Source organism: Mobula hypostoma, chromosome 8 (assembly GCF_963921235.1).
Source record: "Mobula hypostoma chromosome 8, sMobHyp1.1, whole genome shotgun sequence".
Classification (NCBI taxonomy): Eukaryota; Metazoa; Chordata; class Chondrichthyes; order Myliobatiformes; family Myliobatidae; genus Mobula; species Mobula hypostoma.
Genome location: NC_086104.1, coordinates 56260499 through 57411315, shown reverse-complemented (window position 1 = coordinate 57411315; position 1150817 = coordinate 56260499). Strand labels below are relative to the sequence as shown.

The window sequence follows — 1150817 nt, the reverse complement described above, 5'->3', positions numbered from 1 at the left end:
TCTAGCCTGTCCAATCCCTTTAGGATCTTATACGTTTCAATCAGATCCCCCCTCAATCTTCTAAATTCCAACGAGTACAAGCCCAGTTCATCCAGTCTTTCTTCATATGAAAGACCTGCCATCCCAGGAATCAATCTGGTGAACCTTCTTTGTACTCCCTCTATGGCAAAGATGTCTTTCCTCAGATTAGGGGACCAAAACTGCACACAATACTCCAGGTGTGGTCTCACCAAGGCCTTGTACAACTGCAGTAGTACCTCCCTGCTCCTGTACTCGAATCCTCTCGCTATAAATGCCAGCATACCGTTCGCCTTTTTCACCGCCTGCTGTACCTGCATGCCCACTTTCAATGACTGGTGTATAATGACACCCAGGTCTCGTTGCACCTCCCCTTTTCCTAATCGGCCACCATTCAGATAATAATCTGTTTTCCTATTTTTGCCACCAAAGTGGATAACTTCACATTTATCCACATTAAATTGCATCTGCCATGAGTTTGCCCACTCACCCAACCTATCCAAGTCACCCTGCATCCTCTTAGCATCCTCCTCACTGCTAACACTGCCACCCAGCTTCGTGTCATCCGCAAACTTGGAGATGCTGCATTTAATTCCCTCATCCAAGTCATTAATATATATTGTAAACAACTGGGGTCCCAGCACTGAGCCTTGCGGTACCCCACTAGTCACCGCCTGCCATTCTGAAAAGGTCCCGTTTATTCCCACTCTTTGCTTCCTGTCTGCTAACCAATTCTCCACCCACACCAATACCTTACCCCCAATACCGTGTGCTTTAAGTTTGCACACTAATCTCCTATGTGGGACCTTGTCAAAAGCCTTTTGAAAATCCAAATATACCACATCCACTGGTTCTCCCCTATCCACTCTACTAGTTACATCCTCAAAAAATTCTATGAGATTCGTCAGACATGATTTTCCTTTCACAAATCCATGCTGACTTTGTCCGATCATTTCACCGCTTTCCAAATGTGCTGTTATCACATCCTTGATAACTGACTCCAGCAGTTTCCCCACCACCGACGTTAGGCTAACCGGCCTATAATTCCCCGGTTTCTCTCTCCCTCCTTTTTTAAAAAGTGGGGTTACATTAGCCACCCTCCAATCCTCAGGAACTAGTCCAGAATCTAACGAGTTTTGAAAAATTATCACTAATGCATCCACTATTTCTTGGGCCACTTCCTTAAGCACTCTGGGATGCAGACCATCTGGCCCTGGGGATTTATCTGCCTTCAATCCCTTCAATTTACCTAACACCACTTCCCTACTAACATGTATTTCGCTCAGTTCCTCCATCTCACTGGACCCTCTGTCCCTTACTATTTCTGGAAGATTATTTATGTCCTCCTTAGTGAAGACAGAACCAAAGTAATTATTCAATTGGTCTGCCATGTCCTTGCTCCCCATAATCAATTCACCTGTTTCTGTTTGCAGGGGACCTACATTTGTCTTTATCAGTCTTTTCCTTTTTACATATCTATAAAAGCTTTTACAGTCCGTTTTTATGTTCTCTGCCAGTTTTCTCTCATAATCTTTTTTCCCCTTCCTAATTAAGCCCTTTGTCCTCCTCTGCTGAACTCTGAATTTCTCCCAGTCCTCAGGTGAGCCACTTTCTCTGGCTAATTTGTATGCTACTTCTTTGGAATTGATACTATCCCTAATTTCTCTTGTCAGCCACGGGTGCACTACCTTCCTTGATTTATTCTTTTGCCAAACTGGGATGAACAATTGTTGTAGTTCATCCATGCAACCTTTAAATGCCTGCCATTGCATATCCACCGTCAATCCTTGAAGTGTCATTTGCCAGTCTATCTTAGCTAATTCATGTCTCATACCTTCAAAGTTACCACATCAATATTGATATACAGTTTAGAACTTACTGAAATTCAAGATGATTACGCACCAAATTGAGCTAGCTAATATTCCTGGATCTGAGGGGAACTGCAAGTATTCAGACACTCCAAGATAGGTTGTATGGATTTCCATATGCGGTTCAGACCCCTGTGTTTGGCAGGTCACCCTACCCCGTCCCAGCTAAGTGTTTGGTACTTTCCTTTTTATTGTTCAATAGATGCAAATATATTGCTGTAAATTTCTAAGAACAAGATGCACTTGTAAGTTTGAAGTACTTGGCCACAAATAATTTGCAGAATGTCATGATCTGTGCAGAAAATTCAGGTGCCACAGCTTATATACTCTTGTCACAGGTGTGGATATCAGGTTTAAATAAAACTTATTTGGATCCCTTGTAAAGTTTACAGTGCCCATATTTTAAATTATGGAGAAGATATATTTCACCATTGCATAGGAACTTTCACTATTCAAAAAGATTATTATCTTTTTTTTGTTGGAATTGGAATTGAATTAATACCATAGCCCTGATTCTTGGTGTGAAACTGGGTGCAAGAGCCTGAGCCTTGCCCAGGCTCAGGTAAGTAGCACACTTGAATGGGAATCTGAAAGAACATGTCAGGCGCTCTGATTCCTTGCCATGTTCATTTTCTTGTACCTTTGTAATTCATAACAGTTGCAAAGATTGGCAGCATGGCATGCAAAATATATTAAGAGATATCATAGATGACGTACAGGAAATACTTTGGACTTAGTGCCAGTCAAATTTCTTGGGTGTTCCTCTGCCAGTCAGGCTGCACCCAAACCTAATTCAGAGCATTGAGCAACTTGTCTTTAGACCATAAGAAATAAAAACAGAACTACTCCCTTGAAACTGTTGTTTCATTATCACTGCCTAGTAGCCTCTGTTGGGTTGAGCTTTTCATCAGAAATTAACTCAATTTTAATGAACTTCCTTCCAGACAGAAATCTATCCAAAATTCCACAAAATGAATGGATATTTGGATGACTATTGTGGATTATCAGTTCCAGTGCATCTGTACACTTGCATTGGACTTCACATTCAGGGATAACATAGAGGAAGCAGTGAACGCAATATTGTTGAAAGCCTCTCTCACTTTTATAATTATTTTACTAATTTATTTTTGGAACATGAACAGTACAGCGTAGTACAGGCCCCCTGTCTGCCAACCTTTTAATCTGCTTCAAGATCAATCAGACCCTTCCCTTCCACATAGACCCCCATTTTTCATTAAGCAATGTACCTATCTGAGAGTCTCTTAAATGTCCCGAATGCCAGCCTGGGTAAAAGGTGCCAGCTGCCCACTCTATCAATGTCTCTTATCATTTTATGCAGCTCTATCAAGTCTCCTCTCATCCTCCTTTGCTCCAAAAAGAAAAGCCCCAGTTCATTCAAACTTTCCTCATAAGACATGTTCTCTAATCCAGACAACATCCTGGTAAATCTACACTACACTGAAGCTTCCACATTTTTCCTGTAATGAGGCAACCAGAACCATGTGTTGTCTAGCCAGAGTTTTACAGACCTGCAACATTACTTAGCAGCTCTTGAACCCAAATCCCTCAATTACCAAAGGACAACACACCATACACCTTCTTAATCACCCTATCAATTTGTGCAAAAACTCTGAGGGACCTGTTAATATGGAGAATAAAACTACACCTGTATGAAGCCCCACAGCATCTGGTAACCCTATGATCTCTATCTTGGATGTCAGAACATCTTTCAAGAGAGTAAACCCTTGCCCTGATGGTGTACCTGGTGGTGCTCCGAAAACCTGTGCCAACCAACTGGCGGAAGCGTTCAAGGATATCCTCAATCTCTCACTGCAGCAGTCAGAGGTTCCCACCTGTTTCCAAAGGACAATAATCCCACCAGTGCCCAAGAAGAGCAGGGTGAGCTGTCTGAAAGACTGTTGCCTTGTGGCAATCACATATACTGTGATGAAGTGCTTTGAGAGGTTGGTCATGGCTAGAATCAACTCCTACCTAAGCAAGGACTTGGACCCACTTCAATTTGCCTATTGACACAATAGGTCTGCAGTGAACGCAATCTCACTGGCTCTCCACTTGGTCTTGGATCACCTGGACAATAGCAAAACCTCAATCAGGCTGCTGTTTATTCAGCGTTCAACATAACCATACCCTCAGTTCTAATCAGCAAGATCCAAAACCCAAGCCTCTGTACCTACCTCTGAACTGGATTCTTGACTTCCTCACCAGGAGACCAGAGTCTGTGCGGATCAGAAATAACAACTCCACCTTGCTGCCAATCAACACTGCCACATCTCAAGAATGCATCCTTAGCCCACTGCTCTTCTGTCTCTACACCCATGATTGTGTGACTAGTGTGTCATATGTGAAGCCAAGCAGAGCTGCAGAATGGATGATGCTAATGAGGGATAACGAAAGACAATGGAGAAACATTCAAAATGCCAATAAGAGAGAAGAGAGAGATTAACGAGAAAGAGACACAGTTCAGATGTTGGCGTCTGCCACAGACCGTTTGCTTTGAACCTGAACTGTTTGAAGTTTGATGGACAGGTGATACCCCATCAGGGGGATAAAAATAGCGGGTTTGCTAAGACACAAACGCCACGAGACCCTGGAAAGAGCAGGGTGCCCCACAAGTTGGTGGGAGATTGGAGGACCGATTCGCAGGAATCGGTCAGAGGCTCACAGGGTCTAAAGGTACGATCGGTGGGAACCTGGTGTGTGTCCGCCCATGCCTGGGTGCTGGGTTCACCACGGAAGAACGATCGCATCCGGAACGGAGGGGTCACAGTCGGTGACCCCAGCTGGATCAGAAGGCATCGAAAGGTTTGCCTGAAACCAACTGCATCTCTCACTCTCTCTCTCCCCAACGGTACAACAACAGCGATTACTTCGAACTGCACTAGACTGAACTGAACTCTGCTTCACCTTAAGACTGATCATTTTACCCCTAGACTGCGATAGAGCTTGGTTGATTCCTACTACCCTATTTCTGTGTATATGTGTATACTATCATTGCTAACCTGTTATATTTATATCCTTGCGGTTAGTGTACTGAATTACTTATTTCTTTAATAAAACTTTATTAGTTCCTAGTAATCACAGACTCCAATGAGTGGTCCATTTCTGCTGGTTTGGCAACCCAGTTACGGGGTACGTAACACTAGGTACAGCTCAAATGCTGTCGATAAATTTGCCGACACTACAACTATCGTTGGCAGAATTTCAGATGGTGATGAGGAGGCGTACAAGGCTGAGTGGTATCACAGCAGTAATGTTGCACTCAATGTCAGTAAGACCACGGAACTGACTGTTTACTTCAGGAAGTGGAAGTCAAGGGAATACACACCACTCCTCATCAAGGCATCAGAAGTGGAAAGGGTGACCAGTTTCAAGTTCCTGGGTGTCAACAACTCTGAGGATTTATCCTGGGCCTAACATATTGATTACAAAGAAGGCATGGCAGTGGCTATACTTTACTAGGAATTTGAGGAGAATTGTTATGTCACCAAAGACTCTCACAAATTTCCATAATGTACTGTGGAGAGCATTCTAACTGGTTGCATCACCATTTAGTATGGAGGAGCCATGGCACAGGATCAGAAAAAGCTGCAGAAAGTTGTAAACTCTGCCAGATTCATCATGGGCACTACCTCTCCAATATCTAGGACATCTTCAAAAGACGATGCCTCAAAAGGCTGCATCGATGGTTAAGGACCCCCTCACCCAGGATATGCCCAGTTCTCATTGCTACCATCAAGGAGGTGGTACAGGAGCCTGAAGACACGCACTCAACTTTTCAGGAACAGCTTCTTCTCCTTTGCCATCAGATTTCAGAATGGGCAATGAATCCATGAACACTACCCTAGTATTTCTTCCCTCTCTTCTTGCATTACTTATCTAATTAAATGTTATATTATATATATATACTTATTGTAATTTCTATTTTTATTATGTGTTGCCCCAAAACAACAAATTTCTTGACAAATGCCAGTGATATTAAACCTGATTCTGAACACCATGATCCCTCTGTTCCCTCACACTGTTAGGAATCCTGCCAGTAACTTTGTACTCCGCCATCAAGTTGAACCTTCCGGAGTGAATTACTTCACACTTTTCCAGATTGAACTCCATCTGTCACTTCTCAGCCAAGCTCTGTGTCCTGTTAATGGCCTGTTGTAACCTACGACAACCTTCTACCACCAGCAATCTTCATGTCATCTGCAAATTACTAACCCATCTTTACACTTCATCGAAGTCATTTATAAAAATCACAAAGAGCAGGAGTCCCAGAACAGATTTCTGCAGAATACAATGAGTCACTGACCTCCAGGAAGAATACACTCCATCTACTATCACCCTCTGCCTTCTCGGGACAAGCCAGTTCTGAATCCACACAACTAAGTTTCTCTGGTTGCAATCCCTCTTGAGTTTCTGAATGAACCTATCATGGGAAATTCAAAGTCCTTACTAAAATCCATATAAACCACACACACAGCACCGCCTTCATCAATTTATTTTGTCTCTTTCTTAAAGTCACTCAGGCTTGGGAGGCATGCCCTGCCCCTCACAGTGATGCTGACTATCCCTAATCAGACTGTGCTTCTCCAAATCCTGTCTCTAAGAATTCCTCTCCAATAGTTTGCCCACTGTTGATGTAGGACTCACTGGTGTATAATTCCCAGGATTATCTTTATTACTGCTCTTGAACAAAGGAGTACATTTGTCATCTTCCAACTTCTGGTTCTACTCCTGTGGTTAGTGAGGACACAAAGATCATTGCCAACAACTCAGCAGTTTCTTCCCTCACTTCCCACAGTAACATGGGGTATTTCCTGTCTGGCTCTGGGGACCTAACTATGTTTGTTCAAAAGTTTCCACACTGCCTCTTTCTTAACCTCAACATGTTCCAGCACATTAGGCTGTACTAAGCTGATCTCAGATTTGTCAAGGTCCCTCTCCCTGGTAAATCCTGAAAAGTATTCACTAAGGACCTCCCTTACCTCATCCTTCTGTTTCATAATATTGTAAAATACTTTAAAATAGTTTTCTTGAAATACACTTACACATTAACTTGATAACACAATGCATTAAAATGAGGATCGTATGACTTTATTTATATTTTACATTCTAATCAAAGTTTAGTATTGTAGGTTCATGACCTGTTTCTTTTACAAAATGCAGGAAGTCTGCAGGCTTTATACCCATTGTAGCTGAATTAGTCATTGGGTGAAAATAGATTCTTTTATGTTCTCCATTTACAAAGTCTGAATCCAATACAAATTTTATATCCCCTTGTTTATCACAAAACAGAGCAAACGGTGTCGCACAACCTTGACCAACTTTTAGTTTTTCTAGCATTGTCCCTTCATCTGCAAAGCGTAGATTTCCACTTCCAACACCCAGCTTCTTTGCTAAGTCATTCAAATTGACTTGTCTATTGTGTAAGACAGTCACCAACCACAAGCTTTTTTTCTTCTTGTCCTTAAGGAACAAGTTCTTACTGTGCGCCCCCTCAAGGTGTTGCACATATGGCATCATAGCCTCAACTGTAAAGACCTGTTAAAAAAAATCAGAAGAACAGGATATTAGACTTAAAAAGGGACATAATTATGCCTTGTGCACTCTTGATTAATTACATCCTGCCCTCTAATCTCAACTAACGTTTACATATGCTCTTGAAAAATTTTTTGTGAAGTCATTAAAAATAACTATAATCATAACCAATAGGAAGCCAATGGGGAATAAAACACTAGAAATAAAAAGCTGATTTCAATAAAACCATCAAGGTCTGGATTTTATCCTGCACATAACTTCTAAAGCAAAGAGTTTCTAAGATCACTGTAGAAATTATTTCATTAACTTCAGTGCTCTTTCTTAGCAATTGGTCTGCAATGAATACAAGAAACTGCAGAGATTTGTGGACACAGGTAAACACATCACAGAAATTAGCCTCCTCACCATGGACTCTGCCCACACTCATTTCTGCCTTGGTAAGGCAAACAGCATAATCAAAGGCCGCACACACACCCCAGGACATGCTATCCTCTCCCCCCACCCCCATTGGACAGAAAATACAAAAGCCTGTAAGTACATACCACTGGGATCAAGGACAGTTTCTACTCTGCCTGTTACGGAAACACCAATACCCAGGAATGGAAAAGGCTACCGAATGTGGTAGATACAGCCTAATCCATCACAGGCAAAGCCCTCTCCACAACTGAGTACATTTACATGGAGTGCTGCCACAAGAAAGCAACTTCCATCATCAAAGACCCCCACCATCCAGGCCATACCCTCTTCTCGCTACTATTATTGGAGAGGAGATACAGAAGCCTTGGGTCCTATGCCACCAGGTTCAGGAACAGTAATTACCCCACAAACATCTTGCTCCTGAACCAACATGGATAACTTCAATCACCGGTACTCTGAGCTGATTATTTGATCTACAGACTCACTTTCAAGGACTCTCTGCAACTTGCATTCTCAGTATTTTTTTAATTGCATTTTGTCTTCTTTTGCACATTGGTTGTTTGTCAGTCTTTGTTTATGTATTATTTTTCATAAATTCTATTTTTTCCCAGCAAAAGCCTGCAACCAAATGAATCTCAAGGCAGTAGATGGTAACTTTGATAATAAATCTGCTTTGAACTCTGAATATTGTGCAGTCACAGTGAACATCCCTATATCACCTTACAGTTGAAGAAAGGTCATTGATAAGCAGCAGATGATGGTTGGGTTGAGGACATACCTCAATAATGACCTGAAAAGATGTCCTGTGGTTGAGATGATTGACCAACTATCACTACACCGATTTTTCCAAGGACTCCAAACAGCAGAGGATTCCTTTACCACTATCACCTTACCGCCTGATTACTATTGATTCTCCTTTATTAAATACTAAATCAAATGTTGCACTAATGTCAAAGGCAGTTAGTCTCACCTCAGCTCTGGAGTTCAGCTTTTTTCCACACTTAGACTAAGGTGGTAATCAGGTCAGGAGCTGAGTGAATTAATTGGGCAAACCCAAGCAGAGATTCGGTAGTACACCATTGCTAAGCAAGTGCTGCATAATGGTATGGAATATCCCTTCCATCAGCTCGCTGATGACTGACAGTAGACCAATGGAGCAGTAACTGGGCCAGTTGGAGTTATCCTGCTTCTTGTAGACAACACACCTGGTTTATTTTCCACAATGCTGGATAGATGCCAATGTTGTAGCTGCACTGGAACAGCTTGGCCAAGGGCATGGCAAGTTCTGGAGCAAAAGTCTTCAGTACTCTTGCTGGAATATTGCTAGTACCCATAGCCTTTGTTGTATTCAATGCTTTTTGCAATGAATTGGCTTAAGAGTGGTATCCATCATGCTGGAGACCACTGGAGGAGGTCAAGATGGATCACCCACTTTGCATATCTGGCTGAGAAAAAGGGCAAACTGTACAGGGCAGTAAAATCGTTCTCATAACCTATTAATATCATTGGAATTATCTAACTAGCTGTGTTTGGTCACTGAAGAGATTAAAAAGAAATGGAATGTATACAGCGCAAAATCTATACTGAAGATAAATTACATTGAAGGGAAAAACAAGCAATTAAGAGTTGCAGATGGAAGCCTGATATAGAATCATGCAGCATTTTAACAATTTTTAGTAGCTTCCACCTTCTCTTGCTTCCCTTTTGAACTTGCTGACTTGAGCAGGGTAATGATTCAATAGTTGATAGAACAGGTCCCAAGATGTCCTTGGTGACAGATACTTAAACTGAAGGACTTGGTAAGTGCCAGATTATTGGAAGTGTACAGGAAATGAATGAACAGGCATACAGGATACTTGCTATTAATGCTGACTGCATGGAATACAAACCATAAAAAATATGCTGTATTGTATGAAACTATAGTCTTACGGGAACTTGAATTTTTAGAAGTGTAAACTGTATGAACTCTTTCTGTTTACCATTTCCTATACTTCACAAGCCGTTCCCCAGAGCTTATTCTATCCTGTATGTTCCTCAGCAAACATGGAGATCTGTATCTGGAAATTTCTCATTTTCTTTTCAAATGATTAAGATGGATAGTTATTTACTTAGGCAATGTCTTGAACAGAGGTGCAGAAGTATTTTTTCGGGGTGGGGAGAGCCAGAATGGTAATCCGAGAAGTTTTTAAGAGCCATTCATATAAGCAGGCAAATCTTAAATCTTCTTGGGGGTGCTTACTATTGTCCTTCTGACTGCAATCTGACATTAGAATTCTCCTGGAATCCAATAGTAAATCAACCTCTTGGAGTTTTCTTGATGTTCCAGGAAAACAGGAAATTGTCTTTCCAGGAAATTGTGCCAGGTTTTAAATTCTATTTGAACAGTAATGGTTCTGAACAAAAAAAGAGGTTACCTCTAGGTCACTTGTGATTTCAAAATTAAGCCACTTAACAAATGCAGTTACATGGTTTCAGGTTTCTTTTCTAGTTTTTTAAAAATTATTCTTAAATTTTGTTATGCTGTGATTAACTTTTAGTACATTTTAACGTTTTTTTGTGAATGTCAACATTCAAAAACTTTCAGAGAAAGGCAGTTTTGCTTGAGGGGGATGACTTCCAAAGCTCCACAGGGATCTCCCCCAACCCCTCCCACTCCTAAATCTCTTACTAGCTCTTCTTTCAGTTAGTCCTGACGAAGGGTCTCGGCCTGAAACGTCGACTGTACCTCTTCCTAGAGATGCTGCCTGGCCTGCTGTGTTCACCAGCAACTTTTATGTCTGTTGCTTGTTTTGGTCCCACCCAACCCCCGCCCGCGTCAATGCAGATTGGTGATAACATATCCTCTTCACTGACGATCAACACTGGTGCACCTCTGGGGTGTGTGCTTAGCCCACTGCTCTACTCTCTATATACACATGACTGTGTGGCTAGGCAGAGCTCAAATACCATCTATAAATCTGCTAATGATACAACCATTGTTGGTAGAATCTCAGCTGGTGACGAGAGGGCATACTGGAGTGAGATATGCCAACTAGTGGAGTAGTGTCGCAGCAACAATCTGGGACTCAATGCAGTAGGACGAAGGAGCTGATTGTGGAGTTCCAGAAGGGTAAGATGAAGGAACACATACCAATCCATAGAGGGATCAGAAGTGGAGAGAGTGAGCAGTTTCAAGTTCCTGGGTGTCAAGATCTCTGAGGATCTAACCTGGTCCTAACATATCGATGCAGTTATAAAGACGGCAACACAGCGGCTAAATTCATTGGAGTTTGAAGAGATTTGGTATGTCAACAAATACATTCAAAAACTTCTTAGATATACCGTGGAGAGCATTTTGACAGGCTGCATCACTGTCTGGTATGGGGGGTGGGGGGGGGGGCGGGCTTCTGCACAGGACCAAAAGAAACTGCAGAGGGTTGTAAATTTAGTTGGCTCCATCTTGGGTACTAGCCTACAAAGTACCCAGGATATCTTCAAGGAGCGGTGTCCAGAAAGGCAGCGTCCATTATTAAGGACCTCCAGCACTCAAGGCAAGCCCTTTTCTCACTGTTACCATCAGACAGGAGGTACAGAAGCCTTAAGGCACACACTCAGCAATTCAGGAACAGCTTCTTCCCCTCTGCCATCGATTCCTAAATGGATTTTGAACCCTTGGACACTACCCCATTTTTTTACATTTCTGTTTTTTGCACGATTTTTAATCTGTTGATGACTCAAAGGTTGGGGGTGTTGTGGATAGTGTGAAGGGCTGTCAGAGGTTACAGCAGGACACTGATAGGATGCAAAACTGGGCTGAGAACTGGCAGATGGAGTTCAACCCAGGTAAGTGTGAGGTGGTTCATTTTGGTAGGTCAAATACGATGGCAGAATGTAGTATTAATGGTAAGACTCTTGGCAGTGCGGAGGATCAGAGGGATCTTGGTCTGCGCAGGTTGACCTTGTGGTTAAGAAGGCATACGGTGCATTGGACTTCATCAACCGTGGGACTGAGTTTAAGAGCTGAGAGGTAATGTTGCAGCTATATAGGACCCTGGTCAGGCCCCACTTAGAGTACTGTGCCCAGTTCTGGTCACCTCACTACAGGAAGGATGTGGAAACTATAGAAAGGGTGCAGAGGAGATTTACAAGGATGTTGCCTGGATTGGGGAGTATGCTTTATGACAGGGGTGGCCAACCTTCTACATTCCACACATCAATTTTTTCACTCACGAGTTCAGATGCGCCATACAACTCTTGTACTCCCATTCAATTCTTGTAAAAATGTTAATATAGAACGCGTGCGTGAAAAAAATTGACGGATGGAATGTTAACGGTTGGCCACCCCTGCTTTATGAGAATAGGTTGCGTGAATTTGGCGTTTTCTCCTTGGAGCGACGGAGGACGAGAGGTGACCTGATAGAGGTGTATAAGATGATGAGAGGCATTGATCGTGTGGGTAGTCAGAGGCTTTTTCCCAGGGCTGAAATGGCGGTCACAAGAGAACACAGTTTTAAAATGCTTGAAAGTAGGTACAGAGGAGATGTCAGGGTTAAATTTTTTTATGCAGAGAGTGGTGATTGCGTGGAATGGGCTGCCGGCGATGGTGGTGGAGGCAGATACAATAAGGTCTTTTAAGAGACTCCTAGATAGGTACAGGGAGCTTAGAAAAAACCCCTCTAATGGGTAACCGTAGGTAATTTCTAAAATAAGTACATGTTCGGCACAGCATTGTGGGCCAAAGGGCCTGTATTGTGCTATAGTTTTTCTACGTTTTTATTCACTATAGGTATACTGTAATTGTTTGATTTATTTATTATTTTATTTTGTGGTTGTTTTCTTCTTCTTCTTCTATATTATGTATTGCATTGAACTGCTGCTGCTAAGTTAACAATTTTCACGTCACATGCCGGTGATAATAAACCTGATTCTGATTCTGATTCTGATCCAGGACCTCAAACAGTTCTTCTGGTGAAGCAGCAACTTACTAGCATTTTTTCCAATGGAGTGTATTGCTGTTGGTACTCACAAGGTAATCTCCCCAATGTTGAAGAGGACCACACTGGACTGGGCTCCCTGTCTGGAATTTTCACCTGGCCCATAAATATACCCTTGCACTCACCTGGGCCAAATGCAGAGACCTTCTGCTTTCCAGAGTCCAACAGCAAGGTTGAAATAATAATTGAGTTATGGGTGATTAAGTACAAAGGCTCTGAAGCTACAGGTAGAGCACAGAACAGTATAGTACAGGAACAGGTCCTTCAGTCTACTCTGTCTGTGCCGACCATAATGACAAATTAAACTTATCCTATCTGCCTGCATATAGACATAGAACATAGAACATAGAATAGTACAGCACAGTGCAGGCCCTTCGGCCCACAATGTTGTGCCGACCCTCAAACCCTGCCTCCCATATAAGCCCCCACCTTAAATTCCTCCATATACCTGTCTAGTAGTCTCTTAAACTTCACTAGGGTATCTGCCTCCACCACTGACTCAGGCAGTGCATTCCACGAACCAACCACTCTCTGAGTAAAAAACCTTCCTCTAATATCCCCCTTGAACTTCCCACCCCTTACCTTAAAGCCATGTCCTCTTGTATTGAGCAGTGGTGCCCTGGGGAAGAGGCGCTGGCTATCCACTCTATCTATTCCTCTTATTATCTTGTACACCTCTATCATGTCTCCTCTCACCCTCCTTCCCTCCAAAGAGTAAAGCCCTAGCTCCCTTAATCTCTGATCATAATGCATACTTTCTAAACCAGGCAGCATCCTGGTAAATCTCCTCTGTACCCTTTCCAATGCTTCCACATCCTTCCTATAGTGAGGTGACCAGAAATGGACACAGTACTCCAAGTGTGGCCTAACCAGAGTTTTATAGAGCTGCATCATTACATCGCGACTCTTAAACTCTATCCCTCGACTTATGAAAGCTAACACCCCATAAGCTTTCTTCACTACCCTGTCCACCTGTGAGGCAACTTTCAAGGATCTGTGGACATGTACCCCGAGATCCCTCTGCTCCTCCACACTACCAAGTATCCTGCCATTTACTTTGTACTCTGCCTTGGAGTTTGTCCTTCCAAAGTGTACCACCTCACACTTCTCTGGGTTGAACTCCATCTGCCACTTCTCAGCCCACTTCTGCATCCTATCAATGTCTCTCTGCAATCTTTGACAATCCTCTACACTATCTACAACACCACCAACCTTTGTGTCGTCTGCAAACTTGCCAACCCACCCTTCTACCCCTACATCCAGGTCGTTAATAAAAATCACGAAAAGTAGAGGTCCCAGAACAGATCCTTGTGGGATACCACTAGTCACAATCCTCCAATCTGAATGTACTCCCTCCACCACCAACCTCTGCCTTCTGCAGGCAAGCCAATTCTGAATCCACCTGGCCAAACTTCCCTGGATCCCATGCCTTCTAACTTTCTGAATAAGCCTACCATGTGGAACCTTGTCAAATGCCTTACTAAAATCCATATAGATCACATCCACTGCACTACCCTCATCTATATGCCTGGTCACCTCCTCAAAGAACTCTATCAGGCTTGTTAGACATGATCTGCCCTTCACAAAGCCATGCTGACTGTCCCTGATCAGATCATGATTCTCTAAATGCCTATAGATCCTATCTCTAAGAATCTTTTCCAAAAGCTTTCCCACCACGGACGTAAGGCTCACTGGTCTATAATTACCCAGACTATCCCTACTACCTTTTTTGAACAAGGGAACAACATTCGCCTCCCTCCAATCCTCCGGTACCATTCCCGTGGACAACGAGGACATAAAAATCGTAGCCAGAGGCTCAGCAATCTCTTCTATCGCCTCGAGGAGCAGCCTGGGGAATATTCCGTCAGGCTCCGGGGACTTATCTGTCCTAATGTATTTTAACAACTCCAACACCTCCTCTCCTTTAATATCAACATGCTCCAGAACATCAACCTCACTCATATTGTCCTCACCATCATCAATTTCCCTCTCATTGGTGAATACTGAAGAGAAGTATTCATTGAGGACCTCGCTCACTTCCACAGCCTCCAGGCACATCTTCCCACCTTTATCTCTAATCAGTTCTACCTTCACTCCTGTCATCCTTTTTTTTCTTCACATAATCTATATTCCTTCATGCTCTGCATTTTCATATGCTTTTCTAAGTGTATCTTAAATGGCACTCTTGAGTCTGCTTCCATAAACACCTCTGGCAGCCCTGCAACTCTGAAATATTTAAGCCTGCTCATCTCCTTTAAACTTTTCCTCCCTCTACTGTTTGACATTCTGACCCTGGGAAAAGGACTCTATTTACCCTATCTGTGACTGACATAATTTTATAAACCTGTTACAAGGTCTCCGCTCATCTCGGATACTACAGAAAAAGCAATCCAAGTTTCCCCAACCTCTCCTTATTGCTAATATTCTGTATTCCAGGCAACATCTTGGTGAACCTCTTCTGCACCCTTTCCAAAACCGCCATGTCCTTCCTGTAATGGGTGACCAGAACTCCAAATGCATCCTCAACAAAGATTTGTACAGCTGCAACATGACGTTCTGACACTTATTGTCAATGCCCAGATTGATGAAGGCAAGCACATCACATGACTAGATAAGAAATGTATAACCACTTTCATGGGGCTATACTACAGACCACTAACAGTCAGAGGGATTGAGAGGAACATATTTGTAGAGAGATCACAGACTGTTGCAGGAAACGTAAGATTGTTACAGTAGATGAATTTAACTTTCCACATATTGACTGGGACTCCCATACTGTAAAAGGACTAGATGGGATAGAGTTTGTCAAATGAGCTTAGGAAAGTTTCCTGAGTCAGTACATGAAAGCCCCAAGTGATAGATAGATCTGCTGTTAGGGAATGAGATAGGGCAGGTGACAGAAGTTTGTGTAGGGGAACACTTTGCATCTAGTGATCACAATGTCATAAGTTTCGGAGTAAGAATGGAAAAAGATAGGTCTGGTCCACTGACTGAGATTCTAAATTGGAGAAAAGCTAATTTTGATGGTATTAGAAATAATTTGGCAAGTGTGGATTGTGACAGGCTGTTTTCTGGCAAAGGTGTACTTGCTAACTGGGAGACCTTCAAAAGTGAAATTTTGAGAGTACAAAGCTTATATGTGCCAGTCAGAATAAAAGATAAAGATAACAAGTGTAAAGAACCTTGGTTTTCAAGAGTTACCAAGGCCTTGGTTAAGAGAGAAAAAAAAAAGAGCAGGTATAGGCAGATGGGAAAACATGGGGTGCTTATGGAGAATAAGAAATGCTAGAGAACACCCAGGGCCTGACAAGGTGTTCCCTCCGACCCTATGGGAGGCAGTTACAGAAATTGCTGGGGCCCTAGCAAAGATATTTAAAACATCCTTGGTGACAGGAGAGATACCAGAGGATTGGAGGATAGACAATGTTGTTCCGCTGTTTAAAAAAGGCTCTAAACATAAACCGAGTTATACGCTCATGACTCTGACATCAGTTGTAGGAAAGTTATTGGAAGATATTCTAAGGGGCTATATATATAAATATTTGGACAGATGTGGACTGATTAAGGATAATCAGCATGGCTTCATGCGTGGTAGGTCATGTCTAACCAATCTTATAGTTTTTCAAGGAAGTTACTAGGAAAGTGGATGAAGGCAAAGCAGTGGATGCCACCTACATGGATGTCGACAAGGTCTCTGACTGAGACTAGTGCTGTGCCACAGGGATCGGTGCTGGGTCCTTTGTTGTTTGACATCTATATCAATGATCTGGATGATAACGAGGTCAACTGGATCAGCAAATTTGTGGATGCCACCAAGATTGGGTGTGTAGTGGACAGCGAGGAAGGCTATCATGGCTTGCAGAGGAATCTGGATCAGCTTGAAAAATGGACTGAAAAATGGCAGATGGAATTTAATGCGGACAAGTGCGAGGTGTTGCACTTCGGTCGGACCAACCAGGGTAGGTCTTGCATAGTGAACCGTAGGGCACTGAGTGTGGTAGAACAATGGGATCTGGTAATATCATAAGGACCATATGACATAGGAGCAGAATTAGGCCATTCAGCCCATCAAGTCTGCATCACCATTAACATCATTCACTACTCTCTGACTAAAAAAAAATTCTCCTTACCTCTCTGTTCTAAAAGGTCGCCCCCTCAATTTTGATGCTGTGCCCTCTAGGTCTCGATACCCCCACCATAGAAAACATCCTCTCCAAATCCACCCCACCTAGTCCTTTCAACATTCGGAATGTTTCAATGAGATCCCCTGCATTCTTCTAAATTCCAGTGAGTACAGGCCCAAAGCACCAAATGCTCTTCATATGTTAACCCCTTCAATCCCAGGATCATCGTTATGGTCCATAATTCATTGAAAGTGGTGTCACAGGTAGATCTAGTCATAAAGAAAACTTCTGATACATTGGCCTTCATAAATAAAAGTATTGAGTACAGGAGATGGGATGTTACGTTGAAGTTGTCCAAGACATTGGTGAGTCCTGTCAAAGGGTTTTGGCATGAAATGTATACTGTACTCTTTTCCTAGATGGCCTGCTGAGTTCCTCTACCATTTTGTGTGTGTTGCTAAGGCATTGGTGAGGCCTAGTTTGGAGTACTGTGTGCAGTTTTAGTCACCTACTTACAGGAAAGAATATAGAACATAGAAATCTACAGCAAATTACAGGCCCCTCAGCCCACAATGTGGTGCTGACCATGTAACCTACTCTAGAAACTGCCTAGAGTTACCCTACCGCATAGTAAATAAGGTTGAAAGAGTGCAGAGAAAACTTACAAGGACGTTGCTGAGTCTGGAGGACTTGAGTTATAAGGAAAGATTGAATAGGTTAAGACTTTTCATAGAAGTATACAAAATTATGAGGGGTATAGACAGGGTAAATGCAAACAGACTTTGTCCACTGAGGTTGGGTGGGACTACAACCAGAGGTCATGGGTTAAAGGTGAAAGATGAAAAGTTTAAAAGGGAACATGACAGGAACCTTCTTCACTCAGAGGATCGTTAGAATGTGAAATGAGCTGGCAGCACAGGCGGTGCGTGCAAGCTCAATTTCAACATTTAAGCAAATTTTGGATAGGTATGTGGATAGTAGCGGTATGGAGAGCTATAGTCCTGATGCAGGTCGATTGGGAGTCGGCAGTTTAAATGGGTGTGTTTCTGTGCTCTACTTTTCTATGAATTCATTACTACTGTTATCTACTTACCTTGTCACTTTCAAGGAAATATGGACTTTTACCGCCAAATCCCTCTGTATATCAATGCTCCAAAGGGTCCCAACATTTATATTACATTTGAACTCCCAAAAACTGCAACTCATTACACTTGCGCGAATTAAATTCCTTCTGCCATTTATTTGCCCATATCTGCAACTGGTCCATTCCCTGTTGTAACCTTTGGCAACCTTTTTCACTTTCCACAGGTCCGCCAACTTTTGTGTCATTGCGAAACTTACTAATCAGCCTGCCTACATTTTGTCCCAATTATTTATACTTACTTACAAACATACTGGATTTGGTAACCATATTTCCACAGTATTACCATGAAAGGCATCATTAGAACACAACACAAGGCTGCTGTGAAAAAGCAACTACTGAAACGAACTGAAACTGCAATTACATCGGACTTTTGAGTTTATTATTATGGGAGGTCTTTTACGTGCAGGAAGAATGTCTTGTACGCAGGCGTCCTTAAACGACAGGCCACAGCCAGCGTGACCCCGCCCCTTCATTCGTGCTGTCTGAACTGGATGAATGGGTTGATTTATTTGGAACAGAGTTTGAGGGACGTGGAACTAAGCTGTAGAAAACTAAGGGAGGCCCTTAAACCGTCGACAAGAACGGCTTAGTTCTCTTAGACGCGCGGCCGAGAACAAGGGCGGGTGAATATAATATAATTGGTAAAAGAGTTTGGAATTGAATTTCACCCAGAAGGTGCAGAATTCCGGGCCTTGCTGGTAAAACGATAGTAAGAGATTCTTAACGTTGGATTGCCCTTTTTTTTGGCTACCATGAAAACAATGGGCCAAATAGCCTCCTTAGTCCAGTCCATTTCGTTCGGGTAAAAATAGTTATTCCAGATACAGTACAAAGATTTAAAGGATACGTTTGCAACAAAAATGTATTTCCGTGACTTACAAAGCACTCCACTTGCTCTGACTCTCTGAGTCAAATTTAACTTTGGGTTGTAGTCTCCCAGGTTGGGGGCATTGACGCGGGCGGGGGTTGGGTAGGCGCCCGTCTGCGGGCGATCGGTGGGGAAGCGGTAAACGTGGCGTTGGCAAGAAGCTCTGCTTAGCCTGTCACCCTCTGAGTCAATCGATGCCTTGGCACCGGACTCACTCACCTCGGGGTGCTCCTCACATACTGTCTCGATGTTCAGCCCTTTCAGATAATCTTCTAGCTCTTTTCGCATCTCATTCGAAGCCATTCCGCCCTTTTCCTGCAGCCGCTCAGCAAAATCGAATGGCTCAGAATGTTACTTCCTGGTCACATCCGCAGGCTCATATTTCACTGCTGGAGACACAAGACCGCGATTGGCATGTACTGTAGTATCAGAATCAGGTTTAATATCACCAGCATATATCGTGAAACTTGTTAACTTTGCGGCAGCAGTACATAATAAATACATGATTTTAAAAATATCGTGGAAAAAGCTGAATTACAGTACGTATATGTATATTAAATAGTTAAAATAGTGCAAAAACAAATAAAAAGTAGTGAGACAATGTTTATAGGTCAAATGTCCATTTAGAAATTGGACGGCAGAGGGGAAGAAGCGGCTCCTGAATCGCTGAGTGTGACTTCAGGCTTCTGTACCTCCTTCCCGATGGTAACAGTGAAAGGAGGGCGTGTCGTGGGTAATGGGGGTCCTTAATGATGGACGCCAGCTTCCAGAAGCACCGCTGCTTGAAAATGTCTTGGATACTACGGAGGTTAGTATCCATGGCGGAACTGACTAATTGTACAACTTTCTGCACCTTACTTCAATTCTGTGTAGTAACTTCCCCTCACCATCACCAGACGATGATGCAGCCAGTCAGAGTGCTCTCCACAGTACGCCCTCAGGAGTTTTCGGGTGTTTTTTAGTGATAAACCAAATCTCCTCAAACTCCTAATGAAATATAGTCATTATCTTGCCTTCTTTATAGCTGCATCAATATGTTGCTACCAGGTTAGGTCCTCAAGAGATATTGACACCCAGGAACTGGAAATTGCTCACTCTCTCACCTGACCCCTCGATGAGAATTAGTGTGTATTCCTTTGCCTTACCCTTTCTGAAACCCTCCATCAGCTCTTTGGTCTTACTAGCACTGAGTGCAAGGTTGTTGCTGCACCACTCAACTAGCTGGTCTATCTCGCTCCTGTATGCACACTTGTCACCATTCTGCCAACAATAGTTGTATCATTAGCAAATTTATAGATGGCATTTGAGCTATGCCTAGCAACTTCAATTTTAGCAACTTTCTCCTGTTCGAGTCCTTCCCTGGATCTTTTAGTTGTTGATTTTTAAAAAATGTATGTTTTCTCCAACTGGATCTGGAATATATTAAGCCATCCTGGGATAAAGAGTGATAACACATTGTACATTAGCGGTTTCTTTTGTTGCTATTTATAGACCCACTAAATAGTTTTGCAATTTAATTGTAAGAGAAATTACCTTAATTGCTAAAGCAAATCGCTCGTCCATCAGTAATACTGCACTAGTAGTTGGATTGAATTTGAATTATTTATTTGAAAAAAAACTTCTAATTTTAAAATACAGCAGGAATTCCCACCAGCCTCAGGTCATTGGAGCAAAATAAAGGAGATGTTCAAAATCAGAAACATAAACAGAAAATGCTGTATGCTTTCAGCAAATCAGGCAGCATCTGTGGGAGAAGATTCTGGGTGTCAATATCTCCGAGAACCTAACCTGGATGCAACATATTGATACAGCTATAAAAAAGGCAAGACAGTGGCTATATTTCATCAGAGTTTGAGGAGATTTGAATTGTCAACTAAAACACTTGAAAACATCTACAAATGTACTGTGGAGAGCATTCTGTTGGCTGCATCACTGTCTGGTATGAGGGGGGGCTACTGCACAAACTCAAAATAAGTTGCAGAAACTCGTAAAATTAGGCAGCTCTATCATGGGTACCAGCCTCCATAGTATCCAAGACATCTTCAAAGAGTGGTGTTTTACGAAGATGGTGTCCATTATTAAGGAACCCCACCACCCAAGATATGCAGAAGCCTGAAGGCACATACTGAGTGATTCAGGAACAGCTTCTTCCCCTCTGCCATCCGATTCCTAAATGGACATTGAGCTCATGAACACTACCTCACTGCTTTTTTTATTTGTTACTTTGCACTACTTATTTTAATAGATATATATATAATTAATGTAACTCAAATTTTTTCTCTATTTGTTTATCATGTATTTCATTGTATTGCTGCTGTAAACTTAACAAAATTTCATGACATATGCCAGTGATATTAAGTATGAATTAAAATAAAAATAGAATTGACCTTTTGGGTCAAGGAGCTTCATCAAAACTATGAAAATGAGGAAATAAATGTTTTATATCACAGAGCAGAGAGACACTGAGACATCAGAAGGAATATCTCTGCAAATGAAAGTTGCCAAGATAACAATGACAGTAAATAACTGGCACCCTTGGGACTGTGATGGCACCAGACTATTGAATATTGCTGCTATTAATACCCCAATACACTTACAATTTACTCTTTTTAAATGTTACAATTTGGTGAAATAAATTTTCCTGTGAACCAAGTGACTAAATTGAATAAAGAAAATGGGTTCCCAGTGAGTTGAAAAGAGCAGGGGAAACAGAAACCACCATGATTTATGGGGAAATAAAACTCGATGGCAGATTACCGCACTTTTACTGTATTGGAGAGACATAAATGAAACAAATTGATACGAAGATTCTGCCACATTCATGGAGAGTAAAATGATTTACCTCAAATAGTTAAATTCAGTATTAGAACTCAATAGTTTTAACATATTCAGATAAATGAGTAGGTGACATTTCTCGAAATTACATTGGGTATTGTTTAGAAGGTGGTGATGGCTAAATTATTAAACATATTGAACAAGGTAAATCAATTTCTTGAAGCCTCGGGATCCATGCATACAAGGAGATGGGTTCCGAAGCGGGTAATCAACACTGATTCTCTTGAATGGTGGAAACGGCCGCCCTTTGCCTCTACGAAACTTGGCACCACACCTGCAGCTTTACAACAACCTGTTTTCTCACTTCCGACCTTCACAGACTCACAACGTCTGCAATCTTCTACTTGCTCCCCTCACAACCTGAATCAGGCCTCAGTTCCAAGCGCCGTCGGCTGCTCTCTGTTTCCCCGGGACACAGGCCGGCCGCTGGCGGACAGGGGACGCTCCTTCACCACAAATCTGCAGCGCCGAAATTACGCGTCCATGACGCCAGAGCCGTGCATTGTGGGGAATTCAATGGTGGCTTCCATGGACAGGAGGAGGTGAAATACAGCTACGGGAAAACTCCATGCTGTACGGGAGCTAAGGGGGTTCTCTGCCCTCGGTACTGGTATGTAGGACGGGCCTGGTCCTTCATGATAGTGGGGGAATTTCGTTATTCTTTGTGAATTGTGTGTATTCATCTTTAAAGAGTTTTACTTCATTCTCCCTCTCACCTATGTAGTTTCAGCTCTTTTCATTTACTACACGAACGCAACAAGCCGAAGTTCCCGAAGATTCCCTTCAAGCACTTTGCACCGAACCTGTATCTTTCTCCATTTTCTCATCAACTCTTGTAGTACATCTCCAGATTCAGAGCTACACCGGACACATTTGTCAATCAGGTGGCTTAACCCTGCAAACTCTCATCCTATCGGAGAACTTTCTTTTGTTTCATTGTCCCAACTCTCTGAAATCTAAAATTAGCTTTCTTTCTTTCTTTCTACATCCAGCACATTGTCAGTTCTGCAAGTTGTGGTGTGATCCCACCATCATTTACATTTTCTCCATGACCCTTTCTGCTTTCTACAGGGACCACTCTCTCTGTGATTCCCTTGATTGTGCAACCCTTTCTGTCCATCTCTCTCCTTCCCTGTAAGTGGTGCAACACTTATCCTTCCATCCCTTCCCTCACCATGGTCATAAACTACCCTTCCAGGTGAGGCAGTGATTTAGACACACCTCCTCCAAGTTTGTCCCATGCATTTGTTTTTTGTGACATGGCCTCCTCTGCATTGCTGAGACCAGTTACTGCCTAGCAAATGTATTGCTAAACTGTTCCCTGTCCTCTGTGGTTATCTTGAATCCTTGAATGCAATCTATTTCATCTCTCCTCCCTATTTCTGTACTAATCAGTCTACCCTGGGGGCTTCTGCACTGTCAGGATGAGACTATCTAAAAGAACAACATCTCATTCTGCCACCTCTCTTGACATCTAAAGTTCCCTTACCTTGCCATCCTTGTCCTTCCTTCTTACTGGAACATATCTGTCTTGTACCCAGGGCAGTATTTTAATACCCTCCAGATATCAGATGTGGACTTGCCCAAAAACAGCTCTTCCCAATTAACCCTCCTTACTCCTGCCAATGCTCTCCTGCCAGCCCCATATTTATCTATATCTACTTTACTTTCCTTTATACTTTAATGTTGCCAAACAATTGATACTAGAACGTACAGTCATCACAGCGATATTTGAGTCTGTGCTTCCGGCTCCCTAGATTACAAATCGATAGTACATATTAAAAATTTAAATTATAAATCATGAATAGAAAATAGAAAAATGGAAAGTAAGGTAGCACAAAAAAAAAACCGAGAGGCAGGTCCGGATATTTGGAGGGTACGGCCCAGATCCGGGTCAGGATCCGTTTAGCAGTCTTATCACAGTTGGAAAGAAGCTGTTCCCAAATCTATAGCTTTCTTAAGGAGTTGTGATGACTAATTGTTCTCCCACTAAAAGGCCAGTCACCTGGCTGGGCTCAATACTCAACACCAGGTCCAATAGTGGCCCCTCCACTTGTCTGACTATCTACATATTAATTTAAGCAACCTCCTGGATGCAGCTAACAAATTCTGCCCCATTTAAACGTCATGGAGATCCTAGTCTATATTAAGGAAATTAAACTCACTCACGACAACAACCCTTCATTAATCTGCCCGCATATCTGTTCTATAATATCCTGGTGGTTGCTGAGGGTGTCTGTAGTATCATCCCGTCAGTGTAATTACACTTTTCTTGTATTTAAATTCTACCCGTCTGGACTCAATGGATGAGCCCTCATTATGTCCCCTGCAGGTGCAACTGTGATATTGTTCTTGACTAATAGTGCTACTCCACCACCACCTCCTCCTCTTTTACTTACTTCTGTTTATTCTAAAACATCAAAACTTGGGAATATTAAGCATCTGTTCCTGTTCCCCTTTCAACTAAGTCCCTGTTATGGCCACATCATAAGACATTGGAGCAGAAATAGGCTATTTGAGCCATCGAATCTGTGTCACCATTCCATCATGGCTGATTTATTATCCCTTTCAACCTCAATCTCCTGCCTTCTCCCTGTAACCTTTTACTCCCTGATTAATCAAGAACCTATCAACCTCTGCTTTAAATATACCTAACGACTTAGCCTCCAAAGCCATCTGTGGCAACGAATTTCATAGATTCACACTCTGGCTAAAAAAAATTCCTCCTTATCTCTGTCTCTCTCTTCTGAAGCTGTGCACTGTGGATCTAGACTTCCCCATTGTAGGAAACATCTCCTCTGTCAAGGCCTTTCAATATTTGATAAATTGCAGTGAGACCTCCCACCCCCTATTCTTCTAAACTCCAGTGAGTCCAGATTCAGAGCCATCAAATGCTCCTTGTACGTTAACCCTTTAATTCATTGAATCATTCTTGTGAGCATCCTGTGGACCATCTCCAACGCCAGCACGTCTTTCCTTAGATGGAGGTCCAGAACTGCTTTCAATATGGGAAGTGCAGTTTGACCAATGCCTTATAAAGCCTCAGCATTATGTCTTTGCTTTTATGTTCTAGTCCTTTCAAAAAGAATGCTGATATTGCATTTGCCTTCCTTACCACCAAATCAATCTGCAAGTTAACCTTTTGGGAATCATGTACAAGGACTCTCAAGGCCCTTTGCACCTCAGATTTTTGAAATTTCTCCCCTTTAGAAAATAGTCTATGCCTTTATTCCTTCTACCAAAGTTCATGACCATACACTTTACTGCACTATATTCCAACTACCGCTTCTTTGCCCATTCTCCTATTCTGTCTAAATCCTTCTGCAACCTCCCTGCTTCCTCAACACTATTTGCCCCTCCTCCTATCTTTGTATCGTCTACAAACTTGGCACAAAGCCATCAATTCTGTAGTCCAAATCATTCACATATAACTCCGACCCCTGCGGAACACCTCTAGTCACCGGTAGCCAAGCAAAAAGCACCCCCTTTATTTACACTCTTTGCCTCCCACCAATCAGCCAATCTTCTATTCATGCTAGTATCTTTCCTGTAATACCATGGGCTCTTACCTTGTTAAGCAGCTTCACCTTGTCAAGGGCCTTCCGAAAATCCAAGTAAACAATATCCACTGACTCTTCTTTGTCTTTCTTTCTTGTTACCTGCTCAAAGAATTCCAACAGATTTGTCAAGCAAGATTTCCCCGTAAGGAAACTATGTTGACTTTGGTCTATCTTATCATGAGCATCCTAGTACCCCGAAACCTCATCCTTAATAATGGACTCCAGTGGCTTTCCAACCACTGAAGTTAGGCTAACTGACCTATAATTTCCCTTTTTTCTATCTCCTTCCCTCCCTTCTTAAAGTGGAGTGATGTTTGTAATTTTGCAGTCCTCTGTAACCATGCCAGTATCGAGTGATTTTTAAAAGACCATTATTAGTGCCTCCGCAATCTCTTCAGCTACCTCTTCCAGAACCTGGTCCAGGTGACTCATCTGTCTTCAGACTTTTCAGCTTCCCAGGCGCCTTCTCCTTAGTAATAGCAACTATACTCACTTCTGCCTCCTGATACTGGCATACTGCTACAGTCTTCCACAGTGAAGACCGACACAAACTGCTTATTACGTTCATCTGCTGTTTCTTTGTTCCCCCATTACTACCTCTCCAGTGTTGTTTACCAGCAGTCTGAAGTGCACTGTTGCCTCTCTTTTACACTTCATATACCTGAAGAAAACTTTTTGCATCCTCTTTTATATTATTGGCTAGCTTACCTTCATATTTCATCTCTTCTCTCCTTACAGCTTTTTTGGTTGCCTTTTTTTTTAAAAGCTTCCCAATCCTCTAACTTCTCACTAACTTTTGCTATATTTTATGGCCTCCTTTTCTTTTTTGCTGTCTTTGACTTCCCGCGTCAGCAACAGTTGCGTCATCCTCCCTTTAGGATACTCATTCTTTGGAATGTATCTATCCTGTGCTTTCCAAATTGCTCCCAGAAACTCTAGCAATTGCTGTTCTGCCGTCATCCCTGCTAGTGTCCTCTTCCATTCAATGTTCTCCAGGCTCCTCTCTTATGCCTTTCTAATTCCCTTTACTCCACTGTAATACCGATACATCTAATTTTAGCTTCTCCTTCGAAAAATGCAGGGTGAATATTATGATTGCTGCTTCCTAAGGTTTCCTTTACCTTAAGATCCCCAGTCAAATCTGGTTCATTACACAACACCCAATCCAGAATTGCCTTTTCCCTGGTGGGCTTAACCATAAGCTGCTCTAGAAAGCCATCTTGTAGGCATTCTACAAATTCCCTCTCTTGGGATTCAGCACCAACCTGATTTTCCCAATCTACCTGCATATTGAAATTCCCCCTATGACTATAGTAACATTGCCCTTTTTACAAGCCCTTTCGCTCTCTTTTGTAATTTGTACCCTCCATCCTGGCTACTGTTTGTACCCTGCATATAACTTTCATCAGGGTCTTTATACCCTTGCAGTTTCTTAACTCTATTAGCAAGGATTCTATGTCTTCTAACCCCATGTTACCTCCTTCTAAGGATTCGATTTTATTTTTACCACCAGAACTACCCCATCCCCTCTGCCTCCTGTCTGTCCTTTCGATGCAATGTGTATCATAGTTCCGTGTACTGATTCATGGTTTCAGTTCTATCTGATCGTGCCTATTGCCTTGCTCCTGCCTGATCTTATTGGTTATGATATCTACCCTTCTCTCAGTCTCTCCACTTTCTGATCTGATGCTCTGGTTCCCATCCCCCTGCCAAGCTAGTTTAAATCCTCTCAAGTAACATTAGTGAACCTTCACAGTTTTTCTAATGGATGTTGGATTTCCTTTACCCTGAGTATTATCTTTCACTGCTTCTTCCAAGTGTTATTTGACATGGAGTAAAACTGATTCATAATGAGGGAGGACTAGATTATAATTAGGGGGAGGTTTTCTTGTCCATATTTGACCCTCTGGCAACATGGAGTCAGAGTTGAGGGCTCCAGGGGGTATACCGTCTTGTCTGTATAGCACTCTGCTACCTCCTTGATGAGTTTACCCTATTAAGACGTAGTCCTCTACTAATAGTGAGAAAGAGTTTCTAATATCAACTGGGTTGCTGTGTTTGAATTCCATTATAATTCCAGTATAATGCTACTCGATCCATTTCTTCTCTGTTTGATCAAAACAGCAAATGTACAACTGAGAGCCTGGTTAGACGACTTCAGAGGACATTTGAGAGCCAACCACAATAATGCAAGTATATAAGTTTCCTTCCCTGAAGGACATTAGTGAATCTGATTATTTTTACACTGTTGTGTGTAAGGAGTTTGTACTTTCTCCCATTCACCACATGGGCTTCCTATGGTTGCTCTGGTTTCCTACCAATTCCGAAGACATTTGGGTTAGTAGTGAATTGGTTCCATAGGTGTAATTGGTGTGGCACAGGCTTATTGGGCCAGAAGCACCTGTTACTTTGCTGTATCTCTTAATAAAAATTTAACATTTATTTAAAATTTCTTGATTACTGGTCTGGTAATTTAACCATTGCACTACTACCGTATTTTATTAATTCCGCATACCTCTGCCACTCTGTCTTGATCAATTACAACTTAGCCCATTAAATCCTTTAAGACATGACAGTAAATTCAACAGTTTCAGATAAGTTGTAAATCTAGACAACGCATCATATATCATGCATTTATATGTTTTTTCACTCTTTGGGTAATACATCTCTTCTGATTAAGACGCTCCCAACTCAGCAACACATCTTTATTAACACCAGCTTCTTTTTGATCCTCTTAAAGCTAGTAACCGTTATTTGTATTATTCATTTTGTCCTGGTTTCCACCTTAGCACAGGATGACCTTCACCTTTTTTTGTACAGAGCCTTCTGTTCTCTGCAACTGAGAACCTTCCCCCCCACCAGCTTTTCCAACTTCCAATGAAAGTTTATCAGTATGAACCATTAACCAAGTTTTTGTCTTCAGATACTGCTTCATCTGCTGAATGTTTTCAGCATTTTCTGTTTTTATTTCAGATTTTCAGCATTGGTGTTATTTTGCTTTTGGATGGATCTGGTCCTAATTTTATTCCCTTTTCTTTCAATAACCCTTTCTTAACTGAGCTCTGCTAATACAGTCCAGATTAGCAATCAAGTTGTTGGATCTTCTTAAACAAAAGCAGAAAATGTTGGAAAGACTTAGTAAATCAGGCAGCAACCTACAATCCTTTGGCCTTGGTCTTTATGCTACAAAAGTCATTAGCTTAGTTCTTAATCCATAATTACATTTGATTGTTTAGATTTTCCTACAATGACAATACTGTGATGTTACTGTGATTTTCCTACAATGACAATACTGTAATGTTTTTCACAAAGGTATATAGTTATTAATGTTACAGCATTTTAACATCCTCAGTAAATCCTGAAGTACTTTCTTCTCCAGTGCTATCCATCTGAAATATTTTATTAATGTTGAGTCTTAAAGATTATTCATAAATTATTTTGCTCCGCAGTTGGTGATGATGATGAGAAGATTATTGATTAGACTGGATCCTACGACGTGGAAGTCATGCAGCCATGGAATCCCGATATTGAAATGGAAGGATGCTTGTGACTTGAGGCCAAATCCATGTTTGCTGCAGCAAAGGTGTTTACCCAGGGATATTAACAAATTCAGCCCATTGTGCATCAGGCATTTTAGCACTAAGAGGGTATGATGATCTATTTTAGTTTTTGATCTTAGACTGTCTTTTACTTTGCCTTATCAATATGCTTAAAAAATTGTTGGTTAATCATTAAAGGATATTTATGGACATCTCTGCTAACTTGCATTTTCTGAAATGAGTTATTGAAATAATTTAGGAAACTGTATTTGCACTGGTTTCTTGATTTTGGAGGTGAGATCGTTTATTTCACTTGAATGCTGTTGCATTTTCCTGCAGTTGGGATAGAATTAGTAACTCAAAATTGTACTTCTATAAAAACTGCATTTTCTATTGCTTTTCTTTGAAATGGTTTTGAAAATCACTTTCACTCCATCTACTGATTTGATGTCTGCTTACTCATGGGGTTGACCCTAAATCCCATCTCAAATACTTCTAACAATACATATGTATACATGTTGAGGAAACAGTCTGTCTGCATAAATGCAGTGAACAGTTTCCAGATGACTTTTGTTCTATACTTTGGAATAGAAAGCAGCTTTTGTTCACACAATTGCATGTTTAGATTTTTAAATCAATCACTGTTAGTGATTGAATTGAAGTAGTTTATTAGCTAATATCCTTTTCTTTTAAATTCATTACACATTTAAATATGCACTAAGAATATTATAGAGAATATTAATTTTTTTTATTTGTGTGGTATATAGGTACAAAGGAAAGAGTTATCTGCTTTTTCTTTGTAAGTCCATGCATCTATTCATCACAGATATAAGAATGCCTCTGTATTGATGCAGGTAATAGGTCATTCTTAAACATTTTATAAATTACCATGAGAAAATAGTGCACAAATTGTGCAAAACAATCCTAGTTACATCACTAAGCTGGGTAACTAGCATGCTGAAAGATTTAGTTATACATTTGGACATGACCACCAGCCACAGCCCCCCCCCCCCATCCCACACCTGCTCATTTAAGTAGTGATCAAAAAGAAAAGTAGTTTGATCAGATTGTTTTTTAAGAATTTTACCAGTAATCACAGAGACAGAAAAAAAAAGTAATTATGGGTGATCAGGAGAGTCCAATAGCCATTGACTTGTATATTGAGGTTGAGAATAAGGAAGCCTTTTTGGAATTTTAAAAAAAAATCACACTTTTCAAAGTACATTTAATATCAGGGTATGTATCCAGTACATAACCTGAAATTCATCCTCTTCACAGACATTCATGAAAAAAAGAAACCCCATAGAGTGATAGAAACATTGAAGCCCTGAAGCCCCAGCCCTTCCTCCTCCCTTCGCACAAGCAGCAGGGTAGCATGATGCTATTTCCCTTGGCTGGAGACTTTCCCCTAAACACTAGTTATATTTTTAGCGATTGTGATGAGGCCAAACTGGAATGACAAATACAAGTAAAGATTTATGGACAGAGAATCAATACTCCTGCATGATGCCTGGGATAACTGGTTTATGGGATTTGTAAGAGTAAGGATTTGGATCATGAACTACTGTCTCTGAAGCTGTGAGGAACAAGGAAAGAGCTGTATTGTAGAGAGAAAAGGAAAAAAGCTTCAAAGATCTGGTTATTGAGGACTGAATGCAGAATTTCTTCATTTGTGGTATGAATCTTTGCAATTCACCACCATGACACTCAGTGAATATACTTAAGGCAGAATAGTGTCCTTGGCAGTGTGTGTATCCAGGTCAGTGCTGGGCCTGCGACTCTTCATGATACTGTATGCATTAACAATCTGGAAGAGGGGACCGAGTGTAGTGTATCGGAGTTTACTGATGATACTAGATTGAGTGAAAAAGCAAACTGCAGAAGTTACGGAGAGTTTACAGAGAAATATAGATGGGTTAAGTGAGTGGGCAAGGGTCTGGCAGATGGAATACAATGTTGGTAAATGCAAGGTCATCCACTTTGGAAGGAAAAATGAAAGATTATTATTTAAATGGTAAAAATTTGCAGCATGCTGCTGTGCAGAGGGACTTGGGAGTGCTTGGGCATGAATCACAAAAGGTTGGTTTGCAGGTGCAGCAGGCTATCAAGAAGGCAAATGGAATGTTGGCCTTCATTGCTAGAGGGATTGAATTTAAGAGCAGGGAGGTATGTGCAGGGTACTGGTGAGGCCACACCTGGAGTACTGCGTGCAGTTCTGGTCTCCTTACTTGAAGGATATACTGGCTTTGGAGGCAGTACAGAGGAGGTACACCAGGTTGATTCCAGAGATGAGAGATTTAGACTATGAGGATCCTAATGCCTGGGACTGTACTCACTGGAATTCAGAAGAATGAGAGGAGATCTTATAGAAACATATAAAATTATGAAAGGGATAAATAAGATAGAGGCAGAAAAGTTGTTTCCACTGGTAGGTGAGACTAGTACTAGGAGACATAGCCTCAAGATTTGGAGGAGTACATTTAGGACAGAGATGAGGAGGAACTGCTTTTCCCAGAGAGTGGTAAATCTGTGGAATTCTCTGCCCAACGAAGCAGTGGAGGCTACCTCAGTAAATATAAACAGACACGGTTGGATATATTTTTGCATAGTAGTGGAATTAAGGGTTATGGGGAAAAGCCAGGCAGGTGGAGATGAGTCCATGGCCAGATCAGCCATGATCTTATTGAATGGCGGAGCAGGCTCAATGGGCCAGATGACCTACTCCTGCTCCTATTTCTTATGTCCTTATGTTTATCAATAATAGTAATAGACAAGCTTCAGGAGACAAATAACCTATTCCTGCCTCTGTTTCTTTTGTTTATTTAATCTTAACATGGCACTCACTAATTTGCTGGTGGCTCTTCACCAATGATTTTGGAACTACTTTCCTATAGTGGCAGGAAATAAATTTGGGAAATCCACCCTAAACAAACCCACATTATGTCAGACCTATTAAAGGAAGAGCATTGCAATTCATTTGAGTGGAAATCAATAGCTTTGGTGAGGCAAATATAATGTAAATTATATTCCTTTTATTAATTGAATTAAATGGCTTTTGCATTAAGTGAATTAGATGAATAATTAATAGCACTGAATCTCCTCAGTAACATTTACAAGATAGTATTATTCCACAACATAATTTAGCTTCATTTACACAACAAAGCTGAACTTTGTCTGTGTAAGGCAGTGATCACTATGGTACATGACTCCACCATCAGATTTCTGAATGGACAACAAACCCATGTACACTACCTCAAATTTGCTTGCTCACTTTTTGAATTACTTATCTTTTAAAATGTATTTCTTACTGTAATTTATAGTTTTGTAAAAAAAAATGCCGCAAAACACTGAATTTCATGACGTATGCCAGTGATGTTATATCTGATCCTGAGATGGGTAGAGAGCTAAAGATGAGATCAAATAGGTTTTCCTCCTGATCTGCTCCTAGGCCTTATGGTCTTATGTTGTTTTTCCCCCACTATGTTCCTTGCCCAATTGGGCAGATAAGACCTCTAGCCAACTGAGTAGTGATGGGCATTGAGGTCATTTAACAACAGGATACAGTGCCCTTTCTTTCATTTTCTCTTCCTCCTGATGCTGAATATGATTTTCATTTGTAGGAAAGCTACGGCTGGTTCTTGGTCTATATTTGAACCAAAGGATTTCACAAAGGTGTTAGTGTTCTTTTTAAGATCTTGTTGGGAAAGGCATGCAACTGAACATCACTATCTCTGACAATACATCATTATCATTGCTATTAACTGATTAATATTTACAATTCCTAGGTTGGCTGTTGAACGTAAACATTTTAAGATATAAGTGTTTCTCATATTTAGAGTAACCCATGAAGCCAGTAACTGAGTAAATCGAATAAATCAAATTCCATTTTTCTGCCCTCATTTGAAGTCATTCCATTGTATGAATGTACAATTCTGCAGTACTTACCAGAGATTTGAGAACTATGCTGACATTTCAATGTCTTACTGAAATCTTTTCATGTGCTTTGTCAACTAGTGTTCTTTTAATAAGTTCGATGTTTTATGATCCCTGTTTCTCATTCCAGAAGGGGATATTTAAAAGCACTGCAGTGAAACAAAATCAGGTAAAGAAAGAAGTGGAAATAAAGCAAAAGATGACCATCTCTGAACTTGCAGAAGCAATGGATAAAGATACAGGTAAGCCTCTTCCATTCTCTCAACAAATGCGAATGAATGGTAACATGATTAGCAAATGTATTAAAGCTACAACTTTAACAGTGGTGCTATTTTAATTTTATTATTTGTTCATGGGTTATGGGTGCCACTGGGATGTCTGACATTTATTGCTCATCACTACTGGCAATGAGAAGCAAGCAATGGTCTATGGTAGTCCTTTCAATGTGTATACTCTCTCGGTGCTGTAGGTAGGGAATTCCAGGATTTTTTTTACCAAGTGATAATGAAGGAATGGCAATATATTTCCAAGTCAGGAAGGTATGTAACTAACTTGAAAGTAAAGTTCCAGGATAAGATGTTTAAATATATCTGTTTTCCTTGATCTCAGGAAAAGAGCGTGTGGGTTTGGGAAATACTATTGAAAAAATTTGCTGTAGTGCACTGTGTCAGCAGTGCCCATTGCACAATGAGGGAAGGACAGGGAAAATGAATGTTTAAATTGGTAGTATATAGGATGCTGATCAATTGGTATCTTGAACGACTTCAAACTTCTTGAGTTGTGTGGGACCTAGGATCATTGTACCTGATTGTTGAAGATCGTGGAAAGCTCTTGGGAACTAGAAGGTGGGATGTTTGCTGCAAAATATTCCATTTTGGCCTGCTCTGGAAGTCACAATATATATTATCCTAGTTTCTATTATGTTTCTAATTAGTGGTGACCATACAGCATTTCAGTGGTGGTCATTCAACATGATTTAATTAGTCATTAACATTTTTATTGTGGGACAAAGCCATTATCCAGCACTTGTAGTACAAATATTGCAAGCTACTTATTAGTTCAGTCCTCAGTTTTGTTCAGGCTTTGCAATATTTAGGCTTCATTGTCTGTGGAATTTCAAATAGTCATTTTGTAAGTGAATGTCCTCTTTTCTGAATTGATAATACCAGGAAAGTCTTTGATGAAGGACTTGAAAATGTCTGGATGTAGAACAAGGGTGGTGAACCTTTTTGAGAGTAGGTTCCCAAATTGGCAATAATCTTCAAAAAATATTCTCTCGTATACCATCGTAATTCTGAGGAGAAATTATCATGGTAATTTCTATATCATTATATCCATAGGACTCATCTCATGTTCTCAATATTTATTGCTTATTTATTATTATTATTTCTTTCTTTTTTTATTTGCACAGTTTTTTGTCTTTTGCACATGGTTGAATTTAACGGCTGCCCCAATTAGCTGAAGTTTCATGAAAATAGTTAAAAAGATAAACTATATAACAAATTATGTATTTAAATGAAATACAGAACAAGTTAAAACACTACCAATATTTACTACAGTACTATAAAACTATGTATTAGTTCGTAGTAGTTATTGATGGAGGAATTCATCCAGTGCATGCAATGAACAAAATCAGCGCAGACACCTAAAGCAGATGAATTGTCTTCATACAAAACTTTCGATGATTGAATACTCCGTATCTTTATTTTTATAGTAACAGTCAAGATTATTTTCGATACCGTCAAATTCTTCGTAGTTCCTAACTTATCAAAGTAGTAAAATCATTTCATTTTCGCTCTTGGCCGTTTCTGACATCCCCAAGCCTAAATGTTTGAACCTGCAATGAGCAAAACAGTTCTGAATTGTCTTACTGTTTATGCCTCACCAGCTATCAGTGACAAAAATCACTACCGTAGAGTGAACAGTTTCTAAATAGTGTCAGTTGCATGTGTTTGTTGTTTGTGTTCAAAATTCAGAGATTTTTGTCACTGATAATTGGCGAGAATTTTTGCTCAGAAGTTTATATGTTTCATCACCAATCTCTCAAAGTTCAAAGTCAATTTATTATCAAAGTACTGACAGTATTAGGCACACATATATATAGCCAGGGTGCTGAAGACCCATAGCACATTTAGTGTTGTTCAGTTTGAAGAAATAGCATTTTTAGCAATTAGTTGTAGAAGGTTATCCTGCCATGATACTTTTCTATGATGTTTTTTATCTGAAAATGTACTGTATTAAAATTTACAACTATATAATACATTCATGCATCATCATTCACAGTGCAAGATGGTTCATTCCATTTACGACATTCATTTTGTATCACTGTGACATCGCTCCCCTTTTTCATACATTCTATAACCAAACAGTTCAAAGCATCAAGAAAGTACCTAGTAGTTCTCCATAGGTATAATAGGAATGCTGTGGATCTGTTAGTATAGTTCATTGATTTCACTGAGATTGCAAACAAAAAAAGGTATCTTGCTTATTCAAGTACTTTCTCCCTCTATCCAGATCATGTCTTTGAAGCTCTGTTGCACACAAATATTGATATGGACTCCTTAGATGATGATTCTGTCTTGGATGAAAAATGGATAAAAGAGATCATAAAAATATCTGGAATGAAGTTTAGATGGGCAAAACTTTCAGAAGAAAAAGTGAAAGAATGTAAAGATGCTGTGAAGAGGTAGGCTTGCTCTTTATTTCACATGTAATCAGGTTGAGGTGGTTATGTTTTGAAAAAGTTAGCTTGGGAAAAAAAAATCTTTTTTTTTCTGTATTTCACTCTATAAGGAATAAAGATGCCAGTTCACTCTGTGTGCAAATAAATGCAGCTTACTTGGATGAGTGCAGTTCCAGTAGCACCCATGAAGCTCTTCATCTTCAGAAGAAGCATACTGCTTCATTGGCAGGCCATCAATCATCTGACACCATGATCATAGTGTGCTGTATTTGCCTACATTCTGATGTCAAAGTTGAGTGTAGTGTCATTTACACGAGTAGGTGCAATGAAAAGCTTGCTTGCAGCATCACAGTCACATAGCATCACATTCAGCATGTTACCATCAAGAGGGTCAAAAGCAGCAGAGGATGTCTGCACTTGTTCTCGTCATATTTCATCTTGGATAGATATCCGAACTGGAATAGTTTGGTTTAGAGGCCTGCTTAGTTCTGAAACACAATTCTTCAGCACATACTGGAATTTTGATGCAGTTCATCGTTTTTGATGAATCCCTTCTTAACCATCACAAAGAGTGAACGCAGGCTTTGGTAGCAGTGGGATCTTAAGAAGAGACGAGACAGGTTGTTGTGTGGGACTCCCACATTCTTGCTACTTTTAATTCCTAAAACTCCGATCCAAAAGCTATATAAGAACACATTCAGGACTTCAATATGTTATGAAAGTGATCTGTCACCACCGAAAGGGAAATTAATGATGGCTGATAAGTACTGATTTTCCCAGCAACATACCACTAATAATTTTTTTAAAAAATACACTTACCAGCAATCTATGATTTAGAATCTACTTTGCTCATCATTTATTTCCAAATTTTGTTCACAATTTTACTACTTTATGTTTTGTATAGTTGTTGTTAGATTTGTAGTTGCTGTGAATTGGTTTAAACATAATCCATAAGTTAACTGCTATCGCATTTGCTATGTTCTTTGTTTTAGGCCACCTGCAGATCCAGCAGTATTAGTTTCTAGGTCACCTGTAGTCACTGTCATGGGTCATGTAGACCATGGAAAGACAACGTTACTTGACAGCCTTAGAAAAACCCAAGTGGCAGCAACAGAGGAAGGAGGAATCACTCAGCATATTGGAGCATTCCTTGGTATATCTTCCATTGTTCCATGTTACTGTTAACCTCAAATATAAGCAGCATGTGGTGATAAATCAACTTTATTTAATTGTTGACTCAAAAAGTATTGTCCCCAGATTTTTAATTCTTTTTCTTTGGTGAAGCTCTAATCTTATCTTTAGAGTTGTTTACTTTGCAGTTGTAAGACTGTGCAAATTTAAGATTGTCCCCACCCTCCCCTTGAGTCTACAGTATTTTGTTAGAAAATTACTTGAAAAACTTAATCCTTTAACATTCCCTAGATGAGAGGTAATGTTGCAGCTATACAGGACCCTGGTCAGACCCCACTTGGAGTACTGTGCTCAGTTGTGGTCGTCTCACTACAGGAAGGATGTGGAAACCACAGAAAGGGTGCAGAGGAGATTTACAAGGATGTTTCCTGGATTAGGGAGCATGCCTTATGTGAATCGGTTGAGTGAACTTAGCCTTTTCTCCTTGGAGCGACGGAGGATGAGAGGTGACCTGATAGAGGTGTATAAGATGATGGGAGGCATTGATCATGTGGATAGTCAGGGGCTTTTTCCCAGGGCTGAAATGGCTGCCACAAGAGGGCACAGGTTTAAGATGCTTGGGAGTAAGTACAGAGGAGATGTCAGGGGTAGGTTTTTTACGCAGAGAGTGGTGAGTGCGTGGAATGGGCTGCTGGTAACGGTGCTGGAGGCGGATACGATAGGGTCTTTTAAGAGACTTTTGGATAGGTACATAGAGCTTAGAAAAATAGAGGGCTATGGGTAACCCTTGTAACTTCTAAGGTAGGGACATGTTCGGCACAACTTTGTGGGCCGAAGGGCTGGTATTGTGCTGTAGGTTTTCTATGTTTCTATGTGTATCAGTTTTGTCAATTAAACCAGTTCAACAATTGTGGAGAAGAGTTGGGGATCAGCCAAAAAACCTTGCATGTGAATAATAGCTTATACTTTCTCTCAAATGCCTCAAAGAACGTAACATTAGTTACTTCGAAGATGTGATAATTTGTAAAGAGCTCTATGCTTCTTAGTTCCACAATTATTCACGTAAATCCAATTAATTGAATACTTACTATGAACTAGAAGAACATTAATGTAAAACAGTTGATCTTACAGTTTCCATTAGGACAATTACATTTTGCATTAAAGTAGTTTTGACTAATTTACCTCAAATTCAAACCGAGGAACCATGTATAAAATATACAGAAAAATCAACTTTGTATATTGTAACAGTATCCATAATGATATAAAAAATGGGATTTTAATCTAACATCAGGTGTGATGGATTGCCTTTGTAAACTTTTGACTTTCTCTGATCCATTAATGTCCAACTTTGGCACACATTGACTTCAGCTTGAAATTAAAGCCCATTACTTACCTTCCACTTTCATCTCTCACTTTGTTCTTCTCTTCACACCTATTGGACCACTTTACATTTCTTCCCTCTCAAATACTCTGCACTTCCAAATCCACACCCCATGCTTTCATTCTTCCTTACTCTTTCTAATTACCTGCCAACGTACCATATTTGGCCATTTCTTAAGTAAGCCTCTCCAAATAGCCCATCAAGATCCTTCTCATTTTTTCCCTGAAGGCCAGTGTTCCCATGCTCTTTCTGATATTTCTACTCAGGCAGCCTAGAGGGTGGTGATCTTTCCTAATCCATTCTCTCCTATTCCCATTTTACTTGCATCCTTAGTTTGAAATCACTCTGTAGCCTCATTTCTCCTTTACTCATCTAGCCCTACTAACAGGCAAGAATGTGCCCCCTGATTTCTGTCATCTCACTGTCTCTGGCCATACAAAGGTTTTACTCCCTGTTAATACCTTCCCTATCTCACATCTTTTAAATATGCTCTTTAAATGCCACATCATTTGCTTTAATATCATAATATTTGATTTGACTTCCATCTCACAATGTTTCTGTGGATATAAATGCACGGTGCTGTTATTACATTCCTTAGTTAGACTGAATCATGAAGGGTGAAATTCCTTTGACCACAAAATGCTGATGAGTTAGATTTTATTTTCAGTAATTTGAGCTAAAGTCAGTTTTCAAAACCATGATTAATAAATCTTTGAGCATGGAAAAGTTAGCTTTAACCCTTAAAAATAAATAAAAGTGTAAGTTTCCCTTGTAATTGTTCTGTAGAATTAAGATTTTAATCAGAATTTCTCAGTGAATAATATTTCTGGAAGGAGTCAAGATGAATAATAGAGCATACAGAATATTTAATTACTTAGCAGAAGAAACTGCTGAGAATGCACATCCCTCAAAGCCTCAAAGAACACACCCTACTCAATCGAGAAAGCTCAGCAACGCCTTTATTTTCTGAGAAGGCTGAAGAGAACTGGACTATGCACATCGATATTCATGACCTTCGAGAGATGAGTAGAGTAGAAAGCATCGTAACGTACTGCACTTCTGCATGGTACAGAAACTGCACTGGGGCGGCACCATCAAGGACATGTATGCAGAAAGTTACCGGGAAAAGACTAGCAGTGTCATGAAGGATACCACCCACTTGATCATAGACTGTTTTGTCCACTTCCATCATAGAGTGGAGGCTATGTAGCAACCACACCAGTACCACCAGACTCAGAACCAGTTACTTTCCCCAAACAGTGAGGCTTCATCCACTAACCCGTCCCACCACCAATACTTTATTATTTCTGGTCAAAAGACACCTTATGCACAGTCACTTCTGTACCTCTCATCACTTTATGTACATATAATCAATCTATGTTTATAAGCTGTCATATAGTTACAGTATATTTATTGTGTTTTTTTAATTACTGTGTTCTTTATGTTACTGTGTTTTTTATATCCTGCATCAGATCTGGAGTAACACTTGGAAATGACATTAAACAATCTTGAATCTTGAATCTTGAAGTTACGAGGTTTATTTTGCTCATTGTAATGACCTTTGTATAACAACAATTTATAAGGAATTTTCAACTATTGCAGTTCTCTGCTTTCACTGAATTGATGAAATGTGTGCTTTTCCTTCTGTGGTCACTAAAAGGTTTTGCTTGTTTACACAGTTCATTTACCTTCTGGTGAAAAGATAACCTTCTTGGATACCCCTGGCCATGCAGCCTTTTCAGCAATGAGAGCCCGAGGCGCTAATGTGACAGACATTGTGATATTGGTTGTTGCTGCAGATGATGGAGTAATGAAGCAAACAATAGAATCAATTCAACATGCTAAAAAATCTAATGGTACATGTAAAAATGTAGAGTTGAAATTATTTTTATAAAATTGGTATGTTTTTAGTGAATCCTTGGCTACAGAACATAGGACATAGAACAGTACAGCACAGTAGGGCTCTTTGGCCCACAATGTCGTGCCAGCCTTTTAACCTACTCTCACGTTATTCTAACCCTTCCCTCCCACATAGCCCTCCATTTTGATTCATCCATGTAAGCATCTCTTAAATAAGATCAGAACTGGGCCATTTGGCCCATCAAGTCTGCTTTGCTATATGATCATGGGTCATCCATTCCCCTCTCAACCTCATTGTCCTGTCGTTATGCCCTGACTTATCAAGAATTTATCAACCTCCACTTTAAATACACCCAATTACCTAGCCTCCACCACTGCCTGTGACAACTAATTTTCCAGATTCACCACCCTCTGGCTAAAGAAGTTCCTCCTCATCTCTGTTCTAAATGGACATCCCTCTATTCTGAGGTTGTGCCCTCTGGTCCTAGACTCCCCCACTATAGGAAACTTCCCCACCACATCCACTCTGTTGGAGTATTTGGTCACGAACATCCAGGCAGTATCTGTTTCATCTACTACAACTCTTTGCCTTTTGTGGGCAAGTCAGTTCTGAATCCATACAGCCAAGTTTCCTGGATCCCATGCCTCCTTACTTTCTGAATGAGCTTACCATGGGGAACCTTGTCAAATGCCTTACTAAAATCTAAATACATCACATCCACTGCTCTGCCTTCTATTGTTCATTGTTCTGAGGAAGAAGCTGACATTAATGCCTACTTGAGTTGGTGTTCCTTTTAAAGTTGTATTTAGAAATAGGGTCAAAAGAATTGAGTAGTGATGGATTGTTGTACTGTTGAACATGGGTCAGATGAAACTATATATTTAAAAATCACAAGTAGATTTAAGATAAAGTTTCCTGGTACCATTTTTTGAAGAGGAAAGGGATTTATGTGGCCAATATTTATATCGCAATCAGCAAAGCAGATGTTCTAATCTTTGTCACATTATAATGCAGGAAATACAACATCCAACTTGTATACAACAATGTAACAATATTTTCTGAGTGGCTAGATACATCCTGATATGAATGTAAAGTGCCCAGGTTTTGGTCCTTTTTCTCCTATTACCTCTAGGTTCATCTCACTGCCACTATTCATGAACCCACCTGCTCCGAAACCAGTTCTGAAGGTCTTCCCTCTGCAGTCCCCAGTCCCATTGTTTCCCAAACCTGTAGAGCTGTGTTTTACCTCCTTCCCAAAATTAAATTTGATGGAATGGCCTGGAAATGGAGAAATTCTAACAGAGCCATTGTCACACAGAATATTAGATGATATGTAGGTGAATCTGACAATTGTAACATGAAGATTCTGCAGATTTTGCATCATTGGGGGGGGGGGGTGTCCTTGTCAGTAGGAAAAGACAGAGTGGTGCCCTAGAAATAAAATAGTGGGAACTCAATGACACAAAAATTCATGTCCCCTTTTCTATGTATGGAATGGAACATATCTGGAGACTAATACATCTGTTTACTTTTGTGTTAATATTAACTCCTCCTCCTACAATAATAAACCATTGATCCTTTCTCGAGCACAGTATACGCTCTGCTACACCTTCAGCTAAAGTTAAACCTGACATATGTATTAATTTGCTGTGAATGAAAAGGCTGTAACTTTTCAATCATTTTCCTGACTAAATCAGCCTTCTGCAGTTGATTAGCATTCTATAAAATGGTCAACTTGTTCAGTCAACTCACACAAGGAAAGACCATAGAAATTGGATCTAGACATGCCCAGGCATCATCCCTGAAGAAGATGGCAGAGTTTGTCATCAAAACATTGGTTGTAATCGATACCTGTATCTGGCTGGAAGCCTGAGAAGAGTTTTTTTGACCATAGAAATTGTTCAGCAATTGCTGTAATGAGAATATTTTGTCAGCAAGCTTTCAAGTAATTCTGAATATTTTACTGTCATGTAAATTATCTAATAATTTTAATTGTTTTTATTACAGTTCCAATAATACTGGCAATAAATAAATGTGACAAACCAGAGGCAGATCATGAAAGTGTAAAGAAGGAATTGTTAGCCTATGATGTAGTTTGTGAGGACTATGGTGGTGATGTTCAGTCGATAAATATATCTGCTCTTAAGGTAACGTTTTAATAGCATCTTTCAGCTTCTCTGGTTGAAATCCCCATTTGCTTAATAAATATCTTTCTGGCTCTTTTTGAAGCAAATGTTACTTCCATCTCATACTTATCTTCCTCATAATTAAATTAGGCCATAATTAGTGAAATATTCTAAAGTTATGGAACAAATAATATTTACTTGGTAGTTATTTAATTATTTGTTGTTATGTATGTACTGAAACAATCTTTTTCCATGGTCACAAGATTACATACTTTCGATTCTAGAAAACAAAGTTTACAAGTGTAAAACAAAAAAGTATGAGTGGCAGGAAAATGCACAGAGATTAAAATTTAAATGATCTTGGAATCATAAGTTCAACATGAACATTACATGCATCTGTGTGTTCTTTATGTGCATACTGATTATTGCAGTTGGGGAATGGCGGGGGTGGGTTTGGTCATTGTCATAAATGCTGCTTTCTGGCCCTCATGCTCACCTCTGATTGACTCCCTTTAAAAGGTAAAGTAGAAACATTTGGTTTTCTGGAATTCTCTATGGTTTGGAACTGTAATAAGGCAGATGTTTGTTAATGTTCTGAATTTTTTTAGGGAGATAATTTGATGGCTTTAGCTGAAGCTACTGTTGCTCTATCTGAAGTGCTAGAGTTGAAAGCAGATCGTACAGGACCTGTTGAGGGTATCATTATTGAATGTCAGAATGATAAAGGAAAAGGGTAAGTAAATTGTTACAACACACATAAAAGTTGCTGGTGAACGCAGCAGGCCAGGCAGCATCTCTAGTAAGAGGTGCAGTTGGCGTTTCAGGCCGAGACCCTTCGTCAGGACGTTTCAGTCCTGACGAAGGGTCTCGGCCTGAAACATCCACTGCACCTCTTCCTAGAGATGCTGCCTGGCCTGCTGCATTCACCAGCAACTTTTATGTGTGTTGCTTGAATTTCCAGCATCTGCAAAATTCCTGTTGTTTGCAAGTAAATTGTTACTATTACATTATTGAATTTCATATATGGAATGTATTTTCAAAGGAGATTCAGAACTTTCGATTAAATTCTAGTGTCTAAGTTCTAAATACATATGTTGTAATAAATTTTAGTACAGGAAAAATGGCCTTGTACATCACTGCTATCAATTCACAATTCATATTTAAATTATTTCCTGAAATACATTGTATATATCAAACAAACCAGTGCTTGTCTATTAATTTACTAAAGTCAACTAGTGATATTTAGGAAATGTATGTGAGTTAGTTTCCAAACAGATAGCTTGCCTATACTAAGGAGTACGTATTTTTAAGTTTCTTTGAAAGCAGAGTCAGGAGGCCAGGGATAGATTGCTATTTAATTCAAAGCTGGTTCTCTTAGCAAAGCTTAATGTGTTAATGTGCTTAATGTGCTTGTTAGGTATTGGAATATTTAAGCATCCACAAGGGACTTACCATAATAGTCAGGTTCTCGTCCATCAGTCATCCAGATCAGAAATAGGAATTAGTTACAGTACTTGTCGATCAGAAAATAGAAATTAGGACTGCTCAGATTGAATGGTTGCACTGGAAGGTATAAGTACGACTGCTTTAGGAGATCTTTTAGCAATGGTGTAAGTTAGAGCTAAATGGTGCATTTCATGAGTAAGAATGCTGGTTCTGTCCAAAATGTTGAAAAGTCACACTCACTTAATTGTTGTTGATTGGCATTGAGTTAGAGAATATAAAAAATAAATCAGCCCTCTTATTTTCATGGGGTAATTGATAAAGGTACATACAGAATTGAGGAGAAAAGAGTGGACAGCAGTTAATTCTTCCTCATGGTATAGAAACCTAATATTCATAGGCATAAGTTTAAGATAAAGGCAAATTGGAATCCGTAATGTACTGCTTGCATGGGTGTGGGCACAAGTACTCTCGCAACATTCAAGAAATATCTACATGAATACTTGAATTGTCAAGGTTTGGAAGACTATGATCAAATGTTGGTAAATGGGATTGTACCGTTTCTAAGCTGCTGACTCTATGACTCCAAATCCTCCATGAGAGAGGAGCAGAATTAGGCCATTTAGTCCATCAAGTCTGCTTTGCCATTCCATCCTGGCCAATCCTGAACCCACTCAACCCCATACACCTGCCTTCTTGCCATATCATCTGATGCCCAGACTGATCAGGAAACTATCAATTTTCGCCTTAAGTATATGCATGGACTTGGCCTCCACCGCAGTCTGTGGCAGAGCATTCCACAGATTCACTACTCTCTGGCTAAAAAAATCCTCCTTACCTCTGTTCTAAAAAGGTCACCCCTCAATATATCTCCATCATAGGAAACATCCTCTCCACATCCACCCTATCTAGTCCTTTCAATATTCGGTAGGTTTCAATGAGATTCCCCCCCCGCCCCGCATTCTTCTAAGTTCCAGTGAGTACAGGCCCAAAGCTGCCAAACGCTCCTCATTTGTTAATCCCTTCATTCGCGAAACCATCCTCGTGACCCTCCTCTGGACTCTGTCCAATGACAATGCATCCTTTCTGAGAAATGGGGAATAAAACTATTGACAATACTCTGAAGTGTGGCCTGACTAATGTCTTATAAAACCTCTGCATTATCTCCTTGCTTTTATATTCTATTCCCCTTGAAATAAATACCAACATTGCATTTGCCTTCTTTACCACAGACTTAACCTGTAAATTAACTTCTGGGAGTCTTCAATGAGGACCAAAACCCTCTGCACCTCTGATGTTTGAAACTTCTCCCCATTTAGATAATAGTCCACACTATTGTTCCTTTTACCAAAATGCATTATCGTACATTTCCCAACACTCTATTCCATCTGCCACTTTTTTGCCCATTCCTTCTATTGCTTCCTCAGCACTACCTACCCCTCCACCTATCTTCGTATCATCTGCAAACTGCCACAAAGCTATCAAATCCATTATCCAAATCATTGACAAACAATGTGAAAAGTAGCAGTCCCAATACTGACCCCTGAGGAGCACCACTAGTCACTGGCAGCCAACCGGAAAAGGCCCCCTTCATTCCCACTCACTGCCTCCTGGCTGTCAGTCATTCCTCTATCAACGCCAGTATCTTTCCTGTAATATCAAAGGATTTTATCTTGTTCAGCAGCCTCATGTGTGGCACCTTATCAAATGTTTCCAGAAGTCCAAGTAAATGACATCCACTGACTCTCCTTTGTCCACCCTGCTTGTTACTTCCTCAAAGAACTCTTAACAGATTTGTCAGACAAGCTTTTCCTTTACAGAAACCATGCTGACTTTGACTTAACTTATCATTTGTCTCCAAGTACCCTGAAGCGTCCTTATTAATAGATTCCAACACTTTCCCAACCACTGTGTTTAGGCTAACTAGCCTATAATTTACTCTTTTTTGTCTTCCTCCCTTCTTAAAGACTGGAGTGACATTTGCAATTTTCTGGTCCTCCGGGACCATGCCAGAATCAAGTGATTCTTGAAAGATCATGACCAATGCATCCTTTCAGCAACCTCTCTCAGGACTCTGGAATGTAGTCTATCTGGTTCGGGTGACTTATCCACCTTAAAATCTTATAGCAATGACACTCACTCCTGCTTTGTGACACTCACGGACCTCTGGCACACTGCTAGTGTTTTCCACAGTGAAGACTGATGCAAAGTACCCATTAAGTTCATCTGCCATTTCTTTGTTCCCCCATTACTACCACACCAGTATCATTTTCCAGTGGTTCAGCATCAGCTCTCACCTCCCTTTCATTCTTTATATAACTGAAAAAACTTTTGGTATCCTGTTCTATATTATTAGCTAGTTTGCCCTCCCATTTCATCTTTTCCCTTCTTGTAGCTTTTTTAGTTGCCTTTTGTTGGATTTTAAAAGCTTCCCAGTCATCCAACTTCCCACTCACTTTTGCTACCTTATATGCCCTTTCCTTGGCTTTTATGCAGTCCTTAACTTCCCATGTCAGCCACGGTTGCCTAGCCCTGCCATTAGAGAACTACTTCTTCTGTGAGACACAGCTATCCTGCGCCTTGTGTACTATTTCCAGAAACTTCAGCCATCACTGTATTAAAGTGAAAAATCTACATTTTACTTGAGGGAATGCTGCATTGTTGGAAGTTTTTAAAAAAAACTTATCATGTTAAAGCATTATCCAGTTAATTAAGGTTACTGGGATATAATACAGATGATTTCTTGCTGGTTCCACAGCTGATATGTATTCTTCATTCAGTGGAGCTACAAGCAGATTATTTGGCTGTTACCATTATTATTCATGAAATGTTGCAGAATGGAAATTAACTTCCATGGTTCCTGGAATGTAACAGTAGAAAATTCCTGGAAATTAAAACCTTATGTTGTCTTAATTATTGAGCATGAATTAAACTGGACTAAATACTACTTTATTTGATAGACCAGTTACCACAGCTATCATCCAGCGTGGAACGTTGATGAAAGGTTGTGTCCTGGTGGCAGGAAAGAGCTGGGCTAAAGTACGATTAATGTTTGATGAAAATAACAAACCAATGAATTCTGTTGGACCAAGTACTCCAGTTGAAATAGTAGGTTGGAAAGAACTTCCATCTGCAGGAGATGAAATACTTGAAGTGGAATCAGAGGTAAGAAATCTAGTCTTTTCTCAGTTATGGTTATCATTATATACCTCATTGTTCTCAAATTAATAGTTACATTGAAAACTTACACCTTTCATAGCACCTTTGGTTCAAAGTAAATTGTGCATTTATCATGTGAGCTATCACTTAATACAAAAATGTTGACGTAAATGAGAATGTCAAAATGAGAGAATACATAGTCTGCAATTAATCTAATCATTGTGATCACCTTCATGGTAGTAGACCTTAACTTGCCTTATAAGTGAGTTCAATGAAGATTCACTAGACTGGTTACAGGAATGAGTAGTTTACCAGATGAGGAGAGAATGTGTTTTCAGGTACTAAACACTAGATGCTGGAAATCCAGAGTAACATACACAATATGCTGGAGGAACCCAGCAGATCAGGCAGCATCTATGGAGAGGAATAAATAGTCGATATTTTGGGCTGAGAACCTTCATCAGGGCTCGTGATGAAGGGACTTGGCCCAAAATGTCAACTCCTTATTCTTATGAGATCCTGCAGCATTTTGTGTATGTTTACTGGGAACTTATTCTTTGAAGGTTAGAAGAATGAGAGGAGATCTCATCAAAAATTACAAAAATCTTTGACAGACTGGATACAAGGAGGTGTCTCAGACCAGGGTTATAGCTTGAGAATAAGGGATAGACCATTTAGTACTGTGATGATGAGACATTTATTCACACAATGGAATTCTCCAATATGGATGACTGTAGAAACTGAGTTATTATGTTAATTCAAAACAGATTGTCAGATGTCTGATGTGTCAGTGGCTTTGAGGACAGTACTAATTGAAGTAGAAGATCAGGCAGAGCAAGCTTGAAGGGCCTTGTAGCCAATTCTGTCTTATTTCTTCTGTTTCTATTAACACATATTAGTATTGAAGAAGTTTTAGAATAAAAATTATTGAAAAACAATTGGAATAAGAGAGGGACCAGGTTCTTCTAATATGTTGACCTTCATGATAAAATGATTCATCAGAGTAGCCATTATTGTTCTATACGTCTTTTGAACTGTATCCTGATGACAACTTGATGAATTTGATCTTTTCTAATTGTTTTGCTTGGCTGCACAGCAAAGAGCCAGAGAGGTTTTAGAATGGAGGAACTATGTCGAAGCACAGGAAAAAATCAAACAAGACCTTGAGGTGATTGAAGCAAAGCAAAAGGAACACCTTGAGGCATACAAGAAAGATCGAGAGAAATTTAGTAGCCTGAATTGGAGACAGAGAAAATCTGCAATGTACAAGGCCAATAAACGTCTAATGGCAGCAAGGCCGAAAGAAAAGAGTGAATTGGACAAATTTACACTTCCAATAATAGTAAAAGGTAAATGCCATATAGCTGGTGGGCTTCGATCACGTACAATTCTGTACTGCAGCTCTAGTGTATTGTTAACAATTTTGACCCAGTAGTTAAGCTAGTTACCATTCTGTACATTTTCCCCAAATGTCCTGTGATAACGTAACCAAATTTCTTAAATGTTTGTATAATCCTGAGGAGTGAATATTGCTGAGCTGTTCGGGTGCTGGTGTTTTTTTTAAACTAACATCCTCATTTATATTGCCAGAGAGAATGTCCGATTTTTTTGCTTCCTATCCAAACTTATTTAATGTAGCTATTTCATAAACTCAGTGGACCTTAACTGCAAATGCATGTAGGTTTTTCTGATCTGCATACCTCAGTTTCTTCTGACTGAGCCAGTGACGGGCAGCAGCAGTTCAAAAAAGGTGGCTCACTGGTACTCTTTCAGTTATGGATGGGTAGAAAATGCTGCCTTGAAAACACAAGCAAAATGTCTAGCAATAATGTGTTCCACTGGTACAATACAGTTTTATTGGATTCTTGTCTAATGTCTGCATGTTGTTACATTTTCCAGTAGACTTTTCTACTGGACTTTATGACTGTTTCAAATTATCAACTCATCTGGCTTTCTAATAGTGGATTGTTTGTGCTTTTGTTGTGAAATGGAGTATTTTCTTTGATTATAAATGCCAATTTTGTAACTAGACAAACAGCGGTTAAAGTATTTTAAAATTACTTTCCTTCCTGAAGGTGATGTTGATGGCTCTGTGGAAGCTATTCTAAACATCTTAGATGCTTATGACGCTGATGAACAGTGTAAACTGCAAGTGATTCATTTTGGTATTGGAGATATTAGTGAAAATGATGTAGTCTCAGCTGAGACTTTTTCAGGTAAGATTTTAGTTTTGGTCTTAAATAAATGTACTGCATTTTTAATTTATGTCTGTAAAATGTCAAGAGTATTAGGGTTTATGTTTTACTCAGCTAATAAATCCATTAAATTAATACATTTGGTAAATCTATTCAAAGGCGCTTGATGCCAGTGAAAGATTTTTACAGGGTTCCTTCCTCATGCTGCACTGTTGGGAAGAAGGAAGATAGGTAAAACAGCTGAGGCAAGGATTATGGATTTGGGTCTGGTGCACTTGTGGCTAAAGGCCATTCAGGATATGCTTGTGGGGTGCCGGGGTCATGCATCAGGCCCGGAAGGTTTGCATATTGGTAGATGTGGCAGGGGCACCTCTGAATAAGTGCTGGTAAGTGATTAAGTTAAAGGTTCTCTGTGCTAGCCTGGAACCTGCTCAGGGAGTTCTCCTTTAAGTACTGCTGTTGTAGTGATAACTTTAGTCATCAGGTGGCTCAGGAAACATGTAGTTGAAGTGAAATGCACAGTTGAATTCCCAGAGCAGTCAATTTTTACATAGAAATGATAATCACATTCTTTATTGGGAAAATGTTACAAGTACATGGGTGCTTAGAAAAAGTGAACCAAAAATATAAATGAAAAATAAAACAACTACGAACACTCTTTGCAGTACACTAAAGTGGAAAGAGTGCAGGTGATTTTCTGCAGCTACAAGGAAAAGAATAGAGGTCCAATCACAATTAAGAGAAAATCGGCAGATAATGGAAATCCAAGCAACACACACAAAGTGAAGGAGGAACTCAGTAGGCCAGGCAGCATCTAGGGAAAAGAGTTTAGTCCCTTCAAGATCTCGGCCCGAAACATCGACTGTATTCTTTTCCCTAGATGCTGCCTCGCCTGCTGAATTCCTCCAACATTTTGTGTGTGTTGTTAAGAACAGGGGTGTTTGATGAGAAGAGTGGACCAGGAAGTCGTGAAGAGAATACTCCCTGCAAAGTAATGAAAAAGGAGGCAAGGGGAAGCTATGTGGAGTTGTGGAAATTATAGCGAATAATCTCTTGAATGCAAAGGATGTTGAGGTGGAAGGTGAGGACCAGGGGAACTCTTTCTTTGTTCTGTCCTGGAGCAGAGCAGGGGTGGGGGAGGTGAATGAGATGCAGTCAAAAGCTTTATTAAAAATAGTGGTGTGGAAGCCACAGTTCAGGAAGATTGTATAATTATCCATGAACAGTGTATGGATTTTGGCATGTAAATTAACGGCACTCTTTTATTGAATTTATAGGTTTGGTATATGGCTTTAATGTAAATGCCAACAAAGTGGTACAACAGATGGCTAACAAGAAAGGAATAAAAATCAAATTGTATAAGGTTATCTATCAGCTCATTGATGACCTTAAGGATGAACTGAGTGCCAAATTACCCCTAGTACTTGAAGAAAACATAATGGGTATGCTTTGGGTTTTATATCATTTAACATAATTTAACATTGAATACAACTTTCTAAAAGGATCTAGTGCTTTGCTAGCATATATGACAAATAAACTCTTCTCTGGCTTCCAGTCGGGTACAGGTGTTGATACCAGTACTCAGCTGGAAGCCCAAGTAGAGTTTATTCAACAATTTTCTAAACTCACCTGTTTCTATATAACATATAACTAACTATATCTGTTTTGTTCCTGGATACATTTTTGATCTGGTTCTACCAAATCTACTTTGCTTTCAGGAGAGGCATCGGTGTTAGCACTTTTTCATGTTACAGTAGGAAAAAAGGAGGTACCGGTAGCAGGTTGTAGAGTTCACAAGGGTCAGTTGCACAAAAAGATGAAATTTAAGCTAATCCGTGATGGCCATATTTTGTGGAAAGGTATGTTTTGTTCTTGTGCAAGCCTATTTATTGTGTGTGTGTAGATGTGTTTTTTTTATATACCATTGCATACAAAACCGCTAAAACGAATTTCCAAGGGCAGTTTAAGTGTCAAATATTTAAATAGACTTAACGCAAAATATCCATTTGTCAGATAATTTGTCCACAGTCTGTCTTTTGCCCTTTTCTAATAGTGCTTTGCAAATTATTTCTTGTGCTTGGAGGCAAATTGCTTATCTGTTGTGTGGATGAAGGAAGGGTTGCTGTAGTGGTGGGAGATCCGTTGGAATAGCCAAAGAGAAGCCAACAAATTAGGGAAAAATGTATATTATTAAATGTTTATGTAGGGAGTGTGTTTGTAACTAGTAAAGTCAGTAAAAATGATTATTTTTCCTTACCCTGTTCAGGTTCTCTCACTTCTCTCAGACATCTGAAGGATGACGTTTCTGTTGTGAAGACTGGCATGGAATGTGGCCTCAGCTTGGATAATGATATTGATATAAAGCTTGGTGATGAAATTATTTGTTATGAAGAAAAGGAGGTTCCACAAAATATCTCTTGGGATCCAGGATTTTAATCCTCATTGTTGCCAGGAACCTGTTATTTTGAATAAAATTAAATGGCACTACCATTGTAAATTATGTAGAGTAAAATGGATTAAACAGATAAGAGGTGTATTTTGTTGTATTTGAACTTTTCTTTAGAATGCAGACTGCTAAAAAAAATCTGTTCATATCTTTTATTACTTCTCATAGAAGTATTATTAAACATTATGTAAGGAATTAATTTATTGTTTTAGTGGAGCAGTACAGATCTTTTGAACATACAACCCCAAAAAGGTCTATGAATATGGAATTGCAAAATCAGTCTGACCCAGATTTCAAATCACAATTTAAAATACTTTAAGTAATGCATTTGTTTTCATTTTATTTTGATCAATTATTGTAAATATGGCAAAAGCAGATTGTGCTATATGCTAATATATCTGATACTGTATATGGTGTAATTTTTGATTGGAGCTTTTCTCTTAACCGTGGGTTGCCAACAGCTGCAATTTTTAATGTAAGGAATTTGGCTCATGATAATTCAGTTTTTGAAGATAAAGATCTTTTACATGAGAGCTAAGCTGCATCTTGGTCTCCATTTGTTTTGTATATAGGTATCTATTGTCAGCATTTTGACTGTGGGAATCACAAGATTTGCACTAAGAAAGGGCTTTGATTGGAATGGCAACAGAAAGAGAGTTATAATTGGAAGTTTGTCGATCCCTGAACTTGAAAGTGAAAGGAAGGACGGAAAATAGACTCAAATCAAGCCTCCTGTTAATTAAAAAATAACTTTAAGATAGATTTCAGTACAGTATCTAAAATGAGTACCTGTATATGAAAATAGTATTAAATACTTATTGGGAAATCATTACTGCGCGAAGTATTTTTGGGCCAGCCCTGATGAAGAGTCTTGGCCCGAAATATCGACTGTTTGCATTTCTCCATAGATACTGCCTGGCCTGCTGAGATACTCCAGCATTTTGTGTATATTGCTTGGTTTACATGGAACATTGGCAGATTTTCTCTTGTGATTGCATAAAATATTTACCTGTTGACATTTTGATCCTAAATTTTGGATTTTCAATATTTGTATTTCAGAATTCAGCATTCGTTCCACGTTCTTAATTTATTTCCTCTTTGAAGGTCGTGAACCTATGGAACACTCTTCCTGAAAGGGTAGAGAAAGCAGTCTTTGAATGTTTTTTTTAAACCAAAGTTAGGTTCTTGATAAGCAAGGGAATGAAAGATTACCATTTAGATGAGAAAATAGGATTAATATTACAGATTAGCAGTACTATTTAAGAGATGTAAACTCTGGGGGCCAAGTGGTCTACTCCAACTCATTTATATGTACTTCTGTGACTTTAGTAAACATTGTATGAAATTTTTGAACCCTAGTACCTGGTTCAAAAGTAAATCGTGCAAATAAAAATAAGCAAATAACATTCAGAATTTAAATTCACAAAAGTGAATCCACAACTACAAAGCCAGTATCACTGCAGCCAATTCAGGAGCCCATTAGTTACAGGCCATAATTCCATGTGGAGACAAATAAATCTTGCAGAGCAGTGAGCTAACCCAGCCCATCCCAACACCGAGTTTAAATCATCCAAACTTCAGGTCGTTCCTTGCTACTCTCGGACATGGGTCCTGCTGCCTTGATATGCGCCTGGGCCCCTCCGCCTCAATTTGGCCCATACCTGACCTTTCCAATTCAGCACAGTGCTTAAATCAATCAAACCTCGGGTTGTTCCTTGCTCCTGGTCCCAGTCCTTGCCTTTACATCATGTTTCTGTGCCATTTACCAGCTCACTATGGTGGCCAGAGTAGTGTCTTAAAAGGTTAGCAACTGGACATCAATTTTCTTGAAACGCTAATAAAATGGGGCCTTAAATCCTCAGGACAGTGCGAAGTTCTTTAAAAGATAAACTTCCTAAAACATTTTATCAAACATGTGTGAAAGCACTGGGGAGGCAGACAAAATGCAGGACCCATTATTTGCTGTATCTCATTTCTTCCCATAGGTTCAGAAACAGCTCAAGGTCTAGATCTAGAAATAATATACTGGTGGGCTATATTCTACATAGTTCCAGCGGATGCAGGTCTCTAATTTGTATATTTTAAATGTACAATTAGTGCAATAAAACCTCATGACTGACAAATCTAAAAAGCATTAATGCAGAACAGATGCAGGGCAATTTCCTTAAATTATCCTTTCCATACTACTGATTAGTTTGGCATGTTTTATCTGAAATTGAGAGATCAATAAATAAAATGCTAGAGGATGGCAGAGAGCAAGTATTTCCTGCTTCCAGACTTGCTTTCTTGAGAAAATAACCACCTATTTCCTTAAACTTAAAAACATTAAAGCTTGTTTGACATCTTAAAATGAACAAACCTTAAGGTTGTATGTGGTGATATGTACTTTAATTTACTTTGAACTTTCTCCTCAGATTAGTTATTAAAACAGTTGATTGAGCAGGCTGGATATAAATTTTACTTTAAATACACAAGAGCCATTAAACATGAAATTCTGTTAAAGCCCAGATGGGTCAGCAGTGATGATGTAGTTTACCATTTAGTTGTCCTGGCAGTTGAAATGGTGTCAATGCCATTAACTGGTTTTCTAAAATTGTCTTAATGGGAAATGGCAAGGTCAACATCATTATGGAAAGCAACACTACTAATGTGTGGATAAGAGGCCCAGCATCCAAAAGTTGCTGAGTGGCATGATTATAAACTGCAAGGGATATCTGAACCAGCACCAGCATTGCTGAGTAAAGCAGATAGAATTAAATAATCAGGGACATGTTTTGAATGAATAGCAGTTCTGTGATTTCAGTTTTGACTCATAGAAAAGTACAGCATATAAACAGTCCCTTTGGCCCATCAAGTTCATGCTGAAACCATTCAAACTTCCTGCACCAGGACCATAGCTTTCCGTACTTCTACCATCCACACTTCACTTAATGTTGAAATTGAGCTCCCATGTACCATTTGTGCCAGCAGCTTGTTCACACTCACGACCCTGAGTGATTTAGTTTCCCCTCAAACTTTTCATCTTTCACCCTTAACCCGTAGTCTCTGGTTGCACTTCCACTCAATCACTGTGGAAAAAGCTTGCTTGCATTTATCCCATCTATACCTCACATAATTTTGTACATTATCAAATCTCTCAGTTTTCTATGAATAAAGCCCTAACTTATTCAATTCTATTCAACTTTTCCATATGAGTACCTATAAAAAGTGTTCACCACCACCCCCCCCCAAAGAAGTTTTCATGTTTTACACATTGAATCACAATGGATTTAATTTGGCTTTTTTTGGACACTGATCAACTGAGACTGTTTTGTGTCAAAATGAAAACAGATCTCTACAGTGATCTAAAGTAACTACCGATAAAACACAAAGTAATTGATTGCATCAGTGTTCAGCCCTTTAAAGTATTTAGTAGATGCAATTATAGCCTTGAGACTGTGTGGATAAGTCTCATCAGCTTTGCACATCTGGACTCCGAAATTTTTTCCCTTTCTTCCGTATAAAACTGTTCAAGCTCTGTCAGATTGCATGTGGATTGTGAGTGAACCGCCCTTTTCAAGTCCTGCCACAATTGAGGTCTGGACTCTGCCTTGGCCACTCCAGGACATCAACTGTGTTGCTTTTAAGCCATTCCTGTGTAGCTTTGGCTTTGTCTTGCTGGAAAACAAATCCTCTCCTAAATCTGTTCTATTGCAGACTGCATCAGGTTTTCCTCATATTTTGCTGCAATCATTTTACCTTCACCAGCCTTACAGGGCTTGCTGCAGTGAAGCATCCCCAGTGTGATGCAGCTAACCCCATGCTTCACAGTAGGGATGGTGTGTTTTTGATGCTGTGCCATGTCTGCCTTATGCCAAACATAGCACTTAGTCCGATGGCCAAAAAGCTCAATTTTGGTTTCATCAGACCATAGAACCTTCTTCTAGCTGACTTGTCTCCCACGTCTTCTGGCAAACTAACCAAGATTTCATGAGTTTTCTTCAAGTGGCTTTCTCTTTGCCACTCCACAATAAAACTGCAACTGCTGAAGCACTCAAGCAACAGTTGTATGTGCTGTCTCTCTCATTTTAGCTACTGAAGCTTGTAACTCCTCCCTGGTCCCTTTCTCTTCACCATTTACACCTCGGACTTCAACTACTGCACAGAGTCTTGTCATCTTCAGAAGTTTTCTGATGACTCTGCCAGTTAGATGCATCAGCAAGGGAGATGAGGTTCAGTACAGGGTTACGGTGGGAAACTTTGTCACATGGTGTGAGCAGAATTATCTGCAGCTTAATGTGAAAAAGACTAAGGAGCTGGTGGTAGACCTGAAGAGAGCTAAGGTACTGGTGACCCATTTCCATCCAGGGGGTCAATGTGGACATGGTGGAGGATTACAAATACCTGGGGATACGAATTGACAATAAACTGCACTGGTCAAGGAACATTGAGGCTGTCTAAAAGGGACAGATCTGTCTTTATTTCCTGAGGAGACTAAGGTCCTTTAACATCTGCCAGATGATGCTGAGGATGTTCTATGAGTCTGTGGTGGCCAGTGCTATCATATTTGCTGTTGTGTGCTGGGGCAGCAAGCTGAGGGTAGCAGACACCAACAGAATCAACAAACTCATTCCTAAGGCCAGTGATGTTGTGGGGATGGAACTGGACTCTCTCACGGTGGTGTCTGAAAAGAGGATGCTGTCTAAGTTGCATGCCATCTTGGTCAATGTCTCCCATCCACTACATAATGTACTGGGTGGGAAGAGGATTACATTCAGCCAGAGACTCATTCCACCGAGATGCAACACAAGAGCGTCATAGGAAGTCATTCCTGCCTGTGGCCATCAAACTTTACAACTCCTCCCTTGACACCCTGAGCCAATAGGCTGGTCCTGGACTTATTTCATAATTTACTGATTACTATTTACAGTTCTATTACGATTTATTATTTATGGTGCAGCTGTAATGAAAACCAATTTCCCCCGGGATCAATAAAGTATGACTATAACTATGACGATTACCAGCAGTTCCATATTCTTGATGACTGACTTACCTGTACTCCAAGGGATATTCAGTGACTTGGAACTTATTTGTATCCACCTCCTGACTTGTCCTTTTCCATAACCTTATCACGGAGTTGCTTGGGAGTGTCCTTTTGCCTTCATGGTGTAGTTTCTGCCAGGATACTGACTCACCAATAGTTGGACCTTCCAAATCAGGTGTTTTTTTTCACAAATCAATTTTTTACCTTGACTGCACACAGAAAACAGCTCTTAACTAATTGTGACTTCTAAAACCAATTGGCTGCACCAGTGATGATTTGGTATGTCATTAAAGAGGGTGTATAGTCATGCAATTTATTGTTTTATATCTTAATTTAGATCACTTTGGACCTGTTTTTTTAAAAAAAACTTTGAAACAAAAGTTTTTCTGTTGATCCGTATAAAAAAAAATTTCCCTCGGGGGGCCGGGGTGTGTTGAAATCTTTTTACAGGTCACACTAACCTGGCAACATCCTTGTTAATTTTCTCTGTATTCTTTCAACCTTATTTACTCCTTTCATGTAGGTAGATGACCAATGATCAAGCATCACACACTCTCGCCTTGGGACTTCTATGTACTGTCTAGTAGTAGGTAGATCTAGCTCTTTCTAGTTATCATTTAACTATATATAACCCAAATCAAAAACTCTGAACACTGATCCTCTCTAGCAACCCACCAATGTTCACAGAATCTTTGTCCAAGTAGGTAAGAAAATTCCTCTTGATTTGCCTCGGAAAAGCAAGTGCCTTTTAGTACATTAAATACATCCATGAACAGCAGCAAACAAATGCTTATCACAAATCTTTAAAAATACTGGGTTCTTTCAAATAACACACAAAATGCTGGAGGAACTCAGCAGGCCAGGCGACATCTATGGAAGAGAGTACAGTCAACGTTTCGGGCCAAGTCCTTTCAGAACTGAAGGGTCTCGGCCCAACACGTCAACTTGTACTCAGCCTGGCCTGCTGACTTCCTCTAGCATTGTGTTGCTCAGTTTTCCAGCACCTGCAGATTCTCTCTTGTTTGGGGTCTGTTTTGTTGAAAACATTACTCAACTATTGAACTGTAATGCATTTAAAACCACTTAATCATTTAAGATCAATTTAAATAGTATTATTCTTAAATAGTATTTAAAGACAAATGGCATCAGGGATTTCATTTATTTTGATCCAAAAATATCCTCAAAGTTCTTAAATTGTAGCAATCAAAATCCAACACCACTATTTAATCCAGATTCACTTAGTTGATCAAAAGCTAATTAAAGGCCTATGCTAATCAAGTAACTATAGCACTGCAACATATCATTGACAGTTAAAGAATCTTTGGCCTTTAAGGTAATTACTGATAATACCCTAAAAAGCATGGTCATTTGGGTAACATTTTATTTTTTTGCCACTACTCGTGGAATTTCTTTATAACAAACCATCCAGAATGTCAGATCCAAATAATTTTTTATCATTGTTTATTAAAGTGAATACAATTATGCATCTTCAGCCTTGTTGAAGCAGTATGTTAAACAGCACTTTCCACAATACTGCCTGTTGAAGTGGCTGGCCATGAACACACCAGCACCACATTCCTCTGAGGGACATTCACGGCGTAGACGATAGATTTTCCCATATTCATCAACCTAAAAATTGAAAACAAACTTAATTTCCAAACTAATAGGAAAGGGGAAAACAATGCAACATGTACGAAGCCTGCAAGCATGTTTATCAACAATAGGTCATGCCAGTAAAAGTTATAGGATGTTAAGTAAAGCAAATACAGTGGATTCCGGTTAACTGGGCCATCAGGGTAGGTGCTTATTTAGTGCAAATCTTAAAAAAGAAAAACTAATCAAGAAAATAGCTATGATTCCCTTTGTTTACTTGCGAAGTTGCTAACCAGCAGAAGTCGCATACACTTCAGTGGCTGTAAAAGACTGTGCTTAGAACGAACGGGTTTTAAAATATCAGTTACATGAACTTGTCTTATCTATTTAGGCCAAAGGATTTGGTTCAAAGTGATTTTTGATCATTTTTTAAAATTGACTTTTTAAAAGAAATCCAGATCCTTGCCAAGACACCATGGAAAAACTGACCAGCTGAAAAATTTACCCTAGGTCTCTGATCTAAAGAACACAGCAGCATACACTGGATGAATTCCATTATCAATAACTATTACAAACTAATACACAACTTTAGAATGCAGTAGGAATATCAAGTGTTCTAATTTTGTTCTGTATTTCATTTAAATTTATTTCTCAATTAAAAGGTAGTTTGCATTTTGTTTATACTTCAACTATTTCCATGAAATTGCCATCAGGAAGGTGGCACAGAGCCTCAGGACTGACCACCAGGTTCAGGAAGTTACCACCTCTCAAACGCTCTTGAACCAATCACTGAATGGTTCCCACAACCTATGGACTCACTTTCAAAGACTCCATCCCATGTTCTCTATATTTATTGTTTCCCTTCTTCTGGTACTTGCAGTTTGCTGTCTATTGCACACCTGTTCTTTATTTTGTCCTGTTGCAGTCTTTCATTGATTCTATTACAGTTCTTGCATTTACAAGAAAATGAATCTCAGGGCCGTATATGGCCACATATATACCTTGATAATAAATTTACTTCCAACTTTGAAACTTCAGTTGATTGGGCAAAAATGTACTGGTCCTAATGTGTCCCAAATTACCAGAATCCACTGTAGTTCTATTTTTAAAACCCACTATATAAGGGGTATGCAATGATGAATTTTCAGAATCCAATAAATCAGAAGTTGAGGATATAATCCTTTGTTGGAGGTGGGCAAGTGCCAAGTCTTATGTCAACAAGGAGTCCAGTAGTTGGGGGAAGAGAAAATATCAATTCTCAAGAATTGAAGAGGCATAAATCTATCATTTTTTCCCTTTTGGAGAGCAAATCTACATCCATGGCATTACCAGCACCCTAATTATACATTTAATTGCAACTGTACTAAGCCATTTAGATGACAATCTACTCTCACATTAAACAGTGAATCCTTAATGTATAGTATTACCTTGTAATATTTAAGGACAGCAAGTTTGACCTTCTTCCTCTTATGCTGGTTCTTCTTTGGGGTGGTGTATGACTTCTTCTTCCTCTTCTTTGCGCCACCTCGCAGTCTCAACACAAGGTGTAGAGTTGATTCCTGTTGAACAGCAATTATTTTGGAAGTGTAAATTTTCAATTGTTGTGTTACACAAGGCATCCTGCAGGAATTACATGCAATAAACTATTTCCAAGTTCACAAAGTGTAACCAAGCTTTGAAAAAGTAAATATACCTTCTGGATATTATAATCGGAGAGAGTACGGCCATCCTCCAGTTGTTTCCCAGCAAAGATCAGTCGCTGTTGATCAGGAGGAATACCTGCATCAAAAAAAACCCATCCCATTTTACTCAAATTTTAGGTTAAAGAAACTAACTGTCATCCATGAAGCTGCAATATTTTCACTTATGAATACAGCCTAGAAATCTACTCAAAGAGATCTTTGAAAGTAATTTCTCTATGAAGTACAAACAAAAAGTCACACCAAATTCTTTTTATCATAGCCCAATCTAGATTTAAATGAAACTATAATCTGTGTCTCTTTTATAGGTGTACAAAGGACACACTAAATGTGCAACTTTTTATATTTCTCCAAGTCCTTTAAATACTTGGTTTTTAAAAAATGAAGAATGTTCCTGCATAGTTAAAGTGAAAGGTTGCTCCTAATTTTTGGTCCTACCTTGCAAGTTCAACCATTTAAATCCTTACAATTGTGTGGAGAATGTTGCGACCAAAATAGCTCAAAATATTAGAAATACTGGTTTAATTTGCCTATCCACCAACTACTAAGACCACATCTGACATGTGGGATAAATTTGTTGAAATGTGTGACGAAACATCAAATTAAATGGAGAGAAAGCATTCTTAGAATGCAGTATTACCGTGAGAACATAAAATAAGACATTCAGCCCCATGATGATCATAACAGTATGCAGCCACAGGACATACAACATATCCTTTCAACTCTTCCCTTCCCAAAAATCTGGAAACATAAAATATATTTTCCAGATAAGACAATGCTTCACTTGCACTTCTTACAACCCAGGGTCCAGAATGTAGTCTCTTCATTGGAAAGACCAAATTGATATGCCACTTGATTTCTAGACTTTAATATAAAACCTTTTGAACTTTTCCCATCAATACACTCACAGCAGTCACATGAAAATGAATGGGGTGTACTGCATGCCATCGCAACGTATTAAACTACAGCTCTAGAAACTAACAGCCTGGCCTTCCTATGGAAATGAAAATTAAATTCTCAATTAAGATCGCATTATACCTTCCTTGTCCTGAATCTTAGCTTTAACATTTTCAATTGTATCCGAGGGTTCAACCTGTAACAAAAAAGTTGTGTAGTATATTCATTGTGCATTTTTCAAATATTTTCATAGAGCACGACATCACCATTTCAAAAATAGAACTGTTTAACTGATTTGAAAGACAATCATTAGATTAGAATATGGAAAACATTAGTAATAAGACTGCAAAACACATTCCATTATTTCATCACAGAACAATAAAATAAAATTACTATGGTGGGACAGAATGTTAATGGCAAGATGCTTAACCTTGCTGACACATGAAGGGATTTTGGGGTCCAAGTCCCTAACTCTCCAAAAGTGGCTGTAGCAGTTTGTAGGGCACTTGTCTTTATTAGTCAAAGCATTGAAGTTACATTCAGTTTGTAACTATAACTCTGGTTAAGCTACACCTGTGGAGCATTGCATTGAATTCTGGCTACACCATTACCGCAATGACAGACGATTACCAGGATGTTTCCAGGACTAGAGGACGTATGCTATAGAGAGGTCTGACAAACAGGTTTTCTCTGAAAACAGCAAATGCTGGTGGGAGTTTGAAAGATTATGAGAGCTATAGACAGACAGGATCCTCAAGGGTTAAACAGACTAATACTAGACAACAAGCATTTATGATGAGTGGAAGCAAGTTTTTTTTAAAGAGTAGTGAGTACCTGGTACATACTGTTAGGGATGGTAGTGGGGGCAAATGATTAGAGGCTCAGATAGGCACGATTGTCCAGAGAATGGCAAAATATGGAAGGATTAGTTTAATTAGCCATTACATTACTAGCTTAATTAGTCCAACACAACAGTGCAGTCCTAACATGCTCAAAATGCTGGAGGAACGCAGGCCAGGCAGCAGCTATGCAAAAGAATAAACAGTCGATATTTTGGCTGAGACCTTTCAACAGGACGTGATCTATTCCCACGCTATACTGTTGTGTGTAAAATATAATCTTACAATCTGGAATTTTTAACTCAACTGTATTTTTAATTAAATAATGAAGCACCTGTTTAGGGGTTCATATACGCTGTTGGGGCCAAAACCAATTAATTAATGGTCTGTTCCATCTTCAAGTTAACTTAATAAGCGCTGACAGTCCAAAGGGCGATCAAGTAAAACAGACTTCCCACACCCGATAGACTGAAGCATCCTCCATGTAAGTAACCGAGGCCTCTGGATTCATTTTAACTAGGGAACATGTGAAGTTTCTCTTCCCAGAGACAACCTGTACTTTTCTAGACAGTTTATCGTCGACTTCCTTTTTAAATTTTAGTTAATTCTAAAACAGATTGTTTACAAATATTTCTATTTTAATTTTCACCCACCAGGCGGGGAGTCGGCCTCCCAGTGCTGGTCGGTCCCCACCACGTTCGCTTACCTCGAGGGTTATCGTTTTCCCCGTTAAGGTTTTTACAAAAATCTGCATTTTGAAAGTCAATCCACCTACAACAAACGAAGGGAAATAGCTTTAAAATTCCGGTTAAGCAGTTAATGATAGCCAACGTGCGGCATGACTGACGAGCTCCTACTTACCACCACCTTCCCTTAGCGGCCGATCATCGAAAAAGGACCTTCTTCGCGTGCAATGGGGTTTCCCAAACAGGCTGCAGGGCGTAGGCGACTAACACACTCCTGTCTCAGTAGGCTTAATTTTTTAAACAATATGACAATCAAGAAAATATTAAAAGAATTTCAAAGTGAGTGTAAAAATTATTAACAAATAGTAATCGCTTTATTTCTGGCAAATTATCGCAATTGCATTGTTGCACTGTGGAAGTCTATAACTATAGCAACAAAGTATTATCTACACATTTCGTTTTAGTGTGACGCATAATATTAGGATGTTAAAGTAAAACATTGATTAATTTCTTAAAAAGGTTAGTTTATGAAAGATGCATTTCCCATAATACGCTGCGGGCAACCTCCTTAGCAACGGACCTCGAAATGGAGTTGGTGGTGAGGTTGTGAAGGGAAGGAAGTGGAAAATAACTCTTCTGATGATAGTCTTTTGTCGGTTCCAGATGCTGTTACTCGTTAAATGGTAGTTATGTTGATCCGTGGTGCAGATAGCCTGGTTCTCCCTGGCATGTCACCGAACGAGTGATCATCTCACCCGGGATCGGTAGGGAATGGCCCAGAGACGGATGCCCGCCGCGGGTCTGTCGAAATGTCAGGCGATTCCCAGTGTAACCGACCGAAACTTTCATAGCCGCATTCGGGCACAGATTGAGTCCGAGATTGGCAAGCTGGGCTATACAGAGCAGGGAGTTAATGGGCATCGGTACATTATCTATAAAAATGCATTTGACAAGGTAAGAATGAGTGGCAGATACAACAATAGACAATAGCTGCTGGAGTAGGCCATTCAGCCCTTCAAGCCAGCACCACCATTCACTTTGATCATGGCTGATCATCCACAATCAGTATCCAGTTCCTGCCTTCTCCCCATATCCCTTCACTCCGCTATCTTTAAGAGCTGTATCTTACTCTTTCTTGAAAGAATCCAGAGAATTGGCCTCTACTGCTTTCTGAGACAGAGCATTCCACAGAACCACGACCCTCTGTGTGAAAAAGTTTTTCCTCAACTCCGTTCTAAATTGTCTACCTCTTATTCTTAAACTGTGGCCTCTGGTTCTGGACTCCTCCAACATTGGGAACATGTTTCCTGCCTCTAGCCCGTCCAATCCCTTAATAATCTTATATGTTTCAATCACATCCCCTCTCATCCTTCTAAATTCCATTGTATACAACCCCAGTCGCTCCAATCTTTCAACATATGACAGTCCCGCCATCCCGGGAATTAACCTCGTAAACTTACGCTGCACTCCCTCAATAGCTAGAATGCCCTTCCTCAAATTTGGAGACCAAAACTGTACACAATACTCCAGGTGTGGTCTCACCAGGGCCCTGTACAACTGCAGAAGGACCTCTTTGCTCCTATACTCAACTCCCCTTGTTATGAAGGCCAACATGCCATTAGCTTTCTTCACTGCCTGCTGTACCTGCATGCTTACTTTCAGTGACTGATGAACAAGGACACCTAGATCTTGTTATAGGTGTCAAAGAACAAAAGAACACAAACCAGCGAACACTTATATAAAACTCTTCCACAATCAATCTAACCCTTCTCTCCTACACTGCCCACAGCTCTATTTATTTATATCCATGTGCGTATCTTAGGGTCTCTTAAATGTTTCTGTTGTATTAGCCTCTTCCAGCACCCACCACTTTGTATAAAACAACCTGCCTGTGATATCTGCCATAAACTTTCATCTACTTAACTAAACGAATACATTTAGACAAGTAATTTATTGGTATGGAGTGTCTCATTCAGAGAATAGCAAAACAAATTGACACATACAAACTGCTGGAAGAACTCAGCAGGTCAGGCAGCATCTCTGGAGAGGAATAAAGAATCAAAACTTTGGGCCTAAATCCTTCATCAGGACTTCCTTCAGCATTTTGCATTTGTTACTGTCTAGATTTACAGCTTCAGCTGAATCTCATGTGTTTAGCAAAACTCAAGCAAGAGAATATATATATATTATGTAAACATAAATATATGTGGAGCAAATTGAGACATGCAGAGAGCCAGCAGAGAAAACATTACATATACAATTAATTTGGAGATAATTGCCTATGCATTTAATTATTTTGAACTTATGACATTTACTTCATCCTTAGATGATTGAAAATACCACAGCATATAAAAATATTCTCACAGCCACCAAACAAGAATATGACGAAAGCATCAATGTTTTACTCAAAGGACAAAAAGACTCTTTACTTCTGCAGAGAAAGCTGAAATCAATGGCTTCTGAGCCGGCGACACTCATGGCTTACAAGAACAGAGTTATGCAGCTTCAAAAAAAGTACAAAAAGTTTTGCTGTTCTTTTTAATGTTTGCTGTTTCAAAGTATCTAATATTAGTTTATTTGACATATATACTAGGCCTTGTATAATTGAGCAATGCATCTCTAATCTTTTAACTCAAATTCCCTAGAAAGACAAACATCACTAAACAATTGCTTGTTGAGCCTGTAAGCTAACTTCTAGTGATTTGTTTTCAAGGGCACCCGGATCATTCTGACAACATCATTCAAAAACAGTTACTTTTTTAACCAAAGTGGATAACCTATTTTCCCACATTGTCATATTCTCACATTCAGTTAGCCATATTTATAGCCTCCTAAAGCCTCTCTGCATCCTTACAGCCCACACACCATCTTGTTTTATGTCATTAGCAAATATGGATACATTATATTTGATCCCCTCATCCAAATCATTAACAAAGACCAAACAACTAGGTCCCAGCACTGATACCTAAGGAATTCCACTGTTTATAGCATTCCAATGTAGAAGTGGCCCATTTATTTATAATTTCTGTTTTCTTACTGTTAGTTATTCTTTTATTCAGAATCATGTTTATTGTCACTGACGTTAGTTGTTAAATTTGTTGTTTTATGGCAGTAGTGCAACGCAGATTTAACAAACTGCTGTAAGTTCCAATAAAAATAAATACTGCAAAAGAGGAATTGTGAGGCAGTGTTAATGGACCATTCAGAAATCTAAAGAAGCTATACTAAAACATTGTGTGTGGGTCTTCAGGCTCCTTTACCTCCTTCCTGTTGAGAAGAGCGCATGTTCTGGTTGATGAGGGTCCTTAATGGTTGATGCTGCCTTCTTGAGGGAGCACTCCTTGAAGATGTCCTCAATGGTGGGGAAGCTTGGGCCCAAAATGGGGCTGGCTGAATCTAGAACCCTCAGAAGTTTCTTACAATGGTGTACATTAGCTGACGCCTCCTTAACTGCCAGTGACGCAGCCAGTTAGGATGCTCTGTATGGTACATCTGTAGACATTTGCGAGCCTTTGGTGACATAAGAAATCTTCCGAAATTCCTAATGAAGTATAGCCTCTAGCGTACTGTGCCTTTGTTATGATTGCATCAATATGGTTGTCCCAGGATAGGTTCTCTGAGATGTTAGAGTCATAGAGGAGTACAGCACAGAATCAGGCCCTTCAGCCCATCTAGCCCATGCTGAAACCATTAAAATGGCCTACTCCTATTGACCTGCACCGGGACCACAGCCCTCCATATCCCTACAATCAATGTATGGATCCAAACTTCTCTTAAGCATTGAAATGGAGCTCACATGGACCACTTGTACTGGCAGTTTATTCCACACTCTTACTACCATCTGAGTGAAGAAGTTTCCCCCCATGTTCCCCTTAAACTTCTCACCTTTCACCCTTAATCCATGACCTCTGGTTATAGTCCCACCCAACCTCAGCGGAAAAAGACTGCTTGCATTTACCCTATCCATACCCCTCATCATTTTAACACTCACAACACGCTGGAGGAACTCAGCAGGTCGGGCAAAATCTGTGGTAACGATCAGTCAACGTTTTGGGCCGGAACCCTTCGTCAGGACTGTAGAGGGAAGGGACAGAGGCCCTATAAAGAAGGTGGGGGAGGGTGAGAAGGAGAAGGCTGGTAGGTTCCAGGTGAAAAACCAGCAAGGGGAAAGATAAAGGGGTGGGGAGGGGAGGCAGGGAGGTGATAGGCAGGAAGGGTGAAGAAGGAATAGGGGAAAACACAATGGGCAGTAGAAGAAGGCAGAACCATGAGGGAGGTGATAGGCAGCTGGGGGAGGGGGCAGAGTGACATAGGGATAGGGGAAGGGAGGGGGAGGGAATTACTGGAAGTTGGAGAATTCTATGTTCATACCAAGGGGCTGGAGACTACCCATACGGTATATGAGGTGTTGCTCCTCCAACCTCAGTTTAGCTTCATCATGGCAGTAGAGGAAGCCATTTATGGACATATCCGAATGGGAATGGGAAGCAGGGTTGAAGTGGGTGGCAACTGGGCGATTCTGTCTGTTGTGGCGGATGGAGCAGAGGTGGTCGACGAAGCGGTCCCCCAATCTGCGTCGGGTTTCACCGATGTAGAGGAGGCTGCACCGGGAGCACCGGATGCAATAGATGACCCCAACAGACTCACAAGTGAAGTGTTGCCTCACCTGGAAGGACTGTTTGGGGCTCTGAATGGTGGCAAGAGAGGAGGTGTAGGGACAGGACGGATGCTGCCCGACCTGCTGAGTTCCTCCAGCGTGTTGTGAGTGTTGCTTTGACCCCAGCATCTGCAGATTATTTTGTGATTACCCTCATCATTTTATATACTTATATCCAATCTCCTCTCAATGTTGTACATTCTAAAGAATACAGTCCCTAAGCTACTCAATCTTTCCAGGAAGACTCATGTCCTCCAGACCCAGCGATGTCCTTGAATATCTCTGCACTCTTTTCAACCTTGTTTTCGTCTTTCTTGTAAGTAGGTGACCAGCACTACATACAATGTTCCAAATTAGGCATCACCAATGTCTTATAAAACTCCAACATAACATTCCGTCTTCTGTATTCAATACATTGATTTATGAAGGCCAGTGTGCCAAAAGCTTTCTTTACAACCCTATCTACCTGTGACGCCACTTTCAACAAATTATGTACCTGAATTCCCAGATCCCTTTGTTCTACCACACTCCTCAGTGCCCATCCATTGATTGTAAGACTTACCCTGGTTGATCCTATCGAAGTGCAATGCCTCACACTTGTTTGCATTAAATTCCATCTGCTAATTTTTAGCCCATTTTTCTGGCTGATGCAGATCCCTCTGCAAACCATGGTAGACTTCCTCACTGTCTGCTATACCCCCAGTCTTGGTGTCATTCACAAATTTGATGATCCAGTTGACCACACTATCATCCAGATCATTAATATAGATGACAGAGACAAAGTACCCCAGCACCGATCTCTGCGGCACACCACTAATCACAGACTTCTGGTCAGAGACCTTGACAAATGCCTTACTAAAGTCGATGTGGACAGTCCACTGCCTTGCCATCATCCACTTTCCTGGTAACTTCCTTGAAAGATTGGTTAGACATGACCTACCAGGCATGAAACCATACGGACTACCCTTAATCAGTCCACATCTATCCAAATACTTATATATCCAGTCCCTTAGAATACATTCCAATATCTTTCCCACGACTGATGTCAGACTCACCGGCCTATAATTTCCTGGTTTCCATTTAGAACTGTTTTTAAGCAGCGGAACAGCATTTGCTATCCTCCAATCCTGTGGTACATCATCTAAAGATGCTTTAAATATCTCTGCTTGGGCCCTGGCAATTTGTTAACATGTTAAGCCCTGGGGATTTATCTACCCTGATTTTCCTCAATGTAGCAAACATTTCCTCCTCTGTAATCTGTACAGGGTTGATGCCCATGAACTTGAAACTGTTCACCCTTTCCTCCACTGACTTCGCATTGAGGATTAATGTGTGTTTTCCTGACTTCCCCTTCTTGAAGTCCACAATCTGTCCCTTGGTCTTGCAGACATTGAGTGTAAGATCGTTATTGTGACACTAGTCAACCAGCCTGACTATATCGCTTCTATACACCTCTCCAAATCAGAGTATCACACCCAATACTGCGTATTAACTTACTGCATGGTATTTTCTTGAAGGTTTGAAGGTCCAAGTGCACTGAATTAGCTAATGCCTATTTTGCTCTTTATAATCTCAAAAAGTTGGTATATATTTGTCAAACATTTTCATGCATTTGTGTTACCTCCATCCAGTTGTATTTTAAAATGCTCAGTTATCATTTGCTTTCATAGATTTCGTAATTTCTGTACTACTAATAGTAATAGACATCCGTTAGTCTCACGAGACCATGGATTTACGCCTTGGAAAGTTTCCAGGGCGCAGGCCTGAGCAAGGTTTATGGAAGACCAGCAGTTGCCCATGTTGCAAGTCTCCCCTGTCCATGCCACCGATGTTGTCCAAGGGAAGGGCATTAGGACCCATGCAGCTTGGCACCGGTGTTGTCGCAGAGCAATGTGTGGTTAAATGCCTTGCTCAAGGACACACACGCTGCCTCAGCCAAGGCTCAAACTATTACTATTAATATCAGGCTTATGAGTCACTAGTTTCCTCTTTTCTGTCCTCTTTTCTGTCTTCCTTCTTGCACAATTGGTTTACACTTGCTACCTTCCATTCTGGGAACCAGTGCATCTACCATCTGCATACCTTTAAAGTCTTAAGATACTGGCCATCATATCTTCTCCAATAATAGTTTTGTATTAATGTTAATTTCTTTGAGCTCCTTGTCTACTTAAGATCTTCCACTATTTTTAGTTGGTTTTCTGGAATTGTTTCCTTTTTTTCTATTTTTAGAAGCTCTTCCCATCCTTTTCTGTGTCTCTTACCAATCTTATTTAACTTTCCTTATCAATGTTTTTGTCATCTTTCACTGAATCATGAAGTTTTCCAACTCTTAAGCTTAATGCTCTGTTTGGGCAAAGTTTGAACCTTTTTCTTTGATCTGATAGTATCCATTTTGTCTTGAAAACTGTGGTTGACTTGAGTCTTTTATTTACTTTAAAGAGGGATCTGTTTCTGATATCGATGTGAAATTCTATCATTTGCTGCAACGATATCTGTTAAATTTTGCTAAGTGTGTATTTTCCTCTCAGATTGATTACACCCCCAGTCTTGGTGATATTCAGCACCAGGTCAAAATTGCATCAGTGAGAAGGCTAATTTTTTGGAGCAACAGGTTATCTTTCAGGAAAATCTGCCCTTAATCTTACTCTGTGGTTTTCCTGTCAACAAATTTGGAGACATATAAGAAAATAATTAGAGCAACTTTGTCTTTCGCTGTTGACTACATTCTAAAAGGATTGAAGAGTAGCTTGAATGCAGTAGTGATCATGTGGCATTTGTGAGAAATAAAATTCAATTGAAAAAAATCAAAATAATTTTCATTTGGCCCTTGCACAATCACTTCTTGCTAATTTGTTGCACATCATAGTTAACTTAGAGACTTCAAAGTTGCTGGTGAACGCAGCAGGCCAGGCAGCATCTCTAAGAAGAGGTACAATCGACGTTTCAGGCAGAGACCTTTCGTCAGGACTAACTGAAGGATGAGCTAGTAAGAGATTTGAAAGTGGGAGGGGGAGGGGGAGATCCAAAATGATAGGAGAAGACAGGAGGGGGAGGGATGGAGCCAAGAGCTGGACAGGTGATAGGCAAAAGGGATATGAGAGGATCATGGGACAGGAGGCCCAGAGAGAAGGAAAAAGGGGAGGGGGGGGAGAAAACCCAGAGGATGGGCAAGGGGTATAGTCAGAGGGACAGAGGGAGAAAAAGGAGAGTGAGAGAAAGAATGTGTGTGTATATAAATAACGGATGGGGTACGAGGGGGAGGTGGGGCATTTGCGGAAGTTAGAGATGTCAATGTTCATGCCATCAGGTTGGAGGCTACCCAGATGGAATATAAGGAATATAATGCCTCCCCCTCCTGTCTTCTCCTATCATTTTGGATCTTCCCCTCCCCCTCCCACTTTCAAATCTCTTACTCATCCTCTGGGTTTTCCCCCCCCTCCCCCTTTTCCTTCTCCCTGGGTCTCCTGTCCCATGATTCTCTCACATCCCTTTTGCCAATCACCTGTCCAGCTCTTAGCTCCATCCCTCCCCCTCCTGTCTTCTCCTATCATTTTGGATCTCCCCCTCCCCCTCCCACTTTCAAATCTCTTACTAGCTCTTCCTTCGGTTAGTCTTGATGAAGGGTCTCGGCCCGAAACGTCAACTGTACCTCTTCCTAGAGATGCTGCCTGGCCTGCTGCGTTCACCAGCAACTTTGATGTGTGTTGCTTGAATTTCCAGCATCTGCAGAACTCCTCGTGTTCGCGAACTTCGAGACTTAACAGGTTATATTTTATCATTTTAATTCACAGACCAAAAGAAATTAAAATCAGATAAATTCTATTTCAACAGAATTGAAATCATTAAAAAAAATACAGCTGGTTTAGAAACTTCCCTGCAAATAACAAAAAATTCAAGAAATGTAAAGGATGAGACAACAGAAGAGACCCTGCTGCCAGAAAAAGAAACTTCAAATTTTAAACTCATTCCAGGTCTGAAACGTGTCAAAGAATTATGTCAGTTATCATAGATACATTTATTTTATTACTTTATTATATATTTCAATCAAATGCTTACTATTAGACATGTGTAATATCTAATTTTAAAACTTAATTTTCCTTACGTTTTGAAACTTTTTAAGGTATGTTATTCCTGTAGCCTTGTTTGGAGCAGTCTTAATAGCAGATGATTCCAGGCACTTGCCAGCAAATGACTGAATGTTGCTGCTATGGAATATAAAACTGTGGTTCTTCCTCCGATTCTATTTATCATGTGAGGTTCCTTTTCCTATTGTTTTCTAATGCAATCACACTCCAGCAGCAAAAAGTCAGGATAGGGAGAAATATATAGCCACAGCTATGTAAAATTCCTGTGAAAATGAAATTGGAGAGGTACTGTTAGACCATAAGATATAGGAACAGAATTAGGTTATTTGGCCCATCAAGTTTGGCTTTTCATCATGGCTGATCCAATTTTCCTCTCAGCCCTTCTCTCCTTTCTTCTCCCTGTAAACTTCATGCCCTGACCATCTTAAATATACATAAAGACTAGGTCTCCACAGCTGCCTGTGCCAAAGAATTCCACGCCTTCACTACTCGCTGGCTAAAGAAATTCCTCCTCATCTTCATAGTAAAAGGACACTCCTCTATTCTGAGGCTGTGTCCTCCAGTCTTAAACTCTCCCACCATGGGAAACACTTTCTCTATATCTACTCTATCAAAGCCATTCGATAGGTTTCAATGAGGTCACCCCTCATTCTTCTGAATTCCAGTGAATACAGGCCCAGAGCCCTCAAACGCTTTTCATATGACAAGCCATTCAACCCTGGAATTATTTTTGTGAACCTGCTTTGAACCTTCTCCAGTTTCAGCACACCCTTTCTAAGATAGGGGGTCTAAAATTGCTCACAAAGTTCCAAGTGAGACCTCACTGGTGCTTTATAAAGTCTTAAAATCACATCCTTGCTTGTATATCTAAATCCTCTTGAAATGAATGCTAACATTGCATTTACCTTCCTCACCACAGAATCAACCTGCATCTTAACCTTTAGGGAATCATGCACAAGGACTCCCAACTTCCTGTGCACTTCAGTTGTATGTATTTTCTCTCCATTTAGAAAATTGTCAACCCTTTCATTTCTTCTACCACAGTGAATGATCATACACTTCCCAAGACTGTATTCTATCTGACATTTCTTTGCCCATTTTCCTATCTATCTGTTCCTCTGTAGCGTCTCTACTTCCTCAAACCTACCTGCCTCTTGACCTATCTTCATAGCGTCTGCAAACTTTGCAACAAAGTCATTAATTCCATCATCCAAATCATTGATGTATGATGTAAAACAATCGGTCCCAACACAGATCCCTGAGGAATACCACCAGTCACCAGCAGCCAACTGTTCTCCCACTTGAAGCATATATTTACTGAGAACTGCTTACATGGCAAATGTCAGTATCTTTCCCAAAAATACCCCCAAAATGTTGGATTTTTCCAGCATCTGCTGACCATTTAAGCACAGATATTGTCACCTCCCAGACTCATCCTACCAATAATGGAAGCCCTGCACTCTTTAGATAGGACTTCTCTTGTGAACAAGAATGTTTTAAGATGGATGAGGTGCTCAGAACTGTTTATTTTATGTTTGTATAATAGGCCTAACATTGGAAGAATCAGTAAATATGGAGGATCTATGCAAGCATCTGCAGAAACTAGAAAGGAAACTTAAGGACTTAAGAGTGAACAAAGAAACAAAATATGTGCCAATACAAATCAAAACTAAAATTAGCGAGAAGATTAATCAAAAAATGCAACAAAGTGAAGAGCTGGTTGTGGCAAATGAGCAATTAACACTCAGGTAAACAATAAGGTTTGAGTTGTTTTCTTATAATTGTTATCAGTTGTATAGTTGATCTTATATAGCAGAATCTCACCTGGTCCCTGAACTCCTTCATCCTGATCAAAAAGTCACAACAGCGCCTTTATTTCCTGCGGAGCATCAGGAAAGCTCACCTCTGTCCCAGAATATTGACAGACTTTTACCGCTGTACCATTGAGAGCATACTTACCAACTGCATCTCAATGTGGTATGGCAATTGTCCCGTATCGGACTGCAAAGCACTCCAGCATGTGGTGAAAATTGCCCAGTGGATTATCGACACCCAGTTGCCCACCATTGAGAATATCTACCATAAACGCTGCCTGGGCAGGGCGAAAAGCATTATCAGGGATGCATCTCACCCTAACCATGGACTTTTTACTCTCTTCCCATCCGGTAGGCACTACAGGAGCCTGCGCTCCTGCACCAGCAGGCACAGGAAGAGCTTCTTCCATGAGGCTGTGACCCTGCTGAACCTCTCATGACAGTGTTAAGCAATATTGCGTCCATATTGTACTGTCTCAGTACTTTTATATTTGTGTGCTGTAGCACTTTTTTTATTCGCAGTTATTTTGTAAATAACACTATTCTTTGCATTTCTGGTCAGAGCTAAATGCATTTCATTGGCTTTGTATCTGTACTCGGCACAATGACAATAAAGTTGAATCTAGTCTAATCTAATCTAATATTCCAGATACACAAAACTGAAGATGATAGCAGATGCAGTTACTGCTTGGGGGCATTCAGATAAGAGTGTTTCTCTCACTGAATCCATTTGGCCAAGTATGACAAAAGCAAGATCTCTGAAAGGTATACATTATAATGTGCAGATCTGTTTCAATCTAATGCTGGTTTTGATATTTATATAGGTACTATTAAGTAGAATCTAAGTTTTTGCTTTGGACATAGTTGGGCAATTGTGTTCAAATTACTCTCAAAATTGTATTGATAAGGTTAAAATTATTTCACATAATCATATGCCTATTGTCTTCCAGCAGTATAATAAATTTAAGTAATAAGGAAATTTATTGACATTGAAGAATTTATTTATGTGGATGGATCCTTAAGGTCGATATAGCCGGGGAGTGATAGCTAGTGGGAGCTTATCCCCACTATTAAGTGCTTCCAATAGTGTGCGTCTCAAATAGCCTTGAATAATCAAGCCCAGGTCCTGGATATCTCATGTGGCTTAGCTACCAAGCACTAAGGAGTAATTTCTACAGACAGAAGGGCAAAGGTGGTTTACTGGCGTCTTAAAACCAGTTGCTTTGAGCAGATGGGGCTTGTTGTAACTTATCTAGGAGAAGGAAAACATTGATCTCAAAGCTCTGCTGCCTTGCAGATATATCCACTCGTGGGGAAGACTTTGGGAATAAACTTCGAGGAAGAATCCAGAGCTGGATTCCCTAAAAAAAAATCCTATGTTGAATTCAACACTGACTGGCAACTCCTGTAACACTGTATCTTTCTCTGCCATTCCTTTGGACTCAGCAGCTATGTGGAGAGGGGGAGCCTGCTACATGGGCAACAGTTTGCTCTCCATATCCTACTGCCCTGGCTTGCGTATCATGTAGACACCTGGGATGCAACATCCTTGGTCAACCCCCAGCAATAGAGGGCCTCATTTTATGTGAATGAAAATACCATATGCTTGTCAGAAGACAATCACTTCTAATAACATGTTGTAATTCTTTGAGTATTACTAAATTTACATAATTAAAATGAGTTCATGATTGTGAACTATTGTGGTTTATCTACTAATTATTGTGTAAAATTAGGTCTTTAAAACATAAAAACTTTGGAAATAATATTACTACCTGGATATTCAGTGGAAACAAGCTCAATGTAAAGATCCTTTTTGAATGCTTAACTGAACAAAATTTGGCATCCACTTTCTATCATTCTGGTCAGATTTGTAACCAGAACCACCTTCAGGTGAAAGGATTTTTAAACCCACAACATTTAATGTTAATTCTTTACTTAATTTAATTTGAGTTTAAAATTCTTGAAATTTTACATTGGTTTGAATAGTTTCACCCAGATTGTATTGTGAAGCAAGTATAAACTAATGAAAATATTGCCCCATACCCTGATTTTTATTATTTTATTATTATTATTATTATTATTATTATTTTATTTAATGGATTGCAGCATCTTCACTGTGATTGAATAGAACTGAATTTTCACAACATGAGTGTATATAGCAGTGGCTATTTATTTTTTCCACAGTAGATGTCACCATTTATATACAATCTGCCCCCACCCCCCATCTATCTGCTTAGCCCTTCTTTATCATTTGTAATTCCTTTGCAACTTTATCAAGCTCACTTTCTGCTCTACCTTTGGACCATCATTAAATTTGAAATTATTAAAAAGAGAGTCTAAAACCCTTCATCTAATAAGTTATTCATGGTGCATTTAATGAAACATGAAGCTTGGTCCAATAAAGACTACTTATCATCTGAAGTTTAACTGCCTAAATAACATAAAACAAATGTTTCTTGTCTGGCTGTATTCCATTGTAAATCAATACAATTTGCTTTGATGCAGAGGTTGATGTTCCTTGGCCTGGGGTATTTGATGACGATGATCCTAGTAATATTGATGAAGCTGCGTACTTGTTGGAGTATGTTGAGAGGTGAGTTAATTTAGGTAACATAGTCTTTATACACATCTCAGAGATATGTCTGTTACCTTTAGTCTGTCAGCAGAGGATTGTACTGTTTGGCCAGGTACCCCATCTGGGCTGCATGCTTTTCGTTGGTTCACGCTCCTAAAGGCTGCTTGCACATCAGCCTCATCTACTTTGCTAACAAAATTTCCCATGGTTTGGTGCCTAAAGTAGAGCATATCCAATGTTGAATCAATCAAATGTCTGTGTAACAGAAGTGTACCCTATCTTCATTTCTAAATTTCAAACCTCTTGAGTTATAGGCCAATATTCTATAAGCCTTTTTGACTTATTTTATCTGTACTCTAGAATTTAGTTATTGTGTATGTGAACACACAAGTTCCTTTCCTCGTTTTACCTCAATCTGAAAAAGATACCTTCTCAAATCTGACATTGATGACTTCACATTGCCCTAGATTGAGCCCAACTGTTACTGTTTTACTGTGTCTATAAAAAGTATTTACGCCCCCCCCCACCCAGAAGTTTACATGTTTTATTGTTTTACAGCATTGAATCACAATGGATTTGGCTTTTTTGACACTGAACAGAAAAAGACGCTTTTGTGTCAAAGTGAAAACAGATCTCTACAAAGTGACCTAAATTAATGAGAAATATGAAACATAATATAATTGATTGCGTAAGTATTCACCCCCTTTGAGATGACACACCAGAGCATCACTGGTGCAGCCATTTGGTTTTAGAAGTCATATAATTAGTTAAATAGAGAGCTGTTTTTGGAGATCTGTGTGCAGTTACAGTTTCAATTGATTGTAGTAAAAATACACCTGCATCTGGAAAGTTGAACTGTTGGTGAGTCAGTATCCTGGTAAAAACTACACTGTAAAGGCAAAAGAACACTCGAAGCAACTCTGCAAGTCAGCAGATGGATATAAGATAATTTCCAAGTCACTGAATATCCTTTGGAGTACAGTTAAGTCAATCATCAAGAAATGGAAAGAATATGGCACAGCTGTAAATCTGCCTAGAGCAGACCATCCTCAAAACTGAATGACTGTGCAAGAAGGGGATTAGTGAGGGAGGCCACCAAGAGACCTGTGACAACTGGAAGAATTACAAGCTTCAGTGGCTGAGATGGGAGTAAACAACAGCTGTTGCCCGGGTGCTTCACCAGTCTTAACTTTATGGGAGAGTGGTAAAGAGAAAGTTGAAGAAAACTCACGTTAAATCTCAGTTAGAGTTTGCCAGAAAACATGTGGGAAACTCTGAGGTCAACTGGAAGAAGGTTCTATGGTCTGATGAAACCCAAATTAAGCTTTTTTGGCCACTAGACTAAACGCTGGACAATTTCGATCAGTTTGTAGAGATCTGTTTTCACTTTGACACAAAAGAGTCTTTTTCTGTTGATCAGTGTCAAAAAAGCCAAATTAAATGCACGGCAAATCAATGCTGTAAAACACTAAAACGTGAAAGCTTCCGGGGGGGGGGGTGAATCCTTTTTATAGGCACTGTAATCGTTCACTTCCTCTCACCATGTTTCTTTTGTTACTTCCTGCAACCGGTAAGTTTCAATAGATACAGAGAAATGTATACAATGTGCATCTGAAATTCTTTTTCTTTGCAAACATGTGCAAAAACAGAGGAGTGCCCCAAAGAATGAATGACAGTTGAATGTTAGAACCCCAAAGCCTCCCCCAACTCCCCCTTGCCACATATAAGCAGCAGCAAAGCAATGACCCCCCCTCCCACCAGCAAAAAAAAATATTGGCACCCTCCACCAAGCACTCAAGCGTGCAGCAAAGCAACAGGAAAGACTTGCAGAACCCCAAAGACTACTCACTCCCCTGGTAATTCGACATACTGTATCACAGGCTCTCTCTCTCCCCCTAATAAGAGAAAAAGGGGTGACCCTGTTTCACAGCGAGAGGGGAGACATAACAAAACAACTCACTGGTTTATGGTGTTAAAAGTCTTTTTGGAGCTCTGTGCCCAAAGAACTCGGGTCTCTCGCCGCACAGCCAGCAGTCAGCTTGCAGCTTACGATCTTCCATGTACTCCCACAACACATCAGGCGGCAGCACCGGCCTTGAATCAGCCCGTCTCCAGAGCCACAAAAATCTAGCACCCTGAAGGTGCGCTAGTCTTCAAGGCTACGTACTTGGCACTTCGAAAAGCAGCCGGTCGTGAGGCCTTGAAAGCGGGTCCCGTTTCCACAAAGAACTGAAGTCAGCGTGTAACTCCAGGTCGGGGTCTTCAAAAGAACCTTAAAGGGGAAAAAAAAGATATCAAAGATAGAAATCGAGCTGTTCCCGAAGGTGCAAGCAAAGGAGTTGCCGTTAGGCACCAACATCCTCCTAAGCTTCATTTAACTTGCTGTATTTCCTGACAGCATACCAGCCATCATCTGCAAACTTAGACATCTAACTCCTTTCTGTCATTCAAGTCATTGATGTATATAATGCAAAACTGATATTGCAGGACAGTCTCCTGGAGGACACAAATTTCCACACTTGGCATTTAAGTTTATCAAAATTTAACAAAACCCTTGACCCTCTGATCCCTTTCTCCTCCTCTCAACCAATTACTACTTCATGACATGAATTTGGCTTAAATTTACATGTCCCCTACAGCAAGTACTCATAGATTTACTTTTAGAGTAAAGGATTGGCATTTGGAGTTTTGTAGTTAAAACTCACAATTCCCAAATCAAGAGAGTTGAGGAAAAGTATGAGGAAAACTATGGTATTCTCATCTATTTATTTTAATACCACAGGTAAAAACCATCAGGTTCTAAAGATTTGTCTAAATATCGGATTTTCTTTTTACTTATATTAATTTAATGTCCAGAACGAGGGGCCACAGTTTGAGGATAGAGGGGAAGCCTTTTAGGACCGAGATTAGGAAAAACTTCTTCACACAGAGAGTGGTGAATCTGTAGAACTCTCTGCCACAGGAAACAGTTGAGGCCAGTTCATTGGCTATATTTAAGAGGGAGTTAGATATGGCCCTTGTGGCTATGGGGGTCAGGGGGTATGGAGGGAAGGCTGGGGCGGGGTTCTGAGTTGGATGATCAGCCATGATCATAATAAATGGTGGTGCAGGCTCGAAGGGCCGAATGGCCTACTCCTGCACCTATTTTCTATGTTTCTATGTTTATATTCAATGCACTAAATTCTAGAATTTAACTTTTAAAATTCACCATTTCATTATTTTAACCTCTGGCCACGGTGAAAATGCTTACAAAATTGCCTATTTATCTACTATGCTATTTCTTTATTAGTCATTGCAGCCTTAAATCAATCTATTTCAAATTTAGAGTAATATAATAAAATTCTTTCCTCATTGGCGTTTTGTCTTGGATTTTGAATAATTTGTGATAGGTTGTCAAACAACTATTCCTTGCAGTAAACAATGTGCTTTGATAAAACCAGAAGATGTAGGAGCAGAATTAGGCCATTTGGCCTATTGAGTCTGCTGTGCCATTTCATCCTGGCTGATCCATTTTCCCTTTGGCTCCAATCTCCTGCTTTCTCCCCATATCCCTTCATGCCCTGACTCATCAGGAATATATCAACCTCTGCCTTGAATATACCCAATGACTTGGCCTCCACATCCACATGTAGCAACGAATTCCACAGAATTCCACACTCTAACTAAAGAAATACCTCCTCATCTCCGTTCTAAAAGGACATCACTCTATTCTGAGGTCGTGTCTTGGACTCCACCACCATAGGAAACATCCTGTCTACATCGACTCCATCTGGACCTTTCAACATTTGATAGATTTCAATGAGATCACCACTCATTCTTCTGAATTCCAGTAAGAAGAGGCCCAGAGCTATCAAACACTCCTCATATGACAAGCCTTGCAATAATGGAATAATTTTCAAATCAAATTCAGGTTTAATTAACATTCAGCCGTACGTGAATACAGCCAAATGAAACCGCATTCCTCTGAGGTCAAGGTGCAAAGCATACACAGAACAAGAATCAAGATAGTCATATGAAAAAACATACGTAGCCCAAGTCCCTGAGTGACTTGTCCTGTGGATTGATAGTGCAGTTCTTGGCAATCCAACCTGTCATTCAACCGATCGTACACTGGAGGGTGGCACTGACAGGAGAGACCACCCCCCCAAACCAAGCATAGGCGTCTTGCTACACTGCCTTCAGCATCTCCTCTCCTGGACTGCACCAGCAGGCTAGCCCATGGCTTGAGCCCTAGTCCTTGATATAACTGTGGCCATGCAGTTTTCCCACTGTCTGTCGCACCACCAAACAAGAGTAACAGGCCTGCAGCATCTTACATTATCATTGTCCAAAAGGGTCTTGCAATTGCAAGAGAAACCTCCAAGGCAATCACTCATTGTTACACAGCAGGCTGCCTTTGCACGCCAACTTCATGTGGCAGGCAGCAACACAGTCTGCACCTAGTCTAGCTACTCTGAACCAAAACCAGTTCTTCTGACACCCTGTCCAGCTCCTCCAATCAACAGGCAGTTCACTGATTGGGTAGCAATGCAGTACCTGAGGTTCTTGGAGTCCAGCATTGTCTTGTGATCGTTAAAAAGACATTAAACAAATTTAAAAAACACCTTTGGTTGGCCCCTGAGAGGCTGCTGTGTCCGTATGCGCTGCAAATTAACCTTTAGGGAATCCTGCACAAGGCCTCCCAAGTCCCCTTGCACCTCAGGTTTTTGAATTTACTCTCCATTCAGAAAATAGTCTATGCTTTTATTTCTTCTACTTAAGCGCATGACCATACACTTCCCGACACTGTACTTCACCTGCCTCTTCTTTGCCCATTCTCCTAATCTGCCTAAGTCCTCCTGTAACCTCTCTACTTACTCAAACTTACCTGACCCTCCACCTACCTTCGTGTCACCCACAAATTTGGCCACAAAACCATCAATTCCATTATCCAAATCATTGACACATATTGTAAAAAGAAGCAGTCCAAAACAGACCCCTGTGGAACATTTGGGGTAAGAACTAGTTAGATTAAAAAGATACTAGTCAGTCAGGTCCTAAATAAGAAATTCTAAACAGAATGTTGTTGTAAAGTTCCATCTGGAATATTCTGTCGTTTCTAAATTGAAAATTCTACTTTTCTTCCAGGTTTACTAAGCTTTTTGAAGAAAAACAATATCAGGCAGCTGCAATATACGTAGCGAATTGCCCCAGAGGCATCCTTCATAATATGGAGGTCATGGAAAAGTTCAAGGGTCTGTTCTGTCTTTTGCTTATTCCTTCAAAGTCAAGAATAAAGCATTTAACTCACTGAGTTGTGCCATGTTCTGTTTTTGTTCCAGACTCCAGCATCTACAGTATCTATTGTCTTCAGTAATTAAAAGTGTCTATTTTAAAGACAGATGGATTAGAAAATAGAATAGTTTAATAATTGTAAATATAAAAATGAGAAAAATAAATTAACATACTATAACTATGGTTATATAAAGGTACTACTTCTGTTGAATTGCTGCTTTTATGCCTTTACAATGCAGAAAAACTCTGATGATCTGCTATTGTTTGGAAATTCGGATGGTTCAGCTCACTTGGTTCTGTTTTTGACACTACTTTTAGACTCACCTGGACACTGTTTCCTGCACTCCCTTTTACATTCCCATGATCTTTTTGAGCTCATCGGAACCACAATTCCACTCTACTTTCAATGTAACTGAGGACATATTTTCCTGCTTCTTTCAAACTCACTGGGACTCTTTTACCACACTCCTTTTAAACCCATCAGGGCCCCAGTTCACACGCTCACTTTAGTTAGCCAGGTTTTGTTTCCTGAGTTCCCTTTAAGCTTATTGGGATCCCATTTCCCATGTTTTTTTTAGTCATCAAGACCACAATTCCCACATTTCTTTTAACTAGCCAGGTTTTGTTTCCCAAACTTACCTTAAACTCACATGGTTTGCTAGAAAGGTTATATTATTATATAACATTTTTATACAAAATGAATTATAAGTGTGTGGGTATTATTAAGAGGAATAATACCCAGTGGTCCTGGAAATATTCCCGTCAGGCACCATTAAAGTCTCAAAGGTGCCAGTTAATCAGTTTTACTTTGTTTGCATATTCACTGGTCTAGAACTTTGCTTGCATAGAATGTAATTGTAAGTGGTAAAGAATTCATTTTACATAAATGTGAGTTAATGGAGTGCATCACATTTTGTTAAAATTATTGACTGCAATTTCATGTGCATGATTGACTTTAAACCACCACAACCATCTTCCTTTGTGCTAGGTATGATTCCAACCATTGGAGGGATTTTCCCCTTATTTGCACTGACTCCAATTTAACCAGGGCTCCTTAAAGTCATAAAGTAACACAGCATGAAATCACACTCTTCATCCCTTCCTGTCCATGCCGACCATGGTACCCACCAAGCTAGTCTCACTTTCTCTAAACCCCTCTTATGCATGTACACATCCAATTGTTGTTTAAATTTTACATCAACCACTTCGTCTGCTACCTCATTTCATGTACACACCACCCTCTGCATGAAGAAGCTGCCCCTCGGGTCCCTTTTAAATCTTTCACCTCTTACCTTAAATCAATGCTCTTAATTTTTAGTTCCCTTTTCCCAGGATAAAGACTATATGTGTTCACCCTATCTATACCAGAAGACCATACAGTGTAGGAGCAGAATTAGACTATTCAGCACATTGAGACTCCTCCACCATTCAGTCATAGTTCATTTTTTTTATATATACACCCCCCCCTCAGATAAAGCAGGTTGACAATCAATTCACATTATCTGTGACCTTAAATGGGATGTTTTTGGCCTTGGAAAAGTACATTAAAATTGAACACAACATCTGGAATTATTTATATTTCATTTGATTGGTTCATGTGGAAAATAAAGGAATCAGCATCAGATTTAATATCACAGGCATACTGTCGTGAAATTTGTTAACTTTAACGGCAGCAGTACAATGAAACATTAAGTATATATATGTCTGTTAAATAGTTAGGTAAAATATGTAGTGCAAAATAACAGAAATTAAAAATCATGATGTAGTGTTCATGGGTTCAATGCCCATTTAGAAATCGGATGGCAGAGGGAAAGAAGCTGTTCCTGAATCACTGAGTGTGTGCCTTCAGGCTTTTGTATCTCCTTCTTGATGGTAACAATGCGAAGAGGACATGTCCTGGAGTGGGGATTCTTAATGATGGACGCCGCCTTCCTAAGGCACTGCTCCTTGAAGACGTCTTGGATTCTGTGGAGGCTGGTACCCATGATAGAGCTGACTAATTTTACAAGTTCCTGCAACTTATTTCAATCTCTGAGTAACACTCATCAAAGTTGCTGGTGAACGCAGCAGGCCAATGATTATACAGCTGTCAGAGTGCTCTCCACGGTACAAATGTACATTTGTAGAAGTTTTTGAGTGTTTTCGTTGACAAACCAAATCTCTTCAAACTCCTAATGCAATATAGCCACTGTCTTGCCTTGTTTGTGGCTGCATCAATATGTTGTGTCCAGGTTAGGTCCTCAGAGATACTGATAAGGACTGATAACAAAAAACTATTGCTGAATGATGAAAACCAAAATCTTCAATTAGTTTCCATGCATATATACTGTGTTCCTGATCTACTGAAGGGAACAGAATGAACTTTGAAGTCCACAGAACAAGCTATTCTTGACAATAAAGTTGGTAACAATTCTCACCAATCAGCTTGCAGATATAAAGAAGCATTATCAGGACAAAGGAAACAAAGGCAATGATTGAGAATTGTGGATGTACAAGGCTCCTTGATGACTTACTCAATCAAATGCTGCCTTGTCAAGAACAAGTTACCCTTCGCTTGCCTTGTCAAGGACAAGTTACTCTTCGCTTATGGGTTTCAGCTTTTTTGTCTATGTTTGAACAAATATAATGAGGTCAGGAGCTGAGTGACTTTGGTGGAACTCAAGCTGAGCTCTCTGAGTAGTTTTAAAGACGCAAACAACAGGAATTATGCAGATGCTGGAAATTCAAACAACATACATCAAAGTTGCTGGTGAACGCAGCAGGCCAGGCAGCATCTCTAGGAAGAGGTACAGTCGATGTTTCAGGCCGAGACCCTTCGTCAGGACGCACCAGCAACTTTGATGTGTGTTTCTCTGAGTAGTTTGTTGCTAAGCAAGTTTTATCTGATAGCACTATCAATTGTTTCCTCCATCACTTTGTTATGATTAAGGGTAGACTAATGGACTAGTAGTTGGCCAATTTGGATTTGTCCTACTCCTTTTGTCAGGACCTACCAGGGCAAATTCCACATTATTGGGTAGATGCCAGTGTTGTAGCTAGAACAACTAGAACAAGGGCATGGCAAGTTCTGAACAACATTTGGACAATAGTACTGAAGTTGTCAGGGCCCATAACATATGCTGCATCCATTGTCTTCATTGTGCATTGTCAGCCCTTGCACAACAGTGCTGTGTCTTGCTTTGTTACAGTGAAAGCATCGAGCTGCTATGCTAGTTACTTGAATGGTTACCCTGATAATGACAACAGTTTTTCCTGCTTTCCCATTCACATGACTTGAGATTGATCAGCCAAGAATTACATGGCAGGACCCGAAGAAGACACTATCATTATTGTATTCATTCTGCATTTTGCACTGACACAATTTTCTTACATTTTCTGATACTATTTTCACAGCTGTAGCAATAATATAGATCTTTTCAAATGCAAGCTTAAATATTTTTTTAGAATTCAGCTTAGGCCAGGTGAATTCATCTGGAAGGCCTTTATCTTACTGGAGTTGCAAATTCTGAACTCATAATGAGATATATGCCACTTTTGAACTGTGACTAATTTATGAAGTTAACTCATATGGACTAACATCAGATGTCTAGTGAAGTCACAAACGGATCTTTTCAAAAGTATTCAATTGAGGACTATGATGGGTAGAAAAAGATACATATGGCGACACTAGGTACTGTGAGCGATATCAAAGAGGAGTTTCTCAGCACTTGACATGAAGCCTGTTGGCCATTCTAGTCAGTAGAAACTGATCTGCCTGCATCCAGCCAGCTTCTCTAGTAATAATATTGGATTCCACTATTTGTATAGGCCTCAAGGCTGTGATGGAAGGAGTACAATCCTTCTTCCAGTAGAATAGAATACTTGGCAGAAATCACGGTGGAACTGTTTTGCAAGAATCTATGTCCTCCATCAAGGAGTCTGTCCCTATCTCTCAGTCTCTCTGGATCTGTGTATCACTGGCAAGGCCAGCCTTTATTGCCCATCCTTACACAAACAAAAGAAAATCTGAAGGTTGTTGGAAATCCAAATAACACACACAAAACGCTGGAGGAGCTCAGCAGGCCAGACAGCATCTATGGAAAAGAGTACAGTTAACGTTTCAGGCTGAGACCCTTCAGCAGGCCCATCCCTAGTTGTCTCGGAAAGGCGATAGTGAGCTGCTTTCATGAACTGCCACGGTCTCTTCGAACATAAAAAAGGTCACAACTGCATAAATTTCTAGGACTTTTCAGGAGGGCTAGTTGTTAGTGTCAGGAGATAAACTAACATCTATTACAAGGCTTTTGTCACTTGTTAAGAAAATAACACCCCACTCGGGAATAAATTACTTCTTCAAAGTGAGGATGTTGTGTAACGAGTCCAATTTTCAGGTAGTTAATCGAAAGTATATGCCTTAAGGCTGTAACTAGATGAGGCTTTTCCTTGTGATAGAAATATGCTGCACTTTTCCACAAGATTACAAGATTTCATTGGTTACTGGCATTTTATGCCACCATTGAGTAAAATATAGGGTGAATTATTTGGGTAAATTGTACCAAAAGGTTGATTAGGTGTGGCACTTATTATTATACAACACAGAAGGGGCAATTTTTTTCACAATAGCAGACAGGGATATCATCAGCAAGGTGCTTTGCAACTGCCACATCAAGACTTTTGACAACCTCTTAGCTAGAACGCTGTGGGAATCAGGGAAACGTGGATGCGTCTATCTCCAAGTTCCTCTTCCAGTCAAACACCATGGAAGTATTACTTCTTTGTTTGAGTCAAGGCCCTTCAGTTCCCTGGTTATTGTTCAGTAGGACAACAGATGTGTCTTGTTCCTAGTGGAATTGAGGTCCCCACTTCTTATTAAGGATAGGCTCCGTCATGTCTCATCTATCCGCTCAGATAGATCCAGTTGGCCATATGTTATTCCTCAACTGGGATAGTCTTCCAAGTGTCTGTCTGAGCTGCTGCCGAACTGATCACAAAGTGAAGCATGTCAGAGATCTGCTTTAATTTGTACTTGTTTTCCCTTCTATGAGGCATGGTTAGGCTTGTCCTCATTCTCTATAATGATGCAGCTGAGTTAAAAACATAACCAGTAGTACTTGCTAGCCCTATATTTCTCAGGTTCCATCTGAAATTTTTAAATGCAAGAGATTGTACTTGAAAATACACTTCAGGTTCTTTATGTAAAAACTTACAGATTACAATTTTTTCCTTAGCTGTCACAGAATATGAAGGGTATGTTTCTCCTCTCCTGCATTTCTTTGAGGCTGTAATGAACTCCTTTTCTGCCGTCAGACATCCACCTAATGCAAAGATGTCATTAGAGGGAGTTAAATGTGCATTGATGCACAACAGACAGGATCTGGTCATACGTTGGGTGATACAACAGAGGTAATACTCTGCTAACTAATATTACATTATTAATAAAACTGTTAATATAGAGCAGGGGTGGCCAACCTTTTACATTCCATGCGTCAATTTGTTCACTCACGAGTTCAGATACGCCATACAACTCTTGTACCCCCATTTAATTCTTGTAAAATTATGTTAATATAGATAGAACTTGTGCGTGAAAAAATCGCATCTGAACTTGTGCATGAAAAATTTGACGCATGGAATGTAAAAGGTTGGCCACCCCAATACAGAGCAAAGGGTGGAGAACAAAAATTAAATTTAACACAGCTGAATGGGAAACCAGAGGAGAAAATTCTGTATTTAAAATCTTGAATTCCAACTTCCCCATTCAGAAATCATGGTCAAATAGTGAGAGGTAGTCAGAGAATTATCATTGACTGATACGTAAAGGATTTAAAGAATTTGGAAGGAGTAAAGCATAAATAGTGCTGGAACCAGGAAGGTAAAATATTGGTCACAAGAGACATAAATATATGCAATTTTATATTTAAATCAGAAAAGATTACTTTTGTTGTACCGGTCAAGAAACTTATACATATTTCATGTCAACATGAATCAAAGTAGAAATAAAAATCAACATTGATAAACAAATGTGGACCAGTATTTTGGATTCAGTAAAATAAAAGGCCAACTGCATTGGGATGAGAGTGGATCTGGTATAGGTAAATGAGATCCAAGAAGAAAGGTTGGCTGAATTCAATGTAGGTAAGCCACTAGACAAAACAGGATGCATCTTAGGAGTTTGAGAATCTGAAGAGTAGCAAGTATTTACAGGCTTGATCATAATAGTGAGAAAGGATTTGCTAGCAACTACATTCCAGTTAGTTGAACTTCATTGGTGTAAAAGTATTGAGAAATATTTAATCTTGTTCTCAATCATAGTTGTCTGGAAGAAACTGGATTAATTAAGGCAAACCAGAATAGATTTGTTTAGGACAAATTTGTGTTTAAATAATTTAATAGAATTATTTGATGAGATAATCCATATAGTTTGTGAGCATAATGTAGTGTATATGGACTTCCAGAAAACTTAGAAAAGGTGCCATACCTATAGGCTTATCAACAAAATTGAAATACTTGCCACTTAGAGACATTTATAGCATTATGGCATCATTGGCTTAATAACATATATTATACCGTCATAATTAAAGGCTGTTCCTTGAGCTGGAGGAAGATGAATAACAGCATTTTTCCAGGTAGCAGTGTTAAATCCAATATTGATCTAAAGTTTAGAGTGAACATCAGAATTCTACATTCACAGAACTCTGTGTATTACTTATATGTAAATGTATATATCCACCAATTTTCTTTCCCAATTAAGTCAGTGGTAAAGAAAATTGAGATCGTGTAATCGGCCACATCCACATCTATGTACGCTTCTGAAGGTGAATGTCATCTTACAAGATTCTCAATTTATAGATAATTTTACATCCAAAATCCTTTTTGATACTTTGAAACATTATTTTCTCTTGTTATCTTTAGACTGACGTGTTCTGAAGCTCTGGGAGATGTGATTTACGATTATGGAGATACTGAACTGCAAAGCTTAGCCACATGTATGGCCTTGGCTCAGAATGTCTATAGTAAATGTGATGTGCATAAGAAAGCTGTTCTCTGTATGTGCAGGCTTGGGGAGATTTCTGGGGCATTGGCACATATCCATGAGTCCAAGAAGTTCAGCTTAGGTAAGAAATGAAGTGAATTAGTTATTTTGCTTTTAAAAATTATTATTGTAATAAGTATTTCAATTGAAATTTGCTTCAAAATGTAAACAACATTTGTAAATTGCAATATCTCCACTTTCCCAGTTATTTACTTTAAAGGTGAAATGCAGGATAAGTTTATAATTGTGTCTGTGTATATATATATATATATATATATATATATATATACACACACACAAAATATTTTTGGAGGTAAGTAATGTACACAATCATGCCTTAAATGACACTTTAAAAGTATTAGTTAGAAGCAATTGGGGAACTAAAATTTTGGGCTAATCCTTCGAATTGTTTTCAGTACCAGCTAAAACTATGTCAGACCATATTTTAACCACATTTAAGTTTCATATGGACAGCTTCATTATACAAATAAAGATGTACAATAACTAGCAGCAGTTATTAGGAATTTGGGTCTGGAGACATGATAGATTTCACACTCCTCTGGTTCAGTGAAGGTTACATTAGCTTGAATAGATTACCAACCATACATAAAGCCAAGGGTTTAGAAATATGTCTGTGCATAAAAGGTAAACTCTTTCAGAGAGATTTTGTTGTTCTCAAACAACAGGACAAATTGGGATTCAAGAAAGAAACTAACTCAATAGTCTTCAGCCAAAAAATCCAAGACATTAATTCTAGGTTAATATGCATATGGAGGGCAGAATAGTATTAGAAATACTATACATGCTATTTTTATCATTTCTATTGATTTAATTATATTCAAGTTACTGATTCTTATAAACTGAGCAAACCTCACTGAGCTGCATTTGGAAATAAATTTAAAACTCTATTGTAAAATTATCAAATATGGGGAAATTTCTTGATTAATGAGAAAATCCCTAATATGCTATATCCTGCATCTGTTTTTTGCCTTTTTTTTCTCCAGAAACATAGCCTCCTTTCTCCAAAGAGAACATTATTAGATTTGCCAAGGTAGTCCTTACTTGTTTGCTTCTTTCTTAATCTGTTTCGTTTTCAAAACCTGTCCCTATCATACTTGCTTTCTAAGTTCGAGTTTTTCTTTGGAATTCACTACATCACAGATTTCATTAGTCCCAAGTAAAAGGGCAATTTAGAGAGCAAGGCTCAGTTGTTGAGGAAAATTATGACATTATCAATATATATTTAGGTTATTAAGGGAATGAAGAGATAACTGGTTAGTGTTGAATCGCAAAAGATCAGTGTGATCTTATTGAATAGCAGTGTAGGCATTTGGGACCAGATGACTATTCTGCTTCTGTTGCTTACATTCTTAACTTCTTGAGAAGTGTTATGGATTCAACTATGGTAAGATAATGGAATCCTGAATAACCCAATTGTTCCTAAATTTAGAAAGGAAGAAGAAGGAAGCATATGTAATGTTTATGAAGCTGAAGTCAAACTGGCCCTTGTGGGATATGAAATAGTAGGAAAGCGTAGGAAGGTCCATAGGAGGCCATGAAATATCCTTGATGGGCAGGGTCAAGGATAATCCTAAAACATTTTAGACTTATATTAAGAAAAAAGGATAACCAAGGAGAGGACAGGTCCATTCAAAAGTAAAGAAATAATTTGTGCTTGGAGTCAGAGCAGGTGGCTGAGGTAATAAATGAGTGTTTTGTGTTGGTATTTACTGAGGCGAAGGAATTGAAAGATACTGAAAACGAAGTGGGACACACTAATGTATTAGGATAGTTCGAGATTGAGAAGGATGTAATGCTGTGTCTTTTGAACAACATTAAGGAGGATAAGTCCTCACCTGATGGCATATATTCTAGAATACTGAAAGAAGAGATTGCTGGAGCTTTACAATGTACTCATTAGCAACATGTGAGATCTTAGAAGATTAAGGAGTAACAAATGCTCTTCCGTTAGTTATTTAAGAAGGGAAATAAGAATAATCCAGAAACCTATAGAACAGAGAGCCTCACATCAGAATCAGGTTTATTATCACCAGCATGTGACGTGAAATTTGTTAACTTAGAAGCAGCAGTTCAATGCGATACATAATCTAGCAGAGAAAATAATAATAATAAATAAACAAGTAAATCATTTACATATGTTGAATAGATTAAAAAACATGCAAAAACAGAAATACTGCATATTAAAAAAATGTGAGGTAGTGAATAAACATTCAATGTCCATTTAGGAATCGGATGGCAGAGAGGAAGAAGCTGTTCCTGAATCGCTGAGTGTGTGCCTTCAGGCTTCTGTACTTCCTACCTGATGGTAACAGTGAGAAAAGGGCATGCCCTGGGTGCTAGAGGTCCTTAATAATGGGCGCTGTCTTTCTGAGACAGCGCTCTCTAAAGATGTCTGGGGTACTTTGTTGGCTAGTACCCAAGATGGAGCTGACCAGATTTACAACTTTTTGCAGCTTCTTTTGGTCCAGTGCAGTAGCCCCTCCATACCAGACAGTGATGCAGCCTGTCAGAATGCTCTCCACGGTACTACTATAGAAGTTTTTGAGTATATTTGTTGTTGTTGTCACATCAGTGATAGGGAAGCTATTGGAGAGGTTACTGAGGGATAAGATTTTTCACATTTGGAAAGGCATAGCCTGGTTATGGACATTCCGTATGGCTTTATGCAGGGCAAGTGGAAAGAGTGAAAAAAAGATTTACCAGGATGCTGCCTGGATTATAGTGTATGAAATAAAAGGAACCCAAGGTTTTTTTCAACCTAGAGTGTTGGAGGCTGAAGGGAGATCTGTAAGACCATAAGATATAGGAGCAGAAGTAGGCCATTCGGCCCATCAAATCTGCTCCGCCATTCAGTCATGGCTTGATCCAAGTCTTCCAGTCATCCCCACTCCACTGCCGTCTCCCCATACCCTTTGATGCCCTGGCTGATCAAGAACCTATCTATCTCTGCCGTAAATGCACCCAATGACTTGGCCTCCACAGCTGCTTGTGGCAACAAATTCCACATATTTACCACTCTCTGACTAAAGTAATTTCTCCACATCTCCCATCCCTGCATGGCATCCAGGGAAGTTTGGCCAGGTGGATTCAGAATTGGCTTGCCTGCAGAAAGCAGAGGGTCGTGGTGGAGGGAGTACATTCGGATTGGAGGGTTGTGACTAGTGGTGTCCCACAAGGATCGGTTCTGGGACCTCACTTTTCGTGATTTTTATTAACGACCTGGATGTGGGGGTAGAAGGGTGGGTTGGCAAGTTTGCAGATGACACAAAGGTTTTGGATAGTGTAGAGGATTGTTGAAGATTGCAGAAAGACATTGATAGGATTCAGAAGTGGGCTGAGAAGTGACAGATGGAATTCAACCCGGAGAAGTGTGAGGTGGTACACTTTGGAAGGACAAACTCCAAGGCAGAGTACAAAGTAAATGGCAGGATACTTGGTAGTGTGGAGGAGCAGAGGGATCTGGGGGTACATGTCCACAGATCCCTGAAAGTTGCCTCACAGGTAGATAGGATAGTTAAGAAAGCTTATGGAGTGGTAGCTTTCATAAGTCAAGGGATGGAGTTTAAGAGTCGTGATGTAATGATGCAGCTCTATAAAAGCAATACATATCAAAGTTGCTGGTGAACGCAGCAGGCCAGGCAGCATCTCTAGGAAGAGGTACAGTCGATGTTTCAGGCCGAGACCCTTCGTCAGGACTAACTGAAGGACAAACTGCCTGGCCTTCTGCGATCACCAGCAACTTTGATGTGTGTTGCTTGAATTCCAGCATCTGCAGAATTCCTGTTGTTTGCTGCTCTATAAAACTCTGGTTAGGCCACACTTGGAGTGTTGTGTCCAGTTCTGGTCGCTTCACTATAGGAAGGATGTGGAAGCATTGGAAAGGGTACAGAGGAGATTTACCAGGATGCTGCCTGGTTTAGAGAGTATGCATTATGATCAGAGATTAAGGGAGCTAGGGCTGTACTCTTTGGAGAGAAGGAGGGTGAGAGGAGACATGATAGAGGTGTACAAGATATTAAGAGGAATAGATAGAGTGGACAGCCAGCGCCTCTTCCCCAGGGCACCACTGCTCAATACAAGAAGACATGGCTTTAAGGTAAGGGGTGGGAAGTTCAAGGGGGATATTAAAGGAAGGTTTTTTACTCATAGAGTGGTTGGTGCATGGAATGCACTGCTTGAGTCAGTGGTGAAGGCAGATACACTACTGAAATTTAAGAGACTACTAGACAGGTATATGGAGGAATTTAAGGTGGGGGGTTATATGGGAGGCAGGGTTTAAGGGTCGGCACAACATTGTGGGCTGAAGGGCCTGTACTGTGCTGTACTGTTCTATGTTCTGTCTCTGTTCTAAATAGGCATCCTTCAATCCTGAAGTCGTGCCAGCTTGTCCTAGACTCCCCTACCATGGGAAATAACTTTGCCATATCTAATCTGTTCAGGCCTTTTATTCAAAATGTTTCAATGAGATCCCCCCCTTATTCTCCTAAACTCCTGGGAATACAGCCCAAGAGCTGCCAGACATTCCTCATATGGTAACCCTTTCATTCACTAGAAAACTAGACAGTAGAGTACTACATCAAAGTTGCTGGTGAACGCAGCAGGCCAAGCAGCATCTATAGGAAGAGGCGCAGTCGACGTTTCAGGCCGAGACCCTTCGTCAGGACTAACTGAAGGAAGAGTGAGTAAGGGATTTGAAAGCTGGAGGGGGAGGGGGAGATGCAAAATGATAGGAGAAGACAGGAGGGGGAGGGATAGAGCCGAGAGCTGGTCAGGTGATAGGCAAAAGGGGATACGAGAGGATCATGGGACAGGAGGTCCGGGAAGAAAGACAGGGGGGGGGTGACCCAGAGGATGGGCAACGGGTATATTCAGAGGGACAGAGGGAGAAAAAGGAGAGTGAGAGAAAGAATGTGTGCATAAAAATGAGTAACAGATGGGGTACGAGGGGGAGGTGGGGCCTTAGCGGAAGTTAGAGAAGTTGATGTTCATGCCATCAGGTTGGAGGCTACCTGATGTACTACAGTAGAGTACTACAGCACATTACAGGCCCTTCTGCCCTCGATGTTGTGCCGACCCATATATTCCTTTAAAAAAAGTACTAAACCCACACTACCCCGTAACCCTCTATTTTTCTTTCATCCATGTGCCTGTCCAAGAGGCTGTTAAATACCCCTAATGTTTTAGCCTCCACCACCATCCCTGGCAGGTCATTCCAGGCACCCACAACCCTCTGTGTAAAAAAACTTACTGCTGATGTCTCCCCTAAACTTCCCTCCCTTGACTTTGTATATATGCCCTCTCTTGTTTGCTATTCATGCCCTGGGAAACAGGTACTAGCTATCCACACTATCTATGCCTCTCGTAATTTTGTAGACCTCTATCAAGTCCCCTCTCATCCTTCTACGTTCCAGAGAAAAAAGTCCCAGCTCTGCTAACCTTGCCTCATAAGACTTGTTTTCCAATCCAGGCAACATCCTGGTAAGTCTCCTCTGCACCCTCTCCATAGCTTTCACATCCTTCCTATAATGAAGTGACCAGAACGGAACACAATACTCTTAAGTGTGGTCTCACCAGAGATTTGTAGAGTTGCAACATGACTTCTCTACTCTTGAACTCAAACCCCCTATTAATGAAGCCTAGCATCCCATAGGCCTTCTTAACTACCCTATCAACCTGTACAGCGACCTTGAGGGATGTATGGATTTGAACTCCAAGGTCCCTCTGTTCATCCACATTCTTAAGTAACCGAACATTAACCTTGTACTCAGCCTTCTGGTTTGTCCTTCCAAAATGCATCACCTCATACTTATCCGGATTAAACTCCATCTGCCACTTTTCTGCCCAACTCTGCATCCTGTCTATATCCTCTTGTAACCTTGGACAACCTACAACTCTATCCACAACTCCTCTAGTCTTCGTGTCATCCGCAAACTTACTCACCCATCCTTCCACCTCTTCATCCAGGTCATTTATAATAATCACAAAGGGCAGGGGTCCCAGGACAGATCCTTGCGGCACTCCACTAGTCACCAACCTCCAGGCAGAATACTTTCCTTCCACTACTACCCTCTGCTTTCTTCCTGTAAGCCAATTTTTTATCCAAACAGCCAGGATTCCACTGATTCCATGCCTCATGACTTTCTGGATGAGTCTCTCGTGGGAGACCTTGTCAAATGCCTTGCTAAAATCCATGTAGACCACATCTACTGCCCTTCCCTCATCAATTTCTTTTGTTACCTCTTCAAAAAACTCAATTAGGCTCGTGAGGCACGACCTTCCCTTCACAAAGCCATGTTGACTACCCTTGAGTAGACTGTACTTCTCCAAATGCTCTGAGATCCTATCCTTAAGAATCCTTTCCAATAGTTTGCAGACGACCGACGTAAGACTCACCGGTCTATAGTTCCCAGGATTCTCCCTATTACCTTTTTTAAACAAGGGAACTACATTTGCCATTCTCCAATCCTCCAGCACCTCCCCTGCAGCTAAAGAGGATTCAAAGACCATAGCTACTGCTCCAGCGATCTCTTCTCTCACTTCCCACAGCAACCTGAGATATATCACATCGTGCCCTGGGAACTTATCAATCTTGATGTTTTTAAGAAGATCCAACACTTCTTCTTCCTTAATCTCCACATTGTCCAGCACACAGGCCTGTTCTATTTCGACCTCACCCTGATCAAGGTCCTTTTCACTTGTAAATACTGAAGCAACATATTCATTTAGGACCCCCCCAACCTCCTCCGCCTCCAGGCACATGTTGCCTTCTTTATCCTTTAGCGGCCCCACCTTCATTCTTGTCATCCTTCTGTTCTTCACATATGCATAGAATGCCTTGGGGTTCTGTTTAATCCTACATGCCAAGGCCTTCTCATGCCCCCTTTGAGCTCGCCTAAGTCCTTTCTTAAGCTCCTTCCTGGCTACCCTATATTTCTCTTGAGCCCCTTCTGCTTCCTGCTTCTTATATCTAACATATGCTTCCTTCTTCCTCTTGATGAGTTGCCTCACGTGTTTCGTCAGCCACGCTTCCCTTTTCCTACCATATTTTCCTTGTCTCAGTGGGACAAACCTATCCTGAGCCCAGCACAAGTGGTCCCTAAACTTCCTCCACATTACTTCTGTACTTTCACCCTTGAACATCTGTTTCCAATTTACTCTTGCTAGTTCCTGCCTCATCCCTCCATAGTTAGCCCCTCCCCAGTTAAGCACTTTCCCATTTTGTCTGTTTTTATCCTTTTCCATAGCTATGCTGAAGCTAAGGGAGTTGTGGTCACTTTCACCAAAATGCTCCCCCACTAAGTGGTCTGCCACCTGACCAGGTTCATTACCCAGAACTAGATCCAGTATGGCCTCTCCTCTCGTTGGCCAGTCCACATACTGTGTCAAGAATCCTTCTTGAACACACCTGACAAATTCAGCCCCATCTATCCCCTTTGCAGTCAGGAGGTGCCAGTCAATGTGAGGGAAGTTGAAATCACCCATTCCTGGAATCATTCTCGGGAATCTTCTCTGAACCCTCTCCAATGTCAGTATACCCTTTCTAAAATAAGGAGCCCAAAACTGCATACAATACTCCCAAGTGTGGTCTCATGAGTGCCTTATAGCGGGGTCCCCAGCCTTTTGCGCACTGCAGACCGGTTTAATATTGACAATATTCTTGCAGACCGGCTGACAGGAGTGGTGGTGGGGGGAGTTCAAGTTCAACAGTACGTGACAGGGAATGAGGAAAGATGCAGCTGACTCATATCGTTTCATATTGCCGAATCATATCGTTTCCTTGTGGCCTGATAGCGCATGCTCGCGGCCCAGTGGTTGGGACCACTGCCTTATAGAGCCTCAACATTACATCCCTGCTCTTATATTCTATACCTCTAGAAATGAATGCCAACATTGCATTCACCTGCTTCACCACCAACTCAACCTTGACGTCAACCTTTAGGGTATCCTGCACAGGGATTCCCAAGTCCCTTTTCATCTCTGCATTTTAAATTCTCTCCCCATCTAAATAATAGTCTGCCCGTTTATTTCTTTCACCAAAGTGCGTGACCATACTCTTTCCAACATTGTATTTTATTTGCCACTTCTTTGCTCATTCCCCTAAACTATCTAAGTCTCTCTGCAGGCTCTCTGTTTTCTTAACACTACCCGCTCCTCCACCTATCTTTGTATTATCGGCAAACTTAGCCACAAATCCATTAATCCCGTAGTCCAAATCATTGACATACATCGTAAATGCAGCGTTCCCAACATCGACCCCTGTGGAACTCCACTCGTAACCGGCAACCAGCCAGAATAGGATCCCTTTATTCCCACTCTCTGTTTTCTGCCGACCAGCCAATGCTCCACCCATGCTAGTAACTTCCCTGTAATTCCATGGGCTGTTATCTTGCTAAGCAGCCTCATGTGTGGCTCTTTGTCAAAGGCATCTGAAAATCCAAGTACACCACATCTACTGCATCTTCTGCATTTCCTTTGTCTACCCAGCTTGTAATTTCCTCAAAAAATTGCAGTAGGTCAGTCAGGCAGGATTTTTATTTCAGGAAGCCATGCTGGCTTTGGCCTATTTTGTCATGTGCCTCCAGGTATTTGGTAATCTCATCCCTAACAATTGATTCCAACAACTTCCCAACCACTGATGTTAGGCTAACAGATCTATAGTTTCCTTTCTGTTGCCTCCCGCCCTTTTTAAATAGCGGAGTAATATTTGCAATTTTCCAGTCATCCGATACAATGCCAGAATCTATCAATTCTTGAAAGATAAACAACAGGAATTCTGCAGATGCTGGAAATTCAAGTAATACACATAAAAGTTGCTGGTGAACACAGCAGGCCAGGCAGCATCTCTAGGAAGAGGTGCAGTCGACGTTTCAGGCCGAGGCCCTTCGTCAGGACTAACTGAAGGAAGAGTGAGTAAGGGATTTGAAAGTTGGAGGGGGAGGGGGAGATCCAAAATGATAGGAGAAGACAGGAGGGGGAGGGATGGAGCCAAGAGCTGGACAGGTGATAGGCAAAAGGGATACGAGAGGATCATGGGACAGGAGGTCCGGGAAGAAAGACAAGGGGGGGGTACCCAGAGAATGGGCAAGGGGTATATTCAGAGGGACAGAGGGAGAAAAAGGAGAGTGAGAGAAAGAATGTGTGTATAAAAATAAGTAACAGATGGGTTACGAGGGGGAGGTGGGGCATTAGCGGAAGTTAGAGAAGTCGATGTTCATGCCATCAGGTTGGAGGCTACCCAGACGGAATATAAGGTGTTGTTCCTCCAACCTGAGTGTGGCTTCATCTTTACAGTAGAGGAGGCCGTGGAAAGACATGTCAGAATGGGAATGGGATGTGGAATTAAAATGTGTGGCCACTGGGAGATCCTGCTTTCTCTGGGGGTCAGAGCATAGATGTTCAGCAAAGCGGTCTCCCAGTCTGCGTCGGGTCTCGCATGAACATCGACTTCTCTAACTTCCGCTAATGCCCCACCTCCCCCTCGTACCCCATCTGTTACTTATTTTTATACACACATTCTTTCTCTCACTCTCCTTTTTCTCCCTCTGTCCCTCTGAATATACCCATTGCCCATCCTCTGGGTTCCCCCCCACCTTGTCTTTCTTCCCGGACCTCCTGTCCCATGATCCTCTCGTATCCCTTTTGCCTATCACCTGTCCAGCTCTTGGCTCCATCCCTCCCCCTCCTGTCTTCTCCTATCATTTTGGATCTCCCCCTCCCCCTCCAACTTTCAAATACCTTACTCACTCTTCCTTCAGTTAGTCCTGACGAAGGGTCTCGGCCTGAAACGTCAACTGCACCTCTTCCTAGAGATGCTGCCTGGCCTGCTGCGTTCACCAGCAACTTTTATGTGAATTCTTGAAAGATCATTGTTAATATCTCCACAATCTCTCCAGCTATTTCTTTCCGAAGCCAAGAGTATATTCCAGCAGGTCGAGAAGATTTATCCACCCTCAGACCATTAAGTTTCCTGAGCACCTTTTCAGTCATAATTTTCACTGCACCTACTTCACTTCCCCGACATTCTTGAATGTTCGGTATGCTGCAGATGTCTTCCACTGTGAAGACTGATGCAAAATTTGCATTCAGTTCCTCTGCCATCTCTGCGTCTCTTATTACAATTTCTCCAGCGTCATTTTCTATTGGTTCTATGTCTACCCTCAACTCTCTTTTACCCTTTATATACTTAAAAAGCTTTTAGTGTCTTCAGCTTCCTTTCATAATTCATCTTTTCCTCCTTAAAGACATTCTTAGTTTCCTTCTGCACGTTTTTAAAAGCTTCCCAATCCTCTATCTTCCCACTAGCTTTGGCTTCCTTGTATGCCCTCTCTTTTGCTTCAACTTTGGCTCTGACTTCACTTGTCAGTCATGGTAGTGTCCTTCTTCCATTCAAAAATTTCTTCTTATTTAGAGTATATTTGTTTTGCACATCCGTCAATTTTTGGCAGAAACTCCAGCCATTGCTGCTCTGCTGTCCTTCCTGTTAGTGTCCCTTTCCAGCCAACTTTGGCCAGTTCCCCTCTCATGCCATTGTAATTTCCTTTATTCCACTGAAATACCAACACATTAGAATTTAGTTTCTCCTTCTAAAATTTCAATGAGAACTCGATCATATTGTGATTACTATTCCCTCAGGGTTCCTTAACCTTAAGCTCTCTTATCATCTTTGGATCATTGCATAACACCTAATCCAGCACAGCTGATCCCCTAGTGGGCTCAACAACAAGCTGTTCTAAAAAGCCAGCCCTTAGACATTCTACAAATTCTCTCTCAAGGTCCAGTACTGGCCTGGTTTTCCCAATCCACCTTAATGTTAAAATCCCCAACGATTATCATGACATTGCCCTAATGGATTGAAAATTATTGTAAGCGTAGAATTTTTGTCCACACCTGGGGGACTTCCGGGTCATCAAGGGAATGGCGGCGTAAGGAAAAGGTCTCTCGACAAAAAAGAAGGTAAACTGCCCCAAAATCGAGTTTAGACAAATACTTAATATTGCATAACTATATTAATAAAAGGGGCAAGGATGATGTCTAAGAAGAAGAATAAAAAGTCCGCTTCGAAGGCTGATAAACATAAAGAGACGCAGCAAGGCGACGGGCCTAGCTCTCCCACGGCAAGCCAGGACGGAGATAATGAGGGGGAATCGGTGACTCTGTCTTTGATTCTCGGAGAGATTCGCGAGTTCCGACAAGATAACAGCAAACAGCTGGAAGATATTAAAGGAGAAATAGTAAAAACTAACTCGCGGATAGATGAAGCCGAAGCGAGGATTGTTGGAATTGAAGAGAAGCTACAAAACGCAGAGGAGGTGATAGCAGAAATGCTGAAGCTACAAGACCAACTCCAGTGGAAACTAATAGATCAAGAAGGCCGCTCGAGAAGGGAAAATGTGAGGATTTACGGAGTTCCCGAAGGAACCGAAGGTAAACCCGGATTGATGATTCCCTTCGTGGAGAAGCTGCTTAGAGAGAACCTTGATATACTGGCCGCAAAAGACCAACAGATAGAAAGGGCTCACCGCGCGTTGGCACCACAGCCCCCGGCAGGCACCCAGCCCAGATCGATTCTGATCAGATTTCTCAGTTACAGAACGAAGGAAGAGGTGCTTAAAAGAGCATGGCAAAAGAAAGGTTTCATGTGGAACAGCTGTAAAATCAGTTTAGACCACGACTACGCACCGGGGATTCTTGCCAGACGGAAGGAATATACGGAAACACGGAGAGTCCTGAAGGAAAACAACATCAGATTCCAGACCCTGTATCCAGCTCGGCTGAGAGTCTTTTACGACGAAGGGACAAAAACTTACGCTACGGTGGAGGAGGCAACGTCGGACCTGGCGGACCGGGGACTACCTATTAGAGTTATCACCCAACCGGAGTCGCTACTGGAGAGGATTCGGCAGAAGTCGTGGCAGTTAGTGGGGCGAGGACACTCCACTCGAAACAGAGTGTCAAACTACAAGGAAAAGCTGCAAATATTCAGACGCGAATGTACAGAGAATACAGATTAATTAAGAGAAATGACTGAAAAGAGTAAATCGGACTTAAAAGTAAAATGAAAACTGGTAACTGAAAATAATCTAGGCGGAATAACTTGAATGATAGCAATATGGTCGAGACATAAATAGGAGAAAATTCTCTATGATTATTCAAACTGCTGAGGGCCCTCTAACACGGTGAAGATAGAGGTTATCCCTCTGAACTGAGGCGGGTCGGTGCTCAGGCCTCACTGTGGGAAGTCGGGGAAAATTTTCAAATGTTATACGTTCAGAAATGTCTAGGGTGTGGTTATATGTCTTGGTTTACTGTTGAGAAGGGATTGCTTACTGTTTGGTTAGAAAAGGAGAGTGCTTTTTTTCTACTAGAGAAAAATGCAAACTGAATTGGTAAAAATAATTTCCTATAATGTTAATGGGGTTTTGAATCCAATTAAAAGAAATAAGATTATGTCTAAATTGAAAAAAGAGAGGGCACAAATAGCTTTCCTCCAGGAAACACATATGAGCCAATTTGAACATGGAAAATTAAAAAGAATGGGCTTTAAAAAAAAAGAATTTTTGTCCACCCATAAGTACAAAAAGAATAAGGTGCCAGGGATTAGTTCCAGTCCCTTCAGGTCAGGTACTCCTTTTGTACCAAATAGTCATGAAACAATGATTGACAGAATGCTGTCAGTAAAAACACATTTCAGCTCTTTGGTGGTGTCCCAAACACAACAAGGAAATCAAACCTTTTATGAGTATTTTAAATTAATAAACTGACTCCATAACATTTGGTGTAATAGGCACCAGAGGTTAGTCAGCCATATTCTGATACTTATGATGTAGATCTTGCTGGGCTATTGTCCTGAAAAGTATTCTGAATGCATTTTTTAAAAAGGAAGTTCTAAATTAACTTGTCTGTATCAGTTAGCTATTTATGCCACATTTTAATTTATGTCTTCTTGACCAAGAATCCATTAATTTACTTTTTTTCTCATAGGGAGGCACCAAAAGGTAAATTATTTTGCCTTACTTTGGAGAATTTCCATTTCCTGTCATTCACTCCCATACCCATTCTGACAACCAAGTTCAAATTGCAGTTTAAACCCTAAATGTTTACATTTCCATTTAGTTTCATTTTTGCCAGTTGTCTCTTTCTGCCCAGCTAGAGACTATAACTAAAATTCATGGGATGTTGTCATTATTTCAAAGGATATATTGTATCTTTGTACGGTCAGACTATTATATGGATATTGGAATGGCAATATCCAACTAGGTGCTCTAGTTATGGGGGAGAATCATAATGAAGCATTAAGATTAGGTGATATTGAAGGGATAAAACCGAAACTTAAATTGAATAAATATCAGAAAGAATCTATAAAAATTGCATTGGCAGTAGCTAAGAAGACTATAGCAGTTACTTGGAAATCTGATTCGTATTTAAGTATGGATCGTTGGAATAATGAAATGGCTAGTTCTATTCCACTTGAAAAAATTACTTATAATTTAAGAGATAAATATGTAACATTTTTGAATATTTGGCGCCCTTATTTACAAAAGATAGGATGGCATATTTAAGTGCTCCGATAAAGACTTTGGTCACTTGGGGAAAGTAACGAATAATTATACCAAATTCATTTTGAATCCCATGGAGCATGTGGAAACCTTCCAATAACCAGGCGGTTCTTTTCTTTTTTTTCTTTTTCTTTCTTTTTAGGTAGGACCATATATGGGGGGGGGGAGGGTTAAGGGGAGGGGGGAGGGTAGATTTTTTTTCATGTATTCTTTTTGAAAATTCAATAAAAATTATATTAAAAAAATAATGAAGCATTAAGGAAGATATTTTTCAGATTTTTGTTGCTGTCAGTGGACCATGCTGCTTTAATAGAAAAGTAATGGGTTTCCTTTGTGTTGCTTTCTTTATAAGACCTTTCTTATCGTTCAATGACTCATGAGGTAGGGGTACAATTTCCCATGGAACCACAGGAACTCCTCCTTTGTTGAGAATATCCCCAACAAAAAAATCAGTTTGAGGATATGATTGAACCATCTATCCATAATCACCGTCTACTGAAATTTAAATAATATGTCTAAATATATAGTCAGATTTCTTGCTGCAGATACCTCATTGATAAGTTTTTTACTTCTAGTTCAACAGCAGTAATCCTGAGCCTCAGTGTGCAGAGAATCACAAATGTGACCTCTCCTTATATCATTAAAACCAAGACAGAGAAAAAAAGTTATCGAGCATCTTTATTTCAACAGCAGTAAAGATTGTTAGAGCCAAACAAATTATTACTAGTCTCTTACTTTTTCCACTACTTAACATTTCCTTCTGTTTCAAATATTTTCTATTCTTGAAAAGTTACAGCGATCCTTGCTTAGATTATTTACTATTGAAAATAAATTCTAACAATGTCCTGAACAGGTCTGTTACAGTGTCATTTTCACTTTATAATCGATTTTGGTTTGCTGCCATTTTGCCTTATATAAAGCCTTTACTAATATTTTATGTTTGGATTGCTTTTCTCCAAGATGATTGTTTATTCTTATTGAGCAACTGTCAAAATACTGAGTTACTTCAGGGCCTGACCCATGAATGGAATGGAAATCCAGCAGCCCTCTCAATAGGGCTAGCAGTATTGTGGCTCATCTCAAATGATCTCAAGGAAGTTGGATTCCGTCTTTTGAAGGAGACAGATGATTGTGGTCAAGGTAAAAACATAAATTCAACATAATAAAGTGTACTTCATGGATAGAGGCCACTCAGCTCGTCTGATGCTGACAGGTTAATCCCATTAGTCACATTCACTCATCTTGCCCTGTAGCCCTGTAACTCATTCAATTTCACATGCCTGGCAGTTCCCCTTTAATTCTTACACTAACCACGGAATACAATAGCATGTCTCTTGCAAAAATGCCATCCCCTTCTCACAATTCCTCTGTCTCCACTGCATCTGCTCTCAGGATGAGACTTTTCATTCCAGGACGAAGGAGATGTCCTCCTTTTTTAAAGAAAGGGGCTTCCCTTCCTCCACCATCAACTCTGCTCTCAAACGCATCTCCCCCATTTCACGCACATCTGCTCTCACCCCATCCTCCCGCCACCCCACTAGGAATAGGGTTCCTCTTTTCCTCACCTACCACCCCACCAGCCTCCGAGTCCAACATATAATTCTCCGTAACTTCCGCCACCTCCAATGGGATCCCACCACTAAGCACATCTTCCCCCCCTCCCCCTTTCTGCTTTCCGCAGGGATCGCTCCCTACATGATTCCCTTGTCCATTCGTCGTTCCCCCCCCATCCCTTCCCACCGATCTCCCTCCTGGCACTTATCCTTGTAAGCGGAACAAGTGCTACACATGCCTTTACACTTCCTCCCTCACCATCATTCAGGGCCCCAGACAGTCCTTCCAGGTGAGGTGACACTTCACCTGTGAGTCGGCTGGGATGATATACTGCATCCGGTGCTCTTGATGTGGCCTTCTATATATCGGCGAGACCCGACGCAGACTGGGAGACCGCTTCGCTGAACACCTATGCTCTGTCCGCCAGAGAAAATAGGATCTCCTAGTGGCCACACATTTTAATTCCACATCCCATTCGCATTCTGACATGTTTATCCACGGCCTCCTCTACTGTCAAGATGAGGTCACAGTCAGGTTGGAGGAACAACACCTGTCTGGGTAGCCTCCAGCCTGATTGCATGAACATTGACTTCTCTAACTTCCGTTAATGCCCCACCTCCCCTTTTTACCCCATCCCTCATTTATCTATTTATTCTTTTCCCCTTTTTTTCTCTCTTTTTTCTCCCTCTGTCCCTCTCAGTATAACTCCTTGCCTATCCTCTGGGCTTCCCCCCTCCCCCTTTCTTTCTCCCTAGGCCTCCCGTCCCATGATCCTCTCATATCCCTTTTGCCAATCAACTTTCCAGCTTTTGGCTCCATCCCTCCCCCTCCTGTCTTCTCCTATCATTTCAGATCTCCCCCTTCCCCTCCCACTTTCAAATCTCTTACTATCTCTTCTTTCAGTTAGTCCTGACGAAGGGTCTCGGCCTGAAATGTCGACTGTACCACTTCCTAGAGATGCTGCCTGGCCTGCTGCATTCACCAGCATTTTTTGTGTGTGTTGCAGCCATTTAACTTACCATTGGCATGTGCGGAAGGGACTGGAGCACGCAGAGCGAATCAACATGGAGAATATGCAAACTCTGGATGCTCCAGTTTCCTTTCACGTTCCAAAGATATATGGGTTAGTAAGTTAGTTGGTCACATAGCTGTAATTGGGTGGCATGGTTCATTGAGCCTGTTACTGTGAGGTTTCTGTAATTAAATAAATAACACTCAAGGTCAGAATTGAACCCGGGTCCTTGGATCTGTGAGTCTGCAGTGCTCTCTACTGATACCCCTATACATCAGGTAATATTTGAAACCTTCAAAAAAGACAATATCTGGATATGTGACAAAAAGTTTCAAGAGCTTTGAAGAAACAAAGAGGCTTATGAAAGTAGCTTATGAAATTCTTAAAGCACAAATAGTTAAGAGGAATGTTAGTCTCCCTACATTCATAAATAGTGAAAGGAATATGTACTTAATGTTTTCAGCTTTGACTGGAATAATTTCAACCAAAGCAAGGCTGCTATCTTTAGAACTTTATAAGCGCCTTTTTGACTAAGAAGAATGGATGAAAGATCTGCTCACAACCACTCTCTCCATATTTGTTACTGTTCTACTTTTCCAATCAACCAAAACTCCATTAAACTCATTCAATTGAAACAGAAATTGTTAAGAGCAGCCTGAACTGCCAAATTGGATATTTGTATTAACAGAGTTGTGGGGTGTGATAATGACATAGAGGAAAGTACAGACATGAGTTGCAGTGCAATAAAGTTGCAGTGCAATCAAAGCGAAAAGTATCAAATACTGGACTTAAGGTGTTGTACTTAAATGCACGCAGCATAAGGAATAAGGTGGATGATCTTGTCATACAGCTACAGATTGGCAGGTATGATATTGTGGCCATCACTGAGACCTGGCTAAAGGATGCATGTCTCTGGGAGCTGAACGTCCAAGGATACACGGTGTATCGGAAGGATAGGAAGGTAGGCAGAGGGGGAGGTGTGGCTTTATTGGTAAGAAATGATATTAAATCATTAGGAAGAGGTGATACAGGATCGGAAGGTGCAGAATCTTTATGGGTTGAGCTAAGAAATAGCAGGGGTAAAAGGACCCTGATGGCAGTTATTTATAGGCCTCCAAACAGCTGCAGGGATGTGGACTACAAATTACAACTGGAAATAGAAAAGGCTTGTCAGAAGGGCAGTGTTATGATAATTGTGGGCGATTTTAACATGCGAGTGGATTGGGAAAATCAGGTTGGCACTGGGTCTCAAGAGGGAGAATTTGTAGAATGTCTGCGAGATGGCTTTTTAGAACAGCTTGTTGTTGAGCCCACTAGGGGATCGGCTGTACTGGATTGGGTATTGTGTAATGAACCGGAGGTGATTAGAGAGATTGAGGTGAAGGAACCCTAAGGAGGCAGTGATCATAACATGATTGAGTTCACTGTGAAATTAGAAAAAGAGAAGCCGAAATCTGATGTGTCGGTATTTCAGTGGAGTAAAGGAAATTACAGTGGCATGAGAGAGGAACTGGCCAAAGTTGACTGGAAAGGGACACTGGCGGGAAAGACGGCAGAGCAGCAGTGGCTGGAGTTTATGCAAGAAATGAGGAATGTGCAAGACTGGTATATTCCAAAAAAGAAGACATTTTCGAGTGGAAAAAGGATGCAACCGTGGTTGACGAGAAGTCAAAGCCAAAGTTAAAGCAAAGGAGAGGGCATACAAGGAAGCAAAAATTAGTGGGAAGACAGAGGATTGGGAAGTTTTTAAAACCTTACAAAAGGAAACCAAGAAGGTCATTAAGAGAGAAAAGATTAACTATGAAAGGAAGCTAGCAAATAATATCCAAGAGGATACTAAAAGCTTTTTCAAGTACATAAAGAGTAAAAGACAGGTGAGAGTAGATATAGGACCAATAGAAAATGATGCCGGAGAAATTGTAATGGGAAATAAGGAGATGGCAGAGGAACTGAACGAGTATTTTGCATCAGTCTTCACTGAGGAAGACATCAGCAGTATACCGGACACTCAAGGGTGGCAGGGAAGAGAAGTGTGCGCAGTCACAATTACGACAGAGAAAGTACTCAGGAAGCTGAATAGGCTAAAGGTAGATAAAGCTCCTGGACCAGATGGAATGCACCCTCGTGTTCTGAAGAAAGTAGCTGTGGAGATTGCGGAGGCATTAGCGATGATCTTTCAAAAGTCGGTAGATTCTGGCATGGTTCCGGAAGACTGGAAGGTTGCAAATGTCACTCCGCTATTTAAGAAGGGGGTAAGGAAGCAAAAAGGAAATTATAGACCTGTTAGCTTGACATCGGTGGTTGGGAAGTTGTTGGAGTCGATTGTCAAGGATGAGGTTACAGAGTACCTGGAGGCACAAGATAGGCAGAACTCAGCATGGATTCCTTAAAGGAAAATCCTGCCTGACAAATCTATTACAATTTTTTGAGGAAATTACCAGTTGGCTAGACAAGAGAGATGCAGTGGATGTTGTATATTTGGATTTTCAGAAGGCCTTTGACAAGGTGCTACACATGAGGCTGCTTAACAAGATAAGAGCCCATGGAATTACGGGAAAGTTACATACGTGGATAGAGCGTTGGCTGATTGGCAGGAAACAGAGAGTGGGAATAAAGGGATCCTATTCTGGTTGGATGCCAGTTACCAGTGGTGTTCCACAGGGATCAGTGTTGGGGCCGCTTCTTTTTACATTGTACATCAACGATTTGGATTATGGAATAGATAGCTTTGTGGCTAAGTTTGCTGATGATACGAAGATAGGTGGAGGGGCTGGTAGTGCTGAGGAAACGGAGAGTCTGCAGAGAGACTTGGATAGATTGGAAGAATGGGCAGAGAAGTGGCAAATGAAGTACAATGTTGGAAAGTGTATGGTTATGCACTTTGGCAGAAAAAATAAACGGGCAGACTATTATTTAAATGGGGAAAGAATTCAAAGTTCTGAGATGCAACGGGACTTGGGAGTCCTCGTACAGGATACCCTTAAAGTTAACCTCCTGGTTGAGTCAGTAGTGAAGAAGGCAAATGCAATGTTGGCATTCATTTCTAGAGGAATAGGGTATAGGAGCAGGGATGTGATGTTGAGGCTCTATAAGGAGCTGGTGAGACCTCACTTGGAGTACTGTGGGCAGTTTTGGTCTCCTTATTTAAGAAAGGGTGTGCTGACATTGGAGAGGGTACAGAGAAGATTCACTAGAATGATTCCGAGACTGAGAGGGTTAACATATGAGGAACATTTGTCCGCTCTTGGACTGTATTCCTTGGAGTTTAGAAGAATGAGGGGAGACCTCATAGAAACATTTCGAATGTTAAAAGGCATTGACAGAGTGGATGTGGCAAAGTTGTTTCCCATGATGGGGGAGTCTAGTACGAGAGGGCATGACTTAAGGATTGAAGGGCGCCCATTCAGAACAGAAATGTGAAGAAATTTTTTTAGTCAGAGGGTGGTGAATCTATGGAATTTGTTGCCACGGGCAGCAGTGGAGGCCAAGTCATTGGGTGTATTTAAGGCAGAGATTGATAGGTATCTGAGTAGCCAGGGCATCAAAGGTTATGGTGAGAAGGCGGGCGAGTGGGACTAAATAGGAGAATGGATCAGCTCATGATAAAATGGCGGAGCAGACTCGATGGGCCGAATGGCCTACTTCTGCTCCTTCGTCTTATGGTCTTATGTAGATGCAACTTTGGGAAAGGTACATAAAATATCAGAATCAGGTTTATTATCACCGGCATGTGTCATGAAATTTGTTAACTTAGCAGCAGCAGTTCAATGCAATACGTAATATAGAAGAAAAAAAGAAATAATAATAAATAAATAAATTACATTATACATATATTGAATACATTAAAAAGCATGCAAAGACAGAAAATATATATTAAAAAATTGAGGTAGTGTTCACGGGTTCAATGTCCATTTAGGAATCAGATGTCAGGGGGAAGAAGCTGTTCATGAATCGCTGTGTATGTGCCGTCAGGTTTCTGTACCTCCTACCTGAAGGTAACAGTAAGAAAAAGGCATGCCCTGGGTGCTGGAGGTCCTTAATAATGGACGCAACCTTTCTGAGACACCGCTCTTTGGAGATGTCCTGGGTACTTTGTAGACTAGTACCCAAGATGGAGCCAACTAGATTTACAACCCTCTGCAGCTTTTTTCGGTCCTGTGCAGTAGCACCCCCCCCCCCATACCAGACAGTGATACAGCCTGTCAGAATGCTCTCCACAGTACATCTGTAGATGTTTTTGCGTGTATTTGTTGGCATACCTAATCTCTTCAAACTCCTAATGAAGTATAGTCACTCTCTTGCCTTCTTTATAACTGCATCGATATGTTAGGACCAGGTTAGGACTTCAATGATCATGACACCCAGGAACTTGAAACTGCCCACGCTCTGCACTTTTGATCCCTCTATGAGGACAGATGTGTGTTCCTTTGTTGTACCCTTCCTGAAGTCCACAATCGGCTCTTTTGTCTTAATGACGTTGAGTGCAAGGCTGTTGCTGTGACACCACTTCACTAGTTGGCATATCTCGCTCCTGTACACCCTCTCATCTCCATCTGAAATTCTTAAAGCACAAATAGTTGTATCATCAGTAAATTTATAGATGGTATTTGAGCTATGCCCAGCCACACAGTCACGGGAATAGAGAGAGTAGAGCAGTGGGCTAAGCACACACCCCTGAGGTGCACCAGTGTTGATCGTCAGCGAGGAGGAGATATTATCACCAATCCACACAGATTGTGGTTTACCGGTTAGAAAGTCGATCCAATGGCAGAGGGAGGTACAGAGGCCCAAGTTCTGTAACTTCTCAATCAGGATTGTGGGAATGATGGTGTTAAATGCTGAGCTGTAGTCGATGAACAGCATCCTGACATGGGTGTTTGTATTGTCCAGGTGATCTAATGCAATGTGAAGAGCCATTGAGGTTGCATCTGCTGTTGACCTGTTGTGGCAATAGGCAAATTGCAATGGGTCCAGGTCCTTGCTGAGGCAGGAGTTCAGTCTAGTCATGACCAACCTCTCAGAGTAAATTATGTGATAGAACATGAACAATAACATTCTAATCAAGTGAAAGAATACCAGAAGGTTGCCATTGGATGGATGATCAGTCCACTGAGGAAGTTTGAAGTCTCAATAATTGAGTTTTCTCATTTCTCATACAAAGAAGTAAATTTAATGGTAGCATAAATGTTGTAGGTAAATGATGAAAACTAACGTAAATATAAATTATCATGTACACTATTAGGTGCTTTGGAACAGGCCATCCTTAATGATGCTGTCTCTACACTGGAAGATTGGCAGGAAATTGCAGAAGCATGCAACACTCATAACTACAACAAATTGGCAAACAGCATTTTTGCTGTGCTCACATCACAAGAAGGAGGAACAGTCATAACAATTACAACTGATGATGACAAAGATGGTGCAAAATTGACAGAGCATATTTTATTGTAGCTCTGTCAGTTTGTAAGTACATTTTATAACATTCAGAATTAAAGATGGAAAGTATTACATCGTCAAAATCTTTGTTAAATTCAGTTCTATATATTGCATCACATTCTCAGAAAATGCTGGTATATTTTTTCCAATAAGTTACTTCTGAAATATGGTCATTGATCTACATTGCAGTCAATTAGTTCACAATGGGATCCTATAAACAATAAAGCCTCAAACGTGCTCCCCTGACATTTGGTTGCATCGATACCAATGTTGATATAACATCTGCTTAGCAATAGTGACCAAAGACAAACAAATACATAAATTCCCTGTTTAAAAAATAAGAGCTCCCCCCCCACCCCAACAATACAGTATTTAACTTCCTCAGGGCTAACCTATAGACAAATTAAAAGCTCAAATGGACTCCTCCATTTCGAAGCAAACATAAAAGCCAAAGAGAGGGCATTTAACAGAGCAAAAATTAGTGGGAAGTTAGAGGACTGGGAAGCTTTTAAAAACCATCAGAGGGCAACTAAAAGAGGTGAACATGGAACACTAAAGTTAGACAATAGACAATAGGTGCAGGAGTAGGCCATTCGGCCATTCGAGCCAGCACCGCCATTCACTGTGATCATGGCTGATCATCCACAATCAGTATCCAGTTCCTGCCTTATCCCCAGAACCTTTGATTCCACTATCTTTAAGAGCTCTATCCATTTCTTTCTTGAAAGCATCCAGAGATTTGGCCTCCACAGCCTTCTGGGGCAGAGCATTCCATATATCCACCACTCTCTGGGTGAAAAAGTTTTTCCTCAACTCTGTTCTAAATGGCCTACCCCTTATTCTTAAACTGTGGCCTCTGGTTCTGGACTCACCCATCAGCGGGAACATGCTTCCTGCCTCCAGCGTGTTCAATCCCTTACTAATCTTATATGTTTCAATAAGATCCCCTCTCAGCCTTCTAAATTCCAGAGTATACAAGCCCAGTTGCTCCAATCTTTCGACATATGACAGTCCCGCCATCCTGTGAATTAACCTTGTGAACCTACGCTGCACTCCCTCAATAGCAAGAATGTCCTTCCCCAAATTTGGAGACCAAAACTGCACACAGTACTCCAGGTGTGGTCTCATCAGGGCCCTGTACAGCTGCAGAAGGACCTCTTTGCTCTTATACCCAATTCCCCTTGTTATGAAGGCCAGCATGCCATTAGCTTTCTTCACTGCCTGCTGTACTTGCATGTTTGCTTTCAGTGACTGATGTACAAGAACACGTAAGCTAGCCAAGAATATTAAAGAGGATACCAAAAGTTTCTTCAGATACATGAAGTGCAAAAGAGAGATGAGAGTAGATATCGGACAGCTGGAAGACGCTAACAGTTTGGTGGAAGTTCCAGGTGTCAGGGGTCATGAAGTGTGTACTATTACTAGAGAGAAAGTTCCTGGGAAATTGAAAGCTCTGAAGGTAAATAGCTCACCTGGACCAGATGGTGTACACCTCAGGGTTCTGAAATAGGTGGGTGAAGGAAGTGTGGAGGCATTAGTAATGATCTTTCAAGAATCACTAGATTCTGGAAGACTGCAAAATTGCAAATGTCACTCTACTCTTCAAGAGGGGAGAGAGGCAGAAGAAAGGAAACTAGGCCAGTTAGACTGACCTCAGTGGTTGGAAAGATGTTAGAATTGATTATTAAGGATGAAGTCTCAGGGTACTTGGAGGTACATGACAAAATAGGCTATAGTCAGCATGGTTTCGTCAAGGGAAAGTCTTGCTTGACAAATCTGTTGCAGGAACTTGGATTTTCAGAAGGCCTTTGACAAGGTCCCACACATGAGGCTGCTTAACAAGTTATGAGCCCATGGTATTACAGGGAAGGTTCCACCATGGATAAAGCAGTGGCTCATTAGCAGGAAGCAAAGAGTAGGAATAAAAGGAGTCTTTTCTGGTTGGCTGCCATTGACTAGTGGTGTTTCATAGGGGTCTGTGTTGGGATCAATTCTTTTTACGTTATATTTCATTGATTTGGATGATAGAGTGGATGGCTTTGTTGCAAAGTTTACACGCAATATTAAGATAGGTGGAGGGGCAGATAGTTTTGAGGAAGAAGAGAGGCTAGAGAAGGATTTAGACAGATTAGGGAATGGGCAAAGAAATGGCAGATGGAATACAGTCTCAGGAAGTGTATGGTCATTCACTTTGATAGAAGAAATGAAAGGGTTGACTATTTTCAAAGTGGAGAGAAAATACAAAAAATTCAAGTGCAAAGGGATTTGGGAGTTTCTTTGCAGGTTGAGTCTATGGTGAGGAAGGCAAATGCAATGTTAGCATTCATTTCAAGATGACTAGAATATAAAAGCAAGGATGTAATGTTGAGACTTTATAAGGCACTGGTGAGGCCTCACTTGGAGTATTGTGAGCAGTTTTGGGGTTCACGAAAATAATATCCAGGATTGATTGGCTTGTCATACAAAGAGAGTTTGATAGCGCTGGGTGTGTATTCACTAGAACTCAGAAGAATTAGGGGTGACCTCATTGAAACCTATCAAATGGTGAAAGGCCTTGTTGGAGTGGACGTGGAGAGAATGTTTTCTATGGTGGGAGAGTATAAGATCAGAGGACACAGCATCAGAATAGAGGGGCATCCTTTTATAATGGAGATGAGCAGGAATGTCTTCAGCCAGAGTGTGGTGAATCTGTGGAATTCTGTGGAGGCCAAGTCTTTATGTATATTTAAAGAAAAGGTTGATAGATGTTTTGGTTGGTCAGGGCATGAAGGGATACAGGGAGAAAGCAGGATATTGGGGCTTAAAGGAAAATTGGGTTAACCATACTGTAATGGCGGATCAAACTCGAACAGCCAAATGACCTAATTCTGCTCCTATATCTTATGGTCTTATGATCAGGACTGATATTAACTGAGCTAGCAGAATATACTGAGCAATATACACAGTCAGGCAACATCTTTGGAGAGGAATAAGTTGACATTTCAGGCCGAGACCCTTCATCAAGATCAAAATATATTTACCTTTTTAACTTCCCCTTGTGGAACTGTGCATCAAATACAAATGTCTCCTATGCTGACGTACGCTAAATGCTATATCAATATTGGAAAATTATTGCAGAGGAGTCCATGTAACACATTAAATCCATGATGGTCAAAAGTAGAAACTAAGCTTTTATTATTTTCCAGTTTTAGGTTCTTAGCCATGCAGTTTACAACTCTTCAAATGCTCAATCAGGTACTTTTAAAAATGTGACTTAAGTATCTGCTGCTCCCACTTTTATTGACTCCTAGAGTGAAATAAGGTTTTCTCAAAAACTTGCTAAGCCTTTTAATGATTACCCTAAATCAATGTGTCCTAGTCAATGAAAGCTGTGCTTTGAGGGGAAGACTTTTTCTGATCATGCAGTCAGAATCAGAATCAGATTTAATATCACTGGCATATGTCATGAAATTTGAATATTATGTGGCAGCAGTACATTGCAATACATAATAAAACTGTAAATTACACTGAGAGGTATATGTTTATTTCTTTTTAAAGTTAAATAAGTTGTGCAAAGAGAAAAAAAATTCATGAGGTAAGTTTCATGGGTTCAATGTCCATTCAGAAATCTGATGACAGAGGGGAAGAAGCTATTCCTGAATTGTTGAGTATTTGCCTTCAGGCTCCTGTACCTCTTCCATGACAGTAGCAATGAGAAGAGAACATGTCCTGGGTGATGGAGTCCTTAATGATAAATGCCACTTTTTTGAGGCATTGCTCTTTGAAGGTGTCTTCGATGCTGACGAGGCTATTGCCCATGATGGAACTGATTGAATTCACAACTTCCTACAACTTATTTTGGTCTTATGCAGTGCCACCACCCCTTCCCCCCCCCCCCATACCAGATGGCGATGCAGCCAGATAAAATGCTCTCCATGGTACATCTGTCGAAATGTGCAAATGTCTTTGGTGACATACCAAATCTCCTCAAACCCCTAATGAAGTATAGCCACTGTCATTCCTTCTTTGTAAATGCATCAACATGTTTGGCCCAGGATAAACCCTCAGAGGTGTTGACATTCAGGAACTTGAAATTGCTCATCCTTTCCACTTCTGATATCTCGATGAGGACTGGTGTGTGTTCCCTTATCTTACCTTTTCTGAAATCCACAATCAGTTCTTTGGTCTTACTAATGTTGAGTGCAAGGTTGTTGCTGAGACACCACTCAATCAACTGATCTGTCTCGGTCCTGTGCACCTTCTTATCACCATCTGAAATTCTGCCAACAATAATCATGCCATCAAATTTATAGATGGCATTTGAACTGTGCGGGGCCACACAGTCATGTTTGTAGAGAGAGTAGAACAGTGGGCTAAGCACACATCTTAGGGATATGCCAGTGTTGATTATCAGTGAGGTGGAGATGTTATTTCTGATCTGCACAAACTCTGGTCTTCCACTGAGGAGGTTGAGGATCCAATTGCAGAGGGAAGCACAGTGGCCCAGGTTTTGGAGCTTTTGGTCAGACTGTAGGAATTATTGTGTTAAACTCTTGACTGTAATCAATAAACAGCAGCCTGACGTATGTATTAATATAGTCCAAGTGATTCAAGGCCGCGTAAAGAACCAATGAGATTGCATTTGCTGTAGACTTATTGGGGTGATAGGCAAATTGCAGTGGATCCATCTCCTTGCTTAGACTGAAGTTGATACTAGCCATAACCAACATCTCATAGCACTTCTTCTCCATAGATGAGAGTGCTACTGGACGAAAGTCATTAAGGCAGCTTACTCTTCTCTTCCTGGGCACTGTTCTGATTGTTACCTTTTTGAAGCAGGTGGGAACTTCCAACTATAGCAAAGAGAGATTCAGAATGTCTTTGAACACAACCACCAGTTGGTTGGCACACATTTTCAGAACCCTACCAGATATTCCATCAAGGTCAGTCACCTTGTGAGGGTAGACCCTCTTGAAAGATGTTCTGATATTGGCCTCTGATACAGAGATCACAGGGTCACCAGATGCTGCAGGTATCACCAAAGCTGTAGTTTTATTCGCACTTTCCAAATGTGCATAAAGACATTGAGCTCATCTGGGAGTGAAGCATCACTGCCATTCATGGTATTAGGTTTTGTTTTGTAGGAAGTAATGATCTGCAAAGCCTGCCAGAGTTGACGTGCATCCAGTTCCGCCTCTAACCTCAATCAGGATTGTTCTTTTGCTCTTGAGATAGCCCTCTGTAATCATCTGGCCCTCTTGTATAGCCCTAGATCACCAGACTTGAATGCCACAGATCTAGCCCTCAGCAGACTACAAATCTCCTGGTTCATCCACAGCTTTTAATTTTGGGTATGAACGGTAAGTTCTTGTAAGCACACACTCATCCACACAGGTTTTAATGAAGTCAGTGACAACTGTGGCATATTCATTCAGACTCAAAGACGAATTCCTGAATACCGCCCACTGACTCAAAGCATCCTGTAAGCGTTCCTCTGCCTCCCTTGTCCATACCTTCTTGGTCCTCTCTACTGGTGTTGCAGTCTTCTCTCTGCCTATACTCAGGGAGTAGAAGTACAGCCAGGTGATCAGACTTTCCAAAGTGTGGTCATGGGATGGTGCAGTAAACATTCTTGATGGCAGTATAACAGTGATCCAGTGTGTCAGCTCCTCTGGTTCCACAAGTGATAATTATTTCAGTACTTTTTCAAGCTGACCTGGTTAAAATCTCCCAAAATGATGGGAAAGGCATCAGGGTATGCTGTTTCATGTCTGCTGATTATGTCAATCAGTTCGTCTAGAACCTGTTGACACGGACCTGAGGAGGAATGCACACCATCTGTTCTACTAGGCCTTTCATAACTTTTTACACTCTCAGTGAGATTGCCACTCAGTTCCCTTTGTTCCAATCTATTTTGTTGAATGCAGTTTTTCATGTACAGTGTACCCAGAGTCCAAGACTAACAATCCAGCAATGTTAGTTCAAATCCTACTAAGGTAGAATTTAAAAAGTTAAAATAATCTGTTTTTTTTTTAAAAGCGTTTACAAATCTAACCATGAAATTGCTATATTGCAGCTAAAAATCCATCTGTTTCAGTAATGCCCTTCAATGAAAATGTGCTATCACTCTTGGTCTAATTTGCATGTTACTTCATTGGCTCCATCAGGCTACATTGGGGTAGGTTCAAAACAGACCTTGGAGCTTAAAACTGGGCATCACGAGGCACTGTGAACCATAAGTAGCAGAAGTAAATGAATATCACAGTTTGTAACCTCAAAGCCGAGCATATCCCTCAAATCTATTGAAATAATCAAGCCAAGGATGCAATTTGTTTGAGAGATGAGGAAAGACACGCCAAAAAGGGAGATACCAACCTGGCAAAGCAACAACACCAGACTATTTATGTGCTAAGCAGCAGGCAATAAACAAAATTAACAAACCTGCAACCAGCAAATCACATTATAATTCTACAATTCTTCGACAAATAATCAAAGATAATTAGTGATCAATTTAAAAGCTAATAGGGTGGAGTCTCCAAGAATTGACTCATTGTTAATGATGACAGGACTCGGTAGGTGTACTAAATATATTGTTCAGTGAGAACTGGGGCTTCTTGGGGAGAGTCTCACCATGACGGAAGCCAGTCTTTAGGCAATTAGATTTACTGTATTCCATGTGATATTAAGAAACAGCTAAGAGTATTGAATAAAACAAAGGCTGTGAGATGAGATACAGCCCTAATTGTAACTTGACAATGAGCAAAATTGCCCAGGTATGCCAACGGTGGAGGAGGGTGGAGCGGTAATCTCTAGAGACCAGATATTAATTGATCAGCCTTTTAAATACTGTGGCTACAAGAACAGGTATCCAGCCGAAAATCCAATGGCAAGGTAACTAACCTCCTGATAATAATTCTGGTTCTGATTCAGAATCTTTCCACCAAGGTGAAAGCCAGGATCATCAGAATCAGGTTTATTATCACCGGCATGTGACATGAAATTTGTTAACTTAGCAGCAGCAGTTCAATGCAATACATAATATAGAAGAGAAAAAAAAATAATAAAAAAAGGAAATTTATAAATAAATAAATAAATAAATAGATTACAGTAGCAGGTGACCCTGCTTTCCAAACGTTCGTTTTACGACATTTTGCTTTTACAAAAGACCTACCTGAGACAGAGATCACAGGGTTATCAGGTGTAGCAGGGATCTTCAAAGCTGTAGTTGTATTCTCTTTTTCAAAGCTGCCATAGAAGGCGTTGAGTTCATCTGATAGTGAAGCATCGCTGCCATTTATGCTGTTGGATTTTGCTTTGTAGGAAGTAATGTCTTGCAAACCCTGCCAGAGTTACCTCCAACCTCGTTCAAAATTGTCTCTTCGCCCTTGAAATAGCCCTCCGCAAATCATACCTGATTTTCTGGTACAGGCCTGGGTTGCCAGACTTGAATGCCACAGATCTAGCCTTCAGCAGACGATGTACCTCCTGGTTCTTCCATGGCATTTTGGTTTGGGAATGTACAGTAAGTCTTTGTAGGCACACACTCATCCACACAGGTTTTAATGAAGTCAGTAACAACTGCAGCATACTCATCCAGGTTCGAAGATGAATCTCTGAATACAATCCAGTCCACAGATTCAAAGCAGTCCTGTTGGTGCTCTTGTGCTTCCCTTGTCCAAACCTTCTTGGTCCTCACTACTGGTGCTGCAATCTTCAGTCTCTGCCTATACTCAGGGAGTAGAAGTACAGCCAAGTGATCAGAGTTCCCGAAGTGAGGGCGTGGAATAGCACGGTATGTATTCTTGATGGTGGTGTAGCAATGGTACCGTGATGCAAAATACTTGACATTTCTTAATATCTTGGTGTTCTTCATGTATTCACTACTTTGCCTGCCTCGCACTTCTTTTGGATTTAAAATGGATTTAAATTCTATTTGCTAGTTTTATGCCAATCTAACTAATCTGGTGATACTTCCTCCAGCAGTTTGTGTGTGTTACTTGGATTTCCAGCATCTGCAGATTTTCTCCAGTTGCTGATATCTCCCGGCAGTTTACAATTTCCTCTTTTAAACAAGCTGCCAATTTTGATATTGAACAACATATGATATTGAGAAGCTGAGAAATTGCAGTGCACGGGTTCTTTTACTTTTTAAACCTCAATTATAATATTGGCTCATCTCACAATACATTTGCAATGGGTTAAGTGAGATCTAGCCATTTAAAATCACAATTAAATTGGATGGAAGCTGACTGAGAACCACAGCAGGAATGTTTACACTGTTACCCTGGTTTGGGAACACTCTGCTCATGCTGAAAATATAATTCCTGAATCATTACTGGTTGTCATAAGCAAAGTAATGTTGAGAGGATGTTCAGAGGAGTTCATGAGAACAAAAGGGTCAATGTATGAGGAGTATTTGATGGCTCTATGCCTGTGCTTGCTGGAGTTTAGAAAAATGGGGATCTCACTGAAACCTATCGAATATTAAAAGGCATAGATAGAATGAATGTGGAGAGGATGTTTCCTATTGCGGGGGAGCGTAGGAACAGAGGGCACAGCACCAGAATAGAGGGACGTTCATTTAGAACAGACATGAGGATTTTTCTTTTAGCCAGAGGGTAGTGAACCTGGAATTCATTGCCACAGCCAGCTGGGGAGGTCAAGTCATTGAGTATATTTAAAGCAGAAGTTGATAGGTTCTTGATTAGTCAAGGTGCCAAAGGTTACAGGGAGAAGACAGAAGAATGGGGTTGAGAGGGATAATAAATCAGCCATGATGGAATGACAGACTTGATGGGCTGAGTGGCTTAATTTGTTCCTATGTCTTATGATCAGTGCTACCTATATACACCTCCATTGCTGGATATCTAGCAGCTACAGTCAGCCAAGACAAAATTAAATTGCAAGCAGAAGATGTCAGACACCTTCTACATGGTCACACCTCGAAAGAGAAGAGCTGAGGATGGCCTTTCACCCAACAAAACAGATAGTCAGCTTTACTGTTGCAAGAGTAGTGGTCAACGTGATTTGCAAACCTTCTCAGTAGGGTCAACAGAGGAATTGGGGCAACTAAATAGCTGCATATTTTTCTCTTACACCTATCCTGATTAGAGCATGTAGAAGAAAAGTGTTTTCAATGACTCAAGCGACAGAAGTGTTTATCGGGTCAGACCTCTGTGGAAGTCAGAAGAAAGGATAAAAGGAGCAGATTTGAACAAGTCTGGGTCTTTCTGGACTGTAGAGGCATGAAAGTGTTGGCATCAAAAGCCCAACCTCAGCTGCAAATAAAAGGAGGGTAGTCTTAAACAAACCTTTTTCTTTTTTGTTATAGCATAGTCAGGATGGAATGCTTCTCCTGTCAGATGTGGGAATTCGGGATACCTGACGGTTTCTCTGATGACGACATCTGATGGAAGTGCACCCAACTTAAGTCCCTGACTGACTGAATCAAGGAGTTGGAGCTAGGTTTGGATGTAATTAGGATCATTCGGGAGGCTGCAGATATTAAAGACTAGAATTTGGAAGAGGTGGTCACACCCTGAGTGCAGGCTTCGGACAGTAGACAGATGACTACCAGGAGAGGTAAGGAGATTAAGAAGTCAGTGCTTGGATCCCCTGTTGCTATTCCCTTCAGCAACAAAAATACCCCTTTGGATGCTGCTGGGAGGGAATGACACATCAGATCATGGCAGCAGTTGTCGGGCTGGTGACACTGTGGCCAACTCTGAGGCTCGACAGGGAAAGGTAAAATCAGGCAATGCAGTAATTATAGGGGACTCTATAGTTATGGGGACAGAAAGGAGATTCTGTGTCCACAAAAGAGACACCAGGATGATGTGTTGCTGAGTGCCCAGGGAGAGCCGCCAAAGCAATTTGCAACCTGGTCATATCTGAGGCTAAAGTACGCAGATGTTACCAATGAGTGGACAGTCGTAAGGCTGCGTGACCAGACGGCATCCCAGGGCGGGTACTCAGGATGTGCGCAGCACAACTGGCTGTGTGTTTAATCTCTTCCCTCTATCAGTGTAGAGTGCCCTCCTGTTTCAAAACATCCACCATTGTCCATGTACCTAAAAAGACCAAGGTAACATGTCTGAGTGACTGAAGTCCTGTCACACTCAACTCAATAATAAGCAAATGCTTGGAGAGGCTGTTCAAGAACTACATCTGCAGCATGCTACCACCCACATTGGTCCCCTACAATTCACCTACCAACACAACCAGTGGACAGGTGACACAATAGCCACAGCTCTACACACCATCCTTACACCTCTGGAGAAGAAGGATGCTTACGTGAGAATGCTGTTCTTGGACTACAGTTCAGCATTCAACACCATAATTCCCTCCAGGCTTGACAAGATGCTCAGAGACCTCGACCTTCACCCTGCCTTGTGCAGCTGGATCTTGAACTTCCTGTCAGACACCTCTGCTCCTCTGACCTTCAACACAGGTGCCCCACAGGGCTGTGTACTAAGCCCCCTCCTGTACTCTCTGTATACCCATGACTGTCACCATCCACAGCTCCAATCTGCTAATTAAATTTGCTGACAATACTACATTGATTGGACTAATCTCAAATAATAACAAGGCAGCCTACAAAGCAGAAGTCATCTCTCTGACACAGTGGTGTCAAGAAAACAACCTCTCCCTCAATGTCGCAAAAACAAAGGAGCTGGTTGTGGACTACAGGAGGAATGGAGACAGGCTAACCCCTATTGACATCATAGGATCTGGGGTTGAGAGGGTAAACAGCTTTAAATTCCTCGGCATACACATCACCGAGGATCACACGTGGACTGTACATACCGGCTGTGTGGTGAAAAAGGCACACACAGCGCCTCTTTCACCTCAGACAGATTGAAGAAGTTTGGTATGTGTCCCCAAATCCAAAGAACTTTCTACAGGGGCACAATTGAGAGCATCCTGACTGGCTGCATCACTGCCTGGTATGGGAACTGTACTTCCCTTAATCGCAGGACTCTGCAGAGAGTGGTGTGGACAGCCCAGCACATCTGTAGATGTGAACTTACCACTATTCAGGACATTTACAGAGACAGGTGTGTAAAAAGGGCTCAAAGGATCATTGGGGACCCAAGTCACCACAACCATAAACTGTTCCAGTTGCTACCATCCGGGAAACGGTACCACAGTATAAAAGCCAGGACCAACAGACAGCTTCTTCCACCAGGCCATCAGACTGATTAATTCACACTGATACAATTGTACTTCTATGTTATATTGACTGTCCTGTTGTACATAATTGCATATTTAGATGGAGACATAACGTAAAGATTTTTACTCCTCATGTATGTGAAGGGTGTAAGTAATGAAGTCAATTCAATTCAATTCATTGATGAAGAGTCTCAGCACAAAATGTTGACCGTTTATTCCTTGCCACTGATGCTGTTTGATCTGTTGAGTTCCTGCAGCATTCTAGCATTGTTTGAGACCCCATCATATCCTTGAACAGAGGCTCATCCAGTCCATCCTCATATTCTGTACGCCTTCTTATACTGAATGACTCCAATTTCAACTTGACAGATTTTTTTCAAGTCAAAGGTATAGGTACGAGACCCGCAAGCTGAGCTCTGCCTTTCTCTGAAGAGTGGGACAGCACTACATGTTTCAGTACTATTTGGATCTCCTTCCTCACCTCTTCTTCGAGTATATTAAGAACTATTGGTGCTGCTTCTTACATTCACTTAGAGCTAAAAAACATGTCATTATCTTTGCTGCCAATTTCTAACCTACTCTTGCTTTCATATGTTCCATTTCCAATTCTTCATTTCCTTTTATGAGTTCCCTATTTCCATTTCAGGGAATAGGTTAGTGACTAATACCTGTTACAAGCCCAGAACTCCCACGGCTATCTCAATCATTCCTTTTTACCATCTTGCTTCCAGTTAGGATCATCCACAGTGGGAGATGTAACACCTGAGCTTTTTATTTTTCATTTCCAACGTGCAAACAACTCTTTATGTTGAAGCAGTAATTCTCCTGTATTTCTCCCAATCTGTACACTGGAGAAACCAATCACAGACTGAGTGCATTGTAGAACACCTTCATTCAGTTCACAAAGGTGACCCTGAGATTCCAGTTACGTACTTATTCATTTATTTCTCCATTCCACTTCCATTCCAGTCTCTCCATTTTGGGCCTCCTGATCTATTAGAAACACAGTATATAGGACCAGGAGTCCATTAAACTCCTGAGCATCCTTGCAATCAATACATTCTTGGCTGGTTCTGTTTGAACACCATTTAGCTCTATATACTCACTTGATACCTTTTGTATCTAAATGTCTATTTACCTTGAGGGCCTCCATTGGTTGGGGGTGACCATGGCTGTTGCATTTCACCTGTCTACATAATATGAAAGCCAGGGCAGTACGATATGGAGAGCAAAAAATTGCCCATGTAGCAGGTTCCCCCCTCTCCACGCAGCTGATGAATCCAAAGGAATGGCAGAGACCAATACAGCTTGGCACTAGCAACGCTGCAGGTTTTACCAGCTAGTGTTGAACTCAGTGTAGGACTGCCTTAGGGATTACAGTTCCAGATTTTTCCACGGCGTTTATTCCCGAAGCTTTCCCCATGAGTGGGTATAGCCACAAGGCAGAAGACGTTAGAGATCAGAGTTTTCCTTCTCCAAGATAAACTGCCAACCATGGCTGATGAGTTCCATCTGCCTGAAGCAACCGGTTTTAGGGTCTTTGCCTCTTTTCCTGTCAGTGTTAAACGCTGAGCTATAGTCAATAAATAGCATCCTGATACAGGTGTTTGCATTGTCCAGGTGATCTAAGGCTGCCTGAAGAGCCACTGAGATTGCATCTGCCATAGACCTATTGCGGCAATAGACAAATTGCAGTAGGTCCAGTCTTTGCTGAGGCTTTGTTGATTCCAGCTACCAACAACTTCTCAAAGCATTTCATCACTGTAGGTATGAGTGGCACTGGACGATGGTCTTTAAGGCAGCTCACACCACTCTTTTTGGGCACTGGTGTAATTGTTGCCCTTTTGAAACAGGTGGGAACTTCTGACCATAGCAGTGAGAGATTGATAATGTCTTTGAATACACCTGCCAGTTTGTTGGTACAAGTTTTCAGACCTTACCAGGTACTCCATTGGGGCCCGCAACCTTACAAGAGTTCACCCTGTTGAAAGACAGCCTGACATGGGCCTCTGAGACAGAGATCACAATGCCACCAGGTACAGCAGCGATCTTCACAGCTGTAGTTATATTCTCCCTTTTAAAGCAGGCATAGAAGGCATTAAGTTCATCTGGTAATGAAGCATCGCTGCCATTTATGATGTTGGGTTTCACTTTGTAGAAAGTAATGTCCTGCAAACCCTGCCAGAGTTGTCATGCATCTGATGTCGCCTCCAACCTTGTTCAAAATAGTTTCTTCACTCTTGAAATCGCCCTGCACAAGTCACACCTGGTTTTCTTGTACAGACCTGGGTCACAAGACTTAAATGCTACAGATCTAGCCCTCAGCAGATGACAAACCTCCTGGTTTATCCATGACTCTTAGTTTGGGAATGTACAGCAAATCTTGTAGGCACACACTCATCCAGACAAGTTTTAATGAAGTCAGTAACAACTACAGCATACTCATCCGGGTTCGAAGATGAATCCCTGAATACTGTTCAATCCATTGATTCAAAGCAGTCCTGTAGGCACTCCTGTGCTTCCCTTGTCCATACCTTCTTGGTCCTCACAACTGGTGCTGCAGTCTTCAGTCTCTGCCTGTACTTGGAGTTGAAGTACAGCCAGGTGATCAGACTTTCTGAAGTGTGGGTGTGGAATAGCACAGTAAGCACTCTTGATGATGGTGTAACAGTGGTCTAGTATGTTATTTCCTCTAATACTATAAGTGAGTTTTAGTGATTTTTTTCAAGCTGGCCTGGTTAAAATCTCCCAAAATGATGAAGAAGATGTCAGGGTGTGCTGTTTCATGCCTGTAATGTAGAGAATACAGCAATGATGTACTAAGAAAGTACTGTATACGGCCCAGTCAATCATAGGTAAAGCCCTCCCCACTATTAAACACATTTACATGGAGCACTGTTGCAGGAAAGTAATATCCATCATCTGGGATCCCCACCACCCAAGTTCTGCTCTTCTCTCATTGCTACTATCAGCAGGAAGGTGCAGAAGCCTCAGGACTCACACTATCTGCTTCAGGAACAGTTATTACCCCTATATCTTGAACCAGTGGAGATAACATCATTTAACTTCACTTGCCTCAACACTGAACAGTTCCCACAGCCTGTGGACTGTCAATGACTCTTCATCTCATGGTCTCAATATTTATTAATTTTTGTTTTCTGTTTTGTATTCGTACAGTTTGTTGTGCTGTGCACATTGGTGATTATCCACCCTGTTGGATGCAGTCTTTCATCGATTCTGTTAATGGTTCTTGGATTTACTGAGTATGCCCGCCCGCAAGAAAACAAATCTTAGGGTTGTATCTGGTGACATATGCGTATATACTTTGATAATAAATTTACTTTGAACTTTGAACTTTTGAAATCTGATTGTTATGGTCTGGGGCTTTGTCATATTCCAATGTGAAGCTTTTCTAAAGATAGCTACAAATACCCACTGAACTTCTGTACCCAAACTTCACTCCATAACATATATATGACATGTTGCACTGAATCATATAGCAAGTGTCACCCTTTTGAAAGAACAATCAACATACTGTAATTCAGATCACTGAACATTTCAGCTAATAACCTTTGTAACATGGTCATGTGTTTAGCAGGTCTTCCTCCACCTATGCTACAAACAACTCTTTCCATCTGTGCAGTTCTCTTTGACCACTAATTTCCTTTGTCTTTCAAGTTATCTGATAACTGAGTATAATAATGTGGAGCAAAATGCTGAGATGATTCATTTATAAATAAAATACCCTGAACTTATGATTTTCCTCAGACACACAAATAGAATTTTAAAAAGGCCGAAATTTTTCCCCAATAAGCATAGTTTACGTGAAACTTAGTGAATGAGAGTCAACTTAATGAGAAACTTAGATTCTTCCAAAAGAGCCAAAAAATTTGAGGTTTGTAGAACTTTGCTGTCTTGACTTTTTATTTCTATGAGATGTCTTGTCCATATGTTACGTAACCGGCAACAATGAATATCAATCGAGACAGGTTATATAAAAACAACCAAACATTTATTAAACACGGATAAACGATAAAAAAAACAAACGAAAACTTTAACCGGAAGTTAACCGTTATGCAGCCGTTTAACAAATCGTCATTCGGCACTTGTTCTTAAAGTGTTAAATGCGAAAACAGTTCTTAAAGCGATAAAGTCAGATATAGTTCTTAGAATGGTAACTGCGAAAGTCCAACAGATTTATACGTTCAATTGGGAGAGTCTTCTCTGGAGAAGGATTTCTTCATAGATGCGATTTTCCTGCTGGTTCTGTCCAAAGGATTCACGATGCAGTAAATAAACAGTTTAAAACAACTGACCTTAGTTTCTAGAGAGCAAACCTTTGCATGAACTCTTTGCTCCTTTTGGCAAGAGTTATCTTCGATGCAGGTCGCTACTCCCTCAACGAAGACTCAATAAGGTCGATCCTTTGTTAAACTGCCAAACGATGCCAACTGCTCTCAATCCTTCGGGTCCTGTACTTCGATAAAGTCTTCACTCTCCCTTCTACTGCTGGGATAAGGTAAATCAGCACATCTAGCCAAAAATTTCCAGTCCAGTAATATGGTATCTTGCAACAGAACGTAACAACTGTTTAAAAAATGGAACTGCGTCATAAAAACAAATACACAACAGAAACGGAGACTCAGCACGTTCTACCTGGAAATCTACAAACTAAAAACCAACTGCATCATCTGGGGTCTACCCTTATATACCCATGGTGCACATGTCATCACATGACCTCACATCAGCGGGAAAATGACATCAGGTGACCTCCAAAAGACCATTACATCATTCTCAAAAAAAAAATACAGATCTCCTTGAGCATGTAACACATAAAAGAGCCTTATTGTTCCCATGGCATGAGGGTAAAAACCCAGATGTTAGTTTGCAGCCATAACAGACATGAGGATAGGTGCATGAAACAAATAGTAACATTTTCCTGAATTAATTCACTTAGAGGATTGTATGTTATTGGCTAAGCTTGCCCTTTAATACACCAAGATTATGATAATATGATACACCAATTATTTTGAACTGTTTGTCTTTTCTACTCTAAGGATATAATCCAGCAAAGAAGGAGGAATTTCCAATTTAATGTGATGTTTGATCTGGAGGGGAACTGGAAGCTGTGGTTTTCCTATGTGAAGGCTGCCATTATTCTTGTTGGTGAAGTTGTGCATTTGGGAGATATTTACATTATGCAGAGTTCAGAGCTTTTATTCCTTTAAGGGTTCCAAAGATATTACCATTATATAGTTGTATATTGTCACTATTAATATCTCCGATTCAAAAAATTTATATTCGACCACAAGAGGGCATCAAAGGCAAGTCTGAATAGTTAGCAATCAAGATGAAGAATCTTAGGAAATATTTGTTTTAGAAAAGCCAATGTAAATCACATTGAATTCTGTTTTTGGAATCCTGACCTCAGCTTATTAGCAGGGTTTAAAAAATTACATCTTGTTTTGGCTTTCAACAATGAGTATTCGTTGCAGTGAAATCAAATCTTAATTTGATTTGGTCTTCCTTGACGTCTCTGCAATTAAAAAAAGCAGAAAATGCTGAAATTAGGCAGCAGATTCAGCAATACCAGTGAAAAAAAAGCATAATTAACATTTCACATTATCTTAAAAGATTTGCAAAATAATTGAAGCATATACCAATAGATTAAATGAACATGATCGTGAAAAAGATGCATACATCAGGTACATCAGGATGTTCTTTATCAATTATGGCTCAGCACTTAATTCCATCATCTTCTCTAAACTAATTAGTAAACTGCATGACCTGGGCCTCAATACCTCCTTGTGCAATTAGATCCTCGATTTCCTCACTTGCAGACCCCAGTCAGTTTGGACTGGCAGAAACATCTCCACAGTCTCCATGTTCTTAGCCCCCTATTCTACTGACCTTACACCTATGTGTTGCTAAGCACAGCTCCCACACCATATTCAAGTTTCCTGATGACACCACTGTTGCGGGCCGTGTCAAAGGTGGTGATGAATCAGCATACAAGAGGGAGATTGAAAGTTTGGCTGACTGGTGTCATCACAATGACCTCTCACTCAATGTCAACAAGACCAAGGAACTGATTGTAGACTTCAGGGGAGGGAAACCCAAGGTCCACGAGCCAGTCTTCATCGGAGGATCAGAGGAGAGGGTCAGTAACTTAAAATTCCTGGATGATACTATCTTAGAGGTCCTGTCCTGGATCCATCACATAAATCATGACAGTGTCTCTACTTCCTTAGGAGTCTGCGGAGATTCTGCATGACATCAAAAACTTCAACAAACTTCTATAGATGTGTTGTGGAGAGTGTACTGACTGGCTGCATCGTGGCCTGATATAAATGCCTTTGAATGGAAAATCTTACGAAATATAGTGGATCTGGCCCAGTATGTCACAGGTAAAGCCCTCCCAACCATTGAGCACATCTACATGAAACACAGTCATAGGAAGGCACCATCCATCATCAAAGATCCTCGCCACTGTCACCAGGTAGAAGGTACAAGAGCCTCAGGACTTGCACCACTCCTCAATCATCGGGCTTGTGAACAAAAGAGCATAACTACATTCATCTTTTGAGATGTTCCCAGAGCCAATGATCTCATTTTAAGGACTCTTTATCTTGTTATTTACTGCTATATATTTATATTGGCATTTGCTTTTTTTTAATCTTCTATACTCTACTTGACCTTTCATTGATCTTGTTATAGTTACTATTCTATAGATTTGCTGAGTATGCCCGCAGGAAAAAGAATCTTAGGGTTGTACAGTATGTGGTGACATATATGTACTCCAATAATAAAATTTATTTTGAACTTTGAACTTTTGAAGTTTGAAAAAGGCCAGTTTATTTTGAAGGATGTGTTGAGCTGTGCTTTTAATTTTGCCATGTGATTTATTAATAAGAAACTATTAATTGTGCACAGAGTTCTAAATGATAAAAGTGGAGTAAATAAATACAATAATAAAAATTTTAAAAATAATGATATAACACGATTTCTTCTAAGATTTCTTAAGGAATTAAAGGAATGGGTTTGCAAATGAAATTGACATAATTTTGAAAAAGGTTCATTTGAAACACATACCCAAAGTAGCTTCTTAATATATGCAATGTTTGTAATGTTATAATCATAAGGTCTTTCAACAGCTAAAAAATCAACAAGCCATAGTCATAGTCATAGTCATACTTTACTAATCCCGGGGGAAATTGGTTTTTGTTACAGTTGCTCCATAAATAATAAATAGTAATAGAACCATAAATAGTTAAATAGTAATATGTAAATTATGTCAGTAAATTATGAAATAAGTCCAGGACCAGCCTATTGGCTCAGGATGTCTGACCCTCCAAGGGAGGAGTTGTAAAGTTTGATGGCCACAGGCAGGAATGACTTCCTATGACGCTCAGTGCTGCATCTCGGTGGAATGAGTCTCTGGCTGAATATACTCCTGTGCCCACCCAGTACATTATGTAGTGGATGGGAGACATTGACTAAGATGGCATACAACTTAGACAGCATCCTCTTTTCAGACACCACCGTGAGAGAGTCCAGTTCCATCCCCACAACATCACTGGCCTTATGAATGAGTTTGTTGATTCTGTTGGTGTCTGCCATTCTCAGCCTGCTGCCCCAGCACACAACAGCAAACATGATAGCACTGGCCACCACAGACTCATAGAACATCCTCAGCATCGTCCGGCAGATGTTAAACGACCTCAGTCTCCTCAGGAAATAGAGATGGCTCTGACCCTTCTTGTAGACAGCCTCAGTGTTCTTTGACCAGTCCAGTTTATTGTCAATTCGTATCCCCAGGTATTTGTAATCCTCCACCATGTCCACACTGACCCCCTGGATGGAAACGGGGCTCACCGGTACCTTAGCTCTCCTCAGGTCTACCACCAGCTCCTTAGTCTTTTTCACATTAAGCTGCAGATAATTCTGCTCACACCATGTGACAAAGTTTCCTATCGTAGCCCTGTACTCAACCTCATCTCCCTTGCTGATGCATCCAACTATGGCAGAGTCATCCGAAAACTTCTGAAGATGACAAGACTCTGTGCAGTAGTTGAAGTCCGAGGTGTAAATGGTGAAGAGAAAGGGAGACAAGACAGTCCCCAGTGGAGCCCCAGTGCTGCAGATCACTCTGTTGGACACACAGTGTTGCAAGCACACGTACTGTGGTCTGCCAGTCAGGTAATCAAGAATCCATGACGCCAGGTAAGCATCCACCTGCATCGCTGTCAGCTTCTCCCTCAGCAGAGCAGGGTGGATGGTGTTGAACACACTGGAGAAGTCAAAAAACATGACCCTCACAGTGCTCGCTGGCTTGTCCAGGTGGGCGTAGACACGGTTCAGCAGGAAGATGATGGCATCCTCAACTCCTAGTCGGGGCTGGTAGGGGAACTGGAGGGATCTAAGTGTGGCCTGACCATGGGCCGGAGCAGCTCCAGAACAAGTCTCTCCATATAGGTTACTCATGATTTGACAAGAAAGGTTCTGTCTCAAGTGTTCTCAGCATGTTTCTGATAGTCTGGAAAATAGCACTTAAAAATGTGATATTTCAGTGCAAATTAGCATCTAAAATTATAAAATGCAGGTCATACTTTTGCTTAGAATCAGAGCAGAGCAGCCATATAACAAATAATACAGAATTTTGATTAGAAAAATGCAAGATGTATCATTACTTCTGTAACACTTAGGTTCGGCTGGCAGCATTCGTCTAGGGGAAGACACTGTGAAATCTTGTTTGTGTGGATGCTGCGTGATATGTTCCCCTGTTACAAACCACTACCACAAAATAACAAATAGTACACCATATGCAATTAAACGATTTAGCTTTATAATTCTTAACTTGACTAGAGGGTTAGTAAAAACAAAAAGAAAAAGGGCCCATTTTAATGAAACAGTCTAATGTTCACGTTGGAGCTCACGATTTTCCCATCCGTTTGTTCTCCATCAATTTCCCCCGGGTGTGGTTGACTCCCGACCCCTTTCCACGTCCACTCAGTCCTGCAGTCTACAACTTCTCCGTTCTGGCATCTTCTCTCTCCATCTTCCGCTGAACAAAAACCCGTAAATACCCTGCTCTCGGGCACATAAGAAAGAAAAACATTCCCCCCATTGGACAGTGCACATTCCAAAGCCCCCATCATAACCCAAACACTGCTGCTACAGAGAAACCATTACATCAACAGTGAAACCTTTCCCAGGGCATTACGCTCTCCCCCAACCAAATTTAGTCATGTCCTCATGACTTTGAGATAAGTTGCCAACCCTTCCTGCAAAACACAAAGTCCAACCCAGGTGTAAAAGACCGTAAGACCATAAGACAAAGGAGCAGAAGTCAGCCATTCGGCCCATCGAGTTTGCTCCACCATTTTATCATGAGCTGATCTATTCTCCCATTTAGTCCCACTCCCCTGACTTCTTACCATAACCTTTGATGCCCTGGCTACTCAGATACCTGTCAATCTCTGCCTTAAATACACCCAGTGACTTGGCCTCCACTGCCGCCCGTGGCAACAAATTCCATAGATTCACCACCCTCTGACTAAAAAAATTTCTTTGCATCTCTATTCTGAATGGGCGCCCTTCAATCCTTAATTCATGCCCTCTCGTACTGGTCTCCTCCATCATGGGAAACAACTTTGCCACATCCACTCTGTCCATGCCTTTCAACATTTGAAATGTTTCTATGAGGTCTTCCCTCATTCTTCTAAACTCCAAGGAATACAGTCCAAGAGCGGAGAAACGTTCCTCATATGTTAACCCTCTCATTCCTGGAATCATTCTAGCGAATCTTCTCTGTACCCTCTCTAACGTCAGCACATCCTTTCTTAAATAAGGAGACCAAAATTGCCCACAGTACTCCAAGTGAGGTCTCACCAGCGCCTTATAGAGCCTCAACATCACATCCTTGCTCCTATACTCTATTCCTCTAGAAATGAATGCCAACATTGCATTTGCCTTCTTCACCACCGACTCATCCTGGAGGTTAAGCTTAAGGGTATCCTGTACGAGGACTCCCAAGTCCCGTTGCATCTCAGAACTTTGAATTCTCTCCCCATTTAAATAATAGTCTGCCCATTTATTTCTTCTGCCAAAGTGCATAACCTTACACTTTCCAACATTGTATTTCATTAGCCACTTCTTTGCCCAGTCTTCCAATCTATCCAAGTCTCTCTGCAGAATCTCTGTTTCCTCAGCACTATCAGCCCCTCCACCTATCTTCATATCATCAACAAACTTAGCCACAAAGCCATTTGTTCCATAATCCAAATCGTTGATGTACAACGTAAAAAGAAGCAACCCCAACACGGACCCCTGTGGAACACCACTTGTAACCGGCATCCAACCAGAATAGGATCCCTTTATTCCCACTCTCTGTTTCCTGCCAATCAGCCAACACTCTATCCACGTATGTAACTTTCCCTTAATTCCATGGGCTCCTATCTTGTGTGGCACCTTGTCAAAGGCCTTCTGAAAATCCAAATATACAACATCCACTGCATCTCCCTTGTCTAGCCTACTTGTAATTTCCTCAAAAAATTGTAAAAGGCAGTGACATAGCTCCCCAAAGTGGTAGGGGCCACACTCTGTTCCCCCAGTATTACATAGGGCAGCCTATCCAGTGGTCTCCTGATTCTTTGAGACCTCCATACCCCCTCTTCTACCTCTTCATGTTCTGACACTACTGGGGATACTTCTGGTCTACCTGGCAAGGCCTTCTCTGGCTTATCACTCCTGCCCACCTGCAACTCGGACCCCTCTGTCCTTGGCTGAGTTCCGCTTCATCCCTTGCAGGGTCCCGCTGAACCCAGGCTGTCCACAGATAGCACCCCACCCCCACCTCCCCCTCCTCCCGATTTCACCTGACTCAGCATGAGAAGGTTTGGGAGTCTCTTCCTTAATCAATGGAGAGTTAGCAAAAGGCAGCATATACCACACCCCCATGTCCTCATCCTCCGAATCAGTATCCCACGCAAGGGCAGGGGCCGGTCTAATCTCTGCTGCTGTTGGTCCTACAGGCGCCTCACCTCGCCGCAGAGTCCTCTTACTAAGTGTAGACTCCAGGTCGGGCTCTGGGTCAATCTGCACCTCTTGTCCCAGAGGCAGAAGGTGGTTCCAATGGAGAAACTTGACAGGCCCATTCCCATCCTCTGGTTTCACCCCGAAATCTGGTATGTTTGGCATCTGACTCTCCACCATATAAGGCGTAGCCACCCAGCGGTTGGCCAATTTATGCTTCCCAAGTAGTCACAAATTCCTTATGAGGACTTGATCTCCTGTCATGAGTTGGGAGAACCTCACCTTTTGATCATACCTCCCCTTATTTCCTTGATTCTGCTTGGCAGCTGCAACTTCAGCTAATTCATAAGCCTTTTTCAGCTCCCTTCTCATATCAGACACATACTTCAGATGAGCCTTTGGTGGGAGGTCGCCCTCGTCAGTCCCAAAACAAAGGTCAATGGGCAACCTGGCCTTGTGCTCAAACTTCAGATAATATGGCGAGTACCCAGTAGCCTCATTTTGGGTACAGTTGAAACAGTGGACCAGATGTTCAATCTGTTGACTCCACCTGCTCCTCTTGCTGATCTTCAAGGTCCCAAGCATGTCTAGCATCCTCTTGGGCTGAGGATCACCCTGAGGATGATAGGGTGTGGTCCTCTACTTCACGACTCCAAGCATGCTTAGTAACTCATGTATGAGCCTGCTCTCGAAATCCCATCTCTGATCACTAGGTATCCACCTGGGAAGGCCATAATAAATGAAATACTTCTCCCATAACACTTTGGCCACCATGGACACCCTCTGGTCCTTGGTAGGGAAAGCTTGCGCATATCTGGTGTAATGATCCATGATGACTAAGGCATTTGCCGCGTTGCTGGCATCTGGCTCTATTGACAGGAAATCCATACACACCAGGTCAAGTGGCTCCGCACTCTGCAAGTGGGATGAGGGACCTGCCCTCGTAGGCAGTGTCTTCCGCCGTATGCATCGAATGCGTGACTTGCAGTATTCTTTGACCTCCGACTTCATTCGGGACCAGTAAAACCGATCTCTGAGCAATCCATAGATCTTTTCAACCCCCAAATGTTCAGAATCATCATGAAGTGACTTCAACACAGTCCTCCAATACTTCTCAGGCAGAACCAGCTGGGAACGCAAAGGTCAGTCCAGAGGTGATGTGACCCGGTATAGGATCCGGTTCCTCAACTCCAGTCTCGGCCATTCTCTCAGTAACGGAGGCACCACAGCATGTTTCATCTTGTCCACCTGAGCCATGTCTCCCTTTTCGACTGCTGCCCAAATGGTACCGATGCCTGGGTCATCTCGCCGAGCAGCTGCCACTTCCCCAGAACTCAATTGGGTAACTTGTTTGTCTTCAGAGCAACACACATAAAAGTTGCTGGTGAACGCAGCAGGCCAGGCAGCATCTCTAGGAAGAGGTGCAGTCGACGTTTCAGGCCGAGACCCTTAGTCCTGACGAAGGGTCTCGGCCTGAAGCGTCGACTGCACCTCTTCCTAGAGATGCTGCCTGGCCTGCTGCGTTCACCAGCAACTTTTATGTGTGTTGCTTGAATTTCCAGCATCTGCAGAATTCCTGTTGTCTTCAGAGCAGTCAGATTACAGTAAACTTGTGGAATGGCGTCATCAGAAGCTCCCAATTGATCTACTGCTCGATCCTGCCCTTGCTTTCTGACTGTCTTCAATGTGATGCCAAACTGACACATAGCTTTCACCCCCGGGGCAGGAACGCTCTCCCCTCACTCCACAGAAACGATAGACCCTGTCTTTGAAGTCTCTGTGCCCAACTATGGGAAACTTAACTTGTGATATAGTTGGCTCCGTTGTTTTATCAAACCTCTGCCCCACAATCGTAACTTTGCCGACAACTTTAACAGTACTTAACAGGCAAATTAACAATTCACCCGGAATACGAGTATCTACCCCATTCAACATACAGCATTAGTTAATGGTAGCCCCCATGAATGAACACCACCACTCCACCCCGGCAGCATCCACACTAACACAGACTTAAAACACACAACCCACTAGTTCAATGATCAGGGCAATCACACAGCATCCAATGAAATCAATCCCAGAACAATACCCCCACAATTGTAACCCTCGGGTTTGGCTAGCGACATTAGTCTAGGGGAAGACACTCCCCAGCCCACCAAACTTGTGAAATCTCATTTGTGTGGATGCTGTATGATGTTTTCCATTACAAAATAACAAACAGTACAGCATATGCAATTAAACGATTTAGCTTTATAATTCTTAGTTTGACTAGAGGGTTAGTAAAGAAAAACAAAAAGAAAAAGGGCCCATTTTAATGAAACAGTCTAAAGCACATGTTAGAACTCATGATTTTCCAATCCATTCATTCTCCATCGATCTCCCCCAGGTGTTGACGACTCTTGACCCCATTCCACGTCCACTCAGTCCTACAGTCTATGATCTTTCTGCTCTAGCATCTTCTCTCTCCATCTTCTGCCGAACAAAAGCCCATGAATACCCTGCTCTCGGCATACAAGAAAGAAAAACATTCCCCTCATTGGACAGTGCACATTCCAAAGCCCCCAACATAACTCAAACACTGCTGCCACAGAGAAACCGTTACATTAACAGTGAAACCTTTCCCAGGGCATTACACTTGATATAATTGAAAATCACAAAGAAAATTGTAATATGGTATTTGTATTAGAAGAAATACTTCATATACTATTACAGTTATTCCTGCCTGGACACCTCTTCCTCAACTTAGATATGGGTGTTTACAAAAACCTAAAATAATAGGATTACATAGGGATACCTAACTAGTTCCCCTCCACCACTATCCTCCTCTGCCTGTCAGAATTGGTCCTCACACTCAACAATGTTTCTTTCAGCTCCTCCTACCTTCTCCATTCCAAGGTGTAGTCATGGACACCCACATGGGCCCTAACTATGCTTGCCTTTTTGTTGGCTACATGGAGCAGTTAATGTTCTCAGACCACTGATAATGCTCCCTAACTGACATTGGTAACTGCATTGGTGCTGCTTCACGCACCCATGCTGAGCTCGTCAATTTCATCAACTTTGCCTCCAACTTCCATCTCATCTTTAAGTTCACTTTTTCCGTTTATGACAACTCCGTACCCTTTCTTGAACTCTCTATTTCCATCTCTGGACATAGCCTGTCTACTGACATCCTTTATAAACCTACTGATTCTCGCAGCTATCGAGACTATACTTTCTCCCACCCACCCTGTCACTCTGGATTTCCAGCACGGGCATAATCTCTTTTGTTTATCAATATATAATTCCTTGTGTGGTACAATATTAATGCAAACACCAAGCATGTCTAGAAAATCAGTATTGGCAAGGAAAAGTAACTAATAGAAGTCTACCAGATAAATTTATTAATGTAAAAAACTAAATGCAGTGAATCCTTCCAACATTTTGTGTGTTGCTCTGGCCTTCCAGGAATCTCTTGTGTAAATGTAGTAAAGTACATAATTATTTTGATGTACAATAACTTACTCTTTCGGGGTGCAGTTGGAAAAGAAAATGCGTGTAAAACAGGGATATGCCACAGCTGCTCCCACGATGCTATGCCAAGCTAATTAATCTAATAAATAAATGCCTAATTCAACTAATTCCTCCTATCTACAAATTGCCCACATCCCTGCATTTTTTCATATACACATACCTATCTAAGAGCTTCTTAAACACCCCTATCATTTTTGCCTTCACTACCACCCTTGCCAGCACATTCCAGGCCCTCACCACTCTGTGTAAAAAAAACTTGCCCTGCATACCCCCCTCAATTTAAAGCTTTGCCCACCAACATTTGACATTTCAATCCTGGAAAAATGTACCTTACTGCCTACTCTATTTCTGCCTTGCATAATTATATAGTCATAGTCATACTTCCCGGGTGAAATTGGTTTTCGTTACAGTTGCACCATAAATAATTAAATAGTAATGAAACCATAAATAATTAAATAGCAAATGTAAATTATGCCAGGAAATAAGTCCAGGACCAGCCTATTGGCTCAGGGTGTCTGACCCTCCAAGGGAGTTGTAAAGTTTGATGGCCACAGGCAGGAATGACTTTCTATGACGCTCTGTGTTGCATCTCGGTGGAATGAGTCTCTGGCTGAATGTACTCCTGTGCCCAACCAGTACATTATGTAGTGGATAGGAGACAATGTGAATTGGTTCCGTTAGGCTATAAAAGACTAAGGGGTAGGCCATTTGGGATGGAGCTAAAAAAGATTATGCTCTATCAAACACTACCTTATATAATGGTTGGAAAATGCATGGTCATGCACTTTGGTAGTAGAAATAAATGTGCGGATTATTTTCTAAACGGGGAGGAAATCCAGGAACCTGAGATGCAGAGGGACTTGAGAGTCCTTGTGCAGAACACCCTGATGGTTAACTTGCAGATTGAGTTGGTCGTGAGGAAGGCAAATGCCATGTTACCATGTTAGAGGTCTAGAATAGAAGAGCAAGGTTGTGATGCTGAGGCTTTATAAAGCACTGGTGAGGCCTCACCTTGAGTATTGTGAACAGTTTTGGACCCCTCATCTTAGAAAAGATGTACTAGTATTAGAGAGGGCCCAGATGAGGTTCACGTGGATGATTCCAGGGATGCAAGTGTTATCATACGAGGAACATTTGATGGTTCTGGTTCTGTACTCGCTGGAATTCAGAAGGATGAGGGAGGATCTCATTGAAGCCTTCAGAATAGTGAAAGGCCTCGAAAGGGTAAGTGTGGAAAGGATGTTTCCCATGGTGGGAGAGCCTAGGACTAGAGGGCACAGCCTCAGGATAGAGGGGCACCCTTTCAAAATAGAGATGCAGAGAAATTTCTTCAACCAAAGGGTGGAGAATTTGTGGAATTTGTAGCCACATGTAGCTGTGGAGGCCAGGTTGTTAGGTGTGTTTAACTCAGAGGTTGATAAGTTCTTGATTGGACATTGCATCAAAGGTTACAGAGAGAAGGCCTGTAATTGGGGTTGAGGAGGAGAAAAGAAGAATCAGCCATGATTGAATGGCGGAGCAGACTCAATGGGCCGTATGACCTAACTCTGCTGCTATATCTTATGATCTTATGATCTTATGGCATGCAACTTGGACAGCCTCCTCTTTTCAGACACCACTGTCAGAGAGTCCAGTTCCATCCCCACAACATCACTGGCCTTATGAATGAGTTTGTTGATTCTGTTGGTGTCTGCTACCCTCAGCCTGCTGCCCCAGCACACAACAGCAAACATGATCGCACTGGCCACCACAGACTCATAGAACATCCTCAGTATCGTCCGACAGATGTTAAAGGACCTCAGTCTCTTCAGGAAATAGAAACAGCTCTGACCCTTCTTGTAGACAGCCTCAGCATTCTTTGACCAGTCCAGTTTATTGTCAATTCGTATCCCCAGGTATTTGTAATCCTCCACCATGTCCACACTGACCCCCTGGATGGAAACAGGGGTCACCGGTACCTTAGCTCTCCTCAGGTCTACCACCAGCTCCTTAGTCTTTTTCACATTAAGCTGCAGATAATTCTGCTCACACCATGTGACAAAGTTTCCTACCGTAGCCCTGCACTCAGCCTCATCTCCCTTGCTGATGCATCCAACTATGGCAGAGTCATCAGAAAACTTCTGAAGATGACAAGACTCTGTGCAATAGTTGAAGTCCGAGGTGTAAATGGTGAAGAGAAAGGGAGACAAGACAGTCCCCTGTGGAGCCCCAGTGCTGCTGATCACTCTGTCGGACACACAGTGTTGCAAGCACACGTACTGTGGTCTAAACTTTTATTAGATCTCCCTTCAGCTTCTGGTGCTCCAGAGAAAACACCCTAAGTTTTTTCAATCTCTTCTAAAAACACTTGCCCTCCAATTCAGGCAGCATCCTGCTAAACATCTTCTGCATCCTCTCCAAAGCCTCCACTTCCACATCCTTAGGGCGACCAGAAGTGAATACAATACCCCAAGTGCAAACTCAGGAGCATTTTATTGTTTTAAGAAAGTGCACAGCATGCTTAACAGTCCTTAAAGTATTGATCAATTTAAAATTCTAGGTTGTACTCAGTAAGCCTTGTTAATGATTCATCAGTATGAGGAATGGAATCCAGAACACACTTTATATGAGATTCCCGGCAACAAGTTCCAATATGTGCAATAGCCAAGGTAATGCACAGTTAGCTTTGTACCTTTGCTGTAAATTGGTAAATTTACAATGTAAATCAGTTTGTTCTTGTTATATATACTGAGGTAAAGTGAAAAACTTTGTTTTGTATGCTATCTATACAGATCATATAATCACATCAGTACATTGAGATAGTACAAGAACAGAATCCAGAATAAAGTTATAGATTAAGTGCAGTGCAAACAGACAATAAAGCAGGGGTAGAGGTATAATGAGATAGAATGTGAGGTCAAGTCAATTCCACAGATGTTTTCTCCAATCATCACCATTGTGGGAGAAACAGAAAACTCATTTTAGGGTTTACAGGGTGCTGATAAAAATTCTAGGGAGTTTCAATTGATGGTTGGTGGGCAGAGGGGTAGGAAGATCTGGGCTTCAAGTGTGAGAGTGGATTAGCGATTCTGGTGGAGAGTGAAGGAATGTAGTAATTAACTGAAGTTTTGGGGACTGAGTGGGTTCTCGATCCAGGGGTGAAGGAAAGGTGCTCAAGGGTGTAATTTGGCCAGGTTACAGTAATGTTGGGGAGGGGGGCAAGGTTGGCTAAGGAGGACATAAAAAGACCTCAGAAAATGTGATCAGCCCAGTTCCCAATATCATGCACATTGAAAAAGCCTTGAATGCATGGTAAAGCCCTTGTTCTGTAAGAGAGGTGCACAGTACTTATAGACCATTACTGAATTTATTGGAAGCAGTATCCAGATGGACCTTGCATATCCGTGAACAACCACTTTGTGTATCCACTATATCCAGAAAGATATCTTAGCAACAAGCAATGCTCCAGATTTTTAATGATACTTCTTTGTCCACTTAGAAAAACAAAAGGATTTTATAGAGCACTGTGTCTTGCCTAGACCTTAGGTCTTTTTCTTTCAGAGGGCACTGTGCTAACATGGATATCTAATCATAGAACTGTAATGCAAAAGCCCACTACAGGAAATTGGAAGTAAAATTAATGAAATGTGCCATTTGTTTGTGTCTGAGGGCAAGATACAACAAAATAAAATTTTTCCCTTAAAAATCTTGCACCCTTCACTGTTCTGGTTGAGTATGGTAAAGTTTAAAAGTTTATGACACATACGGTTCTAGAATAGTAGTTTTTCCAGACTATTGAATGTTACTCCTATTAATATATCAAATATATCAATACACTTTTAATTTATATATATATAGATGTTACACAGTGAATCCAGTGAACTTAAAGAAACAGAAGTTGGCGTGTATAAAGAATGTACAGGAAACGGGTCCCATGTGAATTTAAGGAGAGCATGAAAAATGGAACACAGTAACCTAGATGCTGAATTGTGGGGATTTCTGAACAGTCAGATACCAGGTTATTGCAATTTTGCTCTCTACTACCTTTCACGATGGGACTTTCTTCTTGTAGCATTCTAAAGCCCTAAATAATAAAACAATCTGAAATTTGATTTACTTAGAAGATTAATTTTGTGTGGTTTGTAGACTGCATGAAAATAATTGTGCTTTTTTTTTCTCACTTTCCCAGACATGCTGGTGGGGAATGAGGTACAGCATGGATTTTGGTGCTTTCCAAAAAAAAATCTCACTGTTGTATTTTGTAAATTAGAATTATTCAAGTAAACATACATTTCCCATATTATCACATTTATTACCACAAATATGTCATTGCAGATGATACAAAGGTTGCTGGTGTTGTGGATAGCATAGAAGTTTGTCATAGGTTACTATGGGACATTGACAGAATGAATGGAGAAGTGACAGAGTCCAATCCAGATCAAACTTGAGGCCAGAATACACTTTAATGGCAAGATTCTTGGGAGTGTGAAGGAACAGAGGGACCTTGGGGTCCATTTCCATAGATCCCTCAAAGCTGCCATGCAAGTTGATAGAGTGGTTAAGAAAATATATTATGTGTTGTCCTTCACTAGTTGGGGATTGAGTTCAAGAGCAGTTAAGTAATTTTCAGCTTTATAAAACTCTGGTTAGATCACACTTGGAGTATTGTGTTCAGTTCTGGGTGCCAATGCCCAGGAAAGGTAAAGGCTACAGAAAGTGGTAGATACATCCCAGTCCATCACAGACAAACCCTCCCCACCAGTGAGTACATTTACATGGAGCACTATAAAATTCTGGTTAGACCAGACTTGGTGTATGTTCAGTTCTGGTCGTCACATTGTGAGGAAGGATATGGAAGCTTTAAAGAGGGTGCAGAAGAGGTTTACCAGGATGCTGCCTGAATTAGACAGGAAGCCTTTGGAGGAAAGGTTGAGCAAGTTAGATCTTTTCTTTGGAATTAAGTAGGGTGAGAGCAGATTTGATAGAGATATATAAGATGATAAGAGACATAGATTGAGTGGACCTTTTCTCAGGTCCATATTAGCAAAAGCTAATATGAGAGAGCATAATTTTAAGGAGAGTGGAGAAATGTTTAAGAGATTTTAGATAGGTACATGGATTGAAAGAAAAGATGGAGGGTTATGTGGAGGGAAGGATTGGATTGATCTTGGAGTAGGTTAAAAGGTTGACACAATATCGTGGGCCACAGGGCCTATACTGTGCTATACTTTTCTATGTTATATATTTTAAATATCATCTAGATGGAAATTCTGCAAAGACATCTGAATAAGAACAACAGGAATTCTGCAGGTGCTGGAAATTCAAGCAACACACATCAAAGTTGCTGGTGAACGCAGCAGGCCAGGCAGCATCTCTAGGAAGAGGTACAGTCGACGTTTCAGGCCGAGACCCTTCGTCAGGACTCACTGAAGGAAGAGTTAGTAAGAGATTTGAAAGTGGGAAGGGGAGGGGGAGATCCAAAATGATAGGAGAAGACAGGAGGGGGAGGGATGGAGCCAAGAGCTGGACAGGTGATTGGCAAAAGGGATACGAGAGGATCATGGGACAGGAGGTCCGGGAAGAAAGACAAGGTGGGGGGGGGGAACCCAGAGGATGGGCAAGGGGTATAAGTCAGAGGGACAGAGGGAGAAAAAGGAGAGTGAGAGAAAGGATGTGTGTATAAAAATAAATAACAGATGGGGTACGAGGGGGAGGTGGGGCATTAGCGGAAGTTAGAGAAGTCGATGTTCATGCCATCAGGTTGGAGGCTACCCAGACGGAATATAAGGTGTTGTTCCTCCAATCTGAGTGTGGCTTCATCTTTATAGTAGAGGAGGCCGTGGATAGACATGTCAGAATGGGAATGGGATAATGGGATAATGAATAAGTATCTTTGAATGCACATTTATAACCCCCTTAATAAAACTGAACATTAAGTGGATGTTGTGACAGTGGATTTTATTCAGAATGCAAGCCCTAACTTGGTTGTTTAGGTATGTATGATGCAGCAGCTGTGACTTCCATTGACTCTGCCAATTATATTAAAAATAGCTCATGTAACTATTCTAGCTATAGTTATGTTGAACAATAGAAACATGAGTCATATTTTGCCTTATTATTAATCCCGTAGATGTTAGGGAGAAGTCACTAAATAACAAAAGGCTGATAAACATAAAAATCTCTTTCAGCAACACAAGAACTCAGGAACAATCTGGTGGGTCAGGCAGTGTCAATGAAGGAAAATGGGCAATTGACATTTCATGTCATGACCCTTCATCTATTCTAAACAGAGAGATAGAGGGAAGATGGCCAGTATAGAAAAGTGCAGGGTATAGGTGAAGCTAAAGACAAGTGACAGGGGAATCCACTCAGGAGGAGTGACAGGGGAATCCAGCTCAGGAGGAGTGACAGGGGAATCCACTCAGGAGGAGTGACAGGGGAATCCAGCTCAGGAGGAGTGACAGGGGAATCCACTCAGGAGGAGTGAAAGGGGAATCCACTCAGGAGGAGTGACAGGGGAATCCAGCTCAGGAGGAGTGACAGGGGAGGCCAGCTCAGGAGGAGTGACAGGGGAATCCACTCAGGAGGAGTGACAGGGGAATCCACTCAGGAGGAGTGACAGGGGAATCCAGCTCAGGAGGAGTGACAGGGGAGTCCAGCTCAGGAGGAGTGACAGGGGAATCCACTCAGGAGGAGTGACAGGGGAATCCAGCTCAGGAGGAGTGACAGGGGAATCCACTCAGGAGGAGTGACTGGGGAATTCAGCTCAGGAGGAGTGACAGGGGAATCCACTCAGGAGGAGTAACAGGGGAGGCCAGCTCAGGAGGAGTGACTGGGGAATCCAGCTCAGGAGGAGTGACAGGGGAATCCACTCAGGAGGAGTGACAGGGGAGGCCAGCTCAGGAGGAGTGACTGGGGAATCCAGCTCAGGAGGAGTAACAGGGGAATCCACACAGGAGGAGTGACAGGGGAATCCAGCTCAGGAGGAGTGACAGGGGAGGCCAGCTCAGGAGGAGTGACAGGGGAATCCACTCAGGAGGAGTGACAGGGGAATCCACTCAGGAGGAGTGACAGGGGAATCTAGCTCAGGAGGAGTGACAGGGGAATCCAGCTCAGGAGGAGTGACAGGGGAATCCAGCTCAGGAGGAGTGACAGGGGAGTCCAGCTCAGGAGGAGTGACAGGGGAATCCAGCTCAGGAGGAGTGACAGGGGAATCCACTCAGGAGGAGTGACAGGGGAGGCCAGCTCAGGAGGAGTGACTGGGGAATCCAGCTCAGGAGGAGTGACAGGGGAATCTAGCTCAGGAGGAGTGAGGGGGGAGTCCAGCTCAGGAGGAGTGATAGGGGAATCTAGCTCAGGAGGAGTGATAGGGGAATCTGGCTCAGGAGGAGTGACAGGGGAATCTAGCTCAGGAGGAGTGATAGGGGAATCTAGCTCAGGAGGAGTGATGGGGGCGTCCAGCTCAGAAAGAGTGACAGGGGAATCCACTCAGGAGGAGTGACAGGGGAATCCAGCTCAGGAGGAGTGACAGGGGAGTCCAGCTCAGGAGGAGTGACAGGGGAATCCAGCTCAGGAGGAGTGACTGGGGAATCCAGCTCAGGAGGAGTAACAGGGGAATCCACACAGGAGGAGTGACAGGGGAATCCAGCTCAGGAGGAGTGACAGGGGAGGCCAGCTCAGGAGGAGTGACAGGGGAATCCACTCAGGAGGAGTGACAGGGGAATCCACTCAGGAGGAGTGACAGGGGAATCTAGCTCAGGAGGAGTGACAGGGGAATCCAGCTCAGGAGGAGTGACAGGGGAATCCAGCTCAGGAGGAGTGACAGGGGAGTCCAGCTCAGGAGGAGTGACAGGGGAATCCAGCTCAGGAGGAGTGACAGGGGAATCCACTCAGGAGGAGTGACAGGGGAGGCCAGCTCAGGAGGAGTGACTGGGGAATCCAGCTCAGGAGGAGTGACAGGGGAATCTAGCTCAGGAGGAGTGATGGGGGAGTCCAGCTCAGGAGGAGTGATAGGGGAATCTAGCTCAGGAGGAGTGATAGGGGAATCTGGCTCAGGAGGAGTGACAGGGGAATCTAGCTCAGGAGGAGTGATAGGGGAATCTAGCTCAGGAGGAGTGATGGGGGCGTCCAGCTCAGAAAGAGTGACAGGGGAATCCACTCAGGAGGAGTGACAGGGGAATCCAGCTCAGGAGGAGTGACAGGGGAGTCCAGCTCAGGAGGAGTGACAGGGGAATCCAGCTCAGGAGGAGTGACAGGGGAATCCAGCTCAGGAGGAGTGACAGGGGAATCCACACAGGAGGGGTGACAGGGGAATCCAGCTCAGAAGGAGTGACAGGAGAATCCACTCAGGAGGAGTGACAGGGGAGTCCAGCTCAGGAGGAGTGACAGGGGAATCCACTCAGGAGGAGTGACAGGGGAATCCAGCTCAGGAGGAGTGACAGGGGAATCTAGCTCAGGAGGAGTGATGGGGGAGTCCAGCTCAGGAGGAGTGACAGGGGAATCCACTCAGGAGGAGTGACAGGGGAATCCACACAGGAGGGGTGACAGGGGAATCCAGCTCAGAAGGAGTGACAGGAGAATCCACTCAGGAGGAGTGACAGGGGAGTCCAGCTCAAGAGGAGTGACAGGGGAATCCACTCAGGAGGAGTGACAGGGGAATCCAGCTCAGGAGGAGTGACAGGGGAATCTAGCTCAGGAGGAGTGACGGGGGAGTCCAGCTCAGGAGGAGTGATAGGGGAATCTAGCTCAGGAGGAGTGACAGGGGAATCTAGCTCAGGAGGAGTGATAGGGGAATCTTGCTCAGGAGGAGTGATGGGGGCGTCCAGCTCAGGAGGAGTGACAGGGGAATCCACTCAGGAGGAGTGACAGGGGAATCCAGCTCAGGAGGAGTGACAGGGGAGTCCAGCTCAGGAGGAGTGACAGGGGAGTCCAGCTCAGGAGGAGTGACAGGGGAATCCAGCTCAGGAGGAGTGACAGGGGAATCCACTCAGGAGGAGTGATAGGCAGATGAAGAAGGAAGGGGACAAAAGAGATGCTGCGTTCGTTACCTTGACCTCTTCCCTCCCAGCTTCTGTTGCTATTTCCACTCCAACCTCCACCATCTGCCTATCACCTCTCCTCACCTTGATCCCCTATTGCTTGCTAACTCTTACTGCACCTCTTCCCTCTACCTTTTTATGTGGGTATTTTCCCTCTATCTCAGTCCAGATGAATGGTCTGAACCTGAAACGTTAACTGTCTATTTCCCTCCCTAGATACTGCCTGCCCACAGAATTCTTCCAGCATCTTGTATGTTGCTCCAGGATCTAAAATCTGGAGTCTCTTTAACTTCTAATGCAAAGTGTGTACTAATTCATTTAAGTAAACCACAAAGTTTAAATTGCCAGCACATTAAAGCTGATATAAACTGTTTAGAACCTCACTAATGTTATAAGATGCATGACTGATAGCTTCATGTCACCCCTTAGGAGATTTACAGGCATATAATAGAGAGATTCTAGCTTCCAAATCCACAGATCCCTCGAAGTTGCCCTGCAAGTTGATAGAGTGGTTAAGAAGACCTGAAGTGTGTTGACCTTCATTAGTTAGGGAATCGCGTTTGTGATGCTGAGATCATGTTGCAGCATGATGAAGTGCTATGTTGCAGTGAGGTTGGTCATGAAGCATATCACCTCCTGCCTGAGAGTGACCTGGATCTGCTCCAATTTGCTATCGTCATACCAGGTCAACAGCAGATGTCATTTCACTGACTCTCCAGCCTGCTCTGGAACATGTGGACAATGAAAATGCACACGTAAGAGGTTCTTCACAGCATTCAATACTACCATCCCCTTGAATCTCATCGATGCCAAGGCCTGGGCATCAGTACATCCCTGGCAACTGGTTGATCTCATTTATTACAGATTGGCAATAACATCTCCTCCACACATTCTATCAGTACAGAGATGCCACCACCCAGCAGCCCCCTCACCCCGCCCCATTCTACTCACTTTATTGTGTGGCTAAGTACAGCTCCAATGCCATACTTACATTTGTTGATGACACCACTGTTGTTGGCTGAAGTGAAGGTGCTATTGAATTGGCATATAGGTGGGAGATTGAAAATCTGGTTGAGTGGTGCTACAACAACAACCTCTTATTCAAGATCAGCAAAATTCAGAGCTGATTTTCACCTATAGGAAGGAGAAGCCGGAGGTCCAGGAGGGGATTGAAGGTGGAGAGGGTCAGTAGCTTTCAATTCCTTGGCGTTAATATATCAGAGGATCTGTCCTGGGGCCAACACATAAGTGTCATTACAAAGAGGGTGCAATAGCACCTCTACTTTCTCAGAAGTTTGAGTAGATTCGAAATGTCACCAGAAACTTTGACAAACTTATATAGATGCACAGTGAAGAGTATCCTAACGGGTTGCATCACAGCCTGGTATGAAAATGCTAGTGCCCAGGAATGGAAAAGTCTACAGAAACTGTTGGATGCAGCCAGTTGATGTCGAAGCTTTAGAGAGAGTGCAGAGGAGATCTGCCAGGATGCTGCCTGGATTAGAGAACATCTGATAAGGAAAAGTAGAGAAAGCTAGAGCTTTTGTCATTGGAGAGAAGGAGAATGAGAAGTGACTTGATAAAGGTGTATAAGATAATAAGAGGTATAGATAGATACATCTTAGCACACCACAAGAACCTCTGTGGATTTGGTCTATACTTCTTGCTGCCTTAGTAAAGCACAGTCAAAGGCCCCACCTACCCTGTATATTCTCTTTTCTCTCCTCTCCCACTGGGCAGAATTTACAAAAACCTGAGAGCACGTACCAACAGGCTCATTGACAGCTTCTTTCCCACTGTAATCGAAGTCTTGAACAGACCTCTTGTCAGATAAGGCGGACACTTGCTCTCACAATCTTGCACTTTATCATTTACCTGGACAGCACTTGGTCTGTATGAACAGGTTACAAGGCAAGAATTTCATTGCCACTGTACATGAGATACCAACATCAATACCATCAGCCAGAGCTTTGTTACCAGGGCAGCAAAGGCCAGTACCAGAGGGGATGTGTTTAAGGTGCATGGAAGAATGTTTGGGGGTGATAGAAAAGGTAGTGTTCTTACACAGAGAATGGTGTGTGCCTGCAATGCACTGCCAGAGGTGCTGGTAGATGCTGATACAATAGGGACATTTAGATGGATTGGATGTAAGAAAAATGGGGAGCTATGGACTGTGTAGGAGTTAAGGTTTAGATTGATTGTGGGGTGGGCTTATATAGGTTGGTACAGCATCATGGGCAGAAGGCCCTGTACTATGCTGTGTTGTTCTACGTTCTAATACTATCTTATTTCTCGAAATTGATTTTCTACGTCCCAGTCCATCACAGGTAAAGCCCTCTCCACCACTGAGCACACCTACATGGAGCACGGTTGCAGGAAGGCAGCATCAATCATCGATGACCCCCACCACTCAGACCACGCTCTCTTCTCACTGCTGCCATGAGGAAGAAGGTACAGAAGCATCAGGACCCACGCCACCAGGTTCAGGAACAGTTATTACCTCTCAACCATCAGGCTCTTGAACTTCACTCAACTTCACTTGCCCCATCACTGAACTGTTCCCACGACTATGGACTCACTTTAAAGGATTCTTCACCTCATGTTATTGATATTTATTGCTTATTTATTTATTTATTATTATTAGGTTTTTTCTTCTTTCGTATTTGCAGTTTGTTGTCTTTTGCAGATTGGTTGTTTGTCTGTCCTGTTGGGTGCGGTTTTTCATTGATTCTATTGCATTTCTTAGATTTATTGTGTATTCTCACAAGAAAATAAATCTCAGGGTTGTATATGGTGACATAAATGTAGTTTGACAATAAATTTATTTTGAACTTTGAAGTAGGAACTTCTTTACAGGAGTACCCACATTAGGCAAGTAATCATTTAAAATATTATTTTCTCACTTCTCCCTTCAGGTTGCAATACATTTTCAGCATATTCTGTTTATTTTTAAATCAGTTCCGGTTTTTAAAAAAATCATCTAGGTTGCTATTCCACTAGGGTTGCATCATCATAGAAAGTTAGAAAATAGCAAAAATCATAACTTAATTTTATGAAACAACTCACATTGATGTATCTGTAATCTGTAGTTTAGGTCTGTCTACTAGAACTATGACATTGATATATGTCTTTGAAAAGAATAAAGAACAAAAACTGTATGTCGGATGTAACATCTAGCTTGTTTGTTACTCATGTTATTTAAAAAGCAAGGCTCACAAATAACAACATTTTAAAAAGTATAAGTGTGATAATAAAATTGTGCCCTACCATTCACAGTGAACGGTAGGACACTGAGGGGGGTGGTAGAACAAGGGGATCTGGAACACAGATCTATAAATGTTGAAAGTGGCATCACAGGTAGATAGGACCAGAAAGAAAGTTTTTGGCACATTGGTCTTCATAAATCAAAGAATTGAGTACTGGAGATGGGATGTTATGTTGAAGTTGTATAAGACATTGCTGAGGCCCGGTTTGGAGTATTGTGTGCAGTTTTGGTCACCTACCTGCAGGAAAGATGTGAATAAAGTTATAGGAGTGCAGAGAAAATTTACAAGGATATTGCTGTGTCTGCAGGACCTGAGCTATAAGGGAAGATTGAATTGGTTAGGACTTTCAGGATATATATTATATACATTTCTCTGACATTAAGTGGAGCTTAGGAGGATTAATGGCACCAGACGGTGACTCCTTTACTTGCATCTTCAGAAGCAGCTCTATTTCCATCTTTAATATCTCTATTTTTCCCTTTCAGGGTTCTTTTGAAGACCTTGACCCAGAGTTACATGCTGACTAAGGTTCTTTGCAGGAATGGGACCCGCTCTCGGGGTTTCATGAATGGCCGTTATTTGGCACATCAAGGGCTCGGCCTAAGAGCTTCACTTGCCTTCGGAGGACTGAGATTTTGTGGCTGTGGAGACGGGGGATTGGAGGTCAGTGCCTCTGCAGGAGATCGGTGTGTCGTTGGAGACGGGAGATCTCTGGCTGTGTGCCCAGAGACCCGAGATCTTTGGACCCAGAGCTCGGAAAAAGTGACGCAGCGGACTTTTAACATCGTAAACCAGCGAGTTGTTTGTTATGTCTTCCCTCTCGCTGTGAAATGGAGATGTCTCTTTCTCCCTTATTAGGGAGAGAGAGAGCCTGTGGTATGTTGTATACTGGGTGAACAAGTAGTCTTTGGGGTAACTGCAAGTCTGTGTCTTTGCTGTTGCTTTGCTCACACTTGAGTGCTTGGTGGCAGGTGCCAATGCTTTTTTTTTGCCGGTGGGGGGGGGGGAAGGGATTGTTGCTTGCAGCCGCTTACGCGCGGGAGAGAGGGGAGCTGCGGGGGGACTTTGGAGTTCTAATATTTAACTGTCATTCATTCTTTGGGGCACTCCTCTGTTTTTGTGGATGGTTGCAAAGGAAAAGCTTTTCAGGATGTATATTGTATACATTTTTCTGACATTAAATGTACCTTTGAAACCTTTGAAACTTATTGATACTATTGATTTTATTTCTTGGAACATAGAAGATTGAGGGGAGATTTGGTAGAGGTATACAATATTCTGAGGGCTATAGATAGTGTAAATGCAAGCAGACTCTTTTCACTGAGGTTGGGTGGGGCTACAGCTAGAGGTCATGGGTTAAGGGTGAAAGGTGAAGAGTTTAAGGGGAATATGAGGGGAAACTTCTTCACTCAGAGAAGTGAGACTGTGAAACGAATTGCCAGTGTAAGTGGTGCATGTAAGCTCGATTTCAATATTTAAGAGAAGCTTGGATAGGTACATGATTGGTAGGGGTATGGAGGGCTATTGTCCAATTTCAGGTTGATGGGAGTAGGGAGTTTAAATGGTTTAGCATGGACTATAGTAAATGGGCCAAAGGACTTGTTTCTGTGCTGTAATTTTCCATGACTCTATGGCTCTAAAATTAGGATGTGGAGGATGAAAGTTTGCGCTTATATCAGAATAATTTAGAAGCTGATACTTTTTGGCTAGTTTATCCTCTGAAATGAATCATGCAGTGTATGGTTCCATTGGTTTCATGAGTATATTACTCAAAACTTCACAGGGCCTTGAAAACTTAGGGTTAAAGTGTCTTGAGAAATTTGACATTCATTACAAAATTTAAAAATAAATGAAATGGTAATACTCTTTAGATTTAATATTTGTCAAATGCTTTCATTATGCTGAAAATGAAAAGAAAGTGTTATGCCTCTTGAAATATCCTAGTTGCTGATTAATTGGCAGATAGCTTTCACTTTAGATAATGATTTCAGCTTGTTGGCTTCTGATCTAAAGGAGGAGACTCATTTTTCATGATTCTGTGTAATCAGCAAGTAGAGAAATGATTTAACATTTTTACTGGAATATCTTAGCAACTGCTTTTCTGATCATTAGCTAGCAAAGACCTGACGTTGCTAAGAAGTGCATTTCTCCTTTGTTTTGATAACATGTTTAATCTAAAAGTTTCATTTTTTTGAGAGAATGGCATGCATTGAAAAGGTTTCAATAAATAAATAAGCATCCCTTAGCTTTGCCTTTGTAGCTGCATCACAAATGTACAACAAATGTCCTATTCATGGAATTTTTTTTACTTCATAGGCTAACCAAGCATAAGTGTATAACAGAAGGAACTGTAAATATATAGATTGATTGCATTTATATCTCTCTTATATTTTAGTGGAATATAGTGAGATTTAATCTCCAATAAACTGTAGTGCGTGGCATTTGTTACAAATGGGCAGAGGCTGAAAGGGCAGATATATACTGGAAAATGACATTACATTTGTTGTCATCTTGTCAATATCTGAGTCATTGACCATTCCCCACATGGTTCCAGATGTATTTCACCTCAGATTTCAGATCGTTATCAAATTTTGCAAAACAATGGCTGTTTCATAAGGTCATGGGGTCATACAAAAAACCAGCAGGGAAGCAAGTCTGCACTGTCCTTCAATCTCTCCCCCACCCCCCCATCTTTTTAACAGTAAACCTACTCTAGCTCATTTATTCTCCTCACTTTCTCATCAACAACCCACCTCCAGATTCTCACACCCACCCTCACACAATTTACAATATCCAGTAAAGCTGAACAACCTGCGTATCTTTGGCATGTAGGATGAAACCACACATTCAGAGTAAATCCATGTTTCCTCGGGGAGAATCAGCAATGGAATGATAAACAAATAATCTGATTTTGATTTATAGGTTGATGAACCAATAATCTCAGAGGATCTTTACAGCAGAATCAAAATGCTATCTTTCTGAACTAATCTGAGGAGACAGGTCTGTACTGCAAAGTAGCACCTCTGTTCTGCAGAAAAATGCTAGCCTTGCTTGTATGCTAAAGCAGTTTGTGTAGGACTTGAAATCACAATTCTCTGACTCAGAGGTTTCAATTCTAATCTAATCACCGAACAGCAGTGAGATCTTGGGTCCAAGTTCATAGCTCCTTGAGAATGGCTACACAGGTTGATAAGGTGCTTAGGAAGGCATATGGAATGCTTGCTTTTATTAGTTGAGGCAGTGAGTTCAAAAGTTCAGAGGTTATGTTGCAACTTTATAAAACTCTGTTTAGGCCACATTGGAGTATTCTGTACAGATCTGGTCACCACACTATAGGAAGGATGTTGAGGCTTTGGAGAGGGTGCAGAAGACGTTTATCAGGATGATGCCTGGTTTAGAGGGCATGTGCTATCACGAGAGGCTGGATAAACTTGGGTTGTTTTCTCTGGAATTCAGAGTCTGAGAGGAGATCTGATAAAGGTTAACAAGATTATGAGAAGCATAGATAGAACAGAGCGTATCTTTTTCCCAGGGTAGAAATGTCTAATACCAGAGGGTATGCGCATGGATTGAAGTTGAGAGGGGGATAGGTCAAGGGGGATGTGAGGGATAAGCTTTTTACTCAGAGAGAGGTGGATGCTTGGAATGCGCTACCTGGTGGTAGAGGCAAATACATTAGAGGCTTTTAAGACACGTCTGGATAGGCACATGGATGTAAGGAAGGTAGAAGGATATGAACATGGTGTAGGTAGGAGGAATCAGTTTCGGTGTTTTCAGCTGGTTCGGCACAACGTTGTGAGCTGAATGACCTCTTCCTGTGCTGTACTGTTCTGTGTTTAACAGCTTGGTGCCTGTGAGTACCGGAATGTGAACCATGTTTGTTGCTGAATTGACAGAGACTTAGTCTGATATTCAGAAATTTCTATAGTATGTTTGTAAAAAAACACCAGTATGTTTTCAACAGGCCTTAGAAATGACCCAAGAGATAACTGTTCATGGGCATCAGCCGGTTGATTGGTAGTATTGCTGGATTTGTAACACAGGCTGAGCTGAGTGACCTTCACTCTGAATGGTGCTCCTTTCCTACTGAACAGATCTGAGTGTTATCTGAAAATTGAGTAATGATGCAGCACTCTAATTAACAGGTGGAGCATAAGTGAAGATAAAAACTTGCTTGATCAGCTGTACCTCGTTGCAATACCCCTCCCAAATGACTCACAGATATTTCAGCTCATACCAGTTCATCAGTGTTTTTGTCAAACTCGCCTTTATTCTTTGAAAATTAATTTAAATGAGCACAGTGGAGTGGGTTAGAAGGTGTTTCTGAACCTTACGTGAATTTAAACTGCTGTTTTTTTCTGAGCATTCAGGGTGGGGTTGGCACTGAATTACATTGATGTTTGGGGAAAACAATGTAAGCAAGATGTACTTAATATGGCAGAGCAGGTATGGAAGAATACATCTTGGCTCCCGTCTTTATGGAATATACTGAATCTCCTCATTGTTGAATTTATGGGGAGAGACAAAAAGAGAAGTAATTTTCAGTACATTTATGTTCGATTTACAGCAACTGAAGTATTTTGAAAGTATGGTCAAAATAGTAATGTGTGAAGTCTGCCAACCAATTTGCACAAATGGTTTTACACAATCAGTGTATCAAATCAGTTAATTAGCTTTTTACTGATGCTAGCTAAGGAATATACTGCACAGAATATTGTTCAGCTCACCATTCAAGAAGGGAGGAAGAGAGAAAACAGGGAATTATAGACCGGTTAGCCTGACGTCGGTGGTGGGAAAGATGCTGGAGTCAATTATAAAAGATGAAATTACGACACATCTGGATAGCAGTAACAGGATCGGTCTGAGTCAGCATGGATTTACCAAGGGGAAATCGTGCTTGACTAATCTTCTGGAATTTTTTGAGGATGTAACTATGAAAATGGACAAGGGAGAGCCAGTGGATGTAGTGTACCTGGACTTGCAGAAAGCCTTTGATAAAGTCCCACATAGGAGATTAATGGGCAAAATTAGGCACATGGTATTGGGGGCAGAGTACTGACATGGATTGAAAATTGGCTGGCTGACAGAAAACAAAGAGTAGCGATTAACGGGTCCCTTTCGGAATGGCAGGCGGTGACCAGTGGGGTACCGCAGGGTTCAGTGCTGGGACCGCAGCTGTTTACAATATATATTAATGATTTAGATGAGGGAATTAAAAGTAACATTAGCAAATTTGCCAATGACACAAAGCTGGGTGGCAGTGAGAAATGTGAGGAGGATGTTATGAGAATGCAGGGTGACTTGGACAGGCTGGGTGAGTGGGCAGATGCATGGCAGATGCATGGCAGATGCAGTTTAATGTGGATAAATGTAAGGTTATCCACTTTGGTGGTAAGAACGGGAAGGCAGATTATTATCTAAATGGAGTCAAGTTAGGAAAAGGGGAAGTACAACGAGATCTAGGTGTTCTTGTACATCAGTCACTGAAAGCAAACATGCAAGTACAGCGGGCAGTGAAGAAAGCTAATGGCATGCTGGCCTTCATAACAAGGGGAATTGAGTATAAGAGCAAAGAGGTCCTTCTGCAGCTGTACAGGGCCCTGGCGAGACCACACCTGGAGTACTGTGTGCAGTTTTGGTCTCCAAGTTTGAGGAAGGACACTCTTGCTATTGAGTGAGTGCAGTGTAGGTTCACAAGGTTAATTCCTGGGATGGCGGGACTGTCATATGTCGAAAGATTGGAGCCACTGGGCTTGTATACTCCGGGATTTAGAAGGCTGAGAGGGGATCATATTGAAACATATAAGATTATTAAGGGATTGGACACGTTGGAGGCAGGAAGCATGTTCCCGCTGATGAGTGAGTTCAGAACCAGAGGCCACAGTTTAAGAATAAGGGGTAGGCCATTTAGAACAGAGTTGAGGAAAAACTTTTTCACCCAGAGAGTGGTGGATATATGGAATGCTCTGCCCTAGAAGGCTGTGGAGGCCAAGTCTCTGGATGCTTTCAAGAACGAGATGGATAGAGCTTTTAAAGATAGTGGAATCAAAGATTATGGGGATAAGGCAGGAACTGGATACTGATTGTAGATGATCAGCCATGATCACAGTGAATGGCGGTGCTGGCTCGAAAGGCTGAATGGCCTACTCCTGCACCATTGTCTATTGTCTATTGTCTATTATCTTTGTAATAATGCCGGGGGAATTTTAGTGGATGACCAAGAAACATGTTGCCAGATTAGGTGGTGGAATCAGGTAGAATCAGTCTGTTTAGGAACCATTTAGACAGAAATTTAAAGAGACAAGGCATGCAAGAATACAGATCTAAAGTGAGAACATTGTATTAATGGGTGGGCAAAAAGGTCAGCATGACATGGTGGGCTGAAGATTCTAGTTCTGTGCTCTCTACCTGTATCACATGTATCTGGTTGCTTGTTGCACTCCCATCTGTGCATTCAGTTCCATTTAATTCAGAGCAGAGCTGAGGATAATGACCATGTATATATTTCTCTGCAATAGTGAGTGGAACAGCATATTGAGGCATTCCAAATATACTTTCATGCAAATAGTTTGAGTAGCAATTTTCCACTGGTCTCATGGTTTGCTGCATGAAGCAACTATTTACATGAAGGGAATCATAAGAAAAATATTTTGTTAAAGTTATGCAAGAAAAGCAACATATATCATTTCTCTTATAAATTTCAACATAGTACAAGTTCCTTCATAATCTTCAGCCTTTCATATTCTGTTGAAGCTGATGCTATTTTAGTATCTATATATAGCTCTTTGGTATTCTCTATATTCAGTGTATTTTCCACCGCTTTAAAAAAAAAGTCCTCCACGCAATCACACCTTTTCTATAAATTTCTATACATTTTGGTGTTCATATTTTGCTTAATTTATAAAATATCCAAATACACAGCTAAAGGTACTTTAGAATTGACAGATGCTGGAAATTGCTTTATTAAAAATAATTTTTCAAGTTTTTAACAAGAAAATTAGTATCTATTTATGGATAAACAGAAACTTTCAGAGGCACTGTGTAGCCTTTGTTATAAGGTATGAGGAATGTAGTCGAATGAAATTAGAAATATTTTTATTAATGTCATTACCTCATTATTTTCCAGGTGTGGCAAGGTAGGTAAAGTAAATAGTTGATGAACATAGTGAATATCTACAAATAAATAGGTTGTATGTTTCCACCCTTGCAAAGATTTTTGAGCAACAGATAAATACTGTGCACTCCTCCACATAGAAGGGAGGGTATAGAAGTTATTACAGAATATAAAAATATTTTGTGGGGATATGAGTGTGTTAGGAGGAGGGAAAGTTTACTGGCAGTTAGATCATTGTCAGAAATGTGTAAACTTGGCCTGACTACAAAATCAGAGATATATATTTGCAACAATTTACAAACTTTTAAATGAGTAGTTTAAGTGTGTGTCCAGTAAATTCCAAAGAGACAGACCACAAGTGTAAGAATGAAAAAGAATTTGTTCCTTTTAACTTATCTAAATCATATAAGAAATGGTTAGAGGAATATTGTATTTGTTACATTCCAAATATACTCAAACTACATTCAACTATCACATCTAAGATTAATATATAATTATGACTTTTTGTCACAACATTCAATGATTTGCATAAATGTAGAAGACAAAGTATAATAATGTAACCATTTTCAAGGATACTCTTGTATTATCCATTTTACAAGATAGCTTTTTGTTCTTTCAATGATTTTACATTAATGTATATAGACAATCTTTGCCGTAATCAGAACATGATATTCATTCATAAAATAACTTTGTAGTATCAGAGAGCTGAGGCAGTGCCCAAATCATAGGGAAGGAGGATCAGCAATTGAAGACCTGATCAAAACTAGGGATTTTGGGTAGAGGGATGGTATGAGACATACCTTGGACAATTAAGGCCTAATTTCCTTGCCGGAGAGTTTTGCATGGGAAATTACATGACCAAATGTGAGTCTACTGCAGGAAATTATGTCAGATGCACGCAAAGGATCTGGTTGAATTTTTGGAATTATATTTCAGAATTATAATTCCAGGAAAATATTTCTGGAAATATGCTGGAACATGTCAACGTTGTGAAAGAAGATGTACTGGAAGTTATAGAAAACATTAGGATAGAAAAGTCCACAGGGCCAGATAGGATATATCCAGCTAAGTGAGGTAAGAGAATGCTGTGTCTTTGCCAATGATCTTTGCGTCCTCACTGGCCACAGGAGTAATACCAGAAGATTGGAGGGTGGCAAATGTTATTCCTTTGTTCAAGAAAGGTAATAGTGATAATCCTGGGAATTATTGATCAGTGGTAGGAAAAGTATTGAAGATATTTTTTAGAGCAGGATATACGAGCATTTAGAGAAGCATAGTCAGATTAGGGATAGTCAGCATGGCTTTGTAAAGGGCAGATCGGGCCTCACAAGCCTGACTGAATTATTTGAGGAAGTGATAAAACAAATTTATGAAGTTAGAGCAGTGGATGTGGTATACATGGATTATAGTAAGGTGTGCAACAAAGTTCCCTCTGGTAGGCTCATTCAGAAAGTCAGAATGCATGGGATCCAGGGAAACTTGGCTGAGTGGTTTCAGAATTAGCTTGTCTGTAGAAGGCAGAGTATGGTAGTAAATGGAGTGTATTCTGCCTGGAAGTCAGTGACCAATGGCATTTCACAGGGCTCTTTTCTGGGACACCTGCTTTTCATGATTTTTATAAATGACTTGGATAATGAAATGGAAGGGTGGGTTACTAAGTTTGCAGATGACAGAAAATTGTTGATGTTATGGATGGTGTAGAAGGCTGGTGTGAGTTACAGTAGGACATTGATAAGATGCAGAGCTGGGCTCAGAAGTGGCAGATAGATTTCAATCCAGAAACATGTGAAATGTTACAATTTAGAAGGTCAAACTTTAAACCAGAATATAGAGTTAATGGCAGGATTCTTAACAGTGTGGAGGAAGAGACAGATCTTGGGGTTCATGTCCATAGATCTCTCAAAGTTGTAGCACAAGTTGACAGGGTGGTTAAGAAGTCATATGGTGTGTTGGACTTCATCAGTCAGGGAATTGAGTTTAAGATCCGCAAAGTAATGTTGTGCAGATCTATAAAATTCTAATTAGAACACACTTGGAGTATTGTGGTTAGCTCTGGTGGCCTCATTATAGAAAGAATGTGGAATCTTTGGAGAGGGTGCAGAAGTGATTTGCCAGGATGCTGCCTGAATTAGAGAGCATGTCTTATGAGGATACGTTGAGCAAGCTTGGCCTTTTCTGTTTGGAGCAAAGTAGGATGAAAGGTGACTTGATAGAGGGTATAAGATGATAATGAGGCATAGATAGAGTAGACAATGAGTGACTTTTTCCCAGGGCCAAAATAGTTAAAACAAGAGGGCATAACTTTAAGGTGATTGGAGGAACATGGGGAGGGGGGATGTGAGAGGTAGTATTTTTACACAAAGAATAGTGGGCGCATGGAATGTACTGCCAGAGATAGTGGTAGAGGTAGATATATTAGGGACATTTAAGAGACTGTTCACTCTCCCCTCCCTACCAACTCCACCTCCAGTCTCTGCAATAATGAGCCACTATGACTCACCTTCTGCCACCCAACCAGAGTACTAATTCCTCGCTGTACAGGAACACCCAACACACCTTAACTGATTAACCAGCCAATTCTGGCAAGCCAGCCTTTGCTGATCTCTATGATGGTACATTCGGCTATTAGCCTGCTAAGGAAGCCTACCAAAGAGCTCCTGGTTGACAATTTGGAATGTGCCAAATGAAGACATTGAATCTTTTAGTCTACTGGGCAACTCAAAGATATTTTAGACTTGGTATGATATTACTTCCAACAGCCCACCGGGTTTGAACTTTCCAAAGGTTTATCACATCCTGAGACCAGAAATTCTATCCAGCCCTCCTTCACCAGTAGAGAGCAATCCATTATAAACCAGCCTCCCATTACTCCAATATTACCCAGTTCTGCATTTATATTTCCTACTATTTTTAATCATCCCCTTGTAAGACGAATCAATGTCAGCTCACAGATCAATCCCAAACCAACAGAGAGTAATCCATTCTAAACCAGCCTGCCATTACTCCAATATTACCCAGTTCTGCATTTATATATCCTGCTATTTTAACCCTTCCCTTGTAAAACTTGACTCAATGCCAGCTTTCAGATCGATCCCAAACCTTTGTTTCTGAGAAATTGTGCAGAGTTCCAGTCTCTGTATCTCTGGGTCAGATGACACTGGAAGCATCATGCACAGTTCTATTTGGTTTAATTATTCAGCATCTTAATGACCTGGTCCCTCAGGCTTTCAATGAATTTGTGGCCTTCAATTCTTGCTGCCAATCAGAATGACCTTGTAATGATCCAAAATGTTCCAGTGTTGACAATTAGAAGCCAGAGCAATCAAAATACGGTTGGTACCCAGACAAGCTATTGTTCTCAGCATGAAGTCTCCCTAGTTCCTCAGGCATCTGCTGGAAATAGGGAAGCTGAATATCCCCCAGAATCTCCCGGGGTCTGGAACACATCCCAGCAGATAGGTGGGATTGTCAAACATGGGTTGAATCATGAAAGAGCTGGATGTGGGAATTATGTCATTAAGCTGTTGTGACTATCATACTGGTCAGACTGCTCCAGGAGCACGATGCGCAGCTCCTGTATCTGTGTTCTTGGGCCAGACCACACCAGGAGTTCCATGCACAGTTCCTGTTTCCATATCACTCAGTTAGAAACACACCAGGAGTTCCATGCACAGTTCCTGTTTCCATATCACTCAGTTAGAAACACACCAGGAGTTCCATGCACGGTTCCTGTTTCCATATCACTCAGTTAGAAACAGACCAGGAGTTCCATGCACAGTTCCTGTTTCCATATCACTCAGTTAGAAACACACCAGGAGTTCCATGCACAGTTCCTGTTTCCATATCACTCAGTTAGAAACACACCAGGAGTTCCATGCACAGTTCCCAGTCTCCATGCCACTTGGTTCAGATCCACGTGGAGAGCACCACACAAAGTTACTGTCTTATCTCTGATTCCGAAGGCATTGACGGAATTGCCAACAGTGTGGGACTCTCCTCCGTTGTCGGTGCTTGGCAGCCTGATGGGACTGCGATCCCCCCACCAAAAATCTCGAGCACTGGGCAATGGTCCACTGTCAGAAGTGTGACAGAGCCCAAAGTGAGGCCCAGCATGAGGCACAGAGACACAGGATGCTGCAGTTACTGGAACCTGGAGCAGGGCATAAACCACTGGAGGGACTCAGTGGCTCGAGTAGTTGCAGAGGGAGGGACAGCCAATACCTCACGGTTGTGGAGCCTGCATTGGGACAGAGAGCACAGAGGGGGCAGCAACATTGCGAAAAGACAAGGGAAGAGGGCGAGGAAAGGGGCCAGTGTGGTGATAGAAGAATCCAGCTAGATCTACCCCCCTCACCAACCAGGCCCTGGCTCACACTCCCCTCCACCACTTCCCCAGACCAGCCCCTCTCCACCCCCCCCACAACTCTCAACCTCCACAGTTCTTGCACCTGCAAACTTTAACTGTCCCTACTGGATGCTCTTGGCGTATCCTGGTGTCTCCAGGTCCCATCCTTGTGCTCCCTTCTCCCCCTAGACCAGGCCTTAGCAATCACTGGAAGCCCACTGCAGTTCAGGCCCAGCAATTACTGGAATTGAGAACAACATTATATTCCAGGAACGCAGCAGGCAGGGCAGTAGCAAACTAGGCAGATGAATGGTTGGCCATTTTGGATCATTGACCTCACCAAAGGATGCAAGAGTGTGTGGAAGAGAGATTGGCCCTCTGTGAGCATATTGCCAAGAGAAACTTCTAGACAATAGGCTCAAGAATGTCCGGTTTCGAAGAGTAGGTCAGCCTAGCAAAATGGGAGAAGGAAAAGGGAGAAGTGGGTTGGTAGAGGGGAATCTGTGGCAGGAAAGTGGGGGGGGGTACAAGAAAGGTGAGGGAGATATTCTTTAATGACTCATGGAGTGATTGCTTGGAACCAAGTAACCTTATCTGGTATTTCAGGCGTGTATCTGTTTTTGGAGCCAGTGGGAGATGGGGAAGCACCCTCAGCTCCTGGCATAGTGTGTCATTCCATATCCTGGGAAAGGGAGATGTAGGGAGTGGGTAATTTGATTCGACATGACAAATTTGTCCATCCCCGGACCTCCCTCACCACCCTTTCTAAATTCCCACCTTGTTGTGCCTTCAGCAACACTCAGTACTAATGTTGCCATATATCTGTGGTCAACCAAATCATTGGAAGATTTGATCAAGTATTTGTCAGTGGTAACAGCATTGAATTTATTTGCCCGTGGCTTTGGATTGACTTTCAACAAATGCGACTTGGAGCACAGATTCAATAAATCTTAAAAAAGGGAACTCTCCCTTTCATTTCCATTTGTTCCTTCCACATGGAAAATCTGTACAGGGAGGTAGGTTTGTAACCGTTACTCAGAAGATGTGCAATTGGATTTCTAAGGAACTATTTACAAATTGATTGGGCTAGTTGTGTTAATGAACCTGAAAGAATGCATAATATGGGCCATGGAAAAGACTGCCTTCTCTTCAAGTGATTATTGCAGAATCTACTGTAGGAGGTGAAACAAAGTGAAAATTCTCAATTGACAATGAGTACTACCAAGCAGCAAGAATTATTCTGCAATTTCCTCACAAGTAGAGGGAGGTGTACTGGTTGTACTGATATGGAGATCAAATGTGAGATCTTCAGTCATCTGCTTTACTCGTGCTACATGCTACCAGGGCAAGGCAGAGAAAGAGCACCTAAGGGCACTGCCCGAGTTGTTGTAGCAACAGCTTCTATTTGAGCAAACAATTTCCTTTGGGGAAATGCTTGTCATTGATTGGCAAGAATGAGTTTGTACTTGTGGTAAGTGTTGTCTTCCACGAGTGTTCTCTGGCAGTCCCTCAGGATCAAGGAGGATGATCTTCTATTCTGGTTTTACAGGTTCTGAGGAGGCCAATGAGGTCAATGTGGAAACTCTGGACGCTTCCACAGAGAGTGCAGGAAATAGGGACAGGTGAGTGGATAGTTTGTGAGATGGATTGCTCCCTCAACTGCCTAAACAGGAAACTGGAATGCTTATTCTTGATTGCAAAGCTCAATGAAGATGGCATTTTTCTTTTGTTTTGCCCCTCCATAAGAAGTTGTACTCACCATCTTGATCTTTAAACAGGTCATTTCGTACCCAACATGTCGCACTCGAAGTGGTACTGTTGATGTCAAAGCAACTGAATTTGGGCAGTGGTTGCCGTGATTGTCATTGAGATTCCTGGCATTCAAGGTCCTAAACCTCAAATTGTGGAGTGGTGATTGTGCAGGATTTCTTGTAATATGCAAAACCATTGCACAGCAGTTATTATAAAGAATTCACTGACCAAAATATTAATCAGTGGCAAGGAAGATCAAGATGACACAATAGTTGGCCCCTATACAAGTGCCACTCATCTCATGTGTACTTGTTTGCATGTGCGTGCACAAGTAAGCACATCACAAACGCACACACAAACACATGCATCTGAGGGCTCAGGTACAAAAGCATATGCCAATTGCCTTCCTCCCTACTTCTGACCTATTCACCAGATCCCTGGCCTGGCCACGTACCTTGGCTCCAGCTGCAAATCTACCCATGTTGCTGATTCCCTTCTCTGGCTGTATACTCGCTCTTGTCCCTAACCCAGGCTTCACCCACACACCTGACCAGTGTTTCTGACCAAACACCTGGTTCATGCTCCTTATAAGCTTTCAGTAAGACTCTTTCTTCTTCATCATGGTAAGGTAATCATCAGTGAAATAGATAATACCATATTTTCATACTGCTCTGTGGCATTGTAATTTTCATTTATTTTCTATCAGTTCATAATTGCAGTCAAATGACGTCAAAGCAGCATCAGAAATAGACTCATTTAAAGAAGAACAAAGGTTCTGGTTGTTAGTTTATGCACAGGTAACTCTTTATTTATTTAGTGATATGACTCTTCAGGCTCAGTGGGCCTGCACTGCCCAAGTACACCCACGTGACCTATTCACCTGACTTTGGAATATGGGAAGAAACCGGAGCACCTGGAGGAAACCCATGTGGACACGGGGACAACGTACAAATTCCTTACAGCAGAGGCAGAATTGAACCCAGGTTGTTGGCACAACGGGTGGCGTGGTAGTGAAGCAGTAACTTGTGTAACGCTATTCCAGCACCAGTGACCCGGGTTGAAGATTCTTGAATGGACTCCACAACCCTCATCTTACCTCCACAATGGAACACGTCAGACCACCACCATGGACTTGGTTCTCATTGTGTTTTTGCACCTTTGTCTTGTCTTGCACAGTTTTACTTCTTCTCTGTTGGTGCCAGAAGCATGGCAACACTAGTGAGCGGCCCCCACCACATCTTCGGACTGTGTTGGTCATTGATGCGAACAATGCATTCACTCTGTTTCGATGTAATGTGACAAATAAAGCAAATCTTTAAACTCTCATATATCAATTATATTTTGTGTATTGCCTGGATCTACGAGTCTGTGATGCTGCTGCAAACAAGTTTTTCATTGACCATACTTGTGCATACAATATTAAGCTTGTCTTAACTTGACTACCCCGGTAGTAATATGCTCTAGTTTTAAGTTGGCTCAAATCTCAAATCAAAATCAATCAGTGTCTAGGATAAGCTTCTGATTCACGATCATCCACTTATCAGAGAGCAAGAAAAATTGCCTGGAAATTTTATCCACACTTTTCAACTATCCAGGTGCACAGTATGATTAAATTTGACAAAGAAACCAGCGGCTAAAAGCAATAAAGTATTTACCATGAAATTCCTGGACAGCAGGATATTGCAAATAGGTGCTTCATTCACTGAATCAAGGAAGTTCCCATGCAGGTGTAGCATCATCCAATGACGTACAGCATACGTGCAAAATCTAGTTGTGTATATGTGATCTGTGAAAAGTGCTCGATGCTTATGTTGGAACCGTTCATGTAATGAATGTGAGGCTGTGGACTCCTGTATTTATGATTACCTATACAGGTGTCCCCCGCTTTTCAAATGTTCGCTTTACGAAACCTCACTGTTATGAAAGACCTACATTGGTATCCTGTTTTTGCTTTCAGAAGGTGTTTTCACTGTTATGAAAAAAAAAGCAGCACGCGGGGAAAATCAGCGTGCGAAAAAATCAGCATGCGATAAAAGGCAGCGCGTGCCCCGAGCAGCCGCTCTCTCCCAGATTCGGAACTGCATTCTCGCTGGCATTGCTTTAACACGTGCCTTTGAGCAGCCGTTTGCAAGATGAGTTCTATGGTGTCGGAAAAGCCTAAAAGAGCTCGTAAGGGTGTTACACCTAGCGTAAAACTAGACATAATTAAGCGTTTCAATCATGGTGAACGAAGTAAGGACTAAGTGAGTTTGGCTTGTGGAAGCTGACGAAGGCGATGTGGAGAGGTTTTGGCATCCCATGACCAAGAACTGATAGATGAAGAGCTGATGCAATTGGAAGAGGAAAGGATAACAATTGAAACTGAATACAGTAGCGAACGGACCGAAAGTGAAGTCGTCCCGGAACTGAACATAAAGCAACTGCGTGAGATTTTTGCGGCAATGATAAAGTATGATTTTAATTTTGAAAAGGTATGTAGGTTTAGGGGATATTTGCAGGATAGTTTGAGTCCTTACAAAGAACTGTATGACAGAAAAATGCGCGAGGCTCAGCAGTCAAGCAAGCCTTCTGCATCAGCCACAGCAGACGACGAACCTCGAACTTCCACATCGAGGCAGGCAGTCATAGGAGAAGATGAGCTGCCTGCTCTAATAGAAACAGATGATGAGATGACACCCCAGTGTCCCACCACCTTAGGATTCGCAGAGAATGCAGCGGTAGCCAGGAGGCACACAGCACATCTTTAAGAAAAAAGCCGAAATAAACATGCTAATTAATTACAAACAACAGGAATTCTGCAGATGCTGGAAATTCAAGCAACACACATAAAAGTTGCTGGTGAACACAGCAGGCCAGGCAGCATCTCTAGGAAGAGGTGGATCACCCCTCCCCCTCCAACTTTCAAATCTCTTACTCACTCTTCCTTCAGTTAGTCCTGACGAAGTGTCTCGGCCTGAAACGTCGACTGCACCTCTTCCTAGAGATGCTGCCTGGCCAGCTGCGTTCACCAGCAACTTTTATGTGTGATGCTAATTAATTAGATGCCGCCCGACACATAATTAATTAGCATGTTTTTTTCGGCTTTTTTCCTAAAGATGTGCTGGATGCCTCCCAGCTACCGCTGTACCCCTGCATGCTTCGCAGTTCAGTACCTGTCGGCGGCCTAGAGGGTGGGGGCCACTGCACCACCCCAGCCTGCGACAATTCAGTCCAACACACCATCATCAGTGTGCTCTGCGCTGTCTTCCCAATTCTAGTAAGTGATACTACACTGTACATACGTTATTTCTACTTTATATCAGCTGTGTATTTTTATGTGTTATTTGGTATGATTTGGCAGCTTCATAGCTTAAAGGTTGGCGAGCGCTTGCGCCGTGTTTTTGCTGACGGCGTTTGCGTGAGATTTTCTGCCGAGAGCGCTTGTGCGAGATTTTCACTTCGGAGAACAGTGCAGTAATGATTGTGGAAAAGTATTTCTACTTCATATAGGCTGTGTATTTATCATATCATTCCTGCTTTTACTATATGTTACTGTTATTTTAGGTTTTATGTGTTTGGGATGATTTGGTAGGTTATTTTTGGGTCTGCAAACGCTCACAAATTTTTCCCATATAAATAGATGGTAATTGCTTCTTCGCTTTACAACATTTCGGCTTACGAGCCATTTCATAGGAACGCTCTACCTTCGGATGGCGGGGAAAACCTGTATAAAGATTCCCTTGAATTTCTCAACTTATTCTTCACTGTTAGGTCCTCACAAATGGAGTTGTGGCCGTAACTTCCCCCCCCCCCACCCGAACCCGAAGTGTTCCAACTTGTCTGATGAGTACCGCTTTTTCTCCATCACACTAGCTTTCTCCCCCTCTCCCGACTCAGTCCATCACCACACAGAAACCCTAACCCGTTTCCCATCCAGGGACTCTGTCTACTGAAACATTCAGTCAGGCTGATTGCCTACCCCAATTCACGATTTGCAAGACCTAGTCTATTAAAGCCTTGTATGAGGGAGGTTTGCTTGAGCAGGTTCACTCACAAAAAAAAACAATTAGGTCACTGGGCATCACTGATTTGGAAGAATTTCCAGGCTGACAAGTTTATTCAAATTGAAATGTTTGGCTTCTCCCTGCATGAAACTAACCATTTTAACAACAGAATGAAAAATACCCATAGCAAGAGAAATATCTGATAAATCAGCTTCATTTACATTCAAGTTACAGCAGGGGTATCATTAGAAGAAATCACGTCTCTGAAGATACGTTTAAGCAATTGCCACTGTACAAATTGAAGAGCCTAGCAGAGAAAAGCGAAATAAATGGCAAGGTAAATATGGCCCGATTTATGATCATCCTATTTCGCTTAATGATAAAATTAAGTTAAAATCATTGAGGGATGCATGATGGGTGTCTTGATGCTGCACCAGGTAGATGAGAGATCTCAGTCCACTCGTCTCCTTTGCTCAGAGATGTACCAATGCCACTAAAGTGCAATATGTTTTCCACTGTCATTAATTTTAAAATATGTGGAAACCAAACTTAAAGTATAATATGCTATATTCAATTGTGCTAAAGGTTCCTTCAAGTTTTTCTACACATCAATGAATGCTCCACAATCCCAACTCTAACTTCACCCTCTGAAGAATGAAGATTACTGTGAAGCTGCTTTCAGGTGTTACCCACACAGAGATTTGGGGAAAAGATTGAAAGAATGAAAAGATGAACATCTATCCTGGCAGAGGGAAAGGAGCAAGGGAGGAGAGATCAAAGACAATGTAGCGGAACATTTGGATAAAGAAAGTTGGAGCAAAAAAAGGAGACCAGAGGGGTCAAGTAAATTGGGGGAAAGGATTGGATAGGGGAAAAGACAAAATAGGATAGAGCCAACTATCAAAGGTTATGGGGAGAAGGCTGGAGAATGGGGTTGAAAGGGAAAATAAGTCAACAATGAACGAATGGTGGAGCAGACTCAATAGGCAAAATAGCTCAATTCTGATCCTACGTCTTATGGTCTTATATCAGAATGACCAGGATATTCGACTGAAGAAGTGATGATAGTAAATAGTATAATTACTACACAGTTGGGCTGATCTAAATAAAAACCCAGCACCCACCATCTTTGAGCAACCCACACAAACCAGTAACAGAGAGTTGTATCTACAATTGTGAGCAGAGTTATTTGGCCAGATCATGGTCAACCTGACCTGCCATTCATGTTGGCCTCCTACGGAATGCCTGCAATTACGATAACGAGGTTACAGTGATGGGAAGCAAAACTCTACTCACCGGCTATGTCATCACTTGTTCCTTGCCTCCCTTCCCGGTTTTCCACTGCTCTGGGATGATTTCACTTGTACAGTTTCACATCATGCAACGTAGTCAGGCACATCAGCTATTCAAGTTGTACAATTGATACATACAGGGACTGGTGGAAAAATAGTCTGATTAACTTAAAACGAGAAGGAAAATATAAATAGAAGAGTAGGAGTGGGGGATAGAAAATAAGTCAAAACTGTGATTCAGCTTCTCAGTTTTTAATAGTCCCCAAGGAACAATGCACACAGTTTAATAACAATTTACAGGCTCTAGTGTGCATTTGCTTACCATGGATAAATGTATATGCTGACAATGAAGCTATGAGTCATCCTTTACTGAATAATGGTCATGAAGAGAAAAGATCTCTCATGGTAATTTTCAAAAATTGACCTTCAGCAAAGACTATCAGGAATCGATTATAATACAGACATCTCAGTAAAGAGTTCAGTTTATATCTCAAACAGAAAAAGTAAAACGTCATTGTTGTATAGCCATTAACTGATTCAGTCATTTGGTAGACTCATGGGGGAGTTTGGCAAAGACAAAGGAAGTGTCCATGACTCAGCATTTTACTAAATAACAAACAGGATTTAAAAGCCAGGCAGATAATTCAGTACTGAAGAAGACTAGTAATTATTCTTCAATCAAAGACAAAGAAAAGATAAAGGCTGAGAAGATCTGATATCATTATCAAGCTACAAAGTAAATACAGTCGTGAAAACAGTGGAGAAAAGCCAAATGAAAAATAAACCACTGCATTCTGTATTATAGACACTGGATACCCTGCGTTTCCTTTGAACCATGAGCAATCAAAAAATTCTGCACAGTTTATCTCTTCAGGCCTAAAATCTGGATCAAAATGTTGGCATTGGGCTACTTCCCAGTGTCCTCATCAAATGATTAATCATCTTCATACCTCTGACCAGTGGATTACAGTATCTAAGGGCAATCAGCTTCCCATCATATCAATAGTAAAACACTGACTGTACTTTGTACATTGATTATAAATTGACTGTGTATTTTGTTAATATTTAATCATGCTGTTTTAATTTTGCTTGTGAATATAAAGCAATATTAAGGTAATTGAATCATAGAAGAGTTACAGCACAGCAGGATGCCATTTGGTCCTTTATACTGTATCTGAGGCTGTCTACCAAGCAATTCACTAATTCGAACCCTTTGGCCTCTTCTTCAAAGCCTCTAAAAATTTCCCTTAAGCTAATTCCCTCTTGAAAGCCACATCAGAAATTGCTTCCTTCACATTTGCAGATCATAAATTCCAGTTTCCTATTACACATCGTGTAAAATAATTTCTTACTTGGGTCATTCTTAATACTTTCCTCCTTTATCTGTGACCTCCAGTCCTGAAACCCGCCAAAAGTGAGAACAGCCTCCCATTATCCTCTCTGTCTAGAACCCTCAACATTTATAGTAATTCTATCACATCTCCCTTCATTTTTCTTTAAAGTAAGCAGTCACAGGCTCACTAGTCTATCCCTGTAATATCATCCTTGCCCCAGGAACCATCCTTATGTCTTTTATGGCCCCATCGAATGCTTTCACATCATTGCACTATGGAGGTGACCAATGCTCGTTAAGTTTCAGCATGACTTCCTTGTCTTTAAACATTGTGCTTCAATTGAGAAAGCCCAGAATTACTTATTAGTCAGTTTCTCACGCTGCCTGTAACATTCAATAATTTGTGCACACCTGCCACCAGATCTCTCTCTCTCTCTCTGTACTTCTTTTCTGACTGTATCCTTTATTCTATATTGCCTCCCTTAATTCTTCCTATCAAAAGGCACCACCTCAGATTTCTCTGCTTTAAACTTCATTTGCCATGTGTCTGCTCATTACACAAGCCTGTTCATATCCTGCTGTGATTTAACTTTATTTGGATTTCACAACTGAGTTGAGCACCTCCACATCATCCATCAAAAGCAGAACTTCCCAGTGGCTGAATAATTTAAATCTGTTTTTCATTCCCATTTCAACATGTCAGTTCATGGCCTCCTCTTGTGCCAAGATGAGGTCACCCATAGGGTGAAGGAGCAACACCTTATATTCCATCTTGGTACCCTCCAACCTGATGGTTTGAATATCGATTTCTCCTTCCAGACAGAAGATAAAATCCCTCCCTCTTTTATTTCTGACTCTGGCCTTTTACCTCTTCTCACCTGCCTATCATATCCCCTGGGTCCCCTCCTCCTTTCCCTTCTCCCATGGTCCACTCTCCTCTTCTATCAGATTCCTTCCTCTCCAGCCCTTTACCTATCCCATCCACCTGGCTTCACCCATCAATTCTAGCTAGCATCTTTCCTCTGCCCCCACCTTTTAATTCTGACATCTTCTCACTTCCTTTTAGACCATAAGACCATAAGATATAGGAGCAGAAGTAGGCCACTCAGCCAATCGAGTCTGCTCCACCATTCAATCATGGGCTGATCCAATTCTCCCAGTCATCCCCACTCCCCTGCATTCACCCCATTGCCTTTGATGCCCTGGCTAATCAAGAACCTATTACCTCTGCATTAAATGCACCCAATGACTTGGCCTCCATAGCCGCAAGTGGCAACAAATTCCATAGATTTACCACCCTCTGACTAAAGTAATTTCTCTGCATCTCTGTTCTAAATGGACGTCCTTCAATCCTGAAGTCGTGCCCTCTTGTCCTACACTCCCCTACCATGGGAAATAACCTTGCCATATCTAACCTGTTCAGGCCTTTTAGCATTCAGAATGTTTCTATGATATCCCCGCTCATTCTTCTGAATTCCAGGGAATACAGCCCAAGAGCTGCCAGATGTTCCTCATACGGTAACCCTTTCAATCCTGGATTTTCCAGCATCTGCATATTCTCTTGTGTTTATAATTTACCACAATCCTCTGATGTTTGATATTAAGCCGACTTTGCTGTTCTATTACTTATATGCTTCAACTTTATTACTAGTTTATTTTTGATTACTTATTTATTTTATTTGATTTGGCACAACACTGGAGGCCAAAGGACCTGTACATATGCTGTGCTGGTCTGCCTTCTATGATTATGCAGCACCTTATCAAAAGCCTTCTGAAAGTTCCAGTACACATCAATTGGATTACCCTCGTCATTCATTGAAAGTTCTATCAGATTCGTTGTCATAGGTCGCATCTGGAAATTCCAGTTGGCGGATGATTTCCCTCCACACCGCTCTGACCTATTGGGAAATCATGTACGTGGCAGGTTACAGCAGTGGTTTGCCTTTGCCTTCTACCAGTGAGTTTAAAGAGGACACCACCTCTTGCAGTGGATGACCAGGACGTCTAAGTGCCTTGTCGCTTCACCAATGCCTGCTGGCCTGCCTTGAACCATTAATCAGTCTCTTCCACTCCATCTGCCAGGGCCAGACTTCACACGCTGGGATAGGCAAATCACCTACCTCACCAATGGTCGAAGACCCGTTGGCTACCCTCACCTGGTTCAGCCTGTCTGCCGAGACGGTTTACCAGGGTGTGGCCGCTGCGCATGCTACAGCTACTTAGAGCGACAGGTGAGAGCTGAGCGCCAGGTGGGGACCAAAGGTGGTCGAGCTGTCCTGAAAAGGGCACGGCAGGCCCCCCCCACCAGAGGTGCTACCCCTCCCTAGACACCCCATACACCCCTCTATCAGATTAGTTAAGCACAATTTCTTTTAACAAGTCTGTGCTAGCTTGCCTTAATAAATCTATTTTCCTCCAGGTGACTACTATCCCTGTCCCAGATCAAGATTTTTAAAATCACCTGTTTTATTAATATTTATGTAATTTAGTGATTTGATATTTATGATAAGGCAGCTTCTTCCATATTTGTCCATGTCTACTTTTTAGACCTGAGGTATGAAGACAGATTTCAATCACAGAGCCTTATGCATAGTGACAGTGTATAGATGAATTAACAGGACATTACCATGATGATCAGTCTCACTGGCCATCACTGAGACGTGGCTAAAGGATGCATGTCTCTGGGAGCTGAACATCCAAGGATACACGGTGTATCGGAAGGATAGGAAGGTAGGCAGAGGGGGAGGTGCAGCTTTATTGGTAAGAAATGATATTAAATCATTAGAAAGAGGTGATATAGGATCGGAAGGTGCAGAATCTTTATGGGTTGAGCTAAGAAATAGTAGGGGTAAAAGGACCCTGATGGCAGTTATTTATAGGCCTCCAAACAGCTGCAGGGATGTGGACTACAAATTACAACAGGAAATAGAAAAGGCTTGTCAGAAGGGCAGTGTTACAATAATTGTGGGGGATTTTAACATGCGAGTGGATTGGGAAAATCAGGTCGGCACTGGGTCTCAAGAGGGAGAATTTGTAGAATGTCTGCGAGATGGCTTTTTAGAACAGCTTGTTGTTGAGCCCACTAGGGGATCGGCTGTACTGGATTGGGTATTGTGTAATGAACCGGAGGTGATTAGAGAGATTGAGGTGAAGGAACCCTAAGGAGACAGTGATCATAACATGATTGAGTTCACTGTGAAATTAGAAAAAGAGAAGCCGAAATCCGATGTGTCGGTATTTCAGTGGAATAAAGGAAATTACAGTGGCATGAGAGAGGAACTGGCCAAAGTTGACTGGAAAGGGACACTGGCGGGAAAGACAGCAGAGCAGCAGTGCCTGAAGTTTATGCGAGAAGTGAGGAAGGTGCAAGACAGATATATTCCAAAAAAGAAGAAATTTTTGAATGGAAAAAGGATGCAACCGTGGTTGACAACAGAGGTCAAAGCCAAAGTTAAAGCAAAGGAGAGGGCATACAAGGAAGCAAAAATTAGTGGGAAGACAGAGGATTGGGAAGTTTTTAAAACTCTACAAAAGGAAACTAAGAAGGTCATTAAGAGGAAAAGGATTAACTATGAAAGGAAGTTAGCAAATAATATCAAAGAGGATAGTAAAAGCTTTTTCAAGTACATTAAGAGTAAAAGACGGGTGAGAGTAGATATAGGACCAATAGAAAATGATGCTGGAGAAATTGTAATGGGAGATAAGGAGATGGCAGAGGAACTGAACAAGTATTTTGCATCAGTCTTCACTGAGGAAGTCATCAGCAGTATACCGGACACTCAAGGGTGGCAAGGAAGAGAAGTGCGCACAGTCACAATTACGACAGAGAAAGTACTCAGGAAGCTGAAGAGTCTAAAGGTAGATAAATTACCTGGACCTGATGGAATGCACCCTCGTGTTCTGAAGGAAGTAACTGTGGAGATTGCAGAGGCATTAGCAATGATCTTTCAAAAGTCGATAGATTCTGGCATGGTTCCGGAGGACTGGAAGATTGCAAATGTCACTCCGCTACTTAAGAAGGGGGCAAGGAAGCAAAAATAAAATTATAGACCTGTTAGCTTGACATCGGTGGTTGGGAAGTTGTTGGAGTCGATTGTCAAGGATAAGCTTACAGCGTACCATTAGGTATATGACAAGATAGGCAGAACTCAGCATGGTTTCCTTAAAGGAAAATCCTGCCTGACAAACCTATTACAATTTTTAGAGGAAATTACCAGTAGGCTAGACAAGGGAGATGCAGTGGATGTTGTATATTTGGATTTTCAGAAGGCCTTTGACAAGGTGCCACAAGGGCTACTTAACAAGATAAGAGCCCATGGAATTACGGGAAAGTTACATACGTGGATAGAGTGTTGGATGATTGGCAGGAAACAGAGAGTGGGGATAAAGAGATCCCATTCTGGTTGGCTGCCGGTTACCAGTAGTGTTCCACAGGGATCAGTGTTGGGGCCGCTTCTTTTTACATTGTACTTCAACGATTTGGATTATGGAATAGATGGCTTTGTGGCGAAGTTTGCTGACGATACGAAGATAGGTGGAGGGGCCGGTAGTGCTGAGGAAACGGAGAGTCTGCAGAGAGACTTGGATAGATTGGAAGAATGGGCAGAGAAGTGGCAAATGAAGTACAATGTTGGAAAGTGTATAGTTATGCACTTTGGCAGAAGAAATAAATGGGAGACTATTATTTAAATGGGGAAAGAATTCAAAGTTCTGAGATGCAATGGGACTTGGGGGTCCTCGTACAGGATACCCTTAAGGTTAACCTCCAGGTTGAGTCGGTGGTGAAGAAGGCGAATACAATGTTGGCATTCATTTCTAGAGGAATAGAGTATAGGAGCAGGGATGTGATGTTGAGGCTCTATAAGGTGCTGGTGAGACCTCACTTGGAGTTCTGTGGGTGGTTTTGGTCTCCTTATTTAAGAAAGTATGTGCTGACGTTGGAGAGGGTACAGAGAAGATTCACTATAATAATTCCGGGAATGAGAGGGTTAACATATGAGGAACGTTTGTCCGCTCTTGGACTGTATTCCTTGGAGTTTAGAAGAATGAGGGGAGACCTTATAGATACATTTCGAATGTTGAAAGGCATGGACAGAGTGGATGTGGCAAAGTTGTTTCCCATGATGGGGGAGTCTAGTACGAGAAAGCATGACTTAAGGATTGAAGGGCACCCATTCAGAACAGAAATGCGAAGAAATTTTTTTAGTCAGAGGGTGGTGAATCTATGGAATTTGTTGCCATGGGCGGCAGTGAAGGCGAAGTCATTGGGTGTATTTAAGGCAGAGATTGATAGGTATCTGAGTAGCCAGGGCATCAAAGGTTATAGTGAGAAGGCAGGGGAGTGGGACTAAATGGGAGAATGGATCAGCTCATGATAAAATGGCGGAGCAGACTCGATGGACCGAATGGCTGACTTCTGCTCCTTTGTCTTATGGCCTTATGATCAAGGCTCCCATTGAAATAGATTTCCACAAATATTCAGAATAATCCAGGCCTGAGGAGCGTATGATCATTTTGATTGTCCTTTGTTGTCATCAGCCAGATGTTGTGAAGGTGCCATCCTCATCATGCCTGTTTGGTTGGAATAGAAGGAGAGCCATTGGTGACATAATCATAGAATTGTGCCAGTTGCTCAGGAACCTTGCATTTCCCTCTATTATCCCATTGCAGTAATCACAGGCTTGCTGCATATTAACGGGATTGAATCCTGTCCTGTACCCTGATCATTCTTTAGTTCTTGTGAGGATCTGTGAAACATATGTAGAAAGCTAACTACTGAAATAAGTTTTCCACAATTCTTATTGCTGACACCCATTTGGACAGCAAATTATTTTCTGGCTTTGCCACAGAGCCATGTGATGATCACTCACTCATAAGCTGCAGTCTTTGAGAAAATAAAGTTCTGATGAAGTGTCTCGGCCTGAAACATTGACTGTTCGTTCTTTTCCATAGATATTGCCTGGCCTCTTGAGTTACTCCAGTATTTTGTGTGTGTTGCTTTGGATTTTTCAGCATCTGCAGATTTTCTCAAGAAAATAGAAGTGTCTCCTACAGCCTCCTGAGAAGAAATAGCAGCAAAGAATGACAACTAGTGAAAAGGTCTTCAGTAAGATCTGCCAAGGACTAGATTGGTGGTACTCGGGACCAGTGATCCAGGGAGTGTTCAAGAAGTCCAGGTATGACCTCTGGAAAGCCACTTCACACATAAAGTGGCACATCTGGACTAGATTTGAATCACAGAGGGATGCTCAATAGGTGTGGTAGGAGTTGCATGGCATCACATACTATCATGATTGTGGTACTGGGAAGCTGGATGGCCATGAATAACACACACAAGATGCAGAGGTGAGGAATAAACCTGCTGCTGTTTATTTTACTTGTAAGTCATCTACCCAGAATGCTCTCTCACATTGTATTCAGTACATAACACACAGAAAAGCTTGGCAGCAATCCATAAGGGTCAAAATATACATGAATACATAACATATGTCTCCCTCCTTATTTTAAAGGATTTCCCCTCTTCCCATACACAGACCAGCTGCTGAACTAGTAACATTTAATGGAGCAATCGTCAAGTCTCTAAAATAGGGAAAGAAGATAGGGTGTCTCTATTCCCACTATTCTGGGAACTACTCTGCCCCATGTGGTGGAGGTTAGTCACTAAACTAGAGATTCAATCTGTCTGGAGGCTGCCTGTTTCTGTGAGGGTACCAATGTCCTGGAAATGATACCTATGTCATTTTCTCTCTTGGTTGTGTATGTACTGTTGGCTGGGGTACTGCATTGTCAGTAGGGAGCACCTCAGAAACATAAGAACATAAGAAATAGGAGCAGGAATTGGCCATCTGGCACGTCAAGCTTGCTCCGTCATTCAATAAGATCATGGCTGATCTGGCCACTGACTCATCTCCACCTACCTGCCTTTTCCCCGTAACCCTTAATTCCCCTACTATGCAAAAATTTATCCAAACTTTTCTTAAGTATTTTTACTGAGGTAGCCTCCACTGCTTCATTGGGCAGAGAATTGCACAGATTCACCACTCTCTGGGAAAAGCAGTTTCTCCTCATCTCTGTCCTAAATCTACCCCCCCCCCCGGAATCTTGAGGCTAGTCTCACCTACCAGTGGTAACAACTTCTGTGCCTCTATTTTATATGTTTCTATAAGATCTCCTCTCATTCTTCTGAATTCCAGCGAGTAGAGTCCCAGACATTAGGGTCCTCATAGTCTAAACCTCTCATCTCTGGAATCAACCTGGTGGGCCTTCTCTGCACTGCCTCCAAAGCCAGTATATCCTTCCTCAAGTAAGGAGACCAGAAATGCACGCAATACCCCAGGTGTGGCCTCACCAGTACCCGGTACAGTTGTAGCATATCCTCTCTGCTCTTAAATTCAATCTTTCTAGCAATAAAGACAAATGTTCCATTTATCTTCTTGATAGCCTGCTGCACCTGCAAACCATCCTTTTGTGATTCAAGCACAAGCACTCCCAAGTCCCTCTGCATAGCAGCATGATGCAATTATTTTACCATTTAAATAGTAACCTGTTCTTTCAATTTTCCTTCCAAAGTGGATGACCTGGCATTTACCAACCTTGTACTCCATCTGCCAGACCCTTGCCCACTCATTTAACCTATCTATATCTCTCTGTAGACTCTCTGTATGTTCTGCACAGTTGGCTTTTCCACTTAATTTAGTGTCATCAACAAACTTAAATACACTACTCTTGGTCCCCTCTTCCAGATCATTAATGTATATCATGAACAGTTGCTGGCCCAGCTCTGACCCCTGCAGCACACCGTTCACCACTGATTGCCGACCAGAGTAACACCATTGTATCCCAACTCTCTGCTTTCTATGGTTAACCAATTCGGCATATACAGTAGGAGGAAGATTGAAAATCTGGTTGGGTTGTGCCATGACAACAACCTCTCACTCAACAACAGCAAAGCCTAAGAGCTGATTAACAGCTACAGGAAGAACAAGCTGGAGGTCCATGAGCTAGTCCTCACTAGGAGATCAGAGGCAGAGAGGGTCAATAGCTTTAAAACCCTTGCTTTATCATATCAGAAGACTTGACCTGAGACCAGCATGTAAGTGCCATTACAATGAAGGCATCATGCGCCTTTATTTTCCTTGATGTTTGTGTAAATTTGACAATGCACCTAAAACCTTGACAAACTTCTATAGACGAACACTGGAGTGTATCCTAACTGGTTGCATCATGGTCTGATATGGAAACGCAATGCCCAGGAATGGAAAAGATTACTGAAAGTGTTGGAGACAATCCAGTCCATCACAGGCAAAGCCCATCCCACCAATGAGCACATTTACACAAAGAGCTGCCACAAGACAGCAGCATCCATCATCAAAATCCGCCACCTTCCAGGCTACTACCATCAGGCAGGAGGGGGCAGATGCCTTAGGTCCCACACCACGAGGTTTAAGAGCAGTTATTATCCAACAACCGTCAGGCTTTTGAAATGGTGTGATAATTTAACTCACTGAAACTCTGAACTGATTCTACAATCTTCAGGCAACATACATCAAAGTTGCTGGTGAACGCAGCAGGCCAGGCAGCATCTATAGGAAGAGGCGCAGTCGACGTTTCAGGCCGAGACCCTTCGTCAGGACTAACTGAAGGAAGAGTGAGTAAGGGATTTGAAAGCTGGAGGGGGAGGGGGAGATGCAAAATGATAGGAGAAGACAGGAGGGGGAGGGATGGAGCCGAGAGCTGGACAGGTGATAGGCAGAAGGGGATACGAGAGGATCATGGGACAGGAGGTCCGGGAAGAAAGACGGGGGGGGGGTGACCCAGAGGATGGGCAAGAGGTATATTCAGAGGGACAGAGGGAGAAAAAGGAGAGTGAGAGAAAGAATGTGTGCATTAAAAAGAGTAACAGATGGGGTACGAGGGGGAGGTGGGGTGATATACTGCGTCCGGTGCTCCCGATGTGGCCTTTTATATATTGGTGAGACCCGACGCAGACTGGGAGACCGCTTTGCTGAACATCTACGCTCTGTCCGCCAGAGAAAGCAGGATCTCCCAGTGGCCACACATTTTAATTCCACATCCCATTCCCATTCTGACATGTCTATCCACGGCCTCCTCTACTGTAAAGATGAAGCCACACTCAGGTTGGAGGAACAACACCTTATATTCCGTCTGGGTAGCCTCCAACCTGATGGCATGAACATTGACTTCTCTAGCTTCCGCTAGGCCCCACCTCCCCCTCGTACCCCATCTGTTACTCTTTTTAATGCACACATTCTTTCTCTCACTCTCCTTTTTCTCCCTCTGTCCCTCTGAATATACCTCTTGCCCATCCTCTGGGTCACCCCCCCCCGTCTTTCTTCCCGGACCTCCTGTCCCATGATCCTCTCGTATCCCCTTCTGCCTATCACCTGTCCAGCTCTCGGCTCCATCCCTCCCCCTCCTGTCTTCTCCTATCATTTTGCATCTCCCCCTCCCCCTCCAGCTTTCAAATCCCTTACTCACTCTTCCTTCAGTTAGTCCTGACGAAGGGTCTCGGCCTGAAACGTCGACTGCGCCTCTTCCTATAGATGCTGCCTGGCCTGCTGTGTTCACCAGCAACTTTGATGTATGTTGCTTGAATTTCCAGCATCTGCAGAATTCCTGTTGTCTACAATCTTCAGACTCACTTTCAAGGATTCTTTCCAACTCATGTTCTCAGTATTATTTTCTATTTGCAGCTTGTTTTCTTTTGCACATTGATTGTCTGTTTTCGCTTATGTATAGTTTTTTTATAAACTATTTCTTAATTTTTCTGTAAATGCTTGCAAGTAAATGAACCGTAAGGTAGTATATCGTAAGTAGTTTTCTTCATAATGTCTACAAAAGATTTACTCAGCGATTCAGGAACAGCTTCTTCCCCTCTGCCATCCAATTCCTGAATGGACTTTGAAGCTTTGGACACTACCTCACTTTTTTTAATATACAGTATTTCTGTTCTTTGCACATTTTTCATAATCTATTCAATATACGTATTTGATTTACTTGTTTATTTATTATTCTTTTTCTCTCTCTGCTAGATTATGTATTGCATTGAACTGCTGCTGCTAAGTTAATAAATTTCACGTCACATGCCAGTGATAATAAAGCAAGTACAGAAGCGGGTTTAATTTCATTATTTCAGTGGTATATCAGAAAGATGTACAATGTGTGAATATTTGTTTAAAAAGATTTCTTTTTTGATTTATCACTTCAGAGAATGCAACTATGTCACTTTATATCTTCACATATGTTTTAAAAGGTTGGCCTGAACACCAGAACTGGAATACACCAAGTTAGGTGACTTTGGTACTCGCCTATTTTTGTTTATTCATGGAGCTGAATAATTCTTTGTTGATGCTGCACAGAAAAGTGCTTAATAAAGATCCAATGAATAGCCCTATTGATTCTTAATAAAGATTTCCTCCTCAGTTGCTTCAGTACCAGGCAGTAAGGGATCTCAATACAGGAGAAAAAAGAGTCAAGTCTATATTCTGTGAGGTGGGCTGATCTAAATCTGATCACCTTTGACAAAATAGTGAGAATTGTAAAAAAATTCTCTGTATATCTGAAAATCACTTTCATGAAAGATAAAGTGAAATCTCTCATTTTCTGTCTCATTCGTACATTGTTAGTGTAGTTAAGAAAAATTATCACCAAAATTATTTATAATTCAGTATGAACTGAAATTAATTGAAAGATTTCAAATGAATCCAATTGTAATTAGAATTTTCATATGCCATTACGACAGCTTTAATTATTCCACAAACATTCTAATGAATTTGAGATTAAGGAGGTGCGAGCTGCTGTGGAGGAGCTATGTGCCAGCAAGGTTGCTGGCATAAAGCAACAAGGTGTGTGGACAAGATGGGACCAGGTAACATGGCGCAACATCTCGTGGGGGGAAATTTGGCGAACTGAACCCCATTGCGTCAAGTTCCTGATCCAGCGGTCTATTACATCTTGCCAAGCCCAGCAAGCCTCTACTGCTGGAGCGAGGCTGAAACACCAGCATGCCGAGAGAAGGGGACATTAAAGCACATCCACAGGGGTTGCTCAAAAGCCCTGGGGGTGGGGCGTTATCATTGGTGCCATGACCAGTGGCTACATCTTGTGTACAGCGTTTGCCCAGGCCAAACACCAACACCCAGCAAAACAAGCAATTGCTTTTATCAAGGAAGGGAAGAAGGCTCAAACTCACTCCGAGGCACATACCAGCCTCCTAGGAACAGAAAAGGACTGGTAATTCAGAGTCGATCTGGGGAAACAGCTCAGATTCCCTGGACAGTTCTCCTCGACCATGCTTAGACCAGACATAGTGCTGCACTCAGATTCATCTAGACAGGTGGTCACGTTGGAGCAGAACATTCCCTGGGAAGACTGGATGGAGGAGGCCTATGAAAGGAAAAAGACAGTGTACCAAGACTTGATGGAGGAGTGCTGCAGCAAGGGATGGCGGGCATACTGTATGCCTATTGAGGTGGGCTGCAGAAGGTTTGCCGATCAATCCCCTACAGCCAGGTGGGCATCTCAGGAGCCCAGAACAGGAAAGCCATCAGGAACACCATAGAGGCAGCAGAACAAGCCTCGACATGGCTGTTGATCAGGAGGGGTGATCCATGGCATAATGCTACTCAGGCACAAGTTGGGGCCTGATCAACCCCAGCTGGGTCATCTGGATGAGGGTGTCTGATGTTGAAAGACCCGAAACACCCGGTGACCCCGGGTTACATCACTGATGATGTGTCTGGGTGCATTGCAAGCTGTATCATCCTATCTATGCAAGCTGATAGTCCGAAGAATGAAAGGTGTCAACATAAATTCTCACATGGGATTGTGACAGAGAATCTGAAGTAGGTATGCAGTCTAGATATGCCTGTACATGTAGACTGCCATGGCTGAACATCAGATCAAGTTAGATCATCCCAGGAGCCAATTCAGCTTAATGGATAGAATTCCATGAACCATTACCCTTTTGATAAGAATTAGAGTATATTTCTGAGATTGGAGTTTGCATTCATTTCTTTTATGCATAATTTAACATTGATATACCTCCATAGATTAAAAATGAGGACATCCACTTTGTGTATTCAAGCTCAAAGAGAACCATATTCCTCCAAAAAGCCAAGGCTTGAAAAACAAAATGGATTACTTCCCTGCAGCAAGGCAGGGTTTACTTAAAGAACCTGGATTGCAAATATCTGTATCAGCTCACTTCAGTACTGTTATTTTGTAATTGTGCCAATATTTTTTAAACTTTAAACAATTACACAGATAATGTTACTTTAAAAAGAACATACAGCACAATTGTGGAAATATTTGAGGTATATTAATATTTAATGATTCATAATGAAGGATAAATAGATTGAAGCAATTCAAATGCTGATATTTTACTTTTTGCACAAAAATGCCAAGAAGTTAATTGTGTTGCCAAACACAATGAAACACAAAGAATTTCGTTGACTCATCATGGCTCCATAAAATGGCCAAGCAAGCCACACAGATGAGAGGTTGATAAGGGAAGGTCAATAAATGGTGTCCTTGCTGGCGATGTCAAATCCTAATAAAGAATGGAGAAAAAAAATGTTTATTCACCTTTGTCTGGCATTGTCTGAGTGGCTGCAGTACATTGTTTGTTCCCAGTTGTGGGCCAAATGCAGGAAAATTGGAAGATAGGGATCTTAGTTGGCGCAGATGAATTGTGCTCAGGGGCCTATTTCTGTAACTTAATTTAAATCACCCCTTGAGCTCGACTTGTCCATGCTGACCAAGATGCCTATCATCCAATTTTCCTGCATTTGGAGGAGCCAAAGTGCATTTAATTTAATATAAACAACATTAAATGCCCCATGGATCCTCCTATTACTATCTCAAAAAATTAATTTAATCTAACAGTCTTATTACACAGCATATTTGGTCTGAATCCTCAGTATATTGTCACAGTTGGGGGGCATTGGGAGCAAGGGTGGGCCCAAATGCAAGACACATCTTGTGAGGTTACTTAGATTTAGTTTATTGTTCGATACCAGGAGAGCAAGGCAGGAGCAGGAAATAGCGACCTGGACAAGGACTCAGGACTACGATTAGGCTGGGACTAGGGGTCTGGGCTAGGACTCGGAATCGGATCCCAAAACTAGCAGAGACATGAAGAGGCTATGTTATGGACTCCGAGCCTGAGACTGGGCAAGGACCCAGTACTTGGGTCGTGCCCCGGGCTCGAACCCCCCAGAACCAGACATGGACATGACATGGGCTAGGGAGAGGAGGAACATGGAAAAACAGAGCCTCGGTCTCAGGAGAGCAGGTACATGGAACCATGGACACATACACAGAACACAGAGTCAGGACCCCTCCTTGGGTACAGGACATAGGGCTGGGACTCATGACCCTCCACGGGGCAACGGCAAGATGACCTGACTTACCCCACGGAGGCGAGGACGAGACACGACAAGACATGACCACCCATGGGGCAATGGCATGACGGCCTGACTTACCCCACAGAGGCAAGGACAAGACAAGACCAACACGAAAGAACACCAGACAGTACCTATCTAGCTCCGGCGATAGAACTAGCCCGAGGTGCAGGCGAGGGCTGCAGATGAGGGCTAGAGGTGAGAGGGGCAGAGAAGGGGTTCAGTCAGGGGGGTAGAACAGGAATCACAGACCGCCAGGGCCAGGACTTGACTCGGAACTTGAATGCAACCAGGGCCAGGACTTGACTCGGAACTTGGATGCCACCAGGGCCAGGACTTGACTTGGAGCCTCCGGGTAGTAGCGAGCTCTCGACTCGGCCCGAGAACAGTAGACAGCAGTTCTTGATTCCCTCTGGCAGGTTAACTGATGGACCCACCTCGGTGAGGAAACGTTGTAGGATCGCTTTGGCGAGGTAACTTGACAGGGTTGCTCCGGTGAGGAAAGGTGAATTACTGGCACTCGCTTCGGGCGGAGACTAGGCTTGCTCCGGCCAGATGACATTGGCATGCCGTACCTTTGGTGACTTTGCAAACGCTCTCACGCCAAACAGCTGAAAGCCAGAGACTATAAACTACCGGTTCAGCCAAGAGTGAATTGTCTCTAATCACCAAGGCTGAGGGAAAACAGGGAACCAAAGGGAAACAGGGAGTCAACGGTCCGGATCATAACATAAACAAAGTAAATTTAAAGAGACCCCGATCCGGACCATGAATGCTTCTCATAGTTCCAGCACAGAGCTACCTTTAGAGAGTTCTTTCAGTTCATTGTTTTGTCAAATCAGATCACAGTTTTAACACAATCCATGATATATCTTTGTCGTTCCATAATTGTATTACATCTACAACAACATCTTATATGATTTCAACATAATATCCCAACACAGTGCCCTGATTTATGAAGGCCAGTGTGCTAAAAGTTCTCTTTATGACCCTGTCAATCTGTGATGCCACTTCCAAGGTATTATGAATCTGTATTCCCAGGTCCCCTTGTTCTACTACACAACTCAGAGCCCTAACATTCACTGTGTAAGTCTTAACCTGGCTTGCTTACTAAAGTGCAACACCTCACACTTTTCTGCATTAAACTTAATTTGTCATTTTTCAGTCCATTTTCCCAGCTGGTCCAGATCATGCTGCAAGCATTGGTAGACTTCCTTGCTGTCCACTATGCCCCCAGTCTTGGTGTCATCCACCAATTTGCTGATTCCGTTTACCACCTTATCAGCTAAATCATTAAATAGATAACAGCCAAAAAGGGACCCTGTGGCACACACACACCACTATTCACAGACCTCCATTCAGAGAGACAACCCTGTACTATTACGCTCTGTCTTCTCCCGCTAAGCCAATATCGAATTCAATTGACTAATTAATCTTGGATGCCAAGTGACTTAACCTTCTGGACCAGTCTTCTTCTCAAAGGCCTTGCTAAAATCCATGTAGATAATGTCCATCACCTGTCCTTCATCAACCTTCTTGGCAACCTCCTGAAAAAACTGATTAGACCAACTACCACACGCAAAGCAATGTTGACGATCCCTAATCAGGTCCTGTCTATCCAGATAGTTACAGTTTGTATCATGTCTCCTAGAATACTTTGGAATAATTTATCATGACTGATGCCAGGTTCACTGGCCTATAATTTCCCAATTTATTCTTGGAGCCTTAATGTTTCTGCTTCAACTTCATCTGCAACTCTTTGCCAGATGAAGTAGTCAACATGTGTATTCAGCGAGACCTAGACAATATGCAGAGACTGATAACTTACACAATATGGTCATATCACAGTGGTGCCAAGCAGAGACCAGCTCTAATGAGGAAACCAACCACCTACCCTAATCATAGCAGGGCCCATCACCATCAGCATCCTTGCGATGACCACTGACCAGAAACTCATGCTGTCAGCTACATTAAAGGTGAGTAACGACTGATGCCTCTTTTCACACTAATGCCTTTCCTTCATCTACAAAGTGGAGTGATTGAATAGTCTCAGCTCACCTGAATGAGTGGATCTTTAACCATTCTCTAGCCCCTCAATACCATCCGCAAAAGCATAGCTCTTTGTTTCGTACTCCATCCATCACCTTAAACATTCATCTTCTGTTTGGGCACACAATGGCTGTACTGAGCATATGCAGAAAATGTACTACCTTTACAAGTTTAGGCTAATCTGAAAACATCTCTTCAGATCATGATTCTGACCACCAGCAAGGCAAAGGAGAATGGGCACATGGGAAAACCATCTTCATTTCCAAGCCATAAACCACTCTGGCATACATATATAATTGTTCCTTCCTCACCACTGGGTGCTAATTCTAAATCCTGCTAATTCCTATCCAGTGGTATGTTTGGAGTACCATCCAATTGTGACAGTTCAAAAGATTGGGTCACCTTCTCAATCTCACTATGAAATATAGAGTAAATGCTGGCCGTGGCAGGTATCTAAAATAAATGTAGTATAAATGTGCTATAAAGTAGATAATTAAGAAACAAATGCACATTTCTTATAAATTTTATTATTTGAATCAACATGCTGGAGGAACTCATTATTATCTGAATTCCCTTTGTACTGTTACTGTTGATTTGATTTTTGGTACCTTCAAGCAGTGAAAAATAATCCTCTCCCATTATGGCGCAGTATTACATTAAGAGGTCAACGGTTGTCCAACCCAACCAACCAACTACAGTACTGTAAAAAGTTCAAACTGCTCAGATTTCATTGGTCAAGATTCAGCCAATGATTCTGGGCTCGCTGCCGCTCGCTTTTGTTTTATTGGTCTTATCAGATGTCAATCAGAGGCTGGTCGAGATTTTCGGCCGCATCGAGGCACTTCGGCTTCTACGAATCAGCGCGCGCGCGCGAGAGAAGAGGGCCGAGCTTTTGCTGAGTAACACCTGCCTCAGTCCAGTGGCGCACTTCTCAACCTTTGAGCCGGAGCAGGCAAGGCTCGCCCGTTGCAGGAGGTGAATAGTTAAGTTTCGTTTAAGAAAGGAATCGAGTCGGAACCATGTCGGAGGAATTTCAGTCTCCCTCTGTCTCGTCCTCCGTGCGTCTAGACGACATTTTAGAAGACACTCGAAATGAAGGTGCGGAGAAGGGCCCAGACGATTTGCAACCTCTCAAGCCCGGGGCTGGCGACGCGCCCGTGGTCCCTCCCGTTGTCCCTGCAGCTCAGCCGGTCCCGGCGCCTCGGACTTCCGAGCCCGCAGAAAGCAACGATGTCACCAGCGATACATGGCAGGACGACTCGCCCCCACTTCTACCCGCCAGAGGTCGGCCCGAGCCGGACTCCACCTCAGAGACTGGTGCAGCCACCGAGCTGGCGAGGAAGCGCCCAGAGTCAATACGTGAGTGTTATGAATGGCAACACCCGGGTAGGCAGGGCAGGGTGGGGTGGGATGGCGGGTGTACAGCAAGAACTGTTTAAGAGCTGCGAGGAAGGACAAATTTTAGTAAATCTGAAATTTTACATTCTGCATTTTAAAAAGTCTTTAACAATTAAGGTAACTGTAGGCTATTCGCGTATGTTCTACTGTTGAATAGGATCAAGCTTCAGTTTTACCTTAAGACCACTTAAGCTAATTCTATATTTTTCTAATTAATTTATCTGAAAAAATCCTTCACTCTTGCATTTACTGGGAGACTCCATGGCTGTATTGGGTGGAACATTATCCTATGTCGACCATTTTGATAATTAATTATTGGATTTTGAATTTGTGAAGTTGCAAACTTGGCAAAATAAAAATGGCCTGCTGTTGGGTAGATGACGGAAGTAGCATAAACTTCCTAAAGGGAACCGGATAAATACTAAGGAGGGGAACAAATTTGTGTAAATACTGGGAAATTGAAGTATGATTAGTTGGGTTAGACAAATACAGTGCAAGTCATCGTAGTTGTGATGTCGAGGACTGTTTAACATTTTGTACAGGTTTGTGTGACACTCGTTTCGTGTTTATAAGTCGGGTAACATGAAATGAGGAAACGAGAGTCTTGCTCGAACGATGCAGATTTGTATTCGTCTCCATTGATTGAACGAAAGAGATTGTCTGCACGTGTCTCCTCTCGCCAGATGATTGACAGTATTCTGGCCATTTAGAGACGGAAGCTAATATGTCTACTATTAGCCGTGATGGGTGGGACTTCGGTCTATATCCTCAGTTGACGTTTCATCCTTCAAAATGTCAGAAATCTTTCTGTTTGCAGTCACATTGATCAGAAGCAGTTTCAATTTAAAATTCATGGTTCCTAAATGTTTTTCCCAGTAAGTAAAACGTACCACAGAAATCGTTTGCAGACTCTTCATCCCGAATTGTTCAATCACTGCAGTTAGGTTTGACTGGCTCTGCTTTATTTGGCAAATGTTGCCTCAACCCACAAAAGAAAGGTACTGCGCATACTGAAAATCTGAAATGCAAACAAAGTGCTTTTTCACCTCCAGATCAATTTGACTCTTTCAAAGACTGCCTGGAAGTAGCGACTCCAGCTGATCACAAAACATAGTGCCATATTTCCCCCCAATGCCGGATGAAAATGATGAATAAATTTTCCTGTTTAAACTAAGAGATAATTCGTCTCAGAAGTTTCTATGAAACTTGAGTAGGCATCACGTCAATGTAATCTTTTTCAGATATATGGAGTCTCAGAATAGGACATCTCTTTAGAACAGATGAGGAATTTCTTTAGTGAGAGGGTAGTGAATCTGTGGAATTCATTACCACAGACAGCTGTGGAGGCCGTCATTGGGTATACTAGCTGATGGGAGAAAGCAGGAGAGTAGGGTTGAGACAGAAAATAAATAAGCCATGATCAAATGGCAGGGCAGACTCAATGGGCTGAATGGCCTAATTCTGCTCCTCTGTCTTATGTCTTATTGCAAAGGGAATGCACGGAGACAGCATTGTAGAAACTGCAAAACTGCCGGAAGTCTGTGCAGAACATTTATTCTTGAGTTTTTGTGTTCTTTATTAAAAAGCATCTGGCAACCTGATTGGGAAATCTATCAAATAAAACTAAATTTTCAAGTACTTTAGTCATTAGATTGTGTCAAATGTTTCATTTTGGGATTTTTTTAAGCAATTGGTTAATCCTGCTTTGAGAACCCAATATGGAATGATCATTCCTGACCGCTTCAAATATGAAGATTTTAAGTATTTACATTTTATAATTTGCTAGCCCCACAGATTAAAAAAAACACAAGACTGGGATGGGAAATTAGATGAAAAAAATTTGTGTGACATTAGATTGAACGGATTTCAGCAACACACATCAAAGTTGCTGGTGAATGCAGCAGGCCAGGCAGCATCTATAGGAAGAGGTAGAGTCGATGTTTCGGGCTGAGACCCTTCGTCAGGACTAACTGAAAGAAGAGCTAGTAAGAGATTTGAAAGTGGGAGGGGGAGATCCAAAATGATAGGAGAAGACAGGAGGGGGAGGGATGGAGCCAAGAGCTGGACAGTTGATTGGCAAAAGGGATGTGAGAGGATCATAGGACAGGAGGACCAGGGAGAAAGAAAAGGGGGAGGGGGGGAAAAAGCCCAGAGGATGGGCAAGGGGTATAGTGAGAGGGACAGAGAGAGGAAAAAAGGAATGTGTGTGTATATAAATAAATAAATAACGGATGGGGTACAAGGGGGAGATGGGGCATTAGCAGAAGTTTGAGAAGTCAATGTTCATGCCATCAGGTTGGAGACTACCCAGATGGAATATAAGGTGTTGTTCCTCCAACCTGAGTGTGGCTTTATCTTTACAGTAGGGGAGGCCATGGATAGACATATCAGAATGGGAGTGGGACATGGAATTAAAATGTGTGGCCACTGGGAGATCCTGTTTTCTCTGGCGGACAGAGCGTAGGTGTTCAGCGAAACGACCTCCCAGTCTGCGTCGGGGCTCGCTGATATATAGAAGGCCACATCGGGAGCACTGGATGCAGTATACACCCCAGCCGACTCACAGGTGAAGTGTAGCCTCACCTGGAAGGACTGTCTGGGGCCCTGAATGGTGGTAAGGGTGGAAGTGTAAGGGCATGTGTAACACTTGTTCCGCTTACAAGGATAAGTGCTAGGAGGCAGATCAGTGGGGATGGATGGGGGGACGAATGGACAAGGGAGTCGCTTAGGGAGCGATCCTTATGGAAAGCAGAGGTGGGGGGGGAGGGAAAGATGTGCTTAGTGGTGGGATCCCGTTGGAGGTGGCGGAAGTTACAGAGAATAATATGTTGGACCCGGAGGCTGGTGGAGTGGTAGGTGAGGACAAGGGGAACCCTATTCCTAGTGGGGTGACGGGAGGATAGAGTGAGAGCAGATGTGCGTGAAATGGGGGAGATGTGTTTAAGAGCAGAGTTGATGGTGGAGGAGGGGAAGTCCCTTTCTTTAAAAACAGAGGACATCCCCCTCGTCCTGGAATGAAAAGCCTCATCCTGAGAGCAGATGCGGCGGAGACAGAGGAATTGCGAGAAGGAGATGGCATTTTTGCAAGAGACAGGGTGAGAAGAGGAATAGTCCAGATAGCTGTGAGAGTCAGTAGGCTTATAGTAGACATCAGTAGATAATCTGTCTCCAGAGGTAGAGACAGAAAGATCTAGAAAGGGGAGGAAGGTGTCGGAAATGGACCAGGTAAACTTGAGGGCAGAGTGAAAGTTGGAGGCAAAATTAATGAAGTCAACGAGCTCAGCATGCATGCAGGAAGCAGCGCCAATGCAGTCGTCGATGTAGCGAAGGAAAAGTAGGGGACAGATACCAGAATAGGCACGGAACATCGATTGTTCCACAAAGCCAACAAAAAGGCAGGCATAGCTGACCCATACAGGTGCCCATAGCTACACCTTTAGTTTGGAGGAAGTGGGAGGAGCCAAAGGAGAATTTATTAAGATTAAGGACTAATTCCGCTAGACGGAGCAGAGTGGTGGTAGAGGGGAACTGGTTAGGTCTGGAATCCAAAAATAAGCGGGAGCTTTGAGACCTTCCTGATAGGGGATGGAAATATATAGGGACTGGACATCCATGATGAAAATAAAGCGGTGGGGGCCAGGGAACTTAAAATCATCGAAAAGTTTAAGAGCGTGAGAAGTGTCACGAACATAGGTAGGAAGGGATTGAACAAGGGGGGATAAAACCATGTTGAGGTATGCAGAAATGAGTTCGGTGGGCAGGACTTCAGAGCTGTTCTCACTAATGTTGGTATTGGGCATTTGGACTTGTCAAGATTGCACCCAAATATCCCATCTTTTTCAAAGCTATTGTTTGTAATCTTAAATGGGCAGATCTGTTTTGCTGATAAAATTCCTGAGGATCCGTCACCTGCTTGCCAGTTGATGGTTGGGCATTGCCATTGATGCCCATGCCTTTTGTAATGTACTGATCTCAAGTGTTTGCATTCTAAGCTCCATGTTCAGCCCTGAATTTAATGACATCTTGCTGATAACCGAGCATTCAGCAGTCAAGTCCCGAAGGTCTGAAATTCACAAAACCAATTTACCCCTCTGCGTTACAGGTAGATAAGACTGTTAAAGCTTTTGCACATGAATCAAAGTTGCTACAGAAGTTGGGATGTTATGTTTTAAGTTGTTATAGAACATTGGTGAGGTCTGATTTGGAGTATTGTGTGCCGTTCAGGTCACGTACCTATAGGAAAGATGTTGATAAGATTGAAAGAGTGTAGAGAAAATTTACGAGGATATTGCCAGGGCTTGAGGAAATGAGTTGCAGGGAAAGGTTAAATAAGTTGAGCTTTATTCCCTAGAGCATAGGAGAATGAAGGGAGATTTGAAATGAAGGTGTGCAAAATTATGAAGCGTATAGATAGAGTAATTGCAAGTAGGCTTTTTCCACTGAGGCTTGGTGAGGTTAGAACTGAAGAACATTGGTTAAGTGTTTAAGGGGAACATGAGGGGAGCTGCTTCACTCAGGGTGGTGAGTGTGGAGCGAGCTGTCAGCAGAAGTGGTGAATGCAGGTTTCATTTCACGATTTAAAAGAAATTTGAATAGGTACACTACATGGGTGGAGGAGGAATGGAGGGCTATAGTCCAGATGTGGGTTGATGGGACTAGGCAGATTTAATAATTTTTTTAATACTGTTCCTGTGAAACTCCATGTTTTATAATAGAAGGGCAATATTAATTTGTCATCTTGTAATAAACTGTCTACATTATCACTTTGTTTGCAGAAGTTGTATTTACATTTGCATTCCAGGATTTTTTCCTAGGAACTGTTTGTAAGTCAAATGAACAAAGTGTTTGGGAGATCACACAAACAGCTGTGATGGGAAGGCAAGTAGAAACGGGAAGAGTGGCCACAGATGGTCTCGCTCTCTGAATGAAAAATGTTTCCAATTTTGCTTGGCTGCACCAAGCGCCCCAGTTTTTGGAGCTTGGGTTGGGGTAGAGGGAAGAGAAAGCTGATGGAGGTACCCTAATCCCGCCTGCAGCAGCTGATAAATCCATCCTACTGGTCTCCCAAACAATTGTTCTTGTGTGTGGGATAAGACCATAAGCCGTAGGAGCCGAATTAGGCCATTTAGTCGATTGAGTCTGCTCCACCATTCCATCATGGATTTATTATCCCTCTTGACCCCATTCTCCTGCCTTCTCCCATAACCTTTAATGCCCTTATTAATCAAGAACCTATCAACCTCTGCTTTAAATATACACAATTATTTGACTTCCACAGCAGTCTGTGGCAGGGAATTCCACAGATTCACCACCTCTGGCTTAAAAAAAATTCCTTATTTGTTTGGCCACAAGTTGGGTGTCTCAAATTTGGACAGGTCCTGTGGGGTATCAGTTTCTGGTATTTTGGTCCCTCATTTGTGAATCTGCACCACTGTGATTTTCCTATTGCCACAATAGGTCTCTGGTGGATGTGATCTCATTGGCTCCATGTGGCTTTTGATCACTTAGATAATAGGAATACCTCATGACAGGTTGCTGTTTATTGACAACAGCTCAGTATCTAAAACAATTGTTCCTACAGTTCTGATCGAAAAGCTCCAGAGCCTGGGCCTCTACCTCCCTTAGCAACTGGATACTTGACTTCCTGTCTGGAAGACCACAATCAGTGAGGATCTTCACCTTGCTGACAGTTAACTCTGGCACACCTCAGGGATATGTGCTTAGCCCACTGGTCTACTTGCTCTACACACTTGATTGTGTGGCTAGGCATAGCTCAAATGCCATAATGTAAGTTTGCTGACAATATAATTATCGCTGGCAGAGATTCAGACGGTGGCAAGAGGGCGTACAGGAGTGAGATATACCAGCTTGCTGAGTGGTGTCGCAGCAACAGTCTCACACTTGGTATCAGTCAGGCCAAAGAACTGGTAGTGGACTTCAGAAAGGGTAAGACGTAGGAACACACATCAGTGCTTATAGAGGGTTCAGAAGAGTGAGCAATTTCAAGTTCTTGTGCGCCAATATCTCTTGAAAATCTACGCTGGGCCCAACATATTGATGCAGCTACAAAGAAGGCATGACCGTGGTTATATTTCATTAGGAGTTTGAAGAGATTTGCTATGTCACCAAAGACACTTGCAAATTTTTACAGGTCAACTGTGGAGGGTATTCTAACTGGCTGCATAATCATTGGATATGGGTAGGGCTACTGCACGAGAAAGAAATGAGCTGCAGAGTTGTAAATTTAGTCAACTCCATCATGGGCACTAGCCTCTGTAGTATCCAGGACGTCTTCAAGCAGCGATGCCTCAAAAAGGCAGCATCTATTATTATGGACCCTTATCACCCGGGTCATACCTTGTTCTCATTGCTAACATCAGGGATGAGGTACAGAAGTCTGAAGGCACACACTCAACAATTCAGGAACAGCTTCTTCCCCTCCGCCATCTGATTTCTGAATGGGCATTGAAGCCATGAATGCTTCCTCATATTTTATTTCTATTTTTGCACTAGTAAATTAATTTATTAGATATGAATTAAAAATTGTAGTTGAACGGAACAGGTCACTCTGTTTTCTGTGTACACTCAGAGTGCAGACATGAGTCGTAAATGCTCTATGGCCCAACTAGTCCATGCCAACCAGGATGTACATTTAAGTTGGTGCCATTTGGCAGTGTTTGGCCTATATTTCTCTAAATTTTCCATCCAGTTCAAATGTATTTTAAATATTGATATACTTGCCTCAACCACTTTCTGTGGCAACTCATTCCGTATGGACCATCTTCTCAGTAGAAAAGGTTGTTCTTTAGATTCCTATTAAATCTCTCTCCTCTAACCTTAAAACTATGCTTGCTAGTTCTTGAGTCCCAAGTCTTGTGGGGAGAAAAGACTGTCTTGATCTTAGCAATGTACAGTTGCAAGAGAGTTTGCAATTACCTAGTTTTCTGCATAACTTATTCGTATGTGGTCTGATCTTCATCTAAGTAACAATAATGGACAGACACAATCTGCCTAAACTGATTGAATTGTACAGAAACAATTGTACTTCAATACTGAGTACAACATTCATACAGTTTAAGTTCAAAAAAATGCGTACCTCGAGTAATGCCTTCTTGCTACAAAAGTTATTTGTAGTTGGGTGTTCTAATTGATGAGATTGGAGTTGTGGGTTGTAGAGTTGCCCTGCCTTATAAAAAAGACAGGCAACACACATTAAAGTTGCTGGTGAACACAGCAGGCCAGGCAGCATCTCTAGGAAGAGGTACAGTGGACGTTTCAGGCCGAGACCCTTCGTCAGGACTCCTGAAACGTCGACTGTACCTCTTCTTAGAGATGCTGCCTGGCCTGCTGCGTTCACCAGCAACTTTGATGTGTGTTGCGTGAATTTCCAGCATCTGCAGAATTCCTTGTGTTTGCGTCATAAAAAAGACAGTCGGGTTACTGAAGGAGCTTGCTCTTCTCCAGAAAGATGTGTTTATATGCACCATGCATCAATCAAAACAACTTTTAGAGGACCTTAAGGATTGTGGAGATGCATGAAGCTAGAAAAGGCTAGAAAAGCATTTCTAAAGACCTGAGTGTTCATCTTTCCACTGTAAGAGAAATTGTCTACTAATTGAGGAAATTCAGTATTATTGCTACTCTTCCTAGGAGTGGGTGTCCTGCAAAGATCACACCAAGAGCACGACGTGCAATGCTGAAGGAGGTGAAAAAGAACCCAAGGGTAACAGCAAAAGACCTACAGAAATCTCAGGTCATGTGTCCTTTATATTTAAAAAAAATCACTGACCTAAGAATGGTATTCATGGAAGGATACCATGGGTGAAACAACTGCTCTCCAAAAAAAACATTGCTGCACATTTCAAGTTTGCAAAAGACCACCTGGATGTTTCACAATGCTTCTGGGACAATGTCCTGTGGCCAGATGAGACAAAAGTTGAACTTTTTGGCAGAAATGTTTGGAGAAAAAAGGGCTGTGCACACCAACATGAAAACCTCATCCCAACTGTGAAGCATGGTGGAAGGAGCTTTATGGTTTGGGGCTGCTTTGCTGCCTCAGGGTCTGGACAGCTTATTATCCTTGAGGAAACAACAAATTCAAACTGTATTGATATTTTGCAGGAGAATGTCAGGGTAGTAGTGCAAAACCTGAAGCTTGATAGAAGTTGGATGATGCAACAAGATAATGATCCAAAACAAGAGTAAATCAACAACAGAATGGTTTTAAAAAGAAGAAAATTCATGTTTTGGAATGGCGAATTCAGAGTCCAGACCTTAACCCAATTGAGATGCTGTAGCATGATCTGAAAAGGGCTGTTCATGCAAGGTACCTCTGAAATATTGATGAATTTGAAACAGTTTTGTATGGAGGAATGGTCTAAAATTCCTCCTTGCTGTTGTGGGAATCTGATTAGCAGCTACTGGAAACATTTGGAGGAGGTTATTGCTGCTAAAGGAAGTTCTCCAGTTAAATACAAGGGTTCTTACTTTTTCTGGACTGGATTGTGAAAGATTAAAAAATGTTCAGTAAAGATGTGAAAAGTACAAATGTTTGTGTTATTAGTTTAGACAGATTGGATTTGTCTATTACTGTGACCTGGCTGAAGATCGGACTATATTTTGAGTTGATGTAGAAAACCATGTGATTGCAGAGGGTTCACCAACTTTCTAACTGCACCTCACGGTTTTGTACACCTTCATAAGATCTTCCCTTTTCTTCTACATTTTATTTCTATATATTTTTTAAATTGAATAACACAATACAGAATACGTAATGCATTACATTTTCCTCCATTTTGCTTTTGTCTTACCCCCAAAAAAACTTCCCTCACCTGCCCTCCCCGAACATGCCATGGCAGCTAATATATTTACAGTACAACACTTCACAAATACAAGTACGGGCATTTCACAGCCATACCCCCATATTCCTTCAAGATGAAGGCCCACATGCATCCACAATACAGTGATCCAGAATACACTCATTACAATGCATCAACCACCCTATGAGGTGAACCATATGTGCGTTAAAAGGGGGCAAATCGCCAAGTACAATCAGATGCCCTTAACTGGTAGGTAATTCCTTAAGACTCCGAAAATAAGACAAGAAAGGTCCCATTTCGAATAGAACTTTTTCACAGACCCCCTCAGAGTAAAATTAATCTTTTCTAGTTTCAGACAAAACATTACGTCCTCTAACCAAGCAGCAGCGGATGGGGGAGTGGCAGATTTCCAGACCAGCAAGATTCCCCTACGGGCCAAAAGCGATGTAAATGCAATGATATCAGACTGGTTTGCATTTAAACCCAAAGCATCATCTGCACACCAAATACAGCTATAAGTGGGCAAGGTCTCAGTGTCACCCCTAAAACCTCACTGGTAATTTTAAAAACCAGTGCCCAATAACCATCAAGCGGAGGACAAGACCAAAATGCATGCACTAAACCAGCCGGAGAGAAGGAACACCTGTCACAGCCAGCGTCTGTCCCAGGATATATGTCAGCAAGCCTGGCTTTAGTTGAATGTACCCTGTGTAAAACTTTAAATTGTATGAGCCCCAGTCTAGCACATGATGATGAGGAATGAACCCTATTCAATGCTTTTGCCCAATATTCCTCAACCAAATCCATACCAAGGTCATCCTCCCACATAGTCTTAGTTTTGTTTAGATCTTGAACTCCCAAAGACATCAGCTGAGAGTATAGTACAGAGATCAGCCCTTTATCATTAAAGCTAAGAGTGAGTTTTTCCCACACCATAGCAGGTGGTAGATCAGGAAAAGAGGGAAATTTTTCCTAGACAAAGTGGCGAGTATGCAGGTATTTATATATTTAAAAAAAAGATTATGTGGAAGACCATATTTACTGCACAGGTCAACAAAACTCAAATATATTATCAGTGTACAAATCCTTAATGCGCATAAGACTGTTCAAACCCCATTGTCTAAAAACTGAATTGAGTGTTGAGGGGGGAAATAGATGATTTCTATGAATGGGACCCAAAACTGAAGCTGCTGTGAATTTATAATGGCAGCGAAATTGAATAAAAAGTTTAAGAGTGGAGAGCACGGTCGGGTTAGGTGTGAATTGAGAGAATTTCAATGGCAAGGAAGAATACACTAAAGCTGGGAGAGACCAGGAGTGGCAAGACCATGTGTCAAGCAGGCAGCAGTTTATATCTGGCCGGTGGAGCCAAAGTAATACCTTTTGAATGTTCGATGCCCAGTAATAATGAATAAAGCTAGGAAGGCCCATTCCACCTACGTCACGACCTCTGGAGAATGCGCTTATTAACCCTTGGGGCCTTATTTCCCCAAATAAAGGAGATTATAGCTTGGTCGACTGACTTGAAAAATGACTTGGATAAGAAAACTGGCAAGCACTGGAACAAATAAAGAAATCTAGGAAGTATAATCATTTTTTACTGATTGAATTCTCCCAGCTCCCAGTGAGAGGTAAACTGCGCCATCTCTCCAAATCTGCCTTCATTTGGCTAACCTGAGGCCTGTAGTTAGCTTCAAACAGATGTAAAAGAGCGAATAACATGTATTCCTAGGTATACAAAACCATCTTAAGATAAAGAAAAAGGCAAAGATTCCTGTTGGATCTGTAGGGCCAAGTTATTAATGGGAAAGCATTTGCTGCTTTTCTTTTTTTGGAAGGTTCAGTTTATAGCCAGAGAAGGCTTCAAATTGACCTAATAATGACTGCTACCTGCAGGGTCGCTAACATAAAGTAAGAGGTCATCAGCATATAGGGATACACTGTGTTCCATGTCCCTTCTCCTAACGCCTTGAAATAATGTAGTTGACTTAAGTGCAATAGAAAGAGGCTCAATTGCAATTGCAAAAAGAAGATGGGACAATGGGCAGCCTTGGCAAGTGCCACGTGTTAATGGGAAATAGATCGAGAATAATTCGTCTGTATGCACGCTAAAGGCGAGTGGTACAGTAGCTTAACCCAGGCTACAAATATTCTGCCAAATCCAATTTCTCCAAAGCACTAAATAAATATACCCACTCCACTCTATCGAAGGCCTTCTCCACATCCAAGGAGATAACAACCTCCAGACTTGGAGAGGCACTGGGTGAATAAACCACATCAGCCAGTCGACGGATATTTTTTTAAAAAATGGCGATTTTTAAAAAAAAAAATATATATATATATAACCTATTTGATTATCTGAAATTATCTTGGGAAGGAGGTGTTCTAAACGGCACTCAAGCACTTTAGCCAAAATTTTCACATCCACATTCAAAAGTGAAATGGGGCAATATGAACCATATTGAGTCGAGTCCTTGTCCTTTTTAAGAAGTAGCTAAATAGATGCCTGTGAAAGAGTAGGGAGTAAGGAACCGTTCTCCAAAGATTCCTGAAACACTTCAAGAACAGCGGTCCCCAACCACCGGGCCGCGGACCGGTACCGGGCCGCAAAGCATGTGCTACTGGGCCGAGAGGAAACAATATGATTTGGTGATATGAAACGATATGACTCAGCTGCACCTTTCCTCATTCCCTGTCACGCCCACTGTTGGAACTTGAATGCATGCGAGGTCATTACCCATGCATCATCCATGTCAGCGCGGGAAGAAGATCAACTCCTCGAGCTTGCAAATGACAGTGGGCTGAAAAGTATGTTTGACATAACATCTCTGCTGGCATTCTGGATCAAAGTCAAGGCTGAATATCTTGAGATAGCCACGAAAGCACTGAAATCGTTGCTTCCATTTCCAACATCATATCTCTGCGACGTGGGCTTTTCTGCAATTAATGCAACGAAAACTAAATTGCAGAATAGACGGGACATAAGGAACCCCTTCGAGTATCGCTGTCTCCCATCACCCCTCAATGGGATCGTCTTGTTGCAGGGAATCAAACCCAGGGCTCCCACTGATTCAGCGATATTGGTGTGTTGCAGTGATTTTATATGTTCATACGGGGGAAATATGCGCTGTGTGTTTAATATTAAACTTGTTAGATAAACCCTTTTAGAAATGAAATTGAATGTATTAGTTACTTACTAGTGACTTAGTTGACTTATCACCTATATTCTGGTTGTGATCATTCTCTCCCCCCCCCCCACCGGTCGGCCAGTCCGCAAGAATATTGTCAGTATTAAACCGGTCTGTGGTGCAAGAAGGGTTGGGGACCCCTGTTCTAGAAGGACTGGTATGAGCTTATCCTTAAATTTCTTATAAACTTCTATTGGATAACCATTAGGGCCTGGGGACTTACCACTCTGCATAGCCATAATGGCATTATTAATCTCTTCCCAAGAGCCCGATCTAAATTCTCCACCTCCTCTGACTCAAGAGTTGGTATTTCCAAATTATCTAAAAAAAAGTTCCATATTTATTATATCTGAGGTATACAGAAAGGAATAAAAAAGCTGCAAAGATGTTGTTAATCTCTTTTGGATTGCTTGTCAAGTTTTGGTGCGCGTCTCTTATCTGGGGAATAAGTCGTGATGCAGCCTGGCGCTTCAACTGATGAGCCATAAGCCGGCTCGCCTTGTTATTATATTCTTAATAGAGGCCATGTATCTTAAAGAATGAATTGTTCTAGTAGGTTTGTAGATGGGAGATTAAACTTCGCTTGTAAATCAGCCCTGCTTTTATATAATTCCGCAGTGGGTGTTTCAGAATATTGCCTATCCAGGTCCAAAATAGATTGCGGTAACACTTGCAGTTCCTTCCTATGCTCTTTATTGGCATGTGAAGTATAAGATATTATTTGACCCCTCAAGTAAGCTTTTAAAGTTTCCCAAAGTAAAGAATACGATACAGACTCAGTTTTGTTAGTCTAGAAGAATGTGTCAATGTTAGCCGATTATATAACTGCAAAATTTCTCATTGGAAAGCAAAAGGGGGTTAAGTCTCCACAGAGGCTGTTCTCTAATGTTTAAAGGAAAACGTAGGTCTAGTTTCATGGGTGAGTGATCAGATATAACTAGCAGTGTACTCAATTTGTCTGATCATTGGTATCAAGGAGCTATCTGTAAAGAAATAGTCTAGCCTAGAATAGGGGTGGTGAACATGAGAAAAGAAAGAGAATTGCCTAACCGATGGATTCAAAAATCTCCAAGGATCCATATAACTATTTTGTTGCATAAACCATCGAGAAGGTCTTTGCCATACTAGAAGTAGTTCTCCTAGAACTAGACCTATCAAGCAATGGGTCAATAGCACAGTTCAAATCTCCTGAAAAGATTAGCTGGTGTGTATTCAGGTTAGGTATCAAGGACAAAACCTTATTTGCACAGTGGACATCGTCCCAATTAGGGGTATAAACATTTACCAAAATGACAGGTATCTGAAAAAGAGATCCAGAGCCTATAATAAAGTGACCATTAGGGTCACTGATTACATCAGATGGTGTAAACTGCATTCTTTTGGTGATTAGTATTGCCACCCCCCTTGAACCTGCTATGAAATCGAGAATGAAAAACCTGACTAATCCATGCTTTACAGAGTCTATTATGGTCTTCCACTCTTAAATGTGTCTCTTGTAGAAATAGTATATCTGCTTTTAATTGTTTCAGATGAAAGAACTTCAGCTCTTTTAAAGGACCATTGAGCCCCTTTACGTTCCAAGAAATAGGGTGGCCTCCATCAGCATCACCCATGGTAACCATATCAGAAGACACACAGGGCCTACAATCCAAAACAGTGCGAGGGCACAAGCTGCACACGACAACGCACAATGGGGAAAAAAAGTCTGGCCCATCCGTAACACAAAAGAATAAGATGCCATGGTAATCCCCCAAAACGCTGTCCCCACTCCTTCACACAAACAAGAAAAGACAATTAACCCCCGAAACCTAGATCTATCTCCTCAACTGAGGATGATCGCAGGCATTACCAAACAAAAAAACTTCCAAAGCATTCCCCATACAACCAAAACTTTCAATCTAATCTAGGGTGGCCCCCCCCCTTAAAATTTGTACACTCAGTTATTCTACCTTTTTTTGTGTGTGTGTGTGTATATACACAGACACACACACAATAACACAGGCCAAGCAAAACATTAAAAACAAGAAACTAGGAAACTAAACGCCAGAGATGCAAATCCCCAATATTTACATTTTGCTGATTGAAAGTTCTTGTTGATCAGATTCTGCAGCATAACAGTTCAACCCAATCATGTTCCACAAGTTAAACTGGAAAAAATGAACAAAGAAGTGGGTTGCGAAAATTAACAGTTTACCTTGGTGGGAGGCCCCTTCAATGCTGCATGAATAATCTTTTTTTTAAAAAAGTCATTGCCCTTCTTGTTCTTCTTCTCCCCAGCACGAATGGTAAAACTCTTTGGCTGCCTCTGGTGTATCGAAATAATGCTTTTTACCTTCATGGGTGACCTGGAGCCGGGCAGGATACAAGAGGCCGAACCCGACCCCTTCCCCGTAAGGCAGGGATTTCACCTTCTTGGATGCTGCTCGTTTTCTCCCCAGCTCCGCACTAAAATCCTCATTTAAAAAAAAAACCCCGATGCCTGCGGAAATACAGCTCCTGCCTTCGTCTACTGATGATGCGTTGCTTATCTTGAAAGTAGTGAAAGAGAACCAGGAACATTTTTGGTCTTGTTTGCTTGGCTTTAGTGATGGCGGCTGGTTTAGGCCAGACTCGGTGAGCACGCGAAAGCACGCTTGGGAAGAAATTTGTCCCCAGCACTTCGTCAAAAAACTCGGTCATAAATTTAACAGGGTCTGAACCTTGCAAATTTTCAAGAATGCCAACCACTCTCAAATTGGATCTCTGTAATGGATTTTCGAGGTCCTCTCGCTTCCCCTTCAGAAATGAGTTTTCACTCTGCAATGCTGTAGTGGCGGCTTCAGCGCTCACCAGTCGGTCACTATAATTATTTAGGTCGTCTTCAACCTCACGAATGTGATCATCAATAAGACATAATTTGTTCCATGGTAGCATTCACTGGTGACAACGCATCTTCAAGTTCTCTTTTTAGGGCAGAATGCAGTACTTGCGTCATGTCAGTAAGAAGTACTAAACGAAGCCTCTCGAGGTTATCAAGTAGCGCAGGCCCAGCACCGTGCAACGGCGCCATAATCGTAACATCAGCTTTCTTGCTCGAGGTTTTGCTGTCTTTTTCCCCAGTTTTTTACTTCGGATGTGCATTTTATTTGCCATTTCAGTGTCCAGCAACGTCCCGGATGTTACATATTCAGTTATCTCGAGCGTTCAAGTCAAGTCAAGTTTATTGTCATTTTGACCATAAGCTGCTGGTACAGTACACAGTAAAAACGAAACAACCTTCCTCCAGGACCCTGGTGCTACATGAAACAACACAAAACTACACTAGACTAAGTGAGACAGCACAAGGCAAAGATAAGTGGGTAGATTTTCATAAAAATCGGGAGCCACACTCCCACGCACCTACTTACTCCATGCTCAACCCGGAAGTCCCCTTTCTTCTACATTTTAATGAACATACAGTGATGACCCTACCAAATGAATGAACCTAAGCTAATGAATTGCACAGGAAGGAGAAAGAGAGCCAACTGCCGTGTTGACTTAGCAACAATGTCTATCCCTCAATATCAGCAAAGTACACGCCCATCATTCCCTCAGGAAAGGGTGTGGTGCGTATGCACCTATTTATAGCAAAGATTTGGAGGTCAAGAAAGTTGAGAGCTTCAAGTCCCTGGGAGTGAACATCACCATTAGCCTGTCTGGTCTCATCATTTTCTTTCTTTCTTTTTAAATCTTTTTATTGAGTAAGTATACAAAAAAGGTAAGCCATATAAACATTAATACAATGTTAAAGTATAATAAAATTCCAAAAGATAACAATACCAAAAAGAAAATACTACAAACAATGTAATTTAAGCATAAGAAACCAAGATAACATAATAGTATACTAGATTTTATATATATCAATGGAAAAAAAGAAAAAAAAACCCCCAAAAAAAAAACCCACCGTGCAACTAACTAAAAGCAAAGCAAAGCAATGGGCTAACTTGAAACCAAACAGAGTTAAACTTAAAATCACGTCCTCAATCCCGACCTCCATTAAAACAGTGAAGAGAAAACAAGAAGGGTAAATATTACATTAAATGAAAATATCGAATAAAAGGTCCCCAAATCTGTTCAAGTCTCATCATTTTGACAGCACAACTAAGAAAGCATGTCAGTGCCTCTACTTCCTCAGGCTAAAGAAATCACCTTTGATTCTCACTGTTTTCTATTGCTACACTGTAAAAAGCATCTGATCTGGAGGTGTCATGGCTTGGTATAACAACTGCTGTGCTTATGACTGCAAGAAACTAGAGGGAGTTGTGGACACAGCTCAGTATATCATGGAAACCAGCCTCCACTCTATCTGCTTCTTGCTGCCTCAGTAAAGCAGCCAGCATAAACAAAGACTCTACCAATCCCAGACATTCTCTTTTCCTCTTTCCCATCGGGCAGAAGATAGAAGACATAGCACTTAGGTATGCAGCACCAGACTCAAGGACAGTGTCTGTCCTGTTTAAGACTATTCAACACTTCCCTAATATGATAAGATTTTTAACCTCAATCTATCCCATTACATCTTTTCATCTTATTGTCTGCCTGGACTGCACTTCCTCTGTAACTGCACTCTTGTACTCCCTCAATGGGCTGTCTTGCATAATGTTCTTACAGATCATTTTAATACAAGTTTTTCACTGTACCTTGGTACACATGACACTAATAAATCAATGTTAGTGAAGTCCTAGCTTGCTGATCCCCTCTATTCACGTCAACATACTCAATTTTTTCATGTTAAAAGTCAAAATAAATTTATTATCAAAGTACATATGTTTCCATATTACCTTGAGATTAATTTGCCTGTGGGTGTTTACAGTAAAGAAACAAAATCAATGAAAAATTGTACACAAAGATGGACAACAACCAGTGTTGAAGTTGACAAATTATGCAAATATAAAAAGGGGGAAAAAAGTGAATTGTAATCCTTGAAAGTGAGTTCATAAGTTGTGGAGTCAGTTCAGTGTTAGGGTGAGTGAGGTTATCCACTCTGGTTCAGGAACCTGATGGTTGAAGGGTAATAACTGTTCCTGAACCTGGTTGTGTGGGACCCAAGGCTCTTGTATGCCATTCCTGATATCAGCTGTGAAAAGAGAGCATGGCCAGGATGGTGGGAATTTTTGATGATACACTGCTTTCTTGTAGCAGTGCTCCATGGAAATGTGCATATTACATGGGAGGGATTTGCCTGTGATGGATAAACTGTATCCACCATTTTAGTAGGCTTTTCCATTCAAGGGCATTGGTCTGTGGAAGTTTGTCAAAGTTTTAGATTACATGCCAAATCTTCAAGAGCTAACAAAAAAAAAGTAGAGGTACTGCTGTGTTTTGTAAAGGCACTTGCGTGCTTGACCCCAGACAGGTCCTCCAAAATGCTGATACTGAGGAAATTAATTCTACTGACCTTCTCTGCCACTGGTCCCCTGATGAAGACTGGCTAATGGACCTTTATTTTCCTCCTTTAGTCAATAATCTGAGAGAGAGGCCCTTCCGTTGGTTGGGGTTGCCTATGGATATTATGAGCTGTCAGTCTACGTTAGTTTATATAGGTGCCAGTATGCAAGTCAGGGTAGTACAGTTATGGAGAGCAAGCTGTTATCCATGCAGCAGGCTCCCTCTCTTTTTGCAGCTGACGAATCCAAAGGAAAGCTGGGACGCTGATAGTTTGGTGCCAGCGACATCACAGGAATTGCCAGTCAACATTGGAGTACTTTAGGAACTTCAGCTCTGGAATTTTTCTGGGGGTTTATTCCTGAAGCCTTCCCCATGGGTGGGTAAGGAGGTTTGAGATCAGGATTTTCCTTCTAGATGAACTGGCAACCATGGCTGATGAGCCCTATCTGCTAGGAGTGACTGGTTTTACAGTGCCAGTAACCCACCTTTGCTCCTTCTATCAATAGAAATGGTTTTGTTGGGCATAGTAGCTAAATCACCTGTGAAGACTGGAGAACTAGACTTGATTGTCAGAAGCTATTTGAGGTGCATGCCATTGGGAGCAATTAATAGGTAGTGGGAGCTTATCCCCACTATTTCCACCCAACCAGCTATGACAACTTTAAGGAACCCATCAATAATCAGCTCTTTGATATTGCTTATGTGTGTGTGTGTGAGAGAGAGAGGTGGTTGTGGCACCAGGTAGCCAGAGTTTCAATTTCCCTCCTATATGTTGACTTGTTATCGTCTTTGATTCCACTAACTTGTCGTCAGCAAACTTAAATATGACATTGAAGCTTTACTTGGCCTCAGCCGTATGTATAAAGTGAGTAGAGCAGGAAGCTAGGCACACAGCCTGGTAGTGCACCTGTGCTGATGGTGATTGTGGAGAAGATGTTAGAAACATTTCCAATTCAAGCTGAGGATCTAGTTCACAAAGAGGTATTGAGTCCTAGGACTTGGAGCTTATTAATTAGTTTTAATGGAACGATGATGTTGAATGCAGAATTGTAGTCAATGAAGAGCATCCTGGTGTAAGCATTTTCACTGAACAGATGTTTCAGGGTTGAGTGAAGAGGCAAGGAAATGTTGTGTCCGTAGGCAGTTTGGAGCAGATACAAGTTGCTCCTCAGGTTGGAGTTGATGTTTCATCACCAACCTCAAGTCACTTCATTACAGTGGATGCAAGTACTACTGGCTGATGGCCATTGAGGCAAATATATATTACTGAGAACGTGATTTGTAGAGGCCTTGAAAGTGGAATTGAACAGTAGGTTCTGCACTCTTTTCAGCTTACTGGCAGCTTACCTTTTACATAGTGCTAAACTGAGAACAATATTTGAAATGTAGACTCAGCACCATCTTGTACAAATGCACATAACATCCCAATTTCTGTACTGAGTGCTCTGACTCTTGAAGGCCGTTGTGCCATAAGCTCCCTTTACCACATTATCTTCCTGTGACATCACTTTTGGGGAGTCATGCACTTGTACTCTAGGGTTTCTGTATTACAACACACTCCAGAGCTTTACCACTCCCCGTGAAAGTGTTAACCTGATTTGTCTTCCCAAAATGCAAACACTCTCACTTATTCAAATTAAGTTCCATTTGCCATTCTTTGACACACATAGCGAGCTGATAAAAATCCCTCTGAAATCCTTGGTAACAATCTTCACTGTCTATGACACTGCTCATTTTAGTGGCATTCAGTATCCCCTGCTTATTGTTTCCTGTAAATCTTAAAATGGGGTAGTTAAGGACTAGAACAAAATGCGGAAAGATTGTGAACTTATAAATTTGGTCAGAAGAGGGTCAATAATTCAAAACTGATGGTGACCTAGAGCAAACTGATAATTGGGCTGGGCTGGAGATTTTAGGACTGCATTGTAAAAAGCTGACAGAGGCTGGGGTACGACACCATCTGTCAAGCTACTTATAAGTCCAGTTGACTAGATTAACTACTGCTTGATAGTCCATTAAAAACTGGGGTTAGACCATAATTTGAATACTAGGCAGTGTTCTGGTATTCTTTTATAAATGAAAATGTAGTGGGATTGAAGGGCAATAATTCACTAGAATTGAATGGCCTAGATGTTGAACCTCAATGGTTGAGGTTAAAAAGATGGTCAGGAAGTGAGAGGTTAAAATGCATGATCTATTATTGCAGAGAATATTAAAAGTTGAGTGAAATGAGATAAAAGAATATGCTGATGGCATGGCACCAAAAATACTGGGATGAATTAATTTATTTTTTCATGATGGGTTGCATTTCTGTACTGATGTGAAAATTGATATGTTGACTTTGGGATAAATCTCTATTTTCATTATTCTACTTTTGGCATGGTTTGAAACTGATTACGACTCTGCTTACAGGTTGCACTTTCTTGGAGCAGAAACTAGATCAAAAAGGTAACATGATTGTGTCTTGCAACCATTAGTGGCTTAGTCATTTAAAAAAAGTTGTTTCATTAATAATTCCACTTTTTCGCACCTTACCATGGCTTTCCTAATTTATCATCATTGATTTATCACTTTTGTAAGTGAGCAAAAGACAAATGTTACTAGAATAGCTTTAAACAAATCAATGTGTCTAATTGCTTATTTCATCTCATTTCCTAAACTGTCGTATAGTATGGTCCATAACATTGCATGCTGTCGCTGCTTACCATTTATATACATTTTAGTGAAGCAATGTTTTGTTTGTCCTGTGTTTGGCTCGTTGAAAGAAGTTTAGACACTGAAGTTTACTGCTTTGGTAATAGATTCTGAGAAACCATTGTCATTAAACCACCATCTTCATATTTTGCCCACTTTCAATTCTGCCAATGGTATTGAGTATGGTTGTTAATGCACTCAATCAGTGCTGTGTTTGTGTAACTTGAAAATGTTTGTGACTCCTTGTAAGAGGAAAAGAAAGACTTCTGGGGGTTATTTCAGTAACTTGCCACAGGATACCTAGATTCTCACTTGACCTGGTCGATAGTGTTTTTAATTGGTGTTAATGCTGTGGTGTTACAAGAGGATTTGATAGTTAATGTTGATTATTAAGGAGCAATGTGGCTTCCTGGTGCTGATGAAGTTGAATATCTACCTTATACAAAGTGTAGACCTCTAAGTTGTTTGAAGTAGGCTTTTTGATACCTTGACTAACTCCTTTCATTAAGTGGTTAACAAGAAATTGGAAGTACAATTTATTTTGGTAAACTAAATCCTCAATATTTGTGAGGGATAGTGAGATGGAATCCCCAAAATAAAAAGCACTTGGAAACCACTAAGGCTCCTTTCTTTCTACCCAAACACACCCACCAAACCAATATGCTTACAATGTTCTAAAAGCTTTAACACATTAATATCACAAGCTTTCAGTCACTCAAAAGTAGTGGCATTAGCCAACATATTGAAGGTCCTCAGCAGGTTATGGTAGCGAACAGATCTTGACCCACAGTTCACAAATCTGAAATGTGGCTGCATAGCAGAAGATGCCTGCATTCTTTCAGCAAGTAGGAAATTTATTCTGCTAGTCTCCTGAAGTTGGGCACTTAAGCTGAGGAGGACCTGTACTTCGATTGTTTGTGATTGTTTGCAGGCTGAAAACAGAAATAATCTCTATGGATGGCTTGCAGAATTAAGTTTTTACGGTATCTTCATGCGCCACCGAACCACTGTTTTAAGGCAATGAATATTGGAAATTTGCCCTTGTGGAATTTGTGAATTGCTAGTTTGTATAAGGAATAAAATTCAGTCATGAAATTGAACTGATGTGACTTAACATTACAGAAAAAAAGCACTGGGCGGTTTTCTGTGAAACAAACCTGCCTGTAATATGGTGGTAGCTTATACATTTTAACAAACATTTTAAAGGGGCTTGGGACAAATCTTGTGATGCATGGATCTATAGATAAAACTGGATAATGAGGACTCTTGTGTGATTGCAAGTGGATGGCCCACCTGAAGAAATATAAAGAGCTAACATGTATTAATTCTGGGTAGTTGCCCTTGCCCTGACTCTATATTAGGCAAATAAGCTTTTTTTAAAAAAGTGAGATGGGAACAATTCAGGGTAGCATTCTCCTGTTGGAGGGGGAGATTAGAGAACCCTGGTTGAAAAGGAATGTTCAGGTCAGGAAGAATGCATGATCAATACTTTAAGAGGCATAGCATCTGGGCATTTATCAAATGAAAGGTGGCAGACGTATGTGAACTTGTGGTCCACTGACTTCGTTCATCTTTTGTCCCTCAATCCCAGTCTTCATTTGTTGCATTTCCTTGTAATTGTTTAGAATTAGTGTGAAGAGTAATTTGATGGATAAGGGCGTGGCTCTGCTACTTAATTATTGTTTGATTTGTGCTGTTTGAATTTCTTAGCAATTTCTTGGTAAACTTCATCAAATTCAGATTATCTATATTTCATATTAATCAGTGAAGTGTTAAGACTTGTAGTTTTAATCATCAATTCCTTTTTCCTGACCAAATCCATAAGATCCCTTTTTAACCAGACTTTTCTAGTCCTCCCAGTCTTGCCCTTCACTCTAACAGGAACATGCTGTCCTGAACTCTTCCTCACTCACTTTTTTAAAAAAAACTTTCCATTTGCCAGTTATCTTTTTACCTGCCAAAAGTCTCCCCCAGTCAATATTTGCAAGTTCTTGTTGCAAAATTAGCCTTGTCCACGGAGGGGAAGCTGGTTTCCATAACTGCAGTTTCTTGTGGTCGAAAGGCAGAGCAGTTGCCATACCAAGCTCTGCATCTGGATAGGATGATGCTTTCTGTGGTGTATTGATTTAAAAATTGGCAAGGGTCAAGGGGGACATTGCCAGATTTCTTTAAACTAGAAACATAGAAAATAGGTGCAGGAGTAGGCCATTCGGCCCTTCGAGCGGCACTGCCATTCAGTATGATCATGGTTGATCATCCAACTCAAACCCTGTACCAGCCTTCCCTCCATACCCCCGATCCCTTTAGCCACAAGGGCCGTATCTAACTCCCTCTTTAGCCTACTGAGGAGACGCTGGTGAACTTGTTTGCTGTGGTGTCAGTGTTGGGACCAGGGCAAGCTTTCATGATGCTCACTCCTAGAAATTTGAAGCTCTTGACTTCAGCACTGTTGATCTAAACAAGAGCATGTGCACTTTCCCCATTCTTGAAGTCATAACCAGCTCTTTGGTTTTACTGAACAGGTGGGTGTGGGGTGGTTGGGTGGTGGGGAAAGATAGACTGGGTGGTAGTTAGCCAGAGTAAATTCATCCTGGAATTTATGAATACTTTAGCTGGGCAATCTTCTATACTTGCGTCTTTCTACCAGTGATATGTCTGTACTAGAATGGGTTGGCACTGCTTGTTTGAGGATGGGTTGCTAGTCCTACAGCTGGAATATTGTCAGGCCATCAACTTTTTAGAATGTGTATAGATGACTTGAAAGCAATTTTGGGTTTGGTTGCTTATGACATAAATGGGAAGAAATTAAGTTCAAAAGAAAGGTGTGTGTATTAATGTATATGTGTAATTCTCCACTCAGTCCTCTTTATTAAGTACAAGAGTGAAACCTGGTGTGGTCTTCTGCTGTAGAAGGTTCTACTTGTATGTTTAGTGATGCTTTTCTGCACACCACTGTTGTAACATGTGGTTATTTGAGTTAGTCAGTTTGAACCAGTCTAGTCATTCTCCTCTGGCATCTCATTAACAAGGTATTTTCACCCACAGAACTGCTGCTCACTTTCTTTTTGTTTTTCACATCATTTTCTGCAAACTCCAGAGACTACATTGCATGAAAATCCAATGTAGTCTCTGGAGTTTGCAAAAAATCCAATATTTTAAATCAATAGATCTTGCTTAGCTCCAATGGATAAGAACAAGTTATTGGTTGAAAACTTTACAAGTAGTTTGAGTCCATACTTCTACATTAGGGCTATCTGTGATCACTTGGTTTTATTGCTTGCTCCGCTGAGTTACTGTCATTTGTTTTTCAGACAAGCCCTTTTTTTCTCCTGCTGTGCATGAATATGTGATGCAGCCTGCAGGCAAGTCCCATCAGCTTTCTTTTGTTTTTAACTGCATCATATTCTAGCCACATGCTTATAAATTTTCCCTTTGACTTGCACTAGAAGTTCCTCGTAAAGATTTTATTCACTGCTAACTATTTTACAAAACAAATTGTGAAGCATTTTCGTCCTGTAGTAAAGTTTGTGTTCAGCCCCATCATTTTGAATGTTCTTAAATTAGTTTCTTGATATTAGTAAGATTAGCGCAAACCGATGTAATTTTGGTCCTAAGGTCAATAGAACCATTTTCCTGAGTTGTTGATTGCTGTGCAGCAATCACTTGGAAAATAAAAACTAAACAGATTTGATGGTATCCACAACTTGGATGTCTTGCTTTGCTGACTGGACATGATATAGGAGGGAGATTACCTATTGAGAACATTAGTATTCTCGGCAGGTGGTGAATAGAGGGGTAATATGTATTGTAACTGACTCTGTTAAATTTGTCATATTTTGTACCTGGCTGCAATTAGTACCTTTTTCCATTGGGGTTTCATATTTATCACTTTTTTTATTTTCGACCTTTTCCCCGTTTTTAATCACGTACTCTAAGTTATGTGGTTATAATCAGCACTACCTACAATTCCTCAGCTCCAGTAATACTTTTAATATTCATGAGTCACTCGCCACACCTTAATGATTTTTATGTTTGGGTGCAACCTCAGTATCCATTCTGCTACCTTAAAGTTTCAAAAAAAAAATCACATTTGTAAGGTAATTTAAATAGTAAATAGACTGCTGTCTTGGATTTACCAGATGTAGAGGGAACACTGTTATGAATGCATCTTCAGATGAGTTGCTGTATAAGATGGTATCATAGATGGAGTGGACAGTCAGTGCTGTTTTCCAAGGACATAACTTTAAAGTGATTGGAGAAGAGTATAGCGTGCGATGTGTACATTTTTTTTTACAGTGGCAAGTGCCAGATGTGGTAGAAGTGGTATTTTAGGGAGGTTTAATAGGTAGGCACATTAAAATAAAAATGGAGAGCTATGTGGGAGGGAAGTGTTAGATTGATCTTAGAGTAGTTTAAAGGGTCAGTACAACATTGTGGGCTGAAGGGTCTGTACTCTGTTGTTCAATGTATGGTTTGAGCTTCCCAATCATGTTCCCTATTTTGAACACCCCAGCCTGAGAAGAGTTTTTCTGTTCTGTACCCTCCTTAACCAACAATATTTCTAGTGTCTCAACTAAGATTAAATGTTTAAATTATTTTTAATATGCTCTTGTTAAATTGGAAGAAATCTTTGCTTTGATAAACATTTGTTTAATGGGTGGTGTTCTTGTGCTCTTTTTGTGATTTAATGCTCTTTTTGTTTACTTGGCCCTGATCTATTTTTTTTGTTTCTTGTTTTGAATGGGTTGCTGTTATTTTAAAAAAAATACTGGTTAGACATGTGACAGTGCCAGGCAAGGAGAATGGAAGTACGAAATTGATATGAGTGTGTCCAATTGAGTACATTTTCAGCAGTGAGAATCAAGGTACTGTTTTGAGCATCAATCTTTGAACTTGAAATCTTTATTTGATTTTGCCCCTCTCTCAATTTGATTTCTTCAAAGGAGAAAAAACAAAGAAAACTTCAAATTTATCCTTCAACCACCTAAACTGTTAACTTAGTTTTATTTCATTTGGTGGTTGGTGGGTACTTGGTGTTTGTATTTCCATTAAATGTATGGTTTGCCGTGTTCATAGTCTTTAAATGGGTAGGAATAAGAACTGGGTGTTGTCAGATTAGTTATCACAGCAGTCCTTCCATCCTTACTGGAAACTTTTCATCCTCCAGGGTCATTCATCACCAAACAAAGGGTGGTGGTGAATTTAGTAAATGATTGTAAGTTTCTGGATTTTAACTGGTAATTGAGGAATTGATATTAAATATTCAAGTTGGGAAGACTTAAAAGGGAATTTGTGAAGTCCTTTGAAATGAATTTGCTACCGTAGCCTGCATAGAACATGCCAAAGTCAAATGTAGCAGTCGCTTTGTCAAAAGTGGTATAGACTTCTAGAATGTTTTAATTGCAACTGCTGTTTCAGTATCCTTCTGACTTCAGGCAAGTAGATATTCAAGAGCCTTTGATTCTGTTCTCTTGAAAGCACAGTTTTGAAATGCGTGCTCTAGTTGGCTTTGATCTTAATTTTTAAGATGCTAATGGCAGTTGATAATTAGGGGAAGCCTAGTTTTGCTCTTGCAAAACATTTTCATGATTTGAATTTAATGTTTCAAAATTTTTTTTATCTATTACTTACAAGTCCATGACTCTTTCTACTGGATGACATCAGTGGAATGGTAATATAATTGAATTGTCAATGTTAGTAGGTTAGATTATCTTGTTAGAGATGATCATTGCCTGGTACTTTTGTGGCAGGAATGTTACTGCCATTTATCATCTCCTGAAAGTAGATTGTATTGTATGAAGCACAGCTGCTTCATTTGCTGAGAAATTGCTAATGAATGTGAGCATTGCATGATCATTCTGAGCTTCTGATGGAAGGTCACTGAAGTAGCAGAAGATTTTTGGCAAAGAGTACTGCCCTGCATAATTCCTGCAGTAATACCTTGGGGCTAACATTATCTTTGACATATAACTAGCTTCCTCTTGAGAGGTATGACTGGAGTGTTTTCCCTTTGCCCATTTACTTCAGTTTTGCTAGGGCACTGTTGCATTCAAATGCCACCTTGATACTGCCCCTTGCCTGGGTTGTAGAATTTAGTTCCTTGGTGTATGTTTGCGCCAAGGTTTTGATGAGGTTTGAAGCTGACTGGTCCCAGCCAAAAGTAAGCTATGTACTGTATCATTCTTGTCTTGCATAGGCAGGAAGGATTTTGGGCCACCCCATGGCTTTCACCTACCACTATTTACTCTTTTTTTTTCAGATGTGTGGGATTGAACAAAGTTCAAAGTAAATTTTATTATCAAAATACGTATGTCACCATATACAACACTGATATTAATTTTCTTGTGGGCGTACTCAATAAATCCACAATAGAATAACAACCATAATCGAATCAATGAAATATCATATCAATTTGGGTGTTCAGTCAGTGTGCAAAAGACACCAAACTAATTCAAAAAAATTAATAATAAATAAACAATAAATATTGAGAACATGGGATGAAGAGTTCTTGAAAGTAAGTTCATAGGCTGTGGGAACATTTCAATAATGGGGCAGTGAAGTTTCAAGAGCCTCATGCTTGAGGGGTAATAACAGTTCCTGAACATGGTGGTGTGATACTGGAGGATCCTGTACCATATTCCTGATGGCAACAGTGAGAAGAGAGCATGGCCTGGGTGGTGGGGTCCTAGTTGATGTTACTTTCCTGTGATAGTGCTCCATGTGTGGAGGACTTTGTCCATGATGGACTGGGCCATGTCCACTGCTTTTTGTAGGATTCTCCTTTCAAGAGCAATGGTGTTTCCATACCAGGCTTTAATCTTTAGCAGAAAACTATTTAGTAAATGAGCTTCTTTACATGTCCAAACAGTTTTTGGTATTTTTGGCTACTGTAAACTTTTAATGTTCTTGGTAAAATAAAGGGGAAATTGGGAGTGTGAGCAAATGGGTTGGGAGGGGGAGTAGTTGGAGGTGAGGAATGGGACTGAAGGGGTTGATCTGATGGGAGCTGACATGGACAAGATGAGCCAAATAGCATCCTTGTGTCTTATGTGTCAGAAGGTAAGTGTCATTGTGTGTATTTCAAGCTGAGGTTGATAGGTTCTTGATTAGTAAGGGCATCAAAGGTGATGGGAGAGTGCAGTTGAATGGGGTTAAGAGGGATAATTAGCCATGATGGCATGACAGCGGACTTAATGGGTTAAATGGCCTAATTCTTTTGCCTTTATCGTATGGTATTTTCCTTTGAGGTCACCATCCCATTCATATGAATTTTGATGTGATTTGTACACCATTTTTTTTGTGTAAATCTGACATTGGATTTGAATGTTCTTTGCTTATCTGATGCGTTGTTTTTGGATCTTGGATTGTCTTGGACTTCCATGTTTTGTTGTGGAAGTCCAAGGTATATTTGACATCAAACATTTTCCTGCCTGAAGTCCTTTTTATTTTTTGTGCGCATGAGGATTGAATGACACATTCATTCTTTGTTTTAAGTATGAGACTGGACCATTTTTAATCTTTTGACAGCAGGCACTGGAGGTCTATGCGCTGCTCAAAGCTCATTTGATCTTGCTGGTGCACCTCTGGTCTAGAGGATCAGCTCATTCACTAAATACTTTAATCTTCAGCAGAAAACTATGGCTCATGAGGGTTTTTAGACAAGTGAGCTAAGAAATGCTCTTATGATGTCATTTGGAAAATGGCATGTTATTTAGTGGAAAGGAAATTCTATTGAACAAATAGAGTAATACAATAAAAATATATTTCAAAAGATTTATCATGAACAATGATTTATTTGAAATTTATTTGCATCATTCAAGGGAAAGTGTGCTATTTTCCTATTGCGATGAACTTTGAAGTGTGTAGGAGTATTGACATTTTATTGGCTATAAATTCAGTGGTAATGATTTGCTGAGTTAACATGTTTTAACTAGTCCACTGGGTAGAGGTTTCTGCTGGGTTCAAGCAAGTAGAATTTTATTTAGATTAGTTTTCTAACCTCGTGAAAACTGATCTTGAGATTGGAGTATAGCTAGCGCATCCAAAAATGGTTATGCTGGACAAAGTGGGATAGTTTGCAAGTGAACACAGGACAGCAAGACAAGATGCTGTTTAATTGGGTTAGGAGGAGTCAGTTCTGATTTTAATTGAAGATTAAATGCCTGAACAATTATGCAGTTTGTGCAGTTTAAATACTTGAAAGCAAAATAAGCCACTCATTGGGTATGTTGCAGTGATCCTTGGTAAAGAATTGAAAATGACTGTTAAAGTTTATATGAATATATATACATAACATTCAATTAAAACCAATACTTTTCTCATTTCCTTTCCATCCACAATCACAGACTTTTCTGTCGACTTGAAAGATCAGCCATCTGGTGATGAACCTGTGGGCTCACAGGATGCTGTACCTGTGCATGTTGAACCTGTTCCTGTCTTCTCTATGTCCTCTTCTTCTGATTCTATAACTGAATTAACAATGTCCACAAAAGCAGTGCATGCGGATGATCTTGTGCAGACTGAAGTTCCTGCCAATACAATCTTGCCTTCAATTTCTGATTTTGTGGAGGAAACAGTGGATAAACAAGTAGCAGACCATTTAGAAAAAGTTCACTCTCATGCTGAAAAAGCTGGAGAGAAGCTAGAAATAAGCAAATCATCAGAGTTAGACTTGTCACTTTCTGTTGATGAATGCTCATTACAGTCCACTGAACGTCAGTGTGTAGAGTCAAAGAAAAGTGAATTTAACGGGACTACATCTCTGTCTGAAGAAACCATGCCAGATCAAAAGACAACAGATAAGGAAGGACTTGTGAAGGTCAGTAAGAATGCAAATATAGAAGTTAATTTATCAAATGAAAGGGAATTTGAGTTGGGCCTTCATTTAGGGTTAACAAATGAGTGCATTGCTGAGTCAAAAATGGATGCATCACCCTTAAACAGAATTGTTCAGAAAAATGAATACATCCAGGACATGGTAGCTTTTGAGGAACAAACAGAACCAACAGATAGTGGTCTCAACTTTGGTTATGGTGACACTTTAGATATAGAGAAAAGAAATGAGCTTAATTCTGGTACATCTACCAATCAGGTAGCTATTACAGTTGATACCAGTAAATCCACTATTGAAGAAATTAAGTCGGAGAGTGTTGTATATCAAAGCCAGGAAGTTTTGAAGATGCCACATGATACTGAAAAGCGAATTTTGACTGAGGAAAGTGGGAAACTAGATCATGTAGTTGTGGAAGCCTTAGTGAAACAATCAGATGTGGAAGCCTTTGTCGAACAAGGTGCAAAGCAGTCTCCGACTGAGGCGTATTTTGCTTTTTCACAAGTTCCCACAAGTGAACCTGAACCATTAATGACTTATGCTACATTTGATTCATCCAACATGTTAGTGTCTCCACAGCCTAACCACTTCAGCAATGAAATGGTTTCTGCATATGATGCAGCTGATAGAGAAAAAAATGAACTGAATGGAACTTCAAAATTGCCATTACCTTTAACTGTCCTTGAATCAGAACTGACCAAAAAGGTTGAAGACAAAGAAGCAAAATTTGCCCCACTGGTAGAAGGTGGGTTGTTTCCAGAACCTAAAGTGGAGGCAACATCTACTTCCAAAATTAATATGGGGTTATTTGGTGACCTTGAAGTTGTACCAGACCAGCATAGAAAAACTCATACTTTGGCTGAAGACATAACTTCTAACCAAACAGCTCAGAATTTAGCTCTGGACCAATCACCAAGAACCTCTAAAACTGAGTTATGTGAAGTGGCAAGTGTTGAAACAGCTGAAGATTCCTTTGGCATAGAAATGAGGGAATCTGTGCCAGAGCTACTCAATCCTTTTGAACCACTGTCGTCTACCTTAGAACAGTGTGCTCTGGACACAACTGAGGATGTACAAGGTTTAACTGATGTGACAGTGAAAGCACCAAGTCGCACAGATCCAGAAGGTCCTGATGTTGCTCAGAATGGAAGCAAAGAGCCAGCTGTGCATGTTTCTGTACATGGTGATGCCAATGACACTCTAGAGGGTACAAAAATACAGTGTTTGTTTGAGGAACAGAAGACTATGCCAAATAGAGTTGAAGATCCTATAGTCAGTTCAGAACAAATTCCAATTTCTCAAGAATCAGATTTAACAGTGCACTTGGCTGACTCCAGTAATAAACCAGTAATCAAAATTGAAGATCTCTATAAAAAGTCTGGATACGAAGAATCTGATGTATCTCAAAATATAAATCAATCAGTTAATGAATCCAGTAAACAAGACTTGATATCAAATAAGATCGTGGAAGAGAAATACTATCCTACATCACTCACTCCAAAACATGGAATATCAACTGATACTTCTATAATGGTAAAAAGGCACGATGTGGTTTCATGCAGTGAAGTTATTAGTAGCAAATCTGAACCAATTATGGGAGCTCTGGGCAATACAACAGTTGGAATGAAACCTTTTGAAAATATATTGACTGACTACAAAAAGATTGAGCAACGTTCCCTCAAAACATCACTACAAGATCAAATTGAAAATCCCTTGCTGATTAAAAATGTAACTGAGGATGATCTGGCTGGCCCGGTAAAGGTTATAGACAGAAATGCATTTGAAATTATGTTAAGCCATCAGGAAGCTTGTGGAGAATTACTGCCTAGTTCAAGCATGAGAGAAAAATGTGCTGTAAAAGAATCTAATCATTCTTTGAGTGAAAATATTGGTACATCAATTCCACTTTCAGTGTTAAGTGAGAGTCTTTCAACTGTGGGCAGAGGGCTTCCTTTACAAATTTGTGCTGAAGAGACCTGTTTGGATAGTTCCCAGACAGGTACTTTGTCTGTCACTACTTCACAGGATAAATTTCCAGAATATGAGGCAAACCTTAGTGAAATGAAAAGTAAATCTGATGACCAGTCAGAAATATTGGAGCATGCACAGTTACAGATAATAGATCCAATATTGCCAGCTGGTGCTTCATTTCCCTTGAATGAGGAAGTAACAAAGGCTTCAAAGGAGGTGGTCACAAAAGTTTTGGAAACCAGTGTTGCACTAGCTGAAATGTTGGGAGAGAAGGAAGGAACAAGAGCAACATGTATGTCTCAGCAGGAAGCAGATATCACCACTAATGTTCGAATGGATGACACAAGCAAGAAAAATATTCCTGTTGAAACGCTGGGGCTTGATTTGACAGTAGCTGAAAGCACTGAAACTTCTAAAGATTCTGCTGTCGCTGTTACTGCAGATATTTCACTAAAGCTGGACAAAAATTCAGGTAACAATGTGTGTACATTAATTGGCCAGCTTCATAAATGTATCTTCACCTGTAGATAGTTTCATCACATTTATATGTAGTGAAAAAGTGCTCACCTTTTCTGTTAGTCTTTGGCTGTCTCTCGTTGCATGGTTTTGTGAAATGTCACTTTGTTCTTCTGTGGTGTCTTGATTTTGAATCTAATGTCTGCCCTTTAATATACATCTTGTAAATAATGATCACCTTGGCACTTTTTGAATTTTACATGCCTTTTCAAATGGCATCAGTTAAATTTAATCCAGTGAATCAAGTTTAAGTTAACATTGCCAGATTGCATGAGTGTGCCATTTCTCGATGCTGAATTAATTCACATGACCGTTGTCAAAATTATTAGAATGCTTTAATATAACATGTGGAACAATGCTATAGTAGGTGTACTTTTTTACAAAAACAGTGCAAAGGAGCAGATTGGAGGAATCATTAAACCTGGCTTCCTGCATTCTTTTGAGTAGAAAAACAAATGCTCAGATATCTGAAATAACTGTTCTGTTATAGTTCTTGGAAATGTATTGCAGTTATCTATGATTTATACAATTTTTTTTCACATTTTGATCATTCCATATTGTGAAAAAGCCTTTCAATTCCATTGCTTTCCAAATTAAGCTGAAAAATAGACTTGTGAACATCATAAACATGTTTTTGAAGTACTAATTAGAATTGAGATGTTGCAGAAAATTGTCTTTGTATCTCAAGGGTTAAATTTAAATCTTGCCGGCACTTAGAATGAAAATACCCATTTTGTTAGTTTCAGTGTTGGTGTTGCCCCCACACTCAAGTTTCTGTCAGAATAAATTCATAAATTACATCTGACTAAACATGATTTATCATTCTTGCTTTGTGTTAACCTCTAAGGTCACCATCTCATCCTTTAATGTTTTTGATGGGACAGCTGCTGCTCATATCTTAGTTGTCCTTCTGTAGCAAGAGATTCTTCAACCTCCATGTCTTTTGTTCCCAAGATAATTTGTTACCCTTGTATCGAAATGTATTGGGAGGGGGGAGAATGTTCTTGAGGAGTAAATACTAGTTAAAGATAACGATTCTCATCGTGAAGATTGTTCATTTTCTGGGTCTTCAAGTGGGTTGACATAGACTAAACTAAACTTTGTGGGAGTGGAGGTGGGTCCTCTCCTATCAGATTCCTCCTTCAGCTCATTACCTCTTCCACCTATCACCTCCCAACTTCATCCCCCTTCCTCCCACCCACTCACTTTCCCCCTCACCTGGTTCCAGTTTGCACCCTCTCGACCTCTCCCAACCCCCTTATTCCAGCATCTTCCCCTTCCTTTCCAGTCCTGATGAAGGGTCTCAGCCTGAAACACGGATTTGTTTATTCCTCTCCGTAGATGCTGCCTGTCCTACTGAGTTCCTTCAGCATTTTGTATGTTTTGCTCTGCATTTCTAGCATCCACAGAATCTCGTGATTTGGAAGATGTTATGCTTTTTAAAGGATAGAAATGTATTTAGTTGTAACTTACAAAAGACATTTGATTGTATACTTAACATTGAGAGAAAGAGGATATGTGGTACTAATTGTAAAGTGCTGTCAGGCTTCAGTTTCCCAACCCTTTAAATACAGTTTATCATCTTTCCATTTGTCCATCTTTCTTTAAGCCAAATTTGGTACACTTGCTACCATCCCAAATGACATTATACCTTCATGGTTATCATAATTTGAATATTAAATTGCCAGTGTGAATTGCGTATTTTTACCTTGTTTTGTATTCCACCTCCCCTGTCCTTCCCAATTTCTAGGAGAAATTTTTAAATTGTTTTTGTGAAAAGATTATTCAACCTAGTTTATCAAATAATATAAATATCCTGTTGGTCTGTATTTTGGAAATTGAGATGGTTAATGAAAGGAATATTTGGATTGAGTAGTGGAGGACTGTTGCATGTTGAATACGAAGAGTGTCAAAGCATTTAAAAGAGCATTACCAATTGATGTAGACTTGATGTAGATTTGATCTCTAGTAATGTAACGTGAAGCTGGGATGTATTTGGGGAAAATTGGTAACTAAATGAATTGGGAAAATGAACTGAAAAATACTTTTAAACTTGGATAGTGGTCCTGGAAAATCTACATGCCCTTGAATATAGAGGGCTTATGCAGATTATAGGTAAGAATGTCAAGTAGGGGATAAAAATCTAATTAAGCACAACAGGAGTGAGGTTAGAATATAGTTAATCCTTATGTTATATAAGGTTCGGTTCTTAGAAAGCTGTCTGTATCATGATTAATGCTAAACCTCCCCTATTGAGCCCCATGTTATAAGCAGAACTGTGGTCGCATGGGAATTTTTTCACTCATTAAGCCATTGTTATGTCAAAATGACCTACGGTTGTGGTTTAATAGTCAAGGCCCACATTTGACTTGGGATGGACAAGTTTCATGTGAATGTAGCGCACAATTTATCATTTTAAATTTTTTTTGTCAAGGTTTAGATATGACACCACTATGTCAATTGTGTTGGCAGTTATAGCCAAGTCCCTTCTCTGCCTCTCCCTCTCTAGTCTGAGGGCATGTGAACAGATGTTAGCTGCATTTTCATCTGAGGCATTATCTCTGGAGCGCAAGGTTTATAGATTTGGAAAAGGAAATGGATGGTATTCGTGGATTGAAGTTGATGGGAGATGGATGTAGTAAGAGGAGTTCATGGGGGTAATGGGTTAAACTTTGGGTGACTTGGAAGTAAAGTTGAGCCAGAGGGATTACACCAGGTGTTGGCTATGGCTACTGTAGCGCCCCACAGTGCAGCAGGTCAGTGAAAATGCCTTGCAGATCAGTGTGGCAGCACTGCATTGTGAGATGGCTTTTCACATGTCCTTGGACTAGAGGCGATGTGGCAAGGGAGGGACTCAGCTATGACTGCTATATCCATCAATGCAGTGATGTCATATTCAACTCTTGTTGCCCCCACAGTAGTGAGTGACTAAAAATAATGATTATGTAAAAAGTTTTTTCCCCCTCATAAATTTTTAAGAATAATTATTACTGGAGTCTTTGATAGTGATTCTTGAATTCTTAAAGGACAAATTTGCAACACCCAAGGAGCCACATCACTATCGTAAAGGGGGAAAAAATACTGGAAATGTTGTGTCAAGCAGGATTTGTTGAGTTAGAAAAATTTTCCGGCAGCGGACTGATGGAGTGAGCTGCATTTGGGCATTGCTCCATAGCCTTTACTTTCTTACATGTAACCACTCTTATCTACCTTACCTATACCTACACTAAACGATCTATATTACTGAACTATGACTTTTACTTATTGAAAATGAATACCACAGCACAAGAAGTTAAAGAAGGGAAAGGTTCCAGTGGGAACGGGGGAAAAAAATGGTGATCCTGAAACTTCAAAGGAAACTCCGGTTACTATGGAACTAATGAAGAAACTTTTAGAAGATACAGTTAATTGAAGACTCACCGCAATTGTAGAAGCATTGAATTTGAGGAAAGAAGAATCAAGAACATTCAGACGTGAAATCGACCAACATCAAGTCAGTATTTCGGAATTAGATGAAGATGGCCGTAAAAGAGAAAAAAAGAATTGAAGTGCTTGAAAAAAGTTTAACTTCGGTAACTCAGCAATTGGAACGCTATCAAGCTAAGACTATCGATCTTCAAAATCGTTCCCGACGACAGAATTTGCGAATGGTTGGTTTTCCTGAGGATGTTGAGAAGGGAGATCCTACCAAATATTTTTCTAAATTGCTAATGGATGTGTTTGGCTCTGATATATTGGAAGAACCCCCGATATTAGATCGTGCTCATCGTTCATTCCGTTTTAATCCGGAGAAATCGGCCAAACCGAGACCGATCATTATTCGGTTTCATTATGTCCACGAGAAGGAACAAGTTGTCCGAGCTGCTCGGAAGAATGGTATGATCGAATTTCAAGATTTCAAGTTTAGGATTGTTGAAGACTACACCCAAGATGTACTGAAAAAACGGATGGCTTTTGAACCTCAGATGGCAGAACTTTATCCTCGGGGTTATAAAATAGTGCTACTGTTTCCAGCCCGTCTGAGAGTGGTTATATCGGATAACTCGCGTAGCCTGTTTAAAAATCAGATGGAAGCCCAAAGTTTTCTCGATGATCTGCCTCCCTTTATGGAAGATTAATCAATGTATTGTTTGGTTTTTTTTTCTCGTCTCTGATTGTTTAGTTCGAGGTTTTGTTTTCTCGATCTGGCAGTGTAGGTTCATTTTATATAGTTAAATGATATTAGGCTTTTCTGTTAGTGATCCTGTATATCTTACTCTTAATACCTTTTGGTAGTTATTTAGTTATAAGTTTAATGCTTGTTTTCTTTTTGAAATGTTACTAAAGTATTATATTTTAAAATGGGGGATTGTTTTCTTCTTCTCCCCAGAATCCTTGCTGTTTCTTATGTCATTTCCGATCATTTATATTTGAAAAATTAATATAGTAATATGATCTAACGTTTGTTCTTTGAAATATGAGTAGCAAGGAACTATTCGATGCTTTTAATTGCTTTAAGTTTTTTTTACTGTTATAGCTAGTTTTTACTTTTTTCCATAAGGGTGGTGTCTTTTTTTTGATAAACATATTTCTGTTGGGTCGCCCTCCGGAAAGATGGGGTTAGGTTTAGTCTTAGATTTAGCATTGGCCACTGTCTGGCTTTTTTTCTGGGTTTTTGTGGGAGGTGGGTGGTATTTTTTCTTTTTAAACGGGCCGACCAGAAACTACCGAAATGTCGTAACTTCCGTTTCCTCTTTGGACCTTTTTTCCTCTTCCGGGGTCATGAGTCTCTACTCTGGTTAACCCTTTACGTACTTTATACTCGCTCATTATGATGGATAAGACTATTAACTTAGTTTCTTGGAATACAAATGGTTTAAACCACCTGATTAAACGGAAGAAAATTTTTAAAGTATTCCATAGGATGAATGCTCATATTATTTTTGTACAAGAAACTCATGTCTGGAAAGAGGATAATCAACGTTTCTTTAGATTCTGGAAGGGCTATCGGTATCATGCGAATTCACAGGCTAAAGTAAAAGGCGTTTCTATGTTTATAGATTCGTCAATTTCATTTATGCACTGAGACAATTTCAGATTCTAATAGCAGATTTTTGTTGATTACTGGCTTGCTATTTAACAAAAAAGTTGCTATGCTCAACGTTTATGCCCCAAATGTTGACTGTCCTGATTAAATGACTATATGCTGATTATGGGTGGTGATTTTAATTGTTGTTTAAATCCTTTGATAGATCCAAGTTTAATCAAGCACTTCCAAATAAATCGGCTACTCTTATTAACTCTTTTATGACTGACTCTGGAATCTCAGAAATTTGGAGATTCTTACATCCGAATGTCGAAGAGTTCTTTTTTTTTACACATGTACATCAGCACTATTCAAGAATTGACTACTTTCTTATTGACTCTCAATTAATTCCTTTTGTTACGGGTTGCGAATATGACTCTATTGCTGTTTCTGACCATGCACCGTTGAAATTATTTATTAACTCAAGGGATATATCTACTAATTCTAGACAATGGAGATTTAATACCACCTTGCTTCAAGATTCAGATTTCGTTAAGTTTATTGATGAACAGATTAAGTTTTTCTTTACAACGAATTCCACGGATGATATTTCCAGTGGGATCCTCTGGGATACTTTTAAAGCATATATTCGTGGACAAATTATTTCGTACACTGCTGGACTAAAAAAGCGAACTAATAAGGAAATACTTAAACTGGTCGACAAGATTAAAGAAGTTGATAAGAATTATTCTATAGCTCCTAATCAAGAACTTTATACACAGAGAGTTGAACTCCAAATGGAACATAATCTCTTATTATCATCTTCAATTGAAAGTCAGTTAATCAAAACTAAGAGTCAATTTTATATACATGGTGATAAAACTGGGAAACTTTTAGCTAATCAATTGAAATCGGCCTCAGTTAAACGACAGATTCTTAAGATTCGTAAACAAGATGGTACTTTGACAGTTGATCATGATGAGATTAATAAATCCTTTCAAGAATTTTATACCTCCCTTTATCAATCAGAATTTCCTAATGACTCCACTATAATGCATGAATTTTTTAAGAAACTGAATATTCCAAAATTATCATCTAATGAACGTTCAAAACTAGATGTACCTATTACAGTAGAGGAAATGAAGAATGCTATTTTTTCAATGAACTCAGGTAAAGCACCTGGTCCAGATAGATTTACAATAGAATTTTTAAAATTTTTCTCACTACACTAACTCCTTGGCTATGTAGTGTTTTTAGGGATGCAGTTTCAATAGGTAAATTACCCCAATCTTTCTATCGAGCTTCTATTTCCCTAATTCTTAAAGATAAGGATCCTACTGAATGTGCATCTTATAGACCTATATCTCTGCTGAATGTTGATTCTAAGATTTTTTCTAAAATATTGGCAACGAGATTGGAGAATGTATTACCCCAAATTATTTCTGCTGATCAAACTGGATTTATTAAAAACCGTTACTCTTTTTTTAATATTAGGAGATTAATGGATATTGTTTATACATCCTCACCCAAAATTCCCAAATGTGTCATTTCATTGGATGCTGAAAAAGCTTTTGATAGAGTTGAATGGATATATTTATTCAATACCCTTGAGAAATTTAATTTTAGTCCGATATTCATTTCCTGGATTACATAGAACATAGAATAATACAGCACAGTACAGGCCCTTGGGCCCACAATGTTGTGCCGACCCTCAAACCCTGCCTCCCATATAAGCCCCCAACTTAAATTCCTCCATATACCTGTCTAGTAGTCTCTTAAACTTCACCAGTGTATCTGCCTCCACCACTGACTCAGGCAGTGCATTCCACTCACCGACCACTCTGAGTAAAAAAAAACCTTCCTCTAATATCCCCCTTGAACTTCCCACCCCTTACCTTAAAGCTATGTCCTCTTGTATTGAGCAGTGGTGCCCTGGGGAAGAGGCGCTGGCTGTCCACTCTATCTATTCCTCTTATTATCTTGTACACCTCTATCATGTCTCCTCTCATCCTCCTTCTCTCCAAAGAGTAAAGCCCTAGCTCCCTTAATCTCTGATCATAATGCATACTCTCTAAACCAGGCAGCATCCTGGTAAATCTCCTCTGTACCCTTTCCAATGCTTCCACATCCTTCCTATAGTGAGGTGACCAGAACTGGACACAGTACTCCAAGTGTGGCCTAACCAGAGTTTTATAGAGCTGCATCATTACATTGCGACTCTTAAACTCTATCCCTCGACTTATGAAAGCTAAAACCCCATAAGCTTTCTTTAACTACCCTATCTACCTGTGAGGCAACTTTCAGGGATCTGTGGACATGTACCCGGAGATCCCTCTGCTCCTCCACACTACCAAATATCCTGCCATTTACTTTGTACTTAGCCTTGGAGTTTGCCCTTTCAAAGTGTACCACCTCACACTTCTCCGGGTTGAACTCCATCTGCCACTTTTCAGCCCACTTCTGCATCCTATCAATGTCTCTCTGCAATCTTTGACAATCCTCTACACTATCTACAACAACACCAACCTTTGTGTCGTCTGCAAACTTGCCAACCCACCCTTCTACCCCCACATCCAGGTTGTTAATAAAAATCACGAAAAGTAGAGGTCCCAGAACAGATCCTTGTGGGACACCACTAGTCACAATCCTCCAATCTGAATGTACTCCCTCCACCACCACCCTCTGCCTTCTGCAGGCAAACCAATTCTGAATCCACCTGGCCAAACTTCCCTGGATCCCATGCCTTCTAACTTCCTGAATAAGCCTACTGTGTGGAACCTTGTCAAATGCCTTACTAAAATCCATATAGACCACATCCACTGCACTACCCTCATCTATATGCCTGGTCACCACCTCAAAGAACTCTATCAGGCTTGTTAGACACAATCTGCCCTTCACAAAGCCATGCTGACTGTCCCTGATCAGACCATGATTCTCTAAGTGCCTATAGATCCTATCTCTGAGAATCTTTTCCAACAGCTTTCCCACCACAGACGTAAGGCTCACTGGTCTATAATTACCCAGACTATCCCTACTACCTTTTTTGAACAAGGGAACAACATTTGCCTCCCTCCAATCCTCCGGTACCATTCCTTTGGACAACGAGGATATAAAGATCCTAGCCAGAGGCTCAGCAATCTCTTCTCTCGCCTCGTGGAGCAGCCTGGGGAATATTCCATTAGGCCCCGGGGACTTATTTTAACAACTCCAACACCTCCTCTCCCTTAATATCAACATGCTCCAGAACATCAACCTCACTCATATTGTCTTCACCATCATCAAGTTCCCTCTCATTGGTGAATACCAAAGAGAAGTATTCATTGAGGACCTCGCTCACTTCCACAGCCTCTAGGCACATCTTCCCACCTTTATCTCTAATCAGTCCTACCTTCACTCCTGTCATCCTTTTTTTTTTCTTCACATAATTGAAGAATGCCTTGGGGTTTTCCTTTATCCTACTCGCCAAGGCCTTCTCATGCCCCCTTCTTGCTCTTCTCAGCCCCTTCTTAAGCTCCTTTCTTGCTTCCCTATATTCCTCAATAGACTCATCTGATCCTTACTTCCTAAACCTCATGTATGCTGCCTTCTTCCACCTGACTAGATTTTCCACCTCACTTGTCACCCATGGTTCCTTCACCCTACCATTCTTTATCTTCCTCACCAGGACAAATTTATCCCTTACATCCCGCAAGAGATCTCTAAACATCGACCACATGTCCATAGTACATTTCCCTGCAGAAACGTCATCCCAATTCACACCTGCAAGTTTTAGCCTTATAACCTCATAATTTGCCTTCCCCCAATTAAAAATTTTCCTGTCCTCTTTGATTCTGTCCTTTTCCATGATAATTATAAAGGCCAGGGAGCGGTGGTCACTGTCCCCCAGATGCTCACCCACTGAGAGATCTGTGACCTGACCCGGTTCATTACCTAGTACTAGATCTAGTATGGCATTCCCCCTGGTCGGCCTGTCCACATACTGTGACAGGAATCCATCCTGGACACACTTAACAAATTCTGCCCCATCTAAACCCTTGGAACTAATCAGGTGCCAATCAATATTAGGGAAGTTAAAGTCACCCATGATAACAACCCTGTTATTTTTGCACCTTTCCAAAATCTGCCTCCCAATCTGCTCCTCTGTATCTCTGCTGCTACCAGGGGGCCTATAGAATACCCCCAGTAGAGTAACTGCTCCCTTCCTGTTCCTGACTTCCACCCTTTCTGGAGCTGTAATAGTATCCCTGACCAGTAATGCCACCCCTCCTCCCCTTTTTCCGCCCTCTCTATCCCTATTAAAGCACTGAAATCCAGGAATATTGAGAATCCATTCCTGCCCTGGTGCCAGCCAAGTCTCTGTAATGGCCACTGCATCATAATTCCATGTATGTATCCAAGCTCTCAGTTCATCACCTTTGTTCCTGATGCTTCTTGCATTGAGGTACACACATTTCAGCCCTTCTACCTTACTGTCTTTACACCGTTTATTCTGCTTCTCTTTCCTCAAAACCTCTCTGTATGTTAGATCTGGCTTTACTCCATGCACTTCTTTCACTGCTCTATCGCTCTGGGTCCCATCCCCCTCGCAAATTAGTTTAAAACCTCCCGAACCATGCTAGCAAACCTACCTGCAAGGATATTGCTCCCCCTCGAGTTCAGATGCAACCCATCCAATCTGTACAGGTCTCACCTTCCCCAGAAGAGATCCCAATGATCTAAAAATCTAAAACCCTGCTCTCTGCACCAACTCCTCAGCCACACATTCAACTGCCATCTCCTCCAATTCTTACCATCTCTGTCACGTAGCACTGGCAGCAATCCTGAGAACGTCACCCTCGAGGTCCTGTTCTTCAGCCTTCTGCCTAATTCCCGAAACTCACACTTCAGGACCTCATCCTTCTTCCTGCCTATGTCGTTAGTCCCAACATGTATCACGACTTCTGGTTGCTTTCCCTCTGGTACCAAGATGTCGTGCACCCGGTCAGAGACATCCCGGACCCTGGCACCCGGGAGGCAACAAACCATGCGGGTATCTTTCTCGCGTCCACAAAATCTCCTGTCTGCTCCCCTGATTATAGAGTCTCCAATGACGACAGCTCTCCTCTTCTCCGTCCCACCCTTCTGCACCACAGGGTCAGACTCAGTGCCGGAGGCCCTGCCACCGTGGCTCGCACCTGGTTGGTCGTCCCTGCCAACAGTATCCAGGATGGTAAACTTATTATTCAGGGGAATGGCTACAGGGGTGCTCTGCACTACCTGTCTGCTCACCTTTGCTTTCCCCCCTCTGACGGTCACCCAGCGACCTGCTTCCGACAGCCTAGGTGTGACTACCTCCCTGTAGCTCTCATCTATGATTGCCTCATTCTCCCTTATGAGTCGAAGGTCATCCAGCTGCTGCTCTAGATACCTTACACGGTCTTCCAGATCGCCCAGCCTTATGCACTTCTGGCAGATGTGACTCTGCGGGAGAGGGGCGTTCCCCCAAGACTGCCACATCTCACATGAGAGGCACATCACTGTCTCAAGAGACATTGTAAAAACTGCGAGCTAGCTTGTCCTCCGCCTCTTCGCGTCGAAGCCTCTCAAGCCAAAGCCTCAAAGCTCCACGCCTTCACTGGCCCACTCACTCACTGGCTGCTTTCCACTGGCCACTTCGCTTGAGCTGTCCCTCTATTTATCTGTTTGAGCTTTTCAAAATGTTTGGTCACCTGACCTCGACTGCCCAATCAGCTGCTTTCTGCTGAGTCTGAGCTATTCAAATCTTGATTGTTTAATCAACGGCTTTCTGCTGATCTATTCAAATCTTGATTGACTTGATTGCACAGATCAACTGCCAAAACTGCAAGAATCTCTCGAGTCAAAGCCTCAATGCTCCACTCCTTCACTGGCCCACTCACGCACTGGCTGCTTTAAACTGATATATTTTACCCCTTTGGCCTCGGTATTTACTAACAATCAAAGATCCCCCTTTTTTTTTCATTTATTCTGTGGTACTATGCAGGGTTGCCCTCTTAGTCCACTACTAATTGATATTGCCTTGGAACCGCTAGCTATTGCCATTCGTGACTCCCCTAATATATTTGGTATTACCCGTGGAAATGAGACTCATAAATTATCACTGTGTGCAGATGATCTACTATTACATATTTCTAACCCAGGAAAATCTATTCCGGCAGTATTAACTTTGCTTGCTCTGTTTAGTAGCTTTTCTGGTTATAAACTGAACCTAAGTAAAAGTGAACTCTTGCCATTAAATATGCAGGTTCCCATTTATAGAAATTCTCCATTTAGAGTGATTACTGATTATTTTACTTATTTGGGAGTTAAAATTACTAAGACACATAAGGATCTATTCAATTTCAACCTTTTACCATTAATTAATCAGGTTAAACAACTGATTACTAAATGGTCCCCTTTGTCTCTGTCATTGATTGGCCGTATTAATGCTTTTAAAGTATTTTGCCCAAATTTTTATATTTATTTCAAGCGATACCAATTTTCATTCCTAAATCTTTTTTTGATACTATTGACTCTAAAATTTCCTCTTATATATGGCAAAATAGAAATCCCAGATTAAGTAAAAAAAAAATACTTACAGAAATCTAAGAAAGAGGGTGGTTTGGCATTGCCTGTCCTAAGATTTTACTACTGGGCAATTAATATTCGATACTTAATATTTTGGACACAAGCTTGGAATACAACTCCAAGCCCACATTGGGTAAACCTTGAAGGCCACTCTGTACAAGGGTTTTCTTTAGCTTCCATTTTAGGAACTTCATTGCCTTTTGCACTATCTAAATTGAATAAACAAATTTTCAACCCTATAGTTAAACATACATTGAGAATATGGTTTCAATTTTGTCAACTTTTTGGCCTGAATGAATTTGTTATCAAGCCCTATTATATCTAATTTCTTTTTCCAACCCTCGGTAATGGACCAAGCCTTTTTGATATGGAAAACGAAAGGTATAATATGTTTTCGTGATCTATTTTTGGATAACTGCTTTATGTCTTTTGAGCAGTTATCTGAGAAATTTGATTTGCCTAGATCCCAGTTTTTTAGATACTTACAAATAAGAAATTTTTTAAATACTACATTGCCTACCTTTCCGACTTCAAATCCTTCTGGCATTTTTGATAAAAATTTTAGGTTTTAATCCTTTGTAGAAGGGATTAATAGCAATAATTTATGATATAATTATGAAATTACAGCCAGATATATCTGATAAAATTAAAAATGAATGGGAAAGGGAACTTCAACTTTCCCTACCTATAGAGAAATGGGATAAAATTTTTCAATTAGTTAATACTTCTATATGTGCTAAACATACTTTAATACAATTTAAAGTAGTACACAGAGCTCATATGTCCAAAGATAAACTAGCTCGTTTTTATTCCCATATTAACCCTACTTGTGATAGATGTCACTCTGAAGTGGCTTCTTTAACTCATGTTTTGGTCCTGTCCTCTTTTGGAAAAATATTAGAAAGACATTTTTGATATTATTTCAAGAGTTCTATGTTTTGATTTAAAACCCCATCCTATTACGGCAATCTTTGGATTGCCAATGGTAGAACATAGATCTTTGTCTTCTTCAGCCTCTCAAATGATAGTTTTTGTTACTTTAATGGCGAGAAGATCTATTTTGTTGAACTGGAAGGAAACTAATCCTCCAACTACCTTCCAATGGTTTTCTCAAACCATATTAAGTTTAAATTTAGAAAAAATTAGAAGTGATATTTTTGACCCTTTGGTTAAATTTGAAGATACTTGGAAACCTTTTATGCAACATTTTCATATGATGTAATCTGACCTTTCCGAGAGGAGCGGAGTTAACGACATTATTGATCGTGTCTGATACAAGCTGTTGGTCTCGCCCTGTTTTGCCTTTTTTTGGGGGGGTCCTCATTTTCTTTTGGGGTTTTTTGTTTATTTTTTTTCCTTTTTATTTCTTAATGTTTAATCTCATAATGAGTTTGGAAATCTTTTATTTCTATGTTACTTAAAATTCATTTTATATATGCTGATGAACATTTTTCCAATCTCTTTGTACCAACTTTGTTATTGAGTTTATAATTTTGAAAAACTAATAAAAAGATTTAAAAAGAAAGAGTTAGAAATTGTTCAAATTTTTTTTTCAGAATCCACAATACTTTATTTTGAAATGCATATTGTACAGCAGTGAGAAATACAGGAAAAGTTGTAATTTGGTTTTGTTTGAAAAATCTAAGGTATGAAACAGCATAGCAATGTAAGCCTATTTATTTAGAGACTGCTTTTATGCATCTAGTTTTGGGGAGAGAATTTGCAATCAGATTAGAGAGATGTGCAAGAATAACAAATTGCACCATGAAATTTAATCATCCTATCTAAATATACTAATTAAGATAAGAGGGTAAATAATAAACAAGTAAATTTCCAAGTTAAAGACAAGGCAAATTGTGTTCTTATGAAAGGCTGCTTCTAATAACTTAAAATTGGGATTTCACTCTGGGTCTAAGGTGAAATATAGAAAAATGCAATTTAAAAGAAAATCTTAACGGAGAAAGTAGAAATTAGGATTTTGGTGAGAAGTGGTGGTATGATGTCTTTCATTCAATTCTGATGCCATTTTGGTTTGCTGCATACCTCATTGATTTGGTTAAAAGCTAGAGCAGTGGCTTTGAACTTTGTTCCGTATAACTTCATTTAAACAATGAAAGCTTTTAAATGATTCCCAAAGTAAGGTGGGTGTGATGTGCCGTAGCTTAGCATCATGCAGATGTTTCTGTAAGAACGGTTTTACATCATAATGTCTGTCAAATAAGGTGTGAACAAAGCTGGGAATAACTGACTTCGAGAAAAGGGTAGAAATTTGAAGATGATCCCAAATTGGAGGTTTTTTGGTCATCTCAGTGCATAAAGGAAATGGCAAGGAGCTATCAAAAACTTAGAAAATAAATTAAAAATGACGTAAATTGATGTATCACTAATTGAGTTGATACCTTAAAAAAACTAAGTTTGACCTCCATAAAGGGATATATACACACAGACTGAGACTGGCTTTAAAAAGTACACATATTGACTAATTTAAAAGACTAATTTAAACTAGAGTGTTGACAGACCCCGTAAGAAACAGGTATAGTCCTTTTGACTTGTGCCTGCTTGCCGCTTGAGCATTGCTCTCATTCATCCAAATTAATATCAACCTGGTCTTCCCTCATATGACAGTCCACTGTCCCACGAATGAATCAGATGATCTTTTGCAGCTCTCCCACTATTGCATGTACCTTCCTTTTAAAGGGGAATTCTTGTACAGAATATCCCAGATGCTGTTCTACCACGCAGCAAAGTGGCTCTGTTGCTATGTAGATCCTCTAACAATAGTTCAGCACCCAGTTTACTTTCTTACTGCATTCTAACTTTAAGTGTACAGCCATACCCAGGTCTTCTGAATACTAATAGTTTTCAAAGTTAAAAGCAAATTATTGAAGTATTGTATATGTCAGCATATACTACCTTGAGATTTGTTTTCTTGGTAGACGTTTACAGGAAGATAGTGATACAATTGAATTTATATCAAACTATACAAAGTGACAAACATCCAATATGCAAAGAGAGGACAAAACATGCAAATAATAAATATTTTAAAAGTAAATAATGCTAAGAACATGAGTTGTAGAATCCTAGAAAATTACTCTATCGGTTGTGAAGTTGCTCAGCATTGAGGTGAGTGAAGTTATCCATGCTGGTTCAGGATCTGAGAGTAATATCTGTTCTTAAGTACCACACTATTGGGTGGGTTCAAGCCTTCTGTACTTGCTGCCTGATGGTAGTAGTGAGAAGAGAACACGGTTTGGATGATGTGGGTCCTTGAATGATTTTGCTTTCATGTGGCACTGTGCTCAATGACTGGGAGGGCTTTGCTTGTGGTGGACAACCACTTTTTGTAAACTTTTCCATTCCTGGGCATTGGTGTTCCTTACCAGGCCATGATGCAGTTAGAATACTCTTCACTGTGTATCTATAGAAGTTGGTCAGAATTTTGGATGACATGCTGAATGTACGCATGCATACTTCTAAGAACGTTGAGGCACCATTATGTGCCTTTGTGATGGCACTTGTGTTGGTCCCAGATCAAGGTGATCCTCTGACATGATAATGTCAACTTCGATTCCCTAATGAGGACTGACTTGTGGATCTCCGGCTTCTTCCTCTGATAGTCAATAAGCTCTTTGCTTTTGTTGACGTTGAGAGTTTTTGTTGTGGCACTCTTCAACCAGATATTCAGTCTCTCTCTTGTATGTTGATTCATTACCACCTTTTTGGTCAACAATAGTGGTGCCATCAGCAAGCTTAAATATGATTTTTTTGAAGCTGTCATGAATTTAATGGCATTTAAAATTGGTACACGATAAAATTGACTAGCAATTTTATTTGCATTTGGTCCTGAAGCTCACCCATTCTAACTCTTGGTGTGAATGCTTATAATAAATCTGCAAAGCTTTATTATAGACCACGGTTAGTTGGCTGAATTTTGTGCATGTAAATGAATTTCAGATGTTTAATCTTCAAGGCGTGCATTTTAAAGATGTCCAATTCCAGTTTTGTAATTAAGTTCAGCTGTTTGAATTGCTTTTATGATTAGATAGTGTGCTGGAGGAGCAATTGGTTAAACAAATTTTATAACATTTAAAACTTATCTTTTTCATTTGAGCTTCTGTTTGATTGCTGGTGATAATTTCTTCTCTTCTCTCCTCCTCCTCCTCTCCCCCCCCCCCCCCCCGGATTCTTCCGATATAACATTAGCTTTACTTGAATAGCTGTCTATGTGTTTGGAATTTTTGTTTTGTTGTTGCTATTCATTTTGGTTTTTTTACAATACAGCATGTATTGAATATTTATAGAAGCTTGGCAGTGGTGTTGAGACTAGCTATGACATTACCAAAAAATGTTGATCTTGCTCTTGAGAGAAATCTTTTAAATGTTTTTGGTATGTATTTCCATCTGTTCAATTGAATGGAATTTAGGGTTTTTTGAAATGGAATGGTTCTTTTGTTTGGATGTATGAATAAAATAAGCCTGAAATATAACCATAGATGTGTGATTTAGTTTTCTGCAATGTTACTCCAGTCAGCTGCTTTTGTTAAAGAAACAATTTACATCAAGAATGTTGATTCTTTTTGTAATTTGTGATGGGAAAGGCTAAAATAAATATTTCACTGAGATTGCAAGCAATTCTTAATTTTAAAAAATCTACAAGTATTAATGGGAGAAATTGATTTGTACATGTGGTTCTAAACAATTGAGATTTGTGGATTAAACGGTTTTTCTTGTTAGATTTCATCTGGCTTTGAACAGTTGTCACTGGGTTAGAGTTGCGCAGTTGGGTACTGCATGCAGACTGAAACAGTTATTTGTGCAGTGACACAGCATACAGCTACGTATATATGTTAACCTCTAAGTGACCTAGCAGGAAGTAGAAGGGTGTAAGCAGCTGTACAGGAGCTCGGTGTATGTGAGCATTCTCAAGATGGATGCCAAAATGGGTTTGTCTTTTTATTTCATTTCAGATTTGAGATTTAAAATCTCACCCTTGTTTAATTCTCGGCAATGTCTTAAGCCAGTTTAGTTTTGGTGTTTAAAAATGACTGCAGTAATTGAAGATCATTACTTTAGACAGAAAGTATGCTGAGATCAGATTGTAAATACAGTAAGGTTGATGTAAAAGGAAATTAATGCTTTACACTACAGAGGAACTGCAGTATTAGGCATGCTTTATTTGTTAAAATGGCAGTGAAGTTTGAGATTGGTTAAGAGAGCTGGTAATTGGATGAGGTCAGCATGCTCGTTGCAGCTTGTATTAAAGCTATTTTTAGGTGGAGCAGATGCCAGCAAATGCATACCAAATATTGCCTACAGTATTTTGTATGGTGTTGATTCGTGATTTGCACTGTTTTGAAAGGATTTTTGTAAATATTATAAATTTATGTTGAATTGTGATTAATTTACTGACATTACTTAATTGATGAAAAGGAGTCATTTTGCAAGCTTTTAATCTTCTAAGCAAACTAAAATTGTACATCATTTGAAAGTTTTTTGTATTTGACCCTGAAATTCACCCATTGTGACCCATGGTACTAATGTTTACAGTTTTATTTGTAGTTGCAGATAACACCACTGTAGCGTAGTGGGCATTGAATTCGGAGTTACTGTCTGTAAGGAGTTTGTATGACCTCTCTGTGAGTGTAGGGGCTTCCTCTGAGTGCTCCAGTTTCCTCCCATAGTCCAAAAGTTAATTGGTCATTGTAAATTGTCCTTTGATTTGGTTAGGGTTGAATAGGTGGGTTGCTGGGTGGTGTGGCTCGTTGGGCCCGAAGGGCCTCTTCTGCACAGTATCTCGAAACAAAATAAGAAAGAACTGGTTAATAACTCTCTTAATTGATGTCTTAAAGCTATATATTTTTTAAAAAGTTTGAAATCAGCTGGAAATTTCCCGAAAAGTATTCTGCAAATCTCGTATCAATGACCATATTATGTACATCAAAAATGTGTGACTTTTGAGAAAATTTTGTGGTAATGTCATTTAGAGCTTGAAATGGAAAGCTCCAGTTAAAATATACTAGAATCTATCTTTTGATCAAATGATGAGAGGGACTCACAGCTGGTCTTTTAATTTGAACCGTAACTGGAACACTAAATGCATAAAAACTAATCGAGTGCAAGCTGCAAAACATTTGAAGGAAAGAAACTAATAATTGTAATTCTGTTTTCTATTTTTGTGAATGCTTACAGGTTAGAGAACACGTATATTGTGGAAGGCCCCCAGGTTAAGACTTTACTGAGCAAGTTGATCTTTGAGAAGGGTGTTTTGTCTGTGCTTCTGAGCTGGAAAATAATAACATTTAAAGTTTCAGTCGTTCCTATGTCAAAGGCAGTGTCTTAATATGGCATTTTACTTTGGAACAATTGAGCCTTGCCATACAGATTCTTTCATGACTGATTTATTAACATTGGTATTGGTGAGAGTGGTTTATTTTTCTGGCTGCAAGTATGCAGCCAATTTTAAAAATATTTCTAATATGAATTTTTATAAAAAGGCAGTATTGGATAGTATGATCTTAAGGCAAGCTATATAATCTGCCAAGTAGCTATGTTACAGGCTTAAGGTGCTCAAGATTTTCTCCAGACTCTGGTTAACCATTCATGACTATTAATTTAACTTTGGCTTCAACATCTTTGCTTTGCTCTCTGTAGTTGACTGGCTTGGAGTATTTTCTATAATGGCCCAGGTATTACTACATTTTGTGGAAGGTTTTGTCAAATTGGGAATTTGCATTTATAGCAAATTAGAATTAAATTTATAATATATTTAAATAATATACTAAATTCTTTAGCATTCTGATTAACTTAAAATGTATTGCTTGTTTAATTATGGGTAGTGTTAAGTGATTATGCAGTCCAATGAAATGGTTATACCATGTGTATGAAGTAAAATGGTGGATAGTTAAAACTAGCATTTCTGATTCATGGAGAAATAGACTTCCAGACCATTCTAATTAATGAAATCCTTATATAACCCAGGGACAGTCTGTTTGTTGAAGACTTGACATGATACTGATGAAGTTGATATCTAGCTTAAACTTTTAATTAAGATTGAAAAAAGTAATTGATCCAACTTGTAACTTAATAACTGATAATTTAATCTGTTTTTGATTACTTTTGATAGAAAAATATTTCTCATGAGGAAACAATATAAAATGTTTGCATATATCCAAGCCAACAGGATATTCCTATCCAATGTTGGAATACTTCGCTCATATTCAAGTTTATTTTTGTGTTTTCAGTGGATTCTTTTGTAATGGCATATAGGCAATTTTAAAGGTCATCATTTTGATGTTAGCCTGTTCAGTTATGTCATTATGAACATGCCAGAAATATACAATATACTTTCTTCTAGGGAAAATAGTTTCCCTATCAAACTCGTAGGGAAGTTAGATTGATTTTTAGCCTTTGAAATTATGTCCCGTAATCCTATGTAGCAGTAAATGAGCTGGAATATTTTCAAAGCAAATTATCCCAAGTATGTCAGTTGCTGTTGGAGTGTCTTTTGTTATGGATGAGATCTGAATTGGAAACTTGTAGGATAAGAAAACGTGAAGAATTGCAAGGACACAATTTAAAAAAAAAATTATGGAAATTTCTATGACTTGATTCTGGTGTTTGGACAGAAACGTGCAACAATGAAATAGGAACAGTGAAATAAGTACTACCCTATATTCATCCATTTCCTGCCTGTCCCATTTTCTCTTTCTCTCTCCTCCACCCCCCCCCCAACAGAACCAATGACATTTGGTCTGTTTTACCAAATTTTTGATTTGTTTTGTGAACTGAGCTCAATCGTTGATCCTTGGCACATCCTTCTATCATAGGCTGCTATTTTATTGGTAACTTAGTATGATAAGGATGTAAGTTCACCACAGTAAACAGATTAGAGTTGAGGTTGCAGCTGATCTGACTAACTGGCAGAGCAATCCAAAGCTGTTTCCTTTTGGATCAGGAAGTAAGTGAGTGGGGTTTTTGAAGACCTATTCATTACAATGTGAAATAATATTGGCAAGCACTGGAAATTTAGACACTCCCTTCTGCAGCAGTTTTTAGTGTCATTCCTGATCTAACCAATAACTTGATAGTAGCATTATATTTTGTATCAGTTCATATTTCTACTTGTGTTGTGGAGGCAGTTTGGTTTTGTGTTAATTATATTTCTCTTTTTATTCTGACAGTTGTGGACTTGATCTATTGGCGTGATATTAAGAAGACTGGACTAGTATTTGGTGCAAGCCTGTTCTTGTTGCTATCGATGACAATTTTCAGCATTGTCAGTGTAATTGCGTACCTTGGCCTGGCAGTGCTTTCAGTCACAATTAGTTTCAGGATATACAAAGGTATTCTGCAGGCAGTGCAGAAGTCTGATGATGGTCACCCTTTCAAGTAAGTTAATTAAGAACTGCAGATTTTGATTTGTGCAGTATTATTGAGAAACTAATGAATGCACCTTAATGTGCTAGTTATGTCCACTGTGATCTTTGTTCCATCTCGAGGATGGTGTGGTTTATCCTACTGTTAAAAGCTGACATTTCAATTTTGTTTCTTTTATCTTTTCATCAACTTTAAACTGACATTCACTGTGTAAATGTTTCAGTTAAATTCAGTGGCGGCGCCAGAGATTTTTTCTTGCTGGTGCTACAGTGGGGCTGAATTATTCAGTGATGGTGCTGAGGGATGTACTCTATGGTAATATGTATTCTCAAGGCCAAAAGTCAGTTTCAAGCATTATGTGCCTACTATAAATGCCTCTGTTGATTCACAAGCAACAGCAATTGATAAATATAATATAGAAGTGAACTGTGACAGTGTCAACAGCATTGGAGACAACCCAGGCTACACAGACCATAAACAAACAAACCCACAGCGCACAACGTACTAATCCCACAATCCGCTTCAAATGTGTGCTTTTCAACACAATGTCCACAGCTATTCGCATTACATAGACAGAAAATGGCAAAAGACACACCGTTAACAACAGATGCAAGGCTTTACCAGGAGTTGGACATATCATACTCTGACATTGCAATACCTCAATTAATTCGGCTACTGAATTTAAAACAAAAATCAACAGAATCACCGCTTGGAAGTCTAAGCAAAATGAGTAAGCTTAATAGCAGTAAATGTAATATTTTAGGATTTGCAGGAAACATAAGGACTATGAGGTATCCACCACAAAATAATAATAATCAGCATTAGTCTTGGCCAAAATTTTTTTTAAAAATCAACTGCACTCAGCATTGATGTTTTCAGAGAAGCACAATCAGTCTGTTGTTGTGATTGGTGGTGAAAGCATCAGTGATTTTCTGGATGTCAAGTGCTTTGGTCCTCTGACTTTTTATTGTCAACAGGGCCAAGCTGCTGTTCCAAGCATCGCCGCTGCTATTCCTTAGGTAGTTTTTGAGGCGTCTGAGGCAAGAGAAACTCCGTTTGCATGAGGCAGATGTCACAGGTAGAGTCAGTGATCTGCAGATTAGTTTGTATAAATCTATAACTGCATCACGGTAGGGTCTCATTGGAGCTAGAAATTCAACTGTCATTCACTGTCTGTCCTTGCTAGAGACTCAACCATTGCTCTCATGTAGTCACGATTTTCTTGGACAATCTTTGCATGTCCTTTGTCAATCATATTTCCCAATCTTGAACGGTCTTGTTTTCTCAATCTGAATTTGGCCTGTGCCTCCACAGCAAACTTATGAGCTGCACTTACATGGTGGGTTTTGAAAGCTGTTGTTGCTTTCCGCCAGTTGCGGTAACCGGTGTCAATGGAGGTAGACTCAGAATGGAACCCATGTCCTCCACACAGGAAATGCCTGCATGCGAAGCAGAACGTAGTATCTTTCGTGATCAAATATTCCAGCCAGTCAAACCAGCCACGAATAAAACTCCTTTGCTGATTGCCAAACTGTTGTATGCAGTGAAGGGTACTTTTTCAATGCTGGCCGACGGCGTCCTTCCTCAGTCTGCTGGCTAACATCGCTAACAGTATTCCCACTAGCACTAAGAGCAGCTTCATCCACATCCTCTTCTGCATCTCCATTTCCTGTTCCTCTACTTCGCCCTCACACTCCTTCGATGAACTGCTGTCGTACTCATCCCCACTTACCTCTTTCTGCATGTCACTTTCAATTAAGACAGGCTCAGGCTGAGATACCACTGATTCCTCTGGATGAGGTCGTTTTCTCGCTAAAAATCGATCCATTTTTCTCGCCACCAAAATAATGCACGTGCCAGGCCCACGCTAGCTTGTAAAAGCACAATGTTTGTGTAAGGGGGGCATCCGTTAGTCTCACGAGACCACGGATCTGCGCCTGGATGTATACTATCAGTCTCTCACGTGAGTGAGAGTGAGTGACATCACCTCCTTAAGTGATCTTACATCAGCTTAACTGATCTGAGGACAGCAACGGCAAGACATTGACAATGAACAAATAAGTAGAAGTGTAGAGTGGATCTGACGGAGTTTATAACTTTATTGCTGCGTGGGTGTTATGGTAATTGGGGGCGCTGTTTCACTATATCAACTGGAGAAGCAAGCTGTATTCAGAACTATACAGAGAAAGCAAAGCAGCTGAGATTTGTATGTGAAATTTCAGTTAATTTCTTGGTGGTGCTACGCTGGTGCTATTGCAATTTCTGCTGGGGCTATAGCACCAGCTAGCACCGCCCCGGTTAAATTCACAAAGAAAAATGTCGTTTGAGCCAATTAGTAGGCTGCTTTGAGAATATTATTGGTAAATTAAACTTTAAATCTATGCAAATGATTTTTAATGTACTAAAATTTGGAATAGAAATAAAATTGCTATCCTTTTCTGTGCAACCCCTACCCCTCCTCCCATATCAGGGCCTGCTTGGAGAAAGATGTTGCTGTTTCTGATGAACTGGTACACAAGTACAGTGATATTGGACTAGGTCACGTCAACTATGTGATTACAGAATTAAGACGGCTGTTTCTTGTTCAAGACTTGGTGGATTCTCTGAAGGCAAGTAGTTAAAATTTTGTATGCAATAATTTCCAATCTATTTTTAAATGGCCCAAGATTTCAAATTGCCCATAAATAGTTCAAAAGCAAATTACAGTATAGGTTGAAAGTCTAAAATTCCAAGTTTCTTTATCCCCCCTTGGTTTCTTCCAGGGAAAGGAAACTGACACCCAGAAATGCATTGGTTGTGACCCTTTGGTTGTATGCATGCTTCTAAAGGATGCTTTTCACTTGCAATGCAAGAGTTGGCTCAAAATTAAAATTGTGGCTGACTGATATCTTATTTTTCTACTTGTCAATGTAGTTTGCGGTGTGAGAAAGTTTACCTCTTTCACTCTACAGTTATTTTTAAGGCCTTCAGGCTATGAAACGTGGAAGTTTTCTCAAGGAATATTTTGATCTTAGCAGAAAAAGATGATTAGGAATATGCTGTAAATTTAGTTGGCTCCATCTTGGGTACTAGCCTATAAAGCACCCGGGACATGTCCTTTTCTCACTGTTACCATCAGGTAGGAGGTTCACACTCAGCGTTCAGGAGCTGCTGCTTCCCCTCTGCCATCCAGTTCCAAATGGACATTGAACCTGTGAACATTACCTACTTTTTTTAAATTATATATTATTTCTAATTTTGCACTATTTTAATCTATTCAATATATGTACTGTTATTATTTTTTCTTCTACATTGTGTTGAATTGCTGCTACTAAGTTGACAAATTTCATGGCACATGCCAGGGATAATAAACTTGATTCTGATTCTATTAGCCATTTAATGTTTTGTATTAAGCCATGATTAGAATAGTGATTTACATCTGAGGCTGAGATATTTCTATCCTCCAAGAAAATTTCATGTCTTGAAAATTGGTCCTCTAGTCATTGACATGTTGCAAGAAGTCTTTCAGTTTGCTTTGCTATCAATATGTGGTTTGTAATTTTGCAATGCTTAGTGGATTAATAAAAATGGAAAGTTGGATCTTGGTTCACTTGAACAGTAGGGAGATAAGTACTCAAAATTTTGCTTGTTTTTACTGAGGTTGTTGGCTAGGCTGGTATTTATTGCTTACCCCTTATCACCAGTTTTGTGCAGAAGATTCTCCCACACAGAAGGGTGTCGCAGGCTCTGCAATAATGGAGTGGATACAGTTCCAATTTGATAGATTTGGAGTAAAATTTGAGGTTGGGTGTACTACTTCATCCTTGGAAATATGCAGACAAAGAACCCTTGTTGATGGCATAGTTTGAAGATGTGCGCACACTGCAATAATCACAAACGGAGTGATTAGGCTGGTGAATTATGGTGCTTTCAGTACAATCTACTGGAAAGGATGGCAGGAGAAGGACTTAGCAACAGCAATATCATTGAGGGACTGGCCTAAATTTCTTGAGATTATGACTGGTACCTTGAACTTGATACCTGCAGTTCACATCTAATGTATACATGCAGACACTTCCAAGTAAGTTAGTTAGTTTATATTGTTGAATACACAAGGGTACAGTGATCCAGTGAGTTGCTGGCATGCGTGGATGCAGCAGACACTTTGGGTCCATTCAAAAGTGTATTTGTTTATCTTGTTTGTTTTTTTTTAACAATTGCAAGTTACTGCTGGATACTGAGAATATCAAGTACTACAGGACTATCCTATCAGTGAGTCACTCGATCATCATGAAGAGTCGAAGATGTCAATTCCACCTTGCCCTTCAGTGCCTATAAGAATTCACCCCCCACCCCACCTAAAGTTTTCACGTTTATTGTTTTACAACAATGAATTGGTGTATTTAATTAGGTATTTTTGACAGTGACTCTATCATTGTCAAAGTGAAAACAAATTTCTACAAATTGGTCTAAATTTATTGTAATTAGTAAACAAAATTTGATAGCATAATTATTCCCCCCCCCCTCAAGTCAGTATTTAGCACCGTTAGCAGCAATTAGTCTTGAGTCTGTGTGGATAGGTCTCTCAGCTTTGCACATCTAGACACTGCAGGTTTTCCCCATTCTTGTTTACAAAACTGCTCAAGCTCTGTCAGATTGCATGGGGATTGTGAGTGAACCGCCATTTTCAAGCCCAGCCACAAATTCTCATTTGGATTGAGGTCTAGACTCTGACTTGGCCACCCCAGGGCATTAACTTTGTTGATTTTAAGCCATTCCTGTGTAGCTTTGGGTTTATGCTTGGGGCCATAGTTTTGCTGGAAAACAAATCTTCTCGTTGCAGTTCTCTTGCAGAATGCATCAGGTTTTCCTTTAGGATTTCCCTGTATTTTGCTGCATTCATTTTACCCTCTATCTTTACAAGCCTTTCAGAGCCTGCTGAAGTGAATCATCTCCACAGCATGATACAACAAGCACCATGCTTCATGGTAGGGATGGTGTGTTTATGATTTGTGGTGTTTGGCTTATGCCAAGCATAGTGTTGGTGAGAAAGCTCAATTTTGGTTTCATTAGACCATAGAACCTTCTTCCAGCTGACTTCAGTCTCTCATATGCTTTCTGACAAACTCTTGCTGAGATTTCATGTGAGTTTTTTTTTTAAGTGGCTTTCTCTTTGCCTCTCTCCCTTAAAGCTGTGACTGGTGAAGCACCTGGGCAATGGCTATTGTATGTGCAGTCTCTTCCCATCTCAGCCACTGAAGCTTGTAACTCCTCCATAGTTGTCATAGGTCTTTTGATGACCTTCTTTACTAGTCCCCTTCTTGCACAGTCACTCAGTTTTTGAGGATGGCCCACTCTAGGAAGATATACAGCAGTGCCATATTCTTTCCACTTACTGATGATTGACTTTACTGTACTGCAAGGAATTTTCAGTGACTTGGAAATTTTTTTTGTATCCATCTCCTGATTTATGCTTTTCAGTAACCTCTTCATGAAGTTGCTTTGAGTGTTCTTTTGTCTTGGTGTATTTTTTGCCAGGATACTGACTCACCAACAGTTGGACCTTCCAGATACAGGTGTATTTTTTACTATGATCAATTGAAACATCATGACTGCACGCGGTGATCTTCATTTAACTAATTATGTGACTTCTGAAACAATTGGCTGCGCCAGTGATGATTTGGTATTTCATTAAAGGGGTGAATACTTATGCAATCAATTATTTTGTTTTATATTTGTAATTAATTTAGATTACTTTGCAGAGATGTTTTCACTTTGACGCGAGTCTTCTATTGATCGGTGTCCAAAAAGCCAACTTAAATCCACTGATTCAATGTTGTAAAACATTGAAGCTTCCATGGAGGGGTGGGATGTGGGGGTGAATACTTATAGGCACTGTAAAATATTGTTTCAGTTAGAATCCCTTTCATTCTCCTAAACTCAGTATTTAAATGTAATTCATAGGGTAACCTGTTCCACTCCCAATATCCCAGGAATCAAATCAATTTTGATTGTACTCTGCATATTACTAATATCCTTTCTAGGTTATGTAGCTCAACATATTGGTAGTATTCTATGTGCTGGACACCAGGGTTCTATATAGTTTCAAAATTGCGTCCTTTACTTGCATCCTCTTGTAATGAAGGCCAGCCTATCATTTACCATACTAAATGTTTGCTGAACTTAAAAGTGAACTTCTAATAATTCAAACATGAGGAAATCTGCAGATGCTGGAATTTCAAGCAACACACATAAAAGTTGCTGGTGAACGCAGCAGGCCAGGCAGCATCTCTATGAAGAGGTACATTTGACTTTTCGGGTGAAGACCCTTTGTCAGGACTAACTGAAAGAAGAGCTAGTAAGAGATTTGAAAGTGGGAGGGGGAGATCCAAAACGATAGGAGAAGACAGGAGGGGGAGGGATGGAGCCAAGAGCTGGACAGTTGATTGGCAAAAGGGATATAAGAGGATCATGGGACAGGAGGCCTAGGGAGAAAGAAAAGTGGGAGGGGGGCCCAGAGGATGGGCAAGGGGTATAGTGAGGGGGACAGAGGGAGAAAAAGGAGTGAGAGAAAAAGAATGTGTGTATATTAATAAATAACGGATGGGGTACGAGGAGGAGGTCAGGCATTAGTGGAAGTTTGAGAAGTCAATGTTCATGCCATCAGGTTGGAGACTACCCAGATGGAATATAAGGTGTTGTTCCTCCAACTTGAGTGTGGCTTCATCTTTACAGTAGGGAAGGCCGTAGATAGACATATCAGAATGGGAATGGGACGTGGAATTAAAATGTGTGGCCACTGGGAGATCCTGCTTTCTCTGGCGGACAGAGCGTATGTGTTCAGTGAAACGATCTCCCAGTCTGCGTCGGGTCTCGCCAATATATAGAAGGCCACATCAGGAGCACCGGACGCAGTATATCACCCCACCCGACTCACAGGTGAAGTGTTGCCTCACCTGGAAGGACTGTCTGGGGCCCTGAACAGTGGTAAGGGAGGAAGTGTAAGGGCATGTGTAGCACTTGTTCCGCTCACAAGGATAAGTGGCACATTCTTTTTCTCTCTCCTTTTTCTCCCTCTGTCCCCCTCACTATATCCCTTGCCCATCCTCTGGTTCCCCCCCCCTCCCCCTTTTCTTTCTCCCGAGGCCTCTTGTCCCATGATCCTCTCATATCCCTTTTGCCAATCAACTGTCCAGCTCTTGGCTCCATCCCTCCCCCTCCTGTCTTCTCCTATCATTTTAGATCTCCCCCTCTGCCTCCCAATTTCAAATCTCTTACTAGCTCTTCTTTCAGTTAGCCCTGACGAAGGATCTGGGCCCAAAACGTCGACTGTACCTCTTCCTAGAGATGCTGCCTGGCCTGCTGCGTTCACCAGCAACTTTGATGTGTGTTGCTTCTAATAATTCATGTACAAGGACAGTTGGGAATGTCTTGAACTCTTAAACCTTTTGGTCTTTAACTGTCTTAAAAGTACTCCACTTTTCTACTTCCGTTGCCAATTTGGATGACCTGGTTATTCTGCATTATGTCCTTTTCTGTGTCCTTGCTGCTTTATTCAATATCTTTGAGGCTATGAAGCCTGTCTGCAACTTTCTCACAACCCATTGCCCCCTCAACTTTGTCAGCTATTTAAAAGCATTACAGTTGGTCCTCTCTTTCAAATCATTGATGTAGATTGAACAGCTGGAGTCCATCCCTGCTCCACCTCTCAAGTTACAATATCACAAGCTGTAGATGAGGCATTCATTTCTATTATTTGCAGTCTGTTGATCAGATCTCAGTCCATGTCATGTTTCTACCATCCCACATATTTAAATTTTGTGTAATAACTTGTGTGACATTTACTCAAACATTGGACTCCTGAACCAGTGTGGGTAACTTCACTCACCTCAACGCTGAACTATTCCACAACCTATGGAATAACTTTCAAGGACTCAGCAACTCATGTTCTCAATATTATTTATTATTGTTTTTTCTTGTAATTGCATATTGTTTCCTTGTGCTTATTGGTTGCTGTTTTTGTGTGTAATTTTTCATTGGTTCTATTGTATCTTTGTTTCCATTGTGAATGCCTGTAAGAAAATGTATCTCAGGGTAGTATATGTTAACATACGTACTTTAAAAATGAATTTACTTTCAGGCCTTCTGAAAGGCCAGGTACCCAGCATTTGCTGGAATGTGCTGTTCCTGCATTTTGTTTTGATAGTACTTTCCCTCCTATTGTTTTGTAGTTGACTGTTTATAAGTTCTGCCTTTCTTGCATTGTTCCCACAAACTGTAAAGTAGCAAATCTAGAGTTGAGGAAATGTTGGGAGATGATAACTTCTATATTTATTATCTCCAGAGCGATCTCTTTCAAAACCTTGGAACACAGTACTTCAGGTCCTAGGGATATAGTTTCTGCAGTACATGTTAATGCTCATTTCTTTCCTTATTTGGCAATGTTTCCTGAGGGAATGAATGCAATTGTATATTCTATAGATTTCTTTATTTCTTGCTAAATTATTCATGTTCCATTAGAGTATCTCTACCTTCTCTTGAATTCTGAAGTTTTCTTACTGTGAATTAACATAAATTATAATTGGTTTCCTTTTGATCTAATATATTGTTGGACCATTTTTCCCACTGGCTGGTTTTGGGTAAAAAAAAAAGTGACCATAGAAAATAATTGAACTTGTTACCATAGAAAATTTTGTAGCCTGGGCAGGGCCATGCCACTAAACAAAGATGGGGAGCCTTCCATTGCATCCATATCATTGCTTAGCAATGTCTTGCACTTTGTACTGGCCAGGGTGCAGCCCTGGGGTTCACATCTCAGTGCTGATCAACAGACCTGGCACACTCACAGGGATTCTCAATACTGCAAGAACATCAGGTTGGTGTTTATGTCAGCTTCCTTTCACAGCAGTATGCAGCCCTTGATAGCTTTTTAATATGTACTTGGGGTAATGTACTAGTTGGATGTTCAGGCTAGAAGATTAATGTTGGTACTGTCTATGGGGCAGCGTGAAGAAAGACACCAGTGTGTTTATTTGAGTAAGCTATGTATTTTAAATGTTAATTTTTTTCGTTGCTCTCACCTTGTTTAGTTTTTCCAATGTATTGCAGAAAGCTCACAGCCTTTGTAGTTCACTTTGTTTAAATTTTGTATCCCAGTTTTGGGATAAAATAAGCCACTAACTTCCAAAACTGATCGTGGCATTACTTTTCCCTAAAGAATTCTTAAGTCAAGTCAAGTCACTTCTTACTGTCATTTCGTCCATAACTGCTGGTACAGTACACAATAAAAACAAGATGTCTTTCAGGACCATGGTGCTACATGAACAATACAAAAAATATGCTGAACTACATAAAACACAAAACTACACTAGACTACAGACCTACCCAGGACTGCATAAAGTGCACAAAACAGTGCAGGCATTACAATAAATAATAAACAAGATAATAGGCACAGTAGAGGCCAGTAGTTTGGTGTCAGTCCAGTCTCTGGGTATTGGGGAGTCTGATGGCTTGGGGGAAGAAACTGTTACATAGTCTGGTTTTGAGAGCCCAAATACTTCGGTGCCTTTTGCCAGATGGCAGGAGGGAGAAGAGTTTGTATGAGGGGTGCGTGGGTCCTTCATAATGCTGTCTGCTTTACGGATGCAGCATGTGGTATAAATGTCTGTAGTGCCGGGAAGGGAGACCCCGATGATCTTCTCAGCTGACCTTACTATCCGCTGCAGGGTCTTGCGATTTGAGATGGTGCAATTTCCGAACCAGGCAGTGATGCAGATGCTGAGGACGCTCTCAATACAACCTCTGTAGAATGTGGTGAGGATGGGGGGGTGGGGGTGGGAGATGGACTTTTTTCTCAGCCTTCGCAGAAGGTAGAGACACTGCTGGGCTTTCTTTGCTATGGAGCTGATGTTGAGGGACCAGGTGAAATTCTCTGCCAGGTGAATACCAAGAAATTTGGTGCTCTTAATGATCTATACGGAGGAGTCGTCGATGTTCAGTGGAGAGTGGTCGTTCTGTGTCCTCCTGAATGAGCAACTTACTAATTATCAGTATTCAGTGCTAGACCTAAAATGGCATATTCCTCCCTTATTTTCCAGATTGGTATGTTGAGATTTATCAGAAGCAGTCCATGAATTCAGCCTCCACACTGATCTTCATTTGAAGATTTTACACTTTTTTCTGTTCTTGCTGTAACGGAAGATATATTCATGTTGAATGCTCTTTCCCATTCTGACAGTTTCATGTCATTATAACTTCGCTACTCTGCACTGTCACCTTGTCCTTTAACCTCTAAATTTTGTCTCGATAGAACATGACCTAGTGTGCAGCCCTTGATTTATTAGGACGTTATTGCTTGATTAATGTGAATGAAGTCCATTGCAATGGTGCAGTTCCCACTTATTCCCCTGCAGGCGCCAGTATCCTATGAATTAAAATTCTCAGTTCTTGCACCAATCCATGGAAATACGATTTCAGCCCTCGAGTTTTCTTTGATTATTTGTGTTGCATATTAAAGTCAAAGTCAAATGGAGAAACTGATTGGGATCATTGGCACATAAGCAAGAAAACTATACTTTTGTTTATAATCCTACTAAGTATGTTGCCCTTTAGAGCAATTTTTCTTGGGTTAGGAATCTGTAGCTTCCCTGGTTCATTTGAATTACTGTCTCCAATTTTAAATCTTAACAATATTTTGATCCAGAAATTCCGAATTTTGTTTAAAAACTTAAATCATAGTCAATTAGACCAATTTGGAGAAAGGGAACGTAGGGGTGGGAATGGTATTTTAAACTAGTTGAAAATACCACTGATTGCATGATGTGAGAGATTAAGTTCTAGATGTTGAATTGTGCAAAATCCTGTCATACTGATGTTACATAAACCATTTTTGTAGGATGCAGCTAGGATTTTGAAGTCACCGACATTTTTAAATACATCCAAGATTGCCATTTATGGCATCATTGGATCTCCAACAAAATCTTAACTTGGTATACCTCCAGAGTAAATGGGAGTTTAAAATTTATTATTATTTTTTTTTTTTTTTTAGAAATTCATTTTCTCCAGTTTCCTCACAGAATATACAAAAACTTTAAAAAATGTGAACTTATTTTATGAAGTGAATATCAAATTAAGTGAAGTTTTGCAGAATCAAAATTTAATTAGAATCATTCTTGTTTAGTTGATAGAGCTGTCATGGTATGCAATCAATTAATTGCTGGTGAAAGTCTACTTTTTTGAATTGAAATTGAATAGGTCTATAGTGAATTTTAGAATTAAGGTGATCTCATTGATATAAAAAATTCTAATGGAGTTTGACAGTAAAATTGGGGATGATGCTTTCCTTGTGTAAAGCATTCAGAATTAGGATTACAGATTCAAAATAGTCGATTGACCTTTCAAGAACCAAGTAGAGAAATTACTTTCCCAGAACTGTAGAATTCTCAACTCCAGTGGGTAGTAGAGGCCAACTTATTGAGTATGTTCAAATAGATTTGATAACATGAAAGCTTAAGAGAATTGAGGTATATGGGTTTAACGTCGGAAGATGGCGTGGAGCCAAATGATCATCCAGGGTGTGAATGAATGGTGGACGGGACTCGTAGGTTTCAATTGTTTTTCATTTCCTGCATTTACCCTTTTGAATTTGTGAATTAGACCAGTATTTTACTAATAGTAGGAATTGAGAGCTAAATATTTTCCTCCTGGCACACTGGCAGAAGTAGTGCAAGCTGCTTGATAATTGCAAATTGTGGATTTATTGATATGATTGATATTGGACACCAATATGATTTTGAATTTGGGGAGCTTACTTCATGCTAGCCATACAGTATGAAATTTGGTGTGACTAGGGATCTGTTCCAGGATGCCTGCTTTTTATGATACATTTTTAAAATAAGTGACTTGGATGAGGAGGATTAGTAAGTTTGCAGATGACAGTGGTTGATGTTGTGGATAGTACAGAAGGTGGTTGTAGGTTACAACAGGATATTGAAAGGATGCACAGCTGGGCTGAGAAATGGCAGATGGAGTTCAATCTGGCAAATGCAAAGTGATTCGTTTTGGGATGTTGATCTTAAAGGCAGAGCACCAGAGTTTAAGGCAGGATTCTTAGCAGTAGAGGAACAGAGGGATCTTTGGGGTCCACATCCACAGATTCCTCGAAGTTACCATGCAACTTGATAGGGTGGGTAAGGTGTACAGTGTGTTGAACTTCAGTCGGGGGATTGAGTTTTTAAGAGCCACAGGGTAATGTTGCAGCCCTATAAATCACTGGTTAGACCATATTTAGCGGATTGTTCAGTTCTGGTTGTATCAGTATGAGAAAGATGTGTAAGATTTATAAAGGGTGCAGAGATTTACCAGGGTGCTGCCTGGATTAGAGACAGTGTCTTAAGAGGAAAGCTTGAACGAGCTTGGGTTTTTCTCTTTGGAGCAAAGGAGGATAAAAGTGACTTGTTAGCAGTGTTTAAGATGAGGCATAGTGAGTGGGCAGCCAGCACCTGTTTCCCCAGGGCAGCAGTGGGTATTATGAGAGGATATCATTTTGAGCTAATAGAAGGAAATGATAGGGGATGTCAGAAAAACAGTTTTTGATTCATCGCAGGCACAACCCTCCCCATCATTTGAGGACTTCAAAAGGTGGTATTAAAGACTCTCACCATTCAAGACATGTCCTCTTTCCATTGCTACCGTTGGAGAAGAGCTACAGGAGTCTGAAGGTCCATGTTCAACATTTCTCCGCCATCATGTTTCTTCCCTTACCAACACTACCCTACTATCCTTTGCATTATTTGTAGTGATTTTTGTGTATTTCCTTGTACTACTGCTGCAGAACAACAAATATCACAACAGTGATAATAAATCTCCTTTTTGAAAAGGGTGCAGTCTATTCTGTGTATGTAATGTCAATCCAGCATGCTCCACTCCTGCCCTGACCCAACAACCTTACAAATCTTTCCCTTCCAATATATGCTCCAGTGTTACTCCTGGTGATACATTCAAGACTTAAACAACAGTTTATTCCAGATGTTAAATTTAGTTCTTTTGTCTGTCAACTCCATTTCACTCCCCAATGGACCTTTCTGCCAGTAGTAGTAAGTTTTCCATCTAATCTTTCTGTACCCTTTATTTCAAACACATCTTTCAAACCATGCACCCTCCTCTGCTCCAAGGAGACTAATCACAGTGAACTTTTCCTCATCCATACAATCCCTTTAGTAAATTGCTTCTGCATCCCCTCCAAAGCAGTCAAAGATTTCCTAAAGTGTGGTTGAAGAAGTGGTAGTAGTACAGGTGTCCCCCACTTTTCGAACGTTCGCTTTACGAGATCTCACTGTTACGAAAGACCTACTCTATTTTCAGTACCCTATTTTCGTTTTCAGAAGGTGTTTTCACTGTTACAAAAAAAAATTCAGTGAGCAATTTAAAAAAAAAAATCAATCAGTGCGTGATAAAAGGCAGCGCACCCCGAGCAGCTGCTCTCCCCCAGATTCGGAACAGCATTGCTTTAACACGTGCCTGTGAGCAGCCATTTGTAGGATGAGTTCTATGGTATTGGAAAAGCCTGAAAGAGCTCGTAAGGGTATTACACTTACGGTAAAACTAGACATAATTAAGCGTTTTGATCGTGGTGAATGAAGTAAGGACAGCGTGAGTTTGGCTTGCGGAAGCTGACAAACATGATGTTGAAGAGGTTTTGGCATCCCATCACCAAGAACTGACAGATGAAGAGCTGATGCAATTGGAAGAAAAAAGGATAACAATCGAAACCGAATGAGTAATGATAAAGTATGACTTCAATTTTGAAAGGGTACATCGGTTTAGGGGATATTTGCAGGATGGTTTGAGTCCTTACAAAGAACTGTATGATAGAAAAATGCGTGAGGCTCAGCAGTCAAGCAAGCCTTCCACATCAGCCACAGCAGACAACGAACCTCGACTTTCAACATCGAGGCAGGCAGAGATAGGAGAAGATGAGCTGCCTGCTCTAATGGAAACAGGTAACGAGATGACACCCCAGTGTCCCACCACCCCAACACCCAGGCCACGGACAGGTACTGTACTGATTCGCGGAGAATGCAGCAGTAGCTGGGAGGCACACAACACATCTTTAAGAAAAAAGCCGAAATAAACATGCTAATTAATTAGGTGCCGCCCAACACGTAATTGTTGGCCCAGATCAGAGACGATGCAATCGGAAATCGGCACTGATCTGGGCCGACAATTATGGGCGGCATTTAATTAATTAGCATGTTTGTTTCAGCTTTTTTCTTAAAGATGTGCTGTGTACCTCCCAGCTACCGCTGGACCCCTGCGTTCTTCACGGTAATGTATCGCTCAGCGGCCTGGAGGGTGGGAGGCCACTGCACCAGCCAACCTGCGATGACTCAGTCTAACACACCACCATCAGTGTGCTTGGCGCTGTCTTCCCAATTCCAGTAATTGATACTACACTGTACATACATTATTTCTACTTTATATCGGCTGTGTATTTTTACATGTTATTTGGTATGATTTGGCAGCTTCATAGCTTAAAAGGTTACTGGAGAGCGCTTGTGCATGTTTTTGCCAAAGCGCTTGCGTGAGATTTTTTGTCGATGGCGCTGGCGTGCGATTTTCGCTGAGGAGAATAGTGCAGTAATGATTGTGGAAAAGTATTTCTACTTTATATAGGCTGTGTATTTGTCATATCATTCCTGCTTTTACTATATGTTACTGTTATTTTAGGTTTTATGTGGCGTTTGGCATGATTTGGTAGGTTATTTTTGGGTCTGCGAACGCTCACGAAGTTTTCCCATATAAATGGTAATTGCTTCTTTGCTTTACGACATTTTGGCTTGCGAACAGTTTCATAGGAACGCTCTACCTTCGGATGGCGGGGGAAACCTGTACCATAGTTTTGGTAAAATTCATCTGAACTCATTTCTACCACAAAGATTGAGGCACTCCTCTCATTATAAAATTCATCTGAACTTGTTTATGCTATTGTCCGAGGACAGATCCTTTGATATAACTCGAAGAATTTAAATTTGCTGACCCTCTCCACCTTCAATCCTCTAATGAGGGCTGGCTCATGGACCTCTGATTCTTCCTCCTGTAGTCAATGGTCAGCTCTATGGTCTTGCATTAAATGAGAAGCTTTGACATCATTCAGTTTCCCTCCTATATGTCAATTTTTCACCATCTTTGTTTCGGCCAGTAACAGTGCCATCATCCATAAATTTAAATGCGGCATTGGACTTGTACTTAGAGAGTCACACAATCATCGTTATAAAGTGAGTATAGCAGGTCATTAGTACACAACCTTGTAATGCATCTGTACTGATGGTCATTGTGGAGGAAATGCTGTATTGACTTGGATCTGCAAGTGAGGATCCAGTTGCATAGGATGGTATTGGGCCTAGCTATTAGAGCTTAGTGATGGTGTTGAATGCTGAGCTGTAGTCATTAATAGAGCATCCTGATGTATGTATCTTAATTGTCCAGATGTTTGAGCTGAGTGAGGAGCCAATGAAATGGTACTGGTTGTGATGGTAGACAAATTGGAGCAGATCCAAGTCATTGCTCAGGCAGGAGTTAACATGTTTCGTGACCAACCTCTCAAAGCACTTCATCATAATGAATGCAAGTGCTACTGAGCTATAATTATTGATACAGGATAGCACATTCTTCTTGGGCACCGGTATGATTGAAGTCTACTTGAAGCAGGTACGTACCTCAGACTGCCAAAGCAAAAGATCAAAAATGTCAGTAAACAAGGACATCTTTATTTGATGAATGAATGGATCTGTTTTGTCTGATATTATTGCTGTGTAAACTTCATGACTATAATATATTTTAATTTAGTTTACAGTGCTAATGTGGCTGCTCACGTACGTTGGTGCCTTGTTTAATGGGTTGACTCTGCTGATAATAGGTAAGCCTTTACTACTTTGAATGTATTTCTGTTCCTCCATTGCACTCACTGGAGACATTTTATTAACTTAAATATTTGAATTTAGACTTAATATGAACAGTTATTTCTGGATATTTCTGATCGTGACCAAGATATCCTGAAGTGGGAGGGTGAGGAGCCAGAGGTCGTGGTACATATAGGTACCAATGATATAGGTAGGAAAAGGGATGAGGTCCTGAAAGGAGAATATAGGGAGCTAGGAAGGGAGTTGAGAAAAAGGACCGCAAAGGTAGTAATCTCGGGATTACTGCCTGTGCCACGCGACAGTGAGAGTAGGAATGCGATGAGGTGGAGGATAAATGCGTGGCTGAGGGATTGGAGCAGGGGGCAGGGATTCAAGTTTTTGGATCATTGGGACCTCTTTTGGCACAGGCGTGACCTGTACAAAAAGGACGGGTTACACTTGAATCCTAGGGGGACCAATATCCTGGCAGGGAGATTAGCGGGGGCTACTGAGGTGACTTTAAACTAGAATGGTTGGGGGGTGGGAATCAAATTAAAGAGTCTAGGCGTGAAGAGGTTAGTTCACAACAGAGGGATGGGAACCAGTGCAGAGAGACAGAGGGGTGTAAAGTGAGTGTAGAAGCAAAAAGTACAAAGGAGAAAAGTAAAAGTGGCAGGCCGACAAATCCAGGGCAAGCATTAAAAAGGGCCACTTTTCAACATAATTGTACAAGGGCTAAGAGAGTTGTAAAAGAGCGCCTGAAGGCTTTATGTGTCAATGCAAGGAGCATTCGTAATAAGGTGGATGAATTGAAAGTGCAGATTGTTATTAATGATTATGATATAGTTGGGATCACAGAGACATGGCTCCAGGGTGACCAGGGATGGGAGCTCAACGTTCAGGGATATTCAATATTCAGGAGGGATAGACATGAAGGAAGGGGAGGTGGGGTGGCGTTGCTGGTTAAAAAAGAGATTAACGCAATAGAAAGGAAGGACATAAGCCGGGAAGATGTGGAATCGATATGGGTAGAGCTGCGTAACACTAAGGGGCAGAAGACGCTGGTGGGAGTTGTGTACAGGCCACCTAACAGCAGTAGTGAGGTCGGAGATGGTATTAAACAGGAAATTAGAAATGTGTGCAATAAAGGAACAGCAGTTATAATGGGTGACTTCAATCTACATGTAGACTGGGTGAACCAAATTGGTAAAGGTGCTGAGGAAGAGGATTTCTTGGAATGTATGCGGGATGGTTTTTTTGAACCAACATGTCGAGGAACCAACTGGAGAGCAGGCTATTCTGGACTGGGTTTTGAGCAATGAGGAAGGGTTAATTAGCGATCTTGTCGTGAGAGGCCCCTTGGGTAAGAGTGACCATAATATGGTGGAATTCTTCATTAATATGGAGAGTGACATAGTTAATTCAGAAACAAAGGTTCTGAACTTAAAGAGGGGTAACTTTGAAGGTATGAGACGTGAATTAGCTAAGATAGACTGGCAAATGACACTTAAAGGATTGACGGTGGATATGCAATGGCAAGCATTTAAAGGTTGCATGGATGAACTACAACAATTGTTCATTCCAGTTTGGCAAAAGAATAAATCAAGGAAGGTAGTGCACCCGTGGCTGACAAGAGAAATTAGGGATAGTATCAATTCCAAAGAAGAAGCATCAAATTAGCCAGAGAAAGTGGCTCACCTGAGGACTGGGAGAAATTCAGAGTTCAGCAGAGGAGGACAAAGGGCGTAATTAGGAAGGGGAAAAAAGATTATGAGAGAAAACTGGCAGAGAACATAAAAACGGACTGTAAAAGCTTTTATAGATATGTAAAAAGGAAAAGACTGGTAAAGAGAAATGTAGGTCCCCTGCAGACAGAAACAGGTGAATTGATTATGGGGAGCAAGGACATGGCAGACCAATTGAATAATTACTTTGGTTCTGTCTTCACTAAGGAGGACATAAATAATCTTCCAGAAATAGTAAGGGACAGAGGGTCCAGTGAGATGGAGGAACTGAGCGAAATACATGTTAGTAGGGAAGTGGTGTTCGGTAAATTGAAGGGATTGAAGGCAGATAAATCCCCAGGGCCAGATGGTCTGCATCCCAGAGTGCTTAAGGAAGTAGCCCAAGAAATAGTGGATGCATTAGTGATAATTTTTCAAAACTCGTTAGATTCTGGACTAGTTCCTGAGGATTGGAGGGTGGCTAATGTAACCCCACTTTTTAAAAAAGGAGGGAGAGAGAAACCGGGGAATTATAGGCCGGTTAGCCTAACGTCGGTGGTGGGGAAACTGCTGGAGTCAGTTATCAAGGATGTGATAACAGCACATTTGGAAAGCGGTGAAATGATCGGACAAAGTCAGCATGGATTTGTGAAAGGAAAATCATGTCTGACGAATCTCATAGAATTTTTTGAGGATGTAACTAGTAGAGTGGATAGGGGAGAACCAGTGGATGTGGTATATTTGGATTTTCAAAAGGCTTTTGACAAGGTCCCACACAGGAGATTAGTGTGCAAACTTAAAGCACACGGTATTGGGGGTAAGGTATTGGTGTGGGTGGAGAATTGGTTAGCAGACAGGAAGCAAAGAGTGGGAATAAACGGGACCTTTTCAGAATGGCAGGCAGTAACTAGTGGGGTACCGCAAGGCTCAGTGCTGGGACCCCAGTTGTTTACAATATATATTAATGACTTGGATGAGAGAATTAAATGCAGCATCTCCAAGTTTGCGGATGACACAAAGCTGGGTGGCAGTGTTAGCAGTGAGGAGGATGCTAAGAGGATGCAGGGTGACTTGGATAGGTTGGGTGAGTGGGCAAACTCATGGCAGATGCAATTTAATGTGAATAAATGTGAAGTTATCCACTTTGGGGCAAAAATAGGAAAACAGATTATTATCTGAATGGTGGCCGATTAGGAAAAGGGGAGGTGCAACGAGACCTGGGTGTCATTATACACCAGTCATTGAAAGTGGGCATGCAGGTACAGCAGGCGGTGAAAAAGGCGAATGGTATGCTGGCATTTATAGCGAGAGGATTCGAGTACAGGAGCAGGGAGGTACTACTGCAGTTGTACAAGGCCTTGGTGAGACCACACCTGGAGTATTGTGTGCAGTTTTGGTCCCCTAATCTGAGGAAAGACATCTTTGCCATAGAGGGAGTACAAAGAAGGTTCACCAGATTGATTCCTGGGATGGCAGGTCTTTCATATGAAGAAAGACTGGATGAACTGGGCTTGTACTCGTTGGAATTTAGAAGATTGAGGGGGGATCTGATTGAAACGTATAAGATCCTAAAGGGATTGGACAGGCTAGATGCGGGAAGATTGTTCCCGAAGTTGGGGAGGTCCAGAACGAGGGGTCACAGTTTGAGGATAGAGGGGAAGCCTTTTAGGACCGAGATTAGGAAAAACTTCTTCACACAGAGAGTGGTGAATCTGTGGAATTCTCTGCCACAGCAAACTGTTGAGGCCAGTTCATTGGCTATGTTTAAGAGGGAGTTAGATATGGCCCTTGTGGCTACAGGGGTCAGGGGGTATGGAGGGAAGGCTGGGGCGGGGTTCTGAGTTGGATGATCAGCCATGATCATAATAAATGGCGGTGCAGGCTCGAAGGGCCGAATGGCCTACTCCTGCACCTATTTTCTATGTTTCTATGTTAATTAGGAACATAAAAAAACATAATCTGGTCACCTGGCCATTTATCTATCTTGAAACTCAAAACTTTAGTGGTGCTTTCTAGGAGTGGATTTCATTTGGAAAATAAAGTGTTCCTTAATTTTATATTCACTTTGTTGCTCTAACTTAAGACAATACATGTGAAAGTTATCTCTGCCTAGGAACGTGGTTATTGATATTAGCTGTTGTTATCTTTCCATTTTCAGTCATACTTTGAAAAGTATTGGCTTAAAATTTGCTATACTTAGAATCTTAAGTATATATTAATTTGTATTAAACAAATTTGAAATGAGGTATGGATTGCACTTGCAAAATCCTCATACACTTGAAGACCAGATTTTTTAGCTTTAGTAAAAGTCCTTTTTTTTTTTAGGAGCTCGAGCTTTAATCTTTCCTTCTGTTTTCCCCCACCCCCCAGCACTCTAGAATAAGAAGACAACCAGAATTTAATGCGGTGTTAAAATTATGGCATGGCCAAAACCAGCTTTTATATGATGGTTTCGATTTGATTTAATGGATTACCTTTTTTTAAATTTCCAAAATTACAAGTGTCTCAACGTGTAAGGAATTAGCAGGTAGGACCACTTGGCCCCTCAGATCCACCCCATAGTTCAATGTTAGCTGATCTGTACGTTATCTCGTACTTACATAGCCCAATTTGCCAGCTATTCCATGTCCACTGTATCCATAGGCAACCTTTGCTGTCTACAACTGCATTAAGTTTTGTGCATCTGCAAATATACTAATCAGACCATATTGTCCTTCAAGTCATCTGTATATTATGAACCACGAAGGTCTCAGCACCAATTCTTGTGGTATACCACTTGTGACAAATTTCCACTCATACAAGCACCCATCTACCTCTACTCTTGGTAATCAAGCTCATTTTAGATCAGTTTGTACCTTGGCTTTCTGGACTAGCTTTATGATGGGCAACCTTATTGAAAGCCTTACTGAAGTCCCAGTAAACCACATGTACCTGGCTGCTTCAGTTTCAGTTATTTCAATAGGGAAGAGAAAACCTAATTACAGATTTCCCCAATTGGAGGAAATAATCCATAAAACAACTAATGTAACAAGGCCTCACATGAATCTTGTATTTTAATAATATATAAATGAGTGAAGGCTGATTTATTTTAAACCATTCCTCAAACGCAACTTCAGCAATGCTTGATCCTTTTTTTGAGATTTCTTTTTTTACATGTTTGAATTTGTTGTCCGTTTATTTCCTTGTATGCCCTGGCAGTCAATTGGGCCTTTTAACATCCAAAACCATCTCATGGCATTCAACTTTTCTAGTCCAGTATAGATTTAGAATCTTTGTGTTTGTTACTTGAAATTATGTACACTTATGCTAGCTACTTTTGGGTTTGTTCAAGGCTTAATTCTGAGGTTTGTTTGTGAACTATAAGAATGGCATTTTCATATTCTAAAGATACAAAATTGGTACAGAGTTGCTGAGGGTTAAAACAGTGACTGTTATGTCTGCTATGTGTGTATCTGTATAATTGCACTTTGTAAAGTTTTAGATACTAAAAGAATGAATATTTGTTCTCTCTAGCTCTGGTAGCAGTTTTCAGCATTCCAGTTGTTTATGAAAGGCACCAGGTAAATGTCTAAATTTGCTTTACATCTGCAGAAGGGTTATTAATTTACAGAATGGATATGATACTGTCATGCTGACATTGTCACAATTGTATTTTGAGTGTTAACTGGTTATATTAGTAGCAGTTAGATTGTTTTTTGTTCCTAACATTGATTTATAAGCATAGCTTAGACATTATATCAGTTGTTTTACTTTATTAACCTGAAAGCTAAACTACATGTAAGCAAAATTTTCAGTATAATAGAATGTCACAAGAATAAAGTTCCATTTAGGAAAAAATATCTGCAAAATATGAACATTATTGCTGATTTAATCTAATGCTTGGAGGTATTCATTTCTTGGATGACGTTTCTTCGGAAGCTATTTAGGATGCCTCTTGGAATCTTGCAATAGTCGGTATTAAATGCTAAGATAATTAAAATCTAGATAATAAATTGATCGCAGGATTAGTTTAGGACATGATCTCAGGTAATGGGGAAAATAGTTTTGTGGAGTATTAAGAAAATGTTGATGTTGAATATTTTACAGCTAATAATCAGATCTAAGTTTAATTTTGCAGTAATTACACTGCATTTGAAGAGTTTAAAAGTTGACCTGCCTGTATGTTAATTAATAAGATAATTGGCTGAAAGTCAATTGTGTGTTGCTACTGCTGGATTGGTGTTTTTTCTCAAAGGTTTAGAGCTTCTACTTAGAATTTACATCTTTTAAAGGCATACCATCATTATACAGGAATTGCAGCAAAATAAAAAATATGGCATTCTTTTGTGAAAATTAATATTTGGTGTTGAATTTAATAGTTTTTATATTTTAAATTGCTGTGGAAGCTTCAGTGGTTCTTGAACATTTTCCATATTTGTCATGTACTGCCAGTCAGGTACAACTTTGCTGTCCTGACCCTGTCCTTGAATTCTCAGAAATAACTCAGTTTCTTAGGCTACGTCCACACTACGCCGGATAATTTGAAGACGCCAGTTTCGAGTAAAAAGGACAGGCGTCCACACTAAGCGTTTTTCAAACTATCTCTGTCCACATTAGAATGGATATTTGGGCGAATCTCCTCCTACTGGGCATGCGCAGGACGCACAGAAAACAAGTGAAGAGGAAACGGTATACTTGGTGCACGTTTGTCCAGTTACAGAGTAGAAAAACTTAAAAGGAATTGCTCTTGGCTCTTGCGCAGGAGGACTTAAAACTGGAAAAAAAACAAATGCTGGAGGATATGGAGGCAACCGACGGAGTTCACGGACAATATGACCCGGCTGACGACGAACATTGAAAAACTGACTAACTCTGTTGCAGCTTAATGTGAAAAAGACTAAGGAGCTGGTGGTAGACCTGAGGAGAGCTAAGGTACTGGTGACCCCTGTTCCCATCCAGGGGGTCAGTGTGGACATGGTGGAGGATTACCAATACCTGGGGATATGAATTGACAATAAACTGGACTGGTCAAAGAACACTAAGGCTGTCTACAAGAAGGGTCAGAGCCGTCTCTATTTCCTGAGGAGACTGAGGTCCTTTAACATCTGCCGGATGATGCTGAGGATGTTCTACGAGTCTGTGGTGGCCAGTGAAACCATAGAAAAGCTACAGCACAGAAACAGGCCTTTTGACCCTTCTTGGCTGTGCCGAACCATTTTCTGCTTAGTCCCACTGACCTGCACACGGACCATATCCCTCCATACACCTCCCATCCATGTATCTGTCCAATTTATTCTTAAATGTTAAAAAAGAACCTGCATTTACCACCTCGTCTGGCAGCTTATTCCATACTCCCACCACTCTCTGTGTGAAGAAGCCCCCCCAATGTTCCCTTTAAACTTTTCCCCCCTCACCCTTAACCCATGACCTCTGGTTTTTTTTCCTCCCCTTGCCTCAGTGGAAAAAGCCTGCTTGCATTCACTCTATCTATACCCATCATAATTTTATATACCTCTATCAAATCTCCTCTCATTCTTCTACGCTCCAAGGAATAAAGTCCTAACCTATTCAACCTTTCTCTGTAACTGAGTTTCTCAAGTCCCGGCAACATCCTTGTAAACCTCCTCTGCACTCTTTCAACCTTATTTATATCCTTCCTGTAATTTGGTGACCAAAACTGAACACAATACTCCAAATTTGGCCTCACCAATGCCTTATACAACCTTATACAACCTTATACATTCCAGCTCTTATACTCAATACTTTGGTTAATAAAGGCCAATGTACCAAAAGCTCTCTTTACGACCCTATCTACCTGTGATGCCACTTTTAGGGAATTTTGTATCTGTATTCCCAGATCCCTCTGTTCTACTGCACTCCTCAGTGCCTTACCATTAACCCTGTATGTTCTACCTTGGTTTGTCCTTCCAACATGCAATACCTCACACTTGTCTGTATTAAACTCCATCTTCCATTTTTCAGTCCATTTTTCCAGCTGGTCCAAGTCCATCTGCAGGCTCTGAAAACCTTCCTCACCGTCTACTACACCTCCAATCTTTGTATCATCAGCAAATTTGCTGATCCAATTTACCACATTATCATCCAGATCATTGATATAGATGACAAATAACAATGGACCCAGCACTGATCCCTGTGGAACACCACTAGTCACAGGCCTCCACTCGGAGAAGCAATTCTCTACTACCACTCTTTGGCTTCTACCATTGAGCCAATGTCTAATCCAATTTACCACCTCTCCATGTATACCTAGCGACTGGATTTTCCTAACTAACCTCCCATGCGGGACCTTGTCAGAGGCCTTACTGAAGTCCATGTAGACAATATCCACTGCCTTCCCTTCATCCACTTTCCTGGTAACCTCCTCGAAAAACTCCAATAGATTGGTCAAACATGACCTACCACGCACAAAGCCATGTTGACTCTCCCTAATAAGTCCCTGTCTATCCAAATGCTTGTAGATTCTGTCTCTTAGTACTCCCTCCCTCTTAGTACTCCCTCCAATAACTTGCCTACTACCAACATTAAATTTACCGGCCTATAATTTCCCGGATTACTTTTCGATCCTTTTTTAAACAACGGAACAACATGAGCCACTCTCCAATCCTCCGGCACCTCACCTGTCGACAGCTACATTTTAAATATTTCTGCCAGGGCCCCTGCAATTTCAACACTAGTCTCCTTCAAGGTTCGAGGGAACACCCTGTCAGGTCCCGGGGATTTATCCACTTTAATTTTCCTCAAGACAGCAAGCACCTCCTCCTTTTCAATCTGTACAGTTTCCATGATCTCACTACTTGTTTCCCTTAATTCCATAGACTTCATGCCAGTTTCCTTAGTAAATACAGACGCAAAAAACCTGTTTAAGATCTCCCCCATTTCCTTTGGTTCCGCACATAGCCGACCACTCTGATCTTCAAGAGGACCAATTTTATCCCTTACAATCCTTTTGCTCTTAATATACCTGTAAAAGCTCTTTCTCTTTGACTGCCAAGGCAACCTCATGTCTTCTTTTAACCCTCCTGATTTCTTTCTTAAGTATTTTCTTGCACTTCTTATACTCAAGCACCTTATTTACTCCCTGTTTCCTATACATGTCATACAACTCCCTCTTCTTTATCAGAGTTGCAGTATCCCTTGAGAACTGAGGTTCCTTGTTCCTTATTCCTATTCACTTGCCTTTAATCCTGACAGGAACATACAAACTCTGCACCCTCAAAATTTCTCCTTTGAAGGCTTCCCACCTACCAATCACATCTTTGCCAGAGAACAACCTGTCCCAATCCACCCTTTTTAGATCCTTTCTCATTTCTTCAAATTTGTCCTCCTTCCAGTTCAGAACCTCAACCCTACGACCAGATCTATCCCTGTCCATGATCAAGTTGAAACTAATAGTGTTATGATCACTGGAACCAAAGTGCTCCCCTACACAGACTTCTGTCACTTGTCCTAACTCGTTTCCTAACAGGAGATCCAATATTGCATCCCCTCTAGTTGGTCCCTCTATATATTGATTTAGAAAACTTTCCTGAACACATTTTACAAACTCTAAACCATCTGGACCCCTAACAGTATGGGAGTCCCAATCAATATATGGAAAATTGAAATCCCCTACCACCCATGTTTGCTGTTGTGTGCTGGGGCAGCAGGCTGAGGGTAGCAGATACCAACAGAATCAACAAACTCATTCGTAAGGCCAGTGATGTTGTGGGGATGGAACTGGACTCTCTCACAGTGGTGTCTGAAAAGAGGATGTCCAAGTTGCATGCCATCTTGGACAATGTCTCCCATCCACTACATAATGTACTGGGTGGGCACAGGAGTACATTAAGTTACATCCAGAGACTCATTCCACCGAGATGCAACACAGAGCGTCATAGGAAGTCATTCCTGCCTGTGGCCATCAAACTTTACAACTCCTCCCTTGGAGGGTCAGACACCCTGAGCCAATAGGCTGGTCCTGGACTTATTTCCTGGCATAATTTACATATTACTATTTAACTATTTATGATTAATAAAGTATTTATTATTTATGGTGCAACTGTAATGAAAACCAATTTCCCCCGGGATCAATAAAGTATGACTATGACTATTAATAAATCACCTTGTTAAATGTATAAAACATGTCTGCATCAGTGTTATCTTGAATGTCCATACAATGTTACATTAGGCTGTTACACATTTATTGTCAGAGAAGTACTTGCATAAATAGGTAAACCACCTTCATACAAGCAAGGACAGAAAACAGGGCAAAGTGAGTATACTTACTTATTCAGTCAGCTGTGGGGCAAAGTATTTGGTTGAGTACATTTCTAACTCTTCTGGCTTCAGTCTCGTTGCCGTCTATTCTGAAATTGTTAGGTTCTGCGAAGCGCAGAATCAAATACCGCTGTGATGATTGTACGCTCTAGTATCAATTGTTTGGCGACAATAAAGTAATAATAATAAAAATAATAAGAAAAAAAAAGAAATGCCGCGCTACCGCCATCTGTTCCGGAACGTGCTGACAACGGTTTTAAAAATCTCCAGTTACCCCGTCCACAACTGCGATGGATATTAGGCGTTTTCAGATTTATTCACTCTGGAGACAGTTTCTGAAAATCTCCGTTTTCGGGGGATGAAAACGCCGTTTTAGTGTGGACGGAGGATCAAAATGAAGAGAAGCTTCGTTTTCAAAATTATCCAGCGTAGTGTGGACGTAGCCTTAGTTTGCTTTTCAAGTAACCATATAATTCAGTGTGATTTGACTTGTTGCCTGTCTGTTGTCAAATTTCCATAGCTCTTGGTTACATTGGAATAAGAACTAATGACTATTCCTGGTAGTTCTTGCCCCTATCTGCATCTCACCACCTTCAAAAAAAGCTTCCTGCTGTCGTAAAGTATCTCTACAAGGAGATTGATTAACAGAAATCATAGTTGAGCTCTGAAGGAGATATTTCAATTATATTAATTTAAATTTATTTCTTTCAGGCACAAATTGATCATTACATAGGAATAGCAAGCAAACAGATTAAAGATGTCACTGCTAAGTAAGTATGTGGAAATTTGGAAATGGTAATTACTTGTAACAGTTTTGCTCCTTTTTCGGTGTTTCTGTGGCTGAGCAACCTTTCCTATCACTTTTTTCCTTTAAGTGTTTACATGGAGCATGATTCCTCATGTCTCCAGGTTGGCTTGCCAAATGTGAATATAGCACTAATGTCATGAGTTTTTCTTGGGCTTGAAGAAATTATGGATATCATCAGTTGTGTAAACCTTCCACAGTAGTACAGTTTTACTCCTGGAGCATCTGCACCTTGGAACACAAGATATGTAAACATGAAGTAGGTTAGTTTGAAATTGTTGGTATCTTAATAATTGACTGGCAACTCTGCAAAATTCTCTGCAATGGATTTTTTGAGCATCTATCTCATTGGAAGCTTTATTTTTGCGGTTGATCATCATGAAAAATGTGTGTAACATCAATGTAATCTTTAAAGAATAAGGTATATCAAATGTTAACAATATGAATTTGGCACAGTTCGCTCACCAAGAGCTTGCAAAGGAAGCAGTAAAATTACTTTTTACATTGTGGTATAAATATTTCATTAACATACAATCAATAACACTTATTAGTTGAATACAGAAAATCTTTGTTATTTAAGATTACACAGTCTATACCTGCACACTTCAGCTATAAGATTCTAATTTGTTGGGCACATTTGGCAAACTATCATATTTCCTCCTGTTTCCTTTTGAAGATTTTGGCTGTCTTTGGTATCTATTATTTAAATTTATCCTAATGTTTGGATTAATCTAATATAGTGCAAATGATCTTCCAAAAGTTTATAAACGTTTTGATTTACTGTACAGAATTTGATTAGGCTGTCATTGTTCAGGCTTAATTAAAGTGGGAACTGTATGAAAACTGCAGGTTTTGTTTGCAAGATGCATTGAATAATTAAATTCAGGAGATTTGGTATACGGCACCTATATTTGACAGGGAAACTAAGAAAATGTATTTCAGAGCAATGCCTTTCTATTTGTGGATTTAGTAATTAAAACAATGAATAATGTGCATTTAGATTAGCCTTTCTCTAATCTCATTGTGCACAATAGATTTTTTGGCTTAAAAGTTACTTGTTTTGTAGCTGTTATTACATAATCAAGTTAAGACACCATAGTTTTAGCTTAACAGGTCAGCATTCTAAGTACCTTCAGTCTTTTACAATATTCCTTTTTCCACGGTTTTTTTCATTTTAGGATTCAAGCTAAAGTTCCTGGACTGAAGAAGAAAACTGAGTAGTATCCTGCACGGTTTCATGGCATGTTGTCTGCGGGACTGTTACGCGGTTGTCACAGGGAAGGTTGGGGAAAGAAAAATAACCTTGGAACTGCAGATTATTTTACATTGGGTAGTAACTGAAATTGTTGAGCTGCAGTCATGATCTATTATATCACAAATACTAACGTAAGAAATTTGAATTCCGTTTATTTATCCGATTTGGAACAGAGAACACTGGTTTGTATTAAAGATTTGAGAAGCTGTACATTGCACTTGTCAGGGTTAGTGTCTTATGTGTAACAAATCATGGTGCAGTAGGAGTTTTGAGTATTCCCATTCTCCACCTTACCCCCAGTTTGCACACTGTAGAATCTATGCTGTGAGGTTGTTGCAAATTTCTAACCCTTGATCATATTTACAGTACCATTTTAGTGATGAGGTCTTGCTTTTTCTTCACTGAAACCCTTTGCTGTATTAAGGTTTTACTGTTTTAACAATTACCCAGTTAGTGTTTCATAAAGCTATAGAGTTGATTTCATCAGCTCCACAGTGCTTGATGGTTTCAGAGTTAACTGTATTTTAAAGATGAATCCACTGTGCTGAAACATGCAGAATATTACATTAATCAACATTAATGTACAACTCATTTTTCATTATAGCAACAGTATGAACAAAAGCAAAAAAAATTAGCTGTACTGATATATTTGTGGACTGTATTCAATGCTACAAATAAATGTAACTTTGAAATTTCAAGCATTATCCGATGCACAAATGGGGCAATGAACATTGCATTGTAATTTGGCTCAGGCTTTTGTCTGAGGGAATACAGTGTGGAATAAATATGAATAAAGCTTATAACTGCATTATTTGAGTTTTTTTTTCTACTTGCATTTTCAGAGAATTGGAGTTGACTGTTAAGAATGTGGTTTCAGGGTACCTGGAAGCACATGATAAAATAGCCCGTAGTCAACAAGGGAAAACCCTGCCTGATGCATCTGTTGGAATTCTTTGAAATAAAACAGGATAGACAAAGGAGAATCGGTGGATGCTGTGTACTTGGATTTCCAGAAGGCCTTTTAACTGGTGCTGCACATGAGACTGCTTAACAAGTTAAGAGCCATGGTATTATAGGAAAGATACTAGCATGGATAGAGCATTAGCTGATTGTCAGGAGGCAAAGAGTGGAAGTAAAAGAAGCCTTTTCTGGTTGGCTGCTGGTGCTGAGTATTTCACTGCTTTTTGTGTTATGTCAATGATTTGCATGACTGAATTGATAGTTTTGTGGCCAAGTTGGTGATATGAAGATAGGAGAGGAGGGGCTGGTGGTGTTGAGGAAGCATGAAGGCTGCAGAAGACTTGGACAGATTAGGAGAGTGGGTAAAGAAGTGGCAGACGGAATACAGTGTTGGGAAGTGTATTATCATACACTGTGGTACAAGAAATAAAAGCGTAGACCCAGGGGTTCCCAACCTGTGGGCCATAGACCCCAGTTAGTGGTAGGGGTCCATGGCATAAAGAAAGTTGGAATCTCTGGCATAGACTATTTTCTAAAAGGAGAGAAAAATCAAAAATCTGAGGTGCAAAGGGACATGGGAGCCCTTACGTAGCATTCCGTAAAGGTAAATTTGCAGGTTGAGTCGGTGGTGAAGAAGGCAAATGCAATGCTGGCATTCATCTTGAGAGGCCTAGAATATAAAAGCAAGGATGTAATATTGAGGCTTTATAAGACACTGGTAAGGCCTCACTTGGAGTATTATGAGCAAATTTTCAGCCCCTTAGGTAGGATGTGCTGATATAGGAGGGAGTTCAGAGGAGATTCATGAGAATGAATCCAGGAATGAAAGTGTTACCATATGAGGACCAATTGATGGCTTTGGGCCTGTACTCACTGGAATTCAGAAAAATGGAGGGGGGGGGGCGTTCTCATTGAAATATTGAATGTTGAAAAGTCTCGACAGAGTGGATGTGGAGAGGATATTTCTTATGGTGGGGAGTCTGACACCAGAGGGCACAGACTCAGAAGAGATTGACATCCATTTTGAAGAGGAGGTGGAATATCTAGCCAGAAAATGGTGAATCTGTGGTGACTATGGAGGCCTTGTCATTTGGTATATTTAAGGCAGAGCTTGATAGGTTCTTGCTTCTCCGTGGATCGTCACCGATTGACAACAACGATAGGTTCTTGATTAGTTGTGGCATGGAGTTATGGGGAGAAGGCACGAGAATGGGACTGCGGGGGAAAAGGATCAACCATGATGAAATGGCAGAGCAGACTTGATTCAAAGTTTCAAAAAAACTTTGTCATTCTAACCATACATCAGCTCTGCAGGGCAGAATGAGACAGCGTTTCTCAGGAGCAGTGCAATCATAACATAAACGCAACATTAAATAATAAACATAACAATAAATAGTAAAACACAACAGCCACATGTCAGTTAAAATCAAGTTATAAGTGTCCAGTGCAAGTTAAAAGTGTCCAAAAGCAGAGTCAGGTGGAGCAGCTATTTAGCAATCTGACTGCCTGTGGGAGGAAGCTATTTAGTAGCCTTGTGGTTTTAGTTTTGATGCTCCTGTAACATTTGCCTGATGGCAGAAGAACAAACAGTTCATGAAGAGGGTGTGAGGGGTCTTTAATGATGTACCGTGTCTTCTGGAGGCATGAACTCTGAAAGAGGTCTTGGACAGAAGGTAGGGAGACCCCAGTAACCTCCTCTGCTCCCCTTACCACCCTCTGCAAGGCTTTTTTGTCGACAGCACTGCAGCTGGAGTACCAGGTTGTGATGCAAAAGGTCAGCACACACTCAACCACGTCTCTGTAGAATGTAGTTAAGATGTTAGTGGGGAGTGATGCTTGTTTAAGCTTCCTCAGAAAGTGCAATCTCTGCTGGGCCCGTTTCACAATCCCAGTGGTGTTCCTGGACCAGGTGAGATTGTCCGAGATCTGCACCTCAAGGAACTTGATGTTTTCCACTCTCTCCACTGTGGAGCCACTGATGCTGAGGGGTGTGTGCTCAGGCCGAGACCGTCTGAAATCGACGATCATCTCCTTGGTTTTGGTGACATTAAGCATCAAGTTGTTATCCCTGCACCACCTCTCTAGGTATTTGACCTCCTCCCTGTTCATAGTTTCATCATTTTTGCTGATGAGCCCCACCACTGGTATCATCAGCAAATTTAATGATCAGGTTCTCCTTGAATCTGGCTGCACAGTCATGTGTTAGCAGTGTAAATAGCAATGAGCTAAGCACACAGCCTTGTGGGGATCCAGTGCTCAGTGTGATGGAGTCAGGGATGTTCCTGCCAACACGGACTAACTGTGGTTTCTGTGTCAAGAAATCCAGAACCCAGCGACACATGGCAGTGCTAAGGCCAAGCAGCGACAGTTTCTCCACTAGTCTCTGCGGGATGATGGTATTGAATGCTGAACTGAAATCAATGTACAGGATTCTGGCATGAGTAGGTGGCCTGTATCTTAGACCTTATCTCTGGGTGAAAGTGCCTGTTTATTCATTGCCTTTATTTCTAAGCCAAAATATTTTGTGCTGTGCATATATATTAAATATGATCTCTCACCTGTCATTCTGAAGAAAACAAAATCAGTCCCTGGAGCTGGAAGTGATTAGTGACCATACCTGCACCGTAATTCAAGGGGATGTTGGTATGCCATTAGGCTCAGTATTCTCTCTGCTATGCTAGGCCATACTGTAGGCATAAGCACTGGATTGTAAAAAAAAACTATTGATCGTTACGAAGTCCTTAATGTTTATCAACTGCATCGTGCTTATCATTTAGGCAATGAAAATGAACGTTACTGGTTGTTGCAAATTTTAGCTGGGACATTCAGGATTCCAGGTAGACATTTGAAAATTAGGTAGGACATTGAGTAATAAAATCTTCATTAATTCAGCTACCATTTCCTTCTGTAGTATCTGCTGTTGAAATTATTAGTTGCAAGTTCTCAGTTTAATTTGATAAAGTAACTCTTTGGACATTGATTTTAAATTTTATCAACCTGTTTCTTAGCTTAATTTCTCACCTCATCCAGCACTAGCAACAGGCCAACATGAGCCAATCAAAAACATTGGCACCAAAGTATAGTTAATGCTTCTGAGCAAAGCAATAGCTGAACAGACTTTGTCAGTATATCCACTAGCTGCCAACCTTGTTAGCTATTATTTTGTATAATTATCTTGTGTGTGACCTTTTTTAAAGTTACCTTTTTTAGTACTGCAATCACTGGCTCTCCCTAATCTCAAAAAGGTAGGTTGGTCAAAGCACTGTAGGCAAAGTCTCTCAGAGACCCACATGAATCTACCAGCAGAAACCTATATGATTGAGCAAAAGCTGGAGCACAGCCTTTTTGCTCACCAGAGCAGCAAGCAAAGCACACCTGTGCTCTGTCAACTAAAATTATTGCAGCTGGAAGCACCACGTTCTACCTGGAACAAGTACAGCAGTGTAATTAAAATGAACAGTTGTAACAAGTTGTCAGAAGAAAGGTAAGTGATCATCAAAGAAGAAAATGCTGAATGGGTTGGGCAGTTTTGTAACATGAGAAACAGTCAGTGTTTTTGGCCACAGACCCTTCATTTGAACCATTTTCAAAACAAAGTGGATGGTCTTTCGCCTGAAATGGTATCTCCTTTTCTTTCTGCTAAAGTGGCCTGAACTGACCAATACATGTTCTGATTCTATTTCAGATTCCAGTATTGGTGATTTTGATACTATAAAAATGTTTCTTAATGTCTTGATTTTACAGATGCAGCTGACTTTGGATATTTGATAACACACTGTAATTTGACAGTGAATCTGGTGAAAGGGTCTCATGAGTTGCCAGTCATTTTGGTCAGTGCAGGCAACAATTATCCTCTCTGCTTTGTTTGTCATGATCTCACAGTAGAAGACTGCACTTGAAACCATGCTTTAAAAAAACCAGTATGGAACAGGTCAATAATCCTGAGATGGTGGAGCTTCTGTCCTGATCTATCAATGATAATTATTTGTTAGTACCTTTTTTTTTAAACCATGTCCTTAAAATTGTATTAAGCAGATTCCCGACCACCAATGTCAGGATAATTAGCCTTATTTCTCTATTTTCTTTCCCCCTTCTCAAAAGGTATGTTACATTTTTTTTACCACCTTATGAACTGTGATTTGACCAATGCATCAACTATTTTTGCAGCTGAGTCTTTATCCCTATAAGATTGGACAACCAGTCAAGGGTATTTGTAAACTTCCTTAAAATGGTTAAGGAAAATGTTTGTTGCTTTAGCACTTTCTGATATTATTGGGGCTTTTACAATGATTTATTGTTCCTCTCAACCCCATTCTCCTGTCTTCTCCATGTAACAGTTGATGTCTTTATGATGCCTTCCCTGCATGTTCCCCTTAAACATTTCACCTTTTGCCCTTAAACCATGATATCTAGTTGTAGTCTCACCCAAACAGTGGAAAAAGCCTGCTTGGATTTACACTATCTATACCCCTCATAATTTTGTACATCTATCAAATCTCCCTTCAATCCTCTATGTTCTAAGTTCTTACCTATTCAATCTTCTAACTCAGGTCCTCCAGTCCCAGAAACATCCTTAAGATTTCTGTGTACTTTCAATCTTGTTTGCATCTTTTCTGTAGGTAGATGACCAAAACTGCGCACAAAAGTCCGGATTAGGCCTCACCAAAGTCTTAGACAACTTCTGTAATCATACTTTGATCTATGAAGGTCATTGGGCCAGAAGCATTCTCAATGGCTTTGTCTACTTTTGAAGAATTATGGACCTGTATTCCCAAATCCCCTTGTTTTATGCACTCAGTGCACTACTGCTCACCATGTTAAGAGCTACTTTGGTTGGACCTCCCAAAGTACAACACCTCATCCTTGTCTGCATTAAATTCCAGCTGTTGCAGATCCCCTTAAAGCTTTAATGGCCTTCCCTGCTGTCCACTGTACCCCCCAGTCCTGGTGTCATCTGCAATTTGCTAATCCAGTTTACCACGCTATCATCCAAATCACTGATATAAATGACAAACATCAGACCCAGCATCATTCCCTGCAGCACTCCACTAGTCGCAGGCCTCCAGTCAGAGAGACAACCGTCTACTACCTCTCCCCGCAAAACCAATGTCTAATCCAATTTACTACATCTCGAGTGCCAAGCGACTGAGCCTTCTTAACCAACCTCCCATATGGAACTATGTCAAATGCCTCGCTGAAATCCATATAGACAACATCCACTGCCTTGCCTTCATCACCTTCCCTGGTAACTTCCTCAAAAAAAAAACTAAGATTGGTTAGATGCAAACTACCACACAAAGCCATGATTATCCCTAATCAGTCCCTGTCTGTCCAAATACTTAAATATCTGGTCCCTTATACCTTTCAAGAACTTTCCCACTACTGCTGACAGGCCCACTGCCTATAATTTCCTGTTTTATTCTTAGAGCTATTTTTAAATAGAACAACATTAGCTATCCTCCAATTCTCTGGTACCTCACCTTCGCTAAGGATGATTTGAATATCTCTGCTAGGGCCACTGCAATTTCCACACTTGCCTCCCACAGGGTCCGAGGGAATACCTTGTCAGGCCCTGAGGGTCTGTCCACCCTAATTTGCCTCAAGACAGAAAACTCCTTGGTAATCTGTATAGGGCCCATGAAGTTGATGCTCCTTTACCTCACTTCTATAGGCTCTATGTTTGTCTCCCAAGTAAATACAGATAGGAAAAAAATAACAAGATTTTGCCCCATTCCTTTTGGCTCCACGCATAGATGACCACTCTGATTTTCTGGAGCACCTATCCTTTTGCTCCTAACATCTGTAGAAACCCTTGGGATACTCCTTCACTGTGTCTGCTAAAGCAACCTCATGCCTTCTTTAAACCCTTTTGATTTCTTAAGTTTTCTCTTGTGTCCTTTATTCCTTTTACCAAAGTGTATAACCATACACTTCCCACTTAGCCCATTCTCATAATCTTAAGTCCTTCTGCAGACTCCCTGCCGTCAATGATTTATTTGATGGCATGTAATGTGGGGGGGGGGGGGGAAGCAATCACAACACTGGCCCCTGCAGAACACTGCTGGTCACTGGCAGCCAAGCAGAGAAGGTCCTCTTTTTATTCCCACGCTTTGGCTGACTGGCAGGAGGCAATCTTCTACCAATTTTTTTAGCAGCTTTGTAGCTTGGCACCTTATCAAAGGCCTGAAAATCCATGTAAACATCCACTGACTCTCCTTTGTCTGGCCTGTTACTACTTGAATTCCAGTAGATTTGGCAGGCAAGATTTCTCCTTAAGGAAACGATGCTGACTTCCGCCTATTTTATCATGTACCCCATAACCTCACCCTTAATAATGAACTCCAATATCTTCCACCCACTAAAATCAGGCTAACTAGACTATAATTTCTTGTCTTTAGCTTCCATCCCTCAGAGTGGAGTGACATTTGCAATTTTCCAGTCCTCTGGAACCATTCCATAATTTGGTAACATTAAATTTACCCCCCCCCCCCCCCCACTGACTCAACTTCCAAGTTAACCTTTATCTGATTTTTGAATTTACTCTCCAATTTAGAAAAATGGTCCGTGCTTTTATTCCTTTTACCAAAGCGCATGATTATAAATTTCCTGAAACTGCATTCCATCTGCAACTTTGCCTATTCTCCCAATCTGCCACTGCTTCCTCAACACTACTTACCCCCCACCCCCAATCTTTGCATCAACTGCAAACTTGGCCACAAAGTCATCAGTTCTGTCATCCAAATCATTGACATGCAACATAAAAAGCAGTTCCAACCATGACTCCTGCAAAACACCACAAATCACCAGCAACCACTCAGAAAAGGCTCCCTTTCTTCCCACTCTTTCCCTCCTGCCAATCAGCCAATGCTCTATCCTTGCTAGTATCGTTCCTGTAATACCATGTTCTTTTAATTTGTTAAACAGCTTCATATGTGGCACTTTGTTAATGATCTTAAAGTATTACTCTGCTGTAACATTGATGCATCTGATTTTAGCTCCCCCCCCCCCAAACTGTATGATGAATTCTATCATATGATCACTGACTCCAAAGGGTTCCTTTACCTTTAATTCCCTAAGCCAGAAGCAACACTTTAACAGTATACTATATTTTGGGGAAATTTGTGGTTGAAATTATTATTGGGAAGAATGAAAAACAATGTTACTTGAATGTTAGAATACATAATACAGCTATAGAGATGGAACTATCTCTTTGTACAGTACACCACATTAAATGCCAAATAGTTGGCCTTAATTTAGAAGAAAAATAAACAAGCCTTGTTAAACTGTACAAGACTGTGACACTACATCTTCGATATTATGAAACTATAATATTTAAGTTTTGTAGACACAATATAAGTTTCTAGTAAATGTTGAGAAGAAATTGCATTTAAGACAGACTTGTTAAGGATTTTCTTCTGAGATTTATAAATTCTCCATATCAGAAGTGTAGTGATCATAAATGTATTAAAGACAGGAAGGCTATTTTTGATCTACAAGGAAAATAAAAGGCAAATCTTGTTGAAGGCAAGAACAGATTTGCCTGACTTTTTATTTCATGCTCTTTTGCATCTTTAAGTTCCTTCCCCATCAGCAATATGAATTGGCTAAATGATTTTGCATTATCTTGAAATTAACTGCATTTTTAATATGGTAAAAGTACTGTTTTATTAGTTGTTGGATATCATATTCATACCAAAACATTAAAAATTAAACAATGACTTCATTTTTGTATAAAAGAAACTGACCACACTCTGATAAAATCCGTTGCTACATTAGTGACACTTGGATCCTATTACTTCATTTAAGCCCAAACAATTGATTCTTAATTTAAAAAATAAATTTCATGCATGATGCAGCTTAATATTACATTATAATACAATTCATTATTTTACACTGTATAACAAATTTATCAATGATACATTTGCAATTTAAAAATCAAATAGAAAAATGTAAGAATTGTATTTTTCAAAATGAATCAAAAATTAGTTTTTCCACTTTCATTTAGGTACTTAAGTTTCCATGGATATAATATTGCTATTTTATTCTAATATATAAAATCATGTCAATGTCTTGATAATTGTACCTATCTGTACACATCAAAAAAAATCCCAAAAAATATCAAAAGACAAGTAAGCACAAATACACACTGTAAATAATACAAACACCATTAAAATTATTATTAATCTGATTTTTTATGACACTACTCTCAAACCACCATACTAGTGGCTAAACTGCATAGTGAGCTTTGGCTTGCTGAATTTAAACACTTAGTTGAATAGTCCACTCTCACATAAACATTATAAGGCAACACTTCTTGAATGGTAAAGATATTGTAAAGCTGAAACGTGTTAGTCCACTGAAGGTGCTGAAATATATTAGATTGCTTTTTTATCCACACTGAAGTTAAGGTTTTGTAGAATACTCCATTGAGCAGGTCATTGTACTATGGCCAAACCATGATCAATTATATACATCAACTATGTGAAAAACAGATTCATTTCATCTATAAATGCAGGGTTAATATTTGCATTTTTAAGTTCAGACAGGCCTTGCAAATACTTCGTTGTATATTTACTTTGTGAATTAGAAGCTGAAATAATATACCTATGCAGTTAATGTTTGCCATTTATTTAGGTTTTCTTGTTTAGCAATAAATAACAATTTCCTTAACTATAAATAATTTAATCTGCAAAGAAAAGGCATTGCAATCACATTCCAAATTGGAATATTTAACTATTGCTAGAAGTATTGATTTTATATACAGACTGATCACTTAAAGTCCAAATTCAAATAGGACATTGCCCTAACTTCATTTCACTATTTCTAAAATCATTAGCACCATGTATGGTTTGTATTGCACAACTAAATCAATAGGTAATTGTATGTAGAATTGTACAAAGGCACTTGTGCAAAGAATTTCCCAAGTCAGATGGATATGACTTAGTAAAATTAATTAACGTACAAGTAATGTACAAATAAAACTATGGCAATAGGGGGAAACAAGGCAGCTTCGCAGACACAACAGCAGTATGGGGTTGTGCTACCTTTTTCAAATTGTTAAAGAAATTCTTTATTGCACAATGCTGGCACATGATTTAGAAATGTAGTTTTAGGTAATGGGATACCTTTTCTGAGGTGCAAAATGGCTTCAATATGTTTAGGTTTAGCAGACACTTCTCAGAGCATGTATTAATATTTACTTGCACACTAACAGTACCTTACTTACCCCAAAAGGGTGTGGAAACAAAAAGACACATTTTCTGTAATTTGCAGTGATTTTACTTTGCTTTAGATTGCTTTTCAACTAATTGAAATTATTATAACTATAACGTTGTAACTTAATAAAATTCTATAGTAAATGGGAACATTAAATTAAATTGTTGCAGGACAGTTTCAATCTATTTGATTTCAGGAACAGGGCATAGCTTAACATTTGACAACCTAGGGATTTTTAAAATCAGAGAGATTTAAACACAGGCAACACACATAAAAGTTGCTGGTGAACGCAGCAGGCCAGGCAGCATCTCTAGGAAGAGACGCAGTCCATGTTTCAGGCCGAGACCCTTCGCCAGGACCAACTGAAGGAAGAGTGAGTAAGGGATTTGAAAGTTGGAGGGGGAGGGGGAGATCCAAAATGATAGGAGAAGACAGGAGGGGGAGGGATGGAGCCAAGAGCCGGACAGGTGACAGGCAAAAGGGACACGAGAGGATCATGGGACAGGAGGTCCGGGAAGAAAGACAAGGTGGGGGGGACCCAGAGGATGGGCAAGGGGTATATTCAGAGCTTGAATTTCCAGCATCTGCAGAATTCCTGTTGTTTGAGATTTAAACACAGATGATCATTCCATTACTGGCTAGTTACTCTGTATAATCCTGGAAATTATTTTGTACTCAGAGGTCATGGACATATCTGGGCTTGGGTAGTAGCTAGAGTCAGGGATGGGACAAGTGTGCAGGAGGACTATCTAGTGGGATATTCAACTCAAAGCAATGACACTTTGGTCCTGAAGTTTTCCAAACGCAAATTGAAATGCAGTATGTAGTTGAGGCTTGTATTTATATGCTCTCAGTTGCCTCTTTACATCTTCCCTGAAGGCTACATACCTAAAACTTAGCACTGAAATGGATTGGTTTTCTACCAGCTGTCCCTCTTGTACCTTTGCCGTTGAGCTCAGGAAAAGATCCCTGAAAACATGGACTATTTGGTATAGAAAGACACGTAAAATTCACCATCGCCTTCAATGCAACAGTATACCGTTAGAATATTGGGACCTGGTTCAAAATTGTTAATCAGCAATGATTCCTACAATCCCATCTGGGCTAAGGCAAGTATAAGAACGATGCCAATAAGCTGGAAAGAGTGCAAAAAAAAAATTACCAGAAAGTTGCTAGACTCAAGGAAGAGCAATTATGTTCCAACATTATGTAACTGGAGAGGGCTTAGTAGTGACTTCCTCTCCTTCCATTTTAGCCCATTCTTCTACCTGCTGAAGTCCTCAGTTAGGGCTGAAGAACTTTATAAAATTTGCCACCTTTGGGATGGGGAAGGCTAGGTTTTCATTCATTTGAGCATAGGAGACTAGTGTCTGAACTGAGAGGTGTATAAAATCTTGAAGGGCTTAGATAGACGGTCCTTTTCCCCAGAGGAAGGGAATCAGATGTAAAGCGAGAGAGAAAAGATTTAAAAAGGAAGAGGAAGGGTATTCATTTATAAGATGGTGGGTATATCGAATGAGAAAACAGTTTCTCTCTCACTATCAGTGCTGACTATACCTTAGTCATTTTAAATACTCCTTTTGATCTCCTTCTGTTCCAAGAACAACCTCAGCTTCTCCATTCTGTGTGTGCATGTAACTTAAGTATCCATTTCTGGATCATTCTGGTAAATTACACATGAATCTAGCTTAACCTTCAACCATTGCTCCCATGCAAACTGTGGTTTAATTTATATTAAGATTTATAATAATTAAGAATACACCAGCTATACAGGCCAAGGAAGACAGATTCAACATTCTTATTTGGCAAAAAAATCAAACACCTTTGCTGTATAAAAAAATACTGATCAAAATTTGGAGATGAGCCTTTTTAAAAACAAATTACAAGCATAATAGTAGCATCCCTTTCCTTCCCATTTGATTGTGCTTTAACATTGCTGCTGACCTCTTCATCACTTATTACATATAAATGTCATCAAAAGTTCTGGCCTGTCTACCAAAATATGTTTTGGGTCATAATCACCCTGGAACTGTTAACTGATAAGCTTAAGGTTGGTGGCAATTATTTTCCAACATTATGTAAGTGAAGAGGGCTTAGTAGTGAATTCCTCACCTTCCATTTTAACCCAATCTTCCACCTGCTGAATCCTGCTGGGTGTCCAATTACCCTGGACCATGAAAATGGATCCAGGATTACATTGAGGTAGATGGGGAAAAGTATCACAATCATACCTGAACACAAGAATCCCTTCTCTGCCAAACCAAACTGATCTGGCTACAACACTATTTAAGAATTCTAAACCTTGCTTCAGTAGAACTTCCCTGAATAAAGACATAGGGTCAACAGTATAAAGTATTCTTTGGAATACCTTTAATACTCTGGCACTGTCTATAATTTTGATCTTTTGTAGTAAAGATACTTGCAAGATGAAATACAGTGACTGATTACTTAGCAGCAATTTATAGCTACATATAAATCAGTCCTGTTGTATTTGTGAAGCAAGCCTTTTTGCACCTTGTAAGAGTTATGTAAACTTATAAAAGCCTCTGTACCAACAAAATAATTTCTACATTCTATCTTGCATAAAACTGTATATCTGAACAAACTAAATTTAGCAAGTTTAATTTTGCTGTAGAATGAGATCACATTTTGCTGCAACAATCCAGTTTTAAGACCACTCTCTGATAACCATCCTCACAAGTCACTCATGTTACGTTTTGTTGAGGAATATGCTGTGTGTCGCCAAGGTCTACATTTGCTCTCAATACATAAATGCTTGCTAAAGATGTCATCAAAAACCACAGCCAAGTGGTTTCTTTACACTAGTTATCCTGTCCATCAGTTTTATTTTGTCCTAATGCAATCTGCATTGAGTTCTCATTTTCAGCATCTTTAGTGGCATTCACATCACAGGCTTCACAATCACAATATGTTTTGTGGACACAGTTGATAATTTACACAAACACCTTTTTAAAATATATGCACCTTTTTAAGCATTTTTGCTTTCTAGCAGCCAAGTTGTTATTGAGGCATTTAGGATTCCATCTTTCGAAAGAAACAGCCACTGGACATTTTTTTTCTTCAAAGGCATCGCCAAACAAATATACTGCAAACAAACAAGAATACCTTAATTTATTAATTTTCCATATTTATGTTGAGATAATTCATCAATGAAGTTTATTTTTTACTGAAAGAGTTGCTAAAATGTACAAATTGCTTTCAGATGCTGAAAGTAATGACAAATATTGTCCTGGATTTTCCTCAGTTTTTTGGCAAACTGTATTCTCCATTTCCCAGAACTTGTCTTCTCTGGATTTGGAAGGTGCACTAAGACACCCAGTCAAATAATGAAAATCTGAATGGTGACAGGTTCTCAAACAATACAAATAAATCACAAGCCAGAATAACGCTTACCCTCAAAATTCCTCTGGAAGCCACCACAGAGCAAAATCTCTGGTATCTGATATTCAGAAATATTTTAAAACAATACAGAAACAGAACTATTTTCTAGATATTCAATTTTTTAAGCAATTCCTCTGTTTAAGATGATGAACTTATAAAACAACAGAAACGATAAAACATCCTGCATCACATAAACAAAACAGGAACAACCTATATGCTTTTCATTCTTGCAGCCACACAATCCCAGTTCAAAGGCTGTGCAGAATCTAAAAGTGGATATCCCAGCACATGTATTGGTGAATCTCAGCAAGATGCTCTGCTTTTGGGAGTCCAGCATTTGAACTTGCATATTTGTGCAAGGTTCTTAAATTTTGTAGAATTCCTGGAACTGATAGTGAAAAATGTGGACTACTTTGTTCAAATTATGGGAAAGTGGAGCCACAGAAAATGTATCAGTGTATTTTATTATAATTACAGTCAACTTTTTAAGTTACTTAATATGGAATATATCCGATTCCCAAAATTCTTCCAATCCTCAGGGCTACTATTTTGCAAAATTATAACCTGCATAACTTGGTAAGATAAGTGGACTAAGAATAGATAAGTCTCCCGGCCCGGATGAGGTGCACCCAAGGGTTCTGAAGGAGGTGGCTTTGGAGATTGTGGAAGCATTGGAAATGATCTTCCAGGAATCAATAGACTCTGGCATGGTTCCAGAGGACTGGAAGGTCACAAATGTAGTTCCGCTATTTAAGAAAGGAAGGAGGCAGCAAAAAGAAAATTACAGACCTATTAGTCTGACATCAGTGGTTGGAAAGATATTGGAGTCAATCCTCAAGGACGAGGTTATGAAATACCTCGAGGTGCATGACAAAATAGGCCGAAGCCAGCATGGTTTTATGAAGGGAAGATCCTGCCTTACCAACTTATTGGAATTTTTTGAGGTAATCTCGAATAAGATTGACAAGGGAGAGGCTGTGGATGTTGTGTATTTGGATTTTCAAAAGGCCTTCGATAAGGTGCCGCATATGAGGCTGCTTAATAAGATGAGAGCCCATGGAATTATAGGAAAGATATTGAAATGGGTGGAGCATTGGCTGATAGGCAGAAAGCAAAGGGTGGGAATAAAGGGATCCTATTCTGATTGGTTGCCGGTTACCAGTGGTGTTCCGCAGGGGTCGGTGTTGGGGCCGCTTCTTTTTACGATGTATATCGATGATTTGGATTATGGATTAAATAGTTTTGTGGCCAAGTTTGCGGATGACACCAAGATAGATGGAGGAGCAGGAAATGTCGAAGAAACGGAAAGGTTGCAGAGAGACTTAGTCAGTTTAGGAGAGTGGGCAAAGAAATGGCAGATGAGATAGAACGTTGACAAATGTATGGTTGTACATTTCGGAAGAAGAAATAATCGGGCAGATTATTATTTAGATGAGAAGAAAAATCAAAAATCGGAAGTGCAAAGGGACTTGGGGGTCCTCATGCAGGATACCCTAAAGGTTAACCACCAAGTTGGATTGGTGGTAAGGAAAGCGAATGCTATGGTGGCATTCATTTCAAGAGGAATACTGTATAAGAGTAAGGAGGTGTTGATGAGGCTCTATGGGACATTAGTTAGACCTCATTTGGAATACTGTGTGCAGTTTTGGGCCCCCTATCTTAGAAAGGATATACTGATGTTGGAGAGAGTTCAGAGAAGATTTACGAGGATGATTCCTGGAATGCAGAGGCTAACATATGAGGAGTGTCTGTTGGCTCTTGGATTGTATTCATTAGAGTATAGGAGAATGAGAGGGGATCTCATAGAAACATTTCGAATGTTGAAAGAGTTGGACAGAGTAGATGTGGAAAGGTTGTTTCCCTTGGTGGGTGAGTCCAGGACAAGAGGCCATAGTCTTAGAATTAGAGGGTACCCAGTTAGAACAGAGATGAGGAGAAATTTTTTTTAGCCAGAGGGTCATGGATTTGTGGAATTCATTGCCACATATGGCTGTGGAGGCCCGATCATTGAGGGTGTTTAAGGAGGAGATTGACAGGTATCTAATTAGTCAGGGTATCAAGGGATATGGGGAAAAAGCTGGAAATTGGAACTAGATGGGTGAATAGTTTAGCTCATGGGGGAGCTGCGGAGCAGACTCGATGGGCCAAATGGCCTACTTCTGCTCCTTTGTCTTGTGATAACCTTACTAATTTTATTACTTTTAGTTACAAGATCCTTTCTGATTTATGGAGACAGCTATCATAGTTTTCAGAATGTCGAGGCCTACCTTATAGATTCTTTTATTTTAATTTTTTTTTGCCCTAGTGTCAATAAAGATTTAATTAGAAAGCTAAAGTGATATTTCAATTTCTTGGCATTTTAATTCATTGCAAAGTTATTAATATGAAAAACAAAACTGGGCATTTACCTAAATTGAAAACACAGTGATTTAGGTAAATCACATTTTTAGAATCTTACCTGCAGTCATCACCACCAGCACTAACAACATACTTGTCATCATGGGAAAAACGTACATTTGTCACGTGTGCAGAATGTCCAAAATAACGCTTGTGTTTGGCCTAATGAAATACAAGAAAAAAAAATGTCAGGGTAATCAATTATTGAACATGATTCATAACTGCACCACAAATCTTTCACCTTTTAATACAATCTTTTGTTCTGCCATCAGAAAGAGTGGGCTAGAACTTCCAAACATCTGACACATTTCTTTCAAGGACAGTAATGAAGCATTTGCCCAAATGTTCATTCAACAGAGATTGAGTGGTCAGGCATCTTACTACAAAATTCTATAGCAACTTTAAAAGTGGCAACTACTCTTACAGAAGCTGAAGATCATGAAATATTTTAGAGAGTTCAATCTGCTACTTGTAGCAACTTCTCTTCAGAAGCATTGACAAAGCTGATTAAATTTGCCCAGATCCTAGCTTGCAAAACCTGGTTTGCATTCTCTTGCCTGAAACACTAAAGGGGTAATTGATGAAGGCAGTTTAGTGCAGCTTCCTCACAGCTCTGTCAATCCAGGTTCGATTCAGATCTCCAAATCAATCTGTATGGAATTTGCATGTTCTCTCTGTGTCCATGTGGACTTCTCAGGTGCAGCAGTTTCCTCATGTATGTAACACACATCAAAGTTGCTGGTGAACGCAGCATAGAACCATAGAAACTACAGCACAGAAACAGGCCCTTTGGCCCTTCTTGGCTGTGCCGAACCATTTTCTGCCTAGTCCCACTGACCTGCACACGGACCATATCCCTCCATACACCTCCCATCCATGTATCTGTCCAATTTATTCTTAAATGTTAAAAAAGAACCTGCATTTACCCCCTTGTCTGGCAGCTCATTCCATACTCCCACCACTCTCTGTGTGAAGAAGCCCCCCCAATGTTCCCTTTAAACTTTTCCCCCTTCACCCTTAACCCATGTCCTCTGGTTTTTTTCTCCCCTTGCCTCAGTGGAAAAAGCCTGCTTGCATTCACTCTATCTATACCCATCATAATTTTATATACCTCTATCAAATCTCCCCTCATTCTTCTATGCTCCAGGGAATAAAGTCCTAACCTATTCAACTTTTCTCTGTAACTGAGCTTCTCAAGTCCCGGCAACATCCTTGTAAACCTTCTCCGCACTCTTTCAACCTCATTTATATTCTTCCTGTAAATTGGTGACCAAAACTGAACACAATACTCCAGATTCGGCCTCACCAATGCCTTATACAACCTCATCATAACATTCCAGCTCTTATACTCAATACTATGATTAATAAAGGCCAATGTACCAAAAGCTCTCTTTACGACCCTATCTACCTGTGACGACACTTTTAGGGAATTTTGTATCTGTATTCTCAGATCCCTCTGTTCCACTGCACTCCTCAGTGCCTTACCATTAACCCTGTATGTTCTACGTTGGTTTGTCCTTCCAACATGCAATACCTCACACTTGTCAGTATTAACCTCCATCTTCCATTTTTCAGCCCATTTTTCCAGCTGGTCCAAGTCCCTCTGCAGGCTCTGAAAACCTTCCTCACTGTCTACTACACCTCCAATCTTTGTATCATCAGCAAACTTGCTGATCCAATTTACCACATTATCATCCAGATCATTGATATAGATGACAAATAACAATGGACCCAGCACTGATCCCTGTGGCACACCACTAGTCACAGGCCTCCACTCAGAGAAGCAATTTTCTACCACCACTTTCTGGCTTCTTCCATCAAGCCAATGTCCAATCCAATTTACCACCTCTCCATGTATACCTCGCGACTGAATTTTCCTAACTAACCTCCCATGCGGGACCTTGTCAAAGGCCTTACTGAAGTCCATGTAGACAACATCCACTGCCTTCTCTTCATCCACTTTCCTGGTAACCTCCTCGAAAAGCTCCAACAGATTGGTCAAACGTGACCTACCATGCACAAAGCCATGTTGACTCTCCCTAATAAGCCCCTGTCTATCCAAATGCTTGTAGATTCTGTCTCTTAGTACTCCCTCCAATAACTTAGCTACTACTGATGTTAAACTCACTGGCCTATAATTTCCCGGATTACTTTTCGATCCTTTTTTAAACAACAGAACAACATGAGCCACTCTCCAATCCTCTGGCACTTCACCCGTAGACAGCGACATTTTAAATATTTCTGCCAGGGCCCCCGCAATTTCAACACTAGTCTCCTTCAAGGTCCGAGGGAACACCCTGTCAGGTCCCGGGGATTTATCCACTTTAATTTTCCTCAAGACAGCAAGCACCTCCTCCTTTTCAATCTGTACAGTTGCCATGGTCTCACTACTTGATTCCCTCAATTCCATAGATTTCATGCCAGTTTCCTTAGTAAATACAGATGCAAAAAACCTATTTAAGATCTCCCCCATTTCCTTTGGTTCCGCACAAAGCCGACAACTCTGATCTTCAAGAGGGCCAATTTTATCCCTTACAATCCTTTTGCTCTTAATATACTTGTAAAAGCTCTTTGGATTATCCTTCACTTTGACTGCCAAGGCAACCTCATGTCTTCTTTTTGCCCTCCTGATTTCTTTCTTAAGTATTTTCTTGCACTTCTTATACTCCTCAAGCACCTGATTTACTCCCTGTTTCCTATACATTTCATACAACTCCCTCTTCTTCTTTATCAGAGTTGCAATATCCCTTGAGAACCAAGGTTCCTTATTCCTATTCAATTTGCCTTTAATCCTGACAGGAACATACAAACTCTGCACTCTCAAAATTTCCCCTTTGAAGGCTTCCCACCTACCAATCACATCTTTGCTAGAGAACAACCTGTCCCAATCCACGCTTTTTAGATCCTTTCTCATTTCTTCAAATTTGGCCTTCTTCCAGTTCAGAACCTCAACCTCAGCAGGCCAGGCAGCATCTCTAGGAAGAGGTACAGTCGATGTTTCGGGCCAAGGCCCTTCGTCAGTGACTGCTCCTCATGCATGTAATATTTAAGCTGGTTGGAAGATTAGTTGATAACTAAACAGTCTTAAGTGTAGGTGGATGGATGGAAGATTGGGGTGGGACTGCTAATAGGCATGTACAAAGGGATTACACTGAGACTTGGCAGATTTGATAGGACAAACAGCTTACTTCTATGTTGCAATGGAATAAAAACATTTATAATATAAAATACTAGATTAGATCAACCATTTCATTATGTGGGGTAATCCAACTCGATGAGATGGCACAAGAGGCTTGCACTTTGTCAAAATGCATTATGGTGACACAAGGAACTGAACGATAGGGGATCACATTTTAAATTGATGTCCATTCCAATATCCCACACTGCTCTTGCACTTGGAGTTTCAGGCTCCAATTAATTTCCAGAATATTTTTGCGATTATTGTTGGTCCCTTAAGTATTCTGGTTACATGGGCAATTCCTATTAAAAATGAAATGATATTTTCACCCGTATAAAAATAAGATTCACTTACATATTTTTCAGTGCAAGGAAAGTCAAAAAGTTTCACCAAACCAAAGTCATCCCCTGTCACTAAGTTTAACCCAGCATGAGATACACAGGCACAGTTGACATCTGCTTTCTCGGCATTTCGAGGCCAAATTCCGAGGACTTCATCTCCTAAAATGCTGTTTAAGAAGAATAAATTACATTAATTTTAACATTTTAGACCTCTACACTTTATTCCACTAACCTCCTTAGGTCTTAAATCCACTCTTCCTTAAAGTTTTATCGATTTTTCAAAGGCTTAAAGCAAAATATTAAGACTTTGTGCATCTTCCTTGTATTCAAAAGCAAAAGCAGCATCTTCTCCATTCTCCTCTCTTACAGTAGTGTATGTCTTCTGCTTTTATGCATATATAATAACACTGAAGTCAAGAAAATGTCTCAATTCTATCATTATTAGGACAGTAAGTGAAATTTGTTTTTTTATTTTTGTGTATAATAAAAGCATGTTTTCTTAATAAGTTGGACCTACATTGCCCAATTCTCTCACATTAAATTTATTATGCCACAGACTAAAGGGGTGAAAATTCTGCAGGTATTAAAATCATTCTCTACTTCTATGGAAGATCATATCAGATGATTTTTTAATTCATAATATGTGTGGGAGTATTTCACCCTCATGCAATTGAGGTTTTTGAAACAACCTCAAAATTGTTTAACATACATTGAAAAAACTAGAAACTCTTAAACATGAGAAATTCTACAGGTGCCGGAAATCCAAAGCAAAATGCTGGAGGAAAAAACAGTCAATGTTTTGGGTCGAGACCGTTCTTCAGCATAGAAAATCTTATGCCATTTAGCTTTACATCAGTAGCAGAGAAATTATTGCAGAAAATTCTTAAGGACATGGTGTACTCGTATCTAGAAAAGCACAGGCTTATCAGAAATGGTCAGCATTGCTTTGCGAAGTCATGTCTTACAAACTTAATTGTGTTGTTTTGAGGACGTGATAAAAACGGTCTATGACGAAAGAGGGCAGTGGATGTTATTTATATACATTGGCTTTGGTAAAGCTTTAATGAGGTCTCTCATGATAGACTGACCTAGAAAATTAAAACACATGGAAACTTGGTAGATTGGATTCAAAATTATCTTGGCCATTAAAGATACAGGGTAATGGTAGAGGGTTGTTAGTTTAACTGGACATCTGTGACCAGTGGTGTTCTTCATAGATTAATGCTGGAATCTTGTTTGTGAATGGTTTGCATGAAAGTGGACTGATTATTAGGTTTGCAGATGATTAAAAAAAATGATGGAGCTCTGGATGGTGAGGATAATTGTCAAAGGATTCAGCAAGATATAGACTAATTGAAAATGCGGCAGTAAAATGGTATATGGAATTTAATCTGGGCAAGTGTGAGGTGTTGTATTTTGGGGTTTTGAATGTAAATGCTCGGACCCTTGGGAGATTGATGTGCAAGTCCATAGCTGCCTGGAAGTAGCAACACAAGTAGACAGGGTAGTAAAGGTAGCATGCAACATGCTTGTCTTCATCAGTCAAGATGTTGAATATAAAACTCAGAAAGTCTCTCGGGCACAAAATACTTTGGTTAGGCCATATTTAGAATCCCGTGCACAATTTTGTTCACTGCAAGAGTGTGGAGGCTTTAAAAAAGTTGCAGAAGAGGTTCACGAGGATGTGGCCTGGATCAGAGTATTAACCAAAAAGAGAGGCTGGACAAACTTGGATTGTTTTCTCTGGAGTAATGGAGGCTGTGGGGCAACCTGATGGAAGTATACAAGATCGTGAGAGGCACAGATAGGATAGGTAGTCAATCTTTTCCCCCAGAGTGGAAATACTACTGGATATAGCTTTAAAGTGGAGGAGGAAAGTTTAAAATTGCCTTTAAAGAACATACACACACAGAAAGTGGTGGCTGCCTGGAATGCACTGCCAGAGGAAGTGGTGGAAGAAGCAAATGAGACAGCAATGCTTAAGAGGTATTTAGACAGACACATGAAAAGGCGGGGAATTTAGGTATATAGACCATGTACAGGCTGATATTTACTTTAAACTGGCATCAAGGTTAGCACAAACAAAGTTCTGATATTCATGCACATTGGTAGTGTTTCCAATTTGAGTAGAGGAGATGGGAAATAAATGGTTCTGAAACAGTTGAAGAATATGATATAGATTGATTTATCTTACAGAAGGAAGAATGGGGAAATAAATAACCTGAGTTTGTTGTCAAAATAATATGTTTCCTGCAGCAGTGGTTGGGCCAGATTGTATCTATCTTTAACTGGTGGTTGACACGTCACTGAGTTCAGCAGCAGAGCACAAAGATGCTGAGCACAGGGGCAGTGGCTGGCATGAAGAGCATGATACATTTAATTGCCTGTGCTTTCTTAGAAGTTTGTGAAGATTCAGCATGTTAACCAACACTGACAAATTTCTATAGATGCACGGTGGAGAGTATACTGACTGGTTGCAACATGGCCCGGGATGGAAACACCAATGCTCCTGACTGGAATAGCCTACAGAAGGTAATGGATACAGCCCAGAACATCAAGGATAAAACCCTGCCCACTATTGAGTATATCTAAAAGGAGTGCTGACACGGGAAAGCAGCATCCATCATCAAGGACTCCCAATATCCAAGGCTATGCTCTCTTCTTGCTGCTGCCATCAGCAAGGAGGTACAGGAGACTTGGGTCCCACATCACCAGGTTCAGGAACAGTTATTACACCTCAACCATCAAGTAGAGGGAATAATTTCACTCATCCCCAACACTGATCCCACAACCTACGGCCTCACTTCCAAGGACTCTTCAGCTCATGTTCTCAATATTTATTGTTTATTTATTTAACATTATTATTTTGTACTTCTTTCATTTTATATTTGCAGTTTGTTGTCTTTTGCACAATAGTTGTTTATCTTTGTTGGGTGCAGTTTTTCATTGATTTTATTGTGTTTGTATTTTCTTTGAGGGACATTGAACCCATGAACTCCACCTCACTACTTTGGTTTTTTGCACTACTTATGTTAACTTAACTATTAGTAGACATTTATACTTACTGCAATTCAGATCTTTTTCTCTCTATTTATCATCGGACTGCTGCCGTAAAGTTAACAAATTTCACGACATATGCCGGTGATACTTAACCTGATTCTGATTTACTCTGAATCCATGCGCAAAAAATTAATCTCAGGGTAGTATTTGGTGACATATATGTACTTTGAACTTGAACTTTGAATTAAAAAGGGTTGCCAACTTTGATGAAAACAAAAGGAAACAGTTAAGGAAACTATTTATTTTATCTTAATGTTTCATGTAATTTAAAATGGTTTAAGTTAGATTTCATGCTTATTCATATTAAATATTTTAAAAAGTTAAGTTTATTTTGACTCTTTTTAAAAAACGGTTCTGATCTTACAGAGGCGAGCTATTGAAGAGATATCAGGCATCCCAGGGCAGGGTCTCAGTGAAAAGATCAGTTTGGTTAATCTTGTATCTGGCAAGTGGACAGACTGTAATGATCCATGGCAATATGGCCCACAAGTGTGTAACTTATCCATTTACTCATGAATAGGTGATGCTCTGTAGTTTGCAAATCACTATGAAGCTCACAATCATTTATGCTTCTATCCCAATGGTTTAATAAAAAAGCCAATTCATCACCAGTCTCCCATTTAAATAATTTGATAATATTAAAATGACTGCTAGCCAACACAAAAGATAATAACACAAAATATTTTAATAACCAGTTATATTCCTGTAATCCTTTCAATATTTTTAGCTAACAAAAGCAAAAACTGGTCTCTTATCTACTGAGGTAACACACTGTTTCTGAACATCTTGCATATTTTATATCAAATTTTTATTTTATTCATCATCCCCTATTTTGCCTAGGCTTTCTGCGTCCCTCTCAATCCAATATTTCACTTTATTCCTTATTCTCCATGTAATTTTAAAATTTTTGCTTCCATTTCCTTAACTTAAAGAATATAGATGAAAGAGCAGCAGAGTCAATAAACCAACACTGTTACATCATCTGCCAGTTAAACAACGAAAATCTCACAATCTGGTATCCAACTGTTCAGAAATCCCAATAGCTCAGCAGATGGCTCATGGAGTATGTTTCCCACAATCCATTTAAACTCAAACGGGTGCACTTCCCCATGCACTCTTTAAATACAAGGGGTCTGTTTCCCACACTCCATTTAAACACACCCAGTTCATGAGAAAATTCATTATATCACCATGTAACATCTTAAAAGGTGAATTAAAAGCATATTAATATATTAATAGGACATAATATCCAATAATCCAGAAAATCCATTCGTCTAGCACCAAGTCTGAGGGTGTCAGATTACTGGAGTTTTACTATATACTCTGGCAGTTCTTTCCCTTTACAGCTGATCTGTGCCACTGAAGATATTCAACTTAAGTAACTTTGTGCTTTTTCTTTCTGTACTGAGATAAATTTGAAGTCAGAAAATTTACTGACTTCAAAGACTGTTAAACCACACTGAAAGAAGATATTTTTGTCTTGTTAATTTTAGCATCCTTTTCTAAAAAGTGTTTAAACCCCTGAGATTTTAAAATAGCACTTCACTAAAAACCTGAAGTAGAAAAATAATTAATGATTCTGAAAAATATTTAATGGTTCTGAAACATATTCTGATCAAAAATATAAATTAATTTGTCCACACATTTTTAGATTTGTATATGATGAATCTTCCTTCGTTGGAAAGATGGATGAACAGCAAGTATTACAGTTGGTTATACTAGCTTTAAAAAAATTATATTAACCACAAAATGGCACACTCATTTATCACAAATTGTTTCTTTCACTCATATAAAAATCCATGCAGCTCTTCTGTTCAATGGCAGAACTGAAATTTATGCATTATCATGCCATTAAGGTGTGAGTCATTAAATTACTGGAAGCCTCAACAAATATCTGAGTCTACAGTTTCTTAACATCACCATAGCATCTTAATGAAGAAAATGTTCTTACGGGTATGAATGTTAAGATAAATATCCAAAGAGAGTTAAATAGATTTGGCCCCAGAGGAACAAAGTGATTTATTTATTGAGATACAGCATGGAATAGGTCCTTCTGGCCCTTCGAACCATCCCGTCTATCAACCCCCAATTTAGCCCTAGCCTAATCACGAAACAATTTACAATGACCAATTAAACTACCAACTGGTACATCTTTGGAAACAGGAGCAGCCAGAGGAAACCCACATGGTCACGCGACGAATGAACAAACTCCTTACAGACAAGGAATTAAATCCGTGTCACCTGAAATGTAAAGTGTTGTGCTAACCACTACTTTACTGTGACACCTTTTCATTGTATACATGTGCACGGCAAAAAACTTGCATTTAAGGAAATAAGATGGGAAGACATAAGTATGGGAGGACAACTCTATTACAGGTCATATAAATATATGATCCCAAAAAAATTATTGGTGGAATAGCCACCAATGACTCAGCAAAGAGAGGTATATACAAGTGGTCAAGGGAAGATAAAAGAAGTCTGCAAGAAGAAAGAAGTGTGGTTGGAAAAGGTTACATACTGTAATTAGAGAGAATTAGAGAACTAATTTCACATTACAAACTCTATTTAAATTCTCCACATCACCAACCTTGTCCATGTAGCCCATGTGATTTTCTCAATTATTGCCTGGTCTATTACTTGCTTTCCTGATGGAACTTCATGTACCTGACGCTTATAGGCACCTGTAGACACCTGCAAGGAGAAAAAATTGCTTACTTTAAGTATGTTTAGTGTACCAAATGAAAAGTACTTTTTGGATAGTTGAAAAATTGCACAAATATGAGCAACAATTTTATATAACACTGCTACTCACTTTAAAAGACTGGCTTCTGAGAGAAGCTCAGATTAATGAAACATCTATCAGCGTTCTGATTTTGTACCATGGGAGTTGAATTACATTCAAAACAATACACTGGGTACCAGCCTATATCATTTTTGCTGAGATTAAAGAAACATCCTACCTGAATATGTCTGCTGTCAGCTGAAAAGTCCATTTGGATAACAAAACTAGGAATGTCTTTGCAGTAGCCTATTCGGTTTAAAGTAGGCCCCTGTGTGAGATCATAAAAATCAACAGTATTTTCTGCCGAACCTACTGCCAGGAACTTGGAATTGGGGCTAAAACTAGAAAAAATAAAAGGAAGTTAATGTTTCTAAATTAATTATAAGCAGTTTAAAAAAGTATTATTTATTTAGCCTTTTTTTTTCCAACACGATGCTTCATTTTCAAACGCCCTTTCCAATGTATTCATTAACATTTTTTACTTCAGGATAGCAGCCACTCTCAGGAGTGTGAATTCTGATACTGAACCCAGCCTATCACTTCTGCCTTGTCACATTATTGTCCCTTTGCTTGGAAAAACTACTTTCTTTATGATGACACATCCTATCAGGACCTACATAATATCAGCTTGAACAATGCTATGGAGTTATACAGATGTACAGCACAAAAGAATTTCTTTGGTCCACCACATCAATGCTGACCTTATGTCTATCTACTCTAATTCCATCTTCCCACACTAGCTTTGTATCCTTGTTGCTTAAACATAACAATTGTACCTGACTCTATTTGTATCTGCATATTCTCTTTATCTGTATCTTCCCTGGCAGCAAGTTCCAGGTATCAACTACTTTTGCATAGAAAAACCTCAAATATCCCTTAAAACTACTTCTTTTCATCTTAAAATTATGCTTTCTTGTTCTTCATAGCATGGGAAATGATTCTGACTGCACATAATCTAATTGTGTATGCTTCTATCAGATCATTTCTATAAAGGTGGATAAGTACCCGCAGCTTGATGGGATCTATCCCAGGTTATTGAGAAGCAAGAGTGAGATTGCTGGGACCATGACAGAAATATTTACATCCTTTTCAACCACAAGCAAGGTCACTGAGGAATAAAGGATAGTCAACATTGTTATTTTGTTCAAGAAAGGCAGTTGGAGACAAATTAGGAAATTATAAGCTGGTGAGCCTGTTATCAGTAGTAGGGAAAATAATGGAGAATTTTCTCAGGAATAGGATCACCTTGCATCTGGAAAAAACAAAGACTTATTAGGGATAGTCAGTATGACTATCTGTGGGGGAGGTCATGTTTTGTAAACTTGATTGAGTTATTTTTGAGAAAGTGATGAAGATGGTTGAAATGGAAAACTTCGGTAAAATTTTCAACCATGTCCTTCATGGTAATATGAACCAGAAGATTAAGCAAATAAGATCCACAGAGATTTGGTAGATTGAACTCATAAAAGACAGAGTACTAGTGGAGGGTATTATTCTAGATTGGAGCCCATGCTTAGTGGTGTTCTGCAAGAACCAGTGCTCGGACCTCCAACTTGTGATATATATAAATGATTTGGTCAAAAATTTAGGTAAGCTGATTAGTAAAATTAGTAAAATTGTCAGAGTTTTGGATAGTGAGTCAAAGTATTCAGCAATAATATAGACCAATTGGAAACGCGGGCAGAGAATTAACAGATGGAATTTACTTTGGACAAGTGTGTGAATGTGCAAGTTTGGGAGAGATGGCAACGCAAAGCAGATAGGGTGGTAAAGAAGGTAAAAGCCTGCATGTCCTCATTGATTGTAACCCTCAGGTTCGGCTAGCAGTGTTAGTCTAGGAGAAGACAGCCTCCGGCCGGGCCAAACTTGAGAAATCTTGTTAGGGTGGATGCTGCGTGATATGTTCCCCTGTTACAAATCAGTACCACGAAATAACAAACAGTACACAATATGCAATTAAACAATTGAGCTTTATAATTCTTAATTTGACTATAGGGTTAGTATAGAAAACAAAAAAGAAAAAGGGCCCATTTTCATGAAACAGTCTAATGCGCAACGTTGGAGCTCACTGTTTTCCCGTCTGTTCATTCTCCATCCATTTCCCCCTGGCATTATCGACTCCCAAACCCATTCCAAGTCCACTCTGTCTTGCAGTCTCCGACTTCCCCATTCTAGCATCTTCTCTTTCTATTTTCCGCCAAACAAAAGACCGCAAAACCTTCTCTCGGGCACAAAGAAAGAAAACACCTTCTCTCATTGGCTAGCGCACATTCCAAAGCCCCCATTATCTCTAGTCATAACCCAAATGCTGCACTACAGAGAAACTATTACATTAGTAGTGAAGCCTTTCCCAGATTGTTACACTCTTCCCCCACCAAATTTAGTCACATCCTCATGACTTTGAGGTAGTTTGCCAGCCCTTCCTGCAAAACCCAGGTCCAACCCAGGTGTTAAAAGCAGTGACATAGCTCCCTAAAATGGTAGGGGCCACACTCTGTTCCCCCGGTGCTAGATAGGCCAGCCTATCCAGTGGTCTCCTGATTTTGTGAGACCTCCGTAGCCCTCATCTACCTCTTCATGTTCTGACACTACTAGGGATAGTTCTGGTCTACTGGATGAGGCCTCCCCTGGCCTATCATTCATGCCCACCTGCAACTCGGACCCCTTTCTCCCTTGGCTAAACCTCGCTTCATCCCTTGCAGGGTCCTGCTGCAACCCAGGCTGACAACAGATAGTCCCCACCCTCCAAATGTCCAGAATCATCATGAAGTGACTTCAACACCATCCTCTGATACTTCTCCGGCAGAACCAGCTGGGAACACTGAGGTCATTCCAGAGGTGATGTGACCTGGTATAGGATCTGGTTCCATAACTCCAACCGGGGCCATTCTCTCAGTAATGGCAACACTGCGGCATGTTTCGCCTTCTCCACCTGAGCCATGTCTCTCTTCTTGACCGCTGACCAAATGGTACCGATGCCCAGGTCATCTCGCTGAGCAGCTGCCACTTCCCTAGAACTCAATTCCGGCAACTAATTTGTCTTCAGAGCAATCAGGATACAGTAAACTTGTGGAATGGCGTCATCAGAAGCTCCCAATTGATCTACCGCTCGATCCTGCCCCTGAATTCGCAACTTTGTCAACACCTTTAATAGTACTTAACAGGCGAATTAACAATTCATCCAGAATACAAATATTTACCCCACTGTTTCAATGCTCAGGACAATCATACAGCATCTAACAAAATCAACCCCAGACGAGCCCCCATAATTGTAACCCTCAGGTTCGGCTAGCAGTGTTAGTCTAGGAGAAGACAGCCTCTAGCCCAGCCAAACTTATGAAATTTTGTTTGGGTGGATGCTGTATGATATGTTTCCCCGTTACAAATCAGTACCACAAAATAACAAACAGTACACAATATGCAATTAAACAATTGAGCTTTATAATTCTTCATTTGACTTTAGGGTTAGTATAGAAAACAAAAAAAAGGGCCCATTTTCATGAAACAGTCTAATGCGCATGTTGGAGCTCACTGTTTTCCCGTCTGTTCATTCTCCATCCATTTCCCCTGGGCATCGTCGACTTCCGACCTCATTCCAAGTACACTCCATCCTGCAGTCTACAATTTCCCTGTTCTGGCATCTTCTCTCTCCATCTTCCGCCAAACAAAAGACTGCAAAACATTCCCTCAGGCACACAAGAATGATAACACCTCCCCTCATTGGCCAGCACACATTCCAAAGCCCCCATTATCTCTAGTCATAACTCAAACACTGCGTTACAGAGAAACCATTGCACTAGCAGTGAAACCTTTCCCAGGTTGTTACATAAAAAAGTTAGTAAGTCATATTGCAGCTGTATAGAACTTCGGTCAGGCCATCTTTGGAGTATTATGCACAGTTCTGCTAATTGTGTTACAAGAAGGATGTGGAAATTCTGGACAGGGTTCAAAAGAGGTTCCGAGAATACATCAACCGACCCTATAGATTTTTCTCCTACACTGAAACAAGGCTCGCCGGTGTCAAAAATTTCTGGAAGAGGCTGAAAGATACGGATGGACCAAACTGTAGTTTTCGCTTTGGGAATTAGTATATTTTGAGGCTGCTCACTTCCTCAATTCAAGACAGTGCAGACAATATAGGCGATGGCAGTTCAAAAGATAAGAACTGACAGGCAGTTCAGGAGACAACAGAGGGCATCTTGGTCTTTAATCAGTGTTTGGCTTTGAATATAGATGGTGCAAGGTGGTGGCATCAGTGGTGAGGCTGGGAGAGGTGGCATAGTTAAAATGAAGCCTGTCCCAATAGAACTCTTCCTCCAGTATTAATGACAATGCTTCTTGAATCAGAAACCATTTCTCTTGTAGCAATCACTGACTGATGTACATCTTAGCCACTTATCTAATCTTGCATATCCTCTGACAGTTGCACTAGGATCAGGTAATAATCTGAAGATTATCACATTTATGAATCTGCTTTTCAATCTTGACCTTAATGCTTATAATCCCTTAACAATAACTTATCCTGAATCCAAACTGTGTCATTAATGACAGTTTGGATGATGACAACTGGATTCTACTCATCCCACTCCAAAACTCAAGGTAAGAAGGGAAAGATTAAAAAGGGGCAACCTTTTTCATGCAGCGGGTAATTGGTACTGTATATAGAACAATGCTGGTAAGGCAGATAAAATTTGTAGACATTTAAGTAGAAAATGACTATAGGGAGATGGGCCAAATGCAGGGAAATAGTAAACACAAGAGGTTCTACAGATGCAGGAAATCCAGAGTAACACACACAAAATGCTGGAGGAACTCAGCCAATCAGTTTGCATCTATAGAAAAGAATAAAGAGTTAATGTTTTGGGCTGAGACCCTTCATAAGGACTGGAAAGAAAGGGGGAAATGCCAAAATAATGTGGTGGGGGAAGGGGAAAGAGTACATGCTAGAAGGTAATAGGTGAAGCAAGGTGAGGGGGGAGGAAGGTGGGTGGAGAGGGGAAATTAAGTGAGAAGCTCTGAGGTGATACGTGGAAAAGGTAAAGGGATGAAGACATTGGAATCTGATAGAAGAGGAGAATAGACATGGGAGAAAGAAAGAGGAAGGGAACCACAGGAAGGTGATAGGTGGGTGAGGAGAAGAGCTAGGAGGGGAGTCAAAATGGGGAATGGAAAAAAAGAGAAGGGTATGGGGTGAGAAATTACTTGAAGTTAGAGAAATCAGTGTTCAGGTTATCAGGTTGGAGGCTACCCAGACGGAATATAAGGTGTTGCTCCTCCAACCTGAGAGTGGGTTCTTTGTGGTAGTAGAGGAGGCCACATATCAGAATGGGAATGGAAATTGGAATTAAAATGGTTGACACTGGGAAATCTAAACTGTTGCAGATGGAGCAAAAGTGCTAGACAAAGCAGTCCCCCAATCAATGTCAGGTCTCACTGATGTAGAGAAGGCTGCACCGGGAGCTCAGTAGATGTCCCCGATAGACTCGCAGATGAAGTACTGCCCCACCTGGAAGAATTGTTTGAGGCCCTGAATGGAGATGAGGGAGGAGGTGATTAGGCGGGTGTATCACTTCTTCCACTTGCAGGGATGTGCCAGAAGGGAGGTAAGTGGAGAGATACTAGTGAATCTTGGCAAGAGCAATCCCTGAGGAAAGTGGAGAGTTGGGGTGGTGGGGGGAGGTAAAGATTTGTTTGGTGATAGGATCCTGTTGAATATGGTGGAAGTTGTAGACAATGCTGTGCTGGATGTGGAGGTAAGGACAAGAGAAACCTTATCCCTGTTAAGGCAGTAGGAAGATGGAAAATGGAGGAGATGCAAGTGAGGTCAGCATCAATAGTGGAGGAAGAGAAACCTCGTTCTTTGAAGAGGCAGCAATATCTCTGATGTTCTAAAAAGGAAAGCCTCATTCTGGGAACAGATGTGGCAGAGACAAAGGAAATAAGAAAAAGGAATCAAATTTTTACAAGTGCGAAGGTGGGAAGTCAAGATAGCTGTTAAGGAGTCAATGGATTTATAAAGGATATCAGTTTCCAGAGATGGAGACAGAGTGATTCAGAAAGGGGGGAGGAGTGACCAAGTGAATTTAAGGGCAAGGTTTAAACATGGGATTCTACAGATTCTGGAAATCCAGATTAACCCACAAAAGTTCAGTTAGACATTTTGGTTATTATGGACAAGTTGGGCTGGAGGCCCTATTTCTGTACTGCAAGTTCCTCTCCAACCCATATGCCCTCAACTTTGACAGCAGGTAGGCAACATAGCCTGCAGGGCTCTTATTTCAGAGAACCAAGTTTGTTCCCCTAGATATGTTATAATCAATGACAACTATATTTCATGGATGTTATGACCAGCACCTCTACTGCCTTAGAAGGCAAAGGAAAATTGGTATGTCCTTTATGAACCTCACCATTTTTTTTAAAAACAGATGCACCATAGAAAGCATCCTTTCTGAATGTATCATAGTTTGGCTAGGCAACTGCCTTGCCTAAAGTCTGCAAGAAATTTCAGAGAGTTGTGAATGCAACCCAGTCTCCCATGAAAACCAGCTTCCCCTCCATCAACTGTCTATATATCCTACTGCTTCAGGAGAGCGACCAACACAATCCAGGACCCCTCTCACCTCAGCCACTTTCTCTTCTCCTGTTTCGTGTCAAGTAGAAGATATAAAAGATTGAGGTCATACTCCACCAATCCCTAGGACAATTTTTTATTCCGTTGTTATGCCATTATCAGACTCTTGAACAGACCTCTTATACACTAGAGATTAACTTTTGCTCTCTCAATCTAGCTTGTCATGGCCCTTGCATTTTATTAGTCTACCTAGATTAGTCTTTCTCTATAACTGTAACACTATATTTTACATTGCTAACTCAAAATGAATCTGCAAAAGTGCTTTGGAGAGTGCACATGCACCCTGTAAACCTCACCCTTACCCAAAGGAAGGAGCATGAAATTCATACCTGTCAGAGAAGGTTAAAGGCTTTCTTCCAGAGTTATTCTGTGAATCCTTATACCTATTTCCTTTATAGGCACACTCTCCTGTTCCTGACCACAGGTCAAATTCTAGGTAACCAATCAACAGAGTTGACTGCCTCCACCCTCTCCCTAAAATATTCATTTCTTTAATTCTGTGCCTAAGTTCCTCGAGCAGCCAGCACTAGTTGCAGATCGATCGTTGAATTCTGCCAGTTCCTACGTGTTATGGCTTCAACACATTGCCTGTCCAGACACCTTTGTTCTATTTAGTTCAAAAAGTTTAGCGTTAATTATTGTAGACATGCACTTTTTTCTCCAACTGCAACTTTTTGCTTGTTAACACCACTGGCATTTAGGGCAGCGATGAAGGTCTTCCATTTCTGTCTATTCATACCGTTGCATGCAGATATAGAAGGATTCTTCATAACCTCTACCCTTTAACCTGATTGGCATGGGTGACACGACCAAGAGCTAAAGCACAGGCCCTGACTCCAGCCAACATAGCTCTCCAGGTCATTGAGGCATGCACGCCTTCAAACCCTATGACAAGGTCCTCTTGGAGGTTTAACTACAATAATATCCCAATTAAATTTCTTGACCAATAAGGAAGAATTGGGAAGTGATACCAGCGGTCACTTACCTGCTGTCTTGTGACATCATACTTGGCCACTTTAAAAACTCAATACCTCAGTTCCACTGGACTTCTGTTCCAACCTATTTAAAACTTTATGAACTTTCCACCCTTTTCAAACTGTACACAAGGTAGAATTTTATACATGAAGTGTCAAATGCCATTTGATGTCACTGTAATATACTAGTACACTGAGGCTACTGGGCATGCAACGTGCTTGGAAGTGCCAGGAACAATATAAGCCCTCCATTTTCTGTTCAGACCTGAAAATGGTTCACAAGTACAAGTGTCTGGGCCCTAAATTCAGAGCTTTTGGACCAGCAGGTGATATAGGTACTGCAAGAGTATTCAAATATGCAACAGTTTGTGCTCATGCTGATATTTAATCAATTTTATACATAAATGTACATACTTTAAAAGATACTGCCAATAGCTGAATATTTCTACCATAATAGGTATTGTACCTGATATCCTGGACGGCAGCACTTCGATCTCGTTTCCTGCCCCACACTTTCAAAGAATTGACTAAGAGTATAATAAATTCTCCATTTTTCATCCCAATCGCTACCATTTCTCCATCAGGACTGTATGCAGCACATTTAGCACCATATCCAAGGTTCACTTTGTTCAGCAGTTTCTACAATGGGGAAAATTTAACAGACTTCTGTAAAATAACTGAGAGGAGAACTCCAATTTCACACCATAATTTGTATATGAATTTATTTATCAGAGTCAAATGATATGACACTAGGGTTTGTGAAGTGATCTCTAACTGAGATTTCAATACAGTTAGGAAACTGAAAAAACAAATATACAGAAGAACAGACCATCACATCTTGATGGAAAGAAAGCAAATACATTTGATAAAAGGCAACAGGAAGGCAGACAGCAATTTTTAGGAATGGATCAATTTTTAAAAATCTTTCCTTGCTTACTTTATCAGCCAAGTCCCAGATTCTTATTGTGCCATCATCACTTGCAGAGATCAGGAGATCTTTCAAAGGGTGTGTAGCAAGGCCCCAAATCTCTCCTTCCATATGCCCATCGATTAGGCTATTTGATGCTGCATTCTTTTCTCCAACTTCAATTATTTCACAATCTTTTGTTCCTACAAGTATTTTCCCCTGTAATCAAAAAATTATTATTTTAATGCAAAAAGCAAAGGTAAATCTGAGGAAATACATATACATGTTTGCTGGAATTTTCATTCATCATAGCTATTGTAGGATTCTTAAGCAGATTTCCTTTAACAGCTACTTAAGATTCTGAGAATATTACTACTCCATTGCTGGACTTCCTGAATTTATCTTGTGCTATTTTACTTTCCAACATTTCAAAATTCCAGTTGAGATTGGGGAGGGGGAGGAAGGGACAGGGGAGGGGTAAGGGGTAGGGGGGAGAGAGAGGGTGGAGGGGGGAAGAGGGGAAGGGGGAGAGGGGAAGAGGAGGGGGAGGAGAGGGTGAGAGGGGGAGAGGAGAGGGGGAGGGGGTGAGGGGAAGGGGGAGAGGGGAAGGGGAGAGGAGAAGGGGAGAGGGGAAGGGGAGAGGGGAAGGGGAGAGGGGAAGGGGAGAGGGGAAGGGGAGAGGGGAAGGGGGACAGGATGAGGAGAAGGAGATAGAAGGGGTAGAGGGGGCAGAGGGAGGTAAGCAGGTTAGAGATGGGGGTTGGGGGTTAGAAGGGGAGTTGGAGGGTAGGGGAGAGGGGTGGGGAGAGAGACAGGGGAAATGGGAGAGAAATGTGGGAAGGGGGAGAGAGAGTTGTTCGGGAGGGAATGAGGGGTTGGGGATAGAGGGGAGGTGAATTAGATGAGAATAGGCAGCTTGGCTGACTTATAAAAAAGCATTGCACAAGCAACAAAAAGACTGTTGGACCAGCGTTCAAGATTCACATAGGCATAGGCATTACATTTGCAGAAGGTAGTATCTAGGTAACTGAATTTGCAAACAACAGGAATTCTGCAGATGCTGGAAATTCAAGCAACACACATCAAAGTTGCTGGTGAACGCAGCAGGCCAGGCAGCATCTCTAGGAAGAGGTACAGTCCATGTTTCAGGCCGAGACCCTTCGTCAGGACTAAGGGTCTCGGCCTGAAATGTCGACTGTACCTCTTCCTAGAGATGCTGCCTGGCCTGCTGCGTTCACCAGCAACTTTGATGTGTGTTAACTGAATGTGCATTCAGGTATTAAGTATCTGAATAGGCTGAACAACAGAATAATGCTTCTGGATAAGACAGCTTGGGTGATAGGGTGGAAATATGACTTTGCATGTTGAAATGGAGAGATGATTTCCAAAAGATGGAAGGCAAGTTGAGTCAATGGGCCTTTTTTCTCCTCTTTGTTGTTTTTTTCCATCACTTATGGGGTGTGGGCATTACTGACATGTCAGTATTCAATTGTTTCACTGCCCTTTAAAAGCTGGTTATGAACCACTTTCTTATCATACTGGAGTGCTTTCAGAAAATGTGGCAGTTCCAGAATTTTAACCCAGTAACAACAGAAGAACAACAAATTTCAACAAGTAGGATGTTATGTAGCTTGGAAATAACATTGCAAGCAATGGAAGACCAATTTAACCATTGATTTCACTGGTGGAGCTGAGATATACCAGGTGTCGTCAAAGAAGTCTTGTTCATAATTCATTCAACCATACTTGAATACCCATGAACACAGTCAAATGAAACTTTGTTTTTTTTTGCACCTTGAGCTCCCCACCGTCCGCCAATATATCAGTGAATTGGACTTGCAGAATTCCACAATAACAATGTTCAACAGGGTCTCGCGATCACAAAAAAAGCGACTAAGACAATCACTCGCTGTTAAGACTGCACAACCCCCTTGGTGCACTGATGCCTCTCTGATGCAGGCAGCAGCACAATCTACACCAAGTGCAGCTCCTTCATCAAAGAGCAACTCATAGGTTGCGTAGACCAGCAGTACTTTAATTTCTTAATGTCCAATAGAGTCTTGCAATCGTAAAAAAAAAAGGTTAAAAAGGATGATAACACTTTTGGTTGACCCCATAGAAGCCACTGTAATCAAACGCACTGCCATTTTTACCGGAACTGAGAGTGTTAACTTGCTGCTTTTCATTTTGTTACAACTGACACAAACAGTCTGTATATTTGGTGGGTGATAGTGGGGTATGTATGTTTCAAATAGCATGGAATTGCTCAAATGAACCAGTCATTTTTAAAAAAACTACCCAGGAACCTAATTTCAGCTACACTGGCTGAAATGCTATCATAAACAGGATGCGACATGATCCAGTATCACAGTCAGACATCCATCATAGCAGATACTGTTTCAGTAATGTCTTCCACACCAATAATACTGTGGTGAGCATTTGGTCTGTGATGACAGACTAGAAAAGCTCATTCATCTTCACTGGTGTTTTTACTGTGACAAGCACAATAAAAGACCTAGCATGATGAGTCAGGGGGAGAACTACTCAGTTACATACAGACAGGGAAGGTGATTATTGCACACCCCATTTACGGTGAGGGTGAGCCTCAGAGCACCACAATATTCATCAATTTTGAAAAATTTAAACATAGCATTTCCAAGTATTTGCTTTCCTTTGCTGAATAATTTGTTGCAATACACTGAAATACACAACAGGAGCCACTTTACAGTCCTTTATATTGATAATTTAAACCACACACAATTTTAATTATTATATATTTTTGTATGAATGGAACCACTTCAAACAATATCACAGCAATAACCTTTGATCAAAAAGTATTTCAAATTTAGGTTTCTGACCTTTCCTCTGCAAACTGAACGAACAATGTCCAAAGATTGTCCTGTCTCCAGCTGGAATGCTCGACATCGCTTCATTTCCTGATCCCAGAGTTTTACTGCACCTCCTTCTTTTGTCCTTTTGGAATCAAAGGGAAATCCATTTAGCAGTCAATTTTATGAATAGCAAACAACTAATGTTTGATTATAGTAGTAGAAGTTACTATATATTAGTGTGTATAAAAATGTGTGTGTATATATTGGCAGTCCGGATCGAAGCCTGAAGGTCAAATGGAGCCCTGAGTTTCGATTAGAGGTCTGGATAGAAGCCCAAGAGTTGGTTGATTGGAAGTCCAGAGGTTGAGGCCTGATGGCCGGAGTCCAAGTCAGCACAACTCTGCAAGTCCACTGGGGAAGTCAAGGATCCAATGTCCGCAGATCTGCCAGTCCACCGGAAGTTACAAGCCTGAACTGGGGTTAGAGGGCAGTGTATGTGTGTGGGTATGGAGGAATGGGGGTTGTTTTGCTGTTGTTGCTTCGTTGCTTGGTATGTTCTGTTTTGTTCTGTTCTGTGGTGTTCTGCTGAACATTATGGGTAACCAGGAAACTGGAGGCCTATTAGAGATCTAATTAGAGCCTCAGGGATTCAAGGCAAATTGGGTGCAAAATTGGCTTAGTAATAGGAGACCGTGTGTAACAGTCCAGGGTTGGTTTTGTGATTTGGAGCCTGGAATAGGAGATTTGAATGGTAAACCTCAATGGTTTACAGACTATAGAAAGATATTGCTCAGACGTTAAGTTAGGCGGAGCAACAGCAGATTGAATTTAATCTCGACAGGTATGAGATATGATAGGTTTTGTAAAATCATACAAGGGTAGGACATACACAATGAATGGTAGGGCAGAAAGGAATATTGAAAAGCAGAAGGACCTTGGTTTACTAGTTCAAAGATCTCTGAAGGTGGCAGCACAGGTAGATTGGATAGTAAAAAAGGTCTACAGGGCACTAGTCTTCATTATCTTGGGCACAGAATAAAAGAACAATGAAGCTATAGTAGAGCTTTATAAACATTGGAACATTGTGAACAGTTTGGTCACCACAGTATAGAAAAGGATGCAATTGCTCAGGAGAGGATATAGAGGAGGATTTTCCATGATGTTGGTTGGGATGAAGCGTCTCAGTTATGAGAGATCCTCCCGGGAGGGGGAGAAGATGGCAGCGCGCGCGACCACTTTGGTGATGATATCTGTTATCTGTCAAGTAGGGGACCGTGCACAATTCTGATTTGATGGAGACAGACGTAAGAGCACGGAGGAACATCTGGAAAACTGAAATGCCCGCTTCGCTGCCGCTGCTACTGTGTGGTAACTGGAATCTCCGGAGCTGAAGGTCCCGAAATCCTCGGCTTTGCGTGTTTCAGCGGCCAGGGAGAGGCCGAAGGCACTCGGGAGGCTGTATCAGAGAGGCTGGTCGGAAGCTCTAAGTTTTCAAACGGATGGACTCAGTGTTGGCTGTGGTTGGCTGCTTCCAAGGTATCGGCAAGTTGACTGTGCCTGGAGGTTTATGGCAGGGAATTTTAAAAAACCATAGAAACCACAGAAGCAACTACAGCACAGAAACAGGTCTTTTGGCCCTTCTTGGCTGTGCCGAACCATTTTCTGCCTAGTCCCACTGACCTGCACATGGACCATATCCCTCCATACACCTCCCATCCAGGTATCTATCCAATTTATTCACTCGGGAGTTGATCGACTCGGGACTTGAGACTTGTTTTTTACTGTGCCCATGGTCTGTTCTTCATCAAATTATGGTACTGCTTTGCACTGCTGTAACTATATGTTATAATTACGTGGTTCTGTCAGTGTTAGTCTTTAGTTTGTCCTGTTTTCTGTGATATCACTCCGGAGAAACATTGTATCATTTCTTAATGCATGTATACATTTCTAAATGACAATATAAGCGGACTGAGTGTTCTCATAATCTAATAAGTAGGGTTGTTTTCTTTAGAGCAAAATATGTTGACAGATTTAGGGCATATTAATAGTAGGTGGTTATATGCCTTTTTCCATAACAGATGCAGGTATAACAAGAGTATATGAGCATAAGGTAAGGCATAATAGGCCTGGAGGAGATACAGTACAAGAAGCAATTTTATCACCATGAGTTTAGTTGGAATTTGAAATTCATTGCCTCACAACATTTTATTACTATGTAGCAATAGCCATGACATAGAAGGGTATAGACCAAGTGTTGGTAAATGTATTAATATAGATGTTACTATAGGGTTGGATGGGGTTAGGGTGGGTGAAAGAGTGAAAGGCTTGTTTTATGCTGTATGACTTCATGATTCCAGTTTTTGGAATATGGCTGCAAGGCAAATGCTACATAGAATCAAAAGACTGGGCTGTGAATTTCAGTATGTCTGCATATAATAATGTTATTCCCTTGTTCCACTCCACTTTTAATTAAATCTTTAACAATTTGTGCGCTCTTGAAGCCTGAAAAGGGCCTGCTGGATCAAATGTATTCAACCTAATAATGGAGGTACAGAAAGGTGCAAATGTCCATGTCATCTAGAAAGTAGAATCTGGCATTGTTCATGTTGTCCTGCAGGTGAACTGGAGCAGAGGAGTGGGGTGTTGTTGGATTCCTTAATGCTGATGCCTAGATTCTTGCCTTTTGCAAGTTGGTTAGTAGCTTGTATAGTGGCTACTAGCCAGCAGCAGAATAATCACAAACAGATCTCAGGGAATATCATGAATCTTCTCATGGTGGTCATAAGAATTCATTGTGTTAAAGGTGAGGTATACACTGGGTAACTTTAGGCTGCTTATGGATTGATGTTAAGTACTTACTCTCTCAGTTGATCCATTGCACTTATTCTCTCTACAGTTAAGAAGAATAACAGACTATCCTATAGAAATATACACATTTCTAGTGGGGACTGACACACTAATTGCAGGGGTGATGTCTATCCTAACCAGGATATTTGGAAGCATGAATCACCATCTCAAAAGAAAGAATTGATCATTCAATATAAGTTTGAAAATAACTTCCTACACCCAGAATGTAAGTGAAGTTTTGAGACTCAGCAGGCTCATAAATTGAGGTATTTGACGAATACATCAGGGAAAATTAAATTTGTACAGGAAAATGGTATTGACATAAAATTCAGTCATGATGTTACTGAATAACAAATACTAAGGATTAAATGACCTATTCCACCTTCTACTTCATATGTTCTTATATACAATCCTGTTACTGGTTTATGAGAATCTATATAAATTAATCATAATATAATCATGCTCTGCCAAATACTAACCAGTTTGAAAATAATATAGTGTACTTTTATCATGATAAATACAACATCAGTAAAACACATAACAATGTATCTTACGGTTTTTCCTTGCCTCCTGTCACAATCAAGCCATCTCTTAATGTTGTGTACATTGTGAAGACAGGTCCTGTATGGGCTTTTGCTACAACTCTGATTACAATATGATCTTTCCAGACATACACATCTCCATTTATGGCACCAGAGAAAGTAAGGTTATTCTGTAAAAGATATTTTTTAAAAAGTCTATATTATGAATATATTTCTTGAATATCCTTTGTAGTTGAGACTGCCACATAGAATAGAACTGGGAAATTCTTATAGCAGGAAGACTGGCATCTAAAACTGAGATGTTACACCACCACTATTGGTTGGGAAGTATAACTACAATATGGTAAATTTACACAAGCAGCTTCTAGAATAAGGAGCTGCTTATTACGGAATAATATGCACAAAAATATTTATTATAGTGAAAGATAACACATCTGACAAAATAGTGGCAAAAGAAGATATCTTTCTGTGGACTGGCACAGAAATGCAGAGGATTTACCATCTTGTGTAGCTTGTCAAAACTTTGTATAAAACACACCATCAACGCTCTAGCTGAAGAATTATTGTGGAAGCAGTGGAAAGTAATTCTAACCAGTACTTACTGCACCGAAGGCAACAGATAGCATGGTTTGCATCTTTGCATCATTCATATTGCCAATTATTCCCTTTTTGGAAAGCAATGCACCACCAGCTAAGGTCCAAAATTTGATATGCTTCACCCCCACAGATACAAATTGTGTGTCTGAATCTGGACGAAACTCAACCACAAATATCCTCTCACTATGGGCTGCTTTGCTTGCAACTTTAGCACCTAAAACAAAAGAAAGTCAAGTACTTCATTAGTAAATCTATTTGTTCTATTTCTGAAAATCTTTGGTTTCAGATAAAGCATTGGAGAAAAAATATAGTTGAAAACAATTTTCTCATCTTTTATCTAACTAAAGTAGAAACATGCAAAATAGTTAATTGTTTTTTCACAAATCCATCTATTGTTGCTGAATCATGACACTAGTATTCAATTCAATCTAATTTTTGAGACATTAAATTGTTATTTTTGTGAGAGGCATAGGGATGATAATCGAATAATGTAGAAAGGCAAAGCATTTCAGAAAGAACATTTCGGTTGGTATTCGGGTTTTAGAGGAGTTAACATTTGAGGATTAAACATAATCTGATCTGGAAATCTCACGTTGATGTTGGAAAAGATATTTTCACCTTCTCCTACAACTGGTTTCAGTCAAACATGCATCAATTTCTACTCAAAGATTCCTCACCTACCATATCCAGGGTTAATCATCATGTACTTTAATACGATATTGTTAGAGTCTCACTGTTATTGCTATCTATTGTGGCATCTGGTGACGTTAGCCATCTTCTACAACAGATGTAAAATTCTAAAATCATTATGAATGTTCTTTTTCAAGGATTGCAAAAATAATCCTATTTCCTTTCAAATAACTAAAATGTTCTTTGGCTGGTAATAGCTTAAGAACTTCCATCTATAGAGTACCTACGGAAATGGAACACATACCAAAAAAAGCAATTACAAAGATGCAATAGTGCAGCAGCAAACGGTCAAAGTAGGGAAACTAACTGAGGTCTTTGTATCTGAACAAGGGAGATAATTAATGACAGAGAGGTAAGTATATTTTGATGTAGTAGTTATGACAGAAATATGGTTCAAAGGTGATTAGTAGGATAGCTCTGATTGGAAAGGATGATATTAGGAAAGTGATGAGTTGTTACATAAAGATTAGGTATTAAAAATAAGGGAGGTAAAACTAAAAAGTAGTAATTGGTGGAAACACTGGGTTTTGGTTGTCTGTAGGATTCCTAACACCAGTAATGATATACAATCTATAAAGACACAATGGGAGTTGCAATAATCATTGGTAGCTGGGGGGGGGGTGAGTGGGGGAGGAGATAGTGGAATAGGAATTCATCTTCAAATAGACTGGGTAAATTCAATTGGTAATGGCCTTGAAGATGAAACTATGGAGCATACTTTAGGTAGTTTGCTATAATAATCTGTTGTGGACCCAACCAAGAAACAATCTACTTTAGATCTGTAAATTAGTAATCTGAAAGGAAAGAATTCTGTGGGAGATTGGATAATAATGATAGAATTTCGCATCAAGCTTGAGAGTGACAAAGTGAATTCCTAAACTTATCCCTTAAACTTAAATAAAAACAGCTATATAGAGTATTATACCTTTTAATCTTATTTTCCAGTGGTTGATAAACAGTGAAAGACACTTAAATTAAGTATTCTCAGTGAATCTAAAATTCATTAGTTGGCCATGGATAGAAAAGTGATCTATCCATAACTAACTAAGGTTCAGAATGATACCAGATTAAAAGGCTAATAAATATGTAAATATTATTACTAGATGGAAGGATACTAGGAAAACATTAGATAGCAACCAAAGAGGACTACACAGACATAAGAAAGAGTAGATCATCATCAGGCTGGAATATCTCAGGAATTAGCAGTTCGTCCTCAGTTTATTACATTATTGACTTTGATAAAGGCACCAAATGTTATGTATCCAGATTGATGAAACAGGCTCAAGTTGAAAAGTAAATTGTGAGGACCTCAAGCATCTGTAAAGGCAATAAAGATGGCAGGTGGGGAACAAAAAAGGGGAAATTCAATTCAGTAGGAATAATGGAAAAGGTTGTAATTTTAAAAGTTCTGGATTTTAAGAAAACCAGGGTGCACTTTTGCAAGAAATACAAAGTAAGCACTTTGTCAACAGATCGAATTATGAAAGCAAATGGAATATTGGCCTTCACTGCAAGGGAGATCAAATACAAGGTAAGGAAGTTTTGCTACCACTGTACAAGGCTTTTGAGAGATCACACCTACAGTAGTGTATGTAGCTTTTGCTTCTTTATTTGAGGGAGACCATACCTAGAGGTACAAAGGTTCACTAAATTGATTTCTGGCATGAAGGGGTTGTCTTATGAAGAAAAATTGAACGGAATAGAGCTTGGAAGAATGAGATGATTATTTTGAAATATGTAAGATTTTGAGGGGGAATAAATATGTTTTATGCTGTAAAGATGTTTTCCTCAGTTTAAGAAAATAAAACAAGGGGAATTATCCTAGGATAAGGAATTGGCTGGCCTGAGTTGTGGGCATGGCAGCAAAGTAGATCAAAGCTTAGACAGGCAGGGAGGAGGATCAAGATCAAAATAGAGTTAATGCAGCAAATCAGATTGGTCATGATCTTATGTAATCACGTGGCAGGTTTGTGCCATCTATCTCTGGAGTGCAGCTGGATGGCTCAGTATCAAACTTAGCAGAACTGTTACCTCAGAGTTATCCGCAACCCGTTTTGAATCCTGACCTTGACTTCTACCAGTGTGCAGCTTGCACGTTCTCCCTATAACCATATGACCTTCCTCCAGGTGCTCCAGTTCTCTCACACATCCTAAGGACATGTGGGTTAGTAGCTTAATTAAACTACCGTGGAGTGTGAGTGACTGGAAGAATCTTGTGAAGTTGATGGCATTGTAAGGAAAATTTTAAAAAATGATTAATAATGCCCTGTTTCTGTGATATTTCTCTCTAAGACTCCACTACTTTATCACAAGCACTCTTTCTTGTTGTAATAGAAATGGCCCCCAAAGAAATTTAAACTTGTTCATGAGCATCTGTGATTAATGGTGGCAGTGTGCGTGAACTGAAGGTTGCAACGAGAAACATATGCAAGACAACTTTGACTTAGGTATCCCTTCTACCCGGAATCTTCTCTCCTCTTCTGTTTGCACTATTGATGGTGTATTCAGCAAAAGTCTCAATACAACACACAAGCACCGGAGAGATTTTACTTTGTCTGACTTTCGGTTTTATCAAAAGGCTTATAATGGCTGAGAAGCTGGTGCAGGGGCAGGGCTTCAGATTCTCAGATCATTGGGATCTCTTAAGGGGAAGATATGACCTGCATAAAAGTGATGGGTTGCACATGAACCCGAAGGGGACAAATACTCTCGTGGGCAGGTTTGTTAGAACTGTTGGGGAGGATTTAAACTAATTTGGCAGGGAGGGTGGGAACTGGAGTGAAGGGACTCAGGATAGGACGGATGGTAAGAATGCAAAGATAACACGCAGTCAAGACTGTCAGGAAGGGCAGGCAGATTATAAGACAAAATTGCAGTCAGCAGGGTGAGCATCAGTGCATTAGGGATGCAGAATCAAAAAGGGTAGCAAATACAGTACTCAAAGTGTTATATCTCAATGCACAGAGTATAAAAAAAAGGCGGATGACCTTGTTGCACTTTTACAGATTGTCAGGAGTGATGTTGCGGCCATCACTGAAATGTGTTTGAAGAATGATTGTAGTTAGGAGCTGAATGAACCAGATTACACATTTTATCGGGGTGGGGGGGGGATAGGATTGGAAGGTCGGCAGAGGGACTGGCGTGGCTCTGCTGGTAAAAAATGGCATCAAATCAATAGAAACATGTGACATAGGATTGGAAGATGTTGAATCCTTGTCGTTTGAGTGAAGAAACTGCGCGGGTAAAAGGACCCTGATGGCAGTTATATACAGGCCTTCCAACAGTAGCTGGGATGTGGACCACAGATTACAACAGGAAATAGAAAAGATGTGTCAAAAGGGCAACGTTATGATAATCATCGGAGATGTCAACTTGCAGGTCAATTGGAAAAATGAGGTTGGTAATGGATCTCAAGAGAGTGAGTTTGTTGAATGCTTATGAGATGGCTTTTTAGAGCAGTTCCTTGTTGAGCCTACTAGGGGATCAGCTATACTGGATTGGGTGTTATGTAATGAACCGGAGGTGATTAAGGTAAAGGAGCCTTTAGGAGGCAGTGATCACAATATGATTGAGTTCAACTTGAAATTTGATAGGGAGAAAGTAAAGCCTGACATAGCAGTATTTCAGTGGAGTAAAGGAAATAACAGTGATGAGAGAGATGCACTGGTAGTGGTACAAGAGAGGAGTTAGACAAAGAAAACTGGAAGGAGATGCCGGCAGGGATGACAGCAGAGTAGCAATGGCGTGAGTTTCTGGGAAAAATCAGGAATGTGCAGGATAGATGTATTCCAAAAACAAAGAAATACTCAAATGGCAAAATAGTACAACCACGGCTGGCAAGGGAAGTCAAAGCTAACGTAAAAGCAAAACAGAGGGCATACAACAAAGCAAAATTTAGCGGGAAAATAGAGGATTGTGAAGCTTTTAAAACCCTACAGAGAGCAACTAAAAGAATCATTAGGAGGGAAAAGATGAAATATGGAAGCATACTAGCAAATAATATAAAAGTGGATAGTAAAAGCTTTTTCAAGTAAAAAAAAGAGATGAGAGTGGATATAGGACCTCTAGAAAATGAGGCCGGAGAAATAATAACGGGGGCCAAGGAGATGGCAGGTGAACTAAATGAGTATGTAAAATCAGTCTTCATTGTGGAAGACACTAGCAGTGTGCCAGATGCTGAAGGGTATGAGGGAAGAGACATGGGTGCAGTTACTATTACAAGGGGGAAGGCGCTCAAGAAGTTGAAAGACCCAAGGGTACAACAGTCACCCGGACCAGATGAGCTGCACCCCAGGGATCTGAAAGAGTTAGCAGGAGAGATAATGGAGGCACTAGTAATGATCTTTCAATAATCATTGCCCCTGGGCATGGTGCCAGAGGACTGGAAAAATTGCAAATGTCACATCATTCTTTAAGAAAGGAGGAAGGCAGCAGAAAGGAAATCATAGACCAGTTAGCCTGACCTCAGTGGTTGGGAAATGCTGCAGTCAATTGTTAAGATTGAGGTTATGGAGTACTTGGTGATAACTGGGCAAGATAGGACAAAGTCAGCATGGTTTCCTTCAGGGAAAATCTTGACTGTTGGAATTCTTTGAGGAGATTACACGTAGGATTGTTAAAGGGGATGCAGTAGATGTTGTAAATTTGGACTTTCAGAAGGCCTTTGACAAGGTGCCACACATGAAGCTGCTTACCAAGTTAAGAGCCCATGGTATTACAGGAAAGTTATTGGTATGGTTAGATCATTAGTTGATTGGTAGGAGGCAGCAAGTGGGAATAAAAGGATCCTTTTCTGGTTGGCTGCCAGTGACTAGTGGTGTTCCACAAGGGTCAGTGTTGGGACCACTTCTTTTTATGCTGTATATTTAGATGATGGAATAGATGGCTTTGTTGCTAAGTTTGCAGCTGATATGAAGATTGGTGGAGGGGCAGGTAGTGTTGAGGAAACAGGTAGGCTGCAGAAGGACTTAGACAGATTAGGAGAATGGGCAGAAAAGTGGCAAATGAAGTATAATGTTGGAAAATGCATGGTCGTGCACTTTGGTAGTAGAAATAAATGTGCAGACTGTTTTCTAAATAGGGAGAAAATCCAAAAATCTGAGATGCAAAGGGGCCTGGGAAACTTTGCACAGAACACCTTAAAGGTCAACTTGCAGGTACAGATGGTGGTGAGGAGGGCAAATGCAATGTTAGCATTTATTTCTGATGGTCTAGAATACGAGTGCAGGGATGTGAAGCTTTGGTTTTAAGGCATTGGTGAGGCCTCACCTTGAGTACTGTGAAAAGTTTTGGGCTCCTCCTCTAAGAGGAGATGTGCTGGCACTGGAGAGGGTTCAGAAGAGGTTCACAAGGATGATTTTGGGAATGAAAGGGGTATCATACGAGGAACGTTTGATAGCTCTGGGTCTGTACTCACTGAAATTTAGAATGATGAGGGGGAATCCCATTGAAACCTTTCGAATGTTGAAAGGCCTAGTCAGAGTAGATGTGGTAAGGATGTTTCCCATGGTGGAGGAGTCTAGAACAAGAGGACACAGCCTCAGGATAGAGGGGCATCCATTTAAAACAGAGATGTGGAGAACTTTCTTTAGCCAGAGGGTGGTAAATCTGTGGAATTTGTTACCACAGGCAGTTGTGGATGCCAGGTTGTTGGGTGTACTTAAGGCAGAGCTTGATAGGTTCTTGAATGGACACGGCATCAAAGGTTACGGGGAGAAGGCCATAACCTTGAGCAGGGGAAAAAAGGATCAGCCATGATTGAATGGCAGAGCAGGCTCAACAGACCAAATGTCCTAATTCTGCTCCTTATGCCTTATGGTCTGCACTACTGATGCCTATGTGGAGTAGTTGTATTCAGTTATGAATTCCACTCCCCAAGTCCATTTAGGAGAGTATTTCCATCATCTACGTGTATGAAATTCTATTTGATTGGGAGGGGCACTTGAGCCATGAAAAAAATAAAGTAGTAAACTAAAAATAAAAGATGGAATTCCTGGTAAAAGTCAGGAATGTCTAACCCTTCAACTACTGCTGAGGCAGGCCTCCATCTTTTGGTTAAGGCTGCTTCAGCATTCTCGTTCTATGATATTCACGGTCTTCATTTGAATAGTAAGGTTTCTCGTTGAAGGTTAAATGAACTTTGTATCAAAATGTACTTCCAAGTATCTTTGAAGGCATGCCTATTATTTGCACAGAGGACCTAGATCAAAAATCTGGAAACACACTGCTAATATGCAACTGGCTTGATATCCTCTTAATTACTTTTCAAAATAAAAATCTGTCAAGCAGAGGGTAAATTTCTAGAGCGAGAAATGTATTTTGCCTAGGCATATATTCATGACATGGTACTGTTACTGAGTCTACAAATTACTTGCTTATATTTATTTGTTATACAATGAACGAAGGACAATAGCAATGGAAAATGAAATATATAATATGTTAATTAAAATAAATTACACCATTTACCTTCTTGCCATCTCCAAACAGAGATGGTATGTTCAGAATCGATGCCCACTGATAACAACAGCTTGCCTGTAGCACTAAAGTTAACATAACAGACACCCTTATTATGAGAACAACGCAGGATGGAAAGTGTCTGCTTGCTTATGGCATCCCATACATGAATGGATGGAGTTGCTCCTGGTAATTGTAAAAAAAAAGTATATGCATTAAATTTAAATTAGGAAAAAAGAGAAAGACATTTAAAACTTGATGGCCATTTATATTAGCTTACAAATACTTTTATTAATTAGGTGCATTTAATCTGCTACAATGCATTGACAGTCTTCATCTAGCTCGAGAAACGTACGCTGAATATTTACTATCCTAATGTTATCTACTAAGCATAGGGACAAACTGAACAAAACCATGGGCTGCACAACCACATGTATCTGCGCTATGAGCAAATACATTATTACAGTTTCACAATGACAAGAGAATCAGTGAATCTGCTCAAATAAAAATAAAGACAATGATGGAATGGGGGATAAGGACAAAAGCTGATAGCCTTACCTGATGGATCTGTAATATCACCTGCATTGAGACAGCAATTGCAAATGAGGAAATATTGATCCAAGATACACTATACCCTCTCATGATGAGTTATCACATAATAGTATCAGAGGAGAAATATTGACAACAAATTAAATGTGCATAATGAACACAAGGTAAAATGTATTTTAATAAAAAGCAAAATTTTGCTCTGAAGCTAAACAAATGATGACTTGGATATTACATTGATGAAACTATTATAGGATTTGGACTTTAATGAATGGCAGTTCCAAAATAATTGCCATGTATCTTAGACATTTTAATTATAAGATGAATAAACAGTAATTAGTACATCATATAATTGAATTGTTACAAATTGACATAATTAATGGACACTATCAATACTTAAATTATTACAAAAGGTTATCCCAAGATAGATTTAAAGACCAATAAGACAATTAAGTATATTAATCCTTTTGCTCATTTAAACTAATATCAATGAAAATTTTGACACACTTTGTCATTGTTCATGAAATGGACAAGAGTAATGCAGTGCTGCACAGTGGTGAGGAATAAATAAACAGTTGGACTTGGCATTCCTGCATCTAAAAACCCAATTTATGGATTTTGCATAAGCAATCACTGTATATCAACGATGACTGCAGGCTGGACCCACAATATTTACAGGCTGGGAAAGAACTAAGAATGTGTTTAGATGGACTTTCTCTCATTGTTGTGGCTCAAGACATTTCACTATTTGAAGAAGATATGCAAACGTCCCCAGATCAAATATTAAAATATACTTCAGGCAAACAGTAAATATATATTCCTCTACTAAACAGGAACTATGTTGTTATTTCACAATTGTGTGATCTTGAATTGCACATATTTGGCAGCATATTTTACAATAGTAAACTGAGACCACAATTGTAAAGCATGCTGCTAAGTCTTACAATAGTCTTGAGATCTTTAAGGACAGCATTCAAATGAAAATCCTTTCCTCATTTCAAAATTCCATATTAGAAGTGACTGCAAGTTGGGTATGTAATTATAACAAAGGGAACAAGCACTACTTTTAAAAGGAATCAAGAGCTGTAATTGGGATTGTTGCTTCCAAAAGACACTGCAAAGTAAAGAATGGAGTGGGTAGAAAAGTTTTCAGAATGTTTAGTTGAAGCCATTGATGTAGGTAAAAGTACAGTATTTATTTTGTATAGACTGAGTTACGGTTCAAGAAAACTTAAAAGAGATTGGATTACTTAAGGAGAAAAATATGAGAGGTTTGCATAAATATGATAAATGTTGCTTTCACTGAAATTTATTCACCTGTTCAATAAACAACTTTTTTCAGATTGTAATAGAAATAGAGTGAATATAAACGTGCAACAATATCAAAAGAAAAATTGATTTGCTAACGATGGGTCAATAAGAAAATGGAATTTGTAGCAACCTTTGTTTTAAGTACTATGACAATCCTTGAGAACTTCACAATGGCATCTGCAGTACATATATACATTTGTAGGGTAAAATGAGCCAACCACAGTGAGAACTGCTGCCTAATATTTGCAATGAATATTTAACATAGATATGCAAAGGAGGTATATCACGAAGTTAATCAGTGCACTGTCCTGATTTGAACCACAATTCAATAAGGCTCTTGGCAGTGTGGAGGATCAGAGGGATCTTGGGGTCCAAGTCCATCGAACACTCAAGGCTGCTGCGCAGGTTGATTCCGTGGTTAAGAAAACATACAGTGCATTGGCCTTCATCAATTGTGGAATTGAGTTTAGGAGCTGAGAGGTAATGTTGCAGCTACAGTATATAGGACCCTGGTCAGACCCCACTTGGAGTACTGTGCTGAGTTCTGGGCACCTCACTATTGGAAGGATATGGAAACCATAGAAAAGGTGCAGAGGAGACTTATAAGGATGTTGCCTGGATTGGGGAGCATGCCTTATGAGAATAGGTTGAGTAAACTCGGCCTTTTCTCCTTGGAGCGACAGAGGATGACAGGTGACCTGATAGAGGTGTACAAGATGATGAGAGGCATTGATCGTGTGGATAGTCAGAGGGCTTTTCCCCAGGGTTGAAATGGCTAGCATGAGAGGGCACAGTTTTAAGGTGCTTGGAAGTAGGTACAGAGGAGAAATCAGGGGCAAGTTTTTTTTAATGCAGAGTGGTGAGTGCGTGGAATGGGCTGCTGGCGGCAGCAGTGGAGGCGGATACGATATGGTCTTTTAAGAGACTCCTGGACAGGCATATGGAGCACAGAAGAATAGAGTGCTATGGGTAACCCTAGGTAATTTCTCAGGCAAGGACATGTTCGGCACAGCTTTATGGGCCAAAGGGCCTATACTGTGCTGTAGGATTTCTATGTTTCTACAATTTAGTTCAAGTTTACTGCCATCTGACTATACATATACTCAACCAAATGAAACAACCTTCTTCTGGACCATGGTGCACTCACAATAAATATACCACACACAGTACATAGAAGTAAATATTACCACAAATAAGTTAATAATGTATTAGTCTGCAGCACAGGTAAACAATGAACAGTACAGTAAACAGCTCGCTGTCCTAGTGACAAAACCTTGGTGGTGGCAGGGTATTCATTAGTCTCACAGCCTGGGAGAAGCTGTTATCCTGTCTGGCAGTCCCTAGTCCTGACATTCTTGTGTCTCCTTCCTGACGGTGGTGTGTCAAAGCGATTATGGTATGAGTGATGTTTTGGGCCCTTCATATACAACGCTTCTGGTAAATGTCACAAATGGGGGGTGGGGGAAGAGGGAGACCCCGGTGATCCTCTTAGCAATTTTACTTTTCTTTGTGGGGTTTTGTTGTCAATGCCTGGGAGATTCCATACCACACAATGATGCAACCAGATAGGACACACTCGATGGTGCTCCTGTAGAAAGTTGTTGGAATGGGGTAAGGAAGCCTCACAAATCTCAATCTTTTCAGAAAGTGTAAACACTGCTGTGCCTTCTTGACTAATAAGGTGGTGTTGTGGAGCCAGGTTAGCTGTCATGAGAACATCAAGGAAATTTGTGCTCTGCACTCTCTCCATGGTACAGCCATTGATGTGCAATAGAGAGTAGTCAATCTGCGTCTTCCTTAAGTCCACAGTCACTGATTTTGTCTTGTCCACGATGAAATTTAGGTTGTTATTCTCACACCATTTGACAAAACCCTCTACCTCCTTTCTGTATGCCAACCCATCATTGTTGCTGATGAAGCCATAAACTGTAGTATCATCAGCAAACCAGATGCAGTTTGAGCTGGATCTGGCAGTGCATTTATCAGCCAGCAGTGTGAACAGCAGTGGGCTGAGCACACAGCTCTGGGGAGCACCAATGCTCAGCATGATGGAGTTTGAGATACTGCTGCCAACTTAGACTGACTGTAGTCTTTCCATCAAGAAGTCGAAGATCCAGTTACAGAGAGGGCTGTTGAGTCCCACTGAGGACAGTTTACCCACCTGTCTCAGAGGGATGATCAGGTGAAGTCAATAAACAATTCCTGGTGTACGAGGCATCATTTTCTAAATGGAACAGGATGAAGTGCAGGATTGAGGCCATGGCATCATCGGTGGACTGGTTTTTATGATAGGTTAACGGGAAAGGATTGAATGTAGCTGGAAGGTGGAATTTTATATGATCCAAAGCACTTCATGATTGTTGAGGTCAGTGCCACTGGGCTGATTCGTTTATGCCAGTCTATTTATTTTGCGATACAGCGTAGAGTAGGCCCTTCTGGCCCTTTGAGCCAGCTCACCCCAGATGCCCCTGACAAGCCCGATTTACCCTAACTGAATGACAGGACAATTTACAATGACCAGTTAACCTACCTGGTATGTCTTTGGACTATGGGAGGAAACTGAAGGACCTGGAGAAAACCCACACATTCCACAGGGATGATGTACAGATCCCCCTTACAGAATGGCACCAGAATTGAACTCTGAACTCCCCAAGCTGCAGAGCAACATGCCAATCGCTACACTACTGTGGCGTCCAGTTACCGTTGCTCTCTAGGGCATCAGAATGATGGTGGGTGCCTTGAAGCATGCAGGGACAATAGTTTGTTGCAAAGAGATGTTGAAGATGTCTGTTAAAACTTTGGTTAGCTGTAGTGCACAAGTCCTCAGCACCTGACCAGATCTGTTGTCTGGCCCTGCTTTCTGTGGGTTTACCGTGGCTCACATCCTCCTCATTTTGGCTGTGGCCAGACAGGGTGCCTATTCCTCAGGAGGAAAGTGAGCTTCCCTTGATGTGTCATCATTCATTGTGTTAAATCGTGTATCGAAGGCATTCTGCCTATCAGGAAGGGTGGCATCGTTGTCACTGATGCGCAGGATGGACTTGTAATTTGTTATTGTTTGTATACATTGTCACAAGCGCTGCATGTCCCTGGTGTCACAAAGGAGTCTGTGAATCTCGCTTTGATTTCCTGATGACACGGGGGAGTATAGCTCTTGCTGACCTTCGATCCCTAAGCAGTGCATGAACCTCTGCGGTCAGCCATAGTTTTCAATTTGCCCCAGGCAGTATAGTGGTTAATCCCCATAATGTATTCCATGCACTTTCCTACGTAGCTTGTCACTGATCCCGCATACTTATCAATGTTAACTTGTTGATTGTAGGTAACCACCTCCCTGAATATTTTGCATCCGTGCTTATGAAACAGTTTTAAAGCACTGAGGTGGCACCTTCTGTCCAGGTCCTGATCTCCCTGTAAACTGGTTTGACTCATTTAACCAGTGGTCTGTATGCAAGGATTAGCAAAATGGGTGTGTGGTCTGAGTATCTGAGATGGGGTTGGGCGGGGGGCAGCCTTGCAGGCTGCACGAATGCTGGTATAGACAAAGTTTAATATATTCCCTCCTCTGGTTGCGAAGTGGAACGCTGGTAGAACTTTAGCAGGACAGTTTTTAAAGTTGGTCTGATTGAAGTCACCAGCAACAATAAAGAAACCATCAAGGTGGGTGGCAAGGTGCTCGCAGATGGTGATGTAGAGCTCCTGCAGCGATTCCCTAGCACTAGCACAGATGGTGGTGGGGGGTGTAAATGTAAACAGCAACAATCACAATGGCAGTGAACTCCCTTGGTAAATAGAAGGGCCTGCAATTCACCATTAAAAACTCTATCTGCGGCGAGCAGTGGACTATTACTACCAAGGCGTTCACACACCAGCTCTTATTTATGTTGTCCCACAGATCTCTTCCATGGGTTATACCTGAGGTCACAGCATTTCTGTCCACTGAAAGGAGATTAGGCATTCTAGCTGGATGGCCAAATCTGGAGCCATGTTTCTGTCAAGACAGGTGCGCAGCAGTCCCTCATGTCCCACTGGTTCAGACGAAGGCACAGATAATCCATTTTAATTTCTCGTGATCGGATGTTAGTGAGAAAAATCACTGGGAACTCGTGTCTGCAGGGACCTGCTTTAATTCCGCTCAAATACCAGCACGCACTGTGTTTCTGCATCCTGGCACACTTCCAATATCAGATTCCCAAATAGCTGCAGTAGGCTGCAGCACAGTGCGAGAGCCCGTTTCACATGTTAGGCCATAACTGCACAGCACTTCCATTATCCAGCTCACTAGTGAAGTAGACTTGGAGAATTTAGTGTTTTTAGAGCTACTTCTAAAACTACCTTTTAGAGTTCATCATTCCACCTAATGCCTTCTCTCAGCTAAATGACCCAATAACATTACAATACTTTGGGATTATCAACTAATTATAGCTTAGTTACTGACTCATATTTTTAAAGAGTCTGGCAGTTTATATAGCAGTCTTCATGATTGTTTCAAACTGTAAAAGCAGATACTCATAAGAACATAAGAAATAGGAGCAGGAGTAGGCCATCCAGCCCATCAAGCCTGCCCCACCATTCAATAAGATCATGGTTGATCTGTCCATAAACTCAGCTCCATCTACCTGCCTTTTCCCCATATCCCTTAATTCCCTTACTATGTAAAAATCTATCTAACTGTATCTTAAATATAGTTAGTGAAGAAGTCTCAACTGCTTCCCTGGGCAGAGAATTCCACAGATTCACCACTCTCTAGGAAAAACAGTTCTTCTCATTTCTGCCCTAAATCTTCTCCCCTGAATCTTGAGGCAATGTCCCCTGGGTTCTAGTCTCACCTACCAATGGAAACAACTTTCCTACTTCTATTTTATCTATCCCTTTCAAAATTTTGTATCTTTCCATAAGATTCCATTCTTCTGAATTCCAGAGAGTATAGTCCCAGGTGACTCAACCTGTCCTCATGGGTTAACCCCTTCATCCTCAGAATCAATCTGGTGAACCTCCTCTGCACTGCCTCCAAAGCCAGTATATCCTTCCTCAGGTACAGTCGGCCCTCCTTATCCGCGAGGGAATGGTTCCGGGACCCCTCGCGGATACCAAAAATCGCGGATGCTTAAGTCCCTTATTCAACCTGTCTCAATGCTGGACCTTAGGACCCAGTGGAACCCCGGACCTTTTTAACCTGTCTCAGTGCGGTGGGCATTAGGAACCAGCAGCGGAGCTCTGAATCCACAGTGTTTCTGTTCACGAAAATAATCACGATCGCGATTTAAAATAAAGTGGAAATAATAAAGTGATCAGAAAGAGGTGAAACGCCATTGGTCATTGGAAAAGCGTTAGGCTACAGTCGGTCAACGATCGGAACAATTTTAAAGGATAAAATGAGAAAGGCCCTGCCCGATTAAAGCAAAAATTCTTACGCAGCAACTCAGTGGTTTAATTATTGGGTTTTGGGTTTTTGATTCTCCACATTAACCCGGCAGGGATGGACAGCGCGCTCGGGAGTGATCTGTCACTGGATCAAAGTCGGGAACGATCTGTCACTGGATCGAACTCAGGAACTTCTGTTCCCGAGCCCGGCACTGAAACATACGTTTCTTAAGTATTTTATATGCATAGAAAGGTGAAATACATACTACATACTAAGACAAATGTTTGACTAACTGATGCTAAATAATATACCGGATGTACCTGTTCTGATTTACTTAGTAAGAAAACTCCCATTTTTTTTCCGATCCCGATCCACGATAACCTACGCACATCTTCCCGTATACTTTAAATCATCTCTAGATTACTTATAATACCTAATACAACGTAAATGCTATGTAAAATAGTTGTAATACTGCATTGTTTAGGGAATAATGACAAGAAAAAGAAGTCTGTACATATTCGAACAACAAGTGCTGGAAGAGCACTTCCGGGTTTTCTCGATTCGCGGTTGGTTGAATTTGCGCATGCATAACTCGCGGATAAGGAGGGCCGACTGTATGGAGACCAGAACAGCACACAGTACTCCAGGTGCGGTCTCACCAGTACCCTGTACAGTTGCAGCATGACCTCCCTGCTCTTGAGTTCAATCCCTCTAGCAATGAGGCCAACATTCCGTTTGCCTTCTTAATAACTTGTTGTACCTGCAAGCCAACTTTTTGCGATTCATAAACAAGCACTCACAAGTCCCTCTGCACAACAGCATGATGTAATCTTTAACCATTTAAATAATAATCTGCTTTTCTATTATTCCTTCCAAAGTGGGTGATCTCGCATTAACCAATGCTGTATTCCATCTGCTAGACCTTGGCCCACTCACTTAACCTATCTATACCCCTCTGTAGACTCTCCACAACCTCTGTACAATTTGCTTTTCCATGCAGTTTAGTGTCATCAGCAAATTTTGCTACGCTACACTCAGTACCCTCTTCCAAATCATCAATATAAATGGTAAACAGCTGCAAGCCCAGCACCGACCCCTGCAGCACCCCACTCACCACTGACTGCCAACCGGAGAAACACCTATTTATACCAACTCTCTGCCTTCTATCGGTTAACCAATCCAATATCCATGACAATGCACTTCCTCCGACTCCATGCATCCGTATCTTATTTATAAGTCTCTTGTGCGGCACCCTATCGAACACCTTCTGGAAATCCAAGTATACAACATCCCCCTGTTCCCCTCTATCCACTGCACTCATTATGTCCTCAAAGAGCTCCAGTATGTTTGCCAAACAGGACCTGCCCTTTCTGAATCCATGCTGCATCTGTCTAATGGAACCACTCCTTTCTAAATGTTTCGCTATTTCTTCCTTCATGACAGCTTCAAGCATTCTCCCGACTACAGATGTTAAGCTCACTGGCCTATAGTTGGCAGTCTTTTGCCTACATCCTTTTTAAAAAAGTGGTGTGACATTTGCTGTCTTCCAATCCGCCGGAACCTGCCCAGAGTCTAAGAGAGTTTTGATAAATGATTACCAACACGTCTGCTATAACCTCCACCAATTCCCTCAGCACCCTGGGATGCATCCCATCAGGACCAGGGGACTTATCTACCTTCAGGTCCTCTAGTTTGCCCATCACCATCTCTTTAGTGACAGTGATTTTATCGAGGTCCTCACCTCCCATTTTGTCCATAACATCCTTCTTTGGCATATTAGATATTTCATACTTTATTGTCGCCAACCAATTGATACTACAGCATACAATCATCACAGCGATATTTGATTCTGCACTTCCCGCTCCCTGGATTACAAATATTAAATATTAAAAATAGTAACAATTAGTAAATATAAGAATTTAAATTATAAATCATGAATAGAAAATAGAAAAATGGAAAGTAAGGTAGTGCAAAAAAACTTAGAGGCAGGTCCGGATATTTGGAGGGTACGGTCCAGATCTGGGTCAGGATCCGTTCAGCAGTCTTATCACAGTTGGAAAGAAGCTATTCCCAAATGTGTCCTCCATTGTGAAGACCGACACAAAATAGTTGTTCAATGCCTCAGCCATTTCCTTATCACCCAATATCAATTTCCTCTTCTCATCTTCCAAGGGACCCTACGTTGACTTTAGCCATCCTCTTCCTCACGGTTTATATTTTTTAAAGTTTCTTTTAAAAACAATGCTTGCACACATGGGTGAAATAGTAAGAATTCTCTCGGAATAGCACAAACCTCAGAAGGCAAGACAGGACGGTGGAAGAGGGAATAGGTCAATAAGGGCTCTCAAGATCACCTGCATACACCTCGGGTATCCTGGTTGTTAATGCAAACAATGCATGTCACTGTGTTTTGATAATTAAATCTAAATCTGAACAGGAGAGTATGGTTGTTCAGCATGCTCAAAGAGTGATGTCCCCGAATCCTAAAGAGGAATAGCTTGTGATGTCTGTGTTAAAATCAGACATGCTAATGTCAACTGCTGCAACAAAAGCAAAACTACAGGCTGTAAAAGTGACCATGCCAGTGAAGTATGTTCTTGTGCCCGCTCAGCTGGAGCTGAACATTGACTTACTTGCCACTTCTTGGTTTTTTAAGCACTGTTGTGTAGATGCTGAGTGATTCCTACATCCATTTTCAGCTGCTGTCCAAGTACATCACTTTTGGTCCTGTTCTCATGCAGACACAGGAACCCACCTTTCTCTTTGATAACTTGGTTTGTATACATTTAACCAATGTGGATGTACGCACATGGGCCTCCAATATTTTGCCAATTTTTCATCCTGTTTTCATTCTTACTGACATGTCAACTTCAGAATATATTATTTCGACTTCATACTTTGATCATACTTTTATCTGTTCTACTGAATCAGAATCCCAGCTGTAATACCAAAGAATACACTCCAAAACTAGCTGTGCCCATAACCAAACTATCTCATTACAAAACCAGCATCCACCTGACAGTGGAAAATTGCCTAGGTTTGTCATGCTCACAAAAAGCAGAAAAACACAAGCCAGCTATTTACCACCCAATCAATATGCTCTCAATTATCAACAAGGTGATGGAAGATGTCATTGACGGTACTGTTTGGAGGCACACACTCACCAATAACCAGATCACTGATGCCCAGTTTAGGATTTTACATAGACCAGTTGGTTCTGACCTCATCATTACTTGCTTCAAATATAGGCCAAAGAGTTAAATTTCCAAGTTTGAGTGATATGAGGCAAATTGGTCCTGACTTCAAGCATCAAAGTGGCCTGATAAAACTGAGGTCTATGGGCATTAAGGGGATTATGCTAGATGTGAATTTTCCACAATAATAACCTCGCTAAGCAAAATTAGGTGCTGTTTAATTGGATAGAAACATTATGCAAAACAAGCTGTTGTGTGCTTTTATGCTCTTCAAAGTTCAAATTAAATTAATAATCAAAGTATGTATATATGTGACCATATATACTACCCTGAGATTCATTTTCTGCAAGCGTATACAGGAAACAAGAAATACAATAGAATTTCATGAAAAATATAGATAAACAATGAGTGACAAGCACCAATATTCAAAAGAAGACAAACTGTGCAAATAAAAGAAATACAATAATGAGAATAAAAGAAGTAAAAAGTCCTTGAAAGTGGATATGTAGGTCTAGAGTCAGTTCAGACTAATTGAAGTTAGCCATTCTGGTTCAGGAGCTTGATGGTTGTATGGTAATAACTGTTCCTGAACTTGGTGGTGTGGGACCTAAGGCCTGTCCAATGTAGTACCAAGAAGAGGACATGGCCCGGATGGCGAAGGTCTTTAACGATCAATGCTGCTTTCTTGAGCTCTATGTAAATGTACTCAATGGTTGAGAGCACTTCGTCTATGATGAACTAGGTTGTATCTGTAGCCTTTTCTGTTCCATTTTCACATCAAGCAGTAATGCAACCAGTTAGGGTACCCACCACCGTGCATCTATAAAAGTTTGTCAATGTTTCTCAAAGTTTTTGGTCTACTAAACTTCAGATAAAAATGTCTACTTGATGTTAAATAACCTTTGGGTTAGCACACACAAATTTGAGAAGATTTGTATGATAGGCCTAAATTATTGTTTAAGCCAATGTTAATTTCTTGTGCTGGGTTTGACAGTTCTAGAACAGTACTGGTATTCTTATTTTAGGAAGGATGCAATGGAAGCCATTTAAAGAAGCTTTACTGGACTGATACCTGCGATGGCCAGGTTGTCTCACATGGAAAGACTGGAAGGCTAGGTTAGTATCCAGTGGAGAACAGGAGGCAAGAGGCGACTCAGGTGATATAGACAAGATCCTGAGCAGTCTTGCCTGGGTCGATGTGGAAATGTTTCTTCTTGAGGGAGAATCTAGATTAGGAGTTACTATTTAAAAGTCATGCTTTATGAGTGGATCTTAAAATAAGAAATGGATTATTTTAAAGACCTCTACCCCTCAATAGTGGGAATTGAGCAAATATACAGGAAAATTGTACAGAGGTGTAGGAAAACTGGAATTGTAATTGGGTGGGTGGGAGAAGGGGTAAAGTAAGAAGCTCGGAAGGGAAAAGGTCAAGGAGATTAAGGGCTAAAGAAGAAAAAAATCTGATCGGACAGGACAGGACAGGACAGATGGCACTTCACATGCAAGTTCGCCAGGGTCATCTATCTGGTTACACACATCAAAGTTGCTGGTGAACGCAGCAGGCCAGGCAGCATCTCTAGGAAGAGGTGCAGTCGACGTTTCAGGCCGAGACCCTTCGTCAGGACTAACTGAAGGAAGAGTGAGTAAGAGATTTGAAAGTTGGAGGGCGAGGGGGAGATCCAAAATGATAGGAGAAGACAGGAGGGGGAGGGATGGAGCCAAGAGCTGGACAGGTGATTGGCAAAGGGGATATGAGAGGGTCATGGGACAGGAGGTCCGGGGAGAAAGACGGCGGGGGGGGGAACCCAGAGGATGGGCAAGGGGTATATTCAGAGGGACAGAGGGAGAAAAAGGAGAGTGAGAGAAAGAATGTGTGTATAAAAATAAGTAACAGATGGGGTACGAGGGGGAGGTGGGGCATTAGCGGAAGTTAGAGAAGTCGATGTTCATGCCATCAGGTTGGAGGCTACCCAGACGGAATATAAGGTGTTGTTCCTCCAACCTGAGTGTGGCTTCATCTTTATAGTAGAGGAGGCCGTGGCTAGACATGTCAGAATGGGAATGGGATGTGGAATTAAAATGTGTGGCCACTGGGAGATCCTGCTTTCTCTGGCAGACAGAGCGTAGCTGTTCAGCAAAGCGGTCTCCCAGTCTGCGTCAGGTCTTGCCAATATATAAAAGGCCACATCGGGAGCACCGGATGCAGTATATCACCCCAGCCGACTCACAGGTGAAGTGTCGCCTCACCTGGAAGGACTGTTTGGGGCCCTGAATGGTGGTAAGGGAGGAAGTGTAAGGGCATGTGTAGCACTTGTTCCGCTTACACGGATAAGTGCCAGGACGGAGATCAGTGGGGAGGGATGGGGGGGACGAATGGACAAGGGAGTCGCGTAGGGAGCGATCCCTGCGGAAAGCGGGGGGGGAGGGAAAGATGTGCTTAGTGGTCGATCTATCTGTTTCTACTTCATCAGTGAGACCCAACGCATACTGGGGAGACTGCTTTGATGAGTGTCTTCGGTCTGTCTACTGCACAAGACAGAATGTCCCATGGCTACCCATTCTCCTTCTGACATATCTGTCCATAGTCTCCTCTCTTGCCATGATCAGGCTAAACTCAGGCTAGACGAGCAACTCCTCAGATTCCATCTGGTTAGCCTCTAACCAGATGCATTGAATATTTATTTCTCCAACTTCTGGTAATTACTCCCCCTTCCTCCTCCTCCTCTTTTCCCATTCCCCTTTCTAGATACTCTCCTACTCTTTCTCTTCTCCTCACTTGCCCATCACCATTCTCTGGTTTCCCCCTCCTCTTTCTTCCTTAGTCCACTGTCCTCTCCTATCAGATCCCTCATTCTTCAGAACTTTATCTCTCCTACCTATCCCCTCCCAGCTTCTAATTTTATACTCCTCCCCTACTCACGCACCTTCCCCCTCATCTGGTCTTGCATTAACCTGTCACCTTGTACTCCTTCCCTTTCCTCCATCTTCTTATACTGGCTTCTGCCTCCTTCCTTTCCAGTCCTGGTGAAGGGTCTCGACTTGAAATGTTGAGTATATATTCCCCTCCATTGAAGCTGCCTGACCTGCTCAGTTCCTCCAGCATTTTTGTGTGCTGTATGTAGATAGCCTGACTAGAAAAGAGGCTACACTCGACCTCTTCTTTCTTTCTTTCTTTTTAAATCTTTTTATTGAGTAAGTATACAAAAAAGGTAAGCCATATAAACATTAATACAATGTTAAAGTATAATAAAATTCCAAAAGATAACAATACCAAAAAGAAAATACTACAAACAATGTAATTTAAGCATAAGAAAGCAAGATAACATAATAGTATACTAGATTTTATATATATCAATGGAAAAAAAAAGAAAAAAAAACCCCAAAAAAAAACCCACCGTGCAACTAACTAAAAGCAAAGCAAAGCAATGGGCTAACTTGAAACCAAACAGAGTTAAACTTAAAATCACGTCCTCAATCCCGACCTCCATTAAAACAGTGAAAAAAAAACAAGAAGGGTAAATATTACATTAAATGAAAATATCGAATAAAAGGTCCCCAAATCTGTTCAAATTTAAATGAAGAATCATAAAGATTACTTCTAATTTTCTCCAGATTCAAACATAAAATCGTCTGAGAAAACCAAAAAAAGGTAGTTGGAGCATTAAGCTCTTTCCAATGTTGTAAAATACATCTTTTCGCCATTAAAGTAAGAAATGCAATCATTCTACGGGCTGAAGGGGAAAGATTACTAGAAATTTTAGGTAGTCCAAAGATAGCAGTAATAGGGTGAGGAGAGATATCTATATTTAATACCTTAGAAATAATATTGAAAATATCTCTCCAAAAAGTTTCCAAAGTAGGGCAAGACCAAAACATATGAGTTAAAGAGGCTATCTGCCCCGAACATCTATCACAGAAAGGATTAATATGCGAGTAAAAACGCGCTAACTTATCTTTGGACATATGTGCTCTATGAACCACTTTAAATTGAATTAGGGAATGTTTAGCACAAATAGAGGAAGTATTAACTAATTGTAAAATCTGCCCCCAATCATCCACAGAAATGGTAAGCCCCAATTCCTGTTCCCAATCTACCCTAATCTTATCAAATGGAGCTTTCCTAAGTTTCATAATAATATTATAAATCATAGCCGATGCACCTTTCTGACATGGATTAAGGTTAATTATCGAATCTAAAATATATGTAGGAGGAAGCATTGGAAAGGAAGAAAGTATAGTACTTAGGAAATTTCTAACTTGTAAATATCTAAAAAAATGTATTCTTGATAAGTTATATTTATTAGATAATTGTTCAAAAGACATAAGGGAACCATCTAAAAATAAATCCAAAAACCGTAAAATACCCTTAGTCTTCCAAGTTTGAAAAGCGCGATCCGTAAAAGAGGGAGGAAAAAATATGTTACCTAAAATAGGAATCGCTAACCCGAATTGATTAAGATCAAAAAATTTTCTGAATTGAAACCAAATGCGCAAAGCATATTTAACTATCGGGTTAGAGACCTGCTTAAGGCGTTTCGAATCAAAAGGAAGAGAGGAACCTAAAATAGAACCAAGTGTATAACCCTGAACAGATTGTAATTCCAATGCTACCCATTTAGGAATAGATAGTATGTCCCGGTCAAGTAACCAAAATTTCATATGTCGAATATTAATAGCCCAATAATAAAATCTAAAGTTAGGTAATGCTAAACCTCCATCTCTCTTAGCTTTCTGTAAATGTATTTTACCCAGTCTCGGATTCTTATTCTGCCAAATAAATGAAGAAATTTTAGAGTCAACTTTATCAAAAAAAGATTTAGGAACGAAAATTGGTAATGCCTGAAACACATATAAAAATTTTGGCAAAAAAAACATCTTAACTGCATTAATACGACCAATCAAAGTTAAATATAAGGGAAACCATTTAGATGAAAGTTGAGTAATATGGTCTATTAATGGTAAAAAGTTAGTCTTAAATAAATCTTTATGTTTACAAGTAATTTTAATCCCAAGATATGAAAAGTAATTATTAATCAATTTAAATGGAAATTTATAATATAAGGGAAGATGTTTATTAATCGGAAAAAGTTCACTCTTACTAAGATTTAATTTATAACCTGAGAAAAGACCAAATTGTGCTAATAACTCTAAAACAGCAGGAATGGATCTCTCAGGATTAGAAATATATAAAAGTAAATCATCAGCATAGAGTGATAATTTATGGGACTTTAATCCCCGAGTTATCCCAGTAATATTTGAAGATTCTCGAATAGCAATTGCAAGAGGTTCTAATGCAATATCAAATAATAGGGGACTAAGAGGACAGCCTTGTCGAGTACCACGAAAGAGAGGAAAAAAAGGTGAGTTTAAGGAGTTAGTACGAACCGAGGCTACAGGGGAGTGATATAACAGTTTAATCCAGGATATAAATTTCAAGCTAAAATTAAACATTTCAAGCACCTTAAATAAATAAGGCCATTCTACTCTATCAAAAGCTTTCTCGGCATCTAAAGAAATAACACACTCAGGAACATTTTGTGAGGGAGTATAAACGATATTTAACAATGTACGAATATTATAAAAAGAGTAACGACCTTTAATAAAACCCGTTTGGTCTTCCGAAATAATAGAAGGAAGTACTTTTTCTAGTCTATTTGCTAATAACTTAGAAAAAACTTTAGAATCAACATTTAATAAAGATATTGGTCTATAAGATGCACATTGAGCAGGGTCTTTATCCTTCTTTAGTATTAAAGAAATTGATGCTCTATTAAAAGATTCCGGAAGTTTACCAAGTTTCAAAGAAGCCTCAAAAACCTTATAGAGCCAAGGAATCAATAAAGAAGCAAAACATTTATAAAATTCAACGGTAAACCCATCAGGGCCAGGAGCTTTCCCCAGATTCATAGAAAAAATAACATTCTTAATCTCATCCATTGTAATGGAAGTATCTAATAAAGAAGACATATCCTGTGAAATCTGAGGGAAGTCTAACTTATCTAAAAAATCATTCATATATTTAGAATCTCGAGGAGACTCTGATTGATATAAAGAAGAATAAAAATCACAAAAGGTTTGATTAATCCCCACATGATCCAATATCAATCGATCATTTTGGTTATAAATCTGATTGATTTGAGATTTAACATAATTAGATTTCAATTGATTAGCCAGCAGCTTGCCAATTTTATCACTGTGAACATAAAAATCACTTCTTGTTTTCTTTAATTGGTTTACAATCGAGGACGAGAGTAGTAAACTGTGTTCCATTTGAAGTTCAGTTCTTTGTTTGTATAGCTCCTCAGAAGGAGCCATAACATATTTCTTATCAATTTCTTTAATCTTGTCCACAATTGCCATCTCCTCCTGCTTCTGTTTCTTCCTCAAAGCAACGGAATACGAAATAATCTGACCCCGAATATAGGCTTTAAAAGTGTCCCAAAGAGTGTTAACCGAAATATCTTCTGTATGGTTAATTGTAAAAAAAAGCTCAATCTGTTCATTCATAAAATTAACAAAGTCCGAGTCCTGAAGCAACAGCGAATTAAAACGCCATTGTCTATTGTTTGGTATATTGGCCATAATTTTAATAAAAAGCTTAAGTGGAGCATGATCCGAAATGGTTATAGAATCATAATCACATTTAATCACTGAAGGAATGAGACTCACTGAAGGAATGAGACGACCTCTTCTAAGGAATGAAGCCAGGCAGTGGGTGAATTGTCAGTAGTGGAGTACTTTGTGAGCAGTGGCCATAATCTGTTCTAATTATGAAAAAAATATAGAACTGGTTCACAATTTCAAGTCCTAAGCTGGGGCAAGGTTAGTTTTGATGGCATTAAACAGAAATTCACATAGATGATTTTGAGAGGACATTAATGGGTAAAGGTACATCTGAATTGAAAGATGTTTAAAAGTGGAAGAGTTTAGACACATGTTCCTGTCAGAGTATAGGGCAAACCTGCCAGGAATAGGGAATCCTGATTGATGATGTATATTAAGGCAATGATCAAGAAAAAAAAGAGATATTTATCAGGTGTAGGAGCTGCAATCAAGTAAATCCTTTGTGGAATTTATGGGTGTATGCGTACACTTAAGAATGAAAAGAGATATCCATGGCTGATAAGGCAAAAAAAATCTGAAATGATTCTGGAAGTATTAAGGGCAAAAGGGTAACTAGGGAGAGAGAAGGTCTCTTTAAGGATCAGTGTGGTTATCGATGATGTATTATACCACAAGAAATTTGACTTTACTTCTTGTCTACATTTACCATGGACAGGGATGTGGAAACCAGTGAGTTCAGGGAAGAGAAAAGTGTCATCCTGAAACTTATCAACATTATGAAAGAGGAGGTATTGGCAGCTTTGAAGCAGTTAGAGGCAGTTAATTTCACAGGGTCAGACCAGGCATATACTGGTAAATTGTTGGAAACAAGCAAAGGAATTGCTGGGAACCTGGCAGAAAGTTGTATCCTCATTAGTCACAGAAAGGTACCAGAATATTAGAGTATGGCTAGATGTCCCTGAATTTAAGAAGGGCTACATAGACTTCACAGTGGTGAAAAGGCTCCTGGAGGAGATTCTAAAAATATTTATTTGTATTTGAAAGGCAAGGAATGACAAGTGACTATCAGCATGGCCTTGTGAGTGGGAAATAACATATCACAAATTTAATGGAGTCTTTTGAAGAGGCAACTGGGTTGATAAATGACAGCAGGACATTTGATAGTGTTTACGTGTACTTTAGCAAAGCCATTGACAAAGTACCACAAGGTAGGCAGGTCTAGAAAGTTAGAACATACGGGATCCAGGATGAACTAGACAACTGGATATAAAATTGGCTTGGTGGTAGGAGACAGAGGTGGTAGTGGAGGGTTGCTTTTCATATTGGAGGCCTGTGACCAGTGGTGTGCAACAGGGATCAGTGCTGGGTCCTTTGTTGTTTGTCTTCTTTATTAATGATTTGGATGAGAACGTAGGTGGCATGATTAACAGGCTTGTATAATACATCAAAATTGGTTGGATAATGGGCAGTGAAGGAGGGTAGGATATTGATCAACTGGAAAAGTGGATGGTGAATTGGCAGATAGAATCTAACTCCGATAAATGCAAAGTGATGCACTGAGAAGCTAAACTAGGACAAGGTGTAAACAGTGAATGACAGAGCCCTGAAGAATATTGTTGAAAAGAGAGATTTATGGGTACAAGTATATTGTTCCCTGAAAATGGTGTCACAGGTAGGCAGGGTGTATGGCATGTCTGCCTTCATTACTGTGGCACTGAGTACAAGAGATGAGATGCCATGTTGCAATTGTACAAAACATTGGTTAAACCATACTTAAGTATTGTCTGCAATTCTGGTTGCCCACCTTCAGGAGGAAGCAGTTAAGCTAGAAGGGATAACATACTGAAGTTTAGTTTTCCTGTTCATTTCTCATGCTATTGCTCTTCATTCCTCTTCTTCCAAAGAATTTTTAAAAGCCAGGCATAAAAGACCATTGTAATGAATTTCCTCAGAACTGTTCAAATTACATTGTGCAAAAAACTGAAATGGAATCCATGTAAATGGGATAATCTAATGATCAGTTTGCAGCAAAGCAGGTACTATTCTGAGAAAATTCTTGGCTGAGCTCTTAAGTAATCATTTACTCTTTTCTATTCTTTGTGATGCCCTTCACAGATCTTGTTTATTCACCTACTTAAAATAATTGCAATAAAAATTGACAAAAAATATTATTCAAATACTATGTTAACATATGGATAAATACAATAGATCTGATTTGTGGGTTGAGATTTAAATGTTGCAAGAAGTTACTTAACAATAATGAAATTCTACTGCTTAGTGATGAAGAAGTAATATGTCTTACCTATTTGTCCAGTTGCCACAATATTTTTGTATTTTGGGTGTTGGTTGACAGTTAAGCAAAGTATATCATCTGTATGTTCCACATAAAAACTCTGCAGACCTGATCAAAATAATTTCAAATGAAATACAATATAAAATACAAAATTAAATATCAACATTTCAGCTTTATAAAGTGCTTCTACATGGAAACAGGTTATTAAATACTGAAAAGCACTGAAATTCTCTAAATGCTGTTGAGTATGGGATTAATTGAAAATTTCAAACTAATTTGAAGTTTCAAGAGTCAAGGTATGCAGACAGGGTTAAAACACAGGCCAATGTTCTCTAACTGAACCTTAGAACAACGTGGCTCATTTCTGTTCATATGTATACTACACTAAGTGCAAGTAAATGTATATTTAAAACAGCAGACAAGGAATCAATTAGCATAAATAGATAAAAATGTGAATTGTTCTTTAAAAAAATCTGTTGTTAACTTGTTTGCAATAATAAATGATCTATAAAAGGATGCAATAGATAAAGCAACACACACAAAATTCAGTTGAAACTCAGCAGGCCAGGCAGCATCTACGGAAAAGAGGAAACAGTCGACATTTCGGGCTCTTTTCCATAGATGCTGCCTGGCCTGCTGAGTTCCTCCAGCATTTTGTGTGTATTACTCGGATTTGCAGAATGTGCAGATTTTCTCTTGCTTGCAATTGATAAATCCTGCCAAGCATGTCTTCCATGGAAGGTTAGAGCGAGACTCCGTCAATATCAGAGAGCACTAGTTTTTATTTTCAAAACTAAATAATTAAGTGAGGCCAATATATAAAAACATTTTAAAGCAGATTAATATTTGCAGTTGCCACTAAACCTAGGGGTGTGGTTAGCAGTAAGGATAATGGCATCAGCAGCTGGATATATGCAGACCAACAGTATAGCAGATGTGTGCAAGGTGGAGTTTAATACATAGAGTGTGAGGTGATACAGTTTGGAGATGGGTGGAGAGAGGCAATATAGTCTTAATGGCATAGATTTAAAGTGTACAAACATAGGGACAAGGGGATGAGAATGAACGAACATGTGAAAATAACAGAACATGTTGGTACTAGTTAGCAAAAGCATCTTGGGCATCATAAATTGAAACTTTAGTAATTAGAAACATTAGTTACAAAAAAAAAGAAAGATGTGCTGAAACTTAAAGCAGCTCTTATTTGGCAACAATAAATTATTCTGTTCAATTCAGATCACTAGACTTTAAGAAAAATATTTTGGTCTTTGAGAGGGTGTAAAGGAGAATACCTGTAGTTTCAGTCTGAGGGCTTTTAACTATGAGTTGCATTGGAGAAACTGGAATTGTGTTCTTTGGAGCAAAGGAGATGGAAAGGAAATTTGGTAGTAATCTATAAAATTATAATAGATTTAGAAAACAGAAGAAGAGTTGTTTACATTTACTGATTACGTAAGGATTAAAGGACACAGATACTAGATATTTGGCAAAATATATTTTGCTAGCAATAGGCAGGGAAGGAACCGGTATTGTGGGGGAATGGCATTGAAGGAGGAATACAGGTATGTGATAAAGTTGGCATGCTTGATATGTTGAATGGCATCCTCTTGTGTGGTAATGATTCAATAGTTTACCTATTAATGCAGATATGTTTAACAAGCAATGCAATATTTTTAGCATTATTCAAGGATGCCAATTTACCAAGTGACAAACTATATATTGTAGAAGCTGTAGACTTTCAAGCTTGACAACTGTCCATATTGGAGACACTAAGTATCATTCACAAATGTAATAACATTTTACATCAACATCAAAACCTTTTCAAAATATTACATTAATATAATCATACATAAAATGCAGAAATATTACAGAACAGTAAAGGCCCTTCAACGCATGATGTGCAAACTTTTAATGTACTCTGAAGTCAATCTAACCCTTCACTCCTACAAAGCCCTTTATTTTTCTATCATCCATGTGCCTACCTCAGAGTTTCTCAAATGTCAACAATACATCTGCCTCTAGCAACACCTCCGGCAATGCATTCCCACATTCTCTGTGTACAATATTTACACTCTGACATTCCCCCCCCCCCCCATACTGTCCTCCCATCATCTTAAAATTGTGCCCCTTCATATTAGCCATTGCTGTGCTTAGAAAAAGTCTCTAGCTATCCACTCAAACAATGCCTCTATCATCTTGTACACTCCTGTAAAGTCAGCTCTCATCCTCCTTCACTCATAAATCCTATCTCTTTTGATTTTCTCCAAATATTTGACCAACATTGAAGTAAAACCCACGGTCTATAATTCTGGGAGTCTTTCTTAACATCAGTCTGTTCTAGCATATCAGCCTGTTTTGTGCTGTCCTCACAAATGTCAAGGTTCCTCTCAGTGGTGAATACTGAAGCAAAGTATTCATTATGGACCTTCCAAACCTCCTCCTCCTCCAGGCACTTGTTTCCTCTTCTTTTCCTGATCAGTACTAGTCATCCTCTTGTTCTTCACATATGTGTAGAATGCCTTGAGGTTTTCCTTAATCCTACTCACCAGGGCTTTCTCATTCCCCCTTCTAGCTCAGATAAGCCTATTCTTTTTTTTTAAATTTTATTTTTATTTGGATAAGGAATTCACAATTATCATGTACTTTTTTCACACATATAACCTTTTCCATTTTTTTATATGTATAAAACTACAATTATTTATACATTCTTAAGTACACATTGAGATGATATAAAAGGAAAATAAACATTTAAATAGATAATTATGTACTGTGGTAAATCTAACCTATTAGGCTAAGTAATGAAATTAGTTGTTAAGAAAAATGGTAATAATAGTTTCCATACAACCCTTCTGGACCATTTCCACTGGTCCAAAATGTTGCATACAAGCCTATATACCAACCATTGTAGGTGTTTATATCCCAATTTGTTCGTGCTTGTTCCTGCCCGCAGACATAATTATCCAATCCCTATGTACTTATTTACTTAATTTTTTCATTTTTTTTATCCCTTTCCCAAATCTTTCCCTTTACTTGTGTTAATTCTCTATTTTCCAAAAAAAAACAAACATTTAGACTAGGGGTGCTTACGTTAGCAATATTACTGTGTTGATGAGAAGAGCTATATAAATCATTAGGAGAGTCATCTAAAGTCTGCTCGCATTGGGGTTATATATTCAATCCATTTATTTCCAGATTTGATAAAATGTTTCTTTTTGAGTTCTCAGGGAGTAAGTCAACTTTTCCATTTTAAATATTTCCAAGATAATTTCGTACCAATCTTCTAATGTAGGTGGTATTGGATTTAGCCATTTTCTAGTGATTGATTTCTTACTTGCCGCTAAGAGGGCCTGCAGCAACTTTATATCTTCCTTCTGTTCAAGGAACAATACATGCCCCAAATATCTGGGACCGAAGTACCTTAACTAATGTTCTATGAATACCTTCCCAAAATAGACTTAATTTAGGGCAATCCCAGAAAATATGAAAATGATTTGCCTCCTTGCACCTTCTCCAACACATCACATTTGTATCTTCATATTTTTCCTGATATGGGGTCTTGAAGTATCTTATAATGTTTTTCCAACAATGTTCTCTCCAAGTCAAAGAATTAGTCGAGGACCATTGAAAGCTGCAGATTTTCCCCCAAGCCTCCTCTGAAAGTACCAACTCCGCTTCTTTCTCCCATTTCTCTTTAATATACAGTGTATTTACATTTTTAGCATGGGAGAGTGCATTATATAGGCGAGAAACTGATTTACTAGGTATTGAACTGCAAGCCGAATTCAGAATCTTGAAAAATTCTAATTCTACTGTTGATAGGTCTGTATATCTACAACTCTGGTTAACATAGTTTCGTATTTGAAGGTACCTAAAAAAGTCATTATGTTCTAGGCCATGTTTGTCCTGCAGGATTTGGAAACTTTGTAATACTCTTTTATCTATAAATGAGAGGTGGGTTGTAAGACCTTTCTTTATCCATAGCTCAAATCTTTTATCTCCTCTGTTGGGAAGGAATTCGGTATCATATGCACACCATCTAAAGAGTTTTAACATGTTATTAATTCCACATGAATTAACCATCTTCTGCCATACTTTTAATGTAAGATTTATCCAAGCATTATTAAATTTTTCCAACTGGGCCATCAATCCTTTGTCAGCTATTGAGGCCTGAAGAGGAAAACTGTCAACTAATCCAAATTCTATTTCCTTCCATCTAGCCTTATATTCCCTATTACACCAATATAACAGAGGGGTTATCTGTGAGGCATAAAAATAATTTCTCAGGCAAGGAAGAACCATACCTCCTCCTTCCTTCCCTAACTGTAAGGTGTTATATCGAATTCTAGGTTTCCTTCCTTGCCAAATGAAGCGGGAAATCCATTTGTCCCATTCCCTGAATTGATTATCATCCACCTCCACTGGTAAAGTACAGAAAAGATATAATAACCGAGGAAGAATATTCATTTTTATAGTATTTATCCTTGAATTTAAACTTAAAAAGGGGATAAGATTCCATCTATGCATATCTGCTTTTATCTCTGAGATTAATGGCCCATAATTTACCTGTGACAGTGTTGAAAGATCCTTCGGCAGGGTTATTCCTAAATATTTTAATGATTTAGCTTCCCACTTAAGATCGTATGTATCCTGCAATTTTTTGGATGGTGTATAACTTAGGGACATAACCTGCGTTTTCTTTACATTTATTTTATAACCTGATATTTTCCCAAAGTCATCCAACAGTGTAAACAATCCTATAAATGATTTTTCTGGTTCACTCAGATAGACCAAAACATCATCTGCGAATAACGCCACTTTCTGTTCAATCCCTGCCACCTTGATACCTTTTACGATTTCGCTCTGTCTTATTAGTTGGGCCAGTGGTTCAATATATAGCGCAAAAAGGAGAGGAGAAATTGGGCATCCCTGTCTAGTGCCTCTCTCTAAAATGAAGGAGTCAGAGAGGTCCCCATTTATCTTAATTCGGGCTGTAGGGCTGTCATATAGAGTCTGAATTACTTTAATAAACCTTTCTTGAAAGCCGAATCTTCCTAACACTCTGTATAGGAATGCCCAACTAACCGAATCAAAAGCTTTCTCAGCGTCCAATCCTACTACCATTGTCTCTGTCTCGTTCTTATTAACCTGTTCTAATATGTGCAGAGTTCTCCTTATGTTGTCCTGTGTTTGTCTTTGTTGAATAAATCCAGTCTGGTCTAAATGGATTAGGCCAGGTAAAAGCTTTTCCAATCTGCGCGCTAATATAGATGTAAATAGTTTGTAATCTAAATTAAGAACACTAATTGGCCGATAATTGCCACATTCTAGTTTATCTTTACCCTCTTTAGGAATAACTGAAATAATCGCTTCTCTCCAGGAAGGTGGAGTTTCTCCTCTCTGCAAGATCCAATTAAAGGTGTTAAGTAGTAATGGGGCTAACTGTGTCTTCAGGGACTTGTACCACTCTGAGGTAAACCCATCAGAACCCGGGGACTTTCCAGCCTTTAACCTAGAGATGGCCACGTTCAGTTCTTTGACAGTTACTGGTTCTAATAAACTTTCATTTTGTAAATCTGTAAGTTTAGGTAGATCTAAAAAATTCAATACACTGTCTATATAGGGCTCATTGGGGGCCCGGGGTTGGGAGTACAGCTCTCGATAATATGTTTCAAAACTCTCTTGAATTTTCCCTATTGTACTCTCCACAAGCTTTGTCTTTGGATTCTTTATTTTATGAATTGTATTGTCTGCTTGTTGTTTTCGTAATTTATATGCTAATAATCTAGCTGATTTACCTCCTACTTCATAATACTTTTGTCTCAGGTAAAGAAAATTTCTTTGAGTTTCCAACGTATAAATATCATCAATTTCACTTTGCAATTTCCTAATTTCCTGTTTTCGATTTGAATTACTTTTGTTGCTATCTACAACTTGAAGTTGTTTTAATTTTCCTTGAAGGTCCGCTAATTTTTGTGCATTGATTTTTTTCTTGTGAGTAGTAATGGAAATAATTTTCCCTCTCAGTACAGCTTTCAATGTATCCCATAAAATCACTGGTGATGTTTCTCCCATGTCATTAAGGTCTAGATATTCTTTGATTTCTCCCCTTAATCTCTCCATTACTTTCGGGTTATTGAGTATATGTGAGTTTAGCCTCCATAGTGTTTTCCTCATTTTCCTTTCCAGGATTAGAGACATAGAGACTGGGCTATGATCTGACAGATCAATTGTTGCAATATTACAGTTTTTTATCCTGAATCTATCTGTATTAAAGATAAAGAAATAGTCTATCCTTGAATAGGCTGAATGAGGGAAAGAGTAATATGTATAATCTTTGCTAGTAGGGTGTAATTCCCTCCAGACATCTATAATTCCCAACTCCTCCATCAATGAATTCACTTTCCGAGTCAGAGGTTTATTCTGAGTAACTATTCTTGAAGAATCTAATATAGGATTTAATCTAATATTAAAATCCCCTCCACAAATTACTACCCCTCGAGAACTGACCATTAGGTCAAAAATGTGTCTATAAAATGACCAGTCACTACCTGGAGGAGCATAAACATCCAGCAATGTTATTTCTGTACCTTCTATTCTTCCTGTGATTTTTACAAACCGTCCTTCTTTGTCTCTAGTCTCTGAAATATGTTCATAATTAAGAGTACTTGATATTAAAGTAGCTACCCCTCTTTTGTGACTCAATTTATATGATGAATAAAATACATGCTTAAAGCCCATTCTTTTTAATTTTCCATGTTCAGATTGGCTCATATGTTTCCTGGAGGAAAGCTATTTGTGCCCTCTCTTTTTCCAATTTAGACATAATCTTATTTCTTTTAATTGGATTCAAAACCCCATTAACATTATAGGAAATTATTTTTACCAATTCAGTTTGCATTTTTCTCTAGTAGAAAAAAAGCACTCTCCTTTTCTAACCAAACAGTAAGCAATCCCTTCTCAACAGTAAACCAAGACATATAACCACACCCTAGACATTTCTGAACGTATAACATTTGAAAATTTTTCCCGACTTCCCACAGTGAGGCCTGAGCACCGACCCGCCTCAGTTCAGAGGGATAACCTCTATCTTCACCCTGTGTTAGAGGGCCCTCAGCAGTTTGAATAATCATAGAGAATTTTCTCCTATTTATGTCTCGACCATATTGCTATCATTCAAGTTATTCCGCCTAGTTTATTTTCCAGATAAGCCTATTCTTAAGCTCCTTCTTGGCAACCATATAACTTTTTAGAGCCCTTGTCTGATCCTTGATTCCTAAATCTCAAGTAAGCTTCTGTCTTCCTCTTGACTATACTGTATGTTCCAGATCTCTTGTCAACCATACCATCTGTTCTTGTGCCTCTCCAAGGCTAAGGTAAAGGTCAGCAAGTCGTGGTCACTGTCTCTGAAATGCTCACCCATCAAGAGATCTGACACCCAACCTGGTTCAATGCTTAGCATCAGATCCAGTATGACTTCTTTTCAAGTTGGTCTGACTACATATTGAGCCAGGAATCCTTCCTAGACACACCTAACAAATTCCATGCCATCTAAACCTTTTGCATTAAGGAGGTGGCAATTAATATATGGGAAGTTGAAGTCACCCATAACAATAGCCCTGTAATTTTTACACCATTCCAAAATCTGTCTCCTGCTCTGTTCCTCAGTGTCCCTGTACTAGAGCGGGGTGTGGGGGGGGGGGGTGCTGTTATGGAATACTCCCAATAGAGTGATTGTTCTCTTCCCATTTCTGATTTCAACCTATACTGACTCAATAGACAATTCTTCCACAAAGTCCTTCCTTTCTAGCAGTGGTACTATCCCTGATTAGTGACTTCCCTGTCACTTTTTCCTCTTGCCCTGTCCCTTTTGAAACATCTAAACCCCTGAACATTCAGCAGCCATTCCTGTCGTTGTGACAATCAAGTCCATAATAGCCACCTCATAGTTCCATGTATTGATTCATGCTCTAAGTTCATCACCCTTGTTCCTGATGCTTCTTGTATTAAAATAGACACACTTCATCCATACATTCATTACCTGATGACAGATTCTGAACAATGCCTGCAGCTGCTGTGTGAAAAATAATATCAGTTCCATCATTGAGATAATGAAGATTGTTGCGACAGTCAAAGCCTCTATATCCAAAAACATGTTCCAATACAAATTCCTGAAATCAAAAAACAGTTACTTAATATGAATAGAGGTAATTTAAAAGGTGCATATTTTGTTATGTAAACACTGTAACCAGGAAGTTTGGGACTGCAGTTGCCCAAATACTTGGGTACAAAACCTTTCTTTTCAACTGCTGTATTTGTTCTTCTAGATTACTTTGCTACTTACACAGACAAACTCACATCTATATTTAAAAGATAAGAAAATGCCAGAAACACGCAACAGGCAGCACCTGTGGAAAGAAAGACTAATTTCTGTCCTATTTCTGTATTTGTTGACTCATTAGGAGCAGTAATCCTAAGGTTCCTGCTTTTAAATCACTTTCGCAACTCCTGAAAGTTGGCTTGTTAGACCTCATTACTACTACATATTGCTGGAATGAAAGAACATCACAATAGTTGGTTCTTTACTTCTTCTTTTCAAGATCTTCTGCATTATTGCTCCTGGAAGTTAAATAATTTAATTAAAATTCTCTTATTCACCTTCAATCCTATAGTAATGAAAGCTAATGTGTGATTTGCCTCTTAACTGCTTCCTGCAACTGTGTTAACTTTCAGGATTTTCTTACAAGAAATCTCAAATCCCTCTGTAAATTGTCAACTATTTTCTAACTATTTAAACAAATTTGCTTTTCCATACATTCTACCAACTGAGATAATTTACATTTACTCAAGGTAGTTTCCAGAAGGCAAATGCCTTGCATGCACTACAGATTTGATCTGTATGAGAAGTATGCAAGATGAACTTTTCACTGTATAGTCATAGCCATAGTCATACTTTATTGATCCCGGGGGAAATTGGTTTTCGTTACAGTTGCACCACAAATAATTAAATAGTAATAAAACCATAAATAGTTAAATAGTGTTACGTACCCCATAACTGGGTTGCCAAACCAGCAGAAGTGGAACACTCGTTGGAGTCTGGGTTACTAGGTACTAATAAAGTTTTATTAAAGAAACAAATAATACAGTACTCTAATCGTAAGGATATAAATGTAACAGGTTAGCAATGATAATACACACCTATACACAGAACTAGGGTAATAGAAATCAAGCAAGCTCTATCGCAGTCTAGGGGTAAAATGATCAGTCTCACAGTGACGCAGAGTTCATTTCAGCGAACCCGGCATCCAGGCAAAGGCAGACACACACACCAGGTTCCCACCGATCGTACCTTTACACCCTGTGAGCCTTTGGTCGGTTCCCGCGAACCGGACCTCCAAACTCCCACCACTTGTGGGAGCACACCACTCTTTCCAGGGTCTCGTTGTCTCATGGTCTCATGGTGTCCCGTGCCTTAGCAAACCTGCTCTTTTTATCCCCCTGCTGGGGTATCAACTGTCCATCAAACTTCAAATAGTTCAGGTTCAAAGCAACCGGTCTGTCAATATTCTGAATTGTGTTTCTTTTCCGTTAATCCCTCTCTCCTCTGTTATTAGCATTTTGAATATTTCTCCCTTGTCTCTTTTATCTCTCTCATTGGCATCCATCGTCCGATAGCTTGGTTTGGCGTCACAATAGTAACATGTAAATTATGCCAGGAAATAAGTCCAGGACCAGCCTATTGGCTCAGGGTGTCTGACCCTCCAAGGGAGGAGTTGTAAAGTTTGATGGCCACAGGCAGGAATGACCTCCTATGACGCTCTGTGTTGCACCTCGGTGGAATGAGTCTCTGGCTGAACGTACTCCTGTGCCCACCCAGTACATTATGTAGTGGATGGGAGACATTGTCCAAGATGGCATGCAACTTAGACAGCATCCTCTTTTCAGACACCACCATCAGAGAGTCCAGTTCACTCCCACAACATCACTGGCCTTACGAATGAGTTTGTTGATTCTGCTGGTGTCTGCTACCTTCAGCACATGTATCTTGATACATGTGACAATAATAAACTAATACTTAAGGATTAGGACCAGCAGAGGTATTTGAATATATTTGATATCCTCCTGGCCTTTAATCTCCTTCATGACCTACCTGTCTGCCTTTGGATCAGCTGCAAAATCTTCATGTCAGCTTCTGATCATCTTCATGAAGCGCACCCTAATCGCCAATTTCCATTGTGGCCTCCTATCTCTAGTTCCACTAACGCCTATCAATTTTTCCTTGTTCATCAGGTACAGCTTACTGATCCAGGCTTTCTTACAAGCAGGTGACTGGGAAAGAGAACTTCATATAAATTATGCTATTAAATTCTGCAGGATATCCCTACAGTTCTGTCACCAAATGGCTCAACTTTCCCCAGTTTGGCTGTTTGTTATTAGTCAGGTAGAATGGGGAACAAACTACATCCTTAGCTATTAACAATTCTTTTTAATTTATTTTAATGATGTTCATGAATAAGTATACTGAAATCTGAATAAATTATCGTGTACTAGTTATTGTGAACTGAATACCCACCAATTTAAAATTTCAAATATAACTGGTACGCTTGCTTTTGGAAATGCAAAAATAACAAAGTCTTACTCTAAATGTATATAGCTCTGGTGAAACTATTCTTGGAATACCTTTGTAGTTCAAGAAATGTCCAGGGAATGTCTACATCCAATGAATGATCTATTCGGCTTGGAGTTTTTTCAGTATAGCTTCACAAGGTTAATTCTTTTGATTAGAGATTTGATATGAGGAACAACAAAGAAATATAAATTCATTGTTGGTTGAAAGACTGAGAGGAGATCCCATTGATGCAAACAAAATTAATTATGAGATTGACAGATCAGACACTACACCCTATGGAAAGTTTGGAATCTGTTGTCATTGGTATAGGCTAAAGCTGGGTGTGCAGGCCAGGCTAAAATAAGATTCAAGAGAATGTAAATCTTTGGAATTTTCCTTCATTAAGGCTGAAGGACATTCTATTGTTGAGCATATCACAGAATCAGAACAAAGTTGAGCAAAAAGGGAAGTGAGGAATATGAAGAATATCAACTTAAAGAACAACCACAATTATATTGAGTAGTAGAACAGGTTCAAGAGACCTCTTGGTCTATTCCTGAAATTTTTCATGCTTTAATAAAATAATAAAGAACATGTTAGGAGCCATTCCAGGCACACTTAAAAATGAAGTGTCAAGTAAAACAAACATGCCTTCATGTATGTATGACAAGTTATGTCACATGCAACGGGCTGAGCAAATCAATCCCACAACTGATTGATCAAGTTTACCTACTGCTACATCTAGTCACAACTGGTAGCAAATGTAACACACAAAAAATGCTGGAGGAACTCAGCAGGCCAAGCAGCATCTATGGAAAAGGGTATAGTCAACTTTTCGGGCCAAGGACTCCTACTGAAGGGTCTTAGCCCGAAACGTTGACTGTACTCTTTTCCATTGATGCTGCCTAGCCTGCTGAGTTCCTCCAGCATTTTGTGTGTGTTACAGGTTTCCCCCGCCATCCGAAGGTAGAGCGTTCCTATGAAACAGTTCGTAAACCAGAACGTCATAAAGCGAAGAAGCAATTACCATGTATTTATATGGGACAATTTTGTGAGCGTTCGCAGACCCAAAAATAACCTACCAACTCATGCCAAGTAAGACATAAAACCTAAAATAACAGTAACATATAGTAAAAGCAGGAATGATATGATAAATACACAGCTTATATAAAATAGAAATACTTTTCCACAATCATTGCCTGAACTGTTCTCCGTAGCGAAAATCTCACACAAGCGCTCTTGGCAGAAATACACGCAAGCGCCGTCGGCAGAAAATCTCACGCAAGCGCTCTCCAGTAACCTTTAAGCTATGAAGCTGCCAAATCATCCAAATAACACGTAAAAATACACAGCCGATATAAAGTAGAAATAATGTATGTACAGTGTAGTATCACTTACTGGAATTGGGAATGCGCGGAGCACACTGATGGTGGTGTGTTAGACTGAGTCGTCGGAGTTTGGGTGGTGCAGTGGCCCCCACCCTCTGGGCCGCCGACCGATACCGATCCACGAAGCATGCAGCGGTAGCCGGGAGGCACACAGCACATCTTTAAGAAAAAAGCCCAAATAAACATGCTAATTAATTAGGTGCCGATTGCATCGCCTCTGATCTGGGCCGACAATTACATGTCGGGCGGCACTTAATTAATTAGCATGTTTATTTCGGCTTTTTTCTTAAAGATGTGCTGTGTGTCTCCCGGCTACTGCTGCACGGCCTGGGTGTTGGGACCACTGGGGTGATGGGACACTGGGGTGCAATATCATCGTCTGTTTCCATTAGACCAGGCAGCTCATCTTCACCTATGACTGCCTGCCTCGATGTTGAAGGTCGAGGTTCGTCGTCTGCTGTGGCTGATGTGGAAGGCTTGCTTGACTGCTTAGCCTCGCGCATTTCTCTATCATACAGTTCTTTTTAAGCATTCAAACCATCCTGCAAATATCCCCTGAACCGACGTACCCTTTCAAAATTAAAGTCGTACTTTATCATTACTCATTCGGTTTCGATTGTTACCCTTTCCTCTTCCAATTGCATCAGCTCTTCATCTATCAGTTCTTGGTCATGGGATGCCAAAACCTCTTCAACATCATCTTCGTCAACTTCCACAAGCCAAACTCACTTAGTTCTTACTTGGTTCACCACGATCAAAACGCTTAATTATGTCTAGTTTTACGCTAAGTGTAACACCCTTACGAGCTCTTTCAGGCTCTTCTGATACCTTAGAACTCATCTTGCAAACGGCTACTCACAGGCACGTGATTAAGCAATGCCGGCAAGAATGCTGTTCCGAATCCGGGAGAGAGCGGCTGCTCGGGGTGCGCGCTGCCTTTTATCGCGTGATTTTTTTCGCGCACTGATTTTTTCGCGCGCTGCCTTCCTTCGTAACAGTGAAAACACCTTCTGTTAGCGAAAACAGGATACTAATGTAGGTCTTTCGTAACAGTGAGGTTTCGTAAAGCGAACGTTCGAAAAGCGGGGGACACCTGTACTTGGATTTCCCACATCTGCAGATTTTCTCTTGTTTGTGGTAGCAAATGTAAACTACTAAAAGTAGGAGGTGCACACCTTCACTGTTCCAATATGTAGGTGGTAAAGGTTTGCAATTCTTTTCCACCAGAAGTGCTTTCTCTTGAGGCCTTCGGATTTACACAAAGCACCTACAACCAATATGATCCAATTTTCACAATATTGAAAAATGGCTGAGAGGATCAACAATTACAGTGGAGTCTGACTAAGTCTCAAGTGATGTGCTAAAGACTTGCACTCAGCTATAAAACTGGCTTGCAAAGTGGAAAATTGCTTTTGTACATTTTGAACAGAAAAAGCTGGTTAAATTGAATCTGGGTAAATACTCTGCTATAAATCATCAAAGCAATAGAAAATGTCAAGAGAAAATTATGCATGAAGGATCTGATATCAATAAACAATGTTAGAATGACTACCCTCGACATCAAAGCATTTGAGTAAGAGTGACATTGGGGTCCTTAATGAAAGTGGTCATACTGAACACACTGAAAGACTTCGGTAGTTATTAGAAGTAAAAAAAAGATGTTTGCTGAAAATTCTGAAAATTGGAACTATTGAGATAATAAAGCATGTAATAAGAAACATTTGAATGCCACAAGTACAAGGCAATAACAATCTCAATTTTATTGCCGTCTGCAGAATCTGTCAGCAATAAAACATCAGCATTATTGTTGCCAGATTCTTCACTATCTCCATTGACTAGAAATTTAACAGGAGCAGCTACATAAATAATGTGACTGCAAATGCAGGTCAGAAGCAGACTATTTGTGGTAGGTTACCCATTTTGGGCTCTACAATTTAAAAAGTACTATTGAAGAAGCATTTGGAAACTGTTTTGTAGAAGGTGCATGCCTCATCAGAATGCAGCTAAGCCTCTCATAATTTTATATCTTCATTTTATGGTTAGATATTCACAAATACACTGAACAGACAACTGATACAGTATAACAGATTACGAAACTCAAATTAATTTGCCACCTGATTAAAAAGGAAGTTCTGTGTTATCAATGCCCCCCACCATTGTAAATATGCAAACTGCTGGGTGATACACAAAAATAATGTTTTAAAATAGTTTGCCACTTCTAAAATCATGTACCTGAGCTTAAGCAAAGGAAACTGAGTTAATATCATGTGCATTTTTAGCAATTCAGAATGATCAATGCTTGTTCATAGGTCAAAAGACACTAAAAATTCTCTACCATACATATCCCTACTACTATTGAATTTCAAGATTTCAAAGCTAATGCACTGATGTTTAATTACTTACAAACTGTTGATACATTTAAATTCACCAAACCTTTTAATTGAAATGGTGCAGGATATAATCTTACCTCCACTACTTTCTTCTTCTTGGTAATATTGTTCTTTTGTAGTTTGTCTGGTTGTGGAGCAGCTCTGCTGACAGTTGGTCTGCAATTAGATGAACAGAAATCTTAAGTGTTTAACTAGGAAATAAACAAATTGTATTTGCAAAATGCCACAGAATACTATCTGGAAAATCTCAAGAATTTGCAGTAATACTCTAACCCTCTACTCAAATAGCTGTAGGACTTATTTGAGACAAATATTAGGCAATGGTGCTAGAGTTATACAGGCAGAAGGAAATCCACAAAAATGATTTTGTTATTGCTAGCCCACAATTTTCTGACATAAAATATACAGAAACTGTCTAATTATAGCTGCCACATATTGATGCAGTTATAAAGAAGGCAAGACAGCTGTTATATTTCACTAGTTTGAGAAGAATTGGTTTGTCAACTAAAACACTTGAAAGCTACAAATGTACCATGGAGAACATTCTGACTGGCTGTGTCACTGTCTGTATGGGGGTGGGGGGGGGGGGGCTACTGCACAAGATCAAAATAAGTTGCAAAAACTTGTAAAATTGGTCAGCTCTATCATGGATACCAGCCTCTGTAGTATTCAAGACATCTTCAAAGAGTGGTGCCTCAGGAAGGCAGCGTCTGTCGTTAAGAATCCCCACCACCCAGGACGTGCCCTCTTCACATTGTTACTATCGGGAAGAGGTACAGAAACCTGAAGGCACACACTCAGCGATTCAAGAACAGCTTTTCCCCCTCTGCCTTCCGTTTTCTAAATGGACATTGAACCCATGAACACTACCTCACTACTTATTTATTTCTGTTATTTTGCATTACTTATTTTAACTTAACATTTAATAGACATATACATACTTACTGTAACTCAGTATTTATCATGTATTTCTTTGCATTGCAGCCGTAGAGTTAACAAATTTCATGACATATGCCAGTGATATTAAATCTGATTCTGATTTAATAGGAATAACAATCATCCTGTATACTGCATTTTCCCATCTACAATTGGTAGGAGTGTTTTGATTTTTGGCAGTTTTATAAAAACTTTGAGAAAAATTCTTATGACTGAAGAGTGTAGTGCACCTTAATGGGTCAACTATCTGTGCAAAGTGAGTAAATGGCACTAGGCCTGCTACTACATGGTTGGAGGGAGATATGGTAGTTATTGGTACCGTGGGGAAGGGACAGCAAAAGACAAAGTGTGGTTGTGGGATGATGGAGCTAATATTTATGGGGTCTCTGAACTGCACTATTTAACAAAGACTTAGTTATTTTCCAAATTATAATTAGCACTCACTTCTGGACTAATTTTCCTGGCAATGCAAATGAGGAGAAACTTAAAATATAATTTCAACCAATCTGGCTGTTATTGCACTTTATTCTATTCCAATAAATTCTCAAAGAAACAGTATAAAATTCAATTCCTATTTTTCTTTTAACTGCAGCTCAAAGTGAAGGATGGAGATCTGCAGTTCATTTAATAAGTCTTGAAATCATCCCATAAATTCCAGTCTTGACTAAAATCTTACAGCTCTTAACAGCTCTTACACTGAATCCTATTTGCATGGATGCTTGCAGATTTACACTACCTTCCAAACAGAGAGTCCCGAGTTTTTAAGTTACTTACTCCCCTCCATGTAAGTGCTGCTCCTTTGAATCATAACCCTATTGTCATGCATTGTTATTAAATCACTTAAACCAGTGTATTTTGCAAAATACACTAGCAGCACTCTTCAGCTGTATTGCAATACATGGTTTAATCTGTGAACACCTTAGTGAATGGATTAACACTTCTAAATACAAATTGTGAGATGAATAGATCTGAGCCAGCGAATGAAGGGAGAAACTAAAATAAATACAATAATATTTGATAGGGTATCCTTCATTTCAAGAGTGGGTATTGAGGGCCCAATATGGGCACATTGTTATTTTAATGTTTATCCACAAGTATCTTTCCCTGCCAACCTATTTGACTACATCTAAATTAGCTTTTGTCAAACCACTTATTTTCCTGCAACTAGAATGGCAATTAAGTTATTTAAACACGAGAAAATCTGCAGATGCTGAAAATCCGAAGCAACATACACAAAAAGCTGCAGGAACTCAGCAGGCCATGCAACATCAATGGAGAAGAGTAAACAGTCGACGTTTTGGGCTGACACCCTTCATTAGCACTGGAAAGGAAGGGGAAAAGTCAGAATAAGAAGGTGGGGGAGGGGAGGAAGTAGTACAAGGCAGCAGGTGATAGATGAAACCGGGGGGGGGGGCGAGGGGGACCAGGCAAAATAAAGAGCTGGGAAGTTGATTAGTGAAAGAGATAAAGGACTGGAAAAGGGGGAGAAGCACCAGAGGGAGGTGATGGGCAGGAAAGGTGAGAGGGGGAAATAGGAATGAGGAATGGGGAATGGTGAAGGGGGAACAGCAATTACCGGAAGTTCGAGAAGTTGATGTTCATGCCATCAGGTTGGAGGCTACCCAGATGGAATATAAGATGTTGCTCCTCCAACTTGAGTGCGCCTTCATAGCGACAGTAGAGAAGGCCATGGATGAACATGGTCAGAATGGGCATGGGAAGCAGACTTGAAATGGGTGGCCTCTGGGAGATCCTGCTTTTTGTGGCGGACAGAGCATAGGTGCTGGGCGAAGCGGACTGAGAAAGGATCTCAGAAAGAATGTGCTGGCATTGGAGATAGTCCAGAAGAGGTTCATGACAATGATTCCAGGAATGAAAGGGTTAACATTTGAGGAACGTTTGAAAGTTCTGGGCCTGTACATGCTGGAATTCAGAAGAATGAAGGGATTCTCATTAAAACCTATAGAATATTGAAAAGCCTAGATAGAATGGAAATGGGGAGGATGTGGGAGAGTCTTGGACCGGGGGCACAGCTTCGGAATACAAGAATGTCCCTTTAGAACAAATGAGGAGGCATTGCTTTAGCAGAGGGTAGTGAATCTGTGGAAATCATTGCCATGGACAGCTGTGGAGACCAAGACACTTGGGTGTATTTTGAAGCGGAGGCTGATAAGTCCTAGATAGGTAAGGATGTCAAATGTTATGGGGAGAAGGCAGGAGAATAAGTTAAGAGGGAAAATAAATCAGCCAAGAATGAATGGCAGAATAGATTCACTAGGCCAAATGGTCTAATTCGGCTCCTAAGTCTTATGGTCACACGTTCTTAATAAGTTAAAAACAATATTTGTTTCCTTTTGTAGATGTATTATATCAACCTTATGAATTGATATAATTTCATTGCTGTTAGTTTTATTTTGTAGTGAAACCCAAAGAAAATCTGGCCCCTCTCACACTGACCCCATATCAACATTTCTATAACTGACTAGAATGGTGATTTTGTGAGCCCAATCTAACAAGCAACATTCAAAAAGCTATCATATTATTTCAAATGTCAAGAAGAGGCTAGCCAATAGGAATATAAAGAAAGATGTGCTATTAATAAGGATTGTACCTTTTAGGGTATAATCCACTTGGATGTTTTCTAACAACTTCTTGCCAGGGAATTAAAATATCCTCTAATATCTTATAAACCACTACTTCATTCAACTTTAGCCTCAAATATAAAGTCTAGTTCTTGTTAATGATTCAATAATCGATGGAAATAATATCTTCTAGTTGTTCTGTCAAATAGAGCACTTATTTGTTCCTTAGTTACCTATTTCTTCAAAAGGTCATTTCAACATTACCATCAAATATAACTCAGCAATGAAACTAGAGTGCTGAAACTACTCAGCAGATTTCAGTTTTCCAGCATTTGAAGTTTTTAATGTTGCTTTCTACCCATAACTCAATTATTGCTAACAATGATTAAATAAGTGTTATATTTAACAAATTCAACTTTCCATCCTCATTCAAGATCAATATAAAATAAATATGGAGTCTCACAATTATGTAAAAAATAATCTTAGAAACAAGATTTTGTTACACAAGAAAAAAACTATTGAAAAATTGCAAACCAAATAGTGAATTACCTGGATCCCCTTGTCAGCAGCAAGTAAAGCCAAGAAAAAATGTCAATTAGGAAAATTTTATACTAGATATAAATTCATGCACAAACACTTTCATTAGTTTCAGTAGACATTCCTATGTGGCACAAACCATGCTTCTCAATCATGCCAGCAAAAAAAAAACCAAAAATCAGAATGCACCAATCTACAAATTCAGAAAACCCATACCCTTCCATCACTGGGAAAATTCTGCACTAAGCTCCTATAGAACAGACAGGGAAAAAAAGGAAGCTTTGTCAATGCTTCCCAAGTATTCTGCATTTAGTACATCCTCTGCATTAGGTACTCACCAATACTTACCTTAACTGGATTTTCTGCAATGAATAAATTGAACAAAACCAAGAAATACAAACTTCTCATTGGTCGCATAAACTAAAATAAGGTGCTAGCCAATGCATTTGTTTCTCTTTCACATCAATTGAATTAATGCCAACAACGGAATACAAGGCCAAATGATATTCCATCACTATTTTAGTGCTAGCAACCAAAAACTAATTTCTTCCCTTCAAATAATATTTCTTCTGAAAGCATTCAAAACAATATCACCAGATTTTGTTATCATAAACACTTTTAATTCATTAAAAATTCCTTTAAAGTTGTTTCTTCAAAATTACTTACTGTGAGGAATATTTCCTAGTTTCAGATTCGATATTTCAATCAATAAAATGATGTTTAGATATTTTATTAGAGTTTGTATGGAGCTTTTTTTAATGCTAGGTTGTTATAAATAACCAGCTTAATTTTTAAACAAATCTAATTGGTGTTATAGAGCTGTAACTAAACGATTGAACATGATGAGTTAATAAAGTATATGATAGATTTCAATATAAAGTATCCTGCACTAAAATGTCTTTAAATACCTTTTTGCCTTAGACATGCTGTTTCTGTAGCCCTGTATAAACATTTTTTTCTGAAAATTTACAGAAAAATTCAGTATTTAAACAATCCTATCATTGAACAGATTGATAGACAATAGTACTTAAGCCTTCTTCCTCATTAACCTTATGAAAGAGGAGTCTGATCTGAGTTTTAATTGATTACCAATAAACATGACAATGAGTGAAATGCAGAGAAATCTTGAACAATTACTGAATGATACTGTTAAAATGATCTGCTGCTAACATGCTTGAGAAGGGACTCCATCTTCATATATAGTTTCATGCAAAAATTCTTTATTTACCCAAGACTTGTGGTGGGATAATGTTATTAATATCCAGCATAAGCACCTCATATTCCTCATTTCTCTTGACTTCTCAATTTCCTTTGTGATATATGACTTAAATTAAATGTTGCATGATTCACATCTTTACAGACCTATCATTAACAGTTCAACTTCCAAATCCTTGAAGTCACTTTCACTACCAGTCACTCTTAGCGTGAATCAGATGGTTGATGACTTACTCTCCTTAACTGTGCGGAGTTCTAAATCTTACTTGCAATTCATCAAGTAGGATAAGTTCTGCAGTCTACCTCCTATCTAACAATGACATTATCTGTGCTTTCTATTTGACAAAGAGCACAATGTTTCAATGCATTAATTTCAATTTTTAAAAAATTATTTAATGTTCACAACCACCGTTCTCTTTTAGATTTCAATCAGTCTATATCGCATGCCATTTTTTGTTCCTCCATCTCTAAGCTCTTGTTTATCTTTCCCAGTTCACTTAAATTTAGTAGCAGAGCTCTCAACTCTTACAGTTTACTCTTTGCAACTCCCTTTCCAAATCTGCCTCATTTTTGGGGCAACATCACTGTCAACATCTAATGTAATTAGTCATCCAATGAATTATCATCTTTCTTGGCTAGGCATTCATTTATCTTGCCCTTGATTGTGATAAGCTTTGAACCTTCTTACCTGAAAAGCTACAAGTGTAAACTGCCCTTGGGATTGAGAGCAAGTTTATTAACTATGCTAATTCTAATTCAGATTGAAGTATAGTGAAAATTGTTCAGCCCCCATTTTCGTCACCAGTGATCACTCCTAGTCGAGTATGATTCTTCTCCTGGTGATTGATGTGGTTACTTGTGGGTCTTGAGATGACTGAAGAGGCTGATCCGTGATCCACCAGTCCTATTGCAGTGCTGGCAGGTGTACGACATCATTGGGGTGGTGGTGGATGTAGCTGGTTGGACCTTTCCCAGTCTCTCCCTACATTGAAGCCGCTTAGTCTAAATGGCACAGTGGTGGTATTCTTCAATCTGTGCAGTTCCCTCGTAGACAGTCCTTCTCCAGCTTTCCCTAATTTCTCCCATCCATTCAGGTTGGTGTGGCACTTCCTCAGGTAGTCTTGATATTGTCCTTGAACCACTATTTCCTGCCCTCCAAGAGTGCACTTTGCATCCCTGAGTTGGCTGAACAGGAGTTGTTTAGGGATGTGAGAATCAGGCATATGGATAGTGTGGCTGACCTATCGCAATTTCTGTTGAGTCACAATTGTGGCTACGGAGTTAACGTTAGCTTCCTCCAGATGCTGGAGTTAGTACGCCTGTTCTTCCAGCTAACTCTCAAGAATCTTTTGGAGACATCTTTGATGGTACATTTCTAGGGATTTTATTTGCCTGCTGTATGTTGTCCATGACTCCATTCCATATAGCGAGGAAAGGGCATTAGCGGAAGTTAGAGAAGTCAATGTCCATGCTGTCAGGTTGGAGGCTACCCAGATGGAATAAGGGGTTGTTCCTCCAACCTGAGTGTGGCTTCCCCCCTCCCCCTTGTACCCCATCCGTTATTTATTTATATACACACATTCTTTCTCTCTCTCTCCTTTTTCTCCCTCTGACTATACCCCTTGCCCATCCTCTGGGATTCCCCCCCCCTTCCTTCTCTCTGGGCCTCCTGTCCCATGATTCTCTCATATCCCTTTTGCCAATCACCGGTCCAGCACTTGGCTCCATCCCTCCCCCTCCTGTCTTCTCCTGTCATTTTGGATCTCCCCCTCCTCCTCCCCCTCCCACTTCCAAATCTCTTACTAGCTCTTCCTTCAGTTAGTCCTGACGAAGGGTCTCAGCCCGAAACGTCGACTGTACCTCTTCCTAGAGATGCTGCCTCACCTGCTGCGTTCACCAGCAACTGATGTGTGTTGCTCTCTCTGTAATTAGTAGCATTCATCTTCCCATTAATCTTGACCAGACTTCCAGTCCCTGCTGCTGAAAAGAATCCTCAGAGCATGATGCTACCTCCACCATACTTTTCAGTAGGGATGGTGTTACCTGACTGATGCGCTATATTAGATTTACGCCACATGTACTGCTAAAAAAAAGTCATTGTCCATAAAGACTTCATAAAGTGTCATTTAGAAGGTACTATAAAGATATGGTCAGATGAGACTAAAGTGGAACTTTTTTTTTACCTCCACATTAAGCAGTACATGTAGCATAGTTTTATATGTTTTACATTTTTTTCCTGTTTTTTTTGGCTCTACTATGAAAAAGGGAGCATGTGACTAAAAAAAATAAAAATTCTCAGTTAAATTGATCAAAATCCCTGGTTGTAATACTCATTCATGTGAACAACAGGTTGGGGGCTGTATACTTTTTCAAGGTATTGTAAAATATTGTTGTGATGAACTAATATTTGCTTAGGCCTTGGATTTGATTGCATGAGTAGCAGTTTGAACGTAACACAAAAAATGAATACAGTAAAGAATTCTGTATCACTTAGCTTTCCAAATTAGCAAAGAAAAACTGTTAAATAAAAGGCCAGCCTTACTGTACACTCTGCACAACACAAAATGTCCTAAAAGATCAATACTGTCTAATAATTTGATACATATTGATACCAAAATTTCATTCCTTTAAATATTTGTATTGCACAATAAAACACTTTTTAAACTTTATTAAATATACTTATATAAAATTTGTACATGTAATACTTACTTGACAATTCCCTGCCTCCAAAGGAAAGCAAGTTAAAATACAATAGTGTTAAGTGTTTCTTATCAGCTGTTCAAGATAATAAAATAATTGTGCACTGGTAGATTACTTTGTAATAAATTCACATTCATATAGTACTGAATAGTTAAGAAAGATATTTTACATCACTTGATTTACGATGTTCACTTTTGTATCACCACATTCAAGCAGATAAGTAAGGCACTTTAGGTCATGTTGGCTAGAACTGGCAGATCTCAAATCTACTCTTACAGGTAGCAGATATCAACATTTTGAACAATGTGCATCAAAGCCATTGGTGTGTTTGATGGAATTATTAAGCTTGTTAGTACATAACTACTAAATTTAACATTTAAAATATAATTTTCATGAGATTAAGTTTTTTTGGTGAAATGTGAAAATAAAAAAAATGCAGAAATCTTACACTTAGAAACAGCCCCTTCAGTTGTTTTATTGTTTATTAGAAAAGTTATACACATTATTACAAATGTTATATCCAGGTAGTGTACTATATGGAATACAACAAATTAAAAAGCTTCATGAACATCCCACTGTAATGTATAAAATGTGGTCAACAGGTTAATTTAAATGATTGAAGAGCAGCTGAAGGAGCATTGCATGGCTAATACCAACTGTAGAAAACTAACCAAAAGGAGTTTGTCCTTTGTTGCATCCACTAAATTCATCATGTTGCATTAGAAGAACTTTGAACACTTCTGAAATTCGGTCATTTTAAAGGTACACTAATACATCAATAATCAAGTTAGGGAACATTAGTGGGCAGGGAAAATTCGTTTATTTATTGTTTCAGGATAATAACCTTCCATTGGAGCATGTTTGATGAAAGACCATTGAACTGAAATATTATTTATATTTTCCCTCTGTACATGGTGTCTGAACAATTGAATATTTTAGCATTTTATATTTTATTTCAAATTTCCAGCATTTGAGATATGTTAATTTCACATAACACTATGGATTTAGTGCACAAAAGAGGACAAATTCTTATCACTATGAATTTTGCTAATATCTACTGTTCTACAGCATGCCATAAAATTATTAACTACTGCTTTACTATACATTACTATAAATATATACCATTCAAAACAGTACAAAATAATTGCATCAGTAGGGTACATAGGTTTTTTTTGAGGGATTTATTTCAAGATTTAAAAAAACTGCAAAAGAATTCTCACATCACAGCAAAAGAATTGGTTAGTAACTGACCTTAACATTTTCTCACTAAAAATACTGTCAGTTCATATAGGCAATAAAAAAAGAACAAAAATTGATTACCCACTAATTACTAGCTTAAGTCTATTTCATTTTATCCAATGTGTGGGATTAATTAAATCATTCCAAGGATCTATGATAGTCTACAAATATTAGATAAAACAAAGCACAATCCATACATCTTTTATAGAATAACACTTTCTCCAAATTCTTATCTCATTTCCTGTAAACATTGTTACCTCAGGGCGTGGCATAGCATGCACGATCTACTCAGTTGCCCATAACACCATTTCACAAATATAGGCAAAGATGTTACTCATGTCATAGTATTCATTTCTGAAGCAATTTGGGTAAGGGTTATTTGATGTTTACAGAGGCACTCTTTGACCAGTAATTAATAAACTGAAATCAGAGATTTTAGCTGTTTTTATATATTAGATATATTTTACCATTAAATACAATTTCCCCCCAAATATAACTGGGAATGATATAGACTTTTTGTTAGCTAATTCAGGAGACAGATTTTCTGAGCTTAATAGTGGAATTATTTGCATATATACCTTTCTATAAGCTTGCCAATAAAAATGTTGTCATCAGTTTGCAGGAGTCAGAAAATTTTAGGAGACGATATCAAGTTTGTCTTCTTGTTATAGATTACTATTTTTGTGTTGTTCTACAAGATGTATTCCAATACTTACTTCCATGTCCTTAGTTAATACAATTAATATCCAACTACCCTCTCTGAAAATGGTTGCGTAGACCTCTCCTCAATTTGTCATAGACTCAGTTATGTTCATATTGTGACGAGAATACACATAAAATTAAGATGTTTGCTGGCCTAGGTTAGCATCAATGACATCAGCAAGTGGTCTGCCACCTGCCCTCAGGGGAAGGAGAGATAAGGAACAATGGAGCAGCGTCTGGAGATGTGTAATGAAGGGACGTGGAAGAGAGAGCTGTCTGGAGCGGCTCCCCCTTTGAACCCTGAACTGTTTGAAGTGATGGACAGGCGATACCCCAGCAGGGGGATAAAAAGGGACCAGTTTGCTAAGGCAGGACACACACGCCACCCGAGGTAACGAGACCCTGGAAGCGGTACGCCTCTCACGAGTCGGTGGGAAGTATCAGACAACGGCCAGGGTGGAAAGGTACGATCAGCGGGAACCCGGTGTGTGTCCGCCCTTGCCTGGGTGCCGGGTTCACTGCAGAGGATCGACCGCATCTGGAGGAGGGGTCACAGTCGGTGACCTCAGGTGACATCACCAAGAACCTGCCCAAAAGCTGCTTGTGAGCCATATCGCCAGTCTGTGAGTGAAGCCGTGTCTGAATGATCAGTTGTTCCTGTTCCCTCTCTCTCTCCCCCCACGTTGTCCATCGCCATGGCAACGATTGCTGCGAACTGAACTACTAAACTGGACTGAACTTTGAGTCACTTTGAAATTTGGTCATTTACCCCTAGACAACGATAGAGCTTGATTGATGCTGTTATCTTAATTCTGTGCACATGTGTGTTTATCATCGCTGAACTGTTGCATTTATTATCCTTTCGATTACTGTGTTGCTTGTTTCTTTAATAAAACTTTCTTAGTTCTAGTACTCCAGACTCCAACTGAGTGATCCATTTCTGCTGGTTTGGCAACCCAGTTACGGGGTATGTAACAATATATTCCTGTTATTTCACCCTTTGTAATTTCTAATTCTGATTCTCTGCATAAAAATGCTCCACTAATGTGAAAATCTCTGTCATATTTCCACTCTCTTTTTTTCTTCTCCTTTGAGAAGAAATTAAATAAATAAAATTGCACTTTCTGAGTCTTGTAATTTAGGAAGATGCATACATTTTAAATGGCACAAGAAATGATAAATAGAGATCTCAGTGTAAAGTTGCATTTGTAAGTAGGTTATATGTCACATAGGTGGTGACATATAACTTAACATTTTAGTTTGCAGTTGATCTAATTCTAGAAGAGTAGGCACCAGATCAAAAGAGATACAGAATCTGCTTAAAGAATTGAACATATGATAATGTCTAAAGCACAGCTATGAAATTTTAACTTTTAGAAGTTAAAGTGTTCTGATAGATTCTCAATGACCCGAAACATTAAATCTCTCTCTTTCCATAGATGTTGTCAAGTGTTTCCAAGTTTCTTTTTCTTATAACTTTTGTAGTACTGTCTCACAAATATTCCAAATGCAAGGCAAGGTATTCTTACTGGAACACTGATGGAAAGATGATAGATAAAGAAGTTGAGATGGACAGTGTGTTTTTATTGGTTGAAACTGCCTGGATGCCATCAAGCTTTGTACTTGCTCCAGGCATGAGGATCTTTTTTTTGTCAGGAAGTTCAGCAGTAGCCTACTGAGACTTCAGACTTTGTGCACTTCATTGTAAACAAGATGGAATGATAACTTAGGAAGTATTGTAAATTGATAGAGGAGCCACTGACAAAACTATTCTATGCAATACATCTTAATTGTCAAAGTAGGTGCTGACTACTGGTATATTTCATTACTTTACTGCCAAATTATGCTCATAAATTGACTTCCTTTCTCTAAAATTTGGTCAGTTGCCTTCTTTTGGTTCCTACCTCTCTTGCTAAATGTTACAAATTTTTAAATTCTTTAACTTCTTCAGTGTTATCATTTCAGAGGATTTGTCTTGGGCCCAGCATGTGTATAATTACGAAGAAGGCATGTCAGCACCTCTACTTCCTTAGGATTTGTGAAGATTCAGCAATGACATGTTAAACTTTGATAAAGTTCTACAGATGTGTGGTGGAGAATATATTGACTGATTGCATCTTGGCCTGGTATAGAAACACCAATGCCCTTGAATGGAAAATCCTAAAAAAAGTCGTGGATGTAGTCAGCCCATCATGGGTGAAGCTCTCCACAGCATTAAGCACATCTACATGGAGTGCTATCACAGGAATGCAGCATCCATCATCAAGGACCCCCACCACCCAGGCCATGCTCTCTTTTTGCTGCTGTGATCAGGAAGGTGGTACAGGGTGCCTCTGGACCCACACCACCAGGTTCAGGAACAGTTATTACCGCTCAACCATTAGGCTCTTGAACCAAAGAGGATAACTTCTCTCAACTTCACTTGCCCCATCACTGAACTATTCCCACACCTGTGGACTCACTTTCAAGGATTCTTCATCTCATGTTCTCGATATTTATTGTTTTTTTTATTTAGTATTTGCACAGTTGTTGCCTATTGCACATGTGTTGTTTGTCCACCCTGTTGGGTGCGATCTTTTACTGATTCTATTACATTTCTTGGATTTACTGAGTATGCCCGCAAGAAAACAAATTTCAGGGTTGTATATGATGACATATATGTTCTTTAATAATAAATTTACTTTGAATGTTATATTTTATGTGCTGAAATTCACTGATGCTTTCAAAGACTGTGAATTCTTGCAACACTACTTTGATCCAATAATAGTTTCTTTGTAAATATTCCTACTACCACTAATAATGCATTTTAAATTAATCTAAACTCAAATTAATTTAATAAATTAATAAAGACAACATGAGTAAAAATACTTCTGATTTTGTCTTCTTAAATATATCGACAACAATTCTGATGTAATTTACAAGAAAAGCTTTGACAGCAAGATTTACAATTTAAAAAAAAATCAAATATTTTTTCGAAGGAAATATGGGAAAAGGTAGGTCTAGTTCATGGGTCGAGATTCTAAATTGGAGAAAGGCCAGTTCTGATGGTATCAGAAATAATCTTGCAAGTGTGGTTTGTGATAGGTTGTTTTCTGGCAAAGGAGTACTTGGAAAGTGGGAGGCCTTTAAAAACGAAATTCTGAGAGTACAGAGTTTGTATGTGCCTGTCAGAATGAAAGGCAAAGACAACAAGTGTAGGGAACCTTAGTTTTCAAGAGATATTGGGGCCCTGGTTAGGAGAAAAAGGGAGGTGCATTGCAGGTACAGGCAAATAGGAACAAATGAGGTTTGTATGGAGTACAAGAAATGTAACAGAACACTTAATAAAGAAATCAGGAAGGCTAAAAGAAGACATGAAGTTGCTCTAGCAGACAAGGTGAAGTAAGAGCAAAAGGATTGTAAGAAACAAAATTGGTCCTCTGGAAGACCAGAATGGTAATGCATGTGTGAAGCCAAAACAAATGGGGGCGATCTTAAATGCATTATTTACATCTGTATTTACTTGGAAGACAGATACAGAGTCTACTGAAGTGAAGCAAAGTGGCATCAACTTCATGGACCCTGTACAGATTACAGAGGAGGAGGTGTTTGCTACCCTGAGGCAAATCAGGGTGGTTAACACCCCAGGGCATGACAAGGTGTTCTCTCTGACCCTTCGGGAGGCAAGTGCAGAATTGCCAGGGGCCAAGCAGAGACACTTAAAATATCGTTAGTGACAGGAGAGGTACCAGAGGATTGGAGGAAAGCCAGTGTTGTTCCACTGTTTAAAAAAAGGCTCTAAACAGAAACCAGAAAATGATAGGCTGGTGAGTCTGACATCAGTTGCGGGAAAGTTATTGGAAGGTATTCTAAGGGACCGGATATATAAGTATTTGGATAGACATGGACTGATTAAGGATAGTCAGCATGGCTTTGTGCATGGTAGGACATGTCTACCCAATCTTACAGAGTTTTTCAAGGAAGTTACGAGGAAACTTGATAAAGGCAAGGCAATGGATGTTGTTTACATGGACTTGAGTAAGGCCTTTGAGAAGATCCTGCATGGGAGGCTGGTCAAGGAGGTTCAGTCGCTCGGCATTCAGGATGAGGTAGTAAATTGGATTTGACATTGGCTTTGTGGGAGAAGCCAGAGTGTGGTAAAACATAGGAACATAGAAAACCTACAGCACAATACAGGCCTTTCAGCCCACAATGCTGTGCCGAACATGTACTTACTTAGAAATTACCTAAGGTTACCCATAGCTCTTTATTTTTTATAAGCTCCATGTACCTATCCAGGAGTCTCTTAAAAGACCCCATTGTATCCACCTCCACCACTGTTGCTGGTAGCCCATCTCACACACTCACCACTCTCTACGTAAAAAACTTGCCCCTGATATCTCCTCTGTACCTACTTCCAAGGACCACAGGGTTGTCTCTCTGACTGGAGACTTGTGACTAGTGGTGTGCCACAGGGATCGGTGCTACGTCCTTTGCTGTTGTCACTTATATTAATGATCTGGATGATAATGTGGTTAACTGGATCAGCAAATTTGTGAATAATACCAAGATTGGGGGTGTAGCAGACAGTAGGGAGGTTATCATGGCTTGCACAGAGATCTGCATCAGCTGGAAAAATGGGCTGAAAAATGGCAGATAGAGTTTAATGCATACAAGTGCAAGGTTTTGCACTTTGATAGGATCAACCAGGGTAGGTCTTACACAGTGAAGGGCAGGGCACTGAGGAGTGCAGAAGAACAAAAGGACCTGGGAATATAGGTACACAATTCATTGAAAACAGCGTCACAGGTGGATGGGGTAGTAAAGAAAGCTTTTGGCACATTGGTCTTCATAAATCAGTGTATTGAGTACAAAAGATGGGATGTTATGTTGAAGTTGTATAAGATGTTGGTGAAGCCTTATTTGGAGTATTGTGTGCAGTTGTGGTCACCTACCTACAAGAAAGATGGAAACGAGGTTGAACGATTGTCGAGAAAATCTACAAGGATGTTGCTGTGTTTGGACGACCTGAGTTATAATGAAAGATTGACTAGATTAGGACTGTATTCTTAAGAACGTAGAAGATTGAGAGATTTGATAGAGGCATACAAAATTATGAGGTGTATAGTTAGGGTAAATGCAAGCAGGCTTTTTCCACTAGTTTGGGTGGGACTACAACCAAAGGCTATGGGTTAAGGGTGAAAGGTGAGAAGTTTAAGGGGAACATGAGGGGAAACTTCTTCAAAGTGTCATGAGAGTGTAGAATGTGTTGCCTGCACAAGAGGTACATGTGAGCTCAATTTCAACCTTGAAGAGAAGCTTGGATAGGTACAGTGCCTATAAAAAGTATTCACCCCCTTGCAAGTTTTCATGTTGTATTGCTTTACAACACTGAATCACAATGGATTTAATTTGGCTTTTATTGACAATGATCAACAGAAAAAGACCCTTTTGTGTCAAAGTGAAAACAGATCTCTACAAAGTGATCTAAATTAATTACAAATATAAAACACAAAATAATTGATTACAAAAGTATTCACCTCCTTTAAAATGACACACCAAATCATCACTGGTGCAACAAATTGGTTTTAGAAGTCACATAATTAAGTAAATGGAGATCATTTTGTGCAGTCAAGGTGCTTCAATTGATTGTAGTAAAAATACACTTGTATCTGGAAAGTCCAACCGCTGTTGAGTCAATATCCTGGCAAACACTGCACCAGTTGCAATTTAATGGGACAGTGGCAAAGAGAAAACCACTGCTGAAAAGAACTCACATGAAATCTTGGCTTGAGTTTATTGGAAGGTATGTGGGAGACTCTGAAGTCAGCAGGAAGAAGCTTCTATGGTTTGAGGAAATCAGACTAAACGCTATGTTTGGCATAAACCAAACAACACACATCATCAAACACACACCATCCCTACCATGAAGCATGGTGGTGGCTGCATTATGCTGCGGGGATGCTTCCCTGCAGCAGGCTCTGTAAGGTTTGCGAAGGTAGAGGGTAAAATGAATGCAGTGAAATACAGGGTAACCCTGGAGGAAATCCTGATGCAGTCTGCAAGAGAACTGCGACGAGAAGATTTGTTTTCCAGCAAAACAATGACCACAAGCCTAAAGCCAAAGCTACACAGGAATGGCTTAAAATCAACAAAGTTAATGTCCTGGAGTGGCCAGGTCAGAGTCTAGACCTCAATCCAATTGAGAATTTGTGGCCGGACTTGAAAAGGACTGTTTCCCATGATCCCCATGCAATATGACAGAGCTTGAGCAGTTTTGTAAAGAAGAATGAGGAAAACTTGCAGTGTCCAGATGTGCAAAACTGATAGAGACCTATCCACACAGACTCAAGGCTGTAATTGCTGCTAAAGGTGCATCTACTAAAAACTGACTTGAAGGGTGTAAGTAATTATGCAATTAATTTTTCTATTTACTTATAATAAATTTAGACCAATTTGGAGAAAATTTGTTTTCACTTTGACAAGTCTTTTCTGTTGATCAGCGTCAAAAAAGCCAAATCAAATCCACTGTGATTCAATGTTCAGAAACAGTAAAACATGAAAATTTCCAAGGAGTGTGCATACTTTTTATAGGCACTGTACATGGACAGTAGGGATATAGGGGGCTGTGGCTCTGGTAAAGGTTGATGTGAGTAGGCAGTTTAAATGGTTTTGGCATGGACTAGACGGAGTGAAGTGTTTGTTTTTATGCTGTACTTCTCTATGACTGAACATGGACGCCTACTAGGTGAACAAATTCTATGTTTAAATTATGTTTGGTACTGGAAGCAGATTCTGTAAAATTATCTTCATGCAGTCATATCGTGAAAATAGTTAAAAACGTGGAAAAGGCTGAATTTTTAATATTGCTTGTACAAAATTTAGTAAAGTAGTGAGGGCTAATAAACGGAAAAATGAGATTAAACTGGTAATGACTGGCAGGCCAACACATCTTGTACTTAAGTGTTAAATTCTATTCTGTACAAGGCTCAAGACATCATGTCTTGAGCCTTACAACAGAATAGGGTGTGTAAGACTTTTTTCAATTTGTTCCCCAATTACTGAGTGCGTGGAGAGCCAGAGAAAAAGTGGTCTGCTGTAAGAGGGCTTGCAGTGGAGAAAGTCGTTGTGAAGAGGAGTAAAAAGATCCACATGTAACTTCATGGGCTCAGAGTTGGTCTTGCTGAAGCAGCCCATTTTAGGAAGAATGGAAGCTCCCAGGTGTAGAATGAGGTGAGGGGTGAGGGGTAAGGGGATGTGGCATTTTATTTACACAGAACGCTACTGGAACTGGCCACTTGGCCCACAATATCTGTATTGAGCATGATGCCAAGTTAATCTCTTCTGCTCCCACATGATCAGCAGTATATCCCAATTATAAAAATTTTTTTAACCATCTTTTCATACATTGTAACAATATTATGTGTGGTCAAACTTTTAAAAATGACCGGGTTTTGTGGACATTGCCAGAAGTTCCACACAGAGCTGCCAATAGTTTCCTATGCAACTGGCATCTAGTTTTGGCATGCAGTACAGGTGATGGTACAGAATTTGGCGGCAGCCCACTATGCAACAGGTCTTTGTGACGTACCTAATGCTTGAGCTGAATGTAAACCTGTGGCAATTTCTCAGCACTTATACCAGGCTACATATAGTTACTATATATAATTGCATATATATGTAGGCTACATAACTATTTGTGCTGTATGCTGTGTTTTGCACCTTGGCCCTGGAGGAACGTTGTTTTGTTTAGCTGAATACATAGCAGGGTTGAATGGCAATTCAACTTGAACTTGAGCTTGGAATTCAGCTTATCAATTTATGCTTAATTGCATCTGGTAAAAGAACAGTGAGACCATTCATCTGCAAGTTTGAATTCATGCATCCTTTAAATTCATTAGTTTTTCAATATATTCATTTATATGTTTTGTTTGTTTAAACTTACTAATTATTTTATAGAGTTATCGAAAAGTACAGCACATCAACAGGTCCTTTAGTCCATCTAGTCCGTGCTATTTTAATAAATGCAATTTTTCCTAGTTTTGGAATGTTTTTCAAAGAAATAATCAATACTTTTCCCAGTTTCAACTGCTAGCTAAGCTGGGTAATAGGCTCAGACAGCTGTGAAAGCATTTTTTCCAGCACTTCCATGGGCAGATATTATTCTGCCCTTCTCTAGCTCTGCATCATCACTATATAGAGCTTCAACGTTAAAGACAGAGCTGGCTTTGTGCAACAGATTGTCCATGTGAAATGTACTAAATGCTGAGCTCTTTCATGGGTCAAGCAAATGGAAACCAATACACCAAAAACATTCAACTTGTGCTGTGAATTTTTGTGTCACATATAAACACAATGTATAAAATTCATCAGTGAGTATAACAACCTTAAAATGCATAAGAAATTAACAAAGTTCTTATTAATCTGTAACTATACAAATCATTATCAAAAGCATTCAAACCAATAACATACCTTTCCTCTGTTGAGACTTCTTTTGGCTGTAGATGTGGCTTTGTGCCTGACATCTCCCTGATACTAACTGCATAGATTTTGGTTGTATAATCGATGGATTTCTCTCTTGCAACGTCACTGTCATAGCCTAATGAAATACAAATATAACATTGTTTTTGAAAGCCAAGAACCTACCTTTCTATGTTGAAATATTGTTTTCAAGGTCGCGTTTTGTACTTTTTAAATGCATGGATTTATAGAATTAAAACCATCGGTCTCCTGCAAATATTAATTAGACAAGACGAAAAACTTCAGCATTGCAACTAATCAAGATAGTCTGAATTCAGATGACAAAATTGCAAAGTCCCTAAAATTGAAAACATAATACTTACGGGCTTTGCACATCAGGAATCCTATATCATTATATTTTAGCATTACTGAAAGTTTGTCAATGCTGCTTAAAGTCAGTCTTCACCACTTAAAGGCAAAGTACCCTACATAATGCCTACTGTGGTACAGAGATAATTTAGAATAGTGCGACACAATGAACCATGAATACTGATGACAAGACATGTTAGCACCAAGGGTTCCTCAAGATTTCAAAGGAAGGATATTCTCTATTCACAATGGGAAGAGAAAGCTCTTCAGAAATAAGTCAAGAAAACAAAGAAAACAAACCACCTTGTAAATCACTGTCAGGAAACAAATCACAGTGACCTAGAAATGTTGTTTCAAGAGTGTAATGACCTTACATGAATGGCCAAAGTCACTGAATGCACTTTTAATGCTTCTTACTACTGATTACATCAGTAGCTACAGCCAGAACTCAGCCTATGTCCACACTAGACCGGATAATTTTGAAAACGCCGGTTTTGCGTAAAAACTATAGGTGTCCACACCAAGCGTTTTTAAAAATACCTCCGTCCCCATTAAAACGGATATTTGGTCGAATCTCCTCCTACTGGGCATACGCAGGACACATCTACAGAAAACAAGTGACACGTTTGGTGTCGAATCTTGATGTGAAAGTGCGTACTTGTGCAGTTACAGACTAGAAAAACTTAAAAGGAAATTGCCAAATGACGGACAGCTGTTGACTCCTGCGCAGGACGACTTAAAACAAATACTGGAGCGTTTGGAGGCAACTGACAGGGAGTTCACGAACAGTATGATCCAGCTGATGATGAACATTGAAAAACTGACTAACTCTGTTGCATTAAGAAAGCACCTTGTTAAATGTATAAAACGTGTCTGCATCAGTGTTATCTTGTATGTCCATACAATGTTACATTAGGCTGTTACACATCTATTGTCAGAGAAGTACTTGCATAAATAGGTAAACCACCTTCATACAAGCAAGGACAGGAAACAGGGCAAAGTGAGTATACTTACTTATTCAGTAAGTTATAGGTCAAAGTATTTGGTGAGTACGTTTCTAACTCTTCTGGCTTCAGTCTCATTGCCGTCTGTTCTGAAATTGTTAGGTTGTGTGGGGGGGTTACGTTCAAGAAAACAATGAAATGCAGCGCTGCTGCCACCATCTGTTCCGGCACGTCATGACAGCGTTTTTAGAAATCTCTGGTTACCCCGTCCACACTACTCTGCCCAATCGGCGTTTTGAAAATTTACACACTCTGGAGGGCATTTTAGAAAAGCTCTGTTTTCAGGAGAGGAAAACATTGTTTCAGTGTGGACGGAGGGTCAAAACGAAGAGAAAAAGCTTCGGTTACGGATTTATCCGGTCTAGTGTGGACGGAGCCTCAGTTCACCACATCAATAGGTGTCACCTACCAAAAAAACTACAAGTGACATTTATTATCTTTACTTCAGAATCAGAATCAGTTTTATTATCACTGGCACGTTAGATGAAATTTGTTAACTTAGTACAGCAGCAGTTCAATACATAATCTAGTAGAGAAAAATAATAATAAACAAGTAAATCAATTACAGTATACGTATATTGAATAGATTAAAAAAGTGCAAAAACCAGAAATACTGTATACTAAAAAATGTGAGGTAGTGTCCAAGGATTCAATGTCCATTTAGGATTCAGATGGCAGAGGGGAAGAAGCTGTTCCTGAATCATTGAGTGTGAACCTTCAGGCTTCTGTACCTCCTACTTGATGGTTAACAGTGAGAAAAGGGCATGCCCTGGGTGCTACAAGTCCTTAATAATGGACGCCGTCTTTCTGAGACACCACTCCCTGAAGATGTCCTAGGTACTTTGTAGGATAGTCCCAAGATGGAGCTGACTAGATTTACAACCCTCTTCAGCTTCTGTTGATCCTGTGTCGTAGTCCCCCCCACCGCGCCCCCCCCATACCAAACAGTGATGCAGCCTGTCAGAATGCTCTCCATGGTACAATTATAGAAGTTTTTGAGTGTATTTGTTGACATGCCAAATCTCTTCAAACTCCTAATGAAGTGTAGCTACTGTCTTGCCTTCTTTATAACTGCATTGATATGTTGGGACCAGGTTAGATCCTCAGAGATCTTGACACCCAGGAACTTGAAACTGCTTCCTCTCTCCACTTCTGATCCCTCTATGAGGATTAGTATGTGTTCCTTTGTCTTACCCTTTCTGAAGTCCACAGTCAGCTCTTTTGTCTTACTGACATTGAGTACCAGGTTGTTGCTGTGGCACCACTCCACTAGTTGGTATATCTCACTCCTGTATGCCTTCTCATCACCACCTGAGATTCTACCAACAATGGCTGTATTGTCTGCAAATTTATAGATGGTATTTGAGTTATGCCTAGCCACATAGTCATGGGTATATAGAGAGTAGAGCAGTGGGCTAAGCACACAGCCCTGAGGTGCATCAGTGTTGATCGTCAGCAAGGAGGATATGTTCCACCAATCCGCACAGATTGTGGTCTTGCAGTTAGGAAGTCGAGGATCCAATTGCAGAGATATAGAGGCCCAGGTTCTGCAACTTCTCAATCAGGATTGTGGGAATGATGGCTTTAAATGTTAAGCTATAGTCAATGAACAGCATCCTGACATAGGTGTTTGTGTTGTCCAGGTGGTCAAAAGCCGTGTGGAGAGCCATTGAGATTGCGTCTGCCATTGACCTGTTGTGGCGATAGGCAAATTGCAATGGGTTCAGATCTTTGCTGAGGCAGGAGTTCAGTCTAGTCATCATCAACCTCTCAAAGCATTTCATCACTATAGATATGAGTGCTTCCCGGCGATGGTCATTAAGGCCGCCACATGATTCTTCGTAGGCACTAATATAATTGTTGCCTTTTTGAAGCAAGTGTGAACTTCCGCCGGTAGGACTGAGAGGCTGAAAATGTCTTTGAATACTCCCACTAGTTGGTTGGCACAGGTTTTCAGAACCTCACCAATGCTGTAAGGAGTGGAGTAAAGTTAATAAAAGGAGTGAACACGAGGAAATCTGCAGAGGCTGGAAATTCAAACAACACACACAAAATGCTGGTGGAACGCAGCAGGCCAGGCAGCATCTGTAGGAAGAGGTACAGTCAACACCTCGGGCCGAGACCCTTCGTCAGGATTGACGAAGGGTCTCGGCCTGAAACTTCGACTGTACTTCTTCCTAGAGATGCTACCTGGCCTGCTGCGTTCCACCAGCATTTTGTGCGTGTTGCATAAAAGGAGTGAAGTTGCCTCCCCACCTGTTTTTGATTTTCTATGTCCTTGGCAACATTGTTGGCAGAATCTCAGATGGTAATGAGGAGGCATGTCAGTAAGACCTAGAATTTGTTTGTAGGCTTCAGGAAGGGGATATTGGTGGAACACATACAAGTTCTCATCAGCGGGTCAGCAGTGGAAAGAGTGAGCAGCTTCAAGTTCCTGGGTATCAACATCTCTGAAGATCTAACCTAGCCTCAACATATTGGTTCAATTATGAAGAAGACAGGCAATGGCTATATTTCATTAGGAGTTTGAGGAGATTTGCTATGTCACCAAAGAGACTGGTAAATTTCTATAGATGTATCATGGAGAGCATTCTGACTGGTCGCACCATCCTCTAATATAGAGGCACAATGCACAGGATTGGAAAAAGCTGCAGAGAGTTGTAGATGGTGCCAGTCCCATCATGGGTACTAGCTTTCCCACCATCAAGGACATCTTTAAATGGCGATGCCTTAAGGAGGAAATATCCATCATGAAAGGACTCTCACCATCCAGCATGTGCCCTCTTCTCATTACTTCCATCAAGGAGGAGTAGTGGAGCCTGAAGATATACACTCATTGTTTTAGGAACAGCTTCTTCCCCCCCGCCATCAGATTTCTGAACAGTCCATGAACCCATGAACACTATCTCACTATTCATTTCTCTTTTTGCACTATTTATTTTTTATACATTCTTGTTGTAATTTCTAAGAGTTGTTATGTATTGCACTGTACTGCTGTCACAAAGCAACAAATTTCATGACATATGTCAATGATGATAAACTTAATTCTGATTCTCCACTCCATCTGCCCATCACCCAAACACTCCTCCCTCTAGTATTTCCATTTGCCAACTCCACTTTCATTTGGTTCTATGCTCCACCTTTCTCTTCTATCAACTTTCATCAACTGCAACCTTTTGTCACCTCCACTCAGCCACTGACACTATTTCCACTTTTCCCCTATCCATCTGTTATCACTCCTCAGCTGGATCCAAATATTACTTGCCTGATCTTGTTCCTTACTTCGTTATACCAGCTATCTCCCTTCTATATGAAAAGTCTCAGCTCTAGAAGTCATAGAGCAATACAGTATGGATACAAGTCTTTCAGCCAAAGAGGCCTTGCCAACTGCAATACCCAACCAGATTGTCCCAGTTTGCTGTGTTCAGCTCATATCCCCCTAAACCCCACCCCCCTACATACCTGTCCAAGTGCTTCTTAAATTATACTATTGTAACTGTCTCAAAAGTCTCTTCTTGGTAGCTTGTTCGATATACTCACCAGCCTGTGGATGGAAAAGTTGCCTCTCAGGTCCATTTCAAATCTTTGCCCTAAATCTATACGCCCTAGTTTTGGATTCCCCTATGCTAGGGAAAGGACTATTACTGCCCATCTTATCTATTTTAAACATTTCTATGTCACCTCTCATTCTCTTATGTTACAAGGAACAATGACTTAGACATGGCTAAACTGTCTGTTTTATAGCCTTTAGAACACAGCTAACCTATTCATTACTCTATAATTCATAATCAATTCAAATGATTAAGCTCAATTTGTTATTGTCTTCAAGCTACACAGCAACCTGCATTTAGTATCTTTACCACTGTGTAAAGTTTTCCAATGGATGCACAAGATATCAGAAGAGGAGGAAGATTTCTGAAGGATTTCAGGGGTTACATTAAGAGCCAAAGTTGACTTCATTTCCCTCCAAGTCGTCCATCCTCTCATCTAGAAGCATGACTTCTTGTCATGCTTTGTGACATGCTCAAATCGAAAAGGAAGAACAACCAGATGATTCACATCTGGACGAAATCCATTTCTCTTACAACTTTTAGATCTTTGGCAATAGTTAGTACTAATTACTGTAGATTACTGAAGCATTCAGTGAGTATTTAATTCATGTTTATGTACAAGATACTATGAAGTGTATACTGCTAAACTTTTGAAAATGGCAGCAGTGGCAGCAAGTCAACATATGTACTGATACATTATGACGTCAGCTCTTCATACTGCCACTGGACATTTAGTACTTGTGCGTGCCTCTGCTCTTCAAAAACTATTTTTGAACATTAAGAGCTGATTACTTCTGATCTTCTCCTCCTTTCAAGACTTAAGGTATCAAAATAGCTTGTCGCTTTAGTGTAGTACAGTTCTTAAAGCAGTTGAAAAATTAAGCAAGGCATTTCAACAAAGTTTCGGATTGAAATTCAGTTCTAAAGCTGAACAAGTTAAAGGAAGCAGAGTACTATGGAAAAGAAAATTTGTTTGAGAAAAATGACAACCAAAATTACGTATGAGCATTTTCCATCAGTCAATCCAAACTGAAGTGACTGGGGTTTCTTGCTGTAGTCTTGAAAACTTCAGGGCAAGCTGAAATCTGAGCAAAACCCTCTATGGGCTTATCTATTATGGGTTTATTTATTACACTGGTCCATTTCCTAAAGTTTTCCCACAAAATGGCAGTTTCACCACAACCGTGGGTTTCTAAGATGATTCATAAATTTTAAGTTTACCTCCATCCTCATCAGTGTCAGTATCAGATTCTTCGCTGTCCACAGGCTTCTTGTCCCTGTTTCCATCAGTTTCCTGACTCCAGATCATCAAAGCAGTATCAGCACCACCCACTGACAGCAACAAGCTGTCATCCTGAGCCCACCTCACATTCGTGACATGTGCACTGTGGCCCACATACTTCTTAAACTTTGCATATTGACCCTTAAGAGAGAAAAAGTTGCATTATGTAAATACTTATACTTTCTGCATAATTCTTATGCAACTTTTAGATTAGATGTTAATTTTGATATTTCACGACTTGATTATTTTGAATGCTGTATTTCTGTAATTTCTGGTTTCCTTAATCATGATTTACATAGCACAATAGAAAAAAGTGACAGAGACAAGAGTGGGCAACATACAATGACAGGATAACTTATAATGAGGAATGAGGAAATAACAGAATAATCAAACAATTGTTCTGTGCCTGTTTTCACAGAATAAAATATGCTGGATATACTGGAAAATCAACTGCATAAAACAATGAAGGAAGTAAATATTAATCAAAAATTAGTACAAGTTGTTGGGCTTGGAAGCTGATAAATCCCAAGGACTCAATGATTTACAATGAAGTTGTAAAAATGGTCAACTCTAAGGAAAGTGAATATCTTGGCTGTTCCAATGTGATACAGATTCTGGAAATATTTTGGAAGACTGAAAGATATTAAATATGATTCCATGATTTAAGAAAGGAGGAACAGCTAAAATGGAGGACTATCAACCCTTTAGTGTAGTATCAGTTGCTGGGAAATTGCAAATTCCCATTTAGAAGTGAGGCCTCAATTGTTGTAATCTATAATGAATTATATATTAACAGAACATATCAAAAAGAATAATAGGATTGAACAAAGCCAATACAGGGACTTATGAAAGAAAATCATGTTTGAAAAATCTGCTTGAAATGTGACTGGCAAGGGTGAACCAGTGGATAGTGGTGTATTTGGATTTTCAGTAGACAAGGCCTTACTCAGGAATGGGGTAATATATTGATAATCAAGTATTGATTACTGGACATAAAGCAGAGTAGGAATATATGATTTGTGTTTGGATGGCAGGCTGAACCTTTTGCAGTATTGTAGCGATTTGGGCCAACTTTTCACAATCTCTATCAACTATTTGAATGGTGAAACATTAGGTAGTATTTGAGTGTGCATGATCACAAGTTGCTAAAGGTCAACATACAAGTGAATCAAGTGATTAAGAGGAAAATGTTTTATTAGCTTTAGTTAGAAAAGGATTCGTATGCAGGAATAAGATCACACTTGCAATATTGTGTATAGTTTCAGCTTCCTTAAGATGTCTTGCCATTGAGGGAATGTAAGAAAGATTCATTACACTATTTCCAACAATGGCAGGTTTGCCATATGAGGAGAGGTTTATATTGGTTAAATATTCATGAATAAGGTGTTCATGTTGGGTGTTGGAGATCAACTGAAAGGAGAAAGTATATAGTTAATTGGAGAACCCTTAGTAGCATTGCAGTCAAAGGGACCTTGGGGGTCAGGTCCTTACTTCACTGAAAGTAGCTACACGAGTTGATAAGGAAGTAAAGAAGGCATATGACACACTTGCTCTCATTGGTATGGTGTGTTAAGTATAAGAGTAAGTTTTATAAAACTTGCATTGTTCTCTTTAGAGGCTGATAGAGGTTTATCTTAAAATTACGAGAGGCATCAATGGGGTAGACAGATATTTTTCCCAGGTGGAAATGTCAAACAGCATAGCACATGCTTCTAAGGTTAGAGGCTGAATGCTTAAAGCTGACGAGGGGCAACTTTCTTTTTTAAACACGAAAGGTTACACAGGGTAGTAGTGAAATCAGGCAGTTTGATAGACTTTAAGAGATCTTCATGTGAATGTGAAGGGAATGGAGAAATGTGGATGATAAACAGGAGGACATTTACTCTAAATATCAGCACAACATCATGGGCCAAATGACTTGTCAGTGCTGCACTGTACAGTGTCATATAGAAGACTTGGATATGATTGAGTCTGATTCAGGGGCAACATCATGATTCATGCTGCAAAGGTTCTGCAGAAGGGCACAGGATTCATCCACTGACACCTTCCAGCATATCAACAATGTGATGAGCTATAATGGAGCTATGCATGTTTAGGAATTATTCTGCAATGTTGACATCTTAATTTTATTGAATGATATCTGGCAAATTAACAAAGATGAAAGTCAACTTTGAATACTGAGTCCAACTATTATTGAAGAGGAGTTAACATATTATGTTCTAAAGGAGAGACAAGGTGAGTCAACTTTGTTAGTATTATGGATAACACTCCAACATGGTACATCCTGAATCAATTACTTCAGTGCATATAACACTTCGAGTTGATGGACTGAGCCATGTTCAAAGACTCAGAAGATCTGAACCTCATGGAATTTATAAAAATAATTTGTGGACAAGTGTATCTCCATAAAATCAGAGTCTTTTCTGAGCAGAAGCCAAGAGATAAGAAATCTGCTGAGGGCTAGATTGGTGGCATTTCAGACTGGCAATCCAGGAAAGTACAAGTTGTTCAGGATGATCTCTGGAAGGCCAACTGACATGCAAAGTGGCAATTCTGGACTAAACTTGAATCACAGAGGAATGCTCGACGAAAGTGACAGGGCTTGAATGCAATCAACTCTACAAAGCAAAGCCAAGCAACATAAATGACAACAAGGCTTCGCTCCCAGATGAGCTCAATGCCTTTTATGTTCACTTTGACTGACAGAACGTGGAGCACCTTCATGAACCTCCACAGCGATTCTGTGATCTCTGTTTTTAAGGCCAATGTAAAGGATGTGAATCTACAGAAAGCATCTTGTCCAGACCGCATACAATAAATATTGAAAGGCCCAGATAGAGTTTTCATGGGGAGAGTGTTTTTAAGAAGAGAAAATTTAGGATCGGGCACACAGACTCAGAATAGAATGATGTCCCTTTAGGACAGATACGAGGAGGAATTTCTTTAGCCAGAGGGTGATGAATTTGTGGAAATCTTTGTCATAGAGAGCTATGAAGGCCAAGACATTAGGTATATTTAAAATGGGCGTTGACTGGTACTGGATAAGTAAGAGTGTCAAAGGTTGTACAGAACAGGCATGGGATTGAGAGGGAAAAGAAGTCAGCCATGATTGAATGGCGGGTCAGATTCAGTGGGCTAATTGGCTTAATTTTGCTCCTATGTCTTCAGCTGTTTCTCAAAATTTCAGAGACCCCGAGACTTTGGACTTTGCACATTCACCCTGTAATAGCGTGAGCTCTCTGGATGCTTGGGTTTCTTCCCGCATCCCACAGATGTGTGGGATAGAGGTTAAGTTCACCGCTGTAGATAGTCTTAGTAATACGCAAGTGGTTAGATCTGGGGGTGTTGATAAGACTGTGGGAAGAATAAGAAATAATATTACATTTTGCGTATATGGGGGGGGGTGGATAATGATGGTCAGTGTGGACTCAGCAGGCATAAGGGCCTACCTCAGCGGTGTATCTCTCTGATTCTAAAGGGAAAGTAGTGTTCCAAATTTAGTATCAGCCGCAAACCTTAAATCTGTTATCCCTTTACAGATTGAATCATGTAACTAATTACTTTTTCGGATTGCAACGGTAGAAGCTTCCAACTGTTCAAGCTCATGTTTCAGATGTCCCAGCTCCAATGGACTTTGTTAGAGGTTAAGAACTGACTGAACGTACATACTCCACACCACTGCTTACATGTGCAATATAATGGGATAAAATTGCAAATTATTTTAAGTTTGTACAACTGCATAGCTTTACTAAGGAAGCATGTTTATCGCATATATACTGTATATGTAAGAAAGAATCAAAATAATTTATAAAGATGAATTGAATGATCAGTAAAATATTATTTATTTATAATATAAGCACTACTTGTGCCAATTAATTTACCTTTACAGGGTATGAAAAGAGCTTAATAAAGCCAAAGTCATCCCCTGTCACTAAATGTTTTCCATCTTTGGTTAGACAAGCTGCATTGATATCTGTTATGTCACTATGTGTAGGCCAGATTCCTTCACATGTGGGTCCTAATACACATGTCCACGTAGCCCAATCTATTTTCTCTATCTGAAACAAAGAAAGAATGAAATGGATCTTCAGATACTTTTCACAATTTAACTATATTTACTGTTCTCAAACAGAATAAATTACATCAATGTAACACACAGAAAGTACTGGAGGAACTCAGCAGGTCAGGCACCATCTATTGATTTCCATAGATGCTGCCTGACCTGCTGAGTTCCTCTAGCAGTTTCTGTGCACTGTTTTAGATTTCCAACATCTGCAGACTTTCTCATTAATTATATCAATGTAATAATATTTGGCCAACACAGCGGATGCCAATTAATTGTGCCATCATTTAATCAGGGCAGCCACTTATTTAGGACAACTCTCAAAGAGCAAAAACTAATCGAGGAAATAGCTGGGATTTCCTTTACAGAACTGTTGAAGTTTCTAATTATCGTCAGTCATAAGCACTTCTGTGGCCATTAAAAACTACACCGCGCATAGAGGGAACAGTTTTTAAATAGTGGCAGTTAGGTGTGTTTGTGTTCAAAAAGCAGTCAGTTTTGTCATTCATAGTTGATGAGAATAAGCAGTAAGACAATTCTGATCATAGGCCGAAAAGGGGAAGAAATCCTTCACAGAGTGTATATAGAGTTAGGAAAAAGGCTGAAGATGAGATCCTCCAAGGTAGTTATCTCTGGATTACTTCCTGTGCCACGGGTTTGTGCAGGTAGAAATGGGGTGATACCACGGTTGAATGAGTGGCTGAAGAGATGGTGCAGGGGATAGGGTTTCAAGTTCTTGGATCCTTGGAACCTTTTCTGATGAAGGGGTGACCTGTACAAGAGGGATGGGTTGCACCTGAACCGGAGAGAAACCAATATCCTGGCCAGCAGGTTTGCTTATGCTACTTGGGAGAGTTTAAATTGGTTTTGCAGGGGACTAGGAACTGGAGCTCCAGTCAATAAGGGAAGGATCAGACCAGAAGGTAGATGTCAGGGAAAATATTGAAAGGCAAAATTGAAATAACAAGTATGGTGGCCCAGAGAGTTTAAAGAGCATATATTTTAAGGTTAGGAATATCCTGGGTAAGGGTGATGAACTTAGAGCATGGATCTGTACATGGAATTGCGATGTTGTAGCCATTACTGAAGTTTGGTTGAGAAAGGGGCAGGAATGGGTGATTAGTATACCAGGCTTTTGAAGTTTTAGAAAAGGTAGGGGAGGAGATAAAAGGGAGGAGACAGTATTTATCCACCTTAAGACCTTGGAATTTACCTAGCACTTTTTCCACTGTATTAGCAACGGTATTCACTCCTGATCCCTGGCACTCAAGGACTTCTGGCACAGCACAGACAGATGCAAAGTACCCATTGAGTTTATTTGCCATTATTTGCCCCCTCACCAGCATCATTTTCCAGTGGTCCAATATCAACTCACCTCCCTTTTACTCTTTATATATGTGGAGTGTGCTTAAAGATCAATTGCACAGAATACAGGAAAGGTATGTTCCTGAAGGATGGATGGGAATGGAAAGATAAGGGAATCTTGGATGTCCAGAGAGGTGATGAATTTAGTTAAGAAGAAAAAGAAAAATGTATGTAATGCTTCAGAAGTTAGAATCATATGAAGCACAAGGGGTATAAAAATGTTAGAAAAGAACTAAAGAAGAGAATTGAGAAAGCCAGGAGGGGCCATGAAAAGTCTTTGGCAATCCCAAGGCACGCCATATATACATCAAGAGCAAGAGGATAACTAGGGAGAGGATGGAACTACTGAAAGGAGGGATCATTTACTTGGACACAGAGTGCTTGAGTGAGGTACCTAATGAGTACTTGCTCAAGGAAAAGGATATGGAGGACCAGAAGATCAGTGCTGAATTTATAAATATGTTCGAGCATTTAGAGGTCAAGCAAGAGGAAGTGATGGGCCACCTAATGAGTATTAAGGTGGATAAGTCCCCAGGGCTGGATCAGATTTACCTCAGGTTATTGAAGGAGGCAAGAGATGAGACCGTTGGGCCCTCGACCAGTATCTTTGTGTCCTCTCTAGCCACGGGTGAGGTCCTGGAGGACTGGTGAGTAGCTAACGTTGTACCTCTATTTAAGAAGGGAACAAGGAAAAATTCTGGGAACTATAGATGGGTGAGTCTCACATCACTTTTTAGGGAAATTGCTGGAGAAAACTTTTAGGGACAGGTATATGAATATTTGGAAACCCATGACCTAGTTAGGGAGAGCCAGCCTGGCTTTGTGCGTGGAAGGTTGTGCCTTACCAACTTGACTGAGTTTTTTGATAAGGTGACGAGAGGGATTGATGAGGGTAGGGCAGTGGATGTTACTCTGCATGGATTTTATGGGACCCACAATTGGCTGCTTGGAATCAGAACTGTCTTGTGCATAGAAGACAAAGGGTCATAGTTGAAGGGACTTATTTGAGCTGGAGGTTTGTAATTAGTGGAGTTCCGCAGGGATCTGTATTGGTTCCTTTGCTGTTTGGAATGTATATAACTGACCTGGATGAAAACGTGGATTAGTACATTTGTGGATGATACCAAGAATGGTAGAGTTGTTGATAGTGTAGCAGACTGATAAAAAAAAAATACGGCATGATACAAATCAGTTGCAGATATGGGCAAAGAAATGGCAGATGGGGCTTCACTCAGATAAATGGTAGCTGTTGCACCTTGGTAGGGCAAATGCAAGGAGATGGTACACTGATTCTTAACACTGTTGCTAAGCAGAGGGATCCAAGTTCACTGCTCCTTGAAAATGGCCACACAGGTCAATAAGGTAGTTAAGGCTTATAAGATGCTTGTTTTTATTAATCGAGGCATTGAGTTCAAAAGTTTTGTTATGTTGCAACTTCATAAAACGCTGGTTAGGCCACATCTGGAGTATTGCTTACAGTTCTGGTCACCCCACTATAGGAAGAATGTTGAAGCTTTGGAAAAGGTGCAGCAGAGGTTTACCAGGATGCTGCCAAGAATTAGAGGTCATGTGATATTAGGAGAGGCTGGATAAACTTGGGTTGGTTTCTCTGCAGTGCCAGAGGCTGATGGGAGACCTGATAGAGGTTGACAAGATTGAGGGGCATAGACAGAGTGGACAGAGAGTATGTGTTTCACAGGCTTAAAATATCTAATACCAGAGGGCATGCATTAAAAGGTGAAAGGGGGTAGGTTCAAGGGGGATGTGAAGGGTAAATTTTTTACTCAGAGTCTGGAATGTGCTGGGCTGGTATGGTGGTAGAGACAAATACTTTGGAAGCTTTTAAGAGACATTTGGATAGGCACATGGATGTAAGGGATACAGACACCGTGTAGGTAGGAGAGATTAGTGCTTGAGCAACACACATAAAATGCTGGAGGAACTCATCTATGGAGAAAAGTACAGTCGACGTTTCGGGACGAAGTCCTTCGGCAGGACTGGAGAATAATTACCGAACAACTTCCCAGCTCTTTACTTCATCCCTCCCCCTTCAGATTTCACCTATCACCTGGTGGTTCTCTCTCCCCTCCCCCCACCTTTTAAATCTACTCCTCAGCTTTTTTTTCTCCAGTCATGCCAAAGGGTTTCGGCCCGAAACATCGACTGTATTTTTTTCTATAGATGCTGCCAGGCCTGCTGAGTTTCTCCTGCATTTTGTGTGTTGCTCGGATTTCCAGCATCTGCAGATTTTCTCTTGTTTGGGATTAGTGTTTGGGTGTTTTGATTTGCTTTTTAGCTGATTTGGCACAAAATTGTGGGTCAAATGGCCTTTTCCTGTGATGTACTGCACACTGCGGTTTCAAGCATTCAGGCTTGAAGATGCCAAAAACTGTCGGGAGTGAAAATGAAACAATTTCACTACTTCAACAAGAATTACAAAGAACTTGAAGGTATTGACAATCATCTTGAATGTTACATTGAAAATGAATATTTGGAGGATGCAATTATCAAAAGGATTGTATGAAGGCAGTCCATTATCTGCACTAGGTGTCTGTTCTGATTTTGTTCATTTATAGTCAATCAAAAAAAAAAGGAGGCATACATTAGATCAATTCCTCCATTGATAACTAATAGGAAGTACAGTTTTATAGTACTGTAGTAATGTTGTTATTGTTCTAGCTTGTTCTGTATTTCATTTAAATACATAATGTGTTACTCAGTTAAATGGTAGCTTGCTTTTTATACTTTAACTATTCCCATGCAACTTCAGAGAATTGGGGCAGACACTTAATTGGGCCAAAATGTACTGATGCTCATATGTCCAAATTAACTGGGATCCACTGTATAAAGAAAATTTTGTTCTACAAAGTCAAATTCAATTGAGAATGATAACCTAACCGAAATTTTGCATGTGATAAGTTTTTTTATAGTAAACCACTAAAGGATAACAGTTGTATAAAACAAACTGTGATCAAATCTAGCCTCTTCAATATGTTGTTGGAATCATGGTTTGAGGAAAGGAATTTCTAAGATTTACAGCAGAAAGAAATTTCTCTTCAACTCTGTTCTAAATAGATGATTTCATCTGCTAAGCAAATCCTTTTTGATTCCAAACTCTTTCTGTGAGAAACACTATTTTGGTTAACAGTCTCTTTCAATCTCATATCTTTATGAGATTACATTTCTTTTAAATTCCAGGAAAGATTCAAAGATTCAAAGCATATTTATTATCAAAGTATATATGTAGGATACAACCCTGAGGTTCATCTTCCCACAGACAGCCAAGAGACAAAGAAAAACCATGGAACCCATTCAAAGAAAAATAGCAAACTCTCAACACGTATAAAAGAACAAATCGTTCAAGTGGCAAAAAATAAGTAAACACAGAATATAAAACATCAAAGCACAAAGTCATCGAAATAGTCCAGGTATGTTCAGTTTAGTCCAATTCAGTTCAATTTAGCGCTGTGTCATTCATTGACTGCAAGTCGCAGAGCCTGCTATTCATATTGGACCACAATACAAAACAAATGCATTACCTCTGGAATGAATCGAGTGAATCTACATTGTATTAAACTTCAAGTTCATCCTTCTGGGATCCATTCTCTTTCACGATGGACGTGTAGCCCTTCTTCCATCAGCTGTTTCACTGTCATTACTACTCACAATTAGATATAGCGTGACTGCAGAATTTCAAGCTGATTTGAGAGATTTTCCTCTTTAGCAAGCATGCAAACCTGTTTTGCAATTTCATTAGAATGACAGCTCATTTTGAGACAGATCCAACCAGATTCTCTCCATCAAAGTTACCCACCATTTTACAGAACTTCTGCTTAGCCTCAATGACTTCTCTTTTGGCTTCTCCCACTTTCTCAAAACCAAAAGGCATTCACATGGGCCCATGTTATGCCAGCAATGTGGAGCAATCCATATTCCAAACCTACATTGACACCACTTCCCAATCCTTTCTCCACTACGTTGATGACTGTATTGGTGCCATTTCCTGAATCCAATTGGAGTTCTCAAATTTTTCACCTCGCCACCAACTTCCGCCCTGCCCTCAAATTCATTTAATACGTCTCTAACCACTCTATTTCTTTTCTTGATCTCTCAAATCCATCTCAGGAGACAGACCATTGATTAACATCTACTACAAACCCACAGATACCCACAGCTACCTTGAATACATCATTTCTCACACTCTGTCACTTGCAAGTTGGCCATTCCCTTTTCTCAGTTCCTCTGTTCTACAGCATCTTTTCTCACTCAGGCTATCCAAGTTGTTCCCCTTTTTCAGTAAACAGGCCTCTCTCACTGCTATTGATAGAGCCCCCAGCTGCATCTCTATATCTCATACTTCTACTCTCAAACCCCATCTTCACACAGTCAGAACAGGGTCCTTTGGTTCACATGTACCACCCCATCAGCCGACACATTCAACACAGCAGTCATCACAACTTTTGTCATCGACAACATGACCCCGCCACCAGGCACATACTCCCTTAAATTGTCCATTAAGTGTGCCATTAATACTGCTGGAAAACCTGTGAACAGTACACGAGAACACTGGTGCAGAAAATTAGAGCTTAGACCCTTTAATCATGGCCAAAGGGTATGCAGGTAACAGCTAGAAAATTAGGTAACAAATACAGTGCTATATTTTGCACTCCTAAGCCCTCAAAGACCATTTGCAAGAGTAGCAAGCCTGCAGAAAATGTAATCACCTTAACCAATACAGTTTTACTCTTAATTTGAATTTTTAACTCAGTCAATGATGTCACAAATACTTGATGTGTGCCTAATAAGCGATGATTCTGCAACATTAAGAATCCTTAGAACAGAGAAGGAGGAAGTATGTGGAAGTACAACTCAACAATAATAGTAAGTGTATAGAAGCTTTGAATATAGAATTTGCATGATGGTGACTAATGCAAATATTTTAAAAATATCATACGCAGCAGTCAGAGAAACATTTTATGTGGGTGATCCTTGGAAGAATGCATCACCTTTTATGCCTAACTAACATTTTTAATTTAAATTGACAAGTGGTCAAATGAGTACCAAAACAGAATGTGATATGAATACAACCACAGAATTATTGGTATTCATTGGTATTCTCCAAGCAAATAACCTTCATACTATTCATGCAAAATTCAAAGGACACATTTTAGCAATGAGTTAAATGCATATTATTGACATATATGCACATATATGTAACATTGAACTTTAAGATTTCATTGTCCATAAGACATATGAGCAGACTCCAGCAATTCAGTGCTTCAAGTCCGCTCTAGAATTCGATCATGAAGGATTTATTTACACTTAACCCATTCTCCTGCAATCTCCCCATAACCTTTGATATCCTAAATAATTAAGAACCTAGCAACCTAGTAACTTGGCCTGTATAGTCATCTGTGGCAATGAATTCCACAGATTCACTACCCTCTGGCTAAATTCTTAGATTGGATTAGATTCTTCTAATCTCCAACAAGTGTCTCAGAGCCGTCACACACTCATCATATGTTAAACCCTTGCTTTCCCAGGATCATTCTCATAAACTTCTTCTGTACCCTCTCCAATGCCAGGACATTCTTCTTTAGATATGGGGTCCAAAACTGCTCACAATACTCCAAATGTCATCTGCCCATCTTATGTCATCTTATAAAACCTCAGCATTACATTCTTGCTTCTATATTCTAGTTCTCTTGAAATGAATGCTAACATTGCATTTGCCTTCCTTGCTGCCAACTCACCCTGTAAGTTAGGACTCACAAGTCCCTTTGCACCTCCGATTTTTGAATTCCCTACCCATTTAGAAAACATTCTACATCTTTATTCCTTCTGTCATTATTAGTCTTTGCTGGCCTTAAGTTAGTATTAAAATGTAACTTGTACTCCACAAGTAGTAAATTTCATACCTCTGTACTTCTAATTGTTTGCCTTCTCCCTCTTGGCGCTTCAAAAAATAGATGTTCTTTGGCACCCGTGTTAACTTGCAATAACTTCCCTGCATGAGACACAAAAATATTCACATATGAATAGTATATGCCACACTGATATCATTCCACTCAAAGAAAATCACACATCCAATATGCTACAATCTACACTTAAATATTAGAGGGCCTTTGGAGTCATACATATGCTGTCTCCAAATCTACTGAAAACTTTATTTCTTATTCACAGAATGAGACCACCTCTGACAAGGATAGCATTTATCAGTCAATATTAATTGCTTTGAGATAGTGCTGAGTTGCTTCTTTGAAGTATTAGAGGCCTTCTTGTGAAGGTACTTCCATAGTGCTAGTTAGTGTTAAGATAAAACAGTTAGGTAGAGGTTAATGATGACTTTAGAAGCATTGTAACCTTAAGCACCAGCCTGTAATGTTTTTGTACTAGGTTAATAATATTTGTGTAAGCCAAAAAGTGGGCAGAATCACTATGCTGTGAATATGTTAATCTATTAATTCCCTAAGCTACAATTTTATCTATTTATTTAGTAATACAGCGCAGAATAGGCCCCTTCAAGCCTCGCTGCCCCAGCCACACCCGCCAACCCTGGTTTAACCCTAATCTAATCATTGGGCAACTTAAAATGAGCAACTAATCAACCCGATATGTTTCTGGACTGTGGAAGGAAACAGGCACACCCGGGAAAACCCATTCTCCTGCTTCAACCCATAAAGAACCTATCAACCTCCACTTTACATATACCTCGTAACTTAGCCTTTGTGCAATGAATTCCACAGATTTACCACCTTTCGACTCCTTACAGATGAAGCCAAATTAATCTCTGAACTCCAACACCCTGAACTGTAATAGCATCTCGTTAACTGCTACAAAGAAAGGAAAATATGAGCAATACACAGAAGATGCTGGAAGAACTCAGCAGCCAGGCAGCATCTTTGGAAAAGTGTACAGTAGACGTTTTGGGTCAAGACCCTTCGGCAGGACTGGAGAAAAAAAGATGAGGAGCAGATTTAAAAGTTGGGGAAAGGGGAGAGAGAAACACAAGGTGATAGGTGAAACTGTGAGGGGTAGGGATGAAGTAAAGAGCTGGGAAGTTGATTGGTGAAAGAGACAGAAGACAGAAGAAAGAAAAGGGGGAGGAGCACCAGAGGAAGGTGATGGACGGGCAAGGAGATAAGGTGAGAGAGGGAAAAGGGGATGGAAAATGGTGAAGGAGAGCAGGGGTGAGAGGCATTACTGGAAGTTCGAGAAATCGATATTCATGCCACAGTTTGGAGGTTACCCAAATGAAATATAAGGTGTTCCTTCATCCTAAGTGCGGCCTCATTACGACAGTGCAGGAAGCCATGGATGGACATATCAGAATGGGAATAGGAAGTGGAATTAAAATAGGTGTCCACAAGGAGATCCCACATTTTCTGGCAGACAGAGTATAGGTGCTCGGTGAAGCAACCTCCCAATCTACGTTGGGTCTCACTTATATACAGGAGGCCACACTGGGAGCACCAGACACAGTATATGACCCCAACAGACTCACAGGTGAAGTGTCTCCTCACATGGAAGGACTGTTTAGGGCCCTGAATGGTAGTGAGGGAGGAGGTGTAGGGGCAGGTGTAACACTTATTCCACTTGCAAGGGTAAGTACCAGACTGGTGGGGTGGTAGGTAAGGACAAGAACCACCCTATCCCTGGTAGGGTGGCGGGAGGATGGGGTAAGAGCAGACGTGAGTGAATGAAAGAGATGTGGTTGAGGGCAGCGTTGATAGTGGAGGAAGGGAAGCCGCTTTCTTTGAAATAGGAGAACATCTCCTTCGTTCTGGAATGAAAAGCTTCATCCTGAGAGCAGATGCTTCAGAGATGGAGGAATTCAGGTTTCCTGGCCCCCATCATCTTATTTTTACTAAGGATGTCCAGTCCTATACACCTTCATCCCCTACCAGGAAGACCTCAAAGCTCTCAGTTTTTTTTTTCTGGACACTAGACCTAACCAGTTCCCCTCCACCACCCCTCCTCCGCCTGGTGGAACTTGTCCTCACTCTAAATAATTTCTCCCTTGGCTCCTCCCCCTTCCTTCAAACAAAAGGTGTAGTGATGGGCACTCACATGGGTCACAGCGATGCTCCTCTGTTTGTCAGCTACGTGGCATAGTCTATGTTCCAAGCCTACACTGGTGACTGTCCTGCACTTTTCCTACGCTACATCGACAACTGCATTGGTGCTGTTTCCCTGCACTCATGCTGAACTCATCCATTTTGCCTTCAACTTCCACACTGCCCTCAAATTTACTTGGTCCATTTCTGACATCTCCCTCTCTTTTTTCAATTTCACTGTCTCTATCTCTAGAGATGTTTATTATACACCCACAGAGTCTCACAGGTACCTGGACTATACCTCTTCCACCCTGTTACTTGTAAAAACGCTATCCCCTTCTCTCAATTCCTCCATCTCCACCTCATCTGCTCTTAGGATGAGGCTTTTCATTCTAGAATGAAGAAGATATCATCCTCTTTCAAAGAAAGGGGCTTCCCTTCCTCCACCATCAACGCTGCCCCCAACTGCATCTCTTAATTTTCATGCATATCTGCTCTTACCCCGCCTCCGCGTCCAGCACATAATTTTCCGAAACTTCCACCACCTCCAGTGGGATCCCACCATCAAGCACATTTTTCCTTGCCACCCCCCAACCTTTCTGCTTTCCACAGCGATCGCTCCCTATGTGACTCCCTCGTTCATTCGTTCCTCCCCACCAATCTCCCTCCTGGCACTTATCCTTGCAAGTGGAATAAGTGCTCCACCTGCCCCCTACACCTCCTCCCTCACTAGCATTCAGTGGCCTAAACAGTCCTTCCAGATGAGGAGACACTTCACCTCTGAGTCTGTTGGAGTCATGCACTGTGCCTGGTGCTCCTGGTGTGGCATCCTGTATATCAGTGAGACCCTGTGTAGATTGGGAGCTTGCTTCGCCAAGAAAAAGTGGGATCTCCTTGTGGACACCCTGGTCTAGACTCTCCCACTACTGCAAACATCCTTTTGATGTTCACTCTATCCAGGCCTTTCAATATTCGGTAGGTTTCAATGAGATCCCTCTTCATTCTTCTAATCTCCAACAAGTTAATCTCCAATCACCCATTTTAATTCCACATCCCATTCCCATTCTGATATGTCTATCCATGGCTTCCTCTACAATCGTGATGAGGCCACGCTTAGAATGGAGGAACGACACCTTTTATATTTTGTTTGGGTAGCCTCCAATCGGATGGCATTAACATCGATTTCTTGAACTTCCAGTAATGCTCCCCAACCGCCCTCTCCTTCATTATTTACCATCCCCTTTTCCCTCTCTCACCTTATCTCCTTGCCCGCCCATTGCCTCCCTCTGGTGCTCCTTCCCCCTTTTTTTTCTTCCAAGGCCTTCTGTCTCTTTCACCAATCAACTTCCCAGCTCTTTAGTTCATCCCTTCCTCTTCAGATTTCACCTATCACCTTGTGTTTCTCCCTTCCCTCCTCCCACCTCTTAAATCTATTCATCAGCTATTTTTTCCTCCATTCCTGCTGTAGGGTTTCGGTTCGAAACGTCAACTGTATTCTTTTCCATAGATGCTGCCTGGCCTGCTGAGTTCCTCCAGCATCTGGTGTGTGTTGCGTTAACTGCTGCACTACCGTGGCACCCACAGTATTCCCTGTCCTGTTAAACACTTGTAGATGTAACTAAAACACAAGTCATGACAGATATTCGAAGTAAAAGGTTCAGTAGTCCATTACTGAATTTTAAAATGCAGCAGTCAGCATAGAGTCGTGATGAAGGATCTCAGCCCAAAACGTCGACTGTTTATTCATTTTGATAGATACTGAATGATCTGCTGAGTTCCTCAAGCAGTTTGTGTGTGTTCCCTTGGATTTCCAGAACCTGCAGAATCTCTTGTGTTTATGAGCAGAGTATGTTTATTACATTAGAGCCTTTAAAATTGGGAAGGATGGAGATGGACCATTCTACATCTACAATACTCCAGCAGTGAAGGCACAAACTGGTTGGTTGGCTGTTAATCAGTTAGCTGATTGACTCTGAATGGTGTTGAGGTTTCTCATACAAAGAGCATTCCACAGCACTCCTAAGATTTAGCTTGTACATGCTGAAAAAGTGTTGAGTCAGGAGATGATTCATCTGTTTTTGTAGCAACAATATCTGTGTGGCTAATCAAATTAAGATTCTGGTCAATAAGTGCCAGACACTGATGTTCACCAATAAAAGAGAGAACCCAATAACATAATCTTCATGCAAATTAGTCAAGGACTGGTTATTAGATTTTCTTATGATGGCCATTGTCAGTACCTGTGTGGTTTAGATAGTACAATTTTTTTGTGCTGTGCACTATGTTATAGAAAGGGCTAGGAGACCAGTAATGTCAGAATTCTAAGCAGTAAAGTATATGAGGTATTCTGCAAGACTGCAGCTTGTTCTCCTGGTCCAGTGCAAGAGGTCAAAATCACCTCTCACTGAAGGTAGCTAACTGTACTCATCATATACATTATTAACTTGCTACAACAAAATTAATCAAACAGATGAAACATGGCTTGACATGTAATTTTAACTCAGTACCAAAGTCTAGTTGAATATAATTTCAAAGAACATCCTTTATATCTAATCTAAAAAGCAGACAGGTTTAAATTTAGTGGCCTAGAAACACTATTGTTTGATGCAACATTTTTGCATGCTGCATAGCACAATTTCTCCAAAAAACTGATGGTGTGCAGTCTGGACCTGATTGTACGTTTCACAAAATCAGATTCTTTTTTTCTCCCTTCCCACATCCTCAATGTTTCTAATGCACGAATACACAGAAGTGCCCCAGAATCCAATGGCCTGCAGCAAACCAAGATGCCAATTCCATAACTTTCATATGTACTTACACTGCACAAGCCAGTTATGCAAAAGGAAGTCTTCCCAACATTCAAGATTTCCTCCATCTCAACTTAGGTTCATATTATACAAAAATTCTATTTGCGCATCATTTTCCTGATACATCCAAAAACACTGGCCTGGAAATTCTGGCATATTAGAGCAGTTTAGAAGCAAGTTGGCAAACCTTTGCTAAGGGCTTTCCATAGCAAAAGGCACATCCCCAAATTACTTTAAAAATTAATACAGAACTTTATTCTCCTTGTGCATAAATAGTGATGACCAGTGATAAACAGATATGTGGATACTTATTCCATGTATAGTCCCTAAAAAATGAATTCACCCCTCCCCCAGAAGTTTTCTTATTTTATTGTTTTACAACTTTGAAACACAGGGGATTTAATTTGGCTTTTTTAATGCTGATCAACAGAAAAGTCTCTTTTATGTCAAAGTGAAACAGTTTTTTTTAACAAAGTGATCCAAATTATTTACAAATATAAAACACAAAATAATTGAATCACCCCCTTTAATATGACACACCAAATCATTACTGATGCAGCAAATTGGTTTTAGAAGTCACAAGATTAGTTAATTGGAGATCACCCTGTGTAGTCAAGGTATTTCAACTGACTGTAGTAAAAATACACCTGCATCTGTAAGGTCCAACTGCTGGTGAGTCAGTATCCTGGCAAAATCTACACATGAAAACAAAAGAACACTCCAAGCAACTCCACAAAAAGGTTATTAAAAAGCACAAATCAGGAGATGGATACGTGAAAATTTCCAAGTCACTGTTCATTCCCTAGAGTACAGTTAAGTCTATCATCAAGAAATGGAAAGAATATGGTTCAGCTGTAAATCTGCCTAGAGCAGGCTGTCCTCAAAGACTGAATGATCATGCAAGAAGGGGACGATTGAGGGAGGCCATCAAGAGACCTATGACAACTCTGGAGGAGTTACAAGCTTCAGTGACTGAGATGAGAGAGACTATGCTCTATCAACTATTGCCTGGGTGCTTCTCCAGTCACAGGTTTATGGGAGAGTGGCAAAGAGAAAGCCACTGTTGAAAAAGACTTTTATGAAATCTGTGTTAGAGTTTGCCAGAAGGCAAGAGGAGAGGCTGTACTTGATTTGGTATTGGGAAATGAACCTGATCAGGTGTCAGATCTCTCAGTGGGAGAGCATTTTGGAGATAGTGATCATAATTCTGTCTCCTTTACTTATTGGAGAGGGATAGGTACAGAAAAGTTAGAAAAGCGTTTAATTGGAGTAAGGGAAATTATGAGGCTATCAGGCAGGAAATTGGAGGCTTAAATTGGAAACAGATGTTCTCAGGGAAAAGTATGGAAGAAATGTGGCAAATATTCAGTGGATATTCGTGTGGAGTTCTGTGTAGGTACATTTCAATGAGACAGGAACGTTATGGTAGGGTGCAGGAACCGTGGTGCACAAAGGCTGTAATAAATCTAGTCGAGAAGAAAGGTATAGCTTGCAAAAGATTCAGAGAGCTAGGTGATGTTAGAGATCTAGAAGGAGCTTAAGAAGGAAATTAGGAGAGCCAGAAGAGGCCATGAGAAGGCCTTGGTGGGCAGGATTAAGGAAAACCCCAAGGCATTCTACAAGTATGTGAAGAGCAAGAGGATAAGACATGAGAGAATAGGACCTATCAAGTGTGACAGTGGGAAAGTGTGTATGGAACTGGAGGAAATAGCAGAGGTACTTAATGAACACTTTACTTCAGTATTCACTATGAAAAAGGATATTGGTGATTATAGTGATGACTTTCAGCAGACTGAAAAGCTTGAGCATGCAGATATTAAGAAAGAGGATGTGCTGGAGCTTTTGGAAAGCATCAAGTTGGATAAGTAGCCGGGACTGGATGAGATGTACCCCAGGCTACTGTGGGAGGTGAAGGAAGAGATTGCTGAGCCTCTAGCGATGATCTTTGCATCAATGGGGATGGGAGAGATTCCGGAGGATTGGAGGGTTGTGAATGTTGTTCCTTTATTCAAGAAAGGGAGTAGAGAAAGCCCAGGAAATTATAGAACAGTAAGTCTTACCTCAGTGGTTGGTAAGTTGATGGAGAAGATCCTGAGAGGCAGGATTTATGAACATTTGGAGAGCTATAATATAATTAGTAGTAGTCAGCATGGCTTTGTCAAGGACAGGTCGTGACTTACGAGCCTGATTGAATTTTTTGAGGATGTGACTACACATGTTGATGAAGGAAGAGCAGTAGATGTAGTGTATATGGATTTCAGCAAGGCATTTAATAAGGTACCCCATGCAAGGCTTATTGAGAAAGTAGAGGCATGGGATCCAAGGTGACACTGCTTTGTGGATCCAGAACTGGCTTACCCACAGAAGGCAAAGAGTGTTTGTAGACAGGTCATATTCTGCATGGAGGTCAGTCACCAGTGGGGTGCTTCAGGGATCTGTTCTGGGACCCTTACTCTTCCTGATTTTTATAAATGATCTGCATGAGGAAGTGGAGGGATGGTTTAGTAAGTTTGCTGATGACACAAAGGTTGGAGGTGTTGTGGATAGTGTGGAGGGCTGTCAGAGGTTACAGCAGGACATTGATAGGATGCAAAGCTGGGCTGAGAAGTGGCAGATGGAGTTCAACCTAGATAAGTGTGAAGCAGTTCATTTTGGTAGGTCAAATATGATGGCAGGATATTGTATTAATGGTAAGACTCTCGGCAGTGTGGAGGATCAGAGGGATCTTGGGGTCTGAGTCCATAGGACGCTCCAAGCAGCTGCGCAGGTTGACTCTGTGGTTAAGAAGGCATACGGTGTATTGGCCTTCATCAATCATGGAATTGAATTTAGGAGCCGAGAGGTAATGTTGCAGCTATATAGGACCCTGGTCAGACCCCACTTGGAGTACTGCACTCAGTTCTGGTCGCTTCACTATAGGTAGGATGTGGAAGCCATAGAAAGGGTGCAGAGGAGATTTACAAGGATGTTGGCTGGATTGGGGAGCATGCCTTATGAGAATAGGTTGAGTGAACTCAGCTTTTCTCCTTGGAGTGACGGAGGATGAGGGGTGACCTGATCGAGGTGTATAAGGTGATGAGAGGCATTGATCGTGTGGATAGTCAGAGGCTTTTTCCCAGGGCTGAAATGGTTGCCACAAGAGGACATAGGTTTAAGGTGCTGGGGAGCAGGTACAGAGGAGATGTCAGGGGTAAGTTTTTTACGCAGAGTGGTGAGTGCGTGGAATGGGCTGCTGGCAACAGTGGATACGATAGGGTCTTTTAAAATACACTGAGATAGGTACATGGAGCTCAGCAAAATAGAGGGGTATACGTAAGCCTAGTAATTTCTAAGGTAGGGACATGTTTCGCACAACTTTGTGGGCCGAAGGGCCTGTATTGTGCTGTAGGTTTTCTATGTTCTATGTTTTATGTATGTGGGAGACTCTGAAGTCAGCTGGAAGAAGGTTCTATAATCTGTTGAAACCGAAATTGAGCTTTTTGGCCATCAGATTAAATGCTACGTTTGGCATAAGCCAAATACTGCACTTCATCAAAAACATACCATCCCTACCGTGAAGCATAGTGATGTCTGCATTATGCTGTGGGGATGCTTTACTGCAGCAGGCCCTGTAAGGCTTGTGAAGGTACAGGGTAAAATGAAAACAGCAAAATACAGGGTAATCCTGGAGGGAAACCTGATGCAGTCTGCATGAGAACTGTGACTTTGGAGAAGATTTATTTTTCCAGCAAGACAATGACCCCAAGCATAAAGCCAAAGCTACATAGGAATGGCTTAAAAATCAACAAATTTAATGTCCTGGAGTGGCCAAGTCAGATCCAGACCTTTATCCAATTGAGAAGTTGTGGCTGGATTTGAAAAGGGCTGTTCACTCATGATCCCATTGCAATCTGACAGAGATTGAGTAGTTTTATAAAGAAGAATAGGGAAAACTTGCAGTGCCCAGATGCGCAAAACTAATAAAGACCTATCTACACAGATTCAATGATGTAATTGCTGCTAAAGGTGTATCTACTAAATACTGACTTGAAGGTGGTGAATACTTATGCAATCGATTATTTTGTGTTTTATATTTATAACTAATTTAGATCACTTTGTAGAGATTGGTTTTCACTTTGACACAAAAAAGTTTTTTTTCTGTTCATCAGTGTCAAAAAAAAGCCAGATTAAATTGACTGTGATTCAGTATTGTAAAACAATGAAACATGAAAACTTCCATGGGGGGTAAATATTTTTATAGGCATTGTACAAGTACAGTACTTACATGGTATATAGTTATAGTTAGATACAGGAAATTATGGTTCACAGGTAGCAAAAGAGTTGAAGGGGGAAGAGGGGCACATGGACAGGAGGAATCATGATGTCAGTCTTTAGCCAAATGGTAGTGAACCTGTGGAATTCATTGCATGGTCAGCTGTGGAGGTGTATTTAAAGCAGAGTTTGTTCAGTTCTTGATTAGTCAGGGTGTCAAAGATTACAAGGAGAAGACAATAGAATGGGATTGAGAGGGATAATAAAGCACTCCTGATAGAATGGTGGAGCAGAGTCGAAGGGCCAAATGGCCTAATTCTGCTCCTATGTCTTATTATTATCGGTTTCAGGATCAGAAACCCAAAGATTAGATTATTCTGGGTCCAGAGCGAAAGGGGTGAATCATGATTAACTGTAGATGAGATATAAAATGGAGGGGATGTGGGGGAAGGCTCTATTAATAGCAGTGTGGGGGAATTCCTGTTTTCTGAAAAAGGAGGACATCTTGGATGTCCTCGAGTTGAAGGTCTCATCATGAGAACAGATGCTGTGGAGATGAAGGAACTAAGAAAAGTAAATGGTGTCCTTGCAAGTGACTGGGTTGGAGGTGGCATAGTCAAGGTAGTTGCAGGAGTCTGGGTTTGTAGTCGATGTCATTGGACAAACTGAGATCAAGAAAGGGGATGGAGGTGTCAGAGATGGATCAAATGAATGCAAGGGCAGGGTGGAAATTGGTAGTGAAGTTGATAAAACTGATAACTCTGTAGGGGTGCAGGAAGTGGCACCATGCAGTCATCAATGTCTTATAGGAACTTTTGGGAATAGTGCCAGGATAGGTTTGGAATATGGATTGCTCCATGTAGACTTCAAAAGATTCATCAACAGAATTGGAAGGATTTCAATAAATGTCTTACCTCTTGCATCCCAATCCATATGAGTAATATAACTAGAGGCTCCTTTACAAATGCCAACTCTTTTACTTGAAAGTACATTGTAGATGTCTACAAAGTTGTCATGGGAAGCCACTGCTAGGTATTTCCCTGCATCTAGGAGGATAATAAAAATGTGTCTCTTTAAAACAAAATGTATAGAATTTAAATGCTTGATTTTACTTAGAGTACAGCACATAAAATTATTAATAAGTCACGGTGCAACAGATTAATAAAAATAAGGTACACACTGTTGGGTGGAAACAGAATGTATTCCTATTTAACCAAATGTATTATTGGTACCCAGGTACAACTGACATAACCTGTTACGATGCATTCTCCGAGGAAGTGGAAAAAAAACTAAGAAATTCTTCATTGACTCTAAAACAATCAGAAGAGTTCAAAATCACAAACAAGAGAAAATCTGCAGATGCTGGAAATCCGAGCAACACACACAAAATGCTGGAGGAACTCAGCAGGCCAGGCAGTATCTATGCGAAAGAGTACTGTCAGTATTAATGGTTGCAGCTCTTTCCTCCAGGCTACATTCTTTTACTCAGCTATGGGAATGATGTAAGAACTTGCTCCTCCCCATAAAGCAGTGACCGATTATTGTGAGAAGTAATACACAACCCAAAATGAAAAAAATAAAGATGCAGGGGAGATATAAACTGGAACACTATCGCATAGAAAGGTATGGATTTATACCAATGTTTTGATTTGGAGTTACATATGAAACTCTTGAATGCTGAATCTGTCTACAGAGCAAGACTAAGGGGAAAAAATCAGAGAACTGCCTTTTTCTCTTAACCTTGCAACAGGTTAAAGAGGATTGGGAAATCCATTGGACACAAATAGAATGGCATCATTTCAGTTTTCAATGCCCAGTTATTGAATATGATGACCCCAAACTGGCATATAAATAACTCAGAATTTATTTATATGATTAGGTACCAGAAGTTTGACTTCTATTGAAAAATCATATTGAAAATCAAAATTTCTGACAAACAATTTGTTCATTCCAAGCAGTCACCACAAACAGGAAGCAGAGAATGATTGCTGCATCTGAATTCCAAACAAGAGAAAATCTCAGATGCTGGAAATCCAAGGAACACACACAAAATGCTGTAGGAACTCAGCAGGCCAGGCAGTATGGAAAAAAGTACAGTCCACATTTTGGGCTGAGACCCTTCGGCAGGATTGGAGAAAAAAGATGGAGTAAATTTAAAAGGTGGGAGAATGGGAGAGAGAAACACAAAGTGATAGGTGAAACTGGGAGGGGGAGTGATGAAGTAAAGAGCTGGGAAGTTGATTGGTGAAAGGTATACAGGGCTGGAGAAGGGGGAGTTTGATAGGAGAGGACAGCAGGCCATGGAAGAAAGAAAGGGGGAGAGGGTCACCAGAGGGAGGCGATGGGCAGGTAAGGAGATGAGGTGAGAGAGGATCTCTCTCTCTCTCCCCTCCCCCCACCTTTTAAATTTACTCCTCATCTATTTTTTTTCTCCAGTCCTGCCAAAGGGTCTCGGCCCAAAACATCAACTCTACATTTTTCCATCGATGCTGCCTGGTCTGCTGAGTTCCTCCAGCATCTTGTGTTTGTTGCTGCATGGAAATTGATGAGTCCTGTAATCTGAGGTTATAAACTGAAGTCAGTTAAAAGATAGAAACACTTTTACATAGAAGAATAAAGTCATGTAGCAATATCAATGTAAACAGGGGTTGCATTGTAATAACAATTATTGTAAATGAACAAGCCAAAATGGAGCACTTTGAGTCTTTAATCATGCTTCATTTAATATCTAAGGGAGTCAAACTGGACACAGTTCTGTGAAAAATCACTCTGCATTCAGAAATCAAATCTTATGTGTAGGATAATGAAAAGGTAATTGAAATGTTCTTCTTCCTCTCAAGGTTCACATCACCTGTGTCTTCAGTTTAATATACTGAATAGCAATTCTCAACATTATTTATCCACCAAACACAATTTTACCAGATTCACAGAAATGTACAGTAATATTGAATTTTTATAATCAAATGAAGCATCCTTAATTGACAAGTTAACTGGAAGCAAAAATTAACTGCTCCAAGTTACCTGCTGAAAATTTGATATCTGATATATTTTCCTTCCTATGGTGAAAAGCCACCATATCTTCCAGAGTGTCAGCATTGACTACATGAAAACTTCCATCATTTAGCCCAACAGCTATGACTTTCCCATCTGGTGAAAATGCACAACATCTTCCACCTAAGTGGAAAATGAGAAATGAAGCACATTAACATTTTCAAATCAACAAAATACAGTAATATCACTTTTATAGAGAAATAATAAATTGCTATTTTCAATGCTTATTTTTATATACAATGTTTCTAAATCTTCTACGGAGATTAGTTTAGCAACATTGATTTCATCAGTTGTGTGCTTATTCTTGTCCTGATTTGTCTTATTAGGTGACATCTTATAACTAAAGTAGACTGAATTTCCATTTCACAGAATAAAATGATACACATTTGATTTTATAAAATCAAACTCAACACACTTCACAACAATTATTGTTAAACCTAGTCCAATGCCATCTATAAATTTGCAGATGATACAAGCATTGTTGGCAGAATCTCAGACGGAGACAAAAGGGCATACAAGAGGAATGAGTTATATCATCTACTTGAGTGGTGTCACAGCAACAACCTTGCACTCAATATCAGTAAGACCAAAGAGATGATTGTGGACTTGTGAAAAGGGAGTATGAGGGATCAGAAGTGGAGAGAGTGAGCAATTTCAAGTTTCTGGGTGTCAAGATCTCTGAAGATCCAACCTGGTCCCAACATATCAATGCAGCTACAAAGATGGCAAGACAGTGGCTGTATTTCATGAGGAGTCAGAGATTTGGTTTGTCACCTAAAACATTCAAAAACTTCTACAGATGTAGCATGAAGAACATTCTGTCTGGTAGTGGCGGGGGGGGGCGCAACTGCAAAGGTTCAAAAGAAGCTACAGAAAGTTGTAAAGTTAGTCAGCTCATTCTTGTGTGATAGCCTCCGTAGTATCCAAGACATCTTCAAAGAGCAGTGCCTCAGAGAGGCAGCATCCATTATTAAGGACCCCCATCACACAGGACACGTCCTCTTACCATTGTTACCGTTAGGAAGGAGGTACAGAAGCCTGAAGGTACATACTCAGCGATTCAGGGACAGCTTCTTCCCCTCTGCCACCTGAGGCGGAGGGGGAGATGTGAAATGATAGGAGAAGACAGGAGGGGGCGGATTGGAGCCAAGAGCTGGACAGTTGATTGGCAAAAGGGATATGAGGCTTCCGGTAATGGCCCACCTCCCCTTCGTACCCCATCCGTTATTTATTTATTTAATACTATTATTTTTTTCTCTCTCCTTTTTCTCCCTCTGTCCCTCTCACTATACTCCTTGCCCATCCTCTGGGCTTCCCCCCTCCCCCTTTCTTTCTCCCTAGGCCTCCCGTCCCATGATCTTCTCCCTTCTCCAGCCTCATATCCCTCTTGCCAATCAACTTTCCAGCTCTTAGCTCTATCCCTCCCCCTCCTGTCTTCTCCTATCATTTCGGATCTCTCCCTCCCCCTTTCAAATCTCTTACTAGCTCTTCTTTCAGTTAGTCCTGACAAAGGGTCTCAGCCTGAAACGTCGACTGTAAATATTGAATGATCTGAATGAGTGGATGTGGAGGGGATGTCTCCCATAGTGGGGGAGTCTAGGACCAGAGGGCACAAGGGCACATCCTCAGAATTGAGGGATGTCCATTTAGAATGGAGATGAGGAAAATTTTCTTTAGCCAGAGGGTGGAGAATTTGTGAAATTCATTGCCACAAACGGCTAGGCAGGTCAAGTCATCAGGTATACTTAAAGGCAGAAGTTCTGGTATAATCAGGGCATTAAAGGTTACAGGAAGAATGGGGATGAAAGGGATAATAAATCAGCCATGATGGAATGCTAAAGCAGACTCGATGGGCCAAATAGGCTAATTCTGCTCTGAGGACTTACAGTCTTAGACAAATATTTTAAAGAAAGAGAAATCAAGAATTGTAGGGAAATGGTACAGAAGAGGAGTTGAGGACACATAGTTCAAAATTTTGTTTCACTGTGCGGTAAGCACATATCAATGATCATTAAAGATTGCAACAGCTCTGGCAAATTAAAAAGCTGTATGGAACTATAGAGTACACATTCTTAACAATGAATCACATTCTCAACACAATTATTCTAGACAGAGTGAAAATGGTTAATTATATATATGAACAATCTAGTTTGTCTATTTTACAAAACAAAATGTTCAAATTTTGCATGACAGTTTTTAACATTGAGCTAAATTGAAAAAAGAACAGTTACCTTTTTTAAGTTTACGCACTGCTAACATACGATGATTGAAGGAGAGTTCCCAAATTCGTAATGTTTTGTCATCACTTATAGTAGCACAGACGGGAAGAGTAGGATGGGCTGCCAGGCCCCAAACCTCCCCTTCCATGTGACCCTGATTGGAAGGAAGCAAAATAAATATGCTTCAATGTGCAACATTTATGGTTATAAATTGAATAGGGATGAAGAAAAAAATTTGGAATTTGAAAGATACTTTCAATTGAGTTAGTCCATTGTCGACAGAGTTTGAACAACCAATTGATGTGAGATGGTTATATGATATAGTTATAGTGATATTAAATTTTTTAAAAATCAGAAACATTCAGAAGGTCAGGGAACATCTGTAGAAAGTGAAATACAAATATAGTTTCAGGTCCAGGATCCTTCATTGGTTCTAGGAATAAGAGAAAAAACAAATTAGTTTTCAGATGTAGAGAAGGTGGGGGAGGGATGAGCAAGATCATGTGGAATCTCTCTCTGATAATGTGAGACCAAATAGGTGAAGAAAGCAATTAGGAGGATTCTCTTTGTCTTGCTGCATTAATAACAAGGTTGTGCTACATACCTAGCAAGTTAGGCTCTTCTAATGGAGAGAGAAAACTGAGCCAAAATCAGGAAGGGATAATGGACAAAATTTGTCAGCTCTGATGAGGACAGGAAGAGCGAGCATATTATCTAAATTTGGAGGATTCAATACTGAGTCAGTATTATTAGATTTAAACAAAAGATAACTTAGTGTTGTAGTGTCTAATTTTTAATCAAATCTGCCCTTGGGCTTAGAGATTAATTGACTCCAAAACCTGAGCAGTTTTGTACAGAACAGTCAGGTTTTGGACTGCAGTGGAAATTAATGCATGATTTGTTAGTGAGAGCACAAGTACTTTTTTAAAATTGTGTAGTTGCAAGGTAAATGCAAGTAAAATCATTAATGCATTTTTTAGTACATGACTGATTTTATTCACAATGCTGGAAAGATTGGCATTCTTGGGTTCGAATATAGCATTGGAATGCCCTGATCAAGCTAGTGTGACTTACTCCATGAAGTATCTGTTTGAGTTTAACGGGTAACGTGAAAAGGCCTGGAAATATTCATTATTTTGTTGCCTCGAATGGCATGATAGGCAATTGGAAAAATTTGATTTATAGAGGAGGATTATAACTTCAGATAATATTCCAGTTGGCATTTAAAATAAAACTCTACAAATTTCAAGCTATTACATTTTTTTAAATGACAACTGGTGTATTGTCTGGTTTTAATTGCCCCCATTAAGGAAGCTTCAACGTGCTTTAGAAAATAATAGTGTAAATTAATCAGACTGATTCCTAGGATGTAGCAATGATCACATGAAGAGAAATTGTGTAGAATGGTGTTATACTCACTGAAGTTAAGAAAAGTGACAGAGGAAGAGACAATAGCTAGACTGTCTGCATTGGGAGTAGATCGTTAATGTCTTGGGTCTCAACTGTTCAAAATTTATAACAATGATTTATATGAGGGAAATGTCGTATTTAAAATTTTGCCAAAAAACATGAAACTGGGTGGATTGCAAGTTGTAAAGATAAAGGAAGTCTTCAAGATGATGTAGAGAAATTGAGCAAGAGTGCAAATGCATAGCAGATATAGTGCAAGGTGTATAACTGCATATTTATCTACCTCAGTGAGAAACAGAAAGACAGAGCATTACTTAAATTGTGATAGACTGAGAACAGTTGACATACAAAGGACCTGGTTATCCTGGAATGAGCCAGAATTGTAATGAATGGTAGAGCATTCTTGAAGTGCTACCATGTCTACTCCTGCTCTTATTTTCTATATTTTATTAGCTATAACAACATTGCTTGCTTCAAACCTTTTGCTCATTAAACCTCTTCCAATTTTTTCAGTAATCTAGTTATGACATATAGTACCACAAACTCTTCCTATTATTGTACTGAATAACTCACCCTATGGAAAAGCACTTCCCTTAAACTATGGTAGCATAGCAGTTAGCGTGATGTTATCACAGCTTGGGGAGTTGGAGCCTGGAGTTCAATTCCAACATCATTTGTAAGGAATCTGTATGTTCCCTCTGTAGAATATGTGGGTTTCCTCCCATAGTCCAAAGATGTACCGGTTGGTAGGTTAATTGGTTTTTGTAAACTGTCTCATAATTAGAATAGGGTTGAATCGAGGGTTGCTGGGATGGTGCGACTTGAAGGCCCAAAAGGGCCTACTGAGAGCTGCAACTCTAAATAAATAATAAAAGAAACCCCTAACACAATGTATACTCACAATTGAATTAACTCAATATGTATTGGTTCCACGGAGTGCCACATTATTGAGGCACAGATACAGTGGACCTGCATTTCCACATAGTTAATATTAATTATTAAGTAAATAATTAAAATTTATCAATAAGATTCTGTACTTAAGTAAATTAAGTAAATAAACTGGTTCAGTAATAAACCATATTTAGAATCTAACCCAGTCATTCAAACAATCAGCCAAATCAAAAATAAAACCAGCAAATATCATACTAAACAATATTGCCAAACCAATAAAAGTATAGGTTTGAAGTAACAAATGGAATCTAGTGATAAATCCATATATTGCCCACTAAATTTTTCATGTAAAACTGTTAAACTTATGCAATGAAATTGGCCTAACGTTTACTGAAAAATTCAAGTATTTGTATATAGTTGAAGGAATAACTACCTGAACAAGCAGAGTCATGGATCCACTTTTATCTATTTCAAGTATTTCACTATTCTTGGTTCCAACAAGTATATGCCCATGACCCAATGTAATGGCACGTAATGAAGGATTGTCTTCCAAAAGTAAACCTGTAAGAATTACATATTTCACATAAACAGGACTCACTTGACCATATTTTTCATTCTATTCCTACTTCTTTGCTCATTCCCAAATCATTTTATACATTCTTCCTTTAAGTTTTACCAAAATTGTTAAAATTGTTTCTTTTGACATAGTTCTATTTGGAGTAATTTCATAATTTTTTTTATAAAGCTAAATTTTAAACTGTTTTAAATTATATAATTTCACCTTCTGTCAACACAAAAGCGTAGGTTCAATGATAGATACACTGAATTAAATCCTGAATGTCATGTTTTTCATTTGCATTAAATATTGCAAGTGTAACAATATTTACAGAAATCTAAGAAATCATGCTATAGATATTATCACAGGGTTTTAAAACACATTGGTACATACAGTATATTTAGAGAAATATTTAAAAAGAAATCAGAGTCACTATGATCAAGAAATCAATGTGTATAAGGTTGATGGAAGCACACCCAAGGATTCAACAAAGAATTCAATCATTTGACGGAAAGTTATTTGCTGGTATATGATCAAAAAACAAAGGAGATTGACTGAATTGCTTTGGAGAGCTAATATAGACTCTTCATATTATAATGATTCTAAGATAACTCGTCATTCCTTGGTTAAATTCTGGTGCCTATTCAAGACTGTAACATTTGCTACACAACGTGGTGCTTGGAATCTGACACAAAATGTAAGCTAAACAGGTTGCAATTAATAAAAGTTTATGATACCATAAACAGGAGAAGCTCTGCAGATGCTGGAAATCCAAAGCAACACACACAAAATGCTAAAAGAACTCAGCTTTTTGTGTGTGTCACTAGACCATGCTGTTTTCTAAAAAACCACATTGGCTAAAAATGTAAGCCTCAGGGAAGCTAACTGTAAAATTGCCTGATTGTTTTAAATTGGGGAAGGAAGCCTGCCATCCAAAGTTGGTCAAACTTTTACATGTCTCCAGACAATGTGATTAGCTCTTAATTGCTTCCTCGTCAGGAACAAAGACTGAAGGCCAACTAATGCCTGAAATGACAAATATATTTAACAAAGAAATTAGATTGTGCAGTGCTACTTATTTTTGCAAATTTCCTAGTTATATGAAAGTTAAAAGATTACCGAAAAGTGATTTGCACAAATTTTCATTATGCATCATGCAAAACAGTTGTGTCATCTTGTGAGTAAAGCCTCCAACTGTAGTCATTATCATCTCGGAGGCTCATATTAGTACGTTTTAAAGGGCACCTGTTTGACCAGATCCCAAGTCTGTTGTTGGGACTCAGCGGTTCTTTCTCAAACCGCAAAAGTTCCACTTCTCCGATATTAAATCCCACTCCAAGCAAGATGCCCCCTATGATCAGAAATCTCATTAAAAAAAATCACCAACCAGCCAACTTGACAATTCACACATACTTCACACACAATCTTCCAACTGAAATGAATACCCTCTCACCAGCACCCAAACACAAACCACAGCATCTCAAACATAAAAAAAATCACGTATTAATGGCTGAACTGTCCACATCCAATTCTCATCCTAACTCCTCTACTTGAGCAGTCCAATTCACAATTCCTAACTCCTGTCCTCACCCTCCCAGCTAGCTCCCCGTTGACTCTTGAAGCATATCACAATGTTAGGCTCCGTTTGAGTTCCTGAAAATGTTTGCATTAGAAGAGCACGGGAATGTCCTATCTCATTTAAGGTCTCTTTAGGAGCATAAAAGGCCATGCAATCTAAATAACTTCCTAGTTCTTTATGTATTTTAAAAAAAAATTCCTAGGTAGCTTAGCAGCTAGTATAATACTATTACATTACCAACGATCACTGATCCAGATTAATTGATCACTGTTCAATTTCCACTCCTGCTCGGTAAGGAGTTTGTACGTTCTCCTTGTGACCACGTGGGTTTCCTCTGGGTGCTCCGATTTCCTCCCACATCCCACAAACATATGGTTAGGATTAGTGAGTTGTGGGCGTGCTATATCAATGCCAGAAGTGTGGCAATAATTGTGCTGCCCACAATAATCCTTGCTGATTTCATTTGACGTAAACAACTCATTTCACTGTATGTTTCCAAATTTTGATGTACATGTGACAAATAAAGCTAATCTTTATTTAATCTTTAAAGATCACAAAATAACCATCATAGTGGTTGTTGCATCTTGGCAGGCTCCATTAAAATTCTAGATCTATTTTCAAAATCAATTAACATTCGTCTAAGCTACACTAAATGAGTTTCCAAACTGAATTTGTAAACTTTCTTACATTAGGTATATATTACAAATATGGTATTAATGATAAATTTGTCTTAGGTTCTGACAGGAAGGGACAACCTCAAATCAGGATTTTTAATTTAAGATAAACTTTGAAAAAGGAGAAATGAACTGACCAAAATAAACTTTGAAAAGATTTGAATTTACAAACAATTGAATGCATTAGGGCTATGGTTTCATTTCTGCAGCTTTGATCAGTGAAGTTTTTAAAGATGCATTTAGCAATACAATATAATAGGGTTTTTGAAGAGACCCTTAGATAGGTACATGGAGCTTAGAAAAATAGGTTATGTGGTAGGGAAATGTTGGGCAGTTTCTGGAGTAGATTACAGGGTCGGCCCAAATTGTGGGCCGAAGGGCCTGTATTATGCTGGAGATTTCTATGTTTCTATGTAATACAGAATATGAGCATTCACACATTTTAGTATATTTTAAAATTTATTTTTGTTTACTGGCTTAATTGCTTCCTGGAAGCAATTTGTAAGGCACAAGATATATACATTCCAAAGAGAAGCAAGTATTTTAAAGGAAAGATGATGCAACCACGGCTAATGAGAGAAGTCAAAGCCAACATCAAATCCACGGAGAGGGCATATAATAGAACACAAGTTAGTGGGAAGTTGGAGTATTGTGAAGCTTTTAAAAAACAGAAGGCAACTAAAAAAAGATGGAATATGAAAGCAAGCTAGCGAATAATATTCAAGGGGAGACCAAAAATTTCTTCAGATACATAAAGTGTAAAAGACCAGGTGAAAGAGGATATCGGACTGCTGGAAAAGATGTTGGAGAGGTAGTAATGAGGGACAATGAAATGGCAGCCGAACTGACTAAGTATTTTACATCAGTCTTCACAAAAAAAGACACCAGCAGTATGGTGGAAGTTCCAGGTGTCAGGGGTCATGAACTGTGTGAAGTTACCATAACTAGAGAGGTGGTTATTGGGAAGTTGAAAGGTCAGAAGGCAGATGTCATCTGGACCAGATGGTATGCAGAGTTCTGAAAAAGGTGGCTGAAGACAGCGTGGAGACATTAGTAATGAACTTTGCAGAGCCACTAGATCCTGGAATGGTTCCATCAGATTGGAAAATTGAATTGAATTGAATTGACTTTATTACTTACATCCTTCACATACATGAAGGGTAAAATCTTTACATCTTCATCTAAATGTGCAATGTGCAATTTATAGTAATTTGTAACAAATAGTATGTACAACAGCACAGTCAATGTAGCATAGAAATATAATTGCATCAGTGTGAATTAATCAGTCTGAAGGCCTGGTGGAAGAAGCTGTCCCGGAGCCTGTTAGTCATGGCTTTTATGTTGCAGTACCGTTTCCCAGATGGTAGCAGCTGAAATAGTTTGTGGTTGGGGTGACTCAGGTCCTCAAAGATCCTTTGGGCCCTTTTTACACACCTGTCTCTGTAAATGTCCTGAATAGTAGGGGCTTACATTTACAGATAAGTTGGGCTGTCCGCACCACTCTCTGCAGAGTCTGGCGATTGAGGGAAGTATAATTCCCATACCAGGCAGTGATGCAGCCAGTTAGGATGCTCTCAATTATGCCTCTGTAGAAAGTCCTTAGGATTTGGGGACCCATACCAAACTTCTTCTACTGTCTGAGGTGAAAGAGGCACTGTTGTGCTTTTTTCACTACAGAGCCATTATGTACAGACCATGTGAGATCCTCGGTGATGTGTATGCTGAGGAACTTAAAGCTGTTCACCCTCTCAACCCCAGATCCATTGATGTCAATAGGGGCTAGCTGTTTCCATTCCTCCTGTATTCCTCAACCAGCTCCTTTCTTTTTGCGACATTGAGGGAAAGGTTGTTTTCTTGACACCATTGTGTCAGGGTGATGACTTATTCTCTGTAGGCTGCCTCATTATTATTTGAGATTAGACCAATCAAAGTAGCATTGTCAGCAAACTTAATTAGCAAATTGGAGTTGTGGGTAGCAACACAGTCATGGATATACAGAGAGTACAGGAGGGGGCTTAGGACACAGCCCTGAGGGGCAGCTGTGTTGAGGGTCAGAGGGGCGGAGGTGAGGGAGCCCACTCTTACCACCTGCTGGCAATCTGACAGGAAGACCAGGATCTAGCTGCACAAGGCAGGGTGAAGGTTGAGGTCTCTGAGCTTCTTGTTAAGCCTGAAGGGAATTCTGTCATTCCTCTTTTAAAGAAGGGAGAGAGGCAGAAGAAAGGGAACTATAGGCCAGTTAGTCTGACCTCAGTGGTTGGGAAGACGTTGGAGTGGATTATTAAGGATGAAATCTCAGAGTATTTGGAGGCACATAGATAAAATAGGCTGTAGTCAGCATGGTTTCCTCAAGGGAAAATTTTGCCTGACAAATCTGTTGGAATTCTTTGAACAAGTAACAGGCAGGATAGACAAAGGAGAATCGGTTGGTGTTGTGCATTTGGATTTTCAGAAGGTGCCACACATGAGGCTGCTTAACAAGCTATGAGGCCATGGTATTACAGTAAAGAGTCTAGCGTGGATAAAGCGGTGGCTGATTGGCAGGAGGTAAAGAGTGGGAATAAAGGGAGCCTCTTCTGGTTGGCTGCCGGTGACTAGTGGTGTTCCACAGTGGTCTGAGTTGGGACCAATTCCATTTACGTTATAGGTTAATGATTTAGATGATGGAATTGATGGCTATATTGCAAAGTTTGCAGATGATATGAAGATAGGTGGAGGTCTAGAGAGGCTACAGAAGGATTTAGAAAGATTAGTAGAATGGACAAAGAAATGGCAGATGGAATACAGTGTCAGGAATTATATGGTCATGCACTTTGTTAGAAGAAATGAAAGGGTTTCTAGTTTCTAAATGGAGAGAAATACAAAAAATCTGAGGCAGAAAAGGACGGAGGTCCTTGTGCAGGGTTCTCTAAAGGTTAATTTACAGGCTGAGTCTGTGGTGAGGAAAGCAAATGCAATGTTAGCATTCATTTCAAGGGGACTAGAACATAAAAGGATGTAATGTTGAGACTTTATAGAGCACTGGTGAGGTCTTACTTGGAGTATTACGAGCAGGTTTGGGCCCCTTATCTTAGAAAGGATGTGCTGAAACTGGAGAGGGTTCAAAGGAGCTTCATGAAAATGATTCCAGGATTAAATGGCTTGTCATATGAAGAGTGTTTGATGGTTCGGGGCCTATATTCACTAGAATTCAGAATAATGAGGGGTAACCTCATTGAAATCAGTTGAATGGTGAAATGTCTTGATAGAGTGGATGAGAAGAAGATGTTTCATGCGATGGGAGAGACTAAGACTAGAGGACTCAGCCTCAGAATAGAGGGATGTTCTTTTAGAATGGAGATGAGGAGGAATTTCTTTAGCCAGAGAGTAGTGAATTTATGGAATTCTTTGCCATAGGCAGCTGTGGAGGTGAATTCTTTATTATATTTAAGGTAGAGGTTGATAGATTCTTGATTGGTTAGGGCATGCAGGGATAGGGGGAGAAGGCAGGGGATTAGGGCTGAGAGGAAAATTGGATCAGCTATGATGAAATGGCAGGGCAAACTTGATGGGCCAAATGGCCTATTTCTGCTCCTATATTTTATGGGCTTAATGCAGTTTAACACCATGTTTCAGGAGTAGCTATGGACAGAGAATGCTAGCCTAGCAAATCATAGTTATATCTTATAAAGATACTGGAGATCCTTTCTAAACATGACTACCTTCAAATATGTTCAACAAGCAGATTTGCCACTTCCTGACATTTACGTTTGCTCATTTATGATCAATGCATTGGTGCTATTACATTCCCATTTAGGTGTGGTACAGTGCTGCCTATAGCTACAGTACATTATTAGATGATGCTTTTGCCAGCTACCAATCTGGTTTGGAGATGTCATAATCAAGGGCATAGCATACAGTATAACATAGGGTTAATGGCTCTTGGAAAAACCTTGCAGCTCAACTCAACAAGAACTGACTGGAAATCTTCTTTTCTGATGAAGATTTTAGGAGTCTCATAAGGAATCTTCAAGGGAACATAGGCACATTTTGCAGCTCCCTATACGATGGGGAAAATTTACATTCTCACTATTCCTCATACATACCAGTTCTCTGAGGAAGGTATAAACTTGACAGCAAGGTAGCGTAGCTGTCAGTGTAACACTTTACAGTGCCAGCTATTAAAGTTTAATTCCTGCCGCAGTCTGTAATGAGCTTGTACATTCTCCCTGTTACCACGTGGGTTTCCTCCTCTTTCCTTCCACATTCCAAAGACGTTTGGGTAAGGGTGGTAAATTGTAGGCATGCTATGTTGGTGCTGGAAGCATGGTGACACTTATGCGCTGCCCCCAGCACATTCTCAAACTGTGTTGATCATTGACGCAAATGGGGCACTTCACTCTATGTTTCAACAAATGAAACTCACTTTTATCTTCATCTCAAGGAGAATAAACTGTTTCATGGTTTGGTGGGGTGACACCTGTGATATCTACTGGCACATCAGCACAGAGCTAGGCAATGAAATTCAAGGGCTTCATGAGTTTAGTTCAAAAGACTATGCAGTTCTGATCTCTCTGTGGCTAGGCCTTTTGTACGTGGTAGGTCTTTGTGACCACTTCATGTAATGTATCCGCCCGGGGTACTGTTTCTCAATGAGATAAATTTGTGAAAAGTGTGGATAAGAACTCAAAACTTAAAAGCCAGGCCATTCAGCTCAATTTTACTCCTTTATTTAGAAAGATCACAAATGATCTTTGATCTCAGTACCACTTTCAAGCACTAATGTTAAATCCTTAGTTCCCTTCATTTATTGACTGTCCATCACTAGAAATATAGTGAGGCACCTGCCACTAATCTTGATTGCCTTTGATAGTACATCAAGTCTAGAGATAGGGTTACTCCTGTGGAGGACCCATGAGTAAGTCTATTTAGCATACTGTGTAAATTCTGGAACATGATCAGGTTTACCTTCTCTTGACTGCTAATATAATCGGTATGATATCTGATTATTGACTCTTTCACTTGTCACAGTACATTAGTGATATAATATTGAAAGATATTTGGCAAAAGAGGAACCAATGCTCCCTCTAGAATTTCTGATTACTTAAAATAGATAAGAGGGATAAAAGACCTGACAAATTCACATTTGCTTAACCAGTCTCTTCCTTTAGTCCTAAGAATGTCAGGATTTATTCTCCCCAGAAAAATAAAACTTTGATGTATTTAGTAGAAAAGCAGTTGTAATAACATACCTTTTGAGGCAGGGGACAGAGCTGCTCTCTTGATAGCGTAAGTTTTTAAACATCTTTCAAATATGTCATCCCAGAGTTCGACTACACCATCTTTGCCACCTGTTACAAATCCCTTTCAAGAAAACGTCATGATTAAGAGCAGTAAAACTACTTTTTCATTTTGTTTGAAAAATTCCAAGCAATTCATTAGAAAGATCAGCATGATCATCTACGCATGGATCCAAAAGAGATGGGAGAGATCTTAAACTGATCTTTTGCAACTGTATTTACTTGGGAGACGGACACAGAGTCTATAGAACTGAGGCAAAACAGTGGTGAGGTTTTGGATAGTATCTGAATATAGATGAGGAAATGTTTGCAGTCTTGGGCAAATTAGGGTGAATAAGCAAGGCAAGGTGTCTCCTTGGACCTCATGAGAGGCTAGTGCAGAAATTACAAGGGCCTTGGCAGTGGTATTTAAAACTTTAACAATGGGTGAGATGAAGAGGATTAAGGATAGCTAATGTTGTTCTGTTGTTCAAGAAAGGCTCCAAGAATAAGTTGTGAAATTACAGGCTAGCAAGCTTGATGTCAGCAATGGGTAAGTTATTGGAATATCCTCCAGGGAACAGGATATATAAATATTTGGATAGGCAGAGCCTGATTAGGGGTAGTCAATATGGCTTTCTGTGTGGTAGGTTGTGCCTAACCAATTTTAGAGTTTTTTGAGGAAGTTACTAGGAAAGTTTATTCCTTCCTAGCACGTCGCACCAGACAGTCAGCCATTCTTGTCTGGCTTGTAGTGTCAGAATTGGTCTCCTTTCGGATTAATCAGGTCATGATATGAACGTTCCTGACTCGACTCTTGTTTTTTACAAGGCCGAGTGGCTAGCTCGACGCTCAACCCAGCACGGATGGAAAGCATGTTCGGGGGGTGGCCTGACTTGAATTCGGACTCGGGAGCCTTCGCTCCAAAGTCCAGCGCTGATGCCACAGCACCACTAGCCGGCCTAGGAAAGTTTATGAAAGAAGGGCGGTGGACATTGTCTACATGGACTTTAGCAAGGCCTTTGACAAAGTCCCACATTAGAGGATGATCCAGAAGGTTCAGTTGCTAGGTATTCAGGATTAAGTAGTAAATTCGATTCAACATTGGTTTAGCAGGAGAAGCCAGAGAGTGGTAGTAGATAGTTGCCTCTCTGACTGGAGGCCTGTGACTAGTAGTGTGCTATTGCTTGTCATCTATATTAATGATTTAGATGATAATGTGGTTAACTGGGTCAGCAAATTTGCAGATGACACCAAGAGTAGGGGTGTAATGGACAGTGAGGAAGATGAACAGAGCTTGCAGTGATAACAGGACCAGCTGGAAAAGTGGCAAATGGAATTTAATGCAGACAATTGTGAGGTGTAGTACTGTGGGAGGACCAATCAGGGTAGGCCTTACATAGTGAGTGGTAGGGCACTGAGGTATGCAGTAGAAGAGGGTTCTAGGAATACAGATCCATAATTCCTTGAAAAAGGCATCACAAGTAGGTAGGGTCATAAATAGAGAGTTTTGCACACTGGCCTTCATAAATCAGAGTTTCGAGTGCAGGAGCTGGATGTTTTGTTGAATTTGTATAAGAGATATGAGAGGCCAAATTTAGAATGTTCTCTGCAGTTCTGGTCACCTACCTACAGGAAAAATATCAATAGGTTTGAAAGAGTACAAACAAAATTTACAAGAATGCTGCCGTTACTTAGAGATCTGAGTTATATAAAATGGTTGAATATATTTTCTGGAGTGCAAGAGAATGAGGGAGATCTTAGAGGTATACAAAATAATGAAGGGCATGAATAGGGTGAATGCATGTAGGCTTTTTCCCCTCAGATTGGGTCAGACTAGAACCAAATGTAAAGAATGTAAATCTCTACTGTAAAGATGAAGCCACACTCAGGTTGGAGGAACAACACCTTATATTCCGTCTGGGTAGCCTGCAACCTGATGGCATGAACATCGACTTCTCTAACTTCCGCTAATGCCCCACCTCCCCCTCGTACCCCATCTGTTACTTATTTTTATACACACATTCTTTCTCTCACTCTCCTTTTTCTCCCTCTGTCCCTCTGAATATACCCCTTGCCCATCCTCTGGGTCCCCCCCGCTTGTCTTTCTTCCCGGACCTTCTGTCCCATGATCCTCTCGTATCCCTTTTGCCTATCACCTGTCCAGCTCTTGGCTCCATCCCTCCCCCTCCTGTCTTCTCCTATCATTTTGGATCTCCCCCTCCCCCTCCAACTTTCAAATCCCTTACTCACTCTTCCTTCAGTTAGTCCTGACGAAGGGTCTCGGCCTGAAACGTCGACTGCACCTCTTCCTAGAGATGCTGCCTGGCCTGCTGCGTTCACCAGCAACTTTTATGTGTGTTGCTAGAACCAAATGTCATAGGTTTAGGGTTAGAGGTGAAATATTTAAGGGGAATCTGAGGGGGAACCTCTTCACTCAGAGAGTGGTGGGATTGTGCAATGAGCTGCCAGTGGAAGTGGAGGATGCACCATTTAAAAGAAGTCTGGAAAGGTACATGGATGGGAGGTGTATGGAGAACTATGGTCCAAGTGCAGGTCAACTGAATAAGGCAGAACAACAGTTTGGCATAGACTAGATGGACTAAAGGGCCTGTTTCTGTGCTGTAATGCTCTATGACTCTTTCAGGATTCTGCATTGTTTCTCTTTTTTAATTGTCATTTTATGTTATTTAAACAAAGATAATAAAATTTTATCAGCAATTAATAACAATTTATATTAACTTATATCAAATATTTCCGATTTGATCAGAGCAATTGTACATAGTGAAATTCATGTCGAGTGTCTAGGCACTAAACTTGCTATTATTTATCAGTGTTAAATTTGAAGGCCAAATTTGAAGAAATGAGAAAGGATCTAAAAAGCGTGGATTGGGACAGGTTGTTCTCTGGCAAAGATGTGATTGGTAGGTGGGAAGCCTTCAAAGGGGAAATTTTGAGAGTGCAGAGTTTGCATGTTCCTGTCAGGAATAAAGGCAAATTGAATAGGAATAAGGAACCTTGGTTCTCAAGGGATATTGCAACTCTGATAAAGAAGAAGAGGGAGTTGTATGAAATGTATAGGAAACAGGGGGTAAATCAGGTGCTTGAGGAGTATAAGAAGTGCAAGAAAATACTTAAGAAAGAAATCAGGAGGGCTAAAAGAAGACATGAGGTTGCCTTGGCAGTCAAAGTGAAGGATAATCCAAAGAGCTTTTACAAGTATATTAAGAGCAAAAGGATTGTAAGAGATAAAATTGGTCCTCTTGAAGATCAGAGTGGTCGGCTTTGTGCGGAACCAAAGGAAATGGGGGAGATCTTAAATAGGTTTTTTGCGTCTGTATTTACTAAGGAAGCTGGCATGAAATCTATGGAATTGAGGGAATCAAGTAGTGAGACCATGGAAACTGTACAGATTAAAAAGGAGGAGGTGCTTGCTGTCTTGAGGAAAATTAAAGTGGATAAATCCCCGGGACCTGACAGAGTGTTCCCTCGGACCTTGAAGGAACTAGTGTTGAAATTGCGGGGGCCCTGGCAGAAATATTTAAAATGTCGCTGTCTATGGGTGAAGTGCCGGAGGATTGGAGAGTGGCTCATGTTGTTCCGTTGTTTAAAAAAGGATCGAAAAGTAATCTGGGAAATTATAGGCCAGTGAGTTTAACGTCAGTAGTAGGTAAGTTATTGGAGGGAGTACTAAGAGACAGAATCTACAAGCATTTGGATAGACAGGGGCTTATTAGGGAGAGTCAACATGGCTTTGTGCGTGGTAGGTCATGTTTGACCAATCTGTTGGAGTTTTTCGAGGAGGTTACCAGGAAAGTGGATGAAGGGAAGGCAGTGGATATTATCTACATGGACTTCAGTAAGGCCTTTGACAAGGTCCCGCATGGGAGGTTAGTTAGGAAAATTCAATGGCTACGTATACATGGAGAGGCGGTAAATTGGATTAGACATTGGCTCGATGGAAGAAGCCAGAGAGTGGTGGTAGAGAATTGCTTCTCTGAGTGGAGGCCTGTGACTAGTGGTGTGCCACAGGGATCAGTGCTGGGTCCATTGTTATTTGTCATCTATATCAATGATCTGGATGATAATGTGGTAAATTGGATCAGCAAGTTTGCTGATGATACAAAGATTGGAGGTGTAGTAGACAGTGAGGAAGGTTTTCAGAGCCTGCAGAGGGACTTGGACCATCTGGAAAAATGGGCTGAAAAATGGCAGATGGAGTTTAATACTGACAAGTGTGAGGTATTGCACGTTGGAAGGACAAACCAAGGTAGAACATACAGGGTTAATGGTAAGGCACTGAGGAGGGCAGTGGAACAGAGGGATCTGGGAATACAGATACAAAATTCCCTAAAAGTGTCATCACAGGTAGATAGGGTCGTAAAGAGAGCTTTTGGTACATTGGCCTTTATTAATCGAAGTATTGAGTATAAGAGCTGGAATGTTATGATGAGGTTGTATAAGGCATTGGTGAGGCCAAATCTGGAGTATTGTGTTCAGTTTTGGTCACCAAATTACAGGAAGGATATAAATAAGGTTGAAAGAGTGCAGAGAAGGTTTACAAGGATGTTGCCGGGACTTGAGAAACTCAGTCACACAGAAAGGTTGAATAGATTAGGACTTTATTCCCTGGAGCGTAGAAGAATGAGGGGAGATTTGATACAGGTATATAAAATTATGATGGGTATAGATAGAGTGAATGCAAGCAGGCTTTTTCCACTGAGGCAAGGGGAGAAAAAAACCAGAGGACATGGGTTAAGGGTGAGGGGGGAAAAGTTTAAAGGGAACATTAGGGGGGGCTTCTTCACACAGAGAGTGGTGGGAGTATGGAATGAGCTGGCAGACGAGGTGGTAAATGCGGGTTCTTTTGTAACATTTAAGAATAAATTGGACAGATACATGGATGGGAGGTGTATGGAGGGATATGGTCCATGTGCAGGTCAGTGAGACTAGGCAGAAAATGGTTCGGCACAGCCAAGAAGGGTCAAAAGGCCTGTTTCTGTGCTGTAGTTTCTATGGTTTCTATGGTTAAGTGAGTGCTCAAGTCTAAATCTAGAAAATGCTATGATTTTCGGTACCATACGAGACCATATATGATACATATCAAATCATTCCTTTATTAAAGCATATGTTGACATCAAATGTTTCTTGAGATACTTTTGGGCAAAGTGGGCATGCAGACATCAAGCCATATGAAATTTGCCAGAATACTTTTGACAAAAGAATCCCTGAGATTGTGTAATCAAATCCTATAATACTCAAAGACAATACTCCTGCAACTCAAAAGAAGCTAAATGGTCCAGTCCAAATTCATGAGTTCTGAAATTAGCAAACCTACCTTAAATAAATGTACATTTTGAAATGTGCAGTGTAGTAAATGGCATGGGTAATCAAGAATTTATGAACCCAAATCAATTGCACCATATGCAAGGCAACATTTTCTGGTTAAAATGAGGAACTAAATGAATTATGAAACTGTGTGTCAATCCAACATTCAACAACTAAGCATTATTTGCTGAAGGAAAAACACAATCTCAAGAGAAAATTCCATCTATCCCCTGCACCAAATGCAGATGTCCCTTTTAAAAAAGATAATATGCTGCATTGTTTACTGAATATTGAAATAAATTAGCTTATAACATTCCCTGCATTTTGTATAAATTTATGGATTTGAAATAATTTTGGGGTGTCAAAAATATTGATCAAAAACTATTTAATTGAAGAATGCCACTTTGTCTAATTGGGGTTTCAATAAACACTGCCTAATAACTGACGTTTATTTTCAGTTTTGGTGGTAAACTTACAGTTGGATTACCCACTCATATGCACTATTCTTTTTGAATGATGTTAGTAGAAGCTGATCTATAGATACTCATTTTTCATTCTTATTGAAATGCTTCCCATTATAGATTATTCTTCAAATACAAAAAAAACATTCACTGATAATGACACAAAACTTTGGGCACCTTATCTAAAGCATGTAAAGCAAAAATAGGCCCATCATGGGCTTTGACTGTCTTGAGTAGAATGTTATTCTTCCAGATGTAAACATCTCCACTTGCAGCTCCAGAGAAAATCATATCTTCCATTTGGCCATATGTCACTGACATCATTGTCTCTAGTTTCCCCATATTACCAAATACTCCACGCTTAGAGGTAAGACCACCACCTGAAATATGAGATATTTGATAGTAAAATTATAATCAACAGCTTTAATAAAAAGGATGAGTTGCAGTTCTAGTCTTATTTTTCAATGACTATTTGAGTTTATAATGCTCTTCAGTAAATATGAATTCTAATTTGGCTTACTGGTATGGTGTATACACAATGCTACAAAGAATTAGTGATCTGATATTGATTAGTGCATGTACTTCCTTGGTTAGAATAGTTAGAATTATTAAAATGTGCTTAAAGTAATATTCCCACCTAAAAATGCAGCTAATGTATCTATTTTAAAATTGTATTCTTCTGGAGTAGGCAGAAATGCAGGTTTAATTTGATTTCAAAAGATAAAATGCATTCAAGATTCTCACAATAATATATCTAAATGCAACACAAGATATATAACTTATGTATCATCAGCCAGTACTTTTGGAGTTAATATTCTCAGAAACTTGGGCTGTACTTAAGTGGAATCTTCCATGTGCAACTATGGTATTCATTTAGTATTCTTAATTTCAATTACTGTCTCATTTTTTGAAATAATTCAATCCATGTAGAATCATAATAGTGGCAAAACTTTCCAAGAAGCTGTGGATTAATAGTGAAATGTACATACTGCTAAGTAAATGCAGCAACCCATTTCTGAACAGCATACAGTTATTCTGTTAGGGAATAAATGTTCAAGATTATTTTGGTGAAATTCTTTTAACTTTCATTTGATATTTCTCACAAACTGAACTATGTGTTTTTTTACATGAGAGTAAAAAATTAGCAGCACTGACAATGCACTGCAAGTCCCACCTAAACTATGCTAGACACAGCTTTCTGACCCGGAGGCACTTTGCCAAGCTGGCAATTATATTTATCATTCAGATCTAAGTATTTTATTCATAATAAATGGCCTACAAATACATTTAATCTGCAACCCTACCTTCTCTCCAAACTTCTTGTGTTAATGCTTTGAGGTCATAAAGTGCCAAAGAAAATACAGTAGGGTCAAGTGCATTGATCCTGCTGTATGAGGGGAAGAAATCAGCATGCAAATCATGTTCAACAGTATTTTGGTAGAAAACAAACATGTAAATCATGCTTGTAAAGCTTGTCTGAATCTTTTTATGAAACATCTATTTCTTTAATTCCTAAAAAAAGATAAAGACCCCACTGAATGTGCATCATATAGAGCTATATCCTTGTTAAATGTGGCCTCCAAAATTTTTTCTAAAATATTAGCAATTAGATTGGAAAATGTATTGCCACAAATTGTTTCTGACGACCAGACAGGATTTATTAAAAAGCGTTATTTGTATTCTAATGTTAGGAGGTTGAAGAACATTGTATATACTTCTTCATCTAAAACTCCAGAATGTGTTATTTCACTTGACGCCGAGAAGGCGCTTGATAGAGTTGAATGGGAATATTTATTTAACATCCTTGAGAAATTTAATTTTAGCCCAAAATTCATATCTTGGATTTAAATTGATATATACTATGCTTTTGGCTTCTGTACTTACTAATAATCAAAGATCCCCCATTTTTAGGCTTTTTTGAGGTACTAGACAGGGCTGTCCTTTAAGCCCTTTACTATTTGATATTGCCTTGGAACTCTTGGCAATCGCTCTTCGTGATTCACCCAATATATTTGGCATTATTCGTGGGAATGAGATGCATAAGGTATCATTATATGCAGATGACCTGTTACTATGTATCTCTAATCCAGAGAAATCCATCCCTGCAGTAATATTATTACTTGCTCAGTTTAGTAGTTTTTTTGGTTATAATCTGAATCTTAATAAGAGTGAGCTTTTCCCATTAAATATGCAAGTTCCAATCTATAGACGATCACCATTTAAACTGGTTACTGATTATTTTACTTAGTTGGGTATTAAAATTACTAAGAAGCATAAGAATCTATTTAAGGCTAACATTTTATCCTTAATTGATCATGTTAAACAACTGCTTACTAAATGGTCCCCATTGTCCCTATCATTGATTAGTCGAATCAATGCTATTAAGATGATTATTTTACCTAAATTTCTGCATCTATTTTAGGCGGTACCAATCTTCATCTCTAAATCCTTTTTTGATATGATTGATTCTAAAATTTCTTCATATATATGGCAGAATAAAAATCCTAGATTAAGTAAGAAATATTGAAAGAAATCAAAAAAGGATGGCGGTTTGGCATCGCCGAACTTTAGATTCTATTATTGGGCAATTAATATTCGATACCTAATGTTCTGGACACAAAATTTGGATGAAATTCAATGTCCACGATGGGTGAACCTCGAGTGTGAGTCTGTTCAGGGGTTCTCATTAGCTTCTATTTTAGGGGCTTCGCTTCCCTTTGCACTTACTAAACTGAATAAACAAGCGATTAATCCAATAATTAAACATACAATACGAATATGGTTTCAATTTCGTAAATTTTTTGGATTGAATAAATTTATCCTATCAAGTCCTATTATATCCAAGTTTTTCTTCCAACCATTCAGAACTGATCAAGCTTTTCTTTTATGGAAAATGAAGGGAATAATATGTTTTGTGACTTATTCATGGATAATTGTCTCATGTCCTTTGAATAGTTGTCTAATAAATATAATTTGCCTAGATCACATTTTTTCAGATGTTTACAGATTAGAAACTTTTTGAAGGTTATTTTATCTACTTTTCCAATATCACATCAAACAGCAATTACAGAAATTTTTTTAGGTTTAAACCCCTATCAGAATAGTTTAATAGCAATTGTTTATGATTTAATTATGAAAATACATTTAGGTATGTCTGATAAAATTAAGAATGAATGGGAAAGAAAACTTCAGGTATCTTTACCCATAGAGAAATGGGAGAAAATTCTCCAACTGGTTAACACTTCTTCAATGTGTGCTAGACATGCTTTGATACAATTTAAGGTGGTTCATAGGACCCATATGTCTAAGGATAAGTTAGCTCGTTTTTATGGTCATATAAACCCTGTCTGTGACAGATGTAATTCTGAAGTAGCTTCCTTGACACATATGTTCTGGTCTTGCCCCCTTTTGGAAAAATATTGGAAAGACATTTTTGATATTATTTTAGTAGTTTTGCGTATTGATTTACAACCTCATCCTATTACTGCAATTTTTGGATTACCAATGATAGACTTTAGTCATTTATCCCCTTCAGCTTGTCGTTTTATTGCATTTGTTACATTAGTAGCCAGAAGATCCATTTTAGTTAAGTGGAAAGATTTTAATCCCCCTACTACATTTCAATGGATTTCCCAAACTATAACATGTTTAAATTTGGAAAAAGTTAGGAGTGGTACCACTGATCCTTCAGTTAAATTTGAAGAAACTTGGAGGCCATTTATTCAACATTTTCAAATGATGTAAGTTGACCTTTTCTGAATCCTTTTTAATAACTTTTTGTTTGTGTATAGAGGAGCGGAGTTAATGACAAATAATGATCTTAACTGATAAAATATGGCAGCCCAGTTTTTGTTTTGTTTTTTTTTAAGTGCAGGGGGTAAAAACTTTTTTTTGAATCTTTTTCATGTTCAGTTATTAAGAGATTGGGAGGTTTAAATTAAATATGTTACTCGGAGTCTGTGTCTGTATACGTTAACCATTATTAATGTAATCCCCATCTCTTTGTATCATTATCATTGTTATGTTTATCAATTTGAAACTCAATAAAAAAGATTGAAAAAGAAAGAAAGAAGCTTGTCTGTATAGCATAAGTATAATTGGGATATTTAATTCATAGAATTAACTTTTTCTATCAGTAAAACCCATGAATGAAATGTAATTTCTTCATTTTGAAAAAAGAAATGATCCTTGTTACTGGATTCATTTCTTAAAGGATTGAAAAATTGACATTCTTGTATTTTCAGTTTGAAATGTGCCTATTCTAATGGATTTTTCCCACCGTTTTTAAAGATATTTTTAGATTTTGTTGGATGCCAAAGGGTGATTTTTTTTGTGTGCAATTTAAAATAACAGTATACATTTCCCATTTGAGAACTGTATATACTATGTTATTCAGAAAAAGCTGTGACTGAAGTGTGATTATATGTAAATGAAGTAATGAAAGTGTTCCAACAGCAGCAGGATATCATTTGAACTCTTTCCACACACAGAATCTAAGAGGAGAAGGATAAATGGTTTTGCTTCAGATGAACGCCATCAATCTGGCATATGACCAGACTGAGAAGTTGGCCTGCTTCTTGAACTAGCTTTTGAGGATTGATAGGAATGTGCAGCAAGGGGAGAGTGAAAACCATCAAGAAATAAACTTTTCCCCAAAGGTATACAGGAAAAGTACTTGTCTGCTGGATCCAATATCTAATCCTTCCCTCTGCTTTTCCAAGTTCAGAAATAACCATCTCACAGCTGTTAAATTCAATTGACTCTTGAGCTTTAAAGAACAAAGCCTCACATGGGTATTATAATCATTGATTTAGCTCACCACAATATTAACAGGAAAGCTTCAAAACAACCATAATCAAACCACCTAAATCCAATCTCTCTCCATCTATCTGAACATGAGAAAGATGCAGTAAAACTCCCCTCACACAACCTGAGAATTAAAATGTGCTCTGCGTTTTATGAATTTCCATGTGCATAGTTTAGTGACTTGAGATTTTTTGAAATACTGCCAACGTAAAAAAAAAGACTATTAAGCCTAACTGTATATGAGAATTTTACAAATTATAAAGCACATTGAATTACCAGCAGGAAGAGTAGCTCTACCATCATTTCTTTGACTTTCAGTAGTTAACCGTACACCTGTACATACACTTTTCTACTAGAAATAACATTTTATAGGCACAAATATTAATATAGGTTGAGTACACCTTATCCAAAAATCCAAAAACCTTCAAAATTTGTACAACACTGACGTGACGTCACAAATGAAGAATTCCACAAGGCGCTGGGAAGGAGATGTGCAGGTCTCTGTGCAACACAGACAGTTCTGAGAAGTGAACTCACATATGTAATGAACAGAAGTTAATGAAAAATAGAAAAACACTGCATAAAGTGGAAACTGAAGATCTCGAAAGTGTATTGAAAGAGTGGATTCATCAGCGTCGGAGTGAACATATGCCGCTTTGTGGTATGCTCATCACGAAACAAGCAAAGATCTATCACGATGAACTGAAAATTGAAGGTAATTGTGAATACTCAGCAGGCTGGTTGCAGAAATTTAAGAAAAAGCACGGCATCAAATTTTTAAATATTTGTGGTGATAAAGCGTCTGCTGATCATGAACCAGCAGAGAAATTCATTGATGTATTTGCCAAGGTCATCACTGATGAATATCTAACACCAGAACAAGTCTACAAAACTGATTGACTTTTTATACCTTACATCAAACCTAAAAAAAAGTAAAATACAAATACAGTGTACTGTAACCTTTAATCAAAACAAAGCATGGTAGGTGGAAACTGAAAGCCTGCCGTTGTTTGTTGCTGTTTGACAGCTGGTTCAGATATTCTCCTGATGCTGCTGTGCTGCTTTTGTTGCTCTGTACACATTATATTTTCATTAAATTAATGTTATGTAATAATTTTTACTGTTAAGTATCTATTTGTGATGAACAAGTGTAAGATAAAGATTCCTAACTGGCAGCACATAAATTCAGAGTCGGAAATTATGGCGATCCCAATCTATGTTATTATATATTTCAAAATTGAAACACTTCTGGCCCCAAGCACTTCGGATAAGAGGTACCAACCTGCACTATCTTATTCAATTCTGCAATGTAACTCAATGAAGGATACCTGCATGCTGCCAGAATTTTATATGTTTTATCCCAACAGTAACAAGCTTGTCAACATGCTGCGGATTGCACTTCACCACAAATATCTTGTCTTTATGTCCCCTAAGGAAAAGAAACATACTTTTTTTTAAAAAACGGAATTTTGAACACGCACCAGCTGTATAAAACTGATTCACTGAACGAAATCATTTGTAAAACTTTATTGTTATAAGTTGAGATAAAGAATACAAAATGCTAACCTTGATGTTGCTAGTCTTTCTCCCCTTTTCCAGTCCCATACAACGATAGTATGGTTGTCATCCAAACCAATAGATACCAAACTTTTTCCATCAGCTGCAAAGTGAATGGAAATCAAAGTGATCTGTTTTGTACTTCCAAAACAGAAAATTGTTTTGGTTACCATGTTATACTTTCATTAAAAGGGCACAGTTATGCAAGAAACACTGTTTTAGATCATACTTCTTTTAAAACAAGTCACAATGACCTGGTACAAAGTGATATGGTTATCATGTGCATATGAATTCTGAATGATAATGCAGGAAAACAATGTAAATAATGATTAGGTAATGGATGGTAAACACATATCTTCGTAATTTGTAAGTAGCACAAAACAAGATGTTTCCTTTTGACATTTAGTGTCATCATTTTGCCAACCATCAAGATTCTGGGTATCAATGTAAGCCAAAAATTTTACTGGGCCAGCCACATGAATTTTTTTTGATATAGGAGCAGAATTAGGCTAATTGGCCCATCGATCTGCTCTGCCATTTTATCATGGCCGATCCAATTTTCCTCTCAACCCCAATTTCCTGCCTTCTTACCATTTCACTTCATGCTTTGACCAAGAATCTATCAACCTCTACCTTAAATATACATAAAGACTTGGCCTCCACTGCTGCTTGTGGCAAAGAATTCCAGATTCACCACTCCTTGGCGAAAGAAATTCTTCCTAATCTCCATTCTAAAAGGATGTCCTCTATTTTTAGGCTGTGTCCTCTGGTTTTAGACTCTCCCACCATAGGAAACATCTTCTCCACATCCACTCTATCACCATTCTCGAGGTTTCAATAATGTCACCCCTCATTCTTCTGAATTCTAGTGAATACAGGTCCAGAGCCATCAAACACACTTCATATGACAAGCAATTCAATTTAGGAATCATTTTTGTAAACCTCCTTTGAATCCTTTCCAGTTTCAGCACATCCTTTGTAAGACAAGGGGCCAAAAACTGCTCACAACACACCGTCAAACTTCACCAATGCTTTATAAAGTCTCAAAATTACATCCCTGCTTTTATATTCTAGACCTCTTGCAATGAATGCTAACATTGCACTTACCTCCCTTACCGTAGATTCAACCTACAAACGAACCTTTTAGGGAATCCTGTACAAGGACCCCCAAGTCCCTTTGTGCCTCAGTTTTTTTTAATATTTTCTCTCCATTTAGAAAATAGTCTACCCTTTCATTTCTTCTACCAAAGTGCATGACAATATACTTCGCGACATTGTATTCCATATGCCATTTCTTTGCCATTCTCTGAATCCAAGTCCTTCTGTAGCCTCTCTACTTCCTCAAACCTACTTGCCCCTCCAACTATCTTCATATCATCTGCAAACTTAGCAATAAAGCCATCAATTCCATCATCCAAATCACTGACTATTAAGGCCAAAAGGATTGGTCTCAACATAGACCACTGTGGAACATCACTGGTCACCAACAGCCAACCAGAAAAGGCTTCCTTTATTCCCATTCTTTGCCTCCTGCCAATGAGCCACTGTTTTATCCATGCTAGAATCTTTCCTGTAATACCATGTGCTCATAGCTGGTTAAACAGCCTCATGTGTGGCACCTTGTCAAGGACCTTCTGAAAATCTGAGTACAAGACTTCAACTGATTCTCCTTTGTCTATTCTGCTTATTATTAATTGACTCTAGTATCTTCCCAACCACTGAGACCAGACTAACTGGCTTATAAGCAACACACATAAAAGTTGCTGGTGAACGCAGCAGGCCAGGCAGCATCTTTAGGAAGAGGTGCAGTCGACGTTTCAGGCCGAGACCCTTCGTCAGGACTAACTGAAGGAAGAGTGAGTAAGGGATTTGAAAGTTGGAAGGGGAGGGGGAGATCCAAAATAATAGGAGAAGACAGGAGGGGGAGGGATGGAGCCAAGAGCTGGACAGGTGATAGGCAAAAGGGATACGAGAGGATCATGGGACAGGAGGTCCGGGAAGAAAGACAAGGAGGGTGGGGAGGACCCAGAGGATGGGCAAGGGGTATATTCAGAGGGACAGAGGGAGAAAAAGGAGAGTGAGAGAAAGAATGTGTGTATAAAAATAAGTAACAGATGGGGTACGAGGGGGAGTTGGGGCATTAGCGCAAGTTAGAGAAGTCGATGTTCATGCCATCAGGTTGCGGAACGCAGAGAGGGGGGGAGGGAAAGATGTGCTTAGTGGTGGGATCCCGTTGGAGGTGGCGGAAGTTACGGAGAATAATATGTTGGACCCGGAGGCTGGTGGGGTGGTAGGTGAGGACCAGGGGAACCCTATTCCTAGTGGGGTGGCAAGAGGATGGAGTGAGAGCAGATGTACGTGAAATGGGGGAGATGCGTTTAAGAGCAGAGTTGATAGTGGAGGAAGGGAAGCCCCTTTCTTTAAAAAAGGAAGACATCTCCCTCGTCCTAGAATGAAAAGCTCTGCATTCTGCAGGGATCGCTCCCTACGCGACTCCCTTGTCCATTCGTCCCCCCCAACCCTCCCCACTGATCTCCCTCCTGGCACTTATCCGTGTAAGCATAACAAGTGCTACACATGCCCTTACACTTCCTCCCTTACCACCATTCAGGGCCCCAAACAGTCCTTCCAGGTGAGGCAATACTTCACCTGTGAGTCGGCTGGGGTGATATACTGCGTCCGGTGCTCCCGATGTGGCCTTTTATATATTGGCGAGACCCCACGCAGACTGGGAGACCACTTTGCTGAACACCTACGCTCTGTCCGCCAGAGAAAGCAGGATCTCCCAGTGGCCACACATTTTAATTCCACATCCCATTCCCATTCTGACATGTCTATCCATGGCCTCCTCTACTGTAAAGATGAAGCCACACTCAGGTTGGAGGAACAACACCTTATATTCCATCTGGGTAGCCTCCAACCTGATGGCATGAACATCGACTTCTCTAACTTCCGCTAATGCCCCACCTCCCCCTCGTACCCCATCTGTTACTTATTTTTATACACACATTCTTTCTCTCACTCTCCTTTTTCTCCCTCTGTCCCTCTGAATATACCCCTTGCCCATCCTCTGGGTCCCCCCCCTTGTCTTTCTTCCCGGACCTTCTGTCCCATGATCCTCTCGTATCCCTTTTGCCTATCACCTGTCCAGCTCTTGGCTCCATCCCTCCCCCTCCTGTCTTCTCCTATCATTTTGGATCTCCCCCTCCCCCTCCAACTTTCAAATCCCTTACTCACTCTTCCTTCAGTTAGTCCTAACGAAGGGTCTCGGCCTGAAACGTCGACTGCACCTCTTCCTAGAGATGCTGCCTGGCCTGCTGCGTTCACCAGCAACTTTTATGTGTGTTGCTTGAAATTCCAGCATCTGCAGAATTCCTGTTGTTAACTGGCTTATAGTTTCCTTTCTTCTGCCTTTCTCCCTTCTTGAGTAGTGGAGAGACATTTGCAATTTTCCAGTCTTCTGGAACCAGACAAGAATCTAGTGATTCTTGAAAGATCATTACTAAAGGCTCCACAATCTCTTCAGCCACCTCTTTCAGATCACTGGGGTGTACACAATCTGTCAGGTGACTTATCTACCTTCAAACCTTCCAGTTTCCCAAGACCTTATCTCTAGTAATGGTAACTTCACACACTTCACCTGGGTTTTCACTGTACTGCTTCTCACAGTGAAGACTGATGCAAAATACTTATTCAGTTTGCCCATCATTTCCTTGTCCCTCCATTACCACTTCAGCATCGCTTTTCAGTGTCTGATATCCATTCTCGCTCTCTTTTATACTTTGTGTATTTGAAAAAACTTTTGGTATCCTCTTAAACACCTGGCTTACTTTTGTATTCCATCTTGCCTTCTTACTGACTTATTAGTGGCCTTCTGTTGTTTTTTTTTTAAAACAGCTTTCCAATCCTCTAACTTCCCACTAGTTTTTGCTCCATTATATGTCCTCTCTTTGGCTTTTATGCTTGTTTTGAATTCTCTTGTTAGTCATGGTTATGTCATCTTGCCTTTAGAATATTTCTTCCTCTTTGAGATGTACAGTATATATCCTGTGCCTTCTGAATTGCTTCCAGAAATTCCAGTCCTTGCTGCTCTGCCGGGACATGAAATCCAGAGAATATTAAATGCTATACAACTCGCTGTATCTTTGTACCACTTTCCAACTCTCTGTAATCCATAAACTGAAGCACCTGATGAATTGTAACTCAAGCGATACACAAGCCACTTACATTTAGGGAAATGCAATCAACAGTATATTATCAGTAGCCACTTATCTACCACCCACAATATGCACTCCTTTGCCACAGGCACAATATATTCCAACTCAAAACCTTTTTGACATTGCTCTTTCCAAACCCATATCCTCTCCCACTTAACAAGAGATTCTGCAGATACTGGAAATCCAAAGCAACACACACAAAATGCAGGTTAAGCAGCATCTATGTAAATGAATAAACAGTTGACGTTCTGGGCCTTGACCCTTCATCAGGACTGCCCACTTAGGAGGACAAGTACACCAAACAAATGTGAATGCCATCACTTTCAAATCTCTTACTATCTCTTCTTTCAGTTAGTCCTGACGAAGGGTCTCGGCCTGAAACGTCGACTATACCTCTTCCTGGAGATGCTGCCTGGCCTGCTGCGTTCACCAGCAACTTTTAAGTGTGTTGCCATCAACTGTAAGTTTACTTTCAAGCTATTCACTATTTTGAATAAGAAATATAACTCTGTTCATTCAGTACTGTATCAATATCCTAAAATTCCTTACGTAACAACAATGAAGTCATACCTTCATCACAAAAACTGCATCCATTTAAGAACACAATACAGAACATTAAATACTACAACCCCTTCAGCCCACAATATTGTGACGACTTTTTAATTTACTCTAGGATTGATTTAATTGTCTCCTCCTACATTGCCCTCCCTTTTTTTCCCCACCCATGTGCCTATCTAAGAGTTTCTTAACTGCTTTACTATATTTGCCTCCACCACTATCCCTGGCAGTGCATTCCATGCACCCAGCACTCTAAGTGTAAAAATCTTTCCTCTTACTTTCCAGCAATCACGATAAAAAATTGCTCCCTTGTATTAGCTATTTCAGCCCTGGTAAAATGTCTCTGGCTATCCACTTGATCTCTGCCTTTATCATCTTATCAAGCTACCCCTCACCCTCCTTCATTCCAAAGAGAAAAGCCCTAGCTCACTCAACCTCTCTAATCCAGGCAGCATCCTGGTAGATCTCCTCTGCACCCTCGCTGAAAGTTCCACACTCTGGCAGATCTCTTCATCCATGCTGAAGGCTCCACACCCTGGTAGATCTCCTCTGCACCCTCGCTGAAAGTTCCACATCCTGGTAGATCTCCTCTGCACTCTCACTGAATGTTCCACACCCTGGTAGATCTCCTCTGCACCCTTGCTGAAGGCTCCACACCCTGGTAGATCTACTCTGTACCTGTGCTGAAGGTTCCACACCCTGGTAGATCTCCTCTGCACCCTCGCTAAAGGTTCCACACCCTGGTAGATCTACTCTGCACCTGTGCTGAAGGTTCCACACCCTGGTAGATCTCCTCTTCACCCTTGCTGAAGGCTCCACACTGTAGTAGATCTCCTCTGCACCCTCGCTGAAAGTTCCACATCCTGGTAGATCTCTGCACCCTTGCTGAAGGCTCCACACCTGGTAGATCTCCTCTTCACCCTTGCTGAAGGCTCCACACCCTGGTAGATCTCCTCTGCACCCTTGCTGAAGGCTCCACACCCTGGTAGATCTACTCTGTACCTATGCTGAAGGTTCCACACCCTGGTAGATCTCCTCTGCACCCTCGCTGAAAGTTCCACACCCTGGTAGATCTACTCTGTACCTATGCTGAAGGTTCCACACCCTGGTAGATCTCCTCTGCACCCTCGCTGAAAGTTCCACATCCTGGTAGATCTCCTCTGCACCCTTGCTGAAGGTTCCACATCCTGGTAGATCTCCTCTTCACCCTTGCTGAAGGCTCCACACCCTGGTAGATCTCCTCTGTACCTGTGCTGAAGGCTCCACACCGTAGTAGATCTCCTCTGCACCCTCGCTGAAGGCTCCACACCCTGGTAGATCTCCTCTGCACCCTCACTGAAGGCTCCACGCCCTGGTAGATCTCCTCTGCACCCTCGCTGAAGGCTCCACACCCTTCCCATAATGAGATGACCAGAACAGAAAATAATATTTTTAAATGTTGGCTAACCAGGGTTTTATAGCGCTGCAACATCACCTCCCGGCTCTTAAATTCATTCACCTGACTAATGAAGGTCAACAAACCATACATCTTCTTACCAAACCTATCAATTTGCATGGCAATTTTGAGAAATCTATAGACGGAGACCCCAAGATGCCTCTGTTTCTCCTCACTACTAAGAACCCTGCTTTCAAATTTGATGTTCCAAAGTGACTAACTTCACACTTCTCTGGGTTGAACACCATCTGCCACATCTCAATGCAGCTCTCTATCCTGTCAATATCCTATTTTAACCTATAACAACCTTCTTCACTATCCACAACTCCACCAACCTTCATGTCACCTGCAAATTTACTAATCCATATCCTCATCCAAGTCATTGATAAAAATCACAAAAAGCAGGAGTACCAGAACAAAATCCACAGAACACCAGTGGACATCAGCCTCCATTCAGAATATGCTCCATCTACAACCACCCTCTGCCTTCTATATGCAAGCCAATTCTGAAGTCAGACAACCGATTTTCCCTGGATCCCATGCTTCCTGACTTTCTGAATGAGTCTACAATGGGAACCTCATCAAATGCCATACTAAAATCCATATACACCACATCATCAATGTGCTTTATCATATCCTCAAAAGAATTCAGTCAGGCTCCTGAGGTATGATCTATCCCTTCAAAACTATGCTGACTATCCCTATTCAGACTATGCTTCTCTAAATGGTCATAAATTCTATTTCTAAGAATCTTTTCCAATAATTTGCCTCATCTCCACCTTTTTAAGTCCTATTGAGGATGGATATTACATACTGGCTGGTTAATGACAACCAGACCTCATGGTGACTAAAAGTATATAAAAAAAGAGCTAAATTGCAAAATTTTGTAGGGATTGCAAGAACAGGTTAACCTAAACATTTTTATTTTATCACAAGTGCATTTCAGGAGCCTGAGTTTTACAGGTAGTGGTAAACAAAACATAAATTCAGACACACCTGAAGTACTGTGCTGAAAATGGCAAATAGTTGCAGATTTAACACAGTCATGGAATTACAGAACAATACAGTATGGAAACAGGCCCATCAACCCACACCAATGATCAACAATCTATTTGCATAATCCCGCAGTAATCCCAGTTTTTAATTCTCCTCGCATTCTCATCAATTTTCTCCAAGATTCCGCCACTCATCTACACACTAGGGGCAATTTACTGTGGCAAATTACTTTACTCACCCTACAAAGGAGTGTGAGGACTGCTGAGAGAATCATCAGGGTCTTTATTCCACTCATCCAAGATATTTGTCAGAAGCGCTGCACACACAGGAGCCTTAGCATTGTCAATAATACTTCCCATCTATCCAAGAATCCTTTTGATCCCCTACTATCAGGCAGGGGAAACCGTAACATACAACAAGGACTGTTAGGATGGGAAACTGTTTCTTCTCCTAGGCTGTAAGGCTACTGAATTCTCTGCCACCACCCAGGTTTCATCTCATTTGAAGCGCCAATAGCATTTATTCTTAACTTGTGTTATTGCATCATATTATTTGTTAATTTATTTGAGGAAATATTACTTTTTGTGTTGTGTGTGAATTACATGTACTGTGTTGTGCAACTTGGTCCAAAGGAATGTTGTTTTGTTTGGCGGTATATATGAATGTGGTTGAATGACATAAATTTGAACTTGAACATGACTTTGAGATGCTGGAGGACACTTGAGCACTTGGAGAAAACCTATGCAGTCACAGGGAAAATGTGCAAACTCCACTTTAACATGACCTGAGGTTAGGATTGGACCAGTGACTCTGGTGCTGTGCTTTATATACCTCTATCAGCATCTCTTCTAGCTGCACCACTGCGCTTCCCACATATTAGCATATTCAATTTGAGTTTCCAAATGAGCTTATGTGGACATTTGAAAGCATATTGCAAACTTTATAATTCATGGATTCTGGTAGTGTTGCTTGTATTACAAAGGAGCAAAATGAACAACAGACAAATAAAGCTCCCCAGATTTATTGTTCTGGGCACTGGAAGGCTGGTCAAAGAATTGATAGACCCTACTAAAAGAAAAAAGAAGCCTGCCTTGTCCCATGTGCATGTAGGGAGAAGTAAGCAAGGTGTGAGAAGTAGTGTGGGAAATGCACCCAAGCACATCCCTTGACAGACTGGATCAAGAAACTGGAGATGCAGTTGGATCGTCTGAGATGCTGAGGACATCATAAATGAGTGTTTTAGTGAGATAGTTACACCTAAGTTGCAGGCTACAGATGTAAGGGTGATGACCAGGAGAACTAAGAGGAGTAGGCAGATGTGCAGGGTTCCTCTTACTAGTACGTATACCCATTTGAAAACTGTAGGGGGTATGACCTTTCAAAGGCCAGCAGCAGTAGCTGGGTTAGTGTCGCCATGTCAGCTCAGACATAGAAAGGTAAGGTGTGCATTATTGTTAGGAGACTTGGTAGCAAGGGGCGCTGACGGTAATTTTTGTGGCTACAGTTGAGACTCCAGAATGGTGCGTTGCTTCCTTAGTGGCTGGATCAATGATGTCTAGCAATGGGTACAACATGTTCAGAGAAGGGATGGTAAGCAGCCAGAGGTCAGGGTCCATATTGGTATCTTTTATAATTTTATACTTACATTGAGAAAAAGAGGATAATTAAGGAGAGGGTTGGTCCACTCAAGGACAGAGGGAATTTGTGGTTGGAGTCAGAGCAAGTAGCTGAGGTGCTAAATGAGTTATAAATAAGGATTTGGAGGATAGTGAAGACAAGGTGGGTCATGCTAATATGCTGTGATATTCTGAGAATAAGGAACTTTCTTTTGAAAGTCATTAGCATGGATAAATATACTAGGCCTGATGCATTTATCCCAAAATGTTGACAGAAGCAAGTGAGGATCTTTGACAAAAATCTTTGTACCCTTCATGGCAATAGGCATGTTTCTGGAGGACTGGAGAATAGCAAATATTCTGCCTTTGTTCAAGAAGGGAAATAGGATGAATCTGTATACCTATCAGCCAGTGAGTTTCATGTCAGTGGCAGGGAAGTGTTTACTGCATTTGGGAAGGTGTGACCTGCCTAGGACAGTCAGCATGGCTTTGTGCAGGACAAGTCATGCCTTACAAATCTGATTAGTTCTTTAAGGAAATGACAAGGGTCCTTGATGAAGGTAAACAGTGGACGTTATCTATAAAGACTTTCTCGTGTTAAGTTTATTCAGAAGATAAAGATGCATGGAATCCAGGGTGAATTGCAAGTTTGGATTTGCAATCGACAAGGGTGGAAGACTGTTACTCTGAATGGAGATCTGTGACATTGGTGCTTAGGAAAGATGGGTGGTGGGACATCTGTTGTTGTGATACACATAAATGATTTGGATGAAAATGTAGATGGGTGGAGTAGCAAGTTTGTAGATGATACCAAGATTGGTGGAGCTGTGTTCAGTGAGATATAAATTGGTTATGAACATGGACAGAGAATGGCAGATGGAGTTTAACCTGGGCAAGTGTGAGGTCAAATGAGAGGAGGAATTATAAGGTTAATCATATGTCCCTTGATTGCACTGAAATACAGAGGGGCCTTGGGTCCAAGTCTATAGTTAACTAAGAGTGGCAACACAAGGTGGGTAAGGCATAAGGCATGCTTGCCCTAATTGGTAGAGTTGTTGAGTATAAGAATAAGGAAGCTATGTCACAGCTATATAAAACATTACTCAGACCACACTTGGGGTACTGCATGCAGTTCTGGCCATCCCATTATAGAATGGGCGTAGAGACTGTGAAGAGAGTGCAGAGGAAGTTTACCAGGATGCTGCTTGGATTAAAGGGTACAAGTTATAAGGAAACATTAGACCAATTTGGGTTGTTCTCCCTAGAGCATAAGAGCCTGAAGATGTTGAAGATCCAATAGAGGATTTTTAAATTACAAGAACAGATCATGTAGATAGTCAGAACCTTTTCCCTAAGACAGAAATGTCAAACACCAGAGGACAGGCTTTTAAGGTCAGGTGGGGGGAGGAGTTTACAGACAAACAAAGGGGAGAGTTTTGTTTTAACATAGAGTGGTAGGTATTGGGGTAGTAGAGGAATTGGGCAATTTGATCAGGAAAGAGATACAGTGAGCATTCACTGTTCCCCGAAATAAATATTAATCCAACTTTGTAACTCAGCTCCAAGACATTACACCTTACAGCTATTTACTTTACAAATATCCTGTCTCTCAGTATAAACAGTACCTTACATTCTCATCTATCCAGCCACAAAAAAACATTGCCTTTTCTTAATGGCTAGTATTGATTTCATGATCAATATTAACAAATATTCTTCATCCATTTCTTCTTCACCTGTACAAGAAATAATGTTACTCATAGGTCTCTTCATTCACCAGAAAGACAAAATTTGAAGTCATACTCCAGTCATTAACTACCAAACATATGTTGGGAAGGGAGTCCTGTGTATAATTCAATGCATAATCCTCAGAAACAGGAAGATAAGAGACTCTGTATCACCTGGCATTAGAAACCATTTCATTCAGCTACATTGCAACAACACTACCATGAGATCTGGGTATTAGTGGCGAGTGCAAACCTGATCAGGTGTATCATGAAACATTTTCAACTATCTTAATTTGAAATCTCTACTATTTCCCATTAATCTCCTATATATTTTTTAAAAATCTTATCTATAATAAATTAACAGGAGGATAATAAAATCTCCTCGCGAGGGAAGATTACTCTCCGAAGATACAGTGACACACGAGACACGCCTCAGATCCAACAAGGCAGATACTCATGTTGACAGATGTAACAAGAGAGATAGTTGTTTTTTCATGTGGTTTTGCACACAACATATGAATAAGAGAACAGGGAAATCTGCTTAAGAAGTTAGAAATACACAAAGCTCTGCTCAGCTGGTGGCAGATGCTACATCTTGGGAGGCCTCTGCCCAACAGCATGCTTCCAGTGCAGCAGCAATAATTTGTGAAGCATTAGCAGGTGTCCCACTGCTCAGTGTATTCTTCACCCTGAATAATGTCACAGATTTTAGCAACAATAACTTCATTTATGGAAAGTATTGCCAACCGTATGTAACATTAAAAGTGCAATTGATACCATACATGCAGACACACATAATTTATTCTAAAGACAAAAACTATAGGTGCTGGAAAATTAAAATAAAAAATACAAGTGTTGGACGTACTCAGGAGATGAAATTAACTCTCTCCTCAAATGCTGCTAGCCTTGCTGAGTATTTCTGGCACTTTTTATGTGCCATCTTCGCCTTGACTGTTTAGCACTCAAATGAGTTGGAATGAAGTCCTCAGCAACTCTGTGCAAATCGATGAGAGGATCATCGCAATACAGGACACAGACAGTTTTAAACAGAGCACTTCCTCTAGTCAACCATTGCACTTCTTTCAATCAGAATTACACAAAATGCCCTGTATCTTGACTGTCCTCACAGCCTATTAAAAACACAGGGGACATCAACTGAGAACCCCTCAACTACAGGAACAGAAACATGGGGTTCTCTGATAAGTTCAACAGATACAAGACTTTAAATGAAGGAAGATAAACATTTATAGAAAACTGAGAACTAATGCCAAAGAAATGGGTGAAGAAATACAAAAGAGAAAAATCAGGCCAAACAGCCCCTATGCCTGCTGCACCATTCACTAAGATAATATTTGTTCTCGGACTCTCGGCATCCAGGTCTTTCATCCTGGAGAAATTCCAAAGATTCAAAAATAAATTCCTCATTTTAAATGTATCATCTTAGTTTTGCCTCATTGTCTTAAGGCGAGCCCCTAGTCTAAGATCATACCCAATTCAATACTCTCCTACCAAAAGTAACATCCTTTCAGCAAAGTCTTTGCACATTTCAACACAAACAGTTCTCAATCTCCTATGCTATAGAGTTTAAGTCTAACATGCCCACTCTTTCCTTACAAGATAATCCCTACTTAGATAAACCTCTGTCATTGTCCCAAAGTCAAGTAAATCCATACTGAAGGAGACCAAAACTGTATGCAGTACTCCAAAAGTGGACTGATTGGAGTCTTCTGTACTTGTATCAGATTTTCATTCCTTTGAACATTACATTAGTCTTCCTAATTACTTGCTGTACATACATGCTGACTTTGTGTTCCCTGCACAAGAAAGTCAAGATCTCTAAGCACCAAAACTTTAATTCTTCCTACCAAAGTTGATTATCTCCCATGTATCCTTATTTTATTCCCCGGCCCAGTGTACAATCAATCCCTTTGCAGACTCCCAAGTTCTTTACACAGTTTCCTTCATCTTAAATCATCAGCAGAATTTGATACTACATACTCAGACCCTTAATTTAAATCGATCATAAATGGCCGTAGCTCCATAGCATTCCAACAATTTTAGTCTGCTGATCTGAACATGGCCATTGCTTTTCCTTTCCTTCCATTTGTTAACCAAAATACTTTGTTCATAGTCAATATTACTCAAAATATTGAGCCATTTTTGTGCAGTTATCTACTACTTTGCACCTTATGAAATGCAGAAGCCACAGTTTTGAAATGGAACAACATTGGTAAAATTAACATTGAAACAAGCAAACTTTGAAAAAGGTTTTAATAACCATTGCACCTGCTGTGACAAAGGCCTCATTCAGAATCACAGTGAACAATGGATGTGACAAGTGATACTTGTCAGATTAGAATATCATTTCTCGAATTTAGTTCTGTTTTTAACCATAGTTTCACTGAGAAGTTTCACAGCCCTGGAAAGCCATAAATCTGGAACTGAATTTAAAATCTGCATTCAATCTTTAATATCCTATGAACATTTAAGTTGGCAACCTAGCTGACATGAGAGTTTCTCAATCAGCTAGATAAACTTGTTAGGGTTGTAAGATATTGCAGCTCAGGAATTTTAAATAGACTTGCTGATGCTCTTGTAAACTTAACTCACTTTCCAAAGCCATTTTTAGAGGTTAAAATCCGTTCCTCCACCCTTCTCTACCATTACTGTATATCCACAGTAGGGCACTTTGTGGATTTTGGATAGGATACTTTGAAGAGGGTATACAAGAGACATATTAAAATTGTTCCAGGAATGAGGGAATGCAGTTATGTGGTTGGACTAAATAAGATTAAGGTTGTTTACAACAGAGAAAGTACAGATTTGAAAAAGATTTTAAAAAGCCAAAATAGGTATAAAATGAATAGGTACTGTCTTCTGATGCTGAAGCCACAGTACATCTGATAGATTGTGGATACAGAACCAATAGACTTTAAAAAGGGAAATGGATGACTCCTTGAAGGAAAACAAAATTGCAGGGATTTGAAGAAAGAGTAAGGCATCAACCTTAATCTTACTGTATAGAGAATCAGGCATTAGTACCCATTATATTTATTATATTTTTACAAATGAGACTTATTGAAAAGCCTGCTACAGACTTCATGGGCAAAGTGACCTTCTTCTGCATTACAAAAGGTGGTACTTGCATGAAAGAAAGTAACTGAATTTATATAGCTCTTTTCACAACTTCAGAAAGTGCCAAATAATTTTTTTTAACTTATTTTAAAGTGCAGTCATTGTTATATAGTAAGTGATTTTCTTATACAAAGGAGCTTAGTTTGCAGGTTTAAGGACTATAAGGAAGCAGCTGGGATAGGGGATCTGCTTACTAATGGGAACTATATGTTAATTCCTGCCCGTTAATTAACAAGTTTCTACTCCTGTTTTCTTTCCCTTGAGCCAGTATAACCTAAAGTCCAAGCACAAGCTAAGTGCCATTAGTTCTGTTTAAAATGGGTTCCAAAGTGCTACAAGCATATTTGTTGTAAAGGAAATTGTACTTTGCTTGAAGAGGCATGTAGAGAGGAACAAATTATTTTGCTGAATGAGGTGTTTCAATTTTATTTTGATCCTCTGAAGTCTAATAATAAGAATTATTTTTAAGCATTAGTAATATTTGTAACAAGTAGTTAACTGGCAACTTACATGAAAAATCAAGTGCACATACTCCTCTCTGGTGCTGTCCTTTAAGCAGTGATAGACATTTAAGTGTCTGAGTATCCCAAACATGTATCGATGGATCCCGTCCAACCTAACAAAAATTGGTAATTTTAACATTAATTTCACATTGGTTACTTAAATACCGACACGTTATAATATACAAATTACATCAAATGTATTCAAGTTAAAAAATGACAACTTTTGAAATCAAAATATTCAAAATTTCCACTTTTAGTTTTTCTGAGCAAACCATCATCTTCAACGATTGGGTCCCAATCTATATACTGCTCTTTAATCTACTATGCTGAGATACAAAAAAACAGGCAGTTTTCCAAGATCCCTTTGGCCAGATTTTTGATTCTTTTTTCCAAACAAGACAACAGGATTAAAACTGCACTAACTTTGTAGGAACACACATCAAAGTTGCTGGTGAATGCAGCAGGCCAGGCAGCATCTGTAGGAAGAGGTGCAATCGACGTTTCAGGCCGAGACCCTTCGTCAGGACTAACTGAAGGAAGAGTGAGTAAGGGATTTGAAAGTTGGAGGGGGAGGGGGAGATCCAAAATGATAGGAGAAGACAGGAGAGGGGGGGATAGAGCCAAGAGTTGGACAGGTGATAGGCAAAAGGGGATACGAGGGGATCATGGGACAGGAGGTCCGGGAAGAAAGACGGGGGGGGGAACCCAGAGGATGGGCAAGGGGTATCATCAGAGGGACAGAGGGAGAAAAAGGAGAGTGAGAGAAAGAATGTGTGCATAAAAATAAGTAACAGATGGGGTACGAGGGGGAGGTGGGGCATTAGCGGAAGTTAGAGAAGTCGATGTTCATGCCATCAGGTTGGAGGCTACCCAGACGGAATATAAGGTGTTGTTCCCCCAACCCAAGTGTGGCTTCATCTTTACAGTAGAGGAGGCCGTGGATAGACATGTCAGAATGGGAATGGGATGTGGAATTAAAATGTGTGGCCACTGGGAAATCCTGCTTTCTCTGGCGGACACACTTCACCTGTGAGTCGACTGGGGTGATATACTGCGTCCGGTGCTCCCGATGTGGCCTTTTATATATTGGCGAGACCCGACGCAGACTGGGAGACCGCTTTGCTGAACATCTACGCTCTGTCCGCCAGAGAAAGCAGGATCTCCCAGTGGCCACACATTTTAATTCCACATCCCATTCCCATTCTGACATGTCTATCCACGGCCTCCTCTACTGTAAAGATGAAGCCACACTCAGGTTGGAGGAACAACACCTTATATTCCGTCTGGGTAGCCTCCAACCTGATGGCATGAACATCGACTTCTCTAACTTCCGCTAAGGCCCCACCTCCCCCTCGTACCCCATCTGTTACTTATTTTTATGCACACATTCTTTCTCTCACTCTCCTTTTTCTCCCTCTGTCCCTCTGAATATACCTCTTGCCCATCCTCTGGGTTCCCCCCCCCTTGTCTTTCTTCCCGGACCTCCTGTCCCATGATCCTCTTGTATCCCCTTTTGCCAATCACCTGTCCAGCTCTTGGCTCCATCCTTCCCCCTCCTGTCTTCTCCTATCATTTTGGATCTCCCCCTCCCCCTCCAACTTTCAAATCCCTTACTCACTCTTCCTTCAGTTAGTCCTGACGAAGGGTCTCGGCCTGAAACGTCGACTGCACCTCTTCCTACAGATGCTGCCTGGCCTGCTGCGTTCACCAGCAACTTTGATGTGTGTTGCTTGAATTTCCAGCATCTGCAGAATTCCTGTTGTTTGCGTCTAACTTTGTAGGAAGTAGTCAACAAAATACCACTCAAATTGAGCGCTAAAATGTTGCACTGCAAGGAAGAATGCTTTGACCTTATTTGCTTTGTGAAGATTAATATTGTAAAACTCTTAAATGGAACTGAAAAACAATCACTAGCAGAATAAAAACACAACAAAAGTATTCAATGCACAATACACAATTATAACATTCCTGACTGCTGATTGCATTCCCCTCAATCTCAACACTTCTGAGCTCAGCCTGCTCAAGACATACATAGGACACCCAGCTGCAACAGTTGACCTACAGCAATCAGTTACAGCACTAAAGAATTAACATAACCTTGCAGAATAAAGCAGCATGCAACAATCATCTGTTATGTAAAAAAAATCAAATTAACTAACAGGCAAAGATCATCAAGCGCGCTGAAACACTCAGGCCGTGATCCCTACATTTATGATGGCTCTTTCTCTCAGAGAAATAAACATTCTGTCTATCTATCTTTAAGCTTCTGCCAGGTATCCTTCTAAAAGTGTCATGCTCTTCATTTTAATCATTACAGGAAATACTACCCACCAGTTTGTACCCCTGCATGGAAACAAGTTTTCACAGCAGTACAGCATGTTGTTGAACCAATAGAAACAGATACAGACATTGTAAATATTGAACAGGTTTTATTATAGGCATGTCTTAGGAAACACCCCTGGTATTTGAAGGCTGCAAGTAAGCCAGTAATTAGGAAGCATATGTCCATATCTGGTGGATGACCATATACCTTAATTCTATCCTGGAGTACAGATGAGGATAGATGGGATGGTGCATCAGGGAAGGTTTTTGCAAATAAATGTGCATTGAGGAATTAGTGGCATGGTCAAGACTGAAAGACGACTATCAAGAAGCAATATGGAGACATTCTCTATCATTTCCTAAGGCCATCTGTAGAGCCAGTCAGAAAGGAGTACCTCAGTGCAAACCAATATTGATTTTGCCATGTCTAATAGAAAGTAACTAGTTTCCAGTTCCACTGATAGGCAGGCAGCAACCATTAAAAGTCCTCGTGCCTATTAAGTAACACAAAGCACTGCTTAACGGTAAACTGGATATAGACTTGATCTTTAGGAGTAGAGAACTGCTTTTGGGATAGATTATGGTCATGGGAGTTGGCTGCTATTCTCCAGAGGCAAAGAAATGACAATAGGTCTTTCTCATTTATTTGAATTGGAATTGGCTTATTTTTCTTTCATGTCCCAAATACAATGAAAAGCTTGTCTTATGTAAAGTTCATACATTATTTAGTACATCAAGTAGTACAAGGTAAATTAATAATAGAATGTAGAATAAAGTGCAACAGCTAGAGCAAGGCAGTAAATAAGGTGCAAGATCATACTGTGGTAGACTGATCGGTCAAGAGTCCATCTTATTATACTAGGGAATCATTCAATTGTCTTATAACAGTGGGGAAGAGCTGTCCTTCAGCCTGGTGGTACGTGCTTTCAAGCTTTTGAACATAAGAACATGAGAAATAGGAGCAGGAGGCGGCCATCTGGTCTGTTGAGCCTGATCTGCCATTCAATAAGATCATGGCTGATCTAGCCATGGACTCATCTCCACCTACCTGCCTTTACCCCATAACCCTTAAGTCCCTAACTATGCAAAAATCTATCCAACCTGTCTTAAATATATTTACTGAGGTAGCCTCCACTGTTTCACTGGGCAGAGAAGTTTGATTATTCTGCTTGATGGGAGAGGGAGAATACAGAATGTCCAGGGTAGTGGGATATTTGATTACAAACAAGAGAGGATCTGCAGATGCTGGAAATCAAAGGAATACACACAAAATACTGGAGGAATTCAGAAGGCCAGGCAGCATCTATGGAAAAGAGTAAAGTCAAAATTTCAGGCTGAGATCCTTCATCATGACCTCCCGCATTTTGAGAGATCTTTGATAATGCTGGTTGCAAATAGTATAGACAGAGTCCATGAAGGGAGGCTGGTTTCTGTGATGTGCTAAGCTGTGTTCATAACTCTCTGCAGTTTCTTGCAGTCATAGGCAGAATATTTGCTATAACAAGCCATGATGCGTCCAGATAGGATGCTTTCTATAATGCATTGATGAGAAATTAGTAAGGGTTGAAGGGAACATGTCAAATTTTTTTAGCCTCCTGAGGGAGTAGAGGCGTTTGTGAGCTTTCTACCACACATTCACTTGACAACAAAGGGCCTTACTTAATTTGTCACTTAAAGTTTCTATACTGTTTAATAAAAGGTAGGGAACGCATCCTGAGTTGTTTTTCAAATACAGATGATTGAAACCAAGTTACATATAAGTCTTTACGATCAGATTAATGAGAAGGAATCTGTGAAATGAACAAGTATTTAAAAAAGAAAAATAAATTCTACAGAGCACTTGCAGTCTTCCCTCTGGCAATGACCACTAATGATAAACTTGTAAACTTTAGCATGCACATTTCCACGCACCAAAACAAATGTCATTGCTTTTGATTTATTGCATTATTAGAAAGAGATTTAATAGTTCCTAACTTTATACCATTCATAGCAAATTAACATCTCCTTTGAAAGTTAAGGGTTCATTGTGGATTTCACTAACTGAAAATATGCATAACAAAGAATTCTTTAGGAACCTAATCACTTCATTATCTGGAAAACTTCATTGTTATCACAGAAAATAGAAGGTGGACAAGTGTACAAGCATATCAAGAGGTATCGATTACAGCAGTGTGTATTTGGTCACACCGTACGGGCATCTGATTAAATGGCTGGAATCAAGAGATTACCAGTGCTATGGTATCACTAAAAAGCACTATTCACTCCCTGGAGATCAGCATTACTTCTCCCATTACTGGATCTTGTCAAGTTTCTTGTATGAACACACATCAGCCAGCAACTGCTGAAAACCAGATTATCTTGGATTCTTTATTTGCTGACAATGGTTGCAACCACATGCTTTGTGTTTCTGTGCCTTGTTTTTCTTGTGGCTTCTCAGGTGCAATGATAACTTGCCTCAACTCCAGCTTCATGGGTTCTGAGATGGCTGATGAAGTCATTGTGAAACCTACAGACTTTGCCAGGTGGCCCTTTATGGGAAAGAGAGGGTTTCAGAAGGGCCGTTACTTCCTCAGGGCATCTGTTTGCAAAGTCTTTAGAGCTATCTTAAATTATTATTCTCCATTTATAGCAGCCGTAGGCTAGGGCATCCCACAAATTGGTAGGGTTGTTGCCCTTTTTCAAGAAGGCTTTGGGAAAATTTTGCCATGAATGAGCTCAAAACAGAATATCCCTCTTGGGAGTGTGGTTTTGGGCTTACAAATTTCATGGCACGTTTATTGGAAACAAATGATTAGAAAACATTGGGGATGGGATATTGATGTTGGTTCACTAAACCCATGAATGGATATTGAGAATTTTGCAGAGACAGCATTATGAAATGCCCACTGTAGGTTTTAGTTTATTATTGTCATATGTACCAAGATACATTTCATACTGTTCATACAAATCAAATTATTACATTTGTACATTGAGATAGAATAAGAAAAAACAATAATGTTGCAGAATAAAATGTAAAAGTTAGTGTATTGCCCTGGTTCACATCTTTACTGTTATGCTGTAGGTATTTCATTTAGCAGCTCTGCTTTCAGCCTGTTTGGGTTATTGTTGAAAATAATGGATGATGTGGAATAGGTGCCATCCAATTAGTGGGAGGTTTTCTTGGTGAGGGACAATAAAGTTGGGCTTGGGTTTTACTTGTTCGAGAAGGGATGAAGAGAGAAGACACTGGGGAGAACCAGCCATAGCATACGATCTGGTGCGAGACCTGTTTGTTTGAGATGGATTGCGTGCTGTGTGGTGACAAAGGCACAACAGCACCTCTTTCAGCTCAGATGGCTGAGGAAGTTTGGTATGGGACCCCAAATCCTAAAGAACTTTCTACAGGGGCACAATTGAGAGCATCCTGACTGGCTGCATCACTCCTTGGTATAACTGTACCTCCCTTAATCACAGAACTCTCTGCAGAGAGTGGTGTGGATAACCCAGCGCATCTGTAGTTGTGAACTTCCCATGATTCAGGACATTTACAGTGGGTAAAAAAGGCCCAGAAGATCATTTGGGGCCTGAGTCATCCCAACCACTATCTATTCCAGATGCTACCATCCAGGAAATGGTACAGCAGCATAAAAGCCAGGACCAACAGGCTCTGGGACAGCTTCTTCCACCAGGCCATCAGACTGATGAAGTCATGCTGATTTGAGCGTATTTCTACGTTACATTGACTGCTCTATTTATTATAAATTACTATGATTGCACATTGCGCATTTTGATGGTGATGTAATGTAAAGATTTTTACTCCTCATGTATGTGAAGGATGTAAGAAATAAAGTCAATTCAATTCAGAGTAACGTTCGGAAGTTGGTGTGAGCTTTCACGTTGACCGAGTGCCCAGCGCGTGACAGAGAAGCTCAAGATGACCTCCAACTTGTGCACATTTGACTGTTTAATTAGAATGAGCCCTTTCCTTTTTGTTATTCTTTACTAACCCTTCAGTTAAGATTTATAAATATAATTCCTTTAATCACATGCAGTGTCCTGTCTGTTATTTCGTGCCATTAACAAGGTAGCAAATGACACAGCATCCACACAAACCGAGGTTTGGGGTGGGATCAAGCACGCCTCAATCTCAGGAGTTTGCCAGGGCCGGAGGTTGCCTTCCCCAGACTTACGCAGCCAAGGAAACTGGGGTGTTTCATTAGAAAAAGTGCAAAATCATAACGAGGTAGATTGTGAGATCAAGACTCTATATTATTGAATAAGAAGTCCATTCCAGAATCTGATAACAAAAAGCTGTCCTTGAACCTGGCAGTATGTGGTTTCAGGCTCGTGTATATTCTGCCCAATCGGAGAGGGGAAAAGAGGGACTGTTTGGGGTTGGTGGAGTCTTTGATCATGCTGGCTGCTTTACTGAGGCAGCAAGAAGTATAGGCAGAGTCCATAGATGGGGGTTTAGTTTCCATGATGTGCTGAGCTGTGTCCACAATCCTCTGTAGTTTCATGCAGTCAGGTGCAGAGCTTTTGCCCAAACAAGCTGTTATGCATCCAGACAAAATGCTTTTTATGGTGGTTGTTAAAATATGCCTCCCAAGATATGGGAAACAATCCACATGGCCCCTGCATGAACTTAATGTAACATAGAATGTTGAGAAAAGTGTTGAACCATTGCATAGTATAGATTTGACACCAGTACAGATTGTGGTGTACAAGGTGACAAAAAGCCAGCAAGTTACTGTAAGTATACATGGTTGTAGATATCATAAGTTTGACTTTAATTATACTTTCAAAACAAATGTGTGATGCAGGAGAGCATTTGTCCCAGTTTGTTTGTGCTCATTAAAAAAACCACTACTGCAATCCCACCCACCAGCACAACATTCACAAGATCACAACATACATACATGCAATGTACACATGCAAATACTGTTGAAACATGACCAGCATTTCTCTTTCTACCACCTCAGAAGCAGTGAGTTGCAGATGCATACAACCCTTTTGGAGATATTTTCTTTCCTCACCTCCTTTCAAAAGTTCAAAGTACATTATCAAAGTATGTATACATTATACAGCCTTGAGATTTGTCTCCTAAAGAAACAAAGAAACCCCAAAAAAAACATTTAAAAAAGATCATCAAACACCCAATGTGCAGAGAAAAAAAATCATGCAAACAATAAACCTCAGCAAATAGCATTCTGAAGTGAAGTTCACAAAGAGCTTGTCCAGCACAGAACTGAGTAAACGTTGAGGAGCAGCAGGCTGAACCAGCCCGTCTCTTGCTTCGGGTCCTGACACCCTGACCTTTACAATCTGGACCAGCGCCTAAATCGTCAACCAAATATCAGGTACAGTTACTTGTTACGCTCTGGAACATGGACCCCACCAACTCGATTCAGCCTGTACCTGACCTTTCCAATTCGTCCCGATGCTTAAATTGTCATCCAAACATCGGGTTCAGTCACTTCAATACATTCTGAGACCTGGGCCCTGCCGTCTCGATTCGGCCTGTACCTGAACTTTTCAATTCAGCCCGTTGCTTAAATCATCTGCCAAACATGAGGTTCAGTCACTTCAATATGCTCTGGGGCCTGGACCCCGCCGCCTCAATTCGGTCTGTACCCAACCTTTCTGATTTTGTGCAGCACTTAAATCGATCGAACCTCAAGTATTCCTCACTTTCGGCCTGCTGCCTCGCCTCGGTTCTGCCGCATTGAATTGCTTCCAAGTCCAAAGGGAAGTTATAGACTATTGCTTGTGACCATCGTTTGCCAGAAAAAGAGTGATCAAAGTATTTAGTTGCTTTCCTTGTTTTGTTAGCCAACAGCCAGAAGTCACTGATATTCACCAGTGCCATCTTAAACGGGAAGACAGCTAATGCTTTCATACTCATGCCCACTGGTTTGTGACACATAAGTTAAGGGAAACTAGTTTCCCAATTTCTAATTTAATATAGCTTATTCAAATCTTTAAACATCTTCAGCTTCAAAGAAAACAATGCTCATTTATCCATATAGCTGTAACCTTTCATTCCTGACATTATGCTCTCAAATCTTTCCGGAAAATGGGGACAGGAATAATGTACTATACTCAAGATAAGGAACATTTCAGATTGTGTCCACAGCATTTTGGAGGGGGAGCCAGATGTCTTGGTACCAATGACAGAGGAAGGAAAAGCAAAGAGGTCCTGAAGAGAGAACTTAAGAGAGCTAGGCAGGAAGCTGAGAAGCAGGACCTCCAGGGTCGTAATTTCTGGATTACTGCCCTGTGCAACGCACCAGTTAGGATAGAAACAGAGTGATTTGCAGATTAATGTGTAGCTGAGAAGCTGATGCAGGGGGCAGGGCTTCAGGTTCTTGGATTATTGGGATCTCTTCTGGGGAAGGTATGACATGTACAAAAATGACTGGTTGCACCTGAACCCAAAGGGGACCAATAGTCTTGTGGGGCAGGTTAGTTAGATCTGTTGGGGAGGGTTTAAACTAATTTCGCAGGGGTGGGAACCGGAGTGAAGGGACTCAGACTATAAGGAATACGATGGATGATCTTGTTGCACTATTACAAACTATCAGGTATGACGTTGTGGCCATCACTGAATCGTGGCTGAAAGATAGCTGAAGTTGGGAGCTAAATGTCCAAGGTTACATAATGTATCGAAGGGATAGGAAGGTAGGCAGAGGGGGTGGCATGGCTCTGCTAGTAAAGAATAGCATCATATTTGTAGAAAGATGTGACATAGGATCAGAAAATGTTGAATCCTTGTGGGCTGAGTTAAGGAATTACAAGGGTAAAAGGACCCCGATGGCAGTTATATACAGGCGTTGCAATAGTAGTTGGGATGTGGACCACAGATTACAACAGGAAATAGAAAAGATGTGTCAAAATGGAACTGCTATGATAGTCATGGGAGGTTTCAACATGCAGGTCGATTGGGAAAATTGGGCTAGTAATGGATCTCAAGAGAGTGTGATTGTTGAATGCCAATGAAATGATTTTTTAGAGCAATTTGTCATTGAGCCTACTAGGGGATCAGCTATACTGGATTGGGTGTTATGTAATAAATCGGAGGTGATTAGGGAGCTTAAGGTAAAAGAACCCTTTGGAGACAGTAATCACAATATGACTGAGTTCAACTTGAAATTTAATAGGGAGAAGGTAAAGTCTGACATCACAGGATTTCAGTGGAGTAAGGAAATTACAGTGGTATGAGAGAGGAGTTGTCAAAAGTAATTAGGAATGAGATGCTGGCAGGGATGATAGCAGAGCAGCAATGGCACATGTTTCTGGGAAAAATGAGGAAGGTACACGATAGATGTATTTCAAAAATTAAGAAATACTCAAATGGCAAAATATTACAACTGTGGTTGACAAGGGAAGTCAAAGCTAATGTAAAAGCAAAAGAGAGGGCATACAACAAAGCAAAAATTAGCAGGAAGATAGAGGATAGGGAAGTTTTTTAAAACCTTTAAAGAGCAACTAAAAGAATTAATAAGGAGATTCTGGCATGGTTCCAGAGGACTGGAAGATTGCAAATGTCACTCCACTATTTAAGAAGGGGGCAAGGAAGCAAAAAAGAAATTATAGACCTGTTAGCTTGACATCTGTGGTTGGGAAGTTGTTGGAGTCGATTGTCAAGGATGAGGTTACAGAGTACCTGGAGGCATATGACAAGATAGGCAGAACTCAGCATGGATTCCTTAAAGGAAAATCCTGCCTGACAAACCTATTACAATTTTTTGAGGAAATTACAAGTAGGCTAGACAAGGGAGATGTAGTGGATGTTGTATATTTGGATTTTCAGAAGGCCTTTGACAAGGTGCCACACATGAGGCTACTTAACAAGATAAGAGCCCATGGAATTACGGCAAAGTTACATACGTGGATAGAGCATTGGCTGATTGGCAGGAAACAGAGAGTGGGAATAAAGGGATCCTATTCTGGTTGGCTGCCAGTTACCAGTGGTGTTCCACAGGGGTCTGTGTTGGAGCCGCTTCTTTTTACATTGTACATCAACGATTTGGATTATAGAATAGATGGCTTTGTGGCTAAGTTTGCTGACGATACGAAGATAGGTGGAGGGGCTGGTAGTGCTGAGGAAACGGCGAGTCTGCAGAGAGACTTGGATAGATTGGAAGAATGGGCAAAGAAGTGGCAAATGAAATACAATATTGGAAAGTGTATAGTTATGCACTTTGGCAGAAGAAATAAACAGGCAGACTATTATTTAAATGGGGAAAGAATTCAAAGATGCAACAGGACTTGGGAGTCCTCGTACAGGATACCCTTAAGGTTAACCTCCAGGTTGAGTCTGTGGTGAAGAAGGTGAATGCAATGTTGGCATTCATTTCTAGAGGAATAGAGTATAGGAGCAGGGATGTGATGTTGAGGCTCTATAAGGCACTGGTGAGACCTCACTTTTAGTACTGTGGGCAGTTTTGGTCTCCTTATTTAAGAAAGGATGTGCTGACGTTGGAGAGGGTACAGAGAAGCTTCACTAGAATGATTCCGGGAATGAGAGGGTTAACATGCAAGGAACATTTGTCCGCTCTTGGACTGTATTCCTTAGAGTTTAGAAGAATGAGGGGAGACCTCATAGAAACATTTCTAATGTTGAAAGGCATGGACAGAGTGGATGTGGCAAAGTTGTTTCCCATGATGGGGGAGTCTAGTACGAGAGGGCATGACTTAAGGATTGAAGGGCGCCCATTTAGTACAGAAATGCGAAGAAATTTTTTTAGTCAGAGGGTGGTGAATCTATGGAATTTGTTGCCATGGGCAGCAGTGGAGGCCAAGTCATTGGGTGTATTTACGGCAGAGATTGATAGGTATCTGAGTAGCCAGGGCATCAAAGGTTATGGTGAGAAGGCGGGAGAGTGGGATTAAATGGGAGAATAGATCAGCTCATGATAAAATGGCGGAGCAGACTCGATGGGCCGAATGGCCGACTTCTGCTCCTTTGTCTTATGGTCTTATGGAAAAGATGAAACATGAAAGCAAGCTAGCAAACAATATCAAAGTGGATAGTAAAAGCTGTTTCAAGTATGCAAAAAAATAAAAGAGTTGAGAGTGGATATAGGACTGCTAGAAAATGAGGCAGGAGAAATAATAACAGGGGTCAAGGAGATGGCAAATGAACTAAATGAGTATTTTGTATCAGTTTTCACTGTGGAAGACGCTAGCAGTATGCCAGAGGATGAAGGGTGAGAGGGAAGAGATTTGAGTGCAATTACTATTACAAGGGAGAAGGTGCTCAAGAAGCTGAAAGATGTAGGATACACCAGTCACCCAGAGCAGATTAGCTGCACCCTTGGGTTCTGAAAGAGTTAGTGAAAGAGATTGTGGAGGCATTAGTAAAAGGATACCAGAAGTTTCTTCAGATACATAAAGTGTAAAAGAGAGGCAAAAGTTGGATATCGGACCACTGGAAAATAACACTGAAGAGTTAGTATTGGGGGAAAAGGAAGTGATGGACAAACTGAATGAAGTATTTTGCATCAGTCTTCATTGTGGAGTCACTAGCAGTATGGTTGAAATTCTAGGTGTTAGGGGTCATGAAGTGTATGAAGTTACCATTACTAGAGAGAGGGTTCTTGGGGAAACTGAAAGGTCTGAAGGTAGATAATTTCCCTATACAGATGGTGTACACCCCAAGGTTCTGAAAGAGGTGGCTGAAGGGATTGTGAAGGCACTTGTAATGATCTTTCAAGAATCAATAGACTCTGGAATGGTTCCAGAAAACTGCAAATGTCACTCCACTCTTAAGAAGGGAGAGAGGCAGAAGAAAGGAAATTAAAGGCCAGTTAGTCTGATCTCAGTGGTTGGGAAGATGTTGGAGTCGATTATTAAGGATGAGATCTCAGGGTATTTGGAGGCACATGTTAAAATAGGCCATAGTCAGCATGGTTTCATCAAGGGAAAATCTTGTCTGACAAATCTGTTGGAATTCTTTGAACAAATAACAAGCAGCATAGTCAAAGGAGAATCGGTTGATGTTGCATACTTGGATTTTCAGAAGTCCTCTGACAAGGTGCCACATATGAGGCTGCTTAACAAGCCACGAGCCCATGGTATTACAGGACAGAGTCTAGCATGGATAAAGCTGATTGACAGGAGGCAAAGAGTGGGAATAAAGGGAGCCTTTTCTGGTTGGCTGCCAGTAACTAGCGGTGTTCCACAGGAGTCTGTGTTGGGCCAGATTCTTTTTATAGTCATAGTCATACTTTATTGATCCCGGGGGAAATTTATTTTCGTTACAGTTGCACCATAAATAATAAATAGTAATAGAACGATAAATAGTTAAAGTAATATGTAAATTATGCCAGTAAATTATGAAATAAGTCCAGGACCAGCCTATTGGCTCAGGGTGTCTGACCCTCCAAGGGAGGAGTTGTAAAGTTTGATGGCCACAGGCAGGAATGACTTCCTATGACGCTCTGTGCTGCACCTCGGAGGAATGAGTCTCTGGCTGAATGTACTCCTGTGCCCACCCAGTACATTATGTAGTTGATGGGAGACATTGATCAAGATGGCATGCAACTAAAGAGCATCCTCTTTTCAGACACCACCGTGAGAGAGTCCAGTTCCATCCCTACAACATCACTGGCCTTACGAATGAGTTTGTTGATTCTGTTGGTGTCTGCTACCCTCAGCCTGCTGCCTCAGCACACAACAGCAAACATGATAGCACTGGCCACCACAGACTCGTAGAACATCCTCAGCATTGTTTGGCAGATGTTAAAGGACCTCAGTCTCCTCAGGAAATAGAGACGGCTCTGACCCTTCTTGTAGACAGCCTCAGTGTTCTTAGACCAGTCCAGTTTATTGTCAATTCGTATCCCCAGGTATTTGTAATCCTCCATGTCCACACTGACCTCCTCAGGTCTACCACCAGCTCCTTAGTCTTTTTCACATTAAGCTGCAGATAATTCTGCTCACACCATGTGACAAAGTTTCCTACCGTAGCCCTGTACTCAATCTCATCTCCTTTGCTGATGCATCGAACTATGGCAGAGTCATCCGAAAACTTCTGAAGATGACAAGACTCGGGGGGGGGGGGGTCACGTGATGACATGGGATTGAGACGTGTAAATCCAGCTCTCCCATAAACAATCAGCAAAGTACCATTTAAACAAAGTAAAGTTAATAAATACTTTCCGAAAACTACTTATAAACTTCGTAAGACTACTCTACGATATGCCTCGTAAACCGCAATAGAAGATGTCTGTTGTTGTGAAGTCGCCATGAGATGGGAAGAAAAAAGGGCCTACTGCAGTGATAGAGCCTCGGATTCAGGTTGGATCTCCTTCGGAGGAGACGCATTTTATCTCTGGCGTACAAGAACAGGGAGTAATGGCGGCGGTAACGGTCTCTCGGAAGAAGATGCCGGAATTGCGCATGCGCAAAGAAGTATGCATGCGCTAATTGACACAACTTAAACTACTGAACCGACGGCCACTGCAACTGAAAGTGACTCAGAGTCAGAATTGGATTCTGCAGAGAATACAGATGAAGAAGAGGAGGAAGAACTGGAAGAGACCGGAAGTAAAGGAGACGACGGAGATATAAGAGATGCTTTATTGCAATTAACGGCTGAACTAAGAAAATTAAGAACAGAGCTTAGAGATGTGAAGATGTGCCATGATAAAGCTACGAAAAGACAGGATAAAATGGATAAGAAACTTCAGAAGATGGAAAGTACAATGGAGCATATTAACGATAGAGTGGAAAAAACAGAAAATGATGTGCTTGTCTGGAATACGGAAAGAAATCGACTCTTGGAGAAAGCAGATGTGTTGGAAAATTTTAGCAGACATAATAATATTAAAATTGTTGGTCTTAAAGAAGGTATAGAGGGAGAGAATTTTTTCAAAGGTGGATCCCAAAAACCTTGCAAATGAAAGAGGAAGACCGATCAATTGAAATTGAGCGGGTACATAGAACTCTAAGACTAAAACCACAAGATGACCAATATCCACGTTCAATTTTAATAAAATTCTTAAGATTTCAAGACAAAGAAAGGATTCTACAGACGGCTGCCCAAGCTGCCAAGAAGAGAAAAAGGCCACTGATGATAGAAGGGAACAAAAATTTTTTTTACCCTGACATAAGTTATGAACTTTTGAAGAAAAGGAAGAAATTTAATCCAGTGAAAAAAGCCCTATGGGATCACGGTTATCAATTTATATTGCGTTATCCTGCAACCTTGAAGATTTTTTTGCCTGGTGGAGAAAAAAGATTTTTGACGATTACCGGAAAGCGGAGGAGTTTGTACGAGATTCTTTGAATATTCACCAGATACAAGAACAAACCCAGGGGACCGAGATGGATTGAAGATGAAGACTGGATCAAGGATTAGGCCTGCTGGACTTTTAGGCGGATGAATATAATATATATAAATATAATATATAAATATATTATTAATTATATGAGGGAGGGGAAGAAAGGTTAAAATTTGAGGAATATTAGCTGGGAATAATGACATTAATTTTTTTTAATATATATAGAATTTTTTATTACGGGGGAGCTGGAAGAAACACTGACCAATCGCTATGTTATTCATGTGTGCAAGCGTGGCAATAGCCACGACCTGCACAATGGAGGGGGGTAGTGTTGTGTATCTTTTCATTCACAACATTAGTGGGGAGGTATTTTGTTTTTTTCTTTTTTTGTATCTTATCTTTTTTTTCTTTTTGCCTGGATGATTGCGAGGGAAACACATAGCAACATGGTGAAGTTCAAAGAGATTCCCCAGGGAACTATGAGAGTTGAGAAGCTAAGTAATGTTTTAGATTTTAAGAGATAAATATGGAACATTTTTGAATATTTGGAGCCCTTATTTACAGCTCCAATGATAAAGATCTTGGTCCCTTAGGGAAAGTAACAAATATATATAAAATTTATTTTTAATCCCACGGAGCATGTGCAAACCTTCCAATATTCAGGTGGTTCCTTTTTTTTTTCTTTCTCTTTAGGTAGGAGTATATATCGGGGGGGAGGGTTAAGGGGAGGAGGGAGGGTAGATATTATTTTCTGATGTATTTAATTTGAAAACTCAATAAAAATTATATTTAAAAAAAATGACAAGACTCTGTGCAGTAGTTGAAGGATTCCCAGGTCTCTTTGTTATATGTCAATGATTTGGATGATAGAATTGATGGCTTTGTTGCAAAATTTGCAGACACTATGAAGTTATGTGGAGGGGGCAGGTAGCTTTGAGGAAGTAGAGAGACTATGGAAGGACTTAGACAAATTAACAGAATGGGCAAAGAAATGGCAGATGGAATACAGTGTCAGGAAGGGTATGGTCATGCACGGTAGGAGAAGAAATGGGGAGAAAATACAAAAAAACTGAGGTGCAAAGAGACCTGGAAGTCCTTGTGCAGGATTCCCAAAGGGTTAATTTGCAAGTTGAATCTGTGGTGAGGAAGGCAAATGCAATGTTTGCATTCATTTCAAGAAGACTAGAATATAAAAGCAAGGATGTAATGCTGAGACTTTATAAAGCATTGATGAGGCCTCACCTGGAATATTCTGAGCAGTTTTGGGCACCTTATCTCTCCAATTTTAGATGTTCTAAAACTAGACAGGGTTCAAGGAGGCTCATGAAAATGGTTCCAGGATTGAACAGCTTGTCATATGAAGAACCTTTGATGGCTCTGGGCCTACACTCACTGGAATCCACAAGAATAAAGGGCGCCCACCTATCAAATGGTGAAAGGCCTTGATAGAGTGGATGTGGAGAGGATGTTTCCTATGATGGAAGAGTCCAAGACCAGCGGACACAGCCTCAGGTTGGAGGGGTATTCTTTCAGAACAGAGATGAGGAGGAATTTCTTTAGCTAGAGAGTGGTGATTCTGTGGAATTCTTTGCCACAGGCAGCTGTGGAGGCCAGGTCTTTACGGGTCAAATGGCATAATTCTGCTCCTATATCTTCAGGTTTTATGGTGTTAATTACTTTTTGTTTCCTGCCTCTGAATCAATTTTGTATCTAATTTCCCACACTCTCTTGGATCTTTTTACATTTCTGGGCATCTCTCATGTGGGACCTTGTCAACAGCTTTGAAAGTTCTATGTAAACAACAACACTGTGTTCTTCAATACTCCATGATTTCTCCTGAGACCAATTGTCATGTTGCTTGCATTAATTGCTATTTTCCACAAATTTATTCCAATATATCCCTACAATGAAATACGTTGATGAGATGAGAAAATCAAAACGATTCTAAGATTATATCTGTATGTTGCACTGGATTTTGGCTGTGTAACCTTCATTTTTATATAAAAGAGATTGGTTACTATCACCATATTTGCTTATTATTTGGAACTATTAGTAACCATTTGGAACTCTGAAGCATATGGTGGCCTAGTCTGGCTGATGCACATCAATTAGAAGGGTGCTTCAATATGCCAGTAACAATCATAATGCTATCTATGAGATTCCTTCTGTCCTCTACAACTTTAGAGACCAAAAACGGTTGCTCCAAGATAGCAAAGAACTGCAACTTACATTGAGATATGCATCAGATTTAGTTGTGTTTACTTTTTTAGTTTTGTAGAGATTGTTTTTGGGACAGAGAGGTGAGTTCAGAGTCAGGTTAGGGTTAAGAAGCAGAATCTCCTCTCCCCCCAGGTCAGCAAGATGTTTCTGAATTGGAGCTCTATGCAGTCAGGTAGAATGATGTCCTATGACACCCTAGGTTCACAAATCAGTGAGACCAAAGTTTGAGACCTCATGTGCAGTGTCCCATCATGGCAAGTGCAGAGTTCAAGGTCTGGTGTTCAGTGATTGACTGGTCCTTGGGTTGATGCTGAGGACTGAGGTCGGAGGGCCAAATTGGAAGTCCAGAAGTCAACGTTTGTTGGCTGGAGCTCCAAGTCTGCGAATCTCTGAGTCCACTGTGTAAGTTGAAGCCAAAATCCAAATCCACTGGAGGCTGCAGGCTGGAGAATATGGGCTGTCCGGTGGTTAAAGGGCTGTGAGGGTGGGGGGGCTGGGTGGATGGATAGGACAAAGGGAGGAACGGGACTTGTTTTTGCTGCTCCTGTTCTGTTGCCTGTTGTGTACTATGTTATTCTGCCAAGCATTGTTGGCGTGCTATGCTGGCGGTAGAATGTATGGCGACACTTGCAAGCTACCCCTAGTACATTCTTGGGTATGTTGGTTGTTAATGCTAACTGGATTTTTTGATGTCCATGTGATAAATAAACTTGAATCTTGAAAATGGAGCTCCCCTCAGAGGATGCTTACTGGAGGACCAACCCTGACACACCATCAGCAGTAAGGCTTAGAATAGATGTCCGGAGATTAAGTTGTTTTGATGACAAGATAATCAGTCATAAGTTTACCAGAACCCCAAGCAACTGAATGCAAACTGCAGAGTCTTGCTTGCATTCCACTCAGAATCCTTTATACTGTCTTCTTAGTAGACCTAATGCTCATATTGAAAGTCCACAGAACAAAGTTCACTTTAAAGACCAATATTCTTCATTAGCTCTATATCTGGGGAGATGATGAATAATGATATACTACAGTCAAGTCTCACAAGGTACAGTGTACTAGAAAGAGAACAAAAGTTATTGGATCTTTTTCTTGCTCTATTTAATAACAGTGTATCCATTTGTTTCTAAAGCACCATCTATGTGTCATGAAGTTCTCAATAAAGCTTCACTGAATGCCAAGGTCAAGGATTGGCATACAGTATTACACTTTGTTGGTCACCCCAATAAGTCTTGGGACTCAATGTTGCAATCCTTTAACAGGGCAAATTGCTATCAACATGGCTGCCATGACCAAGTTGAGAGAGTCACACATTCATGACATTCTTGTCGTGATCAGTTCTGAAACAGCCAAGAGGGTATATGGTAGGCTAATCATGAGTGAGAAGACTTCATTATTAGTACTTCTTTCTCAGAATCCTTAATGAAACTTGTTGCTTGGACCTAACAATTTCACCTTTTGATTAAAAACAAAATCCTCATAAGAAGAGCCAAGAAGCCATAGCCATGTGTTCATGATGAAATCAGAATGTGCAGGACATATGACTGCTTAAAGAAGAATTGTTTTCAAGAATCCATTGTCTTTTCAGTAGTTTTGCCACCACTTCATAATGAGAGTCAGAGAGCACTACAGCACAGAAACAGGCCCTTAGGCCCATCTGGTCCGTGCCATCCTGCTTTTCTGCCGAGTGTCATCAATGCACCACAGACCTCCATTTCCCTCTTATCCATGTACCTAACCAAACTTCTCTAAAATGTTGCAATTGAACCCACATCCACCACTTTGCCAGCAGCTCATTCCACACTCTCATCATCCTCTCAGTGAAGTTCCCCCTCAGATTCCCCTTAAATATTTTACCTTTCACCCTAAACCTGTGAACTCTAGCTCTAGTCTCAGCCCACTTCAGGGGAAAATAGCCTGTATATTTTTACCCTATCGATATCCCTTAATTTTGTATACCTCTCATTCTCATTCTCCAGTACTCCAGGAAATTAAGTACAATCCTATTCAACCTTTCTCTATAACTCAGCTTCTCAAGTCCCTACAACAACTTTACAAATTTTATCTACTTTTCACTGATTCACTGACTTATTGGCGGATAGCAGGGGAGCAATGTGGTTTTGGTCGTAGCAAGGATGAGGCCTAAAGCTGCGGTGTCATCTGCTTACAGCTGCTCAGGAGCAAGGCATCAGAGTAGATGCACTCCACTGGAAGCATTGTGGTGTGGCATCCAAGCTGGAGGCAGTGCTGCCCCCAGTGTTTGCTCCAGAAGACAAGATGTATCGTGTTAATTGCAGATGGCTGAAACATTCATGAACTCAGGGTCTTGGACTCTACTTTTTTGTGTGACTATATTTTACTGTAGCGTACTGTGCTTTTATGTGCTTGCTATCTTCGATGTGCCTTGAGCTGTATGTGACTGTTGGTACTGTATATTGCACCTTGGCTCCAGAGCAATGCTGTTTCATTTGGCTGTGTTCATGTATGGTTGAATTACAATTAAACAAACAACTTTTTTCCAGGCTTATTAATATCTTTCCATAGGTAGTTGACCAGAACTGTACTCAATACTCCAAATTTGGCCTCACCAACATTTTATACAGCTCCAACAAAACATCCCAACTTTGTACTCAATTCTCTTATTTATGAAGACCAATGTGCCATATGCTCCCTTTACGATCCTATACACCCGTGCTGACACTTTCAATGAATTATGGATTGGTACCTTTTATATGAATATGCTATTGTTACGTACCCTGTAACAGGTTAAAAGAACCAGCAGAAATGGAAAAATACCTGAAGTCTGGTAGTGCTGTTAACATAAGCTACTTTAATAGTAGCTACGTAATAATACTATAAAACCAGATAAATCAAACAGGTCAGTAAAGTTCATGCATATATAAGTGTGGAAATATCAAAGCCAAGCTTCATCAAGCTTAGGGGGTAAATGGATACAGTCTTACGATGATGGGTAAATGAAGTCAGTTCAGTTCGTGTTATTGAGTTGAGTAATGTTGGAGAGAGAGAGGTGTTCTGTTCTCCAGGTATGCCGATGCCGTTGATCCTCTGCTGTCCTCCGAAATCCTTCAAAGTCACTGAATGTGACCACAAAAAGGAGACCATCTTCTGTGGTAAAGTTATCAACCCAGGCAAGGGTTGGACACACTGATAACTTCCCACCGGTCACCCCTTTTCCACACTGCGAGAGCCACTGATTGATTCTCCCGATCGATCCTCCAAAACCCACCCTTCTGTGGGCACACAAAGCTCATCCAGTGTCCGAAACCATGTGTGTCTGGCTAACAACCAGCTGACCTTGTATTTATCCAAGCATGCTGAACACCAGCTGTCCATCAAATAATGCCGCCCTTGGTCACCATGGCAACCCATGAGCTGCTCGTTGCTCTCTCTCTGTAAGAACTCACAAGCAGGCAGTGTCCTTGTGCAAGTGTAAACACACTTTAGAGTTCATATAAACACCATCTCAAGGCAGGCTTCGTCCCTCTCTCTCTCTCTGTAACAGCTCAAACAGTGTCCAAAAGTCAGTCTCATTCTCCCGACATTTTAAAGTAACAGTCCACAGAGAATATGAACCCTAGGGGTACATAACACTACATTCAAACATGCTGACGCCACCACTATCATAGGCCAAATCAACAACCTCTTATTCAATTAAGGACTTCAGGAGCAGGTAACCAGTGGTCCATGAATGAGTCCTTATTCGAGGATTAGAGGTAGAGATGGTGAGTAACTTTGAATTCCTCTGTTATCATTTCAGGAGACCTGACCTAGCTAATCACATAAGTGCAATTACGAAGAAAGCACCTCTACTTCCTTAGGAGTTTGCGAAGATTTGGCATGACATCTATAAACGTTTGTCAAGTTTTAGATATGTGGTGGAGAGTATATTAACTGGTTGCATCACAGCCTGGTATGGAAACACCAATGCTGTTGGATGAAAAATCCTACAAAAAGTAGTGGATGCAGTCCAGTCCATTATGGGTAAAGCCCTTCCCACCATCAAGCACATCTACACGGAGTGCCGTCACAGGAAAGCAGCATCAATCATCAGAGACCCCACCAGCCAGGACATGCTCTCTTCTCACTGCTGCCATCAGGAAGGCAGTACAGGAGCCTCGAGACTCACAGCACCAGGTTCAGAAACATTTATTACCCTCAACCATCAGGCTTTTGAACCAAATGGGATAACTGCACTCAACTTCACTTGCGTCATCATTGAAATGTTACCACAACCTATGGACTCACTTTCCTATGTCCTTCATATTTATTACTTATTTAGTTATTAATATTTTTTCTTTCTTGTTGTATTTCACAGTTTGTCACCTTTTGTACCTTTGGTGCGGTCTTTCATTGATTCCATTATGGTTGTTATACTATTCCATAGATTTGTTGAGAATGCCCACAAGAAAATTAATCCTATTTGAATCTAAAATGAATCTAATTTGATAATAAAATTTACTTTGTACTTTTCCCACATCCTGCAAAATGTGCACTAACAAACCTTCGCTCAAGGATATTGATCATTCTTCAGTTCAGGTGCAAACCATCTCCCTGGACCAATGATCCAAAACTCTGAAGCCCTCTCTCTTGTACCATCTGCATAGCCCCACGTTAGCATAATCTTCTCTTTCTGACCTCACTAGCACGTAGCTTAGTTAGTAATCCTGCGATCACCACACTGGATGAGGGATGAGGGATGAGGGATGAGGCCCCCTCTACCTAGCTTCTTGTTAGCAAATGTGCAGTTGCTGGAGAGCAAAACTGAGGACCTGAGAGCAAGATTGCTATATTGGAGAAAAATGAGCCATTGGTGTGTTTTATGTCTGAGCGAAACATGGCTTTCTTGGGGCACACCAGACATAGCAATCAAACCGGAAAGCTTCTTGACTTAGAGTATGGACTAAACTGCTGATTCGGAAAAGGCAAAAGGTGGAGCTGTGTGCTTCATGATAAACTCTTGGTGGTGCTCCATTGTGGCAGTTTTGTTGAACTTGTGTTCCCCACAACCTTGATTACTAAATGATCAAATGCCTTCTGCTCTATATACCAAAGGTGTTCTCTTCCATTATTCTGACTGCAACTTACATACCACCAACGGCTGAAGATAATGAAGCACTTGATGTTGTCTCCAAACAAGAAACAGTCCATCCTGATGTATTTTAAATCATAGTCAAGGCACTTCAACCAGGTTTATTTGAAGAAAACCTTGTCTAATTACTATCAGCATATAATCTGCAGCACCAGAGGTCCCAATGCACTAGACTACTGTTATACTAAGTAATGCCTACCGCTGAGTGCCCAGACCGCATTTTGGTAAATCAGACAACTTGGCTGTCCTTCTCCTACCTACATACAGGCAGAGGCTAAAACGCAAAGCTCCAGAGATTAGGAAAACAAAGAAGTGGTCGCAGGAGGCAGAGGAGCAGCCATGGATTGCTTCAAGTTGGTGGACTGGGCCGTGTTCAAGAACTCGTCTGTGGATCTGAATGAATACACCATAGGTGTCATGGGCTTTATTAAAACAGTTGGAGATAAGTGTGTCCTCACAAAATCACACAGTCTTCCCCAACCAGAAACTCTGGATGAAGCATGAGATCTGCAATCAGCTGAGGGCTAGATCAAGTCTGGTAAACAAAAATGTTGCAAGATGCCCAGGTACGATCTCCAGAAAGCCATCTCTCTGGTGAAGTTTGCAAAGATTTGGCATGACATCTAAAACTTTGACACACTTCTATAGATGTGTAGTGGAAAGTGTGTTGACAGGCTGCATCATGGCCTGTACAGAAACATCATTGGTCTTGAAGGGAAAATCCTACAAAAAGTAGGATACAATAAGTTCAATACAGCCCAGTCTATCACTGGTGAAGCCCTCCTCACCACTGAGCACATCTACATGAAATGCTATCGCAGGAAAGCAACATCCATCATTGGGGACCCCCTCCACCCAGGCTTTCTTGCTGCTGCCATCTGCAAGGTGGTACAGGAGACTCAGAACTCACACCAGCAGGTTCAGGAACAGTTATTACCCCTCAACCATCAGGCTCTTGAACTAAAGGGAATAACTTCACGTGCCCTATCATTGAAATATCCCCACAATCAATGGACTCACTTTCAAGGCCTCTTCATCTCACGTTCTTGATATTTATTGTAGATTTATTTATTTATTATTATTATTATTATTATTATTTCTTTCTTTTTGTATTTGCTGAGTTTTCCGGCTTTTGCACACCAGTTGAACACCCAAGTTGGCATGGTTTTTCATTAATTCTGTCATGGCTATTATTCTATGGATTTACTAAGTATGCTTTCAAGAAAATGAATCTCAAGGTTGTGTTTGAGTCCATATATGTACTTAGATAATAATTTTATTTTGAAATTTGGAGGAATCCCCGATTTCCCACATTATGCAAGAGGAGTATAATCACTGCCCTGGGTTTCATTCCCACTGTTCTACTTGTGTAATAATAGAACCTAAGAAAGAGAATTTAATACAAATTGCACATTAAACTCCACCTCTTCTCTCCAACGTCTCATGATCCAAAGCCTCAGCTCTCCACTCAAACCACGTCCACTCACACAATCTCTGCTCTGCTTAAACCCAACTTCGTTTCATTAGCCCTTGCCAAATTACCATCCTCCCCCCTTTTCCAATCCCTTCTCTCAAAATTGGAAGCCAAACCCTGTTGATGCTAAGCTTACATAGCAAGTGTCATAAAATTTTAAAAAATCAACTGGATGTAGAGTGCACCACAATGTGCTAAATCAGACATTCACATCCACCAAAATCTCAATGATTTGAAGTCACTCCACACAAAGCTCCTGATTGTCTCATAGCTGCCATCATTTTAGAGGCACTCTGGTGTCCAAACCAGGGTATTGACAAGAATCACAAGCCAACATCTAACCCCATAAGCTCCATGGTGGAAATAAGATGGAGAAAAAGGGTTATTCAAGCTTCCTAGCTACTCAGAAATAACCACGGGAAACATTGAATTGAATCTGATGTCAGGTGAGCAATAGCTCCAGCAATTCATGCAGAGCTTTGGATTTTGAATGAGCAACAGAACTGCTGCAAGTACAATATCACCCCAAACCTTCAAGAAGCTGAGTTATGCAAATCTGCATGCTTTCTCAACAATGGTCTCTAATGAAATGCAGAAACTATTTTTGAGAGCAGGAAACATCAAGTTCTCTAGTGAATCAGCCGGAAAATATGCAGATTGCATAGACTGGTCAGCTGGCTGGAATGAACTGGATTTTTGTTGTGGCTGGGTACACTGTTCTTAGTGCAACTGAAGAGAAGAGCACAGCTCTCTGCAGTCCTTGAGAGCTAGGCTTAAAAGGCACATGTTTTTGCTCCCCTCTCTTGTCCACTATGCAATCGGGTAGAAGATACAAAAGGCTGAAAACTCATACCACCAAGCTCAAGAAATGCTTCAGCCCTGCTGTTATAAGACTTTAAATAATTTCCTAGCATGATGTCTGCCTCTTGACCTCATACCTTGCTATGATCTTGAATCTTATTGTTGACCTGCACCGCACTCTCTGTAGCTGCAACACTTTATTCTGCATTGTTATTGTTTTACCTTGTTCTACCTCATGGAAATGTGTAATATCTGATCTGTATGAATAGTATGTCAGAAAATCTCTTCACAGAAACTCGGTAGCCGTGGCAATAATAAACCAACTCCAACTGAAGCCTCCATGCATATTTACCTGCCTTTGAAATCCTACTTTTGGCTCCAGTATGTGTAGCACACTGAAAGAGATTAGCCATGTTAAAAGGTGGTAACTAGAAAAATGACATTGCATCTCAATGACATGGAGATTTGATCCCTGGGAAGCCTACAAAGGAGAACATGGCATACTGCATCTCAGCTCAAGGGCGTAAATACAAGTTGGGCAGATTCCCTTGCCTGCATTTTCTGTTTAGATTCACAACCATTCAAAATTTCAGAGGTTAATGCATCCATGCACTAACTCAGTGGTATCACTCCTGAACTCTTGGCTCAATGACTTCCCAGAACTTACTGGATTCAGTAAGTTTCTTAATTTACTGATCACAGCTCCCAACTAAAAAATCCCCCAATACAACTCATCAACCATGGCCCATACTCAAGTATTACAATCACACATGCCTACTGCTTGCCCCAGTTGTCACTCACTCACTAACCAATAATAAGCTCAGATTACCTAATGGAGGTAAAATCAACCCTTGTCCTAGAGTCAAAAGTCACCTACCCTGAAGTGGATGACCCTTTTTCTGACATCCCCAGACATCTTTTCAGACCTACATTTAGTTATTTAACTTGAAATACTGAACTACCAGCACTCTATGCAGTAAAGGATTAATATTTCTGTAACAGAAAGGTTCCCTTTAAATTCCAATCATTTTTCTGATGTAGAAATGAGACTCAATTTCAGCTGCAAATGCTTCAAATAAGTGATAGATGACAAATGGCATTGTCTCACACATGGTGTTGCCTTATTGCCATCACTTCATAACTAAATCTGCCAAGTTAAATTTCTCAAAATAAGCAATCTGTGCAAAATGACCTTCATTTATACTAAAACATTTAAATACAGTGGCATTATTCTGAAAAACATAGCTGTATGCAATCCAATTTATGAGCCAATAGTTTGAACAAGCTGTGCAGTATGTCTCCCTGGTACCTTATCACATTCCAGTGGTTGTCTATATTTTTTTAAATACCTGCCCAGTGGCCACATAGTCCTTAACTGGATGAATGACCAGACTGAGGATATCATCATCATGTCCAAGATAGAATCTCTGCGAATGCTGTTGTCTGTTGTAAATAATGGCAACTGCAGCAACATGGTAGACCACCTCAGTGGCTTGGGTATAGAAGAGATTATTTCGACAATCATATCCTCTGTACCTTAAAAAACAAAATACAAAACAGGCTTTACAAATCTTAAGAGCTGAATTTTAAAGTATCCTTTTTAGGTATCAGTATCTGCCAGTAGTAAAATCATCAAGGCTATCTCTAAAAATATGTTTCTATTTTTCATTGCATTTCCCCACTTATTCAAATATTTGTTCAAACAATTTCTAAAAATGACTTTCAAGTCAAATTTTATGTCCTGCAGAGGACACAGCATATAACAACTCAGTGTGAAACATTATTTCTCCTTGCTTCTCCACTGGTTCACATAACAATCATCTTAAAGTGCTGTTCTATGGCTATTACCCCTCTTCTCTCTATTTAAATTCCTTTGGAATCTTATCCCAGAAAATGCATGAAACACACAGTAATTCAGCATAAAGGGTATGGGGAAAAAAAGACCCAGAATTTAGCACGGGAAAGGAAAAGATGGTAAAGGCTGGGGAAAGAGAAGTGCTGTTGTTGCTTGTAATATACATGAATGATTTGAATGTGGATGTAAATTCACAGATACTACTGTGGAGTTCTTGGTGGTGTGAAGGGCAGCCTTGAGGTACAGGGTGATATTGGTATTGAGTAATGGGAGGTAAGAGACTATCCATTTTGGGAGCACAAATAAGCTTAGAACAAACATCATGAATGGCAAGGTTTTGGAGGAACGGGAAGAGAGTTCTTGAAAGTGACAGTGTAGTTGGATAATGTGGGTAGGATGGTAAATGAGATAATGGCTCTCATTAATCAGAGGATTGAATACAAGAACAGGTTATGTATATTCTTATAAAACTTCATTGTTTAGGCCATAGCTGGAATGCTGCATGAAGTTCTGTTTACCACATTTTCTGAAATTTGTGAGAGCACTAGAGAAAGTGCAGTGGAGATTCACCAGGATTGTTTCAATTATGGAGAGACTGGTGAGGCGTGATCTATCTTCCCTGGAGCCGATGTAGTTAGAGGGAGGAATGATTAAAGTATACAAGTACAGAGAGGGTAGACTGCAGGAAACTTTCTCCCCATCAGGGGTATATCAAACTAGACAAGATTTATTGTAAGGGATCTAGGATAAGGGACAAGAGATTCAGGAGGAATCTAAAGAGTACTTTTTCCACCCCGAGTGGTGAATACAGGGAATACATTGTCTGGGAAAGTGGTGGAAGCAGCGTCACTGGTAGCAAAGAAGTAGGCTCTAAATGAGCACTACTCAACCAGGCTTAGAAGATTATGGGATGCTAGGACATGAGATCAACACAGATGAGTGCACACTGATTGACGTGGACATAATGTGCCAGATGATCTGTTTTGATACTGAATGACTATAGCTTGGCTTGGAAGCAGGGCTGGAAAGGTAAAGAAAGGATTGGAAAAGGTGAAAAAGACTGGAGGCTGAGAAAACTTAAGAAAATTTAAGTGCACAAAGGATTAAATGTCACAGAATTAGAAAGTCAGTATTGTATTTTAAATATATATTTTTGTCAGGTAAATTGAAAATATCTGAATTTTAGGACATACTGAAACAGAAATTGAAGCTGTGGAATGCAAAAATATTTAGGTGAACTCTAAAGCCTAGAAATTAATTTGCGTAGTTCTTTTATAAAATGCGGTGCAGAGAAGTAGGGCAGATCACATCAGAATCAGGTTTAATATCACCGGCATATGTTGTGAAATTTGTTGACTTTATAGCAATAGTACAATGAAATACACGATAAATAAACATAGAACATAGAATAGTACAGCACATGTTCTATGTTTATTTATCATGTATTTCATTGTACTATTGCCATAAATTTAATAAATTTCACAAAACATATGCCGGTGATATTAAACCTGATTCTGACGTGATCTGCCCTACTTTTTCGCACAATAAATAAAGAGAAAAAAACTGTATCATAGTAAGTATATAAATATCTATTAAGTAGTTAAGTTAATATAAGTAGTGCAGAAAAACCAAAAATAATAAAGTAGTGAGGTAATGCTCTGGGTTCAACGTCCATTTAGAAATTGGATGGCAGAGGGGAAGAAATTGTTCCCGAATCGATAAGTGTGTGCTTTCATGCTTCTGTACCTCCTTTCCAATGGTAACAATGAGAAGAGGGCATGTCCTGGGTGGTGGGGGTCCTTAATGATGGACGCTGCCTTCCTAAGGCACCGCTCCTTGAAGATGTCTTGGATACTACAGAGGCTAGAACTCATGATAGAGCTGACTAATTTTACAAGTTTCTGCAACTTACCTCAATCTTGTGCAGTAGCCCCCCCCCCACCCCCCCCATACCAGACAGTGATTCAGTCAGTCAGAATGCTCTCCATGATATATTTGTAGACGTTTTTAAGTGTTTTAGTTGGCAAACCAAATGTCCTTAAACTCCTAATGAGATATAGTCACTGTCTTGCCTTCTTTATAGCTGCATCAATATCTTGCATCCAGCAGCATGATACCATTGTTCTTAATTTATCCTATAACTGACTACCATTCTTTCTGCATTATTCCCACCTGTGGAAAAGATTTGAAAATGCACCATAATATACTAGTTCTGTGTAATGCCTGCCATCCTTTTGGAAGAGGAAAGCCTTCCCCACCATTGAACACATTTACATGGAGTTCTGTCACAGTGAAGTAGTATCCACCATCAAGGAACACCACTATCCAGGCCATGCTCTCTTCCCACTGCTGTCATCAGGACACACGAACAGGACCCACACCACTAGGTTCAGGAACAGTTATTACCCCTCAACCATTAGGCTCTTGAACCAGAGGGGATAACTTCATTCAACTTCATTAGCCCCACCACTGAAATGTTCCCACAACTTATGGACTTTCTTTCAAGGACCCTTAATCTCATGTTCTCGATATTTATTGCTTATTTATTACAACCATTTTTTTTTTACTTTTATAGTTGCACAGTTTGTCTTTTGCACATTGGTTGTTTGTTCATGCTGTTAGGTGTGGTCTTTTAATGATTCTACTGCTTCTTGGATTTACTGTGTATGCTGGCAAGAAAATGAATCTTATGGTTGCATATGGTGACATATGTACTTCAGTAATAAATTTACTTAGAACTTTGAAATGCAATGTTATTTGAGGACATGGTCTTTTGAAGCACAGAAGACATGCAGGTAGTTGGCAAAGTAGTCCAACTTTAAGCTAATGATCACTGCCTAATGAAGATGGAATCCACTTGACTTTGAGTGGTTCAGGTGTATTATGGGAACTCTTAATGTAAACAATGTTTGGAGGCAAATAAGCTTACTGCAATGCTGTGGTAGCTTCTTATGCAACATGACCTGCATTCATGAAGAACGTACAAACCATGCATTGCAAAAATGCAGCAGAATGAAAAGCTTATGAAAGGTACCCATGGACAAATTGCAGTTTCAGACTTCCTTCAGGGGCTCTCTCTCTTTTCAAAGGAGCTGCTGCTTGTTTTTTCTCTTTGCTCTGTTGTTTGAGTTGAGGTAGATCTTCTTTGTAAACCTAAAAGTTGAAGTAAAGTGTTATGTTGCCACAGCACTAAAGATGCATGAAGCAGTAAATATTTTGAACAAGGAATTCCAAGACATCTATTACGAAACCTATGCCAGTATTGTACCACTAATTATGTTTAAACTTTCTAGGATCTAGAGTTCTTCTTACCATTTCAAAGTTTCACATGCTCCCTGGAAACAAAAGCCAGTTGAACATTTATGAACATGTAACAACACTCAAGGCTCACAATACTTTCTCTGCCCTCTGTAAAATGATTACAAAACATTCCTCTTCCAGAACAGAACTACCATTTAAGGGCCTAAACTAACAACTTGCTTTTAGTTCCCTGATGGGCCAATATCTGCCATTCAATATGGTGATTAACCTAATTTCACCAAACAAGATTGTCAATGACTGTCTACCAATTAAAAACCAAGATGTTAGAATCATATGGAATTCACAGTTCTGTACCTATGGATGTGTTTATTCCAAATAGAATTCAAACTTGAATTTCAGGTAGCGTGTCAACCAGGTCTCATGTGTTCCTTCTGCACATAGAATTAAATACGGTCAAGTTATCTTGACCAGTCTAGACACAAATGGTGATCTTCAGTGAAATTCACGGTTTCAAGTTTATGACAAGATCCAGACTGACACTCAGATGGAGTACAGAGGAACTACTGCATTATCAGGATTTCAGCCTTTTAAATGAAACATTAAAGTGAAATGTCATCTCACTTAGAAGGACTAACTGGGGGCCAGAATGATGGTGAGTGAGGAGATACAGTGGCAATTGTAGTACCTTGCCAGGAGGGAGATCAGTGGGAGGGATGACTTGACAAGGGAGTCACATAGAAAGCAATCCCTGTGGAAAGTGGACAGTAGGAGAGGGTAGGAAAATACTTGCTTACCAACAGATTGTCGATAGTGGAAGCTACAGAAAACGACATGCTCTGTTGGATGATTGTTTAATTCTTGGATTAGACAGTTGAATTGATATTTTCTTTGCAGTTTAACAATTAATAATTTGCTTGTATTTTAAGTAGTTTTATATATATGTAACAGTGTAACGTATCTCCTAGTGGTTATATTGGGAAGCTCTGGAAGCTTCTGTGGTCTGCATGATTTGAACTGGGAATCTCTCATTGGTTATCTCTACAAACTTGAAGGGTATAAAAACTGCTGACCACAAAGCAGCACCATCTCAGTTTTTTGTCTCTCTCTTTCACTGTTTAGACCTTTTCTCTTTCATGGAGTAGACCTCTATCACTGTTTATTTCAATTTTTTTTTTGTTCTATCAACATTTAATAAAATGATCGTGAAGCAACATTTTGTGCCTCCTTCCTGACTTCTGAAAGAACTTTGGATTAAAACATCAGAATCCAACAGCTGGGATACAGTGTCTCATGGGGTGGTAGGTAAGGACAAAGGGAATGCTATCCCTGTTATGGTGGCAGGAAGTCAGGGTGAGGACAGATGAGTGGGAAATGGAGGAGATATGGGTGTGGGCAACATTGATGGTAGTGAAAGGGAAACCCTATTCACTGGAGGAGGAGAGCATCTCAGATGTCCTACTATGGAAAGCCTCATTCCGAGAACAGATGTAGTGAAGTCAGTCGAACTAAAAGGGAACAGCATTTTAACAAGTGACAGGGTAGGAAGAGGTATAGTTAAGATAGCCAAACGATTCAGTAGGTTTAATAAAAGATATCAGTAGATAGTCTGTCTCCAGAGACAAAGGGATCAAGACAGAGAAAAGAGGTGTTAGATATGGACTAAGTAAGTTTGGAACAGGGTGGAAGTTGGAGGCAAAGTTGCTGAGCTCCTCAATTTCATCATGTGTTCAGGAAGCAGCACCAATGCAGTTGTCAATGTAGACATCAGAAAGAGTTGTAGAGTGTTACCAGTGAAGGCTTGTAACATGGACTGATCCACATAGCCGATGGAAAGGTAGGCATAGCTAGGGCCCATGGATATACCTTGGGTTTGGAAACTGGGAGGAGCCATAAGAGATATCGTTGAGGGCAAGGACCAGTTCCGCCTGATGGAGGAGGGTGGTAGTGGAGGGGAACTGATTAGGTCAATTGTCTGGAAAGAAGCAGAGAGCTGTATGGTCTTTCTGATTGGGGATAGAAGTATATAGGGACTTGATATCCATAGTGAAAATGAAGAATCATGGCCAGGGAACTTGAAGTGATTCATGTGATCAACAGCATGTAAAGTGTCACGGATGTAGGTGGAACGGAACCTTTTTAACATACTTCAAGCATAAGATATACAGTTAGTTATTGTAGGATATTGTGGTGACTTGATTAATTGTACCAAGCATTATTTCAATTACCTACAATATTTCAACACATCAATTTTTCAATCCTAGTCATTTTGATAGCAATCTGCTTGAGAACTCAGTATATGGAGCACAGCCCCAAGTCTCCAGTAATGGGAGAATGCCGGACTGTGGCCTTTCCCGTAGATCCTTATGATAGTTGCGCAAAGCTTCAGCGAGTCTATCAGCACATAATTTGGGATTTGGAATGTGTGAGTCAGCAGCATTCACTTGTGAACATTTCCACACATCGTAAGACCAATGAGTTTCAGCCTATCCTTCCACAGAGTTGACAGTCGTGACAAAAATAACATCATGAATGTTCCAGGTTTGAAACAATGGGAAATGGTTTGGTCCTCTCATTATGACGGCTAACAGTCAGACCTGAGAAGTCCTCACGAAATGCCAAACTGCTTTGTCAATTTTCATGCAAATTTCTTACAATTTTATGATGTAAAATTAGAGTTTTTCCTTTAAGACAATATTTCATTTCTTTATAGACAATAACTGCAAGATAAATGTCACAAAAGATTCCAAACCTCAGATTCAGACTCAGATTTATTTTTCACATGTACAACAAAACATAGTGAAATTCGTCATTTGCATTAACACATTTTGGCACCAACACAGTATGCCCATCATGCTCTGCCCATCATGCTCGGCAGAAAAACAGAACACAACAAAATAGAAAATACCAAGTAAGAAAGCAACAACAGTAAAACAAGCATCCACGTACATACACAGTCTTCTAGCCCCAGGACAGGTCATCTATGGCCTCCATGGATTTGCAGACATGGGCCTTTGACTTCCCCAGTGGACTCGCAGAAATTCACAGAGTTGGGGCTCCGCCCATCAGACCTTAACTTTTGGACTTCCAATCAAACTTCGGACCTTGATCGAGATTTCCATTTGTCCTATAGGCTTCATTCTTCAGTATTGACCCAGGACTTGCCAAATGATAGAACTCTGAACACTAGGCCTCAAACTTCAGTCTCATTGACTCATGTATCTAGGTCCACCGCCTCGCTGGCCTGACATTCAACCACGTCAATAGCCTTTGAACATGGAACGGAGGCTTCGACTCTAGCCTGTACTCTAACTTCCCCATACCCTCTGTCCCCAAAATCATATGTAATGCCCTGGTAAAGATTTCTACTGTGATGCTGTAGATATTGTAGGTATTTCATTTTTAGCAGTTTTTTTGCAAAAGCAGTGTGTCCTGCTGGTAGAATGTTTTGGCTTTGGCTAAAGATAAGAAGCCAAGAAGCCCTGCTGTTCAGCTTTGGGATGTGGTGTCAGCCAATCAGGATGGTGAGATCTGGAGAAAATTTAAGAGAGAGTGGGGTGGAGAGAGCTTTATGACACATTGTCCTCTGCTTTGGGGTCTTTTGGCAGGAGCTGCAGAGAGGGAAAAAGCGAAGATACTGTAGAATGCTGTTGGAAGGAGAGTCCCCAATGCGAGAAATGCTTTGTTTGGAGATGAATGGCTTCAAAGAGGAAAGGCAATACTCCTGAGAAAGAGAGAGAGACAGCTTGAGATAGCCTTTGAGGGGAGTTTGAAAATGTGATGGGTGTTTATATACAGACCGTGGGTCCAGTGTATAAGCAAGATATACACCCCCGAATACCCAGTTTTGGAAGAGACAAGCTCCAATGGTTATGTGCACTTTGAACTGGTTTAACTGTGTTATAGTTAAATTATAATAAGACCTTTTATTTTAATTTCCTTTCTTTGTCCTAATAACTGTTGATAAAGCTGAAATTAGTAAATATACTTTCTTTATAATTTTATGCAATGTACAATCGGTTATTTTTTTACCAACCAATAATTGTCTATGGGTAGTATTTAAACAGCATTCACTCAAATTGAGCTTTCTTTAATTGGATCATCACGATGTTCCAGTTTGGTTGAACCCCAAATCATAGCAACTTTAGACGTATATTGTTTATGAGAGGTGGCTTTCTCACCACTAAGTCACCTGTTAGCAGAGGTAGCTAATGAGCCAAGTTTGCATACGAGCCTGGTGATGGGGTTAGTTAGACATGCTTATGAACTAAAAAACCCTAATAAACAATTAAGACTGAGACGCAACCTTGACGGAAACAGCAGCTTGGTGTCATCTTGACTGGTAGATGTATATGAACCCATAAATGAAATGTAATTAAAATCTGTCAATGACAGTTGTATCAAAAGTAAAAGCTGCACATTTATCAAATCAAAACAGCAATATTGATATGCCAATACTGCTAATCCGTCACTAACCTGACGTTCATAACTGATCTGCACTTCTTGTTCAATGTCAGAATCCAATTCTGCAACATCTGATAGATCGGAGTCAGATTCTTCACTATTAGAATCAACATAACCTTCTGTTAAAAACAAAATAATTTGCAGCCATTATAACATTCCCTTAATAATTCCATATTTATTTTATCTAGTTAACTACCATCATACAAAACATACTCTCATTCAATTTGGAAAAGGCTTCAATAATTGTGCACGTCCAAAAAAGCAAGTACCAAATCATGACTAGGTCATCACAGGTCCACAGCTCTGAAAATCAACTTGTAGGGCAAGTTAACTTGTATTGAGTCTAAGCACAGGTCTTTTGCTGACATTAGAAATATCAATAAATGGCAATTCATGCATTACTTCATATAAATGAAGGGCGCCCAGGAACATAGTTATACATGTTCTGGAATACCCATGTTCAATGATGTACTTCTTTTAGACAAGAAAAACTGCCATTCTCATCAAGTCTGGCTTATATTTGATTCCAGGCACATACTCCATGATTTTTTTTAAAACCTGTTCAATGAAGTGACCTAGCAGGCAAAAATTCATTAAGCCATTAAGAACCCACCCCAGGCAGTGCACATATATTAAGTACAGGAGGATGATCAGAGGATAGGACCAATGAGGGAGAAAAGAGGAATCATGTGCTTGAAGTTAGAGGAAGTAGGAGAGGTCCTTACTGAATACTTTACTTCAGTATTCACAAGTGAAAGGATATCGAGGAAAAATAAATAACAAACATGATAAAATTGCAGATGCTGGAAATCTAAAGCAACGCACACCAAATGCTGGAGAACTCAGAATGTTAGGCCAGCGTAGAACAGGCTGAAATGCTGAAACATGTCACTATTAAGAAAGAGGATGTGCCAGACATTTGGATACATTCTGGGGCTGAATGGTATATACTCCAGGATACTACAGGAAGTGAGGGAAAAGATTGCAGCACCTTTGGAAATGATCTTTGAGGACTTTCTGCCTGCAGGAGTAGTACGAGAAGAGCAAAGGACGGCGCATGTTATTCCTTTGTTCAAGAAAGGCAATAGGGGTAATCCTGGAATTTATTGACCAGTTAGTATTACTTCAGTGCTGGGCAAACTATTGGAGAGGCTCTAAGAGATAGGATTTATGAGCATTTGGAGAAGTATAAGTCTCCTGATTAGGGATAGTCAGCATTGCTTTGTGAGGGCAGGTTATGCCTCAGTAACCTGATTGAATTGAATTGACTTTATTACTTACATTCTTCACATACGTGAGTAAAAATCTTTACATTATGTCTCCAAATGTGCAATGTGCAATTTATAGTAATTTGTAATAAATAGTATGTACAACAGGACAGTCAACATAGCATAGAAATACAAATACAATCTCTATTAGAAATAGGAATACAAGCCTGATGGCCTGATGGAAGAAGCTGTCCCAGAGTCTGTAGGTCCTGGCTTTTATGCTGCAATACCACTTTCCGGATGGTAGCAGCTGGAATAGTTTCTGGTTCAGGTGACTTGGGTCCCCAAAGATCCTTTGGGTTCTTTTTACACACCTGTCTCTGTAAATGTCTTAAATAGTGAGAAGTTCACAACTGCAGATGTGCTGAGCTGTCCCCACCACTCTTTGCAGAATCCTGGAGTTGAAGGAGGTACAGTTCCCATATCAGGCAGTGAGATAGCTAGTCAGAATACTCTCAATTGCGCTCCTGCAGAATGTCCTTTGGATTTGGGGACCCATACTAAACTTTGTGGTAGTGACAAAAGAAGTTGATGAGGGTAGCCCTAATGAACTGTCTCGATCTGAAAATTCAACTACATAATCCCCTCCACAGATGCTGCCTGACCAGTTTAATTCCTCCATTTTTTTTGTGTGTTACTCTGAAATTCTATCATCTGCAGAATCCCTTGTGTTTATGAGACCATAAAATATAGGAGCAGAATTAGGCCATTCGGCCCATTGAGTCTGCTTTGCCATTCCATCATGGCTGATTTATAGAACATAGAACATAGAATAGTACAGTCCAGTACAGGCCCTTTGGTCCACAATGTTGTGCCAACACTCAAACCCCGCCTCCCATATAAGCCCCCACCTTAAATTCCTCCATATACCTGTCTAGTAGTCTCTTAAACTTCACTCGTGTATCTGCCTCCACCACTGACTCAGGCAGTGCATTCCACACACTAACCACTCTCTTGAGTATAAAACCTTCCTCTAATATCCCGCTTGAACTTCCCACCCCTTGCCTTAAAGCCATGTCCTCTTGTATTGAGCAGTGGTGCCCTGGGGAAGAGGCGCTGGCTATCCACTCTATCTATTCCTCTTATTATCTTGTACACCTCTATCATGTCTCCTCTCATCCTCCTTCTCTCCAAAGAGTAAAGCCCGAGCTCCCTTAATCTCTGATCACTAAGCAGTCTCCTGCCTTTTCCCTGTATAGTTTGATATCTTTATTAATCAAGAACCTACATATCAACATCCACTTTAAATATGCCCAGTGATTTGGCCTCAACAATCGTCTGTTGCAATGAATTCCACACATTCCTCCTCATCACTTTTCTAAAGGATCATCCTTCTATTCTAAGCCTATGAGGGTCCTAGATTATTCAATAGGTTTCAATGAGACCCCCCCCCCCATTCTTCTGAACTCTGAGTACAGACCAGATGAGCCATCAAATGCTTCTCATATATTAATAGTTTTATTCCTGGGATCATAATCATGTACTTCCTATGGATCCTCTGCAATGCCAGCACATCTTTTCTTAGATAAGGGGCTCAAAACTGCTCAGAAAACTCCAGTGTGGTCCATTGCCTTATAAAGCTCTAACTTTGCCTTATAAAGCTCTAACTTTACATCCTTGCTTTTGTATTCTTGTCCACTCAAAATAAATGCAAAAAATGCTTTTGCTTCCTTACCACCAATTCAACCTGCAAGTTAACCTTTAGAGAATCCTGCATGAGGACTCCCAAGTCCCTTTGCACTTATGATTTCTGAATTTGCTCCCCACTTAGAAAACAATCTATACATTTATTCCTTGTATGAAAGTGCATGACCATACATTTCCTCATTCATCTTGTCTTTCTTGCTTAGCAGACTTTAGCAGCACCTATCAAAAGGCCTTCTGAAAATCCAAGCAAGCAATATCTACTGATTCTTTTCTGTCTGTCGTGCCTGTTATCTCCTCAAAGAATTCCAACAGATTTGTTAGGCAAAATTTTAATTCAAGAAAACCATGCTGGTGTCCATCTATTTTATCACGTGCCTCAAAGTACCCCAAAACCTCATCCTTAATAATGGACTCCAACATCTTACTAACCACTGAAGTCGAGCTAACTGACCTATAATTTCTCGTCTTTTGCTTCTCTCCCTTCCTAAAGAGTTACATTTGCAATTTTCAGTTCTCAGTTCTCTGGAATCATTGCAGAATCTAATGATCTGTGAAAGATCATTACTGATGCCTTCACAGTCTCTTCTGCTAGAATACTCTGCATGTCCGAGGTTTTGTGCTATTGGCAGTAGAATGCTCTTGGACAGCGAACCACAAAAACACACAGTCGTTCTTCTGTTCTATTAACCATGGCATTAATTTGTTTGTTCCAATCCAATTCATTTGAGGGGATTCATTTGCAGTATGACTGTATATCAAAGATTACATTGCCTAGCATGTGTGATGAAGATAATAGTAGCACCCACCAGCCTAAACCTGGGAACAGTCTTGGCACAGAATCTTGTGAGAATTCAGGACCACCATTTCTCCTTGATAAAATGACGATCATATAGCCTTCTAAAATTTAGGTTGCAATAAATACTCTTTGGTTATATATTAATCTTTTCATATTTAGGTGATGAATTAATCAACACAATAAATCAAAATAGTAAGATGAAAACTTCCAGTCATGTAAAATTTAATATTAGAGACTTTAACTTTTTTATAACAATAATAATTCAAAATTAACTGCAGAGAAACCACAAGGAAATAACCTGTGCATTTAGCAGATCAATAGCAAGGCACAAGCCTAGTTCTCCTTCTTCTTCTTGTTTTATGGCGGTTGGCACCCAGCTTAATGGTGCATTACCGCCACCTTCTGCTCCGGAGTGTACAATAGACTTACATTCCAAATTCCTTCACCCAATCATACACACATATATACCCTAACCTACATTTTATCCTCCCATCTTTGGCCATCCTAGTACCCCATTCCTGCTTATTCATCATATCCTATAAAAAACCCCTGTACAAATTAAGAAAGCTAAAAATACCCTGACCTGCGCTTTCTCACCCATGCCCAGCAACCCTTTTAAAGTAAACACAAAATACTCTGCAGATGCTGGGGTCAAAGCAACACTCACAACACGCTGGAGGAACTCAGCAGGTCGGGTAGCATCCGTGGAAAAGATCGGTTGACGTTTCGGGCCGGAACCCTTCATCAGGATCGTAGAGGGAAGGGGCGGAGGCCCTATAAAGAAGGTGGGGGGAGGGTGGGAAGGAGAAGGCTGGTGGGTTCCAGGTGAAAAACCAGTAAGGAGACAGATAAAGGGGTGGGGGAGGGGAGGCAGGGAGGTGATAGGCAGGAAGGGTGAAGAAAGAATAGGGGGAAACACAATGGGTAGTAGAAGGAGGCAGAACCATGAGGGAGGTGATAGGCAGCTGGGGGAGGGGGCAGAGTGACATAGGGATAGAGGAAGGGAAGGGGAGGGAATTACCGGAAGTTGGAGAATTCTATGTTCATACCAAGGGACTGGAGACTACCTAGACGGTATATGAGGTGTTGCTCCTCCAACCTGAGTTTAGCCTCATCATTGCAGTAGAGGAGGCCATATATGGACATATCTGAATGGGAGTGGGAAGCAGAGTTGAAGTGGGTGGCTACTGGGAGATCCTGTCTGTTTTGGCGGATAGAGCAACCCTTTGAATGTGAATTCCTGCACCCCTAATTCCCTTGGATTGATTATCATCATCTCTCTCTGTACCCCATACTTCCTGCAACTCAGAACTGCATATTCTACTGACTCCTCTTCCTGACATTCCTCACACAATCCTGTCTGGTGTTTCCCTATCATTTTCAATGTTTTGTTTAATGTACAGTGCCCCAGCCTTAACCTAGTCCACACAGTTTCCTCTCTTCTGTATCCACTACCTACCCTAGTACCTGTAACACTCTTTTGTATTTGATGTAAATGCCTCCCTTTCCCCTCCTTGTCCCATCTTTCTTGCCACATTTGGTTGATTTTTTTCCCAGATTACACACTTAACCTCTGCTTTCCTGATATTCATGTGCATTTCTGTATTTTCTTTCTTTAACACCCTCTTTGCCAACTCATCCACCCTCTCATTCCTCTTCACCCCTACATGTGCTGGAATCCATAAAGATTTTACCTGACCTCCCAGATTTGCAATCCTTGTGACTGACTGAAGGACTTCATGAAGTATATCTTGCCGACTGTTTGAGTGAAAAGACCTTAAACTTGCTAGAACTGAGGATGAATCAAGCCTAGTTTATGAAAGGTTTCTATAGACATCAAGGTACATTACTGGTTACAAGATAATCCATGGAAACATATACTCCAAAATTAAGAGCTGGAGGAACTCAGCAAGTTGAGCAGCATCGGCAGAACAACACTTTGGGTTAAAACACTGCATGAGGTTAGTTCAACCCGAGTACCTCAAGCAGAGTGTATATTACTCCAAATTGTACAGTCCGAAGAGGCAGAGCAAAAAAAGACAAATTATGCAAATAAAAATAATACTGAGAACAGAGTTGTAAAGGGTCCTTGAAAGTGAGTCTGTAGGTCATAGAATCAGTTCACAGCAGTGATATATGAAGTTATTCACGTTGGTCAGAAGCCTGATGGTTGCACTGTTCCAGAAATTTGTGGTGTGGAACTTAAGGCTTCCGTAGCTACTGTCTGATAGCAGCAGTGAGTAGAGGGTAGTACTGGTGAGTAGACAGCTTCACCTGTGATGGACAGGGCAGTATCCACCATTCTTTGTAGCCTTCCCTGTTCCTGGGCATTGGTGGTTTCCATAATAAGCCATGATGCAACCAGTTAGGATATTCCCTACTGTGCATCTAAAAAAGTTTGTCTAAATTTTTGGTGACATTCTGAATCTACACAAACTCCCAAGTTTGTAATGACATGTATGTGCTCATCCTACGACAGATCCTCTGACATGTTGACACCGAGGAGTTTAAAGTCAATGACCTTCACCACCTCTGATTCTCTAATGAGGACTGGCTGATGGACCTCAGACATCCTCCTCCTGCAGGCAATAATTAGCTCTTTGATCTTGCTGCAGTTAGATGAGACGTTGTTGTTGAGGCGCCATTCAAACCAGATTTCTATCTCTCCACTATACGCTGATTCATCACCACCGGTGATTCTGCACCAACAGTAGTGATATCAGCAAACAAATATGGCATTGGAGGTACACTTAACCACACAATCATAGGTGAACCTGTGCTATTGATGAGTGTGGAGGAGATGTTGTTGCCAATTCATACTAACTGGGATCTGGCAGGGAAGAATTTGAGGTTGCCTGGGGAGGTACCAAGGACCAGGTTTTGGAGCTTAATGATGAGTTGAGAGGATGATAGCGCTGAATGCTGAGTTGTAATCAACGAAGAGCATCCTGACATACTTATTGGCAAAGTTCAAAGTAAATTTATTATCAAAGTACATATGTCACCATACATAATCCTGAGATTCATTATCTCATAGTAAATACAAAAATCACCACAGAATCAATGAAAAATTGCACACAAATGGAAGAACAACCAACATGTAAAAGACAACAAATTGTGCAAAAAATAAAACAACAAAATAATAAATAAATCAATAAATATTGAGAACATGTGCTGTAGTGTCCTTGAAAGTGAGTCCACAGGTCGTGGAAGCAGTTCGGTGCTGGGGTGAAAAAAGTTATCCACTCGCATTCTGGACTTGCTGGCTGAGGAGTAATACCTGTTCCTGAACCCGGTGGTGAGGGACCTAAGGCTCCTGCACCTCCTCCTGATGACAGGAGCGTGAAGAGATTATGGCCTGGATGGTGGGAGTTCCTTGCTGATGGATGCTGCTCTCCTGCGAAAACACTCCTTGTAGATTTGCTCAATGGTGGAGAAGGCTTTACCTGTGATGGACTGGGCTGTATCCACTACTTTTTGTAGGCTTTTCTATTCAAGGACATCGGTCTTTCAATACTAAGCCATGATGCAACCTGGTCAGTTTAATTTCCACTGTGCATCTATAGAAGTTGTCAAAGTTTTAGATGACATACTGAATCTTTGCAAACTTCTAACAAAGTAGTAGCACCGTTCTGCCTCTTTTGTAATGGCACTTGCATGTTGGATCCAGGATAGATCCTCTGAAATGGTAACGCCGAGAAATTGAAGGTTAATGACCCTCTCCATCTGTGATCCCCTGATGAAGACTAGATCATGGAGTTCTGGTTTCCTTTTCCTACATCCAAAAACCAGCTGTTTCATTTTGCTGACATTGAGTGAGAAGTTGCACCATTCAGGTAGCTAACAGCCAGTCAATATAAAAATGTTCCAGAGCTGGGTGAAGAGACCATGAAATGGTATTTGTTGTTGACCTGTTGTAATGACAGGAAAATTGGAATGGATCCAGGTCACTTCCTCAGGCAGAAGTTAGTATGCATCATGACCAACCTTTCAAAGCATTTTATCATGGTGGATTTAAGTGGTACTGTATGATAGTCACTGAGGCAGGTTCCATGTTCTTCCTGGGCATCAGTACAATTGATGCCTGCTTGAAGTAAACTGCCAAGATGAGAATTTGAAGATGTCTATAAACACTCAAGCCAGTTGATCAGCTAAATACACTGTTTGGGTCAGATGCTTCCAGTGGTTCACCTCCTAAAGGATGCTCGCACATTATCCTCAGAGTCTGAGATAACAGGCTCACAGGGGTTGTGGGGATTTGTGAAGTTGCCTCCACGTTCTGTCGGTCAAGGTGAGCATAAAAGGCATTGAGCTCATCTGGGAGCAAAACCTCTTTACCATGTATGATGCTTGGCTTTGCTTTGTAGGAGGTGATAGCATTCAAGCCCTGCCACAGTTGTCGAGCATCCTTCTGTAATTAAGGTTTAGTCCAGAATTGCCACTTTGCATGTGAAATAGCCACTTTGACCTCTTGAACTTTTCCAGATCATCAGCCCTAAACATCATCCATTTAGCCCTCAACAGATTACAAATCTTTTGGTTCATCCAGGGCTTCCGATTGGGGAAGACTGAATGATTTTGTGAGGACACACTCATCTATGTGTTTCTTTATAAAGTTCATTACAATAGTGGCATATTGATTCAGGTGGTATGATGAGTACTTGAACATGGTCAAGTACCCTTGAAAATGGAATTCAATCTGGATAAGTGTGAGGTGATGCATTTGGGAAGGACAAACCAGAAGGCTGAGTACGGGGTTAATGGTTGGTTACTTAAGAGCGTGGATGAAGAAAGGGACCTTGAGGTTCAAATCCATACATCCCTCAAGGTTGCTGCACAGGTCACTGCACTGGATAGGGTAGATAAGAAGGCCTATGGGATGCTAGGCTTCATTAATAGGGGGATTGAGTTCAAGAGTAGAGAAGTCATATTGCAACTCTACAAATCTCTGAAGAGACCAAACTTAGAGTATTGTGTTCAATTCTGGTCACTTCATTATAGGAAGGATGTGGAAGCTATGGAAAGGGTGCAGAGGAGATTTACCAGGATGTTGCCTGGATTGGAAAACAAGTCTTATGAGGCAAGGTTAGCAGAGCTGGGACTTATCTCTTTGAAGCGTAGAAGAAAGAGAGGGGACTTGATAGAGGTCTACAAGATTATGAGAGGCTTAGATAGGGTGGATAGCCAGTACCTGTTTCCCAGGGCACAAATAGCAAACACCAGAAGGCATATGTACAAAGTTAAGGGAGGGAAGTTTAGGGGAGACATCAGGGGTAAGTTTTTTTTTTACACAGAGGGTTGTGAATGTCTGGAATGACTTGCCAGGGATGGTGGTGGAGGCAAAAACATTAGGGGTATTTAAGAGCCTCTTGGACAGGCACATGGATGAAAGAAAAATAGAGGGTTATGGAGTAGTGTGAGTTTAGTACTTTTTTTTAGGATTATATGGGTCGGCACAACATCGTGGGCCGAAGGTCCTGTACTGTGCTGTAGTGTTCCATGGTCCAATCCACCGACCTGAAGCAGTTCTATGGCCATTCCTCTGCCTCCTATGGACCTCTGTTGTCCTTGCCTCTGGTGCCTTAGTCTTTAGTCTCTGCCTATTTGCAGGTAGGAGGAGGACAGCCATATGATCAGATTTCCAAAGGATGTAATGGTAGGCATTCTTGATGGTAATATATCAGTGGCGGACTGTATTGGATCATCTGGTGCTGTAGGTGAAGTGTTGGCAATAGGTGGGCATTGAGTTCTTCAAGCTAGCCTGATTGAAGTCTGCAGAAAGGATGTGGAAGCTATCAAGGAAGGCTGTTTCTTGTTTGTTAATCAAGACACACAATACGCTGACTGCTGGCTTGACATCTACCTTTGGCATGAGGTAAACAGCAATAAGGATCATGGCAAAGAACTCCCAAGATAAGTAGAACAGTCAGCACCTAATCATAAAATGGGAGGACAAGTTTTGAAACAAAATTATTCTACCGAAGTACCACAATTAGTTATCATGAAACAGACACTAATACCTAGATCCTTTTCTTATGTTGCTGTATGGTGGATTGAGAATCCCTTTGACTGAATTGTAGAGTGCGGGGTGAGCCATGTCTCAGTGACACAGAATGTTGTATCATTTCCCTATAATACAGCAACCTTGGCCTCTGCCAGCACTATGACTAGGAGGAGCTTTGTGAATGGGCAGTGTTGCTTGATGAACCTTTTAGAGTTTTTTGTAGTAATCAAAAATGTAGATGACAGTAGTGCAGTGGTTGTTGTCTTTTTGAACTTCAGCAATGCCTTCAACTAGGTCCCACATTGTAGGCTGGTCTGGAAGGTTAGGTCCCATGGAATCCAGGGAAGAGTTGGTTCAATGGATTCAAAATTGCGTCATACTGTAGGTAGAAAGCAGAGGGTGGTAGTTAAAGTTTTTTTCTTGGAATGAAGACCGGTGACTAGTGATGTGCCTCAGTGCCTGGTGTTAGGATCCTTGCTATTCTTTATTTATACAAATCATTTGGATGTGAATGGTCAAAGTTTGATCAGCATGTTTATGCATGGTACATAATTATGAGGTGGCATTGTTGACAGCAAAGTAGGGGTGTGGAACAGTTAGACGAGTTGAGGGGTGGAAAGTGAAATTTATCACAGTTAAGTTCAAGGAAATGGATTTTGCAAAGTCTAACCAGCTTAGGACTTAAACTATAACTGGTAGGGTACTGGGAGCATAATGAAATTGAGAGAGTTTGGAGTACAAGTGCATAGTTCATTGAAAGCAGTATCACAGGTGGACAGAATGGTGAGAAAGGCATTTAGCCATCAGTCAGGACATTAAGTATAGAAACAGGGACATTATGTTGCAATTGTGTAAGTCATTGGTGAGGTTGCACTTGGAGTATGTGTACAGATTAGGCCATCCTGTTATTAAACTAGAAAAAGCACAGAAAATATTTTATATGAGGTTGTTACTAGGACTAAATGGTCTGAGTGATAGGTGGAGTTTAGAAAGATCAGTCTTTTATCCTTGGAGCACAAGAGAATGAGGTGTGACCTTATCGGGGTCTCTATACTCATGAAGTGGATGTTATCAATCTTTTCCTGGGGTGGGAAAAGACTTCTCAAGGGTAATCTAAGAATAGTGGTGCTAGATTTTGGGTGATAAGGTAAAGATTTAAAAGGGAACTGAGAGGCAACTTTTTCCACACAGAGGGTTGCAAGTATATAGAACAAGCTGCCACAGGAAATGGTCTAAGAAGAACTTGGACAGGCACATGCAAGAGCAGGGTGTAGAGGGATATAGGCCTGAATACAGGAAACTGGGACTAAAGAGTTGGGCGCCACAGTAGTCATGGACTCATTGGGCCAAAGGGCTCTTTGACTATCTTCAGCCTCATGTCTCCATACCCCAAGGTTAACTTGGACTCTGTTGTAATAACAGACCACTGTACCCTATGAAGTAGGCTAATATAGAGTTATGCAGTGATTCAGAAGAGGCACAGGCCCTTTGATTCACAAAGTCCACACCAAACATCAACCACTAATCCAATATGAATCCTTCATTGTTTTAAAAAAAATTCCTGCATTCTCATCAACTTCGCAGATTCTGCCTCTTACCTGTACACCAAAGGCAATTGACAGTGATCAATCTTCTTACCAAATCTCTTATCTTTTTAGGATATGGGAGGAAATCTACATGGTCATAGTGAAAATGTGCAAATACCAAATAGACACCACCCCAGGTTAGACTGTGCTAAAATCTCCAGCACTATGCAGCAGCAGATCTACTAGTCAGAGTAATATAGCATGGAAACAGGCCTTCCAGCCCAATTAGCCCATGTCAACCACAACATCCTCCCTACTAATCTAAATTGCCCATGTTCGGCCTATAATCCACTAATCCTCTCCCTTCCAAGTACCTATCTAAATGACTCCTAAATGTTGCAATTGTACCAGCCTTGACCTCCTCTTCTGGCAAGCTTATTCCATGTTTTCCTACCCTCAGTGTGAAGTTACCTCTCCGGCCTCTTAAATTGCTCCCCTCTTATCTTGTATTTGTGCACCTTGGGGAATAGATTCTGCCCATATCCTTCATGATTTTATTCACATCTATGAAGTTCACATCTTCTACTGGCTGCGCCGATGTGCCAACCTTTAGTACAATTATACAAGGCAATGGTGAGAACATGCTCCCTGCATGGTCTCCCTGCATATAAAAAAATTAAGGATATGTTTGCTAGAAAGGGCGTGCAACAAAGATTCACCACACTGACTGCCCAGATGGCAAGTATGTTGTATGAGAAAAGCCTGAGTCGGGTCAGTCTCTTTTCACACAAGGCAAAAGAATAAGGGGAAAAACTGCACTGAAATGTACAAAAGTCTTAACAACCTCAACTTTTGGCAGAAGAGTGTAAAGCAAGGGGTCGTAGTTGACTGGGTTTTGTTTTCTGTGAAATAAAGGAAGCTGGTGTATTAAGATAAGAGGGTCGTTGTCAGAATCTTTTTCCCAAGGTGGAGGAAATCAGAAACAAGAGGGCATAGGTTTAAGTTGAGAGGAAGGAGTTTTTAAAAAGAGGATTTGAGAAGGCTTTTTTTTAATACACAAGGAGTGGTTGATATCTAGAACTTTCTGCAAGAGGTATTGATGGAATCAGATACAATCACTATGCTTAAGAGACACAGGCAGAAACTTAAGTAGGCAAGGAATAAAAGGATTTGCACTAGCTTTGGCAAACAGATTAATGCAGATAGACAAAAAGGTAATTGAAAAAGGCAGTCATACATGGCCTCCTCTACTGCCATGATGAGGCTAAACTCAGGTTGGAGGAGCAACACCTCATATACCGTCCAGGTAGTCTCCAGCCTCTTGGTATGAACATAGAATTCTTCAACTTCCGGTAATTCCCTTCCCCTCCCTTCCCCAATCCCTATGTCATTCTGCCCCCTCCCCCAGCTGCCTATCACCTCCCTCATGGTTCCGCCTCCTTCTACTACCCATTGTGTTTTCTCCTATTCCTTCTTCACCTTTCCTGCCTATCCCCTCCCTGTTTCCCCTCCCCCACCCCTTTATCTTTCCCCTTGCTGGTTTTTCACCTGGAACCCACCAGCCTTCTCCTTCCCACCCTCCCTCCACCTTCTTTATAGGGCCTCTGCCCCTTCCCCCTACAGTCCTGACAAAGGGTTCCAGCCAGAAACGTCGACTGATCTTTTCCACGGATGCTGCCCGACCTGCTGAGTTCCTCCAGCGTGTTGTGAGTGTTGCTTTGACCCCGGCATCTGCAGATTATTTTGTGTTTAAGGTAACTGAAAGGCTTACTTCGGTGATGTACAACTCTATAACACAACTTCAAAATAATTGATAGGCGATTTAGGATTGAAATGAGGAGAATTTTCTTCAATAACAAGACAGTAAATCTTTGGAATTCTTTTACCTCTAAGAATTGTGAAGACTTGTACATTCATTGTATTTAACACTGGGATGAATACATTTCTGGATATTAGAGAAATCAAGGGATAGAGATCAGTCAGAAAAGTGCTGTTAAAGTCAGAAATTGGCCATGACTTTGTTCATGGAAAAATAACAAAAGTATCTATTAGCATATCTGCCAGTCTCAAATTCAAAATCAAATCAAATTCAAGCCTAATTATGTGAATACAGCCAAATGAAACAGCATTCCTCTGGGATCAAGGTGCAAAACATACACAGCACATTCAAAATAGCAAGTAAAATAACATATTCATGCAAAAAAAAACATATATTTAGCCAAGTCTTGAGCGATATGTCCTACAAATTCCCGGCATGTAAAGTTCCCAGCAGCGCACAGACGCATGCAATCCATCCTGTCATGCCACTGATCGAACACTGGAGGGCAGCACGAACAGGAGAGGCCAGCCCCCATCAAGCACAGACGCTGCACTACACTGCCCCCAGCATCTCATCTCCTGGACTCCAGCAGTAGGCAAACTTGTGGCCTGAGGCCTAGTCCTCAACAAACAGCACCATGCAGCTACCTCATCATCTGTTATTTCACCAAACAAGGGAAACTGGCCTGCAGCATCTTACACCATCAATGTCCAACAGGGTCTTGTGATCGCAAGAGAAACATTCAAGACAATCACCCACAGTTACGCTGCACACCACTTTCATGCACAAACTCCGATGCCTTCCTGTAGCAGGCAGCAACACGGTCTGCACCCAGTCCAGCACCTCTGCCAACGAGCAGTTTACTGTTGGGGTAGATCTTCAGTTTCTTAAGTTCTTAAGAGTCCAGCATTGTCTTGCTATTGTAGAAAAGACTTAAAGAAACAAACACCTTTGGTTGGCCCCCAAGAGGCCACTGCGTTTGAACGCTGTCATCTTACCAGAAGTTATCTGTTAACCCATTCACCTGTTTGGAATTATTTGGCTGTATGTTATTTGTTTAGTCAAGCGAGACCAAAATTCACTTTAGGATGTCTGTGGGCATTTATTTGAAAACCAGCTCTACATATTATTTGAGAGGTTGAAGATCCGATAGTACTGATCATTCAGTCAAGGCTAATTCTGACTTTATCTTGCTGATGAAGTAACTCAAGATAGTCAGGCTTAGCACATGGCTACATAAACATTGAAGCATATCCTAGGGTTGAGATAATTACACTCCAACATTAGCTATATGAAATTCAACATTAATTTAGTAATATAATACACTGCTTTAATTACCTTGTGATATATCAAATCCCCCGTTTGACATTCCTTCGGGAATAAATCGCCATTGAAATACAGAGTGATCGGCACCACCTGTACTCATTACCCATTGAAAATCATAGGACCAACGTACATTAGTCACATGAGCAGAATGTCCAACATATTTACGGAATTTTGCTCCTAAAATGAGAAAGATGATTGTGCAGAAAAATGCATATTATGTTATGAGCATCTACTGCATTCTTTTTACAATACTGTTCTTAAAGTGCTTAGAGCCACGGGAACAATAATAATCTAAAACTAGAAGTCTGTTAAAAGTACTCTAAATATTTTTAGTTATAACAATATCAATGGTAAGAATGTAAATGAAACATTTCATGAAAATTTAACAGTTTTATAATTGAAAACACCTAATCGAACACCCTTTACAAAAGCTATTCATAACTATTTATACTTCTAATAAATGTACAGAATATTGTGAAGAATGAAAACTTAATTATGTAAGAATTTAATCCAATATATTTATTTCGAAAGCTTGTTCTGAAGTGAAGCAATGCCAAGAATTTCACATTATTTCTTCCAAAGTTTGTTTACCTATTAGATCCTGTCGTTTTTCCCATTATTGTTTATATTGAATCAGGTTACTCTGGGGTCAGTTACCCAGCGGTTTGGAGGACAAAAATAATGTTGGTTTTAATACCAAGAATTAAACAGCTAATTAACTCCTTTCATTCCTGTAAAATAATACCAAAAAATATGTAAAGACAACAAGAGCTGCTTAGACTCATCTCCCTTCCCAACTATCAGTCCACAGTCCTGGGGTCACAATACTTCAGGAGGTTAATGACCTGTGTGATAGGGTGTCTGTTTGAAAACTACACGAATACTGAAGGATTATAATTCCTTCTGGTTATTGAACATCTGAGTTTGCATGATGGTTAGAATTATTTTCTCATGATCTGTGAATGTGTAAGACTGAATTTTCATGGTGTTAAACAACTCTTATTAATTGCAATTTTAACAAATTCTCCAAGGTCAGATGTCTGACAAATTAGCCCAAAATACACAGATTTTCCTCTCTCATCTTTCATGAATTATAGATAGAGACTTTCTGATCTAAAGAGTGATTGTCAAGTTTGGCAGTGCTTTAGGAGATTATGCAACGTTGCATTATTCTCACGAATTGCCTTTAAAAAATATACTCTCCTAAGAAATGTCACATAAATACTATTGTTTTCATCAGTACTCTTATTTTGCTTGAGAGTCCAAACTCCTGATCTAGTATTACACTACATGGCATGTTCAGCATGCTCTGCTGTAACAGATAGAAAATAATTATTCAGCAAAAATTCTTTAGATCCTTATTTTCATTTACAATTGTAGGGTTCTCAGTAATACTCATTGTAATGTTAATTGTTAAGGCTGACAAAATGGCTTCTCTATACTATTAACTGCTGAGTAAGGGGTTCTCTGTAGCAGCATGTTTGGGTTACAATTAGTGATAACGGGACTTGTATTCATTTGCTAGCCAATGGAAGTCACGTTATTCTCTCTGTATGTATGGGAACCAGAGGAGAAGCGCGGGCTTTTGGGGTCGAGGAGAAGAGAAGAGGTCAGACGTGAGTCGAGCGCTCTGGTAGATCACCGGGAGTAATCCCAGCTGAGGGTCGACGGAGTTCGGAGGAGATCGAGGGGAGGAACGGATGCCGAATTTCGTGAGCTCCAACGAATTATTTGTGCACAGAACTGATAAAATTTACTGATTTGGCACCTTTATTTTATTTGTTTCTACTAACCCATCACCGAGAAATAATTATAAAGTGTAATCACTTACTTGCCTATCGTGTACTGTCTGATATTTTATGTTGTGGGCTTGTACCTGGGTGCAATCACACAGTATCCACACCAACGCAATTACAGAGTTGGTGGGGTCAACGCCAGTTTACCCTAGACGAACGGGAGCCAAGTGTGGCATAGTCGCTATACAATGTTAACACTCACTTATTTTTTCTATTTTTCTAAAATGTTGATTTCAATGTTGATTGCTTGCTTGCTCTTTCTTTCCCAATCCTAATGACAAATGATTACATAACTCGCACTAGAATTTTAAATTGACCAAATGTTCAGCTACATTGCTTTTCATATGAAGTCATAAATTTGGTGTTTGCTTCTTCATTCCACCTCCTCACAGTGGGCAGCAATTACTTTCTGCAGTGATAGTGAGGAAAAAAGTGATTCAAGACATTAATTTTAATGTAAACCACTCACTGTAGCACAAATACATAACTTACACTTTCAATGTGTTTGCCTCATCACTAAACTCTTCATTCTGTTCTTTCAAGAATGGTCATCCATTTCACAATAATTCTATGTTACTAAGGATTTTTGTAATCGTTTGTACTGCAGTTTTTACTATTTGCTTTCTATCCATAGAACATGGAATGTTACAGCCCAGCACATCCTTTGGCCACGATATTTTGCTGACTTGTTAATCTACATTAAGTTCAATCTAACCATTCCCTCCCACATAGCCCTCCATATACCTATTTAAGAGTCTCTTACAAGTGCCTAATGTATCTGCCTCTATTACTACACTTGACAGCGCACTCCATGCACCTACCACTCTGTAAGAACTTCACTGACATTCCTCCTATATTTTCCTCAAATCACCTTAAAATTGTGACCCTCGTATTAGCTACAGTATTGCTGTCCTTAGGAAAATCTCTGATTATCCACTCTTATCATCTGGTACACCTCTATCAAGTCACCTCGCATCCTCCTTTGCTCCAAAGAGAAGAGTCCTAGCTCATTCAACCTCTCCTCATAGGACACTCCTGCTATATTTTCTCCAATCCAGGCAGCATCCTGGTAAATCTCCTGTCCCATGCACATTCAATTCTACCTTGAAAAGGGAATTAATTGAGGATTTTAAGGTGATGTAAATGGAGAGAGATAAATGAGGGGGAAAAGAAAAAAAATAATGCTGAAACAATGAGGCACTGACCCAAAGGCTAATGCAAGCTCAAAGAATACCACCTTGTCTTCCATCTAGTCATATTATAGCCCTCGGGATTCACTGAACATTATAATTTCAAGCAACCAGCCTCGATTGTGTCAGAACTTGCCAATTGAAATGTAAGGCCAATAACTCAATTTTTTTCTCATGATGCTGCCTCAATTTCACTGTTAATTTCAGTGTTCTCTTTTAGTTCAGATTTTCAGCAACTATCATATCATGTATCTTACAGATACAAAAATCATTTGCTTTCATGGCTTTTATTTTCAGCTCCTTCAGACACATCAGCTGCCAATAATAAACTTCCAGCACACTCCTTCAGTTGGCATTGACACTGACTCTTCACTTCAGACCAGCTCTTCGTTCAATTCATCTGCAAACAACAGCACCCCACCCCCCAGCACCCTATTTTCAAAGCAACTTAATTCAGGCTCCTTTCTGACTCTTTTCAGTTCCAAGTTAATACTTCTTTAACCTGAAACTCTATCTTTGTTTTTCTTTCCACAGGTGCTGACTGAGCTATAGAGATTTCCCAGCATTATTATTTTAGATTATCAGTATATTGTTGGTGGGTTGGGAGATGTGTCATAACACCCACTGCTTATTTAAACATAAATCAAAATCCCTTCCTTCCACACTTTCCTTTCAGTCATAAATTCAAATTGTTAATCCTTTGTTCATGTGGTAATTTGTGCTCAGGTTACATAAGTCATCAGAACATTGCTTCATATTCACAGCATGGATTCAGAAAGGGCAGGTCCTGTTTGACAAACTTATTGGAGTTCTTTGAGGACATGATGAGTGCAGTGGATAGAGGGGAACAAGTGGATGTCGTATACTTGGATTTCCAGAAGGCATTCAATAAGGTGCTGCACAAGAGACTTATAAATAAGATATGGATGCATGGAGTCAGAGGAAGTGTATTGGCATGAATAGTGGATTGGTTAACCAATAGAAGGCAGAGAGTTGGTATAAATGGGTGTTTCTCCGGTTGGCAGTCAGTGGTGAGTGGGGTGCCACAGAGGTCGGTACTGGGCCCGCAGCTGTTTACCATTTACATTGATGATTTGGGAGAGGGGACTGAGTGTAGCATAGCAAAATTTGCTGATGACACTAAACTGAGTGGAAAAGCAAATTGTACAGAGGATGTGGAGAGTCTGCAGAGGGATATAGATAGGTTAAGTGAGTGGGCCAAGGTCTGGCAGATGAAATACAACATTAGTAAATGCCAGATCACCACTTTGGAAGGAATAATAGAAGAGCAGATTATTATTTAAATGGCGAAAGATTGCAGCATGCTGTTGTGGAGAGGGACTTGGGAGTGCTTGTTCATGAATCGCAAAAAGTTGGCTTGCAGGTACAACAGGTTATTAAGGCGGCAAACGGAACGTTGGCCTTCAGTGCTAGAGGGATTGAATTCAAGAGCAGGGAGGTCATGCTGCAACTGTACAGGGTACTGGTGAGGCTGCACCTGGAGTACAGTGTGCTGTTCTGGTCTCCATACTTGAGGAAGACCTGGAGACTGGCTTTGGAGGCAGTGCAGAGGAGGTTCACCAGGTTGATTCTGGGGATGAGGGGGTTAACCTGTGAGGAGAGATTGAGTCGCCTGGGACTATACTCTTTGGAGTTCAGAAGAATGTGAGGGGATCTTACAGAAACATACAAAATTTTGAAAGGGATAGACAAGATAGAAGTAGGAAAGTTGTTTCTATTGGTAAGTGAGACTAGAACTAGGGGACATTGCCTCAAAATTCAGAGGAAAAGATTTAGGACAGAGATGAGGAGAAACTTTTTCCCAGAGAGTGGTGCATCTGTGGAATTCTCTACCCAGGGAAGCAGCTGAGGCTTCTTCACTAAATATATTTAAGATACAGTTAGATAGGTTTTCACATAGTAAGGTTATTAAGGGATATGGGGAAAAGGCAAGTAGATGGAGCTGAGTTTATGGACAGGTCAGCCATGATCTTATTGAATGGTGGGGCAGACTTGATGGGCCGGATGGCCTACTCCTGCTCCTATTTCTTATGTTCTTATATTCTCTTTATCCAGTGAAATTGCTGTTCATCACTATGTAATAAGAAAATAACAGAAACAAATTTCAAAATAACAGAAACAAATTTCAAAAGAAAATTGAAATAGGAAAAGCATGAGGATCTTTTAAATATGTCCTATTAATGTTCATATAAATTGATGTTCATATCTCGAATAAAGTGAAGAAACAGGTTCCTTACCCTTCTTTAAACAAGGAAACCTGAAGAGCTTGACCAATCCAAAGTCATCACCAGACACAAGAGTAGCACTGCTAAAGTTCGCATCCACAGAATTAATATCCATGATGTCTGTATACTTGGGCCAAATTCCATTTACTTCAGGTCCAATTACACAAGTCCAGGTAGCCCAATGAATGCCTTTTATTTCATCTTTACTTGTTAAATGCTTTCCAGCTTAGAAAGATATTTGGTACATTATTACAGAAATTGCCGTGTTATTGCTTAAAACATCTTACTTTATAAATGTTAGCAACAGAAGCATAATCGGACACTCAGTTTCTAGCAATTAATTTTTATTTCAGCGTACAGAACTACAACTCCAATTGTAAATACTAAAATGCACATCATATGAATTACAGTGCATCACAAATTCAAAATTCTTATATTTTACTCAAATACTGAGCAGAATCAAGCCATTTCTAAAAGCTATTTTCTAACTTTCTGTCATAAGCTTAAGAAAAAGTCACTTGCTTAAGGTAAAAATAAACACTGGGAATATTTTGTCAAACTAGGCAAGTATGCAGTTTTCACTTTGTTTATAAAGGTAGCAATCGAGACATGTGATGCAGTTATCCATCTTGGAGAAGGAACATTTCACCTCCATTTAAATCATTCTCCCACTCAGAAATTAGAAGCTTGATTTGTAGATAGTCACCACACCTCAAAAGACATTTCCAACAGGCCACCTTCCATATGAAATACTCTTTTCAGATGCTGCTTAACCTGCTGTTTCCAGCATTTTGTTTCTTTTTCAGATTGGCTGTAAAGTGCTTTGAAATATCCTGTAATCATAAAGGACAATATAAATCCAGTCCTTTTTTTGAACTCCAACAGTTGCTGGCCATATTTCAAATAATTCAAGAAACGTAATGACAAAATGGAGACTAAGCCACTCAGCTACAAAGGTAACTCTTTGAAGGGGTATTCCTTAAAAGTCAGATGGACCTAAAGCAACATTTTTGTCAATTGCAGCCTATCATTACTATTATGAATAGTAAACACCTTCCTCCATACCCTGGTACAGGTTTCCCCCGCTATTCGAAGGTAGAGCGTTCCTATGAAACAGTTCATAAGCCGGAATGTCGTAAAGTGAATAAGCAATTACCATCTATTAAATCGGAAAAATTTTTGAGCGTTCCCAGACCCAAAAAATAACCTACAAAATCATGTCAAATAACACATAAAACCTAAAATAACAGTAACATATAGTAAAAGCAGGAATGATATGATAAATACACAGCCTATATAAAGTAGAAATATTTTTCTGCAGCACTGTCTAGCGCAGCGAAAATCTCACGGCAGCACTCTCGGCAGAAACACAGCGTAAGCGCTCTCGGCAGAAACACTCTCTCCAGTAACCTTTAAGCTATGAAGCTGCCAAATCATACCAAATAACAGATAAAAATACACAGCCTATATAAAGTAGAAATAATGTATGTACAGAGTAGTTTCACTTACCGGAATTGGGAAGACTCCAATAAATTGCAGTTTTGTCACAGTTAAACACTTGCTTATAGGAATAACCACCTTCTGTAATTATTTTCTTCAGTTCTGCTGGGAACTTTTCGCCAGCTTCAGTATCAGCCGAAGCACTCTCTCTGGTGAATGTTAAACTATGAAGTTGCCCTCGCCTCAGAAACCTATCAAGCCACCCATGACTACCTTTAAATTCCACTTTCGCAACACTTTCATCACCATCGTCCAGTGCTTTCTGTTTCAGCTTATTAAAAAGACTGACCGATTTCTCCTTAAGTATAAGAAAACTTAACAGAACACCACACTTTGTACACCCATCAATCCACTCAAGCAATAGACTTTCCATTTTATCCATTATTGGATGCTGACTAAGAGAGACTACTTTGCCACGAGCAGAACCAATAGCAACATCAGCAGCTTTCAAAATTCTTTCTCTCTGCATATAAATAGTGCGAATGGTGGATGCAAGCAAGTTCAACGCACAGACAATGCCCTTACTTCGTTCACCACAATTGAAACGCTTAATTAGGTCTACTTTACGCTAAGTGTAACACCCTTACGAGCTCTTTTAGGCTTTTCCGATACCTTAAAACCCATCTTGCTAACGGATGCACAAAATAAATCGAGATAAAGCACGTGTTTAAGCAATGCCAGCTAGAATGCAGTCCCGGGGGGAGGAGCTTGGCTGTTCGGGTGCGCTGCATTTTTTCGTAACAGTGAAAACATCTTCTGTTAGCAAAAACAAGTAACTAATGTAGGTCTTTCGTAACAGCGAGGTGTCGTAAAGCGAACGTTCGGAAAACGGAGGCCACCTGTACTTGATTCCAAAGTAAACAGACCAATTAAAACACAGATCTTTATCTGCCTGCCTCTCAATTGTCTCAACTGTTATTCTTTTCCCCTCCCAGTCAGCAAGATCCAATGGCTATCACAAAGCACAGCTCTTTGCAGCAAGCTGATGGTTGTCCTAATGATCACAATTGTAGCACTTGAAGGAAGCAATTCTACCCAATACTAAAATAGCCTATCAGGTAATCCAGTTATCCTGATAATCTATCATAATTTCCATGACTGTTGAACACTCCCTCTGTAGGAGAAGTGGCTGATAGCCATGTTCTGGCAAATAAGCACCTTACCTCTGATTTCCCTTTTCTCTCCAAAATCATTTGGTGTATTATACGCTACTAATTCTGTGCTTCTTTTTTGTCTCAGCTGCTGTGTTTATTTGAATCGAATTACTTTTCCCTCCTCAATTCAGTCAGAAATAAATGGCACAAATGTTAACTTCTGTGACAATGGCCATGGACCATGATTTCTCCTCACTGCGCTTGATCTTCTCCTAGTTCTGAAAGGTAATTGACCGAATTGCCTTCTCACTCCACATATGACTTGTTGAGCAGTTCAATTATTTTCAGCTTTTTAAACAGGCTCTGCTGTTTCTCTCTCTTTTTGGACCTCACAGTAATAAGACTAATAAGTGTTGCACATGTGGAAGCTGGAGCAAATATAGAACTTAAAAGCAACAAACAGACTCAAGTGAAGTCCAACAGGTGGATAGACTCGTTGCATGTTTAGGCTCACAGTACTGGGATATGATACTATTACAGAAAGATGGTGGAATGGTCAAAGACTGTCAGCTTAATATTTCAGGATACAGGTGCTAAAGGAATGAGAAATGGAGCAGAGGATTCGAAATGCATTTTCAGTTAGGGAGAACATCACAGTTGTACCTAGAGAGGACATTCAGGGGTGGGGGGAAAGGAAGCATCCAGTGAAACCACATGGGTAGAAATTATAAGGAGTGATTACATGGATAGGATTGTACTATAGGGTCCTCAAGAGTTAGCAGGAATTAGGAAAGCAAATATGTACTGTAGCTAAGTCAGACTGCTGTTGGATAATAGAGTTGTAATACTTGTTAATTTTAATTTATAATAAAACTGACTGGGACAGTCACGGTACCAAGGGTGAATCAGAATTTGTTACTCTATCTCCAGGGAAGCGCTCAAGCAGTATGTAGACTGTCCTTCTAGAAAAGGAGCAACATTTGACCTCCTATTCAGTCTTGAAATGAGACTGGGCAAGTAGCTGATGTGTCAGTACCCCACCCACCTACCAAGTTATATGCTTTAACTCAGCAAAGGAGGGCATTCTACCAACTCCCAAACAAACAAGTGGAAGATAGCTGTATTACAAAATCCATTTAATTCTGGTTTTAGGATACAGGTGCTGCTGTTTTACAATAACTAGATTAGATTAGATTGGCTTATGAGGACACGCAGTCCTCTTTTATTGTCATTTAGTAATGCATGCATTAAGAAATGATACAATGTTCCTCCAGAATGATATCACAGAAACTCAAGACAAACCAATACTGCAAAACTGGCAAAAACCACATAATTATAACATATAGTTACAACAGTGCAAAGCAATACCATAATTTGATAAAGAACAGGCCATGGGCACGGTAAAAAAAAGTCTCAAAGTCTCTCGAAAGTCCCATCATCTCACACAGACGGTTGAAGGAAGAAAAACCCTCCCTGCCATGAGCTTCCAGCGCCACAAACTTGCCAATGCAGCACCCTGGAAGCACCCCACCACAGTCCGACTCTGAGTCTGTCTGAAAACTTCGAGCCTCCGACACCGAACACTGAGCACCATCTCTGCTGAGTGCTTCGACCCCGGCTCTGGCAACAGGCAATAGGCAAAGCAGAGGATTTGGGGCCTTTCCCTCCGGAGATTCTCGATTGCACAGTAGCAGTAGCAGCGAAGCGGGGCATTTCAGAAGCTTCTCTGGATGTTCCTCCGTGCTTCTCACGTCTGTCTCCATCAAATCAGGATTGTGCACAGTAGCTACTTACAAATACGATATCATTTCGGAGCAGCCACGTGCGCTGCGTCGCGCCGCCATCTTCTCCTCCCCTTATTTAAATCTGCATTTGCACAGTTTGTTGTCTTCTACAGTCTGGTTGATCTTTCATTGATACTGTTACAGTTACTGTTCTACAGATTTGCTGAATAAGCCCACAGGAAAAAGAATCTCAGGGTTGTAAATGGTGACATATATGTATATTGATATTAAAATTTACTTTGAACTTTGTAAGGAAACTGCCCTGAAGAAGGCAATGGAAGATCAATTCTGTCAAAAGATTTGCTAAGAACAATCATGGTCATGAGACCATGATTGCTTACTTCATACAATGTGGCACATAATAATGATAATGATGATAAATTGTATTTGCCTCCATCATGCCTGCTGGCAGCTCATTCCAGATATTCATCACTTTCGATATGCAAAAATTTACTCAAGGTAGAAAAACTTGAGTTAATGAAAAATAGGAACACTGGGATAACTCAGGAAATCCCACATACAAATTCTGTTAAATTATCACATTAAAATTCTAAGCTGTGTAGTTGAAGTACTGAATCTCTGCATGGTTGATCATCGTCCTTGGGAAAACTGTACTGTGCCACTGGATTCCTCATGGAATCTAAATCAGAACGTGCAAATTTCGACATATTTTCTAAGCACTTAGATAGAGGGCCGTCTGCTGAACTCCTGTTAAGTCAAATTTCATGCAAGTATAGCAAAAAACAGCTGTTGCTGGAAATCTTAAGCAATACACACAAAATGCTCAGCAGGTCAGGCAGCATCTATGGAGGGAAATAAACAGTCAATGTTTCAGGCCAAGACCCTTCATCAGGATAGCTGTTGGTGGAAAGACCAAATACCAAGTCAGTTTTTTTTTTGTCTGGGAGATTGTTTTTGAACATCAGTAACAAATATAGACATCCACTCTCCTTATCATTTTTACAGTTTGTAACCCAAGGCAAGCTCTCCTGGCTGTCAAATTAATCCTGGCAGGAAGATGTGCCACTTTCACCAGAAAGACCCTGAACTGCACTGGGGCTCACGTTTCAGCTAGGAGCCAGATTGAAAGGAAGACTGCAAACTGGGACTTGCTCCAGTTAATAGTGGGTTTTGAGGACAGGTGATCACAGAGTTTGCCAGATGATGGAAGATTGTTCAAATATAATTCACCAATACACATGTCGGCAGATAAACAATGCATGAGCTTATAGGAGTCATTATGCCAGCAAAAGTCACATTTTGTTCAAATGGAATTGCATCAAGTAGAAAGTATATTTGGAGTCATATATTTATCAGTTATTGAAAACCGTTATTTCACTGCTTTTGTTTGAAAAAGTAACTAATTTTTACATTCTAAAATTAAATAGTGATAACATGAAATCCAAAATAAGGGCAAAATGATTTGTACTTACATGGCATTTTGTAAAACAGTCTTTCTCCAGCACCATCATTGACCTGAAGATGTTTGCTATCAATGGACCAGTCAATATGTGTAATAAAACTTGATGACTTGCTGCATTCACCAACTTTCTTGTATCGCTGTGAAACTGCGTAGATGTCAACTAGACCATCATTCGAACTAACAGCAAGGTAAGATCCATCTGGACAATATTTCATTTCATGAATTACCTCTTTTCGGTCTTTAATGTGGACCACCTCTGTCATATCTCTGCAGACAATCCAACACAAGTCACTAAGTATTTCCACTCAAGAGCTGCAGTCACACTTCGCATCAACTATAATCTTTTTCTACCAAGTTGGTATTCATCATTCTATTAAAGTATCTTAGCTATCTTCAAGAAAAATGTTGTTACCAATTACTGTTGGATAACTAGAGTTTTGCATTTTTCCAGTTAACTGTTCAAGCATGATTAATTAAAGAAATGCATTTCAAGCAACTGCAAATTTTTAAATAGTTAGCCATGAGACAAATCTCATATTTGAACACAATTCTCATTAAATTCATGTTACATCTTCCCAACAATGATAGTGCTTCAGCAGCTGAAGTCCATGGACATAATATTCCACTCCATTCTTCATGCCGAATTATCAATTTTGAATTAATTCAAACAGTTTTGCACCCTCTGGGATGTGAGCTATTATTTTTTGCTTAACGGTATTCCATAACCACACAAAATGGCTGCTACTGCCTTAATTTCACGATGCTCAGTTCTGGCAACAACATGGTTTTGCTGCTTCTATCATATTTAAATATTGTTATAAACAGAACTAATTCTGATGAAAGGTCATTGACCTGCCAAATCAGAACATTAACAGCCTTTATTCAAACATTATTGAATGGGGCATCAGACAGCCCTGGTATTAAAGGGATTAAGGGGATTACAGTACAATGGTTGAATAAAATATGCATAGTATGTCAATCTAAATGTGTGTGTCACCATTGTCATAGACATCATCAGCAAGTGTGTGGAGAACTGTGCAGCAAAGGAATCGGTCAAGGTGTTACCAAACTGGAAACCATGGAACTGGTAGATCCACCCCCTATTGAAGTCCAGTAGCATGGTAGTGTATTGGTTAGCACAATGCTTTACAGTACCAGCGACCTGAGTTCAATCCCTGCCACTGTCTGTAAGGAATTTGTACATTCTCCCTGTGACTGCATGGGTTTCCTTTGGATGTGGGTGCTCCAGTTTCCTCCCACATTCCAAAGTAGTACTAGTTGGTAGGTTAATTGGTCATTGTAAATTGCCCCGTGATTAGGCTAGGGTTAAATTGGGGGTTACTGGGCAGCACGGCTCAAAGGGCAAGAAGGGATATTCCACGCTGTATCTGGATGGATGGATCGATGGATGGATAAACAAACAAGAATTTGAGGAACCTCAGTAAAACTATAAGAAATGCAAAGAGACAGTACCAATCAAGTACAGATCAGCACCAGTTGTGGCAGGATTTACATGCCATAAATGGGCTACAGAATGAAGTCAGGTAGTCATTGCCTTCCTGATGAATTTAACATATTCTATGTGCATTTTAAACAGAATGGAATTGGAATGTCACCTTCTGCCACGGCAGCCACCAATGCACTATTGTAAGTGTTAGATCAGTCTCCCAGAGAGTGAAGACGTGGAAAGTATCTGCCACAGTTGTTGTTGTTGGCTGTGTGCTTAATATCCTGTGTGGATCAGCTTGGAGACATATTTGCAGATGTTTTTAACCACTTCCTACTTCAATCTTAAGTTCCCATCTGCTTTAAGACCATATTATCCCAAGAAAAATAGGTAACATCTCTTCACGACTACTTCACAGTTGCTGTGACATTCATCATCATGAATTGATTTGTGAGGCTGATGACAGCACATATCAACTCCAGCCTCCCAGCCAACCACCACCCACAGCACTTCACTTACTACCAAAACAGGTCCACAGCAGATATCAGCTCCCTGGCCCTGCACTCCTCTCTGGAGTAAATGGATAGTGAAGACCATGATGTTAGATTACTGTTTATTGACTATAGCGCCACCTTCTACAGTAATAATTCTAAGCAAACTTATCTTCAAACTCTTAGATTGGGAATCACTATATTCCTTTGTATCTTGATTCTTTACTTCCTGACCAACAGATTGCAATCAATAAAGGTGGGCAGCAACACCTCCACCACAATTATTCTCAACACTGATGCTCCACAAGGCTACATCCTCAGCCCCCTATACTACTCCCAAAGCACTCACGGTTGTAACCAAATTCTGTTCTAACTCTACCTGCAGGACAACTTCTCAGAAAATGAACCAAGTGCATTGGCAACAGAGATGCAACACATATTAATGCCATTAATGTGCCAGTCAATGAGAGTCAAACCACCTAACTTTGACATTCAATGCATTACTAGTATTGAGACACTAAAAAACAAAAAGGCAAATGAACTAGCCATATAAATGCTGTGGCTAAGAGGTCAGGTATGGTGTCTTGTATTGTAGAGCATGCCACTCACCTCCTAATATCCCCAAAGTCACTCTACCATCTACAAGGATCAAGTTAGGAGTTATGGGATATCCATTTCTTTGGATGCAAGCAACTCCAACATCATTTATGATTGATGCCAATTAGGACCATGCAGTTGACTTCTCTGTTACTCTATCCACCACTTTGAACATTCATAACCATTGAGGCCGTAATATGTACCATGTATAAAATGCACTGCAATGACTCATCTCAATTATAATGATTATACCTCCCAAACCCAGACCTCTACCAAGGACAAAGATTCTGGTTCACAGTAACACTATCCTACCTTGGAAATATATTGCCGTTCCTTCATGGTCACTGACTTTAAACTGTGGAACACTCCCAATTATAGCATAAAAGTACCTTATCAGAATGTTGGAACTGTTCAAGGGTTGTGGTTCACAATGTTTCTCCAGGGATATTAGTGTTAGGTAGTAAATATTGACCATGCTAATGATGCCCAGCACCCAAAAAAAAAGTGAGGTGGAGGAGAGAATATTTAAAAAATCAGAAAAACAAAACACTTTTACCCATAATCACAATTATTATTATTTGTGGCCAACAAGCTCTTTCTCTACTCAACACAAAGAAGGTACTGAAGTGGTGGAATGCAGGGGATCCACGGCTGTTAGTCCAAGTGCTGTTCGTGCACATTTTGATTGAGTGACTTGTACAATAGAATGTATTTAAAATGCATTATGCATTGATTTTATTGATGTGCTTGTAAAGCATTGAATATTGGACTGAAAGTAAAACTAAATGAGAGATAAATTATATTATGGGCCCAACAGTCAAATCAGAGCTGACCAATCTTTCTGCAGGAATTCCATCCAGTGCACATACAGCTTACTCCAGTTTGTAAAGAGTACATAGTCTTAAAAAAATAAAGTAGCTGGACAGAAAGAAAACATTGATAGATTCAAGGAAAAGAGCATTGGGCGGGAGACAGGTCCAAATTTTCAGATGAAGGTTTGGAAATGCAGATGGAAGAAACAGCCTGCTAAAGTGAAGTGCAGTATGTCATGGATTCCAAGAGATCATTCAACCACATGGAATTACCCACAGAAGCTATATATTATTATGACTTTACACAATGGTTCACCATATTCAGCTACTACAGCAATTCCAGCATGATAACCATCACAAAACCTGCCTCAGAGCCATTGCTCCTCCCATACTCAAGCATATTTCCACAGCTTACACATACCTTCAGCTTTTTCATAATGAAAGCAATCTTCGAAGCTGCCCTCACACGAGAACAGGGGTTCCCAACCTGGGGTCCAAGGACCCTTTGCTTAATGGTATTGGTATAAAAAGGGTTCTGAACCCCTGCATTAGAATGATCACTTTTTCAAAAAGATGAAGAAATAACTAAACACAATAATTGGCAAGGACAATGATTGAATTACAGAAATGTAACAGGACAACCATTCAGTCCATTGAATACTGATTGATTCCTTAAAGAGGAATCCAGTCAGTCTCATTATTCCACATAACTTGGCAAATTCACTAACTTCTGAAAATGCTTTTTGAAAGCAGAACATCAATCCAGATATACCAGACGTTCAGATAAAGCATTCCACACTTTGGATAACTGCTGCCTGAAGTTCTGCCTCGTATCACCCCTGAAGTCAGTTCCTGGAAATTTGCCTCCATGTAGAACCATTCCTTCTTTTGATATTAGTTTCAATAGTTAGAATTTCTGGATCTATCATTTCCTACAGAATGCACCTTACTCTATGATGTTATTTACTATATGGTTCTTCATCTGTGAAATGGACTTTTCCTATAGCGGTAAACCAGAGGGCACAGCCTCAGAATGTAAGGACACCCCTATAGAACAGAGATGAAGAGGAATTTCTTTAGCCAGAGGGTGGTGAATCTATGGAATTCATTGCCACAGACAGCTGTGGAGGACAAGTCATTGAGTATATTTAAAGCAGAGGTTGATGGGTTCTTTATTAGCAAGGGTGTCAAAGGTTTTGGGAAGAAAGCAAGGAAAATGGGGTCAAGAGGGATAATAAATCCACCATGATAGAATGGAAGAGCAAACTCAATGGACCAAACGGCCTAATTCTACTGCTATGTCTTAAGGTCTTGTTAACTCTTGCACTGGGGAAGCAACGAAACATGTGCGATTTATATTAATTGTTAAATAAACAGATGAACTACAGGTTCCACTGTGACTACAGCATTTCTAGCATCACAGTTTCCTCTCCATGATGCAAAGCTTTGGACTGGAGACCAAGATGTTTTCACCTCCATATTGTCGCATAACAACTTAAGACTGGTAGAATAGCCAAGATTATTACATTTCTTGTCTCTGGCGCTCCTAATGTCAGACCTTACTATGCTGGTCTCCATAAGACACAGGAGCAGAATTAGGCCATCTGGCTCATCAAGTCCACTTCGCCATTCAATTAAGACTGATCCTTTTTTTTCTCCTCCTTAACCCCAGTTTCTGGCCTTCTCCAACCATTGATGCTATGTCCAATCAAGAACCTATCAATCTCTGCCTTAAGTACAGACCCAGAACCATCAAACGTTCCTCGTATGATAACCCTTTCATTTGTTGAATCATCCTTGTGAACCTCCTCTGAACCCTCTCCAATGCCAGCACATCTTTTCTAAGAGGAAGGGCCCAAAAGTGTTCACGATACTCAAGGTGAGGCCTCACCAGTGCCTTCTAAAGCCTCAGCATCACATCCTTGCTCTTGTATTCTGGACCTCTTAAAATGAATGTTAACATGGCATTTATTTTCCTCATCACCGACTCAACCTGCAAATTAACATTCAGGGTGTTCTGCATAAGGGCTCCCAAGTCCTTTGCATCTCAGATTTTTGGATTTTCTGCCCATTTAGAAAATAGTCCGGACATTTATTTCTGCTACCAAAGTGCATGACCATGCATTTTCCAACATTGTATTTCATTTGCCACTTCCTTGCCTATTCTCCTAATCTGTTTAAGTCCTTCTGCATCCTACCTGTTTCCTTAACACTACTGTCCTCCACCAATCTTCATATCATCTGCAAACTTGGCAACAAAGCCATCTATTCCATCATCTAACTCATTTATATACAGCATAAAAAGAAGTTGGTCCCAACACCAACTCCTGCAGAACACCACTAGTCACTGGCAGCCAACCAGAAAAGGATCCTTTTATTCCCATTCGCTTCCTCCTACCAATTAGCCAATGTTCTAACCATGTTTGTAACTTTCCTGTAATACCATGGGCTCTTAACTTGGTAAGCAGCTACATGTGATGTAGCTTGTCAAAGGTCTTCTGAAAGTCCAACTATACAACATCCGCTACATCCCCTTTACCTATCCTACTTGTGATCTCCTCAAAGAATTCCAATAGGTTTGTCGGAAAGAATTTTCCCTGAAGGAAACCATTCTGACTTTGTACTATCTTGTCCTGTGTCACTAAGTACTTTATCACCCCACCTTTAACAATTGACTCTAACATCTTCCCAACCACTGGGGTCAGGCTAACTGGTCTATAATTTCCTTTCTGTTGCCTTCCTCAGTGGAGTAACTTTTGCAAATTTCCAGTCCTCTGGCACTATGCCAGAGTCCAATGATTTTTGAAAGATTATTTCTAATACCACTACAATCTCTAACGCTACCTCTTTTAGAACCCTAGGATGCAGTTCATCTGGTCCGGTTGACCTATGTACCTTCAGGTCTTTTAGCTTTTTGAGCACCTTCTCTCTTGTAAAAGTAACTGCCCCCACTTCTCTTCCTTCACACACTATAACATCAAGCATGTTGCTAGTGTCCTCCACAGTGAAGACTGATGCAAAATACTCATTTAGTTCATCAGCCATCTCCTTGTCCCCCGTTATTACTCCTGCCTCATAGCAATCCTTTGTCCACTCTCATTTCTCTTTTATTTTTAACATACTTGAAAAAACTTTCACTATCCATTTTGATATTATTTGCTAGCTTGCTTTCATATTTCATCTTTTCCCTTCTAATGATTTTTTAAGTTGCTCTGTAGGTTTTTAAAAACTTCCCAATCCTCTATCTTCCCACTAATTTTTGCTTTGTTGTATGTGTATTTGTGGCTATGAGGCAACCACTTTCTGAAAATATATACAATCGAGAAAAATTTCATCTTCTCTTGTTGCTATAGTGCCAATTACTAATCAGGAACAGTAATGTAGATCTTGAGCACAAACAGCCAGATGAACTTCTTAAGCGCACTGCTCTCCCTGAGACAGATGAAACATCCTGAAGTCTCCACGTGTAGCCCGGAATTGTCCACTGTTGTAAAGTTAACATATTTATCAAGTCCTTGGTTGACAGCTACTGCAGTTGATATCTAGAATGCACTGCCAGAGGAAACTGGTAGAATCAAATAAAATTATTACATTTTAGAGGCTTTCTGACAGACAGCTCCAAAAAGACAGTAGTGACAGAAGTCCTAATGTGGGCAACTAGGATTAGTGTAGATAGGCAAAAAAGTTAGCATGGACATGGTGTATAGAAGGGTCAGTTTGTGCTGTATGACTGACTCCAATTAAATACCCTCACTTCGTTTACCCATACTTGTTTTTAAAAAACATTAAATTTATCAATTAAAGATATGTTTAAATCATTGCTCGAATTTAAGGATTTTCTTTCATTGTCATATTTATGCATTCTTAATATACAGCTGTAATATAAATAAACTTGTCATAAATAATTGTGCTATTTACATTTCTAGAATTGGGACTGTTAATGCTGTGTATAGAAAGAGTTTCCAAAAGAAATGTAGCTCTAACTCTATAAATTAAATGTAGAATAAAATATTCATCTCTCTATTCGCACTGTGCAAACAGATGCATGGTGAGCACACACAACTCTTGGTATAATTTAGAAGCGACATTTTAATTCATGCTTTCCATAAATATTCCTGAAGCACTGTGTACTTTAGTAGACAAATGCTTCAAAAGTCCAATTCCAAAAATGCATGCATGCAGTCTGAAAGCAAGTCAACGGATGACTTAGTGTATCCTTGAATTTCCAAGCTTGCCATAATAGGACATTGGGATCTACTGTATACAGTACCTTCTGAAAATAAGTAGACTATTTTGAGCATCTTAAGGAACACATGTTAAGGTATTTGATATATATAAGTTACTCCACTACTTAAAGCAATGAAGAATATTTTTACCTGACTCGAAGTACAGTAAAGGAACCATCCTTCATTCCTAAAGCAAGTTGTGATCCATCGCTACTGAAAGCAACAGAGCGCACTGCCTCTTCCATGTTACAACGTGCAATAAGAGCATGATCTACAAGACTCCACAAACTGTAGGGAAAAAAAACACCGATCACACTGTCAAAATGTTTGTGACTGCCATAGAATGATGCAGGAAAAAAGCATATTCATCAGCTCACTGACTCCACACTATTCATCATGCACCCATTTACACTAATCATACATTGATCTCATTCTTTAATTCTTTTAGATTCTTAGCAACTCCTCCCTGATTTTACCACTCACTGGCATACTTGGGCAACTTATAGCCATCAATTAACATGCAAATTTTATACAGAAAGCTCCCAAGATCAGGATTGAAACCAAGTCTGCGACATTGCAAGGCAGTGGCATTTTGGCATATGAAAAATCATGATTCATGTGCTTTGAAACTGAAATTTAGCTATTTATTCCCCAAATATAACCCTTACCTCAATAATCAGAAAGCAATGCTCAGATAACTTTCCTTAAATTAGAAGCTTAGGAGGACGATGACGCCTAACGGTGACTTCTTTGCTTGTATTTTCGGAAACAGCTCTATTTCTATCTTTAATATCTCTACTTTTCCCTTTCAGGGTTCTTTTGAAGACCCTGACCTGGAGTTACATGCTGACTTCGGTTCTTTGTGGGAATGAGACCCACTCTCAGGTTCTTACGACTGGCTGCTATTCGATATACCAAGGACGTGGCCAAGAAGCACCTTCAGGTTTCTGGGATTTCATGGCTCTGGAGGTGGGACTCAAGGTCGGTGCCTCCGCAGGAATCTGGTGTATTGTGGGAGTACACGGAAGATCGAAAGCAGCAAGCTGGCTGCTGGCTGTGTGCCCAGAGACCAGAGTTCTTTGGGCATAGAGCTCGGAAAAAGCAACACAACAGACTTTTAACATTGTAAATCAGCAAGTTGTTTGTTATGTTTTTCCTCTCGCTGTGAAACGGGGACACCTCTTTTTCCCTTATTAGGGAGGGAGACAGCCTGTGGTATGTCGAATTACCAGGTGAACGAGTAGTCTTTGGGGTACTGCAAGTCTGTGTCTCTATTGATGCTTTGCTGCACGCTTGAGTGCTCGGTGGAGGGGGGAGGCGCTGATGCTTTTTTTTTGCTGGTGGGGGGGAATTGTCGCTTTGCTGCTGCTGCTGCTTTTGCATGGGTTGGGGGAGCTGGGGGGGCTTTGGGGTTCTAACACTTAACTGTCATTCATTCTTTGGAGCACTCCTCTGTTTTTATGGATGGTTGTGAAGAACAGAATTTCAAAATGTATTGAAGACCAGACAATTGTGCAATATCGCAAAGGAAGAATGGCTGAATCAAAAATGCAATGAAGTATAAGGCCATATTAACAACAGCAAAGAAATGCAGAAGAAAATTAAGGAAATTACTGGAATTAAAAAAACCTCCTCTACAGGATGCATTAGATCAGCAGACGGATCCATACTAACAGAGCCAGATAAAGTATATGAAAGGTGGATTCAGTATATAGAGCAGCCTTTTGAAGAAAATAGAGGGGAATCCCCAGATATTAAACAACCTAATTCTGACCCACCTATTACCAGAGAAGAAATAACTAAAGCAATGAAAAGCATAAAACATGGTAAAGCCCTGGACCTGATGAAATTTCAGTGGAAATGGTACAAGCCCTAGAAGGTATGGGCATAGATATTCTTTTTGAACTGTTTAATGGCATATATGAGTCTGGTGTATTGCCTGACAATCTCTTGGAATCAGTATTTATAACTCTGCTAAAAATTCCCGGAACTATTCACTGAGAAAATTATAGAACAGTCAGTCTTATGAGTCACATAATAAAGATTTTGTTGAAAATTGTTCTGAGTCGAATTAAAAACAAGTTAAGGCCAGAAACTTCTAAACTGCAATATGGGTTTATTGAGGATAGAGGAACTAAGAACGCAATTTTCATACTACGAATGTTTTCAGAAAGGGCAATTGAATATCAAAATGATGTCATTTTACGTTTTATTGATTTCACTAAAGCATTCCACAAAGTGCAACATGAAAAATTATTTCAAATTCTCGCTAAACTAAACATTGACCGAAGGGACCAACAACCCCTTCCAAATTAATACTGGAATCAAAAGGCAGCGGTAAAAATTGATGATAATATAAGCAGTTGGACTAAAATCCAAAGAGGAGTTAGACAGGGATGCGTTGCCTCACCGGAATTATTTAATATCTATAGCGAAATAACTCTCAGAGAAATAGAAGACCTAGATGGGATAAAAATTGGAGGTGTTAACATCAACAATATAAGATATGCAGATGATACCACCCTAATAGCAAGTGCTGCAGAAGACCGACAAATCTCCCTAGACAAAGTAGTACAAACAAGTGCAGATTTTGGTCTAACTGTCAACTGTAAAAAAACCAAATGTATGGTAATATCAAAAAGCAGGATACTCCCAACTGCCAATTGTACGTCAGTAACCAAGAGATTGAACAAAAGACCAGCTTTAATTACTTTGGTAGCTTTATATCACAAGATGCTGGAAATAAAGTAGAAATAAAAAGAAGAACTTCCACTGCCAAAACCAACTTCCAAAATATGAAACCCATTTTTACCAACAGACACATTTCTATGACAACAAGGCTTAGGCTACTAAAATGTTACATCTGATCAATCTTGCTATATGCTTCCGAAACATGGACTATAACACCAGAACTCCAAAGAAACTTAGAAGCAACAGAAATGTGGTTTCTTAGAAGAATGCTGAAAATATCATATAGAGATAGGGTAACTAATGAGACAATACTCCAACATGCCCATACATAAAGATCTTTAATGAGAACATTAAATGAGAGGAAACTTAAGTTCCTGGGCCATGTCATCGGAAAGGGAGAAACAGAATGCCTTACATTATAACCATATAACAATTACAGCACAGAAACAGGCCATCTTGGCCCTTCTAGTCCGTGCCGAACTCTTACCCTACCCTAGTCCCACCGGCCTGCATTCAGCCCATAGCCCTCCATTCCTTTCCTGTCCATATATCTATCCAATTTAACTTTAAACGACAACATAGAACCTGCCTCAACCACTTCTGCTGGAAGCTTGTTCCACACAGCTACCACTCTCTGAGTAAAGAAGTTCCCCCTCATGTTACCCCTAAACTTTTGTCCTCTAATTCTCAACCCATGTCCTCTTGTTTGAATCTTCCCCACTCTCAGTGAAAAAAGTCTAACTACGTCAACTCTATCAATCCTCCTCATAATTTTAAACATCTCTATCAAGTCCCCTCTCAACCTTCTACGCTCCAAAGAATAAAGACCTAACTTGTTCAATCTTTCTCTGTAACTTAGAAGATGAAACCCAGGCAACATTTTAGTAAACCTCCTCTGTACTCTTTCAATTTTAATGACCTCTTTCCTATAATTCAGTGACCAGAACTGTACACAATACTCCAGATTTGGCCTTACCAATGCCTTATACAAATTCAACATTACATCCCAACTCCTATACTCAATGCTCTGATTAATAAAGGTCAGCATACCAAAAGCTTTCTTCACCACCCTATCTACTTGAGAATCCATCTTCAGGGAACTATGCACCATTATTCCTAGATCCCTCTGTTCTAAAGCATTCTTTAATGCCCTACCATTTACCATGTATATCCTATTTTCACTAGTTCTACAAAAATGTAGCACCTCACATTTTTCAGCATTAAACTCCATCTGCCATCTTTCAGCCTACTCTTCTAACTGTCCTAAATCTCTCTGCAAGTTTTGAAAACCTGCCTCATCATCCAAACCACCACCTATCTTAGTATCATCTGCATACTTACTAATCCAATTTACCACCCTATCATCCAGATCATTAATATATATTACAAACAACATTGGACCTGCTACAGATCCCTGAGGCACACCGCTACACACCGTCCTCCAATCTGACACGCAGTAATCTACCACTACTCTCTGGCGTCTCCCATCTAGCCACTGCTGAATCCATTTCACTACTTCCATATTAATGCCTAACGATTGAACCTTCCTAACTCACCTTCCGTGTGGAACCTTGTCAAAGGCCTTACTGAAGTCCATATAGACAACATCCACTGTTTTACCCTCGTCAACTTTCTTAGTAACCTCTTCAAAAAATTCAATAAGATTTGTCAAACATGACCTTCCACACACAAATCCATGTTGACTGTTCCTAATCAGACTCTGTCTATCCAGAAAGTTATATATACCATCTCTAAAAATACTTTCCATCAATTTACCCACCACTGACGTCAAACTCGCAGGCCAATAATTGCCAGGTTTACTCTCAGAACCCTTTTTAAACAATGGAACCATATAAGCAATGCGCCAATCCTCCGGCACCATTCCTATTTCTAATGACATTTGAAATATTTCTGTCAGAGCCCCTGCTATTTCTACACTACCTTCCCCCAAAGTCCTAGGGACTATCTTGTCCGGACCCGGAGACTTATCCACTTTTATATTCCTTAAAAATGCCAGTACTTCCTCTTCTTTAATTGTCATACTTTCCATAACTACCCTTCTTGTTTCCTTTACCTTACACAATACAATATCCTTCTCCTTAGTGAATACCGAAGAAAAGAAATTGTTTAAAATCTCCCCCATCTCTTTTAGCCATCCACTCTGATTCTCCAAGGGAACAGTTTTATCCCTCACTATCCCTTTGCCACTAACATAACTGTAGAAACCCTTTGGATTTATTTTCACCTTACTTGCCAAAGCAACCTCATATCTTCTTTTAGCTTTTCTAATTTCTTTCTTAAGATACTTTTTACATTCTTTATATTCCTCGAGTACCTCATTAACTCCAAGCTGCCTATATTTATTGAAGATCCCTCTCTTTTTCTGAACAAAGTTTCTAATATCTCTTGAAAACCATGGCTCTCTCAAACTTTTAACCTTTCCTTTCAACCTAACAGGAACATAAACATTCTGAACCCTCAAAATTTCACCTTTAAATGAACTCTATTTCTCTGTTACATCCTTCCCATAAAACAAATTTTCCCAATCCATTCCTTCTAAATCCTTTCGCATCTCCTCAAAGTTAGCCTTTCTCCAATCAAAAATCTCAAGCCTCGGTCCAGTCCTATCCTTCTCCATAATTATACTGAAACTAATCACAAGGCCTTATGCCTGGGAAATGCGGAAGAGGAAGGCAAAGAAGAAAATATATGGACACTGTGAAATAACTAACAGACCTAAGTGTGCGAGATATCATTGACGCTGCGAGGGATCGTTCGATGTGGATCGCCCAAGCGTGTAACGTGCAAGGCACATGAAGAAGAAGAAGAAGATATTGTATACATTTCTCTGTACCTTTGAAACCTTGAAATATACTAAACAGGACAATAATTTATGTTAATATTGACAATTAGGGGTTGAAAGCCAATTTAAACTATGAATTTAGACTGGTCAACAGTTCAGCCTAGGCAGGGTTTAAATTGGATACTTAATGCAAATACACTGTTCTCACTTCCATGGTATATACCCATTTGGGTTAATGTTTATACAGATTAAGATCAAAAACAAGAAATGCTGCAAATAATCTATCACCTGCAGAGAAGGCCCATAAATTGGTTACAGCCCACCTTTATAATAAAAAAAAACACTTTTCCATTCTGTTCTTTGTGACATAATGGCAAGACCAGCATGTATTGCCTGTTTCCAACTTCATTCAAGAAGGTGGTGGTGTGACATTATTTTACAACTAGTGAAATTCTAGTGAAGTACTCCAAAGATGCAGTTAGGTTGCCAGTTCCAAAATTTAAACACAGTAATAATGAAGTAAAGGCAAAATAATTCCTAAGTCAGGATAGCATGTGACTTCTAAGGAAACATGCAGTAATTGAGCTATCAAGACCAGTAAGGTAATATTCACTATAGGATGGACAGGCTGTGTGTACTTTAATACTAGAAGCATGAAGGTTATGGGTGATGACCTTAGTGCATTGATCAGAAAACGGAACTAAGGATGTGGCCAAAAGAGACTGGGTTGATTGGGGGGGGGAGGGGAAGTTAAGCAATTAATTAGGTACACTATTACAGCAGCACTCAGAGAGGGCATATTGAAAGGCTCACCCACAGAGTCTCTATGAGTAGAACTCAAAGATAGGAGAAGTCACTTTGACGGGTTAATATTCAATACACAAGCTCAAAAACTGATACTCGAACTCCCTCCAATAGCCACTGTGATATTAAGGAACAGCTATGCAGACCAATTAGGGAATGGTGTCAAAATATAGTAGCGTAGTGTATGTAATTTTCTCCCTATAGACATATGACAACATGGCCAGATTCTGCTCTAACTCTATCTACATTTTAGATGACAACTCCATAGTGGGCTGAATCTCAAATGTGTCAGATTGCAAAGAAGAACCTAGTGGCTGGTTGGAGGATAAAGAAATTTAGTATATTCTCTCGATCCCCACCAATTTTTCAAGATCTGCCATAGAAAGTATCCTATCCAGATGCTTCATAGTTTAACATAGCCACTGCTCTCCCCATGACTTCAAGAAACTGCAGAGCTGTGAGCAGAGCTCGGATCATAAAAACCAGACTCCCCTCCATGACTCTGTCTACATTTTTTACTGTTTCAGTAATCCAGGACCCACCTATCCTGGACATTCTTCTCTTCTCCCCCATATCACTATCAGACAGAAGATAGAAAAACCTTAAAGTATGTACCACCAAGCTCATGAAAAGCTTCCATATTGCTGTTACAAGATTCTTAAATGGTTCCTAATAAGATGAGCTCTTGACCTCACAATCCACCATGTCTTGGCCTTGCCTACATTACACTTTCTTGCCTGCACTGTCGCAAAACAACAACTTTCATGACATACGCCAGTGATATTAAACCTGATTCCGAATTTCTCTGGAATTGTAACACTTTATTCTGCATTGAAAACACTTTTCTCTTCTATTACCTCATTGAACTGATGTGATGAAATGATCTGTATGCATGGCATGCAAAAGAACTTTTATTTTACTTCAGTACATGTGACAATATTAAATCAATTTACCATCTACAGATAAGTCCCCTTCAGATTATTTATATCTTCCTACTGTGTCTACAGCAGTGCGTCCTAGCCTGGTGCAAGCACAACTACCTCAAGCCAATACCACACAATACTCCACCTCATTCCTTGTACGTGGCCTATCAGCGGCGTCAACAGAGCTCTACCAAGAGGGATTTCTTGTTAAGTTGGTGACGGTTATTTAAAAAGGGAGCTTTGAGAACTTTTGTCCACTGTACGTGGCCTATCAGTGGCGTCAATAGAGCTTTACCAAATGGGGTTTCTCGCAGGTCGGCGGTGGTTAAAAAGGGAGTTTTGAGAGCGTTTGTCCATTGTATGTGGCCTATCAGCGGCATCAACAGAGCTCTACCAAGAGGTATTTCTCATGTTGGCGGCAATTATTTAAAAAGGGAGCTTTGAGAATGTTTGTCCATAGTACATGGCCCATCAGCTGCGTCAACAGAGCTCTACCAAGAGGGATTTCTTGCAGGTCGGTGGCAGTAATTTAAAAAGGGAGCTTCAAGAACACTTATCCATTGAAGGTGGTCTATCAGTGGCATCAACAGAGCTCCATGAACTAAATAAAAGTACAGAAGGGATAGGTGGAGTGGCCATTGTCGGGAGTAGGCGAGAGTAGAAGCAACAGGCTTTGGCTCAAACCAGGCTTCAGCTCAGAAGAGGCGTCAGCTCTGTGTAAAGTGTCTGTTAAGGTTACCTTTTTGTTTTTTTTCCCCTGTCTTACTGTACCATTTAAATGGCTGTGGTGTGCTTTTCTTGCTGGATGTTGGAGAACTGAGAGACCCAGAGTCTCCTGGGGAACTACATCTGCGTGAAGTGCATCTGGCTGCAGCTCCTTGAAGACCGTGTTAGGGATCTGGAGCAGCAACTGGATGACCTTCGGCTTGTACGGGAGAGCGATCAAAGTTACAGGGAAGTAGTCACCCCGAAGTTGCAGGAGACAAGTAGCTGGGTTCAGGAGAAATGGAAATAGGCAGTTAGAGCAGAGCACCCCTGTGGCCATTCCCCTCAAAAACAAGTATACCGCTTTGGATACCTGTGTGGGGGATGACCTTCCAAGAGAATGCCGTGGCAACCAGGTTACAGGCACTGAGCATGGGTCCATGGTGCAGAAGGGAAAGAGAGACAAGATGGGAGTGGTAGTGATAGGGGACTCGATAGAAAGGGGAACAGAAAAGAGATTCTGTGAAAAGAGAAACGGAATGGGACACCCAGATGGTACGTTGCCTCCCAGGTGCCAGGGTCAGGGATGTCTACGGTGCACCCACAACATTTTGGAGAGGCAGGGGGAGCAGCCAGATGTCTTGGAACATATCGGTACCAATGACATAGGAAGGAAAAGCAATGAGGTCCTGAAAAGAGAATTTAGAGAGCTAGGTAGAAAGCTGGAAAACAGGATCTCCTGGGTAGTAACTTCTGGATTGCTGCCTGTGCCACATGCCAGTGAGGGTAGAAACAGGATGATTCGGCAGATAAATACATGGCTGAGAAGCTGGTGCAGGGGACAGGGCTTCAGCTCTTGGATAATTAGGAGAGGCATGACCTGTTCAAAAGTGATGAGGGGCACCAATATTTGCGCAGGCAAGTTTGTTAGAGCTGTTGGGGAGGGTTTAACCTAACTTGGCAGGGAGGTGGGAACCGGAATGAAGGGACTCAGGAAAGGACAGATGGTAAAAAGGTAAAGATAGCATGCAGTCAGATTGTCAGGAAGGGCATGGGACTTAGTTGCATCCAACAGGCTGAGTATCAAATCATTAGAGATGCAGAATCAGAAAAGGTGGCAAATATAGTACTCAAGGTGATGTATCTAAATGAACGTAGTATAAGAAATAAGGTGGATGATCTTGTTGCAATATTACAGATTGCCAGGTATGATGTTTTGGCAATCACTAAATCGTGGCTGAAGGATGATTGTAGTTGGGAGCCGGATGTCCAAGGTTACACATTATATCGGAGAGATAGGAAGGTAGGCAGAGGGGGTGGTGTGACTCTACTGGTAAAGAATAGCATCAAATCAGTAGAAAGTTGTGACATAGGATTGGAAGATGTTGAATCCTTGTGGGTTGGGTTAAGAAACTGTAAGGGTAAAAGGATGTTGATGGCAGTTATATACAGGCCTCCCAACAGTGGCTGGGAGGTAGACCACAGGTTACAGCAGGAAATAGAAAAGACAGTCAACAGGGCAATGTTATGGTAGTCATGGGAGATTTTAACATGCAGGTCAATTGGGAAAATCAGGTTGGTAATGGATCTCATGAGAGAGAGTCTGTTGAATGCCTAAGAAATAGCTTTTTCCAGCAGTTTGTCGTTGAGCCAACTAGGAGATCAGCTATACTGGATTAGGTGTTACGTAATGAACCAGAGGCGATTAGGGAGCTTAAGGTAAAAGTAACCTTGGGAACCAGTGATAACTATATGATAGTGTTTAACTTGAAATTTAAAAGGACGAAAGTAAAGTCTGATGTAGCAGTATTTCTGTGGACGAAGGGAAATTACAATGGTATGAGAGAAGAATTGACCAAAGTAAGTTGGAAGGAGCTGCTGGCAGGGATGTCAGCAGAGCAGCAATGGCATGCATTTCTGGGAAAAATGAGGAAAGTACAGGACACGTGTATTCCAAAAATGAAGAAATACTCAAATGGTAAAATAGTACAAACATGGCTGACAATGGATGTCAAAGCTATTGTAAAAACAAAAGAAAGGGCATACAACAAAGCAAAAATTAGTGGAAAGATAGAGAATGAGAAGTTTTTAAAATCCTACAGAGAGCAACTAAAAAGATCATTAGAGGGGAAAAGATGAAGCATGAAAGCAAGCTGGCAAATAATATCAAAGTGGATAGTAAAATTTTTTTAAGTATGTTAAAAATAAAGGAGAAATGAGAGTGGACATAGGGTCACTAGAAAATGAGGCAGGAGAAATAATAACGGGAGACAAGGAGATGGCTGATGAACTAAATGAGTATTTTGTACCAGTCTTCACTGTGGAAGACACTAGTAGTATGCCTGATGTTGTAGTGTGTGAAGGAAGAGAAGTGGGTGCAGTTATTAGAGACATAGAAACATAGAAAATAGGTGCAGGAGTAGGCCATTCGACCCTTCGAGCCTGCACCACCATTCAGTATGATCATGGCTGATCATCCAACTCAGAACCCTGTACCTGCTTTCTCTCCATACCTCCTGATCCCTTTAGCCACAAGGGCCATATCTAACTCCCTCTTAAATATAGCCAATGAACTGGCCTCAACTGTTTCCTGTGGCAGAGAATTCCATAGATTCACCACTCTCTGTGTGAAGAAGTTTTTCCTCATCTCGGTCCTAAAAGGCTTCCCCTTTATCCTCAAACTGTGACCCCTCGTTCTGGACTTCCCCAATATCGGGAACAATCTTCCTGCAACTAGCCTGTCCAATCCCTTTAGAATTTTATACGTTTCAATAAGATCTCCCCTCAATCTTCTAAATTCCAGCGAGTATACGCCTAGTCGATCCAGTCTTTCATCATGAAAGTCCTGCCATCCCAGGAATCAATCTGGTGAACCTTCTTTGTACTCCCTCCATGGCAAGAATGTCCTTCCTCAGATTAGGGGACCAAAACTGCACACAATACTCCAGGTGTGGTCTTACCAAGGCCTTGTACAACTGCAGTAGAATCTCCCTGCTCCTGTACTCGAATCCTCTTGCCATGAATGCCAGCATACCATTCGCCTTTTTCACCGCCTGCTGTACCTGCATGCCCACTTTCAATGACTGGTGTATAATGACACCCAGGTCTCGTTGCACCTCCTCTTTTCCTAATCGGCCACCATTCAGATAATAATCTGTTTTCTTGTTCTTGCCACCAAGGTGGATAACCTCACATTTATCCACATTAAATTGCATCTGCCATGAATTTGCCCACTCACCTAACCTATCCAAGTCACCCTGCATCCTCTTAGCATCCTCCTCACAGCTAACACTGCCGCCCAGCTTCAGGTCATCTGCAAACTTGGAGATGCTGCATTTAATTCCCTCATCTAAGTCATTAATATATATTGCAACAACTGGGGTCCCAGCACTGAGCTTTGCGGTACCCCACTAGTCACTGCCTGCCATTCTGAAAAGGTCCCATTTATTCCCACTCTTTGCTTCCTGTCTGCCAACCAATTCTCTATCCACATCAATACCATACCCCCAATACCATGTCCTTTAAGTTTGCACACTAATCTCCTGTGTGGGACCTTGTCAAAAGCCTTTTGAAAATCCAAATATACCACATCCACTGGTTTGCCCCTATCCACTCTACTAGTTACATCCTCAAAAAATTCTATGAGATTCGTCAGACATGATTTTCCTTTCACAAATCCATGCTGACTTTGTCCAATGATTTCACTGCTTTCCAAATGTGCTGTTATCACATCTTTGATAACTGACTCTAGCAGTTTCCCCACCATCAATCTCAGGCTAACCGGTCTATAATTCCTTGGTTTCTCTCTCCCTCCTTTTTTAAAAAACGGGGTTACATTAGCCACCCTCCAATCCTCAGGAACTAATCCAGAATCTAAAGAGTTTTGAAAAATTATCACTAATGCATCCACTATTTCTTGGGCTACTTTCTTAAGCACTCTGGGATGCAGACCATCTGGCCCTGGGGATTTATCTGCCTTTAATCCCTTCAATTTACCTAACACCACTTCCCTACTAACATGTATTTCCCTCAGTTCCTCCATCTCACTAGACCCTCAGTCCCCTATTATTTCCAGAAGATTATTTATGTCCTCCTGAGTGAAGACAGAACCAAAGTAGTTATTCAATCAGTCTGCCATGTCCTTGTTCCCCATGATCAATTCACCTGTTTCTGACTGTAAGGGACCTACATTTGTCTTAACCAACCTTTTTCTTTTCACATATCTATAAAAGCTTTTACAGTTTTTATGTTCCCTGCCAGCTTTCTCTCAATCTTTTTTCTCTTTCCTAATTAAGCCCTTTGTCCTCCTCTGCTGGACTCTGAATTTCTCCCAGTCCTCAGGTGTGCCACTTTTTCTGGCTAATTTGTATGTTTGTTCTTTGGAATTGATACTATCGCTAATTTAGCTGGTCAGCCACGAATGCACTATTGTTACAAGAGAGAAGGTGTTCAAAAAGCTGAAAGACCTAAAGGTACATTAGTCACCCAGAGCAGAGGAACTGCACCCGAAGGTTTTGAAAGAGGTAGCATTAGAGATTGTGGTGGCATTAGAAATGATCTTTCAGAAATCATTGGACTCTGGCATGGTGCCAGAGGACTGGAAAATTGCAAAAGTTACTCCATTCTTTAAGAAAGGAGGAAGGCAGCAGAAAGGAAATTATAGCCCAGTTAGCCTGACCTCAGTGGTTGGGAAGATGTTAGAGTCAATTGATAAGGATGAGGTGATGGAGTATTTGGTGATACAGGACAAGATAGGACAAAGTCAACATGGTTTCCTTCAGGGAAAATCCTGCCTGACGAACCTGTGGAAATCCTTTAGGAGATTACAAGTAGGATAGATAAAGGGGATGCAGTGCAGGTTGTATATTTGGACTTTCAGAAGGCCTTTGACAAGGTGCCACACATGAGGCCGCTTACCAAGTTAAGAACCCATGGTATTACAGAAAAGTTACTAACATGGTTAGAGCATTGGCTCATTGGTAGGTGGCAGTGAGTGGGAATAAAAGGATCCTTTTCTGGTTGGCTGCCACTGACTAGTGGTGTTCCGCAGGGGTTGGAGTTGGGAGCACTTCTTTTTATGCTGTATATAAATAATTAAGGTGATGGAATAGGTGGCTTTGTTGCCAAGTTTGCAGATGATATGAAGATTGGTGGCGGGGAAACAGATAGGATGCAGAAGAGTTTACATTAGGAGAATGGGCAAGAAAGTGGCAAATGAAATACAATGCTGGAAAATGCATGGTCATGCACTTTGGTAGTAGAAATAAATGTGCAGCCTATTTTCTAAATGCAGAGAAAATACAGGAATCTGAGATGCAGAGGGACTTTGGAGTCCTTGTACAGAACACCCTGAAGGTTAACTTGCAGGTGGTGAGGAAGGAAAATGCCACGTTAGCATTCATTTCAAGTGGTCTAGAATACAAAAGCAAGGATGTGAAGCTGAGGCTTTTTAAGGCACTGGTGAGTATTGTGAACAGTTTTGGGCCCCTCATCTTAGAAAAGATGTGCTGGTATTGGAGAGGGTCCAGAGAAGGTTCACAAGGATGATTCCAGGAATGAAAGGGTTCTAACAAGAAGAACTCTTGATGGCTCTAGATCTGTTCTCGCTGGAATTCAAAAGGATGAGAGGGGATCTCACTGAAACCTTTCAAATGTTGAAAGGCCTAGACAGAGTAGGTGTGGAAAGGATGTTTCTAATGGTGGACAAGTCTACGACAAGAGGACACAGCCTCAGGAAAGAGGGGTGCCCTTTCAAAACAAAGATGCAGAGAAATTTCTTTAGCCAAAGGGTAGTTAATTTGTGAAATTTGTTGCCACATGCAGCTGTGGAGGCCAGGTCTTTGGGTGTATTTAAGTCAGAGATTGATTGGTTCTTGATTGGACATGGCACCAATGGTTACAGGGAGAAGGCCGGTAACTGGAGTTGAGGAGGAGTGAAAAAAAAGGATCAGCCATGATTGAATGGTGAAGCAGACTCAATGGGCCAGATGACCTAATTCTGCTCCTATGTCTTATGGTCTTATGGTCTCATGAAAATCAAATCTGTCCAATGCTTCTCTCCATAATAAACCTACCCAATTATTTACACCGCTTCCTCTCTGCAATGAATACTTCATGGAACACACAACCCATTCAAGAATGTCAGCAGGTTGTGATGGTAGGATAAAAGTGCAGGGAAAAAACTGAGAGATTTTTGTGTGATAAGCCTGTTTACTCCTGAAGTGACAGCCGGAATGCAAGCAGAGAGAGTTTAACTGAATGGAGATAGCAGAGGACAGTGGAGTGACACAAAGATCCAATATCAGAACTTTGATATAAAAAGCAAATACTGTGAAATATGCAGCAGGTCAGGTCAATTCTGTGGGAAAATGTAATGCTACTATGTCAGAATGGGCCAATGTGCTGTTCCTCAAACTTGTATTGAACCTCATGACAATCTAAAGACAGGGGATCAAAATTGAAATAGAATGTAAAGGTTGAGTGGCAGGCAACTGGAAAATCAGTGTACTCTTGAAGATCAAAGGAAGGTGATCTACAAAGTAGTCACCTAATCTGTATTTGGTTCCAACATAAAGATAATCACATATGCATCAAAAGCACACTGTATTTGCGGAAATATGAGTAATTGTGCCTTCAACAGGAAAGACAGCTCAAGTCTATGGACTTCAAGAAGAACTGAGTTAGAACAGTAGATCCTGAGTATCTCCTGCAATTACTTGACAACATGCTGTAGAAATGGAAAACAGAATTAGGGCATCACAGAGGGAGCAGTCTTTTCAGAATACCGGAAGGGAAGAGTAAGTCGTGTCTGGTGTTACAAATTATGGAGAATTCTGTTGAATATTAAGGATGGTGGGATCAAAGGTGAGAAACACTATCATTGTTCTGACTGTGATTAACTAGCATTCATCACTGGTTCAAACAGCATCACAAGAGTCACATGGGCAATAGAACATAGAACAGCACAGCACAGCACAGCACAGCACAGCACAGCACAGGAACAGGCCCACAATGTTGTGCCAAACCAATTAAATTACTTATCAAATGGCTAACTAAACTAATGTCTTCTGTCTACATAATATCTATATCCTTCCATTTTCCTCATGCTCATGTGCCTATCTAAACATTGCTTAAAGTTCCAAATGTTCCTGCCTCCACAAAGACCACCACAGGCAGATCACTCCAGGTCCCCACCACTCTCTATATAAAAAAAAAATTGTCTCTCACATCTCCTTTTAAATTACCCCCTCTCACTTTAAATGCATGACCTCTGGTGTTAGACATTTCAATCCTAGGGAAAAAAATATAATCTGCCGACTCTATCTATGCCTCTCATAATCTTATAAATCTCTGTAAGATCTTTCTTCAGCTGCTCCAGAGAAGACAACACAAGTTGGTCCAAACTTCTGTTAAAGCCCGTGCTCTCTAAACGTATTCTGTACCTTTTCTATAGCCTCAATATCTTTCCTATAATAGGGCGACTAGATCCGTGTGCAATACTCCATATGTAGCATAACTAGAAGTGTTATAAAGCTGCAACACAACTTCCTGACCTTTGTACTCACTGACTCAGCTAATAAGAGTAAGCATGCCATACGCATCTTAACCACCCTATCCACCTGTTGGACACTTTCAGGGAGCCAAGATCCTTCTGCTCATCACCACTGTTATGGGTCCGTTCCTTAAGTGTACTGTCTCTTTAAATTTGACCTACCAAAGTGCAACATTTCACAATTGGCAGGGTTAAAATCCACCCATATCTGCAAATGACTGAAATCCCAGTGTATTCTTTGCCAGTCCTCCACGCCACTATCCAAAACACCACCAATCTTTGTATCACCCGCAAACCTACAAACCCATCCATCTACATTTTCATCCAGGTCATCTGGATCAATTCCACTTGTCCTCATCCAGGTTGGCCTGGACCACTACCATATCCTGCCAGAAATGCCAGACATGATATCCAGCTACCTAGGAGGATTCACGCTATGCTTCACTTCAACCCACTTTACAACTAGGTCGCAAGAACTCCAAAAAGGGATTCCAACTGGCTGTATCATCTTCCCCCATCTTATTTGTCATGGGTATCAACCTCTTCATATCAGCAACAGCAGACATAACCCAAGGCCCAGTGTTGGAGCCCAGCATCCGACAACCTGCAATACGGGGGATCATGGATGACATCAGAATAACCACTGTAACCCATGTCCAAGCAAGATGGCTATTGGAAACCCTGGTCAATGTAGCTACCTGGGCTAGGATGACCTTCAAGACCAGAAAGTCCAGATGCATGGTGATTAAAGAGGGCAAGGTTACTAGCAAGTTCAGTCTTCAAGTACAGGGAGAATCATTCCATCCACAGAGGAGAACTCAGTAAAGAGTTTTGGAAAGTGGTTTAATGCAGCACTGACAGACTGCGCCAACATCACCAACATTGCAAAAAAAAGACTGAAGAGTGGCTGAAGAAGATTGACAAAACCAGCCTCCCTGACAAATTTAAGACATGGCTGTACCAACATGCTCTTCTACCAAGCCTCCTCTGGCTTTTCATAGTGTACGAGTTCCCCTTGACCACTGTAGAAGGCATCAAGAAGAAAGTCAATAATCACCTGCAGAGATGGCTGGGGATCCCCCTCAAGTTTTTCTTCAGTGGGGCTCTACTTCAGATCAGGCCAGCTATAGCTCTCATTGTCACCGATAGTGGAGGAGTTCAAGGTGGCAAAGTGTAGAGTTGTGTAACACGGAGGGACTCCGATGACAAGCTAATAAACCAAGCAGGAGTCACAAGAAGACTGGGCCAAAAGTGGGCTGCCAACTTGGCCACAGACCAGGCAATGAGCTCTCTACAACTAAGAGAGATCATTGGCAATCCATGCCTGGGATAGCAAGGCTCAGCACACTACCAATGATGGGGGATTACAAGGGCAAGTGATAGGCATGACATGGTCCAGGCAGAGGTGTGGAACCTTGAAGACAAAAGATGGGTATCGAAGGCAGTGGAGTTGGGGTGATAGGATGCCTGGACAAAACGGGATCTTTCCAAGCCCAAGATCACATGGGCAGGGCTTTGGAGACTGGAGCCCTTCCGCATTTCTTTCCTCCTGCGGTCCATGTACAACCCTCTTCTTCCATCATCACAGCAGTACACATGGGGACTGAGAGAGGATCCTAACTGCAAGCTTTGTGGTCAGTGTGGTTCACTGACACACATACTGTCAGGATGCAAAACAGCTTTAACACAAGTACAGTATAGGTAGTGCCACGACAAGGTCCTGCTGTCCCTTGCTGACACACTAGAGTGGAAGAGGTGTAAAAAGAGACCAGCTGGCAGAGAGGGAAACAGGGCAGTCATCTTCATCAAGGAGGGGGCCACGCCATCACATCAAAGAGGCAGAAATCCAGTCTGCTGCGAACTGCCAAATCATGGGAGATGAGGGCTCATGTGGGGGGGCGGGGGGAAGCTGCAGTTCCCGGATGTGATGCAAACCACACTTCAACCAGACATCATAATGTGGTCCACTGAAGGCAAGAAAATCATCCTGGTGGAACTCACAGTACCACGGGAGGAAGGAAGAGAGGAGGCTCACGAGAGGAAGGCCCTGAAGCACCGGTCCTTAGTCCAGGAGTGCAGGGACGATGAATGGCAGATATGGCTACTGCTCGTGGAGTTCGGCTGTAGAGGGCTCCCGACAAGGTTGGCATGGAGGTTGCTGTCTGCACTGGGCCTTGATGAAAAGAGCAAGAACCAAGCAGCTCGCAGGTTGGGGGAGGAAGCAGAAAGAGCCTCTTGCTGGATATGGAGCAGGCGAGAGGAGTTGAGCTGGAAGTCAGGAGCAGATAGGCAGTGACTTGGACACCACTGCTGACCCGCCAACTGGAGAATGTACAGCTAAGGGTGAAAGCAAAGTTGGGCATCACCATATGACATCTGCTCCTAGCCAAAGGTTACAGTTACCTCATCAGGCACCCCAGTGTATGATACAATATACAGCACAAACAGCAGAGATTCCAGTACAAATCCCTGCAGAACATTACTAATCACAGACCTCCAGCTAGAATAAGTCCCTTTGACCACTACCCTCTGTCTTCTAAGGGCAAGCCAGTTCTGAATCTAAATAGCCATCTCACCATGCATCTTCATCTTTTGGACGAGCCTCCATGAGGGATCTTAACAAACATCTGACTAAAATCCACGTAGACAACATCCACGGCTGAACCGTCATCAGCCACCATCATCACATCTCCAAAAACCTCAATAAAGTTAGTAAGACTTGACTTGTCTTGTACAAAGCCATGATGGCATTCCCTAATTAGGCCATGGTTTTCCAAATGCTCAGGAATCCTATCCATAATAAATCTCCCCAGTACTTTCCTTACCACTGACATGCTTCCAGGATTATCCCCGATTCCCTTCTTAAATAATGGAACAGCATTAGCTACTCATCAGTCCTCCTGGACCTTGCCTGTGGTCAAGGCCCTGGCAACCTCTTGCCTCTCTCAATAACCTGCGATATATCCCATCAGGCCCAGGGGATGTACCTACCTTACTGCTCTTTAAGAGATACAACACTACCTCATCCTTTACCTCAAAAAGCCCTACCATATCAATACATTCAGCACCGATTTCCCTATCCTCCACGTCCTTCTCCTTGGAAAGTGCTAATTAAGTTATCCTCTTACTCTTGATGCCTTGAGATTCTCTTTAATCCTTCTTTAATTCTCCTGGCTTTCTTAATTCCATTCTTGAGTTCTCTTCTGGCTTCTTTATAATCCTCCAGGGCTCTGTTTGCTTCTAGCTTCCTAAGCTTTTCACACTTTTCCTTTTCTTGACAAAATCCATCACCTCTCTTGACATCCAAGGTATTCATCTTGGCAACCTTGTCTTTCCTTCTGATGGAACATAACTGTCCAGTGCTCTATGCAGTTGGTCTTTAAACACCCTCCACGTGTCAGATGTGAACTTGCACCAAACAGCTATTTGAATTTATTCATTTTTTGCTTAGAGATGTAGCATCGAATAGGGCCTTCTGGCCCTTTGGGCCACGCCACCCAGCAACCACTGATAACCCCCATTTCCCCTACCTAACCACAGGAGAATCGCCAATTTACCTTTGGACTGTGGGAGGAAACCGGGGCACCCAGAGAAAACCCATGCATTCCATGGGGAGGATGTACAGTCTCTCCTTACAGAGTTTGCCGGGTTTGAACTCTGAACTCCAATGCCCCAAGCTGTAATAGCATCACACTAACCGCTGCACTGCCGTGGCACCCAATTAACTCTTTCTTTTTCCTGCCTAATGCTCTTGTAATTTGCCCTGTTCCTATTCAATACTCTCTTGTAAGGTCCATACTTAACCTTATTTACAGTTATCTTAAAACTTGAGTTGTGGTCACTGTTGCCTTAGGATATTAAGAACTCCAAGTACTGCAGGTCTACCTTACTAGCAAATTGCTATATAGCAGTGGAGCTGAGCAACACTGGATTGTTGCGCACCTGCTATAGATACCTAGGGAAGAAGGCATCAGAGACTATATGCAGAGGTGGTGCACAATCCAACAAACGGTGCAAATCATTGTCTTGGACATTTTTTTTGTGATTCAAGACCTTGTTGGACTTTAGTAATGTAGAAACGTGGGATACTGCAAGCCCGGTTCATTAGCAAGACTGACAACGGAGGAGCTGTGTGGCCTCTGTCGTTGTGCGGACAAGCCCTCTTGCTACAGCATCACCTATTACAGCCACACAGGGGAGGAAGCAGCAAGGGCCAAGGGCGGAGTATGAAACAGCAAAGGCACAACAGGTGCTGGGTTGGGGACTCGCTTCTCCCATCAGTGCTGCTCTCCAGTGTTCACTCAGTACAAGACAAGCTGAATTGTGTTCACCTGTGGCTGCACTAGCTCATGATGAAGAGCTGCTGCATACTTTTTCTTGCAGAAACCTGGCTCCATCCAGGGCAATCTTCAGGCCATGGCACTCAGGAACTTGGGTAATATTATTATTACTATTTTTTCAGGAATGTATGTGCTATCTTCACTACACTTGCTATGTGTGGCCATATGTACGTGTTTTGAACCTTGGCCCGAGGAAGACTGGTTCATTTAGCTGTTACATGTGTATGGTTGAATGACTGACAACTAACCTTGAACATGGTCAGTGTACAGCAAACAGTTCAACCTCTTCTACATGACCTGTCTGTGCAAAATACACTACATCAAGTGGCAAGATCAGATTCTATACACAGCTCCCACCTAAACAAACCTCCACAGCACTTAGACTTTGTTAAAAGAATGGGTGGGCAGGACATGTCAGAGGAATGTCTGAAAACAGAATATCAAAGCAACTAACAACAGGAATTCTGCAGATGCTGGAAATTCAAGCAACACACATCAAAGTTGCTGGTGAACGCAGCAGGCCAGGCAGCATCTCTGGGAAGAGGTGTAGTCGACGTTTCAGGCCGAGACGGGTCCTGGCCTGAAACGTCGACTGCACCTCTTCCTAGATATGCTGCCTGGCCTGCTGCGTTCACTATCAAAGCAGCTACTTTATGGAGAATTGACTGTGGGCAAACAGATGAGGAAATTCATTCACATCTCTTAGAGCATCCCCAAAGAGCTTCAAAGTTGAAACATGTTACTTGGAACAAGCATTAGACCATCCCCCTGTTTGACATACCTATTTAAAAAGCTATCCTTGCTCATATTAGGAAGAAAGAATAGACAGAACAATGATGAAAAGCAAACCCATAAAATAAGAACCACTGACGCAGCAGTATTCCTATACTTCTGTCATCTGTGTGAAAGGAGCTTTCGAGCCCAGATTGTTGTAATTAACCATATCAATACACATCATATTGACCAAATGTCACAGACTTACTCCAGAATATAGGACGAACAATACTTCTGAACTCATGCCGAGTCAACACAATCACACTACAATGATTATATGGATACAGCATTTGGTACTAGCTTTTCCATTTGTCTTTCAATACAAGATGGACTGTAAAAGGCACCTATCACAGCAAACCAAAAGAAATACTTTCACTTTGAAGATGGGAGGATTTCAAATACTACCACAATGTTTGAGCAAGTTAAATTGGTGACTGCTTTCATGTGGAGAAAAGTATAATATTAGTGAACTGCAGTTAGGCCAGAGGAAGTGAAAATAAACTGTCAACTGCTTGGAGAGAGACTGCACAGCAGTTTAGTCCTGGTGGATTCTAACAAGAATTGGGTTTGAATTTTTGACAACATACTAGACAAGAGTGATGAAGGAAATACAGCGTAAGTTAACTACATAGATTTTCAGAAGAGATTTTCTCAAATCCAAACACAAAAAACTAGTTAATAAAATTAAGACCAATGGAATTAAAAAGTAATCAGTAAAGTGGAGAGACGATTGGATTGAAGACAGAAAGCAGAGATAGAACCATAGAACATTACAGCATAGAAAACAGGCCATTCAGCCCTTCTAGTCTGTGCCAAAACATTATTCCACCAGTTCCACTGACCTGTATCCATTCCATAACCCCCCAGACCTCTCCCATCCATGTACCTATCCAATTTATTCTTAAAACTTAAGAGTGAGCCCACATTTACGTCAGATGGCAGCTTGTTCCACACTCCCACCACTCTCTGAGTGAAGAAGTTCCCCCTAATGCTCCCCCTAAACCTTTCCCCTTTCACCCTACAGCCATGTTCTCTCATATTTATCTCTCCTAATCTAAGTGGAAAGAGCCTATTCACATTTACTCTGTCTATATCCCTCATAATTTTGTAAACCTCTATCAAATCTCCTCTCATTCTTCTACGCTCCAAGGAATAAAGTCGTAACCTGTTCAATCTTTCCCTGTAACTCAACTCCTGAAGACCCGGCAACATCCTAGTAAATCTTCTCTGCACTCTTTCAATCTTACTGATATCCTTCCTATCGTTAGATGAGCAGAAATGTACACAATACTCCAAATTTGGCCTCACCAATGTCTTATACAACCTTATGAGCCTGAGGATGGTGAACAATGGTTTGCCCCTTGGATCAGTGTTGAGGCCATTATTTCTCATCAAATGTATTAGCAGCTTAGAAGTGTGCGGAGTTAAATATCCAAATTTTTAATGGCATAAAGCTTGGAAATGTGGTAAATAGTGAGGAGGATACTGACTAGCTGCAAGACAAAGATAAGCTAGCTCAGCATGCAGCTAAGTGACACATTTAATAATAGTAATATAAAGGAATGCAATGGTGTGTATTGGCAGAATGATAAGGCAGTATAGATTAAAGAGCACACTGCACAAGACTGGGGGAAATCAAGGTTTACATGTTCTTATATCCTTGTAACATGCAGGACATTTTCAATAGGGCGGCTAGTGAAAACTATGGGATCCCAAGGTTCATAAACATGAGACACAATTAGGCAAATTGTATTACATTCAATTATGGTCACCACATATTAGGAAGGATGTGATTGTCAAGTAGGTGGAGAGAAGATTAATTAAAGTATCTACAAGGAAGACGTATTTTAGCTGTATGGTTAGCATGGAGAAAATGGTGTAGTTAAAGACGAAGGCTTAGAAATTTAATAGAGTTACATCATAAGACCATAAGACACAAGAGCAGATTTAGGCCATTTGGCCCATCGAGTCTGCTCCACTGTTCAATGATGGCTGATTTACTATCCCTCTCAACTAGATAAATTCTCCTGTCTCCTCCCCACCTTTTTCACCCTTACTAATCAAGAACCTATCAACTTCCACTTTAAATATACTCAATAACTTGGACTCCACAGCCATCTGTGGCAATGAATTCCACAGATTCATCACACTGGCTAAAGAAATTTCTCCTCATCTCTATTCTAAAGGGACGCCTTTCTATTCTGAGGCTGTGCCTTCTGGTACTAGACTGCTTCACTATTGGAAACATCCTCTCTATGTCCACTCTATCCAGACCTTTCAGATGTGAGGATCATTACTGGTTTATATCAGGGAACTGGAGGGAAGCTATCCCATAAGCAAATGGTTCATGGATCAGCGGACACATGTAAAATTTGTGTGAAAAGAGCGAAGGAAGATTTGTACTCCACAGCTGGAATTTCAAATTTCAAATTTAGATTTCCTTTGGCCCAACTGATCTATACCAACCATATTGCCCAGTAATCTACTCCCTTCTGCATATATCTGCCCCATAGCTCTCCAAATCTCAATTATCCATGTACTTACTTAAATGTCTTTTAAATATTGCTAATGTATCGGCCTCAACCACCATTTCTGGCAGCTCATTCCAAATACGTACCACCCTTTGCATGAAGGTGCTCGATCTCTCTTAAATCTCTCGCCTCTAATCTCAACCGATTTCCTCTTATTTTTAGAGCCTCTTCCTGGCATAAAGACTTTGTCTATGCCCTTCATGACCTTATATACATAGAACATAGAATAGTACAGCACAGTACAGGCCCTTTGGCCCACAATGCTGTGCCGACCCTTAAACAATGCCTCCCATACAACCCCCTACCTTTGAGATCATTTCTCATCTCCTATGTTCCAGGAATAAACTCTTCTTGTAACTCAGGCATCCATTTCCCAATAGCATTTTGGTAAATCTTTTCTGCACTTTTTCTAGTTTACTAACAACTTTCCTTTAACAGAGTGACCGATCTATAGACAATGCTCTAAGTGCAGCCTGAGTAATATCTTATAAAACTGCAACATAACTTCTCAACTCCTATAATCAGTGCCTTGACTGATGAAGGCCATTGTGCCAAATGTCTTCTTCAGCAGTCTAACTTACTGTGCACTGCTTTCAGCAAACTATGCACTTGCATTGCTAAATCCCTCTGTTCCAAAACATACCCACGTCCCTATCGTTTACAGTACTCTACAAGTCATACCCTGGCTTGATCTCACAAAATGTAATCCCTCACATTTACCTGGATTGAAACCCATTTGGTAAACTTTAACCCGCAAACCCAGATGATCAAGATCCTCTATAGTTTTTCATAACCTTTTACACTATCTACAACACCACCTATTTTAGTATCATTGGCAAACTTACTAACCATGCCTTGTAAATTCACACTGTAATTTGTATAAACAATTTGAAACACATGCCTCAGCACTAACCCCTGTGGCACACCACTAGACACAGGCCACTAGTCCAATAAACAACCCCAACTTTGTTCCACTGAGCCACTTATGAATCTAATATACCATTTCCCCTGGATCCAATGTTCCCTCTAAGGTATGTATGCACACATCTTTTGCTACAAGCGCTCAAAGGGAAGTAAACTACGCACAAAACATTGTCACCCTCTACCTCGTTGGCATGTTATGCATATGTCACGATTGTACATAATCACATTTCCTCTTCCAGTTTCTAATGCGGGTGGTGTTGACAACTTGGAGTTTGCAATGATTTGTCTGAAGATTTTAGAACTGGCTTATTTATATTGTTTTAATTCCAGAAATTATTCAGTCCGCACATGCTGCTGTCACTGAGCAAAAGATTGCACAGCACAAGATTTTTGTGCACACTGGTTCTTACAAATTAGAATGCACATTGCCTGGATCCCATGCAATCTATCCTTCTAGTCTAGCCTGCCATGAGGGACCTTATTAAAGTCCATTTGACAACATCTACTGCTACCCTCTTGGTTATTTCTCCAAGCCTGAATGCTTGAAAGCGCAGTGAGCCAAGCAGTTCTGAATTGTTTTACTGCTTATTACTCGTCAACTATCAGTGACTGCTTTTTGAACCCAAACACATGTAACTGATGCTATGTAAAAGCTGTTCACTCTCAGCATGATGTAGCATCTAATGGCCACACAAGAGCACACGGCTGCCACTAGTTCAGCAACAGTCTTCTGTCTCAATTAAGTGGCACAAGTGTCCCAAATAAACAAAGGGAATCCCAGCTATTTTCTCGATTAGTTTTTGTTCTTTAAGAGTTGTCCCAAATAAGCAGCTGCCTCGATTAACCAATGGCTCCATTAACTGGAATCCACTGCATTAAGAAAAACTTTATTTTTATTTAAAATATATGGACTGAAATTTGAATATCCATAAGAAACAGTCGTTTCTTTTATCAAAGGATCTCTCTAATCAGCTTGGTTGTCAATGATAAGTTTGTTGGATTTTGTAAAAGATTCAACCTAACATTTGAGAGTGGCAATATTCCTGAGACAGAAAGTGTTTCACTGAAACCTGTCCGGCACTTATCTGCTTTCAGCTATACCTCCAAACTAAATTTTCCTCGAGGGTCTCACCCTGTCTGAATTTGGACCTTGACTTTCAAGCCAAGTTTCTTTTTTCTGAGCAGGATATCCTTTAACTCCATTCTATTCTTACAAACCTGCAGCAGAGCATTTAACCTCCATTCCTGCTTGCAAGTTAGCACACTATGTTAAGCTCCGCCCCTAGGTACTTCTACCCTGCTTGTACCTACCACCAACTTTCAAATCTGCCATTATAACCCACTTCCATCCTCTTAAACCACCAATCTTTGAAATTTCATTTTCGCTTTGCAGCAGGTTGTCACTTCCAAATGCAGTCCATTTTTACCATTCCACATGTGCATTAAGGGGAAAATGACACTGAGTGATTATGATAGACACTCTCTCATCCCTCTTGTCCTAATAGTACCTACAGTACCTAATCATGTAGAAAATGCTCCGTCATGACCTATTCATAAGCAGCAGATAATTCGGCTAATTGTCACCCAGTCTACTATTAATCTTCAGGTAAACTAACAATTGGTGAAAGTGCTATCAAGCAGCATTAACTTACCAATGATCAGCTGAAATCTGGAAGTGAAGCGGAAGAGACTGCCCTTGACATCAAGGCAGCATTGGAATATAACATCACAGGTAAAACACTGCAATTGCTGGAGTTAAACCTCACACAAAGGTAGATACCAGGCCCAGGACATTACTATAGGAGCAGTTCTTAAACATATCCATCTTCAACTACCTTCCCAATGACCTTCCATCATATAGCCAAAAGCAGGGGTGTTTGCTGATAGTTGAATGTTTAAATCCATTTACACTTCTCAGAAAATAACATAGTTCAGATTTGCATGAAGTCAAACTTCATCAAGTATTCAGTCATTGATAGATACTGACAATATCCAACAAGAGAGTGTTTAATTATCTAGCCTTTACATTCAATGGCACCATCACCAGTGAGTACCTAACTTTCCATGAAAGGTAGAGGTGTAATCATAAACCAGAAACTAAAATGAACAAATATTGTATCTCATAGAGCTTGTCAGGCTCCTTTGTGGCAGACAAATCACAAGTGCAAAGAATATGATCCATTTGGCCAGATGACTGCAGTTCCAGTAATACTCAAGCGGCGCAACACCATCCAAATCAAAGCCTACTTGTCAAGTTCTACAGTCACCACCCTACACATTCATTCTTTCAGTCACCAGTGCACAGCAGTTGCAGTGTGTACAGTCTATAAAATGCAACACCAAGTCCTTCTCTAATAGCACCTTCCAAACCTAACCTCTAGCACAAGTGAAGAACATCCACTTCACAACAACACCATCACTATATATATATATATCCAAGATGCACATTATCCTTATTTACAAATATATGACCATTCCTTCATAGTTGTTTTATCTAAAGCCTGGAACTCTTTCCTCAACAGCATTATAGAAGTACCTTCACCAGAAACACCATTGGTTCAAACTGATGGCTCATCACTTTCAAGTGAAACTGTGGATGGTTAATAAAGACTCACCTCACCCACAATAGTTAGTTCCCCCAAAATCTGTATTAAGTAAAATTAACCCAAGTGATATGATCATACTACTTATTCACAAGTTAACATAGTGAGTTTTTATTTTTAGCTCCTATTTCTCCATAAATAGATTGTCTACATTTGAAGAATCACTTCATTTCAGTTTTAATACACCAGAACTTAGGCTGAGTATAAATGTTTTACTGATATATTTATAATAGTAGGATTTTAGATGCAAGAAAAAAATTATACCTGATGTTTAGTAACTGTGATTTTACAGCTTTGAGATTTCTAAACTTGGAGTTGAGGTGGGTGGACAGGGAAGTGGGATGTTGAGGTAATATGCCATGGAGGAGCTGGTTTCTTCCACAACCAAACATGGGAGTGATAAAGCCTAAAAGGGACACGAGGTTAAAAAATAGCTTCTAATCAATGTTTGTAAATAGCTTGGAAATAGAGCTGGGAATGGAAGCAAAGAAGTTTATTAGTCCCTGTAAAACAAGAAATAATGTATGCCAGGTTGATTCTATTAGTTTTTTCTTAGAACCACGTTATGAATGAACACCATGAATTTTTATTACTATAATAATTTTGTGGAAAACAGTACTCTTTTCTAAGAGTTTTAGTGAAAAAATATTAATCTCTCAACTGCAAAATAAAACAAAGCCTTGAATATGGAAAGATACAAACCGGACAGATCGATCGTCGCTGCCTGTGACAACCAATGGCTTCTTTGGATGGGCTGCCAAGCCCCAAAGCTCCCCTTCACAATGGCCCTGCATTATCAGGAGTGGTTTGTCGCGTTCTCGAACCATCACTTCAAATATTTCGCTATCCTGGGTTCCTGCTAGAATACGGTCTGCTTTCCAACAAACACTTCTGATTGACAAACCTTTAAAAGGTGAAAACAAATTAATAAATAAATAATAAGACGGTAGGTGATTTTAACTTGCCACATATTAACTGGGACTTCCATACTGTAAAAGGACTGCATTGGATAGAGTTTGTCAAGTGTGTTCAGTAAAGTTTCCTTAATTGGTGTATCTTCAAATGGTTCCATTTAAAGCAGTTGCCCTAGCTACCCTTTTACTAACTGCTAGGCTTACACACTTAGGTTGCTGAACATACCCATCTTCTCATTGACTTCACTCTCTCCAATCCCATCTCCAATCCCTATCCCAATGATCCAATTTAAATTAGCCCACTTGTACATGTAGCCTCTATCCCAAAAGACATCCCAATGGTCCAAAATCTGAACACTTGACCAACAATTTTCTGAAGAAATTTGACATTCATGCAAAAACTGAACAGAATTTATAATTCTTCCTTCAGTTAGTCCTGACGAAGGGTCTCGGCCTGAAACGTTGACTGCACCTCTTCCTAGAGATGCTGCCTGGCCTGCTGTGTTCACCAGCAACTTTTATGTGTGTTGACAGAATTTATAAGATAGCTATTTTCATCTAAAAGTACTTTCCTTTAATGTGCATCACCACACAAAGATTTAAAATTACTGCATGCCTTCAAGAACATTAATTTCAATGTCTATCTGGAGGGCTTTAGGAACAAAATGGCATCTTCAACTGTTTAAGCCATTTATTTCCATCCTTACTAATCTGATCTAAGCTATATCATCTTCTCCCAAGTAACTACAGAATCCCTCAATTCCCTCAACTTAATAAGCAAAACCTTAGCTGCCATCGGATCAGCTTCCAAACAAATGCTAATGACATGCACACCTTCATGTCCGTTAAATTCAACAGCTTTTCAGAACCACTGATACCATAGCAAGTAATATTTTTCTCAAGTTACAATATAGGAGAACTTAAATTCACATTGTCAACGGTTGCTGCAAACATTATACTCCCGTCACCAATTCTAATAATCTCCATGGTTTCTGTTTGGGGTAGAACTAGACTCGAAGAAAGTTTCTTATTTAAAATCCTAAACTGAGCTACCAATCACCATATAATGTGCCTCACATAGTGTTCCTACTTCCATTTCCGCCTCCCTAAGATAGCAGATGCTCTAACCATCTCCTGCACTGTCATATCCAGATTTAATTCTTTCAATATTTTTAAGACTATAAGACATAGGAGGAGAATTAGGCCATTCTGCTCTGCCATTCCATCTTGGCTGATTTATTATCCGTCTCATCCCTATTCTCTTGCCTTCTCCCCATAACCTTTGACACCCTTACTAATCAAGAATCTTTAATTCCTGGGATCAATTCCCTTTTATTCCTGGGATCAATCTCATGACCATCCTCTGGATGCTCTCCAATTATCGCACATTCTTTCTTAGATAAGGGGCCCAAAACTGTTCACAATATTCCAAGTACGGTCTGACCAATTCCAGATAAAGCCTCAACATTACAGCCTTGCTTTTATATTCTAGTTTTCTCAAAATGAATGCAAACATTGCATTTGACTTCCTTACCACTGACTCAATCTGCAAGTTAACCTTCAGAGAATCCTGCACGAGGACTCCCAAGTCCCTTGGTACATCTGATTTCCGAATTTTCTCACAGTTTAGAAAATACTCTATGCCATTATTCCTTCTACCAAAGTATATGATCATACACTTCCCTTCAACTTATTCCACCTGCCATTTTTTGCATATTATCCTAATCTGTCTAAGTCCTTCTGCAGACTCCCTGCTTCTTCAACAATATTTGCCACTCCACCTATTTTTGTATCATCCACAAACCCGACCAAAGTCATCAATTCCATGATCCAAATCACTGGCATATAATGTGAAAAGAGATGGTCCCAACATCAACTCCTGCAGATCCCAACTTCTAACCAGCAGCCAACTAGAATAGGCCCCCTTTATCCCCGGTCTTTACCTCCTTCCAGTTAGCCAATTTTCTATCCATGCTAGTATTTTGCCTGCAATACCATGAACTCTTATCTTGTTAAGCAGTCTCATGTGCAGCACCTTATCAAAGGCCTTCTGAAAATCCAAGTAAACAACATTCACTGACTCTCCTTTGTTTACCCTGCCTGTTATTTCCTCAAAAATTCCAACATACTTGTCAGGCAAGATTTCCCCTTAAGGAGATCATTCTGACTTTGGCCTATTTTATTATGTGCCTCCAAGTGCCCTGAAACATAATCCTTAGTAACAGACTCCAACCACTGATATCAGACTAACTAGCCTCTAATTTCCTTTCTTCTGCCTCCCTCGCTTCTTAAAGAGTGGTGTGACATTTGCAATTTTCCAGTCCTCTGGAACTATTCCAGAATCTAGTGAATCTTAAAAGATCATTACTATTGCCTCCACAATCCTTTCAACTATCTCACTCAGAACCCTAGAGTGTGGTCCATCTGGTCCAGGTGACTTATCTACCTTCAGACCCAACAGTTTCCCAAGCACCTTCTCCTCAATAATGAAAACTACTTTCACTTCTACCCCCTGACATTCTTGAATTTCTGGCATACTGCTGGTGTCTTCCACAGTGAAGACTGATGCCAAATAATTATTAAGTTTATCCGCCATTTCTTTGTCCCCCTATCACTACCTCTCCAGCATTATTTTCCAGCAGTCTGATGTCCACTCTTGCTTCTCTTTTACTCTTTATATACCCGAAAAATCTTTTAGTACCTCTTTTTATATTATTGCCTGGCTTACCTTCAAATTTCACCTTCTTATCTTGGTTGCCTTCTGCTGTTGTTTTTGTTTTTAAAGCTTCCCAGTCCCCTAGCTTCCCACTATAATGTATGTCCTTTCTTTTGCTTTTATGCTGCCTTTGACCTCCCTTGTTAGCATGGTTACTTCACCTTCCCTTTAGAATACTAATTATTCTTTGGGATGAATCTGTCTCACACCTTCTGATCCCAGACACTCCAGTTATTACTGTTCTGCTGTCACCCCTTCCAATCAGCTTTGATCAGCTCCTCTCTCATGTCTCTTTGGTTCCCTTTACTCCACTGTAGTACTGATACATCTGATTTCAGTTGCTCCCTCTCAAACTGTAGGGTGAATTCAATCATATTATGATCACTGCCTCCCAAGGTTTCCTTTGCTTAAGCTCCCTGATCAAATCTGATTCATTATGCAACATCCAATCCCGAATTGCCTTTTCCCTAGTGGGCTCAACTACAAGCAGCTCTAAAAATGTATCTTGTAAGTATTCTACAAATTCCCTCTCTTGGGATCCAGCACCGACCTAATTCTCCCAATGTACTTACATACTGAAATCCCCCATGATTATGGTAACATTGTCCTTTTTGTATGCCTTTTCTATCTCCCATTTTAATTTGTACCCCACATCCTGCCAACTGTTTGGAGGCCTTTATAAAACTCTCATCAGGGTCATTTTATGCTTGCAGTTTCATAACTCTACCCACAAGGATTCTACATCTATCTCACCTTTAAGAATTTTACTTCAGCTTTTACCAACAGAGCCACTCTATACCCTTCTGCCTACCTGCCTGTCTTTTCAATACAATGTGTATCCTTGGATGTTAAGCTCCCAACTGTGATCCTTCAACCACAACCCAGTGATGCTCACACTACCATACTTGCCAAGCTCTAACTGTACTATAAGATCATCCACCTTATTTTGCATACTGCATGTAATCAAATTTAACACCTTCATTCCTATATTTACTCTCTTCAATCTTGCCCCTATGTTACCGGAAATTAAATTCTTATACCTTTCTAAACTTTTTTGTCTTTTTACTTATTCTGGAGATAACTTTCTAGCACAAGCTTTTGCAACAACTTCTATTATCTAAGAATTTGCTGCTGGATTCTTACCACGGACATTCCCTACTTATCAATCTTTGCCACTCCCTTAGAAATAAGGGCGTTCTGCTATCCTCCCATTTTGTGGGTTGCTAAAGAGGTTGATATGGAAATTAGAGATTCTTACAGCTGTAGCAGGTGGTGCGTACAGGGCAGTTGGCGCATCTATTCCATCACTTGAGTAGGAGCTTTTATGTGCTCCCAATATATGGCTTTGAATTTCTTAATATTGGCCTTAATGCTCCTTTTCCACTTTCAGCAGTCATAGGCCTCAAATCACCAGGAGTGAATGGAAATAGTGCATTTCAAGGTAGCTTTAAGTACATCCTTGAACATTTTTCTCTGTCCACCTGATAATTTCCTGCCATGACAAGTTCTGAGTAGAATGACATTTTTTGGAGGCTTGTGGTGGATATGCAAATAATATGGCTAATGTTAACGATATGGCTAAGCTGATGTGCAGTAATGAAGACCTCAACATTAGGGTCATTGACCTAGGAAAGGACTCTAATATTGGTCTATTATTCTTCCAATCAATTTGGAGAATTTTGCTTGTCCTCACTGGTACAATGCTTTAGAGTTAGAGTCAATGTCATACAACACCAAAGCAGACCCAATCCCTCGCCCACGTCGACAAAGTTGTCCCATTTGCCTCATAAATCTCTAAAACTTTCCTGACCATTGATTACCTGTCCAAGTGATTTTTAAATGTTGTTATTAAACCTGCCTCAACCATTTCCTCTGACAACTCATTCCTCAAACACACCACCTTCTGTTTAAAGTTACCTATCAGGTATCTTTTAAAAATTTCCCCTTTCACCTTAAACCTACACACTCTAGTTTTTGATTCCTGTCCCTGAGGGAAAACTGCATGCGTTGACCCTATGTTCCGCACATTACATACCTCTATAACATACTTTGTCAGTCTCCGACATTACACAAGTCCTTTGTTTTAAAAGTTCTATCTTCAATAGTTTTTCCATACCCTCTCAAAAACCTGGAAGCCTCTATCTCCAGATCTAACTCCAGCTCCAAGACACCAACTCCTTTAGCTCTCATTTCTGTGGACCGTTACCTCATTCTATCCTATCCCTTCCTCCACCCCACCAATAATTGTGAATTTAATCAACTTACAGCAACAGTATGCAATTCCCTTAGTCAACTAGTGGTCAAACTATAGTCTCCAAATGTTATTGTCACCCCTACTGATGCCTCCTTTGGCAACATCTTATTTGGACAAAGGTATTTTCAAATGCAAATCAGTACACTACTGAAATAATACACCATTTATTTCTCATTAATATACAGGATGAAGGAAACATTCCTGGAAGAATACCTGAGAGATGCATGGATTTGTTCGAGTTAGATTTTTCTTATCCAAAGCACGAAACAAACATTTTATCTGCTTCTCCCAGGCAGGATGCTGCTAACACATATGCTACACGTCAAGGTGTCCGCCTTTCTACTAAACTGCTAATGGCTATGTATTTTACCTATTAACCTGTGGACTCCAAACACATACAGTAACATCTGATGTACATTTTAAATTATATATTGAAATACAAAATAACTACACCTGCATAAAATTAAAAATAAATACCTTTATATCCCTGTTCAGTTTCTCGAAGATCAATTTTTGTGATTGGTTTAAAGTCAATATCCCATAGTCGGATGCAGCCATCTCTCCCGCCAGTAGCAAAACCTTCTTCACAAGGATACATACTAAATATTCCTGCCTACCAAGACAGAAAAATATGTAAACAGTTTAATAGTTAGTTGTAAACACAATGTCATGGAAACATGTCTGATGCGCAATATATAAATCAATTTAGCCTGCACAGCAAGAGCAATTTAGAGACCGAAATACAAATAATTCTCTCCTCCAAAGCCACCTAGCATTCCTGGATCAGTGAATTTACTCTACCAACCTCAACATGCATAGTTTATAATAGTTTGTTGTATAAACTTAGATCATCTATTTTGTCACTGCTCCATAGCTGCCGCATTCAAAGTCTATATCTGATATAAAAGAACATTTCAAGGTTAAAAATAATGAATTGTCAAAAATTGAGGATGATAAACACAAAGATTATGTATTCGCAGGCATAAACTAAAGTTCAGCTTTAGTGGAAAAGACAAACTGAAATGTTAAAGGACAAAGTAAGTGAAAAAGAAAGCCAATGCTCAGAAAGAAATAGAGGGGTGGGATGAACGTTGTGGGAGAAGAGCATCAAAGCCTTACACGCAAATTCCCTTAGAAAGTGGGAATTGCTCATGTGTGATTGTAACAAGCAAAAAAAAATCAGAATTACTGTATAATTAGTTTTAATATCGATGGCATATGCCATTCTGAAAAAAAACAATTTCTGCAATCAATACATACAGCTCACCTGAACTAGACCACAATAATCAGCTGAACACAATTCAAGACATACATTTCATAGACAGTATACCTTGGCAGCATTCACAATCACATTCCACTATACCTCTTCATCCACTATTCAGCAACTCCTTCATCCCCTTATTATCCATTGCTTAAATTCCTATTTCTTCATATTTCCTACAAATTCAAATAATCTGGTTGCAAGCAATTCCTTCTTTCCAATTTAATTACTTCCCGTATTTCTTTCTGAGATTATTTTTATTACATTCTCCGCAGGTGAGAGCTCTTTCTCTACAAAGCCTTGCTACATTTCTCCAGTGGCTAGCTATTCCAAACCTTCCCTCGTAACAGCCACAGGTCAGAATTATCCTCCAACTGCTAAATTCCAATTTCTTCTACTTTGTTTAGAAATGTATTATGTTTGGAGCAGGGAAAAAAGAAAAATCTGTCTCACCAACAACTAATCATTCCAAGGCATTAAGAGTGTGGTTTTAAATTGTCATTTTTATGCAAAAACATGCTGCTTCTTGGAAACAGCTCCTAAAGGAACTAGCATGGGTCCAAAGACTTCTTAAACTTTACACAGTTGCATGTTGTTGCTTATGAAAAGCAGGCAGGGGAGAGAAAGACACAAACCACCCTTTTGAAGGTCTGCAGCTTGGAAATTTTCGTAGATGACATAAATGACTGGGAAAGGAACCCAGACAGTGGAACCAGAAAGCCTCGAAGAGGTATCACAGGACAGGCTGTAGGTTAATGTTTACTAGGTGCACAAATTCTCCATATTTTTCCATCTGAGTATTTGATACACAAGCTTTTTACATTAGCATTAGCCTCAACTTCAAACTTGAAGTTGCTCCATGCTCTTTTAGTTACGATACCATCAGTGGCAATGTCTTTTCCCATCTGGTGGTCCTAGTTGAATAAACTTAAAGTCATACAGTCATAGAACACTACAGTACAGAACCAGGTCCTTTGGCCCATCTAGTCTTTGCCAAACCGTTAATTTGCTGAGTCCAATCAACCTGCACCTGGACCATAGCCCTCCATACTCTTCTCATCCATGTACCTATCCAAATTTCTCTTAAATCTCAAAATCAAACCCACATCCACCACTTCCATTGGCAGCTCATTACACACCCTCAACATGAGCGAAGCTCCCCCCTCATGTTCTCCTTAAACATTTCCTTAACCCAAGACCTCTAGTTGTAGTCTCACCCAACCTCAGTAGAAAAAGTCTGCTTACATTCACCCTATCGAAAACAGTCATAATTTTGTATACCCCAAATCTCCCTTCTATCTTCTATGTTCTAGGGAATAAAGTCCTAGTCTATTCAACCTTTCCCTAGAACTCAAGTCCTGGCAACATCCTTGTAAATTTTCTCTGCATTTTTTTTCAACCTTATTTACATCTTTCCTGTAGGTAAGTGACCGAAACTAACTACATAGAATACTCCAAATCAGGCAAGTTCTGAACTGAACTGTTCGGTTCTGGTCACCTCATTACAGGAAGGATATGGATACTATAGAGAGAGTGCAGCGGAGATTTACAATGATGTTGTCTGGATTGATATGACAATATGTTGAGTGAACTGGGTCTTCCTCCTTGGAGCGACGGAGGATGAGGAGTGACCTGATAGAGGTGTAAAAGCTGATGAGAGGCATTGATTATGTGGATAACCAGAACCTTTTTCCCAGGGCTGAAATGGCTAATACGAGGGGGCATAGTTTTAAGGTGCTTGGACGTAGGTACAAGGGGGATGTCAGAGGCAAGAGTGGTGGGTGTGTGGAATGCACTGCCAGTGAAGGCGGTAGAGGCAGATACAATAGGGACTTTTGAGAGGCTCTTAGATAGGTACATGGAGCTTAGTAAAATAGAGGGCTTTGTGGTAGGGAAATTCTAGGCAGCTTCTAGAGTAGGTTACATGGTCGGCACAACATTGTGGGCCAAAGGTCTGTAATGTGCTGTAGATTTTCTATGTTTCTACGCTTCTCTAGCGGGGATGACAGCAGAGCAGAGATGGCTGACGTTTCTAAGAATGGTTCACAAGGCACAGGATAGGCATGTCTCACAGAGGAAGAAGTCCTCAAATGGCAGGGGTAGACAGCTGTGGCTGACAATGGAAGTTAAGGACTGCATAAAAACCAAGAAAAGGACTATAAGGTAGCAAAAACAAGTGGGAAGTTGGATGGTTGGGAAGCTTTTAAAATCCAGCAAAAGGCAACTAAAAAAGCTATAAGAAGGGAAAAGATGAAATATGAGGACAGACTAGCCAATAATATAAAGCAGGATACCAAAAGTTTTTTAGTTATATAAAGAGTAAAAGGCAGGTGAGAGTTAATATAGGACAACTGGAAAAATGATGCTGATGAGATAGTAATGGGGGACAAAGAAATGGCAGATGAACTTAATGGGTACTTTGCATCAGTCTTCGCTGTGGAAGAGACTAGCGGTGTGCCAGAGGTCCATAGGTGTCAGGGAGCAGGAGTGAGTGCTATTGCTATTATAAAGGAAAAATTTCTAGGAAAACTCAAAGGCCTTAAGGTGGATAAGGCCACTGGACCAGACCAACTATACCCCAGAGTCCTGATAGAGGTTGCTGAGTAGATAATGGATGCATTGGTCATGAACTTTCAAGAATCACTTGATTCCAGCACGGTCCTGGAGGACAGGAAGATTGCAAATGTCATTTCACTCTCTAAGAAAAGACGAAGGCAAAACTAAGGAAATTATAGGCCAGTTAGCCTAACCCCAGTGGTTGGGAAAATGTTGGTGTCTATCACTAAGGGTGATGTTTCGGGGTCCTTGGAGACTAATGATAAAATAAGTCAAAGTCAGCATAGTTTCTGTCAAGGGAACTCTTGCCTGACAAATCTGTTAAGAGTTATTCGAGGAACTAACAAGCAAGGTGGACAAAGGAGAGGCAGTGAATGTCATTTACTTGGATTCTTCAGAAGCCTTTCAATAAAGTGTCACACAGGAGGCTACTTAACAAGATAAAATCCTATGGTGTTACAGGAAAGATACTGGCATGGATAGAGGAATGGCTGACAGGCAGGAGGCAGTGAGTGGGAACATAGACATCCGTTAGTCTCGTGAGACCATGGATTTGCACCTTGGAAGGTTTCCAGGGTGCAGGCCTGGGCAAGGTTGTATGGAAGACCGGCAGTTGCCCATGCTGCAAGTCTCCCCTCTCCACGCCACCGATGTTGTCCAAGGGAAGGGCACTAGGGCCAATACATCTTGGCACTGGTGTCGTCGCAGAGCAATGTGTGGTTAAGTGCCTTGCTCAAGGACACTTTTACCAAGGATAAAAGGGGCCTTTTCTGGTTGACTGCCTGTGACTAGTGGTGTTCCTCAGGGGTCAGTATTGGGGCAGCTACTTTTCACATTGTTTGCCTATGATTTGGATAATAGAATTGATGGCTTTGTGGTAAAGTTTGCAGAAGATACAAAGATAGCCGGAGGGGCAGGTAGTGCTAAGGAAGCAATGCAATTGCAGCAAGACTTAGGCAAATTGGAAAAATGGGCAAAGAAGTGGCAGATGGAAAAGTGTTGAGAGATGTATGATAATGCATTTTGTTAAAGGGAACAATAGTGCAGACTATTATCTAAATGGTGAGAAGGTTCAAATATCAGAGGTGCAGAGGGACTTAGAAGACCTTGTGCATGACTCCTTGAAGGTTAATTTACAGGTTGAGTCAGTGGTAAATAAGGCAAATACAATGTTGGCATTTATTTCAAGGGAATAGAATATAAAAGCAAGGAGATAATGCAGAGCCTTTACAAAACACTAGTCAGGCCGTACTTGGAGTATTGTCAAGAGTTTTGTGCCCAATATCTCAGAAAGGATGTGTTGTCATTGGAAAGAGTCCAGAGGAGGTTCACAAGGATAATTCTGGGAATAAAGGGGTTAACATTTAAGGAGGACCGTTTTGGCAATTTAAGGCCTGTACTCACTGGAATTTAGAAGGATGCAGGAGAATATCATTGAAGACCACTGAATGTTGAAAGGACTAGATAGGGTGGATGTGGAAAGGATGTTTCCTATGGTGGGGTTATCCAGAACTAGAGGGCACGGCCTCAAATTTGAGGGACAATTCTTTAGAATAGAGGTAAAGAGTAATTTTTTTTAGCCAGAGAGTGGTGAATCTATGGAATGCTCTGCCACAGATTGCAGTGGAGGCCAAGTCTGTGCATATATTTAAGGCCGAAGTTGATTGTTTCCTGATTGGTCAGGGCATCGAAAAATATGGTGAGATGTATGGGGTTGAGTGGGATCTGGGATCAGCCATGATGGAATGGCAGAACAGACTCGATGGGATGAATGGCCTGATTCTGTTTCTATGAGTTATGATCTTATAGAGGTTATGGGTTATAGGGAATGCATCAGTGAAGCAAAGTCCCTTCATAACCTTTCCAGCTGGCTCTTCATCTTGTCATGACAAGTTAATTGCCCATCCACTTCTGCTTAAAGGCACACTCCATCTTAGACATCTTTAAAATACCTAATTCAGTAACACAGAGAAAATAATTTCAAAAATATAAGAGGAAGAGTGCATCCTTGCTTCATCTTGATGCTATCCAATGTAGACCCAAACTGAACACAGGCCTTCATGCTGTCAGGGAAAGAAGAAGCATCCTTTCTTCCAAGAATAACTGAGATTAGAAAGATAACTGATGCAGTGAAGCAGCAACAATTGATTCCTGGAATTAAACTCTTGTTTTAAGGATGGATTGAAGAACTGAACTTGATACAGTACTCCAAAATTTAGAACAACTTTTTATTGCAAAGAGAGCCAGATTTCTAATCTATAGCGTTTTCAAAAGCTGTTCATGAGAAACATTTAGCAGTGTACTATTTAAAAACCTCTATCTTGTTAAGCTTAAGACATAAATTTCGGTTTCCTCAGCTCCCTTGCAGCACCACTTACTGTCCCTCAGTGCTACATTTCCTACTGCTTAACTGCTTCCTCACTTGTGTCTATATTCACCTACTGTTCCACTCACCTCATCTAAAGAGCCCTTTACAAGACTGCCACAGCTGCATCAATCACAACTTTATCTCAGCAACCCAGTTGTGCTAACAATGTTAGACCCCAATATCATCAGCGACAAAGCTGTATATTTCATGATTGCCAACAATGTGGGATATAGAACAGCAGAGATGTAAACAAATCATAGAAAAGTGCAAAAGCAAAAGGGTTATAGTTATGGGGGATTTTAACTTCCCTAATATTGACAGTGGGTGCCTTAGTCCAAGTTTCTCCTAGATGAGGAGTAATTAATTAAGTATGCTCAGGAGATTTTGAGCCTATGCTTCTGCAAGAGAAGGTGTTTTATTAGATTTGATCTTGAGAAATCAAGCTGGCAAATACTGGAAGAGTTAGTGGGGAATATTTTGTGTTACACAATTCTGCCCATCTCAAGGGAGGTATGGGGAGAGACATGGATAGTCCGCCAGTAATGCATTGCGGGAGGGCCAAGTTCAATGAGATAGGGCTCTGCAAAAGTAAATTGGGAGCAGTTGTTAGTAGGTAAAATAGCACTCAATGAGCAAGAATCTTTTGAAAGGAAGATGGCAAGAGTTCTGGAATAACATATTCCTGAGGGTAGAAAACAAGGATGACAAAAATCAGAGGACCTTACATGACAAAGGACTTTGTGGAGAATTTCAAAATAAAAGGAAATTAGGATGGCAAATTGGGATCCTGAAATTACATTGACAGACAAGATCAACGATGAATACCAGTGCACTTTATAAGTATATCAAAGGGAAGAAGGGAACTATGGAAAGAGTAGGTCTCCTTAAGAACCCAAAAGGCTACCTGTGCACTAAGCCAAATGATTTTGCCAAAATCTTAAATGAATACTTTGTATCTGTGTTCGCTAAAGAAGAACACATGGTAGTATGTGTTCCAGGAGTGGAACAGTGATGCTATAGTCTACAGCATGCTAATATTAAGGAGAAAGTACTTGATTTAATGGGAAACATAAGTCTGCCACGGGAAGTAGTTGAGATAACTGGGATCCAGACAAAGGTCTTTTTCAGCTGTAGGAAAAGTTCTGAATAACCGGAGGATAGCAAATGTTGCTCACTCACACAAAACGCACAGCAGAGATAAGCCAAGTACAACAGGATAGTGGACCTTACTGGTCTGGAAGCTATAAGGAATAAAAATGTAAAGGAACTTCTTATATTTTTTTCCAGTCCTGATGAAGGGTCTCGGCCCAAAATGTTGGCTGTTTACTCTTTTCCATAGATACTGCCTGGCTCTCTGAGTTCGTCCAGCTTTTTATGTGTGTTGCTTGGATTTCCAGCATCTGCAGATTTTCTTGTGTTTGTGATTCTAAAGGGACTGGATTTATCTTCACTTGGAAAGGCAAGAACTGATTAGGAATAGTCAGTATGGCTTTATTAAATACAATATTTTGCTGAGACAACTCAGCATATTGAAGAATTAAGGGTGGTAGATATTGCTTACATGGACTTTGAGGCCTTTGACAAGGATCTACATAGTAGACTACTCCAAATAGGTTAGAGCCCTATGATATGATCAAAGCTATCTGACAAATTGGATCTAAAAGTGGATCAAGTAAAATACAGAAGGTAGTGGAGGGTTGCTTTTCTGTTTAGAATGTTGTAACCAATTGTGTACCCCATGGATCAGAGCATGGGATTCTGGTGCTTGTAATATATGTTAATGACTTGGATAAAATGTAGGAGATGTAATTAGTAAGTTTGCAGATGAAAATTGATGTTGCTAATAGTGCAGAAGGTTGTATAAAACTGCAGCATTATTCAGGACACTGAATAGTTAGGCAGAGCAACACCAGCTGGAATTTTATCCTGACAAATGCGAAGATTTGCATTTTGGAAAGGCAAACAAGAGTAGGGCATGACATCTAGTGGTAGGTTCATAGAAATGTCAATGAAGAGTAGGACTTTGGAGGTACAAGCCCACAGACCATTGAAAGTAGCAGAATAAATGGATGAGGCAGTGAAAAGAACATGTAGCACTGGATGTTTGGCTTCATGGCCAGAATACAGTAATTGGATGTCATGCTGCAACTTATACAATGTTGGTTAAACCACACCTACAGCACTATTTGCAATTATGGTTGGCATACAATAGCAAGCATGTGATTGCACTGAAGAGGATGCAGAGGAGGTTTGTCAGTTATGAAGGAGGAACTAAACAGGGTGGGTTTGTTTTTTGTTGGAGCTGAAGGGGCTGTGAGGTGACCTAATATAATTATATAAAATCATGAAAATAGATAGGATAATAGTAGAAACCATTTTCCATGATGGGAGTGTCTAAAACAAAAGGGGATAGGTTTAACATGAGAGGTAGAAGCAGATATTCTAACATTTAAGGAGGACTTCAACAAGAATTTGAATTCACAAACCCATAGAGGGCTCTAGACCTAATGAGGGTAAATGAGATTAGCAGAGATACAACTTGTATCCCAGTGATGTGCTATGATAGATCTGGTCTACAAGTACTGAACCTCATCATTACACAGTGACAATATTATGTCATAGAGTATCATACAAACGCTTTGCGGCTGGACATGTACCAACCAGCACTGTACTCATTTTACAGTGAGACCATGCACACTGCCACAGCATATTTGGGTCATTATATGGACCTGGATAAAACTGAGAGTTTATGACTGGGGATAATGTGGTCCAAATCTCTAGTCCTTGGGAAGTCATCTCTTGATAGCTCATCCCTGGAAAGTGGAGTTGAGGACAATGATGAGAACAGCCATGGAATGGTTGGAGCAATCTTGTTGAGCCACATGATCTCAGCAGCTTTACCCTGCAGTATTTTGTATCAGAACTTAGTGAGGTGCCACTGACTTTCTAAGTGTTAAAGCATTCAAGTGTCATAAAAATATAAAACTTATATCTTTTCTTTTAGTTTTACAATTTAAACAGTAACCAATTTCATTAATAGAGTACATAAGGTCACACCAAAAGAAAGAATGTTGTGCGCTCCATATGTTTTACTTACTCCATGGGCTCCTTGAATTGTGCGAACCAAATTTAGCCCTTTCCAAACATAAATATCACCATTCAATGCACCAGAATAGGTAACTTCATCTTTAGCACAAGCTAGACATAGTATAGTCTGAAGGTCACCAGTTTTACCAAAAATTCCCCTTTTGGGTGTTAGTGCATTTCCACATAATGTCCAAAACTGCAATAAGAAACAAAGACAAAAAAATCACTGTATACACACATTTTCAACAAATAATTGCTCTTACAACACATGTAGAAATAAATTGGCATTGCCTCAACTGTTTTATTCATTTCTCTGTTCTCTTAACATTTTCTCTTTACATTTTCTCTTTGTTCTTGTTTTATCATTAATCTAAATCACTTCATATTCTTTGCTTCGTTTGTTTTTGAATTTTAGAAATTACATGTAAAAATTGTTTCCGTCCTACTTTTAATTCATGGTAATCCTAAATCCATGCATCCTTAATGATTACACAATCTTTCATTAATTGCCTCCAAAAACTTCCGACAATTTAAGTTATTTACCCTTCTTTATATAATTGTAATTTCTTTCAAATGTCAGTTTTGAAATAATTAAATTCTTTTCTCTAGGTGTTTTTTCCTAAGTTAAAATCAACAGGATGGCTCAACTTGAAACAAAAGAAATTGTAACTTTAAATTAGCCCAACAGCTAGTAAGGCACCCTCAAAAAAAAACAAAATCATGAAATAGTTACATCCCTAATCCCAGATATGGTTTCTCAGGACTGTTAATACATAAACATGACCCTGAATGGAATTACAGGGAAAGTAGCAGAGGACAATAAGAAACAATAGGCAAAATGTGCTTATCAAGTTTCTTTCTTTGACTGAACAGATAGAACTAAAGTAAAAAAACTTCACAAATTCATATACCTGGGAAGAAAAAATAATAGATAACCTCAAAAGTCAATTAATCTTAAAGGTGTGAAGATGCAGAGTAAAGAACAGCTAAGAACCTGATTGACGTCAGGGCTTTGTGATGGCCACTCCAATACTTTGACTTTGTTGTCCTTAAATAATTTTGCAACAACTTTGGAGGTATGTTTGGAGTCACTGTCCATTTGGAAGACCCATTTGTGACCTTGCTTTAACTTCCTGGCTGATGTCTTGAGATGTTACTTCAATATATCCACATAATTTTCCTTCCTCATGATGCCATCTATTTTGTGAAGTGCACCAGTCCCTCCTACAGCAAAGCACCCCCACGACATGATGCTGCCACCCCCATGCTTCACGGTTGGGATGGTGTTCTTCAGCTTGCAACCCTCACCCTTTTTCCTCCAAACATAACGATGGTCATCATAGCCAAACAGTTCGATTTTTGTTTCATCAGACCAGAGGACATTTCTCCAAAAAGTAAGATCTTTGTCCCCATGTGCACTTGTAAGCTGTAGTCTGGCTTTTATATGGTGGTTTTGGAGCAGTGAGCAGCCTTACTGAGCAGCCTTTCAGGTTATGTTGATGTAGGACTCGTTTTACCGTGGATATAGATGCTTGTCTACCTGTTTCCTCCAGCATCTTCACAAGGTCCTTTGCTGTTGTTCTGGGATTGATTTACACTTTTCGCGCCAAGGTACATTCAACTCTAGGAGACAGAATGCGTCTCCTTCCTGAGCGGTATGACGGCTATGTGGTCCCATGGTTTTTATACTTGCGTACTATTGTTTGTACTGTTACGTACCCCGTAACTGGATTGCCAAACCAGCAGAAATGGAACACTCGTTGGAGTCTGTGATTACTAGGAACTAATAAAGTTTTATTGAAGAAATAAGTAATACAGTACACTAACTGCAAGGATATAAATGTAACAGGTTAGCAATGATAGTATACACATATACACAGAAATAGGGTCACACACATCAAAGTTGCTGGTGAACGCAGCAGGCCATGCAGCATCTCCAGGAAGAGGTACAGTCGACATTTCAGACCGAGACCCTTCGTCAGGACTAACTGAAGAAAGAGCCAGTAAGAGCTTTAAAAGTGTGAGGGGGAGGGGGAGATTCAAAATGATAGGAGGAGACAGGAGGGGGAGGGATGGAGCCAAGAGCTGGACAGATGATTGGCAAAAGGGGTATGAGAGGATCATGGGACAGGAGACCAAGGGAGAAGGAAAAGGGGGAGGGGGGAAAGCCCAGAGGATGGGCAAGGGGTATAGTCAGAGGGACAGAGGGAGAAAAAGGAGAGTGAGAGAAAGAATGTGTGTATATAAATAACGGATGGGGTACGAGGGGGAGGTGGGGCATTAGCGGAAGTTAGAGAAGTCAATGTTCATGCCATCAGGTTGGAGGCTGCCCAGACGGAATATAAGGTGTTGTTCCTCCAACCCGAGTCTGGCTTCATCTTTACAGTAGGGGAGGCCGTGGATAGACATGTCAGAATGGGAAAGGGATGTGGAATTAAAATGTGTGGCCACTGGGAGATCCTGGCCGACAGAGCGTAGGTGTTCAGCAAAACGATCTCCCAGTCTGCGTCGGGTCTCGCCAATATATAGAAGTCCACATCGGGAGCACCGGACGCAGTATATCACCCCAGCTGACTCACAGGTGAAGTGTCGCCTCACCTGGAAGGACTGTCTGGGGCCCTGAATGGTGGTAAGGGAGGAAGTGTAAGGGCATGTGTAGCACTTGTTCTACTTACAAGGATAAGTGCCAGGAGGGAGATCAGTGGGGAGGGATGGGGGGGACGAATGGACAAGGGAATCGCGTAGGGAGTGATCCTTGCAGAAAGTGGGGGGTGGGAGAGGGAAAGATGTGCTTAGTGGTGGGATCCCGTTGGAGGTGGCCGGTGCTCCCGATGTGGCCTTCTATATATTGGCGAGACCTGACACAGACTGGGAGATCGTTTTGCTGAATCTCGCCTGGAGAGGGTTGGTTACCACTGGAAACAGAACTAAGACCCTATTACCCACTTGAAACACTTGTTCGCGGGCTCGTCTATCATACCACTGTTTCATTTTTGTTTGGGAGTTTCGTAGATTTTCTTTGGCAAGGTCACAGATCCTTCTAAGCCTCTCATGAAATTTTAAAACATAATCAATCACATTGACTTGTACTGTCGGACAGGACCATTGCTCTTTCAGTAAGGTTAGAGGTCCTCTGGGCCGATGACCGAAGACGAGCTCAAATGGGCTGAACCCCAATGACTCCTGAACCGTGTCCCTTACGGCAAATAACAAGAGAGGCAAGGCATCATCCCAGTCTCTGGCGTTCTCTTGACAATAAGTTTTAATCATGGTCTTTAATGTTGCGTGGAATCTTTCCAATGCCCCTTGGGACTCCGAGTGGTACGCGGAGGCCAAAATCTGCTTTGCTCCCATCTCATCCAACATCTGTCGGAATGTGTGAGATGTGAAGACACTCCCCTGATCTGACTGGATTTCCCTGGGCAGCCCCACCGTAGTGAAAAATTTCACAAGCGCCTTTACCACTGCGGGAGCCTTGACGCTTGCCAGGGGCACCGCCTCCGGAAACCTGGTGGCGGCACACATCATAGTCATCACATACTCTCGCCCACTCGCAGTTCTGGGCAGGGGACCGACAAAATCCACAATTACTCGAGAAAAAGGTTCCCCGAAAGCGGGTATCAGTCGAAGGGGTGCTTTAGGCAGGACCTGGTTCAGCTTACCTACCACCTGACAGGTATGACACCGCCTACAATATTCAATAATATCCTTCCTCATGTTCGGCCAGTAAAACTCTTTCATAATTCTATCGACTGTTTTCCTCACCCCAAAATGTCCACCGAGGGGTACCTTGAGGGCCAGGTTAAAAATCTCGTCCCTATAAATTTTCGGCACTACCACCTGGTGTACCACCCCCCACTCCTCATCCGCGGGCACGGTACTTGGTCTCCACTTCCTCATCAGTACTCCCTCCTTCACATAATAGCCCACTGGTTCCCTTTTTATTTCTGCTTCAGAGAGAGCTGTCTCCATCAAAACCATCAGCTCCTCATCTCGTTCCTGTGCCTGTATAAATTCCTTCCTCGCTAATGATAAGTCTACCTCAACTCCCTCACTTCCTTCCGCTCCACTATGCTCCTTCTTCTCACTTTCTAACCCCTCCTGGTACAAGGCTGGTAAAAACGTCTCAGCTAAATCCACATTCGCTTCGGCAGACTGTCTCGACATGCGTCGAGTCACTGCGCAAACGGGATAAACCTGTGAGTCCATGGGTGGGTCCTCAGTCCTGGCAGGCTTGCTTGTCAGCTTTACTGCTGGGTACACATCACCACCTGCAAGGTCGTTACCGAGTAAGACCTCCATGTCTTCCATCAGTAATTCAGGCCTCACCCCTATCGTGACTGGTCCGGAGACCAAGTCACTTTTCAGGTATATCTGGTGCAAAGGTACTGCTTCAGTCCCTTTCCCAATGCCTTTTATCACACTGACCTCCCCAGTATCGGTCTCTGCACTAAATTCTAACACCCTCCTTAAGATCAATGACTGACAAGCCCCAGTGTCTCTCCAGATCTGTACTGGAACTGAGGTTGACCCCTCCTTCACCGACACCAATCCGGCTGAAGTAAACTTCTCGCGCCCTTCCTGAACTCTATCAGACTTCTTCTCCCCAAGCAGTTTGTTTGCTGGCTCAATACAGCCAGTCGGAGTCGTCGTTTTTCCTTTCCCCATCTCTTTCTTTGGGGCAAAACACCTGGACGCAATGTGACCAGCTTTCCCACAGTTATAGCATACGACCCCAGGAGACTTCCTACCAAACTGCTTCCCGTCTTCCTTATCCTTCTCACTAGTCCCCGGCTTACTTTCTGGCTTTGCCGGCGGACTTTCTCCCCCCTCTCGACTACCCTTCTGGTAGCTCTTACTCAGGGTAGACTTTGCTTTGTGTGTTAACGCGAACTCATCTGCTAACTTAGCAGTTGCAGCTAAGGTTTCTGCCTCTTTCTCATCTAGATAGGGCCTCATACCTTCAGGGACACAACCTTTAAATTGCTCAATCAGTATTAGCTGTAGCAGTTTGTCATAATCTCCAGTGACCCCTTTCGAGGTGCACCAACGCTCACAATACATCTGCATCTCACGGGCAAACTCTAAATAAGTGCAGCCCCACTGCTTCCTCACATTCCAGAACCTTTGCCTCCGGGACCAACTCATAAATCCTGAGTATAGCCTCTTTCACCACATCATACCTCTGGGCATCTTCTGCTGACAACACTGAGTAAGCTTGCTGAGCCTTCCCCTTAAGCACGCTCTGAAGCAAAACAGCCCACTTATTCCTCAGCCAGTCCTGACTTGCAGCGACTTTTTTGAAATGTAGAAAGTACTGATCAACATCGGCCTCCTCAAATGGGGGAACCAACCTAACCTCCTGGGTCGCCCTGACCCCTCCACCTTGGTCTGGTATTTGGCCCCTCTCGAGCGCTATCCCTAACTTCTCCAGCTCAAACTCCCTTTCCTTCTGCTTCTCTCTCTCTTCCCGTTCTAGCTGCCTTTCTCTCTCTTCTCGCTCTAGCTGCTTTATTCGGAACTCATGCTCGAGCCTTAATTTTTCCATCTGCAGATGCACCGCCTCCCCACCAGGTTTGCTCATAGACACCACCTCCAGCTCCCTGTGGGGAAACACACCTTTAGATACATAATGCTCAACGATAGCTCTGTGCATCTCCGCTCTCTTCATTGTCTGCTTCCCCCTAAAAAGATCCAACCGTTTTGCAACAATTGCCAAGTCTGATTTTTTGGCATCCTCTAATGCCTCCAAGGTCGGCACCTTTAGAAATTCCTCAATCTCCATTTCTGCTGTTTGCCCCTTTTTCCTTCTTTCGGGAATTTAACCCAATCAATTTACCCAGTCCCAAATTTTGGCGTTCAAAATCCCGGACGAGCCCCCACTTATGTTACGTACCCCATAAATGGGTTGCCAAACCAGCAGAAATGGAACACTCATTGGAGTCTGTGATTACTAGGAACTCATAAAGTTTTATTAAAGAAATAAGTAATACAGTACACTAACCACAAGGATATAAATGTAACAGGTTAGCAATGATAGTATACACATATACACAGAAATAAGGTAATAGGAATCAGCCAAGCTCTATCACAGTCTAGGGGTAAAATGATCAGTCTTAAGATGAAGCAGAGTTCAGTTCAGTCTAGTGCAGTTTGAAGTAATCGCTGTTGTTGTACTGTTGGAGGGAGGGAGAGGGAGTGGGGGAGGGAGGGGGAGGGGAGAGAGAGAGAGAGATAGATAGATAGATAGATAGATAGATAGATAGATAGATAGATAGATAGATAGATAGATAGATAGATAGATAGATATGCAGTTGGTTTCAGGCAAACCTTTCCATGCCTTCTGAATCCAGCTGTGGTCACCAACTGTGACCCCTCCGTTCTGGATGCGATTGTTCTTCCGTGGTGAACCTGGCACCCAGGCAACGGTGGACACACACCAGGTTCCCACCGATCGTACCTTTACACCCTGTGAGCCTCTGACCGATTCCCGAGAACCGGTCCTCCAAACTCCCACCAACTTGTGGGGCATACTGCTCTTTCCAGGGTCTCATCGCGTGTGTGTGTCGTGCCTTAGCAAACCTGCTATTTTTATCCCCCTGATGGGGTATCACCTGTCCATCAAACTTCAAACAGTTCAGGTTCAAAGCAAATGGTCTGTGGCAGACACCAACATCTGAATTGTGTCTCTTTCTCATTAATCTCTCTCTTCTCTCTTATTAGCATTTTGAATGTTTCTCCATTGTCTTTCGTTATCTCTCTCATTAGCTTCATCCATTCTGCAGCTCTGCTTGGCTTCACACATTACAGTACAGATGAACATGGTCCCTTCAGGTGTTTGGAAATTGCTTCCAAGGATGAACCAGACTTGACATCATTTTCTGACCTCAATCCAATAGAAGATTTGTGGGCAGAACTGAAAAAGCGTGTGTGAGCAAGGAGGCCTACAAACCTGACTCAGTTACACCAGTTCCTTCTGGAGGAATGGAACAAAATTCCAGCAACTTATTGTGAAAAGCTTGTGGAAGGCTACCCAAAGGGTTTGACCCAAGTTAAACAATTTAAAGGCAATGCTACCAAATACTAACAAAGTATATGTAAACTTCTGACCCACTGGGAAAGTGATGAAAGAAATAAAAGCTAAAATAAATCATTCTCTCTACTATTATTCTGACATTTCACACTCATAAAATAAAGTAGTGATCCTAACTGACCTTAAGACAGGAATGTTTTCTAGGATTAAATGTCAGGAATTGTGAAAAACTGAGTTTAAACGTATTTGGCTAAGGTGTATGTAAACTTCTGACTTCAACTGTAAATGCTGTGGTTTCATAAGGTATTGCCCAGGTTGTATTTGGAGTATTGTGAGCAGTTTTGGACCCCATATAGAATATCGAACACTACATGTTCTTCGGCCCATGACGTTATGCTAACCTTCCAACTTACTCCAACATCAATATAACCCTTCCCTCCCACATAAGCCTAATTTTTCTACCTTCAATGTGACATTCTTAAATATTCCTAATGCATCTGCCTCTACCACCACCCCTGGCAGCGCATTCCATGTACCCATCACTCTGTATAAAAAAACTTGACATCCCCCCACCTTTATATCTCCCCTTTACTTTCCTCCAATCACCTTAAAATTATGCCTCCTCGTATTAGCCATTTCCACCTTGGGAAAAACTCTGGCTGTATACTTGGGTTAAACCTCTTATCATCTTTAACATCTCAATCAAGTCACCTCTCAATCTCCTTCACTCCAAAGAGAAAAGCCTTAGCTTGCTCAACCTTTCCTCATAAGACACGTGCTCAAATCAAGGCACCATCCTGGTAAATCTCTTCTGCACCTTCTCTAAAGTTTCCACATCCTTCCTATAATGAGGCGACCAGAACTGAAAACAATATTCCAAGTATGGTCTAACCAGATTTTTATAAAGCTACACCATTACCTTGTGGCTTAAACTGAATCCTCTGACTAATGAAGGCTAAAACACTATACACCTTCCTAACCACCCAATTAACTTGCATAGCAACTTTGAGGGATTGATGGATGTGGACCCCAAGATCCTTCTGCTCCTCCACACGGCTTAGAACCCTGCCATTAACTTGGCATCTTGCCTTCAAATTCAACCTTCCAAATGAATTATTTTACACTTAACCAGGCTGAACTCTATCTGCCACTTCTCAGCCCAGCTCTGCACCTTATCAACATCTAGTTGTAACCATTGACAGTTTTCTATTCTATCCACAACACCACCAGCCCCTATATCACCTGCAAACTTAATAACCTACTCATGCACACCGTCATCCAAGTCATGTATAAAAATCACAGAGAGCAGGGGCCCCAGAAAAAAATTCTTGCAGAACAGCACTGGTCACTGACCTTCAGGCAGAATATACTCCATACACAACCACTCTATCTTCTGTGGACAAGCCAATTCTGAATCCACACAGCCACTACTCCCTGGATCCCATGCCTCCTGAACCTTATCAAATGCATTACTAAAATCTATATACACCATATCTACTGAGCTACCTCCAATGTGTTTTGTCACATCTTCAAAGAAGTCGATCAGGCTTGTGAAGCATGACTTGCCTTCACCAAGCCATGCTGACTATCTCGAATCAGACTATGTTTCTCTAAATACTCTCAAATCCTGCCTCTAAGAATTTTCTCCAATAATTTACTCACCACTGAAGTAAGACTCACTGGTCTAATACGACTCCAATGGTTATCCCTACTCTCTTTTCTTGCACAAAAAATAATATTTGCCATCCTTCAATCATCTGGTATTACTCCTATGGACAGTAAAGAAGCAATGATCTTTGCCAAAAGTGCAACAATCTCTTCCCTCACTTACCTGGAGTATAACCTGTCCAGCCCCAGGGACTTACCTATCCTAATGTTTTTCAGCCTGTTTTACATTGTCCTCATAATCATCTAGTGAATCTCGCAGGTGAATATTGAACCAAAGTGTTCATGAAGAACCTCCCCATCTTCTCCAATTCCAGGCACATGCTTCCTCTTCTACTCCTGATTGGTCCTACCCTCACTGTGGTCACATTCATATTCTTCACATAAATGTAGAAAGCCTTTGGGTTTTTCTTAATCCTAAATGCCAAGGCCTTCTTATGCCCCCATCTAGTTCTCATAAAACCAGTCTTAATCTTCTTCCTGGCTACCTTGTGATCCTGTAGAGCCTTATGTGATCCTTGCTTAAGCAAGCTTCTTTATTCCTCGACTACACATTCACATTTCTTGGCAAACATGACTAGACCATAATACATAGGAACAGAATTAGGCCATTTGGTCAATCGAATCTTCCCCACCATTCCATCATGAGTGATTTATTATTCCTTTCAAACTTATTCTCCTGCCTCCTCCCAGTAACCTTTGACACCCTAACTAACCAAGCACCTATCAACTTTGCGTTAAATATACTCAATGACTTGGCCTCCACAGTAGTCTATGGCAATGAATTCCACAAATTCACCATGATTTGGTGAAAGAAATTCCTTCTCATCTCTGTTCTAAGTGGAGGTTCCTCTACTCTGAGGCTGTGCCCTCTGGTCCTAGACTCACCCCACTGTAGGAAACATCCTTTCAACATCCATTCTATCAAGGCCTTTCAATATTTGATCGGTTTCAATGAGATCTCTACCTTTCACATCCCCTCCCCATTCTTCTCAACTCCAGTGAATATAGGCTCAGAGCTAGCAGACACTTCTCAAGTGGCAACTTTGAGGGATCATTGGATGTGAACCCAAGATCCCTCTGTTTCTCCACACTGCTAAGAACCTTGTATTCCTAGAATCATTCTCACGAATCTCCTCTGGACCCTTTCCAAAGTCAGCATGGCTTTTCTTAGATGAGGAGCACAAAACAGCTCATAGTACTCCAAGTCAGTCTGTCAAATGCCTTATAAAGCATTAAATTCTTGCTTTTGATTTCGAGAGGACTAGAATACAATGTTAACATTGCATTTGCCTTCCTTACCACTGACTCAGCTTGCAAGTTCATCTTTAGGAAATCCCACAGAGCGACTTCAAATTCCCTTTGCATCTCTGATTTTTGGAATTTCACCCAATTTGGAAAATAGTCTATGCCTTGATTCCTTATACAAAGTGCACGGCCATATACTTCCCTACACTATAGTTTATTTGCCACTTCTTTGATCATTCTCCCAATCTGTCCAAGTACTTCTGCAGACTTCCTACTTCTTCAATACTACCTGCTCCTCCACCAATCTTTGTACCATCATCAAACTTGGCTATAAAGCCATCAATTCAATCATCCAAATTGTTGATATATAACATGAAAAGAAGCGGTCCCAATACCGACCCCTGCAGAACACCACCAGCAATCAGCAGCCAACCAGAATATGTCCACATTATTTGACTATGTCTCCTGTAGGCAGCCAATCTTCTATTCATGTTCATATCTTTCCTATAATACCATGAGCTCTTATGCTGTTAAGCAGCCTCATGTGCGGCTGCGGGACCTTGTCAAAGACCTTCTGAAAATCCAAGTTAGCATCATGCACTGACTCTCCTTTGTTTATCCTCCCTGTTATTTCGTCAAAAAAACTCCAAAAGAAAGTCAGGAAAGATTTCCGTTAAGGAAACTATGCTGACTTTGGCTTACTTTATCATGCGCCTCATCCTTAATGGACTAATAATGTTGATCTTCTCAACCACTGAAATCAGGCTAAATGGCCTATAATTTCCTTTCTTCAGCTTCTCTCCCTTCTTAAAGAGTGGATATTTGCAATTTTCCAGTCCCCTGGAACTATTCTGGAATCTAGTGACTTTTAAAAGAACATTACTAATGCCTCCCACAACCTCTTCAACTACCTGTTTTAGATCCTCGGATATTGTCCAGCTGGTCCAGGAGACTTATCGACCTTCAAATCATTCAACTTCCCAAGCACCTTCTCTTTAGTAATTGCAACTACAGTCACTGCTGCCCCTGACACACTAAAATTTTTGGCATACTGCTAGTGTCTTCCACAGTGAAGACTGACGCAAAATACTTATTCAGTTTATCGCTATCTCTTTGTCGCCGTTTGGGACCTCTCCAGCATCATTTTATAGCGATCCAATTCCCACTCTCACCCCTCTTTTACTTGTTTAAAAGGAGAGCTTCATGGGCATTTGGGCTCATTCTGGTGACCCAGTCAGTGGCAGGAGCAGAGCACAGCAAAATAAAAACATAGAAGGGACAAGCAGGATGGCTATTGTTGGGAGGGGGCCAGTGGTGAGAGTAGGAGTGTCAGGTTTTGGCTCAAAGGAGGCTTTGGCATAGAAGAAGTGTTGGTTCTAGGTAAGTTTCTGTTAAGGTTCCCTTTTTTTCCCTCTTACTGTACAGTGTTAGTAAATGGTCATTGTGTGTTCTTCATGCTGGATGTTGGAGTGCTGGGAGACCCAGAGTCTCCCAAGGAACTACATCTAAATGAAGTACATCCAACTGCAGCTCCTTGAAGACCGTATTAGGGATTTGGAGCAGCAGCTGGATGATCTTTGGTTTGTACGGGACAACGAGGAGATAATCAAACAGAGCTACAGGGGAGTAGTCATCCCTAAGTTGCAGGAGGAAAGTAACCGGGTGACTGTCAGGAGAAATGGAACTGTGAATAGACAGTTAGCACTGAGCATCCCTGTGGCCATTCCCCTCAATAATAAGTATACCATTTTGAATGCCGCTGTGAGGGATGACCTTCCAGGGGGATGCCACAGAGACCAGGTTACTGGCACTGAGCATTGGACCATAGAGCAGAAGGGAAAGGGGGAGAAGAGCAGAGCAGTAGGATCAGGGGACTCAAAAGTCAGTGGAACAGACAGGATATTCTGTGGATGTGAACGGGACACCAAAATGGAATGTTACATCCCAAGGGTCAGAGTCAGGGACAACTTGGATCGTACCCACAGCATTTTGGAAGGAGAGGGAGAGCAGCCAGTCTTGGTACCAATGACAGAGGAAGGAAAAGCAAAGAGGTCCTAAAGAGAGAATTTAAAGAGACAGGCAGAAAGCTGAGAAACAGGAACTCCATGGTCATAATTTCTGGATTGCTACCAGTGCCACGTGCCAGTGAGACTAAATGATTTGGCAGATAAATGCGTGGCCGAGAAGCTGATGCAGGGTGCAGAACTTCAGGTTCTTGGAACATTGGGATCTTTTCTGAGGGAGGTATGACCTGTCCAAAAGTGATGGGTTGCACCCAAACTCGAGCAGGAGTAATATTCTCGTGGGTTTGTTAGAGTAGTTGGGGAGGGTTTTAATTAATTTAGCAGAGGGTTGGGGACCGGAGTGGAGGGATTCAGGCTAGGACGGATGGTAAAAAAGCAAAGAGAGCATGCAGTCAGACTGACAGAAAGGACAGGCAGAAGATGGGACAAAATTGCAGCCAGCAGGGTGGGTATCAGTGCAGTAGGGAGGCAGAATCAAAAAGAGTAGCAATACAGTCCTCAAAATGTTATATCTCAATGCATGGAATATAAAAAATAAAGTGGATGATCTTGTTGCACTACTGCAGATTATCAGGTATGATGTTGTGGCTGTCACTGAATCATGGCTTAAGGATGGTTGTAGTTGGGAGCTAGATGTCCAAAGTTATATATTGTATCAGAGGGATAGGAAGGCATGCAGAGGGGCTGAAAGAATGGCATCAAATAGTAGAAACATGTGACATAGAATCAGAAGATACTGAATCCATGTGGGTTGAGTTAAGAAATTGCAAGGGTAAAGGAACCCTGACGGCAGTTACTTACATGCCTTGCAACAATAGTTGGGATGTGGACCACAGATTATAACAGGAAATAGAAAAGGCATGTCAAAAGGGCAATGTTAAGATAGTCATAGGAGATTTCAACATGTAGTTTTGATTAGGGAAAAACAGGTTGGTATGGATCTCAAGAGAGTGCTTTGTTGAATGCCTTCGAGATGGCTTTGTAAGACCATAAGACAAAGGAGCAAGAGTTGGCCATTCGGCCCATCGAGTCTGCTCCACCATTTTATCATGAGCTGATCCATTCTCCCATTTAGTCCCACTCCCCCGCCTTCTCATCATAACCTTTGATGCCCTGGCTACTCAGATACCTATCAATCTCTGCCTTAAATACACCCAATGACTTGGCCTCCACTACCACCCGTGGCAACAAATTCCATAGATTCACCACCCTCTGACTAAAAAAATTTCTTCGCATCTCTGTTCTGAATGGGTGCCCTTCAATCCTTAAGTCATTCCCTCTAGTACTAGACTCCCCCATCATGGGAAACAACTTTGCCACATCCACACTGTCCATGCCTTTCAACATTCGAAATGTTTCTATGAGGTCTCCCCTCATTCTTCTAAACTCCAAGGAATACAGTCCAAGAGCAGACAAACATTGTTCATATGTTAACCCCCTCATTCCCAAAATCATTCTAGTGAATCTTCTCTGTATCCTCTCCAACATCAGCATATCCTTTCTTAAATAAGGAGACCAAAACTGCCCACAGTACTCCAAGTGAGGTCTTACCAGCACCTTTTAGAGCCTCAACATCACGTCCCTGCTCCTATACTCTATTCCTCTAGAAATGAATGCCTTCTTCACCACCAACTCAACCTGGATGTTAAATTTAAGAGTATCCTGCATGAGGTCTCCCGAGTCCTGTTGCATCTCAGAACTTTGAATTCTCTCCCCATTTAAATAATAGTCTGCCCGTTTATTTCTTCTGCCAAAGTGCATAACCATACACTTTCCAACACTGTATTTCATTTGCCACTTCTTTGCCCATTCTCCCAATCTATCCAAGTCTCTGCAGACTCTCCGTTTCCTCAGCACTACCGGCTCCTCCACCTGTCTTTGTATCATCAGCAAACTTGGCCACAAAGCCATCTATTCCATAATCCAAATCGTTAATGTACAACGTAAAAAGAAGTGGCCCCAACACGGACCCCTGTGAAACACCACTGGTAACCGGCAGCCAACCAGAACAGGATCCCTTTATTCCCTCTCTCTGATTCCTGCCAATCAGCCAACACCCTATCCACGTATGTAACTTTGCCGTAATTCCATGGGCTCTTATCTTGTTAAGTAGCCTCATGTGTGGCACCTTGTCAAAGGTCTTCTGAAAATCCAAATATGCAACATCCACTGCATCCCCCTTGTCTAGCCTACTTGTAATTTCCTCAAAAAATTGTAATAGGTTTGCCAGGCAGGATTTTCCTTTAAGGAAACCATGCTGAGTTCCGCCTATCTTATCATATGCCTCCAGGTACTCCGTAACCTCGTCCTTGACAATTGACTCCAACAACTTCCCAACCACTGATGTCAAGCTAACAGGTCTATAATTTCCTTTTTGCTTCCTTGCCCCCTTCTTAAACAGCGGAGTGACATTTGCAATCTTCCAGTCCTCCGGAACCATGCTAGAATCTATCGACTTTTGAAAGATCATCGCTAATGCCTCCGCAATCTCCACAGCTACTTCCTTCAGAACATAGGGGTGCATTCCATCTGGTCCGGGAGATTTATCTACCTTTAGACTATTCAGCTTCCTGAGTACTTTCTCTGTCGTAATTGTGACTGCACACACTTCTCTTTCCTGCCACCCTTGAGTGTCCGGTGTAGTGCTGATGTCTTCTTCAGTGAAGACTGATACAAGATACACGTTCAGTTCCTCCGCCATCTCTTTATCTCCCATTACAATTTCTCCAGCATCATTTTCTATCAGTCGTATATCTACTCTCACCTGTCTTTTACTCTTTATATACTTGGAAAAGCTTTTAGTACCCTCTTTGATATTATTTGCTAGCTTCCTTTCATAGTTCCTCTTTTCCCTCTTAATGACTTTTAGTTTCCTTTTGTAAACTTTTAAAAACTTCCAATCCTCTGTCTTCCCACTAATCTTTGCCTCTTTGTATGCCCTCTCCTTTGCTTTAACTTTGGCTTTGACTTCTCTTGTTAGCCACGGTTGCATCCTTTTTCCATTCGAAAATTTCTTCTTTTTTGGAATATACCTGTCTTGCACCTTCCTCACTTCTCACATAAACTCCAGCCACTGCTGCTCTACTGTCCTTCCTGCCAGTGTCCCTTTCCAGTCAACTTTGGCCAGTTCCTCTCTCATGCCACTATAATTTCCTTTACTCCACTGAAATACCGACACATCAGATTTTGACTTCTCTTTTTCAAATTTCACAGTGAACTCAATTATGTTATGATCACTGCCTCCTAAGGGTTCCTTCACCTCAATCTCTCTAATCACCTCTGATTCACTACACAATACCCAATCCAGTACAGCCGATCCCCTAGTGGGCTCAACAACAAGCTATTCTAAAAAGCCATCTCGCAGACATTCTACAAATTCTCTCTCTTGAGATCCAGTACCGACCCGATTTTCTCAATCCACTCACATGTTAAAATCCCCCACAATCATCATAACACTGCCCTTCTGACAAGCCTTTTCTATTTCCTGCTGTAGTTCGTAGTCCACATCACTGCAGCTGTTTGGAGGCCTGTATATAACTGCCATCTGGGTCCTTTTACCCCTGCGATTTCTGAGCTCAACCCATAAAGATTCTGCACCTTCCGATCCTATGTCACCTCTTTCTAATGAACTGATATCATTTCTTACCAATAAAGCCACGCTGCCCCCTCTGCCTACTTTCCTATCCTTCCGATACACCGTGTATCCTTGGACGTTCATCTCCCAGAGACATGCATCCTTTAGCCACGGCTCAGTGATGGCCACAATATCATACCTGCCAATCTGTAGCTGTACGACAAGATCATCCACCTTATTCCTTATGCTGCGTGCATTTAAGTATAACACCTTAAGACCATTATTTGGTACTTTTCGCTTTGATTGCACTGCAACTTTATTGCACTGCAACTCATCCCAATGGCTACAAATTTGCCCCATCACCTGCCTGTCTTTCCTGACATCTTTACTGCTCACTATCTTAGATTTATGCAACACACATCAAAGTTGCTGGTGAACGCAGCAGGCCAGGCAGCATCTCCAGGAAGAGGTACAGTCGACGCTTCAGGCTGAGACCCTTCGTCAGAACTAACTGAAGAAAGAGCCAGTGAGAGATTTAAAAGTGGGAGGGGGAGGGGGAGATCCAAAATGATAGGAGAAGACAGGAGGGGGAGGGATGGAGCCAAGAGCAACAGGTGATTGGCAAAAGGGATATGAGAGGATAAGGGGCAGGGGGCCCAGGGAGAAGGAAAGGGTGGGGGGAGCCCAAAGGATGGGAAAGGGGTATAGTCAGAGGGACAGAGGGAGAAAAAGGAGAGTGAGAAAAAGGAGAGTGAGAGAAAGAATGTGTGTATATAAATAACAGATGGGGTACGAGGGGGAGGTGGGGCATTAGCGGAAGTTAGAGAAGTCAATGTTCATGCCATCAGATTGGAGGCTACCCAGACAGAATATAAGGTGTTGTTCCTCCAACCTGAGTGTTGCTTCATCTTTACAGTAGAGGAGGCCGTGGATAGACATGTCAGAATGGAAATGGGATGTGGAATTAAAATGTGTGGCCACTGGGAGATCCTGCTTTCTCTGGCGGACAGAGCGTAGATGTTCAGGAAAACGATCTCCCAGTCTGCATCGGATCTCGCCAATATATAGAAGGCCACATCGGGAGCACCGGACGCAGTATATCTTAGACTTATTTCTGTTTTCCCCTTCCTCCGCTCTATCATTCTGGTTCCCATCCCCCTGCCAAATTAGTTTAAACCCTCCCTAACAGCTCTATTAAACCTTCCCGCCAGGATATTGGTCCCCTTCGGGTTCAGGTGTAACCTGTCCATTTTGAACATGTCATACTTCCCCCAGAAGAGATCCCAGAAGAACAGTTTGTCATTGAGCCTACTAGGAGGTCAGCTATACTGGACTGGGTGTTATGTAATGAACCTGAGGTGATTAGGGAGCTTAAGGTAAAAGAACCCTTAGAAGACAGTGATCACAATATGATTGAGTTCAACTAAATTACAGAGATATGAGCGAAGATTTGGCCGAAGTAAATTGGAAAGAGGTACTGGCAGGGATGACAGCAGAGCAGCAATGGTGAAAGTTTCTGGGAAAAATGAGTAAGGTGCAGGATTGATGTATTCCAAAATTGAAGACATACTCAGATGGCAAAATAGTACAACTGTGGCTGACAAGGAAAGTCAAAGCTAATGTAAAAGCAAAAGAGAGGCCATACAACAAAGCAAAAATTAGCGGGAAGACAGGATTTTAGAAGCTTTTAAAAACCTACAGAGAGCAACTAAAAGAATCATTGGGAGGGAAAAGCAAACTAGCAAACAATATCAGACTACAGTCGACCTCTGTATCTGCGGGGGTTTGGTTCCAGGACCTCCCGCGGATACCAAATTCCGTGGATGTTCAAGTCCCGTATATAAAATGGCGTAGTATTTGCATATAATCTACACAATCCTCCCATATACTTTAAGTCATCTCTAAATTATTTATAATACCTAATACAATGTAAATGCTATGTAAATAGTTGTTACACTGTATTGTTTAGGGAATAATGACAAGAACAAAAGGTCTGTACATGTTCAGTACAGACGCAACCATCGTAGCTCTTCTGGGAACACTGATGCTGCCTCGGCATCAGCCGATGCCGATTCTCCCGTGATCTCTAAGTTCTTGAGGCTGCAGCGCTTTACATAGCTAGCCAGCCATCCCTTACTAGCCTTAAACCCCTTCCTCTCGCTCACAACACAGGTAGCGAACGAACGAGACGCGAGGTGAACAATGCTCAAACAACAAGTAATACTTTTAAACATCTCTAGATTACAGTACATACTTACAATATCTAATACAATGGAAATAGCAGTGTGCCAGATGTTGAATCGTGTGAGGGAAGAGAAGAGAGTGCAGGTGCTTGAAAAGCTGAACGACCTAAGGGTACATGTCACCCAGACCAGATGAACTGCACACCAGGGTTCTGAAAGAGGTAGCAGTAGAGACTGTGGAGGCATTAACAATGATCTTTTAAAATTAACGGCTTCAGAGACTGAGATCACAGGGTTGTTAGATGCTGTAGGGGTTTGTGAAAGTGCCTCCATTTGCTGTCAGTCAAAGTGAGCGTAAAAGGCAATGAGCTCATCTGAGAGCAAAACTACATTACCATTTATGTTGCTCAGTTTTACTTTGTTAGATGTGATAGCATCCAAGCCCTGCCACAGTTGTCGAGCATCCCTCTATGGTTCAAGTTTAGTCTGGAATTGCCATGTGGCATGTGAGATGGCCTTCCAGAGGTCATACCTGGACCACCAGTCTAAAACATTGCCAATCCAGCTGTCAGCATTAGAAAAATTAGAAAACCAGAAAGCAATTTATTGAATTTTTTTTTCAGGGCCACTTGAGATCATAAGACCATAAGACATAGAAGCAGAATTAGGCCATCCAGCTCATTGAATCTGCTCTGCCATTCCATCATGGCTGAACCCGGATCCCACTCAACCCCACACACCTGCCTTCTCGCCATATCCTCTGATGCCCTGACTGATCAGGAAACTATCAACTTCCGCCTTAAATAGACACACGCACTTGGCCTCCACCACAATCTGTGGCAGAGTATTCCACAGATTCATTACTCTCTGGCTAAAAAGATTCCTCCTTCCCTCTGTTCTGAAAGATCATCCCTCAACTTTGGGTTGTGCTCTCTAGTTTGGAAACCCCCCACCATAGAAAATATCCTCTCCACATCCACCCTATCTAGTGCTTTCAACATTCGGCCGGTTTCAATAAGATACCCCCACATTCTTCTAAATTCCAGTGAGTTCAGGCCCAAAGTTGCCAAACGTTCAAATGTTAACCCCTTCATTCCCAGAATCATACTCGTGAACCTCCTCTGGACTCTCCCCAAAGACAACACATCCTTTCTGAGATATGGGGCCCAAAACTGTTGACAATGCTCCAGGTACAGCCTGACTAGTGTCTTATAAAGGCTCAGCATTATCTCCTTGCTTTTGTATTCTATTCCCCTTGAAGTAAATGCCACCATTTCATTTTCCTTCTGTACCACAGACTCAAATTGGAAATTAACCTTCTGGGAGTCTTGCACAAGAACTCCTAAGTCCCTCTGCTCCTCTGATGTTTGAACCGTCTCCCCACTTAGATAATAGTCCGCATTATTGTTCCTTTTACCTAAATGTATTATCGTACATTTCCCAACACTGTATTCCATCTGCCACTTCTTTGCCCTTTCTTTCAATCTGTCTAAAGTCCTGCTGCAATTACATTGCTTCCTCAGCACTACCTATCCCTCCATCTATCTTCGTAGCATCTGCAAATTTTGCCACAAAGCCATCAATTCCATTATCTAACTCACTGACAAACAATGTGAAAGAGAGTGGTCCCAATACTGACCTCTGAAGAACATCACTAGTCACCAGCAGCCAACCAGAAAAGGCTCCTTTTATTCCCACTCGCAGCCTCCTGCCAGTCAGCTATTCTGCTATGCCAGAATTATTTACTGTAATGCCACTGGATTTTACCTTGTTAAGCAGCCTCATGTCTGACACCTTATCAAAGGCCTTCTAGAAATCCAAGTAAATAGAATCATAGAACATAGAAAATCTACAGCACATTACAGGCCCTTCAGCCCACAATGTTGTGCTGACCATGTAACCTACTTTAGAATCTGCCTAGAATTACCCTACCGCATAGCCCCCTATTTTTCTAAGCTCCATGTACCTATCTAAGAGTTTCTTAAAAGACTCTACCACGGTCGCTGGCAGTGCATTCCATGCATCCACCACTCTCTGTGTGAAAAACTTTCCTCTGACATCCCCTTGTAGTTGTTTCCAAGCACCTTAAAACTATGCCCCCTCGTCTTAGCATTTCAGCCCTGGGAAAAAGCCTCTGGCTATCCACACGATCAATGCCTCTCATCATCTTATACACCTCTATCAGGCCTCCTCATCCCCTATTGCTCCAAGGAGAAAAGGTCAAGTTCACTCAACCTATTCTCATAAGGCATGCTCTTCAATCCAGGCAAAATCCTTGTAAATCTCCTCTGCACTCTCTCTATAATATCTTCATCCTTCCTACAATAAGGTGACCAGAACTGAACACAGTACTCCAAGTGGAGTCTAACTAAGGTCTTATATAGCTGTTACATTACCTCACGGCTCTTGAAATCAGTCCCATGGTTGATGAAGGCCAACACACCATACACCTTCTTAACAACACTGTCAACCTGTTTAGCAACTTTGAGTGTCCTTTGCACATGGACCCCAAGATCTCGCTGATCCTCCACACTGCCAAGAGTCTTAACATAAATGTTATATTCTGTCCTCAAATTTGAGCTACCGAAATGAATCTCTTCACACTAATCTGGGTTGAACTCTAAATGCCACTTCTCAGCCCAGTTCTGCATCCTATTGATGTCCCACTGTAACCTCTGACAACCCTCCAGACTATCTACAACACCCCCAATCTTTGTGTCATCAGCAAATTTACTAACCCACCCTTATACTTCCTCATCCAGATCATTTATAAAAATCACAAAAGAGGAGCGGTCCCAGAACAGATCCCTGCAGAACACTACTGGTCACCATCCTCCATGCAGAATATGAACCATTCACAACCATCCTTTGCCTTCTGTGGATAATCCAATTCTATATCTACAAAGCAAGGTCTCCTGAATGAGCTTCACATGGTAAACCTCATCAAACACCTTACTGAAATCCATATACATCACATCCACCGCCTCTCCTTTGTCCACCCTGCTTCTTACTTCCTCAAAGAACTCTAACAGCTTTGTCAGACAAGATTTCCCTTCCCAGACACCATGACATATTAGTTTAAACCATTCCCAACAGTTCTGGAAAACCTGCCCGCAAGAATATTGGTCCCCCTTGGAAATACAAATGGAGGTTGGAAAGAAGACATAATCTGATACTTTCCTGAATCACCAGTGCTGAACACGCCAACCCAGCCCTCAGCAGCACGTGAACCTTTTGGTTCATCTAAACATTGGCTATCACTGGTGCAAAATAATTTTGGTGTCAGCTCCAGAATCACCCTTATTATCGCTGACATATGTCATAAAATTTGTTGCTTTGTGTCAGTAGTACAATACATGACAAAATAAATTACTACAAGTTACAATACCAAATAAATAATTAAATAGTATGAAACAAGAATAGTGAGGTAGTACATGAGATACAGAACCCATTGTAACAACACACTCAGACTCCCAGCAGGACTTTCATGCCTGAAAGTTATTTCATTAGGCAATAGTACAAGCCATTGTGCTCTGCTTTCTAAATTTCTGAGCAGTCAGATTCAATGAAGATGAAACAAAGTTTACTTGTAGACCAGATAAATTTAAACTACAGTGTTTCTATAAATTAATTTAATGAATGTCATTTAAATTAGGTGAGTTCAGAAGAAGTATTTGGAAATTGAATAATTAAGATGAAATTGATATTTTCAGCTGAAGATTTGAACAGCTCAGTCCATCATTTATGTTATCAGTAACTTTTTACATCATATTTACGAATTATTAGTTAAGTTTCTGATTTGTATGTTATCACTTAAATTATGAACTTTTCATAAATCTACGCAATTTTGAAACTTCAAAGCTAACTGCAACAGCTAAACAGTTACAATACTAATTTAATGAAAGTAATATTTAACATCAGTGTTTTTAAATTAGAACTACAAGATGAACCCATTTTATTTACCTTAATGTGTTTCACTCCACAGCTAACAAGTCTGTTTGTCTGATGTGGATCCCAAGCAACATCAAAAATCTGCCAAGATACAAAATTTATTTTTCTACTTCGCACCAAAACTAATTGAGATTATACAATAATACAAAGGATTATGTATAAAACACCCATCTCTATCACTCCAGAACTACATTCATAAAGGCAAACCATGAAGAGAACGAGCTGGAAGAATAAAACTAACCAAGGGCAGATGGATTAAACAGAGTATAATAGAAGAAACCAAGGAGGAAGAGCAAGGGCAGAACAAAACTAGAAGGTAACTGATTGAAATACAAAATGGAGGTTAGAAAGAACATAATCTTGAGCTAAAGAGCTCATACCAGCCTGAGACCTGCAGTTCTCTGTAATTCAAGCTGTCACAAATTTTGTCCAAGGAATAAGCCTTGCTTCTCTGAAGCTGAGTTTTAGCAGTGAGACATCCATGTATTTCTGTTTAAGATATTTTTGAACAGTAAAACTGTTGATTCAGCACACTTCGTATTTTAGTGGTGCTAGACTGAGAGATTTTCCAGCCTATTAGTTGTTGATTCAATTTGTACCCAACACAATTAAGACAAGTTTAAAAAAAACAAAATGTTACACAGTACAGTAATGTAGTAAGTTTTTCAGGGAACTCAGTTTTAAGGGGATTGTGGAATTAGCATCCAGTAAGCCAGAAGATGAACAATTGGGATTTATAAACAATTATGTTACAGATTGTAATGTCTTTAAAACTTGCTGTTCAGTGCTTATAAAAATATTAAAAATGTTATATTAATACTTTTATTGCTGCTTTAAATATGTCAATGGCATTTGTTTCACTTTGTAGTCAATTGAAAAATCACAAGACATAGAGCGAATCTTTTGACAATTTATAATTGCTGCACTGTCATGCTACAAAAATTAGTTCTAGTACAGAAGTCTGGAGAAAAGCATGGCAGAAGAATTGGGTTGAGAGGGATAATAAATCAGCCATGAAGGAATAGTGGTGCAGAGAATGGGCCAAATGGCCTACTTCTGCTCCTGTGATAGAGGGAAAATAAATTGAGATTAGTCTTGTAATAAAAACATTCTTTGCATTTTTAGTATATAAGAAAGACTGAGAATAAGGAAGCTCCACAGAGGATGAGATTAGGGAGTTATTAATAGTGTATAAAGAGATGGCAGAGATGAATAAATAGAACAAACTAAAACCATTTCACCAACAGTAAAAATTCAGGGCTAAACAGGAATCAACTTCAGACATATCACATCATTGAAAATGACCTGGTCCATTAAATGCTATGTTGCCCTGGATGTTATGGCTAGTATTCAAACATCTTTAAAGAAATGAGTATGGTAATCTTCTTAAAATCTCTAGAATCTAAATAGTTTGCAGTGGGCTGAAAAAGTACGAATCTAACACTCACATTCAAGAATGAGAGAGATGGGGGGAAAAAAAGTAATTATAGCCCTTTCAGTTTTGCTTCTGATTGAGAAAACATTGGAATCCATCACTAAAGCAGTAACAGGACAATTAGAAAAAACACACAATAAATTTAAGTGGTGGTTTTATGAAAGGTAAATGGTGTCTGACAAAAATATTGTGTTACGTACCAGCAGCAATAGGTCACAAATTGAGACAGGTTTTTAATGTTAAAACCACTATCTTTATTAGTATCTACTCAAAATATAAAAGATTAAATGAAGTTAACAGTGTTATGCGTGTAAATGTGTGTGTGGCTCCCAAACAGTCAAGTTCAGGAACAGTTCTTAAAGTCTTAAGATTCAGATGGTAAAGTAGAAAGGTCCAGTAATCCACGGAATAAATGATGGGAGAGATTTGTAAATCCACATTAAAATGTAGAGAGAAGGCGATTATGAAGAAATTCCACAGGTTCCACGCTGGGTAAACGAAATAACAGTCGCCAAAGATCTTATCCGTCGAGTCGTTCTGCAATCCATGTAAAACATCACAGGGTGACAGTCACAAAATATCCCTTCTTCCAACTGGTTACCACATAATACACCCGAATCCAGGTAAGGGTTAACAACGGTGGTTCCTGCAGGATATTCCAACAAAAATCCACGTGTGGATTATACAAAGTGGCACCCCACATCCAGTGCACCGTGTTCTGTTGAGCAACCCAATCTTTTGGGCATGGGAAAGTATCAGACACCATTTCACAGCACATCCCCACTTGCAGTTTGCAATCCAAAGTCCTTCTTCTCTCTCTCCTTACCACCACTGAAAATCTTAGCAGTCTGTTGCAGCCTGTTATATTGATATCATAGTCCCGCCTCATCCAGGCGTCTCTTAAAGTGACACTCACAGTAAATGAAACCCTTAACCCTAACACCTCCTCCCAAAAAGGAAAATTTTGATCTGGAAGAGCAAATTTTTTTGAACTGCAAACTACAATATAAAATACATGTATGATTTGGGCACAGGAGTACATTCAGCTAGAGACTCATTCCACCGAGATGCAGCACGGAGCGTCATTGTAAGTCAGTCCTGCCTGTGGCCATCAAATTTTACAACTCCTCCCTTGGAGGGTCAGACACTCTGAGCCAATAGGCTGGTCCTGGACTTATTTCCATCTGGCATAATTTACATATTATTATTTAATTATTTATTGTTTTATATTGCTATATTTATACTCTATTCTTGGTTGGAGCAACTGTAACGAAACCCAAACTGCAAACTTAACATCTGGAAAGACAATCGGCAATGATATTATCCTTGCCTTTAAGGTGAGTTATCATAAGACAAAGGAGCAGAAGTCGGCCATTCGGCCATCGCGTCTGCTCCGTCATTTTATCATGAGCTGATCCATTCTCCCATTTAGTCCCACTCCCCCGCCTTCTCATCATAACCTTTGATTCCCTGGCTACTCAGATACCTATCAATCTCTGCCTTAAATACACCCAGTGACTTGGCCTCCACTGCTGCCCGTGACAACAACTTCGATAGATTCACCACCCTCTGCCAAAAAAAATTTCTTCGCATTTCTGTTCTGAATGGGCGCCTTTCAATCCTTAAGTCATGCCCGCTCATACTAGGCTCCCCCATCATGGGAAACAACTTTGCCACATCCACTCTGTCCATGCCTTTCAACATTAGAAATGTTTCTATGAGGTCTCCCCTCAGTCTTCTGAACTCCAAGGAATACAGTCCAAGAGCGGACAAACGTTCCTCATATGTTAACCCTCTCTTTCCCGAAATCATTCTAGTGAATCTTCTCTGTACCCTCTCCAACGTCAGCACATCCATTCTTAAATAAGGAGACCAAAACTGCCCACAATACTCCAAGTGAGGTCTCACCAGCACTTTATAGAGCCTCAACATCACATCCCTGCTCCTATACTCTATTCCTCTAGAAATAAATGCCAATACTGCATTTGCCTTCTTCGCTGACTCAACCTGGAAGTTAACCTTAAGGGTATCCTGTACGAGGACTCCCAAGTCTCGTTGCATCTCAGAACTTTGAATTATTTCCCCATTTAAATAATAGTCTGCCCATTTATTTCTTCTGCCAAAGTGCATAACTATACACTTTCCAACATTGTATTTCATTTGCCACTTTGCCCATTCTTCCAATCTATCCAAGTCTCTCTGCAGACTCTCCGTTTCCTCAGCACTACCGGCCCCTCCACCTATCTTCATATCGTCAGCAAACTTAGCCACAAAGCCATCTATTCCATAATCCAAATCGTTGATGTACAATGTAAAAAGAAGCAGCCCCAACACGGACCCCTGTGAAACACCGGCAGCCAACCAGAATAGGATCCCTTTATTCCCACTCTCTGTTTCCTGCCAATCAGCCAACACTCTATCCATGTATGTAACTTTCTCGTAATTCCATGGGCTCTTATCTTGTTAAGTAGCCTCATGTGTGGCACCTTGTCAAAGGCCTTCTGAAAATCCAAATATACAACATCCACTGCATCTCCCTTGTCTAGCCTACTGGTAATTTCCTCAAAAAATTGTAATAGGTTTGTCAGGCAGGATTTTCCTTTAAGGAATACATGCTGAGTTCTGCCTAACTTGTCATATGCCTCCAGGTACTCTGTAACCTCATCCTTGACAATCGACTCCAACAACTTCCCAACCACCGGTGTCAAGCTAACAGGTCTATAGTTTCCTTTTTGCTTCCATGCCCCCTTCTTAAATAGCAGAGTGACATTTGCAATCTTCCAGTCCTTCGGAACCATGCCAGAATCTATTGACCTTTGAAAGATCATCGCTAATGCCTCCGCAATCTCCACAGCTACTTCCTTCAGAACACGAGGCTGCATTCCATCTGGTCCGGGAGATTTATCTACCTTTAGACTATTCAGCTTCCTGAGTACTTTCTCTGTCGTAATTGTGACTGCACACACTTCTCTTTCCTGCCACCCTTGAGTGTCCGGTATACTGTTGATGTCCTCCTCAGCGAAGACTGACGCAAAATACACGTTCAGTCCTCCGCCATCTCCTTATCTCCCATTACAATTTCTCCAGCATCATTTTCTATCAGTCCTATATCTACTCTCACCTGTCTTTTACTCTTTATATACTTGAAAAAGCTTTTAGTACCCTCTTTGATATTATTTGCTAGCTTCCTTTCATAGTTCCTCTTTTCCCTCTTAATGACCTTCTTGGTTTCCTTTTGTAAGGTTTTAAAAACTTCCGAATCCTCTGTCTTCGCACTAATTTTTGCTTCCTTGTATGCCCTCTTCTTTGCTTTAACTTTGGCTTTGACTTCCCTTGTCAACCACAGTTGCATTCTTTTTCCATTTGAAAATTTCTTCTTTTTTGGAAATATACCTGTCTTGCACCTTCCTCACTTCTCGCATAAATTCCAGCCACTGCTGCCCTGCCGTCCTTCCCATTAGTGTCCCTTTCCAGTCAACTTTGGCCAGTTCCTCTCTCATGCCACTGTAATTTCCTTTACTCCACTGAAATACCGACACATCAGATTTCCGCTTCTCTTTTTCAAATTTCACAGTGAACTCAATCATGTTATGATCACTGTCTCCTAAGGGTTCCTTCACCTTAATCTCTCTAATCACCTCCGGTTCATTACACAATACCCAATCCAGTACAGCTGATCCCCTAGTGGGCTCAACAACAAGCTGTTCTAAAAAGCCATCTCGCAGACATTCTACAAATTCTCTCTTGAGATCCAGTGCCGACCTGATTTTCCCAATCCACTCGCATGTTAAAATCCCCCACAATTATCATAACACTGCCCTTCTGACAAGTCTTTTCTATTCCCTGTTGTAATTTGTAGTCCACATCACTGCAGCTGTTTGGAGGCCTGTATATAATTGCCATCAGCGTCCTTTTACCCCTGTGATTTCTTAGCTCAACCCATAAAGATTCTGCACCTTCCGATCCTATATCACCTCTTTCTAATGATTTAATAACATTTCTTACCAATAAAGCCACGCCTCCCCCTCTGCCTACCTTCCTATCTTTCCGATACACTGTGTATCCTTGGATGTTCAGCTCCCAAAAACACGCATCCTTTAGCCACGTCTCAGTGATGGCCACAATATCATACCTGCCAACCTGTAGCTATACGACAAGATCATCCACCTTAGTCCTTATGCTGCGTGCATTTAAGTTTAACACCTTAAGACCATTATTTGGTCCTTTTTGTTTTGATTTCACTGCAACTTTATTGCACTGCAACTCATCCCAATGGCTACAAATTTGCCCCATCACCTGCCTGTCTTCCTTTCTTTTTCAATCTCTTTATTAATTTTAGAATATATAAACAAAACATAGCAATGATACAAATAATAGGAGATAAATTGTTACACTTACAAACAGTAATTTGTAAAGTCCAATATTGAAATTTGACAAAGCTCCCAATCATGTAAAACTAACAACGGATAAAACAGATAAAAAAAACTTTAAAAAAAAACACGAAAAAGAAAAAAAAAACCAAAACCAAAAAGAAAACTCCAACCCAAAAGAAAGACAAAATTAATCAACTAAATTAAAAGACTTGGGCAAATCTAAGAACTTAAAAATGAAAAAGAAGAAAACCTCAGTGCCAACGACTCCATTCCCCTCCAACAACAATACAGAGAAATAGAATAGGTTTGGAAATAAAGATATTACATTAAGTGAAAATGCTGAATGAATGGCCTCCAAGTTTTTTCAAACTTGATGGAAGGGTCATAAACTGCACTTCTAATTTTCTCCAAATTCAAACACAGCATAGTTTGTGAAAACCAATGAAATACCTTAGGAGGATTAATCTCTTTCCAATTCAATAAAATAGACCTTCTGGCCATTAAAGTAAGAAATGCAATCATTCTTCGTGATGAAGAGGTTAAATTATTTAAATCTATCATTGGTAGTCCAAAAATAGCAGTAATTGGATGCGGTTGTAAGTCTATATTTAAAACTGTTGAAATAATATCAAAAATATCTTTCCAATATTTCTGCAACAGGGGCCTGCCTGTCTTCCTGACATCTTTACTGCTCACTATCTTAGATTTATTTCTGTTCTCCCCTTCCTCTGCTCTGTCATTCCAGTTCCCATCCCCCTGCCAAATTAGTTTAAACCCTCCCTAACAGCTCTATTAAACTTTCCCACGAGGATATTGGTCCCCTTCGGGTTCAGGTGTAACCTGTCCTTTTTGAACAGGTCATACTTCCCCCAGAAGAGATCTCAATTATCCAAGAATCTGAAGCCCTGCCCCCTGCACCAGTCTCTCAGCCATGCATTCATCTGCCTGGTCCTACTATTCTTGCGCTCGCTAGCACGGTCATACTCCTGCATGAGATTACACTCCTGCAAAATCAGACTCCAATTTAACAACCTTCTATTTTATTTTTCACTTTACTCAAGAACACCAATGGATTATGATCTGTATGAACCACAAGTGGTTTCTGAGCTGGGTAAACATACACATCAAAATGCTGCAAAGCCAAAATAAGTGATAATAATTCCTTCTCAATGGTGGAGTATTTTCTTTGATGCTCATTAAATTTCTTTGAAAAGTAAGCCACAGGATGGTCAACATCACCACAATCATCCCTTTGTAATAATACTGCTCCTGCAGCTTCATCACTGGCATCCACAGCTGTGGAAAATGGCTTTGCAAAGTTAGGTGACATGAGCACAGGTTTTTTTTGGTAATTTATTTTTTATTGAATTTCATCATCAAACAAACATTTCCATAAGATGTATTTCAGATACAGTACATATCTATCATATAATCTTATTTGTCGCAAATCTCCACATAATATTTATCTGAGGTATATACTTATAGAAAGGAGAGGAAAGAAAGAACAATCGAAAGAAGAAAACTATATACCGAGTAGGGAGTGATCTTTTTTTTTAACAACATATTCATTGACTTGTGAGAATAAAATCAGGCCAATGAGGTGTTATGTAGTTAAACCATTTTTTCCAGTATGAATAAAATTGTTCCAACTTATGATTAACAGATCTGTTATCTTCTCCATTTTGTAAATGTCCATTGTAATTTCCATCCATACATTTAGAGTTGGGCTCTCCTGTGATAACTATTTCCTGGCAAGGGTCTTTTTACCAGCCACCAGCAGTCCATTCATTAAATATTTATCTCTTTTCAACCATTCTTGAGGTATATACCCAAAATATATGGTCTTACTCTCTGAGGGTATTTCACATTTAAAGATGTCTTGTAGGCCATTATCTATCCTACTTCAATAGTCTTTGATAATGGAGCATTCCCAAAAAATATGATAATGTTTTGCATTTTGATTTCCACAATTTCTCCAGCAAACAGGGGGCTATTATCATAATGGGATTTCTGAGAGGGTGTAATAATATATTTTATCAAGTTTTTCCACCGAAACTCCTTCCATTTCTGTGGACTGGTACACTTCCATTGATACCTCCATATTATTGTCCAGTCTTTCTCAGATATTATTATCCCTCCTTCCTTCTCCCATTTTGTTTTCTGAGCACAGGTTGATGACATAAATGGCTTTTAATTTATCAAGTGCCTCCTGACAAGGCTCTGTTCAAACAAACTTTTCACCCTTCTTCAAGAGTTTAGTCAATGGGAGAGCAACATCAGCAAAGTTCTTACAGAATTTGCGATAATATCCGACCATTCTCAGGAATCTTCTGAGAGCTTTTTTACTGGTTGGAATGGGAATCTCAGAAATTGCCTGAACAGGAGCCAACCTGCCCTGACCAACAACATACCAAGATCCGTCACAGTGGCATGGCCAAATTCACTCTTAGCTAAAATAACTGTCAGGTTGGCCTTTGAGAGCCTGTCAAACAGCTTTTCCACTGCAGCGATATGGGCTTCCCATGTGTCATTTCCTGTGACCAAATCATTAATATAGGCATCTGTGTGCTTTATACCTTGAATTACAGAATTAATCATCCTCTGGAATGTTCCTGGAGCATCTTTCATTCCAAATGGCAGAACATTGTATTCATACAACCCAGAAGGTGTTACAAATGCAGAAATTTCTTTACCTCTATCCGTCAGTGGAACACATCAATACCCTTTTAACAGATTGATCTTTGTAAGAAACTTAGCTGTTCCAACCTTGTCCACACGATCATCCACTCTAGGGATGGGATAGGTATCTGTTTTTGTTACAGCGTTCACCTTTCTGTCATCAGTACAAAACCTGATACTACCATCTGGTTTAGGTACCATAACACAAGATGAATTGAATCTGAAGTAGAATGACTAATAATACTATTTTTCAACATATACTCAATTTCTTGTTCAGTGTGTGAGGCTACTGTTGTTCTTTTTGGGATATCAGGGAACAAATCCCTAAATTTTATAATTAACTGCTTCATCTGCTGCCACTGCTGTGGCTGTAAATGAGCCAATTTCTCATCAAGATTTTCCAAAATAGTCAAATTTGTCAATCTGGCTGAAATAATGTTTGATTTAAAATAAGCCTCAGATGGATCAGCTGATAAATTTCCAGAGAGGTCAGCTTCATTGTTATTGACAACAACAGTCACAGTTGTTGTTTGTTTCTCATGATACAATTTCAGCATGTTTACATGACACAGCTGCATTGGCCTTCATCTATCTGGTGTTTTGACTACATAATCCACATCATTAACTTTAGACACAACCTCATAAGGACCATGAAATTTTGCTTGTAGAGGATTTGTCTGGACCCGGAACAAAACAAGCACCTTATCTCCCACCTGGAATGACCTCATTCTGGCTCTCTTATCATGCAAAGTTTTCATTCTTTCCTGGGTTGATTTTAAATTTCCCCTTGCTAAATTGCAAGCCCTTTTCAATCTTCACATGAGTCTGGTTCACAGATTTCTTCAAATTCCTAAACCTTTGCCTATAGGCTTGTGGAACCAGCTCATAAGCTTTAAGCACAGCCTGCTTCACAATCTCATAATTAGCTGCATCTTCAACTGATAGAGCAGAATAAACCTGCTGACCCTTTCCCTTAACTACACTCTGTAACAGAAGAGGCCAACCAACTTCTGGCCACTTTAATCTTTTGAGCTACTTTTTCAAAATGCTGAAAGTATTTATCAACCCTAGCCTCATCAAATGGAGGGACCAATTTAACTTCCCAACTGGCAACAAATTTATCACCAGAGTCAAACACTAGACCCCGTTGCTGTAGTCTCTCTAACTTCTCTAGCTCAAACCTCCTTTGTTTTTCTGCTTCCTCCCTGTTTGTCTTTTTCCTCAGCTTCAAACTTCCTTTGTCTTTCCTTTTCCACAGCCTCAAACTGCCTTTGTCTTTCCCTGTCCTCTAATTTAACTTTATTTGGTCCAGCTTCAACTGGATCTGAGGGTTAACTGGTTTACTTACAGGAAACCTTTCTAACACCCTCTCTTCAAACTTCCCCATAGATACATAATGCTCAGCTATTCTCCTCTGAATCACTGCCTTGCTCATTGTTGGCTTTACCGCAGTAAGTTCCAGCTCTTTAGCAGTGGCAAACAAGTCATCCTTTCTGGCATCCCCTAATGCTTTAGGGGTTGGCAATGTCAGAAATTCCCCAATATCCATGGCTGCTGGTTTCCACAAACAAATCAATCAAAAGGGAGATAACCAATCAGATCGATAATCAATCAATAAACTCCAATTTTTTTTCATATCCCGGACGAGTCCCCAATTTATTTTACGTACCAGCAGCAATAGATCACAAATTGAGTCAGGTTTTAATGTTAAAACCACGATCTTTATTAGTACCTACTCAAAATATAAAAGATTAAACCAAATAAACAGAAGTTAACAGTGTTATGCGCGTAAATGGTAAATTGCCTCCTGAGCTAGCCTCCTGAGCTAGCCCTAGCCCTATTTTCCCATGTTTGACCTCCATCTCTCTAAACCTCTTCAATCCATATACTTATACTCCAGATGGCGTTTCAATGTTGCCAATATATCAAACTCAACCAATATTTCTGGCAACTCATTCCAAATATACATAACCTGTTGTGAGAAGGTTCCCCTGATGATCATTTTAGATGTCTCATTTCTGATCTTAACCTCCTGTTAATAGCACCCTCATCCTGGGAAAATATAATGCACTTTCACCCTGCTTATGCCCAAGGAATGAGATGACAAGCAATCTGCAAGGATATATGGATAGGTTAAACAACAGGGCAAAAATCTGGCAAGAATTAGGATATTCACAAAGGAAGAAAATTTACAGGAAAAAATCATTAAGAGAAACTATAGAATGCTGCATTATAAAGCGATCTGGATATCCTCAAAGGTGAAACAAGAAGTTTGTCTTAGGAAGCCAGTAGATGGAGTATCAAAACAGTAATTTTACAGGCACTTGGAATCAACATCTGAAGTACTCTAGAACTTTAGTCTCATTTAAAGAAATTATATTCTTCCCCTCACAACAGTTGAAACAAGATTCGGTAGACTGATTTCCAAGATCAAAGTAATTTCTCAGGACAAATTACTGAACAGATCAGGACTTTACTTACTGGAGTTTAAAGAAGGAAAACCTAACCCTATTGGAATAAAACAATGGGGGGTTGACAGCGCATTGCTGGGAGAACCGAGAGTTGAAAGAGCTTCATATTTGGGAGCTGCCTGTTTACGATGGTGATGAGGAATAATTTCTTGTGACAGAACTGAGGCCAAACCTTTGAAAGTAGGTTGAGATACAGATTTTAGTCTATGGGTGGGGGGAGGGGGCTATGGGAACAAACAGGAATGTGGATCTGAGGACAAAATCAGATCAGCCATAATGTTATTAGAAAAATGGGTTCAAGAGCCTGCTCTTGATCCAGTTTGTTTCATTTTAACCACTCAAGAGTAAATATTTATGTTTGTTATTTACCTTTGATTCTTCCTAGCGTTAAAAAATCATGCATTTTAATTTGTGCTTTGGTAATGCTGGAATATTCAATACTTAACTGATACGATGGAATCTGGCTATCAATCTGAGCAAATGTTATGATAGTTTTTCTGTTAAATGTATTCAGCACAATTAAAGCTGTAATAGTATTTTGAATGTACAAACCTTTTTTTAAAAGTATTCCTGATATAATTTAGTGTTTTAATATTATTGCTACAATGAAAATAAACATTATTTAATGAAATACAGTGTGTTTTAACTTTGTATTGAAATGATACAAGGTCAAGAAGCAAACCACAATGGTCAGTTGAGGGAAAAAAATAATAGTAACAAAGAATTCAAATCAAACCAGAGTACTAATTCAGTGTGGAATTGGTTTTTGTTTTGGAAGCTGACAGTGTATACTAGGAATAAAATTCTCATACCTTCTAAGAAATAAGGAATGTCGGTATCCAGAGCAAGATACAGGCTAACTAAGGTTGGTGCAGCTAGCACATTCCCAATTATTTGGGTAGGGTATTTCAATCTTGATGGGAAAGTAAGGTGGTGTTTTAACTAATAATAATATTTTTAATTTGTTTCAATTTTAACTATGGATAAATTTTTAAATTTTTCAGTTGACCATCAGATGCATTTGACTGTTGAAAAATCTGCAACAACATGAAGTGCTAAAAGACCATTGGATTTTGTCTGTGGGCAGGCAAGTAGCAGGACATCAGGATTAATCTGGAACCCTGACATCAGGGTTAACTCTTGCTGATAGTTCCATCTCACAATGCTTACTGCGATGAAGGCTTCAGGCCAATTGGATTTGAAGAACTAAACAGTACACGTGACCACGAGGCAAAGGCCAAGTCAAGCACAATCCAGCCCTTCACGATGAGCAGATTGGTTATCTAAAAAGGATCTGTTCAAATGGGCCATTTTTAGGAGAGCAAGTGCAACACATCACTTTTGGGGCTTAAAAATTAGCATCTTAATTATTAAGATGGATTGAAGGTCTGGGTGTACCATAGTATAGTATGCTAACAACACAAAATGGGGCAGGAAAAAATATCCCATATAAAAGACATTATGCAAAGGAATACCCATTAATTTCATCAACTTTGTCCCCAATTTCCACCCTGCCCTTAAATTCACGATCCATTTCTGAGTTCTCGCTCTCATTTCTCGATCTCTGTCTCTACTTCTGGAGACAAACTGTCGAACAACATCTTTTATGCTGTAAACTGACCAATTCCCATGGTTATCTTGATTATACCTCTTCCTACTCTGTCTCCTGAAAAAATGCTCTTCTCTTTCCTCAGTTCCTTCATCTCCGCCACATCTATTCCCAGGATGCGACTTTGCTTTCCAGGACATCAGAGAAAAGAATGGGGTATCCCTTCTTTCAACAGTGATGCTGCCCTTATCCATATCTCCTCCTTTTCCTGAACATCCACGCTCACCACATCTTCTTGTCACCTTGAACACTCCTGCCAGTTGGTTGGCACAGGTTTTCAATGCTCTACCAGGTACACCATCAGAGCTTGATGCCTTGCAAAGGTTCACCCTCCTGTAAGATGTTCTGATGTCTGCCTCAGACAAAAATCACAGGACTACCAGATGCTGCAGGGATCTGTGTGCATAAAAGGCACTGAGCTCAGCAGGGAGTGAGGCATAACTGACCTCCACAATAGTAGGTATTGCCTTGTAAGATGCAATGGCCTGCAAAGCCTGCCAAAGATGATGTGTCATAGAGTCATAGAGAAATACAGCACAGAAAAAGGTCCTTCAGCCCATCTAATCAATGCTGAAACCATTTAAACTGCCTACTCCCATTAACCTGCACTGAGACCATAGCCCTCCATATCCATACTATCTATGTACCTATCCAAACTTCTCTTAAATGGTGAAATTGAGATCATAAGTACCACTTGTGCTGGCAGCTCATTCCACACTTTTATGACCCTCTAATTGAAGAAGTTTCCCCTCATGTTTCCCTTAAACTTCTCATCTTTCACCTTTAAGCTATGACCTCTAGTTGTAGTCCCACCCAACCTCAGTGGAAAAAGCCTGCTTGCTTACTCTATCTATACCCCTTAACATTTTGTACACTTCTATCAAGTCTCCTCTCAACCTTCTATATATTCTAAAGAATACAGTCCTACCCTGTTCAATCTATCCTTATAACTCAGGTCCTTCCGACCCAACAATATCCTTGTAAATATCCCTTTCTCTGCAATCTTTCAACCTTGCTTCCATCTTTCCTGTAGGTAAGTGACCAAAACTGCACACAATAGTCCAAATTAGACCTCACCAACATCTTATACACCTTCAACATAACATCCCATCTTCTGAACTCAACACATTGATTTATGAAAGCCACTATGCCAAAAGCTTTCTTCACGACCCTATCCACCTGTGATGCCACTTTCAACAAATTATGGACCTGTATTCCCAGATTCCTTTGTTCTACCACATTCCTCAGTGCCCTTAGCATTCACTGTGTAAGACCTAACCTGGTTGGTCCTACTGAAGTGCAAAACCTCACACTTGTCTGCAGTATATTACATCTACCATTTTTCAGCCCACTTTTCCAGCTGGTACAGATCCCGCTGCAAACCACGATAGCCTTCTTTGCTGTCCACTACACCCCAATCTTGGTTTCATCCACAAATTTCCTGATCCAGTAAATTACATTATCACCCAGATCACTGATTTAGATGACAACCAACAAAGGCCCCAGCACCTATCTCTGTGGTACACCACTAGTCACAAGCCTCCAGTCAGAAAGGCAACCCTCTACAACGCACTCTGGCTTCTCCCACAAAGTCAATGTCTAATCCAATTTACTACCTCATCCTGAATGCTGAGTGACTGAACCTTCTTGACCAGCCTCCATGCAGGACCTTGTCAAATGCCTTACTAAGGTCTATGTAGACAACATCCACTGCCTTGCCTTCATCAACTTTCCTGGTAACTTTCTCAAAAAACTCTGTAAGACTGGTTAGACATGACCTACCACGCACAAAACCATGCTGACTATCGTTAATCAGTCCAAATACCTACACATCTGGTCCCTTAGAATAGCTTCTAAAAACTTAGCCACAAATTATGTCAGATTCACCGACTCACTGATGTGCATTCAATTCCATCTCTAATTTCAATTGAAATTGATTTTTTACACTTAAAATAGCCTTACATAGATCATACCTGGACTTTTTTTTATACTTCTGGATCACCAGTCTTGATTGTCAGAGATCTAGCCCTCTTGGGTCTCCTGATTCATCCACACATTTCAGTTTGAGCATATCTGGTATGTTCTCAAAGGAACACACAAATTTTGAAGTTGGTGACAACTGTGGCATATTTATTCAGTTTCAAAGATGAGTCCCTGAATATTGTCCAGTCCACTGACTCAAGGTAGTCCTGTAAGCGCTCCTCTGTCTCCCTTGACCATACCTTCTTGGTCCTCACCACTGGTGCTGTGGTCTTTAGTCTCATGCCTATATGCCAGGGTAAAGTTCATCCAAGTGATTGGACTTTGCAAAGTGTAGACATGGCATGGCACGGCACAGTAGGTGTTCTTGATGATTGTAGTCAAGTGTGTTGGCTCCTGTGGTTCCCCAGGTGACACTTTGCTGGCCTGTGTGAAATCCCTCGCAAAGATAGGGATAGTAATCTGAAGCAACAAGCATGCTACAGAAACTCAATGAGTGCAGGTAACATGTATGAAGGGAAATCAACAGTTTTAGACAAACCCCTTCATCAGGACTGGAAACAGAGAAGGGAGATTGCCAGTATGGGGAGCAGGGATAAACAAGAGTTAACAGATGATAGGTAAGTTCAGGTGAGGGGGACGATAGGTAGCTGGATAGAGGGGTAGAGTGGGAATGATGTATGAAGCTGTGAGGTAATAAGTGGAAGTGACAAAGAGCTAAAGAAGACAGAATATCATAAAAAATCAGTGGATCATGGAGTAAAAGAAAGGAAGTGAGGGGAACCAGAGGGACATGTGTGTGGGTGATGGGCAGATTAAGAGGACAGGGAAAAAGAAAGAAAAGGTGTGAATGAACCAAAGGCATAAGAGAAAATAAAGGGTGGGGAGTGGGGTAGAGAGGGGAGTAGTTACCGAAGTTAAAGAAATCAATGTTCAGCCTATGGAAGTAGTCAGTTTAATTTCGTTTGGTTTGATTCAATCATGGAGGAATAGTCTCTCTCAGTTAATGCTACAGCCTAGATCAGCCATGGCTTTGGCCAGATCAATATCAGCTCTGTGACATGAATTGAACATAATTTCTAGAGACACTGCTGTTGAGCTGGTAGAGACAAAATATTCTAGGATCTTAAAGAGGAAAGCAAAGTAGAAATAAGACAACGGAGAACAATTTATTAGGCATGTTTTTGTACAAGAAATGAAGAAACCAATTTATTTTAGAGGAAATATTATTGATGGAAAATGAAACTCTGAACAAAAGTTATCATAGACGAATAAATCTAGATACTACCAATTACAAATATTTACACACTTTTATTGTGGAATCACTGCTAACAATCCTGGTTTGTAGACTTCAGAATTGTATTTATATTTCCTTTTTCAGAGATTTATACAGTAACTAAATTCATTTTATGTTCATGTATTAGACAAAGCTGCACAAACCCAAATACTTCAATATGATTATATTGTTTTTATTGATCTGTAACTGTGCCCAATACATAGCAATTCCAACTAAGAAACCAAATAATGTCTTGAATGCTTACCCTATCTGAGTGACCAGTTGCTGTTGCTACTACTTTTCCTTTTCTCCAATCCCAGATGCAGGCTGTATTTTTGGCATCTAGTCCTATGGAAGCCAATCGCTGAGAGAGGAAAAAAGATCATTATTTAAGCAAACATTACCTTTGAGTACTCAAATATTACTTAATTTAAATTTTACAACAGCTCAGTATTTTAAATTTCAAATATTTAAAATACTGTTATTTGTTAGCTGTTACCTGAATTGTTAGCTGTTCAAATATCAAGAACTATCACAAATATTTGCTTTTCTTTAATTATAACCAAAAGTAACCATCATTCAGAAGCTTAATTCTGCTCTCAAATACAGTGGCTTTTCATATACTAATTTTGTTTTTGATCACAATCTGTCAAATTGTAACATATTGGATAAGCAGAGAGTATGATTTTATCCTTATAGTACTCACCCTCCCTGACCACAATGACAAAGTTTGGAAGTAATTACCATTAAAAGATCCAAATATAAAAGAAGTCACTTGAATCAGATTCAAGAACGCCTATTGCCAAAGATCTATAACAATATATATTACTAATGATCCAAAAGAAGTGAACAATATAAGCAAAACAGACATGATGTTTTAACCTCCTTTCATCTTATTTCATTTCATCTTCCATTTTGTTCAGTCTTATTACTTCCATTGCATTTTTCCCCCTCAACTTTCTTATTACTTTTCCTGTATATTGTAACAACTTTATTTTATTTCTTTATATCCTACTAGTTCAACAGGATTATAATAACCCCAAGAAAAAGCTCCATGTGGTTAAAAAGCCCATACTTTAAATAAAACTGATAATGTTTGAAACTAAAATACAGAATATTATGAGATAATTTCAAAAATATGCAACCAGTAAATTATACTATTACAGAATAGAGTACATAAAGACAATGAAAAGTAAAGTTTGCCAAAATAATTTCCCATCTGGAACATTAGCATGGCCACTGATGATATGAGAGAAACAATTTAAGAGTACCTGCCAAAAGATGCCATATGCTTAATCCATGATTGGAAAAATCACATCTTGGCAGATGTTGACAAAAATTTCAATAGTTCCCCTCACCCCACTAATACTTAGATAATTAGAAACATAGAAAACCCACAGCACAACACAGGCCCCTGGCCCACAAAGCCCCGCCGAACACGTCCCCACCCCAGAAACTACTTAGGTTTACCACAGCTCTCTGTTTTTCTGAGCTCCATGTACCTGTCCAGGAGTCTCTTGAAAGACCCTATCGTATCCGCTGAGTCAAGATTTCCTATGCATTTGTGAGCAGCAGATGAATTATTGAGGAAAAATAGCAGTCATTTTCATGATATTGTGCTTTCATTGACGTCAATTATTATATCATGTCTGTGCTTCATAACATCTGAGCTGGTTTTTAACAGAGCTCTATGCTCATGACAAAAGGCAATAATACTTTGGTGAGATTGTCCCAAATTGAAGCTACTACCAAAAGTCATATTTTGAGGATGTAACTAAGAGTTGCAATATCAACCCATGAGAACAGCACGGTTTCCAGCTGCAGATGCAGAGACCCCACCATGTGGGCAACTATCAAAGCATTTTAAAACGTCTCCATCTGTCAGAAAACTGTTCAAACAGACTTAAATTGTTGAAAATTAAAGCAAAAAAATATTTAAAGTATGTTCAGATAAAAAATCTTGGTACTAAAAAGGAATTAAAAACATTAAACAATGACAAAACAAACAAAAACATAGCAATAGTTTTACATGAATTAAGTCTAATCAAGTCCATTTTTCAACTGATAATTACATACAGATTTCAGGCTGCAAATTAACCAAATATGTATATACACCAAATTTTAAATACATACCTGTCCATCAAAATCAAAAGCCAAGCAAGCAATTCCATGCGTATGAATGTCCTTCAGAATAGATACCATCTGTACATTGTATGTATCCCAAATGCAGATATAGGGTTCCTTTCCAACTTGACCTGTTGCAACTAGACTTCTTTCTGGATGTAAAGCAAGGCTAAAAATGAGAGCACAAATTAGTTCTGTATGTGGGCATTTCATGCAAAATACTGTGAACAACTTCAACGTGGCAACTGACTTTGCACTTTTTCTGGGAGTTACTACATACATTACACAGTAACAGCTTTTTTTGTTTTAAAAAAATACAAAATTGCTAATTGCATTATTTTTCTATTTGCAACTATAATTTTCCTTACTATTAAATACTTCTCCTTGTAACATATATTATAGTACATCTATAATTCTTCACTTGGCTTCCAACCACATGCTGTTTAATTAATTTATTTATTCAAAAATGGAGTTTTGCAAATTCTTGAGCTGGAATCTATAGCATTTCCCCCCTCTATTTCAAAGCCATTTGCCTTTGTGAACATTAAGTACAATTCAGCAGAAAGCAAAGCAACAAAGCAGCATATAAGCCCAAATGATAAACATCAGTAATCAGAATCAGACTTAATATCACTGGTGTGATGAAATCATGAAATTTGCTGTTTTGAGGCAGCAGTACATTGCAATACAATATAAATTACAAAAAGAATATGGATAAAAAGAAAAGTAAATTAAATCAGTGTAAAAGAAAAGGAAAGCAAAATACTGAGGTAGTCCTCATGGATTCATTGTCCATTCAGAAATTTGATGTTGAAGGGGAAGAAGCTATTCCTGAAGCACTGAGTGTATGTCTTCAGGGTCCTGTATATCCTCCTTGATGGTAGTAATGAGAAGAGGGCAAGGCAAGTCCTGAGTAATCGGAGTCCTTAATGATCAATGTCATCTTTTTGAGGCATCGCCTTTTGAAGATATCTTGGATTCTGGGGAAGCTAGTGCCCACGAATGAGCTGGTTGAGTTTACAACTTCCTGCAGCTTTTTCCGATCCTGTGCAGTGGCCCCCTCCATAAGAGACGGTAATCCAAACAATTAGAATGCTGTCCACGATACAACTGTAGAAATTTTCAAGTGTCTTTGGTGACAAACCAATCCTCCTCAAACTTATGAAATATAACTGCTGTCATGCCTTCTTTGTAATTACATCTGTTTGTTGGACCCAAGATAGATCCTCAGAGATGCTGACGCTCAGGAACTTGAAACTGCTCACCCTTTCCACTTCTGATCCTTCAATGAGGACTGGTGTGTGTTCCCTCAACTTCCCCTCCCTGAAGTCCACAATCCTTGATGTTAAGTGCAAGGTTGTTGCTACGACACCACTCAACTAGATGATCTGTCTCACTCCTGTCTGTTCCTTACTACCATCTGAAATTCTGCCAATAATAGTTGTGTCAATGGCAAATTTCAAAGTTCAAAGTTTAAAGTAAGCTTATTATCAAAGTACATATATACCACCATATACAACAGAGATTTGTTTTCTTGTAGGCATACACAGTAAATCCAAGAAATACAAAAGAATCAATGAAAGACCACACCCAACAGGACAAACAATAAACTGTGTGAATACAAAAGAAGAAAAAAATAATAATAATAAATAAATAAGCAACAAGAAAGCATGGCCTGAGTGGTGGGAGCCTTTCAAAGGTTCAAAGGTTCATTTTATTGTCAAAGTATGCATGTACAATACAACTGTGATATATGTCTACTCCAGACAGCCATGGGATTGCTGAAAGAAAAGATACCACTCCCCCTACCAGCCAACACAAAAAAGAAAAGAAACAAAATTCACAGACCCCAAACTCACCCCTGCCCACAGCAAAAGAAAAACACAATAATAATCAACAAACCCTTACACAAAACAATCCCCGACCCCCTCATTCACAGAAAAGAACAGTGACAGTAGCTTACACACAAAAAAGTTAATAAATCACCCACCCGCCAATTATCCACAAGAAAGAAAACACTGAAAAACTAAAGGAAATTATAACGTATAGTCCAATAATCACATAAATCTCAGAATACGGAAAACGTCTTCTTGTCTGCATATCAGGTGGGAAGGCACACGGACTTAGCCCTTCCGTAGAGAGTGACCACTGACCTGGGTCTGAACGCTGAACTGGCTGCTGACCATCTCCATTGGGAGCCGTTGCTGACCTGCTCTGCATGCACCTCAACATTTCAATCTTCTTTGCTGCTTCGAGATGGAGCCATTCACGATGATGAATGCTGCTTTCCTGCAACAGCACTCCGCACAGGTGTGCTCAGTGGTGAGGACGGCTTTACCCATGATGGACTGGGCCATATTCACTACTTTTTGCAGGAATTTCCATTCAAAGCCATTGGTGTTTCCATACCAGGCCATGATGCAACCAATCAATATACTCTCCGCCACACATCTATAAAGGTTTTCACTGCCATGCAGAATCTTCACAAACTTCTAAGGAAATAGAAGCTGTTGCTTTCTTCTTAATTGCTGGGCCCAGGACAGATCCTCTGAAATTATAACACCAAGGAATTTAAAATTTCTGACCCTCTCCAGCTCTGATCCTCTGATGAGAACTGGCTCATGGACCACTAATTTCCTTCTCCTGAAGTCAATAATCAGCTCCCTGGTCTTGCAGAGATTGAGCGAGAGGTTGTTGTTGTGCACCACTGAGTCAGATTTTCAATCTATATGCTAATTCTTCACAAGCTTTGATTTGGCCAATGACCGTGATGTCAGCAGCAAACTTAAATAATGACACTGTGCTTAGCTTCACAGAAATAAGTAAAATGCATGTAGAGCAGCGGTTAAGTACACAGCCTTATGGTGCACCTGTGCTGATGGAGACTGTGGAGGAGATGTTGTGGCCATTCTGAGTTAACTGGGTCTGCAGGTGAGGAAATTGATCACCCAGTTGCTCAAGGAGGTATTGAGGCAAGGTCTTTTAAGCTTATTGATTAGTTCTGAGGAGATGATGGTTTTAAATGCCGAGCTGTAGTCGATAAAGAACATCCTGATGCATACACCTTTGCTGACCAGATGTTCCAGGGTTGAGTGTAGAGCCAATGAAATGACAGTTGCTATGGACCTGCTGCACCAGTAGGCAGAATGGAGCAGATTGAAGTCGCTCCTCGGGCAGAGTTGATATGTTTCATCAACAACCTGTCAAAGCACTTCAACACAGTGCATGTAAGTGCTAATGGGCAGTAATCATTGAGGGAGGTTACCATGAAGCTCAGAGACCTCAGCCTTGACCCTGCCTTGTGCAGCTGGATCCTAGACTTCCTGTCAAATCGCTGGCAGGAGGTAAGAGTGGGCTCCCTCACCTCCACCCCTCTGACTCTCAACACAAGAGCCCCTCAGGGCTGTGTACCAAATCCCCTCCCTTACTCCCAATATACCCATGACTGTGTCGCCACCCACAGCTCTAATCTGCTTATTAAATTTGCCCACGACACTACATGGATTGGCCAAATCCCAAACAATAACGAGGTGGCCTACAGGGAAGTCTTCTCTCTGACGTAGTGGTGTCAAGAAAACAACCTCTCCCTCAATGTCACAAAAACAAAGGAACTGGTTGTGGATTACAGGAGGAAAGGAGATGGGCTAACCCCTATTGACATTGACAGATCTGGGGTTGAGAGGGTAAACAGCTTCAAGTTCCTCGGCATCCACTTCACTGAGGACCTCACATGGTCTGTACACGCCGGCTGTGTGGTGAAAAAGGCACACAGCAGCTCTTTCACCTCAAGACGGTTGAGGAAGTTTGGTATGGGCCCCCAAATCAGAAGAACTTTCTACAGGGGCACAATTGAGAGCATCCTGACTGGCTGCTTCTCTGCCTGGTTTGGGAACTGTACCTCCCTTAATCGCAGGATTCTGCTGAGAGTGGTGCAGACAGCCCAGCGCATCTGTAGTTGTGAACATCCCATGATTCAGGACATTCACAAGGCCAGGTATGTAAAGAAGGGCCCGTAGGATCACTGGGGATCCAAGTCACCCCAACCATAATCAATTCCAGCTGCTACCATCTGGAAAACAGTACCACAGCATAAAGGCTAGGACCAACAGGCTCCGGGACAGTTTCTTCCATCAGGCCAGCAGACTGATTAACTCACACTGATTTGAGTGTACTCTATATTACATTGACTGCTCTATTTATTATAAATTACTATGATTGCACATTGCACATTTAGATGAAAATGTAACAAAGATTTTTACTCCTCGTGTATATAAAAGATGTAAGAAATAAAGTCAATTCAATTCAATGTTCTTCTTCGGGACCATTATAATTGAAGCCTGCTTGAAGCAGATGGGTACTACAGACTGCTGAAGCGAGAAGTAAAAGATATCGGTGAAAACCCCAGCCAGTTGATCAGCACAGGTGTTTAGTACTTGGTCAGGTACCCCATCTAGGCCAGATGCTTTCCATGAAGGATGGCAAAAGCAAGCATAGAATGCATTGAGCTCATCTGAGAGCAAAGCCTAGTTGTCACCCATGTCACTTTGTTAAGAGGTAATACCATTCAAGCCCTTCCACCGCTGTCAAGCATCCTTCAGTGTTTCAAGTTTGATCCAAAATTGCCATTTCACACTTGAAATGGTTTTCCGGAGATTATACCTGGACCTCTTGTATCCTACTTAGTTTCTAGACCTGAATACCACTGACCTGGTCTTCAGCAGATTGCGGATCTCATGTTCATCCTGGGCTTCTGGTTGGGGAAGACTGAAGGTTTTGAGGGGACACACTTATCTACGACAGTTTTAATAAAGTACTTGACAACCATGGTGTATTTATTCAGATCCTCAAATGAATCCTTGAATGCGGCCCAGTCTACTGAACTGAATCAACCGTAGCCACTCTTCTGCCTCCCGCAACCACTCTTTGTTGTCCGTATCTCTGGAGCCTTACTCTTTAGCTTCTGCCTGTAAGCTGGTAGGAGAGGGACAGTCAATTGATCAGATTTCCCAAAATGTGGTCTGGGCATGGAACGGCAGGCATTCCTCATCGTAGTATAGCAGTGGTCAAGTTTGTTGGGACACCTGGTGCAGTAGGTTACATGCTAATGATAATTGGACAGGGATTTCTTCAAATAAGCCTGATTGAAATCCTGACTGTGATCTGAAATGTGTCAGGGTGAGCTGTTTCTTGTTTGGTGATGGCAGAACATAGAAATCTACAGTACATTACAGGCCTTTTGGCCCACAATGTTGTGCCAACCATGTAACCTACTCTAGAAACTGCTTAGAATTACCCTACCACATAGCCCTCTATTTTACTAAGCTCCATGTACCTATCTAAGTGTCTTTTAAAAGACCCTATTGTATCTGCCTCCACCATCATCACTGGCAGTGCATTCCACACACCCACCACTCTCTGTGTAATAAACTTACCCCTGACATCCCCTCTGTACCTAATTCCAAGCACCTTAAAACTGTACCTACTTGCATTAGCCATTTCAGCCCTGGGAAGAAGTCTCTGGTTGTCCACACGATCAATGCCTCTCATCATCTTGTACACCTCTATCAAGTCAGCTCTCATCCTCCTTTGCTCCAACGAGAAAAGGCTAAGTTCACTCAAACTATTCTCATAAGGCATAATCTTCAATACATGAAACATCCTTGTACATCTCCTCTGCACTCCACATCCGCATCCTTCCTGTAGTGAGGTTGACCAGAAATGAACACAGTGCTCCAAGTGGGGTCTGACCAAGGTCTTATATAGGTGTAACGTTACCCCACAGCACTTGAACTCAACCTCGTGGTTGATGAATGCCAACACACCAAACGCCTTCTTAACAACACTGTCAACCTGCACAGCAGTTTTGACTGTCCTATGGACATGGACCCCAAGATCTCTATATTACTATATTCTGTCTTCAAATTTGACCTACCAAAATGAACCACTTCACACTTATTTGGGTTGAACTCCATCTGCCACTTCTCAGCCCAGTTCTGCATCCTATCGATGTTGTGCTGTAACCTCTGACAACCCTTCAGACTATCCACAACACCCCTAATCTTTGTGTCATCAGCAAACTTACTAACACACCTTTCTACTTCTATTTACTCCTCATGTATGTGAAGGATGTAAGAAATAAAGTCAATTGAATTCAATTCAAATTCTCATAAATCCTGCCTCTCAGGATCTTCTCCAACAACTTGCCCACCACTGAAGTATGATTCACTGGTCTATAATTTCCTGGGTTATCTCTGCTCCCTTTCTTGAACAAGGGAACAACATTTGCAACCTTCAGCATTCAATAACTTGAGTGCCTGATTAACATTGACTTTTGACGCTATGTGAACTGTGGTCAACTTCGTGGAGGAGAACTCTCTTAGTTGTTAGATGTTCCGGGTCAGGAGAAAAAGAGTATGACAAAACTGCCATATCTGAGCACCACAAAGAGTTTATAGAAGACGCTTGAGTTATGCCTAGCCACACAATCACGTGTATAGGACAGCAGCCTGATATAAGTATTGCTACAGTCCAGGTGATCTAAGGCCGAGTGGAGAGCCAATGAGATTGCATTCGCTGTAGATCTCTTGTGGCGATGGGCAAATTGCAGCGGGTGCATGTCCTTGTTTAGGCAGGAGTTGATTCTAGACATGACCAACCTCTCAAAGCACTTCATCGCAGTAGATATGAGTGCCACTAGGTGATAGTCATTGAGGTAGCCCACACTGCTCTTCTTGGGCACTGGTATGATTGTCGCCCTTTTGAAGCATGTGAAAAACTCTGACTGCAGCAATGACAGATTGAAAATGTCCTTGAACATGGGCACAGGTTTTCAGAGCCCCACCAGGTAAACCATCAGGGCGTGACACCTTGCAAGGGTTCACACTCTTAAAAAATGATCTGGCATCAGATGAGTCACCAGATGCTGCAGGGATTTACACATGCGTAGTTTTATTCTCCCTTTCAAAGTGTGCATAAAAGGCATTGAATTCATTTGGGGGTGAAGCATCATAGCCATACATGATGTTAGATCATGATGTCAGGTTTCACTTTGTAGGATGCAATGGTCTGCAAACCCTGTCAGAGTTTATGTGCATTTGATTCAGGGTCTAACCTCAATCAGAATTGTTTTCTCACAAGTAACAGCTTTCTATTGGTCATACCTAGAATTCTTGTATACTTTTGCCACAGATCTGCCCTCAGTAGAATACGAATCTCCTGGTTCATCCATGGCTTTTGGTTTGGGTATGTCCAGTTGAATCGTCTTGAAGATCCTCCTGATGCTGTTGTTGTGTGATACATTCTATGAGTTTGACCATGGTTTTCTTAGCAAATAGATTCTAGGAAACCTAGTACCTAGCAACAGTGATTTGCTATTGCCTACCGTTGGGCGAACTAAAGAAATCGCCATTTCTCTTCCCAAATGTCCATCCGCCTGTACTATAGCCGTTGACATTTGAGGCCCTAGCTCATCCACCTTCTCTGTCATAAGTTCAGTTACTGAAAATGCTAGATCTGCAGTTGGCCTTCGCTCGTATCCTGAGCAGGAACCCTTGCAGGTGCTACCATTCCAGGTCAGAGCGGCCCTGGGAGCAATGAATGACTAAGGGATAACTCCACTTTCCCCAAAGCTCTGAAAGTCCCCAATCAGAGCCTCATCACCGGTTGCAGTTTAGAGTCATACCCAGGACATTGCTTCGCTCGGTAGGGTTGATTCTGGTCAGCAGGGGATCCCCGACCGTCATCAAGCTACTGCTCATAAAATTGAAGTAACACAAAAGAAAATTATTGCCACTTGGAATGCAAGAACCCTATATTAAACAGGAAGATTGGACAATGTGATAAATGAAATGGAAAGACTAAAAATTAACATCATGGGAATTAGTGGTTCGTTGGATAGGTGCTAGAACAGGTCAGAATAGAAATAAAACACTAATTTATTCTTGTGGAACATCCCATACTAATGGAGTAGGAATTCTTATGGATGAAAACATGGCAAAAAGTGTTTTAGGACATTGGGCAATATCAGAAAGAGTGCTGCTTGTTAGACTCAGAGGACAACCATTTGATTTAGCAATTATACAGGTATATGCACCAACAACAGAACAAATGAGGATATAGATAAATTCTATGAAGAGCTTGAACAAGCAAAGAATGGATGCAAATCTCAAGATATTGTTATTGTCATGGGAGATCTAAATGCTAAAGTAGGACAAGGTGCTGATGGAAATACCATAGGAAAATTTGGACTAGGGGAAAGAAATGAAAGAGGTGAGAAATGGGTAGAATGGTGCAAGATGAATAATCAGGTCATTATGAATACCTACTTTAAAAACCATCCAAGACGCTTGTGGACCTGGAAAACACTAGAAATTGCACTTTCTGAGGAAGCTTAAACAAGCATCACTCCCCACTAACATCTTAACTACATTCTACAGAGGCGTGGTTGAGAGTGTGCTGACCTCTTGCATCACAACCTGGTACTCCAGCTGTAGTGCTGTCGACAAAAAAGCCTTGCAGAGGGTGGTTAGGGGAGCAGAGAAGGTTATTGGGATCTCCCTACCTTCTGTCCAAGACCTCTTTCAGAGTCGATGCCTCCAGAAGACACGGTACATCATTAAAGACCCCTCACACCCTCTCCATGAACTGTTTGTTCTTCTGCTATCAGGCAAATGTTACAGGAGCATCAAAACTAAAACCACAAGGCTACTAAACAGCTTCCTCCCACAGGCAGTCAGATTGCTAAATAGCTGCTCGACCTGACTCTGCTTTTGGACATTTTTAACTCGCACTGGACACTGATAACTTGATTTTAACTGACATGTGGCTGTTGTGTTTTACTATTTATTGTTATGTTTATTATTTAGCGTTGCGTTTGTTATGTTATGATTGCACTGCTCCTGGGAAACGCTGTCTCATTCTGCCCTGCAGAGTTGATATAAGGTTAGAATGACAATAAAGTTTTTTGAATCTTCGAATCTTTGAAATCAAATTGACTTTATTACTATAAACCAAAGATTTAGAAACTCAGTGACTCAATGCAAAACATATCCAGGTGCAGACTGTAATAGTGACCATAACCCAGTAGTACGTCATGTAAAAGTAAAACTTGAAAAACTAGAGGCAAGAACCTGAACAATCCCTTGACTACTTGCAATTAATTAAAGAAGAAAATGTAAGACAAAAAGTTACAATTGAAGTAAGGTATAGATTTCAAAGTCCAGAAATAGAATCTGCTGAAGACGATAGCAATCATGTAGAAATGAAATTTAACTTTCTAAAGGATGCCTTGGCAGAATCAGCAAAGCCAGTGATTCCTAAAAAAGAAAAAAAGCACAAAGAATAAATGGATGACAGATGAAATCAAAAATCTAATGGAAGAAAGGAGACAGAAGAAAGCAAATCCTATAGAATTTAAGTCCTTAGATAAAAAAGTTAAAAGCTAATATCAAAAAGCCAAAGAAGAACCAGGAATGTGAGCAAATAGAAAGAATCCTTATTACTGATCCAAAAAGGTTACATCAAGAAATCAAGAATATCACTGGTAAAAAGCTCCTCTGTTCTTCAGGTGGATGTTTGAAAGCAAAGGCTGGTACCATTATCATGGAAAAAGATGAGATTACGAACAGATGGACTGAGTATATTCAGGAATTGTTTGAAGATGGTAGAGACGAAAAACCAGAAGTTAAGAAAAATATTAAAATCTGAAGTTCGTAATGCAATAAATAAGATGAAGAAAGGAAAGGCAGCAGGTCCTGATGAATTAGTAATAGAACAAATTATCGCCCTTGAAGATTATGGAATTGAAAAACTTACTGATTGACATTTATGAGATTGGAATAAAGAAGAGATGAAAAAAATCAGTATTCATCACTGTTCCTAAGAAGCCTGGAGCAATAGAATGTGAATTACATAGGACCATAAGTTTAATGAGTCATATCACCAAGATACTTCTAAGAGTTTTGATGACAAGAGCTAAAAGTAAGATATAAGCTGAAATAGGTAAAGAATAATGTGGTTTTGTGAAAGACAAAGGAGAAGAAATGCAATATTAATGTTAAGGATACTATCAGAATGAGTTATTCAAGTGCAAAAAGATTTGTTTATTTTATCGACTACACAAAAGCATTTGATAAAGTGAAGCACAATAAGTTATTTGAAATATTACAGAAGACTCTGGATCCAGATTCAAAAGACTTACGCCCAATCAGAAATCTGTACTGGGAACAAACTGCCGCTGTAAGAATAGATGGAGAAGTGAGTCAGATTACGAAAATCAAGAGAGGCATTAGACAAGGGTGTGTTTTCTCCCGATTTATTTAATGTGTACAGTGAAACAATCTAACAAAAAATAAGAGACATCTTGGGAATCAAAGTTGGTGGTGAAAACATCAATAATTTCAGATATGTGGATGACACTGCATTAATTGCAAGTACAGAGGAAGAACTACAAAACTTAATTGATATAGTTGTTGAAGAAAGTGCAAAAATAGGTCTATCTATCAATTGCAAAAAGACAGAATGTATGGTGATATCCAAAAAGGAGAATCCTATCTGCAGGCTGAGAATAAACGGGGAAGACATAAAACAAGTACAGAACTTTTGCTACTTAGGAAGCTGGGTGACATCAGATGGCAGGTGCAACATGGACATCAAAAGAAGAATAGGGATGGCAAAAGACACCTTTACGAGAATGAAGAGTATACTGACCAATACTAAACTAGGCCTGACAACCTGCTTCAGAGTACTGAAATGTTACGTTTATCCAGTTATGTTATATGGCTCAGAATGTCGGACAGTATCTAGTAATGAGGAATCGAATTTGAAGCAGCAGAGATGCAGTTTTTGAGGAGGATGCAAAGAATATCATGGACAAAACAAATATTTAATGAGGATGGCATGAACAGAGCAAGCACAAAAAGAAAAATAATGTATGAGATCATGAAAAGGCAACGTAACTTCATTGGACATGTGATTAGGAAAGAGGAGTTAGAATGTACAGTAATTATGGGAAAGATTGAAGGGAAGAAAGCAAGAGGAAGACAAAGACAAATGATGATGGAGACAGTAGCCAGAGAACTGGAAATGAATACCAATGAATTGATCCACTTGACCCGAAACAGGAGTGGGTGGGTCATTGCAGTCAAAGCTCAAACTGGGCACGACACCTGATGATGATAATGATGTCCAGTTAGTTCTCAAAAGCACACACTCATCCACACACGGTCTTGATGCAGTCAGGGACAACTGCGGCATATTCATTCCAAGATTACTTCAAAAAAATCACACTGATGCAAAATAGAAAATGATGCACACAATGTCAGATAGCATACAGATACAATTGAAGACACTTTTTTACATTATTATCACTTTTATTATTTAAAAAGTAAAGAAACTCCAATGCACATTAAGGTTGTATTACAGAATGTGTTAAATTTGCAAATTATCAGCAGTGGGTGAGCTAGAGGAAACATGTTAGTTGCAACATGCTAAAACATAGACAAACAAAAACAAGACTACGAATAAGCCATTTCAATCTTTAAACTGCTCTGCCATTCAATATAATCATTGCTTATCTTTCATCCATCTCACCATATCCCTGCCATCTCTTCATATACCTTGGCACCTTCTATCAGCTAGCTATTTGATGACCCTTCTCAAATATATTCAGTGATTCTGCCTGAACCACATTCTAATATAAGGAATTCCACACATTCTCTTGGAGAAATTGCTCACCTCAGCTCTCAATTTCACTCTGAGATCTGCAACTATGATTCAATCTGGTTTGTTAACTTTGAACACAATACCCATTTCTGCTTTTATTATAACTATTTTACCTCATGGTCTTAACAATAATTTAAAGATTTTAATTTCTGAATGCCAGAAAAAAAATAACATTAACAACCCCAACTGTTGCTGCTGGCAAAGATCAGAAGATCCCAGCTATCAAAACTTGCAGAGATGCTTTTGTACACCACTAGAGGCTCTGCCACATCACAGGATTCCTCTGAATGTTTCAAGCCAGCAAGACAGGCCCCTTACATTTGTATCAGTTAAGAACCATCTTGCAAGTATACAGCAGCACAATATCGGGAAGATTCAGCTTATATTTAGGTTTATGACACGTACCCAGGATGCTATCACATCTGGTTTATCAAATTATCCTGTGAACTTTGGGGATCTGTGGACACAGATCACTTTCCCCTATTCCTTTTCAATTGTTCAGATCTTACCACTTATTGCATCTTGCTTGCCCTCCCATATGTCTTAATTAATATTTACTCAGACTGAATTCCATGCCATCTAGCCAGTGTATTGATTATGCAGACCAGCTCATTTTCATAAGTACACACCTTGCACAACTTTCATGGTCCCAGAACACATCCTATACAAGCAAGAAAGCTCACCAATGCCTCTATTTTCTAAGGAGGCTGAAGAGCGCTGGGCTATGCATATCAATACTCACAACTTTCTACAGATGTGCGGTAGGAGCATCCTAACATGCTGCATCACTGCATGGTACAGAAACTGCACTAGAGCAGTAAGAAGGTAAGAAGTCAAAACTGCCAAACACATCACTGGCACCTGCCTACATGCATCAACGTCACATATACAAAAAGGTGCGAGGAAAAGGACAGTAATATCATGAAGGATCCTACCCACACTGCTCAAGGACTGTTTGTCCCACTTCCATCGAGGAGGAGGCTATGTAGCATCCACGCCAGGACCACCAGACACAAAAAGATTTACTTTCTCCAACCAGTAAGGTTGATCAACATGTCCACTTGCTAACCCACCCCGCCACCACAACTTCATCATTTCCTGTAAATCACCTGATGTACAAACACTCCTGTACCTACCATAACTTTACATATAGTACATGGAATCAATGTATATAAGCTATCTTACAGAACACATTGCCCCCTATTCTCTCCGTACCAATCCCAACCTTACAATCAAACCCACAGACAAAGGGGGTCCTGTTGTAGTATGGTGGGTGACCTCTACCTTGCTGAGGCCAGGTGGCAACTTTCAGACACATCCTCTTTTCCCTTGAAAAGCACACCACTCCAGACCATCAAACCAATGTATCCCACACCAACCTCATCATCTGTGGAGAACTCCCATCCACTGCCACCCAACACAGCTCCTTTACGCTGCACTGTTTGTTTTTACCCCCTACCCAAGTTCCACAAACCTGACTCAGGTAGACCCATTGTCTCTGCCTGGCCCTGTCCCACTGAACACATGTCCACATAACTCGACTTCATTCTACCCCCCTTGGTTCAGTCCCTTCCCAACTACATTCATGACACTTCACATGCTCTCAATCTCCTCAACAACTTTTAATTCCATGGCCCTGACTGCCTCATTTTCACCATGGACATCCAGTCCTTAACACTTCTATTTCCCCATCAAGAAGGCCTTAAAGCTCTCCACTTCTTTCTCAACAAAAGACCCAACCAGTTTCCCTCCACCCTCCAACTGGCAGAACTGGTCCTTACCCTCAACAATCTCTCCTTCAGTTCCTCCTACTTTCTCCAAATTCAAGAGGTAGCCATAGGCACCCACATGGACCTCAGCCATGCTTGCCTTTTCATTGACTGCATGGAACAGTCCATGTTCCTAGACTTCCTTGATAATGCTCCCCAAATATTCCTTACATTAACAACTGCATTGGTACTGCTTTATGCACCCATGCTGAGCTTGTCAATTTCTCCAACTTTGCCTCCAAGATCCACCCTGACCTTAAATTCACTTGGTCCATTTCTGACACCTGTCTCCACTTTTATTGATCTCCCTGTCTCTATGTCTGGAGACAAACTCTCTACCAACATCTTTTATAAAGCTACCAATTCCCATGGCTATCTTGACTATACCCCTTCCGACCCGGTTGCCTGTAAAAATGCTATTCCCTTTTCGTAGTTCCTTCATTTCCACATCTGTTCCTAAGATTTGGCTTTGCCTTCCAGGACATTGGAGATGTACTCCTTCCTCAAAGAATAGGGTTTCCCTTCCTCCACCATTGATGCTGCCCTTACCAGCAACTCCTGTTGCTCACTCCATTTTCCCACAGCCTTAACAAGGATGGAGTTTCTCTTGTCCTCACTTTCCACCCTGTGAGCCTCCGCATGCAACACATCATTCTCCTCAACTGCTGCCATCTTTACCTCCACCCACTCTTGTGCTTTCCACAGGGATTGTTCCTTGTTCATTCATCCCTTTCCACTAATCTCCCTCCTGGCACACATCCCTGCAAGTGACAAAAATGTTACACCTGCCATTCACCTCCTCCCTCACCAACATTAAAGGCCCTAAACACAGTTTTTCCAGGTGAGGTAACACTTCACTTGCAAATCTCTTCGGGTTGTCCATTGTATCTGGTGTCCCTGATGCAGGCTCCTCTACATTGGTGAAATCCAAAATAAACTGAGGGTAACTTTATCGAGCACTTCCACTCCATCCACTAAAAGTGAAATTTCCTGGTGGCCAATCATTTTAATTCCTATCCTCATTACCTTTTGGACCCGTCAATATGACTGCTTCTTCTGCTACAATGAGACCACTGTCAGGGGAGAGGAGCAACACCTCATATTCTGTCTAGGTAGCCTCTAATCTGATGGCATGAACAGTGATTTCTCCCTCCAGTGTTTTTTTCTTCTTCCCTCCCTGTTCTTCTATTCCCCACTCTGGCCTCCTACCTCTTCTATCCTGCCTATCACCTTCCTTGGTGCCCCTCTTTCTCTTATGGCCCACTCTCCTCTCCTATCAGGTTCCTTTTTCTCTAGCTCTTTATCTTTTCCATCAACTTCACTTCACCTATCACCTTCTAGCTTGTCCTCCTTCCCATTCCCCACTTTTTTTATTCTGTTGTCCTTCCCTTTTCCAGTCTTAAAGAAGGGTCTTGGCCCAAAATGGCAACTGTTTATTCATTTCCATAGATACTGTCTGGCCTGCTGACTTCCTTCAGTACTTTATGCATGTTGCTCTGGATTACCAGGATCTGCAGAATCTCGAGCTCATATGTTTATATTTATTTTGTTTTTTTTTTGTTATTGTGTTCTTTATTGTGCATCCAGCTGCAGCTCCTGACAAACCGAGTTAGGGAACTGGAGCTGGAGCTGGATGAACTTCAGATCATTCTGGAGGCAGAGTCAGAAACAGAAACAGAGAGGAGTTACAGGGAGATAGTCACCCCTAAGAGTCAGGAGACAGGTAGCTGGGTGACTGTCAGGAGAGGGAAGGGGAATAGACAGAATGAGCAGAGCACCCCTGTGGCCATTCATATTAATAATAAGTACATCGTTTTGGATAATGTTGATGGGGACAACCTACCAGGGACAAGTTGCAGTGGTTGTGTCTCTGGCACTGAGATGGGACCCTCAACTCAGAAGGGAAGGAGGGAAAAGAGGAGAGCAGTAGTGATAGGGGATTCAATACTTAGGGGAACAGATAAGAGGTTCTGTGGAAGAGATCAAGAATCCCAGATGGTCTGTTGCCCCCCTGGTGCCAAGGTTCGTGATATCTCAGATCAAGTTCTCGATATTCTTAAGAAGGAGGGTGAGCAGCTGGATGTCGTGGTCCATGTAGGGACCAATGACATGGGTAGGAAGAGTGAGAAGGTCCTGAAAGGTGAGTTTAGGGAGTTAGGTGCCAAGTTAAAGGACAGGACCTCCAGGATAGCAATCTCAGGATTGCTATCAGTGCCACGTGCAGGCGGGTTTAGAAATAGTAAGACAGCGCAAATCAACACGTAGCTGAAGACATGGTGCTGGAGGGAGGGCTTCAGATTTATAGATAATTGGGCAGTTTTCCAGGGAAGGTGGGACCTGTTCCAGCAGGACGGTTTACATTTGAACTGGAGGGGGACAAATATTCTTGCAGGTATGTTTGCTAGAGAGGCTCCAGTGGATTTAAACTAGATACGAGGGGGGAGGGGAACCAGAGTGGAGGAACAGATGTAGGGAAGAAGGAAGAAAAAGAAAATAGTAAAGTTGTTTGCACCGTTAGTGATAAACAGAGAGTAAGAGGTGGAATATTTCTTAAATGCATTTATTTTAATGCTAGGAGCATTATAAGAAAGGTGGATGAGCTTAAAGCATGGATTGATACCTGGAAGTATGGATGTGGTAGCTATTAGTGAAACATGGTTACAGGAGGGGTGTGATTGGCAACTAAATATTCCTGGATTTCATTGCTGCAGGTGTGATAGAAATGGAGGGACATGAGGGGGAGGTGTTGTATTGCTTGTCAGAGAAAATATTACAGCAGTGCTCTGGCAGGATAGACGAGAGGGCTTGTCTAGGGAGGCTATTTGGGTGGAATTGAGGAATGGGAAAGGTGTAGCAACACTTATGGGGTGTATTATAGACCACCAAATGGGGAGCGAGAATTGGAGGAGCAAATTTGTAAGGAGATAGCAGATATTTGTAGTAAGCACAAAGTTGTGATTGTGGAAGATTAATTTTCCACACATAGGCTGGGAAGCCCATTCTGTAAAAGGGCTGGATGGTTTGGAGTTTGTAAAATGTGTGCAGGATAGTTTTTTGCAGCAATACATAGAGGTACCAACTACAGAAGGGGCAGTGTTGGATCTCCTGTTAGGGAATGAGACAGGTCAGGTGATGGAGGTTTGTGTTGGGGAGCACTTCGGGTCCAGTGATCACAATGCTATTAGTTTCAATATAATTATGGAGAAGGATAGGTCTGGACCCAGGGTTGAGATTTTTGATTGGAGGAAGGCTAACTTTGATGAGATGCGAAAGGATTTAGAAGGAGTGGTTTGGGACAATTTGTTTTATGGGAAGAATGTAATAGAGAAATGGAGGTAATTTAAAGGTGAAATTTTGAGAGTACAGAATCCTTATGTTCCTGTTAGGTTGAAAGGAAAGGTTAAAAGTTTCAAGGGATATTGGAAACTTGGTTTGGAAAAAAAGAGATATCTACAATAAATATAGGCAGCATGGAGTAAATGAGGTGCTCAAGAAATATAAAGAATGTAAAAAGAATCTTAAGAAAGAAATTAGAAAAGCCAAAAGAAGATATGAGGTTGCTTTGGCAAGTAAGGTGAAAATAAATCCCAAGGGTTTCTACCGTCATTTTAATAGCATAAGGATAGTGAGGGATAAAATTGGTCCCTTAGAGAATCAGAGTGGACAGCTATGTGTTGAGCCAAAAGAGACAGGGGAGATTCTGAACAATTTCTTTTCTTCGGTATTCACTAAGGAGAAGGATATGAATTGTGTAAAATAATGGAAACAGGTAGGGAAGTTATGGAAAGTATGATGATTAAAGAAGAGCTTTTAAGGAATATAAAAGTGGATAAGTCTCCAGGTCCTGACAGAATATTCCCTAGGACCTTGAGGGAAGTTAATGTGGAAATAGCAGGGGCTCTGACAGAAATATTTCAAGTGTCATTGGAAATGGGGATGGTGCCGGAGGATTGGCGTATTGCTCATGTTGTTCCATTGTTTAAAAAGGGTTCTAAGAGTAAACCTAGCAATTATCGGCCTGTGAGTTTGACGTCAGTGGTGGATAAATTGATGGAAAGTATTCTTGGAGATGGTATATATAATTATCTGGATAGACAGGGTCTGATTAGGAACAGAACAGATTTGTGCATGGAAGGTTATGTTTGACAAATCGTATTTAATTTTTTGAAGAGGTTACTAGGAAAGTTGACGAGGGTAAAGCGGTGGATGTTGTCTATATGGACTTCAGTAAGGCCTTTGACAAGGTTCCACACGGACGGTTGGTTAGGAAGGTTCAATTGCTAGGTATTAATATTGAAGTAGTAAAATGGATTCAGCAGCGGCTGGATGGGATACGCCAGAGAGTGGTGGTGAATAACTGTTTGTCAGGTTGGAGGCCGGTGACTAGTGGTGTGCCTCAGGGATTTGTACTGGGTCCAATGTTGTTTGTTATATATATTAATGATCTGGATGATGGGGTGGTAAGTTGGATGAGTACGTATGCAGATGATACTAAGATAGGCGGAGTTGTGGATAATGAAGTAGGTTTTCAAAGCCTGCAGAGAGATTTAGGCCAGTTGGAAGAGTGGGCTGAAAGATGGCAGATGGAGTTTAATGCTGATAAGTGTGAGGTGCTACATTTTGGTCGGACTAATCAAAATAAGACATACATGGTAAACGGTAGGGCATTGAAGAATGCAGTGGAACAGAGGGATCTAGGAATAATGGTGCATGGTTCCCTGAAGGTAGAATCTCATGTGGATAGGGTGGTGAAGAAAGCTTTTGATATGCTGGCCTTTATAAATCAGAGCATTGAGTACAGAGTTGGGATGTAATGTTGAAATTGTACAAGGCATTGTTAAGGCCAAATTTGGAGTATTGTGTACAGTTTTGGTCACCGAATTGTAGGAAAGATGTCAACAAAATAGAGAGAGTATAGAGAAGATTTACTAGACTGTTACCTGGGTTTCAGCACCTAAGTTACAAAGAATGATTGAACAAGTTGGGTCTTTATTCTTTGGAACGTATATTAAATTGGACAGCTTTATGGACAGGAAAGGATTGGAGGGTTATGGGCTGAGTGCAGGTTAGTGGGACTAGGTGAGAGTAAGAGTTCGGCATGGACTAGAAGGGCCAAGATGGCCTGTTTCCCTGCTGTAATTGCTACATGGTATATGGTTATTTTAATGTGCTTTTTTGTGTTGCATAGGATCCAGGGTAACAATTATTTTGTTCTCCTTTATACATGTGTACTGGAAATCACTCCCATCCATCCAACAATCGCCTTGACCCCTAACCCATCAGGGAGGATGTACTATATCATTAGGACAAAGACTGTTAGGATGAGAAACAGCTTATTTGTGTATTCCATGAGATTACTTGACACCCTACCACCACCTTGGTCTCATCATATATGATGTGCTAGTTGCATATACAGTTTGCTTTTTGACACTTTTATTTGTTCATCTATTTGTGGTAACATTACCTTTTATATTACCTTATGTGTTGTGAGTGAGTTATATGTACTGTGCAGTACACCTCAGTCCAGAGGAACATTGTCTCATTTGACAATCTGCATGTATACAATTGAATGACAATAAACTTGAACTTGAAATGACATTAAGCAATCTTGACATGTAAGAGAACCATCAAATTAATCTCATTCAAAGAGAGGAGGACTTCTTTTTAGATATCACTCTGTTTACTGCAACCATTTTTGGATCATTTATGTTACTTGTTTGATTTTTACAGATATTTACTTCACCAACTCATCTGCTGTATGATACCCTGATAAAATATACAAAGTTCATATCAAATTACCATCCTAGGAACCTCTCAGAGTTCATATTACGTTAACAAGACACAACTTCCTTAAATAAATCAATGCTGCGAATCCTTGATTTAATGAATAATTAAGTGCCTTAATTCTACCCCCACCCCCACCCCGCCCCAAGAACTGACTAATCTGTGGCAAATGAGTCAGCGGGTAAGGAAAAAAGCTCTTTGGCCAAATTGCCTTTGCTGACCAAAACTGCAATCCCAGTTTGGCCAAATTCTTGTAAATAGGACTACAACCTTCAAAACCGTTCCTATCAATGTACCTGTCCAATTATCTTTTAAAAGCTATTATGGTACTTGTCTTAAGTACTTTACCTCCTCTGGGGCAGCTGCTTCACACAGATACTATCCTTTAGGTTTTTTAAAAAAAATTCTCCTGAACTTCTTACTAAATCTTAAGCACAAAGGATTCTGCAGATGCTGGCAATTCAGAGCAACACACATAAAATGCGGGATGAACTCAGCAGGTCAGACAAGATCTATGGAGAGGTATAAATCTCTTCAACAACTTTCAGTTCCTGACCATGACTGCCTCATCTTAACTATGGATATCAAGTCCCTAATCACTTCTATTCCCCATTAAGAAGGTCTTAAAGCTCTACGCTTTACTTTAGACAACAGACCTAACCATAACCAAGAGAAATTCAGAAGATGTTGGAAATCCAAAGCAACACACTAAATACTGCAGGAACTCAGCAGGTCTGGCAGCATCTATGGAAATGAATAAACAGTCAACATTTCAGGCCAAGACCCTTCTTCAGGACTGGTTCAGGACAGTCCTCTCCACCACCACCACCACCCTCATCCGTCTGGCGAAACTGGTCCTCACACTCAACAATTTCTCTTTCGCTCCTCCCACTTTCTCCAAACCTAAAATGTAGCCATGGACATCCACGTGGGCCCCAGCTATGCCTCCCTTTTTATGAGCCACATAGAACAGTCCATGTTTCACGCCTTCACTGGTAGCGCTCCCCAACCCTTTCTGCACTACACTGACGACTGCAATGGTGCTGCTTCATGCACCCATGCTGAGCTCTGCAGACAGACTGTCTACTGATGTCTTTTATAAAGCTGTTCTCATAGCTACCTTGACTATGTATATTTTCCCACTCTTGTCAGTTGTAAAAATGCCAGTCCCTCATCTTAATTCCTCTGTCTCCGCTGCACCTCTTCTCAGGGGGAGGCTTTCCTTGCCAGCACAACTAAGCTGTTCTCCTCCTTCAAAGAATATGGTTTCACTTCCTCCACCATTGATTGTCTTCACTTTCATCTCCTTCATTTTCTGCACATCCACCTTCACCCCATCTTCCCACAGCTATTACAGGTATAGAGTTTTTGCCCTTACCTACCAACCTATGAGTCTCTGCATCTAGCAAATACTCTCTACCACTTCCACTCCTGCTTATTTACCTCCTCTCTCACCACTCAGGGCCTCAAACAGTTCTTCCAGGTGAGGTAACACTTCACCTGAAAGTTGGGGTTATCCACTGTATCTGGTGTTCCCAGTACAGTCGACTCTACTTTGGTGATATAGATTGGGTGACTGCTTTGTTGAACACTTTCACACTATCCTCAACAGGGAGGATTTGCATTGACCAACTATTTTAATTCCACTTCATATTTCCATGTCGGTCTATAGCTTTCTCTACTGCCATGATGAGGCCACTCTCAACTTTGAGGAACAACACCTCATATTCAAAGGTTTTTGACAAGGTCCCACACAGGAGATTAGTGTGCAAACTTAAAGCACACGGTATTGGGGGTAAGGTATTGATGTGGATAGAGAATTGGTTGGCAGACAGGAAGCAAAGAGTGGGAATAAACGGGACCTTTTCAGAATGGCAGGCAGTGACTAGTGGGGTACCGCAAGGCTCAGTGCTGGGACCCCAGTTGTTTACAATATATATTAATGACTTGGATGAGAGAATTAAATGCAGTATCTCCAAGTTTGCGAATGACACGAAGCTGGGCGGCAGTGTTAGCTGTGAGGAGGATGCTAAGAGGATGCAGGGTGACTTGGATAGGTTGGGTGAGTGGGCAAATTCATGGCAGATGCAATTTAATGTGGATAAATGTGAAGTTATCCACGTTGGTGGCAAAAATAGGAAAACAGATTATTATCTGAATGGTGGCCGATTAGGAAAAGGGGAGGTGCAACGAGACCTGGGTGTCATTATACACCAGTCATTGAAAGTGGGCATGCAGGTACAGCAGGCGGTGAAAAAGGCCAATGGTATGCTGGCATTTATAGCGAGAGGATTCGAGTACAGGAGCAGGGAGGTACTACTGCAGTTGTACAAGGCCTTGGTGAGACCACACCTGGAGTATTGTGTGCAGTTTTGGTCCCCTAATCTGAGGAAAGACATCCTTGCCATAGAGGGAGTACAAAGAAAGTTCACCAGATTGATTCCTGGGATGGCAGGACTTTCATATGAAGAAAGACTGGATGAACTGGGCTTGTACTCGTTGGAATTTAGAAGATTGAGGGGGGATCTGATTGAAACGTATAAAATCCTAAAGGGATTGGACAGGCCAGATGCAGGAAGATTGTTCCCGATGTTGGGGAAGTCCAGAACAAGGGGTCACAGTTTGAGGATAAAGGGGAAGCCTTTTAGGACCGAGATTAGGAAAAACTTCTTCACACAGAGAGTGGTGAATCTGTGGAATTCTCTGCCACAGGAAACAGTTGAGGCCAGTTCATTGGCTATATTTAAGAGGGAGTTAGATATGGCCCTTGTGGCTACGGGGATCAGGGGGTATGGAGGGAAGGCTGGTGCAGGGTTCTGAGTTGGATGAACAGCCATGATCATAATAAATGGCGGTGCAGGCTCGAAGGGCCAAATGGCCTACTCCTGCACCTATTTTCTATGTTTCTATATTCCATATGGGTAGCCCCCAATCTGACAGCATGAACATCAATTTCTCCAACTTCAAGCAATTTTACACCCAACTTAGCAGGCCAGGTAGCATCTATGGGGAAGAGTAAGCAGTTGATTTTTTGGGCCGAAACTCTTCATCAGCACTGGAAAAAAAAAGATAAGACAGAGCAAAAAGGTGGGGGGAGGGGGTACGAAGTGGTAGCTGATAGATGAAACTGGGAGAGGAGGGTTGAAGTAAAGAGTTAGGAAGTAGATTGGTGAAAGAGATAAAGGGCTGGAGAACAGGGAATCTGATAGAAGAGTGTAGAGGACCATGGAAGAAAGGAGAGGGGGAAGAGCACCAGAGGGAGGTGATGGGCATGTGAGGAGATAAGGTGAAAGAGAGAAATGGGAATGGTGATGGGGGGGTGTGATTGCAATTACTGGAAGTTTGAGAAATCAATGTTCATGCCATCAGGTCAGAGCTACCCAGATGGAATACAAGGTGTTGCTCCTCCAACTTGAGTGTAGCTTCTTTGCAACAGTATAGGAAGCCAAGAACTCACATGTTGGAATAAGAATGGGAACTAGAATTGAAATGAGTGGCCACCGGGAGATCCCACTTTTTCAGGTGGACAGAGTGTAGGTGCTCAGCAAAGCAGTCTCCCAATCTACGCTGGGTCTCACCGATATACACACCGGGAGTACTGGATACAGTATGTGGCAAGGTGGAACCAAGAGTTGTGCCTGTTGCTTCCAGCTGGAAGGTAAATAGCACGGGACCTTCCTCCTCTGGTTGCCTTAAAAGCTTGCTGCCCAGATATGTTTAAGGCCTGTGTCCAGTCAATAGTGGAAGGGAGTGGCAGCATTGCTGATCCTCTTGGTTGAATTAGTTTAGTGATCATGTGTACCCGTATGAGGTGTGTTACTTATGCAGCTCCCTTTGTACATTGCAGACAGTGTAGCTCTTTGCGTGAACCACTGCTTTAGACTTTTATTTAATTCATTTTGCTTAACTTGAACCTGTGGTATTTGTATGGTTAGTCTTAAATCTCCACGTGAACCTGAGATCCTGATGTGCTTTATTATACTGGTGTAGCAGCTTTATCTAACATACTTTATGGCATCGATGCATTTTATTTCACAGTCTCAGACAGTTGAGACTTTAGTCTTGTATGAGCCATAAGCTAAAGATAGTACTATTGCATTGTATTCAATCTGATGGTAACTCAGGAGCTGTATTTTATTTGAAATATGTACAACCTTCCTGTACTTCTAGCTCAGTAGTTTGATGCTGTGAGCAGGATCCTAATTGGAGAAAGGCAATCTATAGAGAGGCAGGTTTATTTGCACGTTGCTTCAAGGTGCGGTGCTGAAATAATAGTTTGGCTAAAGTAGTGGCAAGTGGAATCAGTGGAGGAGAGCTGCCATCATCATTTCAGCATCTGCTGATTCGACCGTGTTGGATTGGTGAAAAGACATTAATATCTGTTGTTTAATTTTGGTTTGTTTGTTGCATACCTCTATAGAAAATGTCTAACGCTGAATTGCAAGACCTTGGAGCAAGGGAACAGGCATATCAGGAAGCTATGATGCAGTTGAGAAACAAATGAAGCTTTGTTGACGCAATTGCAGGAACAGCAACAGACAACAGAGTGAGCAACCTCTTCCTTGCCTTCCCCCTCTGGTGACAGACTTAATATCAGGGCAAGGGGGCACACAGTTAACCTACTAGCTCAGTGGTTACAAGTAGATGACCAGCTGTTTACTCTTTTCCATAGATGCTTATGCATAACAACTGTTTTTAACACTGCAGCCATGGCAGGCTAGTTATGGGCTGAATAATGCACGAAACAGTATACTGGATGTTGTGCCTCTTGTACATCCTATTTCTGACATGCCTTCTAAATAGTTTTTTTAAAAGTTTGAGTCATGAAGTGACCCTCTCCCAATTACTTGGTTCCAATCACCTCTGCACTCTCATCTTAAACTATCTCCAGGATCTGATAAAAACGCAAACAACAGGAATTCTGCAGATGCTGGAAATTCAAGCAACACACACAAAAGTTGCTGGTGAACGCAGCAGGCCAGGCAGCATCTCTAGGAAGAGGTGCAGTCGACGTTTCAGGCCGAGACCCTTCGTCAGGACTAACTGAAGGAAGAGTGAGTAAGGGATTTGAAAGTTGGAGGGGGAGGGGGAGATCCAAAATGATAGGAGAAGACAGGAGGGGGAGGGATGGAGCCAAGAGCTGGACAGGTGATAGGCAAAAGGGATACGAGAGGATCATGGGACAGGAGGTCTGGGAAGAAAGACAAGGAGGGCAGGGGGGACCCAGAGGATGGGCAAGGGGTATATTCAGAGGGACAGAGGGAGAAAAAGGAGAGTGAGAGAAAGAATGTGTGTATAAAAATAAGTAACAGATGGGGTACGAGGGAGAGGTGGGGCATTAGCGGAAGTTAGAGAAGTCGATGTTCATGCCATCAGGTTGGAGGCTACCCAGACGGAATATAAGGTGTTGTTCCTCCAACCTGAGTGTGGCTTCATCTTTACTGTAGAGGAGGCCATGGATAGACATGTCAGAATGGGAATGGGATGTGGAATTAAAATGTGTGGCCACTGGGAGATCCTGCTTTCTCTGGCGGACAGGGCGTAGGTGTTCAGCAAAGCGGTCTCCCAGTCTGCGTCGGGTCTCGCCAATATATAAAAGGCATTCAGGGCCTCAAGCAGTCCTTCCAGGTGAGGCAACACTTCACCTGTGAGTCGGCTGGGGTGATGTACTGCGTCCGGTGCTCCCGATGTGGCCTTTTATATATTGGCGAGACCCGACGCAGACTGGGAGACCGCTTTGCTGAACACCTACGCTCTGTCCGCCAGAGAAAGCAGGATCTCCCAGTGGCCACACATTTTAATTCCACATCCCATTTCCATTCTGACATGTCTATCCACGGCCTCCTCTACTGTAAAGATGAAGCCACACTCAGGTTGGAGGAACAACACCTTATATTCAGTCTGGGTAGCCTCCAACCTGATGGCATGAACATCGACTTCTCTAACTTCTGCTAATGCCCCACCTCCCCCTCGTACCCCATCTGTTACTTATTTTTATACACACATTCTTTCTCTCACTCTCCTTTTTCTCCCTCTGTCCCTCTGAATATACCCCTTGCCCATCCTCTGGGTCCACCCCCCCATGGTCTTTCTTCCCGGACCTCCTGTCCCATGATCCTCTCGTATCCCTTTTGCCTATCACCTGTCCAGCTCTTGGCTCCATCCCTCCCCCTCCTGTCTTCTATCATTTTGGATCTCCCCCTCCCCCTCCAACTTTCAAATCCCTTACTCACTCTTCCTTCAGTTAGTCCTGACGAAGGGTCTCGGCCTGAAACATCGACTGCACCTCTTCCTAGAGATGCTGCCTGGCCTGCTGCGTTCACCAGCAACTTTTGTGTGTGTTCCAGGATCTGATGGCTCTTTTCACTATCCTGTCACAGCTTCATCCACCCTCCCCAATCTTCCACTCTCCTGGTCTCATTTATCACCTGCCAGCTAACATTTATTTCCTTTCACCACTTTTTCATTCTGGCTTCTGCCCCCATCTTTCCAGTCCTGATAAGAGTCTTGGACCAAAATATTAACTTGTCATTCTCCTCTATAGATGTTGCCTGACTTGCTGAGTTCCTGCAGCATTTTGTATGTTGGCCAAGACTTCCAGGATCTGCAGAATTTCATGTTTATAATATGCTTCCTTTTCTTTTACAACCTCTTATCATTGCAGGTTCCACCACCATGCCATCCTTGAACTTCCTCCTTCCTCCTCATTGGAATATGCTTATCCCAAACCCTGATCAGCTGGTCTTTAAACAACTTCCACATGTCAAATATGGCCATGCACAATGACAACTGCTCCCAAGTTCACTCTGTAGCTCCTATCTAATAATTTTGTAATTTGTCTGCCCACAAATTCCCCCCCACTCTTCCCCCCACTCCAAAACAAGGTGTTACCTCATCCTTGTTCATCTTAAAACTTAAGTCATCATCACTCCAAAGCCTTCTTGAATGCACCTAACAAATTCTGCCCTGTTCAAGTCTCTTATCCCAGTAAATACTAGGGAAATTCACCTAGTCTGACAACCTTGTTGATTTTAAATAATCCGTCTGCATCTTTTCCGCCATTTTCCACTTGCAAATATCCCAGAATGATGGCACCTTTATTTTTGAGTTCTATCCATTTTGTCTCAGCAGTTGGGGCCCCCTGAAAGTCCTGAGTACAGCTGTGACATTCACTCTAATTAGTTTGGAACTCATTCCTATCATTTCCAAAACATTAAAACTCCACAACATTGAGATGCCAGTTCTGCTGCTCTTGCAAACTGGTCTCTAGCAACCAGAATACTAATTTCAAAATATTATGAAGGAATGACAATTTTTTAATCTACTCAGGAACAGAGTGGTTGTTCAATATACCATATAAAACTTGTCACCTTTCATTTATGAATGTTAAATATATTTTTTTAGGATTTTAGAAATGAGCATTTTTCTAAAATATTATGCAGAACAGGTTGAAGTTCACATCAAAATAGTGACTGCATGTTGGATCCTTCTGAAAAGGCTCAAACAATACACTCTGCCTAAATGTAATGTATCCCCAGCAGCACCTTTAGATTTCCAAATTTAACTGCACATGTAGAGATGCCAAAATTCATCATTTGCAGAATAATGACAATTGCTCATGTAGAACAATTAAGTTTGAAAGTTTGTCATTAGTTTTGTTTCAAAGCAAGTGCAGCCCTGTCAGATTAGTTCCACCTTTTCTGCCAGTCCCACTAACTATAAAGACTGACTTTTTAAAAATTGTATATTCTGATCCAAGCGTTACTAATATGGCGATTGTTATCTAAATGAGTGTCTTACTTTATTTGAGACAATAAAGTTAATCAGGAATGTGTGATGAGGCAATTTTAACCAAAGGATGGACAGCAAGTTTCTTTCAATTAAAAAAGTTGTCCAAGAATTGTCAGGATTTATTAACTATTTCCTAGTTTAAAAGAAATTTAATTCTCAAACAGCCAAAGGATTTTAATTTCTCTATGTAACTCCATGCTTCTAGATTATCAAAAAAAAAATACTTAAATCCAATGAACTGCTAGCAAAGTCTATTGAGAATGAGCTCTGGTTTCTACTGCTGCTCGTGCACTAACACAGAAATAAAAAGACAAACTGGAAGATACTGTTATAAGCTACGTATTGGAACTCAAACTCCACCACTGGACTCAGGACTAAATCAAAAGATGGAGCACAAAGGTCCTGAACCAAGGATAGCCACACAGACTTAAATTTTAAGTGCAGGAAATTAAAATTAATTTGATTTAATTTCAGGTATGGTAGGGTGAAGTGATTTTTCATTGTCAGTTTTTATTTCAACTATTAGATGTATTTTTAAATGTCTGATCATCAAAATCCCACTCCTAAAGTTGAGGCACTCATGCCTCAGCAGGCATTAATATTGTACATGAACTTGACACCAGCTTGCACCATCACTCCTTCCCCCATCCATACCAACTTCTCAAGCAGACAAATCACACCTCTTAACTAAAATTAACTTCACAGTGAGAAGAGAAAAATCATCATGTTTCTCATACAACTAAGCATAGGCAAAGATGCTGCACTTGACATCATACTGCATATCCTCCCACCATCACCTTCGATACAGATGTAGAAAAGCAATACCCAAAATTTAGTCTCAATTCACGAATGAAACTTATCACTCTTCCATTAATCAGATTCCTGGAAGGTGAAGCCGTCAACCATGCAAAATCTCTTTCATTTTGGAGATTCAGGTCAATATGGTATCTCTAAGCTAAATAGAATCTTCTTGTCTTCGTAACTAATAATCACATTTTAACTGTAACCAAATCTAAATAATGAATAATTTATACTACCAATCAACCATATGGACTAAATTTTACCATTTGAAAGTTACCTTTGACCCGATTTTTAAATTTGGCCCATTGAAAAGCAACTTGCTGTGTTCCCTACATTCTGTTTAAAACCCTCTATCAACAAATAGTAACTGTCATTCTGTTAGAATCCACGCTTTTTAAATACTTCTTATAAGACATTAGCTAAATTAATAAGACTAAAGTTGTAGTTTAATCATAATTTTCATAATGTTACAGAAGTTTATCGCCTCATTTTCCATTGGCTAATTGTTAGCATATTACCCAAGTTACGTAATTTGGTTTATTCTTATCTTAGGAATTTTCTGTCACTCAAGTATAAAGGAGATGGATTTTTCAGAGGCACCATCTTCTTTCTCTCCCTTCACCATCTTTGCTTTTCATTGAAGCTCTGTTTTGCTTTTCAGCTCTTCACTTAGTTTCAAATGTCTATCTTTGCTTAAACTTTAAATAAACAATTGTTAAGAATTAAAACTTCTCGCAATTCTTGACCCCTGGAAGAACCCCAAGGATCAGAAAAATAACAGATCCAAGAATTTGCCAGCCAATGTGGGGCAATTACTTGAAGGAAAAAAAGGACAAAAAAAAGGAAGGTTTAAGCACGCACCTAGGAGGTAAGATAGCTTCCTCCGTTCCTTAATTATCCAAGAATAAATATCTTCAGTACATCATTTAAAGGCAAGTTTAAGAATGAGTGCAAGCTGTGTTTTTATGTTATCTGTGGCAGATCCTATTAAAACGTATATGGTTGTGCAACCTAGGGACTGGTATAAATTATCTGACAAACCCAAGGCTTATAGAAGTTCTACAATATCAGACAAATAGGTTTGCTTCGTGGTTGAAAGTTTTGATAAATGTAACTTCTAAAAGTGAAGGGTACTCCTTAAGATTGAATCTAATACAATGACCAAAGTCTTGAAACAGCCCAATGAATCCCTTGAATTCCCAGCTCAGAGGAAACAGTTAACTGAAATCTTAAACGTTTATTTAAGTGGCATATATAAACTTGATATTGTTGGTAAAGAAATACAGAAGAAATGTGCTATTGTTTCTAAGTCTAGTGAGGATTGGCTTATAAGTAATGTAGAAATGATATGTAATATGATCAGAAAGATGTGGTTGGGAACTAAAGACAGCTTGGACACTAATGACCTTAACAGAACTATAAATGTGCAAGAGTAATGAACTGCTAGACCAGACAGATGCTTTAAAATGCCAACGTACCAAATTAGAGAATCAAACCTGTGGACTGCATCAGCAAGTAAATGATTTAACTGACCAGTTGGGAGAAAAGGGAACAAACATAGTATGCTAAAAGGGCAGTATAAAAAAGGCAATAAGAAATCCTAAGAGCAAATCTCTGCATTAACTGAGCGGGTGAAAGAACAGCATGCAACGTATGTCCATACTAAAACGCGCTGTGCAGAGTTGCAAAGTGAAAGAGGAAGATTCACGCTGTGCAGGAAAGACCTTCTGTGGGTCCTGTAGCCAACCCTTTTTGCAGTTTTAACAGTGATGTCAATCATGTTGAAAGGCAGCTAACACTGTTTAGTCTCCAGAAACAGCAACACCTTGGGAACTCCAAGGAACTGCAAAGTGATACTGATTCAAGAGTTCCCTCGTGGTTTAAGTGATGACAGTAATGAGGCAACACACATCAAAGTTGCTGGTGAACGCAGCAGGCCAAGCAGCATCTATAGGAAGAGGCGCAGTCGACGTTTCAGGCCAAGACCCTTCGTCAGGACTAACTGAAGGAAGAGTGAGAAATGGATTTGAAAGCTGGAGGGGGAGGGGGAGATGCAAAATGATAGGAGAAGACAGGAGGGGGAGGGATAGAGCCGAGAGCTGGACAGGTGATAGGCAAAAGGGGATACGAGAGGATCATGGGACAGGAGGTCCGGGAAGAAAGACGGGGGTGGGGTGACCCAGAGGATGGGCAAGAGGTATATTCAGAGGGACAGAGGGAGAAAAAGGAGAGTGAGAGAAAGAATGTGTGCATAAAAATGAGTAACAGATGGGGTACGAGGGGGAGGTGGGGCCTAGCGGAAGTTAGAGAAGTCAATGTTCATGCCATCAGGTTGGAGGCTACCATTAATGCCTCAGTAATGAGGCAATTGGTCTGGCAGCCATAGCAAATCTTGCCCCAGTAAAATCTGAGAGTGAAAACTTATAAGACTGATGATGCAGATTATGAAATGAGACAGGAGGTCTACCATCAATTACTAGATCCAGGAAAAGAAAATGACAAATGGTCCAGGGAAGTTCCACATCCTTAAAAAGTAAGTTCAAAGGCTTGGGCTCAACTTCAATAATTAAGAATATACACAATTTGCATCCATATGATGGTGTTCAAATTTTAGCTACCATGCTATAAACTCAACAAATCAACCAGTTGATAAAACGAGTTGAGGATAGTATAGGAGAAGATAAACAGAATATACCAGATGGTTGGGAAGCAATTAAACCATGGTTGGAGGGGCAAGCCCCAAACCAGATTGATTGGAAAAAAGTGATCAATTGCAAATAAAAACCTTCAGAGGATGCTTCTTAATATGAAGACCACGATAAAACAGTTTGGCTCAATTACTCAGGAGTCCTAGGAGTAAATGAAGAAAATATTGAGTACGCTATATATATGGCCCTCTCAAATCTACCTTCATGGATGTTGCCAAAATGGTGAAACAACCAATGCGAAATTGGGGTACCACTGCCGTTCCTTGCAGTGAACTGGTACAAGCTGCTAAACAAGTGGAGCAGGATATCGACGTCCAGATAAGATCAGTACAGATGGGTCAACAGTCTACACCTGCTAACCAACAGAACAAGCAGAATTGGGATTCACAGCAATGTCTGTCTGGGACACAACCCCAAGATAATAAACAAATATGCAAATTCTGTAGTAAAAGATGACATTTAGACTAGATCTTGTTGGCATAAGAAATCAACTTCATAAACTAAACAACCTGTCAACAGCAAGCTCAACGCTCTACCTCACAAGGGAAGGAAAACGTTGGTCAGGTGGCACAACTTCAGCCTACAATTGCATTAGACACATTGTCAAAGTTGCAAAAATGACTACGCCTGGACCTACAGCCCTTGTCTGCAGTGGGAGAGCAAAAAAATAGACGGCGTATGTTAATTTACTAATTGGATATGAACGTATTGAAATCTTATTGGATACAAAAGCAGAACTTGCATGCGCAATGGAAACTATTGCCGAAAGATGCAATGCGCCTTTGACTAGCATCCAAAGGTAAGCTCAAACAATTGAACTAACCAAAAGCAGACCAGATGAAGTATAATTTGGTCCTCAACTATGAGAAATGCAGTTTTGGGTGGGAGACATCTCACAACCTCTTCTCAATATGGATTTTCTACTGACTTTAAACTCCACTCTTGAATTCATGGAAGGTAAGATCAATTGGAGCCTCACGCAATTGGAAAAATCTATATTTACCAGACACCCTATGCGGTCACAAGACAAAAATGACTGTGGCCTGCTGGAAATGGATGCTGTCAAGCTTACAGGGAAGAAGCCACCTAATACCAAGCAATATCCTTGAAGCAGAACATCTACATAAGGCATCATACCTATTGTTAATCAACTAGAGGAGTGAAGAATTCTTATCAAGTGGGTCAAACAGTCCAGCCTAGCCCATCAAGAAGGCAAACGTCACTTGGAAATGGACTGTGGATTACAGGATCGCCATCAATGTATTGACAAGTTAACCCCTCTGGTGCAGATCTATTAATTATCTTCAACACCCTGAATCCATCACAAGTGGTTTACAGTCATCAATATAGCCAATAGCCTTTGGTCAGTATCACTGGCACCTGAAAGTCATCCATAGTTGGCTTTTACAACTGATGGACATCAATATTCTGTATCAGGCACCTAATATTCAATAAGCAAGTCTAGTGAATCCAGCTACATATCAGTGGAGATGGAATATTACAATGATCATAACTGTGCAAGAACAATAACATGCAAGCAGATACAAATTACCATGAAGTTCCTTTGTTGAGCCCAGATCTGATTCTGCACACTGGCTCCTCAACCACAGAGAGGAATTCAAATGACTGGTTGGGGCTCATTGAATATGTAGTACTAAAAATACTTTAAGTAATTTTTCATTACTGTTTAACACAGATACTTTTCCGCCACAGCACTTTCAGATGTGATTCTGCCTAGGTCCCTTGCGGAATCGGGGGGGGGAGGCGGGGGGGGACTGTTACCTTTTATAACATATTAGATAAATTAATGTAAGACTAAAGTTGTAGTTTAATCATAATTTGTACTTTTCAACCAGCAAGTATTTTTCACAGTATGTGGTGATTTGTCCACACTTACTGGCAGAAGCTGGTATAGCAGTTACATAACTATTTAACACTTTTTTCATTTTTCATTGGCTAAGTATTAGCACATTACCCTTGTACTCTCAGTCACTTCACGCCACGGCAACCGGCGTAAGAGCCAGCCTGATGAGTCTATAAGGCTTGGGACAGACTTTAACTAACTTAACTATCTTTGTTTAAACTTTAAAATAAACAATCGTTAAAAATTAAAACTCCTCACCATTCTTGACCACCAGAAGAATCGAGAAAAATAACAGATCCAACAACTCCGAACCATCTCACACATGTAAAATTACTAGGCATTTTACACAAATGTTTGGGGGGGGGGCGGTAATATTCATCCTCAAAAGGTGCCTCCTATTAGGGAAATAACACTAGATGACAATTTTCTTTGAAAGTGTTGCATCCTCAGAAATTTTTGTTTATGATAGACCACTTGAAGCTGAACACATATAATTTCAGACCACTTGTATCACATAGAAATTTGGAGAAATAAGAAATTAACTTTTTCGCATTCAATAACAGTGCTGATGCTTTGCAATAGTTCAACTATGCTAAAAAAAATATTCTGTTGATGATTTTCATTTGTACTCTGTGTCAGAGGCTTCTCACTTAAGCGTCCAACAATAATCAGCCAGCATTGATGGATTCCAGTTGCCCTGGATACTATTTCTCCATGACCACAATACCCTGGTGAAACCTTTCACCATGCTCATCACTGACAGCACCAAGATTGGCAGGGAAAAAGTCTGAATCTTTAGTGACATGTTGAATTTCATGGTTTTGTATGCTTGAAGCACACTGTCAACCAGCTGCATGTCGCATGGTGCTCTGTAGCTGCCAAGAAAATTTTCAACAACATCCTCGAATGCCTTCCATGTGATTTTTCTCCAGTCCCACAAGAAGTTCTTTGAATTGCCTATCATTGATGACCTGTTTGATGTATGAACCAGCAAAAAAAATGCCTTCCTTAATCTTGGCATCCGTTATTCTGACTTGAAGTATGAATTGGAAATAACAAATATAAGCAATTTCATAAAATAGTGCATGATAGGGAAATTTCACGGTGATATTCCTGATCAGCAGCCCATAGTCCATAAGATACATCCAAAAGTATTCAGGAAGCAAAATCTTTTGACTAGTGTAATTCAGTTTCAATTCCCCAATTTCCCTCATCCCCAAATGCAAAGCATCTCAACACCTCACTCCAAAGTGGAATTTCTCCTCACAGTGGTATACCTTTTCTAACCCATCCCACTCAAAAACTGGAACTCCGATTTCTCTTCCCAATCCTTGTCAGTTCCCATTCTTCTGTCTCTAATCTATCTTTCCTCTTCTCCTTTCATTTATCTCTTTCCACCTGTGTGACCACCATGTTGCTTAAACACCCTGACTTTGACTTGTTAACCATAATACTGATTTCATTACTAATTTTACTAAAATATTCTACAGAAACATAATCAGTATAATATGTAGTGGTGCAATCATTTGAGTCAAGTAAAATTGTTCTCCTAGGGGATTGTCTATTGGTGGGTCCTCAAGCGGCTGTAGAGGCCGATCTGGGATCCTCATATTCTGGTGCAGTGTGGAGACGAGTAAGTGGTAGCTGTAGTTAGTGGTTGGGTCTTTTGGTTGTTCTTTAGCAGCTGCGACATATTCTCTGCAGCACAGCAGAGCTTGCTCTCATTTAGTGCAGCTCACTCTTGAGCAGATTTCCTCCAGGTGCATCTATTGAGTGCAATGTCTCCCCAGTTTTTAAGAGCATACAACATAGGAGCAGAAATTAGCCCATTTAGCTCATCAAGTCTATTCCACCATTCAATCATGGCTGATCCATTCCACCCCCCCCCCCCGCCCTCAGCCACACTCCCAGGCATTCTCCCTGTAACATTTGATGCTATATCCAATCAAGAACCTATCAAGCTCTGCCTTAAATACACCCAACGACCTGGCCTCCACTACTGACTAAAGAAACTCATCTGCTTCTACCTTAAGCCACGAACTTATCAATCACCCCTGCTGTGGACACTTTCTGGAGGTCCAAGATCCGTATGCTCCACGACCACTGGATTAAGTGTGTAAATGTGAGAGGGGACTACGTTGAAAAATAAATGTGGTAGATTTTGTAAAATTGACTTCTTCTACCCTAGGCCACGAACTTATCAATCACCCCTCGTACCTTTACCGGCACGTGGAACAGTGCCAATCCCTGGAGGTCCTGCTTTTCAGCTTTCTGCCTACCTCTGTAAGTTCTCTCTTCAGGACCTCATTGCTTTTCCTTCCTATGCTATTGGTATTAATATGTACCAAGACATTTGGCAGCTCTTCCTCCCCGTTAATATTGCATAGGCTTCACTAGCACTATTCAGGTAGTAGTTGATCTGACTCAATGTCTACATTTGAGAAGAGAATGCTGTCAAGGTAGTGAAAGTGGTGATATCGTCAGCTTTTATGGAGGGTTGGATAAATGGCTGGTTCAGCAGTGACTGATATAGGACCTGTCTTTTTTATATTCAAAACAAGACCCACGGCTCTATATGCTTTGGCAAAGACATTCAGGATACTTTGGAGGACTTCTTCAGAGTGCACTGTAATGGCATTGTTATCCACACACTGATAGAGGTAGTATTGACTTTGCTCTTGGCCTTGAACTACTTGAGGTTGAAAAGCCTCTAGTCCATTTTATACATGATTATGATTCTCTGTGACAGATCTTGGCCAATGAGGTGAAGAATGACACCAAGGATGGCAAATAGGGTGAGTGCAATGATACTGCCCTATGACAGTGACACTTGACAGTGAAGGGTTCTGGTTCATTGCCACAGTTGCTGAGTATTGTGGCTGACATGCTATCATGCAGTAGCCTCTATATTAGTAGGTACTTGTCAAGACAGTAATGTCTTGATAGTATACACAGAGACCTTTTATCAAATGCCTTTGTCAAATGTTTGAAAGCCAAATACAAGGGTTGCCTTTGTTTGCAGCAATTTTCCTGTAATTGGTATGCTGTGAAGATCATGTCTGCAGGACCTCAAGATGGGCAGAAACCACTGATTCAGGGAGTACTTCTTCAGATAGCGGAAAGAGTCTGTTAACATGGATACATACAAGCACTCTGCCTGTTGTTGATAGGAGGGAGATGCCTATGTAATTGCCTCAATCTGCCTTGTCTCCTTTCTTGAATACAATCATTATAGAGCAGCGCCGAACTTTGCGGGTAGTCATTCCTTTTCCTAGACCTTCAGCAGCAAGGCATGCATGTGGTGCAGGAGTGCTGGTCCACATTCCTTAAAGATCTTGGCTGGGATCCCATCCGGACCAGTGGTTTTGTTGCCTTTCAGGCTCCTGGTGGCATCATGCTAGGAGGTTCCCCCATATCTTCTCTTTCAGGTCACTGATGGATTTGGTTATTAACCTCTGGTTCAGCAGTACTGTTGTGGTTAAGTAATTCCTAAAAGTGCTCTTTCCATCGATCGTTGATACGCAATTCTCTCACCAGGCTCTTATGCAAACTCAGCTCGTTAGTTCTTTACTAACAACCATGTGACTCAACGGTGAGAAGGTCACCTTTCATAAACAATATACATCTAGAGTTGATGTAATTTAGGGTTCAAGGCAGGAACATCGTGATGTTCCGATTAAAGAAACCTTGATTTGAGTGAATGCTGTGTAAATACTGCCCATACATAATTATTGGCTGGCAAGAAATAACAGATTGTAGACTGCATAAAATTATGAAATATATTTACTAACTTCAGCTTTATCAAGCAGTTCTTGGGGAAAAGAAAAAGGTCCATTATAGTTAAACTAGTCCAATGTACACATAACCATTGGAGCTCATCTCTTCCAAAACTGGGTATTCAGGGGTGTATCTCTTACTGATGAACTGGACCCATGTCTGCATAAAAACACCCACCACATTTTTGAACTCCCCTCAAAGACTGACTGACTGACTCTGTCTGTCTGTCCGTCTCTCTCTCTTTCTCTCTCTGGAGCAATTCATTTGAACAAAGCTCTTCTTGCAATGGGAAGCTCCTTCCAATGGCATTCTACAGCACCTCCCCTTCTGTCCCGCTCTGCAGCTCCCACCAAAAGACCCCAAACTGGACTACTGTCCGTCACAAAACTCTCTCTCGATCCCACTATCCTGATTTGTTGACATCACATTCCTAAATTGAAAAGCATAGTTTCTTATCAGAAACCAAAGCATTCTACCAGCAGGACACACTGCTTTCGCAAAAATATGCTAAAAATTAAATACCTACAGCTAGCAGTAAAAATCTTAACCAGGGCAATACACATTTTTCCAATCATTTAGCAAGTTTCTCCCATCCTTTGAGTACAGGGGTTTAAATCCAAAGTAGCTTGGCCCATAGGCTGCTTTGGTGGTACTGAAGAAGCCTTTCATGTCACCAGAGTCTGCCATCCTCTGGATTTCCAGGGCTTTCTCAGTATGCTAAGAATTCTTTAAGTCTCTCACCCACTGCCTTGGCTCTGCAGTAAGCTTCTTCATTTTGTTTTGTTGCCCATGTCATTCTGCCAAGCACAAAAGGCCTTCCTTTTCTTGGAGACAAGTTGTTCTAGCTCCCTGTCACTACTATCAAACCAATCCTGATGTTTTCTGACTTGATACCTTCAAAATCATCTTTGGGTACAAAGATGGTATATTTAAGGAGACACCAGTATTCTTCAATATCCTTTGGATATCCCTGTTGGAGGTTTTCTCCAAATGAGGACTGAAGGTGCTGTTGAGTGGCAGTGTCAAGCTGGCTCTCAAGTTTTAGTCCTGACCTGATCTGATCTGCTTCTTGTGAACCCTCCTCTTTTTCATGAGTCTGATGGAAATGGTGGAGCAGATCAGGCGATGATCTGTCCAGCAGTCAATTGCTCCAATTTTGGCCCTCATGATATTCACATCACAGTAGTCCTCAGCTTGGACAATAATGTTATCAATGAGAACCCACTCTTTAGATTGGGAGTCGCTGTCAAAATGCAATGAATTTGTTTTTCTAGTGGAAGGGAGCATTTGTGATGATAAGACTGTGTTCAGTACGTATGGTGAGAACTAGTACTCAATTTGAGTTGATGTTTCAAATGTCTTCCTTTCAAAATGCACTCTTCCAAAATTTGAAGTTCAACCAACCCTGGCATTTAAGTACCCTAAGAGAATTACATTATCCTCCTTGGGGATACTCTTTACCTCATACCGTACATCAGAAATATTACTTAAGATTTAGATATTTGTCCTACATGCATTCCTCAAATTAGTTGAAGTTAATATGATTAAACAATTTTACTACTGATCTCAAAAAAGTTAATGGTAACACATTTAAAGGGAGCCAAATTAAACTTCTCCAATTGTATTTTCTGAAGGCTATCTGATTTGTCCTTTTCTATTCTTTCCCCTACTGGACTGCCAATTTATGGATTTTCTAATTCCTATTCAAATTTGAAATATCATTGTACATTTGTTCTAGGTAGAACAACCTTTCTAGTCTCTCTACTTAAAGTTTCTCTCTAGAATCATTCTAATAAATCCTTTAACATCCTTCCCAACAATTTAGTGGCAATACTTACACTGACTTCTAATAAATGAAGATTCACTTAAAATTCGCACAGAATGCAAGAGGAACTCAGGAAGCCAGGCAGCATCTATGGAAAAAAGTATAGTCAACTTTTCAGGCCAAGACCATTCATCAGGACTGGAGAAAAAAAGATGAAGAGTCGAGTTAGAAGGTGGGAGGAGGGGAGGAAGAAATACACTGTGATAGGTAAAACTGGGAAGGGAGGGGCCGAAGGGGTGAAGTAAAGAGCTAGCTAGTTGATTGATAAGAGATACAGGGCTGGAGATGGTGAAATCTGATGGGAGAGGTCAGAAGACCATGGAAGAAAGAAAAGGGGAAGGAGAAAAAGAGGGAGGTGATGGGCAGGTAAGGAGATAAGGTGTGAGAGGGAAATGCGTTTGGTGAAGGGAGGGCATTACCGAGAGTTCGAGAAATCGACATTCATGCCTTCAGGTTGGTGGCCTACCCAGACAGATTACAAAGTGTTGTTCCGAGGACCGCCCCCATCTGCAAATGGAGTAGCAGTATTTTTGTGTTGCTCTTAGTTTTCTTTGTCTCCCCCTAGTTTAAGCTTTGAATTTAAAATTTTTACTTGCTGATTCTTGAGGGGGAACAATATGTCTATGTCTACAAGAAGTGGGAAGAATTTACCTGAACCTAGTGATAAAGGTAATGGGAAAGGAAAGGTGCAAAAGGAAAGATTTGATGAAATGCCACCATGCACTGAAGATATTGTGCGGACACTGAATTCAATTAAGGATCAGAATGGATCAATTAAAGACCAACTGGAAAAGACTAGTAATGAAATGAAAACAACAGGAATTCTGCAGATGCTGGAAATTCAAGCAACATACATCAAAGTTGCTGGTGAACGCAGCAGGCCAAGCAGCATCTATAGGAAGAGGCGCAGTCGACGTTTCAGGCCGAGACCTTTCGTCAGGACTAACTGAAGGAAGAGTGAGTAAGGGATTTGAAAGCTGGAGGGGGAGGGGGAGATGCAAAATGATAGGAGAAGACAGGAGGGGGAGGGATAGAGCCGAGAGCTGGACAGGTGATAGGCAAAAGGGGATACGAGAGGATCATGGGACAGGAGGTCCGGGAAGAAAGACAAGGGGGGGGTGACCCAGAGGATGGGCAAGAGGTATATTCAGAGGGACAGAGGGAGAAAAAGGAGAGTGGGTGAAAGAATGTGTGCATAAAAATGACTAACAGATGGGGTACGAGGGGGAGGTGGGGCCTTAGCAGAAGTTAGAGAAGTCGATGTTCATGCCATCAGGTTGGAGGCTACCCAGACGGAATATATGAAGTCATTTCTGGGAAAACTTAAAGACCTGGAAACTTAAGTTATTACACATGAAGAGGAATTGAAGGTAACTAAGCAAAAGTTGTCTGAAGCTACAACTCAGTTGGAAAGATATCAAAATAAGATTATAGACCTGGAAACTAAGTCTTGACGAAAGAATATATGAATTGTTGGGCTGCAAGAAGGAGCTGAAGATGGAGATTTAACTGCTTACTTTGGTAAGCTTTTCCACACTTTATTTCCTACCATTCTATCAAAGCCGCCTGCTATAGAAAGGGCACACAGGGCGTTATCTCAAAATTGAAGGATTCTAGTAAATCAAGATCTGTTCTGGTTTGCTTTCATCACTTTAAAATTAAAGATCAAATAGTGCGACAGGCAAGAAAACAGAGAGTTTTTTGGTTTATGGAATCTGAGCTCCACTTTTACAAAGATTATCCAAGAGAGATAATGGAACAAAGATCAAAATTTGCCCTAGTAATGAAACAAGCATATAATAAAAAACGTTTTCCCTCTTTGAGGTACCCGACAAGAATTAAAGTCTTTCCTGCTAATTCTCGTCCTCGTACTTTTTTTGATCCAAAAGCTGCACTGGACTTTGTTCAGGCTATACCTGCCTCTGTTACTGACGCCGCTGGTGAATGAACTATCTGAAAGGCTGTTTGGCTATCTGTATATTATTCGCATTTTGGAAAGAAGATTTATGAAGGTCATTTGTATATTTCATTGAGAGACTAATTAAAGAAGACAAGGAGAATTGTTCATTATTGCATATTGTTGGTTTTCCTTTGGAAAGATTTATGGCTTAAGTATGTCTGTCTAAATGATCATCTGAACATTCGATGACTGAGAGAAGATGATAAGTGGATTTGTTCCTTTAATTTAATACTTGGTTTGTTTCTTTTTTTAATCAGCTAATTGGTAGCTTTTTCCTACTAATAGGGCTTTTTATATATTTTTTCTGTTTTATTATAACATTTTATAATTGACTTTAAAGATGGTGCTGGTTTTTCTCTCTAAGAGAACATTATTTTGGTTCTTTCTTGTTTATTAGTCAATGGAATGTAAATACTTTTTTTGCTGAGACTTTATTGTTTTTTTACAAGGTCACTCTTCTTTTTTACTAACTGGGGGAGGGAAAGAAAATCGACAGAGCGGTCAGTTGCTTTGAACTCTATTGTAGATTGCTTGCCTTTTTTGGGCTTCCGGGTGTGGGTGGGTGGGTTTAGAGTTAGGGGTTTTTTCCCATTGGGTGGTTCCGGAGCATGCGTGTTTTTTATGTGGTTGTATTCTTCATCACCGCCATTTTTGATCATCCCATATTGGTCTGTGCTCTGTGCATGTATAAAGTAGAATAAAATTATAGTATGGTATTTAAACGGATTAATGTAATAAGTTGGAATGTATGTGGTTGGAATCATCCTATTAAACGAAAAAAGACTTTTAAAATTATTAACCGATTCTAACCTGATATAATTTTTGCTCAAGAGACACATATCAGGGTGGAAGATCAAAACAGATTTTTTGGATGGTGGAATAGTTTGCAATTCCACTCTACTTCTCAGAGTAAAACAAAAGGCGTGTCTATTTTTATTAAACCTAATATATTTATTCAAGAGGATATTGAATCAGATTCTAATGGTAGATTTTTAATTGCTAAAGGAACAACCTGTAACAGAAAAGTTGTTTTGGTTAATTTGTATGGTCCTAACTTAGATGATTCCTCTTTTTTAAAAAGGTATTTGTTTTACAGCCTGATTTAAATGATAATGCTGATAATGGGCGGGGATTTTAACTGTTGCTTAAATCCTATGATTGATAAGAGCTCAACCAATCAGCAACTTCCAAATTGATCCGCGTCATTTATTAATTCCTTTTTGATTGATTTTGGGTTGATTGATTTGTGGAGGTATCTCCATCCTGATAATAGAGAATATTCTTTCTTCTCACATGTTTATAAAAAATATTCGAGGATCGATATTATAATCGATCCCCGCTTCTTGTCCAGTGTTAAAACTTGCGAATATGACGCTATTGCTATATCTGATCATGCGCCTCTGAGTTTGTCTTTTGAATTTGATGATGTCATTCTTGTCCGCCCACCTTGGTGCATGTCTCAAACATTATTGCAAAACTCTGACTTTGTTAGTTTCATTGAAACCTAGATAAAAGAATTTTTTCTTTTTAATGATATAGGGGGTATGTCTAAATTAGTTATATGGGATACATTTAAAGCATTTTTACGTGGTCAGATTATTTCTTATTCAGTGAAACTTAAAAAACTAAAGCAGAATTGGATAGAATTTTGAAACAAATTAAAGATTTAGATAATATCTATGCAATTTCCCCCAATACTGATTTATTTAAACAAAGGATGGAACTTCAATCACAATATAACCTGTTATTAACTCATCCTATTGAAAGATATTTGCTTAAGTTAAAGAGCCAATTTTATATGTTTGGAGATAAAAATAATAAACTGCTCGCATCATGGATGAACTACAACAATTGTTCATCCCAGTTTGGCAAAAGAATAAATCAAGGAAGGCAGTGCACCAGTGGCTGACAAGGGAAAACTGGCAGGGAACATAAAAACTGACTGTAAAAGCTTTTATAGATATGTGAAAAGAAAAAGAGTGGTTAAGACAAATGTAGGTCCCCTACAGACAGAAACAGGTGAATTGATTATGGGGAGCAAGGACAAGGCAGACCAATTGAATAATTACTTTGGTTCTGTCTTCACTAAGGAGGACATAAATAATCTTCTGGAAATAGTAGGGGACAGAGGGTCCAGTGAGATGGAGGAACTGAGGGAAATACATGTTAGTAGGGAAGTGGTGTTAGGTAAATTGAAGGGATTAAAGGCAGATAGATCCCCAGGGCCAGATGGTCTGCATCCCAGAGTGCTTAAGGAAGTAGCCCAAGAAACAGTGGATGCATTAGTGATAATTTTTCAAAACTCGTTAGATTCTGGACTAGTTCCTGAGGATTGGAGGGTGGCTAATGTAACCCCACTTTTTAAAAAAGGAGGGAGAGAGAAACCAGGGAATTATAGACCGGTTAGCCTAACATCAGTGGTGGGGAAACTGCTGGAGTCAGTTATCAAAGATGTGATTACAGCACATTTGGAAAGCGGTGAAATCATCGGACAAAGTCAGCATGGATTTGTGAAAGGAAAATCATATCTGACGAATCTCATAGAATTTTTTGAGGATGTAACTAGTAGAGTGGATAGGGGAGAACCAGTGGATGTGGTATATTTGGATTTTCAAAAGGCTTTTGACAAGGTCCCACACAGGAGATTAGTGTGCAAACTTAAAGCACACGGTATTGGGGGTATGGTATTGATGTGGGTAGAGAATTGGTTGGCAGACAGGAAGCAAAGAGTGGGAATAAACGGGACCTTTTCAGAATGGCAGGCAGTGACTAGTGGGGTACCGCAAGGCTCAGTGCTGGGACCCCAGTTGTTTACAATATATATTAATGACTTGGATGAGGGAATTAAATGCAGCATCTCCAAGTCTGTGGATGACACGAAGCTGGGCAGCAGTGTTAGCTGTGAGGAGGATGCTAAGAGGATGCAGGGTGACTTGGATAGGTTAGGTGAGTGGGCAAATTCATGGCAGATGCAATTTAATGTGGATAAATGTGAAGTTATCCACTTTGGTGGCAAAAATAGGAAAACAGATTATTATCTGAATGGTGGCCGATTAGGAAAAGGGGAGGTGCAACGAGACCTGGGTGTCATTATACACCAGTCATTGAAAGTGGGCATGCAGGTACAGCAGGCGGTGAAAAAGGCCAATGGTATGCTGGCATTTATAGCAAGAGGATTCGAGTACAGGAGCAGGGAGGTACTGCTGCAGTTGTACAAGGTCTTGGTGAGACTACACCTGGAGTATTATGTGCAGTTTTAGTCCCCTAATCTGAGGAAAGACATCCTTGCCATAGAGAGAGTACAAAGAAGGTTCATCAGATTGATTCCTGGGATGGCAGGACTTTCATATGATGAAAGACTGGATGAACTAGGCTTATACTCGTTGGAATTTAGAAGATTGAGGGGGGATCTGATTGAAACGTATAAAATTCTAAAGAGATTGGACAGGCTAGATGCAGGAAGATTGTTCCCGATGTTGGGGAAGTCCAGAACGAGGGGTCACAGTTTGAGGATAAAGGGGAAGCCTTTTAGGACCGAGATTAGGAAAAACTTCTTCACACAGAGAGTGGTGAATCTGTGGAATTCTCTGCCACAGGAAACAGTTGAGGCCAGTTCATTGGCTATATTTAAGAGGGAGTTAGATATGGCCCTTGTGGCTAAAGGGATCAGGGGATATGGAGGGAAGGCTGGTACAGGGTTCTGAGTTGGATGATCAGCCATGATCATACTGAATGGTGGTGCAGGCTCGAAGGGCCGAATGGCCTACTCCTGCACCTATTTTCTAGGTTTCTATGTTTCTATCTCAATTAAAAATGGCTGCAGCCAAAAGGCAAATCATGAAAATTCGTAGGAAAGATGGTACCTTAGCTTAGGAATATGAAGAAATTAATTAATAAGATTTTTCAAGATTTCTATGCTGAACTTTATAAATCTCAATGTCCATTAGATTCCTCTGAAATGAATGCTTTTTTACAGAAGATTGTTTTCCTAAAATCTCGGCTGAGGATCAAAAAACTCTTGATGTTCAAAATACTGAAGCCAAAATTCATAAAGCCATTTTTTCAATGCAATCTGGTAAGTCCCCAGGACTTGATGGCTATCCTGTAGAATTTTATAAAAAATTTGGAAAGTTATGTTGGAAATGTTTAAGGATTCTTTTGTGAAAGGTGACTTACCCTCTACTTTTTATGAGGCTTCTATTTCTTTAATTCTCACAAAAGATAAAGATCCTACTGACTGTGCTTCATATAGACCTATTTCATTACTGAATGTCAACGCTAAGATTCTGTCAAAGATAATGGCCAATCGGTTGGAGAATATTTTGGGTAAAATTATTTTTAAAGATCAAACAGGCTTTATAAAGGGTCGCTACTTTTTCTCAAATGTTCGGAGACTATTTAACATTATATATTTGTCCTCTTTTAAAATTCCACAATGTGTTGTAACTTTGGATGCTGAAAAAGCGTTCGATCGAGTCAAATAGAAATATTTATTCAATGTTTTAGAGAAATTTGGCTCTGGTGCTAATTTTAATAATTGGATTAAAATGATATATAAAGCCCCTATTGCTACTGTTGTTACTAACAATTGTAGGTCTCCTTTTTTTTCAGTTTTCACAAGGGAAAAGGCAAGGCTATCCTTTAAATCCTTTGTTGTTTAATTTAATATTTAGAACCCCTTGCTACTGCTCTTCGTGAGGCTAAAAATATCCATGGGATTTTTGTGAATGAGACCATGCATAAGATCTCTCTTTACACTGATGATTTATTGGTTTATATATCTAACCCTGATGAATCTATTCCTGCCTTGCTAAAATTATTTAATGAATTTGGAGGATTTTCAGGATATAAAATAAATTTTAGTAAAAGTGAATTGTTTCCTTTAAATGATTCTGTCTCTATATATGATAATACTCCTTTTAAAGCCACAGACTCTTCTAGATATTTAGGTATTATAATTACTAAAAAATAAGGATTTTTATAAAGCCAATTTTGTTCCTTCAGTAGACTCTATGAAGTATTTATTTAGTAGATGGAGTCCACTTACATTTTCACTTGTTGGTCGTATTCATATAGTTAAAATGATGATTTTACCGAAATTTTTATATTTATTTCAGAATATTCTTGTTTTTTTTGACTAAGAAGTTTTTTGATCGTATAGATTCTATTATTTTATCTTTTATTTGGAATAATAAAAGACCAAGAATTAGTAAATGTCACTTACAAAAATTGAAAAAGGATGGAGGTCTTGCTTTGCCTAATCTAAGAATGTATTATTGGGCTGTTAATGTGCGATACATGTCTTTTTGGTTATACTGGATAAGAGTGATCGGCCAATTTGGGTAGACCTGGAACTGAAAGTTGTAAAACAATTTTATTTAACCTCGTTATTGGGAGCTCCTTTACCTATGCAATTAGTTAAAGTTGTTAATTTAAACCTATATTCTGTGATTAAGTATTGTTTACAAATTTGGCTCCACTTCTGCAATTTTTTTAATCTTAAACAATATTAACTTTGTAGTTTAATTTATCGAAATTACTTTTTTAAGCCTTCTTTGAGTGATCCAATTTTTTACTTTGGAAAAATAAAGGTATTAATTTTTAACTTTTAAAGCCTATATTCGGGGTCAGATTATTTCGTATTCTGCTGCTTTGAGGAAGAAACAGAAGCAGGAGGAGACGGCAATTGTGGACAAGATTAAAGAAATTGATAAGAAATATGTTATGGCTCCTTCTGAGGAGTTATACAAACAAAGAACTGAACTTCAAATGGAACACAGTTTACTACTCTCGTCCTCGATTGTAAACCAATTAAAGAAAACAAGAAGTGACTTTTATGTTCACAGTGACAAAATTGGCAAGCTGCTGGCTAATCAATTGAAATCTAATTATGTTAAATCTCAAATCAATCAGATTTATAACCAAAATGATCGATTGATACTGGATCATGTGGGGATTAATCAAACCTTTTGTGATTTTTATTCTTCTTTATATCAATCAGAGTCTCCTCGAGATTCTAAATATATGAATGATTTTTTAGATAAGTTAGACTTCCCTCAGATTTCACAGGATATGTCTTCTTTATTAGATACTTCCATTACAATGGATGAGATTAAGAATGTTATTTTTTCTATGAATCTGGGGAAAGCTCCTGGCCCGGATGGGTTTACCGTTGAATTTTATAAATGTTTTGCTTCTTTATTGATTCCTTGGCTCTGTAGGGTTTTTGAGGCTTCTCTGAAACTTGGTAAACTTCCTGAATCTTTTAATAGAGCATCAATTTCTCTAATACTAAAGAAGGATAAAGACCCTGCTCAATGTGCATCTTATAGACCAATATCTTTATTAAATGTTGATTCTAAAGTTTTTTCTAAGTTATTAGCAAATAGACTAGAAAAAGTACTTCCTTCTATTATTTCGGAAGACCAAACGGGTTTTATTAAAGGTCGTTACTCTTTTTATAATATTCGTACATTGTTAAATATCGTTTATACTCCCTCACAAAATGTTCCTGAGTGTGTTATTTCTTTAGATGCCGAGAAAGCTTTTGATAGAGTAGAATGGCCTTATTTATTTAAGGTGCTTGAAATGTTTAATTTTAGCTTGAAATTTATATCCTGGATTAAACTGTTATATCATTCCCCTGTAGCCTCGGTTTGTACTAACTCTTTAAACTCACCTTTTTTTCCTCTCTTTCGTGGTACTCGACAAGGCTGTCCTCTTAGTCCCCTATTATTTGATATTGCATTAGAACCTCTTGCAATTGCTATTCGAGAATCTTCAAATATTACTGGGATAACTCGGGGATTAAAGTCCCATAAATTATCACTCTATGCTGATGATTTACTTTTATATATTTCTAATCCTGAGAAATCTATTCCTGCTGTTTTAGAGTTATTAGCACAATTTGGTTTTTTCTCAGGTTATAAATTAAATCTTAGTAAGAGTGAACTTTTTCCGATTAATAAACATCTTCCCTTATATTATAAATTTCCATTTAAATTGATTAATAATTATTTTTCATATCTTGGGATTAAAATTACTTGTAAATACAAAGATTTATTTAAGATTAACTTTTTACCATTAATAGACCATATTACTCAACTTTCATCTAAATGGTTTCCCTTATATTTAACTTTGATTGGTCGTATTAATGCAGTTAAGATTTTTTTTGCCAAAATTTTTATATGTGTTTCAGGCATTACCAATTTTCATTCCAAAATCTTTCTTTGATAAAGTTGACTCTAAAATTTCTTCATTTATTTGGAATCCGAGACTGGGTAAAATACATTTACAGAAAGCTAAGAGAGATGGAGGTTTAGCATTACCTAACTTTAGATTCTATTATTGGGCTATTAATATTCGACATATGAAATTTTGGTTACTTGACCAGGACATACTATCTATTCCTAAATGGGTAGCATTGGAATTACAATCTGTTCAGGGTTATACACTTGGCTCTATTTTAGGCTCCTCTCTCCCTTTTGATTCGAAACGCCTTAAGCAGGTCTCTAACCCGATAGTTAAATATGCCTTGCGCATTTGGTTTCAATTCAGAAAATTTTTTGATCTTAATCAATTCGGGTTAGCGATTCCTATTTTAGGTAACATATTTTTTCCTCCCTCCTTTACGGATCGCGCTTTTCAAACTTGGAAGACTAAGGGTATTTTACGGTTTTTGGATTTATTTTTAGATGGTTCCCTTATGTCTTTTGAACAATTATCTAATAAATATAACTTATCAAGAATACATTTTTTTAGATATTTACAAGTTAGAAATTTCCTAAGTACTATACTTTCTTCCTTTCCAATGCTTCCTCCTACATATATTTTAGATTCGATAATTAACCTCAATCCATGTCAGAAAGGTGCATCGGCTATGACTTATAATATTATTATGAAATTTAGGAAAGCTCCATTTGATAAGATTAGGGTAGATTGGGAACAGGAATTGGGGCTTACCATTTCTGTGGATGATTGGGGGCAGATTTTACAATTAGTTAATACTTCCTCTATTTGTGCTAAACATTCCCTAATTCAATTTAAAGTGGTTCATAGAGCACATATGTCCAAAGATAAGTTAGCGCGTTTTTACTCGCATATTAATCCTTTCTGTGATAGATGTTCAGGGCAGATAGCCTCTTTAACTCATATGTTTTGGTCTTGCCCTACTTTGGAAACTTTTTGGAGAGATATTTTTAATATTATTTCTAAGGTATTAAATATAGATATCTCTCCTCACCCTATTACTGCTATCTTTGGACTACCTAAAATTTCTAGTAATCTTTCCCCTTCAGCCCGTAGAATGATTGCATTTCTTACTTTAATGGCGAAAAGATGTATTTTACAACATTGGAAAGAGCTTAATGCTCCAACTACCTTTTTTTGGTTTTCTCAGACGATTTTATGTTTGAATTTGGAGAAAATTAGAAGTAACCTTTATGATTCTTCATTTAAATTTGAACAGATTTGGGGACCTTTTATTCGATATTTTCATTTAATGTAATATTTACCCTTCTTGTTTTTTTTTTCACTGTTTTTAATGGAGGTCGGGATTGAGGACGTGATTTTAAGTTTAACTCTGTTTGGTTTCAAGTTAGCCCATTGCTTTGCCTTGCTTTTAGTTAGTTGCACGGTGGGTTTTTTTTTTCTTTTTTTCCATTGATATATATAAAATTTAGTATACTATTATGTTATCTTGGTTTCTTATGTTTAAATTACATTGTTTGTAATATTTTTTTTGGTATTGATACCTTTTGGAATTTTATTATACTTTAACATTGTATTAATGTTTATATGGCTTACCTTTTTTGTATACTTACTCAATAAAAAGATTTAAAAAGAAAGAAAGGAAAAATAAAGGTATTAATTCTTTTTTGGATTTATTTAAAAAAGATAGATTGATGTCTTTTGAACAATTAATTGATAAATATTCTCTTTCATACTCACACTTTCTGCAACACCTTCAAGTTAGACATTTTTTACAAAAATATTTAAGTAATTTTCCTTACATATTGGAGGCTGACCTGTTAGATACTATTATGAGTATGAATCCTTTGATTAAGGGTTCTATTGGAAGAATTTATAATTTATTATTACAATGGGATAAGCGTCCTTTATCTAAGATTAAACAGGATTGTGAAAAGGAACTTAATTTGACTTTTATAACGGACGATTAGATGCGCATTTTGAAGTTGGTTAATTCGTCTTCAATTTGTGCTTGCCATTCATTGATTCAATTTTAAATTGTACATCGTTATCATTTGACGAAGGAGAGACTTTCTAAAATCTTTTCTAATGTTGATAGTCATTGTGATAGATGTAAAACTGAGACAGCTACACTGACACATATGTTTTGGTCTTGTTCTATATTGGAACAGTTCTGGAAGTTGGTTTTTTCAATAATTTCTAAAGCACTTAAAATTAATCTATAACCTAATAAATTAACTGTGCTTTTTGGAATAATTCCTCAAAATATTCATGGTATTTCTGTGTCTGACCAACATGTTATTGCATTTGTTACATTGATAGCTAGGAGGGCCATTTTGTTGAAGTGGAAGGATACATCAGCTCCCATTTTGTCACAATGGTTCTCTCAAGTGATGCTATTTCTTAGTTTGGAGAAAATTAGAAGTTGAACCTTTACTTGATTTTGAGAAAAGATGGGGCTCATTTGCTCATTATTATCATTTGAGCTAATTGATATAATTTTTCCACGATCTAATTGTAAATTTTTTTGTATATTTTCTTGCTGGCGGTTTGATGTTTATTTTTAGAAGCTTTTTGTATGACACATGTGGGTTCTTTTTTTCTCACTTTCCTGCTTAGTAGGTTTTTTTGTTATCACAAAATTTTTTTTTCCAATCTTTAAGATAATGTCTTTTCTGAGACATTGTAAGTGTTGTTACCTCAATGTCCTCATTATTTTTTCTGTATAATATAACAATAAAAAGATTTGAAAAGACAAAGTGTTGTTCCTCCAACCTGAGTGTGGCCTCATTGAGACAGTAGAGGAGGACATGGAGTGACATGTCAGAATGGGAATGGGAAGTGTAAGTAAAATGGGCAGCCACCAATTCTTCTGGCGGGCAGAGCGTAGGTGCTCGGTGAAGCAGTCTCCCAATCTACATTGGATCTCACCAATATATAGGAGGCCACACTGGGAGCACCACATACAGTAGGTGACCCCAACAGACTCTCAGATGAAGTGTCGCCTCGTCTGGAAGAAAAGTTTAGGGCCCCGAATGGTAGTGAAGGAAGTAGTGTAGGGGCAGGTGTAGCACTTATTCTGCTTACAAGGTTAAGTGTCAGGAGGGAGATCAGTGGGGAGGGATTAATGGACAAGGGAGTCGCGTATGGAGCAATCTCTGCAGTAAACAAAATGGAGGGGAGGGTAAGATGTGTTTGATGGTGGGATCCCGTTGGAGATGGCAGAAGTTATGGAGAATTATGTGCTGGACATGGAGGCTAGTGGGGTGATAGGTTAGGACAAGAGGAACCCTATCACTAGTGGAGTGGTGAGAAGATGGGGTAAGGGCAGACATGCACGGAATTGAAGGATGTGGTTAAGGGCAGCATTAATGGGGAAGGAAAAGAAGCCCCTTTCTTTGCAGGAGGAAGACATCTCCTTCGTTCTGGAATGAAAAGCCTCATCCTGAGATCAGATGCGGTGGAGACTGAAGAATTGAGAGAAGGGGTGGCATTTTTACAAGTTACAGGTTGGGAAGAGGTATAGTCCAGATAGCTGTGAGAGTCGTGGGGGGGGGAGGGGGTTTAATAGACATCAGCAGATAAGCTGCATCCAGAGATAGAGGCAAAGAGATCAAAAAAGAGGAGGGAGGTGTCGGAAGTGGACCAGGTAAATTTGAGGGCAGGGTGGAAGTTGGAGGCAAAGTTGATGAAGTTGACAAGCTCCACATGGGTGCAGGAAGCAGCACCAATGTAGTCTATGTCGCGTAGGAAAAATTGGGGAGGAACACCAGCGTAGGCATGAAACATGGACTGTTCCAAATAGCTGACAAAAAGACAGGCACAGCTGGGACCTTGCAAGTACCCATGACTACCCCTTTTGTTTGAAGGAAGTGGGAGGAGCCAAAGGAGAAATTATTGAGAGAGGACAAGTTCTGCCAGATGGAGGAGAGTGGTGGTGGAGGGGAACTGGTTGGGTCTGATGTCCAGAAAAAAAAGGAGCGCTTTGAGGCCTTCTTGGGGGGGGACGGAGGTGTATAGGAACTGGACATCCCTGGTGAAAATAAGATGCTCAAGGCCAGGAAACTCGACATCATTCAGAAAATCCAGAGTGTGTGAAGTGTCGCAGATATAGGTAGGAAGCGACTGAACTTGGGTCATAAAACTGAGTCAAGATATGCAGATACAAGTTCAGTGGGGCAGGATCAAGCAGAAACAATGGGTCTACCTGGACAGGGAGTTTGTGGATCTTGGGTCAGAGGTAGAAATGCAAGGTGCAGAGTGAAGGAACTATGGGGATCTCCCATTCACTGCCACCAACCTCAGAGTTAATAAGGTTGGTGATGGTGTGGGAGACAGTGGCCTGGTGGTAGCTCCTTACCAGCCCATTACCCCTCTCTGGTGCTCCTTCCCCTTTTCTTTCTCCCATGACATTCTGTGCTCTCCTATCAGATTCCCCCTTCTCCAGCCCTGCATCTTTCACAAACTTCCCAGCACTTTACATCACCCCTCCCCCCTCACAGTTTCGCCTATCACCTTGTGTTTCTTCCTTCCCTCCCCCACCTTCCAAATCCTCATCTTGTCCTGATGAAGCGTTTCGGCCTGAAACGTCAACTATACTCTTTTCCATAGGTGCTCCCTGGCCTGCTGAGTTCTTCCAGAATTTTGTGTGTGTTGCTTGGATTTCCAGAATCTGCAGGTTTCTCTTGCTCTTGCTTCACCTGAAATTCCATTTTGCACTCAAACCTTCAAGTACAGAATCTGACCTTACAACATTCCTTAAAACATTTTTAACTTGATTAATCTACATTTAAAATCTATTCTTTCAATCTTGCCAATTCCTCTTCCAAAATTACTGAATTTTTGCTCACCCTCTGCATAATATACTTTGTCTGTTCTCTTCCCCAATTTATTGTCCTCATTTGTAATAAATTTCTAAATTACGCTCCTTGGAAGAGTGGTTGGAATAGATGAGGATTGGTATACTTTTCTCACAAATCATCAATAAGAATGCAGATGGCGCCACCACAGTGGGCCTTATCTCAAGCAACAAGTCAGAGAACAGGAAGATAGAAGCTTAGTGATATGGTCTCATGACAACCTTTTCCTCAATGTCAGCAAAACAAATGAACTGATCATTAACTTCAGGAAAAAGTGATGCACACGCTACTGTTTATATGAATAATGCCAAAGTCAAGATGGTTATGGGGTTGAAGTTCCAGGAAGTAACCATCAACAACTTGCCCTGGTCCAACCACATTGACAATGGCCAGGAAAGTGTATCAGCATCTCTACTTCCTCAGAGGCTAAAGAAATTTAGCCTCACTGATGTTTGTGGATTAATGATAGAAAGCATCCTACCTGGATGTAGCACAGTATGGTATGGCAACTGCTCTGCCCAAAACCCAGAAACTGCATAGAGCTGTGGACAATACTCAGTCCACCATGAAAACCAGACTCCCTCCCTGGAGTCTGTCTACACCTGTTACTGGCTCAGTAAAGCAGTCAATATAATCAAAGACCCTTCTAACTTCCCTTCCTCCCCTGCTCCTCACAACAGACAAAAGATATAAAAGCCTGAAAGCACCACCAGGCTCAAGGACAGCTTCTACATCATTGTTCTAAGACCACTGAAAGGATCATATGTTTGAGAAGATTTAAGTTCTTTCGAGTGAAACACATTGTTTGCATCAACTATCTCAAGTCCAAGGTGTGCTGGGGGCAGCCCACAGACGGACCCGAGACCTCACCATCTACCTAGTTACAAGCTTGCTCCTTCTCTGCCTGAACTACACATTCTCAGTAATTGTAAAGCTATGTTCGACATTGTTGTTACTTTTCTCTTTTATACCATAATGTATTGATGTAATGAAATGATCTGTGTGCATGACATACAAAACAAAGTTTTCACTGTACCTCAGTATATGACAATATTTAGCAATTTAAACAATAACTTGATTAAGGTATTCAAAACTGGAAGTTATGAACTGGATCATAAGTGACTTCAACTTCTCATTGACTTCAATTATAATACCTTTTAAACATAAATACTATAAGCAGCACTTTAAAAAGACACATACGTTCGAATGCTGTTCATAGATTTCAGTTCAGCATTCAACACAATCATTCCTCAGCACCTGATTGGAAAGTTGAGTCTGCTGGGCCTCAACACCTCCCTCTGCAACTGGATTCTAGACTTCCTGACTGGGAGACCTCAGTCAGTCCGGGTCGGGAGCAGCATCTCCAACACCATCACATTGAGTACGGGGGGCCCCCAGGGTTGTGTGCTCAGTCCACTGCTGTTCACTCTGCTGACTCACAACTGTGCAGCAATACACAGCTCGAATTACATCATCAAGTTCGCCGATGACACGACCATGGTGGGTCTCATCTGCAAGAACGACGAGTCAGCATACGGAGAAGAGGTGCAGAGGCTAACAGACTGGTGCAGAGCCAACAACCTGCATCTGAATGTGAACAAAACAAAAGAGATGGTTGTTGACTTCAAAAGAGCACGGAGCAACCACTCTCCGCTGAATATCGATGGCTCCTCTGTAGAGATCATTAAGAGAACCAAATTTCTTGGTGTTCACCTGGCGGAGAATCTCACCTGGTCCCTCAACACCGGCTCCATAGACAAGAAAGCCCAGCAGCGTCTCTACTCCCTGTGAAGGCTGAGAAAAGTCCATCTTCCACCCCCCATCCTCACTACCTTCTACAGAGGATGTATCGAGAGTATCCTGAGCAGCTGTATCACTGCCTGGTTCGGAAATTGCACCGTCTTGGATCGCAAGACCCTGCAGCGGATAGTGAGGTCAGCTGAGAAGATCATCAGGGTCTCTCTTCCCACCACTACAGACGTTTACACCACACGCTGCATCTGCAAAGCTAACAGCATTGTGAAGGACCCACACACCCCTCATACAAACTCTTCTCCCTCCTGCCATCTGGCAAAAGGTACCGAAGCATTTGGGCTCTCACAACCAATCTATGTTAGGGAACTGGAGCTGCAGCTTGATGACCTTTGGCTTGTTAGGGAAAGTGAAGCAGTGATAGACAGGAGCTACAGGGAGGCAGTCAGCCCAAGGCTACATGAGTGACTGTCAGGAGAGGGAAGGGTGTCTGTCAGGAGAGGGAGGGGAGAACATCAGATAGTGGAGAGCACCCCTATGGGCATTCCCCTTAACAATAAGTACTCCATTTTCAGTACTGAGGGGGAGGGGAGACCTACCTGGAGGAAGCAACAGCGACAATGCCTCTGGCACTGTCTGGCTGTTTGGCTCAGAAGGGTAGGGAACTGAAGACAATGACAGCAGTAATAAGGAACTCTATGGTCAGGTGAACAGACAGGCAATTCTCTGGATGCGAAAAGGAAGCACTGATGGTAGTTTGCCTCCCAGGTGCCAGGGTCCACAATGTTTCTGGACTCGTCCTCAATACCCTGTAAAGGGAGGGTGAGCAGCCAGAAGTTGTAGTACATATTAGTTACAATAACATAGGTAGAAAATGGGAGGAGGGCCTGAAAAAAGAATACGAAGTTGGGAAGGAAACTAAGAAGCAGGACCTCAAAGGTAGTAATCTCGGGATTGCTGCTTGTGCCAATCGACAGTGAGAATAGGAATAGAATGAGGTGGCAGATACATGCGTGGCTGAAGAATTGGTGCGGGGGAAAGGATTCAGATTTCTGACTAAAGTGGGACCTCTTCTGGGGCAGGTGGAACCTGTGCAAAAGAGATGGGTTGCACTTCAATCCAAGAGGGACCAATATTCTTGCAGGCAGGTTTACTAGAGCTGTTGGGGCCGGTTTAAACTAATATAGCATGAGGAAGGGAATCAGTATGATAGAGCTGAGGATGAACCAGCAGGTTTACAAGTAGATGATGGATGTAACATAAATGTAAGGAAGGACAAACCAATGACTGGGTACAGATGCAGTCACAGCAAAGAGTTAATTGAACCACAGAGGCAAAATTCAAAAGGGTGAAGAATGCAGGACTGAAAATGCTATACTTAAATATGTGTAGCATTCGGGATAAGGTGAACGAACTTGTGGCACCATTAGAGATTGGTCAGTATGATGTTGTGGGCATCACTGAGTTGTGGCTGAAAGAAGGTCACAGTTGGGAGTTCAACATCAAAGGCTATACTTTGTATCAAAAGGACAGGCAGGAATGCATGGGCGATGGTGTGCCTCTATTGGTAAGAGATGGAATTACATCTTCAGAAAGAGGCGACAAAGGGTCAGAGAATATCGGATCTTAGCGGGTGGAGTTAAGAAACTGCAAAGGTTAAAAAAATTATGGGAATCATATATAGACCTTCAAATAGTAGCCAAAATCTGGAGTTGAGATCACAAAGGCAGCTGGAAAAGGCATGTAATAAAGGTAAGACCATAAGACATAAGAGCAGATTTAGGCCATTTGGCCCATCGAATCTGCTCTGCCATTCAATCATGGCTGATCCTTTATTCCCCTCCTCAGCCCCACTCCCCGGCCTTCTCCCTGTAGCCTTTGATGCTGTCCAATCAAGAACCCATCCAGCTCTGCCTTAAATACACCCAACGACCTAGCCTCCACAGCTGTCTGTGGTAACAAATTCCACAAACTTACCACCTTCTGCCAAAGGGAATTTCTCCGCATCTCTTTTTTAAATGGATGCCTCTCCATCACAAGGCTGAGCCCTCTTGTCCTAGACTCTCTCACCATGGGAAACATGCTTTCCACATCTACTCTGTCTGGGCCTTTCAACATTCGAAAGGTTGCAATGAGATCCCCTTTCATCTTTCCATTCCAGTGAGTGCAGACCCAGAGCTATCAAACGTTCCTCGTGAACCTCTTCTGAACCTTCTCCAATCTCAGCATCTTTTCTTAGATGTAGAGCCGAAAACTGTTAACAATACTCAAGGTGAGGCCTCACCAGTGCCTAAAAAGCCTCATCACATCCCTGCTCTTGTACTCTAGATCTCATGAAATGGATACTAACATTGCATTTTCCATCCTCACCACTGACTCGATCCACAAGTTAACCTTTAGGGTGTTCTGCATTAGGACTCCCAAGTCCAGGGCCGGACTTTAGGCAGGGCTAGGCTGGGTTGCAGCCCAGGGTCCCGAGCTGCAGAGGGGCCCAAAACAGGTAGCTATCATCATGGCGGACACAAATAATAAGTATATCGTTTTGGATACTGTTCATGGGGATGACTACCAGGGACAAGTTGCAGTGGTTACGTCTCTGGCACTGAGACTGGACCCTCAGCTCAGAAGGGAAGGAGGGAAAAGAAGGGGAGCAGTAGTGATAGGGGATTCAATAGAGAGACAGATAAGAGGTTCTGTGGAAGAGATCGAGAATCCCGGATGGTCTGTTGCCTCCCTGGTGCCAAGGTCTGCGATATCTTGGTTTGAGTTCTCAGTATTCTCAAGAGGGAGGGTGAGCAGCCGGATGTCGTGGTCCACGTAGGGGCCAATGACGTGGGTAGGAAGAGTGAGGAGGTCCTGAAAGGTTAGTTCAGGGAGTTAGGTGCCAAGTTAAAGGACAGGACCTCCAGGATCGCAATCTCAGGATTGCTACCAGTGCCACATGCAGGCGGGTTTAGAAATAGTAAGATAGTGCAAATCAACACGTGGCTGAAGACATGGTGCGGGGGGGGGAGGGGGCTTCAGATTTATAGATATTTGGGCAGTTTTCCACAGAAGATAGGACCTGTTCCGGCGGGACAATTTACATCTGAACTGAATGGGATCAAATATTCTTGCAGGTATGTTTGCTAGAGAGGCTCCAGTGGATTTAAACTAGATACAAGGGGGGAGGGGAACCAGAGTGTAGGAACAGATGTAGGGGAGAAGGAAGAAAAAGGAGATAGTAAAGTTGTTTGCATCGTTAGTGATAAGCAGAGAGTAAGAGGTGGAAAATTTCTTAAATACATTTATTTTAATGCTAGGAGCATCATAAGAAAGGTGGATGAGCTTAGAGCATGGATTGATACCTGGAAGTATGATGTTGTAGCTATTAGTGAAACATGGTTGCAGGAGGAGTATGATTGGCAACTATATATTCCTGGATTTTGTTGCTTCAGGTGTGATAGAATCAGAGGGACAAGAGGGGGAGGTGCTGCATTGCTTGTCAGAAGAATATTACAGCGGTGCTCTGGCAGGATAGATTAGAGGGCTCATCTAGGGAGGCTATTTGGGTGGAACTGAGGAAAGGGAAAGGTGTATTAACACTTATGGGGGTGTATTATAGACCACCTAATGGGGAGCGAGAATTGGAGGAGCAAATTTGTAAGGAGATTTGTAAGCACAAGGTTGTGATTGGGGGAGATTTGTAAGCGCAAGGTTGTGATTGGGGGAGATTTTAATTTTCCACAAATAGACTGGGAAGCCCATACTGTAAAAGGGCTGGATGGTTTGGAGTTTGTAAAATATGTGCAGGATAGTTTTTTTCAGCAATACATAGAGGTACCAACTAGAGAAGGGGCAGTGTTGGATCTCCTGTTAGGGAATGAGGTAGGTCAGGTGACAGAGGTATGCATTAGGGAGCACTTCGGGTCCAGTGATCACAACGCCATTAGTTTCAATATAATTATGGAAAAGGATAGGTCTAGACACAGGGTTGAGATTTTTGATTGCAGAAAGGCTAACTTTAAGGAGATGCGAAAGGATTTAGAAGGAGTGGATTGGGACAATTTGTTTTATGGGAAGGATGTAATAGAGAAATGGAGGTCATCTAAAAGTGAAATTTTGAGGGTACAGAATCTTTATGTTCCTGTTAGGTTGAAAGGAAAGGTTAAAAGTTTGAGAGAGCCATGGTTTTCAAGGGATATTGGAAACTTGGTTCAGAAAGAGAGAGATATCAACAATAAATATAGGCAGCATGGAATAAATGAGGTGCTTGAGGAATATAAAGAATGTAAAAAGAATCTTAAGAAAGAAATTAGAAAAGCTAAAAGAAGATACGAGATTGCTTTGGCAAGTAAGGTGAAAATAAATCCAAAGGGTTCTACAGTTATATTAGATTAGATTAGATTATGAGGACACACAGTCCTCTTTTATTGTCATTTAGTAATGCATGCATTAAGAAATGATACAATGTTCCTCCAGAATGATATCACAGAAACATAAGACAAACCAAGACTGAAAAACTGACAAAAACCACATAATTATAACATATAGTTACAACACTGCAAAACAGTACCATAAATTGATAAAGAACAGACCATGGGCACAGTAAAAAAAAGTCTCAAAGTCTCTCTAGAGTTCCATCATCTCACGCAGACGGTAGAAGGAAGAAAAACTCTCTTCCTGCCATGAACTTACAGCGCTCAAACTTGCCGACGCAGCACCCTGGAAGCACCCGACCACAGCCGACTCTTGAGTCCGTCCGAAAACTTCGAGCCTCCAACCAGCCCTCCGACACCGAGCACCATCTCTGCCGAGCGCTTCGACCCCGGTCCTGGCAACAGGCAATAGGCAAAGCCGAGGATTTGGAGCCTTCCCTTCCGAAGATTCTCGATCGCACAGTAGCAGCGGCAGCGAAGCAGGCATTTCAGAAGTTCCTCCAGATGTTCCTCCGTGCTTTTCACGGCTGTCTCCATCAAATCAGGATTGTGCACGATACCTACTTCACAAATACGATATCATTTCGGAGCGGCCATGCGAGCTGCGGCGCGCCGCCATCTTCTCCTCCCGCCGGTTTAATAGCAAAACGATAGTGAGGGATAAAATTGGTCCCTTAGAGAATCAGAGTGGACAGCTACGTGTGGAAACAAAAGAGATGGGAGAGATTTTGAACAATTTCTTTTCTTCGGTATTCACTAAGGAGAAGGACATTGAATTGTGTAAGGTAAGGAAAACAGGTAGGGAAGTTATGGAAACTATGGTGATTAAAGAAGAGGAAGTATTGGCGCTTTTAAGGAATATAAAAGTGGATAAGTCTCCGGGTCCTGACAGGATATTCCCTAGGACCTTGAGGGAAGTTAGTGTGGAAATAGCAGGGGCTCTGACAGAAATATTTCAAATGTTATTAGAAATGGGGATGGTGCCGGAGGATTGGCATATTGCTCATGTTGTTCCATTGTTTAAAAAGGGTTCTAAGAGTAAACCAAGTAATTATCGGCCTGTAAATTTGACGTCGGTGGTAGGTAAATTAATGGAAAGTATTGTTAGAGATGGTATATATAATTATCTGGATAGACAGGGTCTGATTAGGAATAGTCAACATGGATTTGTGCGTGGGAGGTCATGTTTGACAAATCTTATTGAATTTTTTTGAAGAGGTTACTAGGAAAGTTGACGAGGGTAAAGCGGTAGACGTTGTCTATATGGTCTTCAGTAAGGCCTTTGACAAGGTTCCACACAGAAGGTTAGTTAGGAAGGTTCAATCGTTAGGTATTAATATTGAAGTAGTAAAATGGATTCAACAGTGGCTGGATAGGAGACGCCAGAGAGTAGTGGTATATAACTGTTTGACAGGATGGAGGCCGGTGACTCGTGGTATGCCTCAGGGATCTGTACTGGGTCCAATGTTGTTTGTCATATACATTAATGATCTGGATGATGGGGTGGTAAATTGGATGAGTAATTATGCAGACGATACTAAGATAGGTGGCGTTGTGGATAATGAAGTAGGCTTTCAAAGCTTGCAGAGAAATTTAGGCCAGTTGGAAGAATGGGCTGAAAGATGGCAGATGGAGTTTAATGCTGATAAGTGTGAGGTGCTACATTTTGGTAGGACTATTCAAAATAAGACATACATGGTAAATGGTAGGGCATTGAAGAATGCAGTAGAACAGAGGGATCTAGGAATAATGGTGCATAGTTCCCTGAAGGTAGAATCTCATGTGGATAGGGTGGTGAACAAAGCTTCTGGTATACTGGCCTTTATAAATCAGAGCATTGACTATAGGAGTTGGGATGTAATGTTAAAATTGTACAAGACATTGGTAAGGCCAAATTTGGAGTACTGTGTATAATTCTGGTCACCGAATTGTAGGAAAGATGTCAACAAAATAGAGAGAGTACAGAGAAGTACAGAGAATGTTACCTGGGTTTCAGCACCTAAGTTACAGAGAAAGGTTGAACAAGTTGGGTCTTCATTCTTTGGAGCGTAGAAGGTTGAGAAGGGACTTGATAGAGGTAGTTAAAATTATGAGGGGGATAGATAGAGTTGACGTGGACAGGATTTTTCCATTGAGAGTAAGGGAGATTCAAACAAGAGAACATGAGTTGAGAGTTAGGGGGCAAAAGTTTAGGGGTAACATGAGGGGGAACTTCTTTACTCAGAGAGTGGTAGCTGTGTGGAACGAGCTTCCAGTAGAAGTGGTAGAGGCAGGTTCGATATTGTCATTTAAAGTTAAATTGGATAGCTATATGGACAGGAGAGGAATGGAGGGTTATGGGCTGAGTGCAGGTCGGTGGGACTAGGTTAGGGTAAGAGTTCAGCACGGACTAGAAGGACCGAGATGGCCTGTTTCCGTGCTGTAATTGTTATATGGTTATCAAAAAAATACGAGAGTGGAGCACAGAAAAGAAAAAAGAATCAAGAAAAAGAGGATCATGAGAAAGAAGCATTAAAAAAGACATTGAAATTGACAGAATTTTTTTAACCTGTTCTCGATGATGCAGCAGTACCATCGCTCTTGAAATATTCTGAGACCGGTGGACAAACGGAGACTTGTTCAACAGCTAGCGCTAGCACCAGCATTAGCACAGGACCACCGTCCTTACCACAGTCAGCAGCTAACGTTGAAGAGGGAGAGAGCATGACTTTGGGATTCCCAACCACAGTGGCCTCCGAACAACCATGGCGGGCCACCATTAATGTTAAGATTACCGCTACTGAGGATGCTTACAGCACTGATCCTGCTCGCTGAGGAAAGGAAACGTTAGATGATTCAGTCCGAGTGTACTGGGCTAAGAAAGGGCCCGAGTCCTGCCAGAATAAGGATGTGGATATCAAAGCTTTGGAACGAGTATACAAACAGCAGAGACGTTTTTTCTCCAAATTTCACTTCAAATGCAAGCTTGTAAATGGTGCATACATATCAAGGCAATGGCTATTGTATTCTCCTTCCACCGGCTGTGCGTTCTGTTTTGCATGCCGCATCTTCAGTGATGGTAACTGTCAGTCCATCTTCGAAACTGGCTTTAGCGACTGGAAACATGCCGCTGAGCACATAGGAGAGCATGAAAATAGGGAACACCGCAGGAAAACGATACTGACCTGCGTTGCACTAGCATCTGGCAGTGGAAGAATAGATACAGAACTGCAAAAACAGTTCGAGTCAGAGTGTGTCTACTGGACCGACGTATTGAGAAGAGTGTTGGTGGTTGTGAAGTTTTTGGTTGAGAGGGGACTGGCTATCCGAGGCTCCAGTGACATATTTGGCAGGCCTGATTATGGCAACTACATAGGCTCAGATCCGCAATGGGACAGGACAGGCTGAGTCATCTTACTCTGATGTCACTTGAAAGTGATCTTGTTCGGAAACTGGATTTTAGTGATCTGATCAAGGACTTTGCTGCACAGAAATCCAGAAGAACTAGGCTTTAATTTTGAAAAACAAGCATCGGACTTTGTAAATCTCTAGGCTTATGTATCAGTGCTGTTCCTGTTTTTGTGACAATAGGCTAATAGTTGACTGTTTACAAATTTAGTAAGTAATAAGTGGTCTTTACTCTGCAAGCCACACAGTACAGCAATAGGTTAGTATGTGCTAGATCTCATTTTTCAGAATGATTGTTGGAGTATTGTCAAGTTTCCTAGTTTGCCATAGTGCCATCTCTCTTGGCCTTCCTGTCTCTCATTTCCATTTTACTTTCTCAAAACACACAGTTGAGAAAAATACCTAGATAAAAATGCTTTGGCATTGTTTGAAAAAATGGCTGTTGGTATGTGTAGCAATAGCTAAATAAAGATTTAAGATTGGGTACATCATACTTCATCTCCCTCATAACTTTACTAAGCCAACTAAGCCTAGGTCAATTTTTGAGTGCTTTAGATGCTGTCCTTCAAACTAAGAATCTGCATTACTTTCTGTCCTCCCTCTTAAGGCCTGTAAGCTTATAGCCTACGTATTGTACTAAATCAATGTCTTGGTCCACAGCTTTGATATTTAGACCAGTACGACCTTTGCTCTTGTTCTTGCCTTTTTTTTTGCTTGGTACAGCAGCATTTTCTGGTGTCGGCAGGGGCCCATGAGGGCCTCCAGCCCCACTAAATCCCAAGTCCCTTTGCATCTCAGCTTTTTGAGCACCTTTTCCCTTGTAATAGTAACTGCACTCACTTCTCTTCCCTCACACCATTCAACATCTAGCAAACTGCTAGTGTCTTCTGCAGTGAAAGCCGATGCAAAATACTCATTTAATTCATCTGCCATCTCCTTGGTCCTGTTATTTCTCTGTTATTCATTTTCTAGCATTCCTATATCCACTCTCATCTTTTATTTTTCACATTTAAAAAGAACTTTTACTACCTACTTTGACGTTGTTTGCTAGCTTACTTTCTTATTTCATCTTTTCCCTCCTAATCATTCTTTTAGTTGCTCTCTGTAGGGTTTCAAGTGCTTCCCAATCCTCTGTCTTCCCACTAAATTTTGCTTTGTTGTATACCTTCTCTTTTGCTATTACATTAGCTTTGACTCCTCTTGTCAGCCACAATTGTACTATGTTGCCATTTTAGTATATCTTTGTTTTTGGAATACATCCGTCCTGCACCTTTCTCACTTTTCCCAGATAATCATGCTATTGCTGCTCTGCTGTCATCCTTGCTAGCATCACCTTCCAATTTACTTTGGCCAACTCCTCTCTCATACCATTGTAATATCCCTTACTCCACTGAAGTACTGCTACCCCAGAATTCACTTTCTCCCTATCAAATTTCAAGTTGAACTCAACCATACTGTGATCACTGCCTCTTAAGCGTTCTTTTACATTAAGTTCCCTAGTCATTAGGTTCATTACATAGCAACCAATCCAGTAGCTGATTCCCCCAGTAGGCTCAACGACAAACTGCACTAAAAAGCCACCTCATAGGCCTTCAACAAACTCACTCTCGAGATCCATTACAAACCTGATTTTCCTAATCAGCCTGCATGTTGAAATCTCCCATGACTATCATTGCATTGCCGTTTTGACACACCTTTTCTATTTCCTGTCCACATCCCAGCTACCACTGGGAGGCCTGTATATAACTACCATCAAGATCCTTTTACCCTTGCAGTTTCTTAACTCAAACCACAAGGATTTATCTTCTTCCAATCCTATGTCATATCTTTCTACTAATTCTAAGAAACAAAATATAGGAGCAGAAGTAGGTCATTAGGCCCATTGAGTCTGCTCCTCCATTCAATCATGGGCTGATCCAATTTTTCCAGTCTTCCCCACTCCCCTGCCTTTACCCCATACCCTTTGATGCTCTGGCTAATCATGAAACTATCTATCTCTGCCTTAAATACACCCAGTGCCTTGGCCTCCACAGCTGCTCGTGGCAACAAATTCCACAGATTTACCACCCTCTGACTGAAGTAATTTCTCCGCATCTCTGCTCTAAATGGACATCCTCCAATCCTGAAGTCATGCTCTCTTGTCCTAGAACCCCCTACCATGGGAAATAACTTTGCCATATCTAATCTGTTCAGGCCTTTTAACATTTGGAATGTTTCTATGAGAAACCCTTTCATTCTCCTGAACTCCAGGAAATACAGCCCAAGAACCACCAGACTTTCCTCATACGATAATAATTAGTTTAAACCCTCCCTAACAGCTCTATTAAATGTGCCCGCTCGGATACTGGACCCTTTTAGGTTCAGGTGTAACCCGTCTTTTTTGCACAGGTCGTACCTCCCCCAGAAGGGGCCCCAATGATCCAGGAATCTGAAGCCCTGCCCCCTACACCAATTTCTTTGCCACACATTAATCCGCCAATGTAATGAGGGACTACAATATGCAGTGGGATTGGGAAAATCATGTTGGTGTCAGGACACAAGAAGGGGAGTTTGTTGAATGTCTATGAGATGGCTTTTCAGAGCAGCTTGTGCTTGAGCCTACTTGTGGAAAGGCTATCTTGGATTGGGTGTAATAAACCAGATCGTATTAGGGAACTTAATGTAAAGGAACCCTTAGGAGAGAGTGATCATAATATGATTTAATTCATACTGCAGTCTGAGACTGACAAGCACAAGTCACATGTATCAGTATCACAATGGAATAAAGGGAATTACAGAGGCATGAGAGAGAAGCTTGCCCAGGAGGACTGGAGGAGGATACTGGCAGGAATGATGGCAGAGCAGAGATGGCTGAAGTTTCTGGGAATAGTTCAAGGCACAGGACAGATGTTCCACAGAAGTTGTTGTTCTCAAATGGCATGGGTAGGCAACCGAGGCTGACAATGGAAATTAAAGACTGCATAAAACCAAGGAAAGAGCATATACGGTAGCAAAAGTGAGTGGAAAGTTAGATGATTGGGAAGCTTTTAAAATCGATCAAAAGGCAACTAAAAAAAGGCTATAAAGGAAAAAGATGAAATATGAGGCAAACTAGACCATAATATAAAGCAGGATACCAAAAGTTTTTTCAGTTACATAAAGAGTAAAAGGGAGGTGAGAATTGATACTGGAGCACTGAAAAATGATGCTGATGAGGAAGTAATGGGGGACACAGAAATGGCAGATGGACTTAATGGGTACTTTGCATTCCTCTTCACTGTAGAAGAAACCAGAGGTGTGCCAGAGATCCATAAATGTCAAGGAACAGGAGTGAGCACCATTGCTATTACAAAGGAAAAAATGCTAGGCACACTTAAAAGGTCTTAAAGTCGATCAGGCACCTGGACCAGATGAACTACATCCTACAGTCTTGAGAGATGTTGCTGAAGAGATAACGGATGCATTGGTCATAATCTTTCAAGAATCACTCGATTCTGGCATGGTCCTGGAGGAATGGAAGATTGCAAATGTCGCCCCACTCTTTAAGAGGGGAGGAAGGCAAAAGAAAGGAAATTATAGGCCAGTTAGCCTAACCTCAGTGGTTGGGAAAGTGCTGGAATCTATCATTGAGGTGGTTTTGGGCTTCTTGGAGACTAATGATAAAATAAGTTAAAGTCAGCATGGTTTTTGTCAAGGGAAATCTTGCCTGACAAATCTGTTAGAGTTATTCAAGTAACAGGCAAGGTGGACAAAGAAGAGGCAGTGCATGTCATTTACTTGGATTTTCAGAAGGCATTTGATAAGGTGCCAAATAAGGGGCTGCTTAATGGGATAAAATCCTATGGTGTTCCAGGAAAGATTCTGGCATGGATAGAGGAATGGCTGACAAACAGGAGGCAGCAAGTGGGAATAAAATATATTTTTCCTGGTTGGCTGCAAGTGACTCGTGGTGGTCCTCAGGGGTCAGTATTGGGATCAATACTTTTCATCATGTCAATGATTTCCAAAATGGAATTGATGACTTTGTGGCAAAGTTTGCAGATGATATGAAGATGGGTGCAGGGGTAGGTAGTGCTGAGGAAGCAATGAATTGCAGGAGGATCTAGACAAATTATTAGAATGGGCAAAAAAGTGGCAGATGGAATACAGTGTTGGGACACTCAAAGCTGCTACGCAGGTTGACTCTGTGGTTAAGGCAGCATATGGTGCATTGGCCTTCATCAACCATGGGATTGAGTTAAGAGCCAAGAAGTAATATCGCAGCTATATAGGACCCTGGTCAGACCCCACTTGGAGTACTGTGCTTAATTCTGGTCACCTCACTACAGGAAGGATGTGGAAACCATAGAAAGGGTGCAGAGGAGATTTACAAGGATGTTGTCTAGATTGGGGGAGCATGCCTTATGAGGATAGGTTGAGTGAACTTGGCCTTTTCTCCTTGGAGTGACAGAGGATGAGAGGTGACCTGATAGAGATGTACAAGATGATGAGAGGCATTGATCATGAGGATAGACAGAGGCTTTTTCCCAGGGCTGAAATGGCTAGCATGAGAAGGCATAGTTTTAAGGTGCTTGGAAGTAGGTACAGAGCAGATGTCAGGGCTAAGTTTTTTTATACAGAGAGTGGTGAGTGCGTGAAATGGGCTGCCAGCGGTGGTGGTGGAGGCAGAAATGATAGGGTCTTTTAAGAGACTCCTGGATAGGTACATGGAACTTAGAAAAATAGAGGGCTTTGGGTAAGCCTAGGTAGTTCTAAGGTGAGGACATATTCGGCACAGCTTTGTGGGCCAAAGGGCCTGTATTATGCTATAGGTTTTCTGTTTCTATGAAATGTATGATAATGTATTTTGGTAAAAGGAACAATAGTGTGGACTACTATCTAAATGGAGAGAAGACTCAAACGTCAGAGGTGCAGAGGAACTTGGGAGTCCTCGTGCAAGACTCCCAGAAGGTTAATATACAGGTTGATTCTGTAGTTAAAAAAAGGCAAATGCAATGTTAGCATTTATTTCAAGGGAAATAGAATATAAAAGCAAGGAGATAATGTTGAAGCGTTATAGGATACTAGTCAGGCCGCATTTGGAGTATTGTCAACAGTTTTGGGTCCCATTTCTCAGAAAGGATGTATTGTCATTGGAGAGAGTCCAGAGGTAGTTCAAGAGAATGATTCTGGGAATGAAGTGGTTAATACATGAGGAACCTTTGGCAGCTTTATGTCTGTACTCACTGGAATTTAGAAGAATGTGGGGGGATCTCATTGAAACCTACCTAATGTTGAAAGGACTAGATGGGATGGATGCGGAGAGGATGTTTCCTATGGTGGGGGTGTCCAGAACTAGGGGGCAAATTGAAGGGTGACCTACTAGAACAGATGTAAGGTGGATTTTTTTTTTAAAGCCAGAGTGTAGCGCATCTGTGGAATGCTCTGCCACAGACTGTGGTCGAGGCGAAGTCCATGGGTATATTTAAGGCAGAACTTGATAGTTTCCTGATCGATCAGGGCATCAACTGATATAGCAAGAAGGCAGGTGTATGGGGTTGAGTGGGATCTGGGATCAGGGATCAACCATCAACCATGATGGAAGGGTGGAGCAGTCTCGATGGGCTGAATGGCCTAATTCTGCTCTTGTGTCTTATGGTCAAGACTGGGAAAAAAAAAGAAAAAAATGATCAAACCAGTGCAAGGTGTCTTGGGTGATTTTTTCATTCATTTTGTAGTTAATCTTAAAATAAATTATCCAATATGAGAGAAAAATAAAATGATAACAGTGAAGAGAATAAGATGCAAATAGTGTGATGGATTTCCAACAGATGGCTGTTTAATTAGAAAACAATTTTCAAATTCTCCTCCCCCCCAAAAAAAATTAATTTCACAACTCCGAATAATCTGGACAGTAACCAGACATCATGGAGTTGTTTTTTTTTCCCCCAAATCCATGCACAACTGTTATTCAAAATAAATATTAATCCCTCATTAATTATTCAAGCACAATGGGCCTGTACAGTGCAGAGAAAAAGATACAGAATTCTAAGATTGGAACAATTTTTGCTTATACACAATGAAAAGTTAACCTAAAACTACAGAACATATGCCATTCTTAAACCCTTTAATAGTTTGCTAAATTATAAGAAATAACTAGTTATCAAGCCATCTGATATGTTGTGGTCAAAAAAATTTAAGTCTTCCACCTAACATACTTCATCATGATGTTCCTTTCTATGATAAAACCTGAAATTGTAATCTCACAATTACCAGACTTGATGTGTCACATGTCTATAAATGATGACATACCTACAGAGTAAACGGTAACAAAAACAGATTATGCTAAGCTAATTAAATTTGAATGAATCAATTCAATTCAATTCATTCAATAACAAAACAGTCAGAGAAAGTTAATCAATAAAATTGATATACCTCCTTTCAAAACTATCAATCCCAAATTATTAGGTTCAAATGGTGGAAGGGTGGATTTGATGCAAGTTATCAATTCGAATTTTGATCATTACAAAATCAATTGTTAAAGCATTTTTCAAAACTATAAAATACCAACATGGTCACTAAAATTGTAGTGCCTCCTCCAGAAACAGGTGTTTCAACTTGAATTCATTGAGAGATTAAACATCAATGAACAAATATCAAATTCTTTTTCCCTATGAATTGGATGATCGTAATCAGCTGTGGTCCAGGCCATGAAAAGTCATTCCACTTGTCAATAATAAAAACATGAACTCAGAAGGTTAAGCAGCATCTGCACAGTCAAAATTTCGGATCAAGATCCCATATCAGGTCTGGGGGGTGGAGGAAAGGTTATAGTATACAACAATGCAAAGGGATGTCAGGTGGAACCAGTTAGAAGGGGATGATGGGCAGAAACAACCAAGATAAAGGTAGATGGGGAAGTTGGAAGGAAGAACACTGGCGGTAATGCACCATTAAGCTGGATGCCAACCGCCATAAAACAAGATACACACAGGAAGGAAGAACACTGGATGTATAGGTGTGTGGGGTCGAGAACATTGAGGAGTGTGGGTTACTTGAAACTGGAAAATTCAATGTTCATACTATTGGATAGTAAGCTACTCAAGCACAATGAGATGTTTTTCCAATTTGAGGTTATTCATTCTATCAGTGGAGAATGCAGAGGACAGGTAGGTCACAGAAAACGTAAAATGTTAAAATGACATACAACTGTTGCTTGACAAAATGGTCATGTCATCTACTCTTGGTTTTGCCACTATAGTGAAAGCCACATCACAAGCACTCAATGCAGTAAATCAGGTTGAAAGAGGTGCAGTTGAACCTCGGCCATCTCATCTTGGTTCTTTCCTCCCAATTCCAATGCAGATTCTCAACCTGAAAATTTAGCCTTGTCTTTTGCCTGAATAAATGCTGATTGACCACTGAGTTATTCCAGTTTCCAGAAAACCCCTGCAGAACACCAATAGTCACCGGCAGCCAACCAGAAAGGTACTCATTATTCCCGCTTTTTGCTTCCTGTCAATCAGCTAATCTTCTATCCATGCTTGCATCTACTCTGTAATACCATGGGCTCTTATCTTATTAAGCAGGTCAAAGGCCTTCTGAAAACAACTTCCATTGACTCTCCTTTGTTTATCCTGCTTGCTATTTCCTCAAAGAATTCCAACAGATTTGTCAGGAAAGATTTCCACTTAAGGAAACCATGCTGATTTTCGCCTACTTTATCATGTGCCTCCAAGTACACCAAAACATCATCCTTAATAATGGGCTCCAACATCTTCCAACCACTTAAGTCAGGCTAAATGGCCTATGGCTTTGAGGCAAGTGGTCCCGGGTTTGAATTTGGCCAGCTCCCTACACACTTTCCATCCTCTATTTTTTATATATCCCACCTGCCCAAAAAGAAAGCCCAATGATTCAAAAATCTGAAAGCTTCTCTCCTGCTTCGCCAAATGCTAAACTACATTACCTTTCAATTTCTTGCCTCCCTAGCACATGGTACAGGTAACAACACTGAGATCATCACCCTGGAGATCCTGTATTTTAAATTAGTACCCAAAGCCCTGAACTCACTCTGCAGGACCTTGCAATTTTCCCGCCAATGTCATTGGTACCAATATGTAGTATGACCACTGGCTGCTCATTCTCCCCCTTAAGAATGCTTATGGACTTGATCCAAGACATCTCTGATCCTGGCACTTATGACGAAAGATACCATCCAAGACTCTTGTTCTCATCCAGTGTCCTGCGTGTTCCCCTAACCTAAGAATCCCCTATCACTACCGTTGACCTCTTCTTCACCCTTCCTTTGCTTTTCTGAACTAAAAAACCAGACTCAGTGCTCAAGAATCCTACCTTCCTCTTCCCTTGATAACATTAATCTTAATGTCTTTATAAATCCTACTCTCCAAAGACATTTCCTGGCCCTCTTTATTCCCTGTTTATTCTGTCCTGCTTCATCTTCAAAAGCCTAATTTTGGCCTCCCAACCTTACAAAAGCTTCCTTTTCGTTTGAATTTGTAGCACCTCATCATTCTGGGTTCTTTAACCTTGCCAACCTCACCTTGCTTCCTCATAGGAAGGTGTTGTTTCTGAATTTTGACCATGAGATGTGAATTTGCCCAATAACTGTATCTTCCAATTTACTCTCCCCAGGACCTGCTTAATTCAGTTGTTACTAGTCATTTACCCATTTAGACCATAAGACCAAAAGATATCAGAGCAGAATTAGGCCATATAATCCATCAAGACGGCTCCACCATTTCATCATAGCTGATCCAATTTGCCTCTTGGCCTCAATCTCCTACCTCTCCCTATATCCCTTCATCCCCTAACCGTACTCACAAGAGTCTATCTAGTCTTATCTGTAACAATGACTATCTGAAAAGTTACTAAATGTTCCCTCACAGAAACAAACACCTGGCCAGACTCGTTTCCTAATACAAGCTATGACATGACCCTTTCCGTAGTTGGACTATCTACATACTATGTCAAGAAACTTCCTGAGCACACCTAACAAATTCTAACCCGAAGAATCTGGCATGGAGTTTCAACCTGACAAGTTCATCTTAGATGTTTCGTCACATTGATAGTCATATCTGAAAGGACATGCTCTTGAGTTTGCCAAGTTAAAAAGCTTCAAATTATAAAACACTTCAACTTTAAAAAAAACAAACATTATACTAATTTGACATGCATCATCAAATCTCCATGATTAATAACTGATTTCAATTACATAAAGCACATGATTTTTGCAAGATTAGTTTTAAAATCCATTTATAAAATATTACCTGCACTTGCTATTAGTCTCCAGCTTTATCAAAACAACTATCTAACATGACATAGCTTTTATAAATATGTGACTGTACTCAATAACACTTCATATTTATAAACCGCCATTAACAGTGTTCATAGGTATCAGTTTTTAGCCTCTATCCTTCAAGCCTTTGACATAATTTATATCCAGGAACATTTAAGAGAAAGCTTCATATTATTTGACATAACCCAGCCCTTAGTAAAAATGTAATTAATTTTGAGTTGCATCATTTCCAATATCCCTCATATGCTGTTTTGTGTAGTAAATGACAAGTTAACCTCATTACATATTTCCATTCCTAATTTAGTCTATGAAAATTGAAACCAAGTACAGATTTAATATTGCTATTGTTTAATAAACGATTTCAGGTTCTAAATAATTCTACCTTCCTCTCAAACAGGTATTGTCTTTGTTGTTAAATCTGTTCCTAGAAGTGTGCAATCTTCTTTTCTGACAATTTTAGTATTTCTAATCTCCTTTGCTGCAGCTGTTTCCTTCTGATTTATTTTGGGTTTATTTGGTTAATTTCTCTACCTGCCTCTTGTTTTCTATAATTTACTGCACATAATTGATTTAGGACAACCACCCGAAGAATTAGTAATTACAATGTGATTACATCAAGCTCAAGCAAAGAACCTACAGCTCATTACCAAAGAGTAATAAAGTAATTATTAAAAAAATAGGTACTGCACTCAAAGATCTTGACAAGGAAGTTGGAATCCAAGTACCAATTTCACAAAATAAAAATTGCATCTATTTTTCTCCAAATAATTTAACCAGAAAGAAATAACCACAAGTTATCAGACTTCTAGAAATACAAGGAAATGTTTTTTGGCAGGATAGTTGGCAAAAAGAAATGGATGAAAAATGTATTTTATTATATAATTAAAAATTTGACACCAAGTCACAAATGGAAATATGAGGGATAACCAGAAGATGTACATGGGTTAAGGAACATCTTAAAGGGGAAGGTGGCATAAAAAGTATAGGGAAGAAATTTCATAGCTTAAGGGTGCTGGAATCAAGGCAAAATCACGGAGATTCAGAGATAATCAAGAGGCCAGAACTGAAGAAGTATGGGTATCTCATGGATCAATATAATTGTCGAAAGTTCAGGGGTTATGGGTTACAGAGAGATTTGAGAATTTTACAGCTGAAGTATTGCTTAGTGATTAACTCTGTGGTTCATCACAAATATTCTCTCATGAGTTAGTTGAAATTCTAAGGTCAATGGAGTTTTAAATAACCTCAATTTGGAGGATAAGATGAGGGAGGTCTGCAATGAGTCAAGTCTAGAAGAAAGAACTGCAAAAGTTAAGATTACCATAGCAAATAACTGTGACAATGGTAGAGCTAAGTGATGTTATGAGATGGAAGCTAATAATCTTGACAGCACAAGTATAGTATGAAGCTTTTTTCAGGGTTACATAATTGACCAAGTATGGGAAAAGCCTGGCTCAATTTCAGACAGATATCACTGGTAGCAATGCTAGCAAACAGATCAAGACAATATTTTTCCCAATATTCAGATTTCTGATGAATGGCTATTCCGCATGAAATGCTAATTATATTTCTCCACAGATACTGTTAACTACTGAGTATCCAACCACATTGTGCTTTTACTTCAAGATTTCCAACATCTGCAGATGCTTGCTTTTAATTTTCTCATCGATTGTTGCCTGTTGTAAAAGGGGCCAACAACTTTGACAAGAAGCAGAAGTGATGTTGAGGTAAACAGCAGCAAGGTGAGGTAGAGAGCAGCATGGTACGCTATAGAAACTAAACTATTTTATTTCCTGAAACAAATGCAAGTAATGGAGTCAGAGCTATACAACATAGAAACAGGCCCCCAAAAAAACCTACGGGAGGAAATCAGTCGGTTTAGCAGTAACAGTGCACATGGGTGTGGTGGAGGGGAGGGGATGAAAGAGAAATTTCCCCTCATGCAATTTCTTTTGCTCCTGATTTCAGAATCTGCAGTCTACTGCCTCCACAGAAAAAGGCTGTTTTGTTGACTATCATGTCAACAAAACTATCCCACACTCCACGGAAAAGCTTATTCAAACCTGCCTGATAACTTAAGCCCGTCAATCCAAGCAAATTTTGTGAATCTTCTTTTCACCCCCTAGCTTAATCATGTCTTTCAGAACTGCACACAGTATCCCAAGTGACCCAACTAACATTTAGTACAACTGTAACATCATCTGTCAATTCTTGTACTCAATGTCAACGAAGCCAAATGTACCACATGCCTTCTCACCATTGTTTACCTGTACCTCCAATTTCAGGTAACATGTCCTAGCCTTCATTTTCTCAAAATGCATCATTTGCCAAAGTTAAATTCCATCTTCCAATCCCTTGTTCAGCTTCCCACTATCTTCACTGTCCACTATACCATCAGCAAAATTGCTTATCATGCCACCTACATTCCTATCCAATCATTGACATAGCTAATAAACAAAGGAACCAACTCGAATCAAAGGAGTACACCACTGGTCACAGGCCTCCAATCTGAAAAACAACCCCATCCTGCCTCTTACAACCAAGCCAATTTTGTATCAATTGACAAGCTCACCCTGATCATGTGTTCTAACTTTCCAGGTTAGTCTACTATGCAGGACTTGTCAAAAGCCTTGTTGAAGTTCAGGCAGCAAACATCTATAGCTCCATCCTTGACAATCCTGTCATGTCTTCAAAAACAAGATTTATGAGATATGGTTTTGCATGCATAAAGCCATGTTGACCATCCTTAATCAATCTTTGATTTCTAAATGCAAAATGTCCCAGTAAATCTCTCCCAATAGATTTTCCCATTATTGATGCAAGGCTCACCAGCCTATAGCTTCCTGTCTTATCCCTGCCACCCAAAATAAAAGGCACACCATTTGCTATCCTCCCATCTACAGGTACTACACCGGTGGCTAGTGAATACACAAAATTTTCTGCCAAGGCCCCAGAAATCTCCTCTCTTGCTTTCCATAACATCCCATCATAAACACTTAAGCCCTTAACAGATACATCTTCCCTTATGTACTTCAAAGCCTCCTTCACGGACCTCCTGTCCCATGATCCTCTCATATCCCTTTTGTCAATCACCTGTCCAGCTCTTGGCTCCATCCCTCCCCCTCCTGTCTTCTCCTATCATTTTGGATCTCCCCCTCCCCCGCCCACTTTCAAATCTCTTACTAACTCTTCCTTCAGTTAGTCCTGATGAAGGGTCTCGGCCTGAAACGTCGACTGTTCCTCTTCCTAGAGATGCTGCCTGGCCTACTGCGTTCACCAGCAACTTTGATGTGTGTTGCTCTCTTTTTAATGTTGATATGCTCCACAATATCACTGTTCCTATGATCAGCTCATTGATTTAATCAACTTTCAACTGCCACTCTGAACTCAAATTTACTTAGTCCACCGCTGACACCTCTCCACTTTCTTGATCTTGCTGCCTCACAGATATCTTTTATAAACCCTTTAACTTTCACAGCTATCTTGACTATACATTGACTATATGAGGTGTCAAAGGAGCAGGCCAAGGTGTCGAAGGACACCGGGATGTTGGGGGAGGTGCCTATCAGGATGTCGGGGAGCCCACCAGAAGCAGTGTTCCTGCCTGTTACTTGGAAGCATCAAAGTTGGTGCAGTATAGCCGTAGTAGATTGTCTCAGACATTTCATTTGCAATTGGAAGACTCTGTTGGACAGTGATAATACAAGTTGCCGCAGGCCTGTTATCCTTCTCTGGTGGACAGTAATACGTTTCAATAAGATCACCTCTTTTTTTTTAAAAGTTCTAATGAGTTCAAACTGTTTAATCGTTGCTCTAAAGGCAACCTCTCCCAGATCATTCTTACAAACCTTCTCTGAAATGCCTCCAATAAATAATTTCATTATCACATTTACTGAGGTATAGTCAAAAAAAATTGTTTTGCATACCTAGACACAAGCGCATTGAGGTAGTAAAGGGAAATGAATAACAAAATGCAGAATAATGTATTACAGTTAGAGTGTGTTCAGTGCAAACAGACAATAAGGTGCAAGCCCCTAAGGAGGAAGATTGTGAGGTCATAACAGTGCACCTTATTGTACTAGGGGACTGTTCAGGCTTATAACAGTAGGATAAAAGCTGCCCTTAAGCCTGGTGGTACGTGCTACAAGGCATTTGTATCTTCCGTCTGATGGGCGAGGAAAGGAGAGAGAATGGGCTGAGTGGGCTCTTTAATTACGTTGACTGATTTACTGAATTAGCAAGAAAAATTGACAGAGAGTTGATTTCCATGATACATTGTGCTGTATCCACGTCGACAGTATCTTGAAAAAGTATTCAGCCACAACTCTTTTCATACTTCACTGTCTGATTTCCTAAATTTAAAATATTAAAGTAGGATTTTTGAGCTAATCTATAAGACATTGTGCATCATACCAAATCAAACAAAATTCCAAAACCTGTCAGCAATTTACTAAAAATTAAAAACCAAAATAGTGAGGCTGAAAAAGTATTTATCCCCTTTGTAATTACTACACTAATTTTCCTCAGTAGCAATACATTACCTTACTAACTCACCCAATTTGTTGATGTAGAAAATTGAAGGATCACCTGTTTTCAATTAATTCATAAAACTACTGTAAATACTCCCTCTCTCTGTAAAGTCTGGGAGCATTGTAGGTTTTCAACAGACCAAACAAAAATGAAGTCAAGGAAATGAAAATAGAGAAGCACAAACCTGGGGAAGGGTACAAGACTATCTCAAAAGCACTGAACATACCTCAGAGTTTTACCTCATTCTGTCTAGATCAGGCGTCCCCTCTAAAAACTTAAGTCACCAGAGAAGAATGGCACTTATAAGAGAGGCTACTGTGATGCCAACAGTTACTGAGTGAGCTGCAGAAGTCTGTGGCTGTGACTGGAGATGAAGCTCATGGCTCCGTAAACTCCAAGGTTTTACACGAAAAGGGTATTTAAGGAAGAGTGGCATGGAAGAAACTACTGCTAAGAAAAAAAATCATTGCTCGTAAAGACTTTGCAAAGCATCACTCAGAAGATACTATAAAGATGTGGAAGAAGGTCTTGTGGTCAAATGAAACTAAAGTGGAACTTTTATACCACTTTTATGTGTGGCATAAATCTAATACTGCACATCAGCCAAGTAACACCATCCTCATTGTAAAGTATGGTGGAAATAGCATCATGTTATAGGGATGTTTACCAGCAGAAGGTACTAGAAATCTGGTCAGGATTGATGGGAAGATGAACGCTGCTAAATACAGAGAAATCCTGGATAAAAACCTGCTAGCCTCTGCCAGAAAGCTTAAACTGGGGAGGAAGTTCTCCTTTCAGTACGACAATGACTCAAAGCACACTGCCAAAGCAACTATGGAGTTGCTTCAAATGCATAAAATTGATGTCTTTGATGCCTAGACAGAGTCCTGATCTTATCCCAATCAAATATCTCTGGCAAGACCCCAAGGTTGCTGCCACCTCCCATCCCCAACCTGGCACAGTTTGAGCAATTTTGCAAGGAGGGATGGACAAATCTTGTGCAAAGCTAATAGAGACTTATTCAAAAAGACTACAGGCTGTAACAGCTGCAAGAGGTGGTTCGACTATGTACTGAGCAAAGGGGGATGAATACTTTTGAAGTGCTGACATTTCAGTTTTTGAATTTTTAGTCTTTCATATGTAACACTCTCACCGGGCTCGTATACAAACCTGGCTCGTTAGCTAACTCTAACAGCCATGTGACTCAGCGGTGAGGCGGCCACCTTTCATAAGCAATGTACTTTTGGGGTCAGTATGATTTGGGGTTCAACCAAACAGGAAAGTTGGGATGTTCCAAATAAGGAACATTGATTGTAGCAAATACTGTGTAAATACTGTTCAAATTTATCCTTTGCCAGAAAATTAACAGTTTGTACACTGGCATAAAATTACAAAGGAAATACATTTACCAAATTTTCAATTTTAACAGTTACAGAAAAAGAAAAATTAAAGGGGTCATTAAAGTCCAATGCGTACATAAACTTTGGAGCTAATGTCTGGAGTAGTCAAACGTATTGCTTTGCTCACGCACTGAACCCACATTCTGTATGAAGGACACCAGCCACAGTTCAAACTTCCCTCGAAGACCATCTCAGATGAAATGGCACTCTCAGGAGAGAGAAAGCCATTCTTGGAGCCACTCATCTGCACAAAGCACATCTTTCAACAGGGTCTCTCCTTTGAACTGCATTCTGTGGCATCTTCCCGCTTGGGAGCTCCTGCCAAAAGACCCTAAATCAGACTACTGCCCTTCAGAAATCTGATCCGGCCCAGCTCTCCCGCATCTTCCACTGGGCAAAAAGTTACAATTGGCTGACACAACATTCCCAAGTTGGATAACATGGCTCCTCATCTTTTGCTGAATCCAAAACACTATTACTAACAGGACACACTGCTTTTGCTGAAAACTGCTACAATAAAAATAACACACAATAAAAATAACACACAACATAGCAGTGGAAATCTTAACCACAGCATGCTCTACAATTTTTCCATTTTTTGGACTCTACTGTAGAAAAAAAAGCAGCATGTCCTTCACAAGTTAAAATTCTCAGTTAAGTTGATCAAAATCCTTGGTTGTTATACTCATGTAAACAAATGATTGGGGGCTGAATACCTTTTCAAGGCACTGTACCTGTAGTTACCAAGCAATGCTTTTCATGGTGAAACTATAAAAGTTAGTGAGGGTCAAAATGGACACAACAATTTTGTTTAGCTTCTCATGGAAGTAAAGGCACTCGTGTGCCTCCTTGGCCATGGTTGGATCAGGACAGGCGATTGGTGACTTTCATTCCTAGGAACTTGAAGCCCTCAGCCCTAGCACCAATTAAAATAATAGTTTCTTATAGAGGGTTCATAATTTTCATCATATTAGGTCTCACTAGTGCCTGGTGCAGTTGCAGTAAGACTACCCGACTTTTATACTTCACCACCCCCCTTGAAATAAGGGCCAGCATTCCAATAGTCTTTCCTCCTAGCTGCTGCATCTGTGCAGTAGCTTTATTTGAGGAAATTACAAATAGGTTAGACAAGGGAGATGCAGTGGATGTTGTATATTTGGATTTTCAGAAGGCCTTTGGCCAGGTGCCACACATGAGGCTGCTTAACAAGATAAGAGCCCATGGAATTACGGGAAAGTTACATACGTGGAGAGAGCGTTGGCTGATTGGCAGGAAACAGAGAGTGGGAATAAAGGGGTCCTATTCTGGTTGGCTGCCGGTTACCAGTGGTGTTCCACAGGAATCCGTGTCGGGTCTGCTTCTTTTTACGTTGTACATCAACGATTTGGATTATGGAATAAATAGCTTCGTAGCTAAGTTTGCTGATGATACGAAGATAGGTGGAGGGGCCGGTAGGGCTGAGGAAACAAAGAGTCTGCAGAGAGACTTGGATAGATTGGAAGAATGGGCAAAGAAGTGGCAAATGAAATACAATGTTGGAAAGTGTATGGTTATGCACTTTGGCAGAAGAAATAAACGGGCAGACTATTATTTAAATGGGGAAATAATTCAAAGTTCTGAGATGCAACGGGTCTTGGGAGTCCTCGTACAGTATACCTTTAAGGTTAACCTCCAGGTTGAGTCGGTGGTGAAGAAGGCGAATGCAACGTTGGTATTCATTTCTAGAGGAATAGAATATAGGAGCAGGGATGTGATGTTGAGGCTCTATAAGGCGCTGGTGAGACCTCACTTGGAGTACTGTGGGTAGTTTTGGTCTCCTTATTTAAGAAAGGATGTGCTGACGTTGGAGAGGGTACAGACAAGATTCGCTAGAATGATTCCAGGAATGAGAGGGTTAACATATGAGGAACGTTTGTCCGCTCTTGGACTGTATTCCTTGGAGTTTAGAAGAATGAGGGGAGACCTCATAGAAACATTTTGAATGTTAAAAGGCATGGACAGAGTGGATGTGGCAAAGTTGTTTCCCATGATGGGGGAGTCTAGTACGAGAGGGCATGACTTAAGGATTGAAGGGTGCCCATTCAGAACAGAAATGCGAAGAAATTTTTTTAGTCAGAGGGTGGTGAATCTATGGAATTTGTTGCCACGGGCGGCAGTGGAGGCCAAGTCATTGGGTGTATTTAAGGCAGAGATTGATAGGTATCTGAGTAGCCAGGGCATCAAAGGTTATGGTGAGAAGGCAGGGGAGTGGGACTAAATGGGAGAATGGATCAGCTCATGATAAAATGGTGGAGCAGACTCGATGGGCCGAATGGCCGACTTCTGCTCCTTTGTCTTATGGTCTTATTCGTGGACTAGATACCTCAAATTCCTGTGCTGCAGCTTTCTGCATTTTTCTTCATTTAAATACTGTTCTTTTGTTCCTCCTTCCAAATTTGACTTTATATTTTTCATCCTACATCCCAGTTGCCTATATTTTGTCCAGTCACTTAGCAATATCTCCCGGCAAATTATTTTTTTTACCAATTTGCCTTGTCTGTTTTTTTTTATTTTTCAGTCATCCGTGAAGCTGTTCATTGAATACTAATGGCTTGCAGGAAGTAAAAGGTATACATTAGAAAAGCTGTTGTCACAGCACTGATTTCTGTGACACACTACTGGTCAGTGGTTGCCAACCTGAAAACAATCCCTTACCCTATTCACTGCTTCCTGCTTATTAGTTAATCCTATATCTATGCAATATGTTATCATCAACCTTTTGGGCATTTGTTATGACTTAATCTTGTTGAATACTTTCTGAAAGTTTATATCTACTGATTCCTTTCTATTCGCCCTTTCTCAAACTTTCTCTGAAAGCAGTAAAACTTGTCCGACATTATTTTCACTGCCATGAAACCACACAGATGATTCTTCAAGTACATTGGAGTCAAGGAATAATTATCAACATTCAAGATTAAATTCTAAACACAAGAAATTCTGTAGATGCTGGATATCCAAAGCAAAACACACAAAATGCTGAAGGAACTCAGCAGGTCAGCCAGCATCTGTAGAAATGAACGGTCAACATTACAGGCCAGTACCCTTCTTCAGAAAGGGGGAAGACACCAGAATAAAAAGGTTGGGAAGCAGGAGGATAGTTAGAATGTGATAGGTGAAGTCAGGTGGGTAGGAAAGGTAAAGAGCTGGACAGGAAGGAATCTAATAGGAGAGGACTGTGGACCATAAGAGAAAGGGAAGGAGGAGAGGACCCAGGGGGAGGCAAGAAGAGGTAAGAGGCCAGAATGGGAAATAGAAGAGGGTAGGGGGAAGGGAAAAAGTGTTTTTTTTAGACCAGGAGAAATCAATAGTCATGCCATCAGGTTGGAGGCTACCCAGACGAAATAAGGTGTTACTCCTCCTCCCTGACAGTGGCCTCATCGTGGCACGACAGGAGGCCATAGGCCGACATGTCAGAACGGGAATGGGAATTGGAATTAAAATGTTTGGCCACCAGGAAGTTCCAATTTTGGCAAATGGAGCAGAGGTACTCAAAAAAGTGGTCCCTCAGTTTATGACGGTTCTCACCAATGTGGAGGAAGCCGTACTGAATACAACAGACAACCCCAGCAGAATTGCAGGTGAAACGCTGCCTCACCTGGAAGCACTGTTTAAGGTCCTGAATGGAATGAGGGAGGGGGTGAGTGGGCATCTGTAGCACTTAGGCTGCTTGCAGGGATAAATGCTAGGAGGGAGATCAGTGGGGGAGACGAATGGAATGGGAATCACGGAGGGAGTGATCTCCGTGAAAAGTAGAGAGTGGGGTTAGATAAAGGATCCCTTTGGAGATGGTGGAAGTTGCGGAGAATGACGTTGGATTAGAGGCTCATGGGATGGTAGGTAACGACAAGAAGAACTGCAACATTTAGGGTGACAAAAGACGGATTGAGCACAGATGTCTGGGAAATGGAGGGGATGTGGGTGAGGGCAGCATCAATGGTAGAGGAAGGGAAACCCCATTCTTTGAAAGAGGTGGACATTTCTGATGTTCTGGAAAGGAAAGCCTCATCCTGGGAACAGATGCAGCGGAGGTGAAGAAATTTAGAAAAGGGAATAGCATTTTTACAGAAGTCAGGATGGGAAATGGTACAGTGAAGATAGCCCTGGGAACCAGTAGATTTATAAAAGATGTTGATTGACAGTTTGTCTCCAGAGATGGACACAGAGAGATCGACGAAGGGGAGGGAGATGGCAGAAATGGACCAAGTGAATTTAAGGGCAGGGTGGAAATTGGAGGCAAAGTTGATTAAACTAACGAGCTCAGCACAGGTGCATGAGGCAGCACCAATGCAGTCATCAATGTAGCGGAGGAAAAGTTGGGGATGCTTGGAACATGGACTGTCCTATATGGCCAACGAAAAGGTAGGCACAGCTGGGGCTCATGGGAGGAGCCAAAGGAGAGATGGTTGAGTATGAGAACTAGTTCTGCAGATGGAGGATGGTGGTGGTGGAGGGAAGTGCAATCAAGCTTAAATTGCATGGTTGCTGAAGAATACAAATGTGGAGAAACACAACAGAATACTGTGGTATACTTCCCAACCCCTTCGCCACCCTCTATCACCATCAACCAGAACCTGACTCACCAAAAGTTACAATGGCAATAATGATTTGATGGTTGCCATATTATCACTATTAATCTCTACATCTCACGAAGTGAATGGAAATAATTTTCATTCACTTCGTGAGATGTAGAGATTAATTGTTACCTCAAAGTCCGCATTTTGGATCATACTAGCATAAACAACTCAGATAACAGGCACTTTCCACATAAAAATCTAAATCTGTGTTAAAGCCTAGTAAATGTCAGCAAAAATTTAGAAACAAAGGAATTATTGCACAGAAGTGCACATCAAGTTTGATGTTTTTAGTAAGGGTAAGCTAATTAGTTCTATTTGCCAGCTTCTTCGCTATAGTCTGAACATTATCTCTCTTCAAATACTGAATCAATTCATTCTGAAATCATGATTAAATCTACTTCTGTTACCTTTCAGGCACAGCAATCAAGACCATAACTCATTTCTTGAAAAGCATTTCACCGCCCAACCCTCAATTATTTCAAAGGTATTCTCCAGCACTTACTGCGTTTACTGATGACTTTTTAAAAAAAATTTACATGACCTGCATTCTTAAGTTTAAGCACTCCTATCAAGTCTCCTATCAAGTCTCCTCTCAACTTCCTTTGTACAAAGAACAAACAGTTCCTTCTTCTATTCATGAAACCAACACTCTTCACTTATGGAATCAGAAGAAAAGAATTTTTCTGGTCCTTTCTCTAGCAAGTTTCCAGATATAGAAGGAAAATCCCCAGTTCTGACTAAGACAGATCTTTACAAAAGGTTGAACAAGACTTCCTTGTTTTTGTAATCCAGGCTTTCATACAGGCATCTATTCCTTCATTTAGTGCAAGTATGTTTGTATCAGTCATTCTGGCTCTGACCACATCATTCCCAGTATAATAACAAAAAAATTCTAAAATCTCAAGATAATCACCATCACCAAACTTCAGAATCGATTCTGTGCAAAATATTTTACTGCAATTCTCCTATACGCAAATATAAATTGATCCCACTTCTCTTGATTTTTCTTGATTTGACTTGAGTCAAGTTGGATTCCACCTATTGCATGGGTGAGGAATGAAGATGAAATTACAGGAGGCTAAATAAATAAGCTCTCCAGTAGCATTCACAGAAAATGAGCTCTGCAACAGCCTTTTATCTCCAAAACTCTGCATAACACACACAAAACACTGAAGGAACTCAGAAGGTCAGGCAGCATCTATGGAGAGGGATGAAAAGGTGAAGTTTTGGGTTGAGAAACCCAAAAGAGGAAGAAGCCAGAATAAGAACTGGAGGGAGGGGAAAGAGTACAAGCTGGAAGGTGATATGTGAAGTCAGGTGATGGGGAAGGTGGGTGGGTGGGAGAGAGGAGATGAACTAAGATGAGAAAGAGATAAAGGGCTGAAAAAGGAACTTGATAGAGGAAGAGAATGGGCCATGGGAGGAAGGGAAGGAGGAGGGCCACTAGAGGGAGGTGATAGGCAAGTGAGAAGAGAAGAGCTAAGAGGGGGGCCAGAATGGGGAATGGAAAAGGGGGAGGAGAGAGAAATTACAGGAGGTTGGAGAAATCAATATTCATGGTATTAGACTGGATGCTAGCAAAATGGAATACGAGATGCTGCTCCTCCAATTTGAGAAATGATTGAGAAATCCTCCCTGTTGCAGAAGGTATTCAACAAAGTAATCCCCCAATCTATGTCGGGTTTCACTGATTAGGACAAGGGTGCACCAGGAACACCAGATACAGTAGCTGACCCAAGCACTCTTGCAGGTGAAATATAGTGTTGCCTCACCTGAGAGGACTGCTTGGGACTTGAATGGTAGGTAGTGGGAGAGAAGATGGTTAGAGATATCAATACTTGTAGAAAGTGGAGAGTGGGTAGCAGGACCCCGCTGAAGATGGCAGAAGTTGCGGAGAATGATGTGCTCAATGTGGAGGCTCATGGGGTGGCAGGTAAGGACAAGAGGAATTTTACCCCTGTTGAGGTACTAGGAAGATGGGGTGAGGGTGGAAGTCTGGGAAATAGAGATGAAGGTGAGGACAACATCAACAGTAAAGGAAGGGAAACCCCATTCTTTGAAGAAGGAGAACATCTCGGATGTTCTGGAAAGGAAAGCCTCATCCGGAGAACAGATGTCAGACATCCCACCCTGCAAAGACTCATTTCAGGGAGGTAGCACCATCAATTTGCTGGAGACTCCCGGAACTTCCGGGAGAGGTGGGATATCTACAATAGAGTAGCTCCTTAGCAGCTAGCCAGCTAGTTTAAATAATGTTAGCTATGTTAATGAACAAATGACACCTGTTAAACTCACATCAACATGTCTTTTACAGTCTTAACCCACCATGGGCAATAGAAAAGTCACTGTTGCAAACAGTGCAGCGAACAACACTGTCATTATTTTTGACCCCTATTAGGCAGGGGTACACTTTAGGGTAGTCTGGGGTGACGCACATTTTATATATTCTTTTTTTAGAACACTCTCCCATGGCGCGCTCTCTCTCTCGCGCGCTCTCTTGCTCTCTCTCACGCTCTCACACTCGCTCGCAAAAAATTGATTTCCGGGATATTGTATATAATTTGCAGGCATCAGGGAGCCACTATTAATATGTGGGAGACTCCCGGAACTTCCGGGAGAGGTGGGATGTCTGAGATGTGGTGGAAACAGAGTAATTGTGAAAAGGTAACAGCATTTTTAGAAGTGACAGAGCGGGAAGAGGTATAGTTATGATAACTGTGAAGACCACCTCACCTGCCTATTACCTCCCACTGATGCCCCTCCTCTTTCCCTTTCTTCCATGGCACACTCTCCCATCAGATTCCTTCTTTTTCAGCCCTTTACCTTTCCCACCTATCACCTCCCAGTTTATTTCATTCCACCTACCGCCCCCCCACCCAAACTGGCTTTACTTATCACAGAAAATATTTGAGGAACTTAACAGGTCAGACAGCATCTATGGAAAGGAATAGAGTCGACGTTTTGGGCCAAGACCCTGTGTTCACTTATCTCCTTCCAGCTGGTATTCCTTCCCTCCCACACCCCACCTTTTTATTCTGAATTCTTCCCCTTTCCAGTCTTGATGAAGGGTCTTGGCCCAGCTCCAGCGTTTCACATGTTACTCTGAATTTCCTGCATCTGCAGAACCCTGCTGCTTGTTGGAATTTGTTCACCCATGAACATCAATTTTAAGAAATTATGGCCATTTCAATTCATCATCTTTGTTTGTCAACTCCTGCACTGTCGCAATGAGGCTCAAAGCCTGAGGAGCACCACTTCATCTTCCTAATAGTTTTTGGGTCTCCATACTGAATTCTCCAACTTCAAGTAACTAACTTTTCTTTCTGTTTATATTAGAACTGCCATTATTGCCTATCATTATTTTTTTCTATAGTGCATACTATGCAAAGAAGCTTCATATGATCTTGACAGCTACATTACGCCAAACCAAGTCATCTGGTCTCACCTATTTCTCTGCTCCCCTGCGCCCCCCCCCATTACCCTGTCATTTTCCTGCTACATAAAACTTACCAGCCCTGAAGCATTAACTGATACTTTCCACAGATTGTATCTTACCTGTTGACTGTTGCCAGAATTTTGTGTTTTATTTCACATTTCCAATATCTATAATTATGTTTTATTAATTCACTAAATAAATTACCACTTCAGTTCACACAGCAGCATGGCATTTTTGACTCTTGTGTTTCAACAAGCTTGAAAATAAATACAAATGACTTGATGGGCATAACAAAATTAAAATGGAAAATGAGTGAAAGAAAATAAGAAGACCAGAGATGACGGAACATTTGATTGATTACTCTGTAAAATCACACTGGATTTGTCTCTTGAAAGCTGAATCTAATGAACTCCTAAACAACTTTGCATATGAATCAAAAATGGTGATTGGTACACAAATTGTTTCTTTTGTGGAAGTTTAGAGAAAAAAAATGGCTGCTGCAGGAAAAAATACACATATACAGTACCTCAGCTCACAAAGTCCCAAGCCTTGGGAAGCTGATTTGAATTAGGATACCGTCAATGTCATCTATTGGAAAGTCAAAAAGTTACTGCCTTCTGATTCCAAGTATATAACGTGTTCTGAAGCTGTATTTTTTTTCCACTTTTAAGATATTATTTTAAAAACTTAGGCAAATAAAAATGAAAATGCACCAGACAAGATTTTTTTCATGCTTCCAACTTACAGGTATTCCCATTTTATTAGAATTTGTAGACATCTCAAAGTGTTCCCATGATTAAATTATATTAGACTTCATGCACAATGTTTCTTTTAAAATGTTAAAAAAATATTTCTTATTCTATTATTGAATACCTGAAATCACACATTTACAAAGAATGCTGAGAAATTTATCATCTTTCTCTTGCAGAATGCTGAAAGACCATATTAAGAGATGAGATTACAAATAAAAAACACTGCTTGTTTTAAGAAATCAGCTTTCACTGGCCCATTTTCAAATTTTAAGAGAACAACAAGAGCAGATTTTGAATCACCTGTCACAATCATGATGAAGACTTTACTTTTGCTAAGTAGCAACCTATCCCAAAACATTTGCAGGACACCACTGGTGTTGACAAATTACAGTTCTTCCCCCCACCTCTGTAGTTGACACACTGAAAAAATAATCCTTTTCAACTCTTGAATTTTAAATCAGATGTTACCTGATAGCCAAACAATAAATAGTATTCCAAGTGAAGGGAATAATTTTGCAAGCGGTCACATTTATTATGGAACTAAATTAATATAAGGAAATTATTAACACATATACTCACAAATTATTTCCCCCAAAAAGCTATTACAATATATTCAACATGCTAGAAGAAAAGTATATTTCAGTCAAAGGTGGAGTGCTTCAATTAAAGGTATTGCTAAGCTTTGTCAGCCACTGAGAAATTCCAAATACACTAAGAAAAATTGATTTGCTGTTTTATTATGGTACTTTACTTATACAACATTTTATAAAAAACATAACTTTCAAAATCTGGAACTTCTGCCTGAAGGATCTGGAGGTAAACAAATAGTAGTGACTACCAGCACAACTTTGTTGAATTTCCTCTTCTGGCAAGCTACAACTGTCAATTTAAAGATTGTATTTTAAATTCAAAGCTCCACAAATCACCAATTTATAGACTATTTTATAGAGGAAATTTATAATTGCAAACTATTAAAAAATTACAACAAAATATAGATAAATTAAAATTAAACTTTCAGGGGATTATTTTTTACATAAATTATAAATTACAAAAATTGACACAGTACCAACTTTCAAAACAGGGCTAGTATCATTAAGATGTAAAGATAGCAATATGTTCTACTAGACTTCCTGGCTGCATTCACTATGGTGTTAAATCTAGTCACAGCGATACCAGGCAAAAATATTCGACTCCGGACAATGATTTATTTCTACTAGATAGTGCACCTTCCTGTAAAATAGTTTGATTTGCCTTTCATATATATTTAATAAAATGGATATACATTCTACAGCAATTTCATTCACCTCGCGTTAGAATAATATCCTTAATTTCGTCTACTTCCTTTTCGAAATAAAATATATCTGAAATTTGAGTCAAGTTGCAATGAAAGAGCACGAAAATACAGCAAATGTACAATATCATAATATAACTATAAATTGGAAAAGCCGTTAGCAACCTGAGCCTAGATTCTAGTCCAAATAACCATTGTAAAGCTGTTCTAAATATAAGACACAAACTTAGATTTAAAAAAAACACATTTCCATTTGAAACAAAATCATGCAATCCCTTTAATTAATAAGACAAAAGCATTTTATATCCATTTTATGGGTTAATGCATAAAGACACTGAGAAGTCGCCCAAATTCATGTTTTTTTTCCCATCTTTTAAAGCAACAACGCTGTTCGGTATGACTAATGGATGCTGTATAGAAATATTAAAATAATTTTTTATTGAATATTCGAATCTTTGTAACATTCTTTTTGTGCACAGATGGTGAAGCCGGGCTTTACTATTTTGTACAGTGTCACATTTCATTTCGTATAGTGTACACTACCTGATAATATCATCGTTGTGACCAAGGAAAAATTTTTGTGTGTGTTCTCTGGTGTTGTACACAATTCCCACTCCGGCAACGAAGTAGACCACCTCCTTGGCAGCCGTGTAGTATAGATTATTCCGGCATTGGTGACCTCGGTAACCATAAACCCATTCTAACCGCAACTGGCATTTCGGTGCAGTTCTATCAGCCATTTCTTTTTCTTCCTATTTGTTTCTCCCGTCCCTCTCACCGCCCCAAGAAGACTGCTCCAAATAACGCTTGCAAGAACAGGTGTGCGAGTGGGGGGCCGTTTTGAAAATAATGCTCTTTAACTCAAAATTGCCTCTCCCAGCGGCATATTAACTGCCGGTGATGTCAGCTGAATGCAGCACCAAGCGGCCGATATTGAAGGGCAGAGCAGGACTGCGCGCTCGTAACCAGGTGGAAGGAACCCTAACAACGCAAACGCTCGTGACGTCCGGGAGCGAGACGACGTGGGCGCGCCGCGCCGCGCCGCGCCGGGCCGCGCAGTGGCGTCACTAAGCGCGGTGAGGACCACTTTTCTTTCTCCGGGAAATATTTTTTTCTCTTCTTTCATGATGAGTCAACTGAATTTAGAGAATAACGTTTTCATTCTGAATTACTTCGACGTCTGCTGTCCTTCCCGTCTGTCAGAATTTAAGATGCACCTGAAGGCAACACAATGATGAGGGGACCATTGCAGGGGATGATGCTCGGAGTTTAGATATTTTCCTAGCTAATGAAAACATCAATCCACCTGCCCACTTTTTATGATACGGAATTATAAAACTTGTAAAAATTATAAAAACATTTAGGTCTGATCTGCATCGGGTTTGCAAATTTGGTCAAAATATATTGGGGAATCTCCCTGGAGGAGTTTTAAATGCCAAGCAACTGTTCATGGATTTTCTTCCTCAAGGTTATCCATGATTTATAAAGATATGGGAGAGGCAGTGAAGGATTGCCTCTGTTATTTTTTTAAATGTGCTACCATTCGCCTGTATGGTCCATGCAGAAATCTCTGAAGGAAGTTGTGACTGCCTTGAATGTGAATTATTGCTGAGTCATTTGAAAAACCATCTCCAAGTAAACAGATCTCCAGGTTGATTTTGTCTGTTCGTTAGAAAATACAGAAGAATCACTGAGCATGGTAACCTTATCTCCACAGAATTGTAATGTAAATATAATCCAAAGCACATGATTGTTATGAAAGAACAATTATTATAAATTGTGTGTGTGTGTGAGAGAGGGAGAGACACACACACAGAGAAAAGGGAAACTAGTTCTGAAGTCGGTGGGAATGAATGTATGTACTTTTAAATTAAATATAATGTGAATATTATAGGGCATGCAGTAGTCAGACATTCTTAACCCCGCGTGGTCTGTATGGGCAGAATCCACATGAGAATAATTGTGTTTTGATTTGCCTTTGATTGTCTCCAGCAATCAATGTGTTATTGTTGGGTTCTATTATGATGCACCTCGTAGAACTGATGCCTGGCAGCTCCAGAGACCTGGGTTCATTCTGAACTTTTGGCCTCGTCTGTGTGGAGTTTTCATATACTTGTTGTGACCAAGTCTGTTTCCTCTGTGCCAGCTTGTACTTGAAGACTGTGTCCATGCCAGAAGATTATTTTAATTCTATTACTATTGTTGACAGTCAGTACATTGTATGTGCAAAGTATTTTATCTAAGAAAAATTAAACCCAGAATCTTCTTGACAGAACAGGAAACAGTATAGATTATTCCGGCATTTCATTCACCCCTCTCCATTAATATTTACTACAGTTCATTTCTCAGTGTTTCTGCTTTTCCTTTTCAGCTATGCATTTTGAAATATTCGTAAGTGCAGCAAATCATAAACATGAGAAATTCTGCAGATGCTGGAAATCCAAAGCAACATACACATAAATGCTGGAGAAACTCAGCACATCAGGCAGCTCTGTTGAAATGAATAAACATTTTGTGTCAAGGCCCTTTATCAGGACTGGAAAGGAAGGGGGAAGATACCAGAGTAAAAAGGTGTGGGAGGGGAAGGAGGACAAGCTAGAAGGTGATAGGTGAAGCCAGGTAGGTAGGAAAGGTAAAGGGGTGGAGAAGAAGGAATTTGATAGGAGAGGAGAGTGGACCATAGGAGAAAGGGAAGGAGGAGGGGACCAGGAGAGATTCAAATGCTGCTGCTGCCACACTCTTGGATTTAATGCAAGATGGGAAATAAAGGTGAAGCTTTATAAGTATATAGAATTCAAAGGTCAAAGTAAATTTGCAGAAGACAACAAAATGTAAATATAGATAGTTATCACCTTTATTGAAGAGTCTGATGGTTGAGGAGTAGTAACTGTACTTGAACCTGGTGGTGTAAGTCCAGAGGCTCTTGTACTTTCTACCTGAAGACAGCAGTGAGAAGAGAGCATGGCCTGGGTGGTGGGGATCCCTGATGATGATGCTGCTTTCCTACGTTAGCATTTCATGTAGATGTGCTCGATGGTTGGGAGGATTGTACCCGTAATGTGCTGGGTTGAATCCCCTACCTTTTGTAGGATTTTCAAGGGCATTGTGCTTCCATATCAGGCTGTGATGCAGCCAGTCAATGCATTCTCCACCACACATCTGTAGAAGTGTGTCAAAGTTTTAGATGTCATGCTGAATCTCCACAGACTCCTAAGAAACAATAAAGCTTGTGTATTTCGAATTGAAAGCCATTCACCTGCTACATTATATTGGATATCCCCCATCAGATCATTCTTTCATATTTTTCAGGAAAAAGTTCGAGGTATCTTTATTATTAAATTACATAGATATCACCATATACTATCCCGAGGCTCATTTTCTTAAGGGCTTTCACAGTAAACACAAAGAAACACAATAGAATCAATGAGAAACCACATACTACAGAGACAGACAAACAACCAATGTGCAAGAGACCACAAACTGTGCAAATACAAAAAAGAAAACTAATAATAAAGAAAGAAACAATAAACATTGAGAACATGAGTTTTAAAGTCCTTAAAAGTGAGTCCATAGTTTGTGGAATCAATTCAGTGTTGGGCTGAGTGGAGTTATCCCCTCTGGTCAAGGGCCTGATAGTTGACGGTAATAACTCTGTGGGATCTTGGCATTGCTGTCAAGACCAGCATTTATTGCCTATCCCTGTTTAACTCTGCGAAGATAAAGGTGAGCCATCTCTTGAGCCACCGGTGAAAGTATGGCCACAGAATTGACGGAAAAGGATTTTGATCCAGTGATGATTAATGTTGGTCCTGGATGGTATCAAGGCTCTCGAGAGTAGATGGAATAGCATTCTTTGAATCTAGTGCTGTGTTTTCCATCTCATTCTTAACTTGCACAGTGTGATGGTGAAAAGGCTTTGTTGTGTCACTTGTGGCAGGTTCCCTTCCTTTGGCCTGCTCTTGCAGCTATAGCATGTATATTGCTGGTGTAGTTGAAGTTCTGGTCATTGGTAGCCTGAGTACTCTGAGGTGGAAAGATCAAAATAATTGGACTGTCTCTTGCTGGAACTGGTCATTGGCTGGAACACTTGTGTCATGAATGGCACTTCCTGAATCTTGCCCACGTGTTGCTGCAGACAGATATGAATTAGTTCATATGCTGAGGAACTGGGATTGTGCATAATCCGTGAACTTCCTACATCTGGTCTTGTAATGGAATGAAGGTCGGTTATTGAGCATTTGCAGATGGTTGGGTCAAGTACATTGGCCTGAGAAATCCTTCCAGTGATTTCTGGAGCAGAGATGATTGGTTTTCAACAACCACATCATCTTACTTTGTGAGAAGTATGATTCCAACCTTTGGAGATTTTCCCCTCTGGAGCCCATTGAGATCAGTTGTACCAGGGCCTCTTCATGCCATATGTGGTCAAACGCTGCCTTGATGTCAAGGGCATTCATCTCTAACTCACCTCTGGAGATTATCCTCTTCACCTATGTTTGAACCAGGGCTGTGTTGAGTCTGTAACAGGATGGTCCTGACAAACTCAAACTGGGTATCAGTGAGCAAATGCTGTTTGATAGCCTTGTTGACATCTGCCAGCGCTTTACTGATTGGATGACAATTTGTTGGCTTGGATTTAACCTGCTTCTTGTGAAGATTGGGCATTTTGCAATATTGTATAGATGCCAATGTTGTATATGTACTTGAATAACTTTGTTAGAAGTTGTGTGCTTTGGAGCACGCGTCCTCACTGGTACAGCATGCATGTTTTTTTAAAGCAGATGGGAACCTGTGATTGAAGTAGGGAGAGGCTAAAGATGTCAGTGAATACCCCTGCCAGCTGGCCCATGCAAGATCAGAGGACACTGACAGGGACTCCATCTGGGCCAGTCGCTTTCTATGAGTTCACCTTTGGATAGGCTGATCTGATGTTTGCGATGGTGATTGTGGGTACATGAGCATTAAAGGTTGTCCAGTTTGGTAGTGTCACTTCACTGGCTGATTTGATTAATGTATCAATATTTGTGATTATCTAAAGCTCCACTTGGCAAGAGAAATGTCGGTCTTGAAATAAGATTCATCAGTAAATGTGTTTTTTCCAAAATGAATAGTGAGATTAAAAATCCTACTAATGGCTCTGAAGCCAGATGCCTGAAACCTCCTGATTAGAGTTAAGTTTAACAGGTCATCTGCTATTTATTGAAAAGCAAAATCTGCAGATTTTGAAAATCTGAAATAAAAGCAAAAGAACTGGAAATATTGAGCAAGTCAGGTAGTTTCTCTGAAGAAAGTAACAGAGTTAACATTTCAGATTAATGACCTTGCATCTGGTTTTTATTTCCTTGCTTTGAAGAATTGATTCACTTTCAATCTGTTTTGACCAAATAAAGACTTTTGTTTCAATTAGTTTTGCAGAATGTGGAGTGTCAAAAATTAATACAATACAAAGCTGGACGCTTTCCACTAATTTTATTGCTTTCAGCTGATGAATGCTCATTTTCTGTGACAGACTGACTATAAATTTTAATTATTAATTTTCATTTTTAGAAAATTAAATAAACTAAATGTATAATTCATAGCAAGTCATAAAAATGAAAAGGACCTGACATTATCTAAAAAACTGCAAACATTTTGAATAAGTGAAGACATGTAGTTAGCAGCACAATAACTCAGTTGCATATTTTGACACTTCATAAGATTAATTTGGATGTGCCTAATGAAGAAAATTATGGGCCTAATTGACTCCAGTCAATTTATGGCTTTAACTTACACAAGTCTCAGCTTCATATTATTAGATTACCTGTTTAGAAATTAATTGTAAATGTGAGAATAACATGAGACTTAAGTGATCTGGCAGATGTAACAGAAAATGTTTCACGAATGCTTTGGTGTAGTACATGCACTGATTTTTTGTGAGTTTGTTACACCTATTGTCTCTAGTATTTTTATTAGGGAGACTATTCACAGTTTTTTCATTCATTTTGTATATTTTCTGTAACTGTGCTGTACCCCAGCTAGAAAATGAAATATCTGTATTCAAGACTCTGAAATTATTTTTTCTTGTATGTTTAACAGTACTATTCTTGAGCTGGCCAAGAGAAGTTTAAAATAATCCATGCGATTGGAACATTTAAGTTTCCTTTCCGTCATAAAGGCAAGTGCATGAAACAGTCTTACCACTTTACACAGTGATGCCGCAGAATTTGCAACCTTCCACTGTGATGAATCAGCAGGGGTTGTAGGAACCATGTATCTATTTTCTGTCTGTATTCTACTTACTTACACTTATTCTGTATCTACTGACATGATCTGTACGAGCAGGCTAACCTCCAGAGCACCATATAACATCAAAAGATGTAAGCATTCTGCAGGTTGCTCGGGATTGGAAAATGGACATGGACTTGGGAGGAGAAAAGCTTGTGTTTTCCCCCAGACATTGCGGCTACAACACTCCGGCCAGACATGGTCCTGTGGTCCACAACAGCCAAACTGGCATATGTTGTGGAATTGACAGTACCATGGGAAGATGGTGTCGGAGAAGCTTATGAGAGGAAAAAGATCAAGTACTCTGAACTGGCAACTGAAGCTGCCCAGAATGGCTGGAAGACAAAGATTTTCCCTGTAGAAGTGGGATGCAGAGGATTCGTTGCTACATCTACGACCAGTCTATTGAAGAAGATGGGGGTGAGGGGTCACTCCCTCCAACAAACAATCAAGTCCTTGTCAAACGCAGCAGAAGAAAGCAGCAATTGGATTTGGATTAAAAGGAAAGACAACTACTGGGCTGCAAGATGACGACAGGAGGGTATGGAACTGAGGAGGTTGTATCTGGGATGCCAGGTAGCACCGTTGAGCCCTCTGGAGACGTCGTGAGCTTATCAATGAAAAGTCAAAGAAGGAGGGTGCCCACCTGATGACACCGATGACGTACCTACCCTCCCTCCTTGTCTCCACTCCAGCGTGTTGTGAGTGTTGCTTTGACCCTAGCATCTGCAGAGTATTTTGTGTTTATGTTTAGTAACACTTGGTTATATTGCTCATTAGAACGCTTAGTTACACTGACTTGAGCGCTAAGATCATTATATGGCTAATTTAGTTTTGTTAATTTTTTAACACTATAAGATCTTTATTTTTGCTAAAATTGTAATAAAGGATTGAACATTTTTCTATTTAGAAATTCATTATTTTGGAAGCGTATCATACAGTATTAATTACCTTGGCTTAGACTCTCAATGGTTTTGATTTGTTTTCTGGTAACTGCTACATGTCAACAAAAAAAAAATAGTTATACCAAATGAATACCAATCTACAGCAAAGGATTGCCTCTGACCTCTTGGTGAAACTGGAGCAGCTTGTGGCAAGTGAAGAAACTTTTGTCGATTCATGCTGTGTATTTGTAGTTTGACCACAGTTTTGAATGGTCATCGCTGCCTTTTCATTGGGGACCAGTAATTGATCGTGTGGTGTTTGCCCGAGGGTTCATCGTTTTGTTTCATTGAAGTGCTAAAATATTCCAGTTGCCGATGTTTGAATTGAAGGCTTTGTTCAGTTTGGTTTAAGCACTGTGGATGCTTATGTTGCCTACGTTTATTGAATCAAATATTGCCGGTGCTGCGGGCAAACAGAGTGTGCAACTAGAGTCGCACAACTAGAGAAAGCAACATGAGTGTATCAAAACAGAGAACAGATGCCAATGACCCTGGAATCTGGGCTTTCAAAAGAGAACTTGAGAGAGTTTAAGGCTAATCTAGTTGAAAGTCTTCAAAAGGAGTATGAAACAAATGTGAACAAATTTAAAGGTTTAATACCATCAATTAATGATTTTATGAAAAGTAAAGAAAGTGCCTTACAAGTACAATCTTACTTAGTGGATTTGATTAATTTCTGTGAAGCTGTTGCTATGCAACATCACATACTAATCTCATTACTTCCCAAGGCCAAAGAAGAAAAACAGAACCAATGTTTTCCAAGCATTGATAGCTACAGTAGTGCATTCATAGGAGATGCGAAGCAATAGTTGGACCAAACATGTTCCACTGAAGGTCATGTTGCTGTAACAAGTAAATATATGTCTTATCTTCCATCAAAGAAAGCTTACCAAATTCCAAATTTGACCATGCATATAGCAGAGGACCCACAAGATGATGTCCATTAGCCAGAGATTGATTCTGAAATTGAGATGCTGATAGAGATAAATGTGTCAAAAACAAAGGAGCCATTGCAAGTGATTGGCAGTTTTAATATTGGACACTATACAATTAAAACAATGTTGGATTGGACTGTGAATGGACCACTGAAAGGAGACCATGGTGATGGAAGAATGTGCACAGCCAGAGCTGACAGTCAACAGGATCTCAGCAGCAGCAAATTAAGGAAAACTTCCCTGAATGCAGTCAGGATGAACAACCTGATTTGCCAAGAGAAGATCACAAGTTCATGGAGCTGGTTGCAAATTCTGCAAAACTGGTAGATGGCCACTACCAGATTGGTTTGCCTTTGAGAAAGAAGGAGGTAAACATGCTGAATAATAGGAAGATTGTTGAACAGTGTGCTCTAAGTCTAAGAACGATTTATTATTTCAAATTGACTACACAGCTTTCATAAAGGATGTCATCAGCAAAGGATTGTCGAAGAGTGCCAGCAGAGGATCTGAAATGCAGTGATGGGGAGCATCTGGTATGTTCCACATCATGGTGCTTATCACCCCAGAAAAGGGAAACTTTGTGTTGTGTTTGACTGTGGAGTGACATTTCAGGGAATATCATTTAATGCTCAGCTTTTACAGGGACCAGATCTTACTAGCTCACTGATTGGAGTATAACTAGATTCAGAAAAGAACCAGTGGTGATCATGACAGATATTGAATCAATGTTTCATCAGCTTAAAGTACCAGCAGAAGAAGTAGATCTGCTGGGATTTCTCTGGTGGCCTGATGGTGACCTCAGCCAAGATATGGTGGAATTTAAAATGGCAGTACATCTCTTTGGAGCTACTTCATCAACAAGCTATGCCAATTTTGCTCTTAGGAAATGTGTAAAAGACAATGAAGAACAGTTCAGCAATGAGAAAGTGGATAAGGTTTCGCATTGCTTCTTTGTTGATGACTGCCTACTGACAGTGTCCTCTGGGGAAGAAGCAGTGTCTCTCTATTGTGACCTTGTATCCATTTGTGCTAAAGGCGGTTTGCAACTTACAAAGTGGATAAGCAACAGACAGCATGTGCTAGCTGTGATACCAGAAGAGCAAAGAGTGAAAGACATGAAGGATTTGAATTTGGATCAAGATATTCATTCAGTGGAGAGAGTAGTGAGTGTACAATGGTGCATTCAGTCTGATACTTTCAACTTTAAGATCAAAATCCCAGATTGAGCATATACCAGAAGGGAGTTTCTCTCCACAGTTGGTTCCATCAATGATCCTTTAAGAATTTATGCCCCAGTGGCGCTATCTGCTAAGAAAATCCCACAAGATCAATGTAAGAAAGAGCTTGGCTGGGATAACACTATACCAACATCAGTTGCTCATGAGTGGACAAGCTGGCTGAAAGAACTTTGTCCACCAGGTGACTTCAAGGTTGTTAGATGTTTGAAACGCCTGGATTTTGCAGAAGTTACTGCTGCATAATTACACCACTTCACAGAAGCAAGTGAAAATGCTTATTAAGCAGTGACCTACCTTTTGTTGCACAATACGCATTCTCAGGTGCGCAGTATTTTTATCATGGAAAATTTAGGGTAGCTCCATTGAAGTCGGCTTTCATCCCTCATTTCGAGCTCACTGCTGCTACATGGCAGGATTTATGGACACATTGTGGAGGGAGCAGCTGCACATGCTGCTTGATGAATCAGTGTTTTGGACTGATAATACTTATGTGTTGAAGTGTATCAAGAAAGAAACTTCCAAGTTCTGAACCTTCATTGCAGAGCTTCAGAAATTCTTAAAGTCTCACAAATGTCTCAATGTAGGTACTTAATCACTTTAAACAACCCAGCAGAGTGGCCTCCAGGAGGGTTGAAGGTGAAAGCATTCCTGAAGAATGAGAGATGGGTGTCAGGGTTTCACAATCTTCTTCAGCCCAGAAGGGAATGACCGTGAATCCTGATAATTCTGGAGAACTTCTGCTCAATGATCCGGAAGTCAAGAGGAGTGTTACAATGAATTCTATGCAGGTTAAAGAGGAGGTGGACACGTTGACACGTATAATCCATCACCTCTTGTCTTGGAAATGTCAAGCTTGTTTTGGAAATGGTGGGTCAAGGAGTATTTATGACAGTTACAGGACCATCAAAAACGGTCAGGTATAATACATTATTTCCTCCCATGAGAGATTGGCTTAGGATGATGGCACCTAACGGCGACTCCTTTGCTTGCATCTTCGGAAACAGCTCTGTTTCCATCTTCAATATCTCTTTTGTTTTTACCTTTTCAGGGTTCTTTTGAAGACCCTGACCTGGAGCTACACACTGACTTCAGGCCTTTGTGGGAATGGGACCCACTCTCAAGGCCTCACAACCAGCCGTTTTTTGATATGCCAAGTATGCAGCCTGGAAGACTAGCGTGCCTTCAGAGTGCTGGATTTTTATGGCTCTGGAGGCGGGCAGATTCGAGGTCAGTGCCGTTGCTGAAACCCAGTGTGTCATGGAGTACATGGAAGATTGAAAGCATTGAGCTGGCTGCAGACTGTGTGCCCAGAGACCCGAGGTCTTTGGGCACAGAGCTCGGAAAAAGTGGCACAACAGACTTTTAATACCATAAATCGATGAGTTGATTTGTTATGTCTCCCCTCTTGCTGTGAAACAGAGCCACTTCTTTTTCCCTTATTAGAGAGAGCGAGAGAGCCTGTGGTATGTCGAATTACCAGGTGTACGAGTAGTCTTTGAGGTACTGCAATTCTGTGTCTTTATTGATGCTTTGCTGCATGCTTGAGTGCTTGGTGGAGGGTGCAGATGCTTTTTTTGCTGGTGGGGGTGTCATTGCTATGCTGCTGTTTATGTGTGGAAGGAGGAGCTGGGGAGGGATTTCGGGGTTCTAAAATTTAACTGTCATTCATTCTTTGGGGCACTCCTCTGTTTTCATGGACGTTTGTGAAGAAAAAGAATTTAAGGATGTATATTGTATGCATTTCTCTGATATTAAATTGTACCTATTGTGCTTATAGTTGATAACACAGAGCATCAAAACTCATGGATTGTGCGAAGAGTCATTCAAATCTTTCCAGACAGAAGGGGATTTGTGTGGCAGTTATGTATCAAGTCCAAGGTCGGCTGTGAGGCCCATAACCAAGATTTGTCTTCTACAGGAGGCAGAGGTTTGAGGGGCTATAGCTCTAGAAGTTTGATAAGTCATAGAGACATAGAAAAGTACAGCACATCTAGTCCATGCCAAACCATTTAAGTCGCCTACCCCATTGACCTGCACTGGGACCATAGCCCTCCATACTCCTGCTGTCTACTTACTTACACAAACTTCTCTTAAATGTTGAAATCAAGCTCACATGCACCACTTGCACTGGCAGCTCATTCCACATTCTCACTACCCTATAAGTGAAAACATTTCCCCTCATATTCCCTATCTTTCACCCTTAACCTCAGTGGAAAATGCCTGCATGCATTCACCCAATCTGTAGCCTCATAATTTTATTTACCTCTATCAAATATCCTCTGAATCTTCAACATTCCAAGGAATGAACCTATTCAATCTTTCCATATAACTCAGGTCCTCCAGACTCAGCAACATCCTTGTAACTTTTCTATGTACTCCTTCAACCTTACTTATATCTTTCCCGAAGGTAGGTGACCAAAACTGTATACAATACTCCAAATGGATGAGTTGACGGTGCTAGCCAGGAGTCAGAGAACATTTTGGGAGTGCAGTGTTACGTGTTCTACTGAAACGTGACTGCCTGAGGACATACCCATCCAAAACGTTTCCATAAAGGGCTCCCAGACCGTTCGGGCTGACCGGAAGTGCACTGAGAGCAGTAAGCGTAAAGGAGGGGGGCTCCAGATGGTGCAATCCTGGTCATATTATGATCAAGGAACGTGTTTGTAGCCCGGATATTGAATTTTTTGCTGTTGGACTCCGGCCATATTATTAGCCAAGGGAAATCTCACATGCAATTGCGGTTGTTGTGTACATCCCTCCCTCTGCCAACCCGACGTCGACGTGTAACATCATTTACACCATTGGGCACAGGAGTACATTCAGCCAGAGACTCATTCCACCGGGATGCAGCACTGAGCGTCATGGGAAGTCATTCCTGCCTGTGGTCATCAAACTTTGCAGCTCCTCCCTTGGAGGGTCAGACACCCTGGATCAATGGGCTGGTCCTGGACTTATTTCTGTCTGGCATGGTTTACATATATTATTTGATTGTTTGTGGTTTTGTATTGCTATGTTTGTACTCTGTTCTTGGTTGGTGCAACTGTAACAAAACCTAATTTCCCTTGGGATCAATAAAGTATGTCTGTCTATCTATCTAAGTTAGGCCTCACCAATGTGTTATAAAACTTTGACATACCATCCCACTTCCACTTCCACTCAATTCTTTAATTTATGAAGGTCTGTGTGCCAAAAGCTTTCTCTACAACCCTATCTATCAATGGCAATGAACTATAGACCTGTATTCCCAGAGCCCTATATGTCTTCCCTATATTTCCATGGTTTCTAGAAGGATCGCCAGGATTCTGAAGGAATACCAGATTAATACCATCCACAAACCCGTAAGGAAGCTCAAATCACAGTTTATGTGGGTCAAAGACAACCTGGGACTCAAGTCAGCTGTCATTTACAGGATTCCCTGTAAGTGCTGAGCAGCGTTTATCTGCCATACGGAACTCGCAGTGTAAACCATGATCAAGAAGCATGGGAGGTGTAACTGTTTGGGTAACCCGGAGAAATCAGCAGTAGCAGAATATTGCATTTGCTATGGCTATAGGATTCATTTTGATGCCACAAAACTACTGTGATACGCCAATAGTTTTTGGAAGCCTTTGAAATAAAACCAGAGGAACAGAATGTTAACAAAGGTGACGGTCTTGCTCGAGGTAAGAACCGGAATTCAATTGTAAACAAGGTGGGTGAGTGGAAATCTGATTGGATGAAGTCTAACCACTTGTCTGCATTAAATTCCATCTGCCATTTTTTAGCCCATTTTTCTAGTTGGTCCAGATCCCGCTGCAAGCCATGATGGTCTTTCTCACTGTCCCCTACACCCCTAATCTTAATGTCATCTGCAAAATTGCTGATCCTGTTAACCACATTATCATCCAGATTGTTGATATAGATGACAATCAATAATGGGCCCAGTGTCAATCCCTGTGGTACTCCATTAGTCACAGGCGTCCAGTCAGAGAGGCAACCATCTACTTCCACTCTCTAACTTCTCCCACAAAGCCAATGTCTTAGTTCAATTTACGACCAAATTTTGAATGACAAACAACTGAAGCTTCTTGACCAACCTTCCATGCGGGACCTTGTCAAATGCCTTACTAAAGTCTATGTAGACAATATCCACTGCCTTGCCTACATCAACTTTCCTGGTAACTTCTTCGCAAAACTCTATAAGATTGGTAAGACACGATCTAACACACACGAAGCCTTGCTGACTATCCTTAATCAGTCCATGTCTATCCAAACACTCATATATCTGGTCTCTTCGAATACCTTCCAATCACTTTCCAACTACTGATATCAGGCTCACCGGCCTATAATTTATTTTTTTGAGCCTTTCTTAAACAGCGAATCAACATTGACTATCCTCCAATCTGGTACCTCACCTATCACTAAGAATGATTTAAATTCTAGAGTAGGTTACATGGTCAGCACAACATTGTGGGCCAAAGGGCCTGTAATGTGCTATAGATTTCTATGTTCTAAATATCTTTGCTAGGGCCCTGAAAATTTCTGCACTTGCCTCCCGAAGAATCAGAGGAAACACCTTGTCAGGCCCTGGGGATTTATTCATCCTAATTCGCCTCAAGACAGCACCTCCTTTTATCTGCAGCCTGTACTGGGTCCATGGCCTCATTACTGTTTTGCCTCACTTCTATAGACTCTGTATCCATCTCCAGATACAAAAAAAAATCATTTCAGATCTCTTGCACCTCTTTTGGAGTAACATTCTGACCTTACTAAGGACCAATTTTGTCCCTAACCAAGCTTTTTGCTCTTAACATATCTGTAGAAGCCCTTGGGATTCCCTTTCACCTTGTATGCTAAGGCAATCTCATGCCTTCTTTGAGCTCTCCTGATTTCTTTCTTAAGTGTTCTTTTGCATTTCTTAAACTCCATGAGCAACTAATTTGATCCTAGCTCCCTATACCTGCAATGCACCTCTTTTTCTTCTCTTAACTAGGGCCTCAATATTTCTTGAAAACGTGTTTTCTTTACCTTTTATTCTGACAGGCACATACAAGCTTTATATTCTAGAAATTTCACTTTTGGCCTCCCACTTACCAAGTACACCTTTGCCAGTCCCAATCCACACTTGCCAGATAACTTCTGATACCATCAACATTGGCCTTTCTCCAATTTAAAATCTCAACCCGTGGACCAGACCTATCTTTTTGTATATTTACTTTGAAACTAACGGCATTGTGATCACTAGATGCAAAGTGTTCCCCTATACAAACTTCTGTCACCTGCCCTGTCTCATTCCCTAACAGCAGATCAGGTATTGCATACTCTCTTGTTGGGACTTGTATATACTGATTAAGAAAACTTCCCTGAACATATTTGATAAACTCTATCCCATCTAGACCTTTTACAGAATGGAAAGTTAAAATCACCTACTATCAGAACATAGAAACATAGAAACATAGAAAATAGGTGCAGGAGTAGGCCATTCAGCCCTTCGAGCCTGCACCGCCATTTATTATGATCATGGCTGATCATCCAACTCAGAACCCCGCCCCAGCCTTCCCTCCACACCCCCCGACCCCCGTAGCCACAAGGGCCATATCTAACTCCCTCTTAAATATAGCCAATGAACTGGCCTCAACTGTTTCCTGTGGCAGAGAATTCCACAGATTCACCACTCTCTGTGTGAAGAAGTTTTTCCTAATCTCGGTCCTAAAAGGCTTCCGCTCTATCCTCAAACCGTGGCCCCTCGTTCTGGACTTCCCCAACATCGGGAACAATCTTCCTGCATCTAGCCTGTCCAATCCCTTTAGGATCTTATACGTTTCAATCAGATTCCCCCCTCAATCTTCTAAATTCCAACGAGTACAAGCCCAGTTCATCCAGTCTTTCTTCATATGAAAGTCCTGGCATCCCAGGAATCAATCTGGTGAACCTTCTTTGTACTCCCTCTAAGGCAAGGATGTCTTTCCTCAGATTAGGGGACCAAAACTGCACACAATACTCCAGGTGTGGTCTCACCAAGGCCTGGTACAACTGCAGTAGTACCTCCCTGCTCCTGTACTCGAATCCTCTCGCTATAAATGCCAGCATACCATTCGCCTTTTTCACTGCCTGCTGTACCTGCATGCCCACTTTCAATGACTGGTGTATAATGACACCCAGGTCTCGTTGCACCTCCCCTTTTCCTAATCGGCCACCATTCAGATAATAATCTGTTTTCCTATTTTTGCCACCAAAGTGGATAACTTCACATTTATCCACATTAAATTGCATCTGCCATGAATTTGCCCACTCACCCAACCTATCCAAGTCACCCTGCATCCTCTTAGCATCCTCCTCACAGCTAACATTGCCACCCAGCTTCGTGTCATCCGCAGACTTGGAGATGCTGCAATTAATTCCCTCATCCAAGTCATTAATATATATTGTAAACAACTGGGGTCCCAGCACTGAGCCTTGCGGTACCCCACTAGTCACCGCCTGCCATTCTGAAAAGGTCCCGTTTATTCCCACTCTTTGCTTCCTGTCTGCTAACCAATTCTCCACCCACACCAATACCTTACCCCCAATACCGTGTGCTTTAAGTTTGCACACTAATCTCCTGTGTGGGACCTTGTCAAAAGCCTTTTGAAAATCCAAATATACCACATCCACTGGTTCTCCCCTATCCACTCTACTAGTTACATCCTCAAAAAATTCTATGAGATTCGTCAGACATGATTTTCCTTTCACAAATCCATGCTGACTTTGTCCGATCATTTCACCACTTTCCAAATGTGCTGTTATCACATCCTTGATAACTGACTCCAGCAGTTTCCCCACCACCGACGTTAGGCTAACTGGTCTATAATTCCCTGGTTTCTCTCTCCCTCCTTTTTTAAAAAGTGAAGTTACATTAGCCACCCTCCAATCCTCAGGAACTAGTCCAGAATCTAACGAGTTTTGAAAAATTATCACTAATGCATCCACTATTTCTTGGGCTACTTCCTTAAGCACTCTAGGATGCAGACCACCTGGCCCTGGGGATTTATCTGCCTTCAATCCCTTCAATTTACCTAACACCACTTCCCTACTAACATGTATTTCACTCAGTTCCTCCATCTCACTGGACCCTCTGTCCCCTACTATTTCTGGAAGATTATTTATGTCCTCCTTGGTGAAGACAGAACCAAAGTAATTATTCAATTGGTCTGCCATGTCCTTGCTCCCCATAATCAATTCACCTGTTTCTGTCTGCAGGGGACCTACATCTGTCTTTACCAGTCTTTTCCTTTTTACATATCTATAAAAGCTTTTACAGTCCGTTTTTATGTTCCCTGCCAGTTTTCTCTCATAATCTTTTTTCCCCTTCCTAATTAAGCCCTTTGTCCTCCTCTGCTGAACTCTGAATTTCTCCCAGTCCTCAGGTGAGCCACTTTCTCTGGCCAATTTGTATGCTTCTTCTTTGGAATTGATACTATCCCTAATTTCTCTTGTCAGCCACGGGTGCACTACCTTACTTGATTTATTCTTTTGCCAAACTGGGATGAACAATTGTTGTAGTTCATCCATGCAACCTTTAAATGCTTGCCATTGCATATCCACCGTCAATCCTTCAAGTGTCATTTGCCAGTCTATCTTAGCTAATTCCCGTCTCATACCTTCAAAGTTACCCCTCTTTAAGTTCAGAACCTTTGTTTCTGAATTAACTATGTCACTCTCCATATTAATGAAGAATTCCACCATATTATGGTCACTCTTACCCAAGGGGCCTCTCACGACAAGATCGCTAATTAACCCTTCCTCATTGCTCAAAACCCAGTCCAGAATAGCCTGCTCTCTAGTTGGTTCCTCGACATGTTGGTTCAAAAAACCATCCCGCATACATTCCAAGAAATCCTCTTCCTCAGCACCTTTACCAATTTGGTTCACCCAATCTACATGTAGATTGAAGTCACCCATTATAACTGCTGTTCCTTTATTGCACATATTTCTAATTTCCTGTTTAATACCATCTCCGACTTCACTACTACTGTTAGGTGGCCTGTACACAACTCCCACCAGCGTCTTCTGCCCCTTAGTGTTACGCAGCTCTACCCATATCGATTCCACATCTTCCCGGCTTATGTCCTTCCTTTCTATTGCGTTAATCTCTTCTTTAACCAGCAATGCCACCCCACCTCCCCTTCCTTCATGTCTATCCCTCCTGAATATTGAATATCCCTGAACGTTGAGCTCCCATCCCTGGTCACCCTGGAGCCATGTCTCTGTGATCCCAACTATATCATAATCAATAATAACAATCTGCACTTCTTGTGCTTCTTGCAACAGTCTGCAAACACTCTACAAATTTGTTCCTTTAAATCCTTCGGATTCTTGGGTGGCCTGTAATATAGCCCTATTATTGTGGTCATACCTTTCTTACTACTTTTGACTTTGGCTTACTGACTTGACAGAGAGTGGTAGGAAAGATCACTTTGTACTGGGCTAAGTGCTGGTAATTTCTGGCCTAGATGTGCGTTACATGACTTGACTGGAAGAAGAGAGAAGTGAGAAAACATTGGAATAAATGTTAAGATATTTATCTTGAAGATTTTATGTCTCTTATTTTAGTTGTATGTAGTTGTAATTATTACAGTGTAATAATTAGGAGCTGGGATGTAGGAGTCATGTATCTATTTTCCGTTAGTCTGTATTGTATTTTATGGCACGTTTACTATGGTAATCTGTCACGCGAGTTGGGACATGGTAGAAGCAAATGAGTATAGGTACATATTCACACTTTGTCTTAGTTTAGTTTAGTCCAAAGGAGAGGGGTGAGCCACAGGGAATGATTTTTTTTTTTGTTGACTGCTAACTTCACTCATTGGAATGTTATTAGACCACTAGTTATGCTAATTGTAGCGCTTAGTTTTGCTAATTTAGTTTGACTACTAATTACACTTAGTATTGTTTAGTTGTATCACAAATTAGAATTCTTATTTACATTGATTTGAACGCTAAGATAGCTATATTGCTAACTTAGTTTAGTTGATCTTTTATTGCTATTAAGATTGTTCGTCTGGAGCAACACAGGCATTTCCCAAGGAACTCAACAAGTCATGCACTATCTGTGGAGGAACATAGACAGTCAACCTTTTTTGTCAAGACTCTTCATCAGGACTGAAAGAGAGAGAGAAGCCAGTACAAAATAAAGGTGCGCGGAGGGGGTTGGAGCAAGAGCTGGTATGTGATAGCTGGATTCAGATGGGAGGGGAAAGATAGGTGACAGGTGCAAGTCTCAGAGGGCTGAAGAAGATTGTTATGCTTTGCAAATTCAAAACATTAAACAAATTCAAAGGAGTACACAGGATTCCAAAATGTGAGTCTAACTTTGAGTTTACTTTAAATGAGGCACACACATATTACGTGGTAGTGTGATGATGTGTGCAAATCACATGTTTATACATATAACCTGCAATGAATTATTTAAATAAACAAGAATGCTTAATCAACATATATACACACAAGATTACTGAAATATTAAATACACAACACTCCTCCCTGCTTAGCTATGAACTCTAACTCATTAGACAATGCATCACAACTATATACATAGTATACTATATAATGCAACTACAATATGCAGACATTCACAGCATAGTAAATTTTCAATTGTCCCATTCATGCCTAACGATTTAATCACTGGGGAGGATTTCTTACTCCTGAGAGACAACATCTTGACAAAGGGGATCACTCTGCTTGTCAGGTGAAAATTGTGATGTAAAAACAATCTCAGGTTCTGGGGCCTCCTCTGTGGTGGTTGTAGAAGTTGACTCTGAGACTGCAGGAAGTAGTTCTGATACATCTGGACACTTTTTTCTTCTAGTTTATGCATCTTGATGTTGGGGAGGTGCATTTAGTTCACCAGGGTATTATTTTATTAACTCTTCTGTTACCCCCTTATGGTCTGATCTGATCTCTCCTCTTGGTTTCTTCATCCACAGTGTCACCTGATGAATCCTCTGTTTTTTGTCACTCCATTGACTCCTTAGTTTTTGGCCTTCCATTCATCTAGCTGGACTTTGGTCTTTGCATCTACTTTTACGAGCAACTTTTTGTCTTCCACTTGAAGTTTGTGCAATAATCTTAATGCACTCAGAACAGGTTCTGGTTCTTTATACTCTCAAAAGTTGAATGCTTGCAGCTTTCCTGAAACTCCTTTAACTCACTTCCAGCTTAAAATCAAGCTTCATTTTGCAAGTAACTGCCTGATGAACATATCAGAAGCTTTCTCAGATATGTTGCCTACAAAATGTGTTGAGGTCAGACCACTGCTTTTGCCATTTGCACGATTCTTCTGAGCAGCATAGTCCTTCCTTGCTCCAATATACTTTCCAACCAGAGGCACAGAGGTTGGTAACAACAATCGTTTGTCCTCCATTGGGCAACAGTTCATGGAGCACAGCATGGAGACAGTTGTGGCATCATCCAGTACCTTTCTTAATTCACTTTCAGTTGGCTTCATAAGACCATAAAATAGAGGATCAGAATTTAGCCATTTGGCTGATTCTCTTTTCCCCTCCTCAGACCCACTCCCCAGCCTTCTCCCCGTTCATTGTAGGGGGTGTAGCATGCAATTGGTAGATGAATCACCAATCAAGTTATAGTTGTCCCAACCAATCACGTCCCCACAATGCTGCCCCCCCTTTTTTTTACCACATACAAGCTCAATGTGGCTTGTTGGTTGTTGTATTTCATGGTTATGAATGTCAGACCCACAGGAGTTATCTTTTCTCCAGTATAAGTTCTTAGTTGGATATCTACAGGCTTCAGTTCAGTATATTAGAAATGACGTTCAAATTCTTTTTGTGGAATGACTCAAACAGCTGAGCCAGTGTCCAATTCCAATTTAATTAATTTGCTGTTCACTTCTGGTGTAAGCCACATTGTTTCCCTATTGTTAATTTTCATACTGTCAATCTCGTGGCTTTCCAGTCCTGTGGTACTCTCATTATCAGAATTTTCATCAACAGCATGCAGATTAGTGCTCTTTTTTAACCTCTTCTCTTCTCTGTGCAGTCCATTTATTTTGTCTGCCTGACATGCTTTTTGCACTTTCTGCAATTTTCTCCTTTAAACTTGTACTAGTCTAATGTATGTGAGCACCTTCCACAACGGTAACACAGTTTGTTCAGTCAGGCTGATTTCTGTTTAGGCATTGCAATTTTGTTCACGCTCACTTTTGTTCCTGACTGCAACTCAATTGCATCTCTGTCTGCTGTTTTCATTGGTACAGTGATTTCAATTGTTCTTTTCAATGTTAGCTATGCTTCAGCTAGGAGCTGTTTTTGAATGCTTTCTTGTAAGGTTTCACACGCTGAACAATCTCTCAATGCATCATCAGGCTCATTACCAAACTGACAATGCTCAATTTTTTCAATTCAGACACATACGCTGAAATGGAAGCTACTTTTATTTGATTCTGCTATAAAACCTAGTCTGCTATAAAATCTAAAGCTTTCTGCAATCAACAATAGCTTTGGTTCTAAATGTTCCTTCATTACTTTGAGAATATCAGCAAAGCTAATTTCTGCTGGTTTGACTGGAGCACTGATTACTTCAAAGGAAATTGTATGTCTTTAAACTAAATGCACTCAGCAAAATCGATACTCGTTTCTAACTGGCTATTTCATTTGCTTCAAAATACTGTTCAATTTGCTCAGTATATCCAATTATTTGCTTTTTAAAAAGATTATTATCACCTGGTACTCACTCTTCGGGCCAGCATTGTGGCATCAGCACTGGGCTTTGAGGTGGATGGTCCTGAGTTCAAATCTGGCCAGGTCCCAACCTGGGCAGTAGCAGTATCTGCACAAAAGAAAGGCCTGGCACTCTACTTCTGTATCTTTCCATGAAAAAACTCTTATGGACAACCACACTATCCGTAGAGTTGCCATGAGTTGACGACAACTTGAAGGCACTCAACAACCCACTCTTTATGAACCCTGAATTCTTTCTAACTTTTTCTGATTTTTTTAAAAACTCGACTGTCTGCATGTGCTGTTTTTTACTCACCATTCTTCATTCTGCTTTTCCTTGAGCTCAAACATCTTGCTGTGCTTCAACAAGCTGGTAGCCATATTGGTTTCATTTTAAAAATACCTCGTCACCAATGTTATGTCTTGTAACTTCAAAACGTTAAACTAATTCAAAGACACAGGATTCCAAAATGTAAATCTAACTTCGAGTTTACTTTAAGTGAGGCAATAAGATTATATACTGATCTTGTTTACTATAAACAAGATTACTCAAATATTACTGGAATATTAGATACACAACAAAATGAAATTTTATAGGGAAGGACAGTGGACTATGGAAAAAAGGGAAGCAATTGAGGGAAATTAGAGGAAGGAATGTGTGGGTGATCTGTGGATCAAGTGGGTGGAAGGGGGGAAGATGAGGGGTAATGAGACTAGTAGGGTAGGAGAAAACAAAAGAGGTTATGGCAGGAGAGAGAGAGGGGAGTGATTACCAGAAACTATAGAAATCATTGTTCATGCTGTTGAGTTGGAGACTACCAAGGCAGAATATGAGGGGCTGTTCCTCTCGTCTGTGTATAGCCTCAAATTGGCATTTGAAGGGGCTTGAACAGACATGTTGGTGTGGAGATGGGAAGTGGAACTAAAATGGTTGGCCACCGGGAGATCCTGGCTGTTACGATGATTGCAGAGAAGGTGCTCGATGAAGCAATCCCCAGTATGCATCAGGTGTCACTGATGTAGAGAAGGGTGCACTGGGAGCATTGAATGCAATAAATGATTCTTGTGGGTTGACATGCCTCACCTTGAAGGTTGTTAATGGTGGTGAGGGAGAAGGTCTAACTTTTGGAAATGTAAATTGGTTTATTATTGTCAGATGTAGCAAAGTACAGCTTGTCTTGCACCGTTTTCAAAAAAAGCAAGTCATTACACCATGTATTGAGGTAATACAAGGTTAAACCATAGGGGAATAAAGTGCGATAGCTACAGAGAAAGTGCAGTGCAGGTTGATAATATAGAGGAAAATCATAGCAAGGTAGATTGAAGTCAAGAGTCTATCTTATTTTACTAGGGAACCATACGATAATCTTATAACAGAGGAGTAGAAACTGTCCTCGAGCTTGGTGGCACATGTTTTAAGGCTTTTATATCTTCTGCTCAATGGGAGAGGTGAGAAGAAAGAATGACCAGTGTCAGTGGGATGTTTGATTATGCTTTTTGCTTTACCTGGGCAATGAGAAGTATAGATCGAATCCATGGAAGGAAAGGCTTGTTTCTGCAATATACTTACCTGCATGCACATGTCTCTGCATTTCAGTTACCATACCAAGCCGTGATGCATCTAGATAGGATGCTTTCTATGGTGCATTGATAAAATTTGGTAATGGCCATAGGGACATAACAAATTTCTTTGGCCTCTTGAGGAAGTAGAGGCATTGGTGAGCTTTCCTGGCTATGGCTTCTATGTGGTTAACACAGAGAGCATTTCCAGACTTAAGTGCATGGAGGGGGATGCATAGGGAGAGATAAGCAGACAAAGGAGTTTGTTTCCTGTTCCTATATAAATATTCATCTACTATTTCATGCCACTTTAGCTCACTATTGCATACCTTACCTCTATGATAATACAACTATAGCCTGGGTTTTTACAGGAAAATGTCAGCAGTATCACTCACAAGCGCCAAGTGCCTCGACTGCCTTCATGAACCTGAAAGTTCCAAGCTTTCTGGCATTTTTTCACCAGGGAATCTACAAATAAACTCCACCATGTGGTGGAACATTAAAGCTCTGTCAATTATCTGCCTGAATAATTTAAGGCAGAATAGCTGAAGAAACTAAGATTATAATAATTTACATAATTGTGAATTATTTAGTTCAAGGCCTTTTAATTATTTTATGTGTATATGTGTTTTTTTTTGTTTTGAGCTAGTTTACTGTTTTTTCAAGTTATTTCTATACTTAATTGTCTCTGAATAGTTAGAAATATCCAGTAGAGCTTAGCTGTTTGACACTATTCATGGTAGAGCTTGGCTTGATCTCCTCGCCAATTCAATACCTACTCACCATGAGAGAGGATTTGTATGTGTAAAGTCCTGCTGTCATGCAAGGCCACTGTTTCCTTGTGCACAAGGAAAAGGAGAGAAAAATATACGGTATTTATCTGATGTAATAATTCATCTCTATTTTCTGCCACTTTAGTTCACTGTGGCAGATCTTACTTCTATGATAATACAATTTCAGCCTGGAAGTTTACAGGAAAATGGCAGCAGTATCATTCACAACCAGTAACTTGCACCACAGATCTCCAGAAGATGAACATGATCTTTATTTGCAAATCAGCAGCAGGCACAGGTGACCAATGACTGGCTCCAAATTTGGAAATAATGTAATTCCCAAAGCAAAGCTTTTATTTTTAACAGGAAAGGCATTTGCTTTTGAGACACATCCTGGACCTAACAAAGTGACCACTAAGTGGATTGTACCTGTCATTAGAACAACAGATACAATGGAAGTGGAGGGAAACTGAAGAATCAAATGATAATGAAGAACTTAAAGTAATTAATATCACTACAAGGAAAGCACGGGAGAAAATAGGGGTCTTAAAATTGAAAATATCCCCAAACACGTTGGCGTGCACCCATAATTCTTGAAGAGATGCAGCAATAGCGGTTACCTTGGTTTAGCAAATAGTTTGTTAGCTTTCATTTTATGAGAATTAAGCTACAAAATTAAGTATATTTTGTTGAAATTATACATGTTCTTATTTGGAGCATACTGTATCTTATGCTCCCAGTGTGGCCTCCTGTGTATTGGGGAGTCTTGATGCAGATTGAGAGCCCCCTTCGCCGAGTGGGGTCCATCTATGCTCCATCTGCCAGTAAAAGTAGGGTCTCCCAGTGGCCACCCATTTTAATTCCACTTCCCATTCCTATTCTGACATGTCAGTCTATGGCCTCCTCTACTATCATGATGAGATCACGCTCAGGCTGGAGTTGTAACACCTTATATTCTGCCTGGGTAGCTTCCAACCTGATGGCATGAACATCAATTTCTCAAACTTCCAGTGAAGCTTCCCCCCCCCCCCACCTCACCATTTCCCTTTTCCCTCTCTCGCCTTATTTGCTTACCTGCCTATAACTTCCCTCTGATGCTCCTTTCCTTTTTTTCTTCCATGGCCTTCGAACCTCTCCTATCAGATTCCCCCATCTACAGCCCTGTCTCTCTTTCACCAATCAACTTCCCAGTTCTTTACTTCACCCCTCTGCCCACCCTCCCGGTTTCACCTATCACCTTGTGGTTCTTCCTCCCCTCCCTCCACTTTCTTACTCTAACTCCTCATCTTTTTCTCCAGTCCTGATGAAGGGCCTCGGCCTGAAACATCGACTGTACTCTTTTCCACAGATGCTGCTTGGGCTGCTGAGTTCCTCCAGCATTTTGTGTGTGTTGCACTATATACATCTTTAGTCTTTGTATCCAAAGAATAACTTGCTTGTCTTGGAATTGGTGCAACAGTGATTCACATTCACAGGATCTGGTATTTGATCTATGAGGATAGACCACGTAAGATTGGCCTATATCAGAATCAGAATTACTTTTATTATCACTGACATATGTTGTGAAATTTGTGGCAGTACTGCAGGGCAAGACATAAAAAATTACTGTAAGTTGTAATTAAAAATAAATAGTGCAAAAGGGATACTGGTCAGGGAACCTGATTGACCAAGGGAAGAAGTTGTTCCTAAAATATTGTTTAGCTCCTGTGCTTCCTTCTTGATGGCAGTAATGAGAAAAGGGCATGACCCAGGTAGTGAAGGCCCTTAATGATAGATGCTGGCTTCTTGAGGGACTGCCTTTTAAAGATGTCCTCAATGGTGGATAGGCTTGTGCCCATGATAGTGTTGGCTGAGTGAACAACCCCTGCATCCTGTGCATGGGAGCCTCCATACTCGTGCATGATGCAACTAAGCAGAATGCCCTCCAAGCTACACCTATAGAAATTTCTGGAGCCTTTGGTGACAAACCAAATCTCCTCAAATTCCTAAAGAAATATAGGTGCTAGTGGGCCTTCTTCATGATTGCACCAATATGTTGGGGCCAGGAACTAAAAGCTATGAACCCTCAATGGGGATTGGTGTGTGTTCTACTGACTTCCCCTTCCTGGAATCCACTCTCAATTCCTTGGTCTTGCTGACATTGAGTGTAAGGCTGCTGCAACACCACTCAATCAGCTGATCTATTTCCCTCCTGTATGCCTCCTTATTGCCATCTAAGATCCTGACAGCATCAGTAATGTTATCAGCGTATTTATAGAAGTCATTTGAGATGTGCCCAGCTACTCAGTCACGAGTGTAGAGAGAGTAGAGCAGTAGGCTAAGCACACATCCATGAGATGCGCCTGTGTTGAATTGTTATCAAGGAGGAGATGTTATTACTGATTCACACTGGCTGTGGTCTCCCAATGAGGAAAACAAGAATCCAGTTGCAGACGGAGGTGCAGAGGCCCAGGTTATGAAGCTCATTGATTAGAACTATTTATAAGAAGAATATGGGGACATAGAACATTGTGAGGACACGGCCAGGAGGCTGTTTTCTGTGTTAGAAAAGAAGAGCTGATCATTTAAAACATAGAATATGCTCTACATGTACAGTCCTCATTCTTTTCAATTCTGTAGCATAGAGAGCTGAGAATACTCAGTTATTGAATCTATTCAAGGATAAGACTGATAAGTTTTTGGACACTAAAGAAATCAAGATATTGATCCTCTGAAGAAGAAAAACTTGCAAAATACGCTCAGCCATGACTTAATTGAATAGTACATCATAAAAGAGGGGCAAGATGGTTCTACAAGCATCCACTTCCTGCTGTTATATCTCCTATATTTGTTCCTGCTAGTAGATGCTATTTACTATTTTGGACTAAAGTACTATTTGAGCCCATGGAATTACAGTGAAGTTATTGGCATGGGTGGAGCATTGGTTGATCGACACAAAGCAGAGAGTGGGAATACACGGATCCTATTCTGGCTGGCTGCCGGTTAGCAGTGGAGTTCCACAGGGGTCGGTGTTGGGACCGCTGCTTTTTACAATGTACGTCAATCATTTGAACTATGGGATTAATGGATTTGTGTCTAAATTTGCCCATGATACAAAGATAGGTGGAGGAGTGGGTAGTGTTGAGGAAACAGAGAGCCTGCAGAGAGACTTAGACAGTTTAAGGGAATGGGCAAAGAAGTGGCAAATGAAATACAATATTGGAAAGTGTGTGGTTATGCACTTTGGTGGAAGAAATAAATGGGCAGACTATTGTTTAGATGGAGAGAGAATTCAAAATGCAGAAATGCAAAGGGACTTGGGAGTCCTTGTGCAGGATACCCTAAAGGTTAACCTCCAATTGAGTCAGTGGTGAAGAAGGTGAATGCAATGTTGGCATTTATTTCTAGAGGTACAGAATATAAGAGCAGGGATGTGATGTTGAGGCTCTATAAGGCACTCATGAGACCACACTTGGAGTATTTTGTGCAGTTTTGGGCTCCTTATTTTAGAAAGGATATACTGACATTGGAGAGGGTTCAGAGAAGATTTACGAGAATTATTCCAGGAATGAAAGGGTTACTGTATGAGGAACGTCTGGCAGCTCTTGGGTTGTATTACCTGGAGTTCAGGAGAATGAGGGGAGAATCTCATAGAAACATTCCAAATGTTAAAAGGCCTGAACAGATTAGATATGGCAAAGTTATTTCCAATGGTAGGGGAGTCTAGGACAAGAGGGCACGACTTCAGGATTGAAGGATGTCCATTTAGAACAGAGATGCGGAGAAATTACTTTAGTCAGAGGGTGGTAAATCTGTGGAATTTGTTGCCATGAGTGGCTGTGGAGGCCAAGTCATTGAGTGCATGTAAGGCAGAGAGAGATAGATTTTTGATTAGCCAAGGCGTCAAATGGTATGGGGAGAAGGTAGGGGAATGGGAATGACAATGACTGGAAAAATTGATTGAATGTTGGAATGGCAGAGCAGACTCGATGGGCCAAATGGCCTACTTCTGCTCCTATGTCTTAAGGTCTTATAATTGAAAGTATATGCCTTTGCCCTAATATGTTACTACAGTGTGCTTAATGTAAAGCAAAATAAATAAAATAATATTTAGTATTTGTAATATACCAGAAGTTCACACTGAGTGTCAGCCTCACAATAAAATGTAAGTTAAAGATTTTTGAAATTGGTCTCCAAAACTTTAGTTCTATTAGGTAGCAGTAATTGTGGAACAAAAAATCCAAATTGCATTAGATTCTTGTATTTTGCTAAATGGTAAACAAAGAAGTGTATGGAGTGTTTGGGGAGGGGGTAGCACCTCTAGTGAAGGAGCTTGTCATGTCCATTCCAGGGCAGCTCACTCACCTTTGGTCCCCACCAGATATGCAGCTCTCACCTGAAGCTTCAAGTAGTCGTTCGCACACAACGGCAGCCACACCACAGTACATCGCTTCAACAGCTGGACTAAACCAGGTGAGCGTAGGCAGCAGCCTCGTATCTCGGTGAGACAGGGACATGCCTGACCTAGCATGTGAAGTCAGTTCTGGTGGACTGGGTGGATGATATCTACAGCAAGATCCAATGGCTAGGAAAGTGGTACTGCAATGCTCTGTGGGCAGCAAAGGTCATGACAAGGCACAGAAGACATCATGGTCATCCACTGCAACCAAGGAAGACCCTAGTTTGTGACACTTGTTCGGACCACTGGACCAGGTCTTCGGAAGTCGAGAGAGTAGAACTGCCCCAGTGCAACGACTTTTCCACTCTAAAAACTCTACCGCACAGGTTTTCTGTCATCGTCAGGTCACGATGGACAAACACCAAACAAAGAGGTGGTCATGACCCAGGCTGCCAATACATTCTCAAATTCATTTTATTATACTCAATATTTTTCTTTAAAACAGTATGGATTCTGGACATTTGAAATCAGGACAGAAGCTGGCTTAAGTAGATAGGATAGAACGGCAACAGCATATTTTGTCAGAACTGGAATGAAATCGAGATGTAGCTTCTCAGAGAATATATATAGTAAGGAAAAGCAGAAGAACTAAAACAATGGAGGGTAAAAGCAGGAAAATGTAAATTACAGGAGGGAGTTTAAAGCATAGAACATAAAATATAGGAACACAGAAAACCTACAGCACAATACAGGCCCTTCAGCCCATAATGCTGTGCCAAATATGTACTTACTTTTAAAATTACCTCGGATTACCCATAGCCCTCTATTTTTCTAAGCTCCATGTACCTATCCAGGAGTCTCTTAAAAGACCCTATTGTATCCATCACTGGCAGCCCATTTCACGCACTCACCACTCTCTGCATTAAAAAAAAACTTACCCCTGACATCTCTTCTGTAGCTACTTCCAAGCACCTTAAAACTGTGTCTCTCATGTTAACCATTTCAGCCTTGGAAAAAAGCCTCTATCTACACGATCAATGCCTCTCATCATCTTATACACCTCTATCAGGTCACCTCTCATCTTCCATCTCTCCAAGGAGAAAAGGCTGAGTTCACTCAACCTATTCTCATAAGACATGCTCCCCAATCCAGGCAAATCTCCTCTGCACACTTTCTATAGTTTCTACATCCTTCTGGTAGTGAGGTGACCAGAATTGAGCACAGCACTCTAAGTGGGGTCGGACCAGGGTCCTGTATAGCTGTAACATTACCTCTTGGCTCTTGACCTCAATCCCACGGTTGATGAAGGCCAATGCACTGTATGCCTTCTTAACCACACAGTCAACCTGCACAGCAGCTTTGAGTGTCCAATGGATTTGGACCCCAAGATTCCTCTAATCCTCCACATTGCCGAGAGTCTTACCATTAATATTATATTCTGCCATCATATTTGACCTACCAAAAAGAACCACCTCACACTTATCTGGGTTGAACTCCATCTGCCACTTCTCAGCCCAGTTTTGCATCCTATCAGTGTCCCACTGTAACCTTTGACAACCCTCCATACTATCCACAATACCCCCAACCTTTGTGTCATCAGCAAATTTACTAACTCATCCCTCCACTTCCTCATTCAGGTCATTTATAAAAATGTCAAAGGGAAGGGGTCCCAGAACAGATCCTTGAGGCACACCACTGGTCACCAAGAATAGAATAGCACAGTACAAAGCCTTCATCTCACAATGTTATGTTGATCTTTTAACCTACTCCAAGATCAATCTAACCCTTCCCTTCCACATAGCCCTCCATTTTTCTTTCATTCATGTGTTATCTAAGAGTCTCTTAAATGTCACTAATATATCTGCCTCCACCAGGTGGAAACTATAGAAAGGGTGCAGAGGAGATTTGTAAGGATGTTGCCTGGATTGTGGAGCATGCCTTATGAGATTAAGTTGAGTGAACTTGGCCTTTTCTTCTTGGAGTAGCGGAGGATGAAAGGTGACCTGATCGAGGTGTATAAGATGATGAGAGGCATTGATCATGTGGATAGTCAGAGGCTTTTTCCCATGGCTGAGATGGCTAACACAAGAGGGCACAGTTTTAAGGTGCTTGGAAGTAGGGACAGAGGAGATGTCAGTGGTAAGTTTTTTACGCAGAGAGTGGTGTGTGTGTGTGGAATGGGCTGCCAGCGATGGTGGTGGAGGCGGATACAGTAGGATCTTTTAAGAGAATCCTGGATAGGTACATGGAGCTTAGGAAAATAGAGGGCTATGGGTAACCCTAGGTAATTTCTAAACTAAGTACATGTTCGGCACAGCACTGTGGGCCGAAGGGCCTGTATTGTGCTGTAGGTTTTCTATCTTACCAATCCCTCCAGCAGTGCATTCCATGCTCTCTGTACAAAAAAAAACTGCTTCTGAAATCCACCAGATTCTTTCCTCCAATCACCTTAAAAGTACAGTATATCCTCTCGTATTAGCCATTTGAGGGTTCTATGGATGGGGACCCGGGATCCCTGTGTTCCTCCACACTGCTAAGAATCCTGCCATTAGCCCTGTACTCTGCCTTCAAGTTTGACCTTCCAAAGGGCATCACTTTACACTTTTCGGGATTGAACTCCATCTGCCACTTTTCAGCTCAGCTCTGCATCCTATCAACATCCCCTTGTAACCTACAATAACCTTTACACAATCCACACCACCACCAACCTTCATGTCATCTGCAAACTTACTAACACACCCTTCCACTTCCTCTTCTAAGTAATTCATAAAAATGATAAAGAGCAGGGGTCCCATAACAGATCCCTGTAGAAGACACGCTAGTCATGGTCTTCCAGAATATGCTCCATCCACTACCACACTCTGCCCTCTGTGGGAAAGCCAATTCTGAATATACGCAGCCAGGTTTCCCTGGATCCCATGCCTCCTGACTTTCTGAATGAGTCTACTATGAGGAACCTTATCAAATGCTTTACTAAAATTCATATACACTATCTCCATTGCTCTACTTTCATCTATTTCTTTTGTCACTCCCTAAATAAAAGTCAATCACACTTGTGCCCCTGTCCCTCACAAAGCCATGCTGATTATCCTTGATCCCTATTTCTCCAAATACTCGTAAATCCTGCCTCTAAATATCCTCTCCAATAGTTTGCCTACCACTGATCTAAGACTTACTGGTCTATAACTCCCAGAATTATCCCTCCTTACCTCATCCAACTCCAGGCATATTTCCCCTTACATCCTGGATTAGTCCTACTCTCACTCTAGCCATTCTCCTGTTCTTCATCTGGGTTTTTCCTAATCCTACTTGCCAAGGCCTTCTCATGTTCCCTTCCAGCTGTCCTACATCCCTTCTTCCTGGCTACCTTATAACTCTCAGGATTCCTGTCTGATCTTTCCTTCCTAAACCTTAATATACTTCCTTCTTCCTCTTGACTAAATGTTCCATCTCTGTGTGTTCCTTCACTCTACAATCTTTTACCTGTCTCAATGGAATAAACCTATACAGAACCCCATGTAAATGTTCTCAAACACATTTCAGCTGTTCATTTCCCTGAGAACATGTTTCCAATTTATGCTCCCAATCTCCTGCCTAATATTATCATTATTAGCCATAATTAAAGACTTTCCTATCACATCATCTCCTACACTTAAGTTCAAGGATCCTATACAAGGCTATGCTAAAGTTCAGCAAGTTGTAGTCATTTTCTCTGAAATACTTTTCCATCAAAAGATCTGTCACCTCACTAGGTTCATTACCTAATACTCCATCAAGTATGACCTCTCCCCTAGTCACCTTGTCCACCGAGCATGTAAGGGATCTTCCTGGACACACCTAACAAATTCTGCCCAAACTAAACCTCTTTCACCAAGGAGGCATCATTCAATATTAGGAAATTGAAGTCACACACTGTTAATTTTGCACCTTCCCAAAATCTGTTCCTTGGTGTCTCTGTTGCTATTGGAGGGGGGGGGGCAGGGGCTATAGAATACTCCCAACAGAGTGATTGTTCCCTTCCTGTTTCTGACTTCACCCACAGTGACTCAGCAGATGATCCACCCTTTCTGAAACTGTTATACTGTCCCTCAATATCGGAATCAGATTTCATAGCACTGGCATATTTCATGACATTTGTTGTTTTGTGGGGACAGTACATTGCAATACATAATATTGTGGGCCGAAGGGCCTGTACTGTGCTGTACTATTCTATGTTCTATATAAAAACTATAAATTTCAATAAGAAATGCAATTAAGTTAGTGTAAAAAGAGAAGGAAAAAAATACTGAGGTAGTGTTCATGGATTCATTGTCCATTCAGAAATGGCATGGTGGAGGCGAAGAAAATGTTAACCCCTCCTTGATGGTAGCAATGAGAAGAGGACATGACCTGGGTGATGGGCATCCTTAATGATGGAAGCCACCTTTTGAAGATGTCCTGGATGCTGGGGAGGCTAGTGCCTGGGATGGAGCTGGCTGAGTTTACAGCTTTCTGTAATTTTTTCTGATCCTGTGCCGTGGCCCCTCCACACCAGATGTCAGTTAGACTGCTCTCCATGGTACATCTGTAGAGATTTGCAAGTGTCTTGGTGACATACCAATTCTCTTCAGACTCCTAATATAGCAGCTGTTGTGTCTTCTTTGTAATTGCATCAATATGTTGGGCTTCAGGATAGATCTTCAGAGAAGTAAGGGAGTGGTATTACTACCATGGCACAATGATACCAGTGTCCTAGAAGAGCAGGGTAAGCTGTCTCGATGACTATCACCCAGTGGCACTCATATCTACTGTGATGAAATGCTTTGAGAGGTTGGTCATGGCTTGCTGGAATCAACTCCTGCCTAAACAAGGGCCTGGACTCACTGCAAATTACCTATCACCAGAATAGGTCTATAGCAGATACAATCTCATTAACTCTCCAGTCAGCCTTGGATCACCTGGACAATAATAATACCCATCTCAGGCTACTATTTATTGATTACAGTTCAGTATTCAACACAATCATACCTTCAGTTCTAATCAACAAGCTACAAAACCAGGGCTTTTCTATCTCCCTCTGCAACTGAACCCTTGATTTCCTCACCGGGAGACCACAGTCTGTGCTAATTGGAAATAACATCCCCTCCTGACAATCAACAACGCACCTCAAGGATGCGTGCTTAGTCCACTGCTCTACTTTCCCTAACACCCACGATTGTGTGGCTAGCACACAACTCAAACATCATCTATAAATTTGCTGATGACACAACTATTGTAGGCAGCATTTCAGATGGTGATGAGGAGGCATACAGGAGCAAGATAGATCAGCTGGCTGAGTGATACTGCAGTAACAATCTTGCACTCAACGACAGTAAGACCGAGGAATTGATTGTGGACTCCAGGAAGGGGGAAGGGGAAGTTAAAGGAATACACATTAGTCTTCATCAAGGGATCAGGATTGGAACAGGTGAGCAGTTTCAAGTTCCTGGGTGTCAGTACTGATCCATGCTCTAAATTAATCACCCTTGTTCCTGATACTTCTCAGATTAAAGTAAACATATTTCAACCCATCCAACTGACTGCATTTATGCTCCATCCACTGCCCAGGGAAATTAGTGTATTTGAACAAGAAACACATAATTGGTCAATAGGACGTAATTAGGAATAGTTGTTATTCATAATGACACTATTTTAAAAAAAGTAGCAGTTATAATTGGAAATGATTTAACTTTGGTCCAGAAGGATTTAATATGACTAATCAAAAGGATCTATTCTTCAAAATTATGTTGCACAGCATTGAAATGATCTGAGGCTGGAAACAGGTCAGAGTGGCAATCCTGTACACATTTAAAATAAAAAGTACCCAGAAGCTCAAGGTCAACCTTGTGGAAAGAATGGAAAGTTGTTGATGGGGAAAACTATTTTTACACAGATCTGAAATGTATAGTAAAGGGGGCAGATTCATCTGTACCATTCAGATGGGAAGTGGATAACTAATCAGCAAGGAAATTATTTACAGACCACCATGACGAGGAGGGGGAGTGAGACGCGGTGGATTACACTAACTTATAGCCAGTTGAATTATATGACCTGGATGAACTGCCATCTTACTGTAATCATATCTGACTTAATGTATTGGAGGTTGCATAAACAGTGAATCTAGTGTATACGAACAAGTATGCCAAAAGTGCTGCAGATGGTACGATCAGATCAGCACAGACTAGATGGGCCAAAGAGCCTGTTTCTGTGCTGTACTTTTCTATGACTCTAAAGATGAATATAACAGGTGTTGAATCTCCTGCATATAGCAATGGCAAAACAAAAGCAATAGGAAGGGGGATTGAGTGTTAACAAAACACTGTGTAGATCAAGTTCTTTTTCCCCTGACGGAATAGTCCCCTTGAATGCCTGAAAGTGGAGATTGTCTTTTAGTTCTGATAAAGGGCCTTCATTTTGGCATGTTAGCCTTTCCTCTTTCCACAGGTGTTTTGTGATCTGTGGAGTATTTCCAGCAGTTTGTTTTAATGTTAGTTGACTTTTAGGAACTGATGAAAGGTTTAGATAGAAGTGGGGTTGTAACCGATGGAAACTCCGGTGTGATTCTGAAAGGGGAAAGGGGTAAGAGTATGTATGTGTGGAAATAGAATCAACTCCGGGCCCATCGCACAGAGGTTTTTGTGACTATAGAAAAGGAAACTACTGGAATTAATGGCATGAAAGCTGACATTATCAGAAGGGTGATGGAGATATGGAGGAATATACTGGAAATAAAGTAAGTGATTAAGATGGCATATAGTTGAATATAAATCATTGTTTCCAGAAAGACAAAGGTCTATGAAAAATTGGTGATATGCCAAGGCAAAAACAAAATAGGAATTTTAAACCATTGATGGAATTTTCAAATTTAGAGGAAGAGCTACAACTGACTCAGACATCAACATCAGACTTTCAGGAATTAATGTCAGCTTTGATTTGAGAGAGGGAACCAAATGACAGGGACAACAATGCACTTTTCTGGCCACAAAGTGCCAGGCATGACTGGTACTCAAACATGTTCCTATAGAAACACTTTAGTTGGAGGAAGCAAATGCAGTGTGAAATAGAGGGACATTATTTTGAATGGGGAATGTTGAAACTTTAAGATAAGCATATAATTCTCTGAAGGATTAGACTGGTTGAAGAGAGTTTGGGACAGGAAATTAGTTTAAACAGCAGAGAACGAGAGAGAAGGAACAAGGTACTAAACAAAGAAAAGAAATAAAAATAAGTTCAGCTTTAAAAACAGTTATAAAAATTGGGTTAACCAGGCAACCCTGATTGTGGATCTTGGATTACATGAGTGGGAGAACTATCAAGTTGGAGATCATGAAAGGATTTCAAGATTAGTTAGGTCAGTGTAAGTTTGATGGTGATGTCTCAAAACCAAGTTAGCACCCTGACTTCAAAAGATAGATTGCAAACCGCAATCGAAGCACCATTATTTGTTCAATGATTAATTTCAGATGAGTCAGCAGAATAGGAAGCATTTATGGCTCAAGTAATGCACAGTATCTTGCCTGAATAATAGTCTGAAATTTAACCTGAGTCATGGTGTTTTAACAATAGTAAGATATTTAAACAAATTATGAATATAAGAATGTTTTTATTGTATTCATGAATATGAAATGTACTTAGTTACCCAAGAGATTCTATAAATATATTAAGAGCAGAAGGCTAACTAGGGAGGGAATAGATTTCCCTAAGGATTAATGAGTCGTTCATGTGTTGAGCTACAGGAAATAGGTGAGGTCTTAAATGAATACATGCCTTCTGTATTTACCATTGAAAAGATCATGGAAAATGTTGCATTTTGGAAAGTTAAACCAAGATAGTACTTGCATAGTCAATGGCACACCCCTGGATAATGTAGAACAGAGACCTAGGGGTACAAGTACACAGAGCCCTGAAAGTAGTGACACAGATTAGGTAGTGAAGATGTTCAGCACACTTGCCTTAATTGTTCAGGGCATTGAGTACAAGAGTTGGAACACCCTCGTTCAAGATGTTGGTGAAATCATACTTGGAGTATCTTGGGTAGATATAGTTGCCTAGCTATTGGAAGAATGTGATTAAAATAGAGAGGAGGATGCTACTGGAACTGGAGGGCTTAAGTTATAAAGCTGGTGCTTTTTTACCCTTTCATGTAGGAGGCTGAGTGGTGACTTCATAAAGGTTAATAAAATTATGAGGGGCATAAGTCAGGAGAATAGTAACAGCCTTTTTTCTATAGGGCAAGGGAGTTTAAATCTGTAGGGTAAAAATTCAATGTGAGAGGACAAAGATTGCAAGGGGATCTGAGTTACAACTTTTCCAGACAGAGGGTGGTGAGTACGTGAAACAAATCACCATAGAAAGTCATTGAGATGGGTAGAATTACAATATTAAAAAGACATATGGCGTTACCAGGAAGGTATACGTGCCAAATGCATGGAAATGGGAGTAGAGCAGGTGGGCAACTTGGCTGCGATGGTCAAGTTAGCCAGGTGGTCTGTTTCTGTGATGTACAACTCTAAGACTTTAATAAAATTGCTTAGCTTCACGCACAAAGTAGTATGGGAGGGGGATAAAAGCATGACTTAAAAATGGTGAGGACCATGTGCTTAATACTCATGGGCACAAAGTGTTCAGTAAAGAAATACAGATGAAATGTAAACCTGATAAGTAGAGGGTGACGCAAATTGGGAAGACAAATAAAGGTTATAAAATGCACAATGAAAGGAAAGCCTTAGTAGGTATTGTAAAAGGACCTTGGTGTTACCTGGGATGGAAGGTTTCAGTTATAAGAAAGACCAGAGAGAGTGACTTTGTTCTACTTGAAATGAAGGAGCTGGTGGGGGTGGGGAGTGTGTCAACTTGATAAAGCTTTACAAAATTCAGGGCAGTAAGATCAACAGTGTGATACTTTTCCCCATAACAAAGATGTATAAAGCTAGAGGGTGCTGATTGCAGCTATGTTCACAATGCTTAAGTGAGTATAAAGATAAGTGTTTGCATCACCTTTGCATAGAAAGCTACAGCCCAGGTGCTGGTAAATGGGATTGGTGTGGATGGGTACTTGATGGTTGACATAGATGTGATGGGCCCTGATCCGTTTCTGAGCTCGTTGACTCTACGCTTATGAGCCAAGGAAGGTAAAAACAAAGTAGGATGACAGCAATGATCAAGAAAGGCACCGTTCTAGAGGGGACAGAATCTATTTGGTTAGAGACATGAAGGTCGAAGGGTATGACCACTATAGGTCTTCAAATGGAAGGAAAGGCTAAGAACTGTACACTAATGATTTTGGAGAAAAATATGCAAGCACCTCTTTCTTCAACAACAAACTGTCACGTGGCTCTCTTCAGGCCCTTTTGCCATTCCCACCAAAGCTTCATTCACTTATTCTGCAAACCTCATTGTCCTCAATAAAAGTTCAGAGAGGAAGCCAATGCAACAGCACATGTAGCATTGATCTTCCTCAAAGGGCCAAGCCAACTGCTGTTTCATGTACTATAGTTGGACATTTATGCCCTTGAGGTATCAGCCATATTACTTTGATTATAGACAATCAACGTACTGTAGAATGACAATGAGGAATGGCAGGCAGATGTTAGGGCAATATTGCAGCGGTAATATTATGGTCTTACACAATTTGGCATTAATTGTATGCACTCACAAGTGAGGTAACAAGAATTGCTTCAACAGAAAATGGAAACCTGGATGGAACACAAACTGAACCACTTTAACATTGTGTAGACATTTCTATTGCATATCATCTGTTTCAGATACTAGCAAACCTTAGAAGGTAAAACACTGATTATCTACAGCAGTTACAGCTTTAATTTTGAACATAATTTGAAGCAATCATTCCTATTATACACAAACTGGATTTAGCTCAAACAAAAGGTTTATTGAAACTTATACAAGAATACCCATGGCACAATAAGTTTTAAAAGCATTTAATGACATCGCACATTTTTAACGGAGAGGGTAAGAGTCTACAGGTGCAGTCCCATACAACTGAAAACCTGTTGTACTATGTGACTACAGGCCCAGTCTTTGCAAGGAATCATTCCTATTATGTGTCCTGATTGTGCAGTAAGATGAAATTTTCATTACAATAGTTACAGGGACAGAAATACACACTATGTATCAAATAGTAAGATAATGTAGCAAAACTATAACACGCAGTGCTTTAGCCAACGAGCAAATAACCATTTCAGGAACATTACTTTTCCGAAGAATGAATCCCCACTTCAACACCTAACACCAATAAGCCTGGAAAGGTTTTAATATACATCTAAAGTTTTATATTTGTACTAGAATTATTTGAAACATACAGTATAATGCAACTGAGCAACAAAAAAAATATTGTTAAAATTACAGCTTATTTAAAAGTGAATCAGTATACTAATTCATTCTTATATACCAACATTCTTTAATCACGCTTGCTGCACAAGACCCAGCAGTTTTTGTTAATATCTGCTGCCAGGCGAACTTGATTTTTTTAATTAAAATGCAAATTAATGCATGTTTGCCTTTTGTTATAGCAAAGATGATACAATATTTTTTAAATAAATGGGAATGGAAGTTTCTACTAGTCAAGACTCAGCATAGCAACTTTAGTAAATGGAATTGGACAAGTATTTTGGGTCTTTTTAAATACACATTCCATGTGCACAATTAAAAGTTTTGAAAAGCACTGCTGCCTTGCATTCCAGTAGCACATGGATGTAGACTAATTTACTTCCAAGACAGCCTCACAAAATTGAGGAGAGATTTAGATGCTTGGACCCTAAACTACATATAAATCATTAACAACTGGTCCTTTTGTTTTTAAATGAAAGCTGCCCAATATACCTCGCTTTCTAAAGATTAGCGACACTCTGATCTGATACTCTTGGTAAATTCAAAATAACTGGCTTGAGGACATTAGGCACAGAGGATAATGTATTGGTTCTAAATGCTCATGCTGGAGTTTTGTTGGAAGTATATGAAATGCAGGGCTATTGACTTGCTCTATTTCTTTTTGCCAAACAGACTGAACCTCTTCTCTTTGTCTTTTTCTTTGTCCTTCTCTCGTCTGCCAGGACTAGATTCACCAGTTAACACCACACTTGCTGGTAGGGTCTGGGCACGGCTAGCTGCCGGAGTACTCTGGGTACTTGCAGGTGCTTCGCTCTTGTCAGTGACAACAGCAGAAGTGATAGCTTGAATCCAGCTGTTCATCTCCTCCTGTTTAATATAAAAATAGTTGTGATTAAATTAAAATAATGCTTTCAGTGAATTTGATCTAATTATATTGTATTACACAAGAATGAACTATTGTTTAAATATCTTTCAGTTCATAAATTGCAGATAATACATACAAAAATCTTTGCTTGTATTGAAGTTAAGGAAGGAAGCAAAACTGGTTATTGGGATATAATAAAACTGACTTGAATATCAAAATACAAACAGCAATAACTAATTTTACTTATTACAGAGATAGAAACTTACATCATCTTTGGCTTGGAAGAGATATTCATTGCCATCACTCAACCTGTTTTTAACAGAAAGAATTTTAATGCATTTGTTGCAAATTAAAATCTAACAGCACATGTATGCACATACGTGAGCCTTTGTTTAGATCAGCGGTTCCCAACCTTTTTTATGCCATGGATGGATACTACTAAACAGGGGATCCATGGATCCCAGGTTGGGAACCCCTGCTTTAGGGGTACAAGGAAAAGGAATAACGATGCTCATAATTAACAGCTCTCCTAATAGACGTTGCTTTTCCCAAACACAAACAATGGCTGCTTGGGCAAGGTACTAAAGTGCCAACTGAAATTTGCACAACCAAATTACAGCAGCATCTCTGTAACATAAGGAAAAAATTTCAATACACTTTTACATTCTCTGATGATATACATTAAATAGAAACACAGAAGTTTTTAACAAGTGTACCATTGAAAACTGACACTGAGCCACAGAAAAGGTGACTGTCCAGATAAACAACATCTGGTCTAAGGTAGATTTAAAAAACTATTTCAGACAAAGCAGAGGTTTAAAAAAAGGGTGAAGGGAACAATTTTATATTAGAAATTCCTGATGTTGAAGACTAAGTAGCTGAACAAAATGCAGTAGCAATAGGGAGTATGCATCCAGAATGGGAGGAGCAATTAAATCTGGAGGGTTGGAAAAGGTGGCAGATATGGAACAGACTTTTATAAAGTGAATTGTAGATGAGTGTGTCCCTACAAAATCATTTACAGTCTTCCCAAACCAAAAGCCCTGGATGAACCAAGAGACCCACAATCTGCAAAGGGCCTGATCAGTGGCATTCAAGTCTGGTGATCAAGTAAAATATAACAGGTCCAGGAACATAGAGTCATAGAATACCACACCACAGAAACAGGTCCTTCGCCCAACGAGTTCATGCTGAACTATTTACCTGCCTAGTCCCATCAAACTTCACCTGGATCATAGCCCTCCATATCCCTCCCACGTACCTATCCAAATGTCTCTTAAATGTTGAAATCAAACTCACACTTCTGCTGGCAGCTCATCCCACACTCTAACCAAAATTCCCTCTCATGTTCCCCTTAAGCATTTCACTTTTCACCATTAACCTATAACCTCTAGTTCTAGTCTCTCCTGAGCTCAGTTAAAAAAGCCTGCTTGCATTTACCCTACCTATACCCCTAATAATTTTGAATACCCTTATCAAATCTCCCCTCATGCTTCCAAGCTCTGTGGAATAAAGTACTAACCTAATCAACCTTTCCCTATAACTCAGGTACTCAAGTCCTGGTAACATCCTTGTAAATCCTCTCTGCACACAATACTCCAAATTAGGCCTCACCAATGTCTTATACAACTTCACTATAACATCCCAAATCCTGTACTCAATGCTTCAATTTATGAAGGCCAATATGTCAAAAGCTTTCTTTACAACCCTATCTACCTGTGACAGCATTTTCAAGGAACTATGGATCTGTATTTGCAAATTCCTGTCCACTGCACTCCTCAGTGCCCCACCACTCATTGTACAAGTCCTACCCTGGTTTTTCCTTCCACTTGTCTGCGTTAAATTCTGACTGCCATTTTTCAGCCCATTTTCCCAGAAGGACCGGGTCCCATTGCAATCTTTGATGGCCTTCCTAGCTGTCCACTACACCCCCAATCTTGGCGTCATCCACAAATTTGCTCTTCATCTCATGTTCTCGCTATTTATTACTTTTTTTTCCCTCTTTTTCTATTTGCATAGCTTATCGTCTTTTCCCTATTGGTTGTTTGTTGATCTCGTTGGATGTGGTTTTTCACTGATGCTTTTGTGCTTCTTTGTATTTACTGTGAATACCCACAGGAAAATTGGACTCAGAGTAGTATATGTAATAAATTTACTTTGAACTTTTGAACTGCATCCCATATTGTGTGAAGACATAAACAATGTGATATTTATAAGCAAAAAAAGTGATCCAGGAAGAGATGACGAGATAGAGATGAGTGCCACTGGTGAACTGAACCCAAGTGAACAAAAAGAACAGAGGAAACAAAATGATGTAAATAAATGAGCAGTCTTGTCCTCCTTGTTAATTAAGTTCTTGAAAACCTCGCACTTGTTATCAAAGTGAGGTTGATAGATGACAGTGATAACGAGAAACTAGGAATCATCATTGTATTTCTGAATAATCCTGAAAATCAATATTTGCTTAAAAGTCAGGGTTAGATAAGCGGTCCCGAACCACTGGGCCGCGGACCAGTACCAGGCTGCAAAGCATGTGCTACTGGGCTGTGAGGAAACGATACCAGTCAGCTGCATCTTTCCTCATTCCCTGTCACGCACTGTTGAACTTGAACATAGGGTTGCCATCTGTCCCATATTTTCTGGGATATCCTGTATATTGGGCTAAATTGGTTTGTCCCATATTTCCCCCGCTAAGGTAGAGCGTTCCTATGAAACCTTTTGTGCCGAAATGGCGTGAAGCAAAGAAGCAATTACCATTAATTTATGTGAGAAAAATTTTTGAACATTCCCGGACCCAAAAAATAACTTAACAAATCATACCAAGCAACACATAAAACCGAAAATAAATAGCACTAACATATAGTAAAAGCACGAATGATAAGTACACAGCCTATATAAAGAAGAAATAATGTATGTACAGTGTAGCCAGGAAGATGAAGGCAAAACCGATTTATGGGGAGAAAAAAATCGGCACGTACGCGCATGCGCACGTCATGCACGCGCAAGGCTTCATGGTCATGGTAGTCTTTCCTTGGGATAAAGTGTCCCGTGATTGACTGCTACTTTTGTCCCTTATTTGGGAGTGAGAAAGTTGGCAACCCTAACTGTAAAAGACATGTTGAGGTGAGTTTAACCCTATTTGAACACCTCCCCCCCCCGCCCCAGTCTGCAAGAATATTGTCAATATTAAACCGCTCCGCGGTGCAAGAAAGGTTGGGGACCCCTAGGATAGATGATTGACAATTGAACTCATTGGTAAGACAGGTGAACTTTTGTTTCAAGGATTGAAAAATAAAGAAACTGGAATTGGAAGGGCCAAAGAGGATGTGAGGGTTGATAAAACAAATTGAAGATGAAAATTACTAAAGGCATAGACCAACTTATGGATGCCATCCATAACTTAATACGATAAGAAACTTGCACTGCTCATATACAGTTGAAGTCAGAAGTAAAAGCTGAAATAAATAATTGTCTCTACTATTATTCTGACATTTCACATTCTTAAAATAAAGTAGTAATCCTAGCTGACCTAAGACAGGAAATGTTTTCCAGGATTAAATGTCAGGAATTGTGAAAAACTGAGTTTAAATGTATTTGGTGAAGGTGTATGTAAACTTCTGACTTCAACTGTAACTATTTCATGTCATATTCTTTGACTATTTCATCAATAATTTAGATTAATCTTTCAGTTCTATTTCTAACATGTAAACTTTTCTCCCCCAGAAATTTTAAGTTCTCTGTGTGCTCCCCTTATAAAATGCAGTTTAAAAAAGCAGTGCTGCCCAATGAAAAATCTGAAGAGACAAGAGAGGAATAAATGATATTTCTTAAATGTCTAACCATTTAAAAATGGAATACATAATAACGAACTTACTTTAGTTTAAAAACATGCTTCTTCTTCTTGTAGTCAACAGCCACCTCACATAATGCTTCCTTTAGGCTGATTGGGACCTCACCATGATATGTGATCCCTGAACTAGCATTCTTTGCATCTTTATAAAATCCCATCTCGTGATTGTTTATAACACAATACACGTGATGCCACGATCTGAGGGGAGAAAGGGGAAAATTAGTCATCAATATATTTTTTAAATATTTAAAACAATGAGATATTGCAAAGTCTCATTGTTTTCCTTCCCTTTTCCTCATTGACTTCTTTCATTTTTTTTGCTGCTTCACAGGTGGAAATCAGCTTTGTCACATCTTCCCAATTATTTCCATGTGGTACTTAGAATGAGCGTGCAATCACAACAGCCAAATACATCCTGTTGCAAAATCCACACATGCACATGCCAGTATTAATGATTACACAGTAATCAAGGACAGAATTCATAGATGACTTTTCACTCCTTCAAGTGCACCATCTGAGTTGGTTGAAGTCAACTAGCTCAGAAAAGATTAAAAATTTAAAACTGTCTTGGACTGGTTTAGTAAAATGGACATGGCTATGCATTTACCTAATAGGCCATAAAGGGACATTGAGAGATCTATCTGTTAGGTATTATTGAACAGATCCTCCCCACAAAAGCCTTCTGATTTCTTTTATTGTCTATGTTCTGTTGAGAAGCACCTTTCAACACTCCATAAGCACATCCATTTTCATACATTCTAATTCTTTTCTTCCTCCAGCTTTATAAATAAAAGTTCATAACTGCATAATACGACATCATTGCTAAAATGATAGCTGTGTTATGTGGCAGTGCAGCATTTTTTTCAGTTCTGGAGACACCAATGAGTTCCTGTTCTCATAGACTATAGTGGAAAGATGTAAGCAGAAGGACGTGAACATTTAATGGCCTCAGCAGGAGCTTGGTGGGCTGAGCAGTATTGTCACAAGGTTCATTTTGCATACCTAAACCTTGGGTCATACCAAGAGTGGAAAAGACCTAACTAGAGACTGCTCAGTCTTCCAGCTGCTCATGCTGCAAGACAGAAAAATTCAAAGTTCAATGTTAAATGCAAAACAAACTTAATGCCCAAAATTCTATCTACTCTCAGAAATGCATACTTAAGATGTTACCTGCTTGATGCTTTCTTATTGTGTGCTTCCCATTCATGTTTGCGATGCAGGAAGCCTTCCATCTGTGCTGAGGGAGTTTCTTGTGATTTCACAGGTAAAGTAGCAGATTGAGACTGCAAAGGTGAGGTCTTGGTTTTACGATCTGAAGTCGGTGAAGCTGTAGGACTTGGCTCTTTGGAACTGGTTCTCTGTTCAGTGGTGCCATTCACCATCTCATTTGCTTCAACTGTATCAGATATCTGGATTCAATGGATAGTAAATTAATCAGTGTTTTATGAAGCCCAGAAATAGGCTGAAATTAAGGATATTGAAAAATGACCCTATATCAGTCTTCATACATCACTTGAGTGAGAATTGGAGGTGTTAGTATTTTCAGTGAACTGTGTCACAATGCAATGGAACATTAACTGCTTAAAAACTGCCACAAGTTGGTATCTGTCAGCCCAACCCCAAAGGTTTTGTGATCAAGTCCACAGTGCAGATTGGCACTGAAATATGAACAATATCCTAATTGAATCCTAATGTAGCTGATAGGTGAATTAACAATTTGGGAGAACTTTTAACAGGAACTTTACTATAAATCCCTGGAACTGTGATAAAAATATATTTGAGATAGAGTTAGAAAGGAACAAATGCAAGTGCACTGGTCACCATTACAAAATGGCTGGCACCAGCTCATCTAAATGTACATGGAGTGATTTGAAAAGGGTATCAAAAGGATAATGGTAGTTAGGTTCAGTTATTTCAGAAGGAATCTTAATAATTTCGAGGTTTAAGGATCAATTATGGTGGGAATAAAATGGGATTCATTCCTAATCTTGCCAAGTTTGCACAATAACTCTGGATTAACATTTTAGCTCCTGTGAAAATTACCAATCATATATTGGTATCTTATCAAGGAACTTGCGTAAGTCTGAGAAGTAGATATGACTGACAATTTACAGCAGCCTCCAAATGGGAAGTCAAGTGGTATTTGCATAACAATTCAGTGAGATCACCATTCAGTGAGATTAAGCACACAGCAACTTTAACAGTCACCTGGACAAGGTTAACTGTTATGAATACAGATTGAGAATAAACAAAGTCTATATTGTTTTGAAATAAAGCTATTAGTAAAAGATTGAAAATGCTCCCCTCCCTTTTTCTCTCTTGAAGTAAAATTATCTTAATCAAATAACATTTTTTTTTTGCTAATCTGAAGGAGATTTGGATTTGATGAAAGATTTATGGAAATGTCTGTCCTGAGATTGCTGACAGAATGCTGCTTTTTAATAACATTTAAGTAAAACTAAAACATTCCAAACTTTAAAAAAATGTTCTGATTTAAATTGGAAAGGAAAGCTGACAGGATTAAAAAACTGGAATCCATTCTCAATGGTAACAAGAATGAAATATCCTTAAGTAACTGTATATTCAGTCCTTCTTAAGTAGTTGAATACTGGTACTGATGGTGGTGCTGATGGGAACTAGAGAAAATTCTGGCAATGAAGCAAACCAGATATGCAAATAAAGATAAATCATGTAGTACTATCTAAACTTGATCAAATTCCATTCTACAGAACTCTCCCTCAAAACAAGTCATGTTCTAAACACAAGACTTTGCTTATGCTCATTTTTACTGTTTTGATTTAAGACATAATTTAGGCATGCAAAGATTTTAATCTTTATAGATCACATCATGCAGACCTACACCATCACCCAGGTATAGTTATTTTGCAGATTTTAAAGATAAAGGGAGCACAGCTTTCAAATACAATGAACATTTTAAGCAGAGTAACAGTCAAACTTTAACTATTATGGAATTAGAGCTATTAGAAAAAAGTCAAGAAAGTCACTCAAAGTCAACACAGTTATTTACCCCTAAAAAAGAGAGACCCAAGTCTTGCTTTGTTGTTCACGTTGCCTGCTGCTGTATGATCCTTACAACCTAGAGAACAGCAAGCTTCCAGTAGTTCTGCAGTTTCTATCTAGATTCGGTGGGAATCTTCAGAATCCAGAATCCGAATTATTTGAATTGTGATTCCATACAAATAGTCACAGAAATTCAAAGTACCCTTGGTTCTTGTATTTCAGTAACCTCCTCCATTCCACTAAATTATTTTTAAAGTATTTGACAGCAATCAACAATGCATGGATATGTAACAATTTATTACTGCTCAGAATCTACTATAATTATATAATTTTAATGTTCCATTACTTTTAATGAAAATATAATCATGTGTGAAGCTTTTAACAGATTTGAATATATGTTGTATTAAAATGTTCAAGGAAATATTTCAAACATTTTTTATACTAGAAATAGGTGGTAGGTATTAATTGTCAAATCAAGCATGTTCTCGTCCTTTGCTATAACTGATAGTCTTTATGCTATAATTGAATCATAAATGTATTGATTACGCTCTTAACTTTTGAAATCGTACTTGCCAACATTAGCGTGGAAGTTACTTTCTTTAAGACTGTGTTGTAATTCTGGTCACTGCTTTCACTGAGTCATGATTTATCTTGACTAATGCTTTTCTGTAAAATTTTGTACAATTAATGCACTTTCAAATGTTTGATTTCTGCCTCATCAATGCCAACAGATTTGTTTAATACAATCATCATTCTAATGTAAGAAAATGCTAGTTGATGGAAGAGATCAAAAGGAAGTTGGTAAAACGGTAGACGATGTTAATAAATTTACTGGGACAAACAAAAAAACCAGTAAAGCTTCAAATCTTGACTATTTCATTTATCCAACCAAGAAATAAAAGCAATACCTCAGGACTTCAGTTTCAGTACAAATAATAAATGACTCAGACAATGCTCTCTTGTAAATACATAAAACGAAGTTATCAAAGAAAACATCCAGTACAGGGTAAACTTTAATAATTATGTTTAAACACATGCTAAAGGCATGCAAAAATAACATTATGAAATGTAAAATTAACAGGGATTTGTTCATCTAGTGATAGTTACACAGAAACAAAACAAACAGTATATTTGTTCCATTTATGATTTTGCCATTACCAGTTGAAATCTTGTCATGTTCTATTAAATGACGGTGGGCAACCAAAGTGAAATAAATATGCAATAAAAGAGTCATGCATCAACACTTGAGTAATTATTATTCAGTGATAAACTGCATTTTATGGAAATACACAGAAAATAATCTAGTAACAGAAGATTTAACTGGGCCAAGCTCACATCCTAATCTAGAAAAAAGAGAATATTAGTAAACCACATGTGAATTTTATCCAACAAAATGCTGAAGGTCGTTTAGGATCTTATTATGTGAGCAATAATATTTTTTATGTTTGAGGATTCATTGATGTTTACACAAAAATGTTAAAAGCACTTCTCTTTAGCTGATACCCTCTATTGAGTTTAGATATTAATATGGGTAAAGTTATTTGTTCCTAAAATTTCTAGTATACAAACAATTTATTTAATAAACTTGTCAACACCGTGGTATGTTGTTATTATATAGCTGGTTTGCAGAATATGCCACAATAGTAGAGGGGGAAAAGCAAAATATTAAAACTGTATAAATAATCACAAGATGATACAAGAAGTTTAAACGCAAACAACAGGAATTCTGCAGATGCTGGAAATTCAAGCAACACACATCAAAGTTGCTGGTGAACGCAGCAGGCCAAGCAGCATCTATAGGAAGAGGTGCAGTCGATGTTTCAGGCCGAGACCCTTCGTCAGGACTAACTGAAGGAAGAGTGAGTAAGGGATTTGAAAGTTGGAGGGGGAGGGGGAGATCCAAAATGATAGGAGAAGACAGGAGGGGGAGGGATAGAGCCAAGAGCTGGACAGGTGATAGGCAAAAGGGGATACGAGAGGATCAAGGGACAGGAGGTCCGGGAAGAAAGACGGTGGGGGGGGACCCAGAGGATGGGCAAGAGGTTTATTCAGAGGGACAGAGGGAGAAAAAGGAGAGTGAGAGAAAGAATGTGTGCATAAAAATAAGTAACAGATGGGGTACGAGGGGGAGGTGGAGCCTTAGCGGAAGTTAGAGAAGTCGATGTTCATGCCATCAGGTTGGAGGCTACCCAGACGGAATATAAGGTGTTGTTCCTCCAACCTGAGTGTGGCTTCATCTTTACAGTAGAGGAGGCTGTGGATAGACATGTCAGAATGGGAATGGGATGTGGAATTAAAATGTGTGGCCACTGGGAGATCTTGCTTTCTCTGGCGGACAGAGCGTAGATGTTCAGTAAAGTGGTCTCCCAGTCTGCGTCGGGTCTCGCCAATATATAAAAGGCCACATCGGGAGCACCGGACATCTGCTCTCACTCCATCCTCCCGCCACCCTACTTGGAATAGGGTTCCCCTGGTCCTCACCTACCACCCCACCAGCCTCCGGGTCCAACATATTATTCTCCGTAACTTCCGCCACCTCCAACGGGATCCCACCACTAAGCACATCTTTCCCTCCCCCCCCCCTGCATTCCGCAGGGATCGCTCCCTACACAACTCCCTTGTCCATTCGTCCCCCCCATCCCTCCCCACGGATCTCCCTCCTGGCACTTATCCGTGTAAGCGGAACAAGTGCTACACATGCCCCTACACTTCCTCCCTGACCACCATTCAGGGCCCCAAACAGTCCTTCCAGGTGAGGCATCACTTCACCTGTGAGTCGACTGGGGTGATATACTGCGTCCGGTGCTCCCGATGTGGCCTTTTATATATTGGCGAGACCCGACGCAGACTGGGAGACCGCTTTACTGAACATCTACGCTCTGTCCGCCAGAGAAAGCAAGATCTCCCAGTGGCCACACATTTTAATTTCACATCCCATTCCCATTCTGACATGTCTATCCACGGCCTCCTCTACTGTAAAGATGAAGCCACACTCAGGTTGGAGGAACAACACCTTATATTCCGTCTGGGTAGCCTCCAACCTGATGGCATGAACATCGACTTCTCTAACTTCCGCTAAGGCCCCACCTCCCCCTTGTACCCCATCTGTTACTTATTTTTATGCACACATTCTTTCTCTCACTCTCCTTTTTCTCCCTCTGTCCCTCTGAATAAACCTCTTGCCCATCCTCTGGGTCCCCCCCCCCCGTCTTTCTTCCCGGACCTCCTGTCCCATGATCCTCTCGTATCCCCTTTTGCCTATCACCTGTCCAGCTCTTGGGTCTATCCCTCCCCCTCCTGTCTTCTCCTATCATTTTGGATCTCCCCCTCCAACTTTCAAATCCCTTACTCACCCTTCCTTCAGTTAGTCCTGACGAAGGGTCTCGGCCTGAAACGTCGACTGCACCTCTTCCTACAGATGCTGCTTGGCCTGCTGCGTTCACCAGCAACTTTGATGATACAAGAAGTGCCCAGAACTACTGAACACTACTGCACTTGTTTAGAGTTTACAGGAAAGTATGAAGTCTATAATTTACTTTCACTGCACAGTAACTTGTTGATTATCTTTTACCAAGCCTGTTAATGTTGAATATTTGAAATTAAAATGGGAAATGCTGTTAATACTTAGAAGGCTAGGCAGCATCTACAGAAAAGGAAACAGTTCAAAAAATTTTCAGACTGAAGAATCTCCATCAGACCCTTCTGACCTCAAATATTAATTCTGTTTCTCTTTACACACAAGCCACCTAACCTATTGAGCATTTCCAGCATTTTGAGTTCTTAATAACAAAGTAATTAATTTACAAAGCAAATGAATGGAAAATCCCAGGTGATCAGTAGTTTTTGAGATATTCAAAGCACTCTGTCTAACACCAACAATCATTCCACAGTCAAGGTCACATAGATCACATTTCCTCTCCATTCAGATGTTTGGTCCAATTAACAACTGAACCTCTTGAACCTGTTTGCACCAAGTTGCTGCTTCACGATTGGCTGATTAACATTTGCCAAATCTCCGCAGAATTTACAAAGAATGGTGCAAAAAACAAAAACACAACATCTCGTGAGCAGCAGTTTTGTGGGAGAAAATGCCTTGTTAATGAGAGGTCAGAAGAGAATGGCCAGACTGGTTCAAGCTGACAGGAAGATGACAGTAATTCCAGTAAACATGCGTTACAATGGTAGTGTGCAGAAGAACATCTCTGAATGCACAACACATCGAACTTTGTAGTGGATGGACTACAACAGCAGAAGATCATAAGGATACACTGCGTGGCCACTTTATTTGACACAGGAGGAATCTAATACAGTGGCCACTGAGTGTATGCTGACATCTTGGAGATGCTGCCACAATTGAAAATATTTTTGCATTTGCTCCATCATCACCTCTTTAGCACTTCATATGTTTCAGTAAGATCACTCCTATTTATTTACACATCCACTCCAAATCTTAAAGCAAACCTACTCCTACCCGCAACACAGCCCGACCCTGTCCTTCCCTCAGCTCACTTGATGCTGAAAATTTCAGCAAAGCACGTTATTGGTAGGTTTGATTACTTAAGCACTCTCCAGGCCGATCTCTTATCTTCTTTCTTAGATAAACCTATGTTCATTCAAAACTCTGTGACCTTGCTCCAGGGGTGATTCGTCCATTAATTATGCTCACTGACTAATATTGACTCAATGGATATTGATCTTCAAATATATGCATACCCACCAATATATACTGTTTACTCTGTAAGCTTCACACAAATAAGACATTTCACTAGATTCTGGAAATACACTAGTCCAATCTAACCTAATCACTAATATCACATTTATATTTTTCAACTCCTTACAATACCTCACTTCTCTCCCACTTGGCATGATCAGCTCTGCACTCCATACAACACGTCCCCCCTCCCACATTCACTCAAAATAGCCATCTCTGCAAAATCCCGTTAGCTCTACCAGCCCTTTAAATTCTTTTCTCCTTCAACTCTGGCTTTGGGTAAAAGTGATATCAATTGCTCTACATCCGAAGGTGTAGGGGAGAAGGAAGAAAAAGAATACAAAGTTGTTTGCACCATCAGGGATAAACAGAGAGTAAGAGGTGGAGAGTTTCTTAAATGCATCTATTTTAATGCTAGGAGCACTGTAAGAAAGGTGGATGAGCTTCGAGCATGGATTGATACCTGGAAATATGATGTTGTAGCTATTACTGAAACATGGTTGCAGGAGGGATGTGATTAGCAACTAAATATTCCTGGATTTCGTTGCTTCAGGTGTGATAGAATCGGAGGCGCAAGATGGGGGAGGTGTTGCATTGCTTGTCAGAGAAAATATTACAGCGGTGCTTTGGCAGGATAGATTAGAGGACTCGTCTAGGGAGGCTATTTGGGTGGAATTGAGGAATGGGAAAGGTGTAGTAATGCTTATAGGGGTGTATTATAGACCACCTAATGGGGAGCAAGAATTGGAGCAGCAAAATTGTAAGGAGATAACAGATATTTGTAGTAAGCACAAGGTTGTGATTGTGGGAGACTTTAATTTTCCACACACAGACTGGGAAGCCCATTCTGTAAAAGGACTGGATGGTTTGGAGTTTGTAAAATGTGTGCAAGATAGTTTTTTGCAGCAATACATAGAGGTACCAACTAGAGAAGGGGCAGTGTTGGATTTCCTGTTAGAGAATGAGATAGGTCAGGTGACGGAGGTACGTGTTGGGGAGCATTTCAGGTTCAGTGATCACAATGCCATTAGTTTCAATATAATTATGGAGAAGGATAGGTCTGGACCCAGGATTGAGATTTTTGATTGGAGAAAAGCTAACTTTGAGGAGATATGGAAGGATTTAGAAGGAGTGGATTGGGACAATTTGTTTTATGGGAAGGATGGAATAGAGAAATGGAGGTCATTTAAAGGTGAAATTTTGAGGGTACAGAATCTTTATCTTCCTGTTAGGTTGAAAGGAAAGGTTAAAAGTTTGAGAGAGCCATGGTTTTCAAGGGATATTGGAAACTTGGTTCGGAAAAAGAGAGAGATCTACAATAAATATAGGCAGCTTGGAGTAAATGAGGTGCTCAAGGAATATAAAGAATGTAAAAGGAATCTTAAGAAAGAAATCAGAAAAACTAAAAAGATATAATCTTGCTTTAGCAAGTAAGGTGAAAATAAATCCAAAGGGTTTCTGCAGTTATATTAATAGCAAAAGGATAGTGAGGGATAAAATTGGTCCCTTAGAGAATCAGAGTGGACGGCTATGTGCGGAGCCAAAAGAGATGGGGGAGATTTTGAACAATTTCTATTCTTTGGTATTCACTAAGGAGAAAGATAATGAATTATGTAAGGTAAGGGGAACAAGTAGGGTAGTTACGGAAACTATGACAGTTAAAGAAGAGAAGTACTGGTGCTTTTAAGGAATATGAAAGTGGATAAGTCTCCGGGTTCTGACAGGATATTCCGTAGGACCTAGAGGGAAGTTAGTGTGGAAATAGCAGGGGCTCTGACAGAAATATTTCAAATGTCATTAGAAACGGGGATGGTGCCAGAGGATTGGCATATTGCTCATGTTGTTCCATTGTTTAAAAAGGGTTCTAAGAGTAAACCTAGCAATTATTGGCCTGTGAGTTTGACATCAGTGGTGGGTAAATTGATGGAAAGTATTCTTAGAGATGGTATATATAAAATTATCTGGATAGACAGGGTCTGATTAGGAACAGTCAACATGGCTTTGGGCGTGGAAGGTCATGTTTGACAAATCTTATTGAATTTTTTGAAGAGGTTACCAGGAAAGTTGATGACGGTAAAGCAGTGGATGTTGTCTATATGGACTTCAGTAAGGCCTTTGACAAGGTTTCACACGGGAGGTTGGTAAGGAAGGTTCAATTGTTAGGTATTAATATTGAAGTAGTAAAATGGATTCAGCAGTGGCTGGATGGGAGACGCCAGAAAGTAGTGGTGGATAACTGTGTGTCAGATTGGAGGCTGGTGTTTAGTGGTGTGCCTCAGGGATCTGTACTGGGTCCAATGTTGTTTGTCATATATATTAATGATCTGGATGATGGGGTAGTAAATTGGATTAGTAAGTATGCAGATGATACTAAGAGAGGTGGCGTTGTGGATAATGAAGTAGGTTTTCAAAGCTTGCGGAGAGATTTAGGCCAGTTAGAAGAGTGGGCTGAAAGATGGCAGATGGAGTTTAATGCTGATAAATGTGAGGTGCTACATTTTGGTAGGACTAATCAAAATAGGACATACATGGTAAACGGTAGGGCATAGAAGAATGCAGTAGAACAGAGGGATCTAGGAATAATGGTGCATAGTTCCCTGAAGGTGGAATCTCATGTGGATAGGGTGGTGAAGAAAGCTTTTGGTATGCTGGCCTTTATAAATCAGAGCATTGAGTATAGAGTTGGGATGTAATGTTGAAATTGTACAAGGCATTGGTAAGGCCAAATTTGGAGTATCGTGTACAGTTTTGGTCACCAAATTATAGGAAAGATGTCAACAAAATAGTGAGAGTACAAAGAAGATTTACTAGAATGTTACCTGGGTTTCATCTCCTAAATTACAGAGAAAGGTTGAACAAGTTGGGTCTTTATTCTTTGGAGCGTAGAAGGTTAAGGGGGGACTTGATAGAGGTATTTAAAATTATGAGGGGGATAGATAGAGTTGACATGGATAGGCTTTTTCCATTGAGAGTGGGGAAGATTCAAACAAGAGGACATGAGTTGAGAATTAAAGGGCAAAAGTTTAGGGGTAACATGAAGGGGAACTTCTTTACTCAGAGAGTGGTAGCTGTGTGGAATGAGCTTCCAGCAGAAGTGGTTGAGGCAGGTTCGATGTTGTCATTTAAAGTTAAATTGGACAGCTATATGGACAGGAAAGGAATGGAGGGTAATGGGCTAAGTGCAGGTCAGTGGGACTAGGTGAGTGTAAGAGTTCGGCACGGACTAGAAAGGCTGAGGTGGCCTGTTTCCGTGCTGTAATTGTTATATGTTATATGGTTATAACTACTGCAGCCTTACTTTCCAAGCCCTAGACCATATCCTTTGGAATTCACTTCTTAAAACTCAGTGTCTCTCCTACTTTAAAGTAGATTAGAAGAATGAGACTGAATCTCATTGAATCCTGATGGAATTAGAAAGACTAGGAGCAGGAGTGATATGTCCAAAGTAGGCAAGTCCAAAACCAGGTCACAGTTTAAGGGTTTTTTTTTCCTTAAACAAGAAGTGGTGCATCTATCGAATTCTCAACTAAGAGATATGGGATGACAAGGGGAAAAGAGTAAGGTATTTGATTGATCAACCATAATAATTTTGAACAGCGGGTCATTGTTTGACTTATTGGAGATATTTTCTGCTTGCAAGGCGTTGTTCCATTGCTCTACTTATTTTTCAGTGTTCGAAAGTGGTAGTTGCAGACACATACTTTCTCCTGATTTCAGCATCAGAAGCAAAATGTATTCTTTTTAAATTCTTTCCCTATTCAAAATAAATAAGAACTAAACTGAAGAGAGTGGAATAATCCTATGCAAGTATACAATAATTCACTAAACTATTAATCCAGTTTCTCTATTTGGGGACAGAAATCCATTAAATATTGAAGCCCATAATTTATAGTTTGAGCTTTACAGATTCATGAGAAATCTTGTGAATGGTACCAAGATGTACAAGATTATGCATTATTCTTTTCAATAATGTTTGTCATAAATTATTTCCAGAACCTCTCCTGCAGGTGTACATTTCATCCAATTGTTTTAAATAAAACTTCATAATACATTTATTGTAACCATAGAACTCTATGGGTAAATATGCATTTAAATATTTAAATATTGCTTATGGAATTGACAGGGTACAGAGAAAACTGTTGGGGTGAATCGTTCTTTTTTTAGACTTGAGGAAGGTAGATGGTAGTGGTCCTTTGAAGTTGGAACGGAGACTATTGTTGAAAAAAAGAAATGATTTTGGTTCGGAGACACAAGAGCAATTTCAAGACTTTTGGATTAAGCAGAATATGAAACTAAAGTGAACAGCTGAAGAGGGTGACGGGCCTTGGCTCGAAATGTTCTCCAGCATCCTTTGTGCTTGTAGCTGAAGAAGATTTTGGCTGATGTTAGGATGAGATCATCTAATGGAATAGACAGATATTTTGCAGTTGCAAAGTGACATATGTTGATGTAAAGAATGAGATGAGCTGATATGAAATAAAGTGTACAAATCTTAAGGAGGAGCAGGATATATGAACACATTTTTTTAAAGTGGCAAGACAGGTTGAGAAACTGTAATAAAAGTATTTAGGTTTAAGGACCTATGTACAAAAGAGGAAATTATGATAAACTGGATCTTAGTTTAGCCAAACTACAGTATTTTTGACACTGTACTTTAGGAAAGTCTTAGCAATGGTGCAGAAAAGAAAACCACTAGAATCATTCAAAGGATGATGGACAAGGGGAAAGCTTAGAGGAAGAGATGGTTTTAAAAAGATATATTAGATGAGTTCAAAATAATGAGGAACTTAGACAGACATTTTCTACTGATTTAAATGACGTAACTCTTTACACCCAGATTTAAGATTACAGGCAAAAGAAGCAATGGAAAAAGCTACACAGAACCTGAAAGAAACTGAACCTTAAAGGAGTTGCACAGGAATGGTGAAGCGTAGGATTAGCTGCACTGCCCTTGAAGAGAACCTGCAGAGTCCCGAGAGCCTGAATAGCCTCCTTCTGTGCTGTTACTACTCTGTAAAATTTTTTGAGCTTGCAGTTCAGTTAAAACAATATGTCAGGGAGATCAGGAGGCCCAGACTATTTTGTGAACCACAGCAATGTTGCATGCCAATGAGAATCAGTACTTTACCTTACTATAGCTCAACAACAAAAAGCTTTTGTCAACTACAATCTTGGGATATCTAAACAGGACATGCAGCTATCAGCAGTCAAGGATACCTTACACTTTAAAAATATACCAACATGGTGACAAGGAGTATGTAAGTCATAGGGAAGGTGGTAAAAAGATGAACGTACAATACCGGGAATTGGCTACAACCTGCAGGAACGTTCTTCTACCTTCCCAAACCTGCAACTGAGGACAAGGATTTTAAGAAAACCAAATGTCATCTTGCACTTTCAACACAGGCACTGCATGGGCAGCTTTCTCTTGACAGAAGTTTCAGGGCAATGAGGGTAAGCACACTAAATTAGGAGAAAATGTAATACCTATGACACAAACAGCACCTCTGCTGGAAGCAGAAATGGCAGGAATCCATGGCTATTAATTTATACAAATGCACTAAAATGAAGATTTTTTTTTGTGGGAAGACACAGATTCCACACTATAAATGATGCCAACATGATGCTGTATCAGGAGCTCAGGTCCTTAAGGAGAGCTACAGAATTTATTGACGTGGAATGAATAGATGCTTTTTTGTTGTGGAAGTGGAAGCGGCAGAGAATGTCAAAGAAACAAACGAAGCAAGATGACTTACTTGGACAGTCCAAAGCATGCGTATACTTTCCAAGCTCATTGCTCTTGAAAACTCAAGATGTCCCATGTCAAGACAGGAACGTTAATGAATAATGAGAGATTTTAAATTTAAATTTCAGACAGGTAAAGAGTATAGGGTAAATAGTAGGTAACTGTGTGGTTACTCTGTGAACCAATCAGGACTATAACTTGGGCAAATTCTTAGAACACTGTGGGGTTATTTGACTGCCATTTACAAGATAAGGTAATCCAGGCCAATTTATTACAAATAAGAATCTCACTTGCATCATCAATGGAACCATCAACAAGTATTGACAAGAAGCAAATAATATGACCTTCCAACTGTGAATGCCACAAAGCAAAGGAACCTTGTTATTCTGGTTAATTTTCTGCAGAGACTCCACATGCAGAATATCTCACATAAAAAGGAACAGATTTTTATTTAGAAGCACATTCTGTTTGGTTTTCAAGATACATGAACAAGGATTACAGCCACTGAAAGTCAACATCAAGTCTGTCGTGAAGAGAAAGACTTTTGGAAGTGCTTCAGAATTGTGGTTTTCTTTCAAAGTAGTACTGTTTCTGCTCAATTTTGCTGTCCTTCCAATACTAAAAGCTAAAACATTCAAGACTAGGAAAACACTTTATATAGTTGGGCAACAAGTGAACATTGGAATTATTCAGAATTATAGTCTTTTTTTGATCGGTGATTTTAGCTTTCAATGAATCACCAAGGTGCATGATTTGAGACAAAGAATGAACGTCCCCGCTATCACAGAAGAGTGATATCCTTACACAGACCACAAACTAGAAGAATGAACAGCTGGCTGCACCATTTGTCAGTAGCAAATGCCTATATTCCAATTCCAATCCTGGAAATTACCATCTAAATTATTTCAGCATATTATCACTGATTATTGCCAAAATGGGGGCGGGGGATATTTTAGCCTCAATAGGTTAGAAATTAAGCAGTGGGAAGCTGCAAGAACTCAGAAAACAAATGACAAGTTCTGATATACGGTACATCTGTCACCCAGACCATACCAGAACACTCAGTGTCTGATAACAGACCTGGTTACATTCAACAAAGTAGACAATTTCTTAAGTCTAATGACACTCAGCATATTCTCATCTCACCTTACTGGTTGGAATCAATCACAACAGCTAAAAGAACAGCAATAATACTTAGAGAATTAATAACAATCTACATATTTGCTAAGTCCATTAGCTCCATGTTGAATTGCACGTTGACAAGCTGTTTGATTGAACACTGAACAAACTTGTGTTTTACCACAGACTCACACTAATAGGACACTTGATATACAAGACACTTTGGCTGCCTAAATTAGAAGCAATAGTTGAAACCAAGTGGTCAAGACAAATATATACTGCAGTGTCCCCAGGATCAAACTGAAAGAGTGGTGAGAGTAGTTAAGGAAGTGTTACAATACTTAGTAATTTGAAGGGATTAAATTTTAAAGGCCCCAACCAAGAGCTCAATAGAAAAGTTAGACTATTTGGTGACAATGAAGTCAGAAGACTGTTCAGGCAACCTCACAAACAGCAATGCAGGGAGTTGTTAGAATTTGTGGTACCAGAGGTTACATACTAAACTTCAAGCATGTTGGACAGGAAGTGCACACAGATGATATAAAAGTTGCCATGGCATACCAGATATAAAGATTGAATGTCACATGTATAGACATATATCAATTACAAGGATGAGGTTAAGGCAGAATAACAGTGAGCTGAGTCAGGAAGATACATCACCTGAGCAAAAGGAGGTCCCTGAAACTAGAGTATTTTTAAGATTTCAAAGAGTGGTGCAGTCAAAATAGTAGCTTCGATTGCAAGTCCAATCCTCAAATTTAACTTGAAAATTTAAGTCATTTAGGTATATTTATTTTTTCTTTTTAACAAGTGAAATCAATGTATGCATGCCTCTTTAAGAATACGACTGAAATAATATGAGATCACTGCTACAATATCTTTGACTAGTCTCATATTTTTGAATGAACTATAATGAATATTTCAGCTATAATGAATATAAACTTTTCTAGCCTTGTTAACCAAACCTAAGTTATAAATCATAAAAGCAACACACATAAAAGTTGCTGGTGAACGCAGCAGGCCAGGCAGCATCTCTAGGAAGAGGTACAGTCGACGTTTCGAGCCGAGGCCTTTCATCAGTACTGATTGCAGTGAATCCTGACGAAGGTTCTCGGCCCGAAACGTCAACTGCACCTCTTCCTAGAGATGCTGCCTGGTCTGCTGCGTTCACCAGCAACTTTGATGTGTGTTGCTTGAAATTCCAGCATCTGCAGATTTCCTCGTGTTTGCGTTTTTAAAACAACAAAAATCTTGTTTACCCATAGACCATGAATCATTTACTTTATAATGCACCCCAATGCAGTTATTTAATCTTTGGAACAAAAATCATGGCTAATTCCTTTCTACAACTATTGTAACCAAATGATACTGAAGATTTAAAAAAATCCTTTCCCACACCTTTATTGTTCAAGTTTGGATTGCTGCCCATTTTTAACAAAAGTGAATCATGAATTATTAAAACTTAATCCTTATAATTGTAACACGGAATCTGCAAACAGCAGTGATGAATTTTCTGACAGGCTAACAACAGGACATGTTGACTTGAAAACTTTCATTTTCATATTAACATGTTAGGTTTCTGTTTTTTTTCCTGCAAGTTGTCAAAGTAAGCTGCTGATCATTAAACAGAAAATAAGATTATAAATATATATCGGTGAAAAAGCTTCAACTAAATATTGGATTAAAGACAACGACTTAGATTAACAAAGCAGGTGGGAAAAAGTAGCAGTTAAATGGGAATGAATGCATGTTAGTAAAACAGGTACATTTATTTTCATCCTGACTGGGTTGGATGTCATAATCCAGATCGGGCCCTTTCATTACCGGCTCGTCTGTTCTGAAAGTTTTTGTAGGTTTGGTAGTTTTGAGAGCGGTAACTAACCCGTGGAGACTCCTGGTCTGATGGTAAGCCATTGTGAGAGATGTGTTCTCCTTCTCTGGTCCCGTCCCTGGGAAAAAAAAGGTGACAAATTAAATATTACAGAAAAACAGACGTGTGTCTACTAAATTGATTATTCTTCTTTCAACCTCTTCATACTAAGACGTGGAAACCTGAGCAGCAGCTCACTGCGTATCAAATTTCTATCTGTTATTAAATGTTAATACTTCGTTGAAAAAGTCAGTTTTATAAGAGATTAAAAAAGTATATCTTGTTCAATTTGCTATGCTTTATAAACTATTTTCAATGTACTAAAAAGCAATCTTAGGTTGTTTCATAAATAGTTGGAAATAAAATAAAGGCCAAGGCATTATGATGGCTGGACAATATTTTGATCTCACTCTTGCTGCTGAATTTATATCCTCATGACCTCACCCTACCTGTTAATCCCACCATTGATATTCCCAATGACCAGTCCTCCCCCAACAGTAATTGTTTGTATTTATACAGTGCAAAGCCTCAATACCTAAATGTGATCACTCCCTCATTTCTCTCTGACAATGACCTTTAACAGCAGGCAATCCATGACACAGGGCAGCCACCTGTTCCTCAACTTGTCGGGTTGCTGTATGACAACGTTTCAGTCCATCACTGGCCGACTTTGTTCCCTCCCCACAATATCAAGGCTAAGGTTTCATGCAGTATCAGCCTGGATATGAATCTGAGCTTAAATGGCGTGACATTCAGAGAACATTTATTAAAATACACTCTTATAAGGAAAATGTGACGGAGCCTTGACAAGCAGACCCTACTTCCATGCTTTCTGAATAATAAAACAAAACCATTTTCATGACTGACTTGTCTGATTTTGTACAAGTATTAAATGTATTAATCTATGTAGCATTATCATCATGTTATCATCTCTGAAAGTTCTTTACATAGTTTATTTCTCCAGCTTCAATGAAAAATCAAGTTTTAATACTAAAAAGAATGTGAAATTATTTTTTAAAAAAACTGGCCAAAGAGCTGATATTCTCAATCAATTTTACAGAGTTTTTGTACCAAAATCTTTTTTGAAGACTTACCACTGCTGTGGTGATTCAGATTCATCGGATGCCTGTGGAGTTGGTTGTGGTGACGGTTGCCTCTTCCTCTCTTCTTCTTCCTGCTTTCTACGTACTTCAAGCAATTCCAGCTGTACAGATAAAAAAGGTTCAATTTGTAAAACCTCCCTATCTGAAAAGAGTTTTATCTATGAAGTCTATTTTCTGTTATTCCTTCAACATCTTCTGATATAGAATATTTAAGCTAGATGAATTAAGAAAACTCAGATAAAACAAAATTTAATGACAAATTTTCTAAAATTTAACTGACATCAGAAATCTTCCTCAAGGTAGTGTTGAATTTAATGACAATTGCTTTCAGAATAATAAAACAAAACTCGTTTCATGACTGACTTACTTGATTTTGTATATATTAAATACATTAATCTACATACCATTGTTATCATGTTCTCTCTAAAAAAATGCCTCATTTGCATCGTGGTTAACACAATGCTTTACTGTACCAGCAACGCAGGTTCAATTCCCACCACTGTGCGCAAGGGGTTTGCATGTTCTCCCTATGACTGCGTGGGTTTCCTCCGGGTGCTGTGCTCCAGTTTTCTCCCACAGACCAAAGACATACTGGTTGATAAGTTAATTGGTCATTATAAGTTGTCTCGCGATTAGGATAGTGTTAAATCAGGGATTGCTGGGCTGCGGCTTGAAGGGCTGTTTCTCAATCAATCAATAAGCAAATAAACAAACATTCCCTTTTGGGATTCAGCACTTTACATGCAGAAATAAGAGATTCAGTCTATGACAGCAATACTAAATGGCAACAATAAGCTGAATGAGGAACACAGATCATTTCTATTTAACACATTAAAATTTCAGTTATTAATTTTATTGTGGTAGCTATCAAAATTAAGTTTATTATCACCAGCATGTGACCCATTTGAAGTCTTAAGTACTATTGCTCCAATCGAGAAAAATATACTGTTGATCCAAGGCAAATTTACAAATTGCTCCAATTAGTAATAAAATTGAGGCATTAATACAAATATATTTTTGATGCAGTATTATTAGAACATTTTGTTTCAATATACTATACTTACTGTCGTCAGTCTCTCCAATGCTGAAAATCGTTCATCCCATGTAGCTGCTGATTTCTCAAATGCCTCATGCCTCTTAATCAGTTTCTCCACCTCATCCACACTCTGACCCAATTCTCGACTAGACAAGTATGGCTCTTGGCCTAGTAGCCAGGCTTCTGCCACACCTGCATCTCTGGCAAATTGATGTACTTCCAAAACTAAATGAAGCAAGGATAAAAAGACCACTAATTCAAGAGAAAATGCAGTGATAAAGCAATAAAATTAATGAATTTTTACTTAACAGCAATGAAATACACTAGGAAAATGGAGTAAGAATTAAAACATCCATGAATTAGTTGTAAAATAGAGCAGTATTTCTGAATAAAAACATTCCTAGAACTTGTAACGGGAAAATATATGGATATTACATGACAGGCAATATTATTTGTTAAAGTATCCACCACATGATGGACTTACCTAATCTAAGCCACTCCCATCTGTCTTCCCACTTGTCTATCATCTCTTTCCTCTTATCTGTTAGCTGCAACAATTTTTCCTTAATCTGTTCATGAACAGGGAAATAGAAAAATCACTTATTACTGTTGACCTCTCACTCATTTATATCAAGATTAATATCAAAGGAATTCCTTAGAAATTGAGCCAAAAATCTTGGAAGATATCAAACTGAGAAGTTTAGCCTTCATTAAATATACACTGAAATCTTTGCAAGAATATTCTTAAATTAAAACTATAATTTTCTTTGATTTTCTGGTAGATTGCTATATTGCATCATTGGAGAGCATTTCAAACACACACACTGAACTATAAAGTATTCCATTTTCTTTTCAGAACCTCATATGTTCAAAAACAGTGTTTGGAATACAAATAGAATATTCTCTTGCCCTAATAATTGAAGAGAACAGTTACCTACATTTGTTGTTTCTAGTTGCAGAGACTGAATTATTCAAATACAAAATTGACAACATGCATCAGCTAAAAATGCAACCAGAAAGCCTCACACCAAGGCTGAGAATGCTTTATTGATTAAGGAGTGCTACCTCTTCTGATGCATAATGTTTTCTTGCCAAGAGAGATTTGCCAAGTTCAATGCATGTCGTGAAACTGTCATTTCGAGCATCAATTTCAGCCTTGATGCCTTGGTGGTTGTTCATTAGCAATTCCACTGATGAAACATCCCTGAAAGTAGTTAAGGTAGGCAGGCTATTAGCAACTTGCAGTTACATTGTACTTCATAAGGTCAATGACTCCAATGTCAAAAATTGTCACAAATACCCTAAGATATGATAAACAATGTCCTACCCACCAGCGCACAAGAAGTTATGAGTTAATTGTTTCTAGTAATTCTCTGTCTTCCTCTTCCGTGACTTGGTGCACTAATTTTACCTTGGTTTTTCTTGGGTTTCAATTTGCCGAATAACATCTTCCATCCAAAGCATTAGATCACGCACCATGCTAAAGAAGCGGAACTTGTCACCAGTGTCAAAAAGCTTCGCCCTCCGAGCTTCACACGCATCGAGAAGTGTTTTCCATGCCTCCAGAACTTCTGTTTCACGTCTCTGAATGTCATCAGCCTTGTCACCAGCATAAGCAGCTTGGAGGCGGGCAGCATCCTCCTGCAGTTGCCGTACCTTTAACACAATGCCATCAGCCTTTATTGCAAACATTTTTCCTCATTATCTTTTTCTTAGTTATAAAACTGTAGTCACTAAATATTAATGCCATGAACTGTGTACTTTTTCCACTGATTACAATGACATCCTGCATTTACTGTACACTGCATCGTTTAAATAAATACAGGTTTCCCCCGCTATCCGAATGTAGAGCGTTCCTCTGAAACCGTTTGTAAGCCGAAATGGCATAAAGCGAAGAAGCAATTACCATTAATTTATATGGGAAAATTTTTTGAGCGTTCCTAGACCCAAAAAATAACCTACCAAATCATACATAAAACCTAAAATAACACTAAAGTATAGTAAAAGCAGGAATATGATAAATACACAGCCTATATAAAGTAGAAATAATGTATGTACAGTGTAGTTTCACTTAACAGAATTGGGAAGTTTAAGCCAAAATCGATTTGTCGAAAAAAAAATCGGCACGTACATGCATGTGCACGTCACGTATTCGCACGTCACACATGTGCACACACTTGCCCACGCAAGGCTTCATGGTCACGGTAGTCTTGCTCAGGGTAAACACAAGTTTAAAAGGAGCGTCTTTCTTCGTAAAAGCGAAAATCCCCTTTCGGTTAAAGAAAACAGGTACTAACATAGGTCTTTCGTAAAAGCGCAATGTCGTACAGAGGACGTTTGGAAAGTGGGGGACATCTGTATACTGAATTGCTGATGCGTTGTTTATCCACACAAGTAACTTCAATTCTCATTTCTAAGCTCCAAAACCTACTATTTCTTGTAAATGAACCTTGAACTTAAAAGATATCAAAATATTATTTGTAGGATACCTAAACATGCAGTTTGTAGGCTTCTGCTTGCTTTGAAACATTTCCAGTCAAGACAGGATGTTGAGTGAAGACCTGCTGCTTTCTCACATTAAGTTTGAGAGGGCAAATGGAAAAAAGGGGGAAAATTGAGGAGAATTGGAGTCTACCAATCTTGCTCAATTTCTTGGTTCCAGTCTCAAAGTGAAACTAAATATGTTCTGAAACATAATACCATTCAATGTTTTGACTGGAAGGCAAGCTGATAGGAGGAAGAGTAATACCTTTTTCAATAAAAAGGCATATTGATTATGCAATTATTCAGTAATTATGCAGTATTAGCAGAAAGCAGCAATTCTACTGAACAATCATGTTACTGATATTCTGTACCATCTGACTGATGGGCAAGATAAAAAAAATTTTAATAGAAAATCAAAGTATGTTAAATAAAACAAGGCAAACTAAAAATGAATGAAAAGAAGCTAATTTCTTGTAACTGAAACACATCCCAATGATGGACTTTCTTTTAAAAGTTCTAATGGTTCTGATAAGAATCACCATTCTGTCTTGCAGTACCTGTATTGTATAGTTTCAAAAACACTTATGAAAGCATGCAAATTTTGACAATCCAGTAATGGAGAAATAAATCTGAAATTGGAATGCAATCTATAGAATAATCCATTTACAAACCCAAGCTATGTCCATCATTTTATTAATCCCCCTAAGGATGTTCGCTATTTTCTACCTGGGTACCAAGAGCCTGAATGTCATGTTCAAATGTGGTATGCATTCTCTGCAATGCTTCCACAGTGTTCTGATCTCGACCAAGTTCTTCTGGGAGCTTCTTGTGCTTGTCTTGAATTCTCCCCAGGATTTCCTTAGCATCATGATAAAATTTGTGCAGTTCGTAGGAAGCTGCCAAGATTTGTGTTCTGGTGTCAATAAGCTCAAGGAGATCTGCCCAAGCCTCATTGAGTCCATCTTTCCATTCAGCAATTGTGGCAGCATCAGAATGCCCAGAATTGATCAGCTCATCTGCCATATGATTCACACTGTCGACACGCTCCTGACCAATATTACCAGTGTCACGCGCAAATTCACGGAATCTTTCTTGTAGCATCTGAAAAGAAGAGTAAAACTCAGTACCTTTTATAATACAGCAGCAATTAGTTGGCTGTGATACTGTATACGAAAAGCCAACATCATACAGTGTTGAGCTGGCCTGGGACTGAATGGATTAGGACATGCATGATTAAACGTTTGGAATATATGGTCCACTGTTTTCTACAATATTTTGATTAGCAGTGAAGTATATGATGTTTTTATGAATTAAAATATGATGAAATACTAATTGTTGCATTATATATTGTTCATTAGCAACACATGCCACTACTTGCACAGCAAATTTTAGAACTGAAGCACTACAGAATATTTGCACAAGCTGAATAGCTTGGCAACACAATACTCAACCTTGTAATTACACCATCACATCACAATCTCAAAGTTCCCCAATTCTTCTATTGAACATCCCAAGGTATTTCATGGGAGCAACGTTCAAAGAAAACTTGAGGTAGAGCTACATAACAAAATAATAATGCAGCTAGTCATTAACTTGTGCAAATTGCTCATTTTTAAGAAGCAACTTAAGGATGTGAGAGGAGAAGATATTCAGAGAGGGAATTCCAGAACTTGTGGTCCAGTTAGCAGAAGATGCACATCTTCGTGGTTGCATGTATGATATTGTATTTATATGTGCAATGATTTATTCATATGGATTCTCAGAAGATGAAATTGAAGAAGCAAAAATAATGCTGAGGCATAAAGGACAGGAGGAGGTCAGAGCTGGGAATGTTCTAGGTCATGAAGGAATTTAGAAACCAGCATTATAATTTATAAATCTAGATGTTACCATTGCAAATACTAATGTGGCACAGGAAACACTGGTGGATTTGGTGGGGGTTTGGATAGGATCAGCAATGGTTTGAAGGAGATCATTCTGGGAGAGTGTCAGTAGGGAACGAACTGTTCTTATATCAATACTTGTACGAGAACTCTGAAAGATATATCTCAGTAATTGGCCTGAACAAAATTAATGTACTGAACACTTTCCATAGGAATAGATCACTGCATGCATGAATGCAATTACATGTACAACAAGACAAAAAACACAGAAAAATTCCCAATTAGTATTTTAAATACAAATATATACCGTAACATGCTCATAGTCCTGTCCAAGCTCATGTGATCCAGCAACCACCTCACGTTCAGCAATCCACTGCTCCAAGTCATCCACCTCCCTGTTGAGCTGGAAAAGGCGGTACCTCTCATCCAGCTTCCCTCTCCTCTCCTCAGCCAAGTCTTTCAGCCCAGCATAAAGCTTGTCCACCTGAGACTGGCGCATGCTGATCCGTTCACTAAAAAACACACACAAAGAAAGCAAACAAAATCTAGTAAATATTAAGGCATTGGGAATTGAAATGCTAACCACTCCTATACAAAAATAATAAAAAACGCAGGAAAATACAGGCATTCTACCTCTTTTAATTTGATTTCATATCTATCACTCCATTTACAATAATACAACTTCTATTTGGTACTTCCCTGCTTTTGTATGGTCCAGTTGTAATTAATCTCAATATCACAAAACAATGTAATATCACTATATTTATATCCTGTTCTTCTTCTTTACTGGATTTCACATTATCTAGTCAGTCAACAAGATCACATTTTCTATCTTTATCCTCAGTTGGGTATGTTACAATAATGCAGATTAATCTTCAGATCAACAAATGAATGTTAGACCAAACTCATGTGGATTTCTACCATCAGACTCAAAAGAAATTAGAAAATGCTATTAAACCTACAATTTAGTTAAAGAAGAATAAATTAATTTTGAGGTAATTGTCACTTGACATGAAACACTCTCTGCTGGTGACGTACCAGGGATTCAAGGGTGATAATAGACAGAAATTCTTACAGATCATTACTTTATAATTCCATATGCAAATTCTATGCATCTGGTAAATTAAAATCTGCAAGGATAACATATCCACAAATGTTCAGAATGCAACATAAATACACACGTAATACAAAGCAGAAAGCATGTGAATCCAACGATGAAGAGGGCAATTCATCATAATCATGTACCACATTGTATGATCATGGCCTTCAATCTGTCTTTAATCTGAGAAGTTCTAATAAGCTCTACACAACTTTTGCCAGTCCATCCCTTGATGTAACTCAACTGTCAACCACAACATTTTCTTCCATCAATTTTCCCCATCACTGCAAGATGTTCAAGCTTCTCTTTTCTCAGTACGTCCTAGAAATATGAGCAGCCATTTCCTGATTGATGACATCAGCTCTCCTCTTATTCCAGCTTTTTGCAACACTTCATTTGTTACTCTGCCCTTCCACGAATCATCTTTTTCAAAAATCGAATTTCTGCAACTTTGAGTCTTCCCTCATTTTACTTTGACATTATCCAACATTTGCTTCCATATGTTAGTGTGGAATGAATGTAGCACCAAACACTGAGTTTTGTACCCATAGAAATTATGTTATTCTTTAAATATCTTGCTCAAACGCCTAAACGTGCATTTAGCAATCCCAATTCTTTTTCTAATTTCAACATTAGCCCTACCATCAGATGTCATCATGCTCGAAGTAATTAAACTTCCATGTTTGCTTATTTGTTTCATTGCCCACTTTCATTGCACTTCTGTATTTCTTTCTTCTTTATGACAACCGTACATTTCGGCTTCTTGCAGCCGATTGTCAATCCTCTCTTTGCACACTCTTCGGCCACTGTATCTAGTACTTCTGGGAACTTCTCTTTACAAACAGCTATCAGCACCGTGACGTCTGCAGATTATAGGCTGTTCAAGTTGTATCTACCATTTACGATGCCTAGAATACTGCTAATTTCTCTTAGAATCTTCTCGCTATAAAGGCTGAAAGGCAAGAGAATGCAACACTGTCTGACTCCTCACTTAACTCATTTTCAACTCTCATCCCTGCTCTTTGTTCCCAATACAAGTTTCTGATGATTCTGATACCTTTCCCATCAATGTCGTGGGTGGCGGCGAGGAGATATGTGTCTACTAAAGGAGGTGTAAGTCACTCCTTCCCTCTGCCAGCCTGCAGTTCACTCTTGGGCAAGGAGTAGCTCCTACTTAGCCAGCCCTTCCCCACACCCCCACCCCGGATCAAGGTCATGAGAAGCCATGGGAACAAGTGGTGGATGATCACAAGAGTAGACGGTGCACATCACAAGCCCTGGTTATGCAACCACTGATGTCAGGCAAACAATCTCTGAAGAGTATTGATAATGGCTGGAATCACCAGTCTTGTAAAGACACTGTCCAGAAGAAGGCAATGGTAAACCTCTCCTGTCAGAAAAGTGTTTCAAGAACAATCACAGTCATGGATAAAGAAAAGGAACAACAGCGTGAAGGGGTCTTCCCCACAGGCAACAATCCCTCACTCGGTGGAGGCACACAAGTACGACAGACTTGATTGTCATCAGTCTACTGTCTGCAACAAAGACACCATCAAAATAGCAACATGGAATGGGAGAACTCTATCAAGCTGGAAGCTGGAGAATGTGAAGCAAGAAGTGGAACATCAGAAAGTCAACATCATGGGACTGTGTGAGACAAGGTGGAAAGGGTCTGGATGTTGCAATTCTGATGATCTATTCAGGTGGTGATGGCCATGACCGAGATGTGGGAATAATACCAGATGGCGAATGAAGCAAAAGCCTGATGGGATATCAGACAGAGAACTGCTGGTGAAACTCCGAGGACAAACTATGAACATTTCAATAACAGTAGTATATGCTCCAACAGCTGATAGTGGTGAAGAAAATATAGGAAGTTTTTATGATATCTTGCAAGAAAGAAAGGACCACTGCAAATCACAAGGTACTACGATGGTGATAGGGGATATGAGTGCTAAAGTTAGTCAACAACAAGATGGTGATATTGTTGGCATGTTTGGATAGGGAACCAGGAACAACAGAGGTGACAGATTCATTGACTGGTGTCATGCAAATGAACAATCAATAAGAAACACAAAGTTCCAGTAGCATACAAGAAGAATGTGGACTTGCTGAAGCCCAGAAAATAGTTACAACAATCAAATAGACTGCATCACAATCAGCAAGCATTTCAGGAATGCCATGCAACAAGGCATATCCAGTAGCAGACTGTGAGAGTGACCGTGCTCCAGTGATATGCAAGACAAGATTAAGCAAGACGGTTAAAGGAGTCCAAGGCTTGCTTGAAAGATTTGGACATGGAGGCCAATTAAAAGTAAATTTAAACAAAAACACAAAACACTCTCTCTGCAAAACAAAATCATAATGGGGAAAATGCAGTTGGACATTAAGACTTAAGACATACACTTTTACTCATTCTGTACAAAGCAAGTATTAATTATAATCTCATTTCATTTCACAAGGAATTCTTATATTTGAATTGATGATCAGTATAACCAATAACACAAATCCTTCATTGTCAATGGCATATTAAAAAAACATTAGAGATTATAGGAACTGTCAAATCTACAGAGCTTTTGGGATCCAATCCTTTGTTGTGCTGCAAACTGTAAAATTCCAGTCTGCACTTTTCCTTGGAGGAGAAAAGGATAGTGTAAAAAATTTTCCAATCATGTAATGTTAAAAATATTTCAGGATACTAAATTCCTTGACACACCTGCTCAGAGAGGAAATCATACCCAGAGCTGGTTATCATCATATAGAAATCAGTGGTATTGGTGCCTTACTCTTTTCACTGTATTGGTTACATGTGTTTCATATATCCAAAAATCGATGATACATCTCCGTGCACCTACCTGGTCTAGTTTATTAGTACAGGAATGCAAAGTAAGTTGTCTTACAAATAATAAAACACTATTCAGTAAAAAAGACAAAGGACTGTACAAATATAAAGAGTTAAATTAAACAAGGTATTTCCAGCCTGTGTTCATGCTCCACATGCAATGACTTGGCTAAATAAAGAAAACTTAGAGGTTAAAAACTTAAGACTTAATTTTTGGGCCCTTCTTAATAAAACTGCAATATTGAAAACAAACCTTAAGTATGCTCCTGACATCTTCCTAGCAGGGAAAAAAATAAGATTACATCTTCCTCAAAGCTTAAGAAGTGACCTCAACACCAGTATTGGCAACAGATAGGACTCAGGAAAAACAGTACAGCTCCAGGTAATAGTTAAGGCTTCTTCTAAACAAAACTTGCCAAAAAAATCCCAGTTCCTATCATAGACATAGCTCACCATCAGTGTCTTAAGATACTTTGACATATACACAAGTATATGTCTATACAAGTGCCATGAAAAACCTACTTGCAGAAAATCACTGTGCTAACATGGATCAATACTTGCAGAATGCTTTGGGGAATTATTCCTGAATAAGTGACCACACTCCCCTCAATTCTACCACCAATCATATTTTGGGTATGAATTACATTGCCCATTCTTAGATCAAATATCCTATCCTTTCTTCCAGAAGACACTTATAGAAACACTTACGGAAGTGAATTTTGATCATGCCAACTAAATTCAACGGATACCCATCAAAACCGAAGCAAATAGATTAAGCAAGTTTGCAGCACAAGCATTACAATTGAAAGGTCAGCTTAAAAAAAAATTGCTGATAGAGAGCCAAATTCTCACTGTGCCCTTTCTAACGACTAGAGGAGAGAATGAGATAAATCTTCTGCTTTGTCTAGCTTTAATCTGAATTCCAGAGGGGGGTCTTGAAAATTGCTGCTTCCACTCAATTGTTCTGAATAGTTTTAGTTTTCGAAGTGTGTATTATGTTATCCATAAGAAGCTCTATCCATATTATTTTATCCATATCCATATATATCCATATTATTCTAACCAGAGAGGTCTGGAGGGGGATGAGGACCATCACTGGGTTCCGGCAAACTAGCAACAGAGGAGCTGAAGGCAATGTGGACAGGGCGAACGAACTTAACCTGTTCTTTAACAGATTTGACATTGCGGCCTCTGCCCATCCCCCACGAGTCATCTGTTGTCGGCCCCCAACCAACACATATTCCACTCTCCCCTCCTACCCCTCCTCACAGTCCCCCACCCTGCTCTCATGACTATACCCTTTCCCCACATGAAACCACCACGGTGGGCTTCACAGCTGAACAAGTGAGAAGACAGCTGAAACGTCTCAACCCAAGCAAGGCTGCAGGACCGGATGGTGTCAGTACCAGGGTGCTCAAAGCCTGTGCCTCTCAGCTATGTGGAGTACTTTGCCATGTATTCAACCTGAGCCTGAGGCTCCGGAGGGTTCCTGTACTGTGGAAGACGCCGCGCCCCAGCGGCCTCAATGACTACAGACCAGTGGCTGTAGACAGACAGGTGGATTCTTCCCTGGTGTCATGGATTCTTGATTACCTGACTGGCAGACCACAGCACGTGTGCTTGCAACATTGTGTGTCCGACAGAGTGATCAGCAGCACTGGGGCTCCACAGGGGACTGTCTTGTCTCCCTTTCTCTTCACCATTTACACAGCGGAATTCAACTACTGCACAGAGTCTTGTCATCTTCAGAAGTTTTCGGATGACTCTGCCATAGTTGGATGCATCAGCAAGGGAGATGAGGTTGAGTACAGGGCTACAGTAGGAAACTTTGTCACATGGTGTGAGCAGAATTATTTGCAGCTTAATGTGAAAAAGACTAAGGAGCTGGTGGTAGACCTGAGGAGAGCTAAGGTACCAGTGACCCCTGTTTCCAACCAGGGGGTCAGTGTAGACATGGTGGAGGATTACAAATACTTGGGGATACGAACTGACAATAAGCTGGACTGGTCAAAGAACACTGAGGCTGTCTACAAGAAGGGACAGAGCCATCTCTATTTCCTGAGGAGACTGAGGTCCTTTAACATCTGCCAGACGATGCTGAGGATGTTCTACGAGTCTGTGGTGGCCAGTGCTATCATGTTTGCTGTTGTGTGCTGGGGCAGCAGGCTGAGGGTAACAGACACCAACAGAATCAATAAACTCATTTGTAAGGCCAGTGATGTTGTAGGGATGCAACTGGACTCTCTGACGGTGGTGTCTGAAAAGAGGTTGCTGTCCAAGTTGCATGCCATCTTGGTCAATGTCTCCCATCCACTACATAATGTACTGGGTGGGCACAGGAGTACATTCAGCCAGAAACTCATTCCACCGAGATGCAGCACAGAGCGTCATAGGAAGTCATTCCTGCCTGTGGCCATCAAACTTTACAACTCCTCCCTTGGAGGGTCAGACACCCTGAGCCAATAGGCTGGTCCTGGACTTATTTCATAATTTACTGGCATAATTTACATATTACTATTTAACTATTTATGGTTCTATTACTATTTATTATTTATGGTGCAACCGTAACGAAAACCAATTTCCCCCAGGATCAATAAAGTATGACTATGACTATTTATTCCACGACCTACCACCAAAGAAGAAAATTTTGATCATGGAACCTACCTGCAAAAATATAACATACAACTTGCAATAAAAACATCACAAATCAAACTATAGCATGCCAGTGGCACCATCCCCAAATCATTCTTAAATAAAACAAATGGATGCTCATGAAAGGTCCTCCTAAAGCTTTTGTTCCATGGGCCAAACAAAGCAGAGAGAAATTCCTCTGTGGAGGTGGTATCCTGGATGCATAGAAAAACAGAGTTGTTCCACAAAACTACATCATGAAAAACTGCAGTCCCAAAAACTTCACACATTTAGATGGCAACTGCATAGTGGTAGAGAAAAATGAAGAAAATAAGAAATGTGTAAATATTGCAGAATTGGCAAACTGACAAGATGAGCAACAATTGATCATGCATTGGGTTAAAGGGAATCATTTATCTCCAATCCATGTTGAGATTAATTTTTCAATTCTTTGCATACCAGCATTTTGGAACATGGTAATATTAACTATCAAACTCACCTCTCTGGGTGTCCATCTGCCACCAGAGTTCTGCTCGTCTTTGAGAGCTGATGAACAGTCTCAGCATAATCTTCCACCGCTAGCTCCAAAATCTGATGTTTCTTCAACATCATCACTGCACTCGGCTCATCCTGCAAAATGGCACATTCATAAAAGTTTTAGTCTTTTGTGAGATTTCTTGCGATAATTTTTCCAATTTTTCTTCAAAATCGTGTTATAATGACTGCCAAATATTAAATGTAGAGAAAATTACTTAAAATCAAGTCAAGTCTCTTTTTATTGTCATTTTAACCATAACTGCTGGTACAGAAGATAGTAAAAATGAGACAATGTTTTCCAGGACCATGGTGCTACATGAAACAATACAAAAACTACACTGAACTACGTAAGAAAAAACACAAAAACTACACTAGACTACAGACCTCATAAAGTGCACAAAACAGTGCAGGCACTACAATAAATAATAAACAAGACAGTAGGCACATTAGAGGGTATAGTAGGTCGGTGTCAAGCCAGGCTCTGGGTATTAAGGAGTCTGATGGCTTGGGGGAAGAAACTGTTACATAGTCTGGTCGTGAGAGCCCGAATGCTTTGGTGCCTTTTTCCAGATGGCAGGAGGGAGAAGACTTTATATGAAGGTTGCGTAGAGTCCTTCATAACGCTGTTTGCTTTGCGGATGCAGCGTGTGGTGTAAATGTCTGTGATGGTGTGAAGAGAGACCCCGATGATCTTCTCAGCTGACCTCGCTATCCGCTGCAGGGTCTACAAGCTTTTTTAGTATGATTAGCACCTCTAAAGGTATTGAAAGTTCAAAGTAAATTTATTATCAAAGTAGATACATGTTGCCATTTACAATTCTGAGAAACATTTTCTTGTGGGCATTCGCAGTAAGTCCAATAACCATAACAGAATCAACGCAATACCACAAAAGGGTGGACAACCAGCATGCAAAAAAAAAACAAACTGTGCAAACACAAAAAATAGTAGTAATAATAATAATAACAACAACAAGTAGTAACAAGAACATGTGATGAAGAGTCCTTGAAAGATAGGCTGCCGGAGCAGTTCAGTGATGAGGCAAGTGAAGTAGAGTGAAGATATCCGCTCTGGTTCAGGAGCCAGATGGTTTAGGGGTAATAATTTTTCCTGGACCTGGTGGTACGAATCCTGAGGCTCCTTTACGTTCTTCCTGCTGGCAGCAGCAAGTACAGAACATGACCTGGGTGGCGGAGGTCCCTGATAATGGGTGCTGCTTTCCTGCAATAGCATTTCATGTAGATGTGTTCAATGTTAGGGAGGGCTTTACCAGTGATGGAGCCAGTCAATATACTCTCCACTACACTGCTACAGAAGTTAGTCAAGTTATAGATGTCATACCGAATCTTTGCTAACTCCTAAGGAAGTAGAGGCGCTGCTGTGCTTTCTTTGTAATTGTATTTACAGTGCATTGAAAAAGTATTCAGCTCCCACAACTATTTCCACATTTTACTGTCTCATTGGCACCAGAAGATTCTGCAGACCTGGACAACTTCTTCCAGTTCATTCACGTAACAGTTTATTTCTCCACTCTTACTTTTTTTCTTTTTTTTTTTAAAAAGGTGATTGTGGTTCTGTCGGAGTGCGTGATCTCCAGTTCAAACTACAGTTCTTCACAAGTGATGGGTTTTCAGACCGACTGCGTGGCCTAGCCTCTGCCAGAAAACTACAATGGAAAGTCGCCTTTCAGCAGGAAAAACCCAAAGCACACTGCCAGAGCAACCATGGAGTGGGTTCAAATGAAGAAAATTGATGTCCTTGAATTGCCCAGTTAGAGTCCTAACCTTAACAATGAAATGGCACCTGTTGATAGGCAAATTGAGGTGGATCCAAGTTGCTTCTCAGGCAGGAGTAGATATGTTTCATCACCAACCTCTCAAACACTTCATCACTGATGATGCAAGTGCTACTGGATGACAGTCTTTGATGCAGGTTATCATGTTCTTCTTAGGCACTGGTATAACTGAAGCCTGCTTAAAGCAGGAGGGTACCTCAGACTGCTGAAGCGAGAGGTTAAAGATCTCAGTGAACACTCCAGCCAGTTGATCAGCACAGGTCTTTAGTGCATGGCCAATCTGGGCCGGATGCTTTCAGTGTGTTTACACTCCTGAAGGATGCTTTCACTTGGCCTCAGAGACTGAAATCAAAGGACCATCGGGGGCTGTGGGAGACAATATATAGACTGGAAAAATGAAAGGTCAAGAGTTTTTCTATATGTATGCTGTGAAATCTTTGGCTGATAGGACAATAGCCACTGCAGACAAATATGATTTGAAATAGTACTCCTTCCTATCTCTATAAATACAAGTATGGAGCATAATCATCTGGAAATGCTTGAAAGTTTAAATGAATTATGCTTAATTTGTCCATTGTTTTTGAAGATACTCATTTTCAAAATGGTAACAATGCTTTTAAAGTAGCTTCACACACTCCACAATTAACAGATTTTCTTGTCTTTATTAGCGCAATTGAATGAAAAATATATGTCATATTCAACCTTTGCTTTCTCTTCCGACATCATGTACAATTCCTGTTCGCTCATCCAGGCTTCAGCCTCTGCAGCATCGAAATAGTACTGCTGGGCTTTGTGCGACTCCACCAGGCGTTTGTGCCGCTTCTCCGTTTCTTCCGACAATAACTTCCACAGTTCCCGTAGATCTGATAATCTCTGCTGAATAGCTTCCGCACTTGGGGTGTCAGCAGTTACCGTACTTTGGCTTCTCTCAAATATATCATCGATCCGAGGTTTGTGGCCTTGAATTTCTTTTTGAAGAGTCTAGAAAAAAGACAAGTAACTGTTATTTCAACAAAAAACATAATTACAACTGTTTGTAAGTGGGTGCATTTGTATGGATTTCATATGCCCACGCCACAAGATGGACAGAATGTAGTACTGTATTAATTTCTTTACTGTAAATTAATTCTATAATGCATCTCGAAATATCTTCCTGGTATATCTTCCTCTGTTGCTGCAAATGCTCTGTAAAATAACGAAATTGGACAGCAGAATACCTTGCTCTTTATTTGGTATGAAAACATTGCTATGACAAAGGTAATGCTGACAAAGTTTTGGTTTCAACAGCATTAAAAGAGCATTGAATGTATTTTGCTTTCTGCTCTAAATAAAATTGCACTATCTCCATTAACACTATGCAATCTCCATATTAGGTGAAGCATTTTATACTGTTAACTCAGTAGAATATAAACACAAAAGAAAGCAAATACAACAAAAAAAAACAAATCATGTCCAGATTTTCCTCTCAATGACAGGAATTCTGAAGCAATTGTGAGTGATCTTTAACTTGACTGCGGAATTCTTACAGATTCTCAAGGGTCTCAAACCAGAAAGTAAAACACAACATGGATATATGGGTGGCATGGTAGCATAGTGGTTAACACAACATTTTACAGTACTAGTTACTCGGGTTCAAAGCTGCCACTGCCCATAAGGAGTTTGTACTTTCTCCCCGTGACCGCGTGGGATTCCTCCAGTGCTCCAGTTTCTTCCCACTGTAAGTTGCCCCGTGATGAGGCTAAGATTAAATCAGGGACGGCTGGGCAGCTTGGCTTAAAGGGCCAGAGGGCCTATTCTGCCCGGCGCCTCAATGAAATAAATAAATAAATACAAGTTACCAGGGCCAGAGAGGTTGTTCTGTAATAGTTTTCTCTTAATTGGTCTCAAATCCATCAACCCTATCATTTCCATCCTTTTGTTAGTGCAAGATGTGGATAATTACTCATACGACTGATCTCACTTCTGACTCTATCTCGTTGACTGAAGAAGAACTGGGTATCATCTGGAAGAATAACTGGATTTCCATCTTACAAAGCCCAAAGAGAAGGGAAAACTTCCTCAATAAACCTTTTATTCTTTTCAGTTCAATCTGACAAGGCTTATATTTGTTTTAATATTTAGTTCAATAAAATACAGACATGTACATTTCTGCCAACAGTTTTCCGCCTGAAGTAAGTGGAACATATTAAACGCTACATTTGGCAACTTTGAACTAACATTATTGCAAGCTGATGATACCATTGTAATTTAGCAGATAAAACTGAATTAGCATTATTAAAGCAGTGAATAATTGTTCCAACAAATTAATGATAATGAAGTGCTACATATATTGAGTCGCCTTTATATTACTGTACATCTTATAGAAAAATAGTTTGATTCACATCCACAATAACTAAAAGATTATTTGAGGTTTAACCAGTCACTATGTAAGCAAATGCAGCAGTGAATTCATCAACATATCAAAAGTATTAGTATTTAGTTAATTTACTTAGATGGCACTAATTGACAAGTACATGTAATACAATCTACTAAGTCACCTATCTATTCTTTCAGAACAGAGATATGGAATTTTCTCACCTTAACCACAAAAAAAAACAGGATACAGTTTAAAATTAACCCAAAAGTTCAATGATAGCAATTAGAAAGCATTTGTATTCTAAGACAGTTTGCATCAATGTTACCTGGTTTTTCTTAATTAACATTTGCACAGTCTGGAGGTTATGGCCATGATCGGTTGATGTTGCAAGAGGCATACGTTCTTCAGCCCACAACTGGAAACAAGGCAAAAAAAAACATGATGGTTAGAATTACATTTATAACTTAACATAGGGTCATGGCTTAAGATAACATTTATAAGCAATACCATAAAGCTTAAGCAAGAACTTAACTATTATCCCCGATTCAAATTATATGACTTAATGTTCCTTGCAATGTATAAAGGTGAAAATAGGAACAAATTAATTCATTTCATATATACATTGAAAGTTAGTATTAGAAGATTTTCCTTGTCTAACAAATGGACAACCTTTCAAATAAATGAATGACTGAGTTTATTAATAAACCATTTTCCATTTTTGAAATACCCCAAAGTTCAGGTCATTAGGCAACTATATTTTAATGAAATAGTGCTGAAAAAGATCATGACTATGAAGGAATACTCAAGTAATTTAAGAAAAATCATGGCTTTAGGTGAGCTGAAACAAAATATGCATATATGCTTCATTTTAAATTGTTTATATTGATGATATTACTTACAATCTCATCTTCCAGATCTCTATTGAATTGATGAATTTCCTTAGATGCCAACAAGTAATGTTTCCTTTCGTGCAGTGGTTCCAGTAGTTGTAAGAACCTTTGCTCAACAATGGTGCGCTTGCTGTCCACCTCATCAGTATCTTTACCTTCTTGGCTCAAAATCTCAGCCTGGCACTTCAATTCCTCCACTTCTTTCTTTCGCACTTCCATTTGATTTTCCAACATCTAATTAAGAAAGGGAAGAAAATTAGTTTATAAGGAATATCGAATGAACAATGTCTGCTCTCACTGCAGCTCTTCATAGCATTAGTGAACAAATTATTTTTCACTGTTACTTGCATGAAATAGGGTAAGTTGCCATTTCCCATCAAATGAACATACTCATAATGTCAGGTCATACACTTGTATACTCCAGATAGAATCAAAGTAAATTGCAGCTTAAGAAAATATATTCTGATTTAAATGTACTGAACAGCTGATCAAGTTATATCTGTACCAAAATAAGTGACCAACACATAAATAGTGATAAATTGTTAACCAAAACAATCCATTATTTAAGGCAGAAATATTTTGTAAAAGAAAAAAAACTAGCACCATCATTCAATCAAAAGCAGAAGTAAAACAGAACATTTGCAAAGTAAAAACAATACTACAGAAATTTTCACTTCATGTTGAGATACCGTTTGTACATGAGTGCAAATATAATTGGAACAACTGAATGGAGACTCATCTATGAATTATCAGTATTTATGTTTCATCAATGTTCCTTACACAAGTTCTATTTACATGGAAACAAATTATAGATTTAACAATTTAACATTTGAAAGTTCAGCTAATCTGATTCATTCTGCTTTGCAGAAAGTAACAACATAAAGGTACTATACCTGTTGCTTTTTGAGTAGGATAGAAACACTGGTAAGGTCTTTGCCATAATCATCAGATTGGAGTTGACCTTCAAGGTTGTGCAGCCATTTGTCTAAATCAGCGCAGCTCTGTGTAAAAAGCTCTGCTTTATTGGCATCAAACAGACGCTGAGCTTTGGCCTGTGTTGTAGATTCTAATTCTTCCCACAGATGGTGCAAAGCTGTGAGCTTCTCTTTCACAACCACTTCAGTCTCTGGCTTTTCTGCAATCAGCTGCATTCCATCCTAAATGATAAAACAAAATAGACATTCATCAATCCAACCAATCTTCACAGCAACCAATCCTTGTAACTGCGGAAATCCAACAAGGTTGCATTACAGAGTATTATCTATTAACTTCATCTGCACACAGCAAATCCAGTTATATTTCTCTATGAGTTAACGGAGGACCTTCACATCTAGTGTATGTCAAGATATTTTAAAAGTTGATTACCACTATGAATCTCAAAATTCAGCAAACTTGAATGGATAGCAAGTAAGAAACCTGAGCTGGACCACACAGGAGGAGGACAGGGATGAAAATTAAATCAATAAGCATTCCTTCGGATAATATTAGCTTTTGCAACTTCATATTTTTTTAAATTCAGAATTATTTACGAATGTATGATGGCCATTCAACAACAAACCAAGCACCAAACATTAGAGCCATTTAAGCCATAACGGAAAAAGCTGCATTATAAACTGTTGCTATAAAAGTTATTGCAGGATTATTTATTTATGTATGATTCACTAGGTTGGCAGCTGTTCTGGCGCTTAATTGTAACTTAAGAGAGATAACATCCAACCTTAATAAGTATTACAAAAAGAAATGAATTCTGGAAATACAGAGATTCTTGCATACCTTATCAATTTTATCCAGCCATTCTTTATTTGATGCCAGCTCTGCCATAAATGCTTGATGCTTCTGCCATTTGCTATGCAAATTCCTGGCTTCATCGTAAGACATGTCCTGGGCAGTAAGCATTTTCTCACTTATCCAAAGGGACAGCTATAAAACCAAAAAATGTGTTTTTAAATGCAAAATCTACAACAATGGTATATATTTAAGATTCAAAGGAACATTGAACTTGGTTAAACTATGCAGCCAGCTTACTTCCTGGCAGTCTTGAAGAAATTTCTGTAGATCTCTATTGTCCTTCAGACGCATTAGAAGTTCATTCGCACCCTCACGGTTCTTCTTGTGTCTGTAGGTACAATTAATGACAGGATTAATAAAGAACAATAAAATTACCTGGAGTCTGGGTTGTTATCAGAACTCATTGATTTTCCTAGCTAACTGGAATGGTAACATTTAACAACAACATTATTTAATAATCTCTTTGTATTATTACCCCATGAGTGAATCCTGACCTCTAATTTTCATGTTTCGCAGCTATCCTTTGTGGGAATACGTAGACTGACTTTCAATTCTGGTCACTGTCAACAAATTGTTTAACAACCTTTCAAAGTTTTTTCATGGTAAGATATTTGATCATACCTGGGGCATGGGAAGAAAACTAGCTCTGCTTACATGATAAAGCTCCTTGAACCAGAAAACTACATCACTGCCAGCAACACACCACATCAACTGATTCTACAGCGCTCCTTGTAATTTGAGGTTTGGTACCAGACCAGCTTCACATTATGGTGCTGTGGGCAGGGACGGTGAGCAATAATGAGTAGGGAAGGTAGTGGTTTCCTAAGTTATCTGTCGTGGTTCAAAGAGCTCAGGTTTCCCTTTTACAATTACTGGTTGATTATAAACATCCAACAGAACACTAGTCAGGGAGTGAATCAACAATCAAAAATTGAGATATTAAGAGAATGATTAAGAACGAGATGAACAGGATTCTCCACCTGCCAGGATGAAAGCTGGCCCAACAATTCTTGAGATGTTCAGCATCATCCTGTCAAGGCAACCTGCTTGACTGGTGCTGCAGACAACTTCCAAAAAATGTATTCCCCAAATGAGTGGCTGCAGCGTGCACTATCTACAAAAAGCACAGCAGTTACTCATGTTGGTTATCTTTCACTCAAGGGGTAATAATATACAGGGTCTATAAAAAGTATTCACTTCTATCCCCGTGGAAGTTTCCATGTTTTATTGTTTTACAACATTGAATCACAGTGGATTTAATTTGGCTTTTTTGACACTGATCAACAGAGAAAATTCTTTTGTGTGAAAGTGAAAACAAACTTCTATAAATTGGTCTAAATTAATTACTCTCATCAAACACAAAATAATTGATTGCATAATTACTCACCCCCTTCAAGTCAGTAGTTAGTAGATGCACCTTTGGCAGCAATACAGCTATGAGTCTGTGTGGATAGGTCTCTATCAGCTTTGCACATCTGGACACTGCAAGTTTTCCCCATTCTTCTTTACAAAACTGCTCAAGCTCTGTCAGATTGCATGGGGATCATGAGTGAACAGCCCTTTAAGTCCAGCTACAAATTCTCAATTGGATTGAGATCTGGACATTGATTTTGGCCACTCCAGGATATTAATTTTGTTTTTTTAGAAATTACTGTGTAGCTTTGGCTCTATGCTTGGGGGTCATTGTCCTGCAGGTAACCAAATCTTCTCCCAAGTCACAGTTCTCTTGCAGACTGCATCAGATTTTCCTCCAGAATTACCCTGTATTTTGCTGCATTCATCTTACCCTCTACCTTCATTGCATTCCAGGGCTTGCTGCAGTGAAGCAACCCCAGAGCATGATGCAGCCACCACCATGCTTCACAGTAGGGATGGTGTGTTTTTGATCATGAGTGGTGCTTGGCTTACACCAAGCATAGCTGCGTCGCCCACATGCCTTCTTGTAAACTCTATCCAAGATTTCATGCGTATCTTTTTTTGTCCCCCATTGTGGCTTTCTCTTTGCCACTCTCCCATAAAGCTGTAACTGGTGGAGCATCTGGGCAACAGTTGTTGTAAGCAGAGTCTCTCCTCCAGAGTTGTTAAAGGTCTCTTGGTGGCCTCCTTCACTAGTCCTCACAAGATCACAAGACAAAGCAGCAGATGTACGCCATTCGGCCCATCGAGTCTGCTCCGCTTCTTGCATGGTCACTCAGTTTTTGAGGATGGCCTGTCCCAGGCAGATTTACAGCTGTGCCATATTCTTTCCATTCCTTGATGTCTGATGACTGTTTTTTCTGTACTCCAAGGAATATTCAGTGACTTGAAAATGTTCTTCTATCTCCTGAATTGTGCTTTTCAATAACATTTTTGCGGAATTGCTTGGAGTGTTCGTTTGTCTTCACGGTGTATTTTTTGCCAGGATATTGACTCACTAGTAGTTGGACCTTCTGGATACTGACTCACCAGCAACTGGACCTTCTAGATACAGTTATATTTTTACTACAATCACTTGAAACACCTTGACTGCACACAGGTTTTATATATATAGAGCTTAGATACCCTAACTAATTATGTGACTTCTAAAATCAATTGGCTCCACCAGTGATGAATTGGTATGTCATATTAAAGGGGGTGAATACTTACGCAATCAATTATTTTGTGTTTTATATTTGTAAATAATTTAGGTCACTTTGCAGAGATCTGTTTTCACTTTGACATGTCTTTTTCTGTTGATTAGTGTCAATAAAGCCAAATTAAATCCACTGTGATTTAATGTTGCAAAACAATAAAACTTACAAGGGAGCTGAATACTTTTTATAGGTAGTGTAAAGGGATTTTATCGCTCTAATGTTTAGGAGTTCCAGACTTCAGATGCAGGAGATTATCACTATTTGCAAACTCCCCTCCAAGTAACACAAACTGACTTGGAAACATACTGACATTCCTTCATCATCATCATTGGACCTAAATCTAGGAACTTGCTTCCCAACAGCACTGTGAAAATACCTTCCACAAATTTTATAATATAATAAAATATACTACTTTCTTCTCTATATTTTCTTTTTATAATGGTGAATACTATTATATTTCTACAGTGTCATCTTAAATGATCTTGAAGATCTTGCTAAATAGTAACTAGAATTTGGTACTGCAAAATGGCATTTAATAGATATTCACTTTAAAGTAACTTATCCAAAGAAAAAAAGCCTCATCGTAAAAAATGTAAAGTAAGAAAACTTAACCGGTAATTGGAAAGTAAATTTTCAGTGCAATTACATAATGCATAGCAAATATTAACTTAACATTTTCTAAAAGAACTAAACCTTACTGATACGTTTTTTACCTTTCATCAATAGAGTCAACTTTTTCCTGAATTTTGTCAGAATAAATATTCCCATCACTGACTAGTCGCCTGCCTGTTTCCACCACTCCATTGATCTTATCTTCATTAGCATCCATTGTAGTCATGAAGTCTTCCTGTTTCTTAATGGCAGCTTCTGCAGCTTCTAATGTTGTAGGCATTTCAGTGTGTGCCAACACATATTCCTTTGTTTAAAACAAAATCAAACCATTTTAGTTGACACTTTATTGCTCATTGTGATCTGGGAACAAAACATTTTTCACTAACTACTAGTGTTGAAATCTTCTCTCTTTGCAATGAGATTTATTTTAGTGCAGTATGGATTACATCATTATTCTCCAAATTCCAACAGCTATCTCTTCAATATAGTCATACCTTTCATGTTTTAATTTCAACTCATTTGCGTATTGATTGTGAAAAATCCTTATGTGAAATTCAAACAAAACCCTCACCAGAAGCTTTTCAATTTTGCTATCTGCTCAGTTCAATATTTTCTACTAATCTGGGCTGAAAAACAGCAGATTAAAGACTATGGATAATTGGAACTTTTTGATGGCTGTAGTTTTCATCAGATTTAGATTAAATGGCGTATTATTTATTTTCAAGACAAGGAAAAACTAACTACATTACAAGCATACTTCTCTATCAGAACTTGAAAACTGGAATTGAAAGAAGTCACAATTAAATACGAGATTCTTATCTTACCTGGTTGTTGAGGAATCCTTCTGCTTGCTTTGTGTCTCTTAAAAACAATTGGTATGAATGGGATTGGGACAAGTGATTTTGTCTGTTCTCCCACATCTTGTGCAGTTCATTCCATCCAGTATCCAAAGCCTGCAAACGCTGGCGTAAGAACATATATTGTGCATCTGTTTGTCCCTGTGTTACCATTTCACCCATGTCTCGCATTTTCTGGTAATCTTCCTCATAATTATTAATTTCGTTCTTGATGTTTTCGTGCTGAGTGAGTAGCTTTTCTCCTTCTGCCAAAGTGTTAGGCATGTCTTCAGAAGCAATAGCAGTTTGGGTTCTCGACAGCCAGGACTGGAAGTCATCCAAATCACGCAAGAATTGCTGAAGCTTGTTTGCCTCACCAAGTGATTCTTCTCTATTCTTTAGAGTACATTTCATCTCTTCCCAGACTTCACTGATTTCTGCAAGACGGCTCATAATAGCTTGTGCCTGATCAGGATGTTCAGCAGCTAGTCTTTCAGCTTCTTTCTGCAGGTCATCTAGTTTAGCTTCAATTGCTGTTAAATCGCGTTCCATTCCAGTTAATTTCCTTTGGAGGGCCATGACTCCAGCAAGGTCATTACCCAGATCTTGCGTGGACTCAATGACTTTGGTCTTTTCTCTAATCCAGGATTTTGTTTCATTGCATTCCAGGTGATAGTTCTGAATGCTGAGTGCAGAATTGAGTGCATCTTTCTTTTGGTCCACCAGTTGACGGAATTGACTCCACCTAGAATTAATTTACGCAGAATGGAAGCACTGGTCAACATTAAAGGCTGAAAAAGTAGTGGGCAGCCTGTACTCCCAAAACCACCCCATCTATTCTGAAACCACAAAGCACATCATTATCATGCAAATGAGCCCGACATGTAGGTTTAAGCTTGGATCCTGCTTTGAGTGTTCTGTTCAAAAGGACAGATTACTATGGAGATATAGTGGAAACCAAGTGAGTGTAAATAACAGAATTATGTTTGAATTCCACCATCGCTCTGGTTCACATCATGAGTATGAAGTCTGTAAACTTAAGCTTGTAAACGTTAATTTAGACTTAACCATAGCTTTCTATGCCAATTCTAAAACATCAAAACAATCATTCTGTAATAAACTGAAAACATATTGAATGAAGAATGAAACTTAATAGTACTAAACTTGATCCACCCATGTAATAGGTGATATAACTGTTTACAGTGTGTTGTTAGGTAACCAGTGAACACAAATCTTTCTGCATACAGACGAGGGGTTCCACAGATGCCTTGCTTAATGGTATTGGGTCCATGGCATGAAAAGGGTTGGAAATCCCTGATATTGACAAATGCAAAGGATTCTTAACATTGTATAGTAAAGCTAATGTTACGCTCACGTCCAACCAACAAACTACAGATTGGTTTGTATCACAATCTATACCCAACACTCATTCTAATCATGCTGCACACAAAGTTGCTGGTGAACGCAGCAGGCCAAGCAGCATCAGTAGGAAGAGGTGCAGTCGACGTTTCAGGCCGAGACCCTTCGTCAGGACAAGGGTCTCGGCCTGAAACGTCGACTGCACCTCTTCCTACAGATGCTGCTTGGCCTGCTGCGTTCACCAGCAACTTTGATGTGTGTTGCTTGAATTTCCAGCATCTGCAGAATTCCTGTTGTTTGCGTTCTAATCATGCTACAAGTATTTCACTAAAGTCAACTATACTTAAGGATAAAAATTGCAGATATACAAAATGGCATCTTGGTTCAAAAATTATAGGTTTTCTTTCATCAAAGGCACAGTCACTGATGAATCACAACAGTTACTCTCATCATCAACCATTAGCATTACCAAAATGTATCAAGTATAGAGGGCGTCCCTGGGTTACAAACTCCTGCACATATGAGTAACATTTGAGAGACTGGTAGTATGCACTTATCAGCAGCTATGGGGCTGCAGCACCTGGTCCCAGATAGGGACAGGTCATAATACATGCTTCTCTCTACCTCACCATCACCTGCAAAAATCAGGGACTCGGTCAAACCAAGCAGAGCTGGAACCACTGAGAAGATGCACTAACGCACTCACCAAATCAGTGAGGCCAGATGACAGTTGCTCTTCCATGCCTGCTCGCTCTCCTATCACAGCTGTTTCTGCGATCCTCTGCCACACACTGTTTTTGTTCAATTGCGACTTATGAAAATTTCTGGTTACCAACAATTATCAGGAACAGATCCCCATTTTAACTGAGATAGCCTGCACTACTAAACAAAATATTAATACCAATCTACATAAATAGGTATTAGGGGAGCTGACCAAAAAGTCATTTAGGTTTTATGGAAATATCTTGAGGAACAAAGATGTTAATGAAGAGAATTTTGGAGCTTGTGGCCTTCACCACTGAAAGCATGGCTAGGAAAGGAAGAATTAATAAACTCATTGATGAAAAAGAACAAGAACTGGAATAATCTCCTGCTCACCATTGCACCTAAAGGGTCCATTGCTACTAGCACGTCAAGCAACCAAGTTCTGGGATGCCCCTCGCAAATTTTTTAGCTCTCCTGCCATTGCTAAAAATGCTATTGAGTAGGAAGAGATTACGGAAATGTGCAATAAGACAAACAAAATAGATAATCTTAAAAATAAATCACTACTTTAAATAAATCAGGATATTCCAGCAACCAGAGTGATAAAGTGCTAATGAAATGTGGTTTAATTATAGTGTCAGAATTTTGGATGACTACAAAATTTCATGAATATAATGGGCTGGGCCAGCCATGCATTCATTCAAAATCTAGATCTAGCAGGTAACAAAGCAATTAGAAACATAGAAAACCTACAGCACAATACAGGCCCTTCCGCCCACAATGCTGTGCTAAACATGTACTTACTTTAGAAATTTCCTAGGGTTACCCATAGCCCTCTATTTTTCTAAGCTCCATGTACCTATCTAGGCGTCTCTTAAAAGACCCTATCGTACCTGCCTCCACCACCATCGCCGGCAGCACATTCCACGCACTCACCACTCTGCATAAAAGCTTACCCCTGACATTTCCTCTGTACCTATTTCTAAGTACCTTAAAACTGTGGCCTCTTGTGTTAGCCATTTCAGCCCTGGGACAAAGCCTCTGATTATCCACATGATCAATGCCTCATCATCTTGTACACCTCTATCAGGTCACCTCTCATCCTCCGTCGCTCCAAGGAGAAAAGGCTGAGTTCACTCAACCTATTCTCATAAGGCATGCTCCCCAATCCATGCAACATCCTTGTAAATCTCCTCTGCACCCTTTCTAAGGTTTCCACATCCTTCCTGTAGTGAGGTGACCAGACCTGAGCACAGTACTCCAAGTGGGGTCTGATCAGGGTCCTATATAGCTGCAACATTACCTCTCAACTCTTAAACCCAATCCTACAGTTGATGAAGACCAATGCACTATATGCACCACAGAGTCAACCTGCACAGCAGCTTTGAGTGTCCTATGGACTCAGACCCCAAGAACCCTCTGAAGATTAGTGAGTATTTCAACAGCATGAGAACTGTGGCCAGCAAGGAGTTAGACAATACCACAGATATAGAAATAGATGGTCTTTTGGTGTCACCATGAATTTGGTGCCACAGCTGCCTCAGTATTGAACTTCAGACTGCACATTCAGGGTCAGCTTCAGGCAATTAACGGACTGAATCAGTTGTTAGGGAATGGAGCTTTTGCCGGGCACTGTAGACTGTGTTGGCCTTTCCAGTGTTTTGTTGGAGTTCATTTCTGGCCGTTTGGTTCAATACATCAAAAAATTGTGCGACAATAAAGAGGTGAAGAGATAAATCAGGTGTGTGGCATCAATATGCAAGTAGAAACTGATCCATTTTGTTGCCAGAAGGGAACGTATGTAAGGGTTGAGGACAGATCACTGATGATACCAAAGGTTACATATATGGGTGCTGAAAGAAAACCCATTGCAGGTAATGATACGTGTATGAAATGAAAAAAGTCCCAAATAAAATATCAGTGAGAATTAAATAGGCCAACATAGCAGTAAAATTAGAATGACAGGTGCATTTATTACCAAATGGTTTTGATGTTTTGTAGGACTGAACCAATAAACGACGTCTGATTGCAGACAGTTTGTTTGCACATGAAATTGCTTGTGTGTCCAGCTGACGCCACATGAATGTTTTCCATTTATGGACAGAATAGCGTGTTACAAACCTCTCTGCTGATCTGTGGTCAGCTAAGGCAAGTGCTTTTCATAAGGCACAATACTGTTGAAGGTGGTCACAGAAATCAACATGCGCACAAATAAAGCAGAGCAATCGACAAATATACATGCCTAATGCAATGCTGCAATATTAAATTTTAATTTCTTACCACTATGTGACTTCCATACCTGGTATTTAGCTTATCTTGCTGTGCTTTGATCTCCTTTTCACTTGGATGACCAATATGGATCAACTGACGAGCTATCTGGTTCACCACTGCTATACGAGAAGCCTGGTTATTCATTTCTGGCTCTAGACTTTCAAACCTAGAACAAAATATAAAGGTTAGACTACATAGAATCAAAAAAGGCTTTTAATATTAATTCGATTTTTTTTTAAAATTATCTATACCACCAAAGCTGGGGAAATAGCTAGATCAACTGAATTATCTTAGTTTTATAATCTATCTAATGAGCTCTAATTCCAACATGAACTGCTTTGTCTGAACAAGGGAAGAAAACAACCTATGTTGTCCAATTAGTAGTGACAGAAATCTCTAGTACTGAATTATGACAGTATGCTTGAAGGTTATTGATTTGAAACAATTTCGGAAACTACTTCTTTCTTCACAGTTGCCAGCTGATGGGCAAAATCTGAGGCAAAATTTTGCTTTTGCGTTTTTAAAGTGAATTAGTAACCAATTTAAACATAGAACAGAACAGTTGGGTTCCTTTGGCACAAAATGTTGTGCTGATCTATACAAACCCTCTATTTTCCTTATATTCAAGTACCTATCCAAGAGTCTTTTAAATCCTGCAATCATATCAGCCGCTACCACCACTGACAGTGTGTTCCAGCCACCCACCACCCTCTGCATTAAAAAAACCTCTGACATCTGCCTTAAACGTTCCTCCAATCACCCTGAACGCATGTGCTATGGTATTGGCCATTGTCACCCTGGGCTATTGACTATCTATGCCTCTCATAACCTTATACACCTCTGTCAAGTCACCTCTCACCCTCCTTTGCTCCAAAGAGAAAAGCCCTAGGTTGATCAATCTTTCCTTGTAAAACATGTTCTCTAATCCAGGCAGCATCCTAGTAAATCTCTTCTGCACCCTTTCTAAAGCTTCTACATCCTTCCCATAATGAGGTGATCAGAACTCAACACAATACTCCAAGCGTGGTCTAATCAGAGTTCTACAGAGCTGCAATATTACCTCAGTTCTTGAACTCAATGCCCCAACTAATGAAGGCCAGCACAAAATATACTTTCTTGACCACCCCATCAATCTGCATGGCAACTTTTGAGGAATCTATCCCAAGATCCCTCTGTTACTCCACACAGCTAAGACTCTTGCCCATTAACTTGTACTCTGCCTTCAAGTTTGACCTTCCAAAGTCTTCCACTCTTTTCCGATTTATCTACCACTTCTCAGCCCAGCTCTACATCCTATCAATGTTCTTTTATAGCCTACAGCAACCTTCTACACAGTCCACAACACCACCAACCTTTGTGTCATCTGCAAACTTATGAACCCAGCCTTTCACTTCCTCATCCAAGCCTTTCATTAAAATCAAAGGGCAGGGGTCTCAGAACAGATCCCTGTGGAACACAACTAGTCAACAACGTCCAGGCAGAATATGCCCAATCTGCTATTACCCTCTGCCTTCTATGGGCAAACCAATTCCAAATCCACGCAGCCAGGTTTCTGACCTAGAATATTTAATCTCTGATCCATTTCTGCTTTAATTTTCAATCATATCTCATATACTGCAATTAATATTGTCATTTAATTATTTTTTAAATACAAACATATGCTTCTTTACCTGTGTTGGATAACTTCTAGGTCTTCAAGTTTTTCTGGGATCTCCATGTTGTTCAGCCATTGCTCCTTCTCATCAATCCACAGTTCACAAGCATCTGCTTCACTGAACATCTTATACTGTGATAGTGCATCCTGAAGAGCTTGCTTCCGAAGTTTTGCAAGTTCAGCTAACTCCTTGTAGCGATCCTCAATATCAGCCAATCTACCTTCCACTTCTGGTGACTTATAGTACTCATCAGGCAAACTTCGTCCCTGTTCATGTAGTGAATCAATTATCTGTCTGTAGCTAGCAACCTCCTCACCAACATCTTTGTGTTTCTTTACTAGGGCTTGAGTGGAGTATTCATCATGGCCAACATCATTACTGGAGACAATTCGCAGAACATCTAACATCCACACATCAATATCATCACCATCAGCTTTAAACTGGTGAACGTTTGCTGCTTCCTCCAATCGCTTTTTCTGAATTGCAGACAGCTGCTCAAGGTGGGCCCACTGATCCTGAATGTCCTTAATTCTTTCCTTAATCTTCTCTGATCCAAAGTGTTCCTCGGCTATCATTGCTTCACCTTCTTTTATTGTCTGTTGAAGAGGACCACGGCGACCACTCATTTCATCTTCAAATGCCTTGTGCTTACTAAGGAGACGGATCACACTGGTTAGATCCTTGCCATAGTCAGCTGCTGAAAGTATCTGTTCCTTTTCGCGGATCCAGCCTTCTTCCTCTGCCATCTCCCAGAAGAACTTCCAGAGGCGTCTGGACTCTTCCAAACGAGCTCTTCGTTCAGCAGCTAGCTGACAAAGCTCTTGATAACAGAACTCCAGGTGAGTTACACGATCACGAATGACCTGTGGGTCACATGGCTTGTAACCTGGGAAGTAAAAGGGTACACTTCTTTCAATAAGCCATTTGATTGTTATCAAAATCTAATTTGGCCCAACAGAAGAACCACAATGAAGGATTTTGTGAAGATGCATTTACCATTTCCACCACCTGTTTTGCTAAATAGCTATTGCAATGACATTGCATTCAGCTTCTCCCATTACCATTGCAGCAAAGTAGCTTTAAGAAAACACTTCAACCTGTTTGCTGTTTTGCATCATTGGTCTTTTGAGTTGAAAATTAGATAAGAAATGAAGGTAAGCAAAGACAATTCTATTTCACTCCAATTTCCTATAGATAGTCATATTGATCATGCCTCTATTATTGTGACATTTCACACCACTTATGAATTGCCTGGATTGGTTGTAATTGTTTGAGACGAATTAGAGATCAGCACTGGACCGCCATGATCTATGCCAGGGGTTCCCAACCTGGGGCCCATGCTTAATGGTATTGGTCCATGGCATAAAAGGTTGGGAACCCCGGTCTATGCAGTGTAGCAGCCCAAGGCAAGCTTTTTATTTGTGCAACTAACAAAACTGCAATCGTATAAATGAAATGCAAAATGATTTTTAAATCCCTATATACCACTGAAAAACAAAGTATCCTTCCTAACAGGACTGAGCTTAGCTAATAAAACACTTGTTGTCAAAGCTTTGGACTTCAGTTTCTACAAAATTATCGTACAACATGCAATGGAATTACACAATGAATTGTTATTGGAAGATAAAGACCATCTTATAAAGCCAAATGATGAAAAGATAAAACAAACTTACCTTCTCCTTCAGAAGCAAACTTTTGAGCAGAAGAATTGACACTTTTTACTCGGTCAGCTTGAATAGCAATGTCAGCTTCAACTAACGCATGTTTTTGCAGAAGATCTTCCACACCAAGTAAATGTTTCCCATAGTCTTGAGACAGCAATAGCACCTGTGATAATTCAACAACTTTCAATGATTGTTCATGTTAAATGTACTGAACACAGAGAATTTTAGAATACAATGAAAAATGTATTTCTTATCTCGTATTACCGGTACAAGTGGCTTTTCTTATGCAACAGATGATTGAACACGTTAATTACATCCTTTGCCAAAAAAATTGATTACAAAAGGAATGGAAGAGCTGATTCTTATACCTTCATTTCATCCATCCAGTCCATAATATACAACATTTCCTGGAAAATTTTTTGTAAGTTGAGATTCATTTCTAAGCGATGACGACGGGCTCGCAATAATTCCAGTAGATATTCCCACAGTCTGTAGACATTTTCTTTCCTTGCTGTGATCCGTTTGATATCATGGTAGTTCTCTGCTTCAAGCTCCTTGGCCACGGCTACTACTGCCTGCACTCGCTCTTCATACGCAGCAATGTCTGTCTCAATAGCTTCATGTTTCTTCGTGGCAGCTTCCACAGCTGGGAGATCAAAACCAAAATTGTCCTATAGCAAAAAAAATTTGAAGTAATCTTATATGATAATATTTTTAAATATTCAGCAAGAATGGGCAAATATGACAAGAAATATACACTGCAAAAAGACTGATAAGACTAAAACAGATAAAAATATCTGTTTTTAACGTATTTTAAACAGTTACTTAAACAACACAGCTACTCTCAAGGACAATTATAAAACCTCTCTTGAAAGATGACACTATGCATACTTAATTTCATTGCATCAATTCTCATAATTCTTACTAACTGTCTTCCTCTTGGACCTCTGTCATTGAAGGCATATAATTGACTACTGAAACACCATCATCACCATCGCATGTGTTGACTAAACCTGAATGCTCGCAACATGTTTCTGGTTCTCTTCGTGACACATTGGGATTATGAATTCAGAGTGGTGCTACGTGGTACTTTTATACAAGTATAGAATTTTTGGAGGATAAGCAGTGAAGGAAGTCCTCATCACACAAACTCCTCAACACATTGCTAATGCAGGTTGGAGGGTGCATTCAAAGAATAATGTACATTATCCTACACAGAGGCAAAATTATTACTGGGTGCTCTTGGCGTTGCCTCGTTCATGACCACAATCAGCTCTGTCCTTAATGGAATATTATCAAGATATAAGCTCATAATCTTACCTTTTATGTATTGGGACAGTAATCTGTCCCTATTTTTTTCTGGATGCTTTTCATGTTTGGTCAACTAATGACCAATTAAATACACAAACATCTCCCAATTCTATAGATTAAGTACATGCAGCTGTCTATATAACCAACGAAAAAGCAGATTTTACCTTCAAATATACTTTCATTCTACTGATGTTGATTTCTCAGCTTTTCTTCTTACTAGGCTTCAGGTAAATCAAGATTGATGCAAATGAGTGAAACATTACCTGGGAAACAAGGCGCTGATTTTCACTTAGCCAAGTCTCCCTCATAGCAGCTTTACGATCGAATCGGCGTGCAAGTTGTTCCAGCTTTTCTTGTCTGATCAGCTCAGTCCGTAATGCAAGTTCTCGCTCATGTTCAGCTTTTTCCAGTCTTTCCCAGGCCTGTAAGTGATGATTTTGACAACCGATAATTTTCTAAACTATTTGCTTATATAACTCACTCTCTGCTCTTTCAAAGTAATTATATTTGAAGTAGGATAATTAGATAAATTATCAAGATCAGAAAAAAAGAGATCCAAGGTGAAAAAAATGACAGAAGACAGGGTCAATATGTGATCCAGAAACACAACGACCACCTCCAACTTGTCTCTGAGCAACGACCAGCAACAGCTCAAAGGTGGCTGTGAAAGTGGAAAGGCACAAAAATGTCTATCATTGTATCAATACTGGAATTTCACAAGATCTGTAAATGCTATTGGACTCAACACAGACATCTTGAGTGGTTTTTGGGGAAAAATAACTCATAATTTCAAAATTCCATCAGAAAATTCTCAACTGCAAAGTGGAGGTTATTGAAGGGGGGGGCAGATCCTTCTGAAAAATTAGGTTTGTACCTGGCTTATTGTGTAATTTTTTGTTTAAATTCTAGCCAAATTGTGAAGTCACACCACGACAGATAAACACAAATACCAGCTTAATGTGTCCAATATGTATAATTACCTGTTGCACTGCAGGGCTGCATTTTTATTATCAGAGATAGATTGTGCTTAACCAAAAAAAGTGAAGGTAAAGTTCACAGGAAATGATACACTCAAAACCCTCAAATTACTGATAACCTACAGCCACTGATTATGAGACAGAAGTTTAGTACAGAGTGAAATTAAAAATCACATTTTCATTGCAAAGGATGATGGAAATTTCGAACATACTCCCCAGAAAAGCCATGAATCCTGCATAAATAGATGTCTTTAAATAGATAACTTGGCTTGGCATACGTTTGGTGAGGATAATGATCAATGAATTTCAGGCTTGAAGAATTAGTGGCCTGGTTAGGTTGGCACAAATGTACAAAATCATATTAGGTATTAGGATTGCATTCATCAAAACAGGGCTTAACTGGACTGAGGCCTCTTCCTTACAGAGGTCCACCTGGTTAGGTTGGCACAAATGGGCAAACTATTGGAGAAGATTCTGACAGGATTTAGGAGTATTTGGAGAAGCAGAGGCTGATTAGAGATAGCCGAACCGAGAGTTACAATTCTGGGGGCTTGTCCGGGATTGATTTTGTTGGATGCTGTGTGATTACACTGAGCATTGAACCAGTGGAGTAGATATTCGTACTCCAGATGAATTGTTAATTCGCTGGTTAAGTACTGTTGAGGTTGTGATTGCGGGGCAGAGGTTTGATTAATTAGCGGGCACAGCTCTCGTTTCAATGCAGACCATCACTGACGCAGCAGTAGCTGGGGGCAGAGATTTCAAAGACAGAGTTCTATTGTTTCTGAGGAGTGAGGGGAAAGAGTGGTTGATTTTGGAAAATCTGATTAGTCCACGTCCCCCAGTGAAGAGTGAGAATTTAGAGTTAGTATCCGCCCTTGCGTCTCTGACAAATAAATGGAAAAATGCCCTGGTTCAAAGTCCCAGCTATGATAGGCTTCATCTATTCTCTAGAATAACGCCCACCCCTAAAGAGGGAAGGAGTATGAGACTTGGGCGGAGCAGACCTCTCAGTAGAGTGGCAGTGCTCTGATGACATAAAGCGACAGAGATTGGATGAGAATTTGAGTGGGCGGGCTGCTGACGTTGTGAGAACCGTCAGGTTATGGTATCCCGTAGCGACAGCTGTCAATTATATGCAAGTACTGGACAATGCTTTTGGCCTGACAGGAAGCCCAATGGAACTCATGCCGGTGTTCTAAGCTGCTTTTGAGGAAGTGCAGGGCTGCATTTGGCTGGATACTGAATTTAGACGAGGGACTGTGTGGTTCACCCAGTCAAAGCCAATGGTGGTATGGCCTGGGGGAGTAGCGAGAGCGATGGGGACCCCCAAATTTCCTGGACTGCCTGAGGGCAAGGCCCTCTTAGTGGATGCTCTGAAAGATCATGAGGGGGAGTCGGGATTTCCTGCTGGGGTACTGGTGAGGCCCAAACTGCAGAAGCCCTCGGTTGTACAGGCGAGCAGGATGGTAGTGATTGTCAGGAACACGATGAAGAGGGAGGTCACCTTCAAGCGGGAGATGCCCCTGGCACATCTGTTCCCGATGACTGTAATGTCTAGTGCCCCTGTGAGACACGCCGGGGACAAACTGTTGGAAAAAGGGGGAAAGTTGACCACTGAGTCATTCAACTTCGGGGACTCCCCAGTTCCTGCGGGTTGGAAGAGGAGGTTGGTAGAGAAGATGTTGAAGCTGGAAGGTGTCTTTTCCACTGAAGAGTTTGATGTGGGCTGTTCCAAGAGCACTCGTCACACTATCCGGGTGACCGAGGACACCCTGTTTAGAGGGCGGTCACGGAGGCTGGCCCCTGCAGAGGTGCAGGACATCTGGCAGCAATTGTGTGAGTTGAAGGAAGCTGGGATCATCACCGAGTCCTGAAGCCCCTATGCATCCCCAGTGGTAGTGGCCCGAAAGAAGAATGGGAAGGTACGGATGTGTGTAGACTAAAGGACTCTGAACAGGCGCATCATCCCTGACCAGTATACGGTCCCCAGGATTGAAGACGTGTTGGCCTGCCTGAGTGGTTCGAAGTGGTTCAGTGTGCTGGACTTGAGGAGTGGATATTACCAGATCCCCATGAGTGAGGCCACAAAGAAAAGACAGCATTTATATGTCCACTAGGATTCTTCCAGTTCGAAAGGATGCCCCAGGGCGTATTGAGATCTCCTGCAATCTTCTAGTGGGTCATGGAGAAGACAGTGGGGATATGAACTTGCTTGAGTTATTGGCATATCTGGATGACCTCATAGTATTTGAATCCACCTTGGAAGAACATGAAGCGAGGCTGCTGCAGGTGCTGGGCCGCCTGAAAGCTGACGGGTTAAAACTTTCCCTGGACAAGTGGCAGTTCTGCCAAACGTCTCTTAGCTATGTTACATGACACATAGTCTCACAGAATGGTGAAGAGTATCTTAGCCTGTTGGAGCCCTTTGGACCGAGGTGGGATGCAAAATGTGAGGAGGCCCTTCAGTCACTGAAGGGGCTGCTAACCCAAGCACTGGTGCTGGCTTCTGCAGACTCCCAATTGCCGTATGTACTGCACACAGACGCCAGCCGGGAGGGCTGCATCAGGATCAGGGCTCTGGGTTGAGATCATTGCATTTGTCAGCCAGAGTCTGTCGCCCTCTGAGAAAAACTATCCCATGCACAAGTTGGAATTTCTGGCGTTGAAATGGGAGGTGGTGGATAAGCTAAGTGACTACCTCTACGGGGCCAAGTTTGAGGTGAGGACGGACAACAACCCCCTAACTGACCTCGGTGAAACTGGATGCCACAGGCCATCGGTGGTTGGTGGTGTTGTCTGCCTATGATTTCAGCCTTAAGTACCGGCCAGGAAGCAGGAACATTGATGCGGATGCTTTGTCCCGACGGGCGGATGAGGAACTGGACAGGGACGAGGAGTGGGAGAGCGTTCCTGCCCTGGGGATGAAGGCCATGTGTCAGTTTGCCATCAGCATGAAGGCAGATGGTAAAGGTGGGCAGGATCGAGCAGTGGATTAACTGGGGGCTTCTGATGACACCATCCCCTAAGTTTACTGTAACCTGACTGCTCTGAAGACAAATCAGCTGCCGGAATTGAGTTCTGGGGAAGTGGCGGCTGCTCAGCGAGACGACCTGGGCATCGATATCATTAGGTCAGTGGCTGAAGAGGGAGACATGGCTCAGGCAGAGAAGACGAAATACGTGGCAGTGCCTCCATTACTGAGAGAATGGCTTCGGCTGGAGTTGCAGAACCAGACCCTATACTGGGTCACGTCACCCTCGGACCGACCTCGGTGTTGCTAGCTGGTTCTGCCGAAGTAGTACTGGAGGATTGCGTTGAAGTCACTTCATTATGATTCTGGACATTTGGAGGTTGAAAAGACCTATGGATTGCTCAGAGACTGGTTTTACTGGTCCCGAATGAAGTCGGAGGTCAAAGAATACTGCAAGTCGTGCATTCGATGCATATGGCAGAAAATGTTGCCTACGCGGGCAGCTCCCTTGTCCCACTTTCGGAGTGTGGGACCCCTGGACCTGGATGTGTGCTAAATGCTGTCTTTTGCTAACTCCCCATTGATTGAGCAAGAGACTTCCAGGCCTTCTCCTACTGAGGCGGCGAAATGGGGGGGGGTGTTGTCTGTGGATAGCCTGAGTTGCAGCAGGACCCTGCAAGAATGAAGCGGGGCTTGGCCATGGGACAGAGGGGTCCCAGTTGTAGGTGGGCATGAGTGATAAGTTGGGGGAGGCCTTGCCAGGTAGACCGGAATTATCCCCAATAGTGTCTGAACCTGAAGAATTAAGTGAGGAGGTACGGAGGTCTCAGAGAATTATGAGGCCACTGAATAGGCTGGCCTAGGTAGCACCAGGGGAACAGAGTGTGACCCCTACCATTTTGGGGGATATGTCACTGCCTTTTACACCTGGATTGGACTTTGTGTTTTGCAGGAAGGGTTGGCGAATTATCTCAACGTCATGAAGACATGACTAAATTTGTTTGGGGGGGGTTGGTGGAGAGAGATTGTAATGCACTGCAAGGTTTCACTGCTAGTGTAATGGCCTCTCTGTAATGTTTCACTGCTAAGGTAATGGTTTCTCTGTAACAGCAATGTTTGGGTTATGACTAGAGATAACAGGGCTTTGAAATGTGGGGCTATCTAATGAGAGGGATGTTGTTCTTTCTTGTGGGTCTGGGAGCAGGGATTTCGCAGTCTTTTGTTGGGGAGAGATGAGAAGACGCGAATGGAGAGAGTTGGTAGACCGTCGGATGGAGTGGACTTGAAGCGAGAATCGGCTACGCTCGGAGGTTGACGGGGAACAAATGAATGGAACCGTGAGCGCCAACATTGTATTAGACTGTTTCATGAGAATGGGCCCTTTTCTTTTTTTGTTTCTTTACTAACCATCAAGTCAAATTAAGAAATATAAAGCTCGATTGTTTAATTGCATATTGTGCACTGTTTGTTATTTTGTGGTACTGATTTTTAACAGGGGACGCATCACGCAGCAGCCACCCAAACAAGATTTCTCAATTTTGGGCGGGCCGAGGGCTGTCTTCCCCTAGATTAAGCCGCCGAACCGAGAGTTATAAGTGCAAGACTCTGTAGGACATGCCTCAAGCCTGATTGAACTCTTCAAGGAACTGAAAAACAAATTATTGAAAGTGGAGCAGTGGATGTGGAGTACATGGATCTTAGTAAGGAGTTTGACAAGGTTCCCCCGATAGTTTCATTCAGAAGGTCAGGAGGCATGGGACACAGGGAAACTTGGCGGCATGGATTTAGAATTAGCTTGTGCACAGAAAACAGAGGGTGGTAGCAGATGGAGTGTATCCTGCCTGGAGGCCTGTGAACAGAGGTGTTCTGCAGGGATCTTTTCTGAAACCCATGCTCTTTGTGACTTTTATAAATGACTTGCATAAGGAAGTGAAGGGATGTGTCAATATGTTTGGTGGATTTGTGGATTGTGTAGGAGGTTGTTGTAGGCTACAACTGTACATTGTTAGGGTGCAGAGCTGGGCTGAGAAGTGGCATTTGGAGTTAAATACAGAAAATTGCAGTGATACACTTGGGAACAATGAACTTGAAGGCAAGGAACAGGGTTAATGGCAGGATTCTTGATTGTGGGGAGGAACAGAGAGATCTTGCAGTCCATAGTTCCTTCAAAGTTGCCAAGCAAGTTGATATGGTTGTTAAGAAGACGCATGGTGTGTTGGCCTTCATTAGTTAGGAATTCAGGGATCTGTTCTGGGACCCCTTCTCTTTGTGATTTTTATAAATGACTTGGATGAGGAAGTAGAGGGATGGGTTAGTAAATTTGTTGATGACACAAAGGTTGGGGGTGTTGTGGATAGTGTAGAGGGCTGTCGGAAGTTACAGCAGGACATTGATAGGATGCAAAACTGGGCTGAGAAATGGCAGATGGAGTTCAACCCAGATAAATGTGAGGTGGTTCATTTTGGTAGGTCAAATGTGATGGCAGAATATAGTATTAATGGTAAGTCTTGGCAGTGTGGAGGATCAAAGGGATCTTGGGGTCCGAGTCCATAAGACACTCAAAGCTGCTGCATAGATTGACTCTGTGGTTAAGAAGGTATACGGTACGTTGGCCTTCATCAACCACGGGATTGAGTTTAAGAGCCGAGAGGTAATGTTACAGCTACTTAGGACCCTGGTCAGACCCCACTTAGAGGGGGAACATGCGTTATAAGAATAGGTTGAGTGAACTCAGCCTTTTCTTCTTGGAGTGACGGAGGATGAGAGGTGACCTTATAGAGGTGTACAAGATGATGAGAGGCACTGATCGTGTAAATAGTCAGAAGCTTTTTCCCAGGGCTGAAATGGCTAGCACGAGCAGGCACAGTTTTAAGGGGCTTGGAAGTAGGTACAGAGTAGATGTCAGGGTAAGTTTTTTTATACAGAGAGTGGTGAGTGCATGGAATGGGCTGCCAGCGATGGTGGTGGAGGCAGATACGATAGGGTCTTTTAAGAGACTCCTGGATAGGTACATGGAGCTTAGAAAAATAGAGGGCTATGGGTAACCCTAGCTAATTTCTAGAGCAAGTACATGTTCAGCACAGCATTGTGGGCCGAAGAGCCTGTATTGTGTTGTAGGTTTTCTATGTTTCTATCTTAATTGAATTTAAGAGCCGTGGGGCAATGTCGCAGCTCTACAAAACTCTGGTTAGACCACATATGCAGAATTGTGCACCATTCTGGTCGTCTCATTATAGGAAGTATATGGATGCTTTAAAAAGAGTGCACAGGAGATTTACCAGGATGCTGCCCGTTTTAGAAAGCACGTTTTATGAGGATAGGTTGAGTGGGCAAGGGTTTTTCTCTTCAGACTGAAAGAGGTGACTTGCTACAAGTGCATAAGATCATAAAAGAGAAATAGAGTGGAAAGCCACGAATTTTTTCCTCAGGATGAAAATAGCTAATACGAGAATGCATAATTTTAAGGTGATTGGAGGAAAGTATTGGGTGGGGATGTCAGAGGTAGGTTCTTTACACAGAGTGGTGGGTTCGTGGAACACACTGCCAGGGGCAAATACATTAGGTACATTTAAGAGATTCTCAGACAGGCACATGGATGAAAGAAAATTGAAGGCTAAATGGGAGGGAAGAGTTAGATCAATCTTGGAGTGGGTTAAAAGGTTGGCATAACATCATGGCCCAAAAGGAACTGAAATGTGCCGTACCGTTCTACATTCTGTTCTAAAAGTTGCAAAATTGAAATAAACTGCAGAGTGAGATAATGCATTTGGAAAGAGCAAACAAATCAAGGAAACGCAATAAATTGAGAAAAACTAAGAAAACTGGACGAAGAGAGGGAACTTGGGAGTGTATATGCACTGATGCCCAAAGCAGCAGAATATGCAGATAGGAAAGCTGGAATGGCATACAGGATATCTCCCTTCACTGGCTAAGACAAAAAAGCAAGACCATCACAAACAATAATTTTAATATTGATGGTAATTTGAGCAGGGAGGTCATGTGGATGAATTTGTCACAATCCAACGGAAAGGAAAGGCTAAAGGCCACAATTGCTTGGTCCCTAACATCTCAAACAGTAACTTCAGCATTGATGGTGACTTGAGACTCAGTGGAATAGATGACGTAGAGATGGATTCTGAGGTCAAACTAACAGTACTTTTCAGATTTAGAGAGGGTGAGAGGTCTGAGGACACTAATCACAAAGCAAGATTTTTAATAACGTTTATACAACTGTAAATCAAAAAAAGTAAAAAAGTAAATGTTACAGTTGAATGTTTTACTGTCCCCATCATGGATCCTGCATTTTAAGCACAAGTTCAACTTAATTCTGCTTTGGCTCTACATTTGGACACTAATAAACAACTACTTCTAATCATGGAATGCACCTATTTGGTTGAGAGAATCTCAGAGGTAAGCCAAAGCCACAGATAACATCTGCTTCTCAGGTAAAGGGGATACCTTTGAGAAAGAAATAAAATAGGCATCTTCCCTGGTTACCTTGTTGATATCTGAGATAAGCTTGCCTTCTCGTGGCATGTAGACTTTCTGATTGTTTGCTCTCATTTTGCTTTGAATGGTAAAAAGCAAAACTTCCAGGTTCCCCTTTTCTGTAAACCTGTAGCAGGAGAAAACATATCAATGAGAATTAAACCATTCTTTTCCTGTATGGTTATTTGAAAAATATTTTGAACTGCATAATTTTTAGCAAAATTAAGGGGGAAAAACAGACACACACACTAAATGCTGGAAGAACTCAACAGGTCAGGCAGTATCCATGGAAATGAACGAACAATTGATGTTTTGAGCCTACACACTTCAACAGGACTGAAAAGGAAGGGGGGAAGATGTCGGAATAAACAGGTGGGGGGGGGGGAGGAGGATAGCTGGAAGGTGATAGGTAAAGCCAGATGGATCAGAAAGGTAAACAGTTGGGGAGGAAGGGATCTGGTAGGAGAGCGGAGTGGACCAGAGTAGAAAGGGAAGGAGGAGGGGCACCAGGGGGAGGTGATAGGCAGTGAGAAGGGGTAAGAGGCCAGAGTGGAGGGGCATGATAAAATTAACAGGATTAGCAACAAGCTAGATAAATTATGACGCTGGTAATTTTATATAACCCACTAGTAAAAAAAAAGCTTCTGACACATACAGTTGCCAAGAGACAATATATGGCAATATATTATACATCATAAGACCATAAGATGTAGGAACAGATTTAGGCCATTTGGCCCATTGAGTCTGCTCTGCCATTACATCCTGGCTGATCCAAATTTCCTCTCAGCCCCAATCTCCTAACTTCTCCCTGTATCCTTTCATGCCCTGACCTATGAAGAATCTCCCTAATCATAGAGACCTGGCCTCCACAGCTGCTTGTAGCAAAGAATTTCACAGGTAAATCACAGGAGATAATGCTGTAAGATGCATTGTGGACTGATTATTGGCCAAAAGTTATGTTTATTTTTTGGATGGTAGCTGTAGCATTTGGTATTTTTTCTCTCTCTCTGCATATTGGGTGTTAGTCAGTCTTCTTTAAAATGTTTTTTTCAGGATTCTTGTTTTGTAGCTGTAAGATGAATTTTAAGGTTGTATAATGTATACATACTTTGATAATAAATGTACTTTGAACTTTGTATTTACAATCTTTTTCAATAATGTAGTTGAAGGGCTCAGTGTTAACTATTTCAGATCTTTGACAGTTCAAAATTAAATGGGAAAGGAAGCCAGAGAGGCTGAAGAGATGCATGTTAATTGAGTGTACAAGCACATAGCAGATGAGCATCAGATGGACCAATATGATATACATTCAGTGGCCACTTTATTAGGTACACCTGCTCATTCATGCAAATTTCTCATCAGCCAATCACATGGCAGCAACTCAATGCATAAAAGAATGCAGACACGGTCAAGGGATTCAGCCCGAATATCACAATGGGGAAGAAATGTGATCTAAACAACTTCGATTGTGGAGTGATTATTGGTGCAAGACAGAAGGCAAAGTAACTCAAATAACCACATGTTACAACAGTGGTGTGCAGAAGAGCATCTCTGAATGCACATGTCAAATCTTGAAGTGGACGAGGTACAGCAGTGGAAGACGACACTAGATTCCACTTCTGTATCTAATTAAGTGGCCACTGAGTGCAAAGCTCTTTCTACAAAAACCAAAACATAAGGATACCTTGAAATATAAAAGTCTCAACTAAAAGTCTTTTCCAGCTGTTAGACAAGACTTTGATGATAGCACACTTGGAAGGCTTTGTACATTTCTGGTCTCACCCAAGATACATGCCATAGATGGAAAAATACAAAACTGCATTATACTGATTTCCAGAATGAAATGATTGTCCCTCCGGGAGCTTGTCTTGTTACATATACCTGTTAGGGTGCTTCTTCCAGATACCTTATAAGGTAACCGTACCCTTCAGCCAGGAGCAGATGTCAGCAGGTGGTTACCAACCTCCACAGAGTGTTTCGACCCTTAACCACGATACTCTCCAGTTGGTGGGCCGGCAGTGGTGGCCAAATCACTACCCATCTGCTCCTGGCTTCCAGCTTCCCTCCTCTCGTCTACTCCAAATCCAACAAGACGCTCGTTCTGCTTCTTCCCCCATCCTACGAGCTGCTTGTTTTTTGCTCCTTTTCTCCAGGCCTAGAGCTGACAACAACCGCCATGCTGATTTGGCTGGGAAACCTCTGCAGCCGATCTCCACAGGGAACAACCATGCCTGCCATCCCTTGTCTTTGCACTCCTGCACTAAGGGCTGGTACTTCAAGGCCTTTCTCTCGTGGGCCTCTTCCCATCCCTCCTCCCACAGCACAGTCAGCTCAACCAGGATTATTTTCCTGTCTTCAGTTGACCACAGTACAATATCCAGGCGTAGGGTTGTGTGCACCACATGCGGGAACTGCAGTCTCCTTCCCACATCGACCCTCATCTCCCAGGACCTGGCCGTTAGCAGCAGATTGGGCTTTGGTTGTTTGGTTACGAAAGGCCTGGCTCCCTCTTTGATGAAAGTGATGGCCTTCCTCAAATCTGTGCCAGCCGTCCTCTTCTTGCATCTTTCTCGTTCTACTGTGTCAACAAGAGCCAGAAGCACCTTATCATGGCACCACCTATACCGTCCTTGAGTTAGAGCTGTTTTACACCCGGACAGTATATGAGCCAGTGTCCCCTTTTCACCACAGAGCTTACAGTTCGGGTGCTCTCTCATCCCCCATGAGTACAGATGTAATGGCGAAGTAAGGGTGTCATACACAGATCGCAAGAGGAAGGAAATACGGAAGGGCTCTAGTCTCCATAACTCTATCGTGAGATCTTGTGCTTGGGCAGATCCCATTTTGTCCAGGCACCCTGGGACCCTTGTTCTACTGTCTTTGACATCCGCTTCCCTTCCTCAGCCTGTACCATGTCTCGCCTGTTCCTTTTGCTTGCGTTTCCCCACTGCTGGAAGTGAACTGAGCTGAGGCCTTGCCGTCTGATGCAGGGGTTGCCGATGATATCTCGCAGCTTCAGAGAACACATTGCCTGCTCCACAGCTGCGTTGGCTGCCCACTTGCACCCAGATTTGGTTGTAACGCCTGCTTGCTTTACCAAGACGTCATTGGAATCTTTCAAGCTTAATAAGGCCCTGCATTTTGCCACCTTGAATTCCTCCACCACAGATGACAAGGGAAGCTGCAGTTGCCCAGATCGAATATAGAGGCCCACTGAAGAGAAGTGGGGGAACTCCCAACCATCTTCGCAGGTGCTTGTTGGTTTTCCTCTCGATGCCCTCTGCGGCAGTCATGGGGAACTCAAACTATGTATTATAATATAATGCTGCCACAAAACAACAAATGTCACGACATATGCCAGTGATTTTAAACCAGACTCTGATCTGACAATAATATTCTCTCAATTTTTTCCGATGTTGTCAAAAGTGAATTAAGAAACCAAAACAACATAAGAGAATTAACACTATCTAGTTTGAACTTTCAAATCATGTGCTACATAAAATTGACTTAACTAGTGCCCTGCAGCATTTAAAAGACTGCTCAACCGAACTGGAATATTTAAAACCTCTTAAGGGGCTTGAGAGAGCAATGCTGAGAGGCTGCTCCCGATGATAAGCCTTTTCAGAAATGGGAGAACAAGTTCTCAGAATTAACAGCTGGTAATTTATATATATTCTTTTTATTTTTTTTATTACAAACAAACAAAAAAATACAGCATATCTACAAAAACCATGACCTTAACAAAATCAAATTAAATATTGAGCCGCAAAAGGGAGAAAAAGTATGAATAAACATACACAGCAAAGGTGCACCGCACCAAAAAAACCTCAGTCCTCACCCGTAAGAAAGTCAATACAGGGCCCCATATCCTTTCAAAGATGTCCCCTTTGTCCTCAATACATAGTCTCAGTCTCTCCAAATGTAAAGTATTCGCCAGTTCTCTCAGCCACAGATCATACGTAGGCACAGAGTCCATTTTCCACATTTGCAGGATTAACTTCTTAGCAATCACCATTCCAAACAATAAAGCCAATTTTTCATACTTATTGGCTGAAGATGGGGAGCTTGTTTCTCCGAGGATGGCTATGAGCGGGTCTGGTTCCCACCGCTTCCCAAAAGCCTCAGAGAAACAGTGAAAAATACTTTTCCAGTATGCATAAAGCTTACAACATGACCAGAATGAATGTGACAAGTTACTGTTCACAGATTTACATCTATTACAAACTGGTGAAACATCTGGGTAGAAACAGTGCAACTTTTCTTTGGAATAATGGGAGTCTATGTATTGTTTTAAACTGTATAAGTCTGTGTCTGACATTGACCGAACAATCATATATACTCTTTAAACACTCATCCCAGACCTCCTCTGTCAGTTCTATACCCAATTCATCCACCCATGCCTGTTTAAGACCTGCGGTATTCACCCGAGCTCCAATATGTAGGATCTGATAAAAATAGGATATGACACTACGAGTAACAGGATCAAATTTATTTATTGCACCCAGGGACTCATGTTTTGTCTAAAACTTCGAAGTTAGGTATATATTTTCTAATATAATCTTGAATTTGTAAATATCTAAAAAAACTAGATGCAGGGATATTGTAAACTGCTTGCAACTGTGCAAATGAGGCAAAGTTTCCATTAATATATAGGTCACCTACACTTCAGATGCCTCTCTGTTTCCAGGTAGAAAAAACAGTATCATTCAGGCCAGGCAAAAAGGAATGATTGTCACAAATCGGAGTGTCAATATAAGTTTTTGGAGCCTTAATGTGTAGTTGAATCTGCTTCCAAATTCTTACAGTGCTGCCAACCACGAAGCTGTTACTAAAATGTGACTTATTAACTGCAGTGGGGCTATTAAGGAGAGCTGGTAAGGAAGTCTTCTTACAAAGCACTCGCTCTATGAGTAACCATGCTGGGCACAAGTCTGAGGTAGAGGGTGGGCCTTTTTTCCACCATGCAAGAATGGATAGGTGGGCAGCCCAGTAATACATTTTAACGTCTGGTAGGGCAAAACCACCTGCTTCCTTGGGCTTTGACAAGTGTTTTTTAGTAATTCTAATGGCTTTATAATTCCACATTAAGGGTATCATAATTGAATCCAATTGTTTAAAATATGACAGAGGAATAAAACATGGAATTCACTGGAAAAGATGAAGAAATCGTGGCAGTACAATCATCTTGACTGTGTTAACCCTCCCCACTAAAGAAATTGGAAGGGTTTTCCAAAAGTCAATATTGCATTTAACCTGTTCAAATTTGTTTTACCAATTCACTTGCAAAAAGTCATCTGGGTTTTTTGCAACAGTCACACCAAGATAGGAAAAATTACCATAAGTTATTTTAAAGGGAATGGATTGTAAATATGCTGTATTAACCACTGCAGTGACTGGCATTAGTTCACTCTTGTCCCAATTAATAGAGAAACCTGAGAAACTACCAAAATGATTAATTAGATTCAGAAGGGTGGGTATTGATGTTTGTGGGCTGGAGATATACAAAAGGACATCGTCAGCGTATAACGAAAGGTGCTGTTTATGTCCATGCATATCAATGGGAGATTTCAAAGGGTCCTGTCTGATAAGAGCTGGTAATTTAGAAATAAGATGAGGAAAAGTCTGTTCCTCGGGACTGTGATTTTTTTGTATTTTTGTAACACTAAGAACTGTGTATGGCCATGCATTAAAAATACATTCGTAATAGATTAGTTAATTTCTGGATAATGTAATCAAACAGTGGAGGCAGATTAGCCATCATTTTAAAAACAACTGGAAAAGCTATTACTTCTATTTATGGTCTTATGACATGCTAAATTATTGTATGAGCTCTTAGTTATGTTTCCATAAGCAACTAATGAAGCAAATTAAAGTAACAATATATGTTTGAATTGTCTTACTTTGAAGGTTTTTCAACAGTGCGGTAGGTATTAAATGCTTGTAGCTGCTGCTGAACTCCAACCAGTGAATTGGCAAATTTACGATTGTTCAAGATGATGATAGTCTGTTCAATCCACTCCAGCAGGTCAGATGCCAACGACTCATATTTTTCAATCATTTTTTCAGTCTCAATCGCATAGTCAAGAACCTGTGGCAGATGCAATGAGAACAATTTTAGGGGATTAAAACCAAGAAACAAATGTATGATACAAATACAACTTGAGAATAATTTCAGTACATAACCTGTTTAATCTGATACTTATTTTGTTAGTACAGATACTTTGGAATGAGTTAAATGACTGTATCACGATAAGACAAGCAAAATGAAATCAGTAACAGCATCAACAAAATTGATACTTAAAAGATTTTAATGTGCTGGTCATGAGGCAACATGGTACTACAATTCACCCAACAAATTTATAATTTTGGTTTACATTTTGAGAACTGGTATGAAATTCCCATAAAATTAAAAAAAAATTTTTTAAACATTATTTGACCCAGAGATTATGCCTAATGACTTAAGAATTCAAAATTGAACATAAGATTTCAAAGCAAAAAGCTGAAAGTTCTATGAGGACAGATATTCAATCTTAATTCACTGGCAAATAATATCACCCTGTTTCTTTTTATTTACAGGATTTACTCTCAAAATATCATGTAATAGTTTAAATGCATAGTTAAAACTACCTTCCCAATACGTTTTCCTTCCACAGCCAGGGCCTTCATCTTGGAGAAGTAATGGTAGTATGTCACCACATAGGTAATGATTGACTTCTCATCAGGGTGGTCAACACTGACATCTGGTAAACAAAGGTTCATGTAGGACAATGATAAATTACAGCATTACAGCAAATATATGTGACTGACGGTAAATACATCAAGAGATTCAGAAGAACTTAATAACGATTAATATATTCTAACCCCTCTCTTAACTTCACATCAATTTAAACTTTGGTGACCTGATGATCAATACGGCACAGCCAAAGGCGGCAGGAGAGAACTCATTTAAGAGATAAAAATGGATTGTTTTTAAGTAGAAAATTAACAATAGTGTCTGGGGGAAAATGTTCCACAAATAGTTTTGAAGGAGGAAATCATACTTTTTCCCCCAATTACAAGAACATAATTGAAAAATGAGAAACTAACCTTCAGGGTCCAGTAGCTTGGTAAGCCCAAGGTGTTGCTCTGCGAGGTTGAAAGCATTCTGGAGATTGTAGTGAGCATTAGACTTCTTAAGTTTGTCAAAATCAATCAGATCCGGCCTGACCAAGTAAAATATTGTGAATAGAAAAGGATGCACACATTCATACAACAACCTGATGGTAGCAAATGTAAATCAAAAATTTTAAACTGTTATGATATCATACCTGTGCTTGTGGATAACAGCATTGAAAGCCATACCATCCCTCCAGCTGGTGGTGAAGTTGTGAATGTTGACATTAGGGTAGCTTTGGGGTGGATAGAAAAAAATACATTCACTGTATATTTTAAACAGGAATCAAGTACAAGCTAAAGCTACTAAATATGTTTTAATTTCATGGGAAAGCTTTCCTAGTTGCCACATTTAGCAAAACTCCAAACATTCTTAATGAACAGATTTATGATTCGTTTACACAGAAGGGAAACTTCTACCTACCAAGATGAAACTGCAGTAAAACTCCCAACAGTATGTTTCTACTATTATACAGACTTAAAAAACAAAACTTGTAGATTATTTTACTTTTCAAATATCATGATGTTGATGATTTTTAACTCATGTTCATCCAAAACTAGTTTTAATTTCACAATTCCCAATAACAAAGGCTGGTACTGCAAAGTGATTTAGATAGGTCTTGAAATGATATTGAAGAACCTATGCATAAAGCTACTGCCTAAGTTTAACATTTTTCAAACAACAAAAATTATACCAATGCACAAATACCCAATTAAAATTCTACCAGAAACCATAAACCAGACATTATTATAACATGTTCCAAAAATAACATAATGCATTCCACATTCAAATCTGTGAATTTAAAAGACCTATTATTTCAAGCAAACTGCAATACTTTTTATGATAATCCCTGTGGTACTGCTTACCCAGCAGTTTTCATCTGGCACCACAACAGCAAGGCATCTTTTGCAGATTTCTTTTCCTTATTGTCTTCTGATTCAACACTGATATCCTGGATCTGGAGAAGAAAATTATATGTCAATAAAATAAGCTCTATTAACATCTTTCAGTCGGCTTAATTTCATACATCACTGAACCTAAACTGTACCTTTGAATGATAGTTAAGAAGCTTTAAAATTATTACTTGCTTTATAAAATGATTGCTCATATTTTATTCAAGTGGCCAATAATTTAAAAAAGATTATATCAACCTAAGGATTTCGGAGGCATTCACTGGTGAATTTACCTGGAATCGCAGAATGATGGTCCAAATCAGACCAAGAGTTAGTCGGTGGTTTCCATCCACAATATCATGAGATCCCATGTTCTCTAAATGCACTCTTTGCTCTTTGAGGAACTGAAGGGCTTTGTCAACATTTTCAAGACAATGGATTCTCATTCGTCCTTTTGTTGGTTTAGGCTGGCAGAGAAAGAACATGAATATGTAAACACCAAACATGATGAGGTAAAAGAACAATGATGATTGGTGATCTAATAAATGGCATCCTGGTGATTACCCAGCAATATAAACTGATTTTTCTCATAAGTGTCCCATGTAATTACTTGAAAACAGTGTTACTGTATATGTTGTGGAATTGACAGTACCATGGGAAGATGGTGTCGAAGAAGCTTATGAGAGGAAAAAGACCAAGTACTCTGAACTGGCAACTGTAGCTGCCCAGAATGGCCAGAAGACCAAGATTTTCCCTGTAGAAGTGGGATGCAGGGGATTTGTTGCTATATCTATGACAAGTCTATTGAAGAAGATGGGGGTGAGGGGTCACTCCCTCCAACGAGCAATTATTGGAAAATGCATTGTATTTTCTATGTATTACAGTATTTACTCAACAGTATTTACTCAAATGTACACATTGTATTTTCTATATTTACTATGTAACCACTGCTAGCTCAATAGACGGTATTCACTATGCAGCCATGACTTTTGACCTGTTCACTATTAATTCATGAAGAGAACTAGAATGAAACCAAGTAGAAAGATAACGGTGGTGAGTAAGGTGATGAAATAAGTGGCAATATGTCAACACAAGACTAATTAAGAAATAACTGTGGTTAGGGATGAGAGGGCATATGGTCTAAAATGTAAACTAGGACATAATTAAGTTGGGGAGTAAAACAATAGTGGAAAGTCGAGAGTGGATATATTGATGATATGTAATCACAGGCCGACTGGATATGATAATGTAGCTAAGATAGGAAATTGCTATAAAAAATGCTGTATACAAGCCTCGAGGGGCAGTCAGCTACTAGCTTTCTGATTGTCTCAGCTTTGATTTGCAAATTAAAGTTTAAAACGTCTTGACGAGTTTTCTGCGTCTCCTTGTCATTTGTGAGAAACGAGAGACCACGACACAATCAAGTCCTTGTCAAATGCAGCAGAAGAAAGCAGCAGTTGGATTTGGATTAAAAAGAAAGACAACAACTGGGCTGCAAGATGAAGACAGGAGGGTATGGAACTGAGGGGGGTGTATCTGGGACGCCGGGTAGCACCGTTGAGCCCTCTGGAGACGTTGTGGGCTTATCAACGAAATGTCAAAGAAGGAGAGTGCCCACCTGATGACCCCGAAGACGTACCTACCCTCCCTCCTCGTCACCACTCCAAACCCACTGTCAACATCGAGAGTGCCAATTTACCATAGGGATTGAAACATCAAGTCCTAGTAGCTCTACTATACTAACATGATTTTATCTTAAAAATAATAATACATATATCTTACTAAAAAAATTTAGCTTTTTTTTATGTATTGCAATGTACTGCTGTCACAAAACAACATTTTACAACATATACCCATGGATATTGAACCTGATTCTGCTGAATTACTCTTGAAATATAACTGAACAAATTTATTTCCAGCTCCCATTTTAGAAGAAATTATTCAAAAATAATATTTTAACACTCTGAAAGCCCCACTTGCTTTGTAAGCATAAACAATTCCCTGTTGAATTGACATCTTCACACCTCGTTATTCTAGAAGAACAGACCCAATAAAAGCCTCTCCCCCATTGCTATCAGACGTCTGAACCAATCAATCATCCCCTTCCTGTGATGTTACCATGTTCTCAAAGCCTTAATTTTACGTTTTCCATTATTGTCATTTAGCATATCTTTTGTACTATTCAGTTTGCAATACTATACCTTTCACCATTCTGTAGTTTTGCAAATAGAACCGTATTTATTATTACAATGTTAACTGTTCACTCTGCTAGGTCCACATCTACAAGATATTTCATTGCAACCTGCTGTATGTAACAACAAACTCATCTGAATTCATTCTAACAAGTCACTTAATTGAGGTATGTAAATAAAAAGGAAGCTTGATAAAGTAAATAGGAAGGACACTAACACAAGGGACTGAATAGTCTTCTGCAGGGTCATGATTTTTTTATGATTCTGAATTGTTTAGATTTATAAAGAAGGTTTTTTTTATAACTTCAAGGACAAAAATAATTTTTTTATGAAATGAGATCAGTTTATGTCAAGGATGAACATTACTGTTACCTATAAAAATGTTAATATGATACTCTATGTAAAATGCATCTAGTTCAAAGTATATGACACCTGCATGATAGACGGCCAAATCATTATACATTGGGTAGTTTCCTTCAGTCAAAATACTCAGCTTCATCTACATCATCAGTGTCAGAGAGTGTCTGTAAAGTAGGTCAGAAACCATAACTTCCAGATGAAATTATTTTGAAACATAATGACGGTGGCAACCATGGCAGCTATTAAACTACAGTCATCTTCCAACATAATTACAAGATAAAAGATTAATTGGCCTACTTTTGATTATGATGGTTGAAGAGGAAAGTTGACCAAAAAAAAAATAGAATCCCTCAATCAATGTCAATTCCATCAAATGATCGTCATTTCTGTTTTCGGACATACAGTCTGCATTTGGCAATTTTAGATGATCCAGCTGTTTAAATTCTCTGGAACTGAATCTTTATGTTTCAAATCTTTAATCTTGATTTTAAAAGGCTATTCTTGATATTGTTTTTAAAGTAGGCATAATTAGTTAATGGACATAATGGTAAATATTCTCGGCAAGATCAGCATGCTCTCCAACGTGAGTTCACAAATTTTAGGAAATCTCCACCTTCCAGCTTGTTGCCATTGTTTATTCAAGGGGATTCTTGGCCTGCATCAAACTGATCCAAGAAGCTCACTGGATAAGTAATTTTCTGTACTATCTCTGGAACTTAAACAGCTCAACAATACTGTGTTTCAGAAAACTGAAGTTCCATTTCAGGGAGCTTCATAGACAAGCTATACCAGGGAGCACAATTCAGTGAAGCAGTGGTTGAGGTTTTCATTTCAAGATATGTAGAAAGCCAAGTGAGTTGATATGCATGTACAATATGTGTTTTTAAACAGATTTTTTTTATTTTAGCAGAAACAACAAGGTCAGTTTTGTTACACTACCCTAACTATCTGGTGATGGTGAGTGCCCCTTTCCTGAACTGCTGCAGTCCTTTCCTGAAATGCTTGGACAAGGAGCTTCAGGGCTCAGACTCATCGAAACAAGATGAAGATAAACTATTAAGGACCAGCAATATAGTTCCAAGTCAGGTAGCATTATGTGAAGGGAAAGCAGAAACTAGTGATAATCCTGTGGGCTGCTGCCCTTTTCCTTCTTGATGTGACATTTGGGAATAGCCTGGAATAGCAGCTGGGGTGCATTTTGTAAATAGTAGGTGGAATAAACTTTTAGGGTGATTTGATGGGTGCTAGTTGTTGGCTGTTTTTACCTGGATGGTACTGAGTTTCTAAAGGGCTATTGCTCCTGATTATTTTCCAGGCAGATAGAGATCATTTCATCATGTTTCACACTTGTGCCTTGCAGGTGGCAAACAGACCCTAAGATTTCAGGGCCGAGTTATTTCTTACCCTTGCTCATACATGCTCTTGTGTCTGTGATACTTCTGTAGCTGAATGTCAGTGTTGAGACTACAATGTTAATGGTGGGAATACCACCATGGTAATGCCTTTCATTGTTAATGTTGGATGATTAGTCAAAGGATGAAGTTGGATGTATTGTGTGGAAAGGACAAGATGCACTGTATGGGATGGGGGACTAAAGACTAAACTCACTAGAAAGCAAGGTAACATACAGACGAGCTTGGAGACTGTCAGAGAAAACTCAAAACGCTTCAGCAACAATGAGAACACAATATTCAAAGGAAATTTCCACCGTCTCCAAAAGGTAAAAACAAATTAGTTACAAGGGTAAAGTTATGAAAATATTGAAAGCAAACTCGCTTAGTTCTTCATTAACTATAGGTTTAGGAGCATTCAAATAACGTCCTCTGATTAGAAACATAGAAAACCTACAGCACAATACAGGCCCTTCGACCCACAATGCTGTGCCAAACATGCTCTTATTTTAGAAATTACCTAGGGTTATCTATAGCCCTCTATTTTCCTAAGCTCCATGTACCTATCCAGGAGTCTCTTAAAAGATCCTATCGTATTCGCCTCCACCACCATTGCCGGTAGCCCTTTCCATGTACTCACCACTCTGTATAAAAAAACTTTGCCTTGACATCTCCTCTCTATCTACTTCCAAGCACCTTAAAACTGTGCCCTCTCGTGTTAGCCATTTCAATCCCAGGAAAAAGCCTCTGACTATCCACACGACCAATGCCTCCCATCATCTTGTACACCTCTATCAGGTCACTTCTCATCCTCCGACACTCCAAGGAGAAAAGGCTGAGTTCACTCAACCTATTCTCATAAGGCATGCTCTCCGATCCAGGCAACATCCTTGTAAGTCGCCCCTGCACCCTTCCTATAGTTTCCACATCCTTCCTGCAGTGAGGTGACCAGAACTGAGCACAGTGCTCCAAGTGGGGTCTGACCAGGGTCCTATGTATCTGTAACATTACCTCTCAGCTCTTAAACTCAAGGCATGAATGATTTTGATATCTGAAAAATGGTGTCTTTACTCACATTTTGACAGCTATTTATGTTATGCCTGAATTTGGTATCAACCATATTCCCAGGCCGAGAGCTTTTTACTTAGGTTATTTTCCATGGCAATCAAACCTGGTGCTGCACTGCTGCACACAAGTAATTGACATTGATTTTAGGAAGATAATTTGTTTGCCAATAACTCAAACTTACTGAAAATGAAATTGGGAAGAGCTGCTGCAGTTTCCTTTGTACTTTTAAAAGATACATTTTCTCTATTTGCTTTAAGCCCAAGCCAATGACCTGGCCTGCTTCTAGCTCAACAGTTGATAGAGAATAGTTCTCAATTAACCAGTCAAAATAAAACCCCAGCAGTGAAGAGAGTTTAAAAATTACAAATTCAGAAGTGTTCCCCTCTGCTCTATGTGAACTGTATGATGGGAGAATGCTTTCTTTCGTCCCCACAAATAAGCCTGTGATGAACTCCTCGTAATTCACAGCGAACCCATTCCTCTGTGAGTGTCCAGAGGACCCTTCATCAACCCCTGATCTTTCTGATCACCAAATCTCTTGGCATTCCTGCAAATTAGTCAGGCAGCCTTTCAATCCTTTAGTGGTGAGCTGTGAAAGAGAGTTAAAGTATGTGAACAGATTCTGAAAATAAAAATCAACAGGACCACTGGCTTCCAGGTAATTTTTTTGTGTTGTTGCCACTGATGGTTCTCCTTATTTCTTATAACTATGAATTAGAGTTGATGACTTTTGCTACAACTGCATTCAAAGAAACTCTTACAGCTAATTCACAAAAAGAACCACACATACAGAGTCTTATCTGCATCAAACTTAAGCTGAAAATACTTGATGCAAATAATGAGTGTTAGGAAGGGATGGCACATGAGCTTTTTCCAGGATTACTGTTTTTATTTTGAAAATTATACAATCCTCCAAACAATCTAGGCAGCACCACAAACTATCATCTGATCAATTAATGAACTGGGGAGTCACCTGGATAATACACAATGTGTTAAGCAATCTGACTGGAATAGTAATAGAACAGATGGAAATATGTATAGATTTGAATACCACTTAACTTCAGCTGTCAATGCCAGGCTATTGTTTAGGGAGAGGATTAGCATCAACTTAGAAAAACTGAATATTTCACAAACTATTAAGACATTTGCCATTTTTATTGCATGCATTTAACACATAACATGACCAATTGATAAAAGGCACTGATGTCCAAAGAAGAGAATGATTCCTTGAATTTAGTATACAGTGGATTCCAGTTAATTGGGCCAGCCACTTATTTGGGATAACTCTTAAAGATCAAAAACTAATCCAGAAAACAGCCAGAATTCCCTTTGTTTATTTTGGACACAAACCCACTTGAGACAGGAAACTGCTGCTGAGTAGTTTCTAACTGGTATGAGTTGTGAGCACCTGCGAAACTGTTAGGACTGTTAGACACCACACCATGTTCAGAGCGAACAGTTCTTAAATAGGGATTGTTGAGTGTGTTTCTGCTCACAAAGCAGTGATTTTAGTCACTGATAGTTGGTGAGAAATAAGCAGTAAGAAAATTCAGAACTATTTTGCTCACTGTGGTTTCAACCACTCAGGCTTGAAGATGCCAAAAATGTCCAAGTGTGAAAATAAAATGATTTCACCACTTCAGCAAGTTAGGAACTATGAAGGATTTGAAGATATAGACAATCATCTTGAATGTTACAATGAAAATGAAGACTTGGAGGATGCAATCATCGAGAGCCTTGTATGAAAGTAGATGTCTACATTGATTTTGTTCATTTACAGTCAAAAGCACATGGCAGTGTACTCTGTCAGTAACTATTGGGAACTAACTCACAGTTTTATGGAAGTGTAGTGTTCTAATTTGTTCTGTATTTCATTTAAATACACAAATTGTTGCTTCGTTACACTTTAGATTGCATTTTTTGTATGTTTTTAACTATTTCAAAAGGCTAACTGGGCAGCCACTTAATTGGGCGAAAAAGTACTGGTTCCAGTATGTCCTAATTAACCAGAATCCACTAATTATCATGGTCTTGTGAATATAATTCAGTAGAGCAGGCAAATTTGCAGTGTACTCTGCAAGGACAGAATAGAGTAATAATGTGTACTTTCAGGGATACAACTCCATCCAATGAATCTGAGAAATGGTTTTCCTAAACAGGAAGATTCAATGTACTTTTGCAAAACCATAGTATTCAAAAGCCTTAAAAATGACCATAATACACAGGAGCAGAATTAGGTAATTCACACCATTGGGTCTGTTCCGCCATTCCATCATGGAAACATTGTTACAATGAGCAATAATTAGAATAATATTTAATCTTCAGTAAATATTTGTTATCTATCATTCCTGTGAGCATATTTAAATTTGGATGTGTTCATTATTTTCAGAAAGATAAATTGGTTTCAAATTGGCACTGGATAATGAACCACCTCTATACTGCATATTTAATTTGGAACAAAGATAATGGCAGGAATACAGAAATGGCCTTAAATGGTAGCATGAAAAAAACCATGGATATTATTAAGGAACTGCAAATTTGAATCATTCATACCCAAGATCTCAATGGAATCATTGGAACAGTTGGAAACTGTAGCCATTGGACTGCAGAGAATTTCATTTATATTAACTCACATGAAAATACACATATAGGAAATGATAACATAGTTCAGTTAATACCATGCTAATACTTTGTGTGAACAATTTCTCTGCCAGTTGAAATCACCTAAGAGCAATGGAGCATTCTGCACAGCTAAGGAAGAGTCATTAAATAAAAATCAATTAAGATCAATACTATATAATTAGCACTAATGATGTTTAATAACTGATCACACAGCTTCTTCCTGCTCAGTGATTACAAATAAAGCAAGCATTTACATTTTTCTTTAATTTAGCAAGACCAGCCATTGAATGAAGCCTTCCTCACTCAGAAGCATTATAGAAACATTGTGGGTAATGCTTCCTTCGGCCTACAGTTTAAATGAAGGTTTGAACAGTCCCTGAAATCACATTGTTGGAAGGATGCATTACCCTTTGGTGGGGAAATTGGGGAGCAGGTGATGCTGACTGTTCATTTTAGAAAGATATCTGGAATCCAACGATTAAATTACAATAAGAGATTCAAAGTTCAAAGGAAATTTATTATCAAAGTACATGTGTCACCATATACAACCCTGAGATTGATTTTCTTGTGGGCAATCACATTAAATACAAGAAACACAATAAAATCAATGAAAGACTGCACACAACAGGATGGACAATAATCAATGTGCAAAGCAATCCCCCAAAACACTGTGAAAATACAAAATGAAAAAATAAATAATAAATAAGCAATAACTAGAGAACATGAGGTGAAGAGTCCTTGAAGGTGAGTCCATGGGTTTTGAGTACAGTTCAGTGATGGGGCAAGTGAACTTATCCCCTCTGGTTCAAGAGTCCAATGAATGAGGACTCTCAAAATACGGAAATACTCATTCTAAATTTCATAGTCAACAAATAATTTCATTACATTTTTAAGATATTACCTGGAACTGATGGGACATTTGGTGGAAAATTTTATTTACAAGTTGGAGGGCCTAAGAAGACAGGTAAAAATACAAGCCTTAAATACTCACAAGTCTTTCTCCTGACAAGACCTCAAGTAGTTTGATCAACATTCGGCCATCGCGCAAGTCTGTGTACAAATCTGTGATTCTGCAAGACACTCGTGCCAAGTGTGAATTCACCCATTTTGTGAAAGTTTTCTTTTGAACAGCTTCACGTTCATCTATAAAATGGAAAATAAAACCTCAATTAGTCATTGTTCAACACTGATGATGTATTCAACCCTAAAGATAGAAATTAAGGAGAGGTTTAACTCAACAAGGTGAGACTGGATCACATCAGGAGGTTAAAATGCAACAGGAACGTAATTAATCCACAAGCAGGAAAGTGGATAGATGGCACAAGGCAAATGGATAATGAGGCTACATGTACTTAGTTTCTTCATATTATTCAATTTACATGAAAGATTTGGATTAAGGCACCAAGGGCATGCTGATGAATTTGACATAAAGTCAAGTAGAAATATACAAGTTGTGAAGAGGACACAAGAGGCTACGAAAAAGGATATTGATAAAGCAAAGTGAGCATAGACCTAGCAAATCGAACATAATGTAGGAAAATGCAAAATTTTCATTTTGTCAGTAAAGATAAAAAAGCATATTATTCAGATATATAGGATTTTAGCAAAACCACATTTGTAGTACCACGTACAAGATAGAAGGATGCTAATGTTTTGAAAACAGTTTAAGTACAATGACCTGGACAATACGAAAAGTTTTATTGGAAAATGTTAAACAGGCAAGGCTTGCATGCACTCGAATGTAGAAAAATGAGACTTGACTGAAACATACAAGATTCTGAGAGATTCAGGGTTGATTTACAGGCAAGATTTCTTTCCGGGTAGAACCCAAAACCTTTTGTGTTTGAAACTAAAGGGCTGCTTATTTAAAGCAGAGACAATGTTTTATGTTCCTGACGATTCCAAATCTTTCGAAATCACTTTGTCAAAGGGGACACAGAAGAAAATAAGTTTCTTTCTAAGGTACAGCAAGGCAGAAATGTGCAGTTGGGGTTACAATTAAATTAGCCATGACCTTATTAAATATCAAAATAGACAAGAGAAACCAAATGACTTACTACTTCTGCTAATTCATACATTGCAAATCTAATAAGAGGCAGGTGAGTATTGAAGCCTTTGGGAAACAGCAGCTGGAAACAAAGGACTGATTCCATGAGGAAAGTGCCTTTACAGAACTTGTCATCAGCCAAGAACAGCAGCGATATTTCCGCCAGGCCCACCACAATGCAGGGTGAACACCACACCCCACCTACACCTCATGTCCCTAACTTTTAAACAAGGTTAGCAAAGTTAATTTGAGTTCTTTAGAACAGTGGGTCTTTTCCTACATAGAATTATAACTCTTGTGTGTGGTGTCCAACCTTGAGATAACTTGGACAGATTTTAGATTTGGCTGCAATTTCATTTCAAACCTTCAGTAATGCAGACACAATCGCCGGTACTGCTGACTCAGAAAGCTCTCCCAAGATAATCATGTTCAAATATGCAGGCACAGTAATGAAATATCATTTTCCATTTGTTATTATAGTGGCCAAAAAAACTTGAAGGGATTTTATACCCATATTGCTTGGCAAACAGTAAACAGAGCAATGGTAAGCAGATAACTTTGCCCAACCTAATTCTCAAATTGAGTCTCAGTATCAGTTCCACCACTGCTGAATTCTTCATGAGTGTGAATGTTCTCAAATTGCAGTCGTCTTATTATTTTCACATCGGGAATCAAGAGATCAGTTAGGAATCTCCATATAAATGAACAATTATACTTTCATTAATTTGGTTACGTGCTGCTTCAAGCTTTATTGAAGAGTTTTCTATTTAATGAAAGTTCTATGAATGGCTTCCACAAATGGCCCAGATTTTGCAAATATTTGCAAAATGGGTTAAGGTGAGAAGTTTAAGGGGAACATGATTCCCCTCATGTTTCCCTACCCTTCATTTAGAGAGCCGTGAGTATGTGCAATGTGCTGCCAGCATAGGTGGTGCATGCAAGCTCAATTTCAACATTTAAGAGAAGTTTGGACAGGTACGTGGATGGTAGGACACACAGGGCTCTGGCCCCACTCCAGGTCGACAGGAATAGGCAGTTTCAATGGTTTCAGCATGGACTAGATAGGCTGAAGGGCCTGTTTTTGTGTTGTACTTCTCAATGACTCATAGCGGATTTTGAGACTCTACCACATACGTAGAGGTCCTGAATGTAGTGGCTCCAGTGTTGGACACTGCAGGGAGTTAAATAATGGAACAAAAGCTTGCTGAGATTCCCAGGCTTCCTGAGACTGCCTGTGAAATTTGCACCTGGTTAAACCTGCTCTACGATCTGCGTATCCAAATGGAATTGCAAACCTGTAGAGAACAAAAATAATATGGAATCTTTTGCGGTTTTTGAATGATGTTTGATTTCATATGTTCAATTATTAAATATTGTTTTCAATAGATTTCTACTTTTGCTTTTGAAATTCATAACCTTAATAGCCTTGAGAGCTGGCAAAGCTGGAGCTGATGGCTTAAATCTGGCAAAGGTCACCAAAACATTTTCATCAGACTATTTTATACCATGTCATCACACTGCATTATGAAGCACCTTATGCACAGCTCCAGGGCCATAAGGCCCGTCTTCTCACCTTGTTCAGGTCATTATGCGGATTGAAGAATGAGGATGACAAGAGTGAGTTGCAGAGACCAGTTGAGAAAATCCAGACAAATGCTTCCACATGAGATGCCATGGTTTTTGCAAAGAAGTAATGATTCAGAGTCACTTTAAATTTATGGTATATTACTGAAATCCTGACATGAAAAGCCCACCATAACTTAATAGATTTACTCAGCCCAAGGTAACTAACATTTATTGGGAATTTCTACCTGCCTGCACAGCCCCCCCCCCCCATTTGTCTGGGAGTAGCAACATGCACTGGTCTGATTACTTTGCAATTCCTTTGTTGTTATGCCTGCTGTACTTTGGAATGTCTCTCTCTGCCAAAAACATTCTGTAGAGTAACTTGGTAGGTGGTTACATCATGATACTGCCGTTTAAAGATACATATCTGATCAACACTATGGTAGTTTTTCCTTCATGAAAAGTAGTACAAACAATCTCAAACCTGTACAATAGCTGCACCTAGTTTCAAACTGGTTTGCAGAGTCCAGCTAAACTATTCAAATATCTACATAACAGACCTGTTTTTTTTTGTTTTTAAAAAGTCTGAACAGTAATACAAAACTGCTTTATATTCATTTTATTTATTTAGAGATAGAGCACAGAACAGGCCCTTATCTTGAAAGATATTTAAAAGTCAAGAAGTTTGTTTATTTAAAGCATCAAATAATGATTAAATTAATATCTACAATCAAATTATTGGACTTGAAAACTAATTTAGAATAGCTCCATGGTCACTATTCAGTTAGGTTTTTAATTGTTTTGTTTTGCAAATCATTCTCTTTAACAACTTCTTCACAAATTAGAATCCTGCTCTAAACAACTGGATAATGGGTCCTGAGGCTACGTCTACACTACGCCAGATAATTTTGAAAACACCGGTTTCGAGTAAAAATGACAGGCGTCCACACTAAGCGTTTTTCAAAATATCTCCGTCCACATTAGGCAGATATTTGGGCGAATCTCCTCCTACTGGGCGTGCGCAGGACACAGAAAACAAGCGAAGAGGAAACGGTATATTTGGTGCGCGTTTGTCCGGTTACAGAGTAGAAAAACTTAAAAGGAATTGCTCTTGGCTCTTGCGCAGGAGGACTTAAAACTAAAAAAAAACAAATACTGGAGCGTATGGAGGCAACTGACAGGGAGTCCACGGACAGTATGACCCGGCTGACGACGAACATTGAAAAACTAACTCTGTTGCATTAATAAAGCACCTTGTTAAATGTACTGTATAAAACATGTCTGCATCAGAGTTATCTTGTATTTCTATACAATGTTACATTAGGCTGTTACACGTCTATTGTCAGAGAAGAACTTGCATAAATAGGTAAACCACCTTCATACAAGCAAGGACAGAAAACAGGGCAAAGTGAGTATACTTATTTATTCAGTAAGCCATGGGTCAAAGTATTTGGTGAGTACATTTCTAACTCTTCTGGCTTCAGTCTTGTTGCCATTTGTTCTGAAATTGTTAGGTTATGTGGGGGGTTGTGTTCAAGAAAACAATGAACTGCCGCGCTGCCGCCATCTGTTCCGGCATGTCATAACAGCGTTTTTAAATAGTCAAAAAAGCTCACTTTACAATTTAACTCTCACACCGTTCACACCGACTGCGCGTTATAACAGCCGTTCGGCAGTGCTTGCACAGTACCAAGCAGAAGCAGAAAAGGCATTGTTGTTGTTGTGTTGTCATGACAGCATTTTTAAATCTCTCCGTTTACCCCGTACATACAACGGATATTGGGCGTTTTCAGATTTATTCACTCTGGAGACCGTTTCTGAAAATCTCCATTTTCGGGGGAAGAAAACGCCGTTTTAGTGTGGACAGAGGGTCAAAACGAAGAGAAAAAGCTTTGTTTTCAAAATTATCTGGCGTAGTGTGGACGTAGCTTGAATCAGAGTTTACAATCATCAGCATTATCAGGATCCCTTGTCTGTATCCCGCATTGTCACATGGAGTGTTAAATACACAAATTTATGGGTTTCTAACTGTCTAGAACATTTTAGCAATTCATCAAATCTTGAAAATTTGAAGTCATGTAACCTATATTCGTATATATCATCTTAAAAGAAATACACAAAAAGACTTTTCAGCGTGAACTAACAAATCAAACAGTGCATGCTCCAGCTAAAGAGTGACATCACTGCATTGGAACACATCTATAATTTATTAAACTGCAATGCTTTTCCAGTGACTGATAAATTTATGACTCTCAGATCAAAACTGACACTACGATTTTTTCTCTGACAAAATCAGAATAATCTCAACTGAAATCTTCTGTTTAAAACAGTTTCTCTGGGATTCAAAAAAATCTATACGGATTATTTTGACTCAGCTCAGCCAATGACAGCAGATACATAATTTTTAAAATTACGAATAGAATGCACCATTTCAGGACACAAATGTCAGCTAGAAATCGACGTTCAAACTTAAAACCAAGGAATTACTTACATATCCCACCACGACTCGGTAGGAATTATTATCATAAACCCCAATTTTTAAGTATGCAAAATTTAATCATGTTTTAATGAAGCTGGGATCTAAGGATATTAAAAATTTACAAAATTACAGATCATGGTGAGTTAAGAGTGCACTTGTGGCTCGATCCATTTCAAGATGCATATGAGCAACTTGCAACTGCCCCTCATGGGGACAGCTGCTCCCCAATTTATTCTCCAAAATAGTCTTTGAGAAGTGAATCAGGAATTGGATCCAGCTGCTCTATACAGACATTTGTAGTGTAGTCCAAGTTAATGGGTGGGAAACATCCAGTTCTTCCATCAAGCCTGGAGTCAGGCAGGGCTGCCATGTCATTTGAGTGCTGAACGGAACCCAGACAGGTTCTCGATTAGTCAGAGCTTCAAAGGTTACAGGGACAAGGCAAGAGAATGGGGCTGAGAGGGATAATAAATCAGTCACGATGGAATGGTGGAACAAACTCGATGGGCTGAATGGCTTAATTCTAAGTCTTTGCCAAAGCCTTTCAGAAGGATGAGAGCATGAGAGGTGACACTGCCAGACAGTCAAGGGACCCAGGTGAAAATTTCCCTGTGCGTGCACATTAATGTCTTCTGCTCAGATCCAAGGTCAGTTTGCAGATTGATCAGCATCTGTGACCAGCTTGAGTTGGCATCATGGGCCAAAGATAATCACACAAAGAGCGAGACCATGCTCCTTGGAAATTGACCTGATTAAACCAAAATCTCCTACACCATCAGGCTGAATCAGACAAAGACACCATGACAGCTGCTGTACTTCATTAAGATTTTGAGGAGACTTGGTACGTCACCAACGACACTTGCAAATTTCTACAAATGTATCATGGAGAGCATTTTAACTGGTTGCATCACTGTCTGGTATGGAAGGGCCACTGCACAGGATCTGAAAAAGCTGCAGAAAGTTGTAAACTCAGCCAGCTCCATCATGAGCACTAACTCCCCAGTATCCAGGACCCCTTCAAAGGGTGATGACTCAAGAAAACTGCACTAATCATTAAGGACCCCCATCACCCAGGACATGTCTATACAGGAGCCTGAAAACATACTCAACATTTCAGGAACAGCTTCGTCCACTCTGCCATCAGATTTCTGAATGGACAGTGGACCCATGAACACTACCTCATTATTTTTTCGATCTCTTTTTGCACTTACTTATTGCCCATTATGTCGCTGGTGTTAAGGGCAGCAATGAAAATCCCCCATCTCTGTCTGTCCTTGACTGAAACCAATTTTGGTCATGGTCTAGGCTTTGGCTGTGTTCCGGGCTTCCTTCATCGTACCAGTAGCTTCCTCTTGATTTTCATTGTCAGCCATGCAAGTTCCAGGTAGAGACTTAGGAATACCGTCGCATAGAGGTGTAGAAGGATTCTTCATTGCTGTTTCCAGAACAGTTTTGTTTGACCAGTCAGTGTTGTTACCCCTGAACTAAATCCCCAAACCTGGAGGACCGGTGGACCACTCTTATTCTGGCCTCTACCATTTGACTTGGTTGACATGAGTGACCCTACCAAGAGCCAAAGCATTAGGCCCTGCACAACTCTCTGGGTCACTGTGGCACGGAAGTCTCCAAACCACGACAAAGATTTTGCACTACTTATTTTATATATACTAATTATAATTTAAAAATATGTATTGCAATGTACTACTATTGCAAAACAACAAATTTCACGACATATCCTAGTGACATTAAATCTGATTCTCATTCTGATCCAGTGTCCCTTCACCACCAGGCTGATTACACGAAGGTGTTGGGGATCTAATTTAGAGGGGCTGAGGCGTGCAACAGGAATTGCTGGAGTGGACTGAGACAGTAAAACAGAAACTGGGAGAGTGTGGTAGATGCTTCCTGACAATAACTGGGAGGAACCTGGTCATTGGATGAGAGGTGCTCTTAGGGCTATTGTACCTGCCACAGGTGTGACCCATTCCCCAATCCTCTAGCATGGAAATCACCTAGGCCATCTTTTGGTTCATCCAGGGATCCAAGATGGAGGGAATTAGACAAGTTACAATGCACAAGTCCTGGACAACAGGGCAAAAATGTACCTTTGTGTGTAGCTGCATCAGATATCGTGGACATCGGTACCACTATGTGCCAAGGTACCATCTGCCCCCAGTGATGCGAAGGATGAGGTTGGCTAGGTTGCCACGCAACATCACAGTCATTTGAACGTTGCTCCACTACTTGTCCTTCATAGAAAAGTTCTTCCAGGCTAACTCCTTTGATAAGTCCATCAAGCAGAGGTCAATATGGAACATTCCACAGACATTGCAGTAGGACTTGACAGATACATTTGAATCGTTTCCTATGCAGACTGTTCAGACTATCTGACAGAATACCTCATTGTCAGATCTTACCAACAGGGACCAGACCTTGCCTGACTGATGATAAGAGTGACCCTCCCAATCAGACCCTTGCTGCATGCTTGGAACATTACTCTCAATGTGGGCTGTCCCCAAGAGGGCAGTAGCATACTTCAAAATACTGCAGATGCTGGACATGTAAAATAAAAGCAAAAAATGTCAGAAGTGGGTGCAGGGCAGGCAGCAAGTACTGTCAGAGAAATGAAGTTGATGTTTGAGATCGAATACCCTTCATCAGAATTGGGGAAGGAGAAAATAAGTTGGTTTTACAATGCAGAGGGGGTGGGGGAAGGAGTATGGATAAAACAGAGAATACCTTTAAAGAGGGAAGAGCCTTGATTGCCTTATGTAAAAAGCTAAAATCCCTTCTATTTCGGCTTAATGATTCCTTTCATACCAAGGGATGAGTGGTCAGATTATTTACTGATCTCAGAAGCACCAGTATTGTGACACAAACCAGTGTTGGAAAACAGGAGATGACCTTTAGTTATCTGGGGAAATAACAGAGCTTTTTAGTCCACATTTTTTTTTTATAGGAGGCCTATTATCTATTTATAGCGTGATAAACTTAAAATCTCATACGTTCTGCTTGAATGAAGATGTACAGGCGGCAAATTAAACAAAATACTCCTTTGTACATCAAAATGAGACAAAAGCTAAACAGAAAAGTTTTTTTTAGCAATTCATTCTCAAATCCTTTTAATCTTGTATAAACCACATGAAAAAACTGATTGGCCTTCATCTCACAGTAGATACAAAGGCAGTGCAAAAAAGGCCTTTAAAGACCTCCAACAAATCAAATAGCTTTATACACAATTGTGGTACTGCAGGATGCTTTGCCTGGTGTGTTTTAAGAAGTCGCTTTTATGCTTAAATACCATGCCTGTAGGTCTTTCAAAGCAATCCCATTAATTATCTTCCAACAACAGTTTATGAATACATTTTCTTAAACCAATTAAAGTATTCGAGAACCAAGGAAATTACACACCAGAAACAATTTGGCTCATCCCTTTCAGATACCTGATCTAATAATTTTTCAGGCTTGTATAATGATGTCAGGGATTTTGAAGACAAGGAAGAAGATAATTGATCAGAGAGCACCAATATCAATATGAGCAACAGGAACATTAATGAAGCATGATTGTGGCATTGGCAGAAAGACAAATGAAGTGAGACAGAGTTTGAAATCACCAGGGAAATGGGGGATTTGTTCAGTGTGGAGCAGCATAGAGGAAAGGAGGGAAGGTAACTTAATGAGAACAGCTGTATGCTCATTGGAGGCAATCAAGAAGGCAGTATTAATAATGATGGCACAAGACAAGAAAGATAACGTGTCAGAAGTTGGGATGAAAGTAGCACGTGGTGATAACAACCAACATCATAGGCTGGGTAAATCAGATGACAGAAAAATAACATGAGGCAGATGTAAATAAGGGGCAGGTATAGGCTCCAAGGAAGCCAGGTTTATGTCAAAGCTGTAGAATTATTTAATTATCCAGTTTGTATTTTTATGGTCTTGTATCTCAGGAACATAAACATGTTTTACATTCCTCTTAAAACAAACCACAGCTTGAAGTCAGGATGGGACTATGAGAGTGTAGGCTATGAAAGTGGTGATGCCAGAATAGGTGGATTCTGAGTTTGCAGTGGACAGTTAAATGCACCAAAGGCGGTGAATTACTTCTATCCATCCATTATAATAGTCTAGTCAATGGGTAAGGTAGTTTTTTGCGGCTATTTGGGGAAAGAAAGACTTGGGATTTCTGTGCAATTCTTTGATAACATAGTCAATCATACTACAACACAGATATATATAATTGGCTGTATGACCTCCACTAATACTTCAATCCACTGTTCTTTTATGACTGAAGAATGTCCATTTATGCTCTTTACTGGATGACAGCAGTTAATATGCTGAATGGTGTCATCTACATTAATGAAAGATACAAATACTATCCAAGACTGATGGAATCTGATGGCATTTTCCTTTATTTGTTCCCACTATTTAATATGGGAAGCAGAAAGAAAACAGGCAAGCAATTTCTAGCATCATTAGTAGAAAAAATGCTGGAATCAACTATTAAGGAAATGATAACAGGGGACAGAAATACACAATAGGTTTTGGGAAAGTCAAAATGAATTCATGGTAAGGAAATCTAATTGGTAAATCTGTTAGTAGATTGATATTACAACTAACAATAGATAAAGCCGAATGAGTTGATGCAGTACATTCGGACTTTCAGAAGGTCACTGTTCAGACACCACACGAGAGATCACCATGTAATGTTTTAGGCAAACTGACTAGGTCAGAGGACTGGTTACCAGAGAGGAATCAAAACGTAAACAAGTTGTTTGGTTGTGATGAGTGACAAGCAACTGGGATTAGCTTTTCACAATCTATCGAACACTTGGGTGAGGTGATCAATATACTGTATATCTACGCTTCCCAATGATATAAAGGTGGGTGGTGGGTAAGGTTGTGAGGAGAGACTTTGGGGACGGGGGGGCGTGGAATACAGGCAAGTTAAGTGAAGATAACTCAAAAAGATGTGATATATTGAATAGGATGTGGAAAATCTGAGGTAATCTACTTTGCAAGTAAAAAAGATAGAAAGGCAGAGTATTTTTAACTGGTGAAAGATTAAACGATATTGATATTCAGAGAGAACTGTATGTCCTGGTCATAAATTCTTTTATAGACCAGGATGCTGAAGCAAATAATTAAGAATGCAAACAGCTTTTAGATTTGAATGTGAAGACAGGACTATCTTCTACATGTGGAATAAGCCCGGCCTTCCTGCCTTAAAAAGGACACAACTGCAGTACAGGAAGTGTTAACAAATGGTCACTTGACTAATTTCAGCCTCCCCTCTATGGACTTCTCACTGCCTTGGTAAAGAAGCCAACAAAGTGGTCATGGAAAGCAGAGGAGCAATATGGATTGCTTTGAGTCGGTGAACTGGGCTGTGTTCATGGACTCATCTGTGGATCTGAATGAATACATTGCGGTTGTCACAGAGTTCATAAAAACCAATCGTAGATGAGTGTATCCCCACAAAATCATTCAGTCTTCCCCAAACAGAAGCCCTCGATGAACCATGAGATCCACATGGCGTTTAGGTCTGGCGGCCAAGTTATATAACAGAAGTCCAGGTACGATCTCCAGAAAGCCATCTCATGGGGGAGGAGCAATTCTGGATCAAACTTTAATCACAGATGGATGTTCAACAGCTCTGGCAAGGCTTCAATGTTATTACTCTTACAAAGTGAAACCATGTCTCTGCAGTCTATGAAGTCTATGGAATTGAGGGAAACAAGTAGTGAGATCATGGAAACTGTACAGGTTGAAAAGGAGGAGGTGCTTGCTATCTTGAGGCAAATTAAAGTGGATAAATCCTCAGGACCTGACAGGGTATTCCCTCGGACCCTGAAGGAGACTAGTGTTGAAATTGTAGGGGCCCTGGCAGATATATTTAAAATGTCGGTGTCCACGGGTGAGGTGCCGGAGGATTGGAGAGTAGCTCATGTTGTTCCATTGTTTAAAAAAGGATCAAAAAGTAATCCAGGAAATTATAGGCCGGTAAATTTGACGTCAGTAGTGGGTAAGTTATTGGAAGGAGTACTAAGAGACAGAATCTACAAGCATTTGGATAGACAAGGACTTATTAGGGAGAGTCAACATGGCTTTGTGTGTGGTAGGTCATGTTTGACCAATCTATTGGAGTTTTTCGAGGAGGTTACCAGGAAAGTGGATGAAGGGAAGGCAGTAGATGTTGTCTACATGGACTTCAGTAAGGCCTTTGACAAGGTCCCGCATGGGAGGTTAGTTAGGAAAATTCAGTCGCTAGGTATACATGAAGAGGTGGTAAATTGGATTAGACATTGGCTCAATGGAAGAAGCCAAAGAGTGGTAGTAGAGAATTGCTTCTCAGAGTGGAGGCCTGTGACTAGTGGTGTGCCACAGGGATCAGTGCTGGGTCCATTGTTATTTGTCATCTATATCAATGATCTGGATGATAATGTGGTAAATTGGATCGGTAAATTTGCTGATAATACAAAGATTGGAGGTATAGTGGACAGTGAGGAAGGTTTTCAGAGCCTGCAGAGGGACTGGGACCAGCTGGAAAAATGGGCTGAAAAATAGCGGATGGAGTTTAATACTGACAAGTGTGAGGTATTGCACGTTGGAAGGACATACCAAGGTAGAACATACAGGGTAAATGGTAAGGCACTGAGGAGTGCAGTACGAACAGAGGGATCTGGGAATACAGATACAAAATTCCCTAAAAGTGGCGTCACAGGTAGGTAGGGTCGTAAAGAGAGCTTTTGGTACATTGGCCTTTATTAATCAAAGTATTGAGTATAAGAACTGGAATGCTATGATGAGGTTGTATAAGGCACTGGTGAGGCCGAATCTGGAGTATTGTGTTCAGTTTTAGTCACCAAATTACAGGAAGGATATTAATAAGGTTGAAAGAGCGCAGAGAAGGTTTACAAGGATGTTGCCAGGACTTGAGAAACTCAGTTACAGAGAAAGGTTGAATAGGTTAGGACTTTATTCCCTGGAGCGTAGAAGAATGAGGGGAGATTTGATAGAGGTATATAAAATTATGAAGGGGAAAGATAGAGTGAATGCAAGCAGGCTTTTTCCACTGAGGCAAAGGGAGAAAAAAACCAGAGGACATGGGTTAAGGGTGAGGGGGGAAAAGTTTAAAGGGAATATGGGGGGGGTGGTTTCTTCACACAGAGAGTGGTGGGAGTGTGGAATGAGCTGCCAGACAAGGTGGTAAATGCGGGTTCTTTCTTAACATTTAAGAATAAATTGGACAGATACACGGATGGGAGGTGTATGGAAGGATATGGTCCGTGTGCAGGTCAGTGGGACTAGGCAGAAAGTAGTTCGGCACAGCCAAGAAGGGCCAAAAGGCCTGTTTCTGTGCTGTAGTTTTTCTATGTGACACAGATGATAATAAGGTTTCACTCCCAGATGAGCTCAATGCCTTCCATGCTCACTTTGACTGTCAAAACACGGAGGAACCTTCATAATCTCTTACAGCCCCCCCCCCAATGACCTGCCGTTCAATCTCTGAGGTCAGTATGAGAGCATCCTTCAGGTGGGTGAACTTACGGAAAGCATCTAGCCCAGATGGGATACCTGGCCGAGTACTAGAGACCAGTGCCGATCAACTGGTTGGAGTGTACAGTGAGATATTTAATCTCTCAGCTTGGCAGTCTGAGGTACCCTTCTGCTTTAAGCAAGCTTCAATTATACTGGTCCGTAAGACATGGTAACCTGCCCCAATGACCATTGTCCAGCAGTATGTACATCCACTGTAATGAAAGTGCTTTGAGAAACTAACGATGAAACATATCAACTCCTGCCCGAGAAGCAACTTGGATCCGCTCCAATTTGCCTACCAGCACAACAGGTCCATGGCAAATGCCATTTCACTGGCTCTTCACTCAGTTCTGGAATATCTGCACAACAAAGATGCATACATCAGATTGCTTTTTATCAACAATATCATCCCCCTCAAAACTAATCAATAGGCTTCAAGAACTAGACCTCAACACCACCTTGTGCAATTGAATCCTTGATCTCCTCACTTGCAGACCTCAGTCAGTTTGATTGACAAAAACATCTTCTCCACAATCTCTATCAGCACAGATGCACCACAGGCTGTCTACTTAGCTCCCTGCTGATTCACCTTATACTTATGACTGAGAGGCTAAACACAGCTCCAATGCCATATTTAAGTTTGTTAACGACACCACTGTCAATGGCAGGATCCAAGGTGGTGACAAATCAGCATATAGGAGGGAGATTAAGAATCTGGCTGAGTGGTGCCACAATAACAACCTGCCAATGTCAGCAGGATGAAGAAGCTGATTGTTGACTTCAGGAGAAGGAAACCTCCTGGAGATCCATAAACCAATTCTCATCGGAGGATCAGAGGTGGAGAGGGTCAGCAACTTTAAATTTCTCGGTGCCATCATTTCAGAGAATCTGTCCTAAACCCAGCAGGTAAATGCCATTACAAAGAAAGCATAGCAGTGCCTCAACTTCAGCATAACATCTAAAACTTTGACAAACTTCTATAAATGCTTGGTAAAGAGTATACTGACTAGTTGCGTCATGGCCTGGTATGGAAACACCAATGCTCTTGAACAGAAAATCCTACAAGTAGTAGTGGATATGGCCCAGTCTACCATGGATCAAGCCCTCTCCACTATTGAGCACACCTACACAGAGCACGGTTGCAGAAAAGCATCATCCATCATCAAGGACCCCAATCACTTATGCCATGCTCACCTCTTGTTGCTATCATCAGGAAGGTGGAGGAGCCTCAGGACTCACCCCACCAGCTTCAGGAACAGTTATTACATCTCAACCATCAAGCTCTTAAACCAGTGGGGATAACTTCACTTGCCCCATCATTGAAATATTCCCACAACCTATGAACTCACTTTCAAAGACACTTGATATCATGTTTTCAATATTTATTGCTTATTTATTACTTTTTATTTCTTTTGTATTTGCAGTTTGCCTTTTGCACATTTGTTGTTTGTCTGACATGATAGGTGCGGTCTTTCATTGTGATAATAAATTTACTTTGAACTTTGAATGTAATCAAAGACCCCACCCACCATGGATATTCTCTCTTTTTCCCATTCTCATCAGGTAGAAGACATTAAAGCTTGAAAGCATGAACCACCAGGCTCCAGGACAGCTTCTATCCCGTATTATAAGGTTACGGAACTGTCCACAGAGTTGATAAAATGAACTCTACCTCACAAACTACCTTGTTACAATCTTGCACCTTTACTATCTGCCTAGAATGCAATTTTTCTGTAACTCCGACACTTTATTCTGCCTTCTGTTACTGTTTCCTCTTGTATTACCTCAATATACTAATGTGATGAAATGATCCGCATGTATAGTACGCAAAGCCAAGTTTTTCACTGTACCACGGTACCAAATTTCCTAAATGGATTTTGGGATAGATTTGGAGTTACCCTTGGTTGGGGTAGCTAGATCAATCAATCATTGTCTCAAAGTAAGGGTTCAGCCATTCAACACACAGTCGGAATGAAATTACTTAACCAGGAGCCACTGAATCTTTGTAATTTTCTAGCCCAAAGGACTATGGAGGCTCTGCAACATTAAATAATATCACACCATTCATATTCTGACCCTTTGAACATGATCAATTTTGTGCATGGCCTTTAAAAAACAGAATTAATAGAATAATCACATGGTTGGCATAACTTGAATGTACTTTAGACCGAACAATGTCAATACCAGAATAACTGTCAATTTGATGGATGACTGAGTGCACAATTGTCAGAGTTTCAATACAGTATTAATTTATACACACATTCAATCTCCATCTTTTGTTTATTTCCAAATTTTAAAAAACAGATGTAAAAGTGGTTCCTCTATGGATATAAAAACACAAACACGAGGAATTCTGCAGACGCTGGAAATTCAAGCAACACACATCAAAGTTGCTGGTGAACGCAGCAGGCCAGGCAGCATCTCTAGGAAGAGGTACAGTCGACATTTCGGGCCGAGACCCTTCGTCAGGATTAACTGAAAGAGAAGCTAGTAAGAGATTTGAAAGTGGGAGGGGGAGGGGGAGATTCAAAATGATAGGAGAAGACAGGAGGGGGAGGGATGGAGCCAAGAGCTGGACAGTTGATTGGCAAAAGGGATATGAGAGGGTCAAGGGACAGGAGGCCCAGGGAGAAGGAAAGGTGTGGGGGGGGGACCCAAAGGATGGGCAAGGGGTATGTCAGAGGGAGGGGGGGGGAAGAGAGTGAGAGAGAAAGAATGTGTGTATAAAAATAAATAACGGATGGGGTACGAGGGGTGGTGGGGCATTAGCGGAAGTTAGAGAAGTCAATGTTCATGCCATCAGGTTGGAGGCTACCCAGACGGAATATAAGGTGTTGTTCCTCCAACCTGAGTGTGGCTTCATCTTTACAGTAGAGGAGGCCGTGGATAGACATATCAGAATGGGAATGGGGTGTGGAATTAAAATGTGTGGCCACTGGGAGATCCTGCTTTCTCTGGCGAACAGAGCGTAGGTGTTCAGCAAAGCGGTCTCCCAGTCTGCATTGGGTCTTGCCAATATATAGAAGGCCACATCGGGAGCACCGGACACAGTATATCACCCCAGTCGACTCACAGGTGAAGTGTTGCCTCACCTGGAAGGACTGTCTGGGGCCCTGAATGGTGGTAAGGGCGGAAGTGTAAGGGCATGTGTAGCACTTGTTCTGCTTACAAGGATAAATGCCAGGAGGGAGATCCTCTATGGATATAGTATTATTCCTTGATGCTTATGCAAAGCACATTAAATAAATCAAATGTTATTTCTACAGTAGTCTCAGAATATATGTACACTCAACATTTGTTTAAATATTTTAATCTGTATGCAAACAATATAATTTATTTACAGAAGCTCGGAACAAATTAGGTATTACATGTGGTAGAGAATGCAAATGAATGCCAAAATGTGTAGAACCCGGTTAGCCTCATCACATTGTTATTTAAGAAACATGCTATAAAATGGCTGTATTTTTAGATGCATAGGAATCCCAAGAGAGTACATGTTATAGGTGGGGTCTTATTTGTCTTGCACAGTAATAATGTTTTCCCAGGGGTTTACAAACAGTTCAGATTATATGAAGAATTTAGGCAGGAAAAAGGAAGCTGCACAAATGCTTATAATGACAGAAGGTGGAGGGTGAGGGTTATCTTCAAGCAACAGTCAGAAGGAAGTTTCCTCTTGGCGGAAGCAGCCCTCACTTCAGAACTAACACACTTAGTATTTCAGTTACTGCGTCAACGTTGCCAGTAGAAATTGGGACTATGTCTCTAGGTGCTTTTATCTATTTAGGGCAGTTTTTTGCTTTTATTTAAACAAATGATGCTGAATTTGCTATTACATTATACAATGCAAATTGTATTCTGAGATTTTTAGTGCTAGGATCATTCAATTAATGTTGGAAATAAGACATTATACTTTGCATGCCAAAACCCAAGTATAATATAATTGAATCTGTATATTAACATGAGCCAGATATATTTGATTTTCACAAAGAAGCAAACATTGCTTAAACTGTACATGAAAAAGATTATGCCAGTTTCTGTGGGCGAATCTTGAACCTCCAATCTAGATTTTTTTTAAACTTTCATACATGCAGTACTTTGGAAATGTCTTAGCTTTCTTTTTAATAGTTACAGCCCAGTTCACATTACAAAAACTTAATGTCAAAAACAATGTGTAGAGCACCATTCTCTTTGTTGAGCTTTGTCGGTGTCAGCTCTGGTTCAGTTGATGCTAGTCTTAGTAGGTTCAGTAGTCTTGTCCAGTCAATAGGGCATGAACTCTTGAGCACAAAATTCCAAACTAATATACCAATACAGTAGTCAGCAAAGGTCTGACAACTTATAAAACTAAAACCTGACTTGCGTTGGACCACAGCACAGGATATCCAAATCCAAGGATTTAAAAATTATTTCCATTACAGACCCAATGTAGAAGTATGTTCGAGTACTGTGCCTGACAGAATCCCACTTGGCACCCACATCCAGAAGTAGCGTTCTAAGTCCTCATTCATTACCCATGAGCAAATGCCACTACCTGACTGCAGCAACTAATAAAATTAAAACAACCTCCAAGAAAGCACACTGCAAGCCCAGGCAAGGTTCTGCCTACATTCTCTTGCCAAACATAACATCCTGCCACCTGCATTAAGCCAAACTTAACAATGACAACAAGACGCCACAACCAGCTCTGGATTAAGTCTTTGATTATTTTCCCATATGCGAACAACACCATTTGATCTTTGCACCAGAGCTAACTTAAAATAGATGGTCATAAAACACACAACTCCATGCAATATTCACTTTTCACCTCCTACTTCCTAGCTGGGTATTACACCTCTGCCTGCCACTGACAGAACTAAACCTGAAGCTGTCAACTGAAAGTCACCTTTGCATCCTGAGGTCCCTACTGATTCCATGTCTAACCCACTGAATGGACTCAAATCCACATTCTTCCAAAGAACCTACACCCGATTCACTCCAGACATAAAAAGACAGGTCTTATTGATTATATAATGCCGCACACTCTGGAGGTGTAAACCTACTGAAGGAAGTGGTTCAAGAAAGTACAATAGCAACATTTAAATAAAACACTTGGCCAAGTATGTAGATAGGAAAGGTTTAGAGGGATACAACCCTATCAAAAGCAGGTAGGACTTGCTTAGATGGGCATCTTGGTCAGCATAGACAAATTGGGCTAAGGAATCCTTCTGTGCTCTGTTTCCTTGTGATTCTACATGGGATGTTTTAGTCAGGCATCACCTACTCTCTTGGGTACAGTTAAGGATCCTACGTCACTATAACAAACAGATAGGATATTAACTCCATTTACCCAAATGATATGGATTTCTCAATCAATAGCATTTAAGGAGATTAACTGGCTCATTTTCACATTGCAGTCTATGGGGATATTGCTGCTACCAAGGTTATTACTGAACTGCTGTCATCAGAATGGTGACTCTACTGCCTCTGAAACATCCTGAGGTCATGAAAAGCAATCCACCCTGAATTTGCCATCTGGGATTTTCTGCCTGACTGAAACAAAGTCCACACTTCACACATCTACAAAGTGGCAAATATACTAATGAAGGATGGACATGCCAGTATCGAACCGTTGGCTATGGGTAAGCACAACTAAGAGTATGATTGAGTAACAGGAAGGGGTTAAACCAGATAGAGCATTAAATAGCAGAAACAATCCAGTCTTTTATGGTCTTCCTGTGCTGCAAAATATACAAATGCAATGTTATAAGAGAATTTTAAAACAATTCTTAGCTCTGCGCTCAGTACAATCCACCAGAGCCGAAGAATTTAACTGAACACAGAGTATCATTTCCTAAAAGCACACTCAATGGAGAAACAAGCAGACAACCACTTAACAACCAAATTTTGCAAGGAATTTCAGGAGCCGTACTTTTGAATCAGAATGTTCCCTGATGTTGTGTATTTAATATTTCAGTAAAAATATATACGCGCACACACAGACTACAAATAAATAAGTAAATAAATATTAAGCATTCTTGCTCATTTAAGTAATTCACTGCAGGTTATATGTATAATTACGTGAATTGCACACATCATCACACTACCACTCGATAGGTGTGCACCTCGCTTAAAGTAAACACGAAGTTAGACTCACATTTCGGGCTCTTAAGTCTTCTTTTGAATTAGTTTAATGTTTTGAAATTACAAAACATAACAGTGGCAACAAATATGGAATCACTCTGCTTGGCAAGTGAGACGTGTGGCTGTGAAATTATGGTGGTTGTAAGAGTTGACTCTAAAAATGCAGGAAGTGGTTCTTCTTCCTTTTTCTTCTAGTTTGTGCATATTGATCTTGGGAAGATGCATTTAGTTCACTGGAGTATTCCCTTATTAATCCAACAAAATGCAACAAAGTAGAACATATCCAAACAGCATGTTGAGCACACTCAGAGCACTCTCACAAAATTAAATAAATGGACTGCACAGGAAAGAGAAAAGCTAGAAAGTCAAGTGGCAGCTTCGAAAAGAGCATTAATCTGCATGTTGTTAATGAAAAATCTGATAATGATGAGAGTGACACAGGACTCTGTCCCTTGAGATTTACAATGTGAAAGCTAACAAAATGGCTTACACCAGAAGTGAATGGCAAATTAAAGTGGAATAGGACACTGGCTTGGCTGTTTCAGTCATTCCACAAAATAAGCTTGAACAGCATTTCAAAGATATTGAACTTAAATCTGCAGATATCCAAACAACTTATACTGGAGAAAAGATAACTCCTGTGGGATTGACATCCAAAACAGTGAAATGCAACAACCAACAAGCCACATTGAGCTTGTATGTGGAAAAAACAGGTGGACTAGCATTGCACGGACATGACTGGCTGAGACGACTACAAATGGAGAACCATCTACAAATGGTATGCAACATCCCCTACAATGAAGCCATCCAAAAGGAAATTTAGAAGGGTACTGGATTATGCCACAACTGTCTCTCTGCTGTACACCATGAGCAGTTGCACAACAGAGGATAAACAGCTGCTGGTGCCAACCTCTTTGCCTGTAGTTGGAAAGTATATTGGGCCAAGTAAAGACCATGCTGCTCAGAGGAATTGTGAAAGTGATGACAGCAATGGTCTAACTACAACAGTTTTTGTAGGTAATGTATCTGTGAAAGTCTCTGATGTATTAATCAGGCAGTAACTTGTGAAATATGGCCTGGTTTTAACCTGGAAGAAAGTTCAAGGATCTTCAGGAAGCGATGCAAGCACTCGGCTTTCTGTGAGTATAAAGAACCAGACTCTACTCTGCGTGCATTAAAGTTGCTGCATGTACTTCAAGTGGGAGACAAAAAGCTGCTTGTAAAAATCGAAGCAAAGACTACAGCCAAAAAGACAGGAGACAATGGAGATACGAAAACAGAGGATTCATCAGAGGATGTTGTGGACGTGGAAACCAAGCAGACAGATTAGATCGTAAAGGAAACAATAGAAGGATTTAAGTCAAGTCGCTTTTATTGTCATTTCAACCATAACTGCTGGTACAGTACACAGTAAAAACGAGACAATGTTTCTCCAAGACCATGGTGAACATTGTCGCGTTTTTACTCCTGTGAACTAAATGTACTTTTTCCTGCAGTCTCAGAGTCAACTCCTACAATCACAATGGAGGAAGCCCCAGAACCTGAGATTGTTTTCACAGCCACAAGTCTCACCTGCCAAGTACAGTGATTCCCCCTTGTCAGGAAAGGTGATATACCATAAAAGAAAGAAATCCTCCACAGTGATTAAATCTTTAAGCCTGAGTATGGCAATTTAAAATTTACAGTGCTGTGGATGTCTATATATAGTAGTTGCATTATGTAAATATACTGTGCATACAATTGAGATACATTCTTTATTGAATTGGAGTTTATAGCTAAGTAGGGCGTAGCGTTGAGTATTTAATATTTGAGTGTGTGTGTGTGTGTATATAAAATACACATTATATATGTGTATATGTGTGTGTGTGTATGTATATATATATATTCATTTATACATACACACACACATTATACATGTTGATTAAGCATTCTTGTTCGTTTAAATAATTCATTATAGGTTATATGTACAAATACATGAATTGCATATATCACGCTACCACATGATACATGTATCCCTCGCTTAAACACATAGATAAACTCACATTTCAGACTCCCAAGTCTTCCTTTGAATTAGTTTAATGCTTTGAAGTTACAAAATATAACACCTGATAAATATTCCAAATACCTCCACACTTGTCCAAAGTCTCGAACTGTAATACTGACATTTCTAACCATCCTTAGGGAAATTTTTCAAAACCACTTTTGATGTGACTTCAATAATTATGTGGAACCTGCACTAGTCACTAAACTATTACAACTTTGATACTCAATATTGAATTCTTGATAACCGTTGTCAAAATACATACCAATGATAAATGTCCAAATGCTTATACACAAAGGCAAATTTATTTCCTCTGGTTTTGGAACAAAATTCAGCCAAAGTACCTTGAACAACTTAGATGGGTCACGGAATTTCAGAAAAATTATCCCTTTTGCAGAACTAGTGTAATGTGAGGGGTGATTGATAAGTTAATGGCCTAAGGTAGGAGGAGTCAATTTTAGAAAACCTAGCACATTTATTTTTCAACATAGTCTTAGAACACCTGGAGAATAAAGACACATACGTAAGGCTCCTTTTCATTAACTACAGCTCTGCCTTCAATACCATCCTAAGCTGCGGAACCAGGGCCTTAGCACTCAGATCTGCATATGGATCTTCAACTTCCTCACAGACAGGACCCAGACTCTTAAAAATAGGGGACAAGATCTCCTCTACAATCACTCTGAGCACTGGGAGCCCCATAAGGCTGTATACTCAGCCCCCTGCTGTACTCACTGTACACCCATACTTGTGTAGCCAAGTTTCCATCGAACTCAATATATAAGTTTGCTGATGATACAACAATTGTAGGCCCTATCTCGGGTAATGATGAGTTTGAGTACAGAGAGGAAATTAAGAACCTGGTGGCATGGTGCAAAGGCAACAACCTATCCCTCAACGTCAGCAAGACGAAGGAATTGGTTGTTGACTTCAGAAGCAGTAGTGGACCGCACGACCCAATTTACATCGGTGGTGCGCAAGTGGAACAGGTCAAAAGCTTTAAGTTCCTCAGGGTCAATATCACAAATGGCCTAACTTGGTCCAACCAAGCAGAGTCCACTGCCAAGAAGGCCCACCAGTGCCTTTACTTCCTGAGAGAACTAAAGAAATTTGGCCTGTCCCCTAAAACCCTTACTAATTTTTACAGATGCACTGTAGAAAGCATTATTCTAGGTTGCATCACAACCTGGTATGGAAGTTGTCCTGTCCAAGACCGGAAGAAGCTGCAGAAGATCGTGAACATGGCGCAGCACATCACACAAACCAATCTTCCACTCTTGGACTCACTTTACACCGCACGCTGTCAGAGCAGTGCTGCCAGGATAATCAAGGACACGACGCACCCAGCCAACACACTTTTCATCCCTCTTCCCTCCGGGAGAAGGCTCAGGAGCTTGAAGACTCATACGGCCAGATTTGGGAACAGCTTCTTTCCACTGTGATAAGACTGCTGAACGGATCCTGACCCGTATTTGGGCCTTACCCTCCAAATATCCAGATCTGCATCTCAGTTTCTTTGCACTACCTTACTTTCCATTTTTCTATTTTCTGTTTATGATTTATAATTTAAATTTTTAATATTTACTATCGATTTGTAATCCAGGGAGCGAGAAGTGCAGAATCAAATATCGCTATGATGATTGTACGTTCTAGTATCAATTGTTTGGTGACTATAAAGTATAAAGTATAGTCCCCTCCTACATTTACACACTTAGTCCAGCGGTCGTGCAGCATACAGATCTTGGACTTCCAGAAAGTGTCCACAGCAGGGGTGATTGATAAGTTCGTGGCCCAAGGTAGAAGGAGATGTTAGTACCTTCAAACTTTCTGCACGTTGATCTGCACATGCATATAATGAGAGCTGTATAATTCATCTCCTTCTACCTTAGGCCACGAACTTATCAATCACCCATCTGTGGACACTTTCTGGAGGTCCAAGATTCGTTTGCTCCACGACCGCTGGACTAACTGTGGAAATGTAGGAGGGGACTATGTTGAAAAATAAATATGCTAGATTTTCTAAAATTGACTCCTTCTACCTTAGGCCACGAACTTATCAATCACCCCTCGTATACTACACATATTGAAGCAGCCTGAATAAATATACATTGGCATGCAAAAGTTTGGGCACCCCGGTCAAAATTTCTGTTGCTGTGAATAGCTAAGCGAGTAAAAGATAAACTGATTTCTAAAAGGCATAAAGATGACACAGTCCTTTAATATCTCAAGCAAGATTACTTTTTTTATTTCCATCTTTTACAGTTTCAAAATAACAAAAAAGGAAAAGGGCCCAAAGCAAAAGTTCGGGTACCCTGCATGGCAGTACTTAGTAACACCCCCTTTGGCAAGTATCACAGTTTGTAAACACTTTTTGTAGCCAGCTAAGAGTCTTTCAATTCTTGTTTGGGGGACTTTCGCCCATTCTTCCTTGCAAAAGGCTTCTAGTTCTGTGAGATTCTTGGGCCGTCTTGCATGCACTACTCTTTTGAGATCTATTCTATTGCGGCCAAGAAGTTCTACTCAAAAGGTTCAAAGGAACATCTGAACAAGCCTGATGCATTTTGGAAACAAGTCCTGTGGACTGATGAAGTTAAAATAGAACTTTTTGGCCGCCATGAGCAAAGGTATGTTTGGAGAAAAAAGGGTGCAGAATTTCATGAAAAGAACCCCTCTCCAACTGTTAAACATGGGGGTGGATCGATCATGCTTTGGGCTTGTGTTGCAGCCAGTGGCATGGGGAACATTTACTGGTAGAGGGAAGAATGAATTCAATTAAACACCAGCAAATTCTGGAAGCAAACATCACACCGTCTGTAAAAAAAGCCGAAGATGAAAAGAGGATAGCTTCTACAACAGGATAATGAACTTAAACACACCTCAAAATCCACAACGGACTACCTCAAGAGGCGCAAGCTGAGGGTTTTGCCATGGGCCTCACAGTCCCCTGACCCAAGCATCATCAGAATCTGTGGATAGATCTCAAAAGAGCCATGCATGTAGGATGGCCCAAGAATCTCACAGAACTAGAAGCCTTTTGCGAGGAAGAATGGGCGAAAATCCCCCAAACAAGAATTGAAAGATTCTTAGCTGGCTACAAAAAGCGTTTACAGGTGTCCCCTGCTTTTCGAATGTTTGCTTTACGACACCTCGCTATTACGAAAGACCTACATTAGTGACCTGTTTTCGCTAACAGAAGGTGTTTTCACTGTTACAAAAAAAGGCAGTGTGCGCCCCGAGCAGCCAAGCTCCTCCCCTGGAACTGCATTCTAGCCAGCATTGCTTAAACACATGCCTGTGAGCATCTGTGCTTTATGTCAATTTATTTTGAGCATCCGTTAGCAAAATAAGTTCTAAGGTATCAGAAAAGCCCAGAAGAGCTCGTAAGGGTGTTACACTTAGCGTAAAACTAGACATAATTAAGCGTTTCCATTGTGGACAAAGTGAGTTTGGCTTGTGGAGGTTGATGAAGATGATGTTGAAGAGGTTTTGGCATCCCATGACCAAGAACTGGTAGATGAAGAGCTGATGCAATTGTAAGAGGAAAGGATAACAATTGAAACCGAATGCAGGAGCGAGCGGACCGAAAATGAAGTCGCTCAGGAACTGAGCGTGAAGTAACTGCGTGAGATTTTTGCTGCAATTGACAGTGTTGCAATGATTGCAGAAAAGTTCAACTTTAATTTTGAAAGGGTACATAGGTTTAGGGCATATTTGCAGGATGGTTTGAGTGTTTACAAAGAACTGTATGATAGAAAAATGCGCGAGGCTAAGCAGTCAAGCATACTGTTGTTCTTCAAGCCTTCCACATCAGCCACAGCAGACGACAAACCTTGACCTTCGACATCGAGGCAGGCAGACATAGAAGGTGACCTGCCTGCCCTGATGGAAACAGACAATGATGAGACGACACCCCAGTGTTCCACCACCCCAGCCTCCTACGACTCAGCCTAACACACCATCATCAGTGTGCTCGCTGTCTTCCCGATTCCGGTAAGTGATACTACACTGTACATACATACTTTTCTACTTTATATAGGCTGTGTATTTTTATGTGTTATTTAGTATGATTTGGCAGCTTCATAGCTTAAAGGTTACTGGAGAGAGTGTTTCTGCCGAGAGTGCTTGCGCCGAGTGTTTCTGCCCAGAGCGCTTGCGTGAGAGTTTCGCTATGATAGACAGTGCAGCAATGATTGCAGAAAAGAATTTCTACTTCATATAGGCTGTGTATTTATCATATCATTCCTGCTTTTACTATATGTTACTGTTATTTTAGGATTTATGTGTTATTTAGCATGATTTGGTAGGTTATTTTTTGGGTCTGCGAACGCTCACAAATTTTTTGCATATAAATAAATGGTAATTGCTTCTTCACGTTACGACGTTCCAGCTTACGAACCGTTTCATAGGAACGCTCTACCTTTGGATGGCAGGGGAAACCTGTACAAGCTGTGATACTTGCCAAAGGGGGTGGTACTAAGTACTGCCATGCAGGGTGCCCAAACTTCTGCTTTGGGTCCTTTTCCTTTTTTGTTATTTTGAAACTGTAAAAGATGGAAATAAAAAAGTTTTCTTGCTTAAGATATTAAAGATATGTGTCATCTTCAACTTTATGCCTTTTGGAAATCAGTTCATCTTTTACTCGCTTAGCTATTCACAGTAACAGAAATTTTGACCAGGGTGCCCAAACTTTTGCATGCCACTGTATGTGTAACTATTTAAGCAACACATGTATTGACTAGTGAAAACTCTTGTGGCAAACAAAAGTAAAATTTTAATTGGAAAAGGATAGGAGAACAGAGTCTGGCAAAAGAAAATCACATTTGTTACTATTTTACAATTATTGAGAATTTGCAATAAATTACTTGTCAATTTGTTTTATTACAACAGGGTCCAATGAATATCAGGTCTATTTTAATACTGCATCTGAAAACTAATTGGGCTATTGGTTAATTGGGGCAGCCACTTACTTGGTCCAATTATTAAAAAAAACAAAAACTAATTGAGAAAACAGCTGGAATTCCCTTTGTTTATTGGGACACTGTGCACTTAATTGAGACAAGAGACTGTTGCTGAACAGTTTCTAACTAGCGGAAGTGGCGTGCACTCATGTGGCCATTAAACTTTACATCGTGCTCAGAGCAATCAGTTTAAATAGCATCAGTTGCGTGTGTTTGTATTCAAAAAGTAATGATTTTTGTCACAGATAGTTGGTGAGAAATGAGCTGTAAGACAATTCAGAATTGTTCACTGTGGTTTCAAACATTCAGGTTTGGAGATGCCAGAAACAGCTTTGAGTGAAGAAAAAGATTTCACTACTTCAATTTAGGAACTACAAAGAATTAAGGCATTGACAATCATTTTGAATGTTACAATGAAAATGAGGATTTGAAGGATACATCATCCATAACATTGTATGAAGGCAGTCCTTCAATTGCACTAAATGATTTTGTTCATTTACAGTCAATCTTAAGATCATGGCAGTGTACACTGGACGAATTCCTCCATCAATAACTATTAGGAACTGATGTACAGTTTTATAGTACTGTAATAGTATTGGTAGTCTTCTAATTTGTTCTGTATTTCATTTTAATACATAATTTGTATCAATTAAATGGTAGTTTGTCCATTTTTAAAAAATACCATTTTAACTATTTCCTTGAAACTTCTGCTAATTGGGGGAGTCACTTAGTTGGGCAAAAACATAATGATCCTGACTTGTCTCAATTAACCGAAATCCAGTGTACAAGAAATCCAACTCCCTGGAGTTTCCCTGCATGTGATACAGCTCTTATGCCAACTTTCACTAAACCCATCTCATAAAGGACACTTCATTGCATGACTAAAGAGTTTAAGATATGAAAAAAAACGCCTGAAAATAGTTAAGATTATGGATCTGGCTTTTAACTGCTTGTAGAGACCTGCGTACAGTATATTTGTTTTATACTAAGATCATGCAAAGCATGAAAATGTGAACATATGGCCAAAAGTTTGCTTTATATTTGTATCACATGCCTCCTTTAGATTGTTTCTGAGTCTACCAAAAAATGGCAAAATTATACAAAATAACCTTTATGGACTTCACTTAATGATAAATGGAATAAGTAACTGTAATGATACATTCATAATAAGCATTGGGCTAATCTAACATTGCTTGGTATATGCAACTTCTATTCTGTTTACACGAATATTTGCCTCTCTGACTCCCTTTTCAGTTCAATTTCACTATAACAAAACAAATTTCATAGCACAAATTAAAGTTCATGGGTTTAAAAGTCAGTAATAGCATGGATCCAAACATTGCTGTTTTTCCAGACTGGAGGAAATAAGGCAATGCCCTGGGGATTAGTGTTCAGGCAAAGGACCATTGTAATGTACATTAATGACCTGGACGTGTGTACAGGCACTACTTCAAATTCTACAGACGAGGATAAAGTCAAATGCAGTCACTACTGAAACATTCTGACTTCAGGAGGATCAGAGATGAGGAAACACATGGCAGATCAAACATAATACAACAAAATGGGAGGTGATGCATTTTTGTAGGAGTAATGGAACAACATCAGCTAAATGTTAAAGGGAGCACAAGAACTGAGACTTTCAAATGGCTATGCACAAATATTTGAAGATACACTGGATTCTGGTTAATTGGGACAGATCAGAACCAGTACATTTTGGCCCAATTAACAGCTGCTCCAATTAGCCAACATTTCATGGAAACAGATAAAAAGGTATATAAAAAATAAACTACCATTTCACTGAGTGACAAATTGTGTACTGAAATGAAATACAGAATAAATGAGAACACTATCAAGATCACTACAGTACTGTAAAACTGTGCATTACTTCATCATGAATTCATCCAAAGTACATACGCTGCTGTGTTTTGATTGACTGTGATTGAACAAAATCAATGCAGGCACCTAGTGCAGATAATGGACTACCTTCATACAATGCTATTGACTATCTTATCCTTCAAATCTTCATTTTCATTGTAACATACAAGATGATTGGAAATATCTTCAAATTCTTTGTAGTTTCTATTTACTGAAGTAGTGAAATTGCTTCATTTTTACTCCCAGCCATTTCTAGAATCTCCAAGCCTGAATGTTTGAAACTGTTATTAGCAAAACAGTTCTCAGTTGTCTTACTGCTTATTCCTCGCCCCTGTCCTCGTCAAAATAAATATCACTGCTTCTTGAACAGAAATACATGCAATTGATGCAATTTAAAAACTTTTCGCTCTAAGCATGGTGTAGTGTTTAACAGACATTCTAATGCATGCCACTGAAGTTAGTTAGAAACTAACAGCCTCCTGGCCTTACTAAGCAGCAGAGTCCCAAATAAAGAAGGGGCATCCTGGTTATTTTCCTGATTAGCTTTTGATCTTTAGGAGTTGTCCAAAATAACTGCCTGCCCTGATTAACAGATAGCCCCAATAACAGGAATCCACTGTATAAGGAAAACTGAGAAAACTAAAAAAGCTGGATACAACAATAGAATAGTTTTGCTAAATCTTTGCCAGACAGGTTTTATTCGTAACACAGTGTTAGTAAGTGAGCACAGAAGCAATTTGCATTAGGCGAAAGGTATTCCAGTTCAATTCACAGACTGGCAAAACTGAGATTATTTTCCTTAGAGCAGAAAAACGAATATTTACTAAGCATGTTCAAAAACTACTTATTAAAGTAAATAAGAAACTTTTCCAGTAGGAGAAACAATGACAATCAGAGGATACAGATTTGGGGTAATAAACAAAAGAATCACAGCAAACATGGAAATTTGTTCTGTAAAACAAATCATAATTTAGAATGAACTGTTCAAAAGTGAAGTGGAAATAAACTCAATTTTAAGTTGAACTTCATTAACAGCTTGAAAGGTTAAAACATTACAGGAAAATGAGGAAAGGAGATAGATAACGTACTAAAGTGGACACTTGTGCTACATTATTTAATGATTAAAGGCCAAGTAGAAAAAGATGTAACATTACATCAAAATATCACTTTTGTAAACCCTACAAAATCAGATAAATTCAAAACAGTGTAAATCTTGCCAAAACCATATGATGAAGCAAAGGGGACATCAAGGAAGAGATCAGCAATAGATCATTGTTTACTTCCCCCATTTACTGTCCTGTTGTACCTTACAGAATCCAAGAAAATAAGACCAGGAGTAAGCCACAGGGCCCTTCAAGCCTACTCTGCAATTCAATTTGACCATGGCTGAGTCATGCTAGCCTCATAGTTCTTTTGGGCCAATTTCCCAAAACACTCCACTCCTCAATTGTTCAAATATGTATCTGTCTCTACTTTAAACACGGCTAATAATTTACCTTCATCACCCTAGCTGACAGAGAATTTCATTGGTTTCTTACCATACAAGAGGAAATTTCTACACACTTCAGCTACAAAATCAGGGACCAATCATACAAAAGTATGTCTCCTTGTCAGTGGCTCTCCCATTTGTGAGAACACCTGATCTGTCAAGTCCCTTTAGGATCTTGTATGCTTGAAACTGTAAGGATATTCTATTTAACCAACACACACAAAATGCTGGTGGAACGCAGCAGGCCAGGCAGCACCTATAGGAAGAAGTACAGTCAACATTTCGGGTCGAGACCCTTCGTCAGGACGAACGGAAAAAAGAGATCATAAATCCAACAGGACAGTCAATGGAGGAAGTAAACATAGATCTATTGCTGTCCTGCCAAAGGATTTTAGCCCAAAACATCAACTATATTCTTTTCCATAGCTGCTGCCTGGCCTGCCGAGTTCCTTCAGCACTTTGTGTGTGTTACTCAGATTTCCAGCATCCGCAGATTTTTTTCTTGTTTGTGATTGGAATACAAACTCAAACTGCCCTGACTTCTGTTAAGATAACCACCTCATCACAGGAATTAGTTTGATCAATCTCCTTTGAACTGCCTCCAATGCTATTGTTTTGTCAGGTAAAGGGAGCAAAACTGCACAGTACTCCAGGTGTGCCTTAAAAGCAGATTATACAATTATAACTGAATCTCAAATCCCTTCACAATAAGTTCAAACACAACATTTGCCCTTCTCAAATACTTGTTGGGCCTACCTACTAATTTGTCATTTCACTCATGTCCTCCCTCCAATTAATCAGTGTGACAGGTAGCACAAGCAATAATTGTATAATTAAGGATTATTTCTGAGTAACCCAATTCTGATCATAAACTGGCAAATGCAGCAATAACCTTTGATGAAACTGAACTTTGAAATTTCCATCTGGAATGTATTGAAGGTACTTTTAGGAATTAATTATATATAATTGTGTCAAATCTCATTTCTTTGCGAACCCCTTCAAAAACTCTCTCAAAACATTATATGACTGTGAGACTGTGAAAATTGGCCCTTAAGGTGTCAGACTGTCTTTAAATTAACAGGAAACAAAAGACAGCTGGAACCATTTAGGTCATTTCAAATTACAGCACCACATGAATCCTAACAAATTGCAATTTTGCAACCTTAAATCATAAGAAAAGCAAGGTAGAAATTCTGAATTTTAATAGAGATGATTGCGAACAATTCTGTGAAGCCTGTATACTTAGAGAATGAATTGATGCATTGAAATGCAATAAACTCATGATTGTGAATTTTACTATAAATGGCCTATAGCTACTATTATAGCACTTTCTGAATATCCTTTCTTCACATAACACTGCATTCTTCATTATTCCACTGAATGAATTCTGACAAACAGGACATAATCATTCTCAAAACAAAATACACAAACTTCCGCTACAGAACAATAGACCACCAGAACTTTGTGCACAACTTCCATGCAGTCCCTTCCATTTCCCATTTTAAAAAAAGCAATGAACCGTAGCATTTAAACTGGAGCATGTCCGGCCATAAATTAACCACTTCCACTTGAAATGCCTGCTAAATAAGTTCTTGTTGCAGGCAGATCATACTCAAGTTCTAAATTGCTAAACCACTTATCATCTTGGATAAGACACCACAGTCCTTGTATGTTTGCTGCTTATGAAAGATGGTACAGCCTTTCATTGTATTAAACAGGAACCAAAACAAACCTTATTTTGATTCAGTGTGTCCAGGATAAATCATGCATTTCCACGATGTCCAAGTAAACTCGTACTTCAGGTGAAGAGACAAAATAAAAGTTGCAGGACCAACTACGTGATTTTTGTACCTGTTTTGACTCAAGTACAATAATGTCAACCCTCATATTTCGCTTCATTTTTTTTGACCTTTTCCCATAATGTATTTAGATTATGCAGTACTAGGCATCGCTACAATTTGCCTAAATATGGGAGTCCAACTATTTGCCCAAAAAGAAGAATTTCCACTAACTCATGTATTTTAAACCTTAGGATCTATGTCAATTTTCCAGCATTAACAGCAGTGCATTTTCTAGAAGTCAAGTTTTTTTGTCATTTAACTACTGTTACGTACCCCGTAACTGGGTTGCCAAACCAGCAGAAATGGATCACTCAGTTGGAGTCTGGAGTACTAGAACTAAGAAAGTTTTATTAAAGAAACAAGCAACACAGTAATCGAAAGGATAATAAATGCAACAATTCAACAATGATAACCACACATGTGCACAGAATTAAGATAACAGCATCAATCAAGCTCTATCGTTGTCTAGGGGTAAATGACCAATTTCAAAATGACTCAAAGTTCAGTCCAGTTTGTAGTTCAGTTCGCAGTAATCGTTGCCATGGCGGTGGACAACGTGGGGGAAGAGAGAGATAGAATAGGAACAACTCATCATTCAGAACGGCTTCACTCACAGACCAGCAAGATGGCTCACAGACCAGCGAGATGGTTCACAAACAGCTTTTGGGCGGGTCCTTGGTGATGTCACCTGAGGTCACCGACTGTGACCCCTCCTCCAGATGCGGTCGATCCTCTGCAGTGAACCCGGCACCCAGGCAAGGGCGGACACACACCGGGTTCCCGCTGATCGTACCTTTCCACCCACTCGTGAGAAGCGTACCGCTTCCAGGGTCTCGTTACCTCGGGTGGCGTGTGTGTCTGTCTTAGCGAACCTGTCCCTTTTTATCCCCCTGCTGGGGTATCGCCTGTCCATCACTTCAAACAGTTCAGGGCTCAAAGGGGGGAGCCGCTCCAGACAGCTCTTCCTCCCACATCCCTTCATTACACATCTCCAGACGCTGCTCCATTGTTCCTTATCTCTCCTTCCCCTGAGGGCAGGTGGCAGACCAACTGCTGATGCCACTGATGCTAGCCCAGGCCAGCAAACATCTTAATTTTATGTGTATTCTCGTAACACTTCCCCCCTTTAAGGATTTTTACCGGGAGGTAAAAATTACAAACATGACTACATTATCTGATACATACACAATATACATCTTTAACAGTTATTTAGCTAATACAGAGAATTTGAAATTGTCAACACCTTGACAGACAGTCATCACATTTTCTGTTCCTTTTACACGTGTTATTAATAATCCCTTAGACCAGGCTCCAACTCAGCAAACTTCATAGTGGCCAAAAACACTGATGAATTGCGACCAATGTAACCTCTCATTTGGTTTTGTCCCGGACCACAACAACAAGGGTCGTCCCATTCCGACTCAATTTTCCCTCGCAAGGGCTTAGTAGGAGGGGGACGGGTATTGACCGCAGAGTTATTGCAAAACTTCCTGCAGTACCCCACCATCTCCAAAAGCCTTCTGAGGGCCCTCTTGTCTGTCGGGGTTGGGAGGTCAGCGATAGCCTGCACTGTAGCTTGCATCACTGCCAGCTGCCCCTGTGTCACCACAATTCCCAGGTAAGTGACATTCGCGTGGCCGAATTCATTTTTTCCAAGGTTCACTATCAAGCTGGCTTCAGACAGCCGTGTTAAATTGCCAATACACACCTCTGTGTTCATCAGCCCTTTAGTCACTGAATTACTCAAAAAATATGGGTGTTGTTTGCTTGGCTGCCCTATTGTAACCGACATAACCCAACGTCCCAGTTCTTTGCATTTCCTCGGGACAATCAAACACATGGGTGCGAGTCGTTTAATTACTCCTTCGGGGATTAAGGGAGAGACCTTATCAGTAGACCTGGCCAAAACAATAGCCTTCTCCCATCTGACCGATCCCATCCTAATCTTTTCAAAATGGTTTTTTCCTCTTATCAAGGGGCCCCTAGCTTCATTGATTTCCACGCTAACACCGACTAGGTTTGTTAGCATATCAAAAGCCGGTGACCGTCTCAGTTCGCGTCGGTCATGATCAATAACATTTTTCCCCCTGGGCAGCCGGTAACTCTCTTTCATGATTCCACCAACTGTTTCCTCCAGCACCGCAAAATGTCCACCGGGGGGTACCTCGTGGGCCATGTTAAAAACCTCATCCCCATAACTCTTTTGCACCACCCCCCACTCCTCATCTGCGGATGCTGTACTTGATTTCCCTTTCTTCCTTAGCACTTCCTCATCCGCACAATAGCCTACTAGTTCCCTTGTCAAGGCTGTGTCAGAGAGAGCTGTCTCGGCCAAAACCATCAGCCCCTCGTCTCGCTCTTGCGTCTGCACAAATTCTTTCCTGGCTACTGCTACGTCCGTCCCAGCTCCCTCACTACCTCTTATCTCACTACACCCTGTCTCATACAAGGTTGGCAGAAATGTTTCAGCCAAATTCACCATCGCGGGCGGGGCCTCCATGCTGGCAGGCTGACCCGTCAATCTCACGACTGGGAACACGATTCCTCCGGCGATGTCATTACCGAGCAAGACTTCCACGTCTTTCATCGGTAATTCGGACCTCACCCCGATCGTGACTAGTCCAGAGACCAGGTTGCTCTGTAAATGTATCTGGTGCAAAGGGACTGACTCTGTCCCTTCCCCAACACCTTTGACCTCTACCTCCCCAGTCTGGGTCTCTGAGCTAAACTCTAATACACTCTTCAGTATTAGTGACTGACACGCTCCTGTGTCTCTCCAGATCCGTACTGGAACTGGTTTTAACCTCTCCTTCACTGACACCAGTCCGGCCGAGATAAACCTCTCGCGCCCTTCCTGGACTTTTTCAGACCTGTCCTTCCCTAGCGGTTCGCTTAACAGCTCAATACAGCCATTCAAAATTTCCGCTTTTCCTTTCCCCGTCTCCTTCCTTGGGGCAAAGCACCTGGACGCAAAGTGTCCGACTTTCCCACAATTATAACAGACGACCCCAGGAGACTTCCTACCAGACTGCTCCCGGTCTACCTTATCCTTTTCACTAGTCCCCGGCTTACTTTCTGACTTTTCCGGCGGACTCTCCCCGCCGTCCTGACTACCCTTCTGGTAGCCTTTACTCGGGGCAACCTTCATTTTATGCGTCAACGCATACTCATCCGCTAACTTAGCAGTTGCGGCTAACGTGGCTGCCTCTTTCTCATCGAGGTAGGGTCTCATACCCTCAGGGACACAACCTTTAAACTGCTCAATCAGAACCAGTTGCAGCAGTCTGTCATAATCCCCCTCTACCCCTTTCGAGGCGCACCAACGCTCACAATATGTTTGCATCTCACGAGCAAACTCCAAATACGTGCGGTCCCACCGCTTCCTCGCATTCCGGAACCTCTGCCGGTATGCCTCCGGGACCAACTCATAAATCCTGAGGATGGCCTCCTTCACCACCTCATACCTCTGGGCATCTTCCGGGGATAAAGCGGAGTAAGCTTGTTGGGCTTTCCCTTTCAGTACACTCTGAAGTAAGACAACCCACTTATCCCTCGGCCATTCCTGACTCATGGCCACTTTTTCGAAATGGAGAAAGTACCGATCCACATCGGTATCGTCAAATGGGGGAACCAGCCTAACCTCCTGGGTCGCCCGGAACCCTCCACCTTGGTTCGGCACGAGCCCCTGCTCGGCCCTTATCTTTAACTTCTCCAGCTCAAATTCCCTTTCCCTCTGTTTCTCCTCTCTCTCCAACTGTCTGTCCCTCTCTCTCTCTTCTCTCTCCAACTGTCTGTCCCTCTCTCTCTCTTCTCTCTCCAACTGTCTGTCCCTCTCTCTCTCTTCTCTCTCCAACTGTCTTTCTCTCTTGCCTTTCTACCTCTTTCTCTCTCTCCCGCCTTTCTAACTCTCTCTCTTTCTCCTGCCTTTCTAACTCTCTCTCTTTCTCCTGCCTTTCTAACTCTCTCTCTTTCTCCTGCCTTTCTAACTGCCGTACCCGGAACTCGTGCTCGAGTCTCAGTTTTTCAAGCTGTACCTGTACCGCGTCTCCAGCAGGTTTTTCAATAGACACCTCCCCCAGCTCACCTTGGGGAAACACACCTTTAGATACATAGTGCTCTACAATAGCTCTGTGTATCTCCTCTCTCCTCATTGTCGACTTCACCTTAGCAAGATTCACCCGTTTTGCCACAGCTATCAATTCCGATTTCCTGGCATCCTCTAATGCCTCCAAGGTCGGCGCCTTTATAAATTCCTCAACCTCCATTTCTGCTGTTTGTCTTTTCTTTCTTTCGGGAATTTTAACCCAATCAATTTACTCCGTCCCAAATTTAGCGTTCAAAATCGCGGACGAGAACCCCACTTATGTTACGTACCCCGTAACTGGGTTGCCAAACCAGCAGAAATGGATCACTCAGTTGGAGTCTGGAGTACTAGAACTAAGAAAGTTTTATTAAAGAAACAAGCAACACAGTAATCGAAAGGATAATAAATGCAACAATTCAACAATGATAACCACACATGTGCACAGAATTAAGATAACAGCATCAATCAAGCTCTATCGTTGTCTAGGGGTAAATGACCAATTTCAAAATGACTCAAAGGTCAGTCCAGTTTGTAGTTCAGTTCGCAGTAATCGTTGCCATGGCGGTGGACAACGTGGGGGAAGAGAGAGATAGAATAGGAACAACTCATCATTCAGAACGGCTTCACTCACAGACCAGCAAGATGGCTCACAGACCAGCGAGATGGTTCACAAACAGCTTTTGGGCGGGTCCTTGGTGATGTCACCTGAGGTCACCGACTGTGACCCCTCCTCCAGATGCGGTCGATCCTCTGCAGTGAACCCGGCACCCAGGCAAGGGCGGACACACACCGGGTTCCCGCTGATCGTACCTTTCCACCCACTCGTGAGAAGCGTACCGCTTCCAGGGTCTCGTTACCTCGGGTGGCGTGTGTGTCTGTCTTAGCGAACCTGTCCCTTTTTATCCCCCTGCTGGGGTATCGCCTGTCCATCACTTCAAACAGTTCAGGGCTCAAAGGGGGGAGCCGCTCCAGACAGCTCTTCCTCCCACATCCCTTCATTACACATCTCCAGACGCTGCTCCATTGTTCCTTATCTCTCCTTCCCCTGAGGGCAGGTGGCAGACCAACTGCTGATGCCACTGATGCTAGCCCAGGCCAGCAAACATCTTAATTTTATGTGTATTCTCGTAACACTACATACATATATATAATTATATAACCATATAATGTTTATAGAAATAAGACGTTTCTTTGAAGCAGGGCGTAAAGCACATTACACACATAACATATGAAGACAAGGATAAAATCTACAAATGAATCACACATGGATATCAAACTAAAATGCATTAATATTAAATACTGTAAGGTACAGAACAGATTAACCAGTGACACTTTGAATATGATGCGACCGGGAGTTCAGAAGCCTAATGGCCAAGGGGAAGAAACTGTTTCTCAGTTTTATTTATAGTATGGGTACTAATCAATAGTAGCAGTAGGAACAATCTATATTCCACAATTTATAAAGAAACAAGTAAGTAACTTTATCAGAGCAGAGTGGTAGATTACTCAACTTTGCACAATTTTGCATAATGGGAAAACCAAAACACAGGTCATCTTACATTGTTCACAATTTATATATCTATTAACTTCAACCAATTTGCAGGAAATTTATTTGAGATTTCCTTTGTAAAGTTCTCATCTTGAATGTTGTGGTCTCACTTCTAACCTTTCTAGCATATTCCAAAAAGCTAATCTTTATCAACCAGCCCCAACTCCCACTGATGTTAGAAAACATAGAAAACCTACAGCACACTACAGGCTCTTCGGCCCACAAAGCTGTGCCAAACATGTCCTTACCTGAGAAATTACCTAGGGCTTACCCATAGCCCTCTGTTTTTCTGAGCTCCATGTACCTGTCCAGGAGTCTCTTAAAAAACCCTATCGTATCCGCTTCCACCACCGTCGCCGGCAGCCCATTCCATGCACTCACCACTCTCTGTGTAAAATATTAACCCCTGACATCTCCTCTTATACCTACTTCCAAGCACCTTAAAACTGTGTCCTCTCGTGCTAGCCATTTCGGCCCTGGGAAAAAGCCTCTGACCATCCACACGATCAATGTCTCTCATCATCTTATACATCTCTATCAGGTCACCTCTCATCCTCCATCACTCCAAGGGAAAAAGGCTGAGTTCACTCAACCTATTCTCATAAGGCATGCTCTCCAATCCAGGCAACATCCTTGTAAATCTCCTCTGCACCCTTTCAATGGTTTCCACATCCTTCCTATAGTGAGGCGACCAGAACCAGGGTCGTACATAGCTGCAACATTCGCTCTCAGCTCCTAAACTCAATTCCACGATTGATGGAAAGCCAATACACCGTATGCTTTCTTAACCACAGTCGACCTGCGCAACAACTTTGAGTGTCCTGTGGACTCAGACCCCAAGATCCCTCTGATCCTCCACGCTGCAAAGAGTCTTACCATTAATACTATATTCTGTCATCATATTTGACCTACCAAAATGAAACACCTCACACTTTTCTGGGTTGAACTCCACCTGCCACTTCTCAGACTAGTTTGACATCCTATCAATGTCCTGCTGTAACCTCTGACAGCCCTTCACACTATCCACAACACCCCCAACATTTGTGTCATCAGCAAATTTACTAACTCATCCCTCCACTTCTTCATCCAGGTCATTTATAAAAATCACAAAGAGAAGGGGTCCCAGAACATATCCCTGAAGCACACCACTGGTGACCGACCTCCATGCAGAATATGACCCAAGTACAAACACTCTTTGCCTTCTATGGGAAAGCCAGTTCTGGATCCACAAAGCAATGTTCCCTTGGATCCCATGCCTCCTTACTTTCTCAATAAGCTGGGGTACCTTGTCAAATGCCTTGCTGAAATCCATATACACTACATCTACTGCTCTACCGTCATCAATGTGTTTAGTCACATCCTCAAAAAATTCAATCAGGCTCGTAAGGTACAACCTGGCTTTGACAAAGCTATGCTGACTATTCCTAATCATATTATGTCTCTCCAGATGTTCATAAATCCTGCCTCTCAGGATCTTCTCCTTCAACTTATCAACCACTGAAGTAAGATTCACTGATCTGGGCTATCTCTACTCCCTTTCTTGAATAATGGAACAACATCCGTAACCCTCCAATCCTCCGGAACCTCTTCTGTCCCCATTGATGATGCAGAGATCATCTCCAGAGGCTCAGTAATCTCCTCCCGCGCCTCCCACAGAAGCCTGGGGTACATCCCGTCCGCTCTCAATCATTTATCCAACTTGATGCTTTCCAAAAGCTCCAGCACATCCTCTTTCTTAATATCTGCATGCACAAGCTTTTCAGTCCGTTGTAAGTCATCCCTACAATCGCCAAGATCCTTTTCCGTAGTGAATACTGAAGCAAAGTACTCATTAAGTACCTCTGCTACCTCCTCCAGCTCCATACACACTTTTCCACTGTTACACTTCATTGGTTGTATTCTCTCACGTCTTATCCTCTTGCTCTTCACATACTTGCAGTATGCCTTCAGGTTTCCCTTAATCTTGTCTGCCAAGGCCTTCTCATGGCTCCTTCTGGCTCTCCTAATTTCTTTATTAATCTCCTTCCAGCTAGCCTTATAATCTTCTAGATCTCTATCATTATCTAGTTTTTTGAAACTTTCATAAGCTCTTTTCTTCTTGACTAGATTTACAACAGCCTTTGTACACCACAGTTCCTGTACCCTTCCATCCTTTCCGTCTCAGTGGAACGTACTTAAGCAGAACTCCACGCAAATATCCCCTGAACATTTGCAGCATTTCTGCTGTACATTTCTCTGAGAACATCTGTTCCCAATTTACGCTTCCAAGTCCCTGCCTGATAGCTTCAGATTTCCCCTTACTGCAATTAAACGCTTTCCTAACTTGTCTGTTCCTATCCTTCTCCAATGCTATGGTAAAGGAGATAGAATTGTGATCACTATCTCCAAAATGCTCTCCCACTGAGAGATCTGACACCTGACCAGGTTAATTTCCCAAATCCAGATCAAGTACAGCCTCTCCTCTTGTAGGCTTATCTACATATTGTGCCAAGAAACCTTCCTGAACACACCTAACAAACTCCACCCCATCTAAAGCCCTTACTCTAGGGACATACCAATTGATATTTGGGAAATTAAAATCTCCCACCACGACAACCCTGTTATTATTACACCTTTCCAGAATCTGTCCCCCTATCTGCTCCTCGATGTCCCTGTTACCATTGGGTAGTCTATAACAAACACCCAGTAGAGATATTGACCTCTTCCTGTTCCTAACTTCCACCCATAGAGACTCCATAGACAATCCCTCCATGTCTTCCTCCTTTTCTATAGCTGTGACACTATCTCTGATCAACAGTGTCACGCCCCCACCTCTTTTGCTTCCCTCCGTCCTTTCTGAAACATCTAAAGTAGCAGTAGAAACTGCTAAAGAAATGTTCTTTTGACGTTTACTGTAATTTTGTTCCCATATATTATCTAATAATATCTACAGAAAAATGTACCTAGCATATTAACCCATCCACACGGTCTTAATATCCCTCTAAATTCCCTTTCTGCCTGGAACTTTGCTACATAGATTTCCATAAATGAATCAAGATGGTGCTGGTGAACCACAGCAATTTGTTGCAGGCTACTAACGAAATTTCTAAATATACCTCTTCTGAATTATTCCAACTGAAATCTACAGCCTGTAATTTCCCTTTAAGCAACATTCGTTTGATCTGTCTTAATGAACTAGTGACTTCATTATCTTTTGAAGGACTCGGCAAACTTAACTCTCATGCAGGCAGGTAAAGCTGACCAGGGTATATTGCTGTGACCAGAAGAAAGGGAGGAGGGGAGGACTCCAAGCAAGGCGGAAACACCAAGTAACGAAAGCTCATCTACCCAGCATCTTGTTAGCAAATGTTCAGTCGCTGGCGAACAAGATTAAGGACCTAAGAGCAAGATTGCTGTATCAAAGGGAAATGTGGAAATTCAGTGTTCTTCTGTGTTTTATGAAGACATAGCTCACTCCGGTTATGCCAGATACATCGGTAAGACCTGAAGGCTGCTCGATACACAGGATGGACCGGACTGCTAATTCAGAGAAGGCAAAAGGTGGTGGTGGTGGTGGGGGGTGTTTTCTGATACACTCTTTGTGGTGCTCAGACATGATGGTCTTGTTGCACTCTTGTTCCCCCACACCCCCGACCTGGAACATCTAATGATTAAGTGCTCTTGGATTTGATTGTTTCATTTTAATTGTCAGTTTCTTTGCAGTTAAACAATCAATTATTTGCTTATATTTTAAGTAGCCTTTATATACCTAACAGTTTAATACACCTCTACTGGCTATACAAAATATAATTTAGAAGCTTCTTAGCTGCTTTGTTCTTTCATTAATTGGCCAGTATTTTCTCATTGGTTAATTTTATTCAGTATCAAAATTAGTATTTTCTAATTGGATTATTGTTATTTATGGAATGTTCTTATCTATTGGGTATCAAATTGCTGTTTTATGCTAGCTACCATCTTTAGATCCTCTCTTCTTCAAGTTCTCTTTATTCTATCAACATTTAATAAAATATCCATGTAGTGACCAGTTTTATGCCTCGTTCTTGACTTCTAAATAAATCTAGCATTTAAACACTGGAATCAAACAGTGTCAACTGTTCTCCTTACCAAGAAAGTTCTTCTCCACGATCCTGACCGCAATTTACATCCTGCCAAAAGTCAACATTAATAATGCACTCAAAATATTGAATGCTGTCATCACCAAACAAGAAACAGCCCACTCCGGCGCATTTCAAATCATAGTCGGGGTCTTCAATCAGGCTTGCTTGTAGAAATCTCTGCCCAAATATCATTAGCATACAACCTGTAGCACCAGAGGTCCCAACACATTCAACCACAGCTAGACTATGATAAAGAATGTCAACTGTTCCATGCTTAGACCACATTACTGGAAATCAAATCATGTGGCTATCCTACTTACATCTACACACAGATTAAAGAGCAAGCCTCTTTTGAATTTTGATTTTGAAGTTGGTTAACTCTTCTTCAATTTGTGCTAGCCATTCATTGATTCAATTTTAAATTGTACATCGTTATCATTTGACGAAGGAGAGACTTTCTAAAATCTTTTCTAATGTTGATAGTCATTGTGATAGATGTAAAACTGAGATAGCTACACTGACATATATGTTTTGGTCTTGTTCTATATTGGAACAGTTCTGGAAGTCGGTTTTTTCAACAATTTCTAAAGCACTTAAAATTAATCTACAACCTAATAAATCAACTGTGCTTTTTAGAATAATTCCTCAAAATATTCATGGTATTTCTGTGTCTGACCAACATGTTATTGCATTTGTTACATTGATAGCTAGGAGGGCCATTTTGTTGAAGTGGAAGGATACATCAGCTCCCACTTTGTCACAATGGTTCTCTCAAGTGATGCTATGTCTTCGTTTGGAGAAAATTAGAAATCGAACCTTTGAGCCTTTATTTGATTTTGAGAAAAGATGGGGCTCATTTGCTCATTATTATCATTTGAGCTAATTGATAGAATTTTTCCATGATCAAATTGTAAATTTTTTAGTGTATTTTCTTTTCTTGCTGGCAGTTTGATGTTTTATTTTTAGAAGCTTTTTGTATGACGCATGACTCCAGGGTTGTACACCTAATGGGTTCTTTTTTTTTCTCACTTTTCTGCTTAGTAGGTTTTTTTTGTTACCACCAAATTTTTTTTTCAATCTTTAAGATAATGCCTTTTTTGAAACATTGTAAGTGTTGTTACTTCAATGTACTCATGTTATTTTTTTTGTATAACTATAAAAAGATTTGAAAAGAAAGAAAGAGCGAGCCTCCAGTTACAAGGACAACGAAGAAGTGGTCACAGGAGGCTACAGGATTGCTATGAGTCTGTGGACTGGGCTGTGTTCAAGGATTCAGAGGATCTGGATGAATACACGATGGTTGTCACAGACTTCATAAAAGCAGCTGTAGATGAGTGTCCCCCCACAAAATCATCCAGTCTTCCTCAACCAGAAACCCTGGATGAACCATGGTTGAGTGAAAAGCCAATGAAATGGCATCTGCTGTGGACCTGTTGTGCCAGTAGGCAAACTGGAGTGGAACCAAGTTGCTTCTCAGGCAGGAGTTGATGTGTCTCATCACCAAGCTCTCAAAGCACTTCACCACTGTGGATGTAAATGCTGCTGGACGATATTCATTGAGACACATTACCATGTTCTTCTTGAGTACCAGTAAAATTGAAGCCTGCTTAAAGCAAGTGGGTATTTCAGACTTCTGAAGCAAAAAGTTCAGAATATTAATAAACACTCCAGCTAGTTGATCAACATTGGTCTCTAGTTTTCAGCCAAGTACTCCATCTGGGCCAATTGCTTTCTATGAGTTTACCATCCTGAAGGATGCTCTCACATCAGCCTCAGAGACCGAAATCACAGGATCATCGGGGCTGTGGCAGTTCGTGAAAGCTCCTCCATTTTTTGATGGTTAGAATGAGCATAGGAGGTATTGAGCTTATCTGGGAACAAAGCCTTGTCATCTATGTTGCTTGGTTTCACTTAGTAAGAGGTCATAGCATTCAAGCCCTTCCACAGCTATCAAACATCCTTTAGTGATTCAAGTTTGGACTGGAATTGCCACTTCACATGCAAGATGGTTTTCCAGAGATCATTCCTGGATCTCTTGTAACTTGCTTGGTCACCAGACCCAAATGCCACTTATCTGGCCCATAGCAACCATGAAGGAGCAGAGGGAACAAAGCAACTTTCTCAATTGTTTTCTACAATCTTCACATATCTATTCTCCATTTTAGAGCATTTACTTTTTACCTTTTACACATCTTCTCACTGTTCTGTACTACAGGTGTCCCTCGCTTTTCGAACGTTTGCTTTACAAAACCTCACTATTACGAAAGACCTACATTAGTACCCTGTTTTCGCTTTCAGAAGGTGTTTTCACTGTTACGAAGAAGGGCAGAGCGCGATAAAAAAAATCAGTGCACGATAAAAGGCAGCGCGCACCCCGAGCAGCCGCTCTGCCCCGGATTCAGAACGGCATTGCTTAAACACGTTGCATTGAGCAGCTGTTAGCAAGATGAATTCTAAGGTGTCGGTAAACCCTGAAAGAGCTCGTAAGGGTGTAACTTAGCATAAAACTAGCCATAATTAAGCATTTTGATCGTGGTGAATGAAGCAAGGACAAAGTGAGCTTGGCTTGTGGAAGTTGATGAAGATGATGTTGAAGAGGTTTTGGCATCCAATGACCAAGAACTGATAGATGAAGAGCTGATGCAATTGGAAGAGGAAAGGATAACAATCGAAACCGAATGCAACCGAATGCAGAAAGTGAAGCAACTGCGTGAGATTTTCGCTGCAATGATAAAGTATGACTTTAATTTTGAAAGGATACGTAGGTTTAGGGGATATTTACAGGATGGTTTGAGTGCTTACAAACAACTATGATAGAAAAATGCGCGAGGCTCAGCAGTCAAGCAAGCCTTCCACATCGGCCACAGCAGAAGACAAACCTCGACCTTCGACATGGAGGCGCGCAGTCATAGGAGAAGATGAGCTGCCTGCCCTGATCGACGATGAGATGACACCCCCGTGTCCCACCACCCCAACACCCGGGCCCCGGACAGATACTGTACCGATTCGCGAAGAATGCAGTGGTAGCCGGGAGGCACACAGCACATCTTTAAGAAACAAGCCGAAATAAATATGCTAATTAATTAGGTGCCGCCTAGCACTTAATTGTCAGCCCAGATCAAAGATGATGCAATCGGCAATCGCCTCTGATCTGCACCGACATTTACGTGCCGGGCAGCACCTAATTAATTAGCATGTTTATTTTGGCTTTTTTCTTAACGATGTGCTGTGTGCCTCCTGGCTACCGCTGCGTTCTTCGCGGCAATGTATCGGGTCGGTGACCCGGAGGGTGGGGGCCACTGCACCACCCAGCCTGCGACGACTCAGTCTAACACACCATCATCAGTGTGCTCGGTGCTGTTTTCCCAATTCCGGTAAGTGATACTACACTGTACATACATTATTTCTACTTTATATAGGCTGTGTATTTTTACGTGTTACTTGGTAGATTTGGCAGCTTCATAGTTTAAAGGTTACTGGAGAGCGCGTTTATGCCAACAGCGCTTGCGTGAGATTTTCTGCCAAGAACGCTTGCATGAGATTTTCGCTATGGAGATCTGTGCAGGCAATCATTGTAGAGAAGTATTTCTACTTTATATAGGCTGTGTATTTATCGTATCATTCCTGCTTTTACTATACGTTACTGTTATTTTAGGTTTTATGTGTTATTTGGCATGATTTGATAGGTTATTTTTGAGTCTGCGAATGCTCACAAGATTTTCCAATATAAATAAATGGTAATTGCTTCTTCACTTTACGACATTTCGGCTTACGAACCGTTTCATAGGAATGCTGCACCTTCGGATGGCAGGGGAAACCTGTATTTAAGTTTACAGTTATAAATTAAAATGATCAACATGGCTTGTTCACTTCCTCATTTTTAATACATTTCTTCTAGTTCAAAGGATCTACTAGCTGAAACTTAAAATATTTGTTCTATTTTTAAACGTGAATGCTCAGATTGCTGTATGTTGCTAATTTTATAAGAAATGCTGAAACTATACTCATCCTTTGCAAAATTTGCTCTCACTCAACTATGCTGTGAAAATTATAGATGACCTATTATTCTGTGAATAAACACACCGATATCAGATTGAAATTCCATTAATTAGTTATTGGATTAATTCCATTAATTAGTTACCTGTTTTCACTAACAGAAGGTGTTTTCACTGTTAAGAAAAAAAGCAGCGCCCGCCCCGAGCAGCCACTCTCCCCGGGAACAGCATGCTCGGCGGCATTGCTTAAACACATGCCTGTGAGCAGCCGTTAGCAAGATGAGTTCTAAGGTATTGGAAAAGCCTAAAAGAGCTCGTAAGGATGTTACACTTAGCGTGAAACTAGACATAATTAAGCATTTTGATCGTGGTGAACGAAGTAAGGACAGAGTGAGTTTGGCTTGTGGAAGTTGACGAAGATGATGTTGAAGAGGTTCTGGCATCCCAAGACCAAGAACTGATAGATGAAGAGCTGATGCAATTGGAAGAGGAAAGGATAACAATCAAAACCGAATGAGTAATGATAAAGTACGACTTTAATTTTGAAAGGGTACGTCGGTTTAGGGGATATTTGCAGGATGGTTTGAGTGCTTACAAAGAGCTGTATGATAGAAAAATGCACGAGGCTAAGCGGTCAGGCAAGCCTTCCACATCAGCCACAGCAGACGACGAACCTCGACCTTCGACATCGAGGCAGGCAGACATTGAAGAAGATGATCTGCCTACCCTCATGGAAACAGATGACGAGATGACACCCCAGTGTCCCACCACCCCAAACCCTGGGCCGCGGACAGAAACCGATCTGCGGAGAATGCAGCGGTAGCCAGGAGGTACCCAGCACGTCTTTAAGAAAAAAAGCCGAAATAAACAAGCTAATTAATTAGGTGCTGCCCGGCACATACACGTCGGCCCAGATCAGAGACGACTGCAGAATTGCGTCATCTCTGATGTGGGCCGACGTTTACGTGCCCGGTGGCACCTAATTAATTAGCTTGTTTATTTCGGCTTTTTTTCTTAAAGATGTGTTGGGTGCGTCCTGGGCACCGCTGGACCCCTGCATGCTTCGCGGATCGATATCGGTCCGCTGACCGGAGGGTGGGGGCCACTGCACCGCCTCAACCTCCGACGACTCAGCCTAACACACCATTATCAGTGTGCTCGGCGCTGTCCCAATTCCGGTAATTGATACTACACTGTACATACATTATTTCTACTTTATATCGGCTGTGTATTTTTACGTATTATTTGGTATGATTTGGCAGCTTCATAGCTTAAAGGTTACTGGAGAGCGCTTGCGCCGTGTTTCTGCCAACAGCACTTGCGCCGTGTTTTGCCGAGAGTGCTTGCGTGAGATTTTCGCTACAGAGAACAGTGCAGGCAATTATTGTGGAAAAGTATTTCGACTTTATATAGGCCGTGTATTCATAATATCATTCCTGCTTTTACTATATGTTACTGTTATTTTAGGTTTTATGTGTTATTTGGCATGATTTGGTAGGTTATTTCTGGGTCTGCGAACGCTCACAAATTTATCCTATATAAATAAATGGTAATTGCTTCTTCGCTTTACGACATTCCGGCTTACGAACTATTTCATAGGAACGCTCTACCTTCGGATGGTGGGGGAAACCTGTACCTCATTGTAGGAAGGATGTTGAAGCTTCAGGGAAGAATTACCCAGATGTTGCTTGGACTTGAGAGCACATCTTTTGAAGAAAGGTTGAAGAGCTAGGGCTTTTCTCTTTTGAACAAGGGAGGTTGAGAGACGACTTGATAGAGATGTACTATAAGAAGCAAAGAAGGAGTGGACAGCCAGGATTTCTTCCCTGGGTGGCAATGGCTAATATGAGAGGGCATAATTAATTCATGATTGGAGGAAAATATAGAGGGGATGGCAGAGCTAGTTTTTTTTTAAAAAAAGCACAGAGTGGTAAATACATCAAACACACTTTTAGAGGAATGGTAGTAAGAGACAGATACATTAGGGACATTCAAGAGGCTCTTGGATAGACACTTGGAGAAAAAAAAATGAAGGGCTATATGAGAAGGAATAGTTAGATTGATTTCGGAGTAAGTGGTCAACATAACATCATGGACCGAAAGGGCTGTACTGTGCAGAAAATAGATAATTAAAAAAAGGTAAGGATTGATGGAGACGTGCCAAATTTATTTAGCCTCCTGAGGAAGTAAAGGTATTGGTGAGCTTTCTTAGCTGTGGCTTCTACATGGTCCAACTTGAAGCTCTCAACCTCAGCACCGTTGATGTAGACAGGAACCTGTGCACTGTCGCCCTTCTTGAAGTCAATGACCAGCTCTTTTGTTTTGCTGCAATTGAGGGAAAGGTTATTGTCATGACACCATGTTACAAAGCTCTCCATTTCCCTCCTGTCACCATTATTAAATTACCTTTCACCATTATCTACTATCAAAGTTTAATATGAAAATGATGTATGAGACATTCTACACCAGTTTCCCTCCACCATGGTTAACAGGGCTCTTAACCGTATTTTCATTATTTCTTGCATTGCTGCTCTCACTCAGAAATAGAGTTCCCGATCTCATCTTCTATCCTACCAGCCTTCACAGCCAACAGGTAATTTGCAATAACCATTACCATCTTATTCAAGGTCCTACTGTCAAACACATCTTCCTCTCCTCTCACACTTTAGAATTCAGAGGGGTCCATTCCACTTGCAACTTTCTCATTTATTCACATCGCTCCCCTTTGAGCACGTCCCTTGCAACTACAGGAAGGGAAACAAGCTCGTCTCTTCCCACTATCCAGAGACCCACTTCAAGTAAGACATCAATTCACTTGCACTTCTTCCCATTTAGTATATTGCACACGTGCACAAATAGTGGGGAAACCAACTGCAGATTGGGTTACTGCTCAATGGAGTACCTTGGTTTAGTTTTCAAAGGTGACCTGGAGCTTCCAGATGTCTCTCATTCCAAACTATACCAATTCTTGACTTTTCTGGCCTTGGCTCCATACACTATTCCAATGAAGTCTAGTGTAAGCTCAAAAACTAGCTCCATATCTTTCTGTTTCTAAGGTCAGATACCTGTATCATTAACCCTGCATTTCTCTCTCCACAGATGCTGTAGGATGCACTGGATATTTCCAGCATTCTCCTTTATTTCAGTTTCATAGCAATGACTACGTTTTGCCTCTCATAGTTCTAGCTTGTCTTTTATTTCCATTTTTCTTTCTAACTGGCCCCTTCATCCACTAACTGGATGTCAAATTGACATAGCCAGTCAACCTGCCGCTTCATGGCTCAATCCTACTGGCGTTTTGTGTGTGGAGTTAGTACTCTGACCCTGTGGCCCATGTAAATGCCCTCCAGGTACTTTGGTCGACTCTCAAAGCTCGAAGACCTGTGGGTTGGTCAGTTAATTGACCATTGTAAGCTACCTTTAGTGTGTAAATGGATGGCAGACTCTAGGAAGAATTGATGGGAATGTTGGAGAATAGGTTACAGGGAAAGTTAGTGGGGAAAGAGAATACTCCATGAAATGGCATCAATATGATGGTCTGAAATGGCCTTCTATATCATAAGGAAACAGTAAGGCAATAAAAAAACCCTGGTCTCTAAACTATCACAGATGATATCATTGTTTTTTCCACTCCTTCCTTTTCCTACTGCTTCAAACTTACTTGTTTTCACATTCTTCCAATTCCAATGAAGGCTCACCACTTGTAATATTAACTGTTTCTCCCTCTGAAGATGCTCCCAATGTACTGAGTATTTCCAGCTATTTTTGTTATTTCAAATTTCCAGCATCTATGTTTTCTTAATTTTTAAAAAATTGTGATAGTGCAACAATTTTTCTCTGTTCTTGTTACTTCACACTCTGGTACTTTCTTCAAAAGCTCTAATAAATGTCAAACATGCCTTCCCATCAACAAAAGCATAAGTTACGTTATTGCTTTCTGAATATCCAGCTTCTCTTCTTTAATAATGGATTCCAGCACTTTTAGACTGGCAGATGTTAGGCTAACTGCCCTACAACTTCCTGTTCTCATTGTCTTCATTTCTTGATTACAGGCATTAGGCATGTGATTTTCCAATGCGCTGTGACCTTGCCAAAATTTAGGAAATTTTTGTAATAGTTTATCCACTCCCTCTAGACAGCCTTCTATAGGACAAAAAGACTTATTATGGTATTAATATTATAATAACCTCATGGGATCTATCCTTTCTGTACAAAGTTATGCACGCAGATCGCCTAAATTCATCATCTTTGGTCCTCACTGCATATCTTTACCTTGCTTCATCCATCCCTGGATCAAGTTTCTCACTGACCAATTTAAAAAGGCAGTATTATCAAGGACATGTTTCTATTCAGAAAAAAAACAAATTAAAACCTTTGTTCGTTACCTTTTTCCCTCTTTCTACAGGTGGTATCTACAGCATTCTCTATTTTTCTCCGAGTTTTAAGGCAACTGCAGCTTATTTTAAAAAATGAAAATGGAATTATTAGAGCTGCATTGAGTTACTAAAATGTTATCAATGGCAAATGACTTGCACTATACAGAAAAACTCTTTGCAGTGAAGAAGGACTAGGGATAATTTAAAAGACATGTTCAACATAATAAAATGCTTTAACAAAGCAAATAAGAAATTTTTTCCATTGCAAAATAGTTGTTAACCAGAAGATATAAATTTCAATTAACTACTACAAATACAAGAGATAAGGGCCTACTTTTAAATCACTGCAATTTATTATAATCTGATTGTACTGTCTGAAAGAGTAATGCAAGTATTCCAGAATAGAATATCCAATGGATTCTGGTTAACTGCACACTTGGTTAATCAGGGCAGCTGCTTATTTGGGGCAACTCTTAAAGAACAACAATTAATTGAGAAAACAGCCAGGATTTCCTGTGTTTATTTGGGACACTGTGCCATTTAGTTCGGTCAGGAAACTGTGGCCTAACAGTTTCCAACTAGTGTCAGTCACATGCACCTATGTGGCTGTTAGACACAACACTATGCTTAGAGTGAACGGTTTTTAAATAGTGTCAGTTGTGTGTGTTTATGACCAAAAGGCAGTGCTTTTTGTCACAAATTGGTTAAAAAATAAGCATGAAGACAATTCAGAACTGTTTTGCTCACTGCAGTTTCAAGCATGAGATGCCAGAAATGGCTGGGAATGAAAATGAAATGATTTCACTGTTTCAATTTGAAGGTATTGACAATCATCTTGAATGTTACAATGGAAATGAAGATTTGGGAAAAGTAATTGTCAACAGCATTGTATGAAGGCAGCACATTAGGTCCCTGCACTGATTTTGTAAATTTTCAGTCAATCAAAAGAACTTGGCAGCGTACACTAAATGAATTCCTCCATCCAGTTTTTAGTATAGTAGCAGTATTGGTAGAGTTCTAATTTGTTCTATATTTCATTTAAATACATAATTTGTTACTCAGTTAAATGGTAGTTTGTCCTTTTTATATCTTTTTAACTATTTCCATGAAACTACGCCTAACTGGGATAGCCTCTTAATTGGGCGAAAGTGTACTGGTTCAGACATGCCCTAATAAATCGGAATCCATTATACTGGGAAAGTGAAATTTGCAGAATTACAGTGAAAATAACAGTGCAATGTAACTTAACAGACAACTAACTCTTCTTAGAGCCAGAATGAATGACCTCTTTCTGAAATATTTAATTTTAGGAACAGTTTGACATATCAGTTAGCGTTATGAATAGCTTGATGCAATTTCTACCATAAATGTCACAGAAGCATTTAAAGTTACAAATAAAGAGGCAGCCCAATTCATTGCTTCTGCAGACTATTCATTCCTTGGGCCACACCCAACACCAGAAAATTCTGTAATTTTTCCTGTGCTTTCAAGTGCATCAAGAGGATTCTATACATCAATCCAGCCTTACATTTTATATTGTTAGTCTGAACAGCTCAACCTTGTGAAAATCTATACAACAGAAGAAACCATAACTTGTATCTTTAAAAAAAATAATTCATCTCAACATAGTAAAATACTCCAGATGAATTTACTACAAAATCTCTGAGCAAAATAAGGTATTAGAATGGGTGACCAAAAGGTTTAGTTAATGAGTTGATTTTAAAAAGTGGGTTAATGGAAGGGAGAGAGAGAACCATTTCAGACAAGAAAAACACAGCAATGAATGCTGCCATGATAAAATGCAACGGAGATACAAGAGGCTGCAGGGGGTCAGACAAGTGGAGTACATCCAGATGAAGGGTTTCAACCTGAAACGCAGTGTCCATTTCCCTCTGTAGATACTGCCTGAAGGATGCTCGACAGTTGTGGCAGGAGGGTTTGAATGCTATTATATTTTACAAAGTGAAAAAAAAATGTGATCGAGGTGATAACAGAGAGTATTGAGCTCCCAGATGAGCTCAATACTTTCTCTGCTCGTTTTGACCGTCAAAACATTGCAGGAACCTTCACAAACTTCCACAGCCCCTGATGACCAAGCAGTTTCAGTCCCTGAGGTCAGTGTTAGAGCATCCATCAGGAGAGTGAACCCACGGAAAGCATCCAGCCCAGATGGTGTACCTGGCTGAGTACTGAACATCTGTGCTGATCAACAAGAGGCTGGTGATGAAACATATCAGCTCCTGCCTGAGAAGTGACCTGAATCTGCTCCAATTTGGCTACTGGCACAATAGGTCCACAGCAGATGCCATTTCACTGGTTCTTCACTCAACCTTGGAACATGCGAAAAGCAAAGGTTGTACATTAGGATGCTCTTTATCAACAACAACACAGCATTCAACACCATCATCTCTCAAATCTAATCAATAAGCTTCAAAACCTTAGCCTCAATACTCCGTGTATAACTGGATTCTCAATTTCCTCACTTGCAGACCCAAGTCAGTTTGCAAGCAATATCCCCTCCACAATCTCCATCAGCACAGGTGCACCACAAGGCTTTGTGATTAGCCCCCTGCTCTACTCGTTTTGCACTTGTGATTGTGAGGCCAAACACAGCTCTAATGCCATATTTCAGTTCGGTGATAACAACACTATCAACGCCTGAATCAAAGGTGATGATGAATTGGAATCAGGTTTAATATCACAGGTATACAGTGCCAATAAAAAGCATTCACCCCCTTGGAAGTTGTCATGTTTTGTTTTACAACACTGAATCAATGGATTTAATTTGGCTTTTTTGACACTGATCAACACAAAAAGACTCTTTCATGTCAGTGAAAACAGATCTCTACAAAGTGATTTAAATTAACTACAAACATAAAACACAAAATAATTGATTGCACAATTATTATCCCCCCACTCCCCCCCCCACCTTTAATATGACACACCAAATCATCACTGGCACAGCCAACTGGTTTTAGAAGTCACATAATTAGTTAAATGGAGATCACCATGTGTAATCAAGATGTTTCAGTCAATTGTAGTAAAAAAATACACCTGTATCTGGAAGGTCCAACTGCTGTTGAGTCAGTATCTTGGCAAAAATTACATTATGAAGACAAGAGAACACTCCAAGCAACTCCACGAAAAGCACAAGTCAAGAGATGGACACAAGAAAATTTCCAAGTCACTGAATATCCCTTGGAGTACAGTTAAGTCAATCATTAAAAAATGAAAAGAATATCGCACTGCTGTAAATCTGCCTAGAGCAGGACGTCCTCAAAAATTGAGTGACTGTGCAAGAAAGGGTCTAGTGAGGGAGGCCACCAGAATACCCATGATAATTCTAGAGGAGTTACAAGCTTCAGTGGCTGAGATGGGAAAGACTGCACATACAACTCTTGCCCGGGTGCTTCATCAGTCACAGCTTTCTGGGAGAAGGGCAAAGAGAAAGCCACTGTGGAAAAAGACAACTCCCATGAAATCTCAGCTGGAGTTTGCCAGAAGGCACGTGGGAGACTCTGAAATCAGCTGGAAGAAGGTTCTATGGTCTGATGAAATCAAAATTGAGCATTTTGGCCATCAAACTAAATGCTATGTTTGGCATAAGCCAAACACTGCACATTATCAAAAGCACACCATCCCTACCGTGAAGCATGGTGGTGGCTGCATCATGCTGTGGGGATGTTTCACTGCAGCAGGCCCTGGAAGACTTGAGAAGGTAGAGGGTAAAATGAATGCAGCAAAATACAGGGAAATCCTGGCGAGAAACCTGATACAGTCTGCAGGAGAACTGAGACTTGCAAGAAGATTTGTTTTCTAACAAGATAGTGACCCCAAGCATAAAGCCAAAGCTACACAGGAATGGCTTAAAAACAACAAAATTAATGCCCTGGAGTGGCCAAGTCAGAGTCCAGACCTCAATCCATTTGAGAATTTGTGGCTGGACTTGAAAAGAGCTGTTCACTCACAATCCCCATGCAGTCTGACAGAGCTTGAGCAGTTTTGTAAAGAAGAATGGGGAAAATTACAGTGTCCAGATGTGCAAAGCTCGTAGAGACCTAACCACAAAGACTCAAGGCTATAATTGCTGCCAAAGGTGCAGTTACTGAATACTGACTTGAAGGGGGTGAATACTTAAATAATCAATTATTTTGTGTTTTATATCTCTGATGACCATCTTCAACCAGAAATATTAACTAACCTCCAAGTAGACTACATGCAGAAACACCATCTCTCATCGTCTTTCCAGCTATTTGCAATTTTTTGACTTTCAATCCTGTTTGACCATTTTTCTCACCTCTGAAATTAAAACTGCAACCTTGATTCAATTTTTAACTCCAAGATGACCTCCAAGCACAATACATTCAAACTACCACCAACCCCTACCTTCTTATTCTGGCTTCTGCCCCCTTCCTTTCCAGCCCTGATGAAGGGCCTCTGCCTGAAACATCAATTGTTTATTCCCCTCCATTGATACTGCTTGCCATTAAATTCCTCCAGCATTTTGAGTGTGTTGTTCAAGATTTCTAGCATCTGCAAAATCTTGTATCTATTCAAAAAATTTGCTCTGATATCCAATCCCACTGAGAATACTGCCTCTTAAACCTCTCCAAACTCCCATTGCCAGGAAGACTTACTTGACAGGGAAATGGGAACCAGAATGATAGGGCTGAGGATGGTGCAACAAGGCAGATGATTGGGCAAAATTGCGGTCAGTGGGATGAGTTTAGGTGAAACATGGAGACAAAATCGAAAACAGTAATGAATACAGGATTGAAGGTGTTATATTTGAATGCACAAAGTATAAAGCAGAAGGAAGGTTATCTTGTAGTGCAGTTAGAGATTAACAGGCATGACATTGTGGGCATCACTAAAGAAGATCATAGTTGGGAGCGTAACATCAAAGGATACATCTTGTCTCAAAAGGACAAGGCAGGCAGGCGGGGGTGGGGGCTCTGTTGGTACAAAAAAAAGTTAAATGAAATCCTTAGAAAGAGGGGATATATGATCAGAAGAGGTAACATCATTGTGAGTAAAGTTAAGCAACTGGAAGAATAAAAAGACCCTGACGAGAATTATACACAGGCCCCCGAACAGTAGACAGGATTTGAAATAGAAACTATAAAGGGAGATAGAAAAAGCATGTAATAAGGGCAATGTTACGATAGTGATGGGTTTATCAATATACAGGTAAATTGGGAATATCATTTGGTGCTGGAGCTCAAGAGAGGGAATTTGTCGAATGCCTACAAATTAGTTTTTTAAAGCAGCTTGTGGTTCAGCCCACTGGGGGAAAAGACAATTCTGGATTGGGTGCTGTGCAATGAACTAGATTTGATTACGGAGTTTAAGGTAAAGGAACCCCTAGAAGACAGTGATCATAAGATGATAGAATTCACCTTGCTGTTTGAGAGGGAGAAAATAAGGTTAGATGTATCAATATTACTGTGGAGTAAAGGGAATTACAGCTGCATGAGGAAGGAACTGGCCAAAGTTAATTAGCAGGGGCAATGGCAGAACAGCAGTGCCTGGAGCTCCTGGGACCAATTCGGAAGGCACAGGCTAGACACATCTCAAAGTTGAAGTAGTATTCTAAAGGAAGGATGAGGCATCTGTGGTGGACAAGGGAAGTCAAAGACTTCAAAAAAAAACAACAAAAGAAAGGGCATATAACATATCAAAAAATTGTGAGAAGTTAGAGGATTAGGAAGCTCTCAAAATCCAACAGAAAGCAACTAAAAAACCATGAGGAAAGAAAAGATGAAATATGAAGGTAAGCATCCAATAATGTAAGAGGAGACAAAAAGCTTTTTCAGATATATATAAAGAATAAAAGACAGACGAGAGTGGATATTGGACTACTGGAAAATTACGCTGGAGAGGTAGTAATAGGTGACAAGGAAATGGTGGATGAACTTAATAAGTATTTTGTGTCAGTCTTCAGCGCAGAAGACACTAGCAGTATGCCAGAAATTTGAGTGCCAGGTGGCAGAAGAGTGTGTACTTGCTATTACTAAGGAGGTGGTGTTTGGGAGCTGAAAGGTCTAAAGGTAGATAAGTCACCTGGCCCAGATAGACTACACCCCAGGGTTCTGGAAGAAGTAGCTGAAGAGATTCTGGGGGCATTAGTAATGAACTTCCAAGAATCACTAGATTCTGGAATAGTTCTGGAAGACTGGAAAATTGTAAATGTCACTCTATTCTTTAAGAGAGGGAGGCAGAAGAAAGGAAATTATAGGCCAATTAGCCTGACCAGTGGTTGGAAAGATATTGGAGTCCATTATTAAGGATGAGGTTTCCGGGAGCTTGGATGTGCGTGATAAAGTAAGCCTAAGTCAGCATGGTTTCCTGAAGGGAAAATTTTGCCTAACAAATGTGTTGCAATTCTTTGAAAAAATAACAGGCAAGATAAGACAAAGGAGAGTTAAGCAACACACAAAGTTGCTGGTGAACGCAGCAGGCCAGGCAGCATCTCCAGGAAGAGGTACTGTCGACGTTTCGGGTCGAGACCCTTCATCAGAACTAACTGAAAGAAGAGCTAGTTAGAGATTTGAAAGTGGGAGGGGGAGGGGGAGATCCAAAATGACAGAAGATAGGAGAGGGGGGGATGGAGCCAAGAGCTGGACAGGTGATTGGCAAAAGGGATATGAGAGAATCATGGGACAGGAGGCCCAGAGAGAAGGAAAAGGGGCGGGGGGGGGGAACCCAGAGGATGGGCAAGGGGTATAGTCAGAGGGACAGAGGGAGAAAAAGGAGAGAGAGAGAAAGAATATGTGTATATAAATAAATAACGGATGGGGTACAAAGGAGAGTTAGTTATCATTGCTTGCTTCAATTTTTAGGTCTTTGACAAGGTGCTGCATATTGACAGCAAAACAAGATAAAAGCCTGTGGTACTACAGGGAAGATACTAATATGGACTGGCAGGAGGCAAATAAGTGGAGCCTATTCTGGTTGGCTGCTGGTGACTAGTGCTGTTTTCGCAGGGGTCAGTATTGGGACCACTTCATTTCACATTATATATCAATGACTTAGAAGATGGAATTGACGGCTTAGTGGCCAAGTTTGCAGATGATACTAAGATAGGTGGAGGAGCATTAAGTGCTGAAGAAGCGGAGTGCCTGTGGAAAGACATGGGACAGATTGAGAGAATGGGAAAAGAAATGGCAAGGAAGTGTAGGGAAGTGTCTGGTCATACACTTTGGTAGAAGAAATCAAGGCGTAGATTGTTTTCTAAAAAGGGAGAAAATTCAAAAAAAACAGATGTGCAAAGGGACTTGGGTCTCCTCCTGTAGGATTCCCTAAAAGTTAACTTTCAGGTTGAGTTGGTGGTAAGGAAAGCAAATGCAATATTAACATTCATTTCAAGAGGACTTAAATTTAAGAGCCTTTACAAAGGCATTGATCAGACTGCAACTAGAGAATTGCGAGCAGTTTTGGGCACCTCATCTGAGAAAAGATGTGCTGGTATTGGAGAGGATTCAGAGGAGGGTCATGAGAATGGTCCCGGGAATAAAAAGGTTAAGGTATGAGGAGCATTTGATCACTCTGGGCCTGAACTCATTGGTGTTTATAAGAATGGGGAGTTTGGGGTGGGGGGGGCGGAGGATCTCATTGAAACCTATCGAATATTGAAAGGCACAGTAAGAGTGGATGGGGGAGGATTTTTCCTATAGTGGGTGAGCCTAGGACTAGAGGGCACAGCCTCAGAATAAAGGGACATCCATTTCGATCAGAACTGAGGGAGAAATTTCTTTAGCCAAAGAATGGTCAGTCTTTGGAATGCACTGCCACTCATGGCTGTGGAGGCCAAATCACTAGAGTATATTTAGGGCAGAGGTTAATAGGTTCCTGATTAGTCAGAGTGTCAAAGGCTACAGGGAGAAGGCAGGAGAATAAGGCTGAGGGATACAAAAAAAAACACCCACGATGAAATGGTGGAGCAGACTCGATGGGCCGAGTGGCCTGATTCTGCTCCCCTGCTTGATGTCCACTCTCCACGAAATCCATGTGCATCTTTTCCTCCTACCATTCACGTTATCTATCGATGCCATCTATACTTTCAGCTCACTAAGTATCTCTCCAGTTTTTGCTTCTCCAGCTCCATGAAGACTCACCCTTCATCATCCCCTCATACTAGTACTCTTCATATTGTAAATATTCTTTGAAATATATGTTAATGCCCGAATACATTTTGTTTTACCTACAATACTGTGCAAGTGCAGTTGCTGATATATCATGAATACTTTCAAATTACAATGCAGCTAAATCTTTTTAAAGAATTACCTCACGAAGCTTGATTTCAATCCTAAAATGTTTACTGTTACCAAGTAGGTAATGTCAGTTACACAGCATTGTGTCAAGTGTCAAATGTTGGGTAATATTATATCAATTCAGGCCTTTCGTCTGGTCCTTATGAAGCATTCGGAACATTTTCTACTGATGAGTAATCTTAATTGTCCAACTGTAACCATAGTTGACATTGTGTAAACAATGAAAACTGAATATTCACCAACTTGTGTAGATAATAATGTAGGAGCTATTAAATGGTTCAACTTTTACATCTCCAGGTTGAATGCCAGAGTTGTAGGGAGTTACGTTTTCTCCCTTGCACTACAAAATGGATGACCATTTTCATTTTTTTTAAACAAACATACCCTGAACTCTTAACACCTTTCTAATAAAGTCCAATGCAAACTCAAACTGGAAGCCTTCTTCCAACTACGCACCTTCAAAGCCCCAAATAAGTTTACCTGTCCAAATTTTCCAGTTTGCATCAGAACTTCATTATTTTAGCCACTCCACAGATGCTGCCTCACCTTCAGTAAGATTCCAGCAATTTGTTTTAAGCTCAATTATCCAGCATCTGCACATTTTTGCTTTTGAAGAAGCCACTTTTCTGGTCTTGTTTTGCATTTGGAGAACAAGCCAAATGTACCCTTACCTTTCATTCACTACTGTAACCAGCAACCAGTCCTGCTGAAAACTAGCTGTACAGAAGAGGTCTATCATTCCATACTTGTGCAAACTGGCTGTGACACAGCCCTGTGGTCAAGCATGGATGTTACAAAATCATTACAGAGAAAAACTATGCAAGACAATGTCTAAAGAGCGCCAGATAACCAAATGAGAAATTCCTCAGAAGACTTAATAAAGATGTAATCTATACAAAATGCTGGGTGAACTCAGCAGGCCAGGAAGCATCCATGGAAAACAGCACAATCTTTTGACTAGCAAATCTCAGTGCATAAGAACTGAGGAACCTCAGAATCTAGTATGGGCAAATGCCTGACTTAATGACATAGATACAAATGAATTCAATAAATGTCATTAAATTTTAAAAAACTGTGTTCTGCTGGTTTTTACAAGCAGGAAAAACTAGTTTCCTCTCTCTCTTCCCTCCCCCTCCCCCCCCCCCAATTTCTAGTTATTTTTCTTTTGTATCAGTCAAGCAAAACCAGTGTTAAAAAATAATTCCCATTTACAGGTAAACCTTCTTGCATTAATCACACAGGCTGCCTTCCAATTCCTCTTATCAGAGTGAATAACTTCACACTTTCCAACACCGAAGCGAATTTGCCCAGCATCTATACCCACCTGAGAAATCTCAAACTGAAGGGAAATGCAATATCACCACCTACCCCAAATGCCTCTAATGCACTTTACCTGTAACAATCCAAATCAAGTAAGCTGCTGGCAAATATAAATCACCAGCAATACCCTAAGATTAAACAGTCAGTTCACTTGAACATGTAACCAATGTGGTGCATCATTTGTTCTTTCAAGGAAACCCAAAGATTCAAGCATGTCCATCTAATTTTAATTTCTATAATGGTATGATGAGGGCATCACTGATGAAGTCAGAGCTCAATGTCCATCCATACTTTCCCTTGAGAAGATGGTGCTCCAGTGATTGTTTGATCTGCTACAACTGGTGAAAGCACCATGCTCTCGAGTAGAGGAATAATGAAGGAACGGTGGTTTATTCCAATGAAAGATTATGTGCTGTCTGGGAGGAAACAGTGCTCTTTAAAGTTGTGGGAATCACATATTTAAAAGTTGCTATAATGATAGCTTAAGTTAGGTAAACATAGATCATTTTGCACATTCTTCACTGTCATTGGATGGAATGAATGTTCAGAGTAGTGAGTAGGGTGTTAGTTTCAAGCCTTTTTGCTCTGGATGCTGTTGAGATTTTTAAGTGCTATTGCAACTGCACTCATTCAGGCAAAACAGAAAGTCTTCTATCACATTCCTCACTTCAGTCTTTTAGATGGTGGGAGGCAGGAAGCAGCTCAATTGCTGCCAGACCCCCAGCCTCTACATACAATACAGATTTGCACTGAGTTTTTCACTCAAGTTTTCAAATATGAACTTCATTCCAACTTTGGAAAATATGTACAATAATTTTCAAAAAATTTCCCATGACCTTGAAGTCCTAAAATAATGATGCTTGACTGCAGTGAAACCACCGTATTACTGTTTAATCTTTCTGTTCCTCAGAATTGAATGGCCCTTCAGTTTCAGAATTTCTCCAAGTGGAACAGTGAGGCTTTCAAAACTGCTCTTAAAACTGGCTAACACTGATTTCCCCACAAAGAGCACACTCTCTTCTGAATGTTAGCATTCCAACAACGCTATTTGTGCTCCTTTGTGCAGCATGGACTCTCCCACCATCATGACCTTAGCAACAAAACCATAAGTCACATGTGAAAGTAGATGTTATTCATCTTTTCCATTTATCAGAGTGCAGGTCAAATGCAGTTGCAGTCCTCATTGTATTGTGCTGACATTAAACAAAAGGAATCCTACCCAAAAAGATGATAATCAACTTCCACTTCCAAATTACAGCCTTCCTTCTCTAGAGATAAGAACAGACAAATGTCTAAATTTAAAAGGAGCAAAATAGGAAAGGTTGCTTTGATATCAGCATCTAAAGCAAACATACTTGCATTTTGTTTACTAGGGGCTTTGTGCACGAACAAAAAACTCAAAATAGCTCCATGATTATAATTTCACTTGTTTACAGCTAAAGTATATGGTCCCAAGAGCTTCAGTAAAACACAAAGCTGATACTTTTATTTTAAACTGATTTTGATCTGAGTGGTATTTTTTTAACCAGTATATACAGAGGATTCCAGTTAATTGGGCCATCAGTTAATCAGGGCAGCCTCTTAGTTGGGAAAGTTCTTAAAGAATAAAAACTGATTGAGAAAATAGCCGCGATTTTTGAGACACGATGCCACTTAATTGAGAGACAGTTGAGCAAACAGTTTTTAAATAACATAGTTGTGTGTGTTCAAAAAGTAGTGATTTTTGAATTGAATGTATTTCTTACATCCTTCACATGAGGAGTAAAAATCTTTACATTACATCTCCGTCTAAATGTGCAATGTGCAATCATAGTAATTTGTAATTATTTATCATAAACAGAACAGTCAATGTAACATAGAATACACTCAAAGAAGCTGTCCTGGAGCCTGTTGATCCTGGCTTTTATGCTGCGGAACCGTTTCCTGGCTGGTAGCAGCTGGAATGGATTGTGGTTGGGGTGGGGGGGGGGCGACTCGGGTCTCCAATGATTCTATGGGCACTTTTTACACACCTGTCTTTGTAAATGTCCTGAATCATGGGAAGTTCACAACTACAGATGCACTGGACTGTCCGTACCACTTCCTGCAGAGTCCTCCGATTAAGGGAGGTACAGTTTCCATATCAGGCAGTGATGCAGCCAGTCAGGATGCTCTCAATTGTCCCCCTGTAGAAGGTTCTTAGAATTTGGGGGCCCATACCAAACATACCGTCTGAGATGAAAGAGGCGCCGTTGTGCTTTTCTCATCACACAGCTGGTGCGTACAGACCACGTGCAGTCTTCAGTGATGTGTATACTGAAGAACTTGAAGCTATTCACCCTCTTAACCCCAGAACCATTGATGTCAATAGGGGTTAGCCCTTCGTCGTTCCTCCTGTAATCCACAACCTGCTCCTTTGTTTTTGCAACTTTGAGGGAGAGGTTGTTTTCTTGACACCACTGTGTCAGAGAGATGACTTCTTCCCTGTAAGCCACCTCGTTATTGTTTGAGGTAACACCAATCAATGTACTGTCACTGGCAAATTTAATTAGCAGATTAGAGCTGTGTATGGCAACACAGTCATGGGTATACAGGGACTAAAGGAGGGGACTTAGTACACAACCCTGAGGGGCTCCCGTATTGAGAGTCAGAGGGATGGAGGTGAGGGAGCCCACTCTTACCACCTGCCAGCGATCTGACAGCACGTCCAGGATCCAGCTGCACAAGGCAGGGTCAAGGCCGAGGTCTCTGAGCTTCTTGTTGAGCCTGAAGGATTCTCACATAAGCATCCTTCTCCAGATGTGTAAGGACGGTCTGTACAGAAGTGGCTATTACGTCGTCTGTCACTGATAGTTGATGAGAAATATAAGCAGTAAGACAATTCAGAAATGTTTTGCTCGCTGCTGTTTCAAGCATTCAAGCTTGGAGATGCAAAAAACAGCCATGTGTGAAAATGAAACCATTTTACTTCTTCAACAAGTTAAGGACTACGAAGAATTTGAAGGTATCAACAACAATCTTGAATGCTACAATGAAAATGAAGATTTGGAAGATGCAACAGTTTCTAACTAGCGTCAGTCATTTGCACTTGTGTGGCCTTTAGACGCTACACTGTGCTTAAAGTGAAGAGTTTTTAAAATAGTGTGAGCTATATACGTTTGTGTTACATTATTCATTTGGACTGACCGATGCCAAATTAAAAAGTAGTAACTTTTGACACTACTTCATGCAGGAAGGCCATAAAGGCACTAGGTGCCTGTGCTGCATTTAGTCAATCAAAAGAACATGGCAGCCTAACCTGTATGAATACCTCTGTCGATAACTATTAGGAACTAAAACACAGTTCTATGGTATTATTGGTAGTGTTAATTTCCATGAAACTTAAGATAACTGGTGCAGCCACACAATTAGGCCAAAATGTATAGGTCCCAATGTGTCCCAATTAGCCGGAATCCACTGTAATTCGGATTTTCACTGGAGAGATGATTTAGTATACTATACCACCTCTCTCATAACATATCGGTAAGCATAACTCTAAGCATTCATGATCTCCATCAATGGCACACAGCATCTGCAGCATGCACCACTTACAAAGTGCAATTCAGTGATTGAAGTCTATTCCAACTACATTTCTCAAAGCTGCAATCTCTAACAGAAGGAATAAAAGAGCTTTAGGCACATGGGAACACTACTGCTGTAGGTTTTCCTCCAAGTCACAGACCAACCTGAGTTCAAAATATATTGGCAGTCCTTCATGATCACTTGGTTCAGATCCTGGTACTCTCTTCTATTGTTCTCTCTGAGCTGCACAAGTGCATGGCTACACAGTAACTGAAATGCTCCCACACACATAGCCTATGTTGCCGCACAACTGGAATTTTCTTTTATATAATGTTAATATACAGTTCTGCGCAGTTTTCAGGCCATGTAAAAATGTCCTGCTCAGAGCAATGGTTGGTCTGTGCAGCTGTAAAATAAAACTTAGAGGGTATGTTGCTCCCTTTCCAAAAGTTTCTCACCAAAAGGACTACAGTGTTTGAAATGCTGACACCATCCATCCTTAAGGACAATTTTGGAATGGGTAGTATCTGCTGGTTTCACCAGAAAATTCAAAGAGCCTCCCCACAACAGCACCACTTAGTTTCAAATGCTGGCAACAAGGTCACAAAATGTATTAAACGTAGAAACACAGAAAATAGGTGCAGGAGTAGGCCATTCGGCCCTTCAAGCCTGCACCACCATTCAGTACGATCATGGCTGATCATCCAACTCAGAACCCTATACCTGTCTTCTCTCCATACCCCTTGATCCCTTTAGCCACAAGGGCCATATCTAACTCCCTCTTAAATATAGCCAATGAACTGGCCTCAACTGTTTCCTGTGGCAGATAATTCCACAGATTCACCACTCTCTGTGTGAAGTAGTTTTTCCTCATCTCGGTCCTAAAAGGCTTCCCCTTTATCCTCAAACTGTGACCCCTCATTCTGAACTTCCCCAACATCGGGAACAATCTTCCTGCATCTAGTCTGTCCAATCCCTTTAGGATTTTATACGTTTCAATCAGATCCCCCCTCAATCTTCTAAATTCCAGAGAGTATAAGCCTAGTCGATCCAGTCTTTCATGATATGAAAGTCCTGCCATCCCAGGAATCAATCTGGTGAACCTGCTTTGTACCCCCTCTATGGCAAGAGTGTCTTTCCTCACATTAAGGGACCAAAACTGCACACAATACTCAAGGTGTGGTCTCACCAAGGCCTTGTACAACTGCAGTAGTACCCCCCTGCTGTATTGATGAGAAGTGCCATTATGTAGCCTACACTAACTTTATTCAGGCTTTTAACAACATCCAAAAAGGGAAACAAGTCCAAAAAAATTTGCGCCCATGCAAATCAAAGTAATTTTGCTAATTGGGTCCAAAGGAGGCAGTGAGTGATAGGGTGTTTCTGTGATTGTAAGCCTTAGACCAATAATGTATCATATGGACTGTTCTAAAATTCATAGTTTGTTGTTATTATTAATGATTTGTATGTAAATATTAGAGATGCAATTAGCAACTTTAGAGGTATTAATAAAATTGATAGTGCTGTTCAAAATGAAAAGGATAGGCTTAAGCTATGAAACAACATTGATCAGTTGGCAAGATGGGGCAAAGCAAAGCAGGTGGAGTAATAAAACAGGATATAGTGAATGGTAGAACCCTAGAGAGGGAAGAAGAACAAAAGATCCTTGTTGGTTACAAGCCCATAAATCATTAAAAGTGTCAGTGCAGGTAGATGGGCCTTCATTAGCTGAGGCACGGAATACAAGAGTAAGCAGATTATGGTACAACATTACAACATATTAGTTAGCTCACTGGAATTCTGGTTGCCACACAACAGAAGGCTATGACTGTACTGGAGAAGATGCAGAGAAGCTTTCCCAGGATCTTGCCCGGGATGAAGCATTTCATTTATGAGGAGAAAATGGATAGGTTGTGTTTGTTTTGCCTGGAACAGAGGAGGGAGCTTGAAAGAAGTAAACACCATTATGATGGACACAGAGCTGGCTGATAGCAAAAATAAATTTGATGCACAAGTATCCAAAACAGGAGGACATATGTTTAAATTAAGGGGTAAAAGATTTAGAAGGGATCTGGGAAAGAATGTTTTCACCCAAAAGATAACTGGAATTTGGAAAGCACTGCACAATGAAGTGGAGTGGCAGCTACTCCCATGACACTAAGGAATCATCAGGGAAAGTACATGACTAGTCACAGACCAAATAAGATTAGTATGGATACTTGATGAAAAGTGTGGACTCGGTGGGCCAAAAGACCTGCTTCTCTGCTGTATGTTTCTAAAAGCCTTGGGAATTCCATCACAGAAAATTTAACACAAACAAGGTAAACACTAATTCTGATCATGCCTACAAACAAATATTTCATTTCATCAGTGAGTAGAAAACCGGACCTCCTCACAAGGCTGACCAGACAGACAAGGGGAAATCAAGTCACTTCTAGAATGTAAAAACTAAGTGGCTGAAAGCGCTAGCTACAAAAACTTGCAAAAGGTGAGTGATGTGAGTTTGCTTGATCAGACTTGGAAGATTATTTTTTGTTTGGTGTGTGCGTGCGTCCGTGCGTGTGTGATGTTGGCGGGACGATGTCTTTTTCATGCCTTTACAAGGCGCGGAGCGAGAGCAAGAGAGAGACTGACTGACTGACTGGCACGCCACTCCTCACAGAGACATTTTGCAGTATTTTCCCCTTTATTTTATGAGGTCGAGTTGCAATCTCAACACTCAACCCAACACCAATGGAAAGCATACTCGAGAGCGGACCCGGCTGGGTTCGAACCCGGGAACCTCCATTCCAGAGTCCGGCGCTGATGTCATTGCACCACCAGCCAGCCCAGGCTTCGAAGATTCATGGATACAATTATGAATTAATCAGGGAGGTCAAGTGGGAATTGCAAACAAGGACTCAGGACTCAGAACCTACCGAATGTTGAAAGGACTAGATAGGGTGGATGTGGAGAAGATGTTTCCTATGATGGGGGTATCTAGAACTAGACTGCAGAGCCTCAAAATTGAGGGGTGACACTTTAGAACAGAGGTATGGAGGAATTTTTTTTGGCCAGAGAGTAGTAAATCTGTGGAATGCTCAGCCACAGACTGCGGTGGATGCCAAGTCCATGCGTATATTTAAGGCAGAAGTTGACTGTTTCCTGATCAATCAGGACATCAAAAGAAGGCAGGTGTATGGTGTTGAGTGGAATCTGGGATTAGCCATGATGGACTGGCAGAGCAGACTTGATGGACTGAATGGCCTATGTCTTATGGTCTAACCCATATTTAAAGTCAATAAGTTCAAATTTGTGTTAACGACTTCAAGAACCACTTATAAATTTGGGTTCAGAGCGTTACTGGGCCAGTTAACTGCAGTGGATGTGATAACAGGTAAATTGGTTTATTATTGTTGCATGTACTGAGGTACAGTGAAAAGCTTGTCTTGCATACCATTCATACAGATCAATTCATTACTGCAGTGCATTGAGGTACTAAAAAAGAAAACAGTAACAGAGTGCAGAATGAAGTGTTACAGTTACAGAGAAAATACAGGGCAGGTAGACAGTAGGGTTGCAAAGTCAAGAGTCCATCTTATTGTACAAGCATTTTATATCAGTAGGACAGAAGTTGTTCTTGAGCGTGGTGGTACATGCTTTCAGCCTGTTATATCTTCTACATGATGGGAGGGGAGAGAAGATAGAATATCTGGGGTGGAGGGAGTCTTTGATCATGAAGAGAGAAGTGCAGACAGAGTCCATGGAGGGGAGGCTGGTTGCTGTGACGTGCTGAACTGTATCCACAGCTCTGCAGTTTTTTTTTTGCAGTTATAGGTGAAGCAGTTGCCAAATCAAGCCAAGACACTTCTGGATAGGATGTTTCCTATGGTGCAACAATAGAATTTTGTGATCAAAAGGAGCATGCCAAATGCTCCGTGCATAGGAGCATAGAGCACTATTGGATGTACCATGCCAGCTTATCAAATACCCTACTTCACTCCTGGATTCAGCACTAGGTCAGGAAGGTTCCCAATCAAATGGAGCTGAGGACTATAATATAACCATATAACCTTATAACAATTACAGCACGGAAACAGGCCATCTCGGCCCTCCTAGTCCGTGCCAAACTCTTACTCTCACCTCGTCCCACCAACCTGCACTCAGCCCATAACCCTCCATTCCTTTCCTGTCCATATATCTATCCAATTTAACTTTAAACGACAACATCGAACCCGCCTCAACCACTGCTGGAAGCTCGAAGAATATGCTGTATCACATCAAGCCTTTGGTCCTATTGACTTGAATGCTGTGACCAACCTTCACTAAAATGTGCAAGTTAATCTATCAAGTGAGGTTTTGTCCTTTTAGCTTAATTAATATTAATGCATTAATTAATTTATATATATCTGTAGTATTACTGAATATCTCTGATCATTAAAGACATTCAGAGGCAGTGGAAAATCCCTGCTGACAAAACAAGTAGTTGTAAGGGAATGAGCCTGGTCTGGGGACAAACACTTGGTCAGCAATCTGGCCACCTGCGATGTATAGACTACTGCAGCTCACCGGACGGCTATCAGAATCAGAATTAATATCACTGGCATAGGTCATGCATTTTGCTGTTTTGTGGCAACATGACATTGCAATAGACAACAATAAAACTATACTACAAACGTGTACAATAAGTGTACGTATAAGAAATTAAATAAGTAAAGCAGAAAGAGAGCAAAAGTGAGGTAGTGTTCATGGGTTCATTGTCTATTCGGAGATCTGATGGCGAAGGGGAAGAAGCTGCTCCTGAAACATGGGAGTGTGTCTCTTCAAGCTCTTGCACCTCTTCCTTGAAAGGAGCAAAGAGAAGAGAACATGTCCAATATGTTGGGCCAGCATAGATCCTCCGAGATGTTGACACTCAAAAACTTGAAACTGCTCACCCTTTTCACTTGATCCTTCAATATACGCTGGTGTGTGTTCCCTTGACTTCGCCTCCCTGAAGTCCACAATCAATTCCTTGGTCTTACTGATGCTGAGCGAACGGTTGCTGTTGCAACACCACTCAACCAGCTGATCTATCGCACTCTTGTATGCCTCCTCATCACCATCTGAGTTGGGTCATTGGCAAATTTATAGATGGCATTTGAGTTGTGGGTATATAAAGTTCAAAGTAAATTTATTATCCAAGTACATATACATCACCACATACAACTCTGAGATTCATTTTCTTGCAGGAGTACGCAGTAAATACAAGAAGCACAATGAAAGACTGCACTCAACAGGGCGGACAAACAGCCAATGTGCAAAAGACAACAAATTGTGCAAATGCAAAAAATAATAATAATAAATATGCAATAAATATTGAGAACATGAGGGAAAGAGTACTTGCAAGTGAATCCACAAGTTGTGGGAACAGTTCAGTGATGGGGTGAGTGAAGTTATTCCCACTGGTTCAAGAACCTGATGGTTGAGGGATAATAAATGTTCCTGAACCTGGTGGTGTGAGTCGTGAGGCTCCTCTATCTTCTTGCTGATGGCAGCTGTAAGAAATAGAGCATGACCTGGATGGTGGGGGTCCTTAATGATAGATGCTGCCTTCTTGCGACAGCACCACACATAGATGTGCAATGTTGGGGAAGGCTTTAACCATGATGGACTGGGCTGTATCCATTATTTTCTGCAGAATTTTCCATTCAAGGAAATTCATGGTTCCCCACGAGGCTGTGATACAGCCAGTCATCTGAGGAAGTTTACTGAAGTTTTAGATGCAATGCCAAATTTTCACAAATGTCTAAAATAGTAGAGATGCTGCTGTGCTTTCTTTGTAATGACAATTACATGCCGGACCCAGGATGGATCCTCTGAAATAATAATACCAAGGAATTTAAAGTTGCTGACCCACTCCACCTCTGATCCCCTGATGAGGACAGGCTCATAGATCCCCGGTTTCAGGGTCTTGCTGACATTGAGATTGTTGATGTGGCACCACTCAGCCAATTGCCTTCCATATGCTGATTTGTTGCCACTTGATTTGGCCAATGACAGCCAGCAAACTTGAATATGGCATTGGAGCAGTGCTTAGCCTCACAGTCATAAGTAAAAAGCAAATAGTGAGAAGGGCTAAGTACACAGCCTGTGGTGTGTCTGTGCTGGAGAATTTGGAGGAGTTGTTTTTGCCAATCTGACCTGACTGGGGTCTGTAAGTGAGGAAATCAAGGATCCAGTTGTATAAGGAGCAATGAGGCGAAGGCCTTGAAGCTTATTGACTAGTTTTGAGGGGATGATAGCATTGAATGCCAAGCAGAGGAGAGCAGGAAGCTAAGCACACATCCTTGAGGTGCATTAGTTGTTAGTGAGGAGGAAATATTATTTCCGATCTGCACTGCACTGACAGTGATCTCCAGACGAGGAAGTCAAAGATGCAGTTGCAGGAAGAGGTACAGGGGCCCAGGTTTTGGAGCTTGTTAATTAGTACTGACTGTATGATGATGCCGAGTGCTGTAATCAATAAACAGCAGCTTGGCATAGAAATTACTATTGTCAGGAGATCCATGGCCAAGTGGAGAGCCAGTGAGATTGTACCCGCTGTACACCTATTTTGACGATAGGCTAACTGCAGCGGGTCCAGGTCATTTCTTAGGCAGGAGTTGATTCTGGCCATGACCAACCTCTCAAAGCACTTCATCACAGTAGATATGAGTGCAACTGGGTGATACTCGTTGAGGGAGTTCACCCTGCTCTTCTTGGACACTGGTATTGTTGTCACCCTTTGAAATAAGTGGGAACCTCCAACTGCAGCAGTGAGAGATTGAAGATGTCCTTGAACTCTCCTGCCAGTTGGTTACCACAGGTTTTCAGTGCACCATCACAGCCCAACACCTTGCAAGGGTTCACTCCCATGAAAAGGGTATTCTGATGTTGGCCTCCGAGACAGTGAATACAGGGTCACCAGATGCTGCAGGGATTTGCAGAGGTGTAGTTTTATTTTCCCTTTCAAAGCAGGCATAAAAGGCATTGAGCTCATCTAGGAATAAAGCATCACTGCCATTCATGATGTTAGGTTCTGCTTAACATCTTAGGGGATTTGTTGGAGCAACAAGAATTTATATCTAATAAATACCATTAACTATCTATTTAGTGTCTCAGCTACTGTCTTACCCTGCATTATAACTTCTTCTGTCAGTGTCCATAATGGACCCTAGTTTATTTTTCCACCTTTCTCTTCAATTTACAGACCTCAGTTTTTTATGATCTGTTTTGATATTCCTTTAAATTTCTATTTCTGCTTTCCCTTTTATTAATTTTTCATAATCATTTGTTGCTTTCGTATGTTCCTGACACTCAAACTCATAATTCTTTTTCGCAACATTATAAACCTGATTGAAATTTAATAATTTTTGAACCTTCTTTGACATTAGGTACAGAAGTTGTTTGTTTTTTTTAAAAACACAAAGGATGGCGAGTGCGTGGAATGGGCTGCTGGTGGAGGCAGACACGATAAGGTCTTTTAAGAGACTCCTGGATAAGTACATGAAGCTTAGAAAAATAGAAGGCTATTGGTAACCCTACGTAATTTCTAAAGTAAGGCCATGTTCGGCACAGCATTGTGGGCCGAAGGTCCCGTATTGTGCTGTAGGTTTTCTATGTTTCTATGACATTGATGTTACATTTGAAATCTTTCAGTCCTCTGGGACTGCCATATCAATGCAAGGAATTTTGAAAAGCCCCTACCAAAACATTTATTGTTTCTGTAGCCGCCACTTTTAAAATTCCAGGCATGGACTATTTATTGCTTAAGGGAATGTATTTGTTGTCATGCTTTTTCACCAAGATACCTTTTCTATCTGCTCATGTTAAAATATTCTCATGTCCCTGTGTAGCTTAAATTAAAGGTTTGGAAAGGGCTTCTCCCCCAGTCCAATGCCATTAAATATTAACCAAAATGAAAACCATACCTGGAAATGGATAATGGAAACTTGGAATCAAGTTCAATCTATCCCTACGTGATAAGTAGTCTGATACTTTGGATACTCAAGAATGCAGTATTATAGGACACTGCTAACTATTGATTACCCAGTCTCATTTATGGCTCTGGGATTTGCTTCATTCTACTCTAAGAACTCTCTTAGGTTAGCTCCTAATGTAGTAGCTGAAGAAGTAACAGAGAACATACTATGATGTGTTTGGTAAGCTACATTGCCCTAGTTCAGTTTGATTTAGAAACTGTTAAGCATATTACTAAATTTTGTATTGACCAAGCATCAAACTGCAAAAGCTCCAACAGAAATTTAAAATAATCCTCCACTATTGGACTCTGTATTACTTTTATTTTAAAAATGGGAGCTTGCTAAATACTCAAGAAAGTCTGCAGATGCTGGCAATCCAAAGCAACACACACACACGCACAAAATGCTGGAGGAACTCAGCAGGTCAGGCAGCATCTACGAAAATGAATAAACAGTCACCATTTCAAGCCTAGACCCTGAAGAAGTGTCCCAGTCCAAAATGACGAATATTTATTCACTGATGCTGCCTGACCTGCTGAGTTCCTCCGGCATTTTGTGTGTGTTCTAAATACTTGTATTAATCCAATTCCTGATAATACAACCAAAATTTTCCACTGCAAAGATATTTTACTTACAAGCTTAATCTCCTTAACTCAGTGACTCTTTACAATTAAAAAAATCTACTCATTTTTTAAAGAAAATTTTGGAAAACTGTTCAAAATTTGTTAGCATCATTATGCCTCAGGTGGATGTTCAAATGGTGTGGTGACATTGCTAATTCAGCTAACCGCAGCAATAATGGTAAAATGCAGATGGATTTACTTGAGATGCAGCCAATTACATTTTTTTCTTAATGGCGGTTTGATGTTTATCTTCAGAAGCTTTTTGTATGATGCATGGCTCCGGGGTTGAACACCTAATGGGATTTCTTCCCACCCCCCCCCCCCCACTTTTCTTGCTTAGTAGGGTTTTTTTTTAAATCACCAAAATTTTTTCAGTCTTTAAAATAATGTTTTTTTTCTTGAGTCATTGTAAGTGTTGCTTATTTCGATGTACTCGTGTTAATTTTGGATAATAATAATAAAAAGGTTTGAAAAGAATTATTCATCAACAGCTCTCCTATGTTTATGCTCACTTCTTGCACTTTCTTTTGTACAGTTCCCAAACAACATATAATTGCCAACAGTGAATTGTCAGCAGTGAAAATAAATAAGGAACCCTTCAGGGCACTAACTGCAGAAACCATGATGTGGAATAAGGAAATGGGTCAGTGATTAAGCTTGCAATCACAGTGAAACATGGAATAAACATTCCAAAGATGCTGGGAAACCAACTGTCTAATAAAAATGAAAAATATTAATTAACATCAATATGCAGAAATAAATAAGGAATTAAGGCCTGGCAAAAACCTGGCTCTGATTACCTATATTAAAGGTTTCAAGAGAAACAATAGATGCATTTAGTGAGGAGCTTTCAAAATATTCTAGTTTTTCACAGCAATCCGGTAGTTTGGAAGGTATGCAACATAACATTGGTACTCTTAAGTGGACAGAAGGACACAAGGAATTACATATGTACCTCAGAACAATTGTTAGCAAGAAATAGCAGAGAAGTTCAGAAAATCATAATATGATAACACTAAACTAAAGTAGTTTAAGGAAAGCAAATAGGGTTTTAAACATTCTTTTGTTCTTTAAGTATGTAACCAGCAAAATAGATGAGGGCACACTAATAAATGCAGTACATCTGGATATTCTAAAGGGTGCCAGCTGAATGTTGTTGCACAAAAACAGAAGCTTATCCAGTTGCCCGTAATAAATTAACACAGAATAGAAAATTGGTTGAAGAATAAGGTATGACAAGCAAACACTTAAAAGACATTACAAAATGTAAATGAATAAAAATAAGAAATAGTCTCTGACCTTAAAAGTTAGTACTACTTGCATTTCACAGAATGTTGCCTTTCTGACACTCTGCTTTATTTCAGATTTCCAGCATCTGGAGTTTTTAATTTTTCACTGTCCATTCAAATCACTGGAGTACCAGATCTGACATGGAATAGTTTCTGCACACGGATTTCCTCATGTCAATAGAGTAAATGTTATATAACTTGTTACATAAGAAGGCGTACGGTGTATTGGCCTTCATCAATCGTGGAATTGAACTTAGGAGCCGAGAGGTAATGTTGCAGCTGTACAGGACCCTGGTCAGGCCCCACTTGGAGTACTGTGCTCAGTTCTGGTCATCTCAGTGCAGGAAGGATGTGGAAGCCATAGAGAGAGTGCAGAGGAGATTTACAAGGATGTTGCCTGGATTGGGAAGCATGCCTTATTAAAACAGGGGGGAGGGGGGAGAGGAGAGGGATGAGGGGGGGAGGGGAGAGGGATGAGGGGGGGAGGGGAGAGGGATGAGGGGGGGAGGGGAGGGGGGGTGAGAGGGGGAGATAGATAGATAGATAGATAGATAGATAGATAGATAGATAGATAGATAGATAGATAGATAGATATATAGATAGATAGATATATATATATATATATTTTTTTTTTTTGATTGATTTCAGATTCCTGGGTGTCAAGATCTCTGAGGATCTAACCTGGTCCCAACATATCGATGCAGCTACAAAGGCAAGACAGCCTCTATACTTCATTAGGAGTTTGAAGAGATTTGGTATGTCAACAAATACACTCAAAGACTTCTATAGATGTACTGTGGAGAGCATTCTGACAGGCTGCATCACTGTCTGTATCACTGGGGGGTGGGGTGCTACTGCACAAGTCCAAAAGAAGCTGCAGAGGGTTGTAAATTTAGTCGGATCCATCTTGGGTAATAGTCTGCAAAGTACCCAGGACATCTTCAGGAAGCAGTGTCTCAGAAGGCAGCATCCATTATTAAGGACCCCCAGCACCCAGGGCATGCCCTTTTCTCACTGTTATCATCAGGTAGGAGGTACAGAAGCCTGAAGGCACACACTCAGCGATTCAGGAACAGCTTCTTCCCCTCTGCCATCCAATTTCTAAATGGACATTGATCCAGTAAACACTACCTCACTTTTTCAATATATATATTACTTCCATTTTTGCACAATTTTTAATCTATTCATTATATATATATATAGTAATCAATTTACTTATTTATTATTATTTTTAATAAGGAGGAGAAGATGGCAGCACGCGCGGCCTCTCCGGTGAATGCTATCTGTTATCTGTCAAGTAGGGGACCGTGCATAATTCTGATTTGATGGAGATGGGCGTGAGAGTACAGAGGAACATCTGGAAAACTTCTGAAATGCCCGCTTTGCTGCCGCTGCTACTGTGTGGTAACTGGAATCCCCGGAGCAGAAGGCCTCGAATCCTCGGCTTTGCTTGTTTCAGCAGCCGGGGCTAGGTCGAAGGCACTCGGCAGAGGATGGCACTCAGGAGGCTGTATCGGAGGGGCTGGTCGGAGGCTCAAAGTTTTCGGACGGACGGACTCAGTGTCTGCTGCTTCCAAGGCATCAGAAAGTTGACGGTGCCTGGAGGTTTATGGCAGGGAGTTTCTCCTTTTTGCCGCCTGCTATCAGAGACTCGGGAGTTGATCAACTCAGGGACTTTGAGTCTATTTTTACCGTGCCCATGATTTGTTCTTCATCAAATTATGGTATTGCTTTGCACTGCTGTAACTATATGTTATAATTATGTGGTTGTGTCAGTGTTAGTCTTTGGTTTGTCCTTTTTTCTGTGACACCACTTCGGAGAAACATTGTATCATTTCTTAACGCATGTATGCATTTCTAAATGACAATAAAAATGGATTGATTGTTCTCATAATCTAATTTCATTTATTTTTCTTCTTCTGTATAATGTACTATATTGCTATATTGAGCTACTGCTGCTAAGTTAACAAATTTCACGACACATGCCGGTGATAATAAATCTGATTCTGAATGTCATCCAAGGTGTCATTCTGAGCTACTGCCATTTGGCCCATATTCCTTTTAACCTTTTCTATTCATGAACTTGGCCAAATGTCTTTAAAAAATTGTAACTGCACCTAGCTCTACCACCTCCTCTGGCAGCTCATTCTTCTATGTGAAAAACTTGTCTCTCAGGATCCCTTTAAATCTTTCTCCTCTCACCTTAAACTTGTGCCCTCTAGTTTTAGACTCTCCTACATCATAGTAAGTCAACAGTAAACTATTATAACTCAGACTTAACTATTTAAGTAGAACAGAGGGACTTAGAAGCACAAGTAGATAATTCTTCGAAAGTGGCATTGCACTTGAACAGGGTGAAGGTGGTGGCTTTTGGTAAGCTGCCCTTGAGTATAGAAGTTGGGAGCAGATGTATATGACACTGGTGATGCCACATTTGGAACATGGTTTTCAGTTTTGGACACCGTGCTATAGAAGAAATGCCATTAAATAGAAAAAAATGAAAACAAATCCTTAGCAAGAAGTGATATTGAATCAGAAAAATGTAGATACCCTATGGGTAGAGGTATGAAACTGCAAGCACAAAGAGACCCTTATGGATGTTATATAGGCCTACGAACAGTATCCAGGATTTGAGGTACAAATTACAACAGGAGATAGAAAAGGCACGTAAGAAAAAGAAGCTCAATGTTACACTGGTCATAGGGGATCTTAATGTGCAGGTAGATTGGGAAAAACAGGTTGGTACTGGACCTCAAGAGATGGATCTTGAAATTTGAGATGGATTTTTTGAGTAGCTTGTGGTCAAACCCGCTCGGGAATAAGCAATACTGAATTTGGCATTGTGCAGTGAACCAGGTTTGGAGCTGAAGATAAAGGAACCCTTAGGAAACAGTGATAATAATATGATAACAACTTCATCCTGCAGTACAAGACAGAGAAGCTAAAATTCACTGGATTATTACAGTTGAGTAAAGCTAACTGCAGAGGAGTGAGGAAAAACTGCCCAATGTTGATTGGAAGAGACACTAGCAGGGATAACATCGCAGCAGAAATGGTTGGAGCTCCTGGGAGCCCAAGGTGTAGGATCAGTTCACCCAAAGAAACAGCTTTCTAAAGGGAGGATAAGGCAACCATGGCTTTCAAAGACAGTATAAAAGCAAAAGGGAAGACATATAACTTACCAAAATCTCTTGGAAAGCTAGAGGATTAAGAAGCTTCTTAAAAACCAACAGAAGGCAACTAAACAAGCAATACAAGGGGAGAAAAGAAATATGATGGTAAGGTAGCGGATACTAAAAGTTTTCTCAGATACCTCAAGGAGTGGACATTGGACCACCAGAAAATGTGAGTGAAGTAGTAATTGGGGTGGAAGAGAGAAGACAGAAGTGGCAGATGAGCTGAATAATTATCTTACATCAGTTTTCACTGTGGAAGACACCAACAACATTACAGAAATTTGCCAGAGTCAGAACTGAGTGTAAGAGATATTACTAAGGAGAAAGTGTTGGGAAACTGAAAGATCTGAAGGAGGATTAGTCACTTGGTCCAGATGGATGACACACCAAGGTTCTGAAAGACTTGCTGAAGAGATTTTGAAGGCATGATTAGCTGTCTTTCAAAAATCACGAGAGGCAGGAAAGGTTCTGGTGGGCCGGAAAACTGAAAATGCCTCACCATTCTTCAAGAAGGGAGGGAGGCAAATGACAGTAATTATAGGCCATTTAGCTTGACTATAGTGGTTGGTGAGATTTCAGAATCGATTATTAAGCATAAGGGTTCAGGTTACTTGGAGGGAGGCCTAAGTTGTCAAGCATGGTTTCCTCAAGGGGAAATTTTACTTGCCAAATCATTTGGAATTCTTTGAGGCAATAACAAGCAAGACAGATAAAGGAGTATCAGTAGATGTTTATCTGGATTTTCAGAAGGCCTTCGACAAGATGCCACATATGCTTAACAAGGTAAGATCCCTTGGTATTACAGGAAAGGTATTAGCATGGATAGAAGATCAGCTGACTGGCAGAATGGAAAGAGTTGGTTGAAGGGGAGAGGGGATCTATACTGGTTGGCTGCTGGTAACAACAAGGGTACCTCACTGTCAGTGTTGGTCCACTATCATTCAAATTTCATGTTATGTTAATAATCTGGAAGACAGAATTGATGGCTTTGTGCCCATGTTTTCAGATGATTAAAAAAAATAGGGTGAAGGGGCAGGTCGGGTTGAGGAAGCAGGTAATCTGCAGAAGGACTCCGACAAATTGGGAGAATGGGCAAAGAAGTGGTAGGTGGAATACAGTGTAGGGAATTGTAAAGTCATGCACTTTGGTAAAGGAATAAAAGCATAGACTATCTTCTAAATGGGCAACAAATTCAGAAATTGGAGGTACAAAGGGACTTGGGAGTCCCAGTGCAGGATTCCATAGAGGTTGATTTGCATGGTTAGTCAGTTGTAGGGAATATAAATGCCATGTTGGCATTCCTTTCCAAAACCAAGATGCAATGCTGAGGCTTTAGAAAGATTAGCCAGATCATATTTTGGAGCACTGCAAGCAGCTTTGAGCCTCATATCTAAGGATATATCTAGAGATGATCCAGAGATTTCTGAGGATGAACCCAGGAATGAGTGTAAATGTACGAGAAGTATTTGATGGCTCTAGGCCTATACTCACAGGAATGTGGAAGGATGAGGGGGTGGGATGGTGGGGAAATCTCATTAAAACATACAGAATATTGAACGTCCTGCAAAGAGTGAAAACAGAGAAAAGGTTTCCACTCATGGTAGAGTCTACGACCAGTAGGCATAATCTCAGAATAAAAGGACATCAGGAGGAACTTCTTTAACATGAATGTGAATCTGTGGAATTTACTGCCACAGCCAGCTGTGGAGCCCAAGTCATTGAATACACTTAAAGTGAAGGTTGACAGGTTCTTGATTAGTAAGGATGAAGAAGGCATGCTAGCAGCTATTCTCCATTAGGAGTTTGAGATTTGGTACGTTTGTACACCACAAAGACTCTATCCTGGAGAGCATTCTGATTTGTTACACTGCCTCCTGCTATGGAGGCACCAATGCACAGGATCAAAAAAAAGCTGCAGGGGGTCAGAGACTCAACCAGCTCCATCCAGGGCACGAGTCTGCCTACCTCTGAGGACACCTTCAGAAGATGGAGCCTCAAAAAGGTGACATCAATTTAGGACATGCACTGTTCTCATTATTACCATCAGGGAGGAGGTATAGATGCCTGAAAATAATATGCTCAACATTTTAAGAACAGCTTCTTCCCCTCCGCCCACAGACTCGTGAACTGTCCATAAACACCACCTTACTATTTTTGCCCGCTTTACACTGTTATATTTCATATTGTAAGCTTTACACTGCACTGCTGCCACAAAACATCAAACTTCACAACATTGTTATAATAAACCTGATTATGGAGAGAGGGCAGGAGAATGGGAGTGAGGGGGGGGGGTATTAAGTCAGACATTTTGGAATGGCAGAGCAATGTTGATGTGCCGAATGGCCTAATTCTGCTTCTTTATTATATAATCTTATCTCAATTTGATCAGTCATCAAGCTTGATTTTCTTGAAGAGCCACAGCAGCTTTTCAGTTTTGTTATTATTTTAAAACTTTTTTGTACTTTCTCCATGCAATGGTGTCCCTTTAAGAGATGCATTTGACACACTGTGCTCAAATACAAAGTTTTACACAAATTTAGCTTAACCTCTGTTTGTTTATTCTGACCATCTCAATCAGGAATTCCCAAACTGGGGCCCGCAGACCACATGTTTAATTGTATCGATCCATGGCATTAAAAAAGGTTGGGAACCCCTGATCCAGATATTAATCCCAGTGCTTTTCATGCCCACATTAACTTCAATGATTAATGTTAATAATTTGCGACAACACAAACCACCACTGTAGGAACTCAGTGGTCAGGCAGCATCTATGGAAGGAAATGGTTGACGTTTTGGGTCAAGACCCTTAATCTGGACTGGAAAGAAAGAAAGGAGGATAGCTGCCATAAGGGTAGAGGGAAGTGGTGGAGCAAGAACTGGCAGGTGATGGGTACATCCAGGTGAGGAAATGATATACAGTTGAAGTCAGAAGTTTACATACACTTAGGTTGAAGTCATTAAAACTCATTGTTTAACCACTCCACAGATTTCCTTTTAGCAAACTATAGTTTTGGCAAGACGCTGAGGACATCCACTTTGTGCATGACACCAGTAATTTTTCCAATAATTGTTTACTGACAGTGTGACGAGAATACACATAAAATTTAAGATGTTTGCTGGCCTGGGTTAGCATCAGTGACATCAGCAAGTGGTCTGCCACCTGCCCTCAGGGGAAGGAGAGATAAGGAACAATGGAGCAGCGTCTGGAGATGTGTAATGAAGGGATGGGAGAGAGAGCTGTCTGGAGCGGCTCCCCCTTTGAACCCTGAACTGTTTGAAGTGATGGACAGGCGATACCCCAGCAGGGGGATAAAAAGGGACAGGTTCGCTAAGGCAGGACACACACGCCACCCGAGGTAACGAGACCCTGGAAGCGGTACGCCTCTCACGAGTCGGTGGGAAGTACGAGACAACAGCCAGGGTGGAAAGGTACGATCAGCGGGAACCCGGTGCATGTCCGCCCTTGCCTGGGTGCCGGGTTCACTGCAGAGGATCGACCGCATCTGGAGGAGGGGTCACAGTCGGTGACCTCAGGTGACATCACCAAGGACCTGCCCAAAAGCTGCTTGTGAGCCATATCGCCGGTCTGTGAGTGAAGCCGTGTCTGAATGATCAGTTGTTCCTGTTCTCCCTCTCTCTTCCCCCACGTTGTCCATCGCCATGGCAACGATTACTGCGAACTGAACTACTAAACTGGACTGAACTTTGAGTCACTTTGAAATTTGGTCATTTACCCCTAGACAACGATAGAGCTTGATTGATGCTGTTATCTTAATTCTGTGCACATGTGTGTTTATCATCGCTGAACTGTTGCATTTATTATCCTTTCGATTACTGTGTTGCTTGTTTTTTAATAAAACTTTCTTAGTTCTAGTACTCCAGACTCCAACTGAGTGATCCATTTCTGCTAGTTTGGCAACCCAGTTACGGGGTACGTAACAACAGATTATTTCACTTTTAATTGACTATATCACAATTCCAGTGGGTCAGAAGTTTACAAACACTAATCAGCCAAGACCCCAGAAAAAGAATTGTGGACCTCCACAAGTCTGGTCCATCCTTGGGAGCAATTTCCAAACACCTGAAGGACCACGTTCATCTGTGCAAACAACAGTACACAAGTATCAACACCATAGGACCACGCAGCCGTCATACCGCTTAGGAAGGAGACGCATTCTATCTCCTAGAGATGAACGTACTTTGGTGCGAAAAAAGCAAATCAATCCCAGAACAGCAAAGGACCTTGTAAAGATGCTGGAGGAAACAGGTAGACAAGTATCTATATCCACAGTAAAACGAATCCTATATCAACATAACCTGAAAGGCTACTCAGCAAGGAAGAAGCTACTGCTCCAAAACAGCCATAAAAAGGCCAGACTACAGTTTGCAAGTGCACATGGGGACAAAGATCTTACTTTTTGGAGAAATGTCCTCTGGTCTGATGAAACAAAAATTGAACTGTTTGGCCATAATGACCATCGTTATGTTTGGAGGAAAAAGGGTGAGGCTTGCAAGCCCAAGAACACCATCCCAACCGTGAAGCATGGGGGTGGCAGCATCATGTTCTGGGAGTGCTTTGCTGCAGGAGGGGCTGCTGCACTTCACAAAATAGATGGCATCATGAGGAAGGAAAATTATGTGGATATATTGAAGCAACATCTCCAGACATCAGCCAGGAAGTTAAAGCTCGGTCGCAAATGGGTCTTCCAAATGGACAATGACCCCAAGCATACTTCCGAAGTTGTGGCAAAACTGCTTGAGGACAACAAAGTCAAAGTATTGGAGTGGCCATCACAAAGCCCTAACCTCAATCTGATACAAAATTTGTGGGCAGAATTGAAAAAGCGTGTGCGAACAAGGAGGCCTACAAACCTGACTCAGTTACACCAGTTCTGTCTGGAGGAATGGAACAAAATTCCAGCAACTTACTGTGAGAAGCTTGTGGAAGGCTACCCAAAATGTTTGACCCAAGCTAAACAATTTAAAGACAATGCTACCAAATACTAACAAAGTGTTTGTAAACTTCTGACCCACTGGGAATGTGATGAAAGAAATAAAAGCTGAAATAAATCATTCTCTCTACTATCATTCTGACATTTCACATTCTTAAAATAAAGTAGTGATCCTAGCTGACCTAAGACATGGAATGTTTTCTAGGATTAAATGTCAGGAATTGTGAAAAACTGAGTTTAAATGTATTTGGCTAAGGTGTATGTAAACTTCTGACTTCTATTGTAGCTGGATGTGAGAGGCGGAAATGATGAAAAGCTGAAGATGATAGAATCTGATAGAAAAGCCCAGTGAAGCTTGGAATTGGGGAAGGTAGGGAGGGAAACAAGCTGGAAGACTGTGTAGGTGATAGGCAGAAGAAGATAAGGGTACAGGCCAGTTGCAGCAGGAGGAGAGAGAAAAAGCATTGCTTACACGGCACCAACTCTACTAATTAAAATACATAGTAAATATACCCACTCTCTGCAAACAAAACTTAAATCCAACAACCACCTGAGTGGCCAAAGGACAACTAATTATTCAAAACAGTTCAAATGCAGCAGGCTACAAGGATGCACAGACTTTGACAAGGCCGATAGCTTACATGAGCTCAATGTATATTTTAAGAAATTAGAAGAAATGTTTAACTCTTCCTGGGTAAAATATCTGCAGTATTTTCTTGAAATGGAAATTAAATCATCTTTTTCTTGGTTCAAGTCTTCTGAATAGTTTTGTTTTGTCTGCTCTGTTTTCTGCTATGCAGTTGAAGCACATTGCATTTATAACTTGACAATGTATAGGCTCACAGTAGGCTTTCAACTCAGCTTAACACAGTGAGAACACCATTAATTTTTTTTAATTTGGAGAGACAGCACAGTATCAGGCTCTTCCAGCCCATGAGCCCAATTACACCCATGTGACTAATTAACCTACTAACCCATACATCTTTGGAATGCGGCAGGAAACCCATGCAGTCAGGGTGGTGAGTGTATACACTGTATACAGACAGTGACAGAAATGAACCTGGATTGCTGGCTGGCACTGTAACAGCATTCCACTTACTCCAACTACAACGTGCTGCCCCTGAAGATTATTTAGAAGCAAAAGATACATCTTCTCCAAACAACATCTTACTGAGGAAGTCCTGCATAATCAGCATTGTAGCTAAAATAAACACATCACAGTGGGTCCTGGTCAGGCATAAATACACATGAAAGATTTCCTTCGTACAGACAAAAGGAATTCTCTCAGTATTTTTGTCTCACTCAACCAATATCTCATTGTCTGACAGATTTTGAAATGTGCAAATTACTTGATCTTCCTAATGACTAAACGCAAAAGGAATGTTTGATTGTGAAGCACTTTTGGATGCCATGAAGGTGTGAAGTATATCACTTCTTTTTGTAATTTACTTTAGAGAGATGTGTGTGCAAGTAAGAACATGACAACCAGTGAGATAAGTAAACAAAAATTAAGGTCATAGAAAAGAGAGAAGGACTGAAGGAAAAAGGGGAAGTGCATATGATAAGTACATCAGTCCCAGAGAGCACTAGGTTGGGCCATAAGATCAAAATTAATCCATCAAAAAAATGTTATTTGATGTACAACAACTTTCTATTCAGGAGTTCAAGGATATTGCCCCGCAGTATCCTTCATCCATCTAATTTTTTTAAAATTGAAAATGAACTCATTAAATTTCCTTTCAAAAGCTGTTACAAATTTTACTACCAGGGAACTTAATGCCCTGAAAGATCTATGCAGAAAAAAAATTATCCTAATTTCTTTCTTTATGCTTTTCAGGGAGACAATGAGTATGAAAATAAAGCAACTTATTTTTTTTATCAAAATTCATGAATATTGAACAATTCTGATCAGATCTCAGAAATTGTGTTGCCTTGATGTTAAGAAAGCTCATTTCTCAAAATATTTGTTATAGCTAATTCCCTCTCTCATCTCAGCAATCTCTTCAAAACTACAGCTTAATCAATGCATTTTATTTTGCTACAACCATCAGGTTTGTGAATCAACCTGCACAATCCCAATGCTACCTCAGTAATGGCACCTCACAGATCAGCTCAGGCACTCTGATTGAGATTCCCTTTTACAGTCTTTATTTCTTCACTGTTATATGATTTATGTATAACTTGTGCTCTGTGTGTTGTCTAAATCCACATGCCTGCCATTCTGCTGCACTTTTCATTGCACCGTACCTTACTGTGCATAAGACGATAAATCTGATTTAACTTGACAATGGTTCAACCCAATCTCAATTATTACATAGTCTTAATCTTTAAATCTACCCTAAATAATAATAATTTCAGGACGGAAGAAAAAAAAATCCCATCAAGTTTTTGTAACACTTTGCTGCACTTACTCCCACATGACAATTTTTGGGGTCTGTTTGGGGTCCTTCCAGGTGAGGCAACACTTCACCTGTGAGTCGACTGGGGTGATATACTGCATCCGGTGCTCCCGATGTGGCCTTTTATATATTGGCGAGACCCGACGCAGACTGGGAGACCGCTTTGCTGAACACCTACGCTCTGTCCGCCAGAGAAAGCAGGATCTCCCAGTGGCCACACAGTTTAATTCCACATCCCATTCCCATTCTGACATGTCTATCCACGGCCTCCTCTACTGTAAAGATGAAGCCACACTCAGGTTGGAGGAACAACACCTTATATTCCGTCTGGGTAGCCTCCAACCTGATGGCATGAACATCGACTTCTCTAACTTCCGCTAAGGCCCCACCTCCCCCTCGTACCCCATCTGTTATTTATTTTTATACACACATTCTTTCCCTCACTCTCCTCTTTCTCCCTCTGTCCCTCTGAATATACCCCTTGCCCATCCTCTGGGTCCCCCCTCTCCTTGTCTTTCTTCCTGGACCTCCTGTCCCATGATCCTCTCGTATCCCTTTTGCCTATCACCTGTCCAGCTCTTGGCTCCATCCCTCCCCCTCCTGTCCTCTCCTATCATTTTGGATCTCCCCCTCCCCCTCCAACTTTCAAATCCCTTACTCACTCTTCCTTCAGTTAGTCCTGACGAAGGGTCTCGGCCTGAAACGTCGACTGTACCTCTTCCTAGAGATGCTGCCTGGCCTGCTGCGTTCACCAGCAATTTTTATGTCTATCTGTTAGCATTACATAGCTTCTGAATTTACAGATAGATTCTTCCTAACTAAAATATGGCTGCATTAATATCCTTTATACCCCCTCCCAAATTGTTTTAAAGACTAAATCAGTTCTCTCTTAGTCAATACATCATTCATTAATCTGAACTCAAGAATGGCTAAGATCCTTATTCAATCTATGACTGTGGAGGATCATGCTCATTATTCTTCTCCGGGCCCTATAAAAAGTCAGCATATCTTCCAAAATGAAGGGAGCAAAAATAATGTATTACAAACAAAAGTAAGGATTTTATAAAACTTTTCTCAATGTTCTTAGTTTTAAATTGAACATCCCAAGATGCTTTCCCCCATTTGACCACAGCTACTTAACTGGCTTTTATCTTTGTTATCCTTCAACTTTCCACTAATTTACAGTTGCTTGTCCTCATTTAGATCTTGGGCTCATCTTCCCAAACAATCTATTCATCTATATACATTATCTGCGACTCAGTTCCTTTTTTTAATGTCTTGACATTGCTACACAATTCTCTATCATTTACTTCATAGAATTCAAATCTTGTGCACCAGAATATGCTGCATTTTGTTTTTCTTTTCCTCTTGTGCTACTTTGATGCACCTACACATGGAATATATCTATCTGGACTTGTGCAAACAAAAGCTTTTCACTGAATCTCAGTATACACTTGGAAATGTAATTCATTCATGTCAATTGCATACTCCCGAACCCATCATTCTAATTACCTCTTCAACAACTGGATCAAGAGTGTCAAGGATATAATCCAATTACTAAAGCTTTTCCTCCTCCTCTGCATATATTTTGGAGCTTTATGCAATCTTTAACCCTACTTATGCATTACTTTGATCATTTAAAATATTTTTATCATTAGTTACATTTCCCATTGTTCCACTAACTGCAATGTTTGCATGCATGAGTAGATTATAGATAATGTATGTCATTATTTAAGGAGTTTTGAAAACAACTCCATGAAATAAATCAGATAGGTCTTGGTACAGAGCAGCATTTAAACAAAATGTCCTCTTTGGAAAGCTTTGCAACAGTTCAATATTGCAAAAAACCATTATGGGCAGCATAAATTTAATAACAGAAAGAATAAATGCTACTAACTTGTACAAGTTCAGTGCCACCTTTAGAAACATCTTGCTATATCTCCTTCTAGACTTTAGTAGTACTTAGTTTCAAGTATCTTCTCTGTAGCCACTGCTCTCAACGTACGGTAATACTTGGCCACTGACATTAACAAGTCATAGGAACTCTAAATGATTTTTCATCTATAACCAAAGGGGACAGAAATTCTCAACGAGATCCACCCACGTTCTAGAGATTATAGATAACACCAGGGACTGCCCTCCTCTGCAAGGTTTACTTGATAATCTTTCACGGCCAAGACACAAAGGTCTGACAACATGTTTACATTTTGAATTGGGCAGATGATGTCCGCATTAAAAGATTAGCTTTATTGGGCACATATACCTAGAAACATACAGTGATATGTCATTTGCATCAAATCAAATCAGCTAAGATTGTGCTGGATAGCCCGCAAGTATCGCCACGCTTCTGGCACCAACAGACGGTGCCCACAAATTTTAGTTTTTCTTTGAACTAATAAAACATTAGCTTACCAGTTAGCACAAGCAACTGAACAGTCAACCATTAAAATGTTGTTTAATAATTTTCCATAATAAAAAAGTGCAGAAAATTTTAAAAAAAAGACAGAAATGAAAACACAAACACAAGGAAATCTGCAGATGCTGGAAATTCAAGCAACACACACAAAATGCTGGTGGAATGCGGCAGGCCACACAGCATCCATAGGAAGAAGCATAGTTGACTTTTCAGGCCGAGACCTTTCATCAGGACTAACGAAGTCCTGACGAAGTGTCTCGGCACGAAACGTCGACTGTGCTTCTTCTTATACATGCTGTCTGGCCTGCTGCATTCCACCAGCATTTTGAGTGTGTTGCAGAGAAATAAAAACCTCCTTTCAGCCATTTCCAGCTCAAAGGAATAATCGTGAGGAACACAATTATCACTGCTTCAGTCATCATTCCTCTCCTGTTTATAATTTATGCAGCAGTGCTAAATATTTCAAAGGGTTGCTAAAGAACAAGGGAGCCCTTTCACAGTCTGAAGCAGAGAGCCAAATTCCTGCAAGATTAACTGGGAAAGCAAAATTTAGGAATTACTCAAGAGATCAAATAAAAAAGGGACCACTCCCTCTTCTCTTCTATTGTTCTCAGCAGAACAGCTACCAAATTGTCCTGTTAGCACACTTATATCAAGGGAGGTTTAATAACGTTAGCTGATCAGTCTAACACCAGAAGCTACTCATTTTTATTTTTGGTTTTTAAATGGAACCTATTGCATACCTTAATTTTTGCACCTGGCAGCAGTTGTTTTAGAAAAATGTATTACTTTTTAGATGAAATATAACTGGTTAAAATATTATTGGCACCCTTATTACACCTGCTAGTGAGAGTTTACAAGATACTTAGCAATACTCTTACCTTGGAGTTGTTTGAATCTTCCTTCCAGCTGATTATAATTGTAAGGCATCTGAACAGAGAAGCCCACAGATAATGGTCCTGACATGCTGGATACCCTCTGTATTTCCATTTGATAGTAATAGATTCAGGTGAAATGCAGTTTAAAAAGGACGAAAGTAATTCTATACACTCAGCCAACCACAACGCTTTATGGAAAGGCTGACTGACCACCGTTTCTGTAACAAACCAGCAAGCAGCTTTTTAAATATACGGCGAGCCCTAGCCGCACAGGTTGACTGGTATAAATCGACATCAGCCATAGATAAGCAGCATGTTGTTCCTTTGATTGTCTGTCTTCACTCCACTAGGCTCCACATTAGTTTAAACAGCGGCTCTGAATTTCAAAGGAAGTGAATGACTGAAGGGCACACCCACTGCACAGAAGCTCTTTCCTATCCTTCCTTCTTTTCTTGAAGCCACAAGCACACCTTCACATTACTCCAGCCGGCAGTTTAATTTAATCAATAGGCAGTCACCGTTTGAATGATGTCACCATTAACATAAGGGTAGCGTGGAGTGGGAATGTACCACTTGCTATAGAAAAATAGAGGGGTTTACACAAGGTATATATCAGTTAAAAAGTACAAGTCATTGTTGAAAATTGTCCTTCTGTGCACACAGTATGGCAAACGAAACCTACAGATTTCCTGATTTTAACAGAAACAAACGTGCATTTTGCTACAAACACAAACAATAAGGAACTTCCTACAATAGTCCCTCCTTAAACAAAACTGGTGGAATTCTAATCTCTTGTTTAAGTGCCTCACCTAAGTGAAACGTATCAGATTTCCAACACATGGGAAGGAAGAAAGAATGCCTTTTCAATTGCATGCTGTATAAAATATAACATTATTGCAAATGTCAGCCCGTGGAACTTGGGGAATCATCTAAAAGGATTGCACGTCTTCCTCTGCACTGCAATAACAATCAATGAAAATCGATACATTCTTAACCCCTAAAATAGCCTTTTAAGATCAAAGTAATGTTTTAGACACTAATTTTTGAGACTCTGCAAAGTGAAACAGTGCAAATATGGCTGGCAGAACATCAAGTAATGATAATATTAAGAAAACATTTTCAAAACTAAGATCCATTTACTTCCCAAGAAATAAACCTTTGTATGTTCTCGACAAACTTAACCTTTGCTTTTAAACAGATCATTCTATTTCCACAAATTTACTCACATAGGATGGCATGATTCTTAAGAATAAAACAATTATGTTTGGAAGACTGAATATGTTATTGATTTACACAGTATAAATACACCCCCCCAACCACCTCCAAGAAATGGAATAGCGGTGTCCTTTTACATTTGAGAACTGAACTGAAATTCAGATTAGAGCAATTGGATTTTAATCTCCTATCCCAGTATTATAGCTGTTCCACACAAAATTAGTTCTGGCCAGCTTCCATTCAATTTCTTATGGGTACAGGCCTGACACAAAAATATCCCTAAATAGGGATTAATTGGATATACTACTTAAGATTTTTTTCCACATTTCACGAAACCCATACTAACTAATCCCTCTGGTTCTTAAACTACAGGAGACTCAGCAGGTTGCAAGTCCGCATTAAAACTGCTGAGGTCTAATGAAAATGACTGCCAGTAAGATGGAATATTTTAAGAATGGATCATTCACTATCTAAGAGTCACTAAGGAAATTACAGGGTGACCAATGAGGGGAAATGGAAAACGCTTGTGCAACAGAACATGTTCTTGTCAGGCTGGCTCACAATTGTGACATATTTCCAGAGCAGAAAAGCCTTTCTACAGACCGATTTGGAAAGGATTCCATCCTTCATCATTAATATTCTACTTGCCATTATGAATTTTTAAAGGTGTAAACTTGATTATAAATTATTTTTCCTGGTACCCAACATAAATAAACTGGAGATGAATTAAATTGCCAGCTTTGCACCAAAGAAATATTTCGTTACAAACAGCCTATAATAGTTAATAGATACATAAAAAAGATGTTTTAAAAATCTAACTGAGCAAACAAACAAGGCCTGTGTTCAATGCCTTCTGTGAAAGACAGCTCCTAATGACAGCACAGCACTCTTTCAGCACCTTACATGCCTCCTCGGCATCAAGGACATATATAGAGAAAGATGCTGGTAAAGGGCCAGTAACATCATGAAGGATTCCACACACTCTCTTCACAGACATCCCATCTTTCCCGGAAATTCCAGGAGTCTCCTGCATATTAATAGTGGCTCCCTGATGCCCACAAATTATATACAATATCACAGAAATCAATTTTTTTGAGAGCGAGCGAAAGCAAGAGAGAGCGCGAGAGCGACCACGAGAGAAAGCATGCACGAGAGTTAGAGCACGTAAGCGAGAGAGGAAGTAAGCAAGAGCACAAGAGAGAGAGAGCGAGAGAGAAAGCAAGTGAGAGCATGAGAGAGAGCCTCAGACATCCCATCTCTCCCGGAGTCTCTCGCATATGAATAGTGGCTCCCTGATGCCCGCAAATTATATACAATATCACGGAAATCAATTTTTTTGAGAGCGAGCGAGAGAAAGCAAAAGAGAGCGCGAGAGCGACGAGAGAGTGCGCTCGCGTGAGAGCGAGAGAGCACGCATGCGCGAGAAAGCAAGAGTGCGAGAGAGGCAGAGTGAGAGAACAAGACAGAAAACAAGAGAGAAAGCAAGCGCGAGTGAGAGAGAGACAGAGCGCGCCATGGCAGAGTGTTCCAAAAAAATATAAAACATACATCACCCCAGACTACACTAAAATGTACGCCTGCCTAATAGGGGTCAAAAATAATGAAGGTGTTGCTCGCTGCACTGTTTGCAACAGTGACTTTTCTATTGCCCGTGGTGGGTTAAGACTGTAAAAGACATGTTGAGGTGAGTTTAGCAGGTGTCATTCATTCATTAGCATAGCTAACGTTATTTAAACTAGCTGGCTGACTGCTAAGGAGCTACTCTACTGCAGACATCCCACCTCTCCTGGAAGTCTACCGCAAATTCATGGAGCTACCTCCCTGAAATGCGTTTTTGCAGGGTGGGATGTCTGGGCTAGGCATAGCTCAAATACCATCTATAAATCTGCTGACGATACAACCATTGTTGGTGGAATCTCTGGTGGAGATGAGAGGGTGTACAGGAGCGAGATATACCAACTAGTAGACTGCTGTCGCAGCAACAACCTTGCACTCAACGTCAGTAAGATGAAAGAGTTGACTGTGGGCTTCAGGAAGGACAAAACGAAGGATTTCTCATAGAGGTATCAGATGTGGAGAGAGTGAGCAGTTTCAGATTCCTGGGTGTCAAGATCTCTGAGGATTTAACCTCATCCCAACACATCAATGTAGTTATAAAGAAGGCAAGGCATAGAAACATAGAAAATAGGTGCAGGAGTAGGCCATTCGGCCCTTTGAGCCTGCACCGCCATTCAGTACGATCATGGCTGATCATCCAACTCAGAACACTGTACCAGCCTTCTCTCCATACCCCTTGATCCCTTTAGCCACAAGGGCCATATCTAACTCCCTCTTAAATATAGCCAATGAACTGGCCTCAACTGTTTCCTGTGGCAGAGAATTCCACAGATTCACCACTCTCTGTGCGAAGAAGTTTTTCCTAATCTCAGTCCTAAAAGGCTTCCCCTTTATCCTCAAGCTGTGACCCCTCGTTCTAGACTTCCCCAACATCGGGAACAATCTTCCTGCATCTAGCCTGTCCAATCCCTTTAGGATTTTATATGTTTCAATAAGATCCCCCCTCAATCTTCTAAATTCCAACCAGTATAAGCCTAGTCAATCCAGTCTTTCATCATATGAAAGTCCTGTCATCCCAGGAATCAATCTGGTGAACCTTCTTTGTACTCTCTTTATGGCAAGAATATCTTTCCTCAGATTAGGGGACCAAAACTGCACACAATACTCCAGGTGTGGTCTCACCAAGGCCTTGTACAACTGCAGTAGTACCTTCCTGCTCCTGTACTCGAATCCTCTTGCTATGAATGCCAGCATACCATTCACCTTTTTCACCACCTGCTGTACCTGCATGCCCACTTTCAATGACTGGTGTATAATGACACCCAGGTCTCGTTGCACCTCCCCTTTTCCTAATCGGTCACCATTCAGATAATAATCTGTTTTCCTGTTTTTGCCACCAAAGTGGATAACCTCACATTTATCCACATTAAATTGCATCTGCCATGAATTTGCCCACTCACCTAACCTATCCAAGTCACCCTGCATCCTCTTAGCATCCTCCTCACAGCTAACACTGCCGCCCAGCTTTGTGTCATCCACAAACTTGGAGATGCTGCATTTAATTCCCTCGTCTAAGTCATTAATATATATTGTAAACAACTGGGGTCCCAGCACTGAGTCTTGCAGTACCCCACTAGTCACTGCCTGCCATTCTGAAAAGGTCCTGTTTATTCCCACTCTTTGCTTCCTGTCTGCGAACCAATTCTCTATCCACATCAATACCATACCCCCAATACCATGTGCTTTAAGTTTGCACACTAATCTCCTGTGTGGGACCTTGTCAAAAGCCTTTTGAAAATCCAAATATACCACATCCACTGGTTCTCCCCTATCCAATCTACTAGTTACATCCTCAAAAAATTCTAGGAGATCCGTCAGACATGATTTTCCTTTCACAAATCCACGCTGACTTTGTCCGATGATTTCACCGCTTTCCAAATGTGCTGTTATCACATCTTTAATAACTGTCTCTAGCATTTTCCCCACCACCGATGTTAGGCTACCCGGTCTATAATTCCCCGGTTTCTCTCTCCCTCCTTTTTTAAAAAGCGGGGTTACATTAGCCACCCTCCAATCCTCAGGAACTAGTCCAGAATCTAAAGAGTTTTGAAAAATTATCACTAATGCATCCACTATTTCTTGGGCTACCTCCTTAAGCACTCTGGGATGCAAACCATCTGGCCCTGGGGATTTATCTGTCTTTAATCCCTTCAATTTACCTAACACCACTTCCCTACTAACATGTATTTCCCTCAGTTCCTCCATCTCACTAGACCCTCTGTCACCTACTATTTCCAGAAGATTATTTATGTCCTCCTTAGTGAAGACAGAACCAAAGTAGTTATTCAATTGGTCTGCCATGTCCTCGCTCCCCATAATCAATTCACCTGTGTCCGTCTGTAGGGGACCCACATTTGTCTTAACCAATCTTTTTCTTTTCACATATCTATAAAAGCTTTTACAGTCAGTTTTTATGTTCCCTGTCAGTTTTCTCTCATAATCTTTTTTCCCTTTCCTAATTAAGCCCTTTGTCCTCCTCTGCTGGACTCTGAATTTCTCCCAGTACTCAGGTGAGCTGCTTTTTCTGGCCAATTTGTATGCTTCTTCTTTGGAATTGATACTATCCCTAATTTCCCTTGTCAGCCAAGGATGTACTACCTTCCCTGATTTATTCTTTTGCCAAACTGGGATGAACAATTGTTGTAGTTCATCCATGCGATCTTTAAATGCTTGCCATTGCATATCCACCGTCAACCCTTTAAGTATCATTGGTCAGTCTACCTTAGCTAATTCACATCTCATACCTTCAAAGTTACCCTTCTTTAAGTTCAGAACCTTTGTTTCTGAATTAACTATGTCACTCTCCATCTTAATGAAGAATTCCACCATATTATGGTCACTCTTACCCAAGGGCCCTCTCACGACAAGATTGTTAATTAACCCTTCCTCATTGCTCAACAGCCAGTCTAGAATGGCCTACTCTCTAGTTGGTTCCTCGTCATGTTGGTTCAAAAAACCATCCCGCATACATTCCAAGAAATCCTCTTCCCCAGCAATTTGGTTCACCCAATCTATATGTAGATTGAAGTCACCCATTATAACTGCTGTTCCTTTATTGCACGCATTTCTAATTTCCGGTTTAATGCCATCCCCAACCTCACTACTACTGTTAGGTGGCCTGTACACAACTCCTACCAGTGTTTTCTGTCCCTTAGTGACTATACTTCATTAGGAGTTTGAAGAGATTTGGCACGTCAACAAATACACTCAAAGACTTCTAATACCGCGGAGAGCATTCTGACAGGCTGCATCACTGTCTGGTATAGAGGGGCTACTGCACAGGACCAAAAGAAGCTGCAGAAGGTTATATAAATCTAGTCAGCTCCATCTTGGGTACTAGCCTACAAAGTACTCAGGACATCTTCAGGGAGCGGTATCTCAGAAAGGCAGCTTCCATTATTAAGGACCTCCAGCACCCAGATTATGCCCTTTTCTCACAGTTACCATCAGGTAGGAGATACAGAAGCCTGAAGGCACACACTCAGAGATCCAGGAGCAGCTTCTTCCCCTCTGCCATCTGATTCCTAAATGGATATTGAATCTTCAGACACTACCTCACTCTTTATTTTTTAAATATACAGTATTTCAGTTCTTACATGTTTTTAATCCATTCAATATACATAATTGATTTACTTGTTTATTATTTCTTTTTCTCTCTGCGCTAGATTATGTATTGCATTGAAATGTTGCTGCTAAGTTAACAACTGTCATGTCACATGCCAGTGATAATGTCACAGCCAACACACTTTTTGTCCCTCTTCCCTCCAGGAGAAGGCTCAGGAGTTTGTAGACTCGTATGGCCAGATTTGGGAACAGCTCCCTTCCAATTGTGATAAGACTGCTGAACGGATCCTGACCCGGATCTGGGCCGTACCCTCCAAATATCCGGACCTGCCTCTCGGTTTTTTTGCACTACCTTACTTTCCCTTTTCTATTTTCTATTTATGATTTATAACTTTTTTATATTTACTATCGATTTGTTCTCCAGGGAATGCGAAGCGCAGAATCAAATATCGCTCTGATGATTGTACGTTCTAGTATCAATTGTTTGGCGACAATAAAGTATAAAGTATGTAATAATCCTGATTCTGATTCTGAGTGTTTGATGGTTCTGGTCCTGTACTCACTGGTGTTCAGAATGCCGGGGGTGGGGGAGTGGTGGTGAGGAGAGAGAATCTCATTGAAACCTATCGAATATGGTAGAGTGGATGATCATCTGGCTGTACTTTCTCTGCGTATCGGCAGAGACTGAAGATTGCAGCACCGGCAGTGAGGACCAAGAAGGTATGGATAAAGGAAGCAGAGGAGCACTTACAGGACTGTTTTGAATTGGTGGACTGGACTGTATTCAGGGCTTCATCTTCAAATCCGGATGAGTATACCACATTTGTCACCGACTTCATTAAAACCTGTGTGGATGAGTGTGTGCCTACGAAAACTTGCTGAACAGTCCCAAACCAAAAGCCGTGGATGAACCAGGTTTGTCATCTGCTGAGGGCTAGATCTGTGGCATTTAACTCTGGTGACCCAGGTCTGTACAAGAAAACCAGCTATGACTTGGAGAGGGCTATTATAAAAGAGTGAAAAAACAATTCCAAGCAAAGTGACATCGGATGCATGTCAACTCTGGCAGGCTGTGCAAGACATTACTTCCTACAAAGTGAAACCCAATGCATGAATGGAAGCAATACATCACTGCCAAACAAGCTTAATGCCTTCTTTGCCCGCTTTGAAAGGGAGAATATCACTACAGCTGTAAAGATTCCTGCTGCACCTGGTGACCTTGTCTTGGTGACCGATGTCAGGTTGTCTTTCAGAAGGATGAATGCTCACAAGGCTGCAGGCCCCGATGGAGTACATATGATAAGGCTCTGAAAACTTGTGCCAAGCAACTAGCAGGAGTATTTAAAGGCATTTTCAATCTCTCACTGCTATGGCCAGAAGTTCCCATCTGCTTCAAACGGGCAACAATTATACCAGTGCCTAAAAAGAGTAGCGTAAGCTGCCTTAATGACTATCACCCGGTCGCACTTACATCTACGGTGATGAAATGCTTCGAGAGGTTAGTCATGGCTAGAGCGAACTCCTGCCTCAGCAACGACCTGGACCCACTGCAATTTGCCAATCACCACAATCAGTCTATGGCAGATGCAATCTCAATGGCTCTTCACACGATCTTAAATCACTTGGCCAATACAAACACCTATGTCAGGATGCTGGTTGTTAACTATAGCTCAGCATTTAACACCATCATTCCATAGTCCTAATCGACAAGCTACAGGACCTGGGCCTCTGTACCTCCCTCTGCATTTGGATCCTCGACTCCTAACCAGATGACCATAATTTTTGCATATTGGTAATAAGAACTGCTCCTCACTGACGATCAACACTAGCGCACCTCGGGGATGTGTGCTTAGCCCACTGCTCTACTCTCTATATACCCACGACTGTGTAGCTAGGCATAGCTCAAATGACATCTATAACTTTGTTGATGATTCAACCATTGTTGGCAGAATCTTACAGGGAGATGACAGGACATATAGGAGCGAGATATACCAACTAGTTGAGTGGTGTCGCAGCAACAATCTTGTACTCAACGTGAGTAAGATGAAAGAGCTGATTTTGGACTTCAGGAAAGCTAAGACAAGGGAACACAAACCAATCCTCAGAGGGATCAGAAGTGGAGAGAGTGAACAATTTTAAGTTCCTGGGTCTCAAGATCTCTGAGGATCTAATCTGGTCCCAACATACCGATGCACCTATAAAGAAGGCAAGACAGCGGCTATACTTCCTTAGAAGTTTGAGGAGATTTGGTTTGTCACCTAAAATATTTGGAAACCTCTATAGATGTACAGTGGAGAGCATTCTGACCGGCTGCATCACTGTTTCGTATGCACAGAACCAAAAGAAGCTACAGTATTTTGTAAAATTAGTCAGCTCCACCTTGGGTACTAGCCTCTATAGTATCTTCAAGGAGCAGTGCCTCAGAAAGGTGGCGTCCATTATAAAGGACGCCCATCACCCAGGACATGCCCTCTTCTTATTGTTTCCATCAGGTAGGAGGTGCAGAAGCCTGAAGGCATGCACTTAGCAATTCAGGAACAGCTTCTTTCCCTCTGCCATCCGATTTCTAAAATGACTAAAATGACATTGAACCCATGAACACTACCTCACTTCTTTGTTTTTATATTATTTCTGTTTTGCACTTTTTAAAATTTAGCCATTTTATGTATATATAAAGTATGGTACCTAACTCATTTTTTTCTTTCCATGTTATCATGAATTAAATTGTACTGTTGCCGCTAACAGATTTCATGACATATGCCGGTGATATTAAATCTGATTCTTATCCTGATGTGGAGAGTATGTTTCCTATAGTGGACAAGTATAAAGGGCAGAGCCTCAGAATACAAGGACGCCCTTTTAGAAAAGAGATGAGGAATTTCTTTATCCAGAGAAACTGTGGAGGATGGTAAACCTGTGGAATTCATTACCACACATTGTTGTGGAGGCCAAGTCATTGGGTATATTTAAAGCGGAGGCTGATAGGTTCTTGATTAGTAACGGCATCAAAGGTTATGGGGAAAAGACCAAATGGTATTATGAATTTATGGTCTCAAGGATGAATGGTTAACTGCAGGAGTTGGTGTATAAATTTGGCTGCCAAGTTGAGGGGGGTCTGATTGTGTTTGGAAAACTGAGGGGGGTCAGAGGGATGTGGGCTAAACACAGGCAAATGGGATTAGTATGGACGTGCATGTTGATTGGCACAGAATCAGAATCAGATTTATTATCACTGCCTATTTTGTAAAATATTTTATTTTATGGTAGTACTATGAAAGTACATGGAGTATGGTAGTCTATGGAATTTACTATTAAGTTACAAAAGAAATATATAAAAATTAACAAACAAAAAAAGTGCAAAATAGCGAGGTAGTGTTTATGTACCATTCAAAAATCTGACTGCAGAGGAGAAGAAACTGATCCTAAAACATTGAGTGTGCGTCCTCAGGCTCCCATACGTCCTCCCTGATGGTACTAATGAGAAGAGTACATACTGGATGGTGAGGGTCCTAAATGATGATGCTACCTTCTTGAGGCCTTTCCGTTTCAAGATATCCTGAATGGTGGGAGGCCAGTGCCCTTGCAAGAGCTGGCTGAGTCCACAAGCACATTGGGATACTGGTTAGCACAACAATTTTCGTGCCAGCAACCCGGATTCATTTCCCGCCGTTGTCTGTAAGGAATTTGTACATTCTCCCTGTGACCGACTGGGTTTCCTTCAGATGCTCTGGTTTCCTCCCACAGTCCTAAGATGTACAAGTTCAATTAAATTGAATTGACTTTATTTCTTAAATCCTTCACATACATGAGTAAAAATATTTATGTTACATCTCCATCTAATTGTGTGAGGTGCAATCATAGTAATTTATAATAAATAGAACAGTCAATGTAATATAGAGTACACTCAAATCAGCATGAGTTCATCAGTCTGATGGCCTGGTGGAAGAAGCTGTCCCAGAGCCTGTTGATCCTGGCTTTCATGCTGTGGTACTGCTTCCTGGATGGTAGCAGCTGGAATAGATTGTAGTTGGGATGACTTGGGTCCCCAGTGATCCCACGGGCCCTTTTTACACACCTGTCCTTGTAAGTGTCCTGATTCATGGGAAGGTCACAACTACAGATGCACTGGGCTGTCCACACCACTCTCTGCAGAATCCTGAGATTAAGGAAAGTACAGTTCCCATACCAGGCAGTGATGCAGCCAGTCAGGATGCTCTCAACTGTGTCCCTGTAGCTAGGTTGGTAGGTTAATTCAGCTTGTAAATTGCCCTGTCATTAAACTAGGGTTAAATCGAGGGTTGCTGGGCAGTGCAGCTCGAAGGGCTGGAAGGGCCTATTCCATGCTCTATTTTAATCACTCAATAAATAAATAGACCTGTGCAGCTTCTTGTGATTCTGTGCATTGCAGCCCATACCATTCGGTGATGCAACCAGTCAGAATGCTCTCCACAGTACATCTGCAGAAATTTGCTGGAACCTTTGTTGACTTATACAGTAAGGCATGTGTACAGCAGATCTTCTCAGATGTTGACAGCTAGGAACTTGAAGCTGCTCATCACCCTTCCCACTACTGTCCCCTGCCTTCCTGCCCCACCCCCAATGAGGACTGGTGCATGTTCTCCCAACTTTCCCTTCCACAGACAAGTTGGGATGGGATGGGGGAGGGTTCCTATCCTGTGTAACTCCATGAATCTAGTTAGTTACCAGCATTTCTCAACTTCAAGTAAAAGTACTTCCTCACAGAAAAAGTAATTCTGGTCTTCTATTATGTGTTAAACTTCCTCATTATAAATTTAAACGATACTATCCTCTTTCACAGGGTGCAATTGCAGGCATTTCACAAAATTAGTGTTTCTCTGAACAAATAAAAAAATCTCCACCAGCCTGACTAGAGTCCTTAAAAAGAGCATTTAGATCACCACCAAAATGCTCTTTCAAGAAAAAGTCTTAATCAAATGCAAAACTGATGCTCCTATTCCCTTGATATGAAAACAATTTTCAGCCCCTAGAACCTCATTACCCTGCCTCCGATTGCCTTCATTCATACCTTTTTGTACTTTGAATTAAGTACTGGATCACTGAATTGATGATAAGGAATACTTTCTTCCAGCAAGATATCTGGGGATACCCAACAGACAACTGCAGCCTGACTCTATGACATAAACAAGGCCAGAGATCAATCTTGGGTGGGCCTTATGCCTCCAGGATCAATGCAGACATACACGCCACTTTCCACAAGTCACATTTACACATTTTAATTGAACCACAATATTTCTTTAACACTTATTTAGCTGAAGAAAGGCAGCAAGAAAGAAAACAGGTATTGAACAACCCAAGTAATCTAAGTGAAATTATTCTACTGTGGTGCAATAAATCAACACCAGGTGAGCTAAAATGGCTTCTAATGAGATGGCTATCAATTGAGCAAAAAGAGTATTATTCCAAGCTTTTCATAGACACATCTGGCAAAAATACTGCAATTACTAACAGCACAAGCAATAGACTGTATGGTCCATATAACAAGGTCAATCTTAGCAAAAGAACATTTTAACAAGATAGTCTGGGAAAAAAGGATTTATTTGATGCCTGGTCAATTTGAATTTAATTGTTAACTAGTTTCCTGTTATACTTGATATATTAAACAGAAACTTCCAGTTGCAGGTAAGTTGAGTGCAGGACTTAAAAACATTGTTTAGTTATCCACAGGGCAAGCAAAGTGGTACAATAATAATAATACAGGCATGTACTACCACATGTACTGGGATATTTTAGTAAATTGAATTTTAGAAAGGAATTTTGTATGTCAGGGGAAAAAGAAATCACAGATCAAGCAAGCAAACAAAATAAAATCTGAGCCTAACCCATTGGCCTATATCTTGTCATAGTCATAGAAAAGTACCTATACAAAGCACCTCTTACATACTCTCATGACTCTTTAACTGAAGAAGTTTCCCCTCATGTTCCCCATAAGTTTTTCACCTTCCACACTTAACCCATGATCTCCAGCTGCAGTCCCACCCAACCTCACTGGAAAATGCCTGCTTGCTTTTACGCTGGCTCACACTTCATAATTTTATATATCTCCATCAATTCTCCTCTCAATCTTCTATGCTCCAAGGAATGATGTCCTAACCTATTCAATCTTTCCTTATAACTCAGGTCCTTCAAACCCAGCAACATCCTTGTAAAATTTCTCTGTACCCTTTCAACCTTATTTACATCCTGTACATAAGTGACCAAAACTGCACACAATACTCCAAATTAGACCTCACCAACATCTTATACAACTTCAACATAACATCGCGTCTCCTGTACTCAATACATTGATTTATGAAGGCCAATGTGTCAAAAGCTTTCATCAACCTGTGATGCCTCTTTTAATGAATTATGGACCTGTATTCCCAGACCCTTTCATTCTAGAGCAATCTTAGTGCCCTACCACTAAGACCTACCCTGAATGGCTCTACTAAAGTGCAACACCTCACACTTGTTGGCATTAAATTCCACCTGCCATTTTTCAGCCCATTTTTCCAGCTGATCCAGTATCCCTCTGCAAGCCATTAACAGCATTCCTCACTCCCTACTATACCCCAATTGTTGGGATCCCCGCAAATTGTTGATCCAGTTAATCACTATCATCCAGATTATTGATATAGATGACAAACAATTAGTTTCCCCTATAATCAGTTAACTTGACTTTAGGATTGCTTTTCATACTCCTGAGCTTGACCTGTATTTGAACAGGCCCCAATCACCCTTGAGCTGATGTCTTACTTGCTGTATATTGGAAAACAACATAAAATTCCAAGCCATGTATAAGCAGTGGTATCATAACTTGTAAGCTGTTACGCTTAAGTTTAAATTCACATGCCATGGTTTGAAATACCCTTCATGTGCACCTCTTTTTTGAAGAGCAAATTTTTCTTCTCTGAGCTTCACCAAATTTTACGAGTTTTTATTGAAGTGCACAAGGAGATAGATGTGCAATGAGTAACAGTTACGCTCAACTGAAGTTGCACTGAGCTAGAACAAGCAGGTGTGAGGAAACAAGAAATTGAAAAAGCAAAAGAAGCTGCCAGAATAGAAAAGGGAAACCCTTCTACAATCTGCTTAACTGACTATTGACCAATTCTACATTTCACAATTGCACCTGTAACTCAGTTTTCCTCAGAGGATTTCTACAGTAGTATAATTGAGTTAGTTGAAAACAGGCAAGCAAGAGTTCTGATTAACTTTTAGTTGGGTATAGCCCTTGGGGGTCAGCAAGTAGCAATTCTGGTACAGCTCACCACAGACATTGAACCCATTGCTACAGAGCCAACAAGTATAGAAACATACACAACTTTAATCTTACAAATTTACTCAGAGACTTTGACTGCTTCTTGGGTCCCATGTACTAGGACTTGTTGGCTTTAATACTAGATGCAACTTAAACCAATTCTGCAGATGATAGTTTATACTACAGCAGTAGAACTAGGAACTCAAACCCAGCACGAACCTTTTGATCTATAGGCAGCAGTGATCCCTATCCTCCTGTACATATTACAGCCATGGACTACCTTACCCTACAAAGATTGAGAAGCATCACCATTGCTGCCTACAAAATTCAAAGATTCAAAGTACATTTATCATTAAAGAAAATATAAATTATACAACCTTAAGATCAGTTTGCTTACACGTAGCCACAAAGCAAGAAACCCAAAAGAACCCAATTAAAGTTAAAAAAAATAATAAAAAGACCAACACCTGATGTGCAAGAGAAAGGGGGGAAAATACCACAATCATGCAAACAATTGAACCGAAAAACAAAATTCTGAACCAAATTGAAACCTCAGATCCAACCCCAGAGCAGCCTGGAGCAGGCCCAAAGCCTCGCTTATCAGTTCCTCATATTAATGGACACGGATGCACAAAATGCTGCAAATCCTGATAAGTCAACCAATGTCTGTGTCTTCACCCAGGCCAACTTCCCAGCGTCAAAGCTCAAATGACAGTTCACTGGCCTGACTCACAAAACCAGCATTTGCTCCATGCTTCCTAGTAAGAAGAAATTATTTGGTGGTCAGAGGAAATTATTCAATGAGGTCCTCAAAGCAACCTTGACTATGTATTAAATCTTAAACATAAAAGATTCTGCAGATACTGGAAATATTGAGCAATACATTAAATGCTGGTGGAACTTTAGCAAATCAGATAGCATCTATGGAGGGCAACAGGAGTCCTTGGGATACAACCACACAAAATGGAAGCAGAGTGTTTGAGATGCCATTGAGAACTTCAAGTCGCTTTGTTGAGATTACAGAGAAATCCACTTGAAAAAGGTGGAGGAAGCATACCCACCTCACCTGCCCAGCAGTGCCAAACTCTATAGGCCCCACAGTGGCCTAATCATCCATTTCAGAACCTACAAAAGTGAAAAGGAACCAAGCCATCTGTGACATATATCCTTCCTACTCACTACACACTTGATCTACTAAATATTGCTGGTGGTTACTGCAGTTACTCTGCCCTGCCCAAACAAATGTGTATCAATGCATAAAGTTAATATAGTTAAAATGCTAGTGATTTAGAACTGTGAAAAGTCTTTAGTACTAATTTTCTTACACAAAATAATAGAGCACAATACGGCCAATACTGTGCTATATAAGCATACTTCACAATCTAACACTTCCCTTCTACACAGTCCATAACCCTCTATTTTTCTTTTATCTGTATGCCTATCCAAGAGTGTTTTAAATTTCCCTACTGTATCAGCCTTTAACACCATCTCCGACAGTACTTTCCAGGCACGACACACTCTTTATATAAAAAAACCTTCATCTGACATCTCTCCTAAACTTTCCACCACTCACCTTAAAACAAATGTCCTCTAGTATTGGCCACTGCTACCCTGGAGAACGGTGCTGGTTGTCTACTCAACGCATGTTTTATCACTCCTTATTCTAGACGTCTTTTCAGCTGAAAAGAATCTACTTTTAAATAGAAATCCAAGTTCCCTTCATATCCATATTCCTTGCTTCAGGCAGCACTCAACTGAAACATCAACAGTGTTCAACGTGGGAATATATCGGAAGAACAAAACAGGCATGGTGGTACTAAAGTTCATAGGCATAAGCTGTAGCAGTAAATCTCAGGATTGGTGCCTTTTGGTTGGTGTGTTCAGTTTGCTGGAGAGAGAGGCACTACCATTCCCCCCAACTTTGTGTTCAGGCGACCGTATTTTAAAGCTTTCTTTCATGCAGTCCTAGTCTTTGGCAAATGCACACAAAATTATCTTTTAAGTGGCACCTCAAACAGGTGCTATTTGTATCTGCATTAAGCAATTTTTTTTTTTAGCTTTTTCACTTTTACTGAGCACATGTGTCCTGCCTTCCATTTTAGGAGATGAAGAAGCCAGCTGGCATCAATAAAACCCCTGTTCATCCACATTGCATTAATTCAGACTCGGGGTAGTTACTTGGCAGATGAACCCCCAAACTTTGAAACATGTATCCATAGACAAATGGCATACACTGGTTTGGAAAGATCAACATGAAATTATTACAGTTATTGCATCAACTTTTTACTTGCTCCTTGCCTGAGTGAAGGTAAGTTTTTCCAATTGACTGAACTTGCCAAATTTCTTCAGGGACACACTTTGGGTCTCCGAGTTTATTGTTGTTTTAATAATAATAATAATAATAATAATAATAATAATAATAAGGAAGCCCACACAAATCAAAAGCAATCCTTGAAAGAACATTTCTCTTTTGGGATTATTTCCTTTCTTTTTGTTTCTTTACAAACACACATTGATACCTATTCTTATGTGTTTTTAAGCATAAGTAAATAATTCAGTTTCCAAACTGTCTGGTACTGGGCCCAACTATTTCCTAAATTTTTGATGAACTACTTAGCACTGAAAGAGTTACTGGCAAATTAAAGAATACACCTGCATTTACAAGGTATTGTATTACATTCTCAGGCAGCTACACAGCACTTCACTCAATTATTTTCAATTGATTTACCAGCAAATACAGCAACAAAAAGGCAGAATACTACCATCAACACCCACAAAATGCTGGAGGAACTCAGTAAGTCAGGTAGAATCTATGGAAATGAATAAACAGTCGACGTATCAGGCCAAGACCTTTCTTCAGCACTAGATGACAGAATAAGAGGTGGGGGGAGGGGAAGGAGTACAAGCTACCAGGTGAAGCCCGGTTGACTGGGGGAGGGGATAGCAAGGAAGAAGCTGGGAGGTGATAGGTGAAAGAGTAGAGGACTGAAGAAGGAGTCTGATAGGAGAGGAGAGTGGACCATGAGGGAAAGGGAAGGAGAAGGAGCTCTGGAGGGAGGTGATGGGCAGCCGAGGAAAAGAGGCAAAGGGGGCCAGAGTGGGGAATTGAAGAAGACAGCAGTACTCAGAGAGTTTTCTTTTGATGGCATTGATGGAGAGAGAAGCAGAAACAAGAATGCACAAACAAATTCTCAAACACTGAAGCACCAAATCTTGAAATGGCTTTTTGTGCTAAAAGTATTCTGACTGTGTCAGAGACTGGGTTTGCTAAAATTTTATCATTTAGGGGACATTAACTCAGAGATAACAGATCATGTTAGGTTGCAGCAGAAGACAAGCGGCCAAATTATTGGTGGGGAGGCACAAGCGTACACACAAACAACCTGGTGTGCACAAAAAAATTGGTGGGTACACGCAATGACATCAAGCAATACTCTTCTGACATTATGTCAGAAGACATTGAGCTAAACACTCAAATGCTGCATGCTTCATTCATTTTGGTCTAAAGTTGTCGATGTCGTCAGTCACCAGTCTTCCTCTGACACAGCACCCCAATATCTGACTTTCTTCCGCACCTTCTGAAGCAATCTTCTTGTTAATATCTGTCCCAATGTGCAATTTTCTGCACTTACTCTGATCTCTGCACTGTGCAATACCACAAGGAAAAGTCTACTTTGTCTACAGTGCCTTCCTTGATGGCTGCCTGCTCAGTGGATTATCAAGCAACTTCCAGCAGCCAAAAGTCATGAGCTAAATTCAGCTGCAAATTTGACCAGATGTCACAATTTGCATGTCCAATATTAACTAGAATCTTAAAAATCTTGAAGATACAACATCTGTTTACTTCAATTCTAAAGATCTACAGGTGCAAACTTGAAAACAAGGCAGCTTCCAATTCTTAACTTCTGAAGCGAAAGTAATCTGAGTTGTAATTACAAACTTGCACCACTGAAATAGCAGGGCAGACTTCCCAGGACAAAAAAAGTAAGTAGCAAGCCAACATGATAACTACTGGAATAATAATCACTCTTTGTACTTTCCAGGAGTGCCCTCAGAGCTCAGTGGTTGGAGTGGGGGAGTGATTGTGAAAGCAGGAAATAACTTATTTTTAAATTCAAAACTGTGACTTTCAGGTGCGAACCTTTCATCACATTAGTGCTCATATCTTGATTGCAGGAAACTTTGGCTTGAAAAGCACTGTATATTTTAAATGATGAAAGATTGAAATATGCTGATTTTCGGACAGGTAATAGCTAATATGGAGCTACAGCAAGAAATCAAGTCAAATGATGTGGTGGTCTTTACCACAAGACGATTTGAATCCAAGAGGAGAGACGGCTTGGTCTAAATGCATAGGGACCTGGTGGGAACTCTCTCCCGGAATACTATCTGGCTTCATTTTGGACAAGTTGGCGTGGGAATGGGATGTGGAATTTACATGGACGGCCACTGAGAGATCGTGGCTGTTGCAGCATATGGAGCAAATGTGTTTGACAAAACAGTACCCCAATCTGCGCTGCATCTTACCGATGTAGGGGAGGCCACACCAGAGAACCAGATGCAGTAAATGACCCCAAAAGATTCGCAGGTAAAGTGCTCCCTCACCTGGAAAGACTTCCTAAGGCCCTGCACGGTGGTGAAAGAGGAGGTGTAGGGGCAGGTGCAGCACTTGTCATGGTTGCAGGGATAGATGCCAAGAGCAGACCTCTGAAGGTCGACGAGTGGATAAGGCAGTCACGGAGAGAGCAATCCCTGGGGAAGGGAACAATGTGCCTGGTGGTGGGATCCCATTAGATGTAAAAATGCCTGGTCTTTCAGGAGTGACATTAAGAAATACTTCCGCAGGCACAAACACAAGAGATTCTGGAGATGCTGGAAATCCAGAGTAACACACAAGATGCTGGAGGAACTCAGCAGGTCAGGCAGCATCTATGGAAAGGAAGGCCAAGATCCTTCAAAAGGACTAGGAAAGAAGGATGAAGAAGCCAGGTGGTGGGGTCAAGGAATGAAATGGTGCACTCCTATTGCTTTCTAATTCAGTGCAGCAAATTTCCCAATGCCATTTGTGGCACACTTTATATAGGCAGGGTAGACGTGGATAAAGGATGAATATTCTTAAAGGCTGTGATTTTAACCTTGATTGCTACACATTGAGTCCTGCTAAAGAGTAATACTGCTGAATACATTCACTGTGTCTTTGCACTTGCTCTTTTTGATAACACAAAATGAGTGTTTGATTAGTTAAAACTGCTGCATAATCCAGAAGGAAGGAAATGCACAAGCAAATTTGCAGAAATTAAAAGAAAATATATTCTTTTATCTCCTATTTGATCAGAATGTTATCCTGATTTAATAGATTAATGCACATACCTGCTAAGGCCTTAATACGGGATCGCTCAAACAGCCGAGCAGAGCTGTTTTCATTATCCCATTCTTCTACATCCCAGCGGTTGTTGACATCACTGTACTGCTGCTGAATGTCAATGTTGTCGTAGTCTGTTGCTACTGCCGTCATCCTGCTGTCTTCGTTGTCTCTCTACATGAGCTGCCTTTCACAAGCGGTTCTGGAAATGAAGGAAAACAGAATTTTAGAACACACGGCTGCATCATTTCCAATCCCTTTAATGCAAATACGTACAAGGATCTACACAATTTCTATCTCGCTCAATACCAGATCAACATTTAAGTAAGACGACCAGAGAATCAACAATTGTGAACTGGGTAATGGCAAGTTCAGCGTGGCACTGGAGTGGATACAATCCCAAATGCAGAACATTTAGCCTGATCCAAGAACATTGTCAACTGCCAAGGAAAAGGTCATAGTTCCACTGTACATATACATTGTTTATTTTTTTAAATCTGTTAGAAATACTGAACAAATTAAAAAAAGATTAGATCATTTATAAAATCAAGTGTACACAAAATGAAGATGGTGCATTTAACAATATTTATCTAAAACATAAGAAATTCTGATCACCAACTACTAGGCATTTACTGAATGTCTATAACCACTATAAGAATTTTCTTTTTTTGATCTGCTGTTGGGAAGGCCTCATTTATAAATAAAAGGTAGTCATTGAGATACTGATTTTTGACTAGACCAAGAATATAACCATATAACAATTACAGCACGGAAACAGGCCATCTCGGCCCTTCTAATCCGTGCCAAACTCTTACTCTCACCTAGTCCCACCGACCTGCACTCAGCCCATAACCCTCCATTCCTATCCTGTCCATATATCTATCCAATTTAACTTTAAATGACAACATCAAACCTGCCTCAACCACTTCTGCTGGAAGCTCATTCCACACAGCTACCACTCTCTGAGTAAAGAAGTTCTCCCTCATGTTACCCCCATACTTTTGCCCTTTTATTCTCAACTCATGTCCCCTTGTTTGAATTTTCCACACTCTCAATGGAAAAAACCCATCCATGTCAACTCTATCTACCCCCTCACAATTTTAAATACCTCTATCAAGTCCCCCCTCAACCTTCTACGCTCCAAAGAATAAAGATCTAACTTGTTCAACCTTTCTCTGTAACTTAGGAGATGAAACCCAGGCAACATTTTAGTAAATCTCTGCTGTTCTCCCTCAATTTTATTGACATCTTTCCTATAATTCAGTGACCAGAACCATACACAATACTCCAAATCTGACCTCACCAATGCCTTATACAATTTCAACATTGCATCCCAACTCCTATACTCAATGTTCTGATTTATAAAGACCAGCATACCAAAAGCTTTCTTCACCACCCTATCCACATGAGATTCCACCTTCAGGGAACTATGCACCATTATTCCTAGATCCCTCTGTTCTACTGAATTCTTCAATGCCCTACCATTTACCACATATGTCCTATTTTGATTAGTCCTACCAAAATGTAGCACCTCACATTTTTCAGCATTAAACTCCATCTGCCATCTTTCAGCCCACTCTTCTAACTGGCCTGAATCTCTCTGCAAGCTTTGAAAACCTACTTCATTATCCACAATGCCACCATCTTAGTATCATCTGCATACTTACTAATCCAATTTACCACCCCATCATCCAGATCATTTAATATATATGACAAACAACATTGGAGCCAGTACAGATCCCTGAGGCACATCGCTAGACACCCGTCCTCCAACCTGACACACAGTTATCCACCACTACTCTCTGGTGTCTCCCATCCAGCCACTGCTGAATCCATTTTACTACTTCGATATTAATACCTGATGATTGAACCTTCCTAACTAACCTTCCGTGTGGAACCTTGTCAAAGGCCTTACTGAAGTCCATACAGACAACATCCACCGCTTTACCCTCGTCAACTTTCCTAGTAACCTCTTCAAAAAATTCAATATTTGTCAAACATGACCTTCCACACACAAATCCATGTTGGCTGTTCCTAATCAGACTCTGTCTATCCAAATAATTATATATACCATCTCTAAGAATACTTTCCATCAATTTACCCACCACTGACGTCAAACTCACAGGCCAATAATTGCTAGGTTTACTCTTAGAACCCTTTTTAAACAATGGAACAACATGAGCAATATGCCAATCCTCTGGCACCATCCCCGTTTCTAATGACATTTGAAATATTTCTGTCAGAGCTCCTGCTATTTCCACACTAACTTCCCTCAAGGTCCTAGGGAATATCTGTCCGGACCCGGAGACTTATCCACTGTTATATTCCTTAAAAGCGCCAGTACTTCCTCTTCTTTAATCATACTTTCCATAACTACCCTTCGTGTTTCCTTTACCTTACACAGTTCAATATCCTTCTCCTTAGTGAATACCGAAGAAAAGAAATTGTTCAAAATCTCCCTCATCTCTTTTGGCTCCGCACATAGCCGTCCACTCTGATTCTCTAAGGGACCAATTTTATCCCTCATTATCCTTTTGGTATTAATATAACTGTAGAAACCCTTTGGATTTATTTTCACCTTACTTGCCAAAGCAGCCTCGTATCTTTTTTTTTTTAGCTTTTCTTGTGCACATGTTGGTAAGAAGAGTGCAAAAGTAGGCAATAAAAACAATGTGACAAGAAGTTGTTAATACAAAAACATACCAGGTAGGAATTCAAGCCATTAGAATGTGTTTAACTGTTAAATAAGGTCAAAGCTATTCTCACCTACCAAGTAACCCCTCACTCTCTTGCTTATGAAGAAACCATCGAAACCTGTTTCAATTCAATAAGAGTATTCCAAAAGTCTCACAACTCTGAGGAAAAAAAAACATCTCATCTCTGCCTTAAAAAGGAAGCATCTTATTTATGAACCTAGGCTCTGTTATTTCCCTCAAAGTGCTTCTCATTCTTCTAAACTCCAACAGACGCCTAGTTTATCCAACCTTTCCTTGCAAGACAACCTGCCCATTTCAGTTATTAGTCTAGTAAACTTTGAACTGCTGCCAAATACATTCACATCCTTCCTAAAATGACAAGCAGTAAATGGAATGCAGTACTCAAGAAGTGATCTCACCAAACGCTTTATGTAAACAGTACCATAACCTCTTGTATTTGGTTTTCCTTGCAATTAATATTTTGAAACATAGAAACATAGAAAACCTACAGCACAATACAGACCCTTCAGCCCATAATGCTGTGCCGAACATGGCCTTACCTTAGAACTACCTGGGCTTACCCATAGCCCTCTATTTTTTTAAGCTCCATGTATCCATCCAGGAGTCTCTTAAAAGACCTCCACCACCACCGCTGGCAGCCCATTCCAGGCATTCACCACCTTCTGCGTAAAAATCTTACCCCTGACATCTCCTCTGTACCTACTTCCAAGCACCTTAAAACTATGCCCTCTCGTGCTAGCCATAGTCATACTCTGAGCGTTTCTATTTACTATGCTTGCTTTTTGGTCTTTTAGAAAAAGAGTATACATGTTTAGATTTTATCTGTCAAAATGAACAATTTTGAACTTCCCCATGTTACGCCATTGTTTACTTAATTATCTGCATGTCTCTGTCATCTCTCTGTGTCCTTTCTACAACTTGCTGTCCCATCTACCTTCATATCATTTATAAAAACTGTAAAAGTTGAAGCCCCAGTACCAATCTCTGTGGTACACCCTTCACAACATTTGTCAATCAGAACAAGACTCATTTATAGAAATATAGAAAACCAACAGCACAACACAGACCCTTCGGCCCACAAAGCTGTGCCGAACGTGTCCTTACCTTAGAAATTACCTAGGGTTACCCTTATCCCTCTATTTTTCTGAGCCCCTCTTCATTTCCTGTTAGCAGAACTATCTTCCACCTGCACCAATATGCTAACTCCCAGAACATAAGCTTTACTTTTTCCACAGTAATACTTGATGCAGCCCATATCAAGTGGTCACTGAAAATTTAAGCACAGTCCATTCTTAATGGTTCTCCTTGGTTGTTCTTCAGCAACATTACATTACTTCAAACAACTTAAATAACTTCTGAATATCATTTCCCTTTCATTAAACCATGCTGACTTTGCCAGGGTACATTGAATTTGTCTACAACTTTGACAGTTCTAAGACAGACATCAAGCTAACTGGCTTGCAGGTTATGCTTTCCATCTCATGGAGTCATATGGTTCATCTGTGCTGAACCATTTAAACCGCCTACTCCCATCGACCTGCAATGGGACCCTTGGACCACCATACCCCTACCATCCACATACCTATCCAAACTTCTCTTAAACATTGAAATCGAGCTTGCACACACAACTTGACTGGCAGCTCATTCCACACTCTCACAACCCTCTAAATGACGTTTCCCCTCATGTTTCCTTTTAACTTTTCACCTTTCACCCTTAACTCATGACCACTATTTGTAGTCCCACCCAACCGCAATGGAAAAAGCCTGCTTGCATTTACCCCATCTATACCCCTCATAATTTTACATACTTCTATCAAATCTCTTCTCAATCTTCTACATTCTAAGGAATAAAGTCCTAACCTATTCAATTTTTCTTTGTAACTCAGATCCTCCAGATCCAGCAACATCCTTGTAAATTTTCTCTGCCCTTTTCAACCTTATTTACATCTTTCCAGTAGGTAGGTGACCAAAACTGCACATAGTACTCCAAATCAGGCCTCACCAATGTGTTATGCAACTTCAACATAACACCCCATCTTCTGTACTCAATACTTTGATTTATGAAGGCAAATGTGCCAAAAACTTTCTTTACGATCGTATCTACCTGTGAGGCCAATTTCAACTAATTACGGAGCTGCATTTCCAGATCCCTTTGTTTTACCATACTCAACAGTACGCTACTGTTCACTGTGTAAGATCTACCTTAGTTGGTCCTACTGAAGTACAGCACTTTGTACTTGTCTGCATTAAATTCCATCTGCTATTTTTGGCTCATTTTTCCAGCTGATCCAGATCCTGCTGCAAGCCATGATAGCTTTCCTCACTGGCCACTACACCCCCTAGCTGGTGTCATCTGCAAAATTTCTGATCCAGTTAACCACATTATCCGATTGTTGATATAGATCACAAAAAGCAAAGGATCTAGCACCAATCCCTGCAGCATTCCACTAGTCACAGGTCTCCATTCAGAGAGGCAACCATCTAGTACCACTCTCTGGCTTCTCCGAGAAAGCCAATGTCTCATCAAATTTACAACCTCATCTTGAATACTGAGTGACTGAACCTTCTTGACCAACCTTCCATGCAGGACCTTGTCAAATGTCTTGCTAAAGTCCATGAAGACAACATCCACTGTCTTGCCTTCATCAACTTTCCTGGTAGCTTCCTCTAAGAAAAACTCTGTACCATTGGTTAGTCTTGATCTACCATGCACAAAGTCATGCTAACTATCCTTAATCAGTCCACGTCTATCCAATTACTCATTTATCCGGTCCCTTAGAATACCTTCCAACAACTTACCCTCTACTGATATCAGGCTCACCAGCCTAATATTTCTCGGTTTATTTTTAAGAGCTGGAAAAGCTGGATTGCAGGTTTGCAGGATACTAATACAGGAAATATGTTTGCCTGTTTTCAACCTAATGGAACCATCCCCATAGTTTAGAAATTTTGTGTAATTAAAAACATCAACTTCTTTTAGGAACCCATATCAGTTTGCGGGGACATTTCAGCCTACAGCTCCAGAAATTAGTTCTGTACCACTTCCCTAATGATTATAATCCTTCCCTTTCCTCATTCCAAATTTACATTTACAACTAGGGTATAATTTTTATTGTTCATTGTAAATTTAGATTGATGTAACATTTCTGTTTTTTTCCCCCATTTTCACTCTATTTCCCATTAATTCCATTAAGAATACCGTGAGAAGACATATAATAGATAGATATTCAAGGATTTGTGCACAAAGAATACTCAAAAATATAATAAATAACTTACTAATGTTCTGAAGCATACATCCTGTTACAGTAAAGGCCAAGAGGTTAATAAGAAATGGGAATGTAAAAACGTCAGCCAACCAGTACTGTAAAAGTAAGGCAATCTGTATAAATGAAATAATTTTACACAATGAAAGAGAATCGTTTCTAAAATACGAGTTTAATCTTACTCAAATAAGAACCACAATATCTAGGGCAAATAAGCCTTGGTAAGTTATCTGCAGCATAAAGGGTTTAAAGTATCTTATATTGAAATAGCCACATTACAGCCACTAAAACATGGAGAAACATTGAATCCAGTCCTCAGCGTCACTGACAAAGGATCAGAAAAATAATCTTCTATTTATGGTCTTTACTAACTATTTAAAGGGAAGAAAAAAACCTAAAATTAAATGTTATCCTCCCTCTTACTCATAACTAACAATCTAATAAATCCTTTTATTAAGATGAAAATGTAAAGTCTGTGCTCGTAAGGAATTTCTGTAATCCAGAAATACATTGCAAATGCTTTCAGCCAGAATAGGATCATGTTTGACTGCTCCATTACATGTCAGTATTGTTTGGAGAATCAACACTGGTAGCTTGCAATGTTAACTGCAACCTAAATGCTGTGTCTCGGTGCCACCACCCCTATTCCACAATTATTTTGCTCATGTTTCCCCATACGTGTCCTCATGTTTTCTCCACTCTCACAATTTACTACACACCCCCATTTCCCTGATGCCTGCTGTGAGTGCTTCTTGCAATTCTCTTGTTGTTTCAGGACTCACAGGGTAAAATAGAGCAGAACAAATGGGCTGAAAGACAGAAAAATCAAGGTTAGCAAAGACAGAAAGGTTACTAGTCTCAAGGACAAAAACTTGCAGACATCGATAAATTTGCCCACGCAGCCAAAATAGAGCCTATAGCAGAGATGGGAACTACGCTTTTGATACTGTTAGAATAGACATGGCTGTAGACCCAGTTACAGACCCAAGCGAGGTACTTCATTTCTTAAAGCACAGATGATTTCAACAAACCCCTTGAGGCTATCAGAGCAACACAGTGAAGATCAACAGCTAGAAGAGTTGACTCTAAAAGCATCACCTTGTGACGAACAGCCCCTACTTCAGTACAACAGAAAGTGATCTACCAATAAAATTCCCACCTCCCATTTAGAGGTTTAATTGCAGCTCTTGTCATGAATCTTCACTAAAGATCAGTGAACATGTGTATGTTTGGAATCTACCAGTCGAGCTCAATCATGAAAATATGTTTTTTCACACATTACATCACGTTCACTACTCATTTACCTTCTGACTGCTCAATCTGCTTTCCTTTAGCCACACAATCCTCACCCTCATCTCTTCTGCCTTCAGTAGCTAATACAGGTTGACCACCGATCTTCTGGCACCCTCAGTTCCTGAACCTTGCCAGCTTAACATTTTTGCCAAATTAAAAGAGGTCACGCAATAATAATGGCAAAATGGACTGTAGAAGCTTAAAAAGGATTATTAATTAAGCAAATGTGTTTACAAAGAATGTTGCTTCTTGGTTATCCTTCTAAACATTTCATCTCCCTCTCTGTAGCGTTTCTTGCATCAAATAAAAATTCATCAGCTCTTGTTCCGTCACAAGGGTATGTTTCTCTAACCCTTTGATCAAATCACCCAACAACTCAATCAACTTGTCAATATTAAATCTTCCAGTTTCATCCATTTCATCATCACTGGCATTTTCATCACTTGCAGTGTTTTTATCAGAATTCAGAACACTGTCTATCATTTCCAACTTCGTAAGGTGATGCACAACAGATGTTTCATCGTGACAATCATCCATTCCCATAGATTTTCTTCATTATGACTACTTGTGATATCTTTGAAAGCAGGTCCTATAACCCTTTTTGCATACACAAGCAAATTATGAACAAATACTTTCTTCTTTGGTACATGAAATCCTGTAAAATCATCACCTAGCTTTTCTTCAGGCGTATTATCAAGGCAGGCCACAACTTATGACAGCCATTCTTTAGTGTTGAAGGTTCTACCTCATCCCACCCTCAAACAATGAACTAAATAACATCCTTCACGTTAAATTTTTAATTAAATGCCTGTATAGCATTGCCAGCATTCTCTTCATCTAACAGACGTTTCATGGAAAGTAGGCGATATTTGGCCTTTAGAGAGTGCAGCATTCCTTGGTCTTGGGGTTGGATAAGCAATGCACAGTTTGGTGGTAAATGCACTGTAAAAACATTATTCCTACTTTGGCATCTAGCTTTGGGGAGAGCTAAACGATCATCTAAAATAAGAATAATTTTGTAATCTTTGGGTAGCCCTACAATGTGCTCTGGCTTCTGGCACAAAATATTTCTCAAACCACTCAGCATAATATCGGTGGTAATCCGGCCATTTTAACTTGTGCAATGTGTCACTGGGTAAATTTTAGCTCCTTTCAAGGCCCTTGGGAATTCACTTTTTCCGATCACCAGTGGTTTCTATCTGTGAGTAGCTGCTGCATTGGAGTACCCTAAAATGGTAACTCGGTCCTTAGACTGCTTGAATCCTGTGGGATCTTCTTGGTTTTTTGTTGCTAATGTTTTCCTGGGTGTGCACTGCCAGTATAATGCAGTTTCATCTCCTTCATGGTTTGCAGACTGTTTTTCTCCACACACTTCAAGTATGAAAATTCTATGGTGCTTCTTAAATCTTTGAAACCATCCTCCATGATAGTTGCACGCACATTCTAATTTAAGTTCTTTATGGAACAACTTAGCTTTGTTTATTATCATACTGTCTGACAAGTCGTCTCCATCATTCCAACACTGGCGAAACCATTCAATTATCACTTGATCATGCTCAGTGCTCTTACCAACTTCCAAACTTTCGAAGTTTTTCTAATGCTCATTTGCTTTAGCAAATCACTGTTTGCATAGAATTGCAACATTTTTCTCTCTCTGGTGCTTTATATCGTACATAATTGATGAACTAATGCCATATAAGTCACAAAGTTCATACACACAAATACCTTGGACCAGTTAGTTCAACATTTCAACCTTCTCTTGGATTGATATAGACTGATGTTCACATTTTCACCCCCACTGGTACTTGCAGTTATCTTAGAAGCCATAGCTAGGGTTAAATTTACGTAAAATAAGCACAAAACTACCACCAAGAAGTGCAATGAAAATAACAAAAGTAGCATGCTTTTATCAAGAGGTACAGTTGATGTTTCGGGCCGAGACCCTTCGTCAGGACTAACTGAAAGGCTTTTCATTCCAGGATGAGGGAGGTGTCCTTTTTTAAAGAAAGGGGCTTCCCTTCCTCCACCATCAACTCTGCTCTCAAATGCATCTCCCCCATTTCAAGCACATCTGCTCTCACTCCATCCTCCCGCCACCCCACTAGGAATAGGGTTCCCCTTGTCCTCACCTACCACCCCACCAGCCTCCGGGTCCAACATATTATTCTCCGTAACTTCCGCCACCTCCAACGGGATCCCACCACTAAGCACATCTTTCCCTCCCCCCCTCTCTCTGCATTCCGCAGGGATCGCTCCCTACACAACTCCCTTGTCCATTCGTCCCCCCCATCCACCCCCACTGATTTCCCTCCCGGCACTTATCCGTGTAAGCGGAACAAGTGCTACACATGCCCTTACACTTTCTCCCTTACCACCATTCAGGGCCCCAGACAGTCCTTCCAGGTGAGGCAACACTTCACCTGTGAGTTGGCTGGGGTGATATACTGCGTCCAGTGTGGCCTTCTATCTGTTGGTAGACACGACGCAGACTGGGAGATTGTTTCACTGAACACCTACGCTCTGTCCGCCAGAGAAAGTGGGATCTCCCAGTGGCCACACATATAGTACGTGTGCCTGCAACACTGTGTGTCCGACAGAGTGATCAGCAGCACTGGGGCTCCACAAGGGATTGTCTTGTCTCCCTTTCTCTTCACCATTTACACCTCAGACTTCATCTACTGCACAGAGTCTTGTCATCTTCAGAAGTTTTCGGATGACTCTGCCATAGTTCGATGCATCAGCAAGGGAGATGAGGCTGAGTACAGGGCTACGGTAGGAAACTTTGTCACATGGTGTGAGCAGAATTATCTGCAGCTTAATGTGAAAAAGACTAAGGAGCTGGTGGTAGACCTGAGGAGAGCTAAGGTACCGGACCCCTGTTTCCATCCAGGGGGTCAGTGTGGACATGGTGGAGGATTACAAATACCTGGGGATACGAATTGACAATAAACTGGACTGGTCTAAGAACACTGAGGCTGTCTACAAGAAGGGTCAGAGCCGTCTCTATTTCCTGAGGAGACTGAGGTCCTTTAACATCTGCCGGACGATGCTGAGGATGTTCTACGAGTCTGTGGTGGCCAGTGCTATCATGTTTGCTGTTGTGTGCTGGGGCAGCAGGCTGAGGGTAGCAGACACCAACAGAATCAACAAACTCATTCGCAAGGCCAGTGATGTTGTGGGGATGGAACTGGACTCTCTCATGGTGGTGTCTGAAAAGAGGATGCTGTCTAAGTTGCATGCCATCTTGGTCAATGTCTCCCAACCACTACATAATGTACTGGGTGGGCACAGGAGTACATTCAGCCAGAGACTCATTCCTCCAAGATGCAGCACTGAGCGTCATAGGAAGTCATTCCTGCCTACGGTCATCAAACTTTACAACTCCTCCCTTGGAGGGTCAGACACCCTGAGCCGATAGGCTGGTCCTGGGCTTATTTCATAAATTACTGGCATAATTTACATATTGCAGTGTAGTGAGAATGCCAGGCAGGATGTTGGAATGCTCCTCTTGCAGGATGTGGGAAGTCAGGGAGCCCTCCGGTGTCCCTGACAACGACACCTGCAAGAAGTGCATCCAGCTGCAGCTCCTGACAAACCGCGTTAGGGAACTGGAGCAGGAGCTGGATGACCCTCGGATCATTCGAGAGAATGAGGAGATTATAGATCGTAGCTACAGGGAGGTAGTTATGCCAGTGGAGCAGAGGACAGGAAATTGGGTCACTGTCAGGCGTGGGAAGAGGAAAGGGCAGGCAGAGCAGGGTTCCCCTGTGGCCATTCCCCTCAACAACAAGTATACCGCATTGGATACTGTTGGGGGGGATGACTTACCTGGGACAAGCTGCAGTAGCCGGATCTCTGGCACTGAGTCTGGCTCTGCAGCGCAGAAGGCAGGGTGGAAAAAGAGGAGAGCGGTAGTGATAGGGGATTCGATAGTTAGAGGTGCAGATAGGAGGTTCTGTGGTTGTGACAGAGAATCCAGGATGGTTTGTTGCCTCCCGGGTGCCAGGGTCAAGGATGTCTCTGATTGCTTGCATGACATTCTGAAGGGGGAAGGTGACCAGCCAGATGTCGTGGTGCACATCGGTACCAATGACATAGCAAGGAAGAGTGAGGAGGTCCTGGAGAGTGAGTATAGAGAGCTTGGTAGGAAGTTGAAAAGCAGGACCTCAAGGGTGGTAATCTCGGGATTGCTACCTGTGCTAGGTGCCAGTGAGGGTAGGAATAGGATGCTCCGGAGGACGAACAAGTGGCTGAGGAACTGGTGTAGGGGGCAGGATTACAGATTTCAGGATCATTGGGACCTCTTCTGGGGCAGGTGGGACCTGTACAAGAGAGACGGGTTACACTTGAACTACAGGGGGACCAATATCCTTTCAGGGAGGTTTGTTAGTGCTATTGGGGAGGCTTTAAACTAGATTTGCAGGAGGATGGGAACCAGAGTGCCAGAGCTGACAGTGTGGCTGGGTGAAAGTAAATGATGTTGGAAGTTTAAGCAAATCCACTGATAGAAAGGTTGTGAGTGGCAGTAAAAATCTTCTGAGGTGTATATATTTCAATGCTAGGAGTATTGCGGGGAAGGCGGATGAGTTGAGGGCGTGGATTGACACGTGGAATTATGACATTATAGCAATCAGTGAAACTTGGCTACAGGAGGGGCAGGACTGGCAGCTTAATATTCCAGGGTTCCGATGTTTCAGATGTGATCGAGGCAGAGGAATGAAAGGTGGGGGAGTAGCATTGCTTGTTAGGGAAAATATTACAGCAGTGCTCAGGCAGGACAGATTAGAGGGCTTGTCTACTGAGTCCTTATGGGTGGAGCTGAGAAACAGAAAAGGTATGGCCACATTAGTGGGATTGTATTACAGACTATCCAATAGTCAACGAGACTTAGAAGAGCAAATCTGCAGAGAGATAGCAGGCAACTGCAGGAAACATAAAGTTGTGGTGGTAGGGGATTTTAATTTTCCATCCATTGATTGGGACTCCCATACTGTTAGGGGTCTAAATGGTTTAGAGTTTGTAAAATGTGTTCAGGAAAGTTTTCTAAATCAATATATAGGGGGACCAACTAGAGGGGATGCAATATTGGATCTCCTGTTAGGAAACGAGTTAGGACAAGTGATGGAAGTCTGTGTAGGGGAGCACTTTGGTTCCAGTGATCATAACACCATTAGTTTCAATTTGATCATGGACAAGGATAGATCTGGTCCTAGGGTTGAGGTTCTGAACTGGAAGAAGGCCAAATTTGAAGAAATGAGAAAGGATCTAAAAAGCATGGATTGGGACAGGTTGTTCTCTGGCAAAGATGTGATCGGTAGGTGGGAAGCCTTCAAAGGGGAAATTTTGAGAGTGCAGAGTTTGTATGTTCCTGTCAGGATTAAAGGCAAATTGAATAGGAATAAGGAACTTTGGTTCTCAAGGGATGTTGCAACTCTGATAAAGAAGAAGAGGGAGTTGTATGAAATGCATAGGAAACAAGGAGTAAATCAGGTGCTTGAGGAGTATAAGAAGTGCAAGAAAATACTTAAGAAAGTAATCAGGAGGGCTAAAAGACATGAGGTTGCCTTGGCAGTCAAAGTGAAGGATAATCCAAAGAGTTTTTACAGGTATATTAAGAGCAAAAGGATTGTAAGGGATAAAATTGGTCCCCTTGAAGATCAGAGTGGTCAGCTATGTGCGGAACCAAAGGAAATGGGGGAGATCTTAAATAGCTCCTGGGTACTCAGAGGCTCCATCTTCCTCTCACCCCAACCCTCCCCTCTCCATTGACGCCCCCAGCCTCCCCCCTCCCGCCTCTGATCCCAGCTCTCAAGATTCCAGCCTTGAACTCCAGGCCGGGTCTTTATGTGCTGCTGTTGTGACTCCCGTCTCCCCTTCCCCCATCACCACTCCGCAGCCCCATCTTCCTCAGATCCCACCGTCAACTCCTGGGCCCTCAGAGGCTCCATCTTCCTCTCACCCCAACCCTCCCCTCTCCATTGACACCCCCAGCCTCCTCCCTCCCGCCTCTGATCCCAGCTCTCATCCGTGCCGAGTCTTTACCATCCCCTCCGACCTTCAACTGTCGGAGGCAGAACGCTCAGTTCTCAGTAAGGGCCTCACGTTTGTCCCCCTTCACCCACACCTCAGCGAGTTCCGTGTTCGCCACGATGCGGAACTTTTCTTCCGCCGTCTCCGTCTCCGAGCCAACTTCTTCAGCAAAGACTCTTCCACCCCCACCGATGACCCCTTCTCCCGTCTTCAACCCTCCTCTTCTTCATGGACACCCCGCTCTGGTCTTCTGCCTGCTCTGGATCTCTTTATCGCTAATTGCCGACAGGACATCAACCGTCTCGACTTCACCGCACCTTGTCCCCATTCCAACCTCACTCCTTTGGAACGCTCTGCTCTCCACTCCCTCCGCACTAATCCTAACATTATTATTAAACCCGCTGATAAGGGGGGGTGCTGTTGTAGTCTGGCGTACTGACCTCTACCTTGCCGAGGCACAGCGACAACTCGCGGATACCTCCTCTTATTTACCCCTCGATCGTGACCCCACTAAGGAGCACCAGGCCATTGTCTCCCACACCATCACCGACTTTATCCACTCAGGGGATCTCCCATCCACTGCTACCAACCTTATAGTTCCCACACCCCGCACTTCCCGTTTCTACCTCCTACCCAAGATCCACAAACCTGCCTGTCCTGGCCACCTATTGTCTCAGCTTGCTCCTGCCCCACCGAACTCATTTCTGCATACCTCGACACTGTTTTATCACCCCTTGTTCAATCCCTTCCGACCTATGTTCGTGACACTTCTCACGCTCTTAAACTTTTCGATGATTTTAAGTTCCCTGGCCCCCACCGCTTTATTTTCACCATGGATGTCCAGTCCTTATATAATTCCATTCCCCATCAGGAAGGTCTTAAAGCTCTATGCTTCTTTTTGGATTCCAGACCTAATCAGTTCCCCTCTACCACCACTCTGCTCCGTCTAGCGGAGTTAGTCCTTACTCTTAATAATTTCTCCTTTGGCTCCTCCCACTTCCTCCAAACTAAAGGTGTAGCTATGGGCACCCGTATGGGTCCTAGCTATGCCTGCCTTTTTGTTGGGTTTGTGGAACAATCTATTTTCCGTGCCTATTCTGGTATCTGTCCCCCACTTTTCCTTCGCTACATCGACGACTGCATTGGCGCTGCTTCCTGCACGCATGCAGAACTCGTTGACTTTATTAACTTTGCCTCCAACTTTCACCCTGCCCTCAAGTTTACCTGGTCCATTTCCGACACCTCCCTCCCCTTTCTAGATCTTTCTGTCTCTGTCTCTGGACACAGCTTATCCACTGATGTCTACTATAAGCCAACTGACTCTCACAGCTATCTGGACTATTCCTCTTCTCACCGTCTCTTGCAAAAACGCCATCCCCTTCTCGCAATTCCTCCATCTCTGCTGCATCTGCTCTCAGGATGAGGCTTTTCATTCTAGGACGAAGGAGATGTCTTCCTTTTTTAAAGAAAGGGGCTTTCCTTCCTCCACTATCAACTCTGCTCTTAAACGCATCTCCCCCATTTCACGTACATCTGCTCTTACTCCATCCTCCCGCCACCCCACTAGGAATAGGGTTCCCCTGGTCCTCACCTACCACCCCACCAGCCTCCGGGTCCAACATATTATTCTCCGTAACTTCCGCCACCTCCAACGGGATCCCACCACTAAGCACATCTTTCCCTCCCCCCCCCCTGCATTCCGCAGGGATCGCTCCCTACACAACTCCCTTGTCCATTCGTCCCCCCCATCCCTCCCCACTGATCTCCCTCCTGGCACTTATCCGTGTAAGCGGAACAAGTGCTACACATGCCCTTACACTTCCTCCCTTACCACCATTCAGGGCCCCAAACAGTCCTTCCAGGTGAGGCAACACTTCACCTGTGAGTCGACTGGGGTGATATACTGCGTCCGGTGCTCCCGATGTGGCCTTTTATATATTGGCGAGACCCGACGCAGTCTGGGAGACCGCTTTGCTGAACATCTACACTCTGTCTGCCAGAGAAAGCAGGATCTCCCAGTGGCCACACATTTTAATTCCACATCCCATTCCCATTCTGACATGTCCATCCACGGCCTCCTCTACTGTAAAGATGAAGCCACACTCAGGTTGGAGGAACAACACCTTATATTCCGTCTGGGTAGCCTCCAACCTGATGGCATGAACATCGACTTCTCTAACTTCCGCTAAGGCCCCACCTCCCTCTCGTACCCCATCTGTTACTCATTTTTATGCACACATTCTTTCTCTCACTCTCCTTTTTCTCCCTCTGTCCCTCTGAATATACCTCTTGCCCATCCTCTGGGTTCCCCCCCACTTGTCTTTCTTCCCAGACCTCCTGTCCCATGATCCTCTCGTATCCCCTTTTGCCTATCACCTATCCAGCTCTCGGCTCTATCCCTCCCCCTCCTGTCTTCTCCTATCACTTTGGATCTCCCCCCCCCCAACTTTCAAATCCCTTACTCACTCTTCCTTCAGTTAGTCCTGACGAAGGGTCTTGGCCTGAAACGTCGACTGCACCTCTTCCTACAGATGCTGCTTGGCCTGCTGCGTTCACCAGCAACTTTGATGTGTGTTGCTTGAGATCTTAAATAGGTTTTTTGCGTCTGTATTTACTAAGGAAACTGGCATGAAGTCTATGGAATTGAGGGAATCAAGTAGTGAGATCATGGAAACTGTACAGATTGAAAAGGAGGAGGTGCTTGCTGTCTTGAGGAAAATTAAAGTGGATAAATCCCCGGGACCTGAGAAGAGTGTTCCCTTGGACCTTGAAGGAGACTAGTGTTGAAATTGCGGGGGCCCTGACAGAAATATTTAAAATGTCGCTGTCTACAGGTGAGGTGCTGGAGGATTGGAGAGTGTCTCATGTTGTTCCGTTGTTTAAAAAAGGATTGAAAAGTAATCCGGGAAATTATAGGCCGGTGAGTTTAACGTCAGTAGTAGGTAAGTTATTGGAGGGAGTGTTAAGAGACAGAATCTACAAGCATTTGGATAGACAGGGATTTATTAGGGAGAGTGAACATGGCTTTGTGCGTGGTAGGTCATGTTTGACCAATCTATTGGAGTTTTTTGAGGAGGTTACCAGGAAAGTGGATGAAGGGAAGGCAGTGGATATTGTCTACATGGATTTCAGTAAGGCCTTTGACAAGGTCCCGCATGGGAGGTTAGTTAGGAAAATTCAGTCACTAGGTATACATGGAGAGGTGGTAAATTGGATTAGACATTGGCTCAATGGAAGAAGCCAAAGAGTGGTGGTAGAGAATTGCTTCTCAGAGTGGAGGCCTGTGACTAGTGGTGTGCCACAGGGATCAGTGTTGGGTCCATTGTTATTTGTCATCTATATCAATGATCTGGATGATAATGTGGTAAACTGGATCAGCAAATTTGCTGATGATAAAAAGATTGGAGGTGTAGTAGACAGTGAGGAAGGTTTTCAGAGCCTGCAGAGGGACTTGGACCAGCCGGAAAAATGGGCTGAAAAATGGCAGATGGAGTTTAATACAGACAAGTGTGAGGTATTGCATGTTGGAAGGACAAACCAAGGTGGAACATACAGGGTTAATGGTACAGCACTGAGGAGTGCAGTAGAACAGAGGGATCTGGGAATACATATACAAAATTCCCTAAAAGTGGCGTCACAAGTAGATAGGGTCGTAAAGAGAGCTTTTGGTACATTGGCCTTTATTAATCAAAGTATTGAGTATGAGAGCTGGAATGTTATGATGAGTTTGTATAAGGCACTGGTGAGGCCGAATCTGGAGTATTATGTTCAGCTTTGGTCACCAAATTACAGGAAGGATATAAATAAGGTTGAAAGAGTGCAGAGAAGGTTTACAAGGATGTTGCCAGGACTTGAGAAACTCAGTTACGGAGAAAGGTTGAATAGGTTAGGACTTTATTCCCTGGAGCGTAGAAGAATGAGGGGAGATTTGATAGAGGTATATAAAATTATGATGGGTATAGATAGAGTGAATGCAAGCAAGCTTTTTCCACTGAGGCAAGGAGAGAAAAAACCAGAGGACATGGGTTAAGGGTGAGGGAGGAAAAGTTTAAAGGGAACATTGGGGGGGGCTTCTTCACACAGAGAGTGGTGGGAGTATGGAATGAGCTGCCAGAGGAGGTGATAAATGTGGGTTCTTTTTTAACATTTAAGATAAATTGGACAGATACATGGATGGGAGGTGTATGGAGGCATATGGTCCGTGTGCAGGTCAGTGGGACTAGGCAGAAAATGGTTCGGCACAACCAAGAAGGGCCAAAAGGCCTGTTTCTGTGCTGTAGTTTCTATGGTTTTTATGGTTTCTATTACTATTTAACTATTTATTACTATTTTCTATTACTATTTCTATTACTATTTATTATTTATGGTGCAACTGTAACAAAAACCAATTTCCCCCGGGATCAATAAAGTATGACTATGACCATAATTCCACATCCCATTCCCATTCTGCTATGTCTATCCATGGCCTCCTCTACTGTAAAGATGAAGCCACACTCAGGTTGGAGGAACAACACCTTATATTCCGTCTGGGTAGCCTCCAACCTGATGGCATGAACATAGACTTCTCAAACTTCTGCTAATGCCCCACCTCCCCCTCGTACTCCACCCGTTATTTATTTATATACACACTTTCTTTTTCTCTCTCTCTCCTTTTTCTCCCTCCGTCCCTCTGACTATACCCCTGCCCATCCTCTGGGTTCCCCCCCACCCTTTCTCCCCGGACCTCCTGTCCCATGATCCTCTCATATCCCCTTTGCCAATCACCTGTCCAGCTCTTGGCTCCATCCCTCCCCCTCCTGTCTTCTCCTATCATTTTGGATCTCCCCCTCCCCCTCTCAAATCTCTTACTAACTCTTCCTTCAGTTAGTCCTGATGAAGGGTTTCGGCCTGAAACGTCGACTGTACCTCTTCCTAGAGATGCTGCCTGGCCTGCTGCGTTCACCAGCAACTTTGATGTGTGTTGCTCTCATAATTTCATCCGAATTAAAAGAGGTGCCAAACCATCTGTTTCCAGAAAATCGGACATCAACTCTACTTGTTTCTTCCACTTTTGCTTGACCTGGATACTCATTTCATGCTGAATCCTTCATTCAGGGCTAATCATTAGGATGTCATAGATTTGGTGTTCAGAGTATTTACCTCTTCCTCCTATCATTTCTCTGTGAATTTTTGCTTTAATAATTCCACATAATTACAGAAACAAAATTTACCACCAGTTTTGTTCCCTCACATACAGTGCTTAAAAAGTACTCACTCCCCCCTCCCTTGGAAGTTTTCATGTTTTACTGTTTGACAACATTGAATCAGTGGATTTAATTTGGCTTTTTTTCACACTGAAAAAGACTCTTTTGTGTCAAAGTGAAAACAGACCTCTACAAAGTGATCTAAATTAATTACAAATATAAAACACAAAATAATTGATTGCATATGTATTCACCTCCTTCAATACCTTGCCTTGCCTAGCGCCCTAAACTCCTGGTGGAGACGTCGGGGAGCCGTCATGACAAGCTTTGCACCAGTCTGTTCCACCTGTTGTGGTTGTGCGCCAGAGCCTGAGTCACCGCAAATGTTTTCTCTGTCCATTCTTTAATGTTGTCTGTCCATCTTTTCCTTTGTCTACTTCTCCTTCTTTTCCCCTTCACAGTTCCTTGTCGAATGGTCTCTGCAAGGCCACTGGATCTTGTTACATGGCCGTACCATCTCAGCTTTCTTTTCTTCACTGTTGTGAGAAGGTCTTCATGAGGGCCAATGTGGTGCTGGATGGTTTTGTGGACCTGCTTGTTTGTGATATGGTCCAAGTATGAGATGTCCTTTAATGACACACCAAATCATCACTGGCGCAGCCAATTGGTTTCAGACATCACATAATTAGCTAATTGGAGATCACCTGTGTGCAGTCGAGGTGTTTCAATTGATTGTAGTAAAAATACACCTGTATCTGGAAGATCCAGCGGCTGGTGAGACAGTATCCTGGCAGAAACTACACTATGCAGACAAAAGAACACATCAAGCAACTCCATAAAAAGGTTTTTGAATAGTGCAAGTCAGGAGATGGATACAAGAAAATTCCTGAATATCACTGATGATCCCTTAAGTCAATCATCAAGTAATGGAAATAATATGGCACAGCTGTAAATCTGCCTAAAGCAGGCTGTCCTCAAAAACTGAGGAGACTAGTAACGAAAGCCACCTAGAGACCTATGACAATTCTGGAGGAGTTACAAGCTTTAGTGGCTGAGATGGGAGAGACTGCACATACAATAATTGTTGCCCAGATGCTTCACCAGTTGCAGCTTTATGGGAGAGTGGCAAAATGAAAACCACTGTTGAAAAAAATCTCTCATGAAATCTTGGCTAGAGTTTGCCAGAAGGCATGTGGGAGACTCTGTGAAGTCAGTTGGAAGAAGGTTCTATGGTCTGATGAAACGAAAATTGAGCTTTTTAGCCATCAGACTAAACACTATGTTTGGCATAAGCAAAACACTACACACCATCAAAAACACACAATCCCTGCCGTGAAGCATGGTGGTGGCTGCATCAGGCTGTGGAGATGCTTCACTGCAGCAGGCCCTGTGAAGGTAGATGGCAAAATGAATGCAGCAAAATACATGGAAACCTGATGCAGTCTGCAAGAGAACTGTGACTTAAAAAAGATATATTTTCCAGCAAGACAATGCCCCCAAGTCTAAAGCGAAAGTATAAAGACAAAGTTAATGTCCTGGAGTGGCCAGGTCAGAGTCCAGACCTCAATCCAATTGAGAATTTGTGGGTGGACTTGGAAAGGGCTGCTCACACATGATCTCCATGCAACTGACAGAGCTTGAGCAGTTTTGTAAAGAAGAACGGGGAAAACTTGTAGTGTCCAGATATGCAAAGCTGACAGAGACCTATCCACACAAACTCATGGCTGTAATTGCTGCCAAAGGTGCATCTATTAAATACTGACTTCAAGAGGGTGAATGAATATGAAATCAATTATTTTGTGTTTTATATTTGTAATTAATTTAGATCACTTTGAACAGATCTGTTTTCACTTTGACATGAGTCTTTTTCTGTTGGAGTGTCAAAAAAGCCAAATTAAATCCACTGTGATTTAATATAGTAAAACAATAAAACATGAGAACTTCCATGGGAGGTGAGTATTTCTTGAAGGCATTGTACATACATAACTGCCATTCCATTTTACAACAAACCAATTTGGGATGATAAATGCAATCTTTATAGTGGACAAAATGCACACCATCAGGAAGGGTAAGGTGAAGGAACACATATCAATCCTCACAGGGATCAGAAGTGGAGACAGTGAGCAATTTCAAGTTCCTGGGTGTCAAGATCTCGGAGGACCTAACCTGGTCCAAACATATCGATGTAGTTATAAAGAAGGCAAGACAGCGTCTATACTTCATTAGGTGTTTGAAGAGATTTGGCATGTTAACAAAAACATTCAAAAACTTCTACAGATGTACAGTGGAGAACATTCTGAGAGGCTGCATCACTGCCTGGTATGGGGGTGGGGGCGGGGTGCTACTGCAGTGGTCTCCAACCACCGGGCCGCGGATTGGTACCGGGCCGCAAAGCATGTGCTACTGGGCCGCGAGGAAACTATATGATTTGGCGATATGAGTCAGCTGCACCTTTCCTCATTCCCTGTCACGCCCACTGTTGAGCTTGAATGCACGCGAGGTCATTACGCACACGTCATCTATGTCAGCGCGGGAAAAAGATCAACTCGTCCAGCTTGCAAATGACAGTGGGCTGAAAAGCATGTTTGACATAACATCTCTGCCAGTATTCTGGATCAAAGACAAGGCTAAATATCCTGAGATAGCCACGAAAGCACTAAAAACTTTGCTTCCATTTCCAACATATCTCTGCAACGAATGCAACGAAAACTAAATTGCAGAACAGACTGGACATAAGGAACCCCCTTCGAGTATTGCTGTCTCCCATCACCCCTCAATAGGACTGTGTTGTTGCAGGTAAACAAGCCCAGGGCTCCCACTGATTCAGCGATATCTGTCTGTTGTAATGATTTTATATGTTGATACAAGGAAAATATGTGCGTGTGTTTATTAACCAAATGTTACTTAAAATGTTATGATACTATTGACTTATAAGTGACATACAGTAATTGACTTATCACTATATTCATGCGAGGAAAATATGTGCTGTGTGTTTAATATTAAATTCGTTAGATAAACCCTTTTAGAAACGAAATTGAGTGTATTAGCCACTAAAAAGTGACTTATAGTTGACTGATCTTCTATATTCCGGTCGTGATTAACAACCTCCCCCCCCCCACCTCCGGTACAGAATCGCCAAAAACGATTTGTGGAAAAACAAATCGGCACGTACGCGCACACAGGTGCCCGCGCAAGGCTTCATGGTAATTGTAGTCTTCTCGGGGTAAACAGAACGTATTTGACAGTTACTCTTGTCCGTTGGCAACCATACCCCCTCCCCCTCCCCGGGTCAGCCAGTCCGCAAGAATATTGTCAATGATAAACCGGTCCGCAGTGCAAAAAAGGTTGGGGACCCCTGTGCTACTGCACCGGACCGAAAGAAGCTGCAGAGGGTTGTAAATTTAGTCGGCTCCATCTTGGGTACTAGCCTACAAAGTACCCCGGACATCTTCAAGTAGCGGTATCTCAGAAAGGCATTGACCATTATTAAGGACCTCTAGCACCCAGGGCATGCCCTTTTCTCACTGTTACCTTCACAAAGGAGGTACAGAAGCCTGAAGGCACACACTCAGCAATTCAGGAACAGCTTCTTCCCTTCTGCCATCCGATCCCTAAATGGACATTGACCCTTGAACACTACCTCACTTTTTAAATATATATTATTTCTGTTTTTTTGCACAATTTTAATCTATTCAATATACATACACAGTCAATTTATTTATCCTTTATTTTTTTTTTCTTCTATATTATGTATTGCATTGAACTGCTGCTGCTAAGTTAACAGATTTCACATCACATGCCGGTGATAATAAACCTGATTCTGATTCTGTGTCCTTAAATGACATTGTGAAACAAGAACATCAGGAGATTGGCTACTTTGCAGCCAATGGAGCATCTTTGAAATAGGTCACTGTTCCAACACAATAAACACGACAGCAAATTTGCCCTTGGCATTCACCAACAGCAACATGAGAGTAACCACTTGATCATCTTTCACCATGGGTGAGATCTGCTTTTCTCCCTCAACTAAATGGTCACCTGATCCTATACCATCTGCTTGCTCTGGCCTGGCCTCTCATGCAAACTTGTCATGGCACATATCAACTCTAGCCTTCAAGACAACCTTAACCCACTGCAATTCACCTACTACTGAAACAGATCTACGGCAGATCTTGAGCACCTGCACAGTGAAGACACCCATGTTAAGACTATTGTTTACTGACCACAGTTCTGCCTTCAATACTGTAATTCCAGACAAACTCATCACTAAACTCCAGATCCTATGAGCCAACACCTTATTTTACATCTGGATCCTTGATTTCCTGTTCAACAGACCACACTCAGTAAGGATAGGCAGCAACGCTTCCACCACGATTATTCTAAACATTGGTGCTCCACAAGGCTACATCTTCAGCCTCCTACTCTATTCTCTTTACACTCAGCAGAATCTGGCCACACTATCATTTACAAATTTGCAAATCATACCACCACAGTGCGCCATATCGCAAATAATGACGAGTCTACAGGAAGGAAATAGCTTATAACATGGCATCGTAACAACAACCTTTCCTCCAATGTCAGCAAAACAAAAGAGACAGTCATTGACTTCAGAAAGGGGGGTGGCGCACATATTCCTGTCTATATTAATGGTGTTAAGGTTGAGAGGGATTGAGTTTCTTCTGAGGAGTGAACATTACCAATAACCTGCCCTGGTCCAAGCACATCCATGCCACGGGTAAGAAAGCTCGCTGACACCACTATTTCCTCAAGAGGCTAAAAGAATTTGGTATGTCCCTATCAACCTTATTAATTTTTATCAGTGTGCCATGGAAAGTATCCTATCTAGATGCACAACAGCTTGGCATAGCAAATGCTCTACACGTCACTGCAAGAAATTCCACGTGGCTTAGAACTTTACAGACACCAGCATCCCCTCGACGGAGTCCGTTCATATTTCTTGCTGCCTCAAGTAAAGCTGCCAGCATAATCAAAGACCTACACATAGACGTTCGCACTTCTCCCCTTTTTCACTGGGCAGGATACAAAAGCCTGAAAGCACGTAACCCCAGTCTCAAGGACAGTTTCAAGCTTGTTACATTTAAGTGACTCTCTAAAATATATGATGGACTCCTGACATCAATCAGGATCCTGCACCTTATTGATTATCTGCACTGCACTTACTCTGTAGCTGTTACGCATTATTCTGCATTATTATTATTTTACCTTTCTCTAACTCAGTGCTCTGTGAATGAATTGAACTGTATCAACAGTTTGCAAGACAAGCTTTTCACTGCAACTCCGTACATGTGACAATAATAAATTAATTCCAGTCTGCGGGGAACCCAACTCCTTGCACTTCCTTATGACCAATGCAATACAAGGGACTGGCTTTGCACATACAGAAACTGACACCGACTCCATTCTCAGACTGTCAAAATTGGCATTTGGAAACTGAAGAAAAAATATATACATACATATATATTTTAAAAATTAGTAACTATATCCAAGTAGTAAAAATCAATTTTTTTTTAAAAATCACAGAATTTAAATAAAACATCAAAGCAAAACAACAAACTTCTTCCAGGATCCACTTTTTGCTCTCCAACCTTTGCAGTCAATAAATTCTGCAGCCAGAAAATTGGGAAAGCTGCAGAAAGTGCTGCCTCATCATTCTCCACAGATATTCTCCCAACTCTTGGGAGTTGGCTGCAGCTTCATGAGTAGCTAAGAACCTAGCACCATTGACTTAGGCCAACACCAGCAGTGGAAACTGGGGACAATTCCCAAAATCAGTACTGGCCTTGGATAACCAAACCCAATTTTGAACTGAGGGATAAATACTGACCAGGATAGCAGGGATATGCAGGGATACCTCTTTCAAGTGCTAGTGCTTGTTTATGCCCAATGTGCAAGAGAACTAACATTGACTTAAGTTATTATCCATAAAACAACACCTCTCACTATACAGTACTCACTTGGCTCCACTCTATAGTGTCAGTATAAATTTGTGTGCTCAGTTCTTGAGTGAACTTGAATTTGTAATACTCCCAGTAAAGAAAGTGCTGTCTACTGAGTAATACATGACACTGTTATCAATTGTAATGAAATGGTTCTACAAGTTTGTTTATGCAAAGGCGAAATAAGAAATTATAACTTGAGCCTAAATTTTTGTGCTGTTTCTCAAGTGGGATTGCAATCCACAAATTCATGATTCAGACGTTGAGTATTTTTAGACAATAAAGGGTTGCTGGAATAAGGGAATCAATTTTTTTTTGCAACAAATGAAGTTTGTTTGTTTTTATCCCTTAATGTTTCTTAAACTATTCTATTTGCTTGTATTAAGTGAATTTAATGATGAATTGTACTTTGTGGTTTTCACCACTGAGTGGCACTACAGCTCACATATTGGTGACAGTTAAAAGCCCACTTTAAAATTCGTCTCTGAAGATCTAACCATCAAGAGAATACAATATAAAATATAGCAGTCCAACATTTAACTGAAAGAGTTTATGCAAATAGTTTCCAGTGTGTTTTGTGTTCTCACAGGCCATGATTACATATGCGATTGGATACAATTTGGTTCAGAAGATTTTGGGTGCTTACACAGGCAATAATACATATCATCATTTACTCTCATAAATACAAAAGAACTGCTGTGAAAGTAAATTGCTTTGATTATTCTTCAGTGCATTAGTTTTCCAAATAAGTCAATTAAAACACTGCAATAATATCCTATCGTGAATTAGTCCCTTGTCCTTTGATTTTTGCTCAGCTCCACGGTTATGCTTCCTTCAGAACTGCAGCAATTTGATAAAAACACAGACTGGATACATTGCGCAGGAACAATGCAGCATCTTCAACCTGCCTTTCAGCTTGACCTTATCACTAACACGTATCTATACTTAGCTTTCGCTACAGTCCCAGTAGTATCAACCTACATTTACACAGGCTCACTGTCTCAATTTTTTTATTTAATAAATATCACTTCACAATCATGCATGGGCTTATAATTTCCAGAAAACAAGTTAGTCACTTAAATATCAGAATTTAACATGTTCTCAGAACAAAGAACAGCAGAGGAGTAAATACTTAAGGATACAAAGCCCAGCAAAAAAAAAATTTTTTGTTACATGGATGTACGTAGCCAAAGTAATTTTTAATAGGTTACAAAATAGTTTTGCTCATGAATACATTTTTTTTCCATGGTTTCATTCCTTTATTTTTCAGTCATTTCATTTGCTCCTACAACCTTCCATGATGTGTGCACTGTTCCAAATCTGGCACTTCGCACACTCATGATTTAATGGCTCCCCTGTTAGGGTTTTGCTTACGAGCCACCTACTTCCAAGATTAAGGAATTCTCTCCCCCAGCCTCTCCCTTTAAAACCTGCACTAAAATCCCTCTCTCAGCTGATTTTATTGGTCATCTTAATAGCATCACATAAACCAGAACTAAATGTAGGACTGATTAAATGACTAAATGCCGTGAAAGCACATCAAGATGCTCTGTGACATTAAAGATGCTTTAAAGAGATTATTTGTTGATCTTATCATTGGTTTTAGAATGATGTTCCATTAAACTCTATGCTTTCAGATATCAATTTTGTAGATTATCCTTCAATACTAATACATGATTCATAAAATGGCAGCTATTTGGTACATTAGGTCATATGTCCCCCTTCAAAAAAGTAATTTCTTCTTCATTCTTTCATATATGTAATCTGCATCAATACGATTGGTAAAACAAAAAAATTAAAATGTTACAAAATACTTTATCGAGAAGTTATCTATAAAAATGACTAAATTCTTCCAGTGTAAGACAGTATGGGTGTGTATGAAATACCTAAACATAAATATCTATAATTATCTTTTAAATTATATCTCTAGATACAAAGTACGTATTAGGAAGCATGCAAGAGTTAATTCCTCCCACAAGGCAAGCAATGAGCTTCACACCACAGGTAGAAAATAGATCTAGAAGTAACCTGCAGCTGCTTTCTGGTTTGTAAAATACCAAATAAGGAAGAAGATGATGCTTTCTTCAACCAAATCAAACAAATGTGACAATATAATTAAATAATCAATACAAACATTTTGATCAGCTACTGCAGGCATGTATTTTTTCAATGAATGCAACCTTCATGTCTTCAAAACACTGGCACTTAATCTATTGCATAAACTAGTATATCATTTTGATGCACTCTTGGTATCAGCTGATGATTTTAATTTATTTACTTTGGAACAAGGTAATTCAAATCAAACTCCACCGCATTGGGCCAAGAGAAGGGATTGTCTAGCAGAGCACAGTCAACCCATTTTTATGAAAGAGCTCGCAAATAAAAGATTAAACAAAAATAAGATCACCATTCAGAATTTGTATTTTTCAATTAACGTTGCCAAATAAGTAAGTCCTGCTGAACGGATCAGAAGTTTCTAAGTCTTTACACGACTGCAGCATATAGACTGCAATTCGACAAATGATCTAAATGCTCTTATAACAATCCATTACAGCTATACAACTGTCTCCAAAGTAAGGCAGTTCCAACCCAGTTTACAATCTGCTGCAAACTTTAAACAAAACTGGAATGGTTAAATCAGTTTCATGGCAAAATCCTTTCAGTTCATAATTTTCCTCTATAAACTCTGCCTTAATTTTGATGCATATTGAGTAGACATTATGATTCTCAATACCAAGAAAAACAAAATGACATATTTTATATTACATCTGTAAAGTGCAAAAGTTAAGGACATCAGTAACACTGACCACAGATTAGGAACCAGGACTGCTTTACAGTCAACATGATTAATAGTAGTACTGAGGGCATTTCAAGAGTAGATCAGTGGTAGAACTAATCCGGAAGGATCTCACACCAAGATTGGGTCTGCAGCAGGCACAGCAAAATCTAACATATTGCTGATTTCAACAAAAGCACTTTCCTTTGTGTTAATCACCTTTTATTCCAGTGACATTTGACTTGGATATGGTTGATCTAGCAGCTTCATGCTGCCATAATAGTGTCTGCAACACACACGTAAACTTTGATATTTAGCTCTCAATTTCACCCACCTAATCATTAATACAGCAAATTGTTGTAGCCTCAACAACAGTTCCTGGGAGACTTGATATTTTGCTCATCTGTCCATCACCTTCAGCCTGCCTTCTGCCACACACACACACATCATAACTGTTGTATGTACCACCCACAAAATCACTTGGCTAATTTCCCCAACAGATTAATTATTAGCCTTCAAATCTGAGCTTCAATTTCATCTTACGATCCCTTAGGAGGGATTTCCATCATGTCTGTGAAAGGTGACTTTCAGACACCATCCTGTCCACTACATCAGTCACATCTTCAAAAGAAAAGAAAGCCAGATGCCTCATGCCTGACCTAGCCATTACCAATGTATGAATAATTTGATGCCATACAATCATTTTCCTATTTTATTGATGTTAAATTTATTGAGTCTATTTCCCTGATACAGTTTTAGTTTCATAGAGCCAGAGCACAGAAACAGGCTCTTAAAGCTTATTATCTACACTGAATCTTATGCACCTATCTACACTAATCCCATTTTATTCTCTGGACAGCCACCAATTAAACCCCAGATTGTACCACTCACCCACATGCTCAGGGCAATTTACAGTGGTCAAGTATTCTACCAGAGCACACAGAAGAACCCCACACAGGAAGAACATGCAAATTCCACACAGGTAGCACCCTCGCTTAGGGTGAACCCAGGCAGCTGGTGTTGTAAGGCAGCATCTTGACGAGCTATTGTGCCCGACTGTGGATTTCCTTTGGATCTCCTTTGGATCACTAGATCATGCTCCCCTTCTACTGTGCAAATAATGAATTTAATCTACTCATCCCACAACAAACAATCTTCTGAACTCAGTGGGTCAAGCAGCATCTGTGAGATAAAGGTAATTATTCTGATGCAGGGTATTGACCAAAAACATGAACGAATCCTTTTCTCCCACAGATGTTCCTCAGCCCACTGAGTTTCTCCAGATTCCAGTATCTGCAGTCTCTCGGGCTTCCATTACACATCCCCCAAGCATTTCCTGATTTTCAATTGCAATATCATTACCAGCTGGTCCAAGTGGCTGTACCCACACTGCAAGTGATGTTCTTAATAATGACGTTTTGTCATTCCTTTCTTTTCATTTGCAGTCTGTAACCCTTAATATTTCGTCACTTTTTCTTTCCCTGTATAAATCACACCAGTTTCAGACTTATGTATTTTATTCATTTTCTTCCAGTTTTGGCTGACTTTTTTGATGAGTATAGATCTTGTCCATTATGAGTATGACTGACTTTTGGAATATGTTAAGTTCTAAGCTGAACACCTTATTAGGCCCACTGAGCTACCACCATATCACTCACAAACAAATATGCCTTGTTACTGTGCACAGCCTGTTTCCAACCACAACGAAGGTCACAAGTCATTATAAGGTCATAGGTAGGATGCTCATTGATAACAGTTGTATCTGGTTCCATACACAAACTCCCCTTGATCATGAAGAGGCTTGCTCCCACATGCAGAAAGACCAGGAAAATATTCAGGTTCAAATTTATTCATGGCTAGTAATATTCAACCCACACAAACCTGAGCAATACCTTTCTCCAGCAAGAGATCACTTGAACATCTTCCTTCAATACTCAACTGAATCACAGCTAAAGTGGTCCGCCGATATGAATGGAGTATGATGTGGTAAGTGAAGCGACCGGGGGGGGGGGGGGGGAGATTAGTGTTACACAAAATTCACCTGGGTCCCCAAGTCTTCTCATTTCATTCAAGGCAGAAATCAGGGGAATGAAAAAAAAAATTCCGGCTGCTAGGACGTGCAGATCAAAACACACTGAAGCATCTGGACTGACAACTCCACCCACTCACCACTTTAAACATTTGACCTACCCTACACATTATAACTGCTGTGTGTAACACCCACTGTATCACCAGGGCTTCCTGCCCTTACAGACATACCATTTGGGAAAATAAGGGCAGTACATCCTCAACACCTTAAGACATCAGAGCCAAATCAGACCATTTGGCCCATCGAGTCTGCTCTGCCGTTCTATCATAGCTGATGTATTATTCCTCTCAACCCCATTCCCTTGCCTTCTCCATATCAGCTTTGACACCCTGACTAATCAAGAACCTATTAACCTTCACTCTAAATATGGTCTCCACAGCAGCCTTTGGCAATCATTTCCACAGATGCACCACCCTCTGGATGAAGAAATTCCTCCTCATCTCCATTCTAAATGCAAGTCCCTCTCGTCTGAGGTTGTGCCCTCTGGGCCTAGAGAAGGGGGAGGTAAAGATGTATTTTTGGTGGTAACAAAAATCCTTTCAGCAAAAAAAAAGTCCTTTAACATTCTAAACAATTGTTGGGATCAAATTCATGCAATGGAAACACGAATCCTCTGCTAAGAGATGGACAAAATAAATTAATATTTTTTAAATTTCTGCAGCTTCCTGTCATGCAGAAAGCCTCCTGTGGTTCAGCACACTGCCACTTTTAATATTCACTAATAACAAGATTAATGTTTAAAATTCTGACTAATATTAAATGAGCCAAAAAAATGGGATCACCACCACCAAAATTTTTGAAAAGACATGTACCAATACAAAAGACATTTTGAACATGAAGGTTTTTCTCTCTACATACATGGAGGAATAATTTCTGTTCCAAAGTCAGAAACCACTTCAGAAATAACTGCTACCAACAACATAAACACAATCGAAGATTTACCACAATTTGACATGGTGGCAAAGCATTAAAAAATAGGACACTGCTATTGCGTTCTGAGCTCCTTTGGCTGATTGACTTTGCAGCACTGCAGGATAGAATGTTCTGGAAAGCTGTCATTTTACAGCCTTTCCTTGCAGACACAATGCTCTCTGGGCGCATGTCCTACGGTGACATCATTACTCATGGGTCCAACGGTGCCAAGACTGACTGCAAAAAAAAGCTGGTTTCATTCACCTTGCTAATATAATTCACTACATCATTAGTACAACAGGCCACTCAGCAGATCTGGATTTTATGTTGTGGCTTATTTCTGTCTCTGATTTGGAAAGCTTTTCAAATTATAACTTAGCCATCAGACATCAATTTAACATTTTAGAATCTAGCAATAAAGCTAATGGAGCAGTGTGATGAAGAAAAATATTCCAATTCCTACGGAAGGATGTTTCACAGAAAGTGTCCCAAAATGAGCCAATTTTAAGTACAAATTTCAATTGTTGAAGAGAATCCTTAAAATTTAGTACACTTAGCAGTTGCTGAGGGGAGGGGAGGGGATGAGGGAAATAATTTTCTGCTGACAGCTGGATTACAGCTCTGCTTTCAGGCCTCTCCTGCTCTCCAGCTCTCCAGCTGTCTGCCCCAGCACCTCTGTGGCTTTGTCAGCTTATTTACCTTTCCCTATGCAGCAACGTCTGGCCTGTATACGGCATCATTCTTCACAGTGAGAACACTGTGTATTGTTAACCAGATTCATAGGTTTGCATCCAACTCTTCAACGTGTCGATTGAAGTCAATGTATTCTTTTAAAAAAAATCTCTCGATACATTTCCTCACACAGTTTCCCTGAATCAGAACCACATTACCATTGAATACATTTACATGGAGTACAACCATCAGGCTCCTGAACTGGTATGGATAACAGTTTGCAAAAGAGCAATAGACAAAAATGTGGGCATATAATTTGCAAAATTATGAGGAAAGAGCTAGGGAATGGAATCAATGGGAAAATTCTCTTGAGGAACCAGCATCTTCCATGAGCTGAATGGCGTCACCCTAAATGGCTCTATGTTCTTCATCACTAATCCAATCATCTAATCAAAACAAAACAGGTGAACTTCATACAAAACACACACAAAATGCAGGAGGAACTCAGTACATCAGGCAGCATCTACGGAAATGAATAAATCATTGACACTTTGGGCCAAGGCCCTTCTTCAGGACTGGAAAGGAAGGGGGAAGATGCCAGAATAAAAAGGAGGAAGGATGGAAGGAGGATGGCCAGAAGGTGATGGGTGAAGCCAAGTGGGTAGGAAAGATAAAGGGCTGGAGAGTGAGGAATCTGATAGGACAGGAGTGTGGACACATAATTTAAAAAGTAGTGCAAAAATAAAAATTTAAAAAGTGAGGTACTGTTCCTGGATTCAGTGTCCATTCAGAAATCGGATGGCAGAGGGGAAGAAGTTGTTCCTGAATCACTGAGTCTGTGCCGTCAGGCTCCGGTACCTCCTCTCCTCTCTGATGGTAGCAATGAGAACAGGGCATGTCCTGCGTGATGGGCGTGCTTAATGATGAATGCCTGCTTTTTGAGACATCGGTCCTTGAAGCTGTCCTGGGGAACACTTTGCATCTGGTGATTACAATGCCATTTGTTTCAAAGTAAATATGCAAAAAGATAGGTCTGGTCTGCGGGTTCAGATTCGAAATTTGGAATCTCAAAAGGCTAATGTTGATGGTAGCAGTAATGATCTGGTAAGTGTGGATTGGCACAGGCTGTTTTCTGGCAAAAGTGTACTCGGTAAGTGGGAAGCATTCAAACATGAAATGTTGTGAGTACAAAGCTCATCAGAATAAAAGATGAAGGTAACAGGAGTACGGAACCTTGGTTTTCAAGACAGTTACAGAAAAAAAAGATGCATGGCAGGTGCAGGCTGGTAGGAACAAATGAGGTGCTTTTGGAGTATATGAAATGCAAGTGAACACTTACAGTAAAGATATCTGGAGGGCTAAAAGGAGGCATGAGTTTGCCGTAGCAGACAAGGTTCAGGATAATCCTGAGCAAAAGGATTGCATGAGACAAAATTGCTCCTCTGGAAGATCAGAATGGTAATCCATGTGTGGAGATGGGGCAGAGCATAGATATATTTTGTGCATCTGTATTTTCTCCGGAGATGGACACAGTCTACAGGGGTGAGGCAAAGTGGCATCAACTTCAGGAACGGTATACAGATTACAGAGGAGGTGTTTGCTGTCCTGAGGCAAACTGGGGTAGATAAATCCCCAGGGCCTGACAATATGTACCTTTGGACCCTGCAGAGGCAAGTGCAGAAATTGTAGGGGCCCAAGCAGAGTTATTTAAATCATCCTTAGCGACAGGAGAGGTACCAGAAAATTGGAGAATAGCCAATGTTGTTCCACTGTTCAAGAAAGGCTCTAAAAATAAACAAGGAAATTATAGGCCAATGAGCCTGACATCATAGTGGGAAAGTTACTGGAAGGTATTCTGAGGGACCATATATAAGTATTTAGACAGACTTGGCTTCATGCATGGTAGGTTATATCCAACCAATCTTTGAGTTTTTCAAGGAAGTTACCAGGAAAGTTGATAAAACAAGGCAGTGGATGTTTTGTACATGGACTTCAGTCAGACACTTGACAAGGTTTCGCATGGGAGATCGGTCAAGAAGGTTCAGTCACTCCGCATTCAAGATGAAGCAGTAAATTGGATTAGACATTGGCTTTGTGGGAGAAGCCAGAGTGGTAGTAGATGGCTGCCTCTGTAACAGGAGGTCGGTGACTAGTCATGTGCCACAGGAACTGGAGCTGGGTCCTTCGTTGTTTGTCATATCGATGAACTGGATGATAATATGGTTAACTCAATCAGTAAATCTGTGGTGACACCAAGATTGGTGGTGTCGTGGATAGCGAGGAAGGTTTGCAGCGAGAGCTGGACCAGCTGGACAAATGAACAGAAAAATGGCAGATGGAATTTAATGCATACAAATGCAAGGTGTTGCACTTCAGCAGGGCAAACCAGGGTAGGTCTTACACAGTGAACAGTAGGGCACTGAGGAGTGCAGTAGAACAAAGGGATCTGGGAATACAGGCTCATAATTCATTAATAGTGGCATCACAGGTGGATAAGTGTTGTAAAGAAAGCTTCTAGCACATTGGCATTCATTAATCAATGTACTGAGTATAGGAGATGGGACGTTGAAGTTATACAAGACTAACTTGGAGGTCTAATTTGGAGTAGTGTGTGCAGTTTTGGTATACAAAATTATGAGGAACATGGGCAAACGCAAGCAGACCTTTCCACTGAAGTACAACCAGAGGTCATGGGTTAAGGGTGAAAGGTGCAGAAGGGTGGGACGGAGAAGAGGAGAGCTGTCGTCATTGGAGACTCTATAGTCAGGGGAGCAGACAGGAGATTTTGTGGACGTGAGAAGGACACCCGCATGGTTTGTTGCCTCCCGGGTGCCAGGGTCCAGGATGTCTCTGACCCGGTGCACAACATCCTGGTACAAGAGGGAAAGCAACCAGAAGTTGTGATACATGTTGGGACCAACGACATAGGCAGGAAGAGGGATGAGGTCCTGAAGTGTGAGTTTCGGGAACTAGGCAGAAGGCTGAAGAACAGGACCTCAAGGGTGGCATTCTCAGGATTGCTGCCAGTGCTATGTGACAGTGATGGTAAGAATTGGAGGAGATGGCAGTTGAATGCGTGGCTGAGGAGTTGGTGCAGGGAGCAGGGTTTTAGATTTTTAGATCATTGGGATCTCTTCTGGGGAAGGTGGGACCTGTACAGATTGGATGGGTTGCACCTGAACTCGAGGGGGAGCAATATCCTTGCAGGTAGGTTTGCTAGCATGGTTCAGAAGGGTTTAAACTAATCTGCGAGGGGGATGGGACCCAGAGCGATAGAGCAGTGAAAGAAGTGCATGGAGTAAAGCCAGATCTAACATACAGAGAGGCTTTGAGGAAAGAGAAGCAGAATAAACGGTGTAAAGACAGTAAGGTAGAAGGGCTGAAATGTGTGTACCTCAATGCAAGAAGCATCAGGAACAAAGATGATGAACTGAGAGCTTGAATACATACATGGAATTATGATGTAGTGGCCATTACAGAGACTTGGCTGGCACCAGGGCAAGAATGGATTCTCAATATTCCTGGATTTCAGTGCTTTAAAAGGGATAGAGAGGGCGGAAAAAGGGAGGAGGGATGGCATTACTGGTCAGGGATACTATTACAGCTACAGAAAGGGTGGGTAATGTAGCAGGATCCTCTTTTGAGTCAATATGGGTGGAAGTCAGGAACAGGAAGGGAGCAGTTACTCTATTGGGAGTATTCTATAGGCCCTCTGGTAGCAGCAGAGATACAGAGGAGCAGATTGGGAGGCAGATTTCGGAAAGGTGCAAAAATAACAGGGTTGTTATCATGGGTGACTTTAACTTCCCAAATATTGATTAGCACCTGATTAGTTCCAAAGATTTAGATGGGGCGGTGTTTGTTAAGTGTGTCCAGGATGGATTCCTGTCACAGTATGTGGACAGGCCGACCGGGGGAATGCCGTACTAGATCTAGTACTGGGTAATGAACCGGGTCAGGTCACAGATCTCTCAGTGGGTGAGCATCTGGGGAACAGTGACCACCGCTCCCTGGCCTTTAGCATTATCATGGAAAAGGACAGAATCAGAGAGGACAGGAACATTTTTAATTGGGAAAAAGCAAATTATGAGGCTATAAGGCTAGAACTTGCGGGTGTGAATTGGGATGATGTTTTTGCAGGGAAATGTACTATGGACATGTGGTCGATGTTTAGAGATCTCTTGCGGGATATTAGGGATAAATTTGTCCCGGTGAGGAAGATAAAGAATGGTAGGATGAAGGAACCATGGGTGACAAGTAAGGTGGAAAATCTAGTCAGGTGGAAGAAGGCAGCATACATGAGGTTTAGGAAGCAAGGATCAGATGGGTCTATTGAGGAATATAGGGAAGCAAGAAAGGAGCCGAGAAGAGCAAGAAGGGGGCATGAGAAGGCCTTGGCGAGTAGGGTAAAAGAAAACCCTAAGGCATTATTCAATTATATGAAGAAAAAAAGGATGACAGGAGTGAAGGTAGGACCGATTAGAGATAAAGGTGGGAAGATGTGCCTGGAGGCTGTGGAAGTGAGCGAGGTCCTCAATGAATACCTCTCTTCGGTATTCACCAATGATAGGGAACTTGATGATTGTGAGGACAATATGAGTAAGGTTGATATTCTGGAGCATGTTGATATTAAGGGAGAGGAGGTGTTGGAGTTGTTAAAATACATTAGGACAGATAAGTCCCCGGGGCCTGACGGAATATTCCCCAGGCTGCTCCACGAGGCGAGGGAAGAGATTGCTGAGCCTCTGGCTAGGATCTTTATGTCCTCGTTGTCCACGGGAATGGTACCAGAGGATTGGAGGGAGGTGAATGTTGTCCCCTTGTTCAAAAAAGGTAGTAGGGATAATCCAGGTAATTATAGACCAGTGAGCCTTACGTCTGTGGTGGGAAAGCTGTTGGAAAAGATTCTTAGAGATAGCATCTATAGGCATTTAGAGAATCGTGGTCTGATCAGGGACTCAGGGACAGTCAGAATGGCTTTGTGAAGGGCAGATCGTGTCTAACAAGCCTGATAGAGTTCTTTGAGGAGGTGACCAGGCATATAGATGAGGGTAGTGCAGTGGATGTGATCTATATGGATTTTAGCAAGGCATTTGACAAGGTTCCACACAGTAGGCTTATTCAGAAAGTTAGAAGGCATGGGATCCAGGAAAGTTTGGCCAGGTGGATTCAGAATTGGCTTGCCTGCAGAAGGCAGAGGGTGGTGGTAGAGGGAGTACATTCAGATAGCAGGATTGTGATTAATGGTGTCCCACAAGGATCTGTTCTGGGACCTCTACTTTTCATGATTTTTATTAACGACCTGGATATGGGGGTAGAAGGGTGGATTGGCAAGTTTGCAGACGACACAAAGGTTGGTGGTGTTGTAGATAGTGTAGAGGATTGTCAAAGATTGCAGAGAGACATTGACAGGATGCAGGAGTGGGCTGACAAGTGGCAGATGGAGTTCAACCTGGAGAACTGTGAAATGGTACACTTTGGAAGGACAAACTCCAAGGCAGAGTACAAAGTAAATGGCAGGATACTTGGTAGTGTGGAAGAGCAGAGGGATCTCGGGGTATATGTCCACAGATCCCTGAAAGTTGCCTCACAGGTGGATAGGGTAGTTAAGAAAGCTTATTGGGTGTCAGCTTTCATAAGTCGTGGGATAGAATTTAAGAGTCGCGATGTAATGATGCAGCTCCATAAAACTCTGGTTAGGCCACACTTGGAGTACTGTGTCCAGTTCTGGTCGCCTCACTATAGGAAGGATGTGGAAGCATTGGAAAGGCTACAGAGGAGATTTACCAGGATGCTGCCTGATTTAGAAAGTATGCATTATGATCAGAGATTAAGGGAGCTAGGGCTTTACTCTTTGGAGAGAAGGAGGATGAGAGGAGACATGATAGAGGTGTACAAGATATTACGAGGAATAGATAGAGTGGACAGCCAGCACCTCTTCCCCAGGGCAGCACTGCTCAATACAAGAGGATATGGCTTTAAGGTAAGGGGTGGGAAGTTCAAGGGGGATATTAGGGGAAGGTTTTTTACTCAGAGAGTGGTTGGTGCGTGGAATGCACTGCCTGAGTCAGTGGTGGAGGCGGATACACTAGTGAAGTTTAAGAGACTACTAGACAGGTACATGGAGGAATTTAAGGTGGGGGCTTATATGGAAGGCAGGGTTTGAGGGTCGGCACAACATTGTGGGCCGAAGGGCCTGTACTGTGCTGTACTATTCTATGTTCTATGTAAAGATTAAGGGGAACATGAGGGGAAACTTCTTCACTCGGGGGTCATAATAGCGTGGAATGAGCTGCCAGTGCAAGTGGTGCATGCAAGCTCGATATCAATGTTTAAGAAAAGTTTGGATAGGCACATGAACGGTTGGGTATGGAGGGCTATGGCCCCAGTGCAGGTCGACAGCAGTTTAAATAGTTCAGCACAGATTAAATGGGCCAGAGGGCCTGTTTCTGTGCTGTATTTCCTATGACTCTATACTACAGAAGCTAGTGGCCATGATGGAGCCAAGTTTACAATTCTCTGCAGCTTATTTTGATCCTGTGCAGTAACCACCCCCCCCCCCCTCCGCCTTACCTGAATGCATATTTTGCATCAGTCTTCACAGTGGAAGACGTCTGCAGTATACCGAACATTCAAGAGTGTCAGGGAAGTGAAGTATGTGCAGTGAAAATTACGACTGAGAAGGTGCTCAGGAAGCTTAATGGTCTGAGGGTGGATAAATCTCCTGGACATGATGGAATGCACCCTCGGGTTCTGATGAAATTAGTTGGAGAGATTGCGGAGGCATTAACAATGATCTTTCGAGAATCGATAGTTTCTGGCATTGTACCAGATGACTGGAAGAGTGCAAATGTTACTCCACTATTTAAGAAGGGTGGGAGGCAGCAGAGAGGAAACTATCGACCTGTTAGCCTGACATCAGTGGTTGGGAAGTTGTTGGAATTGATTGTTAGGGATGAGATTATGGAATACTGTACCTGGAGGCATATGACAAGGTAAGCCAAAACCAGCATGGTTCCCTGAAAGGAAAATCCTGCCTGACTAACATTTTACAATTTTTTTGAAGAAACTACAAGCAGGGTAGACAAAGGAGATGTAGTAGATGTGGTGTATTTGAATTTTCATAAGGCCTTTAACAAGGTGCCACACAAGGATGCTTAGCAAAATAAGAGCCCATGGAATTACAGGGAAGTTACTAGCATGGGTGGAACATTGGCTGATTGGCAGAAAATAGAGAGTGGGAATAAAGGGATCCTATTCTGGCTGGCTGCTGGTTACCAGTGGAGTTCCACAGGGGTCGGTGTTGGGACCGCTGCTTTTTACGATGTCTGTCAATGATTTGGACTATGTTATTAATGCATTTGTGGCTAAATTTGCTGATGGTACAAAGATAGATGGAGGAGAAGGGTAGTGTTGAGGAAACAGAGAGCCTGCAGCGAGACTTAGATAGTTTAGGGGAATGGGCAAAGAGGTTGCAAATGAAATACAATGTTGGAAAGTTTATGGTCATGCACTTTGGTGGAAGAAATTAACGGCTATTATTTAGGTGGAGAGAGAATTTAAAATGCAGAGGTGCAAAGGAACTTGGGAGTCCTTGTGCAGGATACCCTAAAGGTTAACCTCCAGGTTGAGTCGATTGTGAAGAAGGTGAATGGAATGTTAGCATTCATTTCTAGAGGTACAGAATACAAGAGCAGGGATGTGATGTTGAGGCTCTATAAGGCACTTGTGAGACCACACTTGGAGTATTGTGTGCTGTTTTGGGCTCCTTATTTTATAAAGGATATACTGACATTGGACAGAGTTCAGAGAAGATTCACGAGAATGACTGTAGGAGTGAAAGGGCTACCGTATGAGAAACGACTGGCAGCTCTTGGGCTGTATTTCCTGGAGTGCAGGAGAATGAGGGGGATCTCATAGAAACATTCCGAATGTTAAAAGGCCTGAACAGATTAGATATGGCAAAGTTATTTCCCATGGTGGGGGAGTTTAGGACAAGAGGGCACGACTTCCCGATTGAAGGACATCCATTTAGAACAGAGATGCTGAGAAATTACTTTAGTCAGAGGGTGGTAAATCTGTGGAATTTGTTGCCATGAGTGGCTGTGGAGGCCCAGTCGTTGGGTGCATTTTAAGGCAGATATAGATAGGTTCTTGATTAGCCAGGGCATCAAAGAGTATGGGGAGAAGACAGGGGAGTGGGAATGACTGGAAGAATTGGATCAACCTGTTAGAGTGAGTTTTTTTGGGTTGGATCATTCATTTACACTTAAATGACTTTGGCCACCAGACTTCTATTTGACAAAGTACTGTGGATTGAGTCCACAACAATGCGCTTCCTAAAAAGGTGTGAATACCAGATGCTTCTGCGGCCATAGTTTGACCAGATGCTGTAGTTTCGAAGATAGCATTATGTAGCATGTAAAATGCCAAATAAACGTATTGTGGATTTAACCTGCATTCCTAAAGGCTGTGGATACCAACCCAGACATGTTGGCGTCGGAAGGAAAGGATGAAGTCAGAAGGTGTGATGTTTTGTATGTAGCTTCAAAAGGAAGCATTGTCTATGCATTGTCTATAACTTTTAAGTAACGACTGCCTTTGTGTTTAACATATAAATATTGAGCCCACAGTGGGCTAGCAGACCTTTCTACCGAAAGCGTCTCTGTCCGTATGATGCCTGCTGTACCTTGTTGTGTCGAATAAAGAAGCTGCTTTATATCTACCAGTGACTCTGTCTCTCCAGTGATTTCATCCACACAACAACATTTGGTGTCAGAAGTGGGATACTTCATGACCCGTTGTGTGGCCAGTGTTCCTAGCAGTCTAAGTTGGTGAGTATTTTTCCAGAATAACACTCACACTTGGATCTGTTCGGTCGGTGGTGCACGGGACACGAGGTATCACGAACGTGGAGAGCTGAACTGGTAGATATAAAAGTACTGTGTGTGTGTGTGCATGTGTGTTTATGTAAGTGAGGAATCTTTGCATGGGTTAACTTGGTGAGACTTGGACCACCAGTTGCGAAAGGTGGTAACCGATGGTATGGTTCGGGACGCCAGAGTAGGGAGTGTGTATACTCGTTTGGGGAGCTGCATTTTAGTGTATGCGTTTGCAAGTGTGATGCAAAGGAATACAGCAGGCATCATGAGTTCAGGTACTCAAAAGTGGCAGATTGTGGAATACATACTCAGCGGTTTTATATTTTGCGTAGTAGAGTTATCTCAGGGAGAGGTTTCACCCAGATAGATCTACCAGAATGGCACCTATGGAGGTCAGGCAACGTCAGGTTGAGAACCCTGATGATCCGAGCCAGCCTTTGACCTTGATTACAACTACTCATAAGCCCTTCACCCCCAGGGAGAAACAAAGCATCTTGTCTGAGTTGTCCTCACTTAAAGTCGCCTGTGGGAATCCAGAATTCTGGTGTAAGCTCGAGGAAATGGTTGAAATCTACCAGGTGCACCCTAAAGATATACACGTGTTAGTGAAAGCCAAGTGCCTGAGGAATATGTTGGACAGGATGGCCCAGGGGGTGCAGGATGGTACATGGGCAACTACCGGGAGCGCCAGTAATGGAGAAAGATATCGCTCTTTTAAAGAGGAAGTGAGGCAGCGACTGGGGGGGAGGCGAGAGTAGCTGGGGATCAATAATGGCAGTGATTCAAAAAGCTGACGAGACAGCCATGGATTATGCAGAATGTAAATAACAAGCATATGAGGAGTATTCAGGGTTGGATAATCCAGGGAGGGACGACCCAGTCTTCCTAAAAATGCTGAAGGAAGGCCTGAGCTCAGCCCACCAGGAAGTTTTAGATTTAGGCATAACAGTAGGGTCCAACTACTCTGCGTTAGTTTCATGGGCCAGTGAGATAGACCAAAGAAAAGGCAACAGAAATCGTAAAGTGGGTATAGTGGATGCAGCTGCTGTGATGTCCCGGAGAGATGGTTTTGCTTGCCAGCAGCCTGGGCACCTAGCAAAGGACTGCCAGACAAGGTACACGACAGTGAAGGAGTTGATATGCTACAGCTGTGGCCTATCGGGACATGGCTGGAGACAGTATCCAAAGGAGGGGGAAAACCCAGGCGAAGGTCGCAGCAGACACCCAGTCACTCACCCCATCAGGAACCGGTCTGACTGTCGATCAGATCAAAGAGCTAGTAACGGCGCCTCTTAGGGCAGGAAAAGATGTGGCAGCGGGCTCCACTGCTAGTGCTGGTGACCCACAGATGTACAACTAGTGCTGGTGACCCACAGATGTACACAACAGCATTGTTAGGGGGACAGAAATGCAATATGTTAGTGGACAAAGGGGTAACAGTATCAATAACAGACTTACCCTTACCAACAACCGGACAGACGAGTTACATCAGGGTTGTAGGAGGGAAAACAGTAAAAGCAGAAAGAAGAGAGAAGCAGATACTAGAAATCAGGGGAGTGCAGCTTCCAGTGTATTTCTGGGTACGCCCAAATAATGAGGGTACAATCCTTGGAACAGACATCCTAAGAGAAGCAGGAGCTGTTAGAGATTCGGGAAAGGGAGAAATAATATGACGAGTTAGGGGCAGCGAATGCATACAACCAACAGAATACACAACCTGCCTAGATATGTGTGTCTGTGTACAGACTCGGTGAGGCAGCCAGTGGAAGCATATGACTCACCCTCTTGTTGCTCCCACAGACAGAGCTGGGGACGAAGTCTACCCAGCAACCATGTATTTACAGAAAACCTAAGACAGGAACATCAGTCGGCCATGCCAGACCTGACCACAGCTGATGAAAACATACCCAGAGAAAACGTAAAGGCAGAAAATGCTGACAGCGTGGCAGAAGACACTGAGAGCATGTTGGAAAACCATGAATAGCCTGCTAAAGTGTGATGATGATGGTACTCTGTAAAAAAAAGGCTGGTTGCTGAAGGTAGATGATTAATTTTATAGCATAGTATAGAAAATTATTTGGGAAATAGATGGGGAGGGATTTCTGAGTTAAAGCAGAGACGGCAAGTTCCACCACTTCGTTGGCATTTCAGACTGCACACGGCATCTGAAAGCAGTCACCCCGAGTCTGAGGAGCTGGGCCCTTGCAGCAGTTGGGCCAATGATCAACCGAACAGTTCAGAAGGGGGTGCCACCGGGGAGAGATCCTTTCAGACGTTTACATAGAGGCTGCCCCAACCCTTTCTTGTACATCGATGAGGGAGACTGTGAGTGCTCCTGGAAGGAGAGTTTCAGCGACCAGAGGATGAAGGGCTAAAGACAAAGGAATATGATTAAGCTGCAGTCAGCCTGCAGGGAAAGAGCCGGCGACAGGCACACGAAAGGAGCCGCATTTCTAAAGACGTGGAACAGCCTCTCTGCTTAACATTTGGTTGGTAGCGATTAGGGAATGTTCGGATAGATATCGAGGTACATGAAATTGGGGTGGGGGGGGATTTCAAGACAGGACATTTTTGCGGCCCTATTTGAGCAGATCTTCCTAGGTTGGCCTTTCCTGATACAAGTTTAATTTTTGTCTAGGAGGGCCAAGAGGAGTACTGTTAGACGAGTTTTTTTGGGTAGATGATCCATTTACACTTAAATGACTTTGGCCACAAGACTTCTATTTGACAGATTACTGTGGATTGAGTCCACAACAATGCGCTTCCTAAATAAGTGTAAATACTAGTTGCTTCTGGCACCGCAGTTTGACCAGATCCTGTAGTTTCAAAGACAGTATTATCTATACTTTATAAATATTAATTGTCTTCTCTGTGAGCATGCAAAATGCCAAATAAATGTATTGTGGATTTAACTTGCACTCCTAAAGGCTGTGGATACCAACCCAGACACGTTGGTGTCGAAAGGAAAGGATGAAGTCAGAAGGTGTGATGTTTTGTATGTAGCTTCAAAAGGAAGCATTGTCTATGCATTGTCTATAACTTTTAAGTATCGACTGCCTTTGTGTTTAGCATATAAATATCGAGCCCACAGTGGGCTAGCAGACCTTTCTACCGAAAACGTCTCCGTCCATATGATGCCTGCTGTACCTTGTTGTGTTGAATAAAGAAGCTGCTTTGTATCTACCAGTGACTCTGTCTCTCTGGTGATTTCATCCACACGACAACAAACCCACCTCCTAGGAACAGATACGGCAAATGAAGGAACTGAGAAAAGGGAATAGCATTTTTATAGAGGATAGTTTGGGAAGAGGTATAATCAAGAAAACTGTGGATATTGGTAGGTTTAAAAAAGATAACAGTCAACAGTTTGTCTCCAGAAATGGAGATTAAAAAAACATTTAAAGTTGCTGGGAAGGGAATGGGGATGTCTGTGAAAGAGGAAAGTTCAAGTTTGTCCTGGTGATGTATACTGTTGGCATCATCTTAGTAAGGGTGAAAAAAGATTATTCCAGAAAGAAGGAAAAAGGAAAAGCATTTCCCATACACACCAGTTATTTCATTATTCTTAACTTGGTTCATGGTTTCGCTATTCTGCACTGTCTATTACTTCACCAATATACCACTGAAAGACAGTGAAACATCATTTTATTTTTCAGAGAAAATACTTATGTCAGGGCATATTGGATATATTGTACAAGTAACAGAATTACATCTATATTTTTGACAATGAAAGTTTTACAAATAAATGCCAGCTTCTTGTTCATGCAATCTTAGAATCATACAAGTTTATTCAACTCATTTGTGCCCACACAACTGAAAAACACTGACAAGTCTCATGAATAATACTTTCTTTCAATGTTTTTCAGCTCTCACAAGAAAGTAATGTCAGATAATTTCTTGACCAAGGTAGAGTCTTGATAATGTTATTGGTCTTGTGATCTGAAGGTTTCAATTACTATAGATCTTCAGCTCAAATATCAGCTTCAAAATTTTATAATGTTAATTCTTTAAAAAAAATCTGGAAATAATCAGAATCAGATTTATTACCACTGGTATGTGACATGAAATCTGTTAACTTAGCAGCAGCAGTTCAATGCAATACATAATCTAGAAGAGGAAAAAAATAAAAATAATAAGTAAATCAGTTAACAACAGGAATTCTGCAGATGCTCGAAATTCAAGCAACACACATAGAAGTTGCTGGTGAACGCAGCAGGCCAGGCAGCATCTCTAGGAAGAGGTGCAGTCGACGTTTCAGGCCGAGACCCTTCGTCAGGACTAACTGAAGGAAGAGTGAGTAAGGGATTTGAAAGTTGGAGGGGGAGGGGGAGATCCAAAATGATAGGAGAAGACAGGAGGGGGAGGGATGGAGCCAAGAGCTGGACAGGTGATTGGCAAAAGGGATACGAGAGGATCATGGGACAGGAGGTCCGGGAAGAAAGACAAGGGGGGGGGGAACCCAGAGGATGGGCAAGGGGTATATTCAGAGGGACAGAGGGAGAAAAAGGAGAGTGAGAGAAAGAATGTGTGTATAAAAATAAGTAACAGATGGGATACGAGGGGGAGGTGGGGCATCAGCGGAAGTTAGAGAAGTCGATGTTCATGCCATCAGGTTGAAGGCTACCCAGACGGAATATAAGGTGTTGTTCCTCCAACCTGAGTGTGGCTTCATCTTTACAGTAGAGGAGGCCGTGGATAGACATGTCAGAATGGGAATGGGATGTGGAATTAAAATGTGTGGCCACTGGGAGATCTTGCTTTCTCTGGCGGACAGAGCGTAGATATTCAGCAAAGCGGTCTCCCAGTCTGCGTCGGGTCTCACCAATATATAAAAGGCCACATCGGGAGCACCGGACGCAGTATATCACTCCAGTCAACTCACAGGTGAAGTGTTGCCTCACCTGGAAGGACTGTTTGGGGCCCTGAATGGTGGTAAGGGAGGAAGTGTAAGGGCATGTGTAGCACTTGTTCCGCTTACACGGATAAGTGCCAGGAGGGAGACCAGTGGGGAGGGATGGGGGGGCGAATGGACAAGGGAGTTGCGTAGGGAGCAATCCCTGCGGAATGCAGAGGCGGGGGGGAGGAAAAGATGTGCTTAGTGGTGGGATCCCGTTGGAGGTGGCGGAAGTTACGGAGAATAATATGTTGGACCCAGAGGCTGGTGGGGTGGTAGGTGAAGACCAGGGGAACCCTATTCTTAGTGGGGTGGCGGGAGGATGGAGTGAGAGCAGATGTACGTGAAATGGGGGAGATGCGTTTAAGAGCAGAGTTGATAGTGGAGGAAGGGAAGCCCCTTTCTTTAAAAAAGGAAGACATCTCCTTCGTCCTAGAATGAAAAGCCTCATCCTGAGAGCAGATGCGGCGGAGACGGAGGAATTGCGAGAAGGGGATGGCGTTTTTGCAAGAGAGAGGGTGAGAAGAGGAATAGTCCAGATAGCTGTGAGAGTCAGTAGGCTTATAATAGACATCAGTGGATAAGCTGTCTCCAGAGACAGAGACAGAAAGATCTGGAAAGGGGAGGGAGGTGTCGGAAATGGACCAGGTAAACTTGAGGGCAGGGTGAAAGTTGGAGGCAAAGTTAATAAAGTCAACGAGCTCTGCATGCGTGCAGGAAGCAGTGCCAATGCAGTCATCGATGTAGCGAAGGAAAAGTGGGGGACAGATACCAGAATAGGCATGGAACATAGATTGTTCCACAAAGCCAACAAAAAGGCAGGCATAGCTAGGACCCATGCGGGTGCCCATAGCTACACCTTTAGTTTGAAGGAAGTGGGAGGAGCCAAAGGAGAAATTATTAAGAGTAAGGACTAACTCCGCTAGACGGAGCAGAGTGGTGGTAGAGGGGAACTGATTAGGTCTGGAATCCAAAAAGAAGCGTAGAGCTTTGAGACCTTCCTGATGGGGGATGGAAGTATATAGGGACTGGACATCCATGGTGAAAATAAAGCGGTGGGGGCCAGGGAACTTAAAATCATCGAAAAGTTTAAGAGCGTGAGAAGTGTCACGAACATCTCGGAAGGGATTGAACAAGGGGGGATAAAACAGTGTCGAGGTATGCAGAAACGAGTTCGGTGGGGCAGGAGCAAGCTGAGACAATAGGTTGGCCAGGACAGGCAGGTCTGTAGATCTTGGGTAGGAGGTAGAAACGGGAAGTGCGAGGTGTGGGAACTATAAGGTTGGTAGCAGTGGATGGGAGATCCCCTGAGCGGATAAAGTCGGTGATGGTGTGAGAGACAATGGCCTGGTGCTCCTTAGTGGGGTCACGATCGAGGGGTAAATAAGAGGAGGTATCCGCGAGTTGTCGCTGTGCCTCGGCAAGGTAGAGGTCAGTACGCCAGACTACAACAGCACCCCCCTTATCGGCGGGTTTAATAATAAGGTTAGGATTAGTGCGGAGGGGGTGGAGAGCAGAGCGTTCCGAAGGAGTGAGGTTGGAATGGGGACAAAGTGCGGTGAAGTCGAGACGGTTGATGTCCCGTCAGCAGTTAGTGATAAAGAGATCCAGAGCAGGCAGAAGACCAGAGCGGGGTGTCCATGAAGAAGAGGAGGGTTGAAGACGGGAGAAGGGGTCATCGGTGGGGGTGGAAGAGTCCTTGCCGAAGAAGTAGGCTCGGAGACGGAGACGGCGGAAGAAAAGTTCCGCATCCTGGCGAATACGGAACTCGCTGAGGTGTGGGCGAAGGGGGACAAAGGTGAGGCCCTTACTAAGGACAGAGCGTTCTGCCTCCGATAGTTGAAGGTCGGAGGGGATGGTAAAAACCCGGCACGCATGAGAGCTGGGATCAGAGGGGGGAGGGGGGAGGCTAGGGGTGTCAATGGAGAGGGGAGGGTTGGGGTGAGAGGAAGATGGAGCCTCTGAGGGCCCAGGAGCTGACAGTGGGATCTGAGGGAGACCGGATTGCAGAGTATTGGCGGGGGAAGGGGAGACGGGAGTCACAACAGCAGCACATAAAGACCCGGCCTGGAGTTCAAGGCTGGAATCTTGAGAGCTGGGATCAGAGGCGGGAGGGGGGAGGTTGGGGGTGTCAATGGAGAGGGGATGGTTGGGGTGAGCGGAAGATGGAGCCTCTGAGGGCCCAGGAGTTGACGGTGGGATCTGAGGGAGACGGGGTTGCAGAGTGGTGGTGGGGGAAGGGGAGACAGGAGTCACAACAGCAGCACATAAAGACCCGGCCTGAAGTTCAAGGCTGGAGTCGCAGTTGGTGGTTGCGCAATCATTTTGAATGTCTCCATGGTCGTTGCTGGAGTCCGGGTTTTGAATATGCTCTGAGGTGTTGGAGCCGGCGAGGTCAATGGCAGGAGCCGCAATCTGAAGTTCATGCCTGCTAGTAAATCAGTTGCAGTATTTGTATATTGAATATATTAAAATGTGCAAAAACCAGAAATATTGTATATTAGAAAAAGTGAGGTAGTGTCCAAGGGTTCAATGCCCATTTAGGAATTGGATGGCAGAGGGGAAGAAGCTGTTCCTGAATCGCAGTGTGTGTGCCTTCAGGTTTCTGTACCTCCTACCTGATGGTAACAGTGAGAAAAGGGTATGTCCTGGGTGCTGGAGGTCCTTAATAATGGACGCTGCCCTTCTGAGACACTGCTCCCTGAAGAAGTCCTGGGTACTTTGTAGGCTAGTACCCAAGATGGAGCTGATGGATTTACAACCCTCTACAGTTTCTTTTGGTCCTGTACAGTAGCACCCCGCCCCCCCCCCCAATACCAGACAGTGATGCAGCGGTCAGAATGCTCTCTATGGTACATCTATAGAAGTTTTTTGAGCGTATTTGTTGATATGCCAAATCTTTTCAAACTCCTAATGAAGTATAGCCACTGTCTTGCCTTCTTTATAACTACATCGATATGTTGAGACCAGGTTAGATCCTCAGAGATCTTAACACCCAAGAATCTGAAACTGCTCACTCTCTCCACTTCTGATACCTCTATGAGAAATCCTTCGTTTTGCCCTTCCTGAACCCCACAATCAGCTCTTTCTTCTTACTGACGTTGAGTGCAAGGTTGTTGCTGTGGCACTGCTCCATAGTTGGCATATCTCACTTCTGTACACCCTCTCGTCACTACCTGAGATTCTACCAACAATCGTCGTATTGCTCGCAAATTTATAGATGGTATTTGAGCTATGTCTAGCTACACGGTCATATAGAGAGTAGAGCAGTGGGCTAAGCACACACCATTGGGGTGCACCAGTGTTGATTGTCAGCGAAGAGGATGGGTTATCACCAATCTGCACAGATTGTGGTTTTCTGATTAGGAAGTCGAGGATCAAATTGCAGAGGGAGGTAAAGAGGCCCAGGTTCTGCAACTTCTCAGTCAGGATTGTGGGAATGATGGTATTAAGTGCTGAGCTATAGTCGATGAACAGCATCCTGACATAGGTGTTTGTGTTGTTTAAAGTCGTGTGAAGCTATTGAGATTCCGTCCGTCGTTGACCTATTGTGGCGATAAGCAAAATGCAGTGGGTCAGGTCCTTGCTGAGGCAGTTCAGTCTAGTCATGACCAACCTCTCAACTGACATCAGTTTCAGGGATCATATACTCCTGGTGGTAGCTTATCTTTTAATAGAGAAAATCCATCTTTTTAGCTGCTTCTCATTGGTGTGATTCTTTTCTAAATATCCTCTGAAATGGTTGAGGAAACTACCCACTACCTGCCCAGATCCACAAGAGACTGGAAATATACATCAGCTTTCACATGGTTATTCTAAGAATTAAGAGTGGTGAACATTTTTTTGTGGGGGGGCTTAAATAATTCATTCCTATTTATATATTCATGTTAGCGGAGATTTGAAGTAGATGGTAGAAGTATCAGAGAGGAAATGAGGAAAAATCTTTTTGTTCGGAGATGGTACGAGTATGAAACACATTGTTTGGCCATGTGGCAGAGGCAGAAACTCTGACTACTTCAATAACTATTTGGATATGTAGTTGAAGACAATAACCTGCAAGGCTATGGATCTTATTCTGGAAGGTGAAATTAGTTTGGGCAGCTCCTTTCTGACCAACATACATGAGGCTGAATGGCCTCTTCCTATCTCGTGAAGTTTCTAAACAAAAATGCTAATACACACATCCTCTCTCAGACTTCAATTCTATTGATAGTAGCAATTTTTTGTACAAAAATAGTAGACTTGTGACATCACAATAAAATTTTACACACAGACCTAAAAAAGGCCTAGTTACTATAGTGGTTACTTGAAAACAAACAAAAACTGCTCAGAGACTAAGTGACACTGTATGATGCACTTCCAAATAATGAATTTCCAACTCAAAAAAGGTACATTCCATCCTTTATTACAAAACCAGCAAAGATGAATGATCTCATGGCTATAAAAAAAGCTAATAAAACTAAATTAGCAATGTAACAGTCTAATAGTGATATTAGCAATATTAAGTGGTATAATAGTGTAATTAGTGTAACTAAGCATTCCAATTAGCAATTGATTCAAGTAACTAAGCAAAGTTAGCATTCTAATAGTGAAATACCAAAGTTAGTGTTCCAATTAGTGGTCAACAAAATACATAATTCCCTGCGGCTCACTCCCTCTCCACTAGATGAAACTAAACTAACAAAGACAAAGGGTGAATACGTAACTATACTCATTTGCTTTTAGCATGCCCCAACCCAGACAGATTATAATAAACGCACCAAAAAATACAATACAATCAGTAAATAGATACATAGCTCCGACGACTTCCTCACCCAAGTTGGAGCAGGTTACTCCGTTAAGATTAAAAGTGCATGGCAAGTTATCATCTTTAGCATCTCAATGCAGTTTTCTTCGTCCTTATACTATAAACAGTGATAAGGGCTTAAAATGGAGAAAGAGGAATCACTACTGAATATAATTCAGGAGCTAATACAACAATAAAGAATAGCTTTTCATCTTTAGATTTTATTGCTTGTAAAAATCTTGTAAACATAAATTCTATCATTAAAGACATGTCTCATTGAACCATATTGAATAGAAATCTGAACAATAAAAGGCACCTTCCTGATGGTTAATTCAGGAAATTGACGTAAGTTGGGTGAGGAACTGTCAGGGATAAGAAAACCCTTGTTGTAGGGGCAATAATTAAATACTGCTGTGTGATGCACCTGACTTCTTGTAAGAGTCATCAGGACTTTGATTTAACATGATGGTAATATCATCATACTACTGGAATGAAAAAAAAAATCATGGTGGTGAGAGGCTCCTGTGAATAAACAACTTATGAAGCCTACAACAGCCTTGTTTAGTTATTTGATTTCAGTTTAACTAGTTTGATGGGAATCATACTATACCATGTACAATCACGGGAATAGAAAGAAATAAGCTTCCAATATTATCGCATGGCAACGTATCACTAACCGAGCAATATTTAAATTATATTGTTCTTCAGGTATATTTAATCAGAAATATTTTGTGAATGCATGGAACACCCACATGGCTGGTCTGAAATGGAATTTGTTTTTGATTTAACATTTTCACTTACCTTTGATAGCAAGTTAAGACACTGTTTTGCAGGAATTGCTGTCTGTATGTTCCAAGCGAAAACAGTGATTTGTGCCACTTTGACCGTTTCTAAAAAATAAGAATGCAACATTTTGTCATTACACAGAAGACAGTAATCTACCACAAAGGTAAACCATGAAAATTTCTGCAAACTGAAATATAATAATTTTCAGAATTTTATATTGTAGTTCAATGTCAGAAGAGTATGCATAATCCAAATCAATTAATGCAGAGTAACAGACCAAATACCAGAAACAAGACTGACTAAATATAGTAATGGTTCATTTCAAACGGAAGACCTACATGCTAAACTATGGAAAGTGCCACTAACCTTCACTGGGATAAATCTTAAGTGATCAAACTGGATGCCTCTTTTAATTATTTATGCTGCTAGACCTTTTTTGCCACAAGTAATTACATTTTAAGAAAAAAAGCAACATTGTCACCAAGTTGACTGAATTTCACAAGTGCAGTGAGAGATGACTTGTACTCAGGGACTGGACAAGGAACAGAAAATCCTACTTGATGCAGCATACCAATGAGCAATGGTGTGATCTGATAACAAAAACATGTTTCATGTTTGAAGTAACATCCGTTGCTAAGGCATGAAGGATCCAACAACAAAGTAGTCGTTTCATTATTTGAATGTGGTTACTGGCTGCAGATATAGTTAGAGAATAAAACTCAACCTGTTGCCACAAGAGACTTCAGATAGAGTGAGTTGAGAACCACAACACAGAAGCAGGCTCTTTGGCCCATCCAGTCCCTGCTGAAACATAATTCTGCCTTATTCTATCAACCTGCACCTGGATCATAGCCCTCCATATTCCAAATCTATCTTAAATATTTTAGATGTTTCAGAAAGGACAGGGATGGAGGCAAAAGAGGTGGGGGCATGGCACTATTGATCAGAGATAGTGTCACAGCTGCAGAAAAGGAGGAAGACATGGAGGGATTGTCTACGGAGTGTCTGTGTTTTTGAGAGACCACCTATTAGTAACAGAGACATCGAGGAGCAGATAGGGAGACAGATTCTGGAAAGGTGTAATAATAACAGGGTTGTCATGGTGGAAGATTTTAATTTCCCAAATATCGATTGGCATGTCAGTAGAGTGAGGGGTTTAGATGGGGTGGAGTTTGTTAGGTGTGTTTAGGACATATTCTTGAGACAGTATGTAGACAAGCCTACAAGAGGAAAGGCTGTACTTGATCTGGTATTGGGAAATGAACCTGGTCAGGTCTCAGATCGCTCATTGGGAGAGCATTTTGGAGACAGTGATCACAATGCTGTCTCCTTTACCATAGCACTGGAGAAGGGTAGGAACAGACAAGTTAGGAAAGCATTTAATTGGAGTAAGGGGAAATATGAAGCTATCAGGCAGGAACTTGGAACCATAAATTGGGAACAGATGTTCTCAGGGAAATGTACAGAAGAAATGTGGCAAATGTTTAGGGGATATTTGTGTGGAGTTCTGCATAGGTACATTCCAGTGAGACAGAGAAAGGATGGTAGGGTACAGGAACCGTGGTGTACAAAGGCTGTTGCAAGTCTAGTCAAGGAGAAAAGAAGAGCTTACCAAAGGTTCAAAAAACTAGGTAATGATAGAGATCCAGAAGATTATAAGGCAAGCAGGAAGGAGCTTATGAAAGAGATTAGGAGACCCAGAAGGGGCCATGAGAAGGCCTTGGCGGACCGGATTAAGGAAAACCCCAAGGCATTCTACAAGTATGTTAAGAACAAGAGGATAAGGAGGATAAGACATGAAAGAATAGGACCAATCAAGTGTGACAGTGGAAAAGAATGTACGGAACCGGAGGTAATTAATGAGTACTTTGCTTCAGTATTCACTACAGTTGATAAGTTGATGGAGAAGATCCTGAGAGGCAGGATTTATGAACATTTGGAGAGGCATAATATGATTAGGAATAGTCAGCATGGCTTTGTTAAAGGCAGGTCGTGCCTTATGAGCCTGATTGAACTTTTTGAGGATGTGACTAAACACATTGATGAAGGTGGAGCAGTAGATGTAGTGTATATGGATTTCAGCAAGGCATTTGACAAGGTACCCCATGCAGGGCTTATTGAGAAAGTAAAGAGGCATGGGATCCAAGGGGACATTGCTTTGTGGATCTAGAACTGGCTTGTCCACAGAAGGCAAAGAGTGATTGTAAATGGGTCATATTCTGCATGGACGTTGGTCACCAGTGGAGTGCCTCAGGAATCTGTTTCTGGGACCCCTACTCTTCGTGATTTTTATAAATGACCTGGATGAAGAAGTGGAGGTTTGGGTTAGTAAATTTGCTGATGACACAAAGGTTGGGGGTGTTGTGGATAATGTGGAGAGCTGTCAGAGGTTACAGCGGGACATTGATAGGATGCAAACCTAGGCTGAGAAGTGGCAAATGGAGTTCAACCCAGATAAGTGTGAGGTGGTTCATTCTGGTAGGTCAAATATGATGACAGAATATAGTATTAATGGTAAGACTCTTGGCAGTGTGGAGGATCAGAGAGATCTTGGGGTCTGAATCCATAGGACACTCAAAGCTGCTGCGCAGGTTAACTCAAACAACAGGAATTCTGCAGATGCTGGAAATTCAAGCAACATACATCAAAGTTGCTGGTGAACGCAGCAGGCCAGGCAGCATCTATAGGAAGAGGTGCAGTCGACGTTTCAGGCCGAGACCCTTCGTCAGGACTAACTGAAGGAAGAAGGCCTATAGATGCTGCCTGGCCTGCTGCGTTCACCAGCAACTTTGGCGCAGGTTAACTCTGTGGTTAAGAAGGCATGCAGTGTATTGGCCTTCATCAATCGTGGAATTGAATTTAGGAGCAGAGAGGTTATGTTGCAGCTATATAGGACCCTGATCAGACCCCACTTGGGAGTACTGTGCTCAGTTCTGGTCACCTCACTACAAGAAGGATGTGGAAACCATAGAAAGGGTGCAGAGGAGATATACAAGGATATTGCCTGGATTGAGGAGCATGCCTCATGAAAATAGGTTGAGTGAGCTCGGCCTTTTTGCCTTGGAGCGACGAAGGCTGAGAGGTGACCTGACAGAGGTGTATAAGATGATGAGAAGCATTGATCATGTGGATAGTTAGAGGCTTTTTCCCAGGCTGGAATGGCTAGCACAAGAGGGCACAGTTTTAAGGTGTTGGAAGTAGGGACAGAGGAGATGTCAGGGGTAAGTTGTTGTGTTTTTTTTTTTACGCAGAGAGTGGTGAGTGCGTGGAATGGGCTGCTGGAGACGCTGGTGGAGGCAGATGCTTCATAGGGTCTTTTAAGAGACTCCTGGACAAGTACATGGAGCTCAGAAAAATAAAGGGCTATGGGTAACCCTAGGAAATTTCTAAGGTAAGGACATGTTCAGCACAGCCTTGTGGGCTGAAGGGCCTGTATTGTGCTGTAGGTTTTCTATGCTATGTTTCTACGTTAAATGCTGCAATCAAACCCATAGTCACCACGGCTGCTGGCTATTTGTTCCACACTCGCATCATTCTCTGAGTGAAAAAGTTCAACCTCAGGTTCCCCTTAAATACTTCACCTTTCACCCTTTACCTAGAGTACTACCTCTAATGCTAGTCTCATCCAACTTCAGTAGATAAAAACCTGCTTGCACTTACACTATCCATGCCCCTCATAAATTTTGTGTACCTTCATCAAATCTCCCCTAAATCTCCTTCACTCCAGGGAATAAAGTCCTAACCTATTCAAGCTTTCCCTATAAATCAGGTCCTCAAGTCCTGGCAACATCCTGTACTCTTTCAATCTTATTGATACTTTTCCTGTAAGGTAGGTGACCAGAAATTCACACAATATTCCAAATTTGGCCTCACCAACATTGTACACAACTTCAACATAGCATCCCAACTCCGGCACTCAATACTCTGATTTAAAAAGACCTGTGTGGCAAAAGCTCTTTTTAATACTATCAACCCGGGACACCATTAGCCAGAACCTCAAGGAAAAAAAAACAAGGGACTGGTAGAAATTAGCAGGTCGGGCAGCATCAAATCGATAGTTGACATTTCAGGTTGAAACTTTCCATCTGAACTCATCAAAACAAACACAAAACTGCAGTCTTTTTAGTGATAATCTCAGCTATTCCTTGCCACAAACCTAGCAACTGACATCCATGAAGGCTTTGGTTAAATACCTTTTCATGTCAGTTGACCTTCTCCTTGAAATTAACCTAATAATAACACTCAAGACTGGGTAAGATGGGCATTGAAGCAGTGGAGAAGAGACAGGGGAATGTTGAAAAAAATTATTGGTCAGAATAAACATTATTGCAGGATGATACTTAGTCCATCATTGAGAGAGAATTGGGGGAAGGGGTTTGCTTAATCTGATTTTGAAACAGAATCAGCTCTTCCCTCATTCAGGCAGAGCAACAAAGGCTGAAAGTTTATGGAATAAACCTCTATTTACCTGATAGCAATTTAATTTGAGATAAATTCAGGATTTACGGATTTCAGTCATGAGCCACTTCAAGAGTAGATTAGTTTCTTATTAAAGCTGAGTGGGTGGATTGTGATTGGATTAGAGAATTTTCACATTGAAATTCAGCTGCTTTGTCATGTGTTCCTTTTAGGATATAATGAAAAGCAGAGGGAAAACAGTGCTACCTTCACATTATGAAGGACCCCTATCACTCAGGACATGTGCTGTTCTCACTGCTACCATCAAGGTGGCGGTTCAGGAGGCCAAAGGAAATAAACTGAATGCTTTAGGAACAGCTTGTTCCCTCCACCATCAGATTTCTGAATAGACAATGAATCCGTGTACAGGTACACTATCTCCCTTTTTCCCCTTATTGCACTACTTATTTATCATAATGTATATATATTTCTAATTGTAACTTATACATTTTTATTAATATGTATGCAATGTACTGCTGTTGCAAAACAACAAATTTCACAATACATGCCAGTAATATTAAACCTGATTCTGACTACTGGTTCTCCAAAGTACTATCCATCCTTTGAATTCTGGCAGCAACCTCCAATGGTTTTATGGAATGTGCAAATCAGGAGAGTCTGTTTGATTGGCTACATTTTAGCCCTGATGTAAGGTTTTAACCCAAAACAATGACATTCCTCCCCCCCTCCGCAACACGTTACTCAAGTTCGCCTAGATTAAGAGAATTTAGACTGCTATGGATAAAACTAAATATTACTCAATGTCTACTACAAATAAGTGTTTATTTGTGTTATTTATAGATCTTCAAGTGTTTTTTTTCTTAATATATTGGCAATTTCAAACAAAACCCTAACCATCTCTAGGCTTCCAATCAAAAGCAAATCTATTGCATCAGAGTGCACAACAAAATCTTAGATTATGAAGGAAAAATGGACTTACTAACATTTACAAATCATGGTTCCAAATGTCATTTACTAATTTTATCGTAAAACAGAAATTCTCAGCTGTTTATTGAGTTGAAAATTAGCCTTTAATTCAGGAGATTCTCCTGTGACAGTAAGATAATTTGATCTATTTTGCAGATTGGTAGCACTGTAACTAATACTGTCATGACATATAATGTACTTGACACATAAATTTTTGTCCACAATTTTAACAGATTTAATTTTCTCATTATCAGAGTTTTTTTTAAAAAAAGGGAATTTTCATCTGTTGAGAATGAAACCTTGTTTTACATTGTCACAAATGGACCGTCAGAAGACAATATAAATTGCAGTCAGTAGACAATAGAAATAAAACAGTGAATTGTGCATAAATTGTACTATGCTTATAACTTTAACAATGATAAAACATGATAGTGTTATATTTTACCATATTACTACTAATTAGTTCTAAATATTTGATCTAGGATCAGGTAAATTAAAAAAGATACTTTTTATTTTTTTGCAAATCATTTTATGATTTAAAATTCAAAACTATACTTGAACTTGCAAACCACCCAAAAGATACAAACTAATTACTTATGATTCACCAATGATTACTCAAACTGATAACAATTATTTTCAATTACTATCTGCTTAGCTGCTTAAATAAGTTTTGGCAAAATAAGTTTTTGGCTGCCACTTCAAACTTGCTCTTGTATTAAATTTTCAATAACCTCCATATGTTGGAATTTTCAGTAATTGCAACAAAATGTTTTCAATAAATATTATATTTATCAAGATCGAACATTTATGATAGAGAGCTGTGGTCTGCAGAGCTTAACATCTATAATTTCAATATTTCAGAAAAGAAAACTTGAACATTTAAGCACATGGACTGACTAACAGGACACCACCAAATATGCTTCACTGACTTGGATATATTAAATTTATGTACTAAATTTATCTACTTATGGCCTTCAAAGCTGACACACAAGTCCTTTCCACTTCCAAACTTTTATCTTCATAACTGTCTTACTTCCTTGGAGAATGTTAGAGTTCCCCTTGCCTTCACATTCAACGGCTAATCCTCCAAAATTACGCCATAAGAGACACACCTGCCCTTTTTGTTCTCTTCAGTATTGTGACAGTGTTTCCTCCAAAACACAATGGTTTACTCCTCCCTCTCCACCGATATCCAACAGCCCGTCCCTCCGTATGTTCCTATGCAATTTCAAGAAATGCAATATTCTCCCTTTTTACTTCCTTCCTCCTCACCACCCAGAACCCCAATATACTTCCCACATGAAGCAGCTTCTACATTTTTCAATTTTTTTGACTAAATATGGTGTGCCATTGGGTCTGGAGTGGAGGTAGCAGTTGAACCTTTTCCTGCTCTTTTCAGAGACATTTTTAGGGGACAGGGAAGTAACATCTTCTCCTCTCACCTGAAATGAATATTTTAGAAAGAACGTTGGTGCATTGGCATAGCCTTGCTTATCTCTATTCCTGATGCTTGCTTTGTCTCAACTCCACTCTGTGATTGATTACAGTGTGGTCAACTGGGATAACTTTTCATCATTGAAGATGTAATGCAAATGTTAGATATTAAAATAACAAATATTACGACATACACGCTCAGTGAGCTTTTAATGACAGAAACCTGGCTGTGTAAAACAGTCCTTTAATGCAAACGTATTCTGTATGAAATCCTCAAGAACTGACTATCAATCTTTATTGCCAAAGTAGCTTTGGTATAATTGTGCTAGTATTTTTCTCCCTGTTTAAGTATTAAAAAGACTGAAAATTCAGAAAAGGAGAAGTTAATAATTTCCCTATAAATATATTCCAATGAAGGTTCAACCTCATTGCAAGCAACACGATAATGCAAAGTAATTAAATTTAGGATTTCACGAGGTACGATGCATACCATGCACCAAACATAATCAAAGATCAGGCATTTATTTCAGCAAATTTAGCAGGATGTTAAAAAGTACAAGACTAACTATTCGGCTTGAATTTAAAACATATTGAGGACCAACTCGAGAGACTAATTAAGCCATCTGGCATCCTTCAGATATCAAGCTTACAGAAGTATGAAAATCAGCTTTAATTTCAAGCTTGGTTCAGTAACATTTGCACTTTTAAAACAGAATTATATGGCAGTAATCACCAATTAAAACCTTGCATACATAATCCAGGCTAATAGATGTGTACAGTGTAGAAACTTCCAGGCAAAATATCAGTCTGAGGTTCCACTAATCTACAAAAAGGATTTGCTCTCAACTAACATCAAAATTATGTTACTGTAATTCTTATTTCCATTAATGAGATCTCACCTAAAGGCAGTTTGTGTTCTTAAATTACTCATTAGAAATCAATCTGAGTGAAGAAAACTCAAACAACAGGAATTCTGCAGATGCTGGAAATTCAAGCAACACACATCAAAGTTGCTGGTGAACGCAGCAGGCCAGGCAGCATCTGTAGGAAGAGGTGCAGTCGACGTTTCAGGCCGAGACCCTTCGTCAGGACTAACTGAAGGAAGAGTGAGTAAGGGATTTGAAAGCTGGAGGGGGAGGGGGAGATCCAAAATGATAGGAGAAGACAGGAGGGGGAGGGATGGAGCCGAGAGCTGGACAGGTGATAGGCAGAAGGGGATACGAGAGGATCATGGGACAGGAGGTCCGGGAAGAAAGACGGGGGGGGGGGGTGACCCAGAGGATGGGCAAGAGGTATATTCAGAGGGACAGAGGGAGAAAAAGGAGAGTGAGAGAAAGAATGTGTGCATAAAAAAGAGTAACAGATGGGGTACGAGGGGGAGGTGGGGCCTAGCGGAAGTTAGAGAAGTCAATGTTCATGCCATCAGGTTGGAGGCTACCCATATGGAATATAAGGTGTTGTTCCTCCAACCTGAGTGTGGCTTCATCTTTACAGTAGAGGAGGCCGTGGATAGACATGTCAGAATGGGAATGGGATGTGGAATTAAAATGTGTGGCCACTGGGAGATCCTGCTTTCTCTGGCGGACAGAGCGTAGGTGTTCAGCAAAGCGGTCTCCCAGTCTGCGTCGGGTCTCACCAATATATAAAAGGCCACATCGGGAGCACCGGACGCAGTATATCACCCCAGTCGACTCACAGGTGAAGTGATGCCTCACCTGGAAGGACTGTTTGGGGCCCTGAATGGTGGTAAGGGAGGAAGTGTAAGGGCATGTGTAGCACTTGTTCCGCTTACACTCTCACATCATTTACCACAACACTATTACAGCTCGGGGCGTCAGAGTTCAGAGTTCAATTCTGGCACTGTCTAAAAGGAGTTTGTACATTTTCTGGTGCATTCTATTTCCTCCCACGGTCCAAGGATGTACTGGTTAGTAGGTTAATTGGTCATTGTAATTCGTCCTGTGATTAGGCTAGTGTTCAATCGGTGGGTTGTTGGGCAACGCAGTTCACTGGGTCAGAAGTGCCTATTCCATGCTGCACCTCTAAATAAATAAAAATAAATAAATTTAAATTGTCAACTTTTTTTCCCACTTGGAAGCTAGTTTAAAAAGTATTGATTTAATTGTAAAGTAAAACTCAAGGGCTATAATTTACAAATGTAAAGAACTTTCTGACTTGATTTTACTGCTCTATTTACCTGTGAAACACAGGTCAATAAACCACATGGGCTTTTTGACTTAGTACTTCACACTTACTCATCAATGTGGTATAAAACATCAGGTAAATCTCAATTCACTCAGTTGCAGCAAATATATTCGAGTCAAGTTTGATCTGTTCTCAATTCAGACAGATCTAATAATCTTATGCTATTTTTATATTTTCAAAAGACGAACAGTGGCCATTTGGCCCATTGAGCCATACAACAGAGAAACATGTTCTTTGCTTCTAATCATCAACTACACACTTATGCTCATCCTGCACTAATTCAATTTTGCTCATCCCACATTCTCCCCAGATTCTGCCACTCACTTACGCTACGGGAAATTTAAATTGGCCACTTAACCTCCCAACCCACATCTTTTGGGTGTGGGAAGAAACTGGAGCACTCAGAGGAAACCCACACACATCATAGGGAGAATGAGCAAACTCTATGCCTGCTGATCTCATTCTGTCACATTCCCCTGTAACCTTTACTCCCCACCCCCGCCCCCACCCCTGACTCTTACAGAATCCACTTAGACTAGGAACAATTTATATTTCCCAATTAACCTACTAACCAGCATATCGCTGAGACATGGGAAGTAACCAGAGCACCTCGAGTAAAGTGCCTACTCCACAAGCAGGGGCCTGGAGGTCAGGATTAAACTTTGCATCACTGGAGCAGTGTACAGGTTTCCCTCGCCATCCGAAGGTGGAGCGTTCCTATGAAACGGTTCGTAAGCCGGAATGTCGTAAAGCGAAGATGCAATTACCATTAATTTATATGGGGAAAAATTTGTGAGCGTTCCCGGACCCAAAAATAACCTACCAAATCATGCCAAACAACACATAAAACCTAAAATAACAGTAACATACAGTAAAAGCATGAGTGATATGATAAATACACAGCCTATATAAAGTAGAAATACTTCTCTACAATCATTGCCTGCACTGTTCTCTGTAGCAAAAATCTCACGCAAGTGCTCTCGACAGAAACACGGCGCAAGCACTCTCGGCAGAAACACTATCTCCAGTAACCTTTACGCTATGAAGCTGCCAAATCATACCAAAAAACACGTAAAAATACACAGCCAATATAAAGTAGAAATAATGTACAGTGTAGTATCACCTACGGGAATCGGGAAGACAGCTTGCCAAGCACACTGATGATGGTGTGTTAGACTGAGTCGTCAGAGGCTGGGGTGGTGCAGTGGCCCCCACCCTCCAGGCCACCGACCGATACTGATCCGCGAAGCATGCAGTGGTACAGCAGTAGCCGGGACGCACCCAGCACATCTTTAAGAAAAAAGCCGAAATAAACAAGCTAATTAATTAGGTGCCACCCAGCACGTAAATGTCAGCCCAGATCAGAGGTGACACAATCGGCAATCACCTCTGATCTGGGCCGACATTTACGTGCTAGGCAGCGCCTAATTAATTAGCTTGTTTATTTCGGCTTTTTTTCTTAAAGATGTGTTGTGTGCATCCCGGCTACCGCTGTATTCTTCGCGGATCGGTATCTGACCGCGGTCCGGAGGTTGGGGTGGTGGGACACTGGGGTGTCATCTCGTCTGTTTCCATCAGGGCAGGCAGGTCATCTTCTTCTATGTCTGCCTGCCTCGATGTCGAAGGTTGAGGTTCGTCGTCTGCTGTGGCTCATGTGGAAGGCTTGCTTGACTGCTTAGCCTCGCGCATTTTTAGATCATATAGTTCTTTGTAAGGACTCAAACCATCTTGCAAATATACCCTAAACCGATGTACCCTTTCAAATTTAAAGCCGTACTTTTCTGCAATAATTGCAGCGAAAATCTCACGCAGTTGCTTCACGTTCAGTTCCTGGACGACTCCACTTTCGGTCCGTTTGCTACTGCATTCGGTTTCGATTGTTATCCTTTCCTCTTCCAATTGCATCAGCTCTTCATCTATCAGTTCTTGGTCATGGGATGCCAAAACCTCTTCAACATCATGTTCGTCAGCTTCCACAAGCCAAACTCACTTTGTCCTTACTTCGTTCACCACAATCAAAACGCTTAATTATGTCTAGTTTCACGCTAAGTGTAACACCCTTACGAGCTCTTTTAGGCTTTTCCGATAACTTAGAACTCATCTTGCAAATGGATGCTCACAGGCATGTGTTTAAGCAATGCCAGCTAGAATGCAGTTCCGAACGGCTGCTCGGGGGGCGCGCTGCCTTTTTTTCATAACAGTGAAAACACCTTCTGTTAGCGAAAACAGGTAACTAATGTAGGTCTTTCGTAACAGTGAGGTTTCGTAAAGCGAATGTTTGAAAAGCGGGGGACACCTGTACAGGGTGACGGTCAAATGTTTTTAACAACTGAAGAAAGGGAACACTGCCAGAGGAACAAAACTTACCCACATGAAACAAAGCAAATCAAGAAAACAAAATACGTATTGACTACTATAACTATTTTGGCAACAGAGCAAGAGAACTTCTGCTTCATACGGTGACACAACCATTGTAATTTTAGTGTCAGGACCAAGGAGATTAGATGATCAATCAAATAAGTGGCTTGTTTTATAATTCCCTATTTTCCTTCATAGGTTTTGATAAAGAAAATATATATTGCAGCTTTTTCTGACTTTTAAAAGTACCTGCTCTTAAATCCACACAGAGTTGGTTTTCTGCACTCTACTTCTTAAACAGTCTCAATTGTGCAATGAGTAGAATTTTGTGAACAAGAGGTACTATTAACGCAAATGTCATTCTAACTCCTTTAAAATGAACTCTGGTTCTGATCTCACATAGCTAGGTGCTGTGTAAATGCTCTCTTATCACCAAAAACAGCGAGGCATAGGAATTCAAGGATGCACTATAAGGTTAAACAGAATAAGCATAAGAACGTAACTATTACAATGCCACATGGTGCTTATGCGATTAAATCAGGAAAACTGAAAATGAATTATACAAGGTTTTGTTTCTGCATGAGAAGCTTGCATTTAGTACTGGCACCTACTATTTAGCAACTTTCTGAATTGCAGTTATAGCTTTCAAATAAGTAAAAGTAACTACAATGATCAGCGATGTGCTGAAAGAAAGCAGGAATTGTTATGATATGAAAGCATTTTTAAGGCACTGAAGATTTTCCTAAATTTTGTGGATAATCTGAGACCTTTAAAATCAATTATTCTTAGAATTAAAGGAACAACATAAATTCATGGTTGTTACAAAATGGATATCCTCAATCAGATAATGCAAGGAGAAGTTAAAGAATTTTTAGACAGTTTGTGAACTAGGATTTGTTGATTTGATATTTGCACAAAAATTGGAAAAATGTTTCACTCTGCCAGAATATTTTTTAACATTGTAAAGCATAATATGCTCAAAATATTCCAGAACGGAATTACCATTGGCTCAGGCATTTTGATTTTACATTTAAATCAAAAATATCTCGCAATGAATTATATTAGCAGAGTCCAAGCCATACTACTGCTAAAGATTATTTCTGCAAAGCTTCAATTCACCATATCACAGCCTTTAAACTGAGATCTCATGAAGGGATCCAAAAGTGCTCCAAAAGAAAGATCCGACTTCAGTCACAAGATTCTGTACTGTATTTTTAACTTTGTTTCACAATGCTCAATAAAAAGTTAGAGTACAGGTTCCTCTGACTGTATGAATGTTTACAAATGTTCCCATATTGAAGTTTCCAAGCTACTCCTTTCCACTGTTTACTTCTATGTAACAATTTCAGAAACATAGAAAACCTACAGCACAATACAAGCCCTTTGGCTCACAAAGCTGTGCCGAACATGTCCTTACCTTAAAAATTACCTGGGGTTACCCATAGCCCTCTATTCTTCTAAGCTCCATGTACCTTTAGAGAATTTTATTCTAATCTTTATAGTTCTGACTCTCTTAAAGATAATACTGTAATGTATAATTTTTTTTAGACCAATTAAACATCCCTGTACTTTCTGCTGATAATCAAAAGCAGTTGGATCAACGTATTTCTTATGAGGAAATTGCCGATGCTGTACGTTCATTGCACTCTGGGAAGCCTCTGGGTCCTGATGGATTTTCTGGAGAATTTTACAAGGCTTCTTCCTGATTGCTTATACTTCATTTATGTTCTGTCTTTTCGGATTCCTTTAAGTTGGGTAGGCTGCCACAATCTTTATATGAAGCTTCCATTTCGCTTATTCTTAAAAAAATAAGAACCCAACTGAATGCTCTTCATATAGAACAATTTCTTTACTTAATGTTGATACTAAAATCCTATCCAAAGTTTTGGCTCGTAGGCATGAAAATATTTTACCATCTATTATATCTGATGATCAGACTGGATTTAATAAAAATTCAGTATTTTCATTTTAATGTTTGTCATTTACTAAGTGTTATGTATTCTCCTTCTAAGGAGATATCGGAATGCGTGATATCTCCAGACGCTGAGAAGGCTTTTGATCCGGTAGAATGGAATTATTTATTTAAAACCTTAGAAAATTGTAACTTCGGGCCGGATTTCATTCATTGGATTAAATTACTTTATTTATCTCCCTCTGCTCGGGTTCTTACTAATTTTCAGAATTCTAAACCATTTAAACCCCAACGTGGAACCAGACAAGGCTGTCCTTTGAGCCCTTTGCTCTTTGATCTGGCTTTAGAACCCTTAGCTATTGCTTTTCAAGAATCTAGGGATATCACTGGTATTTTAAGGAGAGGTACTACCCACAAAGTCTCGCTCTATGCTGATGATCTATTGCTTTTTATTTCTAATGTTGAGACTTTGTTACCTCCTATGCTTTCTTTATTCTCCTGTTTCAGCCAGTTTTCAGGATATAAATTGAATTTACATAAGAGTGAACTTTTCCCTTTGAATAATTTGGTATCAATTAAAACTAACTTTCCTTTTAAAATTGTAAGATATCAATTTACCTATTTGGATGTAACAATTACTCAGAATTATAAACACCTATTTAAAGAAATTTTTTTTTCCCTATTTAATTACGTGAAAAGGGTACTATCACACTGGTTACCCCTCTCTTTATCGCTGATTGGCCTAACTAATTCTATTAAAATGAATACCTTTTTCAGGCCTTACCCATTTTTACTCCCAAGTCCTTTTCTGATTCTCTCAATTCTATCTTATCTTCTTATATATGGAAAAACAAACATTCTCGATTAAATAAAGTCCATCTTCAAAAAGTTAAAAAGAATGGAGGTTTAACTTTACCAAACTTCAGGTTTTATTACTGGGCAGTCAATATATGAAATCTTACGTTTTGGTTGTATTACATTAACCGTGAGGACTTTAGAAGCTAACTCTGCTAAATAAAATTTCTATCATTTCTTTTCATGGATCCTCACTTCCTTTATCTTTAACCAAACTATCTGACAATTTGGTAGTTAAACATACTTTGAGGATCTGGTTGCAATTTAGAAAATACTTTGGTTTATTGAGATTTTCTCTTTGTAGTCCCATCTTTTCTAATTGTTCCATGACCGATGTAGTTTTTAAAGAATGGGATAGATTAGGTATTAAATGCTTCCAGGATCTGTTTGTGGAGGAAGTCTCTTTTCGTTTGAGCAACTGTCAGCTAAATATAGCTTACCAAAAACTCACTTTTTTCAATATCTACAAATTAGAGACTTTCTGCGATCTCAATTACATACATTTCCTGTGAGTCCTGACAAGGACATATTAGATGTAATTTCTAATTTGAAACCTTTTCATGATGGTTCAATATCCAATATTCATGGCATATTGTTGGGAATGAGAGAGGCTCCTTTAGACAAAATTAAAAATGCCTGGGAACAAGATTAACAGATTTCAATTTCTGAGGAGACTTGAAATGAAATTTTTAAATTGGTTAACACTTCATCATTATGTGCTTGCCACTCCCTCCTACAATTTAAAGTGGTCCATAGGGCCCATATGTCCAAAGACAAGCTATCTTGTTTTTATTTGGATATATCTCCCTATTGTGATAGATGTAACAATGGAGAGACTTCACTAATTCATGTTTTGGACATGCCCAAGTCTTGAAAAATACTGGAAGTATTCCAAACTTTTTCTGTACTTTTTAAAGTAAATTTTAAGCCTAACCCTTTGACTGCCTTGTTTGGTATTGTTGGAGAAAAAGGCATAACTTTGCAGACATCCGATTTGCATATATTGGCTTTTATTTCTCTTATAGCTAGGAGGGCGGCGTTGCTTAAATGGAAGGATGTTGCTCTGCCTACTCACACTCAATAGTTATGCGATGTTATGTCATGCTTAAATTTAAATCCGTTGTTTAATTTCTGATTCAAACCAAGACTTCCAAACATTGTGGGGACCATTTCTGAACTAGTTTCAAAATCTTTGATTGGTGTTAAAGTACAGTCATTGGCTAATAACATAAATCACTATGTGATAAGGATTTTTTCCGTCTTTCTTTCTTTGCCAAACAGCTTCGATCGTGGTACGGAGTTTAGATTTTCTCTATAGTAAAACTATCACTTTTCAATATTACAATTTAATTTAATTTACGTGTTTGATTATGAATATGGGGTACTGCGATTGTAAGTGTGACTTAAATATAATGTATTCAGTACTATTCTATCTTTTTTTGGATTCGTAATATGTATCTTCATGTACTCTGTATTCTTCCATGTGGAAATTAATAAAAATATTGAAACAGAAATTACCTAGGGTTACCCATAGCCCTCTATTTTTCTAAACTCCATGTACCTATCCAGGAGTCCCTTAAAAGACCCTATCGTATCTGCCTCCACCACCATCACTGGCAGCCCATTCCACACACTCACCACTCTGCCTAAAAAACTTACTCTTGACATCTCCTCTGTACCTACTTCCAAGCACCTTAAAACTGTGCCCTCTCGTGCTAGTCATTTCAGCCCTGGAAAAAAGCCTCTGACTATCCACACGATCAATGCCTCACATCATCTTGTACACCTCTGTCAGGTCACCTCTCATCGTCCAAGGAAAAAAGGCCAAGTTCACTCAACCTATTCTCATAAGACATGCTCCCCAATCCAGGCAACATCCTTGTAAATCTCCTCTGCACCCTTTCTATTGTTTCCACATCCTTCCTGTAGTAAGGCAACTAGAACTGAGCACAGTACTCCAAGTGGGGTCTGACCAGGGTCCAATATAGCTGAAATATTACCTCAGCTCCTAAACTCAATCCCATGATTGACGAAGGCCAATGCACTGTATGCCTTCTTAACCACAGAGTCAACCTGCACAGCAGCTTTGAGTGTCCTATGGACTCGGATCCCAAGATTCCTCTGATCCTCCACACTACCAAGAGTCTTACCATTAATACTATATTCTGCCATCATATTTGATCTACCAAAATGAACCACCCTCATACTTAGAACCATAGAACCATAGAAACTACAGCACAGAAACAGGCCCTTTGGCCCTTCTTGGCTGTGCCGAACCATTTTCTGCCTAGTCCCACTGACCTGCACACGGACCATATCCCTCCATACACCTCCCATCCATGTATCTGTCCAATTTATTCTTAAATGTTAAAAAAGAACCCGCATTTACCACCTCGTCTGGCAGCTCATTCCATACTCCCACCACTCTCTGTGTGAAGAAGCCCCCCCCCAATGTTCCCTTTAAACTTTCCCCCCCTCACCCTTAACCCATGTCCTCTGGTTTTTTTCTCCCCTTGCCTCAGTGGAAAAAGCCTGCTTGCATTCACTCTATCTATACCCATCATAATTTTATATACCTCTATCAAATCTCCCCTCATTCTTCTACGCTCCAGGGAATAAAGTCCTAACCTATTCAACCTTTCTCCGTAACTGAGTTTCTCAAGTCCTGGCAACATCCTTGTGAACCTTCTCTGCACTCTTTCAACCTTATTTATATCCTTCCTGTAATTTGGTGACCAAAGCTGAACATAATACTCCAGATTCGGCCTCACCAATGCCTTATACAAACTCATCATTACATTCCAGCTCTTATACTCAATACTTTGATTAATAAAGGCCAATGTACCAAAAGCTCTCTTTACGACCCTATCTACCTGTGACGACACTTTTAGGGAATTTTGTATCTGTATTCCCAGATCCCTCTGTTCTACTGCACTCCTCAGTGCCTTACCATTAACCCTGTATGTTCTACCTTGGTTTGTCCTTCCAACGTGCAATACCTCACACTTGTCAGTATTAAACGCCATCTGCCAATTTTCAGCCCATTTTTCCAGATGGTCCAAGTCCCTCTGCAGGCTGAAAACCTTCCTCACTGTCTACTACACCTCCAATCTTTGTATCATCAGCAAACTTGCTGATCCAATTTACCACATTATCATCCAGATCATTGATATAGATGACAAATAACAATGGACCCAGCACTGATCCCTGTGGCACACCACTAGTCACGGGCCTCCACTCTGAGAAGAAATTCTCTACCACCACTCTCTGGCTTCTTCCATCAAGCCAATGTGTAATCCAATTTACCACCTCTCCATGTATACCTAGCGACTGAATTTTCCTAACCAACCTCCCATGCGGGACCTTGTCAAAGGCCTTACTGAAGTCCATGTAGATAATATCCACTGCCTTCCCTTCACCAACTTTCCTGGTAACCTCCTCGAAAAACTCCAACAGATTGGTCAAACATGACCTACCACGCACAAAGCCATGTTGACTCTCCCTAATAAGCCCCTGTCTATCCAAATGCTTGTAGATTCTGTCTCTTAGTACTCCCTCCAATAACTTACCTACTACTGACATTAAACTCACCGGCCTATAATTTCCCGGATTACTTTTCGATCCTTTTTTAAACAACGGAACAACATGAGCCACTCTCCAACCCTCCGGCACTTCACCCGTACACAGCGACATTTTAAATATTTCTGCCAGGGCCCCCGCAATTTCAACACTAGTCTCCTTCAAGGTCCAAGGGAACACTCTGTCAGGTCCCGAGGATTTATCCACTTTAATTTTCCTCAAGACAGCAAGCACCTCCTCCTTTTCAATCTGTACAGTTTCCATGGTCTCACTACTTGATTCCCTCAATTCCATAGACTTCATGCCAGTTTCCTTAGTAAATACAGACGCAAAAAACCTATTTAAGATCTCCCCCATTTCCTTTGGTTCCGCACAAAGCCGACCACTCTGATCTTCAAGAGGACCAATTTTATCCCTTACAATCCTTTTGCTCTTAATATACTTGTAAAAGCTCTTTGGATTATCCTTCACTTTGACTGCCAAGGCAACCTCATGTCTTCTTTTAACCCTCCTGATTTCTTTCTTAAGTATTTTCTTGCACTTCTTATACTCTTCAAGCACCGGATTTACCCCCTGTTTCCTATACATTTCATACAACTCCCTCTTCTTCTTTATCAGAGTTGCAATATCCCTTGAGAACCAAGGTTCCTTATTCCTATTCAATTTGCCTTTAATCCTGACAGGAACATACAAACTCTGCACTCTCAAAATTTCCCCTTTGAAGGCTTCCCACCTACCGATCACATCTTTGCCAGAGAACAACCTGTCCCAATCCACGCTTTTTAGATCCTTTCTCATTTCTTCAAATTTGGCCTTCTTCCAGTTCAGAACCTCAACCCTAGGACCAGATCTATCCTTGTCCATAATCAAATTGAAACTAATGGTGTTATGATCACTGGAACCAAAGTGCTCCCCTACACAGACTTCTGTCACTTGCCCTAATTCATTACCTAACAGGAGATCCAATATTGCATCCCCTCTAGTTGCTCCCTCTATATATTGATTTAGAAAACTTTCCTGAACACATTTTACAAACTCTAAACCATCTAGACCCCTAACAGTATGGGAGTCCCAATCAATGGATGGAAAATTAAAATCCCCTACCACCACAACTTTATGTTTCCTGCAGTTGCCTGCTATCTCTCTGCAGATTTGCTCTTCCAAGTCTCGTTGACTATTGGGTGGTCTGTAATACAATCCCACTAATGTGGCCATACCTTTCCTGTTTCTCAGCTCCACCTATAAGGACTCAGTAGACAAGCCCTCTAATCTGTCCTGCCTGAGCACTGCTGTAATATTTTCCCTAACAAGCAATGCTACTCCCCCACCTTTCATTCCTCTGCCTCAATCACATCTGAAACATTGGAACCCTGGAATATTAAGCTGCCAGTCCTGCCCGTCCTGTAGCCAAGTTTCACTAATTGCTACAACATCATAATTCCACTTGTCAATCCACGCCCTCAACTCATCCGCCTTCCCCGCAATACTCCTAGCATTGAAATATATACACCTCAGAAGATTTTTACCATCACTCACAACCTTTCTATCAGTGGATTTGCTTAAACTTTCAACATCATTTATTTTCACCCCAGCCACACTGTCAGCTCTGGCACTCTGGTTCCCATCCCCCTGCAAATCTAATTTAAAGCCTCCCCAATAGCACTAACAAACCTCCCTGAAAGGATATTGGTCCCCCTGTGGTTCAAGTGTAACCCGTCTCTCTTGTACAGGTCCCACCTGCCCCAGAAGAGGTCCCAATGATCCTGAAATCTGAAACCCTGCCCCCTACACCAGTTCCTCAGCCACTTGTTCCTCCTCCAGAGCATCCTATTCCTACCCTCACTGGCACCTAGCACAGGTAGCAATCCTGAGATTACCACCCTGGAGGTCCTGCTTTTCAACTTCCTACCAAGCTCTCTATACTCACTGTCCAGGACCTCTTCACTCTTCCTTGCTATGTCATTGGTACCGATGTGCACCACAACATCTGGCTGGTCACCCTCCCACTTCAGAATGTCATGCTATCGATCAGACATCCTTGACCCTGGCACCTGGGAGGCAACAAACCATCCTGGATTCTCTGTCACGACCACAGAACCTTCTATCTGCACCTCTAACTATCGAGTCCCCTATCACTACTGCTCTCCTCTTTCCCCCCCTCCCTTCTGCACTGCAGACCCAGACTCAGTGCCAGAGATCCGGCTACTGCAGCTAGTCCCAGGTAAGTCATCCCCCCCAACAGTATCCAATGCGGTATACTTGTTGTTGAGGGGAATGGCCACAGGGGAACCCTGCTCTGCCTGCCCTTTCCTCTTCCCTCGCCTGACAGTAACCCAATTTCCTGTCCTCTGCTCCTTTGGCGTAACTACCTCCCTGTAGCTACGATCTATAATCTCCTCATTCTCCCAAATGATCCGCAGGTCATCCAGCTCCTGCTCCAGTTCCCTAATGCAGTTTGTCAGGAGCTGCAGCTGGATGCACTTCTTGCAGGTGTCATTGTCAGGGACACCGGAGGGCTCCCTGACTTCCCACATCCTGCAAGAGGAGCATTCCAACATCCTGCCTGGCATTCTCACTGCACTAAACAATCTGAACAAAAAACTTACCAGAACCTTCCCTGACCTCTACCTGTTCTCGCCGAAGCCTGTTAAGCCAAAGCCGTCCCACTCTGACTCAGTCCACTCCGACGATGGCCGCTACAACGATGGCCGCTGTATATGCTGGTCTGCTTTTTAAACCTTGGCGCGCTACATCACGCGCCTGCGCATTGCAGATCCTTCTCCCCGAGCAGTGTTTAAAAAAAAACGACCTTTTCTACCCGATTTCTTCACTCCTTCTCAGCTGCTTGCTTCAACTGAAACAAGAACCGTTGAAAATTTCTCTTTTTAAACCTTGGCGCGCTACGTCACGCGCCTGCGCAGTGCAGGCCCTTCTCCCCGAGCAGTGTTTTAAAAAAAAATGACTTTTTCTACCCGATTTCTTCACTCCTTCTCAGCTGCTTGCTTCGACTTATCTGGGTTGAACTCCATCTGCCACTTCTCAATCCAGTTTTGCATCCTATCAATGTCCCGCTGTAACCTCTGACAGCTCTCCACACTATCCACAACACCTCCAACCATTGCGTCATCAACAAATTTACTAACCCATCTCTCCACTTCCTCATTCAGGTCATTTATAAAAATCATGAAGAGTAGGGGTCCCAGTACAGATCCCTGAGGCTCACCACTGGTCACAGACCTCCATGCAGAATATGACCCGTCTACAATCACTCTTTGTCTTCTGTGGGCAAGCCAGTACTGGATCCACAAAGCAATGTCCCCTTGGATCCCATGCCTCCTTACTTTCTCAATAAGCCTTGCATTGGGTACCTTATCAAATGCCTTGCTTAAATCCATATATACTACATCTACTGCTCTACCTTCATCAATGTGTTTAGTCACATCCTCAAAAATTTCAATCAGGCTCGTAAGGTGCTTGACAAAGCCATGCTGACTATTCCTAATCATATTACACTTCTCCAAATGTTCATAAATTAGGAGGGAGGAGAAGATGGCGGCGCGACGCAGCGCGCGCAGCCGTTCCGAATGAATATCGATATGTGTAACAAGGGGGTCGTGCACAATCTGGATTTGATGGAGACAGCCATGAGAAGCATGGGGGAACACCTGGAGTAACTTCTGAAATGCCTGCTTCACTGCCGCTGCTACTGTACGATGGAGAATCTCCAGAGACCAAGGCCCCAAATCCTCAGCTTTGCCTACTGCCCGTTGCCGGGGCCGGGGTCGAAGCGCTCGGCAGAGATGGTGGTCGGTGCTCGGTGTCGGAGAGCTGGTCAGAGGCTCAGAGTCTTCGGACAGACTCAGAGTCAGACTGTGGTCTGATGCTTTCAGGATGCTGCATCGGCAAGTTGGCAGCGCTGAAGGTTTACCGTGTGCGTGAGATGATGGGACTTTCGAGAGACTTTGAGACTTTTACTGTGCCATGGTCTGTTCTTATCAAATTACGGTATTGCTCTGCACCGTTGTAACTATAGTTTTTAAGTCGGTTTATCATGTGTTTCTGTGATATCATTCTGGAAAAACATTGTATCATTTATTAATGCATGCATTGCTAAATGACAATAAAAGAGGACTGCGTGTCCTCATAATCTAAAAACATCCTGCCTCTCAGTATCTTCTCCATCAACTTACCAACCACTGAAGTAACCATTCCACTTAATAGAACTAATATTTTTCTGTCTTATTGGCATGTAACAAGAGTTTTTGTTTTCATCATCTGTGATGATGAAACACGAGAGTTGAGCAAATTGTCACAAAATATCATTTTTCTGGTAATCAGGTAAGACTTTGAATTAATTCTCACAATCATCAGGACAAAAGAATACATGAAATATTTTGCATTGCATGTCAATTGATTCTGTATGATGCAGTAAAGGAAAGCTAGTAACAGCTGTAAATAACTTCAGTCCTCACATACAAATTAATCAAGTATATGAAGTATTCCAGGCATTCTGCTTGGGGTGCAGATTAGTAGCAGATGGCAAATGCCACAATAAAAAGCCAAAGATAACATAGGATCTGAAGCCTTAATCCATAATCACTCAGGAAACAGATTCTGATTATTAATTCAAAAGCACCTTATGAGGCATGCCCATGATTTCATTCATAGCTGTCATGCCAAGCAGTAAATCATAAAGATGTGGCACAGCTTTCCTAATGCTGATATTGTACCTTAGCACTTCCACAGTTACTCTTTTACAATTCTTCTGTGCTTTATACTCAAACTCAAAAGGTCAAATAAACAATTCCAACAACAATAAACATGTCTTTTGTAACAGTTTAGATAGGAATTCAATACATACCTACTCTGGAGCTTTTTTAAAAAAAAATCTAAACATTATCTGATAACTCTAAAGGAGTAATTGCTCCAAAACAATTTTGCCACTGCTTAACAACAATATTTTCAACGAACCAGAAGTTCAAGACACTGCAATGCTTTAGGCTAAAAGTAACACTGGATGCAATGCTCTTTTCCATTTTGCAGAAGGCAATCAAAATTGGTATTAAGTTTTGTTTCAACAAATAAAATTGAGTTGTACAATCAACACAAATAAAAGTTGCTGGTGAACGCAGCAGGCCAGGCAGCACCTCTAGGAAGAGGTACAGTCGACGTTGCGGGCCGAGACCCTTCGTCAGGACAAACTGAAAGAAGAGCTAGTAAGAGATTTGAAAGTGGGAGGGGGGAAGGGGAGATCCGAAATGATAGGAGAAGACAGGAGGAGGAGGGATGGAGCCAAGAGCTGGACAGTTGATTGGCAAAAGGGATACGACAGGGTCATGGGACAGGAGGCTTAGGGAGAAAGAAAAGGGGGAGGGGGGAAAAGCCCAGAGGATGGGCAAGGGGTATAGTGTGGGGTATTGTGCAATGATAGATTAAATTTCTAAAAGGACGTATCTGAGAAAACACTTAAGAGTGAGGTGCCAGTTCCAAACAGATTATCAAAACAAAGTCAAGGCCGAGATATTCCATTCCAACAGCAAGGAGGAGCACCAAATTTTAAAAAAATATTCACTCTTATATATCAGATACCTCAAAGTGCCCAGATGAGCAAATCTTCATACATGCTGAATGATTATGGGCTTCCCAGGTATCAATATTTTTGAAACATTCATACCATTAGATTAATTCAATTTATGAAAAATCAGCTTAGCTCTCCATGATTGTTTCTGCTTTGTCCACCCCACCTCAAGAAATACCTGCAAAATTTCTTCTCATCCACACTGAAAAATGCAGTAAAGCTATGAATTTTCTGAAACAGCTTTGTCACATATAAATAAATGAATTGGAAGTGAAGGCAACTTGAGACCTTGAACCTCCTCTGTCATTCAAGCAGATTAATATCAATCTCAATATAACTCAGTTCTACATTCCCACCCATCTCCTGTGACCTTTCACCTTCAATGCTCCTGAAGCATCTTTCTAGCTCTGAATATTTAAATACTGCTTCACCTTGCTTTGAGGAAAATACTTAACTCTCAAACAGAAAGAATTGTACCTCATCTCTGTTTTAAATGGTGAACATTTCTTTTTAAACAGTGACCCCGCCCAATCCAGATTCTCAAAACTGATCAGTTTGTTTCATCATCAAGATTTTATGATAATCATCTAATGTTTCGGAACACAAGGACAATGAGTTCTCAGAGTGGCAAGAAGGAATGTGGAGTTGAGTTTATCCTTAGATCAGCCATGTTCTTACTGAATGCCTGCAGAGTTTCAAGATGCCACGTCGACTGGCCCTGCTCCTAATAAATGTGTCCCTATGTGACTATGTGGATTGATAACTTCCAAATAAAGATTATTTTTCTGAAATTACATAATTGCAGTTTCCAGGGCATAATTTTGAATAGGTTCTACAGCTATTCGAAAAACAATCTTCTATCCGGCTGTTATTGGACTATTGAACCCCTAATATTACAAGTTGGATGTCTGCCAATACTATCTACCTCACTACGGTCCTGCACCTGATTGACTGTCTGCTGTATTCTCTGTATTCTGCATTGTTTTTATTTCCCCCATGCACTACCTCAATGCAGTGAAGCGATTAAATGATCTGTGTGAATGGCATGCAAACCATATTATGGTCCATGTGACAATAATAAACATACCTATTTAAACCAATCCAATTCAGATGGGCAGGGTTGAGGGAGAGATTAGGAGTGCAGTGTACTCCAGAATACAGTGTTTATTTGACAGAAATTTGCCTTTACAGAATTCACAAATCACTAGCAAAGAAAATTCAAGATACAGAATAAAAAACATACTCTTAAGTAGGGGGAGAAAAAAAACAAAAACAAAATGGAGGGCTGAACTAGTTTATCAAGGACAATGATTGCTGGCTGCTGGCTCAGTGGGAGGCCACTTAAAACAAATGCTTTAGAAACCAAGGGGACAATACCTTCTATTGATACTTGTACAATGTTCTTTACCAAATAACCTAACACCATTTTTAGTTAATTAAAACAACAACCCTTACTCTTCAACCAATAACTTAATCAAAATTCTCTTGCCATATCTCCACTTATACTACAGGATTCAACAGAGAGTAAAAGGTAGTTCACGTTATAGGAAATGCCAACACAGTTTTCTTGAAACAAAACCCCTTGATAATGTGGGGGTACACTAATCATAGAGAAGTGATCTGTTTCTCATCAAGTCAATCTGACACAATAAGTGAAGTACTGTCAACTATTGGTAGTTCTGTACTATTTAGCATATGCTATATCATACTGCCTTGCCAAAATGGTCAAACTCGCATTTTCCCACACTATATCCCACTTGCTGGATTTTGCCCATTCCCTTAATCTATTTATATACTTTTGCAGCCTCCTTATTTTCTCTTCACAGCTTACGTTCTTGTTATGTCATTAACAATTTTAACCACCATACTTTCAACCACCACTGGCTTGAATTATGACAAGGCCGCAGTATAGATGTGGAACACCACTCACTCACTCCATCCTGCCAGTTACAGAAAAGATCCATTTCACTTGCCTGTATTAGCCAGCCAATTTTCTAAGGAGGAGTGGTATGCTTCATGGTCAACAATGCTTGGTGTGAACCCCAGAATGTGCATGCCCTCAAATCCTTTTGTTCCCCAGACCTGGAATACCTGGTGCTGCTGTGCAGACCCTACTGGCTGCCTAGGGAGTTCATGGCTGTTATCATCACAGCGCAGGCTGATACTGACCTGGTTCTCAAGGAACTGTACAGGACCATCAGCATGGTGGAGACTACAAACCCAGAGGGTGTCTTCATTGTCACCAGTGACTTTAATCGAGCATCGCTGACGAAAGTCTTTCCAAAGTTTGTCAGCACATCCAGGTGAGCACTCTTGGAGTTAACACACAACTACTGCTACATTCCCTTCTGCAACACTTACAAAGCTCTCCTTCACCCAGCTTTTGGAAAATCAGATCACTCTTTGATCCTGCTTTTGCCGACGTACAGGCAGAAGTTGAAACAAGAGATGGCCATAGTTAGAGCCATCCACTGTTTGTCCAACCAATCAGTCTCCGTGCTGCAGTACTGCTTTGACGAATGCCACCGGAATGTCTTCCATGATGAGGGTGTCCCCGAGTTCACGGATGGAGTCACGTGCTTCATCCAGAAGTGTATTGACGATCTTGTCCCCCCGAAGTCAGTCAGGGTCTTCCCAAACGAGAAACCCTAAATCAATAGTTCCGTGCGAGCAGCACTTACCATGCTACACAGAGCTTAAGCTGCTGGCAATCAGCAGAAGCTCAAGAAAAGCAGCTATGATCTGCACAAAGCTATCAAGGCTGTGAAACAATACAAGATTGAGTCGAACATTCACAATGAATAGCACACGGCTTGTGGCAAGAGTTGCATACTATCACAGACTTCAAAGCCAAATGTAGTGGTGCCGCCAACATTACGGCCTCTCTCCCAGATGAGCTCGATCGTTTTTACGCTCTGTTCGATGTTGCTAACTCTGAGCCTCTGAGGAAAGCCACCCCTACAACCTGCAACCTGGTCATCTCTGAGGCTGAGGTACACAGACGTTTCCAACGAGTGGACAGTCACAAGGCTGTGGGACCGAGCGTCATTCCAGGGAGAGTACTCAGGATGTGTGCAGCACAACTGACATGTGTTTACAGACATTTTTACACTCCCGGTGTAGAGTGTCCTCCTGCTTTAAATTATCCACCATTGTCCCTGTACCAAAAAAGACCAAGGCAACATGCCTGAAGGGCTGATGTCCTGTCGCACTCACCTCAATAATAAGCAAATGCTTTGAGGGGATGGTCAAGGACTACATCTGCAGCTTGTTACCATCCAAACTGGACCCCTTACAATTTGCCTACCGACACAATCGATTGACAGATGATGCAACAGCCATTGCTCTACACACTATCCTTCCACCTCTAGAGAAGAAAGATCCATATGTGAGAATGCTGTTCTTGGACTACAATTCAGCATTCAACACCATAATTCCATCCAGGCTTGACAGAAAGCTCAGAGACCTCGGCCTTGACCCTGACTTGTGCAGCTGGATCCTGGATTTCCTGTCAGATCGGCAGCAGATGGTAAGAGTGGGCTCCCTCACCTCCACCCCTCTGACTCAACACAGGAGCCCCTCAGGGCTGTGTACTAAGTCCCCTCCTTTACTCCCTGTATATCCATGACTGTGCCACCACCCACATCTCTAACCTGCTAATTAAATTTGCCGACCTCACTTCATTGATTGGCCTAATCTCAAACAATAACGAGGTGGCCTACAGGGAAGAAGCCATCTCTCTGTCTGACACAGTGGTGTCAAGAAAACAACGTCCCTCAATGTCACAAGAACAAAGGAGCTGGTTGTGGATTACAAGAAGAATGGAGACAGGCTAACCCCTATTGACATCAATGGATCTGGGGTTGAGAGGGTAAACATTACTGAGGACCTCACATGGTCTGTACACACCAGCTGTGTGGTGAAAAAGGCACAACGGCACCTCTTTCACCTCAGACGGTTGAGGAAGCTTGATATGGCCCCCAAATCCTAAGAACTTTCTATAGGGGCACAATTGAGAGCATCCTGACTGGCCGCATCACTGCCTGGTAAGGGAACTGTACCTCCCTTAATCGCAGGATTCTGCAGAGAGTGGTGCGGACAGCCCAGCGCATCTGTAGTTGTGAACTTCTCATGATTCAGGACATTTACAAAGACAGATATGAAAAAAGACTGGAGGATCACTGGGGACCCGAGTCACCCCAACCACAGCTGCTACCATCCAGGAAACTGTACCGCAGCATAAAAGCCAGGACCAACAGGCTCCAGGATAGCTTCTTCCACCAGGCTATCAGACTGATTTGAGCGTATTTCTATATTACATTGACTGTTCTATTTATAATAGATTATTGTAAATTACTATGATTGTACATTTAGATGGAGACAAAATGTAAAGATTTGTATTCCTCATATATGTGAAGAATGTAAGAAATAAAGTCAATTCAATATTTTTTAATAATTTCTTTCAAGATTTTACCATTTATTATTGATCTGCGCCATCATGTTATTGTCCAGCACTGTCTGCCTGAATTTGACCTGGTCTCCCTCTCCCTCGCTACTGCTGGAGGAAGATGCAGAAGTCTTGGGCAAGGTTTGACCGACATGGTTTATGGATTGGATTTGTCTTCAGAGGACTCTGCAGTTCACTTTATGTGTGTTTCTGGTTACACCTTTTCTTATTGCTACGTTGTGTGATTTGATTTGGGCACTCTGACAGAGACTGGCTCTGTGGCGTGCAGTCAACAAATGTCACAGTGCTCAATTGAAATGAACTGAACTACACTGAATATTCCGAGACTATTTCAAGGACTCTGTAGTTAGATGGTTAATATACTGTGTGTTATTTGCTCATTGTTTGCTATTTGCATAATTTGTTCTTTTTTTTTTGCGCTTTTGGCACTTGATATTTTCTTTGAATGGGTTCCTTTGTTTTCTGGCTGCCTGCAGGAAGACAAATCTCAGGGTTGTATTCTGCATACGTACTTTGATAATAAATGTACTTTGAAGCACAACAACCCTAGATCACCACAGTTAACCTCAAAATACATATTTTCTACTTTCTAGTAAAAAAAAAGCACATTTTATGCAGCAGGTTGAGGCACAGCAAAATTGTTTAATACAGATGCAGGGCAGTGAAAACTTTTGACAAGAGGTAATACATTGGAAAACTTTACCATCTTCACAAGCAGCCTTCAAACTAGAGATAAATTTCAAGTGTCTGGAAAAATATGAACTTTGCCTACAAAACCTGGAACAGAAACTGAAATTTCATTACAATGAAAATAGATGTGCGATGACTGGTTGCATCACAGCCTGGTCTGGAAACACCAAAGCACTTGTATGGAAAATCTACAAAAAAAAGCAATGGATACAGCCCAGTCCATCACAGGGTAAAACCCTCCCTGCCATTGAACAGTTCACACAGAGCACTGTTGTAGGAAAGCAGCATCCATCAATGACTCTCACCATCCAGGCCATGCTCTCCTCTCGCTGCTGCCATCAGGATAGTAGTACAGGAGCCTCAGGACCTGTAACAGTTACTAACCCTCAGCCATCAGGCTCTCGAACCAGTGGGGTAACTTCACTTGTCCCATCACCGAACTGTTAATACAACCTATGGACTCACTTTCAAGGACTCTTCATCTCACGTTCTCCATATGTATGGCGTATTTATTTATTTTTTCTCTTTTTGTATTTGCATATTGGTTGTTGTCCGTCCTGTTGGGTGCAGTCTTCCATTGACTCTATTGCGTTTCTTGTATTTAATGTGACTACCTACAAGAAAATGAATCTCAGAGTTGTAAATGGTGACATCTAGTACTTTGATAGTAAATTTACTTTGAGCTTTGAAATGGTACAGTTAGTTTTCTCAGTTAGTAATCTGAAGAATTCCTGACCATACTCTATACTCTTTATTAGTTTTAAGTACCATTTATTAAAAATAGTGAACATTTACAATAATGACAATGGCAAGTAACTATAAGTCTAGCATGAATGATTGCAGAAACATTTGTGAACTTAATGAAATAAAAATTGCTCTCTTAGGTAAATTGGTTTCCCTGGATACATAGTGAACTTAGCTCATTTGCTCTTCTCCCAAGTACTGTTATGTACAAACAAGAGGGAGGGGGTGTATGGGGGTCCAGGGAGGGTAGCACCTGTGGTGAAGGGGCTTGTTGTGCCCATTCTGAGACAGTTCACTAGGCACTCAGCTCTCACCTGTGGCTCCAAGTAGCTGTTTGCGTGCAACAGCTGCACACCCTTGTACACCACTTCAACGGGGGTTAAACCAGGTTGAGGGCAGCTGGAGGGCTTCATACCACACTGAGACAGGAACATGCCTGTCCTCGTATGTGAAGTCCGCTCCAGTGGACCAGGCAGATGAGATCTACAGCAAGATCAAACGGTTAGGAAGTACTGCAACGCTCTGTGGGGAACGAAGAGCATGACAAGGCATAGAAAACGTCATGGTCATCCGCTGAAACCAAGACAGACCCCAGAATTCTGAGGTTGAGAGATTAGAACTGCCCCAGTGCAATGGCTTCTCCACTTTTAAAAACTCTCCCACACAGGTTTCATATCAGATGGACAAGGGGGATAGTCAAGATGACTCATTAACTGCAAAACCATATTTGCCACTTTGAAAGAGAAACTATCTTCCATTTCCATGACTAAAAGATCTTTATTTTTAATTTATAACCAAAGAAAGAGCTTTATTTACTCACCTTTTTGTGAGCTGTGGATCTGCGAAAAGGGTGTGAAGAAAGATACAAGGGTCCTTGTCATGGTTCATGCTGAGCAGCTGCATAACAGAGGACTCTCTGATCTACTGGGGCTGTTCCCAGGGACACACAGAGACTGACATCAGCTGCTGCTGGAAGATCACCAACTCGGTGAAAAACACTCTTTCGTCTGCCGGAACTTGGTGGTCTCCCAGCAGAGCAGGATGTCCTTAGGGAAGTACATGCTGAGGGACTTGGACCAGCTGGAAAACTGGGCTGAAAAATGGCAGATGGGAGTTTAATACAGACAAGTGTGAGGTATTGCACTTTGGAAGGACAAACCAAGGTAGAACATACAGGGTAAATGGTAAGGCAGTGAGGAGTGGAGTAGAACAGAGGGATCTGGGAATACAGATACAAAATTCCCTAAAAGTGGCGTCACAGGTAGATAGGGTCGTAAAGTACATTGGCCTTTATTAATCAAAGTATTGAGTATAAGAGCTGGAACGTTATGATGAGGTTGTATAAGGCATTGGTGAGGCCGAATCTCGAGTGTTGTGTTCAGTTTTGGTCACCAAATTACAGGAAGGATATTAATAAGGCTGAAAGAGTGCAGAGAAGGTTTACAAGGATGTTGCCGGGACTTGAGAAACTCAGTTACAGAGAAAGATTGAATAGGTTAGGACTTTATTCCTTGGAGCGTAGAAGAATGAGGGGAGATTTGATAGAGGTATATAAAATTATGATGGGTTTAGATAGAGTGAATGCAAGCAGGCTTTTTCCACCGAGGCAAGGGGAGAAAAAAACCAGAGGACATGGGTTAAGGGTGAGGGGGGGAAAATTTAAAGGGAACATGGGGGGGGGGCTTCTTCACACAGAGAGTGGTGGGAGTATGGAATGAGCTGCCAGACAAGGTGGTAAATGCGGGTTCTTTTTTTAACATTTAAGAATAAATTGGACAGATACATGGATGGGAGGTGTATGGAGGGATATGGTCCGTGTGCAGGTCAGTGGGACTAGGCAGAAAATGGTTCGGCACAGCCAAGAAGGGACAAAAGGCCTGTTTCTGTGCTGTAGTTTTTCTATGGTTTCTGAGGGATACACTGAAGCTTAGTGTAGCCAATGTAAGGGCTCAGGGAGGAGGGATCACAGACTAGTGTTAAAACCATGAAACAAAGGAACAGGATTAGACAATTCGGTCCATCAAATCTGCTCTGCCATTCCATCGTAGATAATTTATTATCCCTCTCAACCCCACTCTCCTACCCTTTCCCTGTAACCTTTGATGCTCTCACTAATCAAGAACCGATCAACCCCAGGGAACGGCTAAGCTGGGTGAGGAAGTCCCTTAAATATTGCACCCCAGTGGACCAAATGACTGGCAATGGTGCTATAGGTTTTAATAAGATAAGTCAATGTATTAGCTGTGTGTTAAGATTTTCCACTATTTATTCTTGTATTTACTTTTTATCATAAATAAAGTTTATTTTGATTAATTAAGCTCTTTTACCAGTGCACTACATACTATATAACCAGGCATTGCAACAATATTTTAACAACTGCTCATTATTCTGCATGGTGTGCATAATGAGTTATTAAGAGCACCAAAATTATGAGTACTGTTTTAGAAACAGCTTTGCCATCAGATTTGTGAACGGTCCATGAACACTACCCCACTATTTTGTTCTCTTTTTGCACCATTTATTTTGTTTTTATTTCATGTATTGCACTTGACTGCTGCCGCAAAACAACAAACTTCACAATGTAGGTCAGAGATAATGACCCGATTCTGATTATAAGGCATGAGTATATCTACACATATGCCCAACAGCTAGCTTAATAGGAATGGGAAGCCTGGTAAATGAATAGCTATTGATGCATTTTCAAAAACACCTTGGTCTAGTGTTCATTATGAAAATAAGAAATACAATGCATCAAGCTAGTAATATAATCTGAACATGACCTGCTTTTGCCCAAACTTTATTTAATATTGCTCTAAATTGACATACCTGGTGAAGAACTGTGACCCGATTTGCAGCAGAAATAGTTTCTTAATTTTAAAGTTACCTCTGTTAGAATGGAACTCAATGGTTATAATTGATATCAGTTATTTGAATGCTTGAAAATGCTGAACAGGTAGAAAGATGTTTCAACCATCCAGCAAGATATGGGAACTGTATCTCCTCTATCGCAGGACTCTGCAGAGAGTGGTGCGGACAGCCCAGCACATCTGTAGATGTGAACTTGCCATGATTAAGGAGGACATTTACAAGGACAGGTGTGTAAAAAGGGCCCAAAGGATCACTGGGGACCCAGGCAATCCCAACACAATCTATTCCAGCTGCTACCATCCCGGAAGCGGTGCCGGAGCATAAAAGCCAGGGCCAACAGGCTCCGGGACAGCTTCTTCCACCAGGCCATCAGGCTGATGAACTCACGCCGATTTGAGTGTACTCTATATTACATTGACTGCTCTATTTACTATAATTATAAATTACTATGATTGCACATTGCACATTTATGAAAGAAATAAAGTCAGTTCAATTCAAGTCATTCATTTTACAAAGAGCAAACTCAAAGAAGGTTTTCACTGTGATTCTGTGGATTTTCAAGCAACCCCGTCCACTTAAAATTTTTTTAAAAATTAAAATTAAACTGATCTCTTTAATTTAAAATACTTCTTTCACAAATGAAGCAACATAAATTGACAGAAATTTTCCATACCTCAAATGAAAAATAATTGCAGAATTATCAGCTAGTCTGCCACTGTAAACCAACTTCACCACAACCCTTCAAGACCATTTATCAGCACCACTCTTAAACTTCCCTGCTCTGAAGCGATCAACCCCAGTTTCACCTCATAACCAAGTTCCTCATCACTGGTAGTATTCATGTAAACTTTTTGATGCCATGGTATGAATGATTTAGTAGTTTGCCTGCTTTTATAGTTTCATGTACTACTTTTAAAACCATAGGTTCAAGACATGGACTTTATCATCAGCATTGAAGCTATTACACTTGTCAAGACTTAAAGTAAGCTGCCTTGAAGATCAGCACCATCACTGGCTTCTATTTTTCCAATGTTAGATGCTGCCAGTTCAATGAAAGGCCGTGATAATATTATATAAACTGAACAATATTAAAGAACTCTCAAACACAGTAAACAAACAAGGAATGAACTATTTAATCTAATATTTTCAGCATGTTAGAACAAAGAAGTAAAGATTTAGATACACATGAATGCAAAATCTGAAATAATATTTTAAAAATACATTTTGTGGTATTTGTGAGAAAAATACATGATTTAGGAAACTACATAAGATAATGCATTTGTGATTTCATATTCAGTTAATGATCAATGTTAGAATATCATAAATTGTGCAGAAATCCTAACATTGATGGAGACACAAATTTGCAGGTGTTGAATCTGAAGCTGGGATGGCTGACATTTGAGTCATGACACTTCATTAGGGCTGAGATTATGGGCAGCATATAGAAGTGAGAGAGAGGGATAAGGCAGGATTTGGTAGGTGGTGGGTGGAAATTGAAACTGATTAATTAAATCCTGAAATTAAAGTCAGTTTCACAACAGAATTACTATGAATGCTGATAATTCCTGTGTTTTCAACTGCAGAATCAAAATGCATATATTGTTTATTTTAGAGAATTACATAACATTTAGACAAGGGGGAGGATAACTGACATATGAAGTCTGTCCAATTCTCCATATAAGGAGCAATCCAAATAATCCCACTCCCATGTTCTCTCACTCAAAGGGCGGGAATGGGATTTTCCCCCTTCAGATTCCTATCCAGATCCACTTTGAATCAAATAATGAATCTGCCTCCAATACTACCCCTGGCAGTGCATTCCACATCCTTTATCCCAAAAATATCTTCTGCCGCCACCCCCCACCCCAAAGCTTTTACAGATTTCTGAAAGCATGGTGCCCAGAAACAGACACACTACTTATGGCCAAATCACCACTTCATAAAGACCCATTATGACTTCCTTATTCTCTCACTCTACATCCATGTTTAGGATCCTGCATGTTCTTTCTGTCAAAATCACTTTCTCAACCATTTTTGCTAGTTTCAAGAAACCATCTCCATATATGCCAGTTTTTCTGTTCCTGCAGTTCTTTTAAAATTATACCCTGAAGCTTAGAAGGCCTCTTGCTATTCTGACCAAATGCAACATGTTTCATACCAATAAATCATTTCATCTTGTCTGTCATTCGAAAATCTATGTTTTTTTTTGAAGTTTACTGCTATCCTTCTGACAGTCAACAACACTTCCCAAGTTTTTCATCATCTGCAGATTTAGAAATTACACATTCTACACGCAAATCCAATGGATTAATATATTAAGAAAAGCAGTAACCTTCGTATTAACCACTGGGGAACCTTCCTGTACATGTCCATTAAGTCTGACTAAAGTCAATTTTCTTTCCATGTTGTGAAAGACCCTTTTATTCCAGGAGCTTCAATCTTGACAAGAATCCTGCATCACACATTGTGAAATGCCTTTTAAAAACAACCTTCTCACTTTGCCCTTCATTTTTTAAAAAAAGATTTGCAGACCCACCATCACCGGCTATGAAATCATGCAGCTTGCAGAGCAGCTGTCTCGCAGCACCAGAGCCAGAGTGAACCCTGATGACTTATGCTGTCTATGTGAAGCTTGCACATTCTCCTCGACTATTTGGCTTTTCTCTTGGTGTCCCTCCCGCAACTTGAGCAGAGGTTGGTTGGAAAGTTAATTGGCACCATAAACTGACCCTAGTATGAAGGGGATGTTGACAAAAATGTGGGAAGAATAAAAAAAAAGGACGAATGTAGGATTAGCGTAAATGGATAGCTGACAAGTCAACTGCGATTTGATGTGCCAAAACAACATTTCCATGCAGCATCTCTGACTCACAGCCCGTCCCGAGTATTTGGATTACATTGCTTATATTAAATAAAATATTCCCTTAATTGTTAAAACAAATAAACCAGAGTTATTAAAGTGTAAGATCATCTACTAATCAAGCTACTCCCCTACAATCACCATTTTGTTTAAAACTTTAAAAAAGTCAACAACATGCATATCATTAAATCATTGCAACAGCAGATAAGACCATGGACGGACATGTCAGAATGGGAGTGAGAAGTACAAATGAAATGGGTGGCTACCAGGAGTTCCTACTTTTCTGGCAGAGTTGGTGCTCAGCAAAATGGTCTCCCAATCTCCGTTGGATCTCACTGACATACAAGAGGCCATGCTGGGAACACCAGATACAGCAGATACCCCCAACAGACTCTCAGATGAAATGTTGCCCTACCTGGAAGGACTGTTTGGGGCCCTGAATGGTAGTGAGAGAGGAGGTGTAGGTCTACATCAAGGAGGTGCAACACCTTGTATTCCGGCTGGGGAGCCTCCAACCTAATGGTATGAACATCAATTTCTCGAACTTCCAGTAATTCCCCACCCCCCCCTTCACCATTCTCCATTCTTGTTTCCCTCTCTCACCTCATCTCCTTACCCGCCCAACACCTCTCTCTGGTGCTCCTCCTCCTTCCCTTTCTTCCATGGTCTTCTATCCTCTATCAGATACCCCTTTCTCCAGTCCTTTGTTTCTTTCACCAACCAACTTCCCAGCTCTTTACTTCCACCTCTCCCCCTCTCCCAATTTCACCCAACATATATCCCCTTACACTTCTTCCGCCCCTCCCTCCCTTCTTACTGTGACTTCTCCTCTTTCTTTCCAATCCTAATGAGGGTCTCGGCCCGAAACATTTACTATTTACTCTTTTCCGTAGGTGCTGCCTAGCCTCCTGAGTTCCTCGAGCAATTTGTGTGTGTTGCTTTGGATTTCCAGCATCTGCAAATTTTCTCATGTTTATGACAACATACAAATGCCCAGATCTCTCTGTTTTTTGGGGCTTTTTAGAATGGAACCCTCAGATTTGCACTGCCTTGCTCTGTTCATTATGTTCTGTACTGTACTGCTGCCACATTTCATGGCATATGCCAATGAGCGTAAATCTGATTCTGGTTTCTGAAACACTAAGAAGATAGTATCAACAGGATTTTACAATAGAAAACCTATTACCTATCAACATTACAACCAACACACATAAAAGTTGCTGGTGAACGCAGCAGGCCAGGCAGCACCTCTAGGAAGAGGTACAGTCAATGTTTCGGGCCGAGACCCTTCGTCAGGAACTATCAACATTGTCATTTCCCCACTATGTGGAAAGATTTAATGAGTGATTCACCTCCACTTAATAAACAGAAATATGGAGCATTAAATACATTGATACAAATTTTCACTTCCCTGGGAACTGAAAGCTGCTTCATACCAGGGCTAAGCACTATTACATTCCATAGATCTAATGGTGCCTTGCTGAATCTCACATTCTAATTTTCAATGAATACTCCTCTTTGAACAACAGCTGCTTTATCTTTACATTGATTACATAGACATTCTTGACCACTTGTGTAGTATTTGAATGCAAACGCCTCTATCACACTGAGATTGTAACTACTTGGCATTTTTCTACCCAAAAATACATGTACAATTAACAAGATTTTGTAACCAATTTAACAACAAAAATATTCAGAAAAAATAGTAGGAAACAACAGGAATTCTGCAGATGCTGGAAATTCAAGCAACACACATAAAAGTTGCTGGGGTGATATACTGCCTCCGGTGCTCCCGATGTGGCCTTTTATATACTGGCGAGACCCAACGCAGACTGGGAGACAGCTTTGCTGAACATCTACGCTCTGTCCGCCAGAGAAAGCAAGATCTCCCAGTGGCCACACATTTTAATTCCACATCCCATTCCCATTCTGACATGTCTATCCACGGCCTCCTCTACTGTAAAGATCAAGCCACACTCAGGTTGGAGGAACAACACCTTATATTCCGTCTGGGTAGCCTCCAACCTGATGGCATGAACATCGACTTCTCTAACTTCCACTAATGCCCCACCTCCCCCTCGTACTCCATCTGTTACTTATTTTTATACACACATTCTTTCTCTCACTCTCCTTTTTCTCCCTCTGTCCCTCTGAATATACCCCTTGCCCATCCTCTGGGTCCCCCCCCCCACCTCCTTGTCTTTCTCCCTGGGCCTCCTGTCCCATGATCCTCTCGTATCACTTTTGCCTATCACCTGTCCAGCTCTTGGCTCCATCCCTCCCCCTCCTGTCTTCTCCTATCATTTTGGATCTCCCCCTCCCCCTCCAACTTTCAAATCCCTTACTCACTCTTCCTTCAGTTAGTCCTGATGAAGGGTCTCGGCCTGAAATGTCGACTGCACCTCTTCCTAGAGATGCTGCCTGGCCTGCTGTGTTCGCCAGCAACTTTGATGTGTGTTGCAGAAAAAAATAGTATAGCTGCGAGGATTGCAAATTTATCAAGACACATACTTGAAGATCAGTCTTCTCATTGACGACAGAATCAAAATTATCATCACCGGCATGTGCCGTGAAATTTGTTAATGACATATGCCAGTGATAATAAATCTGATTCAGTGTACTTTGTTTTATCAATTAAGATTAGTCAAAAGGTATGGGTAAAAAATCTATTGAAACATGATCACTTCTTTTTCCCCCTGTCTCCACAGAAACTGCCTGACCTGTGGAATATTTCCAGCATTTTCTGATTTTACTTCTAATTTTCAGCAACTTCACTTTTCACACACAAAATGCTGGAGGAACTCAGCAGGCCCAGCAGCACCTATGGAAAAAAGTACAGTCGACATTTTGGGCCGAGACCCTTCGGCAGGATTGGAGGAAAAAAAGATAAGCAGTAGATTCAAAAGATGGGGGAAGGGAGAGAGAAACACAAGGTGATATGTGAAACCAGAAGGGGGAGGGATGAAGTAAAGAGCTGGGAAGTTAATTGGCTGGAGAAAGGGGAGTCCGATAGCAGAAAACAGAACAACCATGGAAGAAAGAAAAGGGGGGAGGAACACCAGAGAGAGGCGATGGGCAGGCAAGGAGACAAGGTGAAAGAGGGAAAAGGGGATGGAGAATGGTGAAGGGGGAGGGGGCAATAACAGAAGTTTGAGACATCGATGTTCATGCTGTCAGGTTGGTAGCTACCCAGAGGGAATAGAAGGTGTCGTTCCTCCAACCTGAGTGTGGTTTATCACAACAGTAGGGGAGGCCATGGATTGCCATATCGGAATAGGAATGGGAAGTGGAATTAAAATAGGTGGTCATTGGGAGATCCTGCTTCTTCGGGTAGATGGAGCACCAGTGCTCGGCGAAGCGGTCTCCTAATCTACGTCAGGTCTCACCGATATACAGGAGGCCATACTGAGAGCACCGGACACAGCACATGACCCCAACAGACTCACAAGTGAAGTGTCACCTCACCTAGAAGGACTGTTTGGGGCCCGAATGGTAGTGAGGACGGTGGTGTAGGGGTAGGTGTAGCACTTGTTCCACTTGCAAGAATAAGTGCTAGGAGGGAGATCGGGAGGGGGGTGGGGGATGAATGGACAAGGGAAGCGTGTAGGGAGTGATCCCTGCGGAAAGCAGAAAGTGGGCAGTGGGGGGAGAAGATGCACTTGGTGGCGGGATCCCAGATGGCAGGATCCTCGATGGTCGAAGTTGCAGAAAATTGTGGGCTGGACACGGAGGCTGGTGGGATGGTAGGTGAGGACAAGAGGAACCCTATCACTACTAGGGTGGTGGGAGGATGACCTAAGAGCAGACGTGTGTGAAATGGAAGCGGTATCTCCTTGCCTGCCTGGTAATGCACCCCCCCCCTTTCACAACTCCCCATTCCCTTTTCCCTCTCTCACCTCATCTCCATGCCGGTCCATCAGTCTAGTGATATCACAGCCCACTTCAAACACTAACCACCAACATTGAAAATTTCAACTTTGTAACTACGAATTGATGAAGATCAACATAATAAGAACATAGGAAGAAATAGTACTGACCTTTCTCTACCAATCCCACATTCTTCAATCTCCTTGATATCCAAACATATGGCTAGACTTGTCAACTCTGCCCGCTTAAGCAGATTGCTCCAAAAATTTCCAACTTTCTTTCTATCTAATGCTGAATAGTTGATTCGTATTTCAAGCCATGGATTTTGATGACCCTGCTAAAGGAATCATCTACCCTTATCAAGCACCTAAACATTTTTCATTTTCTATTCCAGATTTGCGTTTACATTTATTACAAACAGCATCAACACTTCTAGGTTTAGATTTCACATTTGAAAGCCTGCTAATGACACTTAGGTTTTATTTCAAACAATGTTGCAGTAATGACACGATTAACATGATTGATGTTACCCACACAGTAACAATTTATACACAGTTCCACAACATCAGATAAAAGTTGCTGGTGAACGCAGCAGGCCAGGCAGCATCTCCAGGAAGAGGTGCAGTCGACGTTTCAGGTCGAGATCCTTCGTCAGGACTAACTGAAGGACTAACTGCTTCCTTCAGTTAGTCCTGACGAAAGGTCTCGGCCTGAAACGTCAACTGCACCTCTTCCTAGAGATGCTGCCTAGCCTGCTGCGTTCACCAGCAACTTTTATGTGTGTTGCTTGAATTTCCAGCATCTGCAAAATTCCTGTTGTTTGTTGTCCACAACATCAGAAATAATTTCAAAGAAATGCATTTTTAACCCTCAATTAAACCAACACAAGTTAGAAGACTTGTTTTTCCACAAGAATCTACATAGCATAACATTAAAGTAACCCAAGTTTTAAAATACAGTATATTACTTGCAAGCTGCAAAAGTATCATAGACATCTAAAAGCCAAACACTGTAGATGCTGTAAAACTGAAATAAAAGCTGAAAATCATGGAAATCCTTTTCTTCGCCATGGGGGTCTGATTCACTCATCCATGTCCATGCAAATCACTCCATTCCAAAACTCACAGCATCTTCTTTTCTAGCCACCTACCCCTCTCTCCTTTCCATTATCTGGGGATCTAAATACTACTTTCAGGGGAAGTAGCAATTTACCTGAAACACTTCTGCATTCTACATCCAGTGGTCAAGATCCAGCTTCCACTGCACCGCGGAATCCATGCACGGACTTGATAACTACTTTGTAGAAAACTTCAGAACAGTCCACAAAGTAGAACACGTTCAATTTTTTTTTTCCTATTTTGATGCCACTTGGACTGGAATATTTGTGATCTTACATTATTCCAATGAGAGTTGAGGAGTTCCACCAGATCTTTTTAGCTAGAACCTTGCAGATTTCAGAATCTCAACAGTAACAGGCAGTCCTGCTGACGAGTTCTGGCCCAAAATGTCAACTGTACTCTTTTCCATAGATGCTGCCTGGGTTCCTCTAACATCTTGTGTGTGTTGTTTGGATTTCCAGCATCTGCAAATTTTCTCGTTAGTCAATCCAATCTTTTTTTTTGCTCTTTTGCTAACTTTAACTTTCCTTTGCTTCATCTAGTTTTACCTCCGCTACACACATTTTGATATTTACTAGCCTTTCTTACCTTCTTCCAGCTGGCACCATCATCACTTGTGACACTTAACATCCACTTAGTCACAAAAACACTGCCTTTTGTTCCCCCTATTTAAAGCTCTCTTCATTAATAGTTATTTGCACATACAGTACAATGAGGCATACTTAGCCTGAAACATTATTAATCTTTCTCTCTCCATAGTTTATGTCTGACCTTCTGAATATTCTAAGACTTTTCTGATTTTGTTTCAGATGGTTGCAGATTCTTTCCACATCAAGAATCAAAACAAGACATTCTTCTCTGGACTAATGGCCAAAGCAGTTGTAATAGCTATAAATTAGCAATTATTGCACCTGTTGATGGCAGCATAGTGCAGGCATAAAATATGTACAGCTTTACATTCTTTGATATGTGGAAGCTGATTTTGAAGTTTAAAATGCATGGCATGCATTACTGGTTGAGGCACAGGGTCCAAGAGTTGGCAGCTTTATAAAACTCCAGTTAGGCTGTATCTGGAGTACTGCATTCACTTGTAATCACCCCATAATGAAGAACGTGGAAGAGATTTATCATAGTACTGCCCAGATTAAAGGGCCTGTGCTTTAGGAGAGTTTGGGAAAATCTGGGTTGTTTTCTCTGGGAGTAGCAGAGGTTGTTGGGAGACCTGATTGAGGTTTAAAAGATTACGGAGGCATTGACAGAGCAGACAGCTCATATCTTTCCCCCAGGTTCAAGCTGTCTAGTGCACTTAAGTTGAGAGGGCTAGGTTTAAGAGAAGCAAACACGAGGAAGTCTGCAGATGCTAGAATTTCAAGCAACACACATAAAAATTGCTGGTGAACGCAGCAGGCCAGGCAGCATCTATAGGAAGAGGTACAGTCGACGTTTCGGGCCGAGACCCTTCATCAGGACTAACTGAAGGAAGAGTGAGTAAGGGATTTGAAAGTTGAAGGGGGAGGGGGAGATCCAAAATGACAGGAGAAGACAGGAGGGGGAGGGATGGAGCCAAGAGCTGGACAGGTGATTGGCAAAAGTGATATGAGAGGATCATGGGATGGGAGGCCTAGGGAGAAAGAAAGGGGGAGGGGGGAAGCCCAGAGGATGGGCAAGGAGTATAGTGAGAGGGACAGAGGGAGAAAAAGGAGAGAGAGAAAAAGAATGTGTGTATATAAATAAATAATGGATGGGGTACGAGGCGGAGGTGGGGCATTAGTGGAAGTTTGAGAAGTCAATGTTCATGCCATCAGGTTGGAGGCTACCCAGACAGAATATAAGGTGTTGTTCCTCCAACCTGAGTGTGGCTTCATCTTGACAGTAGGAGGCCGTGGATAGACATATCAGAATAGGAATGGGATGTGGAATTAAAATGTGAGGGGTAAATTTACTTTAAAACCGAGTGTTGGATGCTTGAAATGCACTTACAGTGGTGGTGGTGGAAGCAAATTGCTTTTTTACTTTCTTTTCTTCTATTTGTGTGGCTTGAACCAGTGGTCAGCCCACTACTCTGCAAGGCTTATTCACTTCAGCACTGATCTGACTCGAAAGCTGTGGTCAGCAACTGTTGGCACTTCCCTCAAGTGCTGAACTGGCTCCATTGCTATAAATTCACTTCCGGAGGCTTTGCAGTTCATATTCTGAATGTTATGTGTTTACTTTTTAAATGTCTGCACGACTTGTTCTTTTTTCTCCCCCTTCACACATCGGGTGTTTGACAGTCTTTGCTGTGTAGGTTTTTTTTAAATCGGATCTATTGTGTTTCTTTGTGTTGTGACAGTCTGCAAGAAGACTGTGAGCTGAAGGGCCTGTTCCTGTGTTATGCTATTCTATGTTCTAATTAAGTACCAAGAACAATATTTTTTGTGGAAGAAAATAATGACCCACTGGTGCAAAGGGTACAAGAAGAGTATTACAGACAAGAATTTTAAAGCTGTGTTCGTTGTTAAAACCTTGTGGTGTTGAAAGCTTTCATTTTTAAAATGTTGTAAACGAAAAGTACAACAGAACTTTGTTTTCAGGTTCAAGAGTATTCTAGAAATATTGTATAAGACAATACATATTGTCATGCCCTTTTACACACTGTACTTGTAATTTCCTCTATTTTCTTTACAAAGTTCATTAAAAAAATTGTAGATGGCTATTTGTATTTGGCTGAATACTAAACAAAAACTGGTTTAAGCTGGATTGAACGAGAACAAGCTTGTTCCAAATGCATTCCTTCTATACAAGCCAATTACCACAGAATTCCCATGACAGAGTACTAATAAGTTATGTGGCCTCATTTGCTTCCACATCACTAATAGGCATATTTAAATAAGCACCCATATCATAAAAAATATTCTACATTTGGTTACAATGTAATTAGTGAAGTCACTATATAAACAAGGAAACATCGTGTGAATTATTGTTGTAAACCATCATTTTAAATGCAAAATTACAATTGACTGGAATATTTTAACAAAACTTGCATCATGTCAAATTATATGCAGATCTAAATCTTGAAAAGAGAACCTGGTTTCAAAAAGTGCTGAACATGGAAGTAATCAATAAAAATTAGTGATCTTATTACTGGGCAGCGAACATTCAAAAAGTATTATTTTGGCTGCACCGGCCAGATATAATCTGGTGCCTGCTTGAGTCACGGTCTTGCCACTCCTCGTCTCTCCCAGCTTTGGTGTATTCTTCCTTACCATTGAAATCCTCTCAATTCACATCTAACCCGGTCGTGCTCTCTACCCTCAAAATTTTTAATCAATTTCGCTGCCACTATAAGTTCATATCAGCTTCAGTTTTGGGCCCCATTCATAAAAACCATTTAATTTCCTCCCTCCACATTCGATTCAGCTTTTAGACAATGGGGTTTGAACGGTCTTATGCGCATTAAGGATTTGTATACTGATAACATATTTGATAGTTTTGATAACCTGCGCGGTAAGTATGGCCTTCTGCATAATCATTTTTTTAAATACCTGCAGATTCGCCACTTTGTCAAGGAAAAATTTCCTTCTTTTCCTGTTCTACCACCTGCTATGTTATGGGAAAAATTCCCTCTTAGCTTTAACAATAAGGGGCTGATTTCTGAACTATACTCTCAGCTGATGTCTTTGGGAGTTCAAGATCTAAACAAAACTAAGAGTAGGTGGGAGGACGACCTCGGTATGGACCTTGCGGAAGAATATTGGGCAAAAGTATTGAATAGGGTTCATTTCTCATCATCATGTGCTAGACTGGGGCTCATACAATTCAAAGTTTTACACAGGGTACATTTAAGTAAAGCCAGACTGGCAGACATATACCCTGGGACAGACGCTGGCTGTGACAGGTGTTCCTTCTCTCCGGCTGGTTTAATACATGCATTTTGGTCATGCCCTCGGCTTGATGACTATTGGGCACTGGTTTTTAAAATTATCAGTGAGGTTTTGGGGGTGACACTGAGACCTTGCCCGCTTATAGCTGTATTTGGTGTGGCAGATGATGATTTGGGTTTAAATGCAAGCCAGTCGGATATCATTGCATTTACATCGCTATTGGCCCGTAGGAGAATTTTGCTGGTTTGGAAATCTGCCACTCCCCCAACTGCTGCTGCTTGGTTAGAAGATGTAATGTTTTTTCTGAAATTAGAAAAGATTAAATTCACTTTGAGGGGGTCTGTGAAAAAGTTCTATTCGAAATGGGGACCTTTCTTATCATATTTTGGGAGTCTTAAGGAATTACCTACTAGTTGAGGGCATTTGATTGTACTTAGGAAGTTGCCTCCCATTTAACACACTTATATTTTACCTCACAGGGTGGTTGATGAATTGTAAATATGAGTGTATTTTGGATCATCTGACATGTTGCAGATGTGTATGAGCTGTCGTATTGAAGTAGTGTGGGGGTACGGTTGTGAAATGTCCGTACTTGTATTTGTGAATTGTTGTGTTGTAGATATATTAGCTGCCATGATATGTTCGGGGAGGGTGGGTGGGGGGGGGGGGAGGTTTGTTTTGGGGGTACGATACTAAAGCAAAATGGAGGAAAATGTAATCCATTATATATTCTGTATTGTGTCATTCCTTCAATAAAAATAAATAAATAAATAAATAGTGATCTAATTATTGGACTTTTTCCCTTTTTGGTGTATTCATTCCTGAAGTGTATTTCTCAGCACGGTTTCTTTTCCAGGTGTCAAAATGGTTGTTGTGATCGTCTCGTGTGGTAATGTGGTGGTAGTGCTTGCTGTTCTCACTTTCAGCTGCCACCACTGACCAGCAACCTCATGAAAAGGAAAGCTGAGTGTGCAAGTCTCTCCCTGCCAGTACATTTCTCCAACAGCAAGCCTCATGAAGTGCCCCCTTGCTGGTGACACACAGAAACTGAATTACTTTCGGACTCACGGTGAGCTACAGGGGATGGGAAGGAGGTCTGGCGCCTGCACACGTAGTACGCAGGCCCACTGGTGTGTGAACATGCCCTGGTGCTCATGAACCAGATCCTCAGCTATGGGTGAATAGCCCCACTACTTTGTGGGCAGCCTCAGGAGAGATGAAGGCTACGGGGAGTAAACCCAGACAGCAAATCCGGAGTGGAGTTCCAAAGATGGCTGGACGTCATTAAACATCCTTCCAGCAGCTCCTGTAGCTAAGCTGGTGCCAAACATATTGCTTTATACGTTTCCTTTGGACTACACTGGTGAGGCAAAGAGGGGAATCTTGACGACTGGGCATCTCAGGATCTCTAAACCTTCCACCCAAGATTGTGATGATCATCATCACCCATTGTCCTTCGACACAGACAGATGCCAACCAACCATTTCTTTTCCCGATGTCATTTTTAAAACACTGCTCCTACAGAGTGTCCAAGTGATTTTCAAAGTTGTCAGGCTAAGTCAACCACCGAAATTTACATGAAAAATTTCCATTTTCAAAGTTAGTTCTAAACAGATGGAGCAGTACTATACCATACACACAGTGCTTCACTGTGCAGGTTAACCTCTCGTCAGCAACATTTTAGCAATACTCTCTTTAACATAACAAAACTTCCCTACATTCTACTTCTGGGAACAAATGTGTATAACAGAACTCCTCAAAAATTTTCTGCCAGAGACTTCATTCTGGACACGAGCCACCAAATCTGGTGCATCCACCAACATCATCTAGTCTTTGTAAAGTAACTGATTAGTCCAAACATTTGTGGAATGAAAACTATTTTAAACGGGTAAAAATCATCTATTAATACTAACTGTTGGTATTTTTAGGGAGGTAGCAGGAACATTAATTAGTGAAGCATGGAATGCTTTGTCACTGAAGCAGATGGCTTTTCAGGGAAAATAGATAAATAACTAATGTAGAGAAAAACTGACAGCTACAAGGAAGGTAGCTGAGCTGTGGGAATTAGCAGAGATTGCCCTAGCAAAATGCCTATACAGACATGCTTGGCAAAGGGCCTCCTTCTGTCCTTTGATTGTAGCCACAGAATGAGTAATATCAAGTGGCAATAGTGGAATAGATGGGAAGAAACAACAAAACTATTGTAGCTGTGAACTTCATCTGCATTTGAAATAAGTAACTTGATTGTTTTCATCCATAAATCCCTATAATTGTATACAAGTCCTAAAGATAAATAGCTATTTTTAAAGTTTCTTACAAAGGATCATTTGCATGAAAAAGCATACTTGCTCGTGCCACTACCAAACGGAAGGATAAAAGTAACTTAGCTTCAGAGATAAAAATGAACATGTACATGTTTAGTAAGAGAAGGTCACCAGATATGACAAATGATTTATTTCAAAGCCTAAAGGGAAAGGCAGATAGACACTGATGGCAAAGAAAACAGAGATCAGGCAAATACTCTGACAAGAGAGAAAAGCCTCTGAAGGATGAAACACAAAAAATACAGACATCCAGGTGGGATATTCGCTGATAGAAAAAAAAACCTTTATATTCGGGAAGACAGGGTCCAACATCACCCAATAAAACAGGTTGTAGATAAATGGCTGAGGGAAACAAGTAAGCAAGGACACAGACCTATTAATCAGCCAAATGCCCGTGACATTCCTTACAATTAATCACAGAACATTGTTGATTGTTTTAACAGAGTGACAGTCGCAGCGTCAAAGGAACACAGTTGCACTTACCACGTTCTTTGAAGTGCAACAGGGTCAAGTCTTTACAGTTGGCACAGGAGGGTCGCAGAGCTGATTTACACCTCAGGTATTCTGCCTTTCATTTGCACACTCACCCCGCGATTGTATGGCTTTTCATTGTATGCTCCAGTTATCTCCCAATATCCACAGATGTGCTGGTAAATTAATTGGCTCAATCAGATCACTCCTTAGTGTAAGTGGATAAAGTGCTAATGGGTGTTGAAAGCCTTGCAAAAGAGAACAAGTTGCAAAGGCACAGAGAAATAGAGGTTGCGACTAATCAGATGCATGCATGGACCAGATGGGACAAATGGCCTCTTCCTGTATCTTAAAATGTTAAGTGGCGCAGTGTCATCAATCTTCACTACTTCCACATGACCAGATCTATTATCATCTGTACCTTCACTTTCTCCCCCTCACACAAAAAGATCAATTAAACATTTCTAACCCAAGATGTATTTGTAAATGAGTTACTTTTTTTCCGATTTATATTTCTTTTCACCTCCAAGAGGACCACAACCTTGTCACAGGGTTTGGAGGCTTGTGTGCCTCAACGACCCGGAGACTCTGTTGGCTGGAGTCAGGGCCTTGTGCTTTGATTCTTGGTAGGGTCACCCATGCCAAACAGGTCAAAGGATAAGAATGGTCCACCGGGTTTGTAGGGTCCAGCTCCAGGGCAAACAACCCTGACCGGTAAAAAAAAGTTGTACAGAAACAGTAATGAAGCATCCTCTATCTGTGTGTGACTATATGGACAGACAGAGATGGAGGACCTTCATTGCTGCCCTAAACATCAGCGGTGTAGTGGGCAGCAAGTCATTTTTTTTCAGTGCACTATATGTTTCAATATTTTCCTACACATTCTTTGATTTAGTTTCAGCCAAGAACCGAGGGAGTACAGGTTGTATTAAAAATGTTTTTAAAAGTTCAGCCAACTGCAACTTGATTGCCACCAAACAATCTGTTTTTATAATGTTGATAACGGGATAAAACTAGTCAGAACAACTCAATCCTGATTTACCAATCAAAAATGAAATTAAATTAATCACAACAGATATTTAAAATTATTTCATCAGTAACTGAATTTTAATGTTAAAACGAAGAATATATACATGCTTGCAATGACAACATGTGAAGAATTGTTCCCCCCCCCCCCACTTTTGACTACTATCAGTTTTCCCCTGTGAAATCCAAATGATTTCTAATTAGTCTAGGCTGCATTTAATTATTTTGTACTATGACTAAAAGAAGATGGGCAATTTCACACATTCAGCAGAATCAGCTTTAAACTTGTTCTATGGCAGCAGTACAGTAGAGGCATAATAAAATATAACTAATTGCACTAAAAATAAACAAATAAACAAATATACAGTGGATTCTGGTTAATTGGGACACATCAGGACCATTACATTTGCCCCAATTAGCCAAACTTTCGTGGAAATAGTTAAAAAGGTATCAGAAAAACAAACTGAGTAACAAATCATTTGTTTTAATGAAATTCAGGACAAACTGGAACAAACTGTCAATACTACTGCAGTACCTTATAACTCTGTATTAGTAACTAATAGTTATCAATGGAAGAACTCATCCACGTCGCATTCTTTTGACTGCAAATAAACAAAATCAGAGCAGACACCAAGTGCAGATAATGAGTTGCCTACATACAATGTTTTAAAGATTGCATTCTCTAAATCTTCATTTTCATTGTAACATTCGAGATGATTGTTCATACCTTCAAATTCTTCATAGATTCTAATTGTATAAGTAGTGCAATCACTTCATTTTCACTCCCAGCCATGTCTGGCATCTCCAAGCCTAAATGCTTGAAACCACAATGAGCAAAACAGTTCTGAATTGTCCTGCTGCTCATTTCTCGCCAGTGACAAAATTCACTGCTTTTTAAACACAAACATACATAACTGACACTATTTAAAAACTGTTTGCTTGAAGCAGAGTGTTGTTTCTAACGGCCACGCAAACACACATGACAGACACGAGTCAGAAACTGCTCGGCAATAGTCTCCATCTCCAATTAACCAGCATGGTATCGCAAATTTTAAAAAGAGGAAATCCTGGCTATTTTCTCAATTAGTTTGTGTTCTTCAAGTGCCATCCCAAACAAGCAGCTGTTCCGATTAACCGATGGCCCAATTAAAACGTGATCCACTGTAGTGAGGTAATGTTGATAGGTTCATGGGCTTTTCAGAAGTCAGTTGGCAAAAGGGAAGAAGCTGTTCCTAAAATGTTGCATTCAGGTCTTCAGGCTCCTATACATTCTTCCTGATGGTGACAATGAAAAGAAGGCATGTTCTGGGTGGTGAAGATCTTTAATGATGGATGCTGCCACTTTGAGTGCACCAGCTCTGGAAGATGGCCTTGATGATGGGGAGACTTGTACCCATGATGGAGCTGGCTGAGTCCACAACCTCTGAAGCCTCCTACGATACTATATATTAGTACCTCCATACCAGACAGTGATGCAACCAGTCGGAATGCTCTTCATGGTACAGATGAAAAAAATTGCTTCAAGAGCCTCGAATTGCAGTGTATTAGGTTAAAGGGAATGTCCCAGTCCTATATTCTAACTTTTCTGTTTGGTTATGCATTGAGGCAGTTACACAAAAGCATAACAGGTCAAGCTATATTCATATCAAATTAACTCTGGCAAGTGAACAGCTGTAAACAATTAAATAACTTGCACAATGGGAGGCTATCTCACTAATAACACCAACATCTCAATGGAGATGAGCCAAGTGTACATGTAAAGTTAAAAGCTAGAACATTCTCAACTAATTTCTGCCAGAAATTAAGTCTTCTGAGAAGCACACTATTATACAAGCCAACCTTCAACCAATCAATTCCCTCTGTGTGATATCAATTCCCTCTGAGAGTACAAGGTACAGTATATCAAACAAGATGCCACTTGGCAAAAGAGTTGAAGATGTGTTCCAAAATTACCAGCACGGCCAGAGCTAACACAGTTATCTTTTTCACAATATGGGAAAGTTCAACATGGACAAAATGATCTAACTGCACAGATATGGGGCAAGAGATGTTGTTCTCAACATCAAGGCATCATTTGACTTGGTACAGCACTGAGGAAACAGAGTAAAATTTTGGACCAAGTGATTTATGGAGGGGCAGGGGGGGCTCTCTTTTAGCTGAAATCACTCTTCACCAAAATGAACACGGTTCTAATCCTCAACAGTTAATCAACTCAGTTCAAGGATAACATGAGCTGTCTGCTAGGTCCAAATATTTTCACCTGCTTCATTAAAATTTTTCTTCGAATCAAATAATATGTCTGCGTGGTTTATGAGCTGGAGATTGTTCAATACAATGTAACATTCCAGCTATGCAACTGCTTAAAGCCTACAAGAGGAAAATCTAACCATCTCCCATCGACATTCCAGGTAAAACAACTACAGAAACCACAACCATCAAAATGGTAGTTGTTCACCAACCAGAAAATTAATTATATTATCTACATAAATACTGTGGCTAAAAAGCCAAATAGATGGCTTGCTATTCTACAGAACCTGACTCACAGCCTTCCCTCTGAAACCACCTACAAAATGAGATACAGTGTTGTGATGAATGCATTTCTCCAGACTTGTGGAAGTATTCTAACAAGGAAATTCATCACCACCCTGGACAAAATGTCTTCCTGAAAGACAGTCATACTTTGTTTCAAAACATTCTTGCCCTCCACTACCAGCAAACATAAAATAAACAAAATTCTGCCAGGGTCTGGTGTGGTATTAACATTTCTTCTGGAACTAACCTGAGTCACAGAAGACCTCGAGAATGGTCCATCTTTGTAACACCTTCCCCAATGGGGATACAGAAGCTGAGGCATAAAGACAGAGACCGAAAGTTGATTTTAGCGACAGAGGGAACCAAACCATACAAGGTTTGTGCAGGAAGCTACCTGAGGTAAAACAATTCACTGACTGTATGAGTGGAAGAGCATTCAAGAGATCAAATCACCAATTCGTCATTCTCTATCCTTTGCTCTTTGGAGGTATCAACAAGGTGCATGTCCAGTACTTTACCAGAAGTTTTCTCGAAAAGATCTCTCAAACGTGCACACTCTAATACAAAGACGGATGTGTGCAGTAGCAGAATATCACCATTCCTAGCAATACCCAGTTACAACTTGGAAATATACTGTAGTGCTTTCATTCATCAAATCCCTCAGTTCTCAGAATGACAGAACTGTGAAATTATTTCACAAAGAGTGAAGGTCAAGATGGCAGCTCCACCACATGGCAGATTATAGGTTGATGAAATGCTGGCCTGTCAGCAATGCACACATCCCATTATATAGTTAAAATCTCCTTCCCTCTACTATTTATCACCACCCAACCACACCTCCAATTGTTTGGCTAAAATAAGGTACAATCAAAGTACAGTCTGAAAGCTAGTTTAGCTTCAATAAATGTTCCAAAATAAGGAAATATTTGAAAATAAAACACTGCCACATAAATTAATGAATATTTGAAAACTAAAAGACTAGCTGTTTCAGAATCCATATCAGCGATCCAGAGGAGTGAATTAATTGTAAAATATCCAAAGCTAGCTGATGATACTAAGCTATATACCAGTGTGGGCTGTAAGGAGAATGGAGAGACGCTACAGGGGAATATAAAGACAGTAAATGTCTTAGCAAGGACATTGCAGATGGAGCATACTGTGGAAGATATGAGGTCATCAATATTGATATACAAAAAATGTCTTCCCATTTTTCGAAGTTCAAAACAAATTTATTACCAAAGTACACGTTACCATATATCACCTTGAGCTTCATTTTCTTGGAGGCACTTACAGGGAATAAAAAATAAAATAGAATTTCATGAAAAACAGACTGACAAGCAACCAATGTGCAAAAAACTAAATGTCTAAAAAAAAAGAGTAAATGCATTGTAAAGAGTCCTTGAAAGTGATTCTGTCGTAGAATCAGTTCAGTGTGGTGGTGACTGAAGTTATCCATGCTGCTTTAGGAGCCTGACGGTTGTAAGGTTCCTGAACCTGGTGGTGTGGGACACAAGGTTTCTGCATCTCCTGCCCACTGATAGTAACAAGAAGAGGGTATGGCCTGGCTGATGGGGGTCCTTGATGCTGCATGCTGCTTTCTTGCACTCGATGGTGGGGATACCTTTGCCTGTAATGTTCTGGGCTGTATTCACCACTTTCTATTCACAACACGCTGGAGGAACTCAGCGGGTCGGGCAGCATCTGTGGAAACCATCAGTCAACGTTTTGGGCCAGAAACCTTTGTCAGGACTGAAGAGGGAAGGGGCAGAGGCCCTATAAAGAAGGTGGGGGGAGGGTGGGAAGGAGAAGGCTGGTAGGTTCCAGGTGAAAAACCAGTAAGGGGAAAGATAAAGGGGTGGGGGAGGTGAAGCAGGGAGGGGATAGGCAGGAAAGGTGAAGAAGGAATAGGGGAAAGCACAATGGGTTGTAGAAAGAGGTGGAACCATGAGGGAGGTAGTAGATCATGGCAGTTCTACCTCAGCACCAATTCAATTGTTCCATTTAATATCAGAGAATGTATATAGTATACAACCTGAAATTCGTACTCTTTGCAGATACCCACAACACAAAAGAAAACCCCAAAAGCTGAATGACAGAAAAATGTTAAAATCCCAAAGTGGTTTTTTGTCATTCTTTGGACTTTTCCCCTGTTTTGTGGATGTCTGCAAAGAGTAAGAATTTCAGGTTGTATACTGTACATGCATTCTCTGATGTTAAATGGAACCACTGAACCGGCGCTGAGGTAGAACAGCCATGACCTTATTGAATAACTGTCACAGGGATCTGAATGGCCCATCCTCTAACTTCATAAGGTCTTAATAGCTCTATAGCATCACAAGTACAATTTTCAGAACAATGAACAGTTACAAAACACAAAGCTTGTGCCATTAGATAAATACCTTAATATCCTGAGACAAAAATAGCGTCAGTAAACCAGTGGACTTATTCTGCACTGTGTGGCACAAGATCACTTCTATTGTGAAGCAGGTAATACCTCAAGTCACCGTCAACATCACGAAGTATTTATTAAGTAATATAAGGCATTTTTTATTTCTACACTTAATTATATACATTAATCCAGTGTCCCCAACCACCGGGCCATGGACCGGTACCAGATTGCAAAGCATGTGCCGCCGGCCCGTGAGGAAACAATATGAGTCAGCTGCACCTTTCCTCATTCCCTGACACGCACTCTTGAACTTGAACATAGGGTTGCCAATTGTCCCTTATTTGCCAGGACATCCTGTATATTGGGCTAAATTGGTTTGTCCCATACGGACCGCCCTTCTCCCATATTTCCCCCAGTAAGGTAGAGTGTTCCTATGAAACCTTTCGTGTCGAAATGGCATGAAGCGAAGAAGCAATTACCATTAACTTATATGGGAAAAATTTTTGAGCATTCCCAGACGCAAAAAATAACCTAAAATCATACCAAGTAACACATAAAACTGAAAATAAATAACACTAACATATAATAAAAGCAGGAATGATATGATAAATACACAGACTATATAAAGTAGAAATAATGTAAGTACAGTATAGTCGGAAAGATGAAGGCAAAACCGATTTGTGGGGAAAAATTGGCACGCATGCGCACACAGGTGCCTGCGCAAGGCTCCATGGTCATGGTAGTCTTTTCCCAGGTTAAAGTGTCCCACGATTTGACTGCTACTTTTGTCCCTTATTTGGGAGTGAGAAAGTTGGCAACCCTAACTGTAAAAGACATGTTGAGGGGAGTTTAACCCTACTTGAACAACGCCCCCCCCCACCCCCGGTCGGCCGGTCCACAAGAATATTGTCAATATTCTTGCCGTATCTCGGATAAGGATGAGTTTGAGTACAGAGAGAAAATTAAGAACCTGGTGGCATGGTGTGAAGACAACAACCTATCCCTCAACGTCAGCAAGACGAAGGAATTGGTTGTTGACTTCAGAAGGAGTAGCGGACTGCATGACCCAATTTACATTGGTGGTGCGCAAGTGGAACAGGTCAAAAGCTTTAAGTTCCTCGGGGTCAATATCACAAATGACCTGACTTGGTCCAACCAAGCAGAGTCCACTGCCAAGAAGGCCCACCAGCGCCTTTACTTCCTGAGAAAACTAAAGAAATTTAGCCTGTCCCCTGAAACCCTCACTAACTCTTATAGATTCACCATAAAAAGCATTCTTCTAGGGTGCATCACAACCTGGTATGGAAGTTGTCCTGTCCAAGATCGGAAGAAGCTGCAGAAGATCGTGAACACGGCGCAGCACATCACACAAACCAATCTTCCATCCTTGGACTCACTTTACACCGCATGCTGTCAGAGCAGTGCTGCCAGGATAATCAAGGACATGACCCACCCAGCCAACACACTTTTCTTCCCTCTTCCCTCCGGGAGAAGGCTCAGGAGCTTGAAGACTCGTACGGCCAGATTTGGGAACAGTTTCTTTCCAACTGTGATAAGACTGCTGAACGGATCCTGACCCGGATCTGGACCGTACCCTCTAAATATCTGGACCTGCCTCTCGGTTTTTTTGCACTAACTTACTTTCCCTTTTCTATTTTCTATTTATGATTTATACTTTAAATTTTTAGTATTTACTACCGATTTGTACTCCAGGGAGTGGGAAGCGCAGAATCAAATATCGCTGTGATGATTATATATTCTAGTATCAATTGTTTGGCGACAATAAAGTATAAAGTATATTAAACCGGTCCGTAGTGCAAAAAAGGTTGGGGACCCCTGCATTAATCTATCACAAAACTGATCTCCTATACACCTCTCAAATATGGAAGATAATATCAAGAATTTCACACTCTTTAATTGAAGTGTTAATCTACTGTATAATAAAATATCTTACTTCTATTGGTCACTTCTGGATGATAAAATATTGTTCTAAAATCATTGGCACATCCTCTTTCATTATTCTTAACTTCCAATTTTCCCAATGTTTTGCAACATTTGTGTATTTTTCCTTGGACTGATGACTTCAGGTTAATTGAAAAATTGTTACAAATGAAAGTAAATTGCTGGAAGGTAAATATTTTTCTGTTATAATTTTATCTTTTATATAAACTTCAATGATTATTTATAGTTATCAACCACATTCCAAGCAATGCAAGAGCCAGTTGGACTGCTATCCATTCATCTCCGCGCAGAAACTCTGCACACATGTACACATTTCTTCAAACATTTGCTGGTAAAAGGATCTATTTATAACTGGTTCATTACTGCTAAACAATCATTGGATTTACCTATCTGCAGGAGGTTTGGGAAATAGGAGAATTAGGACAGTGAGTGGGGGAGAAGTATGGCTATCAAATAGGGAAGAAAAGACAGCAAGGGCATAGGTAGATGACATGACAAAAAAGGTAATGGGATCAGAAGGTGATAAGGAATTAGAAATTGCTGTTAAGATAGTGGGAAAATCAGCGACATCAGAGGACAGGGAAGCTAATCCAAAGATGACACAAACGACAACGAGCGTGGAAGAATGCAATATACTAAGAGCTTGTTGGAATGGGTTGGATATTAAACTTTAATGACGCAATTGAAATTGGAAGGGCAATGATTAAAACAGTACAAGAATAATATTAGCATGGATAGCTGAGAAATAATAGAATTGGCATCAGTGAGAGACCGAAGAGCTGGAATAAGGTGGAAGGACAGGTACAAGTGGCCAGGACAAACATGTCACCTTGCTCCTTACTTACACAATTCCACGGAACCATCTGTGACATTCTACCATATGAAAATATCCCATGAACAGCACTATGTATACACTTCCTGAAAACAGTCATATTTGTTTATTTATTTACAGAAACAGTGCAAAACAAGCCCTTCCAGCCACAGACAACTGTGTTATCATATTAATTTTAATTTATTTGTATGCAAATTGTATTACTATATCCCAAGTTAGCAGTGATCTTTCCATTGCTCGTTCCTCCTCTGCACATTTTCAGCTCAGAATTTAGACCATGTGGGTGAGTGCCTCAATCAGCCCCATTGCTAAATGTGGCAACAGGACTTCCACACTTTCTACTTCCTTCACCTTGCTGGTTCACACATTAAGTTTCTGGTCTTTCTTCGCAATAATCACCTTCCAATGTTTGTGAATCACAGCTCTTCAGGCAATCTCTGTACATACAAGGTGATGTACCGCACTGACATTCACAAAGAGCTTTACAAAGGAAATACATTCCTTTCCCAGTTGGCTGGGGGAGGGGGAGAGGAGTGGAGATGGGGGCATGTCAGGAGCAGTAAATCCAGCAGGAACAATGTTGAGATTAGGTTTAGAGGGAGAGAGTTTGGGAAGAAGTTTACTTGTGTGGAAAGGGGGTTGACCATAATAAGGCAAACCCTATTTAACTACTTCACTCCCTCCAATTCAGTATCTACAACTGTCACTACAGAATGAAGACTGCAGTGTATGGTAACTTTTCCCCCACTTTCTAAGTGCCTACCCTCCATTTAAAAGGAATAAAATATAAATAAATCAGAAATTAAATGAGTAATCATCAATATATGCATCACTTCAGTGCAAATATCAAAGAACTGGATTATGCTGCCTTCAATATGTCTCAAGAATTGCTTACCCCCAAGCTACACATTTTGTCCCCTGCTAGACCAGCCCTGCCAGTGGTACCTGTCAAAGTTTAAACAAGGCAATGTTACTGTAACTGGCTAATTCTGCTGCAGATGATTGAGAAATTAACTCACCATTGCCATTTCCTGCCAAGAACTAAACAGAAGTTGAATTTCACACATATAATTCTGTACATTTAATGAATCAAAAAAAAACTGGAGTTCACCGCATACCAGAACATAGATTAGAAAAGGAATTCTCTCAAAGAGACTGTGGAAAATATTGCATCTGAACATACTGGAAAATACCTTAAGCTTCCAATAGTTCCTAGTGTAAGTACTTCAACTAAGAAATTCCTGTGTGCACATGCAAATTCTGAATTTATAGCTATTCTTCACTAGTGACATCCAACTGCATTCCAACACCTGACACTCAATGCAAGAGCCGTATGTGCAAGGTACACCCTATCCTTGTTATATGCGGGGGATATGTTCCTCGCAGTCGGCGCATAATGTGAAATCGCACAATATGAATAATTATTTAAATAGCGAAAATAAGGATGCATTCCAGAGGGCTTCCTAAATATGTTCTATCTGTAATTTATTCACATTTTCATACCAATACGACACAAAAGCAGTACCACAAGACAACATTTGTATTATATTTCATCAATTTAAGGTAATATTCAATGTAATAAATCACAGAAAGTTAACATACTAGGACGCACAATACTCACCAACAGTGGCAGGTGTGTTCGCTCTGGGAGATGAGTGGTTGTTGTGGTGTCAGGCAGCTTTACATGGATAAGGTAGATCGTTGTGGTCATCAGGATAATATCAAGCACAGCAAGGGGTGAAGGAAGACTCACAGAACTCTTAGAACTGCTGGCAGCAGCAGATGACACCGATTTGAAGAAAGTGGTGAGGGTTGTTTGCTTAGCAGCATTTTGTTTATCAGCATAAATTTGCTTGTAGGGAAGAAGGGTTAACGGCAGGGAACGACTGGAATGCTGACTCCATTCTAAACTTGGGTCCACGTCCATCGCCATTTGTGCCAAGTGTTCCGACTTCCACCATTCCCTCACCATTGATTAACTCCCAGGATTTTCAAAATCGTCTGTTGCTTGCAGCATCTGAGAGATAGCTCGTCGTAAAAAAATACATACACCTTGAATGTGGATCACACCTTGGTCAAGAGGTTGAATCAGTGATGTTGTGTTAGGTGGCAGGAAACGCACTGTTATGTTAGGATGAATGCTGTCCAAATGTTTAGGATGGGCTGGCGCATTGTCAAGCAACAAAAGAACCTTAAGGGCAAGATTCTGTTCCCAGTAGTAGCATCCCAGAGCTGTGTTACCTTCAGCTGATGCCGTGCTGTTTATAACTTCCAACTTTTTTTTCAAGTGTTAAAGCGGTTCTCTGTCGCTCGGCTGATGGCCCAGGACATGACATCAGACGCTTAGGAGGCATAGTTAAATATTTCAAGCACAAAATCACTGCACCATAGGTAAAACCAACAAACGTTTAAGAGCGCAAGATCACGCATCCACACCTTGCCAAAACCAATTTGAGACTGGCGGGAGTGAGATTGTGAGGCGCGCGCGCACCTGACTTGTATTGGCGGGAAAGCAGAGCTCCGCGCATAACTGTGAGTTTTGGACGCACATAACGAGACATTGGTAGAAATAGTTTCCTCGCATAACTGTGAATCCGCATTGTCTGAAGACGCATATAACGAGGATAGGGTGTAATTTCATATTTCTAAATTAATTGATTGCTTTAATTGTTAATATGTTAAAGTGTTTTAAAATCATTTCAATTACTTTTTATAATTTTTTAAGCGTCAAAAACATTTAGAAACTTTCAAAGTACTTGAAAGATCCAGTGTCTTCAGTATCCGGTCTGATTTGGGCAGACAGTCAGCAATGACAACTCCAGAAAAGGAGCGTTCATATTTACCAAGCAGCTTAGTGTCAGTCATAAAAGACTTGTTGCTGCAGCAAGTTCTGAACCAATATTGGTTTCAATGTCATTGTGCCCAGAAATATCAGCCACAGACTTTTGTACTAGTACTTACTTGACGGTTCATTGTACAAGAACAAATGCAATCTGAAAATCTGGATTACATAAAACATTACTCTCAGTATTTCCAACACTGTTGTCTATTAGATGCTAGAAAAAACAAATCGTATTACATTGTTGGTTTTAAAGTAGTTTTTTGGCACTCAAAATTATCAGCTTTACACCACTAGACACTAGAATACTACAGCACAGTACAGGCCCTTCGGCCCTCGATGTCGTGCCCACCCATATATTCCTTTAAAAAAAGTACTAAACCCACATCACCCCATAACCCTCTATTTTTCTTTCATCTATGTGTCTGTCCAAGAGGCTCTTAAATACCCCTAATGTTTTAGCCTCCACCACCATCCCTGGCAAGTCATTCCAGGCACCCACAACCCTCTGTGTAAAAAAAACTTACCCCTGATGTCTCCCCTAAACTTCCCTCCCTTAACTTTGTACATATGCCCATTGGTGTTTGCTATTCGTGCTCTGGGAAACAGGTACTGGCTATCCACCCTATCTATGCCTTTCATAACCTTGTAGATCTCTATCAAGTCCCTTCTCATCCTTCTACACTCCAAAGAGAAAAGTCCCAGCTCTGCTAACCTTGCCTCATAAGACTTGTTTTCCAATCCAGGCAACATCTTGGTACATTTCCTCTGCACCCTCTCCATAGCTTCCACATCCTTCCTAATAATGAGGTGACCAGGAACTGAACACAATACTCTAAGTGCGGTCTCACCAGATTTGTAGAGTTGCTACATGACCTGTCTACTCTTGAACTCAATCCCCCTATTAGTGAAGCCTAGCATCCCATAGGCCTTCTTAACCATCCTATCAACCTGTGCAGCGACCTTGAGGGATGTATGGATTTGAACCCCAAGGTTCCTCTCTTCATCCACACTCTTAAGTAACCAATCATTTACCCTGTACTCAGTCTTCTGGTTTGTCCTTCCAAAATGCATCACCTCACACTTATCTGGATTGAATTCCATCTGCCACTTTTCTGCCCAACTCTGCATCTCCATTCTATATCCTCTTGTAACCACACATCATCATTCAAATCACTGTATTCTGACAAGGGGAGGGCGAGGGAGTCTTTTCTTTTTTAACCCTCAAAGAGTCATCTGATTAGCTTCCAGGCCAAGGAATGGACCTACATACTGTGGCACCTATGATTTAACAATTCAGAAACTGAATCACCTTGTTGCTTACAATTCATAATTCTCAATGATTTATATAACAGTTATACCTCCAGGCATGTCGAATCTTTTTGAGACAGGGTAGCCAAATTAGCGATAATCTTCTAAAACATTCACAGCAATTCTGAGCTGAAGTGATCAATGATTAATTATTAACAATAATTATGGACTTTTATTTCAGGAAGAAGGATGGATCCTGTAACTTATTTACATGTATTCATTATTTAACTATTAGAACATAAAACAGTTTAGCACAGTACAGGCTCTTCAGCTGACATTGTTGTACCAACCCTTTCATCTACTCCAAGATCAATCTAACCAGTCCCTACTACATAGCCCTCCATTTTCTTTCAATTCTTTTCTTTTAATAATAAAAATAAACAGAGACAAATTGAAATAAAGGGAGTATATTATAAAATTTATTCAAAATGATTAACATTCATCTTTTAAACAGTGAATTGAAAAATAACAATTTTTAAACAGCAATGGTATTGTAACCGTTTACTATTCAAATACTCATGTACACAAGACCTATGAAGATTTCAAAACTAACCATCTAACATCACTCGTTCTTGCAATCGTCTAGCTGGGACTAAGCCAGTTAGAGATGTTTTCTGTGCAAACATACTACTGCACGCAGGTTGTAAGAAATTATTTGCTGTTTCAGTTAGCAGTAAAGATAACCATTATGCAAGTTTTTATTATAGGTTGGGTTTAAAGAATCAAAGGGCGGCACTGCATGCCACGTGCCAAAAATAATTTTGCATATGCACACCACCCATCCTACAAAAAGTTAATCTTAAGGGATAACATGGGCAGACACTGTACAGAATTACAGGCTGTCTTTGGGTAACGAACACTTGATCTATGGACATCCCTACATATGAAAGATTTCTGATAATATTATTAAATTCAAAATTCTGATGAATAAACAACTGCTCATTCCTATGAAATACACAACTACTTCATCATTCTCTACCTTTAATATTTGGGGGTCTTTCTTATCAGTTTGTGTTTTGATGCCATTTGCTAAAAAATATTGTGGTAGCCACACATCTGTATCTTTTGATTTGTGAATGTCTGTAAAAATGGAACCCATTCAGTATCCAAAGATGGCCTGCCCCAACACAACCTCCAGCTATCAATATTATTTAACTATGCAACAGCAAATAAGAATCATAAAACTCCATCAGTACCCTTTATAAAACCAAACCTTTCCCTTAAATTACTGAAAGTATTACTGCAATCTCTATAACAATTTATAATTTATCTAGATTATGGTATAATTGAATTATCAGTTTGTTAAATTTTAATTGCATCTTGTAAAAAAATAAGGGGAAAGAAGAAAAATAAACAGTACATGTAATATATTCAGTCTCCTAAACAAAACTAGGCCAGAATCAAGTATTCCAAATTTCTAATATTATTGTGTCAGAGTACTCTAACTGCATGCTGGCTGAAAAGATCTGAACAAAATTCAATCTTTAAAATTCAAGAGGCACCCAGGTTCCAAAGCAAGAGCTTGTTCATTTGTCTGTGTTGAGTGAAAGGGTACGGTCCTTATGGAAAAATGCAATCGGAGTATTTACATGTCTGAAATCTGAATATTTTTCATTTGATTTAATGATGGCCAACTTTAATGTTGAAATACACAAGATTGAGGGATTGAGATCAAATGTTTTCCACTGTCAAAATTTAACACCTCAAGTGTTGTAGATATCCAAAACAGCAGCTGACCTATTGGCTGCCAATGACATACAGCATTCCAAAGGAAGAGATGAAAGGCTAACAGTTATCAAACTACCTTGGGGTGGGGTAAGTAATCTGAATTTCTGAAAATCATCATAGAAGGCTACTACTTCTCTCACAAAAATGCCTAAAATTAAGAGGTCAGTTGAAAAGTAACCACTTGAATATTGGCCGGTAACTTACTGGAAAATGGCAGCAATTCTGTGCAAATTCAGGATCATGTTGGCATGCATTAAAAAAAACCCCTGAATTCCTATCTTTGCTGACTAGGACTTGTCAGCGTGTTTTGCTCCTGGACTCCATTATTGAAAGCTGGTGTTCGTATACACACTTTCTGGAATCCAATATTTTTGCCAGGGAGCCTGCTACAAATTCTACACTGGGTTAGACCTGTGCAGAATATACAAACCAGTTATTTGAACGAAAAATGTAATAGCTGCAAGATATGAAGAATAAGTTAGTTTTTGCTTAATTGTCTTATCTATAAAATTTCCAGCATATTTAATTACTGTCTTAATGTTTCATGTTTTAAACAATATTTTTTCTTCTTGATTTTTAATATTAATGCTTCTGAACGGCAGATACATTCATTTACATTGAAGATCGAATATTTGGTAGATTCGATAAACAGAACATCTAAGGGTTTAGCTTTGGCATCTGTCTTAAGTTTTCTCAGCTGTTTTGAATATTGGACTTTAGTCATGCAAGGGCATTAAGGCATGCAGGGCCTCAGCATTTCATATCAAGGCTTGCCTATCAGCAAGTTCAGCCTCCTGAGTATAAATCAAGACACTGCATGACTCATACATATCACTGCAGTAGCACAGTGACTGATGGCAAAACCTGAGACAATGTGTTTCGAATTATTAACCTGCATATGTAGCAAGGTCAAATTGGATTACTTTTATTAGTTATTCTGCTGCTATTAATCTTCCAAATAAACAAAGTGAAAAAATGCTCAACCTAGCAGGCTACGGTTTTGGTTAAATTATTTCTAAATCTGTAGACCAACAAAACTTGTACTGTAAAAGGTGAAGATGGAACTGTTAAGTTGTGTCCGGATATAAAAAGTCTGGTGAAATGGGTAGGTAGATACATGACAAAATAAAGTTTAATGCAGAGAAAAGTAAGATGATGCATTTTGGAAGGACGAATGAGAAGAGGCAATATAGAATAACAGATACTGTTCTAAAAGGGGAGCAGGAGTAGAGGAATCTGGGGTCACACGTGCCCAAACAAAAAGTAGTTGAAAAAAATACAATTCTGGCTTAGGTTATGTTGAATATTTAAATATAAAATACCAGTCAAGCCTCAAATGGAGTATTGTGTTTAAAAGTGTAGGGATGAGGCATTAAAGGGTCCATGGAAAGATTTCTGGGATACAGTGACTACAGTTACAAAGACAGATTGCAAAAACTAGAATTGTTTTCTTCAGAAGGCTGAAGGGAGATTTAACACAAACTGATGAAGCGCCTGAACAAAGTGGATAGTGAAAGGCTTTTTCCTTGGGGGGCGGGGGGTGAGGTGGAAGCTCAAGGACCACAGGTTATAGGTTAAAAAGACAGAATCACATGTAAAACTTCTTATGCAATGTTTAGATGGATCTGGAAATGCACTGCCTGCAGTTGTGAGAAAAGGAAGTTCTGTTATGGCCTAGATAAGTTCATTCTGTAGAAAATTTCACAAGGCCATGTAAAAAGAAGTTTCTCTGTTAGAAAGCTAGTGCAGACCTGATAGACTGACTGGCCACATTCTATGCCATAATCATTCCATGAAAAATCAGTGTTTCAGAATAAGTCTAATGAATCAGGGTATATTTGACAATAAAAATATAAGTAGCACTTGTCTTATACCTTTTGGCTCATCATGATTGACCAAAGCAGCTAACAGCCAATTACCTACTCTTTGAATGACAATTGTAACACCGAAAACATGCAGGCAACTTGCATGCAACAGTTACCTAGGCATACATAGTAGATGTCCATTAATCTATTCTGGTGACATTTGTTAGAGACACACATTGGTCAAGTGCCGCCAGGATAATCAAGGACACGATCCATCCAGCCAACACACTTTTCCTCCCTCTTCCCTTGGGGAGAAGGCTCGGGAGCTTGAAGACTCGTACAACCAGATTTGGGAACAGCTTCTTTCCAACTGTGATAAGACTGCTAAACGGATCCTGACCCAGATCTGGGCCATACCCTCCAAGTATCCGGACCTGCCTCTCGTTTTTTTTTGCAGTACCTTACTTTCCCTTTTCTATTTTCTATTTATGATTTATAATTTAAATTTTTAGTATTTACTACCGACTTGTAATCCAGGGAGCGCGAAGCACAGAATCAAATATCACTGTGATGACTGTACACTGTAGTATCAATTGTTTGGCGACAATAAAATAAAATGTCCTGCTCTTCTTCCAGTACTGTCATTGTTTCATCTGAACCTGCTCTGTTTAATCATATTACCTTACAATGATTTATGGTAACTACACTTAATTGCTTGTATAACTTTAACACTCATTCTGTAACAGCCAATAACAATGTACTCTTCATGTGAAAAGCAACTTCATTACATTTGCCTAATGAGTTAAAAGAAAGACTTAAAGATCTATTGACTTCTTGGCACACATATCGTTTACCAAAACCTTGCTTTTTTCACATACTTATTAACAAGGAAAACTGGGATTATTGACAACATACCTTCATGTGGGCACGTGGCCAAGTGGTTAAGGCATTCGACAAGCGACCTGAAGGTCGTGAGTTCGAGCCCCAGCCGAGGCAGTGTGTTGTGTCCTTCAGCAAGGCACTTAACCACACAGTGCTCTGCGACAACACCGGTGCCAAGCTGTATCGGCCCTTGCCCTTCCCTTGGACAATATCGGTGTCATGGAGAGGGGAGACTTACAGCATGGGTAACTGCCGGTCTTCCATACAACCTTGCCCGGCCTGCACCCTGGAGAGTAAAGACTTTCCAGGTGCAGATCCATGGTCTCACAAGTGTAACAGATGCCTTTACCTTCATGTTAAGAAACTCTATCTAGTTTTTGATTAACAGATGTTACTTTTCACTAGCAAGGAAAAGGTTTATTTAGAGGCATTGAACTATAGAGATTGTCATAATTTCCTCAGAGCATAATAAGCCATTATCAATATACAGCATATATTATATTATATGCAAGTTTAAAATGACTGACCAAAATAAAATATACATCTCATATTAGATAAGAAGTATACATTTGTCAGAGATATTTCAAAAGATGCAAGATGAACTTGAAGGATATTCACATTCAAAATGAACAATCTCAAGCAAAGAGTTAAGAATAAGCTCACTCCAAAAAATGTAGCAGGTGATATCTTGATACATGTCAGATGGACATCAAGCCAAAAGAGGACAACGTCTATGATGTTCAACAACAATTCTCCAGGAAGAATGAAGGGGAGAAACTGTGAAGTTCTGAGATACTAATATCCACTACCCAAGCCTATCAACATAGTGAAGGAGAAAATGCTATCAGCAGTTTAGCATGAGATTAACATGATATACCTATGCGAAAGACAAAAGAAAATAAAAGACACACATTTTTAAACCACTTCAGTGGAGTTACATCACAATTCCACTTCACAAAACTAAAGTAATTGAATAATATGAAATATTCATGACAAATTAGTAAAATAAATTCTTGTTCGAGCGAATAATATATTTTTTAAATATCAAAGTAATTCAGATTATAACTCTGTTTCTAATAGATGTGTGGTTTTTAAAAATGTGCATCAAAAGCAGATGGGTTAGAAAAGGTCCTATTATTTTCAACATTTGATATCTGCTCCACTTAAGTGGATATTCTTCTAATGCAAATCTGATTTTGTGTTTTTAAGGTAACTAAATAAAAATTATTTTAGATGATCTACCAGCTGCTATAGGAGAAGATGGGGAGGATACTTAACTACGACGTAGCTGGACTGGAGGACTTTAGCTATGGGGAAAGCTTGGATAGGCTGAGTTTACTATTCCTGAAGCGAGAGAAGCTGAAGGGTGAATTGACAGAGGTATATAAAATTATAAGAGGCATTGATAGGATAGATAATGAAAATCTTTTTCCCATAAAGGCGAAAGCGAGAAGTTTTAAAGAGGACTTGAGAGAAGGAATTTTTTTTTAACAAACAGTTGTTGATATTTGGAACTCTGCCAGGAAATGTGGTTGAATCAGATACAATCACTATGTTTAAGAGACATTTAGAAGGATATTTAAATAGGCAAGGCATAAAAAGATACACACACAGTACAGGCAAACAGAATTGGTGTAAATAGACAAAAAGTTTGGTATGCCCTTGGAAGAACCAAAGAACCTGTTTTTGAGTTGTACAACTCTATTGACAGGAGAAATTCACAGCATGGAAGTGCAAGCCAATTTCAGATTGCAATAGATGGCCTATAAAATGATGCGCAATTGTAATGAAGAGGCATCTTCATGCACCAAAATGTTGTTTTTCAAAATACAGATGGAATATACAATGTATTACACAACTGGTCTAGTCTGCTTGCCATTTTGTTTAAAGGTGACAGCAATAATTTACTCTACTCGTTGAAATGAATCAATTACTGCTCTGCAATTATTATTCTGGGAGTTGAAACTTTATTAACCAAGTAGAGAGTTAAAGATGGCTGAATTTAACTCATTAGGAAATTAGTAGTAAAAGTTATGCAATTCAAGTAATATCTGTGGAGCTAGAAAGAGTTAACCCTTCTGATTGATGATCTTTACCTCAACAATGGAGCTTACAGTACATTTCATTTTCAGGCTGTAGCTGGGAATCACCCACCACTTGAACAATAAAATATCAGATGTGTGACAAGTTCTTCTATTAAATAACATATGTATATGAATGTCATGTAATGTTTTTAGCTACTTAACAAAATACCTGATCACTCAGCAAATAAGTACAGTTCACCTTGTTCTACAGCACCTTTGTTTTTTAAATGAGCATAGCACTAGCACATCCCCTGTGCATTATCATGTGCAAAATGATGAAGCTGGGCAAGTTCTGGTCAATGAAGAAGCTTTGACGTAACTGGAAAGATAAGGAAAGACAGTCAGGAACCCCGATAATTTTAATGCTGAGGAGACACAAGTCCATAGCTAATACTAACAAGTCAAACCAGTTAGGTAGTGTTGGTTGATGCAATTCTATGAAGACAAGTTAATACTACTTGGAAGTCATGTTTTCTCTTGAGTGGTACTACAAGTTGAAGTAAGAACAAGGCAGCTGCAAAATATTTTTGTTTATCAGGAATTGGAGAGACATCAAACCAATGAAATGAATAGGTGCCTATAAAATCATTTATAAAAATGAGGAGAAATGATGTATTGTCAAATTTATACAAACTCTATGACTGAAGTTTTATTACTGATGCAAACCTCTCTGTGTGAAATAGAATTAATAGAGCCAAACACTAAACCTGCTCATTATAAATGAACTTCAGACTTATTGGAGGCCATAAATGACAGGCTTCATTATAAAACAGTGGAATATAACCTGGCTTCCTTTAGAATTGATTTCAAATCCATCCTACAATGCACACTACTGGGTTTGGAGAATCTTTATCCAAATCCCATTGAATGTTAAGTTCATGAAATGATCTCCAAAAAAATTTTAATCAACTTCTAAATGGGCATCTCTTTCATTAAGTCGAAGGAATGGAAAAGAAAATGCCATAATGATACAATCAGTATGCATCACTATCAAATCAACAATGGAAAAGTAGAGACATTCACTTCCAATTATGTTGCAGGAAACTCCAGTATACGGGATGGTAACATGGTGTTCCATTTTCCAACGTTATAACATTGTAATAGATTCTGTAAGTAAGAAATTTATCAAGTAATAAATCATAATGTATTGTAAGGTGGCAAAAATACACAAATGTCAAATTTCTGCAGTTCAACTGGGTTAAGTCAATTTAATATTTTGGGTCCTTGAAATACATTCTAATTTTCAGCTCAAACCATGCTCTTACAGGGGAATAATACATGACACCATGATGGAAAATTGCTCAGTGTGGAAATGCTTCAGCTGTTCAGAATGTTCACTGAGATATGAAAAGCTTGACCCAACCCCTACTTCCTTGTCAACTTAAAACATGACTCACATGACTAATGAACATTAACACAAGCAGTCAATCTATGCCACTTTTTAAATAAACTGTTGTAGTTTTGTCAACTTAAATCTTCCATCTCATCAGATCCCATATCCAATAATTTCCATTGTTCAAGATATTATCAATAAACAGCTTTGATATACATAATACACAGCTCTGAAGATGACAGAATTCCAACAACTCACAACTTTCTCACCCTCATCCTAAAGGGCTGAACCTTATCAATGACGCCAAGTCCACTCAACGTCTTTCTTATTCTCATCAGATCATTTTTCATGTTTTTAAAGTTATTGGAATCTGTATCAAATCTTCTTGTATCCTCACAGTAACTGCAAAATTTTAGGACATTTATCATCTTGCTTTCCAAACCAAATATATCCACCCTTCTTGGGAATGGAGACCAGAATTACAAGAGTACTCATACGTTTTTTCTTGAGCCCAAAGAATTGCAGCAAGATTTCCTGCCGATGGGTTTCAACCCAAATCATCAACTATGCTTTTTTCCCCCCAAAGATGCTGCCTGGCCTGCCGAGTTCGTCCAGCACTTTATGTGTATTGCTAAGATCTCCACATACTTGTAACAGAAATGACCAACATACAATTTATTTTTAAGGTATTGTTACATGCTACCTTGATGTTTTTTGCAAAAGTATATTCAAGGCCAGACTGCACATCAACATCAACTGCACATTTACTGATCTTCTATCATTTAAAAGCATTTTGCTTTCATTATTCTTTCAACCAAAGTGAGTTAATTTTATGTTCCCCAATTTGTCAGTTTCTTCATTTCCCTTGTCTCCAATTCCAATAAGTTCACATTGACTCACACTCTATTTTAATTTTCCATACTTGTTGGAACTATCATACTTTCAATATTTATTGACAATTCAGTCTTACAATCCGTTACCTTTTTTCCATTAACTATACATAACCTTCCTAGTTCTAAAACTCTTGTTGCCAACATTAGATAGCTATTAGATCAGAGCTATCCTTCATCTAGTAGCGAGAGATCACAAGACAATGTTTGACATTGGCAATGTGGAAAGGTACAAGTCCAATTCACTATTTTATTGATGAACGGTGGGGGGGGGGGCTCCATGGCCTTAGTCATCTCAAGGAGTCAGAGTCGGTGCACTCCACTGAAAGCGGCGTGGCGTGGTGTCCCTGCCGCTCTCCAGTGCTCACCTGGCAGAAGACAAGATATATTGTGTTCAGCTGCAGACAGTTGCAACATTCATGGACTCAGGGAAATGGACTACTTTTTTGTGTGCGATTGTATTTTACTGCTATCTTATATGTACTATGTGTGCCTTGTGCCATGTATGACTGTTGGCACTGCGTTCTGCACCTTGGCTCTGGAGTAACCCTGTTTCCTTTGGTTGTGTTCATGGGTAATCATGTATGGTTGAATGGTAAACTTCAACCTGATTTCACATTTAATCTCTTTAGTTGATCACAGAAGAGTCATTTCCCATGGATTTCATTCTCAATATATGTTCATTGAGAATACAATTCCTTTCTAAAATAAAAGTTAGGCATCCTTCACTGTGTCTTTCAATATAATATGTTTACTTTTGTCAACCTTCCTCTCAAACTTCCAAGTTACAAATTAGGAAAAGTTACTCTCTAACTTTTCCTCTCTAAATCAACATAAATTTCTATCACTTACCACCAATACATTCTCATCCTTTTACCTTCCCACAATAATTCAGCCCTAATACTTCAAACCGAGATCAATCATTCTTCACTTTCCTTAGGCTATCCAAGTTTTAAAATATATTACAATAATGTCATCACTAATTTTATTACTAAACAAAACTGAAGTTAGCAGATTCTGACATTGAAACTATGAGTTTACTTGAAATTGATTTTTAATAAACAACTGACACTTCAGGCTGAGTGAGACCCTTCATCAGGACTGGATAGGAAGGGGGAATCTTCCCAAAACATTGAATATTCATTCCTCTCCATCCTTAAATGCTGCCTGATCTGCTGAGTTCCTCCAGCATCTGTGTGTGTTGTTCTAAATGCACAAAAAGTGTATTTGATGTTTTAAATCAGAAGGAACAGCTTCAATCTAATCAGATGGCACACCTTAATTTATCCCAAATACCCTCTTAAGCTCCAATGATATTTCCTGCTAGAAATCTCAAAACAGTGGTCAGATACAGTATTTCATAAGTTTGCAAGTGCAGTTATTGAATCACTCCAATATGAACAAAGCAATAAGTAGCAGTGATCATATATGTTGCTTGAGTAAGCAGATTGAGAAAAATTATATCCAGGAGTCTACAGGATAACTGCATAGTAAATCTGATAGTTAAAAAATGCACTAACATACAGATCAATATAATTACAAGATCAATAGAAGGAACAATGGGAAGGTGCAAAGGCTGGGCAGAATCCTAACTAAGAGGTAATAACATATTTAGTATCACGTTAGCATAATGACTGGTAAAGCAAACACATTATATCTAATAACATCAAAGGGCTATACGGGATACACGAGGAGTTCCCTGAATAAATGCGTATTATATTCCTGTTGATCTCGGACATTTTAATACAGGTTGAGCACGCCTCAACCAAAATTCCAAATTTTTTTTGAGCTCTGACACAATATCACAAATGAAAATTCCACAACATGCTAGGAATGTTCCCAGGTGATGCGCAGGTCTCTGTTCTGAGACAGTTCACAGACAGTTCTGAGAAGTGACCTCACATATGTAATGAACAGAAGTTAATGACAAATAGAAAAACACTGCAAAAAAGTGAAAAATGAAGATCTGGATCGTGTATTAAAAGAGTGGATTCGTCAGCATCAGAGTGAACATATGCCACTTAATTGTATGCTGATCAGGGAACAAGCAAAGATTTACTACAATGAACTGAAAACGGAACGTAATTGTTAATATTCAGCAAGCTGGGTGTAGAAATTTAAGAAAAGGCACGGCATTAAAATTTTAAAGATTTATGATGATAAAGTGTCTGCTGATCACAAAGCAGCAGAGAAATTTATTGATGAGTTTGCCCAGATCGCCATTGATGAAACTAACACGCTGAACATCTGCATCAGTACATATCTGTGATGAACAAGTGTAAGACAAAGACACATAAATTCAGAAATGGGAATGGTAATGATGCCAAACAACCACTGACTGTCCACCTGGGCTGCCCAGGTCGCAATAGCTTACCCCTCTGATGGTTCAATAATATACAGATTATTGTTTCATGCACAAAGTTATTAAATTATATAAAATGACCTTTGTGTGTATGTATATGCTATATAAATGGATTTCATGTTGAGACTTCGGTCCCATCCCTAAGCTATCTCATTATATTGATGTAAATATTCCAAACTCCAAAACCCTTCCAGCACCAAGCATTTCGGATAAGGGGTGCTCAATCTGTAAAACATTTGGCCCGGAAAATTACTAATAACCGCTGGTGCTTAGATGCAGAATAATACTCAAGATAACCAGTGAATTTTCAGTAACAGTGTTTTTACGGAGTAAGGTGAGTGGTAGAAATATTGTCAATGAACTTGATGTTGTCATATTTAACGAGTCCTGCGACTGAAGCAGCTAATGAACAGGGACACCGAAGCTCCTTTTCAAATTTACAAATAGTGCGAGTTTAATTTCGTCAACATCAAAACAAGTATCTCAGTTTTGAAAACTAGCAACTCCAATATTAATGTGATCACTACTCTGCAACACGCAGTTGATGGGGGGGGGCGGGGAGAGGAGGGCGAGCTGCATGTTTCTTCATTGCAGATACCACCCGATGTCTAATCCGCGATAATTTGTGGATTTCTGGATCTAGAAGGATCACAATCCGCCGATTTCCTGAGGCCAACAATCGCCAAGAACCTTTTCGGTAAATTTGCAAGGTCAAAATCCAGTCTGCAAGTTGTGTTATCCTGAAATATGTTTGGTTAACTGGGCCGCGCAGCTTTCCAAATTACTAACGAAAGGGTTGGTATGGAAGAACCAGGATGTCTTTATCGCCCCTGTGTGTACGCCATTGGAAATGGAGGATAAGATACTTTACAATCAACAGGATAATTATTCCGTATTCTGTAAACGGACATGTTAAACTTCTCTTCTATTAAAAATCCACCTATTTTAGTGGCTCACGCTGTGTCTAGCCCCACCCCAGTCAATCTACTTGTACAATGAAGATTAATAATAGAATGCAGCGCAGGTTGGATACGACCAACACCGCATTCGGCTGCAGCAATGCGATCCATAATAAAGCATCGCGTTAACCACCACTCCCCACCTCCTCATTAACAATTCACTATGACAAAATGCGCAAGTATCTACCCTTCTGCATGACTGCTTGCCTTTAATATTGCTGTTAAAAGGTTGAACAGATAATTAAGAGTCAAGGCCAACTTATTTTTTAAAACTCAACAGATATAATATGAAACAGTTTTTCTCCCCAAAAAACTACCAGCCTGTGAAAATGGGGGAAAGATTACGACAACAGAAATACAGAATTGCTCAGGTTCTCCATCGAAACTGTATTTGTTGACAGATGCAGTCAATGGATAAAAAAAATCAGAGCGCTCAGTTTTTTCATGCATTCAACAGCTCCTGTTCCGCTTGCAGCCGAGATCCGCACGGCCACGCCCATTTGCATCTGTACCGTTAGAATGTATTTCAATGTGGGTAAAATATAAAACATTGCTTCCTACAAGTCTTAAAACCTTATAACGGTTCACATTCAAATCCTAGATCATTCATCCCTCACGTTCTCCCCTCTCTCTCTCAAATTCCAACACCCAGCAAAACTCATCCTCAAACCCAAACTGTGCACGTTGAATTCCACCGGCTCTAGTAACAGTGTCAGGAGCACTGTCAAAACAGCATATTCCCACGGGCTTCTTTCCATTTCACCTCCAGATTCATTTAAAAAAAAAAATTAATCCACAAATTATATTTTCCTTTGCAACGCACCCAATATTATTTACGTATTTACATAAGATCCAGCTTATTCATCCTCTCTGCCAGTAAACATACGTACCTTTGCCCAGAGGAGAAGCGAGTAATGTGAAGCTGCGGGAGCGAGAGCCAGTGGTGGAAGAACCCGCACTGTGGAGCAAAAGCTGAGGCACTGATTGACTGGGCGCTGACACAGGCTGGAGGAGAGTGGAGGGCCGGGCCGAGCAGAGCTGGGCTGGGATGGGCTGGGCTGGGCTGGGCTGGGAGAGGCGGGGGCGGGGACAGCACCAGCGTCACCTCACTCCATCCAACAAAATAATCCACTCCACCAGCCCGCGTCCCACACTTAAGCCAGAGCTGGGCATGGAGAGTCAGTCCATGGGTGAGGGCTTACAGACACCCTGTAACCGGCGGCCTGCCGCACCGCGCCGCGGATCACGCAGGGCTGGCTGCAAAGGAAGGGAGCTCGGAGAGACGGCGGAGGGATAAAGCGTGCTGCTTACGGCGGAGGAGTAACGCGAGGGCTTACGGTTCAACTGGAGGCGCCCGCAGCCCTGGGGGGGCTCTGACCTATCATCCGCAGGGACTGGATAGTCAGCGACCGAGCGGAGAGGAAAGCCGCATCCAACGGGAGGGAAGGGAAGGGAAGGGAAGAGAAGGGAAAGCAACAGTACGCAGAGTGGAAGAATTTCTGCAGGTTCTCTTCAGTTTTTCCTGAAATTGACCAAGCCCCTTCCCTGAGGTTGTCTCTCGCGGGGACCCACCAGGGTTGTGTGAAACTTTATCTAACGACGTGAAAAATCACAGCAATAGTCAATCGCTCTCTGTAGATCACGTTCTCTTCAGAATTTTTGAGGTGTTTTCAAATATATCGTTCAGTGAATTGACTGGCTCAGAGACTAAGCATCAGTTGTATTTTTAGGTCTTCTCCATTTTACGGTACAAACTGATGCAAATTAGGGTATTTTGTTGGTATTATTTAGGTTTATGTTAACAAAACAGAAGAAGCAATCCGTGATGATACCATTTGAGGTTTGGGTGATGCAGAAATAGGAACAGATTTTATCTTATCAAGACTAAGTGGAGTTGGAAACTATCCACCTAACCTATTTAAAGTTTTCCAAGACAATGTATGAAGAAACAAAACATGAAAGTTGAAAGTATCTATGACTTTGAAGTAACAATTGGCAATAGTGAATTCAAAATTATAACCTCTAAATACTTTAACGTGTAAGCACGCCCTTGAAGGCATTTAACATTCTATGAGATCTGTTTATTTGGTCTGTATTTTGCTGAATGTGCAGCTAGAATCAGAATAGGATAAATAAGTCATAAAACTTGCATATATCATGAAATATGTTTTGTAGCAGCAAAACATTAAAGAAAACAAACCATAATAAATATGTTTTTTCAATTATTAAGTAGTGTAAAAAGAGCAAAAATAGTGAGATAGTATGCATGGATTCATTGTGCGTTCAGAAATCTTATGGTAGGGGGAAGAAGCTATTCTTGCAATGTTGAATGTTTGTCTTAACGCTCCTGTACCACCTCCTTGATGGTAGCAATGAGAAGAGGGCAAGTAATCGGGATCCTTAATGATGGATTTTGCCTTTTTGAGGAATTGCCTTCTGAAGATCTCCTTGGTGCTGGGGGGGTGGGGTGGTTAGTGCTCATGATGGGACTGGCTGAGCTCGCAAGTTTCTGCAGCTTTTCCAATCTTTTGCAGATGTCCCTCCATACCAGACAGTGATGCAACCATTTAGAATGCTGTCCACAGTATACCTGTAGAAATTTGCAAGGGTGACATGCCAAATCTCAAACTTCTAATAAAATATAGCTGCTGTCATGCCTTCTTTGTAATTGCATCCAGGTGTTGGGCCCAGGATAGATCCTCAGAGATGTTGACACCCAGGAACTTGAAACTGCTCACCCTTTCCACTGCTGATCCCTCAATCAGAACTGGTTCCCTCGATTTCCCCTTCCTGAAATCCAGTCAATTCCTTGGTCTTACTGATAATGAATGGAAGGTGCAACACCACTCAATCAGCTGTCTCACTCCTGTATGCCTCCTCGTCAGTATCTGAAATTTTGCCAACAATAGTTATGTCATCTGCAAATTTATAGATGGTTTTTGAGCTGTGCCTACCCACATAGTTACGCGAGTAGAGAGCAGAGCAGTGGGCTAAGCATTCGTTTTGAGGTGTACCAGTGTTGATTGTCAATGAGGTGGAGATGTTATTTTTAATCCGCACTGACTGTGATCTCCCGATGAGGAGGTCAAGGATCCATTTGCAGAGGGAGGTACAGAAGCCCAGGATTTGGAGCTTGTTAATTAGAACTGGGAGTATGATGGTGTTGTACACTAAGCTGTAATCAATAACAGCAGCCTGGCGTAGGTATTGCTATTGTCCTGGTGATCCAAGGAAGAGTGGAGAACCAGTGAGATGGCATCCGCTATAGACCTGTTGTGGTGATAGGCAAATTGCAGCTCGTCCAGATCCTTGCTTAGCCAGGAGTTGGTTCTGGCCAGTACTTCAACACAGTCGATGTGAGTGCAACTGGGCAATAGTCATTGAGGCTGCTCACCCTGCTCTTCTTGGGCACTGGTATGATTGCTACCCTTTTGAAGCAGATGGCAGCAGTAAGAGATTGACGATGTCCCTAAACACTCCCGGCAGTTCGTTGGCTTAGTTTTTCAGTGTCCTACCAGGTACGCCATTAGGACCTGATGCTTTGCGAGGGTTCTCCCTCATGAAAGATGTACTAATGTTTGCCTCAGAGACAGAGATTACAGGGTCACCAAATGCTGCAGGGATTCTCCCTTTCAAAGCATGCGTAAAAGGTGTATCGCTTACCCCGGAAAAAAGCATCACAACCATTTGTGATGTTAGGTTTCACCTTGTAGGAAGTAATAGCCTGCAAACCCTGCCAGAGCTCGTGCATCCAATTTTTTCTCCAACTTCAATCAGAATCGTTTTCTTGCTTTTAAAATAGCCTTCTGTAGTTCATACCTGGATTTCTTGTGTAGTTCTGAATCACCAGTTTTGAATGCCACAGACCTAGCCCTCAGCAGACTACAAATCTCCTGGATCCCCCATGACTTTCTAGGTTTGGATATATCTGGTATGTTCTCGAAGGCATACACTCATCCAAGCAGGTCTTGATGAAGTCAGTGACAACTGTGGCATATTTATTCTGATTTCAAGATGAATCGCTGAATATTGTCCAGTACTCCAACTGAAAGCAGTCCTGTGAGCACTCCTCCACCTCCTTTTACCATACCTTCTTGGTCCTCACCACTAGTGCTGCAGTCTTTAATCTCTGCCTGCAGCAGGAGTAGAAGTCCACCCAGTTGATTGGACTTTCCAGAGTGTGGGTGTAGGATAGGACAGTAAGCATTCTTGAAGGTGGTATAAAAGTGGTCAAGTGTGTTGGCTCCTCTGGTTCCACAGGTGATATGTTGGTGGTAGTTGTTCAGAGACCTCTTCAAGCTGAACCTGCTTGAAATCCCCCGCAATGATAGGGAAAGCATCAGGGTGTGTTGGTCCGTGACTGCTGATTACGTTGCTTCAGTTCCTCCAGTGCCTGCCTGATGTTGTCTTGAGGTGGAATGTATACTACTACCAGGATGATGGCGGAAAGCTCCCTCAGTAGATAAAATGTATGACACTTGTTTGCTCAATGTTCCAGGTCGAGTGAGCAGATTTGAGATAGAACCAACATATCTCTGCATGACGATGAGTTAATCATGAAGCATACTCCCCCTCCTCTACCTTTCAAAAGACTCAACTGACCTGTCTCTATGGTGAATGGTGAATCCAATGGTCTGTAGCGCTGCATCTGAAATGGCAGAGTTAGTCATGTTTCTATGAAGCAAACTACACAGCAGTCCTTGATGTCCCTCTGGTACCGCAATCTTGTCCTGAGGTCTTCAGTTTTAATTTCCAGAAACTGTACACTCGTGTTTCAATTGTACCTGCAGCCCTATGTGCCTTTCCCACTTTCTTTTCCTTAAAAGAGAACTCTACTCATGTTCTGTCTGCTGCCTGAGGTCTGTCTATTTTGAAGATCAATAGATGTTTTTAAACATCTTAAAATGATGTTGCTTACTAGTGTCAGAGGGGAAGAAGCTGTTCCTAGAGTAGTGAGTGTGCGTCTTCTGGCCCTTTTATCTCCTTTCTGATGGTAGTAATGAGAAGAGGACATGTCCTAGATGGCGAAGGTCCTTAATGATGAATGACACCTTGAGGCACTGACTTTTGAAGATGACCTCGATGGTGGGGAGGCTGAGAATACAACTCTCTACAGACTCTTTCGATATTCCTCTTCCTGATGTCCACAATCAAACTAAATGATAAAATAGCATTAAGAAGTTGTTAACTTATTCCTAAGACTAATTGTACAAAACACATTGGTTCAAATAGCAAATAACTCAGAAATCAGTGCTAACAGTATAAGATAAATTAATATTCAAGAATTATGTGTGGTTGTAAATGAATATCTCAAACTTATATAACTCACACTTAAATATAAATATATGTATTTAAGACAAGGTTGGATAGATTTTTGCAAGGTAGGGAAATGAAGAGTTATGAGGAAAAGGTAGGTGGAGAGAAATCCATGGCCAGATCAGCCATGATCTTATCGAATGGCAGAATAGGCAGATGGCCTACTCCTGCTCCTATTTCTTATGTTCTTATAAACTTAAAGCATTTGTCTATACAGAACACAACTTAAATTACTATATTACTGTTTCTTGGTCAAAAATAAATGTCTCCAATGGGTTCCTTTCTCACAAAGGGGAGTTTTATCTGCCACTAAAAAGGACCGTAGACCTCCATACCCCTCCCATTCATGTGCCTATCCAAATCTCTCTTCAATGTTGAAATCAAGACCAGATTCACCACTTCCACTGACAGATTGTTCCACACTCTCACCACCCTCTGAGTAAAGTTGTCCCCTTCACCCTTAACCCATGACCTCTAGTTCTAGTCTCAACCAAATGCAGTGGAAGAACCCTGCATGCATTTAACCCTCAAAATTTTGTGTACTCCCATCAAATCTCTCCTCATTCTCCAAAGCCCTGGGGAATAAGTCCTAACCTTTTCAACTTTTCCTTGTAACTCAGGCCCTCATGTTCTGCCAACATCCTTGTAAATTTTCTCTACACTTTTTCAATCTTATTGATATGTTTTCTATAAGTAGCTGACCAGAACTTCACACAGTACTTCAAATTATGCCTCACCGATGTCTAATACAACTTCAACATAACATTCCATCCCCTGTACTTAATACTTTGATTTATGAAGGCCAATGTGCCAAGAGCTCTCTTTATGGCCCTGTCTACCTGTGACACCATTTTCAAGGAATTGTGGATTTGTATTCCCAGATCCCTCTGCAGTATTGCACTCCTCAGTGCCATACCACTCACCGTGTGAGGTTTGACCTCCCAGAATGTAACACCTCTTATTTGTCTACATTAAATTCCACCTGCCCTTTTCCCAGCTGGACCAGATCCCACTGCAATCTTTGGTAGCCCTCCTTGGTGTCATCCACAAATTTGCAAATCCAGGTTACTACATGATCATCCAGATTGTTGATATAGATGACAAAGAATAATGGACCCAGCACTGATCCCTGCAGTACACCACTTGTCACAATTCTCCGGTCAGGGAGGCAACCATCTACTTCCTTACTTCCACTCTCCGGCTCCTTCTGCAAAGTCAATTTACTAATACAATTTACTACCTCATCTTGGCCGACCTCCCATGTGCAATCTTGTTAAAGGCCTTGCTAAAATCCATGCAGACAACATCCACTGCCTTGCCTACAACTTTCCTGATAACCTCCTTGAAAAATTCTATAAGGTTGGTTAGACATGACTTGCTACGCACAAAGCTACGAGGGGTGATTGATATGTTCTTGGCCTAAGGTAGAAGGAGTCAATTTTAGAAAATCTAGCACATTTATTTTTCAATATAGTCCCCTCCTACATTTACACACTTAGTCCAGCGGTCGTGGAGCATACCGATCTTCAACCTCCAGAAAGTGTCCACAGATGGATGATTGATAAGTTTGTAGCCTAAGGTAGAAGGAGATGAGTTATACAGCTCTCATTACATGCACATGCAGGTCAACTCTTTGAGTGATTATGCAGAAAGTTTGAAGTTAATAACCCATCTCCTTCTATCTTAGGCCGTGAACTTATCAATCACCCCGATGCATTATTAACTTCAAACTTTCTGCAGAATCACTCAAAGAGTTGACCTGAATGTGCATGTAACGAGACGCCGTCTACCTTAGGCCACGAACTTATCAATCACCCCTCGTATGTTGACTATCCCTAATCAGTTCTTGTCTATCCAAATACTTATATATTCAGTCCCTTGGAATACCTTCCACAACTTACTCTCCACTGATGTCAGGCTCACCAGTCAATAATTTTCTGGCTTATTTTTAGGGCCTTTCTTAAACAATGGAACCACATTAGCTACCCTCCAATCCTCTGGCATCTGCCCGATGCTAAGGACAATTTAAATATCTCTGCTGGAGTCCCTTCAGTTTTTACACCAGCCTCGCACAAGGTCTGGGGGAACACCTTGTTAGGCCCTGGGGATTTATCCACCCTAATTTGCCTCAAGACAGCAAATAGAGGAGTAATCTGTATAGGATCTATGAACTCACCGCTGTTTTGCTTCACTTCTATAAACTCTGTCTGTCTCCCAAGTAAATAGAGTTGCAAAAAATCCATTTAAAATCTCTTCCACCTCTTTTGACTCCATGCATAGATGATGTTCCTTGATATCCTTCTGTTCTGTGGAAGCCCTTAGTATTCTCCTTCACCTTGTTTGCTAGAGCAACCTCATGCCTTCTTATAGCCCTCCTGATTTCCCTTTTTTAAGTGTTCTCTTACATTTCTTGTATGCCATAAGTACCCTGTTTTTCCTACCTGCCTATACCTGCTGTGCACCTCTTTTATTTTCTAACCAAGGCCTCACTATCTCTTGAAAACCAAGGTTCCCTAAACCTGTTATTTTTCCTTTTATTTTTACAGGACGTACAAGCTCTGTACTCTCAAAATTTCACTTTGAAGGCCTCTCCTTTACCAAGCACACCTTTGCCTGAGAACAACCTGTCCCAATCTACACTTGCAAGATCCTTTCTGATATAATCAAAATTGGCCTTTCTCCAATTTAGAATCTCAACCTGAGGACCAGACCTATCATTCTTAATAACTATATTGAAACTAATAGCATTATAACTAGATGTAAAGTGTTCCCCTACACAAATTTCTGTCACCTGCCCTGTCTTATTCCCTAATAGGAGATCTGGTGTCTTGCTGGGACCTCTATGTATTGAGTATAGAAATAACTTGATATACAGCCATTCTTCAATTTATTTGAAAGTGCCCATTTTTAATGCTTTCCACTCTTTAACAGTTGATGATTCATAAAAGGACTAGGATATTCTTGTACTTGTAAATCTCAAAAAATAGAGAAAACTTATTTTTTTGTTTTATACTCTCTTTTAGTAGATAAGTACAGTTACCAAATAGAAGGAAAATAAAGGAAGATAACTTTATTCTATCTCCAATGAAAAGCTAGTGACTGCATTATTGTCATTCTCACATTGTTCGTCTGATTAACTAATGTTTATAAAACTGAGTGGCCATAGCGAAGACCCACCCAAGGAGTCTGGACAAGAGCCACATATACACAAGAGATTTTGTTGCAGATGTTGGAAATCTAGAGTAACACACACAAAATGTTGGAGGAACTCAGCCAGTCAGGAAGCATCTATGGAGAATAATGAACAGTTTTCATTTGGGTCCAAAGCCCTTCATCAGGACCCAGTCACAGGTCACTTATAGATAAGATCAGGTATGAGGAGGCATGTTCCATTGCCATTAGAGATAAAGGGCAAAAGTTTAGGGGTAACATGAGGGTGAACTTCTTTACTCAGAGAGTGGTAGCTGTGTGGAACGAGCTTCCAGCAGAAGTGGTTGAGGCAGGTTTGATGTTGTCATTTAAAGTTAAATTGGATAGATATTTGGACAGGAAAGGAATGGAGGGTTATAGGCTGAGTGCACGTCGGTGGGATTAGGTGAGAGTAAGAGTTCGGCACAGACTAGAAGGGCTGAGATGGCCTGTTTCCGTACTGTAATTGCTATATGGTTATATTTGACAAAATCACAATTTCATCGATTTTTTTTCCCCCAATTCAGTTTTGTAGCTTCTCATGATAGATTTTCCATTGACAAAAGATTAAAATATTTAAAGGAAGGCCACACACATCAAAGTTGCTGGTGAACGCAGCAGGCCAGGCAGCATCTATAGGAAGAGGCGCAGTCGACGTCAGGACGAAGGGTCTCGGCCTGAAACGTCGACTGCGCCTCTTCCTATAGATGCTGCCTGGCCTGCTGCGTTCACCAGCAACTTTGATGTGTGTTGCTTGAATTTCCAGCATCTGCAGAATTCCTGTTGTTTGCGTAAAGGAAGGCCACATTGCTTTTGACAGTAGGACTGTATTACATCCTTTATGATTTTCTCACTGATGTTTCCAATTCGTAGTTTGCATATAAACCTGGATAAATGAAGTGACAAGTACATTTGGTCTTAGCAGAATTTCACTTTCTGTATGTTGAAGACAGTTGCTTGGCTACCATGTACTATATCATATTCCAGATATTTTGTATACAATACAGTTTATAGGTATTTTTGTAAAATTTCATTGATAATTTAGTTTGATAGGAATTGGGAAAATGATCTAATGACTATCTCTAAATCACCCAAGAATGTTTCATCATCCGGCTTACAAACATTCTACAGTCAAAGATTTCATGCCGTTTTCAAGTTGGGAGAATACACGTCAGTCCTCATTGAGGGTCAGCAGTGGAAAGGTGGGCAGCTTCAAGCTGCTGGACGTCAACATATGAGAAGATCTATCCTGGGCCCAGCATAATGATGCAATCACAAAAGGGCAGCATGCTAGCAGCTACACTTCATTAGCACTTTGAGATATGATATGTCACCAAAGACTAGCAAAATTCTACGGATGTGCCATGGAAGGCATTCTGACTGGTTGCATTACCTGCCTGGTATGGAGGCTCCAATGAACAGGATCAAAAGTGGCGCAGCCAGCTCCATCACAAGCACGAGCCTACCCGCCATGAAGGTCATCTTCAAAGGACATACCTCAGAAGCATACAGATGCACACTCAATGTTTAGGAATAGCTTCTTCCCATCCACCATCAGATTTCTGAATGGTCCATAAACTCATGAACCACTACCTCACTATTTCTCTTTTGCACTGTGCTGCTAACACAAAAGAACAGATTTCAGAATATGTCAGTGATAATAAATCCAAATACAACTCTGATCCCTGTTCTTTTTGTTCAACTATGTGTGCAAAAATCCGTGGAGCATTTCCAATTTTTTGTGACTGCTTGTACATTTTCATGGTAAATACTGTTTATAAAATAATGGTCACTCCAAGAATTCTTTTATCGATTTCATTTCCAGACAATGTGAAACAATTGGGCTAGTTTGGAAACTGGAGAACTAAGAAGATACAGGGAATCAGATTTTTTTTATTCATTCATAGTGAAGGATCTTGTCAATAGATATAGGAGGATATAGAACAGTTGGAAACATGGGTATGGAAATGGCAAGTGGAGTTTAATCCAGACAAGTGTGAGTTGTACTTTGGGGGGTGTCAAATGAACAAGGAAAATATACAGTAAATGGCAGGACCCTTGGGAGTATTGATGTCCATAGCTCCCCAAAAATGGAAACTCAAATGGACAGGGTGGCAAAGAAGGCGTTGAGCATGCTTACCCTCATCGGTTAGGATGTTCATTATAAAAGTCAAGAAGTCATTTATCAGTTATGTTATTATGACTTTGGTTAGGACACATTCGGTGTACTGTGTGCATTTCTGGTTGCTACAATACGGGAAGCGGTGTATGAGGTTGTTACCCAAATTAAAGAACGTCAGTTATAAGGAGAAGTTGGAAAACTTGGGATTTTTTTCTCAAGACTGTTAGAGGCTGAGGGACAACCTAATAGAAGCATATAAAATTATGAGAAGTATAGATTAGATAGAAATTCAGTCTTTTCCCCACGATGAAAATGTCAGATACTCAACAGCATAATGTGAGATGGGGGAAGTTTAAAGAAGATTTGCAAGGCAAATTTCTTGTACAAGGGAGTGGCAGGTACCCAGAACAAGCTGCCAAAAGAGGTGATGGAAGATACAATCAAAACGTTTAAGAAGTATTTCAGTCAGAGCAGGGTGGGAATAGAAGAATGCGTAGGCTGATGGGATAGTTTAAATTGATGGTTGTCACAAACGTTGTAAGCTTAAGGGCCTATTCCTGTGCTCTATGTTTCAGAAAGTGAATGTCACTAGCAAAGTAATATTTGTATTTCAAATTGCCCCTGAGAAAGTGGTGCCAAGCTGCCAACTTCAACCACTGCAATAGTTATGCTGAAGTTGCTCTCACAATTAAGCAGTTATATTTCCAAGCCAGGATGGAACACAGAACAGTACAGCACAGGAACAGGCCATTTGGCCCATAATGTTGTGCCAAACCAGCTAAAAAGCAAATCAAAAGCACCCAAACACTAATTCCTCCTACCTACACCATGTCCATATCCCTCCATTTTCCTTACATCCAGGTGCCTATCCAAACATATCTTAAAAGCTCCAATATACTTGCTTCTACCACCATACCAGGCAGTGTCTTCCAGGTGCCACAACTCTTGGAGTAAAAAACTTAACCCTTGCATTCCCTTTGAACCCACCCCCTCTCATCTTCAATACATGTCCTCTCATTTCAACCCTGGGAAACAGATAATCTCTATCCACTCTATCTGTGCCTCTCATAACCTCTATCAGATCTTCCCTCAGCCTCTGACATTCCAGAGAAAACAATCCAGGTTTATCCAGTTTCTCGTGATAGCACATACCCTCTTAACCAGGCAGCGTCCTGGTAAACCTCTTCCGGTTACCTCCCCAAAGCCTCAACATCCTTCTTATATTGGTGAGACCAGAACTGTACACAATACTTCAGATGTGGCCTAACCAGAGTTTATAAAGTTGCAACATAACCTCAAGACTTTTGAACTCACTGCCTTGACTAATAAAAGCAAGCATTGCATAAGCCTTCTTAACCATCTTATCGGCCTGTGTAGCTACTTTCAAGGAACTATATGAACTTGGATCCCAAGATCTCTCTGCTCAGCAACACAGTTAAGGATCTTGCCCTGAAAAATTTATTGTCTTCCTGCATTTGCCCTACCAAGGTGCAACACCTCACATTTATTTGCATTACAGTTCATCCGCCATTTCTCTGTCCATATCTGCTATTGATCCAAATTATGCTCTATTCTTTGCCAGTCTTCCAATATATCCATAACTCCACCAATCTTGGTATCATCCACAAAATTACTAACCCACCTACCTATATTTTCATCCAGGTCATTTATCAGCATCACAAACAACAGAGGTCTCAGTGAAGATCACTACAGAATATCACTAATTCCAGACCTCCAGTTTGAATAAGTCCCTTTAACCACTGCCCTCTGTCTTCTATGTGTAAGTTAATTCTGAATCCTAACAGCCAATTAGTCATGGATCCCATGTATCTTAATTTTCTGAATTAGCCTCCCATGAGGGAATTTGTCAAATGTTTTACGAAAATCCATGTAGACAACATCCACAGCCCTACCCTTGTCAATCTCTCTCGTTACCTTTTTAAAACCTCAATCAAGTTGATAAGGCACAACCTGCCATGCATAAAGCTGTGCAACTCTCCCAACTTAGGTCATGGGTTTCCAAATGCAATGGAGTGTGACATCTTTTGGGACTGTGCAGATGATGGTATTTTAAAGTGCTTGCTGCCCTTTACTTGGTAGTAAAGATTGTGGGAGGTACTATTTGAATAGCCTTGCTAATTAACTGCAGTCTACTTTGTAGGTAGCACACCCTGCAGCCACACTGCTTCAGCGGAGAAGGATGCAAATGTTTAAGGACACATTTTGGGTAGAAGCAAGTGTGTGGCTTTGTTCTGGATGATATCAAGTCCTCTTCAGCGTTTGTGGAGCTTCTAAGGAAGTAGTAATTATTCCATTGTGCTCCCGACTTGGGCCTCGTAGATGTTGCAAAGAATTTGCAGTGTTAGTGGTTTGGTGTTGCAGTGAGGAGAGCTTGCCAATGATAATGTCTTTGAATATCAAGGATGTTTGGTTAAAAGTTGGAGATAATTAACTGGCAATTTAATGACATGAATGTTATTTGACACTTATTAACCTAGGTCTTAATATTTGGGCAGCATATTCTAGCAGTTAGAGTAACACTACTACTGTGTCAGCAATCCAGGTTCAATTCTGCCACTATCTGTAAGGAGCTTGTATGTTCTCCCCAAACTCTGGGTTTCCTTCAGGAGCTCTCGTTTCCTCCCACATTCCAAAAGATGTATAGGTTGGTAGGTTAATTAGTTACATGGATGTAATTGGGTGGTACAGGCTTTTTGGGCCAGAAGGGCTGTTACTGTATCTCTGGTGAAAAAATAGTCTCTAAATAAATAATCTAGGTCTTGCTGCATGTGGCCATGTTCTTCATTTGCAGGGTAGTTAAAAATTGAATTGAGAACGGAATTAGTCTTTCATTGTAAATGATTCAACTTGCCATCTGGAAGTTAGCATTCTTGTTTCCAATGGATAATTATGTCCTTGACTCATGCCGGCTTGAGAGGTGATGATTAAAAGTATGGGGGAGCTGCCATAACCTAATCTATTGGAGACAACATTCCCTTAAGCATCGAGAGTGAGGGTATTAAAACCTCTTCATGGACTCGAAACAGTGTCAATGTAACACGGATGTACTGGGAGCCAGGCAGAAGGGTATTTGAAACCAAGACGTGCTGGTGCAGTACTACAGACTGAGTGATTTTGCAGATACAAGGGACTGCAGACGTTGGAATCTGGAGCCAAACACACACTGCTGGAGGAACTCAGCAGGTCGAATTGCTACTGTGGGCAGGTCGTGTGTGCAGGAGGCATGAGGGCCAGTGGTCCCCTGGGTCGACGAGGCAGCAAGTCCTGAATTTGAGGCCTAGAGATCGTGGTCCTGTCATCAGCGAATCCTGGGGTCAATAACGAAGATCAAAGCCCAAAGTTCAAAGACCAAAGTCGGTGAATCTTGAAGCTGAGGCCAAAGAACTGGGTATGCGAGTTCACTGGGGAGTTGGAAACCTGATGTATGTGGGTCTGTGAGTCCACTAGGGGCTGAAGGCTTGGAGGGGGTGTGTGTGTGTGTGTGTGTGTGTGTGTGTGTGTGAGAGAGAGAGAAAGAGAGAGAGAGGGAGGAAAGGGACATGTCTTACTGTAGTTATTTCATTGCTTGTAGTGTTCTGTGTTGTTTTGCCGAGCATTGTGGGCATGGTATGTTGGCATCAGAATGTGTGGTGACACTTGCGGGCTACCCGCAGCACATTCTTAGGATGTGTTGGTTGTTAATGCAAATTTTGTAGTTCAGTGTATGTTTCAATGTACATGTGATAAATAAATAAACCTGAACCTAAACATTGCACAGTCATCAGTAAACTCTCCCCTTCTCACTGTGAGGAAGAAAGGTCATTGATAAAGCAGCTGGAGATGTTTGGGCCTGGAACTTGCCCTGAAGAACAGCCTGGCTGGGATGATTCACACCCAACAATCACAACTATCATCCTTTGTCCATAACTATACCACCACTAAACTATTTTCCCTTTGATGACCACTGATATTGGTTTTATCTCGACCTATTGATGCCACGTTTGGTCAATTGCTCTGACTTTCTTCTGGTCTCTGGAATTTAGCCTTTTCATCCATATTTGGCACAAAACTATAATGAAGTCTGGACACAAACAAAAGAAAATCTGCAGATGTTGGCGATCCAAGCAACACATACAAAATGCTGGAGGAACTCAGCAGGCCAGGCAGTATCTATGGAAAAGAATACAGTCAACATTTCGGGCCGAGACCCTTTGGCATGAAGTCTGGAGTGCACTTATTCTGGAATATCCCAATTGGAAAACAATGAGTAGTTACTAGAAAATAAGTAGCGCTCATTAGTACTGGCACTGACAAGTTCTATTTGAGACTGGCCTCTGAAGTAATTGGTCCAATTAAATTCGCCCTGCTTGTTGTAGACTGTATGCAACAGTAGGATGTTTCACATTATTTGATAGATGCCTTTTTTAAAACTACTGGAATATTTTGGATGGAGGTGTCACTAGTCCTGGAGTACGACAGCTGGTGAATAGCTAAAGCTGATTAGTAGCTAAGGTGAGAGACAAATATGATAACCTTTCAATGGAAGAAGCAACAGGAGATGAACATCGTCTCACTGTATGGAAATGGAAAGTAGATAAAGAGAAAACAACAGTTTGCAAACAGCATTATAGCCTAGAAAAATTCAAATGGAACTGCTATGGTTTATAATTTTGGTCTTGTCTTTAACCTTTTTATAGTTTTGAGCATTCTAATCTTCCTCACAATACCTGGAAAAAGTTTTAAATTTGAGAACTGGAAGTCCAATAAAGCTTTCCCCTGTGGTTTCCATGAGCTTAAGAGGATTACTAAAATCCTTCAGTGAGTTCCCTTGTCCTTTTAACATCATCTTCCTTTATCATCTGTTTTCATGAGAATACGTACATGAGGTACCTTTCTTCATTTAGGTGGGATCTACAATTGAGCAAAAATAAACTAGCTCCAGTTCATCTGAAATTTAGACATATAAATTTGTCTTCAACATTTTTTATAATGTATAACAGTATTTGTTTCACGGTCCTGCTGAGGTTAAAGAAAGAGACACTGTGATAAGTAATCTAATTTTTTAGTAAGTGGATGGAATAATATATTTAATTAGCATTTAGGAATGCTGTACTTGTGGGGAGGAGTCTCTGAGAAATCTTGGTGTCCTGTTCTGTGACAGTGTGAAGAGATTTAATTTTCGTACATGTAAACAACTGAGTGCAGGCAATGATGTAGAGGAAGTGATGTCATTGTTTCCAGCTTTGAGCTAGCCTATTCAATGTCTCCTGGGAAATGTGCTTATTTTAAGATGTAACCTACTTTAGTTTGCTGCTGAATGTCTGAACAGAAATGGTCTACTGGCTGAACATTGACATAAAAGAATCCCTGTAGAATCTTTGCTAAATGAAGCTAAGACGTGTATCAGCTGAATAAAAACTAGAAATTTCAAGCAGCATCATTTGTGCTGCTTGCAGGATAAATCTTCATAGAATGCTGACGCTGTTATGAAAGCTCACTATTGACACTGTTTACCACATCACCTGGACAGAAGCATCAAATACCAAAACTTCCTAAAGCATCTTGCATACTGTACATAGAAACTGAAGTTCACTCCCTAGTTTCATTTTCTGCCAATTAATTATAAATTTATCTTTGACTTAAATTGTGGTACAATTTGGTCTTTAATCTGATGGTTTGTTATTACAATGTATAATTTTACAGCAGTAGCTACAGTGACGATCTAGCCAAATTAACCTGCAGTATTTGCTCTGTGAGTGCTTCCTCGAGCAAGTAAAAACTAATATATTGCCCTGTATTTAACCATTGTCCTGTGACAATTTTAAATGCTAAAATATGGGTCCTATAAATAATATGATGCCTCCGTCTTATCTACCCTCTGTTGTACATTTATTCATGTACTACTATTCCTGCAGAACAAATTTCCTTGTTATATTCATCCTTGCTTCTTTATTGACATATTGATAATGGCTTGTGGTAGGATGCCAATAATTTCAGATTAACCCCTTCAAAAACATTTGGTAGTTTCTTCAGCAGAAATTGTTCAGCCTACAGTGTTGTGCCGAACCAAGTAAATTAGTAACCAAATGGTTAACTAAACTAATCCCTTGTGCCCACACAATGTCCATATCACTCCATTTCCCTCACATCCATGTGCCTATCTACACATCTGTTAGAAGTCCCTAATGTATCTGCCTCTACCACCTCCTCAGGTGGTCCATTCCACCACTCTCCATGTTAAAAAAACATGCCTCTCACATCTCCTTTAAATTTATAATCTTATAAACCTCTATCACATTTCCACTCAGCCTCAGCTGTTCCAGAGAAAACAAGCTCTTGTTATAGCACATGCCTTCTAATCCAGGCAGCATCCTGGCAAACCTCTTCTCTACCCTCTCCAAAGCCTCAACATCCTTTTCATGGGGCAAACAGAACTGTATACACCACATCCAGTTTAACTAGAGTTTTATAATACAGCGACGTAACTTCCTGACTTTTGAACTCAATGCCTTGACTAATAAAGGCAAACATGACATATGCCTTCTTAACTGCCCCGTATAGCCATCTGTATAGCCATATTCAGGGAGCTATGAAACTTGGATCACAAGATCACTCTGCTCATAAAATTGTTAAGGGTCTTGCACTCAACAATGTACTGTCACTTTACATTTGACCTACCAAGATGCAACACTTCACATTTGGCCAGTTTCAATTCCACTTGCCATTTCTCTGCCTATATCTGCAACTGATCTATATCCAGCTGTATTCTTTGCCAGTCATCTATGCTAACCACACACCACCACCTGCCTTTTTGTCGGCTGCATGGAACAGTCTATGTTCCAAGTCTACACTGGTATCACTCCCCAACTTTTCCTACACTACATCAACAACTGCATTGGTGCTGTTTCATGCACCCCATGCAGAGCTTGTCGACTTCATCAACTTTGCCTCCAACTTCCACCATGCCCTCAAATTTAGCTGGTCCATTTCCAACACTTCCCTCCCCTTTCTAGATCTCTCTCTCTCTCTATCTCTGGAGACAGCTTATCTACTGATGTCTATTATAAATCTACTGACTCTCACACTAGACTTCTTCCCACCCTGTTACTTGTAAAAATGCTATCCCCATCTCTGTCACATCTGCTCTCAGAATGAAGCTTTACATTCCAGAATGAAGGAGATGTTCTCCTTCTTCAAAGAAAGGGGCTTACCTTCCTCCACTATCAATGCTGTCCTCACCAGCATCTGTTCAATTCCACACATGTCTGCACTCACCCATCCTCCCACCAACCACTAGGGATAGGGCTCCTCATTCTCTCCTACCTCTCCGCCAGCCTCCATGTCCAGCACTTAATTCTCTGTAATTTCCATCATCTCCAAATGTATTCTACCACCAAGCACATCTTTCCCTCCCAACCCCACTTTCTGCTTTATGCAGGGATCACTCCCTATACAACTCCCTTGTCCATTCATCCCTTTCCACTGATCTCCCACCTGGCACTTAACCTTGCAAGTGGAACAAGTGCTACACCTCACCCTACATTTCTTCCCTCACTACCATTTAGGTGGTAGTGCAAACAGTCCTTCCAGGTGTGGCGACACTTCACCTGTGAGCCTGTTGAGGTCACCTACTGTATCCGGTGCTCTGGATGTGGCCACCTCTATATTGGTGAGACCTGACGTAGATTGAGAGACTGCTTTGTCGAGCACCTATGCTCTGTCCATCAGAAAAAAGCAGGATCTCACAGTGGGCTCACATTCTAAATCCACTTCCCATTTTCATTCTGACATGTCAGTACATGGCCTCCTTTACCGTCGTGATGTGGCCACACTCAGGTTGGAGGAGCAACACATTATATTCCGTCTGGGTAACCTTCAACCTACTGGCATGAGCATCGATTTCTCGTACTTCTGGTAATGCCCCCCTCTTCATCATCCCCCATTCCCATTACCCTCTCTCACCTTATCTCCTTCCCTGTCCCTCACCTCCCTCTGGTGCTCCTCCCCCTTTTCTTTCTTTCATGGTCTTCTGTTCTCTCTTGTCAGATTCCCTCTTCTCCAGCTCTGTATCTTTCACCAATCAACTTCCCAGCTCTTTACTTCACTCCCTCCTCCCGGTTTCACCTGTCACCTTGTGTTTCTTCCTCCCCTCTCCCCACCTTCTTATTCTGACTCCTCATCTTTTTTTCTCCAGTCCTGATGAAGGGTCTCAGCCTGAAACGTCAACTGTACCATTTTCCATAGAACTGCCTGGCTTGCTGAGTTCCTTCTGCATTTTGTGTGAGTTACTTGGATTTCCAGCATCTGCAGATTTTTCTTGTTTGTGATTGGATCAATGTTCATACCATTTGCAAACTTACTAATCCACCCATCTACATTTTTATCCGGGTCATTTATATACATCACAAACAACAGAGGTCCCAGTACTGATCTCTGCAGAACACCTCTAATCACAGATCTCCAGTGAGAATAAATCCCTTTGACCACTGCCCTCTGTCTTCTATGCGCAAGCCAATTCTGAATCCAACCATTCACAATGGATCCCATGCATCCTAATCTTCTGGATGAGCTTCCCATGAAAAGCCTTGCCAAATGCTTTACTAAGATCTATGTGGATAACATCTCCAACTCTACCTTCATTAATTACCCCGTCACCTTGTCAAAAAACTCAATAAAGCTTGTAAGACACGATGCCCCGCACAAAGCTATGCTGACTCTCCCTAATTAGGCTATAGGTTTCCAAATGCTTAGGAATTCTATCCTTAAAAATTCTCTCCAGTAACTTCCCTTCCACTGACATAAGACTCACCGGTCTATAGTTTCCAGGATTATCCCTGTTCCCTTCTCAAACAATGGAACAACATCAGCTATTTACCAGGCCTCCAGAAGCTTATCTGTAGCTAGAGAGAAACAAAGATATTGGTCAAGACACAACAATCTCTCCTCTTGTCTGTCTCAATAACCTGAGGTATATCCCATCAGACCACCTGAATATCCACCTTAATGCTCTTTAAGAGACACGACACTACCTCCTCCTTTATTTTGAAACGCCCTAGTGTACTAATACTCTTAGCACTGATCTCCCTATCCTCCACATCCTTCTCCTTGGTAAATACTAATGTAAAGTACTTATTAAGGACCTTACCCACATCCTTTGCATCCAAGCAAATGTTCCACTATTTATCCTTCAGTGGTCGCTAGTTATCCTCTTGCTCCTGATACATGTACAGAATGCCTTAGGAATTTTCTTAATCCTACTTTCTGAGGACATTTCATGGCCCCTCCTGGCTTTCCTAATCCCTAAGTTCTTTTCTGGCGTCTTTATAATCCTTAAATACTCTAATTGATTTTAGCTTCTGAAGCCTTACATACATTTCCTTTCTCTTCTTGTCTAAATTCATCACCTCTCTCGACGTCCAAGGTTCTTTTAACTCGCCATCTTTGTCTTTCCTTCTGGCTGGAACATAGCTGTATTGTACTCTGCTCTTGAAACACCCTCTACATGTCATGTATGGACTTGGACAAAAACTACTGTTCCCAATTAACTCTCCCTAGTTCCTGCCTACTGCTCTTGTAATTTACCCTGCTCCATTTTAATTCTCTTCCACAAGGTTCAAACTTATCCTTAGGTATAGCTAATTTAAAACTTAAGGAGTTATGGTCACTGCTATTCGCCCACTGCAAAGTCGGTCACTTGGCCAGGCTCATTAGCCAACACCAGGTCCAGTACAGCCCCTCCCTTTGATGGACTATCTACATATTGATTTAAGAAACCCCCCCGAATGCACCTAACAAATTCTATCCCATCTAAAAAGGCCCCAGTTTATGTTGGGAAAGTTGAAGACTCCATGGCAACAACCCTATTGTTTGTCTGCCTATCTCTCCCTCAATGTCGACATAGTTACTTGGCAGTTACCGCGACATACTTACAGCTCAGGAAGTCAGAATTTGGAGTTCAATTCCAGCATCCTCTATAAAGAGTTTGTACGTCCTCCAAGTGCTCTAGTTTCCTCCCACAATCCAAAGACATACTGGTTAGTAGGTTAACTGGTTATTATAACTCGTCCTGTGATTAGGGTTATATTGGGAGTTGTGCGTGATACATCTCAAAGGGCTGGAAAGGCCTATTCCACAATGTATCTCTAAAGTAAAATAAAAAAATATAAAATAAAATATCCCAGTGGCTGTTGGGGTGGTCTGTAGTGCACCCTTCCTATTTTTGAGTTCTGCTGACATAGACTCAGTGAAGAAGCCTTCCATTATGTCTCCTCTGAGTGCAGCTGTGATGTTGTTCCTGATTAGTAGTGCAAATCACCTCAGCTTTGCCTCCCTCCCTATCTTTTCTAAAACATCAAAACCCTGCCACATTAAGCATCCATTCCGGTCCCTCTCGCAACCAAGTCTTTGTAATGGCTGCAATATCAAAGTTTCATGTATTGATCCATGCTCATCTCCTTCACCCATAATACTCCTAGCTTTAAAATACTCACACTTCAAACCATCATATCTATTACTTTACTCCTGCTTGTTTTTACTGGCCCTGACATCTACCTTCTTCTGCATCCCTCCACTTTCTGACCTGGTGCTCTGGTTTCTATCCACCTGCCTAACTAGTTTAAACCCTCCCGAGTAGCACTAGCAAACCTCTTGGCTAGGATAGCGGTTCCACTCCAGTTTAGGTGCAGCCCATCCCTCTTGTACAGGTCACCCCTGCCCAGGAAACGGTTCCAATGATCCAAGAACCTTAAACCCTACCCTCTGCACCAGTTCCTCAGCCACTCATTCATCTGCACCATCATCCTATTCCTGCTTTGACTAGCATGTGGCACTGGGAGTAATCCAGAGATCACTACCTTGTAGATCTTACTCTTCAGCCTCTTTCCTATCTTCCTATACTCTCTGCACAGGACCTCTTCCCCCTTTCTACCTATGTCATTAGTGCCAAGTGCACCATGACCTCTGGCTGATCACCCTCCCCTTCGAGAATATTCTGCTTCAGCTCCAAGACACACTGGACCTTGGTATCTAGAAGGCAGCACACCAACCTGGCGTCTCTTTCTCGGCCGCCTCCCTAACTATTGAGTCTCCTTTGACAATTGCTCTGCCTGACCTTACCCTTCCCTGCCTGGCCACATTGGCCCTGGCCTGATAGGCCACACACCCCCAACAGTATCTAAAGAGGTATACTTGTTGCTGAGGGAATAGCCACAGGGGAATGCTTCACTGACTGCTTACCCCCTTTACTTATCATATTAGTGGTTGTACCATGTACCATCAAAAGAAAAACTTTTTTAATGCAAAATTGGTAAACTTGATTTCACGTTTGACTATAATGTGAGATACAACCACGTATCTGGCACGTATCTTGCCCCTCTGTATCTCTATTCAACATAAAATTTCTCTACTCCAATTCTGGCCTTTGGCATTTCACAAGTTAAATCTCTCCACCTTTAGTCAGTATGTCTTAAAATGTGTAGCTGTCTTTATCTTTCCCTTGATTTTCAAAATGTTCTTTAAAATCTCTCTATTTAATGAAATTTAAGCCATCTGTCCAATACTTCCTTAGTTTGTCTGATAATGCTGCTGTGGAGCTGGAATTTGGAAGATTTTTCTACATAAGCCAATATGTCCATACAAGTCTAGATCTTTTGTATTTTACTACTTGCCTTGCAAGTTCACTTTTTTTATCTGTATTCTTCTGGATCATTCCATGAAGTTTATGTCTCATTTGTTTCCTCGTAGCTCATAATTCCACAAAATTAACTGATACATTTCAGCATTCTACTTGATAATTTATTTGATCAATCCCATATTCCTGCAAGATGTTGGCCAAGCTTCCTGTATAATCCCTGTCCAAATCTAACAAGTATATCAAGACCAAAAGTGGATTTGGCATTATTTCTGGGGTATTCCTTTACTATGCAGTATAACACCTCTTCTTGGTCACTTGGAATGTTGCTATACTACTATATAACAGCCCTAAGCTTTTCTTGCTATACTTTTTGTTCAACAGCTTATCAAATATTTTCCAAACAATTTTCTTATATAGCTCTATTTTGTAAGTGTTTCCTCTTGGAGTTCTATCTTGGTAGCCCCATGTTCTGATTGCTCACATTTCTGCCTAATATATTTAGAACAATTTTTTTCCCATTTATCAAGTTTAGCAAAGAAGTTCTTTACAATGCTTCGACAAGAAATGCCATCAAAAACTATGTTGGTAGAGGAATGGCAGCATCTGGACACATCCAGTGAAGACAAACAACGTACAACCCATGTTTTGAAGTCACTTCTGTGAAGGATTTCACTTGTTAGGTGAGGGCTACTTTGGCATGATTTAAAAGATGTTTGACCGATTTAGTGTATGGATTTTTCTGCAGGTTGGGTCTTGATTGGATTTGTACTTATTCTTAGCTGTCATCTGCCACTCTTTACCTTCCCCACCCCTTTCTATAAATGTTCTACTGCCACTGGACTGGACATGCACTCCGACTTTAGCCCCTCGCTCTTTTCATCCTTATTCCCACCAATTGTCAGCTGACTGTAACTTTGCACCATCCCCTAACCCCCAATGGTGTCCTGACAACTAAAATATTCTGATTTCCAGTTGTTCCCAGGTCAAATAAATTTCCAACCAACTGTGCTCTCTGTTCTCTCACCGTGCCCTATCCCTCCTTCCAAGATACAATTTGCTACCTTTCCGAGTTGATGTTGACAAACTGGAAAAGAAAAGCCTTTTGTATTGGCTTTCCATGAATTTAATAACCTATTGTACATCTTGGCTTGCACTGATGTACTAGTTCCATGTTAGAATGTATGTGTTCCAATGTCTGTCTGCTGGAAGCCATTCCGGAGTTAATAGGTCCATATCAGGAGCTTAGTTCATCCCACAGCCCTATACTAAGTTTGAGCATTGCATTGAGCATTTAATGATTACAGCTATCTGCAGCTGTAATAGCTGTTACCTGTTGTTGCTTGCCTTACCGAAGTCTATATATGAGCCGTCTACTGCTAAACCAATGTATAAAGCTGGCACCCATATTATCCTTGCCTCCTGTCCCAGATACAGTATGCTTTTCACTGATCTCTCCATGATCACATCTCTTATATCCTCAGAGATACATGTGATGTCGTCACTATCTGAATGAATAGGTGAGATATGACAAGACTGATGAATACATGTGCCCTTTGGGTTCAATGAATGTGATTTCAGTTTGAAAGTGCTATCTGATGTACATGGGCAAAGTTGTGCTCTGTGTCCTGCAAGACACATCACTGAGGCTCAGAATGCTTGGGGTAATACCCACCATAGTTGTCCAAAGGATACTGTATCTCTTGAGGATAACTGCAGGCCAAAAATGAGATGATTGTGGCAAACTGGCATTCTGCCAGTAACACATTCAATGGGCACAGTTTAATCAATTTCTCAACATGATTGTATGACCATTTTCAGGTACAACAAGAATAAACCCATCTAAATTCATTGTTTTGAATATCTTTGTCTCCATATTTCACCTCTTCATTGTCAGCAGCCTTTTAAGGAGTGGCTGGAAGCATTCAAAAATTTAGAGAAGACTGGGTCCTAATAGGTGAGGTCTGGGCTTGGCTGGTACAGGAAGGTATCAGTGACATCAAGGATTTTAAGGCCTGTCCTGTTTTGATGGACTGTGCTTGGAAGCAAAATCTGCTCTTTAAAAAACATAAATAGATAATCACTCTTTTTGATATCAGGTTACCTTGTGCTCACACATTATTTCATAATTGATTTGGTTATAGATTAGTCGCAATATTACAAAGTTATAATAAGCTCTCATACTTTGAAATTAAATTGTATTTTTATACTATGGTCTATTGTCTCATTTCCTTCTGCCACATCTTGGGGTAATGAATTTATAAATGTTCCAATATGTTTTGTAAATAGCTCTTATTATAGATAGGGTGTGTACATGCTAATTTCCTCAGTGATTGTCTGCCAAAGTATCTGTGATCATGCATCACAGAATTCGGTCTTCAGCCAAAGGATTATGATATGTCTCATAATCAGTATCAAGAATAAGCTTCCTCCATTGTTTCATTTGGGAGGGCAACCAAGTTCATAAGTTTCTTGAATTCGCAGATAGCCTAACTGACCACACCTAGATCTGCAAAGGCATTAGATTATACAACTTAATAACATATATTAAAATTTTCCTGTCCTTAAGATAACAACAATCATGGAAAATATCATCAAAGGATTTTTCTGTAGTTTGTAAGTTGTGTTTTAATTTTCAAATTGATAAAGCAATGAGGGAAATTTACTTTGAATTTGTTGGTATTAGTGGAGGAAGAGTAAAAGGTTAAAACTGATTTCCTGGGGAAGCAGAAATATGCTGTCCCCTCCAAATTTAGATTTTGAGCTCTGGATGATGAAGAACTGGATCATATTGTTTCGAAGCAGTAGTTTACTAAGGATCTGAGAATAGTGAAGGATTCTGGAAGTGGGTGAACTCCTTTTTATCGGTAAGACCAACATGATTGGATTTCTGGAATTTGGCAGATTGATGTAATGATAGCCTGTGAGATCAGATGTTGAGGTGACATGAGTTGATAAGTTTGGTGGTAAATGTGAAGCAACCTTCCAGCAGAATGAAGATTATATATATATGCAAGATGCAGAGACCTCATATAAAGTGCTAGAGGAGAGAACATACCATTTGTTAGATAGTCATACAGTAGCCAATTGCATTTGTGCCAATCAGCCCTGACCTATCCATATCCTTTGAACTACCATCCCAACACCACTCTTTCCCCTGCACCATAACTCCCCCATGTCCACCAAACTTAGTTTGTTTCCTGGAATGAAATTTATGCCTAAAGCACTAAGAACAATATTACTGAACAGGACAGATCTTACAGTCTTCAGTAAATATTTGTCAAAATGATTAACAACACTTCATACAAGATAAAAATTTCAATCGTCCATGATTATTGTTTTCATACGAAATAAACTATTGCTAATCCTCATTGTTCATTGCATTTCTGAGTGGAAATCTTTAAAATCTATTTTTGACCTAAAATGAAAGGCTTGATGCGTTTGATATAATTATATAGCAGGAGGAATCCAGTTGCTTAAAATGATTTTGCAGGCAAGCTGGTCAGTGAAAAATCAAAAGGAAATATTATTTTCAATTTCAACAAATAATAAGAATACAAATTTACTTCTAATACCTCAAACTCCATCCACTATTGCTCTTTTCATTTACTTAATCCATATATATCTATTTAGAATTTTCATTATTTATCCACTAACTTGGATATATGACTGTATTTTTTTCAACATTGCTTTCTTTTTAAAAACAATCTCTATTTACTGCTGTCCAATCCCTTTCATCTACATTCTGATAAATTACACCCCTCTGAACCATACCAACCTGCCAATGATCATGTGAATTGCTCAAATCAAGGTTTTACCCATCTGCATCAGTGTAAACAACCAAAATGTTTTGATCCTTCATGATTGACACTCACATGGAATCAGTCCATGGGTCAGCCAGTGATCACTTTATCTCTGGAAGAACCTAAGACCACCCCCACCCCTACATCCATGCTGCTCATTCAACAATTGTTCTCATTCTTCATCCTCATCCCTGTCCCTCAATATTTAATTGTTCCCATTTCCGCAGTCGTCTGCCTCGGTAGTTTTTACCTGAGGCCTGAATCCCCAATTCTCCCACCATTCTTCCTTGCTGAACTTCAGAAGCTGATCTTCCTGACCCTAATCCTCAATCCAGGACAGCATAAGTATTTGCAACATTATTTCAAGGATCCAAGATCAAAATAGTTGTTAACATCTGTACTGCAGAAACCAACTGTACTCACATTTGGAGAGACAAGAATTTTGAGACAGTTTTCAATATAACTTGGTGCACTGTGCATTAACCCATTCAATATCTGTGCAGCTTTTGACATGGGCAACAAAATTACTCTCCAGCTCCTCTTTTTGTTCAACAATCCAGCAGATAATTGTCGAGAGACTTGTTCTGGAGCTGCTCCGGCCTATGGTCAGGCCACACTTAGATCCCCTCCAGTTTGCCTACCAGCCCTGACTAGGAGTTGAGCATGCCATCGTCTTCCTGCTGAACCGTGCCTACGCCCACCTGGACAAGCCAGCGAGCACTGTGAGGGTCATGTTTTTTGACTTCTCCAGTGCGTTCAACACCATCCGCCCTGCACTGCTGGGGGAGAGGCTGACAGTGATGCAGGTGGATGCTTCCCTGGTATCATGGATTCTTGATTACCTGAATGGCAGACCACAGTACGTGTGCTTGCAACACTGTGTGTCCGACAGAGTGATCAGCAGCACTGGGGCTCCACAGGGGACTGTCTTGTCTCCCTTTCCCTTCACCATTTACACCTCGGACTTCAACTACTGCACAGAGTCTTGTCATCTTCAGAAGTTTTTGGATGACTCTGCCATAGTTGGATGCCTCAGCGATGAGGTTGAGTACAGGGCTACGATGGGAAACTTTGTCACATGGTGTGAGCAGAATTATCTGCAGCTTAATGTGAAAAAGACTAAGGAGCTGGTGGTAGACCTGAGGAGAGCTAAGGTACCGGTGACCCCTGTTTCCATCCAGGGGGTCAGTGTGGACATGGTGGAGGATTACAAATACCTGGGGATACGAATTGACAATAAACTGGACTGGTCTAAGAACACTGAGGCTGTCTACAAGAAGGGTCAGAGCCGTCTCTATTTCCTGAGGAGACTGAGGTCCTTTAACATCTGCCGGACGATGCTGAAGATGTTCTACGAGTCTGTGGTGGCCAGTGCTATCATGTTTGCTGTTGTGTGTTGGGGCAGCAGGCTGAGGGTAGCAGACACCAACAGAATCAACAAACTCATTCATAAGGCCAGTGATGTTGTGGGGATGGAACTGGACTCTCTCACGGTGGTGTCTGAAAAGAGGATGCTGTCTAAGTTGCATGCCATCTTGGTCAATGTCTCCCATCCACTACATAATGTACTGGGTGGGAACAGGAGTACATTCAGCCAGAGACTCATTCCTCCGAGATGCAGCACTGAGCGTCATAGGAAGTCATTCCTGCCTGTGGCCATCAAACTTTACAGCTCCTCCCTTGGAGAGTCAGACACCCTGAGCCAATAGGCTGGTCCTGGACTTATTTCCTGGCATAATTTACATATTACTATTTAAGGTTCTATTACTATTTATTATTTATGGTGCAACGAAAACCAATTTCCCCCGGGATCAATAAAGTATGACTATGACTATGACTATAATAATGTAGAAGATTACAATGGGATATTGACAAGATTCATAGCTAGGCAGTGAAGTGGCAGATGGAGTTCAATCCAGAAAACTGTAAAGTGATGCAGTTTTGAATATTGAACTTGAAGGCGGTGTACGGCGTTAATGGTAGGATTCTTGAGAGTGTGGAGGACCAGAGGAATCTTAGGAATCCAAGTCCATAGAACATTCAACGAATGCCAAGTAAATTGATAGAGTGGTTAAAAAGATGTGCTGTATAGTGTGCTGGTCTTTATTAGTCAGAGGATTGAGTCTAAGACCACAAAGTCAGAATCAGAATCAGCTTTATTATCACCGGCATGTGTTGTGAAATTTGTTAACTTAGCAGCAGTTCAATGCAATGCATAATATAGAAGAAGAGGAAAAAGAAAAACAAATAATAATAAATTAGAAAATTTATTACCGTATATGTACATTGAATAGATTAAATATTGTGCAAAAATCAGAAACAACATTTTTTTAAAGTGAGGTAGTGTTCATGGATTCAATCTCCATTTAGGAATTGGATGGCAGAGGGGAAGAAGCTGTTCCTGAATCGCTGCGTGTGTGTCTTCAGGCTTCTGTATCTCCTACCTGATGGTAACGGTGAGAAAAGGGCATGCCCTGGATGCTGGAGGTCCTCAATAATGGACACTGCCTTTCTGAGACATCGCTCCTTGAAGATGTCCTGGATACTTTGTAGGCTAGTACCCAAGATGGAGCCCACTAAATTTACAACCCTCTGCAACTTCTTTCAGTCCTGCTCAGTAGCGCCCCCCCCCACCCCATACCAGACAGTGATGCAGCTTGTCAGAATGCTGTCCATGGTACATTTATAGAAGTTTTTGAATGAATTTGTTGACATACCAAAACTCTTCAAACTCCTAATGAAGTATAGTCGCTGCCTGGCCTTCTTTGTAACTGCATCGATATGTTGGGCCCAGGTTAGATCCTCAGAGATCTCGACACCCAGGAACTTGAAACTGCTCACTCTCTCCACTTCTGTAATATTACAGGTCTATAAAACTCTGGTTAGACCATACTTAGAGTACTGTGTTTAATTCTGGAAACTTTAGAGAGAATGCAGAGGAGATTTACCAGGATGCAGCATGGATTAAAGAATGTAGGGCTTTTCTCTTCGAATGATGAAGGTTGAAAGGTGACTTGATAGAGCTGTATAAGATTATAGGTAGCATAGATAGAGTGAGCAGCCAGCACCTTTTTTTTTCCAGGGTAGCAATGGCCAATACCAGAAAACATCTATTTTGGGGGAGTTGGGGAAGATTTTCTGCACAGAGAGTGACATGTGCCTGGAACACACTGCCAGGTTTGGTGGTTGTTGTTGCTATCATAGGGTCATTTAAAAGATTAATAGATAGGCACATGAATGTAAGACAAATGTAGAATTATAGACTGTGTAGGAAGAAATGGTTAGATTGATCATGGAGAAGGTTTTTATAGGTCAGTACGACACAGTGAACAGAAGGGCCTGTATTGTGCTCGACTGGTCTATGTTCTAACATAGGTACCGATAGAACCTATGAATCTAACATAGGTACTGATATATTAGTGGCCATTGTGCAACCCAAAATAAATTTGATTGCCATTAGATTCCGATGAGTTTGCACGTTCACCATGATTTATTTTCTCTTAGAAGTGCTCAGATAGGATTGTCATTAGACCATATTTCTAACTTCTATTGGAATATTTCCAGGTCTTAAAGTAATAACAATAACTTCATGCTTTTTGAGGAGCATTGTCTTTTTGAGATGTCTTTTTGAGATTTTTTTCCTGAGATCCGGTACTTTGTTGCATAACCTTTAGGTATTTTTTTCTTTGCTTCCTCTAAATAAGACTGATTTCTGTATGAGTTAAAATTGGGGTAAATGGTTATTGCTGGGCATCCACCTTAACTCCATTTGTATTCAATACACATGCGGGAAACATTTTGTATGCTGTGTGTGCCAGGAATTTTAAACAAAAACAAAAAAAAGTATAGAAAGTTTTTTGCAGCAGTTTCTTTGAACTGCTGCCAACTGTTGCTGTTGGCCGATCACTATTGAAATCTGGTTTACTATTTAGTCGACAAATGGGTAATGTGGTGGATTGAACGCTGAAATTTCTAACTTTAGGAGGTCACAGCATGCAAAACAGCCAATAAGTTGTGAAATTTTCTTGGAGGAAAGATCAAGAGGATAAAAGACCAAATCTGTAGAAGATCACAATTTAAAAGCTTAGTTGTTTATATATTTTTAAATCATTTGTTAAAGCAACTAGCAATTTTAGCAGAGGGAGCTGAACCGGAGTTGATGGGGCATTGGTACACAAGTCAATGCAGTGTGTAGTGAAGCTGTGAGGAAGGACAGATAGATAACTGGGCAAAATAGCAGTTAGTGAGATGAGTTGAAGTGCAAAATGGGGGCAAAAATCAAAATGGGTGATGAATACAGAACAGAAGGTGTTATATTTGAATGCACACAGTAGACGATCTTGTAGCATGGTTAGAGATTGGCAGGAATTATATCACTGAGTTGTGACTGAAAGAAATCATATTTGGGAGCTTAACATCCAAGGATACACATTGTATCGGAAGGACAGGCAGGTAGCCAGAGAGGGTAGCTCTGTTAGTAAAAAATTGAAATAAAATCCTTGGAAAGAGGTGGTATAGAATCAGAAGATGTGGAATCCTTGTGGGTAACATTAAGAAGTTGCATGGGTAAAAAGATCCTGATGGGAGTTATATACATGCCCCCAAACAGTAGCCAGGATGTGGGATATAAATTTCCATGGGAAATAGAAAAGGTATGTAAAAAGGGCAATGTTACGATAGTCATGAGGGATTTCAATATGCAGGTAGATTAGGAAAATCAGGTTGATGTTGGATCCCAAGAGAAGGAATTTGTAGAATGCCTATGAGATAGCTTTTTAGAGCAGCTTTTGGGGAAAAGGCAATTCTGGATTGTGTGATGCGTAATGAACCAGATTTGATTTGGGAACTTAAGGTAAAGGAACACTTCTGAAGCAGTTATCATAATATAATAGAATTCACCCTGCAGTTTGAGAGGGAGAAAATAAAGTTAGATATATCAGTATTACAATAGGGTAAAGAAAATAACAGAGGCATGAGGGGGGAGCTGACTGGAAGTTGATTGGAAGGGGACACTTGCGGGGATGCAGGCAGAACAGCAATGGTTGGAGTTTCTGGGATCAATTCGGAAGGCACAGGATAGATACATCCCAAAGATGAAGAAGTATTCAAAAGGGAGGATGAGGTAACCATGGTTGACAAGAGAAGCACTTAACAACCACCAGAAGGCAATTAAAAAACCATAAGGAGAGAAAAGATTAAATATAATGATAACCTAGCTAAAAATGTCAAAGAGGATACCAAAATTTTTTTTCAGTTACATAAACAGTAAGAGAGAGGTGAGAGTGGATATTGGACAGCTGGAAAATGATGTTGCGAAGGTAGTAATGGGGCACAAAGAAATGGTAGACAAACTAAATAAGTATTTTGTGTTAGTCTTCACTGTGGAAGACATTAGCACTATTCCAGAAATTCAAGAATGTCAGCGGGTAGAGAAGTAGGTGCAATTGCTATTACTAAGAAGGTGCTTGGGAAGCTGAAAGGTCTGAAGGTAGATCCTGTAAGTCACCTGGACCAGATGAGCTACACCCGAGGGTTCTGAAAGAGGTGGCTGGAGAGATTGTGGAGGCATTAGTAGTGATCCTTCAAGAATCAGTAGATTCTGGAATGGTTCTAGAGGTCTGGAAAATTGCAAATATCACTTCACTCTTTAAGAAGGGAGGGAGGCAGAAGAAAGGAAATTATGAGTGAGTTAGCCTGATTTCAGTGGTTGGGAAGAAGTTGGAGTCCACTTTTGAGGATGAGATTTCAGAGTACTTGGAGGCACATGATAAAACAGATTGAAGTCAGCATGGTCTCCCAAAGGGGAAATCTTGACTGGCAAATCTGTTGCAATTCTTTGAGGAAATAACAGGCAGGATAGACAAAGGAGAGTCAGTGGATGTTGTTTACTTGGATTTTCAGAAGCCCTTTGACAAAGTGCCACACATGACAATATATTACAGGAAAGATACTAGTATGGATAGAAGATTGGCCGACTGGCAGGAAGCAAAGAGGGAGAATAAAGGGGGCCTAGTCTGGTTGGCTCCTGGTAATAGCGGTGCTCTGCAGGGGTCAGTACTGGGATGCTCTTTTCATGTTATATGCCAATGATTTGGATGATGGAATTGATGCATCTGTGTTCAAGTTTGAAGACGATACAAACATAGGCAGAGGGGTAGGTTGGTAGTCTACAGAAGGTTTAAACAGATTAGGAGAATGTACAAAGAAGTGGCAGATGGAATATACTGTAGGGAAGTTTCTGGTCATGCACTTTGGTAGAAGGACTAAAAGCATAGTCTATTTTCTAAATGGGGAGAAAATTCAAAAATCAAAGATGCAAAGGCACTTAGTTTTCCTCTTACACAATTCCCTAAAGTTAACTTACAGTTTGAGTCAGTGGTAAACCAAATGCAATGTTAGCATTCATTTCAAGAGGACTAGAATACTAGAGCAAGCTTTATAAGCTTCTAATGTAGACCTTATTCATCTCTGTAATATTACTTTTATCAGATTTTACTCAGTCTAATCGTATTTGAAAATTTTCTCTTGAGCCTTTCTTTTCTCCAGGACTGATCACTTTTAATAATGTGCTGGTCAATTTTATGTTCTCCATGCTCTGAAAACTTCAATTTCTGCAAAATTCAGCTGCCCATTTCTTATTTTGCATTGTTCCATTCACCTATCATCCCAGTTCACCTTTGCTATGTTGGCTTTCCAACCCTGTAGGCATCAAATTAATGTCTAAGCTCCTCCATTCTTATAATTCTCTTGGATCTCTCAATTCATCCATACAGGTTTTATAACGATGATAATTGTTGCTTTGTTGCATGTTGTAATTTCAAAAATTGGACCCAATGCTTTGCAATTTACTCCAAAGCCCTTTGCTCTTTTAGCACTTTGGGAGTCTTCTCAAAATGCATAGGTGAAGAAATGTTTGACTTGATGGCCAATTTTGTCTGAATATATCTCTGAAACATTCAGACACACACACAAAAAAACCAAATAAACAGAACGTTTCACAAATAAACAGAACGTTTCACAAATAAACAAAAAATACTTTAAAGTTGTCTTCAAAGTATAAACCAAAATTCTAGGGAGGCAATGCAAAAATATTCAAAATATTTTTATTTAAATTGAGAAATCTCTATCATTTAAATCATTACACTAGACGTTACTGGTGATAATAATGGAAGTGAATGGTTAATATAATTTATCCACCATAATAGAGCTTGTTATGTTTTCTATCCCTAAACTACATCGAGAATGAGTGCAAACATAATATATATGCATCAGCTACTGAACAACACTTGAAATAAGGAGAAAAGGTAGAATTTGTATTTCCTCAAAAACCTCTGAATGCGGCCAGCTGCATATTGTATTGCTCCTTTCGATATGTTAGAGCTAGGTTATTTAAAGTACTTGTCTAAATGTGGAGCATGAGAATTTCTCAGGGTAATGTTAGTCCTGAAGGCAGCTTTTGGCTCCTGATATGCATATCCATTAAGCCTTGTTTACCTGGTGTAATGAACTTAAAACTTTATTTTCAGATAATTTTTAAATGCAGTGTCAGCTTTAGAAATCAGATTCATTGACTTGGGGAAAAGCTGTCTGCACCTATTGATCATATGTACTGGTCCTCCACAGTTTAAAATCTTTCCATTTAGGGCATATTTCAATGTGCTTTTTTCAGTAATGCAAGATACTTGTTCTTTGAAGCAATGAAAGAGTAATGCTTGTGATACAGGGAAATTATCATCTTCATTGAACAAATATACAGTGAGATATAGAGAACATACCGTCTTGCATTGTAGAATCGCCCTGTTTTAATTCGACTGAAAGCAGTGGAATGAAGATCATGTAAATTCCATGAAGAGTGGGTGATCTGTTCTACCACACTGCTGATAAGACACATTGAAGATGTAGCCCATAATTTTTATTTGTCTATTGAATGATAATCAAATTAATTCTTGATGGAAACAAGTTTATTTTGTGTTTATATGCCTATACTGAATCACTTTAAAGAATCAAATTTCAGCTCAAAGCAGAAGGTGACTAAATCTACTCAGTTTCAGTTAAGACTTAATTCCAAGACCAATAGTTCCAATTCCAAGAAGTTATTGAAATATTTTGTTATTGCAACCTAGCCAGGAAGCTTGTTTTCTAATTAAATAATTAAATAAACGAAAACCAATTTCCCCCAGGATCAATAAAGTATGACTATGACTATGTTGGGTTCTGGCTTCCACCAACTCATTACCAGCAGTTTATGAAAGAGAAGCACTAGAACATTTCATAGGCAATTAGACTTCAACTGGTATGGTCACACTGAAATTTCCTACATGTGGTATAGTTGTCATTTACTGAAAAACTTAAACTATGAGAGAAATCTAGTTGATAGAAATGTTGCTTTACTAGGAAATGAGAGTGCCATTAGAAGAAAGTAAGTAAGGCCTGGCATTAAAGAAAATTCAACTTCATCATAACTGAAATTTAAATCCAAAAAACTAACAGCAATTTCTCCTGGACATGGGCTGACCAATCTTGGTGTCGTATCATTATTGTCCAGTTGCTTTAGTTAATAATTAGGGTACAATTCTCCAGGTGTTTCTATCCTGAGGTATTTGTGAATATGGATAGTTAAGCTTTTCTTCTACAAAGGCATCACATTTAAGCTTGCTTCTTTCTCTCCTCTAGAAAGTCTGGAAGTGTGCTCCAAATAGTGACAAACAATAAATGCTGTTCTTGTTAACAAAACTGACATATTTTAATAAATTAATCTAAAGATGCCACTTTATATTTGACATTTTAAAATCCACTCATTCAAAAGATGTGAATATCACTACAAGACCAGCATTGATTCATCATTTCTATTTGCTCGTGGGAATCTGGTGCTGGGTTCTCCCTTGCAGCATCTATTGTGAAATACCCTCGAGTACTGTTAAATGGGCATATGTTCAAATAAAATATCATTGGCACAAGCGGTCACATATTATTCATACAGACTGTGCAGTGTTGAGAGGGCTGGAAATGTCTTGTCATATTAAAATTTGATTTTTATCTCAAGGGAAAGTGCATGCTGTGATTGCTTTATCTAGCACCAACAGAACAGGACCATTAGAAGAGTTGAATTTACAATTATTATAGAATTACTGCAAATGCAGGTGCATGTTGCTGTACAACAGCTTGTATTTTGCAGCAAGACAAAAAGTTAAACTGGAATAACAAGATTACATGCAGTACAGAAAGTTTCTCCTTTGATATAATGTCTTTTTAATGATCAGACTACTGTACTAAAAATCTGTAATTGAGGAAGGCTGTGTATTTATTTTGTTAAATGCTGATTGATGTCAGTTTGTCTTCAGTGTTATTGTTGTTGAAGGGAACAAGTGAAGAATTAGTTTGCAACAACAAAGTTGGTGCTGGAGGAGTTGATTGAGGTAACTTTGTACCAGCATGGTCACTCTTCTGTTGTTTTGGTACAGAGTGATCTGCTGCAACCTGGTGCTAATCCCTGACTCCACTTCTTGTTTTACCTTTCTGTGACCATAAGCTACTTTGTCCTTCAGCAGGAATTCTGGGATAACCCTTTGCTGCTTCCTCTGGGTCTGGTTTTGATAAGCATGTTCCCGAACACAGCATCTGTTGAGAATTTGTCGAGCTGGGCCTGGCAGAGGCCAATGTGTTTTTCCTCAAATTTCCTTTCTCTTTTAAATGTTCCAATGAGTGTGACCCTCTGGTAACCAGGAATGTTTCTGTTCCTCTGGGAGCTATCTTTCCACTCTGTGAGTTTATCTCTGTGCACACAAAGGCTCCATGACGCTAGAAAAGGAAACAAATTCAGCTTTAACAAGCGGAACACAAGCATCTTGTGGATGCAGCTGTAGGCTGAGTTCATTTATTAGCTCAAGTGCTGGCACTCACTTGCTTCTTCCACTCCATTGGCTGTAAGCCGTGGCTCAGTTATCTACGGCCAGCAGATAATGGATATTGTGTCAGCTCAACTTATTCATGAAATTAAACAACAATGGAAAGTTTGAAATTTAGAACTTGGCTTTGAAATGACCAGAAGAAAAGAAGCCTTTATTTTCTTACAGTTTGAGCACTTTTGCCATTTATTACTCAATAGCATGTGACTTGAAAATTACATTATGTATGATTGTCACAATAGGATTTCATATCTTGCAGTAGGAATTCCCATGGAAGCTATTCATTCTGGTTATTTTGTAGGTTGTTAAATGTATAAATAAATTTTGATTATCTTTTGAGTGTATTTCACCTAACTGGAAAAAGTACACTTTTTAACAGGGTTAAACCAGAAACCTGCTCGTAGGTTACTCTTAGGGCAACTAGGAAATGCGTGCTAATGCTGGGATCAGATTTTTCTCTGGAGAAATTTGGGATGATTTGAATTTCTGTTTTACCATGTTACTGGAAGTTGTAATTCTATATTTTACACATAAGCTATACATAGTATTAGGTGTAAATTTTGTTTATTTAGCTTCTCAGGATTTTAATAGTGTCTGTCAGCTGATAGTTGTAAAATCTGATCATTCTATGTATTTCCTTGCATTCAACATTGGTTAATAATACTACAAGCAGACTTACTGATATTTAGATAAATTTAGCAAGATATGAGATTTCTACAACAAAACTCTCATCATTAACACCAGTCCTAAATATATCACATACTACCTACCACTTTGTGGACAGAATAACTAGATTAATAAATTCTGTTTTAATCATTAAACAAATCCAGTGGATATTAAACATCTAAATGAACAACATACAGCACAAAACCTACAAAATTCATCAATCTTAAAATATAAGAAATGATAGATGTGCCTCAAGCACAATAACATTAGCTGCTACTTAACCACAAACCATAAGACATAGGAGCAGAACTAGGCCATTCAGCCCATCAATTCATTAAACAAAACAATTCTTTGAACATTGTAGCTTCTAAGGTAAAATTATCAGCCATCCAAAGAGGTTTTGACTTTTAGTTCTAATAATAGTAACACTGAAGATAGTGACAAATAGTATTTAACTAATTTGCTATTTATTGTTTAGGATTTAGGTTATAACCATATAACTTTACAGTATGGAGGGAAATAGTGCATTCTGTCAAATCTGCATTAACTTTTTGCTGCAATAATTTAGCATTATATCATCTCCCTACCTTTCTTCCCAGATCCTCTTATCACCATATTTAAATACGTCCTTACCCGTTTCTGTAAAGGTGGTCTTCATCTCAATTACCCCCTGTGAATCCATTCTGTTACAGCAATCAGTGTAAATAATCTTGTTTGATACTCTTTTCTCACTCTCTTGGAAGCACCATTCAATAGATAATGTGTCATCATTGAGCAATGGATCAATGTTCTTGTTACACTCACCGTGAATGGCCAGTTAAGAATATACAGGCCTGTTTATACTTGGATGGAGTACACCTGTGAAGATCAGGTGCTATAGGCTCTCTGCCAGAGAAAATAGATAATCCAACCGGTAAACTAAGTTCCTGTCTTGGTCTCATTGTATATGCTTAAAATTATACAAATAAATTTTCCCCTCAGAAAGAGAAAACAGCTTTATTTTAATTTTTTTCTTGTCTATATCAATGAAGTTGGCTTCTCATTTTTGCTCTTGAGACCATTTCTGGGCACGAGCTTGGTGAATATGTGTGTATACTTTCAATGGCGTTGATACTCTCTATGTGAGTTGCCCAAAACTAATTTTGTCGTTGTGTTTGCAAATACAGATTGATCTTGATCTCTTTGCTTCTACATCTAGCTGACAAAACAACAGTAATTGTGTTGAGTAAATTGGAAAGGATCAAACTACTACACTAATGGGGCTGATGCACTTTTGGAAACATATCGATGTTAGTTAATACAATGTTGTACATTCTTTCAGTAAGATCAATGGGCAAGTGATTTAAGAAAATAAATGTGCTGGACTGCCTACTTTGGATGAGGATTAAAACTTCAGCTGATGAGACTGAAATTTGCCTGGAATCATCCTGGAATCCTGGAATTTGCTTCACAGATTCTTCCATCTTGCTACCTCTTCTCCTTTAAAATGATTTTTAAAGCCCCTGCTTTTGAAGCTTGCAGTTATCCATTCAAATATCTCACTTGGTTCATTCTCCAATTGTGTTTGATAATGATAAGGTAAATTTGCCTCAGAATATTTACAATAATAAAGGGGCTATGTAAATACTAGCTGTATACTCCACGATGCAACAAAAAGAAGCCACACTTAGTGTGGTGCCAACATTTGCTGGGATTCCTACTGCTTTTATGTCCCACCCTGCGCACCACTTACCAGCATTTAGTACTGTAAGCAGCATTGTCTCCAATGGATCTATTACTTTTGTAAACAGAAACAATTTCATCCTTGTATGAATGTGTCTGCCAAACTTATCAGTTCTTCCTAAAAAAAATTATCAAACAGCACATTTCATGCTCAATCTGCTAAATGTGAGCTGTGCTCAAGATGAACATAAGTACTGGTGCATGCCTATCTCCTGAGAATAGCCTAACTGTAAAAACTTTGTGGTGGGATCAATTCAGAACATTGAAAGGACACACTTCCTGCTTGAAAACACCCACTTGGTATTGAAAAAAATATTGAAACACTTCCATGTTAGAGAATTGTCAGTATACATTCTGCTTCAGAAAAAATAAACAAAGTCTGGTATTAAGGAGATAAATGCTAGCTTACTGGAAGGGTCAATAGCACACTAGTACTGTTTCTGTTAAACATCAATGCTTGTTTGACAATATCTTTCTCTCAATGTGCTTAATTGTCTTCAATATTTTAATTTTAGAACAATATGGAAAGTTGCTTACTCTCTCCCTACTTTACAACTTTTCCTTGGCTATTCTTCATTTATGCTTTACAGCTCTGCTCTTTGCTTATACTGCCAAGGCCAAACTGTTCAATTCATATTGAATTGGTCCAACCAAGCAGAGTTCACTGCCAAGAAGGCCCACCAGCGCCTTTACTTCCCAAGAAAACTAAAGAATTTTGGCCTGTCCCCTAAAACCCTCACTAATTTTTATAGATGCACCATAGAAAGCATTCTTCTAGGGTGCATCACAACCTGGTATGGAAGCTGTCCTGTCCAAGACCGAAAGAAGCTGCAGAAGATCGTGAACACAGTGCAGCACATCACACAAACCAATCTTCTGTCCGTGGACTCACTTTACACCACACGTTGTCGGAGCAGTGCTGCCAGGATAATCAAGGACACGACCCACCCAGCCAACAGACTTTTTGTCCCTCTTCCCTCCGGGAGAAGGTTCAGGAGCTTGAAGACTCATACGGCCGGATTTGGGAACAGCTTCTTTCCAACCGTGATAAGACTGCTGAACGGATCCTGACCCGGATCTGGGGCGTACCCTCCAATTATCCGGACCAGCCTCTCGGTTTTTTTGCACTACCTTACTTCCCATTTTTCTATTTTCTATTTATGATCTATAATTTAAATTTTTAATATTTACTAATATTAACTATTTTTAATATTTTAAATATTTAATATTTGTAATCCAGGGAGTTTGGAGCGCAGAATCAAATATCGCTGTGATGATTGTACATTCTAGTACCAATTGTTTGGCGACAATAAAGTATATTGGGAGTCCATGTTGAGCTTATGGTTAAATATATTAAACTGCTTAGCCATCAAAGAGGTTCTTCAGTATTCTATAAATTTCCTTTGAGGTAGCTTTTATACATACTAAAATAATATTTAACATACAGTAGCTTGTGCATAGAAAGTATAACTACAAACTTTGCCTTACCTTTCCTCTGATGGGTTCATTTGGATACTTTCTTGCATCATATTGGTGAATGAAAGATATGAATTCTCGATAAACCCTTCGTGGAGACACTAACGCACTGGAATCCACCTGTGGAACTTGGTGACAATTTCAAGAAATAGTAAATTCATACCAACACAAAACAATGTGACAATCAAGATTCTGCCTTCCTGTCACTAAATGTAGCATGTCACTACATTTCTAAAATTGTCAAACAGGTTTTCAGTTTATTAAAAGAGCAGAATTGGAGAGTAATGCTAGGTGATCATACTGAGTTTCACAAATTGTTACAAGACGTACTATTTCATGACAAAATCTGAATGTTAGTTCAACTGGAGTTGTACTATCTCGTTAATTTGAGGAGATTCAGTATGTCACCAAAATCTCCTGTGAATTTCTATCGATGTACATTGGGGAGCATTCTAACTGATTGCATCACAACTGGTATGGAGCCTCCTAAAGATGACAAGAGACTGCAAAAAGTTATATACTCAGCCAGCTTCATCTATTAATTAATTAATCAATTTATTTATTTATTTATTTGATTTCTTGCAGCCAAGGGAATGAAAATCTTTATGTTGAATCTCCATCACATTACACAAGCAATAAAGAGGGGAAATGTGGGAGGATATTACCCAAACACTAAGACTGTGTACATGATTGTTTTGTATACATGTATGTACAGTCAGATACAACATAGTCAGATAAGCAATCAAGAGGTACAGGAGCCTGAAGACCCAAACTTAATGATTTGAGAACAGCTTCTTCCTCTCCACCATAAGATTTTTGAATGGCTCATGGTCATTAGCTCATTATCCCTATTTTTTGCACTATTTAGTTATTTTGTCATTTATAGATTTTTATGTCTTTGTAAGCAAAACTGCCTTAAAACAACAAATCTTTGCATCATATGTCAATACTAATAAATATGATTCTGATGAGAAATTTACTTCAAGATTATTATAGGTCATAGAGTCAAAGTACAACACAGAATCATGCCTTTTGACCTACTTAATCTATGCCAAAATATTTAAACTGCCTACTGCCATCGACCTGCACTGGGACCATAGCCCTCCATACCCCTACCATCTATGTACCTATCAAAATTTCTCTTAAACATTGAAATCGAGCTAACATGCACTAAGTTCCACATTCTCACGACCCACTGAATGCAGAAGTTTCTCCTCATGTTTTCCTTAAACTTTTCACCTTTCACCCTTAACCCATGATCTCTAGTTGTAGTCCCACACAACCTCAGTAGAAAAAGCCTGCTTGCATTTACCCCTCATAATTTTGTATACTTCTATCAACTCTTCCCTCACTCTTCTACGTTCCAAGGGCTAAAGTCCAAACCTATACAATCTTTCCTTATAACTCAGGTTCTACAGAACCGGCAACATTCTTGTAAATTTTCTTGAAACTCTTTCAATCTTATTTACATCTTTCGTGTACGTAGGTGATCAAAACTGCACACAATACTCTGAATTAGGCTTCACCGACATCTTATACAACTTCAACATAATATCTCCCATTTTCAGCTCTAATCAAATATACATTCATGAACATAAGGGTACTATACATTCATGGTCTGAGTTTTCCATACTCCTCTTCCCTATTCCCTGCCTTTACTGCCCTACAAATCAACATCTGCAGCCTGCAAGCATATGTTGTCATCTGCTACCATTGTGAAACTCTTAGAATGTTGTAAAAATAGTGTTAGTCAGAAAGATAGGCTCATGCCTTTAGAATTTCTCATACTGATCTCATACTGCTCTTGATATTTTTGAAGGAATTTTTTTCTTTCCACCAATCTTCAACTGTTGTCCATTTTTTTCTTTTCACCCCCTTCCTTCTTTCTAAGACTGAATGTATATTCTGGTTTTCTTTTCCCTCTCAGATAGTTCTAAGCCTTGCCCCAGGCCCTCCAAATCTTCTCTAACAACTCAGCCTTAAATACTGTTATGATAAACTGCTGACCACCTCTATTGGCATCTTGCAAGTCTCTTCCTGAAGGGGCTTAATCTTTCCTTCTCATTTACCTCATCCTCATCAATAGATTACCACTCTTTCCAATTATTCCTCACTCCAACCATTCTAATTTGAAAAAATTCATCATACTTGGGCAGCACCATATGTGAACACCAGCAAAGTAGATGTCATGTTTGCCTGATAAGCAGTAATTTATTAAATAAGGAAGCCTTTGGATGTCCTGAGGATGCAACATAATAGCTACTACTTGTGAGATAAAATGGGTATATTAAGCATTGATTCATTATTATTTAATGTAGCATGTAAAACAAGTTTAGTTAATTATTTGTGGTAAATGCAAAACTAACACATTCGTATTACAAGTTATTTACAGAATAAACTTTGTTTTCGATGATGCTGATTTCACATCTTTCAAATTGATTTTTAAATCTTTATCAAACATTTATTAATTATATATATTTATATATAGGCATCCGTTAGTCTCATGAGACCATGGATTTGCACCTTGGAAGGTTTCCAGGACAAAGTTGTATGGAAGACCAGCAGTTGCCCATGCTGCAAATCTCCCCTCTCCACGCCACCAATATTGTCCAAGGGAAGGGCATTAGGACCCATACAGCTTGGCACTGGTGTTGTCGCAGAGCAACGTGTGGTTAAGTGCCTTGCTCAAGGACACACATGCTGCCTCAACCAAGGCTCAAACTAGCGACCTTCAAATCACTAGACGAACGTCTTAACCACTTGGCCACGCGCCAACACAATTATAATAACACAATATTCATATCAGATTTAAGGCTGCCAGCATGAAATTGCAATACCACATTAGAACTGCAAGAGTTTCTGCAGATGCTGATAATCTTGAATAACATACACAAAATACTGCTGGGATTCAGAGAATCAGGTAGCATCTATTGATGGGAATAAACAGTTAACGTTTCGGCTGATAAAAGGTCTCAGCCCAAAACGTCGACTATTATATCCCTCCAAAGATGCTGCTTGACTTGTTGAGTTCCTCCAGCATTTTGTGTGCCGCATTACCACATTATTGTCAACAAAATCAAGTCTGCCTTGTTCACAACGTCCTTACCACACTGCAAATAAATAAATTGAATAGATCTATTAGGTGCAGAGAACGTAAAAGTGGTTTGTCCCAATGAATACACAAAACATGATTTTCTGAATACATGCCAGAATTTAACAGTTAGGTTATTTCCTGTGGATCTGTGAAGAAAGGATTAAGATGCAAAATAACTGGAAATGCACTTGGGATATTTCACCATCAGTTTAGTTTTACAGTCTGCCTTCTGGTTTCAATCATCAGAAGAGAATGTTTTCAGCTCAATTAAATGATCATTGACTTTAAAAAAATCTTTTTAACTTATTCATTCAGGAATTTCATTTTACTACATAATGCCTCCGTTTGCATATTGAAAGCAGTGTAACATTAAAATAGCATGACTGAATGGTAAACAAGACTTATGTTTGATTAGTTTTGCATAACTGTCTGGCATTGATTAGATTAGTCGTGTTGGAATTGTTTGCTTTGCAGCAGAGAAGGCTGAGCAGACATTCGACAGAAATATAAAGTTATGAAGGACTCAAAATAAAAGTGAGTAATGAAGACTAATAGGCGGGCCCACAGAGCTGTGCAATTGGTAGATTAGGAGGAAATTAAATTTAGTATTTTCACACATATGCTGATTGGAATCAAGAACTCTGAAAAGCAGGTAAGACAAAAAGCTATTTCCACAGAGATACTACCCTTTGAGTAAAAAAGTTGCCCCTCAAGTTTCTATTAAATCTTTCCTGTCTCATTTTAAAAATATGCCCTCTAGTTCTTGATTCCCTAACCTTGGGGGAAAGAAAGCTATGCACATTCACTCTATGCCCCTCATGATTTCATGATGTCCTGAAAAAGGGACTCAGCCCGATACATCAACTGTTTGTTCAATTCCATAGTTTGACCTGCTGAGGTCCTCCAGCATTTTGTGCATGTTACTTTGGATTTTCCAACATCTACAGACCTTCTTGTGTTTATGACACCTACTCAGCTGATCACAATCCCTCTGTAAATCCTGATTACTTTTACTGTCAGCAACACCGTATACTGTAGTGCAAATTGTCCAATTCATTGGTATGGGTGACAAATGGCAAAGGACCTAGCCCCAACCGTAGGGAAATACCACTAAATATCGGACTTCAGTCCAATAAGCAACATTTCATCATCATCCTCTGCTTCCCACCATCAAGCCAACTGCATATCCAACTAGCTAGCTCTTCTTGGAACTCATGCAGTCTAAATTTCCATGACAACCTACTATATGGAACTTATTACTCAAGTCCATATAGATGGTCTACAGCCTTGTCTGGAAAGTAACCTCAATTTGAGGCACACTCCTTGGAGCAGGTAGAATTCTACTCAACCCAAACTTGGCCACCTTTAGTCATTTCGTCCTCACCCTCAAATACCCTCATCACTATTCTTGGTTTCTTCTTCAAAAACCTCAATAAAACTTATGAGACATGATCTCCTATGTACAAAGTCGACCTGACTTGTCTTTCCAAAAGCGTGTACATCTCATTTCTCAGAATCACCTATAGTATATACAGTACCTACCATAGACGTTGGGCTTATTGGTCAAGTGGATTTGGATAGTGGGCAAAGAGGTGGCAGGTGAGAGTAACATTTGACTTACAGCATTTTACTGGGTTTTCTTAAGACCTTAACAACTCTCTAAAGAAATCTCTCCTTCCTTCAGTTGAAAATAGCAACTTTTTACCTGAGATAAGGGCCTTTGGTTTCAGACATTCCAAGCAGAGGAAATGGTATCTTAACATCTAATTTGTCAATCTCTCTGCAAGTATAGGGCCATCCAAAGTCAATTCCAAAATCACTCTAGTAAAACATGGTTTTATTACCCCTCAATTAATGATGGAAACTGAAAATTCCTAATGTCTTTCAAGTCTTAAGAACATCTTGTACAATTGTAGCAAGAATAGCTTACTCTTTCATTCCATGCCCCTTGCAAAACGTTCAGCAAACCATCTTCCTTCTCATATCTCATAGCAGCTAACCCAGATCCCTCTGAGCATTGACATTTTCAATTTGTCATAATTTTCAAAGAATTACATTTTTCTGTTCTTGCTCGTAAAATTAAATCCTCACTTCCCCATGTCATATATATGCATCCACCAAATTGTTGCCCAGTCTCAGTATCCACTTGCAGATATTATACATGCTCTTTATTGTCCATTTTTCCATCTAACTTTCAATTGTCATTAAGTTTCACTCTTTAACCTTCCTTTGTCTACTTATGTACATTATTGATAGTTAAAGTTCTTATGCTAACTTTTAGATGGCACCAGTGAACAATGATTCCTCAGGCAACATCTTCCAGATAGTCAATTATTTCAGTTTCTCTACATCTTCTACTTATTCTTTTTATCTCAATTTTATTTTTGAAACTGTTGGGGCCCATGACTTACAGTTTGTCATTAGGTTGAGAGAGTTAGCACTCTGCTGTCCCTGAGAAATCTCCAGGAGAGAAATGCGAGCTCAAACTACCATGACGAGAAGCTCAGAGACGAGATGAGGGGCCATGATCAACTACATTTCTCCCCCATTAAAGCATTGAGGTAGATGGAAACATCGAGGCAAATGTAGAGGAGAGCCAGCAGTTCTCGGAGAGGCCACTGGTTCGAGTCGCTATCCTCGGAGGGCCCACTGGTTCGAGTCGCTGCCCTTGGAGGGGCCGCTGGTTCGAGTCGCTGCCCTCGGAGGGGCCGCTGGTTCGAGTCGCTGCCCTTGGAGGGGCTGCTGGTTCGAGTCACTGCTATCAAAAGGGCTGCTGGGTCCCAATGCTCTCTGAGCTGTTATCAAAATTCTGAGGTTTATGGATTGGACTGTTGTTCACACCCACTGTAGTACATTTTGGTCTCTTTCAGTTCTATGTTTTTTTCTGTGCTTTCACCCATTCCTTCTTGTTGCCAATTGGTGGGCTGGGTTTGGGGAGATCCGTTAGTTTTTGTGCGAGAGGGGAGTTGGTGTGTTTGGGGTTTGTGGGTTTTTGTTTCATTTTCTTTCTGTGCGGTGGAATTGATGTCTTCCTTTCAATTACTTACAGTATATGATTTTCTGTATTCTATGGCGATTTGGAGAAGACAAGTTTCAGAGTTGTATCCTGCATACATACTTTGATAATTAAATGAACCTTTGAAAATGTCCCATTTGTTCTGTTTTGCCCTTCCAATTAGTAAGTCAAGTCAAGCCACTTTTTATTGTCATTTTGACCATAACTGCTGGTACAGTACACAGTAAAAACAAGACAACATTTTTCAGGACCATGGTGCTACATGAAACAATACAAAAACTACACTGAACTACATAAAAACAACACAAAAACTACACTAGACTACAGACCTACCCAGGACTGCATAAAGTGCACAAAACAGTGCAGGCATTACAATAAATAATAAACAAAACAATATGCACAGTAGAGGGCAGTAGGTTGGTGTCAGTCCAGGCTCTGGGTATTGAGGAGTCTGATGGCTTGGGAGAAGAAACTGTTACATAGTCTGGTTGTGAGAGCGCAAATGCTTCGGTGCCTTTTGCCAGATGGCAGGAGGAAGAAGAGTTTGTATGAGGGGTGCGTGGGGTCCTTCATAATGCTGTTTGCTTTACAGATGCAGCGTGTGGTGTAAATGTCTGTAATGGCAGGAGGAGAGACCCCAATGATCTTCTTAGCTGTCCTCACTATCCGCTGTAGGATCTTGCGATCCGAGATGGTGCAATTTCCGAACCAGGCAGTGATGCAGCTGCTCAGGATGCTCTCAATACAACCTCTGTAGAATGTGGTGAGTATGGGGGGTGGGAGATGGACTTTTCTCAGCCTTCGCAGAAAGTAGAGACGCTGCTGGGCTTTCTTTGCTATGGAGCTGATGTTGAGGGACCAGGTGAGATTCTCTGCCAGGTGAACATCAAGAAATTTGGTGCTCTTAACGATCTCTATGGAGGAGCCGTTGATGTTCAGCAGAGAGTGGTCACTCTGTGTCCTCCTGAAGTCAACAACCATCTCTTTTGTTTTGTTCACATTCAGAGACAGGTTGTTGGTTCTGCACCAGTCCGTTAGCTGCTGCACCTCTTCTCTGTATGCTGACTCATCATTCTTGCTGATGAGACCCACCACGGTCGTGTCATCGGCGAACTTGATGATGTGGTTCGAGCTGTGTGTTGCAGCACAGTTGTGAGTCAGCAGAGGGAACAGCAGTGGACTGAGCACACAGCCCTGGGGGGCCCCCGTGCTCAGTGTGATGGTGTTAGAGATGCTGCTTCCAATCCGGACTGACTGAGGTCTCCCAGTCAGGAAGTCTACGATCCACTTGCAGAGGGAGGTGTTCAGGCCCAGTAGGCTCAGCTTTCCAATCAGTTTCTGAGGGATGATTGTGTTGAATGCTGAACTGAAGTCAATGAGCAGCATTCGATCGTATGTGTCTTTTTTGTCCAGGTGGGTTAGGGCCAGTGGAGGATGATGGCAATGGCGTCGTCTGTTGAACGGTTGGGACGGTACGCGAACTGCAGGGGGTCCAGTGAGGGAGGCAGCAGGGACTTGATGTGCCTCATGACGAGCCTCTCGAAACACTTCATGATGATGGATGTGAGTGCAACGGGAGGCAGGACATTGAAGACTTCTTTGGCACGGGGACGATGGTGGCGGCCTTGAAGCATGTAGGAATGACAGTGCTGCTCAGGAAGATGTTGAAGATGTCAGTGAGAATCTCTGCTAGCTGGTCTGCACATCCTGTAAGCACTCTGCCAGGAATATTGTCTGATCCAGCAGCCTTCCATGGGTTGACCCTGCACAGGGTTGTCCTCACATCGGCCACGGTAAGACACAGCACCTGGTGATTTGGAGGAGGAGTGGTCTTCCTCGCTGCCACGTCATTTTCCACCTCAAAACGAGCGTAGAAGTTGTTCAACGCATTTGTTAGGAAGGATCACCAGCACAGGCAGGTGGTGTTGCTAACATTCCACTCTTCCCACAACCTTTCAACACTAATTTTACTTTCTGTGATAACCATATCAAATGCTGCATATACCATATTTATATGTCTTCTTTTAGTTACCACATTGGTTACGTCCTCAAAAAGAAAACGGACACTTACCAATCATAAATACTGCTTCAGTAAACAATGTTCACTCTCCCCATCATTTGACTTTCTAAATGCTTTGTTTTCATTGTCATAGAGTCATAAAGCATCAACCAAGATGCTCCTCCAAGCAAGTCCTATTTGCCCCTATTTGGATCAAATGCTTCTAAGCCATTCCCATCCATATACTTGCTCAAATGTCTTTTAAAAATTAATGTACCTGCCTCAACTACTTCCTCTGGCAGCTTGTTCTATATATGTACCATCCTCTGTGGAAAAAAACATTGTCTCTCAAACCCCTATTAGGTCTTCCCCCCTCACACTAAACCCATGCCCTCTAGTTCTTGATTCCTTTATCCTGGGAAAAAGATTGATTGGATTTATCCTTTCGATGCTTCTCACAATTTTGTACATCGCCGCTCAGTAATCTACAGTACACTCCAAGAGTCAGAGCCTTTCCAACCTCCACCTATAATTCAGTCCCTCAAATCCTGGCAACATGCTTATAAATTGTTTCTGCACTCTTTCCAGTTCAATCACATCTTTCCTATAAATGACCAAAACGAAACACAGTTGTGTGCAGCACAGTGTGTAGCAACAGTACTACAGCACTAGTGATTTGTGTTCAATTCCGCCTCCAGGTCTCCGGTCCCCTCCCACAATTCAAAGATGTACGTGTCAGTAGGTCAATTGGTCACAAGGGTGTAATTGGGTGACACAAGTTCATTAGCCCAGAAGGGCTTGTTACCGTGCCATGTCTCTAAATAATAAAAAAACAATACTCCAACTGTGGCCTCGCCAGCATTTTGTAGAACTGCAACAAAATCTCTCAACTTTTATATTTCTTGTCATGACTGATGAAGGCCAGCGTTCCAAATGCCTTCTTTATTACCCTGTTTACATACTTACATGGAATGATGTACCTAAGCTCCATGCCCTTCTCTTCGGATTCTAATTTTGATTCTGATTGTTCTACAGCACGTCCCAGGGTCCTACTTGAAAGTCCTACCTTGATTTGACTTTCCAAAATGCAAAACCTCACACTTACCTTAATTAAACTCCATTTGCCATTCTTCGCTCTCCTGCCCAGCTGATCAAGATCCCCCTGTAGGTTTTGATAACCTTCACTGTCAATGATCTCACCTCATTTAACATCATCTGCAGACAAACTGACCACGCCTTGCACATTCTCATCCAAATTGTAGAAATGGACAACAACTAAAGATGGGCCCATCATCAACCCCCAAGGCACTCAATAAGTCATGGGCCTCCAGTCCTGCGAAACAACCTTCTACCATGTAATCTAACCTTTCAGGGAAGTCTACCATGTGGCGTCTTTTCAAAGACCTTACTGAAATCCATAGAGACCACACTTACTGACCTGTCCTCGTTGACCTTCTTGGTCACTTCATAAAGAAAAACAAGCAAGTTCATAATATATGATCTCCCAAGCACAAAGCCATACTGACTACCCCTAATCAAACTCTGTCTTTCCGGATGCATCTTATCCCTAGAATCCTCTGAGTACTGGTATATAGTTCTTTGCAACACTTATTAAACAAAGGCAGAACATTCACTTAACATTATGGTTGTCCTAGCCTATATTAGGAAAGTTAAAATACCCAGTTAAAATTAGAACAACTTATTATTGTTGTAATTTCCGCAATCTCTCTGCATATTTGTTCCTCAAATTCATGTTGACTCTTTTAGGCCCTTAGTAAATTGATAAATTGGTGAACTATTGTCACATGTATCAAGAGACAGTGGAAAAACTTATCTTGCATACCATCAATGGAGATCATTTCATTACAACAGTGCAGTGAGGTTGTGAAGGGAAAACAATAACAGAATGTAAAATAAAGTGTAATATTTCCAAAGAAAATGCAGTGCAGGGAGACAACAAAGTGTAAGGCCAAAATTAGATAGATTCTGAGGTCAAGAGTCAATTTTATCATACTAGTGCAGAACCTTTTCTATGCCATGGGCCCCTACCATTAACGAAGGGGTCCATGGGCGCCAGGATGGGAATCTGTGCACTAGTGGACTGTTTAATAGTCTAATAACAGTGGGATGGAAGCAGTTTTTCAGCCTGATAGATCCCCAACACAGTGATTATCCCCTTATTTTGCACTCACCTATAAAGCCTCACTGAATGATCCTTAAGTAATTTCAGAGTACTATTGTGATGCTCCCCTCAATCAAAAATACAATTCCCTTTCCTCTCTTTCCTCCACCACTATCCTGCCTAAAGTACATGCATCCCAGAGCATTAAGCTGCCAGTCTTGTCCCTTCTTTAGCTGTGCTTCCATAATGGCTCTGATATCCCAGTCCCATGTGGCTATTCACAATTTAAATTCATCCAATTTACATGCCAGGCCCCGACACTGAAATCAACAAAATTTAATCCTGAAGATTTTTCACACTCCTTGCTGTGCTCCTGCCTTTCTATCATTCAACTTGCTGTCGCTGAATTCAGAATCACTTTCCAGTCTCGCATTTATCTCCCTGCAGTTTAGGCTCCCACCCCCAGGCCAATCTAGTTTAAACCCTCCCAAGCAGCACTAGAAAATCTGCCCACCAGGGTACTGGTCCTGTTCCAATTCAGGTGCAACTCATCCCTCTTGTACAGGACACTTCTGCTCCAGAGAGATCCAAGTGGTCTAAAAATCTGAATCCCTGCTCCCAGCACATTTATTCGCCACATTATTCCATTCTTACCCTATCGTGACATTGGAAGTAATCCAGAGATAACACTACCCTTGAGGTCTTGCTTTTTAACTTCTATCTTGCATCCTATATTCACCCTGCTGCCTCATCCCTTTTTCTACCTGTCGTTTGTGCTGACATGCACAATGACTTCGTATACTCACCCTGCCCCTTGAGAATGTTCTGCAGCTCCTCAGAGAGCCCAGCACCAGGGAGGCAACACAAGATGATGGATTCCTTTTTTAAGCCACAGAATCTCCTGTCTCCTAACTATCAAGACTCCTATCACTGTTAATGCTGCTCTCAATCACAGCTCCTTCTTTTCCTGAACATTTGCGTTCGCTGCATCTTCCCGCTGCCATTACAGTGATAGAGTTCCTTTAGTACTTTCCTACCATCTGATCAGCCTCCACATCTCACACATCATCCTCCACAACTTCCGCTATCTCCAAGGGGATCCTATCATTAAACATATCTTTACCTCCTCCCACCCCCCCCCCACTTTCCACAGGGATCACTCCCTCCACAATTCCCTTATCCATTCGACCCTCCTCACTAATCTCCCTCCCGCCACTTATCCCTGCAAGTGATCATACACCTCCTCCCTCATCTCTATCCAGGGCCTCAAACAGTCCTTCCAGGTGAGCCAACACTTCACCTGTGAACCTACTGGGGTCTTCTATTGTGCCCGATGCAGCTCCCTCTACCTTGGTGAGACCCGTTGTAAACTGAGGGATTGCTTTGTCGAGCACCTCTGCTCCATCAGCCAAAAGCAAAACTTCCCAGTGGCCAGACATTTTAATTCTGATTCTCATTTCCATTCTGACATGTCAGTCTTGTGCCAAGATGAGGCCACCCTCAGGGTGGAGGAGCAACACCTGGGTAGCCTCCAACCTGATGGCATGAACATCAATTTCTCTTTCTGGTTAAAAAAAAATTCTTCCCCCCCTTCCCACTCCTTGCTTCCTCTATTCCCACTCTGACCTTTCACATCTATCACTTCCCGACCTATCTCACTCTCCTTTGGTTCACTCTTCTCTCCCATCAGAGTCCCTCTTCTCCAGCCCTTGACCTTTCACACCCAGGTGGTTCCTTCTGGCACCTTCCTTCTTCCTTCTCAGTCGTGAAGGGTCTTGGCCCAAAATGTCGACAGCTTATTCATTTCCATAGATACTGCCTGATCTGCTGTGTTCCTCCAGCATTTTGTGTGAGTGCTTACTATCACTAAACTCCTATCTATTTTCAATCATCCCTGTTGTACCCCACAGCCAACCACAGTGCCACAGACCCAGCTAATCTTGGTATCTCTTGATCTATCACCCCCCTCAACAGTATCCAAAATGGTATACTTGTCTTCCAAGGGGAATGGACACAGGGGATTCCTGCACTCTCTTTGTCTTCATTGCTGGTGACTCAATTACCTTCTACCTGTACCTTTGGTATGGCCATTTTGCTAAAACTCCTCTTCCATAATGCTCTCAGGTAATTCTGTGTGTGTCTAGTTGCAACTTTAGCCCGCTTCGTGCAGTCAGACAGGAGCCGTAGTTGGACAGCCCACCCACAGGTGTACTCCCCAGGGATAATGGAAGCCTTCCTGATCTCTCACATCTTGCAGGGGAAGCATAACTGACATCCTGACTGATCTGAGACTAAAAGGGAAAATTAAAAACCTTCTTGCACCTCTGTTCAGCCCTCATGAGCCTCTGATAATATGTCATTGACGATAGGTTTTCCTCTTTTCTCACCTTAAAATGTAAACTTTCAAATCCAAGGGATTTATCAGCATCTCTCCCTCTCTCAATATTCCTTCTCCAAATGTATAAATGTAATTAGATCAAATTAGCTTCCTATTATTTGAGCCAATCATCTTACTTCAGTCAGATAAACTGCCTTTAATTTTTAACCTTTTGCTGTTTTCCTCTTTATATTGCTTTATTCACTGATACACTCACTGCTAAACGCTTCTAATTGCCCTTTGTCTGTCAAATAACTATTTTGCTTTTCAGCTCATCTGTTTAAATTTATAATCCTTTCCAAATTTGCAGAACATTCTCTATCTTAACAGAATAATGGCTTCCTTTGAAAATACATTGCTAGTATCTGCTTATTTAATTACAAATGAACACATTTTGTTTGGCGTTTAAGGCCTAATCTAAAGTTCAGACAGTTATTCAGATGCCTTGTGATGCTAGAACATTATTTTGAAATGACAAATAAAATTAATAACTGAAATAATTTTTAAATCATTGTATCTTGCCTCAATGACCATTGATAGACAAAGTAATTTCCTTCACCATCAATGCTGCCCTCACCCGCATCTCTCCCATTCCCTGCATGTTTGCCCTCACCTCATCCTCCTGCCACTCCACCAGGGATAGGGTTCCTCTTATCCTCGCCAACCACCCCACCAGCCTCCACATCCCACACATAATTCTCCGTAAGTTCCGCCATCACTGGCGGGATCCCACCAAGCACATCTTTCCCTCTCCCCACTTTCTGCTTTCCCCAGTGATTGCTGCCTACGTGACTCCCTTGACGGTTCGTCCCTCCCCACTGATCTCCCTCCTGGCACTGAACCTTGCAAGCAGAACAAGTGCTTCACCTGCCCCTACACCTCCTCCCTCACCAACATTGAGGGCCCCAAACAGTCCTTCCAGGTGAAGCAACACTTCACCTGTGAGTGTGTTGGGGTCATGTACTGTGCTTGGTGCTCCCAGTGTGGCCTCCTGTACATCGGTGAGACCCAATGCAGGTTGGGAGACCGCTTCACTGAGCACCTACGCTCCGTCCACCAAAAAAAGCAGGAACTCCCAGTGGCCACCCATTCTAATACACTTCCCATTCCCATTCCAACATGTCAGTCTCTGGCCTCCTCTACTGTCGCCATGAGGCCACACTCAAGTTGGAGGAGCAACACCTTATATTCCGTCTGGGTAGCTTCCAGCCTGATGGATGAACATCGATTTCTCAAACTTTCAGTAATGCCCACACCCCCTCCATTCCCCATTCCTATTTCCTGCTCTCACTTTATCACTTCTCTCTGGTGCTTCTCCCCCTTTTCTTTCTTCCATGGCCTTCTGTCCTCTCCTATCAGATTCTCCCTTCCCCAGCCCTCTGTCTCTTTCACCATTCAACTTCCCAGCTCTTTACTTCACCGTCTGTGCTCCGTCCAGCGGAATTAGTCCTTACTCTTAATAATTTCTCCTTTGGCTCCCCCCACTTCCTCCAAACTAAAGGTGTGGCTATGGGCACCCGTATGCGCCCTAGCTATGCCTGCCTTTTTGTTGGCTTTGTGGAACAATCTATGTTCCAAACCTATTCTGGTATCTGTCCCCCACTTTTCCTTCGCTAGATCGACGACTGCATTGGCACTGCTTCCTGCACGCATGCTGAGCTTAATGACTTTATTAACTTTGCCTCCAACTTTCACCCTGCCCTCAAGTTTACCTGGTCCATTTCCAACACCTTCCTCCCCTTTCTAGATCTTTCTGTCTCTACCTCTGGAGACAGCTTATCTACTGATGTCTACTATAAGCCTACTGACTCTCACAGCTATCTGGACTATTCCTCTTCTCACCCTGTCTCTTGCAAAAATGACATCCCCTTCTCACAATTCCTCCGTCTCCACTGCATCTGCTCTCAGGATGAGGCTTTTCATTCCAGGACGAGGGAGATGTCCTCCTATGTAAAGAAAGGGGCTTCCCTTCCTCCACCATCAACTCTGCTCTCAAATGCATCTCCCCCATTTCACGCAGATCTGCTCTCAGTCCATCCTCCCGCCACCCCACTAGGAATAGGGTTCCCCTTGTTCTCACCTACCACTCCACCAGCCTCCGGGTCCAACATATAATTCTCCGTAACTTCCGCCACCTCCAATGGGATCCCACCACTAACCACATCTTTCCCTCAACCCCTCTCTCTGCTTTCCGCAGGAATCGCTCCCTACGCGACTCCCTTGTCCATTCGTCCCCCCCATCCCTCCCCCACCAATCTCCCTCCTGGCACTTATCCTTGTAAGCAGAACAAGTGCGTCACATGCCCTTACATTTCCTCCCTTACCATCATTCAGGGCCCCAGACAGTCCTTCAAGGTGAGGCGACACTTCACCTGTGAGTCGGCTGGGGTGATATACTGCGTCCGGTGCTCCCGATGTGGCCTTCTATATATTGGTGAGACCCGACGCAGACTGGGAGATCGTTTTGTTGAACACCTATGCTCTGTCCACCAGAGAAAGCAGGATCTCCCAGTGGCCACACATTTTAATTCCACATCCCACTCCCATTCTGAAATGTCTATCCACGGCCTCCTCTACTGTAAAGATAAAGCCACGCTCAGGTTGGAGGAACAACACCTTATATTCCGTCTCGGTAACCTCCAACCTGATGGCATGAACATTGACTTCTCTAACTTCCGCTAATGACCCACCTCCCCCTCGTACCCCATCCGTTATTTATTTATATACACACATTCTTTCTCTCTCTGTCCTTTTTCTCCCTCTGTCCCTCTCACTATACCCCTTGCCCATCCTCTGGGTTTTTCCCCTCCCTCCCCCTTTTCTTTCTCCCTAGGCCTCCTGTCCCATGATCCTCTCATATCCCTTTTGCCAATCACCTGTCCAGCTCTTGGCTCCATCCCTCCTCCTCCTGTCTTTTCCTATCATTTCGGATCTCCCCCTCCCCCTCCCACTTTCAAATCTCTTACTTCAGTTAGTCCTGACAAAGGGTCTCGGCCCGAAACGTCAACTGTACCTCTTCCTAGAGATGCTGCCTGGCCTGCTGCGTTGACCAGCAACTTTTATGTGTGTTGCTGTTTACTTCACCTTATGATTCTTCCTCCTCTCCTCACTTTCTTATTATGACCCCTCATCTTTTTTTCCAGTCCTAATGAAGGGACTCGGCCTGAAATCTCAACTGTACTCTTTTCCATTGATGTTGCTTGGCCTGCTGAGTTCCTCCAGCATTTTGTGTGTGTCGCAAAGGTAATTACTCTTGGGATGTGGAAAGCCAATAACAAGAAGAGTTATAACATGAAAGCTAAAAGTATCCCGGGAGAGCAGCCAATTTTCTGGACCATGTTAATCATTACCCACCAAAGGTAAATTCCCACCCCATAATATCCCAGTCTAAACCCATTATCGGCATGGCTTCAATTAACTAGAGCCATGTTACCTTTTATCAGCTTCACAGGAATTAAAACATTAGGCAAAACTTGAAATGGTATAAAAGTGTTGCATCATGACTCCCGTACTCTTCACTCCTGCTCACAGGAATCTATATCAGGTTTACGCATAATCTACCCGTCAAAATTTCAGCGGTAAAGATGTATTAAGCTTCTCAATGCTTAATTTCATTTATTTATCTATTAATTGGGTTCTCTTCATCTAGTTTTAGGACTTGCATGAAGATCTGATCACATTTTAGATCATATTAATGCAGAACTAGAGAAAATTCCACAGGGTTCACGAACTTTCTAGCACCATTGTACACGTCAGAAGGATTCCTACTGATCATGAAGAAAAATGGCATCAGACATTTCAAATCAGCTCCTCATCACCCAGCAACAAATGGGCTAGCCGAAAGGTTTAGCCAAACCTTCAACAAGTCCATTAAAGCAATGGACAAGAAGGACATTTCTCTACAGCACAAGGTGGACAATTTCCTTTTTGTGTATCAGACTTCTGTTCACGCGACCTGCAGTGCTGTTCATGAGCAGGAATATGAGATCTTGCGTAGACCTCCTGAAACCAGACCTCTGGAGGTAAGTACAAAATAAACAGTTCAGCTAATTGCCAAGAGAAGCAGCAAGGAGCTTCAAGATGGACAGGAGGTCTGAGCATGTGATTACTGAGAAGATGAGTGGATACCTGGTAGGGTAGCTACAAGAAATGGACCACTGATGTACACAGTGGATGTTGGAGATCAGACAAGGAGACATCCTGTGGACCAGATATTACACGTTCAACTGAAGAACGCACTTAAGCTGACTGCATCCAACAAGATGGACACATTTCAGTCACCAGACTTGCCTCTCAGTGATGATGTCACTGACAGCAACATGACATCGAAAACTGAGAACGTTGTCTTAGACAAGACACTCAACAAACCTGATGCCACTCCCCAGGTCCAGAGGCACAACCAGAACGTTATCGTTGACCACTTCACTGAACTTCTAATCTATGATCTCCTCAGCCTCTGAGATAACCCTGAGTACATATACCTGCACCTCCTGTTCCCTGATCTGGTCTGTCAGGAGCTGCAGATGTAGTCATTGGGGTTCCCTGACTTCCCACATCTCATGTTCCTGATCAGGGCTGCTGTAGGGTAAACCTGTTGATAGGTTAGGAGGCTAGTGTGTGCCAGAGAGAGAGAAAGTGTAGGGGAGATACCACATTATGGTGTGGCTTATATTGTTCCCGGCACAAAATATTGGACAGCTTTGTCAGGAAACAATTCTGCATCAACAATTTTAAGACCTGAAAGGATTTTTCTGAAATAAGAGATTGCATGTTACATAGTTTGGAAACTGAAATGTTTGTGTGCATAAAATTTTCATGTGTGTGGTCACAATTTCAGTCATGGTATTAATACGAGAAAGCTTTGGCTCACTGTAGTTCCGTGAACAACAATGGAAAAATCAACTATAGAACAGTTATCAACATTCCTAGATTTAATCTGACAGATAAAAAATATAACAGAAGGCAGCAATTTGATGGAACAGTATCACTGCAGTACAGTATTCTGTAGAAGACCTTTAGAATCTATACACATTAAAAATAAAGTATTGGGTAAAAGCTTTTCCATGTTTTTGCCAATATTGAACAGGCGATGTGTAAATCAGACAGAAAGCACAAGCTACTTTCGCTATTATAAAGCATTACCAAGTGCCTCATTGAAATTTGAGCAGGATCGGCTGAGGTTGGTTATAGGTGAGGTTCAGGAGAGGAGAAATGAGTGGAAGGCCTTTGGGAGAAATTAGCACTGAGAAGCAGTATTGCTGATTGGAAGATGAAAAGGGAAAAAATATCTGGAGGTTCAAATCAGAAGAGAGCTCATAAAAATAAAGGAAATGTCCAAAGCTAACTATAAAGTAGAGAGAGACTATATATATCTTTTAGTCGTAAATGGGTTAATGGAGGCAGTAGAGGCATGATTATGAATGGAGTAGAAAATCTTCTGACAGAAGAGGACGATTGACGTCAAATACCTTGCTGAAGTTGTGATCAATGGGGACACAAGAGATTGCAGATGCTGTAATCTGAGCTCTGCAAGAACTCAGTGTGTTGAGCAGCACCTGTGGTAGGATGCAGTCTTCCTAGTGCAGGGCTCTAGGTGAAAATTCGATAATTCCTTTCCTCACACAGATGAAGCTCGACCCATAGAGTCCTTCCAGTAAATTGTTGATGCAGAAATTGTGATCAGTCTGTGGCCATAGATTGGAAGACAGACAATTAGTATTTGAGACCATAACCTTGGAGCCTGAGATAACAACTTTCCCAATAATCTGACCAGTGAGAACCACAGGTCCTCCAAGTTTGGATGATATACAGGTAGCTGTGCCAACTTGTGGCATGGAAGGATTGAGAAAGGTGATGGAAAAATGTTTGATGTTATCATTACACAATGTAAGCAAACCACAAGCCTGAAGATCTTTCCTCATGTCTTCTCTCATTCATTTATTAACGGATTGGAAGCCAACTGGTTACTTGATCCTTCAGTAAGTTTTATCAAAAAAATAATTTAGCGACAAGTAAAATTTCCGTTGTGTGTTGACTCCCACACAGTTTCTGCTTAGTTCTACAGTAAAACATTCATATCATCACATAAAGACCTATTGTACACATTCTGCATTTCTTAAAGGAGCACACGCCCAATACACGCCCATAACCACATATGTTACAAAGAACAGCAGACAAATGAGGAAGAGAAGCAGAACAAGGACTGAATATGGCTAATTCCCAAGGTCATGACACAATATTACAGATATTTAAGCTATGTTCAGATAAGTAAAACTTTATACAAGAGAGCCGCACCTCTACATTTAAAAAATGTGCTTCATAGGGGAGGATCTCACAGCTGTGAACACATTTCTGGACAATGACTGAATCAGCCATTCCCATTTCAGCTGTGAGTAAACCTTTATTTTCTGTGTCCAAAGGTTTGGGATAAGGTTTCTTATGTATAGGAACAATGGATCTGAATTGAAGGGAAATGCCAGTAGTTCAGAGACCGGACATCAGAATTTCCCTACATTGGTGCCAGACTGGGATTTCTGTGCATGCATTTGTGACTATTCCACTTGAATAACATGTTCACTGTTATACTTACTTGAATCCAGCCTAGAGTTGTTTTCTCATTTCAGTTAAGAAGAATAATATAAAGGATTAATATATGAGGCATGTTTAGATTATTTTTAATAAGTTTATTCAAATGTTTTAAATACTTTAAACATTTTAGTTTCTTTGCATAAGGCAATATTTAAAAAATATCTGACTGGTTTGATGAATTGATAATAGTTTGGAATATTTCTGGATGTTTTAGAATGTCTGAAACAGTCCCAGTGTTTTGACAGCTTTGTCTGCTGTCTAACTTGGAGGATAGCTTAGTCATTTGTAACTGCTTTTCCAGTTTTATGCGAGATATGTTCCAATCACCCAAATGATGTAATTTATTAAACAGTCTGTCTTCATCCAGCACAACCTTAGCAGGTGATGAAATAATCTATGCTTGAACTTTATTCAGAAAACAATGGTACATTGTTCTCTGAACCACACAATTCAGGACAACAGCCATTAGCACAAGAAAAGATGCTCTTCATACCCAATGCTCCTGAGCTTCAGTTAGCATTTCTGTTTCCAGTATTAGTCAGCAGGTAGCTTTTCAAAATGATTGGTAATTAAATAATAATTATCTTACATGAATTTCATGTTAGCTTTTTGGTGTAACCGTATACCCAGTAGAATTTTTGTTCAGACTGCCGAACTTCACCACATTTAGAATTGCTGCATGAGCAGACAGATGAAACACCCCATCAGCATGACTGGATTCAAATTCAGACATGGGAGATGAAAGGGAATTGTGCTAATTGATTTCACCCGCTCCCATTTCTAATACCTCTTCAGATCTCACTGTTTTGAACATATTGCAAGTTGCTATCGTCTTTGTCAGTTTTGAAGTGATATTGCACTTCTTTCATTATTATCCGTGCAACTTGTTACGTACAATTACAACAGGAATTCTGCAGATGCTGGAAATTCAAGCAACACACACAAAAGTTGCTGGTGAACGCAGCAGGCCAGGCAGCATCTCTAGGAAGAGGTGCAGTCGACGTTTCAGGCCGAGACCCTTCGTCAGGACTAACTGAAGGAAGAGTAACGTTTCAGGCCAAGACCCTTCATCAGGAAGTTAGTCCTGACGAAGGGTCTCAGCCTGAAACGTCGACTGCACCTCTTCCTAGAGATGCTGCCTGGCCTGCTGCATTCACCAGCAACTTTTGTGTGTGTTACGTACAATTACTATAGTTTACGGGGAAAATAATTACATTGAATAGGTAAGTCACCCTTAAGACACCAGCTTACCTATGCCTGAACAAGGATATTTGTTTGGATTACATCCATGTCTTGTTTGTGGATTTGGTTTGGAGACAAAGTTCTGGAAATCATGTCTCTGGGTGCTTTCCAAGCTGTAACTTGGGATGTGCTGCATCAGACTGGGTGTTTCATGCACCATCCACTGAAACTTGAACAAAATGAGGTTACTGCAAAGTAATGTTTATTATTCTTCCTTACAGATGTGCTAAGGCCACTCCTATTTACACCATGCAATGTTCCTGCACTCTGCCTACAGACCTGCTAACACGCAAATGCTCGAATGACTGGAAATAGGAAATGAAGAATTATGTTAATCCTTGTATCTTTCTCTGATGTATAAATGGTGCAATTTTGATCCATGACCTATCACAACATACACTTTATTGATGTTGTCTCTATATCACTGTTTCTCTTCAATTTCTTCCTGTCTGTTTTCACTTAACTTTAAAATTAAGGACAAGGCAATTGGATTTGAATTGACTGTAAAATATAACTGATACCAGTATAATTTACTAGCCTTGCTTGATGAAATACTTGAATATTTACCTACCCTTTGAAAAATAAAATGTATATAATTTATTTCTATCATATCTTTGATGTTATCTTTCTGTTTATAATTTGGATTTATATTATCTGGACAGTATTTTAGATAATTTTATGAGAAAACTCCTTAAACAATTTCAGTTTATAGTCATAAACTCAAGTTGTTTTTCCTTTACTCAAAACTGATTCTCATCAAGGTGAGGTTCATGTTGCTTTTACAACCCAGTTTTAGATAAACCTCATTTAATGTCTCTTTGTTTGGCTTAGCATTTGTTAATGTAATTAAATTGCTGCATTACACTGTGGAATAGAAACAAAAATTGTTCAGATGAGAAATAGATTTTCAGACCATATGAAACAAGTGACGAATAGTTATATGGGTACAACATTAAAGGAAGAGTACACTTATATAAGGCAGAATAATTAAAATATTCCTTTGTGTACACAAGCAATACACACAAAATGCTGGTGGAACGCAGCAGGCCAGGCAGCATCTATAGGAAGAAGTACAGTCGACGTTTTGGGCTGAGAACCTTCGTCATGACTAACTAACTGAAAGAAGAGATAGTAAGAGATTGAAAGTGGGAGGGGGAGGGGGAGATCCGAAATGATAGGAGAAGACAGGAGGGGGAGGGATGGAGCTAAGAGCTGGAAAGTTGATTGGCAAAAGGGATACGAGGCTGGAGAAGGGAGAGGATCATGGGACGGGAGGACTAGGGAGAAAGAAAAGGGGGAGGGGAGCATCAGAGGAAGATGGAGAGCAGGCAAGAAGTTATCGTGAGAGGGACAGAGAGAGAAAAAAGCGAGAGAAGGAAGAAAGGGGGGAAAATAATAAATAAATAAATAAGGTATGGGGTAAGAAGGGGAGGAGGGGCATTAATAGAAGTTAGAGAAATTGATGTTCATGCCATCAGGTTGGAGGCTACCCAGACAGAATATAAGGTGTTGTTCCTCCAACCTGAGTGTGGCTTCATCTTGACAGTAGAGGAGGCCATGGATAGACCTATCAGAATGGGAATGGGACGTGGAATTAAAATGTGTGGCCACTGGGAGATCCTGCTTTCTCTGGCAGACAGAGTGTAGGTGTTCAGCGAAACCGTCTCCCAGTCTGCGTCGGGTCTCACCAATATATAGAAGGCCGCACTGGGAGCACCGAACGCAGTATATCACCCCAGCCAACTCACAGGTGAAGTGTCACCTCACCTGGAATGACTGTCTGGGGCCCTGAATAGTGGTGAGGGAGGAGGTGTGAGGGCAGGTGTAGTACTTGTTCCGCTTACAAGGATAAGTGCCGGGAGGGAGGTCGGTGGGAAGGGATGGGGGGGACGAATGGACAAGGCAGTTGCGTAGAGAGCGATCCCTGCAGAAAATGGTGGGGGGAGGGGATGGAAAGACCCGACGCAGACTGGGAGATCGTTTCGCTGAACACCTACGCTCTGTCCGCCAGAGAAAGCAGGATCTCCCAGTGGCCACACATTTTAATTCCACATCCCATTCCCATTCTGATATGTCAATCCATGGCCTCCTCTACTGTCAAGATGAAGCCACGCTCAGATTGGAGGAACAACACCTTATATTCCGTCTCGGTAGCCTCCAACCTGATGGCATGAACATTGACTTCTCTAACTTCCGCTAATGCCCCTCCTCCTCTTCTTATCTCATCCCTTATTTATTTATTTATTTATTTATTTATTATTTGTTTTCCTTTTTTTTACCTTCTCTCTCTCTTTTTTCTCTCTCTGTCCCTCTCACAATAACTCCTTGCCTGCTCTCCATCTTCCTCTGGTGCTCCCCTCCCCCTTTCTTTCTCCCTAGGCCTCCCATCCCATGATCCTTTCCTTTCTCCAGCCTTGTATCCCTTTTGCCAATCAACTTTCCAGCTCTTAGCTCCATCCCTCCCCCTCCTGTCTTCTCCTATCATTTCGGATCTCACCCCCCACTTTCAATCTCTTACTGTCTCTTCTTTCAGTTAGTCCTGACGAAGGGTCTTGGCCCGAAACATCGACTGTACTTCTCCCTATAGATGCTGCCTGGCCTGCTGCGTTCCACCAGCATTTTGTGTGTGTTGCTTGAATTTCCAGCATCTGCTGATTTCCTCGTGTTTGCCTTTGTGTACACATTGCTTACCTGATCTGACATTGTAGCTTTAGTTTCCATATATGCAAAAGGCTCATTTATAAATCTTGAATTCGTTCTGATACATCTTGCATAATGTGGCTGAGGTTTATGACGATTTGGTGACCTTGGACGTTGAGAGAGACGCTTTGTGCTATCCTGGATTCTGCTAAATATTCCTGAAGGGTCAGGGCTGAAACCATACCAACAAAACTGTTAATTAATTGTTTGCTAAGACAAGTTGAACAGCAAAAATAAACAAATAAACAGAATAATTTATGCCCATTTTAAGGCCAATGCATTTTACAACTAATTTATCTCATCCCAAATATAATATACAGTCTCCAACAGAGGAGGTTAGCAATTAGCTTGTTGCTAAGCATTTCTGCGATGTCTCAAATATGCCAATTCTGAAAGCAGGAGTGAGTGCTTGAGGGTAAGAAACCTTTTACCTCAAATATGCCAATGAAAGGAATGATGGAGATGAGGAATAGGATGCAAGTAGCGTGAATGAGAACAGCTTGAAGAGGAAAGCAGAAAAATGAGAGAAAGACAATGGCTAGGACAGAGATGGGCTCAGGCTATGTTTAGTTTGCTGGGCAAATTATAGAGCAGGGAGGCAACTGAATGAACTGTTTTCAGAATTAACATACTAACACATTTCCAAAGTACCTAGCAACGTTATTTGCCCACCTCCTTTATCAGAGACTTCACATAATATATGAAATCACAAATTATTTCCAACACAGAGGAAATTTCATAAACATAAATAATAATGCTTATTTGCATCATGAAAAACTTCTAATGCTGTGACAAAGGAAATAATACTCTTGAAAAATTAATGGAAATCATAAAAAAGGAAATGATTAGTGGTAAACTAAAAACCAACCTTGCCTTAAGGATAGTGATATGGGTTGAAAAGGATAGTATTTGCTGGAGATACGTGAAGAAACAGATTTTTCATGAGATCTGGAAAGAGTTGAGAATATAACCAGCTAAGCATCCTAAATGGGAAGTTTCCAATTTATGCAAGGCCACAGCAGAGCAATTTCTCTGTGTATATGACAACAATGGGCCACATGGCCAGTATCGTGCATTACTTCCAAAGTGCAAACTAACAAATACAATCTCCCTCCAAGCTCTTACAGTGGCAGTCCTCAACATGAGTTGCACGGATGATATGTTGCCTCCCAGGTGCCAGGGTCAGTGACGTCTCAGATCGCGTCTATAGCATTTTGGAGAGGGAGGGGGAGCAGCCAGATGTCTTGGTACACATTGGTACCAATGACAGAAAGGAAAAGCAATGAGGTCCTGAAGAGAGAATTTAGAGAGCTAGGTAGAAAGCTGAGAAACAGGACCTCCGTGGTAGTAATTTCTGGATTGCTACCTGTGCCACATGCCAGTGGGGGTAGAAACAGGATGATTTGGCAGATAAATGTGTGGCTGAGAAGCTGGTGCAGGAGGCAGCTTCAGGATCTTGGAACATTGGGATCTCTTCTGGGGGAGATACGACCTGTAAAAAAGTTGCACCTGAACCTGAGGGGGACCAATATTCTCATGGGCAGGTTTGTTAGAGCTTTTGGGGAGGGTTTAAACTAATTTGGCAGGGGGGAGTGAAGTGACTCAGGATAGGATGGATGGTAAAAAACGAAGACAGCAGGCAGTCAGACTGTCAGGAAAGGCAGGCAGATGATAGGACAAAATTGCAGTCAGCAGGGTGAATATCAGCAAATTAAGGAAGCAGCATCAAAAAAGGGCAGCAAATACAGTACTCAGAGTGTTATATCTCAATGCATACAGTATAAGAAATAAGGTGGATGATCTTGTTGCACTTTTACAGATTGTCAGGTATGATGTTGGGGTCATCACTGAATCGTGGCTGAAGAATGGCTGTAATTAGGAGCTGAATGTCCAAGCTTATACATTGTAACAGAGGGATAGGAAGGTGGGCAGAGGGGGTGGCATGGCTCTGCTGGTAAAGAATGGCATAAAATCATTAGAAAGATGTAACATAGGATCGGAAGATGTTAAACCATTGTGAGTTGATTTAAGAAACTGCAAGGGGAAAATAACCCTGATGGCAGTTATATATCCATGGTATTACAGGAAAGTTACTGGCATGGTTAGAGCATTGTCTGATTGGTAGGCGGCAGCGAATGGGAATAAAAGGATCCTCTTCTGGTCGGCTGCCAGTGACTAGCAATGTTTCACAGGGGTCGGTGTTGGAACCACTTCTTTTTATGCTGTATATCAATGATTTAGATGATGGAATAGATGGCTTTGTTGCCAAGCTTGCAGATGATATGAAGATTGGTGGAGGGGCAGGTAGTGTTGTTGAAACAGGTGGGCTGCAGAAGGACTTAGACAGATTAGGAGAATGGGCAAGAAAGTGAAAAATGAAATACAATGTTGGAAAATGCATGGTCATGCACTTTGGTAGAAGAAATAAATGTGCAGACTATTTTCTAAACGGGGAGAAAATCTAAAAATCTGAGATGCAGAGGGACCTGGAGTCCTTGTGTAGAACACCCTAGAAGTTAACCTGCAGGTTGAGTCCGTGGTGAGGAAGGCAAATGTAATGTTAGCATTCATTTCGAAAGGTCAAGATTATAAGAGCAAATATGTGATGCTGAGGCTTTATAAGGCAGTTTGAGGCCTCACGTTGAAAATTGTGAACAGTTTTGGGCTCCTTATCTAAGAAAAGATGTGCTGGCATTGGAGAGGGTTCAGGGGATGTTCACAAGGATGATTCTGGGAATGAAAGGGTTATCATATGAGGAATGTTTGATAGTTCTGGGCCTGTACTTACTGGAACTTAGAAGGATGAAAGGGGATCTCACTGAAACCATTCGAATGTTGAAAGGCCTAGACAGAGTAGATGTGGAAAGGTTGTTTCCCATGGTGGGGGAGTCTAGGACGAGAGGGCACAGCCTCAGAATAGAGGGGTATCCATTTAAAACAGAGATGCAGAGAAATTTCTTTGGCCAGAGGGGGAAGAATTTAGGGAATTTGTTACCACAGGCAGCTGTGGAGGCTAGGTTGTTGGTGTATTTAAACTGGAGATTAATAGGTTCTTGATTGGACACGGCATCAAAGGTTACGGCGAGAAGGCCGGAGAGTGGTGCTGAGGAGGGGGGAAAAAAAGGATCAGCCATGATTAAATGGTGGAGCAGATTCAATGGGTCAAATATCCTAATTCTGCTCCCATGTCTTATGGTCTTCAAGTACTAACAACCTTGGTTGTGAGTAGGTACAGGATCTACACTGATTCAATCGAGGATGGGATGTAGAGATCTGAGCAGTGCAGGGGCACCTGGCAAGGATCTAAATAATCACCATCTTCCTTCCTTTGCCCCTAAACGGGAAAAAGCCTGTCTTATCCGCAACATTAGCTATTGGGACCACCAGTTACTGTGGCATGGGTAAAGGTGGGTCCTTAATTTATACTGAAGCAGACCATCTTCTTGTTAATGCTATTCATACATTTTGCTGAAAGTGTCGCAATTGGATAAGTAAATTAAGTGACTGTGCAACTTCATGCAAATAATTGTGAAGTCCACTCTCCTCTCCTGTAAGATTCCTTCTTCTCCAGCCCTTTGCTTTGTCCGCTTATCGCCTCCCAACTTCTTACTTCATCGCCCTTCCCCCACCCACCTGGCTTTACCTATCACCTTCTAGCTTGTCCTCCCTCCCCTCCCCCCACCATATTATTTTGGCATCTTCCCCCTTCCTTTTCGTCCTGCTGGAGGGTCTGGGCATGAAATGTTGACTGTGTTTGTTCATTTCCATAGATGCTGCCTGACCTGCTGAGTTCCTTCAGCATTTTGTGTGTGTAGCTCTGGATTTCCAGCACCCGCACAATCTCCTGTTTATGAATTGTGAAGTAATAGCTGTTGGGTCGTCAAATTCTAATAGGACGTAAAGAGTAAATGACTGGAACCTTGGGAGCAATTGTACAGGCAGATCTTAAAGTACAAGTCCCTATCTGTCTGAAAGTGGCAACGCAGATGGAAAAAGTAGTGAGGATGTCCTTTTGGTATACCTTCCTTTTATAAAGCTGATGCATTCAGAATAAGGGGTGGGATATCATATTGCAATGGCCTTAAATATTGGTTTAATAACTTTGACTCTCCCTCTGGCTTTAAAGAGGTCACTCTTTCTGAAGGAAGAGGACGTGATCTAATTTTCCTTCAACTCATATAGGCAGGCAATATTGCCACAGCTACATACCCATAGTGCTAACTTCCCCATATTGCAGACAGTCTGCAAAGTCCTTAGGGAATTCTCCAATGCACAAAGAGCATGTCCCAATGGCTTATGCTCCTCACCAGTTGTGTCCAACCACCCCCCCCCCCCCACAATCTCAGCTGGAACTGTGTTGCTTGTACTGTCCCTTTGAGAATCTGCGGGTGAAATTTCACCCACTGTGCTACATGCTGAGAACTGTGAGAACTCTCACTTTATCAACAGGGAACACCAAACTGATAACAATGACGAAAAGCAGACAGTGCTGTTCTTTGAAACTTGCAAATTATTTCCTCAATTTTCATATGACTTTTGCAGCATTAGGGTAACTAAGTTTCTGAATGTCTGAATTTGTTGCCCACATGTTTGGCCGATACTCCGTCCAATATCAACATAATTAAACTGAATCATCATCAAATTGCTATTTGAGTGCTTTGGCTGTGCATTCTAAACCATTTGAATTTGACTGAAAAAAACAAAAAATACTCCAAAACAAGAAGCGTGAAAATCTGATAAGTAACTATGCTTGATTTTTTAAAAAAGTATTTGACAAAGGTACTCTTCTGCACCTCAGTGGGTGACTGAGTAATTAGTATATGCTTTACATTCTTCACCAGGAAAGCAGGAATCTTAAAACATGGTGATCCATTTCCACTTCAGCTCGATTCCAGCATTAAATCATCAATATAAAAATCATAGATCAAGCAGAGGCCTACATTGCACAGCCTGCCAGTGTAAGCACTTGCTGACTTACAACTATGAAACAATTATTGCTTGCTGTTAACATTTTTAATTTCAATACTTCCCATCTCTACCAATGATGAACTTGGGCTGCATTATTTAAATCAATCCTGACTAGGGGAATTGCTGTTCTGGCAATTTGCACGGCTGGGGGATGAGCTCGGCTCCTGGCCATTAGATGGCAAACACATTAACTGGGGACATGATGATCTTTGCTCTCAAAATATGTAAAAGAACTTTTCACAAATTTGTAAAGTGCCTGGTCTGATCTATAGATTTTAGTGGAATTTTGGCAGCTCAAGCGTATTGTACTCTGTGCACATTGAAGCCAAAGGTTGCTACCCTGGGGGAAATGGCATTGGTGTACTCAGTAATCAACAGAGAACCAAATTCCAGAGTAATACTGTCACTTTTTCAGCAAGTTCCATTTTGCTGGAGATAAAAATGGAATTTTAATTCAACCCTCTGAAACAGTCAAAGCTATGCACCTAAGGAAAGGAAACGGGGATATCAGGATAGGAATTAAAACATCATAAAATAATATCTATATTACAGAAAATAATCGTAAAAGGCAGGTATTTGGACCACACGATGGAAATGGCCAATACGTCAACATTAATAGAGTTTGAAAGGTAGTGGAAGACAAAAAACACAGTACTGATGACGTAACTGTCTACTCCTGAATAGTATAACAGCCACGACAAGAACAGAACAAATGTTTTGATGACAAAATAACACTGGGAGTCCAACTGCTTTCTGCCTTTACTCTCTTTCAGTCCATCAAACTCTCAATCACTGAACATAGCTTTCTGGCCCGACCTTAGCTGATATTGTCAACCTCTATAGTATGGTACTGTGTCTGTCCCCTTTCAGACCCATTTTTTGTCAGCTTGCTCCTAAAAAAAAGTCGATCTCAATGCCTCTAATTTTCCTGCACTGATCTAGTACCAGTCTGTACTAGGTGACTGCTCAAAATCTAATGTCCTCTATGCTCTTCCCTCTGGTTTTTGAAATGTTTCTAAATATTTCTGATGGAAACATTAAAAAAAAATTCAATTAGATTTAAATAATTTTAATTAGTACCATCTTAAAACACAAACAAATAATTAAAACACTCAAAAACTCAACACTGGCAAATGAGGTGAAATAATTCATCTCTTCTTAATTCTTGCTTAATTTTTCCACACAGGGTCATCAACACTATTCAATAACCATCCAATGCTGAGAGGTTGAATGCAAGGTGGTGTCAGAATTCCACATGATCAAAAACAGCAGTGTTTGACTGAGTCTGTAAGGATGTCAAAGAACTGCTGAGGCCCTAACTACTAATAAATTGTGGTTCCCCATGCAACTGTGACTGCCTGATTCCATCAATTTCTGGGGAAAAAAAAATTTTGTTTCTCATAATAAATTACTTTCCACTGCCAATCCTTATGCAACACAAATTTTTCACTGTACCTTGGTACATGTGAAACAATCTAACAATACCAATACTGTACCAATACATAAGCCATCTCCTTGGCAACTGCCCGTGGCTAATCTATATTGTTTGCACCCTTTGTGTCATATTTGACCTGGAGATAAGCATTTGATCTGATATTCACATTGGCAGTAAGATTGTATTCTTCAGCGATTTTCATGCTACCTCACTCTGCCTCAGGTTTATCTGCTGCTGACACCATCATCCATGTTTTATTCTGCACAGACCCATCTCTTCCAATGCATTCCATAATGTTAAACATTAAAAATAGCTGCCCAGATACTGACATACCAAATTTTGTATACCTATCATCACACTCCATGCTTTCTCCCTTACACGGACAGCATTTCACTTCCAAGTTCCTCATCAGTGTTTTCAATTCACTTCATGGGCCTCGTTCCTCTCTGTATTTGTAATATCATCTACTCACACAACCCTTTAAAAGATCTACACTCCTCCAAATCTGGCACTTGGCCCATTCTTGTTTTCACAAGATCCATCATACTTTCAACTGCCAGAGCCCATACCTCTCTTACTTCTTTACCTCAATTTTCTCCATTAAGAAAGTCCTTTAAAACTACTACTTTGACCAAACCATTGGCTTTCTGCCCAGATATCTCTCCCTTCACTTGGCTTAGCATTAAAATTCACTGGATAAGAACTTAATGAAAAACATTCTGATGTTTTATTATAAAAATGGTTGAAAAGTAAAAGCATTTGTTGTTGCAGATGGGTTGTTTACTCTGAAATGTTTGTAGATTGCTGATATAAATATGGTGCTTTTAGACACTGGTTCTCATTTGAATTACACTGTCCGTTACTTGCCAACAATCAAAATGATAAAATCTATTGTATAAATGTGTGACAGTACTAATGCTGATGTGATATTATTTCATACCCATATAATCAATAAATATGCATTACTCTAGCTAATAAACTCGAAGATAATGTGATACAATTCTACATCACTCTCTCTCTGGACCATATAAAATTTATGAATACTCAGCATAGTACAAGTTATAAGTGCAAATGCACGGAGATTGAAGCACCTGTATTAAGTAATAGTCTCGGCAACACCACATAAACAATAACACATAGGAACTAACACTTCCTTTGGCCAATGTCAGCTTGGAGAGGCAACTTGCCAAATTATAAATTTCAGAGAACTGAAATATAGCAGACCAACATATGGTTAAGATATCATCAGGCTGGTTTTCAAACTGAGAATTCTGGAACATTGAGAGAATTTCCTTAACACATCAGCCAATTCCACAGCATAATATCGGTGAAGACTGAAACTGTTGGTAACAGCTAACTGAGAAGCTGTCCTAGATCATTTAAAAATGTAATGGCTGCACAGACCAGTGAATATTTACAACAACCACACCCAACAGATGTTGGGGAATGGCCGATAAAATACAAAATCTGGTGCTCTTGCAATCTCGTGGTCTCTGCAATCTAGGGTCTCAATCAATTTTCCTCAAAAAAAAAAGCATTTCCTGTTTAATGATTTTAGTATTCCCTGATAGCTTTAATTACTTGGAAAAACAATTCTGTATCATTCATCAAATGTCTTCGGCATTGCAGGAGACTTTATGTGGGAGAAATAAAATGTTCTGAATTTCCAAGTCAGACTGGCCATGGAAAAAGAAAAAGGAGTACTGAGAATAATGTCAAGGAAATGTATAAAAGTATAATAGAGAGAGAGAAGTAAACAAAAATTGGAAAAGCTAAGAAAAGGGAAATGATAAATGGTGCAGTGACCATTTATTGACAGATATGGTTTGCCACATTTAACATCAAGTTTGGTTAAAAAAAATGGGTGCCACTGGAAATAGCACACCTATTGTAGACCCCCGTTTAAAATCTGTTTCTTTTGTAACTGCTAGTTAAATAGTCAGGCAGTAATAGAGCTTTCAGTTGACTCATACCATTGCAAGCATCTTCAGATGACTTCCTTGAAAACACAACATCGTTCGATGCCAGTATACCCGAGTTAGATTTTAGTGATTAAATTTAAAATTCCCCATTTTATGGGGAGTTCACAAGAGCTAATGTTTTTTCTTTTTGTGATCATATTTTCAGCTCCTTAGAATTGTGCATTCACACCTTTCTTCCTTTCCCCATTCCTTGTGTAGAATTATTACTTACACTAGCACAAATGCATACCATGTTACATTCCTGATACTATCAAACTCTGAATCACATATAACTAGCATTGTCACTTTGAATTCCTAAATATAGGATTGATTTAGTGAAGTAATGCAGCCCAGCTAATAGCCTGCCAGATCACCAGGTGAATGTTCCTTTCAGGCCTGTATGCATTTTGAAACCAGTTGATTCTCTCAGTCCCTACAGTCCATAAAGTGAGGAAAAAGATGGTAGAATCACCTCTTATACTTTCCTCTGCAAATCATGCACTCTCATTACTTGGAGATAGATCACCATTATCATGACTAAATGTGGAAAAAAAATACGCGTTTTCACCATATCTGTGCCTCTCGTGATTTTATACACCTGTATTAAGGTAGCACTCAATCTCCTACATTCCGAGGATTAGAGTCCCAGTCTTCACATCCATCTTCCTATAAAATCAGGCCGTCTGCTATCTGAATCATTACCCTAGTCCAAGCACCCAGGTACCCTTATTTATAGAGTTAAGCAAGGATGTTTACTTAAAAATCAGTCCCTGTATTCAAGTACATGACCAGTAAGTTAAATAGTAAATCAGGGCATCATTTGGAAAATAGTGGTGCTTTTGCCCTCTCGTGTTTGTTGAGACTACAGGGTTTTATTTTCATTTATCGGGTAGTTCTCTACCCTTTATTAGTCTAGTTTGGAACAATGTTGGAGGAGTGCAGTACAGAGAGTATACCGGTTCCTCCTCCACCTTGCTCATTGATGAGACTGCTCGGAACATACTCACTACTTATGGCTGGACACCGTTTGCTCTCCGCAAGCACGTTCCTGCCGATGCATTTTGTTGTCGCGGCTCGTGGGAATAAGTGATAACAGCCGCACTAAGCTCTGTCCGAAGTTTGCTCGCACAGCATTGATAAAGTTCACCTGGCAAATTTCATGTTGCCTGCCAGTTGCTAAGCTACGCGACTGCGTCTGCAACCGGGCAACCGGGCAACCAGGCAGCGCCTTGCACCTCATGGAGTAACTTGGGAGATCCTGTTTTTCATGATCATGTGAGAGTGTGTGTATTTTAAACTTTCAGAAGGTTACAAAATTCTTAATTATTCTGACTTTCGTTTCTTTATTTAGGTATTCTGCTCGGCTTTTGCATCGCTTTTGAAATCGAAGTGTTTTAAATGATTTTTTAAGTAAAGAAAGCAAACTGTCATGTGGCACAACCTGTAGCTCTCGTATTTAGTTCTGTTTGTATTTTACTGCGTTGGTGGGCGATATGCAATATATTCCAGCCTCGGCTGTCATTACCACTTCATACACCCTTTGCAGTCCACCGGAATGAAACGGGTTGAGTTTCAAGCATCGCTCCCACCCATACCCCCGCCCCCATCCCACACCAAGGGTTTCTAACACGGAGTTACTTTGGAAGTGATACAACATGGCAGGTAAGCTTGGGATTCAAAGTTGTGAGTAATATTTTCTTTCAAGGGCTGTGAAGACTGACGTCCCCTCAGAAAAGTCAAAAATATTGTGCAGCAAAGATGGCAAGAAGGACAGGCCGGTGAATATACAGGATAATTTGCTGCAAAATAGAAATATAGCAAAATCGGCAACAGATACTGATCTAAATGTACTGTACTTAAATGCACGCAGCATTAGAAATAAAGTGGATGACCTTGCTGCACAGCTGCAGATTAAAAGATATGACATTGTGGCCATCACCGAGTCATGGCTAAATGATGGATGTGATTGGGAGCTGAATATCCAAGGATACACAGTGTATAGGAAAGATAGGAAGGTAGGTAAAGGGGGTGGCGTGGCCCTGATGGTAATTAACGATATCAAATCAATAGAAAGAAGGGACATAGGATCAGAAGAGGTAGACTCCTTATGGGTAGAATTAAGAAATGGCAAGGGTAAAAAGACACTAATAGCAGTTATATACAGGCCTCCAAACAGCAGCCGGGATGTGGACTACAAGTTGCAGCTGGAAATAGAAAAAGCGTGTCAGAAGGAAAATGTCAAGATAATTTTGGGGGATTTTAATATGAAAGTGGATTGGGAAAGTCAGGAAGGTACTGGATCTAAGGAGAGGGAGTTTGTAGAATGCATACAGGATGGCTTTTTGGAGCAGCTTATCCAGAAGCCCACCAGGGGACTGGCTGTTTTGGATTGGGTGCTGTGTAACGAACCTGAGGCGATTAGGGAGCTGGAGGTAAAGGAACCCCTTGGAAGTAGTGATCATAATATGATTGAGTTCAGTTTCAAATTTGAAAAGGAGAAGCTGGTATCAGGTGGATCGATATTTCAGTGGAACAGGGGAAATTACAGTGGTATGAGAGAGGAACTGGCCCAAGTTGATTGGAAAAGTAAGCTAAATGGAGGGACGGCAGAGCAGAATTGGATGAAATTCCTACAAGAAATAAGGAAAATGCAGGAAAAATATATTCCAAGAAAAAAGAAAATCACGAATAGAAAAATGGCACAAATGTGGCTAACGAGAGAGGTTAAGGCAAAAGTAAAAGAAAAAGAAACCGCGTACAAGGAAGCAAAAATTAGTGGGAAAAATGAGGACTGGAAGACTTTTAAACACTTACAGAAGGAAACTAAGAAAATCATTAGGAAAGAAAAGATGAATTATGAAAGGAAGTTGGCGATTAACATAAAAAAGGATACTAAGAGTTTTTTTAAATATATGAAGAGTAAAAGAGTGGCAAAGGTAGATACGGGACCGATTGAAAATGATGCTGGAGAAATTATAATGAATAACAAAGAGATGGCAGAGGAACTGAATGAGTATTTTGCATCAGTCTTCGCAGTGGAAGACATGAGCAATATACCTGATAGCCAGAGGTATCAGGGAATAGAATTAGGTACAGTCAAGATTACTAGGGAGAAAGTGCTTGGGAAGCTGAGTGGACTAAGAATAGATAAGTCTCCCGGTCCGGATGAGGTGCACCCAAGGGTTCTGGAGGAGGTGGCTTTGGAGATTGTGGAAGCTTTGGAAATGATCTTCCAGGAATCAATAGACTCTGGCATGGTTCTGGAGGACTGGAAGGTCGCAAATGTAGTTCTGCTATTTAAGAAAGGAAGGGGGCAGCAAAAAGAAAATTACAGACCTATTAGTCTGACATCGGTGGTTGGTAAGATATTGGAGTCAATCCTCAAGGATGAGGTTATGAAATACCTTGAGGTGCATGACAAGATAGGCCGAAGCCAGCATGGTTTCATGAAGAGAAGATCCTGCCTCACCAACCTATTGGAATTTTTTGAGGTAATCTCGAATAAGATTGACAAGGGAGAGGCTGTGGATGTTGTGTATTTGGATTTTCAAAAGGCCTTCGATAAGGTGCCACATATGAGGCTGCTTAATAAGATGAGAGCCCATGGAATTATAGGAAAGATATTGAAATGGGTTGAGCATTCGCTGATAGGCAGAAAGCAAAGGGTGGGAATAAAGGGATCCTATTCTGATTGGTTGCCGGTTACTAGTGGTGTTCCACAGGGGTCGGTGTTGGGGCCGCTTCTTTTTACATGTATATCGATCATTTGGATTATGGATTAAATGGTTTTGTGGCTAAATTTGCAGATGACACCAAGATAGGTGAAGGAGCAGGAAATGTTGAAGAAACGGAAAGCTTGTGGAGAGACTTAGTCAGTTTAGGAGAGTGGGCAAAGAAATGGCAGATGAGATACAACGTTAACAAATGTACGGTTGTACATTTTGGAAGAAGAAATAATCGGGCAGATTATTATTTAGATGGGGAGAAAATTCAAAAATTGAAAGTGCAAAGGGACTTGGGGGTCCTCATGCAGGATACCCTAAAGGTTAACCACCAAGTTGGATCGGCGGTAAGGAAAGTGAATGCTATGTTGGCATTCATTTCAAGAGGAATAATGTATAAGAATAAGGAGGTGTTGATGAGGCTCTATGGGGCATTAGTGAGACCTCATTTGGAATACTATGTGCAGTTTTGGGCCCCCTATCTTAGAAAGGATGTACTGATGTTGGAGAGAGTTCAGAGAAGATTTACGAGGATGATTCCTGGAATGCAGAAGCTAACATATGAGGAGTGTTTGTCAGTTCTTGGACTGTATTCATTAGAGTATAGAAGAATGAGAGGGGATCTCATAGAAACATTTTGAATGTTGAAAGGGTTGGACAGAGTAGATGTGGAAAGGTTGTTTCCCTTGGTGGGGGAGTCCAGGACAAGAGGCCGTAGTCTTAGTATTAAAGGGTACCCAGTTAAAACAGAGATGAAGAGAAATTTTTTTAGCCAGAGGGTCGTGGATTTGTGGAATTCATTGCCACATACAGCTGTGGAGGCCCGATCATTGAGGGTGTTTAAGGAGGAGATTGACAGGTATCTAATTAGTCAGGGTATCAAGGGATATGGGGAAAAAGCTGGAAATTGGAACTAGATGGGTGAATAGTTTAGCTCATGGGGGACCTGCAGAGTAGACTCGATGGGCCAAATGGCTTACTTCTGCTCTTTTGTCTTGTCTTTGTCTTGTGATATCCTGTCTAGGATGTGTTACTTTGAGAAACATTTTATCAGGCTGGTGTGTTGGCAAACTATTCTGACTAACCCTGCCACCTATTCTATGGCATTGGATATATTACCTACACCTATGCGTGTCATAAGGGGGCATTGGGAGTGGACCCAAATGCAAGACACAGACACTGAAGTACTAGGAACAGGACTAGGTTTATCAAGATAGCAAGGAGAGTCAGGAAGAAATGATGCAGGTCATTGACACAGGTCCTGGACGAGACTAGGATTCAGGGCCTGGGCTAGCACTTGGGCTAGAAGCATAGGACCTGAACGTGGAACTAGGTACAAGGAGCCTGGACTAGGAACTCGGAACTCCAGAACCAGAGCCTGGACAAGGACCCAGAACCTGGGTCTTGACTCAGAACCGGAACCTGGGTCTAGGCGAGGACTCGGGACTAGGACCTTGGTGAGAACAGGACGTGGCTACAGGGCTGGACAAGGAACCTCCAGGGAAGGACAAGGCTCTTGGACTAGGTTTGGCTCGGCTCTTGGACTCGGCTTGGTTAGGCTCTTGGGTACGGAGCCGGGACTCTTCCTTGGAGCACAGGGTCGGGACTCTTTCTAGGATGCAGGGCCAGGATGACTGCCGAGGTAAACTGTTGAGGATTCGGTGGGGACAATCCAGCACCGGACGAGGAATCTCCAGCACCGGGCTGGGCGAGGACACGAAGTTCAGACTTGGACAGGGCTGGAACATGGTGCCTGGACTTGGTCTTGGAACATAGGAACACAGAGCCTTGGCTTAAGCACAAGAACAGGGAACACAGAACACAGAGTCAGGACCCCTCCTTGGGAACAGGGCATAGGGCCAGGACTTGTACACAGAACATGGACACTAAACACGGGGACACAAAGAGACAGTTCCAAACTCAACAATAGATAGTTCCTTATCTTGGCGTGGCAAAGCTCCAGTCTCACTCCGGCGGTTGAACTTGACAGGGATACTGACAAGGTTTCAGGCAGAAGGGGAGGGAACAATCCAGACACCAATCCCTGGTTTGCAGAGGTATTTAAGTGCCAGCCCAAAATGAGAATTAGGTGCCTCAATTAAGGCACCCAACAGAACAAGGGAGAAAATAGGAAAACCCGGAACAAGGATTGATGGACTGGACCGCAAACCAGAATGCAGACTTCACAGACCGGACCATGACAATATGTGACTTAGACGCTTCCTTCTTTTAACAGGGAATTCATGGAAGTGAATCTCAAAGATCTTCACTATTGTCAAGAGTGCAGTTTTAACCTCCACTGATTATTTTCCACCTGCTGAGAACAGTATGTAAAGAGATACACAGGTTTCAGAACCCTTTCAGAGCAAGAAGGTCTACTCAACCTAACCTTACACAACATTTTGTGTGCTAAAGACCAAAGGACAAATCCATATTTGTGCTTCACCCACAATACTTCCTTTGAAATACACACAAGCTTCACATCTCCCACATTGTGCCCATACCAGACACCGAAATAACAAATTTAAATTAGCATTGTCTGGTGTTCCAATTAACTGTGGTATTTTCCAGTTAATTTGCTTCATGGATCTTAGGAACCCATTGTTCGGAGCTGCATTTCAGACTTAATCCACAGTTCATATTTGAATCTGAAGACTAGTGGCCGAAGTTATTTGCTATATGTGCTAACCCCAAAAAACACTCTAACAGTAGGGAATTCATGGAAGTGAATCCCAAAGATTTTCAAGAGTGCTGTTTTGACCTCCACCTGCGGGGAACAGTACGTGAACAGACACAAAGGTTTCAGGAAAGGGTTTTTCTAATAGGAGAAGATATTGTTTTACAGTGTTGTGTTTAGCCACATAGTAAATTAGTTGATCAGTTCTGGGTTGTTATTTACAATCATAAACAGCATTTTACTGATTTGAATGACATTCTGAAGGGTGTATTCAATCTTTATTGTTGTTTCAGAATGGCTGCAGGGTAAGTAGAAACCAAAGGCATGCCGTTAATTGATGGCTGTATCTGAGAACTTTATAGAAAGAAGTCATGCTATCAAATTCCTATATTAGGAAATGCAGTTGGTTTGTTAAGGTCACGTACATTGAGATACAGTGGAAAAATGTTTGTTCCCTCTAATTTATTTTACAGCTGCACAGACCAACCCTTGCTCTGAGTAGGAAAGTTTGACATGGCCTGACTCTTTAATAATACATGATATAAATGACAATTCCAGCTGCAAAGGCAACAAAGGCTATGTGCATGGGAACATTTCAGCTCTTGTGTGCCTGCGCCCCTGCGCAGCTCTGAAGGAACAGACTTTGTGTGCTATCCAGGCAGGTCATTCCATTAAAAATACATTGGTAGTTCATCAAATGTTTACATCTTTAAGTTTCCAGACTGTTGCATTGTTTTTTTTTGTGTGTGTGTGACCTTTCTCCAAACCCCTCAGAACTATTTGGAAAGCTTTTAAACCTGGGAAAATTCCAAGTATTGGCATAATCTGTGTCACAAATTACTTTTCTGAAGAGCCTGGTTTCATTGAGTACTCAATGCTGCAAGTTTAGACGTCACATTACATTCATGCATCTCTTCTCACAAATTACAGAGATTCAATCTACATGTTAGCTGCCAAGTGAGATTCATGATCTGCTATTTCCTTGTTTGAGTTTTTACATGAGTGAAAAAAAAACATGATCTTAAGATTTCAGTCGCCAATCTGATGAATGAAATGGCTCTTGTTGTTCTCATCTGGAAGGAACCAATGTCTGGTTGCTTTAAATTTACTTTCAATTTACTTTCCATTTATTTAAAATTATTTTCACTTTTTTTTCAAATAGATTAATGCCAAATCCCATTGAAATACCTAACACAGTGTAGCAGTTGAATAAATGGAAGGAGGGGCAATATTGTTGTACTTCAATGCACAGAATTTCATTAAAGATTTGTTTTCAATTTCTATATGTTCAATTTTATATTTTCAAACATTGTATAAATGATTGAAATGATCTGGGCAAACAGGCCCTTTTAAATGAATTAGTATTCAGTATTTTACTTAAAATATTTAAGGAAAGGGTAAGAAATTCAATGGAGTATCAGTTTTTGAAGGAGTCTTGCGTCTGAAGTGTAACTTCTCGTTATGGATCTGATAAACCTCCAAGAAAACCAAGGGTGAATCAGGATTCACAGGATTTCTGAGAAGTTTCTTACAATAAATATATTTTTGCACAAAGATAAAATGTTCTCTTAAGGTAGCTCTCCAAGGTGAAGTGTATGGGCAAAAGTGGGGGCAAATATGTGTTTGAGAGTTAACTAATGGCAAATGCAAGTCATTTTGGATTGCAAGCTCCACAGAAAACTGAAGGGTGAGATCCAATGGGAAATCCATGAATTAAAGGAGAAATGGTGTATAGAAAGGAATATGATATTCATGACATGTAGATTCTACTACACGTGGCATTTATGGCTGGATACCTATGGGTCTACCCTGCTAACAGCCAAGCTCAGAGGTGAACCTATGAAGGACAGAGTAGTTGTTAGTGCTTTCTGTAAGGTACATTGCTCCTGATGTTATTGACTTTGATACCATACTGCAGAAAACTATTACAAACCCTGGCCAATATGCAGTCAAAAAACATATGCTCGTGGAGCTCCCCATGGATTGGTTCTTGGCCTTCAGTTATTTGTTATTAATATTAATTACCTGGACAAGGGGACAGAATGTTATGTGTACAAGTTTGCTGATAATACAAAAATAAGCAAAAGGGCATATAGTGAATGAAGACATTGTGAACACAACAGGATAAAGATAGATTGAGTAAATGGATGAAAACTTGGAGTTTAGTATTGGAAAGTGTGAAGTCATGTGGGAAAAGAAACTGCAAATGAGTGATCTAGATGTTCTAGTGCACGAATCACAAAAAATTAATAGATTTTGAACGTCAGTGGATATTTCTGAATGTTGCATACCTCAGCAAATGCTCATGATTTGAGAGCCTGACAATCTTTTCAGCCTGGGAATGCATCTTAATCAACTCTCAGAACATTTAGGGATTTGCACTCAGTAATTATATGCTTCGCAGGGTTTGCAGAACACAAGTCTCATTAAAGAAGTTTGCACCAGGAGATCTGCTCAAAGTAAGAGCTGTGGGGTTAGCATGTGGAAGTGGCAAGTTCCTTTGTGAAATTCAGACTATTGGATTTGACTTGCCCTTATCGGTGCCATGAAGGCAAATGTCACAACTAATTTTCACACTGCAATCACTTAATGCATAATCTATTAATATGGTGTTGGTTGAGAGGTAAGAACACATAAAGACCCTACACCCTATGAGTCCATTCTGACCACAGTGCCCACCAGTTAGTCCCAGTTTTCTCTGTTCAACCTATATACCCCTCCCTCTCCATGTATCTATTCAAGTGCTTACGAAATATTATTTCTGTACCTGCATCAACCACTTCCTCTGGCAACTCATTCCATAAACTCGCCTCCCTCTGCATGGAGAAATTTGTACTTCAGCTCCCTTTTAAATATTTCCTGTCAAACTCTAAATTTACTCCCCCTAGTTGTGGACTTGCCTCTACTGGGGAAGATGGTTACTATCCACCTTATCCATGGGTCTCATAATTTCTATAAGGTTTCACCTTATTCAGCTACATTCCAAAGAAAAACGACCTAGCCTGCTCAACCTCTCTCTCTCTAACTCAAGCTCTCTTGTCCTGAAAACGAACTCAAACCTTTTCTTAATTCTTTCCAGTTAAACTCTGCTTTTCCTATAACAATACTGTACATAGTACTCCAAGTGCGAAGCTTGGTGATGTTGTAGATAGCGTAGAAGACTGGCAAAGGATACAGTAGGGTATAGATCAGTTGCAGATATGGGCAGGGAAATGGCAATGTGAAGGGATCTTGGAGTCCAAGTCCATAGCTCATTGGGGGTGTCCACATAGCTAAAGGTGTGGTTGGTGGCGTGCGGCATGCTTTCCTCTATTAGTTGAGGAATTGAGTTTGGGAGCTGGGAAGCTGAGTTGCAGCTTTGTAAAGTTCTGGTTCGGTGACATCTGAAGTATTGCATTTCAGTCTGGTCATGGCTTTTATAGAAAAAGGATGTCAATGCTTTGGAGAGGGTGCAGAAAAAAACTACCAGGATTCTAGGACATGTGCTGTAAAGAGTGTTGGACAAATTTGGTTTGTTTTCTCTAGAGTGGCGGAGGCTGTTGGGAGGTCTGATAGAGGTTTAAATTATGAGAGGTATTGAGAGAGTAGACGGCCAGCATCTTTTCCCGTTGTTGAAATGTGTAATACCAGATGCACTTAACTTGAGAGGCATAAGCTTAAAGGTGTGTTGAAGAATTTTTTTTATATATAGAGACTGGGATATGTTGCTGGGTTGTTGGAGATATATACGTTAGAGGCATTCCAGAGGCTGTTAGGCACATGAATGTGCAGAAAACAGAAGGATATGGACATGGTTTAGGCAGAATGGTTCGTTTAATTGGGCATTTGATTACTAATCCAATTAGTTTAGTCCAGCATTGTGGCTTAAATGACCAGTTCCTCTACAATACTGTCCTAAGTGCAGCCTCACCAGTGACTTACAGAACTGCAGCACAATGTCCCAACTCCTTTACTCAGTGCCTGACTGATAAAGCTTGGTGTGTGAGATGGTTTCTTCACCAACCTGTCTACCTGTGACACTGCTTTCAATTAACAATGCATTTCTACTCCGAGGTCACTCTGTTGCCTTACACCTTCTTTACCATCAGAACCAACACCGAATTGTGTCATCCACAAACTTATTGACCTCGCCTTGTGTTTTCACATCCAAATCATTTATAAAAATAACAAATAATAAGGGACCCATCACTGACCCCTGTGACACATCACAAGTCACTGGCCTCCTTTCTGAAAAACAAACTTCAGCTACTGCCCTCTGCTTCCTCCCCATTCATGCCCTCTGATTCAAACCAATTTTGAATCAACCTATCTAGCCCTCCATGGAATCCATGGGGCCCCACCCAGACCACGTAGGACCTTGTTGAAGGACTTACTAAAGTCCAAAAAGACAACATGCACTGCTGTACCCTCATCTACCTTTTTGGTTATCTCTATCAAAAAACTTTGTAAGGTCCGTCAAGCATGCATTAAGGATGCATACAGCTCCTCTCCCCTCTCCCCACTGGAAAGGTCAGATCACAACCTGGTGCATCTAAAACCCTGCTACGTGCCTCTGGTGAAGAGTAAACCTGCAACCTCGAGGACAGTAAGAAAATGGTCGGAGGAGGCTTATGAGGCGCTCCAGGGTTGTTTTGAGGTGACAGACTGGCAGGCACTCTGTGAGCCACATGGGGAGGATATTGATGGGCTCACAGAGTGCATCACTGATTACATCAACTTCTGTGTGGACTGCAATGTTCCGACAAGAACTGCCCTTGTGTTATTCAAATAACAAGCCATGGGTAACAAAGGACATTTAGGACATCCTGAACGCTAAAAAGAGGGCGTTTAGAGATGGGAATAGGGAGGAGCTGAGGGCAATACAGAGGGACCTGAAAGCCAGGATCAGGGAGGCTGAAGACAGATACAGGAGGAAGCTTGAGTGAAAACTCCAGCAGAACAACATGAGAGAGGTCTGGAGGGGGATGAGGACCATCACTGGGTTCTGGCAAACTAGCAACAGAGGAGCTGAAGGCAGTGTGGACAGGGCCAATGAACTTAACCTGTTCTTTAACAGATTTGACATTGTGGTCCCTGCCCATCCCCCACATGAGTCATCTGTTGTCCGCCCCCAACCAACACATATTCCACTCTCCCCTCCTACCCCTCCTCACAGTCCCCCACCCTGCTCTCATGACTATACCCCTTACCCACATGAAACCACCACGGTGGGCTTCACAGCTGAACAGGTGAGAAGACAGCTGAAACCTCTCAACCCAAGCAAGGCTGCAGGACCGGATAGTGTCAGTACCAGGGTGCTCAAAGCCTGTGCCCCTCAGCTATGTGGAGTACTTCGCCATGTCTTCAACCTGAGCCTGAGGCTCCGGAGGGTTCCTGTGACGTCCTGCCTTGTCCCTGTGCCGAAGACGCCGCGCCCCAGCAGCCTCAATGACTACAGACTGGTGGCATTGACCTCCCACATCATGAAGACCCTGGAAAGACTTGTTCGGGAGCTGCTCTGGCCTATGGTCAGGCCACACTTAGATCCCCTCCAGTTCGCCTAGCAGCCCCGACTAGGAGTTGAGGATGCCATCGTCTACCTGCTGAACCGTGTCTATGCCCACCTGGACAAGTCAGCGAGCACTGTGAGGGTCATGTTTTTTGACTTCTCCAGTGCGTTCAACACCACCCACCCTGCTCTGCTGGGGAAGAAGCTGACAGCGATGCAGGTGGATGCTTTCCTGGTGTCATGGATTCTTGATTACCTGACTGGCAGACCACAGTACGTGTGCTTGCAACAGTGTGTGTCCGACAGAGTGATCAGCAGCACTGGGGCTCCACAGGGGACTGTCTTGTCTCCCTTTCTCTTCACCATTTACACCTCGGACTTCAACTACTGCACAGAGTCTTGTCATCTTCAGAAGTTTTCTGATGACTCTGCCATAGTTGGATACATCAGCAAGGGAGATGAGGCTGAGTACAGGGCTACGGTAGGAAACTTTGTCACATGGTGTGAGCAGAATTATCTGCAGCTTAATGTGAAAAAGACTAAGGAGCTGGTGGTAGACCTGAGGAGAGCTAAGGTACCGGTGACCCCTGTTTCCATCCAGGGGGTCAGTGTGGACATGGTGGAGGATTACAAATACCTGGGGATATGAATTGACAATAAACTGGACAGGTCAAAGAACACTGAGGCTGTCTACAAGAAGGGTCAGAGCCTTCTCTATTTCCTGAGGAGACTGAGGTCCTTTAACATCTGCCGGACGATGCTGAGGATGTTCTACGAGTCTGTGGTGGCCAGTGCTATCATGTTTGCTGTTGTGTGCTGGGGCAGCAGGCTGAGGGTAGCAGACACATACAGAATCAACAAACTCATTCGTAAGGCTAGTGATGTTGTGGGGATGGAACTGGACTCTCTGACTGTGGTGTCTGAAAAAAGGATGCTGTCCAAGTTGTATGCCATCTTGGACAATGTCTCCCATCCACTACATAATGTACTGGGTGGGCACAGGAGTACATTCAGCCAGAGACTCATTCCACCGAGATGCAGCACAGAGCGTCATAGGAAGTCATTCCTGCCTGTGGCCATCAAACTTTACAACTCTTCCCTTGGAGGGTCAGACACCCTGAGCCAATAGGCTGATCCTGGACTTATTTCATAATTTATTGGCATAATGTACTTATTACTATTTAACTATTTACGGTTTTATTACTATTTATTATGGTGCAACTGTAACGAAAACCAATTTCCCCCAGGATCAATAAAGTGTGACTATGACTTTCCACCCATAAATCCATGATGTCTCCTCTTAATCAGATTCTCTCTATCCAAATGCCGGTAGATGCTGCCCCCTCGGAATTCCCTCCAGTAACCTCCCCACTACTGATGTCATGCTGAATGAAACAAATATTTCAACAAGCACCTTGACAATTTCCTCTCTAGCCTCCCCAAAATCTGAGGAAGCTCTTGGTTACGCCCTGATCTGGCTACCCACCTGCCCCAGTCTGACTGTACGGCTAACCACAGCTCAAACACCGTTTATAAATTTTCAGAAACACCATTTATAAATTTTCAGATGAGACCACTGCTGTTGGTAAAATCTCAGATGGCAACAAGGCCACTGGCAAATGCGATACATTATTGTGTGCAGTTCTGGTCATCTAACTATAGGAAGGATATCAGTAAGATTGAAAGAGTGCAGAGAAGATTTACTCGGATGTTGCCGGGTCTTCAGGAGTTGAGTTACAGGGAAAGATTGAACAGATTAGGACTTTATTCCTTGGAGCGTAGAAGAATGAAGGGAGATTTGATAGAGGTTTACAAAATTATGAGGGATATAGACAGAGTAAATGTGAGTAGGCTCTTTCCACTTAGATTAGGAGAGATAAATATGAGAGGACATGGCTTTAGGGTGAAAGGGGAAAGATTTGGGGGAACATTAGGGGGAACTTCTTCACTCAGAGAGGGGTGAAAGTATGGAACGAGCTGCCATCTGACGTGGTAAATGCGGGCTCACACTTAAGTATTAAGAATAAATTGGATAGTACATGGATGGGAGAGGTCTAGAGGGTTATGGACTGGGTGCAGGTCAATGGGACTAGCGGAATAAAGTTTTGGCACAGACTAGAAGGGCCGAAGGGCCTGTTTTCTGTGCTGTAGTGTTCTATGGTTCTATATTGGTTGGTTGAGTGGTGCCACAACATAAATCTCAGACTCAATGTCAACAAGACCAAGGAATTCAGAAAGAGGAAGTCCAGAGAGGGGTCAGTGGTGAAAAGGATGAGCAGCTTTAAGTTCATGGGTGTCAACATCCCAGAAGATCTGTCCTTGGCTCAACACATTGATGCAATCATGAAGAAAACACACCAGTGGCTTTACTTTGTTCAGAATTTGAGGAGATTTGTTCACCAAGGAATTTTATTTCCATAGATGTATGGTGGAGAGCATTACAATTCTCGGGATCACAAGAGATTGAGTCTACAACCCGATGTAACCAGATCCATCATGGGCACAACCCTCTCCACCGTGGAGGATATCTTCAAGAGGCAGTGCCTCAAGAAGGTGGGATCCATCATTAACAACCCTCACCATCAGGGAAATGTTCTTTCCTTGTTGTGAGAGTCAGGGAGGAGGTATGGGAGCCCGAAGACTCCCTCTTCATGATTCAGGAACTGCTTCAGCCCCTCTGTCATCAGATTTCTGAACAGCCCATGAACACGACCTCACTATTCCTTTTTCCCACGATTTGTTTATTTTGTACTTTATAGTAATTTTATGTCTTTGCACTGTACCCCTGCCACAAAAAAGCAGATTTCACATCATATAAAACAGTGATAATAAACCTGATTCTGATCAGTTATGCCAGCTGCAGAACATCACCATGGGGTTTCCTCAGGGCAGTTTCCAAAACCAACCGTCTTCCTGTCTTCAGCAGCTTCATTAATGATTTTCTTTCCAACATAAAATCATAATTTTGTGATGTTCAAATCCATTCACATTTTCCTTTCCCAGTAAATGAAACAGTTCATACCGGCAAGCAGCACAACTACCACCTCATTCCACAACAACTGAGCCATAAGCATGCCACATGCCAGAGAATCACTGTCTACAATAAGAGAGTGTCTGACCACTTGCCCTTCACAGTCCATAACATTACTATTGCTTAGTCCCTCACTATCAATATCCCAAGGGTCTCATTGATGAGAAACTCAGCTTGACATGTGGCTACAAAAGTTAAAGACTAGACATCCAGCAGTTAGGTATACTGATTCCCGAAACCTTTTCATAATCTGCAAATTACAAGTCAGGAACAAAATAAAATACTCTACTCGCCTGGATGAATGCTGCTTGAACAATTTTTAAAAAGGTCAAAGCTAAGGGATGAATTCTGCGTGGGTGATTTTCAAAAAGGTCAGAAACCATGGGGAAAGCAGCTTGCTTGATTGACATCCTACCAACTGCTGTAAACATTCTTTGGTTAGATCACTACTGCATTGTGTTGTAATGTGCACCATTTACAAAAGGCTTTGCATTTCCTTGCCTAGGCTACTCTGACAACACCTCACAAACCAATGAATTTTGCTACAAAGGAGGCCAATGGATTCAGGTGCGTGGAAATACTATCATCAGCAGGTTCTTCACAAAGATGTTTACCATTCAGATTTGGAAATGTATCAATGTTTCTTTAGTGCTGGTGTATTTAAATCCTGGAACTACTTATCCCATAGTATTTTCACAGAAGTACTGATATGTTTCAATAAGGTTACTCACCATATTTTCACATGAGTATGTTACCCCAACCATCCAGGCCAGGCACTCTTTCCACTACTACCATGGGACAGGAGGTACAGAAACCACAGGTTCCACAACACCATGTTCATGAATAGTTATTACACTGCATTCTGGTTCTGATTTTGAATCACCGGGCTCATGAATCAACGTGGATAACTTCATTCACCACGACTATGAACTTTTTATGACATAGCATCATAGAATGCTACAGCACAGAAACAGGCCCATCAGACCACTTCCATCAGCCTGCACCCATACCATAGCTCTCCCTACCCTTCCTATGGATCTATCTGAATTTCTCTTAAATGTTGAAATCAAACCCACATCCATCATTTTCGCTGGCAGCTCATTCCACACTCTCACCATCCTCTGAGTGAAGAAATTCCCCCTCAAGTTCCCTTTAAATATTTCACCTTTCACCCTGGACCCATGACCTCTAGTTTTAGTCTCACCCAACTTCAGTGGAAAAAGCCTGCTTGCATTTCTTGCATTTACACTATACATACCCTTCATACTTTTGTATAGCTCTGTCAAATCTCCCCTCATTCTTCCATGTTTGAGGAAATAAAGTCCTAACCTATTCAACCTTTTCTCATAATTCACAACCTCAAGTCCTGGCAATACCCTTGTAAACTTTTTCTGCACTCTTTCAATCTTATTGACATCTTTCCTGTTGGTAGGTGAATAAAACTGCACACAATACTCCAAATTACAACTTCAACATAACATCACAACTCCTGTACTAAACATTAATTTATGAAGACCAATGTGCCAAAAGCTTTCTTTATGACCCTATCTACCTGTGATGCCACTTTTGGGGAATTGTGGGTCTGTATTCCCAGATCCCTCTGTTCTACCACACTCCTCAGTGCCCCGGGGCATACCATGTAAATTCTACCCTGGTTTGTCTTCCCAATGTCCAACACCTCACACTTGTCTGTATTAAATTACATTTGCCATTTTCAGCCCATTTTTCTAGCTAGTCCAGATTCTACTGCAAGCGTGGATTGCCTTCCTCAATGGCCATTAAATATTGGTGTCATCTGCAAATCTGCTGATCCAGTTTATGTTGATGTAGATGACAAACAACAATGTACCCAGCACCGATCCCCATGGCAACTAACTACTACCATTTTCTGGCTTCTCCTGCAAAGCCAACGTCCAATCCAATTTACTAACTCATCTTGAATGCCAAGCGACTGAATCTTCTTCACCAACCTCACAAGCGGAACCTTGTCAAAGGACTTGCTAAAGATCATGTAGACAATATCCACTGCCTTGCCTTCATCAACTTTCCTGGTAACTTCTTTAAAAATCTCTATTAGATTGGTTAGGCATGACCTACCACGCACAAATATCTATCTCTAATCCGTCGCAGTCTATCAAAATATTTATATATCCAGTCCCTTAGAAAAGCCCAGTAACTTACCCCCTACTGATGTTGGGCTCATCGGCTTGTAATTTCCTGTGCATTCTTAGAGCCTTTCTTAAGCAATGGAACAATATTAGCCATTCAGGCTTTAGCCCTGTTGTCTTTTGTTCTGATTACACTGCCACTTTAATTCTTATGGTGCTGCCTCCTTTAAATTTGAAATTCAAATTTGGGCCACATAAGGAGAGCAGCCATTTGGGTTTGCAGGAGCTTTTTAATTGGGCTGAAGCACACTTACACAATCCCGTGTTGCCTTTTCTTTCTTTTCCACCAGCAAAGTTATCGTCTGTAAATGCTGGTTTCGTTCATAAAGTAGAAGACTAACTGAGCAATATTTTGTGTTAATATTATGCAAAAGTTTATTCCTCGTTATCAGTATAGTGTTTGACAAGTCTTGATAATTTAAGGACTGCTTACATGATATTAATCTTCTTGCAGACTTTAACATTTTGTTACCCCATTTTGTGTATAATATTTGGATATTTTACGTGTAAGTCTATCTTCATATGTTTTGAATGTCTTAAGAATGTGGACTTAATTATCATAAGTTTGATACATTAAGTTCTGATGGGATTTTTCTTGTTTTCTCAGTTTTATTCAATTACTGTGCATGCTGCCCAAATAAAACATCTGGAGCTTGGACACTATATTCTGACTCCCACGTTTGATTGAGTGAAATTTGGTTTTACTGCTGAATTGCATACTTCCTAATTCACATACAAGGAGAGCAGTAGATTAGTTATCCTCCAATCGCTGGGCAACTCACCATGGCTAAGGAAGTTTTAACTATCTCTGTAGGACCCCTGCAATTTCTGCACTAGCCTTGCACAGTGTCTGAGGGAACACTTTGTGAGACCCTGGGCACTTATCTATTCTAATTTGCCTCAAGACAGCAAACATCTCCTCCTTGGTAATCTGTAAACGGTCTATGACCTCATTACTGTTTTAGTTCACTGCTATAGACTCTGTGTCTGTCTCCCGAGTAAATACAGATGCAAAAAATCCAATGAAGATCTCAGTCAGCTCTTTCGGCTCCAATCACAGATGACCACTCTGATCTTCTAGAGGATCATTTCTGTCCGTTGCTATCCTTTAGCTCTTAATATACAGTACTGTGCTAAAGTCTTAGGCACCTTAGATTTTTTTATATGGTTTCAGATGAGCCCTGATCTCAACAATGTTGAGGCTGTCTGGGATTACCTGGAGAGACAGAAGCAAGCAAAACAGCCAAGTCTGCAGAAGAACTGTGGCAAGTTCTCCAGCGTGCTTGGAACAACCTACCAGCTGATTTTAGCCTAAACACTAAAAAGACAGAGTACATGGCGTTTAACTGCGATGAAGGTACCCTCAAGACTTTAAAGAACGATACCATTAAGGAAGTCCTTGACTTCAAGTACCTTGGATCAAGAATGATGAGTTCGGAGAAAGACATAAAGATACGGAGGGTGCTGGCATGGAGGACTATGAACGACATGAAGGAAATCTGGAAGTCGAACCTGACCAGAGGGCTTAAAAAAAGGTTCTTCATAGCAGCCATAGAGTCCATTCTCATGTACAGATGCGAGACGTGGACACTCACCAAGACTATGCGAAAGTCTCTAGATGGTTGCTATACATGAATGCTCCGATTGGCTCTTGACGTGAGTTGGCAACAGCACATGACGAACGTCAAGCTCCATGATGACCTACCGATGCTCACCACTAAAATCAAGGCGAGAAGACTACAACTAGTGGGGCACTGTCTACACCACCCCGAGCTACCTGCCAGCCTAGTCATCATATGGGAGCCCAAGCACGGGAGGATGAACCCTGGGCGCCCTCCCAAGACTATGGTCAACATGCTCCTAGAAGACAGTGGCATGGCTAATGTAGATGAACTGAACACACTGATGAGGGAGAGGGAGAAGTGGAGAGTCCGTCATCGTGCCCGACACCGGCCCCCTAGGCCTGAGTCGACGTAGTAGTAGTGATTTTTTTTTTGAAACTGCACAACAATGCACCTAAGAGAATTGATGCAGTTTTTAAAGTAAAGGGTGGTCACAGCAAATATTGATTTGACTTAGTATTTTACTGCTTACTACTCGTTATAGTAATGTTTTTGATATTTGGAAGCTTTCACTTTAGAGAATTTTCTTACGTGTCTATGACTTTTGCGCAGTACTATATTTGTAGAACCGGCTGGGATTCTCCTTCACCTTGTCTGTCGGAGCAACCTCATGCTTTCTTTTAGCCTTTCTGATTTCCTTCTTGTACTCCTCAAGTACCTCGTTTGCTCCTTTCTGCTGATATCTGCCATGTACTTCCTTTTTCTTAACCAAGGTCTCAATATCTCTTGAAAACGAAGGTTCCCTAAAATCTATTATCCTTGCCTTTTATTCTGACAGAAACATACAAACTCTGCACTCTCAAAAGGTCACTTTTGAAGGTGACATTCCCATTTACCAACTTTTCCAGAAAACAACCTGTCTCAATTCACACTTGCCAGATCCTTTCTGATGCCGTCAAAATTAGACTTCAGCAAATATAGAATCTCAACCCGAGGACGAGACCTATCCTTCTCCATAATTATCTTGAAACTAATGGCAGTACGATCACTAAATGCAACATGTTCCCTTACACAAACTTCCATCACCTGTCCTGTCTCATTCCCTTATAAGAGATAAAGTACTGCAATCTCTCCAGTTGGGACCACTATGAATTGATTAAGGAAACTTCCCTGAACATATTTGACAAACTGTTACCTCATCCACTTTTTTATAGTATGGGAGGCCCAGTCATTATGTGGAATGTTAAAATTATGGACTATCACAACTTCACGTTTCTTGCAACAGTCTGTGATCTCTCTACAAATTTGCCTCTTTAAATCTAGTGGACTGTTGTATGGGCTATAATATAATCTCATTAACATGGTCATCCCTTTCTTATTCCTCCGTTTCAGCCATATAGCCTCAGTAGATGAGCTCTACAGTCTGTAATGTCAGAGCACTGCTGTGGCATTTTTCCTGACTCGTAATGCCACTCCTCCCCCTTTAATCCCTCCTGCTCTATCATGTCTAAACCAACGGAACCCTGGATCACTGAGCTGCCAGTCCTGCCTCTCTTGCAAGCAACCAAGTCTCAGTAATGCCTACAATGTTATAATTCCATGTGTTGATCCATGCACTAAGCTCATCTGCCTTTCCTAAAATACTCCTTGTTTTGAAATATACACAACTCAGAACATTAGACCCACCATGCTCAACCTTTTGATTCCTTACTCTGTATGTAGGTTTAACAACATCTTTCTCCACAAGCACTCTACTATCTGCTCTGGTGCTCTGATTCCTATCCACCTGCAACTTGAATTTAACCAACCCCGCCCCCCCTCCCCCCCACAGTACTAGCAAACCTTCCTGCAAGGATATTAGTCCCCCTCCATTTCAAGTGGAAGCCAGTCTCTCTGTACAGGTCTCACCTTCCCCAGAAGAGAGCCCAATAATCCAAAATCTGAAGCCTTCCCTCCTATAGCATCTTCTTAGCCACATATTGAACTATATGATCTTCCTATTTTTGGCCTCACTAGCACACGGTACAGATAGCAATCCTCAGATCATAACCTAGGAGGTCGTGTCCCTTAACTTTGCGCATAGCTCCCTGAGCTCACTTTGTAGGACCTCGTCACTCTTCCTACCCATGCTGTTGGTAGGACCACAACCTCTGCTTGCTCACCCTCCCACTTAAGAATGCTATGAACTCAATCCAAAATGTCCCTGGTGCTGGTAGCTGGGAGGCAACGCACCATCCAGGAAACACACACAAAATGCTGGAGGAACTCAGCAGGCCAGACAGCACCTATGGAAGAAAAGTACAATCAATGTTTCCGGCTGAAATCCTTCAGCAGGACTGGAGAAAAAAAAGCTGAAGAGTAGATTTAAAAGGTGGGTGGAGGGGAAAGAGAAATACCAGGTGATAGGCAAAACTTGGAGGGAAAGGGATGAAGTAACGAGCTGGGAAGTTGATTGGTGAGAGAGGGAATAGGAGATGGGAAATGGAGAAGGTGGGGTTGCGTTGGTTGGTTGGGGGGCATTACTGGAGGTTTAAGAAGTCAATGTTCATGCCATCAGGTTGGAGGCTACCAAAACAGAATATAAGGTGTTGTTCCTCCAAACTAAGTGTGGGCTCATCACAACAGTGAAGGAGGCCATGGATGGACATATTGGAATAGGAATGGGAAGCGGATGGGAAATGTCGACTGTACTTTTTTTCCATAGATGCTGCCTGGCCTGCTGAGTTCCTCCAGTATTTTGTGTGTGTTGCTTGGATTTCCAACATCTGCAGATTTTCTCTTGTTGGTGGTATCATCCAGGAATCTCATTCTTGTCAACAAAATCTCCTGTCTGTTCCACTAACCATTGATTCCCATATCACTACAGCTCACCCGCTTCCTTAGAGTCATAGAAAAGTACAGCTCAGAAACAGGCCTTTCAGCCCATTTAGTCCATGCCCAACCATTTCAACTGCCTGCTCCCGTCAACCTGCACTGGGACCATAGCCTTCCACACTCCTACCATCCATGTACCTAACCAAACATCTCTTTAACATTGAAACCAAGCTCACATGCACCACTTGCGCTGGCAGCTCATTCCACACTCTCACCACCCTCTGAGTGAAGAAGTTTCCCCTCATGTTTCCTTTAAACTTTTCACCTTCCATCCTTAACCCATGATCATTATTTGAAGTCCCACCCAACCTCAATGGAAAAAGCCTGCTTGCAATTATCATATCTATACCCCTCATAATTTTGTATATCCCTATCAAATCTCCTCTCAATCTTCTGTATTCTCTGAATAAAGTCCTAATCTATTCAATCTTTCCTTATAACCCAGGTCTTCCAGATCAGGCAAAATCCTTATAAATTTCCTCTGTCCACTTTCAATCTTATTTACATTTTTCCTGTAGGTAGGTGACCAAAACTGTACACAGTGCTCCAAATCAGGCTTCACCAACATTTTATATAACTTCAACCTAACATCCCATCTGCTGTACTCAGTACTTTGATTTATGAATGTCAGTGTGCCAAAATATTTCTTTATGACCCCTTCTACCTGTGATGTCACGTTCAGTGAATGATGGATCTGTATTCCCAGATCCCTTTGTTCTACTGCACTCCTCAGTGCCCTACCGTTCACTGTGTAAGACCTATCCTGGTTGGTCCTACCAAAGTGCAACAACTCACACTTGTCTGTATTAAATTCCATCTGACATTTTTCAGTCCATTTTCCCAGCTAGTCTAGATCCCGCTGCAAGTCATGATAGTCTTCCTTGCTCTCCACTGCACCCCAGGGCCAAATGCCTTACTAAAATCCATGTAGACAACATCCACTGCCTTGCCTTCATCAAGTTTCTTGATAACTTCCTCGAAAAACTCTATAAGATTGGTTAGACATGATCTACCACGCACAAAGCCATGCTGACTATCCTTAATCAATCCATGTCTATCCAATTACTTATATATCCAGTCCCCTAGAATACCTTCCAATAACTTTCTCACTACTGATGTCAGGCTCACCAGCCTATAATTTCTTAATTTATTTTTAGAGCCTTTTATAAAGAGTGGAGCAACTTTAGCTTTCCTCCAATCCTCTGGTACCTCACCTTTCGCTAATGATGATTTAACTATCTCTGCTAGGGGCCCGGCAACTTCTGCATTTCCCTCCCACTGGGTCCGAGGGAATACCTTGTTAGGCCCTGGGTTTATATCTACCCTAATTTGCCTAAAGATGACAAACATCTCCTCCGTAATCTGAGTAGGGTCCATGAAGTGAATGCCATTTTGCCTCGCTTGTGTAGGCTCTGTGTCCCTCTCCTGAGTAAATACAAGAGGGAAATAAAATCATCTACGATCACTCCCATCTCATTTCCCTGCATATATTGACTACCATTCTGATCTTCCAGAGGACCAATTTTGTCCCTTGCAATCCTTTTGCTCTTAACATATCTGTAGAATCACCCAGGATTGTTCTTCACCTTGTCTGCCAAAGCAAACTTGTCCATTCTTTTAGCCCTCCTGGTTTATTTCTTAAGTGTTCTCTTGCATTTCTTATATTCCATAAGCACCACATTTGTTCCTACCTGCCTATACCTGCAATGCAGCTCCTTTTTATTTCTTTACCAGGGCCTCAATATCTCTTGAAAACCAAGGTTCCCTACATCTGTTAACTTTATCTTTTATTCTGACAGGCACATACAAACTCTCTACTCCTAGCATTTCACTTTTGAAGGCCTCCCACTTGCCAAGTATGCCTTTGCCAGAAAACAGCCTGTCCCAATCCATGCTTGCCAAATACTTTCTGATACCATTAAAATTGGCCTTTCTCCAAGTTAAAATCTCAACCCATGGACCAGACTCATCTTTTTTCATATTTACTGCGAAACTAATGGCATTGTGATCACTAGATGCAAAGTGTTTCCCTACACAAACTTCTGTCATCTGCCCTGTCTCATTCCCTCATAGCAGATCAAGTATTGCACATTCTCTTGTTGGGACTTATACGGACTAATGAAGGAAACTCCCCTGAACACACTTGATAAACTCTATGCCATCTAGTCCTTTTACAGTATGGGATCCCCAGTCAACATATGGAAAGTTATAATCACCTACAATAACAACCTTATGCTTCTTGCAGCAGTCCGCATTCTCTCTACAACTTTGTTCCTCTAAAACCCTCGGACTGTTGGGTGATCTGTAGTAGAGCCCCAATGAGTGGTCATACCTTTTTAATTCCTCAGTTCCATCCATAATGCTGCACTGGATGAGTTCATCAGAGTGTCCTGACTGAGCACTGCTGTGACTCTATCCCTGACTGGTGATGCCAACTCTCCTCCTTTAATCTCTCCTGTTCTATCAGGTCTGAAACAATGGTTGCCCCTCCTGCAACCAAGCCTTACCAATGGTTACAATACCATGATTCCAGGTGTTGATCAATGCCCTGAGCTCATCTGCCTTCCCTATGATACTTCTTGCATTGAAGTATATGCAGCTCAGGACATTAATCGCAGCATGCTTAACCTTTTGATTCCTGACTTTGTCCGAAGTCTTAACAACATGTCTCCTAAGCCTCTCCACTAACTGTTCTGACAATCTGGTTCCCTCACAATTCTAGTTTTAACACTCCCCCCCCAACCCCCCAACTCCATGCATAAGACCATAAGACATCAGAGCAGAATTAGGCCATTCAGCTCATTGAGTCTGCTCTGCCATTCCATCATGGCTGATCCCAGGTGCCATTCAACCCCATACACCCGCCTTCTCGCCATATCCTTTGATGCCCTGACCGATCAGAAACTATCAATTTCCACCTTAAATATATCCACAGACTTGGGCTCCATCACAGTCTGTGGCAGGGTATTCCACAGACTTACTACTCTCAGCCTAAAAAAATTTCCTCCTTACCTCTCTTTTTAAAGGTCGCCCCTCAATTTTGAGGCTGTGCCTTCTAGTTGTCAATATTCCCACCCAAAGAAACATCCTCCCCACATCCACCCTATCTTGTCCTTTCAACATTTAGTAGGTCTCAATGAGATCCCCCCCCCACCCCGCCCCGCATTCTAAATTCCAGTGAGTACAGACCCAAAGCTGCCAAACGCTCCTCATATGTTAGCCCCTTCATTCCCAGGATCTTCTGGATTCTCTCCAATGACAACACATCCTTTCTGAGATATGGGGCCCAAAACTGTTGACAATACTCCAAGTGCGGCCTGATTAGTGCCTTATAATGCCTCAGCATTATCTCCTTGCTTTTATATTCTATTCTCCTTGAAATAAATGCGAATATTGCATTTGCCTTCTTTGCCACAGACTCAGCCTGTAAATTAACCTCCGGGAGTCTTGCACAAGGACTGCTAAGTCCCTCTGCACCTCTGATGTTTGAACCTTCTTCCCATTTAGAAAATAGCCTGAACTATTGTTCCTTTTATCAAAATGCGTTATCATACATTTCCCAACACTGTATTCCATCTACCACTTTTTGCCCCATTCTTCCAATTTGTCTAAGTCCTGCTGCAATCGCATTGCTTCCTCAATATTATCTACCCCTCTACCTACCTTCATATCATCTACAAACTTTGCCACGAAGCCATCAATTCCATTATCCAAATCATTGACAAACAATGTGAAAAACTGTTGGCCAATATTGACCCCGAGGAACACCACCAGTCACTGGCAGCTTACCAGGAAAACCACTTGCTGCCTCCTGTCTATCAGCCATCCTCTATCCATGCCAGTATCTTTCCTGTACTGCCATAGGATTTTATCTTGATAAGCAGCCTCATGTATGGCACCTTATCAAATACCTTTTGCAAATCCAAGTGATATCCACTGCCTCTCATTTGTCCACCCTGCTTGTTACTTCCTTGAAGAACTCTAACAGATTTGTCAAGCAAGATTTCCTTTTACAGAAAATATGCTGATTTTGACTTATTTTATCATTAATCTCCAAGTATCCTGAAACATCATCCCTAATATTGGACATCGACACTTTCCTATCTACTGAGGTTAAACTAACTGGCCTATAATTTCCTTTCTTCTGCTTTCCTCCCTTCTTAAAGAGTGGAGTGACATTTGCAATCTTCTACTCCTCCAGGATCATACCTGAAGCAAGTGATTCTTGAGAGATCATGACCAATGAATCCATTATCTCTTCAGCAATCCCTCTCTGGACTCTGGGATGTAGTCCATCTGGTCCAAGAGCCTTATCCAGCTTAAGACCTTTGAGTTTGCCTAACACTTATTCCTTTGTAATAGCAATGGCACTCACTCCTGCTCCCTGACACTCATGGATTTCTGGCACATGGCTAGTGTCTTCCACAGTGAAGACAGATACAAAGAACCCATTCAGTTCATCTGCCATTTCTTTGTCCTCCATTACAACCTCCAGTGGTCCAGTATCAACTCTCACCTCCCTTTTATTCTTTAAGTAACTAAGAAAATATCGGTATCCTGCTTTATATTATGGGCTAGTTTGCCCTCGTATTTCCTCTTTTCCTTTCTTATAGCTTTTTTAGTTGTCTTTTGTTGGATATTAAAAGCTTCCTAGTCATCCAACTTTCCAGTCACTTTTGCTACCTTATATGCCCTTTCCTTGGCTTTTATGCCGTCCTTAACTTCCTTTGTCAGTCACAGTTGCCTACCCCTGCCATTTGAGAACTTCATCCTCTGGGGGGGGGGGGACACCTATCCTGCACCTTATGAACTATTCCCAGAAACTTCAGCCACCTCTGCACTGCCGTCATCCCCACCAGTATCCTCCTCCAATCCACTTGGGCAATCTCCTCTCTCATGCAGCTCTAGCGAACTTTCCTGCTAGGATGTTAGTCCCCTTCCAGTTCAGGTGAAAACTTTTCCTTCTGTATAGGTCCCACTTTCCCTGGAAGGTGAAGGAATGATCCAAAATGATCCTTCTGAGCCACAGAGCCAGACTCAGTGCCTCATAGCTGTGACTTTCCTCTGCTAGGTTCATTCCCCCCACACCCACAACAATATCCAAAGTAGTATGCCTGTTGTTGAGGGGAATGGCCACTGGCTACCTATCCCCTGTCCCTCTTCTGACAGTCTCCCAATGACTTGTGTCCTACACCCTGGGGGTGTAACTTTCTCCCTGTACGTCCTTTCAATCAACCCTTCAGCCTCCCAAATGATCAAGAGTTTATCCAGTTGCATCTCCCTAACACGGCTTGAAAGAAATTGCAGCAGGATGCACTTCTTGTGGTTGTAGTGGTCAGGTACTCTGGAGATCTCCCCGCAAAAGAAGCATTCCATACCATGCCTGGCATCCCCACTGCTCTAATTTGCAATGAGAAAGAAAGAAAGAAATATTAAATGAAAAATTTTATCCACAGCCTTCAGCGAGGAGAAGCTTCTCCTGGCTGATGCTTCTATGAGCCTTCGCCTGAACTCCCCACTCCCACACTGGTGCACTCACACAATGGCCTCTCCAATTTTTATTGGCCTTTGTCAAGTGTCGAATAATGCATAATCCTAAATCCCCTTGGGGACTGTGGCATACAGAATGTCCCGACTGCCCCCGCTCGCTTCTTTTGAATTCACTCTCCTGCTACACAGTCCAACGTTGCTCGGGAACTGTGACACACAAAATCTCTTGATAGCCCCCACTCACTTCCTTTAATCTCACTATCCTGTGATACAATCCAACATCTCTTCGGGAACTGTGGCCTGCAGAACCTACCAACTAACTTTCAAAGACTCTTTAAAACTCCTGCTTTCAGTATTATTTCTTTTCTTTGCATAGTTTGCCATCTTTTGTACATTGGTTGTTTGTCAGTCTTTGTCTAAGTATTGATTTTTCATAAAATTCCGTTGTTTTATTTTCCTGCAAGAAAATGAATCTCAAGATATTATATAGTAACATATCAGTATTTTGATAATAAATGTATTTTGAACTTTGGATGGGAACACATGCTGGCCCTCAATGATGCCCATGTTCTAAAACATAAATAACTTTACCAGTAAGTTACACAATGGGGTTGAGTGAGTAGAATATACCTGCTGAAGGGAAAGAATGAAGGAGACAAAAAAAACACGAAGTAAAAGGATTATCCAATCTGAAAATAATCAATTTTAAATGGATATTTTAGAATGTTTGTCTTCTCCCACTTTCACATTAACATCAAATGAAACTCTCTTAAGGATACTAGTATTGTGGCATTCACTAATGAGAGCATTAAAATTAGAAATAATTTAAATAAAATCCAAGATATCACTCAATACTTCCAAATAGTTAATTAACTGTGCACCTAGCTATTATTGACATCAATAATAACACAATGTTGACATCATTTGTACCCTTGCAACTATGTACTACGAAACCTGATGTTATTAACTTGGTTGTGGGGTATAATAGATTTTACACAAGTATAAATAGGCTCTTTGAAGTTTAATATTTATAATTTACATACAATTTTTTTCTTAGGAAATTTTGTTGGGTATAGGTTCTGTTGAATAACTTTCAAAATATTAATTTCCATTGCTAAAAGGAGAGGATTTGCTGATTTCATCAATTCTACGACCCTGTTTTTGTTACAGTGCAATCATTTCTTCAACTTTAATTTTTTTCATCATCTATGTATATTACCTCATCGTCAGATTGAATCATGAGTATAAAGATTTAGTTGCCATTTTAAATTTCATCCCAAAATTTAGCCGTGAGAGACAATGAAAATTGAAGCAGTTTGAATATTTTAACACCTTGCTTCTCTATGGATCACATTTTATGATCATAATTTTCTTTTAGTTCAATAATTGCTGCAAGATTTTTGTTTGCATCTTATGTCAAGTATTCAGATTGGCTTACAGAGTGCATTACCTCACTGCTCTGCACTAAGGCTTGTCAAATTCTTGGAAATGGTTTTGAGTGCAGTCCAAACAGATGGGAGGAAGGTCTCCTCCTTCAGTCAGCATGCAAAAGAAAAGAGTTATTGAAATCTCAACCCAATCCCAGGAGACAACAGCATGAAACTGGCCAAAGTGTGACAACAGGGGTTGATTTCAGCAGCTCTTTCTTGAGGCTATATGAGTCCAAAAATACAATGCCATTTATGTGATGTACAGTCTAGGGATCAGAGGAGTCCTGAGCCATTGTCATTCCTGACTTGGGAATGTTTGATATTGTTTCCAAGTGTAAAAGGAAAGACTATTAGATTGTTGGCAAACCCTGTTTATTAAACATTGAGTCCAAAATAGAGCAAGAACTTTGCATTCTTCGGGTATACATTTAATATAAATGCTAAAGTGAAACAGCAGTTGCAAATTTAAAAGAGGATAATTTTTCACTAACAAATCATTTAGACTTTTGAATTGTCACCCTAATTTATTTAGATCCTTTAATTCTGTGATTTAACAGCTGATTGTATTTATTTTGTTGATACAAGCAGAATAAATGATGAGAACAGCAAGTGAAGCTCGCTCTAATCAGTGAACAATAATAACAATTGAAAAGAAGTAAAACTCTGGTACTTAACATAGCTAAGCCAGTGACTGAATACACTGTTGCTGAATGGCAAAAGTTCGAGAGTTGTTATTGTATTTAAGTATTCTAGTGATAAAACTAACTGTGTAAATATACAATTCACTGAGAATTGAGAATATAAATGAGAATCAGAAGGCATTAATGCCTTGGATAGAGATCGGTAAAATTACATGAAAAACCCTCTAACGTCAACTTCGTGAAATCAGCATTTTCCTTTACTGATGACGACATGGATTCCAAAGTATTTTACTCTTCAACCTTTCTATTCCACTTTTCAATTGTTATGAAGGTGGTTAGGTATTTGTGAAAATTTAAAGAATGCATGATTATTTCATTGACAGAGGTGCCTTTGGCTCTTCACTCTGTCTCTGGTCCTAACGAGAGGTCTGCAATGCAGACACATGTTTCAAGTTGCTGAAATTGATCTCCATTCTGAAATCTCTAATACCCTTGTAACCCCGGGGATTAAAGTAAACATTTTATAACTGTTACATTGTCCTAATTCCTAACATATGCAGAAAATATATATTTCTGTAGTGGATTGGAACCGAAACTTAATTTTTTACACACAAGTCCACTTAATATTTACATCACACAACGAGAATGCATTACATATCATGAAAGCATTAAAAATAAATTTTGCACAGAAGCAAATAGTTAGTCTTTAAAAAACTGCCATATATTATGTCATTGAGTTATGGGGCATGGAAACTGGCCCACCAAGTCCATGCCTTCCTACATTCGTCCCATTTACCTCTGTGTTCCAAATGGACCCACGTCCACCATCTCCTCTGGCAGCTAGTTTCGTATATGCACTGCCTTCTGTGTGAAAACCTGCCCCTCATTTTCCTTTATATCATTTTCCTCTCACATTAAACCCATGCACAGTAGTTTTAGATTCCTCTATGCTGGGAAAAAGATTGCAGCCTTCTACTTTATCTAATCCCCTCATGCATGAACCTCCATAGAGACATCTTGCAGCTTCCCTCGCTCCAGGGAAAACTGTCCCAGGAGCCAACCTCCCCTCATAGCTCAAGCCCTCCAATATCCTTGTGAACCTTTTCTGCACCCTCACTAGATTAATCACATCCTCCTATTATGTGGTGACCAGGATTCTCCTGTACACAATACTCCACATGTGGTCTCACCAACATTCTCCACAACTGTGATATGAATTTACTGTCATATGTCTTCACACACCTTGTCTACCTGTCTGACCACTCTCAGGAAACCATGTGCTAATATCTTTAGACCTCTCTGTTTAACAATACTCCCTGAGGCTCTGCATTGAGTGTGAATGGCCTGCCCTGGTTTAAGTGCATCCATGCAGATCTGCCTGTGTTAAATTCCATCTGCCATTCCTTTACCCAGTTGACCTAGATCCTGTTGTAACCTTAGCTTACCTTGTTTGCTATCCACTACACCAGTAGTTTAGGTATCATCCTCAAATTTACTGATCATTGCAGATACTGCGAATGCTGGTGATATTGTGGAAGGTGTAAAAGTTTGTCCTGAGCTCCAATGAGACATAGGCAGGATGAGACGTGGCAGATGGAGTTCAATCCGGAAAAATGTGACGTGATATACTTTGGAAAGTTGAACTTGAAGGCAGAATGCAGGGTTAATGTCAGGGTTCTCAGCAGCATGGAGGATCAGGGGGATCTCGGCATTGAAATCCATAAATCCCTCAAATTTGCTAAGCAAGTTGATATGGTGGTTAAGGAGGCAAATGTTGTGTTGGCCTTCAATAGTTGGGGAACTAAGTCCAAGAGCCTCGAAGTTCTGTTGCAGCCCTATAAAACTCTGGTTAGATTGCACTTGGAGTATTGTATTCCAGTGTGGTTGGCTGAAGGAAGGATGTGGGAGCATTAGAGAAGGAGAATAAACAGGGACTTGATAGAGGTGTATATTTATTTATTTAGTGTTACAGCTTGGAGTAGGCCCTTCTGGCCTTTCAAGCCTCACTGACCCATCAACCCCTGACACCCCAATTTAACCCTAACCTAATCACAGGGCAATTTACAATCACCAGTTAACCACCTTGTACATCTTTGGACTGTGGGAAGAAACCGGAGTCCTTGGGGAAAAGTCACGAATTTCACGGGGAGGACATAAAGACTCCTTACCAATTACGTTGGAATTGAACTCTGAACTCCGATGTTCTGAGCTGTAATGGCATTGCGCTAACTGTTACACTACCGTGGTGCTCATGGTAAGATTAAGATGAAGTAATATGATATAAGAAGGATAGATAGAGTGGGCAGCTAATGCTTTTCTCCCAGGACAGCAAATGTCTATTCAAAATGAGTGGATGAAAGTTTAGGAGAGATAGCAGAGGGTAAGTTTATTTACACAGTGATTAGTGCCCAGAATGCACTGCATGGGTGGTGGTAGATACTGATACATTAGAGGCATTTAAGAAACTCCTAGATGGGCACATGGATGAAAGAAAATTGGAGGGTTATGGCAATGTAGGAGAGAAGGGTTTGATTGACTGTAGGGTAGGTTAAAAAATTGGCACAACATAATGGGCTGAAGGCTTGTATTCTGCTGCACTAGTCTGTGTTTTATATATGCCACTTAGATTCTTATTCAAATCATTTAATACATAAGTGTGTATTTTTCCAATTCTCAAATCAATCATTTTTTCATTTCTGCTTACAGACATGAAACATGCACTGCCAGGTTACACAGAGTCTGTTATCCATTGGCACCTTCATGCAAATTCTCCAGTGATTTTCATTTTGAGTTTCAATGCAATGGCCTAGAAATCCTTCAACACCTGGAAGTGAGCAGAGCATGTCAACTGAAAGATGTTTTTTCCAGCGTCTCCAGCTGCAAAATTCTGCAGCAGATAAGGGGCATGCATTGCACTCCATAGAGTAGATCGTACAGACGTGAGAGGGGGATGTGAGACAGGTGGGTTTATTGCGTATAGTTGATTTATCTGAAGTGTGTTCTCAGCGGCTGAATCCATGACCAGTGATCAAGCATTTCTTCTTTAAATTGTCAAGTTAGACTTGCATCATATGACCACAAATGCAAGGTGCCTTTTGACTCTGGTAGGCATGTAGCAAGAGTGCATAATGTCTGGTGCATGTTGACCTCTAACCTTAGCGGACGTGTATCACGTGAAGGGAGGTGGGGAGACACCTTCCCTCTGATTACAACAGCTGACACACATTCCCTGAAGTGTCATAGGATTATCATGTCAGATGACTGTAGTCAGATTGTATTTAGCTCATATGATGAACACATATGCTGTGCTTCAGAACTCCTTACAGAATACTTCCCCACAAATGACAGGCTGGTTCAGAAGGTGCAAAAGGTCTGAAAGAAGTTGACAAACTGGATGCAAAATTGGCTTGTGTGGTAAAGGGGAAAGCTAATAGTGTTTAGATATTCTTCTGTGTCTGTAACAAGTGGAGTACCTCAGGGAACATTGTTAAGATCCTTGGTGTTTGTAGCATGTGTAAATGGCTTGAATAAAAATATAGGTGGTTTGATTAGTAAGTTTGCAGATGACACAAGAATTGTTGAGTTGTAGATAACAAAGAAGATTGTTCAAGGATGCAGTGAGACAAATCAGCTGGAAAGTCGAGGAGAGCAGTGTGCAAATGGAATTTAATGCGTTCGAACATTGGTTAATGCACTTGTGGAAGTTGAAATTTGGTTGGATGAATGGTATAAAGGGCAGGGATCTTGGCAGTGTTTTTGTACAGAGAAACTTTACAGTGTAAACTCATAGATCCTTGAAAGTGATGACATGGGTGGATAAGGTAATAAAGACCTCAGATATGCTTGCCTTTGGAAACTGAAGCATTGAGTACAAGACCTGAAGCACTATGTCGCAGAGTACAAAACATTGGTAAAGCGAATATGGAATATTGTTTACAGTTCTAATGGTCACACTATGGGATGGATGTGGTATCAATGGAGAGAGTGCGGAAGAGGTTCACCACAACATTGCCAGGAATGGAGCACTGCAGATACAAGGAGAGTTTAGATAGTCTGGGCTTATTTGTATTGGAATATGGGAGGCTGAGTTGTATAAAATGATGAGGAGCATGGGTAGGACAGATAGTCAGGGCCTTTCCCCCAGGGCAGGGGTGTTTAGAACCACAGGGTACAGTTGTATGGAAGAAATTGAAAGGAGTTCTGAGAGAAATGTTTTCCACACAAATTGTGGTGGTTTACTGCAATGAATTACCAGAGAATGTAATAGAGGCAGATAGAATTACAATATTTAAAAGGCATTTGTAGAGTTCCTTGGATAAGAAAAGCGGAGAGAAATATGGAGCTACACAGAAATTGCAGGGGCTCTAGCAGAGATATTTAAATCATCCTTGGTGACAGGTGAGGTACTGGAGGATAGCTGATATTGTTCTGCAGTTTAAGAAAGGCTCTTAAAAATAAACTGGGAAATTATTGGTTGGTGAGCCTGGCATCGGTAGTAGGAAAGTCATTGAAATGTGTTCTAAGGGACCAGATATATGAGTATTTGGATAGACATGCACTGATTAGGAATAGTCAGCATGGCTTCATGTATAGTAGGTCATGTCTACCCAATCTTATAGAGTTTTTTTGAAGAAGTTACCAGGTTGATGAAAGCAAGGCCATGGGTGTTGTCTACATCAGCGGTCCCCAACCACCGGGCCGCAAAGCACGTGCTACTGGGCCACGAGGAAACGATATGATTTGGCGATATGAAACAATATGAGTCAGCTGCACCTTTCCTCATTCCCTGTCATGCACTGTTGAGCTTGAACGCACGTGAGGTGATTACCCGCGCGTCATCCACGTCAGCGCGGGAAGGAGATCATCTCCTCGAGCTTGCAAATGACGGTGGGCTGAAAAGTATGTTTGACATAACATCTCCGCCGGCATTCTGGATCAAAGTCAAGGCTAAATATCCTGAGATAGCCACGAAAGCACTGAAAATGTTGCTTCCATTTCCAACATATCTCTGCAATGAATGCAACGAAAACTAAACTGCGGAATAGACTGGACATAACGAACCCCCTTCGAGTATCGCTGTCTCCCATCACCCCTCGATGGGACCGTCTTGTTGCAGGGAAACAAACCCAGGGCTCCCACTGATTCAGCGATATTGGTGTGTTGCAATGATTTTATATGTTCATAGGGGGAAAATATGTGCTGTGTGTTTAATATCCAAACGTTACTTAAAATGTTGTGATGCTATTGGCTTATAAGTGACTTACATAACCATATAACAATTACAGCACGGAAACAGGCCATCTCGGCCCTTCTAGTCCGTGCCGAACTCTTACTCTCACCTAGTCCCACCGACCTGCACTCAGCCCATAACCCTCCATTCCTTTCCTGTCCATATACCTATCCAATTTTTCTTTAAATGATAATATCGAACCTGCCTCTACCACTTCTACTGGAAGTTTGTCCAACACTTACTTCAAGCTCCCCTTTCCTCCCCTGATAATTGACTTATCACCATATTCATGCAAGGAAAATATGCGCTGTGTGTTTAATATTAAATTCGTTAGATAAACCCTTTTAGAAACGAAATTGAGTGTATTAGCCACTTATCACCTATACAGGTGTCCCCTGCTTTCGAACGTTTGCTTTATGAAACCTCACTGTTACGAAAGACCTACATTAGTACCCTGTTTTCGCAAACAAAAGGTGTTTTCACTGTTACGAAAAAAGCGCAAAAAAAAAATCAGCACTTGATAAAAGGCAGCGCGCACCCCGAGCAGCCACTCTCCCTCAGATTCAGAACAGCATTCTCGCCGGCATTGCTTAAACACGTTGCATTGAGCAGCCGTTAGCAAGATGAGTTCTATGGTATCAGAAAAGCCTGAAAGAGCTCGTAAGGGGTATTACACTTGAGTAAAATTAGACATAGTTAAGCGTTTTGATCGTGGTGAATGAAGTAAGGACTAAGTGAGTTTGGCTTGTGGAAGCTGATGAAGTTTGGCTTGGTAGTTCCTTGGGGTGCAGATCTTGGACAATCTCACCTGGTCCAGGAACACCACTGGGATTGTGAAACGGGCCCAGCAGAGATTGCACTTTCTGAGGAAGCTTAAACAAGCATCACTCCCCACTAACATCTTAACTACATTCTACAGAGACGTGGTTGAGAGTGTGCTGACCTTTTGCATCACAACCTGGTACTCCAGCTGCAGTGCTGTTGACAAAAAAGCCTTGCAGGGGGTGATTAGGGGAGCAGAGAAGGTTATTGGGGTCTCCCTACCTTCTGTCCAAGACCTCTTTCAGAGTCGATGCCTCCAGAAGACACGGTACATCATAAAAGACCCCTCACACCCTCTCCACCCTCACACCCTCTCCTGTTCTTCTGCCCTCAGGCAAACGTTACAGGAGCATCAAAACTAAAACCACAAGGCTACTAAACAGCTTCTTCCCACAGGCAGTCAGACTGCTAAATAGCTGCTCTACCTGACTCTGCTTTGGACACTTTTAACTTGCACTGGACACTTATAACTTGATTTTAACTGACATGTGGCTGTTGTGTTTTACCATTTATTGTTATGTTTATCATTTAGTGTTGCGTTTGTTATGTTATGATTGCACTGCCCCTGGGAAACGTTGTCTCATTCTGCCCTGCAGAGCTGATGTACGGTTAGAATGACAATAAAGTTTTTCGAATCTTTGAATCTTGAATCTTGGAAGATGATGTTGAAGAGGTTTTGGCATCCCATGACCAAGAACTGATCGATGAAGAGCTGATGCAATTGGAAGAGGAAAGGATTACAATCGAAACCGAATGAGTAATGATAAAGTACGACTTTAATTTTGAAAGGGTACGTTGGTTTAGGGGATATTTGCAGGATGGTTTGAGTGCTTACAAAGAACTGTATGATAGAAAAATGCATGAGGCTCAGCAGTCAAGCAAACCTTCCACATCAGCCACAGCAGACGACGAACCTCGACCTTCAACATCGAGGCGGGCAGTCATAGGAGAAGATGAGCTGCCTGCTCTAAAGGAAACAGACGATGAGATGACACCCCAGTGACCCACCACCCCATCACCCAGGCCGCGGACAGATACCAATTTGCGGAGAATGCAGCAGTAGCCGGGAGACACACAGCACATCTTTAAGAAAAAAGCCGAAATAAACATGCTAATTAATAGGTGCCGCCTGACTCGTAATTGTCGGCCCAGATCAGAGGCGACACAATCAGTAATCGGCACTTTGTTCTTAAAGATGTGCTGGATGCGTCCCGGCTACCACTGTACCATTGCATGCTTCGCGGCAAGGTATCACTCGGCGGCCTGGAGGGTGGGGGCCACTGCACCACCCAAACTCCGACAAGTCTAACACACCATCATCAGTGTGCTCGGCGCTTTCCCGATTCCGGTAAGTGATACTACACTGTGCATACATTATTTCTACTTTATATAGGCTGTGTATTTTTATGTATTATTTGGTATGATTTGGCAGCTTCATAGTTTAAAGATTACTGGAGAGCGCTTGTGCCGTGTTTTTGCTGACGGCGTTTGCGTGAGATTTGCGCTACAGAGAACAGTTCAGGCAATGATTGTAGAAAAGTATTTCTACTTCATATAGGCTGTGTATTTATCATATCATTCCTGCTTTTACTATATGTTACTGTTATTTTAGGTTTTATGTGTTATTTGGCATGATTTGGTAGGTTATTTTTGGATCTGCGAACACTCACAAAATTTTCCCGTATAACTAAATGGTAATTGCTTCTTCGTTTTATGATATTCCGGCTTACGAACTGTTTCATAGGAACACTCTACCTTCGGATGGTGGGGGAAACCTGTATTCCGGTCGTGATTAACATCCCCCCTCCAACAGAATCACCAAAAACGATTTGTAGAAAAAAAGCGGCACGTACACACATGCGCACACAGGTGCCCGCGCAAGGCTTCATGGTCATTGTAGTCTTTCTCGGGGTAAACACAACGCATTTGACTGCTACTCTTATCTGTTGGCAACCCTACCTCCCCCACCCCCCCGGTCGGCCAGTCCGCAAGGATATTGTCAATAATAAACTGATCCACAGTGCAAAAAAGGTTGGGGACCCCTGGTCTACATGGTCTAAATGCAAGGCATTTGACGAGGTCACACATGGAGGTTGGTCAAGAAGGTACAATCACTTGGCATTCAGGATGAGGTAGTAAATTGAATTAGACATTGGCTTTGTGGGAGAAGCCAGAGAGTGGTAGCAGATGGTTGCCTCTCTGACTGGAGGCCTGTGACTAGTGGAGCGCTGCAGGGATCGGTGCTGGATCCGTTGTTGTTTGTCATGTATATCAATGATCTGGATGATAATGTGTTTATCTGGATCTGCAACTTTGTGGAATACACCAAGATCTGGGGTGTAGTGGACAGCAAGGAGGACAATCAGAGCTTGCAATGGGATCTGGACCAGCTGGGAAAAATGGGCTGAAAAATGAGCTTGATTTCAACATTGATGTTATGAGAAGTTTGGATAGGTACATGGATGGTTGGGGTATGGAGGGCTATGGTCCCAGTGCAGGTCGATGGGATAGGCGGTTAAAATGGTTTGATGCAGACTAGGTGGGCCAAAGGGCCTGTTTCTGTTCTGTACTTTTCTATGACTCTATTTCTCTATTTCTGCATATTTTAGGCCAATGGGAAAATCATAGATAGGGATCACGGTGGACATGGACAGAGTTGAATGGGCCTATTACTGTGCACTATGACTTTATAATCCTATGATCCTGTGAATTCAGGGTTTGTGCTAAAGGACTGTGCTCACTGAAAACTGCTCTGCCTGCTCTGTAAAGTGTTACTCCAGAGAGAACAACTAGCAGCATCACAGCAGGTTTTGTTTTTACAGAATGAATCACAATGTCTTCATCCTTCTGGATCAAAACAAAATACCCAGTTTTGCTTGCCCAATCAGACAAAAGACACTAATTTCTGCTTTCAGCAAGGATTTGGTAAGGAAGCTTACTGAACAACAGAGGGTGATTTTGTCATCCCGTGGAACGTCACACATGCTAAGCATCCATATTATGAAAGAGTATTTACAAAGACAAATGTTGCAGTTAGCTTCCATTTTAGATCCAAGTAACGCAAATCTTAGGAATTAGTAAAGCAAATTATAATGTTACACTACACTACAAAGAGGCATTACCTTCCAGATCAGTGCCAGTGTTTTAGACAGAAAGTAAATGATATGAAGAATTACCTCACATTCAAACTACAGATAAAGAAGATAAACCATACAAGCAATTGTTTGCTATGGTTTTGAGCATGGAAGAGGCATGTGATATTAAAAGGAAAAAAGCTTGCAGTGCTGACAAACAGAATGCATTTGGTAACATTTTAGAATTGCTTTTGTCCTATTGCTAAGATGTCTCATTGTGATGAATAGATCCCACTGGGTAGGGAAAATGTAGGCCTTATCACGCTGAAGAAACTCAGTTCAAATTTATAAAAAATTCTATCAATTAATTTCTATCATTAATACATGGCAAATAGAAGCTTGAGATGTGAAAGCTGTTCTAGAAATGATCAATTTTATCCATTCAACTGGAAAGAAACATCAGCAAGCTAAAGATTCATCAATGGCCGGGGATTTGAAGAGATCTGCTGATGTTTCATGCTACTGTAATACATGGTGGTAATCAGCTAGCAATGTCCTAAATACTTTTGTGGAGTTCTAAGCAGATCGTATCGTGTATTTTGTGAAGAAGTTAATAAAATTGAAAGATTACGTATCAAAATTTGACTGAACTGAGCTGCAGCACCCTTAATAATATATCAACCAGATTCCCAAAGATTTATAATCAGGATGGAGACTCACAAGGCAATTGGCTCCAGTAATAATTACCCATTTTCCGGTGTTGCTGGCAAGGCTAACATTTAATGTCCATGCCTAATTCTTTACATATCTTACTTATTCCATTTCTTTTGCTTCCACTTTTAAAATACTTGTATTCTCTCACCACCCTATGTATCAGACAATGTTTCTCACCAGTGTACCTTTGCTCCTTTCTTCTCTCAGCCTTTGTACTTTAATTAATGCCCTATTTAACGCTTTCATTTTTGTTTTACTATGTACTTAGAAATGAATTGCAGTGTAACACTAGGACAATAGTGATTGCCCTGTAAAGCTGAGAGAACTAAAAACTAAACAAAAAAATTAAAAATGAGATCATAGACCATATCTATTTAAGTGAAAATTGGCTCAGATTTCATTCCAAGTGAAATACAAGTTAGAAAGTGAAGGGAGTAAAAGTGCGTTAATAATTTCTTAGCTGGGGTCAGCTTTTCTTTATCATATATCTGATCCAATGCTATTGAGTGGTACCAGAGTATTTAACAAAGAACCATAGTTGGGGTGAGTCCAAATGAACCAACTGCTGCACAGAAAAAGCCTGAATCCTGGGAAAACAATTAAGTAAGTTGTTTTCGACACACAGCTACATCTGAGTTTTGGGAGTTGTATTTCACAGCAGTCCTCTCTTCCACCACATACATGTTGCGTTTTCATGGCACTGTTTATGAAGATTGTAAATCAATGATTTAAAATATAGAAATATAATTTAAAACCTGCACTTGGCTTTTTCAAAGTTAGTCAAGGTCTGGAAACTTCTGGGCTTGCATTTTTTTTTAGGTCCATTATGACTTTGTGAACCGCATTATAATCTTACAAGCACAAAGGTTTCCTTTGGCTGTTGCAAAAATAAAGTTTAAAGTACCAATTATGCAACTCAATATATGAAGGTGAATGTATATTTATCATGAAGTTGGATTTTGTTGGAAGAAATTGATGTGTGGAGTCCGTTTAAGATATATGAATGACTATAATTACTGCCGTAGTTGCAGTTAGAATGTGTGTCAGATTACAGAACACACAGTGACCATTCAATGAATGGTAATGTCTAAATACTTTGAACAATAGAAGAAGAACAGAAAATAGGGAACTACTTTGACCTACAGTATTTCTATTACTCTGTGTTTCCATATTTCGACTTTGCTGTTTTGGTAATGTAGTTTAGAGTTTCAGTGATTGGCAGAGATAAAGGGCTACTTTTCTGCACAAACTGTTCTGCCACAAAAATGCTCTCATTTGTCATATTTCAGCCACTTTTAAGCACTGCAGCTGTGAACTTTCTATTTTAAATTAGAAATATTTTGAGTAAAGTATTTTCTTCACCAGTGTTTTAGGAATACATTTCATCATCACTATTTTATAATTTGCTATTTTGGTATTTTTGATTGGTTAGATTTCTGCTTATTGTTTTCTTTGCACATTGTTTGAATTCCAAGAGGTCACTTGTATAAACCTGAAATTTGTGCCAATATCAGTCAAAACATAAATTGCATAATGCTTTGTGTGTGAAATTAAATGTGACGGATAGCGGATATTTGTTCAATTACATCTTTTGTAACATGTAAATTTGTTAATTGTTTTTGATATAACTTACTTCTAAATGAAGAAATGACGAGAAATTTGTTTGTGTTTTTTTGAAAGCCAGCAAAGCAGATTTGAATTAATTTGATGTATTTTCTCAAGCATGGTCATTACACATTCAAACTGACAATAGCATTGCAAACATTCAATTTCCTCTGATTAGATGTTCTAGATGTCTTGTCAGTGGTCTAGATCAGCCCCTCTGGGCGGTGTGGCATTGAGTAGGGTGACATGGTAGTGTAACACTTTACAGTGGCAGTGATCAGAAGATCAGGGTTCTTTTCCCACTGCTGTCTGTAAGGAGTTTATACGTTCTCCCTGTGACTGCATGGGTTTCCTCTGGGCTCTCTGGTTTCCTCCCACGTTCCAAAGATGTACAGATTAGGGTTAGTAAGTTGAGAGCAAGCTGTGTTGGAGCTGGAAGCATGGTGACTCTTGATCTGGGCCAACATTTACGTGCTGGGCGGCACCTAATTAATTAGTTTGTTTATTTCGGCTTTTTTTCTTAAAGATGTGCTGGGTGCATCCCGGCCACCGCTGCACCCCTGCATTCTTCGCGGCAATGTATTGGTCCGCGGCCCGGAGGTTGGGGACCATTGCTCTTGAGGTTTGCCCTCAGCACATGCTCAGAATGTGTTTGTGTTGATGCAAACAATGCATTTCATTGTATGTTTTAATGTTTCAAAAAGATGTGACAAATAAAGCTAATCTTTATCTTCCTAAGATTCACCCAGGAGAAATTTCCTCCCCGCATGTAGTCAGCCTGGTCCAGTCTTAAGGAAGGCGACCCAAACTACACACAGTACCTTCTCACTGGGGCACTGTATGATAGCAGCAGGGCAGTCTTGTTCTTGTACTCAAACCACTCAGAATAAAGGCCAATATACCATCGCCTTCTTGACTGCTTCTTGCACCAGAATGTTTACTTTTATTGAATGGTGGACATTCAGATCTGTTGATATAAATATTACTTTGCATTTCTGACTTTTCTGCCAAAGTAGCTAACTTCATATTTATTAATGTTGAACTGCACCGGCCATGTATTTGCTCACTCACTTCTCCAGAAGACTGGATTGGTTCAAGAATGTTGCTCACCATCATCTTCTCAAGCCCAATTAAAGAAAAGCAAAAAATGTTGGTCTTACCAGCAATACACAAATCCTGGAAAATGAAAGGTAGGTAAATTAGGCCACTAACCTTGTCACTGCAACATATAATTTATTGGGACTTCATTCCTTTCTTTCTGTTATTGTTTGAATATGCTGCTGTATTTAAGACTCTGATGTATCTGTTTATATTGTAGTTTTATTTTTTTTCTCTCTGCCTGCTGGTATTTCTCAGAATTAGCCCTTCTTATGAAGGCAATGCTATCCCTTTTAAATGAGGATTTTTTAATCAATCCGTGCTTAGGTTAAGGTCTCTGTTTGTATATTTGTCCCTCATGTTTACATTTGCCCCTCAATGCAGCCAATCTCTGCAAAGGATAAATACACAGTAACATAAAGTGCTGTAAAATTAATGATTATCCTTGCAAATTTAGTGAGTACAGTGCTGATTCCTCAACACTCTGCCACCACTCCCCTGCCAAGCCTCCCCTGAATCTCTAAATGCCTTACTCATTCAAACTGTGCTTGGCATAGAATCAAAACTGCACTTTAATCTGCCCATGCTCTTTTGTCTTTATGAGAAACTACTGCTGATTGTAACCTGACCAGACTAATTTTGTTATTTCAGATGCCTTGTGACATTATTGTATTGATTGAAGAAATAAATGATAACAGGTTAAGCAGCAGGCCTATTCCGCTCTTACATGTTGTATTCAGTGAACGCATATAATTATCACTCTGGGTTCTAAAAATACTGTAGTTTAGATCTTCCAGATAAAAAATCTGCAATCAAACCATAACCGTTGAAGGTATATTTGTGTTGTTGCTGAGAAGAATTCAGTGGGCGGTTTTTGCAGCTGCTGATCACTAATTGCATTCTTCAATTTTTGTTCGGATCCATTTGTGCAATGCCAGTACTGTCAAAAGTAAAGAAATCGGAGGAGCAGACTCACAGACAGTATTTTTGCAGCACTGGACATTTGGGTAAGCTTTTCCCTGGCTAGCGTGTTCTGAACCAGTGATCAGAATAAGAAGTCTGTAGCTCAGGGCTGTAATGAAATCAAGTTTGGGGTTCCTGAAGCAGCCATCATCGTTTCATGCTTTTTCACCTCAAAATCAAGACTGAGATTTCCAAACAAATATCCTGGCCAAGGGTTCAACTGCAAACCATAACCACTCTGTATACTGCAGAGTCCTACCAGGTACTGTACAGTATATATAAACAGTGGAGAGGGGAAAAATACCAATCAACCTGCACTGTTCCTTTATCAACAGAAGCTGCTAACAATTTTCCAGTTTGGTTGCGTCCTTTTCAGCTTCATTCCATTTTCAGTTAGATTATTTCTATTACCTCACTTTCACGTTGGGAGAAGTAAAGGCTGTTGTAGCATTACAGAGGCTGGAGTATGTTGGGAGAAGTAAAGGCTATTGTAGCATTACAGAGGCTGGAGAACGTTGCCTGGAATGGAGCAGTTTGTTATGAGGGGATACTAGAGAATTCCCATCTGTCTTCCGTAGAGTGGAGCAGGTTAATCAGGGACATGATTCTGCTTTATAAAGTTCTGAGGGGTATAGATAGGACAATTTGTAGAAATCTTGCCCCCTTATCGGAGATGAATAAATGTAAACGACATACATTTAGGGTAAGTGTAAGAGATATAGAGGGGATCTGAGTGACAAGAAACTGGAATACAATGTCTGAGAGAGTTCTGAAGGTAGCACAGCACTCTCTCAGACACTGGGATATAGACAAATTGTGGGATTACTCAGACAAAGTGCTGGAAGATGGGATTAATACAAATGAGTGCCCTTAGTTGGTGTGGACATGATGACTCAAATGCCTGCTCCCAGTCTGTATAATTCTATGACCATAAATGACTATAAATATAGAAATCTGAATGTTAATAAAAATCTCACGAGTTGTACCCCAGTTTGTCACATCAGCTGCAACTTTGGAAGAACAAGGAAAGGTAGTTTAATATAAAGGGTAAATTCTTTGAGGAGGTTGCAGAATAGAAATGTGAACTGGTAATCCTGGGTGGTAGGACAGATTGAAAAAACCATTTAAAATACTTGTGAATCAAAGTTTCATAAATAAACACGGTATACAAAAGCAAAGAGGTGATGTTGAACTTTTATAAAATATTGGTTCATGTAATACAAGCAATTCTACTGGAAGGATAAGAAGATAGACTACATTGTATGCACACCAGGACCACCCTCAAAAAATTTCTTTTCCCAAGCACTAAGGCTGATCAACACCTCCACCCACTAACCCACCCCTCTATACCCACAAACACCACCATTGTATCACTTGCTGTCAGTCACCCTATGTACAGACACTCCTGTGCCCAGCGTCACTTTATGGACGTAGAACCAATTTATGTATAAAAGCTATCTTGTGCATTTATATTTATTGTGGTTTTTAAAATTATCATTGTATCCTTTATCTTATTGTGTTTTTTTTTATGCTACACCAGAGCCGGAGTTAAAATTATTTGATTCTCCTTTACACTTGAGTAGTGAAAAGTGACATCAAGTACTCTTGAATGAAGACCCAAGAGAACTTATGAAAGGATCCAGTAGAATGGCACTTCAGTTGCATTTCTAGATAGGAGAAGCAGTCTTTATTTGTTAGGCTAGAGGTGATTTAACTGATGTGTGCAAATAACAAGTGGTATAGACTAAGCAAAAGAAACTATTTAATTTATTGGAACGACAAAGAATCCGAGAACACAAATTTAAAGGGCAAACAAATCAGCCAAGAATGATATGAGTAAAATTCTGAATGACAGTGGAAGCAAGTTTAAACATGACTTCAATAAGTGAAATGAATGGATATATGAATAAAAGAAAAGTGATAGGGCTATGGAGAAACAGCAATGGGAATGAGAATGAGAACAACAGGATTATTTTTGCAAAGGCTTAATGGGCTGAATTGGTGCTGTGATTGCATTATATTTTGGACATTTGCCCATAAGGTCTGGATAAGCTTCTCCATAGCCTTTTAACTATTGGAGAGAAAATTTAATCACATTAGTTTGAATGAATTCACATGTAGGTTCAACTAGAGTCTCATTATATGAAGGTGAAGATTCAACAAAACTGAAAGAAAGGATTATCTTTTAACTGTTCCTCCATTTCTTTTTTACTTTAGTACCCCATCCTCTCTTGACCATTGATCTCTATCGTAACTGAAAGAGTTGGCAATCTTATTGCACCCTTCAACATAGTTTAACTGAGGTTTATTTTTGGCTTTTTTCCAAGTAACAGAACCTGCTCAATTTAATTGTAACATCTGGTTTTGCAATAATAACTCAAGACAGGTGAGTTTGTTTATCCTGATTCTGGGTTACAAAGGCTGGAGCAGACTTCCACTCAAACCAGACAGGCTTACTATCCAGATGACATCAGAAAGTTCATGGGTGGTCACTGGAAAGGGGTTGACAGTAATGTTACCCACACAGAGTAACTCTGTCAGAAGACTCTCTGGGTGGAGAATACTCATTGTGTTGGTTGTAGGGAGAGAGAATAACAGTGGGAGGACTGTTGGGTAACAGAGAGAAATAGTTCAAGGTTTTCTTCCAGGAAAAATTTGGAGAAGCACTTGGCCTCATTCTGGCCCATAAGATAAAGAGGAATGAAAAATTGTCACAAGCACGGCAACACACATTAAAGTTGCTGGTGAACGCAGCAGGCCAAGCAGCATCTGTAGGAAGAGGTGCAGTCGACGTTTCAGGCCAAGACCCTTCGTCAGGACTAACTGAAGGAAGAGTGAGTAAGGGATTTAAAAGTTGGAGGGGGAGAGGGAGATCCAAAATAATAGGAGAAGACAGGAGGGGGAGGGATAGAGCCAAGAGCTGGACAGGTGATAGGCAAAAGGGGATGCGAGAGGATCATGGGACAGGAGGTCTGGGAAGAAAGACAAAGGGGGGACCCAGAGGATGGGCAAGAGGTATATTCAGAGGGACAGAGGGAGAAAAAGGAGAGTGAGAGAAAGAATGTGTGCATAAAAATGAGTAACAGATGGGGTACGAGGGGGAGGTGGGGCCTTAGCGGAAGTTAGAGAAGTCGATGTTCATGCCATCAGGTTGGAGGCTACCCAGATGGAATATAAGGTGTTGTTCCTCCAACCTGAGTGTGGCTTCATCTTTACAATAGAGGAGGCCGTGGATAGACATGTCAGATTGGGAATGGGATGTGGAATTAAAATGTGTGGCCACTGGGAGATCCTGCTTTCTCTGGCGGACAGAGCGTAGATGTTCAGCAAAGTGGTCTCCCAGTCTGCGTCGGGTCTCGCCAATATATAAAAGGCCATATCGGGAGCACCGGATGCAGTATATCACCCCAGTCGACTCACAGGTGAAGTGTTGCCTCACCTGGAAGGACTGTTTGGGGCCCTGAATGGTGGTAAGGGAGGAAGTGTAAGGGCATGTGTAGCATTTGTTCCGCTTACACGGATAAGTGCCAGGAGGGAGATCAGTGGGGAGGGATGGGGGGGACGAATGGACAAGGGAGTTGTGTAGGGAGCGATCCCTGCGGAATGCAGAGAGAAGTGGGGAGGGAAAGATGTGCTTAGTGGTGGGATCCCATTGGAGGTGGCGGAAGTTACGGAGAATAATATGTTGGACCCGGAGGCTGGTGGGGTGGTAGGTGAGGACCAGGGGAACCCTATTCCTAGTGGGGTGGTGGGAGGATGGAGTGAGAGCAGATGTACGTGAAATGGGGGAGATGCGCTTAAGAGCAGAGTTGATACTGGAGGAAGGGAAGCCCCTTTCTTTATAAAAGGAAGACATCTCCCTCGTCCTAGAATGAAAAGCCTCATCCTGAGAGCAGATGTGGCGGAGACGGAGGAATTGCGAGAAGGGGATGGCGTTTTTGCAAGAGACAGGGTGAGAAGAGGAATAGTCCAGACAGCTGTGAGAGTCTGTAGGCTTATAGTAGACATCAGTGGATAAGCTGTCTCCAGAGACAGAGACAGAAAGATCTAGAAAGGGGAGGGAGGTGTCGGAAATGGACCAGGTAAACTTGAGGGCAGGGTGAAAGTTGGAGGCAAAGTTAATAAAGTCAACGAGTTCTGCATGCGTGCAGGAAGCAGCGCCAATGCAGTCGTCAATGTAGCGAAGGAAAAGTGGGGGACAGATACCAGAATAGGCACGGAACATAGATTGTTCCACAAACCCAACAAAAAGGCAGGCATAGCTAGGACCCATACAGGTGCCCATAGCTACACCTTTAGTTTGGAGGAAGTGACATGTCTATCCACGGCCTCCTCTACTGTAAAGATGAAGCCACACTCAGGTTGGAGGAACAACACCTTATATTCCGTCTGGGTAGCCTCCAACCTGATGGCATGACCATCGACTTCTCTAACTTCCGCTAAGGCCCCACCTCCCCCTCGTACCCCATCTGTTACTTATTTTTATGCACACATTCTTTCTCTCACTCTCCTTTTTCTCCCTCTGTCCCTCTGAATATACCTCTTGCCCATCCTCTGGGTCCCCCCCGCCTTGTCTTTCTTCCCGGACCTCCTGTCCCATGATCCTCTCGTGTCCCCTTTTGCCAATCACCTGTCCAGCTCTTGGCTCTATCCCTCCCCCTCCTGTCTTCTCCTATCATTTTGGATCTCCCCCTCCCCCTCCAACTTTCAAATCCCTTACTCACTCTTCCTTCAGTTAGTCCTGACGAAGGGTCTTGGCCTGAAACATCGACTGCACCTCTTCCTACAGATGCTGCCTGGCCTGCTGCGTTCACCAGCAACTTTGATGTGTGTTGCTTGAATTTCCAGCATCTGCAGAATTCCTGTTGTTTGCGTTTAAAAACAAGCACAGCAAGCCTGGCTGCTATTCATATGGCAAATGCAAACCTCAGACCTTGGGGTTTGACCATGGTCGGTGCTCTGGTGTCATCATAAGGACATGCGACCTTTCTTTTAGCAACTTAAAAATGAATTTGGTCATGTTGCAGCAGGGAATGTACCCACCAATTGGTCCTGTCAATGTGAGGAAGTTAAAATAGCGGCAATTGTCCTCATCAGACTAATGTTTATTAAGACCTGATCACTCTCAAGGAAATGTTTCTATTTTCACATTGCATGGTGAAATCTGCACCAGATTTAATGACCCAGATATTGTCAAAAACTGCCTGCTTTTCTTTCATGCACTGTTCCCTCAAGCTGCGCGGGTGAATGGCTGTGCTGTAACTGCCCACCCACGCACATAGTCTTTGTTGTCGCACAGCTGGAATTTTCTTTTATATAACGTTAATATAGCTTTGAAATCTATGTTAATATAATAATGTGTTAATGAATATAAACCATAACTTTTCTAGATAATAAACGTACTACAACCTTTATCTTGAAACATTTTAGAACTTCAATGTATTTACATTATCAGTGTTTCAAGTTACAACTCTTAGAATCAGAATCAGGTTTATTATCACCGGCATGTGTCATGAAATTTGTTAGCTTAGCAGCAGCAGTTCAATGAAATCCATGATAATATAGAAAGAAAAAATAGATAAGTGAATCAATTGCAATAAGTATATATATGTATGTGTATTAAATAGTTGGATTAAAAGTAGTGCAAAACAGAAATAATTTATAGGTTCAATGACCATTTAGGAATCGTATGGCAGAGGGAAGAAGCTGTTCCTGAATTGCCGAATATGCGTCTTTAGGCTTCTGAACCTCCTTCCTGATGGTAGTAATGAGAAGAGGGCATGCCATGGGTGATGGGGGTCCTTAATAATGGACACCACCTTTCTGAGACTCTGCTTCTTGAAGATATCTTGGATACTATGGAGGCCAGTACCCAAGATGGAGCTGACTAATTTTACAACTTTCTCTAACTTTTGTTCCTGTGCAGTAGTACCCCCCCTACCCCCATACCAGACAGTGATACAGCCTGTCAGAGTGCTCTCCATGGTACATCTATAGAAGCTTCTGAGTGTTTTGGGTGACAAATCAAATATCTTCAAAATCCTCATGAAATATAGCTGCTGTCTTGCATTCTTTACAACAGAGGTTAGATCCTCAGAGATCTTGACACCCAGGAACTTGAAACTGCTCACTCTCTCCACTTCTGATCCCACTATGAGGATTGGTTCATGTTCCCTTGTCTTACCCTTCCTGAAGTCCACAATCAGCTCTTTCATCTTACTGACATTGAGTGCAAGGTTGTTACTGCGACACCAACTAGCTGGTATATCTTGCTCCTGTACGCCCTCTCATCTCCATCTGAGATTTTACTAATGATGGTTGTATTATCAGCAAATTTATCGATGGTATTTGAGCTATACCTAGCCACACAGTCATGAATGTAGAGAGAGTAGAGCGGTGGGCTAAGCACACACCCCTGGGGTTTGCCAGTGCTGATTGTCGGCAAGGAGGAGAAATTATCACCAATCTGCACAGATTGTGGTCTTCTGGTTAGGAAGTCGAGGATCCAGTTGCAGAGGGAGGTACAGAGGCCCAGGTTCTGCATCTTCTCAATCAGTGTTGTGTGAATGATAGTGCCAAACAATGAGCTATAGTCAACAAATATCATCCTGACATGGGTGTTTGTACTGTCGAGGTGACCAAGGGCCGTTTGAAGAGCCTTTGAGACTATGTCTGCCATAGACCTATTGAGGTGATAGCAAGGACTGGACCCGCTGCTATTTGCCTGAGGCAGGAGTTGATTCTAGCCCATGATCAACCACTCAAAGTATTTCATCACCGTAGATGTGAGTGCTACTGGACAATAGTCATTAAGACAGCTCACACCACTCTTCTTAGGCACTGGTATAATTGTTGTCTTTTTGAAGTGGGTAGGAATTTCCAACCGTAGCAGTAAGAGGTTGAAAGTGTCCTTACCAGGTACTCCATTGGGGCCTGCTGCCTTGCAAGGGTTCACCCTCCTGAAAGACAGCCTGACATCGGCCTCCAAGACAGAGATCGCAGGGTCATTGGGTGCAGCAGGGATCCTCATAGCTGTAGTTATATTCTCCCTTTCAAAGCAGGCATAGGTGGTGATGCATCGCTGCCATTCATGCTATTGGGTTTCACTTTGTAGGAAGTAATGTCCTGTACAGACTGCCAGAGTTGACATGCATCTGATGTCACCTCTAACCCCACTCAGAATTGTTCCTTCTCTCTTGAAATAGCCTTCTGCAAGTCTTACCTGGTTTTCCTGTACAGACCTGGGTCACCAGACTTAAATGCCACAGATTTTGCCCTCAGCAGTCGGCAGACCTCCTAGTTCATCAACAACTTTTGGTTTGAGAATGTACAGCAAGTTTTCGTAGGCACACATTCATCCACACAAGTTTTAATAAAGTCAGTAACAGCTGTGGCATACTTATCCAAATTTGAAGATGAATCCCTAAATACAGTCCAGTCCACTAATTCAAAGCAGTCCTGTAGGCGCTCCTGTGCTTCCATTGTCCATACCTTCTTGGTCCTCACAACTGGTGCTACAGTCTTCAGTCTTTGCCTATACTCAGGGAGTAGAAGTACAGCCAGGTGATCAGACTTTCTGATGTCTGGGCGTGGAATAGCATAGTAGGCATTCTTGATAGTGGTGTAACAGAAGTCAAGTGTGTTATTTCCTCTGATACTACAAGTGATTACTTGATGATAATTATTCTGGTGACTTTTTGGATCTGTTACAAATTGTAGTAATAAACACAGAATGGAAGTCGGTAGCTCATTGTTAGTGAACTACCAGCCAGCTGAACTATGATGCCACCTAGTCAAAGCATTTTACTTCTGCCATTTTGCCTCACAGTCGTTTGGACTGCCTGACATTGTTTACTTGTGAAGTGAGCTGTGCTTTGATAGGTATATTACAAAAAAGCATTTAAAGTGTTGCCAACATACACAAAATGCTGGAGGAACTCAGCAGGCCAGACAGCAACTGTGGAAAAGAGTAAACAGTCGATGTTTCAGATCAAGTCCTGCTGAAGGGTCTTGGCCCCAAACTCGACTGTACTCTTTTTCATAGATACTGCCTGGCCTGCTGAGTTCCTCTGGCATTTTAGAACATAGAACATAGAAAACCTACAGCACAATACAGGCCCTTTGGCCCACAATGCTGTGCAAAACATGTACTTACTTTAGAAATTACCTAAGGTTACCCATAGACCTCTATTTTTCTAAGCTCCATGTACCTATCCAGGAGTCTCTTAAAAGACCCTACTGTATCTGCCTCCACTACAGTCACCAGCAGCCCATTCTATGCACTCACCACTCCCTGCGTAAAAAAAAAACGTACCCCTGACATCCCCTCTGTGCCTACTTCCAAGCACCTTTTCCATCAACATACCAACCACTGAAGTAAGACTCACTGGTCTATTATTTCCTGGGCTATCTCTACTCCCTTTCTTGAGTAAGGGAACAACATCTACAACCCTCCAATCCTCTGGAACCTCTCCCATCCCCATTGATGATGCAAAGATCATTGCCAGAGTATCAGGAATCTGCTCCCTCACTCCCCACAGCAGGCTGGGGTATATCTCATCTGGTCCCGGTGACTTATCCAACTTGATGCTTTCCAAAAGATCCAGCACATCCTCTTTCTTAATGTCTATATGCTCAACCTTTTCAGTCCACTGTAAGTCATTCCTACAATTGCCAAGGTCCTTTTCCGTATTGAATACTGGAGTAAAGTATTCATTAAGTACCTCTGCTATCTCCTCCAGTTCCCTATACATGTTTCCATTGTCACACTTGATTGGTCCTATTCTCTCACGTCCTATCCCCTTGCTCTTCACATACTTGTAGAATACCTTGGGGTTTTCCTTAATCCTGCTCGCCAAGGCCTTCTCATGGCCCCTTCTGGCTCTCCTAATTTCATTCTTAATCTCCTTTCTGCTAGCCTTATAATTTTCTAGATCTCTATCATTACCTAGTTTTTGGAATCTTTTGTAAGCTTTTCTTCTTGACTAGATTTTCAACAGCCTTTGTACACCATGGTTTCTGTACCCTACCACCCTTTCCCTGTCTCATTGGAACATACCTATGCAGAACACTACTCAAATATCCCCTGAACATTTGCCACATTTCTGCTGTACATTTCCCTGAGAACATCTGTTCCCAATTTATGCTTCCAAATTCCTGCTTCATATTTTCCCTTACTCCAATTAAACACTTTCCTGATTTGTCTGTTCCTACCCTTCTCCAACGCTATGGTGAAGGAGATAGAATTGTGATCATTATCTCCAAAATGGTCTCCCACTGAGAGACCTGACACCTGACCAGGTTCATTTCCCAATACCTGATCAAGTACAGCCTCACCCCTTGTAGGCTTATCTACATGTTGTGTCAGGAAACCTTCCTGAACACACCTAACAAACTCCATCCCATCTAAACCCTTTGCTCTAGGGAGATACCAATCAATATTGAGGAAATTAAAATCTCCCATCACGCCAACCCTGTTGTTATTGTGTCTTTCCAGAGTCTGTCTCCCTATCTGCTCCTCAATGTCTCTGTTACTATTGGGTGGTCTATAAATAACACCCATTAGAGTTATTGACCCCTTCCTGTTCCTAACTTCCAGCCAAAGAGACTCAGTAGACAATCCCTCCATGACTTCCTCCTTTTCTGCAGCTGTGACACTATCTCTGATCAACAGTGCCATGCCCCCACCTCTTTTGCCTCCCTCCATGTCCTTTCTAAAACATCTAGAACCTGGTACTTGAAGTAACCTTTTCCTGCCCCTGAGCCATCCAAGTCTCTGTAATGGCCACAACATCATAGCTCCAAGTACTGATCCACGCTCTAAGCTCATCCACTTTGTTCATGATGCTCTTTGCATTAAAATAGACACATCTCAAACCATCAGTCTGATCGTATCCCTTCTCTATCTCCTGCCTATCCTCCCTCTCACACTGTCTACAAGCTTTCTCGATTTGTGAGCTAACTGCTTCTTCCTCCGTCCCTTCAGTTCGGTTCCCACCCCCCAGAGATTCTAGTTTAAACACTTTGTGTGTGTGTTGCTTGGATTTCCAGCATCTGCAAATTTTCTCTTGTTTGTGATTTAAATGAGACGGAATGTTGCTTTCATGGCACTGTGAATGACAGCAATATTTATATTTCGGTACCTGCACAGTTTAATAGCTAAAGTCCAAAATGAGAGTCAATCATTTAACCCGCTTCCATGAACTGAATTACTTTATGGTCTTTGCCAATAGAATAGAGAAATCAGTTGAAATGATGGAAATACAAGCAGTGACAAAATAGTGTAACAGAAATTTGGGGTTATACACATTCAAAATTTAATATATTTTAAATAAAATGTATTTAACATTCAAAATTCTATCATATGTGTATCTTCCTTTCCTTATTGAATATTCTGTTCAATATTAAAAAAAAACAAGTATTGTGAATTGTGCTGTCTTTAGTATGAGAGGCTTCATAACAAGTTCGATGATATCACAGCCATGCGATGCCAGCAATTATACTGAACCAGCACCCGAGAGCAGTGGGAAAGCCTTGACTGAATGTTCTGTCCTTTCAGGCAGTTCAAATATCACTATAAATATAACAATCCAATTTTGTATTTAGCAGGAACCAAATGACAGTGAACTGAGTATCACTGCCAAAACAGGACTGAGTTGCAATTCCCTCCACTCCTATCCTATCCCATCCCACAGCTACGATTGCTACTCCATTACCCCCAAATCTTTAACACCCCACTCCCATATGATCCAGCTGTGTATCTAGAGCATTGTTACCCTATCCTTGAATCCTATATGTATCAGTATTACTGTGGTGTAAAGGGAATTACAGAGGCATGAGAGAGCCGTTGGCCAGAATTGATTGGAAAAGAACACTGGCAGGGATGACAGCAGAGCAGCAATGGCTGGAATTTCTGGAAGCAGTTCGGCAGGCACAGGATATATACATCCCAAAGAGGAAGAAGTATTCTAAAGTAAAGATGACACAACCATGGCTAATGAGAAGTCAAAGCCAACATAAAAACTAAAGAAAGGGCATATAATAGAGCAAAAATTAGGGAAAGCTGTTAAGAACCAACAGAAGGCAACTAAAAAGTCATTAAAAAGGTAAATATGGAATACATAAGTAAGCTAGCCAGTCATATTAAAGAGGATGCCAAAAGTTTCTTCAGATAAATAAAGTGTAAGATAAAGGTGAGGGTGGATATTGGACAGCTGGAAAATGATGCTGGAGAGGTAGTAATGGGGGCAATGAAATAGTGAGTGAACTGAATAAGTATTTTGCATCAGTCTTCACCATGGAAGACACTAACAGTATGGCGGAAGTTTCAGGTGTCAGGGGCATGAAGTGTGTGAAATTACTATAACTAGAGTGAAGGTTCTTGGGAAACTGAAGGTAGCTAAGTCACCCCAGAGTTCAGAAAGAGGTAGCTGAAGAGGCTGTGGGTGCATTAGTAATGATCTTTCAAGAATCACTAGATTCTAGAATGGTTCTGGAAGACTGGAAAATTGCAAATGTCACTCCACTCTTCAAGAAGGGAGAGAGGCAGGAGAAATGGAACTATAGACCAGTTAGTCTGACCTCAGTGGTTGGGAAGATGTTGGAGTCGATTATTAAGGATAAGTTCTCAGAGTACTTGGAGGCACATGATAAAATGGGCCATAGACAGTATGGTTTCCTTAAAGGAAAATCTTGACTGACAAATCTGTTGGAATTCTTTGAAGAAATAACAAGCAGGATAGACAAAGGACAATCAGTGGATGTTGTGCACTTGGATTTTCCAAAGGCCTTTGACAAGGTGCCACACATGAGGCTACTTAACAAGCTACTAGCCCATGGTATTACAAGAAAGACTCTAGCATGGATAAAACAGTGGTTGATTGGCAGGAGGCAAAGAGTGGAAATAAAGGGAGCCTTTTCTGACTGACTGCCAGTGATTAGTGGTGTTCCACGGGGGTCTGTGTTGGGACCGATTATTTTTACATTATATGTCAATGATTTGGATGATGGAATTGATGGCTTTGTTGCAAAATTTGCAGATGATATGAAGATAGTTTTGAGGAAGTAGACTACAGAAGGATTTTGACAGATTAGGAGAATGGGCAAAGAATGGCAGATGGAATATAGTGTCGGGAAGTGTATGGTCATGCACTTCAGTAGAACGAATGAAAGGGTTGACTATTTTCTAAATGGAAAGAAGATACATAAAGCTGAGATGCAAAGGGACATGAAAGTCCTTGTGCATGATTCCCTAAAAGTTAGTTTGCAGGTTGAGTGTGTGGTGAGGAAGGCAAATACAACGTTAGCATTCATTTCAGGAGGACTAGAATACAAAAGCAAGGATCTCGTCTTGAAACTTTATAAAGCACTGGTGAGGCCTCACTTGGAGTATTCTGAGTGGTTTTGGGTCCCTTAGCTTAGAAAGGATGTGCTGAAACTGGAGAGAGTTCAAAGGAGATGCATGAAAATGATTCCAGGATTGAATAGCTTGTCATATGAAGAGCCTTTGATGGCTCTGGGTCTATACTCACTAGATTCAGAAGATTAAGGGGTGACCTTATTGAAACCAATCGAATAGTGAAAGGCCTAGATAGAGTGGATGTGGAGAGGAAGTTTCCTATGGTGGGCGAGTCTAAGACCACAGGATACAGCCTCAGAATAGGGGGGCATCCTTTTAGAATGGCAAAGAGGAAGAATTTCTTAAGCCAGAGAGTGGTGAATCTGTGGAATTCTTTGCCACAGGAAGCTGTAGAGGACAAGTCTTTATGTATATTTAAGGCAAGGGTTGATAGGTTCTTGATTAGTCAGGGCATGAAGGGATATGGGGAGAAGAGAAGAGATTGGGACTGAAAGGAAAATTGGATCAGCCATGGTAAAATGGAGGAGCAGACTCAATGGGCCAAATGACCTAATTCTGCTCCTGGTTGGCACAATATTGTGGGCCGAAGGGCCTGTAATGTGCTGTAGAATTCGATGTTCTATGTTCTATTCTAGTTTAAGGCTGAGTTTTGCAAAAGGGTAGGAAATGGAAACAGATGAAGAACATACGCTGCTGGTCTAAGAAGAATAATGTGAGCTGCCTTAATGACTAATGCCCGGTAACACTCACATCTACAGTGGTGAAATGCTTTGAGAGGCTGGTCATGACTAGACTGAACTCCTGTCTCAGCAAGGACCTGGACCCAGTGCATTTTGCTTATCACCATAATAGGTCAACGGCAGATACAATCTCAATGGCTCTCCACACGGCTTCACACCACCTGGACAACACAGACACCTATATCAGGATGCTGTTCATTGACTAACGCTCAGCATTTAATGTCATCATTCCCACAATCCTGATTAAGAAATTACAGAACCTGGACCTCTGTACCTCACTCTGCAATTGGATCCTCTACTTCCTAACCGGAAGACCACAATCTGTGCAGATTGGTGATAACATATCCTCCTCATTGACAATCAACACTGGCGCACCTCAGGGGTGTGTGCTTAGCCCACTGCTCTACTCTCTCTATACCCGTGACTGTGTGGCTAGGCATAGCTCAAATACCATCTATAAATTTGCTGATGATACAACCATTGTTGGTAGAATCTCAGGTGGTGACAAGAGGGCATACAGGAGTGAGATATGCCAGCTAGTGGATTGTTGTTGGAACAACAACCTGGCACCCGTCAGTAAGATGAAAGAGCTGATTGTGGACTTTAGGAAGGGTAAGACGAAGGAACACGTACCAATCCTCATAGAGGGATCAGAAGTGGAGAGAGTAAGCAGTTTCAAGTTCCCGGGTGTCAAGATCACTGAGGATCTAACCTGGTCCCAACATACCGATGCAGTTAAAAAGAAGGCAAGACAGTGACTATGCTTCATTAGGAGTTTAAAGAGATTTGGTGTGTCAACAAATACACTCAAAAACTTCTATACATGTACTGTGGAGAGCATTCTGACAGGCTGCATCACTCTCTGGTATGGGGGGGGGGTGCTACTGCACAGGACCGAGAAAAGCTGCAGAGGGGTGTAAATTTAGTCGGCTCCATCTTGGGTACGAGCCTACAAAGAACCCAGGACATCTTCAAGGAGCGGTATCTCAGAAAGGAAGCGTCCATTATTAAGGACCTAGAGCACCCAGGGCATGTCCTTTTCTCACTGTTACCATCAGGTGGGAGATACAGAACCCTGAAGGAACACACTCAACGATTCAGGAACAGCTTCTTCCCCTCTGCCATCCAATTCCTAAATGGAGACTGCACCCTTGAACACTACCTCACTTTTTAAAATATATATTATTTCTGCTTTTTGCATGATTTTTAATCTATTCAATATACATATACTGTAATTTATTTATTTATTATTTATTTTTCTTCTATATTATGCATTGCATTGAACTGCTGCTGCTAAGTTAACAAATTTCACGACACATGCCAGTGATAGTAAACCTGATTCTGATTCTGATTCTGATTCTGGTCTGTGTCAACGTTTTCTGTCACATCAATGTGTGACTGTTTATTCAAATGAGCCACTCATGAAATAGTGACCCAAATGGCATTCAGCAAAAATCTTACCCTTATAAGTATACCTATAAGGCAAACACATACCAGAAGGACTGAGAAATACTACCATAAAATTATTCATATAAAAACTTTGAGAATTGTTATTTTGTTTAGAAGGTGTTCCTGACATTTAAGTCACTAATTGTTATATAATGATTATCATCATTATGTGCCATGTCATATGACATAGCCGATCATGGTCTCATGACCACGATTATTCTGGCAAACTTTTCTGCAGAATTAGTTTGCCATTGCCTTCTTCTGGGCAGTGACTTTACAAGAGGGTGACCCCAGCCATTGTCAATACTCTTCAGAGATTGTCTGCCTGGCGACAGCGGTTGCATAACCAAGAATTGTGATGTACATCTGCTGCTCATATGACCATCCTGCACCTGCTGCCATGACCCTGATCAGGGAGCTAAGCAGGTGCTGCACCTTGCCCAAGGGTGACCTGCAGGCTAGCAGAGGAAAGGAGCACTTTACACCTCCTCTGGCGGAGACACATCTCCACCCCGCCACCCAATTAATTATCTGCATTCCATAATGGGGCTTTTGCTTTCTTTTATCCTAGTGTTATTAAAAAATTGTATTTTCATTACAACTAATTCTCTATTTTTATGCTCCATAGAAGGAGAAAAGGAATGGTGTCAGACTAGTGACCGGGAAAGAAGGCATCCTGTATGAACTCCTCCCTCCACCTGACATGGGAAAAGAACTTTGGGACCATATAACATGAAAGTTATTAGTGAATTATGGCACTCGCTTAAAACTGGCTAATAGCTCTTTTTGGCCATTGGTACCATTCCACCAGTTAATGTAAAGGTAAAACTTGTGATGGTAATGCTGAAGGTATTACCTTATAAAGGTAATACTGAGTTTTCACTGATAATTTAAGTTACTTTCACCCACCAGCTTTAAAAAGATGCTTTAAGGAAATCAGAAATATTTTGTTTGCTTGATTATTCATTCACTTCCAGCTGAACAGTAAACAAGGCAATGTATGCTCACTCATTCTGGACTTCAGCATGTGACATGTTCCTCCCACACAGGCACCCATGATCTTCAGATCAGTCCCAGCACCAAAATACACAGAAAGGACTGCAGTTTTCTCAATTTTTGTGACCTAGAGCAATTTGCAGTTTGAAACCCAGTGGGATTAGATCTAACAACATAAATGGATTTCATTTACTCCTGACCTGGTTTTATCTTTTTAACAAAAAGCACATTTATTTGTAAGAATGAAGCATAAAAGCACTCCTAAAATTAATATATGGTATTTAATCTTGAAACACATTTTTGTTTAAGAATTGATTTTGATCTGTCCTCATTTTCTAGGGTTATTTTGCTTTCAATAGGAGAGCCTGTCTTTTTTATGGTGTGACTGTTTTGATTTGAATCTCTGATTATACAAGTAATTTTCCGGCAAATTCAAAATGTAACAATTGCATAGTACATTTATAGGTGTGAGCCAATCATCTCCAAAGCTTGTGTCTCTGATAACACTGTAATACTACAGTTTTAGTATAATACAGTATCTCTGTAATACCAAAAGAACATAGGTATCATAAGGGCACCGTTGGGAACGGGCCCAAGTGCAAGACACAGACACTGAAGTACTAGGGACAGGACTAGGATACAGGGCAATGGCAAGGACATGGACAGGAAAACCAGGAACCTGGAACAGGACTGAACAAGAGAACTAGGAGCCTGGGCTTGGACTCCAAGCCAGAGACTGGACAAGGACCCAGTACCTGGGTCTTGCCTCTGGCTCGGACCCCAGAACTAGGCAAGGACGAGGCTTGGCAGGCAGGCAGGACGAGGCTGGAGTCTTCAGGCTAGAAGCTAGAGGCTAGAGACTTGGCTTGGCAAGAGGCTAGAGACTTGGCTTGGCTTGGCAAGAGGCTAGAGGCTAGAGACTTGGCTTGGCAAGAGGCTAGAGGCTAGAGACTTGGCTTGGCTTGGCAAGAGACTAGAGGCTAGAGGCTGGAGCCTACAGGCCCGAGGCTAGGCAAGAACGAGGCGAGGCTTGGCAGGAGGACGGAGACTTGAGACTAGAGGCGAGGCTTGAGGCTGGAGACTTGAGGCAAGGCTGGAGACTGGAGACTTGAGGCGAGGCAAGGCTGGAGGCTGGAGACTTGAGGCGAGGTGAGGCTGGAGGCTGGAGATGAGGTGAGGCGAGGCTGGAGACTTGAGGCAAGGCTGGAGGATGGAGACTTGGCTTGGCTAGAGGCTAGAGGCTGCAGTCTACAGGCTCGAGGCTAGGCAAGAGACGAGGCGAGGCTTGGCAGGAGGCTGAAGACTTGAGACTAGAGGCGAGGCTGGAGGCTGGAGACTGGAGACTTGAGGCAAGGCGAGGCTGGAGACGAGGTGAGGTGAGGCTGGAGGCTGGAGACTTGAGGCGAGGCGAGGATGGAGACGAGGCGAGGCGAAGCTGGAGGCTGGAGACGAGGCGAGGCTGGAGGCTGGAGCCTTGAGGCGAGGCTGGAGACTGGAGACTTGAGGCGAGGTGAGGCTGGAGGCTGGAGACGAGGCGAGGTGAGGCTGGAGGCTGGAGACTTGAGGCGAGGCGAGGCTGGAGGCTGGAGGCTGGAGACTTGAGGCGAGGCTGGAGGCTGGAGACTTGAGGCGAGGCGAGGCTGGAGACTTGGCTAGAGGCTAAAGGCCGGAGTCTACAGGCTCAAGGCTAGGCAAGAGACGAGGCGAGGCTTGGCAGGAGGCTGAAGACTTGAGACAAGAGGCGAGGCTGGAGGCTAGAGGCTGGAGACGAGGTGAGGCTGGAGGCTGGAGACGAGGTGAGGCTGGAGGCTGGAGACGAGGTGAGGCTGGAGGCTGGAGACTTGAGGCGAGGCTGGAGGATGGAGACTTGGCTTGGCTAGAGGCTAGAGGCTGGAGTCTACAGGCTCGAGGCTAGGCAAGAGACGAGGCGAGGCTTGGCAGGAGGCTGAAGACTTGAGACTAGAGGCGAGGCTGGAGGCTGGAGACTGGAGACTTGAGGCAAGGCGAGGCTGGAGGCTGGAGACGAGGCGAGGCGAGGCTGGAGGCTGGAGACTTGAGGCGAGGCGAGGATGGAGGCTGGAGACGAGGCGAGGCTGGAGGCTGGAGCCTTGAGCCGAGGCTGGAGGCTGGAGACTGGAGACTTGAGGCGAGGTGAGGCTGGAGGCTGGAGACGAGGCGAGGTGAGGCTGGAGGCTGGAGACGAGGCGAGGTGAGGCTGGAGGCTGGAGACTTGAGGCGAGGTGAGGCTGGAGGCTGGAGACGAGGCGAGGCTGGAGGCTGGAGCCTTGAGGCGAGGCTGGAGGCTGGAGACTTGAGGCGAGGCGAGGCTGGAGGCTGGAGACGAGGCGAGGCTGGAGGCTGGAGGCTGGAGACTTGAGGCAAGGCGAGGCTGGAGGCTGGAGACTTGAGACAAGAGGCGAGGCTGGAGACTGGAGACGAGGCGAGGCGAGGCTGGAGGCTTGAGACTGGAGACGAGGTGAGGCTGGAGACTTGAGGCGAGGCTGGAGGCTGGAGACTTGAGGCGAGGCGAGGCTGGAGGCTGGAGGCTGGAGACTTGAGGCGAGGCGAGGCTGGAGGCTGGAGGCTGGAGGCTTGTGGCAAGGCGGGGCTGGAGGCTTGAGGCGAGGTGAGGCTGGAGGCTGGAGGCTGGAGACTTGAGGCGAGGCGAGGCTGGAGGCTAGGGGCGAGGCGAGGCTGGAGACTTGAGGCGAGGCGAGGCTGGAGACTTGAGGCGAGGCGAGGCTGGAGGCTTGTGGCAAGGCGGGGCTTGAGGCGAGGTGAGGCTGGAGGCTGGAGGCTGGAAACTTGAGGCGAGGCAAGGCTGGAGGCTAGATATGGCTTGGCAAGAGGCTAGAGTCTACAGGCTTGAGGCTAGGCAAGAGATGAGGCGAGGCTTGGGAGGAGGCTGGAGGCTGGAGACTGGAGACTTGAGGCGAGGCTGGAGACTGGAGACTTGAGGCGAGGCGAGGCTGGAGGCTTGAGACTGGAGATGAGGCGAAGCTGGAGACTTGAGGCGAGGCTGGAGAGACTTGAGGCGAGGCGAGGCTGGAGGCTAGGGGCGAGGCGAGGCTGGAGACTTGAGGTGAGGCGAGGCTGGAGGCTGGAGGCTTGTGGCAAGGCGGGGCTGGAGGCTGGATGCTTGAGGTGAGGTGAGGCTGGAGGCTGGAGGCTGGAGACTTGAGGCGAGGCAAGGCTGGAGGCTAGATATGGCTTGGCAAGAGGCTAGAGGCTGGAGTCTACAGGCTCGAGGCTAGGCAAGAGATGAGGCGAGGCTTGGGAGGAGGCTGGAGACTTGACACTAGAGGCGAGGCTGGAGGCTGGAGACTGGAGACTTGAGGCGAGGCTGGAGGCTGGAGACTTGAGGCGAGGCGAGGCTGGAGGCTAGAGGCGAGACAAGGCGAGGCTGGAGACTTGAGGCGAGGCAAGGCTGGAGGCTGGAGACTTGAGGCGAGGCAAGGCTGGAGGCTGGAGACTTGAGGCGAGGCTGGAGGCTGAAGGCTGGAGACTTGAGGCGAGGCAAGGCTGGAGGCTGAAGGCTGGAGACTTGAGGCGAGGCTGGAGGCTTGAGGCGAGGCTGGAGACTTGAGGCGAGGCAAGGCTGGAGGCTGAAGGCTAGAGATGGCTTGGCAAGAGGCTAGAGGCTAGAGGCTGGAGTCTACAGGCTCGAGGCTAGGCAAGAGATGAGGCGAGGCTTGGCAGGAGGCTGGAGACTTGACACTAGAGGCGAGGCTGGAGACTGGAGACGAGGCGAGGCTAGAGACTTGAGGCAAGGCGAGGCTGGAGGCTGGAGACTTGAAGCGAGGCTGGAGGCTGGAGACTTGAGGCGAGGCGAGGCTGGAGACTTGAGGCGAGGCTGGAGGCTGGAGACTTGAGGCGAGGAGAGGCTGGAGGCTGGAGACTTGAGGCGAGGTGAGGCGAGGCTGGAGGCTAGAGACGAGGCGAGGCGAGGCTGGAGACTTGAGGCGAGGGAAAGCTGGAGGCTTGCGGCAAGGCGAAGCTGGAGGCTTGAAGCGAGGCGAGGCTGGAGGCTGGAGACTTGAGGCGAGGCGAGGCTGGAGGCTGGAGACTTGAGGCGAGGCGAGGCTGGAGGCTGGAGGCTGGAGACGAGGTGAGGCTAGGCTGGAGGCTGGAGACTTGAGGCGAGGGAAGGCTGGAGGCTGGAGACTTGAGGTGAGGCTTGGCAGGCTCCTCCTGGGCAGGGCGCGGATCACCACCCGACAGAGGCAAGGGACAGAACCAACCCCAGGTAACGGCAAGACGGCCTGACTGACCTGGGCGGAGGCAAGGGACGGGAAAGGAGCTAGGTACAGGGTGGCTCCAGGACCAGACAGCAAGACAAGGCAAGGCTACTGGCAAAGCAAGGCAAGACAGAACTTCAGGTAAGGCGAGAGTTACCGGCAAGACAAGGCAGGGCGTCAGGCGAGGAAACAGAAGGCAGGGGAAGGGATACAAGGAGTAAGGACAAGAACAATCCAGCCGCCACGCCCTGGTCTCGAGGTATTTATGCAGCCAGCCCCAACTAGCATCAGCTGCCTCAATTAGCTCAACAAGGACAGAAACAGGGCAGATAGGAAAACCTGGAGCAAGGGTCGATGGACTGGACCGTGAACTGGAATACGGACTTCATGGACCGGACCATGACAATAGGAGATAGGAGCAGAATTAGGCCATTCAGCATATCGAGTCTGCTCTGCCATTTCATCTTTGCTGATTTATTATTCCTCTCAACCCCATTTTCCTGCCTTCTGCCATAACGTTTAATGCCCCAACCAATCAAGAAACTATCAATCTCTGCTTTAAATATACCTAATAACTTGATCTTCACAACCATCTCTGACAATGATTTCCACAGATTCACCACCCTCTGGCTAAAAAAATTCCTCCTCATCTCTGTTCTAAATAGATGTCTCTCTCTTCTGAGGCTGAGTCCTCCAGTCCATGTCTCCCCGACTATAGGAAACATCCTTGTCATGTATTCATTATTTCAGTAATACGTAAATATATTGTTTGATTAAGCTTTCTTTTTTTTTCCATAATTCATTACAGCTTATATGTAAGAAGTACGGGAATGGCATATGACATTATGCCACCACTTCATATGTGAGCACCTCACTAAAGAAAAGACAAAGTAGACAAAACATATCCTGGCTTGTGTGTTTTTCTTTTGCTTTGCTTCTAAGAACATAAGACATAAGGAATATGGAGCAGGAGTAGGCTATCTTGCCTGTCGAGCCTGCTCCACCATTCAATTGGAGATTTGGCCATGGACTTATCTCCACCTACCTGCCTTTTCCCCATAACCCTTAATTCCCCTGCAATGCAAAAATCTATTCAACCTTGTCTTAAGTATATTTACTGAGGTAGCCTCTACTGCTTTACTGGGCAGAGAATTCCATAGATTCATCACTGTCTGGGAAAAGCAGTTCCCCCTCATATCTGTCCTAAATCTACTCCCACAAATCTTGAGGCCATGTCCACTAGTTCTAGTCTCACCTACCAGTGGAAACAACTTTCCTTCCTCTATTTTATCTATCCTTTTAATTATTTTATATGTTTCTATAAGATCTTCTCTCATTCTTCTGAATTTCAGCAAGTACAGTCCCAGGTGACTCTTAGTCTAACCCTCTCATCTCTGGAATCAACCTGGTGAACCTCTTCTACACCGTCTCCAAAGCCAGTATATCCTTCCTCTAGTAAGAAGACCAGAAATGCACATGGTACTCCAGGTGCAGCCTCCCCAGTACCCTGTTCATTTGCAGCATATCCTCCCTGCTCTTAAACGCAATCCCTCTAGCAATGAAAGTCAGCATGCCATTTCCTTCTTGATAGCCTGCTGCACATGCAAACTAACCTTTTGTGATTCATGCAAAGCACTCCGATGTCCCTCTGCACAGCAGCTTGCTGCAAATTTTTACCATTTAAATAATAATTTGACCTTCCATTTTTCCTTCCAAAGTGGATGATCTCACATTTACCAACATTGTACTCCATTTACCGGACCCTTGACTACTCACCTAACCCATCTGTATCTCTCTGCAGACTGTCTGTATCTTCTGCACAATTTGTTTTTCCACTCAATTTAGTATCATCAGCAAACTTGGATACACTACACTTAGTCCTCTCTTCCAGATCGTTAATGTATATCGTGAACAGTTGCGGGCCCAGCACTGACCCCTGCAGCACACCATTCACCACTGATTGCCAACCAGAGTAACACCCATCTATCTCAGCTCTCTGCTTTCTATTAGATAACCAATCCTCTATCCATGCTAATATATCACCCCCAACTTTATGCATCCTTATCTTATGGATATGTCTTTTATGTGGCACCTTATTGAACGCCTTCTGGAAATCCAAGTAAATAATGTCCATCTGTTCCACTCTATTCACTGCACTCATTATATCCTCAAAGAACTCTAGTAGGTTTGTCAAACAGGACCTGCCTTTGCTGAATCCATGCTGCGTCCGCCTGCTCGATCCATTTCTTTCCAAATGCCTCGTTATTTCTTCTTTAATGATAGCTTCAAGCATTTTCCCAACTACAGATGTTAAACTAACTGGCCTATTGTTATCTGCTTTTTGCCTATATTCTTTTTTGAACAGTGGCTTGACACTTAATGTCTTCCAATCTGCCGGGACCTGCCCAGAGTCCAGAGAATTTTGGTAACCCTAATCACCAAAGCCTCTACTATACTTCTACTATTTCTTTCAGTAGCCTGGGATGCATTCCATCAGGACCAGGGAACTTACCTATCTTCAGGCCCACAAGTTTGCTCAGCACTACGTCTTTAGTGACTGTATCAAGGTTCTCACCTCCCATTGTATCCATAACATTTCTCTTTGACATGTTAGACATGTACTCCAGAAGACTGACACAAAACAGTCATTCAAAGCCTCAGCCATTTCCTCATTACCCAATTTCAATTCCCCCTTCTCGTCCTCCAAGGGACCTACGTTTACTTTAGCCACCCTTTTCCACTTTATATAATTATAAAAACTTCTACTATCTGTTTTTATATTTTGTGCTAGTTTATTTTCATAATCCATCTTCTCTTTTTTTATTGCTTGCTTAGTGGTTCTTTGTTGCTTTTTAAAGTTCTCCCAGTCTTCCAGTTCTGGAGTTACATAACATAACGATCCTCTCCACATCCACTCTGTCAGGCCTTTCAATATTCGATAGGCTTCAGCTAAATTCACCCTCATTCTTCTCGACTCCAATGAGTACAGACACTCCTCATATGATAGTCCTTTCATTCGTGGTATCATTCTTGTCAACCTCCTCTGGATCCTCTCCAATGCCAGTATATCTTTTAGATAAGGGGCCTAAAACTGCTCACAATACTCCAAGTGTGGTCTGACCATGAATTCCCATCCTTAATAATAAATTCCAACATCTTCCCAACCATTGAAATCAAACTAACTCTCCAATAATTTTCTTTTTTTCTGCTTCCCTCCCTTCTTAAAGAGTGGAGAGACATTTGCAATTTTCCGGTCCTCTTGAACCATTCCAGAATCCTGTGATTCTTGAAAGATCAAGAACACCAAATACTTATTAAGTTTGTTCGCCATTTATTTGTTCCCCGTTACTACCTCTTCAGCATCATTTCCAGTGGCCCTGTATCCATTCTCACTTTTCTTTTACTCTTTATATGTCTGTAAAAACTTTTGGTATCCTCTTTTATATTATTAGCTAACTTACCTTTATGCCTCATCTTTTCTCTCCATATAACTTTTTTAGTTGCCTTCTGTTAAATTTTAAAAACTTCCCAATTCTCTAACTTCCCACTAATGTTTGCTGTGTTATATGCTCTCTCTTTTGCTTTTATGTTGTCTTTGACTTTCCTTTTCAGCTACAGTTGTGTTCACCTCCCTTTTTAATACTTTGGGAGGTGTCTATTCTATGCTTCTGAACTGCTCCCAAAAACTCCAGCCAAGATTGTCTTCCATCCTTCCTGCTGGTTTCTCCTTCCAATTAAGTTTGGCTAGTTCCTGTCTCCTGCTTCTATAATTCCCTTTACCCCACTGTAATACTGATACATCTAACTTTATTTTCTCCCTCTCAAACTGCAGGGTGAATTCTCTCATAATATGATCACTGCCTCCTAAGTGTTCCTTTATCTTCAGCTCCCTAATCATATCTGACTTATTATACAACATCCAATCTAGAATTTCCCTTTCCTAGTGGACTCAAATTCAGGCTGCTCTAAATACCAATCTTGTAGACATTCTAAAGATTGCCTCTCTTGGGATCCAGCAATAATTTATTTTCCAATCTACCTGCATATTGGAATCCCACGTGACTATTATAACATTGCCCTTTGTACATGCCTTTTCTATTTCCCATTATAATTTGTACCCAACATCCTGGCTACTGTTTGGAGGCCTGTATATAACTCCCATCAGAGTCTTTTACCCTTACAGTTTCTTCATACTATCCACAAAGATGCTACATTGGAGGGGAGGAGAAGAAGGTGGCGCGACGCAGCGAGCACAGCTGCTCCGAAATGATATTGTATTTGTAAGTAGGTACCGTGCACAATCTTGATTTGATGGAGAGAGAAGTGAGAAGCACAGAGGAACATCTGGAGAAGCTTCTGAAATGCCTGCTTCGCTGCCGCTGCTACTGTGCAATCGAGAATCTCCGGAGGGGAAGGCCCCAGATCCTCGGCTTTGCCTATTGCCTGTTGCCGGGGCCAGGGTCGAAGTGCTTGGTGCTCGGTGTTGGAGGGCTGGTTGGAGGCTCGAAGTTTTCGGATGGACTCAAGAATCGGCTGTGGTCGGGTGCTTCCAGGGTGCTGCATCGGCAAGTTTGCGGCGCTGGAAGCTCATGGCAGGAAGAGAGTTTCTCTTCCTTCTACTGTCTGCATGAGATGATGGAACTTTCGAGAGACTGAGACTTTTTTTTACCGTGCCATGGTCTGTTCTTTATCAAATTACGGTATTGCTTTGCACTGTTGTAACTATATGTTATAATTATGTGGTTTTGGTCAGTTTTTTTAGTCTTGGTTTGTCTTGTGTTTCTGCGATATCATTCTGGAGGAACATTCTATCATTTCTTAATGCATGCATTACTAAATGACAATAAAAGAGGACTGCATGTCCTCATAATCTAATAATCTAATCTTCCAATCCTATGTCACCTCTTTCTCAGAATTTGATTTTATTTTTTAACAACAGAGCCATCCCATCCCCTCTGCCTACCTGTCTGTCCTTTCAATACCATGTGTCTCCTTAGATGATAATGTCCAAGTTATGATCTTCTTTCAGCCACGACTCAGTGGCACCCACAACTTCATACTTGCCAATCTCTTCTTGTGCTACGAGATTACTTAACTTATTCCATATACTATGTGCATTTAAATAGAACATCTTGGGTCCTGTTTCATCAACCTTTTTGTTTTTCTCCATCCTTTTTGTACAGGTCAAACTTTCCCCTGAAGAGATCTCAATGATCCAGAAATTTGAAACCCTGCTCCCTTGCTCCAATTCCTCAGCCACACTTTCATCTCCCAAATCATTCTATTCTTACCCTCACTTGCACCTGGCACAGGCAGCAATCCAGAGATTACTACCCTACCGGTCCTGCTTTTCTGGTTTCTATCTAATTCTCAGTATTCTCTCTTCTAGACCTCCTCTCTTTTCCGAACTACTGTGTGCCCTTGGTACCAATACGTACCACAACCTCCGGCTATTCAGCCTGCTCCATTAGAACCGATCCAAGACATCCTTAACCATGGCACCTGGGAGGCAATGTACCATCCACACTCTGGGTGTCTCTTTCATGCCAACAGAATCTCCAGTCTGTTCCTCTAATTATGGAATACCCTATCACTACAGCACTCCTCTTTTTCCCCCTCCCTTTCTGAGCTACAGAGCCAGACAGTGTCAGACACAGCAGCTGTGGTTTCCTCTTGATAGGTCATTCCTTCTCCAACAGTACCTAACGCAGTATCATTATTATTGAGGGGAACAGCTGCAGGGGTAGTCTGCCCTGGCTGCCCTTTTCCTTTCATCCTCCTGACAGTCACTCAGGTACTGGCCTCCAGCAACTTAGGGGTGACTACATCCCTGTAGCTCCTATCTAACATCTCCTCATTCTTCTATATGGGC

General features: G+C 40.8%; 8 protein-coding genes across 22 annotated transcripts; 3 read left to right on the top strand and 5 right to left on the bottom strand.

Moving 5' to 3' along the window:
- Positions 1-6975: 6975 nt before the first annotated feature.
- prorsd1 (prolyl-tRNA synthetase domain containing 1) lies at positions 6976-22265 on the bottom strand. 6 transcript variants are annotated; one of them, XM_063055063.1, is made up of 3 exons: positions 22126-22265; positions 19185-19354; positions 6976-7442 (listed from the first exon to the last, which is right to left on the bottom strand). In XM_063055063.1, the coding sequence occupies exons 2-3, from the start codon at positions 19266-19268 to the stop codon at positions 7014-7016; spliced, it is 513 nt and encodes a 170-aa protein (XP_062911133.1). In that variant the 5' UTR covers positions 19269-19354; positions 22126-22265; the 3' UTR covers positions 6976-7013. The 6 variants fall into 6 exon arrangements, with proteins under 6 accessions (XP_062911133.1, XP_062911131.1, XP_062911129.1 ...); XM_063055061.1 differs by having other exon boundaries at positions 22105-22242; XM_063055059.1 differs by having other exon boundaries at positions 22093-22229.
- An 11-nt stretch (positions 22266-22276) lies between these two features.
- On the top strand, positions 22277-52179 carry mtif2 (mitochondrial translational initiation factor 2). 2 transcript variants are annotated; one of them, XM_063055056.1, is made up of 15 exons: positions 22280-22410; positions 27485-27549; positions 28810-29007; positions 32963-33074; positions 35347-35518; positions 36508-36668; positions 39707-39883; positions 41896-42035; positions 42623-42747; positions 46418-46622; positions 47713-47965; positions 48692-48832; positions 50089-50253; positions 50530-50670; positions 51078-52179. In XM_063055056.1, exons 3-15 carry the CDS (start codon positions 28816-28818, stop codon positions 51245-51247), a joined length of 2154 nt encoding a protein of 717 aa, XP_062911126.1. In that variant the 5' UTR covers positions 22280-22410; positions 27485-27549; positions 28810-28815; the 3' UTR covers positions 51248-52179. The 2 variants fall into 2 exon arrangements, with proteins under 2 accessions (XP_062911127.1, XP_062911126.1); XM_063055057.1 differs by lacking the exon at positions 27485-27549 and having other exon boundaries at positions 22277-22410.
- A 5545-nt stretch (positions 52180-57724) lies between these two features.
- Positions 57725-62216, bottom strand: rps27a (ribosomal protein S27a). The gene is made up of 6 exons (XM_063055893.1): positions 62171-62216; positions 62016-62080; positions 60612-60666; positions 59567-59652; positions 59301-59432; positions 57725-57909 (listed from the first exon to the last, which is right to left on the bottom strand). The coding sequence occupies exons 2-6, from the start codon at positions 62061-62063 to the stop codon at positions 57760-57762; spliced, it is 471 nt and encodes a 156-aa protein (XP_062911963.1). The 5' UTR covers positions 62064-62080; positions 62171-62216; the 3' UTR covers positions 57725-57759.
- Positions 62217-62576: 360 nt separating this feature from the next.
- Positions 62577-123415, top strand: LOC134350552 (clathrin heavy chain linker domain-containing protein 1-like). Of its 4 annotated transcripts, XM_063055889.1 has the most exons (12): positions 62577-62949; positions 64322-64509; positions 70484-70623; positions 72284-72485; positions 73201-73316; positions 75057-75144; positions 80254-80360; positions 85608-85782; positions 87289-87491; positions 101947-102126; positions 108795-109015; positions 123317-123415. In XM_063055889.1, exons 1-11 carry the CDS (start codon positions 62767-62769, stop codon positions 109001-109003), a joined length of 1791 nt encoding a protein of 596 aa, XP_062911959.1. In that variant the 5' UTR covers positions 62577-62766; the 3' UTR covers positions 109004-109015; positions 123317-123415. The 4 variants fall into 4 exon arrangements, with proteins under 4 accessions (XP_062911959.1, XP_062911958.1, XP_062911961.1 ...); XM_063055888.1 differs by lacking the exon at positions 123317-123415 and having other exon boundaries at positions 108795-112416; XM_063055891.1 differs by lacking the exons at positions 101947-102126; positions 123317-123415 and having other exon boundaries at positions 108795-112416.
- A 59713-nt stretch (positions 123416-183128) lies between these two features.
- LOC134350551 (reticulon-4-like) lies at positions 183129-263766 on the top strand. Of its 4 annotated transcripts, XM_063055884.1 has the most exons (10): positions 183129-183617; positions 203482-203517; positions 207075-207125; positions 212109-215036; positions 234851-235058; positions 237517-237655; positions 250872-250941; positions 256162-256208; positions 261616-261674; positions 262888-263766. In XM_063055884.1, the coding sequence occupies exons 1-10, from the start codon at positions 183278-183280 to the stop codon at positions 262928-262930; spliced, it is 3921 nt and encodes a 1306-aa protein (XP_062911954.1). In that variant the 5' UTR covers positions 183129-183277; the 3' UTR covers positions 262931-263766. The 4 variants fall into 4 exon arrangements, with proteins under 4 accessions (XP_062911954.1, XP_062911955.1, XP_062911956.1 ...); XM_063055885.1 differs by lacking the exon at positions 203482-203517; XM_063055886.1 differs by lacking the exon at positions 207075-207125.
- An 11376-nt stretch (positions 263767-275142) lies between these two features.
- On the bottom strand, positions 275143-667366 carry LOC134350550 (echinoderm microtubule-associated protein-like 6). Its single transcript, XM_063055883.1, has 41 exons — positions 667166-667366; positions 579708-579867; positions 577840-577938; positions 561764-561832; positions 540084-540269; positions 531279-531414; positions 525620-525821; positions 498418-498555; positions 490705-490961; positions 484906-485118; positions 479674-479838; positions 465288-465394; positions 460588-460706; positions 457048-457234; positions 431510-431615; positions 417328-417421; positions 417090-417190; positions 411133-411335; positions 405140-405251; positions 397533-397660; positions 394811-394952; positions 392550-392702; positions 390443-390574; positions 380332-380420; positions 372867-373043; positions 368925-369126; positions 362792-362918; positions 344507-344585; positions 338084-338213; positions 330055-330153; positions 310785-310958; positions 303635-303843; positions 303045-303202; positions 299671-299785; positions 296843-297031; positions 296372-296544; positions 288479-288641; positions 288106-288209; positions 282472-282625; positions 279001-279101; positions 275143-276246 (listed from the first exon to the last, which is right to left on the bottom strand). The coding sequence occupies exons 1-41, from the start codon at positions 667360-667362 to the stop codon at positions 276222-276224; spliced, it is 5874 nt and encodes a 1957-aa protein (XP_062911953.1). The 5' UTR covers positions 667363-667366; the 3' UTR covers positions 275143-276221.
- A 36884-nt stretch (positions 667367-704250) lies between these two features.
- sptbn1 (spectrin, beta, non-erythrocytic 1) lies at positions 704251-1012632 on the bottom strand. Of its 3 annotated transcripts, none has more exons than XM_063055879.1 (37): positions 1012136-1012632; positions 939748-939836; positions 889501-889694; positions 784540-784691; positions 776209-776382; positions 775889-775980; positions 775177-775257; positions 774956-775071; positions 774497-774609; positions 773770-773957; positions 767879-767996; positions 759694-759852; positions 758488-758790; positions 758129-758282; positions 756471-757341; positions 754829-754966; positions 750454-751210; positions 749731-749933; positions 746643-746733; positions 746391-746537; positions 745511-745774; positions 744627-744851; positions 744053-744142; positions 742074-742352; positions 739541-739671; positions 732777-732981; positions 731313-731687; positions 729514-729758; positions 729168-729306; positions 728587-728671; positions 728131-728327; positions 727058-727167; positions 725976-726042; positions 710667-710905; positions 709521-709694; positions 705913-705955; positions 704251-705648 (listed from the first exon to the last, which is right to left on the bottom strand). In XM_063055879.1, the coding sequence occupies exons 3-37, from the start codon at positions 889643-889645 to the stop codon at positions 705433-705435; spliced, it is 7086 nt and encodes a 2361-aa protein (XP_062911949.1). In that variant the 5' UTR covers positions 889646-889694; positions 939748-939836; positions 1012136-1012632; the 3' UTR covers positions 704251-705432. The 3 variants fall into 3 exon arrangements, with proteins under 3 accessions (XP_062911949.1, XP_062911951.1, XP_062911952.1); XM_063055881.1 differs by lacking the exon at positions 1012136-1012632 and adding an exon at positions 968662-968680; XM_063055882.1 differs by lacking the exons at positions 889501-889694; positions 939748-939836; positions 1012136-1012632 and adding an exon at positions 870459-870922.
- Positions 1012633-1045929: 33297 nt separating this feature from the next.
- On the bottom strand, positions 1045930-1083815 carry LOC134351146 (uncharacterized protein C2orf73-like). Its single transcript, XM_063057261.1, is given in 5 exon segments — positions 1045930-1047102; positions 1051086-1051201; positions 1071521-1071680; positions 1074203-1074383; positions 1083583-1083815. Coding segments are annotated over 5 exon segments (1179 nt in total). The 3' UTR covers positions 1045930-1046613.
- Positions 1083816-1150817: the final 67002 nt, after the last annotated feature.

Bases quoted from the DNA above. Each gene is read 5' to 3' on its own strand.
- sptbn1 (XM_063055879.1), bottom strand. From the start codon at position 889,645: ATGACGGCAGTAGCAACAGACTACGACAACATTGACATTCAGCAGCAG. The intron at 759,853-767,878 runs GTAACCAGGGAA...CATCACTTACAG, and splicing joins TTATCTCAGATATCAACAAG to GCCTGGGAAAGACTGGAAAA. The intron at 746,538-746,642 runs GTAAGCTGGCTG...TTGGTTTTATAG, and splicing joins TTCTTCAAGACTGCCAGGAA to CTGTCCCTTTGGATAAGTGA.
- rps27a (XM_063055893.1), bottom strand. From the start codon at position 62,063: ATGCAGATTTTTGTAAAAACCTTAACGGGGAAAACGATAACCCTCGAG. The intron at 60,667-62,015 runs GTAAGCGAACGT...TTTTTGTTACAG, and splicing joins GGAAAACGATAACCCTCGAG to GTTGAACCCTCGGATACAAT. The intron at 57,910-59,300 runs GTAATACTATAC...TTCAATTTTTAG, and splicing joins CTGTCCTTAAATATTACAAG to GTTGATGAATATGGGAAAAT.
- prorsd1 (XM_063055063.1), bottom strand. From the start codon at position 19,268: ATGGCTTCGAATGAGATGCGAAAAGAGCTAGAAGATTATCTGAAAGGG. The intron at 7,443-19,184 runs GTGAGTGAGTCC...TTTTTTTAACAG, and splicing joins TATGTGAGGAGCACCCCGAG to GTCTTTACAGTTGAGGCTAT.
- LOC134350550 (XM_063055883.1), bottom strand. From the start codon at position 667,362: ATGGCTGATAGAACTGCACCGAAATGCCAGTTGCGGTTAGAATGGGTT. The intron at 540,270-561,763 runs GTAAATAAAATG...TTCTTATTGCAG, and splicing joins GTGGAGTGAAACACATTAAG to TTTTGGACATTATGTGGAAA. The intron at 417,191-417,327 runs GTTAGCATTTTG...TCTTTTCCTTAG, and splicing joins GAAAGACTAGCAACATCAAG to GGGACATAAAGACAAGATAT.
- mtif2 (XM_063055057.1), top strand. From the start codon at position 28,816: ATGATGATGAGAAGATTATTGATTAGACTGGATCCTACGACGTGGAAG. The intron at 48,833-50,088 runs GTAAGATTTTAG...TTGAATTTATAG, and splicing joins CTCAGCTGAGACTTTTTCAG to GTTTGGTATATGGCTTTAAT. The intron at 50,254-50,529 runs GTATGCTTTGGG...CTTTGCTTTCAG, and splicing joins ACTTGAAGAAAACATAATGG to GAGAGGCATCGGTGTTAGCA.
- LOC134350552 (XM_063055889.1), top strand. From the start codon at position 62,767: ATGGCCCAGAGACGGATGCCCGCCGCGGGTCTGTCGAAATGTCAGGCG. The intron at 75,145-80,253 runs GTGAGTTAATTT...CTTTTCTTCCAG, and splicing joins TTGTTGGAGTATGTTGAGAG to GTTTACTAAGCTTTTTGAAG. The intron at 87,492-101,946 runs GTAAGAAATGAA...CTTTTCTCCAAG, and splicing joins GTCCAAGAAGTTCAGCTTAG to ATGATTGTTTATTCTTATTG.
- LOC134350551 (XM_063055884.1), top strand. From the start codon at position 183,278: ATGTCGGAGGAATTTCAGTCTCCCTCTGTCTCGTCCTCCGTGCGTCTA. The intron at 203,518-207,074 runs GTAACATGATTG...TTTGTTTTTCAG, and splicing joins GCAGAAACTAGATCAAAAAG to ACAAGCCCTTTTTTTCTCCT. The intron at 261,675-262,887 runs GTAAGTATGTGG...TTTTCATTTTAG, and splicing joins ATTAAAGATGTCACTGCTAA to GATTCAAGCTAAAGTTCCTG.